The sequence below is a fragment of the Artibeus jamaicensis genome, unplaced genomic scaffold, assembly GCF_021234435.1.
Source record: "Artibeus jamaicensis isolate MK-2021 breed Jamaican fruit bat unplaced genomic scaffold, CSHL_Jam_final scaffold_833, whole genome shotgun sequence".
NCBI lineage: Eukaryota > Metazoa > Chordata > Mammalia > Chiroptera > Phyllostomidae > Artibeus > Artibeus jamaicensis.
Window position 1 is genome coordinate 23,025,524 of NW_026522056.1, and position 1,153,433 is coordinate 24,178,956.

The window sequence follows — 1,153,433 nt, forward strand, 5'->3', positions numbered from 1 at the left end:
ATCGGAAGGTAATAGGTCAAATCCTTATCAGAAAGCCTAACTCACAGTTTGAACCGAACCCTGCATCCTTTACATGAAGCATCGTATTCACAAAGAACAAAAACGCATTTCAGGGTGCCAAGGAGTTAATGAGCAAAGCTTATATCCCAGGCCGCGTAGAACCAAGCCCAGCAGATTACTGTCCACCACAAACAGACTCCGGCTCCTAGAGGAGTGGCAAGAAAGTCACAAGATTTGTGGCAATGGCTTTTGTCTTTAGAGTAGTAATGCAATCCCTTGGACTTTTATTGTCTTTGCTGGGATGGGTATTATCCATTATTACAACTTATCTGCCCCATTGGAAAAACCTCAACCTGGAGTTGAACGAAATGGAAAACTGGACCATAGGACTCTGGCAAGCCTGCGTCATCCAGGAAGAAGTGGGGCGGCAATGTAAGGACTTCGATTCTTTCCTGGCTCTGCCCGCTGAGCTCCGGATCTCCAGGGTTTTAATGTTCCTGTCCAATGGGCTGGGCTTTCTGGGTCTGCTGGTGTCCGGGTTTGGGCTGGACTGCTTGAGAATTGGAGAGAGACAGCAAGAGCTCAAGAAGTGGCTGCTAATCTTGGGAGGGATTCTGCTGTGGACCGCCGGCCTCGCAGCACTGGTGCCTGTGTCCTGGGTCGCCCACGTGACTGTCCAGGAGTTCTGGGATGAGACCATCCCGGAGATTGTGCCCAGGTGGGAGTTTGGGGAGGCCCTCTTCCTCGGCTGGTTTGCTGGGTTTTCTCTCCTGGTAGGGGGGTGTCTGCTCATCTGGGCAGCCTGTTCTGCCCATGCTCCTCTGGCTTCGGGCCACTACACAGTGGCAGAAACAGAGGCTCAGTGTCCATACCCAGAAAATGGCACTGCAGTTCTGAAAGTGTGACTTTGACAAGACCAGACAGATGTGTTATCTGCACCACCTGTGACACACGAGTCGACACAAGAAAGGGGTCTTGGTTATGCCACAAAATCTGTGCTGCTCACACTTTCTCATTTAATAATTACTCTCTTATCCTGGATCCTCCTTCCCCCTCAGAAATCTGGAGAAGAGGCAATCCTATATCTGAAAGAAAATGACTGTGTTCATTAAGCATGACACAGGTATGAGCAAAAATATTTCAGTGATCTGGTTATTTAAATCAGAATGTGGTGGTGGTTGTCCAGCATGGTCAGGATTAAGTTTTAGTGTGCTTGTTTTATATTAGAGGCTGTTTTGTTTGTTTTTGTTGGTAGCTGGAGATAATTATCACCTTGCTTCCTAAAGAGAAAACTAACACACTGAAATCTTTTAAGAACTCGGCAAGACCACAGGTTAGGCTGATCCCAAGGTGTAATTTCCACAACAACAGCTTTGATTCTCTTTGATCAGAGGTGGTTCGTGTGTAGGAAATTGCAAGGTGCCCTGTAAGACACGGTTTTAGGGGGCTAAAAGGTTTTCAGTCCATTTCAATAGGCTTGCATTCAAAATGCTGGCTATCTCCTCTCTGGTCTCTTCCCTCAAAAGCCTCACACTTCAAAAGTTAAACAATTGAAGATTTTTGCTTGATACTAAGATAGCGACAGTTCATTCGCCCTGATAAAAACTTCCCTTTGCACCATGAAAAGTTTGGGGGATATGTATTCCAGGGTTGCAGCAAAAGAGATGTTGACTTTACTCTACAAAGTCTCATTGCTTAACTTTTCCATAGCATAGAAAACATATTTAAGCAAAAAAATGTTGATGCACCTATGCATGAATTTGACAGAAAGAAATGTAGGTAAAGAGTTGATATTTTGTTTAATATTGTTCCGTATGTTGAGGTATGCATAGCCTAAGGAATTTTTCAAAAGTAGGCCTGAGATAAGAGCTAGAGAAATTTGTTAAAATCCATTTATTTGGTTAAGAAATATTTTTCTTAAACCCTTTTTTTCAAATGATAACACTTCGTAGCACAACATATGTACTGAAATGCGAGAACGATCACAGACAAAACCCTGGCGGGTGCAGTTAGCAAGTTGTGAAGCAGCAGGCCTTGAACCCAAATGCAAACTGTCAATCAAACATTCTGCATTTAGACTTCTTCGTTCTTTGACTTGTCGGGAAGGTTGGGAACAACAGGAAGGCCATTTAGACATTAGCAATGAGAGGAGGATAATTACCGCTTAATGTTCTTTCAGGGACAAATTGCTTACTAGAAACTGGGTTCTGGCCACTCCTTGTCATTACTGGTTTGCAGAATTAGTTCCCTTTCCTTTTATGAAACCTATTGAACATGGAATCAAACAATAGAGACTCTGGCAAGAATCCTCTTATATACACAATGAAAAGCTATTTCTGAGTTCTGCAAGTGAAAACACAAGTGTGCCGCACTTTTCACCGCACCTGAAAGGAAGGAATTAGTTCGGCTCCAGCTCACAGGACTTTAGAATGGCTTTAGTATTTAGAACTGCTGCCCAAGTAGCTGGAAGTTCACTCTCTTTGCTGGGATGGGTTTTAACCTGTCTCACAAACTACCTGCCCCATTGGAAAAACCTCAACCTGGACTTGAACATAATGGAAAACTGGACCATAGGACTCTGGCAAGCCTGCGTCATCCAGGATGAAGTGGGGACACAATGCAAAGACTTTGATTCTTTCCTGGCTCTGCCCGCTGAGCTCCGGATCTCCAGGGTTTTAATGTTCCTGTCCAATGGGCTGGGCTTTCTGGGTCTGCTGGTGTCCGGGTTTGGGCTGGACTGCTTGAGAATTGGAGAGAGACAGCAAGAGCTCAAGAAGTGGCTGCTAATCTTGGGAGGGATTCTGCTGTGGACCGCCGGCCTCGCAGCACTGGTGCCTGTGTCCTGGGTCGCCCACGTGACTGTCCAGGAGTTCTGGGATGAGACCATCTTGGAGACTGTACCCAGGTGGGAGTTTGGGGAGGCCCTCTTCCTTGGCTGGTTTGCTGGGTTTTCTCTCCTGGTAGGGGGGTGTCTGCTCATCTGGGCAGCCTGTTCTGCCCATGCTCCTCTGGCTTCGGGCCACAGCTCAGCAGCGGAGGCACAGGGTCTCCGTCAGTACCCTGTGGAGATGAGGGACATGCACCTGCAAATCTAAGGCAGACGGCATTTGCGGCGCCCACTCCTCCGGCACCGTGGGCTGCAGCCCGGACCGCGGAGGGTTTCCTGCTGCAGTCACCTGTCACCACACTGTTCTCCACAGCGCATGTCGCTACCAGCTGCTTCCACTAGGATTTCTTTCTAAGATGATAAACCCGCTTTTATCTCTTACTCTGAGTCCAAAACCAATCAAGACTTAATAGTGTTCATGCTCATTATTGTAAATGAGTTTTCTGAATTTTAACAGATTCTGTGATTGCACAGAACTGGCAAATAAAACATTCTATCAGTACTTATGTATCTTTGAAGGTGTTATTTGTAAGAATGCATCATCCTGGCAATTGGAAATCTTACTGCTAATCACTTCTTCCAGGTGTTTAAGACCACCTACTATAGAGAAACAGTCTCACTGCGTACTTATTTAACATGTATGACATCTGCTTATAACTAAAAAAATGCCAGCTCTTTGGAAGCTTGAGAGGTGAGAGCCGTGGGCTCATCATCTCTTTAATCAGAGACTTCGGAACCCTTGTGGAGCCTGTCCCACAAGCGGGCCATGTTCACTCTGCACGTCAGGAGTGGGGGATGGTCATCGGACCCCAGCCGCTGCGGAGTGGCCGCTGAGGGAGCTGCAGAGCAGCACTGGGGTGTGTGGGCAGTGAACCTCCTGGCCCGCTGGCTCCGGAGCCAGGTTTTACACATCGTCCAACTAATAAGTATTCACGACAAACCGCTGGCTTGGGGAATTCATTGTGAAAGATTTTATATTTGCTTGGTACACAGTTCAAAGTAAACTCTTGTGTTTGAGCCAGTCAGGGAAATTGCCTCAACAACAAAGGACACAAATAAACTCTTAGGCAATATGTATCTTTGTTGAAAAAAAACCCCAAAACCCATCGATATTTTTTCCGCCCACAGACAAAGGAAAAGTGCAGAAACTAGTTAATCTATGTGATGTATTTGCACACGTTTACAAACAAGACAAATTAAAACAAACAGATTCAGAATTTAACCTGATTAAATATTTAGTTCAGTCCTGAGCTTTTGATATTTAACATAATATAAAGTAATAGCAAAAAAAAGACTTTAAATTTATTTGATTTGCATGCTACAGAGACCAGCTAAACATTGTTCACTTGGCTAGCAACATTCTTTCTGTACCTGCGACACTTAGATTCCGATATACAAAGTTGTAATAATATACTGAGAATTCAAACTAAATATTATATTCTTTTTACCCTGTGCAGAATAAGTTCTACTTTTAAAAATAGTATTTATAATATTAAAATTCATATTGTTCATATGCTTTTGTGATGTTATTAAAATGTTTTGTCACTGTGAATCATTGGGATTAGAACAAATATGACAGGATTGTTAAAAGCCGCCTATAAATACATAACACTATTACTGATTTTTAAAGTGTGAAAAAGGATTATATTAAAATAAGTTTATCTCTCATGTTAGAAATGAGCAAATTTTGTAAAATAAGACCAAAAGCATCTTGGTCACAAGAGTTAACTACCAGCCTGAGACAGATTTTATTCTTTTATACTTGTCTGAAACTTCTTGTATCACAAAAAGTTAACAACTAATCTGATGAAGATTTATAAAGCTGTAAATATTCCCATATAGCCTCTCCTATGTCAAACATTTAAAATGGCCAGAACCGAACTATATATTAAACAGAACATAAATAAGACCGTAAATAAATAAATGAAGAAAATAAAATCGTACGGCGCAACTACACATACTCCTATCAACATTTTCGTGGTCAAACTGAGAAGCTGAAAGCAGCTGACCTTCATTTGATCCTACATTAAATAAACCTCTGTCTTTCACATTTGACCTTGACAAGGACGGATGGTAGTTTTCTTCTCGTTTTCCTCATCTGATGGAATGAACTGACAGCCCCAAAGGACCGTGCTCAACCCACAAGGCTGGTTTTTGCCCAGAGTGGTGGGTCACTTAGGGAAAAAGAATTAAAATTCTAGGCTCAGAAATGGCTTCATTGGAACTTCGAGTCTGATAAAATGAACCTTCTAAAATATGTGTGATGACTTTCAAGAAAATAATTCTTGCTAATGAGGAGTCTAGCTTAGAAATAGAACTGTGTGTGTGTGTGTGTGTGTGTGTGTGTGTGTGAAGGGGCCCATTCCTTCAAAAGGACATTTGCATTTCTAAAAAAAAACTGATGTAGTTTGCTATGAAAAGATGGCTAACCAAAAATGACCTCTTCCAGTATTACAGAGTGAGTAGTAAGTATGAAATTGCACAAAACTGCTTATATTTTGGAAGTCTTTGTGCAGGCTGAGCTGCACCGGGGCTGTTTCTGTGAGGACGTGCTTGGGCCGGGCCAGCTAAAATTCTGCCCAGAAGAGCCTTTGGTCAGATCGTGTGTCTGAACCTGTTCATTGGCAATGGCATTTTTTAAAGCAAACGACAGCCTATACTTCAAATTAGAAATCTCGCCAGGCACCCTCTTCTCTTCGCCTCCCGACTCCTCACCACGAGTTATAGGTAGGCCCCGTCCATGAGAGCTGCAAAGTCAATGCTATACAGTGCTACCAATCTGTTTAACAAAAGCTTTAATTTTGTTTTGGCAACTTTGATTCATTCAAGACACCCTTGCCTCTCTTCCTGATCTCACCAAATGAGTGCTGATGCGCTTCCCCCCATGTCACCAGAATGTCTGTCCTTAGATGTCGGGCCACCACGTTCCTCTCCTTGACACCACCCTCAGACCTCGGACGGAGCATTGTGGTGCAGGCGCAGGCCAGAAGCTCGCGCCTGAAGGCTTCCCTCGCTCTGGCCGAGCGGGCGCCTCTACCGGGGTGCCGCAGGGCGCCTGGCTTTCTCCTTTGACCTCCCTGCCCCCGAAGTCAACTGCCACAGGGTCTTTAGTGCGGCCAGGAGTAAGGGTCCCGGGCTCTGCGCTTTGTTTTTGTATCCTTTAGACCAACAGAAAAGGACAAAAGAGAGACTGTTTTAAGGAAACAAGGCGTTCCAACACAGGGGATGGAAATGAACACAGGTGGACTTGGAACTCTGCACTGAAGCTCACGGTCAACTGTACCAAGCTGGTGTCTGGTACAAGAACACCACATGGTGCTCTGGCCAGCTTCCCGGTCTACTCACGGGAAAGCAAAGGAAAAGCAAGGATCACCTTGTGGGGGTTCTTTCTCCAGAGTCTGTTCAATAGGACACACCCCGGGTTCCGCTTTCACAAAATAAAGGCCCTTGGCAACACACACATACCGTACACCATTTGTGTGCCTGATCATCCCATTTTGGTTATCTGATTTTTTTTGCTTTTTTTTAAAATATAAAAATTACATTCAAGATACTTTACAAATGACCATGTTGAAATCTTGATGTGAAGTAAAAGCTCTTTCAGAGCTGACAGTTACAGTTCAGCCCCTGCAAACCAACCTACAGAACCAGCGTTCAGTCTCCTGTCCTCTCCAGGAAACGCTCATTTCCTCGGCGATGGGCTCACACGTCGTCAGCCGGCAGGGACGGGATGCTGATCTTCGCCCTGGTGAAGTAGGCGATCTTCTCCCTGGAGTCGGGGTGCGGAACAGACCCACTTCACTGTGATGCTGCCAAGACTCTGCGACCTTGAGAAATGGTCCCCAGACCTCCCGAGGCGTGTCCACAAACACGGTTCCTGGGCAGCAGGAACCGCTTTCCCAAAGGATGCCGCTCAAAATCGAGAGGGCCTCTACCCTTCCAGCAGAGCGCAGGGAGGCAGCGGCTCTGGCTCACGGCCCGTGCCCTGCAGACCATGGCAGGGCCCTCCCTGCCGGGACTTCCAACGTCAACGATCACCTAGGTAGGGACGTCTCTAAACCAGGTCGGAGAGGAGTCAAGACCGCAAAGTCATAGGGACATTCTCAGGAACCTCACAGAAAATCATGATACCAATCATGATACCTTTACGATCTGTATTCTGCAGCTTGATGAGCAATAAATAACCCTGACTCAGACGAAGGGAGATGGGACCAGACTGTTTTAAGGGTGAATTTTCCCTGGGTCCTGAAGCAAGGACAGGCAGTAACAACCCGAAAGGGAGAAATTGGGAAGGAAAGTGGCTGAATGGTTGTTAGAGGTTGAGAGAGTGTTAAGACAATAAGGCTTTCAGACTGTATAGTTACCAGAGACAGGGGCTGTGTGTCCATTATTTTTCCTACAAAATCTTCACCTTGTACCTACTGTCCCATCGACACACATGTACTGAGCGTATGTTCTATATGCAGACATGCTGGTAGCCGAGAAGGATAGGTCTCTGATCCCCCCTTGAGGACATAACAGTCTGGATGGGGTGGGAGTGTGGGGCCAGAAGCTAGAACGAGGTGGAAAAGACCAAGGAAAAGAAGCAGGAGAAAAGGAAGAGTGAACAAATGCTGGGAGCTGGAACGAGACTCATCTTTGTGGCCTAGTGTCCTGTGGCTTGTTCAATTCCTTAGGAGACGAAAGCGAGAATTGAGGAAGGTGGACATCAGCGGATGTCCAGGGCACTCCTGGTGAACCCCTGCTCAATTTGGACGGTACCCCGACAATGACCCAGCACGGCGTGTACCTGAAGGACTGCACCTGCCGCGGCACCTTCCGGCTCTGCTCCCGGAGCCGGCACACGTCCTTGGAGACCTGCCTCATCAGCTTCTCTGTGTTCAAGCCTTGCTTCTGCTCCTCTTTGGACTGTTCGGCCTGGAGAGGGAAGTCCAAACCGAAACCCCCAGGAAACACCGATTATTGAGTGGCCATCCCCAGGGGTGTGCTGCGAGGCTTCCCAGACTTGAAGAACCGTGTACCGACTTGCACGATGGGGAGGTCAGGAAGCCCCAGGGAGGGGAGGTATCTGCTGGATCCACTCAGGTGAGAACATTTGGCCCCAGTTTCCCCCCAAAAATGTGTTTTATCAGACCAGGAACACAACGGGCCCCCGGGATCCCGCCCGGTCTTTCGTCTCCTTCCCCGGAGTGCAATTTGTCGGTCTGCTTTCTCCCCTGCGAAGCCCTGGTCAGACAGTCCCTCTGAGTAGCCTCGTGGCTGCTGGTATTTTTGACCAACAGCCTTTCTGTGGTGACTGCAGAGGCACTTTGAAACCTGGCTTTGTTTGCTGCAAAACAAACTGACCACAGAACACACGAGATACTCCTTTTTCTGCTGAGTAAGTATACACCTTGCTGAGGTCTACACTGGTCTCCGTGTTTATGATTTATATCTGTACCTGTGTCTATATCTGTCCCCAGAAACCTGGGTGACAAATCACATCATAAGCTTTTTGTCAGTTAATAGTCAATTGTAGCCAACTCTGAAGGCGGTGAAGTCTCAGGGGTGAGTACCTCACTGCAATCATTCAGATTAATTTGGTTGAATGCAGTGTATTAATATTTCTGGTGCATAATTGTCTTAACAGATTCTTTTAAAAAGGTGAACACCTGTATTATGTTAAACTTTCAAAATGTGTCGCACCACAGACCATTGGCTTTTTGACAGGGAAACACTCTGAGGAAGAAAAATAAATTTCGGCTTTGTGGGCGGGGCGCCCTGAGGCTCCTTTGGAAAGATGTGGGCCCCCCCCTGCCACCTCTCCCCGCCCCGCCAACAAGTCGGATGAGAAGCCTGGTCCCTGAGGATCAGGTGCCCCCCTGCACTGCCCCGGACTCCAGAAGAGTGTGACCAGCCTTCAGTTTACGTGCTGGGGGCCTGGCCCGCAGGAAGGCCTGGGAATTTACCTACAGTCGAGTGAAGAAGCCTGGGCGGTGGGGTGCACGGCCCCATCTCCACGCACAGCCCTCCAGCTGCCTGCTGCTTCCTCGGGCTGGTGTAATATCTGAGGACAGTGTCTGTGACCCAAGTTTTATTCCATGCTACAAGACAGACACCAGTCACCCTGGTGGGGGGAAGGCAGAGGGTGACCCAGAGACCTGAAGGCTTCCCTGAGGGGTGGTAAATCCAGGGTACACCGCTGGCTTCAGCAAATGGCCTTTCTGGGAGCCGTTTTTGTGGCAATTGGCAGGTTCTCTGCTCACTGTCAGGCATTTTATGAGTGTCCGCTGAAAAATCTCCCAAGTCCCCAGCATGACAACGGGGAATGGAAGGGCGGCGTGTGAGTGCGGGCTGGCGTGTCCGCACGCACGTAAGGAAGGGGACATGGAGATGGAGGGGACAGGAGGGAGAAGGCACTGGCTACTAGCAACTCCTGCCGCCGTGATGGAAGGCACACGATGAAACAGCCTGTGTTCTCATGGTGCTGGCTCTTCCCGACCTCCGTGGTGGCCGAGGCATGTGCGTAACTCATGTAGTCTGTCTGCGCCTGGCACTGGTAAAAGTACACAGGAAAATATGTAGACTCAGGAGAATCGGTTGTTTAAAAATGGTATGAATGCCACCTGCTTTGCACGTTTTTGTTACTGTTGCTTGATGCAGACGGACACAAAGACGGCGGGCCGGCGCGGAGACCTGCTCTGCATGACCCACGGAAGCCTGAACTGTGATCATCTTCAGGTACGACAGCTTCGAGAACCCACATCGACCTTGAACTTCAGAACTACCTGAGTACCCCCCATGCCCTGAAGCTTCGCTCTTTCAGGCCACGTGGGCTTCTAGGTCCGCAGGTCTCCCCGAATCTCGCGGATATGGGAAGCAATTAGACACTGGGCCTTCGCAGAGGTGCCAAGGGTGTTGAGCTGGTGGAGAGCGAAGCCCCACAGCCCAGAGCAGCACCTGCACAGAGAAGGGGGTTCTGGGGCTGCACTGAGGCAGCAGCAGGTAGGGATGTCAGCCTTTCAGATGGTGATTTGCGAGGGGGGACTCAAGATGATAATATGTGGAGGAAGGAAGGGGAGAAGGCCACTCATGTCACACCCATGGTTGCCTGATGGCAGAGGTGACACTTCTCAGAGGTCACTTACAAGAGAACTTCGTTCAACTTCATTCTGTGCCTGGGAAACCGGCCTGACATTTCTGAGATTACATCTGTCACCACGGACCGTTTGACAGGTGTGGAAACAAACCAACCGGGGGCAGTCAGGGACCTCGGCAGCCTGGGGGTGCAACCGGGCCACTTCCTCCTCATCACCACTCGGGGTGCTGGGCACCGAACGGCCTGCAACTCTGGGTTCAGGGCAGTCCGCCAGAGAGCTGAGGCTCACGCACCAACGGTGTGTTACACAGTCCCTAGGAATCCTAACTGATCTGCAGATGCTGGCGTTCCTGGAATGTGGTCCCCCGCACAGCCTGGACCAAGGGTGCCCACACTGTGGCCATGCCTCACTCTGGGGGCAGGGCCCAGACCCCAAGTGCCCTGCTCTCCTGGGGCCGCCAACCATGCCTGCCAGTCAGCTTTTCATCACACTTCGGTTGCAGGGAAACTCTTTATTCTACAGGCAGGTGGGGGGGCAAACGTGACCCAAATAGGGTTGCATCACATCTGGTAAGCAACTCACCAGGCCTTCACGAGGTGGCGGAGATGTTCGCCGAGGGTGCAGTGGATGTTTGGCACAAAGTACCCTAACAGGGAGGAAGCAGAATGGCGGCCTCTTCACACCCCGGGGCACAGGCGGACCAGGCAGAAGGCCCCCAGGAGAGTGAGGGTTTGCGGGAAGAGGTTTCTCTTTTCTACAGGGATCCAGTCCCCCAAAAGGCCCCTCACAGAATTTCCCACAGCTGAAAACACGTGGTGCTTGACCGGCTCAGTAAGAGACAAACCGTGGAAATGGACAGGTGCACACCACACCTCGATTCTCTCTGCAGGGCACCGAGAGCCCACCTGGGTCAGCCCTGAGGTCTGTCTCCTGGGCTCCTGGGCTCTGCACACCCTCCTCTTTTCATCTACAGGGATAAAGTGTCTCTTTTATGTAGAACGAAAACAAGCGTTGCCCTAAAAAACGGCAAAGCTCACCCCCCCATCAATATCATCACTCCTCGCATTTCCTTAAGAGGTAGGGGAAACACGAGGTGTAGGGATTTAGATTTCCCACCCCCCTTCTTTCCTCAGTTCTAATATGTTATCTTTTCCTAGATATTCGTCCAAATTGTGGGCATATATTTTTTAACTTTATTTTCCAATAACAGTTTATGCTCAGTATTATTTTGTATTAGTTTCAGGTGTACAGCCTACTGGTTGGACAAGCATATACTTTACAAACGGCCCCCTCCCCCCGCCCAATGTTCCAGTGTCCAGTTATCCAGACTGTCCCCACTGGACAGGTGCCTACTGAGCTCCTGCTCTGTGTGACGGTTTCTTTCTACCGGGGGTGGGGGAGACATAATGCAGATATGTATTAAGCACTGTGTTGCTTAAACTTTCTGTAAAAACTACTGGTGTCAGTTTGACCCCTGAAATTTAGATGTTGAGTTTCTGAGTTTGATCTAGAATGAGCAGTGTAGGTCAGTTAAGTGACTCAAAGTTGCCATACACTCCACGACTGAAAAAGAACTTTGGGCCGAAAAGAGAGGTCGATACTACGGACGGACGAGTTTCTATGAGTTTGAGGGAGTGACTAATCTCTTTCAGTTTCCACCCACAGGTGTGGCGCGGGCACCTCCTCCTGGGGGCTCTGAGCAGGCCCCTCCACGCCCGCCCCCCAGAGACCCCGGCCGCCCCGGGCCGTACCTGCTTCAGGAGCGTCTGGAAGCGCTCGTCCTGCAGCATGCCCTCGGGGAGCCCCATCTCCCCCTGGGCTTTCAGCGCCTCCAGCTTCTGCCTCAAGCCCCGCAGGGCCTGCAGCTCGTCGTTAAGGCGGTTCTGCCGGGTCAGGGAGGCCTGCAGGTCCAGCTCCAAGTCCAGGGACGTGCGCGCCGGGCGCTCCTGCGCCGCTCTCCTAAGGACAGGCTGGCAGACCGCCTGCACGGTGGGAAAACAAACCACAAAGCCCCCGTCACGGCGCTGCTCCTGCTTCCTGGCACGTGCTGGGTGGCACGGCCTTGCCCACTTGGGTGAGGCGTGACCAGCCAAGCCACTCGCTCTGGCCAGAGGCAGGTCCAGTTGGGAGGGGTGCCTGTCACTTCCGGGCAGAAGCTTTCCAATGTAGTGTGCGACTTGCACATTTCTGTCACTTGCTGGAGGGACAGCAAAGATCTGGAGAGGGGTCCTGAGTGGGGACAGTAGGAGCAGAGCATCCAGCCCAAATGCGGGGAACAAGCAGCTAAGCAAGAAATAAACCTTGATCGTTTCTAACCCCAGAGACTTTTCCCACAGCAGAGCCTCGCTTAGCCTGACCACCTGACTACACAAAGGCCGCCCTCTGTGAAAATCAGGTATGTCACAGGGACGTACATTCACCTCACTGCAGGACACAGAACTACCCCCAGCGCTTACAGCCTCGGCTACCACTTCTGCGAGGGCCAGCTGGAAGGTCCGGGGAGCTCACATTAGGACTCGCTCCTCCAACCAAGGCTGGAATCCTGGCTCCTCCCTTGTCACATCACCCACATCACAGGCATTTCTCCTGCAGCTGCATTGCCATCGACCGGGAAGGAATCTGAATGTGCATGGATGCACCTCTGCTGGGGGTTGTATGCAAAGCACTCAGAAGAGAAGGCACAATTTGGGACCTTGAGGACTTCCATTAGAGAATGGCAAGAGACACTGAGGCAGAGACTTCTGTGCCCCAGGGAGTGAGGGCAGGGAGAGACCAACTGGCCTGGGTCAGACTGGCTCGAGGAAGGGGCTCCACATGGGGCTGGGGAAGAGCACCGGCAGGACGCTTCCTGCCTACGCCATTGGCAGTGGGGATGGAAAACCAGACATCACTAATAAAAGCTATTTGATACAAGAGAGAAGGAACTCAAACTTGAGAATGATTCCAGCCCGAAGACCTGGAACAACAGGGCGCCATGAAGGACGTAAGGGAGGGGCCTGTCTGCCCTTTTCTCACTTCGGAGCCTTCGCCCACGGCTGACTTCCCTTTATCGGCCCTTCCTCGTCCAGCACACGCTGCTGCAGTATCAGTTCTCTAGCGTCCTGAACCTTCCCATTGTAGGTTCCCTTCGCCCAGCCTCTGCTCTAACAAACTGGTTGCACAGCAGAGCCACGCAGACACACACTCTGTGACTGTACTTCTCGGTTTTCAAAACCAGACACCCTTCTCACCTGTCCTGCACCTGCAACCTCCCCAATGCGCGGCGGCCTGGCTCCCAATCTGCAGGGCTGGCCACTTTCTTTGGTGTGGATACTCTTGCCAGCCAGCCCGAGGAGGCTCCAGCACAGACCCCGGGCCTCGAGCCTGGCTCTCTGCTCTCGCAGCCGGTACACCTTCCGCTCACCTGTGCAGACGCCTTTTTCTTACACCTCTACACCTTTTTCATGAGGCAACTCCTACCATTTCAGAATACCGTTCCCCATTCACGTGTACCAAACCCCATCTGCTTTAAGAACCATTTAACAATCATTTCCTGCACAAAAGGTTTCAGGATTCAACAGGATTCAATCCTTCGTCTGATTCCAGCAGTTCTAATACCCGGCTGTCTTCAGCTGCACACAACTCACAGACACTTCTGGTGAAGACTTCTCTGCAGAGGGCTACTGTCCTCTGCGAGCCTGTGCCTCTTCAGAATGCAGGTGACATATAAGGACTGAGAATTTTCCTTCGAGACAATGTAAATCGAGCTCCTTCTAACGGACAGACGTGATCATCTGAAAGACCCACACCTCAGAAATCCCTGAAAATGTTGCTGTGAAGTAATGGCAGTATATTTGCCTTTAGAAAAAGACGTAAGCCTGTCACTTTCAAGTAACTTGGACGTTACACCGGGGGACGCGAACAGGGTCTGGCCACGCGTCTGGACTGTGCACAGCAGCATCGACCCCGAGCCACCAGGAAAGGTAACGCCTCCGACTCACCTCTCCAGTCTCCCCCCCAATGTGTTTTCCTGCCCCCCACCCCTCCCCAACCCCGACAAGGCTACCATTTTCTTTTGAGATTTTACCCAGGTGTCAAGGCCACAGACCTCTCCACGAGGCCTTTCGATTCTCCCACAGTGGGGCTCATGCCCTCCTTACCCACCATGTTCGGGGTCCTGAGTGCTCTCTGAGGCCCCTTTGGATGGAATCGCCTGCAGCTGCGCCCCTCACCCGCAGAGCTCAGCACACCTAGGGCTGCGTGCTTCCTAAACATGCTTTAGGCTGCAACGAAACAGCCTAGCAAATTATTACTAATACGAATCGTTAGTGAATAAGTAACTGCCCATGGGTATTTCAGCCGTTGGTAAGTAGAGACAGTTATTTCCCAACAACTTGAACTGCCCAGCCTTTTAATTTATTTAAATCTTAGCTTTACCCTTGAAAAGCCACCCAGGGACCTGTGGCCTCCGGGACTGCCCTGAGCTTCCCCATCAACGTGGATGTGAACCTTCTAAAAATACCCACTTTCAGGCAAGCCCCTAAAACCATTAGTCCTTTGCCCGAATGCAGGGCCTGAGAGGAGGTACCGGCTGACACACGTTTCCCACAATTGCTCAGGAGCCGGATGTGGTGTGGCAACACCGCACCCTTGGTAGGGACGTGGGCAACCCATTCGGCCGCCCCGCCCCATCGACACTGCAAAGCAACGTCCTGCCTTGATTCACTCGGGACCCCAACCTGTGATGCATGAATGGTCCCCAGCGCATCCCCTCCCCATCTCCGTAACTGCAGACATTTGTGGCTCTGTCTTCACAGTGGCTTCGTTCAACAGGCCAAATGCAGGGAGCCATGGCACTGGGCCATTCTGGTGCCCACGCTTCTCAGCCCCGACGGGGGACGGGGCTCGGGCAGTGGGCTGGGGCTGATGGAATACGTACCCTTTTGACCCTCAGACTGCGCCGTTCACTGGAGTTTCTCACGAACAGAGACTTTTTAGCCAGGGTCGAGCTGTCACTGTCGCTCCGATTTAACTGCCAATAAAGGTAAAAAAAAAGTGAAGCCCCGCATAACAGAGCGTAGAGGAAGCTGACAACTCAGCGTTCACCAGAAAAAGCACATGGCCATCCCACTTTATCTCTTAAAGAAAATCCTCCGCAAACAAGCTTTTCCCTGCTGTATGCTTTCTTAAATAATTTACTATTATATGACCCTTTCTTTCATGTACAAAAGACATATATAACCTTACAACAGAGTCTCATCATAAATAATTTAAATATTTGCCCTTTGTGGCAGTTATCAGAAGCCACGTGTTAAGATGATTATACAAACTCTGAATAAAACCCCATCCTTTTGCATTTGACTATTCGTTTTTAAAAGAAAGGCTGACGGAGAAGGCTCGGAATCCGGGTGAAGACACACTCTGCCCAGCCTGGCAAATCCTTAGCTGGAGAGCCCATCCTCGCTTGCTCGCCCGCGGCAGGTCTCTGAAATGTCACCTTAGCAAAGCCGCCCGCTCAGAGCCCTCCTCAGGAGCAGCCCCCGTCCTCACCATTCCCAGCCCCTAGTCTTCACCGCCCTGGCCCGCACTCCAGACATTTACTCGCCACGTGTACTGTTCACTGCTTGCCTCCACGCACGAGAGTGCAGGTTCTACAAGGCAAGAGCTCGGGTATCTGTTGTTCACCAACCCCAAGCATCCGGAAAAATGCTTAACAGCAGGTGTTTCATAAAGACATTTCTTGAATTGAAGGAGTATGCGTTTTAACAGTGTTTCCTAACCCGTTTTGTAATATTAAAACTTTATTTTTCTAAATCATAAATACTACTGGAAATAGAATCAGCAGGACTTACATGGTGTATAATGTACAGCAGAGATCTACAAAAGATGAATCTCAAGTCACCTTAAGATTGTAAATAGACTGAAGTTCAAATATACTCAGCAGACAGACTGCTAATTCACTTCTTTGCCAAATAAATGGCACGAGGGCCAATGAGACGTTAAATTTAAGAAAAGAAAGCTGAGAAACCCCACCAAAACCCAAACTAAAAGGAACCATCAGAGTGTGATATTTATGGGCACTTTATAGAGCATTTCCACCGCTCACGCGGACTGCCGGCATTGCCCTGGGCACCTGGCGAGCAGGAGCGTGGTCCTCACCGGCACGCGGTCCTTACCCGGCACGCGGTCCTTACCCGGCACGCGGTCCTTACCCGGCACACGTACTGGCTGCGCTCCCCCGGGGAGAAGGTCTGCGAGCGCACGATCACGCTGCTCCTCACCAGGGGGCGCTGCCGGGCGCTCCGCCCGCCGAGCTCTTTGGGCCGCACCGCCAGGCCGGTGTCCTCCGCCTCCTCCGTGTTTGTCTCTTTGTCGACCTGGAACAGAAGTCCTTTGTCAGGAGCTGATGCACGAGGACACATTTATGACCCTTTCTTCGTAGTACAAAAGACCTAACCTTCCAACGGAGGCTCATCCAGCCACTTCGGAGAGAGGGCTTCTGTACGCCTGATGGGAACCCTGGGAGGTTGCCTGGGGGAGGGGGTCCGGGGGAGGGGGAATAGTAGGAAGCGAATGGCGGGGGAACATCTGTCCAACAGGGTCACCCTAAATGGGGGCGTCACCGGAGGCAGATTAGGCCCAAAGAATGAAGGTTTGCATTTACAGAGGGTAAATGCCGCCCTGCAAACAATCTTATCTGGGCACGCCTCATCATTAACAATTATTAAACTGACTAGTTTTTCTTTTTCAGAATAAATGATTAAAGTAATTAAATATAAGAAAATGAAAATGTAAGGCACAGTTGTAGGTTGACACAGAACATGGAATTATATGTATACGTCTATGTGAAGTCTTCGGTCAGGGTGCATGTGGTATTATTTTTCTCAGGAATAAAGAATTGAGATTGTCTAAACTGGCCACAACATCCTAAATTTGCCGTCACCCTAACTTGAAAAGAATCCCCATGCCAGTGTCCATGTGCTTAGCAGTGCGGCTGGCACCTGTGCCCACACTGAGGCTTCCGCCACCTTCCGGAAGAGATTTCCATCAGAACGCACTCTAACGGGGATGGACTTTAAATGCGGCGCTGCATGTCTGAAACTGAAATAAACTTACGACATGCATGAAACCTGATACAATTAAGTAGTCATCCTGGTGTTATCCAGGAAATCCTGAAAAGGCTTTGAATAAATAGAGAACATTTACCAAGATCTAAATAGCGCTATTTATCTTCTTATGTGAAAGTTAGGCGGAGAATGAGCATTTCGGGCCCATTTAAACATTTCAGAGCACTTGCTATGTCTCTTGCAGTCTGCTCTCACAAACGCCTATCCTGATCAGCTTCCGCACAAAGTCTTAGCCTGGAATCACACCTGCTGAGATGGACTTGATCGAGGGGAGCGCTGCCTTAGCAGAGCGTGGCTGCAGCTACTCACCAGGGCCGGCCCTCCAGGCAGGGGCTGACCCCCGGGGTCGTTAGCACAGCTGTTTCCTCTCCTGCCTGCATCTTCACCAGTCTCGGGCACACTCGGGCAGGAGCTGGCGTCCGCTGTACGGCTGCTGCCCTCTGGCCACGCGCCTTCAGCCCCTTCTTCAGCCCCAACTTCATCGGCGGCCTCTCTCAGCATTGCCAGCCTGTGGTGAAATGAATCGAAACACACTTTGAGTCACGGTGGTGTGGCCGTGAGCAGTGTGACCTGGGCACCATCACCCGTGACCAGGGCCAGGCACACAAGATGCACACAGTGAGTCAGGCTATTTCTCTGGCTGGGACCTTTACCAAAATGCTCATGAAAAATAAAATTCTCTCTAGCGATCTACAATGGAATCACTGTAGTTAAGTTCAATTCCTGACATCTGACCTAATTTCCAGAGATTAAAATAGAAATATACTGAAAAGAATATAAAGTTTAGCCCAGCCATTTAAAAATATCATCACTCACTATGACATAACTTGTTCATTTATTAGTTGCTCATTTCCTGTAAAATTAATCATACGGTAGAACAGAGGGACTCCCTGCTAAGACAGAATAAAGACTCGAGGCTTAAAAATACCATTATCACTGGGCTCCTGGTCAAGGAGGGGCCGAATCCTGCGGAGAGGGGGTTCTTCCACTGAAACGGCACAAGACTCTCCACACCACAGCATCTTGTCCCCGACAAGCCGTGGCAGGGGTTTGGGGACATTAAAAGTGGGACATCAGTACAGTTTGTATTCTGTTTAAACTCTACCGACAGGAAAGCAAGCGTACTGGTGTGGTTCAGAAAAGCTCATGCTTTGCTGAGTTCCATGTTCTTGGAATGCAGACATTTCTTCTGCTGACAACTGGAAGGCGAGCTTTCCCTGTGATTGTGGTGGACCCATAATGAAATGCCGTCATGAAATGAAGAAGAGGAGCCAGCCATGGACACTGCGCGTCATGAATGCCTTTATGTTACATACCAGGTGTATTTTTTGAAATGTGTGTGAAACCAAATGCAGTTTATATACACAACGAAGGCTTACTGTCTGAAGACACCTTGATGAAGTTTATAACTGCTTTCATGTTCATTTTTTTCTGCAGTGCTCTCATTTTTATTCACGACAAAGGGCTTTCCATAAGGGCAAAGTATATCTGTATCTTTTTATATCACTGTGGTAAGCTGTGCCTTCCAAATGTCCGTGATTTGGGCTTTATTTTTTTAAAGATTTTATTTAGTTTTAGGGAGGGGGGGAAGGGTGGGAGAAGGAGAGGGAGAGAAACATCAATTGGCTGCCTCTTGCATGCCTCTAACTTGGGACCTGCCTGGCAACCCAGGCATGTGCCCTGACTGGGAATTGAACTGGTGACCTTTTGTTTGCAGGCTGGTACTCAACCCATTGAGCCACATCAGCCAGGGCCATGATTTTTTTTTAATGACATCTCTTGTCCTTCTAAATTGTAAAACATTTTATATGCTCACATACACACAAATGCATGCTGTGTATGTATACACATATACATTCATACATACATGTATTAGCGGTTGTTCAATCCAACATGATAATGTAAGCAACTATATATAAAAATGAATTCAAATAATTTTACATGTATACTTAAAAAACAGATGTAGTCACTAAAATTTGTTTTTAGAGGAAACAGTACAAACCAGGAAAGATATTGTTCTTTATGCATATGTGAATCTAGACAAAAGCTATAGTAGCCTTTTTCCCCTTTTTTTAAGGATGGGGTATATATAATGAGAGAAGAACAGAAAAAAAAAAGAAAGAAAGAATAGAAAAGAAGCTGAAAGTGGCAACAGACAGAGAGACATCTGCTCTGACTTCCCAAAGCCCTAATGGCACTTCTGGTAGTTTAAGAAAAAGGGAGTCAGTTTTTAAACTTATCTATAAATCTGCAATAAGCTACCATGCCTTTCAGAATAGACTGTTTAAAGTTTAAAAAGGTCAAGAAATGGTGTTAAAATTTACTGAAGAATAAGAGTCCCACTGATGTGCTAACTGTGCCGACCATCTCGCCATCTCCCGCTTCGACTCTGTAATGATCGAGGACGGTGGTCCCCCAGGGGCAGCGCCCTGCCTCTGCCCCCCCTCCCACGATGCCGGAACATGAGCTGAGCCCACACAGTTTTCCCCAAAAGATTCCTAGGAGAAGCTAAACACATCTTCTTTGAGTTCCCAATCACACATGGACATGAGGTCTTACCAATCTCCATCTGGCCCGCTTTGCTCTTCTCCCGGCCCTGGTTCTTCTTCTTGGGCTAATTCTTGTTCCACAGCCAGCAGCTCGGCTGATGTTCTCGCAAGTAAGGCCGACACTGCGTCCTGAAGTGTGTAAAACACATGGAAATTAACAGTGCACACTTCCAAAAATAATGTCAACGCTCATCAGAGCACTTCTGGTTGTGAAAACGCTGGTACCGGACCCAGTTCTCCTGCTGACAACATGAAAGAACTAAAATGAAACCAAAAGCAAAAAACAAACAAAAAACTCCAGCTGTCCTGAAGCAATGAAGAGCCACAAAGGCAACCAGGGCTGGATGGCCAAGACTCCAGGCAGAAGGGAAATGCAAGAGGGTGGGCTGACAGTCACTGCCTCTCTGTTCCCTTCGGGACGTGTGTCAATTTTAAAGGTGACCATGCAGTCAGCATGCGAGGGACTAGAGCGAATGAACTCCAGAGGGAGCCCAGTTTTCGGTGCAGTGCTCCTATCCGGGCATTTGCCATTCCTAAGCTGCAAATGTGCAAAGCAGGATGCTGGGAAACAAGCAAAAACTAGCTGGTTGGAGGCTACAGCACTAAGCAGGTATTTCGGTTGCCTCACCATTTCTAGGGAGAGAAAAATTGGAATTCGGGTCCCCCAAGTGATCCAGGTGATCTGCCCATATTGCAATCTGCCTTCCAGAAGAATACTGCATCCTCTCTGGAGGAAGCTACCAGCCAGAGCCTCTCTAATTCTTCACACAGAACATCCAGCATTCCATCAAAAACAGGACCCTGTGGCTGAAAGCCAAGAGAGATAACAGACAAAAGAGGCAGACCCGCATGTGACCCACACGCTGCAGTTAGAGAAGAAATGTAAAGTTTTACAATTATGTGTTTAAGAAAACCGGTGAAATGATGCAGAATTGCACTAAAACAAACACACATATAAATCACATTAACACATCAGAGTCAAAAGGATGAAAAATCAAAGAAAAAGAAAAACTTTTATAAGTGGTGAAAGAAAAAAGATGCCTTACCTACCTGTTAAGGATCAACAATGGACAATCTATCTTCTGAGCATCCCCCCCCATTGGAAAGCACTTATGTATAAAGATACCTGTACCCCCATGTTCCCTGCAGCATTATTCACAGTAGCCAAGACGTGAATAACCTGTGTCCTTTGACAGACGCTGGACAGTGTTGGGATACCTGCAGACGACGGAGTGCCATTCAGCCGGAACCCTGCGAGGCACTTGTAGGACACGCTGCCGTACAACAGCAGAATTCACGTTCTCCTCGGGCGCACAGAGCACCCTCCAGGTTAGACCAAATGCGAGTCTGCAAAGCAAGCCTCGGTCCATTCAAAAGAACTGAAGTAATTTAAAATATGCCCTCTGACCATACTATGATCAAAGTAGAATTCAATAACAAAAACAAATTAGAAATGAACAAATACGTGGAAATTAACACCTTCATCAATAACCAATGAGTCAAGGAAGCCACCAGGAAAGTTATAAAACACTTGGACGTGAATGATAATTAAAACATTATATACTAAGTTTGAGAGACCGCTAACACAGCACTCAAAGGCAGATTTATAGCTGCTGGCACCTATAATAGAAAAGAGGAAAGATTTTGAATCAGTAACTTAACCTCCTACAATAAGAAAACAGAAAAAAGAGAGGAAAAAAAAGCAATCAAAAGGAAAGGAAAATTAAGACTATAGTGGAAATTCATGAACTAGACAACAGAGAAATAGAGAAAAGTCAATGAAAACAAAAGTTGATTCTCTGAAAAGATCAAAAATATGATAAACCGTTAGTGAAATTGACCCCAAAAATAGAGCAAAAGCTTAAATTACTAATACCGGGAATGAGAGCGGCGACATCCCCGTCCACTTCACAGACAGAGAATGGATTACAGGGGAACACTATGACCAGCTGTCTACTGACAACCTAGATAACCTAGATGCGATGGGCAAGTTCCTGGACAGACCAGCTACCCACACGGACACGCTCAGAACAATTCCGAACAGACTCACAGCAGGGACAGACACTGAACTAGTAAACCAAAGCTCCCCACAGAGAGAAGTCCAGGCTCAGACGGCCTCCATGGGGAGCTCCACCAGACTCTGAAGAATTCGCACGGACCCTCCCCAACCTCCACCAAAAGCTGGAAGAGGAGGCAGCATGTCCTGACTCATTGATTCCCTGAGGCAAGAAGTACCCTGCCATCAAAACCAGACACAGATGTCACAAGAAAACTATGGATATAGACAGAAAGTCCTCAAGAGAAAAATAGAAAACTGAATCTAGTAACATATGACAAGGATCGTACACCATGACCCAGTGAGTGGGGATGTATCCCAGGAATGTAAGATGGGCTGAGCATGTGAAAATCCAGAAACTGTATGAAATAGAATACAGAAAAAAAAAACACATGATCATTCCAATAAATTCGGAACAGCTCTTGTCAAATCCAATAACCTGTAATGATGGAAACGATCAACAAACTAGGGAAGGAAGCGGCCTCCCTCGATCTGATAAAGGACATTTACAGAATCCCAGGGCAGAAACCATGGAGAGCGCCCCTGAGGTGAACAGGCACAGGACCAGGGTGTCTGTTCTCACCCCTTCTCTCAGTATTGCACTGGGAGCTCTGGCCCAGGCACCTAGGCGAGAGTAAGAAATAAAAAGCAATTGGGAAGGAAGATGTAAACTAACTCTGTTTTAGGAAGATAAACTCTTATACCTAGAAAACCCTGGAATCCACTAAAAAACTTAGAACGAATAAGTGAGTTCGGCAAGGTTGCAGGATACTAGATAACTAGACAAAAATTATGGGTGCCATAAATAATCTGAAAATGAAATTAGAATATAGTTCTATTTGCAACAGTTATCCAAGTAAAATGAAAAGACACAGTTTACTGTGTTCATGGGCCAGAAGGCTTAGCCCTGTTAAGATGACAAAAGTCCCACAGTGACCCACTGGCTCGGTGAAACCTCTCTCAAAATCCTCGCTGTCTCTCTCTCTCTCTCTCTTTTTTGCAGAAAGTGACAAAGTGGTACTAAAATTCATGTGGAAACACAAAGGAACCTGAATGGCCCAAACCACCTTGAAAAAAAAAGCTTGATGACCCATACTTTCTGATTTCAAAATAACTACTAAGCTACAGTAATCAAAGCAGTGTGCTACTGGTGTACGTATACACAGGTAGATTAACGGGGCAGAATTCAGACTCCAGAAGTGTAAGTGCTCACACTTACGGTCCATTGATTTTCAGCAAGGGTGTCAAGATAATTCAACAGGGGAAAGAAGAGTTTGTTTTTTTTCAGCAGACACCGCCCACATACAAAAGAATGAACTCGGACCCACATTACACGTAAAAGACCAATGGATCGGAGACCTAAATATAAAACTAAACTTTAAAACTCTCAGAAGATAACAAAGGAGCAAACCTTTGTGATATCAGGTTTGTCAAAGCCTTCTTAGATATGACATAAACAGAAAGAAAAAATAAAAGAAAAATAGACGATTTGACTTTTATTACAATTTAAAACACTACTTCAAACAAAACCATCAAGAAAGGGAGAAGATAACCCATAGAATGAGAGAACAGATTTGCAAATCATTTACTGGGTAAGAGACTCATATCAAGAATATATGAGGAACTCTCTTAATGCCATAATAAGAAGACAACCCATTAAAAATAAATGAGGGATCTGAATAGACAGTTCTGACAAAAATATACTAATTATGAATAAGCTGGTGAAAATATGCTCAGCACCAGGGAAATGTCCATGAAAACCACAGCAAAACCTCTTCCTGCCCACCGGCTTGGCTAGAATCAGAAGAACAGACTGATAACATGGGCGTGGGGTGGGGAAAACGGACCCCTCATCCATTGCCGGGGAGAATGTAAAATGGAGCAGCCTCTTCGGGAAACAGCTGGGCAGACCCTGCAACTGTCAAACACAGAACTACGTGATCCAACAAGTCCACTCCTGGGTATGTCCCCAAGAGAAATGAAAACACATGTCCTTATAAACTCTGTATACAAATGTTCAGAGCAGCATTATAATAATAGTGAAGAAGTACAAACAGCCCAAATGCCCAGCAGCGGATGAGCAGACACATACAAGATGGTGTATCCTTGCAACAGGCATTTGGGAATAACAAGGACGGAGGGGCTGATACAGGTCACTGTATGGAGGTTTCTTGCAAACGTTGTGCTCAGTGGAAGAAGACAGTCACAAAGAACGAACATTGCGTCACCCCCTTTACATGAAATGTCCGTGATAAGCAAACGTAGAGACAGAAGGAAGACTAGTGGTTGCCATGGGCGGACGGGGTGAGGGAGAACCTGGGTCGCTGCCGGTGGGTGGGTGGGTGTGGGCTTCCCTTGGTGATGAGGACGATTTTCTGACACTGGATGGTGGTGACGGATGCACAGCGCTGTGAATTAATGCCACACCACTGAACTGTGAGCTTCCCGTGGGTGAACTGCACACTTCAAATGGGTGAACAGTATGGCATGCGAATTACATTGCATAATGCTTTAAAAAACTCATCCACAGTGGGAGTGTCATGAAAGCCTTCTTAAAGCCTTACTCCACGTCTGCCCCAGACCGGGCTGCGTCGGTGAGCTCTGCCAACACGCTGGCTTCCCTTTCCCACTGACCGCAGCGTCCACTACAGGTTCTTACACACAGACGACCTGTGGAGCACTGTTGCCATAACTGCCTGACTTAGGCTTCGTAAAGCCTTTCCTCACAGACAGTGGGAAATAAACTTGAACTCAGTGACGACATCCCACAGATGCCTGACTGGCAGTGGGCAGCCTCGTGGTGAAGTGTGACTGTTGGTTACAGTGCACTTCTTAAAAGAAAATGTTTGTGGAGATCGGTGTTACAATAGAGACTAAGACACTGTTTGGGCTTAATAATTATTAACATTTGCAAAATATAACAGCTCCAAGTGCAGACAGTGAGCACAAGGTATGAAAATATAACCTTAAAAGGATTTTCACAGTCACTCAGAATGACGAAGCCTCCATGTCAGCTTATTTTTATGGAAGGACGTGTGAGCAGAAACCAGTGATGCTTTTACAAACCCTACTTGAAACAGAGCTGGGAATTTTCCTTCTTTTGGGGGAAGCTGGGGAAAAAGCGAGGGCTGCGGACGGAGAACGGGAAGGACGGCACTTGTGAATGAAGGCCCTGTGGTTTCCCCGCACAACGCACCCCGAGCTGCCTTGCTGAGCAGTAATGGCCATCTTCTCTGATTCTGACTCACCAGGTCTATGGGATCCACTGACGGCTGGTTTGGCTGAAATGCAGAATTCTCATTTTCTTCCTCATTCTTCTTGGAAGGCATTTGCTTGGAAGGAAGCAAGTTATACCAGAGAGTGAAGATCTCACTGGAGAACGGCAAATCTGCGAGGCTGATCTGGGTTCCAGCCTGTGTGAAGTGAAAGAAAAAAAAGAGAGAAAATAAAATGCTTAAATTCATATTTGCTCCTGATATAGTTAGGATTATTGGGCAAACTTATTTTAGGGTAAAAAAAATGCAATACTCATGATATAAAGTATCAGTGGATTTTTTGTAAAGCCTGAAGATGTCTTGTACTTTCAGGAGTGACCAAATATGAAGCGACCCCAATCTAAAACTAACTCTGGGGTAGTTTTGTGAGAGACTATTTTCCCCAAACCTAATAACTAAGCACAAGACATTTTGCAAGGGAAATTACTTTTAAATAAAAAGTTAAGAAATAAAAAACAAATTACTATAAACTAAGTATAAATTATAAACATCTTATAATAATGTGCTATGAGTGATCTGATTATTATTGACAAAAATCCATTATCCATTGAAATTTTTTTTTACAGATTCTAGCTATACTTTTTTTTTTAAAGATTTTATTTATTTATCTTTAGAGGGGAAGGGAAGGAGAGAGGGAGAGAAACATCAATGTATGGTTGCCTTTAATGCATCCCCTGCTGGGAACCGGCCTGCAGGGAACCGGCCTGCAACCCGGCTATGTGCCCTGACTGGGAATCGAACCGCGATTGTCTGGTCTTTTTTTTTTAAAGATTTTTATTTATTTATCTTTAGAGGGGAAGGGAAAGAGAGAGGGAGAGAAACATCAATGTATGGTTGCCTTTCGTGCGTCCCCTGCTGGGAACTGGCCTGCAGGGAACCTGCCTGCAACCCTGGCATGTGCCCTGACTGGGAATCGAATTGCGATTGTCTGGTTCGCAGGCCCGCGCTCAATCCACTGAGCTACACCAGCCAGGGCTGAAAATTTTTTTTAAATGAAGAAAAAACTCCACTGTGGTTCTTAAGTAAAAAATTAGAAAAAAAATTGTTTTGCATTAAGTAGAATGTAAAAAAAGGTTAACAGCTTTTATATTCTACCAAATCACACATATCAGCCAAAATCTAAAACTGTATTATTGTATAAGACTATAAATTAACATATTTGCCAACTTTATGAAGCTGCTGACAGATAATTATTACACTAAAGCCTTCCCGACAGCCAAATGAATCTGTTACCTGTGCTTCTTTCTAATGTTCTTTATTGTCAGGAGACACCAAAAGTTTTTATATATAGAAGAAGGATTAATAGGAGATCTTTTTCATTGATAGGCATCTTTTAAACTTTGTGCATCGTGAAACACGTATTTTTTAGTTTCTCACTGTACCGCAGAGAAGAGTTCAGGTAGAGAGCCACACTGTTATTTTTTAAGCACATCTGAAGCACATTTACGCACATTTTTTAAGCACGGTTTTACTGGTGTGTAATGGCCGTCTGGTTGTGACACACCAAGGGGAGTTATGCTCACTATTAGCCGTACGAAGTCTTCCGCTTCAGCATTTAAATACCATTTTACCCTAAACAGAAACACGTATGTCTTCCTAGAAGCTCTGCTCCCATGGCCGGGAGAACAAGCCGAAGAAAGAACTACACGCCTTCACTCTGTGTCTGGTTTAAACCTGTGACGGTAAGTTACATGTGGGAGGTCTCTTTGGAGTCTGGAGCCAAACGCATGTGCCCACACATGTGCTGTGTGAGCACATGAACCCTCTAAGCAGTTCTGCATCTGAAAACCGGGGTGCTCATACCCTTTTCATAAGACAGTGACAAGGACTGAGATAATGTATACAAAGCACGCAGCACAAGACTCGATTGAGAATAAGAACCCTACTCCGTGGTGACAGTCAGAACAGAGGTCCGAGTGCTCTGTGGCCAAAGGGTAGAGGTGGGCAGTAGATTTGACAGAAAATTACAATGCATGAGCAGATGTGGAAGGTCTGGAATAAGAACGCAAACCGGAAGTCACTCTTTCAGAGGACAACCGAAAACGCCCCGGGTGTGTCTGAGGCACTGGGCGGGCCTACGGGGGGCCTCAGGGCTGGTGGACAGCACCCCGAAAACATCCTGACGCCGTGCAGTGGTGACGGTCCCCAGGTGACGGGCATCGGGAGACCCTACCAGGCACTCTTCCCTCCGGTGGGCGCTGACGCGGCAGAGGTCCACCCGCAGGGTCCTCTGTTGCAGGGACGTTTGGGAGATGGCCACTCGGAACACATCACCGAACGACAGGGACTCGGTGGCCGGGTGGGCTTTTGTCCGGAACAGACAGCTGACGTCCGCTGAGGAGGGGAGCAGGGCGACCCTGAAGTATCTGCAGAGAGTGAGGGAGAGAGAAGGGGGCTTCAGAGGCTCTTCGGTCACCCCACAGGGGTGAGACTCGCAGGGTCACTGCGAGTTACCCGCCCGAGAGAGGAACACGGGGCAGCGTGGGGTTCCGCATCGGCGTCCAGCTTGGCTGCCATGATGGGCCTGCCCCTGCTTGGGCTCAGCGACACAGAGGCTCTGCGCTACCCTGCCCGCGCCCCGGCCCGCCATGCCCCACGGGCCACAGCACAGGCGGTGCCAGGAAAGTGGAGGGTCTACGGAGTGTCCCACCTGCCTGTGTACAGCCAACTCCAAAAGAAGTGATTTCTGAGCCAGGGAAGGTGGGGACACACTAAGTAGACACTGGTCACTCTGTCACAAGGACAGTCCTCCTGTATGTTTAACGAGATGCAGACGAGCGTGTCCCAGGAGGGGAACACGTGGTCCTCCTAGAGAGAAAGAAGGGCCGAGCAGCACACTGTGACAAAAGTTTAAGGCAGATGAAATTCAACGAAATGTCACTGTCCAGCACCTCAGGGGCATCGACAGTTTTAAGTCTTGTGTTTTGTAAAGTTCAGAAGGGTGAGAGAGAAAAATAATGTCTAATACTAACTTTAAAGTGAATTTTTCCGAGCACACGTTACACGAGGGCTCACAGTTCTGGGAACAGCACAAAGTATCTTCCTTTAAATCCTGGTGGGAGAACCCACGACATCCCCTGCCTGCCCCACGGCTGGGCTCGTGGAGTTCGCTGAGAGAGGCCGCTCTCCAATGGTGAGAACCGTACACGCACAGGCAGACTGAGGACGTCCCTGTATCTCTGCATTCACGTACACGCTGATTATAGAGATTCAGCACTAAGCTCCCAGGGGCTCTGGGGCCACTGCTGTGCAGGCTGGTGATCGGCAGGAATCTCTTTTCTCTGCCTTCGTGGAGAAGCAGCATGAGGGAGCTGGGGCGGAGGGAAGGGATGTTCTATTTCCCCAACTTCGGTTTGGCCCAGCAGTAACCACTTATGCGATCCCAGAATGGTTCCTGTGCAAACCAGTGAGGTTTGCATGGTTCAGAGCGAGGGGCACAGGAGACAGGAGGCAGGTGCTCTCCTCCTCCTGCTGCGGGGGCCCCTCTCCCAGCTGGAGTCGGGAGCCACCTGCAGAAACTCAGGGCTGCCGCCCACCAGCAGGAGGTGTCTGCCGAAGCAAACACACTTCTGGTCCAGGAACGAAGAACTCTGTTAAGGCCGGGTCATCCGAGTCGTCACCTTCGGCAGCGTCGTAGTGGAGGCCGGGACTTTCCCGTGTGAGCTTCAGGTCATGTTGCCATGTGTCGTGGGGAGGGCCGGACCCTACATGAGTGCCCCTGCACACTGGCCGGGGCACAAGCACCCACTGTCCTCACCACCGAGGACTGCTACTGGTCCTGACCAATGCTGGCTGTCACCAGGCCTCCAGAGGGCACCTGTGTGTCACCCCCCGAGGTAAGTGAGAGTGACTGTCGTTGGTTTGGTGGAGGCAGAACACTTGAGGACACCCACCTTTCCACTGTGTGTCTAAAGAAAGGACGCATTCTTGAAGAGTTCTACGGATTTCTTATGAACTTGTGGGTTGACTCTCACTGTTCATAAATGTGACCCCAGGAGCCCTACTAAAATTAAAGGTCAGCCAATGGCATGCTCCGTATTCCAGCGTATTTGCTGGTGGGGGCGGTCAGGGATCCCTTCCCCAGGCCAGTCTTCCCTGGACACTACTGACTGATAGTCCCAGATCAGCCCCAGAAGCAGGCTCTCGCGGGTGATCCAGCCGCTCCCCCACGTGCCTTCCTTCCTTCCTGGTCTCACTGATAACATGGACCCTCAGAGCTTGATTTCAGGAGGTCCTCTGACCCCTCTCCTCTCCCAAAACCTGCTCCCCGCCAGCTTTGGTCATCACCAATACACGGCAATTGATCTATTGCCTACTGAGTAATCTCCATCCAGGTCTTTGTTCCTTAGATCTGGCGGCTCTTCTCCGATAATTCCTCCAAGCCAAGTTGTGAGTAGCCACAACTCAGCAATAACAAAAGTTTTAACTGTATTTCAAGAATTCATGCCCCACCCCAGCATAACACACAATTTCTGTTGAAAAGGGAGATTAAAAAGTCTTGGTTCCTGTTCTTAATAATAAATTGGTTGAAAAAACAATCAAAACCCCGGGTGCTTTTTGCACATTCTCCTTCCTCTCCATCTTTATCTGCTGTGGGTGCAGCGTGGCTGGCCCCGCTCTGCACTTGCTGTGACTTCAGGGGGTGGACCGTTGATTACAAGGTAGAACGATCATATGTGGACAACTTTAAGTTCCTCGATTTGATGGTCACCGATTTTACTTACACTTTTGCAGTATGAGGTATCAGGAAGGCATGGAGATTCCGGAGTTGCGCTATAATCACCATGAAACTTGACCTTTTGGCGTCATATCTGTCAAAAGAGAAGCCGAGGAGATGAGCAAAGAGCACGGGCCAGCCGTCGCTGCGTGGGAGTCTAGAAGTGCCCCGCCCCTGTGCCCAGTCCCGTACCTGAGTCCGACCTGCACCTGGGCTGCCTCCACGACCGCAGCATCCTCCTCCCCGTAAGGAACTTCTTCGACCTCACTCGGCCTGGCAACGGGGAAACAGTGGGAGGAGAACAGGGATGGATGGGGCCCCCAGGGTCTGGTTACTGCCTGCCTCTTAGTCAGTGCGAATGCCAACCTGAACTACCAGGGCTCCCACACCACCCCCGGGGGGCTGGCACAGTGAGAGCTCACCCCGACGCCTTTCTTCAGCTTGTCAAGAGGAGTCTGTCCCTGACCCTTTGGGGGAACACTTTCTGATGCCCGACTTCCCTGGGCCTCCCTGGGGCTTCTGAAGCATGCTCCAGGAGCTGGCTGTGCCCAACCACTCCGTCAAGTTTTAAGTCTCAAAGAAGGTGAGGCGTCCAAGTACGGTTTGTGGTTTCCCTGGCCCATGGCACGTTCTGGGCACACAGAACTGTCAGGCACACAGCTCTGACCCCGAGAGGAGCCGACAGTGGCAGCCGAACAAGCCAGCCCACTCCCCCACGCACGATAGCAGGAGATGGGGGGCGACTGAGAGCCCCCCTGCTGAAGGGACCCTTACTGTTTCACGAAGGCCTCGTAGACCCCACTGTCTCCAGCCACGGACTCGTCGGACACGGCGGCCGACACACAGGCCGTCTTCTCCCCGAGCAAGTGGGCCGCCCTCCGTTTGGGCAATGACTTTTCCACCTCTGGGGAGGGAAGGGGGCGGTGGTCAGGGGGACTTCTTGTTGGGACAAATTAAACAAAAAATACGCATGCAGTTCGGTTCTCAGAGACCCAAAATAAAATGCCCATCCGAGACGCATGGTTGTCACTGATCACGCCAAGAGAGGTGGGGGATTCGAGGCTCTGTGACTAATGAGGGTCCCGCACGCCAGTGATCTTGGTCATTATCAGAGGAAGAATGTGGTTTTTCTTTGTCCTGACCTGAAATATTGTAAGGGAAGGGGTGAAGTAGCTGCGTTCCCATTGGTCCCGAGCCTCTGTTCCTTAGCTATTTCCCGCAGTCCCATCCACGCAGCGGGGAGAACTACCACCATCCTGGAGTAGCCAGTATTTCTACGCCTGAGAGCGTGGAGCTCCTCCACGGCCGGAAGGGTCCCTCTGACTCCCCCCTCCCCCTCCCCCCATATGCCAGAGCCTGCGCCTCCTGCAGAAGTTAAAGAGAAAAGGCTTTCACTTAGAGAATTCCTCACCAGCTAATACCATTAAAAAACCCCTTTGTGCTACTGAATCTTGAGCACCAACTCCCGCCTGACTTTGATCTCTAACTCTCATTCCCACCCCAGCACCCTGCGGGGCGCAGGGAGCACCCACTGAGGAGAGCCCTGCTCCCCCGTAACGAGCGGCAAGCCGTGGAGTTCCTTCATCCTCCAGCAGGGCGCAGTGCGGGCGGGCAGCTCGCCCCCTTCCGAGCCCTGACTTCACATCTGGTTCAGATGTTTCAGTTTTAGGGCTTCGGATTAGAGGACTGATCACAGGATTGATCGCTGGAGGCGGGATGGCCTTTTCCTTGATGATGAAGTGGCTTCTCTGAGCCCAGCCCCCTGTGGGAGGGGGGAAGGTGAGGACGTGATTTATTGATTACCCCCCGCCCCGAATAACCACAGCAGCCTGACACTGATTTTGACCATGACAGAGACTGACTGGGGAAGGACTTCGGAGTTACTGCAGCTCAGCGTCCATAACCCAGCAGGAGCCGGTGCCACAGCGCAGAGGGAACAGAAAAAGGACTTGACTCGACCTGCACAAGGCTCTAGTGCCCCCGGGGGTGGTGGTGGTGGGGGCGCAGACAACCTGTGTCACCTCTGTGAGCCGCCTGCCCCCCAGCCAGGGTCAGAGGTCCCCTGAACAGGCCAAGTGTTGGTGAACTGACCCGAAGAGAATTAGTCTTTACAGTTAAATATACGCTTTCAGTTGTTTTCATGCATGAAACTGAGTATTAATGGCAAACAAAATTCTCCAGTGTATTTTCTTTAAGGTGACTTTTTAACTTTTTAAATGCATCACAATTATTTGTTTCATGGAACTGACATATAAAATCTCTCTATATAAACTTATGTATATATGCAAGTTATATATATATATATATGTTAAAAAAGCTAATTCTATGTCTCATGGAAGCTTCAGAGACACGGGTCTCTGGCAGAGGCGCTTCAGAGAGACACAGGAGCAGATCCCGGGGGAAGAGGCGGGACAGAGACTTCAGGGCTTCAGGACTCCGGGGTAAAGGCAGGCCTTGGGTGGTGTTCTCACCAACCTGCCCCCTTCTCCAGCCTCTGGCTTTACTGACCGGCCTCTCCAAGTGCACCGAATGTTGAGAAGCGCTCAGGAGCGAGCACTCCGAACCCGTGAGGAGAGAATGCAGCCTCGGCATGTTCAAGGACTGGAAGACCCTTCGAGCCCAAAGCCCAGAAGTCGGGCATAGAAACCACCCTGCCTTCTCCTCGCTCCTTTCCTGAATGCCCGTGGTTTGTGGTAAGAATGGAGTGTTACTCCATATCGCCAAATGTTATCACAATTACCACGAACTGAGTGCTGGGTCCCAGGCACCAAAGCTTGGCATAGATTACGGCAGAACCCTCCCAGGCTCTAGGAGGAAGGTACCTATCACCTCCATCTTTCAGACGAGGAACAACAGGCTGCAGAGACTGGGTCAACGGGGCAGCCGAAGGACTCATGCCGGCGGGCCGGCTCCAGGGCTGGGACTCACCACACACACACTCCACTCCTTTGGGCTGAGGGAGGCCCCGGGGCGGGTTTCTGCCTTGCTCTCTGGGGGCCACCACGTAAGCACCACGCCTGTGCTCCTAAATTCCCTGTGCTTGATTAATCCAGTACCGAGTCACTAGCAGCTCGGGCACCTGTCAGGCAGCGGCACGCCAACCCCACACACATCCCCTTCCCCTGCCGAGGCCACTGGTAAGTGGGTCCAGTTCTTCAGGATTTGAAGCTACACCAACAGGAGGGATTCTCCTACCTGTTTAAACACCGGGACTGGCCAATCAAGGACTACTTGGAGTACAAATTAAACATGCTCCTTGAAATACTAAGAAAATACTTCCGAAGGGGTCTGTCCGTGCTGCGCGCATGGAGGGACGTGGCGGGAGCGGATCGATACGCGGCTCCCGCGGCCGCGCTGGGGCTGCGGTTTCCTGTTCGTTTCAGGGGGGCGCTGCCCCAGACCCCCTCCTCGGACCGCAGCTGTGACTACATGCTAGCTGGGGGACCATCCCGTCCTCGTTACAGCCACGCCTAACGTATAAGAGCTTCTGCTTCACCAAGGAAAAGGATTTCAAAAACATGAAATTCTCCCTGTTTTTGTCTCTGAGCACAAATACAGGAGTTACGGACTCCTGTCTGCGGCTCCTCCTTGGGCTGCAACTAGAAACGTGGCCAGAAGGTGGCAGGCGACACCACACGCTGGAAGCAGCTGCCTACAAATGAGGGAGAGTCTGGCCGGAGACAAAAACTATATTTATAGAGAATTCCCCGAGCAGCTGAAACACTGAACCCCGGTACTAATTAGCCGGTATGCTAATTGCTTTGGCTTTCATCTGTCTTGGGCCAGCTTTTAAGAGAAAGCCTTTTTCTTTGCCTTGTTCTTTCAAAACCAGAAACAGTTTGAAAGTGTGAAGTGTGCCCACAAATCATGCTCCCAGTCACCGCCGTACACAGAGGGTGTCCAGATGACGAACAGATCCTTAGTGATGAAACTATTACCAAGGGAGGGTGAGTTTTATTTGATAAAAAAAAAATGTCTAGGGACATCAGTTTAAAACTCCGTCAATGGCCCTGGCTGGTGTGGCTCAGTGAACTGAGTGCCGGCCTGAGAACCCAAGGGCACATGCCTGGGTTGTGGGCCAGGTCCCCAGTAGGGGCCACACGAGAGGCAACGGCACACTGATCTCTTTCCCTCTCTCCCTTCCCCTCTCTCCAAAAATAAACAAATAAAATATATACATCAGAAAAACCTCCTTAAATGAAGCCAAAATAAAAAGAGCTGCAGGAAGAAGGGGGCAGCCTTTTCCATTTGTTTATAGGGATAAAGTCACCCTCCAATCTTCCCCTTAAAACAGCGAAGAGGGAACATGGGACAGCGAGTCTCGCAATTACCTGCTGTTGCTTCATAGAAGGGCTCATGGGCGCATTCGTGGAGGTCTTTATCCACCAAGAGAGGCTGGGACGCGCCTCCCGCGTCTGGGTCCAGCAGGGCCTGACTCTCGCCCAGGCCCAAGTCTGCAAAGCGGCTGCTCAGGTCGCAGTCGTCGAAGTCAGTGGTGAACTGATGGAGGGGGACGTCGTGAGCAGACAGGGGAAACGTGCCCTCTAACACCAAGGGGGAGCCAGGCGGGGACAAGGAGGAAAGGGAGGACCGGGAGGACAGGGACGTCACCGACTTGGGGGCCTCGGTCAGCGGGGGGGCGGGGCCTGTCGCTGCGGCGGCTGCCCCACAGGCACCACTCTGGCCCGGCTGGCTGGGGGACTTGACCACTTCGTTTTCGTGGATGGTGGTGATGGGCCCGGAAGGGATGTAACCGCCCTTTTCTTGCAGAAGGAAGTCCAGTTTATACTGATAGTCGGCGTCTATCTGGTCGCCCTGACCGGTGTAATAGAGCTCGCTGGAGCTGAGGGAGTTGAGCGAGCCCCTGCTGGAGGTGTTCAGAGAGCCCCGGCTGGAGGCCAGGGAGCCGAGGCTGCTCCCGGACGACATGGACAGGGTGCTGGCGGAGAGGCTGCGAGAAGACCAGGGGGCACTGTGAACACTGGAGTCCCACGGAGAGCCCAGGCGCGGCCCCTGCCGGCTCCCTTAGACCCCAGCAAGGCCAGAGAACTTCCTCAGTGGCCGGGCTGAGGAGCTTGCTATCACACCGCATAGTTCCAGGTTCCTTGTGAACATTTTCCACCTGCATCTCTAAACACTCTTTAAGCAGCAATCTTACACTTATTAAAAACCACCCTCCTTTTTGCAAAAGTTACAAAAATAGGGGGGATCATATACCTATTGATAGGTCTACCTGCAGAGATACTCAGAAGCAGCTATGCATTTTAAAATTTATAATAGATCCCTGGCTGGTGTGGCTCAGTGGATTGAGTGCTGGCCTGCGAACCAAAGGATTGAAAGTTCAATTCCCAGTCAGGGCACGTGCCTGGGTTGCAGGCCAGGTCCCCAGTAGGGGGCACAGAGGAGGCAACCACACACGGATGTTTCTCTTCCTCTATTTCTCCTTCCTTTCCTCTCTCTAAAAATAAATAAATGACATCCTTGAAAAAATTTATAATAGAAAGAGGTAAATAGTACACGGTACTAGTGCAGTAACTCTGCTTAACAAATGAAACTTCTTGTTTGTGAGAGAAACAAAAGCAGCTTCTGAAGACGAAGAGGTAACACAGAGGCCCCTGGGCCTGCCCACCTTCCCTCTTCTCTGCGCACTTACCTAGTGAGTATGTTTCCAGACGAATCCCCCGCCCTCCCTTTGTAAAAGGGCTGATGGGGAGAAAATGTGTCATTTCCCTAAGTGTGTACTGAAGCTAAAAGACGCCTCCTTCCCACAACATATTTCAAATGTTTCCCAAATATGACCTTGGCATTCATGGGGAAAAAATCTGTGCAACTTTAATTCTGGTGATTCAAGTTTTAATTGCACTGGTCTAACGGTGCTCTTTTCCTTTAAATGGTTGAACATAAGGAGAAGGGTATTCAAAGGCGAATGAAAACACGCCCGAGTGCGGCTGGGAGCAAGCCTCCCTCCAGCACTAGACAGACCTACCTTTTCAGCTGTGAATGCAGGTACGTAGTTAACCTGGTGGTTTCTTCGAGTTTCTGTAACAGCTCTTTCCTCCGCTCTTCCAACTTCAATCTAGGGAAAAACACAGGAACGAATTTATATTTTCAAATGATTATGCCAAAGCACAAAAACTGGAGGAAAAAGGAAAGATTCCTGCTACGCAGATGTGCTGTGCCATAGAGGGGAGGCCGGTGACCCCGGCAGAGAAAGCAGAGGCCGGCAAGAAGCAGGTGGGCAGAGGTGCCCGCAGCTGCACCTGATGAAGGAGGGGGCCTAGGCCAGGTCTCACGGTAACTGAGAATGTGTTCAATTTGGTTTTCTAAAAATTTCTTTAAATTTTTTTATTGTATTTTTCCCATCACCATTTAACCCCGTGATCACCACACTGTTGTCCACGTCCAGGAGTCCTTTCTCCTTTGTGCTCAGTCCCTCTAAAGTTTTCTTAAATGGGTGAACAAATACTCTCCTGGTCTTAAGAATTATAGAAAGAGAGTGAGGAGGGAAACGAGAAACTAACCAAAATCACAGAACCTTACAGGCCTGTGAAGGGACTCACGTCACTAAAACAATGTAACAGGAGTAACAGAGAATTATGAGAGATCATCCCAGGTACTGAATTTGGTACAGATCGTGCCAAAATTAATATGTACTGATAAAACGCCCTGTCTTAATTTGATGAGAATTTTAGGGGTTAAGAAATGCATTAGTCGGAACTGTGTAAGAGACGGACATAGACAGGACTGCCCCTCCTGTCCGAAGTACGGCCGCCTCACCCCTGTGCCGGGTGCTCACCACATTTCTGCCACTTGAATTCAACTGCACTCGTGTCTGGGGTTTTGTGACACTCGGAGCGTTATGGGACTGGGACTCGAATAAGTCATTTGTAAGTGCATTAAGCACCGAGGGGTTTATGCGACAAGAAGCCTGCGTGAGGGCCATTTGTGTCTTCTCAGGGTCTGAGACAGCATGGAAATGAGCCTGTTCGGAGTGGCCCAGAGAGCCTCGGGTTCCAGGCTGGGGCTGGCTTTGCTCCTTGGGCACCCTTAGCAAGTCACTGAGTCTAGGCCTCAGCTTTCCCGTCTGTAAAACGGGGGTTACGGTCCCATGGCGTCTGCCTGCGGAAGCTGCTGAAGGGATCCAATGGAGGGAGTGCAGGAAGGCTCTGCAGACTTCACACCTGCCCTGGCTGGGGTGGCTCAGTGGATTGAGTGCCAGCCTGCAAACTAAAGGGTCGCTGGTTTGATTCCCGGTCAGGACACAAGTCTGGGTTGTGGACCAGGTCCCCAGTAGGGGGTGTAAGAGAAACATTGATGTTTCTCTCTTTCTCCCTCTCTCCCCTTCTCTCTAAAAGTAAATAAAATCTTACTCCTCCCCCACCGCTCCACCTTCCTTGTTCAAAGCCTTGCCAAGCCCTGCAAGGTGGCATAAAAATCAGGTACTCTCCTCTGGAGAAGACGATCATTTCCCTAATTTCCAGCTTCTTTGAAATGTTATTTGTATTTCAGGCAGTAAGAAGACATGCCCGTGTCTCATTTATGGGTGTCTATCCTTTGATGTGCCACCAATACAAAGCCACTACATGTTAACACAAAAAAAGTAACTCTGGTCATTTTGTTTAGTACTTCAAAGGGTGATACATTCTTAATTCACAGCTTTCAAAGGTGTATTTGGAAAAGGAGAACAGCCCATGTTTTTTTAAAATCTCTTAAACATAAATAAAAACCCAACAAGGAAAAATATGAATACAAAATAAATGAAATGAATAAAGATCCGGAGAAAGCCTAAAAATCGACTAAAATCCATGTCTTCTGAAACAGAAGCAAGCACTCTCGAGTTCAGTTTTAAAACTAAATATTGTACAAACTAATGAAGGCTTCTCCAACACGTTAGGGAGGCTTCGTTACGGCATCGGTGTGTTTCACGCTGAAATTTAAAATCCCGTCCCGGTCACCAGCGCTGGTCCCCTCCCCCGGCCCTGGGCCATCACCTGGGTGCTGGGCACTGGGCCTCAGGCCTCTTCATGGCTCCTGTGAACCTCCAGGCCTGGTGTTCTGGTTAGTGTCGGCATGTCCCCCCGTCAGGTGACAAGCCCCCAGAAGGCGGGCGTCGGCCCTTCTTCCCACTTCCACCCAGGCTGCCTGAAGAGCCGGGAGCACCTGCTAGCCCCTCCTGATGCAGACCGCCCAGAACTTTCCACATAGGGACAAGTAAAGGTCATGTTTTCCATTAAAACATAAATGACACTGAGACCCCCCCACACTTGCTGTAACATTTTCCTCTGCAGCAGAAACCTTGACACAGCCAGTCACATGCCACTTGACAAAGAGGGCGGGTGTGTTCTGAGAAGTGTGCTATGCTTCCCGGTTGTGCAAACACTACTGAGTGCACTCACACACACCTGGACGGTACAGCCCGCCACACACCCCGGCTGCATCGGGCGACCCGGGGCTCCTGGGACACACACCTGTACTGCGGTCACCACCCAGAACAACACACCATCCAGTCGAGGGCAAGAGAAAACGCAGCCATCCAGGGACACGGTAAACCTGGGCCGTGAGCAGCTGCTGCTAATGTGACATGGTCCCGTTTCTTAAAGTGCTCTTTCTGGAAGTGCTCTGAAAAATGGTGGCTCTGAGCAAACTTCTTGAAAGTGCTCTTTCTAGAGTACACTCTAATAGAACGATAAAAAGCACAGTATGGAGACTACATAAAGCAGCCACGCAGTCGTCTGTCATCATCGTGAGGATGAGTCTGTGTGTGCTGTGCTCGCATCCGACTGGCGCAGCGCAGTAGGTCTGCGCGTGCCCACATCACCATGAGCGCATGAGCAAGGCGCCGTGCTAGAACCTCACCAGGGCTGACATCATGATGCGAGAGGGGTTTTCCAGTTCCATTATCATTTGGGGGAGCCACCGCTGTAATATGTGGTCCCCTGCTGAGTAAAACGTCCTTATGCAGTGCAAGACAGAAATTAAGAAACAATGGAGACATCTCGGCAAGACGTCAGAGAGAACCTCTCAGATTTGCGAGACTGTCGGGAGCAGTGTGACAGAAAAGCACAGAGTCTAAGGCATCTCAGGAACTGTGTAAAAAGTGTACGAAAGACGTGTAAAAAGTCCGCCACTGCGTGACTTCTCTTCACTGGAGAGCAAATTCTCTTTGCAGAAGACCCTGAGCCGTGAGCAGCTTTCTCCTGCCCATCTTCACCACCAACACCAGGTGGTGGGCTCCGCCCCCTGGGCCGGGAGTAGCGACACCAAGGGACTGGGTGGCAGGCCCAGGCCACACACAGGGCCTGAGCGTTCGTGCTGGGCTTTTCGCAGCTGTGACGGATGTGCAAACAGGAGTTTCAAAGCCAATGGCAAAGCACTTAGGAACAAAGCATATTTTTAATGGCACTTCAGCTGTCATTTCTGAAGCTCCAGCCCTCGTGGTCTGAAGAGCTGACCACAGCAAATAAACAAATACCTGGTTTTTCTCTCCCCCTGGGACCCTCCCCAGACCCACATTCGACTGAGCAGAGCCGCTGAGATGGACCAGGGCTTCAGACACGTATGATTGTGTGACATTTAGTGAGTGCTACACACCACAACATACCACTGCAGTTTTACACTTGGGCCACACAAAGCTACCCACTCCCCTTCCTATTAACTGAGGGTTATCAAACTTCTCTCCTAGCAAATCAAGCTATACACACCTGTACACCCACAACGTCAAGGCAGTTCAGGAAACACTTGAATCCTGCCTCGCCCTCAGGTTTTGTTCCTCTGGTCTTTGTCAGGTGGATCCTTACCTGGCCAGCCTTGCTCACGTCTACCTTAGGCTGGGCCTTTAGTCAGCTCCACTGGACATCAGGGCGGGAGGGGGAAAAGAGAAGGGGCAGGCGAGGATGGTGAGAATGACCAAAGAGAGGACAGGAATGTCACCTGTCCAGGCCTCCCCTTGTGCTACCTCGTGCTCTCTAAGGCTGTGGTGTTGTAGCCATGCATGAACTTGACCCACATTTTCACCGACAAAAGTCAGTTCTCCCCAAACAGTTCAACGCAGGGAAGGCAAGTCCAAGGTTACCACCTAACCTGGAACGTCCAGAGTTTTCTCACTCCACCATCCTCCCCACCATCCTTTCCAAATATTTGGTGTTGTGTAGACACAGGTCCTTAAACATTAATAGATCACAAGGAATTAGAAGAAAAGACGTTAAAAGAAATAAAGCAACTGGATTAGGGCTGGGCATTTTGAAGCTACTTCCGGGTCATCTGGAATGACTCGGATGTGGGTTTCTTTCTTCTCATTCCGGACCGGGTGCGGCCCCTCACCGGCCGCTGCCTGGGGGTGTGCGCCAGTGCCCAAGGGCCACGTGGCCCTCGGCTGACACAGGTGTCCGACCGGATGGGCCATCTAGGCCTGGACCCCGGGCCCCTGCGCAGACGTGCGCCTGTCCAGCCTGCATCTGGAGGGGGTCTGCAGCTTAACAGCCCAGCCGATCTGATTACAAAGCTGGATTTTTAAGAAGAAATGGTCAACTGACCCATTCCCACAGAGATCAGAGAATCACTTCAAGGGTTTTCCTTTTACGTTTCACCTACTTCAGAGAAGGGTTTCAACTGACAAACAAAATCCAAGTGAACACTTTGTGACCTGTTAGGATGTTAAAAGGAGCAGGCTGTCTTTTCCTCCTGAAATGAAAAGCAATGAACGTTTGTGTTCTCATGAGTAATAAAACCCAGACCAGAAAGCTTCAGACGCTCTAACAGGCCAGATAATCTTTCTTATCATAGTTTGTGGCTATTGTTTTTGGCATTCCTGGGCCGACATCAACATTCCTTCTTTGGGGTCAGTCACAGCATTTTCTCGTTCCTAGCAGACACTCGGAGCTGAGGGACATGGGGGGGTGCGGGGGGAGGCAGGAGGACAGCATGCTTTCTTGCTCTGCAGAGAGGAAGTCCTTCTGAGCTGGTTCTCAGTCCCCTGAAAGCAGAGGCGCCTGGGACTGCCAGCAACCAGGGGACCGCACACAGGTGCTGCTGCCACCCACCCAGGTTCCCTGCGCCCGGCCCCGGGGCAGGACACCCACCTCTCGGCCAGAGCCCGGCTGGGGGTGCCCCGCACGGACAGCAGCTCCTCCTCCAGCCGCTGCCGGTCGGCCTCCAGGCGCTCCAGCTCGTCCCGAGTGCGTTTCTGCGGCGTGACGAACTGCAGCTCTTTCAGAAGTTCTTCCTTCTCGTGAATCAGCATCAGCTTCTCCTTCTCCACGTCCAGCGCCCCGGGCCAGGCTTCGCTGTCCAGTTTCGACAACTCGATCTTTAAGTTGGCCATGCTGTGATAAAGAGACGAAACAGGTGTGCGCATGTGCAGGGCCCCCGAGAAAGGACACCGCAAGCCGGGCTGTGGTCAGGGCTGACACGCTCCATCTCGCCCGTGAACTTCAGCCGAGGAGGCCGTGACCACCTGGTCTAAAAGGCAGGAGGGGCATCCGCCTGCGTCTCAGTCTCTGGACCTGATGCTGTACTTAGTTGTCACCTGCGTTATTTCCCCACTTAAAAAAAGCAGTGAGCACACTCCCTTATCGGGAAAAAGGGTGAAGGTCGAAGCACACAGAGCTTCGGGGCAGACGTCCCGGGAACCCTGGGCAGGGCAGCGCTGCCGTGTGATGGCCGGGCAGGTGCCGGTGCACGAGGAGCACCAGCAGGCTTCCATTAGCCACGCTGTGCTGAGGATGCCTGCAAGGCCACGGCTCTAGATTTCGTCCATGTAAGAAAGGACACTGCCCCCTAGTGAAATGGCCTGTCTCTGGAACATGAGCCAGTGAGGGAAGGAAAGGGGGAGGGAGAGAGCAGTGGGTTGGCCGACTGGGATGAAAATGGCCATCCATCAAGGCTTCGCCGTGGCCCGGAACGGGTGGGGTCGGGGGGAGGGCAAGGCTTGGCTTCCTCTGCCCGTGGTCTCCCTAAGCTGCACCCTGCAAATTCTCTTCCCTCCCGAGGTGTCGACAGACGTCTATGCCACGTGTTGAGCAGACACCGAGGCATCACTGCATTTGACTCTGGCTTTCTTCTGTGGCTGGAGTTTGGCTACACAGGAGGCTGATGGCACCTGGTGGGTCCCCTGCAGTGCAGGCACCGCTGGGGTGACAACAGGTGCTGAAGTGCGGGGACAGGGATGGGGTGGGGGGATGAACAACCAGCAAAGGGAAACTGGACCAGTTTCATGATTTTGCCTGACCCTGTATTCCTCTCTGTCTGGAGCTTCCTACTCAATGGTCCCATCCACTCCCGGCTCCCCAAGAACGTGCTGACCACCTGTATTTGCCTTGTCAATCCAGGTTGTTGACAAGGTCAGTGCCATGTGGCTGTTTGGACCGTGAGCACAAGGTGAAGATAAACTGTGAACACTTCTGATGTCGGCACAAGGAAGGCCTATTCCTACAAAAATGTTACTTTTGCTGTTGTTACAGAACACATCAGAATATGAAAAAACAGATAGAAGGTGAGAGTTCTGTGTCTTCCTTTCGATGGAAGAAGTTGTAGAAGGGAAGAGAAAAGGTGAACAAAAAACGTTATCAGGCCAGAGATGGAAGCAGTTGCCATTCTCGTGCCCTAAGTGTCTCAGGTTAGTGAAAAAATAAAGTTGCCTCCTTAAGTTGGCTTTTTGCGTGTAACGTACCCCTGGTTTCCATTCGCCGCCTGCATTTATGATGGATGCAACATCAGTTATTCTTCAGCTGTAACCACAAAACCATAAACAACTGTCTTAAAGTACCGGAAAGTCAATCATCACAATGCTAAATAACATGGTGTTATTAGCCTCATTGAGCACAGACAACGAAAGCTGGAGAAGACAGGTTTTGGAGCAACACAGCCTGCCTCTGTACTTCCTCAGAATGGAGGAAAAAGCACTTTCATTTCAACATGGGCATAGACTCTCAAGATTTCCTGCTCGTCAGCACCGCCAGGAACTTCGAAATAAAACCCCGATTTTATTTCGAGCCTCTCAAGTTTTGATGGGACAGAGTTAAGCAACAATGCACCGAAGGCTGGAGAGGCCCCTGTGACTCGTGTGACTGAACACCAGGTAGGGCTTGGGTTTTGCTAGGAAAGGTGCATCACATCTGGGGAACAGAAGGGGAGATTGGGGGGCACACCTAGGAGAAGCGCTGTGTAAGCTCTGGGGGGAAGGATCTGGTAGAACCCAGAGGAAAGCGAGAGCTCGGGCTGACCCAAGGGAGGTCGAGTCACGCCCTGGAGAACCCAGGGCATGCAGCTGGCTCTCTCAGGGAATGCCTAGTTACGGGCATTCTCCTTCAGAAAGCCGGGCGCGGCCCTGGGCTCCGTCCACAGCAGGCCCCAGGGGCTCTAACTGCAGAAGGGCGGGCACGCTCTCCATCAGGATGGGGCCGCCAACAGCCTCCCTTGGAGGCTCCCATCTCACGGGGCCACCTGCCCGCCGGGGCCACCTGCCCGCCGGGCCGTCCTCAGCCCTCCGCCGGGCCGCTAAGAAGCAGACGAGGAAGTGCAAGAGAAGTACGACCGACCTGAAAAATTTTCTAGGCATTGAAAATCGTCAGGCAGAATGTTGATAGAGACGAGTGACTTGCTTGAGCGCAAGTGGTTAATAATTTGTGGAACAGAGCTTAGGATTTTCTCAGCAAATCGAAGAATCAGGCCATATTAGTAACAGAGGCTACCCAGAGACAAATATTGTATTTAGGCAGATCAAATAATTACTCTGTTAAAGCCAGATAACCTTGAAGAACTCTGGCTAATTACTTATAAATGATCCTCATCACCAGCAACAACGGATGAACTTCAGCATCCATCTGACAGTCTTCCTGGCGGCAGGAAGCCAGGACTCGCTAGCAGGTCCTCAGCTGAGCTTTCTGCACTGAGGACAAGAAACGAGCTCCGTGTCTGTGTCCCCTGCAGGGTGACAATGCAGCTGACACCCCCACGCCAATCTTCCTAATAATTTACCAATCTTACGATTCTCAGCATCGTAAGAGGAAAATAATAGTATCAAGTGTATTAGCATAATTCTCTCCCACCAAATAAGCAAGGTGTAGCCGCGGTCTGAAGCCGACCAGACAGGGACAGTGAAGTCTCTGGCCTTCACTGTCAGTGTACCCACACAGAGTAAGAAAAAGGCAGCATGGGCTGGGCTAGGGGATCAGAGGGGAAGGCAGAGAAATAAGAATCTCTCTTCCTTCTCCCGGGAAGTGAGTCACTGGACCAGGCGCCTATGGCTCTTCAAGGACATTGGCCAGAGTGTTCCCTTTAAACAAAGGAACAAGCTGAAAGCAACGGACCCCAGAATTGGTGCACTGCTCTGGAGCCCCGCATCATTTCTATGTTCGCACCTCCAGCTGTAAGGACTGTACCAGCTCAAGGCTTCTTTCTTCCGGAAGAGAAGGGGACAGTCTCATCCCCATGCCTGTCATGAGCTCTCCACGTTTTTCAGCTTTGCAGGGAGTGGGGAGGAAGGGACAGTGAGCAGAGAGGGGACTGCAGCCCTACAGTCTCACAGGACAACTGCAGCAAGAGCGTGTGGGGAGCGCCAGCAGGTGTCGCTACTGGACCAGAGATGAGCTGCAGACCGGCCACTGTGGTGGAGCCCACTGACCACTGGCCCGCACCGCCGCCCCCTGGTTACCTTCTTTTGGCTTCTTCGTACTGTAGACTCAGCCTGACCTTTTCAGCTAAATTTGATCTACTTCTCACTCCGATCTGGTAAAAAACAAAAGGGAAAAAGCCAATTAACTCTGCTAATGAACAAAGGTAAACTGCTTTTGTTTCTGGGAGGAACCAGTAATTGAAAAGCCAAGGACCACGGTTCTGAAACTGAGAACACCAGTTGGAAAAGGCCCTGACTTGATAGCCTCAGTAGGGGCAAGACACTGCTTTTTAATTAGAGCTTGTCTCTCTCTCAAAGACGTTAACATCATTTTCTCCATGCATTAAATTCAAAATATGTTTCTGGTATCCAAGAGCTTACAAGGGGTGTACAGGTGAATAAAATTTACGAACTGGAACCAATTTCCTTGTCACTGTGAGGCAAAATTTCCATCATTTGGCTTTCAACTGCATAAAATATGAACAAAATAACTTCAAAAGTTAACTTCTGCACATGGTAGACCCTGCTGTTGATCTCTAACTGTTTTACTTTCAAAGCACATAATTCAAAGGGGCGTAAGAGAACATGAAGATTACTGGGAACTTATGGCAAATCTGCTGGTGGCCTCCCAGACAGGAGAGCACGCGTCTGTCCCGTAACCAAGACCCGCCGGAGGGAGTGCTGGGCCAGCCCTTCCACACATCACTTACGTCTCCGGAAATGCTGGTTTGCGAGCCGGCATCCAGGGTCTGTCTGGAGAGAGACAAGTGAGAGTCCCCAGGGCTGGACCTCAAGTCTGGCTCCGATCGGCCCATGCTCTGACCCAGGTGGAACCGCTCCTGCAGCTTGGCGAGACTCTGCGCAGGGGACACAAGGCCCTTCATGAGTGTTCAAGAGGGTAAACGTCCCCACCAGGTGTGATTACATTCAAAGAACTCATCTTAATGGGGAAACCAATGACGTTGTTTTAGCAGGTACAGAGCACTTGAAATGAGGGAAAAAAATAAGAGTAGCATGTACTGGTGCACATACACACATGTGACTTGGGAAGTATGTGAGGGCGTGTTTAACAGGGTAAGTTCCTTTTCCCAACACAGCCTGGGAGTTATTTGCCTGGTGAATAATGGGATCTTTATAGTTAGTACATGCATTTCTGATTCTTAAAATTTCACAAAGAAGTCTCCGTATCAACTAGAACTACTTTGTACACTAGCAATTACGAAGCCACGGAACACCAGGGACGCAACCTCATTAGAGACACAGTGGGAGTCTTCCTCCGCAGACGACCTCCGCAGTCTACCGCCATCCGGATCTGCGTCTGGACGGGACCCGGGGGGCCATTTAAGGTGCATTTGTGTGGGAGATAAGGAAGCTGAGCCCCGGAGGCTGCAGCACTCACACATGACCTGGGCCCGCTGGCCTGCCGACCACGGGGTGCTGCCCAAAGGGACGCACTGAGTTTGGCAAAGTGACAATCAGAGCAGACGGGCCTGCTGCCAGCCCCGGGGCGGCTGGTCCCAGCTGACCTTGGAGGGAAGACGTGAGCAACTAAAGTCTGAAGAGGGGCAATTGTACCTAAATTGCCACCAAGGACAAAACAAGCTTACAAAACACTAGTAAAAATGGGGAAACTTATTATCAACTTTAACAAGAACCAGGACTTAATCCTGATATTTAAAATTCTTGTAATAAGAAATTGGAGATCTGCTATCTGAAACAATGAGATCTGATATATATATATTTTTAACTAAATTTTCTCTATTTTCTTTCAAAGGCATATTTATAAAAAACAGATATGTGAGAGGGATATAACTTGAATGGTCATATCAAATAATAATACATCACAGAAAAGAACCAAGAAATTGGTTAGTGACTTTGGGCAAGACTTTTCTGCTTTCCTCTGTATAGTGAGAAGGTTCGTGTTCTGCACACCCATCTGTGCAGACAGCACACACACCAGTTTAGGTCACGACTAGTGTGTTTTTTAAAGCAATAGAAGGGACTGGAAAATGAAGGCAGACGACATTCCTAGTATTAAGAGCAGGCAAACTTCCTGACATTTTCGTATGAATCTGTAGGTAAAGACAGTTGTGCGTTGGTGGGATTTGGTGTAAAATACAGTCTTTACTGTGACCCGTGGTCACAGAAGTTTGAAGGGCCTAGAAGATACCCAACATCCCTTCCAGTTCTATTGTTGACTTCCGGATCTACTGATTAAGTATTTGACACACTTTAGTAATTAAGAAGGAACCTAATCTTGTAATTTACTCTGGCCTGTGTAGAAACCCAGAGTTTACGGGAAGAACTGAAGATGACCTAAAATTGCTGATTTAGAAGATTCTACTCTAAATTTGTTCAAGTTCCGTGAAAGATGTTCAGAGGACCCAGTATGTGCCTTTCAGGGATTACTGATGTAATCGGCAGGATCATCATGACACGAAAACAAAACACACCCAGGTAACGTCTTCTATGTGTTATGTCTGTGCTAAAACCCCGTGTTCTGGAGCAGGGCCAGCAGGGTTCGAACGCAGTCCTGCTGCGTGCCGGCGGTCGACTTCAGGGGAGTCACTTAACTTTTGGTGCTGGGCTTTGCCTTCTCTGTGCAGTGGGGGTAATACCCGTGCCCGTCTTTAGGACTGACTGCTGGGAGAACGGAACTGCTATTTCCACGCGAGGCCTGCAGAAGGTTGCCTGGCATGGAGTCAGTACTTCTAAGCATTTGTTGTTATTACTACTGTCTTTCCCATTCGATCGCTCCTTGCCAATGATGTAAAACTTGCCCAAAGGCAAATTATACGGGTTCGAGACCATTTACCTACATTCAACTAGCATTTTGAAAGCTGACATGAAGGAGTTGAACACAGTGTTTAAAGTCCGAGGTTCTCTGAAAGATGCCAGCATCACCCCGGACTCTGACGCCCCCCCAAACACAGACTAACCCTCACTTGGCTGCGTAAAGAGCTCCAAATATGCAAAGAATTTTCAGTACTGGTGATAATTATGGGATGGAAGGAGGGGAAGAGGAGGAAGAGACACACTCATTAAAAAACACCATTATGTCTGCTAAATAGAGATTCAGGACGTAGAACACTGTTCACAGATGGTTGTTTTTTTGTTCTTCTACGCATGAGGCTGGGTTGCTGGGAGCTGAGACCTGTGTGTTGAGGTCACAGGGGTAATAAGGGGCTCGGCTGCCACTCGCAGGTCCCCTAGGGCGAGCACGCAGATGTCCCCTGCCAGGTCAGCATTCCCCATGCCACTCCTACAACCGACCACCTGGGTGGAGAGAGCTTTTCTAAGATCCTCACAGAAGATGCTCCTCTGCCCCAGGCGAATCTCTGAACTTGCGGATGACAGGTGACTCGTCCTTTCTGCGTCCCGGGCGGAAGAGCCCTAGTTTAGATAACCCGGCTTATCTGGGGTCGGGCCTGAAGCTTTCCGTGAGCTGCAGGGTGCACGAGGACGCTAATCTCCTTATGTGGGCTCACGGTCTACCACCCACCGCCTCAAAGGCCATCGCAGCCGGCCTCCCAGTAAGCACACCAGCACCTCGGAAGCCGTCTGTTTCCCTCCCGGGCAGCGTTCACACCGGAAGGTATGAACGGGGCAGTGGGCAGTGGGCAAGCCCACGGAGAAATCCTGCCTCCGGGAGCGTGTGGGGGCCCCAGCAGGCGGTGGCTTGACTTAACCACCCCCCCACCCACCCACCTGCATGAGATCCTGTTTTTCTTTCTCTCCCGAGCTAATAGCCTTTCGGATGGATTTCACTTCGGTGAGAATGGCTTTGGCTTCACTGAGTTCATAGCCACTCTGGCCTCCGGACATTTTCTTATCAATTCTGTTCAAAGAGGGAAAAAGAGAAGGAAAAAAAAGTCAAAGAATGGCAGAGTGCAAGTGAAACAGACGGGGAGAACGACCCCGCTCCAGCCTGAGAAAGGTCCGATCTGGTAGGAGGACAGGAACGCAGATGCCCGGACAACCGCAGGGACCCGGGGCTCGCCGCTGCGGCCGAACTGCAGCTGCAGGTGTCTGTGGAGCAGGCAGCGCGGCGCCGCGGCCTGGCGGGCCCTCGGCAGGCAGCCGCGGGCATTACTCACACCAGCGGGCACGCTACACTGATCAGATCATGTGGTTAGTGTTCCACTCCTTTTACACATTCAAAACGTATCTGTTCTACTTTTATAACAACTATGAGCGGGGGTAACGTTGCTTTGCCTTGCTGAATGAGTTCAGATCCAGGAGTAAGGCAGAGGGCGGATGGGCTCCTTTGTCAGCGTGGAGTCCAGGGCTCTTCCGTGAGCTGACTCACCCCCCACAGAGGAGCTTACCGGGTGTCCCCGCAGCTCGTGTGGTCGCCCTGCGTCAGAGGGCTGCCCGGGACCTCACTGTGTGTGATCCGGGCCCCACCAGCTCGCCCGACTCTTCCTGAATAACGGTTTGACAACTCCTGCGCATCCCGCTCCGGGAGCCTCCCTCCCCCGCCCCCCACCTGCCCAGGGTTCTCGCGGGCAGCACAGTGGGCCCTCCAGGCGGATGTCGGCCATGCCTCCGCCCGGGACACTGCTCTCCAGCTCAGGCATATTCTTGGTCTGACCCACAGAGAAAAGCCGCCACAGGAAGCCGGCTCTGAGCTCCCTGGCTTTAAAACATTTAATGACTTATATTTATTTCAATGGGAAGGGTTTAATGAAAAACAAAACACAAAAACAACAAAACACCAACCCCCCTACCAGGCCATCTTATTCACTCTTCCGAAGTTCACTCAAACAAGTGCGGTGTGTAGATACCATTATTTCCCTTTGGCACTAATTTAGTTCATATTTTATGCTTCTGAACAAGCAATTAAAGTCTTACAGAACCTAAGAAAATAAAATAAATTTCATCATAAGGTCATTTGATTAAAAAAAGTACAACTAGTGAAATCATTGAATTAAACGCGCACCCAGAGTTTAGGGCGGGAAGGGACCCTGGAGAGCTACCAGCCGCTTCCTCCGCAGGAAGAAACCGCGGCCAGAAAGGCGAGTCGGGTGTGGCCCCTAAGCTGCCCCAACAGTCTGCTGGTCAGGGGACTGTCCTCAGAGTGACAGACTCCGCTTGGGGCTCTTACAACTGTCCAACTCAGAACATTTGATAACAACACTAAAAACACTTTGAGCGTTGTTTAATTCTATTTATTGGGGAAGGGATTTACCAGTGAAATTGTTGAGTCCCTTAATATTAAACTTAGTTGTGGCAAAGGCTCATGCTGACCCTTAAAAACTCTGAGTTCGTGAAACGGCTGGTGATGCAGGTTGACGTCCCAGCCTCACGCTGAGTCAGAGCGGCTTCCTAAAGCCCGAGGGCTTTCTCTCTATGCGGACGAAGCGTTCAGAATTTAGCAGCAAAACAAATCTTTAATTCAGAAATTGACTTTAACATTTGGAACAAGAAAAGCAGGTTAGCTGTTTTCGGGGATAAACTTCAGCATCTGAAAATAAAAGCAGAGCTCCTTCGAGACTGCTAATTTAAAGTTCAGAGAGCTGTAAAAACAGATGAGCGTTTCCTGGTTCTCCACGGCTCCACCGAACGTTAGGGGTGAGCCACCTCGGGCAGCCCTCGGGTCTCTCCTCCCCAGCCCCCGCCTCCTTTGGCCCGCTCTGCTTTCCACGTGGCTCTTCTCCTCCACGTCTCCCCCTTTTCTCTCCCACTTGCCATCTTCCACCTTTTTTCCTTTTGACCCTAACCAACAGTACAATAAAACATGAACATTATTTGCTGATTTTTAAAACAAAGTAATGTGTTTTTTGTTCTTAATTTGAGATATACCATTTTATATTTTTCCCTAAAAAATCAAAAATTTTTTCTTGGTTTATGGGCACCCTATAGTTAATTTTTGCCCATATCTTAGTCTCTTCTGAAAGAGAAGAGATTGCCATTTGCATGCCTTCTCCCCCAAAATAAGTGCCCTGCAGCCAAAGTTTCCCAGAATCTGTCTCTGCTTTGGCTCACTGGGTGTCTCTTCGTTTTGCCTTTTCCAATGCTGAGTGCCACTGGAGGCGGCAGAGTGGAAATACGCTTCTTCCTGGTATCCACCGACTCACGCTACACTATTGCTTAGGCCGAAGTCAAATTTGGGACCTCAGACAGAATGAAATGAATAATTTAGAGGATAAAACCACCTTCACTCATCTGGCATAACCTACTGTACCAAGTGAAATGAAAGCCCGAGTTTAAGTTACACTGTAATTCCAGATTCAACAAAAATATTTCTTTCTATTGTGAGTACGTGAAAGGTAGCAAAAGCCTGCAGTGGGATTCTATTTAAATCTCTTCCTGAAATATACTTTCTGTCGTGACCGCAAGGAAAAGTCCCTTGATTGTGTCAGGAACTCGCTTTCTTGGAAAGTGTGGCCTGTGGGTTCAGCCAGTTGTTACCCAGGGTTCTGGCAGCGGGGTGGGTCGCCCAGAATGAGAACAGCTGGCCCGCGTCCCGTCTGCAGGTGAGACGGACGGGCGGCAGTGGCCTCTCATGCCTTCCCACCCCTGGTTCACGGGGTCAGCCTCGCTGCGGGGGAAAGGCCTCAGTTCTCACAACAAATGGCCGTTGTTTTCTCCTGGAATGTTATTGACAGATTCTGAAACATGCCTCAGATTCCTATAAAAACTGCTTGCCGGCAAACGGCTTTGAAACAATACGGCATTGTTAACATCAGTGTAACAAAAACAGCAAGTTTGGCTAACCTTTAATCCCGGGGTGGGGACGAGAGTAATCATTTCACGTGCCTTAAAAATGGCTAACGTGTGGCCGAAGGTCTGGTGGCACCCTCAAAATCTGCCTTCTGTCTGCACTCCGGCCACAAAGCCCTTTTCTGCCGCTCTGGGCCCACACACACTGACTCACTGGCACATCCACGTCACCCCGGGCCTTCCTGGTTCCTAGGGGAGCTCTGCGACCAGCTGGTAGAGCCGAGCCAGGTTTAGGCACCCCCTGGGGATCTTGTAAAATGTGCCTGGGTGCGGGCCAGAAGCAGGACTTTTGTTCAGAGGCCCTCTGATTGTTCTCACGTGTGGGCCTGTTTGAGAACCACTAGGGTGGGTGGGTTTGTCTGAATCAAGGTCATGGTTGGCATTATAGGCAGTGAGTAGGCAAAAAAAAAAAGAAGAGTGAGCCACCAAACCAATGTCAGAAATAAACATCATGTGACTGGTAGTCCAGAGCAGTGAGTGGGTATCCGAGATGTAGGTCATCATCCAAACATGCAGACCAACCAGCGTGTCTGCCTGCCCAGCAAACACTTGGGGTCTTCGACAAGGGATGATGCCTCGCGGCCTCGGACCACTGCTGGGGGAGACGTGGGGGAGGATGGGAACCCTGAACACGAGGCTGCCCAGGGAAATCCCTACCAACACTGCGCCCTGGCTGGGGACACCACGCCCGGCATCCTGGAAAAGGGAAGGAGACGCAGCTGAACACCTCTCGGGATGAGGCCTCTAAGCCTCTCTGTGATCTCTTGGCTGTGAACACGAGCCTCCTCCTCCTCCGCATCAGGGCCTCTGTGGGTGGAGGCCATGGGCGTTGGGTTGCCTCGGGGAGCCTGTCTGAGTGCAGTTAGGCTGCACCTCCAGGGCAAGGAGCAGAGTGGCCCCCAGGGGCTGAAAGCAGGTTGTACATTTCCAGTCCCTGCTACCCTGGGTCTCCCACGGCTTCCCCCGACCCCGCCCAGCCGGAGCCGTGCCAGCACCCCCACTGTCAGCATGGACCTGGAAAGGACAGCGCGTGCCCAGGAAGTGAGGAACTCACTCAGGCTCCTCTGCTGACCCTCCCCGATGGAGGCAGAGGGCCACCGCCTGCAGGGCCGGGCCAGGGGACACACTCTGTGCAGCCCTGGGGAAGACTGGGGGGGCACCCAAATTCCCATCTCTCAGCTCCACGCGCACTGTCAGGGCAGCTGGCAGGGGCCAGGGGACAAACCGAAGTCTGTCACTTTGGTTTCTTTGGATCTCCAGCGATGAATAAAAACTTCGACCTTTGCAAAGTACCGCATTTTGCCGTGTGTAATGCACGCCCACATTTTTTGTGCGCGTCATACACAGGATTATTGTGCCCATTATCATACCCATAGTATGTAATCATTATAATCATGTATAATGCACATCCTTATTTTTCTCTCAAAAGTTTAGGCAAAAAAAAAGTGGGCATTATACATGAAAAAATATGGCACATAGATTTTCCCAAGTGTTTGGTTAGTTGGTTGGTTCACGGCTTTTTTTCCTTTTTTCTTTTGCAGCGTTTCAGCTTCTGACTTGATGTTTCTTTGAGAGATTTATTATGCAATCTGTACTTGTGTTAGTTATGGGGCTTTGAATGATTTGTAAAGTCAACTTCAGTAGTTTTATACTCACTGTTGCAATGTTTCAAAGCCTTGTTCCTTATAGAGCAATTCTTGCTTCATCTGTGAGAGCTCCCTCTTCAGCTTTTTAACCTTTGGTGAGAAATCAAGGTAAATATGAATGTTTGTAAATAATTAGCAGCACAGTCTTCAAAGGTAAGCCATTAGTAAACTATTAAACACATAAACACAGCCCTCAGTTGAACATTCCCTGGACTCGTTTCTCCTTGACACAAACCCTGAAGGGCAGATCAGCTAAGCCTAAGTTGTCCGAGAGGGGCATTATGACTCACGTGAACCCCCCCTCCCCCACTTAGCAGCGTTCCCATGCGCAGGGCACCCCTACTGTCTCCGTTTTGTGACAAGCAGCCGGTAGGGGAGAGTCAGCACTTTAGAGCGAGGTATGGTGAGCTCTGGAAGCTCGGACCCATCCTCCCCGAGACTCCAGGACCTCCGGCCTGTCCTGTTTCTCAGCCGTGCCCGATGGCACCTGCTCAGTGTCCCCACACAGGCAGACCCTGCTGGCCCGGGTGCTTTCCTCTCCACCTTCAGCAGCTGCCTCCCTGTCACGCGGGACTTAGTGCACATATCACCCTTTCAAAGACCCCCCCCCGACCACCCTACCCACGCCACTACCCCACTTTACTTAGCTCCCAACATGTGCTTGCTTACTGCCCCCGCCCCTGCCGACGTAAACTGCATCTCCCCAGCTGCAGTCCCAGCTTCTGGGACAGTGCAAGGCAAACAGCAGGTGATCAATTAGTACATGATGTCAAACTGATAAAAAATGTTTTTTTCTATTGCCAAATGCATTCCTTGGTAATGACAATGGTAAGGTCTAGCAGGCCAGTGGGAGCCTGGTTTGGCCGTGAACTAGGGTCCTCCCGCGGCTGTCAGGAATTTGTTTCCACTTGGGAAGTCACAGCGTCGGTTTGTGAGCACGTTCTGTTATATAGCAGTCCAACGTGCTGTTGAGCCTTTATTTCCTACTTCTACCCTTTCTGCAAATACGGACTGACTCTCTGCCATGCGTGGAGTCCCGTGTCTGCAGTGTGAGCAGAACAGTGGCGGTCTTTGCCCCCCGGAGATCTCAGAGAGCCGTGGGGTAGGTGGGTCCTGGACGAACGGTCATCCAAGGAGGCGAATCTTGCCAATTACACAGGTGATATAAAGGCTGGGAGGGACCGCCTGGCTACAGAGAGACCTGAAGCCACACTGAGGATTTCAACATCTTGGCTGGAGAACAGTAAGAGTTACAAAGGAACTATTAAGGCCGATCTGCAGAACACTCTAAAAATCACCGTGTTGAGTCCGGTGATAGGACCGGAGGGGCGAACAGGACCCCCGTGTCCGCTCTGCAGGTCCACTCGCGGGCAGCGTGGAAGAGAGCAGACCCCAGAGAGGAACACACACGGTGGAGGGAGAAATCAGCGGGACCCGGGGAAGGGCACAGGGTGGAGGGTGAGGGAGAAGACACACCAAAGATCACGTCCAGGACTTTGGCAGGCCCGCTGGGTGTGCGAAGGTGCTTTCCTGGGGAGTGGGACCAGATCTGGGGGGAAAGAGCAGGCTTTTCTTTAGAACATTTTTTTGGGACCCGTGGGACTTCACAGGCAGTTGGGGTACGTGGATGTGACGTTCAGAACTGGTGTCTGGACTAGAAATACAAAACCGACCGCCGCTGACATGCAGATGGTGTTTTAGGTGCCTGGGGATAAAGGGGGTCACCCAGGGAGAGTGTACTGAAAGGGGGGCCATCTTCACCCTCAGAAATCTGCTACAAAGAGACAAAATACACTGTGGAGGAGGGGCAGGAGAAGTTGGAGAAAAAAAAGGAGTGTCATAGAATTCAGGAGGGGAAACGTCGGAGGGGGACTCGGCGCCACGAGAAATAAAGGGACCAGAGCTGTGTGACGTTCCCGTCGCAGACCCAGCCACTGTCCTCGAGTAGATATTCAACGACTTATCTGGTGAGTGGAGCTGAGTGTGCTCCAGTTTGCTTCCCAAGGCATGTACATTTTATTAGGAAAAGGAATACAGATAATTGTGCCGCAAGGCCTGATTTACAACCACACAGAGAGGTGCGCACCTGGATCCCGGTGGGCAGGGGAGCGACTCCTCGGGTGTGGGTAGGAGGGCTGGCCTCCGGCAGTGGGAGGGGCCCGCACTGGGTTTGGAAGGTGCTGGACCAGTGAGAAGGGCCGGCCACGCTCTTCTCGAGGGCCCCACAGAGACGGGTCCGTGTTGGCATTAGACTGATATGTCAGAGCCATCGGTAATCAATAGCTCATTCCAGTGTATTTCTCCTCTGACAGCACCCACCTGGAGCTTTTTACCAAAGAGACTAACGTCTTATTTTAAAACAGCAGTTAATCCAAAAATCAATAGCGACTCCAACAGCTGGGCTGAAACCTGTATTTGCCTTTGAAAACACAACTGATGAAAACAATGGGGACGGTGCGTTCGCTAAACAACTGAATTAAAACAACGGTATATCTTAGTGGCAAACAATAGCATTCCACTCAGTATCGTTTGTACTGTGACGACACGCCAACTTCCTTTCAAAAATTATCTAACACTAACATTTGACAATTCCGACTCTAAGTGACGTGAGCGCATTTTACTGGATGTGAAGTGACAGTGATGAAGAAAGCTGACCTGTATTTTCTTAGCTTCCACATTATTGACTAAAGTTGGCTGTAAGCTACGGTTTTTACTTTGGGAGGGCATCTTCTTAATGATTCTCAGCTCCCAAAGTATCAGTGCTAAATATTATTTCGTTTGCTATAAAAACGTTCAATTTTATTACAGTCACAAGTGAAAACATTATTATTTCCAACCAGACATTATTTCCGATTGGTTTTGGTTTTAAGACTAGGGTCTTAATTAGTTCGACTGCCTTGTTTCTCGGAGGACTATTTCACTTCCTTCGTTAGCTCCGACAGGGTCGCTCTTTCTACCCCTCCGTTCCCCAACCCACCCCCCAAGGGAGGACATGGGACGTAAAAACCAATGTCCTCAGACCATAGCTAAAGGATTAAGCTGACACTGACTTGCAAATTTAGCTCAATGCAGACTTTACTAGGGAGCAATACTGAGCTGAAATTCATGAGCTCTCTATGTATTCCAGACATTGTGCTAAACAGAAATGCCTACTTTCACCCCTCACAGTTCCTCTCTTAGATACATACAGCTTAATTATTCTTTCGTAGCTGAGGAATCTCAGACCTAAAGAGAATAAGTCAGTAATCTGCTGAAGGTTTCTCTGCTACTAAGCAGCAGAGAGCAGCCTAGAACCCAGGAGAATTGTGTAAAAACGGTAATTATAAAAGCTTTAGTTATAATGGCATGATAATACTGGTAAAATTAAAGACAAACCTGAATTGTAGCAAAGTGACCCAAATAAAATCTATGGCCCTTATTTTAGTTCAGAAACTTCCTTATTGCTATATCCTACCGCAGCTGAGGATAAGAACAGCCCCACACGCTTCAGAGCCTGTGTTTTTTTTCTGTCCTGCATACTGGACTTTCTGCAGTCGTAGCCCATCATATCATTTCCAGACCCATTTCGAAGGCATCACATCCCACAGCCCAGAACCCCGCGCTGCAGGGAGGACAGCCACAGCTTCTGCCCGCTTCCTGCTCTCTATCCTGACTGTTCCAAAGCAACCGACATTTCCAATGGACGTGCACTTTATTTCTGAGGACCAGGAAGACACCGTAATTAAGTGTGATAAGTATGACTGGAAATCGTAGTGCTTCTCACCCTCTCTTACAGTCCTAGTATAATAAGTTTTATTTTATGAGAAGGAGAAAGAAGATGACAGGGAAGGAAAAGTAACTTCTAGAAACTTGCGGATGCTGGAAGGATCTGAAGACAAGCAAGTTTCATAAACCGGCCCTGCAATGACCCTGCGACATTCGAGCCACAATGATCCAAGTGGCATTTCGCTAATGACTACCTTCCCCTGTCCCCTGTTCTCTAGCGTCCTGTCAGGAGCTCGGTGAGCCAGCCAGCGAAGGGCAACGCTCAGCGGCTCCTTCTGGAAAGGCTTCTCTCCGCTGCACGTCACGTGACTAAAACCCTTACCTTTACAGAAAATGAGAACTCAACGCCAGAGAGTCACAGGGCTGAGAATAAAAACGTTTTTGGCTGGACTGAAGAACAGATGTAACTGGAATCCCAGATGCTCTTACAGCCGTTTGTGATGACTAATGAATGAGTTCGGTCCGCAGAAACAAGATGACTGAACACAGGACTTTTCTACCCCAAACTTTTGTGTAACGACAATAGAAAGGGGGGGAAGCAAAGCCAATGAGAAACATTATGTGAAATGTTTACGAAATATTCTACCTTGATACAAATAATAGATGAAAATGTGGACAGTCAATGCTAGATCACCACAAGTAACTCAAATAAATCGGTTAAGTTGCCGTCAGACAACTGCGTGGTGTTTGAGTGCTCCTTTGTGAATGTTCCGTGTGCACTTGAAAATGAGAGGTCTTCTGCTGTTTCTAGACGGCATGTCCTACAAATGCTCATTTGATCAGGCTGGTCGATGGTACTGTTCACAACTTCAACGGCTGTGCTGATTCTGTCTGTTTATCAGTCACTGCGAGAGGAGTGTTGATATGTCCAATTATAAATGTGTATTTCTCTTTTCAGTTCTACTGTTTTTTTTTTAAGATTTTATTTATTTGTTTATTTTTAGAGAGGGGAAGGGAGGAAGAGAGAGAGGGAGAGAAACATCAGTGTGTGGTTGCCTCTCATGCACCCACTACTGGGGACCTGGTCCGCAACCCAAGCCTGTGCCCTGACTGGGAATCGAACCGGTGCAGGGCTTTGCAGGCCGGTATCCACTGAGCCGCACCAGCCAGGGCTGTGCTGTCTGTTTTTAAAGCTCTGTAGTTATATGAACACATCTTTCGGGTTTTGTGTATATAACATTCTGGCCTTTCATGAACTGACTTATTTATTACTAGAAACCCCTAGTAATACTATCCCTACTCTAAAGTTAACTTTGATATTTAAATGGCAACTGCAACTTGGTATTTTCATAGTATATGTTTTTCATTCCTTTGATTTTGAACCTATCTGGAGATTTATGGTTGAAACAGGTTTGTCGTAGCCATCACCGAGTTGGCCCCCATTTTACCTGTTCTGACAATGCCTGTTATCGGAGCATTCGGAACACTGACATTTAATGTAATTATTGATATTGTTGGATTTAAGCCTTCTTCTTCCTGTACATTTGTTCTCTGATTGTCCCATATGTTCTGGTGTCCTTTCTGCTCCTAATTCCTGCCTCCTTTTGGACTGAATTTTTTTTATTCCATCTCATCCCCACTATTGGTAATGACTCTGCACTTGCTTAGTGGTTATTCTAGTGCAGGGATCAGCAAACGGCAGCTTGTGGGTCAGATCCACCCTTTGGCTTTTTTTATGATTCATGAGTTAAGAATATTTTTCATGTTTTTAATAATTCTCTCAAAAAATATTAAAAGAATAGGAAAAATCTACGATACAGACTCTATGTGGCTTGCTATCTATCAGTTTTCTGTTGCCTCAGGACAAATTATCCCAAAATTAGCACCTTAAACTTAAAATTGCACTCAATGACTAGATTACAAGGTCTGGCATCAAAACACTGAAGTGGAGGTGTCAGCCAGACGGAGCGCTCGTGTGGAGGGAGACTTGGGAAAATCCACTCCGAACTCCATTCTCGCTGTTGGCAGGAAGCAGTTCCTGTGGCTCCGGGAAGGCCTGAGACTCGGTTTCCTCACCGGTGAGCAGCCCGGGTCAGTCTCAGGTCCTTTCTCTGTGGGTTCAGCCACGTTCAATACGGACCTGGGGCAGTGAATGCCCCTGTGCTTTGCAGACGTGACTTCCTCCCCTACAACCAGCTAGAGAAACGCTTTTATTAGGGGCTTGTGTGATTACCTCCAGCCCACCAGCAAGATCTCCTTATCTTGAAGTTATCTGTGCCATATAAAATGAACGATCACAAGAGTAAAATCCCTCAGATTCAGCCCAGAGGTTATGTAAAGTGGGGAAGGGGGGAATTTTGGTGGTATCTTAGAATTCTGCTTACCACCATACCTACCAACGTCAACATAATTACTATTTGGCTCTTTATAGGAAAAGTTTGGCCACTCTGGCTCGGGTATATAAAATATACAGTCTGCCTACAGATATTACACCCCTTTAGGTACAGTGTAAGTCATATGACAGTGCCCTTCAATTACCCCATCCTTTGTGAGGCCTTCAAGCTTGCCTCTGAATGTTTTATAGACCTCGCCGTGTATTTGTACTATTTTCTTTAAATAAGCAATGATATTTAAAGAGACTTTAAAGTATGAAGAGGTCTCCTGTTCACACACTTATTTATTATCGCTTACATTTTCCTTATTTTAAGCAGGTCCCAATCTCCGTGTGGTGCCACCTTCCCTCTGCCCGAAGAAATTCCCTTTAACATTGAATACATTACAGTTCCGCAGGCCATCAATGCTCACAGCATTTCTTTGTCTGAAAAATTCTTTATCTGGCTTTCACTTAAAAACCACTGCAGTAAAATATGCGTGCAATAAAATCCACCATTGAACCATCGTTAAATGTGCAACATGGCGGCGCCGAGCCCAACTGCCATCACTTGGCACCTCCAGGGCTTTTCCATGGTCCCAGCTGACACTCTGCGCTCATTGGACAGTAACTCCTCACTCTCCCTCCTCCAGCCTCTGGTAATGACTCTTCTACTTCCTGTCCCTCCAAGTTCGCCCATTCTAGGAGCCCCACACAAGTGCAGCCACATAGTGTTGGTCCTGTTAAGTCAGGCTCATTTTCCTTCGCAGAATGTTTTCAACCTTAATCCAGGTTGTGACGAGCACCAGAGCTTCATTCCTTTTCAGGGCTGCATAATATTCCATCGCATGCATGAGGGCAGCCCTTCTTGTGTTGGGCTTTCCTGGTAATGCATTTTTATGAACATCAAGGGAAGACCCTCCACCGGTGAAAAGATTACAATTTGCTGAAGGCTCAGTGGATAGTTAGGTTTTTTAAAAAAGTATTTTGAAATAGAAGTATGCACATTGTTTTCTGGGGACAATGGTATAGCACACTTAATAGTCTACAGTACAGTGTAAACATAACTTCTACATTTGCACCGGGAACCCATCTTCTCCTACGCTTATCAGTCATTTGTATAGCTTCTTGGGCTCCATTCCTGAGGTCTCGACCTGATGCCCGTGTTTTATGAGGTCCCTCCATCCAGGCTGGTGGATGCCCGAACTACTCCTGGCCCTGCACAAGCTCTGAGAACTGTTTGTCCTGCTGCTTTCATTCCCAGCCTCCTTGTGTTTATACTGTGCTTGCTCAGTATCCACAGGTGTGAGGAGATCCCCTTCAAGTCCTCAGAGCTTGCTCTTGCTCTCTCTCTGTAGCTCCCTCCTCTCCAGTGTACCCCCCAAGTCCTGACACTTCCACTTCCCTGAACTTTGTCCTTCTGTCTGTCCAATCCAGTAGACCCGGTGCAAGCCCTCTGCCCGCACTGCGGGTGGTGCCGTCTCAGGGCTCCCCTCCCCAGCTCCCTTCAGTTAGAGATGAGGATTCTGTGGCCTGTTATCCCCAGTCTGCAGGCTGTCGCTTTAGAGAGCTCCTGCAGGTCCCCAACTGCCTGATATCGGAGGACGACACCTCCAGCAGTTAATCCTTCCTGGGCAACAGCAGAGGCAATTGGATCTTTTACGAGATATTCACGAGACTCTAGTAGCCTGAATTCTAGGCGGCACAGCTCCCTATTGGACTTACTTCATCAGTCCTTCTTTCTCTTTCTACAGGCGTAAGACCCAAGTTCGGGATCCAATTGGCTAATCTCAAACCACACACTGTCTTCCTGTAGATCTTGAGGGAGTTCTCTTGGATTCTGGTTATTTGATTAAGTACAAGCTGGAGTACTAGGTCTACCACCCTCAATTCTGGAAATAAAGAGGCACATGAAAACGCTAAAGATTGCAAAATGTATGTAATATATAAATAGATATTTTTCTCTCTCACTACTTCATTGTCATGACCTCAGGAGACTGTTGATCCTCCCAAAACTTAATGTGGACACATTAGGTCAATTTACTTTTGTGTATATGTCAAGGAAAAGTTTCAAAATATTAGGAAGTGTTGGTTTGAAAGTATTCATTATAATATCTTTATCTCACACAGTTCCACAGAGCTAACTCCCATAGCCCCTAAAAAAATGAGGAAATGGCTTTGCAGGCTTTATAGACTCATTCAAAGCGATCATTTCTGAATCATCGTTTTCCTATTCCTGTCTTCTTGGACTATGTGTTCTCTCCTAGGAGAAGTTACCAGCACTTGATTTTATAAAATGGCTTGGGCATTCTGGTTGTAAGGGTGTTTATGAATTAGGATGGAGAAGACTGCAAGCTGTGGCCAGAGAGACAGATGTGGTAGATTATGTGGTAGGTTACAGGGTGAGGAGGAGCTGAGTATCTCCTCCCGACAGCACGACTTCAGCAGAGAGGGTCTCTTCGAAATCCGTATGACTTAGCCTGCACTAGGGTACCCTTCAAAGCTAGAAAAGAAGACCAAACTCAGAGAAAGAAACGAAACATTATTAAATCAATAAATGTGATCAAGTGTTATAGTTTTACTCAAGGTCTGAAGATGCCTTTTAGAGAAAAAAAAGCACTATGAATTTTAAGTATTTCAAGTTACTAGCATGTCGTAACAGAGATAATACCAGTTCTTGCACTAAAAAGAGTATCACTGTCTCATTTTCTCCTTCGGTTTTGCTCTCTTTTCTTTAGCGAATGTGGGTCAAGTCATATCATTCTTCACTTCATTTGAAATTCACTGCTGGGTGTGCTGTTTTCTAATGCAACACCGACTGCCACCCAAACGCACTTCCGAACATTCTAAAAGCAGCGCCACGTCTAATGCACGCCTTGGTCTTTCACATTAGAATCACTCCGTCACCTTCAGCACCTGAAATCAGGTAAGTCACAGCTGAAGGGACTGAGGATGTAAACAAAGTTTTAACTGCAGCGAGAATGGAAAGACACCTCTCATGTCTAGTGAGGAGGAGATCCTTATTCGCAGTAATTCACACTTTCAGAAAACAGGTTTCTTTTCATTTGAAGACACTGCTATGAGTTCTGTATGTTAGGTCACTGGTTAAAGTGCCATGATTTGACTTGCACATGAATTGACTCTAGGTACAATTACTAAGCAAACTCTATAGCCAACTGCAATTCTTTTAAATCTGCGCCGAGGATGACAAGGAGGTGAAACTGTGGAGTTCTCTAAGTCAAAAAAGGCAAGACTGTGGACTTTTCTAAGTCCACCACCATTGCTAAAAGAAATTTCAGGTGAATTCATATTAACTGTGTGAGTAAATATATTTGAGAAGAAAAGAGAGTACATTGGTATTAATAGTAGTACCCACTAACTAGCCATGTGTTTAGAGTAGTGTACAAATAATTTAACCAAAAGGCCCTAAGTTTACATTCTGTTTTCTTTTTATTTTTTAAACCAAATTAAAATCAGGCTCAGAGCATGTGCTATGGTGCTCAATATATTCCTCAAATACACTTGTATTTCTAGAGATTTTTTCTTATACTTTCAACGTTTTATTTTGGTTTAATAAAACACTAGCAAAAGCTGAATCAAATCCACAAACATTTCCTCCACCAAATTTTCAGCAAATAGCACACTTATTTGTAATTTTGGAGTATACATTTTAAAAAATATCAGTTGAATGTAAAGTTTAGTTTGTATGAGATGGTCCATTCCCTCCTCCAAGATGAGTAAGGGCTAAGCATCTACTATGAATAAATGAAATGATAAATTTTGCAGCAAAATTTTTACATTCATATCTCTAAAGCAATTAAATGCTACCTTTAAAAGTTATGAGTATGTTCATTAAAAAGTACTGATTTATGCCCTGGCTGGTTTAGCTCAGTGGGTTGAGCACCAGCTTGAGTACCAAAAGGTCACCAGTTCTATTCCCCACCAGTGCACATGTCTGGGATGTAGGCCAGGTGGCTGGTTGGGGGCACGTGAGAGGCAACAGATCACTGTTTCTCAATGTTTCTCTCCCTCTTTCTCCCTCCCTTCCCCTCTCCCTAAAAAAAATACATAAACTCTTTTTTAAAAGTATTGATTGCTTTATTTCAGCACTTCAACAAGTAGAAATAAGATGCCAGGGAGTGACTCACCCTATTTGACCAAGGATGAAACTGAAGCTGAATCATCACCAATACCTATGACCATAACATAAAATAATATAAACAGATGCTTTAGACAGATGTTCCTAATACCTGGTTCCCGAACACGTGACCCGTAACCTCTGGTTCAGTGCAACAAATGGGGCACACCTGCCAATACTCCTGCGTCAGCCTAATGAAGTGTGAAGCTAGTGTCTGGCTTCGTCAAGAAGATCATTGTTACTGTGAGCAGAAACCCAGGCAGGTGCCTGAGACGCCAACACAATGAAGAGTTGGTTCACTCACGAGTTACTCTTTCTGCGGCACGAATTTGGGAAAGGGACTGGCACATACGCAATTGTCACAGGGGAGGCCAGCCCAAAAGAGGCCATTTTACCAAAACCCGTGAGCCTCTGCCACGTTACCCACCCGCCTCTGAGAGGGCCGCCTGGCCGAGCCGCACACAGACTGCACACACAGTGCGCCATCTGCTTCCCCCGGGGCAGCCCAGGCCGCGAGGGCCAGCATGCGGGGGGAGGAGATGAAGACTGTCGCTTCCGATCTTTATTACATTTATTGATGAACGTCCCCCATCTGCTTGGAGAGGGAAGCGTCTTCCCAGGGCCTGCCTGCCTGCCTGTCTGACTCATCTTTGCGGGCGCACAACGGTGAGACACATAAATGAAACGCTGGCCGTGGAGAGCACAGCGGATTACAGCGGGCTTGGAGTGAGCTTCACCCAAGAGATTCTGCTGCAGGAGGAGGCGGGTCTGGGGAGGGTGACCCCTTGGGACCTCCCCCATGGAGATGGGGCTCCCTTTCCTCCTAAAGGCTTCGTATAGAATATCCTAAACGAAAGAATGTCTCGTTTTTAAATCCCTTCCTTGGTTTGCTCCTTACCTAAAGGGGCATTTACACGAACAAACCACAGTAGCCTGTTGTTGCTACGTCCTTTACCACGTGTCTTACAAAGACATAAGAACTGTGAAAAACGGTCAAAATGTCAAAGGGCAGTAAGGAATAACTCCCTGAGAAGTGCGCAGCTCAGGTGAGTGTGGAGGTTATTATGAGTAAGCTTTCACAAATCCCTTCATTTACTTTGTTTTTATAGAGTGTCTATCTAGTCCAGTGGGTCACAGAAATGTACAGACACAGCACGGACAGACAGCCACCACAGGCATCTGACAACCTGTCTCAAGATGCTCCTGAGAAAGGAACAGAGAACATGGGTCCAGGAAAGGGCCCCCAACACATGGGAGGCTGTCGGTGGTAGAGAGACATGGAACCCGTCTATCAAAGGCTTCCTAACGAACCCAGAAATCCAGGCTGAAGAGAGGCTTCACTTAAAACAGAGACTAACATTCTTCACACTCTTTTTCTGAGAATGAATAGACACGTTCTGAGGAAAACAAAACAAAACATCGATTTAAAGACACTGGCGAACTAGAACTCGTGCGAAAGACCCACAGTCATTGCCCAGACTGGACACTGCTTCCCTCCACAGGCATTTGCCAGTGACCAGTTGGGGGGATACAGCACGTGGGTGGTCAGGGCTCAGAGGACTCCAGGTGGTCTGGCCTAAAGGAGCCGGGCGGGGGGGGCGGGCAAGGGGAGAGAGCTGGAGTGCACCCTCTGCCACAGAAAAAGGGCCCGGCTAAATCACTCCAGGAGTCCACCGGGGTTTTGAAGATCTCCGCCCAGAGAGAAAGGATGAACTGGACACAGACCCACTCTTCAAAGGGTCATGACATGCAGACTGCAGACAGCGCAAACCAGGATTGCATCAAACTACCTGCCCGTGAAAAGCACGACCAAATTCTCTCTGAAACATGACAAGACCACCCCAAACCTCAAATTATCTTTATACTTTGTCACTCATAATATATGACCCTTAATAAAAAACTAAGCAGCTGTAAGATGTCGAATAGTGGCCCCAAACCAAAACCATTCTCCTGACCACACTGAAGAATTCAACACATAGGAGATCTAAGTATTACACTAATCAAGACATGGAATTTGAAAAGCAACTGTGATTATGTTCTTTAAAAAATTATGTATCAATGTTCAAAATTAGGACAAGTAGAGAAAACAATCAAACAGAAATTTTAGAACTGAAAAGCATGCCGTGGAAGGAAGCTGAAATCAGTAATAAAGGATAAGAATATCCCCAACTCTTTAAAAATTAAGCACACGCTAATCATAAGGAAGTTACAAAAGTTAGAAAATATTTTTAACTGATTGATAATAAAAACACAAAACTCAAAACCTGTTGGTTACAGGCAAAAGCCACGCACAGAAATTAATTTAGAGCTTTAAGAGCAGATATTAGAAAGCCCGAGATCATTTGTAAGCATTGGCTAAAGTTGAAGCTACAAGTACTTTTTGACACAGCTCTTTCATTCCCAGCAGCGTGATAGAAAAATGTGTATACGTGTGCCCTGAAAGACCTGCATGCTACACATGCGCCTTAAGACATAACTTTTAATTACCAGAAACTGGAATAAGCTGTGATGCACATCAATAGAGGGAGAGAAAGAATTTATGGTATGCGCCCCAGAGTGGAATGCTTGTCAGCAACAGGAGTTTTTTGTGGATGAGTCTCAAAATGCTGTTGAGCAAAAGAAGCCACCACATAACACACGTGGCGGCTTTCCAGGTCCCTACAGTTCAAAGCAGGCAGAAAACTAACCTACGGTGTTGATGGGGCCAGGGTTACCTTTAGAGAGAAAGGCAATGACCGTGAGCAGATACAGTGGGGACTTCTGGGGACGTGGCAACAACCCATTTCACGGTGGAGGCAATGGCTACATGAATTTATTCACTAGGTGCACAGTCATTAAGACTCCACACATCGAGGAGAAACAAGCTCTGGCCTTAACAGCAGTTTGGTAAAAAAGATTCGGGGTAGAGATGAGGAAACACAACCCCTGCGGAAGTGACAGAGACCAGTAAAGTTCCAGACAGAAGTGGCTTGGTGACCAGGGCCGGGGCATCTTTAAATACTGGGCTGTCTGAGGAAAGAGCCAGCGGGCTCCACTCCGGAAGATGTATTCCCGCACAACGAGGAAAAGTTACGGAGACTCAGGTTTTCTACTAACTGTAAACGAGGAAACTGCCCAGGAGTGGAACATGCTCTGTCTCAACAACGAGGACAATCTGCTCTAACAGAGGCAGAAGCCCGCCCATCAGGACCAGGTGGAGGCGGCGCCTGCGTTCCCTGGACCTGGCGGGTGACCACCAACGCCCCTTCCCACCTTCACAGTCACCGCTTATGTTCAACGTGGAACCGTGATAAAAATCATCTTACCCTTAGTCGTGTAGTGGAGATCTCAGCTTTTAAAATATCAGGGTCATATTTAGTGCTCGATGAAGATCCTGAGAACACTTTTCAAAGACAAAAAGGAAAAGCAAGGTTGCAGGACTTACACACGCTAAAAACAAGATGCACCTCCTTCTGTAGATACTTACTTACTTTCCACTTTTATTGTCACTTGTCAAACACCCAAATATGAGAAGTAATCTTCAAACCTTTATATTTAAAAAAAAAACTAAAGAAAGACAGAGGCCATAAAGACCCTGGAACTTCATTTCCTTCTGGATTTTATACCAACACATAAAATCTCAAAAGTCCTCGTGGCAGATACAGTTTATCGGGGCTTCCCACCTTCCAGAAACTGCGCCTGAGCCCATCACGCTGCTTCTTGAACGAGGCTGCCCCGGATGTTTTCGAGATGAGAAAGCCGGGTCAGCTCAGGGCCAACAGCAAGGTCACTCTAGCTCAGGGTTGCAGGTCCTCCCACCACAAATTGTGCACAAGAACAGCAATAGGGCTCAATTATTGGCCTTGATCTGAAAGGATCGAAACGGTCTCAGCAGTAAGTGAAAGGCCACCAGGCCGACAGAGGGGCAAACACAGAAGGAGGGATCCTGGGTCCCCCAGAGAGGAGACCCGAATCTGGAGTGGGGCCGCGGGGCTCTCCTGAGCTGTCTGCGATGAGCCCTCCCCACCCTTCCCGCTGAGGAAGGGACAGGACCCAGAGTGAAACTCCGCAGCGACCCAGGGGCCTTCTATCCTCTGCAGGTTGGTCCCCACGTTGCAAGCGAAGAGCCACACTGTACTTACGGCTGGTGTGGGAACTTGACTTTTCCTTGTAGGCATCATTCAGTCGCATGTACTCGTCGAGGGCCAAGGCCAGTCTTTGCTCCTTCACGTGGTACAGCTCTTTCTGCGTCCTGAGGGCGTCCCGCGCCACTGAGAGATAGTCCTTGAGCATCTTCTCCTGCTCCCCCCTCCATTGTTTTCTTGGATCTTCGATCTGCGTGGTTTCTGGAAATGCATTAGATGGGTTATTTTTTAGAATCTAATTATGCTCTCTTTGTAAAAAATGACTGAAGCTTTAAAAAAAGTGGTCAGCTTTAACTCTTATATACTTTAAACAAATTATTAGTATTTGCTAAGTGACTTCTCCAGGAATCAGGGACAGTTTTTGTTTTGTTTTAACCAGTCCCTCCCCATCTTCATCCCCTTCCCAGTCCTCATCAACAATTTTCTCTCTCTGTGCCTCCATCAGAAACCTGTTCACTACTGCTACAGACAATTATTCACCACCCGCCACATGCAATAGGGGAAGCAAGATGTTAAGGCATGACCCTTTCCTTCCAAGAACTTATGTAATACAGAAGAAATGGGGACACATGGATTTTAGAAACCACAACCGCTCCCTGCAGCAGACAGTGAGGGGCCTGGAGAGGGGCAGACAGGGCCAGGGCTCACTGCCAAGGTGATTCCAAGAAGCACAGGCTTCCTCCGGTGGAGAAGTGAGGTCCCAGGGAGCCCGCAGCGACTGAACGGGGCCTTGCGAGGTGCGGACCCGACGAGAGTCCCTCCAGGCCCCAGCCCGTTTCTTCCTCCCTCTGCCCTGCTCCCCGCCCTGTCCACAGTCGCCCTCAGCTGCACTGAACTTGTCTTTCTTCCATCAAGCCCTGCTTTCTGTGGCCTCCCCAGGCCTTTGCTGGTACTGCCGTCTTCCTTCTTCCGGGAAGTTTCTCCTTCTGCCAGTCCCTATCCCCACCCATCCCCTTGCTCTCGAGGCCTGGCTCACTCACTCTCGAGGACCAGCTTAAAGCCCCTTCCCCAAGTAGCCCAGCCGCACCCTTCAGGACGGAGAGGGTGCTCCTACGGTCCTCTGCTGTTAGTGCGAAGGCGGTTCGTTCCAAGTTCTGCTACACTTTCTCCTCCGCCCCCAGTCCTTCCAGAGGGACCTTCCGCGGTTTCTTAGTGTCAGGCTAACACAGAAAGCTCACTGATGAGCCCTGCTGTGCCACAGGAAGGTTCTAGGCGAGGGCACGAAAGGATCTCAGCTGGAGTTTAGAAAGATCGTCTCCTAAATATGTGAGGTCCTACTATGAAAAGAGTTGATAGGATTGATCGCAAAAATTTGTTTGATGAAAGACTATACATTAAATAAAAAAGCAGCTTATAAAACTGTATAGTATAATCCCACCTGAGGTATAAAATACATTTAAAACTCTGTGTGTGCGTATATCAATATGAAAAGTCTGGGAGGACATACACTAAACACTTTAGGGGACTTAGTTACCTACAGGTTGCGTAAATGTGGGTAATTTTTTCTTCCTTTTATTGACCTACATTTTCTACTTTTCTCCTATGCACAACTATTACCTTTATAAAACATGGTTCTTAAAGGTACAAGAACAAAAGGCACAGGTAAAGAGGGTGCGAACGAGGAAAACAGCTGTGGGAAGGGGGCGGAAGGGACCAAACCTGACATTACAGAAGAGAGAAAAAGAATCATCAAGGACTGACAAGATGGGTCTAAATTTTTCCACTCAGTAACTATAAAGATTATTCTATTTTAAAAAATCATAAAATCAAGGGGAAAACCACAGAATCCCATTTTGTACCCGTTAGTTTTGAAGATTTGACGGCTAAAGAGGATGCAGTGTCCTCTAACGGGAAATGTCCAACAAAAGACTGGGAGCATCAGAGCCAGAGACACAGACGGACGGACAGCTGCACAGCAATGCAGAGGGCAAACCGAGGTCGGTCAAGGACAGCCAGGGGACGAGGGAGGGGCCCCACCTTTGGGGCATGACAAGACACGGGGACTCGTAAAAGAAACACGAGGTCACCAAGGAGAGAAAGAACAGTCTGAGCAGGGAAAAGAGCCAGTTTGAAGAGAAAGCCATGCTCACCTGCGCCCACTCCGCATCCAGGTGGGAGAATAAGAGGGCTGACTGAGAAGAAGAGGCCCTGACCTTGACAATGATATGAAATTCGTAAATGTTCTCACAGCAGTGATACAACTACCAACTGTTAGGGTCAGTACCCCCATAACACAGTTTACGAGCATATTTTAGGTATGTACACTTTTTCTTTCTATCAAACGTTAACAGTTTATCCTCATAGGAAAATACAGAGGATGCAATAAGACAGGTAACACGGAAGGGCCCCAAACGTATCTCCTTCCCGCTAAAGGAAGCAGGTCCACGTAAAGCGTCACCTTCCCGTGAGGAACACCCAACCAAGCCTGGGCCCCTGCGCTGCTTCGATGCTGACACAGAGGAGTTGGTGGGTGACAATACCGCAGGCTGTAGGCACGAGCCACCTGGTCTCCCCCACTGGCTGCAGTGCCCCAAGGCACGGACAGAAGGCATGACACACTCGAAGAAGACTCTGAACAGTAGTGCGCACGGAGGCTTGTGGAAGGAACTAGAAACCCACAGACCAGTCACATGGCAGCAACCCCATTTCCATTGGTTTTCCCGCCTGGACCCCCGGCTCTCCCGGCCCCTGGACCCACTCTTCCTGTGGGCGTGCTGGAAGGCCGGACACAAGACTAAACGCAGTGGCCGTCCCAGAGAGGCCCCGGGGGTGCCGCGTTCCCCCTCGTGGTCCTCAGGCGGGGGCAGCCTCGGGCAGTGTCGGTCGTGTGGGAGGCTGGGGCCAGAACGCCAGGAAAGGGGCTCGAGGGGGCCAAGCACCCGGGGGAAGGGGACGGAGAGGAGAGCCGAGGACAGGTCTGAGGTTGTGGCCGTTTTTAAATTGGGTTGTCTTTTTAATGTTGATTTTCAGGAGTTAGTTCCATGTTCTGGTTGTGGGTCCTTTGTCAGACACGTGTCCTGTGATTAGTATTCACCCCTGAGATGGCAGACATCAGTAGCTCACTCTTTAAAATACGTCGAGCGAGGACTCTATTCACAGCGAAGAACGCACTCCATTTACACGGAGCTCTGGACTAGGTAGAACTAAGCCACGGTGACAGAAAGCAGGACACCGAGCAGCGCTGGGACTGGGGAAGGGAAGGACTTACTCGGGGTGACAAGCACATTCCGTACCCTAACTGGAATGGCCTTTGTCAAAATTCACTGAAATGCTCACCTAACGACTGTGCGTTTTCTCGCATGTACATGAGACCTCAATTACTAAAGAGAAGGGAAAAAAGTCAGAGTACAACCCTGACATTACCCAGTTATTTACGTCTGGTTCCAGTAATGATACCAAAATCCTATAAACAGCACTTCATCTTCACCTTCTGGTTAGATATCCCGCACCACCATCTGCCCCCAGCTCCACCCACACCCCCACTCGAAGGTGAATTCTATCATAAAACACTTAAGGCCTATGATAACTATCAATGTCAAGGTCAACTCTTTTACTTCCAGATATTGAATAGTGTTGCATAGAAATGGTATTAAACAGCCAAACATTCTTTACTTCATTTTTTTATTAAAACAAAGAGAAAATAATGCTGAAACTATACAATATCAGGACACAGCATATGTGCGGACCAGCTGTTAGGAGAAGATGCTACCATTTGCTCCCTGAACTACTTCCCAGGACTGTCTTCAAGATTAATGAGATGCTGGGGCAGGTCCTTTTTAGCGGGAGAACTACTTGCTGTGGGTAATCTGGACGCTTCAGGGCACAGTCAACCCATCAGGCCACGGGGCTACCATTACTGCGCTACAGCAAAACGGGAGACCTAAACATTTATAGTCTGAGCATTAAGATTTTAAATATAAAGGATGGTGCTTTCTGGAGCATATTTTATACTTGAAATGCACTTCAACTTATTCAAAAACAAACAGAAAGCTTTTGATCTGGGAGTTGAACAATGAAGCTCTTCCTTCCTTCTAACATGTGAGAGGTTATCACTGCACGAGGCACCCAAGGATACAGAAACAAGGATGGAGCTGCTGGCCTCAAGAAGCTCCCACTGTAGTGAGAGAGACACACAAAGAAATAATTTAAATGGATACCACAAGAGAATTTTAAGAATCCCAAAATCCCTGGTATTACAGAAATACCGAGACTTCAGAGTGGGGGTGGGACCCGCCTGGGGAGGGCTGGGTACCAGGATGACCTCCAGGAAGCAATGGGGCCCCGAGCAGGAGGACCTTGGGTGGCTGTGGCAGTTGGAGCACCTAGGGGCGCCTAGGGGCTGAGCAGAGAGCGCTTGTAACTGAGGGGGGACCTTGTGACAGAGGAGGGGACCGAATGAAGAAAGGGAAAGGCTTAGCCAAAGCACCAAAATACATGCATAACCCATTGACAGACAGCACAGTACGGTGATGGCCGGAGGGAAGGGGGTACAGGCGCTGGGTGGAGGTGGGCAAAGGGGGGAAATGGGGACATCTGTAATAGTGTCAAAATAAAAATAAAGTTTCTAAAAAAGCTATTAAAGTGAGAGGTGCTTGCCTTCCAACCACAAAGAAATCAGGAAACAAACAAGATGAGGGTTCAGAGCTTTTCCACAGGGACAGCTGCCCCTGCCTGAGGTGACAGCGAGCCCCGTCCTGCCCTTGACCCTGCAGCCATGCGCGGCCTCGCCACTAGACCAGACCTCACCGATGCCTGCCCCCTCCCATGGAAAGGACGAGAAGAGGAGGAGCCCCGATACGAAGGTGTGGAGGTCATGGGAAGAGGAACCAGACGGATCGTCCTCTCCGTGTCTCCAGACCCGCACTGGGGAAAGCTCACTCCCTGCCAGCCGGGCAGGCAGACGGATAGACAGACACACCGGACAGCTTTTTCCCCTCTGCCCTGATAATTTGGAGCATCTACACACAGGCACCAAATTCCCAGTCGGGCATTTCAGTTAAATGTTAGTCACGGAGAAAGTGGGGGGCAAAATAAAGAAATGGACCTTGCAAAATGTTTACTCTTTTGTATGACTCCAGATTTGGGGGGGAGGCTTTTTTTCACATGCGGTTGTTTTTACCGAAAAGGAAAACTTACTGTTGATGTGATCGATGTAGTAGATGCCGATCTGAGGGTCGAACCCCGCTTCCCAGCCCCACGGCAGCTCATCCCCAACACAGTCGGCAAACGACAGGGGCTTCGTTAACCTGCACCAAATCAGAAGAAACGCATGTCAGACGCGTGGCCAAACCCCAGCACGCAAACCACACCTTGTGTGCAGGTTGCACGGTTCCTTCTGGTTGTTGACTGTTACTGGAGTTGGCACCACTGTGTTTGAAATCTTAAAAAACAAGCAAAAAACCAAAAACGCAAGGAGAAAACACAGAGATGAACATCCAAAAGAGTAGAAATCAGCCATAATATCCTTCTGAGAGTCCACAGTTTAAGATTAGGAGGTAAACTTAGACGACAAATACACAAGGCCACCTGAAAGCAGGGAGGGCTCCAAGCGGAGAGCAGGGAGGGCTGGGATCTCGCTCTGCCTGGCTCTACAATCAGACTGCCATCCCACTAAAGAGAAAAGCCTGTCCCAGGATTTGAACCCTGGCATCATGAAGTCACCGCATCAGCACCTCTGTGACGAGGCAGACACCAGACCGCACCAATCTCAGGTCAGGGTGCTCTCGTTCAAATTACTAAACACTCGATGGTGAGGCCACTGAATTCTTGGGAGGAGGGACAGACATCTTATTTTTGTAAGTGTCTTATACATAATCATCATTCTGATGATTTCTGATGGAGTCAAACATACAACGAATTTATATATCGGCGTGATATATCGAGGTGAGAACCTTTTGAAACGGCCTTATATGCTTTCTCGTTAAGCCTTAAAACGAAGGGGAAACTACGGTGTCCTACGCAGAGGACAGGGTTCAGACCTAATTCGAGTTGATATCCTCCTGCACTTCCTACTTCTTGCTTCCGCGAGTTCCCTTGGCTGTGAGCCACCACGGGGTAGAGATGCCCCCGCTGCAGAGCGGCCAACGTCAGCTGACATGTGTTCTAATTCGGTGCGCTGGCCCCCACCACAGTTCCTACATTTAAAGCCACGTGGAATCCCTTCAGTCCGCGCAAATGGACATCAACGATCGCATGGCTCAACGGAAAAGCAGGTCACTTGCGGAATCGCATCATTCATCAGAACAAGGAACAGCGCCATCTACCCTCAGAACCGATGGGAGAACAACATGAAACCGGGAGACCCTTTCTTCCTGGGCCTGGCCTGCCACAGCCCTTCCCCAAGGACAGAAAAGACCGATGGGGGAAAGGAAGGAAGAGTCGTCCTTTCCCTCAGTCTCCCCTCAGCACGAAGCCTGCTCTGAAGACAGCTCCGGAGCTCTGGCCTTCAAAGCCAGTCCAGCCGACGGAAGGACAAGCGGCCTTGCCACTGGCCCACCGTGAGGCCACCTCCAGGGTGCCTCTCTCAGCATCAGCTTCCTTCTCCAAGTGGGGATCACACGCCCGTCCTCTCCTTACACCTTAACTGCCTCCTACAATGAAGGGGGGGATGAAAGGGGGTTTCTCTGGGACCCTGTCTAGAGCTTGGCGCGTAGCCCACCAGCGTTAGTGACGGTTAATGCAAACATGACATGTGACCTGTCTTGTGTGCTCTCCAGAAGAACTGAGTCAGGCAGCCCCGTGTAGAACAGCGGTTCTCAGAGTGGATGCTCGCAGCCAGGAGCATCGACACCCAGGGCCTGGTCGGAAATACCACATCACAGGGGGCCTACAGAATCCCAAACCCAGGGGCCCAGCAGTGCGTGTTTCGTCCAGCTCTCCGGGAAATGCTGGAGGACTTGGCAACCGCTGGCTCGAAAGTTATGGGCTTGAAATCCGGCATCAGAAGCCTGGGTCAAATCGTGTTCTGCTCCACAACCTAGGTCAGACTGTAACCTTAAACACCCGTTTCCCAATCTTCTAAAAACAGGGGGTCAGGGATGGGAATGAAGTGTAAATGAGAACTAAACAGTATAATGCCTGACAAATGGTGAACTTCCATATACATATGAAATGAGTGAAATAAAATTCAGACATGTTAAACCACGTGCCCAAATAAGGCAGCTTGCCATATTTATTCTGTAAACCTGGAGTCAATTTGAACTCAATCTGAGTTTTTTTAAAAAAAGCTCTTAGAATTGTGCTCAAATTCCATGTTATATAAACGGGCCAGAAAAATTGCACTGTCTCTTGACAAAGGGTTCTCTTTCCCTAACTCCTGAGCAATGCCGCCTAAAAGGTATGTCTGAAAAACGACAAACAAGAAGACACAGAAATGGTAAGTTTAGGAACATGCTCTGCAAGTTAAATCCTGACACCACACGAACATGCTTCATCGTGGCTACGACATGAGTATATTTAATGCTGCAAACATCCGAAGTTACACAGGTTTCAGAACACGTGCTCTAATTACAAGCTATGGGAACTCGATTACGCCTGGAAATGACCCAGCTTTTCCCATTAATTGCACGGCAGTAAGAAGCATTTTATTACCTGTCACCGTTCTAAGACTAGAGCTGCATCTCGAAGACACGTGCATTTGGGAGCTCGGTTAAAAACTCAGACGCTTCCGATCCTGGAAAGTTTCACATAAAACTCACTCTGCACTGTCATTTCCAGAATCAGTTTAATACACATCTTTTCTCCACACTCTCTCATTAAGTAAACCCATTAAGCAAAGAGAGATACGTTTCGAAATTTTAGAATTTGATTCTGATCCAAATCATGAGCTATAACCAGAAGGACATTCTCAAGGACCAAACACAATTCAGCACTCAGTTCTGCTTTGTCCTGATGCAGGGAACATACTCAATGCGGCTCTGATATACTAAAGAGAAACACAACCAAAGGAAATAACAGATGTATTCCACAATGAAAAACAATATGAATTAGAACAAGCACAACAGATAGAGTGAGCAGAAATGCTGATTAGCTTCTAAATTTCTTCCTCTTGTTTTGCACAACCAACCTCGGAACTATTCAATCTTCCTTTGATGTTAAGGGAGTAAAAATGGATGGAGTTTGTTTTTACTGGGTTCCCACAAAGCAGCGACATCCTGCAAAAAGCCTAAAGTTAACAAGGGTCTCTCTGCAAAATTCCAGAGATTGCTCTTTGCTTAAAAAAGTCGTCTTCTGCACCGTGACTGATGTAAGGAAAATGGTAACTCACTGCGGCTCTTTGCCAAAGTTTATGTACAAAATTCGAACTTTGCCCGGCATTTCCTTTCTTTCTGGGCACTGTATCAATCTTTTACACACTCTCTTGTTTAATGTTTATTGTCACATCACAGACACTCGTCCTGTGACATGAGATGCCACACACACACATATTTACTCTTTGTAATTACGTGATGGTGAATCGTGCGTGTGGGCAAGCACGAATTCAGAAAAGCTGGGTTTGTACTATTTGCACAACACGAAAAAGCACTTAACAGGGCAAAACCATTTTCAGGTTAATAAAACTCTTGCCACAATTCAACCGTCCTACGTGTGTGGTTTAGGGTGAATGCGAGAGGTCTCATCAGTTGCTTTTACTTGGCAGCATCGGGCTGTCATTGTTTAGCCAACTGAGCCCCAAAGTTCAAGGTCATATTGTCACCTGATTACTATGGAATTTGCCCACATGGTAGGATGGAGTTCACTATTTGAATTTCAATGGGAGAGCAAAATACTAGAAATCTTTCTATAGTTCTGAAAGAATTTTAATTTATAATGATGCTGAATGGTCCCCGCAAGACAACTTCAGTGTTCCCACCACTGTGGAACCTAGGGAAACCAGCAACGCCAAGGAACACAAAGAGGAAGAAAAGGAGGAAAGAGAGAAGAATGGCAGCAGTGAGAAAACGGCCTTTTAGAGAAACTGTGCAAACCGGGGTAACAAGGTCAGTTGTGTGTCTTGAGGGGCATTAACTCTTCCAAAGGAATCACACTGGACAGAACTGCCAGTGAGGAAAGGCCCACAGCACAGCGCAGTGGGTCAAGGAGGAGCCTGCCCCTCAAGACTCAAAGGACTTACTGATGTCCCGCAGCTGCTAAGTGGTGTCACTGGTGTCTACCCAGGCTCCTCTGTCATCTATGTTGGCCCCAGACCCTGTCTTCCTATTGCTTTCCCCCACTGGTGCCAAAGGACTACTTAAGTCCCTCGTCCACATGACGGGCCTTCAGATCTGAGCACGGCGATCTTCTCCCTCCTCCGACCCAACGCCCTGTCCTCCTCGGCGTCCCCCACGTCCCTCCTCCACTCAGACACCCGCCGCCTCCTGCCCTTCGCCCACCCCGTGTCTCCCCGCTCTGCCACCTCCCTCCGTGGACTGCTCTCATGCAGCTCCTCGTGCGTCCCACAGAGCGCTCAGCCCGCCCTGCCCCCAAAAAGTCAGTCCTCAGGTCTTCTGGCCCCTCCTTTCTCTCGTTCACCCCTCACCCGCACTCACCGCAACCTGGAGGCTTTAAACCTGGAGGGCGTTAGCAGGCCTGCCCAAAGCCACCAACCCAAGGCTCTGGTTCCTCCCCACTAGGCTTCCGAGAGGCAGTATCTGTGGGGGACTCACCCTTGTATGGGCACCCTGCTCACGCTGTTGACATGGGGACACAGGTACATTATTGACAAAAACGTCAATGCTCACAACCTACTAGGTGGAAAGGTCAATTTTTACGTAATTATACTACTGATAAAACCATTTCCTGAGTATTCATCACATGCCACACAAGCTTCTCTACGTATAGACATGTGAGAGAAATCCTCATAAAACTCTGCAGAGTAGATACAATTATTCCCCCGTTGGATTAGCGAGGCAGGGAACAAAGCTGATTCGCAATCACGTAAACACATGGTTACTCCACACACACCCCTCTCTCGCGTGGACACCCAGCCCCGAAGTTTACTGGGCAGTGCATGGCTGTCATCCAAACACATGGGCTTCACCACCACTGCACCGCTTGGATCTGAGTGTCCTTCCATTTCCAAAGAAGTGGCAAGCAAGGGGTCCCTTTAACAAGCTCTGGAGGGAGGAGAAAGAAGGGGCCCGGGCTTGAGGATGACCCTTGGCGGCTGCCAGAAGTGTCTCTTCTCCGACGGTATCGGTCGCACGCTGTGCTACGCAGGCCTTCACACTGACCCTTCACAACACACCCCGAAGAAGGAAGAAGCGAAGCCCAGCCACAGACGAGAGGAACACACCCATCGAGAACACAACTCTTCAATGCCTTAGAGACTCAAGCAAAGGCCAAAAGTAGCCTTGAAAAATACTTCTCCTTTTTGATGTGGTTTGTAGACTGAGTAGCAACTTCTGAGTAAAACTATAGGACTTATACACATGATTCTTAAATAGGAGGCTATAAAATGATTTAACCTAATTATCTGGCTATTTTAGGTTTGATCCCCAGTCCAGGAGGTGCAAGGGGCAACCAACTGATGTTTCTCTCTCTTTCTCTCTCTCCCCCTCTTCTCTCCTTAAAATCAACAAACATATCCTTGGGTGAGGATATATAGATAGTCTGGCTATTTTAGCTTAAAGAAAGTTGCTGTTAATAAGGCCACAGTGTGGCTTACTCCTCCCACCGCTTACTTTAACGTTAGGATCGATGTGAACGCCTCAATTGGTAGTCGCGGTGCCCAAGGCTCATGGCGCACCTGCCCCGTCTGAAAGCCGCATGAAAAAGGACAATTGGGCCCTGGCTGGTGTAGCTCAGTGGACTGAGCACTGGCCTGCGAACCAAAGGGTAGGGAGAAACACCCAGAGTTTTGGACTCAGCAGATCAGTGAGGAAACCTAAGAATCTGCATTTCTGACAAGTCCCCAGGTGACATTGAAGCAGTTGGTCCCCGGTCGGGCCCTGGACCACACTTCGGGGATGGCTGGCTGAAAGGCACAGGTTTCAGCTCACACCCACCCAGGTGATGGAGAAATGGGAACAAACTCAAGTTAAAAGTGAAACTGGGGGCAAAGGCCTGTGCTTCGGAAATCTCTTTATTGTGAAAACTATGACATGTTTAGATAAAATTAATGGCTTGATAATTCCCAGACCTGGCCAGCTTCATTACACTTTAAATAAACATTTTTCCCTTCAAAAGACACTTAAGTAATCTTAAAATACGTTTTCCAAATTAAGACCTTTTCCCCTTTTCATTTTCTCAATTGTATCACAGTATGCGGGACAGTGACAAGTGCTCGGTACCATTAGCCACTAGGGGAACACAGACCGAAACCACCACGGGGCAGCCGTTCACACTGACAACTACAATAAAAACCAGGAAACGGCCAGCGTGGAGGCGGAGGTGGGAAAATGGGGCCCCTGTACACGGCTGGAGAGAACGGAAAACAGTGCAGCTTTCTTTGTAGAAAACAGTCTGGCAGTTCCCCCCAAACTTAAACACAGAACCACTGTATGGCCCCACAATTTCACTCCTCAAATACCTGGAAGAACTGGAAACGGGAACCCAAACAATCACATCTACACACGTGTTCACGGCGGCACTGTTCACAAAGCATGGAAAGGGCTCCAAGTTTTACCAGTGGACGGACGGATGAACAAAGCGTGGCAAACACATGCAGTGGACTATTTTAACTCAGCCCCAGCTGCAGTGTGGACGAGCCCCCAAAACATCACGCTGAGCGAGACACACGTCGTCACACACGGTATGACCCCATGTACGTGAACTATCCAGGGCAGATAAACCCACGAGGACAGCAGGGCAACGGCTGCCAGGGGCGAGGGGGCGGGGCAAAGGGAGGGAAACCACTTGATGGACATTCTGCAGCGCCGGAAATGCTCTGGAACCAGCTAGATGGAGGGGGTGGTCAAACAACTTTGGGAATATACCACGTGTCATTGAATCATTTACTTTAAAATGGCTCATTTTATGTTATGCACGTTTCACCTCACTAAACTGTTTTTTTAATAGTAACAAGTTTAATAAAACAATGCCAAGATTCCAAGCGAACCAAATACTTCCACAAGAGAAAGCAAACTAATAAAAATATGGGGAAATGTTCAACTTTACTGAAATTAAAAGAAACGCCAAATAAAACAATAATCGGGCTTAATTTTAAGCCTACTAGACTATCAAGTTTTGTTTTTTGTTTTGTTTTAATAATGATGAAACTGTTCTGGGGCGGATGGGAGTAATCGGATACTTTCATTTATTGCTGGTGATTTTTGTAACCTGATCCAATCCGTTTTAAGAAACAATTTGGCAATATTAAAAACCGTTCGAATGTTGGTTCCACTTAACCCAGGAGTGCTGTTCTCACACAGTGCTCCTGAGTCCTGTCCCACGTGACACCCCCACAAAGCCTCCGTGGCGGAGAAGGCACCCGGCCACATTGGGGTCCCTCCCTGCAAACGGCCCCAGAGCTTCTCCAGGTCACACCCGGGCCCCGCCCCCGGTGTCGGCAGCACAAGGCCTGCCTCCTCAACAGCCTGCATGTAATCCACGCGGACCGAGTGGGTGCACATTAGAAGGGAGGGGAGCAATGAAAACCAGTATGTGAAGGAAGGACTGTCATTTAAAAAACCATTTCTATTTATATGTACATATGTCATGGTAAGTGTGTTTACAAAAAACAAGTAACGGTTGACATTGAAGGGACAGTTGATGAATGTGTTTCCTGACCGTGGGCGAGAGAGGAGAAAGATCTTTCAAGACCACATCAAAATATCGGGTCCTATAATATTTTAGTTCATTGTGATTACATTTAGGTATCATAAATGGGTAGCTAAATAGAAAACAGATTCTTAGTTACAAAAAGGTAAAAGAATGTATCTCAGGTGTTTTATTAATTCAGCAAGTTTTTTTAAAAAAATGACTTACCTTGCAGAACAAAACAGGGCAGTCTGCAAACACTTTAACCTGAACCGCTTTGCTCTCCTAAGTGTCAAGAAATGTTTGCTTGTTGGATTATTCGGTTTTGGAAAACACCGAAAAATAAAGTTTGAGAGTTTCACTGGACATGCCAGCAGAGAAGGTAGGACTGTGTGAGAGAGGAATGGGGCTTAGAAGACCACTGTCTAAACAAACACACAAAAATTCACCAAGACTGTCTCATTCTTCTGCCTGTAGCTCAGACCACACACAGCAGCACGGATTCCATCCCAGATACAGGTGTGTAAGGTCCGGGACTGGAAGAGACCTGAGTGTGTGCTCCCTCGGGAGAGGGCGCTCGAGGCACAGTGGGCTCCGGGTGGGCAGAGCCTTGCACACTCAGCCTCTCCCTCAGTGAGGTCAATCAAAATGTAAGGAGCTGGGAAGCCGATTTTTTGATGCCCACGACTTTATTATATAGGGATAACCCCAGTTAACACTCTTTCTTTTGGGCTACGTTTTTCTTAAGTGAGCATATCTGTATATATACAGATATACAGATACATATACATCGCTGTATATACACAGTGATGCACAAACAATGTTGAGCACATTTTTTCAGGAACGGTTCAAAGTAAATAAACTATACATATACTGTACTTTTGAGTCTTGCTTCAAAAGATACAAGCAATACATTCTCATTATGAAGAATATGTAAAATAGAATAAACTATCAGTGAAGTCCCTCCTCCACTCCCCTATAGAGTGATATGTATTCTACTATTTTGGTATCTTTTCAGTCATCTATAAATTCACATACTTTACAAAACATACAAATAGGTTCATAATACATTTGGAATACAAGTTAGAAACCTTTCAACATCTTCTAATATCTACATACATAGTAGAGTACAGCCCACCATTCGAATAACGATCAACAGACATCAGTTTCAACCTCCTTCAAGAGGGACCAATGCTTCAGTGAACATGCTTGTAAATATTTTCAGCCGTGCACGTATTTTTTAGAATAAATTCCAGGCAGTGAGTTAACAAATATACACACTTTTTAAATCGAAGAAGGTCAACAGGCATTAGGGAGATGATAAAGACGTGCATTTGCATTTTTAATTCTGATGGATACCCCCCCCAACGGGCTTTACCAATGAGCTCCCTGATTGAACAGGTCACCTGCCCACATCCCCACAGCCCTTGACCCTGTCCTGTGGCAAGAGGCCATCTAATCATTACGAGTGAAGTTTGAAATTCTTCTGTATGTTACTTGCTTCCTTTGTGAATTGTCCTTTTAAAAGTTGTGTGGTTCGTTCTTATAATTGATTTGTAGTGATGGTCAATATACAAAGGTATTGTTACTAATCCTCTGTTAAGTGCAAATATTTTTCCCCAAGGGTATTACTTATATTCATGAACTCTGCTTATGCTGAGTAAAAGATAATATTTAAAAGTGTTGGGAAAACTGGACAGCCAGTTAGGGGATAAAAGCTGGGTCTTGTCTCTTCCTTACAACAAACTTAATTCCAGATCAGTCAAAAGAATATATGTGATGAATGGAGCTAACTGACGTGAAACCTGCTAGAAGCAAAGACACACAGGACTTCTTTAAGAATTCTGGGATCCATTCCTCAACCGAGTTTCAAATTGTAGCCATTGCAACGCTTGCCATTGAAAATAAATACAACGAAAGCAAAAGTATATGATAAAATTACAGCGAATTGCTAGCAACCGCTTGCTCTCTGTTACAAAGGCAATTAGTAAGCGTTAGAAAGCTGTCAAAAACTTATTAGCTTTAAACTTTCTCATTGATCTGATCAGAAGAGTTGAAAGGAAAGTAAAATAGGAAAAAAAAAACCATGATTTAAAGTTACTTTTAACCTGATGCTCCTGTCCCCCCACACCCACCTCGGAAAACGCGGTCTGAGCCCTCGGAAGGCCGCAGCCGGACTGGCGGAACCCGGACCGATTTTACTTTAGGAAAGCGAGCCTGACGGTGGGGCGCTGGCCGGACCAGAACGGTTCTCAGAGTGGCCCCGGTCAGCAGCATCGGCATCGCCCCCCACTGGTGAGCGCTGCAGACTCCCACACCGGGAACCCTGAGGCCTGGGCTGGGCTCCCCACCGATTCCGATGGGGCGCTGGGGAAGGGCCGGCTCAGCACTCCGCCTCCCATTCGTTGCCCCCCTGCGTGGAAGATGGAGACAAGCGGTCGCCGTGGTGGCAGTGAGGGGGGCTTCGGGGAAGGAGACCGTGCCAGCGCCCAGGGCTGCCCCGAAGAAGCGAGTCCCCTAGTGAGGGCAGAGCTCCCAGCCGCTGGGTGTTTGAACGTCCAGGCGGGATAACGAGAGGTCGGGGGCGCTTTGCACAAATGCGCTCAGCCCGGGTCACGGGTCACCAAGGGGCCTACAGTTCTCAGATAAGCACGGCAGCACCAGCACCGGTCAGCAGAACCATGGGGTCACTCATTAACTTTAAAACAGGTTGTGTGCGAGGTGCCAGGGGGACACGCAGGTAAAACACTGGAAAGCAGCGAATAGATGAGATTAATGAGCCAGGCAGGGCCTTGGGATGTGCCCGCACCTAAGGGGACAAAGGCTAAAACAGTGAGCATGCTTAGAAAACTAAATTCAACAGCCAAAACAACAAAGTCAGGCTCTCTCTCTCTTCATTCCTGCCCGGAGGAAGTAATCATCCAGCCGCTGCGGTCAAACACGCACTGATGCCCACAGACAACCGGTGGCTGTCCGCCGGGTGAGAGCGGTCTCGGTCTGGGTCTCAGGGGTGAGGTGCCTCCGCGGGGACACCAGCTTGGCGACAGCGGGGCGGGGGTGGGAGGGCGCCTGAACACACAGTGGACCTAGGGGCCGCAGGGCGTGGGGCTCCCCGACTGCGAGCACCCATTTTCTGCCTTGTACCCCAAGAAACTCCCATCTGTTAACAGGACCTGACTTGGGAGGTCAGGACACCTGGCGGGCGGAGTCTCCTTCCCTCGCACAGTTACCTCCTTCTCTCTCCGGTCTCAGGGACAACGGGAAGCGCTACGGGGTGTGCTGGAGTGACCCCAGACTACTTTTTCTTTAAACAGTATTACTGAAGCTGAATTTACATGCCATAAAATTTGTCTATTACTTACTAAAAAGCAGACATTTTTAGTAAATTTGCAGAGTTAAAACCACTATACCATCTAGGCTGAGCCTATTCCTACCGCCCTGGGAAGAGCCCCAGGGCCTCTGGGCAGCCACCCTTCTGCCTCCACCCATCCCGCCCCCGCCCCAGGCAGGCCACCACTCCTCTCCTCTGTCCACAGGGATCCCGGACTTTTTGGGCGGGTGGAATGCGGTGGACGGAATGGTTTCTGTGCCCGGCCTCGCTCGGTTAGCACAACAATTCTGCCAGGCATCCAGGTGGTTGCGAACCTCTCTGACTGAACAGTGTTCTCTCCCACGGAGGGACCACGTTTTGTTCATCCCTTCCCCGGCTTATGGACAAGTTGGGCTGCTTCTGCTTCTCGCTGCTTTAAACGCTGCTGTTCCCGACCGCCGCCTGTGGGCTCAGCAGTGTCCAGAGTGAGCCTCAGAGCAGAAACGCCCGCGAGAACCACCAGGCGCCCTCCTTAGCCCCAGGAATCCCCGGCCCAGAGGGCAGAGGGCGGGAATACTCCCTCTCGGGTCAGAAGCAGGCCCTGCGCACTCAGGGGCCGACCCCACCCACCACCTGCGGCAGAGGGCAGAGCCTTGTGGGGGGGAGGACGAGCCCCCCACCCCCCGGAGAAAACAGGAGCCGGGCAGCCTCATGGGCAGGCAGCAGAACGGGTCTTGACCTACCCGCCACTGCCTCAACCTGGAACACCTCTCCCACCCCGTCCCCAGGTCCTCTGTTCCCCTCACAGCTGCTCCCCCAGATCCGATGTCCTCAAAGGGAAGCCGTTTTCCTCCCCCAGCTGCCCCGTGTAATGGCACAGGACGAGCTTTGATCTCGGCGGCATTTTCCTGTTCCCATCGGTCACTTTCACACTATTTCCATTCTTTAGCTGACTTGTCTATTCCCGGCCTCGCGTTCCTCCTGCCTTTTCATCTCTGTATTCTAGGTGCAGGGCATGGTACTGGGTGCCCCAAGGACGGACGGCTGTAGAGGGAATTGACAGCTAGTGGCTTCCAGCCGGCCGGCCTGTGGACAACACCTTACTGCCAACACCTACTGCCAACACCTACCTGCTCATCCCACAGGAGGATGAGAGCCAAGACAAACGGAGCTCGGGTGAAACACAACTCCTAACCCCCGGCCACACCGAGCCCCACACCTTCCCCAGGCCACCCCACCTTGGATCCTCCCAGACACTCAAGTCACAGCCTGGGGGGCGATAATCCTGGACACTTCCCCTCCGTCCCACCCACAACACCCTATGCATCAGGATCCCCGCAGGCTCCGCCCCCAGCCCCCCCACCCTGACCCACACGGCCTCCTCCGCAGCCAGGCCCTCATCCGCCCGCCAGCCCCCTGCCTGGACTGCACCCAGACTTCCCCAAGGGCGGCTATTTTTCTCCTCACTCTTCAACCCTTCTCCACCCAGCAGGTGAGGATCTCTGGGGAAAACTTTTTATATCTTTCCTTTTTATATAAAAGTTTAGTTAGAAACTTCATGAATCCATCCTCCTTGTGAAATACTAAAATATTGCCAATGACACTGAGTTTCGTTCCCTTTAGTCACCAGCCGTTGCCCCAGTTCCCACACTCTCCTCCACGAAAAGAGACATTTGTCTAGAATCCCTGTGATTTTCGGGCTGCCTAGTCACTCGGCAGAGCCCACGAATGCGCACGTCTCCCTAAAGGAACCACTGTCCCTCCTACCAGCCAGCTGACTAATTCCTGGGAGTTATGTTCATGTCGGATAGCTCTAGTTCGTTGCTCTCGTCTTTCTTCCCCCGACCCCACAGCCTGTGCTGCGCGCCTCCGTGGTCCTCAGTGCCTCGCACAAGGGCTGGTGCTCAGGGACCTGTGTTCAAAGAAGGCGCTTTGTGTTGACCAGCACATCTGTACCGATGACCCGCCAACCCGTCGTCAATCATCCTCCGGAGAAGGAAGACTTTGACGAGTCCTGGCCCTGACCACACACAGCTAACACACAAACCAAAAGAATCCCAGATTTGAAAAAAAAAAAAATAGAGCTCAAGGGTTGGAATTCCAAGCATCAAATATCAGAAAATGAGGAAATATTCCTGAGCAGTGTAGGGAACGGCGCCGACAGGCTACAGATCAGTTCCACACAGAGCACTTGCTTCTCTAATCGCAGGGTTGAGCCTCCTGGCCCACGTGAGGACTCCTCTCCGGTGCTGTTTCCTGGTGTTCTCCAGCCGCCGCTCCCTCTGGCCCCGCACCAGAGCCTCCAGGCACTAAAAGCAGACGTCAGGAATGTGAGGAATGCCTGATAACCATAATGACCTCAGGTCAGGCCTTAGTCATAAACAGAAATGCGTGCCCTTTGAGCTCTGACTCAAATTCAGCTGGAAGCCAACAAAAGTCCCCGAGGCTGAGGCTGAAGGGGGCTGAGTGTGCAAGGTGAAGCGGGGTGGTCTGGGGAAGGCTCTAATTATCCGTCTCTATCACTGTGGAGATAAATGCTGTTGTTTTTTTTTTTAATCTAAAATGTCAATGAACTGTAATTTCGAAGCACTGCTTAGTTACCTTCTAGATTAGGAGCACCTGAGTGAGAAAAACAAGCCATTAAAGTTACTGGATAAAATAAGTTCACCCTACTCCCCTACACCTTCAACATCTTCTTACTAGGGGCTCATCTTGAGTTATCTGTCCAGTTCCATAGGTCCTGGTGCTGGTTGAGGATAATTCTGCCTTTCTGAGGCTGCTCTACCAGGAGGGCAGAGGAGACCAAGGGGACTGGAACACACGGGGTCAGCACTGGAGACAAACACACGCAATCTGCATGCGAAGACTGTGCGCACAGGGCACCTGAAGCAGTGAGAGAGGCAGTGACCTGTGCTGCATCTGGGTGCTCCGAAAGGAGATTTAGAACTCTGCCAGCAAGCCAGGACAGGGACGGAGACCGTGAAACCAATGGGGAAAAAGAGGCGGTTACTGATCACAGAGGAAACCAAAGGAAACTCCATGATAGAACAGGACGAGCTGGGTCGTCCAGAAGAAAACCACGAAACAGCGCTGACAGAGTCGGGAAGGGAGCCCGCTAAATCCTGACCTCTTTACAAGGTGATGCTCCAGGGTGCAGGGGACGGGAAGTGGGGGCTCCTGGGGAGGGCACCAGGAAGGGCTGAGTCCTCACCCACGTGGGGGGTCAGTTCTCAACGTCTATAACTGAAGAAACGTAAACACACGTTGTTTAATATACAGAAGCAAATTCCGAAAGAGGCCATTTGCTATGTAAGTGCGGTGGGCTGTGGGGAGGAAGGTCGGGTCAGGAGACCACTCTTTCATCTCGGGAACCTATTTTGTGCTTATTAATCCTTTACAGACACAACTTGGATTAAGTAAAGTTGTAAAATCTCCCATAACTTTCCAATTTTAATTCCAAAACTCAGAAAACTTTAGTATTCTACGTACTGGTTCAAATTTATCCCTAAAAAAATCTCATAACTTTTCAAAGTAACACTTGCTTAGAGCTCACGGAAAGTACATTTCCTGGTACTCTGAAGCATGCACCCTAAAAAGGGGATGGTGTTACCAATGTAGTCTTTTAGTCTAAACCAAGTTGCAGCGAACCTTAAGTAAGACAGAAAATATAACTACGGTACCTGCTTCTTCTACTTCTTATCTAGAAGCCCCTGCTACACCAGAGATACAGAAAATAAGGTGCACACAGGAAAGCATGCAGTCAGGTGTTCAAGCACGACAGAAAAGCTGTTATTCTCATTCTGGAACTCTCGGCCCAGGCTCGGAGCAGCCGTGGTGCGATTGGAGAGATGAAGGGCGTGCAGAGCCTGTGCTGGGAGCCCTGCGAAGGGCGCCAAGCCGACACCCGGCTGCCTCCGAACGACGGTCCACACGCTGAGCGCTCATCAGCTACCTTCCCTCTCCATTTCATAATGCAGAAAAAGTGTCATTCGATGAAATCACTCTTTTAAGATGTCACAAAAGAATGACCATTTCTCTGCCCAATTATTTCTCCCATGCCCTCAATAAACAGAAATAAGTATACGTGGAAAGTTATGTCCAAAAGTGCCGTTCGACATCCCAGACCCCACCTGGCCAACCGCCCCCCCCCCTTGCACCCTGGACAGCACTCACCCGTCCCTCCTCACACCCCTTCCCCCACCGCACCATCTTCCCCAGGATCAACGTGCCAGGACTGCAGAGCTGGAACGCGGGCCAGAGCGCCCCCACTTGTCAGATACCTCCAGGTCACACTCAGGGGAGGCTTCCGGTGTTTTCTTTCTATGCACTCTGAGCCTGTCCCCCTAGGGGCTTCATATCTGCCCCCTGACTCAGAGGTCTGAAGGCGGATGATGGGTCGGAGAGGGCCCACGATTTCCTAGCGCTCTCTCCCTTGGCCTCCTCTGGCCAAGGGCGCAGTGACTGTTCATCTTCTGGCTCTGGCTCTGCAAGCTGGTGAGCATCCGGGAAAACCCTCCCTGCAGTATTTCTGCCGTGGCGTCAGGCTCATTTTGCCCAACAAACCTACTGCTTTCTAAGTAACTTGAAAACCTACTTTCCAAAGAAAACAAAATCATGCTTTTGAAGCACACTCTTCTTTTGAAGCTCAAGTCGGTGCCTCTGTGTTGATTCCATAGTGATTTCTGTGCTTAGGTTCACATCTACCCGACTGCTTAAAATACTATAGAGTCAGGTTTCAAAGTGTTTCGGGATGAAAACATAACTCTACATGACACGTTTATTTGCGGATGCAATGACTAGTCATTCAGTAAGGCACCAGTTTGAGACAGGAAGCTGTAGTCCAATTTACTTACACCAGGTCTTGCATCTCCAAAGTGACATACTTGTTTCAACAGATATTAGGACGTGACGTAAGCAGACTGGGTTTGTATTCAGGAAGATATTCACCCTATTGTTTGGGCATAGCATGGTGACTCCAAAATTATATCCTCCTAGGATCTCTCTGAAGGACATCTAAGAATATAGTGATAAAAAACTTAACTTTCCAAAGAGGTGTAAAAATTATACAACACACAGGTAGTCTTCCTCTACCCGTAACAGGTGGCCACACGTTCAATTCCAATGAGTATTAATACTGACTACCTATAGAAGCAGCCAAAATATCATTCCCACATGCCTACGATTAGTCAGCTTGTACTTGTTTGATCCCTTTTGTTCATTTTACTATTTCAAAACAGTTTTAAATATACAAAGATGCAGGCGATACTCTATGCTCTGAAGAGATGTCACATGTAAAGTTAATTTTTAAAGACGTCTGTATTTCTACACGGGCCATCATTTAAAACCCCATTTCCCATTTCCATGTGTGAGAGTGGGACTCACACTTCTCACTGACGTCCCCTTTGATTTTTGTCCTTCCCGATTTCCACCAGAGCCAGCGCGGGCTCTGACGCCCTGGGGCCGACAGGAAGGGGGCCACTGGCCTAACAACCTCCCTGCTGAACGCTGGCCTTCTTCAAAGCATTTCTAGGCGCTAGACATTTTAAAAATGAGCTTCAATATCCTTGAAGCAGAGGAGAGCTCTCTACTGTATCACAACTAAGCCCAGACACAGAAACACTGATGCATCTGTGCCGAATGCAGCTGTGTCGTGAAGCAAGACGCCCATCGCAAAGAAACCAGACTGTCTAGGATCTCCCTGGCCTCAGCCACGGCTCGCTGGGGGGTTTCAACATTTAACAGTCCCTTTGATTGTGAGTTTTCTTCATCTCTAAAACAACAGGGCTTGGTTCAAAGATCCGAAGTCAATACTGCTCTGAAGCTTAGTGATTTGTTTTCGATTCTGCAAAACTTCACCGGAGATTGTGGTAACTCATTATCTTACGGTCCCAATGACTTTCACAGAAATCTGGACAATCCTTAATTGACAGTGGCCCCTAACTACTTTGTGTTGAACCCAAAAGAGTCCTGTACTATAATGGGCAGGAATTATAGGGATCTTTTTAAATCTTAAAAAAAAAAAAGGTTCTCTGACTTCCACTGCCAACTACGTAAACTCCAAGGTATCTGGTGTCTCATCAAGACACTGAAAATCCAACCTTGACTCACCTCCCCAACCTTTATCTCCAATGATTTACTTTTCTGTTCCTAAGCTCCAGGCAAAGCAGACACGCCTTTCCCAAAGACACCACAGTCTTCTCATGGCCCGTGTTTCTGTTCACGGCGTCGTCTTTACCTTGACTGACCTCTGTCTCCACGGAGTGAGGTTTTACCCAATCCTCAAAGACAGGGGGACCACATAATGTATCATCCAAACTGGGGCAATGTTCACAGTGAAAGGGGATATTAATTGGCTGGGACAAGGAACGCTAGCAGTGAACTGGGACTTACCAAGCAGACTGGGATGCACGCTCGCTCTACCCAGAGCCCCACTTGAACTTGCATCTACTGGAAGTAATCTCCCCCTCCCCTAAAGCTCGTTGCACTTTAAATGCGTATCTCTCTCTGGTGACTGCTTCTGCTGTGTGTTTGAGCTGTGTGTCTAATAGGCTTCATCTCCCTAACCAGTCTGAGTCATGAGATGCGTCAGCATGATACTCCCCACGATGCCCAGCTCACAGTGGTAGGTTGGCAATGAATACCAGATGAATGAGTGAGCTCCCAGGTATGTCTACCTCTTCTGACTCCTGTGAGTAAAGTTTGCTTCTTTCAAACCAGTGCACTACAGTTCTCATGGAGGAGAACCACACTCCCTGGCCATACCAGAGTCATCTCACTCAGAGATGTTCGCAAACTGTGATGGTTCGTCCTGATACGAAACTTGCCTGGTGCGCCGTCAAATTCATAGATGATGCCATTGGTGCTGGGGATAGACACCGTACCAGCCAGCCGCGTGGTGCCTTGCTAATGGCTTTGTCCAGCCTCGAGTGCAGCTAGATCTGGCTATGTTAAAGCAGGGGCAAAAAGTTTTTAAGAAATTAGTGAAAAAAGAATTTAACGCACTAGGAAGCTACAGGTAGAAAGCAGAAGTGATGTGACCTCCGTGCAGTACTTTGTCCATCGCAGGCACAGGTCACAACACAGCTACAGAAATGTACTGAGTTGATTTTGGGGACAAAATAAATGAGGTGCTTTATTGTCCAGTACGTCCACCCGAAGATGGACACTTTTACTAAGGCAGACAGTCTTATGAATCTAACAAAAAGCACTTTTAAAAATCACTCACTTTTGTCCAAAGATACACCATTATACTACATATTATACCACATATTTCAATGTCACATACGGGATTTGGATGAAAAATTGAAACCTGTACTTTGTGCCAGTTTTCAGGGTTCCTTCATTACCTATACAGTTTCTGCATTCTTTCTTTGTAACCGTGATTAAACGTTCCCCCTCCAGGGGCTGCACTCCCATTTGCCACACGTCTGCAGGCATGAGAAGTATGTAGCATTTATATAGCAGGAAATGTCTGAAAGCATTCTGCTGAGATTTCCTTCCCCCACACCCCCTTCCACACCCATTCCTTAAACTGCCTTCAAAAGGCCTGCTGTGCGCTTTCAAAATTAAACACGAGTCACAAATAGAAATAGTGTACTGTGCCTTCGTTTTTTTAGACACCGTAGCTCCCCCAAGGTTGCGTGTGGCCTGGCTTCGAGAGGTCCTCAAGCCCGGCACCTGACCCTTAATGCTCAAATATTTCAGGGCCGTGCTGGTCAAATATGCTTTTCTGTTGTTATCAGGGTGGAATTTGGGAGGAAAGGAAGAAAGCTTACCAGCCGGCTTTCCATTCTCCACATACCAAACCCCGATCAAGAGGCCCCTCCCCTGTCCGAGGTGACCACGGCTGACTCTCCAGGCAGGAGAGACCCTTTCTCCACCCCCCCCCCCCATTCCACAGGCTCTGGCCCCTTCCTGCCAGACCCGCCCTCCCGGCAGCTCTGCCCTGCTGAGGTCTGTGTCCCCTCGGGTGTCTACCTGGGAAATATAAGCCTCTGAATCAAATGGCTTTCGAAAGGCGCAGGCTTAGGAATGTTTGCCCAGGGCAGGTGAGAGGTAAAGAGCGGGCACGCAGTGCCTGAGTCTAACATTGGTTCCTTATCGGCACCTCCGACCACAGTACCTAGTGACAGTTGTTAGCACTTCTGGTTTCTGAGACGTCCAAAATGTGCCTTTTCTGCAGGACGCCAGTGCTCTAAAAAGTCACTGTGGTAATGAGGATGTGCATGTCACCATTCTGGAGGCCGTCACACAGAACTGGCCCAGAGCCGACCGCAAACTGCCATGTCCCCAGGGGAGGCAGTCAACATTGGGGAGACTTAAGGGTCTGGCTCTACTGAGGGCCATCCTTCTAACTGGCGGGCAGGGTGGCCCCCGCCCCATCTACTCCAGGCTCTGCACCCACAGGAAGGGACTCCCTTCTCGGCCAGCCCCAAGGCTGCCCTCCGCACCCAGTTCCCCCCCAACAGCGCACGGAGAGTTTCCCCAACTGTCTTGATTGAAGAGAGAGAGAGAGAGCAGGAATCCCTAACTTGGCCGTGGCTTGCTCTGTCTTTTGAAGGTCAACTCCCATCTCTTCTTCCTGCTCCCATTAGGTTAAAAAACAAAAAGCCTCAAATCACATAATGCAGAAGGTACTGGCCTGCATTAAGTCATAACATTTTCCCAGGAAAGTTGAAGATTATTAAGTGTTACTGAATGAATTTTAGAGCAGAAAGAGAATTTCTTCTATGGGCCTTCTTAGTCACTGCTCACTCAAATTATTTTGTCCAAACTGCAAGAGAGAATTTTAATTTCAGTCCCATTCTCTCATTACCCTAAAAAAACTCTGAAAGTACCATTTTGTTAAGTTGAGTCGGTCCCAGCTGAATAGAGAAATTTAGTGCCTTGGCTCAACTTTCCATAGAAACACTAATTTCATTTTAACTAAAATTAATACAACCTGCCCCACTCAAGCCAAGCCCTCCCACTCATCCGACTACCCGTTGTAATGACTCAGTTCCACCTATAACTGCATCACAGAATTATAAGGCACCAATAATTGGATCACAAATCACCTTCGTATATGACCTGGAAAGTACCCAGCAACTCCTTACAAGCTGGAAAACATCCAAGTTAATTTTAATATTTTTGAAGGCCATCCGCATATTATGCCATAATCAAGACAACGGATCCTTCCACCATGATTTGGCATTGACTTATGCCTTGGGTCGATTCAAGCAACCAAAATGAAAAATAACGGAATTAGAGACATGCCCCAAGTCACACTGGGCCCTGAGAGACACATGCCCTGAGTCACAGCAGCGCACGCGCTGAGCCAGCTGCCGGGTGCTCAGGCCCCCGACCACACCTCGGAGTGTCGGCACCACGTGGCTGACCTACAAAGTCCCTGCTCCTCTCTGCAACGTGGCCAAGTGTTTCATGGAAGAGGGGTTGCCGTTTCATGATTAGCACCCCTCCGGCTGTGGGGCCCCCTGCAGTCAGCACAAACCCGGCACCCCGAGGGCTGCACCCCTCTCAGGACACACGTCCTGACCTCCCTGTGGCCACACGGATGGGTCTGCCTGCTTGCGGTTTCCCTGTGACCGATTTTCGTCCCGTCCAGCGTGTTGCTCCTTAATGGTTCACCGAGGAGACCCTCTTACAGCTTCCCTTCTGTCTTCTTCCATCCCTAATGCAAGTGTCTGGGACGTCCTCAGGCTTTTCACCGCTAGTCACTCAAGGGGAAGGGCTCCTTTCTGGTGAAGTTGTCCTGTTTCACCAACGTGCCACAGAGAAGAGCCAAAGTCCAACCCTGGAAACGGTGAAGACTGTGGGGCTGTGCTTGTCACTCCAAGCACAAGCTCTACAAACCAGAGACAGCCACTGACTGCATTAAGATGACAAGGGCAGACAGCAGTGCTCCGGGGGGGGGGGGGGGGTGTGGAACAGGAAGGGCCCTGAGGAAGAGCTGGGCTGGACCATCGTGCGGGAGTGTCTCATGAGTCACACGAGCTAAAAGTCCCAGGAAAACATCCTTGCCAACTCTGCAGCCCAGTGACAAGGGCAGGGACGCCGAGGCAAAGGTCAGGCAGGGGCAGCGGGAGAACAAGGTGCCACATGGGGCACCCAACAGGCAGCACACCTGTGTTACTGGGGAACACTAGTAAGAGTCTAGGAGGAGAACTGGACACAGACAGCGAAACACCCGACAGCAGCTGCTGCAGGGACGTGCGGGCCAGTAAGGCAGAGAACTCCGTCAGACAGGCAGACCTGGCTTCGCTGTGCAGTGCCAGGCTGTCCAAACAAATATGCACATCACGGTCCAGCAAAGGGATACCAATGAACCAGACTCTCTACCAAGGCATAGGAAAACGAAATAATAGTGAAACACATTTATTTAGTAAAGTATCTTTTAAAACATTAGAAATATGGAGAATTAAAGGGTTTCCTTGTTTAAAAAAATCTCATCAAGAGCAGTTTGAACAGAGCTTAGCATCTTCACGTTGTATAAAACTTACGACATAAGTGAGAATCTTCTCTACTCCTTGACAAATTGCCACATTCCTTTCTAAGATGGGATTAGCTGCCAACATTTTATCCTCTGTGTTTTCAACATCATGAATTATCTCCAAGAGTTCTTCTAATGTGAAGACATCAGGAGGCATCACTTCCTCCAGGACATCTTCAAGCTTTTGTCACGGTCACCGGCTTCGTTTATGTGGGAAAATGCGACTTCACTAAGCTCCTGTGGCTACATATCTGCAGGCTCTCGAATGGGGGCAACGTCAACCTTCCCATGATCAACTGCAAGGCTACATGTAACGTGACATTGTGTGCACACATCCTCACTGTTGCTTCCTGCTACAATGCTTGAATGTTTGTTAATGTATGTCCTATTTCTTTCAAAATTCAGCTACCAAAATGTCCATGTAGGAAAACACGCTTTCAAAGCCAGAAGAGCTCCGCGGTTCATTGGTTCTATTAGTGAACTTGCATTTGTTAGTGAAAAGCAAATTCTTATTCACATCCTCAGGAGAATCAGGGTGACCCAGGATACCACCTAACCATGATTGGTGCACTTTAGAAGTTAAATGATTTTACCTATCTCTGGGAAGCACACAGTTGAAACAAGTCTTGAAACAATGGTGTTGTAACCCATGATCTTCACCTGGTCCAAAGGACCGTCTGAGATGCTCCTTGTGTGTGATTTTCTAATGCTCTAGGGTTCTCAGACTGATCATCACAGGTCTTAAAGTCACCCTTTGCGTTGTCTTCCGAGACAAACTTACTGTGTTCAACTCCTTGGTAGCTAGTTGGAGATCTTACATCCTCTGTGACACAATTTCCCGACAGAGTTGTCATTCACCCTTTCCGATCAACATTAAATGATGACCATCACCATCACCTGCCTTAACTAATCCTTGTAATCTGGATACAAATTTCTCAACAGCACCCTTATCTGCGCTACAGCTTCCTCTGATGGTTCAACCTTCATTGATTCATGACAGGTCTTACAATTGATGAAAAAGACCAGTGAAGACCAATGAAGAAACCAGTCTTTATGGACCGTTCAGTGTTTCTTCTTTAATACCCATGTAATTACCATTTTCTTTCAATGTGGCAACTAACTTCCACACTTTGGCCTGAATGACAGTCAAACTGATTGGGATTTTTAACCTACAATTTTCAATCCACAATGGAAGCGACTCTCTGTTCCCAGTGCAGTTTAAACCACAAGGTCCTAAAGGCACTCCACCTTGTTTTCATACCCACCGGACTCATTCTCTACGGTCTGTGCCGCAGCTGCCCGCAGGCCTGAGACGGTCACTTTCCAGTCCTCTGATCGCTTCCAGTGTTGCCGATTGCACGGCCATGTCTCATTTCTTTGTGGCACTTTTACTTTTATGGGCCAGTTCTCTCTTTCACTGATCCACTCGTGCAAGATCACAGCGGGGCCATCACTGGGAGACTAAGAGGCGACACAGCTGTGCACACCTGCTGTCTGCATGAACCTGGCATGAACACGCAGGGTGACCAACCCCTTGAGGGTGGGGTTGGGAAGCCCTGTGATTTGTCACTGCCGCCCTGCAGCGACCTGTGGGCTGAAGCCAGGTTTGCATGAGATGTGGTTACTCACACCTAATATCCTGCAGTATCTGAAACGTGAGCCAGGCTGCTGGGAGACAGCTATTACTTAAGTAAATCATGGTGGTAAATGATGTATGTGCACATCAGGAACATGCAAAGTGAGGACTGCTTTACTTCACTCCAACCCCTCCTTAAAAACGCCGGGACCGATTAGGCTAAGGGTTTTTCAATGTTATTAAAACAAGGAAACTTTGGGGGAGAATAAAAAGAACCCTGAACTCTGACCACATGTGGAGAAATGAATTATATAAATAAAGGACACAGAAACAAAAGAGGAGAGAAAAAAAGGGCTGTAATAAAATTTCACTATAAGATGCATTAATTTGCAAAACTAACCTACTGTGATTAAAGTATTTTTAGAAGACAGACTCTGTACATAAGGAGAAGCTGAGTAACAGCAGTAAAGGCAACTGTGTAGAGTCAAATCTGCCAACACGTTCTCCAAAATACAAAAAGACAATTTAAAAAAGCAAGCACAAATAAAGCTACAAAACCTCATGACCTCCTGAAAACTAAGGTGATTTCAAATTACCTGTAGACAAAAAAATAAACATCAGCTCCTGGTGAGCTACGATGATGCATTTTGAAATTGCAAAATTAAAGAACAATTAGAACACAATGAGAATTCTGAGCCTGCTTGTGTGCATTTCCATCCACAAGCAACACTAGTTTAATGCAGAAAACTGTGCCCAGAGGAACCAACCTGGTGGGAATAACACACACACACACACACACACACACACACACACACACACTCCCGGAAAACCCTCCCAGCTACCTCATTCAGGCAGCAGTTGGGAGCCACGCCCATCCACACCTGGTGTGACAACTTTCTGTCTGATAAAGTCACTCACAAGCTACAACCCTTCCTATGGCCCCTCCCACAAGCAAACTTCAGCTATTTCTAAAGGTAAACTGCCACATTTACTGGAGGAGCCTGTCTTTCTAATGACTTAAGAGCAGTAAAGAGGGTGCTAGTTTTTATTAGGGTCATTTTTTATGTGCCAGTGATTGCTCGTTGACTGTTCCATCCTGTCGGGAGCTGAGCTGTGTCATCCCGCCTCCCACACCCCAAATTCATATGAAGCCTTAACCCCCCCGCCCCTCAATGTGACTGTATTTGGAGACAGAGCCTTTAAAGAGGTGACTAAGGTGAAATGAGGTCATGCAGGTGGGCCCAAGTCCAGCATGTCTGGTGTCCTTGCTAAGAAGAGGTCATTAGACACCAGAGGAAGGACCATGAGCGTGCATAAGCAGAAGAAGGTCATCTACAACAAGCCAAGGAGAGAGGTCTCAGAAGAAACCAACCCTGCTGGCACCTTGATCTTGGACTTCTGGCCCCCCGAACTGTGAGACAATGCATCTCTGTTGTTCGAGTCCCACAGCCGGTGGCATTTTGTTACGGCAGCTCCAGCAAACTAATACATGCCCCTGAGCCCGTTTTCCTGTGAGGTTTGTGGTGGTGGTGGTGTGATTCTGTGTAATGTGCAGATTTCTAAGAATCCGTACATCGCATTATAGTCAAGCCGACTCCCTCCTGCTGCTGCCGTGACTCGTCACAGGAATAATAGTATTCCAGGAGCAACTGAGCGGTAGAAGGAAGTAGCTGCGGTCCTAAGACTGATCTAAAACCACTGCTTAAAGGGAAAGCCCACCCTCAGTGTGAAATCACTTGGAGGGGGCTCACAGCATGCTAAAGGAATGCAGAAGGGCATCCCAGCCTGCAGGGGGCAGTCTCAGAGAGGCAACTATGTGGGGGACGCAGGTGGAAAGGAAAGGAGAGGGGCTCTTGGCAAACCGCACTGGAAAGGAAAAAAAGCAAGGGAAGTAGAGAAACCTGTAAAAGGATCAACTTTTCAACCACTGAGGGGCACAGAAGCCCTCCCCCTCCCACTCCCCCACCAGAGCCATCCAGTACAGCTGCCACACTGGAAGGGACACTGTCAGGGCCCTGGCAGACAACCCCTTATGCAGGAGATCGAAGTCAATATCCCCGGCAATGGGACAAAAGGACCTCATGTACCCCTGATATCGCCATGCGTGGACAAAGACACAGAACCAGTCCTGCAGTATTTCTAGGAAAAATGCATAACCTGAGCCCAATCTGATTAAACAGTGAACAAACACACATCATGCAACATTCGTTACCCCAGATACGTGGCCCGTCTTCTTCGCAACTCCTAAGTTCATGAAAGACAGAGAAGCACTACTCCAGGTGAAGGGAGAATAGAGAGCCCTCATAACCAGATAACTCAGATGAGCCTGAACTGTGTAGTGAGTGAGGGAGGGAGGCTACTGGAGGGGATGCTCTATAGGGGCAGTACTGGGGCAACTTAGCGTAATCGGAATAAAGTACCTAGAATAAATCCTTGTCCTGGGACTGTGTCGGTCAGTGTCTTTGTTCTTAGAAAGTGCAAACTTCAGTATTCAGAAGTAGAGGGTATCATGCCTGCACTGTACCTTCAAATGGCTCAGAACAAAAATTAATGTATATCAGAGAGTGTGAGTGTGTGTGCATGTGTGAGTGTGTGTAGGGAGGGAGGGGCAAGGGCAGGAGAGAGAGAAAATGATAAAGCAAACAAGGTAAAATGTGAACATTTGAGGAATCTGGGTGAAGGGGGTAAGGGGATTCTTTGTACTCTGTATTCCGTAATTATTTCAAAATAAAAAGTTAAATGAGAAAAAAAATCTTGCCTGGCCTTCCAATGTGTACTTTCTGGTTAAGTTCTTCCTTCATTCACTGAGAACAGCCAGGCCATGGCAGAGTAGGGGGGAATGAAATTGAAGCCAGAGAACAAAAGGGATTTGGAAAGTCACAAATAGCATTATCACATCCTCTCATCTGAATTCATAAAGTAAAACAAATAAATAAACTTGTAAAGTAATCAGGCTTCATAACACAGGTTGGAAAATCCTGACTTAAACCCTGCCTGGTTGCTCAGAGAAGGATTATTTCCACCTCTGTGTTCGTGGCCAGTGAGCGATTCTCTGAGTAGACTCCGGGTTAGCAGTCGGCCCTCAAACACAGAAATGCCAAGGGAGAAGTCCGCACTAAATGACATTTTCTTAAAGGACATCTTGTTACCGTCGATCAGATGTAGTCTGAGCAACCGCCGACAGGAGGACAAATGGAGTAACTGCCCACAACCTCCTTCCTGCACCAGCACTTGAACCAAGTGCCCCACTACCTGTAGGTCATCGAAGTGCCCTTGGGACTAGGCTCCCAGGCACTCTCCCGGCTTTCGGTCTGTCCAGCTACGCCTCCCAGGCTCTTCATCCTAAAATACGCCTCCCATGCATTATTACTCTTTGTCAAAAGCCCTTTGAAAGATACTTACAAAGAATTAGGTTCAAGTATCTTACCCTCAACACCCAAGGTCTCCTACCATCTAGACTTTAGCGTCCTTTCCAAGTTTTTTCTCTAATCTCCCTTCAGCCAAAACTAGCCACTGTGCCTGTGCTGACTCCTAACACTCCCTGCTGACCCTCAAAGCCCACCTGTGGGCCCCGCAACTCCACGGAGAGGGTCCTGTGCTCGCCACCTCCTCCATCTCCCTGTCCTGGGCAGGTGGAGTAATGAGAATTCGCTGCATGTAGGAAACTAAATGAAACACATAGAAGCCCTACCATGCTCTGCGGTTCTTGAAATCGATGACCTAACTCCTGCCCACCAACCCCCTTCGTTCTTTTCATTGCTCCAGCTTTGCAAGCACCTGAGCCCACACTTACTCCGTAATACGACAGGAGAGCCGCGGTGACAGAACAGACTTATTCCAGGGCTTGCGGTTCTCCAAGAAGCAGGAAACCAAAAACGGTGCTGGAAGAGTTGGTGTTTGGGGTCTGAGACAGGGGGCCAGAGTGTGGGTAAGACCACCCAGCGGGGTGACCCACCACCCACTGATGGGCGCTGGCAGAGAAATATCTCCCAGCGTGGGGGTGGGGGGAGGTGGTGAGCCAGCAAATAATGCCACCATGGACAGAAGGGTGAACTCCATCCTAATCCTTTCAAATTACTAAAATTTATAATTGAGTAAATGTAAATTAATGAGGTGTTGCCACATTTCCAAGTAGAACATTATCAAAGTGTAGATTCTTGGTGACAGAGGTAACATGGGGTTACAGACATGGAAATTCTGGGGTGAATGAAGAAGTCCAGCAACAGGGGACTCAAGACCGTACTGGACCTTTCCCTCCTCTTTATTCAGGACAAGGGCTTCAAGGTCGGGTCAAGATCCTCCCTGGGGGGTAACTATGTGTGGTGATGGAAGTTAACTGGACCGACTTCGACCCTCACTTTGCAGTAACACAAATATGGACCCATTAGTTTGTCCACCTGCCATGAATATGCCATTATATCTAAATAAAAAATAATATTAAAAGAATAAATTTCAGTGATTTCAGTGCAGTTCAACCAAATGAAAGCAAAGCTCAAAGAGGGAATTTTTTAAAACATGTTTGCTCTTTGAAAGATCTTGAAGATAAAAAGAGACTATGACGCTGCTGAGTAATGACACTCTGCGACCCTCCCAGAGTTCCCGAGGATAAAAGTCACCCTAACCTGGGTGAGCTACTCCCTCTACTTCCCTGACGTGTTCCCACGTTAGAAACCGCTCCCCCCTCGCCCACCTTCCCAGGCGGACTGAGCGCTCTCACTGCAGAGGGCCTGCTATTTTTCACTGCACCCGAGGTGCCCGGCCCGATGTGTGGGCTCCATATACGTTTGTTATGAGAATATTTATCTAGAATGGTGAGATTATAGCAAAAGTGGTTTTAACTCAAAACCACTTTGATTTGAAACATTTCATCAAAAAAGAAAGAAAGAAGAATCTTCAGGAATGGCACATAACCCCAATGCGAGCTGACTGTAGTCACAGTGAACACGTTCTGAGTGGCTGTCATGTTCCCCTCATAAAAAACCTGTGAGTTAGGTAAGCCTATGACCTAACAAAGAAATCAACTGAGGCTCAGAGAGGGTAAGTAGCTTGCCCCGAATCACACAGCTGGCCAGAGGCAGAGCCAGCAGTCAAGGGCAGGAGTCTTCTCCCAAGTTCACGCTTTTGACCATCACACAAACACAACTGTATCAAAAAAGATCAAATCAGAGCATCTAAACATTAAGGCAAAAGTATAAACTTCTGGTTAATTTTTAGAATTCGGTCTAACTTAAATAGCATTAAATGATGACTTTTTTTGGTCTTAAAAGTTACCTTAGCTCTGGCTGGCGTAGCTCAGTGGATAGAGCGCGGGCCTGCGAATCAGAGGATCGCAGTTCAATTCCCAATCAGGGCACATGCCTGGGTTGCAGCCCAGCGGGGGACACACGAGAGGCAACCATACATTGATATTTCTCTCCCTCTCTCCTTCCCTTCCCCTCTAAAGATAAATAAATTTTAAAATCTTAAAAAAAAGAGTCATGATGTTTGCAACTTACTTAAAAAAAGTTACCTTAAAATCCCTGTTAATATAGGGACCTCATTAATTATAACTATTTATAGGGCAATAATACTTATTAAAAACTGACATCTCAATTATTAGCTTAATCAAAATAATTTAATATAGCATGAATATGTTTCTTTAATGTCAATTGTTTTTTAAATAGGCACACATTATGTTTAACTACTTTAGTAATGAATATAAATTATAGTGTCTTTTAAAACCAGAATGAAATAAAACATTTTAGCTGGTTACCATGAGCAAAAAAATCTGGTCTGTGACTCAGTGTTCGTGCACCTTTTCCTGAGGGCAGTGGACCAGGGCCAGGCTTGAATCCCAGGGAGGCCTTTCTCCAGCTCTGAGACCCGGGGGAAAGGACTTGGCCTCTCTGAGCTTTGTAAATAACACCAACAGCCTAAAGTGATTTTGAGGACGAAAACAGACAATATACACACAACAGCCGACCTAAAGGAAATAAGTGTCAATTCCTTTCCTTTCTGATTATAACAGCAATGAGGACAGGTCACTTGAGTCTCTGTGCATCAGTAAATCCAAACTATGCGGATACTTTCCAGAGTCCAACAGACAAGCAAGGTTTTCCATCTCCGTTTTCATTCGTGACCTTGGAATAAAACAACTGCATTAATATACCCCAATTCTAGATTCCGATGTACACGATGGCTTACATAGAAATATTTATTGTAAAATTTCACCTTTGAAATTATTTCATTCAAAATGTTTTTAATTGACAAAAGATATGACCAGATAATATTTAGTGGTTTCATCCTGCAAAATAAGATTTTCAGTCTGTCAACAAGTAGAAAGAGACCCCAAAACATGGGTGACTCAAGCGAAAAGGTGCAGAGTGCATCCTTCGGAAAGAGGACTCCCTAGCAGCGACCGGGTCAACACGAACACCTTGCAGGCCAGGACGCCCGGCTCCTCGTCCGACCACCAACCGACATGCCTATCAAATGGCCCTTTCCAGACGCGTGTGTCCAGCTTCTGATGCGCCCGATGACCAGAGACTCCCGAGGCCAGCCCAGTCTCAGCACCCCAGAACCTCCCATGACTTGGTACTGCTGGGCGACAAGCCAGGAGCAGATGAAGGGAAACCCCTCGTTTACAGGAACAGTCCAGCCAGCACACGAATAGGAATGACTGAAGACATCACTGTTTTGCGACCCCCAGTTAATTAATTCACAGCTCTGGGCACCCAGCACCAGCGGCACAGATGCTGATGGCTCCCTCAAGCTTGTCCGGCAGCATCTCAAACACCGTGCGCTTTCCACCACCCAAGTTTCGGTCCGTATCTACGTATCTATGCCGAGATCTCCTGAATTGGATCAGACCTCTAGAGCTGCTCTCAGTTTGTAAGAGACACAAAACTGTACCATGGGGATGCTATCAGGAAAAAAGGAAGACGAGAGAGGCTGTGAATGCAAAAATACTTAGAGGACTGTTTTTAAAAAACAGCTAAGCCACGGTGTTTGTTGACTTATCAGGATAGTTACTTTCATGAGAAGGGGCCGGCACAGGTCTGGTGTCCCGGGTGGCAGGAGGAGAACATTCTCTCCGCAACAATTCATCAAGCTCTGTGTTTGTCTTCTGCGGTGTGTGTGCGTGTGCACTTCACATTAAGAGAGAGAATCTAAATGCAATCCCAGCTTAGCCCACAAGCAGATTAAGTATGTGCCCAGGTGTTAGTGCATTAGTAATCGAGTCCTCCTGTCCTGCCCCCACCCCATCTTGTTAAAAATAATTTCTGATTTAATACTTTTTAAAAAGTAAATGAAGTGGTCATTGGGGGAAAAAAAGTGAGAACTCCGAGGAGGCCCTTACCCTTCCTTTACCATTCAGAGCTCTTTATTTGGAGTTACACTTAAAGGGACACCACCATATAATCTTCATAATGCCAGGGGCACCTACCAGTTGGTGTTTATCCTATCTTCTTAATAAAAACTAAATCTCTCACCTTCATGGGAAACAAGAAGGAGGTTTGGGGAGTCTATTCTCAATTGCTCATCTATACGAAATGCTTTTCAGGTCTTTCCTTCTAACCCATTCAAGACACCCTGGGTTTGGAGAGAGAGAACTTCTTCAAGAAATTCCCATGTGACTACGAGCACCCTCCTGCAAAGAGGGTGACCCTGGGGGCAGAAGCTGAGAAGGCACATGGATCCCTGCTATGAGAACAGAGAGTTGAGGCCGGGCTCCTGGAGTCTGGGGTGAGGAGTGTGTGATCTAAGCTGAGCAGGGGGCAGGCAGGAGGGGCAGAGGCGAAGTCTGTGGCAAACAAGACGTTAGCTTAACAAAGTCCAGAGACGTGTCTCCGAGCCCATTACCAAATATCACAATAGGAAGGAGGATTCGGAAACAGGGTGACAATCTTAAGGAGGCTCAGTTAAAAAGCTAAGATCTAGATCTAATATAAATAAGGTGTAACAGGCGTTTTATTCCAAGTTTCTTAAATTTCAACACTCGCTAGCAGTGATATAAATATGGACACGTCATTACCAGATTAAACCTCGGAGAGTTTTGTGGGTTCTTTCAGTCTTTCCCAGAAGCATTTTTTATCAAAACACACAAACAAACCAAACCCCCCTCCCCCAAACAAACCAATCCACTGTTTTGCCAAGACCCGTATATTTCTGAGAAGAGGCAAGTGGGCAAACCTGAAGTGCTCTGAGAGAGAGCCACCTGGCACCCCGGATGCGTCTTTGGTCCTCAGGAAGAGAAACTGGAATTTAAGGGCAGTTTTCGGAAGATCGGCTAACTGCACAGCTACAATTTCACAGAGCCCTAAAATTTCTTATAGCCTGCTTTTATTTTTTTAACTACTCAGAACAAAAGGATTGTTATGATCATTCTAATATTTACTGTATTTTATAAACACTGTGAAGTATATCAACATGTGCAAATATATACCTTCCCGGGGAAAAAGCAGGTTTCGCCTCACTGTTCTTACATTTATTTGCCATGATATGCTTTTATGTTAGTCTCTATGACATTTCAGAACACAGAACTTAAAAGAAATAAATCATTTGAAGAATCTTTTAACCTCATTCCAAGTCTCTCACAACAAAATTGAAGTCCTAAATAAAACATGCCAGAAATTTCTGTACCATGTTCAGACTGATCGTAAACTTTTAAAATGTCTTCATCATTCAGTGTCACCTTTTTGATAACATTGTGAAGAGAAACGTTGAGGAGGTTTCGCCAGTTCCGATCCTCTGATATTCACTAGGTACAGCTGACCTTAGGTCCTGGCGAATGTAGAGACCTAGATAACGGCAGAGTGGTTTGGGTGTGATGTACCTGTTCTTTATCACAGATGTGGAGGCTCCATCCACTGCTCAAAACTCCCCCATTACAAGTGATTTGTAAAGATGGCATGGGTTACAATGAGGATCTGGCACTAACTCAGAAAGAAACTCAGACATAAAACAGACTGGCTGTGTGGCTTCGGGCAAATTACTTGGTCTCTCTGAGCCTCCATAGCCTCACAGAAAACAGAGCTTACCCGTCAGTGCCCCAGCCCACCCCTGCCTCGGGACAGGGGTTGTGTCCCGGCTCTATGGCCAGCACTGGCTGGGCCGAGGTTTTCACGGCTCTGTCGGCACTTTTTACTCACGCTGTTCAGGTGCTGTTAAAAGTACGGGATGAGGGGGAAGAGCAGCAAAAACTAAAAAAACACATCTTGATATCGGATCTTGAACAAGCACGGTATCAAAACAAAGCATACCGGAAAGCAATTCAATAGCACGGGCAGGATGGACTCGGTGGCTGTGCCTTACTCAGCCCACGAGGACGCCGACGCCTGGAAAGCCGGTCGCCCAGACCCCGGCCCTCGGCCCCCCAGGCCAGCACTGCTTCCACCACACTGTCACCTCAGCTCAAAACCCCGAAAGAGACAGACTGGACCTTTGCAGTGCCGGCCAAACAGTTGTCATCACCATGGCAACTCGACCTATTTGATAACGAATATTTCCGAACAAGAAAGCCACTTGCACAGTGTGAGAGTCCAGTGCTTGTGGCAGCGGGCTCCCTAGCGCTGGCCGCGAGCCCCCACCTCTCCTCCCTTCCTGAGGAAAGGCTGCCCTGGCCCCTCCCACGTGCCCGCCAGGGGGACCCGATGCCCAGCCCCTGCCTAGCAGACATGTGACCAGCATGGACCAACCGCATTTGTTGTCCAAAGCGATTACTTTTACATTCCAATTTCCAGAATATAAAACATGCATGCAAATAAACTATAATTAGAAGAAACATGGAAACACTGTTTTTAAATATTGGGTATGTGGGTAATTTTTATAAAATTCTTGAGTACTGCTGATCTATCATCGTTTCAACAACAGAGACAGAAATGGTAGCGGTGTATATTTTCAAATAGCTGGGAAATAAGTATTTCCCAGAATCTTCTGTATTTACTTAAAAGTCTTGTATGTTCCCTTACTATGAGGCGATTGTGATCCTAATCGTTTTCTAAATAACACACATTTAATCCCTCAAACAGCACTAAGAGGAAAGAGGCGGAGAAACTTGCTTCGGGGTTACACAGCCAGAAACCCAAGCGCGGGGCCGAAAGCGCACTCTGCCCCGCCGCCAGGCGGCTCTGGCCCGGGCCCTGGGGGCGGACGCCGTCACGCCTCCTCCCCCTCCCCGGAGTCCAGGCTCCCGGGAGCACGGAGGACTCTGTGAGCACACCACCCAGCTCGCCTACCGCCGTGCTTCCTTGGGGTGTGGTTTCTGTCCGATTTCATCCGCGACATAAAACCAAACCTCACCAGTCCTTAGGGATACCAGGAAGGCCCTGTGATGTCAAGATTGCCCTAGATGTTCCTGGGGCGACACTTTATTCCAGTATTAAAAAATAATTATGTTCGTTGGCATATTACCTTCTCATTACGATGTAATATGTGTCTACAAGGAAGAGCGTTCTCCATGTACAGTGCACATCATGAAACCGATCTTGTCCTGTTGGCGTGAAAACAGCTGAAGCCAATACCACCTCTTACTAATAAGACGGTTCATGAACGAGTGATGACCTCTGGGATCGTACATTTTCTTTCTACAAAAATTTCAACTAGTCCTGTCAGCCACAGCCTTAATTATTACTTTCAAATATTAATGTTCACGTTCAGAAGAATGATTTAGCAACGCTCCAAGGTTAGGAATTCATGCCCAGCAGTTTTCGTCACTTTAGTACATTTCAGGACTAGTCTCTCTCAGTAAAACACTCTCTAAAGGAGTCAGTGTTTTCAATTTGCAAATGAAATCCCACAACAGAATACTACATTAAACACCAAGGTCTCACAGTAAACCATGATTATTTATTCAAGTCAGAAGGGTCCTCTTTCACAAAACTATGACCTTATATTGTCTCTGCCACCCATTCGGTACATTTACATACACACACCCCAGAGGGGAACTCCCTGATTCAGACTGAAAACGAAGTAATGAGATCAATTAACCACTTATTTAGAAGCAACGGAACTTTGTTACTTTTCAACTACTAAGGGACTCAAAGGAGGGAAACAAATCATTCAGTTCCGAAGACGTGGGAACCACCGGCTCCGGTTCCTGTTTTCCCAGGAGTCTGAAACGCAGGCACCTGAAGAAGCACCCCTTTCCAACTTCCGTACCTGGTACCTTAACTTCACATTCACTAGCAGTTCGGCCTGTTTGTGCAGAGAGAGTTCGCGCTGGGAACGTCCATCCACCACACACCGTCATCACGGAACTCAAAAAAGGTCCCCCTTTGCCATTTTCAGGAAAATGTCTCAATATACTGCGTTTAACAGTCTAGAAACAGAACTGAACTCTTGCCTGAAAGTGTTTGTCTATTATTAAAAAGATATAAAACAAAAAGTGTGGTAACCAGAGTCCCCTACTTTTAGCTGGTTCCCAGTTACCCACAACTCCCCATATACATAACAGGACCGAGGCGGCCAATGAGTCTCCCTTGCCGGCTCCCTGGGGACGCTGAGGGGGAAGACTTGGCGTGGTGTCACAGCCAGGCTCAGTCACCCACGCCCGCCATTGATAAAAATTCAAAGAGGGCCAAGTCACTTTTCCTAGTCATTCAATAAACATAATTTTAAAAGAAAGTTGGTCTGCAGAAGGGATGTCACATTACGGACTTCAAAGCCAAGTACGAGGGGTTTGGGGGAGACGCGTGTTGGCAAGCCTCATGACTCACGACTCTCTGGCAGTGACGGGCCGGGTTTCCCTGTCCACTCCGGAAAGCAGACTGCATTTCCCGGGCCTCCGTGGTACTGCTCCTTCTGGGAATAAAGCGGCATTTTCTTGGGTTTTACTTTGTATGTAATTTATGGAAGGAAGTCGAACATTCTTGTGTTTCTCCTTACAGGATACGCACAGTGAAACCGCCCGGCCCACACCCTGTCCCCTCGGGGAGCGTTAGCCTCTGCTGACCCGGAGCCAGAGCCACTCACAGCCCGGGAATGCGCCCGGGGGCTGGAGCACTCACATCCACAAAGCAGACGTGACATTTACCACGGCCTCTGCGTGGTACGACAGGCACACGTAGGTCACTCAGAAGAGCACAGAAGCGGCGTGGATTTTCAGAAGAAAACAAGGTCACAAAGAAATGTTCCCTTTATGGACAGATCTGCACACACACGCACACACGCACACACACACATGCTTGGGTTCAATCTTCTTTGCTCTCAGAACACTTGGGTGGCCGAGTGAGAGAAGCAGCACATGCCTTCACAATGAGCAAAAGCCGAGGAACGACTCAGAACCCGTCACAGCTAGCGGGGTGTTAGGAGGGGAGGCGGGTGGCAAGCTGGCCCCGTGACCGCGCTTCCCACGAAGTACGTTTGGGCAGAAAAGGTCCTGGTGCCCGCAGTTACGTCTACTCCAGCATCGCGTGGACCACAGCAGCACTCACCATGCATTCAGCGTTCTGAGGCAGGACGACCCCAGGCCCCGGGGGTGCCGCCCTCCTCCCTCAGGCCCAGAACATTCCGACCAGGAGGTGTCTGTATTTCCTATCGCATGCCTTCTGCCCAGAATGTTCTCTCAGGTATTTCCCTGGCTCATGCCTTCACCTCCTGATGCTTTTCTGAAACACCCGCCCCACTGAGCCTGCTTCCTCGGTCGCCTCACCTTCCTGTATTCTTTCTTCCTCACACACGGACATTGTGCCATGTACTTCTCTGTCTACTGCGTCGGCGTGTGTCCCCTGCTCTCGTAAACGCCCCACAAAGGCAGCCCCTCGCTCTGCAACGCTTCTAACCATGTAATCAAAGCCTGCAAATGGCGCCTGGCACCGCGTGGGACACTATACTGACAGGTGTCTAATAGGAAACACGAAGGTTCCAGGTGTGTTCATCGACGTGATGACACTTGGAAGGACACCCTCCCGGGGGCCCCAGAGCAAGGCACGGTCTCATTTCTGTGACACAAAACTACCTCACTGCCTACAGAGGTGCCAAATACCAGGTGGTGACATACATGAACCTAAGCCTTCTGCTGGTAACATTTTTAAATAGCTGGACACCCACCAGCAGGTAAGAGAGAACCTGTTCAGGCACAGAGGATTATATTTGTCCCTCAGGGTGGGGAGGGGGTACTATGGACTGAACCGTGTGCCCCCCAAATTCATACGTTAAAACCCTAAACCCAAAAGTTACTGATTTTGGAGAGGGGGTTGTGAGGAATTAATTAAGGTTAAATGAGGTCATTAGGGTAAGGTCCTGGTCTGGTAGGACCAGTGGCCACTTCTAAGAAGAGGAAGGAAAACTTTCTTTCGCTCGCCACGCACACTCAGCAAGAGAGGCCAGGTGAGGACCCGGGGAAACGGTGGCCGTCTGCAAGCCAGGAAGGGAGCCCTCCCCAGAAATCAAATTGGCCAGCACCTTGACCTTGGACTTGGGGCCTCCAGAACTAGTGGCATTTCATCATGGCAGCTCAGACTGATGTATACACAGAAAGTGGAAATCAGAGGACCCTTCAGAGTAGCCCGGAAATCCTTGGGAAACCCAGCCCTTCCCATGTGAAACACCCCACAGGTGTCCCCCACAGAACGGGCTCATCCTCACCATGCAGCCCCTCCGGTTCGGATGTCGGACCCCCCTCCAGTAACAGGAGGTTCTGGAAAGGCTCTGATGCTATCTCTGTGGCTCTCTGAGCCTCAGAACATCGAAAACGGGGGCACTAACAACACACTTCCTAAGGCGGTGGTGAGGATTAAATTAACCTCCGGTAAGTGTGTACAGTGGTGTGTGGTGCAGAGTCAAGGCTGCATAACATTGGCTACTATTATTACGAGCACGAGTATCCTATTTTACTTCCAAAGTAACGATATGCCGTGGGTACAACCTGCACCCTCATTTCAGGAAACCGAGGCACAGAAACGCCCGTCAGTGAGCAGAGGAGCCAATATGCCAAACGAGGCAGCCTGACTCTAAGGTCCAGACTCAATTCCCTGCCCGGCCAAGAGAGAAAACTCTGCAAACATGCCACTTTTATTACCACGGCCGCACTACACTGTTAGTAAAGAAAGCAAAAGCAGTCGTAAATCAAGATAGCAATGTGTTTTTCCTTTCCAATGCTGTTCTTATAGGGTCTCATCAATCATTTCATCTCACAGAATCTGCTTATTCAAAACAATGCTTCTCTATGACACTAAAAAACAATTGTTATCCCAACGCATTCTTGAGGGTATCAAAAAGCCCTAAGTTAATGGTTCACTTGTATGGTTCCTGTGTGAGTCGGTACCTGCCCGGTGAGGACAGTGTGGGGACCTGCTTCGGTCCTTCTGTCCACTGGCAGCACTTGGCCACTGTCCCTGTGGGGGAGTGACCCCCCAGTCAGTGTATGAGTCACAGCAACACGCCTGTAGAAAACATATCATGGTCGAACACACATGTAGTGTTCACTAGAACAGCCACAGAACCAGCCATAAAGCAAGTTTCACCAGGGTACCGGCCTGGCCCTGCCCGTCACATGGGCTCCGATCCCAGTTCGGTTACGCCAGAAATCAAAGTCAGTGACAGCTGGCAGGGTAACAATTCAGCCTGATATTTCTAAATAGCTATGGGTAAAGGAAAATATAATAACCAGAAGCACAAAATCTGTAAAACTGAATGATAAAAAGAAGGCTACATATATATAAAATTCAAGTAAGCACCATGAAGTTGGACTTACTGCCTAGTAGGTACACTTTTAAAGAGAACAGACCAAAATCTAATGTGTTAAGCATCCCTTTAAAGAAATTTTTAAAAATCAGTGAAATCAACCCAAAGTGGGGGAAGCATAGGTATAGAAAGTAATGGGACAGAAAACAAATGATAAAGAGAATGAATGATGTCAAAGTCAAAACTCATTTCTTGGAAATGAACAAAAGTGACTAATCTCTAACAAACACAGTTACAGAAAAAAGAGATTAAGAACATAAAGAGACAATGTCAGAAATAAAGAGGAAATATAACTATAGATGCTATCTACATGAAACATATAGAAATTTCTTCTGAATCACTTTATGCTAAAAATTTGTATGAAATAAACAAATTCCTAAAAAATGAAATTCAAAAGAACTGAATCAGAAGAAATAGAGAACCTGAATAATTTCATAAGGATTAAAGAAACTATATCAGCATTTAAATCCCACGGCCATATTAGTTTACTGGCTTGTTTAACCAAATGGTTAAGAAAGACATAAGGCAAATATTCCAACAGTTATTCAATAGTACAGAAAATGGGGGCACATGTTTCACCTCTTTTTATCATGGTGCATAACCTTAAGACCAAATTTGATAAGAATGAGGAAGGACAATGGCCAGTCAAGCTCACTATGGACACAGAGGTAAAACACAAAGCAAGAGAACATTTAGTTGGCATGAAGACATACATTTCAAAAATATTTTAACATCTCTGAAACCAGAATGCATTTTACAATGTAAAACATCTTCTAATCATCATTAGTTACCTAAAAAGAACATTTAACATCCATGAAATAGAAATGTATCTTACAGAAATGGCATTTTAAATTCTTTTCTGTGAAGTATTAGCAAACCAAACTCTGGCAATAACAATAACGGTAATTCATAACCAACCTGAGTTTATCCCAGGGATACAAGGTTGGCTTAACATTAAAATATCAATTAATGAGACTTGTGCCATTCACAGGGCAAAAATCTTTTGATTATCTCAAAAAGAACAGAAAAGCTTTTGATAAAATTCAGGATCATTTTAAAAAAAACAAAAATAAAACAAAACTCAGCAGGCTAGACACAGAAGGGACTTCCTTAACCTGATAAAGGTGTCTACAAAATACCTATTTACATTGAAAGCATTTCCTGCAGGACTTAGGGCAAAACAAAGATGCCCATTATTACCACTTCAATTCAACACTTTATTCCAAGTCCACACTGGTATGTATGGCAGGAAAAAAGGAATAAAAGGATTAAGGATAAGCAAGGAAGAACAAAAGTGTCATTATTTGCAAGGGTTATCGCTGTTTTCATCCAAATAATCTAGGGAACTTTCCTGACCAAGTATTCAGATTTGCTTTAAAACTCTAATATTTAAGGCAAGGTGATCATGGCAAGAGCGCTGAATAAACAGGCCTAGGGAAGTGCGTGGCAACACCAAAGCAGACCCGCACAGAGACTGGTACCTGATACGCAGAAACTCAGGTGGAAGGCGCGCCATCGCGGCGCAGTGGGAAAAGCCGGCAGTCCGATCGGATGCCCTGGTCACAGGTCAGACACGGAGGGAAAGGGGAACTGGTCTCCTCCCATCCCCCACCCCCATCCGCAAAAACCAAGTCCTGGTTAGGTGAAGACCCAAATGGGAGAGGCAAATAGCTGATGCTCTTCAAAGATAATGCAACAGAATACTCTATGACCTCAGGATGCAGTTTTTGAGAAGATGGACAGATCGGACTCTATTAACTTAAGAGCCACCATTCATCAAAAATGACACAAAGAGAGTTAAAAAAAACCCCAAAGCGATAAACTGGGAGGAGATATCTGTTGCACCTGTAAATCACAAGGATGTGTTTCTACAATATATAAAGACCTCTGAAGAATCAATTAAAAAAATTAACAAACCAGATGAGCAACCGAAAGCAAAACAACAAAAAATGCACCCACGAATTTCAAAGAAATGGAAAACAGGTGGCCTCAAAACATATGGAAATATGCTCAACCCCATTTATAATTAGGGAAATGAAGAAGTAAATCCACAACGGGGCACCACTTCCGACCCAATGAAGATCATCAACTCGGACCACGTTAGGTGCTGTCAAGAACGTGGAAGGCTTAAAAGAGAAAAAAAAAAGAAAAAAAAAGAACATACAGAACTGGAAATCTCACGGACTGCTGGAGAGTGTAAACTGCTTTACAAAAACAATTTTCTTGCGAAAAGCTGGCTTTCCATAGTAAAGCTGTGTGTCCAACCACACAACCCAACAAACCCACTCCTCGGTGTGCACCCTGGGGGCTCCGCTCTGATGTGCCCGGGCGGCGAGCGGCAGGGCTCGGCGCGGCCCGGTTCCCGCAGGGACGGGCTGCACACAGACCCATGCTCACCACCGCGTCTAGCAAACGCAAGACGACAGAGCAGTAATCACGAATGAGCAACATCCATCTACACGGATAAATTCAAAGTTTTAGTTGTGCGTTGACCTTAATGTGTGTTTTTAGTGTGATCCACGAACACATCTCCCATGGATTTAGGTAGTCCTTGATTTCTCACTTCAGTGGTTTACGCACTATAAGGATTGCAGTTCCATGGACATGAGGTTTACAACAGCCAAGTATTTCATTTTTTGAAGCTATTGTAATGGGAGTACTTTATTGAGTTTGTTGGGGTGACACTGGTTCACAAAACCATACAGATTCCAAGTGCACGACTCAGGAAAACATTGTCTGCACATTGAGTCCTGTGCCCACCGCCCAGGGCAAAGTCTCTTTCCACCTCGATTTACCCCCCTTTCCCACCTACCCTCCACCTGCCCCACCTCCTTCCCCTCCTGCTACCACACACTGCTGTCTGTGTGTATGTGTTATACACAGAAAAATGTATGTGTATTTTTGTTTAATTCCTTCAACTTCTTTCATCTGACCTCCCATTCCCCTCCCTTGCTATCACTGTTTTAATTTTGCTTTTCCAATGATCCATTGCTGGCTTATAAAAATACTGTTTTTATTTATGTCTGTACTGCGCCCTCAAGGAGGTAGGACATAAGTCCCCACGCCCTCCGTGTGGGCAGTACATGGTGACCTCCTTCCCCAGAGGACAGTATGGAAAGGGGGAAGGGAGACATAACTTTATAATGAAAAAACCTGACAGGCACGACCGTGGTCAGTCTTACAGAAGCACCTGTGTGAATGGGGGAGATGACAGGTGAGGGGGCCGTGATCTAGCCGGTCAGCTGAGCGTGTGGTTTCATGTGAAGAATGCACGTCTTCAGTTTCAACTGTATTTTCTGTTTCTTAAAAGGTGCTCTCTGGCCCAAGGATGCTGTAAACAGCGACTGACAGGCACCGATGAGATGCCCGTCCTCCTTGGTCGATGAAGCCCGTACTGTCTCCTGTGTGACTTTCAGAGACACTCAGACACAGCCCATGAGGTGGTGTCCTTAACGTGTGCAGAAGTTGACGCCCTTTACTATAACCCCTGGCCCTACTACTGTGGTATAAAGATTACAAGGAGCAGAATTTCCTTATCCTTCTCTCTGGGAACTTCCCCAAATACTGCCAAGGCCTTTCAACGCAAAAAAAAGCTCATTTGTCACCAGCTCCCTGAAAATACATCCTTTGGCATCGGAATCAGGTGCGTACAGTGAGCCCACAGAAGAACTTCAGTGGAGGAGGAAACTCCATTTCTTGGCAACATTTGCAATTCAAATACCTTCCTTAAAGGTATTCCAGAGGCGAAACCTGTATTTCCACCCACCCGGTTCCTCCGGGCTCCTCCTGACACCGGAGGAGAACAGACTGCACTGGGGCCTGCGGGCAGGGAGGAGTCTCAGCGTTAACCACAGAAAAGCAAAGGTTGCATTGAAACGTTCTCCCGTTGGCTGCCACGGAACCAAAGGGGGGGGGGACAGGACTATTGATTGTATTTCCAGAAGCCAGACTGGAAAACAATAAGCCACTTTCCACTAAGAAACGGAAGGCAGCTATCCTTCTGTTCTTCTTCTTTATGCAAATTAAACCTTAGCCTGGCTTTAGCAACTCCCGAGGAAAACTGGCGGCCCCATCCTGATGAATCGAGATCTGCCTCTGTGCTGGGGGTGGGCGGGGCGGGACAGGCGGGGCCCTAGACAACCTCCATTGACACCGTTGCAAATGCCCCCTCAATTTCAAGTGTGTGCGTTTCCATGAAGTTGTCTGGTTTCACTCATGACTTTATTGGTGAACCTCTCAGTACACAGACTGCACTTTGTGACCGAAGACTCCAAAATGATCAGTGGCGGATGCTTCCAACTGTCTCAGTCCCCATTAATCACTGAGACCTGACCCAGGCTGCTCTATTTGGAAAATATATTAAAAAAGACAGTATCAAGGCCGTAAAAATTCACCCTTTTAGGGGGCAATCTATTAATGCTGACAAACGCATACCACTACACAATTACCACAAAAAGCAGGACTCTTCCATCATCTCCGGAAGCTCCCTCATCCCCTACGTAGTCGGCCTTCCTTCCGCCCCTGGCAAACCCGGCTCCAACTCTGCTGACGGCTTTCCCTGCTCAAGAACCGCAACTACACTCAACTACACACTATCCAGCCCTTTGAATTTGGCTACACTCAGCTCACTGAACTTCATCATTAGAAAGCACAAGAAGAAACTGGAAAGGATAAGGACCCGGAAACAACAATAAGTGTGATCGCCCTTCCTGAACACTGGCCCGCACAGGTGCACAGGTGTACAGGTGCACACAGGTGTTCAGGGAGTGTGAAATGAATGAACGAATGACTAGGAGAAAACCGTAAAATCCCAGCCACCTGGTATGCGTCAGTCAGAGGCACTTTGCAAAGTCATGTGGCAGCCAACTTCTTGGCCAAATACGGAATTAAATTCCTCAAAAACTCTACCAATGTGCTCATTGTTGTCAACAAACAACAAAATTGTGATTATCTCTACAAACTTACTCGATTGGCTTTGATAACAGCGCAGAGAGTTGTACACCATTTCCTCAAAGACTAACAAAAATAAAAATGCCTTTTTTAAGCACTTTCCACGACATGACCACTCTGACGCCTCACTGACCGGAAGGATCTCGGCCGTCCCCGCAGGTCAGTGACCACTGTCATGAAAGGGCATCACTGTACCACGTCTCCCAAGTCTGCATTGTAACACTAACCCTCTCCCCTGGGACTAGGTTCCCATCGTCACGTGACCACTCCTCGTCTCTACCCGCCTGTTTCAGAGGCCGGAAACTCGAGAGGTCCGAGACTGAGCACGACTCTGCCCTTCCTTTACTGTTAATCAACTTGCTAAGTGACATCATCATGTACCCAACTGCTCAAGCTTGGAAGGCTTGGCTCTGTTTGGCTCCTAACATCCCACCAATCAACAGATCCTCATGCTGCCTAGTGTCGGGTCTCTTTCATACACAGCCTCTCCATCCCCATCTGCACTGCCACCCTGTGAACCAAGTCAAGGCCGCCTCCTGCCCTAACTCCTGGAGCGGCTTGCTAGCTGTCTCCCCCTCCACAGTATGGCTGCTCCCCTTCAATCTGTTCCCCACTTCCCCTAGGCTGGTTAAATAAACTGGAGTACGTACCTTCAATGGAATACCATGCAGCCATGGAACCATACCTAACATATGTTCACTGAAAAAGGTAAGGTTTGTAGAACAGTCTATGTAATATATAGCTATTTGTATTAAAAAAAGGGTGATGAAAAAATAACTAGCTATGCATCTGCCTGTGTGCACCCAGGATATCTCTGGGAGGCTGCTTGGGAAGCGGAAGCACAGACGTGTCCGGGGTCGGGCGGTGGAGGAGGTGGGACAGAGGTGGGAAGGACACGGCAGTGCTCTGCCTTCTCTCAGCTCTTGAAAATCAAATTATGTGACGGTTTTACCTGTTCAAAAAACAAATAACATCAAAATGAAAGAAAAAAAATTCTTGACTCAGGATAACTACCAAAACCTTAAGTCTAGCCCCTGCCTAATTCTCCAGTCTGGTTCCAAGCCACCTCCGTTCTCCTCTCCTTCCCTCCTTTGTTCTTCTCCCTCCTTCCTTCCTTCCCCTCTCCTCCCCTCACACACACACACACACACACACACACACACACACACACACACAAGATCTTTCTGAGGCACCAAGTTCCTCCAGCTCAGAGATGCTGCGCATGCTCTCTTCTCTGTGCCCCCAAATGGTCCCATCCCACCCCCTTTCTAGCTAACTCCCATTATCCTTCAGGTTTCCATTTAAATGTCACGTTCTCGGCGCCCCAGGAAAGCTTTCCTGACTCCCGGAGGAAGTCAAGGGCACAGGATGCGGCCATTGCACCTGGTACTCTCCTCTTCCTACTCATCATTGAAACCCCTGCTCTGTATTGGTTTCCTCACCTGGACTCCAAACAACAGGGCGGCAGTGGCTGGGTCTGTCTTACTGACCAAGCAGGGGAAAACATCCAGCACCTGAAGGTGCAGAAACACGCCCATGTGCTCACAGTGTGCATTTTCGGGGAGAGGGAAGACAGCTTGCCCTGAATCTGTTTCAATGCCTCACACAATCCAGGATGCTGGGGGAATGAATCAACACACCCACAAATGCAGAGACCTGGGTGTGCATCCAGCTTCCACGGCGCAGACACCTAAGCTTTTATGAAGTGGAGACAGTCCCATCTGCCCCAAGAGCTGCTATGAAGGACGGAACAAGGCTCCAAAGGATCAGGCCTGTGTCCATGCCCTGCAGAAGCCCAGAAAAGACTAGGAAACACGGCAAGAAATGAACACACCCAAAGTTTATATCCCTGAAAGTTTAAGAGACTGCTCTGCCATGAAGATGGGAAGGGAAACCTTTCATCAAGTATAAAAACCTCATAGCAATAAAAATAAAAAAGACATGAACTTTGGAGCAGAAAAGACGTGATAGCGAACAAGACAACAGCAGCAGAGGCAGCAGCAGCAGCGCAGCAGCAGCAAACGGAGACTTCCCCAGACCAGAGAAGAGCAGGTGCTGAAAGTGGAGAAAAAGGTCGAGACAAAGACTTGCCCGCCCGCAAGCTGGTGAATGGGAGGAGGAGGCTATGCCCCAATACAGAATAGAGGGATTTGGCAGCTGCCACAAAAGTTCAAAGGCCTGTGGAGCTAGGTCTGTCATAAAGGCCATCAAAGACCTGGGGGACAACCTTCCCTGTGAAAGGCAGGGGCTGGCGGCCTACAAATGGTTAAGCTGATTGTAATGAGACAGTGGACTCCTGCTCGGGGCTCAGAAGGAGTCCGTACACAGGTATGTGATGGATCGGTACGAATTGACTCACCTAACCTGTATATTATCAAGACTTAGAAAGGGCAGCGCACACAGGTCCTTGGCATCAGCAGTGAGGATAAACATGCCACCTGGTACGGCAACCCACCCCCTTCTTCCACAACTGAAAGCCTTGGACTGTGGCGCGTGATAAGGAAAAAGAGGCGCGTCTTCTCATAGTGTGGCCAAACAGGCCTTCAAGTATTTCAACATTATTATAATCAGGGGACCACATGTTCCCATTTGCCCAGGACAGTCTTGTTTTTATACCCAGCAACCCAGCATAATTACTGATGGTTCCCTCTTTCACTCTTGGAGGGTCCTCATGTGGAAAACAAACGATAGGATCACCCAGCCCTGAGACACCTCCCACCCCCCAAAATGCTCTTCTTCGGGCTAAGCATTTACCTTCTCACCATCCGCTAAGCTCTGAGCTCTGAGTGAGCTCCAGGTGACTGGTGTCCGTAAGCCAACTGCGAATATATTCTAGGAATAATGTCACAGCAAAAATCAGAATTTATTCTTCTGAACATATAAAAGCCCCTTAGCATTTTCAGAAGTTAAGTACACTGTTTACTTATGTTGAGCCCAAATTGTCAATGAAAACTTTTCAGTTCTTTCTTCTGGAATTTCTACCAGGAAATTCTGTACTTACACAACAGATTTTCGGTTTCTAAAGCAAGGCCATACATTGTTGCATTAGATTTCATTTAGATCATTACTTCAACCAAGTTGACAATATATCAGGACACTGATTCTGTCATACACTTTATCTGGCCCTGCTTTGTCCTAGCTGCAAGTCTAAGACACTAATAAAAAAGACCGAACTTGGAGCTATTATCGAAACCCTAAAATAAGCCATTGGTGCCTCACGGACACCTTAGGGTACAGGCACTCAATTACTACTATGCCCGACTAAAAGGTTAACTTCACCATGGTCTTCATAAGATATAAAATGGGGCGTGTAGATAAACAGTTGTACCCCCTTATCTGCAGGGAATACATCCCAAGACCCGCGGTGGACGCCTGAAACCATGGGCAGTACTGGCCCCTACATACACTATATCTTTCCCAATACACCCATACCTACAATAAAGTGTAACGCATAAGGCACAGTAAGAGATCACCAATAATAACTAATAATAAAATAGAATGATTATAACAATATACCTTAATAAAAGTTATGTGAATGTGGCCTCTTCCTTCTCTCTCTCTTTCTCAAAACATCTGATAACTGAGACGCTACTACGTGACTCATGGGTGGGTAGTGCACATACTGTGGATTCAGGGGCAAAGGGATGATTCCCATCCCACTTGGGACAGCGAGAGACACCATCACGCCACACAAAAGAGCATTAAAACTTATTAATTGCTTATTTCTAAACTTTTCCATTTCACAGTTTCAAAGCACAGCTGACTGCAGGTAACTGAGACCATGGACAGTGAACCCCCAAACAAGCGGGGGGGACTCCTGTGCTGTGTCTGCTGCATGAGACCGTTCTGGAACACGTCCTTTTCGAAGTAACATCTGGATGCCACCGGGGAGACCCCACGGATACAGAGAACACAGACAGAAGCGCATCACCCACGGATACTCGCCAAGTCACTCGATAAATCCAGCCCCCGATGTGTGTCCAGGGTTATGGCCCTGACAACACACTGGTAGCAAAGCACAAGGCCCCTATCCACATAGAATTTTGAAAAACACCCATTTTTAAAGAGTTGACACAAATTAACACACACGCACAGCTGAATAAAGAGAGTAAAGGTGAAGGTGGACAACAAGGAGGACGCTGACAGCAAGAGCGGAGGAAAGACAATGGACGAGGGAAGGACCCAGAGCCCGGACCTCGGGAATCACAGCCGCGTACGTCCCTGGGAGGCAGAACTGGTTTGCCCAGGAAACGTGAAGGTCTGGCCTGGGGTATGTTCCACGGTGATGGGAAAAAATACTCCTGTGGATCTGCAGATTAAAATCTATAAAATACTTCCTTTTTTTTTAAAGAAAAAGACTACATACAAGAAAATAGATATTTTCATGATCTTCGCACAGAGAAGGGATTCCCAGGCGTTTTATAAAATGCAGAAGCATAAAGGAATAAGTACAATCGAATGACTGGAAGGCTTGATTAGACCCAAATTCAAAATGCGAGCCTGCACCTAATTCAAAATGCAATTATTCTTACAGTGTGGTAGTAAACAACAGAGAATTGTGGTGGACAGCATCCTGTTTCCTAATTACAATTCTTTCCCCTTTCTCACATGGAAGTAAAAATAAACAAGTGTGTGCACACACAGCACATAGAAGACTTTCCCAATTGGTCACTCTGCACGTGCAACTCAATCGGGTTTGATGTAGAAGCTAATCTGCCCTTTGACTTGAAAATATTAATATGTAAATCCCGGGAAGTTCTAAGGAAAGGGCTCCCATCTCATCAACAGCAGCTCCCTGCTATTCCTGAGAAAACTCTCATTCTATCTGCTTGGAAAATGACAGGAGTGGGCAGGAAGGAGTCCCATCTGCAGGCAGGTACTGAGTGTTTTGAAGAGCCCAGGAAGCCTGCAGAAGAGCAGGGACCAGTGCGTCGACCCTGGCTCTGGCGTGATGGGACCCTAGAGGACTAAGACTTGCAGCCAGCTCCTGGGAGCAAGTCTCCACCACCGGACCCAGAATCCGGGAGGAGCAGCACTGGCCTCATCCCTCACATAGCCCCTAACCACCCCTGCTTCTCACCCAGGACGGGTCAGACATGCATGGAAGTTATTGGGACACCTGAGCGGACAAGAGTGCAGCTTCTGGGTGACTCTGAGGACAGACAGGCTCACAGTCTCTGCAGAGGAGGGAGGGGTAGGCAGGCGGAGGAGCTGCACAGGGTTGAAGGCAAGCCAGGGGCCGAGGGCAGGAAGGGCAGGAGGCTCTGGCTCTTAGGGTCAGGCAACGCAGGGCTCACCGCACCTGCCAGAGTGGGTTCTGTCCTCGGCCTCACCCTGCGACTGATGGACTAGGGCCCCACCCTACTCCAGCTTGGAAAGTCCAGGGCCGACACCTGTGCTCTGGCCAAGTGCATGCATTCACAGAAAGCCTTGAAGGGCCTTCCACTTTAGCAGGACTTCACCTCTGTCTCCTGACTGGCAGGGAGCACGTTGGGTGACGTGGGTTCTGCTGGAACACTGACCAAATGCCTACGGCCCAGGCGAAGTTCAAACAGGAGTGTATGCATTTCTACTCTAGTATTTAAAAAAATTCCTAAAAAAGCATTCTAAGGTGAACATGGGAAGGTTTCGATAGACTTAATAATGTGGGGGAGGCAGGAGGAAGCAAGAAAACTAGACAATATTATAAAAATTTTGACCGATATTATATGATGCAATACTAACATAAATATCTTTAATTTAATTTTCTTTCACCATTGCACACAGAGACAACTGCCTTACATCAACTAAGTATTTGAGTGAAGGAAAGGATTTATCACATTCTTCACTAATACTAGCCTTTAAAAATTTTTTAGCATTCATTTTTATAAGATAACAAATTTCTTTAAAATAATTCCATAATATGAAACATAAGGTGATATATATTACATATCTATATAACAATAATATAATAATTATGAAAACAGACCACGATGGCACCAATGCCACAATGGGAAGTCGTCAGGGAGCCCGGGCTGAAAATGTTTGTCGGGTCCTCTGGATGCAGCCTCTGAAGGCGGATTTCGTGCAGCCCTTGTACCGTGAGTGATTTGGAAATTGAACTGACCAGGAAATGCACCTGTTTCACGAGCGTGAAGAGGCCTGGAGGGGAAGACTGCAACTCCGGCCTGTCCTTACCTCCCTCTCCCTCTCACCCCCCCTCCAATGTCCAACACACACCAAAAGCAGCCGTCATGACCCCCACATCATCTCCAAATGTCAGGCAGGGGCACAGCACTGGGGACGCTTTGTGCCCTAGGGACAATTTCTTTGACCAAACATTCTATCAGGAACCTTTAGTCTGACTACTCATTTCTACGTTTTTGTGGTCTCAGAAGTTCGTGTTATCACAGATTCTAGATTCTGGCATAAAGAGGAACTCAAACCTGAATATTGGGAATAAGTACAAAATAATGACGAAATCATAACATTGCAGGAGCCCTGAAACAGCTAACGCAGAGATCAGTGGTTGGTGGGGAAGGGCAAATTTTCTCTGCCCCCTTGGGGTCCCTGGCTGGGACTGAAAATTAAACTGACAAAGACAGATTAACAGGAGACAAGCACAGGAGTGTATTACTCAACAAGTTTTCTGGGCACCAAAGCCTTCCCAGGGAAAGAAGGCCCGAAGGAGCAATTGGATCTGTGCATTTTCAGGCTGGGTTTGGGGAAGAGCGGGTGATGGGGGAGGCGTGTGTCAGGATAATGTGTCCCGAACCGCATCCAATCAGAAGCATTTCATAATATTTAACTCTTAATACCATAAGGTAACAATGCAAACAAATTAAGCAATCTCAAGTAGTTACAAAAAAAATGAATAAGCAGAATGAGCAAAAAAAGATAAAAACTATTCATTTAGAAAAACTGTAGTTAATAACAATAAATTCAAGACTTGGTTGCTTTAGAAAGAAATACCCACCCTGGTTGGTGTAGCTCAGTGGATTGAACGCCAGCCTGCAAACCAAAGGGTCACTGGTTTGATTCCCAGTCAGGACACAAGCCTGGGTTGCTGGCCAGGTGCCCAGCAGGGGGCACAGGCGAGGCAACCACACATTGATGTTTCTCTCCCTCTCTTTCTGCTTTCCTTCCCCTCTCTAAAAATAAATAAAATCTTTTAAAAATTAAAAAAAAAGAAATACCCAAGTAACTGAGCAATTACATCACCTAAACTAGAGGGGAAACATGAAAAGCACAGCTGCCCTTGATCCGTATGTGAGAACAGAAAAACCGGCACAGACACAGGGGGGGAAGGAGAAGGCGGCACAGGATTGACTTGGCTAGTGAATTGGAAAGCACTGGCGATTTTCAGGGAGACTCTAAGTGCCATACTGATCCCAGAAGACAGGGGACCAGCCTATAGGTACCAAAAAAAAAAAAGTTATCCAAGCACCAACCTCCATGAAAAGTGGAGTTATAATGGTGAGCTCTACCGAACTGCAAGGCACACACATACCATTCAACGGAGACTTGAACAGTTCCACAGATAAGAACGAAAGCCTCTAAATTATTTTTATGGGGGTTGGGGAGAGTGGTGGGGTGGGGGGGGGGGTAAATGCAGACAATTGTAATTGAACAACAATAAAATAATTTAAAAAATAAAAAAATTCTTTTATGAAGTCAGCGAACCCTTAAAACCACAACCTAATCAAGGGAGCATCAATAGCAAAGGAAAAAATTAGCCTATTTTCATGAATATCAATGTAAAAACCCTGATTAAAATATTAGCAAACAGAATCCAGCAATACACCGTTCAATGACATCATTCCAAACCAGGAAGTTCACTATATTAATGACTTAAAGCACAAACTATCTGTATACAGTGAAAAGACATGACAAATGAACACCATGTCTACAACTCCAAGACTTAAGTAGTGGTTTTCCAATCTTGCCTGCAGATTTAAAAATACAAAGAAACACAGATATCTTTTTAGGGCAGACCCCCACCCCCGTGCTCTCCTCCTGCCAGAGTAGACCTCTCCGGTCTAAATCTTGACCACGTATGTACATAAGTACCCATGAGTGTGATATACTCGGGTTTTGTGGGGTTTTGAATTTTTTACATGAATGATCGACATCCTATGGGTATACGTCTGAAACTTGCTTTGTTTCTCTAAACAGCACCCTCACGACCGACCTGTGTTGATATATATGGGAGGACTCAAGTTCATTTAACTGCTGTAATATTCTATTGGTTATGCACAACATCACACCCCGCTCCTTTGCTGTCATTTAATTTCATTTATGCCTCCTGTCACGTCAGAGATTCTCTGCACTCAAATGCATCAGTCTTCTCCCCCAAGTCTGGGCTTCTTGGTCCCTGCTACTATGTCATACAGACACGGTCTACCTAGAATTTTCTAGTAGCTTAAAATCTGTTTTTCCATGTGGATTTTCTACAAGCATCTGCATATGAGAAAGCATAGGGATTGAAATTTCATTTTTTTAAAGTAGGTGTCCTATGGTGCTAGCATCATTTACTGAAAATTTATTCTTGCCCCACTGATTTTGTAATTTCACTAATATGCAGATAACATTGACAAATCAGGAATAAAAATAGCAACAATCCAACAACAATAAAGTCAAGACTATGAAGACAGTTCGCAGAAAAGTCTTTTTTCCCAACCTACAGTATCACTCCCCGGAGGTAACCAGGGATAAAAGATTCCTTGTTCGAACTATCCTAGTTCACAAACGGACTATATGAGCATATCAGTGCGTGCATGAGTGTTTTAGCTCCAATGAAACCACAGCAGAGATCTTTGTATCTCAGCTCCCATACATCTCCCCTTATCAATGCATAGTATTTCATTCCATGAGTCATGATTATTTAACATGAATAAAGGTGTTTTATCAATAAAATTTATATGTATACACAGGCAGCTGACCTTGGAGATTTTAACATGACTCATTTTCCAACTAAATTCTTCATTTTCCTCTTCAAGATCAGAAAAGGTAAACCAACTCTCTGTTTCTTCAATCCCCAAAGTATTCGTTAATTTAGAAGGATTTAATCTTAAAGTGGTAAAAATCTTTTTTATTTTTTACTTGCAAAGGCAACTGTTCATCTCTACAACTAGGGCATCTCTTCCGATATCTTAATGAAACCACATGTTTAGATGATTTCCGTTTTCACTGTGACTTTCTTTAAAACCCACCAATGAATTCAAGTTCTTTGGATGGATCGCTTAAGAACTACATATCATTATCAGCATGGATTAATATCAGAATAAAGAGTGTGAAAGTTAAAGACAGACCATGGGGACAAGAACCAAGAACTGTGGAAAGGAAATGAACTAAGCGTACAAGAGGCATAGTCTTCTAAGAATTACACGTAAAAACTCTCCTTAACGGTCCAGTGAGTGTCCACCTGAAATGCTACATGTTCATATTATGTTCCCCCTTATACCCGAGTATCTTTTACAATGAACATCTTGTAGGAACAACACTGTGTTTTAAAAACTGATATTTGACCCTGGCAGTGGGTCCCCCGGATCGGTCTCCTGCTTCAACAGTGTTCGGACGGAACAGACCCAGGGACACCCCTTCTCCGGCCTCTGACCGCCCTCCATCCTCTTATCCAGTCCCCATCTTTGGAGCCATTGTGGCCACCCTCGGGCTCCGAGAGCAGCCAACAGCATTTTTTTTAGCTTATCTCCTTATTGCCGAGCAACCGTGAGTTCCCAAATTCATCCAAACTCTTCCACCCACGGGGCGGCCCCAGCACAGTCTGGTCACCCCGCATCTGCAGGCCTCTCACCTCCACACCCACCTCTACCTTCTATTTCCACCTCGAAGATGTGACCCAGGAAGACGGGCGCCACTTCCTCCGAGAGTTGGGCCCAGGAGAAGCCGAGGGCACTGAGCATCTCTCGAAGATGCGAAACCAGTGGGGTGGCTGTGCCCACTTCCCAGGACGGCAGAGGATGGTTAGGGTGACGCTCAGGACGCCCGGAAGGCACTGTGGTCCTGGAGAAGAGCCTGGGCCGGGTAGGTATGGACCCGCACGTCCTGGGTTCTGCCCGCACAGACCCCCATCTTCGGCACTTCCGGAGGATCTACTTCCTGGGTGAGGAGGTGAAGCTCATCCAGAGGATGCGCAACCGCCTGGCTCACCTCCGCAGGCTGGGCTGGGCCAGTATCTCCTCAAAAGGCTCACCCAGAAGCCTTTGGGGGTCCCCCGCTGTTCCCCCATGTCTGGCTCCTGCCTGAGCCTCTCCCTGTGACCACTAGGCAGCCGTTCGAGCACCCAGGAGCTTCTGCCATGCCTCGGGCCAAATGGAAACAATAAACAATAAAGCCTTTGAAGCAAAATAAAACAAAAAACCACAAGAAAACCCTGATATTTGAACAAAAAATATAAACATCTAATTTAAATTTTCAAAATTAAAGTAACGCTTGTTTTTTAAAGCACACCATCGCTGTCTTCCAACGTACCAAGTGCCTGGCTACACAGAGATGCAAGTGTGAGGAGGGGCCGCACCCCTCCTGAAGGGTGAGCTCCAAGGTCCTTCGAGAACCCTCATAGAGAAAGTGACGTTTCCTCCAACAAACTGCGTAAGGACCAGCGCGTCAGTGCTCCTTCTCTGGAGGTGCTGTGGAAGCGGCCAGAATGCAGGGAGAAGACAAAGGGGCCTCCATCTCTTCGCCGAGTCCTGTAGTCCCACGGGGGAATCAGTTCCATTACCCCTGTAAATCTCTATGCCCGCCCACTCCCAGGCCTCCTGCCTCTAATGGGGAGCTGGCTTTCGGCCTCCGGCCACCTCCCAGCGCCTTCTGGAGGGAAAATCTGTGGACATCACTCGGGCAGCCCGTTCCCTGCTACAGCAGGGCCAGGGCAGGGCGCTCAGCTGTCATTCAAAGGCGCCAACCTGTGTCCTTTTCTACCACCACAAATTTAGGTAAACACTGCTAGTTTAAACAGCACAAAAGAGTGTAATCAAAAAGCACACAAGGGGACCCAACAACAAGCTTAAGCATTCACCAGGGGCGGGGAGGACAGCAGAGCTGCAAATGCGGGCAGGACAAAAGAAGTCGTCAGGAATGAGACAGAGTGTTGGGAGGGGAGGGTGAGACCAGGTTTACCAAATAAAAAAAAAGTTGGGGAGTTTCAGATAAGTCATCGGCTTCTTCCTGTGCAAACTCTTTTCGGCCACAATAGTAAGTAAGCAAGCCCAGTCGGAGGACAGGCTTAAAGGACTCAACGCTTGGCCAGCCAGCTGCAGCCCAGGGAAGTCTGCCCTCATTTGAATAGTATTTTAGGAATGTTTAGTCCATGTGTTGGATGATTATTCACTTCTTCTGCATTCTTCCCTTCACCATGATAATTACGGTTATCGGAACAGTATATTTTACAGGCAGAACACTCAGAGCACGAAATGATGACTGTTTCTTTTTAACTGCTAAAAATTCATGTATTTATTAGTCTACATTTCCTTTAAAAAGGAAGGTTAACTTTAACAACTGTTGCTCCTAGCAACACAGGACAAAAGATTTTTCCCATGCATAATCTAAGCATTTAATTAAAATTCACATACTCAGGATCTCAAACTAAGCCAAAAGTAGAAATGGAAGATTCCTAAAGAGAAGCAGATACGCCCTGCACTGTTAGCTATCACAAAGACCAAACAAAAAGCGCAGCACCTGGTGACGGAGATGAGGAATGCATGCATGTGTGAAGGGACTCCTTTGTCATCACCGTTTTCCTGGCTGCTTCTATTCTTCCAGGTGAGTTTCGAGGCCCACGTAAATCAGACAAAAACACCATCCTCCCTGCTAGTTTCTATCACTTCCCATTATGAAGGCTACGGCCTGAACCCAAATCTACGCAATTCAAAACAAACTGTAACATGGCAACTTACAGAGGTTATTTTGCCCCCAAAACGTAAACTCAACTACAAGAGTCAAGGCAAAGGAGAATTTTAATTAAGGTCTGTAATTTACACATTTATGGTGAAACCAAGTTCTCCAACAACAGACTGTCCACTAGAGTTTCAATCGACAGAAAAGAGCTCTAGGAGAGAATCTGAAAGAGCCAGGACTCAGCTTCATTGCTCTGAAAACTATCCATCCTTAATAATCGGTTCGCCTGTCCTCGGGTGGGAGAGGGGACATGGGAGGGGCGCACAGTGTAGGCAGGGCTCCACAGAAGCCCAGATTGGGAGCAGGCTGTGGTTCAAGGTCAAGGGGTTTTAGAACCAGAAGACTAGGATGATAAGGATGTATAGCATATCAGATCCCTGCCTCTGAAGAAACTTAAAGCACCGGGAAGTGGCAGAAGCAACAGAACGGAAGCAGGTTTCCCCCGAGCACCTCACATGTGCCAGATGTTGGGATCCTGGGAGCAGCTGGCACACACATACCTATGCACCTGGCTGAGCCCATGGAGACTGCCTGCTTGTTTGGGAAGATAAGCACTGAATTCTGAAACAGTAACAGTTCAGCCCGAAGAGTCAAAACAAAACATCACGTATATTTTAGTTTTAATGCGAATGCTAAAAACAAGCACCAGAAGAAAAAAGGCACTGGAAGGCTGGGTGTGGCCAGAGCGTTGAGGGCAGCTCCGAGTGCTGACACTTCACCAAGTCCCAAAGGGTGGCTGTAACTTCCCAACCCCTGATAGGTGGCCAAGAGCCCTTCAGAGCAGTGGTTAGGGGCAGCGCATGGTGAAATGCACAGCTTTGAAGTCAAACAGGGCTGAGTTCTGTCACCGCTGCTCAACAGCTTTGTGCCCTTAGACAAGTCACTTAACCTTTTAAGCCTCATTTCCTAAAATGGGGGCAGTAGCAGGACCCATCAAAGGTACCACTTGTTCACTAAGTATTTACTAAGAGTGTGCACAGAGCTAGACACTGAAATACAGCCTGGGACAAGACAGACATGGAGCCCGAGATAACATACGTGAAGGGCTTAACAGACGGTCCTTCTATCATCGTCATCATCATCTTTAGCTCGGTGGTAGAAATACTCGTTCCAGTGAGGACAAATAAACCATTTTAGCTGGAATAATATTTCACAAAACAAAACAAAGGCAAGCCGCAGGGCTCAGTCCTGGGACGTCTCCTTTTCCTTATCTCCCAGGAACGTGGTCCCAGCCCACAATTCTAAAATGCTATCTGTGTAGACCCAAACTGAGCATCTGAGACAGCTCGGACCTGCCTCCAGAACTGCAGACTCCCTTCCCAGCTGCCTGCAGGACACCTCCACGTGCCTATGCTCAGAGGCATCTCAGACTGCTCACCTGAGGCAGGACTCTGGCTCCCAGATCCAACGGGACCCCCACCAACCATAACCCCACCTTCCGGGTCTTTCCCTGTTAGTACATCAGCACATCCTGGATGTTTCTCTTTTCTTCATGCTTCATGTATCCAAGGCATGAGGAAGTTCTTTCTCTTTACCTGAGAAACACATCACCGATGTAGCTGCTGCTCTCTGTGGCCAAAACCATCATTCCAGCTTCAGGTCGGACTGTTTCTCACTAGCTTTTCTCACTAGCTTATCTCGCTGCAGTAGCTTCTGTGCTCCATAGAGCAGGGAGCTCTTGTTCAAAATGCCTATATCACACACACACACACACACACGCACGCACGCACGCGTGCACCATCCCTGCTCCCTCCAACCTAAAACTCTCCGATGTGGACCATATACCCTGGACCCGTTGACAGTCTAGGAGGCACACGGATCGGACCCCTCTTACCTCCCTGCCTCATCCCCAGAGACCCTGCTCCCTATCCTCACTGCGGTCCCACTGCCGCCATTCGACTTCCTGGGTGAACACCCCCCCCCCCCCCCCCCCCGCTGTTCAGGGCAGCGCACTGATGGAGGTGACCTGTGTCTGACCATGTGGCCGTTGAGCACTTAACATGTGGCCAGCAACACTGAGGAACTCCATGTCCATTTAACTTGGCCTAATCTATATTTTAATTACATTTTTAAAAGATTTTATTTCTTTTTGTAGGCAGAGGGTAAGGGAGAAGAAAAAAGAGGGAGAGAAACATCAATGTGTGGTTGCCTCTCTGGTGCCTCCTACTGGGCACCTGGCCCACAGCCCAGGCATGTGCCCTCCTCTGGAATCTAACAGGTGACCTTTTGATTCTCAGGCCAGTGCTCAATCCCCCGAGCCACACCAGCCAGAGGTAATTTGGCCTAATTTAAATAGCTACACACTCCTAGAAGCTATTGCACTGAACAGTGTGGGGCCAGCCTTTCCTCAGCTGGACAATTGTCCTCCCAGGCGGTCACACGGATGGCTCCTGGTCAATCTCACATCTTGGCTCATGGTCAGAGCCTCGGCAGGGTCTTTTCCTGACCACCCCACCCAAAGTAGCTCCCAAACACCATTGTCACCTTGCCTCAGACATGTCAACCTCCTATATTTCACTGTCTTTGTGATTCGTCTTGCCCAAACTAGTACATCCATGAAAGCCAGGGCCTTGCCTATTACATTCAATGCCATGTCCCAAGACACACAGGCATATACTCGGCATACAGTGTTTTCGGTGGATATCTGATGGATGGTTGAATGAAAAAATGAGTGGCTGACTGAGTGACCAGGGGTCAGCTCAGTAAAGTAGGCAGGGGACAGATTACACAGGCTACTGGAAGAGGGCAAGGGTCCCCCAAATAATGACATTTCATTTACATGGGTCCGGGCTCTGCAGTGTTCTTAAGCGCTGTGGGGACAGGCAGGCTAAGCAGAGACCGCAAGGAAATGGCACACGTACAACACAGGGCTTCATCCTGAACCGACCTGAAATCCATTTCACACTAGTGATGTAGACAGACACACTGATGCCACCCACCGATGAGACATCAGGTTATCTCTAGGGAGGTATCTGCGTACAGAATTACTGACCAGCCCAAATGAACAAACCTAGACTTAAAAGCTGACAAAACTGATAGGCCATGAATATCATATACAGTCTGGATTCCACACATTCGTTTATTGTCACAGTTTTAAGGAACAAGACTGGCATTTTAATTCATCCGCATTGAAACCCATAAAATAAGGAAAACTGCAGAGCGAAGTTTTGCACTAAATGAAACGGCATGCTCTTCAAATCGCTTGCAGTCAACGCTGGCTACCATGCTTTGAACTTGACTGAATACCAACGCCACTTAGTAAAATTACCTTCTCCTAAATGGAGCGATGTCGGTGGAGTGCACAGCACATTCCACAGTCTGCCTCTAAGTCGGAATTTTAATCAGGAGTTGATGGAGTAAATCTCTGTAAGTCAGTGTTTACCCCCGCTGTCGGCGCTCACGTTCAGAGCTGGCGTCCACTCCAAGCCAGGCCACCTGGAGGAGGCCTGGCCCTGCCGAGTGGCACCGGGAAGGGAAGTCCCTCTGTCTGCCCGGCCCTAGCACTCATTTCACAGAAGTGCCAGTGACACTTTCTAGCTGCGCGCCAGCTGCTATTTCAGTCATCAAAATAATGTCTGCGTTTCTCTCACACTCGATTTCCTACCTCTGGCCCCAGGGAGACCAACGCAGGTTCTGTGCGCACCTTGGTTCAAAGCATCACCGGGGCCTGTACACAGGTTCTGGGGGGGCAGAACAGCTCCCCAAGGCTCGCTCTGTTCTTAGTGTCTTGCCACCCGCTGCCCGAGGGCCTCCCCAAACCAGGGTTCCTTTACTGTGCAGGAAAAACTGTCCCCAGCATCAAACACAATGTTGGGCTTCCACAGCGTCTTTGGAAGAACCTTCGCTGTGACAGGTGCCTGCTTTGTAAAGACAATGCACGGAATTACTTTCTATTATCCTTGGTCATTACCACAAACTTTGTGATTCTTTAAATACTACCCATAGTATTTCAAGTTTCATGTGTGGGTTTTTTTTTAATAAAAAAATAAAGTATTCTGTAGAACATTTTATATTTATAGAAAAATGCAGTTAGCACAGAGTTTTCATATATCCCACATTCAATCTCGTCTATTAGGATGGTACATAAAATTAATGAACCACCTTATTAACTGACACCTCATTAACTAAAGTCCATGCTCTTTTCGGGTTCCTTTAGCTTCTACCTACATCTGTCTTCTGTTCCGGGATCACAACACGTGTACTTGTCACGTCCCCTCTGGCTTCCCTGGCTGTGGCCATTGCTCAGACGGCTCCAAGGAGCGCTGGTCAGACACCTGGTAGACTGCCCCTCTCCTGAGACTTGGTGGGCATTTTTCTCATGATTAGGCAGGGCTTATGTTTGCCGGGGGCCAGAAAGACCACGAAGAAAAGACGCCCCTGTCATCACGTCCTATCAAGGGTGCAGCCATGCGACTTATTACTGTTGATGTTGACTTTGATCCCCCGCCTGACTAAGGCAGTGTTCGCCAGGTGTCTTCCAACTGTTTTTTTAAAAGATTTTATTTATTTATCTTTAGAGGGGAAGGGAAGAAAAGAAGGAGAGAAATATCAACATATGGTTGCCTCTCGTGCATCCCCCGCTGGGAACTGGCCTGCAACCCAGGCATGTGCCCTGACTGGGAATCGAACTGCAATCCTTTGGTTCGCAGGCCCACGCTCAATCCACTGAGCTACACCAACCAGGGCTCTTCCAACTGTTTTTAAAAAAACTAATAAAAATGAATTTAATTCTCACTAGTTATAACTAGCTCAAAGGTTTTAAGCGTCAAATCATCTAAAAGCAATGACTACATGCACACACATATCATGGTTCATCATCTGTGTGATTCACATCTATGCCTTGGAATATACACCATGTGGGAGAGGCAGACAAAAATTCATGTGTACTTTGTCAGTATATTTGACTTTCAAATCCTCTTAACTCTTCTTCTGAGGCCTATTAGAAAGGAGAGAAGTAACAATTAACTGAATTAAAAGTAGGGATTAACCAAAGAACATACATGCATACATGCACAGCCTATGCACATAGACCGCAGTGTGGGAAAGGTCTGGAAACAGGGTAGACGTTGGCTGGAGGGGAACAAAGGGGAGAAATGGGGACATCTGTAGTAGTGCCAACAATAAGAAATACAATAAAACTAAAGTTATGATTTTAAAAAGTAGCTATATAAGGAAAATAAAATAGACAATGCTGAGATTCTCTTTCGCTTTTCAGTGATGATTATGCCAACTAGATTGTAAGCAGCCTGAGCTGGGACCAGTCATATCAGCGTCTCATCTCCCAGAGTCCTAGGTACCTCTGGCGGACACAATAAAAACTGTTAATTAATTTCCACCTACAGTTTCAGTGTTAGAGTAATTCAGAACCCTCTGAGAGGGAGAGCTAACTTCTCTTACCTCACCCTTTCTCGGTCAAGCAATCAGTGAGAGGACACAGAGAGGCGGGGACGCATCAAGGGGCTGACAGGCTGGGACCAGGGAAAGCTGGGGTCAGAGGAAGGCTATCAAAACACTGGGACAGGGAAATGCAAATCAAAGCCACAAGAAGACACCACCTCAGGCCCCCAAGAAGGCTATAAAAAGAGAGAAAATAAGCTTCTGGGGAGGATGGCGGCGGAATCTAGGGCCCTCCCCCACTGCTGGCGGGCTGGGAAATGGCGCTTTGGCTTTGGGACACAGTCTGGCAGATGCTCAAAAACTTAGAAACATCGAGTTACCATAGGAGCTACCAGTTCTCCTCCCAGGTGCATATCCAAGAAAACAGAAACACGAACTCACACAAAATGACACGTGGGTGTTCGGGCCGCATTACTCTCAACAGCTTCGAAGTGGCCACGAGTCCAGTGCTGACTACCTGAGAGATGGAGGACTGAAGCTGCTGTGCCCGTACAACAGCATGTCATCCAGAGTCAGAGGGACGAACCAGCGACTGTGCCTTATAGCACGGGGGACCTTGAAAATGTTATGGCAAGGGACAGAGGACAGACACGAAAACTACACGATTCCATTTACACGAAATGTCCGGAAGAGCCAAAAATGAAGAGACAGCAAATAGATTAGTGGCTGCCCAAGGCCGCGGGGGCAGGAAGAAAAGGGTGACTTCGTATTGGGTACGAGGTTTCTTTGTGGGGCGATGAAGATGTCCAGGAATCACATCGTAGTCATGGTTGCACATGGTGATACGGTAAAAACCACTGAACTGTACAGTCTAAATGGTTACAATGGTGAATTCTATGTGATCTTTTTAATATTAATTAAAAAATACGGTAAATAATTGGGGAAAAACACTGAAGACAGTGAAAACATTCTGAACCTCTGTATTTGGTAAATCAGTTTAAACCCACAAACCTACGTACACCCTATGCCTTTAAAAATCCCTTTCCTATTCTATAACCATCTGTGGTAATTTTTCTACTAACAGGAGCTTCAGACATGGGTGAAAAAGTCAGTCTAAAAGTCTAACAGGAAACCGGTTCAATCGATATCCATCGAGTACACAGGACTGGCTCGTACATTGCCCATCGCAAGGACTTTACACCGAGTTTGGACTAACAGCTTCTCCCCGTCTCATAACTCCCACATCTGCAGGATGGAGCTGGCCACGCCACTCCGTAGCAGTGGCGTCATTTTTCCCGCCGGTGGTTACGCAGGAGCCATTCACCAGGCAGCACGTCCAGTGCTCCCACAAGCAGGTGTGCAGGGTGGCAGCCACAGCGCCCCAGTGCGCCTGGGCTTCCCCACGCAAAATCCCGAGGGTGGCTTGCTTGCAGGCTACAGTCACAATGGCAGGCGGATTCAGTAGCTCACAACTAAATAATTTGCAGCTAAAAACTCTGCTTATAAAAATAGTTTTTCTGGAAAAAGCAATTATTGTCCTGAGTCTTCCCACCAAATTCAAGTGCAAACTATGGACTATGAAAGTCGCTGAAGTAGCCTTAGTCACGCACGGAGCAACTGCTGCTCACTCCAACAAGCGTTAACAGCAAACTATTGAAAACAAGAAATTCTTTGGGAATTGTTGGAGGACAGAACAGTTCAGTTTAAGTGAGTGCTTCCCAGAATGATTTCTTTAAATAAAAAAACGAAACTTCTTTTAACAGCCTCTCCACACCTCAAATACCATAATCGCTCTAATAATTCACAAGCAACCGCTCGGCACCCAAACCCAGAGCCAGCGGCAGGAGTGGTTGCCAGCCTTTGACAACAAAGGCGGTGGTGACCAAGACTGACGGTAAGGGCTGATTTTGTGCTCTTTGCTCTTATAAGCAATTCACATCTTTATACTATTAGTCAAAACGTAGCAGCTGATTTCTCTCATTATTTTCAATCTCACTGGGAAATGAACGTTCTCTGGTTGTTAGTGTTACAGATATGCTTTTTGAGATTCCAACAGGACATGGGAAACAAGAGAGCAGTTCCATTAATGTTCTTTCATTTATTTAACAACTTTCTTCAGTAACTAACTGATATTCCGTTGCTATCTACCATACGCAAAGGATGTAGGAAGCAGTAAGAGATCAGGTAGGTCTCTTGAGTTGACACTCTGGCAGTGGAGTCTGGTGAAATTCTTTGCTTTGACTTTGAAACAAAGACAGTCCAGAATCCCTCTCACCCTAATCACGTGCCACAGCCTGGGCTAGGGTGCCAAAAGTGCACTCAGTCATCCGTGATACCCAGCTGACATCCTCTTCCTCCTCCTCACTGTCCCTTTCCACCACCACCCCCCACAGGATTCCTTCCCTTCAGTTAGAAAACATGGCTCACTCAATCTGGCACCAGCCATAAACCTAAGATTACAGGCTCTCGGCAAGTTTGAACGTAAAGTAGCTTCGTGTGGTGGCAAATCTTTTCAGTTCAATTTGACAAAGTTATGGTCTAGTTGGGTAACACTCAGTCCGAGCAGAGACGATGAGCAGAATTCTCCAGGGAGTTTGTAAAACCGTTTACCCCGTCTCTGAGTCCTGCCTGCCTTAGCCCCGTATTCCCTTGAGAGGCAATGGATCCATCCAACCTTTTTCTTCTCTGTTGAATATAGTCTTTTTTTTTTTTAAGCACCACACCATTTGGCCATGATCTGTGGCCCACCATGAACACCAACCGGTGCTGTCAAAGGGTGAGCAAAACAGAGGTGAGCGAGGAAGCAAGCCTGCAGAATAACACTACTGGGGGAGAGGCCCACGGGGCGGGAGAGGCAGGAGACGACAGACAGGTAGATCTCCCCGGGATTAGTGAGGGGGGCGGAAGAAGAAGGCAAAGTCAAGACGTACTGTGAAACTATAATTTATTCAGGGGCCAGACAGAACCCATCACTCTTCCCCTAAATAGAACTTCTACTGTGCCCAAGAATACACTGAATTTTCACTTTTATCAGGTCCTGCACTCTGGTTTCACGTCGTCAGCTTGAGGGGTCCCTAGCAGCCCATACTTCCAAGGCATTCACGAACCAGACCTTACATGTGGCTAACCCAGGGATCACAGAATTGTAAGACGTTGACAGGTACCTCTGTAGATCAATCAAGACCGGTCAATTGGCCTGAAAAATCACCGGACAGAGAGGTCCTCCTCTCCCGGGGACTCCCGAGCATGTCCAGGTGTCCGGGAAGTCTAGAGGGATCAGAAGCACCTGGGCAGGAGAGTCGGACATCTGGCTTCAAACCCTGGCTCCACTCTTAACAACCTCTCGTGATGCCACGCCCTCCCCTTACGTAAGTGGAAGATCGGGACAGGGCCCATGTAACAGAACCGATGGGCAAATACAACGAGATGACAGTTGAAGGGCGTGGCGTAGTGGCCGCCACAGAAGAAACACTGAATGAATGTGTGCTAGTATGTCAACTGTTTTCAGCGGCAGCCTGAACTTCCACCCAGGTCCTACACTGGAGCAGCAGACAACTGTACAGCTACCACGATCCGGCTGGACCCTAATTATGGGCCCCCAAGCGCCCCCCTGAGGTAGGAGGTATTATCTTTTTAAAAAATATATTGTATTGATTATGCCATTACGGTTGTCCCATTTTCCCCCTTCACTCTCCTCCACCCTGCACACCCCCTCCCACCCACATTCCCTCCACTTTAGTTCATGTCCATGTGTCATACTTATAAGTTCTTTGGCTTCTACATTTCCCATACTATTCTTGCCCTCCCCCTGTCTATTTTCTACCTGCCATCTCTGCTATTTATTCTCTGTACCTTTTCCCCAGCTCTCCTATCTTCATTTTCGAGTTGAAACCTAGAGGTTTAGAGGAATTCAGGAACTCATCTATGTTACTCAATTAAGAGGCGGAGCAGTAAAAGCTCTGATCACATCCTCAAAGTCTGCATTATTTCATCTACTTCCAAAAGCTTGAGAGCACTTTTAAAGTAATATTTCAGTATTCTACAATCACAACTTACTGAATGAAATAATGTTCCTATAGAATCCGCTGCTGTCCCCCCATTAAATCTACACAATAATTTATACAATCAGAAATACCTCCCCAAATCTGGTAGACTGTCAAAAACACAAAATTCTTTTTCTTAACATAAATGTGACTGGATATATCATCATGATCCTTTTTTTAAAAAATTCTCACCTGGAGACATGTTTTTCATTGCTTTTAGAGACAGAGCAAGATGGATTGGTTGCCTCTCATACACACCACATGCACCCAGACTGGGATTGAACCTGCAACGTTAGGTATGTGCCCTGACCAGGAATCAAACCCACACTTCAGACCAAAGGATGACTCCAACTAACTGAGCCACACTGGCCAGGGCACGATCATTTTAACTAAATGGCTTTAAAAGTTCAAAAGTACTGCAGACCCACACACAGTCCATCAAGTCACTTTCCTCCCAGGATTTGTAATTTGATCCTGTAGAAGAACGAGCACACTCCTTGGCCTGCATAGCATCTCTCTTACCCTATGTTTGGTAAGCGTGGAACAACACTGACTAGAGTTAATATTTACTCCAAACACCCTCCCCAACACCTCTCACACTGTTTAGCAAGACTTGCAGACACTTCATTGTCCTAAAAGAAAACACAAATATGTCAGTGTAAACTCTGATCTCAAGGAATCTCTTTTAAACCTTGAATATGGAGATCCAGAAATAACCAGTCAAATTTATAGATCCTTAAGAGATCCAACAGCTTCAGGAAAACTGGAATGATAATAAATCATCTTAGTTAAAACTGTTTGCTGCCATCAAATGAATGCTTGCCCAGTTTCCTGAAAACAGAGTTCAGAATAATTGTTAATCCATTAACAGTTTAAAATAGGAGACATGCTTAATTTGTTCAAGAAGTAGTAATATGGATAAGCAAAGCCATATAATTTCCCTTCACTTTCTGTCTGCTTTACCCAAGGCATTCCATATTCTTAACAATCCTTGTTGGTAAAAACAAATGAGATAATATGATCAAAGACAGAAATGGAAGCAGAAGAGACCAGGAAATACCCAACTATTTTAAGAATTCATTGCAATGTCAATAACCTGAAACTCCAAGTATCAGAAAGCAGAAAGAATTCCCACACAACTGTGAAGGTCAAATAATTATACAGGTGCCTTAAAAGATGCTGTTGGGTGCACATCCTCATCCCTGACACGTACTGTCTATGAGGTCGTTTTCAAGTGCAGTAACGGGCTTGGAGCGGGAAGTTTATGCCAACAGCTATGTCTGGGGAGACTGTGAAGCCGTGATGCTTGTGAGAAGTTTCATCACGCCAGCAGCAGGCAGCCAAGCTGTGGCAAGAAGGAACTTCGGCACAGGTGTCCTTTCTCATTTCAGGAGGGAAACCTGAACCGATACCCTCATGGATAATTTAATAAGGGTTGTTCCATAAATTAGTAATGTAATTTATGACTTTCTGTAATTGCTCAACAACTTTCGAAAACAATATTCTTAGGATAAAAGTAACTGGGAATACAAAGGATGAAAGTTACAGCTTCCAATTGTGGAAAGGGGAATGTTTCATTAAAAAAGACACCTGGAAAGGTTATAAATCTCTAAGGCCACGTTCCACAAAAAGCTGGAAAAAAGTTTCAGAAATGATCAAAGTCCAACTGTTGGAGTTATCCCTAGTAGTATATACATATTATTTAAACTTACAATTAGGAGTAGCTTCTCAATAGATAATATTTTCCTTTTAAGAGTAAAGAAGATATGATAGAGGAGTTACACTTGTGAACATCCAGCCAAACTGCAGCTCCTGAACTTCACAGACAATGATTTTGTCACGCTTCCCTGCACCTCCCAGCGGGAATAGAAAGTGTGTGTTGATAACTACAAGAAATCATGCTAAGCTCCAGTTGGATTTCCTCAATAACCAAGGTTCAGTTCCAGTGTTCATTTCACCACCTCTTACTTCAAAAAAGAATCTGCCTTTTCAAGTCTGGGAGTCAGTTCAAGTTCTCAGGTGAGGACTAACACTTGACAGGAAACCCCAGGGTCAAAGCCAATTACATCCACCGCCAGGGCCCACGGAGGAAGGGTGCCTGGTGCCCGCCTCTGAGCCCAGGACCTCGGGGCCTGACCGGTGGCACGCCCCATCAAGAACCCCCAGTTCGGCCTGGGAGCAAAGGACGGCCAGAGATATGTCCCAGGTAGCCTGGGCGGCTGGCTCCCCACCTTGCACTTAGGCCTCCTTTGGGGCCTGAGCCTGACCCCTCCCGCCAGGCCCAATGTGCCCTCCAATCTCAATTCAGTCAACTTTAGGAGATGGTGAGCTCCAAACAGGGCTCAGGTGGCTCCTGTGGGCCCGTTCACTGGACACAGAGTGCCAGCCCAAGGCGCCAATTCCACCGGTCCCTCGGAGGGGCCCCGAGTGTCCAAAAGTCCTGGGAGTGTCGGGAAGTGGGTGGGCAAAGGGGCCTTGGAAAGGGTGCACCCCTCCAAAGCGCTCGACCCGCTGACGCAGCCCAGCTCCAACAGACCTTTCTGCGCCTCCTTCCCAGGACCCCTCCCTGCACCCCGAGGCCGGCGACGCCCCACGCCCCCCGGGCTGCGGGCGCCGCCGCTCGGCCAGGTCTCCCGGACAACAGCCACCGCCGCGCTTCCGAGGCGGGTCCCCGCGCCCCTAGCGGCCCTGCAGCCCACCTGTCCCGGGGGTCGATCCAGCTGGTCCTTCTGGTGTTGTGGTCGATGTAGAAGACCTTGCCGTCGTAGTCCCTGGCCTCCTCCCAGCCCCGGGGTAGCGGCAGCTGCCCACTCCCGGCCCTCCTAGGCATGATCGGCGGCCTCGCCGGCGAGCGGCGCCTCCATAGGGACCGGGCGCGGGACGCGGCGGGAACACGACTGTCCGGCCCGGCCGCTGCACCGGACGCGGGCGCTGGCCCGGAGCTGCCGGCCGCAGGGAACGGCGGGGCCACGCGCAGGGGGCGCTTCGGCGATCAGTCCAGGAATCCGCCGGAGATCAGTCCACCATGTCTGCGTCGGAGCCTGAGATCGAACCCTCCTCTACCTCCTCGCGGCTGCTGCCGCTGCCTCAGCCTCTTCCTCCTCCTCCTCCTCCGCGTCCCCCTGTGGCCGCCGAGGGTCTCGGCGCCCAGGCTGCCAGAGCCGCCGCCGTCTGGGCTTGGATCCGGGAAGCTCCGCTGTGCTGCGGTGGTGGAGGATACGGGCCTCCTCATTTGCATTCTATTAGCATGTTATTAGCATGCGCCCCGCCCGGGCCCCGCCCCGCCAGGCTCATTTGCATGCACATTCCTCGCCGCCACATTCCAGGGCTTAACCCTGCCGCTCCCGGGGGCCGCTGCTGGAGCTGGGGAACCCGGCCCAGCCGGGCGGGGGAGGGGAGCCGGGGGACCAGGTGGGAGGAAGAGGGCCTGGAATGCACCGCTCTCTCCCTTCCCCTGACCCCAGATACCTCCCTCTGGCCAAGGGTCTCGGGTTTTAAAACTTTCCGGACGGGAAAGATAGCTAAAGAGAAGCCTCCGAACCCTGCTCAGCCCCTTTCCGACTTCTAGGGAAAGCACAGGACTTTCGAGAGGAAAGGGGTGGGGGAAGCTCGCTCTCTGCGGAAGGAAAAGGCCCGGCGAACATCGAGGGCACAAAGGCTCCCCCACGCCGCGCCCTGAGCCCCTTCGGACCCGAGGGCGGTCCTAGGCCGTGGCAAAGTGTGAAAAGCACTGAGAGCGGGTCCGTGGCGCGTCCGATTGGCGTCGCCCCCCCGGGCTTCTACAGGGCTCCTGGGCTCGGTGACCTCAGCCGAGAGGCCGCGGGCCTCATAGCGGAAAGCGAAGGCGGGCCCCGCGGTCCAAGAGGGCCGCGACACGCCTGCCCCAGTGGCCCACGGGGGGCGGGGGGGGGGGACTCCAACCTGATCCTGAGAAGCGACTGGGCCCCACACCCCATCTCCCATGGCCGTCGTTGTCGGCCCCCGAGCTCCACGCGGGGCCGGGGCTCTCCACCGCGCGGGCTGGCCAGCCACCGGAGCCCCCTCTGCCTGGCCTCCGCTGCAGGGATTTAGGAGAGTTGGACGTGGACATGTCCGGTATCCAGACCCTTCAGTCCAGCCCCCGCCCCGGGAAGTCCCCAGCCCCGGGAAGTCCCCCACCCTGAGCCCCGCTAAGGCCAAGTAGATGTGGGCGACTCGCTGCTGCTCCAGCGAGGAGCAACACGGCGGCCGGAAGCCAGGCCCTCCCAGGCTCTGGATGCGGCTGGAATGGAGAGTAGGTCTTCTCTCTCTTCTCTCGCGCCACAAACTTTGATTTATTCAGCAGCTACTGAGTGCTGGTCACCACTAACTACTGAAGAGGTGGCCAGCCGTCGGCTCTGGCAGGACAGTAACCAGGAGCAGCAGGCCTGGCGGGGCCTGCACTCAGCATTTGCTGCCCCCGCGCCCTGGATCTGGGACGCAGCCTCCCGGTCCCCAAACTCCTCTCCAGACCGTCCACACCACCGTCGCTCATTCGTATTCTTCCCAGCCGAGCTCAGTCCCTCCCCTCTTGGCGTGAATTCGCTTCGCCCTGCCAGGAAGTAAGAAATGACTGCCCACCCTGTGCAGGCTACAGTGTTGGGTGGGGGCTTTCAGAGGGTTTAGGGACAACGTCTCCCCTCCTGCATTCACAGAGCCGCGGGCGGTCCAGTGAGTTGAGGTTCACCACAGCGCGGCCATGGGCTGATGCTGGGTCCCCAGGCTTTCTGCGATCAATGGGAGGGTGACCCTGGGTAGTAAGCACCCAGGGCCAGGCTTGGAGCAGCTTCATGGCGGAATCGAACCTGCCTTCTCTGGCGAGGCTCTAAAATCAATGAAAACTTTTCAGGAAGGGGCTGTATTTGCTCTTGGAGCTGTCTCAGCCCCGCAGGAACTTGAAACCACTTGAAACTCTGGAGAGCTGGGAGCCCCTGGAAAGGAGCAAGCAGAGGGCTCAGGAATTGGGCAGGAGGGTCGCCCAAGATCCACCAGCTCACGTTATCATTTTGGCCCAGCGCTTTTACACCCGGTAGGCTATGCTTTGCTCTTAGGAGAGAGAAGCCCCCGCCTTCCAGGCCAGGGTCTGGCCACTCGATTCATCAAGAAGTGATCACACTAGGCAAGCTCCCCCAGTCCCCTGGGAAATGCGACTTCCTGGTAGCTTATCTTATGGTGGGACTTCTGAATGCAGTGAGAGAGAGAGAGAGAGAGAGGGAGAAAGAACTGCCTAAAGTTAATCTCTCACACTACTGAAGGAATGTGTCTTATTTGGGACTCCTCTCAACTGGCCCACTGGCATTGTCAAAATTTACATTATGGTATACTAGTAACACCACTCAGCAATTCAACCCAAACATTCTGGCTTATTCCTTGTTCCAGGCTCCCCCACCCCCAACATTTAGAAAATACGCGTCATACCAAAATGTCCACGTACTGCTGTTTAAAAACAAAGCAAGACAAAAGCAAAGTAACATACTTTGCTGTTGCCACAATTTAATTTGTTTTGCTGGGGTGAATTACAACACACTACTTCTAGGTGTAATTTCAAATGAATCCAAAATAGCGCACGGGTGTTAAATGGCATTTATTGTTCCATCAATCTTGAGACTTCAAAAAGGGATGCTAAATAGACCGACAAAACTCCAAAGCAGTTAAGAGACACGCTCCCTTCTTCTCTCCCTCTGGTTGGCACAGGAGACATTTGGTCACACAAAGCAGCGAGGACGACAGAAATGAAACCTGCTGCCCTGCAGGCTTCTTGGTCTTGATTAAGTTTGAACTCTGCTGTTCTGAGTTCACACAATCTACATTCATCCCCTTAGACAATCCTAGTGGTTAAGGCAATGGAGTTTCCTTTCATTTATATGTATATCCGTAAAAATCAAATAAGTAGAGAAGGTATCCCTTTTGGGGTGCAGTTAGATCTGATTTGGGCTTCAGTTGACCATTGGCAAAGAAGGATGATGCAATCTGCTGTCCTGGATGCCAGATCCCCGCCCCCCACCCCACCCCCACCCCCCGGTCTACGAACCAGACACTGGCCACCAAAAGCCTGTTTCCTGGCCTTCAGTGGACTTTGCTCCTGGCTTTACAGTTTCCCCACTAAACCTCTGTGGGAATGAGCCACCATTAGCCATCTCCCCCCCCTTTGTCAATGTCCAGATCCTGGGTGGTAGGAAAATTAGTGATATCAGAAATGGGAGGGGACAGTGACAATTATTTCAAAAGGTAATTTAGTTGTGTCTCTCCAGATTTAAGATGCACGCATATACTATTAATCTAGCAATCCTATTGCTCTGATTTTACCTATGGCTATTAAAGTTTCTTGAGGTAGGAAAGGAACTGCAGCACGTCTGATAATAACAAAACTGGAGAAACCACCAGCGTCCATCGGGAAGGGACTGATTACATGAATTATGGTACATCCATATTCAGCAGGCATTTGCAAAGCAGTAGCTAAACATGTATGTGCAGATAGGGAAGGATGTGCTGGATATATTACGTGGAAAAAGCACTGTGCGAAAGACACTCCACTGGAGGCAGGCTAATCATTAAATGTGGAGAACAACAGAGACTCCTACATAATTCCTGATGTCAAAGGAAGAATTCAGATAGTGAAACGAGGGAGTTGTTATCGTGAATGTGGACTGCAAGGGAGGTCCCATCAAAGAAGTGTACACTGAGGAAGGGACTATTAAAGAAAAGAGGTAGGGTTAGAGACGAGCATGAATAGGGCACCAAAGCAGACAGGCGTGGTAGTGCCTGTTTGTAGAAAGACATAGCTGTGCAGAGCTCAAAAAATGAATCTGGCACGAAAGAGTCCAAGACTGGCTGGAGCCATCTGGTTGGGAGGCTGGCTTATGATAGTGTAGGTATGAGATAGATAAAGGTCTGGATTAGAAATAAGGTAAGACACAGGGTGACCCTGGTGGGGAGGGGATGAAAAGGAACGATCTGGCAAGAATTTGCTGCTGATTAGATTAAGAAGGGAGAGGTGAATAGACCAGAAGGAGGACTCTGGCATGAGTCCAAGATTTTTAGGCGGTCAAGAGACTCAAATAGCTGAAATAAATGAGGAAGTCCAAAGGGGGATCTGATATGGTTTGTGTGCTTAGAAATCAGAGATACCCAGCAGAAAGTTAAAGGTCAGGGCTCGAGTTCAGGCAAAAGGTCAGCACTGCAAATATGTGATTACCTGTCTTCCATCTGAGAGTCTACAGAGTGCTAAGGAGTCAGGACTGACTCCTGGAAAGGTAACATCAGTGCAAGTCAAACAGAGTTAAATAACGCATCTGTAATTCCATTTTTGGCCTGTAACTCTTCAGTAATTTGATATGACTTAGTTTATTTCTTTGTAAAATGTGGCCTCCCCCTTCAGCTATGAGTGTAAGAATTAGTTACTTGTGTACAAACCATCTCTGAATGAATTATTTGTATAACCTTTATAGTTCAATCAAGTCACGTGCCTGGCAAGATGAACTGGTTTCCTCAAGGAGATCAGGGAGGATATAAGCCAGAACGTCTACATGATGAGAAGGTTCCTTTTTTTTTTCTTTTTAAGCTTGAAGATTTTATGCACGTCTGTCTTTGATACATTGAAACCTAGCGTTTTGCTTTTGTTGTCAGTCACTATACATTGCTTTTATTTTCTGCACAAGGTCAACAAATAAAAAGGAAAGAGAGAGACGTTTCCTATTTTCTGAGTCAAACTAGTAACATTTTTGTTTTTGCTTTTCTTCTGCAACCAAATTGTTTACAATAAATAACATCTCTAATTAGTGTAAAGAGGTAACCCTCATCCACAAACCCTAACTTTTATTGTCTGAACAGTCCTTAAGAAGACAGGCATGTGATTTTGAAGAATTCCCGGTTCTGGGCCAAACCAGAAACCTGGATTACCATAACTACTTCCCTTCCGGTTAATTATTATACCGACACCTTAGGCAACAACAGTCATTTCAATTCAGTGATAAACAACCTGGGACAGATTGGTTTTACTTCTTTCGCTGCAGACAGGAGACCCACACTGAGCAAATTCTGTGGTTGCTCAAAAGATACTGAACGTTGGAAATCGGTCTGATTAGTGAAGAGGAACAAAAACTCCGAGGCCCCCGGTGTAGGCACGAGTCTCTCAGAGAGCGCCAGCCATGTGCTCCGTGGCATAGATGCTCCTAGTAAATATTCATTCACACCCTTTCTTACGTAAGGAAATGACGTGAGGTTCTCTTTTCCTTTTACCATTTTAATGTGTGCGTTTCCCGTTCCAACTTCCGGTCTATGAAAAACCCACCCCTATCTTTGAAAACAGTTTTACATCTTTTCTATCCTCTGGACTTTCCATTACATTCTTTATTTCTGTGCATTATTTTTTCAGTCTATCGTTCTTCCTTACTTCATTTTCTCTCTTCCCGTCAGCTCTTGTTTCCCTGACTTAGGCTTAATGCTGTGAATTTGGCTTTACGAAACTTAACTAAATTGCCATCTCCCAAATTCAACTGATTTGGGGATATTCAGTTGGAATGGAAGGGGGGAGGTCTATGTAACAAAACATTGCTCAGAGGCATCTATTTTGCCAATAAACATATGGGAAGATACTCAATGTCATTAGTAACCAATGAAATGAAAACTAAACCACGAAATACTCATATAGCCACCATGTTGGCAAGTATTTTAACATTTAATAATGTCCAGTGTTGGCAAGAATGTGGAACAACAGGAACTCACATCAATAGACGGTGTGAACACGCATGGGTACAGCCACAGCCGGCCTTGCTTAGGAAAGCTGAGGATCTCCACATCCATGACCTAGTGATTCCACCCCTAGGTGTATCCCTAGAGGAACCCACACGTATGTGCATCTGATCCATGTGCAGGAATTTTCCATTTTAAAACACCCTGGGACCTCCTCCACTGGCCCCTGGGGGTGGCGTGTGGTGGGGGTGGCGGGTACACAGGGTGGGGAGCGGAGCCGGGAGCCCCTGAAATGGCCCACACATGATAGTCTTTGGAGCACTTACCCTTTAGCTCACCTCGACTCTTTCTGCATAAGACATTCAAATCTCCTCTTCCACGAATCACCTAAACCATAAACCATCAAATCACAAAACAAAGCGAATCCCAGCCTCTCCTATTCAACACGTGGGCACTGATATGCACAGGGTCCTTCAGGCTGAAAGGTGAGTAAGAATAAGGCCCCTGCCCGACTGCAGTGCTGATGCTCAGCAGCTGCCTACTCCCACGAATTGTACTGCTTTGTGTTTTTAAATAGTTCTAATTTTGTTGGTATCATACTACCATTATCTTAATATTTTTAAAATAAGAAAGCTGAAACATTTACTTCTTGGGACATACCCAAGAGGATTAGACTTTACTTTTTGTTTTGAAAAAAAAAGGGAAAACTACAGAAAAATGGAAAGAATAATAAAATGAGTACCCATGCAACTTTCTTCCAAATTCACCAGGGGATATTGGCATTTTGGCACATCGCTTTTTCTGTCTATTGATACAGGTGTTTTTACTCAACCATTTGAAAGTAAAGTGCAGACATCATGACATTTGATGTTTGTAATTTACTTCACTACCTATCTCCTAAAAATAAGGACATTCTCTCACATAACCACAGTATTTATTATCCAACCTAACAAAGTTAATTTGATATAGTAGGTATTATCTCCTATATAGTCCATTGTCAAATTTCCTCCATTACCCCAAGACACCCTCGATAGCTACTTGCTGTTTGTTTGCTTAAAACACAATGCAGTCAAGGACAATATAGTGTACTAATTGTCCTGTCTCTTTAGTCCCTTTCAATCCTGAACATCCCTCTGGTTTCTAACAAATCTTTCATGACCGTGACATACGGTCAAGCCAGCAGGTTTGCAAACTATCCCACAATGTGGTTTTACATGCGTTCCTCATGATCAGATTCACAGGAAGCTTCTTGTTGAGAAAACACGGTGGTTAGGTTGTATACCTCTCTCTTCCTCTCATCAGGAGGCACGCGACGTGGCCACATCTGTCCCCTTGTCGGTGACGCGCCTCCATTTGGTACCTCAGTTGAAGTGGTATCAGGTACCTCTTGACGGTCCTCTGGGGCTGCATGGACACCCTTTCACCCACTGGCTTTGGCATTGATTGGAGATCCCTGCTTCATTTGTCGACTATTACACTGATAGTTCCAAATAGTGGCTTTGCTCTGTTTTGTTTTGTACCTTTACTAGCACTTTTATGTAAACAACTTTACCTCTTTTTCCATTATTATTGTTTTGTATCATTCAGGGATCATGAGTCACTTTTATTCAGTGTGTTATAAGCCGCTACTTCCGCTTTTTTGTTGTGGTGAAGGACAGGTTACCCGAAGGGACCACTTACCAGATTTACATGCCAGCTCAGTGGCGTTGAGCACATGCGCGTCGCTGTCGGGCCATCTCCACCGTCCGTCCAACTCTGGAACTTTTCATCTTCCCAGACGAACTCTGTACACATTAGACGCTAACTCCCCCTTCTCCGCTCCCCCCAATTCCTGGCAACTACAGCCTCTTTTTTTTATGCTCAGCTTGTCTCGGATTTGGCCCATGGGAGCTCTCTCGGCCTGTTTCCTGTGTCCTCTGACTCGCGGCCCTTGTTCTTCGAGCATGTCCTTGTTTTCTGACACGGGAAGACACCCCAAGCTCCGATGCTGTCCCCCACCCAGAGCTGAACCAGGCATTTCACCGAGCACCCAGTCCTTCTGGTGGCACACGGTGTGGAGAGAACATCGGAGCTTCCCTTAGAGCTGACTGGGAATGCTGGCTGGGCTCCCTGAGAGGACACTGTCTAACGCATCGAAGCTGTGAGTTCACCTGAATTCCCTCGGTTGGAATCCAGCATTCATTCCAGCTTTGTAAATTCCTTCTTGAACCCGGAGAAGCCTGCCTCTTCTTATCCTTAACTCACTTATGCATTTAATCAGCCCCACTGCAGGCAAGCAGCCTGCCCGGGCTGCTACTGTGCCCTCCCCAGCCAGGGGTTGTCTCGCTGCTCTGGCCTGCAGCTCACCCGGGCGGCTCGGCTCCACTGCTCCCCAAAGGCGTTCTTACCCTCCCTGGGCTCCCTGCCCCCTATTCTGGGCCCCACGGCTGCGCAGGACCCTCCTCACCCCACTCGAGCTCCACTCTGCACCCATCCAGGGCACCCTGCTCCTCGGCGATGATCCTGCTGTCTGCTCAGGTCTGACACCCTGGTCTAGGAGGTCCCTCCATGGGGACACTGTTTCCACCCTGCTTGTTGTGTTCCCCACCTGTGGGCACATTTTTCTCACCCGTCTTGGGCTCTAGTGTCCCACACCAGGCTGCCCTCTGTGTGGACGACCTCCCCCCGGCCACCACCGACCAAGGCTGGGACCTCCCTCCACACTTGTCAGGGCAGCATTTCTTAAGCTTCAGCAAACATACGAATTTCCTGATGACCTTGCTAAAATGCAGGTTGCCAGGTCCCACGCCCAGAGATTCTGAATCAATGAGTTGAATTTCCACATCCACAACAGGAGGCCCTGCCTGGCTTTCTTCTGATGCAAGCGGTTCGAGTGATCATTTAGGAGATACCGTTTTCATCTGGAATCCCTGGATCACAGGACAAGCACGATGGATATTTTGACACGTGTTGCAAACCAGTCTGCCCGCAAGGCTGTACCACTTTGCAGTTCCAGCAGCAATGCGTAGCCATGCTCCACCCTGAGCCTGTCTGATACCCGCTCCCAGTGTCCTTGCTGAGTGGTGCCGAGTGCGTGTTGGGTGGACTCTCCTCTCCGGCCCTCAGTCTCCTCATGTAAAATCAGGATCTCGGATTAAATCGGTGCTTCCGCACTTGTCTGATGGCACTCATCGCTCAGAAGACTTAACAAACTCAGATTTGCTGTCTTGGGTCCATCGGACCAAACGCTCCAGGGGAAGGGAGTGGGAATCTGTGAGTTCACAATAATTCTGAGCTTCTCCGGAGTAAGTTCCACATTACTCCTTTGATTGAGTTTTGTAAATATTGCCCTGGCAGACTCTGAATGTTCTCTCCTGTTCTATAATATTTTGATTTTGCCTGACTACACAAGACCATATTTGAGTACGAACCAAGAGCCAGGAACTTTAAAGAAAAATGTGCAGGGCGTATGCGAGCAAGTCTGATGCTCGGAGGAGATATGTATGAATGATGCATTCAGATCATATCTGTTACATCTTTGTTGAGGCTAAATGTTTTAGAAACTGCCACTGGAAACGTTTAAAACATTCCTGCAAAGTCAAGGTTGCCTGCTGACACTCTGCATTGAGAATATTGACGTGATGGATACTACAAAATAAAAACTTTAGACCCGAAGGAAGATCAGACCACAAAGGAAGAAATTTCAAGTTTCTCAGCAGAAAAGAAATAAGTCCAGGAGAACACAATAATAGTGATAAAAAGGGATTGAAAGTAGATACTATGATGACGCACCAACGGAATGATGCATAATTTGAAGAAGTTAGGGTAACTGGATTTATACAGGGGAAGCATTGATTCATATAAAAGAAATAGTAAAGTGCTAAAGGTATTCTGTACCAAAATGATTTTTCTTGATGCAGATATTGATTTATGAGTCATGTTTACAAGCACTCTTAAAAACATTAGGTTCTTGTGGGCTAGTAGGCACTTTGGTGAAATCCTGGTACAGACTTCTCTCTCAGGGTTAATTATTGAGCTCTTACCATGAGCCAGGTGCTGCTCTGATGGCGCTGTGTGCTCCTTTGACCTTCCCGTTAGACCTGCGGAGCATCGGCTACTACGGCTCCTGTTTGAGTGTGGAGGCAGTGCAGGCACAGGCCATGGAGCTTGTTGACCCAAGGTCACGCAGCTCTTCAGTGACGTAGCTGGGACTCAGACCCCAGGGGACTGGTTCCAACGCCTCCTGTGCTCCTGGCCACGTCACCGCAGAGGAGTGGCTACGGTGGAGCACACTGGCTCTTTACTGTCTGTCTCCATTCAAAATCGAGTCACTATTATTAACAAAGGTTGGGGAGACCTAAGCCGGGATCCAGCTGTCAAGAAAGTCACCAAGAAGCAAGAGGGAAATCTAGAATGAATCTTGGAACCAGATTAGTGTTGGACACATCAGTATGAACTCCTGTTTAGTTTAGTGAAGGCAGATGGATCATTAAAAATAGGGCCGTACCCACGAGTTTGCACACACACCCGTATTTCTTAGTTGTCTTCTTAGAGTGCCTAGAAATAATGACACCTCGGTAGCAAGGACTGTATCCAAATCTTGGTTTCAAATAGCATTCTCCCATAAAAGGAGGCCCAGACCCTTGGAGAAATGGCTAATTCTGGGGACGGAGCAGGGGACAGGCAAGATGAGACTGGAGCGCCCGGTAGTTCCAAGAAAGTAAAGATGTGTTCAAAGAGCGAAATGACGGGGAAACCCCGAAGGGACGCAGGAGCCGACTGTTACAACTGTGCTTTCTCAGGCTCTGTGTGTGTCCATTTAGCCACCCAGGAATCACAGGGCCGAAGGTGTTTGTATCCCCCTGTGACCCAGCTTCCGTGGGTGTGAAAATCATATTACAAACCCTCCAACCAATCCCAAATCTGCATCCCAACCCCCTTCCTTTAGTGAATTCTCACACATCAAGCCCTGGCCCTGTATCAGCCCAGTGGCAGGTACCCAACAACCGGGCACAGCCCCGTGCCTCAGAGACCACGCCAGGACTGCTGAACCTGGCCAGACCGAAGAAGCTGTTTTCCCTGCTCTGCGTTGGTGTCCCCCGCACACTGAGTACAGGCTGTGGGCTACGCCTTCCTCCCACTCCCGCATCCCCCGCCTGACCAAACCTGTGCTTCCCACGTGGCTCTGCCTGGCGAGGTGTGACCCTGCTCTCAGGGACTGGAAGTAACAACTCCTTCTTTCAATGGCAGTCACCTGTGTAACTTCAAACCCCACAGGTACATGTTAACATACTGACCTAAACTAGCCTACAATGGCCAAGGCTGGAACAGTCTGAGCGACGACATGAATGATACAGTTTATGGAAGAATTCCAAGTAATTCACGTGGCTGCTTCTCCCTCCAGGAGGTGGAGCCCAAGCCCCTCCCTCCTGAGTGTGCCCTGGAGTTAGTGACCATTTCAGAAAACTGGGGGAAACAGTGGAGAAATCTGGCAACACTAAGCGGTCAAGGTTAATATTACCAATGATGTCATGTCAATAGGATGGGATGGGGTCATTGCCACAAAGCCCCTCACTCCAGTCCAATCATGAGATAAATACCCGACAAACCCAGAGTGAGGGACAGTCTACAAAACAGGTCATGAGAGACAAGGAAAGACTGGGATACTGTCACAGGTTGGGGTAGACTAAGGAGAGGTGACGACTAAATGCTGTCTGATTAGATCTGGAAACAGAAAGAACATTGATGAAATGAAGTCAGGAGTTCAGGGAACAGCGAGGTACCCGTGTTCATTTCTCAATTTGGCAAATGTGCCGTGATTTTCTAAGACTTTCGCATTGAAGTGACTTGGGGAGAAGAATGGAAACGGTCTGTACTACAACTTCTGTATAAGTCGAACATTATTACGAAGTCAAGTTGACTAAAAGAAAATGTCGTACTGGGACAGGAAGTCAAGTGATGTGACCTCTCACTGCATGGAATTACCTTTCAATGAGCAAAAACAATCATTGCCATTGAGAGCACCAGCTGGGCCCGCCCCTCGGGCAGGGGCTGCACCATCTGCTATCCTGAGATTTCTTCCAGATCTATGATTCCAACTTAATGGAATTTTGATTTAATTCAATTCATGACATTGGCTATTAATGTAGGAATGCCGAAAGAGATCAATATTTTGAAATATTGTATATTTTCTATGTCACAATTTTATTATAGTATATAATGAAACTTCATCAAATAACATTTTTTGGTACAAAGAAGAAAAATTGTTATAATTAAAAAAAACACACAGACAAAATCTTTAAGTAGTACTAATTCCAAATAATTTTATTTGCTTTTCTAGCTTATGTGGACAGATAACACTTTCCCCAAAATCCAGTATTCAAGAGTAGCTATTTTGTACAAGTTACTATAGCACATTAGGGGAGCTGGCAGTCGTCAGAGGCTAAATTCTCAAAAAAATCATACTTCTAAAGAACAAATACACTCCATTAGTTAAGTTATAAAAGTGAGGTGTGTATAAATATGTATACATATTTATATGTGTATAAATATTTAAATATGTAACGCAACACATCTGTGCACAATCCTTAGATAAAAGTTTCTGTTTGCTCTGAAAAGTTCAGTATAGTGTAGAGGGGAAATCAAGTTCAACTGTCGAGGCAGCCAAATGCCAGATGAAACGACGGACTCCGAACTGCCATAAAAGCTAGAAACTTCTCCTGACTATCGTGGCTCTTACAGAGTGATTGGCAGGAAAAGCCCATCCTTCTGCCATTGTGGTGGTCAGCTACATAGTTTATGCTTTGCATTCTTTCGTACTGACTCATAAAAGTTTATAGAAGGGTAATAGAATAATGATTTGTGAAGCATTCACTTAAGAATAAATATGGGAGATCAAGCACCATAAAACTAATTTGGGCTCAATGCCCAGAGAAATCACTTATTGACATGGCCTTGACTTAAACGTATTCACTAGAGCTACGCCATAGCTACGTCTCTTTCCTGGTGGGTTTCTGTTGGGCTCCATGAAGGCAGAGAAATGTGTCACAGGATTAGTAGTGACTTACACTGAAGTGTAGAAATGTTGTCTGTAGTGATCTTGTATGTGAATACATGCAGGCAAAATACATGGGTATTTGCAAACACGCAGTGACAGTCATAGTCACCTGATCACTGTCGGCTTCCAAACAATCTGGCTGGTCTTTGGTTTTTGAGTGAAATCGCTACAAAGTTCACTCCTATGTTTTGCTCTGATTTCTCAATGCAAAAAAAAAAAAAGTGTGTTGACAAGAGACAACAGAAAGTGTGTCTACAACTGGGCTTTTCTGTTAACAGAGTCCTCTTGGCCTCTTTTGAAAAAGCCAAGGTGAAAGTTGGAAGACTCTCCCTGCAAAGGGGTGAAGCAACCTCCTTTCCACTGGCCAAGTGCAGCTCCTGGCTCCACTCCAGGGTTCCGGGCTGTGAATGCCTTTGCTAGCCCAGCTTCGCTGGGAGTCAGTAACTCCCCCCTCAGAATCTCTGCCAGCGTCCAGGCCCAGCAGCACGCAGGTGCAGGTGCAAAGAGCTGCCGGACGACCTGAACGAAGAGACCAGACCTCAGAGGGAGTGCCCCTGAGTCCTGCCACCCTGGTAGTCGAAGAGCTGCACCCAGGAGCTTAACTCTGGCTTCAGGATCTGCTGAGTCTCTTGCCTGTTCATTTTTTCTCTTCCAGTGAACATAGAGACAGTAGGCAGATACACAAATAGGAGGGAATACCTGAGCACGTTCCTTTCTCTCACTCTTTTCCTGTTTTTTTTTTTTAACATAGGCCCAGTGGCATTTCTTAGGGTCACTAGTTGAAACGCAGTCACCCAGGAGAAAGTTTGGACTTTGGGGGTCAGAAGGATCTCGGCTGGATTCCTGGCTGGGTGACCCCAACAATCCCTGGACTTGGAACTCTCATTTTCTTTGTTGCAGGCAAACAGAAGCACTTCTCTCGCGGAACCTCGGTCAGCATTAATATACTGTCTAAAGGTGTCTAACGCAGGGTGGCACCAGGCAGAATTCGTTCATGTTCCCTCCTCCTTCTTCCTCTCTGGCTTCTCACAGATTTGACCTGTTGCCATCTCTGTCTGTGTATCTCCTTACCCCAATGGGTAATTTGTATTATCTTGAAAAGGAAGTATATGCTTTTAAATATTTTGTTCCTACTGTATAAATTTAAAGACTCTAAGTTTCTAATTCAGGAATCTTATGACTTTAAACTTTTCAGTGTCTCTGACAATAAGTGTTTAAATGTTATAGTGGACTATCTATTTTCCCAACATCTGAACCTCCTCCTAAGCTTGAGTACAGCCTTGTGTGGGCATCTTGATGGAAGGCAGGGAGCGCCTCCTGCTGGAGAAGCCCGGAAGAGAATACAGGTATATGTCGACTTAGCTCAGCCAATCAGATGTTCAGTAGCCATGTGGTAGGCTTTAGCCAATCAGATGCTTCCAACATGGTACTAAACTGGCCTCAGCCAATCAGATCTTCCAATGGGATGTGACCGTAAGATGAGTGATTCGAAGAAGCAAGGGGAGCAAACGCAGCTTCAACGCCTGTCCCCAGGTCCTTCAGTGCCAAGGGTCCGTTGTGCCTGCGATGGGCCCTGCTCACAGAGAAGGCGCTTCCCATCCTCAGGCCATTTTGTCCAGGTTCCTGTGGCTTCTCCTTCCAGACTGCTCCTTTGGGGAGCATCTCAGAGAGCAGTGGGTCTGAGGCCTCCTGGAACCATTTCCGGTCCTTTGTGCCATTGCCTTGGGAATCTGTCTCCAAGATGAAAGTGAGAGGCTACTACTGTGCTTCTCGTGGGGACCCTCGCTGGTGAGTGCTGCCTGAAATTGAATTTTACTTGTTCCTCTCATGTCTTTATTTCCGTGTGTAGGTGTGGAGTGTGTGTATGTGTATCTTAGTGGTTCTTTCTCCTCGGTCCCCTCACGTGGAAGGCTAACCTATACTCAGAAGAGTCCCCATCGTTATCTCGGATTCGGATCCACCAAAACCAAAGCCACGGAACACCCGGGACTAAAAGATGCTTGTCCGTGCCGCAGTTTTAAAAAATCCTTATTTCAGACACATACACGCGATGCTGAATATATTCTCACCACGCTTTGCAGCGCTTTCTGGGCCGACGACCCCCAGGCAAGCGGCACACAGAAAGAAATCTGCAGTCATACCGTCAGGATGGGATGGGATGCACTTGAACTCATGCTAGGCTTGTCTTCTCCGCGTCTCCCAACCTGAGGCATTTTAACCGCCTGTTGTTTGTTGTTTCTCTTCCCTGCTCCTCAAACTGCTGTCCCCACCCACTGGAACTCCGCCCTTCCCCCACACTGCACAGAACGCCTGCCATCGGTGTCGGCTCAGGGACAACGCTCTCTTCCACTGAGAACCGGCAACATCGCCACTTCTCTGGGTCTCTGCCTCTGAGAGCCAACCACCAGCTCATTGACGCCAATCCCCCTTGGAGAAGCCAAGGTCATGGAACCTGTCCATCTGTGTGACCTCGGGCGAGTGATCTCTGGGTGCCTTTGTTTCTCTCTGTGGAAAAACGGGTGCTGATCATCACGGCACCAACTTCCCAGGGTTGTTGTGAACGTTATCTGAGTTAATACATGTGAGTTCTCACCACGCAGGCTGGCGTACACAGTGTGCTCAGTGAGGGTTGGCCGTGACCTTTACAATGCATCTCCCTTAGTTTGCCAGGCAGGAATCGCCCAATGTCGCTGCTTGTTGTGAGCCGAATGGCGTCCCTCTCAGATTCCTACGTCAAAGTCCTATCTCCAGGCCCGCCGAATGTGACGGTGTTTGGAGACAGAAACTTTAAAGACGCAATTAGGTAGAATGAGGACATATGGATGGGCCCGAATCCAATGTGACTAGTGTCCTTACGGGAGGAGATTGGAACACAGACACACGCAGAGGAAGGACCATGTGGAAGACACAGGGAGAAGGGGGCCATCTGTAAGCCAAGGAGAAAGGCCTTCAGAAGAACCAACCTTGCCAACCCCTCGATCTTGGACTCCCAGCCTCCAGAAAGTGCATTTCTGTGGTCTGAGTCTGTGCATTCATCTCCTGGTGCTGTGTTAGGACAGCTGCAGGGAACTAATGCACACAGTGCAGTCTCAAGCTGTCCTTGAAATGACAGGTTGACCTTGGGTTTCCCGTCCTTAAACCCTGCTGATTCTCAGGGTCCAATCCTTCCCACTGGCTCCTCTGCCCTTTCTCTGCCCCAGAATGTCATGTCCCCAGGGTTCTTTCTCAGACTCTTCTCTTTCTACCTTTTCCCACAAGGCGCTACCCATTCTCTCCACTCCTGCCGTGGATGTCGTGCTGAAGGATCCAAACCCGCGGCTCTGGTTTCATGCCCCCTAGATCTCCTCCGGCCTTCCAAACGCCCCGTCTGACGTCTCCAGAGCTGTGTCATGCTAACGGCTCCGCCCCCAAGTATGGTCTTCTCATCCACACTCTCCCCTCCTGTTTTCCTCTCAATTGTCTCCTTAGAGACCCAGCCTGTGAAATCACCCCTTGGTCCCCAAAACACGTTCCTCAGTTCCCCTGACTCTTCACCTTCTCCCAGTCCCTGCGTCAATCCAGGACACGTTGTCATCTGCTCAGTATTTTACATTACTTCCTGTTTCTCCTCCCATCTGTTTTACAACTTCATTCTCCAAGGGGTTATTTCCCTAAAACACAAAAGATATTATTTTCCTCTCATGATATCGTAGTGGTTCTTTGTTGCCTAATTTAACAAAGAAAGCCCAAGTTACTTCCACTGGCATTCATGATTTTCTGTGATCCTTACTTTTCAACTTTAAAGGATGTTTTTTAAAATGCCCACAAAACCACCCAACAGTGCACACTGTGGCCACATCAGACTATTGCAGAATCGGGGCGGCTGGCCATCCTGCAAATGGCAATCAGTTAGTTACATTCTGCCCATATGTTGCTCTTGACTTCTCTGGAAAGGAGGTTCCAAAGTAAACAAAACGAGGGAGAATTCTGATATTTTTATAAATGATATTTTTAATGTTATAGACCATCATCACCTCTTTTTTTTGTTTTTTTCCCATTTTAGTGAGAGATATTTGACATACATCACTATAAGTTTCAGGCGTACAGCACAAAGATGTGATGTACATATATCATAAAATGATTATTGCAATAAGTTTGGTTAGCATTCATCATCTCGTAGAGGTACAGAGGAAAAAGAGAAAGAATTCTCCTTGTAGGAGAACTTTTAGTTTACTCTCTTAAAAACGTCCCAGTATGTTCTACAACAGTGTCAGCCACGGCCACCACAATGTCTGTCACCTCCCCAGTGTTTACCTTATAATCGGAAGTGTTACCTTTGCCCATTTTTCTCCACTTCCACTCCCCCCACCCTTGCCTTTGATAACCAGATAAGAGATCAGTAGCAAATCTGATCTTTTTTTTAAATTAGTTTGGGTGTTTTGTGTTTTTTTAAGATTCTACATGTCAGTGAGATCATAGAGTGTTTGTCTTTCCCTGTTGATTTATTTCACTTAACATGATCGCCTCAAAGCTCATCCACATTGTCTCATATGGCTCAATTTCTTCTTTTTTTTTAGCAGTTGACATGGATTCCATTGTTTTTAAGGCTGCATAATATCCTGGGAGATGTCCCAGCTTCCCTACTCCTCCTTCTGTGGGTGGCCACTCAGGCGGTTTGCGTGTCTTGGCTGTTAGGAATCATGCTGCAGTGAACGTAGGGCTGCGGGTGTCCCGCTGAGATCACAATTTTGCTTTCATCAGATGTATTCCCAGAAGTGGGATTGCTGGATCACATGGTAGTTCTCTTTTTCATTTTTTGAGGAACCTCCACATCGTTGTCTACAGAGGCTGTATCAGGTCACTTTCCCACCCACAGAGCACAGGGTGCCCTGGGGGCCCCTCTCTCTACATCCTCACTGGTCCTTGTTATCGCTTGTCTTTTTGACCATGGCCCTTCTAACAGGCACTTCGACCTCATCACATCTTATCTGCATGAATCCATAGAGCTGAGGATAATAATTCGGCTCCATTCACATCTCATTCATTTGTGGCCTATTTACACAACTTCAACAATACGCCACCCTGTTCCTACTATGACAAATGGTCAGTGCCTGGGACCACTGTTGGGGCACTGTCAGGAGCACCAGACTCAGGTTCATTGTCATCAAATGCATTCCACTGAGGCTAACGACTCTTGCATAAATGTTAGAGAAATCGAGGTTCGAGAAAGTCTGCACAGTGATGAACGGGAAATGAAGCCACGCCTCTATCTTGTTCTTGGGGGACGTGAGAGCCCCAGTGCCACAGTGGCAGATATTCAGTAGGCAGGGGGTTGGGTCTCGGTAGAGAGGAGGGAGTCTGCATGAGGGACGGGACTGGGAGCCTTCCACACTGGGAGATAAACAGCAGCGTGCAGACGGATGCACTGTTAGCTGGGGGTGCAGAGGAGGGGGGGGCCCACCTCTAGTGTGCCCACGGATAGAGGAGAGTTCACGGAGCACCATCCCCAAATCATGCAGTTTTCCTTGTGTGGGAGAATGGTCCCAACCTAGCCTCTGGTGCTTGGACAAATAAGAGACTAAGAAAAAGCAGCATCTCTCTTAGGGATGTTTCCTCTCTTCCTAAGGGATTATCCCACCCTCGGTCAACACACCCTGAGGACATTTTGTTTTACTCTGCACTTCACTTGCTTCAGACTTTCAAACTATTTTGGTATCATTCTCCAGCATGGGCAGAGAGAAGTTTCTGTAAAAAAGAGTTTCTTTGGGGACCGTTAAATATAGTTTTTAATCTGTTTCACCTGATTTTTATTTTAGTAATGCCCAGAGGAATATCCATGTATGAATCAGCCTGCACTAATGAAGCTCGGAATAATTGTATTTTGGGGAAATAGGTCAGTTCGCAGTCACCATGAGCAATGTGGCATCTTGTAGCAACAGTTCTTGGTGGATATCAGTTATCAGAACTATTGCTATGTTACTCATTCCACGTGTTTTAAATTTCATATTAGTGTTTATAAATGTAGAATGTAGTTTTGAAGGGGGCAATTTTTGAAGAACAGTGACTTCAGGTTAAAATATGTGGGGAGTTTGGGGCCACAATCCCATCAGTAAGGTTACTCCAGCCTTACTTTGCTGGATTTGAGAGAGCCCATACAGATTCTTCTCAGATTATAAATAATTGACTAATGAACACCCATGCACAGGAATCCGTATTTGAAGACTGGCTCCTTCTGCTGTCCCCTGGATTTTACCTAGGACACCTGAGGGGGTTGGGGGTGGGGGTGTCTTGAGATGGTGCTGCCACCTGCTGGTCAAAAGGACTAACTGCCATCTACCCCCAAACCATTTTTTCTGGGGCATCCAGGCATCCAGTTCAGTGGGTATTTTCAATAAACACTCATGGAGCTTACATGAGGGCCAGGCATTGTGATAATTACTCAGGAACAGACCTGTCTCGATCTACTTTTCATTTGCTTTTTACCATTTGCCATTCAGTTTATTTAATGTCACACAATTGTTTTCTCGGGAATAGACTCGTTCTACTTCAGAATGCGGTTCCCTATCCCCCCTCCTCTCCCAATTCTTGTTTGGTTTCCTTAGAAATGGTTATTTTCCTCCTCTTTTTTTTCTTAGGTTCCATTTGCGCGCCAACAGTGACATTCATCGTGACTTGAAGTGAAAGTGTTGTGCTGTTAGACCTTGCTCCAAGAAAAAGGCAATCACAAATTCTTAAAGATTTTTTCCTACGAACTTTTAAAGGCCCTACAAGGGCCCAGCGTCCCACAAAAGGCTCTTTCTGTCTTCTTATCTAATTGTGTCCACACAATTTACCCACTTCTCTTGTTGCACCAACATTCAAGAAAAAATTTACCGTGCTTTTCATCCATTTTCGATTTTCTAAAGATAGTAAATATCGCTTTTGCTACATTTCATCATAAGTATTGACCATTTAAGTTCATTGCAGGTAAAATCCTGAGATTGTTGGCAAACACAATCATTGCTAGTAAAACTGTATTTAGGGGAAATTCATTTTGAGTGCCAACAAGTAGCCAAGAGCTTTTGAAATGTGGCTCATTTCAACAGGAGGATTTTCATGTTGAAAAACATAAATTAGGGGCTGTTTTGTTTATAATATAAAAAGATTTGCTACTTCATGGATTAATTTATCATGGAATCTCTAAGTAAAATGACAACCAGAATACATTTAAATTGTGATTCAATTGTAAAACATTTAGAAACAGCAATAGTTATAAATCCAGTGGGGATAAACACAGGCTGGTAAGAATCAAAGAATTTGGTAAGAATTACACAATTTCAGTCCTGTTAGTTCCAGGTAGGCACATGTCTGAAATATTTTTATTTGCAATAATAAATCTGGGAACATTAATTATTATAAAAAGTATGCAATCTTGAAACAGATTCCTAGAATTCCTGGTGGAATTGCTAAATCAAAGGGTATGCATCTTTGTAATTTTGATACGTATTGCCAAATTTCCCTCCACAGGGACTATACCACTTACGTTTGTAACATCCTTTGAATCCTCAAAGACATCGCATTATTGGCTGATACAGTCGCTGTTCAGTAGATTTACCCAAAGATGCCAGGTGCCCTTTGCTCTTCTTCCCTTCCTTGTCCCTGGCCCTCGCCCCTAGGGGCTCATCTTCCCTTTTAAAAGAACATCCTTTAGAATTTCCTTAGCGAGTGTCTGCAGGAAAGTCTCTGTTTTGTTTGTCTGCAGTGCTGTTATCTGCCCTCCTTCCTGACATGATTCTAGGTGGCTCATTTTTTTTCATCCTGTTAAAAATGTCTTCTTTTGTCTCCTCTCCAACACCGCCCCCCAGCTTCCTGTGTTGCTGTTACTGAGTCAGACAGTCTGACTGTAACTCCTTCCGAGATAATTCGTTTCTTTTCTCTGGTTGCTTTACATTTTTTTCCTCTTTGGATTTTTAAAATAATTGCCATTGTTTTAGGGCTTGAAAAAAGTTTAGTTTTTAGTTTTACTTGATGTGTCTAGATGTGAAATTTTTATTTTCTCCTAAGGATTTGATGAGCTTCTTAAATCTGTAGGTTTGTCTCTTTTATTGGTTATTACAATTTTAAATAGTGTCTTTGACTTATCCTCTTTATTTTCTCTTTCTAGACTCTCATTAAATGCATATTAGACCTTTGTATTCTGTCTTCTGTCTTTTAACTTCTTTTCTGTATTTTCTGTCTTCTGCGATGCATTCTAGATAATTTCTTCTGTTGAACATCCAGCCCAACGATTTTCTCTTTAGCTCTGTCAAGCCTGCTTTTAGACTATATCTGAGTAATTAATTTCAGCTGTTGAGTGTTTCAATTTGAGAAGTTCTGTTTGTTTCTTTGTTAATGTAATGCTTATAATTCCTGGTTCCGGGGAGGCCTTTTCAAGCTAATTTTTAACTTCTTAAGGAATCAAGGCAGTTGTTTCATTGTATGTGCCTGAGAATTCCAATAGGGGTGGCGTCTGTGTGGAGACGTGAAAATGCACCTGCCCTCTCGGCTGCAGGAAGCAGAAGAGGTGGCCCCGCTGCGGTGCTCTGATGTCCATTACCGCCTTCATGTGGGGGGATGTGTCTCCACCTAGACAAACACGGGGCCTTGCAGGGACCAAAGGGAAACCTGTTTCTGAGAGGTGCTGGACTCCTCTGACCTGCGACCTTGCCTGACCTTTCTTAGAACTGTAGGTCAGACTTCCCAACCTCACCCGCTTCTCTCTTCCCTTCACAGGGGCCAGACGACAAGTGTGGATTTGACGTTGCTCCACGCACCTCGAGGTGGGCCAAGGGGATGCTGTCCTGCGTGGTAAGTGGCATGTGGGATCGGATAAGCAATTTCTTGGGAGATAGGATTTGATATCCTGGCAAACCGCCCAGGAGAGGGGGTGAACTCCTCGCTGGGGTGGCCCTTGAGAGCCTGGAGAAAGGCAGGGGCAGAATGTGCCCTCCCTGGGGCACAGCAGATGACAGCTGTGACCCCAAATCAAGGCGAGAGTGGGGAGCTGGGCCTCAGGGCTGTCGTCCCCGTAAAGAGTCACAATCCCTTGCTCCGTTCCTAGACCTGAGCCAAATTCCAGACCCAGAACATGAGAGGGAGGGTGGCCAGGGCTGTGGGAGGAAGCACAAATGTATATTCTGTGGTTATTGCGGAGTCCTTCCCCAAGGGGACCTGCAGCACGATCTATCTGCTTCTTCTATCGTCTCTCGGCCGTATTTTATGACAATCACCTCCTCCCAACCCGCAGCAGTTACCACTGAGCTCTCCAGCCCCGCACCCAGGGGTGAGCAGCCAGGTCTCTACAGACCTCGGCACCTGGGATGGGTGTTCTGCTTGTCTGTGACCTGCAGGAGAATCTCCGGTTGCTTAGACGTCACTCGAGGCTCCTGGAATGCAGAATTGCTTGGTTCCCAACAAATATTTTCATGGTCATTTTTGTGCCCTGCAGTCCCAGCTCTGGGGACAGAACAGACGCACGCCCAGCGGCCGGGCGATGCCTGCAGGCGATAATGCAGCGATGCCTGGGGCCACCAGAGCGCCTCGCTGCAATGTTTACAGTTCGGTATTTTTAAATCACATCTCTCCTGCCCACACTGGCCGGACTTAAGAAAAGATATTCACCAGATACTTTCTAGAAACTGAGAAATTGTGAATGTTGTCGTGTAAGGAAGAGGAATGTGACGGAAATCAAGCCCTAGACGCAGTTCAAAGACCAGCCTGCAGGTGGCCCCGCCAGCTCCTCCCGCCGGGGCTCCCGGCCTGGTCCGTAGTGCGCAATGTCCGTGCCTGGGGAGCGGCCAAGGGCAGACCGGACCACCAGGGAGAATGGAAAGGAGAGACCCTAGGGCCATGTTGGGGGGCTGCTGGGTTTCCAGCAAAACGTTAGTTGCTTTTCCACAGCACTGTCTGATTGAATAGTCAGTAGCAGTACAGTGCTTTTAACTTTTCCTTTTTAACTATGAAATACATCAAATATAAAGAATGCCTTGAAAATATGTGCAGGGGGAGAGTAATAGGACAAACATACTTGTAACGACCTGAACCAAACAGGGAACACAGCCAGGGCCCTGGAAGCCCCTCCCTCACCCCTTCCTGTCCCCAGCAGAAAAAAATAACCATTTTTCTTGACTTTCCTAAGAATCATTTCCTGGCCTTTTTTGTTGTGATGTTCCCATCTATGAAAGCATAGTTTTGCCTGCTTTTGGATTTTATTTAAGTGGAATTTTATTGCGTGTGTTATTTTGTGATCTACTTTCCCCCCCAAAATGTGATAAAAATACACTTCCCATAAAATTAGCCATTTTTACGTGTACAGTTCAGTGCATGAAGGACAGTCACATTATTGTGCCACCATCACCACCGTCCCTCCATGGAACTCTTTTTGTCTTACACAGTGACACTCCGTACCTAATACACAACAACCCCTCATTTCCTTCCTTCCGGGTCCCTAGCACCCAGGTTCTTCCTCTGTCTCTACGAGTTTGCCACACTAGGTGTCTCCCCCTGGAAGTGGATTCACCCACTGTGTGTCCCTTAGTGCCTGGCTTATTGCACTCAGCACAATGTCCTCCAGGGTCCTCCGTGTTGTAGCCTGTGTCAGAATTTCACTACTTCTGCAGGCTGAATAATATTCCATGGTGTGTATAGACCACATTTTGTCTGCCCATTGATTCATTCTTGGGCACTTGGGCTGCTTCCTCCTTCTGGCTGTTGTGAACAACGCTGGCTGTTGTGAACCTGTGGTTATGGGTGTGCGACTATCTCTTGGAGTTCCTGCTTCCAGTTCTCTTGAGGATATGCCTAGCAGTGAAATTTCTGGATCACATGGAAGTTTGGGTTTTCATTTTTTGAGACACCGCCCTACGGTTTCCCAGGGTAGTGGCCCTGCTATCCGTCTGTTTCTGCCAACAGTGCGCACGAGTCCCAAGTGTCCCACTTCCTTGCCGGCACTTGTTGTTACTTTTTAAAGTTTATAATAACCTCCCCGATGACAGTGAGTATCTCGTTGTGGTTTTGATTTGATTTCCCCAGTGATTAATGATGTTGAGCGCATTTTCATGTGGCTATTGGCCATTTGTATAACTTCTTTGGGGAAATATTGATTCAAGTGTTTTGCTCCTTTTAAAATTGGGTTGCTTGTTTTTCATTATTGTGTTGTAGGAGTTCTCTCTATATTTTGGATATTAGCTCCTTATTAGATATACGCTTTGCAAATACTTCCCCTGTCCCGTAGGCTGCCTTTTCAGTCTGTCAATTGTGCCCTTTGATGCACAGAAACTTTAAATTTTGATGAAGTCTAGTTATCTAATTTTTCTGTTTTCTTTGTCTATGTTTTTGGTATTAGAGTAAAAAAATCATATCCAAATCCAATGTCAAGAAGATGTTCCCCTGTATTTTCTGCTAAGAGTCTTTCAGTTTTAGGTTTGGTCCTTGATCAATTTTGAGTTCATTTAAAAAAATGTTTTATTTACTTATCTTTTGGGGCAAAGGGAAGGAAAGAGGGAGAGAAATATCAATGTATGGTTACCTCTCGTGTGCCCCCTAGTGGGGACCTGGCCTGCAACCCAGGCATGTGCCATGACTGGGAATTGAACCACAATACTTTGGTTCGCAGGCCCGTTGAGTTCAGTTTTGAATGTGGCAAAAGGTAAGACTCCATCCTCATTGTTTTCCAGGCAGATACACTGTTTTCCCAACGCTGTTTGTTGAAAGACTGTGGTTTCTCACTGAATGGTCTTGTCGCCCTTGTTAAAACCATTTGACTGCATATGTGCGCGTGTATTCTGGGTTCTCTATTCTCTTCCATACGTCTGTCTTTTTACTACCACAATACTATGCTGTACTACCCTGTTTCGACTGCTGTAGCCGTCAGTACGATTTAAAATCAAGATACGTGAGACATCAGACTTTGTTCTTCATTTTCAAATTGTTTTGCCTATTTTGGGGCCCTCGAGGTTCCATACGAATTTTAAGATGTGACCTGCTTCTTTTGCTCAGACTTATGCTCGTGAGTTTCTCCCGAGTTGCTCAGTTAGTTCATTTGTTTGCATGGCCACGCTTATCCACAGCCTACTGTTGTTGGGCATTTGGGTCCTTTTTATTGGGCTTTCTAAAAACAGTGCTGCTATCCACACCCTCAGCATGTCCCCTGGCACAGATGTGTAGTAATTTCTCTGGGATATATGCCTGTATATAGATATCCACACGCATGGACTTAGTGACTCACACTCACCTTCAACTGTATAGTGCAGGGTCACACTAGTTTCGACAGGGCGGAAACCGATTTACACTCCCACTCACAGTATATAAGAAATCCCACTGTTCCACATCCTTATGTATTACCAAATTTTGTTTATCAAAGGAAAGAGTATCAGAAATAACCTAAGGATCTATAAATGGGCAGTTGGCTAAATAAGTTATGATATAGTCATACAGTGGAACATTTTACAACCATTAAAAATGACAAGGACAGCTAATTATTATGAGCTAGGTGGTCCCAGGCACTGTTCTAAGAGATATATATATATTCTTTTTTAAAAAATATATTTTATTGATTATGCCATTACAGTTGTTCTATTTCCCCCCTTCATTCCCCTCCACCCTGCACACCCCCTCCCCCACCATTCCCCCTTTAGTTCATGAACACGTGTCTCAAGTTCTTTAGATTCTATATTTCCCCTACTATTCTTGCCCTCCCCCTATCTATTTTCTACCTACCGTCTATGCTACTTATTTTCTGTACCTTCTCCCCCCTTCTCCTTCTCCCACTCCCCTGTTGCTAACCCTCCTTGAGATCTTCATTTCTAAGTTTCTGCTCCTGATCTAGCTGTCCTCTTAGTTTGCTTTTGTTTTAGGTGTGATTGTTAATAACTGTGAGTTTGCTGTCCTTTCACTGTTCATCTTTTTTATCTTCTTTTTCGTAGGTAAGTCCCTTTCACATTTCATATAATAAGGGCTTGGTGATGATGAACTCCTTGAATTTGATCTTATCTGAGAAGCACTTTATCTGTCCTTTCATTCTAAATGAAAGCTTTGCTGGATAGAGCAATCTTGGTTGTAGGTCTTTGGTTTTCATGACTTGGAATACTTCTTTCCAGCCCCTTCTTGCCTATAAGGTCTCTTTTGAGAAATCAGCTGACAGTCTGATGGGAAGTCCTTTGTAGGTGACTTTCCCCTTATCTCTTGCTGCTTCTAGAATTCTCTCCTTCATTTTAATCTTAGCTAATGTAATGATGATGTGCCTTGGTGTGTTCCTTCTTGGGTCCAACTTCTTTGAGACTCTTTGAGCTTCCTGGATTTCCTGGAAGTCTATTTCCTTTGCCAGATTGGGGAAATTCTCCTTTATTATTTGTTCAAATAAGTTTTCCACTTGTGACTGTTCCTCTTCCCCTTCTGTTACCCCTATAATTCGAATGTTGAAATGTTTAAAGATGTCCTGAAGGTTCCTAAGCCTCTCCTCATTTTTAAAAAAATTTTATTTAGTTATTTTTCAAGTACAGTTTTTTTTGTCTATTTCTCCCATCCCAGCCCCCCCCCCGCCCTGTGCTCTCCACCTCCCTCCCATTTCCTCCCCCCAGTCCTCATCCCTGTGTCTTTCATACTTGTTCCTCAATCTCCTAATTTTTTTTGAATTCTTGTTTCTTCATCCTTTTCTGTTTGGTCATTTTTTTCCTCTTTCTGGTCCACTCCCTTGATTTGAGTCCCCGTTTCCTTTCCATTACTATTGGTTTCCTGTGCATTTCCATTCATTTCAATTAGTTTCACCTTCATATGTTCCTCTAATTTGTGACTAAATCAACCACTTCTGTGAGCATCCTGATCACCAGTGTTTTGAACTGTGCATCTGAACGTTTGGCTATTTCTTCATTGCTTAGATTTATTTGCTCTGGGGCTCTGAGTTGTTCATGAGCCACGTTTTGATCTGTTCGTGCCTGTTACCTATGAGGAGTGGAGCCTTAGATGTTCACCAGGGCGGGGCCACCCAGGTCGCTGGTTGGTGACGCTGTATGTGGGGGCGGGGTCAGAGGGGGACAATGGCGGCCCCCTCTGCCATTTCCCGCCACTGGGGCCTGCACGGTCTGCCTCACCGCTCACTCCTTCCCCAGTTTATCTGCATGCGAATGTGTGACCGCGGTCAGCCCCCAGTGGTTCCACCACCTTGCACCCTCAGTGGGTCCTCCCGCCACTCCACACCTGGGATCCACCCACAGCTGCCAGCGTGCCTGGGTCTGTCCGGTGGATCTTTCCTGCCCAACCCCACTCTGCTGCTGGCTCTGCCCTTCTTACCGGTTTGGCTGAAGGGTTCGTTGTTGTCAGACTTCCATATAGTTCAATTTTCTGTGGTTTGGCTGCGTTTTGTTGCTAAAACTTTGTTGTTTTTAAACTTGGTTTTGTGAGAGGGCACAGTGCTTCCACCTATGCTTTCATCTTGGCAGAAGTCCTATTGTTCTGTTCTAAGTGATATATATATTCTAATTTGATCCTTACAATAGCTGCAAGAAGTAAATATCATTATTCTACTCCTGTTACAAGTTAAGAAACTGAGGCCCAAAAGTGTCTAGCTGGAGTGCCCCATTTCACATGACTGATGGGCAGAGGAGCCAGGATTCAATCCCAGGTGAACTGTCTCTGTAGCTATTACTAAATGGTCCAAAATCAAATTTAAAAAGGAAATAAAAGTAATCAAGAAAACCAGAAATTAAAAAAAAATCCTTTTAGTGTTCAGCTACCTAACCTTTATATGCAGTTTGGTAGATTGCTTCCCGCCACAGCTCAGGAAAAGAAATATAAATTTTTCCCCATGGCCATGCTTCCGAGGCACAACAAAAGTGTTAGGCATGAGAGTTACTAAAAGCTAAAATAATGCCAGAAATATCTTTATTTCTTGTGCATAATACAGAGCCATTCAAAATCCTATTTGTTTGCAGAGTACTCAAAAAGTGATATATTTATGCTTTTTCAATCAACTCCAGCCTGTAAGTCATTTTTAGAAATTGAAAGAGCCAATTCCTGTTTTCATACATCTCCCTCTCAGCCATTCATTGTCTCTTCCTCTCAGCTGATAGCTTTGTGTCCTGTTTCTTAAAGAAAGGCATTAACCCCTTGTGGGGGCCAGCCTGACTTCCGGTTACCTAGGCTAAAAGCTGCCTTCCTCCCTTCTCACAGAAGAGAGTGTGTCTCCTTATAGCCAAGGTCAGACCACCCACAGCTCACCCCTTCCCTGCCTGTTCTCTAGGGAAGCTCAGTGTGCTGATTTACCCTTTTCCCCTAAAAATTCTCCTCCCCAGTACAGCAGCCTTCCCCAGGAGTGTGCAATCATGCGCTTGTAACCCCAGCTTCACAAACACGCCAACACACACACGATCAAACATCCACCCAATAAACCAGGCATCTGGTCAAGATGGTGCAATGAGTTACACGGCGACACACGCCTCTTCTAGAAACATACAGGAATGAGAAAGAAAATATAAAAATGGAAGCCAGAAATTCAAACCGAAATCAGAAAACAAGAGAACATCTCTGTGAACAGGAAGAGAACCCAACCCATTGGTAGACACTTACATTAAATACTTTTTCATTTGATAAACAAAGCCCCAGCCAGCCAGTCCCCAGAGCATGATGAGGGTGGCGACACCTATTATCGTCACTACCTTTTCTTTGACTTTAGGGATAAAACTTGGAAAACGACATTTTGCTTTTATTCCAGAAAACCTTGTGTGGGTGCCAGAAAGGTCATTGGCGTATTTGAAAACGATGGGAGAGTTTTATGGCTTCATTTCATATGTCACAAAGTTTCCACACCGTCTGGGGACAAAGAGTGAATGGATTACGCATTGCACAAAGTCCAGTTTTCAGATACTCATCATCCTATGGTCTGTTCACTCTGCTCTTTCCACTGCTTGCCCGCCCGCCCGCCAGGGTCACGGGTCCCTGCACCCTCAAATTCACATTTCTGTTTCTGCACTGGAGTCTCATGTATTCCCATGTGTGCGGCGGCGTTGTGAGCTGCGGCGTGTATGTTATTATTTCATTCCTGTTTTACACTGCGGCAGTAAAGCCTTTGAGCCACTGTCCTGACACGGAGCTAAAACACATGAGGGCGAAAGATGGAAAGGCCTGTGTGACTAGGTGAGCAGGCCCATGCCAGCCACTAGGGGGCGCGTCAGCGGGACGGCAACAGATCTTACTTTCAGGATGGAGCTCCCTCCAAAATGCTCCATGCAGTTGGGAGCTTAGGGGCCCCCTCTAAACCCACCGTACGTTTAGTGCTTTCCTGGCATTTCTTTGGAAACCATAGTTTATCTTACATTTAAAATTTGTGACCTGTCTATGCGCGAATTGGTTTATGGTTGTTCGTCTGCAGACGCCTGCAGGCTGCTTGAGGGACCACTGGGGCTGCAGGGTCTGCACGCCCCCGGCTCTGGGGCTCCCGCCCTCCCCACCCAGAGACCACGTATGTGACTGTCTGCACTGTTTCAACACTTAGTTCATGGCTTCACAATTTACATTTAATTCTTCAGTTCTCTGGACTGTATTTTGGCATGCGAAAAGATATGCGGACCTCCTCAATCGCTGCCCAAAGTGACCTCACTGATTTTTATTTATTATTATAAAATGGTATTATTTAATGAATACATTTTATTCCCTCCGTTTATTTCAAACACCGCATTTGTCACGTGTAAGTACTCTCTCGGTCCCTTAAGCACAACATCAGGGTCTACTCCTTTCCGCCCTGCACGTGATCTTTCCTTACTCTGTTCCACTCATCAACCATGTGTTCTAGTCCTGCGCCCACACTGCGTGACTCAACGGAAGCTTAATACGTTTTCCTGTGTGGTAGTGCAAGAGCCACTTAATTTCTCTCCCATTTAAAAAAAACTTAACGGCAGATTTTATTCTTTCCCAAGGGATGTCTGCATCACTTAGTGTTTTTTGGTTTTGTTTTTTATTCACAAGACTTTGGAATAAGTGAGAAAGGAGCACTGCATACATATGAGGTGTTATTCTTCTTGTGGCCTTATTACTCTTAACAGGCAATTTTCACAGCATAGAAAGAACCACCTCATTGTTGACATATCAGGTTCTGATGGCGCTAGAAACATGAAACATTTCATGAGAACCCTTTACTTCTGTGAGTTCGTTTTCTGCATCTGGGTTGCTGAGGAAGATGAAGCAATGTGGATGTTACCAGTTCGCGTGTCAGGCCAAATTGTTTCTCTGGTACGGTGTGGAAATTCTGCCACAATCCAAGGACCAAAACGATTATGACTCAGATTATGTACGTTTCTGCAATGCTAACATGTCCACTTGAAAGTTAAAACATTCAGTCAGCCAATCCATTTCTTTCTCTGCGTAATGCTGATCCATTAATTTCTCGTATCCTCTCCCCCCTTTAACTAAATTAAGTAACTCAGCAAATTCAGTGTGAGCTCAGGGCGGCTCGGCTTTAACGTCGCACCTCACTAAACACGCACGTGGGTGCACACACGGCCTGTAGCTGTGGGTCTTACGAAGCATCTGCTACTCTAGAGTGTCAGAGCAGAGATCCCGGACAGCCAGATGGTTCACACAGCATCTCGTGATAAAGTCATCTCAAGCAAAGGACCCATCGGTGGCCTGGTATTGTTATTCAATACAGTTTGGCTTCTGTAGTCAGAATTTATGAAATGAGAACAGAATGGATACCATGGTGTGTGCTTGCTCTGCCCAGTTAGGTTTCTCTGTGGACTGAGATTTTTTTTTAGTGTTGTTTCAGTGTATTTGTAAATAGTCCCTGTGAAGACAGGCTCTTTCAGATTCTGCCTGATGCACCGCAGCCTTCGTTACAACAAATGTCCATGACCCTCAGTGCTTGACCGTAAACAGTGCTGGCTACTGGCCTCATTAGGAGGCGGGTGATGGCCTATGAAGTCCTCATAGGAGTTGAAATCCATTTGCAGTTTGCATCACCCAAATGTTTGTCTTTAAACAGTGTAAAATATGTCAGAATGGTCTGCTTTCTGTTTTCATTAGTATTAATGCATCCTGATCCTAACAGGAAAATGGTCTCAGAGTACATTTTATTTGTTTGTTTGCTTTCTTATGTTTTGTAGAGTGATTCTCAGAATTTTTTTTTTCTGGCTTCTTACCTGTTAGGAGAACAAACAAACTTTGGTCAACGTCTCGCTTTCATCTTTCACTCATTCTACAAACGGTCACTGAGCTCTGACTGTGAGCCAGCCCGAAGCAGGGGCGGCAACGGTGAATGTGGTCTGGTGGGTGCCCGATAAACACTTGCCGGAAGAGATAAACTAAAGTGCATGGTTAGTTTTATTTTACCTAGTGATGTTCTCTAGGGAAATACTACTTGGACACAATTTCCTAGACATAGAGCCATATTACGTTTTTGTCTACAAACACTTCCTTTAAACTACAAAATATTAGATATTAGAGAAAGTGCTTCATGTTAAAGACTTTTCTTGGTCCAACCCATGAAATTTTCAGCAGGGTTATCCCTATAAAATAATAATGCACCTGAATTAAACACTATGTTTAGCACTTACCTACCATAAGGCCTTTATACTTAATACCTCTCTGAATTTGGTAAAAACTAAGCAATCCATGGAAAAGTTACTGTTTTCCCATTCTACAGATGAAACTGAGACTTAAAACTATGCATGGAGTTGCCCAGCTGTCCCAGTTGTCCCCGTGGCAGACCCCGGCTTCCCTTGGGGCAATCTGACCACAGACAATAGCCGTCCAGGCACCCCTAGGCCTACAGCAGCCCCGTCTGACTCTGGAGTCAGACTGCTCGGCTCAGAGCTCGGCCCTGCCATTTAACGCTGTGTGACTCTGCACACGTTACTTGACCTCACTGTTTTTCTCATTCAGCAATGGAAGATAATTACACTACCCATTTCACAGGGTTGATGGGAGGTTGAATGACAATGTATGCACAGAACTTAAGATAGCTGTGTGGCTCACAGTACATGCTATTATTATGCAATTAGCTGTGACTGCTATTATTGTTACCTTTGTTGTCAAAGACTTGCTTACTTCTGTTTAAGTTCAGTGTGGCCCTTTGGGAATTCATGCCCCTGTGGTCACACCTTCTGATTTTATTTATTTATCTTTAGAGGAGAAGGGAAGGAGAGAGGGAGAGAAACATCAATGTATGGTTGCCTCCCCTGCTGGGAACTGGCCAGCAACCCAGGCATGTGCCCTGAATGGGAATCGAACGGAGGTTGTTTGGTTCGCAGGCCTGCGCTCAATCCACTGAGCTACACCACCCGGGGCACACCTTCTGGTTTTTAAAGAGAAGATGGAAATCTAGATTTTTCAAAGTCTGAGGTCTTGCAGTTTTTAAGTGTCAGCCCCTAATGCAAATTTCCAAAATTGCTGAGTGAGACAAAGAAATTCTGTCCACGGGTCATATCTAGCCAACCAGAGGCGGTGGGAGACCTTTGGTTGAAGAACAGCAGGGAAGACCCTCGGAATAAGGACCAGAGAACGCAGACAGGTGAATGGGAGGGTCTGAACCACCTGCAACTGCCCACTCTCCACGCAGGTCTTTGAGACCCAGTCACTTAGCATATAACTTTTTAGGCTTGGCCTGGTCTGACCGGCTCAGTCCACTCCATTGCTTTTCTGGCTAGAAGCATTCTACTAGGCACCGTAACCTTAAAGAATTCTTTTCCTTGTAAAGGAAATCAATTTGAGTTGATTACTTAAATCAAGAAGGAATTGAATGATTAAAAAGAGTTATGAGATTTCCATTTCTGAAGACTAGAATCCTCAAATTATCTACAGAAATTGTTGCCTAGAATGAGTAAGCCAGTGCTGTCTGTTACCTTGGAAATTAAAATGATCCTATATTTGATGTCCAGTCCTATGATGGCCATACCAGAGTGGCTCAGGTCTGTCATAGCATCCTGTGGCCCATAAAGCCACATTTAGCTATTTTTGTAGTATGGGCTAAATGGAAGTTATTTTGCCGGCCAGGTGCAGCAGCACCTGAGTCCTTCACAGGCTGGCTATCAGCAGGAATCACTCCGGCAGAGATGCCTGCCCTGGGCACTACCTCCCCCTCACACCCAGCTGTGCTGGAAGCTGCCCAGGGAGCCCTCCAGCTGAACCCAGTATCTGAGATAGACATGTGCCTTGAAAAAACTCAGTAATGGCTAATGAGTATCCATGTTCAAGAATAAACAGATAAAAGGAGTCACAGGATTAAGTGAAGAACACTGTGTGGTCAGAGATGGCATGAAGGAAAGTGGAAGGCTCTGTATGTGCCAACCAGACCTGTCTTCCTCGGAGCCCAGGGTGGCTGAATATACATACTCACCATGCGAGGGGGAAAAACACCCGATGCGTTCCAGCCCCTCTCTTCTCTGTTGAAGAACACCACGCTCAGCCTAGAGTGGTTTTTAATGATATTTCATTGATTATGCGACTACAGTTGTCGCAATTTCCTCCTCTTTCTCCCCTCCACCTGGCACTGCCCACTCCCTCAGGCAATCCCCACACCATTGTTCATGACCATGGGTCATGCGTATAAGTTCTTCGGTTACTTCATTTCCTATACTGTACTCTACATCCCCATGGCTATTCTGCAACTGCCTATTTGTACTCAATCCCCTCACCTCTTCACCCATTCGCCCCCATCCCCCTCCCACCTGGCAACCATCAAAATGCTGTCTGTATCCATGATTTTGTCTTCACTCTTCTTGTTTGCTTAGTTTGTTTTTTAGAAACAATTGTTGATAGATATATATTTATTGCCATTTCATTGTTTATAGTTTTGATCTTCTTTTTCTTAAATAAGTCCCTTTAATAGTTTAGTGATGATGAACTCCTTTAGTTTTTTCTTGTCCGGGAAACTCTTTATCTGCCCTTTTATTCTAAATTATAGCTTTCCTGGGTAGAGCAATCTTGGCTCTAGGTCCCTGCTTTTCATGACTTTGAATATTTCTTGCCAATCCCTTCTAGACTGCAAAGTTTCTTTTGAGAAATCAGCTGGAAGTATTACAGGAATTTCCTCATAGGTAACTAACTGCTTTTCTCTTGCTGCCTTTAAGATTCTCTCTGTAGCTTTAGCTTTTGGCATTTTAATTATGATGTATCTTGGAGTGGGCCCCTTTGCATCCATCTTGTTTGGGATTCTTCTGTGCTTCCTGAATTTGCATGTCTATTTCCTTCACCAAATTAGGGAAGTTTTCTTTCATTATTTGTTCAAATAGATTTTCAATTTCTTGCTCTTTCTCTTCTCCTTCTGGCACCCCTATAATGTGACTGTTGTAATGCTTGAAGTTATTCCAGAGGCTGCTTACACTATCTTTGTTTTATTGGATTCTTTTTCCTTTTTGTTGTTCTGAGTGGTTGTTTTTTGTTTCCTTATGTTCCAAACCATTGATCTGATTCTCAGCTTCATCCACTCTACTGCTGTTTCCCTGTAAATTGTTCTTTATTTTGACTAGTGTATTTTTTGTTTCTGACTGGATCTGTTTCATGCTGTTGAGGTCCTCACTAAGTTTCCTGAGTATCCTTATAACCAGTATAAGGATATACTGCATCTGGTAGATTGCTTATCTCCATTTCATTTAGTTCTTTTTCTGGAGTTTTGATCTGTTCTTTCATTTGGGTCATATTTCTTTGTCTGCTCACTTTGGCAGCCTCCCTGTTTGTTTCTATGTATTAGGTAGAGCCGCTATTATTCCCTGTCTTGGTAGCATGGCCTAATATACTAGGTGTCCTGTAGGGTCCAGTGGCACAGCGTCCCCCATCACCCAAGCTGGGTACTCAAGGTGCAAACTTTGTGTGGGCTGAGTACACCCTCTTCTTGTAGTTGAGCCTTGGTTGCTGTTGGCAGGTCAATGGGAGGGATTTACCCAGGCCAGTCACCTGCAAGGACTGGCTGTGACCACTGACCACCAATCTCTACCCTCCATGGAGGATCAGCTGTGCAGGGGCCAGGTGGTGGTGCTCTGACATGGCCTGTAGCTGTCCACTGGGTGCCCAGACTCTGGGGTTTCCCACATGGTTCAAGCCAAGGTCAGTGCCCCCCTGAGTTTTGCCTGGGGCCACCCTGCATGAGCTATAAAGCAATCTGAGATGGCTGCTACTTGTGTTTGCCTTGGATATTCCCAGGTGAAGCCAAGCTGTGATTCTAGGCTGGCTGCTGCTAGTGCTGGGCCTGGGGCCACTTAGCAAGAGGTACAGGGGCTGGGGGCTCACTGAGCCTAGCTTTTGCCTGTTTGAGAGGATTTAGGAAGTTGTGAAACATGAGTCATGACCAGCCATTCATAGGGAAAAGTCATGGTTAACAGTTTGGGTGGCCCCATATGTTGGGTGGGACGGAATCTCAGGGGATCTCCAGTGCAGGGCAAAGAGTGTGAGCCAGGTAATAGCTCATGTTTTTATGAGTAATAGCTCATTTTATTCACTCAATTATTCATTCATTTATCAAACATTTATTCATGTCCTACTATGTCCCAGGCATCACTGTGGGAAGTGGGGGGAGGAACTGAGGATACAGCAACAAACAAGATACAATTCACTCCCTCAAAGCTGCCCAAAAGTCGGTGGGAGAGGCAGACCCATGAAAACAGACACACAAGACTGAGGACTAATTGGGGGGGCAATCGGGAGGCTTCACAGAGGAAGGGGCATTTGTCTCCTCTCTCTTGCAGTGAAATCTGTATCTTCCAGTGGAGGGTGCTCCATCTGTCTATTAGAAGGGGGAGTGGCCAGCCCCGAGACAGGGCTCCCACAGTTGCAGCGAGTCAGAGCAGGGAGGAAGGACGGCGCAGGAGGTGTTGCAGCAGAGCAGCCCTTGCTACATTCCCTACCTCCTCCAGGACAGGCGCCATCATAACTCCCTGGATGCGGGGACCCCTTGGGCCTCTTCCTATAGATGTCTGGGTCTTTCCTTCCCTCTCCACTTCCATCGGCCTAAACTTCTTCGTATTGATCACACTGCTGTCTCTTGCTTTCGACTTTCCCTCTTTCTCCCTTTGCTTTCTTCTCTGTCTCTCACTCACTTTCTTCTAGGGTCGGGCATTTTTTTTTTATTTTGGGGTCTGTGGTCTTGCCTTGTGTGCCCCAGTCCATGAGGCCGGGCTTGGTGGCTCTGCCATCCTCAGGACAGGGACAGCCCTGCAAGGGAATTTGGTAGGATTTCTTGTCACGTCTGAGGAACTGAGCCCCACAGCTGAGGGAGCAGCCCATGTGGGAAAAGGAAGTCTTTCCTCTCAGCCTTCTGTCCCCCCCCTGGCTCTATTTTGGGTGTGGGGCTGGGGGGTGGGTCAGGGCAGAACTGTGTCTAGGCAGCCAAAATGTCAAGCAATCACACTGTTCCAAAGGGGAAAGGCTAGACATGCACTTCACACTCAAAGCACAATGGTGCTGATGGCATTTGGAGAAATGAGTGTCTATTTTAGACGAAAGCCGCTTCTTAAAATAGGAATGCTCACTTGCCAGGAATTGGAGAAAGACTTCAAGGTACAGCGCTGTGGCTTGCCAGTGAAATGCTGTGAGTGGGCACGGTGGGGGCGGGGCTGCTCAGGGAACTAATGACCTGGGTTGTAGTGAAAACAAGAATGAAAGACTCTGTATTCAATTTCCACTCCCTTGAAACACACTACCCTGGGGGGGGGGTGCATGCATAATGAATGATATTGTCCTGCAACTGTGGGACTGTGGAGATCCACTCAAATTGATGAATCCTTTTTCATTTTTATTGCACTTTTCAAGTATGCCAAAAAACATTAAAAGTTCATAAAAGAAAATAACTTGGCTTCATCGTGACCGATCTCATACTTGAAAATGAGCTCGTGGTACCAGAAGCTTACCAGCCATCTGTGCTTGCTGGGACAGTCCCAATCTGCCATCCCAGATGTCTGGATGGCCTACATCAACTCTTGCGTTGGGGTCTTGGCTTTTGTCACAAGTAACATGGCCTTGGGCGACTAAATACCATGTGATTACAGAAATTCTTTGTGGAAAGAGGTAGATATTGGTAAATAAGATGCTGAATTTGCCAGCTGCTGATGAGCATTTATTCTATTAAGCAATACTGATTGATCTTTCAAGCTGAAACTTTAGTCCTCAAATTGTGGCTTTCACAGAGCAGACTACACGATGGCTGAGACCTTGCTAGCTCCAACCACCTGTGCTGAATTTTTGTTGCTCAAAGGCTGGCCAGGTGTAAATCCCTCTATGCTACACATTTGGGGGGAAATAGGTTTCCAGTCCCTTAATAAATAATTCTAGTCGGCCTCCCTGCCCCCGCCCCACACATAAAATCAACAGGAGGTATACTGGGGGGGGGGGGACCTGTCACCTGGCACTGTGAAACGTGGGTCAGACCGAGTCCACCTGCATGTGGCAGGGACGTGGTACCTGTCAAAGCCCCTGCCCACGGGGACTTTGTGTGAGCTGGAAAGGAACCTTTATGAAACCGTAAATCACCAAGATGCCAGAGTCTGTTTCTTACCTGAAAACATCTCCACCTGCATGTGTTCGTAGACTGTTTATCTTTTTCTAAAGCAAAAACAAAACTATAAATCCATTCATGTTTGTGGTGCCCCTATGACAAGCAAAGGGACACAGTGATTAACCCCTTCCCTGGGGAGCACTCTCGCCTTGGGAGACCACACCAGTCGCTGTTCCCAGGGGTGCCTGAGGACACCCCAAACTCTGAGGGCTCGTGACAGTCTGATTCAGGAATACCTTTCCCCCATCACCCACTCCTGTGAGGAAGCGTTGACTTTGATGCCAGAAACAAAATTAGCTTCGGTGTTTAATGTCATTTAATCTCACCTGTGGCCTGTTTCCAGCCGTGACTTTCTCCGAGTTGAGTGCGCATTGAAGTGCCTGTTGTACTTGCTGGCAGAGGAGCATCTCTTGAAACCCACGATCTGAGGTCCTTTCTGATGCCTCGTTTTCTCCCCAACCTCGGCCGCCAATCAAACGCTACCACTCTCATCACAAAGCTTCCCAAGCACCTGTCCTTGCCCCTCCCCGCCAGGGGCCCAACTGGAGAACGAACTTTGACTTCGGGTGTTGGGTAAGCGGTGGGGGTGGCTGGAGAAAGTCAATCATCTTTGAACATAACATGAGAGGGCTCCCTTGTGGAATTCTTTCGCGTGGTGGTGTGCCCGCAGAGCTAACTCCACTCAGAGAGAAGGAACTCCTGGGGCTGTGTTGGTGTGCTCCACACAGAAACTTGAGTAACGAAAAGCAAAACCTGGGGAAGGAAAGTGGAGGGATTAATAAGCTCAGTTTTTTTTAAGTGCAAAGACATTTCATTGAGCTGTGAAGTTTGAGTGTGTGTATAACTTTTTATTTTTCCCTCGCTGTCTGGTTGGGTTCACGAGCTCTGGCAGTTAACATTTACACGCCAGCTGTAGCCGCAACACGCTTTACAGTCATCTGCAAATTAGCTTTCAGTCTAACATCGCTGCAGAAAAGGGAATAAAAATGCACTCAATAACACAAAATAGCTCTTGTAAACCAGAACATTATATATTTTGACAGAAACTTCGGGGAAGAAGGAGAGATGAGAATTCAAGGCGTGCTAAGCATGTAGCTTGACAGGCGCTGGTTGCTGTAATGCACACGCCATCATTTGGGTCTCACTGTGGCCTTGTTATACAGGAGGACACTGAGCACTGAGAGAGCGAGGGCGTTTCCCACCTTCAGCGGCCGGTCCCACTGGGGAGGCTGGAGCTTGCCTGCTGAGCACCCTTGCATTGCCCTCCTGCCAGGCCGGCCGCAGGGAGGTGCCACAGTACAGCTCTGTGATCAGGTCATATCTGGTCCAGCTGGCTCTCCAGACGCATGGGAACATGCCCTTTTGATGGGGGTGTCATGTCCCACAAGGCAGCAGAAACTAATTCTCAGGGAGGGGATAGACATCTTCTCTGGGAAAACCTGACTATACACATAGTACAGAAGCAGAGATGCCCAGCAGAGCCAGCTATGAAGTGTCTCAGAGGGACTCCTTCCAGGGGTGACAGTGATAAAAAGGCTGAGGACTCCAGGCAAGGGGAAGACTGGGGGCCCCAGAGACAGGGGTGACTGCCCAGAGAGTTGCTAGATGGGCTGTTGCTGGCCTTGGGGTCTGGTGGCATTGCGGGGGTGACCCGGAGTCCCTACTCCTCCTGCTCTTCCCCCCCTTTCTGAGCACAGCCGTCTGCTCAAGGCACAGGCCCAAGCCAGGGACAAGGGTCTGTTGCTGGATTCGACCCGACCTCTGCTCTCCACCTCCCCGGGGACTTCCCTGGTGGATCTCTTTCTCTCTCACTCAGCAACGGCATCATGGAAATGAACAGTAGCTCCCTTCCTTACACGGCTCCAGGACACCTGAAGTGGGAATGCGGTCAAGGTCAAAGATCCACAGACCTCACACCTTCCCAACACACAGAGGCCCGGGGGTGGCGGTGGACAGCACTGCGTGTGCAGCCGTGTGGCCACTCCGCTGTAATGGGTACCAAGGTGGGGCCGGTGGAAGGCTTTCGGGAGGTGGAGCTGATCTTCCGGTCTGTCCAAAATAAAGCTTCCTCTGACGAAGACGGATGGGAGGTTCCACCCCTGTGAGCTCTGGGGTTGGTCCCTTCTCTCCCACACGGGACCGTGGAGGGGGCTACAGTGGCTGATTGCTTAGTGTGGCTTTCCTGCCCTTGACAGAGCAGAACCTGAGTCAGGCACCCTCTGGATGATGGGCCTGCTCTGTTGTCATTAAAAAAAAAATTGTATCAGCTGTAGTGCCTTAGGAACAATAAAAAAAATAGCAAAAAAGTGAAAACCGAAGAGCTGGGCTGTGCTTCCCAGGCCTCCTCTGAGTCATGACGGGGCACAGTGTGTTTCCCCTCACTTGTCTTCATTTTGAAGAAGGAAAAGGACTGTTACGGATTCTTGAGTGTGAGATAAAGAGAGAGCTCTGTTAACGGCGGGAGGAAAACTACACATTTAGGTCACTCCCTCACACACTGAAAAGAAAGTGTCTCCGGTGGCCATAAATAATTGGATTTCTTCCAGGGTTACACAATGCTTCAGATAACTGTGTCCCCCTTTATCTGGGTTTCCGATACCTGGGAGGAGGGGGCCGGGGAGAGACCCCGCTCAGAGGAAGGAGGGAGATAAAAGGGAAAGATCTGACGGTGGCCATTATTACCGTGCCGTACCGTTTACTGCAGCCAGGAGTCACGCAGATGCCAGGTCACGGCCGAGGTCGAGGGCAAGACCGGGAGTGTACACAGCCGCACGGGGTAGCTTGCTGGCTGGGGGGCAGACATCAAAGTGTGACAACAAGCATGAGAAGAAGATTTGTTCAGGTACAGAGATGAGGATAACAGAGCTTTCTGCCTGTGTGCTGTCCCTCTGGGGGAAGGGCTGCTTTCAGTTGCAATATCAGTTCCCTCCGAGCCTTTGAGAAGGAGCCAACGCAATTAAGGGTGGAGCGAAATGGTCCTGTTGGTTTAGAAGTGAGCTCTTCCTAAAAATGTGTTGTTCCATGAATGCCTTCCTCTCCACCAACTCCAAATTCGAAATAGAGACCTCCTCGGGTCTGAACGATAAAAGTTTGTCGTTTTAACCACGTTCAAGTGCACGGTTCAGCGGCATGAAGTATGTTGTCGTTGCTGTGTGACCTTCAGCATCGTCCATCTGCAGCAGGCTGTCAGCCTCAGCTGAAACTCCATCCCCATGAAACACTGAGCCCCCTTTCTCCCGTAACCCACAACTTCCCAGCCCCTCATCACCGCTATTCGACTCCCTGTCGCCATATGTTTGACCAATAGCTACCTTGCACCAGTGGACTTATACATGATTTGTCCGGCTTATTGCACGTAGCAGCGTGTCTTTAAGGTTCCTTCACGTTGTAGCATTTGTCAGGACTTCTCTCCTTTTGAAGAGTTAGTACTTTCCCATTAAATGCATCCACGCACAGTTTACCTGTTCATCTTTGGATGGACATTCCGGTCGTTTCCACCTTGTGGATACTGGGAGTAGTGCTGCTTCGAACACTGGTGTACGGGCATCTGTCTGAGCTCCTGCTGCTGTTCCCTTGCATATACATACCCAGCACTGCCGGACCACAGGGTCATTATCTGCCTGATGTTGCTGAGGTGTCGCCACACTGCCCCCCATTTTTTTACCGTAAGCCTATGTGGCTTTATTATTGGGCATCATATGACAGTATTTTATGAAAGTAAAATGATGCCATGGACTAATTATTTTTGAAATAAGTTATGCTTTCCACAGTGGCGCAGATTGCTGGATACAGCATCCAGACAGGGGGGAGGGGAGGGCAGGAGAGACACCCACCTGTGGGACAAAACGGACCTGGATCGCACATTCGGCCGAACTGTTCTGTCACTTATTAGGGCCCGTAGCTTCTGTGACCAGTTACTTTGATACTAGGCTGTTCTCAGACACTGATGAGTCCTAGTTCAGTGCTGGCTTCTTTAACAAACCCAGTGATTTTTAAAAACCCTCTAGTAATTGCTCACTTTTCGTTCCTGGGCACTCCCAGCTTCCCTCTCAGTCATCCCCACATTTCGGCAGCTCCCCTGGGGTCTTGGGGGTTTGCCCGTGTGCCCTGTGGTTGTACATTTTTGCTCTTAACCTCACAAGGTCTGGGAAGCACCACAGAACAGGCAAAGGCCTGGGGGCCTCCCAAAGGCGGGGCCAGCCCAGTGGGTGTCTGGCATTGGCTGGACAAAGAGACCAATTTCTCCACAGTTGGAATAAAATTAAGTGCAGGAAATAAGATTTTACATTCTCACAGAGTCTCAGATTACTTTCCCTGCAAAGGCTACTGTGGGATAGAGGTGATTTTCCAGATCTTTATGAAAAACGCGGTTTCCTATTCTGTTTCTGCCTTTGCTTAATGCTACACAAGGAGCAGTAGGACCTCAAGAAATGGCGAAGTCCTGAGTTGACTAAGAAAACCATCTAATTAAAGTGTCACAGCATTAGGGAGATAATGATTTGATAGATAAAACCCTTGCACTACGACTTTAAGGGGGTATGGTGTTACACTCATTTAAACTACAGCGACGTTTTTATCACATATGTGTGTGATTTGAAGACTAGTGTTACAAAGAATCTATCGCCCAAATGGAAAGATTCTGATATGCAGCATACAGCTAAGGGTAAAAGCCACAGTACTAAGGAGTTTTTCCAGATTTTAGTCTTTGACCTGAAGGTCTTATTGAAATGTAGTTCTTGAAGGGTTTGTACATCCTTTGTTAGATTTCTTCTGAGGTATTTTACTATTTTCGATAGTATCGTAACTGATTGTTGCCAGTGTATTAAAATACATTGGCTTTTGTAGATTGCCGTTACCCAGCAAACATGCTCTTGACTCTCTTCAGCCTTGTAAACGGTCCACACGTTAATTCGTAATTAGTTCAATTGTCTCCCTCTCTTCCTTTCTCTTTCACTCACCTTCCTTGTCAAAGACCCAAGTTTTGACTTTATTGATTCTCTCTTTTGCAACTATGTTTTCGATTTCATCCATTCCTGCTTTTATATTCATTATTTTATTCCTTCTCCTTTGTGGTTCTTCTTCAGCTATTTTTTCCTACTTCATAAATAGGTCATCAAAATGAGACTTCCTCCTAGTACAAGCATTTGAGGCTATAAATTTCTCTCACCATAACACTGCGTCTCCTATGTTTTAATATACAATAGTAGATCATTGTTCTGTTCTAAATGTTTTATATCTTCCATTAAGGTCTCTTCTTCAAAATTGTTCAGAAGTGTGGTTTGTATCTCCAAATGTATGAGGACTTTCTATGGTTTTAGAAAATCCTCATTCAAAATCCAAATTAATTTCCAATGTAATTGCCAGGTGGTGTAAGAATGTGTTCTGATTAATCCAACCCACTGGGATTTATCAGGGTTTCCTTTAGGCCTACTATGTGGTCAGTGATTTTAAGTGGGTAGATGTATACTTGATAAGAATGTATACTAAGAGAGAGAGAGATGGGGAGAGAGACAGAGAGAGAGAGAGACTGCTCATTTATTGGGCTGTTCCAATTCTTCTCGTTATTGCTGTTTGCACTGCAGTTCAGTCTGTCAAGCTGCACCTTCTGGCGGTAGCTTCTGGCTCTTCTAACTTAGCTTCCATATTTTCCCCCTCTTGGTCTGTTTGCTCTGTTTTCTGGATCTGACTTCTGGGTATGAAGATACCCAGACATGTCTTATCTTCTAGTTAACTTCCCAGTGAGTTTGTGGTTTCAATGATTAACATTTGTCTTTAAAAGTTCTAGAGCGTTCTTGTCTAAAATCATCGCTCATATTGTTTCACATCCCCACCAGCGATGCTCAGTGTTCCACGTTCTTGCCAGCACCTGGTGTGCAGGTATTTTTGCCGTTCCAGGGTATGTACAGTGGTATCTCACTGAGATTTCATTTGCATTTCTCTGAATGCTAATGACATCAAGCACCTTTTCAGGTACTTTTTGGCCTTTCCTGTATCTTATCTTGTGAGTACAAAGCACCTTCACTTATTCGAAACTTAATAGTTTTGCCTCATACTCACAATAATTTGACATTATTATTAAATTGTAGGATTCCTTTATATATTTTGTACACAGTTTCTCTGTATATGTGCCTCAAAAATATTTTCTTCCAAAATATTTGTAGTTGTCTTTTAATTTTTTTTGATTTGAAAACATCTTTATTATTACTATAAAGTTGTGTTCATTATAAAAGTTAAACTATTCAAAAAAGTATAATGAAGAAATGTTTTAAAGCATATTTTCAAAATATCTCACTGCATATGTAGAAATATATGTATAAGATTTGACCAAAATAGTGGAGCCTATGATTTAATATTCTAGTTTACTCTAGTTCTTGGAGATTTTGAAGTCGGAATATTTCGTTCACGGAGAGTAGTGATCATCTTGAACTAATGCAGGTATTTCTTTTAGTTACCTGGTTTTTATACTTGGTTGTTCCAGGTGGAGTTTTGATGAAATTGTGACTCATTTCCTCTATCAAGGGTGACAACATGACACCAATTGAGAGCATAAATCAATACAATGTAGAGTTCTTTTCTCTTTTCTTCTCTCTTCTTTCTGGGTGTTCTCTGGCATATGGTTGGTCTCCCACACAAGGAGCCCCGCGTTCCGCTGCCCTGGGAGAAAGGCGGTGAAGGGGCCCCAGCTCACCCAGGCTGGCTCTGGATTGGGGACTCGGCAGAGGGCATCTGCTGGTCAGATTCTGAGAAGCATTTTTGTCTTTTAATGTTCTTCACCGCACTAATGAAGTATTCAAATTTATAGTTTCCTATTGTCTTCACAATCTTTGCCTACCTCAAGTTTAAAAAGGCTTTTGCCTGTGTTTTCTTTTAAAAAATTTAATTTTAGCTTTTACGATAAGATCTATGATTCACGTAGGGCTAATTTTTGTGCATGGTGTGAGGGAAGGGTTGAGTTTTATTTCGTTTTCCATGTAGATAATTAGTTGTCTCAGCACCGTTTGTTGAAAAGACTATTCTTTCTCTCATTGAATTACCTTGACAACTTCGTCAAAAATTAGTTGATCACATGTTCATGTGGCTCCGTTTTGGGGGCTATGTCTGTCATATGGAACTAAATGTCTGTGCTTGCACTAAAACCATGGTCTTAATTACTGTCGCTTTATAGTAAACCTGAGAGCAGGTAAGGTAAGTTCTCTAACTTTGTTCTTTTTCAAAATAGTTTTGCCCCTTGTATATCTTTTCATTTCCATATACTTTTTAAAAAAAAAAACAAAGTTGGTCTTTTATTTTTTTAAAGATTTTATTTATTTTTAGAGAAGGAAAAAAACATCAACATGTGGTTGCTTCTTGTGCACCCCCCGCTGGGGACCAGGCCTGCAACCCAGGCATATGCCCTGATGGGGAATTGAACCAGCAACCCTTCAGTTTACAGGCCGGCACTCAATCCACTGAGCTACACCAGCCAGGGCTCATTTCCATATACTTTTTAATATCAGCTTATCAGTTTCTACAAAAAGAGTCTGCCAGGATTTTTATTGATATTGTGTTTAATCTAAAGATCAACTTGGGGAGAATTAACACCTTCATAGTATCCAATCCATGAACAAGGTATATCTCTCCATTTACTTAAGGTATCTAATTTTTTCGATAGTTTTATATATTTATAATATGTGTAAGACATGTCATATATATCTTACATATATATCATGTCATTATTAAATTTATTCCTTATGTTCTGTGCTATTGCAAGTAGTATTATTTTAAAATATCATTTCCAGTTCTTTATTGAAGTATAGAAATATAATCGCTTTGGATACATTGCCATTTCCCATGGCCTTGATACATTAACTAATTAGGTGCAGTAGCTTTTTAATAAATTTCTTAGTATATGATCATATGACCTGCAAATAGACAGCTTTACTTTCCACTTCCAATCTCTATGTGTTTCCTTTTTTTATTCTTGTCTTATTGCACTGGTTAGAACATTCAAAACACTGTTGAATAGAAATGGTAAGAAAGGACATCTGAGAGAGGACATCTTTTCCTGGCTTCTGATAAGGGGGAAAGCCTTCCATCTCTCACCGATAGGTAGGAGTGGTAATGTTGTTGCAGATACTCAGCCAGATAAACAGAAAATAGAAATTTGGTATGGTGGAACTAGCAGCTGAGAAGAGGACTTTACGGAGCCTTCTTCCTGGTTGGACCTATTGATGCTCAGATTAATAGGAGGTGTGCAAAGGTCTCACTTCAGAGTGAGGGCTATGTCATGCTTATCAGCACTTCTCCTAAACCCCGTTAGGCCTTAGGTTACAGAACTCCTCTAATGCCATGTTGCAGAAAGGCCGCTGGGCTGTGAGGACCCCGGCTGCACCGGGGGTGAACATTCCAATGTCCCCAGTAGGCGAAGCTGGTGAGCAGCGCCAGTTACAGTATTGTTCAGCCGTAGCCCATCATGTGTTGGTCTGTACGTGGTATAAATTTACTTTGTTTCTAGTTTCCTCTTCTCGGGGTAATTATTCATTTAATAATGGGCTTTTGGTCTGACGAACTACCAGGAGAAAGAACTACCTTTGCAGTTCATGCATTTTCATGGACTTGCCTTCCTCAATAGTGCATTTCAGACCAAATCCAGGCTTAAAAATATGTTTATTGATTTGAAAGAGAGAGGAAGTGGGGGAGAGAGAAGTAGAGAAATACCGATCAGCTGCCTTCCATATGCACCTTGCCCAGGGACCAAACCCGCAGCCGAGGCATGTGCCCTGACTGGGAATCAAACCAGCAACCAGTTTGGGGGACAGATGATGCCCCAACCAACTGAGTCATACTGGCAAAGGCCAAATCTAGGCTTTTGGGTTTTTTGAATGTTTTTAATAATGTTTTTTGGTAATATTTTAAAAATACTTTCTTAAAATTTATTTTTAGAGAATGGGGAAGGGAGGGAGAAAGAGGAAGAGAAACATCAGTGTGTGGTTGCCTCTCAGGTGGCCCCCACTGGGGACCTGGCCTGCAATCCAGGCATGTGCCTTGACTGGGAATTGAACCAGTGCCCCTTCAAATCCCAGTTTTAAAAGAAAAATTTCAGTGTTGATGGAACTTATAGAAATTGTTTTTTAGGCAACATTTTCTAATTAAAACAAAAAGCAAAAATTTAAGATGCATAACTTTTCCAATTATTCTTCATTTATTGAGGAAATTACACTGAGTTTGATCTTTAGCCAGAATATATGTAAAATATGTCCAGTGGAGGCAATATCATTTACCTTTATTATACATATACATCACGGTTAGAGAAAATAACTGGATTTATTGAGTGGTACACAGAGGAGAAAATTATGAAATGATTGCTTGCCGGGGTGCTTCCTTCACACCTTTTCTGCAGGAAAATTGTCAACTCAGAATTTCTCTTATGGGTCTCAAAGGCCAGTAACTTATTGAATACGGAAAATGTCTTGTTTTAAACTTATATGCATGTGAAAAATCATCTCTTAAAAAGTCTCTAGTGAGATATAATGTACAGCTGATGCAATAGCTGTAGGTAGATTTAACTATATTTATAGAGATGCACAGATATATATTCTTGGACTTCTCCACACGCCTTCACGAATTGTTCTTCTGAGGCCCATTCCCAAGGCTTTTGGTCTCGATGAAAGGAGAGATGAGTATTTGGCCCTCACAGGCAGTCCCCAGGATTTATGAGCTGCAGTGTAAAATTTAGTCTAAAAAGCAAAAATGTGCCTTCTCACCTGGGTATTAGGCAAGGCTCCAAGGCATTGAATATTTATAAGTTTTTGGAAATGGAGGACCTGTCTGGGCAGATTATTGCCTCCACCAGGTAAACTAAGACTTTGGCTTTACCTTCCTGAGGCCGACATCCTTGGGGCTGCAGATATTTGATGGAATTCTACTGTCTCTGAGAGTGAAATCATGATTCAAGGTCCCTGTTTGTTGATGGCACATAGGAAGAGGAGGCAAGATAAATCTTTGCTGTGTGTTTGATTTGTAGCCAGAAAGTTCTGCAGTGAGCATTCATGTGAGCTCCACATGATCAGGCATCATTTGTGTGAAAATGTGTGTCTGCAGAAACCAGTCCCTCTCTGATGTCACCCTTTCACGGAATAGTAGTATCAGGAAACGTGCTTATACACAGCTTTAAATTAGATCCTGACAATCCAAACCCTTTTGTCCATAAACAAGTAAGAAGGACTTTCGGATTGCGATGTAAGTTTAGGGAGCCTGGAAACTTTCTAGTAACAGGAACAAAAAAGCACCCACATTCTTGTCTATGCTCAGCTATTTTGAAAGCAGTCCTTAAAAATCCCAGATGGTTGATGGGAACAGGGTGAACACTAGTGGGAAAACAGGAGGCTCCTGCATCCTTTTTTTGTGACAGAAAACACAGCCTGGAGGCTTCTTGTCGAGGGGGCCTGCCGAGGGTCTAGGTGCCGTCAGAATGAGCTCCATCAGCTTTGTGCGTGTAGACCGCACCTGCCCATGGGCCCACAGAGGCAAATGGAACAGTAAAAGAAAGAAATACGGAGAACTAGAATCAATATGTACTTAACAAAGGAGATTTGCTTGGAAAAATCAACGTCAGCCTTGTGGTCACCGCCAGAGTGACAGTTTCTAGCTGTAGGATCTGTGGGAGTACCGATGACAGAGCTGCAGATGCGAGCCCGCAAGTCCTCCGTGATGGGTTTATTGACCCTGGAGAAGGGGACTGGGAGTGTGTGGAGTACTGCAAGGTGCTGGCAGGCAGGTCTTTTTTCTTGTTGAGTAGCTGTCTCCAATCCTCCCAGCTGCTGGGGTGCATTTCCTGCTGATTGATGACAACTGGGAGCCATAGCTTCAAGGGAGGGATTTATCTCCTTGAACTACACCTTGGATGAGAGAATGTCCCAAGAAGGCAGAAGAGCAGCTTTCCTTCCTTTGTGATTCTAAACACCAGTAGTTGGGGCACCTATGGCTACCTGCTGTAGCAAAGGGCACAGGGAGACTTGGTGACCACACACGACAGCGGTTTTTCATTCAAGTTGCAGCTCAGGGCATGTGTTCTGGGTCAGCTGGTGACCCTCCTCTCCATGTTTGTCCTTCAGCAGTTCAGGCTGACAGGGGCTTTAGCAACCTTAATACTCGACTTCGAAGGTCAGTGAGACTCTGCCATCCTAGCTGGCAGGAAAGTGGAGTGAGAAGGAATTGCATTCCTTACCCCCCATCTCCTTGCTTCAGCATGAGCTGAGTCACTGGGGCACTCTACCTTGAGGAGGGCCGAACAAGCAGCCCCTAGCTTGCACAGTCTTTTGAGAAAGTCTCTACACTCCACAGCAGATCCATGTATGGAAGGTTTCTATAGGATGTTGACTTTAAAACTGTGCCGGATCTGAGATGCCACCTTCCACAGCTGTGTTTAAAAAACCGGGACTGAGGAACTGCGCAGAGTCTCCGCTGGAAGACGCACAGCCTCTACCATTTTCACCTTACAGCAATTTTTAAAATTTGAGGAGTTTTGAAGGAGTGAATGAACCTCCCAAAGTTGATTCTGCATACCCAAAGCTATGAAATGATGACCCATGTCACAGGTGCTCACGTTCGCTCTAACATCCAGACATAAGATAACCGAGAAACATCTCGGATGAAGTTTCTTATCAATCTTGTTCATTTTCTGAACTCTGGGTTACTTTTCAAACGTGCCAGTTGCTCAGAGCACATACCAACATTAAGTACATCAAACATGCCTCCGAACAAATGTCAGAGTGAACACAAAACCTGTCCTCTTACCTAGAACATACGGTTTTTGAACAACAACAGCAGTAATTTTTCATGTACTAGAGATGAACAGTTTGCCTTGTGCCTTTTTCATGAATTCAATCTGTTCCTGGTCCCCAGCCTCTCGCATGCTTCCTTCTTTCTGAATGGCTCTCAAAAATGCAGTGACAATCTGTAGATATTTCTCTTTGCCACCCAGGGTACTAATCTTTTGGAAGGCAGGGGAGCAGATGAGGGTCTCCGGTTCTGGGAACGGAAATCACAGATGGATGGCCTCCCATTACAGAGAGCCTCGCTGGCATTTTCTGTTGAGCAATTAGCCTTCGTCTGGGTGGAAAGGCTTCCCGCCATGTCCTGAAGGGAACGAGGCAATACGGGCTTTTATTTATTCCAGAAAAACAAATATTTTGTAGTCCCAGTTTCTTTGACTTTCAGATAGATGTGTTCTTGTGCCAAAGAGATGCGTCTTCACATTGAAGGCTCAGGCTGTGTGTGTGTGTATACACAGGGCGTATCCCTTATGTGACTAGAGTATAAATATGACTATCAATAAGCGGTGTACTGGGTTACTTATGTTTTCATTGATTTGTTTTACCAAGTATTTTAAAATGCAATTAATTGAATCTAATTTTAACATAGCAGAAGCTACATGCCGTAAGGTTGCGTGACAAATGCTATAAATAATAACTCACTTAGAGCAAGATTTTGTAAAGCGAGCACAAGCATAATAAAACTCGCCAGGTGTCTCTTCTTTTGGCAGGTGCTGTCGTTAACCTAAACTAAGCACACATACAAGTGGCAATGCTAACAAAGACTTACCTGTGTTAGGAAACTGACCTCAATGTTGACGGCATACGCCCTTTTTGCGGATGCTCTGAGATCTTTTAGAATGAGAGGCATCGTGTATTTCTACTAGTTTTCCTTAGTCTTTACAAGGCTGTGTACTGCTACCCAGACAGGCAAAGAAAACATGGTTTATTTTTTAATTTGATGTAATCTCATTCCCAACCTTTAGTCTAGGTGTGCAGTAGGCTTGTGGGAGGGGGGAGGAAACTCTTGCCAATGAAAGCTTTCCCTTCCACTTTAAAGAATGCTCTTCCAGCCCTGGCTGGTGTGGCTCGGTGGGTTGGGCATCACCCGCGAGGCAAAAGGTCACCAGTTGGATCCCTGGTCAGGGCATGTGCTTAGTTGCAGGTTTGGTCCCTGATGAGACGTGTGCAAGAGGCAACTGATCGATGTTTCTCTGCCACATTAGTGTTTCTCTCCCTCTTCTTCTCCCTCCCCTCCGCTCTCTCTAAAACATAAAATAAAAATAATAATAATTTTAAAACCTCTCTTCCACGTAAATGCTCAGGCGTTCAGAGTTTTTTCCCTTTGCTTTTTCTTCCCCCGGATGGTGTTTGGGTGAAGAGAGAGGTTTCCGTGACCTGTGGTGGCCGGGAGAGGAGACGTCCCCTGAGCCTCGCTGGCCTGCTCCCTCTGTGCTGCTGGCAGTCACTGTTGACACCTGTCATCTATTCTCTCGGCTTGGTCCCTACCTTGGCTCTTGCTACATTACTGAGTCTGAGTTGTTTCCTCCTGCGTGTGCTTCCTCCCTCCTTTCCTTTCTCTTTCTTCCTGCATTTGTCACCCCTCTCGTCTGTCTCCACCCCCACTAGTGTTTAGTGAGCATCTACTATGTGCAAGGCACATGGATGGAATGACTCTCTGACCCTGGCCTCCTGGGAACCTGTGTTCTAAAGAGGGGCCTCAATCCAAAGAAGCAGAAGGAGTGTATAGGACCTATTCGAAGGTCACAGGTGCTCTGGGAAAAAGAGAAGAGAGATTGGAGCAGGGTAGGTGAGATCAGGAGAGCGGGGCGGGGGTGGGGCCGGGCAAGCTGTGGTTGGGAAAGGCAGGCAGCCAGGTGTGGTGGGACGCAAAGCCTGTACAAGATGAAAGGATGTCCTCCTTAAGAAACACATACAGAATCGTGAATACATCTTCCTCCCCAGAGTGATTATTTATTTAGAATGAGAAAAGGTTACACGAATTTGCCTGTCACCCTGGAGTTGTAGGTACTTAGCTTCTGACTCAGCCGTTCACTGGAACCGTTTCCATGGTCCTGGTTCCTCACTGTAAACAGTGTCTGCTACTCCACGCTCCATAGCTGCCGGCAACTTCCAGCACACGCGGGGGCTTGTGTGTGTGAGGTTGCAGGCAACTTAACCTTCGAACCTAAATCTGCTCCTGCAAACATGCACCAGTGAGAAGGAGCGATTTGTCCAGGATGTGAAGAGGGGAGCGGGCTATTCAAGGACACAGATGTTTGGAAAAGAATGTTTCAGGCGCAGTGAGTAGCTCGAGCAAATTCCGCAGCAGCCCTCCCTCTGTGCCGCGTGCCTGTTCTGCTGTGAGCACTTTTGCAAGCCCTGGAGTGGCACCGGTAGAAGCTGGCCAACACCTCCTGCTGGGCTGCACCATCTGCCTGGAGGTTTCGCGCGTCTTTCTCAGTATAAACTCTTTGACAGGCGTTACCATGCCGTGCAATGGGAGGTCTTCACGGTTTGTGTCCACTCGCAGCGGTCCAGCCTTATGTCTCCTCCCTGGACCCCCTCGTCCTGTTTCCAACATATTTCCTCCATGTCATTAACAAACCAACCAAAACCATTCACCACTGCCCAGGAGACCAAGTACCTCGAACCTCGTCCTTCTCAATACAAAGGGGTCGCTAGGGAGAGCGCCCCTTGCTCTGCCCAATGGGAGGGCTTCTCCCTCATCACCACCGTTCAGGCCACCTGCGGGGGACCTGGAGCGCACCCACGGTCTGTTCACAGCTCACTCCAACACACCCTGTTGACTGATCTTTGAACCAGGCCACTTTTACTTCTCGGTCAACAGGTCGTAGGTGTGAGACGTGGGAGAGGCGACGGCGCATGCGTTGGTTTCCTAGGGCTGCTTTACAAAGTGTCACGAACTGGGTGGCTTAAAACAACAGTGATGGTGCACCGTCTCAGGGTGCACGGTCAGCGGGGAGAAGGGAGGCAGAGAGAGGCGGTGACGTGGGGCGGGGAGCCGCATCTGCCCGAGAGGAGGGCCTTTCCTAAGTGCACGAAGGCCAGCACAGATTCCTGGGACTGGTTTCACGGACGCTGCTGCGATGTTTTAGTCCTCCTTGGTCTGGGCAGAGTCAAGGTTAAGGTGATTTGACAGTGGCCCAGAGATTTTATATCTTAAACATCTAAGTTACTTTGTGCCTTTGGAGTCATAGGAAACAGAAAGAAACATATCCAAGTTAAAAATCAGAAGTGTGGAGGGAATGATTCAGTGGCAATAACATTCCTTTATTATGCATTTACCAACAAAAAAGATAGAAAGACGTTTCAAAGCACATCTTGAGAACTGAAGAGGGACAACCTGAAAAGTCCCCAGTGTATTAGAGCTGGCAAATAGAAATTAATTTATCATAATTATTATCACCAATCATGTATGAGGGGGAACCCCCCCTAAACCCAGAACTGTCTTCTGGAGGGCGGGCCCCTCGTAGTTCAGGCCTCCCCTACTAGGCGAGTGTTCTAGGAACACATCAGTATTAGCATACCAGCTGGCGTTGTTGTGAGAGGCTGTGTTCAGCTTCAGTGAATTTTTTGGAAGACTCTTTCAACACGTTTCATGAAGGGTGACTTATGAGTGCACCTGCCCACACCTGGCTGAGTGTTCAACACTTTTTGACTAAAACTCACATGACCCCCATGCCCCACCCTCCCTATCCACCCGATCTTGTCCCGAGTGACTTTTGTTTCCTCCATGGAAAACGTCCTCACAGGGAAACGTCTTGCTGATGTGGAAGAGGTGAAACAAAAAACTGTTTTGAGCAATGGAAAAACTGTCTCAATAGGCATATTGTATCAAATGGAGAGTACTTTGAAGATGACTGAAGTTTAAATGGGTAAGAATAGATGCACAATTTTTAATAAATAAATTCTGTTTTGGGGGGTCCCCCTCATATTTTAAATCTAACCTCTGCATTGCTCTTAGATTGTTTTTCCTAAAATTGTTCTTTCATCATGTTATTACCCTGGTCAGAATTTCCAGGGGTAACCCATCCTCTCTAGGAGCAATCTCAAAACTTATTTATGATTGTGTATATATTCACAGAAGTATTTTAAGCATTACCCTTAATATACATGTATTTATAATTATACACATGTACTCCTATCTATCCATATCTTTAATATTAATTAAACTTCACTTTTGTATTTTTTAGATAAAAATAATTATAAATGAGTTCTGTAATATTTTTCTTCTGGCATCCCAAAGGGTCATTTAGTGCAATGAATTCTGGGTGATAATGTAAGCAGAATAGTAATAGTAATAGTATCACCCATTCTGGGTGATAATGTAAGCAGAATAGTAAAAGCATTCATTGTTTAGTACAATGAATTCTGGGTGATAATGTAAGCAAAATAGTAAAAGTACATGTATTTATAATTATACACATGTACTCCTATCTATCCATATCTTTAATATCAATTAAACTTCACTTTTGTATTTTTTAGATAAAAATAATTACAAATGAGTTCTGTAATATTTTTCTTCTGGCATCCCAAAGGGTCATTTAGTACAATGAATTCTGGGTGATAATGTAAGCAGAATAGTAAAAGCAAGGACATCAGAGATGGCGCAGTGGGGTGCTGTCCTGTGGCTTGTGGTGCTAAACTGTCATTGGGTCCTTTCACTTAACTGTGTCTCCTGACCTTTAGATATTGGAGACACCCAACTGTCCCCATGTTTATGAAACAGAAGGAAATGTTATCAGCTGTAACCTCCACAGGATTCTAGTTCCTAGAGTGGAGTTCCAGAGATGTGAAACAAGGATTCTGTCTTCCACACTGAAGGAGTATCTCCTTCTCTTGGAAAGAAGCCGACTGACAATAAAAAAGAAGGGTTTGAATAAGTCTCCATATAGGCTGAAGAATTTTACTTTCCTGCTGAAAAACATAGTCTTGGAAAATGTTAAAAGAAGGTTTTAGTCCTAATATTTTCACGGTTTTATAGCTTCGTAAGCCAAGAGTGATTGAAAACAGGAGGAAGACTCGCTGTCCAAGATTGTATAGTACAATATAAGGTTGCGCAGTGAGGTTGAAGAATATAAACGTTAGCAAGTACATGAATACTTACTTCTGTGGCTGTTGGCTATTAGAAATAGGACTGCAAATTTCCGCCTTGAGGAAGATTCTGATGATCTATGAAATGTCAGCTGATGTTGCCACAAATCAGTGGTTCAGATGAATCTCATAAAGATTATAGAATCTGCAGCACTTGTTACACAAAGATGAAAGAGTATTTCCTCTCTAAATCCCCAGTTAGCTACAGATCAATGGCATGCAAATCAGAAAGCTTAAGTGAGACCTAGGGTGTTGAAAAATAGTTAGGTTTCTCAGATAAGGAAAAATGTATTGAGAACTTGGGAAAACAGAACAATATTTGTTATTAATGGTTCCATCACCTGGCATTGGAGAATTTATAGCTTTTATATCAGCTTTCTGTAGACCATTTGAAAACTCACTTTTCCCTTTCTGTTGCAACAAATCTCTTGTCACTGAGAAAAAAATGATGTTTGATTATGGGAATCATCACCAATGTTCAACTTCAATATTAGTCACAATCCCTGAATGACCCGATGCACCGAAACTCTTCTTGCAAGTTTTAAACATAGATTTTCATGAATAAGTGTTCGCTCACAAATGTTTTATGTCAGGCCATGTGGATATAAAGATAAAAAAGGCAGGGCCTGTCTGACACTCAGGAATTTCACAATCCAGTGAAGAATGCAGATTAGAAGATAAACCAGTATCATTATATGACACTGGATGATGGATGTATGAACAGAAGCGTGTGTCAGCACATGGCAGGAGACCTAATCAGACCAAGACGGTCTTCCCAGAGGACAGGATGCTTGACCTCACTCTTCTGTTCAAGGACAGTAGGAGTTGGATCTGCAAGCAAATGGAAGAAAGTCATTCCAGAGAAAGAGGGTCGTGTGTGCAAAGAGGTGGGGGATGGGAGAGCAAGATTCGGAAATGAAGTGCCGTTCACGATCCTGGCACGATGAGCACGAATGGGCCAAAGGCAAGATCAGCAAGCGCTGTGTATATCGTGGGGGAGTTTGGCTGTCTTCCCAAGAGTAAAGGGGGAGTACTAAAGGATTCTGAGCAGTGAAGGTACACGACATTGTTTGCATTTTAAGAAAATCCTTTCCTTGCCCTGATGGCCCAATGGTTGGAGTGTCATTTTGTGCACCCAAAGGTGTGCAGCTTCAATCCCTGGTTAGGGCACATACGCACCTAGGTTACAGGTTCCATCCCCAGCCAGGGAATGTATGAGAGGCAACTGATCAATATTTCTCTCTAATATCAGTATTTCTCTCTCTCTCTCTCAAATAAATAAATAAACATATCTTTGGGTGAGGATAAAAAAAGAAATTCTTCAGTGTAAGGAGGAGATTCACAAAGAGACGATTTTGGAATACTAGAGAAATACTGAGTCACCAATCAAATCATTGAAACTGAAGATGGAGGACAGAAGAAAGATTTGAAAGATATTTAATGTAGAATCACCATGCTGTATATCTGAAACTAATATAACATTGTATGTCAATGATAATTAAAAATGCATTAAAAATGAAAATAATTTTTTAAAAAAATGAAGCTATTCAGGCTATAGCTTCAATAGGACATATTGAACAGTTATTCATTAGTTTGGGGGCAAGGAAGAGAGAGAAGTCTCAGATAACCCCAGGGTTCATGTTGGGAAAAGAATAGGACCACGGAGCAAGAGGATGCGGTGGGGGGCGTATTTGGGGGAAAGATGGTACGGGCTTTGGACATGGTGTGTTTGAGGTGCCCAGGGATCAGAGAGGTGGAGATGTTCAGCAGGAAGACACATACTTGGTTTTGAGGACCTGAAAATCAATCATGGCTCAAAGAAGATATTTGGTTGTCATCTGTTGTAGGGAAACCATGAGTGGAAGCCCCAGGGAGAGTGTGTAAAGTGAGGAGAGAGCCAGGTCAAGTCTCCAAAGAGGGAGAATCCTTAAGCAGTGATTGGAGGAGCCACCAAAGGGGAACCAATGCATGCAGACAGGGAGGTCAGAAGGGGACAGGGAGGCCAGTGGGGGAGGCGTTGCCTGGGGGAGAAATCATCACAGCGAACATCGGCACCTGACTCACCCTCATTGTCATTTTCTGAGCAATTAAAATGTCCATTTGTAATCTGTTTGCATGAGCCACTGAAAGTGAAAACATGTAAGTGTAAATAAACTACAGGACTACACACAGCCGTATTTTACAGGCGTGACAGCTACAGTTACTATCTGTCAGGTGACACCCTCCTCCTGCGTTCTTGTAGGAATCCAGAGGCTTTCTCGTCTGCTGTGCTTGAAGCAAGATTGTATAAAGCAATGATTCCCGAGGTTCTCTGGTATAGAAATAAAATTTTATGTTCTCTGAATGAACTCTAATATATGACCGAACAGATCCTTTTGAGAGATGCTTTATTATGCCGTAATGTAACGACTTTGCTCTCACAGGTTCAGTCATTCTGGTTTTGAGATTTGTCACAATGTCAGAAGTTATCCTGAGGTGTCCAGAGAGCAGAAATACTTTGAATATGGTGGAGACATATTTGGAGTTCTCAACCCTCTGTCACATGAACGTGGAACTGAAATAATTGAATGAGAAATAGACATGTAGAGGGCTTATTTTATGAGTTAAGGTCACAACATTTTATAATAGCCCCCCAAAGAATGCTGAATCTAAATCTGGGATACTGGTCTTTCAGGGCTCAAAGACAAGTTACTCTAAATTCAGAAAATTATTTGTTGGGTGTGGTGCTTGCAGGTGTGTGTTTGCCAGGTTTATGGGAGTCAGGCAGTGGCATATCTGGAGTCTAGGTCACCTAAGAGGTAGGATGGCAAACATGAGCAGGAACTGGTGCACTCTTCCCCAAAGGGTCTAAATTTTAGGTGGGCAGCTGCTCCCTTCTGGTTTTTCATAGGGGATATATTCTTACGTCTGTCTTTCTCTCTCTCCCTTTTTAAAAAGGATTTTCATTTATTTATTTTCAGAGAGAGGAGAAGAAAGGGAGAAAGAAAGGGAGAGAAATATCAATGTGTGGTTGCCTCTAGCACACCCCCTACTGGGGACCCAGCCCCAAACCCAGGCATGTGCCCTGACTGGGAGTCGAACTGGCGATCTTTGGCTTCTCAGGCTGGCCCTCAATCCACTGAGCCATACCAGCCAGGGCTCTTATGTCTTTTATATGCACCCGCTTAAATGAGATGTGAATCAAACACATCCACCCATTTTTTCAGAACTACTTAATTTATTAGAAAACAAACGTGGGTTTCACTTCTATGAAAAAGTGACTGTTGCCATAAGCCACCACCCACAAGAAATGTAATAGTTTCTTCAATTTATTATTCTGAAAAATGTGAAAAGGAAAGAAAAGTTGAAAGTGTCATATGTCACCTTTCCTCTGATGGCCAGTTGGTAACCTGTGGCCACGTCTGCTCGATCAATCTGTGTGTGGGCACATGTGTGTAAATATTGTTTGAACCAATTGAAAATAAGGCGTAGACATCATGACGCATCCCTCTTAAGGACTCTGTACACTCCTAAAAATAAGGAAATGTCCTGTGTAATCAGAGCATCACTTACAACCCCAAGGACCTTAACACTGGTGTAATAACATTCTCTATCCTTATGCCAATTTCTCCGATTGTCCCTGTGACCTCCAGGATCTAATCAAGAGCCACACACTGCCTTTCGCTACCACCTCTTTAGTCTCCCGCTATCCGGAATAATCCCCCACCCATTTCTCGTGCTGTTGTTTATGACTCGCTATTTTGAAAGAATTATCGTAGTTGTAGAACATCGCACAGTCTGAATCTGTGTTATTAGTTTCCGATGACCACTGGAGCAAAGTACCACACCTTGGGGTGCTTAAAACAACAGAAATTCATTGCTTTGCAGTTCTGGAGGCTAGAAACCTAAAACCCACAAGTTGGCAGCATCACGCTGTGGGGAGGGTACGTTCTCGTGCCCTCCAGCTTCCGGCTGCTCCCCGCACTCCGGGGTTTGGGGCAGCATCCCCCCGAACCCTGTGTAAGGATGCCATTCACTGCATCTCGGGTTTACCCTCTTCTAGACAATCTCATTTAACTAACCACATCTGCAAAGACCCTATTTTCAAATAAGGTTACACTCTGAGGTCCTGGCAGTCAAGCCTTTACTCTGTGAACTTGGGGGTGGGGGGAGATGCACCATTGAACCTGTAACACTATGATTGTTTCCTTATGACTGAAATGAGCTTGGAGAGTTTTGTCAAGAATATTTCCCAGGGGACACTGTGTATTTTTCCACCGCACCGGTCTGTCCCATTATGGGCGATGCTAAGTCTGTTCTCTTAGGGTGGTGTCTGCTGGATTCCTTTTGTTACTAATAAGCAACCTGGGGGTGTGGGAACAAAACTGAGAGAGGATTCAAGTGTGAGTGATTATCGGGAGCCGCTGTAGGGACCCACGTAGGAGGTGGGCAGGAAAGCCGCTGTGCAGGGTTGGGCATTGTGCCAGCCATCACCATGGGTTCTGAGCTTGATGCCCCAGAGAAGCCCGTGAACAGATCACCAACCGCCCCAGGGGCTGGTTGTGACCCTCCCCTGAGTTGCTTAAAGGTCTGGCACTTGCCCCTCCCCTGCCTGCCCGCAGAGCTGGCTCTGGAACCTGGTCCTCTGGGTCCAGGCTGAGGGGGACACCCGGGGCATCTGCAGCATCTACCCCCATGACCTTTCCAACTTGAGGAGCAAGTCACAGACGTCAGCTACTCTGTCTTTTGTCAGACTCTTGGGAGTGTTCTCTGTGCAGTGCCCTGCCTTTTGGTTAATTTTGGTTTCAGATGTTTATAGTCTTAGGAACCTGGGTCAATGACGGGTCTGCTTCTTGCCCACTACAGATTCTGTTGTCGATGATGTGGCGGGGGAGTGAGGAGGCACCGTGCACGTGTTTTGGGCGGCAGGCTGACAGCCTTCCCCTCTGGCTGCGCCTGCTGCGCATCTCTGCTGCTGTCCTGTTGCCCCTGCTCAGTGCAAATCTGAGTGGCTGCTGAGGCACTGGGTCTTCCCAGGGGCTGAGCTGCGTACCCCCAAATTCACGTGATAAAGGCTTAACCCCCAGAGTCACTGTACCAGAGACAGGGCCTTCAGAGAGGTAATTACTGTTAAATGAGGTCTTAAGAGTCGTCCTTTAATCCAGCATGACTGGTGTCCTTGTAAGAACAGGATGGGCACACACAGAGGGGACACAGAGAGAAGGCAGATGTCTGCAAGCTGAGCACAGAGGTCTCCCAGAAACCCACCCTGCTGGCACCTTGATCTTGGACTTCCAGCCTCCAGAACTGGGAGGACTTGCATTTCTGTTGTTTAAGCCACCCCTGCTGTGGCCCCTTGCTACGGCAGCCCTGACGATGCATTACATTTTCAGTTATTTTATGCTTGGTTTTCTTTTCTTTATCAGTATCCACATTTTCCCTCTTTGAACTTGAAGGAAGAGCTACCTCACTTCCTGGCTCTAAGACTCCCTTCCTGCCTGGGAGGCAGTTTACGCCCAAACAGATCCTGGGCCTTGTCCTTCCAATCCTTTAAGAAGAGAGGCAGAGCTTAATTCACAACCAACATTACATAACTTCATTATTTTTTCTTTCTCTTATCTTCACGCTCTCCAAAGGCGCTGACCCTCTCTGGGTGGAGGTCTGCAGTCGGCTTTCCCGGGAGCCTGCCTGCAGGGACGCAGGGACAGGAGGGCGGGGAAAGTGTGCTTGTCACCAGAAGGACCACACTCTCAGCTCTTACCTCGAGTTAGCTGCAAACACGAATCCAAAGCAGTGCCTCTCAACTAATCTCTGAAGAAGGAACCAGAGTTTCCCCTGCAATCTCTACTAGATTTATGTAAAATAAGTTAAAAATTAAGTTCTAGAAAAAAATAAAGACATACAAAGTATAAATTCCAAGTTCAACAGAAAATTACTCTGTTAAATTGCTGTGACTCTTTCCAGAAAGCATTCTCTGCACTGGTCACACACTTCACAGACAGCTCAGAGGCCCGCACCGGTCCCTGTGCCACGCGTTGAGAACAGTTGGTCTGAAGGGTGGCACCAGTTATTTCCTTCCTGAGTCATGGGTCCTCATCATCTGGTTCTGAGTCAGCTGAGCGGTGAGCCTGGGAGAACTCGCTCTCTATTTTCTGTGTCTGCCTTCCTATTGGAGCTCATCCTCCTGGACTTCCCTGCATGGTCAGGCCGTGCAGAACTGAGTTATTCCCGGAAGGATCTAAGGAAGACCTATGCTGTTCTTTAAAGCTTAGGTTTCTCAAATCCCTCTGATTGGAGCATTGCTAAGATAGACCACTCCCTCTCACTAAGACTGATAGCTCTGTGTAGGTGGTTCCGATCACTCTCGCTTTGGGATGGGTGACTCTTCCTTTGTCTCCATCTCCTATCGGCCTGTCCACGGGCTGTTGAAGGACTGTATGTGAGGCACAGCTGCAGTAGCTCCTTTCTGGGTCCAGGCGTGTCACCCACTGTAATGTTAAGTGGGAAGACAGAGAGTCCGGCAGAGATTCCTGGAGTGGAGTCACCTAGAACCCTTGCAGAGGAGCAGAGCTGCGTAATTTACACAATTCACTGGAACCAACACTCCCAAGGGAAGTGACCATCTAAGGGGTCAGCTGCGTTTTGTACCCAGTAATAAACAAAAGGTCGGAGGACAGTAGTCTTTGTGTGGGAATACTGAGTGTTCGTGGCCCAAGACAAAGGACGATTTTCATCCTTACTTGGACAACAATCTTAGCTCTGTCTCCCACCTATCTCATGAACATATATGTGACAACTGTCCCCTAGTGAGGTCAGCTCTGTGAAGAGCCCCCTGGAGCTATTCGAGGCGGTTTTGAATGAGTATGAGGGATCGCTGTGTCGTCACGATGGTCCTCATGCCAGACACCTACCTCAGCAAGAAAACATCATGTCCAGCTGGAGCACCCACTGTCTAGAAGAGGTGATGCATGCGTCATCCCCATTTCCTTGGGTGACTGACAAGGACAGTGCTGTAGGAGCAGAGAGGGTCCTTTTGCATGAATAGAATGTAGCAGATATGGGTGAGGCTGGTCTAGGCCCATGGGACTAACCCTGCCATAGCTGATTTCAAGGAAATGTGGTTCCATCATTTGTCTGGATTCTCAGCTTTGCCTGGAAAATGCCGAAATGCTAGATGCTGGAAGTATGTCGCCTGTGCACTTTTTCTTTTTTGTAAGACTGTTGAATCGAGAAAAAAGGCCAACCACTTCAAGGGGACATGTAATTGGATTATAAGGTAATGACACACCCCACAAGAGCCAGTCTTGTTATTTGGGGGTCACACCTAGAATGCTTACTCTCTTCTGAGAATCAGGTGTGGTAAGCCTAGTGACTTTGTCACTGGCTGTCAGCTCATGATGACTTAAAGTACACACATCTATTAATATTCTCTTTGGCTTCAAGCCTCGATTCTAAAAATCTGACCTAGCATATGTCATACTGGTTTTCATGTGATCACTAAACTCATTATTTTCCCCAGATATAATCTTCTATTTGATGACTCAAGCACTAATGAATTCAATACAATTTCTGTTATTGTCAGAAAAATCCTGGTAGATTCTTAGTTATTATCTCAGTTAATAATATAGGCCTGAATTCAGAGGTGTAATTCAAATTTTTTCGAAGCCGTGTGAGATCTGTTTGCTTCATCTTCTGCTCCACGCATGAAGCAATTAACTTCGGTTGTATCAATAGAACACCGTCCCAATACCGAAAGGAAACTTGTCCCAACATTTTGCAAACTGTTTAAAATATTAAAGTCATAGAGCTGGAAGCATCAGAAATAGTGGAAAGTAGAACCTGGCTAAAGGCAATACAACGAAGACATCGGGGTGGGGGGAATGCTTGACAGTCTGCTCTCTCCCTTCCTTTGGTGGGTCTTTTGCTGGAAACATGGATGGGAAGCATCGGTGCCTCATGACGAAAGTCGTGTCTACATGAGGCCAGGAGTTGGACTGGGTTTTTCACACTCCATAGTCTAGGGTAGTAAAAACATCATCTGTAATGACAGATTACAAAATGACTCTATGAGAGCCGAATGGGGCTCAATTATTCTCACTGGAATAAGAGTCTGTTTCCAGAGAGATGTAGTAGAACATACACAGAAAAGAGTGCGGGGGTGGAAGAGCAGCCTTTGGCCACCAGACGGAGCCTGCAGAGCCCAGGACTGGTCCTCAGTCCTGGGTGTGCTGCCCACGTCCTCCCCACAGGGTCCTCGGAGGGCGGAAACGACCTCATGACAGCGGTTACCTCGGAAGGACATTCCATTGACCCTCAGGTCTGTTGTTTTGATCTGTCAGGTTTTTTTTCCCCTTTCCTTCCTTTAAAAAAAATCTCAGTTGTCCCATATTTCTCCCTTTCACCTATTTCTTCGATTGTCACAACTGGGGGCAAGCTTTCCTCCCCCGTGCGTGGGCCATGGATCACGCCTTGTTCCTGTACAAAATTTTGACCCGTGTTTTCACGTTTAAGCCACACCAGGTCTGCACCCGGCTGTTCTGCGGGTGCTCCACGAACAGCTATGGCGTCGTGCACTTTTCAAGGCAGAGTACTTTCACCTCACCCCACTCCCTAAACCAGCAGCTTGTGCTTCCAAGATGATCTTGAGACACAGTACAGCGCGTCTCTGTAGTCAGCTGGATGGACAAGCTGAGTGTCCCCTGTATTCGATTCTGAAACGCCTTTCACTGATAAACCTCCTGGACCTCCACGAGGATTAATTTAAACCAAAAGGCTTCCCCATGAATTTGATAATACACGGTATCAATACACGGCGGAGTTCAATCATTTGTAAGTGTTTTATGGGTAGAAACACAGCGACTCAAAAGGCAAACCGACTCATGAAACCTTGCCCCAGACACAGGAGGTGCCCATGGCGGTGGGAACATCTGCGCTTTGCCCACCCCCAATTCCTCCCCAGAGGTCCCGTTCTCAATCCGCGCCACAGTGCCTCGCTGCTGCCGGGGAGAAGCTTTCATTCATCCGGCCACTAGAGAGCACTTGGAGACTGACAAACCCGGGCCAGGCTCCCCGGCCTGCGCTGAACCCCGTCTCCAGTGCCTCGGGCTGCGGCTCAGTCACTGCGCCATCTAGCTACCTGCAGAAGCCTGCAAATGGCCATCAAAGCTGATGGATGCATTTGGTGAAGCTTAGTGACCCGTGGTGGTGATAATGAAGTATTCCGAAGCCCAGATAACATTCAATTCCCTCACGATGGTTCTCTGCCCCTGGCGACACCACTTAGTTGGAACTGCTGCCTGACGCCTGGGTCTGAGGCAGGCCTGAGAGCCGGGCTGCAGGTACCCGATGGCCCCTTCTGTCCTCTGTCAGACTGAATTCCTCTCCCAGAGAAACTATTGCTTGATATTGATTCCAGTGCAAGAGATAATTTCAGGTTCTCACTCTGTAGTTCACCCAAAGCCCCGTTTAAAATCTCAAAGAGGTTTTCCACAGCTGAGAAGCACGTTTCAAAAGAACAGCTCTCCGATGTGTTTAAAGGACCCTCGGCTACATCTTCGGGTGTTTCATCAGCTCTTCTCATGGATCCACTATCCACTGCGATGACAGCTGAGCCATATTATACGGAGTTGTACCAGCACGACCATCCCGTTTTCTAAGAAGCTGTCACATTTTTGACGCTCGCTAGCCTGTTCCTTACTGTGCTCTGAGAAGTGTGTAGTTTCTGCCGAGCCAGGTGTGTGTCTCTGAAGGTCTAGGCAGCGAGAAACTCGTCAGGCGTCTCAGTGGGACTGCAGCAGCGTCCATCTGTATGGCAGGGGAATGTGAGTGTGTTTGGATGAAGCAGGGGTGGGGAGCTTGTCGGGAGGGGGCCTTGTGAATGAACCCCACCCTCCCTCTGCTGGGCCCCGTTGCATCTGGGCGGGGGTCTGGCTGTGCATATCGATATGACTTTTCTGAACGTTTCCCGAAGCCATTTCATTCTGGTATCGTTGTTTGCATCAAAGAGAAATCGAAGCCATCGTCAGTTCTGGCCCCGATTCCTGCACCGACTGAAGGGTTTGCAGGGGATTTCGTTGATGTTCTAAGAAATCCTAAATAATTTCTCCCTCTTTTGAGTGACACTTGACTTTCAAGTAAAGAATATTTCTGCATGTGAAATGTCAGTTCTGTCTAATAATAACCTGCTTAAAGTGCCACTAACATCGCTGAAAGAATTCGCCACCATTTCACTAAAATGAAATTCCTTCCCCTCTCTGGGTGCCTGGGTGGCTGAGTCTGGTTAGAACGGCGACAGGCGGTCACAGACAGGTTGCTTCATAATGGAACTACACTCTAAAGTGCTAACTTCTATCTCACCTTTTGCTAATACGTACCCTTCGTGAGGTGACACTGGAATAGCAAGGCGATGACTAGGACATTAAGAAAGACTTCCGAGAAGTAGACTCCTCCAGGTTTCAGGAGGAGCCAGGAATATGGAAACATAAAGGAGTGCGAGGCACAGATAAGGAAGGAGTTTACCTGGGGCTGGTGCATTGCTGTGTACACAGTGTTGCCTTACAGCAGCCAGACCGGCTCCCAGCTGTCAGTCTCTAAGCCAGGCCCAGACTGTCCTGTCCTGGAGGGTGCTCCCCGCCTGCGCTTATTTATGTATTTATTTCGGGTGATTTTTTGTGTGTGTATGTGAGTGAAAAGATAGTGGAGCTCTACCTGCAAAGTAATGCTATCCCTGGAATTTCAACAAACATCAAGTTAAATGGTACAAAGCAGAAAGATCGCTTGCCTGTGTGTATTTACAAATACAAGTATTTGCCCACCACTTCACGTAGGCTATGGTAGGGAAGGGACAGACTGTCATTTTGATATTTAGTAAGTGCCAAGAGCTGGCACTCCCTCCTCCATGCCTGGCCTCCACCACAGCTCTGGAGACAAACGAAGATTTCCTGAGACGCAGTCTTCTCCCCCAGGCTGCGCAGGACCTCATCCTGGGCAACTTCTCAGGGCCAGGTTGGGATGAGAATGCTCCCGTGCGCCCGTGCAAGCTCTTGTTCTTCACGTCTTATATATCGTGCATTTCTTCCAAAAAAGAAGCTGGGCTATGAACAGAATGTTTTACTACACTGAAGTAACAGGGAAGGGATCTGGGGGTAGCTCTGCACCCACAAACTTCTTCCTGGGTGGGCAGAAAGATTTTTTTTTTGTAGAAGACACACAATGAATCACGTCCTACTGTGGAACAACTCATTGTTGTCTAGCATTGCTACTTACCCATTGAATGGTTAACCTGTCATGTAGTTTTATTTCTCTTTGGCATAAAATCAGAGCAAGATGATTCAGCTTTCTTCATGCTCCTTGAGGGCCCAGCAGAGCGCCTTCCACAGACTTGTGATAAACGGCTGTGGGGTCATAGATGCAGAGACCAGGGATGAGCAGCGGGGCAGGGAGGAGGCCTCAGCAGACCAGCGTGTGAATGGGAGCGAGCTCAGCAGCCTTTCCGGGCCGAGGTTCCTCATCTGTAAAAAAGAAGGGGCTGGGCTCAGCAATTGCTGAGCTCGCTTCTGGCTCTGTATATTCTATGCTTTAAAAGAAAATACTCGCTTCCTGAAAGAAGAGACTCTTGTCAGGTTTCTGGACAAAAGAGCCCCGGGTGTATTTGTGCTTGACCTCCTACCACATCCTGATTTTCTACTCTAACGAATCCAGGTTTATCCTTCAGTGAAATGGCCCAGCTCCAGGGGCCCTTGGTGTGCTTCTAACACTGTGTAGATAACTGACTTTTCTTGCAGGACAGTGGCCACTGGGACCAGCAAACTATTAAATCTCTCCTGTTCTCAGAAGGATGACTTCACGAGTGTCGTTCCGGTCTCTTTGGTTGATATTTAACTCCCTCCAGGGCTCGTTTGAAGAGAGCGTTACTATCCAAGCATCTCAGAACGCCGGGTGCTGACTGCGCCCTGCGTTTTGTCATCTCGGGGCTGTCCTTCAAACACGGCGGCAGACAGAGGTTGGTCAAAACGAGACTCTGGGAAGACCCTGACCTCCCACGGCCGTGTTGGTCTCTGTCACCCCCCGCATCGAAGCGCAGAACTGCCCACCATGAACAGCGCCAACGCTTATTCAGACGGGATGGGCTTCCTTCCTCATTTTGTTTGCTTGTGCCTGTAAAAGGTGACGACGTTTCACCTCGTGTCACTGATCGTCGTCCTCAACGCCAGGACCCTAAACGTTCCCCTCAAGGTCCGCATACCCAGTGAGCTGCGGTACTGAAGTGCCAATTAGATTCCCGCTTTCTCACTGTAGAAGTTTACCCACCTCGAGCTCTCTAGTTAGCTGATCGAAGCCACAACATGCCAATCAGGTTCGGTAGCCACTAACTTCCCAGTACAATTTAATAGGGGTTTTCATTACAGCGATTCATGGGCACGCACCTTGTTACGTCAGTTAAAATACAGACTTCAATGCCAGTAAAGAACTCTATATCCAGAACCATAACAATGTGTTGATTACCTTTCAGTGGTTTACATGGTGACCCCAGATGAGAGGGAATAACTTAACGACATCGTTAATATTGCTATAAAACTGGCAATCTGATAAATTCTCTTTTGGTGAGGCTCTTCTGCCGAGCCAGCAGAAGTGACGGTTCCGCACAAAGCATTATCTTTTCTTGTACAACAGTGAAAGCTTACACGCTACTTGACAAGTTTGAATTTTAAAAAGTAAGAATGATTGGCACTTGGTAACTTACACAGAAATATAAAGTGGTACAAGAAAATTGCCCATTTCTTTCAGATTTACATTTTCTGGGGTTTTTTTCTCTTAAGGAGTGCTAAGACGTGTAATTTCCATCAACTTCAACCAGTTATGTATGAAAGAGGCTACAAGTTCAGCTCTGTAGAGAAAAAGCAAGTCGTGGGGAGAAGTGACTCCCACAGCAAAGCACACAGCCTGCCAGCCGCCCTCCGTTCTGGTGCGAGCGATGCTATTTGCCGGCCAAGACTGGGCTCCTAAGCGTGAGAGATCGCACACGTCTCAAAAACAGCTCTGCTTGTCTTTGGTTCTTGACCCAGCAGCCCCCGTGTCTGCCCCATCCAATGTCTTTCCAGATCCCTTCAGCGCAAGGAGAAAAAGGAAGCAGATTCAGAGGGAGAATCACAATTTACAGATAAAGACTTCTCTTTATGCATTGGCAGAAAGCAGTGATTGTCTATTAATTCCTTTATTCAGTCAACAGGTATTGATTGATATACAACAGCAATGTACCAGTTCTATGCATACACCCTGTTACCATTTCCTCATTGATCTTCATTGTCATTTGGAAGATTGATTGTAATGATAAAGACCACAGGGGCCCTCAACTCCTAACACAGATCCTGTGCAGGCATCTTGAATTTTATTTTTTGCTAGGAATATTCTGTCATGTCCATTTGCAGTCTGCGTATCTTTCACCGAACACAAACTGCTGTCCTTATGTTGAAACACATAAAAGTATAGTGACAAGACCATATTCTTAATTTTTTTTCTAGAATTTTCACTGGCTTCTTTTTCGTCGTAGCAGATCATCGAGTCAGGCCCTTATCAGTTGGTTGGTCATTGCCTTGCAGAGCAAAAGGTCACAGGTTCAATTCCCAGTCAGGGCACAGGCCTGGTTTGCAGGTTTGGTCCCTGGTTGTGGTGCATTTGAGAGGCAACCCTCTAACATTTCTCTCCCTCCCCTTCTCTCTAAAAGTAAATTAATACAATCTTAAAAAATAAGATTTATCTCTATTTAAACTCCTGCATGGAAACAGAAACAAGTATTCCTTTGAAAAACAGTGAAGGTGTTACTTCGCCTCAAAGTACAGTTGTTGGGCTAAGAAAAGAAGTTTTTGGTCCTGACAACCACTGGATTCGGGGCAAAGCTCTTCCACGAGGTGATTTATCTTCTAACGACACTTACTGTGTTCACTGAACCAGCAGGATGGTGTCTTCATTCAGCATTTATCTGAGATGGGGGTGTGGGGCATAAGCCCCACGGGGGCAAGAACTGGTTTATTTGCTTCACTGCTGTTACTCACAGCACCGAGCACATAGAGAATGAATAAGAAATTATCGAATGAATGACTCTTCTTGATTTACAGATGAGGGAACAAAGACTCCAAGAATGTAGCCACCTTCTGAAGGTCCCTTGGGTGGTAAGAAGTGGAATTAGAATTCCAAGTCTAGTTGGGCTTCAAGGCCTGTGTTCTTTCTCCCACGACAAACTTGATGGACAGCCAAACATCCAGAGCCCCTCCCTCAGTTCCAGATTCAAGTCCCAGCCTTTCCTGGGCGAGCAGAGTCTGTGGGAGAAGCGGTGAGACAGCCCAAAAGAATCTTCCCTTGACTTCTGCCTTTTTAATCCAGACCCCCCCACCCTCGAGGCCCTGAAATGTATCCCAGGTTGTGTCACAGATCAGACAGAGGTAACTTTGGACCTGTAAAAAGGGAGCCAAGCCAACGCCTAAGACAACAGTACTTGCAAATGTCTGGCTGCGTCCTCCCCTGTGGAGAGCCCTGCCCCTGGCTCTTGATACGGCTGAAAACACAGTGAGTCTATGCCTGTGTTTCGGGGGGGAAAGATCCTTAATTACAGACCAAAACACAAGGTATGAACAGGAGAGATTTAACACCTACCTCCGCGCTTTGGAGTTACAAGGTGTTAACGAGCAAGATAAACCAAGAAATGCATTTCCTCCCCTTGACCACCTGGGTTGCTATTGGTGCCCGATAATTGAGAATCTGGATGGTTTTCTGTACTGAGCATGATGTCATCCTATCAGATGGGAGACGTTCAGCGAACGGCAGGATCAGCCAGGGCAATGTGCTTGCAGCAAGCAGGACCCTGGATTTATGGCGGAGGGGAGTGTGTGGGTTGACCAGAATGGAGAATGATGAGAAGTAACTAAATTATGCATGACAGGCCTCCCGGCGCAGAGGAAGGAAGGAAGCTTAACGATGTTGTGGTCCAAGGCCCAGCAGCAGTGGGTGATGTATCGGTTGGAGTGGTAAGAAGAGGAATGGACCTGTGAAGACTCCAACACTGTACTCGACCGTGACTGAGACCACTGGATGGATTAGGGAGGGGGCGGGGGACAGGAGCAGAGCATATAATACAGTTCAGTGGCAACAAGACAGCCGAGCAAAGTTAACGTGACATTAAAAATCATCATTTTAATCTACGTAGCTCTTTCAAGCCCGAGTCTGATCAAGGAAAAAAAAATCTATCGTTAACGATGAAGTATTTTTCTCCTTCGCTTTCCCGGCACCCACCAACTGCAGTACATAATTTAATTATTGAATCTACAGGCCGGACCACGGAGATGAAGAATGATGTGTCTGCTGCAGTGAGAAATTAGATAGAACCAACTGTTTGTGCTCATCATTCTTCCTGTGTTAGGCTAAATTAATATAGTTTGCAAGCTTTTGTTTGGATTAGTGGCTCAGATCTGGGATGTGCCAATCAGATGTGTGATTATTACAGCAGCTATTATTTATGGAGTGCTGGCTGTCTCCTCCAGCCCTGCGTGCAAAACAAGGGGTGCATTTGTCAGTCTCTGTGCCGGAACCGGTGTTCTACCAGACTTAGGAGCTAGACGTCTTAATAAAATAATGAAGTTCAAGAAAACCAGATTTAGCTCCTTGGGGCGTATGACTTTAGATATATCACTGAAGGTCTTTCTTTTTGACCTGGGCCACGTTCTGATCGTTCAAACAACTGTAACAAAATAAGCACAGTTTTATAGCTGGCAAATGTTATCAGGAGACTACCAGGACAGGTGTGCAAGGCAGTGGAGGTTGCGCAGGGCAGGGGGCAGGCTTCAGCACACATTTCAGGCCCTTCCACAAAATTTGAGTGGAAACGGTAAACTGGTCATGCACAGCACAGATGCAAATGTATCTCCGAGGCAGAGCGTCCAGTCCAGCATAAAACTGCGAAGCTGCTGCTAGGGGTCAGTGTTCCCCGCGAGGACAGAGCAAAGCCTCGCAGTGGGCCTGGCCCATTGCAGGGCCCCAACCAAGTCTCCTCACTTCCTGCCTCTGCGGTTTTATTGCACCAGACTCGTTCAGATCTTCTTTTATTCACACATTACATATTCATAATTATTGTGAGAGCTTGTAGTTGACGGTACATTCAGGTGGGGAAGGAAAAAAAAACCTCACCAACAACAGGAACAACCCAACCCTCAGATTCAGAGAACTGAAAAATGCAACAATTATTAAGTCGGATTCTCCAAGCGCGCAAGCGGGTCCTCCCTGCGCCACCCGGGGTCCACGAATGCCGCAGAGGTTCCGGGACCCCGGGACTCACGTAGGCGGGGCCCCCGCCGCCTACAGCGCAAAGTCAGAAGCAAAATCTGCAGGTCACCGGCTAGACCACTGGCTGAGCGACCTAACTTTGCAACTAGATCCGGGAAGCCAAGGCGTCAGCGCTAGGCGGGCGCCGCCTGGTCCGGCCCCCTCCCCGGAGCGCGCCGTTTTCCTAGCCGCTATCTTCCGGCCACGCGGCGGCCCCGCCTCTGCTCCCGACTTCCTTCCCGCGTGCAGCGGGAACCCACCTCTGCCTGCAGGTCGCGGAGCGGGGTTGGGCTGGGGACACGGACCGCGCGCCACGTGGGGCGGCTGGAGCGCGGGGCGCGGGGCTTGCAAGCGGGCTGGGGGGCGGGGCACGAAACACAGGGCTGCCCTGCTCTCGGTGAAGCCGGCTCGGCTAACTCCGTGGCGGGCAGCGTGGCCTGTGGGAGGCTTTCCAGCTTGGGTGGGGAGCCGACAAGAGAGTAGATGCGGGACTCTGAGACAGTGTAGTACTTCTGGCGCCCGCGGGTTCGGTGGGGGTGCGTGGTTCCGTCCTGGGATCGGAATGGAGGGGGTGGGAGGAGCTTGGGTTCTGTCTCGGTGGGGAGCTAGGGGTACCTCCCTGGACGGATCCCTTCTCTGTTTCTGCAGCTGGGTTCGGGGCACCTGGGAGCATTAACCCAGACTTCAGTGGAAGGGCTGGTGGAGGGTAAATTCCTTTCCCGCCTCTCCTTCCTCTCCCCCTGGCACTCTGCAGCGATAAGGATGCCAGCCCTTTAGCCCGGTGGTAAACAGGTCCAGTCTGGCATGGCTTTCTGTTAAGGGGGCTTTACAGGCGTCTCAGAATTTGGGCCACGTAATCATTGGGTAATGCTGGTTCCGGGCCCCACCTGTCCGTGCATCCCAGTCTCAGGCGCTGGGGCAGTGCTCACCTTTCTCTGGCCCAGATGTCTGGGCGTTCTCCAGACTTCTCAGTGATGAGATTCACCCCGTTCTTGGGTTGACCTCCTTCCTTGACCTTGAAAGGGCCCCTCCCCTACTCTGCTGGAGCTTTCCTGATTTGATCTGCCCTATCTGGGGAAACTAAGGGGAAAGGGAAGGGACAAATTAATCCAGTTAAGGTCTGCATTGGGGCAATGCCAAGTAAAGTTCACCTGGCAAGGTAATATAACTGGGTGTGATTCAGGGCAAGTTATCCAAGTTCTCACAGTCTCTAAGATGGGGTGCCACCATCTACCTTAGCTAGCAAGGAGGTTGTAGTAAGGTTATGTATATAACCTTCAACACTGTCTGAAATATGTTATACGATCCAAAAAATGTTCTCTTTTTTCCTTCCTGCTCGTGCTGGCTCCATTTTATGAGGGATGGGGCTGAGGGATGAGAACAATTTAGGGCAGACATTTTAAGATATCCTGTGCTAAAGTAGTAAATAGATATAATATTTGGGAATGTGAAGCTCTGTGTTCTGAATTGAAACTTTTGAAATAGTAATTTAATTTCTTAATTGTTTTTTCTAAAGACCAGAGACCATCCGGAGTCCATGTTCTGTGATTTCTGACTGGTAAGTGTAACTGAAGTTTCTGAGTTCAGCGATGCACAGTTCGAATGTGGTCGGGGTGGGGCGGATTGGGGGGGCTGGCTCGCCTGAATGCTTTTCTCCCCTGCTGTTGTGTTGTTTTCCTTCTAGATCCAGCCATGAGCTCCATCCCCTGCAAGAAACGCGAGGACTACTTGGAATGGCCTGAGTATTTCATGGCGGTAGCCTTCTTATCGGCACAGAGAAGCAAAGATCCAAATTCCCAGGTACATGTGCTTTCCAGGAGAATGTGCTGTGCCCCTACCTGCTCACGTCTTCCTGTGACAATCATCAGGTGTCTCCAGTACCTGCTCTGGGGCCAGGGGTGCTCTTTCTTTGGCTTGTGGGAACTGCCATGGAAAACAAGCAAGGAGACAGAGCTCTCAGCCCCCCTCCCCCAGACGCTGTGTGTCCTTTGAGAGGTCTGCAGGCGTCTGGTTTCATTTACCATCTCTCTAGGAGAAGACAAGGCGCTCCAAGTCACCAAGTCTTTGCTCATGTTTCCCTGCAGGTCGGAGCCTGCATCGTGAATGCAGAAAACAAGATCGTGGGCATCGGGTACAATGGCATGCCAAACGGGTGCAGCGATGACCTCTTGCCTTGGAGGAGGACGGCGGAGAGGAAGCTGGACACCAAATACCCTTACGGTAGGACATGCTTTGTGTTGCCTTCTGCTAAGTGGCAGAGCCCTGGTGATTGCTTACATACCACAGTGGGTGAGAAGGCACCTTTCCCCTTTTCAGTCACCAACAGCTGGAAAGAAAAAAAAAAATCTTACCAAACTACCCCAGTTGCCTGTCCCTATCCTGGAAGTTCCAAAGAGAGCCAGTGAATGGAATCCTGATGGTGGTCACGCAGCCTGGCCCCAGGGTCCAGGGCTCTGCTGCCTGCAGTGCACTTGGTGAGCTTCACTGGTGACCTGCCAGGCAATGGTGTCTGGCTTCTGGGCAGAGGGCCACCTCCCCTGGCTGAGGACTGCGAGTGATGGTGCTGCAGGTTTCTTTGCTTCCTGGAAGCAGAGCCAGCTAATCAAGCCCTGGCCGGGGCTTAGCTGTGATGAGAAACAGGGCTCAGTCAGCCCCTCTGCCTACCCTGGACATCTGGCGCAGGCTTATTTCTGGGAAGCAGGAAACAGACTGGGAGCTGGACCACGGGAGATGGATGATGCTGTAGCCTCCTCCTGTTCCGGAGTCTCCGGAGTCTCCGCAGTCGCAGAGTGGGCGTGGACAGACCACAAGCCAGATGGGCGGGACTGGCCACCTTTGGCCCTGCCGTCTGTTTTTTGTCTTTAAGTCAGGGAAGGATGCCTCCTATAATTTGCTACCTATCTGAGCCCCAGGCAGAATCCCTTGAGAGAATATCTGGGAGAGACAAGCTATAGCTTTACTTTCCCTATAATTCCCTGGAGATTTTGTAACTCATGCTGTAGAAGGGGCAGACTGGGCTGCATGTGCGGTTGTTGATTTTTCATAAAGTTAGGGCCTGTATTTACATCTGGAAATGAACGGGCCAGCTCTGGTGGAAGTCAGGTGGACTAAGGCCATCCTGTGGGGAAGAGCGTGCCTTCGGAGGCGGGGTTCCGAGTGCGATGGAGGAAGTCCTTTCGCTCTGTCCACTCTGCCCTTGTAGGCTTTCCTCTGGGTTCTTTTTCCCTGAAGAATTCCAAGTCTCCAGTTAGCCTAATTTCCATAGTTTACTAATGACCTTGATCATCTGAAATAAACCCCATCCATTTCTTTGTAAGCTGCTTCAAGCAACTGCTCTCTTTTGGGGAAAAAAAAAAAAAGGTGCCCTGCAGTGGGGAAGGAATAGTGGCACGAGCATGGGGAGAACACAAAGCACTCAGGGTTTTCAGGGAGTAAAACGCAGTTCAGGGATTAAGGGGATTTCATAGTCAGATGAGTCCCTTGTGGGAGCAGGCAGAGTGAGGCCCCAGCCGGGAGAAAGTACAGCTGTCTGCTTAGCCTCTGCTTTCCAGCTGAGGGGAGCTGGTGAACTGAAAAAGGGGCTCACATGTTTTAGGAACTTTCTGCCATCTGATTTGATCATAAGCTTTTGATGGTAAGAAAGAAGGGGAGTGATTAGTTGTTTGTGGGCGCGTGCAAAGGTAGTTTTTCACAGTGCCCATTTCCAGGGTCCCGTGTAAAGTTGCAGAATGAAAGGGTCCGCTAGTTCAGGAGGGCACTGAAATGTGTGACTGCCACTCTCGTTGCTTCCCAGGGTCCAGACAGGGAAACCTTGGTCCCTGTGCTGAACCTCCATGGGCAGGAATTCTCAGGGTGTCGGTCTGTGGCTGGACTGCCATAGAGGGGTCCCCGTTGCAGCTACCCAGGGGGACCTGTGTGGTCCTCAGTCACTGTGAGCCCCAGGCAGATGGCTGGTAGCACCTTCTCAACCCCCAGCTTTCCAGTGTCCCGGAAGCTCTCAAGTGGCAGATTTTGTTTGTTCTGAGACACTGCCCTTTGTCTATAGTTAGAAAGGGTACCTTTCAGAGCTTCTGTCCAGAAGGAATGATAATAATAATAATAATAATAATAATAATAATAATAATAATAAAAATAATAAAACCCCACACAGGCATTGGTCCAGCCTCACTGATGTTTTCTGCATTATTTCTTTTTATCCATATGATACCTCTAGGTTTTCAAAGCTCTTTACCCTTGCTTATCAATTATTCATTTTACAGGTAGCTGTGTTGGAATGTAGACAATTTTCTTTCATGAGAGTAAGCTTGTGATTTGATGTACCATAAAAGTCATAGAAGGCATTAAATGGTTCTTAAAAGGCATTTAGTATTACTGCCGCCCTCAGACACACAGGGGCGGGCTTTCCGTCCAGGTAACGATGGCTGGCTCTACCCTGCACGCTCAGTCCTGTCTTTCCCGAGGGTTTCGGCCGGCAGCGTGGCGCCAGGTTCGGTGGCCTTGGCTGTGCTAGAGATGTTTGGTGATCGTGGATGAAAGATGCAGACCCTTTTTACTCCTGTTTGAAGACTCCAAACTTAAAACAGGAAGTGCTAGGGTCTGGAACTGGGGAGGCTTGACCCTGGCTTCGATCACTGACGTAACCAGCTGCCGTGTCGGGGAGAACGATGGTGACATCTAAGTTGCCGTCAAGGAGCTTTGGAGATTATCCAGAACTCCAGACCCATGACTCGTCAATTCCTCTGAACTTATGGGGACCCTCTCAGAAAACATCTGGACCCCCACCTACGTCAGGCTCTGGTTTAACTTAGTTTTGGGGGGGTTTTGTTTGTGAGTAAGAAAATCTGGGATGACAAAAAGCTACTTGATAGCAGTCACACTCGTCTTTAAAGTAATAAAGTAATATTGCTTTTATTCAACAGCATTCAGGTGTGTTTGGGGAAGTGTATTATGTACCAGGCTTGGGGTTCACCCAGCCTGTGGCCCTGCACCCCCTGACACCGCTTCAGAGGTCCTTGGGGTTCTGTGCCCACAGGGCCCAAGTCTGCCCTATCCTTTTACGGCCCCAGAGCATAAAGGCACTTCTGGGATGCCACACCGGCAGGGTGACACCTTCTAGTCCCAAGCTTAGCACAGTTTGCTACCCACTGTGTCTGCCCTGAGCAGTTTTTCTGAAGTGTTGCCTGGATCCTAGCTCAGCGGGCCACCTCTTTTCTGCTCCTGGTGCGCCTGAGTGAATGGAGGCGTAGACGCAGTAACTCTCCAGAGGTCAAGTGCTGGTGGGTAGGCCTGCACCTCGCATTAGGCGGAGAGCCATTTGGGCGTGGCTGGCTCTAACACTTCTCCAAAGGGGAGCTCCAAGTGGGCCTGGGTAAGTTTGAGTTCAGCGATAGTGTACACAACTTAATGTTCCGTGTTCCTTCTGTACGAGCAGAAGTCGTTCGTCTTGATTGACACTTTGCGGAAAGGAGGAGGGCCTGAATGCTCGTAACATAATAGGAGACAGAGCGTCTCCCGGCTGTGTCTCTGGAGAGAAACTTTTAAAAGGGTGTTTCTGTTCTTCCAGCTTTGGGATCAAAACTTCACGAAACGGTTTGATCATAATGTGGTATTAACATGGATAATGAAAATTTCCCCTGCCAAAGAAACTGCTCTTTATCTCATCCTCTTCCCGAAAAATCCAAAAGATGGCGCGATGTCAGTAACGTTAAGTGGCAGGAAGAAGTCAGCATTGTTACAGTGACACCTTTTCACACGAATGACAATTAAATCGGGAAGCAGCAGATTTATCTAATTTAGCATTGAAAAAAACTTTGGGAGCTTCTTACTTTATAAGGGGGTGGTGGTGAAACCCGGGATGATCGGCTGACATTGTCAGTTCCTTTCTCTTGGTGAAATTCATTGGCGTAAGGCGTGTTTAATCAAAATACCATGTTTATAAAATGGAGGTAAAATACCCCCAGTGATTCAGGTACCTTGCTTTCCCTGGGTTTTTGTAGCCCATTTTGGTGAGTGGTTTGCAGCCAGGAGCTGGAGGAGCAGCAGCTTCTTTCATTGCCAAAGCCACCGCTGAAGTTAGCGTTTCTAACACCGCGCTCATTGCGCTCCGCTGGCCTGCGTGCATCTTCGTGGCGCGCTGTTTCCCGTGGGTCGGGGCTGGTGGGGAACACGTGGCCTTCTCTCCATCCAGGGATTTGAGAAGCCAGGATTGCATTGCCTTTGGCATCACTTTTCTCTGTCGTGGACGGGACCGTGACCTTACTGTCCCGAGGGCGGGTGGTAGCCACACCGCAGGTGTGTCACGCAGAATGGACACATGGGCCTCTTCCCCGCGTGGGCTCCTGTTTCGGCAGGGACACTCCAGCAAGCCTGTCATGCTGGGGACGAAGATGCTGGAGTTAGTCAAGGTGAGAACTCAGCAGGGCAACTTGAAACCGTTCTGCCAGTGTGTGGCACTGCTCCTTTGAGGTTATATTTAAATGTAGTCTTTCTCTTTCCGAGCCAGCATCTTGCAGAGCATGCGTAGATGTCGGTTCAGGGACTGCTTAGCTGGTCACCTCACCCCCTTGAACCCCGGCTTTTTCCTGACTGCCATGCAGGTGATACATCTCTTTGGCATCTAGAAGATCTAGACGGTGTCTTGAGAAGCTGATTTGTCAAGAAGTTAGAAGGCTGACCCTTCTTAAGCTCTGACTTCCTCACATCTTTTAAGAACTTCTTAGTACTTAAGATCCGAATCATTCCTTCAGCCAGCTGGAATGGAACGCCCTCTGGCTTTGTTAGGCAGACGCGGGGGGGTTTGGTGACTTCTATTTCTTTTCCTGCAGAATTCTGATGTCATGTTTAGCTTCCCACCGTCCCTCTGCTGCCTGGCCAGCTAGGAGTTGTGGCCGGGCAGTGGGTCAAATGAGGGGCTTTGTACAAAATAACTAATCAATGGAAAACCATTGAGCAAGTGTATAGGAAGGATAGAAAGTAGATGATTTTTATGAATCGAGAAGCAAACTCAGATTCTACTGTGAGATGTTTCAGATAAACAGGGCAACATGGCGGCTTATACATGAGGCTCCCCCCCCAAAAAAATGTTAACCAGTGTGACATAAGCATATTTCACTTTCAGGTGTAATTATTTATAAACAGTTTCCAGAAAACAATAAATAATGATTTTTTTGGTTAATTTATTTGATTTTTATGTATTTTAATCTATAGCTTGAGGGCTAATTATTTTTGAAGAGCTAGAGATTCCTGTCTTACGCAGTTTCTTGGAAGGATGTACTGTAACAGTCCCTTGCTCTGGAGAGCAGATGCCGGAGATGCTGAGGTGCTCACCAGTGGGGTCAGACCTACCTGTGAAAAGACAGATTTGTCTCTGTTCCGTGAAGAGCCCGTGTACTGCGTGGCTGTTTGTAATAAAACATGAAGTAATTCAAGGCTAGTGATTCCCAGGTTGATGATCAGAAGTGGCCAAAGTGATCTTTGTCCCGTCCCTCAAAAGAATGGGTTTGTTGAGAAATCAGTCGCCCCAGTAAAATTTCGGGGCCACAGCCCACCTACTTTAGATCATAGAATGTGGGCACAGTGATGACCTGAATGCAAAAGGACATTTCTGATGATAAAGGTAACTTTAATTTTTTTAAGTCCAGTAAATCTTTGCTTGGACACTCAGGGTCACCATGCAGGGACCCCCTGAGAGCAGGGCGCCTCGTGGTCTCTATTCTATTGATCAATTAATAGGATTCCAACCGATCTTCTCTGAAATTGGTCTTAATTACTAGTTTTGCTTTGACGTTTTCCCGAGAATCGCTCTTTCATAAGCTTTGTTAATACGGGTACTAAAGTGGTACAGGTAATGTTATTTGCTCCCTGAAATGTGCATTAGAACCTGGTTCCAGAGTTTTTGCAGCTATTTATACTGATTTTTACTCCCACCTCTTAGGGCTTTTGTTTCCTGTTTGCACGGGACTGTACGTGTCTTTAAGATGCAGATCAGCTAAGAAAACCCCCACACTGCTTAAAACCGCAAGGGCCAGCTTCAAGGGAAGGGCTCTGGACCAGCCCTCCTCCGGACCCTGGGTCCCAGGGGGTCGTGTTTATGCCCAGTGGTCAAGCCTGGGGTAGTTGGATTCAGGACCTGCTTTTTGTTTCTCAATGTCTTTATAAAATAAATGGTCACTGGAGGACTCCTAGCATTCTAAGGAAAAATATGAAACAATACAGCTTTGGTTGCATCGGATTTGGGCAGCGTTTCTCTGTCTAGGGGCTTTTAATGGAGTTCTAAAAAGCGTCTTGGGTGAAGGTTCAGAGCTGTGAAATCTGTGGGTAACAGTGACCCAGAGAATGTGGCTCTGAGCATGTGGACAAATCAGTGGACAAGGGCGTCATTCCTGCCCTCCTCAGAGATTCAATTCTGCTCCCTTTGTAAGATGGACATAAACCAGACACAGATGCACACCTAAGAAGGAGGGGCGGCTGGGGAGTGTAAGTTTCCCCATAGAGATTAGAAGATGTTGGATGAACAAATGGTTAGTGGAGAACAGTGAAGAAAGAGACCCCTTTCTAAGAACGAGAGGATGTAGGACTAGAAGAAGCACGTAGAACTCTTTGGAGACAAGAAGCTGTTCTAGAACCAAGTAGAAAGCAAGGAGTTTCAGAATCCTGTATCCTGTGGTGAACTGGTCAGTGTGATGATGTTTCTGGAGACAAGGATGCCTGCCTGGCATCGGGAATGAATGGGAGTAAGTAAATCCAGGGGTAAATGGAGGACGTCGGGGGAAAGCAGGGCATTAGGGCAAGAGGCGGCCACCCCCTGCTCAGCCGTTGGAAGGCAGGTGCCAGGCAAGGAGCGGAGGTGTGAATTTCATCTCTGTGCTTCTTTCACATGATCGATGCCATAGTAAATCTGAAATATTGGATATGATAACTGAGCATGAATTTTTAAATTCTGCAATTAAAAGGCTTTGTTCAAAATGTCATTAAGTTTGAGTTTAGGTGAAAAAGGGGAAGCAGAATTCCTCATTGTCGGCTTTTTTCCCCTCTGTGAGTGAGTTGTAACTTCTTAGGGATTGAAATAAATACTAATGAGTCATCAGTTCCATCAGTGGGAGTCGTCTGTTGGTGATGGGGGCGTTCTCGAGTTATCTGAGTCTTCTTGCTTCCTTTTCAAAAATAATAACTAATGCTATAATGCATCCCACTTCCCGGAGGTCGTCCACCGGTCGTCATTCATTCACTCAGCAAACGGGGCATCTCTCATGTGTGTTCTGTGCCCGGCACTCTGCAGGGGTGAGTGCAGTGTCTGGTGGCGCGGTTTTCTGGGAGGGTGCAGCCTGAGAGGGGAGGAGGTAGACAGTGGTGAAACATGGTATCCAATGCTCCCTTCCGAGGAGGTGACTTCTGAACTGAGATCTGAGCAGCTGGGTGGGTCTCCTCAGCTGAGTTGGGATGTGAGGTGCTCAGGGATGGGAAGGTCAGGGGAAGGGCCCTGCTTTTGGGTGAAGGCCCTGGGGCAGGATGTAGGCACTAGGAGTGCCCTGGGGTGAGGAAGAATTTGGGTCAAGGTTAGCGGGTGAAGCTGGAGAGAAAAGAGACCTTGAGGGCCTGCAGGGTCAGGGGTTGGGATGGAAAGGATGGCGTTGGCAGTGTGTGGGAAATGGATTGTTGGAAGCAGGAGTGGAAGTGGGGAGTCTGGCTGCAGACTGGGTTGGGGGTGGGTTTGGAGGGGTGAACGTGCTGGGGATGGAGAGGATGGGCGAATGGGGGCTCTATTTTGGAGACAGCATCAAGGGGGCTGGGTGATGAGGGGGGAAGGGAGACGGACTGCCCCACAAGTTCCTGTCCAAGCATCTAGGCTTGGGGGAAGATCAAGGAGGGCTCGGGCCCCTGAAGTTTGGGAGTTGGCCAGCGCCCCTGGGAAGGGTGGCAGTTGGTTGGGTTGGGTACAGGAATGCGGGGAAGAGCGTAGGCTGACACCTCAGCTTCTGCCTGTTTGGCATTTGGGTGATGTCAGTGCCGTGGAGAGGGTGCAAAGGCTGGGCGTGGCCTGATCCCGGAGCACAGCAGGGGACGCTGTGGAGCACAAGGTGGCGGGGCAGGAAGGAGGGCGCAGCCAGCGGTGTCTCAGGCTGCCCAGGGTCTCTGGGGACTGACGCGCCCGTGGGGTTAGTAACACGGAGGTCACTGGGCGCCGCCCCGATTAACTCCCTCAGGGTGGCAATGTCGGGACGCCGCCTGGAGCCAGTGGAAGCAGGAGCGGAAGGAAGTGGGAAGGTGTTGATAGACCAGGTTTGCGATGTTTGTGATGAGAGCACGGGCCGGGGGCGGGGCGGCTGGAAGGGGAGGCGGGGCGAAGAGAAAGGGTCCTGTGGTCTGGAGGAGGGGAGAACCTGGTGCTTGGTGGTGATTGGTTAGTTTTTGCAGCAGACGTTTGTTTGCTGATGGGAATGATCCAGTAGAGAGAGAGAGAGATGGACAAACAAAAAAGGGGACGAGGCAAAGTCATGTTGGACATGAGCTGGGGGTGGCACACTGATTCGTCATAGCGACCCCAGGTAGGGTGAGGGCAGCTGACACACAGGCTGTGGAGTCGCAGGTGGGGTACCACCCGTGACGCGGTGGCAGTGAAGGGTTGTCAGCTGAAGCGGGGTGAGCGAGCGTGGACGCTGGGGAGAAGGACAAGAGATTATCGGGGGAGGTGGAGAGAGGTCCTAGGAATGTAGGGCAGTGCTGGGAGCTGCCCTCCTCCGAGTCCCAAGTGAGGTCACCTTCTCCCCGTTTTTCTGTGGTGGGAGCGCCCCCTGTGGAGCTGGAATGAATGGAGCGCGCGCCCCGACTCCGTCTCCAGTGCTCACCTCTCAAGGCGTCGCCTCGCCCTGCACCCGCTGTCAACACGAGAGAGAAGCCGCGAGTCTTTCTCCTGTGGGTCTGCAGTTACAAGGCTGTCAAACCGCGATCAGTGTTCTGTTCAGTTGGGGCTCCTTTTAGCGCACTCTGGGCCTCCAGGAACAGTAGGAAGGGGGTTGGACATGGCTCACCCGTGGAAGAAACACGGTACTTCCACATCCTCCGCCTCTGACCTGACTGTGTGCCCCGAGCACATAGGGGAGCAGTGGAATTACAGTTCTGGGGGCTTTATTATCAATAATGGAACCACCACAGTCAGAAATCTCTTTAGCCCTAAGCACCACCACTGGGGCTAAGTGGCTCCCGTGGGTGCCGTGAGCTGTTGCCAGCAGCCTTAGCAAGAAGCAGCATGGACGGGGACAGGGGGTGGGCACCAGAGGAGGGGAGAGAGGGGACAGAAATGTCTGTTCTCTGCTGGGCAGAGCCTTGCAGCCCAGTGTGGGGGCAGGGCACGTGTGCGGTCCTCCTCCTGCGCTCCGCTCTCCACAGATGCTAGTCTGTGGCTGTTCTCGGAGGCGGGCCTCCTTCTCTCCATTTCTCAGGCCGGGAGATGGAGGCTTCCTAAGACAGAGGGTCACAGACTCGCAGCTGGGGAGGCAGAGCTGAGGGATGGCTCCGAGGACCGGGTGTGTTCCGACAAGCCCCACCAGGGGCTTGGTTCCAGGGCTACAGACGGGGTGGACACCTGTGGGGACAGGCCATCAGCGGGCAGGGCATCACCTGGAGGATCAGGGAAGGCCTGGCTGCTTTTTCCGTTGGAAGTTCCTCTTCCTCCCTCAGTCCCCAGCTTTGGCCAGAACCCCTCCCCACGCCTTTCCTTCTAACAGAGACCCCTCCCTGGGCACAGGGCGGGAACAGAACTGGCCAGACGTTTTCCAAGCACAGAGTGGCTTCCTTCGCTTTGTCATTGTTCCCTGTTTTCAGTTTCCCGTGCACACTGGTGCTGTAGTATAAACATCTCCCCACTGACCCTCAGTGCCAGGAGGTGGCGGGCTGTTACTTCATCTCCTGAGTAGAAAGGGCATCAGCTGTGTGCAGGATGAGGGGCCAGGGCCGTGGGGTCGGGTTCTGAGCACAGGGGGTGGTGTGGTTGGGCATGCTTCTCGGGGGGGGGGTGGGTAGAAGTGCGGTCCCCCATCAGCTGCCCCAGGAAGCCCCTGCCCCTGACTCCCCAGCTGTTCCTCACAGGCAGGACCCACTGGGATGAGGTGAGGCTGCTCTTGGAAAACCAGCCTGGGTCTGAGTGTTGAGAGCAAGGGCTTCATCCGCAGAATTTTTTCTAGTTCGTGAAGCTTTTTCCGGCCATTTTTCCCATGTGCTCTTCCTTGTCACCTCGGGAGGCAGGAAGGGAGGGCGTTGTCATTCCCAGCAGCATTTGTAGCTGAGCGAGCCTGGGACTCGAATCCTTGCGGAGGCAGAAGTTTAAACTCCCTCTGTTCTGAAAAGCCATTGATAATCCAAATATATTTTCCTATAGGACCAATACTACCTGCACATTCAGTTCTCCACCTACTGCAGAGAGTGCATTTAACCCCTTGTTTCCTGGACGTGTTCCCAACCCTTTTCCTCTGCTGAGGGCCTACCTCCTCAGTGCCCTCGGCTTTCATGGGGCTCTCAGTTATTTCTGAGCACGGCTGACTGTCACCTGCCTGCCCGTCCCTGCAGCCGCTGCCCTGTGAGCGCTGTGCTGAGGCTGGGGATGTCACAGCAGGGTCTCACCACTATGTAGGAACCGTCTCCAGTTCTAAGCCCCTTTCTCTTCTGGTTGCAGCCCAGTACAGGGGAGGCTCTTCTGTACTGAGGATCTGTGAGGATGAAGCAGGCTTTGGTGCGTGCCATGAAGTTGTCAGGAGGGCAGACTATGGTGGAGGGTCCCTGGGGGCAAGGGGTGGGGAGCAGAGGCTGCTCAGGGTTGCCCTAGAGGACCGCTGTGATGCTGGTTTCCGAGTCGCCTCTGCCCCGCCCCACCTGTGTGTCAGGTCCTTTGGAGACCCTGATAATGAGTTCAGTTGCTACTTTACAGTTGTGGACACTTCTTAGAGGGGAGACCAGATGGAGGACGGGTATTGTTTGGGGCCAGTTCTAGAAATGTTCACTTTGGGGTTTGGGGTAGCTGTAATGACAGACATTTTATTACCAGGGAGGGTGCTCGAGGTGGTGGTGGGTTGGAGGGGCTTAAATTCAGAGGCTGCTCCCTCGTTAAATTACCAATCTGAAGGGCAGGTACTTTGGAAACTGGCGGTGACTTATGAGGCTCTGTCAGGATATCGTTCAATACTGAAGAAATTAGTCCTTGAAATTCCATTTTCGCTTCCGAAGCTGTGAAAGTTCCCTAAATGGATCTGAGGGGAGAAAGTGCATGCCCCTTCCTGCCCCCGTGCTCCAGTGTGTATCCATCCGGCGTCTGTGAGGCCCCGGGCCAAGGAGGGGCTGCCCCTGCTCCGAGAGGTGTGCCCGCATTTAGCGGCTCTGGTACCTGTAGGATCCCAGAACGGAAAACACTGAGACCTCCATTTCAAGAAGTGATGACAAAGGCTTTGCCATCAGAATAGAAATAGACTAGCTTATAAACATTAACATCGAGTTCTTTTTAAAAATGCACAGGTCGACCTTGAACTTGGGTACCCATTTTATGTCAGTTGTTAATTGCCGGGTGATGCTTCTCACCTCTTTACTCCACAAGGCCGTGAGCAGATGCTCCCGGGCTCTGGAGCCCTGGCCTCTGTCTTGTCAGTGAGCCGAACTGTCTGTGCCTTGAACGTGGTGGCTGTGCGGCCTGAGAGCTTCCCCGGTCCCCCTGTCAGGGTCAGAGGTGGCACTGTTTCCCCAGAGGTGTCCTGAGGCTTGTGCATTGCAGCCTGGAGCGTGCTGGCAGAAGGTGGTGCAGGTCCTGGCTAAGTGGCGACAGGTGCTCCTGGTTCGGCCCTCTAACCTGACCCCCCAGCCAAGCTGCCACTCCAGACTCCCGAGTCTCAGTTCGGCCCTGGCCAAGTACCCCTCAGGCCCGAGGAGGTCCTTGTCTTGAAGTTCGACACCACTAAAAATCAGGAGTTTTATATCATCTGGAGAGTTTCTTCACTTGGACTTGAGACTTACATTTTCTCAGGCCTCAGCCTTTCCCATCAGGGGCTGGGAGCACCTGAAGGTCAGTGGTGGGCTGTGTCACACCTTCCTGCCGAGTCACTGGTGCAGCAGTTAGCATCTGTTGAGCATGATTAGAGGGTTTTTAGAAACCTATTAAAGTAACCTTAAAAATAGGGTTGTCTAAAATAGATATTGTATTAGTCTGATATCACATGAGATGAAAGTCACATTTATAAAATGTTGAATCTCTTAAATCTAAATCTAAGCAAGGATGGAATATATCCTGTTAATTTGTCAAACCGGTAGAGAACCGCCTACACAAGACAGTAAGGATTAATCAAGCCCCGGTAAGAGGGCATTTGAAAAATACAGTTTTCTAATTATACAATCTCTTTTCCATGGTCCAGGGTTAATACAGTTCTGCATTCTGACAGTTAGTAATAGAAAAGGAAAAAAAAGGACCAAAGCATATGAATTGTCTTATAATTACCTGAAACAGAGGTGTTCCTTCTGGCAGCGAAGAACTTTACAAGTGTTAATCTGATATTTTCAGCATTTGATATCTTCCCTCTTAAACAAGGTTGAGAATAATTAAAGAGTTTTGTGTCATTGCTGGTGTTTAAATTATACTCGTAGTGTTCGGAGACTTGGGCTTATTGCCTAGCCAGTGGTGAGTAAGTCTACATAAATAGTTGGAAAATTTGCCCTTTTTTGACATTTTAACTCCCTCGTTGAATTATGTCCTAGACACTGTGTCTTTGCAGTGCTGGGCCCTTATTCCTACTATGAACATGAAAACTGTGCGCATCTCTAAGCCATAGTGAGACCCACCCTCCTCGGCTGGTTTTTGCACTTGTATTTGTAGCTCTTGCTGCATGTATTCCAGTGCAGCATAACTAGAAAAAGATACACATATTCTTTAATTTCTCGCTGTTTTGTAGTCAGAAGGGTTAGGGAGATGACTTGGGACACCCAACAAAAAGACCCGAGGAGAAGATGGGACATTGGGGTTAGAAATGTAGACTTCAGCGTTTTGCAGCTAGGTCTGCTATCTGAGAATCTAGGGAGGGATGAATTCTTGAGCAGGACTGAAGCTTGGGGTGTGCCCAGGAAGTGAGAGCATAAAGGACCCATAGAAAAGGTGGACCCCAAAGACTCTGGTCCTCCTGGGAGAGTTTGGGTGGAGAGTAATAACAGGGTGCAGCAGACTGCAGCCAGAGAGGCTCTGGGTTTAGGTGAAGATGAGGCCGTCCAGGGGTGTGCCGGGACCAGCTCAGCGGGGCAGGTGTACGAGCCTCTTCCCAGTTCCCCGTCATGCTGTTGGGAGCTTGAGATTCGCTGTGTGGGCGTATTTACACCACTGAAATGGGCAGATGCTACAAATTAGGGCCATTTAGAAAAGAAGTTGGTTGTAAACATGACTAGGGTATTATAGAGGTCCATGGGTTCCCACAGAGTGGTGTTTCTGAAACTTTTTTTTACACGACAACTCGGCAAACCTAGTTTTACACACACACACACACACACACGGGACAGTTGTGAGGTGCAGGACCCAGCTTTGCCATGTGGGTGCTTTCTGATCTTAGTCCTTCCCTTTTTATTAAAAAGAGCGGGCAAATGTCGTTTATGACGCCCTAAGCTGACTCCATGACCTGCAGTTTGAAAAATTGTTGTTTTAGAGAAAAACTAGAGGTTTGATATGCATTGCAGAGTCAAGAGACTTGCCATTGGCCATGGGGCAGGAGACTCCCGTTTTGTGGTCGGAGCCTGTCTTGGAGAAGGTGAGCTGTGCTGGAAGATAGAGGAGGGAAACTGGGACTCTTAGGAAAAAGCTAAAAATTGGAATACTTAGTGTTTTTTAAAATTGCTTTTGGTACTACCCTGGACAAGTGGCAGAGCTGGGCCTGAACCCCGGGGTGGCCTTCTGTCGCAGGTGAGGAGGGCAAGGCCAGGAGATGCTTGGCCTGCGGTCAGGCTGCCCGGGCTCGAAGCTCGTCTGCCACAGGCCAGGCCCGCTCACTGCTGTGTGCCCCGTGAGGCCTGAAGCTGTTTTGGGGGGTTCTCTGTTACTTGTCAGTATAGGTGGCCAGTCCAAAAAAATGAGGCCCCAGACTGACTGACCCTGACTGACCCATGTTAATGATTCAGATGGACTCAACTTGTGGACAAGTTGTCTGTCCAGTGTCCTCTGTGAGGACAGTCTGGGGACCTGGGATTTGCGGCCTGCCTGCGTCATGATGGACCAGCCCTGAAGGGGGATGCAGGGCCATTCGGGAGGGGAGGCTGAGGGTCAAAACACAGAGGCCGTGGGATCGTGGACCTGAAAGGTCAGTGCCAGGCCACCAAGGTGCAGCCTTTCAGGCTTCAGGGTCTGGACCCACAGCAGTGGGGCGTGCCGAGGTGCCAGGTGCTGCCCAGGGTGCGAACTTCTCTCCTCCACCCACCAGGATGCAGGCCCAGGAAGCTGGGGTTAGTCAGGCGGGTTTGGCCGGCCAAGAAGGCCCTGGGAAAGGCGGGAGTGGGTGATTGTCACGTCTGAGGCTAAAGAGGTGCGTGGAGCTCTTGGGTGCTGCGTTTTTCACTGTCTAGTTTGAATATGTGAAGTTGTGGATCGTGAACTGTGTCTTTGAAAGAGCGTCGTGGGTGCCTGGCATTGGACTGGTCGCGTTGCCGGCACCCTCATATCTTCTAAATTGAAGCTTTATATTTTCCATCTTGTGATTTTGTGGTTAACAGAAAGGAAATCTGTTTGTGATCCTGTGTGTCATTTCTCTAAACCCCCCTTTATCCAGGGATGTTGGATGTTGCCCAAGAGAATCTGTTTCATATGGTAATTTTCTTAATGAATCCAGACATACAACGCTAAATTTTGCCCCAAACTGCTTTGGATGATTTAGAGGATGATAGTTGCCTTCAATGTGATACTTTTTAGAAATTCAAAAGAGGACAGTGTACTAGGTTTTCTAACAGATTCAGAGACTCTGTAGTTCTGAATATTAATACCAACAGCATCAAAAAATCTCTATCGGATGGGAAAGCACATTTTGGATCTTTGAATTTAAGAGGACCTGCTGCATTTTCCAACGTCGCCATCAATAATCGGAATCTGCATTTCCTCCTTTATTTAGTCAATAAATATTTAACGCCCATTACGTCCCTGGCAGCGCATTAGACTCTGGGGGAGCTACACGAACCGAGAAGACTGGCCTCTGCCCTCAAGGGGGAAATAGAAGAAATAATTACATCTAATTGTTTTTAACACAGAGCAGTGTTAATCCCAGCTTGGGGACATCGTGGTCACCAGGGAAGGCAGTGGGTTTAAGGAGACCTCTGCTTGGGTAGCGTCTCCCTGACCACTGAGCATGGATCCCCCCTCCTCTTTCCTGTCCTCGATACCCCCTTGGGGTTTGTAGACCAGTGTGGCTCAGAAGGCTGGCTCGGGTCCCCCTGGCCCGAGGGGATCGTCCTCTGATGGGCTGTGATCTGATTAGGCACTGCTTTTTTCCCCTTTAGATTTCCTTACAGTGCCTTAGACTGCGCATTTGCACGTACAGCTAAGACCTCCTAAACCATGGTCTTCATAGGCTAAAGTGAGTCCTCCCACCGTTTCCTGGGAGGGCCCTGGGTCTGCTTTCTGCCTGTGGCAGCTGACGGGCACCTGTAGCCGTGGCTACCGACCTGAGAACAGGAAGTGTGGGTAGGAGGGTGGGCCAGGGGCTCAGTGCTCTCTGAGCCAGACCAGCCACTCAGTAAAGGCTCACAGGCCAGAACGTTTGAAAGCCGAGATTAGGCCTCAGCACCCCTGGAGGAAGGTGTTGTGTGTAGAAGGGTGGTTGATGGGTGGGAGAAGGTGAGGGAGACCCTCGAAGGCCCCATATTTATAAATCTAGGAGATGTGTATGGTTTGGACCACGGCCAGAGAGTCATTAATGCGTTCCACAAACATTTATTTTAGCACTTGTGTGCATAGCGTTCGGTAAGTCACCTTTGGGATGCCGGAGGATTCCGTGTTTCCTAAACACGTCCACACGTGGGAACCGCAGTGGGGAACCTCGTAAAGATCTCACAGCCCGGGCCACACCCCGGGCCCCGTCAGGCTCCAGGTGTGGGACACAGGCATCAGTGTTTTGGAAGCTGTCCTGGGATTAACTGTGCAGACGATTTGTGAATCACTGTCACAAGGAAATTATTGTACAATTGTAGGTAATGCACCCAGAAAATGGAGTAGCAATTAAGCTAGCACACAGCGGCCTCACAAAGTAGGTGGGAGATTCCAAACTAAATCAGAGTGGCGGCCGAAAGCCCTTCCCACGAGAGGAGCGTCCTGTGGATTAGGTGGTGGGCACCCCCAGCCAAGGGGCCTGGGGAGATGGGTGGGCTTTGACAGGTGCGGGAGAGGAGAGAAGGGTGCTCCCTTCATCCTTGAATTCAGGCAGGTCTCGGAATGACCTTGGATCACCCTCTAGGGATCTTGGGTAGAATGAGCCAGCGTAGCAAGAACTGGACTTTTCATTGCCATGAAGTGGATGAATAGTTTTCTTAAAAAAGACAAATTACTGGGTACTCACCTGTGTGCGGGCTGAAAACCACGGTGAGGTGAGGCTGATCCCTCGTGACAGAAGTGCTCCGTGGCAGTTCTCGATCCGCCTGCTCCTAAAATTTCTTCCCGCTTTCTTAAGGGCCCCGGGAGTATCTCTGTGTGTGCAAAGGGGCATCACAGATGAACCATTTTACATGGGCCATTCTGTACCCCACAGTCTTCTGGAGTTGTGAGCTGTGGTTCCACTTAGGGCAGGCGAAGGTACTTGACCTTGGCCCCCCTTTTTCCCCTCTCCCCCGGGTGCTCTAGGCGGTTACAGACCCAGGGCTGCGGAGGGGAGCCTTTGTGCTACTCATGGCCCACTTGCCAGACCACAGGGCCCTCATTTGCTATTCTCAGTACTTTGGGCTTTGGGTTTCTAATCAGCTTCTTTTTAATCGAGTCTATTATGTGTTATTTCAGAGGGCGGAATGGAATGCTTCAACACCGCTCGTACATGGCTCCCGAGCTGGAGTCTGAGTGTTTCTTTTTTCTCTCGTTCACACCCACAGTGTGCCACGCCGAGCTGAATGCCATCATGAACAAAAACTCGGCCGATGTGAAAGGCTGTACCATCTACGTGGCCCTGTTCCCGTGTAATGAATGTGCTAAGCTCATCATCCAGGCAGGTAGGAGCCGGCCGAGGCGTTCGTCCCATTTGCATCCCGCCCGCTCAGCGCAGCTCCTTGCAGATGTGTTTGATCTTAAGTTGCTATTGTTTAGATCTAAATTAATTGCACTATCAACTTTGCAAGATGCTTCCCGTGTTTTGTTTTTGAATGGTGCCAGGTATTCCACGACTAATTGCATCCTCTGTGATTCTTAGCATGTTTTTAATTTAGTTTGCAACTTCTTAAACTGCAAGCTGCCAAAAAACAACCCAGGCTTTGCATATCATTACTGTCAGTTTACTGCTCTCTGACATATTGTGCATAGATTAGGGGGGAGGGAGGGAAATGAATTTCTGTCAGAGACAAGGTCAGCTGGGAGTCTGTATATGAAATTTTAATTTGTATCTAATGTATGGTAGGTATTTGAGGGCCTGACCATATCTTTGCATGCAAATGTCATAAGGCTCCATTGGTAGTTCTTTAAGTTTTTCTTACCGTAAATCTACACCCTTGTATCTGAATATTTCACTTTTTTCAAATTGTCACATGTAAGACTCAGCTACACTTTATCTCCATAAAACTCTTGGCATGAGATCTAAAGACTTACCGCGTTAGCCAGATGTGCAGTTTCGGTGTGCTGTTTGTCATGACCCCGGGCACTTCTGAGCCAGGGAGGCCTGCTGGTGTTGGAACCACAGTTTTTGCCATGGTATAGTGTGGGCTCTGGGCTTCAGTGCAGAGGCTGAGGCTGGCCTGTGGAGAGAGCAGCGAGTGTCCTGCGTGGCTAGCTTCCACGCTGTCCCTTCAGAGCCTGGTGGTGTATGGAGAGCCCTCCAGAACCCTGGTGCTCACGTCCACGCCGCCCCGGGGCAAGGGAGATCCAGACCGATCTGCTCTCCTGGCGCTGGCGTGAGTGGGGCCACAGAGCCGCCCTGGGAAGAAAGAATATTCAGTTGTCCACAGTAAAGGAGATTTGTTCATCGGATCAAGGCTTGACTGCGTGACATGTTTTCACCTTGCATTAGTTTTTTAAAAAATCCATAAAGACTGGAGGGCAGATTAAACGTAACCTGTCGGCCCAGCGTGGCCTTGCCTTGGAGAGCTGCAGCTAAGGTTTCATCGCTGGACATTGCGCGCATGCGCACTGTTAGTCGCAGGCGCCACCAGGCCTCCGTGGCCGCGTGTGGGTCTGTGACGGTGTGTCTGTGCCTATGCTAACGGGGCTTCCTTGCTCTGTTGCCTTTTAAGGTATCAAAGAAGTTATATTCATGTCTGATAAATACCACGATAGCGAGGAGACTGTCGCTGCGAGGCTCATGTTTGATATGGCTGGGGTTACCTTCAGGTAAGTGGGGAGGACTCGGGCAGCGGGGCGAAAGCCGGATGCAGGACCAGCTGTGAGCTGGCTGATGGATGGTTCCCTTCTGCCTGCGAGGCCGGACTTCCAGCCCCACGGGGAGCATCCTTTCCAATGCGATGGGCCAAGAATCGAAGGATTATTTTAGGGGTAGCTTTTTAAGAGCAGGAAAGAAGTCTTTGAACACGATTGCACTTTAATATTAGTAGCTTTCCAAGGCTTAGACTAATTATCCTGGTCGCGAGAAACTTCTAAAAACTCACAAGTTTTATGATACGAACATTAAACCTTTGTCAATTTTGCAAGCGTGGCAACCACCAGCATAGAAAATGTAGGATGAAAGTAATGTGCCAGGTTTGAAACACCCTGAATTCTTTTGACAGCCACATTTTTAAATTGAGACTTGAAGTCATTTAGATTTTATGATGATCTTTGTTAGGCAAAGACTGGGAGGTATGTTTGACTTGCAGATAAGTTCAAACCCCTTTGATTCATGGTGGCAACTTCTTTGAGACAGCAGAAAGGTTTCCAAGCAGCTCCTTCACAGTGTTTGCTGCGGTCAGTGGGGTGGTTCTCGAGTTCACCATCAGGGACGTAGGTCCTAGGCCAGGGGCCTGTTGTGCCTTACCAGACTCTAAGTCCATGTTATTTACATAACAACAATTAGATGTGAAATACAGAGTGGGTCTATTTTACTTCTGCATGTTTTTAGAACATGATTTTAAAAACAACATCTCACTAAACCTCATTGTTTTTTGCTATGTACAGGAGGCAAAAGAAAATTTAGTGTACTTTGCTTTAGTGCAGTTTCATGCTGGCTGTAGAAAGCCAACATTTCCTAGAAAAGAAGATAAGTCTGGTGGGAAAACTAGTAATGGGATGTCAGGTTGTGCACCTGACTTGTTGGAAATCCTTTGACCTTCCGGTAATTCATGTGCTCAGCCAGCTGAGGAAACTTCGAGCCAAGCCCGCCCCGGCATCTGCTTTGGTCTTAGTCTTTTGTGGGCCCTGATTGTCTCCAAAGGGTGCATGGTAATTGGCGCCTAGAAGATAAAGTGAGTCCCCTGAAAATTTTTTCGTCCCCACAGAAAATGTAGGTTAAGCCAAAGTAAACAAATTGCTTTAAGTGCTCACTGGATAATTTCATTGTATATTTTGTTTGTTATGTTTAGGAAATTCACACCCAAGTGCAGCAAGATTGTCATTGACTTTGATTCGATTAACAGCAGGCCCAGTCAGAAGCTTCAGTGAGCTCCACCTCCAGCCGGAAGGTTGGGATTATCCTCTTCGAAGGAGCTGCTAATGCCTTTCATCCTGAAGGTCCTCATCACTTTTCAGTTGCCAGCACAGGCAAAGCAGACATCCAAAGAATATCAAGCCTCAGTTCTCAGACTCTCTCTCAGGTCCCATGGAATCTGCATCTGATTAAGCTCTTGACGTAGGGTTTAAGGTCAAGGAGCCTGTCGATGGCCTGTGTCTGGGGCTGGAGTGGCTAGCTTTCTCCTTGGAGGCTCGGCAGAAGAGCGTCCCCACTCCGTCACCCACTGCATGTCACAGCTGCTCCACACGGCTCCATGGCTGGGAGGACAAATAAATAATTGTTGCATCCCTGGCGGGATGAGCAGGCGCACTGATTGGAACATCTGGCTCAAATGAAGCATCACATGTAGTGCCCTTGGGGGAAAAAATAGGACCCGCGTGGCAGTAGCATTAAAGATATCTGCACGAGAGAGTTGAGGGAAACTCCCACCCCCAAATCCTGGGGGAGGGCACACCTGGCATCAGAGTGGGTGAACGGGTGAGCCTAACTGAACTTGGGATGCTTTCTCTGCGTTTACTGTCCTGCTCCTGTCCACAGGTGGAGGCGGACTAGTTCTGCCCCCAGACCACGCCCTGCTGTGGTGGGCGGGGTTGTGTGGCTGGGCGTGCCGTCGTTGGTCATTTCCAAGGCCACAGCGCAACGCAGGAGAAATTGATTTTCTGTCCTGTGAGTGAGATGTGGGAAAACGGAGGCGCCTTGAGGTGGTGCTCACGGGCTTGCCTGGGCTCCTGGCACTGTGCCTTCCTCCTCAGACACGAGTCTCGCACCTTCCTGTCACTGGGACCCCTGGGGGATGTGTGGCTGTCCACGTGTCCTCAGTCACTTAATTTTTATTAAACATGCTCACTCAGTACCTTTGCTGAGAAAATGGTTTCTTTATCTTAAAGATTATTACTGTTTTAAGGTGCTCTTATATTTTTATGAGGTTTTATTCTGTCTCTTAGGTTTTGTACTCCATATTCTGGGGCATGTTGTAATTTGGCTCCTTACCATTATTATTAGAATCTTATTAAAAACCTACCCTGCCGTAGTATGTTCATTTTTATCTAGTAATTATATGCTTGATTCTCCATTTCTGTCGTTTCTGCATTGTCTGCGAAGCACATTGCATGTGTCTTAATGCTTAGAGAGCAGTGTGAGACCCCCTACGCTGTGTTCTCCTGCGGCCAGTGGGTGGCGCTGTTGTGAGGACCACATTGAAGACAGTGGCAGGTTCTTCTCCCTCCTGGGCACCTGCACCTCACCTAAGGTGTGGCCATCTGATAGGTCATCAGGGCCACCCGACGGGTCCCTCCTGTAATACTTCAGTCTCCAGTCTGGCCCTCCCGCTGCTCTCTTGCTTTATTATCTTATTGAATCTCCTCTCCTCAGTGTTTTCTCTCACCTCCTCCAAACCCCTGGCCCTCTGCTCCAAAATACATGAACCAAATGTAGAAGAAAAGATCAATAAAGATACTTAACGATAGAAAATACATTCAATTTGTATGTTGTTGCAAATTCTCAGTTGTAAGCCCTATAGAAAGGAGTGTGTGATTTTTGTTATGTCCCATGTGTGACTACATCCAGGGTGCATAAGCCAGCAGTGTATCTAATTTGTTTAATTTTGAGACTCATATTTTGTCCCATTTGGTTGCATTGAGTCTGAGTGAAAAAAGAAATTGGGTGGGGGGCGGCAAGGAGGTTAGCAGGAAGGACCTGTGGTGAGAAGGAAGTGTGTCTTACCAGTCAGTGGTTGGGTGGTGGGTGTACGGCAGCGAGGCTTTTACTGCAGGTACCCGAGGCTTCCCTGTGCAGATGGTGATGCTGACCTAGATTCCCTGTGGCTGCAGTGCATGTCATCATCTGTGGCGTCACTGTTGCCTAAGCGGAATCTTCCTGTCCAGAGCATTCTGCAGGTGTCAGTGCTCCGGATGCCAGAGGTGGGCTTCAAACTGCTGCCTTGGGGACAGGCCTGCTGGGTGTAGGATTTGTGGCCTCTTCTGCGCCTCAGGCAGGGCGGGGATGGTGGCGAAGGGAGGCCGTGTCTGCGAGGTGCGTTGCTGGCTGTTGATGGCTAATAAATGGCAATCAGGGAACCGTCTTTCTCTGAACTGTTCCTGGTAGGATAACTACGTTGGGAAGGCAAACTTTGTGAGTGAAATGACAGGAATTCTATTTCCCTGACGCATTTTATGCTTTTTAAAAAATAAGTATGCCATTACAGATTTATCAAGCCCCACTAGTCCCAGCCATGAAAGGGATCTACTGTGTGAGCCATCTTTTCCTGAATTAAAGAGGAAGCCAAGTCAGGGAACCAGCATCCAGAGAAAAAATGGAGAAGGGCTTAGATAAGCATTTAGTCTCGTGTGATCGATGACCCAAATGTCCTGTGCGCCTGGCATAGTGTTTGATCTCATGTGAAATCTGCCTGCGGATTGAAAATATTTAGGCTGAAGAGTCAGTTGTCGTGGGAGGAACTGAGAAAGTGGGGAGGTCGTTTTCTTACCGTGACACTGTGTGGGGAGAGGTTTTAACAGTTACGATTCACTTGTTTTTGTATTTTAAAATAAGGTTGTCAAAAATGGTAGCTTTGGGAGGTCATCAGCCAGGAGACTGGCTTAAAGTTCTGGGAGGACCAGACCCCCAGGGTCCAGGGTTCTTCAGACCTGCCCGCCGTCAGGGACGGTGGTGATGAGAGTGACCGATCACATTTGCGGGGACAGGCAAGGTAACCCTGGGTCCAGGACTTTGGGGTTCCAGGATCATGTTCAGAGGAAGAGGCTTATCATGTTTAGACTAAAGGAGGGTGCCCAAGACTTCTCCTGAAAAGACCTAGAGGTAGCCCTGCTTTCCTTCGAGAGCAGTTGGTCTAAAGCCATTCGTCATTGGACGATACGGCTCCCGGGAGGCGCTGAACCGGCCGGCCCTCAGGTGCTTCTCCGAGGGTTGCTGCTTCAGAGTTGGAGTGGGTGTGCGCGGTTGGGTAGTAGAATTGTTAGGTCAGTGGAGCCCATCATGTTGTGACTTGTTTTAAGAAACACACGTTTGGTCTCTGTTCCTTGTATCTGGCACAGAGCTAAAAACCCCAGAATATCCTGAGTGATGAGAGGGATAAAGGCATCTCTTGTTGGGTTAATGAGGTGTCTGGGATTCCACCTAAGGATGAGGGCTGGTTGCCTGGAGAGCCAACCATGTGATTAGAGGGTTGAAACTTCCAGGCCCAGGCCACCCCCCTCCGGGGAGGAGGGCGGGGCTGGAGGTGGGTCAACAGCCAGGGGCCAGTGAGATGATCAGTTGGGTCTAGGGAATGAGGTCTCCATAGACAGGGCAAGGTCTAGGGAACTTTGGGCTGGTGAACACAAGGAGGCTTGGGCTGACTAAGCTCTGCACCGTTCTTGTTCCTTGCCCTGTGCACGCCCTTCATCTGGCTGTTGCTGAGTTATATCTCTTTACAATAAGTCGGTCCTCTAGTACATAAAATGTTTCTCAGCTCTGTGAGCTGCTCTGGCAGTAGAGGCAAAACCTGGATGTTCAACGGGCTTCCAAACATGCTAGAAGGTTGTGGGATCTCCGACCTAGTCAGAAGCACAGGTGACAACCTGGACTCTTGATGGACTTCTGAAGTGGGGGTGGGGGGCAGTGTTGTAGGGCTGAGCCCTTTACCTGTGGGATCTGAGGCTCTTTCTGGGTGGACAGTGTCAGAACTGAGCCGACTGGAGCATCCCCAGCTGCTGTCCTGAGAATTGCTTGACGTTGAGAGGTAAAGCCATCCCCCCTCCTCAACACTGAAATTGGGCCAAGGAGCCCAAAATAAAGCCCAGCTTTGCCAACCTCCTTCCTTTGTCAGCGGTCTCCACCTGCCCAGACCACGCAGACGTGACCTGTACTTTGCTCTGTCTGGGGTTCAGTTGTCTCCTTTCAGTGCCCACATCCGGAAAGGCCAGTGTGGGGGAGGGCAGGGGTCGGAAGTGCAGGCACCCAGCTGTCACTCATTTCCAAGGTCAGAGATTCTAAAAGTCTTCATTAAATTAAAAGGAGTTCAGTATTTCCAAAGAGAAATGAAGGAGGGGTACCATGCCCCTCCTGCTACCACTGAGCAGTGGAATCACTAGAGGGAGCCCAAGGGTCTCACAGGCCTGGGGTGGGACAGGGGTGTGGCCCTCATTCCTGGTGGCCAGCTGCAGACCCTTCTCTCGGGCTCTGCACTCCCTCTTGAACTCACCCAGTCTCTATCTTCACCTTCCTGCCGCCGTTCTCTCTGTGTTTAAATATATATGTTTACAGTGTGGGAAAATACGCATCACATGAAAGTTACCATCTTAACCATTTCTAAGTGTGCAGCTCAGTGGCATTAAGTCCATTCACGCTGTTGTGTGTCCACTGCCACCATCCACATCTGGAGCTCGATTCGGCCTATGACCCTCTGTGCTCATTAAACACTAAGCCCCCCCACCCCCCGCCCTGCCCCCTCGATGTCCCCAGGCCACCACCACACCACCATTCAACATCTGTCTTTGTGATTTCCACGACTCATGTAAGTGGAACCACACAGAACTTTCTCTTTGTGATGGGCTGATTTCACCTAGCATAATGCCTGTAAGGTTTATCCGTGCTGTCAGGATCTCCTTTTTGAAGGCTGGCTAATATTCCACCTTCTGCCACCATTTGTTAATCTGTTCACCTGTTGATGGACTCTTGGATTTCCTCTACCTTTGGGCTGCTGGTCTCTTTTGCATGTCAAAGTTCCTCTGTGACTGGCAGCATCCTCCCAGGCCCCACCTCCCTCCCTACACCAGGCCCTGGTACATCCCAGGGGACTTCTTACCCTGAAAACAACATGAAACAGCCCTTCTTTTAGAAGGCTGTTCACGTGCTTCCTCTGCCCACCCACAGGTTTTGGTGCATCTTGCAAGATTCACCTGGGACCCTGCTTTCCCTAAAGTCTCCTCTCAGCTGTCCTCTGTTGGAGGTGATCTTTTGTCTCTGGAATCCTTCAGCAGTTCCTGTCAGCAACAGTCTAATTAGCAATAAATCATGCGTTGTTTGCTGATGTCTCTTCTACTATCTAGAACTAGAACTGAGGCATTTCATCGAACTTTTCTCATTGGTCTCCTCCTCCTCTAATAAGACGACGACCTGGCCCAGAGCCTGGGTGTGTCTTGAGCATCTCTGTACCCACCTGCGCCCAGCCCACCCATGGGTTCACACCATCGCCTCACGCACCTCACGGTGTTCAGCACACACGGTTTGTATTCCCATTTAAAAGTTATAAACCCGATCGCACCTGAATTCATGGAAGTAGCTGATCGGGAGCCAACTTCCTAAATTACTTTTTACCGTGTTGATTTCCTCATGAGCGGCTTGGAAAAAAGAAAAGTTCAAATAGAACATAAGGGAAAGAAAATCTGTGAGCATCAGGGTTCGTGTGTACATACACCTTTGCGAGCAAAGGGAGATTGCTATTTAAATGTCTTATTTTTAACTCCTGTGTTTCCGTGAAAGCATTCTCATACACGGTTTCGAATCAGGAATTTGGCCATCAGACACACTCTTGGCAGGATACCCGGAGAAAAGACGTTTCCATTTAAACCCATCTGATTAGAGGATGTCTTGACCTTTTGAGCCTTAAATCACTACACAATGCTTACTGTTGCAGGGGTTCTCAGGTTGAACTTTTGTTAATGGCAGTTGTTCTGTCTTTGGTATTGTTAAAGATGCCATTCGGCCCAGGTTTGAAATGGACCTGGTTAGGGAATTGCTTTCTTTGCACAGCAGTGCACAGCAATGCACAGCATGCAGCCTTTGTGTTTATTCTCCTGCCTTTCCCCTGGTTTCCCCCAGAAGCAGGCGCCAGTCCCCTCTGCGGCTGTAGCAGACGCCGCTCAGCAGCTCAGACAAATAGTAGTATCTTTTTCTCACAAAATAAGTACAGAGGTAAGCATTCACTGGAGTTGGTTTAGCTGCTCAGTGATGTTAGCAACGACATAGGCTTTACATTTATTTTCACTTGGCTACCTTTAGCATTGTATCTTCAGGTTTGTTTTGTCAGGCTCCAGGTGTCCTCATGAAATTCCAGAAAACAAAGGTGGGAGGTGGGGTGAACATGAGGCTTCCCTCTTGTTGTCCCTTTATCAGGAAGCTTCCAGCAAATACTTGTTTATGTCTCATTGGCCACACATGGATCATATGAGCACATTTAGCTGCAAGAGAGTCTGTCAGGGTGCACGGCACTCCTGGTTTTAGAGCAGAGGCTGCACGGGAGAAGGGGGTTAGTGACACCTGTTAGCATGCACTGTATGACATTTGGGTTGACGATGGACCACATAGTGGTTGACAGTGGTTTACCACATAGCCTAGTTGTGGCTGTACCATCCAAGTTCATGTAAGTCAGGGGTGTCAAATTCATTTTCACTGGGGACCACTGCAGCCTCACCATTGCCTTCAAAGGGCCAAAATAACTTTAGGACTGTATCAATCTAACTGCTCCTTAACTGTCAAAAAGTAGAAATAACATTTGGCCCTTTGAAGGCCACCGTGAGGCTGTTGTGACCCCCGGTGAAAATGAGGGTGACACCTCTGATATAAGTGATAGTCACTCAGCGACGAAATTGCCTAACGATTCATTTCTCAGAACAGGTCCCCATCAAGTAAAATACGACTGCAGTGATATTGGCCATAAGTACACACCTTGCCTCGAAAATTGCATAACAGCCTAATTACAAAATTCCTACTCAGCTGCTTTTCACATACTAGGTGTGAAAGCATTTGTTGGGTTGAAACATGATATTTGCACTGACTTGTAAAGTCCTGTGTAGACAAGTCTTAGTTTCTTGGGCTGACCTATGAAAAAAAACACACACACGTACCACCTGAAGGTAGATTACATCGTGCCCTTTGGTCCCTAAATGCTCTGTGTGTTTCCTAAGAATAGAAGTGTTTTCGTTCATAAAAGTACGGTATATTTATCGACTTCCATAAAATTAACAATCCCACTTATATCCCAATGCCGTCAGTTGACCCAATATATACATATGTATTTTTGCAGCATTTTTAGCCCAGATTCCAGTTCAGGGACTGCTGTTACATTTGGCTGTCATGCCTCTTTGATCTGGAATGTTCCCACAGTGGTGCCACTGCCTGAGAGAGCCCTGTCTCCTGCTGCCTTAGGCTAAGATTCCTTAGAAGCGGCAATTTTCAAACTTTTTGGTCTCAAGATTTCTTTACACTCTTAAGAATTATGTGGACCCCGAGGCAGCTTTGTTTATGTGAGTTACCACTATTGATAGTTATCACATTTAAGCATTAATCTAAAAAATTTTTAATTGGGTTAAAACAGTGATTTTCAACCCGTGTGCCACAAGAATTTTTAAAACACCAATGCCTGACTACCTAGTCAGGGGCACTGACCTCTTTTCCCTGAGATCGTCGAGTAAAAAAATGACAAGAGGCAATACAACAATAGCCATCTGGTGTGAATGCCCTGCTTTGAACCATAAATACGTAGGTCATAGAATAGAGTTGCATCTTATTGGTAATGTTGCATAATACGATTGCATCTCATTGGTTAATTCTTGACACCAGAAATGCTTATATACAAATATATAAAATAGTCACCCGATTTTTTATTTACTTATTTTTTAATTTTACTTATTTATTTTTAAAGAGAGGGGACAGGAGAGAGAAAGAAAGGGAGAGAAACATCGATCGGCTGTCTCCCGTACACGCCCCCAATGAGGACCAAACCCCACAACCCACGCACAGGCTTTGACTGGGAATAGAACCAGCGACCTTTCCTTTTGTGAAGCTAGGCCCAGCCCACTGAGCCTGGCTGATCAGGGAGGCACCTGATGTTTTAAAAAGTCCCTTTGGAGCAAAAAGGGTAGCTAATTACTATTATTATGTTTTCTTTAAAATCAATGTTATACATATTCTTTTTTGTCAGGTCAGCAAAATATATAATTTTTAGTGTGTTGTGGAATTTTAGTAATTAATTTATGTGTGCCATGACTTGAAGAAGGTTGAAAATTGCTGCTGTAAAAGAATAACTCCGTGTGCTAACATAAATAACATATTTTTATGAAAAATAACTGTTTTCCAGAACCGCAAAAAATATTTAGAGAAAAGAAGTAACATTGTCTCAGGTTTTTGCAACTCTTTTAAATGTCTGGCTTCACAGAAAACCATGACATGATCATTTCTGTGAGTGCTTTCTCTCTGTTGTGAGATGTTATTTTGGTTGAAGAAAATGAGGAAAGTCCAGCCATACACAGAGACGTTGTTAGAAAAAAGAGGAGTCTTTTAATAGCCTTTTCAGAAAATTGTAAGTATTTTCCTTTGATTCCACACCACAACTTGATGAGTGGTAGTTTCTTAAAGATCAGCTGCCGTGTGAAATCTGAAACCCCATTAATGAATATTTCCTGTGATCTTACATTAAGACCCATGGGTCTGTCTTGTCTCTTGAATTGATGTTTTACTCATGCATGAGATGATATCATTTGGAAAATAATCCTTCACTGAGTTATGTGGTTCTTCCAAATGGTGACACATTTCATTATACAATACCCCCCAAAATTACTTTTGTAAATAGCATAGCAGATCTCATTAGTAAAAAATATCTTATAAGTATTGGGAGGCTGTCGAGCTCACAGTGCCAGATAACAAGGTTTCCCAAACTCTACATTCATCTTGAACGCTTGAGCTGCGTCATTTCATTATCCCTGAAGTGATGGAGGCTTGCCTCGTTCATTTTCGAGACTAAGTTTGTCACATACCCAAATCTGTGAACCTGTAGCATGTCAGTCCTTTCTAAAAATGGTATTTGGTGAACCCGGAGCTCGTAGGGCTCACAGCCCCAATAGCGGGGACACGCCCTTGTCCTCAAGCCGGGCTCGGGCCTCCCCTCTCCTCCCAGAGGGTTAGAAAGACTGTAGGGCGGAGACTCAGCAAGGGCGCTGTGTCCTTCGGGCTTCGCCAAGGACCATCTTCCGTGGGAACGACCTTTGTTTTCCCTCCCTGAGTGTGGGGTGGTGACAAGCACTCACACTGTCTCCATTTGTGCACCCGCGCCGCACCCACCACCGCCTTTGTCACCTCAGTGCAAAGGTCAACACAGCCACAGGGGCAAACGACACCCCCGCGGTGCACTGAAGCTAGTTTTGACTGCGCAGCCCCCCTGGGTGAGTCCGCGGGGCTGTGCCAGGGCACTGCCGCCTTAGAGAGCCATTCTCAACCTCCCCATTCCAATGCACCCACAAACTCACTACTGAAATTCCGAGGCACCCCCAAAATATGTTTTTTGCCGATCTGACAAAAATAAGAATATATGTAATTTTGATTCATTCACAGCAGATGGCTGTTGTTGTGTTGGCTGTTGTTTCTTTTTTTTTAATTTTACCATCTAAGGGAAAAGAGGTCAGTGCCCCTGACTGAGTCGTCAAGCATGGCATGTTGTACGAATTTTTGTTGCTCATCTCTCGAAATCGCTACCTTAGATGACAGCGTGACACCGGCCTGACCGGCACTTGGCACCCGTGCGGAATCCCTTCCCATTGATGCATTTCTTGGTCTGGGTGACCTTGTCTGAGATATTTTTTTTAAGTCGATCACTTCCCTTTCTCCTGTAATTCCACCTCCTGTAACAGCACAGTGAATACGCACAGTGTGACTGAGGACGCGGCTATAAGAGAAGAGAAAATGGGAGCCGTCGGGAGATCCCGGGTGCGCTGCAGTTGACCACGTGGCACAGCCTGATGCAGGTTTGCGCATCAGAAGGCCGCTGACACTCGTCTTATTTAATGGCCCTGTGATAAAACGGCAGAGAGAGACGGCGAAGTGAGTGCGTTCACACCACTTACTCCCGGAGGAGGAGAGTTCAGTCCTACTCCACCGGGGCCGGGTGAGCTGCTGCCAGGTGGGCTCCGAGCTCCGGCAAAAACTTGCTCCGCATTCCGGGGCCTTCCTGATCCTTGCTTCCTTCCAGGGAGTGGGGACAAGGGTTTTTTCTTTCTCCTTCCAGAGGAGGCTGATTGGCCATCTGCGCGCTAGAGTCAGAGCGTTTAATTACCTGCGCAGCCCCAGAAGAGGCGATGAGCCGCAGAGGCGTGGACACTTGAACAGCACCTGTCGGCGCCGATTAGCGCGGCTGGTTAGAGTGAGGACCGATGCGGCCGAGGTCGCGGACTCAGCCCGGCGGCCCAGGGAGCCGGGCCACCCTCCAAACTGCCGCCCCGCCCGGTCGGCTGCCTCGCAGATGCTCCCGCCTGCTGGAACGGGGCCAGGGAGGCTGGAGCCAGCAGCCAGCACGGGCTCCTTTTGTTTAAGAGCAAACAAAATAAAAACAGGTTCTCTAATGTGCCACCTTCTGTGAGCCCTCTCTAGGAATATCAGACTTAATGATTTAAATTTAATTTGTTAGCCATGGGGTGGTTAATTTTTTTAAAACCCAATGATTTATGAGCATTTTTTATAATAAGCAGCATTTAATATCTATTAATGAGAGTCCAAATGGATCGACTATTTAATTTCTTAATAACATGAATCAGAAAAGTATTTACTTAAAAGAAACTCCATACTGTGAGCCTGTTCTCCGGATGCTTTGTGACCTGGAGTCTGTTCTGTTCGGAGAGGAGCCAGCCTGCAGTGGAGATCGGAGCTGACGGGCCCTGATGCCCTGACTCCGGAGAGAAAGAAGCAGGGCGCTGGGCAAGGGGTTTCCATTTCGCCCACGAATATCACAGGCCGAGGACGGACAGCGAAGTCGGCTGCGCCCCTTCCCTCTCTTTCCCAGTCAGTGCCCACTGCTGCTGGAGAGCCAGGCCTCAGAAAAGGGCCTGATGAATGCATGTGGACGTAACCCCGGCCCTCGCCGGCCTGCTGTGAACCTGGGTCCTCACTGGCAGCTAATTTCTGTAAAAGGGGACGTGGCTGGAAGTCGGGTTCGGCAATGAAGTTGCGTTGGTGAAATAGGGGAAGGAGGGACTGAGCAGCATTTATGACACAGGCCTCTCCCAGCCCCCGGCTGGGGGTTCCACCCCAAACAGCAGCAGCACCCTCTTTAAAAGCAGCAGGGCACGATGGCACCCAGGAGCAGCTGTGGGGCACAGAGGAGCCGGCTGCTTCTGCCGCAAAGCCCTCTGGTTAAACAGTCTCTCGGGTTGTATGTGGGGCAAGTGGAGCCAGAGCTCCAGGCTCTGGGGTGTGGTCTCAGTCCTTCTACCCCCCAGGAAGGGGCAACCTGCCGCTTTGGATACCCGGGTAATTGAGTCAAGGACTAGCTGTTTTGGCCCTGGTGGCGGTGCCACACACTCGGCGATTTGGCCCAGTCTGGAGCCCGCTGAGCCTGGGGCGCCGGCAGCCATGGTGCCTGCTGTCTGGTGCTTGGCTGACGTGTTTCGTGCCATCGCTCGGCTGGACTGGGATGATGTTTCAATTTAGGCTCCCGCCCAGGCAGGACTCTTCCAAGCCTCATTGTCTGGGAGCGGGCGTCCTGCCTGTTTGCTCTCTCTCCTGCCGCCTGTCCTCTCTTGGACACGACCGTGACACTGCTCACCGGCCAAGTGAGTTGTCAGCATCCCTAGGCTGCAGCTGGCAGGCCTCCCCTCCCTGGAGCAGCAGCAGGTCTGCAGGGGAAGATCCGAGGCTCTCGGAAGGCGAGTTTGGCATCTCCATGCTCAGAGTCCAGCCGTGTGGGCGAGTCTGCGTTGGCTCCCCGGTGCTGGGGAATAGCAGCTTTACCCTCATCCGGCCTCGCACTCTGGCTTTGCAGATGAGGAACCTGCAGGTGAAGGACTTTGCCAGGCTTTAGAGGTAGAACCGGGTGAGGACACAGGTTTCCCAAGCCGGAGGCCAGGACACTAGGCTCAGTCCTGTGGGCAAAGGGTAGGTCAGGAAGCTGGGGCTGGAGCCAGGAGGGGCACTCCGCAACTCGACCCTCTGCCCTTGGTGCTCTGGCCCTGCTGGCCTGTTTTGTTTCCTGAACATTCCTTCCTCAGTCAAGGCTGCTGTACCTGGGCTGTTTCCCCTTCCTGGCCCCCCACCCTGCCCATCTCTGCCCCCAGCTCAAGTCTTACGCCAATCCTACTACCTGCCTTCCCAGGACCCCACCCCCAGATTCCATTGTATCACCTTATCTCTTTCCACCTGTCGTTATCTTCTCTGTTTGCTCTTTTTATTTTCTGCTTGTCTCCACTCAAGACAGCAGGGGCTGGGTCCCTCCTATTCCCAGTTTACTCCCTCATGCCTAGAACAGGGCCTGGCTCAGGAGTGGTTTGAATCGTTAGGGATTAAGTTACTAATCGAGTAAGGACGTGAACTTGATCTACGGAAGTCTGGGTCAGAAAAGTTCTCTGAGTTAGTCAGACTCCCTTTCCCATTGTAGGGGATGAGGGGAAATGTCACAGGTCGCCAGGCAGGGTGAGATTTGACTCCTTGTTCCTACACAGGGCATTTATCATTCCAGTCTCAGTGGCAGCTTGGTGTCAACCAGTTAGAGGCCAGGTGGTGCATCTCCCAGGAGCGCCGTCCAGTGGTGTCTCTGGGAATGATGTCCCCCGGGATGTGCCACACAGCGGTGCCCATAGGTTCCATCCTAGAGTAGAGATGATGGTGGTCAGGCCAGCTGTGGCAGAGGCAGACTGTGACATGCCAGACCCTGGATTCAGATCCTCTCCTGGGGTGGGACAGGGGCTTGGGGGACAGGTCAGCTGCAGCTTTGGAGACTGGGCCTGCCCCAGGCTCAGAATCCAGTGGTGCGTGTGGGCACACAGTCACACAGTGTGGGTGCGAGGGAGGCAGAGCCCCTGGGTTTCCAAGAGACGGTGAGCAAGGCAGGAGACCCGCTCTGGGTGAGGGTGACCAGAGGCTCAGGGGAGCCAGTGAGGTGTCCCAGGAGCGGGAGATCTATGTGGGCAGCGGGGAGGGGGCAGGTCTGTCAGCAGGTGACAGGGCCTCAGCCCCCGGGGAAGGATCAGGAGAGGGGCCCTGCAAGAGTGAGGGGCTGGATCATCAGGCAGGTAACCTGGTTCCTAGAACTGGGCACAGGCAGGCTCGGGACCCAGTCACCAGAACCTGTCACGGGCCCCGAGCTCTTCTGTCCCCCCTTAAGGGACAGTCCTTAAAGAGCAGGGGGAAAGACCTATGGGTGTGTCCTGTGGCCTCTGCTCAGGGGAAGGACTCCAGGAGGGCTGGCTGGGGGCCTAGTCCCAGGGAGGCCTGGGGAGAGTTTATCTCGACAGAACTGTATGAAGAAAAAAAAGCTGATCATCTAGTACATTAAATACAACCATTTTCACTTAATGAACGTTGATTTGCATTATGTCCTTTGGAACGTGGAATGTCAGAAGAATGCACACCCCTCTTTTTTTTTCAATTAACAATTTTTCCACAACGACACAGAAGAAGGGATATGCAGTCACTTGCTGCTCTGGTCTCCTGGGGTGTAGTCTCTCAGGCAGATGCCGCGGCAGGGAAGCTGGAGTCCCCTCTGTCCTGCGAACACCCCTCCCTCCCTTTGCATTCCAGCAAGGACTCGTAAGGCCAAACGGATCGGAGAAGCTCATGAAGATTGGTCCACGGTGTGACTTTAAATATGGCTGGTGTCGGAGCGACACCATGAGCCCACCATGGGGCAGGTGGGCGCATCTGAGTGCTGCTGGGAGTCGGAGGGGAGGGGGGAGGAACAGGCAGAGAACAGGGGATTTTTAGGGCGGTGAAACTATTCTGCACGACACTCACCCAAACCCGTAGAATGTCCGACACCGAGAATGAGAAGCCCACGCTTCACTTCACCATAGTGCGTCCTCATCAGATTGTCAGTGGTCGCGAACCTGCCACACTGAGGCAAGATGTTAATAATAGGAGAATTTGTGTACGTGTGTGTTAAGGGGACAGAATTGAGGGAATAATAGGGAACTTTCCGCACTTTCAATTTTGCTGAAATCTATAACTGCTTCAAAAAAATAAAGTCTAGTAAGTTTTAAAAAATCTCAGAAAAGAGAGAGCTGTGGCTGGTGCCACCATGAGAAGCCACTTGGAAAAGCAAAGGGCTCAGAGACGAAGGGCGCATGCGCGCAATTTCCTTTGCTGTTTTTGCACTGTTAGGATGGCCCCGGCCCAGGTGAGAAACCCTGCACGGTTTTGCTCGATGGCAGCGGGAATGAACCGTGAGTTTCCCCAGGGGGACAGGTGTACAGAGAACTGAGCTAAGGAACTAAAATCACCAGCGGGAACAGCAGGATCACCTCCACGCCCAGTGACCTTGGGACTGGCGAAATCTGTTGATTCCTGGGTGTGAACTGGAGAGCAATTAGACAAGCCTCGCTTTCTAGTAGATTTCAAAGAGGATCTTGGAGTTGAAAGAACTGCAAGAGGAGAGGTTTCAGAGTGAGACCAGCGAAGGGTGGAGAGTCGTCTTAAGGTGGAGGAAGTCATGGAGAGAAGGAAGTTATGCTGGGAGGCCTCAAACCAGCAGAAACAGAGGCATTTCAAGGGAGAGGGGCCTTGGGGAGAAAGGCACCAAGAAGAGCACTAATCGGGATTTGGGGAACTCGGTGCCGAGGGCAGGAAACACAGGAGAAAAATCAGGATGCTCAGTCTTTTCTGGGACAGCCCACGGGCTCATGGGGCAGATGGGTACATCTGAGTGCTGCTAGGGTGCCTGACCAGTCTCCTTTGTAAGACAGATGCCCACACTCCTGCATTTGTCACCACGGCCAAGAAGTGGAAGCCACCCACGTGTTTGTCAGCAGATGACAGGATCTACCAAGTGTGGTCTCTACAGACAATGGAATATTACTCAGCCATAAACAGGAAGAAACCCTGACAGGTGCTGTAATGTGGAACCTTGAAAACATTATGTTAAGAGACACGGGCCAGTCACAAGGACAAATGCCATGTGATGGCACTTGTACGAGGTATCTAGCGTATTTAAAGTGCACAGAGACAGAAAGCAGACCAGTGGTCCCCCGGGGCTCAGGACTGGTGTGGCAGAATGGGGCGCTCTTCAATGGATATAGTTTTAGAGCTTGGTTGTACTCCAGAGTGAATCAACTTAACACAACTGTGCACTTGGTTAAGGTGGTGCATTTGTGCTGTGTGTTCTCACCTCAGTAAAAAACAAAGACAAAGAACAAAAGAGCCTCCTCTGACCCTAAGTGGTCACCAGGGGCCACACGGATGGTGGATTTTCTCATCAGTTTGGAAGGGGTGGTGAACTTCCCCATCTGACTTACCAACCCCCATCCCCTGCCCCCCAGTTCTCCTCTTTCTCTGCCATCACTCTGCCCCCCACTGGAGACTTCGAAGAGGCACAGAGACAGAGTCCTACTTCGTGGCTCTGTTTGTCCCCAGGTCACTTCCCCGCCTGGTGTCTCGGACTATCTCGGGAGCACCTTTCCTGTTTTATCCGCTGCTTCAGACCCTGCAGTTCAGACGCTGCTGTGACCACCCCCGGGGGCCTCGCTCCCAGGGCTTGGCCAGCTGTCTTGCTCTGGTGGCAGAAGTATGATTGCAAAGTGGCTGTGCGTGGGCCACGGGCCATGCTGGCCCCCGTGTGCCAGAGAACTCCAGGCGGAGTGGCATTTCTATTATCACTTCGTAATTGGAGTTTTGCGGGCTGGGGATTACTGCTAATGGAAAGCAAATGGGCTCCGAATCAAGGAGTAAGCACTCACACAGCCAGCACCGTGCAGCAAAGCAAAGAGGCTATTACGCCACTTTATGAGCCTAGAGATCACCATCCTTTGTAGAAAGATGGGCAAAAACCTTCTCAGCCCCTCAGACTCGATGCCCCACTAGGCTTCCTTGACGCCCTGCCCGGGGCATAGCGTGGCCGCCCAGGTAGGAAGCTTCGTTCGCAGCTCCCAGACTCCAGAGCATTTCCACACGCTCCTCCGACCTCCTCGGCCTTGTCACCAGCCGAGGCCCGGAGAACGGGCAGTGACAGGCCTGGGGTGGGGCCGCCGTGGGCGAGGAGCCTGGCGCGGTGGCTCTTGACTCGAGGAGAGAGAAGAGGCGGTAAGAGTGACGTTTCCCGGGGTTTGCTGACCCCTGGGCTCCGGGCTCCTCTTGCCCTTTCTCCTCCGTGGGTCGGTGTCACTGTCATACATTTGCATGAGGGGCCTTTTCTCCGCAGATCACGCCACCCCTTCCCGGTTGCTAAAAGGCACTTTAATATGCAGGAGCTCTGTTAGAACAGCTTAGGTTATGACATGAGAAAATGGGGGGGAGGGAGAAAAGAAAAAAGCCAAGTCCAAACTCTGTCCTTCAGTTGTCCCGAGAGCGTGCTGACACTGGCCAAGGACAGAGCGGCCGCGCCGCAGTTCTGGGGCTCAGCCCGCAGGGGGGAAATGGAGGCCCCTTCAGCTGTTTGCACAAGTCTGTGCAGGCTCTCGTGATTCTCAAGTTCACGTGGGGGCTCAGGGGGCTCAGGCGTTCAGCCCGCGTGCTGGCCGATGCCGGGACATCCCCGACAGCCTCTGAGCCCCCGGGAAAGGTGCTCCTGCTCACCGGTGACTACCTCGCCGATCCATTAAATGTCACTGCTGCCGGTTCGGACCGAGGAGAGGATCTACATCTAGCTGTAAAAACAAACAAACAAAAACGACAGGTGATGAAATGAAAGTTGTGAAATGACTTTTTTTTCCAGCAGGATTGTCATATCGCCTACATGGAGGAAAATTGCTTTCTGTAAATCTTGGTCCAACAGAACAAAACACCAATTTCTTTCCAGTTGGGGAGACAGCCATTCTCATAGGCATAATGTATTGTAAGCTGTGACTTTTACGAAGTCTGAGGGGAACCAATCTGCAATCTCGACAGATATGATCTTTCCAGGATGCACCGTTCGTTTACAGCAGCGAGAGACCTCAATTAATTTATGAGCGAGGACAGCAGGATGTGACCCCGTGAGCACAGTCTACGTGGAACGGTCCCCGTCTGAATTTATGTTCTGGTAATTTAAAAAGATTTATATTAAGCTTTTCTTTTATTTTGAGAGTAGATTAAAATTCTAATGGAACCCATTTGTATGCATTTGTTGAATTGAGTAGTATTTATGGCCGTGTAAAAAAATGCTGCAAAATTTTGCCGATAATAATGTCAGTGAAGCAAGAATAAGTGTAAAAACAGGAAGGACTCAATGGAAACCAAACTGTATTATACTCGAATAATGAGAGGGTGAAGCCAAGCAGAACGGGCCAGGGATTAGGCCCTTGAATGGGATAGTTTCCCTTATTTAGCATAAGGTTTTTATAGCCCTTTTATGACTTAAAACCAAATTTAAATCGCTAAATAGGTCAGCTTGATCCTCGCAAATCCTATGGCCATGTCGCCCTTTCCCATCGTTCTTGAACTCCGACCAGTGTGCAGGACACGAGGGCGGGAAAGAAAATCGAAGCCGGGTCTTGGAGAAAAGAGGCCACTCTGAGGGACAGCGGGGGGAGCGCAGAGCGCAGCCAGCGAGGCAGAGGTTCCGAGCGGAGGCACAGCAAGTCCCACAGGTGCGGGAGACATGGCCCTGGTGCCTCCAGGGCAAGACCAGGGTGTGTACTGCTTGCATGTCCATGTGCCCCTGACCCACAGTCATTGCCATGGCCCCTTGACCGGTGCTGGGACCAGAGCCGTCGTGGTCACCTCCACAGTGAAGGGCAAGCCAGGCCCGAACTGCAAGCCCTGTCGGTGGCCTCACTGGCCGTCTGCCGACTGAGAGGGTGGCATCCGAGCAACGGTGGCCGGAGAAGGCTTGCTGTCATCTTTCCCGAGGGAGAGGAGCAGGCGGCACCCCTGTGCCTCTTACCTCATTAGAAGGCAGAGAAATCTGGCGTTCTGTCGTGGTCCCTCTCAGAGAGGGGGGTGGAGTTTCAGCAGGAGACAGGACCTCAGAACGCCAGCCAGGCTGGTGTCTGGGAGCCAGGGGGCCCCAAGTACGATGCTCTCAGACCCGGGGAACTGCCTGAGAGCCCTGGCTTGCCATGCCCGCCCCGCTGCGAGCATGGTCCGTGACCGAGCTGCAGGTGCCATGACACGCTTCCCGATGCATCAGAGCGGAATTACGCCTGAGCAGACCTCCCGGGTGTGCAGCGGCGCCCCTGCCCACAGACGCCTGCGCTTGGAGCCAGGGGGAATCTTGAGAAAGCTGCCTTTTCAAAACTGCACCAAAGGGGAAACACCAGAGTTCTGGTCCAGGCGGTTTCCGGGGCAGATCACCCCTGTAAGAAGACTTCCGACCTCCAGAACTGTCCGAGAGTGAGCCGAGGCTGTTTGAAGACATTAAGTGGGTCCTTTGTTAGGGCAGCAACATGGGGACTAAGGCATCCCAGGGCCGCTTGACCATGTGTTCATCGCCTGTCTCCCTCCGCTGGAATGTGGACCCCTCGAGGCCATAAACTTTGTCTCTCATCTCTTCTACTGTCCGTGGTGGTAGAATAGAGGTGGCACAGAGCGGGCAGCCACAAGTGCTTGTTGCAAGAACAAAGCCGGAGGCCGAGGGGTAAGGCCCTGGGGTGGGACCCATCCTGGGTGCTTGCAGTGGCCGGGCGGGTGTGGGGTCTTCCCAAGCACACACGGCAGAGGTGGTGGGGGCTGGAGATGCAGGAGAGATGGGACCCCCTACTCTGTGAGTGAGCAAGGGCCAATGATGGGTTTTACATAGAAGGGAGGCACGATCACATTCGCTTATTGCTTTCAAGGTAATTTTTTTCCGGTTTAGTGTTGAAGGTTGAGAATGTATAGAAATGTGGACGAAAAAAATAAAAGTCACTCCATCTTACTTGGTAGAGATAGCCCTTGTTAGCATGTGGGTGGGTGCATGCATCTGGATGTGCAATGCTCTGCAAAATTGGGGTGATTGGGATGATACCTTATACAGTACTTGTATAAGTACTGGCTTTCCCCCTTGAATGTGAACTTTCCCATCGTATCAACCACTTTTCTAAACACATGACATTTGGTGAGTGCACAATATTTTGCCGTACAGCCATAACTAGATTTACTTAACCCACTCCAATTGGACCGTTCTTTCTCACCCCAATACTTTGTTATTCTGAATAATAACAGTAGTGATGGACATCTAAGAGGCATCAGTAGTTGCTGAATAAATGAATGAATGAGTCAGAGATTAGTCTCATGATAATCTTTCCACGTATCTGTTTCTTCAGGACAAAAGTTCTCACAAGTGAAAGTGGTGGATCAAAGGCTGTAACTTTAATGGCTCTCAACACATATGGCCAAGTGCCCTTTCAAAAAGGTCACAGAAATTATAACCCCGCCTGTACGCTCTATGAGTGCTTAATTTTACTGCACCGGTGGTGGTGTTATAATTTTTAAAGCTCTTATTTGCATTTTAGAAGGTTTCTGTACAGGCAGGAATGGGGAGTCTTGTGATTAAAAATACATAATTGTTTGCCAACAGAGTTGCAACGTTGGCAAAATTCTGATGTTTAAGTTTGGGGGCACCTTTGCTTGCCCCCAGTCAACAGACCTGGGGCCCTTCTTTCCTCCCCGGTAAAGGGCTCTTGGAGCTCTGAGTTCCCTGCTCCCCCTGCCCCCCTCCCCGCCCCCAGCAGGGCCTGCGGCTTCTGAACCCTGGTGGAACCAGCTTAAGGCAAGGTTTTGTCGAATAGATTTTCTGCTCTTGTGGTGTAGGCAAGTCTGGTGGTGCTCACTGAGATATGACCGACTCTAGAAAGGAAACCTGGACTATTTCTGGCAGGAGAGAGGGGCAGGCAGCCTTGATGGGGGACTTCAAGTTTGAAGGCAGAAAGAGAAGGAGAAAGACAGGCCTTGCTCCTCACATGCATGGGATTTTATTCGTTTTATGGTGTTTTCTGCTGAGAAGACACCTCTTGCCTTTCTGGCGGCGGATCTCCTGTAGCTGATTATGAAGGAAGGGGTGAGGACAAGGCCCGTGGGCTTTTCCGGCCGCCTGCAATCGGACAGGTCAGCATTATTTTATGGATGAGGAGATTGGGACCCCGAAATGCTTATTAACTCTCCCTGGGCCCAAATTCAAACCCAGCTCTGACCTCCAATTGCCCTGTCTTTTTATCGCTCCTGGAGGCCTCTCAAGAAAAATGACCCCCCCACCCCGTCCTCCACATCCGAGAAAAATGAGTTTCCCTCGTGCCCTCCGCACGGGGAATGGCAGGAGCGAAAGCCCCGTGTTTCAGTAGGTAAAGCCGTGCTGCCACGGTCGGCAGGGAACGGTTTTGAGACGCCCAAACGTTCTGACTTCCAGAGACTTTTAGTTATGGCTCATTTTCTGGTGCAAGTTAAGAGTAAAGCTGCTGTCCATCCCCTGATCATCTCAGACACTGAACTCGGCGGAAACAGAAGGGAGCTTGTGAAACGGGATCCCAGCTCACTTGGCGGGCGTCAGGCCTTGCGGGGATAGAGCACAGTGTGGTACCGGAGATTTTGTAAGAAGCCCAGGCCGCTGGGGCTGCTTTTCTCCAGTGGCTTTCTCAGGGCTGGAGTCTCTCTGTTAGAAGAATGTAGATGCTGTGTGCGTAGCCGCCAGGCTCAAGCTGGTCCCTGTGCTGAGTGCAGCTCCTTCCCCAAGACCTAGCGCGTGCCCTGCAAGCCTCCCTGGGTGTTTTCTGTCCCCGGCTCACCCTGCGCCCTTTCTCCAGTGTAGCTGGGCATGTTTGCTTCCCCTTCCCCCTGCAGCCCACTATCACCATAAACACACAGTAAGTGGGCTTGGGGGTGTAATTTTAAAGCAGAGATTCTTAAAATAATTTTTTTTGCCCTGGGGACCTGTTGGTAGTCTACAGACCCCTTTTCAGAATAATATTTTTAAGTGCATAAATAGAACACAAAATATTCCAGTAGAAACCAGTTCTAGTGATATATCGTTATCAAAACACTTCTTCTTAAACTCACTTGTGATAAAGTAAATGAGTGCTTTTTTTTAATTGACTTAAGTAACAAGATCTAGCCCAGGCTTAATAACCGCCATGATTTTGAAGTGTTCTGAGATATTTGCAGCCCTTGGTGATGGGATATGCAAAGAGCTGTGGTTTCTGTTGGGAACTGCTTGAACTACTGCGGTTCAGCGGCCACATTTGTAATGAAAGGAAATGCTAAGTTTCAGCTAGAGGCACGTGAAAGTAAAGATGGAATTATTTTCCTGCCCAAGTTGATGGTATTCACGGACCTCTTGAATGCCTCTAAAGGGTGAGGGGGTTCAAAACAGGCCTCCCCAAGACATGCTACTTTGGCAAGTGGATTATTTTGAGCTGAAGGCAGTCTAGACCTTTGGGTACAAAGCAGACTTCTGCACCACCCCCGCCTCCCGTTAACTACTTAGAAGAATGAAATTAGGGTCCTCGCTCATAATAGGAGTTATCAGAGATACATTTTTTACCTCTTTATAGAGCAGGGAGACCGTCTCATTACTTAACATTTGCTCTTCCCATCATCCTGTGACCTGCCCCCTTCCCGCTGAGGCCTTAGGACCCTTGTTCCAACCTTGGCTCTCGATGTCACACGTACCTCATTTTACCCTCCCCTCTCTGAGCCTCTCCTGCATGTGAGTCTTCTGGATCATGTATGTGGAGTTCCTGTACATAAATATGTAATTAAATGTAGCTATTTTCTCTTGTTCATCTGTCTCATGTTGATTAAATTATTAGGCAAGCAGAAAGAACCTAGAAAGGTAGAGGAAAGTGTCTTCCTCCCTTGCGAGAGAAAGCTTAGCTCTCTTCCTCCAAGATATTTTTTAGAAAAGCAAAAAACTGATTTATCATTGCTTTTAAAAATTCTTTCAATTTTCCAGCCAATCTGGTTTCTTTTGTTCACCCTCTTTGCAACCCCAGAATTCCTTCCTTCATCTTTCAAATACTTTTTCTTCTTTTAAAAAAGCCTTTTACTACTCCCCCTGGTTTTGTAAACACAACAGGAAATTCCAAGAAACTCCCTGAAAACTCCCCAATGGGCATTAACTGGGAAGGAGGAGGAGCTCACCTTCAGGTTAGGCAATCTCTCGGTAGCACGGCACCAGGTCGCATCCTCCTGTTGCATAGTTCTTTGTCATTGCAGGTGGCTGGGTCTGTGGTCATCCTCCTCCTGGAGACAGAGTGATGTCACTCCGCCCCTAGACTCTGGGGTCCTCCTGACCCTGTGGGCTCCCTGCCTGTGAAACCAGGCTGTGGCCCGCACCTTTTTTCCAGTACAGCCCCTAAAAGAATTCTGAAACACTATGTATCTTTTTGCACATTTTAAAGTAAAGAGCTCAAAAATTTAATTATGAGTTTAAGTCATTTAAAAAGATTTACTTTACTGAATATTGAATATTACCTACCTAGTTTAGTACAACCTCAGAGCTGCAGATTTCATCTCGTCCACTTCACGTACCAAAGTGACAGAGCCAGTCCTCGCTGTCACAGTGATCACCTGAATCAGACCTACTATTGGGCAGAAGAGTTCTGAGTCCCCATGTGATCATCTCAGTTTTGAATTTGAACCTCGACATGGCTAGGACCTGGCCTCAGGTGGAACGGTGGCTACAGCCACGCAGAGAGACAGGTGTGCACCAGGAGAGAGATGGGAGGGCTGGTGTCAGGGCGAGGCTGGGCCTGGGGTCGGGGTTGAAGCAAGGGTTCTTTCTAAAACACTCCTTGCCGTTCTCGGGTCATCCTCAGAAACGATGCATCCTGGGATTGTCCCTTCTTTGGCGTCCTAGAGGGTATTTACACTCGTGGGCGATCCAGGAGGGGCAAGAGCAAGGCCTTACTTTTGTTCACTGATAAGACAATCGTGCAAAGGGCTGAGTGGGGGAAGAAACCCCACATCATTCTGGCACATTCTCGAATGGACCACTGTGGAAGTTGCGACCCTGAAAATGGATTCCCTTGAAGTCCCAAGTCCACTAAAGAGCCTTTGTGGGCTTTGGTTTAATTGGAGACTCAGGCAGTAAAGGACAGGGCTCAGTCCCTTCTAGACACGCCTCTTCGTATCCATCATGATGCAAGCACTTTGCACTTCTTAGTCACCAGGCAGTCATTGAGAACCTACTATGTGTCACGTCACCACCATGTGGGCTGTTGCGGGGAAGCAAGCCACAGTCTGTGGCCTGGCTGCAGAGTCGGGGAAGGGACACAGAGTGCAGAGTGGAGGACTCTGCTCAGGCTGGTGGCGGGTTGTGTTCAGGGGACAGGGAGGGCCTCCTGGGAGAGGTTATCCAATCGAGGCCTGAGCTGAGCAGGTGTGAGCCAAGCAGAAGAGAGAGGGAGGGGGCGGGATGTGAGTGGGAAGGCCTTCACGGGCAGGGGGACCAGCGTGGGCACAGGCACAGGCTGGGCGCCTGGAGAGTGAACATTAAGAATCACCACGTGCCAGACTTGGCCATCGGGACAGAGAGCGGGAAACCACAAAACAGATTTAATCCACGGCCTGCACTCCACGGAGACAGACATGCGGAGGCTGTGCACTCAAATCAAGTGGCTAGTCTTGAATTATGATCCAGACATCTTGCCGGAAGGCCAGAGCTGTGACCTGCCTCCATGAGAGGTGCTGTGTCTTTTAGCAGTTTTTCATTTCAAGGCATTTAATCACTGTCGCATAATTAAGCATCTACATTTCATAGGAGTTCAAGGTAGCATTATCCCCAGTTCATTGGAGGGGGATGTTAGGGTCCAACAAAACAACAGGGTCCGTCTCAGATTGGCTTCACTTTGGGGCATCGGGAAGCCTGGGATTTCGGCCTCTTGGTGGGCGATAGTAGCTACACCTTCTCACTCCCCGCTCAGGTCCTGCCTCGTGGAGTTAGCAGGTGCAGCCTCCTCCGTGAGGAGGACATCCGTGGCGGTGCCACCCTGCCACCACGGAGAGCAGGCGGCCGGCCCCCAGCCCATCAGCCGAGCGGCCGCAGTCTGGCTTTTGTTCCTGCATTAGCTTTTCTTTGATGAACTTGGCACAACATAGCCAATCCCGGGAGGAGAATGCTTTCTCAGGAAGAGGTTACGCTGTCTGGTTTTGGTTTTAAATACAACTTGTTCCCCGCAGCCACTCCCCTAGTTTTTACTGCATTTCTTTTCCATTACCATTTAGTCCCCTCGTCCCTCCTCCCTGCGCAATCCCCGCATCGTTGTCCACGTCCCTGAGTCCTTTTTCCTTTTTTGCTTGATTCCTCTGTCCCCGAACCTCTCCCCCACTGCCACTAGCTGTCATCTGGCTCTCCGTGTAGGAGTCTGTCTCTATTTTCCTTGTTAATTCAGTTTGTTCATTACATTCCTCATCTGAGTGAGATCATATGGTATTTGTCTTTCTCCAACTGGTTTATCTTACTTAGCATAATGTTCTCCAGGTCCATCCATGCTGTTGCAAAGGATAATTTTTTCTTCTGTTTTATGGCCAGCTAGTAAGTCCATTGTGCAAATGTCCCAGAGTTGTTTTATCCACTCATCTGCTGATGGACAGTGGGGCTGCTTCCAATCTTGGCAATTGTAAGTAACGCTGCAACGAACAGAGGGGTGCTTATGTTCTTTTGAATTAGTGTTTTGGATTCTTTCAGATATATTCCCAGAAGTGGGATCGCTAGGTTAAAAGGCAGATCCATTTTAAATTTTTTACGGTATCTCTATACTGCTTTCCACAGTGGCTGGCCCAGTCTGCATTCCCACCAACAGTGTACAAGGGTCCCCTTTCTCTACATCCTCACCAGCACTTGCTGTTTATTGATTTATTAATGATAGTGATTCTGACAGGTGTGAGGCAATACCTCATTGTGGTTTTAATGTGCATCTCTCTGATGATTAGTGATGTTGAGTATCTTTTCATATGTCTATCGGCCTTCTGTATGTTCTCTTCAGAGAAGTGTCTATACAGGTCCTTTGCCCATTTTTTAATTGGATTGTTTGTATTTTTGGCGTTGAGTTTTGTTTTCTTTTTTCACTTCCCAGAGGTAGGTTTTTTTTCCACTTCCCACAGGTGGGAGTAGCCTTTGCCAAGAGGACAGGCGTGCCCAGCCCTCACAGAAAGGTAGGAGAGAAATGGCCAGTCGCAGCCAGAGCCACTGGTCAAGGACACAGATGTGTGGGGAATGCTGGGGTCAGCGGAAGCTCTGGGGGACACCTGGAGAGTTGTGTGCTTGAACCAAGAGTTTCCAGGGTCCTGGAGCAGTGGCTTTTGTCATTTTGTTTTGTAAAGGCTGTCGGCTGTGCACAGCAGCATCTACTTTAATTTCTGGTTGGCTGGAGCAGCTGCCTTTTGGATGAAGGCAGGACCGAGAACTCCCCAACTACCAGGTGAGGCCATCATAGCCACGCTTTGCCAGAACTCAGTCATTGGCACGGGAGCCTGGTAGGGAGGCGTCCTTTTAGCCAGAAAGATGCATTTTTCTTCATTTGGCATCTGAGTTGCAGGAGAGCTGGCTGAGGTGGGCCACCTGCGGTGACTCCGTGTGGCTGCTGAGACAGGCCTGCCACAGGTGTGAGCCAGGGGTGGGCGAGGGAGATGGAGAGAGAGCTCTCTTGCCTCTTGCTGGCCCTCGGCTACTCCCTGCGATGTGCTTGCAAATGGCCCTTGACCAGGGCCCTGCGGGAGACAGGCGGGCCCGGGAACCAGACACCATGTTCGGTTCCCTGATGTGCCTTCTCTGCTGATTCTCAAGGCTTTGACACAATGCCTCGCAGCACTGAATGTGGACTTGGTGCTCAGTCATTCCCCGAACGGGTTGGCAAATTAAAATAAGTGGCATCATTGTATCGCATGCTGGCCTTGGACGCAAGGTCCCAGAAAATAAGGGCCATGGCTTGGCAAGTGCTCGAGAGCCCCTGGCACATGGAAATAGGATTTTTCTAATATTTTGGATGATGCTGATAAGTAATATTGCAATACTGATCTAAAAGTAATTTGATAGTGGGGCCGGGAATGGAAGACTAAAGTGTATTCACGAGGAAAGTTGGGATGGAAACTTAGACATCAGAGCTTCCTGGGAGGCACACCAGCCTGATACGGCAGACCTCTCACCCACAGACACGAAGGACTTCTTCCTCTGTCCCAGTTTGTCCCTTTACAGGGACAAAGTGAGTGGAAATACAAATTAGTGTCCGAGGCTGGGTGGCTCAAACAACAGAATTTATTGTCTCACAGGCAGCGTCCGCAGCTCCGGTGTCTTCTGAGGCTTGGGTGGCAGGAATGGCCTGTCATCTCCTGGCTTCTGGAGACCTCTGGCCACCTTGGCGTCCCTGGGTGTGTGGAAGTAGCACCCTGACCTCTGACTTCCCCTGCATGTGGCACGCTCCCTGTGCGTCTGTCTGTGTCCAAATTTCCCCCCTTTATAAGGACACCTGCCAAATTGGGTCAGTGCCTCCCTCCTCTAGTACAACCTTATCTCAGCTTAATTAATTTATACACATAGTGACCCTGTGCCCAAATACAGTCACATTCTGAGGTGCCGGGGTTAGGACATCAACATATGAATTTGGGGAGATGCAGTTCAACCCACCACAGAGGATTTTCAGAGCTTTGAGAAAGGAAGAGTGGGAGAAATACGTGAGGGGCCACCGCACGTGAGTGAGGTCAGTGGGGGAAGGGCAGGAGGCAGGGAACGGAGAAGGGAGCAAGGGGGCAGCCATGGTGGTGGGAAGGAGAGCAGAGGCTGCCGAACCTGGCACGTGGTTCGTTCATTCATTCATTCATTCATTCATTCTCTCGTTCGCTCCTTCCTGAGCCTCTGCTGTTGTCCAGGCAACATATGCTAGAGAGAGAGAATGAGGTACATTTCCTAAATGATGTTTAAAATTGTTGTTAATTGATTTTTTTGAGAGAGAGGGAAACATTGATTTGTTGTTCCACTCATAGATTGATTGGTTGATTCTTTTTTTTTTAAAGAACATATTTATTTATTTATTATTATTATTTTTAAAGATTTTATTTATTTATCTTTAGAGGGGAAGGGGGGAAGGAGAGATGGAGAGGAACATCAATGTATGGTTGCCTTTCTTGCGTCCCCTGCTGGGAACTGGCCTGCAGGGAACCGGCCTGCAACCCAAGCATGTGCCCAGCAAGCCAAGCAGGATGGGGAATCAAACCGCGATCGTGTGGTTCGCAGGCCCGAGCTCAATCCACTGAGCTACACCAGCCAGGGCCTTGTTGATCCTTGTATGTGCCCTGACTGGGGATCGAACCCACAGCCTTGGTGTATCAGGACAATGCTCTACCCAACTGAGTGGCTCAGCCAGGGCCTCAAGGAGCTTCTAATTGAGCTCATGTATGTAGCTATTAAAATGAATTGAAATTAAATAGGACGAAAAACTCACTTCTGCATTCTCACTGGTGCCTGGTGTTCGCTGCTGTGGACAGTGCAGATGTAGGCCATTCCCAGCCTCAGAGAAAGCTCCGCCGGACGGGGCAGCCCAGAGGACTGGGCGTGGGAGACCAGGGGCCAGCCAGGCCCAGAGGAGGCTGCGTCCCTTCCACAGCTGCTGTGAGGAAGAACGTGACTGCAAGGAAGACAAAAGTGGCTGAAAGAGGAGGAGGGGGGTGTTGTAGGCAGGCCCCCCCAGCTCCGCGCGCCCGTGGCAGGAGTGACCTTGCAGGGTGCAAAGGTCAGGGAGGAAGCCGGGGAGCTGGACAGCTGGGGGTGGGGAGTAACAGGCTGAAAGGCTGGGTGAAGGTCACAGGACCTTGGACTTGTCCTTTCTCTCACAACCCCCTTCTGAGAAGCATTGGCTTTATCAATGTTATTGGGGATGCTCTGAAAATGTCCCCCAAACCTCCCATTTGGGAGATAGTGGCCAAGAGCAGAGCAGGTTGTTGGGCTGGTCGCCCACATCCCTGAGGTTCAGAGACCTGCCGTCTGGGGCCCTTTGTCAGGCTGAGGACGCAGTGACGTCTTTTACCCACACTCTTGCACTTGCTCTAAATTGGCCCGGTTCCGAGAGCAGGAACAGAAGTCAACGTAGCCTCGTTAAAGCAGATGGACATTTGATGAACAATAAGGTGTCTCAGCAATAACACGGAGAACATGCTTTTAGAAGCTGTCTACAAGCTCTTTCATGCACAGCCAGGTGGGAGACAGGACAGCAGACAAAGCCTCGGGGATTGTTGGGTCTCGGAAGCAGGATGTGACGGGCAGTGCCAAGCCAGTATTGACAGAGGGAGCGTGCAGGCGGCCAGAGGAACCGCGTGACACGGGGTCGCCAGGGAGCACTCCACAGACCTCGCAGACACGGCGGAGGTCAGGCTCGGTGACAGGACGTCACACTGCGCTCTGCTCTCTGAATTTTAAGAGCAACAAAGGAAACCTGCAGCCAAGCAGAAGCAGAAGCGGGTGAAGGTTACAGAGGAGCTGAAGTTATTCAACTTGCAGAAGAGAAATGGAAGTTGCACGTGCAGAAGAAGCCAGGACAAGGAGGCTGGAGGGCAGAGGGGTGCAGATGAGCTTCCGTCCCTGCGCAAGGAGGTGCGTGTGCAGGGAAGAAGTCTGCAGACTGTGCTCCTTAGGACCCACCTCTTGGGGACATCGACGCGGGTGGGCTACCCAAGGCCCAGTGGTGGGAAGTACATTGTTTCTCGAGTCCGTGAGTCATCAGATATTCTCTTGAGTTGCTCTCCATCTTCATGAGCAACGCCTGGCACTAGGGCACCCTCACCCGGCCTGGGCATGGTGCCTCTCCTGACAACAGGGGTGGCCTTCCACGCCAAGGAGGCTGCTGGCCCCTCCCCAGCCTGCACTCCCTCAGCTGCAGCACTAGCTGATGGCTAATCTGGGGAGCTCCGACTGGCCCGCTCAGCTCGGCTTCTTCCTTCTTCCTCTTTCTGCTGAGCCCCCGACATTGGCCAGCTCTTCCTCTCCAGGGGATGGGAGACTGATCAATTGCGGGGGCTGAATTAGATAGCTCTTTGGCTCTGATACCTACCAATCCTTACCAACAATCAGGGTGACAGTGTGGCCTCCATCTGCACTTCACTCCACGAGTGAACAAAACAGCGCGGCTTTGGCTGGCTGATGCCACAAAAGCCAAACTCGGGAGGCAGATGTGGTGCGAAAGGAAAGAGGGGATTTACTCAGGTGCTGCGTGACCTGGGAGAATGGCGGACACCTGTCTCAAGGCCCTGAGTTCCTGCTCCCGTTTAAAGTGCAGTCCTTCGGAGCCAGCAGGGGGCCTCTAAGCAGTCACAGTCAGCACCCAAGTTTGTTCCTGGCTGCTGTCCATCTCAGGGCCCCTCCTGGAGCCTGCGTGTGGAGCCTGCACAGCATGGGCCACACAGCTGCTGGGGCCACGAGAGAGAGAGCTCGTAAACTCACCTGCCAGGGCACCACCAGGTGGTCAAGAGAGCGAGAGGCTCCCTCCTGGAGGCCGTGGGCCATGAGGCTGCCGAGGCCAAGTGGCCCATAGAGAGGAGGCCAGCGCACCCCGTGAGCCCAGGTCGCGAGCAAGCAAGCCACAGCCAGCCAGGAGCCAAAGACAGCCTCTTTGTTCCCCTGGGATTGATTATATTAGTTTGGGTGTGGGATGGACCAGGTGCTGTCTCAAAACAATCAGTCAGCGTCCCAAACTTCATGCACTGCAGATGAGCCCAGCTCCCAACCAATCCCTTCTGTCCCCAGGCTAGACTGACAGGCCCCTTTGCCCAGCACCCTCCCACCAAACCATTTTGACTTCTAGGGCACATTTGCCTGCTTTCCCTTGGTCCCACCCCCAATCTGGCAAGAGGGGGCTTCCTTCTCTAGCCTGTCATCTTGACAGGTTTTCATACCCTCAGTGCAAGAACCTCCCCTTCCACTGTCCCATCCGCGGGAGAACTCCAGTGCTCGGGGCTGACTCCACTGTTTATTCTCAAACAATTCGGCACTCAGACGAGAACGAGGAGTGGTACTGAGGGGCCTCTCCCACAGCCCAGCAGCCCAGGTGCAACTATATCGCAATGACCTCTGTGTGGACTTAGCTCCTCCGGAGCCCATTCCTACTGCCTGTGGAAGATTGGCATCGCTGCACCTCGTCTCGCAGGAAATCCTGCACTGGTTTCCCATCACGACTGAATGAAACTAAACTCCTACTGTGACCCCGGGCTCTGGCCCCACTCTCTTCTCTGAGCCAGGTCACCCCTTTTGCCCTGGGGGTTGCAGGAGCCCCACGCTCCACGGGGCCTCAGGGAGTTGGCAGTACTGTTTCCACTGTCGGAGTGTTCTTCCCATCATGCAGTTTTCTGCTTCCCTCCCCAGAGAATCGTTGCTTCATCTCTTGCTCTGAACGGGTCCCCGCCTGCACGATCCTTTTGTTTTCTTGGTAGCACACATCGCTCGTGACCTCTCGGCGTGTCCCCTGGCTTTCTCCTTTACTGTCTGTCTCCCGAAGAGGGACAGTCTTCCCGTGAGAGCAGGGTTCTGGTCCTTTTGCAATTCCTCTCCATCCTCAGTGGCTGGCCCAGGGCAGTCACTCAAGGACATCCATGAAGGAGGGGCGTGTGGAAGAGAAGCAACGCAGTCTGGGAACGAGAGGCATGGGCACCAGACCCTGCTCACAGGTAAAATGGTGCCTCGGCTTCTTCACTCTTTGTCTCTAAAACGAGGCACTTTTGCTCTCTGCCTTGGGAGAGTGTGGGACTGGGCAGAGCTGTCTGTCCCCTGCCTGCCCTGGCAAGTGTTTGGGACCGAGTTCGAAGGGCAAATACTCAAACAAACCAATCAGAGTGTTGCACTTCTTCCTGCTGCTGTGGATTCTGGAGCTTTCTTTATGTTTCTCTGGCCTTGTGACTTCACCAACAAAAAAAGTAAAACAAATCAAGTACACGGATGACACCCCCAGCCCTGCTGGAGCCAGGAGTGAGTTTGAATGATCAGATGATAGCCGCAGCCCAAGGAGCTGGGGAAACACTGGCGGGGCCAGGACGGGGGCTGGCAGCGTCAGATGCCCCTTGTCGCCCTGGAAGAGCCGATCATTTTAATGCTCAACACAGTCAATTGCAGACTGGTGAAGTCACTTTCAGGCGTGCCTCGCCTCTGCTTGTCCAGGGACAGCCCCCGGCATTAATAAGTTTCTCCGGATTGTAAGTGAGGGTTCTCAGCAGCCCCCGCCCGTTCAGCTGCCTTTATCTGCTTTGGTACCTTCGGTTAAACCACCGAATAAAGTCTCCTTTTTAAAGTACAATGCGTTTCCCCAACCCTATTCTTCTGAGGCTTTTACGACTCACAATCGACAAAGGCCTCACTGATGGAAATGCAAATTTTCTACCTGTCAAAGACTGAGACGCTTTCTGAAAACACCGGCTGGCGGGGCAGAAAGTGCATTAGCATCCGCATGTTAAGATGCTGCTTTTTTTGCGAATTGGGTGGGTAAAAAAATTTTTTTTTGATGCAGGGATATAAATACAGTAGCAGTAGTTAGATGTCCCCGGCAGACAGGACAATTCCTTGGGAATTCGAAAGTTGTATTGTCCTCTTGGTTTTGCAACATGTATTATTCAGATTCAAATAATTCGACACTGCTTTCATAGAGGCTTTGATTTGGGGGCCAGGAAGGCGGGGTGCCCTGGGTCTCACCTGCCGCTTTGGTTAGTGTGGGAGAACTTACTTAAAGAGCAACAGAAGCATCTGGGGGAAGGTGGGACTTTCTGTTTAACCTCCTGTGACTTTGTAACTCTCTGGGGCCTCGGGCTGGGATGACCACCCAGAAAACCGGAATGCTACCCCGGAAGATAAACATCGTGCTCCAGGAAGGAGGTCAGCAAATGTGTAGACTGTGATACCTGCCCGATGGCATCTGTTAACTTAGGGGTTTGTTGTCCCTCCCGGTGGTCTGCCTGACTGCCCACCAGGTGGCCTTACCGTTAACCCCCTATGGAAAGGGGTCCCGTCCCCCTGGGAGGGGGTGGATTCTTCCCCAGCTGCCACCACTGGGAGCAGCTGTATTTGAATATGGTTCCGTGTCAGTTCTTTGAAGTCAATCCTGCTTTTAGATTTTGGGAGCTTCCCCCAAGTCAGAGTAAAACTCAGCGGAAGTCCAGTTTTTGATGTCTGACTATCTTTTTCTTGTTGCTTATCATTGTCCTTTCTTTTCACTTTCTGTTATTATCATGATCATTATTATTGCTATTTAACTGTGTGTGTGTGTGTGTGTGTGTGTGTAGAACAGTGAGTGAATATGTTGGAGAGCTGGCCTTGGGGATGGTCCCTGAGAGGCGGCAGTGGCCTCCTGTGACAAAGGACACCATCTGGGCAGCTGAAACCCAGAAACCCCTCCTCTCACACTTCTGGTGGCGGGAAGTGAAAAAAAAGTCAGGGTGCGCCTGGTGCTGCTTCCTGGGCTGTGGGAAGGCTGTGCTCCCGAGGTGCCCCTTGGCTCCTGGACAGCTGTCTTCTCCCAGAGTCTCGTCAGGGCACCGTCCCACATGCCTGTCTACCTCTGTCCTCGCTCCCTCTTCCTGCAAGGACACCAGCCATATGGCATCGGGGATTCACCCTCATGACCTCTGTGAAGACCCTATCTCCAAATAAGGCCACAAGCAGTGCAGGGGGGTAGAGCTTCAGTATGTGATTTGGGGGCAGAGGTTCACCCAGGAGCATCTGGGAAGGCGACTGGGACTCTGACCCGCCGAGCAGTCCTTCCAGGACAGGGTGGAGATAAGAGGTGGCAGGTCCCACTGCAGCCTGTCACGTACGGATGGAACAGGGGCCACCTGCTAACCTGGACAAGTGCAGAGGAGGCTCCGTGGCCGCCTGACACACCCAGAGACCGAAAGTGCCCACATAGGGTGGTTGGAAATAGAAGCTTCCTAACTAGAAGTGAGTCGTGGTGGGTAGTCCTGTGCTGGTCACACGCTAGGCCGCCCTCTTCTCTGCCGAAGGTCAATCTTTACCTTCCTGGAGCCTGTCTGATTTGTCTTTTTGCATCTAGGACAGGACACCTTTGGAACGTCAGGTGAGTTTCCTTCTTCCGGACACTGCAGTGCACAGTCTCTGCATCAGAGTGAGGACGATGAACCCCTCACTGTTGTTGGCTTTGTGTCCGTCGTTGACCAGCAACTGCCCTGCACCCACCGATGTATAAAAGCAGTGAGTGTCTGTCCCTTTTGCTTTCTTTGCCTCCCTCATCTGTCACCAGTGGATTCCACGGAACCCCTCACCTCTTCTCCTTTGATTCGAACGTGTGAAGTGAGGCGTCCTCAGCCCGTTGAGATGCTGCTTACCTGCACTTGTCACTGGTTCCACTCTAATAAACGGATCGCAGTTCTCTGTGGGTCTGGACGCTTCTCACGTCGACACAGGGAAGGACTAAAGCTGTCCAAGGACCCACATGCGGGCTTTTCAGTGGCCCAGCAGAAGTCCTGGTGTCCACCATGACATTTGAGTTACTTTGAGATGCTCCTTAATCACAAAAGCATGGAAGCCGAGAGCCTGACCATTGTGACTTACCCTCAGAGGGCCACCCTCCGTGACAGAGGGCCGCTCTCAGGGCAGGGAGGGGGGCCAAAGCCGGGACGTCTAAGGGGAACTGAGGGCAGGGAGTCCTCATGCCCTTGGTGAGCAGTACACCATTTAGATTTCTTTTCTCTGGTTTAAAGGGCGGCAGGGATGTGGGGCGTGGCTCCGTGCCGTGCTACAGACAGACAGACAGACAGACAGACAGACTGACTGGCGTTGGTGTGCTCCCAGTGCAAAGGACCAGCCAGGGCGCCGGACCCAAGCCCCTGTGGCATCCTCTGAGGCTGAGGGATTTGCGAAAAATTTAGAGCAATGGGGAGTGATGGAGTCTCCTCTCCTGCTTTGGGAGAGGCCAACCCAGGCCCCTTTCCTGTGCCCCGGGGTCACGATGCTGACCTCTCCGCAGGGGTCCCGGGAGGGGGCCGAGGACAGCACCCAAGGGGCACAGATGCTGAACGGCCACACGATGGATCCCTGGCGTGGCCTTTGGACATCCAGCGAGGCCTCCAAAGAGAAAGCCAGAGCTTCGGCAAACAGTGAGCATTTGATCTAAATGATTATTTCCAGCTTAAATCAATCCGTCCACACCCTGGAAAATATCGCTAGCATCCCACCACTGTGCGGAAGCGTACAGCTGCCCTCCTACCCTCCCCACCAGGTGGCGTGTTACCCGGACAGTGAGTCTCTAGCTGATGACTGTCAGTGATTAGCAGGCCCCACACAAATACAGCCCCGTCCCTGTGGGCGGACTTTCTGCTCAGTGCCATCAGGGAAGTTTCACGCAGAAACACGTAAGAATATTCTGATGGTAGGATCAATAACCTTCTGGATGACTCTAACAACACATTCTCTGCTGACTGTCTTCGGGGTGGAGGGCAGGCACAGCCAGACCGGTGAGAATCCCAGACCTCAGTCTGTCCTGAAAAGGAAGTCTGGGGATCATAGACCTCCACACCCCATTCATGCAAGTGCGGCAGGTCTGTTTCTAGGCAGCCCCATGGCCTCGGCACCTAGCACGTCACAAGAGAAAATCATTTCCAAGACCCCCAAGCCAGTGACTGAACCCTGTGGTACACAGGTAACCAGAACATGGAATCTCTGCCTCCAAAGGATGGACCCCGATCATAGTCCTGGGAATTCCAGCCCCCCAGCACCCACCAGTCACCCAGAGAGTGGATTCCTGTTCATTCACACACATGTAAGTCTGCACCGTCCTTACTGAATTGTGTTAAGATATGCACTCCTAAACCAGTACTGTGTCCGATGAATAATCGTTGAATGAGTCAACAGTCTTCCTTTTCCGAAAACCAGGAGATCCCTGTCAGAGAGCAACCGAACCTGCAGAGAAGGACAGGTGGGGCCTGAGGGTACACTGAGCAGGGGGACAGGTGTTGGGGGCATCTGTGTCAGCAGGGCAGACCGGCATGGCAGTAAGCCTTGCTGGCTGGTGGGAAGAACGCTAACTCTGAACAGGAAAGAGTAGACTTAACCCCTCGTGGAGCACACTGCGGGGAAACCCCAGGAACTCGCTTCCTGTGTCTCATGTTTTCCTCGGAGGTCTTTCTCCAGCTCTTGGACAAGGTCTTCTCACCTGCTGTCTGTACTCACAAAAGCTAGGAGTTGAGAAACTGAGGACCTGAAGGATGAAGGACGTGGCTGGAGTGAGCAAAGTGAGGGAGATGGTCCCTAGAGGAGGTGAGGAGGTGGAGATGGGGCTGGAAGGTCTAGAAGCTTCTGGTTGTGGGTGGAGTTGTGCCCCCTAAAAACCAGGCATGCTGAGGTCCTCACTCCCCGTCCCTCGGAATGTGACCTAATGTGGTTGTAGGGTCATGCAGTTAAAGTAAGAGGAGGTCATATGGGTGGGCCCTCATCCAATGTGACTGGTGTTGGAACTGGGGAATTGTGACCCACCCCACCATTCTTCTGAGATTCCTTCTGGACATGCTGACTCTGACTAATAGGTAGCTTGTTTATCTAAGCGGCATGTTTGTGTGAGAATCCCAGGCAGCAATTGCTGGAAAGATACAGACTCAGACCTTTAGTTCCCCCAGCTCCAGGAGATTTGCTGACCTTCGAACGAAAACCAGGAGGATGCACACCGGACCGTCGCTTGGCCAGTTTCAAGGTCCTTATCAGAATAGACTGTGCGGGTCAGCAGGTGGAGAACTGTTCAACCCCCTCCCCTTGATTCTTTGTTCTGCTTTCCCTCTCCCTCCTTGTAAGCACAGAGATGTGGAGATTGGCTTTGGGACGAGAGTCCCCCATCTTCTCAGGTGGCTGGCACTTGAATAAACCTCTTTCCTTCACACTAGCACCTGTCTCGTGAGTTTGGCTTTCGTGGCAGCAGGCAGCCAAACCTTGGTTTGGGCATAGTCAGTGTCCTTATAAAAAGCGGACATTTGAACACAGACACAGAGGAGGGAGGACTCTGTAAAGGGATGTGGTTGTATTAGATCTCCAGGACTGACTCATCACTTGGTTGCAGATTTGTAGCCTTAAATAACCTCTCCTAGCTCCCCACCCCTCCCGTTGTAGTAGTAACTCCCGTTGGAGTGGTAACCACCACTCCACTCTCTGTTTTTACAAGTTCAGCTTTTCTAGACACCACGTATGTGTGAGGTCACGCACTATTTGTCCCTCTCCATTTGACTTCTCTCACTGAGCACGATGCACTCAAGTCCCGCCCACATGGCTGCAAATGACTGGCTCCCCTCCTTTCCCACGTTTGAATGGTGTTCCATCGTAGGTGCACACGGCACCTTCATCCACTCGACCTCTGTGACTGTCACTTGCCCCAAACAAGAATGGGCACATTCCTTGGCTTTGTCACTTAGAAGAGACGTTCCTATTGTTGCTTTCGTTTTACCTGTGTCTCATCTTCTCCCCATTTTCTGTCCTCCTCTCTTCATTTCTCACCTTGCTCGATTAAAGGGCTAATGAATTGCATAGGGTGGGTCACTGACCCCTGGTTGGGGGCAGCCTTTCAAGAGAGGAAAGGTGGGAGATGAGATGGGGAAGGAGCAGGTCGTTGGTGTGACAGATGGGCCTGGGCGTGTGTCTCCAATGCCCATGGCAGTCTGGATATTGATTGTAGTCTGTAACTGTCACTTATGATGAATGGGACTCTGGTGATGAACACGTTTTGAAAAGGAAACAAGCAGAGGACAATTGGCCAGTTACAGGAAATTAATTAAAACTAGATTTCGGCAGAGGGGCAGAGGAGAACGATGGCAGAATAATTCAGAGGCATGGTAAGGGTCAGTCACAGGACAGTTGCTGCAGTGGCACGCTCAGTCATCGGCACGGGGTGAACCGACACATCACCGTCAGTGGTCTGCGGACAGAGCTGGCTGGGCTTCCAGGGCTCGGAGAGACTGGGTTCCCCTTGGCCCCCAAGATCTTTGGGGAAGGACCAGCAGGAATCAGATTTCCCTGCTTCCCTGGGAAGGATGACTCTTTCCCTCTTTTCCAAATTAAAAAAAAAATGAAAAAGAAAGAAAGAAAAAGAGCGTCACTAGTCTGTGGCACCTCAGTTGCTCCCCTCACCTGGGATATTAATGCCAACCAGTTTCACCCAACTTCCCTGTCCGGTCAAAAATCATCGCTGGGAACAGCTGACACAGGAAGTCACCTGAAACGAGATAAACATTTCTAATTTGGACTTGTCCTCTTCAGGTGATCTTTCCGAAGCCTCCAGGGCCCTTGATAAATTAGTTCTGCGGCTCTAATTCCAGGAGCGATCGGAAGGGAGAGAGAGAAATACTGGTGAGGGAAGAGGACTTGGAGGAACTTTTGTGTCAAGGCCAAGGTCTGCAGCTGTTCAGCCCGGGCCTTGGGGGTGTGTCCAAGTGGCACCAGAGTGGGTACCCGGAGCCAGGCGCCTCCTTGGAAAACTTGGGGTTGCTCGAGTCACGTGGCCCTGGTTTCACTTTTCACTTGATGCTTGTGTGACGTCTGCCCTCTGGCCCCTGACTTCACCTCTGACCCTTAGTTACTTCATTGTAAAATGGGGATGATCGTAGCATCTACTTCACAGGCTTATTTAGACGCCAAATGACAGCATCCACACGACGTGCTCAGAGCAATGATGCTCTTGCACCATCAGCTAAATTAGAGATTTCCCTTTACACCCCACGTGGTCTGAACAGAGCTTCACCTTTGTGCTTTGGAAGGCAGGATCATGCCTTTCATATATATTTTTTCACTTATTCACTTGTGTGAAAGTTTTGAGCCACAGCTACATGTCAGGCACCATCACAGGTGTTGGGGCTTGAGCTGCGGGCAAAGTGACTTGCACCCCTTGCCTTCCGGCGCATGCGTGCTAGCAGGGTGGGTGGGGGGCAGGGCTGTGCACGTGCAGAGTCAGGGGTAAACACATCGGTACACGTGGGGATGGTTTTAGTACCAAATCACCATTGACTGCCTGCTCTAAAACACCTGGAATTTATTGCCTCCCAGTTCTGGAGTCAACAAGCCTGCAAACACGGTGCTGGCTGGGCCCCGAGCCCTCTGAAGTCTCTGGGAGCAACCTCCGCCCAGGGACCGGCATCCGTAGCGTTTCCCTGCGTGTGCGTACATCACTCCGACCTCTGCCTCGTGGTCATGGGCAGTCTCCTCTGCACGTCTCTGCATGCAAATTCCCATCCCCTTGTAAAGTCACTGGAAGGGCCGGTTCTAGTCCAGTATGACGTCATCTTAGCACGGTCGCATCTGCAGAGACCCTCTTTCCAAAACAGGTCGTATTCGTGGTTACCGCGTAGACATGGCTTTCTGGGGACACTAGTCAACTCAGTACAGTGAAACATGCTACGAGGACAAGAAAGCTGGACACAGTGGTGGCGGGCAGGGCTACCACTGCTGGGGGATGTCTGGGTTGGGGACCCGGAGAGGCCCTCCGAGAGGGCGACCTTTGAGCTGACATACAAGGACAGTAGCGTGACAGCTGCGGGAGGAGGAGCCACTTCTTAGGGTTCATTTCTTTTAAGACGAAAGTTCTCACTCTGAGCTGGAACACCTCCACGCTCCTGGCACACTGACACCGTGGAGGGTTCTCACGGCATTTAAACAGTCTCCCCAGGCCCACTCGAGTGTGTCTCTGGGGGTTCAACACTAGGTGGGTGTGTTTAAACGCTCCCCCGTGAGAAGCTAGAACTTAGAACGACCCTCGCTGCAAGTTGGAATCATCGGGAAGCTTCATAGGGATGTTCTCATCTGACGTCTCAAGGGAAAATGACTGCAGCCTGGGTTCCCCGGCACTTCATGGAGGGCAGGTGTGGCCTGGGCCTCGGGCTCCTTCAGGCTGCCCAGGTGGCCCTGCCCTGCTGCTCAGCTGTGGCTCCTTCCTGAAGGTGTTGGGGGCAGGGTGAGCAGCGTGAAGGGAACACCGGGTTGGAAAAGAGACCCCAGAATTCTAGGAGAGCGACTCTTTGGAAGCGAGGACAGCCCAGGAGCCCAGTGCCCTGACAGAGGACTTGCTGAGAGGGGGGCTCTGGGAAGCCGGCGGTGGTCGCAGGTGTAGCGGGTCCACAGGGAGCCTGGCCTCCCCCACGTTGCCCCGGCTCAGAGCTCAGCATTTAGGCCCGGCAGTTCCTGCCACCCTGGCACCTGATTAATCCACGTTGCCTCGGTTTCCATCTGTGAAAAGAAGGACCCGTACGTTGCCGAGCATAATGCACACTTTTTTGGGGAGGGGGAATGAGGGTGCGAATTATACATGGGTAGCTGTAAAATGTGGGTGCGCATTATACGCGGCAAAATACGGTAAGTGCCCGATACAAGGAATAAAATGAATGTTCAGGAGCATGCGGAAAGCGCGTCCCACAGGGCATGCCAGGGGTGAGCTCTGGGTGAATCGTGGCCCGCATGTGTAGCCACAGGCCCCTGGCACCCCCTTCTACTCTAGTGGGGGCCCCAGGAGAGGCCTCGGGAGCTGCAGAATCTCAGTGGGATTTTAGGGGACCAGGTAGCTGCTGCTCCAGGTCTGAGATAAGGTTAATGATGGCTTTTCGGACCTGGCCAACGTCAGTGAAGCTCCAAGGCGCCCATGGGTGTAAATCGGCTGACGCCTGGAGCCCACGAGGAGTATCTTCCTGATCCCCAGCCGGAGCTTGACTCTGGCTCTACTTCCAGTCTGCGGTAGTGGGGTCAGGCCAGCCAGCAGCGCCTATTAGCGCTGCGCATCAGAGAGGGCGGAGTCGCTGCAGCGGACAGTGTGGCCTTGGCGAGCAGGTCTGCCCAAACCGGCCAGTTAACACAGGGGGTGCGGAGGATCCCCGCCGATGGGGTGCTGCCCAGGCCGCCCAGAGCTCGGCCCGCCCCATGCGGGTGCCGGCCGGCGTGTAGGTTGGCAGTCGTGTTAATAAAGCCGAGCTGTCTTTTCCTACCGCAGGCCGCATCTGTCTTCACCGAAGCGTGCGCGTGGTAATTTCATTGTGGGATTTTCCATTAAAAAGCTTGATTAATTCCATAAATATTAAAATAAGACAGATAATTAGAATCCAGGTACTCACTGTAACACAAAAGCAGTAAAGTCTGCACTAAATTATTATTATTAATAATAAGCACTCATAAAGCACTGGTAATAAGTGCGTAGAAAAAAAGAGGCTCACAATCACTGTTATTAATATTGTCCCCCAAGCCAGTCCGGAGCAGTGACAGCAGAAGGGGACACTCCCAGTGCTGGGAAGGGACTTGCTGGAACGGAGCAGGTCCCCAGCGGGTGCCAGTGAGGGAGCCCTGGTTCTGCTCACCTCCTTCCGGTCTCCTGCCCCTGGGCCCTCTCTCCTGGCCGGTTTTTCTCCGCTGCCTGACTCACCGTCCGGGAAGCTGTCAGTGCTGGGGAATGAGGCCTTCGACTGGGCCCCTGGGGTGTTTGCTCCACAGCCGGAGCTAAATAATAGGTGTCTGTGAGCCTCTCTATAAATCATGCAGACAGGCTTAAACTATGACTCATTAAGGTGGAAAGGAGGGGACACGGGATCAATAAACAGTGGAGTGGGGAGGGGGGAACTCTCCCTGCACTTAAGCACAGTCGCCTGCTTCGTGCTAGGTGGCAACCATAATTGTCTCACTAATCACTTGATGGTAGTTTCCCAAAGTGGCCACCCTGGAGAATGAAGAAAAAAAGCCTGTTCTTATTCCTCATCGGAGGATCAAGTCAACTATCCACGACACTTTCCTTTATTTCCAAGCACTTGTTAAAAAAAAAAATCCTCATCAGCAGCTACCTGAGGCTGTGGCCTCACCTTTACACATCTGGGCCCTGCTGTGCTTGCCTCAGGTGGGCAGAGCATGGCTGGAGCTGGGCGCAGCCCTGTCCTGGGGCCACCCCAGGGAGAGGCGGGGCTCCGTCCCTGCGCGCAGCCCATGTGCTTTACGCTGGGCAGAAGCACAGGCTCTGGCTGCTCTCTCCTTCCTCACAAGACGCCAGAACAGCCAGAGGAGGCGCTGTACCTTTTCAGACCCATACCGAGTGGAGGGGACGGGGCGGAAAACAGGGAAAACTTGCACCTGTGCTGTGAGACCCCAGAAGCCAGCAAGAAGGGGCATTCTTGGTTTGAGGAAAGCGGATTCGGAAAACAGGACGGGTCGGCCGGGGCTCAGAGAGAAGCCAGGCCAGAGCTGAGCCTGGGCTATGGTCGCACGGCAGTGCGGACGTGCATCAGGCAGCTGAACTGCACAGTTAGCAGTGGCAAATGTCGCGTTATGTAGATTTTGCCACAATTCAGAAGCAAAGGCCAAGCCAGGCCACACTGAAGACTGAAGCAGAAGTGAAAAAGACAGACCCCGTCTTTATTCAAAATTGTGATAGCAATTCAAAACTGCTCTAACAGAACAAACGTGCCAGGCAGGAATGTGAGGTTTCTTCACACTTGGGTTTAAAGGGAATTTTCTAGATTATTAATTCAGTATTCTGAGGATATTGCTTTGGGGGATCTGAGTGGAGTAAGGGGATTTGTTAGGAGAAAAGTTTGGTTATTTTTCAGGTCAGCTGTTAAGGTTTAAAAAATTTTTTTTATATATTTATTTTTAGAGAGAGGGAAGGGAAGGAGAGAGGGAAACATCAATGTGCGGTTGCCTCTCACGCACCCCCTCCTGGGAATCTGGCCTGCAGCCCAGGCATGTGCCCTGACTGAGGGATGGAACCAGTGACACTTTGGTTTATAGTCTGGCACTCAATCCACTGAGCCACGTCAGAGGAGCTACTCGATCCACTGAGCCAGAGCTTCAGTGATTAAGGTTTCAAATGCCTGTAGCCGTGGGTACCAGATTTGGGAACTTGGGGCTCAGAGCACAGGGCCAAGCTGAACTTCCCACAGTGTCACTGCTTTGCCAACAACACTGCAGGACTCAGGCGATATGAAGGACACTGGCGTGACTCTCAGGTCACCCCAGGTGTCTTTAGCCTCTTTTAAGACTCAGTGTCTCCACCTGTAAATTGGGAATATAAGCACCTCTTTCATGTTGGCTGAACCCTTCTGTAGGAAAGGGGTTTGAGGAGTTTCGTCGACTGCCACTAGGGGGAGCGCTGGCCTAGTTCCTGCCTCAGGGTCCTGCGGGACCAGTGCCTCATGTGCCCATAGAATAAGTAGAAGAAAGAAGGTAGTGATGCGGGATTGAACACAGGTGGGACGCCCTGGGGACCCGGGGCAGTGTAGAACCAGCTGGCAGGGACTGAGGAATTTCTGGTGCAGGCAGGCATCCCCAGCAGCCCCCAGAGGAAACCAAGTCTCGTCCCCAGCGAGTATTCTGCCCTCCGAGCCTCTGAGCCAGTACCGTGAGCACAGAGGACACCAGACAACAGAATTTTGTAATGACCTTAGTCTGCAGATTTCAAACACGTGTTTGAAATAAACATGTTTCCTGGGAAGCCCTCAGCTTTCTGGTAGATGATGCCCACCGTGAAGATGGGGAGCCATTGAAAACATAGTGTATGCTCCAGGCGTTTACCTCTTAGCCCCCCAAACCAGTCTCCTGTTCCCCGCTCTGTGCTGCATGGGCCAGGGCTCTGCACATGTATTCATTTCTCCTTTGCGGAGGGACCCTTGTTAGTTCAGCTGGAGGGGCCCCCTCGGTGCTGGAACAGGGACTTCCTGGTTCTGGTTTGTTACCTGGTTCTGTCAGGGATGCTCCAGCAGAGGCACCTTGTGCTGCTCTGGTGGCAGCAGCGGATCGTTCCCGCTGCCAGCTTCTGTGGACTCTCCCAGAACCAGCCGTAGCTGGGCACCTCGGAGCTGTGTCCCGGTTCTGTGGGCCAGGCCCTTTTCCCAGCCCCTCCACATGGTCCATTTTGCACTGCAGATAATACCTGCTTCTTTTACCTGCTTGTACTCCGGTGTCCATCGCCTTCCTTTTTTCCTTTCAGCCCTCCCTTACCTACATGGCCAATTCCCTACATTAAATTCCCTCTGTTGAAATGACCGTTTCCTGACGGGAGCCAGCTGGCACCTTGGCTTCTGCAAATGCAGGCAGTTGACCTCCAGGTTACCTGTCTGGAGGCCAGGAGGAGCTCTCAGGCATCTGGGGGTCAGGGAGGAGATTCTAAGGGACATGAGGTGCCCATGGACACACCTTGCCAGGTTGTGATTTTGCTCAGAGGCAGAGTGGCCAGTGGTTCAAATGCCTGGTCGGGGGGCCAGGGCCAGTTTTAAAGATGGTAAAAATCTATCGCTCCAAGGGATTCACGTTTCTCATGTGAAGAAAAGGACGAGAATAAGAACAGGAAAGGAGATGCATCCCTATAAACCCTTGCTTCGTTTCTTTATTAAGAACATAGACAAGTAGATCGTTGGCAGACTCCCCACTCAGGATCACCTTCAGGAGAAAGAGAAAAAAGTAATTAGGGATCACAGGTCTCTGTGAGGGAGGTGAGGGCCAAGTGGGGGCCTGGGAGGGGAGCCTGGGCAGGTGGGGGCCGGGGAGGGCGGGCTGAGCAGAGGGCCACCCAGAAGCTCTGAGTTTCTAAGAGGCAGGACAAAGGGGACACAGAGCAGGAGGGGATATGATGTTGGGAGGAAGGATCCAAGAACAACTTTACTTGGAAATTTTGATATGGCCTTGGATTCTCTCTTTCTCGATACCATAGATGAAAAAAGGATAACAGATATCTTAAAAGGCCAAATATGAATTGCTTCTACCACCCGTTTTCTGTGGCACACCATCTGGAATTCCTCTACGTTTGTCCTAATGAATAAATGGCGCCGAGGAGGGCGGGGGGCGGTGCCCAGTCTGCCGCTCGTGGCCCAGCGATAGGTGCTAGGCAAGCGCTCTGACTAAAGGGGGCACCGAAGACCCTGTAGCTTCTGACTGGTGCACAGGTGGCCTTCCCTGGAGGGACATTTTCTTTCTTAGACACTTCAGGGACTTTCTGAAGGGAGGCAAAGAGAGGAGAGTCGGTAGCTTTTAGGTTTAGTTCTGGGGGATCCCCTTCCCCCCAGTGGGAAGCTGGAGGCCTCCTGAGTGCAGAGAACAGTTGGCAGCGCTGCTGGCCCGGGCCCCCCTCAGCAGGCCCAGACATGCTCTGTGTCACGGAAAAGGCACGCTAATTGCAGTCATTTAGGCAAATTGATTACCATTTAGGCCTAAGTGCCAACTGCACAGTAATGACTCTGCCTATCATGACATGTGTGTCAGATGAAGTTGACTGTAAGCTTTATTTGATTACAACAATAAATTCTCTTCTGTCTTGGGCCCCGTGCGCTCCGGCTTTGGCTGCGTTTTGCTCATGTGGGCAGCTTGTCACAAATACCTGGGAAGGCTGGGCACAGAGAGGTGAGGACCCGGGGCCTTCCCCGTGGCTCCATCCACCTGCCCCACCCCCTCCCATATTTGGCTGTGACAAAGACTGTGTCTGTTATTTAGGGTCTCCCTGACATCAGGAGCCACCAGCCTCCTTTGTCACCCTGTTCTTTCTTTTTTTTTTTTACCCAGATCTTACTTTATTTTATTTTTTTAAATATATTTTATTGATTATGCCATTACAGTTCTATTCCCCCCTTCATTCCCCTCCACCCTGCACACCCCTCCCCCACCATTCCCCCCCTCTAGTTTATGTCCACGTGTTTCAAGTTCTTTAGATTCCATATTTCCCATACTATTCTTGCCCTCCCCCATCTATTTTCTACCTACCGTCTATGCTACTTATTTTCTGTACCTTCTCCCCCCTTCTCCTTCTCCCACTCCCCTGTTGCTAACCCTCCATGTGATCTTCATTTGTATGGGTCTGCTCCTGATCTAGCTGTCGTCTTAGTTTGCTTTTGTTTTAGGTGTGGTTATTAATAACTATGAGTTTGCTGTCCTTTCACTGTTCATCTTTTTTATCTTCTTTTTCTTAGGTAAGTCCCTTTAACATTTCATATAATAAGGGCTTGGTGATGATGAACTCCTTGAATTTGATCTTATCTGGGAAGCACTTTATCTGCCCTTCCATTCTAAATGAAAGTTTTGCTGGATAGATCAATCTTGGATGTAGGTCTTTAGATTTCATGACTTGGAATACTTCTTTCCAGCCCCTTCTTGCCTGTAAGGTCTCTTTTGAGAAATCAGCTGACAGTCTGATGGGAAGTCCTTTGTAGGTGACTTTCCCCTTATCTCTTGCTGCTTCTAGAATTCTCTCCTTCATTTACATCTTGGCTAATGTAATGATGATGTGCCTTAGTGTGTTCCTTCTTGGGTCTAATTTCTTTGGGACTCTCTGAGCTTCCTGGATTCCTGGAAGTCTATTTCCTTTGCCAGATTGGGGAAATTCTCCTTTATTATTTGTTCAAATAAGTTTTCCACTGGTGGCTGTTCCTCTTCCCCTTCTGGTACCCCTATAATTCTGATGTTGGAGCGTTTAAAGATGTCCTGGATGTTCCTAAGCCTCTCCTAATTTTTTTGAATTCTTGTTTCTTCATCCTTTTCTGTTTGGTCATTTTTTTTACTCTTTCTAGTCCACTCCTTTGATTTGAGTCCCAGTTTCCTTTCCATTACTATTGGTTTCCTGTGCATTTCCATTCATTTCAATTAGTTTAGTCTTCATATAATCCTCTAATTTGTGATTAAAAGCAACCAGTTTTGTGAGCATCCTGATCACCCGTGTTTTGAACTGTGCATCTGAAAGTTCGGCTATTTCTTCATCACTTAGATTTGTCAGCTCTGGGGCTCTGAGTTGTTCTTGAGCCATGTTTTGATCTGTTCGTGCCTGTACGTATCTGTACGTTTGATCTGTACGTATGAGGGGCGGAGCCTTAGTTGTTCACCAGGGCGTGGCCGCCCCTGACGCTGTTTTGTGACGCTGTATGTGGGGGCGGGGTCAGAGAGGGAAAATGGCGCTGGGGCCTGCAGGGTCTGCCTCACCACTCGCTCCTGCTCCTTCACCGGTTTATCTGCGTGAATGTGTGACCTCGGTCAGCCCTCAGTGAGTCTACCACCTTGCGCCCTCAGTGGGTCTGCCCGCTTCCCCACACCTGGGATCTGCCCACGGCTGCTGGCGCACCTGGGTCTCGCGCGCAGGTAGGTCCGGTGGATCTTTCTTTCCTAACCCTGCTCTGCTGCTGGCTCTGCCCCTCTTACTGGTTTGGCTGAAGGGTTCGTTGTCGTCAGACTTCCATGTAGTTCAATTTTCTGAGGTTTGGCTGCGTTTTTGTTGCTAAGACTTTGTTGTTTTTAAACTTGGTTGTGTGAGAAGGTACAGTGCTTCCACCTGTGCCTCCATCTTGGCGGAAGTTGTGTGAGTGGTTTTAATGCAATAGACACAGACCACTCTCCTGCAATTCAATTTTAACTGGGCGAACTGCATTCTCTCCAGCACTCTGAGCCCCTCTCCCACCCCTTGCCACCTCTCACTCCCCCATTTCTTGGGTCCTGGGCTCACAGAAGAGCCTGTGGGTCTGCCTCGACCTGCATCCTTGGATGGTCCAGGGGGCAGCCCCTGAGTCTGCAGGGCCGTTTCTAAACCCAACCGTGCCCCACCGTCAGGGCTCCTGAGCCCTGCCAGCTGCCTGCAGGCTGAACATAATTCCTAGTAGCTGGATGCAAGTCTGGGGGATGGGAACAGACAGGAGGAGGTGGGCGGCGGGGAGGCCACCTGCCTGGGGGAGGCCTTCCATGGGCCTGGGGAGCAGCCTCCAGGTGATTCCTGCGGGCCGCACTTAGGATCAGCCTCTGCTCTTTGATTTGCTCTATTTTAAACGTCTTCAGTTTTTCTCCTGGGGAAGGAGAGGGGAGCTGAGGTGGGGCTTGGAGAGACTCGGGGGCTCAGAGCAGCTAGGAAACCCCGGGAAACCGGGAGCTGGTCTTGGAGTTGTGTGCAATTCCAAGGAACAGGGACTGTGAGGCTCCACCAGGAGGAAAGCTGGCGGGTCATCTGGCTGGAGGGCAGGGTGCCTGCCGGGGCTGGGGAGCGGGGCACTGTCCTTGGTGAAGGGGACAAGGGGACGCCGAGAACTCCAGCCTGTGTGACAGGCAGGATGGTGGTGCCATTTCCCAAAAGCAGATCCCAGGGGGAGAAGGAGGATCAGTTTGAGGCAGGGGCTCCATTCCCACTGTGGAAATGCCCACAGCTGGTCACAGGCCACACTCTCTTAATGGGATATGGCACTTTCCCTGAGAGCTGGGGCCTGCAGCCGCTCACGTGTGGGCGTGGGCTGAGGGACTGCAGAGTGAGCCCCGCCTTCTGTCAGCCAGGACAGGCTCTGTCAAGGAGAGTGCTCCCAAGAAGGGACACTGTTATAGGTGAGCGTGGCCTGGTGAGTCTGCAGGCGTCACACCTGGGCCCAAGGGCATCCGAGAAAGGACCCTGCAGGGGCTGCAGGTGTGGAGGCGAGACCACAGGGCCAGCCTGGGGGAGAGCTGGCCCCGAGGGGCCATGGGCTTGGTGGCTGGTACCTCAAGTTCATTAGAACAGGGAGGGGTTGCTTGTCTTCCAACCGTTCCAATCACCCCTGCCCCTCCAGGTGGTTTAGTTTGTCTCCACGTGTTGGTTGCAGGCTTGTATCCAGAGGCGGGGGGGGGGGGGGGGGGGAGGGGCTAAGCCGTTCCCTTGATGCCTGGTCCTTGTGGGTGAAGAAACTGAATTGGCATGAAGATCCACGACTAAAAGCCTTTGGCCACCAAAGGACGAGGGTTCTCAAAGGATCCTCAGGCCCAGGTCCTCTGAGGATCCCCTCTGGCTTCGTGGGGGGAGGTGTCCAGGGATGGAGATGGGGTGGCACATGGTGACCCCGGGGGGGCCTCGTTATTCTGGTGGAGGACAGCGCCTTTCTTGAGGTGTCCCGCCTGATGGGGATGAAGGAAGACAGGAAGGAGAGAGGAGAGTGGGGATTCTAGCCCAAGGCCGTGAGTTGGGCCAGAGGAGGGTAAGTCCTCAGTCAGTGGTGCCCTGGGAAGCTTCTAGCAGGCAGCACCGTGAAGTCTCTTGCCAAGTTTTTGAGAAATATTACGTTTGTGTTTACTAACTTTAAGCAATAATACAAGGATACGACACTAGGCAATTTCTGTGGAAATCACAAAGTCAGCTTTCGCTCCCATCTTCACGGGACCAGCCCAGGGGGAGAGGAGACAGGGGAGGGGCGAAGCTGGGGGCCATGCGTGGGAGGTGGGGCGGGAGGAGCCCGGAAGCCTGGCTGCAGATGCGATGGGGTGCGTGAGAGATCCAGGTCGTGTCTCTGGGGGAGCTGTGCCCCCACGCCCCGTGTCCCCGTCTGTGGGTGCCCCAGGAGCCCATGCTTGCTGCCTGCCATGTGACTTCCAGCTGTTAATTAGCTCCTCGGTAATTCAGAGTGTTTCTTTCTACACCCTAGATGGCCTGATGTTTTAAAATTTAAAGCATATTTTTGAAATAAGGGTAAAATTTCTGGAGGCTGAAACCTGAAATCTTAGGGCTGAAGTCTGTGTATGGGGGAGCCCTTGGGTTTTGGGATGGGTTCCCCAGGGAGCCTGCAAACAAGGCAGCAGTGTCCGGGCAGCGAGGGGCGGCACAGAGGCCCAGGGAGGCGATGCTGTGTGTACCGGGAGCAGCAGCAGGCACACCCGAGGGTCCCGAGGTCTCGCGGCTCTTAGGGTTTGTGGGTGCCCACGTGTCTGTGAGTGCACTCGTGAGTGTATGTGAGTGTGTGTGTGCCTGCCTGAGTGCACGTGGAAGTGTGTGAATGCATGCGTGTGTATGTACGAATGTGTGCACCCGGGAGTGTGCATGCAAGGGCGAGAGTGTGTGAGACGGCTTGCCTAGCCCCTCTCTCCACAGCCCTCCCGCCTCCCAGGGCTGGAGGGAGGCTGGTGAGTTGGGAAGAATGCACAGGGCCCTTGGGCTCATGCGGAGCTGGGCCCTTGCTGCCAGCGCAGTGGCGGGCATTTGTCTGCCCGATCCTGGCATCCAGTTGGTAGCCTATTTTACTTTTTCTAAAAAGGTTTTTATAGAGAGGGGAAGGGAGGAAGAAAGAGAGGGAGAGAAACATCAGTGTGTGGTTGTCTCTCTCATGTCCCCTACTGGGACCTGGCCCGCTGGGAATCGAACTGGCAACCTTTGGGTTTGTAGGCTAGTGCTCAATCCACTGAGCCACACTGGCCAGGGTTGTCAGTCAGTAGGTTATTTCACTTCTTGTGTGAAGCTCTATCCTCCAACTTTGCCGTTACCTAAGGTGGTATTTTGGCTTGAATGTGCCAACTCTGGTCTTCTTTCTCATTCCCATGAAAACTTGGGTAAGAAAAATGAGTCCCCCCAAGCCTCCAAAAGTGACCGTTCAGGCTGCCCCTGCCAAGTGGCTTCCATTGCTTCCTCTGGGTGATGACTCAGGACCGTGAGGTTGAATCCTGGATTCTCTCCTCCAGTGGCCGTGCGGGGCTGGGCCCATGAGGGGCCGCTGGGGGCAGGGGTCGGGGTGGACAGGCGCCGCCGGGGCCTCGGCTGCCCAGAGAATCAGGAGGGAGTTCACTTTTCCAGGCTGCTGCCCCGGCACCTAGCTCGAGAGGCTGTCTCCCTCAGAAATAGAACGCCACTCTGAATTTAAATGATCCGTCCTTCTGGGGAATTCTGCCGAGTGACAGGACTGTTCAGACATGAAAAGGAAAAGGGAAACAATGTGATAGTTCAGAAATCACTGTTTTCAGGGCTGCAAAACTCCAGTAGCCTGCAGACAATTCCTGGGAGGAAGGACCTTATTTTGATCTGCCAAGCGGGAGGAACATTGTCTGACAAAGTTTCTTCTTGACATGAAGGGAAATGTTACGGGAGCGAGATTTTTGCAAGGAGCAGGCCTGAGGTGGTGCATGAAACAGAATTAACCATTTTATGGAACTGGCCTGGCCTGGCCAGGGAGAGGGGCCCCGGGCCGCCTGAGCAAGTAGTGTCTGCAGTTTGGGGTACAACTGCTTCTCCAACCATGCTCATCGCCAGGGGGCGCTGGAGCCCTTCCCGAACGCGTCTGGGACGTCGCGGTGCCCTAGAGGGAAATGGCACCGGGCCCTGCCCCCAAGGCCTCTCAGCGGGGGACCCTGGTTGGGATTTCCTGCCCACCCGGCCCTCGGATGTTAGGATGGCTTTTCTTTCCTGGAGGAACCAGATTCCCAGGGATTGGAGGGGAGGCAAAAGGGAGCCCCGCGTTGGAGGGCGGCCCCAAGGGAAGATGCTTGCTCTGTGTGCCCCCCTCTCTGAGGACGGAGGATGCTTTCCTCAGTGCTGGCGCCGGGACAGCCTCCCCGGCCATTCCGGTGTCCCTTGTGTTCTTCAAGGGGCACTTGTCAGTGTGGAGCCTGAAGCATAAACTCCAGGTTGCTTCTTCTTCATCCTCCTTTTTTTTTTTCACTACAGGGTGGAACCTGGATATATAATGTCATAGCTGGAGATTTTAAATCTACTTGTTTATAACCTTTTGTAAATAAGCCAGGGACACAGGACTCTCATTTCCTGTGATATCTTGGGTAATTATTTGAAGTCCATCTGGTCTACCCAGGGAGCCCTGTGGTTTTTCTTCTAAGCCTGAGAAAGATATGTGATTAGACACCTGAGCAGTTGCAGCCGCGCCTGCTTCCCCCAGGATAAATCCCCATAAGGGAGGGAGGGAGGGACGGGGAGAGGGAGAGAAAGAGGGAGAGAGAGAGTGTCATCCTGGGCATAGAGACAGGAATCTTGGGGGAGAATCTCCTGAAAATTAACTTCGGATGGAAATTTAAGATAGGGAAGTTTCTTCACTTATATGCTCATTAATCTCTTACGCGATAAGAACTCCGGGGGAAGATAGAGTTCACTGTGTCTCCCCACAGACTTCCCCTGAGCTGCCCCACCTCCTGCCTCTCTGCAGGCCCCTAAAGAACTCGTCCCTTCAAGTCCTCGGGGATTTACGATCCCCTCACCCCACTGATGAAGTTGACTTGTGAAAATTTCCAAGAATTCATTTGGCCCCCGGTGGGCCATTTGTAAACCCTGTCAGTCCTTATGCAGTGAGTTAGGCTGTAGGAAATAGCTGTGTGGGTGGAATTGAGAACACCCCAGCCCCGCGTAGAAGAGGGCGATTTCCCTTCCTCCACTCACCGCTCACCCAATAAGCAGAGCGACCAGACTGTAACCCAGCCACTGACTTGCCCTGGAAGTCACAATTTATGCTTCTAATTTTAATTTCCCTCAGCTTAGATCCCCAAAGGATTTATTAAATTTGCTTTGTGGAACCCATTAACTCTAAACTGAATAATGATGTTACTCTAGGCTTAGAATCAGTTTGTAGTAAATTGTCTATGCGCAGGACTCTAGGAATCCCGTATTTCTCCACGACGGAATTTTAGGCTAGTTCGTAAATGAAAAGGTTTACTCCATTTACCTATAAGTTACTGGTAATTAACTGACATCAAGAGGCCATTGCTGCAGAGGTGGAGAAGAGAAAAGGAGCATGCTGGCAAGAGAGGGTATTTATTATGCGATTTCAATTAGAAGGGAGAAAACTCAAATGGCTTATCATTACCTCTTTGGTACTCTGGCTTAACTCTGATGAAAATGGGTAATAAGGACATATAGTTAACTTTTATTTTGTCACTGGTTTGGTAGGATGTCCGAAGCCAGGTGAGTAATTTATAGAGACTACCTAAATAGCGTGGCACATATATGCAAATCAATAGTCTTTCTTTAGAAGTATTTTCAGCCCCGACCGGCTCAGTTGATTGAGCGTTGTCCTGTCTTGTAAAGTGAAAGGTCACCCCTTCGACTCACAGTCAGGGCAAATTCCTGGGTTGCAGGCTCTGCCCCCAGTTGGGGCTCGTGCATGAGGCAGCTGATCAATGTTACTCTCCTTTCTCCCCTGCTTCCTTCTCTTTAAAAATAAATAAATGAAGGGAATTTTAAAGTCTTTTCAGAAATTATGAAGTCGCCGACATTGCATAGCAGGCTTTCTTATCCAAGATGAGCGGGCTGAGGAGCTAGGAATACCAGCAGACAGAGGGGAACTCAAAACACATGCCTCAGGGCATCTGTACATTATGAAAAATGCATGTTGTGCGTCTAAATGAAGGCAGCTTTGCAAAGAAAGACCAAGTGCTCTGAGGAAATGGGGGTTCAGGGAGCACGCAGGCCCTTCCTGGGAAGCATCCCTAGGCTACAGGACGGAGTGGAAGGTGCTTGCCCACAGGAAATCTCTGCTCACGTTGGCTTGAGCAGCTTCTGCGAACTTGGACAACCAAATGTCTCCGAGTCCCTTTGGCTCCAGCTGCTGGAGTCTGATGCATTTGACCCACTGGGTGCTGGAATCCGCTCACTGCTCTGAAGGACGGCAGGTAGACCTGGGTGTGCGGGAAGGGTCAGAGCCATGTTGCCCTTCAAAGCCCCTCAAGGGCAGGCAGCTCTAGTGGCACCCATAGCTGGTGGTGGTGGGGCAATTCGTGGGCCTGGGGACCTCCTGCTCCTCTGTATTACAGCAAGTGAGCTGTGGGGATTGCTGCCTGTGTGGTTTTGCCACAGACAGACAGACAAGCCCTGGACCAGCGCCTGCCAGGCTTCCTCTTCTGGAGCCTTCTGCTTGAAAAGTGCCTCGGGCTGATCCGCGGTGCAGCCTGCGAGGGAAATAGCTTCACCTGGGAGCAGGCCACGGTGAAAGGGGGAAGCAAAGCTGGCGAGTGGAGGGAGCTGTGGGCCCGGTTCCACGGTGCATCAAAGGCAGAATCCTCTCCTCCTCTGTGGGAGTGCTTGCACTGGGGTCGACTTGAGGTGCTTACAGTCGGGTGTGGGACTTACGTTCAGCTCTGGCACTTAAAGCCACGCGCAACCATCTGGTGACCTCAGGTGAACGTCATCAGCGGAAGTGCAGCTTTCCCGGCGGTGGCGGCAGGGCAGCCCCGAAAACGCGCTACTAAAATACAGTGTTTACCTCCTGTGTCCTTCTTTCCATTCGTTTGGACATCACTTTTTAGGAAAGTGGTCTAGAAAAATGAAAGTAGGAATTCGCATGCATTTTTCTGCATTTCCCCAGCGTGAGCGTGTCAGATGGCTAATTCGAAGAGAAAAAAATAGACCAGTTTGCCAAGTGGAGCGACCTGCTTCTTGTTGGATCAACATGTTATCAAGTCGAGGTTGTCACTACAGAGCAAACGTGATGAAGGCTGCCTTTTCAGACTAAGCTCAAAGCCCTGGCCTGCCGGCCTGGAGTTGCTGAACCACACACCCCTAGTCAGCCGGTCTCCAGGCAGATTTAGACATCTCCAGGAGCCCGGGAGCCTATCAGGCTCGAACTGATTATTCTAATCAGGTGTTATCATCAAACACGTATTGCCAGGATCACAAGAACGAGGCCTGCTCTCAAGCATTATCCTTACAGGGATAATGTTTGGCTTCATGGGTGTGTATTTAACATTTTTCTAAAATAGGCCACAGAAGAGTCCCCTGTGAAGGGCACACTGCAGTCTGGCCAGTGGACACAGACATAAGAAAAAAACACAGAAGATATTTCCACCTGGGTTGCAGGTGAATCAATACCCCAAGCACCATATTTGCATCCTCCATTTTCACACACAAAAGCAATCCTGGCTGGCCCGAGGTTATTTAAAAAAAAAAAAATGAACACACACACATTGGGTTGGCTTTTATTGGAATGCCTAGATGCAATCTATAGTCATCAAGTTATGGAAAATTCAGGTCACATATAAAGTTAAGAAGGCAAATGAAAAGAACAATACAAATCAGACAAAATTTACATCTCAAAATATCATGAAAGCATTTTGACTGGCTTTGCCTAAAATACTTTGAATATCAATTTCTTTTTTTTTTGTAAGCTAATTCTTTTCATTATACAGTTCCCCCACACCCCGAAACTCTTAGAAAAAAAGGTCTTTTGTTTACATATTCCCCAAGGTCACTATTTCTTGTAAAAGCATGTCCGGATCACAAGTCTTTTTAGAAAGAAATAGGCTCATTAGACCTACTAACAAGACACTAATTGGGTTGATTTGACTTCATCTAAAAGGAGCACCAGGAGACACTGTAAATCTGTTATCTGGGCCAGTGTAAGGAACTGGTCGAGAAGAGGGTAAGATTCGGACTTCACTTCTGCCACGTTGTACAAGCTTTTCATGGTCAATACATCAGGAGCATTTCTGAGAATTTAGACTCAGAGCCTATTTCAACCAAAAGTACTTACAGCATGCTAAATACAGTCCTGCAGAAATTCCACTGAACAGAACTGCAGACACCTAAGTTAACAGTTAAAAAACAAAACATAAAACAGAGCCAATGTTTATGTGGTTTGAACTCTCGTAGTTTCCTAAATTTGGGCTTCATAATACTTGCCAAAGGGTTTCCAGGATAAAAAATATTAATGCTAATCTGTGCTTTCATTCTAATAAAATATCAGCATTCATTAGAAGATTAATTACTTCGGTATGCTCTACCCAATACACAAAGACAGCAATAGCACTGATACTGTAAACTCAGTAGCTATTTTGAAACTCTCCCAGCCAATCTGTTTAATAAACACGCCTACTGTGCAATTTAGAGTATGTGATACATACAAAGCAGTTAGAAAATTATTTTCAATACATCACTTGAACCTTTATATTTACGACATGTTCACTTGCTATATTTTTTATCACCATTATACATAGAGGAAAACAGTGTGTACTATAGCTCGATGAACTGAGACATATTTTCTAAAAATATTTTTGTGGCTGAATTTAGTGCTCACGAAAGAGATTTGCGAGAGCGGCTGAGCCAGCACAGAAGTGTAGATGCGCTGGGCAGGGCCCTGCGCGCACATGCGCAGGAGGGCACAGCTGTCTACTCACTGCCAGCTGGACCTGCCACCCCAGCTTCCCAGACCGAGCAGGGGCTGCGGGCTCCCAAGGTGGCTGGGGCGTGTGGGCTCACAGGAACATCTCTCCCCTTTTTGTCCCTCTTAGTGACCCCAGGGGATCCAAACCCAAGACTAGCAGAGTGACCCTGACCTACTCCATCTGGCTCGCTCACCGCTGCTGGGTTTCTGCCGTCCTTCATAGATCTTAAGACACATGTTCATGATCACGACTACATGAGATCCTTTTCTTCCTAGTTTCCCCAAGCATTTGATGTGACCTCTCGCCTCTGTCATGAAATGCAGCTTCAAGGAACGGTGAAAACCCTGTGGTTAAATTATATCAACTCCCCATTGACTGTTAGGGCCAAGCGAGGCGAGCTGGAACACCTCCTGCCTGCTCCCTGCCCCCAACACACTTCGCCAGCCTTAGATTTCTACTGTGCCTCTTAGTGGATATTGGTGAGGACAGTGGCCTGATGGGAAAGAGAAGGAAGAGAAAGAGGCAATTCTCTGGATAGCCACCCACTTAGGATTGCACTGTCTATCCGTTTAGTGATAGAAAGCTGCACATTTCTCAACCTAATACAAAAATATTAACACTTCTGGACATTATAGGCATAAGTCGTTATATCTCTACAATATAATAATTTATACTGTACAGCTATAACAGGTAACAAAAGGTGCAATCCTTTAAAAAATCACACAGCTCACATGTTTTTATCATTTTATTTTTAAGTATAAACTTTTTAAACACTTTACATAAATTAACTCCTCTGAGACTAATATTTGATGTACAGTAAATTGTAATTCATATAAAAATCCATAAACAACTTGTCTCACATAATTTACAAAAAAAAAAACCAGGGGTTCCTTTGCTTATCAGTGACAAGGATTGTATCTGCCAGTTTTCCACCCCACCCAGGCAAACCACGACAGCGTCGTACTATGCACCACGCACTCCCCTCGGAGAAGTCACTTGCGCCCCTGTCCTTTTAGAGCAGCACGGGGAGAGCAGCTGGGTCGCCAATGCCTGTAATTCCGCCCCGCAGCGCAACGTTAACAGAGACATACATCGCACCCTACGCAGACACTACCTCTTTGTAAGTGAAGGTCGACAATTCGATAATATTTGGAACCACTGAGGCATTTTTACCCTCGTTAAATACAGCGCCTCAAAGAAACAGATGGCCCAGGGCAAAACGATTAGGCCTTTTTCTTTTCCTGTTTATTATTTGTTCCTTTCATTAGTACCTTCAGTCCAACTGAGTGCAGCGATATGCATATGTAAACATATTCTTTAAAGCCGATCACCTTTAAGGTCATTCAGAAAAGGAGTTCTGTTTTTGTTTTTTTCTTCCATGGATTTTCTTTCTAAAATAGCGGTATCATTCTCGCAGAAGGCTCTTCAGTGTCGGAGAGTCCCAGACCGATTGTGCTACAGACAAATCTGAGCGAAGTGGGGTTCGGCTCGCGCCCGCCGCAGTTCCTGTCCCCGTCCCCGAGGGGGCGGGGTTACCTCTTGCCGATCTCGCTCTGCCGCAGGAACTGGATGTTGTTTGCGCTGTCGGCCAGCTCGGGGTACTGCTCCACCGACAGCACGTAGTAGCCATCGTAGCCCTGCACCTTGCCCGCGCTCAGCAGCTGCCGCTTCTCGCCCTCCGTCCAGAGGCGCGCGCCCTCCTCGCCGTCGCGCACGCGCTGCTGCTCGCGCGCCCAGGCGCGGGCGAGCGCGCGCTGCCGCGCCTGCTCCAGGATGCGCGCCTTCTCCTCGTCCAGCGTCATGCCGTAGCGCACGTGCAGCGCCAGTGCGCCGAACTGCATCTCCACGTCGGCGAACCTGCGCGTCCTGCCGTTGACCACGGTCGTGGACTGCGACACGGTCACGTTGATGCCGTTCTCCAGGGCCTTGCGGCCGCTGGTCAGCCGCAGCGTGCCGAGGTCGCTCTCGGGCGTGCTGGTCTTGATGAAGTAGTGTGTGTCCTTGCCCTCGATGGTGAAGTGCAGGTTCTCCAGGTAGAAGGCGTTGTTGAGCACGGCCGCCACCTTGATGCAGTCCTCGTTGGCGATGTTGAGCACGTTGGTCTGCACGTGGCCCTGGCTGACGGCCAGCATGACGCCCTTGCCGATCAGCGACTTGACCGTGGCGAACCACAGCCACGACTGCGCACCGCCGCCCTTGCGCCGGCTCACCTGCACCTCTGCCATCTTCCCCAGGGACAGGAAGGCTTTGGCCTGCCTCGCCACTTGTTGCTGAACTCCAAAAATGGGCTGGAAAGGGGAACAGAACAGAGCAGGGGGAAGTTTAGAGAACAGTTGCAGCTCTCGGTTGCCGGGAGCCCAGCTTCCTGGCAGTGCTCCCACTCCTGACAGAATGGGGGGAGGGTACTGGGTGGAGAGCTCCAGGGCATTTATTAAAACCTCCACCAGTGCTTTAGAGATGAAAAGGCTTAAAGAACCCTGCATGGAGAAATGTACTCAAGATGCCCACCCCTCAGGCTGATCCAAATGTGTTTTGAAATGTAGAATGAGGTAACTAACTCTATCATGTATTAGTGCAGAGCTTTTTCGTGTCTAACGTGGGCACGATAGTCATGTTTTTAGCTCTTTTTCTTTCAGTTTCTAGATGCCCTTTATCTGCGTCCATCCCATTTGGAGAACCCAACTCATCCAGTCCTTCCTCCCAGCAGCTTGGTGTAGGCAGCAGACCCAGTCTTGGAAAGGCTGGGGTGCTGAGGGCCAGATTGCTGCGTCCCCCCTCACATGCTTCCAAGTGCTTGTGCTTTAACATAGGGAAACGCTGCGCCCTCTCTTGGTGAACACAATGGTGGGTGAATTTCCTCAGCAGAACTGAAATGAGCAAGGATGAGTGCGCAGTGGGACAGCTGGGGATTGCGTTTATTATAAGACTTTGGGAAAACATTAATTTTTTTGGAGACTTAGGGACAGGGCACCATTTACACTGGCAAATGATTTAAATTGGGGGCATCTTAACCCAGCCATTTTCTTACACTCCCAGATGTTTGGCCAGCCAGTGTTTTCCAAATGGAAACATCTGCTTCATTTGCAGCAGTGAAAGAAACATTGGTTTTTGTGAACTTGGGGTGGCCTCCACGTCTTGGCCAGCGACTCCCCAGGCTGTCCTTATGGTGCATGCATGTCTCTTGACAGAGAACCTGAATTCTATTTCAAAGGCTGCCTAGGAAAGAAGTTGGCAATTCTAGTCGTACAGTAAGACTTCCAACGTTTTCAAACATGTTGGAAAGTCCTACACAGTTAGGAGGTGCTTCCTCAAATGCATCAGGGAGCTCTGGTATGTCTTCTTGGTATGTTATCAGTGTAGACATTATTTGCCATCAGAAGTGTTAAAATGGCTCCCAGGCCCCAGACACTGATGGGTTTGCTTTTTAGATGTAAAGATGACATCTGAAAAAGGAACTGCTTTTATGTTATGAAACATGTACCAGAAGACAGAGGTAGTGAGACTGTACATGTGCTGCATGCTTTAGACACCGTTGGCTTCTCTCTTTATATGCATTGAAATTATAGGAGATTGCTCAAGGGGAGGGGGAGTTAATCTTTTTAAGAAACTCTGCACCCTCGTCTTATCATTATGGAGTAACCCAATTTCTTGATCTTTAACGATTCTTGCTTTAAGCTAGAAATTCGGGTGTTTTGTTGTGCATTCCTTTCTGATCTTTGAATGGTGGGAATTAAAAATACCATTTTCTAAAATGGCAGCTTTGACTTTGCAATTCTCCATTCTTTTTTTCTTTTTTCTTTTTCTCAGAATAGTTATAGGCCCCCCGATCTCTTATTTTCAGGAAAATTCCATAAGCAGTTGTAGGGGGAGACTTACATTTTATTTTTAATTGTTTCCCGTGAAAACACTGTTAATGTTTTCTAAAAAGGTGAGCTTTGTGGCATTGTTTGTGGGCTGTTAATTTGTAGTATGGATCCCCTGCCCTCATGTTTATTGTATGTTTGCATTCAGCTGCCCAGGGCCAAAAGTGTGGTTTCATGGGGTTCTTTGTAGAAACCTTGCACTGAAAAAAAAAAAAGGGCTTCTGCATTTTATTAACTGTTGATAATGTCTTTCTGTGTTTTTATTTGCATCACTAAAAACAGATTCAGGCCCGTTTCATTGGCCCCTGGTTTGCCGAACAGAAATACAGAGAGAAGTGTTGTTTTTCTTCCCAAAGAGAGTCCAAAAAATTAAAAACTGTCTTTGGTACAGTTTTCACAAGGGTAGTTTGATTAAATATGGGTAAAGGAGATACAAGTAAGCCATTCATCACCTTTTCGTGGCTTTGCTTTTTGTTTCTTACCGGCACGTCCTCCCACTGCTGGCTCCTCACAAGCTCGTAGGAAGGCTCCGTCAGATCGAACTTGGGGACCGGGAACCCAGGAATGGCATTGTGCAGGTGGAAGCCAAACGTCACCAGCCAGCTGTTAACATCTAGGGGGAGAACGTTCCACAGGAGAGGTGTTCGAGTTATCCTGTGCTTTCCTGCATTTAAATTCTTACCTTAAAGAGAACCTGAATTCAGAAATAAGAACCCCAAGAGGAGCGTATGTGTGCCCTGACAATTTAACACCCACTCTCCGTTTTTAGACATGGAGACAATAACCTCTACAACCACGGCAGGGGCTACAGAAGACGCACACAGCAGGAGACACTCAGGCGGACAGACCAAATAAACTCATGGGCGCTGCGCCGCATCCTGTGTTAGTAAAAGTGACGGAGAAAGGCAGTGACAATGCACAGCAGCAGGAAGGAGCCATAGTTGTTGAAAACAGATGACATTTGTTTTGTAGTTGGTAAAAACTAGTCTTAGAAAGAAGTTGTGCATTACTGTCTTTCAAAAGTGGCTGCCCGAGGATATGCAGAGTTCCACAACCCATTTTCCCTTAATAAAAGCCTAAATTGAGCGTATTAAAATCAACAGCAGATATTTAATCAAATATGGGTGCTGAAAGCTGGCAAAAGTGGCCCAGGGCACAGAATTTCTGATTGTCATTAGTTAGCACTTCAAAGGCTCCCTGTGCACAGGTGGAAGGAAACAAACTTTTGGGGGAGAAAACCTAGAAACCTATAAAATGGTATTTTAAAATATTGCCATGTGACTCCGAAAGCCATTAAGCTCAGAATAAGGCTTTTATTCTCTTTTGGAGGTTATAATGTTACAGGACTGCTCAGCAGGCTTGCGGCTTTATGAGTACAGTTGGGTGTAGATGATTTTATATATTAAGCACATTGCTGGAAAATTTGAAATTGCATTTCACCTAATATATTTTATGCTGTTCCATCTCCCTTTTGATGTTGTTCAGAAAATGCTGGTGCGGCACTCCCTGCAGCCCCGTTGCTAGGAGAGGATGGATGCGGGAGCCGCGGGCTTTCCCGCCTTCCAGGCAGCCCCTGTCAACACCCCTTAAATAACCAGTGCTGAACTGCCTGTCAGAATGATGGAGAGCTGCCCGCTTCCTCTCTCCTTCTTCAGGGCACAGGCTCTCACCTCGTCGCCAGGCGGGCAGGTCCTTTGTGCAGACATCGTGGGGCTCTCAGATCAGTGGTGCTCTTTTAAATGGGGGTCAGCGTGGTGGGGAGAGAAAACCCCCAAGTTCATCATGGAGGATAGAAAGAGATGTCTGTCTGTCTGTCGGTCTATCTTGAGTTTGGAGAAAATGCTCATGATTGGTGGAATATTGGAGGCAAGGGCCCCCACCCCCGACTATGAATGATGTTGGTGTAACAGTGAAAATCAAAGGGTCTAAGTACTGAAAAGAAAGCATTGCCAGAATGCTGGGATGTGACACAGATCTGTGCTGAAAAAGCACAGAGGAGAATGCCACGGGGGGCTGCTGAATTAGGGTCCCGCGAGAAGGGACGTGCAGCGGGTTCACATGGAAGAGATGGACGAAAGCTCCAGGAAGTCTGGAAGAGCAGGAGGCAGATGTGAAATGAACAGGGGGCGGCGTTTTGAGAGGTGTCCGGGGATCTGAGAACACAGACACCTCGGCACACCTCCAGTACTGAGCCAGGAAAGAGACAGCCTGAAGGAGCAAACAACAAAACAGAAAAAAACCCCACAAACTACACCAAATGAAAAACAAACAAAAAGAGAAAACAGGAGAGACCCTTCCTCCAGGAAACATAAATGCAGTTCAGAGGTTAACGGTGGCCGTGTGATTCTGGAACGGAAGGTGGAAGCCGCAGGACCCAGGGGCCTGGGAGCGGAGGATGAGTGGAGGCGGCAGCTACTGAAGGGAGCGAGGGTCCTGCTTGCTGGGACCTTGTCTCTGTTTTGTGTCCCAGTTGTTCCGCAGTGGCGGAAGTGGGATCTGATGTTTTCAACTGAATCATACACTAAACTTGGAGAGATCTTAAATCTGTATCCTGGAAATTACCCCTTACTGGCAGGGCAATTCGTGTGTCTATTAGCAGTGCCAGGACTGCACTACCCGGTGATAAAGACAGTAGAAGAAGGGGACAGAAGTCAGGACAGAAACAGCACACGTGTCTAAGCAGCCAATGGGAGGAACTGCTCCTTTGCTGTCCTGCGGGGGTGGCAGTAAAGAGAGCGTGACGTGCCTCCTGGGGGTGAGGCGGTGAGACACACTGTGTTGTTTCCCATCGACTCTTTCCACCAGAATCAGCGGGACTTGTCTACAAAGACACATGACTTGTGGGAGAGGAGGTGGGATATGAACTGCAATTTGGGGACTCCAAGTTTGGTATGTTTTCTGCACCTTCCATGTCCCTTCCCTTGAGTGACAGGATTCCCTGTCATTTTGGAAAATGTGGCCTTGGGCATTGGCAAGCAGAACAGAAAGTAACAAACTATGTCTGTTTCCTTTTTGGTTTCTCTCTGGTTCCTCAGAGAAAAACATGTAAGAAGTCAGGCATTTGATTCTGCCTGAGTAAAGCATAAAGTTAGAGAAAGCAGCTCCAGTTATTCTGTATATTAATCTAAGGATCAAAGCAACTGAGTACCTGGAAATAAAATGATGCTTACCTGTGATGTAGTCTTTCACATCATGGATTTTGCTCGCAGGGTTGTTATTCCTGAACATATACAGGTTGAAAGGAGCTGGGTCCTTCCCAATTCTCCTCCAGATTTCTATGTCCGGCGTGGTCCACCGTCCCGCCAAAATGTCATAGTCCCTCTCTCCGAAGTGGATTAACTTTGTGAGCGGGTCATAGAGGCCGCCGTGAAATCCAATCACCAGCTGAAAGTCGACGTTGGAGTCGAAGTAGATTTCGCCGTAGGCGGTGTACTGGATCTGTTTCAGCATGAGCCCGTTGCTGCTGAACACGGCCAGCGGCGTCCCCGTGTTGTCCGAGGCGATGTAGAACTCGTCCCCGCTGCTGATCTCCATGGCAAAAAGGTGTCCCTGAAGATCGTAGTACAGGGAGGTGATCTCCGAGCTGGAGTGGTTGTAGATGTGAGTGATCCTGGTGGGGTACGTGAGGTCGGCGTAGAAGAACTGCAGGTGCTGGCCCAGGCTGGTCTTGCTGGAGACGCGCCTCCCCAGGCCGTCGTAGCGGTAGACCACCGTCCAGCCGCTGCCCTTGCTGTAGACGCGGGTGAGGAGCCCCTTGGAGCTGTACTCGAAGATCTCGGCGCCCCTCTGGCGCAGGAAGCCGTCCTCGTCCAGCCGGTACTGCACGTCGCCCAGCCGGGTGATGCGGTCCCGCAGGTCGTAGCGCAGGGGCGTCAGGCGGGCGCTGCTGCTGGGGTTCAGCAGGTGGAGGTTGCCGTTGAGGTCGTAGTTGTAGCGCCACATGACCTTCTCGTTGAGGTAGACCGTCTGCAGCTGCCCGTCCACGTCGTACTCGTAGGCGTACTTGGTCGTGTTGGCGAAGGGCCCTATTTTGATCTCCCGCTTGGTCACCCGGCCCATGTTGTCGTACTGGACGGTGATCCAGTACATGAGCGACCTGAAGATCTCGTACTGGATTTCCTTGATGCGGCCGTGAGCGTCGAAGTGCTTCGTGTACGTCATGACCGCGGTGGAAATGATCTGGTTGATGTCATAGTAGATAACTCCAAACTTTCCAAACTGCTCGACTTTGCCAGAAATGTCATCGAACTGATAGAGGTCAATGGGCAGTGGAGTTTCATTGATGACACCCTGCATGCTGGTCACTCGAAAGCTGTTGTCATAGCTGTAGTCGAATCTCGCGTTTACCATCCCGTCTTCACTGAAGCGGAAGATCTGTCTGTCAATCAGGGGGCCGATCTGCCTGTACCTAATGGTGCAGATGAAACCGTCGCTCTGCAGGTTCACTGTTTTCAGGACTCCTGCCGTCTCGTCGTAGGTGAAGCTGACTCTGGTGCTGTCGTACAGGATCTCCGAGAGTCTGGTCTGCCGCCTGTATTTGAACAAGACCCTCCGACTCGTGCCCAGGAAGGCGGTTTGCAGGAGCAGCCCCTCCTCGTTGTAGTCGGTGATGACGGAGGCGTTGCTCTCCGGGGGGTTGTATATGTTGCGGTAGTAGCCGATGGACCGGATGGTCTGCATGGTGTGGCGGGCCACGCTGGGCATGGTGATGGCCGACAGCCGGTCCCACATGTCGTACTCGAAGATGTACTGCCTCTGGCTGTGCAGCAGAAGGACCATGGACTGCAAGGAGAGAGTGCACCGTTAGCCGCTGTCACGGGGGAGGCAAGAGCAGGGGCGGTGACCACGGAGACCCTTGAGAAAATGATTTTCACTTTAATTGAGTTACCCTTGACCTTACATGCTGCCAACGAGTCCCTGCCTAATTTGCTTGGATGCTTAATTGTGAGGGGTTCTACGATCAGTGGCTCGAGATTCATAATGGGCCACTTGTGGGGACTGTCCCGCCCATTTCTGGGCCCTTGTCACCGGGTGGCAGACTGTCAGTGGACGTGGGCGGGTCAGAATGGGGGTGCGGGCAGTGGCTTCGGAGGCGGTATTTCAAGGGGAAAAGAGCCTGTGGGGAGGCAGTGCTACCCACAGCAGCAGTTACTCAGTAAGGTGGCTTTTCCCCTCGTTGGACTAAAGAGCCTCTCACATCCTGTTTTAATTTTCAAAGGATTTGGAGGAGGAGCAAAGCATTCAAAACATCATTTTATGAAGAGAGACATAAAATTAGCCCCAAATGGATAAAGCATCAATGTCGACAAACGTTGCTAAATTAATCCCGCGAGAGCTATAAATGCCCTTAATAGAAATATGAACCCGGATGTGGTTTTTTGGGTTTGTTTGCAAGTTTTTTTAACAAAGATTTTTAGAGAGAGGGGGAGGAAGGGAAAAATGAAACGGAGAGAAACATCAATGTGAGAGGGAAACACTGATCAAGTGCCTCTCATATGTGCCCTGACCGGGGACTGAACCTGCAACCCGGGCATGTGCCCTGACTGGGAATCAAACTGGCAGCCTTTCACTTTACTGGGCGATGCTCAACCAACTGAGCCACATCGGTCAGGTCTGTTTGCAAATTCTTGGATGGCATCTGTGATGACCATGAAACCCACATTTTGAAATCTCCTTTTTTGAGTCCCAAACCCATTCTATACAGCAGATGTGGTAAAAATGCTTTCTGGACCATACACTGCTTTGGTGCTAACTGTGAAATGGATAAATAAATAAAAATTAGCTTTGCTTATTTTGCAAGTAATTGCAGGGAGACAAAAGACATGCATTTATGAGGCCCAGATACGTTGGCTGGTTGAGGCAGCTCGACAGGCACACAGAGCACAGGGGTCTCCCCGCGGGGAGGCGTCCTCTGCACCCCGTTAGACCCCAGGGAAGGACCGCCGAACCGGAGGATGCTCGGCTGGCAGCCCTCCCGGGGCTTCTGCTCTGCTTGGGAGGTTGAAATGCCTGAGGCTCGGGCTTATTCTCTCGCTGTGCACCACTGTCCACGGCAGCCCGTGGGACCCGCTCCTGCAGCACCGCCCCTGTGGGCGCATCTAGGGCCCTTTCTCACGCAGGCTGCACGGTCATTGTCCCGCAGGTGGTTCCTGGAGTTCCCGCTCTTCCACGGACGCTCGGACTGTTGCTGAATTCACAGGAATCAGCACGCAGTTTCACAGTCACTTAGAAGCCCATCTGATGCCCTTAAATATTTTTCAGTCACACTCTCAATTTGGCGGTCTGGACGTTTTTGTTCCTGGTGCTCTTCTCTGTCATGGATTCCAGCCGGGAAAGGCGTTCTGGGAGGAAGCAGTGGTCCTCTCCCAGCCTCTCCAGGGAGAAGTGGTCCCGGGGCTGGTCGGGTTGGAGGGGGACTGCTTTCTAGGTGTCAGGGTTTGTCCCCAGGAAGGCGCGTGTGCAGGGGGCTCTCTCTGTGGTCTGTCAACAAAGGGCTGGTCAGCCTGGACGGCAGCTGTGAGGACACAGACGTGGTCCCTCGTCTCAGGGCTGAGTCTCTTTCTAAGGACGGCACATCAGTGGGTTTGCAAGAGGAGAGGCTGGTGAGTGGGGTCCTTCCTGGCAGCATCTGAAGTTGGGGGGCTGCCAGAAGACAGTAGCATCCGACCGTGAACTATGGAGCTGACACTGGCTCTCAGAGAGACCAGAGTTGACAGGACAGCCCCAGTGCAGGGCTGAGGCTGGGCTGTGGGGCTGCGTGGTCCGCCTCTGCCGGGGACCCAGATCACGTGAGCTGAGCACAATGATGCGGATGTGAGGGTTTTCGCAGCAGAAGCTACTCTGTGTGCAATGAGTGAGCGTGAAGGCAGCGATTGTCCAGAGCTGAGTGTGTCACGCAGGCTGCTGTCATGGTGGTGAGAGCTTGGAGGTGTGAGAGGGGGCAGAACTCAAAACCAAATGGCTTTCTAGGGTTCATGTGCGCTTCAAAGGCCAGCGAAGGACCCCATGAGTGTGCTCTTTGGTGGGTCGTATTTCTTAAGGAAGGAATTCCAGGGAGATGACCCTTTCCCTCTCCCTCCTTCACCTCCATCCCCTCTGCTCTCCAGTCTCTACCCCAAACCACACATCGTACGACCGCACATTTGGCATATCTGACGTCTGCTTTGGTATCGCTCACAGTTCTTAAGAACGGGAGAAAGAAGGCCCAAGCTAGGATGTTTGCCTTTTCTAGGCGAAAGGAAGGAGAGATGCCACAGAGTTCTGGAAGCGTGGCTTCCTAAAAAGTAGCCTCTTTTGGTTATTCATGCGTACACAGGGCCCACTTTGCACAGTCACGTGCAGCTCTGCCGCCACAACACGAACCTGATGGCTTTTTCTTCCATGACAGACCCTGCGTCGAGATGATTTACAAGTGACTTACACGCCCCAGGTCTAGTTTGTGAATGTGGTCCGTGCAGACGCTTGGCAGGTGGACAGTGTTACTGCTTGTTTGTTCACAGCATAAATCATTTCCAAGGGTCTCGGACAGTAGAACTTGACTAAGGAGGAAGTACTGTGCCAATGTAGGAATTCATCACTGCTGTCCGAATGAGACTCACATGTCTGTACTCAGAATAATAAATGGAACACAGTCCCACGTCACTTCCCCCCACCCCCACCTCCGCGGTAGTGCCCGGGGAGGCTGCCGACAACCACCAGCCAGTGCCCCTCTCTCTGCGCTGTGCTGACATACCTTTTCTAAGTACGTGTAGCTCCATGTTTTACCGTCAGCGAAGACCCTGGACACAATCCTCCCCTGTCCGTCATAGTCCACTTTCTCGCTGGTCGTGCCTCGCTGGATACTGGCAATTTGGCCTGTGGACGAGTAGGTGACGTTGACGGCCATCAGCTTGCTGCTCGGCAGCCAGAGGGTCGGGTGCCCGGACGTGTCGTAGGCGATCCTCAGCAGGAATTTACGGTGGTCGTCGTAGATCTTCTCCGTCTTCGTGGTTCGGTCAAAGTCCACCGACAGCAGGTTCCTGCCGTTAACCTGTGGGAGCACAATCACGAGGGTGAAATGAGTCGTGCCGACCCCGAGCCGGTGCCTGACTACCCTCCGGAGTCCCCACTGTTGCTTAAACACCGTTTATGGTGATTGATTCTCGATGTCAGTAAATTAATTTAGCAACTTCTTGGGTACAAGTGCAAGGCAGTAGATTAACTGCTCTTTTAAAAGGTTTCATGAAGCAGGAAGACAGGCTGGCATTTGTTCAAAACCTTTTCAATTACATTTTGTAAACTCGAGCAACTGATAAGGAAAAGACCCAGACGTATCTGCTTTAAAGTTTGTGAGGACACAGGCAGGAAAGGCGACATCTCTGCGAACTGCTCCGAGCCCCTCCCACCACGAGCCCTGGGAAGTGACTGTCCCGCAGATTCATCACGGCCACGTTGAATAAAGCAGTGGCAAGGGTGACTGCAGCCCTTTGTCGAGCAGTTAAGTATAAGTTGGAACCCCCATTACTGTAAATTATTAATGAGCTGAAATAGCAGGAGGCTGCAAACACCATCATTGCTTTTGGCCAAATGCTGCAATGTCCCAACTTTCTCGGCTGCCTTTTTCTCGGCTGACATCTGGTTAGCTGACAGGGACCCAGGTCCTCTGCCCCCATGCCTGCACGGTCTGACTCGTGCGACTGATGTGCAGATCTGGCGTCGCGCCGCCGTGGCAGGTCTGTGTGGCTCGGTGCCACGTCCAGAGTCTTTGGCCACGTTCCGTCGTCATCGTCTGCGGTCCAAGGTGTACACACGAGCCAGCACACGCAGGGCGGGCACGCAGCCTCGGTGAAGTTCCGTGTTACTGTGGCCCGCGCTGCTCGCAGACTGGGGACCCCCTCGAGGGGCGGCCAGCACCTGCACCCTCGGGTCTTCCACAGCACCTGTGTGGCTGTAGCGGCTTGTACATAACGCCACCTTGTTAACGTTTGGGATTGTTAAAAGTTAAATGGGAAGATCTTAATTTCACATGGCTGTGTCCTGGCTACAGCCTTCTAGATAGACAGCATCAGCCGATCAGTTATACACACTCACCACATCTTATTTACACACACACACACACACACACACACACACACACACACAGCGTGGACAAAAGGAGGTTTACAGTTGTGAGTATGCAGGACAGCTTATTCTTGTATTATTATTTATTAATTATTGTATTACTTTCCATACAAAAAACTGTAAAGCTAATTTCTCCCTACCCTGTATATTTGTAAATATATGTACAGGTACACATGTAATATACATGTATATTTATGTAAAATGTGAGATGAAACTAATTTGTGCATTCTATCATCAGCATTAAACAAGTCCCACAAAAAAAATATTCCTTCCACTTACACTTTTCCCATTAGCGGCTCAAGGGGAGTACTGTGAAGTCCACGGAAAAGCAAAGATAAAAGCTAAAGAAAGCATTCATGCCTTACAGGCAAAGCGATTTGGGGGAGAAGAGGCCCCCAGAGAGAAGATTCACTGGAAACAAGCAAGCAGAGCCCTGGTGGAAGTCAGGACGTCTTAATCTTCCGGTCCTATTGTTTAAGAGCCACCAGATGGGGAAGAAGAGACAAGAACCACTGCACCACAGCAGAAACGGGGTGCCCTGGTGTGGCGGGTGGGGGTGGCACGTGCCTGCTGGGGGCAGGAACCCAGAGGCCTCCAGACCTGATCAGGAGGAGAAGCAAGATGCACGGCTTTGGGCTCCCGGCCCCTCCGAGTCTGCTTTGTCCATCTGTCAACGCAGAGGTCAACGCAGAGGTCGCCCAGAGGGTTCGGACTCTTTCTACGGCTTTGAGGTGACCGGGCCTGGCCCGCTGAAAACTTCCGGCCTGCCGTTTTCCCACCTGGGAATGGGTTCGTCCTGGCGGCTCTGATGGGAATTCTGGGAACTTTTATGAGTTTTGGTTGCAGAGCACTTTGTGTATGTTGGAAAGAAGCTGCTAATGTTACAAATACACATTTGAAAGTTGGTAGAAAGATTTGACTTGATAAATGAACTCAGTACTCAGCGGGCAGAGCCCAGCTCTGCCACTCGGATTTGAATGTTTCTGATGCCTTACGTAGAGATTTGCACAACTTACGCGGTTTCCCAGGCCTCTGTGTTTCTCAGATTGTGATCAAAAAGGAGGAAAAAACTCCCTGCGTGTTTAGCTTTGCCCCTTTTTTCCTTCCTTAGGTTACTCCAGCCTCCCACACTGTGCTGCCCACAGCCTTGCCCATCTGTTCTGTTCCTCTTTTACTCTGCAGTCACTTTCATTTGTATCTCAAATCCTGACTGGCTTCCTTAGCCCTCCTTTATCTTTGCAGCACTTCCTGTGGTTTGAGCAGAGGAAATCTGGACTGTAGACCAGGTAGGATGCTCCCGACTGGGAAGAGGACGAAGAGACAGATCGGCGCCCCCCCTGCCCCACTGCCTGCGCCCTGCGCCTGGGCCTCAGACAGTGTTCTGGTTTGTGAGCAGGGCCGCAGAGCACCAGCGCGTCCCGGTGAAAATCAACGGTGTCCTCACCACCGCCACTGTGTGAGCCTCCACATGGGACGCGGCCGAGAACCAGCATCTGGATGAAGTTGGATTCTTCCTGCACCCGGACAAACTGTAGGCGATGCCCTCCCTGTCTCCTCACACTGAAGACTGAGGTGAGCATTAGAACGTGCCCGTGCTTTTCCCACATCCCCGACAAAAACCGCGGCTTTGACTATCCTCACTTTTCCAGACACCAGCCACCGTGATTCACTATGTAAAATTTCAAAAGATGCTAAAAAGGTATTTCCCCCACTATCCTTCCCCCATCCTTCTCCAACATGCCCAAACTATCTCCTCTGGGTTGTCAATGAAGTGCCGAAGCCCAGGGACATTTCCATCCTAGGACGCAGTCCTGCTTCACTACACCTTTATGAAATCAAGGCCACCCGGCAACCTTTCTTGGCTTTTATTGGACAGTCATGAAGCACCAGCATTATTCTATGGCCCAGTGGCTTTATCCTGTTTTTATTATGATATTTTATACAATATCAAGTTAAATGGCATAGTTCACCTGAGATTAAAAAAAGAAAAACACGCACCCTCAGATCATGACTACACCTCCAGCTATGCACAAAGGAATCCAAATGCTGGGTCCGGGTAACAGACCACCAGGAATTCCTCGTGGTACAAGGCGTTTCTTTTACGGGAGCGTGGAAACGCCCCGTTTTCAAAGATCACATGCAGCATGGCTGTCACTAGTCAGCAAGTGCCTCTGATGTTGGGAGGGGCAGTTGTCTGCCCCCTGGAACGCCGGGCGTGAAAACAGTGGCTAGCTGTGTAAAGACACCAGGCACAGTCGGATTATATTCTCTCGTCCCGAGCTTGTGGAGGGAAGTGAGGCGGGGCGGGCTCATTACCCGTGCGCTCGGTGACGGCACCGTGACCCCCAGCGTCCCTGTGAGAACGTCAGCTGGCTGCACACTGTCCTGTGCCTCTCTACATGTCACTGAGCATCTCAGACGCCCACTCGAGGCTGTGCCACTCAGATCGAAGTGAGGAACGGGGTGTCACGTGGGCAGGACCAGCAAAGTCATGTTTAAATGTGCTATCGTGTGTGGGCACACCTTTAAACACAGTTTTGGCTTGCAAATTTTGAGGATTTCTCTCAAAAAATAATTCACTAATTTTTTTCTCTTTGAGCATCTAAATTCTGGGCAAGTTTAGAGGATGAGTTTTATTATTAGAGCGCCACACATTCTTTTTAACCGATTAAAGGCTGGTCCCAAAGTCCACTGCTGACAAAAATTAGGAATGTTTTCTAAACATTGTAAGGGGAAGGCCTGCAGCAACTGTTATGCACATGTCTTTTGAAAACAAACTTAGCTGCAAATAAGCTACGGCGCCGTCTAATCTTCCCTGTGCTGTGCTTCCCACATCTCTGTCCCGACTTTATTTCTTGTCATTTCTGACTGTATACACCCCCCCTCCCCCTCACTGCACTATTTCACGGAAAATGCCTTCACGTCTCTAGGGTCCTACATCATTTTCCCTTTCCTAATCTCTGCCCTTTTAACCCATTTGAAACTTTTGTGTCTAGTGTTCTATTATGTTTATGCCGTCTCCTAGCTAGTGTTAGGTTGGTTTACTGGGGGCCAGCGTTTGCAAGGATGTGCTCTGCACAGACCCCACCCCCTTCTTTAGGAAGAAGGAGGTGAAATAACCTGTAAGCTTGGCTTTTATAGGCTTGGCTTATAAGCTTGGCTTTTCCTCCATCTCCAATTCATCGAATAAATGTCTGAGTGTCCACCCTGTGTCAGGCATGTAGCTAAAAACGAAACAGAACTTTTCTGCTAGGAAAGAATGGGTGGTAACAGAGAAGGTGTTCCCTGGGTGGCGCTTCAGCTGCTCCAGATGCTGCGGTGGCCTCCAGTGTCCCTCTTGTCCCCTGTCCCCGCTCTTCCCCTGTTGGCAGACTCCAGGTCCAGTCCTTCCTTAGCCCAGGTTTTCCTGTCCTCACTCTCTCCTTAGCATTTCTCTCGCAGAATCCACTGAGGAATGAAATCAGCAGTTGGAGCTGGCACATCCAATCTTATCTTGAAAGGAAGAAACCATCCCTTGTCATCCTGGCATTGTCTCCAGGAGAGCATTCGCACACATCGGCTGGGGCTCCCCGCCCGCGCGGCCCACGCTGCTTTGAACAGTGCGCCCTCTGAGATGCCTGGTTGCCGCGTCCTGGTGCTGCTCCTTAGAGGGCGGGCAACACCACGCCTGTGCCTCCCAGTCTCCTCCTCCCCAAAGTGAGGGAGTTTCTTCATTTAGAATCAGACATAGGACCAGTGACTTCAGATTGAGTTTTCCCTGCTTTCCTCGACTCCTCCTAATTTCTTTTTGTCTAAAAAAGCAGTGTTATAAAAAAAAAATCACTAAGACTTTGGTTGTCACAAAGAACAGTGGGCAACATATTCCGTCATGTGAGTTTCTGGGCAAAGCACCACCCTGCTTTTCCCTCTCTGCCACTTTTCTAACCAGCAGCCAAAACAGCTCCCTCCCGCCTGCCGTGCGGGGCCAAATGCCCCACCGCTGCCCACAGGGTTGAGATGCTCCAGGTCAGGGCCAGGAACACAGAACCCGGCCTTTGGTTCTCAAAGCCTTTTCGCATCATCTCCCATGATTCCGTGGCAATGGTGGGAAGCAAAGGGTACTTTCATTGACCCACGGCGTAGCTCTATCTGCGTGACTATATCATTAGATGGTACCTAGATAATATATTATTTAGACCATGAAATAGATATCACGGTATAGATCAGGAAAATGAGCATTCCGGAGATGTCCTGATTTTCCCAAAGGGTTTATCATGAATGAAAAGTGGAGGCCGGTCTAGAACCCGTAGTTTTTGAGTTCAGGGCTGTGTTTTTGGGGTGCAGAAGGAGGAGCACCTCTGTGAGCGGTGTCCTTGCATCTTCTGAGGAGGTCAGTCCTGTGACTGAGACTGTGTGTGTACCAGGCCTGCTTTAGGGACATCTGAGTAAGATAAAGCCTTGCACTGGCTTCTAGTCTGCCGTGGCCCAAGGAGGCAGGGGTCCTGGAAGAAGCAGTAGGTGGCGGAAGCATAGAGGGATGTAGGCAGCTACCGAGCCCTGGGGTCGGCGGAAGAAAAGGCAGCAGCTAGAGTTGATGGCGGCCACAGTCTGGGACCCTGGCTAGGTGACCTGGAGCAAGGCTGAGCCTGCCTTGTCTGTCCTTCTACCTTCAACCCCAATCCCGCCCCCCCTCCAGTGCTCTGTTGCTTTTTCTCACTCTGCTCACCCGGCCCCCCTCCGGCCTTCCCAGCTCCTGCCTGCCAGGCCCCTGACCCCAGGGGCTGGACCTCGGTGCCCAGCTGGGACAGCCTGGGGTACGGGTGGGGTCGGAGCACGTGGCACTGCATCCAGACGACCACGTGTTCAGAGCCCCAACCACCTGCCTTGCAGTTGAGGTGGGATCACAATATAACCCATAACTTGCATACGGTGTGTATTGGATCTGCTGATTCTTGTTTATTTCATTTCTATGTCTTGGAAGTAGTCAGAGACAGTAAATAGTAGCTGTTTTTTTACCCTGAAGGTTTGTTAAGGCAAATAGTGTTGGATGGTTATAATAACCATTTAACCATGTTTGGTGCAGGAAAAAAAAGGACATTTATGGTATGCTCCATATTTTGTTTTCTCTCCCTGACTTTAGGTGCTGTTGTTTGATGGCGAGGAAAGTAATTTTAGGAGTGGTTACCGACAGTCACCTGACACACTGAAACCTGCTTCCTGAGAGCCCAGATGAGGGGGGCTCAGTCTGCAGTGGTCTGAAGTGGTTTTCTTGTCACCTGTGTTTTAGGAGTTAGTCTACATAGTCTTGGATTAAGTATGAAATAGGTGTCAGAAACCACAGCTTGATTCTGAGATCCATTTGGCGCTTCAACGTGGAACGGAGGGAACAAACGCCCAACAAGGTAACGCAGAGAGCATGTCGCGAAGATCAAGTACACCAGCGTAATCAGAAATATCACTACAGTGCTCGCAAGAATCACATAAATCGATAGTGAGGAGAAGCAGTTAGGTTCTGACACAGACACTTTTCTCTGTGCCCCAACTGTACTTTAAAAATATTGAGAAAGCAAAGAAATAATCCACCTTTCAATGGCCAGCCCATCACTTTCAATATACATCTTCATGCTTTGGAAAACCTTCAGTATTTAAGCCAGCCCTTAATTACCTCCATCCCCACATTCGGAAGCCATTATCCTGAGTGAGTAAAGGAAAAGTGTAAGACTTTAAAGATAACATTAGTAAAGTAAGAATGGATTGATATCCAGGCTGAGATTATGCCATTTCCTAACTTCTCAGGGAAGAATTATTTTCAATCGTCGATACATTGAGAAAACCCTTCTCAACTAGTGGCTTTTACTGTGACTGCTCTGATGGCGTGACGGTTAGCTAGAGGTCCCACAGAGCTGAGTGCGGCCTCAGACGGATGAGGGTGGGCGGGAGATGAGTCCCAGGGCGGCCCTCAGGGACAGTCCTCTACAGGACACGGACACAGTGGACTGGCGGCTGTCACCTGCTCTCTGACACTTACTTACCCTGAGCTTTCGCCCGAAGACATTGACTTTTCCTTGGGCTTGCTCTTTTCGGAATCTCCACTCCACCAGGTTCTGACCGTTTTCACCGGGAAGCGTCATGTTCCTTTTGGCGACGGTTGGATTGGCCGTGCCCGCCAGCACGTGCGGCTCCGTCTGGTAGTGGGAGTCGAGGCCGCTGGCGTAGATGACCCGCAGGGAGCCGTCGTAGCCGATCTGGAAGCTGCTCCTCAGCTGGTCTGCGGAACGAGGAGCAGAGAACACGAACTACCAACACGGATTAGCACTCTGTCGGCTACGCAGTTAGAAGTGATGTCGATTTCTCAGGTGCCGACTGGACTCCATTTATAAGGAAATGAAAAACGCCTAATGATGTCTTCTTAGAAAATAATAGAACAACTGTGATTTCTGGCGTTTCATGCTGTAACAGGTTTGGCTATTTTAAAGGAAAATTTTAGGGGAATTCAGAGCCCTTCTCCACCTTAATAGGTTTCTTTTTCTCCTTTGCCTGACAAATGAATAAAGGCCCACCCTCTAGGGGCAATGCAGTAAGTGTTTTGCAAAGAGCCAAGTATGTGCCTTTTTGGAGGCCAGCATGTCACCTCCAATCTCTAGAAGAAGCACCCCCTCCCCCATCCTGTGTCTTTTATCAATGAACTTCTGAAAAGATTTCATATCTCTACCTTTTGTACTGAAAATATAAGGTGATAGCCCTCCTGAAACTGACTAAAAAACCCAGTCATCTTACATTTGGCAGAAAAAACACTGTCATATAAAACTGAAGGCTGCTGCTTTGGTTTAAAAGTTTGTATGACATAGGACCACTCGGAGAATGACTGATTCCAGCATCACTGATTTTAGATGACTGTGGAGATTACCTGACAAAATTGTAAAACAACAACAAAAAAATGATTCCAACAAGTTTAACTCAGATTTGGCAATTAATTTCAGGGCCACAACCTCACAACTGCAAATGCCACTGGAAACAGGCTTTTTCGGGATGACTTCAGAAAGGAGTGTGGCAGGGGGCCCCATCATGGGGACACCGGACATACGTGCCTCCAGAATGCAGACACGCTGAGTTCCCATGTTCCACAAATGGGTCTTTGGGGTCGGGAACAAACTCCCGGCGACTGCGTCACACAGATCCCTGGGCCAGTGTGGGTGACATCATCAAAAAGGGTCTGATGATGCACGTGAAGAGTGGCAACTGAGTAGTTCCATCAAATGGGAATAACAATCGTCACTATTTCAAGGTTAATGTATAGTTTTATATCTTCTATAACTTTATAATATGTGTATATAACTCAATAAACATTACATGTGGACATTAGATTATGTTATAGGTATCTCCAGAGGTTTATATTTTCACCCTCCCCCCTCCGGTTCACCTCAGAAAATGGGGGTGCCACATTCTATCTGGGTGCCAGTGCTGTTTTAAAACGACCGGGTTTACCTTGAACCATGGTGTAGAAGGAATCAATGGAGGACAGGTTGGAAGTGATGCTGACGTCCTCTTCCCGGCTGGATGACTCCAGGTCCACGGTGATAGCCTGGTCCATGTCGCCGTGAAGGTTTGTGACCACTCCGGTTGGAAAGGTGACGTTGGTCAGGCGACCTTCGCTGTCGTAGCTGAACACAAAGGCATCGACTGCATGTTATGCGGGGAACGGTGGCTCCCCTCATAATACAGTGCATCGCAACATCAGCCGCACAGTATCAGAAGGATATTTGTCTTTGTGCAAGAGCCGTGCAGGCTGAAGACTTCAAACATGCTTTGAAGTCATCAAAGGCTGTTTAACATAGAAAAACCTCACCGGCGACCGTGAGAGTAAACAGACCAGCTCTCCTTCCCAGTGCACGGTCCTTTGAAGTGTGCCCGGAACCCCCCGCACGTGTAATTTGCTGTTTCAAAGGGAACGTGTTTGCTGATACGAAATGCCTTCCTTTTCGCCCGTACTTTCCTTGAAGGAGATTGAATTCACCGTCACAGGAAAGTGTCGCCCACTTCTGCTCCTCATGGCAGTGCAACTGGAACGCGTGCAAAGCAGTGTGCATGTGTGCAAAGCAGTGTGCACGCGTGCACGCACGTTGCTGCGCATTTAAACGTCCTCTTTTAGCACCTTGAGACGTCCTTAACAAATTAATAAAATAAACTCTTTTAAGGGCTTTATTTCTCGGTGACGGGCATCTTTTATAATGGCAAATTGGGACGCAAAGGCTGGTCGGGACAGGGAAACCCTGTTTTGTCCACACTGACATTGTAGGGTCAGGTGGTATCACGAATGGTAGTTTATTATGTGTATGGAAATGAGATGTAGTATTTACTGACACTCAATGATTAGTTGCTTTCTTATTATACTTTCTTTTTTAGCATTGATATACCTAAATGTTAAGAATAGTTTATTTTTAAAAGATTTTATTTTTAGAGAGAGGGCAAGGGAGGGAGAGAACCATCAATGTGTGGTTGCCTCTCCTGTGCCCAAAGCTGGGGACCCGGTCGGCAACCCAGGCATGTGCCCGGATTGGGAATCCAACCAGCGACCCTTTGGTTTGTCGGTCAGCGCTCAATCCACTGAGCCACACCAGCCAGGGCAAAATGTTAAGATATATTTTAAGAAGCTGTGCCACAGTCACCACTGTGCATCACAGACACAACACTTCATTCAAGAATGGATTTTTCAGTGACTTCCCCATTTGCGGTAGCGCCAGAGGACATTTCAGAAATGACCATGTGGTTCGTAGAAAGAAAAAGAAACGCAAGTTATGGGTGAAAAAGCAGGGAACTTCCTTGGGACAACAACATACTTACGACCGGACTTCAGATGGATATGAAGGCTGCTTCATTAGTAAAAGGTCCAAGTGGCCTAGAGCCCAGAACCAAGCCCCCCCTCAAGTCAGCCCAGACGCGGTGCTAGTAGAGAGAAGGACAGAGGTGACCAGGGAAGGAAAAAGTGAAGACTATCTTAACAGAAGGGATAAATGTGGGGCCGCAAGGGGATGAAGGGTTAGTACTTCCACATGGGCGGAAAAATGAAAGTGTGCCATGGTTGGGCTCGGGTTGCGTCTCCCGACTGGGCCACACCTGGAAGTTCACATGCTGCATGCCGGGCCCCCCGCCTTTGTGTAAATCAGTGCTTGTGTTACGGTGGAGAACTCCTGCAGACGTTGCCAGCTGCCCGCGCTCTGCTGACCCCTGTCACTGCCGTCGCTCACCTGTCCCCCCCTCAATGCTTTTGCAGGTCTATGTTTTCTAGCTCCATTCAATCCACAGCAAACGTCACCTTTCTCCTGCAGACGGCACTTCTCCCACCTGTGCTCACGGGCTCACCGGGCGCCTCTGTCCTGCTGGGCAGCGAGCACCCCTGACGTAGGAAGCCGAGCGCTCTGCACAGAACACAGGGTGCTGAGCGCTCGGTTTCCAGTGGATTAGCCTTGGGACCTTTGGGAAATAAAAGTCCGAGTAACCTTTGTAGGCAGGGCAGTGAGAACAACTGCAGGGTGAGCTGGGATGCTCGAGGCCCAGGGACTCAGCAGCCCTGTGGGTTCGGCATTTGCTTTTCTGAGCAGCGGCTGGATCTGAGTTAAGGCACCAGTGGGGCTCAAGTGCCCACACCAGGTGGCCCCGGCGTGAGGGCCCTCAGAGCCTCTGCCTGGCTGGTCACCTCACCGTTTCTGAATGAGGTGACAGGGCGAGGAGACTGTGGACATAAAGAACGTAGGAGTCGGATGGGGAAGGAAGCCATTCCCCTGAAAACGAGTGAGGTGGTGAGGGCCCTCAGGGTGCCCGCAGTACAGGGGCAGCCAGGGCGGGGCCCCCGCCAGCTGGGGACCTAAGCCAAGCCTTGGCATAGATAAGGGACTGAGACCGGCGGAGGGGGCATGGGACGGCACTGCAGCCAGGACCACACAAAGTGAAGGGCTGAAGTAACTGGAAGGGGGCGGACGCGCCCAGCTGGAGTGGAGGGTCCTCTCGGTGGCCATGACACAGCATGGGAGGCCCCGGGTGGGCTTCGTCACTGGGGACTGTGGGAGCTGAAGGACATTGTCAAGGAGAAAGCCAGGGTTCAGTCAGGCCAATGACGTGGTGTTCGAGGGGCCCAGGGGCGAGGTGGCAGTTTGATCACTGAGTGCTTCTCAGACTTGATTTTACACTCCAGGAAAAAAAATCAGGGACCAACACAGGGCGTCTAAATGAAAAATGATTACCTGTTACCTCCACCATAAAAAAAAGGCTGTGCAGACAGATCAAAGATAGAAAGGACTGAACTTCGGGGTGAGAGAGTTCTCTCCAAGAAATAAGTAAAACTATGAAAAAAAATCCCCCACATCATCACTTTTTTTTTCCATTTCAGTGAAAACATTTTCACAGATTAGCACCTATGTCCAGAGAGACGAAAGCCAGGTGGACGAGCACATTAGAGTTTCTAGGGGACTGTGGAGAAGGGAGCGAAGACAAGGGGTCGAGGGCGGCTTCCAGGTACGTCTGGAAAGGCCAGGTGACCCCTTCTTGACCTGGACTAAGTCGGAAACGACGCACCAGCCAATGTCCAACTACCCTCTGGCACACGGGGGCCCTCGGGTTGGAGAGAGGCCGCCCCACCAAACCGATGCCTCTGGGCACATTCCGCGCTTCCGAGCAACTCTGTGGCTTTGCTGGACCGCACTGGCCTTGGCAGTCCACCAGCTCTGCCCAGCTCGTCTGTGTGAGCGTCCTTTTCTTTCATGAGCTTTGTGACTTGACAACGACTGCACTAGGCTCCAGGGAATTTGAAGAGCACGTCGACTCCATCCCCCCACCCTGCAGCCCGGGCCTCCTAGATTCCAGCTGGACACACAGCCCATTCTTTCCGCTCCACAGGAGCCCCTCCCAAAGGACTCTTGCTGAAAAGACAACCCCCCCCCCCCCAGGCGCTGGGCGACCCTCTGCTTGACCACTGATGGGATGCTCTGATTTGATGTGATGTTCGTCTTTTTGTTGTCTTTAATTGTGATTGTGGAGTGGTTTTTTTTGCCTAGACTTGCTGTTTTGGCCTTTGTGGTGTATTTTAAAGCGTCTTTTCAAGTTTCCTAAGCAGTGGGGTTATGGACGAATGCCCCGCAGATCAGCGCCTCAGCCTCACTCGGCCAAAAATGCGGAGAGCTCGTCCTGAGCAGAATCTCCTCTCCCCTCACAGACACCAAGTTCCCAACTCCTCACTCCGCTCTTCACAATGTCTCAGATGTTCACGTTCCCCTTCCCACAGCTGCCCTAGATTTAAAACGGGTCTTTTTGCCTCTCCCCATACTGACTCAATCTTCGGAAACTCCTCTCCGATAATCCTCCCAGGGAAAATCGACCTGCTCACTTGGTCCCGGCAAACGTCGATAGGCTGCTGATACTGCAAACCCATTCAAGTGGCCACGGTCTGCCCGTCCTGAAGACTTTCCTTAAAACCCAACGACGGCATTATCTATTGTCTTCAGTGCTTCCCCGTCAAAAGGCTTCTTTGATCAAACCTTATGTTTTTAACGTCCCCTTCTGTTGTTGAGAAAATCTGTGTGAACCAGAGCAGGGCTTTAGAGAAGCCAGTGAACCACAGACGAGAGCCAATTCCGACTCTGGAGAGGCAGGGGATGCGCGTTTTTGTAGGTGTCCAGTGCAGCCTCAAGCTGCATCGGCCTCTCTGAAAAACGAGACACGCACGCGTTGACTCCCACAGCCCTGGCGATGCCCCTCTCCCAACCCTCCCTCCCTTCCCTACAGCAGGGCCAGCGAGAGCCAGGCGAATGGACGTGTCCGCACCGGTTCCTCCAGGCAACACGGTCTGTTCTGAGAAGGGAAGACAGCAGCGGATTTGGGTTTGGGTACATTCTAGAGGCTTCTGGTTGGGGTCATGGTCATGTTCCTTCTGTGCCTTCCCCAGCCCAGATCCAAAGGACGGACTCCCATGAGACACGCACCTAAGCTTCCCCCCGCTGTGCCCCCTGCACAGAGCAATAATCTTGTCTTCCATCTGTGTTCCTCAGGTTCAAAGTTCCTTCAGTTTAACGGCCAGTGATATCCCCTCCACCAAAAAAGAAAGAATCCCTCCATCTTGCCTTCTGTTTAGCAGTGCGTTTTTCACCATGCTAACGTGTAACCACCTCTTGTCTGTCATTGCGGTAAAGTAGGACATGCTGACCCATCATGACAAAAACACGCGTCCATCACGCATTTGATCCTGTCTGAGGAAGGACGCGCACCAGAGAACCTGATGCAAACACGGGCTGGGTTGGACCCTGGAGAGCAGCTCTGTGATCTGTAACAGTAATTTCAGGAGAATTTACACCACAGCATTCTAGGAATGAATCTGAGATTCATGGATCGTAACAATGATCTCGTGGACAGATCATAATTTCTTTGAATTCTGCAGTGATGCTGTCGCTAGGAAATACTCAGATAGGCATATTCTGGGAGAACGTGCCAAATGCATCCATCGTTAAGGTAAGAAGAGCAATCAACCGACCCAAGTCATGGGTTCACCTGGCACTCTGCTGGCTGCTACCTGTACATCACCAAAGAAGACAGAAAACATGCAAACGGAGAACGTATTATTTTATGTGATTTTCATCCCAAGTGCTGAGAGGATCCTAAAGAGCAAAGGTCAGACTTGCATGGGGTTGGGGTCGGGGAGAGCTGCGGCTCTTGCAGTTCTTTCTGGGGACTTGCTGACGGGCCAAATTCAGCCCCGGTCGGCTCCATAAAACCAGAAAGGGTGGGAGCTGCAGTTCCAGGCACTAGTCTCTTTTTCAAACAGCCCCGATCCCATGAGTTCACAGATGAGGATGGATCCTTCCTCCCTCACCTCCGCTCCAGCCCTTTCTCTGAACATTGAGTCTAGTGATAGACAATCACAGACATATCTTACTCAAGATCAAATTCCAAAAAAGTGACCCAGTGTCTCTTCACAGCCATTACTGCATCAGAGAGAAGGCAGAGAGAAACCAGCCCAGCTCTGAGATTCAGGCCTTGCGAAAGAGGCCTCCAGGCAGGGCCTTGCAGAATTAGTTCCGTCTGGGGTTTGAGAGTCTGGGCTAGCCCTCGTTCTGAGAAGGGGCAGAGGTACGTCACTTAAAAATTTTTCTTTCTTGACGGAGGAGGGTAGACGTGAGCAGGACGCATCTTTTTTGTTTAGGTTAACGAGTCTTGGGCAGGTCTTGAAGTGCAGGCGTTAGCTAGACAGCTGAAGCTGAGGGAGATTTTTGCTCCAAAAAAATTTGTAAAACAGAACTATGCACACCCTCATTCTCCTGGATTTATTCCCAGGGGCCCTGAGTGCTCAGAGGATGAACACACCTTTGTCTTTTGTCTTCCTCTTTGTGTGCACTGGCCCGGGTTGTCTCATGCGCGACGCCCCCGGGAAACTGCTGTGCCGTGAGTGACAGCAAGAAGGGGTGCGGACATCCACAGTGAGTTGGAAAGGGTTAAGTAAGAAAGTAGGAAGCCCATTTGGAAAGAGAAATCCAACTCATTATTTTAAGTTGCTGTTACTAGTGTGGGCATAATGGAAAAAATATTATTAGGTATGACAGAAACACAACGCAGCTAACTATTTCAGCAAGGGAAATTTGGTCATTTGTTAAATAATGTTTCTTTTGAAATAAGCTCTGACCGGGGCCTGTGAAAAGTTGGGGAGAAATGACAGAATCTCAGATTTTTTAGAGTAGGAAGAGACTGTTGATAACTAAAAAGTCTTCCATGTTATAGGGGAAGGCGCAACATTCTGGAGGTGCTGTGACTGGCCAGGTCACACAGGGTAGGTGACAAAGGCAGGGCAGGGTGACCCAGGCCTTTAGTTCCAAGTGCCCTTTCTAGTCGGCCTGTGCTGCCTGTCGGAGAAGAGGCTGGATGGGGACCAGACAGAAAGTGGCTCCAAGGAACTAATGGAAGGTCGGCGACGTGGAAAACTGAGCCTGATGTCAAAAAAACTGGAAGTCAGCGGCTGCGGTGGATGGATTCCGAACCCAAGATGAACGAGTGTTTAGATAAAAATGTGGTCTATTCACATGCTTGAAGAGAGAAAGTCAATTATTTTCTTCCAAGACAATGAATATTCTTTCTGCCAAGTGTCAGGAGTGTGGGAAAGCAGACGAACGGTTAACCTTAGGCAGTTAAACAGCAAAAGGGGGTAAAAAAGGGGTAAACACAGAAACTGATGTAATGTATAAGAGGAATCACAGATGTGAAGTCTTCAAAAAGCTTAGGGTGCAGGATCCAGTAGCAGAAGGTGGACCCTAAAGTATCAACACGGGTACTGCCTTTCGTACTAAGGCACAGGAAACTCCAGTTTGCAAATTCGTATTTGCACGCTTTCCCCTGGTAACTAGATACCCTGCAATTCTCCTCAGTGCGACCCACTCCCACTCACGGCCTCAGAGCTTCCCGCAGCCGTACATGCACATCTCTAGCATTGGCGTCTCCTGGGTTCTCAGCAGCCATTTGGACCGAATGCTAGACTGGACTGCGGTAACCGCAAATTCACAGTGTCCAAATCTGCACTCCCCTTTGGTCTGCCAACCTGCTCTTGGCTGTATTGCCCTGTCCACTGAGTCACCCAAGCCAGGACGTCCTCCTTCATTCATCCTCACTCACTGGCTCCTGCCTTCACTTGCCAGGTTCCGTGTCATTTCCTAACAAGGACTCAACTTCCTTCTTGTTAATCTCAGTGCCCATCCCCCACTCAGGCCCGAGTTCATGAACTAGGTTTATGCTCTCCTAACCCCACTGCCCCCTCTGACGTTTTGTGCTTTTCTCCACTGAATGCAGCCTTGTATGATCCCAGACAGGCCCTGCTGCTTCCCGGTGGCATCCCTCCTTAGCGCCCGCCCGTGGGCCCAGATGGAAGACCCGCAGACCGGGCAGCGCAGCTGTCCTGATGGAACGGGGCTCCCCACACTCCCATTCTCACCCCCCCCACACACACACATCCTGGGCCCTGCTTCTCTCCAAAACCAGCCACGCTCTGCCTCCTGGAAGTGCTCTCTTCTAGAACGCTCGCTCTCTGCTTGCTAACCTTTCTTCACACCTTCCAAGACTCAGCTTACATTTTTAGTCCCTTGGGGATTCTTCTCACCTCCTGCCTCTCCCCACCCTCCCGCCTTCCCAGTGTGCGCAGCAGACTGTCTTTGCTTTTCCCCTTATCACGATTTCCTCCTCCAGCTCCCTCACTGGGCCCTGAGCCCCATGAACAGCCGGATGCGTCCTTGAGCTCCCCGCCCTCCCCAGACTCCAGCATCAGTGCCTGGCCAACAGCGGACTCCTGACTGAGTGACTGAGTGAGAGAAGAGATGGATGCCAGGGAACTCGTGGGGGAATGGGCGATGCCGGAGGACCAAAGGGCACGGGCGCAGCACCCAGCCTCTCTGCACCAAGGAGGGGTGAGGTAATTGAGTAATTTGCCAGGCAGGGCGCCTTTGCAACAGGACCCTTCAAGACTCTCATTCAGACAGTGGCACAACTGCTTTTGGAAAAGGTCCCTCCCTGGGGGCCTGTGTGACCTGGACGTATCCCGAATGGGACCTACCTCACCTCTGGGCACCGCCCTGTGTGAGGGAGAATGCAGTGTACATTAGAAACAAAGTCGAAAAACCAGAGACCCTGATTAAATTAAGAAGGCACGAAGGAACTAATCTTCCACGGAGTACGCACATGCAGATGTGAGCATGAAGGGGAAATACGACCTTTCCCACCAGCTTTAGATTATAAATGACCACGGACTAAACTCACTCCTGCAGGTCTAAAACGTGTAAGGTGAGTCATCCTATTGCTGGGTTTCTGTCGAAAATGCCTGGTGCGTTCAGGTCCGCGGCCATTCTGTCTTCCAGACCGTAACGTTCTTGTAGTCGTTCTTTTGTTACTACAGCTGACTGATTCAGCTTATAAGCATCATCTGTGGGGAAGGAACTTTCTTTTAAGTTGAGCAAGGCTTCCGTTTGCCTTTAGAAGAACTGGGGCTCCTTCCTCCTTTTCTACAGTTAACCCACAGGGAGGTCTTCCTTCTAGTGGGTGCTTGACACGTGTTCATTAAATACTTAAATTAATTAACTATTTCCTTAGACAAACTACAAGATTTCTTAGCCTCTGGTTCTTATACCGAATTTCCTAAAAATGCCTAGAGATTTTTAAAAAATCTTAATTTACATAACATTCAAATTCTTAAAAATAGATTTAAAGGGAACAAAACCTAGTGTTTAGCCAATTACAAAGGGGTACTTCTGTTTATCACCATTTCTCCGAAGCTCTGGGTTTACGAGATGTTCAGGGCGGGGAGGAATGGGATCCCCAAACACTGGGAGAGACATCGGAAAAGAGCGGTGTCCACATTAGTCCCGTACCGCTAGTGTCCAGGCCTTCCGGGACCTCCAGGACCCTGGGACATGGGCAAAGGGCTGAGGGTTAGGGTCGCGAGAAGCAAGGGGTGCTGAAGGCGCTTGTATTTGGAGATCATAGGAATGAACCAGAGATGCAGACAGTCTCCGGAAAATACCTAAATGCCCATCTTCAGTTCTGCGATCGTAAAACAACTACAACCACCAACAAACAACAACAACAAAACACAAAGTTCCCTTACACTGGTTGTCGACATGTAACTTTCTTGCCCTTTTACCAACCAATCCGCTCACATGGCTGGTCTGTGTGACTTAGTCTTGGCAGGAATCATTTGGCAACCGCTGGTGAGGGAACCGCTGAGTCTCTGAGGTGCGAGGAGGTCATACTGTCCATCTAATTTAGATGGTTTTCTGATTAGTTTGAAGAGGGAATTCAAGGCTTTTCCGACTGCACTTACTCATTCTTGAGCCTCTATGGAGTGATTTTTCATAGCTAGAACATTAAGTTGCTAAATGGCATGCACTGAAGGAGTTAATGTAGCTCTGTGACTAGGGACACTCTGCAAGTTACACTAAATAGCTGAGATTTTTTTATGGAGAAAATCTGACGAATTTGGTTTTTACTCTTTCTGGTGTCTTTTGGAATAATCTGAATAACATACAATTTCCCTCTTTCCCTTTCTGCTTTGAAACCAGGACAAAACTAATTATTTCTTAAAATTAGAGTGCAGGAGAAAATTGGTTTAAACCAAGTATTGACAAAGGTGTCGCCTCAGTCCTGTCCAGGTGGACGTTTGGAAGGGGCAGCAGCCACTTCCAACAGGTGTCCCTGGGAATACACAGTCTGGTTAAAAATTTAAAGCAAAATTATTAAACAGTTGGACAAAATCGCAAAAATGGAAATCAGCCATAACATTCCCCAGGATTTTAAGTGATTTCCTGATAAAAATCTCTTTGAATCATTCTTAATATCTGCAATGTTTTCTTCCATGAAGAAAGCGAGAAAAAGACAAAGGGATGATATGGGGGCGAACCACGCAGCATCCTCGGGTGTGTATTTGGAAATCGGGCTGCTGTATTTCCCATGCAGTTTTGCCAGAAATAACAATGAAACGTGGCTGCAGCACCGAGTGCACAGGGCTGGGTGTCGGGCACTATCCAAGGAGAGGGCTGGAGGAAGACGCCTCTGTGCTTTTGCTAACATCAGATACTCTTCCAGCAACACGTGTATGGAGGACGCCATGTGACCCTGATGTCAGGCTATCCATACGAACTCAGTGTCAACGAGGGTGGACCCATTTGTCTACCTTGGACTCACTGCCACCGAGTCGCCCAAATTCTCACACCTGCGGGGCGCTGCTAGAGTGTGCAGCAGCACTCCTGTTTGGACCGCCTGCCTCCCCTCCTCCGAGAGCCGTCCCTGACTGTCTCAGAGCCTGCATCAGTGGGAGCCGTGGGTTTGCCATGGGCACGGAGTTAACTCGTCACACAGAGAAAGGGCTCAGAAGCTCATTCTGGAACTGCTGAGCTTGAGTGGGGGACGATAAAGCACATGGATGAGGAGCCAGAGACCCACACACACCTGCCTAAAGGTGTGCAAGCTGACACGCACTGATCTGCTCTGTAAATCCGACTGTAACTCGCAGAAGAGCACCAGGTCTGCTCCACCAATGTGAAAGCTCCACATATTCCAAGTCCCTGCTTGGTGCTGGGCACCAAGCCACCACGTGGGCTTTCCCGACGCTGTCCTCTAACCAGACAGAAGAGCCAATACACCTTAACAGTTAGTGTTTTACGGGGGTGAGCAAGCAGAGAACTGTGAAATGCCATTTACTATTAAATAACTTATTCTACCGCCCCGTTCAATGCACTGGGTTTCTTTTGTGTGCATACGAGTGTGAGAACTGTGGCTTTGCTTTGGGTATGCACTTTTATTTATTTATTTTTTTTTAAAGATTTTATTTATTTCTTTAGAGGGGAAGGGAAGGAGAGAGGGAGAGAAACATGAATGTATGGTTGCCTTTCGTGCGTCCCCTGCTGGGAACTGGCCTGCAGGGGACCGGCCTGCAACCCAGACATGTGCCCTGACTGGAAATCGAACCACGATCGTGTGGTTCGCAGGCCCACACTCAATCCACTGAGCTACACCAGCCAGGTGGGTATGCACTTTTAAATGATCAATTTTCCGCAGGTGAGATCTTTTTGGTTTCCGTGGAATTGCTCAAGCTAAGAAATGGTAACATGTGATCCCTGTCTTTAAATGGCTGGAAGAGCAGTGTGAGACAGTCCCTCATACGAAGTGAAGACAGAAACTAGGGTTGTCACATTGTCATCACGCAAGGGGACCCCATTAGCTGGCCGAATGTCCCGTGTGCTGCCCAGCCAATTGGTGGATGAGGAAGTCTTAGGATGGTTTATTCAGTCAGTAATGAATAATTATCCAGCTCATGAAACACATTTGTCTAACACAGAGCTTTCAAAGCTGAGTTACAGCCCATCTGGTATCTACTGCACCCGGTACCTACTGGATCGCATATTCTGATACCTGCCGCAGTCCCCCTATCACGCCACCAACGGCACATCTAAGGGCACCAGCCACCGTTCTAACTTGTCACAATAGGGACACCACCCAAATACACACAGAAACTGCTGCCCAGGGGAAGATGAAGTGCAGGCTTCTGCACTTTAAATTCTGCGCACCCTAAACCGTCACCCTGGCCGATGTTATTGGTGACAGATGAGGCTCCCAGGTGGGGAGTCAGGTGTTCTTTCCCTGGAATGATCCTTTCTGATACCAGGTACAACAACATAGTTCAACTGCATTTGCACAAAAACATGTTTCCTATCTTCATTCCTCAACTTCTCCATACCACCATCTCCGAAGGAAATGGTACGGATGTAAATTTATACTTCTAATTATTTTAATATAAGGCCAACTAAAGAAGTCCACATTTCATAAAGTTAAAACAGGTTAAGCATGTGAGGTTAGGTAAGGTTATTTAAAAAAACCATCAGTAAAAATGGCAGTGTTACTACCTTCATCATCAACTACTGGTACAGAGAGGTCGGAACTGTTTCAGAGAGCGAGCAAGCATTTCTATGGTCTTCTTCCCAGGGAGACGAGGCAAGAACCAGCCACCGGTTGTATCAGACCCTTCTCCACGAACACTTACCTGTCTACATTTTGGTTTATTCCTCCACACCTCCATTCAACGAACAGCTGTTGGGAGAGTTCTATGTACAACTCAACATCCGGGAGTTGTGGGGGCCACACAGTCAGCGAGATAGTTTGCATTTCATAGAACACTTTCCAATTCCATTCTGTACTCTCAGCAAGACTGTGACACACCCATGGTAAGTGAAGTTTGTGCTGAGAGAAGAATCAATTAAAACACGTAAGGTCGGGGACTTCCGCCAAGATGGAGGCACAGGTGAAAGCACTGTACCTTCTCACACAACCAAGTTTAAAAACAACGTTTTAGCAACAAAAACGCAGCCAAACCACAGAAAATTGAACTACACGGAAGTCTGACGACAACGAACCCTTCAGCCAAACCAGTAAGAGGGGCAGAGCCAGCAGCAGAGCGGGGTCGGGCAGGAAAGATCCACCGGACCTACCTGGGCGCGAGACCCAGGTGCGCCAGCAGCCGTGGGCAGATCCCAGGTGTGGAAAAGCGGGCGGACCCACTGAGGGCGCAAGGCAGTGAACTCACTGAGGGCTGATCGCAGTCACACATTAGCACGCAGATAAACCGGTGAAGGAGCGAGCAGTGAGGCAGACCGTGCAGGCCGCAGTGGCGGGAAATGGCAGACCGGACCGACCGCCATTTTCCCTCTCTGACCCCGCCCCCACATGCAGCGTCACAAACCAGCGACCTGGACGCCCCGCCCTGGTGAACAACTAAGGCTCCGCCCCTCAACGTAACAGGCACGAAGGGATCAAAACATGGCTGAAGAACAACTCAGAGCCCCAGAGCCGATAAATCTAAGCGATGAAGAAACAGCCAAACTTTCAGGTGCACAGTTCAAAACACTGGTGATCAGGATGCTCACAGAACTGGTTGCTTTTAATCACAAATAAGAGGATTATATGAAGGCTAAACTAATTGAAATGAATGGAAATGCACAGGAAACCAATAGTAATGGAAAGGAAACTGGGACTCGAATCAAAGGAGTTGACCAGAAAGAGGAAAAAAAAGACTAAATAGAAAAGGATGAAGAAACAAGAATTCAAAAAAATGAGGAGAGGCTTAGGAACCTTCAGGACATCTTTAAACGTTCCAACATCAGAATTATAGGGGTACCAGAAGGGGAAAAGGAACAGCCACCAGTGGAAAACTTATTTGAACAAATAATAAAGGAGAATTTCCCCAATCTGGCAAAGGAAATAGACTTCCAGGAAATCCAGGAAGCTCAGAGAGTCCCAAGAACACACCAAGGCACATCATAATTACATTAGCCAAGATGAAAATGAAGGAGAGAATCCTGGAGGCAGCAAGAGATAAGGGGACAGTCACCTACAAAGGACTTCCCATCAGACTGTCAGCGGATTTCTCAAAAGAGACCTTCCAGGCAAGAAGGGGCTGGAAAGAAGTATTCCAAGTCATGAAATCCAAAGACCTACATCCAAGATTGCTCTATCCAGCAAAGCTTTCATTTAGAATGGAAGGGCAGATAAAGTGCTTCCCAGATAAGATCAAATTCAAGGAGTTCATCATCACCAAGCCCTTATTATATGAAATGTTAAAGGGACTTACCTAAGAAAAAGAAGATAAAAAAAGATGAACAGTGGAAGGACAGCAAACTCACAGTTATTAACAACCACACCTAAAACAAAAGCAAACTAAGAGGACAGCTAGATCAGGAGCAGAACCATAGAAATGAAGATCACATGGAGGGTTAGCAACAGGGGAGTGGGAGAAGGAGAAGGGGGGAGAAGGTACAGAAAATAAGTAGCATAGACGGTAGGTAGAAAATAGATAGGGGGCAGGGCAAGAATAGTATGGGAAATATAGAATCTAAAGAACTTGAGACGTGGTCATAAACTAAAGGGGGGGGAGTGGTGGGGGAGGGGCTGTGCAGGGTGGAGGGGAATGAAGGGGGAAATAGAACAACTGTAATGGCATAATCAATAAAATATATTAAAAAACACATAGGTAAGTAATTTGAGTTAGTTCTCTCTTTTAGTTTTCTTTGGTGGGAACTGTAGTAACTCCTTTTAACTGTTGGCACATTTGTTGATTCCAGATCTTCTTGTATCCATTTCCCATCCTGTAAAGCTTTAATCTCAAGGCTTTTTAGACCCTACGCTAGCTAGGAAGCTGAACACATACAAGTGGCAATTTGGGCTGAGAAGTTTTACTTTCCCTCTGCAAGGTATTTGTGCAGAAAGGTGATTGATTATAGAGGCCGGTGTCACGAAACTCCTAGAACACAGGTGTTTTCAGCTGGGAATGGTGTTTTTCACAGTCTCCTGGTGGTTTTGGTAAAACCCTGACCACTGTCAGACCTTTCAAATCCCTTCTCTATGAATCATCCAAGAGCCCTGAAGGACTGAATTAGACACACAGTGCTACTAGCAGAGGAAGAGAACGCTACTGCAGGGAAGCCTGCCGGGAGTCTCCAACCCCAGAGGCAGTCTGACAGGGGAGCCGGTCCGGCAGTCTCTCCTGAGACCTCACATCCACTCGCACGTCCCCGTCGGGGGGTGAGGAGCGACGCTGGTGGTCAGGGTCTGACACGTGGGGACAGAGGCTGAGTCTGTGCACCGGCCACCCCAGGCTTGTGCAGGGGCCGTGCTCTGCAGGGGCTCCCGAGGACGACACACCCCTCCTGTCTTGTGCACACTGTGGAGTGTTTCAGAGGCTGTCACTTGGAGCAGAGGTGGCCCTCACTCTTCCACGGCCCAGTTACAAGAGTGTGTGTGAAGAAGACAGGTGACTGTCTGTCATTCTCACACGAGGATCTGGAATTTGGTGGACTGCTCCATTTTTTTTTTCTGTTTTGTAAAATGCATAAATGTTTGTTAGAAAAATTTCAGCCATGTCTTTGCTGTAGCTATCTGGAGGAAAACTAAAAAAAACATTGTTTTAAAAAACAATATTTCTGTTAATTTTACTAGAAAGGTTATTTTTGAAGCACTGGTTTGTTAAAACATATTATATAAACATATATAATTAGGAGGTTTATATTTGCTAAAATAGTTTAAAGTGCTTTGTAACAGTTGTCTTTAACTGATGGAGATAAAAGACAATAGATACACTTTATGTATCCTGAGTCTGTGTTAGTGAAGATATGACTGTGATTTATTTAAGTTAATTATAAACTTTATCCTTTACATCAGTGCTTGCCCATTACGTTCACAAGATCGGCTTGCCGAGTCAGCCTTGGCCGAGCCTCTGCGTCCATCCCTGACGAAGCCTGCAGTGCTCGTGGGTGTTTGATCCAGGGACGTGGCTCTCGTGTGCCGTATGAAGAAAAAAGCTGAGAACCTCACATTCGCTGATACTAACGCCACCCCGGAGTACACATGCCCCTCTCTCTAGTTTTCCGAACTCGGTGAACGTTCATTCACGGGGTCTACACAAACCGCTATACCTGTGGCAGGAAATTCTTGTGTCCGGAGGGACCCCTGTGATAAGCTTCTGTGCTGGGCGAAGTCAGGCCACATTCAAAAGAGGTGGGAACCCTAGACTGTACCCTAAGCTTACTTCTCTGCCCCCCCCCCCCCCAAGCTGAAACCCAGCTTGGGCCACCATCATTTCCTGAAGGTCTTACGATACGAGAAGCTCTCCTGCCCGGGCTCATGCGTCCTGCCGCTGTCTCTGAACTTTTTCTCTTCTTCCTTTTCGGCAATGTAGCCTGCTCTCACTTTGAATATGGTGCAAAGAAGAGCTGCCCATTAACTTCCAATTTATTCCTTTCCTAGTGTGATTCTAAAATTTTAATGTCATTCCGTTGAAAGGGTTGTCCCCGTGACAAAATCATGCTGCCGGGTAACATTCATTTTATTAAAAGGGAAACTGTCGGGAAAGAAAAGCAATTCGAGCTACAGAAGGACTATGCTTCCTGTATAAGATCGACTCCAGAAAAGTTGTATGAAAAATATTTGTCTATTGCATCATTTTTTTCTGCCGACTTTTATTATAATTTTAGAGGTGTGCTCCTACAGAAAATAGTTTTGCTTCAGCATATCATTACAAAAATCACACTAAGGAACTCAATATTCATTTCAAGGACTATTTTGCATTTGTCAAATGCCACCTCTATATATCGAATTTCCCCTTATGGTTGGTGCAGTGAATAAGTAATCGAAATAATTTTACACATGCATTCACTGCAAAGTACATAGGCCATAAAATATAGAAGGGCTAATTTTCACTTCATTATGATTGGCCTCTGAAAATATGACTGTTGAAACAGCACATTGCCCGTGTTCCCATTCCATGCATTTTGTGGAACACCCTGGCCGCGTGAGCATACTTTTCATTTGCTTTCACAGCGACCAGCAATTCCTGATTTGCATTTAGTGTTAAGGTCTTGTCAGTGCAGCTCAGATTCTCCAGTAACTGATTATAAAAAGTTAAGCTCTTCTACCTGTGTGTGGGCAGAGGGCCTGAACAGATACTTCTCCAAAGGGGACCTACGGATGGCCAACAGACATATGCAGGGATGCTCAACATCACTAGTCATCAAGCAGAAGTACATTAAAACCACAATGAGATGTCGCCTCACACCTGTCAGAAAGGCTACCATCAATAAATCAATAAACAAGTGCTGGTGAGGACGTGGAGAAAAGGACACCTTCATGAACTATTGGTGGGGCTGCAGGCTGGTGCAGCCACTGTGGAAAGCAGGGTGGAGATTTCTCAAAAATTTAAAAGTGAAACTACCATATGACCTAGCAATTGCTCCTCTGGGTATTTATAAAAAAATCTAAAACACCAATTTGAAGAGATATACACACCCCTAGGTTCACTGCAGCGTTATTTACAACAGCCGAGATATGCAAGCAACCTAAGTGCCTGTCAGCAGATGAACGGATCAAGAAGCTGTAATACATACACACAATGGAATGCCACTCAGCCATAAAAAGAATGAAATCTTGCCATTTGCAACAGCATCGATGGACCTAGAGGGCACTATGCCAAGTGAAATAAGTCAGACAGAGAAAGACAAATACCATCATTTCACTTACATGTGGACTCTAACAAAGCGGAAACAAACTTAAAGATACAGAAAACAAAGAATGGTTGCCAGACGGGAGCGGGGTTGGAGGGCTGAGTGAAACAGGTGAAGGGATTAAGAAGTACGGATTGGCAGTTATAAAAACAGGCGCGCGGATGCTAACTGCAGGTGTAGGGAACTCAGTCCACAACACTGTGATAACGAGGTGTGGTGTGAGATGGGTCCTGGACTCAACCGGGGGGATCATTCCCTGCAGTACGTAAATGTTTACTGTGTTGTAACCCTTAAGCCGATACAATATTGCATGTCGGCCGTGCTGGAAAAACAGAAGAACAAATGAACAAGTAACACTCATACTACCAATGTCATCATCAGCTAAGCTCATTGTAAATGTTTTTAAAGGTCCTTTTTAGTGACGGGTCTCAAAATAGCCTTATCACATGGACACATGTAAACCCAAAGGGTCTACACCTGAAACCACAGCTGTGGCATGTTCTCCTAAAGTTTTTCATGAACACCTTCAGTCTGAATGAAGGAAAGAAAATGTTAGACCTTAAGCAGAGGCAGCGTTACCACGATGCTAATGGAACCTGGGCCGCAGGGGTTCTCCCGTTTGTGGGTCCCTTTCAAGGCCCCGAAGCTCATTTTGTCTTCTTTTTTAGAATGAAGGAGCTAGAATTATACATGTTCTAGATCCCTCTAAGATTCTATCATTATTTTAGATTTTATCCCAGTATTTTACAATCAAAGTATGAAAAATACTGACAATACTACAATCAAAGTAATGAAAAATACTGACACACTTACTCAAAAAATGTCGTCCACCCGGTTTCGTCACTTTTGGTGGCCAGGAGGCCACTGTTGCCGTGGTAGGTGAACAACACCAGCTCCAGCCCCTGCGCGGTCATGCTCTTCAAACAGCCGTTCGTTCCGATGGTCAGCCATATCACTTGGTTATCCGGGGACACCACTCGGACGGGCATCCGATTCGGGTCCCGCCTGATTCGGAGGGTATTGCCGTTGCTGTCGGTCACCGCAGTGATGTCATTATCGTTGCTGTAGCTGAAGTTGTACAGGTAGTCGCCAGTGACCAGACTCAGGGTGTACTGGTGGGTGCCATTGATGTCGAAGATGTAGAGTTCTTGATCAGTGGGCGAGGCAACTTCGTAGAAGTTCATAGAGTTAAGGAAAGGCTTGTTCTTTGACACGGCCCGGATGCGAATGTTCCCTAGATCCGCGATGTACAGGGTGCCGTCGGGAGACGCCGCCAGGGACGACGGGGCGCTGAGCTTAGCGTCTTTGGCGTAGCCATCGCCGCTCTGGTAGCAGTCGCAGTTGGCATCGTTTTTGCAGTCACACTCGGAAGGTATGCCAGCGACCAGAGAGATCTCCCCGTCCGTCGTGACCTGCCTTATGCGGTTAATTTTCTTCTCATCGGTTTCCGTGATGTACAGGACCCCGCTGTAGGACACAGCGATGGCGGTGGCCGACTCCAGCGTCGTCTGAACCGCGTGCTTCCCCACGGAATACTCCACTCCTGGCACCTGACAGTGCATGGGCCGCCCAGCGGCGATGCGCACCTGCCGGTTCTCGGTGATCTGCAGCACGACGTTGTTGTCCAGGACGTAGATGGAGTTGTCCATGGGGTTAATGGCGAGGTCGGTGGGCCACTCCAGACGCACCTTCATCAGACAGGAAACGGTCCGGTTAGTCAGTTCCTGCACCGCAGTTAATGTGCCAGAAGAGTGAATGAGACCATTTTGGGGGAATTACCCTTAATTTGATAAACTGTTTTAAAATTGTTTTCTGATTAGCTACAGTAAACTAAACTTGAGAAGTTGGAGTGGAAACAAATGCAGGGAACAGCATTTTGTTTAACAGTGCAGCTGACGGAAAGATTTGCCAGTGAATGCCAAATAGCTAATGACTCGCTAAGGAGAGAGCCACAGCTATCAATGAGGTATGAACACAGGCGCCTTCTAGCAGTAATGGCCGCCCGATGTCAGGGCTTTCTGCGACGTCAGCCCATTTGTGTTCCATGGTGCTTTTAGGAAAGCCAATAGTAAAGTTCCCAATTGTACACGTAAGTCCCTTGGGACTAATCACATGGGTTCTCTCTGCTCCCCAAGGAGCTTATGCAATCAAAAGATTAGAGAGTTAAGTAAACAGTTCTGTTCTTTTTGGAATATCTTCGAGCTGCCACTTTCCTGGTCTTTTATGTCTCATGCTTAGCATTTCCTAGTGATAATTGTTCTGTATCTCACTGAACTTATCAAATGCAGAACTACAGAAGAAAATAACTGTTTGGCAGCTCCTGAGCTACATCTGAATGGAACAGCTGGATCACATTGTCTCCCACACAGGACATGTGTGGTTGAACGCAGTGCCCCCCCCCCCCCGTCAGCCGACACTGGGACTACCTGGCTGATGTGCATGCTTGTGTCACAGGTTAGAGGTCTGGCTGACGTCAGATCGTTAGAGCCCAGGAGAGTCGAGATGATTCCATTCTGATCAACTTTTCTGATCATGGTTCCATCCACAAAGTAGATTAATCCATTCTTATCAATCGCCATTCCTTGATCCAAGAAAGAGAAGGAAGTGTTAGTTCGTTTTCAAAAATGGTTACTTTGATTGAACTTTTACGCCCATCACCAAACCCGGCATTTAAGCCCAGTGACAACGTGGGCGCTAGGTGGCAGGTAGGACTGCAGACTGCTAAAACGTTAGGAAAAACCCAACACAGGCACATTTACAATACAAACGCATGTAAAATTGTAAGAAAGAAATAACCCAGATTCGTAAGAATTCCCACTTTGTGTGTGAATCAGATACTTGGGACTTGTATTTTAAATATAAACTCAGAATATCTGTATAATGTTGTTGCCTGCAAATGATAGAAATAGGTCAAATTCGGTTACACTGAACTTAGAGTAACTAGTATATTCTAACAAAAATAGATCTAAGCCAAGGTTAGGGTTTTGTTGACCTTGTTACAGTGAAATTTGCTATTATGAATAATTCAGCACAACAAATACTTTTTTCCAGTCCTTGTTCACACAATTGTTGCTAGCTATAATGAAAAATAATAAAGCCCTCAACCAAAAAAACACTGAAATGAATGGCATAATACATGAGCAAGGAGTCAGTCCCAACTGGTTTAAAAGCTAGAAACCTTTATCACATAGAATTTTAGCCCTTGTTACCTCCAGAAATTCCTCACAGCAAGCATTTTTTCCCATGGCATAGAAACAAAAGTTTAATAGCTCCAAGCTGGGCAAGGGCTAATAGGGTTGCTTAGTGATGGTTTTTAAAGAGGCTTGGGACCCATTGAAGACAAAGAAATTCCGGGACAATGAAAGAATTTGGGCACTTCTCTGACGTTTAACAGGATGTGACCTGAATAACAGAGAGTAGCTGCTTTATTCTTCAAAAAGTTGAAAAAAGTGGAATGACAATAAAAAATACCAAGAACCCAATATTTACTGTAAAATCAACTTAGGATTCTAGCAGTTTCAGGCTAAACGGCTTTTGCCAACACTAGGTGTGAGACAGCATTCCAGTACACAGCTGGGCATAAGAGGTTAGACTCAGCATTATACACAATCAGGCGCTAACTCGATTTTCTCCCCCCTTTTTTTAAATAAAAGAATCCCCAAATTGGTAAATGTCAGTACCTTTGGGACTCATGAGCGTGGCTTCCACAGCCTTCCCCCCATCCCCGCATCTGGCTTCGTCGAACGGAAGGCATTGCTCCCCTGTCCCTGCCACGACTTCAGCATTTTTGGTCAAGTCTTTCGCCCCCGTCAGCGACTTTGGGCGGTAAATTCTGCGGGTGTTGGTGTCCGAAACATACAAGTCCCCTGTGACCGGATCGGTGGCGAGGTAGTATCTGTGAGCTGGGTTACTGCTGTAAGGAAGGGTCAGACGTCAGCACCAGGACAGAGTCACTCCTGACACGCAGTGGGACTGCAAGCACAACCGGAGTTTAGGGCTCAGCCCGATGTGAGAAACCGGCTGCAGAGCGTAACCCATCCATTACCGGGCGTGGGAAGAAAAGCAGCGAGTTCAACCATGGCCTGTGAGAAACACTTAATGGAACCGGCAGCAACCTCTGATAGGACTGGTTTCTGTCCTTGCCTGTTGCTGAGGATTTGAATATTTATTTATTTTTTAAAAATATTTAAAAATCTATTTTTAGAGAGAGGGGAAGGGAGGGAGAAAGAGGAGAGAAACATCAATGTGTGGTTGCCTCTCATGCACCGCATACTGGGGATCCGTCCTGCAACCCAGGCACGTGCCCTGACTGGGAATTGAAACAGCGACCCTTTGGTTCACAGGCTGGCGCTCAATCCACTGAGCCACAGCAGCCAGGGCTGAATATTGATTAAAACAGTCATCTTAAAAATAATTATTTTTAGAAGGCGATACATTTCTAGCCCAAAACACCGAAGCAAGTTCTCTGAATCTTTTTGGTCTGATGCAAAGCCATTTAATCACTGCCCTTGAGTGACAGACACACTTTTTGCTCCGGGAGAAGGGGGAGGGTACAGCTGTCTCCCCCTTGGCTGAAGTCCAATCTCTGGGTCATTTCACTTGCCCCTCATTGCAGGGGTTTTCCTGCTTCCTCCCCATAAAACTCAATCCAACCGAGAACACCTGCCCCTCAACCACACGTAGCCCTGTGTCTGTCTTGGCTGCTGTGTCCTAATCCAGCACAGTCACCTGATGCAGTCACCACGTGTCTCCCGAGCTATGGGGTTAAATACCAAGATGAGGATTTCCAGTGCAGGTGGCTACCAGAGTGCGTCAGAATGGCGGGTCCATCAGCTTTATGTTTAAAGTCTGTGCACGAGGTCTCTCCAAAACCCGTGCATTATGCATTTGTGAGATGCGAATATTGGTTCACAAAACATAGTCCCTCGGTTTTAGAACTACAAAGTGGAGCAAACATATAATATTTTGAGTCCCGTTCCCTGTAACAAATGGTAGGACCAACAGTGTCAACACATGGACTAGTTATGACAGCTCCCTACACGCAGCCCCACCTTTTTAGAATTAATGTAATTTTGAACCACGTGCAAATAGTGCTTCCTAAACGTAATTCTAAAAAGAGGGGAAGGTGTCCCTTGTTGGGACGCCTTCTAAAAGAGGGTGTCCCAACAAGGATATCAGTCACCAGACAGGAATCTAGCAAGTCCCATGTACCTCCTGGTGCCAACCTTGGTTTTACTGACTCTTGTCTCTCACCCTCTCTCTCCACACGCGTGTGCGTGCACGCACACACACACATTATATGCTTCTTTCCACGTATCTTCTGTGTGTCTCTCTAAAATGTGTGGTATCGATCTACCTCTATGAAAGTGTTTATTCTAAATAACAGTGTGGCTGTTTTTCTCATTACGTGGTAGGTTCTAACAAGGCAATTCTCACTGCTCTTCCTTTTCAGTGGTGGCAAGGACTTTATCGCTCCTGTTAGAGGCCATTGCTAAAATAACAGGGAGCCCACATTGGTGGAGACCCGCCGTGGCCCCTCGGCCGTGATGTTGCTGACACAGAGAAACACTGAGAACATCAAGGCCTGACGCCTTCCAATTTGATTTCTCATCTTGAATATCTTTCAGGGATAAGGGACAGATTAGAGCGAGAGGCCTTGTGTGTGCAAATACGTGTGAAAGGGTGAACAGTCAAAGGAAGAACTCATAAAGGGAGGCAAGTCATTTGAAATAAAAACATTTCAGAACTTCTGGGTTATGCCAAATGATCAAACTTGCTGTGCTAAGTGTTATTATATCATTTCCCCAAGATGCCTGGCATTTTAAATGCAGCAAGACAGACTGTGCTCTGTAATGTGGCAGTTTATTACTTTGTAATGAAGTGAAAGTCACATATCAATATAAAGATTCAGAACAACATTACAGACGTTCCTCCCCCTCCCCCAGAGACAGTCTGATGTTCACAGACATGGTCTTTCAGGCACCTGTAGCGGGTGACAGAGTTGCGACCCCACCCGGCTGGGTTGGCTTCGGAAGACACAGCACTGGAGAAACATCTCTAGGGTTCCCTCACGCTGTGATTATATGCCAATTATGAGTGATCGTATATTCGTAATGAGTGCACGCACATTTATCAGTATTTTTGGTCAGGTGTGTATACCTATGAGCGTGACTTCTCAACCAGACTGCTTGTGTTTGAACCCTCGCTTTGTCACTACCTGTGTGACCTTGGGCAGGTTATGTAACTGTCCTGTCTCCGGTTCCTTCCCCGCGAGGTGATAATAATCACCCACATTCCACGGGCCGCTCGGAGGGAGACAGGCACCAACGCCGGTGAGACAGGGCTACCACATAGCCCCCAACAAGCGTGAGCTATTCTCGTATCTGCTTCGGTCTGATCTACACTGGACAACATTCTCGTGACAGCGCTCATTTTGAGAAAAATAGCCACGGACTTCTCAGCGGCCAGCTGGAGGAGCCGTGGCATGCTCTTCAGCTGTGACGTGTGAGTTTTCTTGGTGCGAAAATCATGGACAGACATGTGAGGGGCATAAGCTGTGCCTTTCTTGGCGTCCGCGTTACCCCAGTGGGACAGCGGCGTGGCAGTGTCCGACACGGTGCTGCTGGCTGCTCTCTCCTGTCCTGATGCCTCTCCTTCTTTGAAGATGGAAATTTCCAAACCAAGCAACAGAGGTCAATGGTTTTACAAATGTCTGCCGATGAAAGTTCTAGTTTTGCATTCCTCTATTGTCCAGAAGACCTAACGTGGAGGAGCGTGTGACCCCAGGGCAGCAAAACGTGGCCCACAGAAGCATCCGCAGGCATGGACTGAGTCTTTGCCCCCCAGGGCAGCCGCCCACAGCTGCTTGTCAGGGCCTGCCCCTCTGAAACGAGGAGAGGGATCCAACCTGAAGCACTAAAAAACAAAAAAGCAACCCCCCCCAAACAAAACACCAAAAACCAGAATGACAAAACAAACTCGTGACCTTGGAAATGTTTTGTTGACAACCTGGCGGCTGAGGAGCTCTGAGCTTATTATTGGCAAAGGGCCTGAGATTCCTGACGGGGTGAGCTAGTGCTTACTCTCACCTCGGGAAAGGCCAAGCCCCAGACAGGCCAGTGTGTGGGTGCAGATGGGTGGGGAGTTTTTAGATCATAACTGACCTCGTGTGAAAACGTGTGGCAACCCCGCCTGGGAACAGACTGCTGGTAGCTGGACGACCATTCCGTGTGACTGACTGAAGTTTCGACTCAGAGAAGCAAAATCAAATGGAGCTCAAGGTTCGACCTTTGGAACACTGCACCTTGACTCTTAACTCCTCCAGAACTGCCCTAGACGACCACCATCACCCAGCCGTTGGCTCCAAGGTTTTACTCGTTCAGACACAACCAGGGGCAAACGCAGATGAGATTTGCTCACATTGTGCTACAACTCAGCCTCTCGGACTAGACAAGTAGCAGCAAAGAATGAGCCATAATCAGCACTTTTATCTTTTTAGTTGGAAACTGTGTGTGGCCTTCAGAACACAAAACATTTGAAGAAGCATAAATTATATTTATACATAGAAGTAAGCTATCTATTTCCTGGCTACTCACACTCGGTTGACATTATTGAGAGCAGGGCTTTGGGGGTGTGATATTTCTGTGTCCGCTTGACTTTCTTAAATATTAAGTCAAGAGAAAGTGCTGAATCAAGTTTTTATAATTTGTATCCAAACTTTAATTGCTTCCGTTTCACAGACCAGTGACCAGCCTTCCTTTGATCTTTTAATTGGCAATATAAAATTCACAGCGTTGATTTTTAGACCTACATGTTTAAATGCCCCTTGGCTGGTATTAGTTAATTAATTTAAGTTCCTTTCTTTGGAACTTTTAAGAATTGGAACAGGGATGAGCTAAAATTTGCTACCTATAAAAAGGGTTTGTTAGCAAACTAATACTTGAAGCATCACAGGGAGAGATTTTAGCATATTTAAGAGAAACTTATTGTTTAAGCATTTCAGAAGCTTCTACTTGTATAAAAAATTTAACATGTTGATTGAGCAGCATTTGTATCTGTTCATTAAAGCGCAGCTAGCTACTTTTATTTGACATAATATCCCAGTAGTTCTTATTATCTTGGGCATGACAGGATACTCTGAATTTTAAAATAGTAAGACTGCATTTTGATATTTATCAATGAACATTTTTATTAACTAGTCCCCTACTAGTCCAGTTAATGAGGCTGTTGATAGTGTGTGAAACACAGGAAGAGGACCGGAAGCATTTTTATATTTCACTGAGTCATGAACAATGGACTGTCCTGGTCATTTCTACAGATGTTGACCGTTGTTCAATTTACTTTTCTTCCTGTCCCCCACTTGGATGTCTTTCGTGACTTTTATACTAGCCAGGGAAGGAGGGGTAAGGAGCAAGCCAGGCAGGGTCCCACCAGCCAGGGAGGGAAAATGATCTTGGGGGCGGGGGGGGAGAAGAGGAAAAAGCACCTAAAAAGAATTTTCATTTTTTAAGCTAAATCGAGAAGTTCCAGTGTGCTCCAGTATCTTGGTTTCGTGTAATCAATTAACTAATCAATCAAAATTTTGATAAACGGGTGATGAAGCTAACGGAATCTCCGTTTTTGTCAATAATTTTTGTCATCTGATGACTGGGGCTCAAAAACGTCGGACATTTTCTGTGTCACCCTGTTCCTTGTCGCCCATGCATGGTGTCTCCATTCCCCGAGCTTCTTCAGCCTATCGGCTGGCTTCCTTCATTGACAGCCCCGCTCTTTCAGGCACCTGGCATCTCACGGTTTTCTCAGTCATCGTCAAACCAGCCCGAACACGGGCACCAGGGTCATCTCCCTACAAGGCCATGTGCGTGTGCCGCCATCACGCACAAGATCGGGAAATGGCTTCCTGCTGTGTCCGTCACCCTGACAGGGAAGAGTCCCTCCTCAGAGCACGCAGGGTCCTCAGCAACCTGGCCCTCACCTGCCTCTCTCCCTGAACTCCTCATTATTGCCAATGAGTCCCCACTCACATCCAGGTGGGTCTAAGACCTCTCGCCACATCTGTTCACCGCTCTCCCAGACCTCGATGACCTGACCTGCTCTCTGCTCTTGCATCCTGACTGCACCCTCCTCTCTCCCGGCTGTGCCACCCCGGCAGAGTGTAGCTTTTCACCTTCATCAAATACTAACCCTGGGAGGGACCATTTCCTCACCACACTGCCACCTCCCAGTGACGCCCCCATCCCCAGAATTACACTGTCCCAGCAGAAGCTGTGGGTATGATCAAACGTCAAAGAATGATATTGGTACTTTTAATCCGCTGCATGTCTATCTCCTCTCCACGACTCCACTGTTCAGTTCTGAGAGCACAGACCTGGTCTGCTACGACAGCTTGTCAAAGTGCCCAGCACAGGGTAAGTGACCAGGGACGGTGGCTTTAGTAACCACAGACATCAATACAAAACCCAAGCTGTGCATGTACATGCATGGCACACACGTGAAGCCAGGATGACATACAGAGGAAAAAGGGGACAGAAGATCATGAGAGAAGGGTTACAATGAGTATCACTGCCAAACACCATGAGTTAGTACATCATGAGTTCATTTTATAAAGTGTTGTTAATAATAATGCAGCTCTAAGTGCATAGATTTTTTCCTGAGAAAGAAATTATAGTGCCAATTAACGTGTCAAATGATTATGAAATAAAGCTAGCGTTTTGAATACCCAGGGAGTTACCCCGTGGAAACCTAGCCATTTGGAGCCATAGACACTGGCTGTGGTACAGGGGAAAGAACACTCTTTTCGGCTTGGTTCAAATCTCTGCTCCTCATCTCTGCATTCTGTATCTCAGGGAAGACATGGGAGCTCCTTGGGCCCCAGCTTGTCCCGTGTAGCCCCAGGCCTGTGGTGTGGCCCTGCAGTCCTGCAGTGTGTGTGTGGGGAGGATCTGGCAGCGTGCCTGGCGTGCAAGAGGCCTGCTCGTTAAAAGGCAGCTGCTTTGATCGCTTTTCTGCAGCGCCTCCAGCTTTTCCACAGTGAGCAGCAGTGGGTGCCTGTTTGTCTTTCCACTTCCCTCCACAGCTACGAAGAAGGCAAGGCCAGAACAGTTTGGATGTTCTGCTGCGGTTTCTCACAGCCCAGCTCTGCGCGTGCAGGAGTCTGGAGCAATTTTAATCTCAGCACGTGGCTGAACTGCTCACTGGCAGTGCCAGCCAGATCCACGGGGGACCTGGAGAGGGGGTCCTGGGCCCCTGCCTGGTCCCAGTGACATGTAGCAGCCACCCATTTTTTCCAGGAGAACTTTGGATTTGATTTCCTGGTTGTCAACCTCTTTAACAACAGTTTAAGTGGGTTACGTTGCCATACTAATCTCAGGAAGCCAGGTGAACTACTGCACATGTTCCCATCCGATACCATTTCGTTAGGTGTTGTTGGAATGGCCAGACTGGATCGAGCACATCCAATCTGTCTTGCTCTTCGCTGGCTTTAATTTAAAACAAGTGGTTTCCCCCTTTCTGCTCCCTGGAAGAACGTTTTTAGTGGAAAGCGTCCTTACATGAGCTCTTCCCGTATCTGCCCCAGCTATGCCTACACAGCAAACAGAGTCTGGGAAGTTTTGGGGTCTCTGCATCTGCTTCACCTGGATTCATCCGGGGCTCAGAGGGAAAGTCCTCCCCCCCAAACGGAAGTCAACCGAAGCACTACTGCTTCAAACTCCATTGTGGTAACTCTCTCAACCCAAGGCAAATATAAACTACAGCAGTGACGGACTTACCAGGAAGTTAATAGATTTACCAGGAACTCGTTTGAGTTCCTTCCAAGTCCAGCTATGGCTCTGGCAACAAGTTCACACCATCTTGGGTTTTTTAAAAACTTGCCAAAGTAAAAATATTTTGAGACTCTTTTCTTTGAGTAGAGTTCCCTCTACTGAATAAGCTTTGGGCCCAATAACCCAGGAGCTGCCTCGGCTGTTGGCCAAAGTAAACTCTCCCGTGCTTCCAGTTTTGTTCTGGTCCATGTGGCTTAGATGATGCGAGTCAGGAACTACAGTTTAGGAATATTTTTTTGTTATACAAAGATGTTCATTATAATAATTTTGGGGAATCAAAATTTACTTATTGACTTGAAAATACTTTTCAGATTCCATTACACGATATAATTTGCAATCTATCACATAATGTTCGTTCTTTAAGTGGTTTTAATTCCTTAGACGTTCTGTGATACCGAGTTCCCCCTCTCATGACAAAAGGGTGACAGGAAAAAATGTCAGAGAATCAGAGTGGAATGAGAAAAGAACGTTTGAAATATGCAATAGCCCTTAAGCAAGATGCTTACCTATGTCTAAAATCTTTATTTCTTGGTGGAAGCAGATAAAGAAGGTGAAAAAAAGCACAGTTAGAAAAGGCTTCTAAAGTATAATGAGTTGAATACTGAGATCTTAATTCTTTGTATGGAGAATTGCCAACTAAAGCAGCAATAACACTGGAAATACACTTTGTAGGTCAAGGCTTCTCAAATAATTTACAGAACAGAATGATTCTGATAATCACATTTAAATGAACAAGGCAAAGACAACAATTTGTTACTTTAATTATTGACATTATGGCTACTAATATAGGGAAATAATTGTAGGAAAATATTTTATGCCTTAATTTCAAACACTGAAATAAAAGACTACCAGTATATATCACGTGATTATTTATTCTAGAGACAACTAAAGAGACCTAAATATCATAATTCTATCCTACCAGAGAATAGAACACTCACTGGAATTGGTGAGATATTTTATATACTACTTGACTTCATACTTGTTTATATATTTACGGCAACATATATACTCATATGTGTTGTGCTTTTCCTAACTTTATAATCAAAATGAACCTTTTTTTCTAGGGAGAATTTTAAACACTGGCAAGGCATGTTTAAATAAATACATTAGGACATTACATTTACCATTTTTTCCCCACAAAAGGCATGTTTAGTTTTCATTAAAATCCCAAATGAAGGAAAGACATACCTCAGTTCTAAAACACTCGTTACGTTTCCGGAAGGGAATATCCGGCGGACGTAGTTGAAATCCCCCACATACAGACTGCCATCGATTCCACAGGCCAACGCCACGGGGGCCAAGAGTTTATTACCGTCCGCTTGGCCGTTGCAGCTGGGGCACGAGATGCTGCGCCTCCGCCCATTGCCCATGATGCTGCTGACCACCGGGGGCTGCTGGGAGATAAACTGGTTTTCCCCATTCCCCTTGTACAGTATGCCTACAAGAAATGAAACACATTTTTTCTCACAATGCAAAGTGTAAAGATGAAAAGCAAAGAGGTTCACTGGAGATCGAACTTCAATTTAGTGCTAGTTAGGCTCGGCCCGGAGAGACTTTTCTTTAAAGTTCTGTTGGAAAACATTCCATTCAATCACCTACTGGAAAATATCGTATGTCAAATACATAGACTATCCATGAAAAAAGCTGTCTGTTAGGAATTTAAAGAATGGCCTGTGAAAGAAACAAAGGGAGAACAAGAAAAATTGAAAACCCACATTCTCCACATCAGTGATTCTCAAACCTGGCTGCACATTGGCACCCACTGGGAAGCTGTAAAAAAATTACTGATGCTGGGATCTCACCGACTGACTTGGTGTGGGGGCAGCCTCGGCACTGTGATTCTAGAGAACTCTCCAGAAGATCCGAATATCAACCAAGTTGGAGACCGTGTTCTAAATCATGTTCTTTAGGGACGAACAAGTTTACCTGACTGCTAAATGATGCTGAAAATATTCTAAATTAATCCAGTTAGTAAAATGCACACTGTAATATGAATTTCTTCTTCCTTAAGAGTTCATCATTTTTTTAAGTTAAAAATACTTTATGGAAAACACAGTTAGACCGTATATAGCAGACTTCCATTATTCTGCAATACTATCAAAGAATATTCTTCATGCTTATACTTTTGTCTGATATAAGAAGGCATGTTTAAAATTTCAAACATAAAGAAACTGTTGTGGAAGGGCTAATTAATTATTCAAAGTGATTCTGCTTTATGGCATGAAAGTGTCAATGATATTTTAAGAGGACAAAATGCCAATCTGTTTCCTTATGACTGTCAATGAAAATCTGGGAACAAATTCCAAATGAATACAAAGTATTTTCGTAGTTAGAAAGTAGGTTTGGGTCGAGAGTCTAATTTTAGTCATCTATCATGGCCGCGGCGCACAGATTAATGGCTCCATTCTTGTCTCGCATCACTGCCCCGTCAGCTGTCATTGTTCCACACACACTTCGTGACCCTTCTCAATGTGTCGTCTGCATAAACCACCTGCTGCTTTGACCTGAGGGCTGTACACACAGTCGTTACCGACTGTGCTACATCACAAAGCGGTTCTCCAAGCCAACGCTTATATTATTTAGCAGGTGAACTATGAAGAGAACCAGTCCCGTGAAAGTGCACCAGGAAACTTGAGAAAGTGTATTTTCCTTCCACTTTGGAATAGTGTTAAAGTGAAGAAGAGATCAAAACAATAATGTTCTCTTTATCGCTCAGCACATTTGAGGTGAATTCTAGGATTACCTTTTTTTAATGCTTTGCTGTTTGGGTGATGTAACAATCATAGCAAATTCACACATAAGGAAATCAGGAAAGATAAAATAGGTTTATCCATATTTAAGAAAAATCATCTACGTAGGGCTAGATCATAACAATAGATCAGATGCATTTTGCCTTAAATATTCAAAGAATGTGTTAATGATACCTAAGATCCTTCTTTCTGTGATTACATTATTTGATAACTCTGAAACTGTAATTTTCTCTAAGAGCCACTTCTATAATTCTCATCAGAAGAATTCTACGAGCCAGCTTTCACCCTTCTGCACCTGATGCATTCAGTCATTACTGTGACCAATTAATTGGTCCTTCGTGGTTCTCCTCTATTATGACAGAATAGGAAGATGAACGTTAGAACATTTATTTCCATGTTCCAGGGTGCCCACACGAACACCTGTCACTGTCTCTATTTTTGCCTTCCCTTCTTCCTTGATGTATTTCCATAGCTTATCCACCTTGTCAGGATTGCAAATCACTTTGTTTATTCAATTAGACACATGTCACTTTGAAAAGCCACTGCTTGTCAAACTGTTCTTGGATACAATTTGAAATCACATTCAGTTCATTCCACAAATAGGTTACCTCACATTTCAGAATAACATGTATTTTATAATTTATGACAGTTTTTTGGAGGACGGAATTTGGGCTAGTCCAGTTTTTTACACCTGAGCTGATATTTTAATAAAAGGTAGCTATTATTATTCTGGTAGAGTGTGTGTGTGTGTGTGTATTTTATCATACATACATGCTCAGAATATCTGCAGTTTTCTTAATCCCTCTGAATACTACACTGACTGATAGGTATCACAACAGCATTGAATTACAGAGGTATGGACATTCCTAGAGCTCTCTGCTTGTAGCCTCCCTCTTGGTTTGTAATCTCGTGGATGAGATCCTGGGGCTAATTGGTTATGAACTTGACCCTGCAGTCTCAGAGTAATGCAAATGCATCTAGAGAGGTCTCCCTGAGTTCCATTTGTAAAGAACTTTTGAAGGTACAGAGCAGTATGTCCAATGGTGTGAAATACAATTTCAATAATTGTATTCAATAATCAAGAGCAGCAACCCACAGAGTTGGCACAGGCTCTGCATTCTGAAAGCCCACGATGAAGCCTTGTGTTTGTAACACTGCACATTGAAGCTACCGCTGCTCATACACCTCATGATAAGACAGAACGAGGTCACCATCCTCCTTGGCTGGGAGGCTCACTTTACCGAGGTGTGTGCTTCAACGGGGACTAGTGGCTCTGCTCCCACACTTCTGGGGTGCAAACCGAACTACAGCCTGATGTGCAGGACACGGTTAGAAAGGGAACAGCGCTTAGTACAGCTGCGAAAGGCACGAGGGGCTTTCTGTTTGTTTTTTTCTTAGTATTGATTTGCTCAGTTGCTATTCTCTTTGGAAGGTAATGTATCAACTAGCCCTGGCTTGGAAACTGCTTTAGATTTAGTATATTTGGAGGCTGAAAATACACCCTCTCCTAATTAAGTAAAAATAAAAAAAAACAAATATCAAAGCAACTTAATCTAAAAAAGTGACCATTAATCACAGTCAAATGTTTACTTGTATTGACTGCTACATTCAATATTCTGAACTGTCCAGGAATCTCTGCAAAGTCAAGGCTAGATAATTTCATTGAGACTGAAATCTTCCCTGGCTGTCTGCAAAAGGGGAGTCGAGTTACTGCCTTAGAGTCTGCTTTTCTAGAAAGTACTTACAAAGTATCTGAGATGTAGCTATTATGAGGACAGAATGTAAAGACAACAGCATTTATTTAGTATAAATAATATTCCTTGTGAGATTAAGCTGGTCCAATTTAGCAAGTAATTTTTTTCTTTTGGGTTGTGATAGCTAAAATATGTTTTTTCAAGAGCACATCCACTTGTATTATAAAGTCTACTATAAGGTTTATTCTGGATTCTTGCTTTCTTCTCAGATTGTCCATTTATCTTTTCCTAGTATTTAAAAAGTCAAATAACAGTCTGTGTAACCCAATTTGAGTGTAAGGATTTTTTTCCCTTAAGTACACTCTATGCAGATCTGAAAAAAAATCTAGACATTCAGAATAGACTAATTACCTAAGGGTTAAGATCTAGTAGTAACAGTTTGGTAAAATAACATAGATTTTTATTTTTTATTTACTTAAAACAAAACTCCCCTTCTCTCCCTTCTGGGTAAACCTTCCCAAAGCACTCGGAAGTGACAACAATGAGTTGTCATTGGCTTCCTGCGGCATCAGACAGTCCTGGGCGAATCCGCGGTGAGGACGCCCTTCAGTGCAGCGCTAGGACAGTCGCTCACGTTCTGATGGGAGAACTATTTTGGTAATGAATCTATGAACATCAACACATTTGTTAGAAGAGTATGATGTAGTTCCCTCTTTGGGCTGTTACGGACTTTAAAAGCATGGAAGACCCCAACACAGGTTTGAATTGTGCGGGTCCATGTATACGTAGATTTTTTTCAATAAACATGTATGATATTGTCAATATATTTTCCTTCCTTATGATGTTTCTTGATGAGATTTTCTTTTCTCTGGCTGAATTTACTGTAAGAATACAGCAGGATATATATATATATATATATATATATATATATATATATATATATATACACACACACACACACACACATATATATATGACATGTAACATAAAGGTTAACTGTTTAAGTTCTCGGTAAGGCTTCTGGTCAGCAGTAGGCTATTAGCAGCTGAGTTTTGGGGAGTCAGAAGTTATATGCAGACTTTTCACTGAGCAGGGGGTTGGCGTCCCTGACCCCGGTGTTGTTCAAAGGTCAGTTGTGTATCCTTATTTTTTTTGCCTACTACTTCTAATCCCAGCACATACATAGAATGTTGCAACATGATGCCTTTGAAGGTGAGCGATGTTAACTCTCTGTGGACAGGACCTTACCATTCTGAACATCCAGCACGTGATGCTTATCCAACGTCCAACCGCCCATGTTGGATGCATCCAGCTCATAGCCTTGCAGGATGGCAGTCCTCTTCTCCCACAGGGTCAGGTCCAAGCAGGACTCGTACTCATACCCAACAGACACTGGAACCAACACAGATCAGAGTTCATCTGTCAAGTGCGGCGGAGCTACAGCTTATTTCCATTATTTCAAAAAATCTACTTTTTTCACAATTGTGTTCTGAGACCCTATTTCCATTTATTTATGGGCAATGTTTATTTTTTTTTATATGAGAAGATTTAATTGTATCAAAAATGTTCTTCCAAAAATATGACCTCCATATATTATTTTTGTATCGATTGAATGGAAACTAGTATCTTTTCTCCCCCAAACTACTCTTCACAAGGGGTTCACAGTACAGAATGAATTCAGGTTGGGCAAATGATTCAGTAATGATCTGAGATAAGTCAGCCCCACATGGCTAGTAGATGATAACCACTAAAAATCATATTTGCTATCTGAATTACTAGAGCTATTTAGTTTCTAAGAGTATTATGAAAAATACTTACAATAAGTAAAATTCAATACAATAAAAAAGCCATGTTATCTCATTATCAGGAATAAACAATGACATTAACAGTAAAGTAATATAAACAGATTGGAAAAAACCCTCAAAGTTTACAAGGAGACATAGATTTTTGAAATTTAGAACAAAATGAAGGAAGAAGGGGCAATTATCTGATTGATTTAAATTATTTAAGTCCAAATTATACATTAATTTCAGAATTTAGTGTTTGTTAAATTAAAAACTAATAGAGTAAAGCACATGTTCTCCTTAGTTTTCAATGTTTGGAGCCTGAATTGGATGCTATTCTATGTATATCTCAACATGTCAAACTTCGATTCCACGTCCCTATCACCCAGTGACACAGTGGGTTTGACTGATGTATAAAAAATATTCTTTCCTTGAACTGACCAGTCCTTATAATCCAAAGGGCTGAAATAATTGTTAGGCACAAATGTCTGACATCCTGTTAAACATCACTATGAACTGAAACTACACCAGTTAGACACAGAAAGTGATAAAAAAAAAGGTAAGGAAAGCGAGGAAGATAAAATTATTTTTTAAAACAGAAGAAAATAAAAAAGTGATGCAATAAAGGAAAAAAACATGAAAAAATATGACAACCTGAAATCTCCTTCAGAAGACGCTTCTAAAATATAATCTCGGCCTCCTCGGAGATGATACATTGTTTCTCCTCAGACGCAACACATTCCTGTTTCCTGTGTTACCTTTAAGCCAACCTGTGTGTCCCTTCCTGTGACAATCTTTCTACCCACTCACCCACTGGCTTCCATGGGTTGCAGTTATTTTTAGGTTAGCTCTGAATCAAGATGGTTTTTTCGAGGTAGCATGTAAATTTACACGGAACTTACCAACAGCTTCCGACAGACCGTAGACCTTCTGATTATACGCATCTGTTTTATCCCAGATGAAGGTATAGGCCAAGTTCGGGGAGGCAGGAAACCACTTCTGAAAGAGCCTTCCTACCACAGCCACCATGAGGTGGACCTTCATCAGGTTAAAGGGTATGACGGCCTGGGTCATGGTGATCTTGAGAACGGACTTGTACCCGGCAGCTCTGGAACTCAAGTAGGAGAGTTTCAAGTCTGTGCCTGGAATCGTGGTTTCTTCATGCAGCACCTAGGGTTGCACAGAGCGAAAGCACCGAACTGTGACTGCGTACAACTCCCAGATAAACCATATGTAAAATAAACAACCGAGTAGAGCAGCTGAGACAGAGGAGTCACTGTTCACAAACAGCCATTTGAGCTGTTACCTTACTCAGCGATTGGATACATCTCTGTTGCTGGCCCGGCTGCTCTGCCCTGGACAGCATCCTGTCATCTACTCGGACTTCATCACACCTCAGGTGTTACTGCTCCACACCGCAGGTGCCGCTCCTGGTGCAGCAGCCGCTGCGGCTGCCCCACCGGGCGACACGCGCCGACTTGTTAGTGTAGGGTCACCGCGGCTCCTCTCTAACGCATCCCTCCCCCTCCTGGCCCCGGGGGGTGGAGCGGACATCTGGAAGCTGGCGGGCTCAGGACAGGGACGTGGTCTGGGCCAAAGATCTGGCCCCTGCCAGCTGCCGCAGTTAGGGACGAGCCCTCTGCTGCGGCCTCAGCAGCTGGCTGGCCACAACTTACAAAGGCAGGAGTGATAACAGGGTCCACATCCACCATGAAAGGTGATATAAAAATAGCACATTCTCATAATCAGCTAAATAAGCTGGAAGTCACCGCTGATTTTCGGTATGATGGTAAATGAGTTAATAATTGAAAGATGCGTGAAATATCTCCCCACAAACAACTCATGTGTTATTGAATGCATGCAAAAGACACTATATACCTTTTGAAGTGAAACCGGGCTGTAAAAAGTTAATATGATTACCTGCAATAAGAATTATCTTCTTTATACATTTAAAAAATATCATAGTCTTAACCCCACAATTTACCTATCAGTGTGACGGGCTCAATCAATGCCCACAAATTTATACTGATGTATGCAAAACACATCATGCCAAAACATTACTGAGTTACTTTGAAAAATATATTTTACATAGTACACAGAAGTCTTCCTAAAATTTTCCGATTCTCCTTACTAATGCTCCCATTGGTTTGGTGGATACTGGCAGCTTCTTCGAGCCTTGCTACACAGAGTGTGAGGGCTATGTGAGTGCCAGACCAGGGCCGGGGCCCACCCCAGGGCCGGGGCCCAATTCTCTGTGGAGAATTGTCTGGCGTTTTCAGGAAATTCTATGCAGAATTCCTCGGTGGCCCTATCAAGACTCATCCGGCAGACCTAAAGGAGGGCTCTTTCCCATTAGAAAATCGTAGAACACGGTGCAGTGTTCAGAAGTGCTTCTCTCCCCCCCTCTGCTCTCACACAGAATGTAGGGATGGTGTACCCCTGCCACCCCCCAATTTTAATAACTTATGGAGAAACCCAGATACTGAGGGTGTAGCTGTTGGTTTCAATGGGAACAAGCAAACAGTTGGAAGAGGCACAAAAGAATGAACTGAACAGGCTTCCATCCTGGTCGGTGATCAGTGTTGGCAGGAGAAGGAACACGGCGATGCTATGGGACGGATTCAGAAGGCATCGCTCTACTGTATGTAATAGACTCATTTATTACAGCCGGGGCTCCTTGACCGAACACACTGCCTGAGTCCAGCCACAGATGGTCTTAAGCAAAACAGTTTCTGAACATGCAGAAAGTTTTTAGAGCTCTATTAGACAGAGGGAGACCACTGCAGTTAATTTAGATTGGCAGTACTTTTGTTGGACTGAAGCCTATAAGGTAAGCAAACCAAACAGAACTCAGTGTTTTCCCATCACTCGGGCGAAATATCGATGGGTCAGTTTGAAAAACGGATTCTGTGACTCCTGAATTGCTTGGAAAATACTAGTCACTGAGATCCTAAAGCATAAACTTTATTTCCTCTTCACTTATTTTCAAAATGACTTCTCTTCAATGCGACAGGTTTTGTGTATACATAAGGCAATCTTTCATGACTGTATTTCCCGTGACCTTCTGGGAGTTGCATCTCTATTTCAAAATACCACGTGCTATCCTAATTTTAATAACTGACTGTTGTCTTTTCCGTCATTAACCTACTTTCATGGAATGAATGTCTGTAATTTAGCTCATCAAAACATGTGTGTCTCCCAAGTCACTTAAACTGACCACATGCTATCCTGTATTAGTGTGAAGAGTCAATCCCACCGGAGGGGAAAAGCAAGCCATTCTGCCCATTTTTTGGTCGCTGTGTGATCCGAAAGCCCCATTCTGGGCCCCAGTAGCCACTTAGTTAGAAGCTCTCTCCTGCCAGTCCTACCTTCCAAATCTCTGTCTAGTCCATCCCCTCTTCTCCACTGCCCTGGGCCCCGTCCATCTGTGCGCTGGGTGTGTATGAAAATGTGGCGACCACCAGCTCTTCACAGATCTCTCTGCCTCCTTCTGTCATCAGGCATTTTTGTCACTGGAGTCAGCGTTAGAGAAATGCTGGGAAAACTTCGCTGGTCCCCGAGCTCCCTTGGTCTAAAGAATTCAAGGTCTCCATCTTGACTTCCGGCCCCGATCTTCCTCCGGACATGACCTACACGTACGTTGTTCACCAGTTTTCACGCAGCATCATCTGTTTTCACCACCGCACGGTGGCTCACACAGTTTCTCCAGCCTCAAAGCCAACTTCCTCGGGGACGCCTTCTTTGGCTCCTTAGGAACTGAGTTCTCTTCTGAACTCCCGCAATTCTTCATTCAAATCTTTATCATACTTAGCATAACAGGATGCGTGTCTTACCATTCTTTTTATCCTAGCAGAATACCTGGTACCTAATAGGCTCTCAGTAGATTTTCCTGTCTATATGATGGAACGGAAAATAAAAACCCTTCATGTGTTCCAGGAACTGTGGATTTGAGGCCTATTTTAATGATTTGGTTTGCTAGAAATCTGCCACCTGCAGACAGACACTGCCTGTCGGTTAAGGCTATTTTTGGACTGGCTAACGAGTTCGGTTACTGCATGTGGACCCTGGGGAGGGAGTACTACACTGAGTACGTTACAGCGAGTCTCTGAAAGTGTCTATTCAAAGTCTGCTCGATGTTATGCAGTAAATGAGCAAGGCGTTTCTTCTGCATCATATTAGCCCGAGAGCATTTGCCATATTTTGTTATCCTAGACATTCTTGGCTTACTTCTATTCTCTGTCTATTCCCTCATCCTATGCTTTAAGTATATCTATAAAGTTGATGACTCCCAAATTTACATCTTCACTTTGAATCCCTTTCCTGGTCTCCACTGTCGTAGGACCGCTTCTTACCACCTCGACCCCGAGCACTTTTGGCCAGGCCACTATCATTTCTGCTGTTGGCTACTGAGACTGCTTTCTGACTGGTTTCCTCGTTTCGACCTCCACTGCCTTCCAATTACTCGAAGGAAGACGCTCTTACTCTCGCCGTGCATGGTCTTCAATGATTTGTTGTTCCTGAGCTGCGCCCTTCGCCCCAGCCCCACCCACTGGCGCCTCTGCCGTTCCGAGAGCCAGTGAGGCAAGCGCTTCCCTCAGAGCGTTTGCCCTTGTTCTTGGCCCTGCCTGGAATGCTTCTATTTTTAAGGTTTCTTCTTTCACTTAAAATTTCTGCTGAAATATGTCATCAATGAGAGCTTCCCAAAGCACACGTTACAAAACTGCCCTCCATCCACTTCATCCTGCTTTGTTTTTTACAATGTCTTATTCACAGCCTGACATATACTTATACATTGGCTGTCTCTTTCTCTCCTTATTAGCTGCTACACTCCTTGGAAGCAGGTACTTCCTCTGACTGATGTTCTAATCTGTCACATTCTGACGGCACCCGATACAAAACAAAAATTCAACAAATATTTGAAGAATGAATGTGACAAAGCTGACATGTGCTGTTAAATTTTAAAGACCACGTATTTTCCCTTAGCTATTTATGAATAAAGACCATCATTACTATACTGAATGTCCTGCCTTGCAAATCTGAAAGTAGTTCTAATTGGAAACACATAGGAAAGAAAACAGCATCCACATATTTCATTAGGTAAAGTGAACAGTGAAAACATGGCCATTTTAAAGATAATTATTAGATTTTTTAACCTGTGGAGAAGAGAGCTTTCTGATTCACGAATTATAGACTTAAGAACTCCAGTTTTAAAAATATTATCTTCAGAAAATTCATGAACATTTTCTGTCAGAAATAACCTCCTTGAAAAGATTTTTTATTCACAGTAAAAACTGAATGGTCAGTTACTGAGAGGGATGACCATGCACAAGGGAACCTGCAGCGAGCCGGTCAGGAGGTCTGCCACAGGCGGGCGCTAGAAACCCTGTCCAGTGAGAGAATAAACCAGCACAGATATGATTAGCTGTTGAGTTTAATCTGTTTTTCCACTGGGATACAACTATTAAATACATACAGGTATGCCCTGAAGAAAAGTAATTTTGAGTAGATTTTTAAGAAAGAACTAGATACGCTACCCTAACAATGCCTGTTCTGTGTGTGCACGCCACATCCTATAGTTTGTCCTACGGAATGATTTAGAATGGCACTCGAATGCTGCCACCCTTTTTACACATTCTTCGGAAACCACATGATCTGGAAACAGTTTCTTTGAAAGTGCTGCCTGCTAGAACATTCTACCTGTGTTTCAGGAATGATGGGGCTGTCTTCCGGGGAAGATCTGAAGAAGGTGGACAGAGGCGATGACACAATGATAGGATTTGGCCTCACGAACCCGCTCAGATCACAGCTGGGAATGTCGTTCTCTTCCTTCTTCATGACGAGAGTGTCCATCACATAAAAGACATTCCAGGGAATCCACACCGTGTGATACTGCGTGAGGAATGGGGACCGTTCGAACACCAGGGTGAGAGAAGCCCCGCCGTTTGCCACCAAGTCAAACCTAAAGAAAACAAGACATGCCCAGTGAATTGTCTGGGTCCCAGGTAACGACTCCAAACTATCTGACCTCCTTAAATCAAAGTGCTTTACAAAGAAAATCAACTTCCCCCCCAAATTTTATACAAAGTAGCTTCAAATCTACAGGGTCATTAAAGAACTGGCCAACGAACACTCATATACCCTACACTTAGATTTGCCTATTTATTAACATTTTCTAAATTCGCTTTGTTATCTACCCACCTACTCCTTCTTCACAATCATCTCAGCTTAGGTTGTACGCACTGTGCAATGTTACTCCTGGATATTTCATCAAGAATCTTTTCCAACTGTGAACGTTCAAAATCACAACATGAACCCTGGCTGGTGTAGCTCAGTGGATTGAGTGTGAGCTGTGTACCAAAGGGCCACCGGTTTGATTCCCAGTCCGGGCACATCCTGGGTTGTGGGCCACATCCCCCGTAGGGGGTGCACTAGAGGTAACCGCACATTGATATTTCTCCCTATCTCCCTTCCCCTCTCTCTAAAAATAAATAAATAAAATCTTTTAAAAACCCGCAACACTGTCATCGTGCTTTAGAAAATGGAATCAACTTGTGAAGAGGTTTATGGATACAGGACTCTAAATTTCTGCTACATGACTGTCCCAGATTTCTGGAGTCTAGAAGTTGTTGTACCTCTGTATTACAAGGGGCGATAAAACATGCTGGGTGATAGGAGACTGCCTAGTTCTTACACTTACAACACTTCAAGCACAGACAGTGCAGGACGGACTCACATGCCATCCTGTCGGGTGATGGTATACCCATATTCTGGGTAATGGAAAAAGGAGACATTGACTCCGATGAGTGGGGTCCCATCGGCAGTGAGCACCTGGCCTCTGATGACGGACGCGAGGCTGCGGGAAATGCAGAGGAAGCAGAATGAACGTCTGTCTTCTCAGGACGGCAGGATGATGATGGAGAGATAATTCAACCTCGAGATACAGTAACGGTATCGCACGCAATCATCACTCACAAAAACCAGACTGAAATACTCCCCAGACAATGTCCCTTTTAATTCAGTGTAATTCACATTCTCTCAATGCCTAGTGATTCACCCTGGGCTTTAATTCACTGCAAGCTGGTTTTGGAGAGTTATCCAAAGCAATACTTTAGAGATGAATTTAAAAATTATAAATTGCTGGTTTTTTTTCATAAATCACATGTCTGGTGCTTACATGAAGAAAAGTATACTTTCCAATTAATTCCGAGGCAACCTGTAAATCTGCGAGGACCAAGAAGTACAAGATTTAAGGGGGCAATAAGGAACACTTGCACAACGACTTTTAATCAGCTGCTGGGTCTAACTGCATTAATGCCCAGAAACTGCTGCAGACCCAAGAGTTCGACAGGAAATCACCTTCCCTGCTCAGTGAGAGGCGAGACACCTGCCTTCACTTATGGGTTTACTCTCAGGTCATTACTGCTCTGGAAAGCACCAGTCACACGGCTCCTGCGATCCTACGGCCGGGCTGTCAGCTGTTCCGTTCCACTCATTCATAATTTATATTATTTAGTGAGCTCAGCTAAAAAAAAGGGCACTTCTCTTCTGCCTTTTGGGGTCTTTTCACTGCTTCTTTGGAAACATTTCCAACTGTGCTAACTAGTTAAATGAAGATTTACTGACTCCTTAATGGGATGTCCTGTTATGCTGCAGGCACTGAAATTGACTAAATGTGTGAATCGTGTCAAAAGTGCTTGAAACGCCAAACTTTGCGAGGCATTTGCCGAAAGAGGAAACACCATATTTAAAAAAGCCCTGTCCTCAGATTCCCAGTTGTCAGCATTTCATGGAACTGTTGCTACCCCTACGAATCTGTATGAGGGAAAGAAGCATTAACCTCTTATTGAAAGGACTCTCTCCAGGGATAACGTGGGTGCTATCAGATCCTATAAGAAAACTGATTCGGTCATAGAAGGATTTGGCAGCTTGCTGAGACGGTGATTGTAAGCTTTGGCTAATGATGTCCTGCGGATCAGGCAGTCCACGGCAGTAGGGCTGGTTTTGGCAGGAGCTCTGTAAACAGCAGTCAGGGTCCATGCAGTCGACGAGTCCATCTGCGGAGAGGAACACAAACCGGTGAGAGAGTTCCCCTCCCGGCGCGGTGCCGTGGAATGTGTTTTGTGTGGGGGTCGGTTTTTTCACATCAAACAATTTGTTTCCTTCCCCCACCCCCCCATCTGAGAGTAAGTCCTATGAGGTACACTTTCTGGAAACAGATGAAATATAAACACAACCCTTGCAGCTGCTTTTGTATAAAGTAAATGTTTAGATTGGAGATGGCCGAAAAGAATCATATGTTGATTCTGAATAAGAAATAAACAAAATCACTAATTAGGACAGTCTATTAGTGGCACGAAGTAATATGGATTAGTTTTAAGTGTGATCACTCAAGCCTTCTATATTTTGGAGAAAGCGCACTAGGAACTATTGTAGTAAGTGTGCATGGTAAATAAATGGGGACCTACAGAAGGTGAAGTTCTGATTTGGGAAAGGGTCAGAAAATAACAGTCTGTGAAATGAAGCCAATACAAATCAACACAAAATAGATGAGATTAGTCAACCACCTTTCCCAGAAACCACTCTCTCAAGGAAGATAAAAGTGCGTTCCAAATAAAATGAAGGTCATTTCTCACATTTGAAACAGGAGCCTGAGCCCTGGGTATGGCTCTCTGAAATGGAGGAGTTAATTTAAAACGTGGCAAATGTAAATAAGCCCCGAATACTGGAAATCATGAGAAACTGTCACACAACATTGACCTACAGTGTGGGTGATATAAATAAGTCAAGGCCACAGAGACTTTCCCAGTGACTTCTCCGGGGACGCCAGGGGAAACCATATTCGATGGCCCATGTACGTGTTTTGTTTTAAACATACGAACCAACCTGTTGGTGGACAAGACTGTCAGGATACGATGGTTTGATGACATGTTCCTTTAAGCTCATATTTCACTGACCAGTTGATACATACATTTTCATCTGCTTGCCAATGGTGGTACGTTTCTCAGTATCGATTAATAAAAACATTGTTTTTTGAAGACTTTACTCCCTCTTGGGAGAACTGACAAAATAGTTCTCAAATCTTCAGACCTAAGTATCAGGTCTTGGCGGGATCCTATTATGGCCAACTCAGTTGAAAATGTCTAGTTGACCTATATATTTTATTTGCACAAGTGTTTTAAAATAACTTTTATAAAAAAATCACACTAGCCATTTTTTTTGCTGTAGGCTGCTTTTATTAATAGAATATAAGCTTGCCCCTTCGTTATCTGACAGCAAACTGAGACGAAAGAAAACAGACTAAATTGAATTGTACTGGTCAGTCTAGAAGAAGGTCAAAGAGAGCACAGGTGAAGTAAGAACCAGGTCAGGGGTCCTGGCTCAGGGTCTTAAGCCGCCTTGCCCACCTGAAGAAGAATGTGGCGAACACTCGTGATTTCTCCAAGCACTCATTTCCCCTTCTTGGGGCCACAGCTCTGAATTCTCATGTGGGGATCTCTCCATCCCTCCCCTGCTCTCCCAAGTGCATGTTGTACTTCATGTTTGGATCAGAAATGTACACGTGACCTGACTTGTCTAACCCGAGTGTACTGCAGGAACTTCTAAGAGACTCCCCTCAACCCTCAACCCGCCTGGAGCTGTAACGCTGCAGAAGCTCGGGGCCTGGGGAGGCAGCCATCCCAGCAGAAGCAGAGCCAAGAGCTGGGGCAAAGAAACCACAGGTCACAGGACATCTTGGGGGGTGTCTGCAACCAGCCGCCCCTGACCTCCTGGGCTTTGTGATTTCAGAGGCAAAGCCATTCCCTTCTTCTCGTGCCTGTGTGGGTGGGTTTTCTGTCCCTTGGAATTGAAAGGACTTAATTTTTCTAGAGACAGTAACCAAAAGTCTTCTCACTATTTTCCTTGTAGTTCAAAGTAAAAGCTTAATAGGTGAATACTTAAATTAAATTTATGGCATTGGACTTGTTTTACACTAATATTTTAATCGTTCTGTTACCACAATTTCTATACACGTGAAAATGTATGAGTCAGTATTTCCAGCAGTCAGATCTTATGATGTATTGTTTCCTTATGATAGATTTTCATGTAGATGTCTGTCACACTTCTAAAAATGTGTTAATTGTTTAAAACTGCATATTATTCCTTTGAAAAAATACAAATCATGTTTTAATAAAGTCAAATGAAACTGAGCTCTGAAATTTAATAGGAATTTATTAAAATACTACCTTCTTAGCCAAAAGGCCATGAAGGTGAAAAATGTCTAAATATTTCTCAATATTTCTAGTGGAAGAAAGATGAAACTGCGCTATAGGCCTATTTTTCATGAGGGTATATAATAATGCCATTGAGTGCATTTTCCTCCATCTCTTTCAAAGAAATAGAAGCCCAGCTATTAAGACTCAGATTTTTAAAGTCGTAGACCATTGAACTATGGCCCTCAAATCATTACTGACTTCAAAAAATTTGACTAAAAGACCAAAACTCCATGGGTTTAGAATTCATTTGCTTGGGAGAGTAATTTAACACAAACATTTAATATTCTTTCAGGTTTTCCCCTTCTATTCATTTTTTAACATGAGTAGAAGCTACTCGATAGAGAAAGTATTTCTACGTACTGTATTACACTGTATCTTCATTCATCTGGTAAATGAAGGGTTAAATGCTCCCCACTCTCTTCTCCCATAATACTCCCACCCTGTCTTCCTTTAGGCAATCTATGGTACAGTGGCCAAAGAGAAATGCTTAAATTTAGTCATTCATCTTTGTTAGTTTATAAAAAGCAAATGTACATCTGGCATGTGTTCTGCAGGCCGTAAAACTGCACGGGATTGACACCTTCTGAACTAATCAGTCGGAAATGCATTTTTACAAGCCTCTCCGCTAACATCAATCAGAGAAGGAATCTCATTTTCCGTAGCCAAGATGCAGGGCACACTGTTTGTTATTTTTCTGCAGAGTTTATCACTAACTTGCCCAAGCAAGTGACGGATGGTTATGCATCTGGTTCCCTATAACTCGAGAAAACATTTTTCATTCTCTGCACGCATATGACTGGCGCGATCGGGTCCCACCAAGTTGAAGTTGATTACCAAATATATTTGGTGGCAAAATGTCTTCGTGGAATAGCTACTCAAAATCATCGAGGTTCCATTTTAATCTTGGCAGTATCAGCTTGGCTTACATTTATATTGGTACAAAATCTGTATCTAATAAAATTAATCATAAAAAAGCTCAAGAAAATCAGAAGTGTTCAAATGCACTGAATAACAATGTCAATAAAAATTAAGGGCCTTGCCTCAGTTTGAGCTTTCACTCAATTCTTAATATTATTGCTTTAGTTCTCATTTTAAAACATCTTCTTGTCTTTCCTTGGGCTTTCATTGGCTAACTTATTTTGTAAATATTTTGGGCTTTGTGGATCATCTCATCTCTGCTGCAACTCTTCAGCTGCCTTCACAGCAAGCACTAAAGCAGTCCAGCTGTAGACAGTATGTAAATAAATGGGTGTGACTGTGTTCCAATAAAACTTTATTTATAAAACCAGGTGTTAGCCCAGGGGTCACAGTTTGTCAGCCTCTGGTCTTACTTTAAAGTTACTGCCCTGCTCTATTTCTTTTTATTCTTGAAATCATTCTTGATATTTTTTTTTCTGGCAGATTTAAACAAGGCACATTTTGCAAGATTATAAAAACTTCTGACTCCACATCTTTTCCTAGGTTATCCTCTGTGATGGCTTTAATCTGTTTGTCCAAACTCTTCTCTCAAGTAGCTACGGATGTTTTCATTTGTTTTTCAAAACCTTGACTTACTGACTGAATAGTCATGAGTCTCCTTTTAGTAAATTTTCTTTTTTTACTCGAAGGATAATGCCCGGCCCTGCCGCCAGAGTCTGTAGCATCCCCTCTCTCCATTCTATGCCAGAAGTTGAGGTAGAAATTTTGGTTCAATAGTTTACCTGTGGACTTCAAAATTTTTTAAGTGTACAGGTATACCTTTCATTACCCTTTTCAAGTCACCATTCTGCAATATACTTGAAATTTATTTCTTTATTACTGAACTGGAATCAGGTTTGGTTTTTTGTACCTCCTTGGTTGGCCTATAACAGCTTTCTTGATGACTTCACTTTAGTCTCTCTGCTCACATCATTTCAGTGCAATAGGCTCCAGGCTGATCATACTCCTGAACTCCATAGCCACACAATGCCTTCTGGAAGCTTCCGCTTGAATATCTCACAGGCATCAAAACTTAACGTGTCTAAAAGCATGTGACCCTTTCTACCCATGCCGCCTCTTCTGTATGGCCTATATCAGGAGACGGTTCCACCCTCTGCCCTCCAGTTTCCTGAAGGAGAAACTTGAATGTCATCCTTGACTCCTCACCTCCCTCCCTTCCTCTCTGCACACATTTACCAGCTCCTTCTTTTCTCCCCCCCTTTGGAGTCGGTCTCTTCTTTCCATTTCACTGAAACTACACTCCAGGCTACCATGGTTGCCTCTTGACAAAATGTCAACAATAGCTGGTTTCCCAGGCTCCCACCTGGTCCCACCTCTTCCTTCTCTACACTTGGGTTACAGTCACCCCATCACCTTTGATCCTTTTACTTCTTTAGCTAAACTTTTTCCTGTTCTTGGGCCCCGCTGCCTTCTGAGTGGTTAGGAGTCCTGACCAAGGCTGACAAGACCTGTTATGATGGCTGCTTCCTCTACTGGGAGACCACTGACCAGCTCTGACTCCCCACTCCTACCTCTTTCCGCAGTCAGCTCAGAAAAAGGTCTCAGGACGTTCCCCAAGGGATCATGTACTTCACTATTGCATCCCCAGCCTCTGAGATACTTCTTGGCCCCAACTTGCATATGATATATTTGCTAAGTGAAGGGAAAAAATTCAGTTCCTAGGTATTGTGAAATCTGAACAAGCCAAAATAATGTCTTAAAAGCACACTAGTCTTGGCCAGGTGGCTCAGTTGTCCCCATATGCCAAGGTTGTGGGTTTGATCCCCAGTCAGGGCACATACAAGAATCAACCGATGAATGCATGAATAGATAGAACAACAAATCCATTTCTCTCTCTTTCTCTGTCTAAAATCAATACATAAAAATAAAAAGGAATATTTTTAAAAGGCATAGTAGAAACATCTACTGGTATTCCTCTATCGACTTTTCCCTGCCCTTAGAGGCTATGCCATTCTTTGGAGTCCTATTTTGTTTTTACTCCAATAGGTATTTAAAATGTTCTTCATGAACCGGACATAAAGCAATTCACAAAATTATAAAAAGCCTTGGAAGAAAGACATGAAATGCTACGTATAATCTTACAAAGCCCTTACTTATGAAGACTTAAAACTCAGAATTCATGAATGAAAGGCTCAATGTTATGGGAATTTACCTCCCATCAATTGAACACTTGTGCATGACAAAAGGCACCATACACAAAGTTAAAACATAAACCCCGAACTGGGGATTAAATGTCTGCAGCACCCCTAACAAAGAGTTGATAAGCTGAATAAACAAAAGGTCTTAAAAATTAAAAAGGAGGAGTCAAGCAACTCAATCAAAAAAATGGGCAAGAGAATAAATAGGCAGCTAGCAAAAGAAGGAATACAAACAGTCAAGAAACATATATAAAGATCATCAATCTAACTAGCAATTAGGAAAATGCAAATTAAAACAATAAAAATGGAGTCACTTTCCACTGTCAAAATTCATATTTTTCATTTTGTTGGACAATTTTGTTCGTGTGCAATGATTACGCACAAACTATGAACAAGAGACATAAACATTCTCGAACGGATGAGGTATAGAGAGTGAAATGCACTTACAAGGCAATTTGGCGGTCACTCTCCAAATTAAAAATGAAAATACCCCTTGACCCAGCAATTTCACTTCTAACAATCTGTGCAAAAGAAATATTGGTCCATTTACGCAAGGATTTATATGCAGATATGTTGTACAGACACATACAGATTTACTACAGATCTGTCTTTAGACTAACAGCAAAAAATAAGAAACCACTAAATTATTATTAATGCAGTAGTGGTAACATTAATCAGTGCCCCTGTATTTCTATGAAACAGAATGGGACATGCCTACAGGTATTGGCATAAAAAAAACCAAACTCTCAGATATACTCTCTGGCAGAATCAATTTTAAAACTGTGCCCATCCTATTTAAGTTAAATAACAGCAATATTTATATAAATTCACCAAAGGAGGAGCAGGAATATTCCCAAGAGTGGCTGACCCGAGTGGCTGACAGTGTTCAGCTCTTTGACAATGACAATGTAGCGTCTGTGCACAATGACGACTAATCACAACCTTGTCCAAGAGGATGGAGGCTCCTACCGTGGGGAGAAGGGTCGAGATGACAACCTGCCTCTGAAGAGTCTGCAAGTCTGCAAGGCCCTTGTGCACCCTCCCAGCTCTTGTGGCAGCTAATGCAGCGGGTGCAAAACTCGGGAGACTTTCCCTCTCAGCCTGTGCAGCTCTGATTTTCCTCCCCTTCTGAAGCTCATTCACAAAGTGCGAAGCCCCACGTTCCTTGTGAGCTATCAGGAAGCGAATGGGGTCCTCACCTCTGAGGGCACAAGATGGGCTTCTCTTTCCCCAGTGGGGTTGACGGTGCCCCAAACTCTGTGGATTTAAAAGGCTTCACTCTAACCTGACTCTCCACTAAAGCAGCATCTGGTAGAGTCTCATAAACTCGAGGGAATCCAGTAATGCGCCACCCCCATCTGTCTACCAGAAAAATACATCTTACTGCTCGAGACTCTGAGCGCCCCTCCGAATTCTGAGAGCCGGATTCTTTGGGGAAGGGCTTACGATTTCTTGTCGTTTTCTTTTTCTCTCTTCTTTGCTTTCTTTTAGCCACGTGCCCTTTCTTTCCAGTTCTGTTACTCTCATTTTACTTATTTAATTTTTATTTTGAAGTATGTGTTTGGAGAACACGGTGGTCTCACCTCCCTGCTAGAACCTGAAAGAAATCCATTTTCAAGCCCTTCCTAGTTTTCACTTGGTGATCTGTAAACTCAGACGAACCCCACGCCTTCGTCAGACTCACTCACGGACTTTTTTGCTCCTCTATGTTACTCCTGGGCACACTCCTGTGTTTTCTTGCAGTTGGAACCTTTCATTTGTAGTCTTTCCTTTTTTTAATCTCTTATTACTGTTTCTAATGTCTAGTTTATGAATAACCTCAATTCAATTTTGCTTTCTCTTTTTTAATCCTCACCAATGATATGTTTATTGATTTTAGAGAGAGGAAGAGGGGAGGAGAGAGGGGGAGAGAGAGAGAGAGAGAAAAACATCAATCAATTGCCTCCTGTCCAACTGGGGATTGAACCTGCAACTGAGTTATGTGCCCTGACCAGGGTGTTCAGGATGACGTTCTAATCAACTGAGCCATGTGTCCAGGGCTAATTATTCTTTCTTCTGTACTATCACCCATTTCCAAATACTTAAAAAAAAAAGGCTTCTTTAGGTACCGCTTCCTGACATGTCCCCACCAAGTGATACTTGTGAAGGGCTGTTCACAAGTATGATGTACCACTCCCGACAGGACTTATATTTTGGCGTTCCACTAAACTTGCACTAGTTTACTATGAAGCTTGAAGCCTGTCGTGTGCCCTCCACCACCCAGGGTCCAGGAGAGGGCCCGAGTGGCATGCCCCAGGTACTCACAGGGGGGCCAGCCAGTGGGGACCAGACGGGGAAGCTAGACGTTGAAGGGAACTCGGACTAGATCTCCACTGGGAAGAGAGATGGGAACATGGTAACAAGTGCCAGAGATCACGCACTTTGGAGATGTCATCTTGTTAATAAGTACGTCAAGTTTCTATACAGATAGAATTGTCTCTGGCAAGCGATAGCATTTTGATGCTTGCACAGTGGGAACACCGTATGGGGAGCTATTTCAAGTCACGAAACCCCCCTGGGTGAGATTCTTAGTGGGCAGTCGAGGTAAAAGCAACACACATAAACCGGCATCAGGGAGTGGAACAGCCGACTTGCCAACCTCTGTCCCTAATGGGGAGATGCAGAGCTTGTCAGAGGTTTAGAATGGGCTTTCCTGTTCTCCAGTGATCGGGCTGGAATTTGGGGGCACGAAGGACGCAGAGGACAGAAGATTCCTCCTGAGAGTAAGGGAAGTCTATTGGCCATACAAAACAGGGATACCAGTGCATTGTCCGGTTATACTAAGTGCCTTGTTCAGCTATAAACATCCCTATAGGAGAACCTGTTTTCCTGCCTTCCCAGGACACATACACACATACCCCTTTCTTCTGGTGACATCACTTCAACTGTCCTCTGGGTAGATGACCTAAGTCAGCCCAGTGAAAGTAAGCCAGGCTCAGGCCCACGTAGCCATTGGAAGAGGCGCCCACCTCATCCAAGGTTCTCACCCTGGTGGAACGCACGCCCAGGGCTGGCGGTGGTGGAGCCGGGCAGAGAATGGCTCCAATGGAGAACAAAGCACAGGTGACAGGTGAAGGAACCCGGCTTTGTGATCCCTCTGTTTGAACACCTATGCAGCTGTCTCCGAAACGGTGTCATGTCAGCTAATACTTTCATTTCTTCTTTAAAGCTTAGTACCATTTGAGTGGAGTGCCTATCACGTATACGGGAGAGTCCTTCCTGGTAAGAATAATAGATAGAGCCTTCGAGAACAGAAAGGATTTTCTTATTGAGGTGAAGGGAACATGCCTTAGTCTGATGGCCAAGTAGAAGGGGGAGTCACGGAGGCAGTGCAGGGTCGCTGTCCTAAGTGCCCCCCGGATCACAGGGCATTCAGTAGTGACTGGCTCCCGGCTCTTCCCCTGCCTTCTCTTTGCTCTTGGCGAATTCTCCATCAGGTGAGTTCTGGGGTCAGAACCGGAAATGGCTCAGTCTAGGGGGAGGCTGGCTTTGTGGGTGAAGAGGGGGTTGGAGAGGAAATATTTATAAGCCACGGCTGGGCAGGCACTGCTGGTCCTTGGCTCTGGAAGCTTTCTCAGCGACCGCAGGCTGTCTGGCGGCTGCACCTGAAGCGTCTCCGTGCCCCTTGGAGACGGTGTCCGCAGCTCTCTGGCCGTTCCTGTCCTCCGCTGTGGGGTTTAGAAATCTCAGCCTCCTGACTCCCTGTCTGGTCCACGCAATCAGTTTCAGCAGCCTCCGACACCTGGTGCTACACCTGACGGACAGAGTAGGGGGGCACCTTGTTGTCCCCACCCAGCGTGGGGACCTCGGTCAGGACCTTCATTGTGGGTGCAAGCTTGCCCTTCGTTCTGAAGAACTACTGCCCCTCTGTGCGCAACCGCTGTTCATTGGACCCTTCAGAAACAGCAGGGTCCCACTCCCCAGGAGGTCCGCTTCGTAGGACCCTGGAGGTGTGCAGGGCGTGGCCACAAAGGGTTCCTCCAACCTGCTTTCCTGCGACTCCTGGTGCTCGGGGAGAATTCCCTTGTGAGGCTGCTTCTCCTGAACGTTTCAGAGACGAAAGGGGAAGTGGGACTCTGTGGGCAGAGAGGGGCGTCCAGTCACTGAGATCTGGACGTTGAGGACCTGCAGGCTTAGACAGTGGACATAAGGGCACTGGACGTGGTGAAGGAAAACACGCCTTAGAGGGCACGGAAAACGCTTGCTCTAAGCACACATATTTTGTTACTTCTCCATATGTAGTTGTTCTTGCCGATTTTTTAAAATCCACCTTATTCAGTTCTGGAAAGGGCAAGGAACCTTTTTGTTCCGTTTTTCTGTCTTTTTACGAAGATTGTGTTCTGCGAGGTAGCTCAGGCTAGACCGGCAGCCCTCGGCAGTGTGTTTCATTTCTTTCATTTGCAGGCCTGCGCTCAATCCACTGAGCTACACTAGCCAGGGCTCATTATGTGTTTCATTTCTGATGGGGCCGAATCAACGTCTTCATCCCCTCTTCCTCTCCAGTTACTCAGTGTGTTAAATCAGGTTCCTCCGCTGCCTTACGGCTCATTCACCATTCTGACACTGAACGGAATGTAGACAACGGCACCGTTGTCCGTATGTCATGGAATTGCAGGTATTGATTGCTCTTATTTGGAAACATTCTCTTCGGTCCCCTTCATGTAACGGTCATGCTGCCCTTCACCGCCAGAGGCGTGTCTTGACCGGGAGTGTGATGAGGAGAAAGTCGTCTCCGTACTCACAGCCCAGCTCTCGTCCCCCAAGGCCCTGGAGCTCAGGTTATTAGGCACCCAGTTTACAGTCTCCGAGGAGGCGCTGAGATTCCTTCCCAGAAGATCAACACAATTGGGTCTGGGACAGGAATACAAATGATGTGAAATATTGAAGCAGCGGCACCGCAGGAGGCCTTCCATCAGGGGGGCGTCCCCCCGGGGGAGGCAAGCCTGGAGTCAGCCAGTGCTGTGCTAATAGGAGTAAACAAAGGGGGAAAGAGGCCAATTCACAGCTGATACATTTTGAGGAAAGGGAAAAACCTCCTTGGCTGATCACAACACTGAAGAGCTGATTAGCCGTAAATTACTCCTCGGTGTCTGCAGACGCGGCCAGCAGCTGGCCTCCCTCTGAGAGAGCCTGCAACCTACCGAGTGCGACCCCTTCTAGAAGACAGACTCCACAGTGTCTGCCCAGGGAGGGAGAGCAGCACCAGACAACGACGGGACAGGGGCTTCCTGGGACCTTGATGAGGAAAGCTGCTGTCTGGGCTGTGGCCCCAACGGGACTGATGCCCCCATTCCTACCAAGTGTGGTTAAGAGGAGGCGGGGACAACAAGGTACCGGAGAAGCTGCGAGGGCCGAGGACCTGCTCGGCTTGTCGGGAGCAGAAAGCGAAGGAGGCTGCAGCTCAGAACCTGGGGCTCATTTTTCTTCACAGTCCCAGTGAAAAGAAAACAGTGGAAACAGCCCAGTCTGCTCAGAACCAAAGGGGAGAACTGCAGCTTCTTGTCGCGAAGATGAGACATGACTAACATGTGGTTTGAGAAGGCCTGTGGGCCCGGGCTGCATGTGTGCACATGCACATGTGTGTGCATGCACGGGGCTGCATGTGTTCCCACACACGTGCTTCATTTACGTGTGTGCACATGTGCACAGGTGTGCGTGTGTTGGGGTACCAGGAAAGCTCGAGGGCCAGTTTTGGTCCCTCTGCCTCCGACAGAACAGGAGCCAGGCCCGCCCTGCAGGAAGGAGAAGGCCAATGCATCTTCTCTGACCGCGTTGCATGAACTGCAATTAGTCAAAGGAGTGCCTCTGAAAGCACGAGACAGAACATCGGATAATAATAGCTGCTGTATGTAACATACTCTGCGCGTGGAAACAGAAGAAATAGTAAAGACCTCTGTTCTCTCCCTTAATCCTTTCAAAACTTCTTTGTTCCTGTTCCACAAGTGAAGCAGTTGGAGCTGAGAGATCAGAATCTTGCGTGAGGTCACATAAGCACTATGAACTGGAGTGAAGATCTGACTCCGAAACCTGCCCTCTTAACGGACACTCTATTGCCCACGTGGACTGTCCCAAAGGGCAGATGACATGAAGAAGGGAGTGGAGCACATGCCGTCACCCGCAGTGACCACAGATGCCCAGCTGAGAACCGAAGCCTTTCTAAAACAGTCCTACAGAAACGCCAAACCGACCAGCCGGAAGGGCAACTACGTTGGTTCTCTAGTCTCTGAACCTCGGCGACAGCAGCTGGGGGCGTGTCCATAGGGAAAAGGCAACCTTTAGGGTGGAGTGTTGGAATCCTTTTCTCAGGGCGTCAAGCTGAGGGTGGGGAGAGAGTGGAAGTGCACCTTCCAGGGGTCCACCACCCACTACTGCTTCACGTTGGCACCCAGGCCTTTCCAACAGAAGAGTGGGGAAGACGCAAGGCATCTGTCGGGCCGTTGAGTTATATTCAACTACTGTTTTGGAGCTCCCAGTTCCCAGGGCCCTACATATTGCGGGGAGGGCAGTTGCCGCCGGAAGTTAGGAAAAGGGATGGAGAACCAGGCGCATCACCCAGCAGCCTGCTCACCCTGCCTCTTCCCCAGATGGTAACAATCTTGGGGACAACGGAGAACACAAATGCTCCACCTGCTTGCATGCACTTTTCAATCAGTCTCACCCACGGGGATCTGCGCGTTGGGGGGCAGCAGAGAACGATGTCCTCGCTGTACCTCAGACACCTGTGCTCCGGCCCACCATTGCTTTCACACCCAGTGCGTGTCCTACCTCCTTCGTTGTCCTTGCTGTCCGTGCAGAGGGTCTCCATGGCCACGTCACAGCCCGCTCCTCTCCACCCCGGCTGGCAGACGCAGTGCCAGCCGTTCTGGTCCAGCGTGCACCTGCCATTGCTGTTGCACAGACCCGGGCAGCCCTCTGTCAAGAGACACAAGGAAAACACGAGGGATTTGAGTGCCCGACGTTTTCGTGCCTCCAATGAACAGATAAGGGACACTGAGTGGGAACAGGCCTTTGTGAACAGCACAAATACTGTAATTGCACATGTATAGAAACAGCAACATTATCTACGGAATCTAATTCTTCTCCAAGTGGCATCTTTGATTGGCCTGACCCTTGAGACACCACTTACCTGGGCAGGACAGAAATATATGCAACAACCCACTAACTAGCTGCGGGCCAGACAAAATTAACTTAAAGTTTTGTTTTGTTTTGTTTTTTCTTCAGCAAAGCAATGAGGTCAATTGGTTGATTGCTCGGTGTGAAGCAGCATCTCCATGCAGTAATTTCAGAATCCCTGGTATAGATTTTTAATCTGCGGGAAACATTAGCGGTCACTCATTGGGACATGCCCTTCTTCCAGCACCTCGTTGCTTTCACAAATTCCCTCTAAATTCAGAAGCATGAGAGTGGGGGATGAGGCTATGCGTGATGTTCAAAAGAGACCATTAATTTTATCTGGCCCCAGAGTTGCCGTGTATTCATGTGAAATTACAGTGCATTAAATCACTGCACAAAGTATAGGCCAGTATTAATGACTATACTTTATGCCGGGAGTACATTCCTTGTCACAGAATAAGCAAAGCCCAGGAAATAGTGAAGCAGCTTTAGCGTCTATTCTAACAAACACCGGGGTTCAGGCTGCATACGATGGGACAGGACCGACAGGGTTTCCAACTAAATGTGGTAGCTGTGCATATCTGATTACTTAGGACGGACGAAATGAAATACCGTAAGGACCACAAGAAAACATCGATAGACTGAACAAAAACACGGTAGTGACGTGCTTCAAGACAGAGAGCGAGAAGTGATACTTGCTGACAATCTCCCTAAGGCTTTTAGGCTGTTACCTTTATATCCTATCTTGTCTGCTTTTATGGGCAAGAAGGGAAAATTTGGGAAACAATTAAAATAATTTAATATACCCAAAATCTATAATTGTCTCAGTCTAACATGACATTTAAAGAAAACAGTTTTTTTTGCGCCTTTCTAATGATGATATCTGGCATGCAGCCGACATGACCTGTGTATGAGGATGACACTGAGGAGCTTCCAGTGGCCGTGTCTATGACTTCGATGTGACATTGACAGACACAAGGACATCAATGCTCTAACGTGGTGAGGGGCACTGGCTAGAAAGCAGGTCTCTTTGGACAGAATTATTTGTAATTCGGTATAAAATATATATTAGTAACAATACTTGCCATAGCAATCGGGGTCTGTTTGACCGCTTCTTAGAACTGGAATGATATTCTCGTTTTGGGGACAAAATTTAAGGGGCCAATCTGTTTAAAGATGCTTATTTTAAGTCTGTGTTAAGAGAAGTACTCATATATTGGCTTCCCCTCCTCCACGGCGAAACTGGAAAGGATCGCCAAGAGACATTCTGTCTCTTAAGATTAGAGTTAACAGAAAGGAGAATATTTTGACAGTCTCTTGAGGCAGGGTATTATAAAATTATACTTATGGATACCATCAGGTCAGATGAGATTAATTTTGCTGCTTCCTTTCTTCCAGACAATTACTGTCTGCATTTCTCGATTATTTAATACATAAAAAGTGAATTTTCTTTATGAAGGTTTTTGTTTTGTCTTTAAGGAAAAAGATTAAACTGCCCCTCTGACAGAGGTGAAAAGCAGCTGACTGCATGTGCACAGAGATATTGTAAAAAAAAAAGCCTGGATATTGCCATGAATATTTGCATATTCTAATGAAGAGCACAAACAAGGAATAGAAAATAGGTAATCTGAGGAGAAAGGGAAGGGGATGTTCGGGAAAGCTATTTTTTCACCTATTTCTACGATAACTGAAGACAGCAGGATCTGCTGTTTTCTGCTGTGCACTATTGCTATTTGCTTTACAGAATGCACAGTATTTCTGTAGTTTTTAGAAAATAACAAAACAGACTGTGGTATCGCATGGACTTCAAAACATTGAGAAGAAACCACAGAAGTTTTCTTAGGAGGATCAATGAGATTTCTCTCAACATGTATTAGCCCAAATCTTTAGATTGGCAACTTCTTATTTTGTGGTACGAGAGCGAACAATGCCGACTCTTTAATTTAGGATTTAACGCTCAGTAGAGGAATTGCCAACAACGAAGATCTTAAAGCGAAAATGAAAAATAATAAATAAATAAACAAAAAACAGCAAATGAACTGTTATCTTCAGTTTGGGGGTTCCAGTGAAGCCCTTGACGTAGGAATGAAGTCTGGGATAACCCAAAATCATAAAAATGAGACACAGACATTTAAATCCTGATACTTGAAATCCGAGGCATTTCCTGACATAATTTACAAAAATATGCATGAAAAACAGTCTCTTTTCATACCTAATGCAATCTGATACACAGTTATAGAATATATATGGAGATGTGGTCAACAAAGAGCAAGTATACAGTACCTTTAACTATCTTATCCAAATAGTGAGCTTGAGAAATTAAAAAGGAAAGAAAGAACAGACAGACATTTCAGAAGTGTCACATGGGACAAGGAAATTTTCAGAATTTACATGCAAATCAAGTAGCTGCAGCTGACGTAAGACTCACATAACACAACAGAGAGGCACTTCAGAGCCTTGAAAAATGCAACACGTTCAGGCTTTAACATGGTCCTGACTCCAGGTAAGGCTCCAAATTTTCCAGAAACGCATGCAGGCCCACTGGCGCTACCCTCCGCGGGCTGCTCAGAGTACCCCACCAACTAACCGATCTGCCAGGGAATTGTGGAAATCCACAACTATGAGATCTACAAATATTCACACTTTGGTTGTTGGAAGGGGGGGGGTGAGAAAAAAATCTAGTGTTTTCGAAGTTTGTTCTTAACAGACTAGTTTCATCAGGGCTACACTGGGGAAGGACAGAGAACGTCACAGGTGCTGGAGAAGCCATTTCTGGGAGCTCTGATGCTGTCCGTCTTCAACCTGGGAGACAAGGTCCTGCTTTGTGCACCTGGGTCACTTGCATATTTGCAAACTGTCAGACTATCACGGTTCATAAATAAGCAAGAAAAAGAAATTGAGAACCCTTGAGCACAGGGAGCAAATTTAATATATTATTGAAAATGGCACGTTCGGTAGAAAAGGATGAAATCAGTTGCTTTAAACTCCGTGTTAGGTGGACGCTGGTGTATCGCACGGACCGTCCTTCAGGAAGTACAGGTGGTTCTGAAATTCTGTTTCTTTTCAGGATTCGTTCGGCAATGGGTTCGTTTCTCACAAGACCCTGGCAGAAGCGCTCAGGATGAAGACAGGGTCTTTGACAGTCCCTGCTCCTTTCCTCTTTCACGAGGCTACAGGGAGGCCAGCCCTTCCCTCCTGAACAGAGACACGAGTGCCCCTCTCCTTCCTGCGTGGAGATCTAACACATTCCTAATAAGCCTCAAATCTTCTTGCTTTGTCAAAACTCATACATCTTTAATGATCTAAAATTGCTTCTCAAAGATACTGCTGTTGATTAGTTTTCCTCCTGACACGTGCCGCTGGTAGCCGCCCTCTTAGCGGAATGATTTAAACTGGAACTTTCTGTAGAGCCGCTGAAGGCTGGTAGTTCCATCATTTGTGCAAACGAGGCCATAAGTGGTTCTGACACATCTGTACTGTGCGCATAAAAGGACCCTTCGCTTGGCCACAGGATCCCATTAGCGGCTCCAGAATTGCATTTAAAAATGAGTGTGTTTATAGCTAACTGACAATGTGTTGCAGGGGAGATTCAGATGAGGAAAAAACAGGGGTAGGTACTACTCTGAAACTATAGTTTATTGCAAATGATTCCGCATTCAAACAGGAAAATGAAAATGTATTATTGAATAACGTCATCCATAGGATTTCTTAATAATTCATGCTAAACCTTATATAATCCAGTAGAGCCTCTTCATAATGTCTAAAAAATTCTGATTTAGATAGGCTAGTATTTCTGAGGGAGTTCTTAGCTTATAAAAATTAGTAACACTGATCATAGTTGGAGCGTAAGCCTTTTGCTTTCAGACAAGGTTCCCTTTAGTTAACACAATCCAAATTAGGCATGTAATTAATTCTGACCTGGATTAGTAGTTTTGAAGTAGGAATAAATTATTTCTGATCTAGCTACTCCCATTATTTTAGCAAACAGAATCAATTATGCAAAACAGATAGAAAAACATGGTAAAGGTAAGTTTGTCACTGAGTCAAGAGAACATCGAAAGTGAAGCTGAAATTAGAAAAATACATGGAAAATACACAGAAGGTCAAAATTTACACAGCACTTTAAATATTAAAAATAATTAGCAAAAGCTTTGCAAAAAGTTAAAAACCGACCATAAGAAAAATATACGTATGTACTAAAAAAAAGACACCAAGATTTGTCATTTGCATTTTATGTTATAGGAAATAATTATGAGGTCAATAGTTTAAAACTAAGATAGAAAGAGGGAAATACGATTGTCTAAGGACTTGCAACCCAGGATGGCTACAAATGTGGCCCGACACTAAATTGTAAATTTACCCAAAACCTTTTTCTTGCTCATCAGTTTTGGTTAGTGTTTGTATATTTAATGTGTCACCCAGGACAACTCTTCTTCCTCTACTGTGACCCAGAGACACCGAAAGGTGGGACACCCCCGGTACTCTGCCTCTTGATTTGAACAATAACATTTCTGACAAAATTGCAAAGGCCCGGTCCTACATAATAAAGATGTTAAAGGGAGATGTCAATATATGAGGTTCAAATAATGATTAAAAATAATAATTGTGGCCAAAAAGTCATTTTTTAAGCCCCTGCAGTAAATCATTGGAGAAGTGCAGGAATGCTGTAAAGAAGCCATTGGGAGCAATAATCGTAAAGATACTACAGCAGATTTAAAAATTAATATGTCCAACGAATGCTAAAATGCACATTAAATTGCAAAAAAATTTACTGACACTGAAGGAGAATCATTCCTATTAGATCTATTAAGAAGTTTTAAATTTGCTTTCTAGAAGAAAACTCTTATAAAAATGAGTGCTAGACATATAAAATGGAGCCCTTGAATGGAACTATTCTCCAGTAAAATGTATTCATGAAATACTTTTCCTGGAGTTCCAATTATTTATCTTTTAAGAAGACCTGTGTGGAACAAAGAGGGTGAGTATGAACTGTATTTCCTGTAAGACCACGATTCTTAAATTTTCTTGTGTCTCAGATCTGAGAAAAGTGGAGAAAATTGTGGATCCTCTCCCGGGAAAAAATGCGCACATGCTCACAAACACGATCATATGATATCAGCCCCTCCATGAGCTCTCAGTCCGTAACTAGCAGATTATGAACTCCTGGCTGATCTATTAACAGTTCCCAAATACCCGGCTCTGGCCTGGGGCTCCTTCTCTGGTTCACACCAGGTTCAGAATACTCCAGGAGACATCGACACACTACTTGCTCTTAACCACTATATCATAATGCCTCTTCTTGGAGATTCGAAAACAAAGAGCTGTTCTTCAGCAGAAGAAACTGATGAAAGGATTGAGAAATACTGTGCCGTCATTCCCAACCTTCCATGAATTTCAGCAGCTATTTCTTTCCCCAAAGCCACAGGGCAGTGCCGCCCCTCTGGCCACATCACCTGCGTGGCTTCCTTGGCAAAGCACCAGGTAGCTACTCTCCCTCAAATGGCATAATCCTGGTGAGTGCTTTTCAATGCCAGGGTGAATTCTTGCCCTTAATTGTCTCTCTTTCAAAACACAGGGTCTGGCACAAATAACGCCCCCCCCTTTATTACTAACTTTTATTACAAAATGGTAAGCATGTCATTCTGTAACATAACACTATCACACTCGAGCACCCCATATTGCCATTGTAGGTGAAATGTTCAAATTAGAACTATAAATTATTATACCCGTGTTATTACCCTACCAGCCACACTCAAGCAGGCGTTACTTCTGCGAGACCCTGTACATTCAGAAACAGTTATCCCAGAGCATCAGTGCCAAGCCCGGGCGCCGGAGGTCCTCGGTACAGGTAGAGGATGTACAGGTAGACAAAGACTCAGTGACGTCTGAGATGTGGGAGAAAGGTTCCACTCATCAGGAACTAACATTAAAATCCAAGCTAACTTGAAACATCAACCTGTTCACACAGCCTGATAAGAATGGTTGTAACCTGTTCTAAAAGCTCCCAGTTTAGAAAACCAATTGGCAAGATGTTAAAACTGAGGTTGAAAACCAGGAAAAATAAAAAAGAAAGAAGTCTGAAACATCGAGGAACAGAAGCAGCTCAGCTGATGTATAAAGGCTGTATAAGAAATAGCGGCTGGGAAGTAGCCCCGAAGGCTGCTTGTTTAGAGTGAGCAGGAAGGGGCCTGTGGGGCTGCCTTGGGGAGGGCCTGGGGCAGCTGGAGGTGTGTGTGGGACAGGATTCATCCCGAGTCTGCTTTCCTTTACACTGATGCCTAAAAACACAGAGAAGAAACAAAGGCAAGCCATGCTGGTTAGATGTCCATTAGGCAGCTCACAAGGAAAAACTGTTTGTGTACTCGTAGCTGCTGATGTGTATGGTTATGAACTATTCACATTGCCTCTGCCATCGCAAGGTGTGTGGTTGGAGCACATTATTAAGTAGCACAGTTTTCTCACGGGCTCCCGCATTGAATCCTGGGTACAGCCTCGGCACAGGCCAATAAGACCTCGTCCAGAAGGCTGAAAATATTTCTCATCTTAATTACAACAATAAAATCTTGGAGGCCCATCTACAAATGAGGATAATTCAATCAGAGGAGCATAGCATAAAATACAAACAGTTTTCACTATGGCTGTTCCTGAAAGTCCTTGGAGTCGAGGACAAATTTCTATTTAGCATCATGTATTTCATCATACTTTATAACACAGACTTTAAAAAATGGTTCACATTAGTATCTCATTAAAGTCTTAAGTGGGTATTGTTTTCCGATTATTCACGTGCCACGTCCTGTGGAATGACAGAAAAGGTATCGTCTGCAAGTGGGTACATATTGAATCTATTTATTCCGATCGGCAACTGTCTAAATCAGCACACAAGCTGCATTGCAGTGACTGGATGCTCCTTAGCTGGTACAAGCTACACTGTTTATTACTGAGTCCCCTGCCGTAAGGGACTATGGTGCTGACCTAATTCTGAACACCATAAAACAATTCACTCAGGCCCTTAAAATGTTCTCTCTCTTCACAGAATTCTCATCCTAAGATCAGGATAAAACACTGCAAATATTTCATCCTATTTAGGAGATGCACATTAATTTGAATTTTTAACAACTAGTGAGTGAGGCTGGGCCAGTAACGGAAAACAGTTGGTGTCTCTGGGTGTGCACATGTAATTGAGAGAGCTTTTGCTCCTCCGACATTGGTGATACTTTTTTGAAAACCTGTTCCAAATAATTGCTTTAGAAAGTGTGCATATTTTATTCCTTTCATAATTTGGAAGTTTGGTGTAAACATTATCTGTATAAATACATTGCTTCTTCTATGCACCTACCCAAGCAAAATACCATGCTGTGGTCTGGAATATTATTTATACCAACACATTAAAAAACAATGACATACAGTAACATTTTTCCTGATTTAAGTCAGCCCAGAAATATTTCTATTCTTTGGAAGAGATGCTTTGAGATAACCCAAATCTTATAAAGTCAGTCCAATTGAAAAAGTGCCATTATGAGCCACAGAGTTTTGAATAGACAACTGATTGAATACCATTTGGTATTTTCCTTGAGTTTAGAACCACCCTGCCTTGCGGTGGACTCCATCTACAGAACTCGAGTGGCCGCGGGCCCCTGGAGGCAGACCGCACCGTGTGGGTGCGGGTGTGTGCGCAGCCCCTGGGGGGACGTGGCCGTTGTCTGGCCTGTGACACATGAGTTTGGTGGTCGTCTCTACACAGGGCGTGATTTCGTCCACTGGATCACACACATAAAGGTGCCAGTTAACCCTTGTCTCCCTGAGACTTTTACTCCTTGTTTGAGTTCAGTGAACGACACAGGAAAAGTCACATTGTTTCAGGACTTCCCGGACTGAGAAAAACATCAGGTACATTGTGGTGCTCTGATTTGGGAATCAAACTATCCAGAGAAAGCTCTGAGCGCAAGTGAAGAACAAACGGTTTTCACACTAAACGAGTGCTCAGGTCTTTGACATTCAGAACGAGGAACATGGTTGCAACAGTCGCTGAACTGGCGTCTGTGGCAGGAAACCTTGGGAACGACCTGCCGACCGGGTCAGAATCGATGAGGGTGACTTCTTGTCTCTCACCACTACCTTCGTTTTTTCATAAAATTTGGTATTTAAGAGAAACGAGCAGAATAAGATGGAGATCAGTATGTAGAATATCCCAGGGCCTTTCTCTTGTTAGTTTTCTTCAAGATGCCAGGGCAAGTAATGAACGAACTTGAACCAACCTTTGCGCTCACCTAAGATAAACTGGAAAATACTTTGGAAAGACCATAAATGCTCTTCTGCAAGGTGACTTCCAGAGAGAGTAATCTCTCTTTATCTCTGGGGGAGGGAGAGGGCGCCGATGGCTAGCAGTTGTATTTGGGCAACTAAACTTCTCTGAGCCTCTTTCCAGGAGCAGATGACACTGGTTTACAAGTCATCGACCTGCTTTCTGTGTTTCTCCGTGGTCCAGGCCTGTACATAATATTCACTCTACTAATTTCAGCCGATAAAAAAACCCAACACTGTAAGCAAACTGAACTTTTGGAAGGTGCGCTGTGGGGTTTTTAATAACTACTTTACAATTTCCTTAAATCTTTCACAGTATACATTGATTTTCCTCAAACTCTTTTTTTGTTGCTAAAACTATTTGTATTTTGGCAAACTATGGGTCCTATTATCAGCTATAATTCAAATTTTTCTGAATTAAAAAGTGACATTTTTATTGTTGAGATATCATTGACATCATTCTTAGTGTATCCATTTCATACGATAACTCAATCTTTCATGACAGGGACATAGATATTCATTTCTCTTTATCACAGAAAAAAATAAATATCACTTATTCCACTATACACAAACACAAACAATTCAAAGGTAATCTAGGAAGCAACACTGTCTAGTGCTTGAGGGTATGGGCTTGGGAGTGGCTCACGTGGGTTTGGGTTCTGGTTCTGTTACTTACTAGCTGTGCATCCACAAAAGAGTTACACACCCTCTCTGAGCCTGGGATCCCTCAATGGAGATATTAACAGCTTCTACTGATAGGGTAGTTGCGAGGATTAAATAAGATAATATAAGCAGAGGACTTTGCATTGTGTCTCAGCACAGAGTAAACACTCAGTAAATATTAGGTATTATTAATTCAGCTTATTAATATAGTTTAGAAAGTCATGAAGTAGTTGGTATCTGTTAGGAGACTACGAAGTAAGGAAGAAACCTGACTTGAAGCAAAGGGGCCTGGGACTGCTGATGACCTGTTTTCCTGAGTCTCCAGGTCCATTCTGCCCAGAGGGTGCCGGGATGAGCCCCCTTCTGCTCCGCCTCCCGTGAAGAGGCTAGTTCCCAGACTGGGGACACCTCCACTTCGTGTGAGCAAGTTTTCTGATTCCTCGTCTCACATGAACCCCTTGATGGTGTGTAGGCCTGTTCCCCAGCACTGTGGGACTCCGCCTCTGGGAACAGACACCACGTCGCTCGGTGCAGGGATTGCGAAGTACCGACTGACAGTTACAGAACGGTCACAGGGGTGCGAGGTGCAGCATGGGAAATGCTGTCAGTAGCAATGTGATATCGAGGGAGGGTGCCAGGTGGGTACTGGGAATAACATCTCAGGGGAACACTTCGTAAAGGATGTGACTGTCTTACAGTACACCTGAAACCAACATAAAATGACACAAAAGGTAAACTGTAGTAGAAAAAATTAATTAAAAATATTCAAATTAAAAAAAGAACATATCACGACTTATTCTTATATATAATTTGTGTCGTCTCCTTAGTAACTTTATTCGAGCAAGGTAAATGAGTACTTTCTAAAGAAGTGTAATTGTCTGTGTGACTATTCGTACAATCTGCTCACCGACTCAGAAACACGATCACTCTGACAGCGCCTACCCGGGAACTAAGACTCCAATGCATCCCTGTTCACCTGCACACTTCTCTCCCCGCATCGTGCCCTTGCGGAAAACCTCTCATTGTGAAGGGCAGTGAGTGGAGGCGGCAGAATGGTTTGTGTCTGCCACTACCCCTAAATCCAGGAGGCCACCGCTCTTGGCTGAGGCAGGCTTTCTCAGAAGCTGGTGGCAGTTCCGGTGGGTGTCACGCCGGTCTGTGCAGCCGGAACTTTTGCTGTGCACCTGTCCTGGTCACAGAGCAGGGAGATCACTTCTGGCGCAGGAAGGGGTTGGGAGCATGCGATAGCCACATGGAGAGCCTTCTCTTTGCTCGTTATGGCGGCTCCACGGTGACTTCGCCCTCACAGACGCCAGTGCATTTGGAGCAGACCACTCACACGCATATCAATCACCACGGGGACTCGCCTTAAGAGCCAAGAGCTGGAGTGTGAGTGCAAAGCCTTATTTTACACTTCGTTGTCCACATGGGGACTAATGAATGACTACCTAGCGCCATTAACTCACAATTAGATCACTTATGTTTAACTACATACTTTCTGTGCATACATATATAAATATTAATTTTGGATAGAATGATAGTCACCCGGCACCATAACAATTAAACAGCTGTAACCTGTCTCGTGTGTTAAGTGAAGGAGCTGCGGGCGAGCTCCGTCAGCAGATGGTCTCACCCACCCATGCTTAATGTTAAAGACTTTTTTTTTTTAAAAAGAGGTGTTGACAAATCAGAAGAAACAGGCATAGATGTGATGCAAATCGGCCCATCTGCAATGCAGATTACCCTGAAGCTAATTTGGTGTGTCGGAAGGAACTGGCCGTCGCTGTTCAAGGGAGACACTATCTGGCGTTGCGGTATGGTAGATTCCCCACCAACATAATTAGTTCCTAATTCCATTCAGCCAACAGAGTTTAATGGAAAAGCAGCTGGCAAAGGATTCATATTTATGGGTCTCCTTTGGCTGCTCCGTAATTTATCCAAGGCACATATCTGTTAAACCCCAGGAATAATAGCTACATTTCAGACAGCTGTTTCCCGGTTTCACCACGGAGACTCGCAAAGAGCAGAGGGTCCCTGAACCCACCACGAGGAGGAGCAGTAGAGAAGGACCGACTGGCCTCGCCCCGCAACCTGTGAAAGCAGCACATTAAACGTGAAAAGGGGGAGAGGCCCAGGCTCGGTATGGATTCACGCCACAGCCAAACTAATCTTTCAAAACCAGGCAGATAGAAAAGAAACCGTTTTGAGATGAAAGAAAAGAGGCTATTTCCAACTTGTCCTAGTCCAGAAACAACAGGGACATATCTTCTCCCATTGAAGAGGTACTCAGGTGCCCTTGGGGGAAGAAACGTCCATCGCCCTTGAACTTGTAGGCTGAATCCTTCTACCCTTACATCAGATCGAATGCAAAGTTCCGACTTTTCCTTTGCTCCCTGTGGGTGACGAGCATTTCTGCATGTAATGAAAATTACTTAAAATTCACATTAGCCTTTCACCGATGGCTGGCCCTCTGCAGTCCCCTGGCCTGAGTTAGGAGAGATGTGACCGATCTACAGGCCGGCACTACTACAGCCTTCGCCCTCCTTGCTCCTGTAGTAACACAGCCGACAACACATCACTTTGCACCTGTTTCACTCCCAAATGCCTTGCACCCAAACTTCCCAGTCAACGTCTTCTGATCAGCTTGGCAAGAACTGAAGGGAGTGATCTTCGTTCTAGGTTCTGGTTAAATTGTGTGTCTAGTCATTGAGCTTTGACACCTCCTATATTCTGGATTTTGGTGGAAATTAAGATCTTAGATCTTTATTGAAGATCTTTTAAAATATGCAGATCAACAAGGTGTTCCAAATGGAAAAAGACACAGGATAGTATATTCGTAAAGGAACAAAAGGGCAGACTTAATAAAACAACGGAATACAAATTTGACATATAATTTAACTGGCTTTTATTTAAACATCATGTCCCTTCGTAAGTTTTCTAAAAAAAATTTAAATTGACTTAAGATGAGAAATGAGGTTCAAGGAAGTAAAGAGAGAGTCTAGGCAGATTCATATTTTAAAAATCTGTCATGGAATATAACATTTTAATTCAAATGGACAGATTAAATTTTTTTCTTGGGATTACAATTATAGTTTATAAATTGCTTCCCTAAGACACAGAGCACCTACACAGTAAATTATTTTTAGAAACATGAACGGACCAGCTAGAGAACTACTAGGTTCCTGTGTTTCGTAGGAAAGAACCAAACATAAGACCGCAGAAGGGGGGGAATCAGGTTTCTCAAGGCGAAAATAATCAGGCATATTTCAGTAGCACCTAAGTGATCACAAAACAACACCCATGACCAGCATTTCCTTCTGTACTTCTCCTGTCTCCTAAAAACAACAGTGCCTTTGACCCTCCATTGTTTCTGAACACAGCTGCCTCTCAAGCCAGCGAGCCTTGCAATAAGTGGAGTAGAAATAAACCTCATTCATGGTGATTATGGGGACCCCCGTTATGCCCCAGGAGAAGACTGGAGAGAAAATCTGCACAAATAACCATAGGAGTATAGGATTCATGATCACACGGCTCTGAAGGCATCGATCCGCTAAAGAATGCAAAATTCTGATTGTCCCAGGCTATGTGTCAATCACCTGAAGGGAAAGATACATGTTAAAGCCAGATCTAGTCACCCACAAAACAACTGCCTACCTCTGGAAGTGAGTTTCAGAGGTCCTAAAACAGGCCCCTTGTCTAAAGCAGAGAGCACACCGAACACTTCCCAAAACAATACAACTGTCTCTGAAACTGACCTTGGTGGCCCGGAGGCGGGACGTCAACTCTCACTCAGCTCCAGGCACCTGCCTCTCTCTGTCACTGACTATAGCGAACATTGTTAATGCTAATGCTTACGGCCACTCTTAGGGGTGAAAAAATGTTTCCCAGGGAAATGAATCCTTAAAATTATGATGGTACATTTGTCAAGAAATTCCTGGAACTTCCCTGTACTGAAGGTCACAGGCAAATCAGGTGCAAAGGTCGTGTGAGGGTTTGAATCCAAACGGACTGAGTTTTTCGTCTGATTTGAGCATGTAATTCTTTTTTTTAAAATATTTTAAAAAATTTTATTGATTATGCCATTACATTTGTTCTATTCCCCCCTTCATTCCCCTCCATCCTGCACACCCCTCCCCCACCATTCCTCCCCTTTAGTTCATGAACTCGTGTCTCAAGTTCTTTAGATTCTATATTTCCCATACTATTCTTACCCTTCCCCCTATCTATTTTCTACCTGCCGTCTATGCTACTTATTTTCTGTACCTTCTCCCCCCTTCTCCTTCTCCCACTCCCCTGTTGCTAATCCTCCACGTGATCTTCATTTCTATGGTTCTGCTCCTGATCTAGCTGACCTCTTAATTTGCTTTTGTTTTAGGTGTGGTTGTTAATAACTGTGAGTTTTGAGCATGTAGTTCTCATGGGGCTCCTGAGACACATTGTGACTTTTACGGGCAGGTTTACAAGATAAGGGAGGATGGGGGTGGGGTGCTACAGAGTTAAAGCCAGAAGGTGCTTCACATTTAGGGTAGGGGAAGACTCTGAATTAACAGCAACTCCGAGGCTTTGTGGGATCTGGCTTGTCAAAGTAGAAATTGAGAGTGATTTGAAACCTTTGACATGTCACTTTTAAGAATAAAATATGAAAGAAACAGAGTCAAACTTCCTAAAGTTTCAAATTTAGACCACTAAATTAATTTTTGGTTACCCTTTCACTCAGCGGCTTGCCAAATGCCGAGTGAAAGGTTCGTGTAGCTTACAGGGCAGACCTGCCACTGCTCACCACACCTGTGCTGCTCAACCTGTCCTAGGACACATGTCCTCTCGTGCCAGAATTGGTACATGTGAAGAAAACCAAACGCAGACAAAAGAACAACTCAGTGAGGAGGAAAACCGCTTGAAGGACACATGAATGACAGCAGCAAAACAGCAAGCTAGCTCCCAATTCTGTAAACAACACACCAGCCATTATCCAAGCGCTTCTTCACCAAAACAAAGCAAAATGAAATATGCTTAAAATGACGGGTGAAAACAGACATCATCTTTGTTTTAAAAATACTGAAGCTGAGCAGAGAGAATACCGACAACCCAACCACGCAGGGCCTCCTCCATCACCGGGAAAGGCCAGAGAAGCTGGTTTTGCATTTTTAGAGGAGGTTACGTGACCTCGTTGGGGAAAAACATGCCAATTCTGAGGGGATTACAGAGGATCAGGTACTGTGTATAAAACTGGTCACTGAATAAATTAGGCGCACATGAAACAAGTAAGACGGAGAGGCCCCGGGGGGATACTGCTGCCTCCAAGGAAGGCGCAGGCATCTCAACATCAGCCCGGTGTCCGAACATGGTGACTCTGCAGCCTCCGAAGGGGCTGTCCGCGGTGCTCTTGGGGGTCGCCATCCCCTCTGTCACACCAAATTACTCAGTCCCGGGGCTGCAGAGAGGCAAGGATCATAGGAAGTCCTCGTTTTTGCACACATTTGCGACAGGCTTTGCAGCCTCGTCTGGATCACTACTGTCAAACGAGTCAGCTTGGGAGACTGTCCCTCCCCTCAGCGCCGCTGCCCCTGCCTGCTGGTGACCCACCCTCCACTGTGCAGGGCAGAGCATGAGGCCCCTGGCCGCTCTGCCAGCGCGTTGGGAAGTGGTGCCCAGCGTGGGCTCCTGGTTTTCTGTCGGCTAATTCCTCTGCACAGGGACAAGACTCAGTCGGTCAAGAATCAGCCACAGTCGCCTTTTTCTTAATTCAGTCACAGTCAGTAACATCTCTATGGTGTTGACTTTGTGCCAGAGACTGTCATAAGTGCTCTTCCATGGGGCTGAAGGCATCTCAGGTGGGTACCATTCGCATCCCCACTTTAGAGATAAGGAAACTGAGGCACAGACAGCTTAAGCCTCAAGCTGTTTCCTCAAGATCACACAGCTCTCGGGTGACAGAGCTAAGCACAGAGGCAGGTCAGGTTTGTGGAGTGTGACATTCTAACTTGGGGGGCTTTGTTTAAAGAAAAAGAATACAAATAATGAACATGAGATTAGGTATACAAAAGTAATTATTTAGAAGGAGAAAAAATCACATTATAATTTTTAAGCTGATAAATACCCCAAATATTAGAAAGATTGCATAATGTTTTAATTAAGTGCCTGACCTAGCTCTACAACAATTTTTCCTATTGTTTTGGGGCTATTATCGACTCTTTCCCACTTTATAAGACAATGGTTTTGTGTCATATTCTCTGGGGAGAGAATAGGAAAACAATTCAGGCTTAATTCAATGTGGCTGTTTGATATGGTTTTCATTACTTATAGTTTAGAAAAGTTTCCTTTGGCCTCAGAATGTGTTATCAGTCACGTCATGTAAATTTTTTGGCATTACTGTCAATTTGGGAAGACGTTTTAAATTCCCTACTAATCTTAAATACCCTTTGAATAGATGACATTCATTCATAACTCCTTGTTGTGAATGAAAGTAGCATAGTGTGAGTTTATGTTATCGTCAATACCAGCACTTCATGAATGAATGAGCAAGAATCCCCTTCCGCCGGGCTCACACGACTCAGGGAGTCACTGGAATGCGTAGCAGGTGTGGCTTCTCACCCTGATGCACTCAATGTTGTAGAAATACTACAGGCTTGTGCCCCTCCCAACTCTAGGAATTTTGACAGATTTCTCAAAAATATTCACCAAAAATACGGTGGCCAGTTTAAGTCTTTAGATTCCATAGTCAGGCTTCCTGGCAGGAGAACAGTTCTGCTTTGAGACGGCATTTTACAACGTACGTGAGGACAAGAAGAATTTTCTACGGGTGGGCTTCTGTTTCATACATTTCAAGCATTCTCTCCCCTCTGCTAGCGATTTCCTTCTTGAGCGGGGAGCAGGACCACTCACGCCCTCCTGCACTCTCTGACCTGGGCGTCCCGTCGTTAGGTGGGTCAGCAGGTGGGGAGGACATTCGTGGCTGGCTGGCAGTAACAGCCACAGACAGCAATGACTTCCCGCCTCATAAATCCACCCAATTAAATCACCACGACATGAACCCCAGCTCAGACTCTCATGGGCTGAATCCTCCAAGTGCCAGTCACTCTGGAGCCAACCGATGCCAGGGCAAGGGTGATGGAAAGGAACTTGGAGCAGAAAGAGATAAAGGCCTTCACCGATCTGCAAGTGTTGCATGAACATACGACCACATAAACCCACGGTCCCCCTGCAGGGGGCTGTGCCAGTGCGGGAGCCTGAAGCCTAAACCTCACCGGTTTCATAGAAAACACATCAGCAGCTCTATCAGGACCCCAGGCAGGTGGCGCTAGAGGCCCCTCTCTTCCCTGTGAAGTCAATCTGACAGCTGCAAAGCCAAGTATCTTCAGGGTGATCACCAGCAGGTGTAATGTGCTACACTAGACGCAGTTGGTAAGGGGAACTATAAAGGCTGAATGACGACGTAAAAAGACAGATTTAGAATTTCCATATTCTATATTATTATGAATATGATCACCCATTTGGGAACTTACAAGAATTACAAAGAATGTCCTTTTTGCCATCTAAGTAAAGCATATACCAGTGTCATTTTTTTCAAAATTGTCACCCATTTAAAAAAATTTAACAACTAAAACACTACCCTTTCACCATCTTCCTGGGGAAAAAAAAGGATTAGAACGACAAACCTAAGTTGCCCACCCCGGTGTAGTCTCGATTTTTCCTTCATCTCCTACTGTTTTGTAGACAACTCCCCAACTGTGTGCATTTCATTTTCAATTTCTAATCGCCAGCATCCAACGCCCAGAGCGACCATGGTATTTAATAATAGAGGTAGGCTGCGTGCTGCACGTCTAAGGTCTGTGGGAACAGACAAAGCATGTCTTTGTCATCATTAATGATCTTTCTCCCGATGTACTGAAGAATTAGAATAAAAACAAATAGCTAGTCTTTTGCAGCTTAGAGGAATTAGGATTTCCCTTAGGCCGAATTTCCATTTGAATTGCCTAAAAGTGCATGAAAATCAATGTAGCTCAATAAACAGTGCTGTGTCTGAGACATTGGGAGAAGAAAAATACCACAATAGACTCTGCCCTTCGCTCATCACCACGGTCTTACTCGGCAGCTCTTCACTACAATGTGAACACAGAGGGGTGTGCAAAAGTAGGGTTACAGTTGTGAGTACGAGAAAGCTTATTCTTGTCTCCTTATTTATTAGTTGTTGTATTACTTCCCATATGAACCACTGTAAACCCCCTTTTGCCCACCCCTGTATTCAATTCTTGTTAAGTCATATGCATCCTGAGACTAGGTTACAGTTTTTAACCATGTTATGAAAATTTCATGAACTATTAAAGCAAATTTGTTGGACAGAAACTTTGTTTTTATTTCAACTTCAGCACCCCAAACCTTTTCTGGGTTGCCATTTGCTCATTTATACTTAACAACAAATTAGAAACTCTAACTTACTGAACACTACTTAGTAGGCACTTCAGTAAGTGGTTTACATGGTAGGATTTCAGTTGAGTGTAACAACTCTCTGAGACACACAGTCATCATATACAAGAAAACATATGTGGAGAGGTCAGATGACTTACCAAGGTCACACACTATGTAAATGGTTCAGCAAGAATTCAAATTCCAAAAGCTCTTAAACAGTAGACTATTCTGCTTCAAAATCTCATAGGATAGGTATTATTATAGCCATTTTACTTTTGGAAAAAAGCCAACTGCAGTAAAAAACAGTTAAGATACAAATTATAGTGAATAAATCAGAACTGAAACATCTTTTTTAAAATCTCAAACCCATGCTTTTCTCCCTAGTGTGTTACACTGATTTTCATAAGAAATTGTATTCAAACATCACAGCTGAGATGATCAGTAACTGCTTCATGGATAAAGAAATGAATAAATTATCAAATAAAAAGTAACTGAGGCATGCAAATGCCACAGGAAAAATAAAAATAAAAGTTGAAGGGAACTGAGAATAACAAGGGAACCCCATGCTTAATGCTAGTAATTTTCCAAAGAAAGCAGAAGTTATCAATAAGTTCAAAAATTACCAGTGACCTCGAGGGGTTGGTCCTTCAGGCAGGGATACTACTCAAGAGAACTAATGCATGGAAAGAATTTCACAAATGCTCCCTTTTTGAAAATGCTCCATAAACTGACAAAAGAAACAAACGAACCCTTGGTGTTTCACACTTAAGTACTGATGGTATTGCTAAAGCCTATTGGAGTGGAGAAGCAAATACTTCTTTGGGATCTTGATCCAGGATTTAAACCAACCTAAGGGTCTTCATTACATCTAAGCAACATTTAAACAACTACACCCATTTCTCCATTTCTGCCTGGGGGTAAATGGAAAACACCAGTCAGTCTCCAGAGGAGGATTTCACCCTCAACAGAGATCATTGTCCAGGATGTTTGGTTAGCAGTTCACTTAAAAACTATGGATTCTGCCTACCAACATCTGTTCAGCAGAGGCTGGCATGACATTCGCATTGCTTCTATGGTCAGTTAACTCAGGCAACAGGCCAATCAGATAGCACTTTTCACCTCTTGGCCAATCAGATAGTTTTCCCCTTTTAGCCAATCAAATAGCAGTTTCCCCTCTCAGCCAATCATATAGCAGTTTCCCCTCAGCCAATCAGATAGCAGTTTTCCCCTCTCAGCCAATCATATAGCAGTTTCCCCTCTTAGCCAATCAGGTACCAGTTTCCCCCTCTTTTCTGAAAGAAGAAGAAGGGATAGCCAAACTGACTGAGTTACCTTGATAGGGTCATAGTTCTCACTCCGGTTCAATATACTGACAGTGAACTTACTGAGTTAGGCCAAGACAAGTATCACCCCGTTCATGTATTTGACCCTGAAGCACCTCAACTCTCTCACTACAGAACTGTTTAAGCTCTTAAAATATAGAGACAGCCATATACCACTCCAATTGTATCAACCATTATTTATAAACCACTTAATTAAATACCTTTTTCACTTGCTTCTGGGTCCTCTAAATATTTTTACCTATTTCCTATTCATGACAAACAAATAATAATCATTTGACCCTTTTATGGGAAGGTCACATACAAAGGATGACACTACTTGGTAGACGAGCATCTGTAACAGTGTCAGTACCATTAAACTGTGTCTGCCATAACTGCTGGTGCGTACTGGATGTGGTTCAGTCTTGTGACTTTATTTATGAAAGGGTCCAACAATCACGACTGCTTTATGAGGAGGAAGGGAGAGATATTTATTTTAGTTGTGATCATGCTAAAAGTAGGTTTCCCCATGTTTCATCTTTCATCTGTAAACATCACCAGTCCAAGTCTGACCCAGGAATGGTAAAAAAAAAAAACCCCAAAACTTGGGACAATGAACCTGTGGATGAATGAGTCTAATTCCCTGAACACATGATTCACAATGAGAAGAAAATGGGAGCACATTAATAAAAATATAGGGATAGAATCCTCTCAGGTAGATGGTGTGTTCAGTGAGCACTCTAAATCCACAACCGATCTCACCATCAAAATGCCTATGGCTTTATGAAAGCATGAATGGTTACGAAGACAGTAAGATGACTAATGAAGAATATTCTTTGCTTTCTATTGGGAACTTCTGTTTGCTTCTAACTGTTTAATTTCTCCTTTATCCCTCTTTCAATTAACCTCGCTGTTTGTATTCAATGAGATGGCACGTAATATGGAAAAAGAAAAAAAGTCTTGCTGATTTATGGGTGTTCTTTCATGAAGTGGCAGCTTCTTCAGCCAGATGCAAAGTGCTAAAATTGAAAGGAAGTGTGCAGCGCATTAACTCTCCGGGAAGAGGAAATACGCAGTCCTGCCCTGGGTTGTTCAGTCAGCTGCTCGCAAAGGCCACTTTTAAAATGGCCCCGTAGGCGTCATTGTGGACAGATACGGAGGGAGCGAGGAGGCAGGGGAAAACCCGTGGGATCTTTGTCTGGGATCTTTGTGTGCCAAAATTTGGAGCAATCATTCAGCAGTAAAGAAAAAAAAAGCAAAACAATGATTTAAAGGTTTTCCACATCTTTTTAAAAGCTTTGCTTCTAGGGTTTATTTCTAAATAAAGCAGGCCTTTTCTTTCCACATTGTTACTCATAAGGGCTACAAAAGCCACAAAATAAAATGCAACAGTAGAAATGGAATTGTTAACTACTGCAGCAAGATATTTAAATCATAAGGAAAGTCCTGTTTGTTGCTAGACAACTGAAAAGTTGTTCAAGATCAGCTCAGCGCTGAGAAACTAACCATATAATATTGCCAAGGTCAGTGAGAACAACAGAATGACTCAGTAACTGTTGGTTGGCAAGTTAAAACTGCCAATGAACTTTATAGGACACTTTCTGGTTTTCTAAATAAACTACATACACATGTGTTTGTTGTACTTACTAGGAACATGTAGTCAAATCCATGATGCTCCCCCACCCCCAAGCTAGACTCAGCTCACTTCTGATGGGTATGGAGGTGGTGGGATCAGAAGCCTTGTCCCTGCCCTTCTCCGGGATGTGGCCATTCTGGGACCTGGCAGGGAGCTGCTCGGTCACAGGGGTATTGCGCTGTCCTCTGGGCATCCCCAGAAAGATACCCAAACTATGGTTGGTTGTCAGCTTTTCTCTGCCTTCCTGTAGTTCACGAAACAATGGCCTGCAAAGCCCCCCTGAGAGAGTAGAGGAGGGGGCGCCGCACAAGATGGGGGGCAGGAGTGCCCTGCGGGTGCTGTGGAGGCATGCACGTGCCTCAACCTCGGTAGCACAACACGTTTGTTCTACTCACAAGCAGCAGGTGAGCCCCTGAGGGTGCTGCCCAGGTGAGAGGTCACAGGACGAGCAGACCTTAGAGGTGTGCAGGGCTGGCTTCTGTGAAGCTGGGTGTTCCCGGTCCTGACGATGCTAATTTGCCCACCTGAAGCCTTTGACACCTGCTTTCCTTCAGAGAGTCTAGAATTTGGGTGGTTTGGTCGTGGCTGGCAGAGGCCACATGTCTGAGCAACCTTAATAAGAACCTTGAACTCCAGTCTCCACAGGGCTCCCCCAGGCGGAAACACGGCACACGTGTCCATGCCTGTCACTGCCGGGGGAAGGCGTGCTGCGTGTCACTGCTTCTTGGGGCAGGGGGACCGAGGGGGATGCCTGTGCGTGGGCTTCTCCCGACACCAACTGCTGGCTTTCGTCCCCGTCTGGGATGTGCGGGCAATGAGCACAACCCCCCTGGGTGCTGTGGGTCTGGTTAGCGGGACGCCACACGTGGGGGGTGGCAGTGGGACCCCTGAAACAAATGTTGGTAAGACTGAAAGGGGCCTGATGACGCTTTGTAAAGACACAATTACGACAATGATGTATGTGATTTCAATTTGCCCTTGAAAGAATTCCTGGCTAACCAGCTCCTGTAAGTAAAAAAATCTGAAGTACGTAATGCTTACAGATGCACTGGCAGAAGAAAACTTTTAAGATACCAAGACTCCCCCTGAACACTTTATCAAATTTTATCCTATGGAGCAAAACAACGTGAAGAAACGCCATACCCCAAATTATGAAATTTTGAAGGACCGTGCCTTTTATAATTCACATTGTACACTTTCACTAAAGTGAGGCAGAGATGCATCACAGGTGACCCTTAAACAAGGCACGGCCTGGGGCCGCGACTTCTGAAGTTGAAAACCCACACGTAACTCTCGACTCCCTAAAAACCTAAGTCGTCCCTGCGTATCCATGGAGGGTGGGCTGCAGGGCTCCCCCTGGACACCACACTCCTCGGGTGCTCGGGTCCCTGAGGGATGCTCTGCAGCAATGCGACCATTTGGCCTTCACCTCCGTGGACCGCCAGCTGTGGGGGGACGGCGTGGAGGTGCTCACTGGGAAAAAGCCAGTTGCCTGCCCGGTTCCAACCCGTGTCGTTCGAGGGTTCGCACCAAATACCTGGAAAATGTAGCACTATGACACCGACTAGGGCAAAGACGTGTGATTCTGGAATCGACAGAAACCCAAAGGCCACACAGTGAGACTGCTTTAAAAATAAAAAAGTATTTTGTTGTTATGCAGCGGCAATGTAGAGCAGTGAGAAGCCAGGTTCGAGGAAAGCTCATTTGTAAGTAAGAAATGAGACCATCTTTGTGTCTGTCCATTTCCATGGCCATCACAGAAAACAGTGGATAAAAAGTTCTTAAACTTCGTGCCCATGACAGCTGTTCTGAAAAGAACTAGCTTGCCATTGTAAAATGACAACCTTAAAAATACTTCTCGTTTAATAAAAGCGAGTAAAATTAATGAGAAGCCATGATGAGCTGCTCTTTCTTTTTGCAATTTTAAAAAAATTATAAAAGTGTAAGAATGTTTTGGGGTGAAACAGTTAATGAAACTACACGGGTTTCAAGCGAGCAACTCTAGGCCTCATCGTCGGTATATTGCACTGTGCGTTCACCTCCCAAAGTCGAATCTCCTTCTCCCGCCCTCTATTCGACCCCCTTTGCCTTTTACTATCCCCCGCCCCCCGTCTCCCTTGGGTAACCACCGTGCTGTGGTCAGTGCCTGTGAGCGTGAGTGTGAGCGTGTTCCTCGTTTGCTGCTTTTCGAAGCAGAAAACCAGCAAACGCTGCGCTCTTGTTCGGCGCGGGGAGGGGCGGGGTGCGGCCGGCCTACCGATGGTGCAGTGCTCTCCGTTCCAGCCCTGACTGCATTCGCACTTGCCGTCCTTACAGGTCCCGTGCTCCGCGCAGCGCGGGTGGCAGGCTCTCTGGCTGCACGCCGGCCCGGTCCAGCCCTCCTCGCAGCGACACGTGCCGCCCATGCACACGCCGTGCGAGCCGCAGTCCACAGAGCATATCTCTGCGCAGAGAGAGGGGAAGGGGGGAGGGGAGAGAGAAGAGCAGCAGGGAGTGAGAAAGGGCACAGGTCCCGTGTGCTACACCCGTGACTCCAGTGTGTGAAGGTGCAAAACACAATCACCGAAAAGAAATCCCAAGTACTTATATACTAAGTAAATTTCAGTGTCCACTCCTCAGAATATTAATGGTAGAGGTTCACTTCTTAACATTCATCATTTAATTTTATGTGATGGCGAATAAAACACATGTGGAAATTTTGTTATAACTTCCTATATTCTATACACGTGTGTATACACCTAAGCACATCGGCTACTAACAAACCAAAACAGGATGCATAACGAGGGGAAAATACGCAGACACACATATGTCTCAGAGTATCTTTCGGGAGCCAAGAACACGCGCACACGTGTGTTACTGCATCCATTAATATTAAATAATGAATTTTTTCAGTGTCTACCCAGGCATCTAACAGAGTAGTTGGGTTACATCCCTACAGAAAAAAAATTGAAAAGGCATTCTTTCTAATCCCAGAGTTTAAAATTTTAGAATATCCAGAAACTTTCATTAAAAAGAGTTTAGTATCGTATGCCCTTTAGCTTGCTTCTGAAGACAGGTACATTGGGTACATGAAGAAACTGCTCTTCCTGTTTGGTAAATCTGTACTGCTGACAGGAACAAGTTGCCTAGCAAAACCATGGTGGAGAGCCAGGTTAATCTACGTAACTACTGACTGTGTCATTAGAAAAACAAGCGTTTCATTTGCTGGAATTACTGGAAGTAGCACAAGTGACCCAAGGTCTTTAAAACCTATCGGTTAGGTCTTTAGAAAGAATTCAGATGTCAGAAGTAATTTTTTTCTTAAAACTTTTCTTTTACTAGATCCAGTTGAGAGAGAGTCAAAGAGAGATAAGTTAGAAGGTAATTTTATTTTTCACTCTCTAAATTTAAAGTTAAATAAAACGAACTATTGCTTTTTTCTGAGACTGCAAGACTATTGCTTAGTTTGGGTTTTCTTGCAATAAAAATGCCCAGCACTAAAACCCTGAAGTCATTTCAAACAAACAGAACATGAATGACAGCCTTACTTTTAAGTAAAAAAAAAAAGGTAACTGCTCATGTAGTCGTGTGCTCCTGTTTTCCCCATTCCTCGCCCAAATAACATTCCTCAGACTCCATTCTTCTCTGTGTCAAAGTGCCGCAGAATTTAAGCGGTCCTGTCAGGGCACCGTGAGAGTCGGAACGTTTCTTGTAAACAACAGCCAGGACTATTAACTGGAAGAGAGTGGTACCGGTTTTTTCATGCCACATTTTCTATCTCGTCTGAATTAAATTTTTGATTAAGAGATCTAAGACGGTTTGATTAACTTCAGAGGAACAGAACGTCAGCTGGGCTCCGGAAGAGAGAGGTTTCTTTCTGAGGCACCGTTTTTTACTCAATTGAATCAATTTTTCATTAGGGGAAGGTGTTTATCAGCGTTCAGCACACTAGCTTTGAGCAAGGTGCGTCGATCTTTGTAATGAACTTATTAATTAGAGTTAATTTAATTGAAGTGTAATTGAAGGGCTAATTAATGGGCAAACTGCTGATGAAGATAGAGGGAAGTTCTATTGCTTTCAAACCTATAAACTTTCCGCAGAAAGGTAATGCATTTCTTCTCTTTCAGCAGCTCAACCAAATGTTTCTTTGAGTGTAAAATCCACTCTCTTATTGAATTTAGATATCTGGAGGTCATTTCCACACCAACAGAAGAGGCAGCTGGTAAAGTGTTTTGCTCTAGGATTCAGTAAATAATTCAGAATTATGCTGCTACTAAACTTTAAGTCACACGGGTAACTGAACAACGTCTTTGTAACTTTGAATGAGAACTGTGCAATATGTAGATAAATGTGAGGCACCTGAACACATACGTATATTTTCACATTTGAGATTGTTTGTAATAATTCTAAGGAAGTTTTCTGTCTTTTTTGCAACTAATAGCAAAGTTTATCCAGTGCTTATGTTCCTCCAGAGAAGAGTACTATACATTATTGAGAATTTAATATATGTTAAGTTTCTGCTTTGCCCTGGAGATAAAAGACAAATAGGGTGAAGTTGTTTTCTATGCAGGTAATGAGATTTTCCAATAGAAAAAAATACATCAGCATAAAAATTAGCCTAAATATATAAAATACTGATGCATGATTGTGGCAGCCAAATTAATATTTTTATTAACATTTATATCTTTTTTGCTACTCATAACAATGTCACTATAAAAAAGACTGAATTGTCTTTTGAGTTACTTAATATATAAGTTACAAACTATCCTTTATAAAATAATTCAGGTAGTATTAAACAACTTTACATGAAACAAAAAAAGGGCTGTTTTGCTACTCCTCTCTTACTTGTATAATGTTGGAAATAAGTTAGAATGGTAATATTTCAAACAAGTGCTACTTGATAACTAGGATTATTGAGCGTATTTTGTAGCCGGAGGCAGAAAGGACTTGAACTAAATGCTTTACTATGCATGTGATTATATCTATTAATTTAAGTGGATATCTTTGTGGGATACACTTTCAGTATAAAAGCTGGAAATGTAAATAGAAACTCAACAGAAATAACCAAATGCCTATTTTGATTCTTGTAATTACAGAATATATTTTGAAGAAAGGAGGACACAACAAGCTAACGTGTTATTTAAAATAATGCCACACTCCATGCTTGATGAGTGTCAGCTGGTGAGGATTTCCAGGCTGTCTACAACCCAGCCCCCAACTCGGGTTTTCACTCTTATTTACCCTAGATGCTATTTGCTTGGCAGTCATGCACTTCCTACTCAAGTTTCTCTTTTCTTTGAGCTTCTCCTCTTCCTCCTCCACTTTTCCTTTTTCTTCCTCCTCCTTCTTCCTCTTTGTTTTTTGTGGTATTTACTTTTGCTCGGGTGGTCTGAGTGTTCACGCAGAACTATCATCCTCCGTTTCTCCCTCATCGCAGTCCCCGCGGCCTGCCCAGCCCCCCTTAAGCTCCGCCCCTTCCCAGCATCTTAGCTCCAGGCGGACAGTCACATTAATACCCATCTCCCTCGTGGCACTTTCAGCTCCTCTCACCAAGGTTTATACTGTTTTCTTAGCAAGTTCTATTTGTCCTTCAAACTGTCCCTTGGCTCTACCCTTGCCATTTCTACCCCCTCCAAACCAGTTCCTGCGCTCAGCGCCTGCATCCTCTGGGAGAGCTCTCCCGCTGGCCTTCCAGCCGCCCTCGCCTCCCTGTTCCTGCGGTGCCTTGACGCAGGTCTGCTCAGCAGCCCTAGGATACTGAGAATACTCGGCAGTATTCTCATCCTGCCACCGGGGGCGCATCTTCACTGTTAGTAAATTCCCCCTGGTCTAAAGTCCAGGGGTGTCTGACCGTTTGGCATCTCTGGGCCACGCTGGAAGAAGAAGAGTTGCTTTGGGCCACACATTAAAGACACTGTGACATGTAACCACGCACACAAAAAATCCTCATAATGTTTTAAGCAAATTTACGATTTTTGTTGGGCCACATTTGCAGTCGTCCATCCTGGACTGGAGGTGGCCTACAGGCCTGCAGTCCCATAATGGGGCCCAGACTAATTTTTACCTCCAACTACCCAGTCTTCAGTGTCCTGAGTGTATGGATATTCTCACGGTCGGATCTTTGCTAATAGTGGTAGTGGTGCTGGGGGCTATGTTTAGACAGTATCAGGCTCAGCACTGTACTAAGTACTTCATAGGGCACTGATGCAGCGTCTCTGATGCACGTCTTATCCTTAAGTCCATTTCACAGGTGAGTACACTGAAGCCCATAGTCATCTGCCTGGGGTTACTACAGAGGCTGGATGTAAACCTGAGTATCCGATTTCAGAATTCAAGCTTTTGTGTACTTTCTAATATTTTCCCCCACCCTATACTAACTACGATCTTTAAAAGAAGGCAGAAAATGTTAATAAAAGTCTCTTTGAGAACTTTCTTTTTAAAAAATTAATCTATTATATTTCCCACCTCCCATCCCCATACAGTCCTTGAGAACTTTCCATATGCACCAAGGCAGGATCGTTCCTCTGGAAATTGGCATATTTTTCCATAGAAAACTCAATAAAATGTTAAGCTGGAAGGTACTGGTTTCTAAGTATTTCACGTGTGTTCATCTTATCTCCCCAATTACACTGTAATTTTCTGGACTAGAACAGCTTCTTTCAAACCGTGTGACTCATGAGTGGGCCATGAATTTAATTCATGGGCTGCAACCAGAATTTAAAAAAAGAACAGACCTGTGAAAAAGCATCCGTGTTTGTCACTTTGGAAAACTTTCCTTCCACTTGTGTATGTGCACGGATACGTATATTAGGTCGCAAGTAAAGACGTATTGAAGACTGCCGGTCATTAGGTCAAACACGTGGAAGCCACCTTCTAGGAGGCAGGGATGACGTTATCCGTTTGTCCCTGCAGAACTGTCACAAGGACACGCACAGAGCTGGTGCTCAATAACACCTGACCGACGGCAATTACCGCCTGCATTTCTGTTATGATCATATCACAAGCATACCTCATTTTGCTGTGCTTCATAGATGTCGCATTTTTTAATATTGAAGGCAAGATCTTCCACCAGCAAAAAGATTACAACTCACTTGATTGCAGGGGTCTGGAACCAAACCCACAATATCTCTGAGATATGCCTGCATGATAATTAAACACTCCATGCCGAACCATTATTTACATCTATTGTCCACACATGTGGATTATTGACTGTGACCATGTTTAGCCTAATGTTCTCAACTAATTTTTAAAAGTGGCTTCTCTGCTCTGAGACAAGGTGCTTAGACTCCTAAGCCCTGCACAGGCTGTGAGAATCGAGAAGACAGGGCGATTTCCAGAAATGAGAGGTTATTCTTCATCGTGACACTAAAGAAGACATTTTAATGATGAATTGATTAAGCCTGTTTCTTTCCTCTTTATAAGGTAATTTCACTATTTTTAATATTTATTTCTACAAAAAAATCACTTCTTTTTAATCCCCACCTGAGAACATGTTTACTGATATTAGAGAGAGGAGAAAGAAGGAAGAGAAACATGCATGTGAGAGAGAAACATCGGGTGGTTGCCTCTTGCACGTCCCAAACCAGGGAGCGAATGGGAAATCTGGGCATGTGTCCTGACCTGGAATTGAACCAGCGACCTTACAGTCTACAAGATGATGCTCCAACCAGCTGAGTACCAGCCAGAGATAAACAATCACTTTAATAAACTCTATGTCAAATTTAATGGGTGTTCTAAACACTGCATCCTGATCTTTAGCTAAACGACACCAAACACTCAATTCCACTCTGTTTATGAACCTCACCGTTGGAGCAGTCTGGGCCGGTCCAATTAGGGTCGCAAGTGCAGGAGCCACTTTCCTGAAGGTAGGTCCCATGGCCAGAGCACTGGTCCGGACACATGGTCTTCAGGATTTCACAGTTGCTGCCGCCCCAGCCTGGGTTGCAGTGACATTCTCCGTGGATGCACACCCCGTGGTTCGAACAGCCGGGGTCCAGGCAGTCAGCTGGGGTAAAGAGCAGAGGACCGCCTCATGATTAACCGAGGAGATGCCATGCGCAGTACATACAGAAGGAAGAGTGAAATCCCCGCCTCATTTCTAGAAACGTGTCGGATACTCCAATATACACCTACCAATTTAAAGGACTTATTTCTGAAAAATGCAAAGCATTATACAAGAAAGTATTAAGAACCACGCCACGTAAGTAACTGAGACTTGCGAGGCTCGGTAGCTTTCATGAAGTACACACGTATGCTCTCGAGATTTCAGCCCCTCTGTTCTGTCCAATCAGAGAGCAACAAATATTGGCTTTTCTGTAACAGAACCGGACTGGCTGACCTCACCCACAACCACTGAGTGTGGGCAGCTGCAGGGGACCATCAGACTGTTTGAGAAATGAATGAGTTGCCTACTTTCTATCCTTCTTAATTCACTTTAATGTGCTTTAGATGACGAGATTTAATTTAGCAATTGGACTCAATAAAACTTTACACTCGTAGGGTCAGTGGCCTGAAAATTTAATTCCAGGGACTTAATTGTATTACTTTGTGTGTGCAGATCAATAAAATCAATTTGACTGAAGAACTGATACGGTGTTTTTCTGCTTTTAGAAAAAAAAACAATTCAGCTGCATTTCACAGTGTAGTATCTTGACTATTACCGCCACAGACAGTGTGAACAAACCCATGATGTCTTTCTTTTTTGCTAGTTACTATGTTCAATAGTCTGTCTTTCTAGAGATGCCAAAAAGGCCTGATTTAGAAGCTGGCATCAGTATGAAAATAAAACCCTCCAGAAACAGTCTACCGCTGGTTTGAAGACACACATGCAAGCTTCTTTCTCAAAAGAAAAATAAAAGGAATTATTCCCATGACTGAAAAAGAGTAAGGGGGCCCCCGCTCTTTGGTGTTCGTTCTTTGCATTAGTTCACATGCTAATAAAACAACGCACCCACAAGTATGGAAATCAAAACGACTTTCATAAGGAGGGAAATAAAAGATTGGTCTGCCACACTCGAGATTACGACTTTAATCTGTCTCTTTTCTGCGAAGATAACAATGGACCTCTGTAAACACTGACATGTTTACCTTCTTCACAGTTCTCTCCTTTGTACCCCGAGTTGCAAGCACAAGAGCCCATGATGCAAATCCCCCGGCCCCCGCACTGCGGGTCGACGCACTGCGTGGTGGGCACGTCGCACTCCGCGCCCTTCCAGCCGCTGAAGCACAGACAGCGTCCCTTCGAGTACTGCCCGTTGCCGCTGCACAAGACCGGACAGGCCGCTGTGAAACGAAACACGACACCACCGTCAACAGCGGCGTCTTCTGAAAGAAAAGCCAGCACCCGGACAAGCCGCCTGCCACTTCCCCCCTTTCTCTCCGGTCTTGGTCCTTTCCTGAATGGCTCCTGTTTCAGTGGCTTATTTATCTGGGCTTAAGGAAAGACAATTGGACTCGCCTACCTCTGGAACAATCTGGACCCAGAAATCCTGGAAAACAGTGGCAAGTTCCAGAAACACACTCTCCATTTCCATGGCAATTCCGGGGGCACTCCACCACAGACTCTGAAGCAAAGAGAAAGGACAAACGCTGGTTGTGTCGCCTGCCTCTGGCCCAAGGTCAACGCCAAGGTCAACGGTGGCCCTTTGATCATTTTGGCTGCATGCTGAAGGAAGCAGGACTGGTTAGCTCCAGCACCAAAGCAGGCTTCCTTACCCTCGATTATTCCAGCCGTGACTCACGGACAGCACTGCTGGTCCACAGGCAGGCATGCTCAGGTGTTTGCACAAGGCCCTGTTCCCCCAACAGACTTCCAAGCGACACTTTCTTCCAGGGCCTCACCATTCAGCACAAGTTCACAAGTGAACAATTTAAAACAATTTCCCACAGTGAGCCTCAGGCTTCTACCGCCCTAGGCAGCACCAAATACTGGTAAAGACTGTTGCGTTTCCATTCGCCACAGTGTTGAGGCCGTCGCCTGGACAGAGTCCCCGGAAGGCCATTCTTACCTATGACGATGGTGTTGAACGACACCTGCTCCGCATTTTTCCCATCGTTGTAAAAAGCCAGATGCCAGATGCCAGAATCCAAGTACTGGATGAAGCCGGCCTCGTGGAGGCTGATGGACCGCGCCTGCCGCCCGGCTCTTTCCGACTCCAGAAGGTTCCGCTGCTCTCGGGCAATCAACCTGCTGCCGTCCAGGAGCTCCACGAAGTCGTACTGAGCACAGGGACAAGCAGAAGCGTTTAGTGGTCACAAATACTATGATCAACTGTGGCTGCTTCTCTCTTTTCTCCCCCCTTTCGCTCCGTTGCTCTAACAAGCACACTTAAAAAAAGTTCTGGTTGACAGGTCTTCTGTGCATGGCCCTTCCAGGGGTGATGAAAACCACCTACTGTGCACACCCATGGCATTTAAACTTCACAGGTTGTGTTTTTCCTTACGGGGCAGCATGGTTTCCACGTGCGTTTCATTCATCCGGCTGACAACCAGCTCGGTGAGGGCAGGCAGTTTGGGGAAAACAAACATGAACCCAGAACACTGCGGAAGCAGCCTCATCCTTGGACCACTAGGAACACTACTGTCTAGTGTTCTAGTTAACACTTCCAGAGTAACAACTGCGCTTGCACACTTACTCCGTGCCAGGATGGTTTAAACCCTCTGGTAGCCCTCCTAGGAAGGCACGAGTATTTACACTTGACAGACAAAGCCGGCTGACGCTGGGGCAGGGCCGTGCGTCTGGGATGGGGTGGAGCTGGGGTGGGGTGGGGGGATCTCCAGCGCCCCCTGCTCAAAGCTCCGACTGTGTCCTCTGCAACACTGCTCCACTCTCCGCGACCTGCCATGTCCATCCCCAGCCCGTGGAGAAACCGGTGGGATTTCACGTAGTCACAGTTAGATTACAAACAAGTAACAAGGTGCCTTTACATCGTTGATTAAAAGTAAAGAAAAAAAATGAAACAAGAGACAGCTTCCGAAGGGACGGAATAATGTAAGCATGCCCCATTATTATGTCATTCCTCGTTAAACTTCGGTTTTCTTCTAGTGAGATTAATCATGAACATTGGGTAGCTAGAGTTTAACGGGAGAATTTAAAGATAATTAAAAGTAAGTAACATCATTCGTAATAGCGGAGTAAAATGTTGTAAGCAGAGATACGCAATGAATTTGGAAGACATTGCAAAGACTTCCCAACAGAGTTTGAATGCACTTGTTAGATACCCTTCTTAAAAGTAGAGCGATTCAGTTCTAGTCTCTTACCTAGTTTCATTTATTTCCTGAGGCATGTGCTGTGGGTATCGTAAAGTACAATACATATCAATCATCATGTTACAGTACTATGAGTAGGAGTATCAATATTCCACTCTCTGATAGACTCCGTAAACAGAATTTCATCAGTGTTCTGTTTTTTAAAAAGGTTATTATGTGAATCCTTTAATACAGTCAAATGGAAATAACATCAGTTGCGGAGATTCTGAGATTCACAGTTAAATGTGTTGCCACTGGACTGATCACAGACTTTTATTCTTACTAATAACCAGAAGTCAGAATAGCTAATTAGCTTCCTGACTTCCTAAAGTTCTTATTTAAATATAAAAACATTTCTGCTGTGTGGTGAAACTGCATCAGTTAACTGTGAGAAATATACAAAAAGCTATTAGTTAATTAGCATTCAAACTTTGTGTTTGTATTTGTATCTTAACAAGGATGAATATAATGACCAGCGTGGCTCTTTGGCTTGCAAAAATTTCACTGGAGCTGTATTCCCAAATTATCGGAAAATTAAATCAACGCGTTTGGAAGGTCCCTTTATCTCAAATGAGCCACTCATTTTCTCATCAGAGAGAAATACTTGTATCGGCACGGCTGAGACACTGCCCCACTGCATGTGAACACTGCTGTTCTGTAACGTGGAACGCAAGGAATGGACCCCCAAAGGGAGAACATTCTGAGTTTTAACTGGTCTTTCAAACTACTCGCAATTACTACTGTTACCATAGGAACAACAGCGAGAGGCTGGAGAGGAGGGTGTGGCACAGTGGCGGGGAGCAGCCCCCAGGTAGGTGTTCACTGTCCTCCCAGTTCTAGGCTCTTCTGGGGCTGTTGGGGGGCACTTCAGGAGGGTGACCCAACTACCCAAAGACAAATGCCCTACTCCACGCTGAAACCACCTCTATAAAAAGTGAATAAATGACAGGGAATAGAAACGTTCAATAACCTTTGTTTTTAGGGTTTAAAGTAACCGATTACAGGCAAATGCGAGCGACTTGTGGTTTCCTTTGCGTGGTTTGCTGACGAGATGGAGACATGGATTTTTTTTGTGCAGGGGAGTCTTGAGATCTTATGCTATTTTGGGGCAAAACTCAGTTTCACCACTTTGGGGGAGCTTTTGCAGAGATAATCCTTACACATGATGAAGGTTCATTTTTGAACAGGCTATCTGTATGCTTACTTCAATTCAGTGACTAAAAGGCAGAGAACTCAGAATCTATGAATACTTAACTGTGTTCGTAAATGAACTTGCTTTGGTGGTGGCAAAGTCTCGTCATAAATCACTGGAATATAGAGGGGGAGGAGACTTCACAGATCATCTGACCTCATTCTGTCATTTTGCAGGTAGACACTAAGGGGCAGAGAAGTTAAGTGACTGTGTTCAAGGTCACAAGGTCAAGAAGTGCGTAGAGGTGTGCGCTTGGAGCCCCGGCTGCCAGCCCCATTCTCAAACAGCGTTCACGGACCTGCGCTCACAGGACACGGGGCACTATTACCCATGAGTACACAGCCTCCTTCAAATATAATAAATATATATAAAATTATATAATATAATAAAATTATATATTACAATATATAATAAATTATATTATAATGTATAATAAATTATATTATAATATATAATAAATTATATTATAATATATAATAAATTATATTATAATATATAATAAAATTATATTATAATATACAATAAATTATATTATAATATATAATAAATTATATTATAATATAATAAAATTATATATTATAATATACAATAAAACCATATATTATAAATATATAATAAAATCATATATTATAAGTATATAATAAAATTATACATTTAAAGAAAGGTGAGCAAGAAAATTTGAGGCCGTTACACAGCCTCCTCAGGCTCCGAGCTGCCCGGCAGGAGGAGCTGGGCATCAGGGAAAAGCAAGGCAGGCGACTCCTTGGCAGCAAACGGACAATTTTATACAGGGTCGCAAAGCCTTTCAAAACTCGTGACTATTCTGAACGGCTGGGCCATTTTAATTACTTCAGGTTGATTTATTTAATGTATCCCAGAAACGGAGGAGTGTTCTATTTGGGCTGCTTTGTAGCGTACTTCATGATTAAACACTGAACTCCGAAATGGTACTTTGGTCTGCTGATCTCGAATAAACCAGGCAAAGGAACTTCAACAGCAGTGGACCTTAAGGAAAAGTCTAAACTTACTTAAACGCACATACAGTGCTGGAAAAGAACAGTGGACGTGACACACATTGTGTTTAAACACCAGAAAAAGTGTGTGAAAACTTGAAACTGCATCTTTTATTTCTCTAACGTTGCAAAGAGCCAACCCTCAATCTTTAAATAAACCCTTGATGTGCATGACACACAGGACCTTTTTTTCTGAAATTATCTTTGGACTTGACTTTATACATGACACGTCCACTGTTGTGCAGTCCATTCGTTAGCTTACAGCTAATGTGTTTGAATTACACAAAAATAACTTAATCAGCCCTGGCTGCTGTAGCTCAGTGGATTGGTCACGGTTCGATTCCCAGTCAGGGCACATGCCTGGGTTGCAGGCCAGTTCCCAGCTGGGGACTCATGAGAGGCAACCATACATTGATATTTCTCTCCTTCTCTCCATCCCTTCCTCTCTAAAGATAAATAAATAAAATATTTTAAAAAATAACTTAATCATGCATGTGGTTCCAATGAATAAAATATATGTTTTCTATTTCATTGGAATATTGTTATAAATTCACTCTATCTCTTACAACTGACATTACAGACGCCCACTTCCACTGGAGAAAATATGGTTATTACACCCTAGTTAGTGTCGCCTAGGAGAAAAAGTGGAGTCGGCTTCACTGTAAAACCAAACACTAGTGCCCAATAAGGAGTAACTCTTGCACCAGGATTAAAGCGATTCAGTAATATAGATTTGAAAAATGTTAAGTCAGAAAAATAAGTACACCAAAGCATAATATTAAAAATTTTACAACTGGACAATTCATGTATGTATATGACATTTTCCTTGATCTGCAATGACATTGGAGAAAGCATGTTCAAATTTTCTTGCTCACCTTTCTTTAAATATATAATTTTTATTAGCATATGTCCAATTTATCTTTATAATTTTATATTTTAAATTTCTGTGATAGAAAAGGCATTATTCACAAAAATTATATAATATAAAGCATAGAAGAGAATCTTGCAGCCTTCATTTTATAAATCAAACTCAAGTCCGCATGAAATTCCATGGATAAAAAAAACTGATCATCAAGTATAACTTGAAGTTCATCCAATTGTCAATTTAAATGAGCCATGTCTTACATTGCTGAAATTTTTGTATTTACTAACATAATATTAGTTGATCTTGGGGAAATGTCTAAGCTCCAATTTTATAGTAGGCAATTTAAATAATTTCTCTTAGACATAATGGGACCTCCTTTAAACTGCAATTTCCAGTTTATACACCATGATGCCATAGTAGCTTATGAAAAATCCTGGGGGCTTATTGCTGGTGCCTCTCCATTGGTGACTCTTATTGTGAAGTGGTCTTCAGGCAAGCAAACTGATGCGAAAGTTCTCTGAGTCTGTGATGTAAGAATGTTTGAACGGTTTTGAGAATCACACTAATGTGAGCACCCTTGGTCATCTATAAAGTTAGTTTGCCTTTTTATTTCATTGTTCGTTTGTAGATGAAGAATTATGGCTTGACTTGATGTTGTTCCTATCATATGTTTATGCCCCAATAATTTCTTTACTAAAGGCAAATGTGGCATAAAGTAAAAATAATAATACATCTTCAACAGAATGAATCCATGGCTGAGATGAACATGTTATGCGTATATTATGTGAAAGGAATCAGGTCAGCGGAAATTACCACAGAATCTTTGTAAAACACTTTGAAAACTCCGTGGTGCTTTATTTGGTGCTCCGATGATGTTCAATAATCCATTAAGCTACTCACACATTTTAGTATATTTCGATCAATCAATAATGCTTAAAGCAAACCAGGAAGAAAGTGCTGTTCTTCCTACCAATTCAAAAACCTCAAGATCAGGGTAACCCTACATTCAAAATCCTCCTCACTGTAAAAGATAAATACAAGAGTGGTCCAAGAGTTAAACAGCTAAACTTAAACAGAATAACTTCAAAAATGCAAACTAGCCGTTTTCCTTTTATTGACAACCAAGCCCACTTTTACCTGAGTATGGGAAGGTGGTAAGCCTTTTCGGCCATACACTCCAATCAACGCGTCCTTCTGAAGAGAGATATTGAATTTAAGAAACTGTGGCTGATCAATAAAGAGCTGTGATCTCCAGAAGACCCCGGGAGGAACCTCTTGAATTGCTCTTCGGCCAATATCGAGTTCTCCGGAATCTATGGTGTTATTTTCTTGTGTAAATCCACTTAATTTTCCTGAAGGTGAAAGAGCCAATGAAGAAGAAAAAATTAAAACAAAAACAAAAAAAGAAAACAGCCTTGCTTTCAAAAAGTTCTTTGCACTAGACGCTCAGACATTTAATCTTCCTCTGGTAAGTGAAGTACTGTTATATGGTTTGCACTTTAAAAGCTTTTTTGGGTTGTTGTTAGATATTAATTCAACGAACACATGCTTTAAGATATTTCAGTGAAAATCCTCTGACTTCCCCCAAGGTATGCCTATTACTGAAACGGTTCTCACGCTTACAGTTTTTCGTGATCTCTTAAAACATAATTATCTTGCAAATTACATGTCTTGTTATTTTGGGGAGGAGATTAAGTCTCGCAGTTACCAGTCATTCTAAACACACTGAAGTGTAAATTAAGGCGGAATGGATTATGGAGATCTTCAAATCAATCCTCAAACAAGCAACAGAACCAATCAATGGCACTGATTCAAGTAGTTTCACTAACCTATTCATTGGGATGAATAAAAATGCAGAGGCTGGAACAGCTACAAAGGGTGGAGGGGAAGGGAGGGTGGGGTAGGTTTATTTTCTACACAATTGTTGACGTGGGCTGCTAGACTTTGCCTCTTTGGCCCCTCACCTCAAATTCACTTTCAGCCTTAGCAGGCACACCCAAATTACCCCTCTTAATGAACTTCAACCTGTGGGAACAAAGACGCTTTGCTTCCTGCATTTCTGCAGCCTTAAGAGAGACATTTATTTATTTATTTTTTTAGTGTGGTGTTTTCCCTTCCCTCATGACTAAGGTTCTTTCTCAGTTATTCTGAGGGGTTCCGTGGTAGAGGAGGTCTTGTAATTTGCCTTCACGGGAAATGAAACCACATCTCTCATTCAGAAAGGGTCCGTGAAGGTTACGGAATGGAATGAAAATGGGCAAATCACCCTCTATTAATTCGGTCTTTTTGAAGTCACAAAATTGGCTGACTACTAAGTTTGTCTTTTTAAAACATTAACCTGGTCATTGTTTCAGATAGTCTATAATGTTACATGACCTCTCGTACATGATAGACTCCAGAGAAGCTGTTAGCTTGAAATTTAGAGGACTTCATTTCAAATCAGAGAGTTGTGAACGATCTTAATTTAACGACATTGGAGAGTCTTTGACAGTTTATGAAAAGTCATTACTTTAACATTGGGTTCCCCTTTGAGTGTCTACTAGGGACACAGAACAGGAGGTGACAGCAGGAAATACAACCCAAAGAGCAGAATCTCAGACATTGTCCGCTCTGCTCCCACGGCTTCTGCTATGGAGCACCTACACCTGGTTGGAAAGACACACCTACACACCGATCCATTAAATGACGATCTAAAGGAACATATGACTAAGGGTCAGAGGCACATGACAACGCTGTAGGCTGGTGGCTGAGACACCTCACAGAGGAGTTAACTCTGCGGAGGGAAACTCTAAAGAACAAGGATGCAGAGCCGGTGAGCGTGGCGATTCAAAACCTGGCATGTAAATTGGGCTGCTATGAACACTGGGGTGCATAGGTTCTTTTGCATTGGTTTTTGCCCATTAGTAAATGAATGGATCCAAAAACTATGGTACATTTACACAATGGAATTCTATGCAGCAGAAAAAAAGAAGGAGCTACTACCCTTTGCAACAACATGGATGGAACTGGAAAGCATTACGCTGAGTGAAATAGGCCAGGTGTTGAAAGACAAATACCATATGATCTCACCTTTAACAGGAAGCTAAACAACAGAACAAACAAGCAAGCAATATATAACCAAAGACACTGAAATAGATAATAGGCTGACAGTGATCAGAGGGGAGAGGAGAGGGAATTTCAGAGGAAAAAGGGGAAGGATTTATAGGAACTAGTATAAGGGACACATGGACAACAACTAAGGGGGGTGGAAATGGGAGGGAGGTGGGGAGCACTGGGGGGGTGGGCTGGGATGGGAGTAAAAGTCAGAAAACTTTACTTGAACAATAATTAAATTAAATAATACTTAAAAAACCAAAAAAACCCCAAAACCTGGCATGTGTCACAGTGACACCAAGCAGCGAGATCCATTCGCCTCGAAAAGAAGTTGCAGAAAATGGTTTTGGAGTCGGACAAGCGTGGGTTTGAATCCTTGCTCTCTTGCTGAGGAGCTGGGTGGTTGAGGGAAGATACTGATTCTCATCTGAGATGGGACGGTAACAACGCAACCTCAGGACTCTGGTGAGCACTATACTGGACGCAGCGCTTGGCTCTCAGGAGGTTTCCAAGGAGTGGGAGGCACTAGTTGGCTTGTCCTGGGAGTTGGGGACAGTCAGGCCGGGAAGGGAGGGGACCCCAGTGTGTGGAGGGCCCTGAATGCCCGCCGAAAGAATTTGGTCTTCATGCTTCACGTTAGCGATGGCTTTAATATTTGTGTTTTCAACTCTATCAAGGAGTGTTACTTTACCCTTTTCCCCGAAGATTCATATATTCACTAGCATCATGTTACTGGCCATACTACCTACGGCATGTTTTAAAAAGGGACACATAAGTAGACTTAACTTGAGTGACTTGTATTTCAGTACCACAAAGGCACTTCTACTCCTGTGTTGTGTGTATGCACGTGTGTGTGTGTAACCAGGAGAAAGACAATTCCGGATTACACAGAAACACGTCTAGTGATCACAGACAAACATGGCGGATGTCCGGTTTTCGGCCATTTGGGTCAAAAGTGACTGACAACCAATCCGCACAGAGAGAGGAATGCGGTTTGAGGGACAGCACGTATGACTAGTGAACACTAGGACTGTCTTCTCCCCAAATTGCCGAATCCGGCACCAGCACTTGCGAAGGAGAGCTGTTGCAGAGAGGAAACTCACTAGGGGTTCTGATCAGGCCAAAGGTGACCTGAAGTCATTGTTTCTAGGACATAAAAGTGCAGCAGTGTGGGCTCTTGGAGGTGGAGAGAGGCGTTAGGACTCAGCTGCAGAGAACCCTGGCAGAGATGGAGGGGGGGTTGTCCAAGAAAGTTTAACAGAAATGCATTATTGGTAACCTCACTTCCTCCCTTTTCCCCCCTTGATGTCTATAACCCTGGCAGTTAACAACTTCTCAGCTATCAGGTCTGCTTATCTTGAACTAATTCAGTAATGGAAAATGCTCCAGGGAATAAAAGTAAAAAATTGGGTTATAGGAATCATAATTTTCCATGTATCAACTCAGAGATTATAAATTATGCACCCTTCATTAAAATTTTAAATATTTCTTTTATAATAGTTACACATATTCATTTGGGCGCAATTAGGACATATAATTAAATAAGAAGATCAAAAATATAATTCTACCACCCAGAGATTATTATTCCCTATCGAACCAGCCACCCATCTTTCTTTATTGGTAGTTAATTTTGAAATACCTGAGACCAGTTTCTGCTGCTCATTTTAGATGCTTCTGCACAGGCATCTACATTTGTCACGAATTAGCTCTTACGGAACAGCTTGAGGAGGGGAAAGAGAAATGAAAGTAACCCTTACGAGTACCCAAAACATGCCAGATGATTTCATCTCTATTACTCGTATTAAATTTCAGAAAAAACCAATGAGGTCGATGTTACTTTGCGACAAGGAAACTAAGGCTCAGAGAAGGAAGTTACGTGGCCACAGTGAGCGGAAGGGCCAGAGTCCAATCGAGATCGTCATGATCCCAACACTATGCGTCATATATGACTGGAAGCATAACTTTTATATGAAAATGGAAACATTATTTTAAATTGATAAGTTTTAAATGAGTCTTTTTTCATGTATAATCAGACACATGAACCCACTGAACCATGCTAGAAATTCTGCTTAGCTTTCAGTTTGGGGACATGAAGTTATAGTTATTTTTATCGGGAAGAAATAAGCAGTTCTCAGTCCAGGCCATGACACATTGTTTAATCCCATTAGTGAGCTCTCGGCCAGGATCTGTGCTTCCTCTACCTCCCTGGTCCACCTGGGGCAGGGATTCGGAACTCAGCTGGTCGTAGAGCAATGTATATTCATTTATTTGAACTGAAAAAGTGAGCCAGACTTTTTCTGACAGAACCTAAGTTTGGTTCAAGGAGTACCAGCTCTGCCAGTAAATCCCATAGTAATATTTCCCATGCATTAAATGAACTAATGGAGATATTTAAAGCAGGTGATATGATAAAAGCCTTCAAAAAGGATTATAATAACAAAGTTGAGTTGAAATGAACAAAATGCTCAGTTTCCTACCAAATTCTGTGTATACTAGATTAAACAAAGTGCCAATTAGTAAAAGAGTAACAGGTGTCAGGAGCAGCATTTTGCTCAGCCTTGGGAGAAAGAGCCTTTGCCGGTCTACTTCACAGAAACAGAAATGGCCTGGGAAAACTCTAACAAGTCTTTTTGAAAGTAGGTAGGTGCCAAGGGTTTGCTTTGATAAAACTAAAGAAGAAATGTGATGGAATTGACAACTTATAGACCACTACATAGACTTTCTGGAAATAGTCTACCATGTGATTTTTAAAAATATGTTGATTGATTTTAGAGAGAGAGGAGGGGAGAAAAAGAGTGTGAGAGAGAAACATCGAAACATCGACTGGTTGTCTCCCACATGCGCCCTGATCAGTATCGAACTTGCAACGTTTTGGTGTATGGAATGATGCTCCAACCACCTGAACCACCCAGGCAGGGTGGCTACAATGTGATTTTTGAATATGAATAATAGTAATTTCACATAATTGAATAACATCACTCTAAAAAAAATCCTTCCATTTCCAACTGCTTATTTTGCTGCAAGATTTCTTATGTAGACATTTATAAGGAAAGAAAACAGGAACTGAAATGGTACAGAATCTTGCTGTGCTCTCGTAACTGATATTCATCCATGAATACATATACTATTTGAAGAAGTTCTCATTGCTTTTGATATTTAATAATTATGAAAATGTTCAACATATTTATGTAATAATTACGATGATTTCAGTTAAGTGTGCACAACTAATAATTATAAGCATAATTCAATATAAAGGAAAAGGATTTGTACAATACCTAAGAGTATTATGGTCACCGGAAGTAACATTTGATTTAAATTTGTATACACGTTTTGTGTTAGGGACCCAAGAACAAAAATAGCTTGAAGATCAGTGACCTACCATAACTTTTCCTATGAAATCTCATTGTTAAGTGCCTATCGAATGTATTTGCTTCAAATTATTACATTATTTAGAATGAGTTTACTTTGAATTCAGGTTGTGGAATGCGTCTCTTCTGAGAGGGAGGTGCTGGCCTGACTTCTCCTTATCGTCGGTGACATGGAGCTGTACGGGTGTCTGTCACTGCTTTGTCTCTGCTTCAGGCCACCAAGCTGGCCGCTGAGACCGGTGCAACCTCCCTGCTACAGCCTCTGCTTTGAACGCCAGGAGCCTGGAGCTCGGGGAGAGGCTGGGTCTGAAATCCTGCATTGTTGCTCTTCAAGTCCTGGCCCTTCCCTAATGTGGCCGAGTGTGGCCGCCCCTGTTAGCCTTGCCCAGGGCTCTTCATTAATTGTAAACACACCTGGAAGCCAGCGAGCCACCAGCACAGTTTGATAAGCGTGTAAATACTTCCATAGCCTTTCCCCTGAAGCTCATCTGTGCTCTCCTAGGGAAGCCTGGACACAGCCCTTTCATTAAGTCTTGAATTTCCCAAAACTCAGGCTTCCGAGGAAATAAAGGGAGGGCGGGTCCTGGGCTTTCGCTCCTCCCTTCCTGAGCCCACCCCCTGGAGCCTGAACCTGCAGATGACCGCAGGAAACACTCAGGTCGTCTGTCTGTCTGTTGTACCAAGAGAACAAGGAGGAGAAAGCAGACAGGACAGCAGAGTGCCCTGACGCTTGGAGGCTGGGAATCAAACCAATGAAAGCCTTCACAGTAGGGCTGAGATGGAGCCTATCTTCAAGCACCGCACGCAGGGCATCATTTGAAGCTTTTTTCCCAACCTGTCCTGTTGTGCCCCAGTGTGGGAGTCGCTCCCGCGGTCTTCCCCTGTGCTTGTGACTTTTCCTTCCATCAGGAAGCAAGCACACTGGCCTTAATGTCCGAAACCACGGTGGTCAGAACGTGGAAACCTAAAGAACCCACGCACACGAAGCTGCTAAATATCTCCTTATTTAGCAACTGATACCCGGTTGCTAAGAAAACACTTCAGGAAGGAGGTATTTTTCAGACGCTGCCTTAAAAAAGCACTCTGTATTCTGAGATATGTCACAGACGACAGTTTACCCATGTCAGATACGCTCTGTGCCCTGAAGGACACAAGAGCGTTTCAGATCATACTGGTAATTAGGAGGTTTGGTGGCTGTTTGAACATTGTCTTATGACACCCGAGAACCACTGTACATTAAAAAGTACTAAATATTCTGCCACATGGGCCATGAGTTTGCTGTGTGCACGTGATGTGAGTAAACAGGCCTCGAAGGACCACAGTGGGGAGGCAGAGAAGAAATCCAAGTGTAAAAGTCTGACTCCATGATAACAGCACGTTGAGTCCCACAGAGGCACCCAAAGGTGAGATGGCAGGAAGCAAGGTGAGCCATTTACGGACAGTCCATAGCCCACCCTGCCATCCAGTCACCTAACCTTGGATTCCTACCTTGACTTTGAGATCTCCGAGGGAACACATCTTTTTATAAACCACCGCAGGCTGTAAGTTAGCACTGTGGACACAGAACGTCGTGCCACAAGCTAAGAGAAATAAAACACAACTGCGTTGCAAACATAGCTTAAGGGACAAACTCAGCACGGTACCCAGCTACGTCACAACAACGCAGGTACTACACACGGTACTGAGTCAAAGTCAGGGCCGCCGCAGCCCTATGAGCCCCAGGCCTTCAACTCAAGCCAGTCTAGAACTTGCTCAACTCTAGTTCGCTGAAACTGTCTAGTACTTGAAAAAATTGACACCTGATAAATGATAATAATAATTAAAAGCAATTTTAATTATTCATTTAAACAGTATGAATCATATACATGTATACACATGCTCATATATATGTAGTTTTTTAGTCTGTACTCATACAAATTACATATATATGTATTGTGTATATATATGTATATATATGTGTGTGTGTATATGCGCACATATACGTATGATTGGAGAAGCTATTTGCCAGTTATACTAACCAAAATGTACGGCCTTTCCTTTTGTCTTACATTACCCCTAATTATTCTATGCTAAGTTTGGCATTTGTTTTCTTGCTCTTTTCAAATAAAGCTCAAGCTGAAATGTCCAGCCTGGGTACCCTCCACTTTTCCCTACCGTGCATGTTCTCGTTCACCGCGACTGCAGGCTGAGCCCTGTCCTGCCTGGAGACTCACAGGCTCTGGGAACCACTGTCACTGTCCTTTTTCACCATGGTGTTCTCAGAGCCTTGCTCTGTGCACGGCAGGTAATATATGCTCAATAAATGAATGTGGCACGAATGAGCACTATGCGTTCAAAGCAAGATTAAGGATAAGATTCCTTTCCCAAAACCCAAATAAACAAAAATACAAATAGCTAACATAGAGGTGGATTTCTGTATTTGCTTTAGAGGATATCATCGATGCTGATTTAAGGATCTATCTTCTTAAGAATTTGCTACAAAAACACAACTATGTAATCTTGAATTGCAGAAAAAAGAGGGAACTAAAAAGTTACTAAAATGTACCAAGTACTTGTCATGTTCCAACCACTGCCTAGCAGCCTACATGCATTACCTGATTTAAATCTCCCTATTACCCTACGAGGAACAGGAATTTGGTTAAGGTAATTTGCCTAAAACCATCTAGCAATGGCCAAGCTTAAATTCTTCTTTTTATTTTTTATTTTAAAAGATTTTATTTATTTATTTTTAAAGAGAGGGGAAGGGAGTGAGAAAGAGAGGGACAGAAACATCAATGTGTGGTTGCCTCTCGTGCAAGCCCTACAGGGGACCTGTCCTGCAACCCAGGCATGTGTCCTGACTGGGAATCCAACTGGTGACTCTTTGGTTTGCAGGCTGGCACTCAATCCACTGAGCCACACCAACCAGGCACAAAGCTTAAATTATTAACTGCTAGATGGTATCAACATTTGCTTTTGTGTATACTTTATAGAAGGCATCATAAAGGGTGCCTTATATGGTTTGTATCACTTAATCATACTACTTTCTTTCGTTCATTGGACAAATACTTGTTGCGTGCCTATTACATGCCAATAACTATGCTAACAGCTTAGGACAGGGCAGTGGAAAAATAATGATCTTTGCTTTATATTCTAGCAAAGAAAGTATACATTAAATATAATATGAGTAATCACCAGCATTTTCCAAGCACCCACTCTGTGCTCTACACCATTGTAAGTTTTCACAATGAACTCTCAAAATATTCTAACTGATGAGAAAATGGACACAAAGAAGCTATGCAACTTGTTTCAAATACCAAAGGCATTAAAGATCCGAACAAGGATATGAAACCACATGGTTTGGTTCAAAAGCCGATGCACCAGCTCTCTCTCTCTCTCTCTCTCTCTCTCTCTCACGAGAGCATGGGGTAATGAACAGCCACACCGTGAGAAGCTCTGTAGGTCATTAGGTTAGAACTGGGTCATTGAAGGGGGTCAGGCAGGATCCTGATGTCTCAAACTCGTCTTTGAAGAAAGGATGAGCGAGACTGTGTACATGCACCCCAGACAGAAAGTGGCTTCTATAATCCCGGTGACAGACGGTGGAACCCAAGAGATACTTCAGAGTCAGAAGTGACGGGATGTGGAGATTGACTGAACGCGGGAGGAGAAAGAGTCGGGCATGATGTCAACCTCTGGCCTAGGTGACCAGGTGAATGACGATGCCACTGGCTGATCCAGAAGGCCCTAAAAGAGAGGCCACTGTGGAAAGGAGGATGATTCGCCAAATGTTTTCCAAAGATGGCCACAGTGTCTTCCACCTCTCGTGCTTTATGAAACACGTCCCTGCCATTTCCCCAACGAAGAGGGGAAGTTTGGTTCTTTTTTCCACAAACCTGGGCTGATCTTACTGACTTTTTTGACCAACAGGACATGATTCAAGTGACACCTAAGAATGTCCAATATCCTAGAAACCTTGCCTCTTGGAATGCTCCCACTTGGGACTCTCTTCTGCAGAACCACCTGCTATGTTCTGAGAAGCACAAACCACCTAGAAGGCCACGTTGAGATGCTTCATCTGACAGCCACCACGGGACTCCAGCCAACAGGCAGCATCCATTGCAGCCGGGTAAACGAGCCGCCCTGGACTGCCCGCTCGGACCCAGCTGGCATCGGAAAGCAGCTGCATGAGAGACCCACGCGAAAACACAAGACTGGCCTTGTCCATCCACAGAACCATGTGAGATGATAACAAATTGTGTTTTTAAGGCACTGAGTTTTGCTGTGCCTTGTTATGCAGCAATAGATAATGCAAGCAGTTGATGGATTCCATTTTAGACAATGAGATGCTTGGAAGACAGACAGGTGGACATGCTCCAAAGCCACTTGGGTAGGTTTCCTATTGTCGATGTGTGACGCTCGAGGAGAGAGTCCAGGCTGTACTTCATTTGGGAGCACAGCACACAGAATGCAAGCGAAGCCAGGAGAGTGGAGGAGCGAACCCAGCGTGACTATATTTTGAGAAGAGCAGAGTCCTGAGAATCAGCCGCGGCTGGGGATCGAGTAGGGGAAGGGGAGCCGACGTCACAAACTGAAATGTCACCACCAAAAAGTCAGGGAGAAAGTGCACGTGAAAGTGGAATCCCAGAAGCTAAGGGAAAAGAGTATGTCAATGAGGAGGGATGGATGAACTGGTAAATAATGTAAGGACAGAAGGGTATGCATGGATGCTGCGGACATAGCAATGGGTAGCTCCGGAAGACATCAGCTGTCCGAGGGGTGGCAGCAGAGGAGAGTCATGAGAAAGGAGCCAGGTGGTAACAGGAGAACTGAGAGGTAAGGAAAGGAAAATCGTGACTGGCCCGTCCAGGAGGGCTGGCGGTAAGGGGAGAAGAGAAGGGCAGGGTGGGGCTGGAGCAGCAGGTGGACGAAGATTTACGTATTTTTAAAGATGCCACATGGTTTCCGAATGTTCCGGTGTTGACTGGACGTGTCTGTGGAGTGGCAACATTTTGAAGATACAGCTCAGGATCAAGAGCACTCGTGGATAGAGGGACTTCAACATGGTGAGGACAGGGTAGAAGAATAAATCCAGATACACAGAGGAATGGGAGTTTGTTTAGGAGAACTCCTGAAGAGCTCTGTTTCTGTCAGTGTTGGATAGAACACAAGGTCGTCAGCTGAAAGGGCTGAAGGACTGGAGTTCTGATCACAGTCGGCAGATCCAAAGTAATCGTTGAGAAGTGGGGAAGAATATGCAAGGGAAATATAGTTGGGCTGCCAGTCTGTTGAAGTCGGCGAAGCAAGAGATGGGCATTATTAGTCCTTCTTTACGCGTGAGGAAATCAAGACTCAGAGGTTATGTAACTTGCTCCAGGTCACAAAGCAAATACATGAAGGGGCTACAACTTGAATAGAGGCCTGTGATTCTTTCCAGCGCATTAGGCAAACTGAATTCCTTGCTCCAGGGGACTAAGTTCAGTTTCTGGAAAGAGACTGATGTTTGAGCTAAAAACCCCACGCTTGCCTTTTCATGCACCAGGCCCACTTCCCTCAGTTTGCCCAAGACCCCGTGTTCCAACCTCTCCTCTCTGCAAATTGTAGTCAGAGAAGCTCTCAGGAGTAGTTGGTAAAGGACCAGGGTACATGGCAGACATTTTTCTTTTAAATACTTGGTACCCCCGAGGAGCACGCGTTCAGCATTCACTTAAAAGCAAGCAGGGGGTTTACTGAACCCTTAGCACCACGACTGTTCCTTAGCATTGTATGTATAAAACAAGGATAAAATAGGCCGCATAATGAGAGCACTGCGTTGATGCAGAAGCTGTTAAATAATTGTTCATTATGCTCCGCACAGTGAATTCTCCTAGCGAGCTTTGTTCGGAAAGCTAAGGCTTTCTGAAGGGTGCAGTCTCCTAGAATTTCTAAAGAGGGGCTGTGGTGGGCTTCTCTGGGAGGTCCATGAAGCTGAAGCAGTGGCCGAGGGACGGGTCCACCCTGGAGGCCAATGGCAGGGATCCCAAGGCGCCCATGTCCTCTGCGCCTGGGCCTATCAGTGTGTTAGAGATAGACATCAAGCATCTTTCCTTGGAAAGAGGGAAACAAAAATTCCTTTCAATTTAGGGCTTTGGGGCTATTCCAGAAATAATAAAGAGGACACGAGGGACTATTATTTGTACAAGGTCTGTCCTTTGGAGTTCCTTGTCTGGACGGACCAAACTTGTTCTGGGGAACGTGCTGGCTGTTGCTCACGTGGGGAGCTTGGAAAAGGGGACCTGACTTGCATATAGACACACCTGCCCTACAGGTGCGTACCAGCTGTGGGCAGGGCGTTCTCTGGCCCCCCAGGGCACCACAGTCCCTCCCAGAGAAGGGGGGTGCACAGCCGTGTCACTGAAAGGGTACGGCACCATCCCTTGTGCACTGTGAGATTATCTGAGTGAGTTTCAACCAGCCCGTGTATAAATGAGAAACGCAGTATCATGGAGTAGAAAATCCAGGGTGCACTTCACCAAACGCGGATGTGTGTGATCTTAGGAAGCACTTCGGACGTGTACGTGAATGTCTGTGTGAGTTGGATGTAATGGGCACTTCGGCTGCAGTCCTGGCGAACAGTTGAAAGTCTATCCATTCCATTGAGATTTCCGAAGCCGTGTTTATATGGTGCTCTTCCAAACATCTGGAGCTGACGGTATTCTAGACAGCCCGCCCAGGGTTGTCCTAACATTTTCTTGCAGATCTGAACTACTAAGCGTGACCAGGGCACTGAGCCAGTGGGTGGAGAAGCCAGGGTTTGAACGCTGGCCTCTGTGAGCCCAGGAAGGCCGAGCTGGGTGGAGGCCCTTCCAGGTGGAGGAGGGGGCCGGGCCCTCGGCGGGAAGGAGCTGAGCTCACAGCCTTCTCATAGGAGCGCTGGCTCTCTAAGTGCTGCGAAATTTCCAATGAACCGTGCCGCCTACACGGTTAGGATGTTTCAAGGTACATAAAACATCTAAGCATTTTTCTCTTTCATAGAATGTGTGGTTAATAAGAGCTAATGGGCCATTTTCACAACCAACCACCTTAAGACAGTCTACGTGTCGATCTACATACACCAAAAATAAATACTCTCAGTTTCCGTGTAGTTACTTGGAATGTTCATATGTGTATTATCACTGTACAAAACAACAGGTGTTTGAAGTAACTCTGTTTTATTTCATTGAAATTTCCTACCTAGAGTTTCAATTATGAAAGATTATTATTGTCACTGCCTTCAGGGTCAGTGACACCTCAGCCACCAGCTCAGAGTTTTGGGGACCACACAGCACTGGGTTTCAGAAGGTCCCATACAGGGGGCAGGAATGGGTCTTCATTATTACTACGAAAATCTAATAAAATTCCTCGCCCTCCCAAAGAAAGAAGTGTCATAAAGTATTATTATTAAAATAAAACAGAAGTTGGAAAATTAAAGAACAAAAACATAGTAAAAACCTTAGTCACAGTCAATGGGTACATGTAATGCAGCAGCATAGACATAAATATGAATAAGCATTTTACATGTAAATATATAACAGCTTCTTTCTAATCTTGCAAAGAAACCGGCCACATGAGGATGAACACAACTGATGCCAAAGCAGAATACAAATTCAGCAGAAAAGAAGAAAACAAGGGGGAGAAATGCTAGAAAAATGCTTACAGGTGAATGATGTATCACATGACAAAAAGCATGTCTTGATCTAGTTGTCTTGAGATATAAAGTATTATGACATTTTGCAAAAAAGTCAGAGGATGCCAAATGCCAAGATATATATATATATACATATATACATACACACACACACACATAACACACACAAAAATAACAGGCAGGCATATATAATATAAATATACATACATATGAATACATTTTCCTGGCTGTGTATATTGAAAAAATGAAATATAGCATGCTGGGAGTTTATGCTGGAAAAAGGAAATGCAACCTCTTAAATTTCATATTTGTTGCAGAGTTAATTGATTTGAAAGTCTGGCAGTTCGAAGTGCAAACTTTGGAAGGGTTGGAGAAAGGGCAAGCAAAGGAAAGGTCAATACATTGTAATCCTCTAATGTATTCTGTATTTAAAAGCTTTATAACAAGATAAATGTAGCGATCCAACTCCACACAGTAGTGGGGTGAAGAAAGCATAAAGCATCCCAGGCAATTTGAGATGATGCACTGAATTACAATCTACTTACAGGCTAAAAATGAAACAAAATACCCACCTGGAAAAGGTGGAAAGGCCCGGCTCTCTAATCAGGGTGGAAAACTCCAACTTTTCAAGTAAATGAATAAAAACTACTCATTAACCTATGACATCTGTAATTTCAAAACCTTTTCTCTCTCCCATGTGAAACTGGACATAACACAGGCAAAAGCAAATCTATGGAAAGAGGTGTTTCAAAGGAAAACACGGACACACAGTCCCCTCCTTACCATTGTCACCAGAAGGCAGGGACACAGTGTTCGTTGGCATGGTGTCCGAATTCACTTTCCCATTTTCAAATGTGTCATTCTCCGTCTGCTGTAACTGCCAGTTCAGGCCAAATAGATGCATTGCTGGGGGCGAAGAACACACGTTGTGTAAAGCTTTTAGCTGCCAAGCAAATGGTAAACATGTTTACAACAAACACGAGTCTTCTGTAAAGTTAAAACGTCCACGGTCTGAAATGCCAAGGTTAATTGTGGAGTAAAATCAGAAAACAGGTCCTCGCACCGACGCGACTGAGACAGCAATGCTGTGCAACACGGCAGCGCTTTAAACAAATGCTTTGCTACTTATTACTCAGGTGATTGGGACCAGGCAAGGTTTACATGTCAATGGAGGTCTGCTCTGCGTTAAGTGGTCCACCCGCCACCATCACTGAACCAAGTGGTGAAATGCTCTCCAGCAGCGCTTGCCGAACTTACTTCTTCACCAGCCACTCCCATTTGTGTGGTACTTTGCTGCAATACCTACAGGATCTCAAGGGACATCAAGCTCTTCACTGCATTAAGGTAAAAACTAAAAACTGGTCTCGCAGATGAATTTGTTGGCATAGGAAATGATCAGAATGGATATACATGCACAACAATATATTTAACTATTCTAAATTTAAGATGAATTTATTTAGAATTTATAACAATTCAACAATGATACAGATCAAGCAACATGTATGGGGGTCAGGTAATTTCATGTAGAGCTTCTGACATGGGTATATAATCTTATAAATTTATAAAATTTTTATGTACTAATTTTATTAAAAATATTTAGAAAAGACAACGATGAGACTATATAGTTATAAATCTGATTTACATTTTTCACATATTCTTTTCCTTAATCTATTTAAAATATGTAGAATCATCATCATTGTTATATTAACTATTAACACTTACTAAACATTCCTTGGTGTTCCAAAAAATATAGTTTAGGAATTACTCTCTACAGAAGGCTCAAGAGAGAAACCAGTGGGGGTCCTAGGACCATATCACAAAAGAGAATGTTTCCGTCTCATTGTGTGATGTTATTTACTTCCTATCCACACTGGAATTCACCAGAGAGCTGGAGACAGACAAATGTGTTCAGAAAAGAATGCTAGAGACAGTGTGAGAACTTCCACCGTCAGAAAGCCCTTGTCAAATACTCGGTATGTGGAGTAACAGTGTAAAAATCTGGCTCTCGATCCAGGACTTCGCCCTGGACAAATGATGTCGTACTGTTATACATTAGGTTTACTTAAAAAAAATGAGGTTGGTTAAACCTACCTTCCTCAGTTAATGGGGACCTCCTGGGCAGTGTACATGGGGCATCCCTGGCACATAAGCATTTCACTGATTTATTTTTTACTCCAGATCACAGACCTTCTGGGAATCACCCGAGCAGCCGTGGTCTCTCTCTGCAATGCCTTCCGTCCCCTGGTCAATGCCCGAGCTTTGGAAGGCGGGGGCCCACTTCTCGGGCAAGCCTGCTGGACGGCGCTGACCATCTTCCACACCCGTGTTCATTCACGTGTGTGCCTCATTTACCTGGTACAGCGCCTGACACCTAGTAGGTCTCAGTAATAAGTGTCTGTTAAGTGAGTTCTATTTCCTGAGGTTTCAAAATCTAAAAAAACACTGTTGTGAATAACAAATATGTAGTAATTTAAAAAAGCTACTACATATAAAACACATACATGGCTAAGACAAGCATACTTAATTATGCATAATTATTTGATTGCTTCAATGTCACATGAAAAGCAGTTGAGTGGAAGGAGGTCCATGAGTATTACCCAAAACTGACTGAATTTTTAAAAAAGATTCAACAACAGCTTGGGGACCTTCTATGACCAGTCTCACGTTCCTTTGTGAACAATATCTGATACAAAGTCAAAATGTAGTAAGAAACAGACCAAGCAGAGATACAAACATATTGTAGCTACAGCTACCCTGTGTATTTGCAACGTTTGCTCTTATACTCCCTGCTTGAGTTACAGTCTGCCAGTAATTCCTCCAAAACTCTGATTTTTCAAGGATTAAGATATCGTTATGAAATTCTTGAATTTACAAACTGTCAATGTGTAAAGCGGTATAACTTCGTATGTCATTTTTGCATTAAATTATGTAGTATTTGAGTGGCCAAATGTCAAGAGCTTTCTAAACATTTATTGCTTCATACATTTTCAAGCTCCTGATATTTCAGTAATTTTTTAATAGAACAGTGGGGGCTACTTGGGTGGAGCAGAATGACAGACACACTTTGGCAGAGTAACTACAGTAAATAAATCCCAACACGGTCGGCGTCCCCACATAGAATCACCTGTGTGTCACACAGAAAGTCATCTTACAGATCTGCTCATTTTACTGGTTTACATCATAGACTGCGAGAGAATTGGAAATCCATGGGCTAATTAATACACAAATGCCAGGTGTTAAAGAGTAATGTTATGTTTGTGTTTGGAAAGCTATTTCTTTTTTTTGCCAGATAAACATCTTACCATATATATATATTTTTTATAACAGAAAATCTCAATAAAAGGGGATTTTGGTTTTACTTAAGTCAGTGCATAATGAGAACCACACTCAATAATAGTAAATCTCGTTAACACCACTTTGAAAACAGACTGAGACAAGTAGTTTGGTCTTAGAATAGTCTGTCCTTTGAAGATATTGCTGTTTGGAATTTAATGAAGGCCTTGACACTTATTAGGTGTCATTTAAGATGTTTATACAACAACAGGGTGTTAGTGAGATTGGCTGCCTACGAAGCTGGTAGGAGAGAGAGAAAGCAGGGGTGGAGACAGAGTCAAAATGCTGCGGGAATCCCTGGGCGCCGGCTCAGTCTCAACACCGAGGACGGTAGGGAGGAAGTCACATTCCCTTGAGAAGGACGGGAACAGCCCTGCAGAGCCTGAGCCGGCAGGGATGGGTACGCCCTCGCCGTCTCGGTACAGGGCCAGGTCCTCCCCGCCATGCTTTGGGACCAGTGGAGGTTGGAGGCATGTCCAGAGACAGCTGAAAGTCTCCTGAACGGGCTCCCTCAGTCGAGGGGAAGGCGATTCTGGGAGGCACATCTCACCCTGCAGCTGCAGATGCCCTAGCGTTCAAGAGTCAGGAAAAAGTGAAATTTGGAGGAAGGTTGGAGGAGGCTTGTGCAACCAAGGTGCAAATCTGAGAACTCTACACCGAGGATACTGCTGTTACTGTAGAGTCAGGGAAACCGGACGTGGAAGAGAAACATCCTAGAAACGTGGTATTTCAAGCTTGTGAAAAAGAGCAAGGAGACAAAACAAAAGATCCGAGAAAGGGCATAGAGATCCTGATACGGAAACCAGGGCGGGCTGTGTAATTGAACACAGTGTGTCCAGGACTCCGCACCTGCAGAGTGTGAAAGAGCAGATTTAGTCTGACCAAATACATGTGCATTCTACATCGAAAGGGCTGACGATGTTCTCGGCATCTCCAAGACAAGACTTCTAATCCGCCCCATTGGCTCAAAGGCCATTGTCCCCGAGTGTCTTCATGGGAACAGTTACAGAGTTGGGGCATCAAAGTGATAATTTTCTATGCTGACCTGAGGCAGCGCTGTGCCAGCTGTTTTTGGGGGACCAAAACAATAGCAGACAAGTACGGGCATAATAAGGAAAAACAAAGGGAAGAGGCCAGGAGCTCCATGGTCTTCTAAGCCCCTCCCCACCCCAGGAGGGGACGGAGTGAAGGTGGGGGGGGTGGGGGTGGGGGGGTGGTTGGGTGGGGTGGACAGCTTAGGGGCCAAGGCCCAGGCGGGCAGCAACACCAGGTGTCCTCTCACCACAGACGCGCTCCCCAGGTCGGGAGTGGGAACACATGATCCCAAACTGAAAAAACGTACAACAGTCCCCGAACACTGGCCATGGGCCAAGTGTTGGGCTGACGTATTATTAATGCACTATCTTACTGAATCTGCACAAAGACTCTGCTAGATAGTGACCGTCACTTTTCTTTTCACTTTAAACCTCAGAAAACTGAGGTTTACTGAGAGTTTAAGGTTCTAAGCAAGTAAGGGGTGGGGGGACGGGACCCCTTGACCTTGAACCCAGGCCTTCTCATAACAAAGGACACACCCTGACCCTCCCTTCTATTCTGCCACAGGGCTTTGGAGTGTGAAATCCACCAGGAAGGAAGTCAAGTGTAAGTTCTGCAAGGCCCACAGGCCACGGAGGGACACGGCTTCCCTACTAAACCCGGGAAAGCGCGGCAGGGAGTGTTGGGGGTGCAGGGCAAAGACATCGATAGGCAGCCTCCGTGTGCTCCGGGCACTGTTCTTCCAGACGCATACCCGCCCGCCACGCTTACACTGTCCTCAAAGAAACGCTGACAATAATACGATGAGGGTCGTGTGCAGCAGGCTATTTTTGGTTAACTCCAAGTGTCTTAAACACAATTCAAAAATTACGTAGGTAAACATTATACTTGTGAATTTTAAAGGTGTAGAAATAGTATTCGTGTAGATTTAATCTTCTACAATTTTCGCTTATGATATCACATTTTATAGTTTTATATTGTTATTTCCACAGATTTCTAGGTGATTTTAAGGGGATGGGGAGTCACTGGATGCATATCCAAAATGATACCCAAGGAAGAACGGAACTTGGAGATGCTGGTACCAATATCTGTCTATTCAGTGTGCTTTTTGCATTTTAAAATAGCTCGCTGTCCGTTATCTTCCAATAATGCAGCCTGTGACGAAGACCACTGTCCTGTTGCATGAGGATGGGACTTAGGTGGAGAGAGCTACCCGGTGTCTTTGATAAAGTCACTGTGTAAGAAGACTCATGATACTGCGTCTCCTGATGCTTTTTCGGGTTCCTTTACCCGCACTCTGCTGTTTTCCTGAGTTGTACTGAATTAAGACGGAGCATTCCCTTTCAAGAAATTTTTAAAAATGAAAAACGAATAGTTAATTTACCTCTTTTTTTGACAGTAGCAAATATAATCAGAAGTTGTCCATTTGCTAAAATTGGCTTCTAAATACAAGGCATTTACTAACCATGAATCGTTGTATTTTGCAAGATTATTTGTGAGTTGCTTGTTTGGAATTGAAATATATTTTCTCTGTATTTAAAAGTCTTAGGAAGGGTGGGTAAGTTCCTGGTTGATCTAAACAGACAGAAGTCAGTTTGCACAGCCAGTAAGACTCAGTCTACACGCAGACCCCAAAGCCAGGGAACCGCAATGGCCACAGAAGCATCGTTTGCAACAGCCCCAAACAGGAAACCACCCTGATGCCTGCCAGCAGTACAGTGGATACACAGATTATAGAAAGTCATACAAAGGACTTGTACACAGCAATGTAAATGAATAAACCACTACCAGATGCAACAATGCAAATGGATCCCATGAACATAATACTGAACAGAACACATTCACAAAAGAAGTGAATATTGTGTAAGTCCATGAGTATAACTTTCCAAAGCAGGTAACATCAACTAGTAGAAATAGAAGTTGCCAGAGTGCTGACCCGCAGGTAATGACTGGGGGCAGGAAATGACTGGGAAAGTACCCGGGGCTTCTGTGGTGCTCGGTGATATTCTCGTTTTATACCTGGGACTTGGTTCCACTGGTCATGTTCACTGACGACCTGTCTACTTTTCTAAACGTCTATGACACTTACATTAAAATTTCTATTTTAAAATGGACCACCTAACATGTAGCACAGCTCAAGAGCGTATGCTTTTACCTTTCCTGACCCTCTTCTGCCTTTCCCTGCAACGTGCCCAGCCGTCCCTTTCCTGGTGACAGCCTACGTGGCAGCCCCCTGAGACACTGATAACACATGCACACGGAGTAAGGGCGGAGCAAGAAGAGTGGCAACGGCTCACTCCAACAGGCAGGAGGGAAGGGAAGACGGAGCAAGGCTTCCTTCGGTGCAGCTCTCGGGTGCTGGGAGGACAGCAGTGTGAGTAAACAGACTCAGGAGCCGGGCTCACGGAGGCCGGTCCACAGCCTTCTCAGACTGGCGCTGAGTTCAAAGACACGACTGCCTCGGGGAGAGAGTGGAGCAGGTGGGACCCTGGTGCACGGCTGGTGAGGCTGTGCAGTAATGCAGCCGCTGTGCAAACAGCATGGTGGTTTCCTAAGGAATTCAACTGGGTCTACCACAGCATCTGGAATCCCACTTCTGGGTGTATTCGCAAGAGAACTGAAAGCAGGGTCTCGAAGAGACAGCCGCACACCTGCGTGCACGGCGCGACGTCCACAGTGGTCAGGGGCAGAAGCAGCTGAAATGACCGCTGGCAGAAGAACGGGCTAGAAAACCGTGGCACGCATGTGCAGCGGAGCACCCCACTAGTCCCCCTTCACCCCTGGGGGATGCGTCCAGCATCCCCGGGGACACGCCTGCCACCTCGGACGGTGCTGAGCCCTGGGCATGCTTTCTCTCCTGCACATATACACATAACCTATGATAACATTTAATAGATAAATAGGCACAGTAACAGATGAACAACAATAACTAAAAATAAACCAGTGATAATAATATAGTGTAGTAAAATAAGCAAATGTGAACTCTCTCCCAAAACACCTTATCTCGCCGTCCTCACTCTTCCCGGTTTTCTCCTTCTTCACAATTTCATGGGTGGAAGATCTGTCCTTAGCGTCTCAGCAACCTCAGCATGTGATTATTTTTTTCTGCATTGAGTAGAAAACGTTCACCTTTTCACCGAAAGGCAGCGCCTGGCGGCTTCTCCTTGGTAGACGCCAGCTGCCAGCATCACTGCTCTCGTGCAGAAGGATGGCCGGAGCACAAGCTCTTGGCACTCGGACAGTTGTTCTGGCTACAGAGACGGCGGCTCCGGAGTGACTAGCGGGTGACGCTGGACAAAGGGAAGGGCTGCCCTCCAGGTGGGACAGAGTGGGACTCGCGACATTTCATCACGTGATTTAGAACGAAGAGCAATTTAAAACATACGAATGACATCTGGAAATTCCCATTGACTAGTTTCTCACCGCAGAGGACTGTGGGTAACTGGAATCTCAGACAGTAGAACTGTGGATAAGGGGGGGGGGGACGCTGGTATAACTCTCCCCTTTTTCTCAGGGCAGGAGGGCATCCATTTCCAGGATCAGGCCCAGCCAGAATTTTTAAATTAGTTGTGATATCTGACATTGGCTATCTACAAAATGAATACGCATACTTTTTATAAGACCCCCCAAGTCAAAGATAAAACATTATAATGGTAACAAGTGTAGGAGTGACTCACCCAAACACTGAGCCATCATTCACCATCCCAGCTGTTACTAACAGCCAAGCAGTTTCCTCTGAATTCCCTCGTCTTTGCTTACCGGTGGCATTCTTAGAGTGCCACCAATTACACTGCGGATAACACAAAAATGTCCCCCGCATCATTCAGAAGCATTTATTCTATAACCTCCTAGTCTCTCTTTTCTGCAGACCCTCCCAGTAAATGTTAAGAAAAACACCTCGTTAATGGAACTAATTCTGAGACAGTCTGCTAGTAAAGACCTATCAGTGGCGTTTTAGGAAGACGTCGTCTTTCAAAGACCACGCAGGGGAGAGAAGTGATGCCTCCTTCGGTGTCCGAGGCTGATGGGATGAAAGGACCCTGCGGTATCTGCCATCGCCTCTGCGCAGAGAAGAGGAGGAGGCCGCTGGTTTTAACCACTGTGTGCTGCTTTGAGATGTGAAAGCCAGCGTGTGGAACACTACAAACCAAAATGTGTAATTACAGAAAATTGCAGAGCACCAAGGAGCAAGTTCAGGGCCATTTTTAGCTCCATGTTGAGAGAAAAGGTGCCAAAATTTCATCTTGTCTTTGGGGACCATGCCATTGAAGTTGTTATCACAGCTAGTACTATTTCTACCGGCACGCCGGAGACCTCGGATCCTGCCAGACACGGAGGGGCAGGAGGGGTGGTGACTGTGGATGACACGGTCCAGCAATCTTCCAGAACCTTGGGGGAATTAGGAGGACTCGGTGAAGCGAACACAGAGAAGCTGGCACCGTGGGCATCAGAACCCGGGCCGCAGCTTCTGCCGGAGGCCTGCGGAGATCAGGCTCCGGTTTTGGCGACTTGGAGTGCGGGTCTCAGTGTGATTGCCACGGCTGCCTAGATCTGCTTAATATCACAAGAGCAAGCAAACATTCTCACAAAGACAAGAAGACAGGAGATAATGGGAGAACCGGAACCTGGTAAGAAAAACTGGCTTAAAAAGCATCATCCCGAGAAAGCCTGTGATTCAGTTTCGTCCAGCCTGCAAGCCCTTGGAGGTTCCCCTAAGCAAACTCCAGGTCTCACGCTCCCCTTCCTTACGTCTGCCGTGGTGCGAGGGAGATTCATGAAGAACGTGTCGTCAGAAGTTGCAAGAAAAGGCAGTCAGACTCTGAGATTTTGGAGTTCGGAGCCCAGATGTGAACAGAGATCAGCTGGGGCGTCTGTGGGGCCTTTTTGTGTATATTAAAGGAGACCTGGTCGCCCTTTTAGGTTCTGGCCCTGAGTAGGTGGGGCACCTGAGCAAGTCCCCTGGTGTCCCCGAAGCTTAGGTTTCTCATTTACATAAAACCCCGAAAAGACCTCAAGAGATGAGCTCCTTAAAGGTCTCTTCCAGATTTACATTCTGTGGTATGTCAACCTATTTTAAAATATAAATATTCAGGCTAAATTACTGAGCGTAGAGGGGAAAACCCCACCTACCATCAATAAGATATCAAGGTATCAGAACACGGATGTCATTCCTTCATTTTTAATTTAATATGAAATTTAATTACACAAAGTCAAGCTATCCATGTTTGCGTGTGACACCTCGGGTTTCTTGGGTTCTGCCAGCAAAATGTCCTCATTTTATGTTTTAGTTTCACGGATATAAAACCATACAGAATGCACGTGTGCAATGACTGGATTTTACAAAAATATAAAAACGCTTTTAAATATAGGGCGATGATCTGGTTTGATACTTGCTTCCAGAACACAGCCCAGTGTTCCACGGGGAATGGAAGTGTCTCCGGTGAAGGGTGCAGCGTGTAGCTGAGACCCGTGCCGGTCTGAGCTGCCATCAGACGCCCACAGTCTCCCATGAATGAGCTTTTGTTTTGGATTTCCTGCTGTGCGCGCGCACATGTGGACGGGATGTGCTGGGCAATAGTTTGCCGTTCTAATCCATCATTATTTGTTACAGACTTTAAGGCTAATGTTACAACCACAGGCCAGACTTGCTGACCCAGATATGGGCATTTTTAAAATCAGTACTTCTTTTTAAAGCTTTTATATTAAGATGTATTTTTATTGTCATTATGAAAAGGGGAATTATGCCAACTATGAGATATTTTGAAATTCCCAAAACCTACTACCTGATATAGCAGGTGCCTCTGAGTTATCATAAAATATCATAATAAAATCATACTTTTTATGAGCTAATTTTTTTTTCTGGCAGGGAGGGGTAAGGAGATGGAAATGGTTGCTAACATTTTATATTTCTATGCTGCATATTTTTTTAATCCTTTTTGTAATCAATGGAAAAGTAGAACCACACTATCAGCTGTCTTGGTGGGACTTAATAGTGATTTAGCTCTGTAGGTTCGTTTCTGAGAGAATACTTCACTCGGATTCTTTTATAAATAACAATATTTAGAAACTGGACTTTCCCATGCGACGGTACATTTGCTCCCTCAAGTATGTGGACTCCGGGCACTCTGTTTAAGGAACACAGGACATGGTAATCCCAGTGGCCCAATGACAGCCAATGCTGAAGCTGACAGCGGCTTCTGGAAATCATGCTGTCTGCCTCCGGGGGAATGAAGTCAGGATTCTGCACCAGACAGTCCTCTGGGTGCTGCTTCTTATTGCCAGGTCCTGTTCTCTGCAGGAAGGAGGCAGCCAGGAGCCCCCTCTAACGAAGTGAACAATTGTGATCAATAAGCCAGAGAATCTCTGAGCTGACGGTTGTCAGCATTAAAGAACACAGTAAGAGGACGTCTTTCAGAAACATCCAGAACACAAAATGGAATAACTGACACAGCTTAGAGACTATCCCCTGCTTGCCGGAGTACTGAGTTTGCTGTTATCGTGAGAAGGATGTAGCAGAGAATTCATTAGTGACAGTTATTAGCAGCTTTGCCACCGGAACCCCATGGATCTACTCATTAATCAAAGGCTTGTTGTACTGACTCTGTTTCATCTGGAGTCCCCTCCTCCGTAACAGCTTTAGGGTCTATATTTCTACTTTTATGTAACAAATGTGTATGTATGTTAATGACCTACTTAAGCATAACATTTTTTCTCGGCTTGTTTTGACTTTGTGTAAAAGTAGAATAGCCTTGCACATTAGAATTCTTCAGAAATTTAAGGCACATTACCGATCATTATTAAAAGATCCAACTATTAGGCCAATGGAGGCTGTTAGAGGAAGGTTGGTACATTACAATAAGGCAAAATCCAGAGAAACACCCCCTTCATATTAGTCCACTGCTCCTTCAGAAGGTTACAATGATGTGTGTGTGTGTGTGTGTGTGTGTATTTGTCTGGTTGTAAAGAGGCAACATGAAACAAAATCAATGACCTTTCAGGAATCCAGGCACAACGCATTCATGAAGCTGGTTGTTCACCATTCATTCATCGACAAAGACCGCGCCTGTGACCACCATACCATGCTGTTTCACAAGGGGAGCAGTGTGAGGTGCGGCCATGACTCCACCTCTGGGACCTGGTTGGGGACGGCAGCAGGCAGATCATACGGCCCCCGTTGACCATCTCCACTCATCTGGCAGGGTAGGGACAGGCCTCACGGACCCAGCGAGCCAGCGTCCCCCACTAATCCGGACTCACTTGGAGAGGGCTTTTCCTTAGCCACAAACTTAACTGTAATTAATGGATAGTTAGGGGACGTTTGTGGAAATTTATTTCAAAGCAAAACACAAAGGAAGGTGTGGACCCTGATCCCCAGGAGACACGCTCACTCTGTGGACTTGCTTCTGTACGCGGTGGCTTCCAGTGTCTTTTCTAAAGACGAGTGGCCACCTTCCCCCTTCAAATGTGTGTTGCTTCTCTGCATGTGATTCTTATCCAAGATCACAAAGAATTTCTTTGAAGAACTAAAAAGCCTCTAAAAATATCTTTGCTCTAAAGATAGGAAATGATGGTACAATGGGCGATTATTTGAAGCGATGGAATAATATGGTTCGTTTTTATGTACAGCTTCTACGTGATTCCCACAGGCTCACTATTACGTCATGTGGTCATCCTGGCAAAACTGCAGAAGCAGCTAATGGTCACATTTAGGATCTGGAATGAAATGAAAAGACCGAATAGAAAAGACCTACAGCTTTATCAGTCCCTCAGCAGTGATTTCTGCCTTTTATTCTAAAAAAACAACTGCTTTTCGCCTTTGTGATGTAATTGTCAACATTCCACAGAATTATTATGTTGTAAAGACTTTCATATTTATATATTTAATGAATTCTTTCCTTGAGATAATTAAACATTTAAATACATTTCTTTTAAAAGGGAATTTTATAGCATTACGTGAAAGGAAAAGCCACTCTCTCCTGATGTAAGTAGAAGGCAACAATATGTGGAGTGATGTTATTAAAATGTACAGAGAAACTGCCGGCGGAATTGTTCTTCAACACCTGTGAAAGGGGTGTTAAAGTCAGGTGTCGTGACAGGTTCTCATCATCTGAGACCTCCCTCATGGCGTCCTTAGAGACAGCGGAACAAGATTCAAAAGGGAATAAACATCTCAATTCCTTTTTCTGTCTTATTTACTCTCCTGGCCACCACCCACCTCTAAATTGTTAACTCTTATGGAACACAATGCCCTATGACCTGGCCGGAGAAGTTCGAGACTGATAGTAAGGGCTCCTGGACCCCGGGCCCTGAGTTCACACTCCCTGGCTTTCCCCCCTGGGCCTAAGGCTTCTCTTCTGCAAAACCACAGGTAGCACTATTTGCGTTGCTTGGTGGTTCCAGGGAAGAACAGCAGCTGCAATCAATGCACCCTAACATTTTATCAGGCAGGTTCATTGTTTGGTGAACGGCTCCCAGAGGGCTGCGCAATCCCTCCCCCTGTTCGTGTTGCAGAGGAAACTCAGCTTCGTGGAGGTTCCGTCACTTGCTCCAGGTCACACGGGCAGTATGTGGCGGAGGAGGGATGCGAACTCAGGCTGGCGCTTCGAGGGCCTGTTCCCGACACGAAAATTTCCCATGGGAGGTGGCGAGGTCCTTGTGGCAAACACTGTGTTTTGCCCGTCTCTGTGAATTCAGTGATTAGCAGGGACCGGCAATAATCGCTAAGTTTAATGAAATGAAATGTTCTGTGATATTGGAAATAATGAAAAGGAAATGCCTGTGAAAAAGCAAACAGACATCTGCAAGATGCGAAAGCGTTTGGACCGTTTTTTCCCCTCGATCGAAGCCCCCACCACCTGGACTCAGACACAGTAATCTTCTAGGTGGGCTTGGAGACCCTTCCACTGCCCTGGGAAACGCAGGCGGATATGTGGATGGCCTCCTCCTGTTCAGGGCCCGGTTGGCTGATCAAAAGTGATTAGAGGGGCAAGAGCTCACAGGTGGGGAGGGAACAGAACGGATCCACCTGTGGCCCACATCCTAGGAAGGAAGGACAGTCCCAGGCCGAGCCAATGAAATCTAACAGGTAAAGAAAAGATGGGAAGTTACCTTCAAAAATGCTGCCTGTGATTTTCAGAAAACATCTTAGTACTATGCCAAAGTGGCCTAGCTGATAAATGCAACTGGCCTGTGATCACTGTATCACGTGGGCTCAAAATGCACCATGGGAGGGTCTGACAGCCACGCTCCTTCCACCTCTAGGCCCGAGCAGGGGATGGCAATTACCGGAACACGCTGACCTTCTGGTTATCAGAGGCAGGGTAACATGACCCCTGTTCCCAACAGCTTTTGAAATACAGAAAACACGTTTTACCAATGCCTAGGAAAAGCAGATTCAGAGAGTGCTCAGACATGTTTGGAAAAAACCAGGGATATCGTTTCTTTTAATGGTTTTAAAACTACTTTTTGGGTATACTTCATAAGTAAAATTCTCCAAGCACGTGTGTATATCATCTAGAATTAAGGGCAGAAAACCTATAGGAAAGACTGAACATTCTCACGGTGATTTTAAATCCAGTTAGCCAAAATTTCCCATGTAACATTTCTCTCCACTTCTAGATGTGAAGTACAAAAAGGGTTTTAGCTAGGTCGACTCAACAAAGAAAACCCGTGAATATTTTAACTTTTTCCCTTGGAAACATCTAGATTTTATTTTTATGGTATCACAATATATTGGTTGTAATAGTCCTGAGAATTGATTTTTCAGGCCACATTTAGGTTTATGTGGTAACATTCAAGGTTCGTCCTCATGTCAGTGTTTGTCAAAACACATAAGCCTGGTGCTTATTCTGGTTTTAGCAGGAGACCCTCTCTCTAAAGCTCAGACTGACTACGACTCACTGCAGAAAGTTCTGTCTTTTATGCACTCTCCTGGCCTCTGACAGTCTGCCTTTTTCAATGGTCATTATGATCACAATTCAGTGCTCAGAGTCTGTGTTCTCTAAGACACAATCTTGAAGACGGCAGGGGCTGCGTGGTCTTGATCGCTGCCATGTCTCTCATAGCGTCTCGGTAAACAAACGTCACTCAATAAGCAGATTTTGGATGAATGTTGGATGGAGGAGTGGTCACTCCCTTCTCTGGTGTCCTATTAGTAAGTCACTAACAAAGAAACCACGGAATCTCACTTTTAAGGAAGAAGGACAAACTACCTAGACATTCTAAGGTTATGTATAAAAAATAAATAAACTGAGAATTCATGCATTTGGATTTTATTTTATCTCCTATTTTAGGATGAGACCTTTGTTTGAATACAGATTCAGTGGAACTTAGTGGTTATATGCTGAATTCATTCCTAAAATTCCTCGTAATCTATGGGAATGATTTGATTTTTGAAAGTGTTTTGATTTTTTGGGGAAAAAAACCTCACTCAAGGATGTTTTTTCATTGCTTTTAGAGAGGGAGGAAGGGAGGGAGACAGAGAGAGAGAGAGACAGAGACTGGTTGCCAGTGATCAAACCCCCAGCCCAGGAGTATGTACCCTGACCAGGGATCACACCCGCAGACTTCCAGTTTACAAGATGATGTTCCAACCAACTGAGTCCCAACGGCCAGGGCTAGTTTTGCTTTGTAAAAAACCTTTTATGGGAGAGAGAGGGGAAGAGAAGGAGAGAGAGGGAGAGAAATATCAATGTATGGTTGCCTCTCGTGCATCCCCTGATGGGAACTGGCCTGCAACCCAGGCATGTGCCCTGACTGGGAATCAAACCACAGTTGTTTGGTTTGCAGGACCATGCTCAATCCACTGAGCTACACCAGCCAGGGCTTCACTCCTTTTTACGTAGATAATTTTCTCAAGACACACAGCTCTCAGTACCACTAATGTGAAAACAAATGGCACAGGCAATACCGATTCAATGTTTGTGCGGTGTAACACAGGAATGGCAAATTTTGTATCATGCTTTCCACTCGTCATTACAAAGTTGGGAATTGCCGCTATACTGTGCAAAACGATAGCCCAAGACAGAAAAGAACATGTATTTCACACCCAAGACCTTCGGTCTGGCACAAACTGAAGTTCAGCTGAGGGTAAAGGTATTTCTTATTGTGGTTATCTTTGGATGCTTTTCAAGTCAGGGAGGTCCTTCTATTTCAATGGTAAAAACAGTCTGTTCGTATATAGAACTTCTCATACATTATTAAGTTAGCTGGTCTCATATTGGGCCAACAATAAAATAAATTATTTGGGGGGTAGGAGAAGAAGAGCACACTTACGTCTCTACCATTTCTTCCACTTGGTAACGATTCCTTTTTCATGTACAATAATAGATATAAGGATAAACTCAAAGCTACGCATTCTGACACTGTCCTAATAAAAACAAACAAAACTTGATGTTGAAAACGACGTGGGTGCCACATACAGCCTCTCCCACTTTAGGTTCAGAAGTCACTGATGCCGCGGAGCTGGCTACAGAATGAACTTAATTTTAAGTGGATGCTCAGGTTTTTCGAGGTTTCTGGATCATATGCTAGACAGAGAAAGTGAATCTTTTCTACAAATTAATACAGCTCCCAATGAAAGTTAGGACAGTGTACAAACATGACGAGACAGCCAAAATGTGCGGGGGAGAGTATGTGGGTACACACACACACACACACACACACAATTTTATCTATATGGAGTGCCTCTTCATGGGAAAAGATGCAACTGTCGAGAATGGGTTTTAAATTCCCCCTTTTGCATGTGCAGAACCAGCCGCTACAGTAGTGTGCTTTATCACGGCCCCCTTTCCTCCTCTCTTCAGGTAAACCGTTTTACTCTGGGTCTTCACTCACCACTGAGTCAGTCAGGTTTCAGTATGTCTTGAATTGCATGTATCTAAGGATACAATAAAATACTGATTTAAAAGGTTTAGTTTACAGTTTTCAGTCTTCTCTAATCCAGGCCGTGTATTTTTTTCTGCAACGTGATGAAATCACATTAGTACTAAAACGGTACCACTGCACCTCAGACAAGATGCATTTTCTGAAGGTAATACGACTAGGAGTTGAAGGGAAGATGCTGTAGTGAAAAACGGCGTGCAATTCATTGCTCGGTTGTGTTCTATAACCTAATAAAACCGCGCTTTTATTACACAGACATGTCCAAAGAGAAAAAAGAATGTCACAACACATTTTATTTTGCCACATATATTTAAATGGTTGATTTCTCAGGAAGCGTAGATGGCCGGCGTGTTTTTCTTCCTGACCCTGAGTTGCATATATACAGCTAGTACCGTAATCAATGTCAAGGTACACTGAGAAGTTAAAATGTTCATAAAATGCAAATAGATGAAGAAGTGGGACAGAAAACTGCTACCAAATCATAACTGCAATGAACCTGGACTCGACAGGTTCTGTTTTGCCAGATCTACGGGAGGCGCATGCTGTTAAATGGCCTTTTTAGCAGGATATCACAACATCTATTTTACAAATCAGTTGGTAGCAGATGTTCAAAGGAAATAAATAACTACCAATGTATTTTTTTTCAGTGAAACAGAATATTGAAAATGCAAGTATTTCTTGGGTTAGCAGCGTATGTCAGGAGTTCATCAGAAAAACAATGCTGAGTTACTTCATGGCATTGAGAAAGGAGTTAACAAACCAATCCCTTAAAAATTCAGATTTTTGTGTCTGTGGGAAATCCTATGGAAAGTTTAGAGCAGGGGCGTCAAACTCATTGTCACTGGGGACCCCATCAGCCTTGAGGTGGCCTTCAAAGGGCCGAAATAACTTTAGGACTGTATAAATGTAACTACTCCTTAACAGTTAAGGAGTTGAAATTACATTCGGCCCTTTGAAGGCAACCAGGAGGCTGACAGGCCCCCAGTGGAAATGAGTTTGACACCCCTGGTTTAGAGGGAAATGGGAAGTGACTGTTAAAGAATGCAGGGTTTGTGCTTTGGGGGTGATGGGAATGTTCTAAAACTGATTGCAACCCTGTGGGAAAATACAAAACACCATTGAGTTGTACACTTTGAATGAGTGAACTGTAGGATGTGAGAATTACATTTCAATAAAGCCATTATAAAATTTGTCAAGTGGATTATTGGTTGGGATAAACTAGGCCAAAAATCGAGAAAATAAACTAGCATATATAATTTGATGAGGTTTTGGTTTTCTTTAGTTTTCCTTAAATCTAAGAAACACGTGCAAATACTTTCAGTGCTACTCCAAGTGGGAAATTATTGGACTTTTCCAGCTCCGTCCAGCAGTACCTGGAAATGCTAATGAGGAGACCTGCCCATGACGGTGTCAAGGGGAAGTCTGACTTGGCTTTGTTGCTGGCTTTAAGTGGTGTTAACCAGCAATTCAAAGTTTTATTTTGTTTGTACTGAATGTTTCATTCATCGTCATGCTTTATGGTAAGATTTCTGGGCGTTTTTCTATGTGTCTGACATTATGATTTTAGGTTATCGCCCACCTTCTGTGAGTAAAGAACAATAATCACGACTCCTACTCATCCATAGCCATGGACAGAATGGGAAGCAGCAGGAACTAGCCGAGACTATCTCTGTAATCCGTTCTTCGGCAAACAGCTGCCTTCTATTGCCCATGTTTATAATTTCTAATCATTAGAACAGGAAAAAAAAGAAGAAGAAAGGGGGCCCAGGAAGTGCAGGGACAGGCCTTTGATAGGCCTGTATCACTATCATCATGAACTATAGTGTGTGTTTAGAAATCAGTAGATTTTCGTTGTGTGAAGACACAGCCACTTACAGATGAATGCCCTGGAAAAGGCTTTCCATTGGGAGCTTCGCAGTCTAAAGGAAACTCCGATGTGGCTGTTGAAAAGAGGTGTGTCATGTGCACAAGGGTGGACATGGGCTTTCTAAGAATCGAGAGGTGACAAATCATGGCGCACCATCCTATCACGTACTAGCCAGAGTTTCTCATTTCTGCCACTCATGATCTCTAACTTCGCCGAATTTTCTAACAGGTCATCTGTGCTTGTCCTGTCCAGGTGATAGCCACTCGCCACACGAGGCTGTCTGAGTTGAAATGCATTAACAATAAGACAATGTGAATTCCAGTCCCTGAGTTGCAGGGGCCACATTTTGAGAGCTCAAGAGCCACATGTGTCTAGCGGCCACTGAATTAGTGCTGAAGTAGGTCACATCCTCACCCAGTGCAGCGTGTGACACTGCTGACCCGTGGTCCTGCTCCTCCAGGCGTGGTCTGCGGGCCACAGAAGCATCACCCGCAGCCCGTCTGAGATATGGACTCTCGGTTCTCACAGCAAATCACAAGATCTCCCCGTGATTCCTGGGCCCGTTGAAGTTTGAAAAGCCCAAGTCTGGATTTCCTTTCTTCAAATTCCATGTTTAGGAATGCCTCTAAGCAACTGTTTAAAAACATAAACACTTTAAGTTTTTAGTTCTTCAAGAACTTCACGGGAGGCAGTGCAGAGGAAGGGCATCCCCAGTTTCCAGTCCAGCGTCATCACTTGCAGGCTGCGCACCTTCAGGACAGGCACCTCTCTAAGCAGCCGATTCCTGTTTGTTCCATGGAGACGGTAACTCAAAGCGCTGTTGTGAAAATTAAATGAGGTGATTCACCCACAGCTTCGGACCCGATGCCCGGTGCACTGTGAGCACCCCACGTGACCACCGTAGCATGTCTGTTCCTTTCCTTGCCTTGCGTGACCCCCTTTGAAGGTCATCTCCCACTAACCATTTTGACATCAAGTCCAGTAAACTGAACTCCTCTTCACCTCTTAAGAAGCACCTGCTAGAGTAAGTCTTTCTCCAGCATCTCCGGCCTGAAGCACTTTTCTTCCCTCCTCTATATTTTGTTCCCATAAACCATGTTGCTATGAAAGCCTGCGCTGTTAGAAGTGTCTTTATTGCTTGACTAGGAGTTTCTAGAACAGAGTGCTAATTTGAACCTCTAACATTTGTTAGAGTGCCCGGAAAAATTTTGAACTCACAATGGTTATTAAGAAACCATAGAAGCACCAGAAGAAAATTTAAGTGACTTAAAAAATAATATTAAGAGTAAATAAGGACTTTATAGGTATAGCATGAAATATCAGAAATTATAAAGAAAAATTAATAAATGAGATTTAAAATTCTGTATGGTATAAGGCATATGCATATGAACCAAGTTAATATGCAATTGTAAAACAACATAACATATATGACAAATCACTAATATCCTTAATAAATAAACACTTGCAAATCACAAAGAAGAGAATATTCCCAACAGAAAAATGGGGGATACGAGGCTATTCACACATGTAAAAAGAAATACGAAGAGTCAATAACTCTATGCAAAGATATTCAGCACTACTAGCAAGAAATGAAAACAACGATACAATGTTTCAGCCTAAGAGATGGGCAAGGGTTAAAAATGTTGATAATACACAGCGTTGGTAATGACGTAAACTGGAGGATAATTTGGCCGTGGCTTGCACATTTAAAACATGTCTATCCTTTGGCACTGCAAACTTCTTTCTAAGAATTTATTCTGATCAAAAATGTGATCAGCTGAACCCGCAGGCACATACAAACACACGCCTGCAGAGGAAAACAGTCACTGCATTTGGGGAACTGCTTAATTAAAACCAGCCGTTAAATACAGTCACACACATATAATGTTTCATGCATGATGAGAGAGAAAGCCTGGTGCAAATGCACTAAAAACGTGGAACATCAGACCTACATACGCATGGAAAAATAACTGGAAGGGTGCACACCAGAATGTTAACAGTGGTCACCTATGCAAAAAGTTAATAGTGATGGAGGGGAATTAATTTTCACTTTCGTTTTCATCTTTTCTTTATTCTCTGTAATCTTTTGTGGAAACAGGAAAACAAACAAGAAACAACAAAGCCACCTCCCTCCCCTTTTCCCTCCATTTCAGAAGTTACGCACCTTGACTGCCCTGAAATAACTTGACCTTAGGGAAGAGACCTGTTAACGCCACATCTTCATAACTGCTCATGACCTTATTGGAAGGCGAGAAAGAAAGTCTGGGGTAGAAATAATCCCTCAGGCTTTTTACTCTGCATATTTCTTAAGGCTGTGACTTTATCTGGACAGACATGGGACAGTGCGGACCTCCCAGGGAATGGGAAACGAGTTTAAGGATGACGGCGCTTCGTTCAAGGTTGTGAGGCCAATCTGGCGATGACGCTGGTCGCCCCACTGATTCGGGGTTCATCGGACTGGTCTCCCCGGACAGGAAGTGGCCTTTTCCATCTCCCCTGCTCTCCAGGAACACTCAATGGAAACGAACAACCTCCCCTGAGAGAAATGCCCTGTTCTTTTTTCAAGGGTAAAGGTGGTATCTTTAGTCTGAAAAGATTTATCGTGCTAACTGATGAAGCAAATATATTCTTTACCCGATACAAACAAAACAAACAAAACAACCCATGGCACTGAGTATGAGTCATTTAAGCAGAGGGCGACCAGTGAAATTCTCAGTATATTTGTGGTTAATTAAAGCAATAAAGAGTATGCTCTGAGGATCAAAGTAAGTTTTTCCAGGTAACCCTTGGATCACAGCACTTTAGTCTCTGGCACAATAACTGGGTCATAGGAATGTCCAACAAATACCCGTACACTGCTGGGTACCTACGTTAACTATATAATTGTATGTGTCCATGTGGGAGATGTCGAAGTCAAAGGGAGGATTTTTTGAGAGTGGTACTCATAGGAATAAAGGATGATGCTAACTACAAAACAGTAAAAATGGGCAATATGAGAAAAAGAAACATTTGAGCTTTTACTTAGAACTCTAATAATTACATTCACTAAAAGATCCTTGAGAAGAGGACATGTCTCACAAACGACAGTGATCCAATCTGACATTAAGACGCTGTTTTTCCTGTGAGCCACACGATGTACGGTAGAATCAAACAGTGTCGGCGCCGATACACAGGAAATGAAGGGTTGGTAGGACCCGGGCACAGTGAGGAAGCACCTCTGAAAACAGTGCCGCCACACAGACCCTGGACCTGCCCTGCACAGCAGGCATCTGTTCGGCACGTACTAGGGGGAAAAAACCCTCTACAAAATCTGAACTTATTGCACCCCATTCCCAACGGATGCATTTCGGGACCGCGTGGCCTGCGTCCGCAGCATGATGGCGACAGACAGAAATAACTCGCCCGGCTGACCGGAGGAGGCCCTGCTAACGGCTGCACACTGGGAACCCGTCTCCGAATACTGAGTTTCGTCGCTGTGCGCGTCCTCCCCGACCCAGAGTGCCAGGGAAGGGCACCGCCCCACCTCATCCCTGTGTGATCGCCACCAAGCCACAGCCTCCTGTGTCCCCGGTGTGGCTCTTTTTACAAGGAGAGAGTAGACTTGGATTGAAAACGGACAAGAGGGTGTCACCTGGCTTTCAGCCCAGACGGATAGCGGGACCTGGGAGGTGCCCCACGGAGCATGTGGTGAGGCCCGGGAAGCTGGGGCATCACTGGAAAGACGCCGACTCATCAGTGGTGTCCAGCTGCTCAAGGGACAGGAGGTGGCAGCACGTGACGTGCCATGCAGGGGCCATCCCTGACTCAATCCCCTCTCGAGTTCCTTCACTCAACATTCTACTTGTCTGTTGAGTGTCGTGACTCCAAAGCACATGATTTATAACTAAGGAACATGGCAGCCAATGGTAGACAGGGGACCATGGCACGAACACAATACTCTCCTCGGGCAGCTCTGTCCCAGAACCTTGAGGGGCATCACCAACTGCTTCGCAAACTTGAAACTGCAGCACTGACCGCTGCTCTTGTCGGACGAGCCACACAGCCTGGGGTCTCTCTCAGTGGACCCCCTCCGTACTTCGATGGGGTAGACCCTTCCCCGCACTCAGAAGCCAACCTAAATCCGATGTGGCCACCTCTGACGTTCCAACAAGCAACCTCCAACAGTGTGAATGCTCCCATGTGCTATGAAACCTTTGAAGGAAAAGTGGCAACTTTTACATGCAGCTCCCATTGCTTGGGTTACTGTGAAGTGGAAACTGTGGCCGATGCCACCTCAGAAGAGATGACAAATCCACGTATAGGAACGAGCACGTAAGCTTTTTGTTGTTGCATGAACGCGCGGCTCTTAGGAGCTTGCCCCTGAGCGCAGGAGGACGGTCCCGAGTGACAGGGCTTACACTGGGTATCTCTAAAGACGTGTGATGCAGCCAAGTGGCCGGGTTCCCTCCTGACTGTGCATCGGGGGAGGTCCCTGCATCTGAAGCTTTTCTAGTTACCTAAATTTGTTAGAAATTATGTCGACCACCTGCGATTAAAATGCATGATGCCCAACCCCTTCCCCAGAAAATACCGCCTCGGAATAGACGTCTGGACCAAATAATGAGATAAAACCAACAAACCACAATACAAGGCGCCACCTCCCGAACAGAACCACTTCTGCTTGGGCCTTACCTATGAAGTAGGACAGGAGCACGGCCAGCAGCACGGACACCCCTACGGCGCACAGCGCCGTGCACTTCCAGCTGCAGTGCTTCGAAGACTTCTTGAACTTGAAAGCGCTTCTGGACAGCGTGTTTCTGGGGAGCGGCCGAGTGGGCGGCGAATAAACAGAGCCAGAAGCCATCGTGTATCCTGGGGTCGCGGTGCTGAACAGTGGCGTGGTCCCTGTCCCTGTTTTGAATAGGAAATGCCTGCGGAACAGGAGAAGATCATTATGCGGCATCTGCTCCGATATCGACCTTCATATAGGTTAAATGTGGGGACAGAGACAGCAACAGCCATGTCTTCTCTGTCCTATGTCTTTTCATCATTTACTTCCTATCACATTTAAAAACCTAGAAATTAAGAAAATGCTTTTAAAACTCAGATGTGTTTTTTTTTTTAAGCCAAAAGGCCCCCAACTCATCAAAAGACTGATGAAAGGGTGGTTCGCAATGCGGTCAGCAGTATTTATGCGTAACCAGTTGACCGCTCACCGCTGTAGCAAGCCTGTAGCTAGGGAGCTCCAGAGCTACTCTGATCCTACCTGCACAGGGCCTTCTGGGACGGGCCTCATGGGTTGCCTTAAGAACGTCTTCACATTTCCTTTAAGACAGCTCATCCTATTACCTTACAGCTACAGGTATGTTTACAACTACGTGAGAATAGGCACGCGTGTGCTCACAAGCACGTAAGACCACGTGGCTGTTCTGGAGGCCCATGGAAACCTCCTAATTCTAATCCTAGCCTCTCTCTCACCCATGAGGACTGTCCAGCCTGGCCACAGGCAGGCAGCCGGCCAGTTCTGGAGGGAGGCAGGCCCATTTTATTTCTAGCGCACGTCAAACGGAACAGGGAAGGCAAAGGTGCCGGGGGTGCAGAGAAGGGGAGGAGTCACAGGACGCTTTCTCAGCCCGACCTCAGTGGGTGAAGGGGCCAGCGAAGCAGGTTGCAGATCGAGTGCAGAGAGTTTCCTTAACGAGGGGGCCACAGACAGGAGCGCCCGCTGCTCCACACTCTCTTCCTGGGAGGATGCTTAAGCAGAAACTGAATAATCATGTAACAAGAACACTCTCTGAGGAAGTCTGTGGGAAAGATGACTAATTTTCAGGTTCCTATTAATAAAAGTTCCCATGGTCTTCACTGTTTACACTTCATATTGTGCTGGTGACTTATAATGTACTTAGTTTGCGTCTTAACAGCTATTACTAGGTTCCCCACTAACGTGTCCAATGAAGCCGACAAACTCTGTTCTTCCCCATCCAGGGGGTCTTCCCCACCGTGGCTCAGGACAGTTGCATGATGACTTGGGAGGTACACAGCGGCATATTTTAGGTCCCGATGCTCACGTCCTTGTGTAAATGGGAGACTGATTATCATCTGAAGACTTTAAACCCAAATTCAAGATGTAGCAGCCTCCACACTCAACATGTGAAAGGAGTTTGCTGGTTTACACCCTCGATATCAGGGACACGCACCCTGGCCCACGCTCTGGGTGAGAGGACGGGCTGTAGTGTGCCACGCAGTCCCCTCCCCATTCAGGCCAGGAGCTGGCACCACCTGTCACCACAGAGCAACTGTGCTGGGACTGTTGTGACAGCACCCAGACAATACGTGAATGGCTGTGCGTGGCTGCATTCAAAGGACACTTTCCTTATTGACCAAGAAATTTCCATTGCATCAAATCTTCCCATGTCGTGAAATAGTCGTCTTCTTTGCGTATTTGTTTCAACTGCTTAAAGACAGGAAACCCAATCTCGCTCAGGATCACCACAAACACAGGTGACAGGCTGGACCCGGCCTGTGAGCTGTCGTGGACCTTGGTCTAGACACTTCCTTCCTTCCTTCCTAGGAGCCCAGCGGAGGGAGCAAGAGGCTCAGCCGCCTACAGTGACAGACTGAGTCTCAGTGCCACTGGGGGTGGGGTCTCTCCTCTCGGAGAAGGTGCCTGTGAGGCTGGACAGGGGGACGTCAGGGACAAAGCTCCTACTAAGCCCTGTTCCCTTCACTCTCTGTCACCCCACCACACTCGTTTTCTTCGGGGGGGCTTACTGCCATCCGCTATTCTCTTGTCCCTTTGTTTACTTGTGTGGTGGGTTACACAGAGAAGATAACCACGTGCTCTTTAGTGTGTTGTTCCTCTGGAAATGTCTCTCTTTGTGTCCTTGTACTGCCTGACTGCTCTCAATTCCGACAGCGGCTTTACTGTGTCACCTCTAGGAGAGTGGGGAAAAGATGAGAAGTGAAAATAGTCAGAGTCTGTTGAGGGTTTCCTAACGCCCAGGCTACTGGGTGAACTGGAAAGGACTGGGGTAGAACCACAACATTTGGGGAAACACCGTGGGAGGCAGAGGACCAGGAGAGCGTTTCCAGGCTGCAAAGAGGAGCATCGTGGAGCCGACAGAGCCGGGGGTCCACAGGGCCCCGGGAGAGAAGCCTGCCCGATGCTTTGTGGCAAGTCTGGGGGTGGGGGTGGCGAGTCCCAGAGACCCCCGAGGCTCTCTGCACTGCCTCCACTCTCTGCTGGACGGTCGAGGGCCCAGAAACAGCAGGGAGTGACCTGAATACGCCACAAACACCAGCAGTGTTTCACTAGCAACCAGAGTACAGGCCGCAGCCAGACACAGGCTTTGGCACTGGAAAGAACTTCTGCAGGAAAGTGGACACATTAGGATGTGGGCTATAGCTGCAATGTTTGAAAGCGATAGAAGTTAGGACGTAGAGATTCCCCTTAGACTGGAAAATTTTCTCATGAAGGGTTAGGACGAGGGGAAAGGGGAGTGGAGGAGGCAGATTCCCTGTTCCTGAGAGACACAGAGGCCCTGCTGGGCTCCCCTGGCAGATTGAAGAGGCCACACTACCTGGAGTGTCAGGAGAGCACAGCACACCTGAGACCTGCAGAGGGAATAGGATCCCACGCGAAAACTGAAAAGCCGATGTGTGGAGCGTCTGGGGGCTGTCGTTACAAAGAGATTCCTGAGATTCCTGCATCTTGGCAGGACTTGAAGGAGCAGAATTATTTTTGCAGCTTCGAGAGTGGCACAGACACGGTGGAGGGTGCCCCTGGACACGAAGAGGCCACTTGGATGGGGACAGAGGCGCCTTAGCAGCACTGTGGTGATAACACAGAGCAGGAAAACTCAATGGCTTCCTGCAGAATATTCGAGCACCAGACCCTCCCTGCTGTGCTCACAGCAGCATGGAAGGAGGGAGAGACCCAGAGCATGAGAGGAAAGTGTCTGGGAATGAGGGGCTTCGATGAAACACGGACAGGAATTAAAAAAGAACTGAAGGTGTGTAGCGTGCCGAATTGATAGATAAGAACGATGGAGCCGCCGCACTGATCTGCTGCCTGTCTTCTCCCGTCCGAATGTAAACTCCGTGACTCCTCATTCCCCGTGAGCATCTGCAGGGCTCAGGCAGCTCCCGGACCACAGCTGAGGCTCAGCAAACACTGTGACACAGATGAAACGGTGACCGTTGTGCTGACCCGCAGAGTGAGTTCCGGGGAGGTGAAGTACCTTGGACAAGGACCCACAGCACGGCGAAGGCTAACGATAAGTACATACAGTAACAACAATAAAAATAGATAGATAGAAGTTGGCAATAATTACAGGACCGGAATGAAAAGCATCCTTGGAAGACATGTCACCACTTGGTTCAAAGTGGCTTGGGTCATCTCTTCACGGGAAATGGGACTTGAACCTGTGTCATGGAAGTCTACATTACCTTCGCCTTCACACTAAAAATATGTACCTACTGTGTGAAATACAATAAGCTGGACACATGCCAACTCCACACTAGACATCTCCGCTTCAGTTTCCTGTATTTGTGATACTAACACTTGATGTGCCTCTGCACATCCTGGCACAGCACTCTCGCGAGAACAGGGCTCGAGTTACTCCGAGATGACATTGGAAATGAAGATGCAATACTCAGAACCACACGATTCACCAGCATTAGTCGAACGGAAGACCGCGTTACTGTCCGAGAGTCTCTAACTTATTTAATGCATGCATGTATTCGTGCTGTTGCCAGAGAGAATTTTTTGCCCACTGACTTTAAACCTCAGAAGTACCCTTCCCCTTGCTCTGTCTGAAAGACCACCCGCACCAGGGGGCCTCCGATTAGTGCCTTGGAGAAACACGAGCATCACAACTACAGAAACATTATAAGACATTGGCCCAGAAGCCAGGTCACCAGTGAATGTGTGTTAAAATCACTGGTCTTCAGTACTGTCAGAGTAAGTGAGTATAGAAAGAATTTGTAATGCCTGTTTGGACTGATGTATTTTGAAACCAATGACAAACAAGTGCTGTCATTTACGTGAGTACAATTCCTTTAGGTCAAAGTAACCCTCGAGGTAGATGTGGTACAAAACCCACGTGAGGACCTCTTGGACGTAACCTGGAGGGACAGAAGGGGCCAATGTCCACACGCTTCCCAGAGAGGAGACCATGTGCGTTCAGATTCGGTGGGAATCGGGTCACTTTCAAGGTTCAGTCAGGACGTCTTCTTTCTAACGTCAGCAATGGTCTTTCCTTCCCCTGCAATGCTGAGTCTGCAGAACAGGCGCATATTAGGACAAATGTCCGTCTTTCAGCCCAGGACTTCCTCTGAGCGGTTTGCAGGGCCACCACCACACGTCCATCTGTGACTGCGCAGATGTTTAACCAGCAAATGTGAACGGACCCTGGAATCCGGCTGTGACGATGGTGCGGTGAGTGCAGAAGAAAACATTCGAGCCCTGATTCTCTCTAGGGCACGTGTGTCTGTGTGTTCCAACAGTCCTCCCCTGGCCTGTGACTGTCTGCCAGCCCCTCCGGTCTTGGGAACATGCTGCTCACGGAGGAAAAATTCCGCAAAAAGTACCATCAAAAAGCATACGCTGTGACCTGGCATCCACAGGCGGTTTGCAGAATAAAGGCAGACATTTTTTTTTTACCTCTCAGCCCATGTTTGGGAATGAAAGATGCGAATCCTGTGAGCATATTCCCCCGTGTACCCGGCACTCAAGCAGCCATGGCATGCGCCCCACGGGAGCTGGCTGTTTTTGTTCTGAGGTTGGGAACAATGAATTGCGTGACGCCTGCCTCCAGTCCCCCAGCTGTCTGCACGGCCACCCCTCTCCGGTGACAACCCAGAGGCGCACTTGAAGACACACTGTCAGACACCGGGAGGAGGAAAGTCAGTTTGGAAGCCCCAGAGACAGCGGGAGCAGAGGGTCACTGAGCACTAACAGTTGCTTTGTGGCTTTGCAGTCTTGAGGGGGAGGCTGTTTAGCAGCAACAGCAACCAGACACAAGCCACGCAGGCCTGCACGGCATCACTCACGGTGCTGCCAGGTCGCCAGGAAGGATGGCTCCGCATCAGGCACAGTGAATGGCTGCCTGTTTTACTCCTGAAGTCGAAAGGTCTGTTTCTCTGTGGCCTGCAGAACAACCTTATCATTTTGGCTCACACTTTGTGGTGTGTTTCTAAGTGACTGTCTCATGGACTTTTTTTTTCTATGGGTCATGTCACGAATTTGAAATTAGTAGGGACAAAGAATGAAGCCCCTCATCTTTCTTGCTGACCTCAGGCCTGCCTCTGGGTCTGTTAGAGATGCGCCCCCAATGGACGCCGGGTTGATTTTCAATTACTCCTCTCTTCGGCCCACCCCCTTCTGCCCTGTAGTCAACTGGTCAGAGTCCCCATCCTTTCCTTTGTAGCATTTCTTTAAAATTTTTTTTTAAATTTTATTTAATTGTTGTTCAAGTACAGTTTTCTGTCTTTTACTCCCATCCCATTCCATCCCCCCCAGTGCTCCCCATCTCCCTCCCATTTCCACCCCCCTTAGTTGTTGTCCATGTGTCCTTTATACTAGTTCCTGTAAATCCTTCCCCCTTTCCTCTGAAATTCCCTCCCCTCTCCTCTCTAGTCCCTGTCCTCGTTCTCTATTTCAGTGTCTTTGTTTTTATTCTGCTTGCTTGTTTGTTTTGTTGTTTAGCTTCCTGTTAAAGGTGAGATCATATGGTATTTGTCTTTCACCGCCTGGCTTATTTCACTCAGCATAATGCTTTCCAGTTCCATCCATGTTGTCACAAAGGGTAGGAGCTCCTTCTTTCTCTCTGCTGCATAGAATTCCATTGTGTATATAGCATTTCTTTCTTGTTTCTTTTTGGCTGTGGTGAAGTTCTTCTCAGTTCTTACCCCTAAATTCCTCTTTTTAATCTCTGGCAGAGGCATGGAACAGCAAAAAGTAACATTTTTATCTGCTATTAAATGAAATGTCACGTTTTGTATACTAGACTTGCACAGGACCAGAACTACTTCCGTACGGCCAGTTACAATGTGTATCTGCTCTTATATGAGGCTTCTTACGTGGCTTCTTATAAGTTGTTTTGTTCTTTTTTTACTCCACCTGTTAGCAGATAAGCTTTGCTCCTTCACTTCTGATTGATTTTGTCTTTCAAAGCAGTAACCATACAACTTACTGTCATAAAAATATAGTGGAAAATAGTTATGATTTTGGCGGTAAGTTTAACTGTGCCTTCCTACATGATATTAGACATAGCACCCACATATCAATGCTCATTTAAAGAGGTCCTAACATCAAGTACAAAGTTAAGTAAATGCCCATACATAACTGGACATTGTAAACTTCAAAGAGCCACCAGGAAGCAAGTGGGTGAACAGTAATCTTTTGTTCAGCAGGTTAATATAATCCTGGCATCCCTCTAATACCAAGGATGCGGTTTAATAAACGAGGAGGGACACAGAGCAACATGAAAAGCATCCCGGGAAAGGGGTTCTGACGTGACTCAGAGTGGTTCACATCCTCCCCTTCGTGGGGCAGCAGGAGAGAAAATAAAAGCCGAAAGGAAAGCGTGCAGCCCCTGGAGGAGATTTTAATTACATTAGCTTCATAATTGGTCATCTTTACAGAAAAGAGGTTTGTTTCTTCAACGTTTTATGCAGTGTTAAAAGCCTTCTTTGAGGCGAACAAAGCAAATAATTAGAATAAAACGAGTGTCATAGTTACAGTGTGTAGTTTCTGCCCCTAAGGCACATTTGAAACCATTATTAGTGACATGCGGACCCCTGGAAAAATATTTCTATTACATATAACCTGTTCCGTCTTATGAAGAGAAAGACTCCACTGCACGGGATGTGCTGATGCTTCTTCTTATTCGTTGAACAAAGAGAGCAATTTACATCAAACTATATGTGACGTGTTTAAGTAAAATCTCTCCATGTCCTGCCTTCTGCTTGTGGTTTTTAGGCAAATCAACAGAAACTTCATCTAGAATATAGTTCGTGAGCTTCAAAATCAGACGCTGTGATTTCAAAGATGGCTTAGCAATGAGAGAAAGATGGATTCTATTTGGTCAAATCTGCAGCCTTTTCAAAATCCAAAGTTCTTACTTAAGAACGAAAACAATTTTAAGGTATGGGTTCCTTTTCCTTTGGGCAAAATGGAACTTCCTGGATTTAAGAGGCTTATTAAAGGTCTCTCAAGATTTCCTCAACATCAAACGACTCTTCCAAAATGACGTTTTCAGAACTAAAGCAAATGAACCCCACACTTGTGGATTAAATTAACTTGGGAATATATGGAGGCTAAAATTACTACTGAGTTCAAACAGTTTTAGTCACTCGATAATACTTGTCACTTGGCAAAACAATAGATGGTCTGCCTAGAATTCACTTGAAGATAAAATACTTTTTAAAAATTGTCAAAATACACAAAAAAATGAATGATCGGGTATTACTTTCCTTTGATATGGCTCATTACCACTCATTTAATTACTTGGTCTATAACTGAGATTACATTTATTAAATACTGCAAGAATTAAAACAGCCCAACATATTTGTCAGTGTTTTAAAAAAATGATATCCATGAAAGATGATGATTAACTGTTGTCCAAGGATTTTGAACCCCTGTAATTCATGACCCACAATCTCCAGAATTTTCACTATCAAAGTCTGAATTTTAAATTCCATAACTGCATATCAGCTAAATGTATATTTAGCAATGTGTTTATAACAAATCAAAGAGCTGTAAAAGCAGTTTATTTAAATGATGGGCTTTAGATAGTGACTCAATGGAAAGCAACATTTCTGGCAGCTAGAAAACAAAACTACAGAAAGCAAGACCCTGCAGGGCATTACCGGTTCTTAATCTAGGCTGGGTCCCCATTTGTTTTCTTTACCTTTAAGCAACTGATTTCTCCATAGATATCCAGAGACATCTGGTACCACGACCTCCTGAGCTTTGATACTGAACTATTGGGAAGAAGTTGCCACCAGTCAAAGATGCTGGTTCTCAGAAGCTCCGTGAAGCTCCTGAGCTAAGAGATGGCAGAGGCTGCTATGAATTCTCAGGGAGAAGCCCATCCACACCAGCATCTGTGCAAGTCCATGAAAGGGGTTCTGCACTCACCTACCTGTCCTGTGAAAACAGTTCAACAGGCTGACTCTGGAATCGCAGGTGTTGGTAAAGCCTTGTGAATTCACATAGTTGGGGCTCAGGCCCCCCAACAGGAGCACAAAGGTACTTAGAGACCCTCCCATACATTAAAGCAGTGGTTCTCAGGTGTTAGCCTGCAGCAAAAGCGTCCCAAAGGGAGGGGCTTCTGGTGCAGGGACCCTGTTTGGGGAACCACGGCAGCAAGGTGTTGGCTAATTCGTTGTTTAGCTTCCGTCTAACTTGAAGACTCCCATCAAGACTGTAGAACAGACAGATCAGAAAATCTAAAGGCTTCGCTCACAGTCACTGCTGGCCGCTCCCTTCAAGTAGCCAATTCAGAACAAACGGAATTTCTGCCAGACAGGGCTCAGCCCATCTGACCTCGGAATCACGCGGCTGAGAAATTTTTCATTGTCTTACGTCATCTCACTCTTAATGTTACTGTTCCTCCCTTTGAATCCCACCTGTTCGGTAAGAACTCAGTTTCCTCCCCCTTTCTAGTCTTGTTGCTACTTTTAAAAACCTGCCAGAGATTTTCAAACTGGTGAGCCACAAGAATTTTGAAACATTCAATGCCCGACTGTTTAAGTCAGGGGCACTGGCTTCTTTTCCCTTGGACATCACCCCCAAAAATGACAACAGGCAACACAGCAACTGTCCAGTGTTGAAGAGATCAAAATTACACGTTTTTCTTGGTCGGAGTGGCAAAAATGTATACATTTTTGGTGTGCTGCAGAATTTTAGTAATTAGTTTGTGTGTCGGGGGTGACAGAGTTTAAAAATCACTGATTCCCCACATTGTTAGCCTTTCTCACTAAAGGAGGCACCGGTATCTGCCCTCTTTTGGTTCTTGTTTGTTTCCTCTATTTGTATCTCAGTTTCCATGTGCTTACAGGGCATTCACAACACACTATCTTATTCCACAACGAACTTCTTTAGGGGGTTCCTTTTCTTTTTTCTTTCAACTTATTACCTGGATCTGCGAGCCACGTAGAAGTCTAGCTAGATGATTCCTCTTAGTTACAATTTCCCAAAAGGTTTTGCTACTTTCTTCACATAAATCATGCTATTTCTCTTTCCTTACCTTCTCTGGCTGGAGTAGCTTTTAGACATTCTTTTCCCCTCTAAAAACTTTGCTTCAATTTATTACCTGGATTAAAATCTATATAGGAACAATTAGAGGTGGCTTATTCCTTTTAGCAGACACTTCTGGAAAACTCAATTCTAAATATTTTAAAAGCACCCTACACACACACACACACGCGCGCGCGCACACACACACACACACACACACACACACACAATGACCTTACCCCTTTACACAGCCGCTATTTTGAGTGGGGAAAAAAGGAAAGTGCTTTTCTGTACAACTTCCCCTCCCCATAACTTTTCTCCTTCTTTAAGCTTCTGAGAACCAAGTAGTGCCCGTTGGCGATGCTTCCAGCACTGGCCACCGTGAATGAAACACCACCAGGGCTGCCCAGCCTTAGGGGTGGTAGCTCCTCATCTACAGAACAACATAAGGAAGAATAGTCTCTTCTCCAGGTTCGGGATGAGCAGAAATCCAGTGTACTTGGGGAAAAAAACCCCACACCGAATCCTCTTTATTACAGTAAGAGAGAAAGTTTCTTCTTCCCCATTCAGATGCTGGTGTGAATGACCCCTTCCAGGTGGGAGAGACAGCGGGAGAGAGAGCACTGAACTGGGATGGGGAAGGAGCGCCACACGGACCGCTCGCTGGTTAAGTTCTTCAACAATCCCTGGGGTGGCGGGGGTGCTGGGCAGAAGCTGGAACTAGGAATAAAAATTAGCAAATGGAACCTAACAACTGAAAAGCCCTGTTTCAATAATGGATAAAATGGTAAGGGTTAAGAAATAATACAATTTACCTAAATGTCAATCCTTTTCTCTTTGCATTTTGGTAATTTCTCTCTGCTATTTTGTGAACAGGATGAGTCTAGAAAGGGCTGATGTGCACATGTGTGTTCATTTTCTAAGAGCTGGCAGGGGCTTGATCAAAGTGAATCAGTTACTTTGCTTCTCATATAAATGAACAAATTTATTATAATAATAAATTTTAATTGGAAATGCTTTATAGAAAGTAATATACTATGCATCCCTCCCTTGTAAAAAGAAAATATTTTAGATTCCTACTAATGAAAAGTGACTCTTCTTTTATAACTTTTAAAGCAATTATGGTATGCATTTTTAAAGAAAAATATTTCAAATAAGAAAATCAAACACCCCCTAGGTGAGTAATCAACATCAGGATGTAAATTATATGTGTTTTGACGTGAAAACAAAAGAATAAACATGTAACGAGCCCGGCTGCTGCACAGTGAGTTAGTGAGATTGATAAAGTACTTCTTCGCACCGAGAGCATGTTGTGATCGCAAATCCATTACACTTTTGAATTGATGGGCTATTATCTTTGGACAATTTTCACGCTAGGAGGTGATCCCGGTGAGAAAAATGTCTTAAATGAAAAGCTTATAAACAAGATACATTTCACTGCTGTTGCCTGAATTAATATGCGCTAGTAGTGATTGAACAAAAAGTAGTTTGAGAAATAAAAGGTTTTTAATGCTTTTACCAAAACAACTGCAATATAAACGTATGAATAATTATACATTTTAGCAATTGCCTCTGTATCAATTTGTAATTATATTAGATATACAGACATGTTCATTTTAAGTATAGCGATATGTGTTAATTGACCTCTGAAAACCGGGAGGCAGAATTCTAGAGACTATTAAGGCGTTTTGTGGGAAACGCATTTCAGTGAATTCTTTAGTATCTTTTGCATTTACTTTTCAGTCTTAAGTGAGAAACTTATATAATGTAAACATAACCACAGCTGTGCAAAATATATAGGGCTACAAAAAGAAGCAACATATTTTTATTATGACTTATTTTAACTTCAAGGTATCTAGAATCAAGTACCCAGTCAGGTTACAGAGTTTGTTTGGGAGCAATAAGAACGAAACAACATTAATGCTGAAAATATGTAGAACTTTTTTGTTATTATCAAGAAGGCTAGCCCTGGCTGGTGTAGCTCAGTGGATTGAGCGCAGGCCTGCGAATCAAAGGATCGCGGTTCGATTCCCAGTCGGGGCACATGCCTGAGTTGCAGGTCAGTTCCCATCAAGGGGACACACAAGAGGCAACCACACATTGATATTTCTCTCCCTCTCTCCTTCCCTTCCCCTCTAAAAATAAAATAAATAAAATCTTAAAAAAAAAGAAGGCTAAAGTAGCTTACCATGCTCTGCTTCACATTTTAGTCACTTTAGTGATTTAGCCATGGCATCAAATACATCAGTCTATATTAGATATTTCCTTACATGGTTTAAGATCTCAATTATACCTACTGTTGGTAGTTATTACACACTAAATATATTGCAATTAAAATGTGCATGATAAAGGACACCCTAGAATTCCTACATAGGAATTCTCTTTGCACAAGACTTAATCTATTTAATTGTAAATTTATTTAACAATTGATGGCCACCTATGGTTAAAACTGTTCAGCAGAGCTCTTTCTGTAAGCTTGAGACAGAAGTGGTAATCTAGATAAAGAGGAATTTCAGGTGTAGGAGTATTTATGAAGAATAAAAGAATTTCAGAGTTTTAAGAGCTGCTGAAGCTATCCTAGTCAATCAGATAAAGAATAGTGAACGTTAGAATTTAACAAATCAAAATAGTAAACAGCTAGTCCAAAGAACGGAAAGTGATATAAATAAAGCTCATTACGCATCCACTTACTGTATACAAATAAAATATTACCTAATTTAAACTTCACAAAGTCTCTACACTGTGTGTGTGTGTAGATACATAAAATCTACTTTTTTAAGGCAAGGAAACAGCCTTAACATGTCAGCGTTGATACAGGGACAAAGCCAAGCCTGTTTCGCCCTAAAACTTACATTCTTCACTAGTTGCATAATATAGTGGGCATTTCTATATGTGGAATGTATCTTACCTCTCGTGTAGAACACTTCTATTTGTATTTATTGCTTATCTAAAAAACAAGAACATTATTTTTTTTGAAAAAATAAGAACTATATTAAGCGCTTATAATATTGAACACGCTGATGACCATGAAGCCTGCACTTAGCCGCTCTGGGGCAAAGCCCCTCATGGCTGGTGGCTGACAGAAGAGTTCTTTCTCCAAGGACAGCGGGTGACAGGCAAGGCCTCACCTCTTGGTTTACAGCTTGTGTGTGATTACAAGATTCTTCAAAATACTGAGGGATGCATTCTGCACTGATCTTGAACCTCCTTTTTAACCATATAAATGTTATTTCATTAGCTCACGGGAGAGCACCCAAAATAACTGTAAACCTTAACAGTGAGTTAAATATATAAAAAGGAAGAAACTCCAAATTTGCTTATCTTTTCTGTGATGACACGTGGCTGTCAGTAGTAGTCTACTAAGAATGGTTTTTTTTGAAAAAATATTATTAGCCCTGGCTGGTGTGACTCAGTGGATTGAGTGCCAGCCAGCAGACCAAGGGGTTGCCAAGTTCAATTCCCAGTCAGGGCACGTGCCTGGGTTGCGGGCCAGGTCCCCAGTAGGGAGCGTGTGAGAAGCAACCACACATTGATGTTTCTCTCCCTTTCTTCCTTCCTTCCCCTCTCTCTAAAAATAATAAATAAAATCTAAAAAAATCTAGTATCAATCTGTCCCTTCGAGCTAAAGGTAGTATTCAAGAATGAGTGAAAAAGTGCTGCTTCTCAAAAGAAACTCTTAGTACAGAGAGAATATTTTTAAAACTTGCATTTGGAAATATTTCCATCAATGTATGATTTTGTTGCCAAGAAGAATGATTGTCATCTATAGCAATTTTCAATTTTCTAAACTGCTTAAAGTCTGCAAAATGTGTTATTTTTGTAGGTTTTGTTCTCGTTTACTTAAAAATGTGAAAATGCAACAACAGGTTATAATTCATTTGCTGGAGCAGCAGAAAAATTTAGTCAGATATCAATAGATAGTATATAATCTCAGCAATATGTGGAATCTAGGAGAAGTCAAACTCCGTAGAACAAGAGAGTTCCAAATCACCACGGGCCTTTTAAAAGGAATTGAAAAGGTTAGATAATCTCTGAGATTAAGTCCAGCTCTGAAATTCATTCTGGAAGAGAGCCCCTCCTTCTCTGCAGCCTCCCCCACTGCCCCAGGCCGTCTGTGACACAGCTGAGTGTCCCAGGGTGACGCACCGGGCGACTTTCATACGTATCTGCTCAATGAACAGGCATCCAAGCCTTATTTTATGAAATATCACTACCCTACCTCTATCGCAGATCATTGCCTCCCCTATGATTCCCGTTACCTTTTCCTAAAACCCATCCTGTCTGGGGAAAAGTCGCTTCCTAGTTTACCTCCTCTAGGGAGTCGCCCACACCAATTAAATTGGTAAGAGGTGACTGCTCTCACAATACAAAAACACCCACCTCCAAAGCCCAAAGGCGGAAATTAGCCAACGTGGAAGTTCTTGGTGGATGCCATTTATCTTTATAAATACTAAATCAATTAGTATACTTTTAAATGTGTGGCATAAGAAAGGAATCAGGAAAAGAAACTAAAGTGCGAGGTACTTTACATATGACAATTCAATAAATCCCTACAAAATCTTTCTGAACTATTATCAAGCCTATTTTATGAAAAAAGAGATAAAAATGTAAGGGTAATCGGCCCAAGTGAGTAAGATGCTGAGATTTTTAACACAGATCTGTCTGTCCGACAACCAATGTTTTTTCTGCGGCTCCAGGACCAGGGCGAAGCAGTGTTATATTAGTGCAGAATGTAATTGGAACAGGATGAATCTGCTAGTCTTTTAAGTGGTTCAGGATATGAAGTGAGATGCTAAGAAATCATAAAGAGGGTCAGAGCAGAATCAGAGGGGTTATCAAATAGAATGTAGTAAGATTAGTTGGTTAATTGCATGTCTGAGAATTTAATCTTTTGGGCTAAGAAGAAAAGGTTCTGAGACTGGTGTAGAAAACAGGCTTGAGATTAAAGGAGAAAAAATGGGCAAAAGTCTGCCAAGGCAAAATAAAGAAACACAGAAAAAGATAAGCAGTTGTCTTTGATCGGGTATCTACTAATTGGTAATGAAACCAGAAGACAGAATTTTAGAGGAAAAACATAGTTTTAAAAACGGACAATTAATTCTAGGAAAAGATAAAATCACCATGTAGTAATGATGTTAAGTACAGATAAAACACACACACACACGAAGGAATGAGGACTGAAACATATTTTCACAGACAATATTAGTGAAGAGTAAAAGAACTAAAAACACTTCCCAGGACAGTTGCCAAGGAAGAGAGGTGCCTGGGATGAATACACCATATTCAGAAAAAGATAAAGAGTGAATCAGTTACTAGCTATGACCCAAGTTCTCAGGAACAAATAGAACAGATGACTGTCTGCTTCGATCATGTTCAGAGAAGCGACTGGAAATGTGTTATAAGTAATTAAAAATTCACTTCCCCTGGTACTGTGGGAATTAAGGTTGTCATATATGAATATTTTTACAGATTGTTGGTTATCTAAGACCCAACATTATCACAGTGTACAGTATTTGCAATTATTGTTTTTATTGATTGAGTTTAGAGAGGGGCAAGGTTGGAGGGAGAGGGGGAGAGAGAGAGTGAGAGAGAAAATTTGATTTGTTATTCCATTTATTTATGCATTCACTGGTTGCTTCTTGTATGTGCCCTGACTGGGGATCAAACCCACAACCTTGGTGTGTTGGGATGACACTCTAACCATCACTCTAAATCATCACTCTAACAGGATGAGCTATTAGGCAGGCCAGGGCCAGTTTGTTAAAATTAGTGTTTTAAAAATCATTTAGGCCTATAGCAAATAATGAATGCATGTTTTCTTGGTATCTTCTTGCTGTTAAAAACAAACTGGTTCCCTTCGATTAAACAAACCAACACCCCCACTCTGCTGTGCAGAACCTTTATTACGTTCAAAGACACCTAACGCTGTAAATATCTTAAATCAACGGAGGCCTAACTGTCTATAAAGGCTTTTACTGAATCATTCCAAACATTTACTACTTCAGTTAATCAAGTGGTTCAAGGACATGCATAGTTACCTTTCATTATAATTTGAAGATTTTTTTTGTCCTCAAGAACAAAATTAGCAGACTTGGGGTTCCTTCCTACAAAAATTCACCTACTTTTTGTTGAGTGACATGAATAGTGAAAAAACTGAGCAGTTTTATTCTGGTAAAATTACTGTTTATGCTTGGCCTACCCAACACATAAAGGAAAATCCACTATTTGTTACTATAAATATTCCAATTGAGACAAATAGTTTCTTGATCCACTGGAAAGAAGGGAGCTACTCAACTATAAAAGAATTTGTTCAACTGTTAATCGATTAGGTTATTTTGTCCTATATGCAGTGGTTGTTGTTATTACTAGTTCATATTTTTAAAAGACATTTATGGAGCATCTGTCATGTGCCACGTGCTTTACTAACATTGTTTCACTTAATACTCACAACACTATCTTGGGTAGGCATCACTACTGCATTGAAGTTGACCTTGGATTTCAATAAGCTGGAGATGATTACACAGACAGTTTAAGTGATGGGTCTCGGATAAAGGACAGGTCTGTCTGCGTGGCACACGCCCCTCTCACAGGGCTCATCTGTGTTTGTGTCCCCACTAGACCTACTAGGATGGGCTTGCGAATAGAAATGGCAATGCTGACAACTGAGAACGACTCCATAAATATTGGCAGGATGACTGTTAAACAACCAAGTTGAGGCTGTAGCTCTACAATTGGTCAATAACAATTTCACCCATAAAATCTTGCTTTGCCGTCACTTATCCCAGTATCCATCTTTGAAAACCTCATACCTGACAGAATGAGGTCTGCATTTCAGCAAATGGTTTTGGAAACCAAGTGGTAATGCTGCTGGACACACACGCTGTTCGTTCTTTGAGTAAATTCAGGACCAAACTTCATCCTCATTTTATATTTTGGTGAATATACAGGTTACCTTTAAATCTAACATGTTACACCTAAAAATGAAATTTGAACTTTTTGGACAAAAATTCATTCAGTATGATAACTTCAATATATGCTCCCTATATTTTTAATATTGCGAGAAGAAAATAAAGACAAATATCTTCTGCATTATTTTAGGAGTTATATATTTTGGCTGTCAACAAAAGTTTCTCCTGCAAAGGGGCTGACAAGGGTTTAAACATTTGCTAGGAGTTGGCAATAGAAAGGAGAAACGTTCAAGCTGAGAGTCACACCAGTATCCGCTGCTGGCTGCCTTTCCACTGCCCCTCACTGACCTCTTAGTCTTTCCCTTAGGTATAAGGCATCGTGGGCTTCGAAGCCATTTGACCATCAGAAGTGACCTTTAGCAGGGTAACCATACATCCCTCTTTGCCTGGGACAGCCTCAGTTTACGCCTGCCGTTCCAGGGTAGTTGTTCCGATTCCCTTTTCACTCTCTAATTGTCCCGGTTTGGTGATGAACTGTGTGGTCTCCATAGCGCACAGGCACTGAGTTTAGGCTCTAATAGCTTCCTCCTCTCACCGAGACAAGGTTTTTAAGCCACGCATTGAAATGAGGCTTAAACATAAACACCTCCTACAGACCATCACACACCACAGCTTGCTCTTCCTCCTCCTTTTGGTACCTCTCACGCACATCCCTTATAGGCCTTGTATTGAAGATGAAATATTTGAAAAGATCTAGGATCCAACTGACTTCTACTATTTATTAGTGTGTAATTTTAGATGAGTTTAACAGGTGGCTTTTTTTGTTATTTCTTTTTAACAAATGGAGACAGTGAGACTTTTAAATAAATATTAACTAAGAATTTCTTAGCTCAGGTTTGGCCCTGCAGTTTGTATTTTAGTAGTTTTGCAGTTTGTATTCAGTAATCTTAGCTTCTCCATTTTTTGTATTTCTTTTCCATATGCTGTGATATTCTCTTTCTTTACGGGTACCCTGGGGTCTCTCTCCCCAAACTTGAACAAAAGGATAAGACATCACACGGTATGGTTAAATCAGTGGGTTACCTCTCCGGGGATATTTTACTTAGTACCTTCAACGATGGAGAATCTTGCTAAAGGTAGCTGGTTATCACTCGTAGGTGGAGGTGCAGTGTTTGTACCGGGAAAATGCCCCCCAGCCCGACACGGCTGCAGGGCAGAGACTGCTGCCTGACTTCTCACAGCCCGCCTGGCAGGCCCGATGCCCACAGGACTTGCACTAGAACCACTGAGAGTGAAGGTTAAAGTCGGAGAAAAAAGGGAACTTCGGTTTAGTAAATTCTACTTCTGGTTAGGTGTTTTATGTTTTTAAAGATGTAGCCATTGATTCCCCATTAAAGCGGCCCAGGACATCTTGATGTTTAAATTAAACACGCAGTAATAAAAAGGTAATTTAATATGCAATTTCATACATTAATAATTAGCAAAGCATTACTTGAACTACAAGGTAAAACGCTATGGGAACATAACTAATGAACTATCGATGCCAAAGTACACTTCATAATAAAACAAGAGTTTAATAAATGTTTTATTAAATGGTTACAAATGAACCATTTTGTTAACATCTAACAGGGAACTGCTGGGCTACTTAATTCACATCTATAAACGAGGACCTCGCAGGCAATTAACTTCACGGTTGCCGAAGGTCGGGGCTTCTGGATGAGAGTCCCGGTACGGCCCCTTTAAGTGCTGTGCTACCTGGGTCAGGTCTGAGCTTTTGCCCAGCTGCTCCAGAGTCTGGTCTTGGCTGTTACCATGCACTGAAGCAGCTGGAGTATAAAATAAACAAAGGAGAAGACACAGACTATCAAATGGCCTGACGGTGAATTATAGAAAGTATAAGAAACAGCGAACTCAAAGAAGAGGACTTTCAAGGCAAATTCCAAGCAAGTATTGGAATTGTACGGAGGCATCGATGTTTATGCCTGGGCGATGGGGAGGATGTGAAGACACACGGATAAACTGCAAATGCTCGTTTGCATCTTCACATGTCTCCAGGAGACCTGAAACTCACTGGAGATCACGGACCAGAGCCGCTCTCTTTGCCGAGAAGAAGTGTTCCGGCCGCAATAACATCGTCTGTCTCCAGCAGTGGCAAATGTTAAATACGTTACAGAAAGGAAATAAACACTTTTATGGAGGCGAGAAATGGCTGGTGAAAAAGCTGCTTTTTACCAAATCAAAATGAAAGCTATACTAAAACAGATAGGACAAGGCAGGGAAATATTTACATCTTCGCTACAGCCTCCGAGAAACTGAAATTCTGCACACTGCTGAGATTCCCCTGGATTATTATATGTCAGTTTGTAACCAACTATTACCAATATGTTGCCAGGAGGAAAGGGGAGGAGACAAGAGAAAATAGATTCTTAGCTGCGCACACCGAATTTCATACTTGATAGCTTACATCTTTTAAAGGGCAGTTTCCGAAAAGTGAGTATCAGTAAAATGAGTATATATATATATACCCCAAACAGCCAAAGAAGAAATTGTACAGTGGATTAAAACCTTGTTCCAGGCAGACACAGGTCTAGATAAAGTTGTTAATAGAGCTGAGACGGGGCCTAGAAGCGTGCTCAGTGGGGAAGCTTAATGGGAAAAGGGAAAATCGATGATGAAGAAGACGGGGTCTGCACCCCCAGGCCCAGCCTGGTGAGACCATTAGAGGCACCACAGTAATGCTGTCAGCGCGGTGAGCTGTGTGCAGGTCGCTACTGAGGGCCACGTCCCATGCCTGCGAGGTGAAATGCCACGTTCTTCCAGTAGCAATAGGATAGAACGTGGATCCTGAGCACGAAAAAGTAAAACCATGCTGCAAATGTACATTTTTTCGCATGGTACACAAGTTTTAGATCCATTACTCTTTACGTATATGAGATGCTATTGTTCGGCAGATTTTCTACCCACATCACTTCATAAAACTACAAAATGCCATTTGTGACGGCTCACCACCAGGATGGCTTCAAAATGGGATTTCACATGGTGTTGCTTTGACATCGCCCTGAGTGATTTCTGAATACAGAGAAAGCAGCTGCAACTTCATGTATGTAGCTGCAATGGGTTGTCCTCTAAACAGCTACTTAACCTTTCAGTAACCAAAATTCATTAGCAACATGTGCAGACTGACAAGAAGACAGCTTATCTCTCTCCAAAACTCTTCCAGATCTCCTCACGACAAGGTATGGCTTCAAGGGAGAGCAACACTCCAACCAACCCACACATTTTTGAACCTCCTGTGCTATCCAGACCATCCCCCAAATTAAACATGTTTCTGATGACTTAACGTGACATATTTCATAAACATTTGTCAAAACAATTATTGTCAACTACAAAGCAATTATCCACATTCAACTGGATGACTCAACTGCAAAATTACTTTTTTCCTAATAAAATTTTTCTGAATGACAGTAGTGAATCGGTGTTGATTAGTTGTTCGGTGTGTGCTAATTAATTACAGCGGGTAAATTTAGCTCTGTGTTAATAACCTCAGCAAGGAAAAAGTCTGTGTACATGACTCCATCTTCAATGAAGAAATCTGCTGCTTGCCTATTTTTCCCGCACTTTCTAATTTCTCCTAGAAGAGTGTTCAATAACACAAAATACACAACCAACCTCAAGGACTCTTGGCTGACGCTACAGATAAAAAGATAAGAGCATTTTGCAACTTTGTTCTTAGGTCAAGAGTGAGAGGAAAGACAGCAAGATCTTTATTGTTGACAACTATGAGGACCTCCTGCCAGCTCATCCTCGGGGGCTGAATTGGTTTAGATCACGCATTTCACGGCAAAAAGAAAGAGAAATGTACGAGTCGTGAGACTGTTTCTTCTTCCAGAAGCTGATTTGAAAGCTGATGCCAGAGGCAGTGGCGGGGGCGGGGGGGGGGGGAGGAGTAGGGGGCAGGGCAGTTTAGGGAACAGTCTCCCAGCATGTCCAGTCCTTTCTTTCCGGCATTTACGTGGTGAGGATCCGTTCCCTCTGAGTCTAGCAGAAGCTTAGGTCAGTACAGAAAGGGCAGTACTGACCAAAATGTCAAGGGCACTCGGCTGCAAAGCTGCCGATGAGAGCAGTGAGGCAGGACCTCACTCTCCACTTGTGTGGCACACGATGAGCGGGGACGTAATGGCTGAGGTTCTGTCCAAAGGCAGAAGGGAACGATTTTTGCACCAGGAGATGTTTAGTATGGAAGTGGATGAGCTCCGAACCCCACTGACCGATCTGTATTTCTGCAGGAACAGGCTGCCATGGGTGGGCCAAATTGTGATGGAAGTCCCAACGGAAGAAGTTCACGGAAACCCCAGTAGGAGTATACAGACAAGAGCAGGCAGCGGGCGAAGCCTCCGGAGGGTCGGCCATCGTATAGAAATGGGGGGATTATTTTGCATGGTTACAGATCACTGGCTGCAAGATTACAACCAGAGGATAGAAGTTTTGGAATGGGAGATCTCCGTTCATCCTTGGGAAGGACTTGCTAATGGACTGTTTAAGAGTGGCTGGAATATTTTAGGGAAGAAGGACGGGAGAAGCTTGAGCAAGCGGGTCCCATTCCCCCCATACTGCAAGAAACTCACACATCCTCAGTGAGCGGTCACCGGACACGCACTGAAGTAGCATTACATGGAGTCCACTCTGAATGTGTGATGTCATGGACACAGTCCAGCCTTTGAAGAGCACGGATGTCTAGGACCAAGTAGATGCTAAACGTGTTCACGGAACTGTGGGACTGAGAATCACATTTTATATCTCTATTCTCTCCTAAACCTGTTTGCTGATTTGTACACAAGGGAATAAAAACAATTGTAAGGACAATTTCATTGACCCAGCAACCAGAAAATTACCAATAACCTTGAACCGTTCTTAGAAAACACAAGCTAGAGTATATAAGTTTGATAAATTTCCCTCGGTAAGAAAAGAGTTGGATGTGTTTATCTTCAAATTTTGTTGACTGTGGCAGAACCCGCATTCCCCGTGTAGCCCCTGTAATCAGGCGCCCTGAAGGCCTCTTGGGGAGGAGTTACCTGCTCTCCAGTGGTACATTACTGCCAAGGACCCAGCTGTCCTGCAGCTGGACGGACTCGGGTGTGGTTTGCAGCTCGGCGGGCAAAGCAGCCGGCGGGGCCGGACTCTGGTTCCTTCTATTCGTCAGGGAGTTTCTATTGAGAGAGGTGATGGATGGATGATGCTGAGCGGAGTGCTGCTTATGGGGAGGTGGCAATGGCTGCAGGGTGGACTGGCCTTGGTTGTTTGCAGGTTGCTCTGAAAATAAAGAAGAAAACTCATTATATATGTGTGTGTGGGAACATCCATACCTACGCGCACTTTCGATTTCTTGGGAATCCGCTGTATATGACTTAGAGTTAGAAACCGCATACAAATCCATAACCTAATAAATTTGCATATTATTCTATTAAGCGGGTGTTCAGTGACATTCTCTAAGAGCAAGTTTACCCTTGATACACAAAGTTCTAATTAATATACAACAGATGGTAAAGCTGCTTTTGGTTTTAATTTGTTTCGGATTTTTTTTTTCATCTGGTTTTATTAACACCTACAGAAAACAGCATCTGACAGCTCTCCTAATGTGCCTGTAGATTCCAGCTTTTTTTTTTTTTCAACAAACCAACCCTGAAATTAAATGGGTAATTTCAGGAGAACACAAAGGTTTTCGAAATGCATATAATCCCTATAATTATTTAATGGAGTTCTTTTGAAAGCTTTATTTAACCGCAATAAATTCTTACAAGCTACTTGTCAACAGCAGTAGCCGCCTCTGGTTGCACGCGTTCCAAATACGGCAGATCTGCACCGTGATCCACTAATAGACGCTAAGTATTCTTCCGCAGAAGGTCACTCCAAGAAGCAGATGTTGTTTCATGGATATTTAACAGACTGAATCACATCTGATGACTACGTCAGAGGACTCATAGGCTTAACGACCGTTACACCCATTAGAACACACACAGAACAGATTTTCCAATTTCAGAATGTGCAGTGGAACTCCATTTCAGAACAAGTCAGAGGTGACCAGAGAGGTGCAGGCCACTGTGTCCAGGGCACAGATATTTTCTTCTAAACCGGAATTTTGTTCATAGAGGATCTGGCAACTTCAAAATGTAAACACAAGGCTAGCCTGTAACCAGGGAGGAATTACCTAAAGCTAAGACGTTGTAAGTTAAAGTTCACAAATTCTGAGACCTACTTTTCAATCATATTATCTAGCTTTGAAAATGCTGGAATTCACAAATACTACATTTTAGGAAACAGACAGATGACTCCTTAATTTAATGCCAAATTTATTACGGTTCTGCACACAAAAGATGTTAATTTTTTACTCAGTGCAGTTCAAAGGGCACTATAATCTTAAAGTGATGTGTTAAGTCATGCTATTAATATGAATGCACTTATTATAGAAGAACAGGAAACATAGCGATTATCTTTTATCTACAATGTGAACCCCAGCAGTGATTAAGCCAAATATTATAGACCCACACTGTAATTCTGGTTGTATGAAATGAATACATGATACATTACATGATTTGAATATATATTATCAAATCGCTGTACAGGGTTCAACAATTAAAGTAAGTCCTCCGGTAGCATATAGGGTCTGTAATTACTGCATGGTCCCTGTGGTGTCTAATAATCCATATCCTATCACTTCACGAGTAATCATTTCTTAGTCTTGAGAGGAGGGGCAGAGGTATCACCTGAAGAGCTGCTCCTTTACCCAGTCTCTCCTCTGGAAGGAGTCCCATACGAGAAACTAGAGAAGTCTTGCTCAGTCCGTTGCTTTGATGCTCATGAAACATTACGTGTCCAAATCTCAGTTTTGCCTTTAAGGGAATGGCAGGGTTAAATGAGCACGTAGTTTTAATGGTGTTGGAAAGAAGGAAACTAACAGTTTAGAATTTGTCAAAGATTTATGATTCAGGTACCTATAGTAATTAATTAGCTTTGCCTTCCCCAGTGCCAGTGCGGATGATTAGAATCTCTGTGGGTGTCTTTTAGGAACATTTCAGGAAGCGGCTAATCAGAGGCTACAATAAACTAGTCCCCAGGACCTACATGAGGTTGGTGGTGTCAATGGAATGGAAACAGAGAGAAACATTTCAAAGGGAAAAGTACTAAGACTGTGCCTACAAAGAAGAACATGGGGTCAGATGACTCCGTATTTTTAATTGTGGCTCAAAGAAAGAGTGGTATTATATAACACATAATTTATTCCATGTATCATATATAGAATAATTTATTTTATATAAAATTAGTAATGTGTAATTTATTCTATATATTCTATACATAGTATAAATTATATATTAGATATTATACTACGCAGAGAAAAGAGCAGTGTAGTAGAAATCGCAGAAGCACATTTAATTCTGTCAGGCACCATGACAGGAAACCTCAGTTTTCCCATCTGTAACCTGGAAGTAATAATGCCCCATGTAACTATTAGTGTAATTCGAGGATTCAGTGAAACACACCCATTCATTTGTTCACTCAGGTACTTAAGTCACCTGACTAACACTGGCCACGCCTCTACATTCCCAGAATGCACTGCTGATGACAGGAAAAGAGCACTCTGTGATGGTAGAGTGTTATGGGCGTCAGGATTGCTATGGAAAATAAAATGATTTTAAGATATATTACCATCAAGTATTTCAATGGGTTGCACTTAAGATTCTAAATCTTTTTTTAAAAGATTTTTAAAATTTATCTTTAGAGAGGAAGGGAAGGAGAGAGAAGGAGAGAAATATCAATGTATGGTTGCCTCTCGTGAGTCCCGTGCTAGGAACTGGCCTGCAACCCAGGCATGTGCCCCGACTGGGAATTGAACTACGATCGTGTGGTTCGCAGGCCCGCGCTCAATCACTGAACTACACCAGCCAGGTAAGATTCTAAATCTTAAATAAATAAAATATAAACAGTGGGAAAAAGCTTCCATCTAAGGTTTCAAAAATAATGAGGGCCACGGTGGCTTCTCCAAGTTCCCTCCTCCACTCGGTGTGTGTTTGCTGGGAGCAGACAGTGTTCAAGGGAGGCGTCTTGCCTTCAAGATGCGCGCTCCTCCCAGTTGTCTGTCCAGGCGATCACAGCACCATGTGTTCTGTCTGCGGGGACCTCAGATGGTTTGACTACAGAATCAGGAGCTCTACCAGTAACAGATCCAGAGAGTGAAGGCTCCGGCCCATCCACAACTTGATAGAACAGAGTAAGTGCAGAGTCTGAGCAGATGAGCCGAATGGCCGGAAATTGAAATTCTGCAGCAGACCGCAAACAGAGGCAAAGGCCCAGGACTCTCAGTGCTGGCTCTATTGATGCTGACTTACAGGACAGGACCGTGGTTGGAGTATGTATTTATCTATTCCGATAGAATAAGTTTATAAAGTATAACAAGATAAAATAAAATTAAACGTAGCCAGAAAGGAAGGTAGAACAACAAAAAACCTGAAAGTGGGAAAGATAAGATAAAGCCCAACAGGAGGTTAGTGGACAGAATGCCTGCTGTATCCTTGTAGATATTTTTAAAGCAGGCTACAAATCTGGTTCTAAATTATCTAGTTGCCAAAACAAAGAGGAAAACAAGACCAAGTACGTGATTTAGAGTGTTTTCAAGATAAAAAATGTTTGCTTACGAAAGTGTGACTATTACTGGTACTGAGAACAGAGAGAAAACGCTCCTTTCAGTTCTCATAGGAAGAACGACTGAATGTCCACGGAAAGTTTTATGGCCACGCTTCAAAATTCACACAAACAAACCAGGGTCCGGACATGGACATGAGTGCCGAGAACCTAACGCAGGTGAGCCAGTCCACCCCAAACGTCCATGGCTGCCTTCGCTTTAAGCTAGTTCAGCAATACAGGCTTTGCATTGACTTGAGGAAAAATTTTGGACTATAGTGACTCTGAGTTACGGACAGGGCAGGTAGACTTTCCAGAGTCACCAGGTTCCTGAAACGGCTCTCAACACGTCATTTTACTCCTGGAACACTCCAAATGGCTTTCTTGTGACTGTAAAACATACAATGAACTCTAAAGGTGAAAGCTATACTTATTCAAAGATAGCCCAAAATATTTTTGCAAACATTTCCCCATGAATCCCCTTTACACGATTTTCTTTTGGTCAAACTTGCTGTTCTTTCCACGTCCCCCTTACGTTTCCACTGATGGTTAGTCACTTCCAGCCAGAAAGACATTTTCCTCCCTTTTTCCATGCCCAAATCCTAGGTATGCTAAGTTCTAAGAAAGAAAACAGCCCTTCTCTTCTCACAGAGAAGTCAGCTATCTCTTCTCTGAGTCTTATTTTATCTGTTCCTTTTTCAATGGTTCTTTCGCTTTCTTCTGTATTACAACCAATCTTAGGGCTTTCATGTCCTCTGTTAGATTCTCCAGGGGCCAGGTTCACATCTAATTCACTTTTCAGCCCCCTAAGGACCACGTATCCATAGACACACAATCAATACTCGTGAAGGAATGATGATTTGTGAAGAAGTCAGAGAAGAGCGATCGGAGTGGTAGAAATCAGAGTCTGCCTATATTGCCTTTGATGGTAAGACAATTGTAAATAGGTCTTAACTTCTCCAACGAAATTTCTTACATCTGGAAGGGCAGGGACTCTAACTTAAGTTTCCCTGGATTTCTTTCAGTAACTTCACTAAGCCTTGTACTTCGAATGTGCTGAGTGACTGGTGACATTTTTGCAATAATAGCGCCTGGGGCAGGGCATGAAGTCACTAACCCCATGACTGTTTTAGTATTTCTTCAGAACCACGACAGATTTTCCAGTATTTTAAATCTACCTCTGAAAATGTGCAAAAATGGAAAGATTACATAACATACATAAGTATATAAGATACGAGGTAATATAAAAAGTATACATTATCAGTTACCAAATCAAGTACGCTGTCCTTGTATTTTAAAGCTTATGTTAGACATGCTCCAAATAAAATATTTAAGAAAGGGTGTACGTTCTGTTTTCAGAATAGTTTTCCCCAGCTTTTTAAAAATAAAAACGGCACTGTGTGGGCTGACAATTACATGTGACTCCCGACCAGCCCCCTGACTCGGCTCACTTTCTATCTGTCTTTCTGCAAGTTCCAGCTCACACAAGTTCCACAACAGCGCAACCATTGCTTGTTTATATCTGATGAATTAGAAAACACAGCAGACGTTTTAAAAAGCTCCCATTGTATGATTAATAAATATCAGGTAACAAGATATTGGTCATTTTGCTGAGCCGATTATTACCAAACGATTTAGCTCTTCGCCAGGGCCATCACGGCTGACCAGTCAAACGGAGCAGCCGGGGCACTGACTGGGGCCATGGTTCAGACTGAATAAGGGGTGTCACCTGTTAGACCGCAAAGCTAAGAGGGTAGATTCCAGCGTCGGCGACTTATTAAAACCCCAATTTTGGGCAAATGCTGGACTTACTGACTCTGCCGGGGAAGAGAAGAAAGTCTGGATGCTTTTCCTACTAACTCCGCTTTATGAATCAGGGAGGTGGCAGATGCTACAGAGACAAGTGACACAAATACGGACGTGTATTTTCCATGGGATATTTCTTTTTCAGTGGGGTATTTTCCCGAATAAGTTACAGAACTCCCTGAGCTTTATTTATTTCATGGTGCTTATTTGAAGGTGATAAGAGATACAGGTGCTCGTCTTACAGTAAGTGCTAAGTGGTAACTTCTGGATGGTGGGGAAGAGGCGGAAGGAATGGCAGAGCGTGGTCAGCGACTCCGACCACTGTCACAGGAAGTGAGAGCTCACGACCAAGTGTGTCTGAGCAGAAAACGTTTCCCTTTAATAGGTAAGTAAGCAAGAATCAGAAATATCATAGGAATTGAAAATAAGCCAGCGCCTTGCCAATGCCCACAGAAGAGGAATTTGATCTCTTGGTCCTGAGATGAGTCTGGGTCTCTTTCTCCCATTTGGTGTGATGGCAGAATTGTGCCAAGAATTTTTTTTAAAAAAGGAATGCCAGGGTTTGAACATATCTGGGCATATTTGCTGGTTTTCTACACCAAAACCCACCACTGGCAGTTCTGGGCCATGATGAGCAACCCAGCTCCAGCGCCTGCCTGAGTTCCGGCCATGGGCCTAGGCTGTGGTCCTCGGGCATTGGAGTGGGAAAGGACTTTCGAACAGGACACCACGAAAGCTGGGAGAGGAAATGATGCCTGCGGGGTGGTCGCTGCCTCCTGGGGCCTTGTGTGCCTGCACCTCTGCTCTCCGGGAGGGCTGGGGGGTGAGGAGGAGGAGGAGGAGGCTGGGACTGGCACCTGCTTTGAGCCGAGCATCCCCACAGCTACTAGGATGGCTTCGTCCCACACACCTCCATCCCTGCAACTGTCTCCAGGGAAGAAGGCCTCCAATTTGGAAGGGAGAGAAGAGCTAGCGGCTGGTCCCTGGCTGCTTTAAAATACCTGTTCACAGACGAGTCAAGTCTGCTAACAAAGACAATGAGGGAGGTGGATGGAGGGCAGGAGGGATGGGGGGACAGGAAAGTGGGAGGTAGGGAGAGAAACACAGAAGAACAAAAACACTCGAACTTTCACAAACTGAGAAGCACCTTCATCTGCCTATGGTTTGCTTACTCTTGGATACCAACAGCAGCAAGTTGAATAAAGAAATAAACTGAGTTCCGGAACTAGACAAACACAGAAGGAGCCATGCCCACTTGCTGGTGATTAGCAAAGGTGCATAGAAGCCTCCGTTTCTGTGTCATAAAATCTTCACCTCTCCTCACCTCCTGGCTGTATCTTTACCTTGTCCTACCTGTCTCAAAAAAAAAAATTGAGTTTTTTTTTTCAGAACATAGAACAAAACATAAAACTCTTTGTGCTGTATAACTTTTCACCAAATTACTTTTGTGGACCCTGAGAAAGAAGACATCTACTAAGAAAGGCCTCTGGGGCTAACTGGGCTCAATTTTTTAAAAAAGCAGAGCCTAGCAGCCATTTCTCCACCAGGGCCTCTCAAGCAAACTGCAGTTCAGAAAGAAGCCTGCACTGAACTGCCTGTTGGCACTGCGTTCCTGACATCTGAGCAGCCCTTGTACAGGAGTTCCTGGGATTCCAGTTCAACCAATAGGATTGAGGCTTTCCCTGCTCAGTTGGAGCCCTACAGCTCTGACCAACCAGGAAGGCTCTATCCAGACCAATCAGGACAGTGCCTTTTGGACCAATAAAACTTTGAGAATTTGTAGTCCTCCTTTGTCTGAGGTCAGACCAATCAGGGACCAGTGGAGGAAACTCCTGTCCATATAAGCCAGCTCCCCGCTGGCTCTGGAAGTGCCCTTCCCTTTCCACTGGAGACTGAAGACTGTGTCTCCCTGGCTAAGCTGGAACACAGAAGCCGTCTCACTTGCTTCTTCATGGCACCCCAAATTTGAAATTCCTGTTTTCACTGAGTTAGTGCCCACCACTGGTTAACAGTTGTAACTAGAGTGACCAGAGCAGGTATCACTACTGGCTCTGGAATACAAGGCTAGTTAATACAAGCCTAGAGTAGAAAGACCAAATCATAGTTTTGATTTGGGAAATCCCAACCTAAATTTTGGATTTAGCTTACTCTCTTGTCTCATTACCAACTAGCTCAGTGGCCTTATGGAAGAGATGCCTTCCCTTTGATTTTCTTTTTTTTAAAATGTGTTTTATTTTACTTTTTTATTTTTTAAAAGATTTTATTTATTTATGTTTAGAGGGGAAGGGAAGGAGATAGAGAGAAGTATCAATGTGTGGTTGCCTCTTGTGAGTTCTTCTGCTGGGAACTGGCCTGCAACCCAGGCATGTGCCCTGACTGGGAATTGAACTGCGGTTGTTTGGTTCACAGGCCCGCGCTCAATCCACTGAGCTACACCAGCCAGGGCCCTCTTGATTTTCTAATGTTAAACTTTGGTAACTACACCTCCTTCCTCTACTTACATTTCAGGATCTAGTAGGGAGGATGTATTAGAAATTACAAAAATATGACACTGAAAACAGTCCATTACATATAAAAATGTCTCTTTTGCCCAGAAAATATCATATATGTTGCAGACACTTAGTTGTCATTACTTCCCTATGAAGAAAAGTATTAAGGAGCAAGAATTTTCCTTATAAATGGGGAAACTTTAACTTAAGGAAATACATGGTTTTAGTAAGAGCACAACTCAGTAGAATTTCGATCAGAGCAAAAAATGGAGATATTCAGGGTGCTTTCTGCTTTTTTCCTTTCTTACCTGACCTCCAAAATACTATATTAAAAAGGTAACCACCTTAAATGCTGTAATGGAAATTGGTGCAGAAAGACCTCACCTTACTTGGAAAATCACGTTCGCGTAAACTTACTACTCAGGTTCCTTATTTTATCTGGGATTCTCACAGAAGCCAAGAGTTTGAAAATCGTCCGTTTGCATACCTGTGCCAGTCTCTGGCTAAAATTTGACACTGTGCAAAGATCGTTACCACAGAGTATCTATCACAAACATTTCTGATAGCTGCATGCACACCAAATGAAAAATTTAAAAAATGTGCTTTAAAAACCCTAACATCCCATATAAGTAAACAGTACTATTCTTATTACCACCATCAGACAATTGATAGTAAGGCTATTTATATAAACACATTTGGGCACAAAAAAAAAAACCTTAGAGATAAACGAGGTGTAAGAGGAAGACTTGTACTGACCAGAATCTATTATTTAAGCGGGCGCAGATGAACTGATTTACTACACTCACTGAGTTAGTTGAGAATTTGGTTTAACTTCTTTAGGGTCATTCTTTGAAATGAAGATTAGAAGAAATCATCAAAGAACAAGTCTTTAAATCTTCGCATTCTCTTTTTTTCTTTGAGGGTGCATTGTACTATCTCCTCCAGACAATGTGGCAACCGAGGATAACCGTGAAATTGTCTCAGCCCAACCGTGAAACTTACACTTTAGGTTAATGCAACTGAATTGGGGAGAAAGGATCAGCCGGGAACACAGGGGGAGACAAAATATTGCCTGTCTGTGAGCCGACACTGGCGCTCTCCCGAGGAGAAAGGCGGACCTCTGAAACAAATCTGATGTTCGAGGATAAGTAAACAATGCCTCACTGCTGCTGAGACCCCTACCTGAGTTCTGCACCCCTGGAGTGCTATGCCCTCAGTCTAAGAGTGGATCGAAAAAAAAAAACCCTTCACTGTAAATGGAACAATAAGGGATCTTGCTGTGTTGTCTTAAGCTCTGGATGGGGAACAAAACAACTGGAAATTTTCACCACCGTCCTCAGCTTCCCTGGGATGCCTGAGGTTAAAACTCACATCCACGGAGTGCTGGCATCCCGAGCCAAGAATCACTACAAAAAGCGGTCCTGTGTCAGCAATGCTCTTTCCCGAGGCACCAGCAGAGTTAAACGCAAAACCGCTTTAAAAGAATATGCACTAAGCCCCAGTCACGCAGGATTTCCAGAGACGAAACTCTGCTTTCAGTGAATTCACAATCTAAAATGGCAAAGGACAGGAGGAAACCATCCACCTACACAGAAAATAAACAGCAGGAATTTTTATTTCCTCCAAAACTTTAGCTAATAGAACCATCAGATAAAACTATAAGCATGTTTAGAATAACCGAGGCCTTAAAATTATAAAATATAAGAATAAGGCATTAAGAAAAATAGAAGGCAGTTTTGTAAAAAGTACAATGTATACAAATATGAAAAATGCAGCCACTGAAATCAGATAGGTACTGGATGATTTAAACAGTGTGTTAGACACAGGTGAAGAGAGGACCAGTAAATTGGAAAAGGGACCGAGGACACTAAGGTGGCATCAGAAAGGTCAGGTGTGCTTCCATACATAAGAGAGAAAAGAGATATTGGCTTGGCCAAAAAGTCCATTTAGTTTTTTCCACAAAAGAGAAGAAACATTTTTCATTTTCACCCACAACTTGATTGATTTGGATATTTTGAGTATGTTAGCTATTCCCGCTATTGGCTTCTAGTGGGTAGAAGCTAGGAGCACTGCTAAATGTCTCCCAAAGCATCAGATGTCCCCACAGCAAAGAATTATTTGGCCAAAATGTCAATTAATACCGAGAAACTTCGCAAACCACTTTTGACATGTCTGATCAGTCACGGCATCTTCTCCACACACTGCACAAATCTCTTTTGTGTTTCATTTGCATTTTTACCTTTCTTTAAGTAATAAAGCCTAATATACCAGGATGTGTATTTTCTTCCACTTTCAACATTAAAATGGCTGCATAAAATTTCACCAATTTTGTTAAGTTTCTTTTAAATGCACACTGATAAGACAGCTGTCGCAATACTAACAAAATTATTTTGAATGAAGTTAAAGACAACTAAGCACTTATACAGCCATCGTACAAAAAAAACCCCAAAACCAAACAACTAAACTTTTTGGCCGACCCAGTAGAATAAGAAAGCAAAGCATACAAGCAGCAAGAGTTCCAGAAGCCAAGAATGGCATTACCTTTAGAGCTTTTAAAATATATTCCTTCCAAGTTCCTAGTACTATGATTGTGGATGTGAAATCATATGGATATGAATTCACTCCTCGTCTTCTCATTTCATATGAACTATTTCTGTTACTCTTTTTTGTTATCGGATAACGGCATCCCCAACCTTGTTTTATTTAAAAGGTAACTCCTTTTGAATGGCACTAAGTTCTCTGGGAAGGTACTTGGCTTCTAGAATTGCTGCTTGAAAGCGTGTAGTTAATCTAGAAGGTCAAGCACCCTGACCAAGTTCAGTGGGTGGAAATACTTGCCAATGGCTACCTCTGCTTGTTAAAGTTGTTCATCTTTTAATGTGCTTAGTGCAAGTAATGCCACAAACGTACCATCCCCTACTGAAATTCTGAGATTTGCCTAAGTATTTCTTAGGGAAATATACATAAAAGTTATTTATTACACATGCATTAAAGCCGAGTAAAAATTACCTTTGGAATGTTTTGATGCATGTTTCAGGATATTTTTCTACCCACTGAAAAATATTTAACCTGAGAGAATAAGCAAAAAAGAAACTGTCCCAATCTTGACCATAAAAAGTTGCTGAAATACAAGTAATAAACACTTTTCTCTCCTCTTTCATTCGTAATGAGCATTTGATTTTTTGTGCAATTAATTTTCATTGACCTTAAGTGGAAGATATGATACACTATAAATGAAGCATATGTTCGACTATGGATAAGGACAGACCAAAAGGCAGCTAAAAGCGGTGACAAGTGGCTCACGAGGAACAAGGAGGGCCCACCGAATACTCCACATCATGCAGGACTGGTGAGCTTCTCGGAGACATTCTCTACCACAAGGCCAATGTCGCTGGGTGGACGAGAAAGCACTCAGAAAGCAAACAGGGACAGAGGGTTGAGCTCCTGCTTTAACTGCCCAATGTAACTAACGCCAGATAAACCCACTGACTTCAGGGTCCCCGCTTCTCTGCTCTGTAAAAATGTGGCCGGGGGTGGTGGTGGAGGAAGAGGACTATTTAATGAATTCTGAAGTTTTCTAGCTTTAAACTTCTCCTTATTTTACAGAATGCATCCTATTTTCTTCAAACATAGTAGCCTGTGTCACTAATATTTAAAAAATTAAGGTAATTTAAAAAGCGATCATATTATCTTAAGTTATACATAGAAAACATTTCAGGGGCAATGAGTAATCATTATTGCAAATGTCAATCTTAGGAAAACTGCCCCATATTAACTCATGCTATAAATGCCCTACCATTTGGTCCTATCAATACTAAAAATAAGCCACTCTGTATCATCCTTTGTTGGAGCCTGTACCATCTTAAGATACAACTAGTGAAAATCATTTACAGCAATTTCACTTCAGATATCGACACGAAAATTGCTTGTGAAAACAAGTCCGTAAAAAACCAGGATGCAACTTTCAAAGTTAAGTTAAATCTGGCTTGTGTTTTCAATGTTTTGATGATAATTATAATAAATTTGAAAACTGCAGTTAGTCGGTTTTAGAAAAAAGATATTTCACCTACTTTATCTGCACCTTCTAGACTTTGTTTTTTAAAAATATTTCAGCAAGCAGAGGAGAAATAATCGATCCAAGAACACACGAAAGATACAGAGCAACCTGCTAATCTTTCTCCCACCCGGCAGTCACCAGGCCAGTGGTTTCTACCCTAGCATGGTAGAGCATTTGATGTCCCATTTGTTATCTGCAGTTTAGGGAGTCCATATAGTCTACCAGTGTCTTATATTAAAATCAAACTTCAAGTCATAGTATGAGCTGCAGGAAGAGCTGTGGGTTGTCACAAACGTGAAATATTATGTGGGTGCAAGAGATTTCACTGGAACCCATGAGTGTACGTTCTGCTTTCTCACCATGTGCAATCAGAGGGACCTGTTAAATGGGAACCCCATAATGATGCTTTTTGATTAAAAGGGAAAGAGGGTTGTAGTTTGAGCTGACATAGGCACACTTGCTGAATTTCCTCCTCTGTCATTAATAATTTGGGGGTAATTTTCTGTGCATGCATGACACTAAAAGCCTCTTCTAAATATGTATTTTCCTGCAGCTTTAATGACTGAGCATCAGTGGCAAGCAGGATGATTCAGTGAGAAGAATATTAAATACAGGATACAGTATGGTCGGAGATATCAAAATGAGATCATGTGTGTGAAAGCGCTCTGTACACTGCAAAGTCCGATATCCACGGGAGGTACTATTATTGTTTGGGAGATTAATGATGTGTGTTTTTCGAGGCTTTGCTGTGCCCCCGTTGAGGCTGCGACTTTTCATACCATGCTAATTGCCACTAGAAGCCTTCCTCTCAAAACTGAGGTTCAAAAGAAGCCAGGGACTAAGATATCCCTTCACAGAGCTTCTGATCTTTTATTTCAAAGGTCTACAGATATTTTAGTGCTAGTTTGTTAAACTTTTCCATAAAAGAGGCAAATGAGCTTAGATCCACCGTGGAGAAGATTAAAGAAGACCCGGTGGCCCTGGCTGGTGTGGTTCAGTGGGTTGAGCACTGGCCTGTGAACCAAAGGGTCTCTGGTTTGATTCCTGGTCAGGGCACATTCCTGGGACGTGGTCCAGGTCCCCAGTTAGGGGCACATGAGAAGCAACCAACTGACGTTTCTCTTGCACATTGATGTTACTCTCCCTCTTTTTCTCCCCCCCTTCCCCTCTCTCTAAAAACAAGTAAACAAAATCTTAAAAAAGAAAGAGAGAAGACCTGGTGAATTAGTTTGCAGGAGTAGCCATAACAAAACATCATGGACTGGGTGACTTAAGCAACAGAAATCATGTTCTCACCGTGGTGGTGGCTGAAGGTCCCTGACTGAGGGCCCACGGAGTCAGTGTCTGGGGGGTGGGGACTCCGTTCCTGCCTTGTAGGCAGCTGCCTTCTCCCCTGTGCCCTCACATGGAGGAGACAGAGGGAGCCCTTTTCTAAGAACACCAATTCTACCAAGTCAAGACCTTACCCTAATGCTCTCTTCTAACCTTCATTATGTCTTGAGAGGTTCTACCTCCAGACATAGTCTGGGCGGGGGGGTGGAAGGGGGCTTCCACATACAAATTTTCAGGGAAACACTCAGTCCATAACACCTGGGTTCAAGATCCTTGTCTGAAATTTAATAACTGTAACTTTGAGCAAACCAATTTCATATTCTAAATTCTCTCATTCCTCAGCTAGAAAATGGGGATAATAATCACTTCTATACATGTGCTGGGAGGATTAAAAGAAATAATACATATTAAAGTATTTTTATAAACTACTACTTTAATGTAAGGTCTTATTTACCAGACTTTCCCCCTTTATTCAAATAAACCATTAATATTTTTTACTGTGTGTGTGTATGTTTGTGTATTTTTTTCTTTTTTTGGCCAAAGATGTTTAAGTGTGACTACATCCATAAGATAATTTCCTTCTAAGGAAAGTCGTTAAAATATTCTTTTGTAATTTCTAAATTTATAAAGACATATATACACCTAGTTAATTTTCAAAAGTATCCCTTAATATCATTTAGAGTGTTTACTTAGGATAATGTATGACTAGCATAAAAGATGAAAAGAATGCACATTATTAAAGAAACAATTCCCTGTGTATGCAGCATGGCTGGTTAAAACTTGCTTCAGTACTTTAAACGGAACTGGTGCTTTTGAAGTGGAATCTGCATTCTTTGCATTTAAAGGAACACACCAGAAAATGATGCTCCCACCGAAACATGTGAAAATGTAAAGACGAATGAAACAACTTTATGTTTTATGGCATTTACTTTGAAAATCTGATTAAGATAGATGTCTTTAGCTCATAATTCTTCAATGTCACGTTGTCATAGTTCCCATCAGCGAGATGTTTGAAAGGCCCCGATTAATATTGCATGCCAGGACTGAAATTACATCCTTTGTCGTTTAGTTCCTAATGGTGCAAGTGATATCTATCAAGTAGTGTTTTATGAAGCGTGTGTGATTTTTATTGCAGGCTGTTTTCAGAAATCTTTTTCAGGTTTCAGAAAAACTGCTTAGGGTTTTCAATAAATATGCCTTTCCGGTGAAAATCGCCATGACTCTTAAGACTAATGGGAAACGTATTATTAGAATTTACTTCTCAGTAACACATAGGGTACTTTAATTTGTCCTTTTCTCACGTGCACAGTTCTGAATATACTTGATTTTACCCAAATATTTTAGTAAATCATTCTGTTATAGTCAGAATATGTACCACATACACACAGGTTACAAAGCCTGCGTTCATCAGGTACCAGGTATGGTGTCCGTCTAGCAAGAGAAATACGTGGAACATGAACAGAGTGGACACGAATCACTGAATGCTGGTTAGGCTTGTGCTGCAAAAATGTGTTTTATTTTTAAAATACAAACACTGATCTACTTTTTAAGAGGAGTCTAGTGTCCTGACATTAACTCCAATATTTCTGAAACTCAAGCACCCCAAATATAAGTCATTTTCATCTATCAAAGACCCATGGTCATAACAGACATGCACTCATATTTAAGTTAGGAGGATACGAACGAAAACAGAAGACAATTCCTACATTTAATTTTATTCTTTGGCTTTGAACATAAACCGACATATTTAGGTCCTGTTCTATCACTAACATGTTCTGCTCAGTCTATTGTGATTTCTATAGTCCTTTTTCCAGTTTAAAGAAAAAAATCCATAATTCTGTAGTGTTTTAAATGTTTCTGTGTATACATACACACAGTTTAAAGCTCTGGTTGCTAATCTTAAGTCTCAAATGCCGTTATACTTCATCACTTCGCATTTTACAAAATATAGATCTACTGAAGATAAAACAACTCATCAAAAAAAAAGAACAATAGCAAGAGGCTTATTCTGGGATGTGTCTCCCTTGGGCCATATTTCCATCGCTGATGGAAGATAAGGCCGGCTGCGTCTCTCCTGAGTTAGCTGTGATCTTTAGGGATCTCTCAGACATGCGGCTTTTGCCAAGTATGTGCCTATTATAAGGGAGAATAAAAATATTAACATTAAGATCGACATTCTCATCTAGCATTGCCCTGCACATTCATCTTGTTTGGATAATTGCACATTTAAAATTAGAGTCTCCTTATCTGGTTCTACACATTAGGGAATAATACGGAAGGGGTTTTTCAAATTCTAATTCCCATGGCAGATCGCTGCGATTCTCATTAACTCCATAAGGCAGGGCTTGTCTCCCCTCCGATGTTTTCTTGGATTTTTTCCTGCTGCGTGTGGTTCACTGAAGGAATGGCAATAGTTCATGTTGAAATCATTCTCTCCATTAGCTAGAATCGATTTTTTAAAGCATTCCAACACGTCCATATCCCGTCTATAACAATTCCTTTAACCCCTGATGCCCTAGAATACTATATGCTCGAAGATAATGCTCATCTCTTAAAAAAAAGAAAGAATGAAAAAAATGAACTATATTCATATTTTCCTTCTATGGATGCTTTTCTTTTTGCTAGCTATAAGTAGTTTACCCAGTAATCACAGAAGGGAGTTACTAAAAATCTAGTAAGAAATTACTAAAAATCTAAGTTCAGTATAACTTCACAGATCCTAAATGCAAAAGGGGGGCGCACACTGGGGAGAGGAACCCACAAAGGCAATTGCACTTATTAAACTCTTGATGCTCTGTGCTCAGCATAAGTTGTTTTATTTATCCTCACAGCCAACTTTGGGTATTTATTCCCATTTTACAAGCAGGGAAAAACAGTTCAGAGAAATTGGGAACTCTGGACATGGTCATAGAAAAGGACCCCAAAGCCTTCCACGCTAATTTCTACAGGAATACTTATTTTTGTCACTCTTGTGTCAGCCACGTTGGCCGAAGAACATGAAGAGGACACGTTTGCTTTAGGACAGCACTGCAGAAATTCAGCTTTATTATTATTATTTTTATTTTAGATTTTATGTATTTATCTTTAGAGGGGAAGGGAAGGAGAGAGGGAAAGAAATATCACTGTATGGTTGCTTCTCATGCGACCCCTGCTGGGAACTGGCCCCTGCTGGGAACTGGCCTGCAACCCAGGCATGTGCCCTGACTGGGAATCGAACCGCGATCTTTTGATTTGCAGGCCCGTGCTCCATCCACTGAGCTACACCAGCCAGGGCTGAAATTCAGCTTTAAATGGAAGAGACGCTCGCTGTATCCTGAACCTGGGGCCAGAGGGCAATTCAGCAGAGGCCAGAGGGAGACCACAGCCCAGCTGTGGTGACAGAAGTGTTTTTTAAATTACAGGGAAATGATGCTGCATTTCAGATAGGGATAGAAATAAAAATAATGTGGATGTTACTTTCTATTTTTATAAAGAGCTGAGCATTATTTAGTATGTGGGTGACGCTTTGTCTCATTTTTTTAAAGTTTGCTGAAGTCTGTCCATCACTTTCTCATACTGAGAAACAAAAAAAGTATCGGATTAAGAAAAATCTCTAAAATTAATAATTAATAAAGTACAAGATCCTAGATATTCCTTTTTTTGTTTTCCTGATGATACATTTTGGGGTGGCCAGGTTATCTGACAAACTCACAAAAGTTGCTAATGTAAGCATAAAAATGCTTTCCTGAACATTCTTAAGGGGTTACTAGAGTTATCAAATCAAACAGTGTGACCAGGCAGGACCCCACAGACCCCACTCTGAGCATCACCACAATAATGACAAATACTTGAGATGGCGTTAGTAAGAGTCAGTGACCATCTGGTTTATAAAGAACTGTTAACTCTTCGATCATAGACTGGCATGCTTATACTTTTGTGAGGGCCTCAAAATAGGGTCAGTTTCAATGTGTTAGAGTCAAAATCAAATGATATCTGCTTCCTTTATCATTTCTTACATCTTACCTATTATGTAAAAATACTGGGTAATTTAATTTTTTTTAAACCTATCCATGTTATTTAAAAAAACAGAGGATTAGAAAAGAATAAAAAAAGAGAAAAAAATTTATATTAACATGTTTAGTAACCATCTTTTTACCAATGCAATTAGACACTGACTTAAAAAATTCACCAAAATCGAGTTACAAGGACAGATGCAATTAAATGATTACTCAAGCAAGGTGGAAGATATTTAGACAAAGAACACTAATTAACTTCCAAACAATGAAAATCGCAAAATCCAAGTTATGCACGACCCACTACTACAAGCATAAAGATGAAACGTGACCTCGGAAACACTCTTTAAATTCAAAAATGTGTCCCACACAAGTAGCAATCAGAGCTGAATTATCAGGTTTAGCGGTAAGCGCTTGGCCCTGGCCCGGGCCCTGGCCCTGAGTTACAGCAGGTAAGTTCCTCAAAGAAGCGGTGATGTCTGCCGGACCTTTGTGCATGCCTGCCGCTCACAAAGACCAGCACAATGAAAACACTTTCTGATTTCAAGGCAAGTCAGAAATATGAAGATTTATAACTGGGCAGATCTAATGGAGCTGTCAAAAGGGAAGTTACACTCACGACGAAACGTTCCCAGCGTGATCTAATTTTCACCCTAACTGAAAAAAAAATTCTTTGTGAAGCACCCTCCACATGTTGTTGCTATTGTAACAGAGACTCACAATAACAGAGGGGGAGAGAGATAACAAACGGAGCTGGGAAGGGTCATTTCTTCAAAGAATTACAGCTGAGGACAGAGATAATGTGGCGAACAAGGAGACAGTGAGTAGAGCGTAGTACCTTCCTTTAAACGCTCTCCCCCTTCCCTTCAGAATGTGGAAGAGTCAGACAAGACAAAAGAGAAGGAAAGAGCCAAACTTCCAAAATAGCATTGAGCTACATTATTAATAGTGTCACACGGAAAGAAATGACAGCTCTCAAAAGAGTACTTTTGTCTCCACTTACTTTAATTAACCTCCCTAGGCTTACCGTGAACTTGAACCTCTTTTTTTCACACCAAAAAAAAAAAAACCCATCAGGACTGATTAAGATTTGCTTCCTTGTCCCCCACTGGCCCTCGAACATAGTTATGAGCTACGTAAAGCAAGAGACACACAAGCAGCAAACATAAACCTCAAAGAACCAAGATTTGTCTGTGGCGCCTCTGCCTTCTCACAGGTAAATTATTTCCCGATGCATCTCTGCTGCCTTTGCAGCAGAAACTGAGTCATCCAGTGTGAAAGGAGAAATACAACAAAAGTATCCTTCCATAGATGTTCCAATGAACTTTGTACCTCTTATGGTACTTTGTACCATGAGAAACTCACTTTGAAATACACTAATTTGACTTGAAAAGATCCGTGTAAAGTACAATCCCTGAAATTAATCTAGAAAGCATATATCCATACTGGGGTGAAAAAGAGAAGTTTTCAAATCTGTGGCTACAATTTAAAAAACCCATATCAGTGACCGTCACGTCATTATTCTCATTCTAAGACACCTCGAAGGAAAACACATTTCTCACCTTCTCTTCGGGGACTGTCAGTCTGCCCCAAAGGAAGTCCACACCCTCCTGTACCGGCTGCCCGACTGGCGCCTCTTTCTCAACCTTCCCACCTTCCCAAGGAAAGCACCATTTTCTAATCCAAAGCCTTTGGTGACTCTTTGGACTCTTACTCTCTTTATATTTAATCATCAAGTTTGTTGTTAGCTGTCTCAAAATGGACGCTGGTTGTGTACCTTCCCCGGGATTCTCTCGGCATCATCCTATCCAGACCCCCGACCCCTCCTCTCTGCCTTTTGTTCACTAAATGAAACCCATGTCTGTGGACTAGAAAGAAGCCCGAGGAGAACTGTACGCTGACATCTGTGCCCACGGACTGGCCACCGCAATCTATCCCGCAGACAACTGACAACCTCGTCTGCACAGATTTCTTCTCCTCCTCGACCAGCAATGGCTGGCTGCTGCCCAGACACAAGTCCAAACTTCACTGACCCGCTAAAGATTTCCTCAAAAAATTAAGAGTCAAGTTACCATATACCCAGCAGCCCCTCCTTCCACTATGGAGATGCGGAAGGAAGGAAAGGAGAGGCTTGGCAGCCTGAAGGAGCCAATGCTCTTTTTGAAGCTAGGACTTAACACGCTGGAAGCTGCTAGAACACATATCCCAGGCAGCTGGGAAAAAAACAATAACAAAAAAACCCCATGATATTCTCAACATCATCGCCATTGGCAGTGTTGTCGCCAATGGCAGTGTTTCATCTTTCCTCTTACAGCTGCGTAGTGTTCCACTGTATACACGCGCTGGGTCTTCTTTAGCCAACCATCTGTCTAAGGACACTTCGATTGTGTCCACGTGTTGGCCACAGCGAACAGTGCTGCAGTGAGCAGAGGGGTGCGTATGTCTTCACAGATGTTTTCGGATTCTTTTTCAGTAGATTAACAGAGGGGCTGCTGGGTATATGGTAACTCATCTCTTAATTTTATTTTATTTTATTTTATTTTATTTTTTTATTTTTTTTAAAATATTTTATTTATTTACGAAGGAGAGAGGGAGAGAAACATCAATGTCCCGCCAAAACAGGCGTCTCATCCACTAGCTACACCAGCCAGGGCTTCTTAATTTTATTTTAAAGATTTTATTTATTTATCTCCCTGCAGTGAGCACAGGGGAAGAGAAGGAGAGAGGGAGAGAAATATCAATGTATGGTTGCTTCTCCACTGGCCCGCAACCCAGGCATGTGCCCAGACCGGCAATCGAACCTCGATCCCTTGGTTCGCAGGCCCACACTCAATCCACTGAGCTATACCAGCCAGGGCCGTCTCTTAATTTTTTGAGGAAATCTTTATACTCTTTTTCCATAGTGGCTGTACCAGTTTACATTCTGAGCAGCAGTGAATGAGAACGAACAAAACAAACAAAGAAAACCCAAGGAAAGGGGGTGGGGGTGGTAAAGGGGAAAGGAGGCCAAGTGCCCGGTGACAAAGGAGGTCTGACTGCGTGGTGAGCAGCACACAGTGTGACTCGCAGACAACGTGTCACAGAGCTGCACACTGCAAACCTGTATAGTTTTATTAACCAGTGTCACCCCAATCGATTTAACACACACAAAAAAGAAAGTTGAATTCTGCTTATGGTGATGCATTAGCACACCCTGAAAATGCGAGTAACCGAGTACAGCCTAAACTCCTCCAGAGGATGTTCGGCTCCCAGACAAGACGGATAAAAAAAGAGCCCAGAAATGTCTATTTTTCCATTTTGAACCTTAACGCTTTCACGGGTTACTATTCATGTTTAGAGATGAGAATTTTAGGGCAGCAATTCCATGCTATTTCTTCCTTTTAATACAGTGCTCTGTCTAAAAACAGCTAACTTATTTTGGTTTCCTAAAACAGGAGAAACACGATACCCAAGCAGAATATTTAAATAAATGAAAGTGTGTATGTCAACTTCCTATGTAAATACTTATGCGAATGGAGAAAATTTTGAAGATGGAGACAAGCTGCAAATTCAAACATTATAAATATAAAATTAACTTTTAATATGTTTTTCTGCAAGGGAGTAGGTGATAGACTTTCAAAAGCTTATGTCTCTGACACCAGAGGTCTCCAAGCCACAAGTCGACTGCAGCCTGTATGTGTGAATAAAGTTTCCAATGAACATGCCGCACCCATCTGCTTGCTTCACGGCTCTGGCGAGACAGCAGTGGATTCGAGTGGTTGCCACTTTATGCTTCCCCTAAAAGCCTAAAATATTTACCGCCTGTCCCTTTAAGGAAAACTTGGCCAACCCATTGCTCTTTTAACTGGAAACCTGAGACAATGGTAGGTTCATGTGCAGTTTTAAGAAATCATGCAGAGATCTGTGCATTCTTTATTCAGTCCCCCAATGACAACATCTTGCAGAAAAACCTCACACCAAGATATTAACGCTGATATGACCCACTTTCCCAGGTTTCCTCAGTTCCACTTGTATTCCTGGTGTGTGTGTTTCCTCTGTACAATTTTACTACGTGACTGTCTATACTGATCAGTGTTAAACATAAACTTTTAACTGCTTCCTCAAAAATGGCTTTTTCTTATTCTTTGTTTAGAAGGTAAAAATAGTGATTATAAAACCAAGGACTTGTTGGCTTCAAGTGTAGCAGAAGCTGGGCAGACAACCTGCATAAAGACAGCCAGATTTCAGGCCTATCTGTAAAATCGTGTTAGAAAAAAGGAAACATGTGTCCTGTGTCTGTGAGCTGAATAGACTCTCTGACCATCTGAAATTTCCCTGCAAAGGTTTGTGGGAGGGAGGTTTGTGGAGCAGGGGCAGGGAAGGAGAAGAGAAAAAGAGGAGCAAAACTGTAACCAAATTTAGGTGTAGTATGAGGCAGGTTATTGGTCACTTAAAATTAAAGCTTTACCTACCAGTACCATTTGACATTATTAGCAGAAAGGCAAAAATAATATGTTAGTAGGCGCTCGATGTGAGTTAAAATATAGAATATATACCATGTATATATGGCCCAATGAAATGCTTTACCATTCAAAATCATTCTTTATATAGTGGTTCAGAATAATTCATTTGCTTAAAGATAAGTTTTCTTCATTTCTAAAGCAAGGAATTCATAAAGCAGGAGCTTCATAAATACAGTTTAGCAGAGATGGCGATAAATAATTGCATGCAGAGATGCGGATCAAAAGAAAACAACCCACAAGTAAATTTTTCCTAAGAGTATCCTTTCTGGAATAAAGTGGAGAATAAAATTAATGAATAAATAAGCAATAAATAATAAAGCTGTGGTAAATTGCAATTCCGATCAGGGTAGAAATTGACATGTTATGGAAATCAAATTGACATAATTAGGCATATTAAGAGGCTGGAAAAGGCGTTTGAAAGATTAAACATTTCTACCTTCACATACCCAAACTAAATTGTGAAATTTGTTAGAATAAAAATTTATGGGACATGTGACAAATTGTGAGAAAGCATTATGAGTCACAAATGGATAACTTGGCAGGTTGGAGAACTAAATCTTTTCTGAATTAAAGTACTTTTCTATGCTTGAAATGAAATAGAAAATATCTTGAGCTAAAAACCTTTAAGGAAAATTCATTTTATTGTTGGTATTTTATTGTAGTTAACCTATTTATTTTTATTCCTGAACAAAATATGTATTTTCAGCTCCTCAAAATAAGCAGTAATAAATAATGACAAATGTGAAAAGAATTTGTTTAAGTAAAATCATTTCAGTGATGTGTGAAATATGAATCTCAATATTTTTCCTTATTAATAAATAAAAGATTACAACCTGGGAATATCTGGAAGTAAACTATAAATAACTCTTAAATATTAAGTCACATAAAAATTTCAATTGTGATCCTACATCTGTTGTTCTAGTACTCCTGTCCTCGAGAAAAATCTTTAGAAGTTTTAATACACATACTGCGTTGAAATCATAAATATTTGTGGTATTCATTCAGTGTAGAAAACTGGGCTATATCACAAAGATACTCGATTTTCAACATTTCTCTATTTTTATTATATAACCGTTTCTTTTATAAGTAGCCATTTCTGCTGGTGTCACACAGAATTTCATCATTATTTTATTGTGATACTCCCCTAAAATATGATTGAGGAAAAAAAACTGTGAATCGAGATTAAAAGCAACATTTATAAATGAGAAGAGATACGATAAGAGACTCGATCCTTATGTCCAAATGCCTACTTAACTGTTTACTCAGAGAAGTATATTTGAAAACTTGTCAGAACACTTGAAAGATATTTCTTCAAAATTAAGGTTTTAAGTGATTTGGATAAATTTGTGTCATCATGATGAGAAATAAGTGTAGCTCACTGAGCACACACATCACTGGTTATTTTCCCCAAAGCCCCATTATCTAGGTTAGTCCTACCACTCAGATCTCCACAAACAGCGACATTCAAAAATAGGGCAGTGGCTTTGGAGTCTGGTCAACATTAAATCTCTGAGCCTTTTTTCTTTAAATGTGGAAAATGTGAATTAACAGCTACTACCTCTGGAGGTTCAAGGAGAATGAAATTCAGTGAAATAATATCCCGCACAACTTGTAATTGATAGCAGATGATCAATAAATGGAAGTTTTAAAAATTACCGTTTGACCTAAGCAGAATCAGCAAAGTGGCGCCCTCGGACAGAGCTGACCTATAGGAAACCTTCACTGTTTCCCCTGCCTTGACCTCATTCCCAGCCTGGGCCTGTGACCTTAACAGGTGTTGTTAACACATATGGTGCCCTTGGCCCCCAACAAGGCACTAAAAGTTTCTCAAAACCCAGAACCAGGTCGTTACCGACAAAGAATTTGAGTACGTGGATTTAAGTCTTTTTCTGAAACCTTGGGGCAAATATTTCTTCTGTCTTTTATTTTACTTTTCAGAGTTTATTTAGTTTTAGAGAGAGGGGAGCGAGGGAGAAGGGGAGGGAGAGAAACATTAATGTGTGAGAGATGCTGACCTGCTGCCTCTAACACAACCCCGACTGGGGACCTGGCCCATAACTCAAAGAAGTGAATACTTCGAAGTTTGTTTTTTCTACTTAGCTCTAAACAGCAGTGACTGAGATATCAGTTTGGTGGAATTTGGGAAGTATCACAGGTCACTGAACATAGGTACATAAGCAGGTTTCTCAACACTGCCTCATTATAAGGTCAGCTCTGCTGCTGGGCTTATTGAAGGGTACTGTGACTTGGCAGGTACTACTGATTAAATGTAGACCCGTCCCCAAGACGACCACGGTGGTGCTGGAATACGTGACCCCGCGCACTGGAGTATGACATTGCTCTCTTTGGCATTTCAATGCATGCGCCTTCAGATTGGCAGCTACTTATGAGTGGCTGAAAAGACCAACGTGAACGATAAGCAACTGTCTCTTCCACAATGTTCTCGTTTCAAGGCTAATCTTTGGTGTGCGGCTGTTTATAAGACATGCTGGTGCGTGCAAAGCTGCCACTCACTCCAGATCAGTCCCAAGGCTTTGTTTCAAAATGGGTCATATCAGTCCTAATTGCTGTGCGCCAGAATGCTCATTGGTCTGGTTTCACAGCAATTTATAATTATGTCACATTGTTTGAGCATTTGTGGGCTGGTGTGTTAATTATTTATAGACATTGGGGAAAATATGCATTCTTAAAATGCTCATACCAATGGTTTCTTATGTTGTTATTTTTCAGTGGAAATTTCTATTGCCTGAAACATAGATCCTATTACCAAAATGTATTCCCGGAAATCTAACCCAAGGAACTAGAATGCTCAGTTAACTGGGATTTTTCCTATCCTTCAAATTTTAAAAGAGAGAACAATGCAAAGAAAATACAAGGTCAATTACAAATATTAAAGAGAACAGGAAGAGGTCCTGTCCTTGTGGTAACAGATTCATCTTCAGGTTTACATGCCTTTTACATGCCTTTACACACATCTGTTTGAGCGGTTTGTGGAACAGTTCAGATTTTGTAACCTTGCATCGAGTTAAGAGTCATTCCCCCAATGAATCTGGCCACTTCTGATTACTGCAAACCTGCAACAAACCTACACGGCGATGCCACTACTGATAGAACCCAGATTCTCCTCTGTTTGTTGGTCCTTCCTCAATTTGTAAGTCATTTAGAGCCACCAGTGGTGAGGGTCTGAATCCTCCTTGTTCTACCGTGGTCTAGCTGATGGACCTTTGACAAAGTCAATAACCTTTCTGGGTCTTAATTTCCTACATTTGCAGACAGACAATAAAGTGATTTAACGTATAACAAAGGGACGAGCCTCTGGAACTCCACAGGTGGTAGAATTCCATTCTCTCTCTTCCTGGACCACGTGGGCATCTGCTTCTTCCTTCCCAACTAGCAGTCGACTTTCTCGCCCCCAGTCACTTCCACAGCTGGAGCGTCACCCCGACTACTTCAACCCCACCCTTGCTTGTCACTAATACCCGTGGACGTCCTTCCCAGTCCTTAAAGGGGCTGCTCCCAGCTTCTTCCAACCTTCCAATCTATTCACTCAAACATCGAGCTCAGGAAAAACTTTGGTAGCTCCCTTTTCTGAGATCTGAGTTCTCACATTTTCTATTATCCCAGAATCTCATGATACATGCTCAGACATTTTTATTATGTATGTTTTTATTGAGGTACAGTTTGCAGAAAGGGTGCCAGTCTTAAGTGTTGAGTTTGTTGAGTGTGGCATTTGTGTACACCATCTAACCACCACCCTACACAAGACAGAATATGCCACCAATAATCGCTCACTCCCTGGGCCCCTTTCTGGATGGTTCTCTTCTCCCTTCCCCCCACCCCGCTCCAGATGTCCACTCTCTGAGGCCTGGCATCATATCTCTACATTTTTTTGTGTTCTTGGGTTTTATATATTCACATAATTGGAATCACATAGTATGCGCTTTTTCACGTCTGGCTTCTTTTGCTTAACAGATGTTTCTGAGACGCGTCCAGAGTGCTGTGACTGGCAGGGGCTTGCTCTCTTTTATTGACTCACGGTGTACCCCTGGGTGACACCACCACAACCAGCATCTGAGCTGTTTTCAGTGTTTGGTTATTAAGAATGAGGCGGTGATATATATATTTTTGTACAAGACTTTTAAACACACATTTTCCTACTTTTTAGTAAATTCCTGAGAGTGCAATGACTGGATCGTGGAGGTTTAACTGTGCGAACGGCTGTCAGGCAGCTCTCCGGGCCATGCGGCCCACACTGTGTGCTCGTCAGCAGGGAGGAAGGAGGGGAGCGTGGGGGGGTCCAGGTGCTTTGGGTGTCGTCCATCTCTTTGATCCATGGGGGGTAAGACTCCTTGGTCTTCTTAAGCCATTCCCTAAGAATTCCAAAGAAAAGGTGGCCCTGCATTCTGTCCCTCTGCTTTTACTCTTGATGGAAGCAATAAGCTTCTCCAACCTCCTTTCCGACAAGTCTTCCTTCCTTGTCCCCTCTCTCCTGGATCCTTGCCTTCCAGCTCGCTGTGGTGAGCGTGACCTGCGGTGAGGGGTGAGGGCCAAATCAGGGGGACTGGCTATGCAATGCCCTGCCAGGCTCCAGGCGAGAAATGACGGCGGCTTCCCTGAGCGTGAGAGCAGCGGAGGCAGTGAGTGAGGGTGAGCTCCACGTGCAGGTGGGAGGTAGAGCTGATGGGACTGGCTGCTGAACTGGGTACACAGGAGCCCCCTAACTGCAGCTGTAGCCCCGCCTTTCCAAAGCCCTCACTTCTAAAACTTAAAAGGACCATATTGAGTTGACATCTTTCCTCTCAAACCAACTCTTCAGCGTTGCTGGCTGTTGGGACTCCATCTACTTCCTCGGAAAACATTCTGAAGGACTCAGTATGCATGTCCTGGCATTTCCCAGGCACTGGGTTACTTCTGTGAACAGAGGAAATTGCTCTCTTTTGGAGGATTTTATTATTTTGTGGGAAGACAGTATATAAAAAAAATAGTGACAAAGTAAATTATGTGACACCTTAGTAGGCAGTAGGGCTGTAGGTAAGTAAGAGTGTGGAGGGGAGTGGGTGTGGTTTCCAGCAGGGACCCCAGGGGGCATCAAGGAGCAGTCACTGAACCAAGGAGCTGCGAGACTTACACAGGAAAGGTCAGGCGGAAGGGAGTTCCAGGTCAGGGCCAGGAACGGCGCCAGCAGCAAGGGCAGGCAGGATCCCACCCCGTACAGTCCAGAAACAGGAAGGAGGTCCACAGACCCAGAGTGGTACAGCCACCGCTGGGGGAGATAGAGGAGGAGAGGGCCTTCTGAGATCACGGGAGCCCATCTCGTGGACCCTGTGAGCCACTAGAAGGAACCGTGACTCTGAGTGAAGTGGGAGCCCATGGGGCATTCTGAGGGGATGGAGCTAACAGTCAAACTTCTATTTTGGAAGCATCTCTCTGGCCATGGTGTTGAGAGGGGACAAGGGTGGAAGAAGAAAGAGCAGACAGGAGGTTCTGCTATCCCGGCGAGAGATGGCGGCCAAGGCTTACACGTCAGCAAAGAGATGATAAGAGATCACTGAACTCTGAACATATTTGGACAACAGAGCCCAGGTACTTGGAATTTTCCTATGGAAGTCATTCCATCCCACAAAAAGGTAAACCAGTTTTTAAAAGCTACCTCCCTTCTGAGCTCTACTACCTAACTTTAAATTTCAAGGGCATAGACTAAATTATGTCTCTTACATGTACCGCTTCAGTTAAAAGTTATTTTATTTCCCTCTCCACATACCCCTCATGGTATGGAGTAATATATGCTTCATTTCTTTTATACACCTTTAGGGGGCAAAAATCCTTCATCACAGTGAAGAAGAATATGGCCCTTCCAAGTCTCAAAACATGCCACAATATATATGGATACATTTAATATTCAAAGCAGTGAAATAGCATGAAAAGAACAGTGCCCATATATGCAGTTTACTATACATCTACTACAAAGAGTGTGCAAAGAAATTCTGACATCCACTCCGAGAGAATTTATCTCTGTACATCCACGCCGACGCTCACTTGGGAGGCCGACTTCAAGGGAGAGCACCCACTTCGTTGAGACGAGGGATCAGGCTGTCTGCTGAGTTGCCAGCTGACGCAGTGCATTTCGATCTGGGAGAAGGAAATGATGTACATGGTGTCGGCATGATCAATCAGGACTGCGGTCTATTTGGAAGTAGACAAATTTGATTTTTGTATTCAGTCACTTCCACGATGTTTCCAGTGAAGGGCTAAAGCTCTATGCCTTGCCTTTCCACTGTTCACTCCAAGCCAGGTGCAGATTCTTAGTCCATGGTTACAAGAAGTCGTGAGGCCAAGAGCAGTGAGGAAACCCTCAAGGTAATGAAAGTCACGGATTGGGACACACACCTCTTGGCAGACGTGTCTCTGGCAACACCACGCCATCTTGTTACTGACAATCTGCTCACTTTTCTGCATTTGTTTTTCACAGACTCCAAATATCATACGAACATCAAAATCTCTGACTCAGCAATCGAAGTGACAAGAGCAAACACGTACTAAGGCCAAGGGAAGGGAGCTCTGGGCTATCTTAGCACCCATCCAAGTAACACACCACAGGCAGCAGGGAGTATTTCCAGGGGCATAATGAAATCAGAGCAAGACACTCTATCTGACCTTTCACAGAGCACTTCAGAAGCAAAATAATCAAATAAGGAATGCTTTCAAAAACAATGGCGTACAAAGCACACGAGTGCCTTTGATCAGAGTGGTGGAACTAGGTAACTGAATCCGCTACAAGCCCCTGAAATATGCAATAATTAAGGGGCCCTTCAAGTTTACTTTAACAGCTGGTCTTAAGTTGAAAAAAGAAGATAGCAATTCAACTCTACATGCTAATGATTATTTAACAGATGTGAAAGTCCCACGCCTCTCTCCCTTCTTAAAGAATGCCAGAAAGAATTTTCTTTAAAGCGGGATACTCTAGATGTCTAATCCACTTATGCATGCAAGCAGGAAATGTGTTTTCTGAGTGTTTTACTTAATAGAGTAATCTGTATGCTTACAGGGGCGCTATAAAATCAGACGCTGTGATTTAAGACAGAGAGTTTGAAAACATATCGATAAATGTCACTTGGTATGAGGGGCATCAGTTTCAAAGGTGAGTGAGAATTGAAAACTATTTTTCGACATATTTGGCTTTATGTTTTTCTTTTAAAATTTCTATTTGTTGACTAACCAACATCATAACAACACTACATTATACCCTTAGAGAGAACTTAAAATAGCTGCTCCTGAATAATAATTATAAGAAATTCAACTACAGAAAATTTTGGTTACTTGAGGTAACTGGGTATGGATATGATTAAAAGTCATACATAGTTTAGCTTATAGCTTTGGTCTCCACAACCAATACACTTATCAGAAAATAATTAACTGAGTTATTACTTTCTCAGGGTTTTTTTTTTTTTTTTTGCTTTTATCATCTTGGAGGTAAAATAAGAAGCCCAGACAGTAGGAAAAATAAGCAGAAGTGGGTAGTAATCAAAACTGAAATTTCACCAAAAACATCTCTTAAAGTTTAGTCCTATTACATCGGGACGTCCACTTTATAAATTGTGCAATGGAGTGGTTTAACCAATGAGATATTAGCATTACTTTACTAATGATACATTAACATATATTTTACTAACAAACACGTTAACGAAGCCTTATCTCCTCATTCTTGTGCTGGCCTAATTATATATGAATACTAATGAAAACTGGAACTTCTCTGTGGGTAAAAATTCCAACCAACTGGGAAATGTTTCAAAGGCAGCAGATAAATAAGACTGCTTGTGTTCATGTAGACACTTGTACCGTAATGTGGAAAGACGCTGTCCAAAAACAACAGCTATGAAGCACAGAGAGGGGATAGACTGGTGGATTTAAAAATTCCCCTGGCACAGAAATATCTGACATTTCTGCGAAGCTAAGAAGAAGAGAGAAGCAGATGTTCTGCCGTTGCAGGACTGCTACAGATCACCTACCAGATGGAGGAAATGTACCGACACTTTCCTTTACAGGTTACAAACCGGAACCAAGGCGATGCTGCAGAACGGGCCAGCGAAACCACTCCCTCAGCAAACAAATCGGTGTTGCCATTTTGGCTGAAAGACGGTCGTTTAAAAGCAAGACTGGACTCACACATCTTGCGTGGACGTTAAAGGGAGACATTCAGTAGAGCAATAAGAAGGAACTCTCTTACATATTGAGCTGGCTAAAAATAGGGCAGGCAGCCTCCTCCAGCAGCTAGTCCCTGCCCAACTGTTCAAGGAAAGGTTGGAAAATCCCGTGCCAGGGATCCTCTAGAACAGATTCCTGAGCTCTGCGGGGGCTCCTTCAGTCCCCAGCCCCCACGGTGATAGGACCCAAGCTGCGTTTCAGCGGAAGCCCTGGGGGGAGGAATGCATCGCAGCAGAATGAAGAGCGGCAAGGAAGCCCACCGCGGCCATTGAAACATGAAGCCGTGAAGACCAGAATGAAGGAGAGACCTCTGGGAACGGAAGGTGGGCACAAGCTCTTTCAGTGGCAACACCAATCCACAAAAGTCACCCCAGAATACTTCTGAATCAATGCGGGCTTCCAGAAACATGAGGCGTTAAGGCATGTTCAACAGTGTCTTCCCCAGCACATGCATCAGACACCGAAGACATGCATTGTGTTTGTTTGCCCATTTTTCCCTTACTTGTCCAAGATCAAGGATAATTACAGTTCATGCAAAGGACCTCATTTCTTCATTTATTACAACGAGGGTGATAGTAACTGCCGTGGCTACATTGCAGTATTGCAGTAACCACAATGGCTATAAAACTCATGAAGTACTTCACTTTTTATCAAAAAGGGATGAGTGTTAGCTTTAAATATTACAGTTATATAAAGTAAAAGGTGAAGGTCCTCCCTCCCTTCCCTAGCCCTGACTGCGGACGACAGCCAGGTGTACCAGACTAGTAATTTGAAACACTAAGGCTGTTTCCCTGCCATCTCCACCATCGCCTTGTTCCTTGTGTTTCGCTCCAGGTTCTGAGACTACACAGCACCTTAGGAAACGTCATTCAAGGAGAAGAAGGGTCTAAATGAATCAATTATCCACATGATGCCGTCCACAGCATGCTTCTCCTGCCCCCCCAAATCCCGAGGCAAAACACTAGCCTTGAACCTGTGACACCAGACAAGGTACCTACCTCCCACGTACTGTGGTGCGTGGGGGCAGAAGAGACGTTCTTGTTCTATAAAGGGGAAATGGGAGAGAAGGAGTGATGGGTTCTGGGCAAGTCCCAAACCTAGCAAAGCAAAGGCCACTAGACCTGAGGCTCATGAACGATCCTCTTTGGTTTGATGCTTTGCCCTGGGCCCCGGGCAGTAGGCTGGCCTTCACAGCTCTGCTGGGTGGGGTTGCGGCCCCCACTTCTGGGCGGCTGTGTGTTCGTTGCTTCACTCTCCGCTGTCCGGCCTGCTGAAACCTCGGCCTGATAATCTCTGAATTGCCCTCAGGGTCCTTCTAGCCTCTTCTGGAAGGAGAGTGCAGGGTTGCAGCTGAACAGCTCTGCATTCCAGAACTGCTAGATCTCAGAGGTCTGAGGGCCCTCCTTGATTCTGCCTCACTCTCCTCCTTCCCGTTCGTTCAATCTGCCTGTGTCTTCCTGGTATAAACCCCTCTCTATTTTTGGCTGCTGTGGAAATGACTGATGAAACCCAGGAGTCAGTCGCGGCCAGGATTTCTTTATCACACGGTTGTTCAGCCACGCCCTTCATATTCTCTTCAGAACAGGCTTTCTCATTCTTTGCAATCAAGACAGGCTGAGAATTTTCCATATCTTTGGATTTTGGTTGCTTTTTTTTTTCTGAACAACTCCTTCAATTCATCTCCCTCCTTAAGCATTTTTCCATAAGCCTTGAGATCCAGAGTATCTCAATGCGTAAGGAAAAATGAGAAGGAACCAAGCTGAACCTTCAACCCTTCGCTTGGAAGTTTCTTTAGCAAAATACCCACTTCATCCTTCAGAGGTTCTACCTGCCACAAAACATCAGGACTCAGCTCTGCCAAGCTCTTTGCTACCTTACAAGCAGGAGGGCCTTCGCTCCGGTTTCCAATAACAGGCCCCTCATTTTCAAGTGGGACTCGCTCCAGTCGGGCTGAACACTCCTCCTTCAGCACGCAACTCGAAACTCTTCCCCCTCTCCCAAATCCCAGCCCCAACACTGTTTCCCTTGTTTAGGTCTTTGGCATGGTGGTGCTCTATCTCCTGATCACCGAAATCTGTCTTGGGCTGCTACTAAAAAGGACCATACACAATAAACATTTATTTCTCACAGGTTTGGAGGCCGGGAAGTCCAAGGTCAGAGTGCCAGCCAGTTGGGCCCTTCACGAGGACCTTCTTTGGCCCTTGACTTTGCGGACCGCTGCCTTCCTGCCACATCCCCACACAGCACGGACGTGTCTGGGTCTCTTCTCACACGGGCACTAACCCACCGTGAGGAATCCATCCTCACGACCCTGCCGGACCTGGTGCCACCTAACAGCCTTCACTCCAAACCCTCTAACTGGGAGTTAGGGTTCCAGCACGGGGATTCGGTGGGGCACAATCGTCCACAGCCCTCATAATGTGACGATAATAATCCTACTTACTGGGATGGGATTAGAAAGCTGATCAGGAGCCCTGATTTGACTATGTCTGTCTGCGGAGCTTCTTCCATGCGGTGGCATGGGGGCTCAAAAGTGAAGTTTACTTCACTTAAGACAATCAGGCCAATCATGCTTTTTATACAGTTAGCCCAGACCCACACACATGCGGTTTTGAAACTGCGATCTCCGCATCTTCATAGTGGGTTTGGAAAACGGCTTTCTGATCCCTCCCCTGGCAGAACACGGGTGTCCTTCCAAGTTGGTGTGCAGGTACCCACACGAACAGCAGCGCCTGGCGCATGCAATTGCACACCTGCGAGCACACTTAAACACACTCATTTGCACACACATATATGCACAATAGGTCTTCTATCTACTTTTTAAAGTCCTTTTTTTAAAACAACTGAGTAGTAGTATTAAATAGCATGTCTTACCTTGCGTGGGGCATTTAGGTTGCTTCTAATGTTTACCTATTAATCCTCACACTTTAAAAATATTTTAAAAATATTTATTTATTTATTTATTTTTAGGGGAGGGGAAGGGAGAAACAGAGGGAGAGAAACATTAACGTGTGGTTGCCTCTTGCATGCCCCCTACTGGGAACCTGGCCTGCAACCCAGGCATGAGCCCTGACTGGCAATCAAACTGGTGACCCTTTGTTCACAGGCTGGCACTCAATCCACTGAACCACACCACCAAGGCTAATCCTTACACTTCTAATCTCTTGTGTAACTATTCTATACGATACAACCAGAGCAATGAGATACCGAGTCATAAGTTATCCCCATAAACAATTTTGATAGATACTGACAAAAATTCTCATTAAAAATTTTTCATAGTAAAAATATCACATGTTCAGCATAAAAACGGGGAAAACAGAAATACAGAAAAATAACAGAAACAAGGAAGAAAATGGAAACCATTCCTCATCCACTTATCCAGAAGCAGTTTGGCTTATTGTTTTCCTGTCTTTTATTCTCATACAAATTCTGATCATACTGTATAGTTCTGCTTTGCCATTTTCCATGTATTATCACGTGATAAGCATATTTCTAAGTCATTAACTATTTGGAATAATTTTAGGAACTATAAAGAACAAGGAAAATATACACTAATTCTTTAAAAATACCTTTGTTTAGGTGTCATTTATATACTATAACATTTATAGTTTTGCAATCCGAATTCATGAATTCACCGATTTTTTATAAATATACAGTACTGTCCACTGTCCACCTTTTGGCCAGTCCAAGTTCAGGACATTTCAATCAGTGCTGCTTTGCGCATCACTCCTGATATTCCACTTGTTCGATTATTAATGATAATTGTGAAATCCTCCTGGGCTCTTGCGTATCTCCTACCACTTCTCTTCCCTTCGCAGAGAATGGCAGCAAAGGCCAGATGGGCACTGCCCGCTGGAGATGGCCCACAGATGCCACCAGCCTTTTCCTTCTCGCAGAACCACACCTGTGCACGTGGGCAGAGAGGTGAGTGCGCCCTGCCTCACAGGACTCATCTGAAAGCATCTGTGCATTCGTATGTTTGCCGCAGCATCATTCCCAACTGGGGAAGCAGCCCAAGAGGCTGTCAGTAGGTGAGTGGATAAAAAGGCTGTGGCAGGTTTACAAGGTGGAATGCTATGTGACCACGAAAAAGACGGAAATCTGACCCTTGGTGACAACGTGGAGGGACCTGGGGCACCTCATCCTAAGTGACATACACCAGTGAGAGAAAGGCAAGCACCATATGACTTCACTCACATGTGGAAACTAATGGATGAAATAAATTAACAAGTAGAATAGCAACAGACCCATAGACACAAAGAACACACTGACAGCTGTCGGGGGTAGGGGGTGGGGCCCGGTGAAAAGGTGAAGGGAGTAAGGAAACAAACAAACTCAGACACAGACAAGAGCATATTGATCACCAGAGGGAAAGGGGTGGGGGAGGGTAAAGCGGGGAATAAATGGTGATGGGAGGAGACCACTTGGGGTGATAAACACACAAGACAATATATAGATGAGGTATTATAGAATTGTACACCTGAAACCTATATAATTTTATTAACCAATGTCACCCCAATTGACTCAATAAAAAGAAAATAAAGACGACAAATAAAGACAATATACGTAAACACTCAGATGTTACACCTCACAGAGAGGGTATCTCTAAAACCCAGCCTTTCCTGCCAAACTGTGTCTCGGCCTGTGTATCTTTCCCTGTGAAGCTGGTTCCTACGTGGGTGCTGTGTGCCGTTTCCTCTTCCCATCCTCTTCCCGGGAGCAGGGTGCCTTCGCTCAGGAAGCCCCTCCGCCCCCTTTCCCTGGTGCTCCCCTCGGATGCCCTCTGTTGATGGGGTGCGGGCCCTGGGGGCTTGGAGGAGCGGCAGAAACACGGGCGGTCCTTGTCAGTGCCATCTGCTCTCCCGAGGAGGAAGTCCTTTGTTCAACAGCAGGGCCACCCACTGGAGGCATGCACCAGGAGGACGAATGCCCTGGCCTCGCAGGCAAATCTCCCTTCTCGGCACAGCCAGGCTGTGTCTGCCCTGCCTGTTGCTTCTGGAGGGAGAGAGGCAAAGGCCCTGCCTCCAGAACCAAAGCTTGGAAGTGTTAAACGGTTTGGTCACCTTCAAATGGAATCCATCCTCCATTTACACGATAAAGCAGAAATTTGAGAACAAACTGTGGAATGTGTATTATTATTCTGATGTTCCGCACATTCTTCGGTGTCTTAGCTTTTCATTTTCGGTTTTTCACAAATAGAAGAGTGTGTGAGTATATGCGATTGTGTGTGTTTACGTTAAAATGCACTTGAAATTTTAATTTTAAGAAATGACTTCTGTGTGCCGCCATGTCTCTCGGATTAATAATCAGGGGATAATTACTCTTGATAGATTGTATGGGGATTCCCGGTTCTCCATTTCTCAAATTGAATTTCAATACAAGCATGGGCTTTAAAGTGATTCTGAATGAAATAAAGCTTAAAGTGACCAGTGGAGTGGAAACACGTTATGAATAGCGCACAGCAAAGCTGGGGCATTAAAGAAATCAATAGAAAAATCTTCAAGTTTATTACAGGGCACTTGCCGAAGGGGCCCATTTTTCTTTCCCATTCAGGCTACAGCGCTGCCATTTTTTAGCTTTGCTATTAGAAGGTAATTCTAGAAAGGTAGGTAAACCATGTTCAGGAGAACAAAACTTTGAATTCTACCTGGAACAAAGGGTCTTTTGATTAGTGGGGACTACTTTATTGTAATTAAACAAAAGTACCATGACCTGTGTAAGGACCAAAGAATAAGACACTCCTCATTTCTATGGCAACTAGGAAAATTACTCCTTTCAGAGGTTTTAGGAAACTCTGTGCATTATACCACTCTTGACAATTTTAATTTAAATAATTCAATTCTGTACACTCTATTATTTTCATCATTGTTGCTTTTAAGACATAAGTTAGTGCAAGAAACACACAGTCCTCCTGGATTGGCACAAGCGGGGTTGATTTTCAAAACATGAAACTAAGATATGAAAAAAATAAACAAGAAAATGAAAGGAGGAGAACAAAATAGAAAATGCAGAGAGGAACATTAAAGAAAGAATAATCTCATCTGATTGGAGCCTTGGTGGCCACGCCTGACACCCTGGAGAATTCGGATGAGAACTGAGTCCCAGTAAGTTCCAGCCTCATTAATTAATATCTTAAAATAACCACCCAGGCAGAGCAGTGGTCACTGGATTCTTCTTGTACATTATTTGGCTATGATATTTTTCTCTGGTGAAACTATCAATTTTACTGTCTTTAGAATTATAACATCTCAAATAAAAAAAGCACATTAGCATTAAGGCTTCTCTGGAAGAAGCATAAAAAGTGATTTATGTGTAATGACAAGTCAGGACAAGGGGTCTGAGAGCTGGTGCCAGAGAAACGCAGAAATTATTGTTTACGTCAGGACAAATACTTTAATGTGTCGTTTGGTACCCAGGGATAATAAGATTAGAACTGTTATCTTTTTCGTTTTGTTGCCTCGGTGAGATTACCATCAACTGCCTTCACTGAGAACAAATGGCTTTGTTTGCACCCCCAGTCAGGGTCCTCTTACTCCACTGATGGATGGTATCGTCTAAGGAACATCTTTCAGCTCTGCCATTCTTATCACCTTCATCGAGGTGATGCCGGCAGACTGGCAGCCCGTCGGAAATGGCTGAGGAGCAGGAAGATACAGTGTACATGTCATGAGGCTCCTACCACGCCGTATACTTTTGGTCACTGAACACTACAAGTGCTTGGCTCTGCCCCCCCTCCCCAGCCAGCACAGCCAGAGTCCAGCTGGAAGCCCTAACGGAGACACTGTGTGGACTCAGAGAAACAAGCCTGATCCATCGGGAGTGCTCTGAAGCACTGTCGCTGCACGCAAGTTCAGACAGGCCCGGGACCCTCCCGTTCTTTCCCCTTCTTCAGTCTGGGGAGGGCGACCGATGAAAAAGTAGCCCAGAAACTCAAGATCCTCTCCGGTGCTGTGTAAACCCCTCCTGAATTTGGGGGTAGGGAGATCAGGCGGTAGGGACAGAGGCAAAGCCTGTCCAGCATACCGAGGTGTGCTCTTTGCAGTGACTCTGAGAAAGCAGGACCTGCCCCACCTGGCCAGGAGCTGCCTAGGACTGCAGCTCAGCAACAGGCATGGAGCTCAGGTGGCAATTCTGAAGGGTGACAAGCACAGGTGGTGCCAACTTCTAGGGAAAAGTGCTTCTGAGGCACACAGAGCCTGCTCATGCCCGAGCAAGGCCGAGCGACACCACCAATTCGGGAGTGATTCTGGTTCTCAGCCAGGTGGGGAGCAGAGGTGGGTGCAGGGTGGGCGTGCACCTGTCTGCCCTGGGCTGTGATTACAACCTGCGAGGTTTGAGCTCAACTGCCTTCATTTTGCACACTCATGTATCATGAGTGTGCCTGGCTAGAGACCACATGCAGATTTCACAGAGCCGGAAACAAGTTCATCCATAAGGAAGCTATGAACCCGTGGACTAACCAGATCTTGCTCAGGGCTCTTAGTGAATGAAGGCTCATCGGTTAGCCCACACGAGATGTTAGTGCTTCACTAAAAGAAATACGTATCTGAAAAGATTAAGAGCTGAGCCCTGGCTTACTTAACAAAATTCGAAAAATAAACATAATTGCAGAAACTCAAATATAGTATAATTCTCTTATAAACAGTAATAATTTTAATGAAGCTCAGAGAGCTCACTTGGCACAGGAGCAGTAAGTAGGGTTCCAGTGAAATGTATTCACCATTCTGTACAGTGTTGGTGGTAACCTTTTTAGTCCGACTAGTAGGAAGAGGATTGGTTTATAAACGGATAGTCATTAGATATATGTTGCACTCAAATGCAAAAAGTCATTTCCTTTTACACTTTACATGAGGTTTTATACTTTTGTTTAAATGTTCTCCCCCTTTTAGAAAACCCACTAAAAAAACACATATAGAACTTGACAATCCTGTACAAATAATAATGTCTGGGAGCAATGCTAGCCACTCCTTCTTAGCATATGATACATGTATGTGAAATCTGGCTGCAGGAATAAATGAAGTCATTCATTAAATTAATATGTCTGTGCTACCCTAGCCTCACCTTCCAGGGACCCTGGTGAAGTAAAGGAACACAGTGGACCCGCAGTTTTACCCAGCTCAGCATGAGCAAGGATTTTAAATATTTTGGTGTATCCACCAGCTATGCCTTCTCTGCCTATTTATATAACAAAAGGGGTTGGTGTGGTCAACAATTCATCCAATAGGAGTGGGTCATTCTCATTTCAAAGTCTGCCTTGGAATTGAATGCGCCTGCTCATGATTGCCCCCAAATTAATTCAACCAAATGTTAGCTCTAGGGCAAGGGGCAGGCGGGAGGAAACTTTTTATGGAGGACCTTAAACGCCAGTACTTGAATAAGGAGAAATGTTCAAGTGGTAAGGTGCCGCTCTCTAAACACAAATCTTTTGGTGATTCTTCAGAAAAGAAAAAAAAAGTACTTTTTAAAAAAATAGGGCAGTTCATACTTATGAATTCTAATAACCAAATAATTTCACTAATTACTTTGTTGCCTTCAATTTGGAACAATTTGCGTAGTTGGAGTTTGTAATGCAATAAGCTATGCTTGAACGGTCTGTTTACTACACAGCAAGTTACAAGGAGAACTCTCTTTCCTGAAAGGACTTGTCTCTTTGAAATGCACAAAGTGGCAAAAAGCCAAGGGAAGCTGGTGCTTAAGCAACCAAGACTGAGCAGTGCCTGGCGCATTTCAATCTCAGCCAACCGGAGTAAATGTTATTGGAGCTTTTGTGCGGAGAAATTGCTGCTTTCATGCCCAGTGCATCTGACAATAGGAATCCTTGGTCTGCTAGGAACCAGGGAGGCTGCTGTGCCTTCTGGCCAGATCCCTACATTCCTAGGAAAAGGGCCTCGTGGGGGTAGGACTTCTGCTGCTCTTAATGGGCTTGGGACAATGCAGCTCTAGTCAGCGGTGCATCTGGACAGGGAAAGAGACCAAACGGAAAAAAGTGCTGCTATTGTTTTCCGCATCAAGCTTTGGGACCTGGAAAGTTATTCTTCACCAATAATTTTCAAGAGTTTGTAAAACAAAAAATTAATTTGGGAGTATCTAGTTAATGAACTGCTCTTAATTATCAGAAAAAATTTAAAATGTTATACTGCACAAGTCCAAAAATCAAGATAAAATACATTACTGAATTTTGCGGGGTAGGAATTTAAGGGTCACATAATGCTCTTAATATCTGCACTCATTAGAGCTATTAAACGCCCCCGACTTGTTGTTTATATATATGGCTTTTTAGTTTGTAGTAATATTTTATTTATTAGACCATTCATTCAGTGCGTATTTATTGAGAACCTACTATGAGTCAGGCACGACATTTTATTTATAATGTTGCAATTTTAAATGTGTTTAAGCTTCAAAGTTATGTCTAAGCCCTAAGCTATACAGATAGTTTTTTCCCCTGAGGAGTCATGAAAATGATTTTTAAAAAACATCCATTGCTACTATCAGGCAATTAAAATTTTCTTCCTAATTATACTAATATAATGTCTACCACATAAACATGATATTTTAAATAAGACTTAAACAGCATTGCAGTTCATGGGGACCAAGAGTCAACTGGTATTTATTGATTAGAAAAAAAAAAAGAAACCACCTTATGAAAGGTTGTCAGCGGTTATAACACACAGTGAAATTTATACCTAATGTCGAAAAAGAACTGTACTGAACAATGCAGAATAATTTAGAAAAACAATAATTTGGAATCACTTGCTCATTTAATTGTAGGCTAATTCTACTAGAATGGTTTGTTATGTTAATTATGCCCTTGCTTTGCATTTAGCATGCACACCCTGCATGGTCATGAATGTGAGCTAACTAAGTGAACGGGGTTCACTGCTGTTTTTGGAAGGCTGGGGATATTTTGGCATTGTACGCTTGAGGCATAAAAAATAAAGACCCTGCAATAGTTCCGCCTTCCTATTCTCTCTTTTTCTAAACCTTTTAAGCTGTTCACTGCTTTGGCTTTAGAAAGGGTGAAGAAAAAAAAAGTAAATCACAAAAGAAGAAAAGGGAAGCTTAAAAAGAAAAGGAGAGAAGTGGAAATAGAATTAAAGTTGCAAACAGACAAATCATACTGTTTACTGTCTCTCAAGTACTCACGGCATGATGAAGTGGGCTTTGTTTCAGAATTCTTTTGATTATTTTTTCCTCCATGGATTTTAGGTAGATCTGCATTTTAACTGCCACTTAATAATCCTACGACTTTAGGCTAGTTATTTAACCTCTCCACACCACAGATTTCTCATCAGGGTTAATGATACCAGCTCTTGAGTGCTATGAACATTAAATTAAATCACACACACACACACACACACACACACACACACACACACACTGGCATCCTGGCTTACTCATAGTAGGCACCCATAAATCATATACATAATAGCAAGTCTTGTATTTCCCAAATCAATGGGTTTCAAATAACTCTTATTTGAAAGAGTAAAGAAACAGTAAAATTAATAATCGTTTTGAGTGTTTAAATGTTGGATTAAGAATTAAATTGGCCTTCTTAATTATCCCTCTAATTATGGAGGTTTCTGAATTTTGTATTTTTACTGCACGTAATTTTCTTTACCTGCACATTTCAGAGCAGCTCACACAAAGCCCAAATGGGTAGCCAGAGTAGTGGAGAACTATGCATGCAGCTTCACTATCTGAGTAGAGCTTTTTGGGGCCAAGTTTCTGGGTCCAATTCTAGTCGGTATTTGGAGATAATATTGTCCTATGGTTTGAGTGTTGCTTTTTAAGTCTGAGTAGATGTCACTTCCACTGTAGAATCCATTATGTCCCTTCTAGATGCTTTTGGACCTCACATTTACTTATTACATGTTAATGGGATATACTTTTGGATGTTTTCATGTCTCTAGAAGGTTACACTTCTGGCGGGTTAGGCCATCTGGTGACGGTCACCGTGTGGAAGGAATCACTTGCGATCACATGAGATGAATTCATTCTTAGAGAAGGACACACAGTTAATGACGTGTGTAGGTTCCAAGGGGACGTAATTGGTCTTGTCTCTATCATTAAGGGAAAAAAGGTAGAAAACTATAATTCTTCAAAACTATGAATTACAAGGATAATGTAGTTCAACTAATTATTCAACCACACTATAAAAATTTCTGTGAAGTCAATGGTCGGATGTGATGAGGACAGTAATTACCTATTGGCAAGAGCTGGAATACTTAATTAAACTGAACAAATACTTTTTTTTCATATATTAGATGAACAGGGACAGTACAAATGGCTTTGGCACTGAAACCAAGGAATAAAAACACAAAAGGAAAAATTAATCAAACCAGACATCAAAAAGAGATTAAAAAAACTGGCTAATCATCAGAAAAACCTTGTTAAGTTTAAAATGCTGCTCTGTTCTCCCAAAGCATGAGAAGAAAAATGGATTGCTTTTTTACCTGAGGGATATTCACCTTCCCAGGCTAATTTTTCATCAGGTTAGTGCCTCAGGTTAGCCCTCAGTTAAATGATACAGAAGGTGTTTATGAGGATAAATTAAGACCCCTTCCTCCTCATATTCCTGAATATTAGACTTCAATAGCTGTATGGTAAGGAGAAGACACAAAATTATTCATTTGGTTAAAAAAGAAAAACTGAGTTAAAGGGTCTTCTGCTTGAGAAAATTTGGCACCTGAAGGGAAAGGGTGGTTTAAAAATCAGAGGCTTTGAAATAGGTTAAGTCACATGGCAGGGGAACACTCACTCTCCATTTTCTTTGGAGGGTGAGATCCTAACCCAACTTTATTAAGTCGCTGTCATTTGAAAAAGTGCTCTAAAGGCCGCTAGCGAGAACGGCTCTCACTTCTAAATGACAGGCATCAACTCGTTAGTAAAAATCTTGCCTAGCAACGTGCGATGGAGCACAGGAATGAGAAACTGTTCAAAGCACACTGGCGTCCTGGAAAGGACCAAAATCATGCCTTCAGTGTATCCACAGGAAATGATTTCAATTTTCTAAATGATTTATTAAGATGGTAAAAGTGGATCAGGATGCACTGCTCACAGTGGGGCTGCCTGTGCTCCGACCAGTTTGTTTTTTAGTGATTCGCTGCCACGCACGTGACAGTGGAGTCCCGTGCTGGCTTTTTCTTCTTTCAAGCTCTATCAGTTGCTTTAGGGATGCAGAGAACTTTAAACATTCATCTGTAGTGGATTCCCGAATTCAGGCAAGATTCAACTTTCTGTAATTAAAAAAAATAGCCTTTAAAAATATCTGGAGTACATTCATTCATAGGACCCATATTAAAATAATTTACTTAGTTTTCAACCTTTAGTTCTAACCTAAATATCTCATTTTATAGTTCCACCCGCTTTTTCTTTTATCCCATCTTTGGCCAAGACTAGGACCAGATGGTGACCACCCATTACATCTTCAGACTCATTAATACATCTCTCTTTAGCTTTCTCTCCTCTCTATTACGTAATTCAATTCTTCTTGAGTTTTTTTTTTTTTTCACAAGAGTCTCACTTTCTAGTTCTCCAATTAGCTGGGGAGGGGGCTTCAAGTTTCAGAATGGTGTGGCCAAACTGAATTCTGATAGAGATCTGACCAACACGGAACAAAATAGTTTTCCTCACAGGTAGACCGAGAGATCCTTGAAAGCAGCAACCAAGATGTGTACATCTTTGCAGTACTGGAAACACAGCAGGTGTGTGAGAAAAGCTGAATGAATGGCCAGCAGTCACCGGAACTGAAAATGTTACCCAGTGCGGGAAAGCAAATCGAGAGGGTTTTGTTGTGGTTACTGTATTGCTGTTATCCTGGAGTGATAGTGGAAGAAAAAAACCGCTAAACACTGAATAAAAGCTGAGGGACAGTCTTGTCACTCCCAAATGTCACATGACATTTACTTTATCATAAAAGATACGACCTTAAAATACTTCTGCACGACTATCGGATTTTACTAATCTGCATCATGACCAGGGGGTCACGTTACCCAGGAGCAATTGCAGTTATATTTTGAGTGAGTCTTATTAATGACATTCGCATTATGAATTTTATCCTCATATTATGTATATTAGTACTCCTCTCTGTGTGCTTTAGAATAGAATAGCTTCGACGCCCTCTCTCAGTACCATTTCTAATCATCAGAGGTTAAAAAGTTACTCCTTCATGCTTCATGCAAATAAACCTAGTTGAGCATGTATTTGTACAGTTTACCTAGTTGTCCTCACTCTTGTATTTTTAATAAAAATGATTATTAGCAAGGACAGAATATTGTCAGAGTTGGAAAAGTTAGCATGAAGGTTCAGTTTAAAAAATGAGGGGTAGCTTCATCATCTTCATCTTAGAGGGAACAGAGGTACAAATATATAAAAAGATTTTTTTTAAATAAAAACTATTTCAACCAATTCCCAACTGGCTTACTCCGTGAGCCGTTGCTCAATCCTGGCAGAGGATGCTGTAATGAAAAGTTGTTCTTTCCCTTCCCAGCACCTCAGGACACGTTTTCATTCAACAAACACTTACTGAGTAACTATGCGAGGTGAGGCACTGTGCTTGATATTGGGATCACAAAAATAGACACTTTTTATTTTAACCTCAAACAGTTTACATCATGGGAGGGCAGACTTTTAGGAATAGAGGCTCTTCCATCTATCCCTGGTGCGAGAGGTATTAATAGCCTGTCTGTAGTGAGGAAAACCCAGGGCATCTGAAATGAAGTTGCTTTGAGGCAACTTCAGAGGCTAAACAATAAGCTTCTGAAGGTTTCAGAGAAGAAAAGTCAAGACCAAGTCCAGCAGATGTTGAAACTGTTAATACCTGAGAGAAAAGACAGATTTACTTAGAGCAGGAAAGGGACTAGGAAGCAGGAATTCTTTCAGGAATCGTGACTGCTGTGTTTGGTTTTAGTAAACAGGGAGAAGCTACATTTCAGCCGTATATGGAATGATTCTGTGGATTCGCCCTCAACAAATAGGCCTTTAAGAGCGGCTACTTTTCGGGTATTTGTGAATCAAAGTACACTTAAATCTCAAGCTCACTTATTAAATTGTGAATTCATTTGCATATACATGCAAGCACATGAGCTGTTCTAAGAATTGCTACTTTCTGTTCTGAATCCTGTATTAATAGTTTTTAATAATTTATTTTATCATACTTTTCCATTAACATGTATCCCTCTCATATTGTCTTCCAGTTCCACCCCATATTAACAGTTTATGCTCACTTTTTTAACTTAAAAATTTCTAAAAAACATTATGATCATCATGGCTAATTTTTACAAGTTACTCTTTGTCAAGTAATAGGTGTTGGATGTGAGTAGAATTTTTATAAGGCCTTTAACTATCTCTACATGCCAGCAACACCCCAATACTAAATTATAACCCAAAAGGACCCCCATTTTGATTTCCCAATACATGTATACATACATACGTACATACATACACACATATATACATATGTATCTCAAGCCCTGGAGGAAACCAAAATTCCTTACTTTCTTTGCCTAGACAAATTTCTTATTGTCGGACTAAATTAAGAGGAAGGAGAAAAAGCAGATTTATAATTAGACCACTAAGATTTTTCTTCCAGAACCTCCTTCTAGCGGTCCTGAATGCCCCGAGGGTTTTAGTCATACTTGACAGATTACAAGAATCCTATGTTTCTTTATACTATCTGAAAGACCAATTCTTCCAAAGAAGAATGCACAATATTTAGAAAAGAAAATGCTTGTGAAAGGATCTCAAAGGTGAAGAAAATTAAGCAAAAGAAACACTTCAAAGGCGGGCTCCCCGTGAAGAGTGCCGAGCCCTGAAAGCGGGGCTGGAACAATGCGGGGCCGGCCTCCGCGGTGGTTCACAGCCGCTGGCAGGCCCCGCTCTGCCTTCCAATTCTCTCCAAGGACTCGCCTCGCACACATTCGTGATCCGAACGGCACTAGAAGCTAAGCACTTGGAGAGTGCCGAAATCCCACAAGATGAGCTGGGAAAGTCCAACGACACACTCGTCCCTATCCCGGGGGATCTGATGCTATTTCGGGCATGCAGCAGGGGGACTGCTCCGCCCACCCTCCCTGGAAAGGAACGAAAAGAAAATGCCTCATTGTATCCGAGCAGCGTTTCCAAATCACGGCCTTGCCTTTGGATGATGTTAATTTTTTAATGGGAACGTTTTGGTCCTGGAATTGCTACGTGGGTATCTTACTTGATCAGAGCAGCCACCCGTGTGCACACACACACGTGCACACACACAACAATACACGGTTCTGGAAGAAGTCACATCTCCCTCAGTGTCACTGCACCCATGAGACGTGTGTCTGGGACGGGCCTTCTAAACTTCTGCCTTCCCTTACCAACTCCCCTGCTCATTTAGCTAAGTTATTGCCGGGCCATGAAGTAGAAGAGGGAAATAAATCACATCATCTCTGTTTTTCCTTTTGGAAGAACAAGTGACAGATTGTTTAGAAAATATCGTAAAGTCATCCCAAGAATACGAGTCTCTCTGTGGTCGGTGGTGGAGACAGAGGGCCAAAGAGCAGAGGCGGGGGACTTGCAGTGAGAAGGACTGTAGGGAGGGCGGGTGACAAAGCGGGCAGGTGACAGGGACCAGGCTGCTGGGCTACGAGAGATCCCGGGCCACCTAGGCGAGGCTGCCGTGACCCAGGGCTGGTGTCTGCCAGGAGCAGCTGAGGCGGAAGTGCTGACGTCTACGCCACACAGGTGCCATCTCTGGAGTAGAACATCTCCATCAGGTGATGAACCAAAAACCTCTGGGCCACCATCAACATGCGCCCCACCTCAGGGCACCAAGGTGCCCTTGCCGCCCAGGCCTGGGGGAACTGCCCTGCCTGGCTTTCCCTCCCAAGTGACCCATGTGGCAGTTGTGAAAGTGTGTGTCCTCAACACTGGCTTCCTCAGAGTCCCCTCTGGACGCTGGGGCCTGCAGGCGTGGCCTAGTTCTGAACTGAGCGGAGGAGTAGGGATTCTGAAGGCACGGCCGGGGGGCAGTTTGTTTCTGAGGGAGATGGCAAAGAAAACTGCTAACGTGGCTACTTATTACGCGCTTATTTCTAATCATCCCTCAATAGCTACAATGACATATTTTATATAGATATCAAGTAAGAAATTTAAAACAAAATGTTGGTTGTTTACATGATGTGAAAGATAGAGAACTTAAACTATGAGCGAGCTGTCACTTTCCGACAGAATGGAACTCCAAGGAGAATGTCTCCATCCGAGTGCAGGGGGCCTGATACTGCACCCAGTCAGCACTAGCATCTAAGAGCCTGGGTGACACCAGCACTTAGCAACCACCTCTGGTTGTCATGGAGACCAGATAATGGAGAAGGGGACAGTGCATGTTCAATAACTGATGGACCAGAAAAAGAAGATGATACAGAAGGAACTAGGGGAAGAAACCAAAAGGCTAATATATGGGTTAGGCTGTCATACCAGGGAAAAAACACAGATTTCCCCGTTTATTTTGGAGGCAGGGTATTGATTAACATGTAATAAAAATGAAATGAACATTCATGATAACCTAGAAGTAATTAATCAAACAGTTAAAAAGCACAATGAGAAAAGGCACTTATAATCTAGTTCGGAAATAAATCTAAAAAACATCCCACTCCACTTTCTGCCACCAGCAAACCCGAGCAAACCTGAAGTTAAGAGCTTGCGAGCAGGTGCTGGACAGAGGAGTGGGAGGTGTTCGCAGGGCAGACACCTGCACTCCTCCTCTTCCTCGGCTGCACTGCAGTTCTGTGTCCTACCAAACAAACAGGCAGCTCTAACGTCTACGGGTCAAGACCCCTGCTTGCTCCTGAGAATCACAGGAGGAAGATCAAGAAATGGAAGAGGAGATATTTATTTCGTAAAAACATGCATATTCAGTACGTGGAAAACTAACACAGAGGATTAACTCAGTGGGGGTTGTAAGGACTAGGTAGGACAAACATGCCACAGACCTACGGTAAAAAACTTGAACACACACGTGTTTAGGTTCCAGTATGCACCGCTTCTGAGCTTCTGAAGCAGCCTCTCTGACTGACAGAAGGGTAGAACCACTTCGAAAAGAGATGCCTGCTGGGCATTCTTGGGCCCCTCCATATGTAACACAGCCATTTCCTGGTTGAGCTGGGGACAGATTAAATCTCTGGTAGGCTCCCCTAATTCTCACACATTTCCAGACTCTATTTCAGTTGCCTGGGTGGTGTGGGTTTCCAGAGAGAAAAAAAATTTACATTCATTAACTGAAGGAAAGCACAAGAAATATTTGCAGGGCGCCCACTGTGTTCCCGGCGCGGCGCCAGGTGCTTGGTGTCCACATAAGAAACAAAACAGTCGTGGCCCCTGCTCTCAGGAGCTTTTGATTCTTTTAGAAAGAAAAACAAATGAAAAAAGAAACAAGTAACAAATTACTGCTATAAAAAGAAACCAACAGGACAGTAAACGGAGCAAAAATGGTGGACCCCCTTAGACAGGGTAATGAGGCAGGGCTCCTCTGCAGCTTGACATTGGGCTGAACTCTGATAAGACAGAAGGAGATGCCCCACCAAGCAGCCGGGGTCAGGGGAGGGGGGGGTTGGGGGGAAGGTGGGGGGGTGGGATGGTCTTTTAGGAAGAGGAGGTCAGTGGTGCACAGGTGTTGGGGAAGGAGACCTTGGTACAATTAAAAACCTACAGGAGGCCAGAAAGCAGGGGCAAAGGGAGAAAGAGACAAGACTGGAGGGTGGGCGAAGGCTGGGTTGTGCAGGGCATGCGGGCCGGGTGAGGGTTTGAGCAGGACACAGTGAAGAAGTGGCTCTTGATTTAAAAAGAAGATAAAAAAGATGAACAGTGAAAGGACAGCCAACTCACAGTTATTAAGAATCACACCTAAAACAAAAGCGAACAGCTAGATCAGGAGTGGAAACATAGAAATGAAGATCACATGGAGGGTTAGCAACAGGGGAGTGGGAGAAGGAGAAGGGGGGAGAAGGTACAGAAAATAAGTAGCATAGACAGTAGATAGAAAATACATAGGGGGGAGGGTAAGAATAGTAGGGGAAATACAGAATCTAAAGAACTTGAGACACGTGGTCATAAACTAAAGGGGAGGGAATGATGGGGGAGGGGGTAGGGTGGAGGGGAATGAAGGGGGAAATAAAACAACTGTAATGGCATAATTAATAAAATATATTTAAAAAATAAATAAAAAATAAGCTGCCTGCTAGACATCGGGCCAGGAGGCGATTTCAGTGGCCCCGGCGAGAGATGACGGTGACTGGCTGGGGCCTGGGTGGCAGTGGGGGCGCTGAAGCTGCACTGGTAGATCTGGGTTGTATTCTGGAGGTGCTAACAAGTTTCTTGATACCACTGATCCAAAAATATTCATTACAAGCCCAAAACAGGTATTCCCACACACAACACAGGCACATCAGATAAATCAGTCGATTTGGGGGTTGGTGTCTTAACATTTTCTTGCTCGAACGTACTGTAATCACGTGATAGAATCATAGCTCTGCTATTGCTGAAACTGAATGGCATCTCAGAAGTCGTCTGAGCCAAAGACCACACCTGTTTCACACGGAGCAACAACTTTCCACTGATTTTTATTTCTTCAGAGATGCGGAGTTGAAAAGTAAATCCCCCGGGGGGATTTAGAAGGAAGAGGTCCCACACGCAAGTTTTCGGTAGCTGCTTGTTAGATCCCCCCGTAGTGGCTGAGACCGCCTGGTCTAAGCCAGCTCTGGTTCGGATTAGGAAGCTGGGGCTGAGAGGTGTTCGGAGTGTTGCCCACAGCCCCCTGGCTGAGGACGAATCACACATTAAGTGACAGCAATCCCATCTACACCCCCAGCTCAATGATCATCCATGTAATGATCACTTCAGACTGATATCCAGAGCCCTGACACAGCTACTCAGCTGTGAGTCTAACTGCTTTTGCGCCACCTCTGCTTGGATGCTGCAAGATGCTTTATACTCACTATGTTCAAAACAATGCCCGTGACCCTCCCCAGCCCCCCAATCTCGTCCTCGCCCAGTACCCTCCATACCAGGGGGGACACCACTGCCCAGCCCATCGTGCCAACACAAGTGCAGCCCTCCCCTCTCAGAGTCAGTCTGCACCGATGGTTTCCCACGCACATGTTCTCAAATCCATCCCCTTACTTTCACCTCCGCTCCCGCCGCTGGGCAGTCTATTTGCTCCTCTAAACAGCAGTCAAAGTACGAATCTAGTCACATGCTCCCAAGCCTCAGAACGCGTTCCTGCCTTTTGGCTGAAGATGCAGATCTCTGTGCAGAGCACACCACTGCCCTAGGCCCCCCTGCTGCTGCGGCCCCCATTCTCCTCTCAGCCCCTCCAAGGTGCCTGACCCCCTCCTCCCACCTTTGCAAGGCTCTGCCCCTCACCCCTCATTTCCTTCTTTCTGTCCCTATCCCGGTTCTGTCCCTTCTTTCTCCTCCTCTGTCCCTGATTACATCTGACACACCCTCCAGATCTCAGAGCAGGTAACCGTCCCGGGAGTAAGCCCTGTCTCAAGGGGACTTTCCGCTTATTTGTGTGATATTTAATTGGTGTGCCTTGTTAGAATATAAGCTCCCTGAGGCATGGGTCCCGTGCCTGGATTGGCTTAGCTTTGGACTCCTAGCACCTGCCAAAATGCCTCGGGCTTCTGGGCACTCCGTAAATACTCGAAAAGGAAATGGTTTCATCAAACTCTTCCTGTGTAGACCTATGGCAAAATAGCTATTATTTTTGCCCATGACAGTCTACTACTCTAATCTGCCAAATTAGGGATAGGACCTACCTGTGTGACATGTGAATTTTTAAAAAATACTCCTGAAAAGTTTATACCAGGTCAATTAATTTCTATATATTAACATTCAACTATCAGGCAATACGAGCATTTTAACTCATGTTCAAAAAGGAACAGTCAAAACAAGCAAATGGGAAATGCTTACATATGAAAGGATGCTCAGCATCCATAGCTATCTGAGAGATGCAAAATAAACACGCAGTGAGACACCACTTCACACTGGTCAGGACGGCCGTCATAAACAATCCAGCAACAAGTATCGGAGAGGTTGTGGAGAAAAGGGAACCCTTGTGCACTGCTGGTGGGATTGCAGACTGGGGCAGCCACTGTGGAAAACAGTGTGGAATTTCCTCAAAACACTAACATTGGCACTGCCTTTTGACCTGGCAATTCCGCTGCTGGGGTTATATCCTAAGAACCCTGAAACACCAATCCAAAAGAACCTATGCACCCCAGTGTTCATAGCACCATAATTTACAATAGCCAAGTGCTAGAAGCCACCTAAGTGCCTTTCAGCAAATGAGTGGATCAAAAAAACATGGTACATTTACACAATGGAATTCTATGCAGCAGACAGAAGGAGCTCCTATCCCTTCTGACAGCACGGATGGAACTGGAAAGCATTATGCTGAAGTAAGTCAGGCGGTGAGGGACAAATACCATATGATCTCACCAATAAGTACAACCTAATCAACAAAACAAGCAAGCAAAACAGAACCAGAGACATGGAAATTAAGAACAAACTGACAGTGACCAGAGGGGAGGGGGATAATGGGGGAATGAAGGGGAAGGGTCACCAAGAAACAGTGTATAAAGGACAATGGGGTGGGGGGAGGACTGACTGTGGGCAGTGGGGGTCAGTACAGCAGGGCAAAGTAATGGGCGGAAGATGGGGACGACTGTAACCAAACGACAATGGTAATTAAAAAAACATAAAAACACACTAATGGGCCTTTGCAAGTAAAAAAACCAAAGCTTGCACACACGCAAATCCTTGCCTTAGATGCAAGCTGTTGAAGGCCATGTATTGATGAGCCACCTCTAATACTGTAGTGACTTTCAGTTGAAGCCTTGCAAGACAGGCATGTGAAGAAAATGGCGTTATTACATTCTAATTAAATAACCTAGGAAACAAATTTTAAACAAGCTTCCTTGACGAAACACGGGTGGAGCCACTGGGGAGATCAGAAAGGGCACGCGCCTACCGCTGCAGCCAGTGAGCAGCGAGGCGAGCCCCTGTGCACTGTGGACTCTCAGAGAACACCTCTGGGCCCCGGGCAACTTCAGAAAACACTGCAGCCTGCAGCACTACGGAGACAGACACACAAGTGGATGGGCACACAACCAACGCCAACATCTACACTAAGTAACCAGCAACAGCTGCACCACTGGACACCGGCGGAAGAGTTAGCATTATTCGAGGCAGTGGGGTGACCTGGGGCAGGAGCACAGAGGCGTCTTGAATAAAGGCGAGAAAGGAACTCCGGCCGAGGAGAAAAGGAGGGTTCTGCACGTGAGTGGGAAGTGCCGGCAGGAGCAAAGGTCAAGAGACAGGAGAAAGCAAGACACCGGAGCAGAGAGTGGCCATGAAGAGGTCACGGGACTGCAGCTGCGAATTTGGCTGAGGGAGTAATGAAAGCAAAGAGATAACGTGGCCAGGGAGGGCAAACAGTCGGGGAAAGGCTTCCATGCGCCTAAGTACAAGATCGAACAAGACAGCAGAGACCTCACACGGGAGGGAGAGAGAGTGGGGACAGTCACACAGGGAGCACTTACGCCCTGTGATTACAGACCTTGGCCCCTGGTGCAGTGAGTGTGGGGACAGGACAGTCCTTCTGAAGACGGATGTAAGAGCCACCCCGGCACACTCAGACTGGCAGGAGCGCTCTGTCCAGGGCTGAGAGAAAAGAGGAGGGTGGGGCTGGGAGGGGCTGGAAAAGAAACAAAGTATTCGTATTCTTCCAGCCAAGCCACGGGAGCTTTGTATGGCAGCCTCTGGAACTTTATTCGTGCTGCTCTTCCCGAGAACCCTGATTCCTTTTGCACCAGAATGCAGCGTTAGCTGGATGCACGCAATCCCCTCTTCTCCACACTTCTGCTCAGTGCCCAGTATATCTAGGTTTTGTCAACTGTCGTGCTTTTTGTGAACGGTCACCGAATACACAACAAGTAAACAAGCAAACGAGCAGGGTGGGGAGAGGTTCCTGGCAGACAGTGAAAGAGTTAAGAGACTCCACCCAACCAACAAAATGTCTGATAATAAGTGAATTAGGCCTGAGCTTTCTGAGACCAGGAGAGGCGTGGGTTGGAATGGTCAAGCATGTGGGACAAGAAGTGGCCGACTCACTGGAGCTGTCCCTGTGAGCGCACAGAGAGGCCCCTCACTAAGAAGAGAAGCCAAAAAGAGCAGGGACTGTTTCTGAAGGGACAGGGTTGTCCAGTCACCTGTGCAGGAAGCTGCTGGGGCCAAGCCCAGGGAGGGGCACCGGTCCCGGCTACTTGGGTCAGCAGTGAGTTGCGGGGTTTTCTTTCTTGGAAGAAGGAAAGGGAAAAAGTGGGCATTGTGTCTGGCAACCAGGATGGATTCTCTGACCCACTTGTGACTGTCATCAGCCATGAAGGGACCTCCCAGGATTTCTAAGTGGAGTATCACCGAGCCTAAAAAGCATGGCATGCGTCTTGGCAGCTACTGTGCTCAGATGCCCAGCGGAGGCGTCTGGGTGACAGTCCCATTCATCGGCCGCGTGGCCCAACTGTTAGAACACGGTCACACGGATAGAAGAAAGATGTGAGAAGCTATTGGGATGTTAATTTTATAAGAAGGGCTTACAGCCCTCAACCAGCTTTTCTCCGGACAGAGCCACTTGACATCGGTGGCCCTAACATAATTACAAGTGACAAACTTGATCTAACCCAAAGAAAAGCGTGTGGTAAAGAGAAAATAAAAGTCACAGCAATAATAATAGAAACAAGAGATAACTGTGCAAATCTAATGTCAATAAAAATACATTGTATTTGTGGCGTTGTAGTTGGGAAGTCCTCATGCTTTTTAGCACAACTGATACAAATACTAGTTCAGTGGTTATTGCGTATCGGTCACTGTCACACGTATTTTACACACACTAACAGATTTTAACTCATTTGATTCCCCCATTCGTTCTGAGAGGTAGGGACTATTATTATGAACATATTGTAATATATATCGTTGTAGATTAAATGTCTTTACCATAAAAATTCTTTTTGAAAAAAGGTAAAGATTTATAACCATACACATTTTGCCTACATATTTGAAGAAATACATATTAACACCAAATAAAACATCAATGAATAACAGTCACTGGAGACATTGTTGAAATCCCACGAGATTCTCTGCTCTGCCCAAACCCGGGCTTACGAAGTATTCAGTCTGCTGTTCAGCCCGTCAACACAACACAATAATCTCAACGGTTTTTTAAAAAAGTATAAACACCAGTAAGAATTTCAGGACAAGTATCAAAATTTACCCAAACGGGTACTAGAGGAGAGTTAGAAAATAATTAACGCTCAGTCCCACTGAGCACTGTCTTCCGCAGGTAGGGTGAACCCCTTTCTGTCTGAAACCCTCTCCTGGATTTCCTGAGGCAGGGCTGGCTAATCAGCCCAGAAGCATGTCTGACCTGGTTGCTGTTTAGAGCCAGGTTACAGACGTCCTTCCCACACTGTCCTTCCCAGATACAGATATTAAAAGGCTGGTGGGCAACTGGAGGCTCAGGGAGCAGGTTACAAGGGCAGAGCGATCTGGGCTCTGTTAACCTATCAGAGAAGTTTGTTATGAAACAGCAATCATCCCCCGAATTTCAAGTTGTTTGGACAAGCAGATAATGGTTACCCACAAGGCTACACTGCCCAGGGGAAAGTAAAGGGCCTTTCCATCGCCTGCCCATCTCTAAAAGTGTATCCCTGCGAAATCAACACTGTCCTCACTTGCGCTTCTCCTTAATTGAATCACAATTACGACTCATGATCTTGTTGCACTTCGCAAGCCGGCATTTCTAAGCGGTCCCTCAATCACACTGTTTCGGTTGTTACGACTCAGGACTTTTGTGTAAGGCTCTGCATCTATGGTGATCATGTCATTTATTATCCAAACTGGAGAGTCTCCTGGAGTGAAAGACGGTGTCATGCGTAATGAGGCCGGGGCAAAAGTCGTCCATGGGCAGCGTCCAGGGACGCTCGGCATGCATCCTCACTCTGTCCATCCCCAAAGTGCTGATACCACGGACCTTCTCCCAAAGCTCACGTCTGTGCTTTTACTGTTCCCTGCCCCCCAGCCTCTCATGTAAAATGAATCCACTTCCAAAACTACTGTCATGCAAGGAAAAACTAATTTAAATTGGATACCTGCTCAGCCACTTACTACATAACCCTGGGCAGATTATTCAATCTGAGAAGTTGTGCTCTGGAATCCTGGAGAATTGAGTTCCATCATTTACTGAGTTCCATCAGTTGAGTTTCCTCATTTATTTTCTCCAATCCTGGAGAAGAGCCCCCCTTTGATTCCACAGGTTTACCTTATTTTCTCTGGTCCTTGGGTAATTTAGTTAATACTTCTAAACAAGAGGTTCTTCATCCGTAAAATGGGAGATGCTTCCCCTCTCGAGTTTTGGGGAAGAGCGGACGTATACAGTAAGGGACTCCAGGCACCAGCTGTCCGCCACACATAAAACTGTCCACGTTGTGTCGAATGTTCGTTTCCTCCCTCCAGGCAGGTTTAAAAGCTCAGCGGACTGAAACCCCAGGCAAGCACTGACGTGACGTCTGTCTACGTGTCCAACCTTCTGCTTGGCACGTGACGTTCGGGAACAACAAGCCACTACAGAGCCAGCAGCTGTGCGCCGCTCATTCTTTCTCGACTTCCTGCCTCGCACTGTCCTCTCCGAGAAACGCCCACTGTCCCTGGATGGTTCCGCTTAGTGCTGCAGAGTCAGCTCCGCTTCCTCTCCTGCGGGTGATTTTCCCCTGTGCCCTCCGTCCATGCAGGGCTCAGTCCCGCTCTCTGACCGTCCCAAGTAGCCAGGCGCATCCCTGCCACTGCACTTCCACAGGTGCAAGGCTATTAGGATGATGTCATCCTTAGTCACCTCCCCAAACTTCAAGTTCTCTGATGCTTGTTGTTCGTCACTATATTTTCTGAGGACGCTGCACCCAGCAGCACCAGGAAGCGCGTGTAGACTAATGGGCGAGTCAGCCAGTCACACCTACTCCTTGGATCACTGAGATCCCTCATGTCACACACACACTGATGGCCATAAACACCGCGTGGCTCACAGGTTATCAGACTGTAATACATCAATGAAAAGACCACCTTTTGTGTGGGAACCCACCCCCAAAAATGAGTACTTCAGGAGTCAAGTATTCTTTCCAAGCGAGTGGGAAGGACTTTCCCAGGCTACCTGAAAAAATATTCTAGTAACGTGCAATTCAAAGAATTGACTGCAGGTCCCTATTCACGAGAAAGTAAGGGTCATTCGGAATAATTAAAAGCTGTAGAAGAATTAGTGGTAAAGCCCTTCCACAGGGGGGCTGCTCAAGGGTACTTCAGGAGAAGGCAGGGTTTCTGTCACGCAGAAGCTGGCCTGCTCCACATGACACCAGGAGACGTGACCCTGAGGACACTCAGGCAGGCATGTTAACCCACTTAACTTGGCGCCCCAGGGCACAGGTCACAGCCACGAGCTCACTTGTGCCCTTGGAAAAGAATGTCCTGATGTCAACTCTGTAAGGTGCACTTATTATCCCCATCAGGGGTCCTTCCTGCATTATACTGTCAACAGCGATACCTTAAATGCCCTTAAAGGCTTGTGGGTGAACTCACTGTACTTTTCATTGAGCATTTAAGGTCGATTAAAAATAAATCTCTGCATTCAACATTTCACTTTTAAAGAAAATGACAATTACAGGAAAAGAAACATTTACTATAATGAGCCTGATCTGACAGGCAGAAGGCAGTAAAGCGCTCAGTCTGGTGGCGTGTTATTAACTCTTTCTGGCCACCCGGGTACCATTGCGGGCACTGTACTGAAAGAGGTAATTCACTAAATGGTGCCCTCAGGGCCAGAGAGAGTGAATGTGCTAATCAAAAATGAGCCATTTACTTCTCATCAACTAATCAAGCTCAGTAAAATTTTTATTAAAATGCCTCTGACACTGTTCAACTGAAGTTTTAATTGAAAAACTGAGAGCCATCTCGCTGAAAATCTGGTAGGATGGATATTACAGCCGAGGAATCCAAGAAAAGTACGGCACGTCCCACCGCAGACAGACAATAATAAAAGAGCTCTTGCTGCAATTATTGCCACCAATGCCACCGCTGTTTCTGAATGCCGACGAGGTGCCTGGTCACCATCCTAGGTATTGTCTGTATCTCACTGAATTTTCAAAATGGTAAGTTTTATAACCAGAAAAGGAGGTGCAGCGAGGTCATCAGTCGCTGAGCCACGGCTACAAGCCAGGTTTGTTGGGTATCATGATCTACAATTACTTTATGATATATTAGACTGTCTCCCAATACATACCGCCACAATGCTTGGCTTAGTAGCTACCCAAGTGACCCAGAATATGTTGGAAACAGTTTCTTCATGAAAGGCCCATCCAGAGAAATGCTGACTAGTTGTCAGGCCGCCCGTGCTGCCGTTTTTCCTGGAGTTCAGAGAAGAGAGCGAACCCAGCAGGGCTGCGACAGCTAATCCTGGGAAAGGCCTGCTTCCCTGATCGGACCCGGGCTGGGGTCTGGGGACCCAGGCTTGCAGGAAGCTCCCCAGGCTTGCAGTCCCAGACCGGTGAGAACGGCTCACGGTGCTCCATCTGTGTTACGAACAGTGTGGTTCGTAAACGCCTGCTCTCCTCTCCATGAGTCTGGGGGTTGGTACATGGCAGGCAGAGGGTGCCTCCCCGGAGACAGCCCCTCACACGCTCGCCATGGTCCTTACTGCCGGCATTTGGTGATTCCTCGGCCCACACATAGCAGAGGCTTCTCAGAAGCTTGTGCTGGTGCCTCTGGACTCCACCCCCTGGCTCTCTCCTTTGCAGGCTGTGCTTTGGGTCCTTTCCCCGTAGGAAATCGCAGTTGTGTGTGCGTCGGGGGCACTGGCTCCTGCGAATCCTCCCAGAAGAGCATCTCACTCGGGGTGGTCTTGGGGACCCCGGCCACGGTCTGCTTTTACTTTACTGTCATTGCGAGCATAAATAACTAACAGTTCCTTGAGGAAGGCTGTCGGAATGTGGAGAGCCAAGATGCGGGGCACACCCACAGCAAGTGTGTGGTCTTCACGCGCCGTAAATTTTAGCATTTTAATTCCATTTCATGGCCCATTTGTGTCTCTACTACTGTCTCTTATTTTCTTTCGGATCTAAATTTTTAGCAGCTAGAAATAACTTTACGTATTTATAATAATGAAGCGATAGCTCACATATCACACTGAACATCTCAGAAAGCCTTTAACACAGGCAAACACTTCTCCCCGACACACTTTCCTTGCTGGGTTTCACTGGAATCTTGTTCTCCTGCTTTCTTCTGACCCATCTGCTTCCCTGAGTGGGTCTCCCCGGCGCCTCCCACCACTCTTAGAGCTTGGTTTCAAGGTCACTGTCGTTTTCTCCTCCAGCTACACTCTCTCCACAGGTGTTCTCCTCTTGCCCAGTTGCTTCAGAAAATTCTCCCTTGAGCTTCAGACTAAAATTCCACTTGGCACCTCTTGTGGATTTTGAACACACCTCTCGAACTGGGTATGTCCAACCAATCAAATTTCGCGCACAACAGAAAGCACAGAAGCCACCTGGATGTCCATCGGTACACACATGACAAAGAAGTGGTGTGTATATGCAATAGAATATCACTCGGCCATAAACCAGAACAAAATGGTACCATTGGCAACAGCATGGAAGTAACTTAAGGGTATTAGACTCAGTGAAGTCCAAGAAAGACAAATACCATATGATTTCACTTATATGTGGAATCTGAAGAACAAAACAAACAAACAAACAAAAGAAATAAAGTCCTAGACACAGACAACGAACTGATGGTCGCTGAATTGGAAGGGTTGGAGGGGACAGGCGAAATAGTGAAAGGGATTAGGAAGTAGAAAGTTCCAGTGACGGAAACAGCCATGGGGATTCTAAGCACGGCGCAGGGAATACGGTGAGTAACAGTGTAATAACTGTGTACGGTGTTGGACGGGTATTAGCCGCACTGGGGTGACTATTTTGTAAGGTATATAATTGCCTAATCAGTAGGTTAGGCAATCTGAAACTAATATAGCATCTGAAACTGATATAGCACATCGACTGTAACTGAGAAATAAATTAAAAAATTAAGACCTCTTTGATTTCTACCTGTTTCATCCCCACACCATGGGGTACCCCTCCCCCCATCCACCCGCCCCTTCCACAGGGGCCTAGTAAACGGGACCGAGAATCTGGGACTCATTTCTGACTCTTCTCAGCCTCCACAGGGAATCTGTAAGCGAGTCTTGCCCATTGTACCTCCAAAACAGACACACTTCTCTGTGTCTAAATCCTAGACCAGCAGTTCTCAACTAGGGGTGATTTTGCTCCCCTGGGGACATCTGACAACATTAGGGACACTTTCTGTTGTCACATCTGGGAGAAGAGATGCCACTGGCACCGAGTGGGTAGAGGTCAGAGATGCTGCTAAACATCCTGTGATGGACAGAATGACCTCAACAATAGGTACCTGAGTGGCCCCAAATATCAGCAGCACCAAGACAGGGGATCCCTGCTTCAGATGGGGCGACACAGGGTGCTGCCCCCTTCGCCGCCTCCTGCCCCGAGTTCACACGTTCTGTGTCTGTTCTACATGTTTTTCTGAACCGGCACCAGTCCTGTCTGGAAGAACACAGGATGGAAAAACTGATGCTATGAACAGGGAAAGGGGAGTCCAACTAAAACCGATAGAGCTTCTAAAAGGGATGCACTGGAGAGGCAGATACAGCTTCTCTCTTCAGCCTGCTGAAGAAGCATGACAGGCATAAAACTGAGAGTTTCAATGACAGGAACAGTATCAGCCTGCTATCCTGGTTCCTTTGGGTAGTCTTTCTTTCCACGTGGACCAAAAAAAAAAAAGTTAGAAAAAAGTCACTAAATCTGAGACCGGTATGTTTGTAAATAAGTTGAGATATACGCCACGTTTGTTAGGCAACGTTAAAATAGAGAGGCTTCTCACCGACCAGTCCGAAATTCCCAGTTAGCTCAAGAAGTCATCGTCCTTTGCTGGTTGATGTTAAGGTATCTCACTCACAGGAGCACCAGCTAAACACAGAAACATCCACTGATACAGGGGGCAGAGCGAAGGCTTGCGGCAACGTTTGTCTCCCTGACCGACCTGCTTTAAGAGGCTGGCCCTTGTGCGCGCTGTGCTTAACCCTTGTAGGGCAGCTGGTGACTGTCCCCCCCCCCCACACACTGGAGGCGCTGACTGTGGGCTCAGTGGTTAACCCGAATTTCTATCAGAGCACTGGGCCCACAAGTGGGTGCCAAACAAGCATTTATTAAACATTCCAATGACTAAGTGAACAAATGAACACATGAAGAGGTGGATAGAAAGAAACTCCTCCCTGGGAATGGCAGGGGAGGGTGCTGGGTGGCGTCCAGTGACACCTGGGCTCCGGAGGCGAATGGAACAGAGTTGGGACAAGCGTGTACGACGGCGGCAGAAAAAGGAAGAACGAAATGGAAACTGAAACTCCTCCTGCTTGGTCAACAACTCCACCTGAACATTAAGAACTGTCTCCATTACAGCCTCACGAACTCCTAGGTGAGCGGAGAGCTAATACTTAGCACACAGATATGTTGGGGAATTTCTATATACATGGAAATGCAACATGATTTATCCATGAAACACCATAGGAGCCGTAAAGACAATCTTGTTAAAGACCAAGTCGTATTTAAATTTTGGCTCGTTTTAGGGTTCCTCTCTAGGATACCAATCTTCTGAATGTTCATCTCCATCCCTCCTGGCTCCTTTTTGGTGCAAGGGGGGCCCTGACCCCAATATGTCATATGCTTCCCTGCTCCATGTGAAAATACCAGAAACTACAATCTACCCTGAAATCACTTCAAAGTTAAAGGAATCGGAATCCGCAAGGTCAGGAGCCTGGGTGGGTTTGGTTGCGATCACAGCCATCACGGCGATCACAGAAATCTGTCACTGGAGCTGAAGGCTGACGACATTGAGCAGCGCACAGCCGTGCAGTCAGGACGGGGTTCGGAGTAATGGAGAGCACCGGAAAGCTACGGTCAAAGCGGAATCCTTCACGTCATCTGAGGTCACAATCCGAGTCATTCGATTTGCTACCAAATGGGTTTCTTTTAGATGTAAAACATAATTTGCCATAATAATCGTTGTTGTGATGAAAGAAACATTTTGGTATGATTCAATGTGACCTCCATTTGTCCTCAGCTTCTAGGTTAAGGTCTTTGTGGATAAACAGTCCTTTCTCTTTCCCTCCAATATGTAAGTAGATCAGAGAAAAATCTACTTTTTTAGACACTTGTGATTTCATTCCAAGATATATCATTTCTATAATTTCCTTTATGGAAATGGTTTTTGGAGCAGACACTGAGAAACCCTTTGGGCTACAGACAATGTGATGTCAGATGGTGACTAGAAAATTTTAAATCTTGCTAAGTCTTGTAGATTCATTTTGAACATATGAATAGAGGAATATTAGGGTTTAAAGGGATCTTGAGACATCTTCGGCCTAATTTCTTATATATATATATATAATAGATTAAAAAATACTTCGATTCAATTACCTATCCAAATCCATACAACTATTATCTTCCCTCTACGTGACATAGTGGATTATAAATAACATCAATCATCCATTTAATTCGGTCTTGCATGGGGTAGAAGCGTACATTAAATGCACACAGTTTTTTTTTTAATATCAACAGGTAATAGTTTCTCTTCATCTCTATAATTAAATGCCGTTTTAGCTTTGGTAACCTAATCAAAAGCCTCGCCTCATTTACAGGCTAACAATCCTCTGAGTCACTTTGATCGCCTGTAATCAGGCGCAGCACCCACGCCACCGTTCACTCCTCCACCTGGCAACACGGCGAGTTGCTATTTTTAAACGTCAATTAAAAAATACCTCCCAGTTTCTGAGTGTTAGAGCAACACGGACACAGACGCATGTTTCAGAATTGAGGGGAATAAGGAGGTAACGGCAGAGACTCGCAAGGGACGGTTTCCTCCCTTTCTATTCCAATGTGCTCCCCCCTTTGACTGTTAACTGACCCCTCCAACTGTGACACTTGCTTTAAATCTGGCACCACAGACACACATTCTCTCTTTAAAGAACCACAAAGTCATTATCCAAATTTCACTGGTCAGAATGTGTTAGGCACATCAGCAGATTTCACACACTGTTAGGAGCTCAGAAAAAGTCAGGACCTCAGGAAGGAGACAAAAGAACCAGTCCCGAGAAGACAAAAGATGAGCGAGGGGCCACTGCAACGACGTCACACAGAGCGGTGACTGTGAAGTCAGGGTGAGGGGCAGGCAGAGGCACCATCCGAAGCTGAAGCAAATGCGGTCCCGCAAGTCAGCACAGGAACAAAGGCCACCTGTACCTTCTATAAACAAAGATGTGTTAAAGTGCTTCCCAGATAAGGTCAAGCTAAAGGAGTTCATCATTGCCAAGCCATGATTACATGAAATGTTAAAGGGACTTACCAAAAAAAAGATCAAAATGATGAACAGAAAATGATCACAAACTCACAACTATCAACAACTGAATCCTGAAAACAAAAACAGAAACAAAATAAGCAAATGACTAGAACAGGAACAGAATCACAGAAATGGAGATCACATGGAGGGCTATCAGTGGTGGGGGGAAGGGGAAGAGAATGGTGGAGAAAGTTATAGGGAATGAGAAGCATAATAGGCAGGCACAAAATGGACAGGGGGAGAGTTTGAATAGTATAGGAAATGGAGAAGCCAAAGAACTTACATGTACAACCCGTGGACATGAACCAAGGTGGGGGAAGAATACAGGAAGGTGGGGGAGATGCAAGGCAGAGGGGGAGAAAGGCAAAAAAATGGGACAACTGTAATAGCATAATCAACAACATATACTAAAAAAAAAGATGTGTTGCCAGGTTGAATCTGCTAGAAAGTAAAAGTTAAGAGAAATGAACAGCTATGGAGGCTTCCTAGTAAATTGGTGCAATTCATTCATTCATTTAATGTGTTGACAAAGACCCTAGTTCTTTTAGATCTATAGCCTTTTGCAGAACGGTGAGAAGGTCGCTGTCAAGGACAAGCGTGGAGGTATAGAGGCTGGCATGACGTGGAACCTTTATGTGTAAGAGAAATCCCTCAGTGTAACTGGTACGAGGCAGATGGTAGCGGATGGGTAAGCCTAAATGCAGCTCGAGACTATTTCATAACAGTATTACATTCTCATTCCAACAGACAAGGTTTGCTTCACGAGAAACTGATGTGTGAAAAGTGTAAAGTAGAAAGGAGAGAAAGTGAAGGGTCAAGCAAAGGGGTTGGGCTTTGAAGTCAGACAGGGTTTGAATTGTAAATTTTGGCAGCCACTATTGTTTGACTTTGGGCAAACTGTCTAGCTAACCTCTCCGGCCTCCGCGTTCGAACTTGGAAAACTGGTTATAACCCACATCCACGAACATGGTCATAAGGGTTAATTGTGCCTGGGAGCAGCGGCCACTATGGTTTCTGTCTCTGTTTTTAACTTTTAAATTACATCTTGAATATGCTATGGGTGTCTGTTTTGTGAAGTAAGCCTAGGGTCAACACCTGTGTAAATTTCATGACCAACCCATTTGTCCTTGACTCAAGTCGGACACCCAGTCAAGCGGGGGAAAGCGGAGTTAAGGTCAAGGAGCTATGTGACCGTGGAAACGACTCAGCCTCTTCTGGGTCTTGGGGGGCTGTTTTGTGCTGGTTGCCTATAATTTTATTGCTTTGCCTTTGTTTTTAAAAAGCTACGACTCTAGGTCTGGATTTATAAACACTGGTTTGGTGTTAAAAGAGATTCACCCGTACGGGAGTGTAGTGAGTCCTGATTCCGAATGCGCTGAGAGGTATTACTCCGGTTCTCAATGCAAGATCGTAGACATCACCATCGGAAAATGACAGCACATTCAAACGGTTGGCAAAGGGAAGGACTGTGTAACTTGACTCCGGCTTTCCTGTTGTGGGCCTGTGCTTCTCCCTCTCGTCCAAATAAACCTCAGTAACCGCTGCCACTTAACCTGCTGGGCCTGTGAAGGCGAGACAACACCGTCTTCTCCCAAACTATCGGAAAAGGGTGGGCAACAGCAGTAGGGAGACGGCATGAAAGGGACAGTTAGAGTTTTTAGGTTTTCCAGCTCCTTTTTATGGGATATTCTCCCTCTACGCTGGTCATCGCTCCTTGGATGTGTATGTTCGGATACAATGAAGAAAGTAAACACTACCCTACATACATGATCTCACAAGAGCAAGTGATGACGTGACATGGCTTGTTTCTATTCTGTCCAATTAACCCATTTGTCTCTCAGTTCAAAATAACTTTTAAAGGACAAAGTCGGGAGGCTCGGCTGAAATCCCCTCTCTCCCAATCTAGGTGTGCTGTGATATACACAGAACGTTTCAACCGAAAGCCACAGCCAATCATAAGAAAAAAACATAAGATACACTCTTATTAACACAAACATAAAAAATTGTCCAACCCTTTCTTTTGGGGCATCAAATTTGCCACAATGTTTAATACTTCAATCAAGAAGCAATAGATGATGTCAAATTTAAGTTGTTATGGCATAGCAAGGGATGCATTTTCTCTGCTTAGCACCCACGAATTTAGTATGAGAATTGGGGAATGGGAGGTCACCCTACCGCTGTACTGTGCGCAACAGGGCCTTGCCTGTTTCCGAAGGGTCATACTTGGTGACATAAATGAAGACAAAGCAGAAATAAGTACTTAGTTGACAGGAAGAAGAAAGAGTAAGCCTTGGAAGAATAATGGGCTCGAGATGAGAACATTCTTTCTTTGATATACGTGTGCAGCCTGGATTCAGATCGGAAATCTCAATTAAGTCTTATTCAAAATGCACCTAAAAAGGGCTAATAGGCTCAATGAATAAATAATACAGAATTATTTAAACTTCATTTTCCTTCCTTCTGTATAAAATATTCCTAGCCACTACTTCTTGATAGCTAATCTGAGTTGGAACTATTTCTGAGTCTCTTTTCCGAGTGATTTTTCTGGAAAGTGAATTAAGATGATCTTCCCTTTGATGTAAATCACTTTGTAGAAGAGATTCTTTTGTGAACAGGAAGGACGGTCCTGGCTCTAACAAATCAGAGAAAAATGAGAAAATTCAATACAGTTGGATCCTAACTTTCGTGGTTGAGATTTATTATCCAGTTTAGAAAACCAACCATGTGCTGAAATTAAGAAACAAACAAACAAACAAACAAACAAACAAAAAATTCTACCGGGGTGGCCACATTCAGAACACTTAAAAAACGGATGGCGAGGAACAGGGAATTCTTTTAAAAATTAAGTGAGTACATTTACATTCCTCAGTAAATTAGAAAGAAGTGACTATTATGCTTTTAATTACGCGCCTATTTCATGTTGCCGACCCCCGTTTGCTCCCCAGCCTGTAGGACTTGGCAAGGACACCTCTCTCTCTGCTGGAGATGCTAGCCCTCCGCAGCCAACCTGTGGCGACAGTTATCTCTTAATTAAAACTCTACATGCAAATACAGCGGTATGAAAAAGTGCTGCTGCAAAAGCACAGACAAAGCGTGGTGACTCCTAACTGTATGAGCCTTTTCCCTTTCATGTTTTCAAAACGACGACAACGGCTGGAGCCAGTCTAAAACTTGCCCAGAGCGAAATTCTGCACAGCCAAGGCCTGCTACACATATTAAGGTGTTAGAGACAGTGCAGCTCCCCCCAGGATGCTGAAGAAGACCGGGGAATCGCGTTTCCCAGCCAGAGATAACACCTGGAAGTACACGAAACATTCTCCAGAGGGCGTGTACTCGCTCATGTGGCTGATGGTGACCTCTTTAACCTTGAACTGTGAGATATATTTTCTAAGTTTTCAATACTTTGAATCCTAATGAACTGTTATTACCAATCCGATGCAAATCTGAAATAAAAATGAAAGCCACCTTGAATGGGCTTCTGTACAGTTATTGTTTATGTACAGAAGGAGCATATCACTTTGACATATATTTGAACTTGGGAGATTTTCTGTTATTCCCATGAAAGCCAAGAGCAGGAAAAAAAATTCTATAAAGCTGCAATAGCAAGGGAATTCACCTGGTTATCAATTACCATTAGAAAAAAATAATTAGAACTATGGCCCAGGAGAGAAGGAAAGAAGCGATGTACGAATTTCATGGTGCTATAAGTATTTTTCTCTTAAGTCATTTTGTTATAAAAATAATAAATCACACCGTTTCTAAAGGACGCAAGCCTGTTCTAACTTGTCCCAAACTGACCCGTGAAGAAGGACATTCAGTTCTAGGGGGAAGTTGGTGTTTAGCTTGAAATGCCAACATCTGCGGTGCAGCGAGAAGCAGGGGCCAATGTCATGGGCTCACGCATTTAGTGGGAATAATTAGTGAATAACTGATGCGCCTGTGCTTCATGGAGAAGCTGGAGCGTCGAAACAAGCTACTCTCAGCCAAATTCAGAAATGAACACTCAAATTTTGTGATACATACTCTGAACTCAAAGCAATGTGAAATGCTTTCATTGGAGGGTAAGATGTCATCAACACACATGTCCGGTGCTGGGTATGATCCAGGGGGTTGTACCTGCCTGTGTCGGAAATGAACCTGCTACACACAGGCTGGACTTCCTGCTATGAGGGATTGTTTTCCTTAATTTTGTTTTCAGATGGCCTTAATTTTGTTTTGTTTGCTGCCAGAATGTAGAAATACGATTGATTTTTTTGCATATTGGTTTTGTGTCTTCTGACCTTGCTGAATTCTTATTAGTTCCAGAAATTTTTAACGAGGTTTAAGATTTCCTACTACCTAACACCATGTAGTCTGCAAACAGACTTTCAGTTCTTCTTTTTGTATCTAGATGCCTGGAATTTCCTTTCCTCCCAGACTGCATTTTGAGAATTATCTCTAAAGCAGTTATTTAACTCAGTCTATAATATCTAGTAATAACTGTTAGCATTAATAAACACAGTCGACTACATTCAGTACCCCTGCTCACCTATACTCTTAAATATACTCTAGAAAGAAAATCAATCAACAACATAAACATTGGTTACTACTTACAAATGCCAGAAAGACACTTTCAGTTTTCCAAAGAAAATATTCATAAAATGGTGAAACTTCAGGCCCTGTTGAGCCCCCCTTCTGTGTTTAATACTTTCCATCCACACTGTAACACAGTGAGGTGCGTTTTAACTTTTCCTGCAGAGGTTTGGCAGGTGAGTTTGGAGACAAATGGATTTGGAGTCGCAAAGACAATAGGCTGGATTTCAGCTTCTTCACCCGACAAATGTAATATCTCAGGCAAACATTTTACTCTCTCCTGGGGGTTTCTCTCTCTTGCCCTAAAAATGTTTCCTGGTATATTGGAGTGAACTGTGGAGGGAGAGAAAAATTGTACCTTAAAATAACACGAGGAAAGTACACAAAAATATTAACAATGGTTATTTCTGGGCAGCAGAATGGGAGTTGTGTTTTCATATTCTCCTCTTTCCAGTAGAAATATATGTGAGCCACCTATATAATTTCAATTTTTAGTAACTACATTTAAAAAATAAATGAGTAAAATTAATTTTAATAATACGCTTAATGTATTCTAACCTACCAAAACATGATCTCAGCATGGTATCATATATAAAAATGATCACTACAGCACTAAACCTTCGAAATCTAGTGTTTGCTTCACGCCTGGCGCTAGGCCCACTTAGGCCGAGCCACATTCCAAGGGCTGGATGGTGTGACCGGGACCGTGGACGTCACAGGAGATGGTGCCCTGGTGGGATGAAGGAGTTTGCCAAGTTCCGAACTCTCACTGCGTCTCCGTTTTCTCATGAGACGTGCTGTGAGAGTTAGAGAAAACGTCCAGGGTAATGCCCCGTGCACAGCGGGAACTAAATAAATGAGCGTTATTGCTGGCTGTTTTTCTGAAGAGGTTTGGCATGCTCATGAAGTCTCTGATTTTACTCTCTGTGATACCCTATTGGTTTTCTACTGTGGAGTAATTTGCCACTTGAGCTGAGCTGTCTCCAACGACAGGGTTACCACACAGTGTCTGAGGACCAGGGTGGCCCAGGCACGGGATGTGCTGGGGGTTCACCCAGGGCCTCACCAGGTTGAAATCAAGGTGTCAGGCGACCTGCGGTTCTCATCTGGAGCTCAAGGTCCCCTTCCAAGCTCATCTAGGTCACTGGCTAAAGTGAAATCGGCGAGTCAGAGAAAAACGAGTACCACGTGATCTCACTCATCAGTGGAATACAATGAGCAAACTGAACTAACAGGCAAAACAGAGACAGATTCACAGACAGAGAGCAGCTGACAGCTCTGGGGAGGGCGGGGGGTTACAGGGATGGAGCTGAAAAGAAAGAAAGAGGAAGAACTCAAGGCCACAGACGACAGTGCAGTGATTGCGGGGCTGGGAGAGGGTGTGGGGGAGGTGGAAGAGGGTATGGTGTGATAAATGGCGATGAAAAGATTAAAAAATGTTTTAAAAATATTTATTTATTTATTATTTTTAGAGCTAGGGGAAGGGAGGGAAGAAGAGAGGGAGAGAAACACCAATGTGTGGTTGCCTCTCATGCGCCCCAACTGGGGACCTGGCCCACAACCCAGGCATGTGCGCTGAGCAGAAGCTGAACCAGTGACCTTTTGGTTTGAAGGCTGGTGCTCAATCCACTGAGCCACACAAGCCAAGGCTTGAAAACCTTTTGTCAACATTCAGTTCCCTGCAGCCACAGGGTGGAACCCCTCAGGCCATGGAGGTCACTTCTCTCCACTTGTGCTTTTCACCTTGAGGCCTCCTGGACAGTGCCCGCTACCTCTCCTAATTAGGGGAGGCCCACCCAAGATAATCTCCTACTAGATTATGACTGACCGACTGACTAGGAACCATCAATATATCTGCAAAATCTGCTTGCCTTAGGAGCTGAGACCGAGTGTGTGCTCCAAGGGGTGGGAAGCATGAGGGCATCTTCACCTCCTGCCCAACTCCTTCAGCTTCCGGGACCTGGCCTAGTGTTTCCCGGGAGTTTCAGTGGTGCCGGGGCACCTGACTCAAACCGTACTTTCGAAGACTTCGATTGCTATGGGCACCGGTAACACTCTCTGTCCTACTCCCCTCCCCGCCTTGTTTGGACCTGAGTCCATGCCTATGAGCTGGAGGTTTCCAAAGATTCCAAACCAACAAGAACAAGGAGAGGGAAGGGAAGAAGATCAAGGAAAGGGAACCGGGGTCTTTCTATCGGGCAATGGCTCGGTGAACCCAGCTAGGGCGGGTCACACGCAGGGCTTCCCTGTATTTATTTCCATGTAGATTAACATACAATTTCTCTCCTGAGTTGGAGACTTTTCAATATGTCTTAGGTGCATCCACAAGATTTCAAATATGCAGGGTACTTGGGATATTTGCAGCATAGCCTTTCAGATGATTGAAGGCCAATGTCAAGTTTAGGTAAACAAAGTATAAAAACTGGCTAAACATTGATCTTTTCTCCAGGATCTGCATTGTTTACTCTCAGTCTATTCCATTACGATGAACTTAACAAAACAAAAACCAGTAACAGTAATGGAAAAGGGGGGAAGATCCCATTGGACTCTAATGCTTCTATGAAGCTCTGAGATTTCCAACAACTTCCAACAACTTTGGAAGTTTTTTTCCCCACTTTTAAATTATGGTTTGGGCAGCTCCCAGAAGTTTGTCCAACTTATATCTTTTATATTTTTCTTGGCTGGGTTTGGACTTATCTTTGCTTCTGGTTGCATGTTAAAGTGATGAAAGGAGTTTTTTTTAAATGTAGTTTTTAAAATTTCCTCCTCTCTTTTCTCTTAACTGCCGATGAATCATTTTGTCTGCCTCATGTTTTGAGTTCCAGTAGGAATTACCTGTGTTGAAATTCTTCTTTTTCTGATCTATAATGCACTCACCCCTCTACTCCTGTGAGGATGAACCCGGAGAAAACTTAGAGGAAACATGAGCCAGTTGTTTCGCAGGGTTTTCCCTGTGATACATGTTAATCCCACCTTCTATTTTTCATCTGCTTACATATCATAAATTTTATGACATTACTCTCAGAGAGCCCTGCAAACCTCTTTTATCACAAAGACATAATGGGGAAAGTATAGCTTCCTCTTCAAAAGTCCACAGTGACCTTGATAATGAACACTAGTCGAAAACCTCTCTGGCTACACAGGGATTTAGGCAGATGAGCCCCAGATCCCTGGGGCGAACACTGGCAATCTGACCATAGTGTTTGTTGGACAGAGCTAATCATGATGCCATTTAGTCCATTAATCAACTACTTGTTTCTTAAGCTATCGATCTATTTATTTACATATTTCACCAGTTATTCGCTTAGTAAAAAATAATCACAATACTAAAAAATAGGGAGTGCCGTTATTTCCAGCCCAATTTAATGATGTATTTAAGGTGGCACAGACTTGTCGCCCCTGACTCATGAAGAAATGCTACGTCCCGCAGAGTCCCATTACCTGGCCACTCCATTTCCCCCAATGGGTCAGGAGGGAATTGCTAGCCAGCGCCGTGCCCAGGGTCACAGCTGGCCGATGGCATATGGAACTTTGTGGTGGATGAAGAGTGTCATGTTAGACTTCTGCATCAACACGCTTTCTCCATGAGCCAACGAGAACCTCTCTGCTGTGGCATGACCACAATGTGCCTTCCAAATGGAGACTAATGCAAGTGCAGGCATGAGAGAGGGCGGCCTCAGAGCTGGGTGCGAGGTCACGAACACTCGTGGTCTGAGGCGTGAAAAAGGCACAGCACAGGTTCTAGATAAACCTTTTCACCTGCATGAGATCACACATTTACTACAAACAGATAAGATAATCAACTCAGAACTGCAAATAACTTACAGTAGTAATTTACCATTTCTGCTTGGTAACCGATTCTACAGCATCTAAAAGCTGTATTAAAATATGGATTTCAGAAAGCCTCCTCAATCTGTCAATTTGATAAGCCTTACTCCTGCACCTCGCAAAGCCTATAGTTATTAAGTCTGTCAAAGCCAATTTACTAGGAAATTATATATATAAACATATATACTTATATATACTTATGAATATAAAGCCAATTTACTAGGAAATTATATATATAAACATATATACTTACATATACTTATGAATATAAAATTATTAGCAAAATACAGAAATGTTTGTAGTATATATATATGTTCAATTTATATCAATTTAACCAGACTATTTTTTCATCTTTCATAATCTGCCATGGCTATTATATGACTCTTGCTACTAGCTTCTAGGTTGCCCATTTTTAAGCTGAATCATTAAACGATTGTAATCTTATTTTAATTTTTCTACTTACTGGTCACTCTCATCCATTTCCTTTTAAGTTGTTTAAATTCCCTTTCCAAACAAATTCAACAGACTTTTATTTAGCCCTTGGCATGCATCCCTGGCAAACAAACCCGTCTGTTTCAAGGATTTAGCTTAAATTCTTTCTCTGCCTCTTCTCCTTAACTCTCCTCCATGTCCACAGGCATGTATACAGAGGTAGGGAAATACGTACACCTATTTAAGACCAAAGTCTCTGAAAAAGAAGTCTTCGGCCCCCGTCCACTTTTCCCACCCACGGCAGCCAGCTCTCCTAGCACCGCACACTGCCCTTGCTGTCTCAGGAACCACCGTGACCTTTTGACCTTGCATCCGGTCTCCTTGTTTTTCGTGTGATTTGGTAGCAGCAGCATTTGTTACTTCCACTGAATCTCCCCTTGAAGGGCCTGCCGTTCGTACCCTCTCAACATTATGAGGATTTACTTCTCTTTCCCATTTTCTCTTGCTGCCACCTGTTCCTCTCTCAGCTTTAACCATTTTTAATGTTTGCATTTAATAGAGCTACAGTCTGGGGAGTGTTCTTGCTCCCCATCTTGGTCCTTACAAAATGCACCCTAGCTTCAAGTAACATCAGTGCAGGTAGGGCTCGCCACCTCTCCAAGTCCAGGTTCCTTTGATGGTCCGGACCAGTGTTTTCCAAAGAACGAAAGGCTGTGAACTTTTGGTAGCTCACGCATCCAGTGGCCTACAACACACGTTCACAGGGGAAGCGGATGGATGGGTGGAACCGAGGGAAACGACCAGTGTGCGTCACACAGCGAAGGGGGCGCTGTTTTGTGAAACCCCATCTTTGCGTAGGGTCGGAGGGAGAGTCTGTTGGTTGCTGTGTGTCAGGCTCATAAAGATTCAAAACCTGGAAAAGCACTGATGATTGCCTACTAGAGATGTCTTCCGGGATGTCTTTTGAGCACCTAGACTCTGCTAGTTCCAAGCCAAGTGCGTTCTCGTGGCTCCTCCCAGCTTCTTCCTCCGGCTGATCACTCCTCACAGTGAACATCATCAAGCCAGAAACCTGTTAGTGATCATCTGCTCCGTCCATTGCCTGAATCCTTGCATTTTGCCACCACCAAAACCTGTAACTCGGACTCCTAAACGTCTCTCGCGCTTCCTCTCTATCCCCATTCCCACTGCGTTCATTTAGGCCCACACATCTGGCTTTAAAGTACAGAGTCCTAACAGAAAATTTGAGGCATAGTCCTTACTATATGCCTCAACAGGCCAGGAGGCAATTATAGTTGAAAAGACACTTTGTTACGTACAGTTCACAAGAGAAGGGGGCATGCCACAGCACACAGGGCCACATGGGAAGCTCCGGGGCCAGCCAGGAGGTAGAGGGACCTGGGGACCATGATCGAGAAAGAAATGGGAGAGAAGGGTAAAAAGGTTAATTTCTGGGAGCTCTGGGGCATAGGGGCTGTTCCTGGCCACCTGGTACATGGCTTGGGGTGATTAGGTCATATGGATAATAGCCCCAAATATGAGCCTGATAAAGACTATTGAGGTGAAGCCTCTGAACAGACCTGGCCAACCCTGGGAGGGACAGTCCCTCTAGGGTGAGCAAGACCTCAGATGTCAAAGCATCAGATGACAGAAAATGAGGCTGATTGATATTTGCCACCACCCCCCGAATTACTACAACGGTCTTACCTCCCTATTACACCACACTGCCTCATTACGAATTATCTTCCGAGAGTCTGGTTCCATCACAGATCTATATAAAAATCTTAAGTGACCCCTGCCCCCCGGTACCTGCAGAATTCAATCCAAAGTTTTCTTTTTTCCAGTCAAGATCCTTAAATAGCCCCTAAATGCTTTTCTAGCCTCTTCTTCCATTTTGCCCATCAAAACAACCAAAAGGAAAAAAAATTCCATAATCCTATCACTAACATATCAAACTGTTTTCAATTTCATATGTATATTCCCTTCTGATTCTTAGTACTAAGTGTACATTTAATTTTTCCATACATTTAATAAAAACAGCTCCAATTTCATTTTTTTTTCAGTTAATTAGTCAAGGTCCGAATTATAGTTTGTGTTATTTAACTTTGCCCATTTATCTAGTTTCGACTGTGGTTTCACTGATATAACAGTATATTAGTTTCAGGTGTACAATACAGTGATTCCGCATTTGAATATATTGCAAATGAGCACCACAGTGAGTGCAATTAACACACTGTCACAATTTTTTACATAGTCACAATTTTTTTCTGGTGATGAGGACTCTCAAGACCTACTCTCCCAGCTGCTTTCAAATATGCAGCAGAGTATCACTGACTATTGTTACTGCGTCGACCTACTTTTCAACAGCAGGACGACTTTGCAGCGAGTGAGTGCGCCAGACTTGACCAAATCACCGGGCAGCCACCTAGACTCTTTGCAAAGGATGAAATAAAGCCCCTGTGACCCTTCCTGCCTCGCTTCTCGTTGTGCCTGGATTATTTATAAATAATGTTAAATGTTAATTCCGGGCCAACGGTGATTGATATATTTACGACTTTTGGTTCCAAGTGCTTTGTGAAAGGACAGCATGTTCTATTCCATCGGAAGTTCACTCACGAGGCATTGGCACATCCTACGCACGAGAGCGGCATTGGCCCAGAGACACAGGTAAAGCGGGCGCTGCCTTCATCCGCGAGGAGCGGACACAGCCCTGTATTTCTGTACACTATTGGTCTCACAATTTTATGGTTACCTTAAAGAGGCTCAAAACACACTATGTCTATCCATTTGTAGAACGGTTTCTATCTTTCGAAAAGGCAGGGTTTGGTCTAAGACCTCACTGTATCTGAATTACAGCCCTAGTAAGTTAGCCTGCTGCAGTCACGAGTGCTGGCAGAAGGCAGGAGGCTTCTGAGTGCACCGTACCCACGCGCACGAGCAGACACCCCCACACAGCTGGTGTGTACCACAGCTGAGCAACACCAACGTGGGGAGTCACCGGGTCACAGCAGCGAGCCTGCTCCGGGTTGACACCTCATCCCTCCAGGTTCCTTACTCTCAACACAGCCCTGAGAAGCGGCCAAGGTAAAGGGCTACAGTTTTGGCACACCTGGCAAGATCGTGCAGAGCCGATGAGGGTCCATGGAAATGGCCCCTCCTAACAAGGACCTGAGGTGGCTTACCTAAGGAAGACCACTATACAAGGAGACTGAAACGTGAGAGGAAATGTTGCAAAAGGGAATCATTATCATGAAGATGATGCTGTAGGGGAAGTTAGTCTATAGAAATGAATATCAAAGATTTTCTGCAATTACAGAGGATCGACCAGTAACTCAGGCCTTTTAAGAGCAAACAGAAAAATGCCATTGATTTTCAGACTCACGTTATCCATAAGTTAAATATAATTAAATGCTAAGGTGATAACTACAAACAATTCGTGCTGGCGGATTTAAGAGCATATGATTATGAAGGAGGACTGCAACAGTCGGAAAGTTCAGCAATCCTGACCCTTAATGGACAGTGAGGATTTCAACGCCGAGAGTTAGAGTGACAGGTCCTATAAGCGAGGGGGTCATGACCCAATAACACAGGGGTGAATGGGATGAATGGGAGCAAAGGGGTTCATCTTCAGAGCAAAGGAAGCGAGACTAGGAGCCAGAGTGGAAATAGATCCAGAAAGGCGTGGGCCGAGGAAAGGCCCTGGTATTGATAAAGGGGAAAATAGGCCACTTTTGTCATTTTCTAAGCCGGACAGTGATTGATAAAGCAATCGATAAGGTAGATTAATATGACCTCTTACAAAAAACCGAAAATAACCGACTGGATGGATTAGACTATCACGGTGGCAGTGAACTAGAGATTAAATCATGGCTAGGAGGGATAATTTGAAGAACATTTTATAGGATCGGGGGAAAACACAAAATGAAAATCTTAATCGGCACATTTGTATCTTTGTGTCAAATGTTTTCACGTCTCCCAGTTCGGGTACAATGACCTTGGATATGCCAGGCAAACTGGGTCCCTTTGTCTCACCGAGGGAAGCATTCATGCCCCATCCCCTTGCTACATTTATTCTATTCGTCTTGTTTTCAGACATGGTATTTGTTCAGGAGAGACAGTTCTTTGACAACAGTTACTGAAATGAATTATCCATGTGAAAATGAAACTGTATGTACTGTTTTCCTCAAAGTATCTTAGAAAGTGGGAGTAATTATTTACAAGTGCGGTTTGCATATTATCACTGGAGCATTGCATCAATGTGCAAGAACAGTTAATGAAGGAAGAACTAGCAATGCATATTATATTATATTATATTATATTATATTATATTATATTATAAAAAAAAAAAAAAAAAAAAAAATATTATATTATATTATTGTAGTGTTTATTGTGTTATTCTTGACAAAAAGGCAAAGCAGTATAAAACAGACCTTGGACCTGCCACAAGAACCTGCAACGAGAAATTCTGCACAAAAAGGCAGAACCACTGGGATTCGGTAAAGTCACTGAGGGTTTGGGACCCGCTCCCTGATCCGAGCGCCTGGCTCGCTGTCCACAAAGGAGATTCCATAAAATTCAGGGAGAGCGGACCTGTGCCCTGAGCTGCAGGGCGGGCCCTTGCCCACTTCTGAAACAGAGAGAATCCCTGTGAAACCACCACGGCCGTTCTCATCCACGTGCAGGGGAGCGACCATGTAAAATAACTGATGATTCTGTACCACGTAGTCCCATCACCACTCCCATGTGCACCAGAAGGCAGCATTTGGGAATTAACAGTAAATAATTGTTGGCTCTTACCTCGTACTGCCCCATTTTTACAAGCAAAAGAAAATTTACTAGACGTTGATGCCTCATTATAGCTGGCATGTAATTTATTTCTCTGTTGGAGTGGAGTTTATCAACTGTTTCTGTCCATGCAGAGAAAACGTCCTTACCCTAAGCAACCAACACGAGAGCACCAGGAGGAAGCTGGAAAGCTTAATTGAAAGTCTAAGTCAGGTTGTCAGTTTGATGCAAAGCAATGAAGAAAGAGCCTTGTTTCATCATTTCTTATTCCCCTGCACGGAACCTGACAGGTAACTATGCTCTGATTGGTATACAGCCCCTCAGTGCAGAGTGTAACAGAACGTACCGCTCTCTATTAGAAGGAAAGGATCGCATTATATTATTTATTGTTTAACTGAGTGATACCTGAAAGTAAACTATACTGACTAGCTATACACATAAAGAATTCACGCCTTTCACGAATTCAAATAGTAACAGGGATAATTTTGACTAAACAGTCTTTCTGTAGTTTTCACCAGAGGGCAGAGTCCAGGTGTCTGTGCCTAACGGATGAACATCACATTATTGGCACTTACTCGCCCAGTTTCGCCAATACCACCATAATCACAAGGGAGCAAACACTCAGAGGAATGGTTATTTTAATGAAAGCTACCTGCTACTTTGAAAATCCCAAATGAAAGAAATCATTCCCTGGCAATATCTGAAACCAAGGTCTGCGGAACGTACCCTTACAAAATATTCAGAATTGAGAAAGCACAAGCGAGCCCTTCAAAGTCCTTCAAAGGCAACAGAAATGATGAGGGACTATTGGACATTCGCTATCTGCCCTCGCCCTAACTCAGAGAGGTAAGCACTGGTAGTCCCCACTTTACACACAGAAAACTGAGGCCTGTGAAGTTACACTATGGGATGAGGTCACCCAGCTATTAAGTGACAGATCCAGGATTCCAGCAGGAAACCCACACCGGGGCCTGTGGCCCTGACCACTCGGCAGACAGGCACCCTCTGCTCTAGCACCCACCGAAGTGCAAGTCTGCAGGACCACAACCCCATTCGCAATTTCAGTATGTGGAGTAACCGGTGGATGATGTGCAAGTTGACACAAGCCATCAGTGTGAAAGCACCACGCCTGTGAGAGCTCTTCCTCGCATCCCACTTGCCACACTCTGCAGAAGGAAAAGACAGGATGGTATAGATGGACACAGAGAAATGCGCTTGGAAGCCCTGCTAGTTCAAGTGTGGAAACTTCCCAGAAGCTTCATTAAATGTTGTGTAGAAAGTTTCCTTCCCCAAATTAAACATTGATAAACCTCTGCTTCCGAAACTTCACCTGTAAACAGAGCACACACTGGCAATACACCATGCTTTCCCCTCTTTGGAAGAAAATATTTTTCTTTCGACACCGTGAAGTTTCTGGGCATGACTGAATTACATGCCCAGACGCATACACACTGATTCACAGAAAAAGCTGATGCAATGGCCTGTGAAAGAGTGACCCCTAAAAAAATCAGACCACACAGCTGATTCCACTCTGAAATGTTTAAGTCCCCATAAGTGATTTTTAAAGATGTTTGGCAACAAGTTTCTGGAAGAGAAAAAAGGCACAAGGGCACGAGAGCTTGGACAAAAGGAAAACAGAGGAAAGGAAAAGCTGACAAATTCTTCAAGATCTTGAAACCTGATGTCACGTAAACGAACTTCAATTTTTACACATATTGGTAGGTAAAAAAAAAGGACAAAGGAAAATTTTTACAGTCTTTACATTTTGCATAAGTCAGTCTTTATTTAATCTAATTTTAGTGAGCGTTTTTTCCTAATGATAACCTAAAAAACTTAATACGGATGGAGAATAGCTTTCCAATTTCAGATGTGGATGCCAGCATGTCTCCCAGGACTGCGACCTACTTCGGAGCTCTACTTTTTGCAAAATGCCACCTGACTTCAAAGGAGGTGTTATGGATCATGAGTATGACAGATAAAGATGTTCCATAGTATCTGCCTCTGAAGATTAAATACCGGTAACCTAACAGCCTGTACTCACTGCTACCAGGACGATAACAGCCAGCCATCTTTAAGGCTTGAAGAGCCACGGGGCCGATGAGGCACCGTCACACAGTTAGAGAAACTGAGAAGGGCGTCTTGGAGTCCCTCCTTGGAAGGGTTGGTCTCAGCTCCTAACCCACCTCCTCCACACGCCTTAAACTCCGATCCTTCTCTCTCTTTCATCTTTCATGCACAAAGCTATTCATTCACTCACGAAAATCTACTTTGTAAATGTACTTGGAGTACGTGTACTTATGTTATACCCTAACCAGAACTTAAACTATTTGAGACCATTCAGCTTTTGATTATTTTTCATTTTAGAACAGCATGTAATACAGAGATGTACAAATACACACATACAGCAGACAAACCTTGTTAAATAATAAAGAAGCCAGAGAGAAATAGTCTAAGATTTTAAAGTACCCACCATGCACCAGGCCACTGCTTAAAACATTCGAATCTTAACATACATGGTTTCCGCGTATTGAACTCATTATTTAGATGTTATTATACTCACTTTGTAGATGGGGGAATTTAGCTTAAGATGAAGACAAGATTAAACCTCAGATTTTCTGATCCCCAATCACACCCTCCTTCAACTGTATCATATTATCTCTCAATATTGAAAATATTTAAAATGTAGCAGGTGTCCAAAAGCGAAAACAAAAACAGCTGGAAGACCTGAATGGTTATCAACACGGTTTCAGGATCGTTCGCGCTGAAGCGCAGCCAACGCCAGCTGCTAGGCAATGTGCGGATGCAGCACACTCAGGATTTCTCCTCGCCTCCGTCTCCCGAGGTCTTAGGGACGAATTTCTGTCCCTTTCAGGCCAGAACTATTGCATTTGCCTTCATTTGCCATGAGCGCAGGTCCCTTCCATTTATAAAATACTGGGGTTTTACTATGTGAGACATGGTCATTTAAGTTCATTTCATATTCAAACATCTACCTTTCCTGAGAGCCTCTTAATGCTTTGGTTTTAAGAAGAGGACACCTGAGACCCGTCTCCTTCTGCCTGGTTAGGTGAGGCGTGTCTCAGTAAAGCCCACGGCAACGAAGCCAAGGCGGGGATGATTCCTGTAGAGCCAGCACTGATGTCAAAGCAAAAAGCCGGACTTGGATGTGAAAACGAAAGCAGGTGATGTAACAGGAGGTGCAGAGACTTTCTGAAAGGCAAATGTGTAATACTGCAGCGATCTAGATAAGTATTTTCCTTTCAATGTATGTACTCTGGAACGCTATCAGGCAGTTTTGAGATCTATATCATGCAATTTTAGGCCCAAGATAGATTTTCCTGTTTGCAGAATGGGCTTTATGTTTCTGAAATAAGCACATTATCGGAGTGAAAAACGCTGGAGAACGCAGACAGGTGTTCGCACTGTGTTAACATCGCTTAACTAGTGGTGAGAGGCTGGCACACAGCGACAAGACTTTGCAAAGTGGCCTGCGTGCACACTCTGAACACAATTCTACAGGGGCTTCAAGATCTCCTGGGCAATGCTGGAGACGCTGACGAAGCTTTGTCAACAAGGAAGTATTAGGATGTTATCAAAAAACTGAAAATAAGCTTCCTCAGTCTCACCTGTGAGTAACAGGAGCGAGACCACCACCACAGCATCACGGAGCTGAGTTAGAAAGGAGCGCACAACGGCATGGTACCCAACTCCCTGCTGTGGAGCCACCCAGGCTGGCGGAACGACAGGCAGTGAGGACGGAAAACCAGGCACGACCCGTCCGCTGAAACGCAGGCTCAGCCAATGCTGACGGACTGATGGGAAATCGCTGGAGTGGACAGGCAGGCTGGCCCAGAGCTACGAGGAGCGGAGCTGCTTTTTGCATTTATGTGGCCGAAAAGGGCAAACAGTTCTCCTAATGCCAATTACAAACGTACGTAGTCAGTATAAAACTATTCTTGATCGCGCCTGGGCCTCTTCATTCACTTCTGCACAGGGACTGATCCACTTCCCAGCAGGTTGACTATCTCATTATGTTTTAAACTGAAGGACAGTCAAGAATCATCTAGTCCCAGGGAGTGGCATCACCAAAAAGCCATATATTGTAATATTTATTATGTCAAGCAATTTATTTTCTAGAGCATTTAGAGAGGACCTAACTCAATATCCTTTGTTTTGAAAAAAAAAAATCCCAACCAAATCTGTAGTTGGTAGTTAGTTTTTATGAAACTCAGCAATTCGATCAAAGAGTCGTTTCTTTATGTAATATCTACTTAAGAAGTCAGATTTCTCATTAAGGATGGCCTAGTTGATGAAAAAGTATGTATCTTCTCTCACTTTGCAGACCCTTTAAAATAATAGTAAAGGAGTTAATCACAAAGCCAAATCGAATGGAAGCAGCCAGGGGATGAGTGATTTCAACAAATCGTAGAACAACGAAAATATAAGTGAGCCTGAGATGCTGTGAATGTTGAGAAGGATGGAGGAGCCCCAGGTGCACAGGGGACTCGAGACACCGTCCTTCTGAGCATGGCCAGTGTGCCAGACACCGTGCCGGGCACTGGGAACACGGCAATGAACAAAACAGAAAATCTCTGCCTTCACGGAGCTCAGAGAGAGTCTAGTTGGGGAAGACGGTCAATGGAAGCAAAATAAATAGCTGGCTTATATAATACATTGGATGGTATGAAGTGTTATGCTGGAAAGTCAACCAGGAAAAGGAAAAAAGGAAGTGAGATGGTAATAAAACTTCAAGTAGGGTGGAGTCAGAGAAGGCTTCCCAGAGGTGACGGTATTTGAACAGAGACCTGCAGGAAGTGCGAAGGCAAGTCTTGTGACACCTGGTATGTAGCAGACTGAGTAATTTTTTCACAACAGTTCTTCCCTTGCTGGCCTCGTCCCATTTCCCTGATATATTAGTTCTGGGTTGGGCTACTCTGACCTGTGCAACGTGAACTTAGGTGAGGTGGGTCACACTTAAGGATTACAGATGCTTTGCATGCACTTGCCGAGTGAGGCTCTGCCCACAGTAAGTTTCTGCCCTGCCCTCTACCACAACCACTGCCCAACACAGACTAGCTGGATCTTAAGAAGCCATGTGTGGAGCTCCGCCCAGCCAGGCCCAGGAGAGCCCCTGCCAACCTGCACCCCTCAGGTAATACAAGCGCATGAGGTTCTGGGATTGTCTGTTGGGGTGCAGTGGTTGTAGTCAAGTGCATTCTGGGCAGGGGGAACAGGGATGCAAAGGCCTGGGGGGGAGTACGCCTAACCTGTGTGAGGCAGCGAGGGAAATAAGTGAGTGGAAGACCCTGACACTGGATCAACTGAGGCAACGAGAAGAAAGTGGATTCAGTCCTTGCCACACTGGAGAAGCTAAGAACTGGGAGGTCCAAGGGGAGACAAATGGCAGACGGAATGTTTGGGGCTGAACATTGAGGAAGAGGCAGAAAGTCTAACTACAGAACCAGTCTACTCCCGCCCCCATCCCATGTAAAGAATCCCAGCAGCCATTCTCCACCCTCGGCAGAAACCGAGGGGTCCACTGTACAGAAGGAGGATGGAGGAGACTCTGGGATTTGAGCACCACCGACATGCCGGGAGGCAGCAGTGAAGCGGAGAGCTGAAACAGAGGATGCAGCTCTAAAGAAATCCCGGACCAATATTCCTCCTCCTCGATCTCTGCACAACATCAGCAGCTGGGCTGTGGACCTTTAAGACTGGACAGCACAAGGTTCTTTAAGGAGAAACAAACCAGCTTCAGTTAAAAGAGGTTCACATAGACACATCCAAGAAAAGGGGAGGGGGGTGGACCGTGACTCCCGGTCAATCATAAAACGGTGAAGTCCACCAGTTAAAATCTCCAGCTCCTGCGCCTTAGTCAGTTTGGGCTGCTCTATCAAACATACCACGGGCTGTGTGGCTTTGCAACAGAAATTTATTTCTCACAGCCCTGGAAGGCGGGAGTCCGAGGTCAAGGTGCTGGCAGGGCGTGTCTGCTGAGAGCCTGCTTCCTGGTTTGCACTCCCACGTGGAGAAGAGCAGAGCGGGCAAGTTCCCGTGGCTCCTCTTTTTACGGGAACCAATTCCATCATGAAGCCTCCACCCTCAAGCACTCATCCAGCCCCGATGCCCCCCCAGATGCCCCAGTTCCTAACACCAGCAGACTGGAGGGGCGGATTTCAGTAGGTGAATTTTGAGGGGACATAAGACCATGCTCACAAAGTGTCCAATTAGCCTTTACTACCTCACCATTTCACACATATGAATGATAACCACAAATCTCCTGGAAAAACCCTAGTGTGAATAAAAGACTAAAATAAGTGGATAATTTGGGGAATGGAAAATTAAAACACACCACCGATCCTGAAATTTAAACATTCAGAGAGTTAAAAACACATGCTATACCCAAATACAAAATCAGTGTGCTATGATAAATAAGTAACACAAAATACAAAAGAGATCTTGGATATTAAAACTAGTATATGAAAATAAAATAAAACGCAGTAGAAGGCTTAGAAGCAAAAGCTGAAAAATCTCTGAGAATGGAGAACAACAATTACAACAAAAACCTTAAAAAACCTGACAGGGGGAAAAGCTGGAGAATGAACGTTGGGGGGGTGGTTCATGTCCACTGAATAGGAAGGAAGTCGTGGAAGAGAAAACTGAAATGAAAGGTAGGAAGTCAGCAAATTCCCTAAGAAAACCTGCCATAACAGAACCAGAGTCTTCAAATGTAAAGGACTCAAAGAATAACATACAGAATGAAACACACACACACACACACACACACACACACACACACACACACACACACCTGCACCCCAAAGGCAAATCATGATGAAATGTCCAAACTTCCAGAACAAAGTTACCCTCCTAAAAGCTTCCACGGGCTGCAGGATGAGGTGCAAGTTGAACAGAATCCAAGGAGAATGAGAACAGCACTGAGTGTCTCCACAGCCACAGGAAACAGCTGAGGAGGATGGAGCAAAGCCATCCCAGTTCCAAGAGCAAATAACTTGCACTTGAACCTTCTATGCAAACTATCGACCCAGTGTGAAGGCAGAGAGGAGGACATGCTTACACACAGAGGGACTCGGCAAACTGGCTCCCCTGTGCCGAGTCTCAGGAACTGGAGAACAGGCCCGAGCACAGGACACAGAACGAGGAGCTGTGTGGGAGGATAATGAGCACACAGTGTGTGCTCTGAGTTAACTGTAGCTACTTCCCAACGAAATCTAAAATGGTCACGGAACTATTTCAGGAGGGTGGAGAGAAGGGTAAGTAGACAAACCATAAGACAGACGCATGCTCGTGCCGTAAGATGTTAACAGATAATACCTAAAACTGGTAAATTAAGAAGTAGTGGTGTGTTATCTAGTAACATGGATTTAACCAGCAAATAATCGCTACAGGTGTCAACAGTAACTGCTTCTGGATTTGGAAATGGCAAGCGGTAAGGGGCTGCCATTCTTATGCATGGCTCTGTACTACTGAATGTTTAACTTTGTACCTAAATTTCTTGAATTGAAATTAATGTATAAAAGAATCAATACTCTAAAATATGACCCAATTCACTCTCACAAAATCCCACTAATAACTCTACCTACTAAATATTTATAAGGTCTGAGTGAATCACCCTGTTCATGTACCTAAGGTGCTGTGTATTAAGATAAATTGCAAAGGTTAATTATATCATATAATTAAACAAATATTCTTTAACAACTATCCTTTCTTTTTAGACATAACTTTAACTATTTTTAATCAATATTTCTTTTGAACTGAATTTTTATCTTTTCATTTTTTTTCAATGCTTATTGATCGATTGACTGAATGTTGATTAGCAGTATGGCCATAAGTGCTAGGCACTTCTCTGAACCTACCAGGCACGGCTCTTGACCTGAAGGGACCTTTATTATCAGACTCTTAGTACCTAAGCAAGAGACATATCTGCTTGGCGTAATGTTTTGGAGGTGGTGAGAACTGATTAAATCATCTCATGACCAGATGTGAACGGCTTTCTCTTCATTTGTTGCCTATATAAACAGCATAAGCGCATCATTCTAAAAAACTTCGAAGAATTAAGGAAATCAGAAGAGAAAATAAATAAGCAAAATCTCCCAATCTCTCCACCCAGAAATATGTATGATAAGCACTTAGGATGATGTGCTCATTCAGACTTTTCCCATTCAAACCTGCCCAGCATATATATTAAAAAAACATACTCTATGTGTTCTTCTATAAGCTATTTTTCTACTTACTACATCAAATTCTCTCAACAATTATCAGAGGCCATATAGCTTAATATCAGTACTTTGAAAGATTATGTGATATTAAATTGTGTACTTTTTAAAAAACAATCCGTCATTGCTGGCCATTCAGGGTTTTGTGTTCTTTTTTTTTTTGCATTACAAACAATGCTGATAACTGTTCTTATACACACACACACATACACACAAACCAACATTTCCTCAAATTATTTACTTAGAACTGCACAGAGAATTCTAAATGATTTTCCAATTCTTTGCTTGTAATTCCACCCTAAACCCAATGATGTACACGTTAAGAGATTTTAACGCATCTTGCTAAATTGCGCTCCTGCGCTGTTCGCTAGGAAACGATCTCGTCGAAAGTGTACTGACAGTGACATTACGAAGCTTTTAACATGCTCGCCAGTGTGAGGAATGAAACACGATAGCCCACTGCCATGTCACTGCCATGCCACTGATCACTAATAATGCCCAGCATTTTTCATGGTTCTTAGCTATGCATGTCACCTTTTGTAAATTCCCCATTTTTCACTTTTTATTGATTTGTAAGTTCTCTTTATATATTAGAACATCAATCCTCAGTCCTATTTGTAAATAATTTGCTCATTTAGTAGTATGTTTCTAGAGCTTTGCTCACCTAGTCACAGGGTGAAGAGTTGATAATGAAAATGCTTTCTTTTCAGGACACAAAGCTGTTTTGAACAGTGTGACATGAGAGACTGCTGACTTGTGCCTTTGATGACTGCCCAGGGAAACACATGACCGAGTGTGGATGCTGCATTAACCTGGGTCTGCTGACGAGTCTGCACTGAGGTCCTTGGACAATACCATCAGCCCGCCACTCCTCTGCCCCTTGACGTCCACTTCTTCCTAGTTGACAAACCTACCTGGCCCATGATTTTCAGCATAAACCATAATGTGGGGACCAGAAAAGGACAAAGGAAAACAAAGAACTAGATTCTAAATCTAGCTTCAGGAGTAAAATTTAAAATAATTGCTAGAACTGGGACAAATGATTTTTTAAGGTTGTACCAGCTCATACCTTGGCCTTTTAGGTGAAGAAAGACATGGATTCAGGTAGGGGGAGGAAGGAGATGTGGTCACAGGAAAGGATATAATGCATGAAAAATTTGCAATATAAATAAGATGAAAGTCATAATCGTGTAAGAATCTCCTTTAACATGAATACACTGGGAAATACACACTTTTAAGGAGGTCTTTGTCTTTATGATATGTTTTTAGTATTCACAACAATTCCCTAATTCATTGATAAACTCCAGATATTCGCTCTGGCTCTCACTATTACGTCTCAGTCGCTCGAATATTTACTTCCCAGGATCATGATTCTTGTAGCAGCTTCGGACACAGAGCAGAACTACTTCGGACACTTGGGAACAATGTTTAGATGGTTATGTAAACCAGAAGTCATATAAGTGCCTTCTTTTAGAAATTATTTTCCCTTTTTTTGGATTCTGGTCCTGTTGCTATTTCAAAGAGCTACATTCTAGAAAGAAGCTTTTCTAAGATTCCTTTTAAAAACACATAGATACTTTGTGATGACATTTGCGACCCAAGGTCTATGTATCCAACGTTCCATAGTCTGTAAACATTTAAAAGAAGAACATACTGTATTATGGGAGAAGGGCTGTAGGGAGCCTTGTAGGTGGGAATCTGGCCTGTTGCTGGGTGGACACAATTTTCAGGTAGTCAGTAAATGCTATTAATCTGCATATCCTGTTATCGGCTGTCTACTTCTTCTAGGTCAGTTCTAGAACTTGTTAACAGTGGAGGCTTAAGGAGATGCGTTTGTACCCCAAGCACACGTTCTACTGAGCTTAATTGTTTGCAGAGACTCGGGGGCCAGTAACAAAGACTGAGGGAGAAGAATATGGTGGGCAGTGATGAGAGGAATTTACACAGAGGTGACAGAAAGGGCATGGTTTCCCTTTCTTAATATTTCTCTGAGTTCACACGCACGGCCAAATCCACGGGCCATACCGTGTGGTGAGCCGCTTCTCACTGAAAGACTCCGGCATGAGACAGACTACGGTTCAAATACGGACCCGGCTCCTTGTTAGGTCTGGGAGGCTGGGGAACTCCCGTGAGACTTACTGGTGCCTTCTGAAGAATGGGACCAGCACTTCGGAGGGTGACTGCAAAAATCAAGTGTCATTTCAACTGAGGCTCCACTGCCCTGAATGTTAAGAGCAGATTCTTCAGCCTCCGACTGTACAAGGTGATCTGCAGATCACCCGGCTGGGAACAGCCTCAGGCCTCCTCATGCTGACACTTCTTCGCCACCAAACGACTGGTTTTATGACCACGCGGAGTCATTCCACAGGCCTGCTGCTGTTCTTGTGCACGGTGATCGGACCAGTGCACACCAACCATCTGCTGTTTGGTATTGGAACACACACTGTATTTGACACGTTATTTAATAAAGTCCTGGGGAAAAAAACTTTAATAGAACGTCAGGCACCATAGGAAGCCATTAGGACAAAAAGTAACTGGAGAAAAGTTTTAGCAAGATTTTTGCTCCACTGGGTACCACAGCAGCAAAACATGAGCAGGGTGACCAGAACGGATGGAGACACGGCTAATCGTGTGTGCAAGCGACACACACATCCCACAGTGCAAAAAACAAACAAAGAAAACCCAAAACACCAAAACCCAACCCAACCAAAAAAACCCTCGAAAAATCTCCCCTCGAACAGTGCGAATAAAGGGATGAGAAATTTTCCCAGCAGCCTTCAGTTCGGATCCAAACTGAGCGTCAGTTGTCATCAGCGTCAGAAGCACTTAGCGTCCCCGGTGTCCCAGGAAGAGACATCCTGGGTCAGCGCCTTCGAGGAAGGTCTCTGTCCCACGTACGTTTTGGTCCCACAGACTCTGGAGGGAGAACCTCAACTCTATTTTTTTAATTTCAACCCTCACCTCAGGACATTTTATAGGGAGAGGGAGAGAGAATTATCCACGTGAGAGAGAAACATCGACTGGCTGCCTCTCCTACGCACCCCCTCTGGGGGCTGCACCCACCACCCAGGCACGTGCCCTGCCCTGGACTCGAAACCACAGCCTCTGCATCAGTGGGATGACGCCCCACCCAATGAGCCACAGAAGCCTGTGTGAGAACCTCCGTTCTTAGCAGAACCACATGCCATGTACGAATGAAAGTCAAACACAGACTCACACCCATGGAGCCCTCGATCTAATTTTGAACAGTCAAAGCATCTCTGTATCGATGCCTAAATCAGCTTCATTCTCATGATCCTGAGTTTTCATTGCTCAGCCATTGGTATATATATGCACCCCCCCCGTGTGGATATATAGTATCTTCACCGAGATACTTTTCCTGGAAGAGGCCTACAGCGAGGGGCAAATGTAGGTTTACAGTTGTGAGGATGCAAAACGGTTTATTCTTGTAGGATTTATTAATTACTGTATCATTTCCATACAAACCACTGTAAATACTTTTGTGCTCTTCCACAAGTGTAGGCCTCTTCGAAACATTCCTACCTTGTCTATACACATCTATGTTGAAATGTCTATCTCTGGTTTTTTGTGTGAAGAAGAATAAAACTCAACTGCCAATGGACTCATACAACTGATAACTGTGCCTAATAGTATCAAAGCATAAAGTAGCTGCCTGTTTTTTAAAACTCAGGTTGCCAATAATAAGTCCTCTGACATTAGAAATTTAATTCCAGAGTTCTGTGCCTGTTTGAATTGATTAGGAAAATTGTCACTTGTATGAACATTCAATTTCACACCTTTAACCAATAAACTACTCTGTGAGGCTCCATATTTTTAAGAAACTTGTTTCAAAAAATGTTTGTTAGGTATTGGATAAAGAATATATAAATGTACACAGGTACCTTTAAAGTTCTACTCTGCTATTAGAAATAAAATCTCCCTGCAATCTGGGGTGGAGAGCCCTACAAAAACAAACAGGTATTAAAAGACATGCTTAAATCCAAAGAATTTTCACTTCGTTATTTAGTATCCCATCACAAGTAAATCTGTGGAACTTAGTGTGGTTGAACTATTTCACTAGGAACACAACACTCCCTGTACACTTTAGGGTAAAATGCAACTGCTTTTCGAAAACCCAGAGCTCAAAACACTCGTTAATTCTTTAATGTTACAAAGTCTACATTGTTCCTTTGTTCTGCTGTATTCTACCATATACCTCATTAGAAAATCCAGAAAACATTCGGGGCGGGTTTTGACCCAAGTCTCAGAATTGGCCATTACCTACTAATGATTTCAGCTACTTGTTGGCTTAATGAAAACCTCTCCCAGTTATCCCAGGAATTGCTTCGGACCCGTCCTATCTCACAAGCGCTTAGGGTAAGTCATCAAGTGCACTTGGCAAGCCCTGTTCGCTTGCATGTTTAAGAGTCGTGCTTGCATGTTTAAGAGTTGTAACTGTGTTAGACCGATTTTTTAAAAAGCTACAATTGAGAAAGAAGACAGTAAATGAAGGCACGTAGCAATGCAGGCACTGAAATCCACAATGACTCTAATGAGCAGAAATCAATCAAATCTCTCATCAGAACAACGTCTGCGTCCTTACAAAGCACAAAAATCACTTGAGCTCAAAAGACAGCAAATATGAAGCCAAGACACACATGTCAGCTGACTGAAGGCCGGCTTTCCTCAACAGGAACACACGGTTCCTCTTCCTAGGTGCCTAAAGGCATTTTCCCCCTCTGGGGAAAAAGTGTACTCTTCCTGTGGCTTGAATATATTCTTGTATATGATTTGTGTGTAAGAGGGGAAGGGACAAGCAGGCAAAACAGATTTCCTACTCCCTAAATAAATTAGCTCTGTTTAAAAGGGCAAGACTAATTCACCGCTCTTATGGTGGCTTCCATTAAGCCAGGGCTGTAATGTTAAACCACTTCAAACTCCCAGCAGAATACGAGGAAACCAAGAACACTGTGACTGGCCCCCTTAAAGAAAAGGGGGTCTGGACATAGGCACCAACTTTAATTCCATCATGCAATAAGAAAATGCTGAATAAATTAACTTTTTTCAAAGGGCCATTATACCTTAGTTCCTCATTACAGATCTCATTACAGACTGTCTTTATAATGCTCACCTGACAATATCATGTAAAATGCCTAGCTCCTAAGGTCAGTCTAAATAAGAGAACAATTCTCCTATTTATAGCAAAGGATGAACTTTTCTCATTTAGATGTTTAAGCAGCTAACCCCTGAGTTTAATGTAATTAGGGAAGGGAGATTCAATTTACAGTATCCACAAGTAATGATAATTAAATTGATCCAAAAAAGCTGTTGGTAAGCATAAGATACCTTTGTAATTACATCCCGTTCTCAAAATGACTTTGGGACTGTGAACTCGAAGCATTTCAGCAAATGAAGGCCAATACACATAAAACGAAAACTACAGTAGCTGAAAAGCCAGGCTGTTGAACATAACGAGCCGCCCTCTACCAGCGTGAAGTCTCCAAACATTCTGCGGCTCACCCAGACAGCCTGTGCGCCTTCTCCTCTCCTCTCACACATCCCTTCAAAATATGCAAGACCGTCTTCATTGTTCGCCCAACTCTTCATTCACAGTCATTTCCTCTTCTTTTTAAAGGAAGCTGAAAACGCCAGTTCGCCTTATTTCTCTCCTAGCAAAGTGGCTGGCCGTCAGCCTCAGTTTTGTGCGTTTGGAAGAACAGACCCGAGCCATGCAAATGCAACCATTTCCCCCCATGAGTCCTGGAGATGAGCTGGGTCAGCATTCCACCAGGACCAAGGTGAAAAATAAACAAATCACCGTGTTCCCAGCAGCTGCAGCGATCGGGCTCTGGAAAATTATTCAGGCATTATGAGATAGACGGTATTAAACGCTGCCACTTGCCGCTTCACGGCTCTCTGAATATTCGCATCAGAAAAGGGATGGGCACTTAAGCGGTATCATCAGAGAGCTTGCCCACCTGAGCATCTTCCATTAAGTTTTTGTCTTAAAGGAGGAAGGCGGGAACCGCTGCCTGTCAGGCAGAGGGCTTGCCATAATTCATTACTATCACAGCTTTGCTCAGGTTTCCTTCCGTGAGCCAGGCCAGGAGCCTACGAGAAAGTGCTGAGCACACACTCCTCCAGAGATGCTGCTGCAGTGCGCTTGGTACCACTCGGTCCGACTGCTCTGGAGGCTAAAGCACTTCCACGCTAAACAACTTCCTAGGAGAAAGGTGTTCTGATAGACCTCATCTCGCTCTCGTATAAACCAGTAATTGCTGTGTCAAATTCCAAAAGGGTAGGTTAAGAGAAATATTTAAAATGCTGCCAAAATATGGACATTTGAAAGTCCCTAGTACTATTAAGGTCAGTCTTCAAGTAAAACACAAACACAATGTGGTAAGTTAAGGAAAAACTACTGATCTTAAAAAAAAACCAACAGGAATTGTTAAGGACAGAATTCTCTACATTGCCAATTTTCTTGAGAAACAGAATTATATGAAGTGTAAAGAAATGTCCATTCTATATCACTTCAATGAGAGGGACAGTTTAATATAAAACTGACTTCTCTAACAAAAACCATGTAGCAGTATCCATCTGTTTCTGAAACAGAGTACCCTGTATGGATGTCTTCATCTCCCCCCGCCCCTCATTTTCCTGCTTGTCACACGGAAGGACCAGGAATCTGGTTTAGTGTTTGCTTGTTCTTCTTCATTTATGGCGTAGAAAGGAGCAAAGGAGGCAGTGACGAGGCATACACCCGCCTGCAAACCAGCAGACCGAGGTACAACCAGGTATAAACTAGCAGCGAGTAAAAGAGAAACATAAAACCCACATGGCACTTGTATTAATTTATCTGTTTATACTATGAGGCAAACAGTGGGACTGAAGAAATGTAGTTAGTACGTTTTTAAACATCACTATCATTTTATCTAGAAGACACGGTTTTGCTCAGTCAATCAACCACGGAATTTCTTCTTCATCATTGTTACTATTGAAACCTCATTCTAAATGCTAAGTTTAAATACAGTATCTCTTATTTAAAGTAGGTGAAATCGAGACTAGCACTAATGTGTACACTGATCATAAAAGGGAGGCGCGATCTGACGGAACAGAGCCCGGTGGTGGCATTTAGTGACTTCGTGGGGGAAACGAGTGGCCAGCCTGCATGGCCTCATGTCGGTGCTGAGCAAACGCCACAGCACAGGGGGCCCCGTGGAGTGATGTCGCTTTTCATGGGAGTGCCTTCAAGCCTTATCAAAGGCAACCGGGTTTTAGTGCTATTTCGGATGTCGTTTTGGAGAGGATTTTTATGATCCCATTTCCTGAAGCAGAAAGCATGCTCGGAATGGTTACAAGGAGCTTCCGTCATCGGCACATGTTCTAGGTTGTCCTCTGCCACCACCCCGCCAGAATAAAGTCCTGAACACAGAGAAAGGATGACAACTTACAACGTGACAGAAAAAACAGGTGGCAGCTTGTCTTCTTGGACAAGCTACCCCCTCGCTGTCACTGCAGAATTTGTCCTTTTTCCCTCGAGATAAGAAGCCTGTGCTGTGTATGTGCCTTGTGCCCAATTCCACAGAACACACACGTTTCGCGTGTACTTATAAAGTGCCAGGTGCCAAAGCGCACACACCAGGAGCCCTCTCCAACAACGTGAGCGACAGCCATTCATCTATAAAGTCATTAACTTTTCTCGGATGCTCACACAAGGGTGAATTTTTCTTTTTTTCTCATAGCCCACTGTCCTTAAGAAGGAAAAATGTCGCCTCTTCTCCTTGTGACACTAACATTATAGACAAATACAAACACCTCCTTTTCACTCTGAGAGATGCTGAAGTACCCAGTCTTCTAGTATCATCTGCAGATACTCTGGCTTTTACCTGCTTGAGCAAAATGCAGACCCAGTGTGAAAAAAATGAATAAATGGTATCGTTTACATTTTTGATTCCTACTGAGTATTTGAAACCAATACTAGTATAGGAATAACAATAATATTTTGATACGTAACTCAAGTGATTATTATTTTCTCCAGCATAATTTAGAATTCCTTTCTGACTGATTCAGCAGTCACCGAACAGAACTTCCAGTAACCTCTCCGAAGGTTTGGCGCAGACGAGAAGTTCAGAATAGGAACAAACGTCCAATGACGTACAGAAGCTACTACAGTTATTTCTAAAAATAGCAGGTTGCAGCTTCCGCGGGCTTAGGACTCTCACCCAACGAAAAGGAAACATCGTTGCGGCAGAACCAGGAAACTGTAGCTGAAGATTCCTGACTGACAGGAATATTACTTCCTTTATCCCAAAGGATATAATAACTTCTCAAGCAAATGTAGCATCATAATTAGTTATAATTGACTTTGCCTTTTAATGTTTAAGGCAATCTATAAATTATGGATTGTTGTGTCAACTGAAAGACAGTTTTGACACCGTGCCGTATATCTCATTATTGAAATCAAAACCAAGTTTCTTATCAGGAATACCTCCCGTCTGCTGGGTTTTAAAATTATTTCAAAGAAAGGTTAGCTTCGTAATATTATACCATACTGTGCAATTTCCACATATGCTGTCATAATTCTAACATGACTTCAAGTGCCGCAAAAATGTAGTATTGAGAATTACAGGAGAAATTCTTAGAAATACAAGCTTGTAAGGCAACACCGTGCCTCGCTGGCCCTTATTTAGAGCACCACTCGACCTGGGCTACTTCTTTTGTGCTCTGCTCTCTGCCGCCTTCTCCCTTCAGCTCACCGCACCTGCTGGGTGGTGCAGCCCACGGACAACCGCACCTGCTGGGTGGTGCAGCCCACCGACCTCCCTCTGAAATGAACGGCGTTGTGGGCAGGTGCCTGTTCTCAGCCACGCAGCAGGTGTGCTCTACCCGGAAGGGTGGGAATCAGTGAAGCAATGAGAGGGAAGGATTTATTTCTCTCTTTCCAATTACTGTTTCTGCATCCCAAACCCTTCCCTCTCACTCTGCACCCCGTCCAGGGGACCACCTGCCGGCAGTATAATGCGATCCTGCCGCCGCTGTCCTCAGGTCAGAAGCGGATTTTGGAGGTGCCCCCCATCACCACCTACGCTGCTCAAGTAGAGCCTCTGATAAGCAGCCCCCCGAGACTCCATCTAATCAAATGAATACGACTCACCTTTAAAAGAAAAGATTTGGGGGGAAACTAACACAGTTTTCACTGGTGTGTTTCATGAATTTCTATAGAATCCTTGCACGACTTGAAAATACAGCCTGCACCTTTAACGTTAACTAAATACGCTGATGGGAATATAAACACACATGTTCCACGTACCAGAAGCTAACAGACTACCATGCTAGATGAGTTACTAAAAAATCAGAATTGAGATGTGAATAGAGACCTGCACCACGGCATGAAACAGAGTAACAGAGGTACAGAAGACAGCAAGCAGGTCATCAAAATCCTTAGGGCTGATAAGTTTGGTTATAAGCTGTAACAACTTTTCACATATGTGGAAAAAATATATTATATATAGATGTACGTTTTCATACATATACATTTCACTGTAGATTTTGAATGCAATAAAAATAAGCAGTGTTGTTTAACCATGTCCAGGGCACACAGGTGGTGACCTTCATTCATCCATCTGACAGACGACCTGCGTGTCCCAAATGGAACTGGGACGCCTAGCTCCCAAAGTTTACATAAAAATATTGGTCCTTTAATTGTTTATGAAGGCGGTTTTTGCCTTGAAGTTTATTGTTAATTACAAAACGTACTGACCACACTGCATTCAAAGAAAAACATCATCACAGATCTTTCTTTGAAAAACAGTACCCGAAAATCAAGAGTGGGCTTAGTAGCATCCCAGGGAGGTCGGTAAAATGTCTCGTTGACTGACTAGGCTGTTTTGAAGTAGGAGACACACAGGGCTATATGTGTGTTTCCATATATGTTAAATGGTTTTTCTTTGTTTTTTCCTCAAGGCTGTCCCTGTATCTCTTATGTGTACTGTATTGGAAAGTCAAGGGGAAAGATGAAAAAAACACAATTGGGCGTAAAACTGAAACTGTGGTGGGTGGAAAAGGTTCAGGAAACTGGAGTTTGCGTCCCAATGTCAGTTTTGAGCGTGAGGGCGCCGGGGTCAAGGGCTAGCAAGTTTAAACTTAACGCGATGCCTCCGGTAATGAGCAGAGTCGCCAAGTTCTTTCATTTTGTACTAAATGTGCCTATGAACAAGCTCAGAAACAGCCACATTCCCAGAATCATTTCAAATGTATCTTTGAGCAATTCTTTGTGATAACTAAAATGAAAAACGGAGGTAGTTAACCTCACACGGCACTCTGAGCACATCCAGCCCCATTTTATTTGCACGAAATAAAAAATTAGAGCCTCTCAGGGCACAGCGCTCTCCCCCCTGCGATCTGACCTTTCTGAACACTGCCTACTATGACTTATGACCCCTTGTGGGGTCACAAGGCCCCAGCAGGAGGGCCCTGGGGATGCTGTTACCCAGCAGGAATCCTCGCCAATGCAGAAGAGAAGAGGATGGCATGTTAAAGATCATGGCAAACACCGCCGATGACCACAGACGCAGAAATCAGTCACAGAATAACCCAAGCCAACTGCTACCAGCCGTGGATGATTAACACAGTGACGTCGTCAAAGAAAAATGATAAACACTCGCACATCAGTGAAAAATTTGAACATTTATCGTTCTTTGAAATGCCAACTATTTTGTATTGCAATATAACAATGTAGTCACTGTAAAGATATAGTCCCCCAAGTGTTGACAATTTAATAACACCACTTTGTCCGTCTGGAGGTCAGAAACTTCTGGAAATGTGTGAGAACCAAAGGCCTGCCCATGTCCTAGACGGCGGGTTTGGTTGCACACCCTCAGTTCGTAGGCTGTTCTATGAGAATAGAAATGGGTGAATGGCTGGCTAGTTTCTGAACGGAGAGAGGGCTGTGATGAGTGTCCCCCAAATAATGGTGTGAGACCCCATCACAGAACCAAACCACCACAGAATGTTATGTTCTGACATGAACACTTGGGTTAATTAACTAACATCTTATCCACCCCTCTCTCATAGAGAAACATTATTGTGCTGATACTGTATGTTTAGCAGTGGGAAAAATATCTGGAGTCTTTGCTTAGCTGGCGTTGTAGACGTGTTTGAAAAGTGAACCAACGAAACACGGCACTCTGCAAAGACCTCACCTCATCACACAGTCTGCAGACGATCCATGTAATAACTGGTTAAAATGATGAAGGAATGGAATGGCCTTGTACTCTATAAATATCTCTGCTGTGTATTATATTGAAAATCATAGTGCTTTAAAACTAACAGGACTGTAGAGAGCACCTCCTCACTGCACAGACGAGAAAGGCAACATGAAATGGACCCGGCCCGAGGCTGCACAGCTAGTTAGCAGCGATGCCACGCTGAAAGCCCCCACGGTGTATTTTACACAGAGATTCCAAAGTCATGAACATTTGCGATACAGTGCTGCAGCTTCTCCAGCTGAGAGGAAAGTTCAAGTTCCTAACCCTGGGTTCTAGGTCCTCCATGAGCTGGTCCCAGATTTACTTTCTGCTACATTCAAGCCAAACTGAACTGCTCACTAGATCCCGGAACCTTGGTGTTGGGTTCTTGATCTCATTTTTGGAGAACTCTCCTCCTTTTCACACATGTCTAAAACACTCCCACCTTTCAACATGTCTCCTGCTTTTCCTAGCTGAGCCTCACACTCCGGCAGAATACGGTCCTTACCTTTCTTACACGATCTATCATTGGCCCCTTTGTGTTTCATGACGTATGTGTTTTGAGCCTCATCATCACACTGTAACTTCTGCTGAGGCGGCATCTATTCGACCCCCACCTTTCAGTCGCAGTGATCTTCTAAAAACATGTATCAGACTGCAACATCCCCACTTTAAACCCCAAACCCTTCCCAAAGCCTCGAGTACCCTACATGTCGTCATCCCTCCCCACCGCTCCCACCTCGGTGCAGACCCCCCAGCATTCTGCGGCCACGCCGGCTTCCTTTCTGAGCCTCACCCAAGTCCCTTCCTCACTCTGGACTGGTGCACATGCCTCCTGCTCCCTGTCCCAGACCTCAGTGGGCTGCTCCAGCTCACCTTCCCGGTCCCGTGTCACAGCTGCGCAGGGCACTCCCGGGCCACCCCGTCTGCTGCATCATTTGTTCAATCCCTTCACTGTCTCTTGCCCCTCCATTACCACGGTTCACTCTAATACAATCGCTTCCTTGTTATCTGAGTGCAGAACTGGAGTAGGGGTTACTTACAACAGGAGCTCGCCCTGGGGTGCTCAGTGAGGCATGACCAATACTTAGCAAAGCAGGCACTCAGAGATGGTGTAATACAATTTTCTACTTCCCACCATTCCTGGCATTGCACGTGTCAGTGCTGAGAGGAAATACTCGCGAAAGGAAGGAAGGAAGGAAGGAAAGAAAAGAAAAAAAAAGAAAGAAGTCTACCCCTGCAGGTTCCTACCTTCCATCACAGTGCATTGTTCAGTACGTGTAGTTTTTCTTCCATCACATATTTAATGACTCCATGCATTGAACGAATTCTATTCTTAAAGATTTTTATAAAAACAAAAATATAAAATAATTTTTAAACTTTGAAATCGCACTGAATTCGCAAGGAAAATGGGGACCGACTCATAGGTGGAGAGCAGATGACAACTAGCGTGGGGGAGGCTGGGGGGAGGGATTGAGGAAAAGAAAAAGGGCCTCGTGGGCGTGGCCAACAGCGTGGGCATTGCAGGGGGCGGGGGCGTGAAAAATAATACAACAAAGACTAAAATAGGTAAGTAAGTAAAAAAACTCCAAAACCAGAAAGAGAAAGGAGAGGGGAAGGAAGGCGGGAGGGCAGCTTGGTTTCGCTCTGTGAGTACACACTGTCTCCCTCCCCGCAGAAGAATTCTGGTCATTTGTAAGTGGTAAGCAACGGCTTTGTGTAATTACGTTAGTCTGTTACATGTCAGGAGAAAACCATCCATCATTCCAACAGCCTGGTGTTCTTACTCACACTTAACTCAATAAAGGGTGGTTTTTCTTTCTATTAAGGTCTAAATATTTTATACATACCCACGATGTGGCATGGCATGTTCTCCCTCACGCTGCAAACCCACACAAACCCCGAATGCTTAATTTACCACTAAAATAACAGGAGCTTATTTTGGAGTTCACACAAAGACACAATATTAGTTTGGAAACTTATACTCCACACCACCCTAAGTTATTGTAATAGTTATCTGGTAAAAATAATTCTGGAAACATAACTTTGGGCATTATGCAAACTCAAAAAGATTAGACAATAAATTATATTATTTTGCAAGGACATAGTTTCCCTTTGTATATTATAGCACATTATAAAATGTGCTATCTTTCATAAGGGTTTACTCTTTCAAAATAAAATTATGGCTCCAAACGTCACTTTAATACCTTTACTGAACCAAGTTTGGAGTGTCCCTTGACTTCACAGATGAAACAAAAGTGTCAGGAATTCCAATCACATTATGTCCATAAAAGCCTTTATGCTTCCAGGTAAAACCACCTTCCCCAAAAAGTAATAAATTCATTTAAAGTGAAGATCACAAAATGATCCTTCACCTGTTGAATAACACATATAATTCAAGTCATTTAAAAGTGAAAATGACTTTTTCACTTTGTGTTCTGCAAAACACTGTCGGGCCCAACTCCTCCAATTCCTCACCTCCCGCTGCCCTCCGCCAGGGCCACCACCCCGCGACTGGCGTCTGCCCCCAGCATCCTTCCAGACCTTAGTCTAAATTACTAATGCCTTCTGCATTCATATACACACGCAATCACAGTAGATGCCAACACGCCTTTCTCTGCACGGTCTCCCTTTCAGATCGCTCAACCACAGCGAAACCTTCCCCTTGGAACAGCGCCCGTGGCAGGATTCTAGGACACTGCGCTGTCCAGCCCGCCCGCCCTCACCCCTGACTTCTTCCCCTGGTATTTGTCAACTGCCCATTTCTCGCTCCCCCTGGGGCAGGTTTTCTCCCTTTATCTGTGTCCTTGGTTTGACCTCTCACGCGACCTTCCACGTGCAATCTGAGTGTAAGGACAACACACAGCTGACGTCCCCAGACTGAGCCGCGCCCTCCGCCCAGCACTGGATCTGACCTCTCTATTTGTATACGGAATAAACTTACTTAGCTTAACAGTTCATAAAATTGAAGCTCTTTAGTCCTGGCTATAATTTGTCACTCCCTCCTCTTTAGGGACATTCCCTTTGGCTTCATGGAAATCAAACACGTCACTAACTCACGCTGCCTTTTCTTCCAGCATCTTAGTGAACCCTCTTTCGATCCGGCCACTACCCTAATGACTTGGAGCCCAGACGCCTCTTTTGTCTACCTAGGTCTGGGCACCCGAACCAAAATTTTTCACCCATGACCCCCATTAAGGCAGAAACCCCGCTTCTTTGTACTTGTCAACATGCTCTCTCCCATCACTTCCCATGTGTGTTTCAGATGTCTGCCATCACCTGGAAACAATTAGTCACCGTTTTTCTCATGCCTCTGCCATCTTACCCACAATGCACTCCCTTCCTTATCGTCTGCACCGATCTGCAGCTCTGCTCCCTCCGAGGAAACTCACCAACACCACGTGCAACTTCCCTTTCAACCTCCTAGTCTCCCATTCCTGTTATATTCTGCCCAGCGATTTAGGGGCTCTGTTTGAATTACAATAAATTACATCATGCATTTAATTAATATTTATGGAACACATACTACATGTGCCTCATAGAACCTGAGGTAAGTGTTTCAATAAATCCCTTGAATCTCATTTAGGTTTGATTTTAAAACTATCTCAAACCTTTACTATGTGTGTTGCCTGTATTAACTCCTTGAGAGCTGAGAAAAATCTTTTTTACATTTTGTAAAACAGGTATGTCCAGCCAGCAGGCTAAACATGATTAAATTGCATTGGCTGATCAAGTATTTTCCCAGCAGTATATTTAATGGGTATACTAACAGTGTCAATAATAAAACCAGAATCTTTACGTTGCTATGCCTGATGTACATGATTTTGTGTTATGAAAATAAAATTACGTATTATTCTTTCTCAAAAGTTGTAGTTTTTTTTTAATCTTCACTTCAGGACACATTTACTGATTTTAAAGAGGGGAGGAGGGAGAGAGAGAGAGAGAGTGAGAGAAACATTGATCAGTAGCCTCTCATAGTGACCGGGGACTGAACCTACAATGTAGGTACGAGCCCTGACCAGGAATCGAACCCTGTAACCTTTCTGACTTAAAGGATGATGCTCCAACTAACTGAGCCACACTGACCAGGGACAGATGTTGTAGTTCTTTAAACTGTGCACCCTTCACACGTGATTGTTAAATACAGTTAATTCATTATCTATGGTAATTCGAAGGAAAAAAGATAAAGAAATAAACAAAATGATGATCACCACTTCCAAAAATAAGGAAGTTCACAGTTCATCAGGGGCTTTCAGTACTTACTTGGGCTTCTGATGAGAGTAACACGAAATTATATTCTAACATTGGTTTGCAAGAACCATAAAAAGGTTTTTTTTTTCTGCCCCATATCTCATAATCCCATTGATTTATCCGAATTCTAGAAATCAGGTGCAGGAATTGGGAAGTTCCCCTCCACTGTGGATTTCCGTTTAGGACACAGGTGTGTCCCTGGGTCAGGAGCGGCACTGGGTACCTTACACAGGATGGGGGGGGGAGGGGGAGCAGGAGCAGGAGAAGGAGACGGAGTGCGGGTGTCTCATCCCGGAGTGCAGCTTTCGTTTTATGGTGTTCTGCCTGGGGCTGGATCTCTCCTTAGGGTCAGTTAACTAACACCATCTGGGAGACCTCACGAGACCAGACTTGTCATGAAACCATTTCAGGAATTCCAATTTTCTTGAGGACAAGGCCGTGTATGTCGAGAGCCATCTGCGTGGTCCTCTAGCCCTTTAAAACAAGGCAAAGCCTGGAACTCAACCGGACCACCCTGCTGCACTTGGCTGAGGAGGGGTCCAGGCTGAATCTCCGGAGGCTCCCCTGGAATAAAAGGGGAGGCAGATGGGAGTTCTTTTATCCCCATATTTTTTCAGTGCCTTCTGTGATCCTGGACCCTACATAAAATGTTTTTATTACCAAGATTTCTGTTGATTTACTTTGATCAGCATAATTCTGTCTGAGAGTCTCTGTGCAAGGTATGGGAGCTGCATTAACTATTTTGGGTCACTCATCTCGGCGACCATAGCTGTGAACCCCAAATTTCATGCTCCCACTTCCTTGCATGCAGTTGTCTCAGGGGCACAGCCATCTAGCTAGTTAACATAGTTCCTTGCCCTCCTGTAATGAAATAATTCTTAGGAATGAAATGCAACAATGTAAAAAAACATGGTTCTTTCTTTCCTGAATTTATGTTTTATTTAAAAAGCTTTAAGTGGCTGCTTAAAATTCCTCCATGGCTTTCTTTCAAGTCAAGATCAAATCTAAACATCTGAGTTTGGCTCACCAGGGCTTTTAGGACCAAATTCGCCATCTGTCCAGCCTCAAGTCTGGCACCTTCCTTTCACACCCTAGACTCTCACCATTTTACTCTCCCTCCCGCTCCCCAACACGCCCTCTGGGCTTCAGTTCGGCACAGGTCATTTCTTTTGGGAGATGACCCCACGGGGGCATCTCACCCCCACCTAACTTCTCTTCATTGTTCAGGTCTTTGCTTAAATGAGACTTCCTTAGGCGCATTCCTGTCCTCACCTTCCACATTCAACAATGTCGGTGACTCATGTCACTCTCCACGATTTTTTGTCTCCTTGACTGTGTTTATGCACAGACACAAAGACCCGGAGAACAGGCTGTGTCTTCCTCCGTGATGCGTCCTACACCAGCGGTTACTCAATCATTGCTCAGTATCCTAAAACAGTGGTAAATGTGCTTCCGAACACCACACAGGTAAGTCACACCAAAGTACACCTCTCGTTTTGGCCCCTATGTTCGCGGTTTACCTCCAGACCCAATTATCCAATATTGAAAATTTCAGTGACATTCTAATGAAACATTTGTGGTTAACTTGATTAAACTTACCAATCGCTTGGTCGGGATCAATTGCTTGAAGTTGGGTATGAGTGACTACATTGGATAGATTTTCTGGATTTACATGATACTTTTGTGTGTTGGGTATGAAGAAATATAATTTGTGAAATTATCTGAAATGTTGATTTTCATAAAGTTCTCATTAGGGCACGAGTCCTCTTTTACTCTCATTTTAAAAACTAACCAGTTAAGACTGATTAGGATACAAATGAAGCACTAAGAAATACCTCTTACAAGTCTAATACTAGCAGTTTTAGTGATGCCTTTATAATTAAGGAAAAACTGTGGTACATGCTTACATTGCTCCTAAAACATCATGCACTGTTTTGAAAGCTATTTGCATATCCATTAGCAGAAAACACTGATTTGCATCCTATACCAAATTTTGTCTCAGTCTGAAAGGAACACAGTTATACCTTTACAGCACATGTGAAATATGTTCTTGCAAGTATTTGAATTATTAATATAGAAAACTCTGAAAAACACCGAGTATTTAAGATAAAGGTATTACTTATCTTTCTAAGTTAAAATGAAACATTAAATTTCTAATATGGCTTAAAACATATGGTATTTGTCCCTGTTAGATATCTCTTAATTATCACACACATGAAATGATAATTACATTATTATCAACTGTACTGAATAAAAAAAGTTAATTTTGTCTTTAATTTTTTATTCTCCCCCAAGGACATTTTTCTATTACTTTTAGAGAGAGGGGAAGGGAGAGAGAGAAAGAAACACTGATGTGAGAGAGAAAGGTCGACTTGGTTGCCTTCTCACACGCACCCCAGCCAGGGATCCACCACGCGACCCAGGTGCGTGCCCTGACTGGGAACAGAACCCGTGAACTTTCGGTCTACAGGACGACACTCCAACCAACTGAGCCACATCAGCCAGGGCTGCCTTTAATTTTTAAAGTAAATCATTCAAAGATAATATGAACTCTGGTAGCTTTCAACATCATTAATGGTAAACCACACAATTACCTATAACTGTAATAAGGAGCAGTTTGCAATAAATTTAATATATGTTGAAGCAGCTACCAACTCCAGATATAATACACAATAGATTCATATTGTTTCCTTTAAAAATGGATAGTCCCCAATACTGATCCTATTTTTACATTTTATTAGGTTTTTAAATCATTTTTTATTTTCCAGTTACAATTTCCATACAAGATTATATGAGTTCCAGGTGTACACCCCAGTGGTTAGATGTTCCATAACTTACCAGGTGATCGTCCCGATGAATCCCGCACCCATCTGACACTACCCACGGTTATTACAATATTATTGATTATATTCCCTATGCCGTACTTTCCATCCCCTAATAAACCTTCGGGGCCTGTAAAATGGTAACAGACATTCTCAGGCAATCAGTTAAAATGAATCCTACTCCAAAGGCAGCTTACAGCAAAGAACTTCTGAAACTTTTCTTCGTACTCTGCATGAATGAAAAATAACCTCGTAGAAAAAAATAAGGTGAGCCCTGGCTGGTGTAGCTCAGTGGATTGAGCACGGGCCTGTGAAGCGAAGGGTCGCTGGTTTGATTCCCAGTCAGGGCACATGCCTGGGTTGCAGGCCAGGTCCCCAGTAGGGGGCATATGAGAGGCAACCACACACTGATGTTTCTCTCCCACTCTTTCTCCTTCCCTTCCCCTCTCTCTAAAAGTAAATAAATAAAATATTAAAAAATAAAGTGAAATACAATCGCCATTTTGTCAGCGGCGACAGGGAAAACAGGCAGACAAAGCCTCTGAACCGCTGCGGCAATGGCTCCCTCCCATCCTCCGGAGACCTGGCAGGCTGATGATCACACCCAGGGACCCTTCAACCATGCTGTCCCAGTTCAAATCCCAGCTCCGCCGCTGATGAGCTGAGTGACCTGAAGTCAGTGGCTTCCTCAGTTCCTCAGTTTCCAGCCAAACGTGTGATGGAAGCGGCACCTGTCTGATAGGGCCGATGTAAGGATTAAACACAGTAATCCATGCAGAGTGCTTAGAACAGTGCCTGGCGCGTCATCGCTTGTACTTCACTGTGTGTCAGGCACGGTGGTAAACGCTGGGAATAAACTGCAATCACCAAGTTCCTAACAGGCGCACTAATGGATATACGGAGCATCTTCTTACATGGCCATGCTGCTCCAGGGAACCCCACCGTCCAGGTACAGGGATGCTGCTGAGGACGGTACAGGACCCACCGCCCCTTCTGTTACCGGCAGTTCCTTGTCGCACTCCTAAAAACACCCGGCAGATCGCGCCCATGAGAGTTAGGGCCCCGGGACCCTAATGTCGAAGGCACTGGACTGCTCCATCACTATGCTCGTTCCATTTCTATGTTTGACTGCAAGTACCATGGAGCAGGTGGTTTGCCACTGTCTTCTGTGGTGTAGAGCACTGTTGGTAAATAGGGACCCTGGAAAATCGTACTGTTGCACACACTCTCCAGCCCACATCCACTATTTATTTCCTACCACCTACTGTTTACACGACAAAGAACTATGAGAAGCGCTGCCTGGAGACACCATATGCTGTTATCCCACGTAAAACTTCATCACCAGGTAGAGTCAGTAAACAAATTTGGCATCCACACATCACGTGTTAATGGGCCCTGTTTTAAAGCTGGAATACAAAATTGTGGGGACGCACTCACTCACAAAGAAAACACATGACAGGAAGAACCAACAGCTACTTTTCTTCTGTACGTGTTCCTAATTTGGATAATATTCTTAGTTTCAATGCAAACACGTAGGAAACTCAAACGAATCCAAAACTACGGACTTGGGAGATGAATCTATGACTCCACTATAATTCACACGCTGATGATCTCCACTAGGGTCTGCTTCCTTGGACCGTTTTTATTTCAGTATACAATTTTTAAAAGTACATTACAATGTGTTATGAAGAAGGCATCCTATGGGAGAAGACCATCAAAAGAAATCATATTCCTGTAGAATGTCTACTGCGGTTCTGAACAGAACTGACGTGAGTGTACACCTGTCAAACTGTGTCTCTCTCAGAGACAACATGATTCTGTCACATTCCAGATGACGACCCCGCATAGGTGTTTCCATGTGTGGGCGGTGAGAATTCCGCTAACATTGCAAGAGTAAGAAAAGTAGACCCTTTATTTTCTCTTATTCTAATATGAAGTGCAAGAAAGATTCTGTTCTGCAATGCCCAAAATTAATCCTATTAACATTCCATCAATATTTGCAGGATTAAAACTCGGTGTAATTTTTTAAAATTTTATTTTATTGTGCTTCACAGTGCAATTTTTTAAAAATCACAGTTAGTGGTGGTAGCTTCACATTATATTTTGACCAGGTCATTGGAAAAAAAGATAAAATCAATCTGCATTATTATGCTCACAAGTGTACATAATAAATCTACAATATGAATTTGAGTGTACGAATAATTGAGTTTCCTTTATCATTTTGTAAAAAGAAGCCATGAACTCAAAAGCATTATTGCAACAAAAAATGTGTATTTATAGTAAAATGATAATTATCCTCCAAAAGTTATTTTTCAATGAGTGCTTCTAGTTCAGTATGTCCAAATAAAAATTATAATATTTTTGATAAGTTACAGATATATTCTATAAATACATTCCTGCTAGTTCAAGTGTAATATTTAATAAAATTCTATTTATAATTGATGACTTTTGCCTTTAGGTTAATAGAGAAATACTAAACTATAAATTTACTTCACATTGCATTTTAAAATTAATCCCTTAGCATGCAGTGTATGCATTCACTGAAAAGCTATATATTATGTAAGAGAAATCCGCTTCTTTTGTACACTGTCTTTCCCCTCTCATCCAAATAACTGGGGAAGGAAGAAAATAAACAACAAAGGCAAATATCACTTCTTAACTTTTGATATTAAGTAAAAAAATCATTGAATGAGAATTATGATTACATTTTAAATAGAAAAATCTAGCATTTAAAAATATTCAACATACATAAAAAATGAGGATTTACTCAGTATAATGAGTCTTTGGCACAAAAATTCATTTAAATACCACAAGAAACAAACCTGAAAATTAGGTTCTGAATAATTTCAGGAACACCAAAGTAAATAAAAAGATAAATAAATTTAAGTGTTTTTTGTTATAAACTGTAAGACAAAGAAAAGCTACTTAAATTTTAGATTAATATCAGGATTTTTGTCTCATTTATTGTTACCTTTAAAACTTGATTTAGAAAATCTTAGCCTTCTTCTGAAAATGTTCTTTCAGTCTATTTAAAGGTATACTTAAATCTTGATTTAAAAAATACTATTAGTCTGTGTTAATTATTTTTGTTTGTATTATAAATTCACTTGGAAAAAATAAAATCTCTTAACTCAAGGCCTCAGGAAAGAGATAATTCTTAAAAGTGGTTATATTTTTTAAAAAACTACTTTTGCAAAAAAAAATCTAACCTTGCATTTAATAGGAAGAAAAGGAAATGAACTACTTTGGCTTTAGAAGTCAACAGAATGACTCAGTATACATCTCCCAATCATTGCCTGAATACCCAATTCTCCTTTCCCTGAAATAATTACCTAAAAAGATGTCAGTTGAGATTCAACTTATTAAAACCATACATTAGTCATTGATCAAGAATTCATTTTGCCTCTGAAAATCCAGCATACAAATCCAGACTTAAAATAAGAAGCCTAAGAATATTTCACAAAATATTTGTGTTTGATTTTTCAATAATGTAGAAGAAAAATTAAAATGACACAGCTAATCACTCGTGAAATAGTTCACTACTGATTTCAAAGATGAAAATTTCCAAAAACAACAAGAATCTAAATTTTAACTTCTCGTTTTGACACAGCCTTTTCAATTAAAAAGTAAAATTGGAAGGCAAGTTAGTTGACATATTAGTTATTTCAGGCCCACAAACTCAAAAACTGTATTTTAAAAATGCTTCTTTCACATTTTCGCAGAAGGGAAATGGTAATGTTGAAAACTGCCATGAGGAAGAGGGCTGGCTGGCTGTGTTTCCAGGAAAGCCGAGTGAATAATTAACTGTGCCTACAGCTTCCAGTAGCTTCCCACATCATGAAAAGCTTTACTCTGGGCACTGGGGGAGTGAAACTTAGGATGTTTTGTCAAATGACTGTGAATCTCTGCATTCCACCTAAGATTTCATTTGGTGAATTAAATGTTATTGGGTTTTGTATTATTTTTAATACCAATTTCACAAAGACGCTTAGCATGACCAAATTAAGTAAATCTTCTACACAGCTTGGAGAGAATAAAAACGTGACGGTTTGAAAGCCACTGACAAAATTCGGCAGTAAGACAGAACATAACTTCTCACGGCAGAGAAGCTGCTGACCCAGAATTTGAAAATATATTGAAATACTTCCTGTTATTATCAATCATACCCCCCCAAAAGAGTGTAATATAGATGCCATTTAAGAAATCATTATTGTTGGCTTTTATCTTCTCTCTTTATACTTGTTTTTGAAATGTGTAGGTTAAGGCTTCAAGAGAAAAAACCCTTTACAATTCTATCCATTTGCTTATCTTAAAAGGATTAATATCCATAGCACTAAAAATACAGTATTTTAGGTATTGGAACTCCAAAATCAACATACTGGCGTGTCCTTCAGAAGAAAGTGATGCTCCATTTAGAGATCAGCAATGTTTACCACTAACTTGGAAGCTCTTTAGGATTCTCCATGGAATGAAAAGGGACAAAAAGCAATTGATCAGCAGACGAAGTAAACCTATGGCTTGCAAGTGTGGCCTTATGTTTATTTATAAAGACTGAGAGGGCTGTAAAAATAATATTTTTCAACACTACATATGAGGATTATTACCTCAATTTTAAAGAAATGCCTCCCTTGGTGCCTCCCTCTAACATTCAAATCCCAGCTTAATAAAAACAAATGGCATTCCTCATTTCTTCAAAATTGCACATTCAATATAAGCTTTACTTTTCTAACAAGACTCTGACACTTTGAAATTTAGTAATTAAGCATTCATAAGCCCGAGTTTAGGCTGCAGTGTTTGGGGGATGATGGACTGACTCTGATAAATATATTTATAACTTTCAAATGAATGAACTTAAATATAGAAAAATAAAAAAAATAAGAAAGTAAGATAAAATGATATTAAAAGCATAGACCGACTAATCCCTAAAAGTGGCCTTAGGTATTTCATCACAGGACTAAATAAATCATAAATGTGTGGTAAGTGTGTGTAGTACGATACAAATTTTTTTAGCATTTCTGTCACTCAGTAATTCTACCCACTTCTGAATTAGAGAGCAGTAATATTCAAAATTACAGAGACTTTGAACTTGCCAAAAGAATACATTTCCGTGTCTCACAAGAAACTAAAGTGAACACCTTCCTGTATTAAGTTAATGAAAAATATAGGTATTTGGCTTCAAATTATTTACTTACTGAACATTTTTACTTTCTAACTCCAATTTCCAATAGAGTTGGAAAACATTTTAAAGACAAATATTCCCTGAAGTAAAATATGCTACTAAATGCAATATGCCAAATAAGAATCGATCCAAAAAAATTTAGTCAACAGCCATCAATCATAAAGGCTTTTGCTTTCTAAAATAAGCCCCAACATTAATAAAACAAAAAGAGTATTTTAAATCACGGATTTCTAGAAACTCTGCATGATTCAAGAACATTTTTTCTAGAATCATGATTACTTGGGTATCACTGAAAAGATTTTAAAGTACAATCTCTGAAAATGGGCGCGTAAATTTTACTTAGGTTTGTGTATTTCTTTTCTGACTGAAAAGCAGAAATCTTGATAAGCTTTTTTCAGGGTTGATAATCTAGAACAATGGCACACAAGCTTAAAAAAAACACCCCACAAAATCTGCTACAAATGATGTTTATTGACATCATTTTTTTCAGTGCCCTCTGGTGGCAAAGAATCCAGGCCAGAAGATGATAGAGCCTGTCATCTGGAGACCTGATTGATCATAGCTCTAAAAAGATCTTGAAAAACAAACAGTAAAATTTTACACCACGTGTTATACTTCTTTTCAGGAGGCTGATTATTAAACAAGTGAAAACCCTACATATAAAAGTCTAATTTTATTTCATAGAATATTACAATTACGTGAGCAGAATAAATACTGTACATCAACCACTAAATACAGCCAAGGCTTAAATGGCCCTAAAAAAACTAGTTAAAATATGTAAAAAAATCAGTAAATTTTGTCTCCATAACATGAGAGACTATTTCACTAAACCTTTAATTTTGCTGGGCTGTGTACTTATAGAGGTTATAGAGGCAAGCTTATAAGACTTATTTTTAATGTTCTACAAAATTCTAATTTCTAAACAAATGAAAACATAACAATATTTAAATTTCACAGAACCAAGTAAACCAAACTTATATTCAGGTCTGTTCATGAAAGACGTCTTACAAAGTAATGTGTTTGGTTACGCACAGCTCGGTCGCTAGGCTCCGTCTACGCACAGGACGGTCGCTAGGGTCTATTTACACTCAGGACGGTCGCTAGGCCGTCTGCACACACGGCCGCACAATCCTTAAACAGAACAGCTGTGTCATCATTCCAAATGTACTGCAGTGTAAATTGCCTCAGTTTTCATCACATGGAAAGCGTGAATGAAAAAAAAAACCCCACAACACTTTAAAAGCACTGCCTTTAGCAATTTTACCAATGCATATAAGCAGACAAAGACACTAGTAAAAATTGGTTAAAGAGTATTAACTATGGCACAACCTCTAAAATTAATATTCAAGGTAAAAATATCTCCAAGACATCTCGTCTCGTCTCTCCTCTGCTGCAGACAGCAGCTGTCCTGTGGTGCAGAGGGCTTTCTGAGGAGCCACATGCACATTCTAACTGAGCTTGGGTACAGGCTAAGCTCAGGAATGGAACAAGACTGGTTTCAAAAATCAGGTTATTTTCCAATGGCGAATTTTCTAAGAAGTTTGCCAGAATTAAAAAATTAAGATGAACAGCCTATATAACAACTAACTTATTTACAATCAGTCTTTGAGGAAATAAAACATAAGAAATCAGTGGTCAATGAAATCTGACAGCCAGGAATGACTAATGACAGGCAGTGACATGGGGACTGTGCAGCTGAAAAAGCAAAGACACGGAAAGACAATTTCGAACTCTCTCTACCCGAGCTTCAGCAGAACAATTTCAGCCTTAAGGTTACTTTCTAAGATGTAGTCTATGGGGCGGAAAGGGACCCAACCGCCTCCCCCCCCCCACCCAGAATTATTTGTAGAGAGTGGGCTCCTTGTAGTACAGGCTTCCTCCACTAGGTGCGTGCTCCACGGACCCATCTGGATCAGCGCACCAGCTGATGTTGTCGTGAGAGGCTGCGTTTGGCGTCGGTGAGTTTTTTTGAAGACTCTTTCAAAAACACGTCTCATGAAGGGTGATGTAAAAGCCCACCTGCCCACACCGTGCTGGGTGACAGCAGTTTTTAACCAAAATGGGCACGACCTCCAGGCCCCACCCTCCCTATTCATCTGATCTTGCCCCAAGCGACTTTTTTGTTCTCTGGATTTAAAAAACAAAAAAAAAAAACCCCCCCCCCCCCGAAAAATTTTCTTCCTTTATTTAAATAAAAAAAAAAAAATATTGAAATTTTGGAAATTGGGCCTAATTTCAACTAAAACTTCCGTACAAAAGAAACCCGGGAAAAAAAAACAATCAAAAAACCCCCTTCTTAAAAAAAAACCACACCTCCACCCCCCCAAAAAAAAGTCCTCAAAGGGACACGGTTTGCTGGTGTGTGGAAGAGGTGAAATAAAAATGGCAGAAGCACTAAACGACATCAAAGTCAACGAGTTCAACAACTGGTGTGAGCAGTGGAAAAAAATGTCTCAGGATGTACACTGCATCAAGGGGCGAGTGCTTTGAAGGTGACTGAAGTTTAAACATGTAAAAATAAATACACAATTTTAAATAAATAAATTCCAGTTGTTTTGGGTCCCTACTTGTATATAAAATCGAAAATCTATTTAAGAGCAAGGAAGAAGAGATAGCTCAAACTATCACATACATGATTTTACTGACCTAACATTGTGTACCTCATAATAAGAAACAGTAAAAACTTAAACTCTACCTAATACATTTTGCTAGTACATTTCCCCAAAATCTTGCGCTAATTAAACACATGAACTCACAAACGTGAGATGGGAAGAAAAGTGGTTTTAGAAAGCGTGTCTCTCTGAAACAGCTGAAACTTTGAGAAGTGGACATGCGTAACCTTTCTGAAGATGCAGGGACATATCAGAGCCCATGTCCATCCCGACTCCTAGGAGACAGCCGGGTAGCTGGTGTTCTGCTTCTCCCACCATGACCCACTCTGGTAGCACAGTCAACCAACATTCGACAGAGGAAGGAAGCACGTACAACGAGCTGAAGACAGCTTATTCCATAAACGGCATTGGGGAGATTGGACAGACACATGCAGAAAAATGAAAGTAGACCCCCTTCTTATAGCACACACAAGAATAAACTCAAAATGGATCAAAAACTTAAGTGTTAGAATTGAAACCATAAAAATCATAGAAGAAAGCATAGGCAGTAAAATCTCGGACATCTCTTTATAGCACTATTTTTTTCCTGATACATCTCCTCGGGCAAGGGACACAGAGGAAAAAATAAACAAATGGGACTAAAAAGTTTTTGCACAGCAAAGGAAAACACCAACAAAATGAAAAGATAAGCACTGAATGGGAGAACGGATTCCACAATACATCTGATAAGGACTCAATACCCAAAATTTATAAAGAACTTATGAAACTCCATACCAAAAACACAAACGATCCAATTAAAAAATGGGCAAAGGATCTGAATACATACTTTTCCAAACAGAACAACAGATGGCCAATAGACATAAGAAAAGATGCTGAACATCACTAATCATCAGAGATACACAAATTAAAACCACGATGAGATATGACCTCGCATCTGTCAGAACGGCCATCGTCAATAAATCAACAAACAACCTGTGCTGGGGAGGATGTGCAGAAAGGGGAGCTCTTTTGTATTGTTGCTGGGAATGCAGACTGGTGCAGCCACTGTGGGACACAGAATGGAGTTTCCTCAAAAACTTGAAAACAGAATCTGTCTTTTGACCCAGTGATTTCACTTCTGGGAATATATCCAAAGAAATCCAAAACACTAATTCAAAAGAATATATGCACCCCTATGTTCATTGCTGTGTTATTTACAATCGCCAAGATCTGGAAGCAGCCCAAGTGTCTGTCAGTAGATCAGTGGATGCGACAGGTAATGGCGTATTTACACAATGGGTATAGCACCTGGTCATAGAAAAGAAGGAAATCTTACCCTTTGTGAGAACCTGGATGGACCTGGAGAACATTATGTTAAGTGAAATAAGCCAGTCAAAGAAAGACAAGTACCAAAATCATTTCACTTATATATGGAATCTAACGAACAAACTGAACTAACAAGCAAAACAGAGACAGACTCATAAGTAAAGCAGGCCATCAGCTGTGGGGTGGGGGAGGTCAGGCGTGGCAGGATCAAGCAAAACAAGGATAGGACTCAAGGACACAGACCTACCAGCGTGGAGATTGTGGGGGAAGGGAGGTAGGGGTGGAGATGGAAGAGCTATAAGGGGGATAAATGGTAATGGAAAATATAATAAAAATAAACTATTAAAAAACCCATTTGATCTTCAAGACCATATACTCCGTCTGGGAAGTGCTGTTCATGTTCACTGCCAAAGCTAAAAGTTCACTTCTGCAGTAGAAATGGATGTACTTAGTTGACAAAAGCACAAGTAAATTCAGAGCATTAAATTGGCACAAAAAATGTAACAAATTAAAATTTACATATGTATTTTTTAATGCGTTGTTTATAAATCTTTAACATATACAATGGACATCTGAAATTACATGCTCTCAATAAAACTCTTCATTTTAAACCTCCACATTTTCGAACTTACAAAAATCTAACATTAAAAACATGTATTTCTCTAGCCTTAAAGAAAGCAACAACTTTATTTCTTCACCAGATTTTTTTGTCACCCAGCTCTATTCATCTGAAAATCAGACACCAGAATGACAGCTCATCAGAGGTTTGCTTTTATGGATAGGACACCGGAAAAAGAAATAAGCCCGGGCACTAAATCTGAACAGGGGGCGGGGTGGACACAGAGGCTTGGTAAAGACTGTTTCTGATAGAAGCTTCCATTTAAAACACCTGCTGAAGCTCTCCCAGAAGCTCTGGTTACCAGAAGAAACGCCCTGTCATGGAGTGCAGGTTGCTTTGGAACAAGGCAGGAAACAAACAGCAGTGGGGACTTCTTTGGATCGTTAAATGCCATTTTCAGAGAGCAAAGAAGTTACACACTTCATGCTTCACCACAAAATCTTTTCCAAGTAATTTACGTCAAACAGCGCCAGCCCATGTATTCCGCTTTCCATGGGATGTATTCAAAGGTGCGAGAGAGGCAGGAATGCCGAGTACCGATGTTGAAGAGGGCAGTTCCGGCAAAGCTGGAATCATCTTTCATCGCCCCATTATCCCGGCGCCTTGAGAGGCACTCAGTTCCTTCTCACCCAGTGGAGATGGAGATGGGTGCTCCTGATCCACGGACACGGCCCCTCAGACCATCCGTGACTCCAGAAAGGTGAGCCGTCGGGTGGATTGGTCAGCGAAGGCGACCCGAGTGGGGACCTGTTCCACCTGCCACTTACACAAGTTAAATTTACGGAGGGAATAAAGAAGCATGCGTGTGGATATGGAAGAGATATCAGGGCTTCCAATGATGCCAGCTACTGAAGCATCCGTGTTCTAGGAGCTGCAAAGCCCTTTCTAAATACCCACCGGTACAATGGCATTGCAGCCTGATGCTAAACGTGTAAAGGACATATCCTCTATCAGAAAGGTGACGTGTTCTCTAAAACTTTCATCATGTAATTATGGAATATTGAAACTTGCATAAAACCAGAGCAAAAAAGAGGCCAGTTTTATAAAGGTAATCTATAGGTAGTAGGTAAACCCACTGATATATGTGTTTTTTTAAAGATTTTTACCTATCTATCTTTCAGAGGGGAAGGGAAGGAGAGAGAGAGAAATATCAATGAATGGTTGTGTCTTGTGTGTCCCCTGCTGGGAACTGGCCTGCAACCCAGGCTTGTGCCCTGACTGGGAATCGAACCTCGATCCTTCGGTTCACAGGCCCGCACTCAATCCACTGAGCTACACCAGCCAGGGCATGACATATGTGTTTTCAGTATAGAATTATTTAACTAAACAACATTCCAATACGACAGTAACTCAAGCACAGGCATCGGTCTGCACCTTCTCTTCCTTCCCTATGACAACCGAAACAGCCACGTGATATAAAACCAGGACATAACCTATCAGCCCATCCAAAATAGTGTGAGAATTTCTGCAAGGTCTACGGAGACCTGGGACCTCTCAGAAGGAATGTTCTTTCAATGAGTGTGCGCTGGCCAACCCGAGAGAGCTCTGCAGGCTCCGAGGGCTTACGCGGGGGCAGTCCTGAGGACCCTGGCTAGTGCCCCTTCTTGTGAAGAGCGGAGGGGTGCAGGTCAAGGAGGAATTAGCCGTGGCCTGCAGCCCGTCCTGCCCATCCCGTGAGGACCCACAGAATTAGAAAGCAGACAGAATGGAAAGGCTGCATGTAAAACCACGGGCGCAGAAAAACCCGCCAAGTCCAATCAGAAAGAAAGCAGGGGATACAGTATTAATATCAGAGAAGGCGGTATTTGTGATACAAGAGACATTAAGTGGGATAAAAAGGATCTACTCAAGATGCAGTCCACAGTGAATACATATAGTAGGCATGAACTCTATTATCAAATAAAGCAAAATGGTGAGGAACTCATCAAAAAAACGAACAGAAACAAAACAATAGTGACAAACTGTGCAATTTTAATGGGCCGTTCAAATACCTGAAAAAGCCCACAGGCTTAAAAAGAATACTGGGGATTTTGACCAGTGATTTGCAATCAGGGACAGTCCTACTAGCCTGGGAGTGGTAATGGTGGGGGGAGGGGAGGGCTGCTTGGGTCACCACTATGTCTGTTCAGTGTCTGAGAACAAAGCCAGGGACTGGAGATCCCTGAGACACGCAGGACAGTGCCTCCAAAAGGGGTCTGCCCCTCCCACAAGGCCGAGTCCTGCCTCAGCGGAAGTATCCTCCGTCACCTGGTGATTCACAAATCTGAGTTTGGCCAAACAGATGCAGGGCAAATGTGGGTATCTACAACTAAAGAACACACTTTTAGAGAAGAGGACAGAATGTGTGTTACAATCAAGTGTATCATGTATCAGACAAGTGGTCTTCAAGCTGTGCTGTCTGCAACCCAGGGAGGAAAGAAAAGCTGAATAGTTTTAGTAGCAAAGGACTCCATTCCAGGCCTTGACCTTGGTTGGCCTGGAGAGGTACCTGCAGAAGAGATTTTCCTTTCTTGCCTTCACTCTGAAAAAAGTAGGCAACTACCCAAAACGTTATCTAGGGTAGCAAACCAAAGCACAATGAACGATTAGGCTGTTCCCCAATCAAGCGAGACAGTGTGAGCCCACCCCATGTCGTGAGGAGGCATTTCCACCAGGTTTTGTGCGTGTGGTCAATGCTTTTCTTAATCACAGCGCGCATATGTGTTTTGGGGTCTGATTACAATTATACGGAAGAGTGTACTGATTCTTACTACAAAAAACCTAAAACAGAAGCCTTGTTTCTGTGTCTTTGAACCTTGTGGCCATAGGCAATTTTTTAAATTAATTTTTTATTTATATATTGACACGTTTGTTGCAGAAGAGATGAACAATGTGTTGAATAAGGAAATTTGCATTAAAATAATATTCTATGGGAAGTGGAATCATAATCCAAGTTTCAAAGAGAACATGGAATAATGTAAAATACCCTCTTATCAAAGAGTTTATTTGTAAATAAGCCATACTGAGTGTAAAACTTCTAGGATACTTATTATTTACTATTAATGGACATTAAAAGTCTGATGTGGCAGCTTTATTAAAAAATGTCAACATTTATCACACATTAGAAATTAATCCCTTGCAACTATTTTTACTTGTGATGAAAAGCACTAGATTTTCACTAAAAAAATATATGAGGGGAGATTTAGTTTATCAAAATTCTTTTAGTGAGAATGTGAGCAAAATGTTTGAAGACCACTATAAAAATGCAAAGAAAATATCAAATCCTTAAAAAAAACTAACATTTGTCATATTATCTGATTTCAATGAATTAAACCTAGAAAATAAAATCTGCAGTCACAACTGTACACAGAATAAGGATATTGAAAAACGCTCACACGTGAAATGGGACAAAGCTGTATTCAGCGTATATTAAGAGTCATATAATTATGTCCAAGGAAAGCAAGCAAAGGGGGATTAATTAGATTAGAACAGAGGTTACTAATCAGAAAAAAGAAAAGATAATTAATTAAGGATGTAAGATTTGAAAAAACGTGTAACACAGAGACCTATTGCTCGTCTAATCAAGAAAAAATAGAAAACACAAATAAAGAAACTTCAGGACAGGAAACAGGCAGTTACACTTAGAATAATATAAAACGTTCGAGGTGCTACAGGGAATGGAAAACTAGGTTACAGCCTCTACTCTCTGATTTAGCCACAAAACAAAAATCTCTAGAAATTTCTAAAACTAAAACATCCACTGAAGAAATCTAATCCCCCAATTTGGGTATCTTCAGTATTAAAATGAACCCCTCTTAACTTTTAGAGAAAGCTTAATTGCACACAGGGACAGAGCGGGAAAGTCCAGAGAAATGTACTTCATTACAATGATAACAAAACGTGATGATCTTCACTGTAGCTGGTTATGATTTAATAATTTAATGGGGTTTTAAAATAAAAATGGAGTTCTGAATATATTTCTAAGAAAGGGAGCACATATGATGTGTTGTGATACTATAAGGAATGATCTATTCATATATGATCATCTCAGTTACAATTTATTATTAATTAGAAAGCACTTATTTTTATAAGTAATCCAATTCAGAAAAACAGACTTAGACGAGGTCTGTCCAGAAAAAGTCCAGCCATTTGTCAATATAATGAGAAGAGTTTGAGTGACATTAAAGTAACCTGGCAGCCAGGGAGCATGGGCTGGAAGGCGCATGTGTGAACAATGACGACTTCACTGTACTAGTCAGTGGCAGCAGTAGATGCCATTGAGTGGGCATGTGTACTGTGTGGCTGTCACTTTCAGAATGACTGAGTTAGTAGAGCAATGAATCTGCATCTGATGTTGCAGTAAGCTTGAACATTCCTCCAGATGGGAACTCTTTTTGGATGATTCAGAAGGCTGCAGCTATGGGCAACTGTTGATTGGCAGCACCTGCTCATGCATCATGTCTCGTGCAGAGTTTTTCCAGACACATCAAATCACGCAGGTGACTCAGCCCCGCTACAGCCCAGGTTTGGTGTCCTGTGACTCCTGGCTTTTCCAAAAACTAAAATCACCTTTGAAAAGGAAGAGATTTCAGACCACTAATGAGATTCAGGAAAATACAACAGGGCAGCTGATGGCAATTGGGAGAACTGTGTGAGGTCCCCATGTGCCTACTTTGAAGGGGACTGAGGTATCATTGTCCTGTGTACAATGCTTCTTGTATCTTCTATTTTTCATAGTACATGGCTAGAAACCTCCTGGATGGACCTCATATATCGATGATAAAATACTTTTATATATTTGAGAAAAATCATCATATAAATATAATATATAGTGTCATATCTACTCTCCTAACAGTGGAATTGGACTTTAAAATATTTTTAAATAGTCTGAATGCTCTTGCATTTTCCCTACTACAGTGAAGTTTTTATTACACTGAGGATAATTGAGCATGTTTTAGATTATTTTTATTTTCCTCCCCCTGGCTCTTCAGCATTTGGTCATTTCACTGCTCATTAAAATTTCACAAGAAATGGTCAGAGAAACAAATGCACATACAATTTAAGGCAAGTATAATTTTATTCTTATTGACAGATACAGTAAATTCTGTAATTGGAGGATTCTCTACTAGAAAAACAATACCAATCTTCATTTAAATAATTTAAATTTTGTCTCAAACCTAGTTCACTTAAAACACTGTAATCGTCCCGTTCCACTGAAACGGTTCGGTGCCGAGCGACTCAGTGTATCGTGATTTACCTGGGGAACGCGGGAGCTTCGCTTTGAGGCTGCTTCTCAATGACTTGCCACCTTTTAAAGCCTCAGGACTGGCCTGATCCAGTGGTCAGGAGTTTGGGGAGCCCCCTGTAGAGAGGACACAAGTCCACCAGAGCAAACTCTAGCCTGGTGTTTGCGGAAGCCCCAGGGCATGGTGGTCCTTACCAAGGTATTTTATCTTCACTTCGGGCTAGGATTGACCAAGGATCCTGCCCCTGTCCCAGGACCGGTTTCTTCCCGAGCAGATATGAAAGGTTGTGTTTCCTTTCTTTTCCCCATTTTGAAACCACAGACACCCTACCCCATGGACCAGCGTAGCAAGTGGAGGTGGGAATCCAGTATTGAACCAAAGGAGCTGTGTTACCGGCATTGAGAACCAAGCAAAGAATACGATAGTCCATTTTCTTATGTTATTCTGTGGGTTAGACGAGATATTGTGGGTTACCCTGGCTAACTAAGGCATTGTGAGAAAATACTTTTTGAGTTTCAAGTCAACATTTAACATACGGATTTACATAAATTAGAGGTTTCCTTTATTTGCTAGCTTTAGGTAGTTTTTGATCGTCCCATTTACAGCACAGTATTTACATATTATTTTCATTATTTACTAAACAATCACTTGGGATGTCAGTATAGCCAGAGAAATGGCTTTAGGGGCACAAAACTGGTTCTTAAAACTTCGACGCTTGTTCGTGATGACCTCACCCAGGGGATATGTCGATGTGCATGGCCACCTGTGATTCTTTCCAACTTCTGTAATTCCATTACTTATTTCTAAAAATGGCCCAGTCCCAGCTGGGTATTTTGTAATTAAAAAATTCAAAGTTATAGGAACTCTTCCAAATGTCTTGGGATATCAGACCCAACAGAAGAAAAAACATTACTGAAACTGCTCCTTCACGTCTCCGTTAGAAAGCAGGGTTTTGCACCTCTTACACAGACTGGAAAGATTATTTTCTCTAAGGCAGATGACATGATTTCAACAAAATATTGGTACAACAGAGAGACTATTGGGTAAGAATCCAGAACTGGCTTCTAGTTCCCTTTCTACCAATAACTACCCATGTCCACAGTCCAATTTCCTACATTCTCTGGGTCTCGATCTCCTCGTGACCTTAGTAATAAGCCCTTCATTCCCTACAATTACATAATTCTTCGGAATTTTCACACATGAAATAGGAAGTAGGTGGTTGAAAATGTGGCAATGAATGCTTTAATTTTACTTGACTACTGTAAAATTAATTACTTGGCTACTGAAAATTATTCATAATTTTACAGTAGGGGCAGGTAGCTGAGTTTACTACTAAATAAAACATATACATTGTTTTATTTTATTAAAAAACATATACATTTTTTTAATTCTGGTTTTAAGAATTCATTTGTGCCGAATCTCAGATGCTTGTCAATGATAGTCAAGAATGAAAATTACTTATTAGAAGCAGAGCTTCCACTGGAGATTTTCTTAAATAAACAGGTACTTTAAAACAATCAGTTGGCGACCCTTCCAGTTCTATAAAAAAATCCTAAAATCATATCATTATCACTGATTTACTGATCTTTGTGTTAAATCAGTTATTTTGACATCTATATTGAGATTAGTTTTTTTAACCTCAAAGTAATTGGACTATAGTTCAAAACATAGATAAATTAGTGACTACGGTTACTGAAAACAAAGAAGATAAAATGTTAATAGGCTAATTAGCACACACGCACAGAGGTTCTTTTTGTTTGTTTTCAATTTACTTAAAGGCTCCTGGGAAATAATTAAAGAACTTGTGGGCACAAAACCTGAGAGCACACTAAAGGGGGATCTTTTAAAATTAATATGTCAAGTTGGGTTATTTATTCTCAAACAAATCGGTGTAGCTGAAAAAGCAGTTCATAAAAAAGGGGCGTGCGACTTTCATTGGCAGGACAATTCCACGTAGGCGTGGACCAAGAACACAGTTCTGCTGGTCTTCAGGTGCACTTGAAAAGAGATGTCACGTGCCACTTTAAACAGAAGTGAGACAGAAGAATGTCAGAACTGAAAAACCCTCTGGGATCCTCTATTCCAGTCCCATTCTTTTTTTTCCTTTAGATTAATTTATTTTGAATCTTTTTATTGTTGTTCAAGTGCACTTGTCTCCAGTCGAGTGTCTTTTCAGTCATGACTCAGTGCTGTGTTATCCAACCCAAGTTAGGTTGTTGGCAGTGAAGCTCACGTTAGAACCCTCGGCTTTGACATTGGGCCTCATCCAGCCCCTCCCTGTGGGAAGCAGAAATCTGACCACTGGCCAACGCCCTGGGCTCCTCATTCTGTAGGAAGACACGCTAACAAAGTGACTTTTGCTTTTAAAAGAAGTGTGAGAAAGTAAGTATTTAATGACTAAATTGTGGTGAAACATTTTTATGCTTTGTGTGTGTTGCTTCTGAGCTTAAAACTTTGTTACACTGGTAAAAAATTTTTTAGTAAACGTAATGACTATTAATATTATTAGGAAATCAAGTTTTGTAGGTCAGATTATCAGCCCTTCCCCTTCTTCCTGTGCAACCTGAAGAATCAGGGCTAAGACTTGGGTCGCCCTGCCTTCCTTAGAACTCCAAGTTCATTTCCAGTGGAAGTGGGTCAATTCACATGGCGGAGGAAGTAAAGTGAGGAAGGAGCACCCGACTCAAGCCCTGCCAGGTCTGTCACTTTTGAAATATTCTGCACGGAAAAGTATCCTATGGTAAGCGTCAGACATATCATTTCGTATAGTAATAAAATATACTTATTCTGGAGGTCTGTCAAATATCCATTTAAAAGTCATTATTTAATTAAAATCAGTTATAAAACTGTGAATGGCATGCAAACAAGAAAGGAAGAAAAAGGGCTGGAATTTAAATTATATTCCTCTCCACCAACCAGCCCCCAGACCGACATTAAGAAACTATGAGCAAGTCACACGTGGGTTCGACAGGTGCTCAGAAAGCAGAAGGCTGAGAGGGCCCCTCCCTTCATGTAGCGAACGCACTCCAGCCGCTGACGAGCAAGCTGAGCGATCAGCCAAGAACAGAAGTTGACTTCGCTTATGTCTGAATGAGGAGTCTCATCTATCAACACAGCAAAACATCTGGCAGGTGCGGAGTTTCTGACTCTGAATCCCTTCCCATTCTCCACTCCTCCGACCCCTCAAAAAAGTACAGACCACACTGACACTGTAAGACTGGGCATTTACAGCGTGCATGCTCGGAGAGGGAGGCTTCAGTTACATTCCACATCACCACATCTCACAGTTGTCCTCTCTGGACCCGTGGGCTGACCCAGAGCAGAAGCATCAGCTTGGTGTGCACTGAGGCTCCCCCTTGTCCGCAGCCTCCCCGGTCCACCGCCCTGGAAGGCCTCCCCGTGTCTGGTCCACAAGAGCTGCTCTCAGGACAGAACTTCCGCCATCACTCCTCGGGGATGTCACACTGTAGCCCTCAGCATGTCATTTGTTGTCTTGGAAAAGGATAACAAACCTGTTAAAACTCCTCTTACTGGGGAAAATTTCCTGTGTTTATTAATATACAGTTGATTTTTAAAAACTATTTTCTGGTATCTATGGCTATTTCAATTTTGCAACTTAAACTGAAAGCCGAGGGTAATTGTGTGAATAAAACAGAAAGAAACTTTGTTGATAATAAAAAAAGTTATTATTTTTTTTCTGGAATTGCCCCTAATATGAGACTTGGAGCAAAGAAGTGTACTTCAGTTTTGGCAGAAAAAAAAATGCTCAAAAGAACTGGAGAATGAAGGGACAATATAAACCCTCCACTCTAACTTCTCTGAACCCACTAGGGAATTAGAAAGCAAAACTACAAATAAAAATTCTTCAAAAAGACAGCAAAAAAAAACCCATTTAAAAAACACTTTATTTTTAGAGGGGAAGGTAGGGGCAAAAAGAGGAAGAAAAATATCAATGCATGGTTGCCTCTTGTGCACCCCCTACTGGGGACCTGACCTGCAACCAAGGCATGTGCCCTGACTGGGAATCAAACCAGTGACCCTTTGGCTTGCAGGCTGGCGTTCAATCCACTGAACCACATCAGCCAGGGTAGAAAACCATTTTTTACCTTCTTTTTTAATGCTTTCTTTTCCTCTGTATAGGGCTGACTAGTGTCTCCAAAATTTATGTCCAGCCAGAACCTCAGAATGGGACCTTATTTGGAAATTAGGTCTTTGCAGAGGTAATGCAATAGGGTCAGATGAGGTTGGACTGGGTGCAGGTAGGCCCTGAATCCAACGACTGGTGTCCTTGTATGTGACAGGGTACAGCCAAGAGGCGGGCCCCAAACAGGGATTTGGAGTGGGGTCCAGAACTCAGGGTGTCCAGGAAATATATGGATGTCCTCACCCTTTCCCCCCCCACTGGTGTGAGTTGCGGCAAGGGACACATGGGGCAGGAACATGCAGAGCTGTTTTGTACAGCAACAGCTTTGCAGCTAGCCTCTGGCATGGCCATTTAACATATCTATAACCTTTAACTGGTCGCATAGATATGTTAAACAGCAGTGGCCACGCTTTGAGCCAGAGAGAAGGGAGTGACTTCTGCCCAAGATGTAACTGGTGGGCAACTCCCCTTGGTTACAGTGCCTGCGTGAGAGCTTGGGGATGACTGGCTCTACACAATGGTACCACGCCTGCCCAGACCCACTATGGCAGCCCAGTACAGCTGGAAGGATATGGGAGTGCTGGCAAGTGTAGCCGATTGTGGGAGGAGTCGGAAATGGGGCTGCAGAGGAGGATTGGGCGGGGATTTAAATCCAGATGTGGCAGCCATTAAGGACAGAACCATGCGGCTTTGGCCGGGGTGGAGACTCCCTCGCAGCTTTGCCTTGGAGAACCATGCAGCTTGATCCTGGCTGACAACACAGCTGATGGTATCAGGAGCTTGAATCTACTTCTTTTCCTGAGATAAGGTGCCTCAACTTAGGGCAGAGGGAGAAGGAAGGACTGTGTGTCTGTGGGTATCCTAAAGGACTTTGATATTTTCATGAAGACACTAAGTCACTACTCTAAGTCTGTATAGCTTTAAACAAACATTTTCTTTCCTTTTCACAGATCTCTGGCAATGAGAGACGTCTTTCCTATCTGGCGGCGGACATAATGAACCTGTTGGTACATGTGCCCTCTGTTCTGTAACAGTTTTTGGTGACTCCACCAGGAACATAATTGTCTGTGGCCGACCGACCCCCTTGGGTGCGAGACTGAGACTTCGGAGTTTTCCCCAGTCTCTGAGAATCTCTCTGCACTCCTCCCGGGGGCATGGGCAACCTAGTCACACCTGGAAAGGTGAACAGGAAATGAAACGGGGAGGGAGCAGAGACGTGAAAGTGTTTTGGTTGAAAACTTGGTTTCTGAGCACTGTTTTAGAATAATGGGAGTTCTGGATACTGGTTTGGTTAGCATGCTGCTTCCAGGTTGCCCCTGTCAGCTCACTTAGTTTCAGTGAGCCCAGGTGGCACTATAGGCTCTGTAAGCCGAGCCTGTATGTATGTTGGGGCTCAGAGAGCATGCCACGCTGGTGCGCCGCTGTTTTGGGTAAAATGAAGGATGAGTCACATGAGTGCCCCACCGTGGAGGACAGGTCATGCACAGGCATTGCTTGGACAACCCAGCCTGTGTGGGAGCTGCCATCTTGGACCTGGGCAAGGTGGTGGCTAAGGGTTCTCTTCAGATTATGGGCTGTATGCTGCTGCTGTGTGGGCTCTGCTCCAGTCAGGTTCTCTGTGCAACTGGTTCTGATAGGATGGCTCTGGTTCTGGAGGTCATGAACTGGGGTCCAAGGGTGACCACCTGATTTATAGGGTGTTTGCAAGAGCTAAGCTTCAGAAAGGTGCAGGATGTCCCTGTGAATCTAGGGACTTTTAGTGGAAGGTGTCTGTAGTGCTGGGGACTTTTGGCTGCCACATACTGAGTTTAAGTACTGAGTTTAAGTATAGTCCTTCCCAGTGTGGGAAAGGAACAGGGATTACGAGTGAATGATGGTTAAATCTGAATGGGTAAAAAAATATATGTATAAAGGTTGTGAAAGTTTTAAACCTGGAGTAAAGGAAACCTGAACTACTTATTTTCTGGTTTTATGGGAATGTGGTTTCAATTTGGTTCTATTTCTGATCAGAAACTCTGTGTACACGAAGACCTAGGGAAGGTCACCTGTAACTGGTTGGGGAGAAGGCCTTTGCCGCTGGGGACCCAGGAAGGGTCACTTGGGGCTGACGAGTGCTTCAGTCTGAGGCAAAGCAGCATGTCTCTGCCAATAGACTGGGCCTGAAGGAGCACGTCTCTGCGAGGCACCAATGGACACTGGTGCAAGAGAGTACCTCTACCTGTGTGTTGTTCCAGAACACTGTGTTTTGGATTTTGCTCTGTATCTGCTCTGGAAAGACAATTAAGGATCCCAGAAAAGGTTGAAACTTCATACTCTGTAGGAAAGTGAACAAGGAAAAGGATTTTCCTTCATGTTTTGTATTTTCTCCCTACCTGATCCCTCCAGAATTTGGCATGCATAAGAAATGAGTGATGGTGTAAGGTTTCTTTGCATAAAACCAATAAGCCCAGTTGTTAATAGTGGTTTTGTTAACCGAGATTTTGACTGGAGTGTCACGCCTGAAGGGGGCATGTCTGGGTTCTGGTCGTCACCAGAAATCCCTGAGGAACTGGGATTGACTTGTGAAGCTGGCGAAAGCCCACAAGAAAAGCCTGGTACTTTGGTTGGTTGTGCGGTTCACGGCAGTCTTTCCAGGGAAGGAACAAAGGTTGCTTTCCTGAAAGATGGATAAAAAGGAACCTGTAGGCAGAATGAAAGCCTCCAGGATTTGAGTAAAACAACTGGTACAGGCCAAGCCAGATGGCAGGTGTGTGGCTCTGCTTCTGTGCCGAGGGGCGGACTGAGAAGTCAACTTAAAGGTTCCCTGTGTGAGTTCCAGCAAAACGGACTTAAGGATCATAAGTGATCCAGGCTGCTCTTGGTGTGTTTATGCAGATGAACAGTCAAAATCAGAAGCCGGACTCAACATGGTCCTTTTAATAACAATGAGGGTAATCTTATGGAGAAAAACTGTGGTTCAAGAAAAATCACAATGCTCAGTATTGGACATCAGAATGGCGCAGCTGTCTTGAAAGTTTGTTTTCATTTGAAAGTTGAAACTAGTTTTGTAATATCACCAAAGAAGTACAATTTACAGATGCAAAGGACCTGTCAAATTGCCATTGTTAAATGTCACTGCAGGAAGGACCTTGCAACTGGATGTCTTCCCAAAAGACAGTCTCACAGGTGCAGAGACTGGTTTGAGGACTGTTGTGTGAATTAACCTGTGTGTTCTTTTGTTTTCATAGGGCATATGCCTATGACCTCACTACCTGAGTGATTGGGTACAATACAGGCCTCACTTAAGGAGCCCATCTTCGTCATCACCCCTCTGAGACTCAATGGTTCGGCTGAACAAAGTGGTTGGGTTGGTGAAGGGTTCAGGTGGTCCGTGAGCTTCACTTTAGAACTGATTCTCCCTTTTCTGTTCTAATGGCTTAGACAGAAAGGGCCCAAACATCTGAAAGGAGGGAAATCCTAATGCATTCCCCTCAGCCCGAGTGAAGTATAGTGGGCCACAAGAATTTTGGATAGGTGTAGCATGCCTTGTACACCTTCCTCTGGATAAGCCATTCTTTACTGAAGTCCCTGCCTTTGTCATTTAGTGGTTATGATTTAATTGTGCTTCCAACTCTTTCCAAATCTGTCACCTCTAGAATATGCCTAGGATGCCAACAGTCCAGTAATGCCAGCCTTTGGACACTATGCCTGTGACTTCCTGGTGAGCCAAACTGACCAGGATTCTGTAAGGTCTTTCCCCTTACAGGAAGGACTCCCTCCATGCTGCACACCCCCCTTTCAGGGCATCCCTGACCCAAGGCTAGGTAGGACGACATCCATGTCCAGCCAGAAGTAGTTACAAGACGATGAGACCTTTGTCCATTGTCCTTTATATGACTATAGAGTGGCTGTATATCTGAAAGGAGGGATTGTTATAGGGTGCAGCCAAGGGGGCCCCAAATAGGGATTTGGTATGGGGTCCAGAACTCAAGGCGTCTAGGAAATATATGGATGTCCTCACCCCTTCCCCCACAGGTGTGAGTTGGGGGAAGGCACATGGGGCAGGAACATGCAGAGCTATTTGTACAGCAATAGCTTTGCAGCTAACCTCTGGCATGGTCATTTAACATATCTATAACCTTTAACCGGTTGTAGAGATATGTTAAACAGCTGTGGCCATGCTTTGAGCCAGGGGCATGGGAGTGACTTCAACCCAGGATGTAACTGGGAGGCAACTCCCCTTGGTTACAGTGCCTATGTGAGAGCTTTTCCATGCCATGGGGCCACACCTGCCCAGACCCACTATGGCAGCCCAGTAAAGCCAGAAAAATATGGGAGTGCTGGCAAGTGTAGCCGATTGTGGGAGGAGTCGGAAAAGGGTGTGCAGAGGAGGACTGGTGCGGGGATTTAAACCCAGACACAGCAGCCACTGGGGGGAGCACCACGTGGCTTTGGCCGGGGCGGAGACCCCCTCACAGCTTTGCCAAGGAGACCCCTGCAGCTTTGCGGAGGAGAACCACATAGCTTGATCCTGGCCGACGACACAGCCAATGGTGTCAGGAGCCTAAATCTACTTCTTTTCCTGAGATACCGTCCCCCAGATTAGGGCTGAGGGAGAAGGAAGGACTCTGTGCGACTGTGGGTGTCTTAAAGGACTCTGATATTTTAATGAAGACACTAAGTCACTACTCTAAGTCTGTATAGCTTTAAATAAACATTTCCTTTCCTTTTCACAAATCTCTGTCATTGAGAGACATCTTTCCTCTGGCGGTGGACAAGCGAACCTAGTGGGGGGTCCTTTCGGTCATAGTATATTGTACTGCCCTTGGCCCTGTTCTGTAGCAGTTTCGGCCTTGTGTTCTGTAATGAATAGATAATAAGACATGAGAAGGACATACAGAGACACAGAGGGAAGAACACCACACAAAGATGAAGGCAGAGACCAGAGTGACGCAGGTACAAGCTGAAGAGCGAACGCTGGACCACCAGGGGCTGGAAGGGGCAGCGAAGGACTCTTTCCCCGAGAATTCAGAGGGAGCATGGATCTGCTGACACCGTGACTTTGGACTTCTGGCCCCCAGAACTGTGGGGAAACACTATTCTGTCGTCTGAAGCCACCCAGAGTGCAGTGATTGTTACACAGCCCCAGGGGAGGACACATCCGCAAACCGCTGAACAGCCAGCCCGTGAAGAATTGCGCCGGTACAGTGCATTGTTTAATTTTTGAGTTCATCTATTCTTTGGTGATTTACACTAAAATGTGAACTCAGCCATCCTACTAACAGCCTAATACTACCACTCAAACGGTGCAGCACTCTGGTTTCAACCATCACTAGTGGGTTAGCTTTGCATTTAGTACAGAAACAGGGCCTGGGACCAGCTCTGGCCTCTAATAGAAGAACTGGAACAAAACATACTGAATAGAAAATTGTTAAAATAAAGAAATACTTTATTTCTCCAAGGAACTGGTCAATATTTGTCTAAATGTTTAAAGCACTCCAGCATTAGAGGAACTGTTATTTTATTTACTGCCTCTCTGTGCTGCATGCTTATTAGTGAACTTATATTAATAATAATGATAAACACATAGCAGGCACACAATAAATATTTAGTAAATTAGGTAGAATATTCTAGCAGTGTGCTATTGTTATAAATAGCTGAGGAGACAATTTGCAATTCCCTAAAATTTTGGCAATAACACTTATTTGCCTCCCAGAACATTTTAATATTTTAGTAATGTGTACTGCAAAAGTTAGTTTACTATACTCAGGCTCTTTCCTTAGGACAGACTTAACTCTTACAAACTAACTTAAATGGTTTATGTAGCTATTTTACTCAATTCTCCTAAGAGTTATTTATCAATACATGGCCATCCCTGCTGCGCGCCCCCCTCTACCCTCAGAACAAACCTCAGTGACCTAATCACAGAAAATCTGTCTCTAAAATATGCCAAAGGGCCTTCAAAGACTAAAACCTAGTGAATTCAGGGAACAAGCATAAAAAGAATAAAAACAGGTCACACGGAACACTGGATGGAGGAGCATATTAAGAAAGCTAATGCAACAAAAATGCAAATATATTAACCTTGCATACATACAAAATGACATTAGGTAGTTACGAGGTAGTAAAAACTAGTGCCATGATTACAATTCTCTCACAGAAGCTATCTGAAAGCATATATATTTCTGAAATCATCTTTTGGTAGTAGGAAACAAAGCCCTGCAAGTTTTTATTCTGTGCTTTTAGAACTTTTAAAGCTCTAAATCAGTGTCTTGTACAACTAGATAGGACTGCCCTGTTCAGCAGAAGCCTGGTTGCTATGTTAGTACTCTGAGTTCATTTTAAGATTAAATGAATTGTAAAATTTTCTCTAAAAATGTTTAAATCTTGAAAGTGGTCGTAATATCAGGCCTACTTTGAGTCAGAGATGAGTATTTCATGTTAGAGAAAAACTCATTATTTTCTGAGTTTAGGGTTTCCAGCTTCCATCCCTCCAACTGTGAGGGGAGTATCTGTAAGTCTGAAAGTTAGTGACTCATTGACAATTACAAATGTTTAGAAATGTGTGCCAATTTCTTGGTCTATTTGAAAACATTTATTCCTTAATATTTTATTAGTCATACTAAGAGTCCCTGTTACACTTAATGAATAACATTTTTTTTCCAGGAAAGAAATTATAACAAAATAGTTACATAAATAAGAGATATGTGGACTAAAGTACTCTACCAATTGCTTTATTTTATTAAAATAAAGCAATACATTGACAACACACGCGGTGACTAATATTCTTACTGAGTAAAATTCAGACAATATGAGTGGGTCATCTATAATTTTTGCATTAGTCTCAAACAACAGTTCTATGTACGTGGCATTCTATTTCAAGGTGGTTTCACAGAATCAGACAGAACAACACTTTGAATTGTTTTATTCTTGCTTTTAAATTGCAAAATGATAAATTATTCTGTTCATTCAAAAGACTATTGCTTTGAGTAAAAAGCCAGAAAACCCTTAAACATTTCATTTCACTATTCATTTCAACTATCAAATAAAATATTTTGATATTTCAACAAAAATATCAAATAAATTTTTAGAGATCTTTTCCCAACAGAATTCACTGTACCTGTAAGTGTGCAACTTCTCAAGAACTTGAACTAAAAGACACATTTGAAGGTTGGGAAGCCATTGAAAGAGCTTCTGTCCTCTCAGACAATGGGGTCTCGAGTCCAGGGGTTGTGGGAGAAAGGGGGTGCTGAAACGTGAACCACTCAAACAAATGCAGCACCAAACAGAAACCAGTCTCTGGGCTTGGATGTGCCATCCAAGAAAAGGGAAGAACAAATCGTTTACCCAATCATACGTGTACGTGGACATAACCCCTTAAGAGCTCAGAAGAGGCTGTAAGGAGCATACCAGGTAGTCTGCAATCGCTGGAAGAAATGAGCTCAGAAGTTAAGGGTTGACACGGAAGAAAAGAGGCTGAGCCAATAAAAATGGCCTGCGTGATCGCTTAGCCTGTCACAGACAAGAGAACGCCCACCTGAGAGCAGGCTGCAATTTTTAGTACTGGTTCTGCCACTCACTAGTAGCTGTGAAAACTCAAGAAAGTTGCTTAATCTTTTTGGATCTTGGATGTGCTCATGCCTTCAATGCAACAAGCCTTCGCTGGTGCCTCGTAAGCCCGGGCCCTTCTCTAAGTTCCAAGGACGCTCAAGAGAACAGATGCGCCGGCCTTTGTGAAGCTGCCGGTAGCCAACAGAAGTTAAGAACTTTAGGAGGAAGTCACGATAGGAAAATTAGAGTAGGAAAAGGCCACTGTTGGTTTCTCTCCTCCTACTGGCTCCCTTTAACCATCCATCTGCCACAGCCCCCCCCCCCCCCCCCCCAAACAGGTCTCTGCTCTTGTGTTCTATGCCACGTGCCCGGTGGGCCCAAAGGAACATCTCAACCTTTTTATCTGAAATACGAGGCTGTCCACATCTGGGTTTCAATGGAGTTTTCTAGTTATTACCGTCCGAAATTCTCTCCCATGAACCTTAGGCTCCAAGTTGGTTTACTGATATTTTTTCTAATATATGTCACACATGCTAACTTTTACAATCCAACTTGCCTTACGTGCTTCCCTCGGCCCGGAGTGACTCGTCTTCGTCACTTGTCCATAAGACTACCCTTCTTCTACGAGGCTCAGTACTTTCTTGGTACAATTTTTCTGAGCAGGAGAGAGATTAAGACCGAGGTGATCTCCAAGATGAAAAATTTTCCTTTTTGGATTAAAGAGGAAAGTTAAAGACAAGGAAGCTGGTGAGGAGGACGTTATAAAAAATTTAATCGTGATTATATTATAATAGGTAGATTCAAAAGACATCTGATTTGTAGAATCAGCACCTTGTGATCACTGATTGAGTATGTACACAAATGGGAAGGAATTAGTCTGAATGGACTAAAAGATTTTATGATTATAAATAGGATGCTATGATATGATTCCATCTTATCAACCAATGTCACCCCAATAAATTTAATTTCAAAAATAAAAAAGGACATTCAGGTGGCACATAATAATTTTGCGACTCAGTTTACTCATAAATTTATGAAATGACTTTTCTCAAGAAATGAGTAAATTCCTAAAATATGCTACAATTCAAATATTATATATTGAATCCTAGTTTTCGACAGATAAAAACATTGCTACATAATCATGAATATGTAAAACAAACTCACTGGTTACTGGATTAAAGATATCAACTTAAGAAGAATTAGGGTTCAACGCCAATGAACGATTTCACAGAAATATATAAATTGGGTCTGTTGTCATATTTAAGTGAAGTAGAGGTTGTGTGATGAGTAGCATGGACAAAACAATGTTTAAAAGGGTGTGTAATCTCCGACCCTTGATGTAAGGCAAAATGTTACCGGGACATCTCAACACCTGGCCTCCATCTTCCGCCTCCTCCCCCTCTCCCGTGCCTTTGTTGGTACAGTCTGCTCACGCCCGGATGCTAGCACCGCACCATAAGCTGCAGCCGACGGCCTCCACCTTTCAGCCCACAGTCGGAGCAGGCTTATCTTGGTGGCTGACATATATTTTGACAATACGAATCAGGCTCTCAGACACTGACATTTCCCTGGCTTGTGATTAACTAAATCCTAAAAAAAGAGAATTATAACAGAAGAATTCGCCTAAACAGAGCAGTCTAATATAGAGAGAATTTTGTTCCTGGTGAACTTTAGAAATGGACATGTTGTGTGAAATATACATCTATTCAACCTCCAGGTCTGAGTCTCCCCCAGGTCACACTGCTGATCTATTGGTTTATCCGAGCCTAGAGTTAGTTCTCTCTGTTGCCCAGGGTGTCTGGTGCCGCACTGCAGTGATGAATAAGACCTTCCCACAGTCTCCTTCCAATGAGGGGCCTCATTAGTGTTTGAAGTGCACCCTCGGCATTTACAGGTAAGAATCTTCCACTTGCTAACCGATATACCCCTGCAAATAGGGACTAGAGAAAAAATGTATAAAACACACACAAGGAAGTGGGTTTTTTTTAGTGAAAAGATACTATCAACTTTTCCCCTAATTATAGGGAAATATACAATGAAAATAAATATGCTATGAAAATCTTTAACACTTAATTCTATCCATGTTCTGTCTCAATGAAGTTGGAAAGATATTCTACGTTTACCATTCTGATGCTTTGTTCTTGAGAAACTGAGGCACTGCTGAAATAAATATTATTAATAAGCTTTTTATTAACCAGGTGTTTATAGTGATATCTGAGCATGAAAGCAAATGATTGGTTTCAGTTTACGAAAGGCCTGGCATCCTGAATCCATATTCCTAAGCAGAGCACAAAGGTAAAGAATGAGCTAAGCTCTCTGTAAGAAATGTAATATGCATGAAATTTAAATATGCTTTAAGGAAATCAAACATATTATTATTCACCCACAGACCTTACCAAGTTTTTAAAAAGCTAGGATTCCCTTAAAATAGACAACTGTACATTATAAAGCATTATGAAGTTTTCAGTTTCTACATTTCTCAATTTCATCGTTCTGCCCATGGAGGGCACCATTTGGGTTCAGTCCTTAAGCTTGACCTGTGAAAGGGATGATAACACAATGTCACGAAACTCTTAGAAACACTAGAGTCCACCCAGATGAATATGCTTCCCTGCAGAGGGGCCGCCTCTGAGTTCCTTGCCTTTCACAGAACATACAGTCATCTCTCAATGTGACATGGAAATTCCTCCTTTGAAAATGTCCCCGAGAACATACTCTGGTAAACCTGCTCTCTTGCTCCGAGTAGAGATCTCATTTTCTGAAATAGCCAAATGTTGGTTATCCCAGCCTGTGAAGGAAGGTAAACAATCCAAGTAGCTAGATTGGTATTTGATCAAGATGAGACATGCCTGTACAACAAGAACTATTTCTGTGTCTTGCAAATAAATTCAATTTCAAAAGAGGGCATTCAAAAAAGATTCAATGAAGGGATTAAGAAGGAACATGGGAATTGCGATAATCTATTCATGATGGTGACAACCTCCTTCATTTTCAGTGTCTGGTTACAACCAAAGATCAAACATAGCAAGCAAACATGGTGCACAGCACATGGCCCCTTTCTCTGGAAGCTGGTGGGCAGTCTCCTTTCCCAGATTTCCTCTGCAGCGGCTGCTCTCTCCTCCCAGGCAAACCGAGTTAACCAAGAGCCAGCACCGGGTCCCCACCTCTCTCACCAACGCCACCATCACATGTACAGAAGCAGCAGGAGAGGTACATAAAAATGAGCTAGCCCAGTAGCGCAAAATGTAAAAGCTTATTATAGCTGTTATTGTGCGGGCTTGTTTTAGTACCATATGTAATTCGATTTTTTCCAGAAATTTTGAATGCACGGAAGAATTTCTACAGAACCTCTGCACGAGTCTATGTTGCTCTAAGCCGTCAATTGGGATTGCTCCTCTCCTCTCTCTGCCAGCTACACCTGAAAGTCAAACCGCTCTCCCAAGGCCACACCACCCCGTAACGGTTTAGGTGCTGATTTCCTTAACTTCCTAAGCAGGAGTTGCTAGCAGACCAGAACTATAAAAAACCAAGACCACCAAGATCAGCCTTGGGCACAAAGGAAAAAGCATAATGTATCATTTTGCCAGGTTCAATAAATACCATTTTGATGTGTTAATAGCCTTTAACAGTTAAGGCATTAGCCATCAATTACATAAACAAAACATTAAATAGGGAATGGATGTGTCAATGAAGGCATAATCTACTAATTTTCTAATCAATGATGCTAATCGTTCCTGGATATTAATCAGGGAGTGGACATCAGCCATGCCATTGATCCTTTATAATCATAGTTCACTAAAAAAAATCTAAAAAAGGTTAAAAACAAACCCAGAGGACAATACTAAACATATATTTCCTCAATAAGTAACGTCGATAAGGTATTCACCTTGAACAGATATGAAAATATTTATGACATTCAGTGGTTACAAACTAGCATATTTCCATTGGACAACACTACAGAGGATGCACATGTAAAACAACATTAGGGCTAAAGCTAAAACCAAATCTATTTGACGGTGAAACTGGAGGCAGAATTCAGTTCTGAAGGTTAGAAATTGCAGACAAGGGCTCACATCCCTGTGTACCCCAGCAGCTGAATAACCTCATACGCAGCATTTAATCTCTTTAAACCACAAGCTTCTCATCTATAAAATAGGGTCCATAACCCACCTGCTACATATTAGGTGCTTTAACATATCCAATTCATTATGTTTAACACAAAAACAAGTCAGGAGCTCTAGGCCCTGATACTTCTCAAGGACGAGATGTGGCCCGCTCCGGCCAATCCCAGAGCAGACAGGCGTCACCTGAACACCTGACACCTACCTGGGATGCCAGGACCCGGAACTGTCCCCACATAAGGCACTTGGAGGTGTCAGATCCAAATGACTTCTCAGAGACCACAACCAAGACTAGCCTTTGCTCAGAATGTTTCTACTCCTACCACACTCACGACAAAATAACCCAGGGTTTGGTGACGGACAGGAATATCGGGTAAAGGCTGACAGCCCAACGTGGAAGGAAAATGGAAAACTTATCTCAAAAACTACACCTGTGCTTGGCCGGCACACACCACTCAAAACGCTTGCAAGAAGGAGCGGGACATTCGGAAATTCTGGAATCCTGCGGTTTGACCATTTGATACTTGAAGTATCAAAGTTACTTAGTTAACTCAGTTGAAATTACTTAGCCTGTCTCTGTAACAACTTTTCCAGCAGTAAGACGGAGACGTCCCTTCTGAAAGGAAGGTGGTGGGAATAAAATAGAACATGCATAAAACATCTTGTCTAGTTCAGGGCTCAGAAATGATAGATAATAGTAATGCTATGCATTGCCATTGGGGCCTTAGATTGGGGATGCTGAGCCCGCCACGGCTCCTGAGAACATCAGTACATCGTAACACAGAGCAAAATAACCGATGTTCATAATGATGACCTTCTATTACCAGGAAAGATGACATTTAAGGCACTCGTTCAGTAAGCATGCGACAGACACACTATTCTTTTCCCCGCGCTGTGGTGAGGGCTGGCACATGGAGATGAGCAAGACGCTGCTGTGGCCCGACAGAACTCGTCCCCTAGTGGGGGAGAGGGACCTGGGAACAAGTGGGGTCGGCAGAATCAGCAAAGTGCTGTAACAGGAACAGGCAGTAGCCAGGGTGCAGCCAGCTCTGCCTGCCCGGGGCCACCAGCAAAGGCTTCAGAGAGGAAACGCCATGCAAACAGTCTCCTGAATGACTGGTGAGACCCCAAGACAGGGGACATGGTGGCACTCACCAGGTGTGGGTGGCCAGGTGTAAACCGGAAACAGAACTGGGGGACAGGTGCGATTGTGAAGGTTCTGGTAAAACCTGCTGAGGAATTTGGACTTTACCCAAGGAACACTGGGAGGATTTCATGCCGAGGTGTGCCAGGCTCAGAATGAGGACTCGGAACCGCAGCTACGCTGCAGGCGTGCAGGCCGGGGGCAGGCAGTGGGCCCGGGGCGCTGGGGGCTGACGAAACTGCATGGGGACAAGACAAAAAGAGCCTGAACTTGGGCCTTGGCGGTGGGGACCGAGAAGGGGGCGGTGAGGGCATGGAGAGTGTGTGTGAAATGTACTGCAATCACATTTTTATTTTGCTAAATAAAAAGTTCTTAAAGGAATGCGTCCTTTGCAATCAAAAACACCTGAGTCTCCTGAAGGACCTATCTGTCAGTGATCCTGTGTCCCCCAGCACAAGGCATCCCAGAATTCACGACGTGCTGATGGGTGATCCCTCGGAAGAAGTTTAAGTAATCTTTGATGGATTTAGATAATGGGCCAATTTTTTCTTTCTTATGGTAAGACTGGCACTTAGTTCTGATTAGCTGTAATAGAAAAGATCTCAGTAAAAAGTAAAGCGTAAGCGGAACTCCAATCAGGAACATCTGACAACCGTGGCCAGAAAAACAAAAAGCTGGTATGTAACACTTAAGTGTCTTCACTGGAGTTTTCAGAAAGGTTAGATCTTACATTGTGTTTCAAGAAACTCTTCCTATTATCAAACAATACTCGTTCCAATAGTGAAGCAAAACCTCCATTTTAATGGAGTGGATATAAACCACATCACGAGGGAAGTGTTGGCCATCGAGTTAAGAAAATATAAAGTACAAATCTTTTAACTTTGTTTTCATGTTTTAGGGGAAGTGGTGACTCTAAATCAGCAGCCACAGAGCCACTCAAACTCGAACAAACTTCCTGGAAACATACTTAGGCACCTGCTGACCATTATTCCCACTGCGAAAATCGAGGTTGCTGAGTCTGTCCCCTTAATAGCTTAAAAACAATTGGAAAAGGAGCAGAATGGTAGCTTCCTTGCAAAGAGACTAATCATGATCATTAAAAGATTCTTAAAAGCAAACAGGGAATGGTCAGCCAGCCGATCACCTTAATATTTAATGAAGGCCTATCTCTGCGCAGATCCACGCAGGAAATAAATGTACGAAGGAAAATCCGCCATCATTACAAAGAAACTGATGTGAACATTCAACTTCATGCCCATGGCGGGCAACCCGGGGAAATCACATTTGAGGGCAAAAAGGAAGAATTATGATAAATAGCGGCATCTAAACAATCTAAAGTCAGTGCTGAAACAAGCAGGCATGGCTGTCGTCAAATGGCCAAATGGCTTTGTCCACCTCCATCAAGGTCGCTCCACTGATGACGGGCTCAATAAGATGATAATGCATTTAACCACTTTCCTAGCATCTGACTTTGACCTCAGAAACCCAGACGGCCTTGTTTAACTGCCCTGGCCTTTCCGCGTTTCCCTGGGCCACGGTAACGAAGGACACACACTGCCCCGTCCAATCACAGGAACTGAAGGACAGACAAACTAGTAAGGGCACAACCAGATGCCTGCTTCACTAACGCACAACTTGGAAGCAGGAGGCAAAATGAAATAATGGTTAAATAATAATAAAAGGCTAACTAAGTTAAATTTGTTATACGAGGCCACTTTGATTTAAAAGAAAAAAAAAAGGCATGAGAAGAGTTCCAGAGGACATTTTACATGTCTCGAGACAGCAGGCCTCCTCCCTGCCTGCTGGAGACGGCTTAACGCTGGAATGAAAAAAAAAAAAAAAAAAAAAAAAGGGTGCTTAGCAGAGCTGACGTGAAAAGAATTCATTGAAACTCCCACACTTCATTTTAACTTAAAAAATTTTAGGCTGATGTACATAAATAAGAAAAACGGATGTGTTTTTCTACATTAGTTCCACCTTCATTATTTTGGTATGCTCTAGAATCCATTCTGTCTTCTAAGAGAATAAAACAACATGTTTTTGTGAAACGGCACTTAATGTTAAGACAGGGCAGTAAGAATTCTTAAGAAAGAAACTCTTTTTTCTCTCAACTGCTAGAGTTTGTGGTTACCCAAACCTACCTATGTTTTAGATGTGAGGTGCCCTCAAATATCTGTGTGTACTTTCCATTTATTACTCTTCCCTTGTAACATGAATTCGCCATAATTATATCTATGGCATAAATTATTTCTGGGGCACCACGGAGGAAAACTTGTTTTCGCCCTATTGTAAAAACGAAGAGCAGGCATTTCAAAACTTAAACTCACAGAATTTGTAACTTAACAGCGAGGTTTATAACTCAACTCAAAATATAAACACCAATTTTAAAACAGCCGGTTTCTTCAATATTGAAGCACAAACCATTTCAAACCTGCTAAAAATAAACACAATCAAGTAATCTCTACACATCAACTTGTTATCCTCTATGGAAAAAATACAAATTTTGACATGTTAGAGAACAAACAACACGTTTTTAATACTTATCTCTGCACTGAGACTTCAATTCAGGTTAAAAGGCTTTAGACATAAATATTTCAATAACTTTTCATTTTAGACAAGACTACAGTAAGAGTCATACAAATTTCATTCATTTTATGTTACCTATTACTAGGGAAATCTGTAACGGCATGCAACCTGACCAATCTGATGAATAAATGTGATGAATTTCTAATGTAAAGTACGTTTTAGAGTTATTTTTGCTTTAAAATAGGCAATGTTTGAGGATATGGAGTCACTCTGTGTAGAGCCCACACAGCATTTAGGATGGATAACTTAATATTTCTGAATCTGTGCTTGTGGATTTCTGCAGAGCCACGCAGTATAGCAACAATCTCGCTACCAGCCGGGACCCCCACTCGTGGGAAGCCTCTTGCCCCTCCCTCCTGTCCCTCTGAGGGTCCTCTTCCTTCCAAGCCCTTCTCTCCGCAGGAAGTTCCACAGTTTGTCCTGGGCACCGCTGTGGACTGCGCCAAGAAGCAGGTCGCTGGAACTCTGATTCACTGAACATCCAGCAGTTGTGACTTAGGTTTTTAGCCACAACTACTTACAAGTTCTGGTCTAACCCAGAAGAGTAGAGATGGCTTTACGGGCAAAAACAAACAAACAAACAAACAAAACCAGTACTGTCCCTAATTTACTTATTTCCTTTCTCACTTCCACATGCCACTCTCTCCCCTTCATGGCACCAAACATCCCCGAGGAAGAATATCCTATTTCTCAAGTGTTCCGTACTCCTGACTAAAGATAAGTGAGTGCGTGGTGCCATGCAATGCTTTCAGCTACAGGCATGGATGTCTACACGCGTATACACACACACATCTGCACAAAGACACTAAGAAATCCACGGTAAGGCATCAATATGCCATAGTAGTATAAAATGTGAACTTTCCTAAAAATGAAGGAAAAGCTCATTTAAAAATGACTCATTTAGTTAAAATTTTTGAAGAAAAATACGCTGTTCTTTATTTAGCATCTACATTTGGATTGTTAGAAAGGTGGTTTGTTAAAAATACCTACTCAGAATTGTTTGAAGTCTAGCAAACAAAATAAATCATCAACATAAAGAGACTGATGTTCCAAAGCCCAATCTCTTAATTGCTGATCAGAGCTGAAAACAGATCTTTTTTTCTTCCTCCACTAATTGAATGAGTCTTGTTAAACCTTTTGAAATGCACTTTAGAAAATGCAAGAATACAGCTTAGAACAGGTTTTTTAATTTGGGTCATTTTCTGTTACTTGCAGTAGTGACTGGTGCTTAGCAACTCTGTTCTTGGTGGCCCTTCTAAGGAAATGAATACCTGGGATCCAGCATTCTAATCTGCTTTGTGGCAATAATTGTCAAGATCACTGTGTTTAGACGGTGCCTCCTTTGGCACTCGCCTACATTATGAAAGGAGTCCCGTGATAAATTCGATGTGTTATCTCGGATGACAGAGACCCTGTCTCCCCCGCCTCTTCCCAGTAAAAAAATGGAAGGACATAAAAACTAACAGTAAATAGAAGCCACACACGGAAAGGGCTCCTTTAAGTGTTGAGAGAAGGATCTTACACTGAAAACTAGTGTTCAAATGTCTCTAAGGGTCCACGTGAAGCTGCTTTCCTTCCACTGAATCTTTGAGGAGAATTAAATTCTATTATGCCACACACTACGCCACGGACACCTAAGAAATGTGATGTGCCACAGCAAAAACGTAGTTAAAGATTGGCTGAAATGTTAAACATTGATTTGATGAACGAAGACTTTCACGTGAGAAATGTTAATAGCATCGTTGAAATCATGACCGAGTTACTCACTTCATATTTATTCTAATGTGCTCAAGTGACTAATTATCGGGAAGACAAGGAAATAAGGAAAGATACGTAGCTACCAAGTAGCTTTTAGGAAATCAAACTGCCATATTTCACTCTGCAAATATGCCCATTCACATTTTCTTAAAAATCAGCACAGCAGGTTTAAGAAACCAGCAATTCAAAATACCTGGAACACTGATCACAATTACCATGGTTAAAAGTACAACTCTGCTAACTTTTCCCCCGTGATGATGCAATTCATTTTGGATTTCACATCCTGAAGAAGAGGCACTTACATATCACCCTTCTCTGTCTGCACAGCTAATAAGAGATCAAGTGCCTCCCTCTTTGTCTAGAGCTCATCCTAATTTCAGTCTAAAACGGCCCATTTCCCCTTCCCAAGCTTTCAAGTCTTAGCCTCCAAAGATGAGGAAACAACCAGGTAGATCCTCTGCAATCCCATGCGTTAAGTTTTCATCTACTAGCAGCGTATGGTCAGCACCTCTTTAAATGAAACACACTCTACACTTGATTTCAAATTTCCCATCAAATTGTCTGAATCACGGCACACAATGGGATCACACCGAAATTTCTCAAGTTTTCTTTAACCTCTTAAAGACAGACGGGCTCTGCTTGGGGTTTGAGGGTTTTGATCACGACAGTTGCATTTTCACGCTCGGGAGTCCGCGGGGGGGGGGGCAAGAAACGTGTGCAAAAACCACACACACAGCACTAAGATACTCTGGAGGGCTTGGGAAGTGAGCCGCGTTTCTAAAACGCCTCCTCTGGCTACTCTCTTTCCTTTCTTAGGGACTACTTTAACAATTAGCACACAGAGGTCTCTGGACGGCTCTCTGCAACATCTTAAAGCAGAGAACAAAAGGTTTATTTAAAAAATGAAAACCTCGGCATGTACAACTCCAGACGTTGAATCTGCTTTCAATTACTGAAAGTATTTCCACTCCAGTGGAAGGGGATCAGATCTGCAACGACACCATCTTACAGCACTGACTTTGATTATAGGAGGCTTTGGGGAGACAGAATGACTTTGTGACTCGGACGCATGCAGTCTGTGCGCACCGTGTAGGAGAGACTCCAGGCAGAAAGAGCCGCCAGCGCGGGCAGCGGCGACCGGGGCTTCCCGTCCTGAAAGCTCGCCCTGACCTTTGTTTCATGTTACTAAAAAACACACATAAATGGTAAAATGGTTCTCACTTTTCTGGACGGTGCCCAAGTTCTTCCGCAGGAGGAACCTGCCCGCTGGACACTGGTAAAGTTGGGTTTCTTTTACAGACTCTGCCCAATAAAGCGCTCTCTCGACAAAAATCACGCGCTAAGGAGAAGATCTGGTCGCTTAATTAGCAAGATTATTTTGTACCCTTTTCCCTATTAAGCAATTAGGATGATGGATTTTAGTTAATGGGGCGAAAGGGCCGATTAATTTCAGCTCAAGGCAGATTTTTAAACATCTCAGACACAAAGTATCCAAAATCACTATCGCTAAGATGTGCTCTCAAAAAATCCAACAAGACACACCGCCAAAGTCACACACTGCAGGAAAAAAGACCTTTACCTCCTGGATTCCGGCTGTACACTACTCATAAAAAGAAATCCAGCTAGTTAAAAATACCGGGAACAAAAGACTCCATTCCGCCCACGGCTACCTGCACCGCTCCGAGCGCAGGAGAAAGTTCAGCCCTCGCCGCAGCTCCATCCTCAAATCTGGCCCCTCAGGGGTTAAAAAGCCATCTCCTTTCTGATGCTAAGTTGCCTCGGCGCCGAGTCCACCCGCGCGGAGCCTCCTCCCCTCCGACAGCCCGGGCGAGGACCGCGGGGTCCCCCGGCCGCGGATCCCCCGAGCGCCCGAGGGACCGGGGCCGCGGGAAGCCGCGCGCGGAGCCGCCCCACCGCCCAGGCCTCGGCCCGCCGCCCGCCGCCGCGCACCCACCTGGCCGCGGCGCGCCCTCGCTGTGGCCGTGCGGAGCGGAGCCCGGCGCTGCCAGCTCGCCTCGGTCTGGAGCGGATCGTGTTACAGCGCCGGGCTCGGGGCTCGGGCTGCGGGCGGCAGCCAGACATGATAGGCTGAGGCTGCTCTGTTTACAGCGGCCGCGGAGGGGGCGGCGCGGCGCTTAACCCCTTCGCGCCGGGCCCGGCCGCCGCGCCGCCTGACCCCTCCTTCCACACGCGCACTCACACTCACGCGCGCCCGGGCCTCCCAGCAGCCGTGCCCCGCGCGTAAAGGGGACACGGCACCGAAGGCGGGGGGGAGGCAGCGTTAACGACCGGCTCGCGGGCAGGACACACGCGCGCACACTCGCTGACCGTGCAGCCGCAGCCTCCTCTGCCGCGGGCGCGCGGGGCGCGGTGGGCTTTGCAGAGCAGGTTTCCCCCGTGAGCACCGCGGAAAGAACCGCGCCCCCAGCCCGGAGTCACTCCGGCCCGGCTCCGCCACCCTTCACGCACCGCGGGGCGGGGAGGTCGACTTCGTGCGCGGGAGCGTGGCAGCCAGACGCCGTCTCGGCCCAACTACGTCCCCCGGCTCGCGGGACACGCGGCGGCGGCGGGGAAAGGCAGGCGAGCGGGCGGGCGTCCCGGGGCGCGAGGGGCGGCTGCCCCGGGTGGAGGACCTGCTCGGGGGGCGCGCGCTGCGTGTGTGGGGGGTGTGGCTGGTGCTCGCGGCGAGGACACGATCCGCTGCGCTCGGCCCTCGGCCTGGGCTGCCAGGCGGGAGCTGCTCGGCCTCCCCCTCGTTCTCGCGGCGGCTTCGGACCCTCGTCCACGCTAACGAGGAAGCCAGGCCCGCTCCCCCGAGAGGGAAGAAGGTTCCCGGGGCCGGCGGCCTGAGGTCAGGTGGTCTGAGCTGGACGATCCTGATCTGCAGCAGCGCGTGTGGTAGCCTCACTTTTAAATAAAAGAGGCTTCGATATTGCGGCGCTGACATTTTCCTATAACAACTGCCTTTTGGCCCCCTCCAGCTCGACTTTTATCATTATTTTTGCATTGCCTCCAGTCCAACATCCCTCCTTTAATTTCCTTTTTCCCCCCTAGAACATTCCATCCCCTTCAGCTTCTTCCTCCATGAAACTGAGACTTGAATGAGTGTTGGTGAATTTCTAGAGTCACCGGGGTTTTCTTCCGATTCCTCCAAACCCTTCCAGAATTTTTACACATAAATAAACAGGAAGAGAACGAGGAGCACTTTGCATTGCCACCCCAGCGTCATTAGCCGACTTTATGTCCCTAGTTGTCACTGCATATTTTCACTGTCATCTAAATATAGGCTCACGCAGACCCAAAAATTAATGCTTCCACGAATTAGTGCTCTCCCTTTATCAGTGAGATCAAACAAGCACGATGTGCTTTCTTCCGTACCATGATTGAATAACCGTAATTTTCCTTTTCCCCTTTAGCAAACTGCCTTCACCTTGGCTTCCCTCACTTTTTACATCGAATGCTACAGGAACGTGAATACAGTCCATCTGCCTCTCAGAGGATGCTCGTCCTCAGTTTCCATCACCAACTAGCACATCCATCATCGTGCATGGAAATGCCCCACGTTACTCCGGGTTTAAGCAAAGTCACCTTAGTGGGGTTCCCCCCCACCCCAATGACAACGACTCACAAACTCATGCCATGACACCATGATGATGAAAGCCATAATGTCTGTTCTTCCCAGAGTGATCAATATACTTCCCCTTTAATTAGGGCATTAATAGTGTATCAGAAAAATTATTTAAACATTCCTTTGACACAGTCTATAAGTTATTTCGGGGCTTTGAAATTCTCTTTAGTAAAATTGGGTCAAAAAAATAGAACAATAGATATTTTGTGGGGCACCGAAAGACTTCTACATTCTTAGGCAAATATCTTCCTAAGTCAAAATAGCTTTAAAAGGATCATGTCACAGATCCCTGTAATGTGTGTGACTCTTGCAGGGGGCAGGGGGCCTGAAGTAATCACAAATAAACCCTTTATAAGTATTCGGGCCAAACTATAAGCAGGTGTTGTTCACCTGGCATCTTAGAAGAACTAATGGGTAGAACATGGCATGATTAGAATTTGCCAGGCCCTGGGGGCTGCCTGATGCTTCAGATGTGTGCCCTTGGACTTCTGTGGGCGAAACGGGAAGATCTGGGTTTGGACCAGGGCAGTAGAAGACAAAAAGATGAACGTCCTAATGGAAGAATGAACGGCTTTAAAATCTTAAATCACTAGGTCAAGATAAATCTCAAGAAGACGGGTATTTGGCATGCTCATTTCCCCAGATAAATGCTGTGTAATTTGGTCACTGATTGATAGCATTTATTAAAATTCCAATTTAAAATGCTAATTAAGGAATGCCCATCTATAAATATCAGATACAGGTTAGGTAAATTTTTATATTGGATGATATTGGAATATTCTACATGTACATAGAGTCCCTTTCTGAATACAGAGTAATTATTTTCGAATTGGACAAAGTAGCCCTTGAGAATAATCAAGGGCTTACTTGGAAGACAGCTGAGCCGCAGCAGCGGCCCACGGGGAGGAAGGAGGAGAGACAGGGGTTTATCCGGCTGAACAGAGAAGGATGGTTTCCATATATATCTCTCTTTCCAAGAAGAGACTCTAGCTTTTGTTGCAGGCCCTTCCATGCATGAAGTCACGGCCATCTTTTAAACGCAGGAGTCCACTAAGGAGTTCTACAGAGGCACAGGAGAGGGCACACATTACGTTTGTACTTTCATCCACCATAGTCTGCCGTGTTGACGATGTCAGGAATCATTAGCTTTATGGACACTGCCTTCTGTAACTTAAGCCTTTCTTGTCCAAGATGCACAGAATTCCCTGCAGCGCCAAGAGCAGACACTAGCAAATATGTTGAATTATGTGGCTGTCGTTAAGTTTTGAATAAATAACCACATGGAATCATACCTGCGCTATCCAATGAATTTTACTTATAACCGAATTCAGTTCTTTAGGCACAAATGCCTAATGACTGTGCAGTCATTCCGTGAGGAATATTTTTTAAAAATGCATGAATCAAACCCAATCAAAGCAAATTGTGTTTTTTAAAAAGGTTCATGAATGAGCTGTTCCTTTGAACTGGCACCAACTCAGCTTTAATATTAACCGCTTTTCTGACCTGTTCCTGCTTCGACCGACACCCTGAAGAGAAATCAGAGTTTCACCCCCAAGTGAAACTGGGATGATTACTTTGCCTGCTGATGAGTAAGCACCGAATCCATATTGTCGGAGATGCTAATACAAAAATCACAATCACTTCACTTACACCGAGCATGTGACGTAACATTGGGCGCTCTGTGTGACGCACGACCCTGAGTATCTGGCACTCGCACCGTTGTGACGATCTACCTAAGGCCCTATGAGGAAACGATACTGTGATCCATTTTACAGATGAGGAACCTGGAGCTTCCAGTGGTGAACAATGCACACACACAGTTGAAGAAAACCAGGGTCCAGGCTCCGCCCCATGTCCTGCCCTGCTTCCAAGACCACTTCCCGAAAAACTCAGCATGGACTCAGCGTCTGTAGGAACTGCTATTAGGGACGTAGTTCACGTTCTAAATCATGTACATCAAGACAAGCCACACCAGAGGTTTGAAGATATGATTTTCTATTTCCAGAATTGATAATTTGCTGATTTGGGAGGAGAAAAAAAAGGCATGGCAGCTGATTTCTCCTGTGTTTTGAAGTTACCTTATGAGTTACAGGTTAAGGTAATAAGTAGTAGACACATCACTCTGTTCTGCCAGCAGGAATCTGAGAAGCACTAGTTAATGCATATGCGTGAACACCTGATTTAGGGATATATATATATATATATATATATATACACACACACACACACACACACACACGTACCACTCCACAATTTAGTTCATCTAAATGGACTTTGTTGACAATTACACACTTATGTGTGCACATTTTTTGTTTTAAATAACAAATATGTCACAGACACGTTTACGCCACGAAAGTCACAGACCACTGGCGTTAATCGGCACAAATGATTGTACACTCAGCCTGGTTACCTGCTGTGAGTAAAACTTTAGATTCTATCTTGTTTCGCCGTGTTATTTTATCGGTAGCACGAACGTCTGTAACAGTTATGTAGACTCTGTGATAAGCTAACATAAAACTATTTGAAATTGTATTTCTGGGTCCTTTTCCAATAAAGTTCAATTATCATTTACACTGGAACGGAAGTAAAGGTTTGAAAAAATAAAAGTCTTGTAACAAAGGCCAGTTCATAATTCCTCACAGATGTTTACAGCAAATCTAAAAGGCTAGTATAACATCTAGGTAATCCTTTGATTTAACCTACAGAAAAATCCACCCACAATCTGGCTATTTATTGCAATATTGCAGACCTCTCTGAAATGACCCACATCCCAAACCCTTTCTAAAAGGTAAGTTCTCTTTATTTTTAAAGGTGTTAAATTATTTTCACCCCAAACACAAATGCTTTCTGAAATCTGATCCCTGATGAAGACCTACGACTCTTTCTTCAGAGCCCTCATGTCATGTCTGTTATGTGTCAAAAGAGCTGGTTCTTATTTTTGTCCTAATTCGGGTGACCTCGGGCAGGAGCATGCTGGGCCCTCCACAGCCCAGGCAGGTAAGGAGGAGGAGGAGGAGGAGGCAGGATCTGGGATGTGTGATGAGGTCTGGACTCCTCGCAGGGGGGCAATCAAAGCAATGCAGTGCATCGGAAAGGCTCAGTGAGCCTCAGCCCTAGGCTGGCGAGAATCCAGGAGGGAGGGAAGGGGGTGAGGAAGGCGATCATCCCTCCCTCATGGTGAGAGCAGGGCAGGGGCAGGAGGGCAGGGCTTCAGGAGAAATCCAGATGGCTGGCAAGAGTTAGCTGGAGGGAGGCATGCCAGGAGCTCGGGACAAGCATGAACTGAGGACCCAAGTCAAGCCCCCAGGTGCCCGATGCACGTCAGAGGACATCTGCAGTGGAGCGGTGCCTTGCAGCCTTCCTCTATGAGTGGACCTTCCTGACTCGGGGTCAGGGGTAGGGGAGTGGGAGGGGCCGAGAGAGGGATCAACTCCCGCCCCACAGGTCGGATGCAAGGTCTGTAAGCAGCGACTAATTCCAAGGCCCACCCAGGGAGGGCAGCATTTGTCCACGCTTGGCAACTTACCGGGGTTCCACTTCTTTTTAGGTTTTGTCCACCAGACATTTGGGGGTCTTCTGACTGTCCATACTGAATGTGATAAAGAAAAATGACTGCATCGTTTTAACTGGGGGGCAGTTTCTGCCATCCAAAGTGTTTGCTTCCCACCACCATTCCATTCACTAACACCCCATGAGTATTTTAGTTTGTTCTCAAGAACGTATTTTCAGTTCAACGTCAAAACTCTAGGCAACATACCTTTGAAATTAAATACATTACTGTAAACATAGTAATATGGTATTCAGTATTACTTGGTGTCGAAACGTCCTTCTGTTTGCTTAGACACCAAGGATGAGTTATCATCCATTGATGGCTGGAGATGCAGTGAGGCTGTGTGGTGGGTGGAGTTCTGCAGAAGAATCAGCATGTTGGGGGGTGGAGCGGAGAGTCACAGGCCCTGAGCTCTAGATTTGGAGATGTGGGCCCAGGCCTGGAAGAAAATTCCATCAGAAGAGAAAGGGAGGACAAAGAGAAGAAAGCGAGCATCTCATTGGATATCAGTCTTTAAAGGTGCCCGCAAGGAGTTGAGAGATGGCCACAAGGGACTTACATCTAGTTCTGTAACGTGCCTCTGCTAACCCAGTCCGTACCAGTGGCATTTACGAGAGTAGATGAGTGAGTATGATGAGAGCAGAAGAGATGAGAGGAAGGAGTGAACCAGGAAGCAGGGGCGGAGCCTGAGTCTCCATGGATGCTCTCAGAAAAGGCTCACACAGGGGACTGTCGGGCACCCAGGGAGGCAAAGGCAAAGGTGGGGTGGGGGTGATGGGAGAGAATCAGCAGTCTACCCAACACGGCAGCCCCGGAGGAGAGATTTCAAGAGCTGAAGCAGAGGCTGAGGTGGGTGACAGGGAGCAAGGCCAAGGTCACAGACTAGTACTTATGACGACTGATGTAACGTTCTTCATATTGACAAGAAGCAATGTGTGACCTGAAGGAGCATAATTTCCAGCAGGGTAATGGGGTGAAGGTCAGGTTTAATGGGGGTTGAAAAGCAAGTGGATGGTTGCTCAGAACCAGTTACTTTTTTTCCCTTCAAAATTCTGAGGTTTGCATTCGACCCGTTTATCGACTGCATAGCATGTGCCTGAAACCCCCTGGGTACCTTCACAGGAAATGCCTTCTTCAAACCTCACAGGGCAAGACTTGTTGAAAACTGGTGTAGAAAACTCTATTTCCATTATTGAAAACACTCAATAGGGACAAATATACTGGTCCTTTTAAGCGAATTTCTACCTGGGGTCTATCTTGGTTAGGAAAAAGCCAAGTATGCTCAGGGCCTTTGCTCAGGGCGACCTTGGCAGCTCTCGGGAAATCGTGCTGATACACATTGCGCGCAATACAGGAAGGACTGAGTTCTTTAAACAATGGGGCAGGGACAGAATTAAAAAGACAGGCAGAGACCGAGGCTGTGCGGTAAGAAAAGCCCCAACGAAGGTACATGTGGGACCATCGCTTCCATTTAAAATAGTTGCAAAGGGAGTAAGGTCTTTCCAAAAATTGAGAATAAACTGAAAGGTAAACAAGGACACTTAACTGATGCTCAGAAAGGAGAATATAACCCCTGAGGCCATGACAGACAAAAGGCGAGGGTCCGGATGAAGATTTTGACGCCAGTCTGTCCCAACATTCCAGAGCCTACCACCCCTGTGGCCACTGGGCTGTAAAATGGTAATGGCTGTGATCATAGGTAGGGCTATATATTATTTTTGGCCGAAGGTCTTTGCAAGATCTTCAGCAAAAGGTTTGCACAGTGTGATCATTCAAATGAATTTTAAAGATGAAGGCAGAACAAGTTGGAGTATTTTAGAATTAATTTCCTAATATTACTCATTAGGTCAATATATCACGGTGTCACTTTAACTACAGAGTCGGAGATGGCTTTAGTTCAGACGACATAGAAGCAGCCAGGAGGAGGAGAAAGCTTCTCAGAGTTTGGTACCAGTCCGTGCTGAGCAACTGTACCTTTTTTGGTTGTATTCTTGAATAGATGTCGGGTAGATTTATCTTCAAGGAATTGCTGGCAGGGTTTCAGAAGGATGGTTAGAATGAGGAGTTTTCTAACCGAAAAAGAGCAGTTGGATTAAGTTGTGATTAATAGCAGTTTGTGATTAGTGAGAAAGGCCCTAAATTATACCTAAGTATTTATTTCATAAAAAGCCTATTCTTGCACGTGGTGACTGAAGTCTACCAACTTTAATAAAAACACGCAGTGGCATCGTGGGTGTCAGGCAAATTCATGGCTGTCATTCAGAGAAGCAGGTATCTTGTTTGTCCTCCCCTTAGATGGCTCGGATCCGCACCACTGAAAACGACGCTAAAGTGGGCTCATCGCAAAAGAGGAGAACACAGAAGGGACAACGTAGCTTCAACAGGCTGCACGCAGAAATCTGGGAGGAAGTATCACAGCGCGCGCACCCTTTGGGGAATTCTCCACTCCTCTACAGATTCTCTGGGAATCGGGACGCCTGGCTTCTGAACACGGATCTTCTGATCCGCTGCATGGCCTGGCTCCATCTTAGCCGGGCCTCGACTTTTCCCTTTACCAAGAAAGAAACGTCCCAGCTCTCTTGAATTCTATAAATAGCCATCCAGGAGTTTCTTCCAGTTTCTTTCATGTCTTAGGGTTATCGTTTTCAGTCCTTGGATATTTAAATCCACTCCTCTCTTCTGTGTTTTTCTTTTTCCAACCTTGGTGTCCCACTGTCCTGGTGGGTTGCCTGTCCATCCATGTCAGTGATCAATTTACGGGATCCAGCTCTTGTCTGTTTATTTCAAAGGACGAATTAAAGGGTCCACTTCGTCATTTCCAAATGGTAACCTATTAATGCAGATGTGGTTTTTAAAAACAGCCATTTCCATCTTTCTTCTCACTCCCTATGTTAACATTCCATGTGCTAAGATAAGATCTAGTCACATTCCAATGTCCCTGTGGGAGGTGAGAGGTTCTTGTCGTCCTAAGAATTGCACTGGTGGGTTTTCTGTTTTGTTTTTTGGCAGCCGAGAGAGGTAAAAGCGTGTGTCAGCTGTACTATTAGTATATGTTTGGTATCACATGGTTGGTGCCAATCACGTGTGTTTACCTTCCTTGCTACCTGTCCCATGTCTTGCAAGATCTCTCTTTTCCAAGGCCTCCACATCCTAGCGGCAACTTCAGACAAGGAGTCCGCCAACAGGAGGCGCTTGGCAGGTGTAGTTATTCTGTGCCACAGGTCTCCTGCCGGAAGAAGGCTGGCGTCATCCCCAAAGGTTAGGACCTAGAGGGACTTAGAGCTCAGTGCCTTCTTGCAGGGGAGCTGGTGAGTGTGAGCCCAAGACAGCCATTTCCCCGATTTCTCAGGGATCCTAAACACTGTCAACTCGACCTACAGTCCCTTCTGCAAAGGAGACAGGAGTCTGATTATGTGCCTGCAGGCATCTGTTACAGCAAAAGAGCGGCTGTCAGTAGAAAATTAGAATCCCCGTGACCTTCACCATCAACCAAGAAACACCCAGACCCCGCTGGTCGGTGTGACACGTAATTAATATCACTGCATTGTCGCTAACAGGAAATGGAAACCTACTTTTCCTGAGCCTAGACCTGAAACGTCCCTAAATTTTCCTTTCCCTTTTCCTGTCCGCCAATTACGAAGAAATTAACCAACTGCAGGTCTTTCTTATACCTGCACTGACAGTGAATGTTCTGTCTCCTCACTCTCGAGAGAGAGTGATAACTAGAGATCATCTTCTTCAGCTGAGACAGAAATGACACACGCCCCAAAAGGGAATGTTTGAAAAGTCTGAAATTCATTCTTCTGCCTTTTCCCCCTATCCTATTTCAAATCAATCTCCGATTTTCTCACATTCTTCCCGGCTGGCAGCTGCTCCTCCTGGGCCTTTATTTGGCCAGAGGAAGACAGGCAGGCAAGCGGTTGCCTGTTCAGCGGATGCCAGCCCATTCCCATGCTGGAGAGAGTGTCTAATCTCCATATCACAAGCAGCTTCCAGGGGCCCCCTCTTAAAAAGCATCCGGACACTTGGTCCACAGGCTGGGGGTCCCCTGTCTTTCTTTTCAGGAAGAATCAAAACCTTTTTTTTCTTGGAATAAAGGCTCTTATTTAAAAAAGGGGAACCACAACTAACTCAGAAGTAACTAAAGAAAAAGATCTCACCTGCTGTGTAAACACTGAAGATGGAAGAATCCTGGAGTAAGCACTGTGTTTGCAGACTGTCTGAAGCAATACAATTGAAGTAAAATAGCTTTCTGTGCTGGTCTGGCAGGGAGAATGGACTCCCCTGAAGGGGACAATACCTTCCGTTACACCGTGGAACTGGCCGAGGCCACCAGCCAAGACCATGGAAGCCTCCCGCAGACCCCCCAGGACAGGCAGCTACCGCAGTGGAAATGGCATCTGGCGTCCTTGATGTGTTTGACTTTGCAGAAGAGTCCTAGTGGTATATATCCAGATTTATATTTTTATGGACTTCAAAGATGCCAGCAAGAGAACAACCTGTGACCTCGCACTCCCCATGGACATACCCACATCTTTTCTGCGTGCATCGTTTCATGGACCCCAGAAGGGACCAGCGTGTCAGAAGTGCCGCTGCTGTGGCTGCTCTTTGGCTCCCCCCAGTGGTCCCGCCCAGCAAAGGTGACTGACCTGTGCTCTTGTAACCACTGCGGAGTCTTCTCATTAGAGTTTCTTTGTGAATGTGTTTCTCACTCTTTTCTCCCCATCTTGTAGTGTATATAGAAAATGAAACACATCACCTAGTCTAATCTCTAGGGTACAGTTTTAAGTGCACAAGGAGAACAGGAGAAAAGCAACTTTCAAAATAAAATACACTGATATAATATTCTTCTACTTGAATTCTATGAAGCATAACGTTCTACATGCAGTCCGAGCTATGCATTTCCTGGAACCAGATCCCTCCTCTGATTTTCCCTCAAAGTTATCGCTATTCTCATAGTCATAGTTATCTCATATTCTCATAGTCTTCTCCCTGTTTTTGCTCTGATCAGTCAGAAGCAGCTGTAGCATTGTTATTATCACAAGTACCCCCTTCAAAAATAATTTAGTTTCCAGTTACAGTTGACATAGAACATCCCATTAGTTTCAGGTGTACAACAGTTGTTTCACCTTTATGTACCTCATGCAGTGATCACCCCAAGTGACCTGCACAGAGTTATAATACTGACTGACTGTGTTCCCTAGGCTGTACTTTACATCCCTGTGACCATTTTTATTACTGGCAGTTTATGCTTCTTAATCTCTTTAGCACTTCTATTTTCACAAGTGCATCGTGCTTTCTTTCATTTCCTGTGAAACTACCTACCTCTGACCCTCCTCCTGTCTCTCCTGCCCATCTCTCCTGCCGCCTTCCCCTTGGTCCCTGTGTCCCCACGGCACTCCACACGTGGTCCAGCGGAGCTTCCTGCCCACCACTGCCAAGGCCGCCGCCCCGCTCAAGTCCTCACTGGCCCCTGCTGACCACAGCATGAACCCCATACTGAACCTATTGTCTAGGAGGTAACAGATGATGTCCATTCCAGCCTTATCTCACCCTTGATAACATGACCTTTCTCAAATATGCCCTTACTCTTTTTCTGGGACGTTTTGTGTCCCGTGGCTCCCACTGCCCAGGGCTCTTCCCTTCCCTCCCTCTGTTCTCCCTTTCTCCCCTTCCATCCCTTCCTCCCTTTCTTCTCCCCAGACTTCCATAATCATTGCCATCTTTCAAGGCCCAGTTCACAAATTACATTATTCCACAATTTCAGCTCCCAGCCAGGCTCCTATCCAATCCCTTTAAGTCTTCTCCAGACGGCCTACGGTCATCTTAAATGCCACAGGTTGCAAACGAAGACCATCATCTTCCTCAGACTCACATCTCTGCCTGCGTTCCCTGCGTCCGTGAACTAAACCTCTGTCCATCCAAAGCATGAAGCCGGCACGTCATTCTTGAACCTGTTCTTCTTCACCAGCAGCGTCTTCCTCACCCTCCACGCCAAAGCGACCCACAGGCCCTGCACCGAATGCACTGCTGTCCACTACTGCAGCCAGCGTCTTTGTTAATGCAACTGTTCACCTCGACTCTCGCCTCCCTCCAGTGCGTTCTTGAAACTGCACTCAGAAAAATCTTTCACGAAGACAAATATAACTGTATCGACTTCCTTATGGGAACATGTTAAACAGCTCCCCACTGCCATTAAGGTAGCATTCAAACTCCCTGGGAAGGCTTACAGGATCCTTTGAGATCGAGCCCGTCCTTGGAGATGCCCTTCCGTGAGGGTTCATTGCACAGGGCACGCCTTCTCTCTGGAAAACCTGTCTCCCTTGGCTGGTCCCCGCTTTCCTTCATGTCTCAGCTTAGATGTCGCCTCTTCCTGTCCTGACAGCTTTCCTGCCCCCCTGTGGCCAGATGTCAAAGGATTTTCCTAATATACACTACATTAAGAAAACACAATAATCAGCACGTATTACATCATATGTATTGCCTTAAAACCAGTTCGCGTTATTAAACATGGTTGGTTTAATATTGGTTGAATGAATCAATGAACGAATGAATAGACCCTACGTTTCACCTGACTACAACACAACACAACACATATCAGAGAAAATCATCACAAAAATGTATCAAGTTGGGTGCACATCTAGGTTGGGTACCCAACCAAACAAAGAACGTGAAACACACTTTGAGTCAAACCTACCTTCAGTGGCCTCTGGCTCAGGTTTTACACGCGGACATTTTATCTGTCCTTTTGTATTTCATGCCATTTTCCTCCCAAAGCCTCCCCTGAACAGTAAGTTGACACCGTCAGTCTCTTCTTTTCCGTATTCCCCTGGCCCTTCGCTTCCGATTATGTTACGACTCAATTCCCAATGCTTGCTGTGGCCGTTTCATAGCAATTCTAATGCAACCCGTCCAAAGTCACCCTCACCCCCGAAGCCGTCCCTCCCTGTCGTCCTTTGCATCGTGGTTCATGGAGTTCTTCACCTCACTGTCAGCAGCAGAAGTGTCAACGGCCTTTTCTTCGGCCCCAACGTACACCCATCACACACCCGGCTGCCTCCACTCCCCAACCAGCCCTTCAGTCTCACCCCTCCTTTCCTAACCAGATGAAACAATTTGGATGGGCACAAATAAAATGTACAGTTGGTTTTTAATATCAGACCAAATAACGCTTCAGAGTCCGATGACACTGTGGAGCTGCGGGAAGACCCTGTGTGAACTGGCGAAGGTCCTCTGAGCGAGTGATCGCCCTCCTGCTTTCGGAGTGCTGGCCGCCACCGAATTTCCAAACACATTTCACTAAGGAGAGAATGGAGTCGGTTCGGGCCTTTGGAAAGAAGTTGCCTCGGGTTCTGTTGAGTCGAAGGTAGAATGTTTCCCAGCACTGGGAAAAATCCACCCAGAGCCCTCCGTGTCTCACGTATTTGCGCAGAGACGAACGGTGTTTATGGAGGAGGCCTGCAGAAATGGCGGAGCCCTCGTACCAACACAGTTCCCTTAACAAGAATTAGTTACCATCAGAGATGGGAAAAATAATAATACGCGTACTCCCCATATTATTTTGTTTGGTATTATTTGCTTCCTCTTGAAGAATTTAAAATACTGTGTTAGGAACACTTAGCAAAATAAAATATTTTCGAGTGCGCCGTATCTGTAAAAGTATCTTTTGTTATTCCAGTGCATTCGTTTCTGGTAAAACTGTATGGGAGACACAAGCGAAGCCGAGCCTTCCAAAGGCGGCTTGTTGGACTCCCCGTGTGGCTTCAGGCATGGCCCCTCCGACTCTGGCTCCAACTTCGTGATGGGGTAGGCAGGTGCCCCACACAGCATGTAACTGGCAGGCCCAGCGCCCCTGCCACGGTCTGTGCTGGCAGCTCTGCCTGGCACAGGTGTGCTCTCTCTGTGCTGGGTGGAGAATGGACTCCAGGGATCAGGGTCCATCTCTGGGAAGCAGGGTCTGGCCGGGCAATGGGACAGCAGCTGTCGGAGGTGCTGGGAGAAGCAGTGGCAGAAAACCTGGGACCTGCCTCAGCACCTGTGACTAGGTGGTGCCTGGACTCTCTTAACGCTTGCTCCACCTCCTGGACACCCCGCCACGCTGTTGCTGAGGTGTCAACACTGCCCTTCATTTCTCCTAGGTGTTTTGAGATGGGTTTCTCTGTTTTACTCTTTTTTTTTTTTTTGCCAAGTGTCTTTATAATATGAACAATTCTGTGTCTCCTAGGTAACCTGAGCACCTCCGCCTTCTTCTGCTCTGAAACCCCTCCTGCAGCACCCTTCAGCATTTTGAATGCAACTGGGGGTTCTCCATACCTGTGGGCAGTTACTATTTACTCACAAAACCCCAGCTTAGAAGCAACGTCTCTTTAAGAATATGTTGTATTTACAGCAGATACATTAGCATGCACTTTTTAATTGCCAACATGTTTTGAATATCCATCAGTCACATTTTCCTTTATGGGAGCAGAGAGGTCAGTGAGCTGGAAAAGGAAGAAAAGAACAGCTCTAGCTCCGGTTTTGGTAGGTGGGATAAAAAGTCACTGTTCATGTCCACAGCTGCACGTAATAAATGCAACATGTTTGAGGCCTACTCTTGGATCGGTTCCCCTACATTTTAAACTCCACTTTTCTTGGCCAGATTTCTGGGGCCATACTGTGTATGTGTCTGAATTCCTTCAGCCAAAACCTCTTAATATGAAAATTCAGCAGTATTGCATTTTGTGTAGACGTCATGACTCAAACTTCAGTCTGTTTTATGTACCACGTGACTCAGGGCTGACCTCTGGATTACTACAAGCTTATTTTTAGCACAAAGTGATATTTGTCTGTGTCACTTTCTAAAGCCACAGATAAAGATGGGCGCATATATTATCCTGTGGACTTATGGTTCAGGAGGAACAGAGAGAGGGAAAGCGTTTTTAAGTGAATTAGCAGAAAGCACACATATCCCAAACCACAGCCTGACTTTTACCTTAATGAGTAACAATTCTGTGGCAGAAGAGAGAGCCAAGAAGTTCCATCCTGGCGAACTCTGTGTCCTCTCTCTCCCAGAGGAGAAGATCCTTTCACATTGAACCCCCGCTTCTGAAAACAACCAAAAGCTCTCTCTGGCCTGTGCAAATGTTTGCCTCTGTGTTCCGGAATTAAAGCTGTATTTAACAAATAAACTCTCAGAAAGACGGCGAATATGCTCTCAATCATTAATACATTTGAAGGTCCAACTGTAAAAACAAAGCAACACAAAAGCAACAACACACACTTTGTTTAATGGGTATAAGCAAAATGTTGAATATTTTCCCAAGTGGAGAAAAAAAACCCCACAATAACGTTTTAAGTTAAAATTTATAAATCTGAAAAGTATTATTGATTGGGTTTCCGAAAGTTACTTAGCACAGAAAGAATTTGGGTATCAAATCCAAACATTACCCCAAAAAGATTTTGAAAATAAGCTAAAATTGTGAACAGATGCTTCAGGATGGTAGAAAATTAGAAATATAAATATGCAAAATTGAAAGGCAAATATTTGGAACAAATTTAGTATTTTTCAATGGATAATGAGCATGGAGGTATTATATTTTCTAACTGAAAGAGTAGAAACTAGTTAAAAAAATCAATAATTCTATGATTTTGAATTTTATGTGTCAAAGTATTAACTTTGTTCAGGATCATGTCAAATTTTAAAATACTCATATCAGACAAAGGCCTAGTAATGGTTTCATACAATATTAGTTAAGGAAAACGATTTGGGACCTAAAGATATTAAGATATTGAAATAAGAACTAACTATTCTGAAATGCAATTTCTTCACCACAAAATAACCATATGAATAACTAAGTAGTAATAATAACTAAATTAAACCTTATCTGGTTTTAACTTCTGAGAAGAGTATGGTTCTGATGGTCCAGACTCCTTTGGTGACAATGAAAATGATTAAAAAATCAGCCCTGACTGGTGTGGCTCAGAGGATTGAGTGCAGGCCTGAAAACCAAAAGGTCTTCAGTTCGATTCCCAGTCAGGGTCCTCGCCTGTGTTTCAGGCCAGGTCTCCAAAAGGGGTCGTGCGAGAGGCAACCATACATTAATATTTCTCTCCCTGTCTTTCTCCTTCACTTCCCCTCTCTCTAAAAATAAGTAAATAAAAATTTTTAAAAAATCATTCGTGTTTGTTTTTCTTTATATTTCTGCAAAGATGGGCCCACATGTCAAGGACGGAAGGACAGGTCCCAGTCATTTTCCCTGGGAGACGCCTTCACTGCGCTCAGGTTGTTTCTTTGATTTTATCATTTTCTAGGGTGGAATATCTGGCCCTCATTATAATGTTTTTCAAAGTCAAAGATTCAAAATTAGATAGAATACTAGGTTCCCTGTTGTTCTCCAATATGGAATATTGGCTCCAATACCCACGCGACCAGTTACTTTCTCAAGCAAACCCACTATCTGTCACTGTGGAATATTGCAAAATATCCAGAGAACTGAATTTATGGTCCGTGTGTAAATATCGACACTGCTTAAAGTCAAAAGAGACATCGACTATGAAAACAGATTGTACTTGCAACATTTTGGCAAGAAATGGGTCATAAACCATTGTAGAAATTCTTGTACGTTCTATTTCCACTTTGAGTGTTTTGATTCAAATTCAGTTGAGTTCATTCAGCACAAGAAGGCAATATATTTTGATAGAAGGGAAGCCCAAGGTTTCAGAGATTAACCAGGGATCAATCTGATCACGATGTACCGTCCTTGCGGGCACATTGGAACATCTGCCTTACATCAGAAACTCCCCAAAATGCAGTGCGCGCCACAATGGAGAAATTCCCTCCAACCTCTCTTCCTTTCCAATGGAATGTTTTACCAAGATTTGCTTTATATGTTTGACAGGAAATAAATTACTAAAATATAGGAAATTATTTGAAGATTTGTGATCCTTCTAGCAAAGGTTAATATGAATTAGACAAGATCAGCATTTAGGATATGTAATAAATTCAAATGCCTCCAGTAGTTGTCTTCAGCAAGCAGAATAATTTGGTTTGTTTGACCTTTTTCTTTTTCCTTTTCTTTTTCTCTCTCTCTTTTTTGAGAAATAAAAGCAACCAACGTCTTCCTTGCTTGCCCCAGAGATTGTAATTGAGTTCAACATAATCCCCCCAAATGATACAGAATGTTATTTATTTTCTGAAGCCATTATTTAAACAGCACAACAGCTTGTGCAGAGCAAAAAATCAAGAGTTAGTGAGTGGTGTGCTTATTTCCTTGGACAATTGTCTTCATTAATAAAAGCCAAATAATCTAAGAAATGGATATTCTCCAAAATTGAAAAATAAAGACAAAGGGGCAGGCACGACCTTTTGATGAGACATTACAGAAATCTTTCTTAACTGTATCATAACGTATCGTCAAAGAGAAGAGCCAGGTTTTGCATAATATTTCTGCCTTCATTTGGGGCATACCTAGAGGGGTTAAATACAATTTTAAGAGACAATGTCAGCAAAAATTTAATTAGCTCACAAAATGGCACTTTTCCCTGCATGACTGGTCCCCCTCCCCCTGTCAATTCCTCTTAACCTCAATTATGTAAAACAACAAAATGTCTGTGGTTGGAGGAGAAAGATGGTGATACCCTATCTTGCCCCTAGCAAACATACTTTTCAATAACATATACTTAGAAGAGGTCACTTTAGTCTATTTTAGGCAGATCATGTGATTTGTCCATGTCTTACTTCTTTTATGGGTGGTAACTTGGCAAGATATATGCAAAAGCCTCAGATTAAACATGCGTTTTGAACATTTTTACACTCAATAATCTGGTCATGTACATTTAAAGAATGAGGCCTACACCAGAGGTAATAGCAACGAAACAGTCAAAATGGGGGGGGGAGTGTACAAATATTAAAATCAACAGGGAAAATTATTTCCTTGGATGTGTCCTTTCTAAGGGATGAAGCCCGGGAAAGATGGACGGACTTTCCGTCTAATCTAATCTGAGAAAGACAAAAGTAAAAACTGCCGCTGAAGGTTTATTACGATAGTTTTACAGGGAAATTTATAAGAAACATCCCATGTGTATTTTCGCTTATTCAAACAGAGTTCCTAGTTGAATTGCTGCATTTAATTTTTTTAAAATTTCAGTTAGCTTTTTCTACCCAACTGTAGAAACCATCTTATTGCACCCAAGAAACATGTGGGCCAAGTTCGTCAAGTCGATCATGTGAAATGGGATAGAACGACTACTCTCAGCTTTTTTACGAGTAGGGTTTCTTTTCTTCTCCCGTGTTTTATTTTAACACTCAAATTTTACAAATGAAAACTGCCTTTTTCAAAAATATCTTGTATCAGTGGGCTACTGATAATCCTGCCTTAATTTTTAACTTGATTAATAGAACATAGTCAGATAAAGTGGGAGAACCGGTCAAAATTCCTTTTTTCATTAATTACAATCTTGTAAGATGATGGCGGAAGTTAACGAGAGTATACATTTAATCCTGACTAAACTTACGTGAAAGCTAAGAAACATCTGAAGATACTTTCTCATGCCTTGGAACACATTACAAACCATTTTAAATCATAAAATATGGTTTGTTAGTAACTGCCAAAACGATTCTCTCAAAAAAATTAAACATATTGTTATGGTTGATAATAAACAGGTGTTCCTTATTTCTTGTTTTAAAAATAAACTGGCCCTCTCAGAGTTTGGGATATTAACTTGGGAAGCCCTGCATGTATTTTAGAAAACAAGAGCATTTTGTAGTGTTATTGTTCTCTCATTTATTGCTGATGCCTAAATTTCAGTTTACTATTTCACTGGGCTTTGTCAGCTCCACTTCTAAAGTGTTGAAGACAGCCCCATTTTCATCCTTCATTCAGGACATTGCCAAACGGTGCAAAAGAATAACGCAGCAACATAGACCACAGCCGGGAAAACCTTTATGCTATGAATTTCATACATTCAGAGCCGGTCTGGACTCAACTTTAACTCCTGCAAACACATGGCAACCTGGAACGAACGGTTTTAAAGATGTGAAGAGATCACTCGTGTTTACTTTGCTGCCTCTCCTCCCCACCTCTTCCCCAAAGTCCTACGGAGAAAATACTCTACACAACCTGAGCAGAACTCTGAAAATACCACAGCAGTGCTGAAAAACTTCTTAAATCCCTGTACACACAAGAACAAACTCATAGCAGAAGAGAGATGCAGAGAAACTTTGGAAGATGAAAAGCGGATGGTGAGCAAGTGATAACAGGCAAGGCAGAGTGGAGAAGTTCAAGGCCAAGGGCTGGCCAGCAGAAGGGGAAACCAGCCAAGACCGGGCAGACCCTTGCTCTATAACCCCAGAAAGATGTGGGAATTGGGCCCCTGATGATCCGAAGCTTGGTGTGGGGAAAATAATTTTTAAAGTAACATTATTGATTGCACCTTAAAAGCTGTCTACTGTTTGTTTGGTAAGGATAGTGCGGGAGAGTTTGGAAACGGAACCAAATTGCTGAGGTGGTGTCATTTCAAGGTCAGAAACAAAGACTACGGAGTGAGGCTGATTGTCACTTACTAGCTCTGTGACCTCCACAAACGAACCCTTGTGTGATTCTGTTGCGTCATTTGTGGAATAGCAGTGGCGATAATTGTCACTTCACAAAGTTGCTCTAGGTAGTAAACGAGTTTTTATATGTGACATGCTTTGAATAGCACATGGCAATTACTAGTGATTAGTTTTTAATAAAGCTGTGATAATTATACTGCAAACGGCAAAATTAAAAAAAATTACTTTCTTTTCGGTCTACATCCTTTCCCAAGAAGGCCGATCCTAAGATGCAGTGAAACTGAGTGACAAGCAGATTCTAATGTCGAGTCCCTCCTCCCGAAGGGGTGGCGTCCAGGTCCCTGCTGAATCCGGGGAGAATTCCTAGATTGGTTTCCTGGGACCCTTCCCTGCTCAGTGATGCCCTAATTTACTCTTCATCATTTGCAGCCTGCACGTGAGGCGTTCTTGAATGATGTGAACTGAAAAGAAATTCTTATCATAATTAATTCTAAGGGCAGCAGGGACTTGGTTACAAAGTCGTCTGATGCTGACAACAGAAGCCAGCAATGGGGACAGCCAGGCCAAGCAACACACGGAACACCTTCCGAGTCACCATGGAATGAGCACGTTTGGTTTCAAAAGAGGACATTTTCAAAGGACTATAGCCTGTGGCTCACTTGGCTTTACTAGCTTCTGTCATTATAGCTTACACTCTTTTGCGAGGAAGTTTTTAAAAAGTACAGCTGCCCATTGATAAATACGCACCTTTACTGCCCTATAAAAGTCCAAATGGCTTCAGAAGTGCTTTATGACTGAGGAAGGCATTTGCATTACAAATCATTTTTTACATTGACAAAAAAGGAAGGCTGAGCTTGGAGATGAGGGGTATTTTATTAGGAGCATTTAAGAAGTTACAGCCTAAACCAGTTTCTTCCTAACCACACTGGGATTCATTTCCCAGGGCAATTGCTCACTGGAGCAGTCGGAGTGCAAAGCTGACATTAGATCTGACCTTGAACCACTGGCAGCCCAGAAGGCTGAGCTCTGGCAGGAACCTGGGAGCTCTGAGGGGCCCCTGTGGTCCCTGCGGTCACAGTTGGGAGGACTTCGGTTCATTGGTCTAGAGCCAGTTAAGTTGCAAATCAAAAACTGGATATTCCCTCACTGATTAGAAAGAGTTTTGATTGTTTCTTATTCCTTTTCCATGGCTCATTTCATTTTCTTTTGTTTTAAAGGATCTTAATAAGCATAGAAACAGAACTGGCTCATACGAATATGCGAACGGAAATCGGAATTTCTATGATTTTTAGTCACACTTTGCTTTCTTGCTGGCTCTCGCCACACTGAACAGGAAGACAGTGATGATGACCAGGGACTAAACATGTGTTAACAAAAGTTCTCTCCTCTGAATGCTTTTGGAAATACGCAGAGAGGATAGGGCCACAAATGGGAATTAAGACGATCTATCTCTTATTTATTTTATCTTTCAAAGTCATGTATAAAGCACGAAATGAGGGGGAAAACTTTGATCTACAGGGAACAGTATATTGTACCGGGGTTTAAGTTTATTCCTTGTTCAGCCACTAGCTTAGGTGAGTGAGACTGTATCATCATTAATCTCTGCCATCACTTTGGTGATACTGTCCTCTTGGTGGCCTTCTTCTCAGATGGGCATGAGGAGAGCATGACACAATACAGGATGATGACGATGAAGGTGAATAGAAATGTGGGTGAGAAGGATGGACGGAGATACAAAGGCTCATGGACATTTGGATTTTAACTAGTCTAACCGGGAAATGTGTATTCAGGAATGTCACTTCCCTGGTGACAGTGCATGCATTTCAGAATGACATTCTGAGAGCTGTCTGTGGACATAACCTCTCTGGCCTCTGGCAGACCTAGGGTTACTTCTCTGGCTCTCAACTTTTCCCCGCTTGCATCTTTGCCAATCCCTGGCCATCAGGACCACGCAGAGGCAAGGCAGAGGGCTCCCCTAAAGGGAACGCAGTGGTGCGCAGGACACAAGGAAACTCTTCGCCTCTCCACACTGAGCTGTGTCTTCTGAGTGGGTCAGATGAAAACCGGGATTCCAGACTGCTGATTTCTGATGGGCTTGCCATTGCAGCTCTGACCCAGCATGTCTTCACAACAGCCCTTAGACAAGCCTGTAGTTTGGTACAGATCCACTCATTCATCACCATATGAATGCTAATGGGGGACAATCAGAGCCACAAGATCGTGCCCCCAAAGCAGCCAGCATTCAAGTTCTCCTTGAATTGCTCTGAGCCTACTCCCTTTCATAGGAGTTATCTTATTGTTACCATAAAATAGTTGTACGCTTTTTAAGTTTTATAAAGATTCTAGAAACTTCTAGACAAAAGTCATCGTTTTACGGAAGAGTCCTGGAGGTCATGATTCTCAAATTAGTGGCCACGTGTGGTGATAATACACTTTCTCTAGTGTGTGTGTGTTGATCAGGTAGCAATCTAAGGGACAGTGCCTGAACCGAGCCGACTGTAGTTGAGAATTTGTTTCTCGCCCACAAATAGATGGAATTAAAGCAATCTTTCATTCATTTGAGAACTGCAGAATACCTGCTTTCATCGGCAGACAACAAGTGCTGGTGAGGTTGTAGAGAGAAGGGAACCTCAGGGCACTGTTGGTGGGAGGGCAGTGGTGCAGCCACTGTGGAAAGCAGTGTGGAATCTCCTCAGAAAAATCAGAACTGGAACTGCCTTCTGATCCAGAGAGTCTGCTCCTGGGAATATACCCTAAGAATCCAGAATTACCAATTCGAAAGAACCTGTGCATCCTTATGTTCATAGCAGCACTACTTACAACAGCCAAGGGCTGGAAACAGCCTAAGTGCCCATTAGTACATGAGTGGATCAAAAACCGTGGTACATTTACACAGTGGAATACTACACAGCAGAGAGAAAGAACTCCTACCTCTTGCAACAGTATGGATAGAACTGGAAAATATTAAGCTGAGTGATATAAGCCAGTCGGTGAAAGACAAGTACCACATGATCTCCCTTGTAAGAGGAAGCTAATGAACAAAATAAACTAACGAACAAAACAGAACCACAGACATGGAAGTGTGGGACAGACTGACAGTGACCAGAAGGGAGTGGAGAGGGGGACAGACGTGGAAAGAAGGGGAAGGGACGAGACAGAGAACACGTATGAATGACCCAGGGACCTGGGCAACAGGGTGAGAACTGACCCTGGCAGCAGGGGTGGGTGGGGCAGGGGAGAGCAACAGAGGAAAAACTGGGACAACTGTAATACAATAACAAAAAATGATCTTAAAAAAGCACCACATTCCTACCTGTGAGAATTAGAAATCCATTCAAACAGGAGGCTGTGTACAAACTGGACAACATTGGAACAATCAGACAGACTTGCTCAAATCACATTCTACTACTTTCTAGATGGATACAATCGTGCACATTTCTTAACCTTCTATCACCTCAGTTTTCTCATCTGCAAAGTGAGTTTAATAATAGCACTTACTTCACAGGGCTTAAGTAAAAGTTAAATAAGATCATGAGTAATGTATGTTTACTCTAGGGCCACACAGTGTGCTCAGAAAGTATTTATTTGCTGTGATGATTACTTTAATACGAGTATTAAATGAAAAGCTCATAGACTGGAAGGACTGTACTGTTAAAATGCTCTTACTACCCAAAGCAATACACAGATTCAATAATCCCTATCAAAACACAGTGCATCATTCTCAGAGAAACCCCCCCCATCCCTTCCCAGCCAGGGCCCAGTGGCATTTTTCTCAGAGCTGGAATAACTAATCCTAAAATGTATACAGAACCCCAAAAAAACCCACGTAGTCAAAGAAACCTTGGAAAGGAACAAAGTAGGAGGCATCACGCTCCCTGTTCTCAAACTACAGTACAAAGCTACAATCATCAAAACTGGATGCACCGGCACAAAAACAGATCTATAGATTAGTGGAGGAGAGTGCCCAGAAATAAATTCTGGTTTATAGGGTCGATTCAGCTATGACAAAGGAGGGAAGGATACACAATGTGGAATTGTATACAAAGAAAGTCTCTTCAATAAGTGATGTTAGTCAAAGTGAGTAGAATGAGATGGGACTACTTTCTTACACCATGTGCAAAAATAAACTCAAAATGGCGTAGAGACAGAAATGTAAGGCCTGAAACCATAAAAATTCTTGCAGAAAACCTGGGCAACAAACTCGTCAACATTGGTCTTAGCAGTATCTTTTCAAACATGTCTTCCTGGACAAATCCTCCCCTGAAGTAAAATATAATGTCCACGTATTTTTAACATTTTCCTACTTTTTAATAAGTAGGCTCATAATATTGTAGTAAAAAATTATGTCTCTGCAGCAAGGGCAACAAAAGTAAAAATGAACAAATGGGACTAACTCAGACAGAAAACTTTCTGCACAGCAAAGGAAATCAGCAACCATAACAAGGAAAATAAAGGCAACCTCTTGAATAAGAGAAGATATTCACCAATGATACATCTGATAAGAAGTTAATATCCAAAATACATAAGGAACTCATACGGTTTAACACCAAACAAACAAACAATTCAACTAAACAATGGGTGGAGGACCTGAATAGACACTTCTTTCACGAGGACACACAGACGGCCAACAGACACATGAAAAGGTGCTGAGCATCATCATCGCCAGGAACGTGCAAATGAAAACCCCAACGTGAGACCACCTCAAACCTGTCGGGAGGGCTGTCATCAAAGTACCGACAAACCACAGGGGCTGGCGAGGATGTGAGTACAATGAACCTGCAGGCACTGTTGGTGGGACTGAAAGTTGGTGCAGCACCTACGGAAAACAACACGGATTCCTCAAAAACTTGAAAGGAGAACTGCCATACTACCCGACGATAACACTTCTGAGGGTCCGAAGAAAACAGAAACACTGATATGAAAAAATACTTGCACCCCTCTGTTCATGGCAGCATTACTACTTACAATGGCCAAGAGAGGGAAGCAGCCCAAGGGCCCACGGGTGGATGAATGGATGAGGAAGCTGTGGTAGACACATAGGAAGGAATATCCCTCACCCGTCAAACGGAATGAAATCTCGCCGCTGGTGACAACATGGATGAACCCAGAGGGTATTATGCTGGGTGAAGTAAGTCAGAGAAAGACAAATACCATATGGTTTCACCTATATGTGGAGTCTTAACAAAAACAATTGAACACTATAACTAACCATAAATAGAACCATAGACACAGAGATGGAGGTGATGGTTGCCTCAGGGGAGGGGCAGGGGATGGGGGAAAAGAAGAAAATGAGAATCTGGTGGTGCCCCAAAAACGTGACACTGCCCTAAATTTGGGTCTACTTGGACCATAAAAGGATTTTGAAAAACTTACATAATTTCATATGCAGAAGGTCCTTGGCACTTAGAATTGTCTACATTGATTTGAAGACTAATTTTCCAAAACAGTTTTTAATAACTATCTTTTGTTTATAACCTACTTGCCTACCCACAGTCTGAGGACAGACCATGGGACCAATGTGAGGGTGGTCAGAGACCTGCTGCCGTTTTTCAGGATGGTCTTGTCACTCTTGGGGCTCGTCTCAGACTTCCAACCTTTCTGTTCTTAAGGCCTCAGTTCCCCAGTCCCTGGAGAGCCCACAACTCTGGAACGAGATCACAGAATCTTATCGCTGCCCCCAATGATAATTCAATTTGACAAGCTCGTGTCCCTGACCCCTCGACAATTCCACAGACCACCTTTCAAAAGAACTGAAGCATGTCGGGAATTCTACGGTTAAGCAGATGATGTTTACTGAAGAGCCAGCTCGGTGCAGCTGGTCTCTACGCCCTTGACTTGTCCTCCTGACTTGTGGTTTGAAAAGAAAAGTAAAAGTGTACCTGGGAGAACGGCCTCACCTCCTCCCAGCTTCCCTGTCTACAGTGAGCCCAACATGCTAGGTGTTTGGATCGCAATGATTTCCTAGTTTTTTGGCCTGCTTTTCTTCACCGATACTTTTAAACTCATCTGTTCCCGAGGCAAATCCCAGAGCATGTTTTGGGTTTGTGCTACTGCCCACACAGGTAAGTGTTGCAGAAGGGACATCGGAACTCAGTTTTATTACAGTTTAGGCCCAAATTATAGACTTCTCTCCACAATTAGGAATACTAAAAAAACACATACACACAAATCTTCAGGCAGACGTTCGACTTTGGAAATGTAAATCTTCACTTTGGAGAGATGTACAGATATTAAACATTTCGTTAAAACATGAAAGATGGCCTCAATCAGCTCCATTTCCAAGGAGCTATGTTAAAAACAGGAACAAATGTCAAAAGGAACAACTTTTCCTGCCTCTTCCTTTAGCCCCATCCTGCAACATGGGTGCTAAGACTTCGCTAAGCTGATGTGAAAATGGAACGGATGTAACTATCATTTAGAAAAGGAACTCTCTTTTTTTGTCCTGATAACTATTTCTGTTTGCTTTGGTCCTTGAATATGCCGATGTGACATTTTACCCCCTCAAAGTAATTTTTTAGGTATTGGATAATAAATCACTCCTGGCATTGATTATTTTTAACTACAGGAGACTAGTTTATGAATGTTTTTACCCTCATCCTACCCATTGATGTCAGAAACCTACCAAAAATGAATACCAGCAAAATATAAACAAAAACATGGGGAAAAGGATGTGCTATTCATAATAGTAAAAGGTCGGATACCTTTTTGCACTGGTGATAGAAGTTTTTATATTTCATTACTGAGAAATTAATACACGTTAAAATATTACATATGATAGATCAATGAGAGACAAGTAGACGACTTAGTCACTATTAATAGAAACTGTTTTCTATTCTGTATACTATACTGGACGTGGAGACTCACTGCATTAGAATTGTTTTGTCATTCATATTAATAATATGCTGAATTATTAGATAATTCGATAGAATTTTGATCAAAACATAATATTGATGCAGACAGTAACTCAGACAATATTATTACAATAAAATGAAAGTAAACTACTGTACACTTAGTTGTTTTTTTTCTCAATAAAATAATTTCCACATTATTAGTAGGGAAGGGTACTTATTAGCACCTGCTTTGCTTTACTGTGTAGACAGATTTATTATTTTACAACAAATTCTACTAGAAATAATTCTGTTACAGTTACTTTGGGACATTATTTGTGACCTCAGGGACAGCCCTGACTTGGTCACATGTAGATATTCAATGATCTGATTTAAATGATGAGGTATTAACCTCGAGCGAACTCAGGAGTAAAATGTCATAAATACCTTGAAAAATGTAGTGAATCAGAAGAAATGTTAAACTGAAATAAAAACAATCACAAGACAGCCGGATCATGAAAAATAGTTCGATTTGGGGAACTTTTAAAGGTTAAAGCTGTATTACAGGTTCAAAAACAATAAAGAAAGAAAGAGGGGGAGAGAGAGAGAAGGAAAGAGAAAGAAAATACAAGGAAGAAAAAAGGTTAATACACTCACTGTCTCCTTTCTGTTTTATGATGCTCGTTTTTTTCCTAAGAGGTTACCACTTTTGCAGCTGGTCAGAAATATCACATTCCTTGATGTCTCCGAAGGTTTTATATGACCAAGTTCAACCATACTTTAACTGGAATAACATATTAAGCAGCTGTTGAAAATAAAAATGCATTATGGATCTTCGAATGGAGACACCTATGGGAGGAAGGAGACTTCTCTCGGGGAGTGAATTAAGGCTCTTTCACTAGACTATCCATTTCCTGAAATACTCCGATTTTCACAAATATTATACCGACCAGCCACAGTTATTCTGATACATGGGCTCCAGGTGCTTTTCAGTTGGGACAATTTCTTGGTATTTTTTCAAGTCCAGTGAAAAGTTTTATTTTTAGTTAATTTAACACATGGTATGCTGGGCAGGTTGGGAATTAGACTTATTAAAATAAAGGCCAAAACGTCCTTTTAGAGGACCACAAATAGCTCAGAATAACTGGACTATATAATGTAAAAAAAAGCATATTACGTATGACTGAAAAATCTACATCTAAGTTGTATGTCAATTTTTACCTTGAAATAATTTTTTAAAAATTTCAGCAAGCAATTTACTTATCTTTGTGTACTTTCTGTTTTTCTGTTTTTGACATACTGGCAATTTAGTATACTTAAAACACTGGTACATGTTTGTTGATTTCCTGTCATATAAGAAAATAGGTAAATGCTACCTTTCATGCTAATGAACTTACTTTACATTAGTTTAACATTTTGGATGCAATTTTTTTGCTTCCATCTTTGTCGGTTTCACTTCTCACGCCAAATGAATAAGTGAATATATGAAAGTTGATTTCTAGTAAAAAAGAAACATTTAAAACTGGGTGCCAGTCAAAGGCTCCATGTGCAACGTGATAGAAGTATTATTCATTCTTTTCAATTTCAGAGAAAAATAATTGCAGAGTACTAATTTTGGTTATAACATTATGTAGTTTCTCAAAGGCAAGCAAGTCACACTAACGTCCTTCCTCCTGCCAAAAAAAAAATCTGTAGCACATTTCCGACATTTGAAATGCTACAGTCTCTTGGAATCGCCGAATGCAGAGCCAGAATGAGGCAACCACGCATTCAAATGGGCCACGGGGCTCGAAAATCCTGGTGGTCAGAACGCAAGGCGAGAAAGGGCTGGCTTTCCTCCTCCCTCCTGCTGCTGATCCATCTGAAAACCACGGCCTTAGGAGAAAAATAGACTTCATGGGCATAAAGATATTTTGAAATAGTGTCTTTATGGATGGAGTGTCACCTCTTAGTGTTCGAGACAGGACATGAACCCACTAGTTCCGACGACAATGACAAAGATTGCAAAGGAGTGAAGTGGCACCGCTGAAAGTGCTGAAAAGACAAGAACTCTTTTTCACTCTTTCAGTCACACTCGGAGAAGATTTAAGAAATTAAACGGAAAGCTGACATCTATCTAGTATTTTTTTCCTTGACGTGGATTTGGTCTCTACATTTATCTTTGTGTTTGTGTGTATGTCCTGAACAATATAAGGATTTCCCACATTTCTTTGGGTGAGTCCAAAATCATGCGTGTTCTAAAGAAACTACAGTTTCTAGCAAGCGCCGAATCAGAATTCTTACTTTAAAGAATTACTTCCAACCATGGTTTCAAACCCAAACTGCTCTGGTGGATTTTGGCATTGTAGTGGCAGGCTTTTTAAAAATAAAGCTCATGTTACGTTTCTTATGCACATCCATCATGAAACAATCAGATTACTAAGAACTCATATTTCTATAAAGCACAGTACTTTTTTTCATACTGGTTAGAAAAATAGTAGATTTCACCTAACTCTCCTTTTAAAAGAAATTAATCTCAGTATCTACTTCCAAGTAGATTTCAAGTACTTTACAAAATTAAACAACATACGCAATTAGGGATACGTTTTTACGGAGCAACAGGGCACAGGAAGTGTGGACTGTTAAGAAAATAAATCCTGGTTTTTGGTCTGCTATGATATCCGAAAAAGTCCAATCATCACAATTAGGCTCAAAATTTGAGTAGGAGTAGTTTCTTAGCTTTTAGGGGAAAAATTCAAATGTTAAGTAAGCAGTTTCTACTTTATGAGGCAAGGAATCAAATATATTTGTGAGGGTAATGTTTCCAAGAACTAAGCTCAGAAGGAATACATTGAGCTCAGTGTGTAGAAGGGAGCGAACAAAACTGTCAGCTATGATCTGATGACTTCCGTGACTGTCTCGTTGTGTTCCAACCACAAAACCCTTTAGTGCCGACGGAGCAGATCCCATTGTCACTGACATTATTGCCGACTTGATTTAAGGGCTTTATTATAACTGGACTTTACAGGAATGACTCCCCAGCTTGGTCAGAAGATCCTCCAGGATAGGAACTGCCTTGGCTCTATACCCCTTGCCATCTTTACCGCACAAGAAATTGTTTATCCCCTTCCATTAAAGAGCTTGCATTAAATACCTTCAATGACAGTTTAGCTGGGAATAGAAATTACTTATTTTCTCTCTGAACTTCAAAAGCATTTGGGAAAACGTTTTATTTTCTATTAGTGCTTATGAGAACACTTTGGTTCCAGAGTTGTTCCTTTGGAGACAATCTGGTTTTTTTTTCTCCCAAATAATGTTAACATTTTTCTCTCTAATCTTAATGTCCCAAATTATTCCTTACTGAAGGTGTCCCCCCCTCTTTTTTTTCCTGCTCTGCATATGGTGCATCCGCTCAGTCTGGGGATTCATGTCGTCCTTCAGTTCTGGAAAAAAAACCCTTAGCCGCTATCTCTTTAAATGCTGTTTCTCTTCCATTTCTTTCTGGTTTTTCTATGATATTTTGTATAACCGTCATTTTACCCCCCACCCCACACAGATTTATTTGTTCTCTCACACTTTTTCAATCTTTCTATTTCTCTGTGCTCTGTTCTGGTCGAATTCTTTAATACTGCCATTCTGTTCAGTAATTTTTCCCAATTATGTTGAATCTAGAGTTTATCTTACCAAAGTTTTTAATTTTAAGGACTCTATTTTTTCAAAATATTTTAAAATCCTCATCAGAGGACTTTTTTTCATTGCTTTGAGAGAAAGAGAAAGGGAGAGAACATTTAGAGAGAGGGGAAGGGAGGGAGGAAGAAAGGGAAGGAAATACCAGTGGGGGACAGAAGCCCAACTGGCTGCCTTTCATACACACCCAGATTGGGGGAGGAACCCGCAACCCAGCCCATGCTCTGACCAGGAACTGAACCTCTGACCTTTTGGTTGAGACAACAACCAACCCAGTGAGCCACACTGGCCAGAGATATTTTGGGGGGAATTTTTAATGGTACTTTTTCATATACTCTGAGTTTGCTTCATTTCTCTTTTGTTCCACTGTTTCTTACTCTTTATGAATATTATTCCTTCCCTTACCACCTTGAGGGTAATAAGCATGTTTACTTAAAAAGGTTTTATTTCATATGCAGTGAACTCATCTCCCAAACACCCATTTCCCTGACTCTCTTCGCATTCATTTTATTTCTCTATTTTGGACTTTTGAGCACTCATTTTGAATAGCAGTTTACATATTTTCTGCCTCCTCCATTCGCTCTCCCTATTTGGTGGCATTTTGGTGGCCTTTCCCGATCCCCCAATTCAGAACCACCTCACTACCCTGGGGCTCCTGCTGTGCCATAAACTAGGCACATTCCCCATCCAGACTCACGCCAGGGAGCGCGTCAGCCCAGGTCCTGACCAGCGGGACGCACCCTCTCCACGCAGCCACCCCAGAGACCCCGCTTTCCAGGGGGCAGTTTACAGACCTCTCTCCTCCAGCTTCCTCTCACTGCAGCCCAGGCCTTGGTTTCCAGCACAGAGGCTGGTGCGGGCCCACGCAGGCTTTTGCTGAGCGCTTGGTGGCCCGGACAGAGTGGGGCTTCTGCCAGCTCCCGGGGCTCTCCTACCCCCGCCTCAGGAGACCCTCCCTTCAGCTTCACTCACTGGTGTATTTCTGTTGTTTTTCTCAGCCACAGAGATATTGATCTTGTTTTTGGTTACAGATCGATCTTCAATTTTTAATTCCTTTCTATATTTTAGCAATCAGCTTGAGTGTTTAGAAGTGAGGAGGCAGCTGGGAGAGTGTGAGCATGGGGAGGGTGGAAGTCCGTGCAAGAGCACACCATGCTGTCTTCACGTGAGACCTTCCTTGTCTTTCAAACTACCGTGATGTCGACCTCTGGGCGAAGTGCCTGCTGGGGACAAGACCACCTCCCGACTGTGACTCTTCCTGGAGGGGAAGGAAGGGCTCCCCTCCCCCCGCAGCCCCTCCCCTCCCCCAGCAGCTAAACCCAGGATCCCAGAGCACTTGCATTAGAATCTCGGGGAACGCTCATTTCAGATGCACGTTCCTGGGCTGCGCTCCAGATTTGCCACATGGAGTATCTCAGGGTGGGAGCCCAGGAGTTTGCATTTTTAGCTGCATTTCGGCTGTTTCGTGGCAAACTGCAGTTCGGGGAATCAGTGCAGACCCAGGGATGTCCTAACTGTAGAGTCCTGATTCTAAGGGTCTCCCAAGGGCTCCTTCACTTCCTCCCAAAAGGGGGAGTGAGGGCACGTAACACGAAAAGCAACAATCAACCACACCTTTGATGGTGCGCAGGAGAGTCAACACTTTCAGTCAAACGTGTGCTAATATACTTTTAATAGGAACATTGCTAGTTCCTATCAAGGAATTACTTTGTGTCCTGACCACGGTGCCCCCCCCCGGTGACTGACAGGCCACTGCAAAGCTGGAGAACGCAGAAAGTTACGAGGGACTGGCTTTAGAGAAGGGCTGCTGCCCACCCGCCCAGGGCATAGGAATGAGCCCAGGATGAAAGCCCCAGAGAGGCAGGGCCTCACGCAGGTTAACGCCCTCCTCTAACCCCTCCCTCACACCTGCTCTGAGCATACCAAAGCAGGGGCGTGTATCAAATAACAAGACATGCGCATCCATGTTAGGGAAAAAATAGAGAAAATATTCAAAATACACTTTAGTTCAAATAGAGCAGTGACGTTCAACTGGTGTGTCTCAAGAATTTTCAAAACATGCAATACCTGACTATTTAGTCAGCGGCACTGACCTCTTTTTTCCAAGAAATAAAAGCAATGACAACAGCCAACACGACGATAGCTGGCTAGGTGTGAATGCTTGGCCTTGAACCGTAAATACACAGGTCATATAAAAGACTTGCCTCTCATTGGCCACGCTGCATAATAAGGTTGCATCTAATTGGTTAATTCTTGGCACCCAAAATTCTTATATACAAGTATAGGCATCTGATTTTTTAAAAAGTCACTTTGAAGAAGAAAAGGGTAGGTAACGATTGTTACTATTTCTTGTAAATCAGTCAAAATTATTCATATTTTTGTTAGCTCAGTAAAATATGTTTTTGGTGTGATACAGAATTTTAGTAATTAATGTGTGCGTGAGATGAAAAAGGTTGAAAATCGCTGAGCTAGAGCGAGTGAAAACAAATGTTTTCATCTCTCCCACTAGTAATGCAATAAGGTATATTAAAAGTAAACAGTGAAGGTTATACCCAAATATTTCCATAACCCAGGAAACTTTTCATTTTGGCCCATGTGCCTTTCATTTGCGGTCCTCACTTCGGAGACAACTTCTCCTCTTTGTCCTCGCTGCTGTAAGCTCGCCTCGCTTACCTCTTCTTCATTTTCCTGTGCCACAGACACTTCCAAGCTTCCCAGCAGAAAGGGAGTCCCATTAATTACAGCAATGTATTGTAACTGCAAAGTCACACGATTAACTTCCATGGGCAAAAGAAAAAAAATGCTCTTTAAGAAAATCTGTGTGGCCACATGCCAGCGGAGAGTTCCCCATCAGCAGGGCCAGCAAAGAGGTATCAAGTCAGAGCCGACTGCTGCCTCCCAAGGTCCCCTGGCCTTCCTTGCCCTCCGTCACAGTGGTCATCTTGTGTTATTGACATGTCAACGACCAGAGAAAATGTCCATTGGTTTTGGTTTTTGTTTTGGCAGTGCCTACTACTGCCCTTGTGGTATTATCCTCAGGATGGATTTAAATACAGAAAACAGACTCGTCTCCCTCTCGTTCCTACTTATCTGACAAATTGCCCAGGTAAGTGATGGCTGGGGCAGAGTCGTCACACCCCGGTTCGGAAGCAGCAGAAGTGACTCAGAGAGCCTCCCCCTTACACACGGCTGGGAAGACGGTGTGGTCCTTAGGGCAGTGGAACACCCAGACCCGTGCTGGATCTGAGCCCAACAGGGAAAAAAGAGCGGAGCCGAAGTTTCTGGGGCCATTTCAGCTGAAACGACACCAGGAGGCCTCTGTTTTGGCTGTAGGATGGGAGGGATGTGCTCCTTGGAACTCCACCTGGAACAGGGGCTGTCTTTTCTCATCGACTTGTGTCACGACAGAAGTGTTACATTGCTCCTTTCTCCAGGACCCTGTGTGCGTCTCCTGAGAGCTGGCCCTGCAGGGATGCCAGCTACCTGGCTAGGATAAAAGCCAGGCTGGAAGGCAAGACCAACGATGCCCTGATGGGGCGATTGGGCATGGGCCTGACCGGGACGGGAAGGGTCCCTGGGACAGTGCCCACCACACTGAAGGTGGGCATTGCTAGGAGCCGCACCTACCTGCCCTGGCTCCTTCCCTTTGCTTCCCCTGATTTGTACTGTCTACCTCATTTGTCAGAGGAGGTGGGCAGTAGTTATCTGAAACCTCTGCCTGCCGTTATCTGGGACCTCCCTCTTTCTGTGACTTAGTAAAACCATGCTTGGGGTTTCGCTCCTTTAAATAATGCCCACACTGCTAACTACACAGGACAGAGGCTGCTGAAAGGCACCCGGGTCCCCTCCTGGGATACTAGTTTGAGTACTTCATTGTGAAGAACACCAGCCGGGAGGCGTGGGTTCTTGAGGAAGAACGCGTCTTGAGTAAATGGATAAATGTTATTTCGTCCCCACTGAGCCCGCGGAATTTTAATGAGAAAAGAGTGTGATATTAAAGATGGCTCTTTATGTTACACTTCCCAGCCGGGCAAGTTCAATTTGGTTTTTTATACAAGCCCAAGTGTTCTGCGGTGTTAGCCAAGCATGGCTGGCAGCCTTATCGTGAATTCATTACCATCCCACCTTTACCGTGTTCTCACGTCAAGAATTCTTTCATTTTTCTCTGAATCCAGGAGGGGCCCAGAAGGTAAATATTTGCATTGGGTTCTCAGGTTTTCTCTAGGAGAACACACTCTTTCCGGTCAATGAGCTTTCAAAACTTCACCCTGAATTCCCAGGAATATGGTACATATTTCTGCCTGATTTTATTTATGTTTTATTGTCATAGAAGGAAGCGCCTACTAAGGAATTTGGAGGAAAAGCATCTGGGAGGAATGGTTGATAAATGGATGTGATTTTTGGTGGGAATTTGGAAGAAAACATTTAAATATGACTAAGTTAACATTTGTCTCTGCTCCTGCAATGATTTACTAAGAACAGGACTGGAGAGGGAAACTCCCTGGTCAATACCCTTGTCTCCTACCGCGCGCTGGGGCGTGACAGGGCGGCCCTGCTTGCCTTGTTTGCATGGCGAGTTTGTGATTATTCTTCCTGATGGCCCTTGCTAAGATAGTCAGGATTAAAGATGAATTCATCTCTGGGGGAAGAAATGACAGATACACTTGAACTCGGTAGTTCAGGCTTACTAGAAATGAGGAGTTCGCTGTAAACACTTAGGAAATCTCAAGGTTCTTTATATCAAGTCTATGGCGTAGCGTTTCTGAAAGCGATTTTTAATGCATTGGTATTAGCATTCTAGTACTTGTTAATACTTTTTGGCAAGATAGAAGGTAGGTCTGGAAATAAAGAATGGATTTTTAAAGAGAGCACACAGCAGCCAAGGTATTATAGAAAACCAGGTCATTTGCTAGCAATCTATTGGGATGTCTTTTTTTAAATGATTCAATATATTTTGAACAAATGTCAATTTCATTATTGAAACTTTTAAAATTTGGAGTCATTCTTTATAGCTTTAATACCCTCAGTCCCCAAGTCTTTCTTCTTACTGAAGGTCAGAGTGTAACAAAATCCATTCATTCATTCACTCAACAAATGCTTAAGGTCCGTGGTCCCAGCCCCAACTGTCATTCAGGTTACAATGATATAGAAAGTAACAAATAATGTGACATTTTCTTTCTTGCTGCAATGCCGTTATTTAAAATATCTGAACTATTTACTACCAGCCTTTGCTTCATAGAGGTTTCAAGGGTCACAATTCCCTCTGATACATTATTTTGACATATTTTGATAAATTTAGTTGCTGTGAAATGAAGCGGTGACCCCGAGAATCCCTCACCATCTTTAAATGCAATGTCTCTTGTTGTATTAAAATTCAACTTGAAAGGCAAAGAACCAACCTAGAAGTAAAAATTTAGTTTTCCAAATTGATAACCAAATGCTTATTTATTCCCTCTTGTATTATTGAATTTATTTTCCGGGAAATTGGCTTTTAGGTTAGAACTCTGTCCACCAGGACTGGATTGAGATAGTCATGGAATGAGAGTAGAAAGCAATAATACAGATTTCTAGAGGCCAGGCATCAAAAATCAACCCTCTTCCTTTAGGATCCTACGTAGCACAGATAGAAGGTTCTTCAAATCACCCCCTTATAATTCTAATCAGTACAAAGGGAATAAACGCATATTCTGGAGGTAAAGACGGTCATTCCTTTTGTCTCCCACCGTACATCTAAGTTAGTTCTCCTACCTTCCTTTGTCCTACAAATCAGAAGGTGGCAAGTCTGCTGGTCAGGGGTGGGACAAGAATTAAACAACTGAATCGTAATTAACCAAATACTTCCGCATTAGTTAGTGGACGCACAGGCAAATGCAAATTTACTCTTTAATGTTGACACACTGTCTTTGAAATTTCTCTCTCCTTCGCCTCCGGAGGAAGTTGAGGGACCTGATGCTCAGATAGTAACAAGCAGCTTCTAGAAGCATCATGTCACGTTTAGAGTAAGAAGGGTCCCTATGAATCACGGGAAACGTTTTACAGACGCAGAAACTGAGGACACTGAATCGCACTGCAGGGCAGCTGCGACCACCAGTGTTGGTCAAGTTCCTTAGGGAGGGGCTGTTTCTTAGCCCTCTGGCATCTCCTTGAGTGTGTGCTCACCTGCATTCCCTGTATTCCCGTTACATGCACAGCATCCAGATCAACTCTCATCCATTTACAAGGGGAAAAGTGAAGGATAGTCTTTGTGTCGATGCCCCACCCCCACCGGGCCTACAACTGGACAGTCACAGGACAGCTGATCCAAGTGCTGGAGAGAGAACACAGAATGTTCTGAGAAGGAGGCTGGGAGCTGATTTTACCTTATTTTTGGGAGGAATGGAGGTAGGAGATGCCTTTGGGAGGCCAATAGTAAGTAACTATACTCTAGTTGCTTCCAGGCCCAGGTGCGGGCTTTAATTTCTTATCCACTTCTGGAAAGGCCAGGCCAGCGGTTAGGAAAAACAGAACCAAGTTACAATGAGCTTCGTGAGCAGCCCCCCTCCCTGCCTTCCGCGCTCTCTAACCCGTTTAAGAAGAGGACTGCCTTCCGGGGACAGGGTCTGCGCTGACGGCTGCCCAGGAGGTTCCAGGAGCCTCCGATGCCTACGTGCTTCCAGCTTGGCCTCAGCCTCCACTCGAGGCACCGTGGTCCATTTCCCAAGCTCCCTGAATGAGGAGCTGTGTGTCCCAATTAAAGGTAAGTTTAATAGGTGAGATTTCCGAAGGGTTCCTCTGTTTGAGTACAATATAATAGGACACATTCATTAATAAACGTGCTTTATTTACACAGCGTGGTCTGGGGCATCCTGAACTCAGGATTCAGAGGGAGGAAGCGAGTGCCTCTCAGTCACGGAGTCAGCCTGGCTAGCCCCACTGCCCACGCGTGTGAGGTGATGTGTCCATGTGAGAGGGTGGAAGTGCCATCTGTCCTTGTTCCCCCTGCTTGCAGCTCGCTGGCCAGGCCAACACTGTCAGCTTCATTTGTGCTTGATCCGCAAAGAGAGTTGCGTGCTGATACTCTCTCTCCAGATGCCGGCGAGCGTTATTGATGGCTGAGATGTCTGAGTTAGTTTTGCTTCTATTAAAACCTCAAATTTGTTGTTTAAAGTGATGAATCACTTCACTTTGCAGATGGAGCTGTTCACGTTCCAAAATAATATTTCTGACCTTGGGTAACATTTAGATTGAATGCTCCGTGTTAAGCACTCATAGATTTTTCACGTTTAGGTTCCACGCTGAAAAACTGTTAGGAACTTGATATTTAACAGCCCTCATGACATCTTACGGCCCTGCATGATGGGAGGGGTTGTGGTTTTTCTTCCTTTACCGGAAGAGAAGGGGAAGTAACATTTCAGGAATATTTTTTCTCATCAAACAGTACAAATAGTGATTGAAAAAAAATGAGTTAGTAAATTCTAAAGCACAATGGTAAGCCCCAGTCTTTGATAATAATCAAGACAATGTTCTTTAGACAAAAAAAGAACGTGCTTTTAAATGATATCCTGTGTTGTAGAAGTGTCCTATCGTCTGTCCCCTGGGGGTAAGAATATGTCTATCTCAGCACCCCCGCCCCCTATCACTGCAGATGAAAGGCAGTCTTCTACTCTGAAGAACAGGTGATGCTTAAATATGACTTAGTCTGATGTTCCAACTCCATTTCACTCTCCCAATCATCAAATAGTGGGGCCCGGACCACCCAGAATTCTTGAGGACAAGCCACAGCGTGGGCAGGTACTATTCTAGCAGGTGCACAGACAGCTAAGACAGGGCCTCACCGCCCATGACAAGAGACCAGGAGTGGGAGTGGTGTCTGCTCAACCAAGTGCCAAATCTTCCATTTATTACTGACCTTTTCATCGTTACGGCTGTGCCATCATGATACTTCAGAATGGTAATTCCTAACGCTGTTTGTTTGAACTCCAGAAGTGTAGTCATTGTGCCTTTGTAGAAATGCCTTACTGGTGAAATTTATTCTTGACCAATCACCCTCAGGACTTAAAGCTGGCTGATTGAACAGCCATCTTTGCCAGACTGTGTCTGGGTACTAGGGACGTTGAAGAGCCTGGCTTCGGAGATGCTCAGAATTACACTCCTGTCATATCGTGGGAATGAAATACGCATGTGACCAGAGCCAGGATCTAAAAAGTCTGAAAATAAATCTGAAATCACTGAGTTCAAAGATACTTAGATACAAATGGGCTTTGGGATGTAAATACCTTTCCACCGTGGTTACGTGTTTTCTTTTATCCTCAAGTCAAATCTGTCAGGAATGACAAAAAAATCCTTTCATTGAAGAAAAAGTTATGTTTTAAATAAATTTTGTATTGTAGGGCTTGTCTTTTAAATTATATTAAAATAGCACTTAGCTTACAAAAAAAATCCTGTAGTCTCACAAAACACTCATTTGGCCACCAACGCTTATTGAATAGTGTTTCCCCTAGTCTAAGTTCACACCCTAATTGTGGGGTAAGAAACTCTTAGGCAAGTGGAGCAAAACAGGAAGTCTTAGTCGCATAAAAATTTCAGTGAAAACCACACAACTCCTTCACCCACCCCAAGAAGAGGTGAGGCATATTTAATTTCTTCTGAGCTCCCTGGAAGTTATTCCGTACGTCCACTTTGATTTATTTTGTCCATGGAAATGCACACATTTATTTTAATGGCGGGTTACGGCGGCGTCTGCCCAGAGCCCACGCTGCTATCCTGAGGGCAGTGCAGAAGCAGTGAGTCTCACTGGCTTCGTCTGCGTGCTCAGCTAGTGTGCGAGGTCTCGAGGCATGTGGAAAGGGCTGTACCCCCCACCCCAAAATACTGTACACTGAGGAAGTACACATTTTTGCAAAGCTAGTATTTTGTCCATTAAGTGAGAAACCATTGAAATAAAGGTCTTTTCCCTTACAGTTTTTAAAAAAGATTTTACTTATTTATTTTTAGAGAGAGGGAGGGAAGGAGAAAGAGAGGGAGAGAAACATCGATGTGAGAGACATCTCAATGGGTTGCCTCTTGTATGTGCCCTGACCAGGGACCAGACCTGCAACCCAGGCATGTGCCCTCACCCGCATCAGACCAATGACCTTTCACTTTGGGCACTGACGACCGACCAACTGAGCCACACACGGCTCAGGGCTCCTTACAGTTTTGAGGGAAATACTCAAGAGTATCAAAGGAAAGGGCCTGTGTGCTTGATATTCCAACAAAGTGTGTGGAGGGAGCAACTGCTGAGTTGGGAGCTGGGCACCTGCATGGTGCCTGAACTGCCGTTCCCCCAGCGTAGGAAACGCTGACGGGTGTGTGAGAACCTGCGCTGCGGGCTGTCGCACGATTCCGGCATCTCCACCTGCGGTGACCTCTGACCATTTGTCTTGGTTAATCAATATCTGTGCACCCTGTCTACAGGATTAGATAAGACGAGTTCTAGCAAAGTGGGTTGGTACACAGATAAAGTGGTCTCGGAGTGGAAATGGGAATGATGGAGTACACCATCCCTGCTCCGCCCACTTCCTTATCCAGGCCTCGTCTTTATCTGCATTTGGAATTATGATGGATAACAGAAGACAGGAAACAGAAAATGCAATCGTTAACTGGACGCCTTTAAAAGTTTTAACCCTTGGAAGGGCAGATAAAGTGCCTCTCAGATAAGATCAAATTCAAGGAGTTCATCATCACCAAGCCCTTATTATATGAAATGTTAAAGGGACTTATCTAAGAAAAAGAAGATAAAAAAGATGAACAGTGAAAGGACAGCAAACTCACAGTTATTAACAACCACACCTAAAACAAAAGCAAACTAAGAGGACAGTTAGATTAGGAGCAAACCATAGAAATGAAGATCATGTGGAGGGTTAGCAACAGGGGAGTGGGAGGAGGAGAAGGGGGGAGAAGGTACAGAAAATAAGTAGCATAGACGGTAGGTAGAAAATAGATAGGGGGAGGGCAAGAATAGCATGGGAAATATAGAATCTAAAGAACTTGAGACACATGGTCATAAACTAAAGGGGGGAATGATAGGGGTGGGGGGTGCAGGGTGGAGGGGAATGAAGGGGGGAATAGAACAACTGTAATGGCATAATCGATAAAATAAAAATTAAAAAAAAATAAAAATTTTAACCCTTGGAATAGCAGACAAAAATAACCCCAACTCTACTATGCTGTTTTCAAAGGAAATCTGTAGGTCTCTGGCAACTCATAACAGATAAGTGCAAGGGAAATTCGCTTTATCAAATAATAAAATATGTGACTTAGAGTCTCATTTACTATTCTTCCTCATCTGTGGCTCTGGAAACAAGTCGAAAACCATTTTGATAAAACAGATGTTGAATGGTCTCCGTGGAAAATGACCGAAGGCTTGCACCATGTAATTATCATAAAATACCACACATCTGGTACAAAGTTTGGCCTTATATCAAAAGTCATTTAGGACAAAATGAGCAAGGAGACTTCTGGTCTGATGAAAGTCTGAGCTTGCAGTTTCTAAGATGATTTCAACTTTAAGTTCTTTCTTTATGAAATACAATTTATTGCATGACAGAACAGTAGTTTCTCCAAACCACCGAACAAATAATTAGGATATTAAAACTGAACAACTGTGGGCTATTATTTCCAAGAAAATATAGCAGTGCAAAACTGTACAAAGCAATCTGGTTCCATGGGAAAAATAATAAAAGACTATGGAAAATTTACAAATGACCTTCTCATTCATGAAAAGCTGAAGTCTCAGAGGAACTCTGGAATAACTTGCATATGAGTTTATCACTAATCCATCATCAGGAAAAAACTCCAAGCCGAGAGACGACTCTGCTAATGTATTCTCAGTCCACTGGAGCAGAAGCAGGAATGTTCTGACTGTAATATTTCTTTCCGTCACTGCAGCCGTCTGCCCGTCCTGGGCTACATCCACGACCCGCCATCAGCAGGCAGTTGCCCCAGATTTATATTTGTCAAAAGTCAGATCTCAAAGCTGCCGATACCTCGCTTCCTTTCTACCCTGGAAGTGCAGTGTGAGTCCTGAATTAAGCTGATGAGTAAAAACAGGAGGATAGGACTATTTAACCCTTTCTAAGTAAACATCTCTCAGAGGAAGCAGTGATATGGGAGGGGGAGAGAAAATCCTCAGTAATGAAATGATTACTAAATCAGAAAAAGACTCGGAGCTCCCTTAATTAGAAAAACAAAACCTAAAAAATTACATTTGTATTGTGAATTTACTTGAGATTCATTTCAAATCCACGATTTTGCTATTTATTATACTTTGTTAGACTGCTAAATTGTTACAAGTTTATCCATCTTCTGAATTTTATTTCTCTCATCCACAAAGATGTTAAATCTTAAAAATAACTTTAATGTTATATGTAATATGCTAACTTTACAATATCAACAGAACTTGGAAATAAATGAAATGTGCCTTATTTAGCCAACACACAATGTTTTATCGATATACAAACAGAAAAATGTCATGTAATGAGATGATTAAGAAAAACACGAGCTTTGTGTCTTAAAGGTTATCCATTTTAGGTTCCAGTAATTGATCCCAGTCACTTCAAATGTTTAAAACATTCCAAACCCTCAGCCAAATGTTGAAGAAATAACTCTGCCAGAATTTCAGTAGAGAAAATTTTAGAAGGCTGTTTGAATCCAAAAGAAAAAGAAAAATATATATTATTGCTGAAAGCTGTACGTGTGTTCTGCTTTCCAATGGAAACCAAAGCCAAATAAGCTTTCATTAAATTGGAACAAGATGACAAATACTCAGGCTGAAAATGCAGACAGTAAATTGAAACATTAAACATTACATAAGGTCTCTCATGTATAACAAAAAATCAGAGACAGAAGAATACGAGAAAATATTTTCAATATCGTAACAGCTGTCTCCTCTTTCCCCCAAGACACGCCCGTGAAATGGGTAACGGCCTTGGAAACCAAACTTCAGTTTCCAAACAACAAAGAAGGAATGCGGGTTGATTCATAAATTTCACTTCCAAGATGCTGCACATGCAGGAATGTTAACAGTAGTGGCAGCCACAGCCCATCTGGGGACCCTTTTACCGGAATCAGGTGAGGTGACAGATTGTGAGGGACTCGCTGGCCGTCAGCTTGCCCTTCACAATGATATCACGCACCTAGGCCTGCACACTGGATGGCCAGCAGTGATCTTACGGCATAGCAGTCTGGGGCATACTTCCCATCTTTTCTGAAGGTTATAACAAAAGCCGAATAAGAAGTGCCCTCTACAGCTCAAACCGGCCGTGGCCCAATACACAGAATGCAGGGGAACCTTGTTGGTCTCCATCTCCAGGTGCAAGCAGATTTGCACAATTCTCCCCTGACCAGGTAGTTGAAACATCACCAAGAGCTGATGCAAAAGGAAAAAAAAAAACCTCAGGCTAATTGCTGCACACAGTAATATACATTTACAAACAAGTTGACAAACAAGTTGTCCCAGGACAGGGCACACTGTTAGCTGTCCCTGCACAGTGGGAAGGAAGCACTGTCACCAGCTTCTGCCCAGTTGCCTGCACTAAGGAAGTGCTGCCCGTGTTTAGAATTCAGTTAAGAGGTTCTATGAAGGAACAAGTCTTGGCTATTTTAAAGGTGAAAAAAACCCCACCAGCTTAAGTATTTTAAAACAGTGTCTGCACTCATTCCCATCTAAAACATTTTGCCAAAAACATTTACTCATATTTTAACCAAGGTGAGAATCTGGCATTTGAGGTCTACTAATTCCTTCAGGTACCACTTAGCTATTAAAGATGGCGCACAGTGATTTATAGGCTTATTAGTCAATGCATCCGAAAGCTGAAATGGTTTCCCTAAAGTGCACAGGGTAGCTCATCGGCCTGATAGCGTCTGTATTTATCCATCATAAAACCAAGCCCAGGATTGCGAGTAGTGTAAACATAAGAAGGCAATCAATAAGTGCTTGCTAGATTATGCTGAGTGAATTGAACTGAACTGAATTGAATTGAACCGAAGAGCTGACATCCACACATTTTAATTCCCCAATAAGAGCCAACTCTTGGGGGTTTGTTCTGTGGGGGACCCAAGCAGTCCCCACGTTCAAAGAGGCGACCAAATGCTCACCAAATGCTTTCTGATGTTAATGTGATGATGCTCTTTCCCCCTAAGGAAAGGAACCTGGCTCTAGCCCCAGGCGTATCCCATTGAATTAGCTATTAGCTAAATAAGAATTTAAAATATAACATTGTACCTTTCCTCTAACTTTCCATGGCTTTGATAATCAATCACATTGCATGTCTTCACCAATGAAGTAGGTGGACAGATTCTGTTCAGCTCCTAGGACTCAGCGCAGCGAGTTAGAAACACACAACTGTGAGACACGCTCACGTTCCTTTGTCCCCTCTCAGTCGGTCAAGTTTAAGTCCTCTCGTAAAAACTGGGCAGTGAGTCAGCAACCACCCAACTTGACTCTGCGCTGTTGCTTTAACAGCGCTGTTGAAAGAGGAATACATGGAGGCAAATTACTGTCCAGTAACACAGTGACCCCAGGAGTGGAGGCGGTGGTGGTGGTGTGCCTGTGGGTACCCTGCCTCCACATTCCTTCCCTTCTGAAGGGCCATCAGCACGTGATCCACAGCCTAACACCCGTCCAGGACCTGGAATCCCTGTCGCCCTTAGTGAAGAGGAACTTGGCGTGCTCTAGCTTAATACGTCAAGGATTTGGTGACAGGTGCTCTCATGCTAGGTCCACCTTGATCGCCGAAGAAGCCGAACACAGAGATGGAGCAGCGGTTCTCAAAGTGGGGTCCCCAGCACAGCCCAGGCTCCGCCCCCAAGCCCCACCCCAGGGTCGCAGCATTGGAGACAGGAGTGGGCTCAGCATTCGCATCCCTCCAGGTGATCGGCCTGCTTGCTGAAGCTTGGGAACTTTGGGGATAAGATTTTGTCAGGCACGCCTGTGTTTGAGCTGCAGCTTCACTACTTGCTCCTGTAGGACCTGGGCAAAGGCTGTTCTAACCGTTGTCAGCCTTGGATGACTCCTTTGTAAAGTGGACACAGTGGCCATCACAGGCTTAGGACAGATGCTGGGTGTGGTCTCTGGTCCACAGGCAGTGCCCAACTGTGTCGCCTACTGCTAGGCTCGGCATTCGTTGCCTCGTTACCTCTTGCTTGATATTTTTTATGTCACAACTACCCATTCTCTGTCTTTATATTCCGCTCACATTTTCTTTCTTGGATTGAGTTAGGGTCTCGGTGGTCTCTTTCCAGTCTAAATCCATCTAACTCTTCCATTCTTAATTTGTAACATATAATGAGTGTGCAGTTCTATCTGACTCTATATGTGATTTTGCAATTTCTTTATTCTTAACATCATGGCTTTTCATGTGTATATTGACTGGAAGGATTTGTGTCTTTTTATAAAGGTTGGATTCAAGAGGAATCATAGACACAACATCTTTCATTAAAAAAGTCCAAATTAGAGATTTATAGGAAACTCATAATCAATCTGAAATAATGTGTCAATTAAAAATGCATAGTACTTATATCTATTTAGTTATCTTTGTTCGGACATCTCGTGCCGACAACTGTTTCTCAGTTTGGGACTCCCAACCATCCCGTCAAGCAGGTGCCGTTAGCCCCATTTTAGAGGCAGAGACACCGAGGCGCCGAGGGTTTTAATAATCTGATGAGCGTCTCGTAGCTGGTAGTGGGGGAGACAGAATTCAACCTCGGGGCTGTCAGCCTCAAGGACCCCACAGTAGTTCCCACTTGTCCATGAGGGACACGTTCCAAGACCCCCCAGGGAGGCCTGAAACTGCGGGGAGCACCAAACCCTACATACATACCATGACTTTTTCTATACATACGTACATATAGCAAAGTTGTCTTTATCAAGTAGGCACCATGAGAGATTAACAATAACAACTAGTAAAACACAGACCAGTCGCAACAATACTCTGTAGTAAGAATTATGTGACCGTCATCTCTCTCTCTGATGACAGACCTGACACCCAAGCTGGCGACCCAATGGCCAAGGAGCAAAGACAAAGGAATGACACACGTCACAGCAGGGTGAAGCCAGATGGTGAGAGATTTCATCGAGCTGCCTAGAACACTGTGCAATTTAGACATGGTGAATTCTTTTTCTGGAATATTCTATTTAATATTTTTGGATGGAGGTTTACCGCAACTAACTGAGCCCATGGGAAGCAAAACCGTGGACAAGGGAGCACCACTACTATGCCCTCCTGCTGTCTCTGGAAATACAGGGCTTTGTCCTAACAGTGAACACTTACTGAGACCCTTCCCCCACCCTCCACACAGATGTGGGTAACTGGAAGGAAGCCAGAGATAAATCCACGTGTTGAAAGGAACAGAATAAATGATTTATGAAAAAATGAGGAAAATCCAAATGTGCTTAGATTGAGGAAAAAATGAAAAATGACGTAACTGCTTATGGTGCACGATGGGATTATGACGATGATTTAAAATAGCATAATCTAGGAGAAAGAGGAGACTGATTTGAAGGAAAGAAAATTTCAGACAAAACCTTTCCCTTTCCTAACCACCATGAAGAACTTTTGGACTTTGGCAACTTCAGGAAGGAGTGAAAAATTATTATTCGGGGCATATCGTACATTCCAGACAAATGTAAAAAAATTTTTTTTTTACAAAGGCAGAGAGAAAGTGAACGACTTCCTGCTTCTTGCCAAACTTTAATTTTCTGCTTTGTAAATAATTTTCTAATAGTTACTGAATTTATTAGGGTGACATTAGTTAATACAGTTATATAGGTTTCAGGTATACAATTTTATAATACATCGCTTGTACATTGTATTGTATTTTTTTAAAGTATATGCATTTGTCCTTAAAGGCCCTTGAGTTCCCTTGCTAAATAGTATTTTTAACTGTTGACATGTTCATTTCTCTTTTCACGGGCTGAGTATGTAAACAACACTCAAAATGCACAGGAGAACAGTGACTACACTAAATATTTGAAGCATTACATCTCAGGCTACAAATGGTTGAAATATTCTTGGAATAATTAAACTTATTATACAGTGGATTAGCTTAGTACTTTCATTGTGCCTATTTGGCCATGAGGGCAAAATTTTACTTAAAGTGATATTTAAAAAATTCTCTATCACTAATTACTACTACCCCCAAATATTTTCGATCTTTTCAAATTTACTTTTAGCTTCTGTGGTAACAAGCATATGGGTTGTGCTGATGCGTTGGAAGTTCCGTGGCCCGTCTGCTAAGGGGTTAATTTTCCGAAGGAGCCAGGCGGTAAGGAAGGCCCCAACGCCCCTCCTAAAATGCTTAGTTGCTTCATTTGTTTCAGAAGTGTCACATCAGGGACAAACCCACGGGTTACGAATCGTCTGATAATATTGTTGAGGGATTAATCTCACAGACTCGATCATCAGCACAATTATCCTTGGCATTCTGGGTGCACACAGGTCCATTTCGAGCATCCAAAGCCTTCGGATGCCAAACAAGGAGAGCCTGTATATTGAATGATCTGCCACCATTCAATATTTAATCCAGCAATTGAAGCCACTAAAGGGATATCGCAAAGTAACAAGATGAATGAATCGTGACCTCAAACTTGCAAAAAGGCAACCCAAACAATTTATCTTTCTGGCCTGTGTGGCATTTTTTTTATCCAATATTCCTATCACTTCTCCTCAGTCTGGGAATTGTAGCAGGGTCCACACTGCATTAGCAAAGACTTGAAATGAGAGCTGGGAATCTAGACGATCCATTCTTTATGGTTTAAGAATATTCTGGCTCAATTTAGTCTAAAATCAAGAACTCATGATGAAACATCAATTTGATTCTTCAAACTTATTTTCAGGCAACTGTTGAAAGGACAGTGTAAAGTAATCTGAAAAATGAAGCATCTAAATGATTAAAACACAAAAATTAGGACTTCATGTCTCAGAGCTTACGCAGAATTCTTTTAAATTGTCTCACACTCAGCTGCAATAAAGCCATACTCCAGTTACCAGGAGGATAAATGCCACCCCAATTCATTGATTAATTACTTAATACCACATTGCTTCCACACGTGATCTTATGCGTTTCACAAGCCAGGTGGGTCAGCCTGATGTACACGTGGTCAGTGCCCATTCATATCACATTTGTTTCTATATGCATGTGTGTTTCGGCTGTGCAAGATTGGTTTTGTGTGTCCAGTTCAGTTGTGGGGAAAGGTGGGTCCATGTGCTCTTTCCTTCTGCTCATAAAGTCTCCATAATAAAAAAAAAACCAGATTTCTTTTCTAGATACAAACACAAAGTAGGCAGAAGGAGAAACCAGTGGGTTGTCCCATAAGAAGTGACAGGCCAAGCGAGCTTGTCTCAGATGCACGGGTGACCTCCGAATAAAACTACATTGTCGGTTTTTAAAGAGCCCAAGGGTGGTGTTTATTTAACTCTATTACTAAATTTTGTTTTGATTCACCTCGTGCTACCTAAAAGCTATTCTTCACCAAGATCACAACTATAAAAGTGTAATTATTCTCTCTGCCCTGGTGTGCGGTTTCTGGTCAGTGACTAAAAACTCTAAATGACTCATGAGTCATAGTATTAAACCAGCCACATTTCACTTGGTATCCATTATATCCAATAGTTTTGCGATACGGAAGGAAACTGTTAATGCATATTAGAGGGATCTTAGAGGGATCATTATTACTATGAACACGCCAGCAGTCCCCTGTGATAAAGTGTCATTGACTTCCTGCCAACTCTCATGGATTGGTGACATTTCGTTAACTAGTCTACTAAAAAAATCTATAACAGGATATTAGATGGTATTTAAAAATAATATCAAAGCAAGGGATCAAGTTAAAGGAATCTGGTATCTTAAAAAATGGTAACTGCAAAGCCCATTAACAATGTTTATTGATGTCTCTTCTGGGTAATTTGATTACTGTTTATGGTGAATTTCTAAGATAAAAAACTATCTTTTGGTAGCATATATATGTTAAATAAATTATACTCGTGCAATGGTCCTTTCTTTACTTTGATATAGAATGTCTGCATACATTTCTCACCATCTGATTTTTTAAGTTCTCTAATTTTCTGCATATTATTCTTCTCCAGCTTCTTTACTTTGATATAGAATGTCTGCATACATTTCTCACCATCTGATTTTTAAGTTCTCTAGTTTTCTGCATATTATTCTCCTCCAGCCTTTTTACTTCTACTTACATCTAAAGACTCATGTATTTATGGCTTGTGAATGGAGACAGGGCTTTTCTCAGCACTGTTGCCTTTTATTTTTAAAACAGGATTAATCCAATGTTTTTGTTTAAGCAACACAACTCTCTCAGATGACACAGAGTATTGAACGAAACCCCCTTTTTCCTAATGACTTGTCAACAAGTGCAGGAAAGTAAGTAGGAACAGGATTCAGATGTAAAAACCCAAGCCGACTAATGTGCCCTTAAAAACGTTTTTTGTTAGTTACTTTTAATGATGTGCTACGTACGGGTGGTGATGGAAATGGATCTCATTAAGAAGCAGCGCTCTGATAGCATCTTTTATCCACGAAGACAAACTGCCATTCATTTTTCTGTACTCATTCTGTCTTGTGAGATCTTCAACCTCAGTGTGCACAGACACTCACCAATCTCTCTGATCCTTAAAATACATCCCTGCCCTTGATTAGTCCCTCTACCTTCCATTTTATGTCCCGACAGCTCTTCTCATTCACTAGCAAACTTTATTTAAACATGGGCATGGCAGCTTCTTCTGCTTTCTCATTGCTTCCTCACTTCAACCTTCTAAGGACCCACGTTCTCAAAAAATTAACTTCTCTTTTAATTCATGAGGCATTGTACTCTTTGTAGTCTGTCCCTGTTCCTCTACTGTCCCTTTCTTCCCTCCTTTTGTATTTCCACCCTGCCCCCAAGTGGTCCGTGGCTTTACCCTCTGTCTTCTCCCTTCGATTCTCCGTGCCCACCCCGCCCTAGGATCCATCTTTCCCCTGCCCCCCAGCCCACCAGCCCGCGTTCCCAATCCGCAGCCCTCTCCTGAGTGCTGCTCTGTGTTTTTAGAAAGGCTGGTTATGGATCGTTGGCTGGATGTGCCACGAAGCCAAACACATATTTCAAGTTACATGTAATTAAATCCATTCAAGTTACACTGGAGTGTGAGCTTACCATTGATTTCATCCTGCAGAAAAGACCTCCAGTTGGATGGTGAGTGAGTTAAACATTGAAGCCACCCGGCAGATTTCGGTTTGCCCCTCCCCCCGGCGATACCAGACACGTTAACGCCTCTTATTAATAATTACCTCAACTCCGTGGTGGAGCAGGTGGGGGTGGTGACGGAAAGCAGCCTTGGGGAAGAATTACCCTTAACTGTTTAAATCCACAGCCTGTATACTGAAAATGTGATTCTTAAAAAAAAACTTGAGATAAAAGAACATGATAGATGAGAGAGCCATCCAATTTGGAATATTAGTAACCTGACAATACTTATAGTTGAATTACAAGTTATCTGAATGCAGGGAAGCTCCAGTCAGATCCTGTTCTCCGGTGCATCCCCTTTGAAATCAAGGAATAAAACATTGAGTAATTTGTCCAGTTTATGACCGAAGTTCCTTAAAATTGAAGAGTCTGGCCTATTCCCCCAACTGTACTTCAAAAATCAGGTGTTTTGAGCGTTTTGTAGAGGAAGAAGCCAACTACAAAGAGCACAAATTCAGAAACATAGAAGAAAAATCGACAGAGGGAGCCCACACATGTTTATTAAGTGCCAACTGTATGCAGGCCAGTGCCAACTCTGCTCCCATGTGGATCATCTCCTTCCTCCTCCTCCTACGCCAGTTTATAAACAGGAGAGAGTGAATACAGCACAGCCGAACTGACCTTCAAAAGAAAGACGCTACAAGCTGAATAGTCATTAAATGCCATTAAATGTATTGAACGGGCTCAGGGACTGAAAAGGGACGCTGCCTTTTCACTGGGCGTTAGTCTGGGTAGTGGGCGGCCTGCAGCTGGGCGCGGGGATGCTCGCCTCCTAAGAGACCGTGTCTACTCAGGCCCAGCCATGGGCACTCAGTAGCTGTTTGACGAAAAAAACATAAGCGGGATGAGAACTATTGGAATGTTTAGGACATCTGGGTTTGATGTTAACCTCTGAGACTTATTAGATGTGCACTTCGTATGAATTAATGAACTTTTCCAGGCCTCAGCTTCCTAATCTGTGAAAAGAGACCCTTCCTCCTCCTTAGTCATGGGTGTGGTCAGGAGCATTGTAGGAAGCTCACTTAATCCATATGAAAATACGCTACAGGCTGAAAGACAGGCCATACGGGCAGATACTTTTTTTTTATTATTAGTCCAACAAAAAAATCTCTAAGAGAAATTTATTTCCAATGCTAAAATAAGTTTCATAACGTTTCAAAAGTGTATGAAATTTAAATAATTAAATAACGATACACAGGAAAGGGGCAGGAAAAGTGGGGAAGAAGGAGCACGGCACACCGTTTCCAGATGGCCTCTCTGAATGTTATTAAGCGAACAGGCATGTGCCATGCACAGGACTCCGTTGTGGGCCCATAGGAATTACCAGGATAACACGCCAGTGGACATCACGGCGTTCGGGTCCAGTTCCGAACGGAAGTTCACATAACCATCATGCACAGTAAAATACATGTGTCTCTCTAAGAGACAAAGAGGGCCAAAGCGATACCCACTTTGGAGAGGCTCAGTAAAAGCTTTGTGGTACGAAGTCACTTTGGGGAGAGTCTGGAAACATGGGCGAGGTTTGGACGTGTCTGCTGTCGAACATCCCTGGAGCACACGGACAACTCAGGAACATCGCAAAACACGCTGCAGCCACGTTTGACTGTCATTACCTTGTTAACTACCTTGTAGGACAAGGCACACTGTCTGCAGCCTCAAAGGTGACCTGCAGCCCCACTGTACAAAGCTTCCTCCCTGCCCGGCTAAGCCACTAAGAGCTCTCCGAGGGGCCCTTGGCCCCGACAACACCATCAATGACAACCAAGTCCCCAGCTCTCTTCCCAAATGTGCTTTTGCTAAGTTCTTCGTATTTATAACATTCTGTGACTCAACAGCATCCCACAGATAAAGCTCAGAGGAAATGCAGCAGTTAATAACTCAGTAAGCTGCTTTCCTTTCAAACATCCGGGCTGGGCGTCACAAAGGCTTGCCCTGGTCTGTCAGATGCAAATGGATCTGCAAATCTCTAAAAGAAGAATTATCTGAGCTAGGGAACAGCTGGTCCAGCAGACCCCGTAGCCCACCTGGGACCCCCTTACCACAGCCTGTCACTCTTAAAGAGTTTCATGTTAACATCGTCAAGGAAACATAAAACTAGACCGAAGGAGGTGGGCCGGGGGCGCCCTCACAGGACTTATCTTAGGCCTCGTACAGTGACCTCACAAGCATCATCTACTGAAATGCAGTTTTGAAACTATCGCGTTGAGCATGCACAGAAATGATTTAATTGACAATGGTGTCTCATTTCTAATACGATGCACAGTTAAACAAGTTTCTATTTTGTCATATTCCTTGTTACCTACATTTCACATCTTGGCTCAGGCCATACTCACTGCATAAAATCACTAATCCTTAAAATCATAACATGTAATTTTTTTCCCCGACAGGTAAAATGGTTTCAAAATTACTTTCCCTCCACTTGCAGTATAATTTCTAAGTCCTGGGCACAGCCCTTTAGCCTCTTTATTCCATCTACCAAACCCAAATGGTCCCCCTTTGCAGAGAGGGCTTCCACAGGGGGGTCTGGCTTTGATACGTCCTTTGGATGTGCCGTTTCCGAGCAGAGTTTGGAAGCCAGGTGGGGAGGCCAGCTGGTTGGGGGGATCAGATTAGTTGAAACACAAAACTAGTACTTTCATCTGCACCTTCCTCCCTCCCAGTCCCCGGCAACTGGGCTCACAGTCCGGATGAAAAGTTGGAGAACATCCCAGTTTCCCAGAGATGGGAAAAGACATTTGACATGTTAATGATGTGGGGTGTATTGAGAACATCCTTCCTTCTTCATTTATGACTTTAGACACGGCTATAGGGACACCAGAGTATAATTCATGTTTGAAACTTCAGTTATACAAAGGTCCCGATTTAATAATGCTGACCAGGGACGGTGGTGCAGAGGCAAGGCTCCCGGCCACCTCTTCCGAGGGAGGGCGCCGGCACCATCCATCTCCCTGTTGCTTATCAGGCTGTTCTTCCCGCGGGGTCAGCTACTGTTGGTCACGGATTCCTAACCCTTTCAGAACGGTTCTCGGGTCTGTGATACAGATAAATGTTTCCGAGAAATTGGGGTGGCCAGAGAGCTTCCCATTCCATTTCACTTATGATATGAACTTGAGATTCAGAAGTGTGATAGTACAACAAAGTTACAGCAAACTTCTGGATGCTCTACAAAGTTCATCTTCATACGCCCCAGGGAAAAATTACATGGAAAACAATAAGTGGGTTGTGAGGCCGGTAGAGTGAGTGTAGCGTCTGCAGGTGTTCGAGAGTCAGGCAGGGCGCTTTACACCAGCACCACGTGGGAGAGCAACAGTGAAAAGTTGCCGAGGGCTCGGCCCTGCACAAACCGCAAACCTTTCCACACAGCAGGGGTGACTCGTCAAACACACTTCAGAAAACTGTTTTTTTCAGAGTTAAATGATATAATGTCATGAAAGATTTAACATAGCTTAGTCCATAAACTGTTCAATAAATATTTACGACATTATTGTTGTTATTATCATCATTGCCGGAACATTGTTTTTCAGGAAAATAACGTAACAGAAACAGCTTCTAGGGAGCTTGATTTGGCCTCAGCAGAGGACTGAGCCGGACAATGGCCAGGTGGGCGAGGCCAGAGGAAGTGGTCCCTGAATTCCAGAGATGTGCTGACGGACCTCTGAGCTGGGGGAAGCGACCTTGATGGAGGGGAAGCGACCTTGATGGAGGGGGAAAAACACCCAAACACCCCCAATGTCCAGAAAGTTAGCAACACCCTCATTCCCCAGTGTTAATAACTGCTCAAAACTTGTGAAAGCCCATTCTCTACCGGGCAAACCTGTTTATGGGTCTGCCTAACCACTCGGAGGAGAAAAACCAAAACAAAACTGCATTATTAGTTTTATTCCCAATTATTATCCCTTAGAACTTGGAGTTCTATTTTATGTCTCATTCTTTCTCTTCAACACACACAGACTCCCAACAATAGTACAAGGTAGAATTTCTATGCCTTTGTGTTAGGAGGACACAGAGCTGCTCGTGAGATTCTCCTCCGTGAGAACCTCTTCCTGGGATGCGTCGCTGTTGACTGCTCTTCACTACGAGCACTCCGCATCCTGCCACGCTTTGCTGACCACGTGTTTAAGCCGCAGGCTCAGGGACACTTTTGTGATTTTTGGATCGACTGCGTGATTATTTTTTTTTCCAAACAGTGACTCACTGCTGTGTTCAGTGTTCACCTTCTCTTCCTACATTCGACTTCATAAACTGTGAGATTTTGCCACTTGGGATATAGTACATGTATTCTAAATAAATTTATGATATTCTTTGTAGAGTTTTTATTTTTTAAGGTAAATACTACTTGTGCTCGGTGTAAGATGAAAGATGGCATGGTTTTTTAAATGTAGGTTGGCTACCAGTTTAGTTACTTTATAAGAATGCCACAGAAAAACTTGATAATGTGAATGATAAAAAATTACTCTTTCAAGAGAAAAACAGTGCATCTCAAAAAATAACTTAAAACCACTCATTTGTCATTTACTAATAGTTTTAAGAAACTCCATTTATGTGAGTTTCTTGTTGAAATAATTTATGGTTGAGGCAGGGAAAAAAGGATAAGCAGATTAATTCATAAAAATTTCAAACTCTTTCATTTCACTTTTAACTCATTTTATTTTTATTTATTTAAAAATAACTTTTAACGGAAGCCTCTACCAAATATTACACAAGTATCGTGATAGATTTTTTTTGTTGCACAGAGTAGTGCTAACTTGTTGTTTTCATAAGATGCGCTGGAATTCTTCCATTCACCAGAATTACCTTGTACGATGCCTCGCCTGTACAATTCCACATTCTCCACATACTCTCGCTTTCATGTTTGGATGGATTCTGAAACTCGCATTGAGAAGCAGACGGGTTTTTCTTTCCAAGAAGCTCCAAGGCACTCTTTCTGCCTAGAACAGGGGCCAGCTAAATCCCTTCCTAAACTTCTGTAGAAACGAAGGCTCCAGGTATCCTGAAACTCTGCCTCTGGGGTTTTCCATCTGTCTTTTAAACTCCTTTGCACCGAAGCTAGAACGGTCACTTTTTCAATAGAAAATTCATAAAACCACTTTGTAGGAGCTGGGGCTTATTCAGCTTAGAGACTGAATACTGACTGGCCTGAAGCACTTGTACCCCATCGAGGCGGGGGACGGGCTGGGGTAAGGCAGGCAAGAGGGAATCCAGGGGGAAAGAAAAAGGAGGAGTCCTGAAAAGAGCCAGAAAAAAGGAAGAGTAATTAGAGGGGGAGCAAGAGAAAGGAAATCGCAGAGACAAGGGAAGGCTGCAGTGTGAGGTTCGAGTTGCAGGAAGCGGAGAAGTGATGTTTTTGGACAGCAAGAGCTGTCCACTCTCTCCTCATCCATTACGCTGCTGGCACCACGGCAAAGAAAACACAAATATTTCAGTGTCCGTGGTGTTTTTAAAAGCTGACGGCAAGGAGCTATAGCAGCACATTTCTTCTACTTATTTTCTAGCTTGGTCAAGGGTTACTAAAGCCCCAGTTGTCTAGGAGGCAATAAATAGAACAGATGCATTTCTTGTTTTGGACTCATTGCTCACACACACACACATAATGCTAAAATTCCTTAACACCTACGTGCCTTGACTCCGAGATCTTCTCTCAAAGTAATGGTACCACTAAATGAAGGACAGTTTATACTTTCAAGAAAAGAAAAAGGTTCCACAGCACAAGACGTTTTTAAGGAAAACTTCGACTGCCAATTTTTCTGAGGATAAACACATTAACTCCCTTCCCTTCTAATTTGGCTCGGAATAAAATGTCACATGGGAGTATACATTTCTTCATTTGATAAAATCGACTTCACGGGGTGAGTGTGAAAGATATGAGCATCGTTACTGAGCCGTTTTCCAAGGCTCTTCTCAGATGGTCCCCCCCTCCTGCCCCGCCACCCCCCAAAGATCCATCTTCAGGGAAACCAGAAAGCCAGACCTCCGGGCCCAGGGAGGGTGGCGGAGGGTGGGTGCGCGAGTCAGCTTCAGAGCACATGCCCACGATGCTCAGAAACGGCCCAGCCGTGGGCAGCACCATAAACGGCAATTTTATAGGCAAATACTTTGTATAAAACTGCTGCTTGTCTCACGGACAAAGGCTCCCTTCCTGACCAAATTTAGTCAAGCCCTGCTCAGTCTGCCCCCCTCCTCCGAGATGTCCATTGGGAGGGACTCTCGCTCACGCCCGCCCTGTCTGATGAACGCCCGTACCCCACCTTCGATTCACAAGTCCTTGGTCTGCCTTCGGCATGGAATCCTCGAGTCAGTTCAGCCAGCATCTCCTCGCCCGCTCCTTGACCATAAATTCCTACTTGGTCTCATTGTATTCAGACCTGAACCCAAATATTGAACAAGTTGCAATCATTTGACAACTATGACGAGAGTCCCGAAGAAAGCCTTCCTTACCAGTTACAAGTTCCGGAATCATTTCTCCTTTAACCACATCAGTTGTAGGTGGGCCCAGACCGTGGGTTCCAGGTAAGAAACTGGAATGGTAAGGAACACAGGAGGGTGATGGGTGGGGGCTGGGCCTGAAAATTGGGGGCCAAGATGCCACTGGGTCTGGCGTCAGGCAACCGGAAGAGGACAAGGTCATGTGCCTGAAGTGTGATCAAGACGGTGGCCTTGGGAAAAGAGCTTTTTAAAGGTCACATGAATCTGGGGCTTAGAACTTCACCCTCTGTGTGCCTTTTGGTGCTGAGTGGATGTGGCAGAAGGGTCGGGCTGTATTCTGGGTCACAGGGGTGTGGATCCTGAGCGGGGGCTTGGCACTGAAGAGTTGCCACCCAAGGACAGAGCAGCAGAGTTTGAACCCCGAGGACAGGTTTGGAAGATGAACTTGCCACAGAGTGAGCACGGCCCTCTCCTCACTTCTCGTCTGAGTCCCGATGTGAACAAGGGAAGACTGAGAAGGACATTGCTCAGCTAAGCTATTTTTTATTACCTTTCTAATAGTTCATTTTTATTGGTTTTTTTTCAGCTGAGCTATTTTGAATGTCAAATATACAACAAAAACAACTAGGTCTATTTTGAAAAGATCCAAAAACACATGAAAAAGACATCAGATGATCCAAGTCAGTTCAATTCATCAGCCATATCATTTAACGTGATTAAAACCAAGATAAATGACTACTGCAGCTTCTTTGAGGATTAGTCTTTTTTTCTTCTTATGAATGAGGCAATCTGAGCAAGTAAGAACCAATTCAGATTTCCTTCTCTATGTACCTGCATCTAAATAGGATCTTACTTTGGCAACAAAATTCTCCAGCTGTCCTAAGTGGCTGGAGAGAGTCCCTGAAGTCCACATATTTAGCGAGCTATCATTCCAGTTGCCCCTTCAGTGAAAGCTATCAGGGCATTATCTTATGAAGGTTCCCCACTCTCCTGTCTCCCGTAGCAAAATGCATATTCTAATTCTAATCTTGAAATGTCAAAAGTACTCACTCCCACCTCACTGCAGCAAAAAAAAAAAAAAAAAAAGAGCAAAATCTGAGTGAGTCCCTTTGGATATATGATACTCAGCTTTTCCTTCAGAAAACAGTAACTGCGGGACCTCGCGTGGAGCTTTTGTCTCCACTCAGACCTTCAATCCTGAGCATGAGTCAACGAGGGCTTATTCTTCCTTCAAGTCATTACTTTTCCTTAAATGGTTAGGGATCATTTTTCCTCCCAGGCCCTCCGTCCTACTGCTCCGAGTCTTTTGTCTTCATCCCACGGTCCCCGAACCTTACACATTGACAGAGCTATGGCTGGAGTGTCCAGGGAGCTAGGAACACACGCTGGGGATCAATTTATCTTGGGCAAGGGAATTGACTGATAGGTTTTTTCTGTCTCTGGTTTCTGTGATTCCCCTCTGTGAGGGGGATTCCCAGACCGATTCTTTCCTGGTTGTCAAAAGCACCTGCTGTCCCGCCTCTGCTGGGCCCTGGGCGGCCAGCTGTCTGATCTCATCTCCCCTGGTCGGAGCGCACCCCTCCCTGCAGAGCCTGTGGCGGGGGAGAGACTCCGGCACAGGGAGAGGAGCGGAGGCGGTGAGAGCCCGGGCCTGTCCCGCCTGCTCCGCTGGCCTGTCATCGGCTGCCTCCCTGCTCTGAGGCCCGACAAGAGGAGGTTCGAGATGAGGTCAGGGAGGCAGAGAAGGCACGCGGTAGAGACTTGCAAGGAGATTTTACTAAATTAATCTGGGATGTCAGCCAAAGCCCGGGTTAACCTCAGTTGCGTCACTGGTAAACTAATCACCCTCCCGCTGAAATGGGAAGACAAGATGTGGCCTTCGTTCACTTTCGGGAAACTGGTGAGTTTGGGGAGCTGCCTCAATTCTCACAGTCAGGAGACTTTTTAAATAATAATTCTCCATCTTTCCCTCTGTTAGTTTGTTGTTTGTACCTAGTTCAAGGTGTTCGTCTTGAAATGATCAAATCTGATCATTATCACCATCGGCCTACATGCATGTTATGCACACGCATAGCTGACACATGGCAGGACGTGTACAATTAGGGACCATCACGTGCGCATTGCATCCAAATGCACACACAGGTACTGAGTGCTTCGTCGGTGCAACAGGCAGCGACACCGACACGGCACCTGCTCATGGAGTTTCTGGTCTAACATAATTCGCCCAGTTCCCTCCTTCTTTCACCTCCACTCCGTTGAAGCTGACCTTGCCCTTGGGGAAGCCACTGCACAAGACCTTTCTATGAAGCAGCTGACACACGTGGAGCACTGACTGTACACCAAACACGCCAGTGGTTAACACTCCCCCCGGGGCACCTCCTTCACTCAGCTCAACAACCCTGGAGCAGCCACCGTTATTAGCTCCACATGTGATGAGGAAACGAAGACACTAAGAGATGCAGGAAGCCAAGGCCCCGACTGAACGGTGGAGCGAGAACGTGGGACCAGGCAGTCGGGGTCTAGATGCTGGACTCACCACTTAGCCCCGCACGTTCCTCTAGGTCTCTGTCTTTCAGGTTGCTCTGCCTCTCTGACTGTGCACATTTCTTAAAGCATAGCTCTGGTCACGCCATCGTCCTTCTCAGATGCCTTCAGGGACTCTACTAGTTACTGGTACAAAGATACACTCTAAGGGCGATGCATGAGGACTCAAGCTGTACAGTTTTCCTTCCCACAAACTGCCTACATTGCCCCACTTTTTTTGCCCCATTTATATGCTCTGCCTTTTCCCTGAACTGCTCTCTGGCCTCTGGACAAGTGCTAGCTCCTTCCTTAAGCCTTCAAAGAAAGTGCAAACGGATGCTCCGTCTTCTGCTCTGTCTTCTGCTCAGAAGCCCCCAGCGCGCTGTGGGTGACTGGTAATGCGGTCCCTCCTGCTGCGTACTCGGTGGTTTGCTGGGTCTCAGGGGAAACGCTGGGTTAGACGGTGCAGCTGGGCTCTGGGTTCAGGCTGCCCGCGTTCCACTCCAGACCTTGGACATGGGCTCTGGGATCTCGGGCCAGCTGGATCACATCTCTCCCTGCTCAACACACTTTGGTGGTTGCCACTGCAACGTAAGAATTCTGGAGTCCAATTTAATTTTTTCCAAAGTTCAACTCCTTTAAAATCCAAACTTTACAAAGCCCAACTTTCTTCTCCAACCGTATTTCATAAGCCACACCAGTCTTCTTGTCCCCGAAAAAGCCCTCAGCTGTCCACTGTCAGCTCCCCTGCAGCTGCAGCGGGCTCTGCCCTCCTCAGGCCCAGCCACAGGCCACTCTTCCCTCTCCGACGAAGTCATCTGACCCACTCACTCTGATCCCGCACGTCTCAGCCTTGAACCTGTCATTCTTCCAGAGAAGACTTCCTTGACTGTCTGATCCTGAGAAGTCTCTCCCACCTCCCTGGATTCGCCCTCTCCCTGAAGCCAGTTCCTCCCTGTACTCGGCGGTGGGACTGCCTGTCTGTGTAAGCTCCATGAAGCCAGGGCCTCCTCTGTCTGGTTTGTGAGCAGACCTCCCGAGCACTGTACCATGGCACGTGTAGATGCTCAGGACAGATGGGGGGCTGCACCTCCATGTACCTCGGTTTCCTCATTTGTAAACTAGGGATCACCACTTTTAACATGAGCACAGAGTCTGCAAAGAGTAGGTGGCTGACCATCGCTAGCACCCCCCACCTCCACTTCTGAGCCTCAGTGCCCCTCCCCCCAGGGAACTGCCTCTGCCTGTATCCTCCCTGCAACCTAGCACAGAACTTGGGCCTCGTGGGCACCCACCCATCAGTACTGCCTTTCACTGAATTAAGCTACGCTGCCTAAAATTGTATGTATGACTCGTTTTATGTGCACAGTGTATTAGAAACAAAGAATTAAAATATTTGGATTAAAAATAAATTGAGCTCATATATAAATTTAAAATTTAATCGTAGAATAAGTAGGTTTGCAAAGTAGGTGAAGTGTAGGATTCCTGAACAGAAACACAATTGTTTTCATTTCCCTGAGTGGGTCATTAGCAAGCCACCTGGGAAATAGAGGGTGTACTAAACTAAAAATGTGTTAGGGGCTGGGTGACCATTTAACTCAATGACCCTAAACATTTCTAAGAGTGTAAGGAGGAAGTATTGATTACATTGGGACCACAGACGTAGACCTGGATGGCTGCAGGGCTGGCGACCAGTGTCCAGATGTGTGACACACTCAATTCTAGCCACACAGCACCAACAAGAACAAGGGTTTTTACTTCCCCCATTCATCCATCTGCATCCAGCATTTCAGCTGTTATTGTCTTCATTTTCTTTTGATAATATCCTACTAGGATATTATTCAGCATGATATAATATCAGCATAATGTCTGAGTCACCCCAGATGAAGGTCACAGAAAAAAAAAGTAACTTCACCCAAAACCAGGAGAGCACAGCAAAGGAGCCGTCTGCTGTCCACACCTCCCACGCCCAGTGGCGCCCACTCTGGTCAGTCCGCTCCCGGCCCCACTCCCCTGCCGGCCCCACTCCGCTGCGGTTCCAGTGCCTTGGGACAGATGCTCTGCAATGCCTGCAACAGGACACTTTTTTGTGTCATCTCCCCTAACAAATCTTAGCTTACATCTGAATTTGTATTTTCACATCATGTAGGCTCATTACATTTACTGCATTTTAAATGATATTTAAAATTGAGGTAAATAATTTAAAGAGAAAATATCAAGGGCATGAAATGAATATCTTTAACTATCATGCGATCAGGTAGCTGTTTCTGCAGTGTTCGTGGTGTTAATGTGGTGGTACCGAGTAACTGCTGACAATTAGTCAGAAGATGGAGCAGAGGTCTTGTCAGAAAATTACTCCCAAGTGACAAAATATTGAAAATTCAATTATACTCTGTTTATTATAGGCTTACACCAGCAACCATATTCCTAATAAAGACCTCGATAATAAACAAATTAATGGGAACACAGGGGAGCACTTTTAGAAATATTTTTCCTCCTTATAGTATTCTACGATATTGATTTCAAAAGTGTTCCAAATGACAGTGTGTGAGTAAAGCTTGCCGAAGGATATTTTTAAACATACATCACCTGTATAAGAACATATGATATATTAAAGTACTCAAGATTATGAAAATAATTTTAATGTGTAATGACAATGCACAATAAATTGAATGCTTAAAATTTCCAGCTATGCAAGTATCTAAATCACGGAGGAGAGAAAATCTAGGGAAAGCAAATGAGAAGAAGCCATTGCAGGGGCTGCGCTGATGGTCCGCTTGCTAATTAAAACAGTCTATCTCAGCAGTCAGTGCGTCCATCCTCCTTGCTACACACGTGCTTTAAGAAACCTCCACAAGATAACCCTCCTTATAAAATATCTTTACAAGCCAGAGTACACAAAGGTGTACTTTCCCCATAAGAAGAGCAAGAGATTTGTCTGCATACAGCTAAGATTTTCTATTTATACCCCCCACCATTTTCTGCCATTATGCCCAGTTCAATGGATACTTCATTCATTCAGTTCAATAGGCACTTCATTCATTCATTCATTTGGTTGTTGAAAAACTTAATAGGGCATCTACTTGGGATTTAGCTCTGTTGCTACACAATCCATGGAATAGATTTTAAAAGTCTAGTTCCTCTTGTCTAGATATTTATGATCTAGTGTAGAAAAATAAGACAGACACATAAATAACTTCAAAATGATGTAGTTAAAAAATAATGTAGTGAATGCTGAATGTCCTGGCGAGTGAGGGTACATAGGCATATGGGAATTTAGAGGTAGGTCAGTCCAGTTCACCTTGGGGTTATAAGGAGGACCGACAGGAAGAGGTACTTAAGTGGAGCCTTGAAGGCCTGGCAGGGTTTTGCCAGGACAGCTGGGAGGTTACGGCAGAGTTTCTGCATATCGCCATCAAGGCAAAGGGGCAAGAAAGCACAGGGTCTATGTGCAGGTTGGTAAATAATAAAAAAGAACCTTTGATAATGTCTTCCTAACAAATCTCAAGGAAGAGAAAGATGAGGTTATTTGGTATTTGAATAACAGAAAAAATAAGCTTAGAGAATATACATTTCCTAAGATTGATTCAATTCTGTTCTGCCTCCTCTAGTAAACAGACATTTTATGGAGCCAGAAATCAAGAGAATTGGGGGAAAGAAATAGAGATTTGTAGATGTAAGGAAAGAAGAAAAGAAGAATAGAGATGTGAATTAAGTAATGTATATGCTTCCTGTATACTGAGGCAAAGAAGAGCTTTGAAATAAATATTTTGAATCATACAGCAGTGAAAAGGCTTCATTAGAGAAGTAAGACGAAGTAATAACCTTGAAATTTTGGAAGTAATTTGGAAATAGTAAGTGGGGAATACAAAAATAGCAAATTCAACTGCACGTGGGCACATCATTTTGACTTGCAGATATAATGCAAGTTGTGTGAGTTGATCATGTTAACACATTTTTAGGGGAGGTTATGTTTGGAAAACTTACACATTTTCTCATTGTTAGAAAAAATCCTGGTGGGGAAGAAAAGGGACATCTGAACTATCAATGTATTACCCCAAATAATGAGAAATGAATTCAGGAATATTAAAAGAGACGAGCATTGGACTAAAGAGCTCTGAAATGCACAGGTGATTCTAGCCTCTCCCAGAATTATTTCTAAAATACTATACTGTACACCCGGGTAGGTCCTGTTTTTCAGCTTTGTAGCCCCTGAAGAATGAGAAGCAATGCTTTGGCTCTGTGTCTTGAATGAGTAAATAAAACACAAAGTAAACTTGGATAATGATGTTTTTGCAAAGTGGGGGAATCGGAGATAAACTTCAAAAGTGTGGTACAGCTGGAAAGAGGGAACTGAAGTGAGGAGCCCAGATGACGTCCTCTGAACGGGGAATCGTGGTGCCGAGAGCTCCCCTCCAGCTGGAGCTGGAGCTGGCTGGACGCAGCGCCCACAGAGTCCAGCTCCAGAGGCTCCTATGGGAAAGGCTGCTCAGCTTGTTGTCCAGAAGAGAAGGCAGCGCTCTAACGAACTCGGAGCAGCTTCCCTGCTGGCCCCTGCTCCCCAACCCAGCAGGGCTTTTCTGTCCTAGTGTTGAAGAAGCAAAGGAAAATAAATGCCCCTCTGGGGGAAGCAATAGAAGCTGCTGACCAGGGGAGAGCTTACCTCCTTTCTGGGGGGTGGTGGTCAGAGAGGTGGGCGATCTAGAGAGCTGCCAGGCGCTCAAATGGAAAATTAACACACTGATTTAATTATCAATGAGGGAGGTAATTCTGGGGCTTGTCCATGTTAATGTTCCTTCCAAATGGATTACTTGTTCCTTCAGGATGGGACAGATCGCCTCTCTTTATTATACACACACAAACCCCGAGGATCTTGTATTTATAGTTACTCTTACAGGTTTTGGAAATATTTTTATGACATGAGCTATATAAAAATGTATCACAAATGCTTAGTTTTTTTGTATGTCTCTTGTATGTTTTACCACTTAAAAAACCTGTCTTATTGATCAAATATCTGTTTGCACACAAAATACTCTTGGAAAAATATTTTTCCAAGTGAGCTATGAAGGAAAAAATAAAAATAATTAAAATACATCTAAAGCATAATAAAACAATTTAAAATTATTGATGATGAAAAGTGCTCTGTCGTGCATTCTTTAAAACCTTGTAAAGATATTACTGTCATACTTAATATAGAAAATATGCAAAGTATCGTTAAAAGAAACAGGCTACTGCTTTATGTTTTTCATAGCATAATGAATCTGTTGACAGCACATATATTGCTGTGATTTATAATCCCATAGTGACAAGAAAATGTCACCAATTACTAGCTACAATGACAGGACACAATTTATTCCTAATGATTTATACTGTTAGGGAAAATAAAGTAGGCTACTAAGAGGGTACCATTCTACTCTTCCATAGTCGTGCAACCAAAAGGGTATGTGCAAAAGATCACAAGTTATTTTTGTTAATGAGAGTTTGCATAATTTACCTATGTAACACCTGAAACTACACACAAAAATTAGATACTCTAAGGTGCATTTTTAAAACCGATATAAGTAAACTAGTATTTGTGAAGTGGGCTTTCAACATCTCACACATTGTATTCCCTTTCAAACCTAGGTCTGTTTAAAGCTTCACTGACTCTTAGTGTGGGAAATGAGATTTGAAAAGGCACGAAGCGGAATCTTCCAACAGATATTTACTGTTCATCCCGACTTCTTCAGAACTGCGGGTTGAAAGTAACATGTATTCAAGTAGCTCTGTTACAGAGAAATTTCCAGTGATGGCAGGAGAAAGCAGGGCGAGGGTCTTACGATTACACATAGGCTAGTCAGCTAGACTTTCTAATACAATTTGACTAAATCAGTAAGAGGAGAGGACATGAAGAGAGCAGCTAAGAAAACTGCGCTCTAGGAGTCTATAGTAGGAAATACAATCTGAGAAGTCAGAGCATTATGCAAAATTCTAAAGCAATCTGAAGTTGAAATTACAAAGAAATTTATAAAGAGGGAGGGGGAAGGGAAAAGCAGCAAGTGTTGGTCTGCAATGAGCACGGTAACATCAGAGTCAGGTATAGAACAGAGTTCAATAAAAGGGGCATAAAGGGGACCTAACCAGTGAAAACACAATTTGAAGACAGAGGCCTTGCTTTTTATCCTACTAATGATACGCATCATGTGCACAGAAAATAACTTAGAGCAGAAATGTGGCGTTATTATCACTACAATGGCAAGATTGTGTGTGTGTGTGTGTGTGTGTGTGTGTGTGTGTGTGTGTTCTGAGGTCCCCAGACACTACAGGAACATGATGAATTGGGAAAAAGCTCAGTGAATAATGAAAATGATTAGGTCTAGGCAGTAGAATCAATTTATCAGGGAATGAATATTGGGCCTAATTAGTTTTGAAGGGTAACGGTCTTATTTTTCAAGCGTGAGAAAGATTAGGACAGAAAACTGAGGCCCAGAATTTCTCCACTTTGTGCCAAGAACCTAAGATAAAAATCAGGAAACATTTCTAATTAAACACAGATACAGATCGATTCACAAAACCACCACGCCGTCTGGCTCAGTGGTGTATCCTCAGGCTTCCTTACAGAGAACAGAACGGATGCCTCCCAAGGTCTCCATCAGACTTACGATGATGACATTCAATTATCTGGCAGGTTCTCTGACGACGTAAAGCAGAAATGATTTGCGGAGATCATTTCTTCTGGAAACAAGCTGGTAATCACATGAACATGCCCGCAGTGCACTAATAACCTGAACCAGACTGTATTTGCGGAGCCTGTTGCATCTCAAGAACGACGCAGATAATAACCTGGTGCGTGGGGGGATGGGGGTAGAGATGACTCATGTACAGAAACCAAGTGTGACTACGGTTAAAACGAAACAGCACGCTCCAAATCAAATCTTCCCCTCTGAGAAGTGCATGAAAGAGGAAGAGAAAATGGTATTGATTAGCTTTTGCTTGTTAAAACTGGCTTGATTATCTTTTTTGGAAAAGACTGATGGAAATGTTTAGGTAATGTCAGTTATTTTTGTATTCATCTGTTAAACATTTAAGCTCCTTGCTAGGTATGGTAAGGTATTCACCCCAAGATCCCTTCCAGAGTATTACGACAAAGGAAATTTTCTTAACTTACATAATATCATACCATAGAATTCTTCATGTCTACTTAGATAAAACTGTTAGTACTAAACTTAATTTATTTCAGTGATTGGTGATAATTAAGTAACATCGATGAATTGCCAGTTACAAAAAACGATAAACTTGGCAGACGACAGTGTATATGGCATTAGTTCCAAGGGTCATAGTTCCATCCCTTGTAGATGTAATGTTTATAAGAAGCACACACAAGGCAAAAGAAGCTTGGGTGATGTTTGATTAATACAAATGATAAATCTAATTTTTCCTGCCACTTTAGGTGGTTCATTCGAGTTTGCTACTTCCTATCTTCACTGCTGGACCTATCCCAAACCAATATGACTTCCCTCCCTTGAGGGAAACCCTTGACAGAAAAGTTTGCAATACGAACTTGGTAAAGTGAACAAAGATGATGTAATGCATATTAAAGATTATTGATAAGAAGGCACCGTTTGAAAAACTCAGACCCAAGATATTGGGTGAATTATCCAAGATAAAACAGTGAGCTAATTGCAGAACCAGAGTAGGAAATGACATCTCTGAACTTCTAATCCAGGTCACTGTTACAAAGAGACAGTTTATAATGCTTCTGGAATGTTCCAACACTTTCCATGAGAAGATGAAGGATTTTGGATACAACACAAGCTCTCCAGTGAAAGAATGATGTCTTCAGAGAAGAACCAGGATTGGTTGGAGGAAGACGAATTTTGTGGCTGGAAGTCTCTAATTGAAATAGAAGAAGAAACATATCTCATGGAAGAGGTCCGCCAAAGCCCTCACCCATTGGATACTTGAGAAATCTTGCCTGCCAGCTGTCTGCTATGGAGGAGCTACACGTTCAGTAAAAACTACATGAAGTACGGGGCAGGTGTGTATGGCTGATGTTCTTATCCTTGGAAGTACAAAACTTCACCCCAAAAGGATTCCTTTTCATCAATTTTTACCCCCCCTTCAGAGATCGGTCCAGGAATCAGCTGGTAAAGATATGGTAACACTTTATAGAATCACTGCAGCCTTTGCTACCTCTGACCCTCTGGGCAAACCTCCTCACAGCTTAAGAAAAAATAGTTAGTGCACTCAGTGTGTTAATGGAGGAACCAGGCAGTCAACACCAGACCCTGAAAGACGCAAATGCTACAGTAAGAGCTCCCGGAGTTGAGGCCCTTTGTCGTTACCATATCGAAGGGCCTGGTGCCTTTACCAAGCTGACTGCGGAACTCAAGCATCTCAATTTAAAATCTCAAACAGTGCAATTCCATTCATTTCAATTCAATTATTTTCGCCTTCATATGTTTCTCTAATTTGTGGCTATAATCAAGCAGATCTGTGAGCATCCTGATCACCAGTGTTTTAAACTGTGTCTGAGAGTTTTGCTATTTCTTCATCGCTTAGATTTATAGGCTCTGGGGCTTTGAGATCTTCTTGAGCCGTTTTTGGTCTGTTCGCGCCCTACAAAGGAGTTCCCATCAGACTGTCAGCGGATTTCTCAAAAGAGACCTTACAGGCAAGAAGGGGCTGGAAAGAGGTATTCCAAGTCATGAAATCTAAAGACCTACATCCAAGATTACTCTATCCAGCAAAACTTTCATTTAGAATGGAAGGACAGATAAAGTGCTTCTCAGATAAGATCCAATTCAAGGAGTTCATCATCACCAAGCCCTTATAACATGAAATGTTAAAGGGACTTATCTAAGAAAAAGAAGTTAAAAAAACATGAACAGTGAAAGGACAGCAAACTCACAGTTATTAACAACCACACCTAAAACAAAAGCAAACTAAAAGGACAGCTAGATTAGGAGTGGAAACAGAAATGAAGATCTCAAGGAGGGTTAGCAACAGGGGAGTGGGAGGAGGAGAAGGGGGGAGAAGGTACAGAAAATAAGTAGCATAGGCAGTAGATAGAAAATAGATGGGGGGGCAAGAATAGTATGGGAAATATAGAATCTAAAGAACTTGAGACACATGGTCATAAACTAAAGGGGGGGTAATGGTAGGGACGGGGGGTAGGGTGGAGGGGAATGAAGGGGGAATAGAACAACTGTAATGGCATAATCAATAAAAAAATCTCAAACAGGGTTGAGGCCCGCAGGTGGAAGGGGAATGTGGCTTCTTAGTAATGATTTTGCAGCCTCCTTCCCTCCACCGTCCTGGCTCACACTCCGATGTTCCCCAGCAGTTCCCGTGGAAGGTGCAGCAGTTGCAAATCCCTCCTGAGGACCGTGGTGCAGAGAGACACAAAGTCAAGAGGAAGGAGAGGAAATGTAAGTATTTCCCACAGCACTGTTTTGAGATGGGGCAGGAAGCAAGGGAAGCGTATGGGAATAAGACGGATGCTCTCAGACTCTGCTCTTGAACCACAGAGGCTCCCCCTCCAGGGGCACATGAGTGTGCCCCGGGTGCTGGAGTACGCGGGCACCCAGTGGAGCTCCGCCAGGCAGTGCTGTTGTTGCGCACTGAATGGCACCTGGTGTCCAGCTCTAGGGACAAACCAGTCAGACCTGGATCTGCCATATTCGCTGTCCATATTATTCTCTAACAAACCATTACATATTCCTTTAAATCTACTTTTATTTTTAGGTTTTGATGACATCTTTTATATACTGTTTGCTGTCTCACAAACTGCAAAGTGAACTCTTCTATATACACTGATTTTAAGCAATTGTGCAGATGACAGTCTATTTTAATGATCTTCCTAGGGCTTTTCCTTTTTTCCTCCTACAGCAACATTCTGTCAGGTTCTGCACTCAAAACCACAGCATCATTTCCCTGGCTGGTATAGCTCAGTGGATTGAGCGTGGGCCTGTGAAACAAAGAATTGTGGGTTTGATTCCCAGTCAGGGCACATGCCTGGCTGCAGGGCAGGTCCCCAGTAGGGGGCGCACAAGAGGCAACCATACATTGATGTTTCTCTTCCTCTCTTTCTCCCCTCTCTTCCCCTCTGTCTAAAAATAAATAAATAAAATCTTTATTAAAAAAAGAAAAGAAACAGAATTTCTACTTGAAAGGATCATGTTCATCAATGTGTGTGGAACAAAACTCTAGAAAAAGAACCGAACCAAATGAAGACAAGCCATCTACTAGATACAGAGTTCAAAACACTGGTCATAAGGATGCTCAATGCACTTAGTGAGAACTTCAACATCATAAAAAAGGAACAGTCATAAATGAAGAATGCACTAACTGAAATGAAACATAATTTATGGGAAATCAACAGTAGAGTAGATGAAGATGAGAATCAAACCAGGGGTTTGGAATATAAGGAAGAAAACACCCAATCAGAACAGCAAAAAGAAAAAAAGCATCCAAAAAATGAGAACAGTGTAAGGAGCCACCAGGACAACTTCAACTGTACCAACACTTGTATAATGGTGGGTGTTGGAAGGAGAAGAGAGAGAGCAAGAAATCAAAAACCTATTTGAAAAAATAATGACAAAATTTCTGTAGTTTGGGGAATAAACATACAATTCCAGGAAGATAAACCCGAAGAGGCCCATACAAGACACATCATAATTAACATACAAAAGGTTAAAGACAAAGAGAGAATCTTAAAAGCAACATGAGAAAAGCAGTTACCTACAAGGGAGCTCCCCTAAGGATGTCTTTCTCAAGAGACACTCTGCAAGCCAGAAGAGCTTGGCAAGAAATATTCAAAGGGATAAAAAGCAGAGACATGCAGCTCAGATTACTAGACTCAGTAAAGCTATCATTTGGAATTGAGGGACAGATAAAGAGGCTCTTAGACAAGAAAAAGCTAAAGGAGTTCATCATTACCAAACCAGTATTTCCTGAAATGTTAAAGCATCTTCTTTAAGAAGAAGAAAAAAAACATTGAAAATATGAACAATAAAATGGCAATAAATATGTATCTATTAACAACTGAATCTAAACATCAAATGGACAATCAGAGGAGAAACTGACTCATAGATACAGAGAACATTTTAATAGTTGTCAAACTGGAGGGGGTGTTTAGGGGGATGGATGAAATAGGTGAATGGATGAAAAAGTACAAATTGGCCTTGGCTGGTATAGCTCAGTGTACTGAGCACGGGCCTGTGAACCAAAGGGTTGCAGGTTTGATTCCCAGTCAGGGCACATGCCTGAGTTGTGGGCCAGGTCCTGAGCAGGGGACACGTGAGAGGCAACAACACATTAACGATTCTCTCCCTCTCTTTTTCCTTCCCTTCTCCTCTCTCTAAAAATAAATAAATAAAATCTTAAAAAAAAAGAAGTACAAATTGGCTGTCAAAATAGTCACAGGGATATAAAGTACAGCATAGGAAACATAGTCAATAATATTGTAATAACTGTGGATGGTGTCTGATGGATAAGAAGTTTATTGAGGTGATCACTTAGTAAGTTATATAATATCTCATCACTGCCGTGTATACCTGAAACTAATATAATATGTATGTTGACTGTAATTGAAAAATAAAAAGATGATTTAAAAACATGGATGTTCACAAAATATGTGCATAATATACCCTGACTTTTTGCAGGATTAATGCTTTATTTTTAATGAAAAAATAGATCTCAATATCTGCTTCTGACATTCTATATAACTTCCATAAGCCTATTTAAGTCTGTTTTTCTACTAGTACACATTTTGCAATGCCTAAAGGTTATGTAATTCCCTGCTAGTAGCTAATTGTGTATTCCTGAAAATGCTTATTTTTTAGTTAGCATTCTAGAGCTCTCGGAAACCACCAAACCTACATTAAGTATGTAAAAACTAATACTTATATCCGCGATTTCACAAATCTTATCCCACTTTCCAAAGACTTAGCAGAACAAATTTTTCTGATGTCTCATTGCTGAAATTTAAGTAGATTAGCATATATTTATTAGACATTATGGAACATCCACTAATTAAATTAAATGCCATTTACAAATGTGAATTATGTGAAGAAAATAAATTTCAATTCCTAAACCACAAACCACATTAAAAAATTCACAGACTAAATGTAAAATGGAGGAAAGAAATATATAAGAAAATATAAACAATTATTAGCTCTAGGGGTAAAGTCAACATTTTTAAGAATAAAAAAGCCACATGTAAATAATATAGTTGACAATATTAAAGTCTTCTTATCAAAAATTATCTTAAAATCAAACTGAAGAAACATTTTTTGAAAAGTGTAAGATATGAATCTATTAAGAGACAAAGTGTAATTACAATCTTTAATATGAAACCACTTGCAATTCAATAAGAAAAAATGTATGTGTATCTCTTCCATCTTTCTAGCAGGCTATGGATTGATAGAAGGAGACTTCCCACTGCTATTATCTCCTGCTTAAAGTTTGTAATCTGTTGAATAAGGATACAGAAACTGTGTGGAAATGATTTTGCTCCTCTGAGCTGGAGAAACACAGCTTTTCATGGTATCCAGCATCTCTAAGAGAGTGCAGCTGTGTGCGCAAGGTGGCGTCCCGCTCGGTGTGAGGGCCAGATGCTCGTGCTATGCGCCAGCTGTTCTGCATGACGACTGCACTACTACCCATCACTACTGCGGAGCTCACACCTGTGTCTACACACAGAAGGCCTGCCTTCAAGAAGGTGTTTACACACATCAGGTACTCCTGCAACCAAACCTGTCTCATCAAGGCCACATGTAAACAAGGGGGAAAAGTCAGGGTCAGTGTCCTGGTGTCCTTGAACTCCATCTCTCCCTTCTACGTCCTTATGTCCTGAAGACCCACTTCCCCATGTACCCTGGTAGGATAAATAATGCCCAAAGGGCAGGAATTGGCAGTTCACAAAAGAAGAAATACAAACAGTGAATACATCTATGTGAGAATACAGTCAACCTATTAATCAAACGAGTATAAATTACAACGACGGTAGTGTACTGTGTTTCACCTATCAGGTTGCTGAAATTTTAAAGCATGACCACATTTGGTGTCAATGGCTTGTTGAAAAAAGTCATTTTTCAATACTTCTGGTGGGAGTGCCCACTGACACTACCTTTTTGCAGATGTTTTTGACATAGTGCAACTAAAGCTTTCAATTGCACATGCCCGTGGTCCCTGAAAATCCACTTTTCAAGAATTTATCCTAAGGTAATAATGGAATTAGTGGCAAAGATTTAGGCCCTAGGATAGTTATTACAACACAATTTACAATAGTGAAACAACAATTTATAACAGTGAAACAGCCTAGAAGTCCAAAGGGAGTGGATATGTTAAATTAGGGTAAATCACAGCATGAAAAAGTATTATGGACAACAGTAGAAGAATATCTAATAACCTGGGGAAACTTGGGTCAAAACAGAATTTGCAAATTTAATTGAAAAATATGTATACATAAAGATTAAAAGTGTAAATACCAAAATAGAGATGAGTTAAAAATTATCCATTTGGTTCTCTGTGTTGTCTGATAAACATATAATTCTAAATAATTCAAATAGATAATTAAGGCTATAAGCTTACACATTCAAATATGTTATACTTAAATTTGTTTCATCTCAAGTTCTATTTTTTATCATTCTGTTGCTACCTATCATTTTACTTCGGCTATTGAGGCAGTACGAGGCAAACAGTGATGAAATACGTAAAAAGATTCTAATGATTAGCTAAAGCCTTAGACTCCTCAGGTAGGTTCGTTTGGCCGTGTGGTTCACCTGTCCACCCAGTGTACACCTACAATCTACACAACAGTATCCCGGGCCCAGTCAACGAGACACAGTCCATTGCAGGGGAATGTTTTGTACGTGTTTTCTGCAGCAACTGACATTTCATTCAAGCACTTTCAAGTCCCCTTGGGGATCTCTGTCTGCTGTGTGTCAAACTTTTAAGGTCTCTCTTTATGAACTTTAACACCCTTTGGAAGCCATTTGAAAGTGAAAGCTTACTTGCTATTGATTACTTTGCTATTAACCAATTCAAGACAAACCCATTACTAATTTAGTCTGAATAATTATGTCACAAAGGCACAATTTTCCAAATTGTAATATGTAACTATAACTATTAGTGTGGCTTTTTACAGCCTGGTGCTGTTTCTCATAGACATATTACTTGCGACATTTTTTCTTGCTGCTGCCTTTGCTGTTGTTTTCGTCATTCCCCTTTTGTGGATTTTAAAAGATTAATGTTTGGTAATGCCTCCGCAGTGTTTGTTGAAAACCCAGTCTGGTTATATAATTTTATGTCTGGAGGCACGCATCTTGTTTTTAAGCAGAACAAGACATTTAATAGAGCTGGTGCAAAACCGTGCGGCCGTCACGAAGGTGGAAACGACTTGTTTTCTAGCCAGCGGTGTGATCCTCATACATGAGTATCTACCTGCCTGCTTCCTGTATGTCTATTTATTTATCCCTGGGGCACTCACACACAATAAGGACCGAGAAAAGGACATAAGAAGCTACCCATCTACCTGAAGTGCATCTGAGAACAACCCCATTAGCTTGGGCTCGGAGTCAATAAACTGCCTATTTTCCACGGGACTATGTGCTTTATTTATTTATTTAGTTAATTTTATAGAACTATTTAAAATAAAGTATCGGTTTCGAATAAGAATGTACTTTCCCTAAACATTTTGATGACGCGATGACATGGACTCTCAGTCCCACCAAATATCATCATTTTGTACTAGGTGACTTCATATTTGCTATGATTTTAATCCATGCAGAAAGACACACACCTTTTCTTAAGTATCCCTTTTCTATGGTGAAAACGAAACTAATTATGTACATACAGATACAAGAAAAAATACCGTAAGATATGAAAAGTTCTGAGGGATTTGCAGTTACACAAATTCATATTCCAAGGATGGTTCTTCTCCTGATCCCTCGGAAGCCAGACTCTATTACAATTTTCTCCTTAATCGCCTTTACTCCCACCTTCCCACTATCGCGTTGCTCCTCGCCTGTGCTCACAGAGATGCTGACATGTTCTCCAATACAAAAATGCCCCTGCCCCGTCACCCCATGGAGTCACCAGCCTGGCCCCCTCCATTCTTAGCTGAGCTTTGGAAAGAGCTATCTACGCTTGCTGGTGCCACAGCCTAGCTTTCTGCTCGTATCTTCATCCTCTGCCACCTGACTCTCGACCACACTACCCAGAAGTTCACTCCTCCTCTGCAGTCCACAGGTTATCGTTGGCACGCACTTAACTCATGAGACTTTTGCAAGTTTTGGACTCTGCGGATCATGCCCCGTCTCTCTAGTCTTCTGTGAAGTGATGTTTGGTTTTCCTTTTGTCTCTATGGAAGGTGCCCCTTTGTCTCTTTAACTGGTGCTCCTTCTGTCCCCTATGTTAAATGTTAATCACCCCAGGTCTTTATCTCAAGTCCTCTTCTTTTCTAATTTTATTTGCTTTGGGGGAGAGATTTAACGCTGTCCCATAGCTTCAACTACCATTGTAGGGGTCATTTAGTTTGGGGGTGTGGGGAGGGAAGTAGATATACAGTTATGAGCACGTGAAATGCATTTATTCTTGTATTATCATTTATTAATTATGCATTATTTTCCATACAAACAACTGTAAACCTAGCTGCATATATTTTTAAATAAAATAGAATAGAATATACATACTTGCTTAATCAATTCTGACCTTTGATGTCCCACAAACACCTCAAATACACCCATCCGTGTCTGAATTGCTAACTTTACCATGAACAACACCCTCACCTCCGGCTTGGAGAACCCCATCCCTCGGCCAGTCCTGCATACATGAGGGTCGTTCAAGACGTCCTCCTCCTCCCAGACCCCAGTGCAATGGACTAATCGGCAAACCTTCATGCTATATATGTGAATCGGTCTTCCTTTCCTCCCAGGTTCTTGATGCAAACTTTTCTGTTTTGTCACTTTGACATTTATAATATTACCTACGTGATGAATTTGCTTGCAAGTGTTACCTCCTGGTCCATTAGAAGGGGTTGCTCAGCAACCCCTTCGGTTCCAGGTTCAGACACTTGCTGCGGAGATCATGGGCACAACAGCAAACAGGGCCACAGCCCTACAGAGCATCCTGTCTGTGGGAAAGGATCTCTTCATTCTACACTGCTTCTGAGGACTTCGAACAATGCAAATACGACCATCCTAGCCCTCTGCACGACACTCTTTCACAGCCTCCCTATACCTAGAGGGGCAAGTGCCAACTCCTTAGTATGGCCAAGCAGGCCCTTCGTGCTGCGATGCGGCTGGGCTGGGGCTCCCTGTGCAGCCTTGGCGCTCCCAGCTCATCCACACACCTGCTCCAGGTACCAGACAGCTTGGGGCTCTTGGAACAGCCCTTGGGGATTTTACATTTTCTCCTGCACTGCTTTGTCTACATCCTGAATTTCTACACATCCCTTAAGCCTATGATCCGATGAAACATCCTTTCTTTCTCTGTTAGCAACGGTCTGCCCTGTGCTGATGTGGGCTTCGCATATTGGGTTGTAATGTCACTTACTGCATTAAGATATAGTTACAATGCCTACTTGCCTGTTTACCTGACCAGCTTATGAATTTCTAGAAGCCAGGGAATGTGGCTTACTCATTTTTTGTTTTTCTAGCACCTGTTACGGTGCCCATGATTTAGTATCCATTGAATGAAGACATAGTTGATAAACTAAAGAGAAATCAATTCAAAAAGTTTCACCTAAACTTTATTAAGTTTCAGTTTCTGTGTGAATTGAAATCATATTTATAGTCAAGGTAATATCCATAAGACATTTTAAACTGCCCTTTTCTCAAGTTTATATGCACTTGCATCAATTTTTAATAGCTATTTTAAAAAGGTCTTAATTTTGTTCATATACAATCTACTTATTATGGGAAACTATCTCAAGTCCACTGAGAAATACAGCAAAATTCCAGGACAAAAACCCTTTGTTTACACTACTCAGTAAATATGCGTAAGGTTTCCACATTTAAAGCTGTATGGATATGTAATGTTAATAAACAAAATTATTATTTCTTGTGAAGAATATTCTCTAAATAGCATCAAAATATTATTCAGCTGCTCTTTAAACCCTTGAATACCCTTGGAATGGCAAATAAAGTAAGGTTCCAAAGCCCTAACACTTTTTTTCTATTTCAGTGATAATTACATTAATAAGCCTGATTCAGCAGTCACTGCTATTCAATCCATTAATTAAAACAACTTTACTGCTACCACTGTGATTTTTTAAGCATATCAAAAACACATTAAAAAATCAAAATAGCATACATCATCAATTTTGGTATGTGTATAGCATGCTTTCCTTTGGTTTCAACTCTATAATTAAAAATATTTAGAGTTTAAACAGAGCCGGTACATGTCCTATATACTCAGAACAAAAATACTTAGAACGTAAGCTGAGTTTTATAGAAATGGCCAGGGTCGTGCAAAGAGCAGCAAATGGTCAAAGAGGTTCTGCAAATCCTCTTAGAGTAGAGGATAGAAATGAGTATACATTTCTTCAAATATTCTCCGGGACTACAAATACTTCAGATAGAACAACAGTGGTAGCGGACTTGACCGTCTTCTGAATTCTATTTTCATACTACTAAATTTTAAAAAATCATGTAAATCACAACTTGCAACATATCCACAAAATGAATACATCTCATCCTTAAATGAAATATGAAGGTTTTTGTTAAAAGAGTGACAAGTTATTATTTAAACTGAAATGTATACACATCAAGGCAACACAATTATTTTTATATGTTAGAAACTATTGGACTACATTCTGCCAAGCAGCATGTTAAGTCAGAGCTTGATTTAATAACCATGCAGCATATTACTTTTGCTATTTTTGACATCTTAGAGCTCCTAAAACATAAAATATAATTTACAGCAGCAGAACATGCCAGAATTGACCATTACATGCCAGAAGAGGACCCGTAATGGAATTTATATGCAAGTTATAGTTTAGTATGTGTAATAGAATCTCATAAAATTAGAATAACACTGAAACACCATTTATTTCTTTGCAGCAAAGGATTTCCATCTTAATTCTTACAATCGATTTCCAAGGTAGGCTGAAAGGTTCTTGGATGAAGTTCGACGGAACGGCATTAGGCTAGTTAGGCACAGTGATACACTTCTCTTCAACTTATCTTCAGAAAACTCAAATATCATCATCCCCTTTGTGAAAAGAGCCAGGAGAGAAGGGACATCTGTGTCCTTGTTGGAGACATCCTGAGTAAGTGACACAATAGGGTGCTCACTCCAATGCTACGGGTGCTCACTCCAATGCTACCAGCAATTTCTCAGAAACTAGTCTGGAATTTAATTGGTAATAGAAGAGCTACAAGTCCTTCCACTTCCTCTCTCTCATCTACACCTGGTTGCTCAGAAAGAGAAGTTACACTGCCCGCTCTTTCTGAGAACATATTTGGCCTCACATGCTAATCTGGATTGCAGAATAGCTCCGGTTCTTCATTGAGAGACCGAAGTAAAGTTTATCACCAGAACCAGTTATCAAATTGGTTTAAGGAGTATACCTTTTTCCTTTTAAAGTACAATAACTCAACTTTTATACTGTATCCGCACAGATGGTCAACTTATTAAAATACTAGCTCAAAGGACAAGTAAACTGGTTCCTGGAAGTGCTCTGCTGGGCAAAGCAAGGATCTACGACACCTAAAAACACTGCCCTTGAACGTTAGAGCGTGTGTTAGCCAAATAAGCCCTTAACACTTAGTACCGCTTTTGTGAGGGCCTGTCCCAGGTACATTGCTGAGTGCCCAGGTGAGAACCAGTCTTCCCAGAATGATTTCTTTGATACTGATGCACAGCAGTTCAATTGCCTCGTCTAATTGACTGGCTGTCTAAGTAACGTGCCTTTGAGGAAAACACTAGTTTTGAGATTTCCTTTGGCTCGGAGGAGAAGGATAATGCTGACGTCTTTGAAGTCCACGGCCATCAGGCTAAGTATCAGCGCCATTCAATACACATTCATTTAATTATAGTAAATTAAAAAGGAAGTGGGGTTTTGGAGGAAAATAACATAATCAGTAAGTGGTGACAGAAATTCCAGAGTTTGCAAATGATCAGTGCCTGTCCTGGAGGAGACCTGTATTTCTCCCTCACCTTTCCAAAGGTGCAAAGACGTCACTGACGTGGAAGGGGAGTACAGACAAGGTCAAGGAGGGAAGGGACAGACATTCACTGCCGGTCAGAACTATGTAGGTACTGTACTTGATATTGCCTATCTAACGTAATCTTTATAACTATTTAGGAAGTAGATATATAAATAATTTCCAGCTCTTTTTTTCCTGACCTTTGGGTTTTATTTTTTATTGTTGTTCAATTATTGTTGTCTCCCCATTATGCTCCCTTGCCTTGCCCATCCCCAGTCCCACATTTACTCTGGTCCCCTCCCCGTTGTTCTTGTCCATGGGTCCTTTATGCATTTCCAGCTCTTATAAATAAATAGTAGGAGCACATGCTTAATTGGGAATTCATTAGATGCCAGGTACTGTTCTAAGCATGTTATACAACCAAACTCAATGAGTCCTCACAACGACTTGTAAGGACTGAATACTGGAAGGAGACTATTGCACGGGAAGGTTAAGGAACTTGCCCAAGGTCACATAGCTGGGAGGTGGAAAACCAATTCAAATCCAGGGGGTCTGCCTGCTACAACACATTCTTAAGTACTCCCCTCCTTGGGGGATCTTGAGGTCCCGAATCATGATGAGGTACAAGAGAGTGCCAACTCCCCTGGTTTGTCTGACCTCAAAGGTAATCTCTCCCACTGTGTGGAAGAGCCTGTGGGGACAGGGAGGAGGAGGAAGGTGAGGACTGCAGTGAGAGAGCGCACATCTCTGGAACGAGCGGTTCAACTAGGCAAAGATGGAAAAGTTGGGAACTTGAACTTGGGGTGATTCAGAAACGAAGAGTCGTAGGGGTTGAGTGAAAAGGTCTAAACCCTAAATGGTGTGGTCCAAACCCAGGCATCCTGAATGACACCATACCACTGGGTGACAAAGGACAGAAATATAGGCTTGGATTCTCCTGGGAAAAGATACACAAACTAACATGTTTCAAGCTGAACGGTTGATGTTTTGAAAAACAGTTCTTTGTTCCTGACATTTATGTAGATAATTGCAATTGAGATCATAATCCTTGCAGAGCTAAATAGTGGGAAATCAGCTGAGTGTCTTTCTGCAATATATCAGAGAAGGAAAGAGACCTAAAAATCCAGAGGATACTGGTAATTTTACCTTTGATTAATGAGGGTATTCCATCACTGACTTCATAACCTCTCAACAGCTTACGAGCAGTGCTGCTCCTAGGTGGTCACAACCCACTGGCCCTCTGGCATTTGCACAGGGCATGGCAGCTGACTTAGGGCAGTGGCAACAACCACGGCAATCGATATGTATCCAGAAAGGACTGCTTCATCCCCTTAATTTGGAACAAAATTAACATTTCAAATTCCATATGAAACTCAATATACTATAACATTTTTCTACCCTCAACATTCTTTTTAACTTCAAATCCCCATGGCTGGTAAAGAGTTAGTTTTGCAAAATAATAAATTTTATCACTTGTTTGGAATCTCTGCTCACATGGAGACATGTGACATGGTCGGAATGTTCCTTTACTCTCGTGGGAAGCTCAGACCATCAAAATTTCATTAGCTTCACAGCGGTTCTAGCGCCTTCTTAACTTGAACTGTTGGCCCCTTTATCAATAAATAAATGAAATCTAATCCCTTTTAGTTACTAAACTCTTCTTTGAAGTTATAACTAGAACATCGGCACTCAGTTTGCATAATTTTATAAATGTTGAATAACATTTTTTTTCTGGGGAAAACAGCCTTGCTTCACTGTTATTTCAAATGAGGGAAACAGCCAAAGCAAACTCCGGTGCTGAAGGGGATGAAAACAAGTCGGCATCCGCCTTCTAAATTAGCTTCGTCCTGGCGTGTTACACGTGGCCTTCTGGCTTTGACTTCCGGTGATATCCCTCAAGGTCATTCAAACACGAATAAAATGAAACATATAATAACTGGAAGTCACAGGAAAATATAACTGGAAAAAGAGTAATCTTTCAAAGCTCAAGCAATTAAAATACCTGAGAAGGATAGACTTGAATTACTTATAGTAATTTTATGTTAGAAATATTTGACAAGAAGTAGTGATACTAAAATATGGAGTAGCTTTGAAGGAACTGTTTATAAAGGAGACCCATTTGTATGATTACAACTTTTAGTTTTTACCATAACCCAGCTTAAGAAAAAGAAAGTATTTTTTACATCAGAAAAAATCCTAAGTACTCGCTGAATTCCACAATTTAAAATTATAAGGACTGATATGTACCTCAGAAAATTATGCTTCCCCAGATCTTAATGTAATTAATTCCTTTTAAATAAAGTCTTGTTTCTTCAGACTAATCATTGAAAACTCAGAACAAAGAAATTCATCCGAAATGTTCCTGTGTACGTACGAAGCCTGTGAAATAGCCAGCATGCGGGGAGGGGTCATATCTCCTTTATTTTCTTTGAATTTGCTTCCTTAAGCTGATATTGTTAGGAGTTCTTAGACCATCAAAATGTTTTAAAAACAACCTCAGCCAAACCTTGTGTAAAGAGTAAACACGAGTTTAAGTCATCACTTGCCCAACACAACAAACATTGCTTCTGACACTTTATACTCCTAACTTAGCTGACCTGTTTACTCCCAACAAATGCTGCCAAACGTTCTGAATTTCAAGGCAAGACCCCTGACTCCCTCTTCCTGTCTCCCCATTGTGTTTCCTAACAACCTGAGGAAATGAAAGAGTCTAGCTTTCCTTGCCTTCACACCACTCTGAGAGCAAGGTCTTTGAGATTCCTGGGCAAACTAGTCCCTCCTCTAGTGAACAACAATCTGTGCACACGGGGAGGGCCGTGGTGAGAGAGAAGCTCACGAGTCCTCCTCATTCCCCAATCACTGGCTATCACACACCGTTAACTAAAGGTTGCACAGTTGGTAGTTTTATATTTGCTGCAAAGAAAAAAAATATGGCATATGTTTGGGAACTCATTGTGAGATAGTTTCAGCAGGTATGTAATGTTTAAAAATGATAAAATTAATTTATATTTTACCAAGACAGACACCATAACAAGGTACACTCCTTGAGAGAGAGAGAGATGCTACAGAGGCTGTGGACAGAAAAGACAAGCCGACCCAACGTGAAAAATTATTTAACCGATGTAGATATGCGTGGTCAGAGAGGCAGACAATCAGCACTGAATGCGTTATCCTCCCTCACTCTACTCTTTTTTCTATAACCATCACAGGTTTTTTTCATGGATTAAACAAAATCCAATGCCAAATGCTACAACTGAATGTAACTGTTGTATCTGCAACTGCCCCGGGGCCGGTATGTGAAGACGCAGACGGACAGGAAACACAGTTCATGCCAAATCTTACATGTTCACGATCAGTGACTTCCGATCCACACCAAAAATTGACAGAAGCACGGGTTCTACTCAGGTGAGTGGATGAGCCCAGGGAAACGGTGGCAGTCTGATTCGGAGACTCATTTCGTCCAAAAGCACTGCCCTTGCTCTCTCTTTTGTGTTGGAATCAAGCCAGTATCCACCCAAAACTGACATTTCCAAAATGAATATGTTGAGTGCACATTATGAATTGATTTTTGACTTTGGTTTGATGCACTGAAGGTCCCCATGGAGACCCTGTTCTAGCTGGTTCGAATTGGACTTTTTTTTTCTCTCATGACCAGGAGGGAGAAGATCCTGAACAGTGAGAAGTACTTGGTGGGACTTTGGACTGTGACGCAGCTGGAACTGAACGTTAATCATAGACCTGCTTTCCTACTACAACACAAAGCTGACACATTTGCTTGGTAAATAGTAAGAATGAAACATCATTGGTGAAACAACACTCTTTCTTTTCAAATGTCATCCAATTCTGTTACTTTAATTTTCGCTTTGCTTTTCGATGCATCCCACACACAGCATTAATAACTAGCCCGAACTGGCAAGTACACTGTGAATATTAACTGCTGAAGGAGAAATATTTTTTTGTTGTCCAGACCATTGGTGCTGATGCCCCAATTCTTCCTAGAAGCAGCACTGACTAAAAGTTAAATTTTCTTTAAAATCCATTACTGCACACAAATGGACTATTCTTATTATCCTACATGGAGCAATAAAAAAAAAATTCCTAATAATTTAGAAAGGCACTTTTCTTACGATCTGTGCAGCTGCAACTTGGAGATCCCCAAATCCAATTTGGTGTGTGCATTTAATTGCATGGTAATCCAGACCCCAAAGCATATCAAAGGCCATACTGCCCCTCTTCACCAAGATTTCAATTGCTCTCATTACTAGTAAGTTTAAAGCATGATCAAATTTGTTCTTCAATCACTTGAGCCCTGTTAATAAACTATTCTGTGTGCTCACTCGTCCATTCTAAGATTCTGCAACTTCTTTGAGATACCTTCAAGAGGCATCTACAAAGACGTCTTTGATTGCCAGCTGGCTCTGGGGTAAACATTATCACCACTTGCTTTGAGGCTCCACAGAGGATAATAGGTGACATGGTCCAAGATAAGTCAAAGCGAATCCTTTTTTCCCCCCATATAGGATGGAACTTTTTGAAAACTACAGCTAACACATCATAGACAGCTTGCATAATTGAACATTCTCATTTCGAATATTGATTTTCTTTTTCCGGGGGAAAATACATTATTCAAGGTCATTTCTTGAGTTTTACTGTGTTAAAACAAAAAGAAAGGCGGAAGGAACAAAGAAAAGGAAGGACAGCGGGGAAGAGGAAATAAAGACAGCCAAGACCCCGGGGTCCACAGGGACAAGAGCACCCAGGGCTGCAGCCAGAAAGCAGCCGGGAACACTCACCATTGTCGCTGTCCGACTTGTTCTCGTGCTCCGTGTCGGTCAAGGTGAGGGCCGAGTTGGAGCGGCTGGACAAGCAGGAGCTGCGGCCGGACTTGACGCCCCGGCCCCAGAGTCTCATGGCGTGCTCTGGTGACATGGCCGCCTCGTTTTCCGTGTCCGCGTCGGACCCTGCACTGAGAGAGTACCCTCTGGGGGGCAGCCCCATCTCCGCACAAAACGCCAGGCCTCTTCGAGTGGCTGGTTCGCACACTCCTAACTGCCTTAGGGTAAAATTCTGTCCTAATTAGGGGGGAAAAGAGACAACAGCCAGTGAGGATATGTTTAGCTTTACTGTTAGAGTTTCGTTTTTGTTTTTAAACAAACTCTCCATATAAAATACACACTCAAGCATTTGGGTTTTTCAACTATCAGCTCCAGGTGTTTAGATTAGCACTGCATGACAAAGGTCAAGTGGGTGAAATCACTGGGGTGGGGGGCAGGGGGCGCCACCCCTGACTCCCCACACCTGGCAGCTTAGAGCGAGCACGATTGTCCACCTTTCCACCTACAAGCGCCCCCAGAGGGATGGGCCCATGCGTGATGCAGGCCAGGAAATCTCAGTCTTAGAAAGGGTCAGCGGTCAGTGACAGAAGTCTGGGCAGCACAATTAGGAAGCCGTGGAAACTGTCAGAATTATTTCCTGTGTCCTGGCTCTAGTCTTAAACGACAGGACTTTCCCACCCAGAAGTCACGACCTTGGAAGGGAAAAGACTTCCCTCAAGATTAAGTAGAAGGAGGAGCTGGGTCAGTGTTTAGTCCATTTCCCCATTTTAACAACCAATATAAACATATACCATATACGTATTTGGTGTACATACACCAAATTTTGGAGTATGTCTTGAAAATCTGCACACATCTGATGTCTTTTGTTAATAAACACCCGGAAACATCTGTATTGATTCAAGTGCACCAATTCTTGCAAATGAAGGGCACTCTAAAAATATACAGGGAGTCCTATGTACTTAAAAATTAATGATAACATCAAGTCCCCTGCAAAATAAATGGCCGTGAACTCTGCAGGCAGGTTTTTACTAATAAATTGAACATAGTAAAACTCGGAACACTGCAATAAGTTAAAGCCAAAGTGTGTAAATTTGACGACACTTCCAAATGATGGCTGTGATTAACGTTTCCAATTCTGGGTTTATTTTTCAAATTTCACATATGTTTATGACATGATGGATGAGAAGACAGAGAGACATGGTTGCTTGCGGGGTGTCTGCGCCTGTGGCCCTCCCTTCCCTTTGTCCACCCAGGAGAGTGGGAGGTTTAGGTTCTGCCCGGAATCAAAATCCATGGAAAGAGTAACGGTGTATAAAGACCAGTCTGAATGCTCATAGATTCCATCTTCCCACTTTTTCTTAAAACTACATACGTTTTAAAGTTAATTGGCTGCTGTGAGAAACAGATTAGCCAGTGTTTGGCCAGTGGAGGTTTACAGTTGTAATACAGGTAAATAATGCAATAATTAATAAATAACACAATTATTTATTATTAAATAACTAATAAATAATACAATTAATGATAATACAAGAACAATCAACAATGCATTAATTACTAAATAACACAATTATTAATTATTAAACGACCATTAAATAATGCATTAATTAATAATAAAGAATAATTAATAATGCAATAATTAACCAACAACACGATTATTAATTATTAAATAATTAATAAACGATGCAGCAATAAATAATAATAATACAAGAATTTCTTGTGTTTTGCATACTTGTGATTATAAACCTACTTTTGCCCACTCCTGTATGTATATTAAGGTATTCCATATTATTTGTGATAAAACAACATGTTGAATCTTCTAGGAAATGAAATCAAACGCAGTGCACAACACAGTCAATATTTGGTTGCAGAGCCATTAGCGCCCTCCCGGTCTGCGAGCACTTTAACACGTGCGGTTAATCGCTTTATTGCTACGGCCGTATCAGAAGCTGGAATCAGCCTCGTCTTGGCCAGACTTCCAAATGGATTCTGACAATGACACTCATAAATTATAAAAATCACTTGCTACAATTAGCTACAAATCAAACCGTGCTTATCAGAGAGATGTATTTAAACCTAAAAGTATGTTTTTGAAAAGTAAAAAAAAAAGAAAAAAGAAAGAAGAAACACAGAGAAAAAGAGCCTGCTAAAGGTGAGACAGTGAGCAAGCTCGACAAGGTAAGAGCCATGCTGTAGGTATTTTTAAGAGAAATAGTGTGGATTGTACTTATAAAAGCAAATCCAGCAAGGGTCAACGTCATGGACGGTTAATGGAATAGCTGTGGGAGAGCTTACTGATTATTTATATATCATATTTAAAGTGGGGAGATGGGGAGGAGCTGTCTACAACAGTTAACTCTAGCCGTCCAACGTGCTGATTTTTCAGAATAAGAATACAATATAGTTTTTAAAGGGTGAAAATGAAAGGCAGGATCCTGTGCATCTTCCCTCTATTTGGGCAGGTGCCCACACTGCAGAAGAAAAGTAAGAGAAGTTAAAAGACAATAAAACTGCCTTTCTCTGAACTGTAACTTGAAACACTTTCACACTATTGACTTTTCACACTGATGCAAAAATCTATGAGGTGAAGGAAAGCAGAAAACTGCAGTCTTTATTATTGGGTACCCGGGTATGTAAACACAACTCCCTTTGCAAACAAATACCCAGAAGATGATCCCTATGAACTGATGTGTGTATCCCAAACCCCTTAAAAATCTGAGCCTGGAAAATCGATGTCTCACAATGACTCAAAAAACTCGAAGGGTTGCATTCTCAAATGCAAGCCAGCAAGCAAAGTGTTAGGTTTTCTTGCTGAATGAAAGTTCACCTTTGTCTCCACTAGGAATGAACACTTAACTTGACCGCCAGTGGACCTGACTTAAAGCTACTTACTAGCTGTGTTCAGGTTACTTTATTACCCTATTTTTTCATCATCAGGGTGTTACAACTTGGGTGAAGAGATGGCTTTGTGTAAATGTGATTAGCATGAAAGAAGAGCTAACCAAGCAATAGGTTAAAGATACACGCCTGGATAAATGAATGGAATGATTATAGAGAAATGTACAATTTGAAGGTGTGGACAGGAATACTTTCAAATAAGTTTAGAATAGCCACAGCACCGCCACATTAAAAAATCTCTCCACCCCAGACCTGCCTGGATGCTTCCAATTCTGCTGTTGTCTTTTGTCCTTTCGGTTATAGATTCTTGCTTGCTCAATCTCTTGTTTTCACGCAAATGCCCTTGAGGAGATTAGCTATTATACTAGAATAAATTAGCCTATTAGATTATTTTCCACACCCCGGCAGAGTTTAGTGAGGTGGGCTATCCTGTGGGAAACTCAGGCAGTTTTGAGAGGCAGACTCAGCAGGCCGAGGTGTCACGGACCCGGAGGGCTGGGTGGGGCTGTTGACGGGGGACTAAAAAGGTGCTGTAAAGTGGGAAGAGAAAGGCAGAAACTGGCTGCAAAGATGCATCTGGATTTGGGCTAAAATCTTGACCGTCTTGCCTAAGTCAGCTTTGGCTTCAAGTAACAAAGAGATAAGGACATATTGTTCTTATTTTCCATGCTGTCTTCTGATTGTGTTCTTTGCAACACTTCTAACACCATCCCCGTACATTCTCTCTTTGCCTTTTAGAATCTTTACATGAAGTCTGTTTGGCTGAGACTGGTGAACTCAGGACTTATCTCCTGCATGTTGCATTTTGGTAGCCTTGCTCAGCTAGGCCAACAACAGTTTCCCATTATAATTTGAAACAGGACCAAAACAATAAATTGCCGCAAGAATACAGCATATCTGCAGATGAAATTTCAGTGTGATTAAAAGGCAAGGTTAGCTTGGAGGAGATTAAACATTTTTGTTTCATGACACTCATAAATGAAAATATATAAAAGAAGAACGGAATTAACACAACCTGGGAAGGCTGTGTCATTAAAAAAGTTCACGTTTTAAAAAGTGAGTGAGGGTGTGTGAGAACATGGAAAAGATCATATAAGAACAAATACTTCACGTGAATGTGGCAGATGGCACAGCTACCCCTTTAACAGAAGAAAGGGATTGAAAAAAAACGAGTGTCATTTGGTCTTTTTCTCATCTATGCCCATAACCTATTCAGAGTATGGAGGGAGTTTTCAAAGGTGCTAGGCAGCACGATGCTCACCTATAGGCAAGACGTCTACTATCACTGTGTGACTTCAAAAGAACAAGACTCTATGTGACAGACTGGCGTCAGAGTGACACCGGTGACCACACACAGCACAGGGCAAAAGGTCCAGCATACAAACTCATGGGACTCTTTCCCTCCTATGTACGGGCTACTCTAACGTCTAGATTTTGCCCCCCGCTCTCTTTTTCTTGTTTATTTTTCTTTTCTTTTTTTAAAACAGCTTTATTGAGGTATAACTCACAGAGCATATGACACACTCATTTGAGTGCACAAATGGTTTTTAGTACAGTCACTGTAGTGTGCAACCGCCACCACAATCAAATGCAGAACGCTTTTATCACCCCCAAAGAGACCTCGCACGGACAATCAGCCCCTTCCATTTCCCCTCGAACTCTCCCTCTCTCCCCAGCTCCGGACAACCACTCATTTCCTATGTCTCTGTAGGTTTACCTGTTCGGGATATTTCAAATAAAAGACACCCTACACGGTGTACACTTCTATGACTGGCCTTTTTTTACTATGCACAGCGTTTCCAAGGTTTGTACAATTGTAGCATGTATCAGCATTTCATTCATTTCTATAGGTGAATTAAATATTCCATCGTATGGATAGAACACAACTCATCCATTCATTGGTTAATAGGCATCTGAGTTGGTTCCCCTTTGGGCTATAACAAATGGTCATGTACAAGTTTTTATGTAGACAATATGCTTGCATTTGTCTTTTACATGTACCCATGAGAGGTGTTGCTGGGTCAATAGTAAGCTTATGTTCCACCTTCTGAGGAAGAGCCAGACTGTTTTCCACAGTGAGAACTTAGATTTTCTCCAGCAGGTAAGGATTCTAATTTCCTCATATCCTCTCAAGCGCTTGTTACTATTTTTCTTGTCCATTCTCTATGCCGCACTGCAATGAGGTATTGGAACATAGGTCATTGGCATTTGAAATCTGGGGGACAATCCAAGAACCACTGCTCTCTTAAAAGCAGCCTATTTTGGGGGCCACTCTGAGAATTCACTATTACTTTACCTATCATTTTTTGCCTTCTATGATGCTGCTTTAGTACCTGAAAATATGTTTCTCTTAAAATTAAAAGTACTTTTTACATCAAAAAGTCTACTGTGTTTTCAGATGATATCCTGGAGAAATAAAATCAGCTGACTATAAATATACACATACACATAATGTGTGCTATGGTAGTGTTGCAAAAAGTAAAGTAACTGGAACATTTACCAGGAAGGGAGTGCCTGAGTTATAAATCCCACGCAGAAACCACTCCGCGGCTAGCATTTAGAGTGAGGTTAGACCTAGGCCTTAGATTGGGAGAGAAGCCCATTATATATATTTTAAGTTAAAACAGACATTGCAGAGTATGATTGGATCTCTGGGAAATAAGGTAGAGAGTCTATGACTCATGTGCACGCTTTGGGTTCTGAGCATGAATAAAAGTGAGGAAGGAGGCTAAATAACTGATATGATAGACCATTTAGAAGGAGTTGTGGGTACAGGAAAGGAATGAATAGTTTTTTATTTTACGTTTCTGACTTTTTATTTTTCACGATAATTTCACTAATTTGAACACAAAAAAGAAAAATGAAAGTCTATCTTCTTTTGAAAAGTATATTTTCTTGAGTTGCTGTTCAATAGCTTCTATTCAATAACTAGAAGTAATTAATTTATTACCCTCTCTTGGAGAGGCTGGGCTTTAAAAAACCTTCCTCATTTACTGGAAAGAAATGAAGTTGTATAAGAATATAGGAGCAATGTTTTTCTTTCGATTCTTGAATTATCACTTCAATGCTTCCTTTTCCCATCATTATGTATACATATTTAAAAGAGAACATATCTATTAGGTAGTAACAACCCCAAAAGCTGAGTATGGGAAAGGGATAGAAGAATCGATGCAAATTTAATACACAGAAATAATACATCATTGTTCTCAGGTATTTTCCTCAGTTACCGTGAGCCTGAACAGAAGTATCTGTTCTCAGACACGGAGTGTAACATAAAACTACAAATTGGACGGTGTTTCTTATTCGGTGCTTGTGGAATTAGTATCCCCGCCACCTTATCTGGGAGTTCCTTTTGCTGCCGTGTTTGCAAAATGATAAGAAGATCACACAGGAATGGAAATGTATGTAACTTTTCCCCTCTGAGTCCTAATGCATATTTTATGGGACACTCCAAACACTTTAACCTTCCTAAGTTAAATTTGTCAACTGTTTGCACAGAAAACCCATCCTTGAACATGAAATAGAAATTTCAATGAGAGCATAAATCTTTACTTATAAGGCCCCACACAAAACTACAGTTTTAAAATAACCCTGCCCCGCAAAACTCTCATTTACAACAGAAGGACCTACGTAGATCTTTTCAGACAAGAAAACGCTAAAGGAGTTCATCGCCAAACCAGTATTACATGAAACATTAAAGGGTCTTTTTTTAAGAAGAAAAAAATAAAAATGTGAATAATAAAGTAGTAATAAATACATATATATCAACAATTGAACCTAAAAAATAAAATCAATGAACAAGCAGAGGAGAGACAGAGTCATAGATACAGACGCCACTTTAAAGGGTTGACAGACGGGAGAAGGGTTGGGGCTGGGAAAAAGGTGTAGGGATTAAGAGGTACAGAGGGGTTGTTACAGAATAGTGATGGGAATGCAAAGTACAGCCCAGGAAATACAGTCAATAACCTTCTGCTAACTATGCTGTCAGATGGGTAAGAGATTTATTGGGATGATCACTTGGGACAGTAAGTTATGTGATGTCCAGTCACTGGGTGGACACCTGGAGCTAATACAACAGGGCATGTCAACTGTAATGGGAAAAGTAATAAATGCTTTAAACAAGAAAAATAAAATTAAGTGAAAATTTTACTAAATGTCCAGACTTCCCCTACCCTGTTTTATATAAAAGTGCAAATGACGTCAACTGCTCACTCAATTCATCTATCAACATATTAACGTCCACAAACATGGGTGATCTCAGGTTCCTGGAGGACAGGGTGAATGATCACTGTATACAGCATACTCACAATCTGATTTACCGCACAAGGCGCAGTGCGGTGGGAGCTGTCACCGCTGCGCCCTCTGCCTTCTTCCCGAAAGCAGCTGCGGCGGTGCCTCCGAGGGGGTAAATATAAAGCTGAGGCCCTGCAGTGAGCTCCAGGAGAAGTGTGAGAAGGGAAAGCCCCAAGTGTGTTTGCACGCAGAGAAAGCAGGATTAGAATGAATGGCCCCAGAGAGCGTGCCTTCTCTTCAAGATAAGATTTGTGAAGCCTCCAGGGGAGGCAAACATATGGAGAGAAGGTTTGATGGCTCAAATGAGAGAAATTAGGTCGCGAGGCTGCTCACTGGTAAGAAAAAAGCATCTTCTTAAACGCGTGTCATGAAGGATTTGGACACCCAACCATGAAAGCATGCGCTTCCGGTACTGGCGATCATGGGTAATGAGACAACTTCCAAATTGATTTCCATCAAGTGCATTCTGGAAATGAACTGGCTTCTTATTTTTACTTAGACATGACTGCTTTGGAAGAATCCAAGTGATGGTAACATGCCTACAACATACCTGCTGGCATCTGAATGTGAGACTGCAGAAGGTACAGGTGTAAATAGGTGTACAGTTTGGCACAAAGCATCGGGTCTTTAATGATTGTGACCGAAGGGGCACCCACAGATTGACCATGTGGATCTCAAACTGGCCACCTGGCCAGACACAGAATACAAGTTTAGCAATAGACTAGGTGCTCAAGACATCAGACCAAAAAAAGCTGAGGCCGGGGTGGAAAGGATTGCCCCACTGTGTCCTGAGGAGGGCTCGAAGCCGTACCTATCTGCTCACACCTTCTGGTAGGTAATCCACAAAGCAGGTTGGCCACCAAGCCTGAAAGAAGCCCTAGCCTGCTTAACAACCAAAATTAGTTAACGATCAGTTAGGCAGGGGAGCTGAAAGAGGGAGCGAGGAGGAAAATATTAACAGGAAACAATGATAAACTGGAGCTATTTAACTTATGTCTTTGAGTACAGAAGTTTAAGGCTGGGTAAACATGACCATCTAAATCCTTTAATCCCTCCGCTGACATTTATGGTGATTGAGAAGGATTAATCATTCTGATCTCTAAATGAATCATTTTAAGTAGTTAATATTTAAAAGTCATAAACTTTGGAGTCGAAGTAATTAGCCCAGTGGATCTGATTAAGGCTTCAGGTTTTTGTCTTGCTTTATATCACCCTATTCTCACAAAGAAAAGGTTTCTTCAGGCCCAGTAAGTACAGATTTCAGAAAACACGAAAAGGGGCTTAGATTCTTTTCATTTTTGTAGGATGACAGAGGTGAGGGGGGATACTGGGGAAATGAAAAGTTGGGGGTATAGTTGGAAATTCATAGCAGCATTAAGAGCTGAATGGTGAGACCATATGGTCACATTTCTTTTGAAGTCTAGGATCAGTTCCCATTATTCACTCTAATGGCATCCAAGACTAAACTAAATCGCAGTCCTTAAAATTAAAAGCATTTTGCTCTTGGCTCTTGAATCTTCCTCTTTCACAATTTCCAATGTGCCCGATTGTTGCATGTATTTTCGTAATTCCAACAAATATACAAGTAAATAAAATAAACATAAGAAGAGTAGGAAAAAATGTTTTTTCCATTTTACTTCCAAAGCAGAGTAAAATGGCACAGAAAGACACATAATTAGTATCTTAAAGCAGCTGTTAACACTATTTTTACATCTGTCCAGTGCTTTCGGTGACATTCTGAAATAATACGTACTGCATGCATGCAGTACATGTAACAAATAGAATTTAATTCCTTTGATCTATCTGGAACCTATAACATGTAGAAAGGTTTCAAAATTATTTATCATTTTAGTAATATCCTAGCAATAAAGCTGCCAAAAAGAGTAATCTGTCTCTAAGAGCTAAAAGTGGGCTTTTTTTTCTATTTGGGAACTGATGAAAATGCAAGAAAGGTCCCACGTATATGGCACCAGCCCTTCCTTCTCTCCCTCAGCACAGTCCTGGATGGGCTGTGGATGCTATTATCTTAATGGCCAAAATGTCTTTATTCAGCAAAATGGTAGAGTGCAATGGCAGCAGTCGGGTTTTTTTTTTAAAGTGGTAGCTCACTTTTAAACTCAGGTTTTATTTATTTATTTTTAGAGAGAGGGGAAGGAGGGAGAACGAGAGGGAGAGAAACATCGACTGGTTGCCTAGCACATGCGCCCAACAGGGGACCTGGCCCGCAACCCAGGCCTGTGCCCTGACCAGGAATACAACCATCAGCCTTTCAGTTTTCAGGCCGATGGTGCTCCGTCCACTGAGCCACACCAGCCAGGGCAACAGCGGTTGTTTTAAGAGGACGGTGGCTGTGGCTCAGCAGCAACAATGTGAAGTCTCATGGGGGCTGACATTGGATGAAAGGGACAATACAAATCCCAAACTTCGCCTATTCAACTACGGTTGTTGGACATGCTTAGTTTTTTGTTTCCTTGATGTATCACTGCTTAGGCAAATTTTACAGGCAGTGAAATACACAAAGCTTAAGTGGACACTCCACTCAGGAACCCAAACAAAACGTGGCACACCTATCATATGCCCCCAAGTTTTCCCATCCCGCCCTCCCTGCAGTCAATCCCCGCCCCCCACAGGCAACAGGGGCCCTGATTCCTTTTATAAAAGGTTCAGTGTTGCTCTGCTCTTGAACTTTGTATAGAAGGAATGAGACGGTATGTACTGGGGATCCTTTCGCTTCCTGGAATGTTTCTGAGCTCCTTCCCTGCCGCGGCAGGTGTCAGTAGCTCATTCTTTGGTACGGCCGAGCTGTACTGTGTCGCCTGAATACACTGCGGTGTGTTACATCCATCCACTGGTTCCAGTTCGAGGCAGTTATGAATAAAGCTGCAATGAATATAAACTTCCATTTGTTTGGGGTAGATATTAAGGACATGAATTGCTGGATGAAGGCGGAGGGGATGTTACTTTTTGAGTTTCTATTAAGAAGTTGCCAGTTTCTAAAGAAATTGTGCCGTTTTTAAATTTTACACTCCGATCAGCAATGTATGGGGGGTCAGTTATTCACACCCTCATCCGTATTTGTTGCTTTGGACCTTTTTAAATTTTAGTCATTCTAGTGGGTAAGTGGTAGTATCTCATTGCGGTTTTAATTTTCGGTTTCCTAATGGATAATAATGTTGAGGATTTTTTCATGTGCTTATTAAACATTTTCATCTTTCCTGTGTAGTTTCTGTCATTAGATTTTTGCACATTTTAAACTGCATCTTTTACCGTTTTGTTATTGATTTATAGAAGATTTATATATATTCTGGATAAAAATCCTTTTAATGTACGTGTGTCCGTGTAAAATTTTCTCTCAGACTGTGTCTTGCCTATTTATGTTCTTAATATCTTCCGAGGAGTAGAAGTTTTTATTTATTTTGATGAAGTCCAATTTGTCAATTTTTCCTTTTACACTTAGTCCTTTCTATGACCTCTCTAAGCTGCCCATGCCTACTCCGCGGTGGCAAGCTTATTCAAGAACACATTTAATTCTTGACTGTGGTTTTCAAAAAGGGTTGGTTCCTTTGCAGAAATTAGAAAGGTGAAATAGTAGGAAATGAGTGGATTTAACTCCGGTGATTTCTGGCTCTGGAAGTCACTGAAGCTTTTGGCTGAGCCCTTTAAACAGATTTTGGTCTCAGTTTTATTCATTGGTAATATGGACTTAGAGGACCTCGGAGAACTTCCAACCATCAGAGTCTCTGCACAGGCAGACGGAAGACCACACACGGAACGTGGAAGAAGGCTGAGAACATCAGAGCTGCATCCAGAGTCCAAGCAAGAGGCATGGAAGCATTCAGAGTCCAAGCAGGAGGCATGGAAGTGAACAGGCGTTGGGTGGAAGCATGAGTAAGATTTTCCTTAGTGCCAGGAACTTGGGTTTACATTTCACCTTGAACTAAGTCACAAACGTTTTTCCATCTGCTGCCTTAAGGACTGTGGCTGGAGTTCATCCTGAATTGTTAACTGCGTCCAAGGCAGCACGCACACTAACGGGCTGCATCTGCCTGTCTTAATTAAAGGTGATTTCCCTCTCACTCACAAAGGGCGCCCCACCTGCTTCTGTGCCAACGCAGGGATCGTTTTTGGCCTTTGACCTTTGGTGATTTAAAATCGGCAGGTTTTCTCTCACATCTCAACTCTCCAAATACAGCCTCCGTCAATATTTTGTCCTCCTTCCTTCCTTTCTTTTTTGTCCTTTTCTTCTTCTCTCTGTATTTCTAAGAATAGATTTTGTTGTGTTTATCTCACATACTTTTATAAGCAATGTTGGGTAAAATTTTGAGTAAAGTGATCCATAAGTTGCTCTTTCTTTGACTCCTTCCTAAGCCAGAACTTCGCAATTGTACAGAAAGTCCTGACTTTAGGGACGTATTGTGGTTAAAAGTTGGTACGGGTCAGTAAACATTTTCCCATGAAAACCTCACGTAGGAAGCCAGGATGGAACAGGTAAGTCTATGAAGTCACCTGTACCCACGGATGGGATTAACAGCACTCTACGGCAGACTCCACCCTGTGAGAGTGTCTCTGTGAGACAATGCATTCAGAATCCCAACCAGGGAACCCTCTCAGCACAGCAGCCTCTCCCATTACTTTCCTGCCTCCCGAACCAGCGGGATCTTCGTAATCAAACCACCGGTGGCCACCTGGTGCGTGACTGCTTGCGGGGAGGAGCGAGGCTGGCTGGCCCTGAAAATTGGGGCTCTCGGGGCTGGTTTACCTGCTACCTTTCTCAGGTGAATGGGAACACGGATTTCCTTTTCCTGTGTTTACTGACCACGTGAGTGTGCTCTTCTGGGAATTCTCCATTGTCTTTTTGTCTGTTTGTCTTTCTGTTCTCAACATGCAGAAGTTACTCTAGTATTTTTTTATATCTCTGTGTGTGTATTATGTATCTGTCATTTGGACCATAAACATATTCCCAGTATAATTTTGTTTATGGCATTTTTATTTAGATATAAAAGGTTTTAAATTTTTTAAAAACTTTGAAGCCTTTCCGTCCCGCTTGTCTGCTTCTACTCGAATGGTCCCCCCTCTTCTGGGGGTGAGGACGTGGTCTCTGGACAGGCCGTCTGGGCTGGCCAGCACCTCTCCCTGCTTGCCTCCGCTAGGAAAGCAAAACTAGTCAATGTTCCCTCTGCTCATGCAGCTAAGCGTAGCCAAGTGTAACAGTTCTGAGAAAAGAGATGTAGGAAGAAGTCGCTGGGGAGCAAAAAGACATCGTCTGCTTCAGGGAAGGCCTTCCTGCTCTCGCAGATGCTCTCTCTGGCCAACCAGGGGATGAAGCTGCAGCCGACACTGGGAGTCCCCAGGACCAGGCCAGGCGCTAAGGATGGTGGAGCAAAGAGACACAGAAGGAACCTGGGTCCCTGACAGCATCCACCTCTGGACCGCCTGTCTGATGAGAAGATAATTCTGTTAGGGGCTGAAGCCATTGTTTCCGGAGCCTTCTGTGGCTTGGGGATTGAGTCCTTCCTACTTCACTCAGCCTCTCACATAGACTTCCAGAATTCCGATTGCTTTATTTTTTACATTTGTCTTTAATCCATCTTAATTTATTTTTGAATGAGAGAGAGGGGTCCAATTTCATATTCCTCCAGATGGATCCCAGTTATGCCAGCACCATTCATCAAATCCCACGGAACAGAACAATGGTTTTGTTTTATGCTGAATTCCCTAGGGACTGGGACCCACTTCCGAAACTTTAGCCTGTTCCGTTGATTGATTTGTCTTTACTGATGTCAGTATCATTACATGTGATTACAGCAGGTTCATAGTATTTAAAAATACATAGTATTTAAAACATAGATAGTATTTTACATATATATATGCCATTTTATCCTCAGTAGTGATCTTTTAAGTATATTTTGTCTATTTCAAGTGTTTGTTCTTCCACACGAATTTTAAGATCACTTCAGTTAAAAATTAGCCTTGTCTTCTCTGCACTTATTTTTGGAAAATTGACATTTCTTATGATATCATTCTATCTACAAACACTATCTTTATATTGATTCAGATCTTGTTTTACATCTTTCAATCATATTTTATCACTCCCATAATGTTAGGTCCTATACCACTCAGAAAGTTTGTTCCAGAGAATTTTATAGCATTTGTATCATTATGACACCATATATTCACCCACAAACTTAGCCAATTATTCTTTAATAATTACTTGCAAATAGAATGGAACATGCATCTAATATTCTTCTAAACCGGTGACATACAATGACTCATTCCATTGTCAACAAACTACAAATTGAGCACTAAAGGACAACCTACATAAAAGAAAACTGAAGCACAAAGAAATTAAGTAATTTGTCCAAGTATGTTACTTGGCCAAGAATATGTCACTTGCCACTCAGCTGATGAATGTCAGATCTGGGATGCAAACATACATCATCTCTTAACTGTTATGTTCCACTACCTGTGATGTCTGTATATTTATCATGTGTTCATTCAAGTAGCAATTTGCTTAAACTTCTAATTCTAGAGACACATGGATTTTGTGTGTACACAATGAATCATACATTTAACAAAAGTGCTATGTTAATTTTTCCCAAATAATATAAATGATTTCATTTTCTTCTCTTACTAATATTGCCAAAATATCTAAAACAGTCTTAAATAGTAACTGGGATAGTAGATGAACCTTTCTTAAGTTCCTAATTTTAATTGAAATGGTCCCAGAATCTCACCATTCAGAATGAGGTTTAAAGTTTTCAATTGATTATCTTACACATGACTAATGTATTTGTTTTTTCTTCTTGCTTTACTTAATGACTTTTATTTCAATAAGAAATGGTTTCTAAGCTTTATCTCCTGCCTTTTCATCATCTATTGATAAGATCACGTGTTTCTACTTTGATTTATTAATGTAATTAATTTAACACATATCCTAACATTATCACCAAGGATTAGTGAACATTTGGTTATTAATTTGGTCTAGTTTAGTGTTCTTTTTACACATTGCTAGATTCTTATATGCAAATAGTTATTTAGGATTTTTACACGTATATTGAGATGTAATTTTGGTCTAGATAACTTCTTTTTTTATACTATTTTCAATCAAGTTTTATATTTAAAGGTGTGTCTACTTCATCAAGTGCATTTTACTGTTTTCCATCTTTGTGTGCCTCTGTGTGTGTGTGTGTGTGTGTGGTGTTGAACAGCCTTTTGAACGCTGGACTTAGTCGTACTTCGAAGGTTGTGTAAAGTTCTCCTAGGAACCTAGACATCTTGTCTTCTCCTTTTCAACACTGCCCCTTTCAGTAACCTTCCTACTCTCTTCTGAGATACTGTTTCTGGCATGTTGTCTCTATTTCTTGAAATAACTTACAATTAATCACATTTTGCAAAGAAAAATAAATAAATCCCTCCAGAGTTTTGAAACTTGTTGGTAGAATCGTCCCTTTGCACTGTCTCTGTGTCTGCAGGACCTCTCCTGATTTTTCTTCTCATTTTTATAAACACTAAACTGTCTCATGGGAATCACGAGGGGCTTTCCACTCTGTTCGTTCTTTTAAAGAATCAGCTTTTTTTTTTTGTTTGCTGTTAATTTTTGGTTTTATCTCAATTATCTATGTCTTCCCACTTCCTGTCGTTTATTTTCCTGATACTTTGCTCACTTTTCAGATGTACAGCAAACTCCTTTCCGTTGGTCTTCTGTCTTTAAATATATCATTTAGCAATACATTTTCTCCATGGTCATGGCCTTCCCCGACTCCCATCACTCTTGGAACCATTGTCTTTTCATTTCATTGCTTTCTCGACTCCTCATCATGAATCTAGGAGTGTCATAATCCACAGGGGTTTTTTTGTTCATCTTCTCATTATTTATTTCTAATTTAACTAAATTAGTATGAAATATTTTGACTTAGAAAGTTTCAACTTTTCTGATTTATTTTTAATTAATTTTTTTAGAGAGAGGGCTAGGGAGGGAGAGAGAGAGGGAGAGAAACATGGATGTGTGAGAGATATCTCAATTCAGTTGCCTCTCACGTGCTCCCAAGTGGGGGCCTGGCCTGCAACCCAGGTATGTGCCTTTCCTGGGAATCGAACCAGTGACCTTTCAGTTCACAGGCTAGAGCTCAACCCACTGAGCCACACTGGGCACAGCACTTTTCTGAATTATTAATGTTCCTTTTTTGTGCCTAAATGCCCATTTCATTTCTGCAAATATTTCATCAAAATATGAAAAACTGCATCACTTCTGACAGTTATAATTTCTGTATTTTTATCTGCTGAATTTTTATTGATAGTGTGTAATTGCTGTCTAATTTTCGTATCTTAGACCTGTCTGATTTTGAAGGAGGCAGAACAAAGCATCCCACAATAAATGTATTTTAACAGAGTTTTTAAAAATAGTTTTTGCTTTATAAATTTAGCTACTATATTGTTTAGTGTATACAATTTAAGAGTCTGTATCCTTCTGTCTTTTACCATTTACTCAATGGTCCTCTTTATCCTGTTTTGTGTTTAATTAGAAATTCCATCTTTACTGATATTAAAATTGCCATTCCCAATTTTTGAAATATTTACTTGATAGAGCTTTACTAGCTCATTATTCTGATTTTATATTTTTTAAAATACCTTTTTTCATTTTTTAATTGAATTTATTGGGGTGACATTTGGGGTTAATAACATTTTGCAGTGCATGGATGGACCTGGAGATTATTATGCTAAGTGAAACAAGCCAGTCAGAGAAAGACAAGTAGCATGTGATTTAAATTATATATGGAATCTAATGAACAAAGTAAATAAACAGACAAAAAACCCCAGACTCATAGATATGGAGAATAGACTGACAGCTCTCAGAGGGGAGGGAGTTTGGGAACTGGATGAAAAGATGAAGGGATTAAGAGAAAAACCCAAACTTTGTAGACACAGACAACAGTATGTGATTATCCGAAGAAAGGACGGATGGGAGCAGGTGGAGGAGGATAAAGGGGGATAAATGGACACAGAAAGAGACTTGCCTTGGGGTGGTGAACACACGGTACATTATCCAGATGATGTGTTGTAGAACTGTGCACCCGAAAGCATCTCATTATCCTCAGCCATTTTTTTTACCATTTTAAGTCCGTTTCTTATAAATAACCAATAACTTTTATAAACCAACTGAATCTTTTTCTTGTCAAAATTCAGTGCATTTACTTTCCAAGTAACATGTCACACAGTAGATTTGACTTCTTCCATCTTCTTTTATGGTTATTCATGATTCTCCTTGTTTCCTTTTTTTTCCGTTGAAGCTGTTTTTGCTAAATTGATCAGCCTGCTATTCATTCCCCTTTCCCCCTGCTAATTAGGTAGGTCTTTTTATTCCACTAATGATTACCTTCCTTTTCCTGGCATTCATATTCAAATACAATGTTTTCATGATTATACGAGTGTAAGATAGCAATGATTTCCCTGCACTACAGCTCTATTCCATAACTCTCCCCCTCTCCCTTTTCACATTTGATGCTGGAACACCTCCCTATCACCTTCCTTCAACTGCTGGATCCTGCTGTGAGGGGTAAGAGGCTTTGGTTGTAGACTGTTTTTTCTGATTTCCCTTGGGGTACTTCCTACACATTTCTAACTGCTCTGTCGTCATCGTTCGGGATTGGTTCAACAGCATATACGGGGTGGGGCCAAAGCAGCTTTACAGCTCTTCCTCTGGAAAATAATACAATAATGAATAAATACTGTTACAAGAATAAACTCTGTGTTTTGCATACTCACAACTGTAGACCTACTCTGGCTTTGCTGTGTATATACTGCAAGGTTGGTTACTTATCACTGTTTCTGTGCCTCTTCACAGCAGGGATGCTGACTCCTGACTCCAGTCCTACCACTTCTCGATTGCTTCCTTAGATGGTATACACTGGTGATACGGTCTCTGAGACTTCGCAAAGTTCCTAAGTACTTTACATTTACTCTGAGAGAGGAACAATACCTTTTGTGTATAGAGTGTCTGAGTTGTAGTATTTGTCTCCTGGTAGATGTTATCCCATTGTCTTCTAGCTTCCATTGTTGCAGATGAGAAAGTCATTAGTCTTATTTGTTTCTTCCATATAATGAGAAAAGTAACTTTTTTGTTTTTTTCTGGAATCCTATAAAGGGCATTTAGCCATTATGGTTGGTTCTGTTGTTGCTGCTTTTTTTTCTTTCTGGCATGTACTTTTCTGTAAGTACTCATATAATTTTTATTTTGGCTCAAGTTTTCCTCTCTCATCTCCATCGCTCATTTCCAATAGGTGCTTCCCTGTCTGTTTGTCTCATATTCTACCCCCTTCCCAGATGCTGGGTGCCATGAAGCAGGTTGTTGCTTTCCCGGTGCTCTAAGAAACTGTACGGAATCCTGTGAGACTCCAGGGACAAGCCTTTCAATACCCTAGTGTCCTTAGTTGACATTGTCATGATACCAGAGTGTAGGAAATGCATCCAGGTAGGTTTCTCAAACTTCCAAGGGGCCAGAGAAGCCAGGTGCTCTTGCAAGACACCAGCTGAAGGAAGGCCCACGGGGAAGGCAAGTCCACTTCTCTCTGGCACCACCAGGCCACAGTGTTCTTTCTGATCTTCACGCTGTGATTCCTCCACTTCAGAGCTCCCATTGAGGAAAAAGGTCCTACATTGCCTTTGTCCTTCAGGACCCTAATAGAGCTCTTTTTGTGTGTGTGCTTATTTCTTCAATTTTATTTATTTATTTAGCTTTTAAAAATTGATGTTCAAGTACAGTTGTCTTCATTTCCTCCCCCCTCACTCCCCGCTACCCAATCATCCCCGCCTCCCACCCTGGATCTTAGATCTCATCTGCACCCCTGACCACTGCTCAGCTCAGGGGAGGCAAGCCTTTGGCAGGGGGTGGGCATGCAAGGCATCATTTGGGCCCCCCTTGTGCCAGAATCCCGGACACACGTGCACAGGGAAATACATACCGTCCCTCTGATGCCCTTTTATTTCCCGGAAGGGGGTTGTCCTCGGTAAGGGGAGGGCCCAGCACCTGAAATACTTGTATGGAAGAGGGACTGGAACCAGGATGCAGCCCTCTGGGGAGCGGTGACAGTGAGAAATCTGGGCTTGAGGATCTACTTCCCCACAAGCTGCACTGGACCTGGCCTTGGACCAGCCACGGCATGAGGTAAGGAGCAGAAGCCATGTGTGTAGCTGGGGGAGGCTAGGCACTGAGGAAGAGGAGGCAAATCCCAGAGCAGCCGTGAGGCAGTAGGAGAGTTTGTGGCAGCAGGTTGCTGGGGAAGACCCGAGGCTGGCCATGCTCAGACATCAGGGGGCCTGCCTCTGCCCATCTGTCTTCCTTCTTTCCTGCCCTACTTTGCTAATTTATTTTCTATTTTTATTTCAGGTATGTATAACTGTAATATAATGCTATTTGTGTTTTAAATTTAAAAACACATAACCTCCCTCCCCACTGCCATTCTCTAAATGAAGAATGAATGATTCTTCATTTTAAATGGTCTTTTCCGTTTAAAATCCTGAAATTCATAACCCCAGCCCCGATGACTAACTGGTCACCACATTTTGGGTTGACACCGGCTCTGAGGTGTTCTGTTCAGGCTTACAGTCTGTGGGACAAAAGAGTTCTTATTCCCAGATGTCATCTTGCTCCCAAATTCACCCTCACAGACTGTGTTCCTTGTTGGAGTTGAAAAGTGTTCTCATTTGGTTAAAAACACTACAGGCGACGCCATGGTGCATGGGCCAGGGGAGGAGGTATTTTATTTGATCATTTCTCTGGAACTGTGGGGAGATCGCATACAGCTGTTTCATAAGAAACGCATCTCAGGGCCAACAGGATAAATTCTCTTCAAGGATGACTCAAAGAAAATAGTATCCAAGAATGCAAAAGAAGCCATTGTCACCCTAACTCCGTCACATCTACGGAGTGTCACAGCTGCCGAGAGGGAAACTGTTTCCATCACCCAATAAACCATACAAAGAGATTTAAAGAGAAGGAGATCCATGTGAGACCCAGTCCAGTTCCACGTGCCTGGGAAAATGGGATCCTGCTCAGCTTCATAGTGCCCAAAGGTAACAGCCAGGAACGCCATAAAAATGATGATTAACACCAAGTGGATTACATAACACGGGTCCATAAAAATACAAACACCACATTTTTGGATTTGAATTCATGTCCCTGCATGAACAGGGGTCTCTACTCCCCCCTTCCTGGAACTGCAGCCGCATTTTCCTGTGTCACTCAAAGAATAAGTGGATTTAGGACTGGCAGGTTGTTTCAAAACTCCATGGAGAAGCTAAATTAGCATGATTCTCTGGAATCGTTTCAAAGGTCTTTGGCTACTATTAACATTTTTAATCTTTCATTTTTATTATGTGTATGATGTCAGGAGCTGTGGCAGGAAGCACATTTTGTCAATTAAATAATTAATCCCACGGCATAACAGTCAGGCAGGAGAAATTGACATTTGTCAGGTTCAAAGAAAATGAAAGCCGAGGAGGATTTTTCATCGCGCTTGCTCGGGAAACGCATGGTCTGCCTGCAGACTTGCCTTCACTGCTCCGGCTGCAAACATGCCCGTGTCACTGCGTGGGGAAGGGGAAGTGTGGCCACGCTGCCCTCTCCCTCCACCTCATTGACCCAACCGCAAAACCCCATCGACCTTATTTCCTAAATACGCCTCCAGGTCCCTCACTCCTCTCTATCCGCACCGTCGGCATCGGCTGGAACAGCCCCTGATCAACCACAGGGCAGCTATTTTGCTGAGCTGCCTGTGTTCTGCTTTGGCCATGGTACAGAGGGGAGGAGCCTGGGTGCTAGAGACAGAGGGCCTGGGTTCAAGTGCCCGCTCCGTCACAGGGCCTCAGGCCTCCGAGAGCCTGGGCCGTCTCAGTCTGTGACAGGAGGATGCTGTTGGGACCTTCTTCAGAAGTGGCCGTGGGGGTTAAATGACAGCGCACATACCTGCTTATTAGCCCACTGCCTGGGGTGCAGTGCGAAACTGGTGTGCATTGGCTACCAATAGCAATATATTCTATGTAGGTGTTCCATACATTCTGACTATGAACATGTCCAGTGAACTGTGGTTCTGCCTTTGACTTCTGTCTGCTCTTAAACCTCTTCTCAGGACCCCATGCGGCTGCTCCTGACAAGAGGCCTCCAGCTCCACCAGGTGCCTTGCTCTCTGTCTTTTCTGCCCCTTTTCATTCTCAGGGAGTAGAGTGAGAATACTGTCTGGTCCCCTAAGAGCTAAGTTCTGGGGTTTGCATAGACGGGATGGCCGTTCCATCCACAGCCATCTCTGCACTGGTGCAAATTTCAGCTCAGTCTCAACCCGTTTAAGCGTCTTCTACTCTGCCAAACTGAATGCATGCTTGCTTGCCTGTGGGGGGTGGGTGGAGATGCGCTTCCCCGGTGCATCACACCTCATGTGCTCTCTCTCTTCTAATCGTCTTCCAACAGGGCACTAAGCAGTTGTTTTTGTTACAAAAAGCAAGACTTTCCACTGGGTTCAGATTGCATGCATTTCTACAACTCGCTGTGTTTTAAATTGGTGAAAAGTATACCCCGATGAGTAGATAATATGAAATAAAAAAGTTGGGTTTAGAATTATACCCAGTGAAATAAAGTCCGTTCACCAAGATCGCATGTCTGAAATATGCGTTCTGTATCTCCCCTTCAAAAACTAGATTAAAAATCTTAAGCTGTGCTGCCTCCTTTCATAAAATTTGACACCTGGCAATGAGGCACGCTTCGGGGGAGGAAAAAATTCACTGTTTAGCAAATCAGATGAGTTTGCTTCGACGTAAACTGGCTTAGGTGAGCACACACTGTCATCACGAGGCAGAGAAGACAGGAACCGTGGAAAATTTTCAAACTTTTCAGTGAGTTATTGCATTCTTCCTTTTTCCTAAATTTGTTCCTGCCCGATATCAAACCGTTAGTCACACTGCCTATAAGACGATCGGAAAAGGATGAATATACGCTTTATGTTTGAAGTTTAATTGATTTCCCTTCGTTTCCTGATTGAATTAGCTGAGGGATGCTAAGTTCTCTGTAAATCGACTGCAATGCAAGTGTCAGGGGATTTTGTTTTTATTAGCAGTAATCTTGTCCGTAACTCAAGACTGTATTAGAAGAAACCAAATGCAACTATGTACGTTTAATTTAAAGTAAGCCACTCTCTCCAAGCATGGAAGGCAGTCATTTTAGGATTGTGAAGTTACAGAAGTCACTGATGGAATATGCAGGCAGAGAATGAAGTGTAAGAGCATTCAACAGACGTATGCAATCCACCACCCCATAGTGGGCCACACTGGGAAACTGGGGTGTGTGAAGGTATAACCTTCAAGTGCCAGGTAACCTGGGAGAGAGCTAGTGGAACCCTCCAATCAGACTCTTGTGTGAACACAGGGATGCCCAGGGCTACGCCACAGCTGGGCAGGATGGATCACTGGGTGATCCGAGGAAGAATTCCCGGCTCTTATGTGGGAAAGACCGGCTTCCGCACTGACAGCTCCGGCTCTTCCTGCACCAGTTCTAACTGTAAAAACCATGTTTGTGAGTGTCCTCGCAGGACCATGAGAAGCCCTGGAGGCCTGGTCTCAAGTTCATGCCCATGCACCTGAACCATGCACAGAGTCACCGACCTCACATCTAGAATGTGGAGCTGCAGTACCTGAGTCTGGGCTCATTGTGCCTGCACATGATTCTCTACCTCTAATGTGGAATAATAAATGATCACTTCACCTCCAAATCAGAGTCAGAGGACAGGACATCGACCAGAGAAAATAATCATGTCACGTTGAGGGGGGAAACTCAAGAGCTGCACCCCTTGAGCAAGGCGTGTTTTCCTGGACAGGGACCTACCTTGTCTGCTGTACTCATCCGCTTCTCGGTGAACCAGATCCTTGACCCTGTTCCCGTAGAGCAGCCTGGAGGAGTCGTGATCAAATGCTTTCAGGGTCTCGCTGGAGCTGTAGGACTTCTGCGTGGGCACCCTGCACTCCTCGTTGTCCGCGGAGGAGTTGGTGTGCCGCCGCTCCTTCTCCCGTCTGCTCTTGGTGAGGGAGCAGTAGGGCCTACGCTCCTTCGCATCCATGCTTCATTCCCTCCGGGCCCTCATCGGTCCCCACGCGGCGCCGGGGATGCTCACGCTGCCACCGTCATCGGCCTCCCTGCAAAGAGAACAGGGTGGCAGGGCGTCAGCACAGCACGCACCGAACCCGGGCTCCAGCCTTCGCGACTGGGGAGAAGGGCGGACGCTGAACAGAACCCGTCTCTAAGAAGCTCGCTTTGGACAAGAAGTGAAAATGTGTGCGAGAGTGTAAAGTGTCTGGTATTCACTGTCAGTCGAGGCATATTTCCCGTTTGTGAGAGTTGGGTGCTTGTTCAGGCTGCCGTGTCTGATTTTTCACATTAATACAAAAACAAAACAAAACAACAACAAACCCCCCCAGCAAACAAAAAATGGCCTCAATCTTTGTTAAATTTTCCACAATGGAAAAGTTTTCTCTTGTAGCATTTCCTTCATTGATAAATACATGCCCTTTCTTTTTCTTACAAAAACATATATTATTTTCATTTTTTAAAAAAGAGCAGTAACACATTGTGAGCCTCTCAGAACAGAAACTTTATCAAATGCACTGAACATAGTATTATTCTTCCAGACTTTTCCTTCAAAGGGCACGATTTTCATGTTTCAAGGACCAAAATGTTCTGGATTGTGGGAAAAGTGGATTCTTCTCTCATAATCTTTTCCTAGAAATGCATTTCCCACTCTAGGAAATAAATTTAATCAGTGTTATATCGACATTTGAGTCAGTTCAAGTGGCAAATTTGATTGGGTAATTTCTTTATTTTTTATTTTATTAATTATGCCATTACATTTGTTCTATCCCCCCACCATTCCCCCCCTTTAGTTCATGAACACGTGTCTCAAGTTCTTTAGATTCTGTATTTCCCCTACTAATCTTGCCCTTCCCCCCATCTATTTTCTATCTACTGTCTATGCTACTTATTTTCTGTACCTTCTCCCCCATTCTCCTCCTCCCACTCCCCTGTTGCTAACCCTCCATGTGATCTTCATTTCTATGGTTCTGCTCCTGATCTACCTGTCCTCTTAGTTTGCTTTTGTTTTAGATGTGGTTCTTAATAACTGTGAGTTTGCTGTCCTTTCACTGTTCATGTTTTTTTAACTTCTTTTTCTTAGATAAGTCCCTTTAACATTTCATATAATAAGGGCTTGGTGATGATGAACTCCTTGAATTTGATCTTATCTGAGAAGCACCTTATCTGTCCTTCCATTCTAAATGAAAGCTTTGCTGGATAGAGCAATCTTGGTTGTAGGTCTTTGGATTTCATGACTTGGAATACCTCTTTCCAGCCCCTTCTTGCCTGTAAGGTCTCTTTTGAGAAATCTGCTTTCTTGCAACTGCTGGGAGAAGATGAAGTTGGAACGAGCCACAGGCAAACTGCGTCTCTGAGCCCAGTAACTCCCTCTCTCCAGTTGCTGCACTGACCGGGAGGGTGGGAAGACAGGCTCAGCTGCCTAACATATGGGGCCCCACGGAGGGACAGTTGCCCCGAGCTGGCGGCATTTTTGAACAACCCTCCTTTGTTTTAAATTCTCATTGTCTTTCCTTCTCATCTGAATGTCCTTGAAGGCCTCGGCTTCAGCCAACAATATTCCTGCCCTCCCCCTACTCCTTTTCCCCTCAATTCCACTTCTTTGGGAGTGATTCCATCATCAACTTGGAACGAATGACTACACGTGGCCGAGTGTCTTCTCTTTATTTCTACATCCTCGGGCTGTGACTTCTGTTTAGGTATTTTCTCCCCCATTGAGTCTCCTCTGTGTCCTCTTCGTCCTCGGCTGTCATCATACAAACCACATGGCTCTGCAACATGCGTGTGGCGTGGAGTCTGGATCTGCTTCGCCCAGGCCGGCTTGGCTTCCCTCTATGTTGCAGGAGTCTCGGTTCTTTCTCAGCGACGTTCCAAGGTCTGTGCCTTTCATGTTCAAACTCTTGCCTTCCATCCCGCTGTAAGAAGCATGGCCACCCTCTCTGAGCTGGAATGTCCACAGCATTCCAGGGCCTCTGTTTGGACGTTTTGGGGCTGCTCCACTTGCTTCCTCTGCAACCAAACTACACCCCTTCCCACCCATGTGGCCGGGAACGGGTTCCATCAGAGGGAGTCCACGTCATTCTGCTATGGAAATGGCTGGGCTGTGCGCAGTAGTTGCTAATGTTTCAGCTTGCTCGTTGAAATGCATCGACTTCCCTATGTTTTCTTCTATTCCACAAATCTCATTATCATCCATGGACCCCTTCTCATTCATGACCCTTATTATTTTCTTCACAAATTCTTCTAATCCTCTCGAAAATTTGGAATTCTCTTATTCTAGCTTTCTTTTCAATTTAAGATTATAAATAATTTTAAGGTATGGCGACAGAGACTATTTTTATCTAATAGGATTAAAACAACAGCACACCAATTTACTCATTTCATTCTAGCAAATGACTTATTTGAGACAAATGTATATTGAGTAACTGACATATCGGGGTTTTTCTTCTATGTGTGGAGGACACGCCATTGAGTAAAACAATGTCCCTGTGCTCTCAGAGTGTACATTTGGTGGGTTCAACAGATACATTCTTCTAATAGAGTAAATATGCCTGCGTTCAGCACACATCTTATTTCCAAAGCTGTCTTCATCTTATTGGCTGAAGGTCCACGTAGACCATAATAACTAAATGATAATGAAAAGCTCTGTATTAAACCAGATATTATAAAACATATAATAATTCATGCATTCTTAGGAATAGAGCTTTAGGGTTTAGATCCCTATGAAAGTTCCATTTTTTATTTTGTCCCAAGTTGACACCTATTTTAAAATAAGTTTTCCATATATACACTTATACATGCAGTTTTATACTTTGGGGTGTCCAGCCATTTGCTGTCTCTGGGCCACAGTGGAAAAAGAGTTGTCTTAGGGCACATGTGAAGTACGCAAACACTAACAAAAACAAAAAACCCTCATGTTTTAAGTGAATGTACTGTTTTGTGTTGGGCTGCACCCAAACCCATCCTGGGCTGCATGGGCCACACAATAGACACAAGGGAAAACTGCATTTTCTAAACAAAGTGTCTGCTGCAATTTTGCCTCACTTGCTTAGGCCAGGCACTGACTGCTGAATTCTAGTCTTCCAGCAAATTGGACCCATCTCCTGCTTCTGTAAGTAAAGTTTTACCGGGACACAGCACGTGCATTTCCTTCTGTGTTGTCCTTGGCAGTGTTCATGCTACAAGGGCAGCTTTGACTGGTTGTAACAGAGACCATAGAAAATCGGAGTGTGACTCCCAAAAGGGTAAGTTGAAGTCTTAATTTCTAGTACTTGTGACTGTGACTTTGCCTGGAAATACGGTCTTTGAAGTTATAATCAAATTAGGCTGAGGTCATACTGGCTGAGGGCGAGTCCTAAATCCAGTGAGAGACAGCACAGGGAGACTTGGATGCAGAGACATACACACGAACGGGGAAGCGGACCATGCGAGGGCGGAGGCAGAGATGGGAGTGATGTAGCCGCAAGCCAAGCAATGCCAGGGGTTGCCAGCACCCATCAGAAGCTAGGGAACAGATCCTCCCCTGGAACCCCAGAGAGAGCGTGGCTCTGCCCACACCTTGCTTTCATACATCTTGCCTTAGGAAGCTAAAACAGAGACCTCAGGGTCTGCAAAGTCCAACTATTTATTCTCTGGCTCTTTATAAAAAAGATTTGCCGAAGTCCGAGTTAGACCATTCGTATTTCCATTCTGTCTTTATTTGTCCCTTCGGATCTATGAATGTTAGGAGTATTCCCTTTTCTATATAGTCCACGATACTGTTTTACAGTTTGGCAAGTGAGACAAGAAGTTCTTCAACGCAGTAGTATGAACATGTATCATCACTAGTAAAGATGCCTCCTCACGGTAATATTATGAATGTGTATAAATCAGTACCAATCCAATGCTACAAATTAGGAAGGAAAGACCATTTTAGGTATTTTGGAGCTTTATAGGACATCCCTAGCACCAAATATCTGCGTTTTCTTTAATTGCAGAGCAGTTCTGAAATGCCATGATAAATCAAGATATAGTATTCAAATAAAGCATCAAAGACAAAGACATTTTGATCTTAGAGATTTCAAACCCTACAAAGTCCTTTGCATCTCTCTTTCCATTTTTGGACATCGTCCAGACTCTTCAAGGATTTAATCTAGACTGTGACGTTTGCAACCCCTGACTTCCCTCCCAGGGAAGTCAATGAGTTCAACAGGACTTCAAAAGGCAGTCATCCCCTGCCCTCGAGGCTGAAGATGAGAAGGTTAAAAAATGCAGCTGCTTGAGGCGCGCTGTGATGAGGACCCCACAGTCCTGCACCAAGAAGGGGGTCACTGTGCGGCTGTTTAGCATAAAGTGTTTAATGAACAGGACCTTAGCTGCACCAGTGGGCAGGGCTTTTGAAAAATAAGGAAAACTATTAAGAAGAAAGTTGGCCAAACCCTTTTGACTGAACCGGCAGACAGCAAGTCTATTACAGTATCAAACCGACTTGGTTAATTATCGCTAGCTCCTTGAAAAACAACTCAGTTGAAAACCATGGGACTTCTTTAGAAACCATGACTAGTCTTAAATTCTAGGACGTGGTTATTTGCATTTTCTCAATCTCTTGTGATGTATTTGATGGACCGAAGGAGTGGTCAGGCAGCCTTGGCCTTGGGACATCAGACTTCTGGTGACGGCACCCTCCATTTCAGGCACATTATATTATTTAAACGCACTTTGAAACTTGGCTAGAGAACGCAACATTATTACATTGTTTCATAACATGTTCCTAATTCCAAAGAAACATTTTTTAAATTGTACTTTCAGAAGTAATCTGATTTTAATTGGACTTTCAATGTCTTTAAACCCTTGATACCAATGATTATAATTTATGAGGCCTACAATAAACATTCCTAAAATCATCTGTACTTCTAAAATTCCATGAGCCTATGTGTCTATGTAGCAACGGAAATAAAAACAAACAGCCAGACCCAAAGGATTAAGTAGTCTTTTGGTCGATATCACTCATGCTTCTGTTGTTATTTATTTTCTGTAAAAATTACGCATTTCTGACTGTTACCTTGAATGACTCCTGCATACACTGTTCTCCTAACTTTACATGGTTTGGAAAACCTCACACCACAAAATAAGCAGACTTCAGAGAAACGCTAAATTACCCCAACATATTTTAAATAGATTAAGGATCTAAATTAAGTTTTTTATACACAATAGTAAAAGAATGTCGCCTATTGTTATTCACAACTCATATTTCCCCCAGTTAGTATTTATGATTTATTACCAATTATGTTCATCAAACAGTAAATACAATTTTGTAGACCATAAGAATCTCAAAGTGTTTTCTTTCCTGAATAGCTAGATTGAGCACAAGAGGAAATCAATTGCTATTGTTCATTTTAGCAGAAATTTTGTTTCCTGAGGCAAATTTACAAATCAAAGAATTGAAATAATTGAGCCCCAAAATAAAATCATATCATGGTGATTTTTTTTGTGATGCTGAAGTCAAGCATGAGTAAAATTAGAGCTTACATTTTCAAACAGAACAATGCACATGAATTTGGCTATCATGTTTGAGGCACAAAGTTAAAGCACAAACAAAACTGAAAAGAAATATAGGGAAAGAGGAGTGAAATATGAATAATGAAAGTCATGCTTGCTGAGAATATATAGGTAAAGAGAAAATACATATGGTAAATAATTAGTGGTTGATAGGGTTCAAACAAAGCAGGTGGCTTTCCCTAAACAGGACAGGAAATAAAGAGATCATTTGACAGCAATAATAAACACAAGTCAGCTTCTGCTTCCAGGCAAGACAGCAGAACAGATAGTGGATGGGCCCTCCTGTATAAATAGCTACAACACACATTAAACAAAGTTTTCAAGACATTTACATGAAGAGATGAAGGATGGGGAACCTTGAGAAATGGGGAACAAACAAGATGAGCCCTCGATTACCCTTGCCCGCTGCCTGGAGAGAATTTCCAGGCGACAGCGTGGAGAGGGAAGGTCGGGAAGAGCCCAGGGGACTTTCTAGGTACGAAGCCGGAGCCGAAAGCCTGGCAGATCAGGGGAGAAGACCCCGCAGGGTTGAGTGCTGGAGAAAAGGGAGCTGTGCAGCGACAGAACCCTGGAGGTCCGCAGAGGGTCCTCCCTGGGAATTCAGCACGGGGCTGATCGTGTGTGAGATCGCTAGAAGCCAGAGAAAGAATGATTTGAAATGTTTAGAGTGGAGTTTCTCAACCTCGGCCTGATGGACATTTTAGCTGAAAAAATTCCTTCCTGGGTGGGGTGGCCGTCCCACGGTTGGGCAGCGTCTCTAGCCTCTACCCACGAGATTCCCGTCGCACCCCTAGGCGTGTCAACAAAAAGTTCCTTCGACCCTTACAAGCTGTGCTCTAGAGGCAAAACTGCCCCCTGAAGGACCACAACTTAGAGGGAGCAGTGTCCAGAGCTCACACAAGGCCAAGAGCACTGCCTGTTTCCATGAGCCAGACTGGCAAAAGCTTACAATGTATTAGGCAGTGGACTCAGAAAGGTCTTGCCTTGGTTGTGGGGAATAAGTAGCACTAAATGAAAAAGGGTTCTGGTCCCATCTAAAAGTCTTAAATGCAAGGGCGGAAAGGGGCTATTTCAAAGTAGCTTAACTGTCCCATAAAATGGTCAAGAATATAAGAGAAATACACAAATATCCAGCGTTCAGCATGGTAAATCTGAATGTGGGTCACTCAGGCGGAGGTTCACTAGCACTCCAAGAAGCAGCAAAACAAAAAGGAGAACAAGTCACTCGACTCAGAACTGACGTGGGTATTAGAATTAATAGACAAAGACACAAAAACAGCTTTTATAAATGCACCCAATACGTTCAAAAATTAAATGAAGCCATGGAAGACATAAAGAGAAGACCCAAGTCAAATTCCTAGAGATGAAACCACCACGTCCGAGGTGAATAATGCACCCAGTGGGGTGAATGGCAGGTTAGAAGTCTCAGAAGAAAAGGTTAGTGAATTAAAGATACGGTCATAGAAACTACACAAAAGAAGCACAGAGAAAGAGAATACACACTTAAATGAGATGGGGGCTACTTCAAAAGGCCGATGGAGAGGTGGGGGGGGGTCCCTGAAGGAGAAAACAAGGAGGATCGAGCATAAAGGAGTTTTAAAAAATAATACCTGAAAAACGATCAAATTGGATAAACACTCCAAAGCCACAGATCTCTGAAGGTCCACAAACCCCAAGCACAAAAAAAAAGTAAAGAAAATCACACCAAGCCATTTGATTCTCGTTAAAATTTTCAAAACCAGCCATTAAAGAGTCTTAAAAGCAGACACAAGAAAAAGGCACCTTATATACAGAGTTTCTCACTGGAAGTGACATAAGCACGATGGCAGGGAAACGTGTTTAAAGTACTGGGAAGAAACACCGTCACCCTTGATCTCTATACCCAGTGAAACTCTCTCTCAGAAATCAAGGCAAAGTAGCTGTCTGAGACTCAGCTGACCACCAGTTTTCCCATTCAAAGAGATGCAATGCAATGCAAGCCCTCTCGGCAGAAGGCAAAGGACATCAGCTACAAATCCGGGTCCTCACCAAGGAGTGAACAGTTCCGGAGAGGCAGCTACGTGATTACATTCATAGGATATTTTTCTTATTATATAAATCTCTTTAAAAGATAGATGACTGGTTAAAGAAAGTCCTAATTACGGTGGTTTTGTAACATATGTGTGACTAAAACGTATTGCAATAGTAGCATAAAGGGAGAGGAGAGAGAAACAGAAGTCTGCTGTTGCAAGGTTTTTATACTACACACGAAGTGGTATAATACCTCCTCAAGGGATATTGTGCCGTACTAACGGTGTAGACTTTAAACCTTAAAGCCACCACTAAAATAAAGCAAAAAGTTACAGCTAGTAAGCCCACCACAAAAGAAACAATGGGATCATAAAAAAATGAAAGCATAAAAAGTATTCAACTAATCCACCGAAGGTAGGAAAAGAAGAACAAAGGACAGAGGGAACCAATCGAATACGAGCAGGAAGATAATAGACTTACACCGAACTAGGCCAATCATCACCTCAAAGGTAGATGGTTTAAATGCCCACTTAATGCAGACATTTTCCAATTGAGTAAAAAAAATTATATGCTGCTTCCAGGAAACACGCTTAAATAGAAAGTCACACACGCGTTAAAAGAAAAGTTAACCTCGATGGCCAAGTGCCAGCAGGGTTAGGGGATGGTGAGTGAGGACAGCTGAGGCCAGAGGGGACCTGCGGGTCCGAGGCACAGCTTCGAGGGCCAGCTAGGAGTCACACCCATGTTCTCTCAATACTGTTCTTTCCATAAACCACCCTCGGGTAGTTTTAAATGGGGCACTGCCACGATCAACCGCATTTGCAATTGGGAAATCACTCCCTGGCCGAAGTCTGGAGTGGGAGCAGGAAAACTTGGAGGCAGATTTTTGCAGCCACCCAGGGTATCGTGGACTAGGGTGCCTGTCATGCAGTAGCAATCTGGAGAAGTGGATGGATTGGGGCGGGGTTGGGGGTGGAGAGTGCAGACAGGAGCGTGGGACAGGTGGAAAGGAGAGTCCAGAATGACCAAGAAGGGGCTGGTTCGAGCCCACCGGTGGGGTGGGTGAAGATGGAGACAGAGAGCAGGTGGCCGCCCCTAAACTCAGTCGGAACGCACACCCCAGTTCTTGCCTTCCCTTCATCTGAAACGTGCATTACGCAGTGATATTTGTTCTTTGTGAAAACCAGAAAATACAAATAGGTGCCCTCGAACTCATTAAAATTATTGTACTCAACCTATTTCAGAATGTTTCAATGCAAATATGGGTGTAAACATATGTATCGTGTCCGTGTACAGATTTAATAGAAATGATCTTGCAACCCCTTCTTACTTAACATACTGCGGACATTTTCATGTGAGTAAAGATGTCTTGAATAAATAATAAATAGAAAGCTTATTGTTTTAAAACTCGGAATTCTTCTCCATCCTTGATCGTGGACCGCAAATAGGCAAAATTGGGTGATGAAACAAATAGGATCATGCACTGAAATAGCTGCCGAATAAATGAATGCTGGAAATTTTTAATTGGAAAAGATATAGAACAGTGCCTCGGGCTATAAGAAAAGTGGCTTAAATCTGATCAAATCATTAAAATTTTTTCAAATTATTTATACGGAGAAGGAAAAGACACCGGAAGAGATCAGAGGAAAAATATGGATAATGGGGCTCATGTGCCCGGCAATGGAAGGTGGAAGTGCATTTTATTTTTTAAAGTGAAAGTAATTCGTTTGCATAGTTTGAAACTAGAAGTGATTCTGTTCTGGCTGATGAAATTTCTGGGCAGCAGTAATATAATACATACATAGCAGTAACATTTGCTAGTACAGTTATTACCTAGTCTCTGGTTACAATGGCATGCATTTCACGGAGGGAGAAGGCCATGCTCTCCAGGTTTAGAACTGATGGCCAAGGTCCTCTAGAACCCAATACAGATGAGAAGACCTGGAGTGTAAAGCATCAATCATCTCCCTCAGTTTGCCTGTCTGCCTGGAACCAGCCAATATCCACCCTATTTACTTGAGCATCTTTACAGTAATTTAAACTGGAACCCTTACTACAGAGGCCAACACTTAATTCACCTGTGCTTCGCCATGGGCCAGGCTGTTGAAAATGTTGCCAAAAATATTATTCAGGTCAAATGCATCATGTAGATGACAGTATGTCATCCAAATGGCCCTCAATATACACCAGGTAAAAAACCAGAGACGACTTGGACATCGTTTCCTGTACTGTCCTGATTAAATGGCATCGCAGACTTGCCTACTCCCTTCAACATGAGGAAACACGAGACACTACTACAAATTTCCAAGTCGGACAACCAGAGGTGCCATGCATGCATTCCCTTGAAAAGGTGCCAAACTGTAAGATCTGGGTAGCATCAACTCTAAACTCAAAACATTAGTCATAACAAGAGAAAAAAAAGCAAAGCTCCCGATGGCTTAAAAACAGCTACAGCTCGCTGTACCATAAAGTGGTTCAGAGATGACCCGGCGACAGTTGGGAACACCGTGTACAAGGGGTGGACCTTCCTGGATGAAGAGCTAATACTATTTCCCTAAGTGCCGGGCACGGTCCCCTCTTGAAGAGACGCCATAAAAGCTCCTCCATGAATTATTAATTTCAATCTTGATTATTTATTGAGTGCTTAAAATATGCCAGGTGCTTTACTTACATGACCTCACTTAATCCTCACAACAGCCTAGCTGGGTAAGGATTACAAACCCCACTTCACAGGAGAGAGCTAAGGCCCAGAGAGATCCACAGATTTCTACCCTCGTCTGGAAGTAGATGAATGTGTTTGGAGCACATTTACTTTAATTCCAAATCTGTACTTTTAACCACTCAACTCTACTTCCAAACCTTAGAACAAAAAGGGAATTTAAGCAATAAAAGAAAACATTTTTTTACGATAAGAGACAGAAATGGCAGCAAAGAGTTTGACCAACTGTGTCAGGATGTCCACAGATCCAGGATTAACAAACTCGACAAAGGTCGTGCTATTGAAAACACCGTGGTGATTAACTTTACAGAGATCGCAGGACCAGGGAGACAAAAGGAAAAGGCAAGAGAAATTCAACTGAGCAGTAAGAGAGGTGGAAAATTCAAGGCCGACTTAAATAGATAAATTATCCTGGAGACATTTTCAAGCTTCAGGAAAAAGACAAGGAAACACGTGATAGCTGCTGGTGACCTCTGCTCCAGAGGAAGCCTCAGTCCCAGTTCCCCGGACTTGTCTCCCACCCCACCTGCTTTGGTCACCAGAGGAGAGTGGCTCACCCCGGCACCGCCACCCTGGTACTGCCAAGTTTTGTGTATGCCCCGTATTTCTCCAAATGAATGCCCCTCTCTTGCATTGGTTTCCAAGGGATTCAAGGGGAGCGCCCCCTATCTGGGGGTTAAGGAACTGCATAGGCCCTTCCTGTGCAGAATCTCAGTGATTGGTTCACGAATGGACCTGTGACCTAATTCAGGTCAATAAGGGTCAGGTCCAGGGCACTCGAGAAAGCTCCTGGGAACGTGCCTACTCAAAACCCGTGAATGCGGAGTTGCTCATCCGGGAACATGAGAGCAGGAGCCTGTTTGCGTTTTTGTCACTGTGTGGAAAAAGTCTGGTGGTCACAAAGTCTACACTGAAGAAAACAGACCCGAGAAAGAGAGAGAGGAGGGAGAAAAGAGAGAAACAGAAATACAATTCAGAACCAAGAAGTTCTTACTCTTATTTTTTTAACCAAAAAAGAGAAAGAAAAAAGTCCATTACTGACACACCTCGGGAGCAAACACAGGGCAGGTTTTGAGCAGACAGCTCTCTGTCTGAAGCCGAGCTCCACGATTCACAATTTGTGTGACTTATGACCTTGGACAGGTTATTAAATTCCCTGAGATTTGGTTTCCTGTATTTCATTCTCTAAAATGCGTATGACAATATCCTTTTTATGGAGATAGTTTGACGATTAAATGAAATACAGTTTTAAAAGCACAGCCACTGGCATATAACCTACTATGTATTTGATAAGAACCCCTCATTCTAATTAAATTCAAAAACATTGTCCACCGTCCAAGAATAATGTCAGTGTCATTAGGCTTATCTGAGGGAGCGGGGATGGGGGAAATGAACAAAAGGATTATACATCTGGAGTGAAATTGGTATTTTGCTAAAAATGTTTGAATGGAATTTGGGCTTTGAATTTTTATGAGCTTATTCAGAAATGCTATGTCATTAAATGAGAAAAAAAAAGAGTTCCCACACCGATACCATCAAAATGAGTTCATCTATAATGTTATCCAAATATTTATGTCTCGGTAGTAGAAGGCCCTAGACAAACTCAGGAAGGACTTTTGAGATCAGCAATGAAACTGATTAAGAGTCTCTAGAGTGAAAGACCTCTGTGAGGTTTATTTTAGTAACAATGAGGTAGAGACCTGATAACTACCCACAAGTATTTCGGGACTAGGAGATAACAGTAGTTATTCATGCCTCTGTAACCCACAGGCAAAATTACTAGAATAAACACATCCTCTGTCTCCAGCCCAGCAGATTGGTTTTCATGTCAGTCTGAAAAGCACCAAACCAGCCAAGCGACACCTTTTTTCACAGAGGCCTGGGGAGCAGGAAATTCTGGTTCAGCACTGACCTCCCTGTGGCGTAGGAGGGACATGGGGACCCAGAGCCCCAGTCCCCACTCCTTCCTGGAGGTGGGACGCTCTAGGGGGGACAGGTCAATTCTGAGTTTCTTTAGGGGTTCAAAACGCCTTTGTCTCCGGCCCACTGTTGGGTTTTCCCAGGGGACTGTGGAAACCCTCTCGGCTCACCAAGGGGAGCCCAGGGGCCCGGGCAGGTGTGGGCCCAGTCTCTAAGGTGTGGGAAAAGGAGGGGCATTTTCACAGCCAGTCTGGCGTGCGGTCTGTGCATTTACTCTGGAGGGTTCGGTTCGTTTTCATAGTTTTCTTCTGTGGCGTTAATTTGCTTTGAAACAACTTTCCGTGCGACGCTATCAGGATATATAAACATGCTTGACTTGGTCTGTCCCACATAGGAATATCGTGTTTTGACATCTCCAGGTTAGTCCCAGGCCTGAAGGGCGTATGCATGAGCCTCTCAAATAGTGTGGCTTTAGGTGCTCCCAGAGAGTCAAGTTCAAATAGAAAAAGTATAGCCAATGCGTCAGGGTTGCCTGCATGACTCATATCACAAAGACAAATCTGGGCATAATGTATAATGTTCATAAAAAACTGTACAAGGCAGGTACACTTGGCCAGACCCAGGTGGCCCTAGGTGGCCTTGTCAGGACACCTGCAGAGGCGCAAGAGCTGTTGCCCAGCCCAGTGCCCGAGGAGGGGGCTGTGTTTGCTTAAAGAGGACCCTGGCAGTGACTCACACCGAGACCCTGGGAGCAGTGGCCCCATCAGCAGCACCAATTTCCTGCTGTGACTAGCGGTAGTTCTACACCAGGGCCCAGGACTGAAACGGTCCTCCCCGGCAGAGAAATGTGTTGCCTCCTGGGATGTCTGCGGAGGCTGGATTCTTCCAGTTTCTTCCAGACTGCAGAAGGACTGTGCCGGCCAGAGGGTCCCGACAGGCCGGGAGAGAAAACCCGTGTCCCTGGTTTCCCGGGACTGCTTGCCAAGTGGGGAAGCTGGATTTTTGCTGCTGTATGTCATACCTTGATGATGTATTCTAGACCATTGTTAAAAATCATACTTTTTAGGTAAGCTAGTGAACTGGGGTTACTCCACAAATATTAAACCACCTAACACTTTGCAGTAAGTCGATTTGGTCCATGCATCTTGGAACAAAATAAAAAAAAAAGTTTTACTAAAATGTAGTCAGTCCTCACCGTTGAGAAAATATGATCTAATTTTGCCTGCTGTGGCTTTGCTTTAAAGAACAATTTCACTTGCAATTCATCTCATTAAATGAGACCTGTTTAGTTATAGTTATGACCTTATACCAGGAGGATTCAAAAATTAATTTGGATGGCGCGCGAAAGAAAAGGACTCTAATGTACATAAGCATCTTCCTCAGGTGACAGCTACACGCCTCTGCCATCACCTTTCCGAGTGGGGACCAGCTTGCTCCCCTGGACTCGGGGCGGCACTTCTGCAGCCGGGAGGTGTAGTATTGTAATGCTCATTTAATTTCTGGTCCCTCTACTTTGAACTACCAGTAGGTGGCCAATTAGCACTGATTGCAATAATTATTTTGCATCATGGATTAATGGACACCTGTCACCTAGGAGCCTGAGACTACTAGCCTGACATCCCCAGAGTCACCAGGCAATAACGGCCACTAGTTGTAATTAGTCTGCACCGCGTTCCTCCTCCCAGCCCAGCCTCTCCTGCTTCACCACCCCCCTTGTCCTCGGTGCAGACACAGGGAAGGAGGATACCATTACACAAAGAAGAAATCGTGAACGTAAAGATTTCCATGCTCATTTTTGGAAAACAGCCGCATTTCCCTGGATTATTTCTGCAGTGTATAGCAGTAAACATGTAATGTGGAATATATTTTAATTGCTGTGATGTAAATGAGACTTTGGGGTCATGTTACCGAGTGTTAACTGAAGGATCCAGCTAGGACTTGAGCATGCCTGCAGGCCTTTTAAATTGTGGTGGGAAATTGCAGCATTCAATTGAGTACTTTCAACACGGAGCTCCCCTAAGGCTTATTACCGTTTGGCAACGTGATACCATTTTCAACTAATGTACACAATGCCGTCTTGAGTTCACACTTCACCTGCAGATCCTGTCTAGCACGTACAGTTTGAAAACCACGGGACACTAGGCAGGGGAAAAGCCACGTTGTTGAGGCACTTCACCGCCATGACGCTGGCAGAAGGGCACAGGTGCCCCAAGATTTCACTCCGGCCAGGTTCAGAAGAGCAGGAGCTGCAAATAAGAATTAGAAATGCAGAGAAAATGCCCCACTGATTATAATTTAATTTCTCATTATAATATTTTGTTATCAGCTCTCCATGAGAAATGCATCCAGACAAGTCCAGAAAGTTTCAAGTAGTAAATATCTATGAGATTAACTTAGGATAATAAGATACTTATCACCCTGACTGGTGTGGCTCAGTGGGTTGGGGGACGTCCCACAAACTGAAAGGTCACAAGTTCAGGTCCCAGTCAGGGCACAGGCCAGGGTGGCAGGGGTGTGAGAGGCAAGCGATCGATGTTTCTCTCCCTCTCTTTCTCCTTCCTTTCCCCTCTGTCTACAAGTAAGTAAATAAAGTCTTTTTTCAAAGATCCTTATCAAGTGTATTATAATTTATAAACATTCTTATGTACATTGATAGTAAGTTGGCTATGAAAACTTGGTTGCTTAAATAGAAGCCACTAAAAATGGAAAGGTTATCTCCAACATAAGTATGGCTGCCAGGCACGGAATGGGGGGCCGTCTTTCTCCTCCTTGGGTACACGAAGCCCTAGTCTGTGGAACTCCTGTGCTGAAGGGAATGAGGTCAGCCATGTCCCCGTCGTCTGACACGGACAGACCGTCTCCTTATGGTACCTCCGTGCAGGCAGGCCAGAATTCTTCACAAGAGGGGGCAAGAGAGGAGCCTGGAACTGCTTCCAGTGCCTGCAACCCACCCCATGGCTTGGGTCGGACCCACGGAGGCCAGATCTGCGGTGTATGGGCAGTTAGCAACCTCGCTGTAAAATCATCTTTCGCTCCTCCAGTTCCTAAACACAACACCTAGGAGACCAATGCCTTGCATGGAAGGCACAAACAAAAGGCACAAAACGAGCTTCCGAGAAGTGAGCCCCTCATCAAAGCTGCATACAAGGGGCTTGGTTTGGACACTTAACACTCTGCTGGGAGTGATCCTTTCATCCCAGGCCAAGGAAGGAAAGAGCCTCTTTGCAGAAACAAAGACAGGTAACCAGGGGACAGAACCAAGACCCAAATCAGAAGGGCAGTAAAGGGGGATGGGGGTAAACCATACACGGATACACAGCAGCTGAAATGTCTGTAAATCTAACGCCATCAAAATACAGATTCTGATGATAACAAAACTCTCACTTCCCTGTGGATGGGTCATAGAAAGGACGTTTTTCCTGGTCTGACACCTCATTTTCTAGTTCAGCAAATTCTCTACCACACTGTTCACGGCACATGGTGAAATACCAAACATCTTCGTGGAATAAAAGACAGCAAACAGCACTGAAGAGTCATCCACAATCTAATGTGATTATGTCTACAGTAAACCAATGCTTTGCAGCACCAATAAAGGAAGAAATGCAGTTTCGGTTGATCCCACTCCTTCTGGGCTGGCCCTTCATATTCAGGATCTGTGCGCAATCTGTTGCTTTTTGCGTGGAGCCATTCATTGCCCTGACCGTTTACTCTCCTGTACTTTCCGTGCTAGCCTGCTCACAGGGTTCAGTAAAAATGTTTAGTTCCTGGGGCTGGCCTGGCAACTTGATGCTCAGTGCTAGCCAAGCCTACCGTGTTCACAACCAGCGCTGCCCAGCTTTCTGGATGCTAGAAACCCAATCTTCTTGGTGCAGAAAAGAAAAAAAAAACCTTGACAAATTGAACTCAATTTGGCAGCAGCTCTTACAGGCAACACTAACTAAGCCAAGGCACAGTGGCTGAACACTACCACAGGGTGATAATAGAGCCGTACAACTGCCCAGTCCTCTGGCTGTGTCCCTGACATGAGCCTTCACGTACGTCATGCCTGTTCCAGACTGAAAGATGAACACTGTTCCAGTTACAACGGCGGAGAAGCTGGAGGAGTGCCGACTGTAACAGCAGTTTTCCTGTGCCGTCCTTTTCTGTTCCATCAACCCACATGCTTCTCTTCTGCAAAATTCACAGCCACCCTCCAAGATTCCTCTCTGCTGTTGCGGGAACGTTGCATCTTGCACACGGTAGGTTTTCAATAATCAATAGTATTTCTTGATTTATGTGAATGTTCATGTCCCCCTCCCCCGCAAAAAAAAAACAACAACGTGAAACAACAGGGTTTGTTTTAATAGAAAAAATAAATTATGAAAAGAGAAAAGATAATATTGTCCTCAGGACATCTCTCACTTGCCACGTTTAGAGTAGTTCATTGGATTTCCTGTGTTTTTTTCTTTACTATCCCCTATAGAGTCTCCATCCTCTAGTTCAAATTTTCTTCTTGAATAATAGGAATGTGATGATTTAGCAAGGAAGCTATCAAACAAATCATGCTTTAACATTTATATGACTCTTATGGTAAAACGTATATCTGGATAAAATGGTTGTGTACAATATTTTCAGTATAATCATGCAATGTGAAAACAGGAGGAGAGAACTCCAAGTTAAAAATTTCACCGTATAGTTAACCTGGGGGCCCTGCAACCCTGTGATGCCTAAATAGTTGTCAAACAGACACGAAAGCACTTTAATGTACACAATTGGAATCTATTGAGCACTGACTAAATGCTCACTTTTCATACAGTATCTCACTTAACTTCTACAACAAACCTACTTTCTCTTACCAGGAAGGAAACCTACACTCGGAGAAATTAAATAACTCACTCAAGGTCACGCAGCTGGTAAGTAGCACAGCAAGCGCTCCAGCCCAGATCCGCAGGACACACAATCTGAGCATCGGACCAGGTCACCGTGTCAACTGCCGCGGCAGGTACGTGCAGCCACATCAGAGAAAATAAAGTCGTAGATAATATCAACTCTCTTGATTTACCATGAAAGCTTTTAAGGCAAAGATCATCCGCCAAAGTAATGGAAACATCGCCCTCTGTCATGGTACTGTTCAGCGGGGTTTGGGGAGAATCCTGACATGTGACGGTGCCCAGTGGGGTAGTCAGTCCACGCTGCGTTCCAACACAGCCACCAACATGTGAAAACAGAGTTGAAAAGCACTTGAACATTAGCGCTAGTGCAAATAACTCCAGCCATTCATCGCCACTCTCAGCAGTGATGAAAGTGCGTATACTAATCCCAGCAAGGTACGTTTGAATGAAAAGCAAACCTACGCATGGTTTACGGCGGAGTTTTGAGAACAGCGGGTTTTGTGAGTGAATTTAGAGTAGGGGCCCATCCCTGAGAATGCCACAATTCACACAACTAATCACCCATAAAACCTATTACAAACAAACACTAAGAAAAACTCATAAAGCATATGAGAGAGATGAAATTTCCACCCCAATGACTGACAAAGCAAGACAGATCAAAAAGCAACTGAGCTGGAAAAATGACACCTTGAAGAGGTGCTTAGGATGATTCGTGGTCAGGCTGCTCCATTAGTCAAAGCGATGACTCCGTACAGGGGCATTTCCGGTCCCCACACCTGGAAGCTCAGTCCCTAATGACAGAAGTCTGTCTTCTCACATGGAAATGAGGAAGAATGTTTCCGAAGCCGGTGCTCTCCAGGACAGATGACTGTCAGATGACAAGCTCTCCGCACCCACCTTCGGAAAGCCAATTTCTCACAAGCTCTTTAAACACTGTTTTCAGAACTATTTTCTTGGCTTCCAGTTTTACATCTCCTTTTACCACTGCTCTGGGTCAACCATAAGGAATGATGTTTCTGCTTCAGTTTTTAAGGAAAAGTCATTCAGTTTGGTTCATGGGAGACTACTGTAAAAAAATTAAAAAAATAAAAACCAGCTGTCACAGATTACCAAATACCCTATGCTATGCAGCTCGCTTTTAAATTGGTTACGGCAAAGCATCGCTGTTTGTGGACAGTGGCGGATGCTTGATGAACCTGTGCTGAATGAATGAATGACCGAGAGAAGGACCGCACGGTGTATGACCCAGAGGGAACAGCCACTTTCATGTCTGGGTCACAGAAGCATTTTTATATGACCTTCACCATGCAGAGGCACCCACACCTAACTAAAATGCTAACTCTCCTTTTACCAACAAAAGAGGATTCCAATCGCACAGGTGGAAAACAGGTGGGGCCAGGAATGAACATGAAAAAGGTCGAGGGAAACAGTCAGTGGAAGAATTCTAACAAAGGCCCCGCCCCCACTCCTTTTTCTCTTTAGAAGGATTGTATTCTTCTTTGCTACAATTTTGGCAAAATAACCATTATTCCAATAAAAGAAATCAAATAATCTCAACATTCTAAGATACTTGGCTAGGCGGGTTGATAAAACAACTCACGAGCCTCTCAAAGAAAACGTATTCAATGGACCAGTGCTCTTTCCCTGAAATTCAAGGCCAAAAGGCACGCTGACGTGCGGAGGACGGCCCTGACCTGGAGCGCACCCTGATGCTGCGCCATCCCCACCCGCCGCTGGTCTTTCTCAGCAGAGACCCAACAAGACCTGTGTCTCGATGGCTCTGTGCTGCCACTTATGACCCGGGGACCCAGTGCAGCCGGGGTTGTCACCGCAAAGGCAAGTGGCGTTTCAGGACTGTCTACGCTCAACTTCCTCTTCCCAGTGTATCCATGCTGTCACTTTAAAAGAAGCATCATCAAAAAAAAATTTAAAAAACCCTGACTATGTCACTTGCAAAAAGCCAGTGGTGTGTTCCATTGCAGCGAATGTCACCAAAGGCTCCTCTCTGGTGGGCCCAGGAGGGGGAACTTTTCAGATGTATGCTTCTTTTTCATTTCATTGACTATTCATGACTTAAAAATAATTTTAAAAAACATCCGAAATTGACAGTAATATTTTCCTTGCTAACCTCAATGACCTTCCGCCTCTCTCCTTTACCATACTACCTGTCAAAAGTAAGTGGGGTAGGGACATGTCAAAACCAGAATGGGGGCATATGAAAGCCAGCAATACAGGGAGAAGGGTACTATTTTTATGGATTTTTATTTTAAAAACACAGGCCATATGATACAGACAAAGCTGAGCTAAATTCATTGTTTACTTGCAATATTAAGTGAAGGCAGAAATTTGGGAGGACCTGTAGGGAGATGAAGGACTGGTGTGAGCCTTGGTTGTTCATAATATACTTCATCCGATTGAAAAACTCCTGCAAAATGAATGGATTTTACGAAAGCAAAGGGAAATAAGGGAAACAGTGAAATAAAATCGGTATGTGGCTTATTAATCTTCCTCACTATGGGGTTTAATATGCACAAGATTTGATCCTCTTTGTTTTCCTTTCAAATGTATATTTTTCTTTATAAGGAAGAGATTTATAATTCAAAAGCAACAGAGGACTGATAAATAAAAGGAATACTTTCTCCCTAAACAACCACAGTGAGGCTGGAAATGCCAGGCTAAGAGAGATCAAAGGTCATTTCAGCACAAACTGAAGTCAATTATTTTTGAATCCATCATTAAGTTGACTTGTTTGTGAAATGCAGAGTCTGTCATCATGTTTCTATCTTTAAAAAAATTCACCCCTATGCAGAAGTCTAGAGAGAGCATGTGGATTGAGAGAGGCGTCTGCCTTCCAGCGGTCACGCTGGCACGGTGGAAGCTTCAGAAACCGTGAGCGACAGATGTGTCAAACCAGTTAGAGAATTCCACAGGTGAGGAAGTCAAACATGAAGACTCCCTTTGGCTCTGTACACCAGGGCATCTCACTGAAAGACTACAAAGTTAATAGGATTTACCTGTGAACATACTAACAAGAGAAAATTCATCTCAGCTTCATCAGAGTTCATCTTCACCTCCCATTCCTAAGACCAAAAGCAGGCACGAGCTACCACTACTGTAACCACTGCACTGTTCGTATTAAAAATCCTCAAGGTGTGGAAATGTATCGTCGGGTCTGTGATCTGGTAACAAGGACCCCAACATCTCGATGTTGTTATTTGATAAAATGTGGCTCATCAAATCCTGTAATTCAACTTATAGAAAAGACCAAGTCAAGGTCATTTCTCCCCTCTTTCCAAGCCTATGGACCCAGAAGCCCCTTGTCACTTTCAGTGGAGGCTTCCTCTCCCCTCACTTCCTTCTTATTCTTCCTTTTCGGACAGGAAACAAATGATTCTGTAAACAGTGCCCTAACTTGAATACAGCGTGCCTTCTGGGTCTGTATCAAATTGGCAAACAGTCCGCCTGCCTGTAGTGCAATGAAACACACCCTAATAACACACCGGAGCCTGGCTCTTCCGACCCTCCCCGCCACCCCACCATTCCGGGTGTCCTCGGTCATCCATCATTTTTCAGTCATGTGACCACAGCAGGTAACTTAATTTACTTGTCTCTTCTCTAAAATGAGGGATAATGACATCCTGCCTTTGTGGAAGTAAAGGGTTGGTTTAAATAATCCCACGGTTCCTGCTACCTCTCAGATCTATAATTTAGAGATTTCTCAAAGGCAGAGAGTGTTCGTTCCTAATTTCCGTGACCTTGATACACAGTAAAATGTCAGCCTCCCCGTGTACCACGAGCAAAGATAAGCAGCATGTTGTGCCATCATCTGTTTTCCTTAAAAAATGTTTCATTGTTTCCTTATCTCATACTCAAAAATAAATTAATTACGAAGCTATAATCTTTCATGAGGGAAGCCAGGCTTCCTTCCCCTCGCTCTTGCTTGTTCCATGTTGATTGAATAAAGTTGTAAAAGGTAAAGCTTGACTTGAGCGTTTCAGAAAAGGGTCACTAAAGGCGACTCTGAATTTCAAATCCAGTTTTATGAAGAGATGTACAAATGCCCTTGCTTGAATCTTTTTCACTTTTCAACATATGAGTGTTAATAACTAGGAGAACTGGTTCACTTAAAAATTGGCCACAGGTTAGAACATAATCTAGGGTTTGTAAAAAAAAAATGCCCCATTATTCTTTCAGTCTGGAGCGAGGCCAGCCTGCAGGTTCCAGCCACTCCTGTCTCTCATTCTTTCTCGGTCTCTAAAAGTCCACTCTGCCTTGCCCCTGCCCATCCATCAACTCATCTTCTAACGTGCTCAACTCATCCGGGCTTCGTTTTCCCTTCTTCCGTATGATAGTTCTTCCTTTCAATTCTTTGATTCCTATATATGCCTCTCCACCCGGCTACTTAATTCCAAGATGCACTTTAAATCCCAAACAGTCTTTAAATCTCTCGATCTGAGGTCCATTTATATTGAGTGCTTTACTGAACGTTTTGTTTCTGGGGACTATCAACTTCCTTGCAACAGACTAAAAGCTCACATGTGAAAATGCACATCCTTGATTAATGGAAAGAAATGCCTAACAGAAAATCACATGATTTGGCAAAATGTGTTCCCTTTTAGGGAGGCCTCCAAACTTGTTCAAATATTTGAATTTGAAGAGGGACCCTACTGGACACTTCCTCTCCTTGAGAAGACTTGGGGGTCTCCCCTGACATCGCAAACCCTTCTGAGGAGCTTCTTGCTCCTTCACGCGTTTATTCATCCAACAACTATTTGTGAAGGACCGTGTTGTGCCAGGCACCATGCTGGGTCCGAGGGTAGATTGGTGGAGAAGAGAGATGGGCGGTCCTCCGGGAACTTCTAGTCCAGTGGGGGAAATAGACAAGCAAATAAAGAATTATAAACTGTGATCGGTGCTACAAAGACACCAGGCTACTAACATGGGGGATCACAAGGGGGTACTTAACGGGTCAGGCCAGCTTTCTGACCCACCTGACCGCCCCTGGCTCAGTTGTCCCGACTCCATTGATAGCTGGTGGCTTAACTGAAACTTTCTCCCATCTCGCACAATACACTTCTGGCACCAGCCACAACGGCCAGTGGTCAGACTGACCTTCCTGTACCTGGGAACAGCCCAGTCCTTTACCTAACCCATGGTCCTGACTCACATCCTGAGCCCCAAGGCAACAGTGCAGAAGAGCAAGAAAGTAACCCCTTCCTTATTCCCCCACAACCCCATGCTTTTTCTTTAAAAAACCCCATTCTTGCCTCCCTCTGCTGCTGCAGTCTGCTTGGACTCAGCCCGCCTGTAGCGCAGCCCCAAATAAAGGCATCTGGACCAGATCATCGGGCACCTTGCATCTCTATCCCTCACGCATTTCTAACAAGTATGTGCAGTGGAAGGGAAAGACTCTTAGGTGGAGGTGATGTCTCAGCGGAAACAGAAGCAGTGATAGGCACCCCATGCACAGCCTAAGAGAAGGAGCCAGAGGGCTGGGGAGAAGCCATGGCAGTGCAGGTGTGGCATGGACCCTGGAGTGTAGAAGACGCCAGAGAAAGTCCCTTTGAGCGGGTGGGGAGGACAGTAGCTGCAGAGGGGGAACTGAGTCATCCCACTGCCACGGAGTCCCTGGGCTGGGGTGGAGTGATGAAAGCTGTGCTGGAATCTCGGATATTCACAGATAACTCTGCAGCTTTCTCGGAAGCCCGGAGGCCCTGAGACCTGTGTTGTATCCTGCTCTGCATCCTGCAGAAAACCACAATTAGTGGGGCAGCCCGACCCTGTCTGGGTCTGCCACCTGACGGGGCACAAATGAGGCACATTGGGACCCTCTACACCGTAAGGCTGTGAGGAGCTGATACTGGTCTATGAAGGGGGACCTCAAAACCCAGAATTATCTTTTGGGGGGGTGGGCCCCTTGCAGTACAGGATTTCGCTGCTTAGGGGAATGTTATAGGGACCCATCTACATCCACGTACCAGCCGGCATTTCTGGGAGAGGCTGCGTTTGGCTTCAGTGAATTTTTCTGAAGACTCTTTCAACGCCTTTGCCCATTTCATGATGGGTGATTTATGAGCACACTTGCCCTCACTGACCTGAGTATTCAGCAGTCTTTAACCAAAATGACATGACCCCCGTGCCCCACCCTCCCTATTCACCTGATCTCATCCTGAACAGCTTCTTTTTTGTTTCTGGAGATGAGAAAAGCCCTCAAAGAGAAACGCTTTGCTAATGTGGAAGGGAAACAAAAACCAGCATCTAAATTGACTAGTTCAAAAACTGTTTTGAGCGGTGGAAAAAAGTCTCAATAGGTGTATTGCATTCAGTTGAGAGTACTTTGAAGGTGACTAATTTTAAATATGTATGGGTACGTACACAACTTTTTTTATGAATAAATTTCATTTTGGGGTGCCCCTCGTATGGTTAATATATGTATGGTCTTAGGAATTCATATAAGTGCATCCTGAAATAGAGGCGCTTGGTGGGGCTGGGAGATTGAGGGTCGTGGGATATTTTCAGTCTTGTTACGTGAGGAGACAATGGATCAGAATCCATGGGATGGTGAACTGCTATCTCCATCTTGTATTGAAGGAAGGAAATACAGGAATAAAATAATCCATTCCTTTAGAAGCAGCACCTTTAATGCAAAGATCAAGACAATTCAGAAAAAGAATTCATCTCTACCCTCCACATCACCTGGAGAACTGTGTAAATTCTTTACTTCAGCATCGGGTCAAACAAGACAAAACTGCCAACACTCGGCTGTTACTGATCTACAGAAACGGCATCGTCACGTGGTTAGACAGGTGCAGACAATTCAACAGCCACCCTCTGATAAACCTGGCTTGGTTTTCGCTTCTGACCCCCATTAAATTCTCTACAGCTGAGTGCTTTCCCAGGAGGAAGGACAGAAAGAAAAGGGGCACAGGTGGACCGCCATCGCACGCCATGCGGGGTGCTGGGTGCTCTTAGTGCTCTTACTGCTGCCTTGTGATGGGGTGCACGGTATTACTGGCGATTTAGAGCTACGGGAATGGCAATTCAATGCAATAGTGTGTAAAGTGAGAACGAGAAGTGGCCTGTCCCTCCTTGCATGTGTGTGTCCCCAATTCCTTCTGGCTCCTTCAGCTTCTTTTCCTTCCAAATAAATGGAAGTACTTTTTTTTCCCCAGGGGACTATTTTATCCAAATCAAAACTAAGAAAAGAATCACAGCACAGAGAATTAAGGGCAAATTAGCACCAGCAATTTGTTTCTAAAACATAGATGTTTTGTTTTAATCCCATCATAGTTCTCAGAAGTGTTTCTGGTAAAGAGTATGAAAGACAGCATAACCAAAGGTAGCAACTTCAACAAAGTTGACTTCTCGGGCACACAGCAAGGCCAAAGACACTAACTGGTCTAAAAGAGAAGGGGCAGACTTGAACTTGAGGCCTAGCAAACTGAACCCTAGTTTCTCTTCATGTGACAAACTCCATTACTTACACATAAACAGCAACCAGCACCCCCTTTTAGTTAAGGACTGATTTGATTATAAACATCTCCAGTTCAGAAATTCCCTGTGTGATGTAGAGATTGGAGTTCAAGCAAAATAATCCATGGGCTTCAAGTACCATTGAAAAAGAATTCCTTGATTTAATTATACTTTCATAAAAAAAAATCACCTCTGATCAGATACTCTAAAAGAGCTTGCAGATAATTAGCAGTAACAAATATTTGCGGGCAAAAATAAAATATGACACGATATCAATAATTTCATAATAATATAAAGAATTATTGTGCGTAAGCATGACCCTAAATCACTGAAGAAGTATAATCCTATTTTGCTTCTCCCCAGCCAGTCGGTTTTCCTGCTTCCGTTTTCAGGCCCTGGCAGCCAAAATATCCACAGCAAATGGTATGTCCTCCCTTGTGGACACCTTGTCCAGATGTCACACTTATTTCTTCTGTGGAGCAAACCACAAAGATAAAAACTCAAATAGCATATGAAATGAAAAACAATCGGATGAAAGGTTTAATCGCAATTTTTATTGCTTTCCATTGTATTATTTGTTTAGCGTTCACATGTAAGCTCTGCCTTGTGAAGCCTCACTGTATTAATATTGCTGTTTTTTGTTCAAGGGCTACGATCTTAAAACATAAGGGCTAGCAAAGCGCACCCACCCCTGTGTCCATATGTATTCCTGCATGAATGCAACACTCTGAGTTATAGCATCAATAATACCCGTCACTTTTTCCATTCCAGGAAACTCAATTAATTTAAATGTTGCAGGCGTGTATGTAAAATCAATTAGCATCAACATAATTCTCTTAATCCATCACTTATAATAGAATGGAAAATGCCAATTCTTTGTCAATATTATCAAACTACAGCCCCTGCCCACCTGAATATGTTAAGAATATGGGACTATTAAATGCATCATTGCCAAAAAAAGTATGAAAAAGTTTACCAAAACTACGACAAAAATGACTGTCGCATCAAGAAAGGACTTTAAGAAAACAATCGATAATATGCGTATCAATCATGCTTGTCCATATTCTTATTTTCAGGAATTCTGAGTCCAATCTTGATAAAAGAGCAACCTCTCCCGGGACACGCTTGATGGGAAAGGAGGGTGACATGTGGCCGTCCTGAGAATGCAGGGCAGTGGTCAGGGGGCGGGCGGGTTTGGGGTCGGATTCCGGAGCCTTTTCTTCACTTGGGTCCTGCTGGGATGGGCGCCTCATTTCTAGCTCTTGGGCCGTGGGGAACAAACAGCCTTCGTATCTCCTCGCAGAGAGGCCCTGGCTCGCAAGACCGCGAGGACTCCAAAGCTGCTGGAATCCTCTCTCTGTGGTCACCTTCTACCTCATGTCCTTTCAGGGACGATCTGCAACTGCTTCTGTCTTTCTCGTGTGTTGTGTGTGTGTGGGGGGGAAGGTGAGGACCACAATCTGTTTGGGGATCAAAAATTAGCATCAAAAAACCAGCATGCTTGCTGACCGTTTCAGGACAGCCACTGCGGCTGTCGTGGGGGTGAGTCCAGCAACCTTGTCATCTTGCCACCAGGAATCCTTAGACCTTCTCTGCTTCAGGAGTCGAGGGTTGATTCGAAGAAAAGAAAGCTCTTCCCAACCAGCCCCGACATTTCACGGTATCAGTAGAAACCTTTTGAAGCGATGACTTTTTTTAAAAACTCTGCTAACCTCCCAAGGCAGAGGGTGAGGCGCAGAGGCGGGGCCCCTGCAATGCTGACTCCAGTATTTCTAACTCCCGGTGGAGGGAATCCGTGGGTTACCAGGGCCTGCGATGACCTAGGCAGGGGGTGGGGCAGCACAGGAAAGCCCCAAGCCACCCCCAAGCTCCCCACCCATTCTACTAATTGTGGAGGCATTTGGGTTAACGCTCTCCTCCTTTAAAATGCCAATGCTCTAGGGAGGGTTAAGCCTCATTCATACCTCAGTGTGAATTCGTTTAATTAGATAATCAGATCTAATTAATTGAGGGCTCAGGGAAAGAGAGTTTTGATTGAGGTGGGCCGAAGGGAGGAGAAATTTGGAGGGGACTCAGAGTGAGGGGGGCCTCTCACGAACCTGGAAGACAGTGGGTTTCAGGGGCAGGGCACACCTGCTGGATGGTTCTGCTTTGTCCAGATCTCGGGGCACCAGAAAACCACCCCAGATCAGCACAGATCTTGGTGAAGCCTCACCCTCCCCCAGTTCGAACCCACCGGGTCTGGCCAATGTTTATATCTCAAGAAAGGGGGAAAAGTGGGAGAAAGAGAAAAAAGAGGAGCTACATCCTTCCACTCCCTTTACTCTGGGGATGGGGTCCTTAAGGGGAGTCTCCAGATACCCTTGGAACGAGATACATTTGCCCCGCCTCCAGGGTGCGCTCTGAAAACGGAGAGCTGGGCTTGGTGCTGCCCTCGTCCACCAGGCCTGGTGCGGCTGCGGCTGCTGCCGAATCCCTGAGATGGATCCCCCAACGATGGTCACGTGGTCAGCAGACCAGGTCCGCCTCCCAACCATGGCCTTGACTAGCCCTGAGAGGCGAAGAGCACCACGCAGCGTCATGAACGCAGCTGCTGCGCTGCGCAGTGCCCTCTCCCTCCTCTGGGCCTGCGGCTCCCGCTGCGTTCGGAACACCTTGTCTCACGCCTCCCCTTCGTCGGCTCCTCCTCGTCCCTGGGCTCTCGGCGGTGGCAGGGGCCCTTCCACGGGAAGCCTTGCGGCGCAGGCCCCGCTGGGCTGCAGAGCTTGCCCCGAGCCCAGGCTGGCGTTCATCTTCCCACGAGGCGCTCACGCATCAGTGTCCCCAAACCCACAGTAAAGTCTTTCAGGACAGAGAATGGATCACCTGTGCACGAGATCCTCCACACCTGGCACCTGGCCAGTGCTTCCTGTTTGTTTCCGGAGAGACAGAAAAGATCAAAGTAGAAGCATTTACCCGCGGGGCCCGGCAGCCCTGCGATCTCACAGGAATTGTGACAAAAACGTGCCGGACACGGTGGCGGATGCAGACACAATCCTTTCCTAATGACACAGATAATTGCATCAGGATGCTAACACTGCAATACTGGGAAACTGTAACAAAACATGGTTTAGGAAAACATCTCCACTCGTTGGCCAGATCCTGCGGGACCCAGACCTAACTCTGCAGGACACGTAATGCTATTACCGAGATGTGCGTGTTTCGTGGTTAAAGGCGCATTTCACACGGAAAACATTCCCGCACGTGCGCGAGGGCGGCGTGCTGCCCACGAGTCTCCCGCCAGCGCTCTGAGCCCCCGCGTCTCCGGGAAATGGCTTCCTGTTTTTGGTGTCCTATCAGCTCGACTGCAGGTGTCAATGCACCCACCTCCAACAGCCTCCGCTCTCACAGAAAGAAACATCTTTACAGCCTTCTATTTTTCTCATTAAAAGACATATAACAGTGCCAAGTTGTTCTTTAGCATTGTCGTGTGCTCCGTAAACAACAGACGGCACTCATATGGCAGAAACAGCTTTTTCATGGGCTGGAAGAGGAAAAGCCAAGCAGAGAAAATGTTTCGGGGAAGTGGTGTTTATGGGCCTTTATCTGAGACGTCCACATTTTAATAAGGTTACTGAGAAAATCATCCTAAGGAAGAATAAAACAAACGTGACTCACTGGATATAATTAGAGTACCCTCACCTCTTCTGAGCCCCTGCAAACAGCTGGGTTTGGGGCCTGAGAGTCCATGTGAATCTCCGTGTGGGTGGCATCCTAGGGCCCTGGCCCCTTCTCCCTGTCTCTGGGCCTGGGTTCACCCACCCAGTCCCTGGAAGTTGCAGCAAGGCAGGCAGGCCTGGCCTGGCTTTCCACCAGGGTTCCGACCACAACTGGCTGTGTGGCCCTGGCAGGTTATCCGACCTCTCTGAGGTCGCTCCCCCCACTATGAAAGGGGGCGGGGCGTGATATTGTCACCAAGTCCCAGGGCAGGCTGTGGGGACCCACGGAGGCACCAGGGACAAGCACCCAGCACTGGGTGTGACACGCAGCAGACACTCTCATGACTCAAATCCAGGTTCACTGCCAGTGCTTGTCTCCTGTGACCGGCCAGCCTGTGAGCTCTCTCTGTGCTGGTCCAGCTTTGGTGTCTCATAATGACTTGTGTCCCAAGGTGACTCCGAGCTGCATTTGGGAAGCTCTGTAAAATGACCTGAGTCAGGGACGAACAGAGTTCAGGGACAGGCACGCTCATGGTCACCTGTGGGCAGTCTGTGGGGCAGGAGCCCACGGAAGCACATCCCTCCGATAGCCAGTGACCAAGAATTCGCCTTTATGCTCCTTACTCGCTAGTCTGGGGCCCTGTGATGACACCCTTCATTAAAAGGCTTTTTTGGACTTGAAACTATGAAAAACAATTCCCCAGTTTAGTTTTGTCTGATGACCAGATGGCTTTTCGTAGTGGTTCTGGGAATTCTAGAGACAAGTTAGTGGCAGAGTTGTCTTGAGGATGAATACTTAAGCAACTGCCCAAAGTTTGAGGATTCAGAAATTGGGTTCTGCTGCTGGAACCAGGTTTCTGAAGCTTTCCTGGAAAGCAGAAGTATGGAAGAAGGTAGGTAATGCGCCAGCATTCAATCATTCATCCATCCATCCATCCATCCATTCATTCATTCATTCACTTCACATGCACACTTACCAAATGCCAGGCCCCACAGTCTGTTAAATTACGGAGTGAATAGATACAACACAGAAGAACACCTGCCCTCCACTGCAGGGACCCCAGCGACAAGAGCCCGTGAGGCAGACTGGCAGTCAGAGAATGAGGCTGGGTTCTGGGGGAACAGCAGAAGCCAGAACGCACCTCCCACGGCACGAGGCCAGGCTGAGGGAAGCCCCCCAAAGCCCAGGAAGTGTTCCCCACGGATACACCAGCCATGGCAAGGTTCTCAACTGTCACTAGCTGTTAGCAAGAGAAACAAAACTCTCCCAAGAAGACTAGAATTTCAGCCATTTCAGGAAAAGTCAGGAGAGACAAGAAAAGTTTTCTGAATTTTACTACCTGCCAACTGGTGTTAAAACCTTTGAAAAGGGTGAGTGGCTTTGGGCTAGCCTCGATCCACCTGTGAAGACATCAGTTTTTGGAGAACGGCAGCTCCTCTGGGAGGGTCCAGGGACACGTCCCCTCCCCCCAGTGAACTCCCTTCTCGTGCCAGGGCTGCCCGCGTCACCTGCCCCTACCGACCCAAATCTCCCGTCTCCAAAACCAGCTCCGTGGCGACTCCCTTTGTTGATCAGTCCCCTCGTTAACTGCTTCATGTACTTGAGTTCTGCAAGTTACTCTTGCCTGTCCCCTCGTGTTGCTTTCAAGCACAGCTGATAGCTTCTTAGGAGCTAGAACTTAGACTGGTAATGTCACTTACGTACCCCAGAGTGCTGGTCACATAGCAGAGCCTCCGTAAACACACGCGGAATCTAAATGCTGGTTATGTCTTGGAGAAAAGCTAAGTAAGAAACATACTCAGACAACAAAATTAGGGGTAAAATTGATACAGCGGTTAATTTGTCATACCGAGTCCTGTCAGGAATCGATCTGTTCACCCAACTTGCCAAAGATGCACAGACACACGTTAGTCTGGGCACCATGCACTGTCCTCTAGTTAGAAATTGAGTACTACCCTACACCTCACCTGAAGTCTGTATTTAGACCACAAAGAAGAGAAACGACAACATCAAAGAGACGAGAACCAGAAGGTGAAGCCTGACCCTTAACACGAATGTGGACAGTAACCGCGTGGCTGTAGTTCTTTACGAGACCTCAGTTTATATTTATATGTGCGGCACCAAGAGTCAATGCACAAAAGACCTGAGCTTTCGAATGAGGAAAATGCTTATTTCCCGAGTTGCTCCTTCATTAAAAATCAGTTATTACATTAAAATCTGCAGAAGTCATTTAGTCGGATCCGATACATGTGGGGCAGCCCCAGCAGCCCCTCAAAACCCAGAGGGTGGGGACGCAGAACTAACCGCTTTCCATGGAAAACTATCGATTGTCCCAATCACACGTTCCACCCGACATACATGGTCCAACTACTTAACTAAGTGGATTCGCGGACGTATTTCTTTTTCGGTCATAAAGTTACCTCCACACGAACAAATGGCGTGGCAACCATTTTTTAGAAACGGAATTTAGGAATTGCAGGCCACAAAGACTTCACGCTGGACCCAGTGAAGGAGGAGGTAACTTACTGAAATGGATGGAAACAGCAACCCAGAGCATTTTGTAAGGAAATCTGATCTGTTCTGCAGTGAAACACTCATTAGGAGCCTCTTCTACTTATCCTAATACCAGGACTCTGCAGACAAAAGGATTCATAGTTGAAAACAGTGTTTGCATTAAAAAAGGTGCTAATTCTAAATTTGGAAGAGAATCTGGAACAGGGGCCTATGTTTTACTGTGATGGATATTCTCATGGTTATCGGGAGAAATACAAGATTCAGGACCAACGTAAGCGATAGTTTTCCAAAAGCTGAGGCAATGCATGTAATATTCTAGCCATTTATTCCATAAGTAAATTATTACTGAAATTAAAAAACTGATCTTTATGAAATGCATTAAAATAGGAAAACAATGGCAGAGTATAACATGCAGTATTATTAAAATGTATTTTTCCCAAATCTTGACATTTAAAAGTAATTTTAATGTTAAATTTAGTTCTGTAACAGGCACCACGCAGTTCTTTAGATTTGTCATGGAAATTTTTATATGCCATCAACATTATTATGATTTTTGGAGAGAGTGATATAAATATTTTTTAGTTTGGGAAGAAAACTCCAAAATGAACTGTAAAAGAACTTCTAAAATAATACTACTTAAAGCAGTATAGTTAAAAATCCATGATAAACTTTAGAACAATCCAAAACTTAACATAAGTACTTTAAAATAAAGGCTAGCTCCCTAAATTCCAGCTGAGTGGAAAAAAATGCAAAAGTATACTAGTTATCAGAAATTGCTAAGTATGTAGAATGTGACATGACTATTATTTTACAAATCTCATCTTAAAATTGCAATAAGTAACTATGCGGAGAACACTTTCTTTTAGGCCTAAAATCTAATTCAGCCTGCTAGTAATAAGAAAATATCATTTATATAGAATGTGCACCCCCTCACCCCACCCGCCACCCACCTGGAGTCCAGAGGTTCGGCAAAGTCACAGGAAAACTGACACCCCCGTCAATTACCTGCCGGGAAAGCAAGCCCCCTCCCTGGACTGTCTCTGTCCCCTTCTTCTGCATTTCCCCAAATCTATGCCAAATATTAGCTCGTGCCTCTTCGACCCAGATTTCCAAAAAGGTATCAAACGGAGGAAAGGGTTCTTCCTGGCGTCCACACTACCTGAATTCCCAAAGACGGTTTTAAGGAAAGATCCCTTTGATGTTTAATAGAATCAGACATTTGGACTAAAACCGCCCAGTCTCCGTCTTCGGCTGCCGCCACCCCGGCTAACAATTATGAGCTTTCAGTGCTCTGAATAATTCACCATCTCATCTGCTTGACTCAATGTAAAGACAATGTTCAGAGCACAAGGTCACTCCTTGACTCTTTTTTTCCCTTCCCAACTACTGGCTTTTGCACCCCGACCAGTCTGATTGCGTGATCCACCTGGTGTCTGAAACGTTCCCCCGACAGCTTGCTCACAGCCGCTGGTCTCCTTAGCTTAGGCTATGACAAATGACGAGGGTGCAGCAGAGTGTCATGTCTCCTCCACGGTCAGAAACACCGGTTCAGCACTTTCCTCTTCCTTTCTCCTCAAAACCCTGAACCAACCGGGGCAGTGCCTTTGACTGGCACGGTGACCGATACCAGTCCATAAACACAGAGAAACGGCCTGCCACTTGAACAACGATGGCATTTTCCATCGAACGCACATGTTTTTAAAACTCACAATTATAATAAGCTGTTTATAAGAGATCAACACCTGGGAACGTGCCCCTCTGAAGCCATCTGGAAAATCCTGCAAACTCAGAGCCGGGCAACCTGCGGTCTCGGAGCAGAAAGGCCAGTGGAAGGTTGGCTCGCTCCGATTCCATTCATTCATTTTCATCTGCAAGCGACCCCCGTCGTGGGGAGAGGAGGCAAGTTTTGGTAACCCTGAAATGAAACACCGACCCTAGGTGTTCAGTTATTTTTTTCTTACGTTAATGAAACTCTCTCATGTCTTATAAATTCAGACTTTGTAAAGAGAAAATATTTTAAAGGTGAAAGCGTACAATAAACACTCACTTGAAGCAGCAGAATTACATGGCAAAGGAAGGTTGAGGTCAGGTTCATATCTGGCTTCAAGGCCACAGTTCCCCTAACTGTCGTGAGATCTGCATCCGGAGAACTCCCCGGGTTGGTAGTTCTTCTACTTCTTGAGAACAATTCATCAACCTTCTCTTTTTTTTTATGAAGGTTTTCCAACACACTCAAAACATGAAAAAAAAATACAACGAACCCTATATACCCATCTCCTGCCTTTCAAAATTATCTTCCCAATTCTTCTTTTCTGGAGTACTTAAAAGCAAATATGTATCCGGGAAAGTCTGCTGAGGACGAATGAAGACCTGATAAGGGCCACCCGCAATGGGATTAATCCAAAAAGGATGTTCACATAGCACACCCTCCCTGCGTTCATGCCCCCTGACCCAGGCCGTGGGGAATGACTAAAGTCACTCACTCAAAACACACAGTGACGGTGAACAACTGCCATAAAGCCCAGTGCACATGACCAGGGCGGGGGAGCCCCCATCTCAAATTTACTCAGTTTAATATGAGGAAAAGCGAAGATCAAATAGATGTGCTTTATTTTTATTACTGACACTTCTTATAAGAACACAATTAAACATAAACTGCTAAGAGAAAGGAAAGGAGAAGAGTACTTGCTGTTGCTATTTAATTCTTTAAAATGCAATAAATACCCAAACCCATCAAAACAGAAAACCTGAAGCTTTCTCGTATATCCAAATACGAGGCAGTATTTCCATTGTCATAAACTGTCACTGGATTGTCAGCGTGAAGGCAATTCTGTTTCATTCTTTGTTTCAAATAATAGTTTATGAAATATATTACTGAGGTAAGCCTCTACTAGGAGACATGTGACTGTGAATTTTTATCCAGGTTCTTTTATAGTTTTATGACAAAAACTTCAGGTTCCAGACAAAGGAAGGCGCACCGGTACCCCACGCCTACTTTCACTTCCTGATGACTGATAAGCACTTTCGATTGTCATCTTTATATGTTATTAGCACACGGAAACTACTCTTGGAAAAAAATAATGCCAACCTCAGGACAGAAGGATAATGAAAATTTTATCTTTGCTTTTTAACACAGCACGTGAAGACAAAGAACACACTAATATAATAGAGAAGTTAAAGAATTCAATACAAAAATAGACATCCTGACTATTCTCCTTGCAACAACTTGGCAGTGACCTTGAAGAACCTGTACCTCCTGAACCGTTTGGGAACAAAAAGGGGCTGTGTGGCAAGACCTCTTGACTTCTTGCCCACGTCTTTTGTCATTTCAATTACAAGGCGCTTTACAAATGTTACTTCAAAGCCATATATTTCTTACTGATTTTTTTTAAAACGGCAACAATAAAAACATCGGTTGTTGGGTAATAATGAACACCCTCCTAGGAAGAATGAAATTTTAAAATGACAATGGATTATTATAACATCTCGGAAACTTGGCACAGGAGACTTAGGATGAAGGATGTTGGATTCTGGTCTGTGGAAGAAAATATTTGAGGTGAAAGAAGATTCTAGTGCTGGTGTTTTCCTTTCAGTGTCAGTTGGTACCCAATCTAACACCGAGAAGAGTCTATAAAGGCCAGAAGACCTCTGGGGAAAACAATGAGGTATTATTTTTGTTCATGCCCAATCTGTGGGAATATCTTCGAATACAGTAGTTATTAAAGTGACAATTACGTAGACATATGGTAACAAAATGCATGTTATCATAGCATTAAATATTTCAAAATTGCAGGAAACCCTACCCAAGCTGCCCCACTGAATTACTAAAGATAGGATGCCCATATGTGCCTCTTTGCTTGGGATGGCCCCTACTTTTTTAAATGATAGTTTTATAACTTAAAGGAATGCAAGATGTGAAAAACCCAATCTCTTACTCAGTGAGCTTTTTCCTTTGTTAAAAAGGAACAGGATGGCTGAGGGAGAGATTATCGGACACAGGTGAGCGGCTGACCTTCCTGAGTGCTTTCTCCCGAACCAGTAAGTTTAGAGATAAAAGAGGCACCTGGTCGAGTGGTTGACAAACCTCGGGGATTCCTGGAGGGCTTCCTGGAGGAGGCCTGGAAGCCATAGAAGCTACCAGGTAAAGGGGCAGGGCCTGCAATCCCCTTTAAGAACGCCCCTCCACTCGTAAGTTTCACATCAAGTTTCCAAAGGCTCTGTGACTAAAACAGTGTGAAGATCCCCTTTTACAGACGATGCCTAGAGAAGCCAAGTTTCCAGCCCCCCGACCCACCGGGTTTGGGGTACAGCTGGGGCTGGCCCAGAGGTGTCTGATGGGCCTCGTTTTTGCAAACCATGCAGGACTCACAGGCTGATCTGGTTCCTGAAGCTTCTGGTGCTCGGCACAGAAGTGAGAAAACCCGTTTATATTTATGCAATGAGTCACGTTCTTACTGGGTAAGAATAGATTTGCCATAAAAATAGAAATGATCTATTCTCAATTTTTGGTTTAAAAAATCCATTCCACTAAAGAGAGAAGTCATCAGTGTTCCTCTTTTCTCCTTCACCCAACACTTCAAGACCTTCATGACTCGACTCTAATTTCTAAAGGGTATGGTGGACCAGTTAGACACAGCAGCCCCCCATCATCCTGCTGCCAAAGTTTAAACATACAGACATGCTGAGTCACGTACAAATTTTCCATTAAGTTTAACAGGAAACTCTGCAGGTGTATACTCCGAGGAAGCTTGGAGCCCCGGTGATGAGCAGCAGTCAGGTGGCCCCCGTCCAGGACGTCTCCTATTGGCTGTTCCCAAGTTACTGCTCAGTGGCCGGGGTTTTCATCCTGCACCAGGGCCAGGGGACTGAAGAAGCTGGATTTGCTCTGGACATGAACCTGGGGGTGGAAAGATTGGCCCCATCTCTGAGAAGATGACTAGGCAAACTTCTGCCAATGGTCTGGGCACAGAGACATCAGGTCACAGGTGGAATAAGAGAGTCTTCTAGAAAGAAAAGAACCTGAAGTCTGGGCCGTATGTGGTTGTCCAGGGTCCATGCTAACAGCCTTGTGAAACCTTTTCTGAGACAGTAAATAAAACTGCACGTGAGAGCCTTGGGGATCAGCCAAGGTGAATGCAAAGGCCTTCCACTGCCAGCAGCCCAGCACTTGGGCCCACAGAGGTGAGTTCACAGCGAGAAATTATAAAGCCTGTGGGCAGAATGACTGCTAATCAGGAGTCTCGATGGGCAGAAATCTCACTGAGAACTATAGAACAATAAGGAATCCAAAAGGGAACTAACAAGAAAACAGGGACGACATAAATGGTCATACACATTTCACGCATCCTTATTTTCTGCTCTCATCTTCTCATAGATGTACTATTTACGTAAAGATGAGTGTCTTTTCAGATTGTAGGATGCTGTACTCGTTTATTTGGCCTCGTGGTACAAACCCCTGCACTGCACGTGGGGAAACAAGCAATGCTATCAAAGTATCATGCGCCTGTAATGCTTGCAATGTCTCCTTTTGCACCTCCAGGATATAAAGAACACTGACCGATATTTTATCCCCAAGATAATATTAATAACAATTCCAGGTAATCACATGATAAGTAATCTCTCCCTAAATTACACAGGTACATGTACACATGCATGCCTACATAATCTGTATTCGACAGAAGCATTTTTAAAGCCCACCCAGAAAAACAGAAGGGAGAACGTGGCTCCTATGAAAGAGCTGGCACGAACAAGAAAACCACCCAGCACTGTGGACAAGGCAGTCCCCTCAGTGACCGATGTGGGTTGCTTGGCCCAGAGAAGCATCTCTGCATTGTTGGTCTCTGCAATGCGGTGAGTGATCCTTGTTCCCGTGCCCTACACCAGATCCCGGGTTCTCCCCTCTCCACTGCCGAAACCTGGTCTTCTGCACTTGGCAGCCCTCGGGCTTGTTTACAGCCTCCCCTCTGTGTCCCGTACTGCGGACTACGCTGTTCGGTTTTGGCACAAAACAAAGCACACAGGGCTTGACATAGGGTTTGTCTTAAATCTCTTTTTATCTCCCAAACCTACACCAGCACCACGCTGCACTCAGTTGGTGCTCAACCAATTTTCATCTCAATTGATGACATGCCAGCCCCACTGTCTGAGCTTGCTGCATTAAATTAATCAGACCCTGAATGTCAGAGAGGGATGGGCGTATTCCAGCTCCTTCTCCCTGCACACGAGGGGCTGCTGGCACCGGGAGGAGCCAAGCAATCTCCCACCCAGGGGCAGCGTTAGGTCCACAGCCGCGGGCTCCCAAGCACATTGCATTTCCTTGGCAATGGCCACCTTCATCGTTATCATAAAAACTAACATTTATTGGGGCTCATCAAAGCCCCTGCCATATCAACCCCAACCAACAGTGCATACTGTTCTCTCCATTTTATCAAAGAGGAAACAGAAACTCAAAGAGGTTAAGTTGCACAGGACAACCTTGCTTGGATGAGTTTCTTATGGGCAGTCATGACTCCTCAGTTCTGGTCTGTGTGGAAAAAGCAGACAGTGGAAGAGGGCGAATGAGAATGAGGCCAGGAGGAGAATCACCAGACAGGGTTGGGGGTGGGGTTGGGGTGGGGGGCCCCCAGCTACTTGCACATTCTCTGCCTAAGTCATAAACATTATTTTAAGTAATTCTGCACTACTGTCAAAATAGATGGCTTCTTCAAAAAGCTTTCTCAGGTGCCTAGAATTTAAAATTGCCTGCTGAGTAGCATTTATCCACAGAGCTGGACCACTCAGTGAAATACACTTGTTAAAAATCATGATTTTCCTGACCACTGGAGCAGTTTTGCCTTCAGTAGCCGGACGTTTCATAGAACTGGGACCCCATCCTATTTTGTCATCCCTTCACAAAACAACAGTGTCCTGCTTAGCAACTCATCTGTCCCCAACAGATGTCTGGCCCAACAGCTCAGCCGAAAGGGTCTGTACCATTATGAGTGAAGAGTAGCTATGAAAATAAACAGTAATAGCAACACTTCTTTTTCAGAAAGCCCACAGACCCAAATGTAACGTATAATTTTGTTTGTTAACAGTTGTCATATTAAAGAGTGCCTGAAAGGACCCAGTTTCTCTGCAACAGATGGAAAAGAAAACAATAAAAAATTAAAACAACAACAACATAAAACCCCCCCTCTACCTCTAAGAACATACTTGCCTAACATAAGGTTTCTCTGAAATGAGATATTTTCACCCCAGGAAAATCTGTGAATTTGGTTAACAATGCTATCTACTCTGAATATTCAACATAAACTAATCCTACCAAACTGGATCTTATTCTGACCACATTGAAGAATTTCTATATCTATTATTATTGCCTGGTTTGTGCTTTCTTTTTAAACATTCCCAAGTAATAAGACCTGACCTCACAGAAAAGCTATGCTTTAATATTTTCCATTTTATTTTCAAGTCAGGACGTTTTGTTCAAACACAGACATAAAAGCCCGCCGCCAAGTAGGTCTTTTATAAATGTTTCTTGCTCTTTTCATACTGCCCTTCATCATAATGAAAATGAAATCAACACACATCTTATGTTTAACAAGGTGGAGCCGTGAACAACACACAATTTAGTTCATTTATTTGGGAGACGTGATGCATAGCAGAGAGACGTCAGAATTCGCCATGTGGAAAGGTTTATGTACACGTGGAGACTAAATACACTAAACATGTCACTTTGAAAGATAATAAGCACAAGATAAAAAGTGGGAAATCAGGTAATGTAAAAATACTTAGCTGAGTATTTTCATTGTAAGGTTCTTTTCTCTAAGCAAGTAGCATAGCTAAATGCAGTGCATTATTTTAACTAATCGCGCAGCAGCATTAAAAAGATGGTAATGATTAAACCCCTTTCGATGGGGGAAATACCTTAGAAAATTTTATTTCAAAATTCATTTATAATAGTATTTCCTGATTTTTGGACCAGTCCTCTTCAGGGCTGGTGGCCTTCCGGTGAAAGGGCCTGGGACACCTAAGCCCTTTCTGACACACTCATCAGAGACGTTGGTCTCTGAGCGAGCTGGCAGGGCCCAGGCCCTGAAGGGGGTTCCGCCCTTTTAAAGGTTAAATCATGATGCCATGTATGGTTCTCTGAGAACTACTTAAGTTTATGGGAATTCTACCCTTTCCACTTGATAAACAGGTCAGCGAGGTACATCTGGCTTTGATCATAAAGAGCAAAACCCCCTGACACCCTGTACGGAAGTAGGAAATGAGGGATCCACGCAGTGACACCAGCTTTCTGTCCCAGGGACACACCTCCGCCAGGAAGTCCTCTCCCCAGATCCCAGCACAGCTGGAGGCTCCTTGTAATTCTGGCCTTGGGACAACACCCGCAGCTCCTCAGCGTCCCCGGGCTTGATCAGCCAACTCCAGTAGCTTCCTTGTGACTGTAACATAAAACACCTTCTTCAGAATAGCTCTAACCTCTCAAATCATCTTGCTCTCTTCTTTGTTGACTTCTTTCATTATCCTGCTTAAAATATGAGGTGCATGAGAACAAGGACCTTCCAAGCTCTTGATTCACAGGGCCTAGAATGGTGCTTTCTCCTTTATAGATGCGTAGTCAAAATCTATGAATGGATGCATATGTCTTGTTCGAAAAGTCTACAATCGTTTCCACAAACCCTGGGGTGAAAAGTGTTGTAATTACAGTACAGCAGGTGCGCTGCTGGGAACAAAATGGGTAAAGACACTGTCCCTGCCCCCACAGAGCTCCTAGGCTACACGAGGGATGTTTGATACGTGCCCTGGTCACCCCTGCCCCTGTCAGTCTTCCCTGCTCACCTGCAAGGATGTCTCCCCTACCAGGTTCTGGGCGGGTAGCACAGAGTAGGGAAACTCTTTGCCATTACACAAGGCAACAATAAACATCAACCAACTCATTAACAGCCAAGTGAATAAAAAAATACTAAGCACACAATTAAATAAGGGACCTGAAACGTGGACTGTAGTCCTGTAATCCCGATATCCTGCCTATGACTTGTACCCTCAGAGTAATCATTACCTCTCACGGTTCAGAACCCAAGTACAAGGTCAAAAAGTTTTGCCTTTCATTGTACAGCATTTGTATGTGTCAAAGCTGATTTACATTTCAACGTCAGAGAGGTCCCCCGCCCAGGATGCTGCAGTTCAGCGGGCGTGCTTTAGACGGGGACGGGGCAGCCGGTTAGAGAACAGAGGTGAGCCCGTCCACCTCGCCCTCCAACCTTCTTTCTTTCTCCAAACAGGTCCTCTTGCCCCTCCTGGAGCCGCAATCCTCACCAAGGGCAGCCAGTCTATGGAGGTCATCCTCTGGTCGAGGAGTGTAAAGCTGGGATTCCGACTCTCAGCACTGGCTCTTTTCTCCTTTCTGAGGAGGTCTTCGGTGCAAACTAGGCCTCTTTGTCCCTGCCCTTAATAGATGCGTTCTTTATGCCACTGAATAAAAGTAAGTCCAAGGCTCCAATTTCAAAACCAAGTGTAGCCTGTGTGAATGACATACCCACTGGTGCAAACCGTTTTCTCAGCCCGGGTTTCCCTGGAAGTTTCTTTTCATCCCACTAACCTTATTGTATCAGCATTTTCTGCTTCCTTCGGAGCCTAGTTCTGTATTCTTCCTTACCTCCAGTTTGTCCTGCTCACTAATTCTGGCCTCGACAAAGAGGCCCCTACCTGGTCCTTTTAGGCTGTGGCCAGCTCTTTCATTTGCTCCAACAGACCCACCCTTGGGAGAAAGAACACCTGGGTGTACACTTGAGAAGATGCTATTCTTATTTGAAGCATTAACAGGAAAAACAACCTTCCATGAAAGATAACTATTTTTGTGCGTTCCTCTTTAGAAGAGAGGGCCCCTTAATTAAATGTTCACCAAAATGTTTTTGTGCAGCTCGGATTTCCGCATTGGCATTCATGCCTTCACATTTCTCAATTTACACCGTCTCTTTGTGAGTGGAGAGAAGGGCAGTCACTGCGCCCAACTGCCTTGTGTAGAATGTCACCTCCTCCCCTCGTCTGAATGGGCTAAGCCAGGCTGCCGGAGTGTTTTTGTCCTGCGTTTTCTTTAATTGTCTTGCACCTGCCTTCTAACAGAATACACGCATTTTTCCCCCGTACATCAACATGTACTATTGAAAGGCAGTACAATCCATAACACCTTCCTGGAAGATGTCGGAGAGAATAAAGATATGTAGTGTAAAAGAACCAAAGCAGGAACTCGTACCCACACCATGTTATCGATTCACTCCCCAGAGTGAAGAAGAGAGACCACGTTCTGTTCGGACGGCTATGGATATGCGTCCTGCCTGCGTGATCTATTGTTCAAAAACCAGCCAGGCAGAGTTTGGAAATGGGAACCGCTTATTTTCTGGACACGATCTCAAGTTTAACAATGTGAACTCTGTAGCCACACCATCTGGGGGCAACTCCCCCCACCGCACTGTTTAGGAGGCAGCACCTCTCTCAGCCATGCGCAGTGGCTGGAGAGCACTCCTCTCTCTCAGGGCTGCTGCCGAGTGAGAGAGAGCAAGGTGCCCGGCCCCGGGTCTGCGCTCAGCAAGTGAGTTACTTCATCATTGTCACGCCCTCCGGCAGGACTGGCCTGTCCTCATCAGAGGGCAGTGAACCGCTCTTTCTTTTCCTTCTCCACCTTGGTTACAGCCATCTGCAGTCCTCACCTGATCCTGGCCCTCCTCAATCCTCCAAATTCACAATAAATTATCTTCCACACATTTAAATCAGACCTGGTTGCTCCCGTTTGCTCCACTCCCAGGCCTTGGGACCCCTCATTTCTGCCAGCCTCCCTGCACTTTGCTCCAGGTCAGGAGGGCTCTGGCCCTGGCTCTCAGCATGGTGGCCTCCTTCTCAACCGCCTCCTGATCAGGTCCCAAGCATGTTCTACCCCTGCTCTGAAGGGGCTGAGCCCCACACTTACTATACGTGGGCATCCTTTAATAATGCAAGTTCCCGCCTACTGACCGACCCTTCTCTCAGGACGGTAAACCCTATGAGGGTGGGGACCGAGTCTCTTGTTCACTGGGACAGTCTCAGGAGTTCAGTAAATATTCCACAAATAGAGAAAACCGGGCTTACTCTCAGGAGCAGTGATCATTAAAGGAGCTATAATGCAGTTGTCCTCAAAAACCACATACAAAGCTCAAAGGGCTCGCCTGCATAGAAGAACACTTACGAGTCTCAGACAGTCTTGTTTCTGCGATCGTCTGAGGGTCGGCTGTGGTTTCTGTGTGCCAGCGTCTAGCAGATCTGCCCCGGTCTCATTTTCTTTGATTCTTTACCTGCAAACCTGGTTCAAGTCCATTATCGCCATGTCTCAGCCTGCGGTAAATCAGCTCTGCGGAGGTTTTCAGGGGGCAGCACACCCTGGCCGTGTGTTGTTGGTTTACAGGATCGGGGGAAATAATTTTAGACAGCTGGGTCATTCCTTTTGCTAATTTCTTGACTCTTGGCTGAATTACAGTGTTTGGTCTCGAGATTAATGACCTACAGATAAATTCGTTGTGATTATGGGGGAGAATGACAACTATCTCAGTCTACTCATCTTGGCAAAAATAAGCCTGTTCAATAAATAACGAGCCTATGCCTCGACTGGATAAATGTGGAAACGTGTAGGCCAGAATGTTGGGGTTACGCTTACTACACAGTAATTCATCCTGTATTTTTATATGGTTGTTGACAGGACTCTCTGAAGACAAACGGCCTCTAATCAGCTTAGGTCGGTCTAACAGCCACAAAGACTCAGCAAGGGCAGAGCTGCCTTCGGTGCCCACACACCTTCGTGAGTTTACCTGGTAAATCCCCACGGCAGCTGCTCCTACCGGAAAAAATTAGAAATAGAAAAGCGTCTCAGAGCCGAGATTAGACTTTTAGACCCTCCTGGGCGATAATCCTCACTCCGACACCAGCTTTCTTTGTGGGGCTCGGCAAATCAGTTTCCTCCTATCTAATACAGGGATAATAGTGCTTTAGTCAAATGGATGCTGTGAGAATTAATTACTGTTATACACTTTACTGAAGATGGGAAGTCCTGAAAACATAGTGCTGCTGCTTATAGGATTGAGGTCCAAAGACAAAGCCATCACACACGGCAAAGAAATCACAACAGCTCAAAAATCCCCGTTTCCCTCTCTCCCAGTGTCCTCCTTCCTGGCGCAGGTGGAAAGGAGGCAGAACAATTTTCAAGGACATGTCCCCTCTCCTCGGTGACAGGAACTGAAATGCACCGCTGGACCCACCTGTGCACTGCAGGCTGGCCCCCTCCGACCCCCCTCGGGAGTTCGGGGAGGCCAGATGTATGGGAACTGCAAGGGGAAGGACAAGGGAGAGCTTTGGTTTCCCACGCAACTCCTTTGACCCTGAACCAGGGCCTGTCTGAATCCATGGGTGCCCTGAAGACTGAATTTCAGGGCAAGGGCCTCTCAGCAGCGTTTGGGAAGGGGGTGGTTAGACTCTGACCTACGCGGGGGCAGGGAGGGGGGAAGAAGGCGTCCTGCTGGGAGGGGATAAGGAACTGGTTATAAAGACTGAGCCCCGTTTCAAGGAAAGGAGATCAGTTACAATAAACACTAAGAGCCCACCAGACGCTGGCTGTCTTAGCATGAAGGATTTCTGTATTCTGAACTAGCGTCTTTAAATGACCAGAGATAAGAGAACACAGGCCCTGTAGGGATTAAGGAAGGTAAGGACCTGATTTGTCCCTAAACCAAAATAATGAAATAGAATGAAAAATACTACCTATTATCTGTGTTTGTGTTAAGCTTATTTTTATAGTGATATCCATCGACCCAGGACCCACTACTTAGGTCAAATGTAGAAATAATATAACTTTCAAAGAGGTTTCATAGTACTATCAGCGACTGCGATTTTGAAGTGGCCTCTCAGACTATGAAGAATTAAAAACATTCTGACTATAAAATCTCTGTCTTTAGAGGGTTACGACCATAAGCAGAACTGAATGTAAGTGAAAGGGCTCCACAAGAGCATTTTTTAAAAGTGGGATTATGAGTGTGAAGCTTGGGCTTCTCTAGTGTCCTTGTCCCTCGGTGCCCCAAGTCATTCATTCATTCATTCATTCAAACTTAAATAAGTTCGTCGGGTGTGCTTTTTCTTTTTGGAGAAAGGATTTCTTAATCCTTAAGCGTCCCTTCAACTGTACATTGCAAGGATCAGGGCCTGTCTGGTTTAAATCTGAGATGGGGAGGCAGCCAGCGAGGCCTGTCTGATTTCACGTCGGTGGGGGAGAGGGCCCCGAAGGTGAGGACCTTCCTCCCCAGCACCCCTGCTGGCACCGCCCCCGTCACGGGCTCACCCCCTCCTTCCACCACTCAGCAGCACTCAGACCGGCCGCACGCGCCAGCCTTCCACGTTCCCTGTGCCACCATCCTCGTGGCTTCCATGCTGGTACTTTCGGAAAACAACCATTTGCCTTTAACTTCGCCTTCCTCCATGGGATGTGCTGTTCCGGCCCCTGCCGACGTCTGAACCTGCTTCAGGCTACAACGGTCAGGGCTGCAACCTGCCCCTCAGACCTCTGGTTTGTCCTCCACAGAAGACGGGCTGTGACCAGCGGAAAACTGCCCTGTGTTTACACACACGAAGTAACAACCGTCTCTCAGGCCTGTAAAAACATTAGCAATCACCAGCCTTCCTCCATTTCAAGGTCTCTGCGTTCACATTGTGCAGAGGTAGTAAAATTTGAATATATTCACCGTCTCTGTAGAGTTAAGTAAATAGCTGGTGACATTTTAATAAAATTTCCCAATTAAACCCTTAACATTCATTTTGTTGTGTCATTTCATTAGCGCAAATACCATGAAGCTGCGAGACTGTTGGGTAGGGCACCTCGTTGCTGTAAAGACTGCAGTCCTTCGTTTCTTCCTAAAATTGACTTTCAGAGAGAGAAACAGAGACGTGGGTTTGTGGTTCCACTCACTGATGCATTTATTGGTTGATTCTTATACATGCCTCGACCAGGGATCGAACCTGCAACCTTGGCACATTGGGATGAAGCTCTAACCAACCGCGCTACCCTGCCAGGTGGTTTTTCATTTCTCATCTACACGCATATCAGTCACCAGGAAGCAGTGTTCAGGTCTCCCTTTTTCCTTCTCTTAACAGGGCTGCACTGAATCCAGGATAATAGCAGGTGGTTCACTTGTGATGTTGGCAGTTTTTATTCAGAGAAGGATTAAGTGATTAGAGCAACTTGGGGATCCTCAAAATCAACGGTGGAGGTTCTCAAATGGGCCTTGTCAGGCCGTGGGGGAACGCGCGGGCAGGGAGTTACACTGCACGACATACGGTCACACACGGAGGTGCGGATCCGAGGGTCACGCCAGCGTACCCACGCTTTGCCACTGGGGGCGTGCGCACGCCACCCACGCAGCCCCGTGGGGAACACCACCAACCCGGACAGGTCTGCTCCTGCAGTGGCCACCTCGAGGACAAATCTATGCAAGCAGTCTTCAGAGCTAAAATTATGTTCTCTTACTTTCCCACCCTCTCTGATGAAAACAAACAAACAAAAAGCCCCAGCCCTTCATTCTTTAAAAGTATCTTTGTTATTTGAAAGCCTGGAAGTTTAGAGTTAAGTCCAATGAATAAACTGTGTAACTGAAAAAAGAAAAAAACAACCTAGGTAGAGGGTCATTCTACTCAGTAATGAGGAGATGGGCACGTCCGTGTCACCTGGCTAGGGCATGACAACGGAATGCTGGGAGAGCTGGCAGCTCCTAAAAGTTGTAATTCTCTGAAGGGTGATGTGTATTTTTGTGTTGAAGTTCTGGAAGGTTTTGTTATAACACTACTCAGATTTTTACAACCACAGCTTCTTAGATTGCAATACTGAATGCCCAGGTCGGTGCCTAAAACTTCAGTGCAGACACGATACATATTTATTGGATAAATAAGTATCCTAACAGTACCTGAAGTAAGCTCTAGATAATACATTTTATTTACTATTTCCCGGCATTAGGATAATCATTATGATCCAGTAACCTATAGTTTTTTAGAGTTATCAATACTATACTTTAAGATCAGCAGTGTGATTTACGTTTCTATGTTGTAGATAATATGTAAGAGTAATTCGCCATTTGTCAGTGAAAGCTACACCTACCTAAAGAGTAACGTGGATAAGAAACAACCTCTACCGGAAAGCATGATGTTTTTTAACAGAACCATTCGGGAGCTAGGAGTAAACTGTCAAAAACAAGCAAACAAAAGTATCTTTTAAAAGCCAGTATTACAGACCATCCCCCCATTATAGGAGGTCTGTCCAGAAGGTATCCAGCCATGTAATATGAAAACTTGAGACATTTATTGAAGAAGATACAAGATACAAGAAACACTGTACGGAGAACAACGACACCTCAGCCCCCATCAACACAGGCACCCTGGGAACTCAGTTTTCCGAGTGTCCCTTCTACTGTTCAAAACACTCTGCAAAGTTCTTTGTTGGAATCGCCATCAGCTGCCCCACCATATTTTCCAGAATCTCATTGATGTCTGAAATCTCTTCCCTTTCAAAGGTAATTTTAGTTTTGGGGAAAGCCAGACGTTGCATGGCACTAAATCATGACTGTAGAGGGGCTGAGTCATCGGGGCAATTTGGCGTTGTGCCAAAAAACTGCCTGAGATGTGATGCGTGAGCGGGTACATTGTCGTGATGAAGCTGCCAACTGCTGTGGCCTTTTTCATCGTGTTGCATCTCTCAACAAACGAACAACATCGAGTTAGCACTCCTCATTAATTAATTGTTTGGTGTGGAGGGGCATACTCATGATGGACAACACCTTCCCAATCAAAAACACAGTTAACATGATCTCAACCTTGCTACGAGTCTGCCGTGCCATCTTCGGGCACGGAGAACCTGGCGACTTCCATTGGGACAACTGGGCTTTGTTTCGAGGTCACAGCCATAGACCAACCATTCATCTCCAGTTAACGACCTTCCTGAGGAAATCTGGTTCATCAGTAGCAGTTTGAATGAAGTCCTTAGCAACTGTAGCACAATGTTCCTTCTGCTCTGGGAGCAGAGGCTGCAGAAGGAATTTTGCCACGATACATTTCATGCCAAGATCCTGCATCAAAATTTCAGATACAGTAGTTTTTGGAATCAGCTTCCAGTTCTCACACTGTCGGTCGCTGATCTTTGCTGATTGCAGCCCATACATGTTCAACATGCTCAGGTGTTCTGCTTGTTGCAGGCCTTCCAGAATGTGGATCCATTTGAACAGATTCTCAACCACCCTTGAAGCAATTGTCCCACACTGTTATTTGTGCTTCACTCATTTCTTGGTCCCCAAAATCGTACTGAATCATCTAAATAGTTTTTTGGAGGAATATTCAAGTTTAACACAACATTTGATGCAGATTCATTGCTCTGCTCACTCAGTCATTTTGAATGTGACAGCCACACAGTGCACATGCTCACTCAATGGCATCTACCACCCCCACTGACCAGTACAGTGAAGTCGTCATTGTTCACACATGCGCATTCCAGTCCACTCCCCCTGGCTACCAGGTTACATCATGCCACGCAAACCGTCTTCATTATATTAACAATGGCTGGACTTTTGCCGGACAGACCTATAATATCCTAATATTATATAGTAGGCAATCTAATTTATCGTATTACATTATCGAGTTGGCTACGTGAAGCTGTGTTTTAATAGCACTTCTCTGCTCTTTTTCATGTCACCAGTCGACACAGCAGAAGAAGGAACTCTTAAAACCTAACCTTCTTAAAGTGGCTATAAAATAGCGGTTGAAACCTGCAAACGGCCCCTGAGGTGTTCCATCGCTAACCTGTGGGAAGCAAACACCGCAGTCAGACCCGACCGCCTTGTCCTATGAACAGGGTCCTGGAGTCAGAGCACTGACACCCACGCACAGGCGCCCCCTCGCTCTTGCTTAGCTGCGCTTCTCTCCATATTTCTTTGCCATCTTCCAGCTTGGGGTACCACCAGAAGGGGAAACATAAAACTAGCTTTATGGACAAAGTGCCTGCCATATCTAGTTACTAAAGCACCAAGAAGCTGTTTGTTACTCTCCGAAACAAATTCAAAGCCAACCAGACAAAAAGCATGGCACTGTGAAGACAGACTTTTTGAAGGGAACGGAAGGGGAGTCAGTGTTTCAACACTGAGTTTCTGGAGCCATTTCCAAACAGCCAGGGCTTTGTCCTCCGCTGATGGATGTTTACACAACAAATTCGGGCTGAAAAGAGGGGAGGGCTGGGTTTCTTTGTTAGAGCTACCGCTCAAAAATCCGAACATTAGTTTAATAGGTAGTCACATGGCCTATTACTAAGAAAAGATTTTGTAAAATGGTTGTAAAACTCACAAATTTGGAGTCTACTGCTACCAAGGACAAGCTGAAACTCAGAAAGTAATGGGAATATCTTATTCTGACTTCTTACATAACAGCACTTATTTCTTTGAATTGCAAATTAGCCCTTGGCCAGTTTTCTTTTTTTCCTTTTTCTTTCTTTTCTCTTCTCTCTCTCTCTTTCTTTTTGTTTTCTTTTCTTTCTTTTTTTGCTGTATTTCCGAGGGGGGAAATGGCTTTCCCGCAATTACTGAGCAGTTGAAAGCGTGCTCCTTGGGAACCAAAATGGAAAATGCAGTGAGTGTTCATACTGATCTTGCTCTTTTGGCACAGCTGTAAGATACAAAAATTGAATTTGTTTTCCCCATGAGGATGCCTTTTGGAGATACGCTACTAATTGTCTAATGAAGGCACATAAATCACTTACAGATTTTCCTATAAAGTACTCGGTGACATTGTTTAGCAAACAATATATACGACATGAAATTCATCAGTAAGTTCAAAAACCAGAATAATGCGTTCGGTAGTATTTCATTTAAACTTGAAAAAGCACATGGACCTACATGTTTGTAAATGCACAGAAAGAACTGGAAGCATATATTGTACACTATATATGTTATTATATATATTTTATACCTTCATAGGCTATATATTTTCCATTATCCGATGTGTACACTTATTCTTTATACATTTATATTCAATACTCCTGAATTCTGCAAGTATTTTATCATCCAGATATCATCGTATGCTGCTCATATTGTAGTAAAACAGTAAAAGTGGGCAATAAAATTCATCGGTGGGTGGAGAAGTGAAGTACAACACAATATAAATGGCAAAGCTTTGTTCCGTTCCCACTAGAAGCACCTCCGTGCCAGGTTTGGGGGCCAGATGAACAGATCGAATCTCTACTGGGTCCTGTAAGAGTTTTGTGACTTTAAGCAACCATGTGTTTTCTAGGAATCTATTTCTCATCAGAAAGATGATGCTGGAAACACCTGTCCTCAGAGCTGCGATCACACACCACTGTCTCTGTAGGAGATGCAGGGCGGTTCTACGAGTCTTGCAGCCAGAGTCCCTTTCTTTCTGCCATGAGCCACGACTCGACCCATATTTCTGCAAGTTCATTAAAGCCACAGAAATGTGTCCTTGGGCAGTGTCAAGGCATGGCACACTGTGTCCTGTAGACGGTCCCTCTGTCACCGCAAATACTGCATTCTCCAGACTCACTCCTCTTAGCGTCCTCTTTGCAACAGACTCATTGTTTTGAAGACCGTACTGGCCTGGTCCCTTCCAAATGGTCACTATCCACAGTGTCCTCGAAAGTTGCAGGACAATGACAGATTCATAGGGGTGCCTTACGCTGCCCTGATGTGGAACTTGCAAAAATACATGTAGGTATATAGCATGCACACGTGACATTCGAACGCAGGCACTACCTACGATTAATCAGACATTCTCAACGTTCTGCTCCTGATCAGAGGGCGCCACACGGCCCTGAGAACTCGTTGAAAATGTACATTCTCGGGCCCCAGTCCAGGTCCAATATACAGGAGTCTGAGGTGGGACCTGGAAGCCTTGATCAGCCCTGCGGGGACTGCACCTCACGCTGACGTGTGAGAACCGCCTCTAAATGGAGCAGCCCTTGTGCCTCATGGCAGCTGTAAGCTGCCAAGTAGCCCGGAACACATCGGAAACTCTTTGGAAGCCATTTCTTCTCTGGGGGAATTCGGTATGAAGCCAAAAGAGGAAAATGGCACTCGGGGGGTATGGTGGGTAATATATGTAATATACACAAACATATAGACACACATATCTATTTATTTTTAAAGCAGTGTTTGAAGGAAGAAAAGAGGAAGCTAAAAATAATAATCCAACAGCATTTGGCCCACAACTATTTCCATTTAATTTGATTTAATTTGGCTTTATGTTGGGCTATATTACAAATGGAAACGCTCCAACCACATCTAAAATCTTGTTCTGTATGGAAAACGAGAATACCAAAATTCACAAGAACTTTAAAATGAAACCTGAAATAAAATCTATAATTGCATTGCTACGGTTTTTCTTTAGACAAGTGAATCCAAGACCAAAGACCACTTTACAAGAGCAGTGCAGAAAAGCAAAATTGCAGGAGATTACATTACCAGCTCTGAAGAACTGGCGTTGAGATTCTTTGTGGGAAATACAGGACAATTTTGAGAGGTAAAAGATCTTAAGCCGCAGAGATGACAGCGTTTCCAATGTCAAGTTTCATGTATAGGGTACAGCGGTGAGTGTACAAACATTTTTAACTGTGAATATACAGAGTTTGCATCGTGGCCATCAGCTCCAGTATACCCTTGGGTACTTTTCTTAGTTCAAAAGAACATCTTTACATTTTCGACCTGGTCCTGAGAAGTACATCCTCTGCCACTCACTAACTTACGAGGAAACAGCCTCGTACCCACGGCCGAAGTGGAACCCATCACGCATTCCAATTTGACTCATTCTTCTTTCTAGTTATGGCCAATGGGGGAAAAGTCAATTGTCCCGTGCATTTTATTCCTATAACTTTGGGATTGAAATACTTTGGGATTGTCAGAACGACCTCTGGGAGCCCAGGAGGGAAGAAGTCTTGGTTTGCCCATCTGCTGCTGGACACCTGGGACCTACCTGTGCGTCCAGGTGATGGTGCAGAGTGGACAGGGCCCTGTGGCCGCGTCCCAGAGGGCTCGGTGTGCCTTCAGGGGGCATTTCAGCAACACCAGAACTCCCACTTTGTAACAGAGTTAGTTAAGTAACAGAGTGCTGTATAGCAGTTCCCACTGACCCACAGGGAATACACTCTAAACCCCCTGTGTGTGCTCAAAACCATGGGTGGGTAGGAAGGAACCTATACTCACCATGTTTCCCGATACAGACATACTCCTTACAGCTTCTCTCGGGCACATGCGCATTGCCAGCATCACTACTCTTGGACTTGGGGACCATTATTAACTAAAGCAAGGAGGAATTGAACAAATGCAGTGCATTTCTGTGATAGTCAATCTGGTCACCATGAGCACTAAAGTGACTAACAGAAGCCTTCGGTGTAGAGATGGATGCTGGACAAAAGGACGAGTCACCTCCCAGTGCGGCGGGCAGGAGGGGGCATCACTATAGAACTTGCATTGTTTCACTGCATGAGATTTCATCCCATGACTTGCAAAAGCGAGCCATCTAAAACTTAGGAATCATTTATTTCTGGGATTTTTCATTATATATTTTCAGGCTCCAGCTGACTCGGGATGGGGAGATTACGGAACAAAGAACTAGGAAGAAAGAACGCAAGAGGGATTTAATGAGATGTGAGAGTCAAGACATGGCGTAGCGAAGGTTAAACATACCCGACACTTTTAGAGGGCAACCTTTCAGTATTTTGGTCTTATCGTTTAGGGAGAAAAATGGTAACAACGACAAGCCCAGATTTCAGACCTGGCTGTGAAAGAGTGCGTGGGGTCACTCTAATTCACGGGTCCCATCCTCTCCCACAAACAGCTGACCCCACACCTGCTAGGCTGTGTAACTTCTAGGGGACAATCCCTCTGGCTTATGCACATCACGGGGCTACACTCACTCTCGTCCCTTGGAAGACACGCTCCCTCCTGAGCAGGGAAAACCCCGGCTCAGTGCTGGCCTGAGATGCAGGCAATCCCGGAGGTGCAAACTCTCTACGGAAAAGTAGAAAGAAGGTAAGGTTCACAGCAAGTTTTGGTTTAATTTCTTTCCTAATACCATACCGGCTGAGTAAACAGGAAGGTGGAACAGGCCCTTGGTGCAGGTAAGTCCTAGGTGAATTACCTTATAATAATCAGCTCTTTTCTTCAATTGTTGCTCAGCATTCTTCCTAAACACAATGATCTCTTGGATTAAACATTTGAAAATGTTTATGACCTGTGTGCTTTGGGGGTACACTATGAATATAGAGCTCCTACAGATTCAAACTGTCTGAGATTTCCCCAGTAAAGGAGAACTAGATACGGTGAACATGCAAAAGGGGTAAGCCGACAGACCCCAGGGGCTCTGGTCCCTGCCAAGCAGCACAAAAATGAAGCTGCAAAATTGAAATTATAGACAACCCCTAACATATAAAGTAAAAACTGGTTCCTTTGTCCTACATTCAAATTTGAGATTGCTCCCAGTTTTGAGAAAGTTTTCAGTCATATCAGGTTTAAAGTTAGCCAAGTGTCATTTCAATAAAAATGCTTTCTTTCAGAAAAAAATTACTCTTTTCTATAAACTGTATTTTTTTTAATGCCACTTACTGGGTTTGTGACATCTACTATCTCAATTTAGAGGCAAATGTCAGGTCATCTTCCATCACTCTTTTAAGTATTAACTTTGTTTAAACAAAACAGATTAGATAATGGTGATTAATCTTAAGAGTTTGCTCCAATTTGAAAAGATAATATCATTACATTTCTGAGAGCCTACAGATTGTGAGGAAAAGAGGACAGAAGCCAACTTAGGAAAATAAATATTATAAAGAGAACTCAAGCCTTTTATTATCAAAGAAAATATTTGTCTAAGATACGGAATTATGCCTTCAATATAAAGCACCCTACTTAGCCTGAAGCCTCAGAAATTTTGAATAATCCCATCAGCTTCCTGTATAATTCTTACTGGGTAGAATGGATCAACCAGAAGGCAATGCTCTGGGCTGTCGCAGGCCAGATTAAAACCTAACCTAAACCACGTGACACAAAAGAGATCAAAGGCTCTATTTATTTTTCAAAAATCGCTTTATCTTCGCTGAGGTAATGTGGTGCCTGGAAGCTGTATTGATGAAGAAGTATAGCCAGAACTTTCGATGCAGAGGTCCAAATTGTTGCTGTAAAAATCAAGACTTCGGGCACACGTCTTCCCTCCAGGAGTCTGGGTTTCCAAATCTGCCAAAGGAACTACTGGTGGGAAATGAAAGGTGGTGTGATTGTATAAGACACCTGGTAAAGGTTCCTGGCACTTAACAGATACCAAGTAAATGCCACTTTGCTTCCTTTTATTAGTCAAATGGCATTACTTGTGCACAATGTCTCAACTAAAGCACTGAGCCTGAAGGTATTCCAGAGCCTTTTTGTAGTAATTATGTCCATTTAAATATGCAGGTGAATTCTACGAGTAGAATAAACCTCCACCTAATAGTGATCTTGAGAAATAGTAGAAGGAACTCTGAAGGTCTATTGAAGAAAATCATCAGTGGAAAAATAGTCAGTTGCTCAATAAATAGAAAGGCAGTAGTTATGTTTATTGCATTCTTTATTTTAATATTCACGAGTTTTAAGTATGCTGATTTGCCAAGTGCACGCTAAATCATACCATTATTCAAATATTTTTCCCTTCCAAATCTCCATGAAAGCAATTTCTACTTTCACAGCAGTATACATCATGATGGAGAGATTTTAGAGGTCTTAAAAGCTTTGCACTTCATATTTGTTTGACTGGTCAGGAGCACAAGGAAAGGAAGTTGTGTCTATACTGAAATCATAAAGCGTGATCAATAAGTCTGGGCATGTAACGTTATCAGCGGTCACATATTTTAATTCCAATGCAGGTATTGAAATTAATGTCCTGAAAGAAATAAAGTAAGTCACTAGGGTTGATGGATCTCATTCACAGTGACCAAGAATTTTATGTTCTATACAAGTTTTAACTCTGAGTTTGCAGGAGTGTATTTACATGAAAGATGTAAACTATGTCAGCATCTATCATGAATATAAACAGATTTCTCCCATTAGAGAAGAGAAAATGCATGCCTGGGGAAAAAATAGAACTCTAGTGCTTACTAAACAATGAGCCATCTTACTTTACATCTTAAATCCAGAGTTGTAAAAAGGTAACTCTAATTACACTGGAAAACAAGGACTACCTAGTATGGGGAAGAGTGTTAGTTGTTTCATTTTCTCCCCACACCCTTCCATTTTTATGGAAAAAGACAACTTCCCAGGCCCTGGCTGGGGTGACCCAGCGGATTGAGTGCTGGCCTGCAAACCAAAGGGGCAATGGCTCGATTCCCAGTGAGAGCACAGGCCTGGGTTGCAGGCTAGGTCCCCATTAGGGGGCGCACGAGAGGCAACCAAAGACTGAAGTTTCTCTCCCTCTCTTTTTCCCTTCCTTTCTCCCTCTCTAAACATCAATCAATCAATCAATCAATCAATAAGGAAAAGACAAGTTCCTAGGCTGACTTTCTCCGTGGATGGGCTCCATAGACACGTGACTGTGAAGAAGCATTCAGCATCTGGCTGGCCACCTGCAGTAGTTGGGAGACCGTCTGTGAGAGCAGAGTTCTTCCTCCGCTGTGGTCACCGCTCTATGCCAACCCCTCACCTACTGCCTGGCTCGGAGCAGGCTAGGAAATATTTGTCAAATTAACGAAGCAAAATCATGGTCTCTGCTGTAATCCATTCGATGCTTATGCCATGTTTAAATTATATTCTTACAGACTGAGCCTCAGCCAGTTCCTCAAACTAAAGCATTATATATGCAAGCATATTTCAGGTACCGGGTATATTTAACTATCTACTTAAATGATCCAACTTGCTACAGCTATGTTAAAGAAAAATAGCCCATGTCATCACTTCTCAACGGAGATCAGAATAATTGGTGCTACACATTTGGGGGATCACCTTAAAGAATCTACGGAAAGAGTGTCTTTGATCAACGCACAGTACAGTACCATGTCAACATTTTTCATGCTCTGAATTACAAACCTTGTCTAATAATTCAATGTGTTTTTCTTTGACATTGAGGATAGATTATTGAAATTATACCTCTTAAAAAAACAGTATTCATAACAGCAAATTTTAACTGAAATTGAATGGATAAAGTAATGTCATAATTTGTTTAGTATGTGCTTGATTAACAGCCTAAAAGCAATTAGAAATAAGACATTTCAGATCAACTTTCAGACCCACAATTAACGAGCAAATTATCAGAAAATTCCCTGTAACTGAAATAATATTTTCTGTTACTGCTAAAGAGCAATGATGTTGTTGTACTTAGTGGTTTAGGAAAACTCAGGAGAGCTTGCATCAGGCGGCTCTTATGGCGCATTTGCTATAGTTTGACAAGTTACTTTTTTACTTCCCACCAAAGTGAAAAAATTTTTTCAAAACAATTTTAATTGTTAAAAATCATTAATATTTTATGCATACCACAGAATTACAAAATGCTAGAATTAGGTGCCATGTAAGCCAATCCTTGGACAAATGGCTGCTGCATTTTTAAAAAATTGTTTGTTCTATTAGCAAACATTGACTAAGCTAGAGTGATAACGCGCATACATAAAACATAGTCACTGGCAAATGCTCAGACATTTCTCTCGTCTCTCTTCCCGAAGTCCTCCCTGTTGAAGTTAACGATCTCCAGTTCCATTAGTTGTTTGCAGTACCACTTCAGAAAACAATGCCTCCCCTTTCCACATTTGCCTTCACCTGCCGAGTCCTGCTGAAGCGCCCCAGGCCGCATCAGCACGGTGCAGGCCACCCTCTGCCCTTCCCAGCACCTTCTCTACCCCGGCGGACACTTCTTGATCTTAAGGAACACGGTTTGTTCAACCTGAAGCCTTCCCGTGGCTTCTCACGTGGCAGCTTCCTCCCTCCCCTTCAGTCTTCAGTGTACAGACCACCCGCACGGAGGCACCCCTCGAGAACCTCACTAAAGTACCTGCTTCCCAAGTCCCCCACACTCTCCGATGTCTTTGCTTTATTTCCAGTTTAACACGTACTGTTGCCCAAACTGAGCCTGCTGGTTTGTTTACTTTACTGATCTGGCAGTTTCATCCCTGGGAGGAAGCTCACTGCCACACTGCCTGAGCCTAGAACAGCACACAGCACGTGGAAGGGACAAGGAACGGCATCGCCCCTGCTCTGGACCCCACTGGGGTCCACATCACTGTGTTTTTATTAAGATGGCCCAGACTGCACAAGCACAGGCTGGCGGTCAGACCACACTGGGCGTCCCAACTGTCCAAGGCCCACGGAAGGGTATCTTTTTCACATGTGGGTGAGGCAGGCTCTTACGGGACGTGGGCTGCGGGGTTGCATTTTAGAGGGAGGAGGGGGGTGTTGGAGTCAGCACGCTGTTCCAGCTCTATTCTGATGCTCTGGTCCAATACTGTCCCTCTGTCTGCTCTCTGGCCGCAACAACTTGGACAACCACACCACATACCTGGGAGACAAGGGCATTTCCACCTCAGGGACTCTCATAAGCTGGCAGGCGCTGTGTCTGCTGATGTGGTGATTCACTGTATCTAAAGTGACGTTCTAGGGGGGGTTGGGTGGACGGTAACATGGGCCTGGCCATGAGCACCATTTTGATTTTCTCTCCCCTGTTCCCGCTTCTTCTCCTTTTCCTTTTATTCTAACTCTTTCCCTCCCTATGCCTTGGGGCTGCTGATGGTGGTGGTAAACCCCGCAGAGACCACTTCTAGGAACCTCATCTCAGGCCCATACGTGAAACGAGAAACACATTCAGTCCATTGCTACTGCCCTTTGGTCTAGCTGTTACTGCCTCTGTGTGCTCCACAGGAGACAAGCTAGCTGTTAGGAAAGGTGCTGTTCTCTGTCGAATCAGAGAGCAAATTCAAGGAACAAAATTACTGGTAAACACAGTGAAACGTCATTTGGTACTGAATGGAAACTAGGAATTGCTTTCCCCAAATTCTTGGATTAACTACCATGAATCTATACAATCAATAAGGGCAGTTATTATTCTACTGGCTTTGTTGATTAGCGATGGGAAAGTTAAGAAGTCAGCTCTGAGTCCTAACACAAATTCATTGTTAATATAATTCCGTCCTCTGACCTCTCTCGACCAGCAGGGCTGGCCCCAGAATGAAGTACGTGTTCTGTCCTGTGGCCCTGCCACCCATGGGCATTCTGGACCATTTCCAACAGACTCCAGCAGGAACCACAGCTGTCACCTTAACCTACGGAATCTGACTGACAGCTGGACAGCCACAGATCCAAAGGACCACAGTCGCTCAACAGAGAAGTAGGGCCACTGCACTGCCCTCGTGTCAAAGATGTCACAGAATTTACAGAAAAGTGCTACATGCTGGAGACGCGGTGAAGAACCAAAACAAAACTTACAACCTCAACAGACAGGGTGATGTACACGGGGACCACCTGAGAAGCAGCCTGTGCCACAAACCAACGACGGCAAGGGAATGACAATCAGGGGCACTGCTCAGCCCGTGCTCTTGCGCTTTTCTGAGTGAAGCTGGATGATGCCCTGACACGGGACAGGGAGGGTGGCGAGGGCCTACCTGCTCAGGGGGCCTCTGCTGCTGCAGACAATTGTGTCCGGTCCTCGACACTGTTTTTAGGACCGGGCCGGTGACTCAGTAAACTCACCCACTGTCCCATTCCAGGCAAACAGAGTGATTTCAGCATGTCAGGGACTGTCAACAGCCCATAGAAAATGATGTTTGCTCATTAAACAAACAATAGCATTTCCTTTTTTGTTGTTTTTCTTTTTAAACTGTCCTGAAGTCTTTGCATCATTTCCCAAATGCCTGAAATGTTATATCACTTAAGAGCATTAAAGGCACATATTGGTTACAGAAAATGCATGTGAAAGTAGAAATTCTGGAAATTTCATTTTGTGAAGAATTGCACGGTGCTCATCAATTTCATTGGAGTGTAACATGGGCACAGTTAACAAAGTCCAATAGGGTTTCATTTGTAAGAAAACATATCCATGTGAGAGGTGAAGTGATATTTGCAAACTCTCACGAAACCGTGAAGTAGGAAGGGTGTCCTCGCCAGTTCATGCACTGCCAGGCTGCGCAGGAATTTGTCTTCTCTATATCTGTGACTTACCATGGGAAACACACAAACCAATGACGGACACAGTAGCCTTCCTGGACCGCTGGAGGAAGGTGACCGGGAGGGCGAAAGTCCCCGTGTCCCTCGCCAGCGTCTACTTTCCATCAGTCTGGGAGTCAGGCCGACTGCCAGAGCTTACGTATTTCACAATCCCAGAATGGAAAGCAAATAGAACACTCACTGATCTGGAGGCCACACACATAAATGTATTTTAGCATAAGGAACGGTGACTTGCAAGTCTCCCAATCTCCAATTAAACCCTTCTAATGAGCTAGCTGTGAATGGTTCCGACGTGTAGAGCTGGTTCAAACAATTCCATTTGTCAAGATAATACAATCTTTAAAAGCTAAGTCAGCCCAAAGAAAACCAGTTCAAATTGGTTTTTTGATCGTCTTGACCAGCACAATGCTCTAACACCCTTGGCCATATATTATACCAGAAGAGATAAATGATTTCATTCTTGAAAGGCCTTTGAATTTGCCCATGGAGAAGGCACTCAGTCACCAGTGGCCTGCTGTCCTTGATGTTCTTATCTAAGTTCTGGAACCTCAGCAATAAGAAGAAAAAAACAATATTGGAAGGCAATAGGCATATTTTAAAAATTATTTTGCTGATGTGAATATTAACTTTACATTTTACATAAGGAACCAGGACTTGCTGAGTTAATGAGCACCATTTTTGAAGTGCGTGCTCCTTGACATATCTAAACAGCCCCTTTCCTCGTCTTCCACGTCCCAACACCCCCCGACTTCCCCCCGTCCACCCTGACTAGTTCTCAGTCTCCTCTGCAGACTGGCCTCGCCCTCCCCAGAACTGTAGTCATTCAAGACTACAGTTCTTGGCCTCTTCTCATTCTCTCCTCTGACGCTGGACCTTGCCATCCATGCCCTGGATTCCCACCCATTCAAAGACGACTTGGCAACACATTCTTAGTTTATTCTTAGTTCAGACTTCTCCAAGCTCCACCAATCTTAAGGCCCATTTGACATATACTCTTGGACGTTTCAAAGACATCTCAGACTCACCTATGTGAAGCTGAGGTTGAAGCCTCCCACCACACAGCCTGTGTGGGGAGTATTCTGTCTTGGGACATGAACCCAGCATCCAGCCATGCAAGTCAGACACTTTGGGGTTATCTCGGTTACCTCCCTCTCTTGCTACTTCCAAAACATCATCAACACTCATCAATTTTATTACCTAAATATTTCTTCCAGCAGCCACTTTTCTCCATCTCAGATAACAACTACCTAAATGCAAGCCCTATCGTCTCTCACCTGGACAACCGTGGTAGGAGCAACCCGGGTAAGTTTTAGAAAAAGTGGCCAGCCAAAAGAACCAAGAGGGTTTTAAGAAGTCAAACCAATGGAAACAGTGTGTGACCAACCATGGGAAACAGATTGGGACTGAAAACAAGCCACCGGGTTTAGGAGTCAGGAGGTGAATGATGGCCGTGGAGGGTCATCTCAGGAGAGAGGCGCAGGCAGAGGTTAAGCAAGAGCAGGATGAGGACTGAGTGGCAAAGGCAGCGGTCAAATAAAAACGAAGGTCTCTGGACTGTTGCTGTGAAGGGGGTGGGCCAATTGTCTCAGGAGGAGACAGAGTTGAAGGGTATTTTTTTTTAAGAGAGAGGTGAAGGGAGGGAGGAAGAGGGAGAGGAACATCAGCGTTCCAGAGATACATTGATCAGTTGCCTCTTGCACTCAATCCACGTGGGGACCTGGCCTGCAACCCAGGCATGTGCCCTGACTGAGAATCGAACTGGTGACCTTTTGGTTCACAGGCCGGCAGTCAATCCACTGAGTCACACCAGCCAGGGCAGAAGGTATGTTTTTAAAAAGATGCTTGAGACGTGTGCACTTTATAACCTGACTGGGAAAAGGAAGCTACTGAAAATCTGAGAGATGGGGAAACTTAACAGAGCAAGGATCCAGAGGCGGCGGAAGGAATCCCATCCAGGGCACAGGGGGATGGGAAGACTACACAGGAGAAGAATGGGTGAAGAAAGGTCTTTTTTGGTAAAGAGAGAAGAAACAGATGGAGTCTCTATGCAATGACCTCTCATTTCTTAGTGAAGTAGAAGGAGGCATGATCAGAAATGGGAAAGAAAGCTGTTACGAGACATCCAAGGTTCTGGATAATTATTCGAGCCAACAAATATTTATTGAGTGTCTACAATGAGCTGAGCTCTGGGGAGAAGGCCAGAGAGAAGCCACCACTCTTCTTGGGAAGATTCCAACAGTCCAGGGGTGAGATCTGAGCCAGCACCTGGATTCAGTCGCCAAGGAGGGGCAGACTAAGGGAACTCACTGGGAGGAAAGAACATCTTCGAAGCAGATGCCAAAGCCTCAAAGAACACAGGGGCGATCTTGAGGTTGTACGTGATGACAGGAAGAGGCTTCACCAAAGGAAATACTGAACGAAGCCGGTAGAAGAATTGTGTCAAAGAGGGGGTGACATCGCATTACTGTCCCCAAAGGCCAAACGTGAGGCAACACCACTGGGTGCACTTCCAAAGCCACGGGTGTGGCGTTCACACACCAGATGGGCAGCTCGCTTGAGGCAGTCACTCGACCTCCACTGAAGGGCCCATGGGTGCAGAGGGGAACCCAGGACACTGCGTCCTGGGGCTGTCCCCGAGGGAGGCGCCCTGCTCTGTCCCTCCTTCCCGTCGCTCGTAGGCCCAGCCGCCCACCTGTTCCAAGTCCGCCTAAGATACCTTCCAGAAGAGCAGAGGCATTTTCTCTCGGAGATGACACCATGCTGATGGCATCTCCCCTTTCATCTCTAATCTCGACACCACAATTTGAACATTCACGCAGCCTCCGAGGGGCCTGGAGGGGCCTGAGATCAAAGGGAGGTAGAACGGGATTAATCCGGATAAGACAGAGGGTTGGGTAATAGGAGGTAGAAAATATCGAAAGGATGAGGCTCGGGTGCGCCTGAGTTTCTCAGATGAACAGAGCTTTCCCCAACCTCCACGGTGACTTCTGGCATCTCAGCTGATCTCGGCTGACGTCCGTGACCTGACAGACCCGGCACAGTCAGGCCTATTTATAGTGCCAGATGAGCAGTCAGGGACAGACTGTACCTGAAGGGACCCCCCACTCTGGAACTGCTTGGTAGGTGTGGCCCACCAGGGCCTCCTTAAGCGCTGAGTTGAAGGCCACGGCCAATATCCTCTTGGTTTCCCCACAGAAGTTCCTTCACCAAAGACAGCAGCAAAGCCAGAAATACTATACTCTCCTTTTACTTCAGTTTAAACTACTGTTTCTCCAACCATTTTAATTAATCTTGGTTTGTGAAATTTCTTCTGAATCTATTTCCCCCAGAAGTTTAATTTTAGAAAGCCAAAATGTGCCAAGCAATCTGAAATTAATTACCCTATTTTTACACTTGGAAAATAGCAAACCAGCCATCAGTTTTGGTTTTTCTTTATAATCAGGACGTGTAATGATTTTTTCCCATTAAAGCCCTTTCATGATTATTCGGGATATTGTATGACTCTAAGCAGCAACCCTCAGTTACTGTGTTCCTTCCCCCGTATTTCATCCCCGGTGTCAGCAAGGCTATTTACTTCCTCAGCCGACTCTACCTGTATTTGGTTTTAAATCTTCCCCATCTAATTTTCAACTGGATCTCATTCCAGGAGAAAACCCCACAAGTAAATCTTTTGTTTATTCTTTCCTGCCAGACAAACCTAACTCTGAAGGAGGCCACTTACTGGTGTGACGTAAGCACCAAGATTTTTGCAGCGCAGAAAATGTTAGGTTGTAGCACCGCAACGCACTTTTGCCAAGGTTCAGACACTGATAACATGTAGCTCACTAGTCATGGAAAGAACTCAGCAGACTGAAGTCTGCCAGGAGCAGTGGCTGTAGCATTCCATAACTCGATGATCAAGATTTTGAAAAGCTCCACACGTCTGAGGGGGGTTCACAGATATTTTTTTTTTTACAGAAAGAACATTGATCTAGAAGGCACTGCTGTTTAAAAAACATGACCTCAGCCCTTTATCTCAGTCTCTCTTTTCTCTTATTTGTTTCTGGCCTAAAACGACCCAGACGTTGGTACGAGTCACTGGAGTAGGTGAGTGAGTGAAACAGAAGAGGAACCCAAACACTAATTCAAAAGAACCTGAGCACCCTCCACGCATTGCAGCGTTAGTCACGTTCTCCAAGATCTGGAAGCGGCCCAAGTGTCCGTCAGCAGATGAGCGGATAAAACAACTACGGGACATTTACGCCATGGAATACTACATGGCAGTAAAAAAGAAGAAAATTTTACCCTGTGTGACCGCATGGATGGCCCTGGAGAGCATTACACTACGTGAAATAAGCCATTCAGAGAAAGACAGGTACCCTACAATATCGATTATACGTGGAATCTAATGGCCAAAATAAACTAACAAACAAAAGAGACACAGACCCATAGACCGAGAGCAGGGTGACGGCTAAGGTGGGGGCGGCTGGTTAGGGGGGTGGAGGGATCGAGCAAAAAGGAAAAAGGACTCATGGACACAGACCACAGTGTGGGGATTGCTGGTAGGGAGCATATGGGGGGTAACTCGTAATGGAAAAAATACAATAAAAAGAATATGAAATTAAAAAAGGGGGACTACATATGTTTGCATTTTTAAACTTAATAATTTAAAAACACTGTCATCATCATTTTCTAAAATTATCACAGTTTAAAGTTACAAATAAAAAGGTGATTCGGTGCTCACACATTAGTCTCCACTGTGCACCAGCAACCATGGAAACATTCTTTCACTTATCTATTCATTTAATACCTAGCGACTGAGTGCACTGCCAGCCGGTCACTGACCGAGGCCCCAGGGGACTCTGCAGGAAGGGATTCAGGTCAATGGTGGGGAACACATACCAAAATTTCGGTGTGATAAGAAAATAAAGCAAGGCAAGGGGACAGTGACGGTGACCGGGCAGGCCCCTGAGGACTGCATTTGAGCTGAGACCTAAAAGAAGATAAGGACCAGCCATGGGACACTGGGTGGGGATGTTGCGGTCCAAAGGCAGGGTAATGTCCAAGGTCCTGAGAAAGGCATCAGCTTGCCTGGGTCTGGTTCTCAAAATCCCTGCTCTGGCGGTTGTTTGGGGAAGTCTGGGGAAGTCCTTTTGCTACAGAATCCTGTGTGGCTGGGGAGATTGTGGGGCTCCCCTGGCCCCAGACTGCCGTCCCGAGAATAAAGCGGCTAAGAAACAGGGAAGGGAAGGGCACTGTGTGTAATTTAGGACCTTGGAACTCTGCTTCCATTGCCACATTCATTCACTTACTCGCTTATTCATTTCCACAACTTACTTAGAAGCAGCACTAGTCACCAAGCCACCTACAGCCTTATGGCACCGAAAACAAAAGAAACCTATGTACCCCAATAGTAGTAACTAGTATTTCCAGACATCTCTGCCATTTGGGGGGCTGAATGCCACAGGCCAGACTTGGACATTTTCCAAGATCCCTCGGGAAGTCTGCAGGTCCGCAATCTCTTACCTGCATTCGAAAACCTGGAGAGCTCTGGGAACAGAAAGGATGCTCACTGGCAACATCACCCCTTGGACCACCTTATACTCTTCATCCCACTCAGTCTGAATATTCATGAGTTTTATAGAAGACATGTTCCCATGTGTAATTGTCAAACGGGGCCCTAGATTTAATTCATGGTACGATGTAGTAGGCAATGCCTTCACCCTACAACTTTCTTCAAACCCAGAAATCCTGGAGGTTGAATGAGTTTTGGCTGCAGGATTTTACAAGGATCTATGGGGTTTGAAAGTACACCCAGACCATGCAGCCAGGTGCACGGGTGCGGCCACCTCTGTCTTTGTGACTATTAATTGGCACCCCTTCACAGCCGCCTGCTTGTGGATGTCCGTTACAGTTTGAAACTCATCTGACGCCGTGTTTGACTTCATCAGAAAGATTTCTACTTCACGCCAAAACAACCTTGTTAAAATAGTTCCACATCGAAATGGTTTAGCTCAAACATCTGCCATGCAAATTTCACGTAAAATTTCTTCAAGTCTACAACGGGGAAAGGAAGTCTGTATGGCCCATTATAAAATGCCATGAAAGAGAAGTAATTGCCTAAAGATAAACACATCGTGAAAGGACATCATTTCACGTAGCTGAAGTAAGTGTTTATGAGAATTCATTTCAAATGTCATGAATAGGCAGATGGTCTGTTTAGCCAAACGTATTAGAGTTTGTCGTTTCTTATCAGCCACACTGATTCAGGAGTAATGAGAGTGACTGTGGGCAGATTCACGGGCAACTGTCCATCAGGAGGCATTCCTTCCCTGTGGTGTTCCAGAACATTCATTGTAGAAATCTGATGTCTCATTCAGGGCATGGCATGAAGGTTCGGCCAGCCAAACACCACATGTCCTGTGTCTCTAAACAACAGCTACGACAACTCAGCAAAACTTTTGTGCGTGGAGAAAACAGTAGATAACACTGACGTTTATGGGTTGGTTAAAAGTAGTGAGTAAAAAGGGATTCTGCCCTTGTTTTTCCCTTTGCTAAACTCACACATGGTCCCTGCCTAAGATTTATTAATACTACGAGCCAAGGTAGATGCAAACTCCACCACATCACTTTCCTATCTTCTCTCTGCCCCTGGGATAAAGTTCCCCTACAAGTGAGCTTCGCAAGGACAGCGAGTGTAGCGCAAGGTGCGGTCCTCCGCCCTGTCCTCGGGGACCAGAGCAGCGCCTGCGCATAACAGGCGCTCAACCATTCCTTCTTGAAGGTTCAGCCCAGAGTCAGCCCTCATCGCCTTTTACCCTGCCTCACGATGGGCCCCTGTCTCCCATTCCTAAAACAGCTCTCTCATGACCCATGTCCCTCTTCATCCATCAGGGTTTACCCTGTGTCGGTCACCAAGGTCGTTCTCGAAACCTGTCACCAGGTTAACTTCCTGTGTTACCATTGAGTCTGGACCTTCCCTTCTGAAATGTCCGTGGCATTTGCAATCGCTTATTCAATATCCCGATTTCCCCGTGAACTGGAAGCCGACTGAGGCCGGGCATGAGGAATGTCTTGCCCTCCTCTGTCTCTCAACGCATCGCAGGAGCTCAGCAAACGTGTGCTGAACGAGTGGAGACGTGGCCACGCCTGGGCTCCCCTTCTCAGCGCCCGGGCGGGGTGGGCTCACGGGGGTGAGTGTGCGGTGCGTTTGCTGTGAGGGACCGCTGCTGTGAGTGCGGGGGCTTTGTACCAGTGTGGCCACCCCCGTATGCAAGTTCACGCTCCGTCACTGTCATCCCAAACCCTGGAGCCCATGGAGGGCCGGCCTTTCACTGCTCAGAAGCTGCAAAACCTCCGCGTTCAGAACCTGTTTATGAGCCGCTAGACAACTTCTCGCTTCATTAACACTGGCGATGTGCACGTTCCAGCCCACCACGAGGAAGGTCGGCTTCTGCTGCAAGGGTCACATAAAGAACACGCCTAGCCATGCATTGCATACTTAGAGATCACTTGTAGCCTATTCATATTTTTCCCTAGAAAGGCTCATATGCTTTCAATCAGAGTCATCACTAGGCACCAGAGGCGTGCTAGAGCTATAATAAGCACAGGTGTTTAGTGCAGCAGCAGGTGTGGTACGCGCCCCCAGGGATGCTCAGAAAACTGAGAGCCACTGGTATCCAGGGAGGTCAGGCGGCGGCAGCCCGTGGGTCCGAAGGGGGTAAATGAGGAGGGGTTTTCCATCGGCAGGTGCTGGGTTTCTCCGCCCTCCACACCAGTTCCCTGACTCTCCACCTCGAAGGTCCTTCCCCTGCCTGTGCCACCTTCAGAACTCGGCTCAGCCCAACTCTACTGGCCACCACTCCCCTGCCAGGCTGTGTCCCTGCCTCAGCCCCCACGACACTGCACAGTCTCTGCGGCAGTCCGCTCAGGGGACGCTATCACCATCACCTCTCTGTGTCCGATGCACTGGCGCTTTCTTGAGAATACAGACTGGGTCCTATTTGTATCGCTAACTCCAGCATGTAACATGGTAGGGACATGTCCTGGGCTTGTGGGTGAGAAGAAAGGATGAACATTCTTGCTGCATGATGTCCTTTGAAAATAACCGATGGCAGTGAAGTGAGGGCAGGAGGCTGCACCGTGGGTAAGGGGGGGTCTGTGCTCTGCGGGACTGTTTGTCCCTGCCTGGCGTGGATGCCACAGCTCCAAGCGGGTGGGCAAGGTTTGCGGACAGTGAGGCTGTACACTCACCTCTGGGCGGAAACTGGGGAGGAAGACTGACTTGGGAAGCCCAAGGGTTATTAATGTGGAGTGAGCTGTCGGGTTCTGTGAAGGCAGAGGCTGGCTTTTGTCGGAAACCCCAAACCAGATATGCGCTTGTGAGTGGTCAGACTCATAAAAGGCACCAGCCACCCAGGCCGCAACCCCCCACGTTACAAGGGAGACAGCGATAACCAAAGCAGAGGCCGGGAGAGCTGGCAAGGCTGAGAAGTGTACAGAGTGACTTAACCAAGATAAGATAATCCAGAGGGAGGGCTGGAGCAAGAGCCTGTGCTTACAGCCAAGAGAACATGAGACATTTCCACCAGCCACCACATATCTGCAGGTTCTTCCCAAGTGGGAGACCGTGGTCCCTCCTAAAGTGATTCTCAGTTTGCCCGGTGGAAACACTAGCGGGCGCTGTGCCACCTGGACACTATGTGTTTTGGAAAAGCATCTGCCCAAACTCTTCTCGGGATGTTGGAAGATAGCAGTGCCTGGGTGTCTGTTGAGAATAAACTGTGACCATGACCTGATCAAGTGCCAACTCCACGGCCAAAGAATAAATGAAATCTATTCGAGAGAAAGCATCCAAGACTTTGTGAATTTTAAACAGTTTCCAGAATGTCCTCTTCCATAAAACGCATCACCTTTTGAAAGGGCACCGTACTGCCAGAAAAGTATTAAGTGCGGGCAGTCCACGACTTAATGGAAAGGCTCTATTTCAGGAGTCTGTGTTTGAGGCAGTCTTGTGAGAATTTGGAATGCACGGTTTCCACGGAAATTGCAACATGCGTGGTGGTCAGTTCCCTGAGTCAAATGAACCCATCATGGTGGGCATGACGGGTGGGCCAGGAAGCAGCTGCTGCAGAGCAATGCCACGGTCCCCACGCCACTGTGGGGATGCGTGTGTGGGGCTTGGTCCGGGCCGCTCACATTTTCTCCCCATGAAACCTGATGGGAGGCATCAGGGAATTTTTGTTACTGCTGCTTGCCAAGCAGTGAGGGAGGGAGGCCTCTGGGCTCAGGTCACCGGTAGCAGCTTCTGGGTGCTGGTACCTTCAGCAGGTGATTCGGAGGGAGCTGCATGGTGGCCCATGGAGGCCCTGCTCCCGCAGGAGCGCCCTCTTCCCAATCCTTCTGGGACTGTAATGGCTGCATGTGTCCTTAATGACCGATAACAACAGTTTACTACACGTGCAGAACAGGTGCACAGTAGGCATTTTGTTCTGTTCAAGTTCCATAAATCGGATGGGAGGTAGCAGTGGCAGGTGCTGGTGTACCTCCTGCCTTTCCTCCTTGACTCCCCCCTCCTGCTGTGAAGGAGAGGATCTGTCCGAGGCCCACACTGGGCCAGGGGAGAAGCAGGAGCCGGCTCTGAGTAAAAGCAGAATTGCAGGCTCTTTGGGCCATGGGGCAGGAGCAATACAGAGCCAATCACCTGAATGGACATTGTGTATAAGCGACTGTCAATTAATTTCCGTAAGACTTCACAACATCAGTAACCACAACACAATTCTAGAGACTACTATAGTATAGAGAATGGGAGCCTTGAATTGTTCTGAGAAAACCATCGGAAAGTGTTGGTAATGATTTTAAATGCATACCACAGACATCCAACAATATGCCAACCACTCAGGCCCCGGCCAATTTCATTGCCGAGGAGCTTCCCAGCTTCTCCTGCAGATTCATCACACCCAGAGCTTTAGAAAAAGCAGGGAGAGGGTGAGGATCACCTAGCAATTCTCTGGGAGTCTGCCGGTGCCCTGGCCCCATGCGGCCGAGCCTCGGAATGCTGGGGATGTCCAGCTCACCAGCTGTCCCGGGAGTCTAGCCCTGGCACAAGGGCACGAGCTTGTGGCAAGCTTCAGTGCACGGTGCTGCTATTCTAGGAGCCACCGTGAAGGAGCCACTCCTTCAACAGCTGAGAGACCAGCACAGGGAGCCAGGAGCATTCCTGCTTGGGCATCGCCTCGGCCAGAGCCTCCTGCATGCCAGAACACTCTCTACTTTTCACCACTGGGAGTTGCCGCCCGTGAAACAGGAACCCGCACCACTTGACACAGAGAGGTACAGGCTTCAATGTACTCAAGTGAAAGCTTATCACGAGGTCCAGCTGGCCCATGTTTAATAATAGACACATTTATGAATGCCAGTAGAAGTTTTGGACCTAAAGCTAACTTAACCCTACCTAACCTCGTGCTTTCTCACCTCCGCTCCAACCCCAGAGGTCATCTCAGTTGACAATCAAAGCTCCTCTGACCCAACTCCAGCTGCCAAGGCCAACACCTTGCGTTGCAGCACCGACTAGATGGGCACAGGTCAGGCCCTCTCCTCGGGCAGCAGTCTGGGGAATCGCACACCCGGGAGTGGGAACCAGACTGAGGAGAACAAAGAAAGAGGGTGGAGCTTGGGGAATCGAAATCAGAAAACCACAGAATCTGCTGGGAAGGAAGGATACTGAGAAAACAGAAGGGGAGTTAGGGGTTTGTCTGACCCTACCACGCAAGGAGTCCCTGGTAACCATCTCTCTCCTTCCTCTGCCCAAGATGAGCCTGAGGGCTGGGAGGCCCCCAGGTCTGGGCCAGGACAGACAGACACTCACTGGACAGGTCAGCAGGAGGCAGGACTGCGCCCGCTTCTATGCCTCCTCCTTTGCTGTGATTACAGGAGAGCAGGAGGTAGGAGGGGGATGTATGGTTTGAGAAAGCATGTTTCCTATGGCTAGTGTTTTCTTAACAAGAAGTTTAAAATGAAAGCAATACAGATGACAAGAAATGAAGCTACACAATATCTGTCTCTCTGACGGGGACACACAGAAAATGGATGGGAGAGCCGTCCTTCCAGAACGTGGACCCCTCACTGGTGGGGTGGGAGGGGGAGCGGAGGGGAGCGGTAAGGTGCTAAGTGGAAGGGAACACAGATCTTCTCTTTGCAGGGGGACCAGCTCCAACACAGCAGTCGCTCTTGGTCCAGGTCACCGCTGCGTCACAAGCCCCTAGGGAAGAGTGGCTATTCCAAACAGCACTTTCCTGCTCCAGAGGGATCAGAAGGAAGTCCTGTGGAGGGTGGAAGAAGTGCCATCTGCTCCCCGTCCTTGGTCCCCTTGCTGCACGGCTAGAGATGGCAGAGCAGGACCCAGAAGAAGGATTCCTGGGCTCTCTATTTGCCAGCCCAGGCACGAGGAGCTTGGCGGAGACGGGTGTGTGGCAGGGGAAGCGGTGTTTGCATCCCACGGGGCTATGCCTGGTGCTAGAACCGCGCCCCCGACTGCAGTGACTCAGAGGTCAAGTACGCTCTGCTCTTTATCCCAGTTTCTGGGGAGAATTTTTTTAGTAGCTCCAAACAGGCAGGGGACATGAAGTTTCTCTGTCTGCTTATATCTAATTAACGTTCAGTAAGTCTCTGGTTATTTAAAATGGGGAAATAATGCATATTTATTCACACATGCTTTGAGATCTGTGGCTAAAAATGCTATATTACTACTAACCACAATGAATGCACATACTTTAAATATAATTATCAATTACCAGCTGCCACCTGTTGAGATAACTAACTACAGTGCCTTTCAACACCATCCGTCCACATTTCAGAGTTGGAAGCACTCTCGTGTTACGCGCACTAAAGTCAAGCAATACATTCAGGAAATTCTTTGTTACTTTCCTTATGACACGTTATCAGCAAGAGGAATGGCAATCAAGCTGCATGAATGACTACAATGCATGCGCACCGACAGTGAGGGTCTGATCTTCTTACAACGTCATCTTTCCGAACACTTTTAAGACACACTTAGTGGAATCAACAGAGGCCAAGGTGACAGGGCTGCATTTTAGAGACAAAATTTTGCTCTCCTGGCAAATCACTTATTAAATGGTTAAAATGCACACAAAGTAAGCTGCATTTTTACATATACCAAGTCCCATGTGCAAATCAGTTCATAAACCATGCACAAATGGAGGGTATTTTGTTCGTCCTTCCCCACCCGGGACCACAGATTGCCGCGAAAACCATAAGACTCTGCTTATAGATGGGCAATTACGACAGGAGTTGTATTCTCCACAAGCCATTAACATTTTTATAGCACAAGCAAAGTTATTACAAACAACTTCTAAAATGTAAAGAATGATTTTCCTCCAACTCCTCCCAAACCCTCATCTCAGCATAATGCACTGTATTTGTTTACGGAAAAGCAAGAGAATAAGTAGGTTAAAGCTGAAATAAAAGTGCTGCGGGTGTAAACAAACTCGGTCTCAGGAACAGTCCATCGGGCTGTTCCGCACAGCGGATTTTCCATGGAAAACAGAATATAAAGCAAATGCAGGGTCTGGGAGAAGCCAGGCCTGCTTGAGTGTGGTTGGTAGTGAAATAATATGGCTGTAATAATTTATAGTTTTCATTTGAACATTTCACCTACAATGTCATATGGTGTGCTTGAATGTGATGTTGTCTTGTCACGAAATGACAAGCTTATGATTCTGAAATAAAAGATTTTGGAATTAGAAAGGGGCGTTATTGGTGCCGGACCCTGTATACTCGGGTGTTTAAGTCATCACCGACATTACTGAACACTTATGCACATACCCTGACCCACGGAGTCGCAAGGCCCCGAGCCAGCAGGCTCCCAGGCTCCTCGGAAGCATCCACCGGCCCACCAGGGGAGCCTGGCAGTGACCTCTGAGCCCCGCCCCCTGCCCTCAGCTCTACAGCAAAACCTGAAGCTTCTAAGCCACAAAGGAAAAGGTGTCAGTGCTCGCAGGCTCAGGTCTGCAACGACTTCTTTTCTTGCTCAGTCCCTTCGCTTTGTTCCCCCAGCCCTCAGCGTCCCCAGCAGCTGTGAGACTGTTCTCTGCATCTCTGCTTCTATTTCGTTTGTTAGCTTATTTTGTTCATTAGATTCTACTTTTAAGTGACACCACACAGCATCTGTCTTTCTCTGACTGGCTTATTTCACTTAGCATAATGCTTTCCAGGCTCATCCATGCTGCTGCAGAAGGTAAGAGCTCCTTCTTCTTTACGGCCAAGTAGTATCCCGTCATGGAAACCTGCCACAGCTTTTTTATGCACTCACCTACTGATGGGCGCTTCCAAAGGTTGGCTACTGCCAAGAAGGCTGCAGTGTCAAAATAGCTCATAGACACAGACAACAGTACGGTGACTGCCGGAGGGTAAGGGAGGTGGCGGAGGTGGAAGAGGATACAGGGAGTAGTGAATGGGGAAGGAAGGAGACTTGACTTTGGGTGGTGAACACGCAATTCAATATACAGATGATGTATACAGAATTGTACACCTGAAACCTATATAATTTTATTAACCAATGTCACCTCAATCAATTCAATAAAACTTCAAAAAATCAAGTTTACAAAGGCATTTCATCTTACAGAATAAGACAAAGGTAGAAACCAGGCCGTAAGGCTAGGTGTGAGAGATGCATTTCTGAAACCTGTTCCTGTGCCTCAAAAACTTGATAGCTCCCTCTAAAAAAAAATCCGCGAGTGTAAGAATGCATTCTCTGTGCATTCTTAACGAAGTTTCTTGACGCGGTGTTGTCACAGAATGAAGAGACGCCTGATAAGTAGATAATTTATCTACGTGCGACACCAATTAGCAGTGACAAGGCTGACTTCTTTCCCAGGCTCCTCTCTGAACCGGTGGGCCTGGCAGGGAGTCACAGGAGACAAATCAATAGGCTGAGATGTGCAGGGGGAGATCTATTCCTAAGGCTCAGCTCCCAATCTCCGACTCGCAACTCCTGAGTTATAGATTACAGAGCCTCGGCGGATCGGAAACGACATTAAGTCCCCTTCATCTTATTCCTAAGAAAGCTCAACTGCAGTGCTCACAAAGGCCCGGATTTGCTGAAAGTGAGAGGGGGCCTTGTGGCGGCTGCACCTGCTCCCACAAAACACTGAGACTTGCCCCCACCATGCTTTCCTGTAAAGAAAACCCGCAAAGCCCTGAGCCCTGGGCTACCGCAACAAGAAAATGTAGATTTAAAAGTGCCGAAAAGGAAGTTTCTATGGGGACAGGGGAGGTTTGGATATGGGACTACGTTTTTCTTTGCCCTGAAGCCATGTAAAAACAAATAATGTGAAAGGACAACAAAAGTGAAAGAGACAAACATACCACCTGCACATGCGCACAAAGAAAAGATTAGACTGAGCTAGACTTCCTCCGAGGAGTGAGTTTCACAGAAACCGCAGCCTCCCACTCAGAGCAGGGGCTGACACCGTGGAAAGGGGAGGGATCCCCACCATTGCTGATCAGGAAAGGGGTGGCGCTCCAATCGTGTGGCCACAATGTCCGTGATGCCATTCCACTGAGAGTGGACACTGGCCAGTAACCGAGGTGATCACAGTCATCAGAAATGGACCTGAGGCCTTGAAAGCCCAGGTATGGGGACCCTGACATTCCGAGGACCCTGTGGTCACAGGTCTGTGAGGAGGCCAGGGTACCAGGACAAGACAGAGAAACTGGGAAGGCGCAGCTCTGAGAAACAATGCGGGGCTCGGCGAAATACATTGCATTGCTTACTCTTTGAGGTCACCTGCGAGAAACTGGACTCACCAAACACAGAGGAGGACGGTTTAAAGAAAAAGTCACCCCCCTCATTCCAGTGTGAGCTCTCTTGTACAATAACTGGATTTACGAATTCAAAGAGACGGACATTGGCAGGAAACAGGAGAATTCCAGCAGCAGCAAGAGTGATGGCAGAAAGGATGAGTTAAGACAGAAAGCTCCGAACCACCACCAGGTAACTGCAGGAAGATTTTAGTAACTCCTGCGGAGAGGCGTCATGACCAAAGGCTGCCCCAGTCACTGCCGTGCTGCCATCACAACCATCCGGCACGGAACCAAGGGGGAGGGGGCCTTGCCCCACAGAAAAGCTCAGCACTCAGCCTCTCCATCCTTCAGGCAGCAGACAGGGATTCGTGATGCTCAGACTCACGGCTGCCTTTTATATAACGCAGGTGCTTACACGCACCCCTCTCCATTTGCTCATAATCCTCTCAATTCCAGTTTATTTTTGTGATTTTTATTTTCTCAATTAATATTAATTAATATTTTTATTCTTCATGAACCAAGTTAAAGAAAGCTTTTAAGGCATTGTTGAAAGAGAAACTCATTAAATTCAATCAGTCATCTTTCCTGTAGAGTTTTGATGTCTAGATTGAGAAAGTCAAGAATAAAATTTGCCCTTTGCTCTTGGAGTCATGTCTCCTTCAAGGGTGGGCTTGTTCCTTTCCCCCTTTCCAAAGTCTCCCAGGAATTCAGCCTTATTGTTCTTTTTCTTTCTTTAAAGGGCTGGTGGCATTTTCACCAGGCATTGGGCTACATGACTTTCAGTGTTGCATTTAATCCACAAAACGAACCTACGGATGGTATGTTCATCCCTGCCATCACGGGAGGCGCGTCAGGATGAAGAGGTGCCACAATCCGCACAAGGTCTCCAAGCCAGGAAGGACGTCTCATTCCAAAGCTCATGTGCGACATTCATGAGCCCCACTGCCTTCCCGGCAAATTAAGCAAGGCCGGCAAGGGTGACATTGGCTGACAGAATCATATAGGTTTCAAACAAGTCACTTGTTAAAAAATAAGTGATTTTGATTCACTAGATGATGATAGTGCTCATAATTACCGAATGTCATTACCTTCTATAAATATATTCCCGGCATTCACAATCTCCTTCACAGGCCTACCAAGGTACCGGTCCTGCAAATACCATCCCTACCGTGCCTAGCAGGTATAATATTATCATAGTTTGTAATAGTGATGATAACTATTCTAAATACACACCCGGCCCTGACTAGCATGATGCCTATTCTATTAGTACTTGCAGCATGCGGAGCAGCCTCAAGATTATCACTTCTGGTCACGGCATCGAACACCTACGGGGCCTACAGTTCTCTGATACATGATCTGTGTATTGCATTGTGGGTGCCCACCACCCAGAGCCAAATCATCTTCCCTCACAATATATTTGGCCTCTGTTATCATTTTACCCTTAATTATATATATATATATATGTATATATATATATATATATATATACACACACTCACTTACTCATAAATATATATTTAAATAATTTCAAATTTTAAAAATAAAATGTAAAAAAAAAGACATACACAGTTTTCACCCTTGAAAGCCAAAGACCGTTCCCCTGGGTGGATGACTTCTAGGCAACAAGGTACCTATGCAACTGTTACAGCCTCCATGTCAGGGAAAAAGTCCTCCCATCTGAGAATTCCAGCCAGAAATACAGGGTCTGGATCGTCCCCTGGTAAAACTAGCAAGCCAGGAGGTCCTTTTCTCTTATTCTCATTCAGGACGATATTCAGCAAGAAAAAGAACAGATATGCCGTCCAAGAGAACTTACCTGCCTATCAGAAATAAAACAACTGTTAGAAGTGGCGGCCTCATATGCGTATGTCAACTAAGAAAGTAAAGAAATTTACCCAAAGATACTTAAAATCTTTCAAAGAGCAGATGGATTTGATGAGTTGAGAATATGCAGGGTCCGGTAGAAGTGAGGTCCAAGTGTGGTTGGCAGGGTAATAATACGGGTGTAATAACATATGGTTTTAATTTGAATATGTCACCTACAATGTCAAATGGTGTACTTGAGTGCGACATGGTTATGCTACAGAATGACACATTTATGATATTGTAGTACGATTTTGTAATGAACAAGGGGTGTTATTTGTGCCACACTCTGTATATGGTGAAGTACATAAAATAAGTCACGCTACAGTCATTTTTCAGGGAAATTCTTTCCAGTTTTGGATTCAGAAAGAGGATCATCTTTATTTCACCGCCTCCAGTCAAACACAGCCACGGCGGCTCACTTCCATGAGATGGAAACTATCTGTCGAGCATTCGACTGCTTATATTAATACACCAGGGTCACCCCCCCCCCAAGCTCTATGGAAATACTAACAATTTACCACTCACTTCAATTCCTTTTTTTTACTGAGCTATCTCCATTGGTGGCGGTGTTCTACGACTGTATTCACACACACACCCCCCTAAGCACCGGCACTCGATACTATCGAGACACCAAGGGCAAGGGGCACGGATGAAGAGCTATTCACACCACTTCCCAGCTTCCCCATGAGTAAGTGAGGCCCAGGTTCCTCATTCATAGAACGGAAATGATAATGACTGGCCGCCGTGGACAAATCAGGGGCTGGCTATGAAACTGGACAAGCTCAGGGAGGCCGGCATGAAGGCCTTGCAGACTCAGACACTGAAAGTGACCGCACGAATGGTCTGAAATGAAAATGTCCTAAATGAAAACAAGCCATGGCGAGGAGTCATGTGTAGGATCCCAGATGGGCCTCTTCCCTGACAGAGGCCAGTCTTTACCGTAACTGTTGCTTTTTTCCGCCTAAGATAACACACCTCTGGAAGGTCAGCATAAACCCCTTTCTGCAGACCCCTCAGGGCCCAATCTCCCACGGAGCAGGGGGTCTGGAACCTCTGTCATCTTGTTGCCCAAATGCCATCTCCACGTGCTGTACCTATTCATCGTGAACCGACCCGTACCCTCCAAATACGGAAAATGTATTGGTCTCTTCATTGTAGTCTTTATCCAGTTTATCCAGTCTCAAAGCTTCCCTGCTTGGCTTTCCCTGCCTCTCTGATCTATCACCAGTGAGTTTCATGTAAACTTCCTTATGCCTCCTCCTTTTATCGTGGTATATAAAGTAACTGCAAAACTGTCATTCTCCAGAGGAAAACCTCAATCCATCGCTACACCCGACAACTGTCGTCAGTGTAGCTCAGATAAACTCATAAAAGTTTTCTACAGATTTGGACAATTCTTATGTTAACACTTCCTAAAAGGGATTTTTGTGTTTAGAACGAATGAGGTCATGTCAAGTGTATTAAAACATATTGTAAACTACAGGATGTAAGCATGTATTATAGCATGCATTTACTACTACTACTATTAATAATAATAATAATATTATTATTATTAGACTGATTTCATTGCCATTTTGCATGCCAGCATGGAGCACGCGGGAAAGTTCCATGCTAAGTACTCTGTAATTAAACCATTACCATAATATACTTTTGTTATATTCTGAGTCTTGCACTAATTTTATGAACCCATTTCCTTTCTTGTGCTATATTTCTCTTTCCCAAACCAATTTTAAAAGAAAAGATGTAACTCGCTGTGGCCGGCGAGGTGGGAGTGGGTCTATATTATACACTGGCAGAAAAGGAGATATTAACAGTGATTAACTTGTTTTTGGCAAAACAGGGAAGGCATTATACCCTACCCACCCCTACGATCCTGTCTCTTAAGTATTTTTCCCCTTCCTCTCTCTTTCTATCTCTCTCGCGTATTGATTGGCAAGGGGCTGAATGCAGGGAAACATTGCTCAGAAAGTCAAATCCCCTCCCCATTTACACAGACTCAGCTTTTGGATCAACCAATGGAGTGGGGGTCGGAAGATAAAGGAAGATTGACCCTCTCCGAAGGATGACGTGGTCCACCAGATCTCTCAGGGGCGGGCATGGCATGCCCGTCCGGTGGAGCCGGAGCAGACCCCCTAATGGTGGCCCTCAGCAAACCCCTATTCATGCTCTTATTTTAGGAAATTTCTCCAGAATAACAGAGCTTTGTGGGAGAACTTTCTCCCACCCCACTGTAAATTTAAATATACTAACAAGAGAATAATGAGCTAATAGACAGAAAAATTGGGAAAAAAACAACTTAGAGAAAAGTTCTTCATGTAAACTATGCAGCCTGGACTGAAAACGAAAGCTCATCACGACTTGGGATTTCTTTTTCTCCTGACAGGAATAAGACATACTTGGTCACGACGAAACACTACCTACGGGGAGACGCTGGCTTCTTTTCCGCATCCTTCAGAGAACACATCTTCGTTCACGATGTGTATAAACACATTTCCACTGACACGTGCAAATAGATATGACTGAAAGAGGGAAAACTACACGCAGCATGCACACGTATACGTACACACACACAGCCACACGGACCCATAATGATCTGCCCTGGATATGAGTTTTGTTGCCGGTTTGCAATGCAGGGAGGAAGGGGTTAAGGGAGGTTTGTTGGCAGCGGATGTGCAGATAATTTTGTACATTTCAATTGCGTTTTAAAAACCTCCACGCTTCACTGACTGCTGTTAAAAACATACTGAATTGGTCGTGACAACCTGTGGGTTCGTTTATACCACAGTCAAAAAATTGGGAAATTCAGTTTAGAAATTTGATCAATATTCATGCCATCTCACATCATAATTCAGTTGGCAAAAATGCAGCAGAAAAGTCCCCGGGCAATCCTGAAGGAGAACTTAGATTCCGGTGGTTTAACATGTGTATACCTCCTGCTTGGAATCTCTAATGGAGGCTGATGGAAGCCTTGAACTTGAACAAGGGCTTCCAGGTGATTTGGCGGAGGGGTTAACCGGGATAGAACAGAAATGAGCAAATTAAAACAAGCATGCCCAAGCAAAAATTCAAGATGCCTTTTTTTTTTAACTCTCCACAGAACTCTCCCCCCCAAAAGCATAAAGAACTGTCAAAATAGAATCTTGCTTAAAATGCAAAAGGTATTTTCAAAGCGAGGGTGACATTTGCATACAATATGTGCTGAAGACTGATGCTGTGTTGAGAATGTCTTACTCAGGGATTGAATCTGTGTGACATCAAATGCCAGTAGGAAAAAAAATGGATGTGAAATTTTCAAATTTTAAAAATATTTCTTGATGTCTTTCTCTAATTAATTCGAACACTCACATATTAAATTCCTGAATTTTAAACGTACGTATGACATCGTGGCCTCTGAAAATTAGGAGCACGTATTGAAAGGTGGCTGAGCACGTATTAGTTAATTCTGGAGGGTTACATTTGAGAGAGAGCAATGAATGTCATTTCAACTGCCAGGCTGCCAGCAGGGCTCGTCATGATTTTAGCTCTGGCATTTTTATTTGGAAATGTTCTCACATGTGGCCCATCGGCAGATTTCTGGGTTGTGGCCACTTTCTATCAATCCTCAGAATAGCTCTTCATTCTGGGGCAGCAACTCAGTGCTAAGGACACTTTCCTTAGGTTCAACTTCAATAAAGATTCTGGTCTTTAGAAATTAAATGTCATGTCAAATCCCTAAAAAGATCAAATACTCTAATACATATTCTTCCCCCGATTCTCTGAACTCAGAGTGTTTAACTTTTAGCAGGGAGCCTGCAAGGAGAAAATTGCTTGTTTACCACACATAAGGAAGGCACAGCGTCCTCCCTGCCTTTCCCCTCATTGTGATAAAAATCAGTGCAAATGAAATCAAGAACTGTTTTTAAAATGTTAACATTTTTGCGCAGCAGTTTAAGTGGATTTGAGCAAAGAGACTTAAGCATGGACGGAACAATCACGTCTTTCATCAGAAATGCTAAGTACCTTGACGTACCTAAATCTTCATTATTTTTGAGTAAGTGAAGGGGTCAAAGAAAACCCTGCTAAAAGAGAGGCAGAGAGAAAGGCTGAAGCCTTCGGCAGCTCTACAGTTCTGATGGTCCTAGAGGACAAAACCCACTGACGTTTTCAAATCTGCAAAGAGAGGTCTTTTGTAACCTCTTATGCTAGAGCTCAGAACTCAGACTGAATAACACTTATGTAATAATCATTTTCTAAGCACAAAAAGAATAAAAAACTCATTTTATATGATGATCTTCATACAGCTGTACATTCTGATTTTATGCCAGCCGCTATTCATGACCAGTTACTTTAAGAAGCCTCTGAAAGGGAAAAAGTATGATCTAGGTAAACACGTATAATGTACACTGTACTGTCTGCCAGGTATTAGGTAATTATAAAAATATCACATAGTGCAATTATGAAGACTTCTGTTTTTACTTAACCTTATGGCTTGCAGTGATCGCTATCTGGCCGCTAGCAAGAACCTTCTTCAGGGGGTACAGTTTGCTACTGATCTGTGGTGGCACTGGCTGCAGTGGGGTTCTCTCACGTGAGGACACTGCTTGGAGCGGCAGCCTGCTCCATGATCCCAGAGGAGACTGCGGGAAGAAGGGAAGGGAGCACAGAGATGCAGCCATCGGGGCCCTGAGATGTTCATCACTACAGAGTAGAGACCACCGCTGTCCTCTCTACCAGGCTGACTTTCTACAAGCCAACAGGATGGAAGACACTCCCCAGGGCCCAAGGAATGTATCCTGAGTCTGTGTTTTCATTTAATGTAGTCAAATGTAACACTAAACTGTGCAAAAGGTTTTGTGAGGAAAATAGAAAGACCCAACACATACTTTCATCTAAAGTACAAAAAATCTCGACAAATAATGTGGAAGAGATTTTCTAAATCAGATGCCCCTTCCTTCCTTCCTTCCTTCCTTCCTTCCTTCCTTCCTTCCTTCCTTCCTTCCTTCCTTCCTTCCTTCCTCCCTCCCTCCCTCCCCCCCCCTCCTTTTTTTAGCAGAGTGAGCAGACTTCACAATTGGGCTGTCAGCAAAACTTGATAAATGTCCATTTGCATGAGTTTGCAATGTAAACTGAAACAATTATTTTAAACTATCACTCGGATAGTTTAAAATTGGATTTTAAAGAAACACGATTGCGTGTGTTTCCTTAGGTTGGATTTTAACTGCTGCCAACATTGGAATTTTTCAGATGTTGACTCTCACTATGTGGATTTAAACAAAAGTATTTGTGGACAATGTTCAAACTAATAGAAATGAGTAATTTTTCTTCATTTTCAATTACTTAGTTCATATGCAAAACACATTATAGTTTTTAAAAAGACAATGCCAGATATTACATACATGTAAACAAACTGAATTTTAACATGATGTTTGGTCACCTTATTAATATTAATACACTTTCGCATTAATCAAGGCACTTGTTCTTTCAAATTTTCATAATTTTTTTCTTCGTATGCATTATATTTGCAAATATATTAGGTACTACCCTCAATGTATTTAACATTAAAAGTAGGTCAGGGTTAAATCAATTCTCATTCATTAATTAGGTTGTATAATATGAAATTGCCAATATCCGACCATCTTTGGCCTACCAAAATGGCAATCTCACACGGCTTAATTTAGTTTAGTAGGATGTTACATATGAAGCCGTAAGAGGCATGGGCTTGAAGTCACTTACTGTACAATTTTAAGCTATTTCTTTAATTCTCTCTAAGGATCAATTCCCTCCTTTATAAAAGAGGGATAATGCTTCTCATCAGGGTCATCAAGCAGTTTAAGTACAACACTGTGTGAACTTGTCCAGTCACCTACACCTAGTTAGTGGTAGAAAATCACTGCAAAATCTGGGAACCTATAGAGCACATTTGATCATAATTGCAGTTAAATGATCTTTGGGAGGTTATGGGGTTCATCAGAACCACACACGCATTCTTCCTGCCACCTGCCTCGGATCGGGTCTGTGGAGAGAATGACGTGGACTCCCCAGGGGCCTCCTCTCACCGTCGCGTGGGTTGGTACAGTGGCGGGACAAAGCACAGATTTGGGGTCAGATATATTTGCACGGGGGACCCTGCTCTGCTGCTCAGCACCTATGGGACTTTGGGTAACTAATTGGATCATCCATGAAACAGGACTCAGTACCTACAAGGCACTTGGAACACTGCTTGTCATACAGAAAGCAGTTCATAAATGTTACCTGTTACTTAAATTTTCATCATTATCATGATGCCTGTCTCCCCCAAGTCCTTCATCTCTGGCTGAATGCCAAGGGAACACTTTTATTTCCACTGACATGCTTTCCATATTTAACTACAATTTTATTTGTCTTAGGCACGATACCTTTCTGTTTACGGGCTTTAATACCTATAATATTATTATTCAATCATTTTTCTGTGTCCAAGATACAAATAATAATTTCAAAGGGAATCCCAAGTACAATAAATAGTAGTCATATCGTGCATAGGTTAAAAAAAACCCACAAAAGTCAGGCCAGACGATCTGGGTTTAAGTCTCATTCTGCAATATACTGGCTCTGTAGCCTTGGGCAATTGATTTGATATCTCTGGGCCTCAGATTCCTCGTCTCTGAAATGAGTATAATTATGTTACTCATCTCATAGGAGCATTAGGAGGTTTAAGAGTTAATACACAGGAAGTGCTTAGAACGAGGACCTCGTACACAGTAAACACTCAATGCATGTTAGCTCTTCTTATCATAGGTACTAGGCAGGCAAGTCTTCATTAAATGGTTTTCTTTCAAAATCCTCAGACAGGTGCAGGCAAAACCTACTATCTCTGCATTGGACATGCTGTTCATGTAACCACCCTGCAGAAAAATTACAGACAGACTTTATGGTACAATTTACAAATGTACCTATGCATTGATTATGGCATTTATGCAGGGAATGTTTTGGCCACACCCATTTTCATTCTGTAAACACTGTGGTTATGAAGACGGGTCTTCAAGGGGACGCAAGCCTGCTACTATTCCAGAAAAGCCCTGCGTCACTCACAGGATTTCTGGTCTGTCAGCATCACCTGAACACGACAGCTAAAGGGAACTAACAGGAATCAACACTCAGTTCAACACTTTCTGCACCCCACCTCCATGCCAGACACAACTCGAGGAGGTAGGAACTCAACGGTAACTAATAAAGCCATGGTTCTACTCTCAGAAAGCTTCTCGTAAATACGATCTAAAGTACCACATTCCTATCACTGCCCTTGTTTCAAAGGGTGTGAGACCTGCAGCTGCACAATCTTAATTCTTCCTACTCAGGAAGGACAGACGGTGGAGGTGTGGCTGCCAAACTGATGCAGAAATTATATGCGCCAGACGGTAGAAGATGGTGGGATCCCTTATGCTTTTCAGGAATGTCCACGGGCACCAAAGGATAGCTCATCAGATCACGACCTGTTGACCTAATGCAGAGGAAGTTCACGATCATGTGGGAACCAAGCTGGAATTAGGCCACACCACCTCGAAGGCAATTGTGCATTCCCCTGGTGACCTTTTGGTACCTTTCACATACGCAGCAGAGCAATGTGAACGCAAGAGAAAACTGCCGGGAGGCCTGGATATTTCCGTCTCCTTTGTGGACAGAGTCTGACCCGGCTGAAAACCACGTTCTGAGGCCTCCGTGCGGGCTATCGCTTGGTTGGTAAATGGGAGAACAGATACACGGCAGAATTTCCACGGTTTTGCAGTGATTACTCGTGGATTAGTCACTGGCCTTTGGAGAAATCAACTAGGAAAAAAATGAAAGAAGGGGTTTTCGGCAGAGAATAAGAAATTCTGCAGAGACTCGGAAATCGCAGGCAGGGGGTAGGGTGGGGAAGCATCCTTTTCTCCAGCTCTAGCTTCTCTCCCTTATTCCCAATTAGGTGTTCATTTCTAATTAACGCTTTATCCCCTCGATTAGTGAGTTTTAACTGGGCATTCCTGGAGACAGTAGAGCCCTAATCTTAAGAAGATATCTAGAGATAAAGGGGAAGCTAAGACCTGATTGAACGTCGCAGAGAAAATAAATGACCTCCTATCCTTTGCAGCCCGAGATTACCTTGTTGGTGTGCTTGAGGTGGGAAGAAAAAGACCGGTTTGTGAAAAACAATCTCCCCAGAAATTCGAGAAAAACCTGGTGGTGCCACTTCTGTGCTTTCAGCCTACAAACCTATAGATTTCCGTGACCCTGCAGTGTGCAGGTAACTCGGTTCCAATGGTCCACTCTGACTGCTAATATTATACAAAGAATCCGTGGAGATCTTCTCAGTATCATTTGATTGGCTATAGCAAGCTGGGAACCCCTTCCTGTTTTTGTTTTAATCGTGTAGTTGAAAAACAACACCATTTGCAAGCAAAACTTCCAACCTATGGAGGATTCAACAGAAGACCTCTGACCTCCCCTGAGCCTTTTTTAAAAACTGGATGAGTGAAGTGGCCGTTTAGCCGGGGAAGAGAGAGCTCGCCACAATTCAACTCTAACTGCCTCATTTCAGAGGCAGAGTATTTTCTTTTTTTTCATTAATAAAGATTGAGTCAGTCACTTGCACAACAATTTTCCTTTAATGACATTTGTTCTAAGGAGTCAAGGAGACTAACTGCTTGTCCTTGTCTGCTATTAAAGCTCTCGAAAATACCATTTGCAAGCCCACACTTCAGCGACAGGCTGGCTCTTCGCAAGTCATGTGTGCAAGTCAGAGCCATTTCTTCCCAAGTTCCTGATGTGTTCCTGGGCCGCAGCTTCGCCCCTGTGATTGTGACAAATGCCAACAGTCTCGCAGAAGTCCTCCTCGTCTTTAGCTGGAACTTCATCTGCGTATCATGATTTAGTTAAAGGGTGACTGAATAGAAAATTAATATATTTGTTTCAATCACAAGAATATGGATAAATTAGGAAAATCGACACTGCATTTTAATGGACTGATTATAGCACTTGTCTATGGAAATCTACAGATGCATCTAATTGTAAGACTGACCTTTAGCTATTGACATTATGATGTTAACAAAAGGGTCACTGTCAAAATTTAAGTATCTTGTTTACATCATTTCTGCTAAACCTTATAAAACTGTAGAGAATCACCTGGATTTCTATATGAATGTAGTTTTTTATTTTTTTAATAAAAAATGAAATAAAGGTTAATTATGGACATTCACAAGCAGCACTACAGATGCGTTTTGGGTGGGGGAGGAAAGGTACTTTGGTCTTTGTATCTTAAGCTATCATCTGCATTCAACTTTTCGGATTTTCAAAAGATAGAGCTAATCCACAGGTCAGGTGTCGGGGCAGCACAATCTACTGGCTACAGAACAGTTACATTTATTTCACTTTGTTGAAGATCACAGAGTAAGTGCATAGTTAAGACACTAGGGGTCAAGAAACTAGAATTAGATCTCTTATTTCCAACAAGTGATGTGATTTGCTTCCCTAATACAGTCAAATTTTCCTGTAGATTCGAACTCCAGTTATCTAAACTGCCCACAGTTCTTCCTTTCATTTAAGAAAAGCAGCAGTTCTTATCTCTAGACAATGGTAAAAAATAGAGACTAATTTTTAAATTCTATTATCATAGGGGGGTTGGTTTGTTGCTCAGAATTTCTGGCATGCAAAAAGGGCTTAGAAAGCAGTATTTCTATTACCGAGACAACATTAAATATGCCTTCTATATTGTTTACTAACTCTTTGTAATGAGACATACACACGCAGATCTCAAAAGGCAATAAATCATCATTGTATTGAATGGAATCAAGATAATAATTAAGGACACTCCAAACAACCATGTTTGTTATGAATTATGAAAAGCCTATCTTCATTTCTCTGTACCTTTGGGGGCATGAAAGCTTTGTTCTGAGAATAAAAATAGTTCTAACCAAATCTCTAACAATGTAATTAGGAAAAAATGACTAGGTCGCCATGGAATGTATTAGTGGGTGACATGGTAATTCACATATTTTTCCTGTATTCTTTTTATCCCATGTTTTATCACTTATATGTAACGTCTGAACTGACTCATAGGTTATATGATATTCTGAAACATGGTGCAACCGTAAGATTGAAAGCCTCTGCTTTATTCAATTACTTAATAAGTTCTTAGAAGTTCTTTAGAAGCTTAAACAGAATATCCACTTAGAACAGGACTGCCAATTACAGGGGAGACCTGTTTTTCCTGAAGGAGGAAACAGCCATCCAACTATACTTACAGGCGAACGCTTTTAACTGCTAATCAATGTGCAAATCCCCTGGCAGATGCTTGTGGGTTTCCGTCTATAACAACGGGCAAAAATACAGGGAGCCGTCGAATGGACAGGGCGTGGATGGGCGTGCACGACGTGGTCTCAACTTCAGACTTCGTGTCTTTTATTCTTCAGGTAAAGGGGAAAATTGCCTTCCATTGTCCGCTTGCGTTGGGCCTCTTCAACACTTGCGGCCCCGAGACAAAGATAAAGAACATCTATTTGTGACTGCTGATCTTTTGCACCACCTGTTCTATCTTTGGGAAGTCCAAATTGATTTTCCTCCACTTGTCACACTGAAATCTCCACTCTGTCCTTTCTGCCACACTCTCAGAGAGTTCAGGGGGACGAGGATCAAAGGACTGAGAAGCTGCAGCTGCAGGAGAGGCAAGCAGTCGGAGAAGACGTGGTGTGCCATTCTGAGCATTTTATGTAAGCAATCTATTTCAGCTTCAGAGGAAGCACCGGTTGAGTGGGAGAACCACATGTAAAGTGCTCACTTGACATACGTTTTTTCTTTTTTTTTTTCATATTTGAGATAAAGAGAGCCTCCAATGGCTGCCCTTTTATTATTAGTCAGAGCCCCGAAAGTTTCCGCAGAGGTGGCCAGCAGGTGCCTGCCCAGGCTCCAGGGCGTTCTCAGCTGTTGGTGCAGTATTTGCTGCACGGTCCTCCCAGTTATTTGGCACTCGGTGCCTGGCGCTCTGGGTATCTGACTCCCATCTGCACAGAAGCCACGTGCTGGTCAAGTGCGGACTTGAACTGCAAAGAAGCACATCACTGCAAAGTGCCAGGGAGGCAGATGCAACTCAGTGTCTGTCTTGGTTTCACTTGAAAAACGTACAGACCTTTTACACATTTTATGAAAGAGATAAGGAAATCCTGTGTGTTCATGCCTCCCTTTCCATGCCTTTAAAGGAGTCTAATGATGAGAACAAAAATAAATACTGATTCATAGCAGTTGAGAGAAGTGGCTGGGGCTTGGTTAATGGTCCACTTGCATTTAGTAAATACATAAGAACTGCCATCTGCTGTATTTCATGTGAGCTAGGTTCTGTGTTTGATGATTTCTATATAATAACCCATTTAAGCCCAATAACAAAGCTTCCAGTAGTTGTTCTATCTCCAATTTGCCAGTGAATAAACAGAGGCCCAGCAAGGATTAAAGAATTGGTGCAAAGTCACATGGTAAGTAAAGAAGTAAAAGTCACGACAACAACAAAATATATTTAAAATAAAATAATTTGGGGGAGATGGTAATGGCTTCTGCCTCATCATGAGAAAAATCAGTGTTTTTGGCATTGCACCAATAATTAATTTTAGTACACTTTCTTGATGTAAGGATTCTGAAACTTAAAAAAATAAGCTGAATTACTTGATAGTGATTTTTTACAGGTGGCAGTAGATTTGATTTCTGAATAATCTACCCAGTCTTAAGTGGTTAACATTTGGGGCTTATTTTCATGTGCACAATGAATTTCTTTTCAAATTCAGTATCAGCAGATAGCCTACATTTGAGACAGAGTTCTGTATATAATTAAGAATTTTCTAATTGACAAGGAAGCCACTGCATAAATATGAGACACGCTGTAGTGGTTAATATTTAATCATGGTATAATGAATCATAGGTGGTCAGATGAATCTACTTTATTAGTGTTCTCCCTAATCGCCATCTTTGACTTCTACAAGAAAGAAAAAGAAGCACAAAACCAACATGTGCACAACATTCACGCTTCTTGGAAATAAGAGCCACATCTGCTGTTCCTGAATTCGAAGAGTTTCTCCTGAACGGTATCTTTACTCTTAAGAAGAGGTCTGGGTTTTGTCCCCATTCCAGGGAAAAGAAACTCCCTTCCAGAGGACGGTGCTGCTGTGCCGTGTGCCCCGGTTTGATGACGTCTCGTCTGAGGATGGATTACAAATCCAGGAGAGATGACGAGGGACCATGGCCAGGCCTGTGTTGACTACGGGTTTTCCTGTCTGATTCTCCCCCTATCGCCCCACTTATTGGAGGCCACCCACAGAGGAAGGAGACAGACAGCTTAGAGACAATGAGGAATGACGCTCCTGTGGTCACACAAGTGAGCGATTACCATCCCGTGAGAAAATCTGGGCAAGACCTCCATCCGTCTCTTCCTGGGAAGGCTGTCCTCCTGCCAGGAAGCACACCCTTCCGAGGCAGGTGTCTGGACTGGACTGAGGGCCGAGCCTGATGGGGTCTAGAGCGGGAGGGCGTGGGTATCAGCGTGGGGGGGGAGGGTGGGAAGAGGAGCAACACCTAACTGGGAGGAGCAAGGGCTCGGTGTGGGGTTCAGTGGGAAATAAGATTGAAAGCAAAGGCTGGTCACCGATCACGGGACAGGAAGCCTCAGTGGGCATCGGAGTCTGAGGAGCAAAGAGTTTTAAGAAGGTTAGTGTGGCAATGACACAGTAAAGTTGGGAAAGAGAAAATGGGGAAAGAAGACTCCAAAGTTGTGTACAAACCCGTGACGTTGTAGAAATTAGATGAATCCCACTATGTAAAGTTATAAAATAAACAGAATCATAATAGTACAGATGGTAAGAAATGTAAAACAATAAAAAACAATCAAGTAAAATAGTTAAAGGACTGAGATACCAGACAGGAAGTGAGAGGAACAAACAACGACCAGGCTTCTGGTTCCGAGATGAGAATAATAAAACAACAATGAATGAAATGTGTTGGGTGGGCTGAGAGGCTTGAAGAAATTTTCTTTTTCTTCCACTTTGATAAACTAATTAGAAATAACTGCTTGGAATCCAAGAGAAGCTCATTTTCTAGCTGCTCCTTCCCCATTGAAATTGGGACTTGGCTGAGGGCAAGAGGTCGCAGCAGGAACTATGGGCGTCGTGGCCGATCTGAAAGGTGGTAAGTGGAGGCAGGGGCGCTGGTGGGTTTGCACAGGTGGGGAAAGCCAGGAGAGGAGGGGAGGCAGGTGCAGCACACACACACAGTGTTGGAAAAGCCCTCAGTGCGGGCTGGGAGAGGAGAGAAACCTGAAGGAAAGAGGATTTGTGACGGAGGACAGAAGAGTGAAGTTAGGGTTTTGGGGTGGCCAGGGCTGAGGAACCTACTCATGTCTCTGTGCTCCAGGGGTAGCCAGGGCCTGGAGGGGGTCTCAGATAGAGACAAGACTGCGTTAATTCTGTCCTGCCTGCTCCCCACGTGACTTCACTCGCCCATTCTCTTCACCTGAGAAACAGACATCTGGTCTGGGAGCTCACATTTTTTGCACACTTAATATACGTTAGGATGCCCAGAGGCTTGTATATTCATATTTTCAAATCCTTCTAATTCCACCCACCGCTCCAAGCCCTGGAGTCATGGCCTGTGCAAGGGCCTGTGTGCCCTCTGTGTGCCCAGGCCTAGTCAATACCCCCTTCGAATGACTCACAGAGTCTGAGGAAACCGGAATCATCTACAGGGATTATTTCTTTCAACAACCTTACCCAGCGATAGCATGAACAAACCGTATCGAGCAAGGAAAGCTGATAGGGGGTAGTTTCCATCAGTGTCAAAGGACAGGTAGAGATTCAGGATAACAAAATCGGAGGATCAGAAAGCGTGGTCTTGGCAATATGGGGATGTGGTTCTGAGAGAACGGGGAGGACCAGACCTCTGTTGTGGATGGATGTGAAAGGCATATGAGGGGTATGATGGGGAGCCACACTGGATGGGGGCACCTCTGCAGTGTCTGGCTTTGAGTGGGGGCAAGGGGATGGCAGCTGGAGAACAGCAGGATCAAGATCGTGTCTGTTTTTAAGTGAGGACCGCTGAGCCCATCTGAAGGCCGAACGGGAGAAGTCTAAGCACCGTTTTCCTAAAGATAGAGCATCTTCTTTGACGACTAAACCGAGGTTGCCAGGGCAGCGGGAAGTGGCCCAAACGAAGGAGCCTGAGAATGTGCAGTGAGGACCAAAGACATACACGTTTAGTGCCCCGACTCGATCCTGTGTCATCAGACAGCCTCCAGACTGTGCTCGGAGGAAACCACCTTGCAGCCAGGCCAACACGCTACCATCTTATGGCCCGATCTGGCGGGCTGCCTGCCTTTGGAGGGCCCTGGAGCTCAGAATGGTTTTCACCGCCAGATGTTGCAAATAATAGCTAGAAGATGCTAACTGTGGACGCCAACAAAGCAAAAACGTTAACTCCTTCCAAAAAGAGTCCATTCTTCTCATCAGCAGACCTGTACTCCAAAGAGCAGGCTCTATGATTACTATCTGTTGAATTTTGTCAAAAACATTATTAGAAATGTGTTTTCTCTCTTGTGGAGTAACCACAGGCTCTCCGCGACGCGGGCTCGTGGACCACAAAGCCTAAAATATTGATGTGACCCTTTCCAGAAACAGTTTGCTGATTCCCGCCTTAGAGTCTCGGTAAGAAGTAACTTGTACTCTGGAGACCAGAGAAGCACAGACGGATGAACAGAAAGTGAACTGCGGGCAGAAGCGCAGAAAACGCCGTGTGGGAACGTGCAGCTGCGGCCTCTGACTTCTCATCGCCATGAGTCCTGCAAGACTATCCGATGCTTTTTATTTTGAAAAGGCAAGTTCCCTAACTCTCCTCAAATATTTAACGTCATAAAGCATTTCTAAGGTCCAAGTCTGTGGGCAGAAGAAGGCATGTTACACATTAACTCTGCACTTAAAAAGCTTGCATTTTTTTTTAAAAAAAGGCCTCCAGTAGATAGGGAAGGCCGACTTTCTTCTGTGTCACTCATATTTTCAAAGCTCGTGAAACCAACGGAAATGTTTTGGGGAAACACACGGACACCCCACTACAGGGGCTTTTCTTCCAAATCGAAGCAGCATCAGCATCTTCACCAGATCGGCATCTAGAAACAGCTGAAGAGCAACCGCTTAGGAGGGATTCCAGCACATGGTGAGGTCTCTGGCAGAAAGCAGGTGCCAGCGGCAGAACTTTGGGCAGGACACGATACCAAAGATGGCATTTTAAAAGGACAACAATAACAAGTTGTTTTGTAGAAAACCAGCATATTTAGGGAGCCTACAGTCAAGACACAAAGTACTTCTGATCCTCTTTTCCCAGTCTTTTACACATTGGGAACATTTTCAGACACCCCCAACACACTGGTTCATAGAAAGGCCCAAGAAAATGTAGGGGAAAACATAAATTAGAGCTGATGTTCGTGGTGCTGTTCTTGGGCATACATATTATAAATGGAAGCTGCCATATGAGTAATTCACACATCATAGAGGATAGGCTATTTTTCAACCTTGTAGAGGGTCTGTCACCTACACAACATGTAAGTTACTTATCCCACAGCCTTAGTTGTGATATGTTCATCCAAGAAAAGCCCCAGGAACAGCTGCTGCAGCTGTAGCGACAAAGTCCTACCACTCTGTACATCTTTCTGTGTGCCGGTGGGGGACACTCACCTTGAGCTGAGAGCATAAAGGTTGCACTTGTGTTTATTAAAAAAAAACAACACGTTTAAAATGAAGTAAGTCACTTAATTTGTAAGTATAAAAAGCTCCCAGCTTGGTTCTAACAGATGACACACCAAGCCAACCTCAAGCAGCTTCGGTGAGCGTTTTACATTTTCCAGGAGGCTGGACTGCGAAAAGCAGCGAGAGGACATTCTCCGCTGGAAGGTAAGGACTTTTAAGGTTGCCCGGTCCAAGATCCAGATTCTGCGTAGCAACCTCCGACTAAAGAACAGCAAGTCCTTTTAGGTGAGAAGGTCCAATGCGGGCCCCCCTCAGTACCACAGCATAATGGCCCTAAAATAACAAGCAAACATGTAGCTTTCTTAATTTGCCCGGCTGGATTCCTGTAATAAGTACTTAATGATGGTAGGCGCTGAGCCACTCAGCAGACATCAACAAGACCATTTGCCAGATGATTTAGCAAACAAATTTCCGAGCCTCACACTTAGGTTGAGTGCCTAACACAAGAAAACATGAAGGGACTTAGAAATGATAAGAGTAGAGAAGGGTTTTACGAATTCAAAAAAAGGAGAGAGGCTATGAGTGCTCACATCTGGAGAATGTAGGGACACATCAAGGTCTCTCTGTAGATAGAAGCTCCCCAAATGCATACTCAGTAACTCCTCCTAGTTTTTTACGCCTTGAGCAAAAAATCTGTAATTGATTTCTTGGGAAGGGACAAAGGACAAAAGATTCTGGAATTGACTTCTGGGGAAGGAAATTACTAGACTGTGGAGCACTGGTAACTGCCATTCAGCGAGTACAGACCATGAAAGGTTCTCAACAAATAACTTGTTGAATGAATGAGTCCAAGTCTATGACTCGTGTGGGAAACAGACCCATCATAAAGCATGCTGGCGGAATTCTAAAAAATAATAGGGGTTAGAAACCAGCGAAGGCATTCATAAAGGAATGACTCTCCAGCGTCAGGAATTCAAGGCTTGAACGCAGGAAGAAGGGGGCGTTTTCTTGAATTGCAGCAACTAAGCAGCCCCCTGGCTTTTTCTAACGTGACTGGGCCCTCAGAGGGCCTGCAGCGTTTCTGAGTGGAGACCACTGGGGCGGTGGCAGCAACCCCAAGATTCTGTAAGGACAGCAAACCACACCAAAACGGGACCACCGGGCTGACGAGGGAGCAGGGGCTGTGCCACCATCAGCATCACAAGCCCAGGAAACTGTTCTGAGGAGGGAGGAGAATGACCCCACCGCTTCAGGTTTGAGTTACACTGTGCTCTGTTTTACGAGGGAATGGTTTTAAACATCAATGTGGATACTGGAAATGTGAAAAATTCCAGCAACCATTTTTACCCATGTTAGTCTCACTGATCGTTTTCTCTTCTATTTTATGTATTATTTCTTCTTTCTGTGAATGGTCCAAATTAATGAGTTGCTTTTACATCTTTTGGCCAAACTTAGGGGACACAAAAGCACCCAGGGGTAGAGTGAGAGGCAGACTGTGTCATGAACGTGAAGCGTGACTTCTCAGCATTAACTGTCTGTTGCTGGAAATTGTGGGTACTCTGCCTCGGGCAACGGAACTTCCTGCAAGTGTCCAGACGCGCTTCCAACCCTGGGGTGAACTAAGAGCATCCCACAAACTCCACGGAGACTCCCCTGAGCTTCCTGGATCAAAATGCACACCAGGGGACCATAGCAGTCAGATGCAGGAAGAAGGATTTGCAGATAGACGAATACACAAATAAATACAACTGTTCGTGGCATTGTCTGAACGACAATGACGTGCCAAGGGTACAATGAACGAAAGTGAAGCTTTAGAATGAGTTAGGTTGCCAGATGTAGCATGGTGATTTGGGGACACCTCGGGGAGCACCCACGAGGAGACAGGCTGGGTGTGAGTAAGTCACAGAAATGCACCATTGTATGTGTGGGACCCTAAGGAAATATATTGTCAAGGCTAACACAGAGCAGGGGGCCCAGGCGCTGGCAACAGCTGCAAGGAGAAAGGGGTGCATCGGATGGACATGGGAGATGTGGGCCTGAAGGACAGAACTCATCCAGAAACTCAGAAGTCTGTACGGAGCCACGCGAATAGCCAAGGTTCCCGGATTCTACCACTGAGCCTGTGCGAACTGTGTGGTAAGGAGAGCAGCAGTCAGAAAGGAGGCAACCATCGTGAAATGCACGAGATCACGGAGAGGGCGCAGGCATAAAAGGGAGAGTTCACATTCGTCCTTTAAAGCCATGGCCAATGTGCACTTTCAGAGCCCCAGCTCAAGTAGCAATGACATTCCCCAGTGAGCATCAGAGAGATACTTTCGACCTGTATTTTATTGTAGATGGGGTTACTTTAAACCCAGAAGAGCTAAAGAAAATGAGTATGAGCGTGGATCACATGGGACTCCGAATCCGCGGACACCCAACTGCTGAAACCGCCAAGTCACAAAGTTTGCTGGGACGTGGGGAACAGCCAACTCAATGTTCACTAATATCCTCTCTGAATTTATTTCTTCAGAGAAAGATCGCTGAATGCAAACATATATTTGTTTAAAGGATAAATAAAGCTGTAACTACTTGAACAGAGAGATTTGCTCCTTTTTGTTGTTTTTTTAAAAACCCTTTCAGTTTGCATTTAATTATTATTTTCCATGGAAGTGAATTTCGCACTTGAATTCTGTGTAAGCACGGTAGAAGGAGGTTTTCGGGAATCTGCAAGAGCCACTTAATGTGTCTCTTATTAAAATAAAGGCCAGGAAAATAAACGTGTGCACGGAAAGACGCTGTGTGTTGATTGTGTCGAGTCGCTGGGCAGAACAGATGGCGGAACGCAACGCCTGAGACGAGATAACCTGCGTTGAAAAGGAACGCTGGACTGAAGACACAGGGGTGTGCATGCTGTCAAATACAGTTCTGCAAGGAAGCTCAAACATGAGCACATATTTACTTGAAGTGTGTTTTTTTCAAGGTAGACTCATTTTGAACGATTCACTCTTTCCCCCGGCCCTAAAAAACACAATTATGAAATAGTTTGGAGTGAATTGTTTTCACCGGTTTTCAACTCCTTGTTGTAACACGCACACTTGAAATAATGCTCTGAAACCTTCTGAAAACAGTTTAATTCTTATATGAGTCTTAAGATAACCCCCCTTCAGCCAGCATTATGGTAGCAACACGTGACACCTTTATCAGACGGAACACACAGTCAGTCACATTACATACAGCATTCTGTGTTCCTCCTTTTCTGTATCTGTAATGCAGCTCAAAGCCTCATCAGAGTCTTTGACTCTACTGTCCACACAGCCAGCTCATTCCAGAGTCACATGACTTTGCTCCTCCAATATCTGTGACCTCCATCCCTTACCACCAGCACGGCTACCCTTCATGAGTGTTGAACCTGGACAGCAACAGCTTCTGAACCCCCTCCGTCCTTTGAATCTATTTTGTATCTTGGATGATGTTTCAAGACAAATGACTTGTCTTGAAATACTGCATTTTCTCCTGTCATTCCCATGCTCTAAAACTCCTCAGTGACCCCAGGAGGCCTTCTGGGCCTCCACCATATTCAGGAGGGAGGCCCAAAGCCACATGTTTGGGCAGATGTCCCCACGGCAGGGCCATGAGGCTGTGCCCAGGTAAGAGCCACCTGCCAGAGACACTCCACTGGAGCAAGAAGGGCAGCACATTCCTCTGGGTGTCCCCGAAGCGCCCAGGCCCGGGAGGGACGGAGCTCAGCCACAGGGGACAGGCACAGCAGCGTCAGGGAACCCGAGCTCTGAAGAGCGACCTCAGAACCACTGGCTCGACCTCCTGGCCCCGGAGTTTCAATAAACTGCCTCTGTCGTTTATTGACCTTCTGGCCATTCTCAGGGCTCCAGAAACCAGGAAGCATTCTTTGTTCTTCAGGAAGTTTCCTTCCTGTCTCCTCCCTTCTCCTGCTTTGCCAGGTCTGATTGGTGGTGGTAGAGAAAGCCAACACTCAATGCCTTTCTCTCCGACGCTCACTGTCAACCATGCTGAGACAAACCTCCCTGCCACCGCCTGGAGTTGGGGTGTGAGTTATCATGAAGTGGGGCGAGGGGAGAAGGGATAAGACATCATATCTGGACCATTTTAATAAGCATGTCACTATCCCCCAAGGCTGAGGGTGGTCACCTGGGCTTTGGCCACCCACCCTCTTCTTCGACCCCTCTCTCGAGTTCATGTTCATCCCGCTGAACGGGCCCCCCATGCCCAGGCTCTTTGGATGTGGCCCCTACACGCCTGCCTACCTGCCAGCCTGGCCGTGTGCTGGTTCAGGCCAGCGACATTTTCGCTCAGTCACCCCGGTCCCTGGGCCCCACTCCACACAGGCTCTGGGGTCACAGGTGAGAAGGCACAACTGCACACTTAGATTCAGAGACGTACAGTTCACACAGCTTAGTTGTGCCTTCAAGTTCATCGAGAACTTCCAGCCCCTTAGAAAATTTTTTTATTTCCCTCTTTGCCCTGCCAAGTACCCAAGTTTCTGTGAAATGGAGCTAAAATGCCTCCTGCTCTCAAAGTCGGCTGGCTCCTGTGACTGGGACAGGTTCTGCGTCTGGTGTCACCTTCAGCCTAGTAAGGTGGCCCAGGGACCAGCGCACACAGTGCTTTCATTTGATGGGGGGCTGACTGAGCTCCCACAGACCAAGTGTTCTCGTTTACGTACTGTAAGGAGTAGCACACCTCATTTTTCACGACTGTAAAAGAGCTTTGGAGACTGTGTGGATAGATAGAGCATTCCAGGCTGTCCTTTCTACCAAAATGTCTTTAAATGCAGTTATCCTCCTACTTCCTGAAAGATCTTTGTCCGCAGAATTTTGTACTGACAGTAATAAGACTGTGCGCCTAAGGCTGCTGCTCCGAATTCCATGTTCTTTTATGCAGAGTCATAACAGAGGGACACATTCTGAGAGCAACACATCATAAAGGAGCCCAGAGGAGAGACAGGCGGGACCTTTGTATCTAACGCAGGGGATGGTCCAGGCAGCCCCGCGCTCCTCTCCAGATGTCTAAACCTTCCGGAGGAATGACTTCGACCCCCTCCTACTGCCGGCAGTGACCGCCGAGGCCCTTTACTGCTGGATCTTCTTGGGTCCTCCCCTGTGCCCCGACCTGGTCCACTTTCGGCTCTGACTCCCTTGCTCAGGGCCCCTGCCTGTCACCCCTCTTTGGATGAGCTTCCCCTCGTCCACAGCGCTGGAGTGCTGCCCCTCCTCTCACCGATCCCCTGCTGTCAGAGAGCATCCGTCATGCCTTGGTCCCAGGAATGCCGATTGGAATTGAAAAGGCGTCCGTTTTACTAACGTAACCCAGCGAGAGCTTCATTCAGTTCCATTGTTGTCAGTTGTTTTTTTCTTCAAATCAAAGATGCTTTTTCTCCCAACCCCCCAAAGTTGCAGTGAGTATAGATTTAAGATGCTCCTTGAATGAGACACCATAATGTCTCCAAAAAGGGGGGCCATGAGACCTTTTCTAATGCCCTATTTGGTTCAGTTGCAGTGGTCTCTTCTGGAACTATAAAAGAAACTCTGGTTTCTGTTGGTGCAGTTTATGGGGACCACTCATTCATTATGCAGCAGTGAAAATGGCTGTATAGAATTCAGGATGCTGGGAGCAATGGTGTGCATTTTTAACGTGTCTCCATCAGTCTGTGTGTGTCCTGCTCGTATTCCATGCCGGAGCAAATTCTCTGTAATCTGTGTTCTTTCTTATAGACTTAAGCACAGAATGCACACAAAAAAAGAGCATCCTTCTGTAGCAGATAACTTAGCCAAGGACACTGTGCTCCATCTCTATGATGAAATACATATTTCCCATTAAAAAGCAAATCTGTCATTTTAGAAGGCTGAATTGGATGTACTTTAAAAATAATTCCAGCTGGTTAAAATGAGAGCACTGGAAAAGAAGCTCAATAAGAATGTTCTCTTGGTCTGTAGTATTTTCATTTTCCTGAAGTGTGAATTAGATATATTTTCCTTTACTTAAAACCCTTTATTCTCAGTGTTTGATTCTGAGTTCGTGGAATAAGTTTTAAAGATGAATTGGGTTCAATAAAACTATTTCTAATACTTCGGGCTTCTATTTCTGTACTATCACTTATAGCAAAAAAAATGGTCCATTTGAACTGATCCTTTTTCTATGATTACACAAGAAATGTTATTTTCCTACATTGTTTTGTTCAATATGCATCATTTCTAGACTTTTTATAGATCTTCCTTCAAAACCTTTGTCTGTTTAATATACTTTTCCCAGAAACTAAATGATTAACCACATCCTGGTAAAACACAAGCAAAAGATGCCATGATATTCTATAAAACCCATCAATGTGTATGTGTATATATACATACAAATAAACACACACATACAGTGATTTGAGATTTATTCCTGAATTATCACACCTATAGCAAACTCAGATGCTGAGTTATTACTTTTTTTCAGATAAAACAAACCCACACACTTTTCTACCAACTTTCAACTCATTTAAAGTTTTGTCCATGCAAATTTAATTTTCCTTCTTAACCACCGGGGATTGTTGCATCTAAGAGGTTGAATAATGAAATGGGCAACATAAATTCCCATGTACCATCCTGATCAACCACTATGGACCATGGGTACTTCCTAATTTTATGGCAGTGTTTCAATGGGCAAACTCTTTCCACTGCATGTGAACACTACCTTTGGTGAAAGTCTCAGGGTGTAGAAATGCAAACTGCTCTTGTTGAACTGGGAGCGAGGCCCCCAGAGCACAGCTGGCAGGTCCCCGGTCCAGGCTCCCTGTGGCTGGGGAGGGTCAGGGTGCCACGGTTCTTAACCGGTGGCTGCAAAAGATGCTCAGCAGGTGAGTGTTAACCACAGGCCTGGACTTCACACAATCCACTTGCATGGTGGTATTCAATGCTAACCAATGCTAAATGCTGAACACTCCCTTCTTCAGTGTAACTCTTGAATCTTATAGAAAACAAAAATAATAAAAACAGGGTGTGCCATTTGTATAGGAAATCAATGAACTAAAGTAATTGTAGTTAGAATCAGAAACCTGCAGAAACCGGAGTTTAAACAGTTAAATCGTGACATATCGACGCCCGTTCCAATAGCGGTTCTGAGGATGGAAAACAGAGAGGGAAGGTGGAGATGATAGAAAAGGGTTTCTTGGGGAGTCAGGTGGTGCGTTCCTTGGCCCCTGTCAGGATGACCAGAACTGATCTGTAGCGTCTCCTGGGGACAGAAATGGACACGCAAAGTCCCAAGGCAAGTACAATATTTGGTCTGAAAGGAGGACTCCCTGCAGGTCTTGGTTTTGGTGCAAAGATGTGAGACTAACAAGGTATCAGTGTCTTAAAAACTGCCTGGTATGTTCCTTTGAAATGTGTAGGAAATGATATGGAAAGGAAAGAAAAGAAAAATGCAAAAGAAAAGAAAAAAATGTCGTCAATGATCAAAATTATTCGTACGAAGAAATGGTATAGGTAAAAGGAACTACTAGAAATCTTTAGCAGTGGCGACAACAGACCCTCTATTCTCTCTTCTCTCCACAATCAGTTTTTGTCACTTCACAACACTCGAGGACTCAAGTGCAGATAGAGTCTCCAACCAGATAAGACGATGGCAATGAAATCTGAGGCGGAGAAGGTGACCAGCCTAATGTCAAGCACAAGGCTTACCTCCCACCCTGGAACTAGCTCGTATCAACCCTTGAGAAGATTCTCCTCCTTGCTACCTGGCTGACTTCTGCCTGGAAGATCTGGCAGCGGGGAACCGTCACCCTTGTGAACTGGGGGTGCCACACCAACTGCCTGGGCGCTGTCCCGCCCACCTGTCCTGCACCTGGACATGCTCCTGAACCATCTGAAGGTCATGTCTGGCGAACAGAGGAGCTTCAGGAATTCTTTGCAAACAAACTTGTACGTTGGCTCTGATGCCCGAGCAGGAGGGACTTGGGCAAATACTGATGTGGCGTCTGAAACAGCCGAAGTCAATTGACTCCTCCTGGGGGGCAGCGCGGAAGGAACGCGCTGTTCTCCGGCGGAGACTTTTATTGAGAATTCTTAGAAGACTCCAAGCAGAGAGACACCACAGAAGTGGAGCCCAAAGAGGATTGTTAGCTCTTGTCTGGAGTTCAATCCAAGATAAGCTCTCTTTCCAGGGCAGTTAATCTTGGCCCTGGAAAGAAGTTGCCAGAAGGGTTATTGATTTCAAAGCTATGAGCTACCCTGGCTGGGCCTGGAGTTGGTTTACTGGGGCAGAGGTTTTTCTGAGCCTATAAGGGACAGCCGTGGTTTCCTTCATAAACAGTAACAATTAGGGTGTGAAGTTAAGTGAGTTAATGCTTGTAACAAATGCAAATCTCCTACACTTTCCGCATGTGGCTTTCTTTTTAAATGTTTTTACACAGCATATTGAGAAATTAATTGAGGCGTACAGTTAGTAATTAATATTCAGAATGTGGCAAAGCTGTATTTATACTGCCATTAAAAGAGCTTTAAAATATTTTTTAAAGCCACACTCCTGTGTGGTATTGCACTTTAATATATTTTCTCTAACCCACTTCAGAAGGACAGGTTGAGCTGCTGCCTACCACCCCCCCCCCCCCAGGAATCACAGCTGCAACATTGAGACCGGAGCCACCATTAAGACAGTTCATGTGGAAAAAAAAAGCACTTTCTCTGGGGCCTGCCTTGCAAATCAAACCCTTGAAGAGGGCCTGTGCCATCAAAAGGGACACGTCACAGATGGCTCATCTTATATGGAGACCCTCAAAAGGACATTTCTTCCGAGTGGCTCGGCTGAACGGAACTATTATAAAGAAGGCCTTCTGAATACACATGTGTGGGTGTGGGTGTCATTGCATTGGTTATATTTTATTTCGTCTGCCTTACAGTTATAACCACAGCCTGAAGTGACCCCATCTATTATATCTGAATACTGGCAGGAAAAAAATACATTTCACCACAACAGAAAACTTTTAGAAAAAAAAGTCATGCCTAGCCAGTCTATAACCTTTAAAGGTCACCCAGAAACTGAAATCTTTATTTGAATTCATTGTGAAATCCATGGAACCTCTGGTTAAGATTCATGTAATTATAAATAACACAAAAGACTGCAAGGAGAAAAAAAGGTTTGTCATAAATCTTTCGTAACTTCTGGAACTTCACTTCTCACCCTCACATGGTTACATTTCCACACCCCAGAAAGACTATTGTACCATTGTGAATTATTTAGTCTGGCTCGCTGGCATTCTGCCTACACTTTCATGAGCTAAAAAAAGATCATATAATCTGTCTTTTGATATTTTGGTTCATGTTTTTCAGCAGGACTGGGTCTTTGCAGAGGAATTCATAGGAGTGAGGCAAAAACCTCTTCACGCACACGCCACGGAAGAGGTTACAGGTGCACTAAAAGCCTGGTGAAAAGACATGTCTCTTTTTGAAAAGACTGACCAAGTGTCAGTTTGAGAACAGATTCCGGTGCCTCTACAAACATCACCAGTGTAAACACCGACGGCGTGGCCACCCACGTGCCTCGGTTTACGTCACCGGCAACGCCACCGAGATTCTCAGCAGCACCCAGTTTAGTCACCAATCAGAAGGATCACTTAACGCTCCTGCTCCGCAGCAGCGAGGACAAAAAGCAGCTCGGATCAAGGATACCGTTTGATTTGCCTGCGCTAATAAGTGCCATAAATTATTTACAGGACTTCAAAGTCTCGAAACTGGCAAAGTACACCAGGGCAAAAGTAGAATTTGTTTGTTTGCTATCAATTATTTATGCAGTATGTTTTACAACATCAGATGTGTAGGGAAGGCATAATCCTGAGGAATGGCGCACAATAAAAAAGTATATTATATTAATTCCATGAAAGCTTAACGTAGGCCATTCAGTCATGGAGGCCGCTTGATGCAGTATTTATAAATGTTTCAACAGCAATCTCAAGACCACGAAACTCAAGAAGCATTCTGAAATGTGTATCTATTGGTAATATCTAGATCAGGGAGAATCCTCCCCCACACAATTCCTTGCCTCACCACAATAAAGGGATTTCACATCTATAATTAAATGGTGACTTTCAAAGAAGACAGGATTCTTGCTCAACTCAGAGAAAGTTTGTAATGCAGGGTCACACACAATAGGTGAATCGAATCCACATCTCCCCAAATAGGTCAGCCAAAAATAAACATGTCAATCTTTTTAATCAGGCCAGCACTTCAAATGTAATGGAGTAATTAAAGATGAAAATGTTGCTCAGATTAAGAGCTACGCCCCTGGGATGGAAGGAATGTGCGCCCGGATGCCATTGTTTTTACCGCGCCTCCGGTCAGATGTGGTAAACTTCACACTTTTAACCAGTGCTGTTGGTAACAGATTGAATGAAACAGGTCTACAAAGGAATCAATAAATGTAAAGACTGGAAAGAATTAGAGAGGCTCGCAGACTTGTACCTATTGTCTGGGGGAATTAGATGTCAGCCGGAGTATTATAACTCTAACAAAGGGTTCCGAGCTTTAATTTACTAGGACATATAATGAGCAAACAGAGACTGGGAAACACAAGTCAGTCTGAATACATTATTTAACAAACACTTTAATGAATGTTACATACTTTTTTTTATGCTCCTGACACACTCTTCTATTCACATTTCAGGACCTTGTTTAACCGTGAGGCACACTTTTGTCAAATGCGGTCCCCTAGTTCCTTGCATTCCAAACCTGTGACGGTGAACTTAATGCCGAATAATAGACTCAATGGAACATAAAATGCTTACCTTAATGCCACGCTGAAAGAAGTCCTGGAAACCCTATTGCTAAAGTTCAGCGAGTAAACAAAACACAATAATGATAGGAGGATTATGGGCGTAATTCCTGGTTCAGTACATAAATGAAACCTAAATAAAACCAGATTTCAGAGGAATTCTGCTCTAGTCTTTATTTTTCTAATGACAGAGAAAGTTTAGGAAAGCTCTGTGGCCGGCACACTGAAGAAAGATCCAGTGCCTCTTTATTTATTTACTTATATACATTTTTTTAAACCTAAATCCATGGACTTAACTGTGCTTAGCTCACAAGGCAGTTGTTCAGCCCTTTTACACACACCAGATGCAATTTAGATAGGCTGTATCCCCCTCACTTATCTTGGGAAAGGAGAAAACATCCCATTAATCAAAAACTAATGCATAACCCCCCTTGGGAATAAAGGGGAACCGCACTGCAAAATGAGAATTAGGGTTTTCTGTAAAACATGAAAGAGGGGCGTGGCAGAAAACTAGCCAAAGGACCCGAGTAATAACCAACACGGTACAGTCCAGAAAGGACTGCAGTCTCCGCTGACGTTCCCTGGAAGCCTGTGGTCAGGAAAGGCACGAATCCCACCCCGGTCGCCAGCCCCACCTGCTCCGACTTCCACAGCACCCGAAAGCCCAGCGTCAAACAGGTGTTCAAAGAGGAGCCCAAGGGCCACACCTTTGAAGGAGAGGCCGAGACAGAAAGACGGCCCTTGCCCTCAAAGAGTTTCCAATCTAATAAAACATTTTTCAGGTACGCTAAAACTGGGTGGAAAACCCTTTTTGTGTCCAGGGGAATTAGGCTCCATCAGAGCTCGCGGACATGGCCAGAGAAACACAAACACCACCAAGACACAATGCAGGCGAGTACATCCCAGCAACACCAGGTACGGGCGCCAAAATGTGAATTTCATGTAACTTCCCCGTGCCATGAAAGAGTAGCATTCTCGTCATTTCTTTTCATCTTTTTAAAACTGTAAAAGAACATTTTCAGTACACAGGCCCTACAAAACAGGGGGGTGGGTCTGATTTGACCTCTGGGCCGTAGTTGGCTAAACCTTTTATGAACAATCATAAAATTCAAACTCTAATCAATCAGGGATGCAAAGGTAGATTAGGAGTAATGTCTAATCTAAAACACACTTACAACTGATTTGGGGACAACACAAGTACCCCTGCAACACCACTGAAAGGAAATCCCAAGACCAAAAGGGCTCTGACTCTCAGATGGAGAGCGGAGTCCCTGGCACGTGGTCGGAGTATGGAGGGCAGAGTGCAGACAGGGGACTGGAAACTCATACTGGTATCCACTAGAACTTGAAACACTTAGAGGTAAGTTTGGTGTAAATGTGAACTCACACACACTGCTCCTAATATCTAGGTGCTCACGATCCTAAAGGGATAAACAAACAGGTATTTCAATGATTCCACTTAAAACCAACTGCACTAAGTTGAGGAAGGAGGGTTTCCAATGGGATAACCTGTCGTGACATTTTCAGGGGACAGCCACGTCTGAGGCTGTCTCGTGATCACGGAGTGCAGCTGAACGGGAATGGGCAAGGGCACATCATTCTAAGTAGACGCAAGAGCTTGAGAAAAGGCAGAGGAGGGGGAAGTACAGTTTCTAGGGGCCAAGGAGAGCTGGGTACCTCAAGGGATGAGCTGGCAGGAGGCAAAACATCAGGATGGATTCACAGTCAGGAAGGCTTTGCACACGACCATGAAAAATTTGGACTCAGTTTTTGTGCAAATGAATGCCAAGGATTCAAGCTCTTCCTACACAAATGAAGTTTCAGTAAAGTGGAAATACTAATCACTCAAGTTCAATAATACTCAAATCACAAAATGAAATGTTCATACAATGAGACATTTTTTCCCCAAAACCCTCTGCTGCTGCTCTGAATCAAACCCCACGTGACTTCACAAGCAGGACATCTGTGCGTTTAGAATGGGGCCCAGCACGAGGCAGGTGCTCGAAAACAGGTAGATGATTTTATATGAACTTCTACACCTTTGCTAATGTCAGGCAAATGAAATGAAGTATAATTTTTTCTTCAAAATAATATAAAACTTTGGGTGCCTCAGATACATGCCCCCAGCCCAGTTTTCAACTTGTGACTCGTGGGGGCTGAAAGTCAATTACACCCAGGTTATTCCACTGATGCTGGATCACCCTTCCTGCTTTTCAGTGAACAATTTCATTAAGTCATGGCACCTGAAAACAAATGGCGCTTAGAAACAACCCTGACATTTAAACTTGACACCTCTACATAAACGCAGTTCTCAGATATCACTGGTCTGTAATTGTCATCAGCGTGTCCTTATTTTAAATGGATTCCCAGCTTCAGTTGCCCTGCGAACTTTGTCACAGCTCTGTTCTATCACAGACCATATGAAATGAGGTGTTTAGAGGATCTCCAATTATAACCCACTCACTGAGTGAAGGGCCAGACACTCCACTTGAGTCCAGGTGTCATGGCGAGCTCTCCGGGCTCAGATGCACCTATAGAATGGTGAATATTCGTACAAGTATTTGTGTGCTGACTTTTGACACATTTCGCAGTAGTTGTCTGAGTTACCGATATACTCACAGCCATGCTAAAATGATTTAAGAATGTCTATACCGTCAGAGAAAACTAATTTCGGAAGTATTTGTCGAGCTAGAAATAATGTCTAGGGGAAAAAAACTGAGGGCCACAATGAGGAAATAAGTTTCTTTTTCTTTAAATTTGCAGCTTCACTCAATGTTTATGAAGTGTATACGCATATAATGACAGATCTATAGAAAATAAGAAAATGTGATATGGACATCAAAATATAATGTGTGTTAATCTTCCCCTATCACTAGCCCTTTTCAGGGACATTTTTCAAGAAAACCACACAACAGTGTCTAAGGCCCTTCATGGCATTTTTCTAAAGAAAACATCCTAAGGGTAAAACTAAAAAAACAGCACATTTGCAAGGATGCAGATGCCTGTCATGCCCACTCATAAACTAGGTTCCAGGAGCTGCGATCATTCTGAACCCAGAGGACTTGAGTACCACTCAGTTGTCCGTGACCGCCTGCCGTGGGCCCGCCTCTGCCGAGGGGACTGAGCTCACGCTTGCAGGAAGGCGCGTGCGCACGTGCACACGCACGCACGGGCTGTCTGATTTCCAGGCAGGACTAATCACGCTGCTTCCAAAACTGCAGTCGGCACCCTTTTGAAAGTTCTCTAGATCACCACATACACCAGGTTTTGAGATGTGAGGGTTGAACTGCAACCCGCACATGCCTAGAAAATTCCCAGCAACAAGCCTGGGATGAGCCGGAGCTTTTGCGCCACCCCCGGGATCAGTCTTTTCACCCAGAGGTCACGCGCTGCCCCGTCTCCAGGGCTGGCGTCCTCACAGGTCTTTGTCTTCAACTTGGACTTCCTGAGATACATTCTTGCGACAGTGTGCACCCTTGTGTGTGGTTGTGCTGTACTGTGATGGGGTTGTGTTCAGAGGTCAAACCTCCCACACATTATTGACTCTATGCATCCCAGAATTTTTTGGTAGGAGAGGAAAGTGCAAAGCCTGGAGGTACTGGTGACATGTGAGCCCTGCCCACCGAATCCAGAAAAATCTCACCGAGTTACAGTTACACAGTCTTCCAGCACAGAGGGCCATGGAGAATCACACACCAAAGTCACCTGTCACACTCTATCACGAGAAAAAGGTGAACAGTGAGTTGTTCACGACGAATTTTAGTGGGTGCAAACGCACACCACAGGACTTCATTACCATTTTGATGCTTTATAAAAAAAAATGGTGTTGATGTGACCTCGGGTGGTGGGCACACAATGCAATGCGTACGATCCTGTACCACAGACACACGTACCCGAAATCTACACGACCCCGTGCACCAATGTCGCCCCCGTACATTTCACTTAAAAACTCTCAATTTATTCTCACTCAGGGTCTTACAGCTTTTACTTCAGTACGCTTTACTGTGCAGTCTTTGACATAACCCTGCCCTAGTTATACTGCACGGTCGTTAAGAAGGTGTTTGTAAGTAGTGAAGCTTCACGTTGACGAGACACATAGACGTGACAAGCAAAGTGGACACGAGTCAATCAGCAAATACTCATCACGTGGCCGCAGCACCCGGCTCAGCCTCTCTCTGCTTGGGAGACGACTGTTGGCCTTGGCCCGAGGAGCCTCATTATTAGAAGACTTGCGTCGTGCCATCTCGTGCTTCCCTCTCCCCGGGTACTTAGGGTTTTGACACCCTGACCATTTGACACTGCCCAGTGACAGTGTCACTTCGTGTCATTTTGACTTTTATTCACTCATGGAATTATACATGGAGGAAGCACAGCAAACACCAACTCAGAGCCGACCAGAGTCAAAGGATCTGACTCCAGCCATTCTTTGCGTCCTGGAAGTGGGACCCACCTACGAGGTTCTGCGCCTCTAGGGGACACGAACAAGGTTTATTACAGTGTTAAGTGTCCTGGGAGACAGTGAGCACTTCTGGGTGTTTAACTTAATGTTCGATGGTGACCTGAATACTAATAAGAATCTTTAGGCATCCTGAGACTTTAAACTGAGGCCCAGTGAGTCTAACTTAGCTAACACATTTATTGACAAATTCTGAGTTAGAATGCAATTTTCCTGACTCTCGAAAAGTACTCATTTGATTTACCTAACTCTTAAAATGCCTATAGCATATAACGTAAGGCAGAGATATGAAATATGTATGCACATATGCATACTATACAATAGAATATATAACATTATATTTGGTCGTACCTCATTTTACCTCCCCTAAATTTTTGAGACTTTCACGGTTGTATTTGGAAACAAACTTTCAAACACGTGAGTATCATGTTACAGGACACAAAGCCCTGGAAACACAAGCTTCCATCGCTGGTGCCGCTTCTCCCAGATTGTTGTTAACAGGCCACAGACGGGAGACACTTAAAAATACTGTTTAATTTTCTTTAATCCATTTCGTTTTATGGATCTAAAACGGCCATCAGACAATAATACAGCAGTTTCCATAAGGAATAAATTGTTACTGCTTGACAAAAAACTCTTTTTATGTGAGAAGAGGGAAATATAAAAATGTCTTTTTCATATAATTATATTAAAAAATGTGTTAGTGTGTTCTCTGATATTATAGCTGTTAGGATTTTTTTTTAAAGCCACTGACTTAAGAGCTTTCCTTTTCTTCCTCATTTTTTCCTAATTAATTTCTGTTCGACCAAAGAATTCTTTCCTTTTATGGCTTCTGCTCTGACAGTGGCACCTCTGCAAAATGAGTAAGCCCATTTTTTAGCTCTTCCTCTACAAAAAAGGGGCGGAACCCTGGCTGTTGTAGCTCAGTGGATTGAGCGCGGGCCTGCAAACCGAACAACCGCGGTTTGATTCCCAGTCAGGGCACATGCCTGGGTTGCAGGCCAGTTCCCAGCAGGGGATACACGAGAGGCAACCATACATTGATATTTCTCTCCCTCTCTCCTTCCCTTCCCCTCTAAAGATAAATAAATAAAATCTAAAAAAGGGGGAGGCAGGAAGAGTAAAAACATTTCTAAAGATGGGTGCTTTCCTATTTAGGTGTTATTCTTCATTTGAAGAGACTGGACAAATAATTCTTATCTACAAAATTTAAATCTTTTCCTACTCAGAGAGGGGTGGTGTCCTTCGCAGAGCAATTAAACCTTTTTTTCAGATATGAACAGACTTGGTCCTATAGGAAGCTATTGCTATTAAAGATTTTACTAGATGAGTTCTGATCACAGTCTTGCTTTATGTTCATAATTATTTGTTGAAGTGTTTAAAAAAGAACTGAAATAAATTTAGAGTCTTGTTTTTTCTTCAAAACATTTCAGCTCTTGTATTTTCTCATATTTATTTTAGATTTTGTTTATACTTTAAATCTGCAGAATTAATGAGATTTCCTTATGTACTTTGCAAAGTTTACAGACCATTATTTTTAAACTCCGTTTTCTTTTTAGCCTCTGAATAACTGTCTTTCCTTTTTAAGGAATAAGGGAGGAAAGTCTGTTTAATTAAATAATATAGTCAAACAACTGCTCTTTTTACATGGCAACTGCTTCACTATTTTAAAAAAAAGGCAAAGCACAGAACTCAACTAATTACATTTATTAAAGATCCAAGGAAGCAGCGTTATCACTGCCAACCCCTCCTACCTCCACCCTCACACCAACTGCCTGGATATTAGAGAATCTGGGGAGATGAGATGCCTAACACAAATTATTCAGGGGGGTGGAATCCTGGATAAATGCATAAAATATTTGTGAGACGCACTCCTGTATTTCCTACCCCAGCTACTTGAGCTCATCCAGTTTCTTTTTTAAAAGAACCATCTCATTGAACTGGCACTCAATTGCAACATACGCAATGATCAGTATCAATCAAGAAGTAGTCAATAACCTTGCTGTTTGGGGATCTATTCATTCTGTGCACGGAGATGTGGTGTAGCTTTACTTCCCAGGAAATATGTAATAAACATAACAAGTTCCCTCGAAATCAGTACTCTGTCATTAAAAACAAACGAGTACTCCATTCATTGTTAAAAACATAAGCCCATTTTTCTTCAGGGTAAACTCAATGGCACTGGTCAATAAATATTAGAAGCCCCTGTTTGAAACAGGCACATTTTATGAAAGGAATATACTGTAAACGATTCCACATTTCAAAAGTGATTATCGATTTCATCCACATATTATCTGGTGAACTCATAAAGCAATGAGCTTTCCCTGTATTTTAACAGACACTGACAAAAAGTTAACATGAGTGTTTCATGCCCAATGGACTGTCTAACACACAGAGGCATGGGTGTGCACACATGCAGAAAACTGATCATCGTAATTCTTGAAGTCAAAAGCACCATTTAACAAAGAGAGTTTTTCTTTTCCGTTAATTAATTGCACCATTTTCCCATTTTGGCTTCCATATATAAAGAAACCCGAACTCTGCGCTTACAATGATAGTAGTTCAGGCTAGAATCCATTACTTTAATGATCTTACAATGAGCAGAAAAATCTAATGGATGGTAAATGTAGCTCTCTTAATAGAACAGCAGATTTTAAAGGCATTTTCATTTGCAAAATAAGCTGGACATACTATAGTCAGGTTCTTGTATTTTCTATATACAACGGGTATTTCCTTTTGAATTACTTGAGCACATTGCAAAGTGTATGGACAATAACAAGAGGTCAAGTTTCACTCAGTGAATCGATTCAATATGAGAAGCAGGAATTTCCACAAAGGGAAGGAAATTGCCTTAAAGTCAGTTGGCAGCATTTTGTTTCAGCTTCGGGGCTCGGCATGCTGGGGCCAAGCGTGTGTTCCGTGTGCTCTGTGTGCCACTTGGAAGGGCCCGAGGTTGAAGGGCAGATCCAAGGAGTCATGACGGAATTACGAGTGACGAGCCCTCCGTCTGGGGACACAACCCAGAAAAGACTAACACTACAGCAATAGCGAAAAGGCCTTTGTTGTCTAGGAAAGAATGCAGGGGGTTGGCTTTTTCCTTCTCCATTCTTCACTCACAGGCTCTGGCCTCACATTCGGAAAAGCCAGAGGTGCAGTGTGACTCACGCTGCCTTTGATCAGCTTTGCAACACAGGCCAAAGAACAGATCAGTGTAAAGAATATGTAAAACAGTTTCTGCTCAAACAGTGATAAGTGTCTGAAAAGAACTCTCTGTTTATGCTAAGGTGTCATCAGCTTAGAAGTTTGTTCAATTGCTGATCAGAAGCAAGAGATGGCACTCAAGTTAATGGGACTGAGAAAATAGGTTATATTGCTTGCGTGACTAGATAGTTTTAAAAATAGAGTGAATTAAATGATTTTTAAAACTGATGGAAGAATCCCCAAGCCATATTTGTGATGCTTCCTTTGACAGCTTCTGTCCTCTTTCCAAAAACCTGAATTTCACATGACTATAATAAATGCATTTTAGATCAAGGGGAAAAAAAAACAGCCCCATCTTTTCTTCATCAAGACCATGTAATTTCTGCTCCGTGAGGATCAGCCAGGTAGTTCGAGCTTACTGCCCCCTAAATAAAACAAAGAATCCTGGGGTACACAGAACAAAAGGAAAGAACGAGGCTGGCTCTGTTTATTTTGCAAAGGTGTGCTTACACGTTAAAGCACACTTTAATTTTTTTCAGACACTAAAAAGGTGCATTAAAACCAGAAGAAACCTTCTCCTTTTCTAAAAGCTATTCAACCACATATCCTTTTACAGACGTAATTGTATGTTCAGCATCGGCGGATCTATTTTATTAAGTGCTTACATCTGGGATACAATGGTCACTTTCTGAGCATTTGGGGGCTTTCGTATGATTTTTATCTTGCTTCTACATCAAAGTGCAGGAAACTCTTCACGGAGAGAGACATCTCCTGAAATTCCCTAGAGGCCTAGCAGAGTGATTTGCATACTCAATAAAAGGATCTGATTAATTTCTATCCCAGAAATTTCAGTCTTAGAAACCTAGAGATCTACTGGGAATGAGCTCGTAATAACCTTCCAGTGCTGCCTGTTTTAAAAATCTTTGTTGAACAAAAATATTCCGCTTGTCTAACCTAAAGCAGTGTTGCTGTAATTCCAAACTGTACCTTGTAACATTGAACTTCTGAAGTTGAGGAATCAAACTGCTGGTCAGCATTTTACCAAATATATAAAACATTTATTTTGGAATAATCAAATAAACCTACCTATTCTATATCAAGATGAAAACTGAATAACTATGGGTATTTTTTATATAAATGTAGCAAATGACGTTTTTAGTTTTAATATAGAATCTGTTTTCAACTTGAGTAAACTCAGATATTAGAGGATATATATGTTTGTGATTTATTCTCCACTAAAGTTCAAGTGGATGAACACCTGAATGCAAAAAACAAGTCCATAAAATAAATGCATGTTGTACCAATATAATGTCCTCTAGACAAGGCTTGTTGCTTTTTCACAAATAACTCCTCCAATCTTGGCATGCTTCTACTTGGGACAGTTCTGTAAATATGCACACAGTTCAGGACATGGTAAAAATGAAAATGCTAATAAAAAAGACATCCGTTATCTAGTCTCTCAGTGTGTTAAACTTCAGCTGAAATAACTAGAAAAGAGGAAAGGAAATTATCCTTCCCCAATCCTTTCCTTATCGTTCTTGAGTTCATGGGAGTAGAAATTATTTCTGCCAAAGTAGTCCTTGATTCTGCAACTGCATATTAATGAATTATAATCAAGGTCCTTTTCTCAAGCAAGAAATATGGACAAGGACCTCTCTCACCACTCTTTGTGAGCATGAGAGCACGGAATCCTTTAAATAATTGGTTAAAAACAATGCAACGTACCCTAGCTGGGTTTCGTGGTGATTCAGGTAGTTTTTGATATTTCCCAGGAAACTCTGGTTTCCTCTAAAATGCAGTTCTAATGTTAGAAATCCAAATTTCATCTTTTAATTTTCTCCATACATTGTTCCATTGTTAGTACTACATGTTAACTCTTCAACTCTCATCTAATATTCTCATCTAATGGATGGATATTCCTCCTCACTGGAATAAAGATTTGGTTCTATAAACATGTTTTATTCTTTGTATCTTATTTTGCTATATATTCCCAAAATAACCAACCTATTTAATCCCAATTCCACTGTTTTTCTGGCATTTCCTATAGGGATTAATATTATTTTTTTTCAGTCTCTCGAGGTGAAAATGTTTTGGAGAAAACAGTAAGTCACACATCATGACATAAACCACTCTGAGTTGGGTTTCAGTTAACATGTCAGTTGAGTCTAGAAATCTGATTGCACCACTGATTTCTTTTTTCTTTCTACTTTAAGCTAGTTGTTTAACACCACAAAATGTTAATAATGTTACTTATACAGGCAGAAAAATCTTGAAAAATATTTATATACCACATTTTGCTATGCATAATACATACCCACATTTTTAGTCCATGCTTTTCAGGAAAAAATCCTTTTAATTTTGAATCCATTTTTTATTGATTTATATTTAGATACGAGTGTTTTGTGTTACAAAGGAATTTTAGCACCTATTTTTGAACATAGTATTGTATAAGAAATTGTATGTAACAAAGAATTAGAAAACACAAGGACAGACACAAGGTATTCCAGCTACTACCCATGTATAATGTACATCCTTATTTTTCCGTCAAATATTTGGCCAAAAAACTGCTCATTATACGTGGTAAAATATGGTAGATTATAATTAATAAAATTGCAGGATAGAGGCTGTCCTCACAACGAATCCTGGTTTGCACAGAAGAATTGCTACAAAGTCCAGTGGATTTAACTAAATGTGCTGCCCTCGGGTTAGAACCCCCAGATGGCTGAAACCCAACAGCTGGTTGGTGGAGAAGTTATGATGAAATCTAGTGTTTTAGCACAATGACTCATTATATATAGTTCTGAGTTACTCTGTGCTGAATCACTCTTATTTGAATACCTTTTGAGTGCCATCTTTTTTTGTGAATTAGAATAATTTACTTAAAAAGGAAGATGTCTACACGGGTAGGAAGAGCTTCCCTGGGTTTTCCTTGGCTAATGATAATCGATGAGTGGTATGGCTGGATGTAAATTACATTGTGTGTTTACAGTATTTGACTGACTTTAAAAATCAGTGATTAAAAAAAACTAACCATGTGTCTTGGAGGTTCCTTATTAACATGAACACTCTTACTTCTCCCTCCCAGCCACCCTAGCCGAGAGGCGTTTTACAAGGGTGGAGACTGAGGCTCAGGGATGTGTCCTGCCCCAGAACATCGGGCCTAGACCCCAGGGGGTCGATGCTGAGGTCCATGCTGCTGGAACAGCACCATGCCAGTGGGCAAGCTCACACTGGTGTCGTCTGGAAGAGCCAGGTCACCGAGATGCGTGTAATCCAAGAAATAACCTGAACCGGCCCAAGGGCTTCCACAACACCATTTCCTGTTCAGAAAAATCTCATTTTTAGTGAGCAACTATTTTCCCCACTTACTACCCTTGTCCAGCCTCCTGAAATGTATGCACTGAATGTAAGAACCCCATGTCTTCCCACTGTCTTCACTTAATCACCCTGAGTTCCTTCTCTCCTTCCTGAAGGGCAAAAGGTGATATTTAAAAGTTCAAGCTTAGAAATAAGTGACCAGAAGATATTAGATATAGTGACCAGCGATATTAACATTTTAATAGGGAGCAGTTCATTCTCTTAAAATAGAAATGAAATACTACTGGGATAATGGAGGCATCATAGAATAAGAGAAGTAATTCTTCAAGGAAAGGAGTGTCCTTCCAACAAATTCACATCCGAAAAACCTGAGCTTTGTTAGAGCCCAGTCTGCAAGTTCCCGCCCCCCACCACCACTGACCTAGGAGGGCACACTTTGCCAATGGAGTCTTGTCATATCTTCCCGCCATAATTCTTTCTCAAAGGGAGAAAGTGTAGATTTTATAACTATAGCTTAGGATTTCCTCTACCAGTCAGATCCTTGTTTGCATCTGATGCTATAGACATATGACCACTGATTTATGTTTTAAAGTCAAAGAACCTGTGACCTACGACGTCCCTGAAGTTTTTTAACAACTAAATTAAAACAAACTGTGAGCCATCAGCCAAAATCATAATGGGACATTCACGACTGAGTTCCTCTGAATGAAACAGTATCGGCGAATGAGCACTATACTCTATTTTCACAGTTGCCAATGTGGTACAGACATAAAGCAACACTGAACATAAACAACAGATCAACAATATAACAAATATGATATAATGTGACACAGGGAAGCACAGTTGCCTTAAATTCACAAAGCTGAGCTACACCTAAATGAAGTGACCCTTTTAACTCAACCAACCTACCGGCTCTGCTAAGCATCAGCTCACTTTTCTCTTTTTTTCTTTTTAAATAAACACAGAGCACAGAGTAAGCTGTTGGAATTTTATATTGTATTATGAAATTTCCTTGCAGAATATTACATTCTGCTACTTTACATTTTTCTTAACAGGTTTGATTGACTTCATGAAAAGGTGGTCAAATAGTGACTATTTCAGAGGTTCAGTTTTGATCTCCAGACTAATACTGGTTTTGTTAAAAAGCTGGGCTCTGAGGCTCCCGCAGAGAAAAAAGAGGAAAACTATTAAAGATTCCCACAGGAGGCCCCGTCTTTCCACAGAAGATTTGGGGAAGGTTCTCATTCATATCCAGTCACAGTCAAATGCCTTTTTAAGGGTGTTAGTTTAGTGAGCCAGACAAGGCTTTGGTTTTCTATTATTTTGTATTGTTAGGTTCGAGGTTCAAGGGGAACAGTGAAGGAAGAAATGAAACAGTCCCAATAGTTTATGTTTAGTGGAAACTTGCTTGCAATTCCTGAGAAAGTGGTTTCATTCTTGAAAAACCTTAATTGTCTGATGCTTCACTGGGCTGCTGGGTTCAGTGAGTTTTAAGGTCACAGAGACAGCCCTTTCACACATTCTGGTAGATAAGGAAACTAAAATTCTAAAAAATCCATCAAGAAGTCTTCTGAGGCCAGCTGAGAGCCAGGAAGTAAACAGTACAATAGAGTAAAATAAACATTAATCAATGGATGTGATTTATGAAGGGGAAGAACGGTAAGATTTTCCTAAAATGAAAGAACTCTAAATTGTTATTTAACAAATGGTGTTCCTACTGAAAATTCTCCTGGAAAAAATAACCAGTATCCAGAAGCACACTGAAGAATGATTTCAATGTTACATGCACACTAAATAACATTGAAATTAAAAAGCCCTGGCCATTTTCTCCACATAGAATGACTTTCTGAAACTTACCCAACTTAAAGTGTAAAAATGCTCTCTACTGTAGTACCTGAAGGTGTTCTAATCTAGGAAGAAGGACTGAGAAAATTTCATCGCTGCATAAAAGTCTGCTAAATAAAGATGTCAAAGGAGGATTTGAAAAAGGTAACTTCAGTGTAACGGCGGAGAAACAGCACATACCCCCTCTTAGGGAAGAACACAGGGACCGGTGGTGCAGACCCAGGGCCAAGCCTATGAAGCCCTCCAAACACGTCTGACTCAACAGGAACATTTTCAAATTCAAGCCAGTTAGTATAAGCCAGAAGAAAAAAAACCCAACACAAACAAACGAGTATTAAAATGTTATGGATAAACATTAACTTTTCAAAGCAGCATTTTCCTAATGAGAAGTTCGCATTCTTCTAAGAAGTAACTCCTTCATTTTTTTTACCTTCAAAGCATGTAACTACAACAATTAAAGAATTCACTCCCACAAATACTTAAGTAAATACTTAAAACAAGCTGCTACTTAGTGCAGTGGATTTCTACCCACACTACAAACCCCATACTGTCTAATCTTCTTGGGGAAGGACACGAAAGTGGACTTGAATGTGTGACTTGAAAATCTGACCAAGAGGGCGGTTTCTGGACTCAGCCACATGTTCAAAATTCATGTCAAAGTCTAAAAGAAGCACCATATTCCACAGTGTTAAATGCGACCTGTATTTCTAAAATTAACAGTACTTGGAAGACAAAGATCCCATTTTGAAAAAGCCTTCCTATTTCACAGGTAGACATAGTCCACGTTGCTCTTTGAACTTGAACGCTGAATCAAAGGGTTAGGTAAATGTCTTCTGTGTGAAGCAAGTGTGTTTTCAGAGTAGAGACTACTTGGAGGTCTGCAGGACTTCTGCTGTTCAGTTGCATAGATGGTCACAATATATTTTATAGTACTGAAATCTTTAATAATAGGCACTGATTTTTAAAAATTCCTGTTGTATTGTATATGCCTATAAAGTATATGGTATGTATTCCAAGATTGGGATACGGCATTTTTATGAAGAAATGCCTCCACAGTATCTTTTTTTTTTTCTTTTTCATTCCAGCTGTGGGAGTGAGGGGTATTTTAAAATTAATTCAATCAGAAAACAAGACCGGGCATTGCTGACCAGTCTGGGGCGGGTTCGTCTTGGCCACACATTCCGAGTGAGTTTCAATGGACAGGCATTATGTAAATAGGCGCTGTGGAATCAAAGGCCGTTCTCCGGCTAATCCAAAGCCTGGGGTGCTTTCAGAACAGGCTGGAGACAATCCCAGACACCTGGCTTTTGAAAGGCCACCAGGAGAATAAGTGAAAGAGGTCCTTCAAAGCATTTTGAAATTAAATCTAACTTAAATACAAGATTTAGATACGGTCAGACTTAGCTATTTTTAAAGTTTATTTTACTTACTTAATACAAAATTCTCACCTGGAAGACACGAAACTATTCCTGAGTCAGTGACTATTTAAGAATTAAAATCATATAAAGAAGTCGAGTGAAAGCAAACGGCATCCCTTAAGGCTTCAAATGCATTCTCTGGTACATTTCCATCATTCCAGGAGTGACTTTGTTGTTAAATATTTGGAATCTGAAATGCACAGGTATGTATCGCTGAAGCATTATAACCTCATTATCTGTTTAAGAAGCTGATATACAGAAATGAACCAGAAAAAAATTTTAAATGCCTGATTGGTCCCAAGATAAAACAAGAACACATAATAATAATTGTATGGGAAAACTTGGAAGCCTTGCAGATACTACAAGAAAATGATTATGAATTTTTTTCCTAAGAAACAAATAATGTGTTCAACTATTAATTTTTAAAAACCGTTGAACTAAAATACTATTCCAAAGCTATCAAAATTACTGTAATTAATTTTAGAAGGGTAGCAAATATACTGTGAGAAATTACAAGGCCTAAGCAAAGAATCCCTGAAAAGACAAATGCCTCCCGATGTTGGGACGGTGACACCCCACGGGAGCCAATGGGAAACAAGCCTTCCCGAGGCACCTGCTGGCCAACGCCGGCCTCACTGGGTAAGCAGAGCAGGGAGGCCTGGGCTCCTGGCTGGACCCCGACTCAGTTCCCACAGGCCTCACGTCACTCAGAGCTGATTCCCTCCCACGGGGCACCTGGTCTTGGAAGAAACTAGTCACCCCCAAAACTCTTAACACCTCTCCTGCCCATCTCCTGAGGCTGGAATCAAAAAACTGTCGAAGTTTCAAAAGGTATACGTATGTGAAGAGTTCCGCCAACTATAAACATTATTCAAGTGTCAGTGATTATTTTAACAAATAATTGCAAGAGTTTACCGTAGAACTTGTGATTTTAAAAGAATATTCACTTTCACCTCAGCAGTGCGTTGAGCATCTTCCTGCAAACTGAAAAGTCACTGGTTCAATTCCCGGTTGGGGCACATGCCTGGGTTGGGGGTTTCGGTCCCTGGTCGAGGAGTATACAGAAGCAGCCAATTAATGATTCTCTCTCACATTTATGCTTCTCTCTCTCCCTTCCCTCTCCCAAAATTAAAACATAAAAAAATCTTAAAATAAATAAAATATACACTTTCCAACCAATGAATAGTCTGTATGTTCACTTACATAGTAATTAATAAGTAACACTCGCTGAGTGTTAACTATGTACCAGGCTGATTGTAATGTCTTTATAAGCATAAACCCTTCACACCTCTCCACGAACCTACGAGGGAAGTATTATCGCGACCTCCACTTTGCAGAAGACGGCACTGAACCACAGAGACTGTGTGATTTGCCCAAACGCACCCAGGCAGCTGGGGTGGAGCTGTGATTCAAACACAGGCAGCTTCATTCTAGAGTCCACACTCCCAGCCACTACGCATGTGGCCTCTCAAATGTGTCCTTTATATAATCCTTCACGGTCTCAACATCATCTATCGCACGCCCACTGGAAACCAGGCCCTGCGTGAAGCATCCTGCTTTGTGTGTATGAAGATGCCGGACTAACCACATGTGGCCACGCAGAATGATGCTCATTCTGTCCATTTCAAAAGACCTAACTCATGAACATCCGTGGTTGAAGGCGTGGGCTCATCCTGATGAAGCCCGTTATTCCCCATCAACACAAGCCGGTTGAAGCTATCGTGTCCTGCTTCATCGGCTGTTGGACTGGGAGTCAGCACTCCTGCTGCGCAGGCAAACCCTGCGCTCAGAGGCAGGGCCAAGGGGGCCTGGTGTTCCAGGAGCCCCTGTGCGCCCACGCGCACGGCGCATGCAAAGGCGTGCCGGCCACCCTGGAAGATGAGGAACCCACGTTTCCAAGTCGGGGCTCTGTGGACCGGCTACGCTGCCTGTGTGAAGTCACAAGGGGCTCAACCGTACAATCGTTGTCGATGGGCATGTCGTTGTAGTGTCTCGGGGAGGAAGTTTGACAGCAGCATAGCTGGAAACTTTCCAGAGTTGTCCGTGTCTCCTGGGCCGAGGAAAAAGTAGGAGGGTTTCTCTCAAGTTACCTTCAGCTGTTTTAAAGAGGCCGAGCTGCCCCGAGCCTGCCAGTTCTAGCAGCTCCGCCGAGCGCTCGGGCCGAGGGGTCCGTCTGCATTTTGGAACCGCGCAGCGGAGTGACTAAGGGACAGAAGAAAACCAGGGTATGGAATATTTCTGTGTGTTTACTAGACACTGTGTGGTTTGTAAAAATACACATACAGGGTGGGTAAAAGTTAGGTTTACAGTTACGAGTGTGCAGAACGGAGTTTATTCTTGTATTATTATTTATTATTGTGTTATTTTCCATGCAAACCACTGTCAATGTGCTTTTGCCCACCTCTGTAGATAATGAAAGTATATTAATTATATGCATTTATATATAACATATACTTGTATATGATGTCTATTATTAATTTATCTATTTAAACTAAGCAGAACACATTTGTATGTTCACTAGATACATAATTATACATCTTTATATTCAGTAATTAACATATATACTTAAATTAGGCAGACCAGAGACCTAAGGTAATAGAGGTAAAAAAAAGTAACACCCCTGAAGTGTGAGCCCCGGTACCTCAATAGAGCATCAGGTCTTGGTCAGCTGCCAGTGACATCCTTAAAGAGCAACACCACAGCAGGTTGTGGGGAGTCGCCAATAAAATTAATTTCTAACATGGTGAAAAAACATGTATATGAGCATTTTCTTTGTCCTGGAGTGCGTTTTCCAAAAGTTATCATGTGCCCGGCTCTCCCTGGATAAATCCAATCCTCACACCTTGCCAGCCCAGAGAATAGATGGCAAACTCATTAAACGGCTTTCCGTTTTTAAAGAGGTTTTTCCCTCCTTACTAATAGTGTGTGACAAATTAAATATCCAGTCGAAATAATGAAAACGTCAATACTTGTAATAAAACTTTTCCAAAAAAATGAAAATGAGGGGAATAAAAATGTTTTTTTCTTTTTTCCCCCTCCCTTTAGACATTCTTTCAATTAGAAAGGAGACCAAACTTAAATTATAGCTCCCAATTAATTTTTCTGCTCTGGAAAGTAAAATAAGCATCTTTCATTAAATTGGATATTAAAGCTCATTGGTTATACAGGGAACCTCCAAATTAATGGACTGGAGTTCTCCAGTTTCAATTATTTTCTCGACGTCCTAATATCAGTTCGACTCACTCCCTCTCCCTGGTGAGTCTGGGTCTGACTCTGGGTGCTCCTCCCTGGACTGGGGGTCACGCCGCCAAGCTGAGCTTGATGGCCGCAACCTTTTATCTGTGTGTGTGTGTGTGTGTGTGTGTGTGTGTGTGTGTGTGTATTAGCAGCTAAGGAGGCTTTCTTCAGATGAAATCAGAAGCAGAAGGAAAACAAAGCACAAAAAGAACACCAGCTACGAAGTGAAAGCAGGCAGCTACCCTGAGATTTCTGCTCTGCGGCTGCTTACACGCACAATAGGATGAATCTCAAGGAGCCCCAAAGAATAAGATGGAGAAATAAGGCATCATTTTGATGTTACGCTGTATATAAATTGCATTTCTCATAGATGACCTGTAAGTGTGTTTTTATCTTCATGAACCTATTAATTTATTAAGCCATTCTTACTCTTTATAGATAGTACCTCAGGATCAAAATTTATTTAGTTAATGGGTAAGGAGAAATTTCCTGAGACAACATAATTTCGTGTTCAAGATAAACTAGACACACAGACCACAGTCTCTGAGTAAATTAATCTTAGTGTCTGGGAAAACCAATTTTATTTAGTTATCCATTTGCATAAAGCCTGCTTTTCGCATGATGCCTTACGATTTACCAAAAATGTAACCATTACATATTCTTCATAGAAAGCAGCAGTTTTTATCTACTTAGTACCACCAAAGAAGCAGTCCGAAGTCAACATCTGTAAGATACAACATTAAAAAGTCGTCGTCGGAATCCGAGACACAGCGGAGAAGAACACACATAAAAAAGGAGTCGGTCTGAACACCCACATGATCTTTTAACCTCCCAAAGACTAGACTCTCCGCTGGCTGTCCCCACGGCTGGGAGTGTGTAAGTAACAGGCTGTATCTGATTTTCCACGTTCCCCGTATTCCACGTCTCGTTCCCTGCACCGTGTCCTTGAGTCCACAGGCCCAGGAACCCCAGTCCCCCCTAATCAAGTACCGAGGCCCTCATCCAACTTCCTTCTTCTCAGCCCTTGCATGTTACCTGTCGATTTCCCATTTTGAAGCTTCTGGTCACTCAGGCCCATGTCTGTGCCCACATGGCCTTCAGACTCCGCCAGCAGGACCCCAGATGGCTCCTCCTCCCTGTCTGGCTCCCTCCTCGAAGGCTGGACTCAAACTGTCCTCGCAGGCCACCCACTGCCACCTCTTCCCAGGGACACGTTTCCTCCTTGGGCTTAACTAGGAGCTGGTGCTGTGCAAACTGCCTGTCATTCTCCACTCTCACTGGACAGAACCACAAGTGGGAGAGAAGTTGAAATGGCTGGTATAAAAAGCATGTACTCTCATGGCCCAGGATGAAAATCCCAGAATTTGCTTTGGGTTCTTGCTCTTTGTTCCCTTTCATATGGTCACAAAGACTAGTCAACTGTTCACATTTATTCCCGGGACAAAATGTTTAAATCTTCTCCCCACCAGCCACACCCACGTCATAATACTGTGGCGGGCGGGGGTTCTCTAGGGTCTAGCAATGTTTAGGTAAAAAAGTCACCAAAACACTATGGTCATTCCTTTGAGTCTGCTAGTATATAATATATACATTTTTCTAAAGATTAAAAAAAATTTTGTTTAGAGAAAGGGGAAAGGAAGGAGAAAGAGAGGGAAAGAAACATCAGTGTGTGGTTGCTTCTAATGCACCCCTCGCTGGGGACCTGGCCCTTCACCCAGGCATGTGCCCTGGCTAGGAATCGAATCAGGGACTCTGGTTCACAGCTGAGGAGAACTTACATATCCACTGAGCCACACCAGCAAGCAGTCTAGTAATATATTTTAACACCAGATCTTTCCCACCCTGTATGTTTCCGGAGGGATGGCAGTACCTCCCAAGAGGTTCTTTTTGTCATTGTCCCTAATGTCGACCCTTGCACATAGTAGGACTCAATCAGTAACGTCGAATTTATAGGTAAGTCATTTTAACTTTACCCAGTAACTTTATGATTATAGTTTCTCACTTTTGGGGTGTCTTGATTTCCTGTACCCAAAGTAATCAATAAAATATTTTGAACAGAGGGTTATTCCCCAATATAAATTATTAAATGATTTATTGATTTATAAACAATATCATGTGTATTTGGTTCCACAGACAGGGAACCAAGGAAATCAAATTTCTAGGAGGTGGATTATAGAACTAAGAATGAATGGTAACTGTACTCAGCCTAAAGCAACAATCCAACCTCATCTTTTATTAAAATCTCTCTCATTTGGCTCATAATTATAGAGCATTTTGTACTGCTGACTTGAATGGGGATGTCGCGTGTGCTTTGGAAGGCCATGTGCTGAGTGCGGGCTTCCCTGTCAACATTCCTTCTGTCCCCTCCGTTCTGCCCTATACCCGTCAGGAGTACAGGGAACGCATCCTGGGTGAGCATTCAGCTTTAATGCCGGATCAACGCATGTCAATGCGGGTTCACCATAAATAAATACGAATCCAAATTTATAAAAACTGAAACGATATCCTAGGCAAAGCGTGCCCATTGCAACAGACACTCCCCAAAGATCTAAATAAATATTTATAATGGTATACTACAGAAGCCAATTTAGATGTCTCGGATAATATTTTTAATTATGTCAGTTCATGAATATTTTATTTCAAATCACTTCTTTCTCCCTGCCAAGTGGAAATGATCATAAGACCTCTTTTGAAGTCACAATAGACCCTTCACTAATAAAGCAGAATTAAAAAGAAAAACTATTATCAAAGAAATAGAAATTTTCAATATTTTCTATACATCTTTAGTAAACCTAATTTCTGCTTGTAAAAGTCAGTAAGCTGTGAACATTCATTTTAAACTGCTTAACAGCCTTGTGATGCCAAGTCACCCACTTTTACTAAGACTGCACCATTTACAATACACACTATTTATTGAAGCTTTCATTGGTTTAATCTAAATGTTTTAAAGACAAAAAACAAACAATGAGTAACACGACCTTTGATGTGGAAAACATACTTGGCATGACTCTGCAGTGTGAATTACGACAGACCTACCTGGGTCATAAATTTTATGTCTAAAGTAATAATAAATATCCAGAAAATAAAAAAGCTGTGAAACATAATTTTAAAAGTTAAAAAGGAGACAGCACTTGGATCATATGAGAAAAAATAAAAAGGGCTCTTGTTAGTGAAAGGGATCAGAAGAAGCAGGAAAATGCCAAAAGTAAATATCACTGGCCCCAATTTAGTCTTAGACTCCGATAGGCTAGTTAAAAAAGTAGTATGTAACTCAGAGAGACACATGTGTTTAAATGTATTCAACTTACTAATTTAAAAAGTATGTGTACCTGTATTTATAGAGTATATTTTTGTATCCTGTTGGAAGTAGGTGATATTTATATGTAGACTTTTAAAACTCTTGTCAGAATTCAATGAAGTAAAGGTAATTTTCAAATTTATTAATAACGTTTTCTTAATTTGTGCATTGATCCTGATGCTCATCCTCCTATAGCTTTTACATGAATAACATTACACTTTGTGATGCAAAAGTCACAGATAATATGTTTTTAAAGTAAGAAACCTTAAAAGTACCATTGGAGTACTTTAAATTTAATAAGGAAAACACTTTAAAATATCATATGTACTAGCTCTCCACAACATATGTCCATCACCACTGAAATTGTCCTTTGCTACTTAACATTTTCCACAATTTCTGTAATGAAATTAGCTAATGTGATTTTATTATTGCTATTTCTGTTATAAATCTTACAGAGGTAATTTTTTTTCTTTTTAACTTGGAAAAAGATCAAAATGCTTGCAGATTTCAGAGTACTATTAGATGTAATAATTATACCCCAAGCTAATTACCACTAAACCAAAACCTGACTTACAACTAATTAAATTTTATTACATCAACATAGGAGCACAGGCTTTCAATTTAACACAGGGTGGAAGTATAAACACACGAGTCTATCAGACTGTATATTTATTTCAAGTGAAGTGTCTAGGTCACATTTATCAAGTTTGAACTTGGCAGGGTCTGTAGACTCATTTGTCAGTTTCACAAATCTACTAATTTGCCAACTTCTAAGGGAAGGGAAAGGAGCTCCTTGCAGAGTGAACGCACTGGAGCGTGCCAAGTGATTCACATTAGCTAAATGCCTATTACATAATGATTACTATGTTCTAAAAAAATTATGGCGTGCAAAGAAGAAATCATTTATTTTCCGTTCAGACATGCATTTTATCTGTGACCACTTATTCTGAGATTGCAGACACACGACATTGCCGAGTCTTCCCTTCTTTCACGTAGAATAAAAATAAAAACATACATATTGTCTTAGAGGGATGCTAGAAGCGTAAAATGCAGAATCGTTAGTGGAGGTGAAAGTACCTGTTTGTTTACTTTTAAGGGAGCAATGCAGATTAAAATACATCAGTTGCAACGTCTTCATCTCAAAGCAGTGGATACAGAATCTCCATTCAGTTTTCATGAAACTGCATTTCAAATCTGTCATTTGCAACAATCGGAAAGTATGAGATTCGCTTTATAAACTTTAATTTTATAAAAAATGTTTACTTTCTACCAGATGGTAAGATTAAATTACATAAACACTGTCAGCAGGTTGAATTCTCAGATGCATTCACTCCTACCATAGAAGCTCCAAAACCTGTCTATAATTTTGTTACTGATGTTCAGGAACAGCTGTAGCTGACACAGCTACATGTTATACATGTCAGCTCTAAAGGATTAAATATTCTTAACCCCCAACAGAGAGGTCTTTTGCTGTTACCGAATGCTCCTGTAAATTAAACCGGAAGTTACTGTTTCAGCAGGGATGTCTCATTCTACATATTTCATAAACAGAATGGTCAAAACTCACATGTTTTTCATTTTTACTGGAAGTTCTGTTTGAGGCAAAAGAAGGATTTTAAGTGCACAGAACTTTCTGATAAATATAAGTTAATTCTCCTCTAAAAAGCCCCTCACATATATCTTCATTAATATTTTTAGGTGGCAGTAAATTACATAGTTTTCTCTTCAGAAGAATTCAATCTGTCTCATAAGACTTTTTTCTCCAGCTGCAGATTTTTGCCTGAATTTTGGGGAAAATTCTAGAGCCTCTTCCATTAGAGTTTCCAATCATCTTTACAATAAATGCTCAAAATGAATGTTAGAATTGGTAGCATCTTCAGAAAGGCTGCACTGTGAACTGTGCACTCAGTTAATCTGAGAGATCGGGATTAACCAGCCTAACTAGCTTCACTGCAGGCTTCAAAATCACTTGATTTATGAATTAGCCAAATCTAATTAATCTTAAAGAAGCACTGATTAATGGTAGTCACGTGTACAGATCTTTGGTGATGATATTCTCTGACATAAACACACACACGGACGCACTTTTTTTTGCCCTATCTAATTCTCATTTTTAGACTCTAATTGCTAAGGAGCATGTGAATAATTTTAAGTCTGTAATCGTGCATACAAATAAATGTTCTGAAAAACTGGGCAAACACAAGAAATTGTTACACACAGTGTGTCCTTTCTTGAGAACATATACTACATGAAACATGGCCCAGATAAATGAAAAGATGAAATGGCTGACTAATGGCAGTAAAAGAGGTACCAGCTCAGAAAAGAAAATTCAGCCCAGGTTACCAAAATTTGAGCACGCTCTTACAGATAAAATCCATGCAACATTTCAAGTTACATTTTGAACTTTTACAAAGAGAGCATATGACTTTAAGAAGATGACTTTTTGGGGGGTTAGTCACAACTAACAACTAAGACGTTTACAGATACAGAAGGAGAACTGTAAGATGATGTGGTTCTTTCCACACAGGGCTTCTTAATCTAGTCCCTTTAATTTATTCTTACATGCCACTCACCTAGTTCCGAGAGGTGTAACAGACTAAACGGACACTCAAGCTTGTCTCTGAGAGTAAATACTATTAAAATAATACCCAAGTGCAATGCAGTTACGGACCCCCATATTATGACCCGTGTCCTTCTCTGGTGGAAGAAATACGTCATTTCTCTGAAAGACAGAGGTAAACATCGAGAGTCCCCTACATGACTCCCCTTCTTTACCAAATCCTACCATGGTGCTGGACTTCCCGAACCTAATTATACACCTAGACTGTGAATTAGCATAATCGATATATCGAGGCAAGATCCTTCACAGAGACATGAAGTTAAACTATTATTTAATAAAAGGGCAAATACTTTTTTCAACCTGCTGTTATTCATTCAACGTTCTACTATTTATGTGAAATTTATAGATTTAAGCATACTTGGGTAAGACTGGCTTCTTGTAGTTATTTTCTTTAAAAAGGCATCCTCTCTGATAAATGTCTGCATTTTATACTACCAGATGTCTTTCTGTATCCTCTCACGCTTTCTGATTTTATTTTTAAAAGTGTGAGAACAAGGAAAATGCCAGCCATTGTAGTCAGTCAGCTTGAGCCCCAGCAAAGATGAGATGGTGAGACGTTATCTCAGGGTTAGTTCAGGCTTCAAGTTCAAAGCCTGAACTTGAAGTGTACTTAGCTTCTTGGGATCCACAGTTAACTATAGAGTACAGCGGAACCCATCTTTGATTAGCTCCGCCTTACAGGTAGTTCACTGAAAGCCAACCAGCCTGCTATCCAGAAAACAAACTTAGCTGAGGGTCCAGACACAGCTCGCTGTTTCTCTTTATCTTTATGATGCACTTGGTCCTACAGAACCCAAATGATGGTTATCATGGACAATGACACAGGAGTAAACATCTGGAGTAAATAGGCAGAAGGAATCCGGTGAGAAATAAACTGCAGAGTTCACCCTATAACTACTCCAAACATTCCTTCCACCCTGCGGGTATTTCTGCCCAGTGTCCTGTGGTCTGGGGTGAACGGCCACGAAGATGCCTCTGTGGCAGCTACAAAGTGAGAGCAAAATCTGCTCTAACCCAGGACACCACTGGGAAGGACATTCCAGAGTTCATGTGTGTGGCCCTGAGGTGTCACCATCCTTCGAGCTCCTGGCAGAAGCCAGGGACAGGGAGGTTCCCTGCCCTCATGCCTTGGTCACGGTACCAGCGCTGAAGCCCATGTGAGTGACTACAGGAGAAGGTCTTGCGATGTCAGCTGCCTTCTCCGTTTCCCATGGAAAGCTGCAACCACACCTGAGGAAAGTCTTCAGACCTGCTACTCTCCTGAGTCTGGGGGAAAATAATCTTACAGAACAACTGCACTATGATCAGTGATCTTTGTTAAAGAGACGGTGGAGTGACGGATCAGTAAACAGGTGCTTGTACTTAAGAAAGCCCTTCGATACCTGCTGCTGCCCCTAAGAGTGAGGGAAAGGAGTCGGTTACCTGGTGTGCAGTGAGTATAGGTTTCTATCCGATGAGCTACATGCAACAGCAACAAAACAAAAACTTAGGGGAGTGCGTAGCAGCTGTTGTAAATGTTTCCCAAGAGTCTCAGAGACCCCGGCAGAAGGATGGCTCTCTCAGTAGTGAGAGGAAATACCTGCTTAGTCTGCCCCTCCCTCCCAGCTGAAGACAGACTGTGCGTCCCAAGGCCTCGGTTGATGTTGTGACTCAACACAGCTCACCAGAAGGTCAGGAATCAGACAGGAAAGAGAACAAAAATTGGGGGGTGCATCCGACCCCAGAGGCAGCCACCACTCAAAGTTGATCAAGATGAATATTGCTTATTGACCTTCGGTCTTTGCAAAGTGATGAGTGGACATCGGTTGAAGGGAAGGAAATTACAAAGTCACTTTTCAGGCATCGGCAACTTCCTAAATATAAGGCACAGAATCCACCCTAATGGATCTCGTCACAGAGGAATGGAAATCCCAAAATAATAAGTATTCACCACATAAACGCTCCACTCCCTGCTACTGAGTCCTGAGAAAAAAATGCACACGTGATTTGAGCCAGTGGTTTCTCAACCCTGATCGGAGTGAGACACCCCTGGGGGGCCTCTCCCAGCGAGTGACTATGACCGGGCCTCACCTCCAGGGATGGGGAATGAATTGTTCTGGGGAAAACCCAGACGTCCGTGTTGAGAATTCCCCAGGTGATGGATTCTGGGGTGTAGCTACCGTTGGAAAGTACTGAATAAACAATGGGCAGATGTGAATATCCCATTTTCCAAAAAGAGAAAGGACAGAACAGTAAGTAAGAGAATGGCACAGCCCCCACCTTCAAGGTGGTTAAAATCTTCTGCTGAAAGTGAACACAGGCAGCCCAGAACCAGTGGTCTGACGTCAGGTTTTGGATCCTGGGTCTTTCATTCATTTGTCCATCTGACCAATAGGTATGGCTCAGGGAGCGCGCATGAGGTGATGTTGTGTTGTTGATAAAACAGAGGGGAGCAAACCCAGCAAGACCCCCAGCGATCTGGGATTTACAATAGGTGGGAAAGATGTAACAAAGGATTGTGCATTGTCTTCTTTCAGACCAGGGATGACAAGACCCTTCGTGCAAACTTAAAGACCACTCTGGCCACGACAGGGTGGTCAGCTTGCAGAGATGCCAGCTGAGTGCCAGTGGAGCTGGGAGGAGCTGGGGGGAGCTGCCGGAGAGGGCACCTGGAGCACGTGGCTGAGACTGGCAGTGGTGGAGACAGAAGGTGGGTGTGCTTTTAAGAGATGTTTAAAAAAGTGCAGTAAAGAACCAGACATTATGAGGAACTGGATGTAGCTTTTCAGGGAAGGACCACAAGTTCAACTACGTGTTAGTTTTAGGAGCACCTAAGACACCCAAGAGCAAATGTCAAATGCTTCCGCACACCTGTGTCAGCCACGGGGTCCAGGACCCCCAATGTCCTGGGTTGTGCCAGTTCTGCAGGTGTTCAGCCTTTTTGTGCTCACACTCACTCTCGAATCACGTCTGTTTGCACCGGAAGTTATACGCCCCCGCCCCCCGAACAGATCCTCCGCTAAGAGAAGTTTTGAGCAGAGTATTTGAGAACTGTCTGCCTTTGGTGCAGGTGGAAGCCAGGGGAATCCATGGTAGCGCGGGGGGTCGGGGAGGAGGGAGAAGCTCCAGTGTCTGCAGGCCAATGGGAAGAGGACCAGACAGGAATGCAGGGGACAGGGAGCTGCTGGGCTGCAGGAACAAGTGACAAGGGTCCCAGAGCAAAGGCCAGTGGCACTTTGTCACGGGGGCTGCTGAGATCAAAGAGCTACGTATTCACTCCACTTTAAAATAAGGTGCTTCAACTGTATGGTCCTCAAATTCCTTCCTACTCGTAGAACCCTTTAATTCTAATAAACTAAGAGTGCAGAATGAGATAAATGATAAATCTACAAATACTATAGGATGGTGGGGGGGAGAGAGAGAGATGGATGAAGGATGAATTCCACCCAGAGAGTCAAGAATTTTACAGCGGATGTTTGATTCGACACAGCAGGGGGAGACCTGTGCTGTGTTTAGGGAAACAGTAAGTCAATCACCACTGCCAGCCAGGCTGTGCAGGCGAGGCCCCGGGGGGAGGTGGGTGAGCGGGCCCTGGGCCAGACTGGGAAGAACTGACCCCAACTACCAGGCGAAAAAGCCTGGGCTTCCCCCTGCCCACGAGGAGTGTGGTACAATGAGATCGGGGTGGAAGAAGAATCCTGGGCCTATCTGGAAACGGACAGGAGGGAAGGGGTGGGCGGCAGCTGTGAAGACATCCGTGGTACTCAGGACAGGGACTGATGAGGGCCCCAACGAGGACCCAGACTGGGCTGGAGAGGTCGGACGGGAACTGTGGCAGAGAGAGAGGCTGCAAGACTTGCTCCTCCCACCCGAGAGAGGCCATCCACAGAGCATATTCCAATTTAATTCCACCGCTACATTGTTAGTTCTTCTAATTATTTCACATTTCTTTGAGCTTCGGAAATATACATCTTCTTTATTTCTGCACCTCTTGCTCACAGAGCCTAAACCGATGCTGGACTCAAAACAGATGCTTAATACATGATAACTTAATGAAGGCATTAGCGCTGAGAAAGAACACAAGGGGCCAGCTTACGTTGGAGCCAACTACCGTTTCACAGACAAATGTGTAAAATTTGCTTTTCAGCAAAACTTTAAGAAATCCACTGGGCAAACTAATGTGCTAGTGGGTATCTTTTGCATCATGCATTTTTTTAAAGAAACAAATGAGATCTATCCAAGTGCTAAGTAATTTTGTTAATGAAACAGAAATATTTGTTGCTATATTCCAGTTTGTTTTGCAATTATTTCTATTTAATATGTGAACGTGTTTTAAATATACAGTTGACTCTCAAATGTTACGGGTTTCAACTGTTCAAGTCCACTTACAAGGAGGGGCAAAAGTAGGTTTACAGTTGTGTGTGGAGAACAATACAATAATTAATAAATAATAATGCACGAATAAACTCTTTCTCATACTCGCAACTGTGAACCTACTTTTGCCCCACCGTGCATGCACAGATTGTTTTCAATAAATACAGTAGGCCCTCCATCATCCATGAGTTTCCATCCATAGATTAGACCAACCACAGATTGAAAAGAGTATTTCTGTCTGTGGTGGGAAACCTGAAGACACAGAGGGCTGACTGTGTGCACTGATTTACGCAATCTTTTAAAAATATTTCATTTTTTATTTTTAGAGCGGGGAAAGGAAGGAGAAAAAGAGGGAGAGAAACATCAGTGTGTGGTTGCTTCTCATGCGCCCCCTACTGGGGACCTGGCTCACAACCCAGGCATGTGCCCTAACTGAGAATCCAACCAGCGACCCTTTGGTTTGCAGATCGATGCTTAATCCATTGAGCCGCACCAGCCAGGGCGATGATTTACACAATTTAAAATAACAGCCTTGAGTATCTGTGGACTTTAGTATCTGTGGGGTTCCGGGAACCATTGGTTCCATGGCTGAGGGAGGAATGTGGTTACTTTTCTGGAAAGTGAAAAGCTGGGTGCCAATTTTCAACTGTGTGGGCATCACCTACTGTGCTGTATACATTTGGGCCCGAATTCCCATGGAAAATTTCCTGGAACTTTAAATATTGGGATGTTCATCATATACGCTTAGGTCATGACAACAGTAATATGGGGAAAACGACCTTTTATTTCCATGCCTTAAAAATATGAACCAGAATATGCTTAAACTTCTGACCCTGTGAAGACACTTTTCCCCCTATAAAAGATCCCCGTTATCTGACATCATTACAGAACACGTCTTTAGGTAAATTGTAAAGTTAAATCTCATACTGCTTCAAATGTCAAAAATCTCTTCATCTTTTTCACATAAATATCGGTGAAATGCATTACACACGCGGCCGTCTTTTCCTCTGTAAGTGACCGGGTGTCATTATGAGCCTTCCCTGTCCCACCGCTGCTGTGTGTCTGCCGCTCCCGGGATAAGACATCGGGTCTTTTGTCCAGTTACCCACAGGCCAAACGCACGCAGTGCGTCTCTGTCTTCTCCCCTTGAACTTCAGACTTCTAATTCCTAACGTGGCAAGTCACACCGATCAGTGTTGTTAAGAATTATTCCTTAATTGAAAGTAGGTAACGGCCCCAGGAAGGAGGAGAAGCTCTGTGACTGCTTTTTAGTTATTTCTACCTAATTTCGAGAGTGAATGTCACAGAAGTCGTACCGCTGGACGAGCGGGGCTGGGCGCACCCGCGCGCGCTCACCGCCCACCCAGTGCTGCGTCCTAAGTCCTCTCTACGCCTTGGCGCCGTTCATCCTCACCATCAGCCCCCAAGGAGCTGTGTTAGTTTATGAAAGTTAACCAAGTGGCACACTGGAACTTTAAGTGTCCATATTGGACTCCAGCGCTCACAGGAAGCCATCCTAGTGAGCAGGACGTGCACTCAGAGGTGCTGCTGCCCACCTCCAGGACCAAAGCCGGCACCACCGCGGGATCTACAGGGAGCAGGGCACCGGGCCGGGCTCCCTTGACTACAGCAATGTCCCGGGACGAGGAAGCGGAGCTCAGACACAGAGCGGCTTTACCCCAGGTCGCACAGAGAATGAGTGACAGAAATGGGGCCTCAGCAGACCTCTCCGGTGCCAGAGTCCAGCACAATGAAAATGTGGGTGCAAGTGCTCTTTTTATTCAGTCAATGTGATGAACATGACCTAATCCAACGGGCCACCTTAACTTTGGATTATCCTCTCTCATAGAATTTGGTATCTGGATTCAGATCATATTCAAATGGGAGCAAAAGTATGTATTAGCTATAGCTTGATTTGGGGGTTCTCCCCCCAATTATATTCCAGGTTTCAAGAGCCCAGGATACTCAGTTCCTGGCGGGAAGGAGGAGACACAGAGAAGCTGAAAGGCTGGGTGGAGGGCCCGGGGCGGGCCCAAATCGTTGCTATCACCTAACCCTTTCCCGCCTTGGCACAGCTAACCTCCCAGAAGGCTGGCTGGCGGCCTGGGTTTCTGTTGGGAAGCAGGGAAAGTATACTGCAAACTGCAAATATTTTCTTCTCCAAAATGGGCAGAAGAGGGTGACATTTAACATAATCCACAATCTGGACCCAAGCTCCCTCTGCAAACTCATGGCAGATTTCTCCCGGGGTGGGGGGGGGCCCTCGGCTCAGTTCCTACCACTCACCCGGCAGCTCCCAGACCCCCCACACACAACCTGCATGGCAGGTTGCAGCCCACGGGGCCCCCTCCAAACCCACCCAGCGGTCGCATTTCCTCTGTGTGTGTGTGTGTGTGTGTGTGTGTGTGTGTGTTTCAGTGAGGCGACATTTAAAAACCTAGAGATTTCACAAAATTCTTGTTCTGGAATTTCTTGAGAAACCTCCCAGTCTGGCCTCGTGGTTTCATCTCCACACGGGAACCACGAGCCCAGAGGCGCGAGGTGGCCTCCTTTCGGAGGACGCCTGGCCCCCCAGTTCACAGTCCCCTCCACCGTGTGTCCCTGATTGGGACGCTATGCCAACACCACTTAGTATCAAACTTGCTCCACTCTCTTCTCATAACAGAGACGCGTTTCTCTGTGCCCATATCTCTCCCAGAAGCAGAAAAATGAAAGACAAATAGAACTCCAGACATCAAGAAATACAAGAGAACGTGTATCTGTGCAGAAGTGAAGGCTGAATACACAAATAACCCGGTCAATTTCCTACATCTGTGTTACCTGTTGGCATTGCTGTTACCTGTTCCCGAGTTGGGGTGGGCTGGTGCAGACCCCTCCCTGTTCAGCCCCCCTCTGCGGGAATCCCCCTACTCCCTGCCCCACAACCCCTGTCCTTTGCCAGAGGTCTACACTCTACTGCCGTATCTTTTGCTCTCACCCAAGTGCCGACACGTCTTTGTCGGTAGCATGGGTTTAACAAGGATCACAGGCAAACTTTAACATAACAGAATCAGACTTTTTGAACCCGATTTGTCCTAGGTGAAGACCTACGTCTAGAGGCCACAAAATCCTTCACAGAAAGGACAGGTGACATGGACGCTGATGCAGAGAGAGGGCCCATTTCATTCCCGCATCAATGATTTACTAATGGACTCCTGAGGGCCAGACACAGTGCTCGCGGCCCAGCTGTACGCGGATGGGGGCAGGGCCTCTGCCTCCACAGTGCTTGGTGGGCAAGTGTGCAAGAGACGCCTTGCCAAGCGCCCTCCGCAGGGAGGGAGGCAAGTGATCAGCCTTTGTTCTTCCCAGGACACTCGCTTCCAGTGCCGCATCTCCCTGGGCGTCAGTGGCCATGCACAAGTGGAGTGGAAGTGCAAGGCGTATGCTCTGATTTACTCAGTCTCCTGTTCTTTTCGACATCTGTGAACCGAGGGGAGCTTGGTTACTTGTGAGTGGTTCCTGCCTCGGGTCCTTGCTAACGCCCCATTGGGTTTCAAGGCACCACTCAGGTCTGAATGCTGCAGGAAGCGTTCGTGCTAGAAGCCTCAGGTTCTAACCCCCTTCTCTAGCGTTTCAAAGACCAGTGGACTATTACAGTACAGGGTGACCAAGGCAGTAATTCCTCCATGACCTCTCTGGCTTTCTTAACAACCCGACTACAGTCCGTTATCTTTTATATCAGGCCTCGACTAGAAGTGGAAACTGCCTAACAGTCCAAGATCACATGTCTTTCTCTCATTCTTCCCCAGGACACAGAATATCGACAGAGCATGTGGGGTTTGATGTAAATGGATGGGAAGACGAAAAATGTTGGTCCAAATAGGCGCACATTAAAAATATAGACATTCAAATCAGGGCGAAGCTTTACCACATTTATACAGCCTCCTAATTTTTATAGGTTCATTGGAAGTGGTTCATTATTCATTTCTAATATACTAAATATTAATAGGGGAAAAATGTCAAGTTTCAACTGGTAAGGAACACATTCCTCCCCTGAAATATTTTCCAAGGTTTCCCTGAAACGAAAGCATTTTTCATATTTTGGCCTTGTATTCCGTTACCTTTGCCCACACTCAATATGCTCACAGGAAGAGTAACAGAAAAACTATGTGCTATGTATAAGTCTCCAAAAGAGGCTTTATTTATCCCATCCCTCATCCTGCCTTCCTCATATCCCAAAGAATTTCCATAAGGCAACAGATATTCTCCAGAGTGACAAGTAGAAGGAAACAAAAATGGTTGTGTTCACACGCAACGTCTTCGTAAGTACCGGACACAATAACCTGCTATGCACTTCCAATCTCAGAAGGACCTTTCCATATTCCTAGGAATATCCAGTTCGCCTGTACAAAAATTCTGATAGGACAAAGAAGATTGCAAATAAAGAAGGTGGGCTGTCCTTAAAAGTTGACACATCTCATATTGCTTCAGGTTTATATATAGCTAGAGTTTCCAACTGCGTTGTAAAAATAATATTAATGCACGTAAGTGTGTTGAATTTTATCCAGAGGTAACTCTAATTTCTATAGGGTGAAGTACCCAGGTGACATCAAGCATTCTCCAAATTGGTACATCAAGATAAATGCAAGGGACTGGCAAAATTTTCTCTACAATGTCACCTTTTAATGGGGTTTTTTAAAGTGAAAGAAACTATCCTATTTTGTTTAGAGTTTAAATTATGGCCATCCCTGTAGAAAAACGTCCCATGGAAATGTGTAACGGGACACTTGACCGAGTGGAGTGTCTCTCCTTGAAAATGCCCTCATCCCGGAGAAAGGACTGACTTCTCGGGACTCTGACGGCACAGCATCGGTGAAGCCAGGGTCGCGGCATTTTAATCCTCGCTGTCCTGCCTCATCACCCACGGAGGGTCAGAACTGCCCGGGGACTACGCCCAGCTCCCTTCCGCTCCCCTTTACCTTCCTCTATCAAAATTTCATGGGAAGCGAGGTGCACAGAATATGTGTATTTGCAATTACATTTGCAGGAAAAAAATCCTCCAACAGCTGCGGAGACAGCAAAGATTAGACTCTGAGAGTGGCTTAGACTAATGAAGAAAGGGATTGTGGGGGTTCGGCCAAGGGCTGCGGACAGCAGAGGGGAGACCTGCTTCCCCAGCCCTTCACTGGGATTACTTCTGGGCCCGAAATTAAAACGCGCAGAGTCTGAGGATTAGAAAAAATTAGGAAGAGTAAACATGGGGAGGAGCGTTTGCCAAACCGGACAATGATTTTAAAATGTACTAAACTCTGTGTTTTACTATTAATAAAGTGGAAATTTAGACAACATCTACATAAAATACTGTAAGATATTATTTAAATTCTGCTAAAAATCTTCCAAAGCAATTGAAAATTGATTATGTCTAGCTAGTTTCTAGGTTCTATTGCTTCTGTCTTAACCTCATATTTGAACCAATTATAAAAGTCTAGAATCTTATAGAAGGCTTCAGTGTCCAATTATCATATTAAAGAGATGAAAATATTTTAAAATAGTTTTCTTAACTATAAATATTTTCAATTTGATCTTTAAGAACAGAAAATAATTTTTAGATTTATCTTTCATGGTGAATATCTTTCACAGGAGTATCAGCATTAGAAAGAGCCATCTTTTTAAATTCACAGTGTGCTTCAATGAATAAGTATAGAAAAACCCAAATTATTTAAATAGTAAAAAAATTTACCTTTTCACTTTGCAATTTTTATAATAAATTTTGCTACTCGTGTTGCACTTGAAGAAACTAGTAGCCTCAGCAATAAGAACACATTTAAGACAAATTATTGTCTATAATAAATTCTGTTTTGTTAATGTAGAATCACTTGTGTTTTTGCAATTAAAATAATCTTAGTCAATATTTGATATTTTAAATAAGATAAACTGTGTTCTATTTATTGCCATGGATTAAATGAAACTTATCGAAATAAAAATACAATTAATTGTCCAGTCTGACCACTCAATTTTAAATATAGTTCTTTTACTAAAGAAATACCCCTTAAAACATGACACACATTTTTATCCAACTCTAAATTCTTTTCCAAGAAATTGTTCATTCTAAATGGGGATATAATCACGTAACAGAATAGCCTCTTTCTTTGTAATCTGTGAACAAACCACGCTCTATAGCGTTCTCACCATTTTGCATACATGTTCAGAGAAAACTAACTAACCCTTGTCCTATGTGATGCTTCCACTTTCAGATGCTATTTCTTTCCCAAGTTGCTTTCAATGTCAGGAACACAGGAAAGGCTTCCGAAAACACTGATCAGGCCCCAGGCCCTGCAGACTGTACTGACCAGGCAAACCTCGTAAAGGACCAAGGACCAGCCATAATGAACTCACTGGTCGTGTCGCCTGTAAGTAACAGGAGCCCTTCCAAACTGCTCAGGCCTCGCTATCGTGCATCGAGTTAATCTATTAATCTTGCCTCAAGAGTTGAAGCTATTAATGCCTAAAAAAATACAAGACCTGTTCATAAAGTATCCAGCCACATAAGATGAAAAAACAGACACCTTTGTTGAAGAAGACTCAAGATCCAAGAAACACTGTGCGTGGAACAAGGATGCTTTCGTCTCCTTCAAAGTAGGCACCTTGGGAGCTCACACGGTTCTCCCCACGCCTCTTCCACTGTTCAAAACACTCTGCCAAATCCTTTCTTGGAATTGCCATCAGCTACCCCCACGGTATTTTCCTGAATCTCACTGATGGTCTGAAATCTTGTCCCTTTCAAAGGTGATTTTAGCTTTGCAAAAAGCCAGAAGTCACGGAGCGCCATATCTGGGCTGTAGGGGTGATGAGTCACTGGGGTGATTTGACGTGTTTCCAAAAAACTGTGCATGAGATATGATGCATGAGTGGGTGCGCTGTCGTGTTGAAGCTGCCAATTACTCACTGCATCCTCCGGAAAGCCTTCTGAATCATCAGAATAGTTTCCATGGATGAATGTTTAAGCTTAACACAAAATCTGATGCAGATTCATTGCTCTGCTCACTCTGTCATTTTGAATGCGACGGCCACACAGTACACATGCTCACTCAATGGCGTCTACCACCCCCACTGACTAGTACAGTGAAGTCGTCATTGTTCACTCATGTGCATTCCGGTCCACTCTCCTTGGCTGCCAGGTTATATCCACGTTGCACACTGTTGTTGTTATATTAATAATGGCTGGACTTTTTCTGGATAGACCTCATATATTTAGACCAGAGTTCTATATAAAGATTAGATTCAGGAGAGGAATCAATGAACTTTTCAAAGGAAATAGAATGATGGCCAAGCTAGTGTAGTGCTACTTGATAAAACCATTGTGCAATAAATTCTGGGATCATAGATTTAGGGGAGAATATATAATTCTTTATCAAAGATTGGCAGCTTATCCACAAAGCTTCCTCTTCCCAAGGGGTTATTCTTTTAAAAGTAATAACGAGGACTAAAAATTTCCACAACACTCTTCCACTAAAATTAGCTATTTACACCAATGATTTTTAATCCTCAAAGAACCAGAATCTCACCCAGAAAACATGTGATCCTTCCCTTTAAGAAAAAATGCATAACATGTGCACTAATAATTTATATCTAGTCCTAAATCAAATGCTTGTGTTCTAGACTTCAAATTAAATAATGAAAATTACCCTAGAAGCTATGATTTTTTAAAGGTAAAAACAAAATAACAAAAAATAAATCAGTCCCTAAGAGGCCTAAATTAATAATACTCATCCTTTGCTTCCTTCAATATTTAACACTGTATAGGTAAACTGCTGCTTTTTCAAAGCTCAGGTGGTAGCTATACAATCAATTTACACACCTTATACTACATTTAAATGAAGTACGTGCTGTGATAATGTTTGTTTTAACTCCCCTTACTCTGTGCTGATGGGTAAGTATGAAATTCACTAAACTTGATGTGCTAACATTCCCATGTGAAGTGCAGCACGGTTCTCAACAGCTCCTTGCAGCAGATGCTGTGAGCGTTCTCTGATGGCCCGCCATCAGATCCTTCCCTCGGCTGCCTCCTTTATCAGAGGCCTCACACACCTGGCTCTCTCCTTTATCAGAGGCCCCACACACCTGCAGGGCAGAGTGCAGCTCTCTTATTGGAAGGTGCAGGTTTTCCATAAAACCTGAGGAGAAAGGGATGAGGCTTCTGTCAAGGCCAAACTGGCCAAGGGTTGGCCTAGCCAGCTAGGTACTTGCTTAAATCAAATGCATGATCATATGAAGTTTATTGAGATTACTTTAAACCAGAATACCAATAAATAATGTATCTTAAAATGTAACATTTGTCTTGCAAATATATTAATGCTGTGTGACTTGAGGATAATAATATAAATACACCACTCATCTTTCACTTTTGTAACAAATAACTTTTTGATTAGCTAATATAAATATTAATATGTAATTTTCCAAGTGTTAAGGTTATGTCAGGGGGGATGTTCATTAAATTATTTTTATGACTTCTCAATTTGCCTAATCATCTTCATTCCTCTTAGGTTTCTTTAAAAACTTAAACGAACATTAGCGTATGTTTCACTACTAATATTTTTAAATTTCTTAATTATGAACTATAATTATAGAGAGTATTTTACTAACATATTAAAATTCCTTAACTATGGATTATAGAGCATATTATCCATTCAAACAAAAATCTGAAGTTTTCATTAGTGGGAAGCTATAAAAGATAAAAGTTATAAGTACCAATAACTTAAATGATTCTGTTTATTCATATACTTTCTTAGTAAAATAATGTTTAAATTTGAAAAGATGTAAAACGAGGAGTTTTTTGTTTGCGATTGCATTTCCAGCTACGGTATATTGTGCTTCAGATCCTTCCATGCAGAAATGAAAAATAAATTTAATTTAATAGTGATATCCTTTGCAATGATTTATTTTCCTTTAAAGTTGTCATGCTATGCATATACTATACCACTTAATATAACACAGACTGAAACAATACAGAAAATTATACCACGATCAAAACACACCACAGGAAACATTATAGAAGTATTTTATCTTTAGTGAAGTATTGATTCAAAGTCCCTGCCACACAAGTGATTTTTTAAATTAGTAACAATTAAAAAAATTTCCTGGCAAATCAGCATAAATGCCAACAGTGTTTACAAAGTTTGTTGTAATGCTAGAGTCTTATTCAGAGATTGCATATTCTAAGACTAATGTAATCACTAAGGAAGAATTCCGTTTACTTAATTTTCCAATCCCAGAAAACACAGAATAGGGTTTTTGGTTCACATTGAAAAGGAAAAGGTATACAGAAGCACAAGAAGTGGCGAGTCGATTCTGGTTTGACAGGTGCAATTTACCTACAACTAATAACTTGGATTTTTGTTTAAATTGGAATTTTTTACATGCTAAATATGCTACTACCCTCATGGGAGAAAGACAAATTAAAAATTCACTCAGAGGAGAAATATCAACTTAGAGACACAGCAGAGCTGGAAAAATATCTGCTCTGTTTTAATTTTCAGAAAAACAAACTGGCAGAAGTTTTCTTCAGCATTCACCCCTTTCTGAGCCCAAATTCATCAACAGCTTTGTAAGGCAACAAACATTCTCTCTTTTTTCCTAGAAGGTCTGGTTATTTTTAAAAGCTTTCTAATTCTTTTGGAATATTTCTTGAAGTATTAGTAAACATGAAGAGGATTCACGTTTCAGCTATTTTGATGGTGTCAAGTTACTTGCCAACTACTATTAATGCCCTATTTTGGGACAAGAAGAGACAAAATACGCTTGTCTATCCTATAGCTTTTATTCCTTTATGATATTACAGGGAGTCACTTTTCCATATTTATTTAAATCACTAGCTTAGTTACTATTTGCAATATTCTCACCTATTGTATTGCTCTCATAACACAAAATGCAACAGAAAAAATTACATGTTCAACTGTTCATTTCATTTTTGCTTATAAATTCAGAAAAATGAAATGACACTGTGCAGGATGCTCTTTGTTGCTTTTGTTTTCCCAGATTTGTTCTTTGAGAACCGCAGGACTGACAGCTTTCTGTAGCTAGAAGTTTTTGTAAATTCTGAAATAAAACTTACAGCTGTCTTCTCCTGGTTTTTATAATTATCTTAAATGACAAGCCCTGTGCCAGCTTTTTTTTCAAAAAGAGCTATGAAAAGAATCGTCCCTTGCCAATTTTTCCACCTACATGTTGACAAATTTCAAAGTCTCCAATAGAAGTATTAGCATAGATATTCCATTTTGAAAGAGAATTTGCTAGACAGAATACACAATAAATATACCTTTCCCTAGGTTCACTGTGATAACTACCAAAGTAACATATCCCAATATTCACATATCTGCATGGGCTTATACAAACCCCTTATAACAAACCCCTTACAACCCCTTCCTACATCTCTTGTCGTAAATGACGTTAAAGGAGATTCAGTCCTGTTCCATCACTCTCTTCTGAACGTACCGGTCGGTGTGGAGTCCAAGATCAGGGAGACAACCTCGGAGACGACCTCCAGGAGACTGTGGTCAATGCCAGCACACAAGCCAAATGCTGGGCACAGTGGGGTGCTGGGGTTGCCCTGGGAGACGGACTGTGCTTTTCTTTGGAAAGGTCCAAGGTGGCAAAAAAGATGCCTCACCTCCTCACATGGATAAGGCGCCCACAGTTCTAATCATAAAATATTAACTCAAGATGAAATATTCCGTTCCAACAGAGCAAGAGCTTTTTGTTTTGTTTTTTTTTTCTTGGGGAAAACAGGGACCACAGACCCACCTCTGCCTACTATTCAGAAATGCTTTAGACTCTGGCTTAAGGAACACAGTCACAACCCAGCTGATACTTCTTCCTACATGATGCCAGTCTGAAGAGGAATTATCACAAGAATTCTGGCAAGTGTAACTAATAATTGAAGAAATGACAGAATGACGAACGTCTATTGATCATGAGCCTTATCTTCAAAGATAAGTGACCTGGTAAGATACTTCCTGATGATCTTTTAACATAATTGGAGTGTTTTTTAAGTCTCTTGATAAAATTTATGATTATAAAATTGTAAGTTATAAGGCATTCAGTCCCATATACAATAAAGTATACCTGTAAAATAGAGCTATTACTATATTTTTTCTCCATCAGCAGGAAGAACCATAGGTAATATTTAGAATTTATTTGATGATTTTTAAAAAATCTGATGCCATACATATTTGCATACAAGAATCTAAAATGCATATACTTTAAAGTGAAAAAAAAAGAAGTTAATTTCCTTCTGTACTTACCGGATTAACTTAAATGACCAAAGGTGCCCCTTCTGGATGCTTTTCCCACCAAACACACAGAAAATGCCCAAAGGACCACCACTCTTTGTAAAAGACAATTACATTCTTTCTTCTTCCTCCTCCACTTCTTTCTCCATCTCCTTCTAGTTCTGAGGCAGAGGTCCAACAGACCCACTTACAATGTAGCTGATTATTATGAAATAATATGATCCCACCCCATGGCCAACTAAATCACACCACCCCCAAATTTTCTAATGGAAGCAAAGGCATTCCACACTATTTGAAAACCCCTTACCAACAAACAGCACCCCACAGTAACTTTCAGATAATTCAATATGAAAATACAAGTTTGCATATATATGCACTAGGGATTCTCAAAACACTTTGTTTTCAAAAGGGATAGTAATCTCTTTTTTTTTTTTTGCACGCTCCAGAGAGAGCCAGAAGACTATCGATATGGGGAAATTATGTTTGAAACTGCCACATCTCTGTAAGCAATGATCGACTCCTTAACTTACAAATAAGGATGCAGCCACAGCTTGGTGACAGGATGCTGCCCTGCCCAGCACATCCCAAGCCGCTGCAGTGTCCCTGAGTCGGCTCAGTGAGGACTGCCACCTGCCACTGACTTGCTCCAAGACTCAGTGCGACTCCAGCCCTGGCTCTTCTATGATTTCCAGAGCACCCACAGGGCAGGAAGTTTTCTTTTACTATTATTATATGATACACTACATGATATGGTTTCATTTACTCGTATTACTTAGGAGTATGTTCTATGATACTGACTTAACTTGCACAGTGACTTACTTCAAGTGCAAAGAAGCAGAGTTGAGTAGATTACTATCTTTTACAAGAACACTATGTAGCTATTCTAGCTTCCAAGTCACCTGAGTTATTTAACCAAAACTATTTTAAAAATTATCAAAATTCTTTCAAATGAATATATGCTATTATAATGTGGCATATGACATACACACATATATACACACACTATACACACATATGTCATAGAACATGTTTGTGTTTTGATAGTTTATATTCTAAAGTTTTGCTAAAATGATGCTTTGAAAATGGCATTTTAAGTTGCCTCATTTTAGTATTTAAAACTGTTTTAAATGAATGTTTTTAACCAGAAAATAACACTGAGTCAATGTCAATAATCTATCACTACAGAGAAGAAAATAAATATATAATGAACACATATCTTACCAAGTTTTGTTTTTCCTGAAAGCAAAATAAAGTGCCACTCAGGGAACTTGATATGTTCTATAAAGCAATCACATCTTTATTTAAAAATCCTGTGTACTGAAGCTATAGTAGGGTCTCACCTATATTCATCTCCCATTCTACACTTTTAATATTTCATTTTATTGAGACTATAAGCACGCATCAGAGGAAGCAACACAACATGGACCAAAGCCAGAGGGAACGTGGACACGCGGGGTCCTTCAGACAGTTCAGCTGAGGCCCACCAGACACAGCCAGGAGACACATGCAGATATCAGGGGAGGGACGAGAATGATTCACCACACCTTTCCAGACTTCCAAAGAGGGTACAGAGTCACCTCCACATGCATTACCTTTCACTAAGAGCATTACACCTACCACGTTGTGAAGTCAACTCATCTACATGCCCAAGACGTAGAGCTGTAAGTCTAAGACATCCTCAAAAGATTAAACCAGACCATGGATGTAAACAAAAAAGGGGGAAAAAAACCCTAGATATATGTTTACCATTTACCACTCAAAGGACCATAAAGCCCTCTGAAGAACAAGAAAATACACCTCAGGCATCAAGTATTTATGGGGAAAGGGCTATTTCAGTTGAAAAGGTATTAATGAATGGATTTCCCGTGCTTTACATAATTCTTAGAGGAAGTTCAAATTAAGTCCCCAAAAGGAGGTTTTAATTATGAGAAGCAGTGTTTGGAAACTCTCACAAGCCATCACACTTGTTTGGAAACAAATGACTTCTCAAGATGGAGAAGTATTACTATCAATCACCAACAAGTTAATTCTACATAATAAGGCAGGTCTGGATGCAAACGGATCCATTGTGGATGCTGTGTCTAAAACTGATTACAACAGCACTTAAAATGAATGCAGCCCTCCAAACCACTTCTTTGCTCAGAAACATTAATCTCAGTTAGAAAGAGAGCTTCATAACGGTAATGCTTGGAATAAAAAGTATGAAATAAATCAGTTTTCATAAGACACAACAATTAATCAGCTTGGAAACTAAGAAGCATTTTTTTAAAGCACCACATGTCCATCAGGACTTTAAAAACAGCCGATACCTCCAAAATCAGGTTTTAAATACGTCCTAATTTTAAAGACCTTGCTGTTGAAACTTCGAGGTAGCACAGCATCAGGGTCCTAGTTCTTCCGTACAGTACTAGTTCATCTGAGGGCACTCTCAGCCCTTCTCTGGAACTAGCCTTCCACTTTATACAACCAATACGAACAATGACTTGAACTGAAAATTCAAAAGGAGACATCCTTGGGAGTGGATCAGAGTAAAAGTCTGATAGCAAAACTATGTCCTGAAAGTCAAAGTGGACATTTGACTACCAAAGGAAACATTAGGGTTGCAAGTAACATGCAGCTGAAATGCCTGGCAAGTCTCCACAGCCCATCTTCAAGGAAAGGGCAGGAGACCATTCATTCACGCTGCCAAACACACTGATTCACGCACCTCTAAGCATAATACCTTGACGGCATTCCTCGGCCACCCAGAAATCAAATGTTTAAAGGGTGAAATTAAGTTTAATACAGAGGAGGTAATGCAGTTATTAATAGAGTCAAGACTAATAAACTAATAAAGTTGTCTTTATGGCATCTTTCTATCAGATTATGACCACCTTCTGGACTTATTTCCCAGTACCGTTCTAGGTGGGATAAACGTCAGCATTTCCAAACGTACTTTCACAGCGACTGCAAAAACATCGTTCTTTTGGGTAGAGGCTCAAAGTTGATCCAGTATTTTCTGATAGGTCATCCTACTCACAACGATGGCATACACGGCCGCCTGGTTTCTTACTTGCCTGGCTCTTTACAAAGGGAATAATCACTCTTGGCTCACAGAAGCAAAGCTAAGAAAGACTAGCTTGAACTTGATAACTGGATTATTCTTGTTCAGCTAGGTTCCTTTTTGATTAAATGTAAAACTTTTCACTTTACTTATGGGCTTTCTTCTATTCAAAGATAAGCATCCTTATCTTTCTTTGTCTTCACCCTAATAAAGCAGGTTTCCTTTTCTAACCGGAGATCGTGACGTGCCTACAAGATCATAGTAAGAAAAGCCTCGGTAATTTACCTAAAACATTTCTTTCCAGAAAATAAACACATCATGCAAAAATGATTCATTATGGAAAAGTAAGTACTACTCACAATTCTACTATAAACTTATCTGCTTTATTTTAAATACCCAATCCATCCTCGTTAGGGTCAGTATATTCTTTGTCTGTGGGTGTAAACATTAATGCTACTGGCCAAAGCTATTAATATATTTTCCAAATTTGTAAAGACTGGCACTGTTATTGGCATATAAACTCATTTTTCATATAAACTGTGCAGTATATGTAAAAATATACTTGTTTTACTCAAAGAAACTGTTTTTTTCACATAATGCATATTCTTTTTAAATGATCATAAATAAAGTAGGGAAAAAAGTACCTTTGAGGAAGAGGAATATTAAAATTCGGGTGAGGAAAAAAGGCGAGGTTGTCAAGGAAAAGGCAAGAGGAAGAGGGAGACAATCCTGAAATACACAATAGAATAACTAAACTCATTATAAACCCCTATCTTTTGAAGAATTTAGGAATAATTTGTGAATGCCATGACATTTTAAAGTGGGGTTAGCAAGTCTTATTGCCGAACTAACCTCTCACTGTTAGGGCAAGAACCAAATATTTGCTTTGCATTTAGAATCACGAATGGAAAGTTCCAGGCTCTTAAAAGAATTTCATATATTAAGAAACACAAACTAGAAGTTTGAGGTAATTAAAAATGTATTAAGAAACACACAAAGCAAGACTGTTGGTTTTTAAAATCTTTTGTTTCAACGAAAACGTTAAAACCTAGAATGCATTTTAATGACACAGTTACTGGATTCTAAACTCTGTTCCTAATATGCTAGAAAGACGACACACACTTCTCCAGGTCGGCAGTTGAGACGTGGGGGTGCGGGGAAGGCTTTATATTTTAAACAAATCCACTGCAGGAATGAAATGCCCAAGTTCCGCTCAGTCGCAACACCACTCTGGGGGTGCTCGTGCAAGCTTTCCAAAGGCTCCAGTCCTGTCTTTCTTTTTTTCCCTTACGACAACAGAAGGGGAAGGTAATGCCAAACATATTTCTATTTGTAGCGAAAAGACCACCCAGTGGATTCTGCCGGAGTCTACAATGTTTGACAAACACGTTTTTAGAAGATAAGAGAGTATCATAAAGAGACGGCCCTGTTCTGGTGGGTCCCAGCTCTCGGGGGCCTTGCACTAAGTGCGTGGATATTGCTTGCTCTTCAACTTCCAGGGCCCTCACCCAAAAGTACCTGGGAACTTTTTTCACTTCAGAAAACAAATGCATTTGCTGGGTTACACAACAGAATTAGTTGTTACTCTTTATAGGCAGTAAGACTTACTGGCAGGTTACCACTACAACTGCCGTAAAGGTGAGGCAGCAAGCATGGAATCCAAACGGCACAATAAGGTATTCAGCGGACCTGACACCTAACCCACTTTTATCTAAAATGTTGTGATGCTCCTTCGAATCGGCTGTAAAACACGATACAGACTTCGACTGGGTTGCAGGCTCATAAAGCTATGATTTTGTAAATGCCCAGTTCAGGATATCTGTCTGCTTCCAGCCCAAACCAGAGTTCCCAGATCAAGTTTCAACCGAAATGCACCAGTCCACACGACACCCCAGCCCGTGTATCGCCTCCCTTCACTCCTTCCCAACTTGGCGCCCTGCTACTTGGAGGAGCCTCGCTTCCACTTCCCAGCAAAGTGGTGGCTACCCAGGGCTGCCGGCTCACTGGACTCCCCGCAGGATCCTTTCAGACACCTTCTCAAAGGACGCCGTGCCCCATCACAAAACTGGGGATCGCCCAGATCAGACCAAGAGCGGCTGGGCTCCCCGCCCCCACTGAGCGCCCAGCCTCTGAGCTGCCTCTCCCGGGGAACCCGGGTGCCGGTGTGAACCTGGGCGGTGCCTCGCTCTCCGGGCTGGAGGCCCCAGCAAAGTTCCCACCTGAGCAGGCAGCCCGAGGTGTCAGATGCGAGGGAGGGGCAGGGACGCGGAGGCCGGGGACCGGGAGGCCAGACCCGGAGAGGCTGCGCACCGGGGAGATGCTTCTGGGCCACCGGGGCTGGCCAACTTGCTGCCTCCTCCCAGCGCAGCTCCAGGAAAGCCGCCGTCCCAGCCGGCCGCTGCCCGCTCCCAGCACCCGCCCTCCAGCTCCCGGCGGCGCCGGGGCCCGGGCACTAGGACCCCCGAAAGCAAGGAGGACGCGCCGGCGGCCGCGCCGCACTTACCGCGCTGGCTCACCCGCGCCGCCAGCTCGCCACCCGGCCGCAGCCGCTGCGTCCACGGAGCAGCGCGCACACACAGCACTTGGCCAAATTCAAAGGAGCCGGGCGCAGAGGCGGGGGCCCCGAGAGGGAGCGGAGTGGGGCTGGGGGGGGGGCGGTGAGGGGAGGGGAGAAAACAGCAAGTGTTACAACTTCCTTCCGTGCCCACCGCCAGGCAGCGGCGGGCGAGGGACGCGGGAGGGGAGGGCAGCGCGCGGAGCGCCAATGAGTTCACTTTCTTTTTCTCCCCCGCGCTCTCCCCCTCTCCCTTCCCGCCAGCCCCTCCAGCCTCCTCGTTGGCCGCCGGCTGCCGTGGCCGGGCCAGAGTTTTGGGTTCTCGGCCCGGGAGCGGGAGGATGGAGACGGCGAGGGAGGAGGTGGAGGGAAAAGCGAGGAGGCGAGCAGGGCGCCCCGCCAGCGAGCAGCATCCAGGACCTTCAGTGTGTGGCGGGGGACGCGCCGGCCGAGTGTGCCCGAGCCGGGCGCGTACACGTGTCCGTGTGTGTGAGTGTGGGAGCCGGGCGAGCGGAGGAGCCTACCATGCGCTTCCCCCTCCGCGCGGATCGCGGGAGAGCCCAATCCCGGGGCGAGCTGGACCGGCCGCGACCATTTATAATCCTTGCCTCCTCCACTTCGCAACTTGTCAAGATGACGGGTACTTTATTTCTTCTTCTTCTTTTTTTTTAATTCAGAAAGAGAGATTTCCCGTTTGCTACCTTTTTCTGTCAAATGGGATTTGCCGGACTGAACCACGTTCGCAGCCCCTCCCTCCTCCGGGCCGCGTGCGTTCGGGGCGGCACGGGGCTCCCCCGCTGCGGCCAATCAGTGCCTGCACCTCTCTCGTGGCGATTTAGGGGTCACCCGTGAATAACACTTCGCGCTGATGAATGGCTCTCACCGCCTTTCGGCTCTGATGAGGGGTCTGCCCGCAGCTGATTGCAAACACTAATGAACTTGCGGCGCCATTTGAAATTCACACGCGCCGACACCGTGCGCGGGTACGTGCGCGGGGGTCCGTCCTTTCCATCTCCCGTGGCGGGAGGAGGCGCAGGGGGAGGGGGCGGGTAATTGCTTTGGACCTAAGTGGAAACACTTGTCTGTGTAATCAAACCTCTAACCTTCTTAGAAAACTACTTTTCTTGATCTTCCCTAGGGTGGGCATTTCAGGTCAGCTGAGTCACCCGAGGAGGTGGCGGAGCAAGGCGCTGCCGGGAAGATGGATTCCGAGGCGGGAGGGTGTAATTAAGGACTTCCACCCCCGGCAGGCGGGCTGTCCTTTACGCAGCCTGTGAAAGTGACCTGCGCCTTCGCTTCCACAGTGTCCTCTCCTCAGAGACTGAAAAGCTCCAATGACCTTCGGACGGGGGAGGGGACTCTAAATACCCAGCCTTCCTTAACAAGCCCCAACTCGGCCAGGCCGTCGACCGTGTGTCTGCCCTCCGGTTGGAGCTGCAACCCGCACGCACCTGCCAGTGGGCGAATTCTGGAGCCCACTCCAACCCAACCTCCCCTCCTCTTCCTCCATCTCTCCATCCCTCCCCCCTCCCTCTTTCTCATTAGCAGCTGAATGCCACCCTAACTCTAACCTTCCCTACCTTGACTTCTGTGGGGAAGGAAATAAAAGTTTACTGCTCTCCACAAGACACTGTTACTTTCTGCTCACTGCGCCTTCCCAGCTCTCGAGCGCCTGCGCCCTCGTGTGAGGCATGTCCACCAGGGTAGCCAGAAGTCCCGGCTGCTCCGGGATTTTGGAACACCCACCCCCTCAACCTTCCCGGGACGGCGCTCTGCTCTTCTGCCCCTAGAGCCTGCGGGCAACGTTCTGTTCTAGGACGAGGCTGCGGCTAGGTTGGGGCGCACACGCTTCAGACAGACTAACTCGGGTGGCCGCTGTTGGGGCACGGAGGGTACCCCTGAGTGTAGCTGAGAGTAGGTGCCCCGGGGCCACTGCACACTTGTCCTTGGAAGTGTGGCAGAGGGACTAGTGTGTCCTGAGTCTTTTTATCCCACTTCCCATCCCCAACTTCAGAGCAGGGGATGCCACCCGGAGGGGCCCGAAGTACCCGTGCCTCAGGCTAGAAGGAAAAACACTTGCATTTGTACCTACGCGCAGACGAAGCGCTTGGGAAACCAGAACAACGCCTCCTCCCCTCGGAAAGGAGGCCCTGAGCCTTTGTGATAGAATGTCTCCCAAGTTTGGGGTAGGACCGACCAGGAGAATCCGGGAACTTGAACGAGTGTGCCCAGTCACTCAGTCTGAGTTCCCAAAGTTACTGAAGTGACCCAGCACGCTGCCGAGTGATGCCTGAGCAGCAAGACCCTGCTCCGGAGACCCGGCGTGGCCCGGTCCACTGGCACGACATTGCCGGCGGAAGCCAGACGACCCGGGGCGGGATCTGTCGCCTTCCCGGGTGGGTGCCTTTCACACGGGAAAAAGTATGGCAGTGGGGCAGATTATTGTCCCCTTCTCGTTCTAGCCATTCTGATTTTCTAAAAAACAAAAAAAACAAACTTGTCTCTTATGAAAGTATGGCCCTGATTACACAGGACAATCACACAAATGACTCAAAATTAGCATCCCTAAGATGCTCGTGAAGAAATTTGAAGGGTGTTTGGTAAATCACCTCCGTGGCCCATGTCCCACAAAAACATGAGAAGTGTTTAAAACTTTTCTAAGTGTCCAAGAAACACGGTCCCTTGCTCTTCCATACTTTGCTGTCTAAGAACACGGGGAAAAGAAAGACTCCCCGCCTGTCCTAAAGGGCCACCCGGAGAAAGGAAAGTGCTGGGAGAACCGGTGGGAGTTGGGCCCCGGGCCGGTGGCACATTCCTTCTTTTGAACTCTTTTTTCTAGAACCCTCATTATAGCTAACCCTGGTGATACGCCTAGGAAACAATGGGACTCATAAAATTTAGAAATGGTAATAAATCTTGCAGCCTGTCTGTAGCCCAGCTCGCTGTTACATGATACTCAAAGTTTTTCACTATGGGATGCTGAACCGTCATACTAATTGGGTGCAAACTCGTTCACAGAGTCCTGTGCACTCCACGCCAAGGGTCGCTAGTGGACAAAGCGCGCAGGTGGGTTCCTCGCCCACTGTCCGCCCGCAATCCAGGCAGTTCAGGTGTGTGAAGTTCGGGGCTTCTCGCTTTTATGCCCCCTCCGGAACAAAGAAGTTCCATCCTTTGAGGCTGTTAGGAAAAGCTGACGTGTGCAATGCCAAACTATGGCCCAAGCTCCCTGCTCCAAATGCATCCCTGGAAAGCAAAGAGGCAGCTTGCTACGTTCCTCCCAGGTTTTCTGCCTCGCTGAGCTGTTGTCGGGAGAGGGCGGGGATGGAGGGGCGCTCACGCGGAGTCCTCCGCTGCAGTAAAAACTCCAGTGAGTCAGAGAAGAAATGCAAGACGTTGCTGTTTCTTTTCCAAACCTCTGGCTGTTCGCCGATAACTCTGCCCAGCGCTGCTGGTGCCTCTGCCGAGTTAACGCAGCCAGTTGTGAAGAGGGATAATGGGACTGAGCGGGCCGGTGGCACCGCCCTCCCGTGGGCCCCCGTGTCACACTGATACACAGTTCTCCAGAAAGAAAAAAAATGCTGCTGAGCGCTCCCCTGCTGCATCCCCTCGCCCCCAGGAAATGCAACCCTCTAAAAAGTGCGGGGGAGGAAGCAGAGAGCAGGTTGGACCACTGGATTCGCCGGGCAGGGCGGGAGGTGGGTTGCTAGGAGGACCTCACGGAGCCCGTGCCATCGAGACTGCGGTGGGTGGGAGAAGGACGAAGGCTGGTCTCCTCTGAGGCCAAGGCCAACATCGCGGTCCACGCACCTCTCCCCTGAGTGCCCTCCCTTTCCCGAAGGTGATGCCTGCCACTTAGGGCAGCATAAGGAGCACCTTCCCACGGATGCTGTTGTTTGGGGGGCTGTCGGTTTGCTCCTCCTGTCCCGCGGACACAACCTGGAGCCGAGCAGGCTGGGTGGCAGCTGTCCCCACCTCACTGCCCTCCTGGGGGGAGCCGCAGGGGCCTGCCTTATAGCCTTGCAGAAGTGGAACCCAGTCAGAGCCAGGGTCAGGGTCAGGGTCAGGCAGGAGGCTCTCCCAGGAGGCTCCTAGACACTGCTAGTCCTCACAGGTATCCTGGGGACTTCTGGCATCCACTCTAGCAATGAGGAAAGACTGGTGGGACTGGGGGGGCCGGTTAGTTCCAAATCAAGAGCCACGATCTCTAGGTGCTGATGAGGAGAGGAATGGATGGCCTAGCCCGAGCTGAGGCACCCAGACTTCCAGAACAACCCTTGCAAACTCCAGGAAAGGTAGTAATCTATGTATGTCCAACAGGAGGTTACCTGCCAGCGGATGCTCTGCTTAAAACACAAGCTGAAGGCTGCTGGTCACTGAAGAGAGCCCCAGCCCTAGGCCCTGGGGGGCGGGGGCTCAGCACATCACATGGTGTGCAGCAAGTGATTCTCTGCGTCCTGCTGGCAGCTCCAGCACTGAACTCTCACACTGAAGTGTCTCAAGAAGCTCTGCAGTTATTGTCAGGTGTTGGGGGATCCCCCCTTGCAAAACCAAGTAATTTATTTCTCTTGGCTGTTAGATTGATGGGAACTGTAAAACACATATGCTAGTTTTATCACTGACAAAGTCATGAAGCGAAATGGCTGTTTGTCGTGGGAAATGCGTTGCCATTGCTTTAATTAAAGCGAGACAGGCCTCTCTCGATGTGCAGACACTTTGGAGCTGCCCAGAGAACTGGCCATGGGAGCAGGATGGGCGGGGCCTCCTCAGGGCCTTAGCTTGTGTCCCGCTGCAGGCTCCGGCCACCACCACTGGGCTCTGACCTCTGGTCAGGACACAGTCTGCAGACCACGGCCCGGCTGCTGACTTGCTTTTGCTTGAACCTCGTGAAAGAGCCACTTCCCTGTCAGATTTTGAACACGGAGACACTGGTCACGTGTGGCATTTTCAATGTGGGTTTAACTTCATGCATGTTTCAAACGATTCCATACTAAAAGATGCAACCTTTGTAATAGTTATCATGGAGTGCCTTTGAAAAGCTCCTATTTTCTATGAACAACTTTCCTAGGAAGCAGTATGTGTCCTGTATTTAAGGCACACAGTATACAGAGCATTCAGGGTATAAGTATATAATATATTTAAGGTGGGCTCTAGTGGAGGCAATGTTTATCATAAAGTAGTGACGCTGGACACTTTTGTCAATCATGCAGTGTCCGCTAGATACCTCCCCTCCAGTCTGTTAGTTAACTTGCACACAGGTTTAGAAAAAGCCATCACGTGACTATCAATCAGTATGAGACCCAGTCCTGTGTCCTTATTTCCCAGAAGCGTCCTATTCTCTCCTCCCTGGTCTGGGATGCACTCTCAGCTGCTGGCACACCCACGCCCTGAAGCACCGAGCAATGGAAGTGCTTCCTCCGTCTGCCTTTTCTTCCGCTCACACACCGTGGGCGTCTGTTCATTTGTTCTGCATGGGCCTTGCCCAGTGCACGGGGCCTTCCGGGCACCATACCCTGGCCTGTGCCTCCTTGGACTCACTGCTTCTGGCACAAGGAGCTGCCGTGTAGAAGATGCTGGATGAGGAGTTGCCGAATGAATGAGTGAATCATGAATACAGTGTCTTAATGCCTTCACTGAACTCAGTCATTCTTTCTGTCTTTTTAAAAAAGGATATATCATAGGTGAAGTTGATTGTGAAAAGATATTTATTAAATACCCTTTTTGACTTTCCTGCCCGATAGTTTTTTAATGGCACATAGTTTTAAAATTCTAGTCACGATATCAAGCCCCATCAATCCACCTCCAAACTTGGTTGACTTTTCTCAGGAAGCACAATTTGCAGTAAAAACAAGCATAATGGGAAAAGGTAAAAAACAACACATTTGGTAGCACTTCCTGAAATATGGAAATGTGTGTAGCGGAAGCACCTATTAAATGCAGATACTCTAAGTATTTCCTATTTAATAAGGCATTATTTATGGAACCCTATTGTTTTCCCAATTTCCTCGGGATTTTTTCACGGTATGAAGCGTAGCGCCTAAGACGCCTGCTCTTTCACTTCTTCAAGAGCAGGGTCCGGCTGGTGTTGGGCGAACAAGCCCGGTCTGTTCTTGTCTGCGCAGGGAGGACTTTCTAATTGATCCGGCACGGACCTTAGACGGAGATGTGTACCTTGCAACTCAAGTACAGAGCCTTGTGCTTTGGAAAGTGATAACCATATGGGCTTTATTTGAAACATTCGAGGATTTTCAGCATCAACCTGGGTTAAATTGAGCTAATGTACACATCCCAACAAATTCATTATCACATTGGGTAGATTCAATCCATGCTCCCCTCCGATTAGCAGAGATGCTGACCATTGATCACCAACGCAGAAGTTCGTTAGGAAAGAGCACGATAATGTTGTGCTTTGTACTGTTTAAATGCAAATTGCCCATATTAAGCAGACGTTGTCTACTGTTATCACTTTCAGTGGAATGGAAATGTTTAAAAATGATCTCCGGGTAAAGAATGGGGGATGCAGTCAAATCTATTTCCTCTTACACTATTTTCAAGTGCACTTCACTATCATCATGAAGATTTAATTAAGCAAGCTCAGCTAAGCTAAAAGGCAAAGCTGGAAGTTACTACTTAGGGAAACGTTTTCAGGACTTGAACGAAATAATGTATTTACTATTCTTCATTTAGGAGCCCAAGCCGACGCTGAAGGTTAAAAATACAACAGGAGTCTGTTTCCGAATGCCGAATTTAGAGTTTTTACACTTTGTTGCAGATAATAGTACTAAGTTATGGATGTTGATGGTCTTTGCCTTGCAGCTTTAAATTGCCTTGAAAAAGATACAGTTTCTTTAATTAAAAAAGCTGCACAGAACTAATCCCTCCAGCTGAAAAAAGAAAAGTTTTAAGCAATTTCTTTCCGCTCTGAGAGAGAAAGGCAGACAATACCATAACAGATCAGAAACATAAGCTATAGTGTGCAGCCAGGAGCCCAGCAGGGAACTGAATACTGCTCCGACTGTGTCATTTTTAATCCCCCATCCCAGTTTTCCCCGGCTGACCTCATGCTGAGATGAAGTTATCACAGAAGACAGCTTTACTCTCGCCAATGAATCCAACCCTGGGTCTGTATTATCCTTAGCAGATCAAAACACCGCTTTCATCAAATAGCATTATCTGCATAAAAGGCATGCAATTGCCCAATAATTTCACCCAAACTATGCTATTCATTTAAAGGACAAGAAGAGAAATGTAATTCATTCCTTTTCGGGGGGTGGTGGTGAAGAAGAGTGAGACTTAGGGGAGAGACCGAGGCTATAGAAGCTAACGTACCCCCTTCACTCATGGGAACGTTTCTGTTTTTAACACAAAATCTCAAGGAGGGGTCTGTTTTAAAGTCCCCTTATGCCTGTGCTTTAAGATTAATTGTTGAGGCAATATGGTGCGGTCTGAGTGACAAAAATGTAAGTTGTGTGGAAAACCGGCAGTGAGAAATTACAAAGCTCGCTGATGTTATTAGCTATGCTTCTCTGAACCCCAATAAAAACATCACATCCAGTAAAATTGGAGACGCGTAAGAATTAGCTGAACAAACACTGAAATATACTTTAACACAACACTCTACCAGAGGGTGAGGATTGCTCTTCCTAGGTCTGTCCACATGGTGAGAAGTTTGAATTCCTAGGTTGGAAGACAAAGACTACTCCACAATTTTGGGTCGATACCTCAAAGAATTTTCAGAAATCTTAGGAAAAACACTAGTTGGTTTTTTGGGGGGGGGGATTTAGAAAATACCTTAGCTTCCTTCAGATTTCCATTTTATGTTGAAACAGTGTTCTCATTTGCATTGCAGATTATATAACACTTAATAATGGGATTCTCTTTAATGGATCCTTACTCTTTATTGAATGACACCAGTTGTTTTGCTCGAGGTATCATGATAGGTTAGAGAATCTGGCAAAACCATTTGTGTCTAGTAGATGGAATTCCTGAGGACGAAAATGCCCAAGTGAGTGTGGGTGACCAGCTAGGTATATGTTAAAATCCTTAGACTATGTATTACTCCCCATAATTTTAATGAGAGAGCTTAAATATGTAAATCATCTGCTCGGCCCTTTCAGAATTTACTCTGTAAACCGACCCCGTAGAAAATCCAGCTTGATCCCTACCCTCTGTCACCCGGACAACACCCACGCACAGCACCGTGGAGGACGGACAATCGGAAGAGTGTGCAGAAAGAACATGAAGACGCTTCACCTTAGCAGCTGGGGATTCTTCTGGGAATTCATGAGACAGGTGAAGGGGCAAGACTTTTTCCCTGAGAGAGAGAAGTTCACAAGGGAAGGACCGTGGCAGTACTGTTTGTCATCATTGACATTTTAATGATATGTATGTATTTTCTGAATCATTTAAGTGTAATTAATAAATAAGTATTTTCCATGCCAACTTCCTGAAAGCACACCTGCATACGGAAGTGCTGGGAAGCTAAAAGTCCGTATGGGTATAAGGTCTGCTCAGCTGTAAGGCTCAGATTCCTGTTTCCAAGATGTAGCTTCATGACGTCCAAATGATCTTAAATGCAATGTGATTAAGCATTAAACTACGGCGCTTCCTTGAGTTTGATGGTAGTACCATTTCCACGTCACACTTGATTACAGGAACCAGCTTTCACAGTGAGCTTTGGAAAATCCCCAAATCATCAACAGATCGTTGAGGGTCCAGTCTCCCAAAAATTTTTGCCTGTGATACACCGACTACAAGACATGTGAGCAGAGAGGTGAGTTTTGCGTTTTGCTACAAGTGTGTTTGTGGGACTGATTTAAGAAGTCCCCTCTCTGTCTGAAGATACGTGGAGACAAAAGCTCTTTACCTCATTGATACAACCAGCCCTCTTAACGTGCACATGTGTGATGCAATCCATACTCATACACTATTTTCTCAAAAAACAAGCAAAGCCTGCCATGGACCATTGTACTTATTTGAAATGCAAAGAGGGAGACAAAAAAACTTTCTTAAGACTTTAGAACATTTAAATCCAGCACAGGATTTTGATATTTAATTCTTTACTGCCACTCCAAGCCCATGTTTGACTCACCACTGATCTCTGTAAGAGCCTGAACCTGGATTACTGGTAAACCCAGATGCCAGGAGTTAATTAGGCCACAGTCCCACGAGGTCTGAGCAGTCATCTCTAGGAGGCATGTTTTCAAAACAGCGCTAGACACAGCCCTGCTCTGAGAGTCAAAGCTTCCTCAGTGGGGCAGGAAGAGAAATATTCCTAAAAATATTTTACATGCCTTTTCTTTTTCTCTTTTTTAAAAATCCTCATCCAAGGACATTTTTTATTGCTTTTAGAGAGAAAGAGAGAGAAACATGGATGTGAGAGAGAAACATCAAGTGATTGCCTCCGTATGAGCCCAGACCAGACGTCGGACCCCCAGCCTAGGTATGTGTCCTGACAGGGAATCACACACGCAGCATTTGGGTTGTGGGACGAAGCTCCAACCCACTGGGCCACACTGTCCAGGGCTAGGTGCTCACTTAACTGAAACTTTGGTACACTCGGCTTACATACCATGAAGGCAGCCTGGTGTGCTGTGCAGTGTGATGAATTCCTGAGAGAAGAGGGTTGGAGGTGAGAGCCACGAGATGGCTAAGGAATCAGAGTGGTGTAAGCAAGTTCTGACAGACCAATGACCCCGATGTCTAGTCTCTCTGGGTTTTGTTAGTTTAGGGGGAAAGGTAAGCAACCTTTCTCAGGTGGACTGGGAGAAAGCAGAGATTGGGCTGGGAAGAGCTAGCACCCGGAATTTCTCTTTCTGTTTATCTAACCCTTCTTTCCTGGCCCCAATGCAGCACTTTTAATCCACAAAATGTATTGTATGCAAGACCAGGATGCACCTTCCCCTCTTTCATCCTTGGATACAATCTCTAGGAGGGAAAAAATTAGGCTGTGAGAAGGTTATGAGCTGAGCATCTACAGAGACGGAGGGAACTGGCAGAGGAAGACTTTGAGGGGGGGAGGCAGGGAATGCACTGGAACTGAAGATAAACCACGAGGATTCTGGAAGGAAGAGAGCCCGTGTGAGATTCCCACATGGGGGTCCTGGTTGAATGCCATTGGCTTGATGAAGTTCAGTGTCCGACTCTAGTCTCTATCTACACTGACCAGGGACTATTGAAATCGTGTCTCAAGAGTTTTGTGTGTTACTCGGGGAGTATATTTAAATCAGGCCAAGGTACCAGGAATATTAACTTTCCAATTTAGCAGAAACCAAACTTTATTATATTTTGAAGATTTTGATAATGCAGAGGTTCTGTATTAAAATTTGAAGATTGTCTTGATAATAAGCATGCTGATGAAGCCTGTGGTGGCCCTAGACCAATATCTTCTAAGTGTGACCGTTAGACTCCCACATCGGATCCACCCAGCGTTCTTCATAAAGCACCTGGCCTTCCTCGGCTCCGTGGAATGTCCACGGAAGCAACCAGTATATCAGCATTTTTAACAAGGCTTTCAGAGCATTCCAGGGCACGGGGAAGTTTGGGAAGCTTTGCCCCAGGCCAAATATTGTGCAAATCCATGTTTCAATGTTTATCATTAGCCTCTTAAAAAGAGGGTGTTTCAAATAAACCTAGTTGAATTATTTTCAAAAGTGGCATATTTCCATTTAAGAGAGAAACTGAAATTCACAAAACGAAGAGAGTGAGAATATCTGTCTAAAGAAATTCCAGCTGAAAATTCAGTGGCACTTCAGAATTAGATCTTGAATTATTTTCTCTAAAAGTAGTAAAATCAATGTTATAAATTGCAGTAGCATTTCTATGTATCTTAAAAGCTGGATTACCAGGTACAATTTTTTTGCTGATAATATTGTTCAATATTATATGCATGATTCTAAAATTATGTAGATTTTAAATGAATTTTAAATATGTATTAACTTCCATTTATGATCAGAAATTAAAGAAGTCCTTGTGTGAAATGGAATAGGAACTAATTCAACATGTCTCAACTTTTGACAGAAATCAAGATTAGATATATCCGAAAAATTAAGAGCTATATTGGAGAGCGAGGCACCTACAGGTCAGCATCTCATGCTGTTGCGAGTGTGGCTTTCAGAAGTATAGCTCGGGCAGGAAGCCCGTCCGTGTTTTACACAGATCATTATCTCGATCTGCCATCTTCACTTCCTGCTTTAGCAATTACTTGTCTCTCATATTGTACCTAAGGATATAATCCTGACTTCTCTTGCATTACACACTTAAAGTTCTTATTATGAATACTGGGAAAACCATTCAAATAAGTCTTTCTTTTCCTCTTGTGTCCACTACCGTGATGGCCACCGGTACACCAGGTCCTCATCCCCCCTCCTCTTCCCGACTCACTTTGCTTGCCTGACTTTCTTTCCTGGAGGCAATGAGCTTGGCATATTTACTCACTATCTCGTGTAATCTCTGGATAAAATAAAACATGGTTTCCATTTCTTTCATTTTAAAGAAGGGTAAATTAAAAACTATGTCAATTGTCCAAGTTCAAGTGAAAGAGACAGGACTAAAAGGACTCTGATTCCAGAGTCCAAACACATATTGCCTCTGTATTGGAAACAGTGGGAAGAGATCCTGTACTGATCATGAGTTAGTTTATATTTTATACACATAGATAAAATCACGTGCTCATAGACATACACATCTAAGCTTAACAAAAGAGCAATGCTCTTAAACGCATACTTGAGTCTGTGTTTTGAGAAAAGTTAGATATCTGATAACATGAGGAAATTGAACACGGCAAAACCTAAGGGTCTGTTCTATAGCAACATTACCCATCATTCCTTTATGTGTTATAGAGATCTGCAGTACAATATAACATATTTTACAGCTCCTTTATCTGTTTATTTACACAAAATGACTGCATTATCAGCATATACTTTACAGTGACGGTTTAAGGCTAAATGTGAAGAAGATTCCTTCAAGATGAGGGCTGTCTCTTCAATGAGGAGTAAATGCAAAATAGCGTTCAATCACTCTTTTAAGGATGGGACACAGTTTTGGGATGATAAACATCTGTGACTCTGATTTTTAAAAAAAGTTACCAGGAGAGCTGTAACTGCTCCATGGCATCTAAATTGTGGCAATTGGTGATTCTCTATGAAGCACCGGGAAAGTTAAACAGAGCAAATTATAAGTGCACTGCTACTTGAAATTACAAATCATTGAAGAACTGTCCATGAGAACACCTCAGGGAGTAAATGTGGATAATAATGGTTTATGTGTGGTTGCAAAACAATAATGAACCTGTCTAATCAATTGCTCTCAATAGCAGCAGATCACAGTGGAAGGAAAAATACACATCCCTATTGACTCCTTGTACATTCTGTCATGTTTCAGTCTGGTGACTTTCTAATGCTTCCCTTTTATATTTAATCATGCAGTGACAGGTTAACCCTAAAAATTATTACCCTTCACTCTTCTTAAAAGCAGACATTAGTATAAATAACTGAAACTGGAGTAACAAAATGAATCCATTGTCTTGTTTCTTTTGGAATGTATTATGATGGGAGAGTTTTTCTAGAAAGGACCTAGTGAACAGTACAGTCCTATTCATAAACTGGAAGAGAAGTGAATGACGGCCTGATTTCACTTTGCTGACTTAGGTTATCTTTGCAAGGGATGCTTATTTGTCCAGATAAACGTATTCTACTAGGACCTGCTAAGAGCAATGAGCTACTCTGTGACTGTGTCGGACACAATAACTTCACATGCATGGATGTGCCACCGCCCGGGCTGAGGCTGTAGAGGACGATTCCTTTGTCTGCCCCTCACTGCTCCAACCCCACCACTGTTAGAGGGTCTGCTCATGTCAACATGGTTTCGACATGAGAGAGCTCTTGAAAAAATGAGAGTAGTTTATGAAGACAACTGGGGCCGAAAATCTGCTTGGCTGGCCCAGGACCACGCTCATCACCACCAAACTGAATTGTGTGTCAAATCACAACTTCATTTCATCCTGGGGTTAAATCTACCACACAAGACCGAATAGGAGGAATAACAGGAAGTCCTCTCCGTATATGCTTATGCCATAAGATGGGAGAATTGAATGAGAGCATTTTACATTTTAAAGTGGTTTGGAGAATTTATTACCAGTATTTTTCCTCTCTCTAAGCAATTCTTCTTCTTTCCAACTCATATAGTGAAAAACCAAAATAAATACCAAGTGCTTTAGCCATAGGCTTGAGGTCATCATCTGTGTGAAGTGAGACTATACTCTTTCAATTATATCTTAATTTTAAACATTTATTTAATACCATCTGCCCAGATCTAAAGATGGAAGGAAGGAAGGAAGGAAGGAAGGAAGGAAGGAAGGAAGGAAGAAAAGAAGGAAGGAAGGAAATAGAAAGAGAGAGAGAAAGAAGGAGAAAGGGCCCACCATGCTGATGACCCGCCCTCCCTTCTCGTGGTGAAGTATTGTTGTTATGGTGAACCAGCCTTGCTCACTCAGCAACTACTTCCTCCGTTAGTGACGAGGTGCAAGCTGAGTTTAGTGTTTCCGACTAGGGAAGCAGACTTCTCATAAGTGTCTAACATGGCATTTCACACGAGGCCTTAACTGATTATACTGGTTTGCAAACACAGGGCACAAATACAGTATTTTGGTGAGTATGAACACTGTGTGACTATTAATCAGTTCTAAAAAGAAATGTGATTTGTAAGTGTGTGAGTTTGATCCATTTAATCTTACTAGTGTTAATCTGCTATGGAGCAACTTTTCTGATATCCAATTTTGGTGAGAATACCACTAAAGGAATATTTTCATGATTAGCTGGAAAAACTGCTTTACAGTTTAGTATTTTAATTCAGTTAGACCCTCATCTAGAAGTAGCAACACTTATTTAATTTTGGTAACTAGATCGTCTACAAATATAAAATTTTGTATTTCAATTAAACTATATTTTATTGTTGTAACTGATTTCTCAGACCCCCCCTTTTTCTCTCTGCCAAGCATTGATTGATTGATTGACTGATTTTTAACTCTTCACCCGAGGATATGTTTTATTGATTTTTGTGTGTGTGTGTGAGAGAGAGAATGTTGATCGGTGGTCTCCTGCATGCGCCCGCACTGGGAATCACACCTGCAAACTTTTGGTGCATCAGATGAAACTCCAACCCAGCGGGCAATCCAGCCAGGGCTCTCTCTCTCTCTCTCAAGTGTATTTAGGAAACAAATTTGTTTCTTCTAAATTTAGAAAAATAATGCAATTTAATTTGGAGTTGTAAGCTATTCTGACTATAGCTTTATTTCTTTGCAATCTTATAATTAGATTAGAAACTTTACCATAGAAACAATACTGGCTGACAGTATAGATTTATATATGTGAAGATATCCACACACATATATTCCTGTGAGTATCTATTTGCGTGTGTGGATGGATAGACAGAGGGATAAACACATGTTTTTTTTATCCATACCTGTATTTTCTAGTATAGTTTTATAATATGTCTTTGTTCTAAAATAAACTAAGCTGACATAGTTTCTTGGATGCTTTAAAAATGCTACATTTCTTTTTCTTAATTCACTATTTTCCTAATACATAGTTATACCTATAAAAGAATCAGGGCAACCTCAAAAACTTCCAATGGGATTCCTTTATATATCTCAGTTGTCAAAAGACTCATTTAAGAATATAAAGTATAATACAATTTTTATGTGGGATTCAGTCTTTAATTACTCTTTTCCATCACCTATCCTTTCATACATAGAGCTCTTAACTTCTGGGGTTTTCCAGATGGGTGATGTGTTGTCGTCTTTCAAACAAGGTGGTTCTACCAATGTGTCTTATAATTTCAGTTACTCTGTTTTGTAACTTTTTGATCATATACAATATTGTACTTTTTAAACTTTTGATTCCCCTTTATTTAGGAAGCATGAATTCTGAAGAGTGAATTCTGGTTAATATTTGACAAAGCAGATTCATGGTACTCTAAAAATGTGGCATGTTTTCCTTTTGCTTATGTTATGGATATCAGTAAATTTCCACATCGGTAACATAACTATTGTACGCTAAACATGCCTAGATGCTAGCTCAAATTATTTATGCTTAGACTAATTTATTCACTGCTTACTGCTTTTTTGTGTCTGCCTATTTACCTCGGCAGTATTTTTTTTGAATGGTATTTACTTTCTGAATCAAAATGATTTGAGAGTTATAGACTCTGTGGGGTTCTAACTCCCTGTCACCTAAAAATGTAACCCTTATTCTCATTTTCCTCCCCTGCCCTGTTGCCATAGATCTTTCTGGGTAACCTTAAATTAAAGCATTTTCCTCCCTCATGACCTGTAGTAATTTTTTTTGTAATGTGAATAATTGTGATGACAGAATTAATTTCAGTATGAAAATATAGGGGAAAAGTCATTATATTTAACTCAAGTTAATTGTTAATTTTGTGAAACTGGATATTAAGAGCAAATCAAATTTTATAATGTCAAATCAAAGGTAATTTTTTGAGTCAATTTTTTAAAGTTTTTCAGGAGTTTAATATAGTGTGATAGATGAATTGGAAAGTTACAATTATATTTGCTAATAAATTTAAAGGATAAAATATTCAATTCAAGGCATGGGCAAAAGTAGGTTTGTAGTTGTTCATATGAAAAATAATGCAATAATTAAAAAATAATAAATCAAGAATTTTATGTTTTACATACTCACAACTGTAAATCCACTTTTTCCCACCCTGTATATCACTATTTAAAGTATAGATATATACATTAACTGAGGACTTCCAGAATTCTAAATAGATTCTTACTGTTATACCATAGGGTGATGTTCAATGATGTTCAATTTCTCTGATGTACAGAGAAAAAAAAATAAGTTAACACTGAGTTTGTTCTCTGTAAAGAAAACTTGAATCTCATTGGGAAAAAGGGACATTAAAAGGATATTTAATTGTTGAAAAAGAAAAATACTCCAGACTGAAATTGTATTAATAACTCTCCTGCTAATAGTGTAACTACAGACAATACTAAAAATGCCTATACAGAGAAAAAAGAACATAAAGACAGCATTCCTTATAGGAAGGGAATGAATCATCATATAAAATAGGATTTTTTAAAGTTTTTGTACAGAATTTATTCATTGGCTTTTTTAAGCCTGAATGAAAAAAATAAGGAAAGCATTTAATTGGTAATACTGTTTGCTAATGTGGACTGAGAAATTGTAGTACACAGCATTACTATCTGCCAGACAGACACAATTCTTCATACTACAGATCATTGCTTTCAAGTCACCAGAAAATATATGGACTAACTTTATGCTTAAAGCTACTTAAACTTTCTAAACACAAATTAATTTTTCACCTAAAACAGATATTCATTTAATAATTTATAGTGGATTTATTGCTTACACATATCCTGCCTAATTTGTATTCAATGTCCTTAATATTGAAAATTAGCAAAAGAAAATTGACAAAGGAAGAACAAGAACACTGAACATGTTTCCACCCCACATCGATAGCTGTTTCTGACCACCCGAGTTTGCACGCCACGCAGACGACACACTATTCAGAACAGAATTTCAGAAGCGTGGCTTACTGGACAGTTGTTTTTCAAGGAGAGCATTTCCGTGAACTTCGTCCTGACCGAAGAGGGAGCAGAGCTCCTTTTAACAATGCAGCGAATCGCTTCAGCAAGATCTTTTCTCCTTTATGTTTTATTTAAAGTGTTAATGGAGTAAATCCACAATTCACACAATTTATTTTGAAACGCTTTTGTTCGGAATAATGCACTGTCAGAACAGCGACACACAGGCAAGTTCCCTTAAAGAACACGCACCCGCCCGGCTCCTTTTGAAGCAGATTGCAGATGCCCTCTAACAGGGCATGGCGGCATTACATAAATCATCTTATATGAAAAATTAACATGGCATCAAATATTTATAAATATTAATGTGTATGTTAATATAACCAAAGCCGTAACAAACAATCGTAACCTTGCCAAGTTTCCTAGGACAGGCGCCGTGGATAATGATACCCATTATCTCTGGAGGAACGCACAATTATGAAAGTTATGCACAGGAAGCTCTGTTCTCAGCTGCTTTCAAACGTGTCCATTAAGTGTCTACCTTTCATAGAATGCTAACCCTTTCGTGCACATTCTTAAGAGACAGACAGGCAGTTCTCATGGGTATATATATATTTTTAAATCACTTTTGTTTAATCACGTATGAGTAGATGGGCAGTCCCAAATTTTCCACAGGACTTTATGCATAACTGGAGGATAAGGTATCCTGCAGATAAATTTGCTTGGGTTGATCCATTAACCTGTGTTGAATGCCACATATACATTGAACCGTAAGTATAGTGAACCTTGTTTTAAAAAGCTGCCTTTGCGAGGGTGGACTGGTGCTCTGAGCTGCTGACATGTAATAGCCTCTGCTCTCTCTCCTCTGTGCAGGAAAGCTCCCTTTCAGGGTGTCAATGTTGAGAATGAGGTACGAGTGTGCAGCTCTTGGGCTTGCTTGCAATCACGGGTTCAGAGATAGATAGAGCTTTAGTCAGACGCTGGGGGACCCACCAGCATGGCCAGCCAGGCAAAATTTTGTTTGGGACCCTTTTCTCAGGTTCTGTGCTGTCGGCAGGTACAGCGTTATTCAGTCAACAGCTATTAAAATGATGTGATTTCAGATCAGAGGGGAAAGTGGCCACCATCGTATGTAGGTGCATGTGGTACAGGGTCAGTTCAATTCGGCTAAGAATCCAACAGGTTTCCATGGGCAAAGCAAGAAGATAACCTTATTCGAGGACATACTTTTGAACAGAAGGTAAGAAACCTCCTGAATCTACCTGTGTAAACCTGCTCCCCAGCTAGCACCTTCTTCATGGTAAAGCACCTGACCTATATTTCTAGTCTGAGTCCTCGGTGTCACAAAGAGTCTCTGCTTTTGAGGTGTGGGCTCTGGAGAGAGTCCGCTGTACGTCACTTGTGGGGGGTGACAGGTTTGTCTGTGGGTGTGTGGGCAGAGTAAACCGAGTTTCTGCTTCAAATAGTGTCTGTTTCCTGGATCTAGGGTTGAGTTTGGGGCATTTTGGCTCTGGATAACAATGAGAATTAAATTTATTTTACCCTCTAAAAAGCTAAATGTGGTATGGGCAATGTCTCAAGTGCCCTAAAAATGCCACCCCCAAATTATTCCAACTAAAGTTTTATTTTCTTGCCAATCTTTATAAACACAACTGACCTTAGATGGGGTATGAAGCCTGATACGCACATACTAGTCATTTAAATCAGATAAAAGATTAATACTTAACTGGTGTCGTTCTTCAGTGCAAAGAAAAGAGTGAATTGCAGAGCAGGCACTACTCTGCACTTGTTAACTTCAACATGTATATCAGACATAGTCTCTCAAATCCCCCCCAAAATATATTATATTTTGCTACCAGCAATTTCACCCTCTCATCCATTCGAGCGTATCATTTATTTTTGGCCATTATCGCAAACATGGTGTTATTTTTTCATCATTTAAAAAAAAGACTTATCTTGACTTCCTACTTGCTGCCGACTCCTTTTAATTTTATTTTCTCATTTGTTTGTTTATTTTTGCTCTCAACATAGCCAAAGATTTCACCCGAACACTGAGCCCTAACCACAGGGCTACAGAATGCTGACTCAGTATATCGGGCCCACCTTTCAACAAAAACAACTATAAAACATACGAAGAAGCAAAAATAAGTATACCGACAAGCACCAGAACCAGTCAGAACTGCCGGAATATTGGAACTATCAGACCAGGAATTATTTTAAAAAACAAAAACCAAAAACTATGATTCATATGCTACGGTCTTTAATGGGGAAAAATTGGCAACATTCAGGAACAGACGGGTAATGTAAACAGAGAGATGGAAGTTCTACGAAAGAATCAGAAAGAGACGCTGGGGACCAAAAACACTGCAGCGGAAATAAAGAAGCTTTAGATGCGCTAATCAGTAGACTGCACATAGGTGAGGCAAGAGTCTTTGTGTTGGAGAATATGACAACAGGAACCTCTAAAACTGCTAAGAAAAAAGGAAGGCAGGAAAAAAACACCGAATACCCAAGACCTATGAGATGACTACCAAAAAAGCTGCAACATGTAGAATTGAGAACTCCAGAAGCCAAGAAGAAACTCACAGGAGCATTCTTTAAAGCAATAATGACAAAGAATTTCCTAAAAGTGATTTCAGACACCAACGTACAGATCCAGGAATCTGCAAGGACACCAAGGAGGATAAATGCTAAAAAGTGAACCCCCTCCTCCCCAGTACCTAGACATATCATATTCAAACTTCAGACAATCAGAGATAAAAGAAAAGCATCTTGAACAAAGCCAGTGGGAAATATCTATGGTGCAGCAAAAATAAGAAGTCCACCCAACTTCTCCTCAGAAACCATGGAACCAGAGTGAAATATTTAAAGTGTTGAGGAAAAGAAACCACCAACTGGGAATTCTGTGCCACGTGAAAATATTCGTCAAAGGTGAAGGAGAAATAAAAACATTCTCAGGTGAGTAGAAACGGAAGGGATTTGTTGCCACTAAACCTGCCATTTAGAAATGTGGAAAGAAGTGTTTCAGGGAGCAGGAAAAGAACACAGGTCAGACAGTCAGATCTACATAAAGAAAGAAAGAACATTAGAGAAGGAAAAATGATGGTAAAATAAAACTCTTTACTCTTCTTGTCCTTAATTGATCTAGGAGATAATAGTTTGTTAAAAATAATAATAGCAACAATGTATCTAAGTATGTATGCAGATAATACACTATATAAATGTATACTATATGTGTACATTATTATCTATAATGTCATTTACATTGTTACTTATAATACATATTTACACATGCCAATGTATAAGGGAAATGAGTGACCTCACGGATATGAGGGAAAGGGCAGAAGGGAAAAATTAGAAATGTTTTGTTATTGCAAGGTACTTACGCTACTAGTGAAAGGTTATACTGCTCTTTTTCTAATGTGTATTTGAATAAGTTGTAAATGCATATTGCAAACCCTAGGCAACCACTAAAAAATAAAAAAATAAGAAGTATCAGTAATATGCTAAGAAAGGAGAAGATCTCATACTAAATGCTCACTTAAAACCACAAATGGCAGAAAAAGTATGGAAGACAAATGCGGAAAAAAGAACAAGGGAAACAGAGAACAGTAACAGATATGTTATATATTAATCCATCTATGTCAATAATCACTTAGCCATCAGTTAATGGTGTACAGAGACCAATTAAAAGAAGATTCTCATAATGGATGAAAAAACAGGACACAACTCCATATTGTTTATGAGAAACCCACTGTATATATAAAGACACATATAGATTAGAAGTTGATGAATGAGGAAAATATACCACGTTAACACCAATCAAAAGAAAGTGGGAATAGCTGTATTAATTTTAGACAGAACAAATTCCTGAGCAAGGAAAGGTATCTGAAATAAAGGGGGGCATTATATAAACACAATGTGTCAGTACTTCCAAAACAGGCTCCCATGGGTTCACTGGTAAATCCTACCAAATGTTTAAGGAAGAAATCATACCAACTCTCAATAACCTCTTCCAGAAAATAATCCATGAAACAATTGATAAGATGGCCTTCATTAAAATTAAAAACTTCTGCTATGTCAAAGACATCAAGAGAATAAGTCCAGCCATAGGCTTGGAGAAAATATTTGTGAAAGACTGTTATCCACAATCTACAAAAAAACTCTTATAATTCAACAATAAAACACTAATTCAAAAGAATATATACACCTCTATGTTCAATGCAGCATTATTTACAATTGCCAAAATTTGGAAGCAGCCCAAGTATCCATCAGTAGATGAGTGGATAAAAAAGCTGTGGTGTGTTTACACAATGGAATACTACTCAGCCATAAAAAAGAAAAGTCTTACCCTTTGCTACAGCATGAATGGACCTGGAGAACATTATACCAAGTAAAATAGACCAGTCAGAGAAAGATAAGTCTCATATGATTTCACTCATATGTGGAACCTAACAAACAAAATAAATGAGCAAAATAGAGACAGAGTCATAGATAGAGAGCATGCTGACAGCTGTGTGTTTGTGTGTGTGTGTGGGGGGACTAGGGGTGGAGGGATGGGGCAAAAAACGAGAAAAAAACTACTGATAAACATGAATAATACTGTGGTGGTTGCCAGGGGAAGAGGGGGAGGGGGGAGGGAGAGGAGGGTATAGGGGCAATAAATGGTGATGGACAAAGACTTGACTAGGGGTGATGGACAGGCAATACAGTGTACAGATGATATGTTGTAGTATTCTGCATCTGAAACTTATATAATTTTGTTAACCAGTGCCACCCTAATGAATTCAACAAAAGAAAAAGATAAAAAATAAAATGACAAAAATGAAAATAAAATGAACAACTAGAGTAAAAAATAGACAAAATCCTGAATGGATACCTCGCTAAGAAATATTACAAATGGCAAGTAAGCGTACAAAAAGACATTCCACGTCATCTATCATTAAGGAACTGCACATTACAATGAGAAACACACCTCTAGACCGGCCCAAGTCCAGCGCACGGGCAGCATCGGGAGCCCTCATTCGGTGCTGGCGGGAGTGCCACGGGTTCCAGCTGCTTTGACGGCCAGCTTGGCAGTTTCTTGCAAAACTAAAGATGCTCTTCACCATGCGATATAGCATATCTGATGTAATTCTCCTGAGTTATAAGAGTTGATCAAGTATGTTCTGAGCCCAGAATTTTCTCTCTCTCTGATCCTCCTGCTTGGTAAAGCCTAGTTCTCAGAGTCCAAAATCGAGGTATTCCCGCAGCACTAGCTAGTGTTTTCAACTATTACAGGAAAAGGATACCCCCAAATGATTATCGAATGAATGACTGAACAGTAATTAGTTTATGTACTTATTTTTCTACTAGTAGATTTCAAGTGTGGGGAACCCCAAGTCATACATTTTTTTTCTATTTTCAGCACCACACACAGCATTTAAATTAACAAGCATTTAAAATAAAAACCGGGTGATGGTTGCTTCTTGAATGATGAGAAATCATTCTGATAAAGAAAACTAGTAACTATGACCACCTTGGAGAGAAGAATGGGAGGCTTGTGGATTTTTTCCTATTATTATCTATTAAAGTAAAAAAAGTGTAGATGAATACACACATACACAGTATAATTTCATTCACATACATTGCATATATTTCATGTAAATATCTATTATATATAATTTACTTTTTTACAAATGTTGTTGTTAGCTGTAAAATGAGAATACTTACTAGCCCAGTAAATGTCTATATAGTTCTGGATCTACTAAACACATTCTCACAGAAATTTCACCTAATAGACAATGTATATTATTTACACATTAATTATAAACTATACATCTCTACATGCATATACAGAAATATATTTATTTCAGAGAAAACATTTAATATATGCATACATTATATAAGCAATCTTAAGTGTCAATTCATTAGACTGTTCCTGTCCCCAGTCCCACCCCAAATTTATACTTTTATGTATGGAATTCAGTGTTGTGTCATTTTGGACTGTCGTCAAGAAAAAAGAGAAGAATGGGGAATTGAGTGGTTTGAATAGATGTATGAAAGTCCTCAGGCTAAATTCAGTGGGTTTCACTCCTAGGATCTTCTAAAATTCTCAGCAACCGCTTTGTATATAATTCTAACAAACTTGATTATATGTCTTTGAAATGTAGAGTGGTTTAGATACAGAAAATCAGAGAACCTCGCCAAAGGCATTGAAAAGAAGAACGCTCACCAAAAAAACAAACAAATCAACAAACAAACAAACACTGAAAACAGACAAAAGTACTAAGAAAAGCGGGCCGTCGTCCTCCGGTGGATGTGAAGGGAAGATAGCTGGGTGCCCTTCAGGGTCTCCAAGGAAGTCATTGTGTCGTACTTATAATTATGGTCCTGCTTCATGCGGAAAAGATTAAATTGTGTGCATGGCTCAGGATATTCTGGTTAAGAGATTTGGAAACGGTTTATTTAGATAAAGCCTCATCAAAGGTTAAAAGTAGCGAGGGTTAATCACTTCCTGACGTTTCCAGAGTACAGAAATGTAACTTTCATGCATTCTTTTCTCCATCCTTCCCTTATTTTCTCCTCTTCCCTACACATGCACACGATTTTATTTAGAATACTTATTTTGTGTTTGGCTTGTTTTAGACGAACTTTGCTAACACAGAGTGGGCTTATATTTTAAGAAGGTGCAGCTATAAGACATTTGCTCCTTGAAAGGAGTCTCACCTTTTTATGTACGTATTAAAAGATGCATTGCTGTATAGTCATTATTCATTTAAGTCCAGTCACCTCTCAATTATCTCTGGTAATAGAGAGTGAGGACAGGGTGAGCAGAGGAAATCTATTCCTAGTCCCCAAACGCAACCTCCAATCTCCTCTGTCTGAGTTTTTTACAAGCCAGCGATGCTTCTTTCTCCATTTTTGCGGACTCATTTCAATTGTGGAATGACCTTAAAAAAAAACAAAACAAAACCCAAGAGAGAAAAGGAAGCAAAGCACAGGATGATATTAAACCCTCTCCTAAAATTAAGGTAACTAATGAAATCTTTAGCAACATCAAAGAAAACAAACTGGGATGGTTTTTCAAATATTGTTTCTGGAGCCATGTGTCACTTCCAGATGAAACAGCTGATTGTCCTTCACTAAATGGCGCCAACTCTTTTGCAAACCATTTAATCATTTTAAAAGCCAGCTCCTTATAACATAAGCATAAATGTGCCTTCACCTTCAGAATAGCAGTTAGATTTTAAAACATGAATGATATCATTATACATTTTATAATCTGCAGATGAGGCCAGGTAAGTACTTAATAACACTGTTAAATACAGAATTAACAAGGTCTTACAAACGTGTCGTTTAGTCTGTCAGCATTAAAAGGGCTCCCTTAACTAGCAGTAATATTGACCATTTTTACTAAGTGTGAACAGCATTTACCCAACAAAGAATTAACATGAGCTGAAACTCCAAGGTCTTAACAGCTAATCCTGAAGAACATCACTCAGTGGAGATTCTGGGATGGTGATTAGCATAAATGCAAATACGAAAAGACTATGTAAACAAATGTGCTCACACTTGTAAACAGTTTTTACATTTGACATTTATTGAACACTGAGAAAGATGGGAACCAGAACTGGAAGACTGCTTTTACCCCCTAGAAAAGATGCATTAAATGAAGAGTAAAATAAAATTCTTTCAGACCCATAGAAAAAATACAGTATAATTTAACACCTATTGTGATGTGGGAAGTCAATAGCCATTGATTACTTTCTTTGTGAAGGCCCAGTAAAATCCTATAAACTAGCATTCACTTTGATGCTACAGAGGGTCAGAATATTTTAAAACACTGTTACTGCTGCTTTTTTCTTTTTATTCATCTGAAGACCACAATTAGATGAAAATTGAGTACAAAAATCTCTGCTCCCCACCAGATGATGAAGGGAAGAAAGAGGAACCAATCTGTCACTGTGGCTGAGACACTGCCCAGAAAGACAGGACAAGGGAGTCCCTCCAGGGAGGGCATTCAGACTCTGCAGGCAATCTTCTCACAAGGAAGTCAAATATTTGGAAGAAAGAAGAAAAACAGAAATTCAGGGATGCAGAAATAGAAGAAGTAAAAAGAGATATAGCGCTATATATTATAGATAGAACTTTTCTAGCTTTATAGACAAAACTTTCAGAAGTGAGGAAATGTTATTTTTGCATGGCCAGGGGTCTATACGCTCTGGGAGATAAGCTGAATTAAATGTTGATTCTGTTTACAACAGAGTACTAACTGGCCCTTCCCTTCTTATTCCAGCATTCTTAGGATGTCTGCTATAGCAAAAAGAACTTAGATCTTCTGACCTTGAGTTATGATGTTATGATGTCATGAGTTATCCCAAGACATCAGCCATTGGGATCACTTCCAAACTCATTTCACAAAACCAGCATTATCCTTATACCAAAGTAGATAAAGAGAGTACAAGAAAAGAAAAATACAGGCCAATATGCCTGAGGAATATAGGTGCAGATCTCAGCAAAATACTAGCAAACTGAATTCCATAGCACATTAAAAGGATCATATACCATGGTAATACACCTGGGATGTGAGGATGGCTCAACATACACAACTCACTTATATCACATCCATATAATGAAAACTAAAATTATATGACCATCTCAATAGATGCAAAAAAAGCATTTGAGGAAATCCAATATTTATTCATGATAAAAAAGCTCAACAATTTGAGTATAGCAGGAATGCACCCCAATATGTTAAAAGGCATATATGACGAGCCCACAGTTAACATGTTACTCAGTAGTAAAAGGCTGAAAGATTTTTCTAAGATCAGGAGCAAAACAAGGGTAACCATGATTACCATTCCTACTCAACATAGTACAGAAAGTTTTAGCCAGAGAAATCAGCCAATAAAGAGAAGTAAAAGGCATCCAAATCTGAAAGAAAGATGTAATGCTATCTCTATTTGACGATGATATGATATAGTAAATAGAAAACCCTAAAGACTACAATGAACAAAAATATGTTAGAATTAATAAACCAATTTAGTTAAGTTGCAGGATACAAAATCAACATACCAATACCAGTTGCATTTCTATACGCTAGCAACAAATTATCAAAAATATCCTTACTATTATAAGGATTATTATAATCCCAATCCCAATAGCATCAAATGACATACTTAGGCATAAATTTAATAAAGGAGATGAAATTCTGTACACTGAAAACTATGACACTGATGAAAGAAATTAAACACTATGCAAATAAATGGAAGATATGCTGTGTTCATGGATTGGAAAAACTAAGATTATTAAAACATTTGTACTAGCTAAAGCCATCTATAGATTGAAAGTAAGACATCAAAATTGCAGTGCCATTTTTTTATAAAAATAAAAAAAAATCCTAAAATTTGTAGAGAACCTCACACACAACAACAATCCAAGACTGAGTAGCTAAACCAATCTTTTTTAAAAAAAATATTTTCTTTCTTTATTTTTTGAGAGAGGGGGAGGGAAGGAGAAAGAGAGGGAGAGAAACATCAATGTGTGGTTGCCTCTCATATGTCCCCTGCTGGGAACTGGCCCGCAACCCAGGCATGTGCCCTGACCGGGAATCGAACCACGATACTCTGGTTCGCAGGCCCACACTCAATCCACTGAGCTACACCAGCCAGGGCTAAACCAATCTTGAGAAAAAAAATAACAAAACTGAAGGGATCACAGTTTCTGACTTCAAATTATACTATAAAGATATAGTACCAAAACAGTATGGTATTAGCATGAAATAGACACATAGACCAATGGAACAGGATTGAGATCCCAGAAATGAATATTTAACAAAGGAGCCAAGAATGCTCAATAAGGAAAAGAAAGTCTCTTTAATAAATGGTGTTGTGGAAATGGAAATCCACATGCAAAACAATGAAATTGAACCCCTATCCTACATCGAGCACAAAAATTAACTCAAATGGATTAAAGACTTAACTTTAAAATCTTGAAATCTAAACTTCCAGAAGTAAATATAGGAAAAGATTTTTGACATTGATATTGGCAATCAATTTTTAGCTAGGACACCAAAAGTAGAAGCAACAAAAACAAAAATAAACAAGAAAACATCAAACTAAAAGTTTTGAACAGCATAAGAAACAGTCAACAAAATGGAAAGGGAACCAACAAGTAGAAGAAAATTGGTGCAAATCATATATATGGCAAGAGTTTAATAGCTAAAGTATATAAGGAACTCATATAACTTAATAGTAAAGGTAATAATATGATTAAAAAGTGGTCAAAGGACCTGAATACACGTTTTTCCAAAGATGATATACAAATGGCCAACAGGTACATCAAAAGGGGCTCGGCATCACTAATTGTCCAGAAAATGCAAAGTAAGACCACAGTGAGATATCGTCTCATACCTGTTGGAATGGCTACTGTCAGAAAAAGGAACGAGAGAGAGGAAGGAAGGAAGGAAAGAAGGGAGGGAGGGAGGGAGGGAGGGGAAGGAAGAGAAAGAAAGAAAGAGGAAGAGAAAGACAGAAAAAAGAAAAGAAAGGAAAGAAAGGAAGGTTAATAATCATGTGGAGACAAGGAAACCCTTGTGCATGGTTGGTGAAATGTGGTGCAGCCTCAGAAAATTACGAACAGAACCACCATACAGTCCAGCAATTGAAGCCCTAGGTATTTATCTTAAGGAAGCTGAGACACCTGCTCAGAAACCTATCTGCACACCCATGTTCATTGCATTATTTGCAATAGCCAAGATATGAAACAACCTAAGTATTTGTCAATGGATAAAAGGGCAAAGAAAATGTTGCATATATAATATTTACAATGGAATATTGTTATTCAGTCATAATGAAAGAAGAAACTCTTGCCCCTTGTGAAAACATGGATGGGCGTTGAGGGCATTATACTAAGTAAAAAATATCAGAAGGAGAAAGACCAATACTCTGTGATCTCATTCGTATGTGGAATCACATAGAAACAGAGTTAGTTGGTGGTGGCCAGGGGTGGGGCAGCGGAAACGTGATGGAGATCTAAAGATTCGAACTTCTACTTGTAAAGAGGTAAATTCTGGGGATGTAATGTATAGTATGATGATTATAAGTAACAATACTATGTAGTGTATACTAGAGAGTTGATTTTAAATGTCCTCACCACACACACACAAGATAACTATACGAAGTGACAGGTGTGTTAACTAATCTTATTGCGGTAATTTTGCAATATATACATATACAAAATCACTGTGCTATATACCATAAAATTACACAATGGTGTATGTCAATTATATCTCAGTAAAGCTGGGGGAAAAACCAAATAATGATATCTTCCATTAAAAGGAGAAAGTACCATATGTTGCTGTGTATAATGCATACGTTTGCCCAAATTTATGAGGGAAAATAAGTGTGCACATTATCCATGGGTATAATGATTACATACCATGGGTATAACAATGGGCATGATAATCCCGTGTATAAATGTGCACAAAACCGTGTGTGCACATTCACACAGCAGAACATGGTGAATCCCTGGCAACCGCCCCCTTGAAATGGGGAGACTGGCTTTGAGAGGCAGTAGAGGGATCCTACAGGTATGTTAGGAGACAGTCCCCTATCATTGCTTCACAGAAGAGTGGACATTTGGGGGTCAACACCTGTCTCCAAGTGTATTACCTTCCTATCCTACAAGCGTGCACAAACACTTTCTCTCTGCTCTTGAACGTGAACATTCTTATTCAACTGGGTAGATGCCTTTTTAAAAGGTGTTCTGTGTTTGGCTTTCAAGAATGTGGCCATTCTAGACAAAAAGGCACCAGAGAAATTCCTGTGATTTATCATGTCTGTGATCCATGAATTAAAGGCCTCGGTGAGGGAGGCCATTACGATTTATTGCTTTGGGGAGCCAAGTACAACACAGTGTGTGAAGCGAAGCTGGCCCGGGTATCTGAACGATGAAAGTCCCTAAATGCCGCCTTACCTGTCAGACTAAATTGGCTCTGGAAGAATGCTAATTAAGAAAGAAAAACTTGTAAATACGGATTTAGACTCCTTTTATTCCAAAACTTTTAATAGAAATCTATATCATTTTTTGTGAGGCTATGAGGAAAGTTATACATAGCCACTTACATTTCACGATTGGTTGACATGTTTTAGAGGACAAAGAAAGCGAGAATGCCTACAGAAAAGGACACGGAAGCTTTTGATTTGCCAACAGTATCACTTTTGCTTCTTAGCTGGTTAAAGGACCCGGAAACTGTACATTTTCACAAAACTGCCAACAGGTCCTTACTCTAAATGAGGTATAATGGTCTTGGGAGTCGCACGCTCGCTTGGATGGCCTGAGTGATCCCCGATTCCTCTGACGAGCCCAAGTCTAAATTGGACCAAAGTGCTGGGTGTCTCTCCCGTCTTTAAAGGACCCCACTAGTCTGAAAGCCCATCACTACTGTCACACGTGGGAAGGGTTTTCTCATTACCGTCAGTTACCCTGCCAAGGTGGAAAACCCTATTCTTCAATTCTGCATCAGGCTCTCCAGCTCCTAAAAAGCACTGCTCAGATACCCGTGTTCTTGAAAATGGATCAAATGACTTTTCTCTAAAAAGGCCAGAGAGTAAATATTTTGGTTCTGCAGGCCTTAAGGTCTCTGCAGTAACTATTCAACTCTGCCATAGCGGCATGTAGTCATTATGGGTGATATGAATAAGCTCTCTTCTAACAAAACTTTATTAATGGACAATGAAGTTTGAATTTTATGTAATTTTTACATGTCACGAAATATTTTCCCCTCAACCATTTAAGAATGTAAAGTCCATTTCTTATCCTGTGGGCTGCACAAGAAAGTAGGTGGCAGGCTGGACTCGTTCCACAGGCTCTAATTTCCTGAACCCTGTCCTTGAAGGTGAGATTGCAATGATTTCGAAGCCTCATCCACCCATGCTATGTTAGGAGAGAAGTTGATTAATTTTAGTCACTTTTCTTTGTAAATACTCAGTATATTTCACAGGACCCTTTTTGTAACGAGGTCTGGAGGTTATGCGACTTAGGTGACATACAAGGCCGGTGTGGACCAGTCCTGGGCTGTGTTACTATAGAAACAGCCCGGAAGCAATCACATATCCTTCCTCACCTTGTCTTTATGCTAAAATGCATTGATTTTCTTATCAGTTCTTTTTTTCCAACATCTTAATTAATTTGGTTGCTTTCAGAGTGTGTGGGGCTAAGTGTAATATTTCTCTTTCTGTCACGGCAAAAACACATCAGTATTAGGAACTATTTGTCTACCTTGTCCAAATCTCACTGATTCTCTATAAATTAGAGCATAATTACAGTATCTGCATCAACCTGGAAAAGATGTCCATGCAGTCTTCAAAACTGCATTGTCTAAACAGGCATCTCGTAGAACTGGGTGTGTTGGTTATGCAAATTAACTACTGATTCTAAAGCAAGTATAATTGGCACGCTAATGATTTGGAGACATTAATAGACAATATATTACTTTAGATATAAGCAATTGAGTTAATATAATCACTAATCTGCTTTTTTGATGATGAATTCTCTAGTTATCATGCTACTACAAAAACAAAGTGAGAATATTCCTTAGTTAAAGCAATTAATAATGCAAGTCTCTAAGTGGCTTAATAAAGGGAGCATAAGGAGGAAAGCCTCAGAAATCACCTTTGGAGCCTGTGAGCAGTTGCGAGTGCATGCTTCCTTTGTTCTCTCTGTAACCCATTTTCTACAGAAGTTGTCCAACAAATTTGTCTCTATGATCCACCCAACCTTCCCCATAGTAGCCCACAAGCTCTTGGAAGGGAAAGAATATGTCTTATTCACGTGATATGCCCAGGACGAAGCAAAACGCCTAGAGTAACATCAACACGGTATGCATTTTGGTACAATGAGTGAACTGCATTATCCTGCGAATCAGCCCGTTTGGCTTAGTTGCGAGAGGACCATCACCCACCTCCATTTTCTACCTTTTTTTCATATACAGAGGAAATAACAATCCTGACTCAGTTGCCTTGACTCAAGATCTTCCGTGAAACCAAGAAAACAATCCCATATATTTAAAGTTCTCTTATTGAAGCCTTACTGCTGGAGCTTTATAATCCAGACGTCTTACAGATCCAAATGCGAATTTCCACAACCTTAGATAGTTTGCGGCAGATAACAAGCGCTCTGTTGTGGGCCCGCGGCTCAGAGCAAGAGGCAGAGGGTTGAGGGGGGGGGAGTGTCAGGAGGCCCGTGCAGGCAGGCGGCTGCTGATGCTGCAAACTGGGCTGTGAGTGGGCAGGTCTCAGTGGAGACTGAAGCCCTCTCAGGGGTTAACCCAGGGCATAAAACTCATCATTTGTTTCCCTGGTACCATCAACGAGGTGCTTCTCCGTGATAAAGTGCAGAACATGTCAAAACAAATTTAAAGTGACTTTAAAAACCTTGATTTACGCTCCTTGAAAGTGCTAAGCATTTTATTGCATTTCACTTACCTATCAAAAAAATGGGTAAAGTAACAATTTCAATATTCCAAGGGCTGTGAAACTCTTCGGAAATAAACCTTTTAGTGATACAGTGGCTCTGACGGAGCCTATCTCTCGAAGTTAAGCATCATAAGGACAAACGCTAAGCCTCCTCAGTAAATCAAGAAACTTCCTATCAGGTTTTCTTCAACTCACTCAGAAAATGTCATTAACAGGAAAAAAGGAAAATCTTTTAAAGTGCCTGCCCTCCTCAAAAAGGCTGTGACTTTGAAGACTTCGTGGCCAGATCGATCCTTCTCTGGAACAAGCTGTGCTGCTCCAAAGGGGTGATGCCACTATTGACTGTTTTGAGTTAAACAAGGAGAGGTCCGTGGAGTGGAATGTATTTCAGACCACCACCAACTAGGAGCCGGGGAAGGAGAGTCTGTGCTGAGCTAAGATGGGCGGTCAGAATCCCTGCTCGACCTCAGACCTCTGCTGCATCTTTGCAACTGTCTCATAAGAGCCTCCGCCCCCACCACTCCCACCCCGCGCTCCTTCCTGTTCCTCCCAGCTCCCAGGTGTGCTCACCCTCCGTGTCCTGTGAGCCGCTTTATGGTTCTGTTTTATTTCTGCAGGTAGGAGGCCAGTTCTGGCAATTTTCCATAGCTAATGCTCATACTAGTGAATTTTTCCGTAGCACTTATTATGTGTCCAGCTTCAAAGGTGCTCACATTTGGATCTGGTAATCTGATATTTTTATTGAAGAATCCTGTAAACCCTAAAAGGCCTATTTTAGATTCCTGGCTCATAGATTGGCACCACACAGAAGACAGAAAATACGAGCAAACCTCTCCTCTGCCTCAGGCAGAGGCTCAGTTACAGGAAATTTGTTTTGGCAACCAAGGTGCCTTTTCTAAAGGCAAAAATCTGACCCCTAAAGGTGAGGTGAAAGCTACCTTTTGGGAGTATTCTGCCAATGGTGGGTTTGCCGTAAAGAAGGTGACCTTGCCCTAGGTAACCTTGGGAAGGTGGGCCTCTGCCTGGAGGTGACCTTCGTTTGCCTGGGGGCCTTGGGCTGGCCAGATAGTGACCTGTGATTGAGGGTGGGGGCTTCGGGTCCAGAGACTTAGACCCTGAGATCATTTGTGTGGGCAATCAATCAATCAATCAATCATATCTACACAATAGAGCCCCAGTAAAAACTTGGAATATTGGCTAAGTCTAGGGTGACCTTCCTTGGTTAACAACAGCCCCTGTGTGTTGTCACACAACACTGCTAAGGTGACGCGCCCTGACGCCACAGGGTGAGAACCGCGGAGCTCTGTGCTTTGTGCTTCCCCAGCCTCTGCCCTCGGCACTTCCTCCCTTGGCCTATTTTAATCTGTATCCTTTTCCTGCAAGAAACCGTAACTGTGAGTAGAACCATTTTCAGTGAGTTCTGTGAGTCCTTCTAGCAAATTATCAAAACTGGTGGTGCTTTTGGGGAACCCCACTGACCATGCCATTGGTGTCCAAAGTGAGGGTGGTCTTGTGTGGGTCGTTGCTTCTGAACTTCACCATTCGCCGAGAGCCGTCACAGTGAGCCCAGATTCAGCCTCCAGTATCAGAACTCCCTGTGGGATTTATTTAACGTGCAGTTTCCCTGGGCCACTCAATCCCACTGAATCAGAAGGGGGGTCCGTTGGGGTGGGGAGCTGCATTATCGTCAAGTTTTCCAGGTGACCCTTATGTTCTATGAAGGTATCTTTAGAGAATAATCTTAGCAGAAATTACGCTGACCTACCACCAGAACCGTGGCAGAGAATCCAAAGAAGGACTCAGCATCTCCACCTGGCCAGTTTTCAGAGTCATCTGCATGTCTGGGGGCATAATCCCAAGTGTAAAAGAGGAGCCAAAAGCGATGACTTCGGGGGATCTGTTAGGAAGGGTCCAGTGAAGTTTTTTTTTTCCTTGGTTGTCTGGCTTTTCACAGAAAAGGGTGATGGTCACTTTCCAGGTTCCAGGAAAACAGCAACCTACAAAGTGGGGTGATGGGAGTCTCCGAAAAACCCTGTTTCAAGGGCTCATCCTGGATAATTAGCACCTGAGCTCACATGGCTTTCTGGTTCTCCAGCCTGGCTCATGGTCCCACTGGAGCACTCTAGTTCAGGAGGGAATCTGGGTTCCATCCAGTGCTGAGCTGGGCTTGTGTTTCTCTTCCCAATCTCAAGGTCAGTGGCGTCACCGGGCAGAGTCACATGGTCACGGTGGGTGTATGTGTACCATCGAAACCTGCAGACCATACAAACCAGGCCCTGACTCCCAGGGGTTTTAAATATTTACCAGCACTTCACTGGTGCAAGCCCAGGCTGGGGCCAACAGAAGCAGTGACACTTCCTCATCCCGTGACCTGCGTGAAGAAGAGCTTTGACGTGCATCCGCACACCTGGATGCGACTGGGGAGGCAGGTGCAGTACAGTGACAGCAAACACAAAGGACACCCGATACAATCAAGGCTGTTGGCACAGCTTCGTCAGTCTGTGAAAGACAGGGTTCTTCTTAATTTTGTGAATGACATCATGGAAAACTTGAAAGGGGACATTTGGATAGCAAGTATTATTTGTCACTCAGTATTCTTATAACCGCGAGGGTAATGGTGCAGCCATAATGGTTTAAAAGGAATCTTCACAGCTGGGCTCTGATTTCAAAAGGGGGAATTTTCTAAAGCTGGTTGAAGACGATTGCTTTCCTTCGGCTTTGCTGTCCGCAGAAAATGGGACAATGCAGGAATGCGACAAGTGACGGGTGGCTTTTCCTGGCAGGTCTTTCAGAACGGGGCTGTGTCTACCTGTGCACATGTAAGTGAGCCGTGAGTTGTGCGTTCACCGAGTCCATTCTACTTTCTCTCTCATTTCCATTGAAAAATTTGAGTTAAGAAATTCTATTACTGGGGCAAGTGATTGAAGTCAAAGCTAACGCTCTCAGATAAATGTAAAATTTCCTTTTTTTCCACTTAGTTATTAAGATTTATAGGAAACATAGAAGAAAATTTGATGGCTGCCTTTATTCTTACCAGATTTTAGTATTTAAAAATATTTCTCCAATGCCTAGGGCAATGTTAAGAGTGTGTCCTACTTGCATTGGTGTTTTCCTTCTCTAGCATGAACTTCCAAGGCATATTTACATGTCCAGGCACTATTTAGATGGTGAGCTTACTTCTTATAAGCTGCACAGATTATTATACATTTATATATATATGTTGTAAACATCAGTTGAATATAATTCTATGTTCACCTCTGGCCTCTCATGAAACATTCCTTTTTTTTTTTTAAAGAGGGTCAATTTTTAGACTTGTAAAAAGGACACTTATTTTGGACATTCCTTATTTTTCAACTGAAAGAACAGAAATGGCCACACTATTCCATAAGGCCAATCCCCTTTAACACCGTCGCTCCTAATAGGCTTTCCTGGGTAACAGATAACCCAGTGGAGAGGATGGGGAACATTTACTGAGCATTTACTGAGTGCCAGAGAGTCTCCTCCGCACTTGATGTACTTTATCTCATTTAATCCTCCCATGGAATTTAGGAGATAAGCACAACCCCAATCCCAGTTCACAGATAAGGAGGTTGCAGATGAAAGCGGCTAAGAAACTGGTCCCGGTCAGATTCGGAGAGGCAGTGGCGAGACCAACCTGGACGTCCTGCTGCCCGAGCCTGCGGCAGATGGCAGAGTGTCTCTTCTCGGTTGGTCTCAGGCTGCGGACAGTGTAGAGTGGGGGTGGATCCCAGAATTTACCCAGACACACGGGATTCTGAGACAGTCTTAGTACAACATGAGGGCTTCTTGGGAAAGAGCTCTTCTATATCACTTGATACAATGAGATTACAATCCTAAAATTTTTTTTTTTAATTTCAGCCATCATGTTAGATGGGACATCCTGAATTCTGAATTCTCTAGCTTGGTCTCCAAATCACTGCTAGTAATTGACTGGTTTATGGATCAATGGAACAAGTCTGGCAGACCAATTGCATCATTCTTCTGGAGTTTCCATCTGGTGAGGACGTGTGGAAGGGTAACCCCCAATACAGGGCAGCCTGATTGCCAAGGTCACGACTACCTACAGCGCTCCGGGGCACCCCAGGCTGTGGCTCTTTTGCTTTGTAAATGAACTGCTGGAGTCTCCCATGCTCCTATTAGCCGTGGGGTCAAAGTCTTCTCTGTAGCCCGCTCCCAAGTGTTCTACTGTGTTGAGTGGCAGTCACTTCAGTTCATACGTCCCTGTTCAGTGGCAGAGGTTGTTCCTGAGTACATAGGGTGACACCAGGGTGGCTGGACCTGAAGAGACTTTCGGCCTTGGCCCAGGCCCTGAGAGCGTAAGCTCTGCCCTGGAAGGCTCAGGCCCAGTGCTCAGCTCTGGGCTTCCATCTGGCATCAGTTTATCAGGGCAGGTCTGTGAACTGGACCCCAGCCGCTGGACTCCTACCACGACAGCTTTAACTATTTTGATATCTGGTCCCCAAAAGAAAGGTCTGGAGGGCTGAGCTCAGGGCAGATGGTAGAGGGTGAGATGCTATGGAGAAGGGCTGGGAGTCTGGGCTTTGCTCTGTAAGCCGAGGGGGGAGCCTTTGAAGATTCTGAGTAGGGGAGACGCGGGAGGCAGCGGGCGTTTTGATAATTTCAGTTGAAATGAAAAGATCTCTTCCCGGGTGGGCGCATTGGAATGGAAAAAAGAGATGGGTTATGATCCTCGCATTTCAGAGAACGCGCGAGCATTTCACTGAGCTCTGCAATCGTGAACTCAATCAGACGTTATCGTGGGTGGTCACGGTGGCCAGTGCAGGGGCACTGGGGGCAGAGAAGAGAATTAAAGCCGAGTCGTGTGCTAGAGTTTCCAGAAAGAGTTGTGTTTAACTCATCTCCCATTGACCTGGAGTTTATTGTGTGGGAACATGAAGGAGGAAGGCAGAACTAACAGCCTGCCGCAGCTAACCACTGGGAAACAAGTCTCATAGGACGAGTGTGGGATGTGTTACGTGCAAGTGACAGGTCTGGTGACTCAACTACTCCTGTTCCCTCTCCTCCGGCCTGCCCTGTACCATGCACCCTGCCTCTGCGCTCCCCTTAGCTCGGACCTCCTGTTTGCTTCAGCATTCCTTTGCCTTTGGGCTTCCAATGGCTGCCTGTTCCTCTGTTCTCTCTTAAATTAGCCATGTATCCTCTAGCCCAGAGCCCTTTTTTCCTTCAAGGATAGGCAGGAGGTATTTTAAGCATTGCGGGCCCTCAGGTCTCTGTCGTAAATACTCAACTTTGCTTGAGTTGTAGCACAAAAGCAGCCGCCTCCGACACGTAAACATGTGTGTGGCTGTGTTCCAATAAAACTTTATTTATGAATGCTGAAATGCGCATTTCATATGAGTTTAAGACAGCTCAAAATGCTCCCCTACTTATGTATTTTTAACCATTTAAGAATGTAAAAATTAGCCCTGGCTGGTGTAGCTCAGTGGATTGAGCATGGGCCTGCACACCAGAGGAATGTGGTTTGATTCCCAGTCAGGGCACATGCCTTGGTTCCAGGCCAGTTCCCAGTAGGGGACACACAAGAGGCAACCAAACATTAATATTTCACTCCCCCTCTCCTTCCCTTTCCCTCTAAAGATAAATAAATAAAATCTTAAAAAAAGAATGTAAAAATTATTCTTAGCTTTCAGGCCATATAAAAATGGATGGTGTGTCTGGACATGGCCTGAGGGCTGTTGTTTTGTCTCTCCTCGGTCTGGGTCCTTCTCTAATTCATATTTATAATATAGAGGGACATTTAATGGTTACACCAGTGACTAAGTTTAGGGTTTTGAGCTAGGAAGTTGAATTACTTGTGTTTGAATTCCATATTCTAGCCCTTATTGGCTATTGAATGAACTAAAGCAAGTAAGTCACATTTCCTGGGCTTCGTTTTTTTTTTTAATGTAAAGTGAAGATACAGTTAATACCTAATTCTGTGGGCTAGTGACAGACTCAAACAAGAAACAGGGGTGTTAAAGCACGTGGCTCAGTGCCTGACAGTGACGACAGTGGTGATGATGCTCAGCGCGCTCCCACAGGGCCGCCTGGCCAGGTCGGCCCGGGAGGGAAACACGTTAGTCTATGCAGTTCATTGCTACAATATGTGCTCTCAGGGACTTATAAGTAAATGAATGAAATCATAGATCTTTAGCTCTATCAGCTGAGGGTAGGGTACCAGAGACCCATGCAGCAAAGCATGATGACCTAGATACAAAAATCTGCAGGTTATTGCTCTCTCAGGCCGCGTCTATGAACAGGTCAGGTATTCAAGCCACCATGTCTGGTCTATGATCATGACTAATATTCACTCATCTTCTAATACAACAAGGGAGAAAGAGGAAGTGCTTCAGAGGATGGAGGCTGGGGAGGCAGAGAAGAGGTGGAGTTGTGGACAGGGAGACAAAGAAGTTGTTTTTGGAAGACAAGATGTAGCAGTAAAATGGAAAGATGCTCTAGGGCTTTTTAGCTTCACAGCGTTTTCATTGTAAAGTAAAACCAAGATGTAGAAAAGATGCCAATCAAATGTATGAGTCAATAAAATTATTATTTGGCAAATACCACCCAGATCAAAAAACAGAACTCTGTCAGCCTTCTAGAAACCCTGGCATACAAGTGGTTTGAATCCTAACCTGTCTCTCCTGGTATAAGGAATGATTATCCTGAGTTTTATCTCTAACCTGAGTTTTTCTTTTTGTGGCTTTATCACCTTAATGTACATTCCTAGACATTGTAGCTCCATTTTGCCCATTAGCGGACTTGATGTCCTTTAAGTCTCTTTGAATCTATAGGGGTCACCCAGATCCCTTTCAATGTCTTACATTTTATTAAAGAGCTGGGGCTGCTCAGCCTGTGGAGTTTCCCAGCCTGCAATTTGCAATTTGGTGCCGTTCAACACGTTCCTCTGTTTTTTGACTTTTCTGTAAGTTGGCAGCTGAATCCAGAGACTGGAGCAGACCCAGGTTCGATCCCTTTGGCAAGACTAAAGCTGCCTTTATGTACTTGAGTGTTCCTTCTCATTTCGTCATCATTTCCATAATGTTTTTTTGGCAAGACTTTATGAGGCACACGGTGTCTGGTTCTCTCATTTTTGTGTGATATTAGCAGCCATTGATACTAAGTGCCCATATATGCTCATTCATGAAGGCTGCAGAAAGAGTGTGATTCTAGTTCTATCATTCCTTTTCACTGAGTAGTTGGAATACTTGTAAATTAGGACCTTCTCTTCACCTACTATTTGGCTCCTCAGTGGATCCTTTCCCTTGGCTGTTTTTCAAGTTAATGAGTTAATTCCTTATCTTCTGAAACCAATACTTGCTTTAGAAATATATAATTATGCTATTTAAAAGAACTTGTGAGTTTAAACGTATTACATGGGTTTAAGTCTATTGCAATGGTATCATCACTGAAGTTCGATTTGCCTCGTGTTTGGTCAGTGGAGCCTCTTGGTTGGTCCTGGAATCCTTTTGACATGATCTTAGTGGTCTTTAGTAGCTTCTTTGCTACCTCCTATTATACTGTAAGATACTCCTAGTTTGCCTTGTATATTTCTTGCTCCAGAGTTGGAATTAGCCATTTCCCCCCCAAATCCTACTTTATTTTAGCGAGAAACCATATCCAAGGCCACAAAGCTGCTAAATGGCGCTCATTGCTACTAGATCGATTGCTGTTTCTAGTTCTAGTAAATACACAGAGTGAGGAAATACGAGGGGGGAGGGGAGTGCAAGAACTCCAGAATTAGTTCTCTGGAGGGTGAGCCCCTTGTAGTACAGACTTTCCCCTCTAGGTGAGTGTTCTAGGAACCCATCTGTATCAGCGGACCAGCTGGCATTGTTGTGAGAAGCTGTGTTCACCTTCAGTGACTTTTTAAAAACACTCTTTCAATGCATTTGCCAAGCAGGTTTTGACTAAAAAAGGCATGACCCCCGTGCCCCACCCTCCCTATTCACCCAATCTTACCCTGAGCGATTTTTTGTTTGTGCTCCCTGATGAAAAAAGTCCTCAAAGGGAAATAGTTTGCCAATGTGGAAGAGGTGAAAAAAAAAAAGGCGCAAGCACTAAAAGACATCAAAATTGATGAGTTCAAACGCTGTTTTGAGCAGTGGAAAATACGTCTCCACAGGTGTATTGCATCCAATGCAGAGGACTTCGAAGGTGACTGGAGCTTAAACATGTAAGAATAAATACACAATTTTTTATAAATAAGTTCTAGTGTTAGGGGTCCCCCCTCATATACATGTACATGTACATGTGCATATATATTTAATGATAAAATGTTTCATAAATCCCTATTTATATTTTAATTTAAATGTCAAACTTCACTTAATTTCTTGATTAATTTTCTCTATTAAATCAATCTCCCTTCTTTCAAGTTGCCTTTCTATTATACTGTATCCTTCTTTTTTTTATAGCTTGAATGTCAATTGTTAAAGACATAGGAAATAATAGAATTAGAATAACCCCATAACTGCATATCTATTTTTAATCTCATCACACACCCAGAAATTCCAAAGTAGAAATACACACATCACCCCCAACATGAGTACTGAAAACTTCATATTTTCGGAGGTGTTCTCTCCTCATTTCCTAATAGCCATGTTACAGCTACGCTGTCGGAGCACAGAACGTTACCTAATATACTCTTTCCCTTTTAGCCCTCCCTTCCTCTTACTTCTACAGGTAAATGTATATTTAATGCTCACCACCGGCCTTTAAGTTAATGTATCTCTAGGCAGAAGCTCATTCTCTCCACCAGATTCTCCAGGAAGGGCTCACGGGAACCATGTTCTCTGAGTTCTCATACGTGGATAACAATTTAACCGTTCCCTTTATCCTTGAAAGTCAGTTTTACTCAGTTTCAGCTCTTTGGCTCACACTTTCTTTCTCTGATTATTTTAAATATGTTACTGTACTTTCTTCTGGCATAAAGCATTGCTATTGAAAAGTCTGGTGATACTCTAACTTTCTTTTCCTTTTAAACAACGGTTGTCTTTTTTGTTTGTTTGGTTTTTGCTAACATTCTCAAAGGATTTTTTTCTTTACAAGTACAGTCCAGTTGTTTTACTGAACTACATCTGATGCTGGTCACCCCATAACCCTGGGCTGCAGTGTTCACTTCAACAGGTGGCTTTAAATCACTATTTCAGGGGTGTTTTCTTGAGTTATCATTTTTAGTATATTCTGTTTTCTTGTTTGGGTTTTCTTCTCCAGAAACTCCCCTTAACCATTGTCTGATTTCCTTTTCTTTCCTTCAATATTGATCGTTTTCTCTGGAATCTCTTTTGTCTATTTTTTCATTGATTTTTTGATGTTTAAAAATTCCTTTTTTTCTATTTCTCTTGAAACAGAAACACATCACCTACTGTGTTTACGAGCCTCGGCATTCCTTCCGGTTTAGTCTTCATTACCAGGATGACATTGACCTTATTTTAAGATTCTTCCCTGAAGTCCGTCACCTCAGGAGGGAGATCCCCTAATTCTGATCCATGCTGCACTTTCACGTTCTGCATTATTTTCCTAATGTCCTTGGGCTTGTTTTGAAATAACAGTTACCCTCTGATCTTTCTCGAGGACACATCTTCCTGGGGTGCCTTCACCATCTGCTGGGGTGCCGCTCTGCTGCCTGGTCTCCTCTTCCCCTCATTAGAACGCTGTGCTGTGCGGGGTTTGACCTTGAGGCTTCTGCTGTTCGTTTCTATGTGAGTCGACTTTCCCTGGACTTTTGAGAATGAGGGCAGCCTTTCTCATTTCGCAGAGCGCCCTGCTCTGTTGCTTTTCTGCAGCGTTCACATGGGTGGCGGCTTGCTTCCCGAGACTCCCCGGCTCTGCTCCTCTCCTGCCTTTGCTCTGGAAATTCCCCGGCCTTCATCTCCACCTCGGGCACCCTGCTCCCTGCCGATGCAGTTCTTTCTGCTCCATCGTGGGCCCACGGTTCTAGACCCCACTTTTGGGGGTTCTAGGACTTTGATTGTCCCTGCTTCCATTAAAAATGTACAAAAAATTACCATTAAATTGACATTAAGATGAATACATTAAACCATTTAGGGACCTAAAAGTGTACTGTTTTCCCCTGATTAGGAAAGAAATTTGAGCACGCATGGGTCCCTAGAAGGACAGCAGGCCTTGTGCCTGTCGATAGTGTGGTCCTGGGAGGCTCCTGTGCTGGAGGAGGGTCCAGGGGCTCATTGCTGAGCATCACGAGCAGCCGCAACCCTTCCCAGCTCTGCGAGGCCCTTGCACTCACTTGGAACCAGACTAGCAAACCCTCCCAGTCCCAGCCGCCCTTCCACGGGTCCACTGTGGTTTCCAGTGGGAACAAGCTGGCTTCCGTTCTCAGGGTCTTCAGATGCTGCCTGCCGTCCACTCTGCTCTGCCCCACACAGGTAATTCCACATGCACTTGCTGGTGACCAGCGTGTGTGGGAAACTGGGCATCCACCTTCATTGTCAATGTTCTCCCTGGATCTTTGGCTTTGATGTCTAGCTGTTCCATCTGCTTTTACGGGTGGACTTACAGTGACTGGGAACTTACCATTGCTGTCGCCATCTTCCCTGCTCAGAGATTTTAATACACATCCAATTTCAGAATTCCAGACAACCTGCTCACTTGCTCAATAAATCCAAAGTAAGATCCTGTTGCTCTCAAATACGGCCTCCTTCCCAAAATTCTAACATCCAAGGAGATAACTATCATTCTTTAAGGCCCGGTACCTTTGAAATGGCTACGGGAGCATAGGCAGTTCCCATGTTGGCGTGAATTGTTTTCGGAGAACTTGACTTTCCAAACCCATAGAGTGGCACTAAGGGGTGAGGGTAAGGAGGGGGTGAGAGGTCACTGGGACGTTGGCATGTTTGTCAGGGATCCTGGGTGCCCAATGGGGGTTCATAGGTAGGCATGCAGGAACCAGGACGACTTTAGACACCGAGTTTTGCCTGTCATCAGCCAAACCTGGTGTGTCCTAAACGCTTGTCCCAAATTTTTATATATATTAGTAAATATTTTGTACTGACTGAAGTTTGCATTTCCACCCACTGGGGGGGTGCAAGGCAGAAAAAGCATCGCAGTCTCAAACACCAGCTTATGTCTCATGTACATGTGCCTCCTCAAAAACAGAGTCATCTATTTAACTCTACCACCTTCCAGGCCAGATGACTGGTGCGGAACTGTGAACCTACTATGGCCTGTCCTTTGAAGAACAAAAGCAAGCCTGGGCAAGTTATTTCAGGCACAGGTGTATGCTGGTAATTAATCTTCTGTCTCCAGGCCTCAAGTTCATTTTTCTATGCTTTGCGATGCTAAGTCTGGGAGTCTGCAAACCACACTTCCCACACTCCCTTGCACTTGGCTTTCTGTAAGTTTCTGCAAATAGTAGGCAGGAGGAAGGAAAAAGAAACTTTCTGTTCCCAGATGCTGTTAGCATCCTCCCGCACCCCGTAGAAGAAGGAAGCCAAGGTTTTAACCTCCAGCTTCCTCCCCTGCCCCTCGGAGGTGCCAGAGCAGGCCACCCTGCCCTTTGCTGGTCTAACCACACTGCACTCATTGACCCCACGGTCTGGCACCAGGCATGTAAGCCTCTCTTCTCAGCTCCTAGGGGGTAGAAATCTCAGCTCTTTTCCTTAGGTCCCCCTGCCTAGGGCTGCTTGTGTCTTACTGCAGCTTCTGTGACCTGGGCACAGGTCCCCCTAGGCTGGGGGATCCCTCTAGTGATGGCTGACATGCAGGAAGCCCCATCCATCAACTCTGGTCTTCCACCCTGCCAACTCAGGGCAGGTGTGGCATCGCTTCGGTTCTAAGTACAGGTGCACCTTGCTTTATGATGCTTCACAGGTGCTGCGTTTCTTACCAATCAAAGGCAAGACCCTCCACCAGCAAAAAGGTTATGAATGGCTGTACTGTGACTCTAGCTTTACTATGGCATCTGGGACTAAACCTGCAATGTCTCTGAAGCACGTCTGCACCTACTGCAGTTTTTGTTTTCCTGGCTCGTTATTTGAACTTGTTTCACAAGATCTACTGAACTTTCAGTGGCTTTTCTCCAACTGGTGAGTGGTCCTTCTCAGTGAATGCATGTGGGTTGTGAGATAGGGCTCAAGTCTTTCTTTTATTGAGTGGAAATTAGTGTTTTCCCAGAAACTCAGGACAACAGATACAATGCTCAATGAGAGCCTTAAACACACTTATCTGAATACTAAAGGTGTTTCCCAAGGGGAGATCACAGTTTCATGACTCAATATTGTACAAGCATCTAATATGCTCAAACTATCACACCAAGAAAGTTGGATTTAGGGTAGGAGTGCTAATTTAGAAGTCAGGCAAAGGGGTTAGTAGATAAGAATCTAAGAAGAAAGTTTAAGTAAATCGTTGTTATTTCTTTACACAACACTGAAAGGATACCTAACACTAAAATTATGAGTGATATTATGGAAGATAATAGATAACTATCCTATATATCCTTCTTGGGATGATGGCCCATGCTTCATTTCCATCACTGAATGTGGAATAGAGGCTGATAAAAACAGGGAAGGCTATTAGTAAAATTAGCTAATAAGAAATAATGGGGTATCTCATTCTTTGAATACATATACACACTAAATATATGCACGCGTATATGTATATATACTAGTTTTATATATAGCATATACACTTGGCATATATATACTGATACATACACTGAAAATATATGCAAGTGCACTGAGAAAACATGTAAATAATTTTTCTTGTCTGCCTGGAATGAGTTACCGGAGTCCTGCCAAGCATCTGGTAGGACCTGCTAACCCCTGTATGTCTTTCTCAGGTTTTAGAACTGTACTTCCAAGAATTTATGATCTCTTTAGTTTTATTGACTCCTAGCTCTTGGTTGTACTTTTTCTTCTTTTTTTTGGGAAAAGCCTACCCAGGGATCTTTATTCAGTTGGAGAGTCTGCTAATTGATTTAAAAAATACATTTTGTCCCTGGTCACTAATTGACTGATGGAACAGCTGTTGGCCTGACAAACAGCAGGCTGGAAAGCAGTCCCCACGACAGGGTGGTCTGCGGCTCAGCATCGTGGCGTTTGCTCTCCACTGCAGAAGCACACACTTCCATATTCCCAGAGATGGGGGCAGCGTTATTTAATAGCATTTCTCTGCTGTCTTTAAAATAATGTCACTTTGACCATTCATTAGGTAAAGGAATATTAAGCTGAGATATTATTAAAGAATTTAGAGTTCATTACCACTGAGCGGTTCTATGAGTTTTAAAAGCCTGAGCCTGATCAGCAAATAAATAATTCTTCAGATAATGAAAACTGTAAAGTCTAATGAGATTTCCATTGGTTAATAATACAAATGTTGTTTTAGTGCAGAACCAGATGAACTGAGTCAATACTCCTTTTACACGTATGATAGCAGAGTAAAAATATTAAATTTCACTATGAAGTAATAAACTATGTCTCTTCCTCAAAATAGTTATAGCTAATCCTACGTAGTATTGATTTATAGTTGGTAGCATTGGCAAAAAATTCTAAATAATGAGTGTGGCACTCGAAAAAGAGATAAACACAATACTGATCAATGAAAATATAGAGTACAATCAAATTGAAGGGTACAATTAAAAATTAAGCAAATATTATTTGCATTTTGGACAGCACAGAATGGACTGAAAGCAGTACTTTAGCATTCAGAAGTAACTGAGCGATTATATACATATTTTTTTAGTAGCCATAGGGATAAGAAGCAGAAAAATTTTGTCTTCTGCAGTATGAGAGAGAGAAAGTCTGATAGTTTTTAAAAAGCCAATGAAACCTACATGGGCATTAGCCTCCTGCAAATTATTGTTGAGTAGCAGGGGGTGTAGGTCAATGTTAGTGTGTTGACTGCTGACTTCCAGTTCCTTTTGCATTCCTGTGGTTTTAGCTCTAGAGGCTGATTTTGGTTAACCCAGACGAATCTATGCAAGTCAATTTTTTCCTGACCTTTTTTCCTGTTATCAGGTGAGCTGTAACTGGACCAGGAGTCGGGAGACCAGATTTCTGGTCACAATTCATGTAGCCTAGGGCGATGTTTTGGAACCTCAGTGAAGTTACTGAATGCCCCTGTGCCTAAACCGACCTGTTTGCCAAAGTACTTCTTCCTTCTTTACAAATATATTGTCTGGGTTCACTGGAGTAAAATTATTTTTAGAAATGTATATATACACATATAGCTTCAGGTGTGTGTCTATAACTACAGGAGGAGAGGAAGGTGATAATAAGATCACAGGAAACAGTTGAGAGGCTGACGATGCTATTCAACTTGGCTCCATTCAGTGAGCGTTCATGGAGCACCCACTGTGCAGAAGCCGTGTGCAAAACGTATAAGGCTCCCAAGGGTTACAAAGATGAATGACGGACTCTTCTCTCAATTTGTTTTTGAAGCATTCCCATGTCAGAGATTTTAACTTTTTAATACATTTTAAGTACCCAAAGTGTAAGGTACCTCAGGAAAAATTGGCTTGAAGCAAATAGAGTAACTAAATAAAAAAAATAAATGGCATTGAATAGGTCAAAGATCTTGTGGCCGTGTATGGGGAATGTGTACTAAGGGTCAAATACAAGTGCTCCTGAATGGAGAGCTATTTTGTTCTCTTGTTTATTAACGTCGATCCATCTATACTAATGGATTTAGTGAGAAAGCAAGTAAGATGGGGCTGGGAAGGGAGAGTCACTGGACCTCAGACTTCCACCCTTCATCAATATTAATGCTGTCTTCAGCCAGTGCATATTGGCACAACACAACCTGAAAGCTTCATACAAAAAAAAGGTTCTGAATGGCCCCTTTTCATTTATTCATTGACGACAAATGGGCCTTCTTGACGCCCTGTGCCTTCATTTTAGCTGATGGAGAGGAATTTTCCTTCAGTGCAAGCTGGTCCTAGTCATAATTTGTGTGCTCCCTCAAAAGGTGCATTATTTTAGTTTTGAAACAATTTTACCATTTATTGAACCACAATAACCCTGAGTGAAAACAGATGAAGCTTCTAGGAATGAACTCATTTTGTAAATAAGCATAAAATAAGCACTTGTTTTCATGAGTATATTTTCACCTGGACTCTTTGAACTTGAGCAGAGGAGCCACAATCCTGTAGCCTACATGCACTGTTGCCCTTGGACATGAGGTAGATTCACTGACAGGGTCTGTGGCTATATCTATGGTCCGTTAGCCGTTCTGTTCAGAGTTACTCTGTGGAACCCAAGTTAAAGACGTAAAATGTGTTATATTTCTTCCTTGGACCAAATATACTTTGGGACAACTCAAAATAGCTACTTGCAATGTTAGAATAATCTTAGAAATAAAGAAGTGAGGCCCACACAAGTCGTAGGACTTGTTAAGAAATATTCAGTCAGTAATTGGCAAAGTTGGGAGCTCCCAAGGCCTCTGCCTTCCAGTGTAGTATTCTTTACATTCAGAAGACCTTTAAAAATTTCCCCGAGCCATAATCTGTGATTTGGAGACCCATTTTATCTCTGTGGCTGCTCAAACCGAAAACAAAACAAAACTAAACAGTAAGAAGGCTCTTGCAACTATAACCTGATTCTACTCAGTGTACCGATGTATTTTACCTTTTGTGTTCCTTACTCAGAAGCAAACTTAAACATAGTAGATGGATGAATTAAAGCAAAAAAAAAAAGAAAGAAAAAAAAAGAAGAAAAAAGAAGAAAAGAAAGAAAGAAAGAAAAGAAAAAAACTAGGAGAAAACACCTTCCTATAAAAAGCTCATAAAATGAAAGAACACTAACGAATATATTTCAGGTCTCTCTCCACTTCCCTTCCTCAGCCCGCTTTCCCGTTTTCTTGGGTAACATTTAATATCGTGCCTGCTGACGGCGGGTAGACGTATGTCAAGAAGACACGTGAGAGGTAACAGATTTTTCTTTTCCTTTTTAAAAAAATATTCAGAGATGTTTAGAATGTGCAAATGTTGATTCTTGGGCAAGGGCATCCTCATGGGCTTCCTGCAGGGCTGGGCTCTGAGGGAGGAGTGTTAATTTGGACCAGTGTCTGGGAGATGGTCTGTCTGGGTCTGTCACAGTCTGTGTGCGACTTGAGAGTGGGCTTCTTTGGGAGGCCAGAGCCAGGGTCAGGCCAGTCGCTGAGGGACAAATGATGATTCTGGCTCTGAGTCCCATTTCAATAGTCTAATATTTGACTTCTAAATGTTTCCCCCAAACGAAACAAAACCCCTTAACTTTTCCTGCCTACCTGTTTCAAAGAAAGAACAAGTATTTATGTTCTACTCTTACTAGTCAACTTTATAAGCTATTATTTAGATTCCACATTTCCATTCAGAATAACTCCTCTGAGTTAAAGAGGAAAGTCTGCTAGCTGTGAGAGCAGGGAGAAAGGGTTGGTGGATGACTCTCAACATTCGTATTTCTTTTTCCTGTTAGGGGATAATAGCAAGCAAAGCCTGCCAAGAGAAATGGTTTTTAATACTGAGCAGAAAAATGCAATTTATATGTACAAAATGGATGCTTCATTTGAATTCGTATTTACATGTTGTATAAGCTCAAATAATATATGTTTTTCATTATTTTAGTAAAATTAAAGAATGGGTACTCAGCTATCTTTAAAATTTCATATTGCTCACGCTCACTTAGACACACCACATCATTTCGGTATAATAAATTCCCACACGGGTGTTGCACAAATACTGAACGACACTGTCCTATTTTTCTTCTAAATGCGGATTGAAGAAAAATATTAAGGGATAGTAACATTTTTATGTTAGTCATTACTGGAATTTACTAATGAGAAATCTGACATGCTATTTCCTATTGCTTTAATATCTTATATATTATAGCATGTTTTCCTACATTATAGATGTTAATTGCACAATGTGAAAAACGTTCTTTGCAATTTGGTGTGATTTATGGGCCTGCCAGTGCTGACTGGGTACAGGAGAACTTTGGCTTTTGTGGACTTAGGGGGAAAGGATGTGTGAAAAGTCCAGGAAGCCCAATTAGAGAAAGGCACTGAGAAAAATTAAAAAAAAAAAGTCTATCCTGCTGAGAGGCAGGCATTTTTGCTGGATGACAAATGTCTGGAGTTCTCAGATTTACAAAAAAAAGAGCGCTCACCCCTGGCCTCGCCTCCTTTTGTCCCGTAGGTCACCTCAGCTGTGCAAAAAGGGACCCTTTGGAAAGAATGCTTTGGCTTCACAGAACCCGTGCGATTCTCTGCCCCACCCCTTCCTCGCTTTATGGGTGACAAACAGTGTTCAGATGAGACAGTTGGGAAAATGGTCTTAGGAGCTCAGCCCGCAGGCAGTAATGATGTGCTGGTATTTGGGACGTTTCTATGCATTTTGTCAGGCGGGTAAGGAGGCTGGTGGGTTTTCTCTGAACCACCGGGATTCCAGGAGGCTTTTATCTTCCACTCCGTTTTAATTGAGGAGTTTATTGGATTTTGCCACCTTGTGAGGTAAGTTAGAAATGCCTTGTGATTTACATGGGAATGATTTTCCTTTGTGTGTTGACATAAATCTGATCAGCATCCGGTATTTTTCAGATGTCACGGTCAACAGAAGAAATTCTTCCCTGGTTTTCCTTGTGAGACACTAAGTATGTTCTCCACATTAATAATAATAATATATACTTGTACCTTGACATGGTATCACTTCATTAGAGTTGTCACCTTCCATGGCATTAATTGAATTTCAGGGGGAAAAACAAAGGTTTATGAAAGAGAAATACAGGAATTTTGCAGTTTTCATTATCCTCAAAGAGGTATAATATTTCAGTCCATTAATGGGAGTAAAAAAAAACCATCATGAGAAATAAATCTGTGAGTGGAATGCTCCTGATTTCGACAGGCATCTTCTTGACCAGAGCCAAATGAACACAATCTCTAAAATCGAATCTGAAGGCGAAACAGGTTCGTTTGTGTGATTATTAAAACAATTGCCACCTTCTGGTGTAAAGCGATGTCAACAGTGAGCAATCAAGTGATGCCCTTTGCTTTGGTACAGTCAAGCACTCAAAGCCACCGTGAAATAGGATTGGACGGGACCTTTCATTTCATACGAGAATTAATTCTCTAAATGCAGTGGAGAGGAGGCAGCGTATTTTCCCCCCAGCGAGCAGCTAGAAACAAGTCTGCAGGAGGCCATATTTTTGTCTTATTCATTGCTTAGTGTGTGAACGTATGTGTTACCGAGTATTATGGCAATTAATTTATTCTTTGCATAGAGTTCTATCAGAAAAGGAAAAAAATAAGGGGCAGAATTTTCCCAAAGGCTTTATGACTTAAAAAAAAAAACAATTCCACACTAAATTGTTTATGGAGGATTGGATTAAAGGTCCCATTTCTTCAGCTGCACGTAAGCTTCCCAGCTGGTTGGCATCTTCACAAGGGAGCAGAGCTCTGCTCTGGGTTTTCTGCGAGTTTCCCCCAGAAAGAGCCATACACGTGTAATTTGTGGCAGACCTCAGTTAGGAACAGTTTCTGCTCTTCTCGGCAAAGTCAAGTTTGTAGCCAGACAAAAAAAGGAATGCCACATATGTTCAGTTACCCAATACCTTATACTGTGCATTAAAAGCATTTTGAAAAATAACAATTCTACAACATAGTACTTTGGATTGAGGAACTCACTAATCTTAGATGGCTTCAAAGTAGAAAAATAAACATGAATTATGTAAATTTCTGTCTTACAAAAATAATCCCTTGTGTCAAATCTGTTAATAATGCCTCCAGGTTTTAAAATTCCACACATCTACCACTTCTTGAGTTCCTATAGTTGATAAAGCAAATGCAAGGCTAAAAAACAGAATCAAAGATTAGGTGATCAATAACACATTTCTTCTCCATTGGCTTATTTCTTCCATGTACAAAACTCCCGTTTGATTTTTCAATTATTCAGAATGTCAGAATGATAGATATGAGAGTAACTAACTAACTAGGGAAATCTCTGCCTAATAATATTCAATGTAAAGATTCAGAAGGATGCTTCATGATGGATTAAACTTTCCCCTGTTCTGCTCCATTAGGGCTCTCCCAATGTGATCCAATCCAAATCTATTACTTAATATATATCTAACAGTAAAATTGCATAAATGTTCACTAGTACAATAGAAGCTAAATGAGCAGTTTCAGATAATTTAATTAAGTTGTAGGTCTTCTAATATAATTGCATAAGTATGTGAACTTTTAACTTGTGTTAACTCAATTTCCTTATGCTTTCATTTACCATTTGTTGGGGATATTACAGTGATTAGCCAAAGTCCTTCCAGCTCCTAATGTTCTCCATAAATTTTGATTTAAATTGACTGTCACTTTTTCACTATAATAAAGTAGATATTTGACATCTCAAAATAGAGAACCAGTCTAGTATATTACACTGTCAAGAAGTGAAATTTTCTTCTTGATCACACAAAAATCCATGTAAAATTTACCTTAATAAAGGCCATTAAGGTTAGTTAGAAAGCAGTGGGTTGAGTGCTACATAGTCATAGACATGCTTATACCTTAGAATGAAAAAAATAGACTCCTAGGTCCCCTTGGCATTGAAAACGCAATGATATCATTCTCCCAACCAATGGTGTGTTTGGTAGCTCTCACTGTCTAGTTGTTGAGTTCATCAGTGTTCAGGAGCCCAGCGTGGTGTAACGGGAAACGAGCCCCTACCACACTTCAGTTGTGCCAAAAGACAAGAGCTGGCTGCACAGGCCAAGCCGAGATGCATCGCCCACACTGTCTCAGCTCAGCTAAGTCAAGGGGCCAATGACGTCATGTGCTCTGCCGCTTTTCAAGGATCACATTTATTGCAAACCCAGCCTTTTAAAAGTAGAACTGTGTTCTCACAAATATATATTTATCCCAAACTCTCTTTAATTCCAACAAAATGACTCAGTCAATAAGGTTTTGTCACCAGCTACTGTCCTTGAAGTTACCTAGACGCTTCAAAAATAGAGGCCTCAGTTCCATGTCTGCAGAGCCCTGAAGAGTTCGGGAGTGGTAACGGGCATGTCTTTCAGGCTCAGTGCTGGCCCTTCCACACTGGGTGGAGCGGGAGCCCGTGGGGCAGCCAGGCTGCCTGAGAAAATGAGGACGGCCGGGGAGATGATGGTGTGCGAGGGGCAAGGCATGCCGGTCCCTCTGGCTGACGGTTCCCCATAACTGGCTGCACCCACAGGGTGTTTGGCATCAGCCTTCCCCAGAAGTGGCCTTTTAAAGAGCTTTTTGTGCACAAATGTGACCCTGCACTGTAGAACCTTTCTGGTACCCGTTCAAGATTCTATTTGAAATAGTAAGATTAACTCAAGTTTATTGGGCACTTACTATACATTAAGCAATTTATAAGTGTGCTTTTCATTTATTCATACAGTGACTCTAGTGTTTGCAACAATGAGGACCCCTGTTTTATAAATGGGGTACCTGAGGCACAGTGAAATGAATTCAATTAGCAAAGGTGGCAAGCAAGGCGGCCCAACTTGGAAGTCAAAGTTCTTAGCCAGTCCATGAAATTGGCCTTGTTACAGCCATGTTTCACCTGCAAGGGGTGGTATTACACTGAGGCTCTCCGGCATGAATATTCAGTAAATATTCATATTTATGAATACTGAATACTATGTGTTCTTATAAGTTATAAGATGTTTTATAAGTTAAAATATGTTTTCTTATAAGTAGTACATGATTGTAAAAAATTAGATGATGTAGATGTTTAAGAGAAGAAAATAAAAACTGTTACTAATTTCACTCCCTAGGGATGACTAATTTTAGGAATTTACTCAATAGCCTTCAAGTCCTTTTCTATACCCGTTTTCAAAATAAGAAATTAATTAGAATGAGTGTTTTTTATAATGGTGGCTTGAATAGTTTATCATGAACATCTTCCAACACCTTGAAATATATTTCTATAGCATCTTTTAAGATATGTCCCTGAATATGTTGATTTTGAAAGAAGTCAAGGTGCAACCTTTGACCAGTGCCAAGTCTCCACCGGAATTTCACAGCGGTCTCCACTGGAGCCATCTTCATTTCCGGAGTTTTAAGTGGGTTTGTGTGGAGGGCAGTGGGGATCGGGACATTACAGGAAGCCGGCAGCACACGTACTCATGGACACTCACTAATCAGCTACGGAGTTCTTCTTCTCCAGCTCTCTGCATTGTAGGGACAAGCCAATATTTTATATATAACAGTCTTTTGTAAATGAGTACTCCTTAGGAAAAGGCTAGAAAAATTGGCTAGCAATGAAGTTGTGCAAAGCCTGGGAACAGGGTTAAGGATTCCTGACCTTTGGCTGGGAGCCTGGGCCAGCCCATTTTCTGTTGCCTTCCTCCCTGGCTGCGCCTGAGGGCAAAGGGTGGAAGTGACATGTTGACAGAGGCCTCCCTGGTCAAATGCAATCAGGTTGATGGAAAGCTCTCAGAGAACTAAACGCGATTCTCCAACGCGGGCAGCGTGCGCTGGCCAGAGAAAAGACCGATGAAGAGTCACTCTGCACTGTGACTGGACAACCGTCTCAACATCTCATTTAAAACTGCAGTGACTTAAGGTGGGTTTTAAATTATGTATTAAACTGAGCTTCCAGATATAGCTTTGCTTGGGCATTTCAGCGCAGTGTCTCTGAGATATCAATGCGCACAAACCACAGCTCTCCTCTCATTTGCTGGTCTGGTTGTCATTTCCTATCACATTTCACTTCTGACTCTGGCATTTGAGTGCCCAGTAGTGAACCTTCAGTATTAAATCATCCTCTCCCCACTTGCTCTTCATTCTTTGTCTTGAGCCATGAAAGCTGCCAAGATCTCCAATTTTCTTCGGAGGACATGAACTCTGTCTGCAATTTTGATGAAAGCACAAATTGGTACACATTGTCCAGTGGGGTACGCTTAGCTCTGTCAATCTGCCTTCCGGCAGAGAAGGCTCGGTTATACTCTCACTAATAATCACTAATGGAATTTGTGGTGCTCAGTGCAGTCCTCAGATTCGTCAAGGTCAGTGTCCAAAATGCTCCCTGGGGACGTCGCTGCTGGTGCCAGAGTAGGTCTTGTACCTGGACCTCGTTTTAAACTCTACCTTCCCTCCCCTCCCCTTTCTTCTATCCATTTCTACAACTAACAATTAATGTGGAGCGAGCCCTGTTAGAGCAGCCTCCTAAATACTGACTATATCCATTTCTGTCTCCATTTCCACTGCCACTGGCCACCTCGCTCAGGCCACACTTCCTATCACTTGGATACCTGCTGTGGCATAGCAACGTGTCTCCTCCGATGGACACATTTCTCCTGAACTCAGTTATCCATGATAACAGGGTGATCTTTTTATTTTTATTTTAAAAAATAGTTTATTTATTTATTTTTAGAGAGAGGGAAGGGGAAGGGAAGGAGAAAAAGTGGGAGAGAAACATCAATGTGTGGGACCTGGCCTGCATGCAACCCAGGCATGTGCCCTGACTGGGAATCAAACCGGTGACCCTTTGCTTCACAGGCCCATGCTCAATCCACTGAGCCACACCAGCCAGGGCAGAGTGATCTCTTTAAAAAAATGGAAATGAGGTCCTGCTGAATTCTTAATGTGACTCACGAGCAGGATATTGATACATCCTAGTTTTCCAAAAACCAAAAACGACCAATTTCTGCTTATTGTGATGATTAACAAAGCCTCGTCCGCTCTCCAGAGTGTTCTGCTTCAGAGACTACGTCGCACAGCCGCACTGCCTCCAGGCCTGACCTCACTGGCTTCCACCAGCCTCTGCAGCTGGACCTTTCGGAGTTAGAGCCACTCGGCCCTTTCAAGTCCTGGGATGGGCCACGTTCTCTGCCCCCCAGGCTTTCTGCTGCTCCCTCCTTCAGGAGCGCTTTCCAAATCCTCTTTCCCTCCTAATGTCTACTCCTTCTTCCGGTCCCACAGAAACAAGCTCTGTGCACGCAGGAACTTCTGTCTCTTTAGACGACTGTACTACAAGTGCTCAGAACAGTGCCCTACACCCAACAGGCACCAAATCAATATGGACTGAATAAGTGAATCTCAAGCATCACTTCCTCAGGGAAAACTTCCCTACCCTTCCCGCTCCCCTGTCCGCAGACATGATTTGATTTCTTTATGAAATGTTACAAAGCCATGGACTTTCTTTCAGAGCATTTATCTCAGCTTACGATCACATAATCATTATTTCACCAGACTGGGACTTTGATGGTGGTGAGGATCCCTTCCATTCTGCTTACTTTTCTCTGTGTGTCACACATCATGCTAATCTAAAAACATGTGTTCGATGAACAAATAAATGACCATGATGGCAGCCGCCCCCTACTAGGTATTTTAGCAACTCTAAGGAAAATCAGATGTTGCCTTGTTGCCTAGAAGCTTGTAATTGAGCCAAAAGAGAGAAAAGACAAAAATACCCAAGTAGGTGGCGGTACAAGATGGTGAGTGACTCAGGACCCTAGAAATGATATCGATGAACCCTAACTCATCACGGCAGCATTAAGTGGCTCTTACGCAGCGATTGTAACAGTCATGGGAGGTGTCTGTGTACCCAGCACTTATAAAGGTTAGAAGGTGAAAAATACTGCTCTACACTTGGCTGGCAAATAAAGGAGTGAAGTAAGAAAAGAAGGAGTGAAACTCGAATTCAGTTTTGAATAATTCACTCTCTAACAAACGTTGATTAAGTGTCTATTATATGACAAGACCCAGTCCTTGCCCATGTGGATTAGGGGTTGGCAAACTATGGCCCTTCGGCCAAAGCTAGCCCCCTGTTTGTGCAAATAAAGATTATGGGAACATAGCCACACCCACTTACTTACATCTTGTTTGTGGCTGTTTTTGCACTCAGCAAATGCAACGGAGATCATATGGGAAATAATTACTGTTTGGCCATTTACAGAAGAAGTTTGCTAACTGCTAAGTTAAACTCTCGGGTTGGGCGGTGCAGAACAGTAGAACACCTAAGACTGGGAGACATGGGCTGAGAGGAGACGTCAGGAGCTTCCCAGAGGACGTGCTGGAGAAAAGTGTTTAGTCAGGAGAGGGTGCCCAGCAGTGGGACTGATGTCCTGAGGGACCAGATGATCAGCAGGAATTTGATGACAGAGAAATAAGAAGGAAAAAGAGGGTACACAAAGAAATAAGGTGGGAATGCAGGAATGAACACATCTTATTCAGGGAAAAATACATAGAACATCCGGCTGGGACCACAGTTTCCCACTGGGGATGTCCAGGGTAAAATCTTCCTGGCATGAGGCCCGAGGAACTATACAGAGGTCCCGAGGGCAGCCCTGACACATTCAGCATTCAGCAGAAGGGAGGGGGCAGACTTTGAAGGCTCTTGTCCAGGGCAATGATGTGAAAGAAGGTGGTAGGTTTTCCGACTCGGAGTACGAAGACATGGAATTGGAGAGCAACTGGGAGAGCAAGGACGCAGCCCACTGAAGAGAAGGAATTAGAGATGTGAGAGCACCGTTAGCCCAGAGAGGTTCCTCTGTTCACACTGGTTTGAACACTCAGAACAACTAGTTGTCCGCATTTATGAAAAGATATTTTACATAAAAATCTAGACTTCATCTGTCCCTTAAGAAATCAGAGTATCTGCTGGTGCTGGGCCTGCAGTCTTGAACGGCAGAAGTGGATGAGAAGTGAGCTGTGTGGCGTGGTGAGGGCCAGAGCAACCCCCCCGTGGGACGGAACCTCCGTGGGCATTGCGATCCGTGGCCTGTTATCCCATAAGCTGGACATACGGTCTGAAGGGTCTTTAATTGGAATGGAGTGAACACATGACCTTTCTTTCCCTGCCCTGAGCTCTGATCTACTGACTATTCCTTATAAAGCTTTTGGGACATTTTTAAATGCCAAGGATTTGTGTGTGTGTGTGTGTATGTGTGTGTGTTAGACTTTTAATTGGATTATGATAGATCTCATCTCACAGGTGAACATCTGCTTTGAGGTTGAATCCTCTTATTAATTCCATGGAAGAATATTTTTCTATTTTCTTCCTCATTAAATGCCCATAGGCTGGGTCTTACCTATAACCGTACCTTCTTACCCACTGCCCCATTCCCTAATATTCTAGGTTTCATCTCTGCCTTCTTGCTTAAAGAATCATGACAGCTTTTGTTTTTATTTTTCAGTAGCACTTTCTTTTGAATTCTTCTTCAAACAAGAAAGTTTCTCCTAAGAAAGTTTTCAAAGAGGGTGGCTTGTGTTTCATTCCCAAGAAGGTTCTTTAAATTCCTTCATATAATGTTTTTCTCCCTTTGCCTCTCTGTTAAAAATAGTCTAAAATACATTTGAATATAATTCTTGGGGCCACGTGATTCCAAGGGAAGGAGATGATGGTCTAGATGGCGGTTAATCTGTTTGCAGCCCTGCTAAGCTGGGGCGCTTTCCTGCTACCCCTCCCAGGACACTGAACTTGCTGTTGAAACTGATCCATAAGTAGGGCGCAGATCCCTCAATGAATTCTGCTGAGCAAGTGTTAGACACACGCCCAGATGTAAAGCCTGGTTGTGATCTGGTTACATGTGTTTCCTGTTTTGAGAAGAATAATCTAGCCTCTGCAAAGCAGTTTAGATCATAATTTTGTGTCCAAAGCAGGCTGTAACCGAGCTGGGACCCTGTCAGAGAGGTGCTCACTAATTTTTAGTATTTTATAAAAAACATCCATATTATAGCATTTCTGCACTATTGAGTTCCAGAAACTTAGGGAAAGGTCTTACCATGGTCGGAAGAAGCTAGCCACAAACCTAGTTTGGTGACCTTACTTTCCCTTGCATTGTCTGCAAAGTGGGGCAGGGGGTTAAAATAGATGATCCTCAGGTGTTTCAGGGCCAGCTCTGTGAGCTACCAGATGGAGGGTAGAGGGGCAGCTGTCCACCGGGACTCTAGGTTTTTATGAGGACTGAGCCAAACTGCATGGACCAAGAAGCTGCTGAAGGTCCCAATTTCTCCCTAGGGTCTGGGCTGAGGTGGGGCAAGGCTGAGCTTTCATGCAGAAAGCCCATGAAGGGAAGAGGAGAAAGGGTGGGCTTCAACATCAGACTTCGGTCTGCGTTCAGGTTCTTCCACCTCATCATTGCTGATTCAATTTCTCTGCCTTTGGTTTGCCCTTCTGAGAAAGAGGATAATACCTATTACATTAGTCAGCTTGGGCGGCCAACGCAAAATGCCACAGATGGGGGAGTGTGTGTGTGTGCGTGAGTGTATGTGTGTGTGTGTGTATGGCATAGCAGCACATAACTAGCTTTACATAAAGAGGACAAAGAGAGATAGGGATACAAAGAAAAACAGACAAAGAGAGATCCTAGATGGACTTGATAGTTGAAAAATACCATGAAGGCAGGCAAGTGGTAGAACTACCTTCACAGGAAGAACATCAAGATAAGACAACAGGGCAGACAGAAATGTCTTCAAGAAACTAATGCATTATCTATCATTTTTGCTGAAATGACCTCCTAACGAATAAGAATTTTGTTTGTACTGTGTTGACACTGGCTTAAATATTAGTATTCTTTTGGCTTCTAAGTAATTTAAAAAAATCTTTGGATTATGATTTTAGGTTTTTATAGCTCTAAGACCACATTTTAAAAGCCTAGAAGTGTAATGATTGGCCAAAAAAGGGAAAAGATTTAGAAGAAATATAAAAGGTGTTCACTATGGGAGTCAAGGACGGTGGAGATGGACAGACAGCAGGTGCAGGCACACTTTGAACCTGCAGTTAACATGCATGATTATGTGGGATCCAGTAGGTATTCACGCAGGTACTGAGTAATTACAAGTGTTTACATTTGGAGATGCCTCAGTCTCTCCTGATGTAACTCAGAAATGCCAATCTTGAGTGTAGATTTATCAGTACTAAGCAATGGTTCGGGTACTGGGTAAAATGAGAACATATTTTGAAAGTAAAACAGCCATCTATGTGAAAATGTAGATCTTTTTTGAATAGAATGCCCTTTCTGAATTTATGCATGTATAGTATTTTTTTTCTCTTGGGAAAAAGGGACAAACACTTTGCCCGATTGAAGCTGCTGTGGCTGGCTTTGAAAGCGGATCTGAGGTTGCTGGGTTCACCATCAAGGAGGAGGCCAGGGCACTGGCTGAGTGAAAGCTGAGGGAGGTCAGAGGTTCACGTCCTTGGAAGACGCAGAGAGCAAGTCATTTCAACAAAAGCGATGGATACAGGATGGTCTCAAAGGGCCCAAGAGCGGATGGATTCACAGGGTAGTGAGCAGAAACAGTGGAAAGGTCACAGAACGGGAGTATATCCTGAGATGCCTGCATCTGAGCCCACGACCAGAGTCAATATTTCAGATAGCACATCCCACAATTATTGGGGATTAGAGAAATAATCATCATGTCTCAGAAAATCATCAAATACCAACTACATTTTATCCACCCGGGTTCCTCTCCATCTTTGGATCTTAGATTTTATTTTGTATGACTCAGTCACCTTTTCACTGCTTTAAAGTACTTTTCTCATTCTGTATTTTTATTTGGCATAGACAGGTATTTTTAATCTTCAGTTCAATACCTTCTACTTGTAAGGCATTTACCTGACACTGTGGAGCTTTGCAAATCCAAGTAAGGTATTTTGTCTATGCATGAAGCATGCAGATTCAAGGGGGTGGATATGAGCATAACTAATAACAGCATATTGTCTCTGCCTTCCATCAGGCTGTGCTCTGTGATTCGGTCACACAGAACTTGCAGTCACATGATCTACACCTCGTAGCATCATGTACATCATGCCTCTAGTCGAAGCCTCTGCCAAGAAACATTCTTAGCTCCCTTCTTGCCTTAACAAACTCTTATTCGATACTCACCTTCACCATGACCATGGGAAAGCATGCCTGACATCCCAGTTTGACGCCCATGATCCGCAATACCATCCTGTATTATTATCATGCCTTGAATTTCAACAGTCTATGTAACTGCCTGTCTTTGTCATAAAGAAGAAGGGGCAGAAATTCCTCCTCTGGGGCGTGGAGCCCCAGCATCTGGTATTTTGGGAGTTAGGAAGCCTTTCCAAGCCAAGAGCAGGGGGTCATGCTGAATTCTCTGCTCTCTTATGTGTGCAAGTGTGTGTGTGAGTGTGCGTGTGTGTTGTATACAGGTATGCATGCCTGTGTTTTCCTTAGGATGTCCAGGTTTAGGAAACAGGAAGAAACAACTACCATTTACCTGGTGTATACACACCTGGCAACCCTTGAACACAAAGAGTTTGTACACTTGACTAAGTCTGACAAAGAGATGGGCAACCAAACAGTTATGGGGTACCTCTTCAAACTGAGGGCCTCCAAAGAAAGCCTCAGTGATATATGGCCGAAGCGGGCTTGGAGGAGGCCCTGGAAATTTGGTTCTAATCACGTCCTTCCTGCCAGTTTCCTCTAATTAAGAGTGAGCGAGACAAAGGCCCGGGAGTGTACGTGAGATGGCTGACTGCTGTGTGGGGCTTTACGACCAGGAACAGTGGCCAGAGCATCAGAATACTGCACAACAGAATGCTGGTGTTTTGATGCAATAAGTGAAATTGGAATATTCATTGCCCTTTGAAACAAATTCTATTTTTGCTGCCTCATTTGTTATTCTCTGTTTCCCAAAGTCACCCCTGAATTCTTTAATGCTATTTTTCACTTTGCTCTTACCGGATCTGTTCCTGACACGGAACTAGTTACTTCGCTTTACTACCTTTTACCCTGTTCATGAAGCTCCTGCTTTCTTCCTCTTGCACGGAATTACAAATCGAGATTTTTCTCTATTTTATTTCATTTGGTGATACATTTTTCTATCCTATTCTTCTAATTGTTAAATCCATTTCCCATAGGGAGGCCTATATAAAAATCAAACACATTCATATTGATTTATAGCTTTTATTTCAGTATACTATAAAATGCTCATTTTTATTGTTTGTACTAATAGATAATGCATATCATTGAGTTTTAATCTAAATTTTAATGAATTTATTCATCTTTAACTATGTAAGTTCTCCCTGTTTAGAGGTTATTACTCAAATATTTTGTAGAATTCACTGAAATGCATAATTGGAAATGTGTTTTTATTTACAACATCTTTGTACATATGTGTCAGTAAAGGGAGATATTACCAAAATATTGTAGGAAACTTAGCCTAAAAAGGGAAGTAGGATTCATAAGCTTATTCAAAAGTTAATTAAATATTCTTTTGAGACTATAACCCTGGAAGCTGTTTTCATCAAGGAGGGAAATAATACATTTCTTGATTTAGTTTTCATTTATTAGTTGCATTTAGACAGCTTAATTGCTATAATGAAAACTTCCTTTAATTCTCATCCTAGGGACCAAAAGACATTCATTGCTTGGTAGAAGCAATCCAGGTTTTTTTGTTTTTTGCTTTTAATAAAAATGTGATTCATCATGAAACTCCACAGGGAGGTAGTATTTGTTTTTTAACTTTAAAAGGTAGAAATTCTCTGTTCTCATTCTTCTCAAGAATGAGACGCTTCTACAAAGTTTCATTGCTGTTCTCACACCCTTTGCAAGGCAGCCTTTGCACAGATGGGCCTTTGGGTGCAGACACGGATGGATGTCTTTGCGCAGGTCATGCTCAAGCCTGGCCCTGCTGAGGGGTGTTTTCATTCCACTGGCAGAGTGCAGTGGAACCAGCACACATCAGCCTCAGGGGTGGAGAGAAAGAGGTCACTCCAATCACCACTCTACTACTGACCACAGAGTGGCAGGAATTCTCAGAGCCTCAACTTCTGTGTTCAGTGGAAAGAACTTTGCTACCAATCTCAAGGGATGTCTCAGGGATGACAGCTAGTATGAAACACGGCCCTGAAGGGGCTCCCCAAATTGCTGGTTCCCTGTCCTGGAAGATAGCACAGCCCACTGTTACAATGGACATAATAACAGCTACCATCATGGCCATGTAACAGAGCAGAAAAAATGACCCTGAAAAGCAGCCCTAGATAGAGAAATCAGACTGTCAGTTAATGGAAACACCAACTTTTAAAACATAATTAAAGCATGCTTAAAAGTAAGTAGATTAAAATCATCCTATACTGCAGAGACCAGGAGTGGTGAGTCCCTAAGCCGAGTGGGGACGTCTCGCCACTTCCGAAGGGCCTTGGAGAAATCCCCAATACTCTAGCCGCAGAGCATCGGCTCCATCTCAGGAGGCAGAACCGGGCTTCCCCAGATAACTTAGAGCTCTTAAAAGGAACTCCTGGGATTTAATATCGACAGGAAGATTCCCTTTTAATTATTGCTTTGGGTCGTATCTTCCAAAGCCTGGTCAGGCACATTACAAGGGGATGGTAACGCTACAGTGAGTTTTTACATTGGCTTCAAACTCACAGTAAATACATGCAACAATGTCCTTGTAGCCTTCACTGAGCTGCACCCACCTTGAGTGGGGGCTGGGCGGGGGGGGGCTCATCTATGGCCAGGAATAAGCTGCTGAAGTCGGAGGCAGCCCAGCCTCCTGAGGCCCTTTAATGAGCACTCCTTTCCTGTAAGATGAGTCCCTGCCCCAGATGTCCTATCTGGCTTCTGCAGTTCTATTTCAGCATCACTCAGCAATGGACAGATAAGGTAATACCTCTGAAAGTTCCCAGACGGAATGCTGCCTGACTCTCATCACTGAAATCTTACTCTCCTCCTTTAAGGTCTGAAGGGCTGCTTGTGTGGAGGGAGCAGGGAGGATGTGGGGAGAAAGACAGAAAGGACGCTTGAACGAATTGGTGATAAGGAGACCCCCGGAGCAGAGATACCCACCGTTGATCCCAACAGAGCTCTGGGTGGGGAAAGGAGATGCCAAAGGGCCTCTGAAAACTGTGGGCTGGCTCTTCGAATGTGTCCTCTGTAGTTGAGCTTGTATTTTTTACTTTAGTCCTAATTTCGACATGCACAAAAAAATAAAACTTAAAAGAGCCCTAGACAGGGAGTCAAGACTTTCCCAGTCTCTGTTCTTAAATTTATTTCCCAGGGCACTTGGCTCAAGACACACATCTTGGCTTTGGTAGAACCCAGACCAGAAGCTAAATCTCATTATAATTGTTGTTGTTACTATTATTGATCTTGTTATTGTTTGTTGCTTTCTCTGCAGGCTGCTAAGAACTTGACAGGCATGAAAACATTTGAGGTGAGTTGAATGGGCATTTCTCCAAAGAAGATACACAAAGGACCAACAGACACATGAAAAGATGCTCAACATCATTAGCTATCATGGGAAGTGGGAGTAAAACCGCAATGGTAAGGCACGTTCTCGCAAAGAGCCATGAAAGAAGAAAGGATGGGGTGGGTGTGGAGAGATTGGAAGCCTTGCTGCCTTGCACAATGGAGTAAGTCTCTGTGGAGAACTGTTGGGCCATCCCTCCAAAAGTTAAACATAGAATTACCACACGACCCAGTGATTCTACTCCTAATTACGTACCCCCAGGGTAAAACAGATACTGAAATAAAAACCTGTACACGAATACTCACATCAATATTCACAATAGCTAAAATGTACACATGACCTGAAGGTTCATTAACAGACGAATAAATAAACAGAATGTGGGGTTTATGTGCAATGGAATATTATTGAGCCATAAAAGGAATGAAATGCTGAAGCCTGCTACAGTGTGGATGAACTTGAAAATCATTATGCCTAGTAAAAGAAAGGAGACACCAAGGTCACAGAATGCTGATTTCATTTCTAAGAAATCCCCACACAGAGACCAGAAACAGAGGCGTCACTGGCATGGGCTGGGGGAAGGGCAGAGGCTGCTCCGTGGACACCGAGCTTTCTCCTGAGAAGATGAAGACGTATTAGAGCCAGAAAGGTGTGGCGGGTACACAACACAAATGTCCTAAGTGACAGTGAATTGTTCACTTAAACTGGTTATTTCTTATTACTGTGATTTTGTCTCAATTAAAAAACCATTTGAAATTCTTTAATCCTTACGATAAACCTGTGATGTGGGCAAAATTTCTCCCATTTTTTTTGATGAGTCAAGTGTTTTTTTTTCTTTGAGATACACATTATTTCTAGCAGAGGCAATGTGGTGTTATATTCAGGCTGGGACTTTATAGATGATGACATATAAATGATAGAATATAAGCATAAGGCAGAAAACAACCAAGACATGCCTTGGTGCTTGATGCCCAGTCCCATTTGCCATAAAATTCCTAAATTTTAATATGCAACTAAAATGCTGGAATCACAGTCCTACTCAACACAGCCGAGGACCACCAGCCCTCTCAGTCTGTAGTGAATTAGCAAAAAAAAAAAGGTTCGATAAAGACCATTATTGTGGGGATTTAGTCCCCCTCATTGTGGGGACTAAGACGTGTCCTGTCTGATTCTCCTGTGAGCTAAGCATCTTCCAGCAGGTATTTATTTTCAGAGGGATGCTGCCTGTGTGTGTTAAGGAGAAGGTCCTGGGGAAGGAAGCTGGAAGGGAATTTCTGAGTGAGCAGGTGAGAGGAGCTTGGCTCCAGCCTGGCTTTCCTCAGCCCTCCTCATTTGGAAACATGTATGTCAGAAAACACATACATCACTGTTCTTTTTCTGTTTTTCTGTAGTGACCATTATATAAATAATACACAGAGAAAGCCTTGAGTGAGTAGAAGGTTTTGTTTTTTTTGCTGTTTGTTTGTTTGGTAGGGCATAAATGCTTAACCAATCAACAAAGCACTGCATGTTTTTCCAAACACTGCTGCTCTATTCCCAGGTTTACGCCCTGTGACTGACCCACTTGGCTTCCTGTGTGGTCAGTGGTCACAGCCTCTCTTTGTCAGTCTGTCCCCAAGGCAAGCAATGCCAGCCTGCCACAGTCCCTGGGGATGGCTTTGATGACGTTTCTCTCTTCATAATTCCTCAATACAGTCGAATGTCTTAGTCTAGTTTTGAGGGGTTTCCACTGGTTTTTTTAGACTCATTGCCCAAGACCGAAGTTAAATTCGATCTTTTCTATTTTTTCTTTTTAAAATAATAGTACCTGTTGCTGAATAGCTAACATTTATCGAAGGCTTCTTATATGACAGACCCAAAGCCAAACACTCTACCTACATCATTTCACTTAAATTTCACGATGCTGAACACACCAGGTATTGCCCAACTGATGAAACTGGGGCCAGAGAGAGTAAATAAATATACAACTGCTGACGGTCAGGATGAGAACTTGAATCCAGACTATTTGGGGTCCAAACTGCCTGCTTGTAGGTTCTGGTCTTGATTTTGCCTCTTACATTTCTGTTTTTACAAATTCTTTTTTCCCTGTTTTTACAACTTCTGCTCTTGCACCCCATCCCTAATGCCAAGTTCAAGGGTAGCTTCCTTCGCTCTCTTCTGCTTTCCTCTAACCAACCCTGACCCCTGAGGCTGAAAGGGTCTTTTCTTTACTTGGACTAACTTAGGGGAGCCATTGTCTTCGGTCTGTTGCTGGCATTTTTCTTCTCGAGGTTCTCATCCTCACACTACTAATTCTGGGATAGTAGTGAGGAGGGCAGGGATCGCGTCGAACACTTGTTTCTTCAACCTGGTCTAGGACAGTACCTTATTCGATAATCATGTGTTCAAAAATCCTTACAGGTTACCTACCAGGAAATAGATTTTTAACATACAGGTTTGTTAAAAGTTCCTCATGAAAGTGATTGCATCTCATCAATCTTTTACTAAAGGCAATTTTTTTGATATTTTGGGAGAATTAAATAAATGGGGTGAACCTTAGGATAATATTCCCAATCTTAAGATATGACTAAAGTGCTTAAAATACGAAGTGCTAAAACTTATTTTTATCCGAGTGCTTAAACCAACATTGAGACTAAAGGGAAAAGAAATTACTCTTCGTAAATCTGTTACTTTAAACCTCTTATTCTCATGAGTTTCATGATAGGTCCAGATAGAGAAATTAATTTACAGAAGTAGTCAGCATAACTGCTCAAAAATGCAAGCATAAACTACTATGCAGTTTTCCTTTGTGTGACTTCTGCATATTTCAATATTCAGTTCATCACCTTTAAGGTGTTCAAGTTCACCAGCTGTAAGAATACCTATAAGATTATAGTGCAGCATTCAAAACAAACTGTTATTAAAAATAAATGAATCAGCACATTCTTAGCAGAATTGTTTTCTCATGTGACTTGTACTACTTAACTAACTTTTTCTTTGCGATTGTTCATTTATCATATCAAAAGTTCCTTTGGACATCTGCTTAAGTACAAAAGCACAGGCTTGTTGAAAATGTTCAGTAGAAAAATGACTCTATGCTCTATATTTATAAAAGCAAGATATTCATGGGGCCAGTCACTAAGGTTTAGCTAAAGATCCTTCTTCAGTTTTTAAGATACCAGGAAGCCGTATAATTTTCAATGTCAGTGTCATCTGTTTCCCAATGAAGCTTCATTTACATAGAGCTTGTAGTACTAAACTTCAGAAAGCTCTTCTGCCTAGTTCGGACCAAGGGATATTCTTCATAGAGCTCATCTCAAAATCACTTGCAGTCCAAAGTGCCTATGCAAAACCATTAATCTCAGAATGTGTCTAAACACCAACCTTGAGACAGGCTGCAATTTACCATTCTCTCTGACAGACAAATAGCTGGAGGAGCAATGTCATTTAACCCTAGAGCTTTCTTTCGTAGTCACGGAAAGGAAGGTTTTTTTTTTTTTATATTGCCTTGTCATAAAAGAACTACAAAATCCATCAACGCGGTATGACTTTACATATAAAAGTTACACCGTGCATAGATATTTTAGTCATCGTGTGAAACACAAACAAGACAGTCTTTAAATCAATTTCATGCCCAAGGAGTCAGCATGGACATGTATTGACTGATTTTATAGCTAAAACGGAAAATATATGGAGATTTGACTGCTCAGTTTTGACAGGGATGCTTTTGGCTGTATCTTTCACCTGTAGACACAAGTACCCAATTGGGAAGGAGTCTCATTTGCATAAGCTGGGAGTGTCCTCCATGTAGGTGTTCAGACATCCTTATATCAGATAAATGCGTGATTAGGGGGCATGTGTTTTGCAAAATATAAGTTAGCCTGAAAGGCAGGCACCTATTAGGACGTGCAATCAAATACATGCTGATAGTCTTAGTGAAGTGGGTTGAAAAGGTCACTCGTGAAACACATACCCAGGAATATATATAATTTTTATAAATTAGCAAAAAATGTTAAAAACTCTAACAATGAAAGTATTTATTGGTTAAAAAATGTTATTTTGGTAAGAATACCTACCATGAGATTTACCTTCTTAAGAAATATTTAAGTGTAGAATACAGTGTTTTTAACTATGGGGACAATGAAATACTTAACTTTTTTGTTTACTTTAAAAGCGTACATGAACGTAAGTAAGAAGTGAGACAGCTGCCACTGACTTTGCATAATCCTATGCCAATTACTAGATCAATGCAAAATGGATACTTAGGGGCATATTTCATACAGTATTTGGAGGGAGGTATACTTCCATGAGATTCTCATCATATATTGCAATAGGACCTATTTGCACAGTATTGAGGGTAATTGAAACTGATGTGAGAAATTCACACAAGAACTAAAGTGACAGCCCAGAAAAAAGTTAGGTCTTTTAAATAACTTTGCAATTAAAAAAAAAACAAGATTGAAGGTAGAAGTGCACCAAGAAGAAAAAGTAGGCAGCTAGATGAAGTACAAGCCACCAGACCTGAGGCTGGGTGCCTGCCAAAGTCCTGCACAGCAGTGGCAATGGCCACCTTGCATTCAAGTCCTCTGTCTTTCACTGGGAGCCAACATCCCCATTAGAAGCAATTTGAAAGCTGTACAGGAACAAGAGGTGGACAATATAAGTCAAAAGACTAAAATCATCTCCAGCGCCACCTCAATCTGTTTCCTTGCTTTTTTTCCTTGCAAGAGTTCTGGTCAGCAACTCAGAGTAACCCATCTGTAGGCATTTTGTAGAAAATGACAATTTTATTGAAACATCTAAGTGAAAACTGATTTGGTGGGTTTCATCTGATAGAGAAAAATTTGACCTACATCCTAAACTTTCAGTGATAGTGCCATATCAAGATATATAACATTTCTTTGACCCTCAAATAGTGAGGTGACAAATATATTTTCATGTCCTATTGCAAGTGCCACCTATCTAAGGTAATGCATATATCTGCCTAGGCAACATATGCTTCTTTTTTTAAATTAAATTCATGTAGTAATATTGATTAAATATATGGCTCTTAGTGTCCAGGTACATGTGACCTATATTATTTCAGGTCATTGGAGATTTTAATTCCCTAGCAAGTGAGCACCAGAAACATTCATCTGCCTTATATCAGCAATACATCATTATCACTCTTAGCTTTATGATATCTTAAAATTCATCTTCAGTTTGTGTATACTTGTGTGTGTGTGTCAAGTTGAACTTTTAAATTTGGGATTTGCTATAGAAAATGTGTTTAGGTGATGGTCCTTGGTAACCTATAGACTACTCACTCATTCCTAAGGACGTACCACAGTACTTGTATTGGGACGATATTCCTCAGAACGAATCGGTGCATTTGTATGCGGCACCTTATTCCTTTAGCTGAGCTTCCCTCTCAAAAGAGTACCAAGTATCTATTCCTACTGTATATAAGGTTATCTTAATGTTTGTTTTAGGAATGTTATTGAAATAAAAAAGCAACATCAGCAAAACCAAATGTGATCCCCTTTGTGCATTTTGGGTAAAACTGGCTAATATTTTCACATTGATTTCCCTTAGGTGATAGGGTTCTTTACAAATACTGTAACAATTCAAGTCTTTTTGATAAGGGCCAGGCAAAGCTTAGAGTAATCAATATGATAAGCAGTGTATTAAAGCTTATTCTTGAAAATCAGAGGATCATCAACTGAACAAACACAGGTTCAAGTTATATCTGTAGCATAAAGGTTGCATTTGGTTGCTTGTAGAATGAGCCCAGTTTTCAGTGTTCAGCTTTTGCTCTGCTGCTGCTGCTTCCTGCACTTTCCAGCATCACGGCCTGTCTCTTCCCACCCCTGTCTCCTTCATCCTGCCCCAGACACTCTTTGTCTGACTCTGGATACTAGTTCTGATCTCTTTTCACTTGGCCAATGCTAGCTGTCCAGAAAATAAGAATGGAAGAGCTGTGATTTCCTCTTTAAATTTTTGTTTCAGCTCCTTCGAAAATAGAAAACAACCCACTTCAAATTCCTGTCATCTGCATTTACAATATTCCACAGCAGTGTAACAACCACTTTACTTCTCCAAAGATTAAAATGTTGTCCTTCATAAGTGGGAAGAAAATTTTTAACAATCACAGATTAGGAGCTTTAAATAGTTTCTTAAGGAGTGAAAAAAAAAACAACCTAAAAGTAGTTTGGTAAAGATGAACTTATTTCTTAGAGGTTTAGATATAATTGAAGAATTGTAAAAGAAGATTCAAAAAACACATTTGCTAGTGACCAATTTACCTTGATATTCAAAGTAAAGAACTTTTTTTCTTCATCTGAGGTCAATTTTATGGTATCCCTGGCAAAAATCTATAAAAACTGAACATTATTAAATATATTTAATATGTTGCTAAACTGAGAAAAATAAATTAGGGTCAATAATAGAACCTAAAATCTTTTTAGCTTTTTCAACATTTTCTAAGGTTTGCATTCCATAAAATGTATTTTGTGTGGCACAAAAGACAGCAGGTAGCTCCAGAGTAGAAATAAACCATATCTCTTGATTTTCACATGCAATTAACTGGTAGCCATACAATTATTTATAACCTTAGAACTTTCCATATTTCGAAGATAGAATCAAATATATTTCAGTAGAATTGTGTCCTTAAGGATGAAACAAAAAGCAAACAGAATCACCCATCCGGTTACATGATTCAAAGGGCCCACAGAGGCTACTTTTGAAAGGTGTTGCTTTCCCAATAAATTAAGAATTAGCAAAGCCTCAAGGCCTTCAAACATGTTCTTGACTTTATTACGCACGCAATCCAATCCTGAGCTTTTGTTAAGTCGGCTCTTTTAAATATTTAACGCAGCCAGAGACATACATATCTGTAAAAATAGATTTTTAAAAACGATTAATCTGTACTATCTCTTAAAAGTTGAGGCCTTTATCTGGGATACAAAAGCCATAAATTTCTCGGCAGAAATCCTCCAAGGGGATTTCTAGCTCAGACTCCTTATGTTTCACTTTGTTTCCGACTGTCTGATTACTGGACGCAAGCAGCCTGCGTGCGGGGACCTAAAGAAGCACGTGTCACCTCTGCTTGGAGGTCAAATGAGAGATTTGGGTCCAGGGAGATAGAACCTCTTTATTTTCTTTCTTTCTGTAGCTTCTCTCAATTCCTCTCTCCCCCCGAAGGTCCTCCACTCTAACTTTAAAATATCTGATTCCCCCCTGCATCCGCTCACAGCCTCTGAGGCTCACGCTTTATTCTCCTTCAGGGTCCAGTCCTCCTCTAAACACTTAACCATCCAATGCCTTGTGTAAAAAGAATTCCCAGCAGTCGATTTTCAAATGAAAGACACAGTGCTGAGCATCTGAGTGTTTCCCAGTGCTGGTGTCGGTACCTGGAATGCCTCCTGTTGACAATGATGGCCAGCACCGGGGGCATTCCAGATCTTTCTATTCTGAGCCGTCTTCAGAAATCATCCCTATCTGATTGTTCTTTCAGATCAAATGAAGCGGGAAGACAAAGTAAGCTTGAGCATATTCTTTCACGCTGCCCTTTGTTGTTAAAAGGGGGAGGAATCCCACTAGGACCCCTAACTCACTTTTAGATATTACCCAACTTCTGTAAGAATTTCTATTCTTCCTCCCCAGCCCGCCCTCCCCCCTCCACCCCTCCCCTCTCCGTCAGTCGGTTCCATGATCAGGATGAATGAGTGTTTCTCTGCTCCTCTCAGGTTTGTTCTATGCTGCTAAGCATTAACAGTGGAGCACACCAAGGCCGGCCGCAGAGAAATGAGACTAGGGGAACATTTGCTGATTTTGGAGGATGTGGCATGCAGCTGCCTGAACTTAACTCAGAAAAGGGTAATGTCCTTTCTTAAAAACAATACTTGCAGACTTTCCAGTCTCATTCCTGGAGCTCGTGCCGTGGGGTGTTTCTAAGGGTTGCTTATCTTGTGAAAACTGTGAAAGTGTTCAATGTGTTTGCAGCTGTGGACAGACGAGAAGGGGACCGTGGCCCACGCCGGCCTGTTCACCGGGCGCTCCCTCTGTTGCCCATGAATGCTCTGAAGGAAGATGTGGCAAAGCACCTGCCATTGCAAAGGGAAAGGAAAATAACAGTGCTGCTGGTAGGCTTTTAAAAACATCTTTCTTGTGGGACACAGGAAGTCGTTTTCCATCAAATCGGTACGTGACATAATGCGGTGTGTTGCAGCCATTGTTAAAAACAAACAAATTGGAATCGAGCTGCGTACAGTGAGTCTTAGATCTCTCAGTCAGTCGCACACGTTAAGATGGTTGAGCACGCAGAGCTTATAAATTCTCCTGTTGGAGAGGGTTTTGGAGAATTTCACAAAACTCAGTGGGATCTTGGTGGGGATACTGACATTTACCACTGAGTTCTTTAATGATAGCTAAACAAGAGAACACCACTCCTAATTTACTCAAGTAGAATTCAATACCATAATGAGGCGATCGCAGAACACTGTTCTTTTATGAAACCGATTTTCACGCTCTGATTTTTAACTCTTCTTTACCAGTGACTTGACTTTGTTTCTGCAGCCTGCATTCTGGTGCTGTGCATGCATTTTCTTATATGATGATTTCATTTTCCTTTCTCTAGCACTTTATGCTATTCTTCATAGTAAACAATCTATATGTACTTACTTACTGCCTTAAATTTGAAGTGTAACGCCTATTCCAGAGGTCTGCCTTAAGTCACGTGAGTCAATAGCTCCTGCTCATGCACTTCTAGAACTGTGTTCTTGTGATCAGAGGGTGTCAAAGGGCTTTTCACGTTTCAGTGCCACAAGACATCCTGCGTTATATCATCTCTCTAGTTGGTAAAGACCGTGAGTAAAGGGGCCGGCAGATAGCGCTGCTGACTGTGGAAGGAGGGGAGTAGAGAACCCGTTACGTGCAGGTCCCATCGGGAAAGGCCCTGTCTCTGCTGGGTGTGACGAGTTCCCTCCACAGGACCTTTGGACATGTTGAAGGTGGCGGACGAGTGGGGAGAGAGAGGAGAGGCGCATGCTGCTCTGCTAGGGGGACTTCAAACATGAACTTGGAATGATGGTGCCCTCAAGGGAGGTGAGATAATGGCCTTGCTCTGGGGCAGAAAGTGAGGCACATTGTAAGCCGAACAGAGAAGGTGCGTGAGAGGTCAAGGACGTAAGTGTCCCTCCGCCTGGGGGACAGAGTGGGCAGGGTGGTGGGGAGATAAAGCATCACTGACACAGACTCATGGGCAGAGCTTTCCTGTGTTGGCCTCATCGGCTGCCCTTGACCAGGAGGGCTCTTCCTCCAGCTCTCACGGTCGTAGCTCTCAGCTGGAATGGCGTCCTCCCACTGAGCTGCCCGTGGCTTCTCCTTCCGAGAGCCTCCTGCTACTTTCTGTCACAGGGTCCTCACGCTACACTGCACGTGGTCAACAGTGAGTTACATCGTGTGTTTTATATCAGCTGTTGCTGGAGAATTTATACTTCACGGGTGGCCTTGACTCTCTTGGTCACCTCTATTCCTAGCATTCAGCACACCGCCTGATGTGTAAAAGACACATAGCAAGTGTTTGTTGAACAAGAGAATGGAGCAGATGCACTGAGCTATACAGAGACGGGTGGACCTGAGGGCAGGGGGAGAGAGGGCAGGCTGTCCGTGGCAGAGCGAGTGGTAAGAGTTCCTTCCGCAGAGTCAGGAAGATGGCTCAGCTTGGCTGAAGCATATGGAAGATGAAAAGGAGGAACGGGAAAACAATTTGAAGAGGTAAATTAGGATCAGACTGCTGGTCTACCGACGTTGCCCTCTACTCTTCAGGAAATGGAGAGTTTTTGAGCAGGGGACTGATGTTATTGCCCCTGGATCGTCTTATGTCTTCAACACACAGACTTCGAAGGAAGAGCATGTCTTTGCTGTAAATGCCTTTCATGTCAAAGCTATGACCTTGGACCAGACCCGTGGACCTTAGGGAGAGTTGGTTGGAGCTGTCGGGGTCCCCTGCATTTCCAGTGAAATGAGTTCTAATGACCTGCTGAGTTCTACAGTGTGAAGGTTCACACGGGGCCAAGACCAGCATCTCAGATCAATTCAAGCCAACAGATTAAATGCCTCTAGGGTGTGCTCAGCCCTGTGGTGAAATACAAAATAAATCAAAAGCAGGGTTCCCCTGCCTTAAAGGGGAGGCGAGCACCATCTCTGGAGGACTTGCTCTCCGTGACCCCTGCCCCCCCACTTGAAGGTGTACAAAGGAATCAGGCGAAGCTCTCTCTGTGGAACACCCTGGCTGCTGCAGGATCCGGGAAATGGTTTAGTTTCTCGGCAGACCCTGTGGCGGTGTGTCTGTGCCGGTCCAGACACAGCCAGAGGGTCAGCGTGGTGAGAGAGCCCTGCGTGAAGAGTCAGAGATCCATCTCTGAGAAACCAGGTCTCATTGTGCAAGTCATTTTAGTGCTCAGAATGTTTTATTATTTCAGACCAATGGAGCGTTTGTGAATTTATCAACTATTCGTGATGCAGCCACTGAATGCCAAGCTCTGTGCTGAAGGGACCCCAGCTTTGCTGAGCTCACATGAGAAACAGATGCACCATGGACAGGAAGTGTGTTCTCCAGTGGTCCAGCCTCCACAGTGTGCATCGTTGAGGTTGGCAGGGGGCCCGTGAAGCTACCTGGAGCAGCCTGGGAGTGTTGCGTATCATTGGTCGGCAAAGACCGCTAAAATGCTATCTTTACATCATATCTCTGAGACCTACACTGTAATGAAATACATAAACAAAACATTCAGTAGACTTCAGAACTTTCCTGATGGAACCAGAGTCTGATCACCATGTACCCAAATATTTCGGGGGGCAAATGGGTTCATATTCCTATCCTTGGTTTATAGAAGCACTCTGTTCCCAATGTATCCCAGCAATAAGATCCAGGCCCTCTGTCCCCTTTCTCAACTGCCATGGCTATGCAGTGAGAGAGAGAGAGAGAGAGAGAGAGAGAGAGAGAGAGAGAGAGAGAGAGAGAGAGAAACTCTCCAGTGGAGAGAACCAGCCGGGGAAGGCTGAGCAGGGTGGGGAGGCAGGGTGCCATGGGGTCTTGGGGTGAGTGAGTGGGGAAGACCACAGGATAAGAGCTTAGAAGTGAAGATCTCAATGAAGCAACGAAGAGCAAAGCAGGATTGGCAGCTATGAAAACACTCAGAGTGAATTCTTGCTGCCACCAAACAGGCAGCAATGGGCAATCCATCCATAGCACAGCTGGCCCTTGTTTTATGCCTCTTACCTTAGCTTTGCAGCTGGCCACTGGACCCTTAGCTGGCCGATCCTACTGCCCAGCAGAGTCTGCATTTTCCCTCTCTCCCTTCCCTCCTCCATCTCTAAGACAAGTTGCTCTTAATCCTGATGACATGACAGATATCTGGCTGGGTTCTCTGATTGTCTGGCCGAGATGCTCACTTCTCATTAGGGGTATGTGACTACCAGGCCTCTCCACATGGACCTTCATTGTTTCAGGGATTGCAGCTAGGGATTTAAGGTGGAACAGAAACCTAAGACAGCATCTCTCACCCCCTTGGTAGGACTGACAGTTTGGGTTGGGTATGTCTTTGATGTGGGGGCTGTCCTGTGCATTGTATGATGTTCAGCGGCATCCTTGGCCTCCACCTACCACTGGATGCCATTAGCATCCCCACCCTAAGTTGTGACAAGCAAAAATGTCCCCTGAGTGCCAAAATTGTGCCCAGCTGAGAGGACCTGCCTAAGCAAATACACGGGAACAACATTTCCAGGTCACCTCCAGGGCTGTTGCTCTGACGTGACTTTCTGAGGAGGTAACTAAATTATTCCAACCATCTTAAGTCCTCCATGTATTTACACTCTCAAATCCCCAACTATCTCATTGTGTTACACAGAGCGACCTTTACTGTAACCATAAATTGCACGTCCATGCAATACCACATTTGTTCCTCAGAGGGAGGCACTTAGGAAATATTTATTAAGTGAGTCAGTGACTCAAGAACAGGAAAAATGCTGCACTTGCTTTTAACTCTGGCCAAATGCGTCTTCGAACACCTTTTTCTACTCTGTTAATTGTTCTATCAAGAACAGACGTGAACTAAGGACCTACCGGAATGTGGCCATTTTACATCCCTTGACCAGGGGGCGTGGCCAAAGGGGTCTCTGGAGGTCTTTAGAGCGTCCTTTGACAAATGTCTGAAACAAGAGAATTTTCTTTAAGAAATCCTGCACTAATCTTTTCTCCTCCTCTGAATTTCCACGACATGTCACCTGGATATCTGTGTCATGAATCACTTTATTTGATGTGTTTGACTTATGACTGATTTGCCTTAGCAGACAGAGAGCTCCTTGCAGGTTGGCTGCGTGTTTGACTCATTTGTGTCTCTCTCCAAGGGCCTAGTGCAGTGCCACACGAGCATAAATTAATGCATAGTTAAGGGGGTGCCCTTGTCTTTAAGGACTCAGCTTCTCCCCTACGCCAAGTTTCTCAAACGCAGGCCAGACGAAACTTGCACTTTCCAATGTCTGCCTTTGAACATTTTTTAGTCTGCATGGACCGACAGCAAGTTCTTTATTGTTTCCTGATCTATCCACAATACTCCCCAAGAGACATTTAGGTGTAGTCTCAGATCTCACACACACGCTAAAGAACAATGAGCACCATTGAAACTGAGATGCGGCCGTCTGTTACTGACAGTTCCCTTTTCCGATTTTCCCTTTTTCCTCTTAAGTAGTAATCAGATGGCTCATCGAGTGCCACTCCACCTTGACTTTGAAATCTGGCCTTTAACATAATTGTGATCTTAAAAATCCATCAAGAGCTGACCTGGGGCTCACGTGAGCGAGGGGCTGTATACCCCAGTGCTTCGCACACTGTACTTCCCAGCTGACGCTCGTGGGTGGTACTTGAAGGGGGAGAGGGAACACTGGTGGTGACTCCAAGGGACACCAGGGTGCCGCCTACTCTACAGAGAAGAGGAGCTGAAGGGCCTTCCGCCCCCCCACCCCCTTTCCAGGACAGAGGAAAGAAACCCTTCAAACTGTCTGCAGACAACTTAGGTAGGTCTTGAGGTCAAAATCGGATACAGAAGCAGGAGTACTGATCCAGGGTTTTCCTTTGCACACCTTATTCTTCGGACAAAGGCTATCGCTCTTTGTACGAATCTACTCTAAGATTGTACTTATACCAAAGGCCTTTCCTGCATGGAGCGTGTCAGTGGTAAGTACTGGAACAGATGAAGTGGACGGAAGGCAGATCTCTAGCTGGGCACAGAGAGAGGCACACAGAAGCCGGCACGTGAATTGCCAGTCCCTGCTGCAGAAGCTCCCCTCCAGCAGCTCCGAGAAACACCAGCTGACAGCTGACTCCCCCATGCTGTGTAGGTCACAAGGATATGAGAACCCAAATACAAAAAATCACAGCACAGGTAGCCTCGGTGGCTCCGGAGGTGTTTTATAAAAGCTCCCCTAATTGAGCACATGAGAGGCGGGTTTGAACTTCGTGCATGAAAACAACTTACCATTCCTGGTGATAACACCATTCACAATGAGGTTTTACTCTAAGCATTCAAGAATAATAGAGACAGTATTTTTAAACGAATGTGTTGCAACACACGGGCAGTGTTTTTAAAAGCCTCAGCCGCTTCCCTCTCAGGAAGGTACAATAGGCTCCTGCTCCGCTGGAGAAGTGAGACCGGCTTGCATGAAATTTTTTTCAATAACACTGTTTGAGAGGGCTTTTCCTTTTTCTTTTGGCACTTGAATGATATATGTGCCAAAAGAAAAATAGTTTCCTTTATAGAGGTACAAAAAATATATTTTACCCTGAACATGCTATTCAGTTGAAGTCACCGTTGTTAACTCAACTGAGTTTTATTTTGTTTGCAAGTTGAATTTTTTTTAAAACCTCTGGCCCTCCTAAAAATTTGCTGCCATAAACCAATGTGTTACTAGTAGCCTCATGTAAATGTTACAAATTGACAAGGAGGGTGATTATGTGGTAACTTCTATGCACTTGAATAAAGCAAACACCACACAATTTGTGAATTAAAGAAGCATCATACTCAGAGAAATGAGCAAAAAAAAAAGGAACAGAAGGAGGTAGAAATCTATGAAATTGATATTTTACATTGATAGTCACCTGTACTTGTAATACTAATTAAAATACTTTATTATTAGTTAATCTATTTCTGGACAATCATATTTTACCAGGGTTTAGCATCCATCATCCTTTAAACTCTGAAATATTTACTTTTGTATCATAGGAAACTTTGCTAAGATTGAGGCAGGGATCATGAAAAATTACTTTTAGCTTACAGCATCTAAAATGATGAAATGAATTCTGATATGAGCAACTGTTGGTGAAATATCGGGGGCTATCAGAGAAGTTTGTTTAGGGGATACCTGGATGGCAACCACAATCTCATGTAAGATATTTTGGGGGGCCACTGCTGGCCAAACAGGTCACTGGGCTCATTTGGTATGAAATTCCTTATAGGGTCGTTCTCACAGAGCAAGAAATAAATTGGCTATGAGGAACCACACCTTGTAAATAGCTTCCTAATTGTAAAGGATGCCCGTGGAAAGGTCCCAAAGCTCCTCTCTTTAAATCAGGGTCAGTCTGGAGATATCTACATGCAGCAGAGGGTCGGGGGAGGATGCACTAACGCAGTGTTCAAATCCAACAGAATCAAGGTCAAGTTCCAATGAGTGGCTGCCGCATCTACACACAGTTAAGAATAGCAGGCGCGGTCATTGGAATCCATCTCTGAGCTCTCAGAATGGGGACCACCGAGTATATTATTCCCCATGAACACGGTTAATTTATTCATCCACCCAATACATACTCGCGGAACTTGCACTGTGTGCTGGACAGTGCCAGGGGCCGAGTAGCAACCGAATGAATGGTCACTGCCTCGTGAGTGTGGAGTCCTCCAAAGCTAGACATGGATACTACACGCCTTTGCTATCCATTCTAATCCTCCAATTTATCAGGCTTGTGTTTGCCAGGTCATTGTCCATAAAGCAGAGATTTCTTTTCAGAAACTGACAAGAAAGATGCCTTGGAGAGATTGCTGGCAATTGGCTACATTTCCTGCAGGTAAAACTTTCAACGTTCATTGAGCCTCCCTAAATCTTCTCAGTGCAGAGTGGTCTGAGTGGTACGGAATGCGGCTTGCTCAAACTGCACCTGGGCTACTAAAAAAAGGAATTCTTGGTGTTGCCTATTCCCATTCTTTCTTCTACTATTCACGTTTAGCATTTTGCCCCTTCTCTGTCAATGGAGTAGGATAAAATATAAGAGTGTCAGAAATGTCTGCACTCTATTCACTGACCCATGGGTCTTAGGGAAGGAAGTTCAAAGTAGCAGCTGCTGAAGAACAGGGGCTCTCGTGGAACAATGACCCCATCCGATAGTGACGGGCACAGTTTATTGAGCGCTACGTACACAGGGACCTTGGTGTATCGATCAAATTTTGTCTCTGAAGAATAATAGTAGAAATAAATATTAGTCTCACCGTACAGATTAAGAAACAGAAGAAGTGAGAAATTGCCAAGGTAGGAATTGATAGAAGAAGAATTTGAACCTAGCTTTCTTCCTCACGTCGCTGCAGCCCAAGGGGTATTGCACATGCCTATTTATTTAGCTTTGTACTGTTTGGAAAACTGAAAGTAAAGAGGTACCACCTATTAGAAAGAGAAAAAAGTTGTCCATGTAATTCGTGAGGAAATATTGTCTCTGGTTCCTGAGTTAATAAAGAGAAGACTTGTGCTTCTGCCTTTAGTTACCTTGCTTTGCCCTCTCCTAATTATTCTCTGTTGACGGCATTTAAAAGGATATTTTCTTAAACAGTTACCAGTGGGTTGGGCCACACGCTGTGAAGGCCTGTGGTGTGGCCTCAGCCAGCTAATGTGCGGGTTTAGAGGGACCTCCCTTTACTTCATGCTGTGTATTTCCCAGCCTCAGCTCTTTAACAACACGGAGGTCACTCACAATCCCTCAGGGCTGGGACGTGGGTGACAGAGAGGAAGGACAAGAACCTTTGGGGATGCGGGATGTAACTCAGCTCATGCAGAGCCCTTCCACAATGTCAAACAAGAAGTCTGCTTCCCACAAGTGCAAACCTGGCTACACGGGGGGCCAAGGCCAGGGACCAGGCCGTGCGCCCAGGGAGAAAGCCATTTGCCACATCATTTCCCAGTATGGTTCCTGTCCGGGTCCAAGAATAATCACCATGTGGTTTTGGTGGGGGCCTCAAAGTATCCAGACTTTAACTCTGCGAGGGTAGTGCTTTATATCTGATATCAGATTAAACTGAAATAATGAACTGCGAGAGGTGTTATTTAACATGTTTTAAAGCGAGTCTGCCAACGACCTCGCTGCATTAAACAGTTATTTCTGCCAGTTCTTCACTATCCCTGGGACAGCTCCAACAAGTCCATTTTGCTCACCCTCTAACTTCCTACGATAAATTGCTATTCAATTTTAATTCACAGTTAAAAATAAAAGCAGTGATCTACCAAAAATAATTTTTTTAAATTCTTATTTTCTTGCTCCCATTCCTCCCTAGGTTATATCCTTTAGCAAGAAAATTTATTTATGTCCCTTAGAATTTATTCTTAATTGAGGCAAATTGTTGACTTGGCTATATGACAAGACATCAAATTGGATGCAAACATGAAGAGCTAAAGCACCCAGTCAGCCTGGACACTCCCTTGGGGACAGGCTCCCCCAGATTTCCAAAGTTGGACAGGCAGCTTCAGAGCGCCAAGTCTCTGCCTTACACAGCTCAGGCCCCAAGGGAGGCGGGAGGCAGTGAGCCACGCACTTCAGTCCAGGTTCGGAGATGACCCTGCTTGTTCAGGAGGAAGGGACCAAGGAGCTAGTGAGAAATCACTACAGTGTCTCAAAATCCCAAAATGTCCAGATGAAGAGTGAAATCTGTAGTTGGCCATTCTGTTTTTTTCTCTATGGCACAGCAAATGGAGAGCTGCTTAGAGTCAATGGAGAGCTGCTTAGAGTCGTTGGAGTGGCTCACGGTGGTTTTTGACCCTGTTAATTTATATCGTTTCTTTCATCTCCCCAATTCTTTGATTATCTGCCAAACAGTGATCGGGTCAGTCTCCAATCCCAGATGAGGCTGGGAGGGACTATTCAGTTTGAATATTTTGTTGGTTCTTTGCTTCTCCTTTTCTCTTTTGGTCAATGTGGATCCAGTAGGGAAAAATAACAAAAACTTTATGTTAAGTCAATGTTTTTGCAATTCCGAGTTCAATTTTATACATGCTTGGAATAGGGTGGAGCTCACAGACTAAAAATGTTAGTTTCAGTAATTTACGATATTCCCTTTCTCTTCTTCTGCAACAGACCACATACTATTTTACATGTTTTCTAGTCTTCCTAACAACTCTTTTAAACACTAGCAGGGTTCTAGGCCATGGAAATTGTGTGATGTTTGGTTCGAGGTGCCATTTATTTGAAAAACATAATTTTTCAAATTTATGAAGTAGTTCTGAGTACTAGGCTTAGTTAAAACACCTGAGTAACTTTAATAAGTATGAAGTACCTTTATAATTACACTGGAAAACATCAGTTAATGCAAAAGTCCTAAAAGCACAGTCACTGTGTCTAGTCTAAGTTAGAACAGGCAAACTGGAGAAATTATGTTGTTTGAGTTCTTTTAGAGTGGTTTTTTTTGTTCTTGTCTGTGTTCTTTCTAGGTTAGAAAATGTGTAGTTGTTTTGCCCGACTGAGGAAGAATTTGGAGTATGTGGATGATAACTTTCATTCCTTCATCAAGATGCAGGCTTGTCCGTGTGTTTTGAAGGCAGCAGCTTATGATGTAGCAGCGACTGTCTCATATGGAAAGTTATCATTGTTCAGTGTGTCCAGGGAGGAGGGCTAAAGCATTCGAGTTTATGCATTAGCCATCGAAGACTAAATGGTTACCCCAGAGAACCTCCCGGTATGGGAAGAGTGCTTTTCATGAATCGACAGACAAGGGGTGAAAGAGAGGAAGCCTGAAAGACAAGGGGAGACTCATATGTCTTATTATAGTGGCATCCACAGAAACTGCATTTTCTAAGGTGAGACATTGGTGGTCAGCCGTGGGCCCAGAGAACCGAGGTTTGCTTCTGCACTGAGCGCCGAGTTGCGTATTTATAGGAGGAAACACACAGGTGATTACAGCCTCGAGTGTCTGAAATAAGGTACCTGGCTCCCACCAGTAATAAGACGAACTGTGCCCCTAATTCCCAGGATACTTCAAGGATGATTTATCCAAAAAAATTTAATTTATTTAAAGTCTATTAGAAAACGACACAGATAAGTTCTTCACAGTGAGTGCCTCTGTTGTAACTCGCATTTGAAAGGAAAGAAAAGCGAGGAGGAGGAGTTGAGGAAATACCAGGAAAGCAACTCAAGATAAATCAGTTCTTATCCAGGCATCTCTATTGCATGGGAGTTTCCAGGGCCTGTGTTGCCATAGACTATGTGCAAAATCTAATGCTAAAATTCTTAGAGAGGATCTTCAAAGGACAGTTACCCAGGAAATAACACGACGGCGAATTATAAATCCATTTTACCTTCACTGTTTTATCTTAACGGAGGAATCTCACCATTACCTAAATTGAAATCAAGGGAAGAGAGACACCCTGCCTGTCAGAAGTGGCACCCAACACAGCCACGCATTCCAGAGCTTTCTGTTAGTTTTGATTAATTACTCGCTGAGTAGGTTAGAATGTGCAGCTCTGCAGGCCAGAACTTCTATTAGAGGACTCTCACATCACTTGTCTCTGAGACGCCCTTAGGGGAAAAGTAAAACATCAATGCCTGGGGAGGGATATTAAAAGAAAAAAATCAGTAGTTGCTGTTATTTTATGTAACACTTAAACCACAATTTTATTCTTCAAAAAAAGTCTTTCTGTCTTGTCTTTGCCCTTCTGTGAGCGGAAGAGCAGAAGACGGTTCTGCAAGCACTGAATTTGCCTCAGCTTCCAGGTGGGGAAAAAATAAATAAAAGATTACTTGTTTAGGATATACAACTAAATTAAATCTAATAACCTGAATATAGAATTATATCAGTGGCAAAACCATTATTGGCCTAGTCTCTTAAGAGGTAGGCACTTAACCTCTAAACTCCTGTAATAATGTTTTTTTCATCTTAAAAAAATATATATATGGGCTTTCAATGAAGGGCATCAAAAGGAAATATGCCCACACATCTGATTTTTTTCTAATGTAAAAAATGTAACCATTCTTTTATACTCGTATTTCACAATTATGTCACAATGTGGAAAACCCTTCACCATAGGAGATTTTTAGTGAACTTCGCATTAAAAGAACAAACAAACCATCAATCAGGAGAAGATAAAGAAACCCAAAGAACTCAGCCCACGAAGCCCAAGGAGTCCGACACGGCTTGAACGGTTTATCCAAGAAAACTGGACCCATCCGGCCCTAGTACCGCACACACACCGTGAACGGGATGCATCACATTTTCTGTCATTAATCCTTTCACAGTTTCCTACAAGAAGGCACTTTTCATTTTGAGGAAACCCCTCAGAATATGGTTTCAAACGAACCTGTTCACAAGGTTCAAAAGCTTTCAATGACTAGACTGTGGTTACCATTGAGAAAACACACTGAGCTATATCAAGGAGAGAAAAAAATAACCAAGGTGCACGTTTAATTCTCAAAAGGTTGACGAGCAAGGGCTGCTCAGAAAGCAAGCAGTTCCCGAGAACAAGGGGGCTCAAAACAAATCACTTCCTGGGGGGGACACGCACCCACATTCGGTGATCCATTGTGTTCGGCCCCCGCTGTCGTGGTAGAAAATTCTCTCTAGTTAAAAAGCAGAGGCTGTATTTTAACGTGTTCTCATTCATCTCCTTTTCCAGAACAAAAACACCGCAGAAATGCTATTGTTTTCATATTATTGAAAAGAACATGTAAACCAGAATAATTACACTCTTTGGAAATCATCTATCTATAGCAAATTCACGGCTGTTGATAGCAGAAGTAATAGGCCACAGAGCACACTGCAACTTAGCAAAAGTGTCTAATTTTGTTAAGACAAATAAGTTGTCTCTATTTAAGAAGTCTTTTTGTCTCGTTTTGTAGATCTGGGCACACTTTAGTGCCTGGGACTTACCTTCTCTTCTCTAGGTAAGTCTGTTGTCCCCTCTCACGTACAGAAATTCTAAATCACTTCGCTGCAGAAGAGCAGGAACTCTGGAAAAAAGTACATAAAATACATAAACTGGAAGAAAACTTGATTTGATGTCTTAGAGCGATAATTCCAGTTCTCAAATTCTTTCAGAATTAAGAGATGTATTATAATAAGGAATTCCTGTTGATAGGACAATTAAACAGAAAAAATATTGTCATAAAAATGGGCGGCGACCTTAGGAGTGTGTTAAACTTAACTTTATTTCATTTGTCTGTGTAGGTTTAGCTTTTTTTCTAGTAGGAAAAGTGAGACATTTATTTATATGGCTTATTTGCCTTTACAAAGAGAAAAATGTCTGTGAATTTATCCAAGACCTGACAGTGTTCTGTCCTGTTTAAAACCCCTCTCATCTGTGCTCCTGTTGCTAATTCTGATTACACGTTATGATAATTAGATAAAGTGTAGGAGACATTTTAGGTCACATTGCATTCCCAGAGAGCAAGGATTACATTTGCATACTACTGTGTGAGTTTACAAATATTTGTTTTCTGGTCCTGTTGAAGGGAAAAAAATGCATTGGTTTTGCATTTTACTTAGTCATTTTAAATAGCAATCACATCTAAAATGAATGCGTCTTGAGTCTCTTATTTTAGCCTTATAGTCCTTGAAGTAGTTTCCAAGTATTGAACAATGAATTCAATTTTCTCTGTTCCATTTATTTCCCTCTTCTTACACTACAAAAGGAAACAAAAAAAAAAGAAGAAAGAAAATTAAAAAAAACAAAAAATAAGCAAACACAAATACATGGTGGATATAAGGTAGGCAAAGATAAGTCAGATTTCTTTGTTTTGAGCACATTGACTAAGAGATAATTGATATAAATATTAAAAAAGAGAATTGAAGAGCAGTACCTTGTTTTTCAGAAAGCTGGTGTGTTGGTCTTTTATGACTTGGTGAGGGCCAGATGTGTGGCTAGTTAATGTACGAGGCAGACAGTGTTGACGTGCGGGTTGGGAGTCATGGAGTGGATGTCCGTCTGCAGAGATGGGCAGGAGCAGATTTGTATTTGAGGAAACACCTACATGAAGGGGGTTGAGGCATGAAGAGGGGACTGGACCCCTGAGGGAAGGGGAAGGGAGTCGGGCCAAGGAGCCCCATTGGAGGCCACGGGAAAGTGTTTTCTGAAGAAATAATTGGGCAACACTGTTAAATGCTGCAGGTTACTCTGAAAGGATGAAAATTGTCTGACGGTCATATGGATTGATTTTGGAGCATGCTCGTGACCTTGGAGACATGTTTTCATTAGAGAGAGAGTACAGAAGCCAGCTAACAGGAGGGGGAAAGCTTGATCGTAATGGAAAGAGAAAAAAGTGTGGCTGAGTTGAAGGGAATGTTTTCTTGATAACTTCACTTTGGTTGCTTGAACTGAGCATGCTCATCAGATGGGAGTAAAGACCAATGACAAGGGCAGGGCTGTGGACAGCAGAGGGCGGTGAGGTGGGGGAGGGTCCTGGTGGGTGGATGTGTGTGAGAATCATTAAGACCAAGGGTAGGTAGGTGGGAAGGTTGGCTGTGACAGAGGAGAAAGGTCATTTTATGAGATGCAGGGAAGAGAAAGCTATTTGTTAAGATGAACATGGGTGGAGCAGATGCCCTGAGAAATTGTGAAATGTGAAAAAGAATGGCAGAGGCTGCTTGGGCAATGTGATTAGTTGTTAAAAATAAATTAACCCAAAAGGTCAAAGAGAAACCCAGTGAGATAGAATAGGATAGGTCCATCCAGGACCTAGTTGGGAGATTTTTGCAATATTCTCCAGAAACTCCACGTGAACCAGCAGCTGAGAAAGCGGAAGATGAGGTCACCCAAGGTGGCGGAGCAGCAGCATAAAAACCTGGGAAGTCACGGAGGCACTCAAGACATGGAGAAGGGAAAAGAGGTGGATGAGGCTGGATTCAGAGATGGGGCTGATGGCTCAGCTGGCCAGCCAAGCCCTTTTTTCATCCTCTCTCCCTCCCTCCCTCCCACGACTCGTCTATTTGTTATTGATCTGTCTATCTGGGAGCTATTCAGAGTGCTTTCCCTGTTCTAGGCTTTGTGCTAGAAGGTAGGCGGCTCTCAGATCACAAACTTGTGAAGGAGATGAGGTTACTTTGTGGCACTTTAAACAATCCATAATCCTGTCAGCAACATCATCTATCCCAGGTTCTCTCTGTATATAGGTATATAAAATGATATGCACATATCAGACACATAAGTTTATGACACACACATTTTGTATATATAGGGTGTGTGTATGAAGTGATATATATCACATTACATATATGTTTATATATGACACACATATTATACACAGATGCACCACACACAAATGCACATGAGGGCATCATTCATATTTGTCATGTCACAGTAATCGTTTGATCTTTCACATGGCGGATACCTGACCTAGGACGCTGTAGCACGCCTTCAGTACTTTTGTTTTAAAACCTTCCTGCTTCTTTAGACCGTTGCTGTGTATCTAAGAAGCCGTTTGGTGATGGTGCTCATATCACAAAGCACATAACTGCACAGATGAGCCCAGTGAAGGGCTCGTTCTGCAAATGATGGCGAGGTGGGGGAGGATGACGAGACACCCTGCAACTGGAAATGGTTCTTGAGCAGAGAAAAGGAATTCAGCTCTGGTAATCTATGTCCACGGATCATTATTCCTTTACAGAAAGAAACAAAAATGAAATCCTCTGTCCACAGCTCCCTGGAAAGACACTGAACTGGAGGAAACGAGCTGGCACTCTGCAGTAGAGGGGACATCAAATCCTCCTGCACCCCAGGGTTTTGAGGGCGTATTCCAGGGTTCCTAGAAAGTTGGTTTTGAGTTTCATCTTTTAAAATGGATAGTTCAGTTTCTTGCAGATACTCAGGAAGGTGATGGCTTTGCACTGTTCTTGAACTCAAATGTCTGTGGGTCTTCTCACGTGGGGTGGCTGACATGTGAGCCGTACCCAGCTCTCATGTGACTGTCGAGGAAGGGCCAGGCAGCCTCAGGTCACTGGCTGTGACACTCACACCCTGTGCTCCCACAGCACCTGCAGCTTTGGGGCGATTGCTGTTTGTGGGGCCACTTGTCCAACTCCCGCCTGTAAGACGGAAGGTGTGGGCTCTGAAACCGAACTGCCTGTGAAGGAGCCCAGCTCAATCCTGGAACATCTGCGCCTGTAGAACCTCGGGCAAGAGCAAGACACTCGCTCTCTATGCCACGATTCCTCCACCTTTAAAAAGGGAAAACATACCGTTTTCCCATGGGTGGAAGATACATTGAGTTAATATTTGTAGAGCATATAATATTTGTATTATAACAAGGGATTACTGCTGATTTATAACAATTAAATGGAACAAATATTAAAAGTCATAAAAAGTTTGTGGCTACCCTAGCAGTGTGTTAAGCTTAATTTTATTTAATATGTCTGTGTGGTTTTAGCTTTTTTTCTAGCAGTAAAAGCAAGAAATTTATATGGCTTATTTATTTTTACAAAGAGTAAAATGTGAATTTATCTAGCTAATAGCTTCAAATACCTTTTAATTATAAAACACTGTTATTACTTGTATTTATACATTAAAATAAAAGTTTTGCCCTAGTCAGCTGAAATTATTGGTTGTAAGACTAGGAATAGACTCTGGGTTGGTAATGGAAACTTTTAAACAGTTGCTTTTCAGGGGAGTTTTGAGATCGATTAGATCTAAAATGAAATCAGCCCTGGCCAGTTGGCTCACTTGGAATGCCATCCCCACTCCAAAGGTTGCGGGTTTGATCCCCGGTCGGGGTGTGTGGGAGAGGCAACCCATTGGTTTCTCTCTCACATCGATGTTTCTCTCCACCTTCTGTCTCTCCCTCCCATCTCTTCTCTCTAAAATCAATAAACGTAGACTTGGGGAAGGATTAAAAAAGTCGGTCAAAATAAAACTAGTCATATTCTTCTAGCATGCACTACCTTCTCAGTTCATATAGCCCACCCCCCAAAACAAAAAAGACAGGACAGAACCACTGAGCTGAAAACACCCACGTGAAGTCAGGTGAAATACAGAAAGGGGAACAACAACTTTCTGCTGTTAGGTTTCATCCTGCAGGGTGATTAAAATTCTTTGAAATCCTTTGTGCCATTGAGTAATGAATATATCCTCTACTTCCCACCAATTTTCAATTATATTTCGAAACAAAGCACAGTGAGAAAAACAATAAGATGCAGGTACTTCCTGTGTAAATTGATTAGCTGAACACCATAGGAAAAAATGTTTGCAAACGAAATTTAAATATGCCAATGAAGGTGCACAAATACCATCATTCAGAGAAAGTTACTGCCTGGTTCTTAAGGCTCTTAATTTTCTGCTCACTCCTGCGGAAAATTATTAAATGTTCTTCTGCTGACACCAGAAAATTACCTCCTATGAAAACACAATTAGGATGAAAGTTTGGTAATCTAGCCCAGAGAAGAGTCTAAAATTGTAGTTAAATTTTATCTGAGAAGGAAGTTTGGAGATGAAGATTGTGTGAATTATTTACAATTCAGCAGAATGAATCTATATAGGTAGAACCCTATTAGTCTTATTTTCTATCCTATTATTAAAGATAAATATGAAGCAGATTCTTCACAAAAACACACAACATATAAAGGAGGACACATTTTAGGAGATTAGATAAGTTTTAAACACAATACACAATAAGCCTACAACACTACAAGCAGGTCTGTGGACTGTCAAAAACAAATTGGACTTGTTATTAAAAAAATCTCAGCGAGATAAACAAATTAGTTCAATAAGGTTGTAGCTGAGAAATATTTAAGGATTTTTTTTTCTAATCAGCAACATTGACAATGTTTTTTGGGTCTCCCTTGCCACTTTAATGTTAGAGACACATAAAAGAATGGAGTGGTAGCTCTTGCAGAAAGTACTTTGAAAGTCTGTTCAAGTGGCCTTTGCATGCTGGCCAGCGAGGACGAGCTAAGGGAGATCCCAGCTTTTCACGTGTGTGCTCATTTGTTCAGCAGATCTGATTGTGTGCATGCTGTGTGTCATAGGTTTGGGGGTACAAAGGCAGACAGCATGGTGTTTGTCCACATCTAGCAGAGATAGGTATTAATGAAATGATCACCCAAATAAGGCTGTAGATACGTAACAGTGGTAAGTGCTGTAAGACCACGTGGCAGAAAGACCTGGGAAATCCAGAGAAAGGAAGTTGTAAGGATTTCCCTGGGCCCAGCGGAGCCAGTGTGAGAAATAAGGGTGAAGAACGTTCTTGACAGAGGAACGACTTTGAACAAAGGCCCAGTGACGGACACCAGAATGTGAGTTTGAGGAAGTGAGAGAAGGCCAGTGTGGGGGTCTCAGAGCCATGGGTTCAGGGGGCTCAGGTGACACAGCAGGAGGTGGGGGGCCAAGAAGGGGCCAAACTAAGGATTTTAGCTTTTTGTCCTTAGACCAATGGGAAGACTCCTAGGGATTTAGCAAGAGACATCTGGACACATTGTGTTGTGAGAGGACTGTGACCACGGTGTGAAGACTCACTGGGAATACTGTGCAGCTGGGGCAGAAGCCAGAGACACTTGAACGTGAGAGAGGCCCGCGTGGCCAGAGAGCAGAGAATGGGTTCAGGGGAAATTCAGGACGTGAGATTAACACCACCAGTCAATAGACACTGTCAGTTGCAAGTTGGCTGCACGGCATTTTCAGAGCTCTGTGGATGCTGCTGGTGGAACTCCAGAATTTATGTTCTCATAAAGTCTGAAGTTTCAAGAATGAAAGTTTGTTGCCTGTCTTGACAGTAAATGCTGGTATTAGAATTACAAGTAAGACCCCCAAATTGCTATTGATTTTGTTGATTAAAATCACATTACTTACATACTTCCCAGTCACAACTTCACTGAACTAATTTGTTTATCTTGCTCATATATATATTTTTGTTGATTTTTTTAGAATAAGCTCAATCTGCTAATTTGGGTTGTGTTATCATTCTTTCAATTTCATGTAAAGAGGGAGTAATGAAATGTAAACTTTGGACTAAACATATAACACATCAAACCGAGGTTGTTTATTTGTTCAAGTACAGTTATCTGCATTTTCTCCCCACCCTTCCCCCCAACCCCAGCCATCCCCACCTCCCTCCCTGATCCCACCCCCTCTTGGTTTTGCCCATGTGTCCTTTGTAGTTGTTCCTGAAAACCCTTCCCCCACCTAATGTGCTGCTAATGTTCACAGCAGCACAATTCACAAGACCTTTGAGTTTTTTTCTGATAGAATCAGATCTTAAGGTTTCATGATATTTGGTACTTCAAAAACTGTCATTGCAGCATCTCTCGCGGTATGTGCGGATGGACAAATTTAAATTGTGTGTGGAATCAGTTATCTGACTCTCCAAATCTGAATATTTATCCAGCACAAAGAACGTGAGCAGTTGTATATCATGAAGCTCTGACTAAACCTCAATTTTCTACCGCTCAACTTTGAAACTTCTGCTAGTTATGCGAATATTAAAAAGTTAAACATTCAGTCCCAATATATATATTTTTACAACTCTCTTTTTCATACAAATATAGGGATGATATGAAGATTTTCAAAATGTTCCATGTGTATTTCATGGTTTTACTAATAAAAACATCAGTTCGTTTTATAAATCAGTTACATCAAGATTTAGCTACCTTAAATTGTTTTTGAAAGAAGGTAGAGGATCAATAAATGCTATATACATAAACAATCATCAAGACCTACCCCAATTACATAAGAGGGAATAAATTTCTTATTCTTTCATAATTTACTTAAATTGCTTGTGTTTTACTGTCTTCTCTTTTACCCCATTATTAAACATTAGATGAATGGAGCATTTATCAAAAGCTTTAAAAAATGAAAGATGAAAAAAACACCTCACTTTCTTGTAAGCAAAACAAATACAAAAATACAACAATGTCTCCTTAATTATTTTTGTAAAGCGGTATTTTTGCTTCTGAAGGTAAATAGTTCTCTTAGAACCCTGATTCTGCATTTTCTTTCTGACCAATAGTTAACCTCTTGAATGCTCATTTCCCCCCAAAACTATAGTTACATTCCATTTTTTTTGTCATTTGAAAAATCGAATGTGTAACCACAAGCCCATTGTCGTAATGTGAGTGGAACACGTACCCCAGTGGTACGATAGCAGAATGGTGCTGGCCACAGAATGTGCCTTTATTGAAGACGCCATGTAGCTTCACGGGCTTCCCGGCCTGGACGGCTTCTAAGTCGTTTCATTATTAATACATCACATCCCTGATAGCACGACAACTGGGGAATGACAATGGCAACTGATGTTGGTGCGGAGGCCACCTCACACTACTGCTCGTTCTGTAAATGAGAAAATCATGTCTTTGATCTTTAAAAATAAGCTTCCTTTGTGGCACACTGTCCACAAAAGGCCCCTCTGTCCTGAAATGTTTAAAACAAACACACAGACAAATGAAGAAGCCTTTCCCCAGGTCTGAGAATGCACTCAGAGGGCTGGGGACCCGCGGCGCACACTGAACCTGTGGGTGCCACGGCCCGGGAAGGGTCCACCAGAAATTCCTCCCTGTGACATAACCTATGTCCCAAACTTGTCCGATAACCAGGGTAGTTCTGCATCTCTTTTGGCAAAGAAACCGAATGTGTCTGTCTCTAGCGGGGGTGGGGGGGGACAAAAAAACCTATCCTAAGTCTGCCAAGACGAACTCAAAGCAAATGGTCTCCAGTTAGCTTTTATCCTCTGCACATATTCTCAGATGCAACAGTTGACGAAGAGGAAAGGTTTCAAAATGAAGAGCGGCAACCAAATATCTCAAGTTTTTAAAATAAAAACGCTGTTCAGCAGGTTTAAACACCTTTACGAGGTGTGGATTGGATCATTGTTATCGGTAAGTGGAAATGAGGATGGGGGGGGGTGAGTTTAAAAGAGAAATGTTTTTTGACTTACATCCATGGATGTCCAGAAGAACCTTTATGCCAAATTTTCAGTGCAATTTCGCAGCTCCAAACAAGCTCAAACAGATGAAGCACCCTCTCACCTTGACCTAGATTACCGTCTGAACAAAGGTGCATCTTTCTAATTTACAGGAAGGCAGTCAGGCCACCAACAGCTCTGTAAAAAACCGGCTTCTGTGTAGGGCGAGCTTTTTAGACTTGATAGACATATTCTGGAAAATGGTGTTTTTATTTTGTTTATTTCCCCCTTTCAGCCACTATCCACTTTGGGCCAGAAATGTTATTAAAATTTTTAAACCGGCTTGGGCGAGGATCATCATTACTGGCATACGTATTTCAAGTATGTTTAAAATTATTTTCTGATTCATACGTTGAGCTCAAATTTGGCATTTCGTGATGATATTTGATATTTAAGAGATGGCTAGGAAATGGTATAATTTTTTCTTTTCTGGAATGCCGTGTGAGTGAGCTGGACTCTGTAAAACAAAGAAAAAACAAACTGGGGAAACGATGGTAGGGATGATCTTCATATTTATGTTGATTCATATGTATGAAAACATAATTTTTTCCTAAGTACATTTTAAGAGTATGTTTATTCTTCTGTAGGGTCTAGTACTTAGCAATACCACAAGTATCTCTTTTCTTTTTTCTTTTATTTTTTTTAATCCTCACCTAAGGATACGCTTACTGATTTTAGAGAGAGGAAAGGGGAGAAAAAAAGAGAGAGAAGCACGGACTGGCTGCCCCCCGTACATTCCCCAACCAGGGATGGGGCCCGTGCTACTCTGGTGTAGCGGCCACACTCCAAGCAACCGAGCAACAGGGCCAGGGCTCTTTCCTTTTTTTGAAATTTTCTTTGGTTAGTAAGAAGGTATATGTTCTTTCTGATAAGTACGTGTTCAAAAGAGAAGGAAGAGATCAACTACTCTTAACATGTTGATACTACATTTTCCCCCTTCCATGTATTCACTGACCAAATCACCAAATATTCATTGTTCACCTGCCCCCTGCCAGAATATTCCTAAGTGACAGGGACACCGTGGTTTACAAGGCAAGCTCCGGTGTTGCCCTCAGAGGGTAAGGGGTCCAGAAGACCATTAAACCAGTGAATAAATGTGTTATAATTAAAATTGTGTTAAGTTCTTTCAGGGAAAAGAATGATGTTCTGTGAAAGGATATATAACAGAGGGTCTGTTCTAACTTCGGGTGCATTTTAAGTTTCCCTGTGGAAGTTCCAATGAGATATGACTGAAAAATACTTTGGTGAAGTGGGACAGAGAGGACGAGGGAGGTGGTGTGGAGAGGCCTCGGGCGGGGGCTGCTGGTGCGGACAGAACCGGCTGCACTTCCTGGCAAGCGGTACAGTGTGCCAGGCGAGGCCCTGAGACCCCCCGTCAAGTTCATTTCTGTTCGATTTGGGGAGTGGTGAAAAGCCACTGGAGGACTTTGAAGTTGGGAAGTGACACAATTCAATTCCAATGATCACTTTGAAGAATCACTTTTAAAACCTAGCTCGACATGTCTAAGATCTTCCCAAGGCTTCATGAGCCCCAAGTTTCACGGCGGCAGAAGCTATACGTACTTCCAGGAGGAGCTGGTCAGATGCTTGGCTCTGAATGATGATAGACCCAGTTAAATTCATTGGCTCCTTTCAGGCTCTGAGTCTGATTCAACAAAACAGAAAAACCCAACTACATCTTTTTTCCTACTGTCAGACTTCCAACAGAAATGAGGTCAAGTGAACAGGTCAGTTTTGGTTTGGAGGCAGGACGTGTAGTCCATTTAATTGTGAAGTCTTCCTCTGGTTTTACTCTTTCATACTAGAACGAGTGGGCCATTTCAGTGAAGGACATCATGGTGTAAGTAGTTGACCTGGTCAATGAGATTCAGTGAGGGAAAGGCATTGTGCGTATCACACAGTGAACTGTAGCTGGTCCACAGCCTCTCATCTCATTCTCCCATGACGCACATGAGAAGCAGAGGACAAGGGTGAGCTTCTGCCCTGTGACACTGGGACCAAAGAACCAACTCGTGGGACACTGGCGGGACAGGGCCAATGCAACTCAGAGGATTTGCTGCTTCTACACACAGTCCCGTGAGAACTGGGAGGGAGGTGGACCTCCTCGTTGGCAGTGGGGTTGCTACCATTTAGGCCACAGGGGGCTGCGCAGCCAAAGAAACACCAAATATCTACGAAAGCGATTTCCCGGGGAGAACAGTTTGAGAAATGCGAAGGGAAATGCCATCGTTGGCATTGGCAATGCCTGTCGTCGGCAGTTCAGGCAACAGGACAACTAAATCCAAGCTCAGCAGTTTGATGAGCTTATTCCCTGCAGTGCTTGCTGACGCACAACTTAGGCCTGGGCTGCTTTCGGTAACCCTGGGACCTGCAGGTAGGTGTCTGTGCCATAATCTACACACCACCTGTACTCGCTGGATGATCCTGGAAAACTCAGTCTTTTACAATGAAAATAGGAATAAAATCCTTAAAAACGTGTTTGAGAATTAAATGGATAATATATAATGTCTGACACAGGTGACCACTTATAGGTATTAGCCTTTATTATATCTCAAAACCTGTGGCAAACTGCGATCTCTGCTTTTCAGCTTATGCACCTGTGCCACAGGGAGCACCATACTGTGAAGGTGATTTCACTTGTAAAGTGCGTGGAGTCTGAAAGGGAATCCTTTATCATGTGAAGTATTCTGAAAAATACAATGGGAGATTTCATCTAAGCCAAATAAATGTTATTATCCTCATTATATAAAGGTCAGCATGAAGCCGGGAACAAAAGCAACTTATCCAAGAATGTCAGAGTTTGAGATCGACAGGCTGACTTTCCTAGTGCCCACGAACACTGTTAGGCAGAGGTTTTCGGAAGCAAGAAACGCCCACCCACTCAAGCCACTTAAAACACTCCAAATGATAAAAACCCAGCCAACTTTTAAATTTATTTTTCATTCAGCTCAGATCTCTGAATTGAGCAAATAGTTCAGAAAAGAAATACAAGCTTGTGTGATTGTGTCTAGGTGCGGTGGATGACTGACTACACAGAATGGAAGGATTCCGGTTCCCGCATGCACTTGCTAGATGACCACGAGAAAGTGAGCAATTCGATCGCATGCCGTGTGTATTAATTCATACTGAAAACCCAAAGAACCACTTAGCGCTGGCATAGATATAAACAGTAATTCATCTGGGCGCACAAAGGGAGTAACAGCTCACTCAGAATTAGATGCTCCCCACCTCCAGCTGTTCATGTCGCCTCCAGCTGCAGGCCAAAGTGCAGTGTATTTCCCGTCTCACCAGAAGTGTTTTGTGGTTTTCATTATCACTTGATGTAAATTTGTAAGCTCCTTACCTTGCTCGGGAGCTTAAAGACCTCTGTTCTCTTTTCTCTACATACACACGGATAAATCATACAGTGTTGCCTTTAGTTTGTAAAAGAGCAAGAAGAAATCGTCTTAGTCAATCCTTCTGAAAACATTTGGGGGCTCACATGAAGTTGCAGTTGGGGTGCTGATGTAAGTTTGCTACACAAATAGCAATTTATTGGATTCTCACTCCCTTCATATGGTCTTCGTGCAAAGCTCGCGATAATGAGAAGAAAAGTTCCTTAAGAAGCCGAGTCGTTATTTTACCCTCTGGGACTACGTTTCTTAGGGTCTTATCTAAATGAGCTGTGTGTGTGCGTATGTAGATTTTATAATGTTAACAGAGGCCAACTTCTTAATGGAGAGTTTATAGTGCAGAAATGATTCTTGGAAATTAGAAAGAGCACAGGGTAAATATTTCCTATGAGTACAAACAGTGCTATCTCTTTCTCCACCACACTAATCTTCATTGTTTTGTAAAACTCAACCCAGGAAAATGTCCACTTTATTACATATCCCGGTAAAACAATGTTCACTAGGTGTGATAAAAAACTAAAGATCAATAAATCTTTCAGACAACCTACCTATATCATCCACTAGATATTTTGCTTTTCTTGGATCCGTGTTTTGGTGGGACAGAGCTGATCGGCAGTGATCCCCACAGCCGAAGGTCAGGGCCCTGGATGAGGTCACACAAAGGATGAGGGGCTGAAGACAGCGGAGTCCCAAACCTACTTGGTGGCCTGCATCTAAAATCCACCGGTGGCCTATAATTTGCATATTATCTTGTCTGTGTTGGGAATATGTATTAATAAGGCAAATGGTTAGGAGGAATTTGGAGGATTTTATGACTTTTGGTAAATGAATTCCTGATAAAAATCTAGAAAAAAAGAGAAAACAGCCCAAATTACAAATGCTGTATTACATTCTAAATTGCAAGTTAATTTATATGTTGACATCAAAAATGATTGTGACTTCATTTTTTTAACATAATACCAGTTGATGCTGGAGAAACAATAGAAAATGAATACTAAAAACAAATTTCAAGATAATTAGAAAAAGAAGAAAAGCTTCTAATTTTTACGTGCTAATGGACTATGTTAATTGGTAAAGAGATAAGTTTTGGTTTATGATGTTATTATTTAATGATTTATAGGCATACTTCAGACCCAGTCACATATTTCTCATTGCCTGTGGAGAATGTTAGAGACACGAGCTTAGCCAGCAGATCTCACCACACCCCCTAGTCATACCCCACCCTGTAATTGCTCTGCTCTCTAAAGTCCCACTGCAGCCACAGGTTTGCCCTAGGCCACATAGCCCAGACTCCAAGACCTTCCTTGCGGTGGGGTTGGCCAGTGGGAGTGAACCAGAGCAGTTATGAAACCTGCCTTTCCAAATACAGTGGTCGGTCAGAATCTGAACACAAAAACTTGCCACACTCTAGGAACGAAAGCAGACACTGCATTCCTATGAGAGAATATAGAATTAAGTGTGCTTATGTAAATATGTTTGTAAAACTTCTGTGGATCAGACAGCCTCAATGCCTTGATGCCTACACCCAACACTTACAAAAGTCAAGGCTATGAAGACAGAAAAACAGAAAGATGGGTATAATATTTTGCTTCACGTAGCCTGCGTGTGCACTGCATTTTATCTCCGCCTTCTGTACACTACCATATTGAAGACTCAACGTCTCTAAAGCAGTCCTCATGCTCAGTCACCTGTGTAATTCCACAGCGAAGAATACTCATAGAGGGATCTTTAACCATCAAGTATTTTAAGTGGCTAAAAACATCAGGTTCCCCAAAATAATCAAGGAAGACTACTTGATTTACAAAAGTGTTCACTGACACAAGCCGAAGCATATCAAAGATTTTTAAAGAACAATCTCTACATTTTTAAGATAAGAAAGGGTTTATCTGAAATACTAGAAAGTATGATTGAAATGGCATGTTAAAGTCTTAAACTGGCGGTTAAAAATGCCAAACTGTGACGTGGCTGGGGTTTGAGCACCTGCACGAGAAAGGACCGCATTTGGTGAGAGCTGCCATGTTTTGAAATCTAGTAGGAGGTCCGAAGGAAGGAAAACAAAGCTGTTCAGGACGCTATTTTTAAGTGTGACTTTTCTTTTTTCCCCTGCCATTAACATTCTAATGAGAAGGAAGGGGATTTAAAGCTTGGGAGACCACCTGGCTGCCATTCTACAGAGCCAAGTCCTCAGTCCTTGTTGACAACTCCAGGGTCTTGGCAGGAGAGTGCGGGTGGGGGGGCCAGGGGAGGCCACCCTCACAGTTTCTGTGAGGCCCAGGAGACCTTCCTGACATCAGGTGCCAGCATAAAGGTTGCCTGGGACACTGGTAGTAGAGCTAAAGCAGAAAGCAGGAGGAGAGTGGCATTTAATGCCCCCAAAGACCCTTTTAACAATGGGCTATGTCTTGGGTCCCCTCCTTTAAAATCCTAAGTCTCATTTTGATCATTTGTGAGCACAGGTGTGCTCATACTGGACTCTGCTTGAAGAGCAAATACTGCCGGATTGGCTTGTTTGGCTCGGTGCACTCTAGCAATGGCTAAAAGTGGCGCTGATCTCTCTGTGCAGCCCTGGGAGGGGTGGGCCCCTGGACGTGGGTCTGTGGTCCCAGGGCTGCTCTCGGAGCTCTGAGTTCGGAGACTCTGCAGAGCCACCACCCGGGCCCTCACTAGGACGGGTGGCCTTGAGAGGTTAGAGAGACTGCCACTTCCCGGGTGCCCACCTGGACTGCTGCCGCCTATTTGTTTTGTTTCTCATCTCAGGATCAGCTTGCCTTGCCTTGTGACGTGACAATTAGCCAGTTTAATATTAAATCTGATTTAGTCTAAGGAGCTGCTGGGAGGAAAGAACAGGAGGGGCCCAGCCAAGGCCTCTAGTTTCTTTCTTTTCCTGCAAACTTCCTTTTTTTCTTAAAAAATATCAAATTCATAACAGGTTTCTGGGGGCGGGGGATGAGCTCACTTCCATTCCCGAAGTGGCAAATAAATTTCATTCTCTGAGTGAGCTTACGTTGACTGCTGGAGCTTGCCTGGATGGCTTTGGTGAGAACGGTGTCCTCCAGTTTGGGATTTTGGGAAAGGGTCTCACATGTGATCGGTAAGGTCCCCAGAGGTTGAGAAGGAGGCCAGGTGTTCACCGACCTTGCTGTGTTTAATAGAATAAAAGGCTAATGGTAGGAAGGTGCCTAGGGTGTCACCATATCAGCTCACAATATTACTTATTTTAGGGTGTCCGAGTTTTCCAAACTTACATAGAGGGTACACACAGAGACAGGTTAGGTCTTTCATTAAAGTAAAAACATAACTTTAGAGAAAATTTGACTTGTGCTGGTCACAAAGTGCTCACTGAATTGTATCCCTGTCACTCTTAGATGCTGTTTCAACACAAATGTCACCTCACAGCTGTTAGAAGGCCCTTTTACCAAAAAGACGAGAGAGCCCCGTGCGCTGCCTGCTGGGATGCAGACTGGCGCAGCCACCGTGGAAACCAGTATGAAGCTTCTGCAAAAATTCGGAGTGGAACTGCCACACAACCCAGGCATTTTTCTTCCGGGCACTCATCTGAAGAAAATAAAACTAACTGGAAAAGGATATGGACAATTGTTAAAAAGTTTTAAGCCTGGGAATGCGAAACCATAGTTTGCTGCAGCACAAAGAACAGACTAGGAAGAAGCAAAATCGAATGTGCGGAGCCCCAGTTAGGAAACTGGAGTGGTAAACGAGGCAAGATACCGGGACAGTGGCCCCGGGCTGTGGCAGGGTACAGGCCGACAGTAACAGATTGAAGTCAAAGGGGAGCCAAAATCAAGTGGATCTGGCTATGAAGTGAAAGAGGGGCATGGTGTCAAAAAATAACTCCCAGTGCCCAGGCTGTGCAACTGTGAGGACGGCGGTGACCGTCCTCAAAGCAGGGACAGCTGCAAGGCAGTAGGGTTTAAAGGGAGACACCAGGAGCTCAGTTTTGAGTTTCAGAGAGACGTGAATGGTCATGGATATGTGGGGCTGGACTTTCAAGGAGAGGTCGGGGCTGGGGCCATGCACTTGAGTCATCCAAGTTTAAATACCTATAGTAATTGTGGCCCCTAATTTGGGAGAGTGTAAATGTTTCATAGAGAATGCTGGCTGACGATGAAAGGGCAATTCTGCCAAATGGCTGGCTGGACAAGATGTAGCAGAGAAGTGAAAGGAAAACTGCGGTCTCCTAGAAGCCGAGAGAAGGAGTGTGGATGGCGGGTAAACACTGGCTGGGGGCACAGGATGCCCCAAGAGGCCACACCCCATGATGTCTGAACGTGTCTGCTGGATGTAAGGACCTCAGGGGGGATTGCCATGATGACTCAGCTCCCTGGTACAAGCCACAGGAACTCGCCTAATGAACTACAAAGTTTTTGAGGCTGTTTTGATTTTCTAATAACTTACACTAAAAATAAAATAGGGCTTATAAAAAGGTATGAATTTCATGAAGCATAATTTAATACTGTGTTATATGAAACACAGTATCATTTATTCTATTACAGGAATCTGAAAATAACAGAGAGATTATTTCAATCTAGAGGGGAATATCAAGCCTTTTCTTGGGAATATAATCCATGCTAATATTCTTTCCTTTGAGAAGCCAGATTTTAATTATTTTATTCTGCAGCACTTTTTATTACACGTAAACTGATGATTGTTTATTTATTTTCGAACTACAAACCCATGTATATAAAACAATGCACGACCTCATGTGTAACATATGTAAATGTATAAAGTATTCTTTAACCATATTCTGATAACAGCTGTAAAGTACATTTCTGTTTCCAAGTGGTGAATTTGTAGTGTTTATCTATGCATGTATGTGTATGTGTTTTTATATGTATGCAGAGGGACTATAAACATAATGCAAATATTTTCTTTTTTCAGAACAAAATCCAATTTGGTGATTCTAAATTAAAGAGGAGAACAAAGTAATACTTCATTATACTTTATAAAGTATATACTTTTATATATACGTTATACTTTTATGAAGTACATACTTTTATAAAGTATATAGGCATGTTTTACCAAGACTAGAATGTTTTTGACATAAGCCAACCACAATATGGTTACAGATCCAATATTCCTCATATCTCCTGACTTACAAAAATGAATGTTCTTTCCCACTGGCATTGAAATAATAAGAATAAGAAAACAGGTTTAAGTCTGAAAAGGTCTGATTTCTTTTTTCAGTATTCATGACTGATTAATTAAATAAAACCATATGTTATGTTTAAAATGTTTATTGAAACAGCAAAAATATGCCTTGAGAAATATTTTTCAAATTTAAAGACTTATAAGGTTAAAAGCAGTTTCAAGAGAATTGCATAAAGCATTAAAAGGGTGTAGGATTGTAAACATAATTACTGCTTTATAAAAAATTGGAGTAGTTGGCTTACGTTGAGACTCGGTTAGCATTAGTGGGATATAATTGCCCTTGTCGACCTCAAGTACACAATGACCAGACAAAGTCAATATGTCAGTTGTGTATGTAAGAGTAAAGTATCTACTCCCCCCAAAAATAAGAAATCAAATTATCAGAAAGCCTACAATCTTGTTCAAATTTTACTTATTTTAATATTCTTAGAATTAATTATGAGCTATTTCATCAAAGCAATTGTATGTTCTTATGTTTAGTTAGTTTTCAGCTGGTCACCCCTGAGTGTAATGTATCAGGTCTAATGTTATTTTCCAACTTCTTGACTGAGGTGTCTAACTTCAGGGGAACTGAGAGGAAGCACTGGCTGCAGGCTTAGTTCGCAATATTCAAGGTACAGGACAATGTCGGTCGCTCACCTGCTTACACTCATTTGTATACAGTGCTCTATTCCAAGAACCTTGATAAGATGGACATAAAGTATCCTTGTAGTGAGAAAGATACTGAACTACCAGAAAGTAAATATGGGTCCTTAGTCATCAAGAATGCCTACTGGTTCCCAGGTAGAGTTGGTAATTAGTTTACCTGCACGCTGTGCATCTACTACCTGTATTTCTGGAGATACCCATCATTCAAATCACTAGTAGCCGCTTAATTAAAAAAAATAACCAATATATCTCACTTGAAGAGTATGTCTATTGATCCAGTGACAAAGATTATATAAAAAATGAAGTCTTTTGACCTTGGCATCAGACTCAATATAATGGGCTATGACATAAGAAAGGGAAAGTCAAGAGTCAAGGGCACGATGAGCTCGGATAAGATGGTAAAGCCAACCATTGGCTGCTTTAGGGTAAGGCATGCAAAAGTCAGGATGTCAAGGCATGTCCTCAGGAAGGACAGGTGGCCTATGACCTACAGGTATGAAGAGCCAAAAGGCCCAAGTCAAAGACCATTACAGACAGTTAGTGATGAGTCTCTACCTAAAGGGAGAAGCCTTTCCCCCTCTGTCGCCAGTGACTGTCTGAACCTCTGATCGCCACCCACTCACACAGGCTCCAGGCACGTAGCTTCAGACCTCTCAGCGTTAGTGAAGTTCAGGTGAATGAGTTCAAGTAAATGAACCTTCTTACTCAGTAAAAAACTTGTGTCTATTCTGAAAGAATTTGTTTTTGTCAGAGAGCTATCATCAATGGCCTTGACCCTGCTTTTGGAGATGTTTGTATATTTTTTCTAATATAAAAGGGATGCACAATTAACTTTTCTCCTCAGTGAGCCCCAAACCAAGACAGGCAAGACAACAAGTTGAGTTGGAATTTGGAAAAACATTTAAAGCCTTTTGAAAAAGTCCCTTTACTGGTATATGAAATATTACAAACTTAACTCAGGTTCCTGTGCTGAATGATCTATGGAATTTATAATGTGACAATCACTGAGCCAATCAGCTTGCTCTAACTCTCTTCTTTTATTCTTCATTTCAGAAATACTCTAGGGCTTGCATGTAGGATAAAATTTGCCTAAATAATCTTAGAAAAAGTCTCCTTTTCTCTTTTTATATGCTGCTTATCTCCCTGGATTTTTAATGAGTATAAACTTGTACACTAACACTCTCTTAAGAAACTCAGTGCACGGCAGGGACACATAACTGAACTCTCTAAGTGCAAAAGTTGTTCCCCATGTACTTGCCACGACAATTACATATCTTCAGAAGAGGCAAGTAGTTAAAGAAGTAGTTGACGGAACTTTAATTCACCAAGCAGTACTTTACGGGTCTGAAAGAGTCCTTATGGCTCCTAAGAAAACTACCTTCGCATAGGATGTTTGGATTTTCTATCTCGTTCGGTGCATCCCTGCACATTAACCTAGTGTGATGTACTACATTCAAGCTGAGGCAGGTTCTGGGTCATAGACGTAGAAACTGAAGCTCAAAAAAGTTCAGCCACATTCAGCATCTGCATATATACGGAGAGGGAGAAACAGGGACCACTTCTTTTTATGCCAAGACAAATGATAGTTTCAAAAGACCACCCATACTGGCCGATTTATGTTATTTTGTTTCTTCTATGTGCAGTCATTTTAATAGGCTTAGAAAAAATATATCTAAAGACACCGAGACCCATTAAGCAAGGGAAAATATTTTATATTTAAACTACCTAATGCCGAACTGGTTGACCGCAAATAGAACAGGATGAAAGCGAGACACTTTAGATAGGTCTTGAAGTTCAAATACCTTGGTGGGTGGCGGTGGCTGTGGTAGTTCTGAAGCTTTAGAAGAAATGAGATTTTTCTGGTTTGTTCTATTGCAAGAATTATTTTTAAAAAGTAAAAAGGAAGAAGGAAGGAAAGGAAGACAATAACCTTCTTCTGCTCTGGTTACTCCTCGAGTCGCTCTGATTTATCTTTCAGAGCATTCTTGACATTGCTCTTGTTCTCAACTTTTGTGTTCAAAATTCCCACTTTAGGCTGTTTTTACTATATAATCAGTCACCCTTCAACTTATTCTCCTGAGTCCCCTCAAGAGAATGGCCTTTGGCTTACTGGATAGCCCTAATGGACGGTAACATACCATGGTTTTCCTCTATGCGTTTTCCCTGTCCAGCCAATCACTTCTCTGTCCTCCCCAAACCAACTGCAGACTCTTGTTTTGATAGATGAAGTGAGAAGTATCTTAGACTTTTAACAGATATTGTTTCTTCAGTATTTATTCTGATGCGGCATTGTGCTGGTTTAAACACTTAAGGGGTGGCCGAGGGCCAAACCCTCACTAATGCCCAGACCTTTGGGTTCCCCCAATATTGAACCAAATATGTCTGACAGCAGCACCACCTTGAACAAAGAGCCAAGGCCTGATAATGCGCAAGAGACAAGCCGGGCCCACCATATACACACATCGGACCCGACCTCTTCAAGGGGAATGCTCCCCCCGAAGGGGACTGTGCCACAGGAGAGCAGTTCCCTTTCTGAGGACAGGCCCTCTGTTCTTAGGGAGAACGGTTTTCATCCAGAGAAGGGATGTGGTGATCAAGGAAGTCCCGGGGGTATGATTTTAGCTTTTGCAGAGTTTCCCATTGCTTATTTTCATCTCTACTGCTATTTCATCATTTCAACGATGGCTCCCCCAGCACGGACTGACGATTTTATTGGATGCAGAAAGGGCTGAGTTGGATTATATTTCACTGAACATCTACAGAGCCTGTGTAAAAACAGTCTTTGGAAACGAGATAATGGCATCTAATTGACCACAGTGGAGGAGAAACAATAAAATCAGCTGGTGTGAGGTAGACAAGCCAAGCTTAAAACAAAGACTAAGTTTGCACCAAATTAAAACCTCCGACATCTATTTAGATGATCACTTCAATCAAACAGATTGAAATAACTATGGATTAAAGGTTTTGCAGGTTTGGTAGATGTGAAGTTTCTTCTTATTTTATATTTAACATAAAGGTTAAACTCATTAAATACTTAATAAGGATAAAGTTTCTAGGAGTTAATGAACTGCTGCTCTTTTCCATAGTGAATTTATATGAAAATTGGAGGACCCAGTTTGAGGTTGGAAATGAATTCCTCATTCTCTCCTGCCCTGAATAAAGCGCTGTTCTCTTAGCATTTCTGTGATTGCAACAGATCTTCATTGGACTTTGTTGTCACCTACACATATGGATGGGTTGAGTGGTGAAGAGGAATACAGGCTGTTTTTACATTGGCAAACACTGGAGGAGTTCTCCCCATCCCCATTTGATGTTTCCTAGGTCTTTAGTAGCTCACGCCGTATCGCCACTTTCACATCTAGTACTACAAACCCGTATATTTCAGGAGTGTCATGGCTCTGACCCTATTGCATGGAAACACTGTGTCCTCGTGGCTTCAGAAGTTTTGTGTACACGTGACCTTCTTCCTCATCTCCACCCAGTCACTGAAAGAACTGAGGGCCAAGCAGTCTCTGCTCCAACATCCCAAGGAGCAGATGGTGCTGATGAGTTGGAGCAGGAAGAGCCAAGGCCAGTCTCGGGATGTTGCCTGCCTGCCCAGGTGTCTTTGGGCCGTCTATTTACAAGACCTTCCGGGACAACTTGTCAGGACCTGAAGCACCTGTCTTGCTGTTAAGTCCTGACTTTTCTTTTCATGCTTGTCACTCACAAAGTCTCTTTTTAGTGCAAGGAAAATAAGGAAGAGACAGTGAAATCAAACACATCTCATCCTGGTTCTAGATACTTTGGGTGGGGCAGCTTTGCTGTAAGCGGCTTTGGCATAGCTTTTTTGCTGCAAACATTTTTTTGCTGCAAAACTAATTGACCTTAAGGTGATTCTGTGTAAAAAATAAAATTACTGGTTGACAGTCCTTTTGGGGTCAGTTTGATTTCTGTCTCCACTGACAAAGTGGTGGAGAAAATAGTTAAATAGTGGTGGTCTTAAAATAGTCAGCATTTCTTCCAGGTGACAGTGGTTGTTGTCCATGACATTGGGAGGAGAGAGGGCTTTGTTACTTCGAGGGCTCAGAGGGGAGCCCACATCCTGTCCCACAGAACAAAGACAAGCACTTAGGTGCAGTCCACAAAATACATTCAGTTCTTTGTAGAGTGTTGCTGTGAACCCACACGAGTTTTACATGCATTTGAGTGTTGTGTATTTCACAATGAAGTATTTTAAATTCCATTATTCATTGTACTGTCCCCCTTTTATCTTTTGTAATTTTATCTTAAAAAACATTTTAAGCCCCTCCCTTGGCTTCTTTCTTTCTAAATGGAGTTACTAATAGTACCAGACTCATTAGGCTGTTGAGAAGATTAACTAAGTAATTGTATATAAAGCACATAATCAATATCTGGCATTTGCTAAGTGCCAACTAAGTGTTAACTAGTTATTAATATATATTTCCAGGTGCTTAAACAGTAAAGGTTTAGGGATAGAGCTAACCTACATACTTGAGGATGTATACCTATAATGTATACCACTTTTATTTTATTGTTTTACTTAATCTTTATTGTATTTTTCCCATTACATTTACCCCCTTTATACCCTCTTCCTCCAGCAATCACCACACTGTTGTCCACACCCATGAGTCCTTTTTCCTTTTTGCTCAATCCCTCCACCCACTAACCTGTCCCCTCCACTAGCTGTCATCTGCTCTGCGCCTATGAGTCTGGAGAACACTATGCTAAGTGACATAAGCCAGTGAGAGAAAGACAAATACCATATGATTTCACTTATATGTAGAATCTAATGAGCAAACTGAACTAACAAGCAAAACAGGGATAGACTGATATATTTTTTAACTTTTTATACTCCCCCAAGGACATGTTTTTTTAATTGCTTTTAGAGAGAGAGAAAGGAGCAGGGAGGGGGGAGAGAGGAGAGAGAGGAAGAGAGAGAGAGGGTGAGAGTCAGTCCATTCCTTGCCTCTCATAGGCTTCCTGACCAGCGATCGAGCCTGTGAGCTAGGCGTGTATGTGCCCTGACTGGGAACTGAACCTGCAGCTTTTTGGAGCATGGGATGATGCTTCAACCAACTGAGCCACACTGGGCAGGAATATAATTTTACCTTTTTTTTTTAACAGCAAAACTGTCTTAGAGTCAATTAGTTATATGGTGAAAATGTCTGTGGCACAAATGCTTGGAGCAAAGATACTATGGAAAAAGTACCAGGCACCTGGTAAAACAGAATGAGGAACAAGGTTGTCGGTGCTAGGAAAATCCAGCAATTGCCACAGGGGGTCAAAATCTGGGCTTAAAGGGAAGGACTCAGGAAATGAAAATCACGTCCATCGGGACCGGTACAGTGACTAGCATTTGACTATAGGCCAAGTGCTCTCTCACCTGATTTCCATATAGTATTTCTAATTCTTCTAGAATTGGATAAAAAGATATTTTCTTATGGCCCTCTTACATTTGCAAAACACTGAAGTTCAGAGAGGTTATATAACTTTCCCAAACTCACAGAATTCATAATTATTTGGGGATGGGAATCTAACCAGGTCGATCCAACAAAAAGGCCACATTCTAAGTAGTATGCTCTGCTGCTTCAAGGCGCCTCTAGAGGGGCCAGGGCTCTTCCGCAATGCAGCAGGCAAACACGCAGTTACTGAGAGGAGGGTGGGCAGTCCTAAGAAGAGTGTTAATGACCAGTGAGTGCCCGGTGAGTTCTGAGCTATTCCACATGGGGGATTGATCTCAACGTCTGGGGTGGAGTTGGATCGGCAGGTGTGGCTGAAGTAGTCTGTCTCCCAGAGCCTTGGCCACTGAGAAATTACCAAGTAGGAACCCAGACAGCAAATGACACATCCTAAAGGGGAGAAAGGTTACCTGGGTAGGCTATATAAGTACAGTTCAGTCTTGATGCCTTGCTAGAGTCCACGGGAAACTCTCTCTCTCTCTCTCTCTCTCTCTCTCTCTCACACACACACACACACACACACACACACACACACACACACAGATATTTTGGGGTGGGGAGAGAACAAAGCCTAATTGCTCACCATTCTGAGCTTCCTACTAGGAAGCTCTTCCAGTGTATTCAGAACCAGCCCCATGATGATGTTCATCTATGTACTGCTGGTAGAAGTGACCCCTCTTAGGTCAGCACGGGTATCGCCAGGAGAGCACGAATCCCTCCTGATTGACACATGAAGCAGTGGGCTATTATCAGGTGATAAAAACTTTGGGGGTCTGTGCATGATTTTAAAAAGGGACATGCATTTGTGAAGTGACAGTGCCTCTTATCAGATGTTCACGACAAAAGAAATCCTATTATATATCCTCCAGTTCTCTAGCGAGTTAAAGAATTCTAGTGGCAAACAGCAATACAGCTTTAAAAACTTGTGGAAATCAGTTGGCTACCAATTCCTTGAGCTATGCGAATCTCGCCCTGATGAGATCGTGAAACCTTACATAACTTTTCAATTAAAAAACAAAGCAGGGTTCCTATATAAATAAATTGAATTGTTTAAACATGATTATAAACCTTGTTCTTGAAGCAGTCAGAGTGGTTTTTGCCTTTTATCTTTTTCGTGCCCTTAAAATACCTTAGTCCTTTCTTGTCAATTAGTCTTAAAAATGAATTTCGACGTCGGAGGTGTGTGCTGCTTTCTCTGCTTACGGAGGAATGAACTACGGGACACGGAGCTCATGACTTACGATGTGACCCATTAAACACGTCCGTCACAGCTTGTCCTAAAATTCCCCGGAAGACATCCTGTGGGCAGTGGGTTATCTTAGGGAGATGCTCCGCTTCTGACTTTTCCTCTCTACTTTTGGCAAAGATACGCATCAATCCAGTTTCACTCCTGCCTGGTGAGTCGATTGGGCCTTTTGTGAAATGCAATAGATCTTCGACAGAGAGCCCTACCACTAGGTCTCTGTGTTCCCCTGAGGAGACTATGAAGCCAAGAACAATCTCAGGACACTAAACATAAATCCTCTGGACGGTACTTCAGGAACATTAGCGAGTACAAGTACGCACACAGCCATCCCATTTAGGTGGTCCATATTTTTCTTCTCCCTTGAAGGGCCTCACATTTGCACATGCAGCCCCCCTTCCAGGGAATGAATTGAAAATTAACCCTTGAGATAAAACGGCCACTACCACCTTGGCTCTGTCTGGTACCAGTCTAGGCCAGTTATCTAGAAATCAAGGGATGCGAGGTAATTGGTGATATCTGAAGTGAAATAAATGAGAACAACTGGAAAAGGACAGTGAGGCTGATGTGCATAGGAAGTGTGATCTATCTGGAACGTGACCTTCAGCCTCTCCCCAAAGTCCACATCTGACCTACCCTTTTAACTTCATTATCATGACAGCTAAAATTCCATCAAGTAATGATTTCTTTGCATCAAAACTTACTGGTTTCTTTTTTAATGTTTTTAATTTAAGCTATATTTTACTGATTATGCTATTCCAGTTGTCCCATTTTCCCCCTTCACTCCCCTCTATCCTGCACACCTCTCCCACCCACACTCCCTCCCCTTAGTTCATGTCCATGTGTCATACTTATAAGTTCTTTAGCTTCTACATTTCCCACACTATTCTTGCCCTCCCCTATCTATTTTCTACCTACCATCTATGCTACTTATTCTCTGTATCTTTTCTTCCTCTTTCCTCCTCCCACTACCCTGTTGATAACCCTCCATGTGATTTCTATTTCTGTGGTTCTGCTCCTCTTCTAGTTGTTCGCTTAGTATGTTTTTGATTTAGGTGTGGCTGTTAATAATTGTGAGTTTGCTGTCATTTTACTATACATGTTTTTGATCTCCTTTTTCTTAGAAAAGTTCCTTTAACATTTCATATAATAAGGACTTGATGATGATGAACTCTTTTAACTTGACCTTATCTGAGAAGCACTTTATCTGTCCTTCCATTCTAAATAAAAGCTTTGCTGGGTAGATCAATCTTGGTTGTAGGTCTTTGGATTTCATGACTTGGAATACTTCTTTCCAGCCCCTTCTTGCCTGGAAGGTCTCTTTTGAGAAATCAGCTGACAGTCTGATAGGAACTCCTTTGTAGGTGACTGTCCCCTTAGCTCTTGCTGCTTCTAGGATTCTCTCCTTCATTTTAATCTTGGGTAATGTAACTAGATGTGCCTTGGTGTGTTCCTCCTTGGGTCCAACTTCTTTGTCAGTACTGGTTGTGTTTTTGTTTCTAAAATTTTGTGGTCCTTATTTTTATTGTGCGAGGAGGCACAATGTGTGTCTACCTACACCTCCATCTTGGCCGGAGTCCAAAACTCACTGGTTTCAAAGGATACTTACAGCAACATCAGCCATCCCTTTGTCGAATGTTACCCCATCAGAATCCAGCACGTCCTCAACTCTTCTCTCCCAGTCAACACAGCCATAAATCTGCCTTTCAGGCCCACACCTGCGGCCATTCCCGATCCCAGATCCAGTGGATCCTCAAGTCCTGTTGACTCTTGTTTATTCTTGTCCGACATCCATCCAAACCTCAACACTTCTCTTCTGTGTGGCTGTGATGACCTCAATTTACATCACAGTTGACCCTCGCTCTGACATTGCCACCTTCTTCTGCCTGTGCCCCTAAAGTCCATTCTCCGCTCAGCAGATAGAATGATGGGAAAAGAGTAAATGAAGTCAGGACCTCTCCTTGAAAACCACTCCTGCGGGGACCAGGGAGGGTGCCTTTTCCCACTCGCTCTCCTCCACTCCCTCCTTTCATTCTGCTTCTGCTAAGCTGGCTTTCCTTCTATTTCTTAAAGACCAACAGGGGTTTTTACCTGCCTCTCAGAATCTGCACTGCTGTTCTCAGCTGATAAGCACCGCTCCACCCCCGCCCAGGTCTAAGAATGCCCCTCTCTTTGCCATGACTCAGTCTCAGCTGCAATCCATCTTTCTGGGGAGGTTCTCCATAATTCCACAGCTCAAGTGCATCCATTCCTTCTCCTCCCTCTCTCCCTGTTGCCAACAGCCACCCTGCCCTTTATTATCTGCATAACTCTGGCCACTCGCTGTCTTCTTATGTGTTTCTACACTTGCCTGTCTTCCACACGGAAGATCAATTTGAAGGAAAGAATGCTGTGTTTTTACCAAGGTGTCTCTGGCCTCTCTAATGAAGCCTGGTGCATTGCAGGTGCTCAGTGGTGGTCAGTGCTTCCCTCTCAACACCCAGCCATGATAGGCTACTCTGGGTTGTTGAGTTTGCCTGAGAAAGACAGGAGTATATTGTTTGGTTCTTTAGGGAGTGAAGAATAGCCTGATGAGGTATCACTGTGGGGACCAACACCCGTCTTAGTCTACAGAGACATCTGGGACCTGAAAGAAGAAATAGCAGCTTTCTCCTGCAAATCCCACTCACTAGTTTGAAATCTGAACCACGTCTGAGATAAGGATGGGAGATCTGGTTTTCAATCCTGAAACAGACAACAATCTAACCATTTATAAAGTAGACATAATTACGCTTCCTGTCTCATAGGATTGCAAATGGGTATAAAATACAGAACACAGAGACTAACTAGTCTGTAGTAAGTTCTCAATTAAAAAAAAAAAAAGAACTCCCTCTATAGTCACGCCCTTTCTCCAAACACAGCCTATTGTTTTTAAAATTCAATTCTATTTGGGGCTAATTAAGCTTAGAATGACCGTTTAAAATAGTTTCTATGGGAAATTATATACCTAAACAATCGGCTGCCATGTAAATGCCTTCTGGAGTACAACCTGGTTGCGATTTTGAGAATCACTGGTAATGAGAAATATTTGTGCTTACATTTGTTACAGGCTGCTTCCAGGCACACAGTTTTTCCCAGTGCTGCTTTCCTGCATTCACCCCATTAGTACCGAACAGTTGCCTTAGCGTGTGTGTTCGCTCAACAAATGGGGCAACAGCAGATACGCAATTCATTCTATTTTTCCTAGAAACAAGGAGCTAAATATAAACAAGGGTAATTCAATTCCAATGACTAGTAATCACTATGCTTTATAATACAACTGAGACAAAAGGAATACAGAAAAACTAGTTACATTCAAATTGTTTCTGAAAGGCTTATGTGATAGGCTGGCTGTGAAGGGCCATTACATCCTAATTTATTCTACTTTCTGTGACTTTGCTTGCCTGTGGAAGCCACTTTAATCTTGGAGACTAACAGTTAAACAGGATCAAGCATGCAATTGAGTCTTTGCTTCTTTCAATGTTTTTGATTTCTGAATTATTTTTTTAGTTACATGACAATGTTCAATTTATAGATCTTATCAATACACCTATTGGCTGCCTGGGGGAAACAGTTCAAACCTTCTAGGGGACAAAGAGAGCTTACCAAAAAAACAAGGCAACAACAGAATAACAGAAGCAGGTTTTTCAGGAAGTTTCTAAGCTATTCTGTATTGCTACTCAGACACTATGTCTTTTCATTGAGAGGCAGATGTTCAAAGAAATATATCTCTCCATGTTGAGAATAAAATAATCTATGTAAACCACACCATATTTAACATAATCGTGTATTTTAACAACATTTTATGGCATTTTCTTGCTACTTAGACATCTGAAAAATTTGATTTTTACTCCTTTGATTACTCTCTCCACCATTCAGCTTGCACTCTCTCTGAGAAAAATTTACTAAAAGAAACTACCCTGAATTAACCTGACCATTATTTTATTGCTTAATTGGAACACAATGTTCTTCTTTTATTTTTTAAATATTTTATTTATTTATCTTTAGAGAGGAAGGGAAGGAGAGAAGGAGAGAAATATCAATGTATGGTTGCCTCTCATGAGTCCCCTGCTGAAAACTGGCCTGCAACCCAGGCAAGTGCCCTGACTGGGAATCGAACCGCGATCATGTGGTTCGCAGGCCTGCACTCCATCCACTGAGCTACACCAGCCGGGGCCACAGTGTTCTTCTTTTAAATAAATTCTATAATTTCTATAATCTTACAATCATAAGGTTGCATGGATTTACAAAGTTTATTTCATGATGACAGGATACATATATTTAAAATGTAAAATTAATAACCAAAAATAATCGTATGGGTATAATAAATATCTTTCATGATGTAAAGATATATCTACAAACTGAATACATTTACCACAGACAAACAAGCAAACTCACTCTTAATATTTTCCCCTAAGTTCTCTAAGATTCACTGAGGAATTCTGCTGAACCTTTGAAATAACCTGTGTAAAAAACTTCTGTCCCCAGAGAGCCAACATTTTTAATTGTATGTTTGGCTCTTTGTATATATGTCATGATTTTTATAATAAACTCTGCAGGAGTTCACTGTTGGACAACTTTACAAATAAAAGAACAAATAATAAGAACTAATACAATCATTTCAGTCGATCAGTGTTCAGTGTCTATTCGGTGTCTCTAACGTCTGAGACGGGCAACAGGACTGGATATGGGGACTAAAAGTGCTTCTCATTGCATCCTCCTCCTGGCTGACGTGCAAACTACTGTAGGTCCACACTCTCGGTAATTCATGTGACTGCTTTGAGCAGTCACCAATGACTGTGTTCTGAAATCAGTTCATTAGTTTATCTAATGCATTATGTCTATACAGCAATGCCACGCCACGGCAGAAAGAGCAAAGCTGTTCTTTCATATTTAACTGCAACTTAATTAGTGAGAATTCAAGATGCTCCCTATTACTATAACAGCAGCCTAGCTTTTAACCCACAGAGCCACACCAAGCCAGTGCAGCAGCCTAGCTTTTATGTTGGATAAGGTGTATCATCTAATATTGGGAAGAAAGATCCTTTTTAAGTGGTTGAGTCCAGCTTATCACAAAGTGGACTGACCCTTTAATAGCGACAGAGTGAGGAAAGTCAGCATCTGTACCTCTGAAATAAAAACTTCACACCAACACGCCTATTAACAAAATGAGGAAAAAACTAATTAAAGCAAATTAGCCTAATGTGTACATGCTGGATAAGACAGATGACTTCGAAAAATCTGAGAAGATAATGGTACCCAGATGGGCTATGTTTTTGGCATTTTTCATATAAATTGGACAGTTTTAGAGGATAAATATGGTACGAAAGTCCTTACAGGCAATTATGTCTTTACAATGCTGGTGGCTGACATCATAAAAGTATAATTTTAATTGCTATTAATTGCATTAAGTCTACTCTTATTGAATACTTAATGCCAACTCTGACAATAGTACTAATTTATATACTTTAATGAAGCTTCACGGTAGAAGTTTGGAGTTATAGAGCTACCTAAACTATGTCTTAAGTAGTACATTTTACCTCCCCAGAAATTCTGGATAGAAAGGCATTTCATTGAACATTTTTCTTTATAAACAGGTTTGTGTTCTTCTTGCTTGTTTTTTGTGATGAAGTGATGTTGCCAGTTGTTATTTTCTTGTAAGAGATAAATTTTGAAAAACGCTTCCACTAATATTCACTAAATATTTAAAACCGCTGCTGCCTCTCCAATGTGCCGCATATTTAAACATACCTGATAAAAATAGAATTATTAAATTGCAAAATTTGGCTGCCATAATCCCAGGCACCGAATCTCCTTCAGAAGAGAGGCGTTCATTTATAACATGTGAAAGATTAAGAGACACAGTAAATAATAAATACCATAGCAGGTAGAAAAAATTTTGAATAAAGCAACAAGATAAATAACTCTTTCAACGTTGCCTTTATCAGTTGGCATGCATAGGGATTCTTCCACTGTCACTAATTACCGGAGGTCTCCGCTGTTAGCGTGATTTGCATTATTAAATTATGAGAAATTCATTCATCTCAATCAGTGCTAGTTCCAATATTTGTGAATTAGTAATGTGCTTGGTTGCACTAATCAGTGAATGCATCCATTATTGCCTTTTCAATATGTTTTCAGTTTCATTTACTGAAAACATGCTGTTTGCAATGGTGAAGGCACCGTGCGTGGGATAAATTGAGTGCAAGAGAAATCTTTGCTCTCCGATACTCAGGCTCTTGGTTAGTTGCAGCCGCTCTTTCTGCTCAGAAAGGCGTGCTTAATAAAGTGAACAAGCGTCACTGTCGGGTAAAATATGCCATGTACTTCTGTATGCCCTATCGATTTCTCCTATAATTAAAGTGATGAACACACACTGTTTGGTAATAATGAAATGAGATCTTCTGAGGATTTTTTAAAAGGTTTAGCAAAATCAGTTTCAGTCTGTTGCTTTTTGGTAAAATATCTTTGCTCTGTTTCCCCAGGGACATCTGAGTAAAAAGGCAGGGTTGCGAGGAGGTAAGGCTGAGGATCTTGGAAGTCTGCAGAAGTTTTGCATTTCCTCAGGTTCAGCTCCCCCTGCCTAGGAACAGAGGTCACGCTAAGATCTCTGGGAATGGACTCCTGTCTTCTCGCCCTAGCGCCGTGGCGGCCAACAGAAATCCTTCCAGGCTGTGCGGCCCATTTTCACCCCAGGGGCCTCGCTGGCAAGGCCATTTTAGATTTCAGTCTTTTTATCCACTCTTTCACGCTGAGAATGTCAACCAATTAGTGCTACTTTATGTGACGCTTTTCATGACACTGACACTCGTCCGTGAGGAGCTAGACCGAGCCCACCGCCCATTTTGCATGGGCCAATGAGTAGTCACCGGACGGTGACAACTTTTGATCACGACCTGCATTTGGGTTCAAACCAATTACTTAACGGCGACAGGTTCCATACCACCTGATTAAGCCTGTGTGTCATTCAGGGACCCAGATTAATTAAAACAACAACTAGGTGGAAACCTTTTACATAACTTATTTCCACCGCTCTGCCCACCGTGATCACTGACATGGAAAAGACAAGCCAGTGAGAATCAATACTGCACCGAGAGTGCAGACTGGCTTCATCGGGTTTGCTCCTGTGTGCTGGAGAAACTCAAAAATAGGGCAGAAAGTACCATCTTCTAATTAATTATTAAGAAAAAATTAGCAGAGGAGTTTTTCTTCTTATGAGAAATAAGTGTTATAGAATAGTACACTTAATTTGCATGTACTTTTGCCTTACAATTATTTCCCAATTAGGAAAGCAATTCACGGTTCATGCTGCATTTCTAAGAAATATAGAAAATGTCCCCTTGCCTTCATAATCCTGCCGCAGACGTAATACATTATGGTAAACAAGTCATGAAATATCCTTCTGGTTTATTCTATCCCTACACACTTCTACTGCACAGAACTGTTCACTTTCTACTCTTCTCCTGCCACTCCCATCCTTCAGTAACTATTCGGTGAACTTGCTTTTAATCAATGATGCTCTTCAATGACACAGGAATCCTGTGTTTTTCATTTTCTTCCTTTTGAATTGTCTGGTTGTCTTTCTAAGGCAATGAGGCAAGGGGTGCTGCAATGGAACATTAATGATTATTATTATTGTTGTTTTTAATGGTCAGGTTTCTTTAGTAGTAAACTTCAGGGAGTAGGTATGGACAGGCTTCTGTAAGCGGTAGCAGTCTGTTAACAAAGGCTCCTGGCATGCTGCTTATGAGGATACAACATCAATCCAAAGGGGGAAGTCAGTGAAGGGGGATTTTATACACAGTTCTCCCCTGTGCATTAGACTGACCTATATCACTCCTGTAGTGTCAAGCACCTGGGCTCGAGGACAGTAATTTTTTTCAGATTCAAAGTCATGTAGCACTGGTGTCTTGAACCTGTTGGCTGGAATGTAGTATTCGTCTAGCTAGTTCTGATAGAGGACACTGGATTGGTTCTCCAGGAATTACAAAAGGTAACTTCAGTCCCTGGGGAACTCTGAGTGAGGGGCAAATCCTAGAATTGTGTGTTCAGTCATATGCATATGGTCTATTCACAGTCACTCTGAACTGGTTTACTTCAGAAGAAAAGACATTTCTGCTGATTCTCGTATTGTTTTAGCTTTTCTTTGGCTGTAAATCCAAGAATACCTAAATTCCCTTGCTAACACTAATGTATGATAAAGCTAGATGAAGCTTAAATAGTATACTTGAAAAGGGTCTTTAATAGAATATGTACTTTTGTAGACAAAATATGTAGAAGCTTCAAAGAGCTTGTCCTGTTACAGCTGCCTATCACTTATATCATTAAATAACATATTTGCATGCATAATAAGCAGAGGTTACTAGCCCTGATTAGACTCTGAAAATATGAATAATTTGGTAACAGATCATTTCTATATATAAAATAAAACAGACTACCCCCACCTATGACTCAGTTCACCTAGTTTTAGCGTGTTTACTACATCTGAAACTGATAACAGTATGTTTCTTGCTAAAATATTTATCCACATATCACATTATATCTAATTAAGTCTGACTTGCTCCTACATTGTCCCCATCACTTTTTTGTTGTTTTTTCAGATGCAAGGTTCACACGCAGGCCTTGGTGGGACAGTTATTTCATTCGGAGATTTTGGCTGGTTAATATCAACAGCTACGTGCAAGCACAGAAGTAATTGCTAATGACCAGAACAATTAACATAAACTGATTCATGATGTGATAGTTGTCTCATTTTTGTGTGCACAGACAGCCAGTTTGACCCAACATTAACCTTGTAACATCCATGATCCTGTAAAACTTAGAGAAAATGAAAAGAAAGTGACCTGATCAAACTGAGAGGTTGCGATTCCAAGATCAAAGGATGCTGTCCAGATACTGGCATCAACATTTTTAAACCATTAGTTTAAGTACCTTTATGGATTTGTTAAAGAAACCTCCTAATAGCTTTTCAGCATCTTGCAGACCAGTGGTCCACACTCCCTCACTTAGCCCTCAGAGAGAGACATGCCCTTTTGCAAACAGTGGCAGCCAGCTCTCCTCCAAACGGTTCCCAAGAAAACACCATCTGCACCCTTCTTCCACCTCCCTCAGGACACAGAGCTGCTCCCTGTGGGTTTCAGGACAGTTGCCTTTTTTTTAAAACTGTACTTCTTGGTTCCATGCCCGCCCCACCCCCTGAGGCTCGGACCTCCTCACGCAGGGACATATTCTATCCAGCTCAGCATTGCGACTACTGAACAGCACCCGCTCCAAGGAAATGGTTAGTAAATTGATAAACAGATGAATGGGATCTGGGGTCTGAAGGATTAGAACCTTGTGCAACCACATTTAGAATCTCAAAAACGAGAGTAAGGGAAAGGTGTCCTGAACACTGATGGGGATCCATGTGGCAGGAAGCACTTCCAGTCAGCAGACCGATGCTCATAGTCCCAGGATATGGACAGGTTTGGGCAGGGGAGGTGTCTCTAGTACTTCAGTTCAGGCCTGATGAAGTTCCTCCAATGTCAAGAGAGGAACTTCAAGAGAGGGCATTGTCACAAAGAGCAGACGACCTTTCGGGTGTCTGATAAGCAGTTGTTCCCATGGCAGAAAGAGCAGAGTTGTGTGACCTTGGGCAAGTTACTCAACATATCTGCGCTTCAGTTCCTTACTTTTTAAACTGGGAGTCATTACGATATCACTTCAGAAGGAGATCCTGAGATTCAGCGGGTAGTTTCATGCACAGTATCAAGACCAGTGCGTGGTCCACAGTCTGCATTCAGTTAACATCAGACAACAGCATTAACATCAGAGAATGATATCATCATATCACCCTCATCCTCAGCCTCCCATCATCATCGCCTCCCACAAGAGAAATGGTGCTGAGAGAGACCATAGTGCTGGTCCTGGCTTTGGCTCCCACGGCCTGGTGTTTTGTTGGCTGCATTAGGCAAAGCCGAGCACGTGGAAGGAACTGTCGCTGAATGCAAGCCTTCATTCACAAGGGTATATGCACCCTGAAGTTCATGGCAGCATTATTTATAGTGGCTAAACCCAAAGTATCCTTTAATGGATGACTGGCTCAAGATGCAGTACATACACAGTGAATACTGCCTGCCACATGAAAAGGTGAAATACTGCCGTTCGTGACAACATGCATGCACCTTGAGGATATCATGCTAAGTGAAATAAGTCAGAAAAATCTAAGGACCGTCTGATTTGACTCACATGTGGGATATAAAACTGAAAGTCATGGACGCAGACAACAGTACGGCGGCTACCAGGGGGAAGAGGGTGGAAGGGTCATTCAAAGTTAAAGGGGGCAAACATGGTGACAGATGATCGGACTTTGGGGGCTGGCCACACAGTGCGATATCCGGGCCATGTATCATAGTGCTGTTTGCTTGAAACCTACATCATCTCATCAACCAATGTCACCCTAGTAAAGTTCAAACAAGTCATAAAACTGTTACGTTAAAAAAGAAAGCCCAGGTGGGTGAATAACCAGAGCTTAGTGGGAAATTAGCAAACACGAGAGGTAAGTAAGGGGTGCGAGGAGAGAACGATGAGCACAGGTGGAAGGTTTGCGATGACAATGCTGTCGTGTGGAAGCACCAGGCTCTGATGATGATGGCCCAGCAGGAAACAGGAAGCAAGAACAATAAGACAGAGGGAAAGGAATCAGAGCACACTAGGAAGTTCAAGAACTTAAAAAGATGCGTTTATAAGGGAAGGAGCTCAATGACATGAGACAGGGGCTGCAGAGTACCTGGTCCATGAGGACAAGAAGCGAGAGAGAGAGATCCTATGGTTTTTGGAAATCGGGCTGGGAGTTTTAATTTCTTTTGGTTCTCATTTAAAAACATAACCCATTTCCCTGTTTGTCTCCACACCCCTTAATTACTAAGCTACCCATGATTCCGTTGCTCACTTGCCTGTCTTCTCCAGCATCCTTTCCTCCAATGACATCCTTCTGTCTTCCTCTCACATTGATCAGTACTTTACCCAGTGAGCTCCTCCGTCTGCCCTTATTTCATTTGCTAGAACACTGCCACTCATCCAGAGAAAAAAGATTTTTTTATCAGCACTGTTAAGCCAAAGAAAACTAAAAATGTGTACTTCAGCTATGACATTTTCTGGATGCTGTTGTCTGACAGAAATTTAGAGAAACAACTGCACCGAAAGGCGATTCTGCCGAGTTCTGCATTCTAAATGGCAAGCTGAAGGACAGTGTGGGGTTTATGTTTGGGAGGGGGTTTCTAGCTATTCAGGTTTCAATTGTAACCTGTGGTCAAGTGGATCAAGCGAATCATGGTCAAGGCTGTGTAAAAGGATTGTCAACCGCAGACACCGGGAAGCACGATTCCTTTGAATTTGTATCAAACTGAGAAAAAGATTGTTTAGCGCTACAGTCAGGTGTAGTGTAGGATGAAGAGGGGCAGCAGGCTTTCATCCTCCTCTCGGGGCTCCTCTGCTTTTCTGCTGATCGAATTCCTTCACACAATTGCAAAGGAACCTTTGTTCACGGGTCCTGGTTGCCGGGGGCCTGGGATGGTGGGAAGAGCAGGATGCTGGGCATCAGACGGCCCAGACTGAAATCCCATCTTTGCCTCTTCCCAACGCTATCACCTTGGTAAGAGAATGGATGGTGGCGTGGCCAGAGAAAGAACTGAAGTCAGGGGCAAAACAGGAAACATTAGAAGGGGGACAGGTTTAGTCCAGAATTTGGTGAGTTTTGTTTTGGGATGGGTTTGTCTTGAAATTGCTGTTGGGACTTCAAGGAAGATACGTTATAATCAGAGATCTGGATGTTGGGGCCATGGACATTGGAAAAGCTATGGGAGAAAATAAAACACACCTGTCCTTCAATCATTACACTGTAACTACTGTTCCTATATTGGCAAATTTCTTTATAGCATTTATTCAGTTTTTCCACTAAACACTCTGTAACCAACACCTTTCTGTGTCTGTGGATGAACAGCTATATCATCATTTAATGGTTGCATATAACTTGCTATGTCCCCTATTAATCCATCCTGTGGAGGTTTGGGAGCTCTATGTACTATTCCCCAGAAAACATACAGAGAGAGACCATAGGTAACAGTAGATATGAGGGTGGGATTGTGAAAGAGATGTGCTCAGAGGAAGATGATGAGCAAATGGCCGCGCTGGAGTAATGACAGTTTAGAAATTATTGAATAGAGGGTGCAGGGACCCAGAGCAAGGAAACGCTCCCTAGATTTGGAGAGGAGGATGTGATCTTCCAAAACTGGTTGGGCTTGGGGTTCAGGTTACAAACAAATGAGCCCCTGACCATGTTGCCAGTAACAGAACAGAACTTGGAAGAGATCAGCCCAGCAGGAGAAACGGGGCACAGATGAAGCAAAACACTGAAGAATGCAGAGCGGAGTGGGGTGCAGGGCACAAGAGGAAAAGCTGGCCTCTGAAAGCATTTCGGACATTCTGCTCTTGAGAAAAAGGAAGGAGAAATGAGCCAAAATGAGCCTTTCTCAAGGGCAGAAGACACAGGATGAGGGAAATCGGCTGGCTTCACCTTGTCAGTGCAATTGGAAGTGGACAGAGAGGCTGACAAGTTTAGGTGAGTGAAAGAACCACTTTGGAAAAGGCTTCCAGTTGTCAACAAAAATTGGAACCAAGGGTCGTTGGGCCAATCAGGGTCCTAACAGGATAATGTGAATCTGTAGCCTAACTGATGGGTGCATTTTGACCTTGGCGGCTGGGTCTTGTCAAGTGTTTGGACAGAGCCAGAATTCCTGGTTCAGTCCTAGACTGAGGCACGTGAGAAACAGCTAAAAGAGGAAAGCAGGTAATTAGATGTAGGCGAAGAAAGACAAAAGGAGACCTAAACTAGAAGAGCAATTGAATTACAGGCTGCACTTGCTTTAAAACCAACCACTATATCACATACAAAAGTTGTAGATAAATGAGGACGTTCTGTTCACGCTGTGAAAGGGCTCTGCATTATGGAAAAACCAACCCCTGGTTTCTTTTCATTGCTCATTGTTTATTTAAAATACAATTTCCTGACAGAACTTCAGTTTGCAAGCATTTTTCTGGGACACACCTATTATCCACAATGAGGCTTACTCTCATTGTTCGGCTCCGGCAGAAATTAAGGAAGAGTGGGTGGTGCCTGCATTTGGGGCTTCATCTGTCTCTTTGCGGCTCTGCAGATGTGGTTTTCGGTGAGCCGTTTAAACTGTGATCCATTCCTCCCACTCATAAAACCAGGAGAATAATCCGTGCCTATTTCAGGGATGAGGATTATTTTACCCACTGGTGATTAATGATATCCGTAAAGTGGGCTCAGCTTCTTGAAGATAAAAAGGACGTGTCCAGAGATTCCTGTATTAGTTCATTGTTTTCCTCCATGGGAACCTTAGTTGATTTGCTCCAATAAAGGCTTGGGATGTTTTCCAGGGTCAATATGATGTTTGGGGAGCATAGATTTTAAAATATGTTTGATTTCTTGTTTTCTTTAAAAAATTTTTATTACATAATTTTAAAAACTCCTTTTCTATGACAATTTTAAAATAGTAAAGTGCATGATGATGTATTAAGATTTTGCCACACTCGTGACAGAGATGAGCTAAAATTCAGGTGAAGAACCAGGACATGTAAGACTGAATGAATGTTTGCCTTTTCTCTGTAAGAACGGATCCGGTGTCTTCCCATTAGTGGCAATCACTATTGACCTGTGCACAAAACATAGGGTGATCTATTTTCCTCCCGAGCATAATCCTATTTCTCTGTTATTCTGTTTACAAGGTGTCTCCCCAATTGTCTCACTAGTAAATTATTTTTACTTTCACACAGCAGTGTCCACATTTAGTCTAAGTCAGAAAGCGAGATGTAAAGAGCCCAAGATTTTGCATCCCTTTTAAAATTATGCCTTAGTGCAGTAACGTCACAGTAAGCCCAAATATTGTTAGTCCGCAACTTACTAGAGCGTACTTTGCTTTAGAACATGCTACTCTGCCCCTTTTGGCTTTAGGTTAATGGGCAGATAAAATACGGTTTATAATCCTTTGCAAAAGTTTTTTTTTGTCCAAATACATAATGAAACAAAACACACGCATACACATCTGAGTAAATAAAACTGAAGGCGTGATTCGAGGCAAGCTGGAGTGACTCTCAAGAATTTTAGAAAAGAAAGAGGACACTTTTTATTTTTCATGCAAATTTGTAAACATTCGCAAAACAGAAAGTAATACCATGTCTGCCAGTCTCTATTTTACAAAACTAAGAAATGCATACATTTCCTACAAGATGAATTTTGTGGCTAAAGGAACATGCAGCAGATATAATATGTGCTCCAACAATTTTGGTGCACACAGTTTTTTCCTTGTACTTTGTTGCACATGTGAAATACAACATGTGATCAACAGAGCGAGTCAAAGGAGAGAATGGTGGCCCAAGGGCTGCTGGGAACGAGGTGGGGGGTGTGTAAGTGCTCCAACATCACAGGGAAATGCAAAGAACCAGAGGAGGATTAAAGAAACCCCAGGAAGCTTTAGGAAGACCAGAGAAAGCAGGGACAGACTTAGAAGCAGGGGCGGGAAGAATGAGGGTAGTAACGGGGAAGCATTATTCCATCACCCGAACAGCAGAATCACACTTAAAACATGAGGTCTGTCTGGAAGAGTCCCGCCATTTTTAATATAATGAGAATGGTTTGTGTGACATCCATGTAACCAGGCAGCCAACAAGAGTGGGCTGGAATGCGCATGTGTGAACAATGACGACTTCATTGTACTAGTCAGTGGGGGCGGTAGGAGCTGTTGAGTGAGCATGTGTACTGTGTGGTTGTCACTTTCAAAATGACTGAGTGAGTACAGCAACGAATCTGCATCAACTTTTGCATTAAGCTTTAATATTCCTCCACAGGAAATATTTGGATGATTCAGAAGGCCTCAGCTATGGGCACCTGGTGATTGGCAGCTTCATCACGACAATGAACCCGCTTGTATCTAATGCAGAGATTTTTGGTGGACCAACAAACCACCCAGGTGACTCAGTCCCCTCTTCTGCTACAGCCCAGACTTGGCACCCCACAGCTTCTGGCTTTTCCCAAAACTAAAATCGCCTTTGAAAGGGAAGGGATTTCAGACCACTGATGAGATTCAAGAAAATACAATGGTGCAGCTGATGGCGATTGGGAGAACTGTGAGGTCCCAAGGTGCCTACTTTGAAGGGGACTGAGGTGTCATTGTCCTGTGTACATTTCTTCTATCTTGTATCTTCTTCAATAAATGTCTCCATTTTTTATATTACATGGCTGGATACCTTCTGGACAGACCTCGTATATGCAAGGATTTATATTCATAAACACTAGGATAATCAGAGTGAAAAACTTATTTCTCTTTTCAAGAAGTACAGGTCAAGGGGGCTCTATCTCGTGTTTTATAAACCACTTCATTGGCTTTTGACTGAGCAGATACAGAGTACACAGACCTGGGATTTCAAGAAGACTTCATTATATTAAAACTGAATACGTCTGTGTTCTGTATTATGGTGTAGCACATTTTCTCAAGTAGTTATAAAGAATAGACATGATTTTAGCTGAAAAAAATCACTCCTGGTCAAGATAGGGTAGTAAATGGAAATGGCACATTATATATGAAATACAATTAAAAATAACAGAAATTGAGTCCTCTAACATTGCAACCTCTGCTTAAAGTCAAAATTACTTATTAAGTATGTTTAAAAAGTAAAATAAACTTTGATCTAAATACGGAACCAAAATTTTAGCAACTCCAGAGGTTCTAAGCAAACAGACGAAATGTTAATAAAATGATCACACATTTCTGTTGCTGAGCTTTGAGGGGGAACCCCCCAAACCAGAATTTATTTATAAGAGATTGTATATTTATTGTTACATGTTTAAACTTCAGTTACCTTCAAAGTACTCTCCGTTTGATGCAATACACCTATGGAGACTCTTTTTCTGCTGCTCAAAACAGTTTTTGAACTGGTTGATTTTGATGTCTTTTAGTGTTTCTGCCATTTTTTTCTTTCCCCTCTTTCACATTGGCAAAATGTTTCCTTTTGAGAACTTTTTTCATCCAGGGAAACAAAAAGGGAGTAGCTCAGAGCAAGATCCAGTGAAAAGGGTGAATAGGAAGGGCGGGGCATGGAGGTCATGCCATTTTTGATCAAAAACCACTGAACACCCAGGATGGTGTGGGCAGGTGTGCTAGTAAACCACCCAACATGAAATAGGCAAGCACATTAAGTCTTCTAAAAAAAATTCACTGAAGCCAAATGCAGCCTCTCACAATAACGCCAGCTGGTATACTGATACAGATGGGCTCCTAGAACACTCACCTAGTGGAGTAAGCCTGTACTGCAAGGTGCCTGTCCTCCAGAAGATAATTCTGGTTTTTTTGTGGGCCCCCCTCATAGATGTTGATTGTAAATATAACCACTTGAGATATTTAAGCAATTAAATATTAAAGCTTGAATTTCAGTCATGCTGGCCAAGTATATGATTATCTTCTCAGTTAAAAGTGCTCACCCAAGTGTACGCTATCAAATCTCAAATTCTATGAGCACTTGTTTGATTGCTGGTGCCCTCTTCCCTCAGGTTACAAGTTCCTTTCATGTGCAATTTTCCTCTCTTCCTATAACATACTCTCCATGCTGCTGCGTGGGAGGAATTTTTTAAGACTTAGCACCTGTTTCACTGCTTCCGTTGACTCTTGAGTGTTCCTGAACGTAGGTACTGATGCACCCTAGCTGAGAATAATTATCCTTGACTCATGTGGGAGTGTTTTCCTACCCATCTATTCTTTATTAAACTGCATTGTGTCAAAGCGTGCTGACATACTGAGAGGTGAAAGACAAACATTTGTACAAATCGAGAGAATGACCCCTTCCAGAGCACAAATAAAGCCTGTTCTGCTTCTCGGCATGGCCTCAACCCTAAACATCCCAAACCTTCCGGTAGGTAACAAAGGTAAAATTAAAATAAAGTAGTTTGCTTTGGCAAATCGAAGATTCTAAGTTCCTGTCTTGCAATAATTCTTTTAGCTCAATGAAAGCACCGAAAGAAAATGTGGCGGTGGGTGTTTTTTTTTTCAATGAAAGAAATTGTTCCCCAGAACTTTTCAATAAGAGGAAGCATGTGACCTCCTTTCTGTGAGACCCACGGTATAGTAAACAATTGAATCCATATTCAGCCAGATGCTCCCAGTGGGTAAATTACTCCCTGGGTAAATGTTAGGCACTTTTGGAGGCGCGTTAACTCTTTCAGGCTTCGAGTATGCAATTTCGTGAATTACGGCTGCCTGTACTTAATGGCGCTCCGGGGACCGAGCGAGATTAACGTTGCTCCAGAAGGGCCCAGCTCACTCTTGGAACGAGAGTGTCTAATCCTTTGTAAAAGGACGGAGTCTGTACCATTCTTTAAAATAAAGTTATCTTCATTTTCAATATCGCACGTTCCTTCCCCAAAGTATATATACAAACAGCATGATTTTTTTTCCTGTTGGAGACAGGGTTTATTTTGGGAAAGATTTTCACTCACCCCTTTCTCTGTGAAAAAAATCACAGTAGCTATTAGTTCTCATTCATCGTCGTCTCTTTGTCACTCTGGCGGAGTTGATTTCATTCCGCTTAATTGCTGCTCTGAAATTCACTTCTCTGAAGTCACCAGGTCCTGCTTACGCTGTGAACTCCTTTTCCTATTACTCTGGTGTTTGTTTCTTATTGTTTTCTCTTCTACTCTCACTGATGTTTATTCCGGATCCCAGCGTGGCTCCATGCTGGTGTGCATGTCCCCGAAGCTTCACTTCTCTTCCCCATAGGGCTCAAGATCTTACATGGCTGTGAGCTGCTGCTCCAAGCAGCTATGGTTGTCCCCCATTATGCTCCTCAAGGTTGACGGGCTGTGGGTCATCTCACACTGGGCATGTCAGCAGTTCAGTATGTAATGAAACCCTCTCGTGGGTCACCTCATCCCATGTCATCTTCTCCGGCCACAGGGCATCTGTCTAGGTAGTTACTGCTCTGGTACTAATACCAAACCTTTCCCTTCCTCATAAAGCCAGCGAGTGAAGATCTTGCTCCCTTTCCTCACTATTTTTTTCTTCATCTGTCCTTGTTATTCAAGGTCACTGTGGACTATTTTTATTGTCCCCGTTTTTATGTCTGATGATAAGTTTTTATTTTGCCTATCCATTTTCCCAAAAACCTACCAAGGTCCAGCTTCTACCTAAGTGAAAGCGATTGAACATATCTTTCCTATCTATTTTGATGAAAAACTTGTTTTATATATAAAAACTTGTTTTTATATATAATGATATAACATCATTATATATAAAAAGTTATATACTATTCATGCAATCTATCTGTGATCTTTATCCTTAATACCTCTACGTTTTGGTGTTAATAGATTTGAATATTCATGTTGACTTGTATTATGTAGATTTTCAGAGAACAGAGATTGTACCTGTTACATTTTAATAACAGTTATTCATTAGCCAGCTCCTCAAGTCCCCCCGCTGAGGGTAATACCATGTAGGTGCCCCAAAGAAAGCAGGGTAATCAAAATGTGCATAGAGTATCAGAAGTAAGAAAAGGCATCCATTTAATTAGCTCACTGGACAAAGAAATTGGTGTTGGGGTATACATGCAGACTTGGAGGAAGACAGGACAGCCCGGAAGCTCTAGCAACAAAAGAATGGTTCCTGCAAAGATTTGGGACTGGATGAGTGAGAGGTAGACAGGCAGAGTGGGGGGAGGGGCGCCGGAGGCGGCAGGAGCAGTGTGCGGGGTGGGGGGGGGCACAGCAGAGGCACTGGTAGGTGGGCTCCTGCCAGGTGCTGAAGCCACAGGCGACCTCTCGCACACGAGGAAGGTGAGATGTGTTCAGTTTCCATTCATTTTTATCTCATTTTTCCATGTCCCTTGAAATGCCATCTAACTCTTAGTTCAGTAGCTTTTTCTAGATTATATGTAGTTTTGAGAGAAAAAAAAAACAGATGTAAGTTTTAAGACTTTCCAAAAGGAGAGCCCAAACCAAATTTTCCCTTGTAGAGTAGTTTGCATGGTACTGTAGAGAGTACCATGCTTAGTTTAATGTAAATGTTTTCATTTGTATTCCAGCTATTGTTACATAGGTGGTAGATATTTTGGCTTTGAAAATTAGAAATTAGAAATTAGGAGAAGAGCTGTGACATTTAAGACCAGAAATTTTAATAGGAGTAAGCTCATTTGGTCCAACTTTATCATTTAATAGGCATTCCAAAGGGTATTAGGGTCCATACAACTATTAGGCTGAACACACACGATTCTTTTTATTTATTTTTTTTTACCTCCTCCAAATAGCAGTTTCACATGGTTCAACTTACACATTTTAAATAAAAATGTCTGGATATGAAATTTATTTTCTAGGTGTAGTTTTGTTCCAGCCCTGGCCTGGCCTCTCCTGTCCGATTCCCGATTCCCTGGTGACATGGGACCTGGAAGAGGGAGTCTCAGAGGTGGGTCCCCTGCATTCCGGGAGGCGCATGAATTCCCAGAGGCTGCCATCTGTCTCTCTGAGAGGTGACTTTACCAACACACACAGACACCAAATAGCTTCGGGGGTGAAAACTATTGTTTTGACCTTGGGAAACTGACACTCCCTTCTCCCTTATTTTTAATTGCAAGACTTGGTCCTTTAAGCCAATGAAGTTGCCATTTGCAAAGTAAGGCTGGTAAAACAGACTTGAGACATCCAAGAATGATGCTTTCTACTTTGTATTTGTGGTCCAGGCAACTTCCAAGAGAAGTGTGCTGGCGGCCTGGCTTTCTAAATCCGTTCTGGATTACAAGTGTAACTAGTGGGCCTGCTCTCCCCCTGCTCACCATGAAACCCTGTTCATAAACAGAATCATTCCACTGATCATTTGGCCTCGGTCAGAAGCAGAAAAAACAAAACAGAGTGGGAAAAGACTAAATGACCTCAGTGTGACATGCCGTGTGACTGTGGCATCTGACTGTGTGACATTTGACTTCTCTGAGGCTTCGTTTTCTCCGAAGGGACCATGGGCCTGTCTGCCTCCCAGCTGTAGGGCTGAGTGAGGGGAGGAAGGGGTGCCAGTGCCCTGTACATGTTATGCTCTTTGGGGGCTGTGCACATGCTGAGCAGCATTATTTGGCAGAAGCCGAGCAAACCACGCTGGTTCCCATGCAGGCAGTTCTGGTCCCTTGGTCCAGGCTGACCCATTGTCCCCCTTGTCCCAAGTCCTCTGTGCACGAGAGAGCTGCAGGGCTGGGGACACTGGCTGCCTCCCTGAGACTTTCACCTTGTACATACTGTCTTTTTCCTCTCTAAGGAGGGTTTTACTTTGGTCATAATTTTTTTCTACTTTAGAAAGCCAATAAGAATTAATCAATCAATAATTGCATCGATGGGGGAAAAACTAATAAAAGTGGAACCATAACAGGACTTGAACTTAATAACTTTGAAATATAAAAGGGAGGCTTTATCCATGGGAATTTACAGATATTATTTGGCCACCAGACGGCTTCCATATTTCTTCATTACTCCAATACAAACACAAGAAATACAGGGCGGAAAACCCTATATAAGTGCTATAAATTCTAACTGAATTCCCTAGTCCCTCCTGTGGTAGTCATTCGAGGACTTTTTAAAAAAGAAAATCAGGCCTCATTGTGTGTACATTTTGCTTCTTCAACCAAAAAAAAAAAGTGGAATAGTTCAAGTTAAAACATACAAGTATTTACACTACATCTTTTACAAATAAGAGAACTATCCATTCTTTTTTTACTTGACAAAGCCCTTGCCAGTGTTTAAAGTGTCCCCACTCCCCAGTATTAAATTTTGTAGCCCCTAATTCACTGTGTCACTTCTCAAAGGTCTTCTCATATCCTTTAGACAGCGGAAGGGACCACAGCCCACGCTCGCCTCCTCCGGCTCCCCTGCCTTTATTTCACACTTCCCTGTGTTTCAGAGAGTGAAGTGCCTTCCTGCTGTTTAATTCCCAACTGGACCTTCCCTGTGGCTTCATAACTCTTTCTTCCCCTTTGAAAAAGAAAAGCAGTCAGTAAACTCCCTTTCCTTCTTTAAGAGAATCTGTCAGTCAGCCCCTCACTTATGATCTGGCCCTTGTGCACCCTGGTTCTGCCAGAAACCAGAGCCAGGAACTTGGGAAGGTTGCTGGGTTTCCTTCCCGTCGTGCGTGGATGATGAACAGCCCCCACCTCGCCCTCCCGCTTCATTATCCGGTTTCCATCGGCTTCATTTTCTCTTTCAGCTGCTTTAAGGTGACTCACTGCATCATTTCCACTCTCTGTGATTATCCTCCCGGCCTCATCTTCCATCATTCCTGTTTACAGATCTGGTCAGAACCCCTTTGTTCTTGCTGTTTTCCTGCACCCTCCCTTGAAGTAGCTCGGTCTCTTCAGAAACCTGTGAAAGACCTCTCCCTGCAGGCACTGTCCTTGACTTCCTGTGTCTTAGATACTGATGGGCCGTAGTTCCCATCCTCTGGGACCTGGGGCTTGGGGACCTCACCCTCTCCTGATTCTCCCTGGTTACTCTTACAGCATGAACTTCAAATGGCTGTTCACGGTCCCCCCGCCCCCGATGGTGGGAGTGCAGAAGAAAAGGATCCACCTCAGAGGAGGAAGCAGGGGAGCCAAGGCCTTCCTCTCCACCCTCCTGACCCTGGTTCTCTGAGAAAGAGGCCCCTTCAGGCTGGCCTTCCCATGTCCCGTGCGGTGCCTCGGGCTCTCGGGGGATCTCTTTCAGGGCTTTGGCATGTACTTGACAACGTAGCCTCTCAAAACTTCTTTTTCTATTTAATAAAACATCTTTAATGCAGCCTTTCAGAACTGTCTCTCCAATTTTTCCAAATGATCAATTCCCTTAATTAGATTAATTCCTCTATGCTAATAATAAGGAAAGTATCACATTCACTATGACATGATAGAAACGGGTTGGGCTTCAAATGCAGAAAACCTTAGGTGCAAATCTTATGTCTGCTACTTAGGGACAAAGTGACTTTTAGCAAGTTCACTCAATTAACTGGCAGTGGTCCTTGTCCACTCTGTGCCAGGACTGTGCACAGAACTCTAAAATCACTTCTTTATTTTTTAGAGGCTTAATTCTTCTGATCCTATAATAATCCCATCGGGTAGATACTTAATCCATTTACCAGCTGAGGAAACTGAGGAACAGAGAGGCTCAGGGTCTTGTGCAGCCTTGTAGACTTGGGAGGGGGCGGGATGGGACCGGGAAACCCGGTCATCCAGGCTATACTTTCAAGCACAGTTCTGTTCTGCCTCTAAGTAAATTTCCTATCTGACAGCCACATATTCTGCTTGTGAATGCTATTGCTTTTTGGGGGGGTAATAAGGACAAAAGAGAGAGCCTAACCCCTGAGTAACTTTTATTTATGGTTTTAAAATGGGAAAGCCTGCTAGGCAGGGCACCACAGCAGCTATTTCCCTAGTCTGCACCTCCAGGACACCTCCCTGAACCTTTCCTGGTAGAATTTAGTAACTGGGTCCCACTAAGTCAGTCACTTCTTCGTTGAAGGGTTTCTGCTCTGGGCCTTGCCCCCCAGGGGAGGGTGGGCAAGAAGGTAAATTGCTAGGTAAGCTAGAAGAAGTAAATGATGCAATAGATGGGCATGGGAATGAAGAAATTATCAATTACTTCAGAAACAACCCTATTGCTATTTTTGGTAACCTTTGCTGACCCCATCAGAGAGGGCCATAACATCTACTCATCATGCTGTTTTCTAGGATGGCTGACTCCCAGTTTTGGGTGCGAATATTTTCTGGTTCTCCTGCTCTTCCTCATCCCCTCCTCTCATCCTCCCGTCATTGTTTGTTTCTTTAATAAACGTTTTTTTGCATGCCCACTACATGCCAGGCATCTTACTAAGTGCAGGGGATAAATCAGCAAACAGGATATAGTCCCTGGGCTGAAGGGGCTTGTTCTTCTCTTTCCAATTCTACTTCTGACCTAAAAAAAATATGCCTGTTGTCCTGATAATAAGTGCTAATTCTGTGACAAACTTTTTTTTTATCTCCCAAATATCATTTAGAAATCACCCATCATAAAGTGGTAGTATAAGAAAATCTTTAAATCCTCCCCCAACTTTTTTTGGCACTGTTGTGGGATATGCATTTAAAGCTCACATAAAGTGGTATTTCCATTTATTTATTTTAAATTCTCCAAACACATGGTATGGAGCAAAGCCAGGGTTATTCTTTTGGTCAAAGGCATGCAGGCAAAGCACAGCTTGAGTGGCAGCAGCAGACTGGGTGGATAAATGCAAGGGGGAGGCAGGTAAAGGACAGCAAGGGGAGACCATGGGCCTCTGGAAGTCTGATTAAGTGGGTTCCAGGACCAACTTTAAAATGTAGACTTGAAAAGACATATCATACGATCACATAAAGGTGTTGGTTATGAATCACTGAAGATGGAAAAATTCTCAAGGAGAGTTCTAAAAACTGCTTGATGTTAAACAGATGCATTCTCTTTCAGCTTGAACCACAGGAAGTGAAAGTTTTAAGATGATAGACAAAAGAGAATTTTTTTTTATCTGGATAGTTGGGATAAAGTTTCTATAAAAAAACTGTAACCTCAGCAATGATGAAATAATTTTAGGTAGTTTAAAAAACTTAATTATACCGCTGAGTAGCCTTTTAATCATAGTCATATAATTTGCCAGAGAAATTGACAGGGAATTCCTATTAATTATAATTCGTTTTTACACATATTATAAATGTCACATATAGAAATTATTCATTTACATATTTTAATGCTCATTCTTACTTAAATGACTACTGGTACTTCAGTTTTAAGACTCAATAAAAGTCAGAATTTATGCCTAGAAGAATACAATTTAGCTTTTATAATAAGCATGTATTTGAGATGAAGGTGTTATTTGAAAGCTCGCAACATGACTCAGACATTTGCTTTCTGAATTATTCTAAGTGGAGAAAATGAGGAGCTGTCTTTGAAACTTATTTTACAATTAAAATCAGTTACAAAGGAACTCAATCTACTTCTCTAAACCTTGTTTACTTGAATCTTGCTAATAGAACACAATTTAATTCATCTTTAATTTAAATAAGGTAACAAATTAACAAATTAAATACTGAATTTCTTAATTGTTTCTTGTCAGGTGGTATTCAAACTTGCAAAATGTTCACCCACCTGGGTGAGATTTCTGCAAAGTGAGAAATAGACCTTCCACTTGAATATAATTACTGAAATAGTAGCACCTTATTTGGTTTGCCACTTACCAGTTTATCATGCATTTTAACAGCATAGAATTCACCATCTTTGTGCTAAAACACTGGTCAATTTAATTTAACAAATGTTACTTGTTTTATACCTTTAGGAATCCTGAACCGATCCGCATTCATTTGCATTCTAACATCTTTTCTTATGTTACAGAGATGAGATGGGTGTTACAGTTCATGGTCATGGTCATGGTCATGGTCATGGTCATGGTCATGGTCATGGTGTGTGTTGTGCATGAGGATGGTGTGGGTCATGCATCTGAGAGCAGGAAAAAGTTGAGAAAGCCCGATGAGACAGACACTAACATACTTTGTGATCAGTATAGATCAATATTCCAATTTTGAAAAGGAAGGCCCAGAAACTTGGAGACATGAAATAGCTCAGCTCATGTATTGTGATAGGAAAAGAGGTTAAAGTAGAATTTTCCAATTAGTTAACCGTAAGGTCTTTGAAAGACTCAGTTGTGTATATCACTATAAAACATGGATGACAAATAATTTTTCATAATCACGGTAAAGTTTCCAAGTGGTTATCAATACATGTTAGTCAACATTTATCACATGTGTAGCAGTAGAACAATAAATTGGATTTTCTGGATCCTGTAACTTTTCATCCTTGTTTTAAGTGAAGAGATTTATAAACTAACTCCAAGATTTAAAAATAAATATATATGCACATGTATGCACGTACACGTGTGTCTGTGTGTGTCTAATGATTCTAATGTGGTGAAGTTGCGGTGAGGACACCTCAGAGGAGAGCTGCCCGTCTAACACACATGTAAATGTACAATACAGGACTGTTAACTATGAGCACAGTGTTACACAGCAGATCTCTAGAATGTAACCATTTCACACATCTGAAGTTTTATGCCCTAGGAATTGAAAAAAAATACTCTGAAGTAGTAACGGCAATGATCTGTGGGTGGTATGCTTATTGGCCATTTTTCTTTTCATGAAAAAAAATCTGTTTTTTGGGGGGTGTGGTTAACTAATAACATTTTAGAAGGTTTTCATCAAAAAGTTTTGGTTTTATGAGCCAAGACACAAATGCTCATAGCAAACCAACAACTCTAGGCAAGAGATAGGCTCTGGCCTTGCTACTTGCCAGGGGGGCGGGAGCCATCAAGGGGTTCGAGATTCCTCACCTGAGGTCTCCGCCTCATCTGCTGGTGAGAACATGACTCCCGCCGGGCAGTAGGCAGTGACAAACACCTTCCAAATCTCAGTTCTAAATGCAGATGTTGTTTGTTCCCCCAGAATGAGTGGGCGGGAGCTGTTGGGGGAGGCAAAGCTCCCAGCTGGCGAGTCAAGAAGGACAGTCTAGGTGCTGGGCACCCACCTCCACCTGCAGATGCTGAAGGCGGCTTTGGGCCATGAGTGCTCTCTACAAAGTAGGGCGACAAGAGGGCTCAGTCCAAGCAAACAGGCATGTCAGGGGAGTGAAGTGGTTGGGCACTGTCCATCTGTCCTCAGGGATGGAGAGATGGAGGAACCTCTGTGGTCCTGTGGTACCCAGAACACCAGGACACGAAGGAAATCTGTCAGCGTGTAGCTGGGCTCAAACCAGTGGGCGAGAACCCCGGGGCAAAGTGCCGGTCCTCGGGGAAAGGACTGCAGAGGAGCAGGCACGGTCCTGCCTGCGGGGAGGGTGAGTTTGGGCCTCACGGGGAGGCAGAAGCCCGGCTGTGTGAAGCGACACTCTGGGGAAGGCTTGCGCTGAGTAGCCCAAACCGGTGGAATCTTGTTGGCCTTCGTTCAGAAGTGAGCTCAGAGGTGGGACGGAGCCACTTCAGCCCTCGCAGCGGCTCTGAGTAGGAAGGATCTTACTTTACCTGGCATGCCAGACAGCAAGGAACAATCTCTTAGGTCTGAGCTGGTGCTGTGTCACGGAGAGATGTTTTAGAGATTTTAAACTGGCTCTCGTATTCCTCCAGAGAGACAACACGAGCATGTGGCAAGTTCCGAACCAGGGACAAGAGGTGACAACATGCAGGCAAGATGCTCTCTACCCCGTGGAGAAGGCAGCAGATCTTGCTTAAAGACTCGATTAGCTAGGTTTTAACTTGGTTTTGGAACTGGACGTTCTCTAAATGTCAGCCTAAAACGACCATTCACTGGGTCCTTTACTGAGAATCCTGTGTGCTCTGGGTGCTTGGCTGGGTGTGCTATGTTGTAGGTAATTACAGATGGTGCCTTCGTCATGGGAAGTAAATGTTTTAACCTCAGTCTTACAGAAGAGGAAACTGGGTATGGTCACATGATGGGCAGGTGGATTGAGGTTGACATCTGGTTCTCCAGTCTCTAAAGCCTGTGGGTCTGTTACATGGCTTTTAGTATCTCGGTGGAGTAGGGGGGAGGAATTCAGTCTTCTCAGGGAGTTCTGCAGTGGCCAGAGAAACAGCATCCTTTTTCTTAGTCACTCTAATAGGGGGCACAGGGGGTCACAGAAGAGCCTTCATCACTCAGGTAAAAACAATGTTTTGCTGCTTTTGCGTCTGGTGGCCCAGCAGAGCTAGGAGTCAATTTACTAGCTATTGTGGAAAGGGCCTTGTGCTTTGAAAAGATGGACTTGTTTTTATTCTCTGGGAGAATAGGTGGGTGTTCATCCACAATGGTTTCAAATTACATTTGAAACAAGCATTTATTTCATTCTGGGAGCCTTTACTAATTCTTTGCCAGAACCTTTCCATTTGCCCTGGGGCCTTCTGGGAGATGAGCTCATTTCAGCGCAGGTTTTATTCTCCTGGACTGGCTCTATTTGGAGAAGACAGAAGACACCAAGTAAAATCGTGAATGGATTTTTCAGCCTTCTGCCTGCTGGACTTTTATATAAAGTGAGAAATTGGCTCACCGGAGCTGTGGCCTTCGGAGCGAATGTAATCGAGGAAATCGGTGGCGAGCCCGGTGTGCGCCTTCACAGTATTAGGTAAAAAAAAATGCCCCCCCCCCGTGTGAGTCTATAACAAATACCTACAGGGGCCACTCAGGACTGGGGCACGATTTTCTCCCAGCCCCACCAGCCAAAATAGAAAGACACGGAGATTGCTTTGATATTGTTGCAGAAATCTCCAGGTGTAGCTCCCTCTCCTCGACATGATGCCTAGTTCCGCCCTTCCCAGGCCTGTGGGCACCTCACAGAGTCCTCGGCTTCCACTGGTGGCAGAAATAACTGAAGTCTTTGTTATCTTAGGACAGAAAGGACAGAGCTGCCGGTTTACGGTCAAACTGATATGCAGGCATTTTAATACATTGATACAGAGTGATAGAATAAAATAGTCACTACTTTGTAACCCCCCATACAATAGTGTGTCTAGCCAATAATTATCCAAGGACACTCGGGCTTTTAGGCGAAAGGACAGAGGTCTTTCCAAGGGATGGATCAGGGTAACACGTAACCCACCAAGCAAGCTGAGCATCCCTCCAGTGGGGCGACTGAAGAGAGGCAATAGGAGATATTTAGCACCACCTGTCTGGAATTTCATGCCCTAAAAAAAAAAGCCCTGAATCTCCTCAACAAATAAATGACATGAAACAGGGAAGGGGATTATTACAGACTACAAAAGACGTGAGAGAGAAGAGTGCACCGCCTGACTCTTGTTTGGATCCTGGCTTAAACTGGAAAAAGGAATGTTTGTGACCATCAGAGAAATTCCAATAAGGAGATAATGTTAGCTGATATGAGGCACTCGCTTTGTGTAAGGCCTGATCATGGCGAGGTGGGATTATAAAACCAAGCCAAGTCATTGGTCCTTATTGACACTATTTGAAGGATTTGTAGATGAATGATTTGCTTTATTATGTATTGTCAGCGACAAATACATAATAAATAAATGATGTAGGCTGGAAAAAAGGAAACAAGATTGTCAAAACTCACTCTCTGCTTCTGTACGTCCATTATAAAAGTTAAACCGCTCAGGGCTTTTATTACCTTGTTCACGGTCCCCACTCCTCTAAGAAGCCCTGTAGTCTCTCATCCCTGGGAGGAAGAGGACGATGAAGGACCAGTACTGAGAATGTGACTCACTGTGATGGCTGTTTTCTTTTTTTCTTCAGGAAGAAGCAACTTTTCATTTTTTTCCAGCTGCGAGCGCTGATTATGACCTGCTTACTGCCTCATAGTTTCGTAAATTAAGTTCTCCCTACAGCAACCTTGTATCGGGAAATATTTAAAACATTCAAAAGAAAAGGTAGGGTTTTTAAGTTTGAGGATTTGGTTTTTAACTTTTATGTTCTGACTGTAACTTTTCTAAGACGCGCTCTCCATGCGTTTCATGGTGAGAGACTTCAGATTGTTAAGAGGAAGCCCGAGGTCATTTCTGCAGGTTGCCGGGGGAACTTTTGCAGGACAGGGGGCTTGTGTTCCAAACAGAGAATCCTCCAACTCAACCAATCCACGTAAATCTTCCTCTACATTCTCTTTCCCTGTGCATTTTCATGTTTGTCTTTCTCAGTGTTTGTCCCCGTATCTCTCTCCCTGGGAAACATGCATGTTCGATAGCCGAGTTCCTGCTGGTACCAGTCGTATGTTGACAACACTCAGCTGCGTGTTCTGTATACATCGTGTAGAGGAGGAGAGAATGACTCCATGAGCATATTCACAATGTGCCATCAGAATGACTATGTTTCGAGCCACATGAAGAAGCTGAGAGTGCGGGGTGGGGGGAGATGAGAGGGGGGACAGGACTGAGGAGGGATGGTTGGGTTGGGAGAAGAGAAAGCAACACTACTGTAGGATACAGAGGCATGAATGACAAAAGAAAAGCACACAGCAAGACTTTTCCTCAAACAGAGTGTGTTTGAAAAAGCTCACTCACACCGGAGTCATCTGACACTCACAAACAAAGTACCTGCCACTAGACAGAGAGTAGCTCACTGAAGATTGAAGTTCTGAAAGCTTTGTGAAATTACCCCTCATCTCTCTGACACCCTAAGTCCGTGTCTTGCTCTGTGGGGGGACTGGCCATTTCCCGAGAAGCTGTGTCTGGGTGCAATTGAAGCAGATGCCTCTGTGGCCACCACCGAAGGCAAGAGAAGTTTCTATTTTCTGTAACCATCTGGTCAAAGGCCCTAATCAGTCTATTTTTTTCCAAGCTACGTATCAGGCCCTTTAATCTTTGGAGGCCTTTTAGGAGAGACCTCATAAAATCAAAAGGTCATTGCTTTAATCTGAATCAATTCAACAGAAAATTTCAGAAGAGGTCAGCTTTTCTCTGGTTTCCTTGGATCTAGTGTCTGTGTTTTTTTTTTTTACATTGAGCATAAAACACCCCATAAAACATAAGAGCAGAGAGAGTTGGGCACTTAGCCTTGACCTGCATATTTTAGGGGTCATCTTCCTAGTGTTAACTATCCAAAATTAATTACTCATAACACATAGAACTCCTTATAAATTCCTTGTGAATACCTAAGTGATCATTTTTCTCTGCACCTACTTATACAACAAGCATGTATTAAGTTTTAATTATTGCTTCTCACCAAGCCTTTCATCTTGGTGTTCCCTCCACTGCTAGGGCCCTTTGAAGATGGAGACCTGGATTTAATAGATACAGTTCATGGAAGGGCTGACTTTGGGCCATACGGGTTCAGAGCTTGTTGATTGAAGCTATGAGGCCAATACAGTCTTCGTATAGGCAAAAATCCCAATTCTCTCTGAATTCAAATGACTGTATTTTCTGAGGGATCAGGGTCAGATTCAGCCTGCCAAATCTCTACCCCTTTCTGGGGTGGAAACTTGATGAGATCAAAATTTAAAAAGAAACTGCTCCATTCTTCTAGGCAAGTTCAGCTTTGAAACGTAACAAAAAAATTTGCTATGTGCACTGGTTCTGAAGAATTATACAACAGACTTAAAGGATAGAGAGAGAGAGAGATGGAGGAAAGTTTAGAAAACAAAAATATGCAATTAGGATCTTCATTATATCAACTAGTCACAGGTTATTTAAATATACTTCTCATCTCATTGAAGTCTGGCATTGTTTTACATTTTATTTGTTTATAGCTACCGAAGGATTGAGCTGCCCATCTGTGGAGGCAAGTCCAGTAACAGGGAATGACCAAATCTGATTGTTTCTCTTGCTATAGTGGAATATGCTGTTGCTTCAAAGAAATCGATTCTAAGATGTATTCAAAGAAACCAGCTCACAGTCCATGCCAAAACGTTCGCTCAGATCCACTGCACTGTCTGGAAGGTCTTGAGACACACGGAAAATCCAGGGTTGGGATGGAAGGGTAGAAGTGCTCTCATCTGAGTGCCCTTAACAATTTGATGTCAAAGAAAACCACTCACCACTCAACAAAGAGATGGAGGTTCATTTTGAAAATCTGTATGTGTCATTATTTCATTTCCTCTAGTCTACATGTTGATAAGGAGATTGGTATTTGAGTTCTGGCATTTAAATTTCGAGATGTAAAAACCTGGCAAGAACAAAGTGCCTCTTATTTTAGGCATCACTCAAATGTCTTATGTACAGTTCGCTGTGATTACAAGCTCTGCTTTGGAGGTGGAGAGCAAGCAGCTGACTTGTGCATGTGCGTGAAGGTGATTATCACGCCATGTATCAGGCTGGTTTGTTTTATTGCAAGTGAGATAATGGGCTCTTAAGCTCTGTAGCTGGATATGGTTTGGCATTGATAAACCTGGTTCATCGACAGCAAATTCCTTTCCTACTTCCATTCAGTGGGGAAGGGAATGTCCCTGCACGGGGCCCCCCACAAGGAACAGACACAGGGACTCTTGAGCTGCGGCCACCAGCAGGTTGACATGACACAGATAAATCTGTCGTCAACTCTCCTAAAAGAAGCGGAGGGATTGGATCTGCTTCCCCAGATCACAAGCACTCCACTTCCCTATTCGCTGTTAATAAAATTCTGGAATTTGGATTTTGGCTGACATTTCCAAACTTCATTTCTATGATAAAAATGATTTGGATGCATTGAAATCAGCGTGGGAGAGGCAATTAGAATAACTTAAAATGCAGTATGAGTGTTTTAAGTGCCTTGCTTCTGTCTAATTGATGTTCGTTATACACACGTATAGATTGGAGCACTACCTCAATATCATTTAACCTGCCTCCAACCTGCCTTTTCCTAATAATACAGTGATTGTACACATCGTACTTTAACCATGTTAGTAGACTAGTGTCTGTCTGTATTTCTTCCTTCTTTTTTCTTTCTCTTTCTCTCACTCAACCTGTTCTGGGCTTTAGTTTAATATTTTCACTTACACTGAATACAAATTCTGGCCTAAAATTTAAATTTGACTTTTCAAGACCAATATTAATAGGTGACCATTGTAAGCAGAAAGTCAAATTTAGTAGTAGGAGGCTGGTGGTGAAACAAGGAAGATTTTAATTCTTTCAAAGCAATTTTCAAGAAATTATAATGAAATATCCCAGATAATAGATATTCTAGAGTATCCTATAGAGACAATATACTTTTCTCGTTCAGATAGCTTGAAACATTTAAAATATATGTATTTTTAAATCATGTGCGGTAACTTGAAAATGAGCTTTTTTCCCCTTCACCCAATTTTCTGTGTGCAGGGGTCTAAAGCCATTGTCAATGGCAGAATAAATGGCAGCATCTAAAACAATGGAAAACGGTTGCCTGTCCCCACTGAAGTCTGGCTTGTACACGTGGTGCCCTGCCCCCTCCCCTTCATGTAGCTCAGCACCAGCCGAGAAGGGAGCAAGCAAGTTGATAGCAGGAATCACGCAGCTTGAAGTGGGACACATAGTGGTTCCAATTATTTTAAGGTAGTAGGTGTCCATGGGTAATTGCTTACATATTTCCTTATTCCTAATTTGGGTCTCCCTGCTTCTAAGTTGCTTCATCATCCCCTCTCTGAGCACGCCCTTTGTACCCCTGGGCTGAATCAGACTACCGGAGTCATCTGTTCACAAGAGCGAGGCGCCACCATTAGCAATGGGCGGTGGCTGTCATCGAGCTGTGTGATCAGCAGGTGGTATTCTGCCTGACCAGGGTTGCTGGAAAGAGAATGCAAAAATAATCTTCTGGGAGAAATAAAAAAAACCATATGTAATGAATTCAGTGCGCTAGTTTGTGTTGAAGTGAGCTTAAAAGCCCATTTATTATGCTTCTCTTCTAAAAAGTATATATATAATAATTTTATGAGCAGTTGATGATGCAAAACCAAGACTGCCTGCTACAATGATAGTCTGCACAAAATTATAGATGTTGGGAGATTTTTCCATTGCTCTACCAGAGAATATCCACCCTCTTTATTTAAAGGCCAGTCTATCCCCAGGCAAATTGAGTTTCCATGCTCGGTTGATTGGAGCCTATTTCAAGCAAAGGCTGCCGACTATGTCAAAATATATACTGATTTCATGATACACACAGTTTTCCAAAGGACAAAGCGAGATTGCCAGTCTCAATCCATTTGTGACTTGACTTAGATTTAAAGTTGCCCTCGAGAAATAGCTAGCTGTTATAGAAATATATTCAAATATTTTACACTGAGATACCTTCCTCCTTACCCTTCAGGTTCTGACTGTGAGTCACTAAAATTATCTTGAAAAACTGGGAGACGGTATGTCCTATTAGTGAGAGAATTCATCACATTAGTATAAGGCAAAACAGCCTACTTACAATCAACAGTACCATTTTGAGTAATTTGTTCTTTTTGACATTTTCTGAGAGAATAGCTCACCCTACATTAATGCTAAATAGATAGACATAGTATGGAGTACAAAAATATACACAAATTGCATTTTAATTGCTCTTTTTCTTTAACAGGATGTCAAAGATAAATCTAAATGTGGCTTAAATACATACTTTTCTTCAAATGTTTAGGAAATGATGCCTAACATAGAGAAAAATAAAGCCATTAATTTTCCATTTGCATAACTTGCCCTTGAACTTTATTTGACATTTCTCATTTGCTTTTGCAATAGAAAGTCCAAGATTTCAGTTTAAAGGATGGAAGCATTAGGTTTTGTTTTTGTGTTTGCATTTTTAGGGAACAGGCACTTATATTCTTAATGTCCACTTTTTGTGGACACTTTAAGGTCCAATTTAAGTTTCGTGTGGCTCACGTCAATTACCTACCAAAGTTCCATGTATTTCCACTTATGAAGCCTTTAAAAAATTCTATGTGTACTATTTTACATGAGAATACATCACCAAAAATGTAAAATTTGTAATCTGAAAAATAAAATTTTTTTCTTCCAACTTTGCGTTGGTATGTAAGTGCCCACTCCCCATATGTAAAGAAAGAAAAAATAATAAAGAAGTACAGTTTGGAAAGCTGGAAGGAGGTGATGTTCTAACAAAGTTAGGTATCTTCTATCGCTTTATTAATGGAACACTGGCTTTATTGAATTCAGTAACTGAACTTAAATTTAGGCATATCATTAATTCCTCTTTCCCTTCCAGTGTCCTCCCTTAGTCTTTGGTCCCCTTCTTTTATGGAGCAACTACTGTTGTATCAGGGATTGTCTCAGGTGTGGGAGCCACAGGGTGTTCGAAACAGAGACCGCCCCACTTCAGGAATCACATGGTCCAGTGAGAGAGATGGACAGTCAACCGATACAGATTCCTGTAGTTACCAAAGGCGATACAACTCCGGGACAAAATCATGGGTACCAGGACTGAGGTCACTAGGACACCCAGTGTAGATGAGGAACTGACAGAGTGCCATTGAGTTTAGTGTATTATTACCAAATGACAACAATAATTTTTTGAGGACATAATGTGTGTACAATTCCAGGCTCAGCTCAGAAATGAAAATTGACAACAATAACCCAAGCCAAAACAACAACAACAGCAAATCCCATGCACACCAAATGGAAGAAAAATGTCAAAGCTTTGAGTCTTACCCTCAAGGACCTTTATAGTTCAACATGGATATTATATTTCATTAATGGAGTAATGCGTTGCTTCTGTAAGCAGAGTTTCCAAAACACCTTCAAATGCATTCTCTCACATAATTGTTCATTAACCCTGTGCACAGAATTGGTAATTCTTTGTTCAATAAATATTGATCAATTTTGTCCTCTGTGTCATAACAGGTATTCTGCTAGATTCCTCAGATATGGCATCGAAGGCGGGTCTGTCACTGGCATCTCTAAGGCACATAGAAGACACACAGATGGGATGCATGTAATGTGTGCTCACTTTTCTCAGGGGACCCAACTTGGAGCCGGTGGCAGGGCCCTGCATCACTGACTTGAGGTCAGGGTTGACGTCCAGTGAGGTGCTGACTGGCACCCTGGGTCTCCCTAAGTTGAAATTGGAAGCCCATACATATGAGAGGACTTTCCCAATCTCAAGAATTTTACAAAATCAGTTAAAACAGTATCTGAGGCAGCAGAGAACAAATAGTATTACTGAGATCATTACTTACTTCCTTACTAATATAGTTAATTGCACCTTAATTTAGAATAATGTTTACAGTCCAGTTTACATAGTTTTGCAAGCTATAGGCAGCTAAAAAGGCTAAGTCTTATGGTTTGATGATAGAGTCCTAAAAATCACAAAGAAAAGACCATTTGATTTGTCTTTCAATTTTTCTATACTCTAATTTTTTCTGCCAGGCTACTTAGTCACCACTGTAGCTACCCATGCTGGGAAAGATAAAATCAGAACAGGAAAGATCATGGAACCACATTCAGGAATGAAGGAAAGCAATTTTCATGTAAAAATCTTGTTTTAAGTGCAGTCTTTAAGTACAATTTACTTTGTCCAACACTACGAGAGAAAGGCTGAAATGTGCAAAAGACTTTAGCTCATGGAGCTTACGAATCAGAAGTCCCAACAAAGATGGTTAATTTCTTCTATAGGACTTCATAATATGATAGGAAAAATTATCAGGATAATTAGAAGAAAATGACATTACCACCCCAGGGGAAAAAAACACATTTTATGGGAGATTCTGAAATTTCATACAATCTGATCTCCAGTTAGAAACCCTGCCAGGACTGGCATTTTTGCATTACATCAAAAGAGGAAGGATTAGTGCACTGAGCCACCAGGCTGAGTTTGGGGACCATTCTCCATCCAAACCCTCATTTTTAAATAACAGCATAGCACTGGACCTGAACTCAATGGTTTCCCAGAGGCCAGTTTTTCCTGCCAGATGTTAATAAACTAGTGTCAGCATAGTTGGATGATATAGATGTGCTTGGATCGTTGGGGTGCTCAGGGTAGTTCGTCACCATTGTAAGTGACAGTAGTTCACAGCAGTGATAAACGTTTCCTGTCTGCTGACACACTGGCACATTTAAATTACGTTGCATTACTATTCTGTCTCTTTAAACAAGAAGGAAATTAAGCTTCAAGTTTAATTAAACATTATTTCAAAAATTGGGTTTTGGTATATAAAATTCACCCTGTGATTCTTCCAAGTTCTTTCCTTGAGAAAATAGAGTGCACGTTTCACTGGGATTTGACCTTAATTAATCCTGTACTTTGTGATCCACCCCCCTTGCTGAAATAGTCTTATCAAAAGGAATGCATGCTAGGAGCTAAGATAACAATCGGTCATTAACTTCCGTGTGCGATGCTGGCTGTGGTCCACAGGCACAGAATCCAAAACCCGTGGCACACAGTAATGTGCGGGGCTCAGTGCTCTGTGGCCGAGAGACAAAACCAACTATGCAGACCAGCATCTCTACAGTCTGCACGGATTTACACTCGGCGAATGGCCTGAAACATTCAAATTGCGGCATGTGCATCGGCCTCCAGTCCTGCCGCATCAGATTACACGGGATGGAGGCCATGTGAGCAACGCCGACTGCAGAAAGTGAGCAAAACACCACTTTCCAAATGCCACTGTTTTAGTAAGAATGATGTGCAAAGGTACGCTACTGCTTCATATTTAGAACAAACTGACTATTTCATTATAGACAACATCCTGGAGCAGGGGTGCTCCTTGCTGACACAACCTGACTGCCTCTGTGAAGCCCTGAGCAAATGGTTTGCATTAGTCACTATTTCTGGCCTGTTGAACTGAAATATATGCAGTCCTGGCAAATAGGACACATCTGCAGAACTAGTCATAAAGCGGGTGCCTGCAGCACCTGAAATCTGTTATGCAAGGCAGCATTTCTTGGGGGCAGGGCTGGACGTGCAGCACTTCCTCAAAACGTTTCATCTTTGGGAATCCAAGGAACGCCAAGGGAGGACTCTTTGCACTTGTGCAACCAGCCAAAGAAACCCTGTAACTCCCTGGCACAATATGGATGGTTCTCCAGTTTTTAGTACTCTTTTCAGATTCAAGGTGACTTTTTTTGACCTTCAAGTACTTTTTATTCACCTAGCAGTTACTAAATACTGATGTATCTGCTAGATACCCTTCTAGATACTTGGAATACATCTGTGAACCAAAGAGAAGAAACACTTGCCCTCATGAACATACATGACAAAGGTCTAGACACGCCAGGAGAGGTGGGCATGCAGCTTTTGTTGTGGGTGTCCACTGGAAGTTGAAGACATTTATGATATTATGATGATATGAATTATTTCTATATTTTAGTTCTGAAGCGATGCTGGTGCTTGATGTATAATATCACCTTGTTCGATTCCTTTCATTACAGACTCCATGGAAATTATTTTAGCCTACATTATTGCAATAGCCTCCTGACTTGGTACCACCTAACGCTTTCCTGACTCAAACTCACCTTGAAAATCAAGTTCATTAAAGAGTTCCTCCTTCAGTGTTGACTTTATACAAAGCAGCTCTGAATTAATCTTAAAACACCCTTTCTCTCATGGTAGCCATTCACCTATTGCCTACCAATTCAAGCTAATCTGCTAAGCGTAATATTCAAGACCCTCCACAATGGGCACCCATGTGGCCTTTCTGAACTCTGCCCTTGGCTCCCCACCTCATGTCCTGTACTACAGTCAGACTCTCCTTCATATCATCAGCCTCCTTCCTCTGTGTCTCGCCCCACTCCTATTAATTCCAATACAGAAGCCTTCTCAGGCTGATAAGAGGACTCCGGGTCTTCACACTTGCCACCTTCTGCCTGGGGCAGTCTTCCAGACATTCGTCTGGATCTTCTCTCTGTTCGCTTAAATGTCACTTGTTCTCACCAGCCTGGGTATCAGTCAGGCTCACATCCATCTGATTAGCTACAATCTCTGTGATAAGTGAGGGGAAAGAAGGAAGTAAGAAGAGAAACTAGAAATATTTGCCAAACCACCTAAATTCTGTGCTCTGGTCCCCGAGTGGTATAATCACTGGGCATATCCTTGTCTGGAAATGTGAGTAATAAGAATTCCTCCAAATCTTGTATTTACTGAGGTCCTAGGGTATGAGACCTGTGGTTCTGGGTTCAGTTGACTCAAAACTTGGGAGATATATTTCTCAGTTTATGTTTACATCTGTAAAAAGTCTCATCTAATGTTTATCTGCCACGTTTAAACCAGAAATATCAACCTAAGCAATAGACCTTAGCATTAAACTCTATTGCTATTCCATATGTAAGCAGCTCTACTACTACTCCATATCACTGCTCCAGGAGTAAGCTCCATTTGTAAGTAGACAATTGATTTTTGACAAAGGTGCTAAGACAGTTCATGGGGAGGATACAGTTTTCAATAGAAAAATGGTCTTTTTAATGGACAACTGTATATTCACATGGAAAAAATGTATCTAGATTCTAGCCATAAACTGTAAATAAGAATTATCTCAAATAGTTTATAAAAATAAACACAAAATTCAAAGTATAAAACTTCGGGAAAGAAAGATAGAAAATCTTTGTGACTTTGAGATAGATAAATATTTCTTAGGACACAATAAGAAGAAAGTATAAAAGGAAAGAAATTGGAGTTTAGAAAAATTGACATTCATCAAAATTAAGCATTAAGAAAAGGAAAAGTCCAGCTAATGACTAAGGACCAGTCTCCAAAGTGTATTACAAATGCTTTCAACTAACCAATAAAAGGAAAACAATTTAAAAAGAGGATAAAAATATGAATGGACATTTTCAAGTAAAGATATACAAATAAGTAGTCCATAAACAGATGGAAGAAAGGTCAGTATCATTAGTCATCAAGACAGAAATTAGATCCACAAGGAGATAGCACTGCACACTCATTAGAATGGCTAAAATTAAAAATACAAACCATAGTGTTGACAAGGATGTAAAGTAAGTTCTCACAGGTTGCTGATGTGAATATAAAGGGGTACAATCACTTTGAAAAACAGTTTCCCAGTTTCTTCTAAAATTAATATATGCTTACCATATGACTTAATAATTTTATCTCTATGAATTTACCTAAGAGAAAACAAAGTTTATGCCCTTACAAAGACTTCTACACAAATAATCATAGCAACTCTATTCACAATAATTTAAATTAGGAACAACTGGTCTACCCATCAACAAGTAAAGAAATGAACAAATGGTGCTATATGTATTCAATGGAATAAAACTCAACAATGGAAAGGAATGCGCAACTGACATTAGCAACTACATGGATGCAAAGTGTTACACAGTATAAGTCCATTTAAATGATAGACTAGAAAAAAATAATTGGCTGTGACAGAAGGCAGATCAATGGCTGCCTGGGACTGACTGGGAAGGGTCATGAGAACACTTGGTGGGGTGAAGCAAGTAACCCCAAGCACTCCTGCTCTTAACCTTGACTGAGGTTGTAATTACCTGGTGTATAAATATGTCAAAACTCATTGAAGTATAGACTAAAATGAATGATTTCTTTAAAAGACTGTATTTATTTTTAGAGAGAGTGGGAGGGAGGGAGAGAGGGACAGAAATCAATGTGTGCTTGCCTCTCACACCCTCCCTCCCCACTGGGGACCTGCCCAACAACCCAGACATGTGCCCTGACTGGGAATTGAACTGGCCACCCTTTGGTTCACAGGCCAGCACTCAGTCCACTGAGACACACCGGCCAGGGCTGAAATGAATGAATTTTATTGTTTCTAAATTATACCTCAATAAAGTTGAATGAACAGTTTTAAAAATACAAACCTAAATTTAAATTGTCATTCATGGTTTATAAACCTTTTTTACACAGGTTACTTTCCGGTCATGTGTGTAGAGCTAATAACGAGTAGGTTTTTTGGAATTGGTGGCATTTTGGCCGGATCCATTGAGCCAGGAGGACAACCTGGCTGATGAGATACGATGGTGGTGTGGGAGGTGTGGGAGTGTCTGTGTACACACGTGCATGCCTGCTCACGTATGTGTACAAGGGAGTGTGGGCATAAAGTAGCTTTCCTCTGTATTCAGGTGCTTCGGCATGGTACCCTGCCCTTTGCGAAGGTGAGCATCACCGGCACCACCATCCAAACCGCACCTGATGACAAGTGCACCCACCTCGCGGGGCTATGTTGAGTATATACTATGACAGCATATGTAATGTGCTTAGAGCAGTGTCTAGCCATTAGCAAGTACACAATGAGTGGAAACTACCACCATGGATCCGACCTCACCCGTTACACTTCAGCATGTTCATATGGAAAATAAAGATACAAACAAAATCTACCTCTCAGGGTCAATTGTGTGAGTCATGTCAGTTCAGAGGAGCTATTGACGTGAAGCCATGGGCATTACTGGGCCCCATCTAGGCCAAGGCCAGTATGACTGTTGAACGTACGCAACCGTAGCCCAGGGCGGAGGGCCTTTTCAGTCAGTAGGGAGACTCTAGGGTGCTGCCGAGGTCTCTTTGCTGGCTGAGCCTCCTAAATTAGGCCAGCAGGAGCCCTGCTCTGGACGTTGCTGCCCGGTGCAAGCCTAACCGATTCCCAAACTTGAGGCCCTTCTCTACAAAACGAGGACTGCTTGCTTGTCCACACACTTATATCTTGATTTCAAATGTTCTTGCACTTTTGGTGGCTGGGTTAGAAGTAACCCAAAGTGAAAACAACTTAAGCCAACTGTGAGCCCTTATTTCTTTTTAGTTCTTTGTAGGGTGGCCGAGCTCAGGGCCTAACGAGATGCCTCCTTTCTCCCCTTCCTGATGTCCGTGTCCCTCACCTTACACCATTTGGCCTACTCATCCTCTGTCTGTGAAGAATCTACTCTCTGGAACATGAGAACATAATTTAATTGCTGCCGCTCTGAATTTTCTTTGCTTAATGTGTTGTGCAGTAATTCAATTACCGGCATCAGGCAGTGAGAAGTCTTTCTCAGTCTGTTCACTGGCTTAGAGGAGAAAGAGGAACCCGAATTTACAAGTCCACCTGAAATGGGGTGTGGCTATGCGGCGGCTTCTAGAGAAGCTCTTATTCATTATGCAAACAAAGAAACCACAACCTCTATGATTTGGAAGAAGAGGAGGAAAAAAGCCCCAATTTAGAAACACATAGTAATTGAGCTGCATAAGAAAGGCAGCAAAAATAGCTTCAAACAATATAAAAGTATTTCCACAGATCACATTCCTAATTACTTTGATGAGTTTAAAGCTTGCTTTGCTCATGATAAGTGGTACGACAAGGTAAAGACAGTTCTTTATAAAGTGTAATTCTGTGACTATCATACCAGGCAACATAATATGGCAATAATGTACACTTTCAGGTATTTTTAAAACAATAAAAATATGTATTCTACTAGAGAAGCAGTAAGTATTAAGAGCCCTACAAAAATATAAATACGATTTCTCTCCATTTGAAGTTTTTCACCAGAGGTTTACACAACAGCTTTCTATTATAATTCTTTGAACCATTAATAGGCTTCTTCTCCTCTTTTTAGGATACTTTTGCTCCCTGATTTCCTATATTGCTTATTTTGTATTATATATGATAGTCATTAATGTAAGAAAAGTACATAAAAGTCAGATGATAAAAATGTCCTTTGGATTCCCACAGTGAGCAGAAAGCCCTTAGGTGTGGACAGGCACTGGATACCCCGTCTAAGGGTGGACACATCCCTCCGCGCGCCCAGCAAAGCCGACTGCCCTGGCTACTGGGGAGCCATCGGAAGTGCTTAGGCTGCCACAGTGCTGCAGTGTCGATTTCAAAGATGGACTGTGTCATCCCTCCTTTACTCTGGCTGCAGAATTAGCTACAAGTCTTAATGCCAGGTGACAACTGCACGGAGCTCACCCACTGAGTGCCAACCTCTGTCCACGTGTCACACACAAGAACCAGTAGGCTGCATAATTCAGGCCTGTTAAACTCAGGCTAAAGCCCCTGTTCCTAGCACTTCGTATTATTCTGTGTACGCTATTGGTCCTTTTCTCCCTGCAACTCTGAAACAGAGACAGGTCTAGAGTCAACAGAAATAAATAGGGACCACCATCCACATGCACACTTTTGTCCAATGAACTTGGAATGGGAAAAGCAACATGTGGGCTTCCAGGAAGCTATTTAAGAATAAAAGGCATCAAGTGCAAAAGATACGTTGAGGCATCCAGTGTGGGAATGAATAAAGAAATCTGGGAGAGTAACGTTATTCCAATTAGCATATCCAAAGCTGACCTATGGCTGTACCTTCTCACACAATCTCTCCATAGAGAACGGAGAAGTTGTCAGATGCTTGAGAAGATGGCTCACTGTGTGTTAGTCCCTGAGCACGAATATAATGTTTTCTCAATGACCACAGTAATATCTCACTTTGTTCCTTGAAGGCGTTGCTGTGGGGTGTCTACTGTGTTTTGGGCATGGTCCATGGAATTGGGCCAACAGTAGAAACCCAGTCCGAGTGCGCTCACGGAGCCTCCATTCAACTGGGGGCAGTTAGGTGCAGACGGACGCATTACTAAGTGCATTATGGTTATGCTGCTGTGCCCTGTGAAGCAAAACAAGACAGAGACAGGCATGGGGAGTACAAGGGATGGTGAGGGAGGCAACTCTCTGCTGTAGGAAAAGCAACAGAAGGGCCTTGAGGCCAGAGAGGTCTCCGCATGGCCACAGAACCCCCAGGGGGCAATGTGGTTAGAGAGAAGTGACAGAGAAGGAGCATGAAGAGCCTGCGTTCACAGAGGTTAGGGCAGAGGGCACTGGAAGACTTTTCTGCCAAGGAGCTAGCCAGCCATCAAAGGAAACGGGGAGAATGACAGGATCTGCTTCCACAGGAGAAGGCATATTCTGGCCTTTATGTGGTGGTGTAGGGTTCACGCTGTAGCCATTACAATGAGGGGGTTGAGACCCATGTGGACCTGGACCCGGTGGTGCAGGTGCAGGTGAAGACTCGTGGTCTAACCTGAAAGGAAATGTGGGTTGGCTGAGGGATTGGAACTGAGCTGGTGACAGAGAGAGACCACAGGGATGGGCCTAGGATTTCGGTTTCATTCTTAAGCCAAATCTCTTACAGCAGCTTTTATTTTTCATCCCTTGTCTTCTACCTGAAAGGCAAGGGTGAATAAAAGGGCTTTAAAACCTCAACCTCTTGCAGTTGTTCTATTAAGAGGATGATGGGCAGAGTGCACGTACTGCTGAGGAATAAATCCAGTTTGTACTTAATTCATTTGAGAAATTGTTCATGAGCAGTTACCCTTGTATACATTCTGCATGTGATGAGGACAAGTTCAATATCTGCTCGGGTTAATGGCACATCAATGTCTTTTCCATGAGTTAAGGTTGCTTGGAGGCGGGGATGCTTTCTAATTTTTTCCCTCCTATGTTTCACATTGCTAGACAGATTTTTTTCAAACTTGCTGGTTAAGGTCTAGCCTCCCCTTAGTACCGGTGAGTAAATCTAATTAACATTTATGAGAGTTCTGCGTACTCATCAACAGGATAATAGGCCTTTTAGGAGGGTTCCTCCCTCTTGCACGGCCACTCCCCCACTGCAGACTGGCTGATTATTTCATTAGGCAGCGATCCGACCCAGGCAGGAGAACACACACTTTGCAGATATTAAATGGAACAATCTGCGTGCATGCGCTCTTCCACTCGCATTGGGGTGAGGAGAGTGGGGTGGGAGTGCGTCACGGTCAGTGGAGAATATAGTTCTCCCGAGAAAACAGTGTTTATAAAGATCGTCCACCTGGTCTGCTCAGAGATACGGGCTTACCTGTGGTAGTTTACAAAAACGGACGATGTCCATTAGGTCTAGTTCTAATTTTCACTGTAAGCAAATTGGTAGATAATCCAGGGAACATCTTTAAGGCCTGGATGACTTCTTAGGCTTTGCACTTATAATTAACAGAGGGCTGAGAGGTTGAAACAACTAATGCAATTATATAGGCATTACCGTGGGCTCTAGAAATAAAGGATATACCTACACTAGCTGATAGGTGCGTGTAAGCCTTTCTTTATTCATTTTTAAAAAGATTTTATTTATTTATTTATAGAGAGGGGGTAGGAGGGAGGAAAACATTGATGTGCAATAGGTTGCCTCTTGTATGCCTCTAGCTGGGGACCTGGTCCACAACTCAGGCATGTGCCCTGACTGGGAATCAAACCAGCAATCTTTTGGGTCGAAAGCCAGTACACAATCCACTGAGCCACACCAGTCAGGGCAACCTCTCTTTGTTCTTAATGCTAAAAGAAATGGAATTTATTTTATACCTGCTTATCCTATTGCAATGTTCTGCATGTGACTAATAGGAGCATTGTAGTCTTTCTTTTTTCCCTTGTGAATCAAATTTGGCAAATGAGGAAGGTCATATTCTCCTTAGGAGTTAAGTGCACTTTTGGAGCTTTCCTAGAGGTTGAAATAACGCATTCTATGGTAGAAGGCGGATGAGTGGCACTGGTTGTATTGTTCAAACTTCCGTTGCCAGATAAAACTGAGCCATTAGGTATTATGAGAGGGGTCATTGAATAAGGCTGGCCCAGAAAAAGAGTGGGAGGTGTAAATGTACTTCTTTCTTCCTAAAACTTGGGGACTTGTGAGTGTCCTGGGAAAGGTGTGAGATACTAGAAACATTGAACCAGTTTGTCTGAATCCAAGCTTTCCACCTGGGGGTGGCGCCAGTTAACCCAACAGTGGAGAGAGCTTGACCCATGGAACCTTGCAGCTGCTACCCTCTTCGTCCTAACAGATTCACTTCACAGTTCTGATTTTGCCACAGGTACTGCACTGATTCCGACCCAAAGGTCTACATGTTAGTGAAAAGGGTGTTTTTTTTTCTCCTCCTGACAAATTTGGGAGCGAGGACTTCCCTATCAAAATGGGTGCAATGGCTCTAGGACCACCTTCATTTTTACTAATATTCCTGTAACTTCATAAATAATGTTTCCCAAACACACAACGAGGTGTTCAATATGTAAAAAAGAAAACGGAACACTATTCAGCATTTTCATCGCTTTTTTAAAAAAAACAAGAGACCTTGAAAATACGAATGAGTTAACAAAAAAGTAAAAGAAAGTAAGTATGCAGATTGCAGAAGTACCTATGCCCACACAGGTCTCTGAACCAAAATCACACATGGAAAATACCTAGTTTGTGGATCATAAGAACTAGGTATTAAAGCAATAAAGGTTTGCCTTTTCAAATGCAATAGAGTTTTAAAACAGAAGACATGTCTTTTTTAAAGGTGGGACAAACTCCATCACAGGTATATGGTGATGCTCTGTGCACACCTCGGTTTATTCATGTAAAAGTGTCCACACACCGCTTCCTGTGATCCTCGTAACGTACTCATATTAATGGTCTCCAGGCCTGAGTCTCACTGGACAAGTGATAAACAACTCCTGTGAGAATAAATAATCACTGCAGCTCAGACAGTCATTATTAGCTTCTCTTCCTAGATGAGGACACCGAAGGTCAGAGCACCTTGGTGATTTTTTTTCAAAATCGCAATACAGTGATTTGCACAGCATTTGAACTCAGTGTTTCTGAAGCCAACCACGGTGCTATTACACTTTTTATACAATAAAAAGTATGGGTTGGCATCAATATCTTCTCTGACACAAATTAACGCCCGGAGATAGTTAGACATAGAAACTATGCGATGGATATTATACGAGATTTCCTCTGACAGGCTGGCCCTATTTTATATCCACTATTTTCTCGGTCTTCTCAAAATAAATCATAAGTGTTTATCATCAGTTCTTTTTATGAAACCTTATTTATCTAGAGTGAGGCTCATTCATTCCTCTTCATTCTTCCTGTATTTGTGTATTTAAATTTTTTTACCTCGCAGTCATGCACAACCTGCTAAAACAAGGGCCTATGGGACATGCGGAGAAATGAGCTGTGGTGCGTGACCTGGCTTTCACCCCGGAGCAGAGGTGAGAGCCATCACGCCAGTGACAACTGAACAGAGAACTGACTGTGGTGTGCAGCGGGCTGTGCTCGCAGGGACCGCTTCCGCAAGCCGGAGCAGTGCGGACTGTCTTGAGTGGTCAGGGGCAATGCGGGTGACAGAGGCCGCATTCATGCCAGGCTTGGAAAGGTGGGTGAATTTTGGTAAATGTATAGGTGGGGCATAATCTACCATATTACCACAAGGTAAAAAGAAAGAGGACATCCATTTTGGGGTCAGGGTATACTTCTATATGGGTCGTCTTATACAAGGTTGATGTGAGAACTGATACTATCTTTTGGAGGGAAATTTAGCAGTAGTTAGTAAAAATTAAAATACATCTAACGTTTGCATTAGCAATTTATTTCTTGGAATATATTTTAGAGATGTATTCAGACATGTGTCTGAGGGTATTCACTGCATGATCGCTCATAACGGTAAAAACCAAAAGTGACCTAATTTTTCCTCAATAAGTGACAGACGAGTAAACTAAATTATGGCAAAGAATGAATGTATAGAACATGGAAATATCTATAAGATAAATAGGAAAAAACCCAGGTTATAGATCAATAGGGATGTATTTGTAATATACAGAATAAATAAATAAATATAGGATAAAAAGGTATCACACATACAAATGACAAACACATATGACTGTAATTTTCCAGACTGTGTGGGTGTGTGGACACACACGTGTGAATCCGTGACTGTGGACATAGGTGTAGGAAGAATGTCTTGATGTTTTTTATCAACTATACTGATTACACTGGTCACCTCTGGGGAAAAGCCAAGAACTTCTGTTTGGCCTGTATTGGGATTTCATATTTTACAGATGTTATGTTTGTATTTTATAGACAATCAAAGAAGCACAAAACACAAAGTCAGCACTCTATCAACAAGAGAGTGAAATGTGAACTGCTTTGCGTCGCTGACCTGCTCAGTAGCATCCACCCCTGGTCCTGCTCCTCTGACCCCAAGTGTGAGGAGTTCTGACGCAGCTACCTGGTCGTGGCACTTACACAGAAAGAGCCTCATCCAGGCCATCTGGACTCAAACTGAGGACAGCGAGACCTTGTTCTTCAAACAACCTGATGCCAGTTCACAGTGTGAATGAGGAAACAAAACCGTAGCACCTTTCCCATGTTCCCAAAGAGACACCTTGCTCCTCAGAGGACAACGAATCTTCCCTGTTTATTTACTGTTCTGAATTATTCTAATTCTCTTCTACCCACAACTTGCCCATTTATCTAGGAATATTTCCTGTCTATTGAGGTTAACTAATCAGCTGTTCTTAACCACATTGGGTTTAAATTTAGTTGTCTTCCATAGCTTAAATGCCTTTCCGAAGCACTAAGTTGCTTTTCTCCACCATCCCAACAAGACATTCAATTTCCCTTGCTCACAAATATTTCCTTCCCAAACTGGAAGTGACATGGTGATTTCCCTTTGATCCAATCACATTAAGGGTGCTATCATGCAGGAATAAATGTGAAACTCTCTTAACAATGTATTATATCCAATGAGTGATGTGTGTACCCTGATTATGCAAACATGTTTCAGTTCACTGACAAATAAACACATGGTTTAAACGGAGAGTTCCAGGAGGCCTTTTGTGATACCATTTCTGTTTTGGATGGAAGAGAAAGCAAAGAAGCCACCATTTGCATGTAGGCGTTGGGAAGGGGAGGCAGCAAGGACCTGCCCTGAGACCCAGCTTCAGTCTGCACAATCTTGGGAGGCTGAGCTTTTGTCATCAAGTCAAGTGTCTGTTAATGAGGTCACCAAGAGCCATGGGACATGAAAGACACACTGTGGCACAGAGTAGGGAGTTGGGCATTGTGCCCACTTCAGAGGAACAGGATGGCTCTCCTGTCATCCACCATCAGCCTGGTCAGTGACAGGGCAGGAGTGAAAAACAGTTCTGCTGGATATGCCTCCTGATGCGTTGAGACAAAGGGGGCATGTCCAGCGGGCAGGTCTGGACAAGGTTCTATGGGATCCAGTTTATCAGTGAGCCTCAGAGAGACAGAGCTTGGGTTTCTTAGAAGGTGAGGAGCATTTTAGAGGAGGTTGAGGTTCTGTGTGGTGAGACAGAGGGAAGAGCTACAATTTATGTCCTTATAATTGTTGTTATCCCATCTATAGCCACAGGCTGTGGGTGTTGGAGAAACTTGTTATACTGATATAATTGAATAATTGGGGTGATAGCACTTGCAGGGTGTCAGCTGATGAGGCTGTGATGGAGTCAAACCACAGCTGAATATCAATGATGAAGCCTTCACATACTCGTTAGGTTGTTTCTACAGTCTGTGAGACATCAGTTCTCAATATTTAACTCCAGATTCTGGCAGGCAAAGAGTTACTGTCAAGAATTGCCAGAATCTGTTGATGTACAGAGAGAGAGGAAAGAGAGAGAAATATTAAATAAATAGATTTAATGAATGATGGCTTGTATATACCACTATTTTTCCAATATATATTGAATTCTGCATTAAAGGAAACAATTTATGTACATGATCACTGAATTCATAGGAAACCCATGTCACTAAGGGTTTTCGTAACCAATTCATGTTGGAAGAGTAATCCCTGGACTCAGAGATTTTGGAAATCTCTGAGCGAACCCGATCTCCTGGTCTGATCCTTGCTTGCCGTCTCCGTGGGTCAGGGCTTGAGATAATTGTGAGCACGAAGAATCCTGTGCAGATCTCTTTCTTTATTCCCTGGCTCCACTGAGGGATAAGTTGACAAATAACACTGTAGTCTATTTAAAGTATATAGTGTGATGTATACATTGTGACATGATGCCCACAAGCAGGTTAATTAACACATCCGTCACCTCCCTTAGTCACTTTGTGTATGTGTGTGCAAATGCTGTAGATCTAAGTATGCGATGCCATGTTATTAACTATAGTCGCCACGCTGTACATTGGATCCTCAGAACTTGAACCTGCAAGTTTGTCCAGGACAGGTATCCTCACACGGCTTCTAAAGCGAGGCAAGAATAAAGCCTGCCTCTAGGAGTCCTTGAGGATCTTGACCTGAATCTTTAAATACTCAACACTTAAATACGTGTGGTTCTAACGTTTACTCAGGATCCAAGAATTATACCACCTTTGGTATGTAGAAGGTGCTACACACCAAAGCTCTTACTTTGACCTACAAAGTACATTTGTGGACTTCAAACAAAAATTTATCCGAAAGATGATCTACTCCAAAAATATCTGAATAGAAATTCTAACGTATAATCTATATGTCTCGTTGAAGATGCCAAGATTGTTGTCACAATTTCCAGAAAATAGATGTCAAGATCAACCTTATTGACCTATTTTCAAAGTCACGGACTTAATGATTTTTCTTTATTGTGATCAGATTTTAAAGTGCCTGGAACTAATTAAAATGTAAACAACCATCACCCTAAGCATCTTCATGATACGTATTTTATTTGGGTCAGATTGAGTACAGGAAATTTATTATCAGACTTAAATATAGCTTTTTGTCCATTCTACCTTATTTCTAAACACAAAAGCAATCTAAACAGACGTTAAGTTTGCTCCATGCAGTTTGAATAACCTAATGACCGAATATTTTTCTAAGTCTTCTGTCCCCTGGGGGAGTGTTGTTCCTTTGAGTTCCTCATCCAGTCACAGTAAATTACAAGATGAATTAGGGGTACAGGACAATAGGAAAATCCACTCTGCACTTACTGTCTGATATTTGGCTGGTACACATCCATACAGCTGTATCGGTGGTTCAAACACTGAACGTCTCAGGTATCGGTTGGTGAATCGCAGCCCTGAGCCCTGCTGCAGGATTGCAGAATTCCATACAATCCAGAAACTAAGGGGTGTTTTATACACTAGTGTTTTCCGCACTCAGGAGGGCTCACACTTCTTAGGCGTCATCTAGACTGTTGAATATCAACACTGACTATGTGAATCGTATTTAGCAACTTCCAACATCAACCAGATAGAAATTTTGTTTTTTTTTCTATTTTTATCTTCATTGTATTTTTTTCCTATTACTGCTTAGCCCCCTGACACCCTCCTCCCTCCTGGACAAAAGCTAAGCAAAACTTTTAAAAAGTAAACCACAGCAACACAGGTCACAACAAAGAATAGGAAATTCCAAGGTAAAAGGAACAAAAATGGCCTTAATCTGACACCAAGTTTTCGGGGGAGTATCAAACACTGGCAGCTAGAATCTAAGATTTGACTGTCCACTCAAGGACATATCTTTGGTGTGGCCTGTGACCTCACACATGGAGGGGAAGGGAACCAAGGTCACGGACTAAAACAGGCCACTGGATGGCCCTCTACGAAAGGTAGTCTAGAAAACAGCGGCCCTTTCTGCAGGGAGGAGGCAAGGACGTCTGTTCTCTTTCTGGCATTCTGGAGGAAAAGTCTCCCCCATGAGAAATTTTAACTTCGAGCCCCTCAAAGTGTGGGTATGGGGCTCAGATCGAAAACGTTCTGAGGGGGTGGAAATTGAAGCTCTAATTCATGAGATGTGAACTGACAGACTCATGTCAGACCGGTGAAGCTACTGCATCCTTAAAGGAAACGAAGCCAAAACCAAATCAGCCTCATTTCCACAGTCCAGGCACACAGGGACAGCACGCTCTCAATAACCTCAGAGTCTCAGAAAACTACAAATGATTAAGCGGAGTAGCTCTCACAACGAAGGGGGTGACGAGATGTGAGAAAAAGAATTGGCATCGCAGGTAATTGAGATACAGAATGCTAAAAAAGAAACTAGAGAATAATTTTCATTTAAATAACTAAGGTAATAAAACAAATAATAGAAAGAACACACCAGGCTACAGAAATAATAGGTGGATCTAAAACCCCAAATAAAACCTTTAAAAGTGAAAATTATAGTCATTGAAATAAAAAGTGGATGAGTTTAATAGCAGACCAGGTAACAAGCAGAGAGAACTATAATTTAGAAGACATATTTAAGGAAATCATCCAGAACACAGCACAGAGAAATAAAAAGGTGGTAAAAGATGAAATAGGGATATATATATATATATATATATATAAACTTTCAATAAAAGTTCTGGAGAGAGAGTGGAGAATGGGGAAGAGGTGATATTTGAGTGATAATAGTTATAGATGTTCTAGAATGTAAAGATGTGAGTTATCAGATTATAGAGGCTCATTCTGATATGGGAGGGATATGCATAGTGTGTGGTCTCATACACGCCTGGTGGGAGTGTAAATTTTTTCAGACTCCTTTGGGAGGGTATTTCCAAGGCCTAAACTACTGATTCTACCTCCCATTCCTAATCTTGCAGTCTTTTGAATCTTGGACAATGACAATGCTACTCTTGTACGGCCAATAACCATGGCCAATAACCATGGCCAATAACCATGGTGCCATACTTGATTTCTCTTCCTCACACCTGGTATCAAGTTCAAGTGGAAATCCAGATGAGTCTATCTTCAGACTATACCTGGAGTCTGACCACTTTCCAATACCAGCACAGCTATCCTTTCTGTTTTGAGACCCCATCAAATCTTGCCTAGTTACCCTCATGCCCTTTTTGTAGATTTCTTTAATTCTACCATATTTTCAACAGAAGTGGCCCAAGTGCATTTTTAAATATGAGCTATACCCTGCCCCTCCTCTGTCCAAACTGTCCAGGCCTCCCAAGTTCACTCAAACTCAATGCCAACTCCTGTGATGACCCACAAGACAGCCATCTTTTTGACCTCCTCTCTCATCCACTCAACCTGTTCACAGCCTACGGGCTGGACTTGGAGTCTGGCTGCCACAGGGCCTCTGCTCGCCTCCTCCAATATCCACATTGTTCACTTCTTCGCCTCCTTCAGATCTTTGAACTGATGGTTGAAATGAGGCTGCCCTGTGGGAAAGTGCAGCCCCATTGCCCTGTCCTGCACGGCATTCCCGATTCCTTATACCCCACTTTAGTTTTCTATACCGCTTACCATTTTCTAAAACACTTTATACTTTATTTATTATGAGCATTATATATAATCTGTCTTTCCTTATCAGAACATGCATGGTACTGAACAGGAATTGGCTGCACAGCAGAGCAATACTCAACATAAAATAAACACTCCACAGACAACCCACTGAATCAGTGATCCTAGAGAAGTTAACACATGCACACCTTCTAACCCAGTTGGGAGGACACCTGCATTTCCCCTCATGTTTGAGATATTTCATTAGTAAAGCTAATTTAAATTTCATAAGATAAAAAATATTACTGTTCTGGTCATGGGTGTATAAAGAGCTGGCACTTGTTTCATACTCCGGCATGGAGCATACCAACTCCACATCATACACAACGAAGCACCTTGTGTATTCGGGGACATTATGTTTTAAATGAATGTATTTCAACATTATTGTTACCATTATTTTTTATCGATGGTTTCTTTTCAAACAGTGCAACAAAAATCTCCGAGAAATCAAAGCCAGAACATAAAGAACATGAGCATAAAGCATGCAACTGTTTAAATTTCTGTGGTTATTATTGGTGGTTCTCTACTTAGTGGATTGCTGGCCATTATGTTTTGAAAGCTTTTATTATTGAGGTAGGGGCAAAAGGAAGAGATATTTAGAGTATAACTTAAAGCACTGAGATAAAGTACTGGTCATCGAAGAACACTCGCTTTAATAAATTAATATAGTAAACCAAGTTCCTAAAAAACGCACCATGGAGGAAGCAGTGAGTTTGCCTCTGCCTTGGGGTCCACTTACTACAAGGAGCTCCCCACACACCCTGGGTCCAGCCCGCTGCTGTGTTCCCTCTCTTTTCCCTGATGTTTCCAGCCAAGAATAGACCACATTCCTTTTCTCCCAGCTCAGCTGAGAAGGCTGGGGCTCTTACTAAGGACAGGAAAGAAAATGAGAAATAAGCAGATTGTGCCAGAAGTACAAAACGACTTTGCGTTTAGACTCTACGTTTCCAATCTTACCCCCTTCTCTCTCTCCTTGGCTTGTTGGGACACCTAACTATATGAAAACATTGAAGATTAACCATGGTCCCAGCCCTTTCTTAGGGTTCTTGTTTACATCTGCTTGGCCTGTTCCCCATACAAGATATCAGTTCAAATGCCCCAGGAGCTTTTTGAAGGATCTGCTACCTTTTCTGGTGACCAGACAAGTTACGTGCCTGCTCAGGTGGTTGATACCAGAAAGGAGCATGGAAGACATGTAGCTTCCCTGCTGCCTATGTTACCATAATAAAACAGCACAAAGTGCATAAAAACTATAATAATAGCAAGAGGATTTTTCTTTCAAGAGCAGAAACAGATTTTTAAGTACTTTAAGTGTGGAAACACATAAATTATTATAATTACTATTTTTATCTGCATTTACGACACACCATCTCTCTCTCTTTTTTCCCCTCTCTCTCTTATTAACCTCTAGAAAATAGAGTTGTCTGTATAGCATATTCTGAAACCGCAGGCTGGGGCAAAAGGCATTCTGTACTTTAGTGCTAACACACAATTTCCCGTGAAAAACTAGGACAATGTACCATTTATGTTTTATATTGCAGTAGGACTTCGAGCCTTTTCCAGCGGCCTTTTCACAAAATTGATAGATTATTCTTCCTATTAAAAGAGTCTTTTATTCTGGGTGGCAGACCCGGTTCTTAGGGTTGAATTATGGCTTTTGCTTTTTATGCCACTCCAGTGGCAACTCGCTGCTGAATAAAATGACAAATTGTGTACCTGGGTCTCAGGGCCCAGAAAAGCCTCCCCGGGCCTGAAGGAGGCATGAGAGGCCCCGTGCTTGTTTGTTATTCCTAAGTAGACCTGGTGCGACTCCATGAGTCATGACAATCACCATCAGGTGGAACGTGACACAGACAAAGACGCATTGTGGGTGGGCGATCGGGGGTCCCAGGCTTGCATGGACCCCTAAGTGGCCCCATCCCTTTACTGATGGATGAGAGAAAGCGAACAACTGATAATAGTGACCATTTATCAAATATTTATAAATACTTGCTGGTCACAGGTTCTAACCTCCTCAGCTATTCTGCAAAGTAGGAATTATCATCCCATTTAAAAATGAGGAAATTAGAGGAGAGTACAGAGATCAATTAATTTGCCCAGCTAATAAGAGATGTGGTTAGGATTAGAATCCAAATTTTTCTGATGCCAAAGATTATGGTTTTTCTGGAGCAGCACCAAGTGCCCCGCATTACTTTAATTTCCTACAACTTAGGTTTCCCATCTGTACAGCGAAGGCAATAGAAAACATCATATCCAAGGCTCCTTCCAGCTCTAGTCTCGTGCTGCAGCAGACACCACACCGTCAATTTAAGTTCACTTAGTTCCACAACCGGGTTCTCTTGGAGTGTTTTATTGCTAAAACTAGAGCCAAGGAGTGGCAGGAAGGGGACATGAACAAAGCGTGGGACTGTGTTGTCCATGGCTGGCTGTTACCTTCTGTGGTTTTGCACCATAGGAAGGACCTACAAAGCCGTGGATGGAATATGGAAGAGGAGACTCAAAGGTGCCCCTCTCAGCTCCCCTGAGAACCACAGTTTACATGGGTCACGGTCTCTTCAATGGGCAGACAGGTAGCGTGAAGAGGCTCCCCTATTGGGAAAAGGAGACTAGGACAACCGAGAAGCCAGGTCACTTTGACATTTATCAGAGCTCACAGTCCTTTTCCTTCAAACTTGTTTTAAGGTCTAAATAGCTGAAGTCATAGTAAGGAATCCAAGAAAGCTCACTGCTCTTGGCGTGGGGCCTGAGTCTGAAGGAGACAACTCCAGAACCTAAGAAACGGGACCCGGAGGCAGGCGGCAGAACCAAGGCCTTCCTCGGGGACAGTCGCTTCTGCTCTTTGCTCCTCTTCTTCCTCCACTCATTCTCCACATCCAACCTGCGTATCCTGTTCAGTGCTTTCCTAACACAGCTAAGAGATCCCTCGACTTCTAGCGCCACTGTTCCTGCCTTGATCCAGGCCACCCCGACCCTGGGGTCCTGCTTATAGTCCTTCTGTCCTAGGAACCATCCTCCTGCGGGGAGCGAAGTCACTCTTTAAAATATAAGTTGGGTCCTGGCTGGGGTGGTTCAGTGGATTGAGTGCCGGCCTGCAGGTGGGAAGGTAGCCAGTTTGATTCCCAATCAGAGCACCTGCCTGGGTTGCAGGCCAGGTCACCAACTGGGGGCATGTGAGAGACAACTGATCGGTAATTGATGTTTCTCTCACACATAGACATTTCTCTCCCTCTCTTTCTCCCTCCTCTCCCTTCTCTCTAAAAAGAAATAATAAACTATTAAAAACAAAAAAAAAGATATAAGTCAGGTCATGCCACCCTCTTGCTTAAGAACACTCGTGGCCTCCCAGTGTACTCAGAATATAAAGCACGGCCTTTCTCTTGGCTCACAAGGCCCTGCCTGGCCCGGGAAGGCCTCCTGGCGAACCCCATAGGACACCAGCCTCTCCGCTCCCGCGGCCTTCCTGCCGTTCTTCGGACAGTGCAGGCTCCTTCCACCACCAAATGCTGTGCGCAGGCTCGTCCCTCTGCTTCCCCGTGTCGGTGTCCTTCTCATCCTGCAGACCTCAGGTTCAAAAGCACCTCTTCAGAGACGCGTATGTGCCCACTCTCTCTAACTAGATGCTTTCCCCACATGTGACCTCCTGATAGCAATAGACTGCTTGCTTCCTTCATAGTACCTACTGTAATTGTTTTATTATTTATGAGCTCTGTGGGGGCAGGACCACTTTTACTCTCTCTTGCCTTTGTCCCTGGAGCTCAGCATGGGCTACAGTCATTTTATTGGCCCCTCCCCTTCTGTTGGGGTCACCCTCTGCTTCCTTTGGATCCTGGCTTAAAAATTACTTTCTCAGGGACTGTTCTCCGGCCCCCAAACCAAGTTAGATGCCCCTATTCTTTGTTACCAAAGCACCCTGGACAACCCCTGCCAGAAGGCTTATCACATCTCACTGTTACAACTGCTACGCCCGGTCTCCCTGTTATCGGGAGTATCATTTGTAGTGAGCATCACCGTCTGGTGCACCCCCAGATCTCGGGCACCAGCACAGCACATGGCCCATGGAAAGGGATCTGGACATTATGACTAGAAAGAAATGGTGACTGAGAGAGTTGGGGGGCAGGCCAAAGAGAGAAAGGCTTCACCATTTTCACAAGGTAATTGAGTTACTAATTAATTAATTTAAGTCATATCTGTGATGGACACTTTCATACCTTGATTCTTAGGCATGCAAGACACAGCGCTCAGCACTGAGCAACACGCATTTAGTCATGCAATGACTATCCATTTATACGTGTTTACTGAGTGCCAACTATGTGCCAGGCCTGAGTTACATGCTGAGGATAGGAACAAGTGCAGGCTATAGTAGGGAATAAGAGACATGTTCATGAATATTTATGCTAAGAGGCAAATAAAGGCTAATTGGCACATGGATAATATAAAAAAGGTATTTAGAACTCATAGGAGGGCAGATTTGGAAGCGGACTATCCCAGAAATGGTGTTTGTCTCAGTCCTGAAGGACGGGGTAGGTTTTTATAAGGCTGGGGCAGGAAGAGTGCATTCCAGGAAGGCGTAAAGTACCGGTTGGTGTCCCGGGAGGGAAATGGGGGGAGGAGCAGCAAGGAGGGGCCAGGAGGTGGGCAGTTTTGCAGAACGTGGGTGATAAAGAGAGGAAGAGGAGGCAATGGAACCCGAGCTGGTGCACCCTACAGGCCTCTGTGAGCACCTGGGGCTGTTTTCATGACAGGAGGGAGTCTTCAGCAGGTGCGAGATTGAGGGACAGCCTGGTTGTGGGTGCTTTAGGGGACAATCACAGAAGTGGAGCCCTGGAGCTGGTCGGGGTGACAGACTAGCTTGCATTTGAGAGGCTTAATATTTAGTTAGGGATGACGTTATCAGGGGCATGCTCTAGAAAGAGGCCGCTGAGTGGAAAAGAAAGGAAGGAAGAAAAATTCTGCCGAGAAAGAACTGTCTGACTATGGTGGCTCTTGGGACAGAGCTCAGAGCTAAACAGAGAGAGAAAGTGAACACAATATGAACGCTGAATGTTTATATGAAAGCACCTTTCCATGTGCTTTCATAGATGACTCCGTTTAACCCGCATGCCAAATTTATAAGGCAGGAACTGCTATTATCCCTACATTTGCTGGTAGGGAAGTTAAAGTATTGTGCAGAAAATTTAGGGACTTATCCAAAGTCACACGGGTTTCTAATTAAACATCTGTTAGTGAGAAAGTGTAGTATAAAATCTTGCTGTTGTTTTTTTTACTTATCTACCATGAAGAGAAGTCATAATATTCCTGCTACTGCTTTCTTAATTGTACAATGACACCGATAGTCTACAAATTTCTTTTCTGGGAATACTATTACATTTAGAAAACAATTTAAATTCTTGTAGTTCCATATACAGGTGTTATTATTAATAAATTATCTTTTGATTTATACTTTATTTTGCATACCTTGACAATCCCAGTAAAATAAATAGACAATGAAATGTCAATACAATGGCTGTGCATTCTTTAACACACTGAGTGAGCCTCAGGTGCACCTCAGATTCTCCCCAAACAGAAGGGTGGTCCTTCCACAGGTTTCTCAGAAAGGAAGCTGAACCCAGCAAGGACTCTGCTACTTATTCAGAATGTAGAATTTAAGCAAATAAATGGATTTAAGCTAGCATTATATCAACCTAAAACAAATAACTTTTTACCCTTAAAAATCAACTTTCTTGTTTCTGATGTTTGGTTTTTTTTAAGTGAAATAAATGCTAAACATAAAATTCTGTCCTTTCTCTTTTCTGCCACTTGAACATTATTAAGAGCTTAATAATTTTTGAAAACAATGTTCCACTAACCTCATACCATTAGAGACCAGCTTTTCTTCATACTTTTACAATAAAAAAATAATGGTAAGAAAGAATTTACTATAATGCCCTTTTCTGATCAATTATTTTGAAATTTGAAATTATGCTAAAAAATTTTTTAAACCTTGGTTCATCTTTTACTTACTGTGTTTCATGGTAGAAAAATCATTTCCTTTTTCATTCAACCGCCATCCATAACAATAATTTAAAACCAGCTAATAAACATTATGGTTTGTTGGAATTGCTACCGATTAAATCTTAAGTGTCTAATACATACAAATATAAACAGAATGTAATTAGAGCTATTTAAGGAACCCATTTTTAACTTAGATTAACCATACTTTCCATTTGCCAAGGATAAACACTCATAAATGAAACCCATTGCTGAGCAAGAAGCAATTACTTCAGTTTAAAATATTAATATGCACCGCCTTTTAGAAAGCCATGGAAAATCATTTATGTAGTGCACCGTATAGACTCCGGTCAGACCCAAAAGGCAGAATGAGAGAGTTCTCTGCGCCCTAATCGAGAGGCAGTCATCTGAGGCATGGCATGTCCTTACCCTTTATGAGCGCCATTAAACTTCGATTAGCGTGGGTTTCCAACATATTCCTATATATGTTGAGTGTGATTTAAAACCACGCATACAAGCCCTCAGAAAGAAAGGGGAATTTTACTGTTGAAAAATCAACTTAATCAACCTATTTCTCAGAATAATTGAGACACATTTATAATGTAAATGAAGAACTGACTTGAGTGTACTGATCACCAGCAGACTAGAGGAGAAGGAAACACAGCCAGCCCACCTATCTTAATTGCACATTTCTTGCCTAAAAAGAGTCAAAAAATAGATTGAGTCTGATGAAATGAAACTAGCTAATCCATTCCACAGTATTTTTTTGACACCAGTAGGCTGACTAAAAAGCTTGGTTTGGGCCAGAATGTCATTCAGTGTGGTTACACGCACGCATTTTTCGTCACTGCTATGAGTTAACCAGAGGTCAAGTCCAGTTACAATGAGTGACAGGATCATGAAATGCATCCAGACTGCTCCTGGAAGTCCTCAGAATAGGGCTTTGTTCATTTCATCACAGCAACACCACTCGGGTAAGAGCCTCCACCCACCTATTAACCCTCAAGCACTTTGAAATGGCCACAATCTTCAGACTCTGGTTAAGTCTCTGAACATTCAATGATGCTGGGTAGGGAGGTGGGCATTTTCAGTATCGGAAGGTAAAAACTGTAGCATAGACCTTTCCACTCACAGTCCGTTTCTGCTAATGGGTGTGTCACTGGAACACTATTTTAAACTGGGACCCCCTTTGTTCATTGCAACCAAATTTCAAAGCGGATGAATTAATTGGAATGACTGGCAGTTGTAGTGGCACGGCTTGCACTGTAAATGAAATTTGTGATTCTTGGATTTCATCTTTGGATTTAATTTACAGGGTTACAATCAATTATTTTTATCCTGGAACACGGGACGCTCCATTTTCATTAAAGGAATGGAAGCGGGACCGCTTCAAGGGCTGGGATTAAAACGAAATCTCAGCAGGGTGATTTTTACGGTTGGCCTTGGGCAAAATCGCCAAGCCGGGGACCTTTGTCTTTGATGCCAGTCTCAATTCTGTCCCACGATCTATTCAGTCTGGCCTGCAGAGGTCCCACTGGCCCTTTAGGTTTTCCGGGGTGACCCCACCCCACCACACATGTCCCTTTCATGCCCCTTCACTCAGGCTCTGCCTTCAACAGAAGTCTCTGCTATTAGCCATTCCTTCTTTGTTGTTTGATTTAGTATTTTCTCTGTTCCTTTGACCTCTTCTGCCTGATGCCATCTCATTTAAAAGATAAATGCCCGTGAATTTAATAATAAGGACTAATAATGTTTTATCCATAGTACATATTTCCATTTTAGCGCCAGTCATGTCTTTTATCTTTATGGAAAAGGGCCAGGTCATGTGACTTTGGCTTATAGCTGCTTCCTATCAAAACAAGGCTTTTAAAAAACTTCCCACAAAAATTCAAAGTAGTGAAACAAACACATAATATTTCCCCAGTCCCTGTAACACAAAAGAGTCAGTTGGTGGGGGTTTTCATTGTTCAAGTTACCGAGTGGGGTACCTTTACAGAAACTGTAAAGGGAGGGAAAAAGCTCATTTTGGAAGATGACTATCCACGTGTATCCTACCCCCGTCCCCAGTGCCCTCAGCCCAACACAAAAGGAGGAAGAGTTGCCAAATACACTGTGGGCAGGGGTGCCCACCAAGATCCACTCGAAACAGAAACGTATTAATTTTAGCACCTCAAGGTGTGACTAGGCTGTGCTTCATAACTTTACAAAATTTTATAACTCATCAACTAAGTAGCCTGAACTAGTTGACTTTATTGTTTGGTAAATGCTTGATAGCCAATAGATTTAATACATTGTTAATTATCCTATTCTCCCTAAAATAGTATTTTCATTTTTATAACCAGGAATATTTAGAGGTTAATTAGAAATCCAGTAATGCGAATTGTAAATTATGTGTAATTACAATAAAACTACTGAAGAACAACACATATTATTTATAAATTATAACACTGTGATAAATTAAAGCAATTACAGGTAAACCAATAATGTTCTTTAATTAAGTAGTTATGAATGAGAATTTGTGCTTTGCATTTACAATAACCTATAAGGTTGAGGAGTGCATTTATAACTTGTGCAGAAATCGATTACACTCTGCTGTGATACTCTGCTAAGAATAACTTCTAAGTTCATTACTGTCATTATGCCATTATCATGTAAAAACACCCAGGACTGTTAACTGTAAAGTGTGCTGACAACCAACCAACTGTGCTTCTTAATACAATTATAATTATGTCACTGTCTCTCCTTATGCTTCTATGAATCTGAGAAAAAGTTTGTATTTCTGCAAGTCTTCAGTATTGGTTGCAAGGAAATGGAAGATGCTTTGTCACAAGTTTATTGAAAACGATTGTACTTGACACTGATAAAGCTGTTCATCCTCACAATTATCTCACCGCAGCCTGCTGTTTATAAGATTAGAGCAACAGTTTTTACATCCTCCCATCTGTTTATTTTCTTATCGACTGCTGTAATGTTGAGGTGTCTCTTTGACGTGGCTCACCTTGTGGTCCATGTCACAGGAGGGGTAAGAAGAGGCCCCAGACAATTTTTCTGCCTGTGTGCAAGTCGTGGATTGGTGTCAGTGCGTGCAAGCAGGTATCCAGAGAAGAAAGAGAACTGACAGAAGTTGGTGCAAAGGGGAAGAGGTGGAAGGTTCAGAGGATGAGAAGTCCTGGCTTAGACTTAGAACACTGTGAAGCTTGTCGTAAAGGTGAGATTTAAGGATGAGTCCCAAACCCACAAACCAACCAGGCAAGAGGAGGATTCTGACGTATACAGGCACAATTTGTTCCGAGGCATTAACAGCTCATTTTTCAAAAATTATTGCATGTTTAGACTAATGTAAGAGCATTCCAAATACAGCTTTTTTGAAGACCCTGGAATAATGGAGCCAACCAGAGAAAGGCCTGCACACACTGGCGAGTATGTGGGTTGGTGACGCCTGTCAGGTCAGAGACTTTACCCCATTGTGAGCTAGTAAGCTCACCTGTCAGCGTTTCATGGGAGGTGGAAGAAGACACCCGACTTCAGGGACAGAAACAAAGGACTTTGTCTCTCCAGGTACAACAAGCACCGTGAGCATCACAGGCTTATGTTGGTCTTCCTTGTCCTCGCAAGAAGGTGACACAGACAATTCCACCTGATGCTACACACAACTTCGGGTGTGCCCTGCAGCTGGACAACACCGAACTTGGGGGATCCATCATTTTTACAGCCAGCAGAAGGCAAACCAGCTCTTTGTCCCAGAGGGGGACATAACATTATCTGCAAAGGTTGCTTTCTATAAACACAACCCTGAGAAATGACCCCAGTAGAGAGCAGTCAAGGCTTTCCATTCTCGACAAACTTAGAAAAACATGCAGGAAAACAAAAGACCTATGGAGAACTGTCTTTCCCAAGAATCAGTGTCCCCGTTTTCAGGAATCTGGCATATAGCCAGGAGGAAAAACAGCCTTCATTCACCGATTTCAAGTTCAAAATTCTGTTCCTAGGACCATGAATACCTCCATATGCTCAGTTAAATATTATTCAAAATGACATGAGCAACTTCGGCAGAGAGCTGTCCTCTGATAAACTGCTCTTCAAACAATCTGTGTGCCGTCTGTCACGTCTCGAGAACGATCCACTCAAGGAATTTCCTTTCCTGGTGCCAGTTCAGTTCTCCTTCATTTAACTTTAGAATCCTACTCGTACTGACATGGTTGTTTGATATAATCTTGATTTACTTGGTATACTCAATTGTGGAGGCTGATAATGGGGGTTGATAGGGCAGTTTATACGTACTTCTTAAAGAGACACGAAACACAGGAAGCCATAATGGATTTTTATTCTCTAGTCCAAAGCCAATTTCCAGCTTTCTGTGAGTTATATGGAGTGATCCACTGCAATATTTAGGCAATGGGGCCACATTTTGATGTGCCCCCAGCTTCCATAGTGTCTAAACTCTGAAATCATCTATAATCAATGGCCCTTTTCCAATGCATTCTCCTCTTCCATGAAAATTGTGTTATTTTTCTGAAAGACGCATTTACCTTTTTTCTTTGAACTAATTTTCTCTAGGCCGTGATGTAGAGCCACGGTGGTCCCTTGTGCCAGACCCCACCCTGTGTGCCTTCAACGAATGAAGGGCTAGGAAAGGCCCCAGAAGAAAACAACTTCATTATTTCCCTCTCCTGCTCCCTTGCAGCCTAGTTTCAACGAGCTTTATTTCCAGGCCTTGGGGTGAACTCTCAAGTAATCTCATACCTCTTGTGATTACCCTCAGGTTAAAAAGTAAAGAGTCCCTTAGGTGTGGCTTTAAAAAGTTGAATTGAGTGTGTAATCAAAACTTCAAATATACCTCATTTATTCTTCCCAACACACATGTGCACACACACACACGCTCACACACCTGGGGACCGTTTTAAATTGGAAAACCTACAGTGGAAGTGGGGGCTTTGGGGGCTTGTATCTCCCTCACTCTATCTCTCCCCAGCTCCCAGCTGGCTCCTTTCTGCTCGGAAGGCCCTGCCGAGGGGCTTGCCACTCACCCCTCACTGCCATTCGCCTTCACGTCTCTTCTGAAAAAGTCAGAAATCAGCCTCTGGGTCCCCCAAACACCAGGCGACCCACACTGAATTTTTTGGGTGGCTGTCTTCAAGTTCCCCTCTATTGGACTAAGTTATGGGAAACACTTCCCTCCCCTCGCTGATCTGATCGACATTCAATTTCTGTTTCATACCTTTAAGGTTCTTGGGAATGTACTGCAGTGGGTTCAGGGTGTTTTTCTTGGGGGGGGGCGGAGAGCGTGTCTCATCTATAGCTTCAATGCAGCAGAAGAAACACAATTATCCTAGTAAAATCCTTTTTTGGTATTTATTTATTTTAAAATAGTAATTCTTACTGCATTCCAAGCTTTTTGGGAAAGCAGGGAGCACTTCTTATCCTTTTTTTTCAGGTCAGTGGATTGGAGTTGTCAGTTTATATGTCCCCAAGACAGAGGGGCGACATGAACGTCGAAATGAATAAAGCATTTGGATAGGAGGTAATGAGTGTTGATGTTCTTTTTATGTTTTTTTAAAGGAGAAGCCAGAGATCTAGAATTTTATGGAGCTGATTGGTTTATTAATTGAAAGCTTATAGATATATTAAAGACTTATCTGCACAAAACCAAAATAATTAGTATGTTTAATTTAATATGAATGAAATCATTACATTATTGGGAATCAGAAAAATAATAATTAAATGTTTAACTTTTAAATTTCTGTGGTTAAAATTTGATTCCAAGAGTTGGAATTTATTTAACGAACTTTTTTCTTTTTCATCTGAAAAAACAGGCATCATCATAATAAAGGGGCTGATTTATTTTTTCCGGATGGTTAAGTTGTGAAAAAAACCCACACAGGTATATTTATTTTCTGTTTCAATAAAGTCAGTTTTTAAGTAAACAGTGTCTGAATAGTTTGAATTGTTGCATCTCTTTTCCAAAAGTTAAGAAAAATTTATTAAATGTTTATCATCTCATATTTTGTTATTGCTATGATGAATATGCAAATTTAATTAATATTATATATAAAGCCATAAAACATAATTCATGAAAATTAAATGTAGCAAGATAGTTATTTGAAAAAAACTCACCTACAAAAAAAATCCATTGTTTGGTGCTTTTATGTGACTAAACAAGGCCATGAAAGTTTTATTTTTTATTTTATTTTATTTTTCTATTTTATTCTATTCTATTCTACCCTTTTCTATTCTTTGCCATGAACGATTTTTAAAGAGAAGGAACTGATGAAAGCAATACATAGAAAAGTAGCCTGAGAAAACATTTACTATTTTCAGGAGACCAAAAGAAAGGCGCCGTCCAGAAGTGTGGGGAAAGATGCTGGACACGGGGCGGGGGGAGGGGCTGAGAGCTCTTCCTGTGCTACTGGCAGGGAGGCGTGGCCAGGCTTTCAATGCAAGACTCTACTCCTCCGCCCCCTGCCGTGGGGGCAGACAAGTAAGTTTCTTCCTACAGCTACGGAATCTTCCTCTCTTTCTGCCATGGAAGATTTTATCTCCGGGACACAGATGAGAAAAGAGCAGTTATATCTCATGAAATAACTTCAATGGAAAAGTTTCTGGGTTTTATTAAAAATAAGACATGCTTTTACAATTAATACCTGTAATGTGCTCCAGGTACCTGATGTCGTGCCACTGGGCTCTGTATTCATTCCCCCTTATCCTGCTCTATTTTTCCTCCCCCCCACAACACCTTTAAATATATGATAGGATATACTTAGATATACTCTTTACTTTTTATTAACTGTAAAATGTAGGCACCATGGATGTAGAGATCTTTGCTTTGCTCACTGGTGTTTATCAAGCATCCAGAAGAGTGTCTGGCACATAGTAGATCCTCAATAAATACCTTTGGAAAAAGGAGCCACAATGTTGGGAGATACTGGAGGAGACCTGGGAAAGGATTTCTTTAAAATCAGGGAAGATGGGAAAATAATGGAACATGTTAAATATTTGTTGTGATACCTCTCAAATTATGCAGAAGTAGTCCACCATATAAATCGGTAAGACCTATGGCTTGTATTCTTAAATAGCTCTCAAACATCCCTCTTATTTTCTATTTGTAACACATCTCTTTTTTATGGGCATTTCAAAAACATATTTGCCTTTTTATCTCTTAGTCCTTACAACAGGTAAGTTATCCCCTGTTATCTTAAATCAACTTAAGTGTTACTTTCTATGTTAGATTTGGGGGGTTTATATGCTCCCTGCTTTCAAAGAATTTATCATTCAGTTTTGGATTCCGAGGTCAAACAAGGGAACCTATTGAATTAGAGTTAGTTGTGGTTTGGTGTAGAAAAGGGGAGTTTACTGTGCATGTGTAACTAGGGGGACTAATCTAACCTGAAATCTCAGTGAGGAGTCTCTTTCTGAGGAAGCGAGGTGTAAGGTAAGATTTGAGAGAGGGAGCAAGAGAGAGAGTCAGGCATGTGCAGGGGGTAAGGCGGAGAGAGTCTTCTGGAGGGAACAGACTATGCTAAAACCCACAGGTGGGAGGGACAGAGAGCCATGAGTTATAACGGGGGTGGTTGTTGGAAACTAGAGGCTGTATGATAATTTAAGGCCCCGGTATGGACTTGACATTCTAACACTGGGGAGAAACTACAGAAGGGTAGTAAGAAAATTCGATTTAATCTGTGAAATCACACTGGTTGCAGTGGAACTTTCTTCAAACCACAGCGGCTCCCTATGGCCCACTGAGGACAGATTTTAATAATCTCAGCCTGTAATCCAAAATTGTAGACCTTGGTCCTTGTTTTGAATCCCACCTTTCCCTGTGGTACATGCCGGGCCAGCGCTGGCTCTCGGAACAGCTATCTGCCCCTCACAGTGTTTTTGCCACATTTCCTCTCTGCCCTGCCCTCTCCTCCAGCCTCTTCTCTCCTTTCTCTTCCTTCTCACCCTCCGTCTCTCCCCTGCCCTGCCCTGCCCTTCTCTCCCCTCCTCTCTCCTTCCTTTTCCCTCCCTTCTTTCTTCCTCATGGACTGCCTACTCTACCCAACTACTTTTTAATAGGCTAGGTCTCACATGTATTTTTAGGTCCAGATCAATTATCGCCTCACCTTCCTTTTTGTTTGAATCGCTCCTACAGCGTGTATATTTTACCACATGGCGTAGTGGTTTTGTTTATATCTAAACTCCATTACAACATCTTTTCCCTAAGGACTATGCCTGATTCTGTTTTGATGCTTCACAAGGAATTCGCAATACCGAACACTAACAGCAACTGCTTCATGAAAATTTGTAAAGTAAATTAGCTAATACATTCTCCCAGAATCCAAGGCAAGGGGCTGGAAACATTCAGAAACTTACTGTAAACCTCAAAACAAACAGAGGCTGCTGTTTAAAACCCAAATTGGTAAATGCAGGGCAATAAAACATGACTCCATTCATATAAGCAACATCCTGACTTCTCTTGTCTTCTAACTCAGCGCGGACTCATCACAGACTATTTTAATTTGGCCTCCTAATAGTATATGTGTAAAATGGCTTGTTCTCCTGATATCCTGCTATGGCCTCTAACCAATGCCGATTGCTTGGAATGTCCATGGAAAGAGCACGAGCCTTGGAGGAAACAGCCCTGGGTTGAAATTTTAACTCTGTGACTACAACCAGGTTCTGAAGCCCTAAGGGCTGGTCCTATCTGTAAAGGGACCAGTTACAAAGCAGTCATGACAAATAAGAAGCAAAGCTTGTAAAGCACCCATCCCAATATCTGACACATAAATGGGCTTCAATGCAATGGGTCTTCACTGCATTCATGGTCAACTGCCCTTGGTCCCCTGGTTTGGTTGAAAAGGTGTGACTCACTTTCTTCACAAAACTGTAGCATCTATTATATTTATGCCGTACATTCTGATTTCTTTAGGACATATCTCTCTGAATTATTGCCTCCTTTCTTTCTCTTAGCACTAGTAGTCTCTTCCCTTTGCTCATTCTTCTGCTCTGGTCTCTAGCAAGCTCAGCTCTCCCAATCCCCAAACATCCTGCATTTTAGTGGCTAATTATGCAATCCTTCCTTCCTTCTTTCAAAAGCAATCAAAATAACATAGACGGACAGTGCTAGGTGCTGGGACTGTAAGAATACAATGTTCAATTTTGCACCACAATAGGGGAGGCGAGGTGTATACACAAATCCATATTTACAGAATGGAATAGAAGCACTAGCAGCCCTGAGCAGGTGTTCGGAAGCGGCAAAATGAGGAACTGGTGAATCGGTTCTGCCTGGAGGAGATAAAGGAGGTGGGTCACGAGACCACTGGAAGGCACTGCAAGGTCTCCGATTGGGATGACCCCACGCTAGCCAAGGGGAGACGTCTGGAGTTAGGACTGGTCAGAGAAGGGCAAACAATGTAAAGTTGATTTCAGCAACTGACACCAGTTGAGTGTAGCCCCAGTTGAAAGTCTTGAAATTTGGAGGGAATGGCAGCCATTGAAAACTTGACCCAAAGGAGTGATAGTCCCAAGTTTACATTTTAGAAAGATAAGTTTTGGCAGAAAAAAGGATACTTGAAATAGGGAAGTTCAGAAATAGGAAGCCCGGTCGAGAGATTATTGCAATACAACAGGATGGGATGCTATTTGATTTTTGCTACCACCATCCTCTTACATTGCCCCACTGAATATCACCGGTCACAACCTGCAGACCAAGTTTAAGGGTCCTTTCTTCGCCCTTGACCTGCCCCATTTCTGTGACCTGTTTTATGCCTTAAACATCCAGTTGCCTTCACCCCTCCTTTCTGTCTTGGCGTCTGTGTTACCGCATAAAGCTCGTCACTCTTCCAGCTCTTCTAGTCCCTGTTTCCTTGCCTGGCTCTTCTTGCTCCAGTGAGACCGATACTCATTCTGGTCTATTTTCCTATCCTCCCTTTGTTATTCTGTGTAGAGCCCTGCTCTCCTGTGTGTGTTCAAGTATCATTTCTAAGGAGAGTAAAGCCACTTCCAAACATGTGACCCAGTCCTGTTACTGATTTGGATCCCCATCTGTACATTTCCCAAGGGCTGTTGGATGTTTCTCCATGAAAGCCCCACGAGCCCATCGGCACCAACAGGTAAGTCTCCTCCAGACTCATGCTTCCCTGTGCTGTCTGTAGGAGTGGCACCTTGATTCCTACCCATCAGGGTGAGGTTCAAAGTCATCTTTTGAGCTGCACCACTTATCCTCTCCTCCCCCTCTCATCAGTGGTAAAGTCTTTTGTTGCTTTTCCTGAGCGATCGTTCTTCCATGTTCTGCCTCTTTCCATCACCACTGCTACTGCACCAGCTCAGGCTTTTATCACCTCGATGATTGTAAAGGGCTCGGCTTGGAACATCCTCTTTCCAAACTATGTTATAATATTATAAAAGTAAACTTGCAAAAGTACCGTTTCAATCCCATTGTCTCCCTGATCAAAATACTGAATGATTCTTTCTTGTAAATAACATGTAAACTCCTTAGGCTGACAGTCTCCCAGCCCCTTCCTGCCTGACTTCTTACCCCGTTCCTTTCACTGTAGCCCCTCTGGACTATATTCTTCATCCCCCGAGGTGTCCTGAGCTGCGTTACTTTCACAGCTTGGCCTTTGTTATTTTCTTTCTTTTTTCTTTCAAAAATTATTAATATTTGTCAAAAACTTAGTACTCTTCAGGGGGTCTTCTCAATACTGTCATCTGCCACCACCTGAGTGGAAATGTCTCCCCTATTGTTACACGCACAGTCGAACTTATTCTATTGACGCCCTTGCCACTTGGGTGTGTCGCTTCACATGAGAAACCTGGGTGTGCTTATCACATCCTCAATTAGATTTGAAGCCTCAGAGGGAAGGGACTTGCCAGGCCTCAGAATGACAACTCCTACTAACGCTTGGGGACCTGTCCTACTAGAATCGTCTCATGAAAATGCACCGGGTGGAATGTTCCCCTTCCCCGGACTTTTCCTGTTTGTGAGCATCCTCAGATGCTCAAGGTGGGACTTGAGCTGTTATCTTTGGTGTTCAAAATCACCATCATGGATGTCTTAGCTTTCCAAAGGATAGCTTTTGTGACTAGAGGACCTTGGTTCTTGGCCTTGGCCCATATCCATCTGTGTTCTCGCGATGGTACTAAGTTGTTTCATTTTGTAGAGAGTTCCTCTGGTGTGTGATTCTGAAATACAGTTGAGGTGTAAAGACTCTGTCGTATTTGGGTTTCAGCAAAATGCTTTATTCGCAGTAGACTGTATATATTTGCTGAACGCCTAACATTTTATCTAATTAATTGATTTCTATACCACTAGTATTTATATGTTATTTGTATATTTTAATACACATCATTATTGAACCATTAGCAAGTCTTTTCTCCCCATTTTAATGGCTCATTACATGCTATGGCATGTTATCTCCTGGTTTATATGAAAACAGCTGTGTCTAATATATTCCTGTAAATCATCCCTGCTCATTTCATAAGGATATTAGACTCAGCAAATACGTGTCCTGTGGATTTTTATGTGCCAGCTTCTGAACATCACAAAAACTTCCCGGAGCCAGAGATAACTGCCCTGAATCAGCTCTTCCCAAGTTTACTTTTAACCGTCGCTCAAATTAGATATCTCTGAGCTCCCCAGAGTCCGATCCCAGGCCACCAGCTGCTCCAGATGTAAGGAGCTTGTACAGCCTTCAAACACATTTTATCTGTCATCATTTTCATCAACAGAGTATCTTTCTCTTTATTCTCCCTCATAGAACCTGGTAAACAAGGAAAGAGAAAAGCCCGGCTTTATTGTAACTCAGTCTGTGGGGAAAAGAAATCGCAGTGTGTCTTTCTTTGCATCTCTCTCTATGTGGTTCTTCAAAGGCTTATCAGCCGCCACCCTACTCCATTTGTTAGAGAGGCCCAATTTTCCAAATGACCTTTCCTTTGGAATTCATTGAACATTCGGCTTGAGGTGACAGAGAGAGATGAAGAACGTAGAGAGGTCTAAGTTTCTAACCATGTCTTCTCTATGCCTACCAATCAAGTGTTCTTACTGAATTCTCCAGTTTTTCTCATCTGTGAAATGGGCAGTGACTGTGAGAGGGTTAGAGAGTTTAAAACAATAATTTAAAAGGAGCCTTTTAAGGTAAAATAAATTGCCAACATTTGCATACCTTCCACTCCTAATCAGAGAGATAGGATATACTCCACCAAGTTTGCCAAGCTCTAAGTGGAGCATCTCGCATTGCAGCGTCGTCCATTACAAAAACCAACTGGAAATAAACCCAGGGGCCTTTAAAAGACTGCAGTCTGTAAACTGTGGAAAATCAATATGATGGAATGCTATAAAGCCACTCCTTAAAAGTCATGTAGTTTTGTGTGGCTTACAAGAATATGTTTCTAAGACATAGTAGTCAAGAGCACACAGTAAGAAAGAGAGTCTGTGCAGAATGTCACACAGTGTGAGCAGAAAAGGAATGTGTGTTCCCATGTGCTGGTACGTGCATGACATTCTGGACGTAAACACACAGCTGGTCCAATGACTGACCTGGAGCGGAATAACTAAGCACAGGCAGGTGTCCCGCTACCTGTCACACATCTCTACCCTATTCATGTTTTGTTTTCTTTCTAAAATAGTAGCAGGTGTTATGTAAATAGTACAATAATGGGACTCTTTGCTTTTCTTGCATATATGTCTGGAGAGGGAAATAATACCTGTTGTCTAAAAATGAAGGTGAGAAACTATGATATTTCTGTGGATACATCGACATAAAAGATTGTGTTATCATAGGAAGAATATCAAGATTCAGTAGTAGACTTAAAATAAGAAGACTCTCGGCCTTCTTAGGAGTGCTGCATGGAGCAGCTCGATCCTGCAAACTATCCTGGGGACAGCAGCCATGCCAAAAGCTTTTATTGAGCATTTATTTTTTTCTCTTTGCCCACAAATGCTTGGTCTTTAGGCACAAAAGGATTAGGGGTCATCTCCTTCTTTACTGCATTATTCTATTTTTTAAATTTGAAGAATTACTAGGTGATGGATGAATCAGTATAGCATGGCTATATGGGAACAGTCTCCCCAGATGGGCTCAGATGTGCGCGCAGAGTGGGAATAATGGAAGCCGCATTGCAGGACCCTGGGCCTGGAAGAGGCCAAAGAGTCTGTCCCCTGGGCTGTCTGTTCTGGTGACTTGCCCAAGGTGAACTAGGTGGGCTTAGTAGGGATGACGTCTCTGATCACCCTGTTTTGGTATAACGCTTCACCTGGGGCACCCTATGTTCTGCAGTCAAGTTGAGTCACTATCAGGTTGTTGAAGGAGAGGGTCACCCTTAAGAAGCTGTGATATGAAATATATATATGATAAACATATTTCATATATATCTAGCACAGAGATAAGCCACCCACCTGATTTAGTCCCTACAAATAACCATACAGGGTATTTATTTCATGAATAAGGAAACCCAGAGATTAAAATTTGCACAAAGACACAGTTTATAGATAGCAGAACTGGAATTTAAACTCCTGTCTGACTTACCCTGTGATTTATCATCTTAATAATGTGAGCAAAGATAGATCCGTGGGGATGTATGAGGTGTGTGGAGAAAACAGTCAGCAGAAGACTGGTTAAGCAGTGGAAATAACTTCTTTTAGTTACTTATAGTGAAAGAGTAAGAAATGAATTCCAAAAGGACAGGCAGAAGTCAAGTCAGAAATCAATGAAATAAAAAAATTTCACACACCGCATTGAGCTAACCTGTAAAGGCTACGTTTGAATATTCTAATGCCGGTAACCAAGCAGTGGGAGTATTAATAAAACCCCCCACAACTTGATTTGCATGTATTTTCCCACAGATCACATCTGTAATCTGCTTTAAGGTTAATAGCTTTGTCTTCGAGGTGTATTTAGTTTGCTCACCTTTCAAGGGTCATACCCATAACTGTGATAACCTAATTTATCACCTATATGGTGTAACAGTATCTTTTACTCTAAACTGAAAATTAAGGTCTCTCCACATCTCATAAAATGCATATTAAAACATCATGCACAGGGAGAAAAAAAACATTTTTCCATAATGACAGGTTTAATTTTGTTTATCCTGTTAGCATCTATTCTTGAAAACTGAGCCTTGAAATTTCCTGTTTATGCTCCTAAATTCAGAATAGTCTAAAATGTCAGTTTTATTATTCCTTGTATTAGAGGCCTTAAAATTAAAAACATTCATCAGAAAATGGCTGTCTTCAAAATATATTGTCCAATATGGAATGTAAATATTAAATTTAAATATTTTAAAATTAAATTATTATTTAATTTATAATTGCAGAGCACAGAGTAGTCAGGCTATGTGGGTGGACAGATCTGTTCATGGGCAGAAATATGTGTCCCAACGTCACTTTCAAAGGCACACACCATAATACTACAGTGTTCGGTCTGAGGTTAGGAAGGTTATGAAAGCTGGGGAGAGACTATCATTCTGGAAACTTATAGTCAGCTCTTACTCATCAAAAATAACTTTCAAAATGATGGGCATATTGACTTTTCAAAGCTGTCTGCATGTCACCAAAAAACTCAACTGGTTTTTTTTTTCAGCATAAAACCTGTTAAATTAGCATACATCGAAGGAAGGGAAGAATAAGGCAAACAGTCAACTGTGCTTCCCGGTAAGAAATATAAACATACAAACAAAGACGTTAGTTAAAAATAGACTAGGAAGGCTTACTACCCTCATCCTAACCTGTAGTTAGAACCAAGAACCTGACGATGTGAGTTATCTTAATGAGACAGCACCAGAACCATTCTGCGCAGACATTTAACTTCTTATAAATTTCAAATCTGTTATATGACAGTATTAGTATGTAATTAAGAAAAAATTCTTGAACTGTGCAGAGTGCCTCATGCTTTTGAGAAAGTCGCATGGAATTCATTATTTTATCTGAACCTTGCAACGCTGATGTGGGTACCTCTCTACCCTTGTGTAGCAAGTATCTTTCCCCACAAAGCATCAGTCAGGGTCTCCCCAAATTCCTCTTGTGCTGTGAGTCCTCCGACTGCCCCACCTGGAAGTAATCCTCTTCCTCTGAGCGCTTCTGGGGTTGATTATCTCAATCGGCAATGGCACTGCCTCGTGAGCCTTTCCTTCCTTCCAATGTATCTCTGAGCTGTCTCCTACTTTGCCCTGTCTCCTCACCTCTCACCCTTCAACCTGGCACAGACCTCTGGCCAGGACTCCAACCAGGATGTCTGTGGGCTGAGTGTGGTCTACAGATGTGCTTTGCATGGTCTTGAGTACTCAAGGGTGTCTGGATAGCATTGAAATTTTGGGGGAATATCATTTAAAAGTCTGAATTTCTAGTTTCTTTGAAGGAAGTAGAAGATCGGACAGCTCTGGGTTCATGTTCCTTCATAGTGTCGATTGACTGGGGTGGCTCTGGGCTGGAAGTGGACCCTCCTGGCAGAGACTGTACTGCGAGGCACCGTGGTGAGGTCATGGCTGCTTCTTCCTACAACAAAAGCATGTTTCCCTGTGCCCAGGTCTGCGAGTGGACAAGGGAGAGTAAGAAGGTCTCTGGGTGGTTTTTGGCCTGTAGCCTCATGCCCGGCATGGGTTGGCCATGGTAGGCATTTGAGTCTGGGCTTTGAATTCAAGTATGAAACTGGAGAGCACATTGTCTGTGCAGCCTGGGAATCTTATCTGTTTCCTCCCTTATTTACCATGAAGCCTCTACTTCTGGTGTCTTATCTCAATACATAGAAATAATCCTCAGTGGTTTTCTTTTGAGGAGTAACTAAGGAAACATAAATAATAAGTCCTTTGTACATTATAATGATTTCAGTTGGAGAGGTGACAGAGGCGGCCAGGGGTAAGTACTCATAATGAAGGTAGCATTGTTATCAGTTACTCCTCTCTCTGGGCAGAAAGGGGAGGAGCCAGGAACAATCATGAGCATCTGACATTGACCCTTTTTCTTAGAAATGCTCCTTCCCAATGATCAGCCATCACCAACTCTTTTAAAGCTCTTTCAGTGTATACAATTCTGGATGCTGGCAAGTTGCAGAGTGATTATATAAATGTTCTTTTCTTCAAGACTTCTACCCTTGTAATTGGTGGAAGAGTTGAATCATCAAGATGTTTTTACATAGAAGTGAATTCAGAAGTTAGGTTTTGAAAAAAATCAGAAATTAAGGAGCTTTTTAGACAATACAGACGCTTCCTTAAGGGAGTACAGTGGATAGGACCACTGGTAGCCAATTAATATTTATTGAGTGAATTAATGCCTCTGCTTGTTCTCAGTAAGATGCCATTAATGGCCTAAAGTGACCAAATGGGGAAAGGACATAAGGATTTTTCCAAGAATTTCAAATGAAGGAGTTACATTCATACAAGTGGTGCAAAGATTGGTACCTACTGTAAAACAGGATGTTCTAAAACATCCTAGGATGACAGACGACTTTCGGTTCATCTTCCCTCCATCACGCCACATCCTGCGGAAATCCCTCTGTCCTGCGGGGGGCACCTACTTTAAACGTCTGAACTTTAGCCGGGGTGTTGGGCCCGGAGCCCGTGACACTGACAGAAACTGAGTATGACTAAGGGGGGACCACATTTTACTATTTTAATATGTTTTTCTCCTTTGTTCTATTTCTTTTTGGCCATGATTGCTCTTTACATTAAAGGCCATTCTACATTTCATCAAGAAGCACAGGAAACGCTTCCTGCTCACGTGGGAGGATGACTGGACATGTGCAGCCCCGAAATCTGCGTCAGTTTCCGAACGGCCAGCGGATCTGAGCTGCCCAAACGCAGGAGGAAGGGAAACATCTGCGGCTTTAAAAATGACAGCACATCCAAATTATATATGTGTGTGTACACACACTTACACTCTCACAGACACACACACGCATTTTCCTCTTTATCCAGAACATATGGACCTACAGATTTTTATGCCAAGCCATACGTTTCTGTCTGGCATCGTATAAGTCAAATGTGATTAAAACTCTCCAGTCCTGTGGTGTGTTCCTTTGTTATGTATTATCTAAATCATATGAGTGAGAACGTCCATTAGAGCAGGGGCAAGAAAAGTCTGCTCAAATGATCCTTTCACAGCGAGTCCTCGGGCAGTGAAGGGTGTGAGACCTGGATGGAAGTATAAATGACTCACTTTATAATGATAATTGGATGACTTGACAACACCAGTATTTTTGGTGGCATTTTCTATCTTAATTCATGACTTTACACTAAACTAGATCCAACCGTGGAAAAACAGTGTGGCAAAATGTTATGATTTTAAAAAGAGCAGGCAGCTGGAAAGAGCTTGTCAACGGGCGCCCTGATGTGCGTGGTGTGTGAGGAGCCCTCAGCTGGGAGTGTTTTGGGCAAATTTCTGCAAATCGTATGGAGTGCATACCATGGGGGAAAGATCACAAGGCTTGTAGACTCTCACCACGTCTTGGGTGAGTTCCATGGGAAATCTCTAAAGTAATTCTTATAGACAAGATAGAGGCTCATCTGAAGAACTGTTTGGACTGACATGGATTCCTTTTCCTTTCATTTAGGAGATCAAACATTGAATTTAGCTTCAAAAGTAGATCACATTCTGGGTGGCCCCAGGGAAGGGCTGGAGAGTGAAGAGTGGTGTTCTTTTTTTTTTTCCTGGCAGCAAAGGACTCTTAAAATTTGTTCCCAGATTCTTACAAGGTTAGCATGGGCAGCAGATGTGGTCACCCCATGAATAATCACAGCAGGTCACTTCAGGCATGGAATTCCATCCCACTCCATAATTTTGATTCATTATTACAGACTCAGATATTTTTGGCACAGACGTAGAATATATATGTGACCCCTCCAAACAGCACATGTGTCTTGGTTATAGAAGGGCTGTGATTTGGGGGAGAGGGGTTGGGGAGTTTAGTGCCAAATTCTTCCTGTCTCTTATGATGATTGTGAAGGTGTGTGGCAAGTTACGTCCATGGTCTTCTCTTTGCACTTCCAAACTGGGGTGCAGTGGGAATTGTGCATGCAAGTGAGATCTGTTGCCCAGTTCTCTGGAAGGTGCTCATTCCCTGCACCAGGGCACACGGGGCAATGCGCTCAACCTGAGCTACTTGTCTGCCATTTTGAAATATTATTAGAAGCAAATGCTATTTATATTTTGAATGATTGTCCATGGGGTCTTATTCTCCTGAATGGAACATTAACTACTCTGATGGCACTGTGCAATTGTATTTACTAAAGAAAAATGGGGGAAATAGGATGTCATCATTGCAAATTTTATTCAAATTGGTTTTCTAACACTCTATGGAGCAAGAATAATATATAGAAAATGTCTTAATTATCAGACTGTAAAAACATCCACTTTGGCATTGTTTTGAGGTATCTGATGCCTTTAATTTTTACCCTTTTTTCTCCTTTCTTCCAGTTTCATCACCTATAGAGGGTTTGCAGATGACTTTTCCAAACTAGTGAAAATGACTTTCTCCTATGCTCTATGACAGAGAAGTGTGTGGCCTATAAGAAGGAAATACTTGGCAGAGAACTGAAAGACGAAGGCCTCCTTGTCTGGAAGAAACGGATGGAGGTGAGTGTGTGTGCATACGTGTGCAGTTGCCTACAAACGCGGACAGAAATAGACGCACGCTCAGTGAGCAGATTTGCCGCTTGGGAGAGAATAAAGAAACTAGTGACATCCAGATGCTATATTCCTGCTCCCAAGGACACTCCTGGTCGCTTTGGTTCTTTGGGGGGAAGGAAGAAGCCCACCTCTCCCATGCCGAAATCACAGAGGAGAAAGACGGAGGCTCGTTCTTTGTTGTACTTCACACTGAGTGCTTTGCACAGAGCAGAAGCCCAATTAACGCTGGTGGAATTGGATGTATTGGATGGCACTGAAGGGGAAAGAGGACTCAAGGGATTTGGAGACTTCAAGAGTGTATTGCAAGAGGGTCAGCTTCAGGGAGAGACTGAAGTTTTAAATCCCTGGATTTATCTCTTGGGGCCCGGAGAGATATATATATCTTGAATGGGAAACAAATATCAAACACGCACATTGAAACTGCTGAGCATTTTGTATTGCTGATGGTTCTTCCATATACAGTATGTGAAAGACAATATTAATTTCTAATTGTAATATTTTTATAATACATTGTGAGCCAAAATTTATTACCTTTAGATTTCTATGAATTTTTAAGATGAAAAGCAGGTGAAGTGATAGAATATGGCATACTATTCACTTAGTTAATTAATATTCCTAATGGAAAAAGTTTACTCACTAAATGTAAAGTTTAATTTAAGCTATATTTAAATTTGAATTAATCTAAAAAGCCAAAACATTTTGGCATTGGCAATAGAGGCTTCTTTTAAATGTTATCATAAATTAATGAAGACTTAAGATCTTACTCAAATTTTGAAAATAAACTCATATTTGGGTTCTGATGAGGTATGAAAATTGTAGAATAGAAGTTATTTTCATAAAATTCTGTGTGTGGGAATACCTCTCTGCTAAATTAGTTACAGCGATAAATACTACCCCCGATTGAGAATGCAAAATTGGAAAATTTATTCTAAATTTTAGAAAAGTTCAGTGGGGAAAAATGAGGTTTTCCATTGACAATAAAATATGCAGGACAGTTGATGAGATGCTACTAGAATTAAATAGTAAAAAACAGTGAATTGAGTCAAATTTGTTTAAAAAGTGTTGTCAGTTTTCCTTTATTTTTTGGGTGCACTAAACCACGTATTTTTCTGTGCTCATCAAATTCCTATAACTCTTGCCCTGGCTGGTATAGCTCAGTAGATTGAGCGCGGGCCTGCAAACCAAAAAAACACAGTTCGATTCCCAGTCAGGGCACATGCCTGGGTTGCAGGCCAGTTCCCAGCAGGGGACGCACGAGAGGCAACCATACATTGATGTTTCTCTCCTTCTCTCCTTCCCTTCCCCTCTAAAGATAAATAAATAATATTTTTAAAATTTTTTCTGTAACTCTTAAATACACCTTTATTTTTGGTGTCTACAGGCAAATAATTAGCAAACCAAAATAGAATTACTCTACCTAAGTCTCAGAGATACAAATATAATATTTCTCCATATTGATGTTTTTTTCTTCTCATGGGAACCTAGAATTAGTCTTCCCATAACTCTCATAACTGCAGTTTAAAGAATCAAAAGCTGTGAGATAAAGAGGGACACTGTCAAAAGTAACTTACAAAAACTGCACCAGTTTTTCAATCAGTTTCTGGAAAAAATGCTAGCCCAATTACTTGTATTATTTTTGTATCTAATCTTTGAAAACATTCACTACAAGTGTTTAAACTTGCAGAAGACCAACATTTCTGTTAAGGTGAGTCATATAGTGAAGTAAAAATGTCACTACATGGCTTAAAATTTTTTTTTGTAAAGAGATTTCTTTTCAATTAATAAACAAAACAAAAGTTAAATGACACATGAAAGATTATCTGATAACCTCGTGACTACTTCTTTTTGGTTGAATCTTTCGTCCTTTGAGTGGGTAAACAGTGAGATAAGAGAATCAGTTGCAACATCTGCAAAACACTACTTGTACTGAAAAAAATGTGAGTGAAATATACTGAGTAATGACCATTTTGAAATGTTACTACATGCTGAAAGTTTGGACACTTAAAACGACACGCACATGATGGATGAAAAATATCAAACAGGATCCTGTTTCCTCAGCAGAGATTCGGGAAGGGACCTGGCATAATATCACTTGGGTTACCCAATCCGGAGAAAAGAGCAAAAGGCAGCCTAACGAGCTGGGAGAGTTTGCGTTCACTCATCAGAACAGGCAGCAAAGTACATTTCAGTCAGACTAGAGAATATTTCATGAACTATGAAAATTTGCATGAGCAAAGGTGATAGAAATTAGACTCTTTACCTCCCTTCCTCTTACTTAATAATAAAAGAAAGTTTAATCAATGGAAAACTAGACCATCAATCAGCTTCACAAATATAGTGGAGATGAGCAATACTGTAGAAGTGTAAACAGCGATACACCTAAAAAGAAGCATGGGGATTGGTAATGACTGCATCACCCACTGATAAAGCCATCATGAAGGGGTGTGGGTATATGCACCCAGGTGCACAAGTCTTTAACTACAGATTAAGCTTATCTAGTGCTGGTTTTTCAAAAATTATATTTAAAGATAAGAGCTGCGGTAGCACTAAACTATTTTCACGATGGCCTGGTCCTTGGCCATTTTCTCATTTCAGCAAAGTCCAGTTGTATGAAGTGAATAAGGTTGCTTACTCTGATCTGATCAGCCTCTAGCAGATAGAAGGGGGGCTTCCATGGGACCCGGGCCATTGGCTGCAGTTGTCAGAGCAACAGAATTGTGGGTGAGTCCCGAGGCTGCTAAGCTGCTCTAATACAATGGCAGTTTTGATGACTATTTTGACAGTCAAAGAGTGCGTAAGGGCAGAGCAAGATTTTAAGCTCACTCTTGATGGAAGCACAACCCTATACTTACTCAACAAGGTGACATGTGACAGAAAAGGAGAGACGAAAGAACAAATACATTTCAAGATCGGCATCATGCTGAAAGCATTAGAAGACGCCGGAACCAAACAGTTGTGAAGTATGCATTTTACACACAGGTATCAGTATTGTGGACCCGCAGACCATTTTCCTGGCCCAATCATTCTCCAAATAGTTGTAATGGAAAGAAGATAAAGATCGGTATTTCCAGTGACCTCCAATATCCTCGCATTTAGATGTAGATGATAAGCTTTTTCAATCAAAGTCCTTGATCAAAGTTAAGATTTTGTTCTTGAAGCCCAAGCAAAGCTGTGAGAAAATGAAGATGCTTCTCCATTTTCACTTAGAATCAGTATGAGGAATCCCAAGTTTGAAAGGGGAGGGATTCTACCTTTGCTTAGCATGAAATTAGTTCAGAAGAAACTAATTGGATATAGGTACTTATAAATGTGTTCCTGGATACACTTAGCCGAGAAGAATGATGGAAGAGATCTTCTTTTGACTAATACTACATTTCATACTTTTGAGCATGTTCTCGTATCCATGTCAAAGCCTAAATAAATGAGTTATGGATGAAAAAATGGGGCGACTATTACAAGATACCAGAAAGAACCATTCCACTTAAAGATTTCACTTAGGCCAAAATAATTTGTTTGCAATAAATACTGAATTCCATGCATTGAAATGATTGGCTGAAGATTTGGGGGGGGGCACTAGTCAAGAGTCACTGGCCAGCTTTGGAATTGGCAGGCCGGAAGAAAGAAGAGCCTGACTGCCTAAGGCGAAACCCTGTGGAGGAAGTGGGACTTTTCACGAAGGGATCATTTTGGGGGCTGTGAAGAATAACATAAGCCATTCGAGGGGGTCACAGGAATGTGGGTTTCCGAAAGATGTCTTCCAGGAAGAGTGTCTCCTGGGGTAGCAGTCGACCCTGCGTCTTCTTATATTGGTGTTTAACAGTTGGGATTCAGTCTACAACAGGTCTGTGACTCCTCAAATTATTAGCACCAGGCAGGGCCTTTTAGGATGAGTCAAACCCCCACTACATGGAGCAGAGATGTACTATACAGGCTGAGGCCAGCAAAGGGCCTGGGGAGCTGTTGTCTATTCAGGGACAGCAGCCCTTCAGAAAAGCCACCCAGCGGCTGTGGCAGTGCAGGAAAAGGAGGGGCAAACCATCAGGCCCGGTGCTCCGCTCTCCTGAAACACCTCCGGTGTCCAACACGATTGTCCACTTTTAAAGAGACAGTCCCAATACTTCACATGTTCCAGACTGCTCACACCTAAGATTTTCCCATCTGGCCTTGAGATGCATCTGGGAAAATGCTGGAGTTGTCTTTTTCTGAGAAGAAAGGCAGACACTACATTTTGATCATCAGAAATATCAGCGTGTTTTCGAGAACACTATTCTCCACTTGGGTAAAATCTTAGTTCTTTGCGTGACAGCGTGGAAACAGAAATTTTGATTTTAAAAGGAATCGCAATGAGCTTATTCAACACTTTCATTGGCTGGGCAACAACATGGAGCTCTGGAGGGATTCAGTGGCTTGCCTTAGATCATTTGTATAAAAATAAAAAAAAACAGTCTTGAACTAATTCTCTAGACTTTAGATTGGGTAGGAAAAGACAAAGAACATTTGTTTATTCATTTCCGAACAAATCACTCACTGCATCTCCCCAAGTTCAAAGCTGGCTCTCTTCTAATGCTCAACACTTCTTTGATCCAGAACTTGACTGTACAGGGAGGTGGAGAGGCAGAGAGGCTTACTGAGACTCTTTAAATGTAGCGCTCACATTTTAAGCACAGTAGGAATAGCAGTCGATAAAGCAACTTGTAGGGGAAAGTCAAGGAATGAGCTTATGAAGAAAAACAGCTGCCCTTAAACAAGTCAAAGAAAAGCATGGGCAAGAAACAGACTTTTGCGCATGGGGACATGATTAAGTAAAATGAATGAAAGTTTAAAGTGGGCAGGGGGGGAGGGAGGAAGGGAGGAAGAGGAGGGAGAGAGAAGGCCTATGTAAGAATAGTCAGATGGAGAATATGGCCCAGACAGAGCTAGTATCGGGTGGCGGGAAGGTGAGCATGCAGTTAATGAAGCTGTTCAGACGTTGCTGCGTGACTGAGCTGAGTCAATATTTATAAATGGAATCGCTAGTAATATGTTCATGAATTGAGATTCTGTTGGTAGCTCGATTCAGAAGGAGATTTATTATTTTACTGTGGAATGACCTAAGCCTTCTCAACGTCTAAATTTGTAAAAATGCTAATTTGGTTTAAGGCCTTGCTGAAAAGAAACGAAGTAGCCAACTGACACACACTTGTAAAAGGCAACCTACATTATTTCCACCGACAGGGAATGAAATCTCGTGCGGTTAATAGGTATTTATTAATTTAACAGTTTATGTTAATGTGTTAAACCTAACCTCCTGCTTATTAGAATGAAATGAATGCGTTATTAGAAATTACATTATGGGTCAACAGAAGCTAGTCCTACACACTATTCTTGCTGAATAAATAAATAACTACTTGCAGATTGATTTTCTAAAGGAGACATCAATTGAAACGAGTGATTAAAGTTGACAATGGAATTGCACGAATGACCCTAATTAATGAATTTTCTAGTCTTTTCCACGTCTCTGCACATTGGCCCCTGTTTTCACACTGTGTGCATAAATAGGCATACATCACAACTAGACACCTATAATTGGATGTTGCGATGCTCGGATACCTATGGTGGCAACTGTGAATTCTGACCTGGCATTCTAGCTTAAGCTGGGAAACTTCTAACTGTCCTTCCCCACCTCCCCCACCCCATCCCACCCTCATTGCCACTGACTTGGTGACTGTGAACTTGGCAAAACCGCCAACCGTATCCTGGATAAAACCACCTGTGTTCAAAACATCAAATCATCTGCAGCTTTGGATTCAAGCTCCCAACCTTAAGAATGAAGTCCTGATTCCAACACCCCTTCTGTTTGTGAAATCGATAAACCGATGGATATTTTGCTCGCACTCCCTGAGATAATGAGCCTCTTCAAATAAGTTCGTATGTGTTGGTTGTCTTCTGATGCAGCTGGTCACGCCAGGCCTATAAATGAGAATGTTCCAGGTGGGGTCTGAGGGGGGCAGGTGGGTCTCGTGGCTTGAATATTTGGCAGAATCAGAGCTGTCCTAATGTTTTTGTCTGTCTCTTCAGCCCTCACAAATTTAGGGCAGAAAATGCTACATCTCCATGATGACCAGGCCTTATCGGAGCTTAGATTAAAGGGTGATGTTACCACCTCATTAGGAACTTTGAAATCGGTAATAACCTACTGCTTCATAGTCCCTTAACTAAAATCAGCTCATTAGCTGACATTTTTAGAGCCTCAGAGTTGACGGCATTTTCATCGCAGGTTTTTCATTTAAAAACTGTCCTTCCTCATCTGCTGGATCCCAATATTTTTAACTTCTCAAAAGTGTATACAGAAATAATGAGCCCATTTTTTTCTCCTGCATATATAACACATAATGTTTGGGGCTTGTTTATTAGTATTTTTATGAGCAGTAAAAATGCTATGCCCCATGTATAATGCGCTACCACATATTTTTGAAATGTGTGGAAAAACTGTAAACTGTTTCAAAGGTTTCTGTGAAAAATCAGGAGGGTTATGTACTGTGTGGGACTGTCTTGGCTTGCTAAAACATTTTAACCTCCAGCTGTGCTTTCTCGCTCTGTGTAAGCCTTGATCAAGCCTAATACAAGTCAAATGTGGAAACAGGCTGGAATATTAACAGCAGCATTTTCCTTTTGTGTTCCCGAGAACACTTCATTTGGGATTAGTAGTTTCATAAGATCACAGATATAAGTGCCAATGAATTTTATATTATGCGGACACCAATCCAGAGGCAAATGTCTTTGCATCCGTGGGTACCTAATCTGGAACCCACAAATTACCTGAAGGCTCTTAAGAAAAATCAAAAGGAAACTAATGTCTCTCTTCCCATTTTTCCAAGTGTGACCACGGTGTCGATAATTCATTAGCTGTGTGATTGTGGAATAGTGTCAGTTATACTGCGCAGGAGTGCAATTTAGGGAGAAAAACAGGAAATGAATTCCAAATATGGTTAATGAGGAGGGCCACAGTCCTATATATTTGTTCAAAGTACATGGGAATGTAGATGTTAATTCTTCCATTTATAGAACATTTTTTGTCTCTGCGAATTCATTTTCATTTGGTCTTTTTCACTGACGCATGCTCCCATGTATTTATAATAAGTGAGAGTACACATAAACCTTCCAGAATATCTCTGGGAATACAGAATTATATTAATAACACTCTTAATGTCATTTACTTGACATGGGATCTGATTATGCCATTAAAAAACCCAGTTCCTCTGATACTCACACTGGGACTGGAAATAACCAAATCGGGGAAACATCCCAGAAACTAGGAATAGTTATTTTTAAATTCAATGGTGGAGTTCACACTTTTAAAATGGCACAATTCACAGTTCCTCCTCTTCAGGAATGTTAAATCTTGTTTGAGAGGAAGTTTATATAGTCACGATAAATTAGAAAACAATTTGGAAGCAATCTATGGAATGCATAGAGCACTTCAGCCTGGATGTGTCCGTCTGAGGCAACTCAGAAGCTGAGAAAACTCGAGATGGGCGGGTGGAATTCAGCCGTTCTCCAGGGGGAGGGCCAATCCTGGGGTGTCAGAGGTGGGCAGGGCCCTCGTTAGTAGAGGGAGGGGACAGAGGACCAGGAGCAAAGGGAAGTGTGGGCCTGTGGGTTGGAGAAGAATGGGCCAGGACCATGGAGAAGAGACAAGGAGCTCTTGGCTGACCATTGTGAGGCTGAAACCTAAAATGGAGTCGGTTCAGACAGGCCCTCACTGCTGTTTGGGGGATTTTACATTTGTTCTCTGTGCAAAAGGAAGCCAATAGGCGTTGTTCACAAAGACAGTACATAGTAAAAGTGACGCTGTCACTAACCCGGAGAACCTGCGTGACATAAAGCGGTGACACTGAGATAACTAGGTCGTGAACTGCCAAAAAAGAGAAATGAGCTGCCAATGGGCCGCATGAGGGCAGTTGTCCTATGGCAGGGAGGGAAGGAACAAACCCGTGGGTGTGGGTTGACAGACAGGTGACAGAGGTGACTTCAAATTCTGCGTGTCAGGAAACGGGGTAACGTGAGAGGCATGAACAGAAACGGGAGGGGAGACGGGGAATAAATTTGATGGCCACATACGCTCAAGCTTGACTTCCAAAACATGGCCACACCATTGAATGACATGTGTGTGAACTCCTGAAGCCAGGTGGAGAATAAAGGTTTGTGTCAGCACAGAAGCGAGACTGGGCGAGACTCTAGGGAACTGGGGAAGGAAAGCAGGGAGAGACAGGTGGAGAGTCTGGGGGCTCTGTAAGAGAACTGGTGGAAAGAGAAATTGAAAGGGAAATCCAGAGATGCAGGGAGGGAAGGCATGAGGAGAGCAGAGGAAACCAGGGGTCGGGGGCCGAGGACAAGGCCAGGCTTTGCGGACTGAGTTTCTTATGGTTTTATGGGGCTTTAACAAGATTAGATGAAGGGACTGCTTGGGGAGGGGATCATTTAGCACAAATGTTAGTTTCTTAAAAAGCTTGCAATTTATATTTTAGATGCATTTTCCTCCTGCCAGGGAACGAGTAACCACCTCTCTCTATTTCTTACTGGAATTTAGCAGTTTAACTGAACTAATTTAAGTTTCTGAGCTTCCGAACAGCTGCAACTTTGCATTTAAATTTCATCTGCTCTCCGTCCTACTTAATGTTCCAGTAACAATCCATCTTCCTTTCAAGTCTGACAATTTCATAAGGGTGCTGACCACCCACAGAGAGTGTGCCTTCAAAAGGCAAAGCCCTTTAGGAGCTGTGTTGAGTGAAGCAAAAATGCTTAGATTTTAGTTGATGCTATTGGAACTGAACTGGGATAGGAGTGTGGTGATTCAGAAGAATTAGTTTCGTTCTTTTTACTGATGCCTCAGGAAAGCAATAGCATCCAGGAAAATAGTAAAATTTAGAGCACTGTGGTCATTGGGATATTATGCCCTATATTTGAGCATTTGTGCCATAAAATTTCAGTATAAGTGCAGTTAAAACACATAAAACTGAAAACTGCACCAACTTTTAAGACACTGAAGATTTCCTAGATAAATGGGTCGAGTTCCTTTAAGTAAGAATAATGGGCAGGACTACATTTTATTTGGATTATAACAAAGATTTCTGATAAAAAATGCACTTTTTCCAAACAATAGAAAGGACCATAGGTTAGTCTGAGACATTAGAATAAACAGCTTAAGTTTAATAATCTTAAATGCAGAAATGAAAAAAAAAGCCCACACAGATTCTTGACATTTAAGAACCCTCTTACTATCCACCTAAGTCCTGTGTTTCAGAGACCAAAATTGTAACTGACTTTTTCTTCTTCCTACTGAACAGCTTTGTATTTAAGTAGTCTTTCTTTTTCCTTTGAAAATCTGATTCCTATCTCTAAATGCCCGTAAATCAGAAGAGCGTGCCTTTAAATGAAGTCTGTCGTGGAACTGACCTGTACCTGGCCATCGGGTAACCTGCAGCGGTAGGGCCACATGCTCAGGATCAACCCCAGCACGCACCCTGTGGGCTGATTACTAAAATGTGACAATTCTGGTCATTAAACCAGCCAAATAAAGCAAGCCACTGATGTCTTGCATTAATTTAAAAAGCTTCAGGTGAGACTTGGCGTGCTATCCAATTACCGGAGACATTTGGGGTGTCCAACCTTTTGGCGTCTCTGGGCCACACTGGAAGAAGAAGAGTTGTCTTGCGCCACACATGAAACACACAAACATGAACAAAAACAAAGGAAATCTCATCATGTTTTGAGTATATTTGCGATTTTGTGTTGGACCGCATTCATAGCCACCCCGGGCTGCGGGTAGCCCTCAGGTGGTGCACTGGACACCCCTACCGGATGCTCTCAACCACGTTCGCGTGACTTTCCTCAAATGCACTGGACTTGATGTCTGACAAAACTCATACTGTAAGCAAATAAAGGGCCAGGTGGTGGATACACCGTAGCCTGTGCAAGTACGAGCCCCTCCGAACACATCTCTTTATTAGTAAGGCTGAATATGCCAGAGGGTAATGTTTTTCAACCAACCTAACATTTGTGAAGAAATGTTACATTTTCCTGCAGCTTTCATTAAGAACTAGGGGAGTTCAGATTTTTGGTTTATATGAAAAACCTCAATTAATTAAAATAATGAAGAAAAAAATAAAAGCAAATTACTGTATTTTCATACTGGGGTACAATTTTAACATTTATATGCATAGATTCCATTAGCGGTGAAGAAAGTTAAAAATTTCATCACTCTTCTGAAATGCAATCAGAAGGTACTAAAATGGGAAGAAGCACAGCTCCCAAGATTATAGCTTTGTGTATACGTGGCTTTCAAAAGCGAGCATGATCAAGGAGAACATCGCGAACTTAAGGGTAAATTTCTAATGATTACCTACACAGTGAAATTGTTCATGCCTGTCCTCTACAATCGTGACCACCTGGTTAAATAACATCCACTGCATGCCAACAAATACCTCAAATGCATACCATGTAAAAGCTGTGAATTTTATTTTATTGGAGTTTTTAATTTCCTTTTTTAAAAGATTTTATTTATTTAGTTTTAGAAAGAGGAGAAGGGAGGGAGAAAGAGAGAGTGAGAAACTCTCTGTGTGGTTACCTCTCATGCACCCGCTACTGAGAACTTGGCCTGCAACCCAGGCTTGTGCCCTGACTGGGAATCAAACCGGCAACCCTTTGGTTCACAGGCCGGCACTCAATCCACTGAGCTACACCAGCCAGGGCTGAGCTTGTCATTTTCATGGGCTGTGTATCTAAAAATATACACAAGCCTGCTCTGTGTCAGAGGAAGATGTTGGGAAATGACAAACTTTAAAGTTAAGCATTATCTGGGAAGTTGCTGAGGATTATTGTGTGATGCTGAAACTTGCATTTTCCTCCCATGAGCCTATATAGTGTATATATCATAGGCATGAAAAAGCTAAGAGTCAAATCTTGACAGTTTAAGATAGAGCCATTTGAATTAGACATTTTTGTACCTTATAGTAACCTACTCTAGGTTGTTCCCAAATCTGAAGCTGCATCTAATCGTCAAAGAGGCACAGAGTAGAAAGTCATCGAGTGCATCCTGGAGTTGGAGAAGCCCATCGGAGAGTGTGCAGAAGACAGGCACTGGCCCTGGGCCTCAAGCAGGGGAGTGGGAATTTTGCAGTGGATTATACTGGGGAAAGCAAGTGCTTTCAGACATACTTTAAGCGTTTGCAGGCATGACTGAAGCCATGATTCAAGGGCACATCGATTCCGGTGCAGACTGAACGGCCGTTGACAAGGACAAAGAAGAGAAATAAAATGAAAAAGAGGAGCCGGTGGCATAGACCTGTAGCCACCTATATTAACGGAGACCCTAAATAGACACAGAGAAGATTTTGCCAGATGGGAGGGGAGTTGGGGGGGGATGGCTGAACAGGGGGAAGGGATTAAGAAGTACAAATTAGTAGTTGCAGAATAGTCATGGGGATGTAAAGTACGGCATAGGGAATAGAGTCGATAATATTATAATAATGTATGGCGTCAGGTGGGTACTAGATTTATGGGGTGATCACACAGTAAGTTATATAATGTCTAATCACTGCATTGTACATGTGGAGATGAATATAATATTGTATACCAACTGCAATTGGAAAATTAAAAAGTATCAAAAAGAAAATAATGAATTTCCTAATAAAGAGATCTTGGAAATAGTCATTAGAAATATAATGCATTTTTCTAGTCATATCATTATGCTTATGTTAACAACCTAGTAAACCATATTTAGTCATTAATTCATCCAGCATATTTTAAATTCTTTTTCTGGCTGTACCTCTCCCACGTTTAAAAATAATCACTTGTGTACACTGTAAAGTTACACAATGTTTTGTGTCAATTAGATTTCAATAAAGCTGGGAAAATCACTTAGATACATGTAAAGAGACCTACTTAAGCTTTGTAAACCCAATCATGAAGTGAAGCTTTGAGTCTGGTATGCAGACCGGCTGGTCTGGCTTCGCCGCGTCCATTGAGACGGAGCCTGTGGGACAGGCTCTGTGGTGAGGATGGTAAACAGGAATACAGCGTTTGAAGGTGTACTGGGCACGAACTCGGGACATAAAACAGGGGAGCCTTTGAAGTGTTTGCTGGGTTCTTAGGGTCCAGATTTCTAGAAGGTAGCTATTTTCTTGAGCATCCAGATTTTACTTATGTTGGCTGGATGGAAAACTTTCCTCATGGTAAAGGACATTGAAGCAGGTGTTAGGCACTAAGATGTCAACTATTAATGACCCGATTTAGAAATGTCACCGAATTAAAATGGAATTAAGCTGAACTGAAACTGATTAGAAACTCAAAGTTTATTAGTAAGGTGTGATATCAAAATTAAACTGCTAACAGTGTAAGACTGTATTTTTAAAATTATTTTGAAGTTTTCATTTGAATATGAAATGAAGGCATGAGAAGTTAGAAAAAAATCTCGGATTTTCTTTAATAGTGGTAACGGATAGCTGGGTATTAGGTACATGTCCATGATGTACTTGATTTGTATCATATACAGTAGTCAGATATATACATTACATGTGTGAAGTAGTAACACTCTAAAATAGAGAATAAAAAAAACTACCAAGAAGTTAAATGATTTAATTGCATTTAGTTAGTGCATTTTTATGTATTGGACTAATATGGCTTTCATAAGTTTGCTTCAAAATTAGAATACACTTATATTTTATTTAACATCCAGCTACTTTCAAAATCACTAGGAAAACTTGGTGAAGCAAAAGCTGTAGGAGTAGAAAATGCTGCGAGCAATTTCTCCAGCTGGTGGCTCCAGGTACTGGAAGTGTTCTCGGAAAACACTTGGCTCAAAAATTGCATGTGAGGGACCACTCTTCCAAATGCACACTGGGACCACTAAGAAGCTCATTTCCTTTGAGTTTGTTCTTCAAATAGTTTATTTCTAAGAAGGGCCCAGTGCAAATATATATCATATTAGTATGTTAACATGTTATAAAATGAGTGCTATATACTGAGTAAGAAAAATATTTTATAAGCAGCATTTAATTTTTGAATTAGGATTTATTCAGTGTGCGTTCTATAGCCTCAATTTAAGACATTGTTGTTTGGTATAAGCCCTGATTTTGATGCATTATTTTAAAAGAATTCAAATAAGTGGAGGCAGAGCTACAGGATTTTTTTTATGTCCATGTTGCTTTAATTTGAGTCAATGGTTTGAAAATCTTGAACTTCTATGTTCTTTGCAGAGTTTCTTCCTAGACACTAGGAATGAGATGAAGCTTTAGCTATTCCTATCAAGGGGAGAAGAAACTCAATTTGCAATGCTTGCAAGTTATACAGCATGAAAATATTTGATAATTATATTTATCAAAGATAAACACTAAGAAACATGTCACATGAAACATCTGAGATACCAAGATCTGGGAGGTTTGAAATTAAAAAACAAAACAAAACAAAATAAAATAGGATTTAAATGTTTTTCCAAAAAAAGGCCATAGGGAGACTTGCTTGAAATGAAACTTCCAGGTCTGTGATGTCGTAATACAAAAAGAAACGCAAAACTACCCCTTTGTATTCCTTAATCCCTCCACATTTTTCACTAGGACCCCCAGACACCCTCTCCTCTGGCTACGGTCAGCCCGTTCTCTGTATCTAAACAGTCGTGGGGACTTACAACACAGCACAGGGAACAGAGTCAACAACAGCGTAATAACAATGCAAGGTGCCAGGTGGGTATTTGAAATATGGCAGGAGCAGGGAAGGAGGGGGTGTGGGGGAGGAGCAGTTGGTAAAGTATGTTATTGTCTAACCACTGTGCTGTACACCTGACACCAACGTAAAATAATATTGAATGTCAGATGTAATTGGAAACTAAAATTTTAAAAATAGAAACAAATCAAAAATTTTAAAAGAAGAAGAAATAACTATTTGGTCTTCCTTTCAGGTTACAGGCAAAAAGCTCTTAAAACCCTTGTCATTTCTTGATAGAAGTGAGAAGAGCATCTTTTGTGATTCAAAACCCATTTCAACCTTATCTAAATTTATGTTAATGAGATGCCTGCTTCGGAAAGCCCCTAGACAGCTTCATGGTGGGGGCTTGTTGCCAGAGGAACCAACCAGGTGATTAGAGGGGTTGGAATGTGCAGGCCCAACCCTTGACCCCCAGGGACTGTGGAGAGGCCTTGGGATTAAATTAATCACCAACAGCCAATGATTAATCAACTGTGCACAGGTGATGAAACCTTCATAAAAACCCTACACAGTGGGATTTGGAGACCTGCCAGGCTGGGCAAAGCACCCAGGTGCTGGGGGGGTGGCACCCCAACTTCATAGGGATAGAAGCTGCTGCTCTTGGGACCTCACCCCACATCAGGGTCTCACCCCACAATGTTCTTCGCCCAACTGTTCATGTGTGTCCTTTGTAGTCACCTCGACAATAAACCAGCATGAGTAAGTAAAGTGTTTCCCTGAGGTCTGAGAGCCATGAGAGCAAATTACTGACTCTGAAGAGAGGATCATGGGAAACCTGATAGGCAGAGGTGTGGGTAACCTGGAGATGCACTACTTGCGATGGGACCTCAAGGGCAAGGCCATCTCTTGGTACTGAGCCCTTCACCTTCAGGGCCTGCACTAACTCTAGGCAGTTAGTGTCAGTAGAGTTAAATTGTAGGACATGCAGTTGGTGTCCACAGAGAACTGGAGAACTATTTGGTGTGTAAAACCCACACATTTACTATCACAAGTGTTGTGAGTAGAGAAACAGTGTCTTCTTTTGAAGTCAAATTCCGATAGATAAGGAAATAACACTGAAGTAAAATATGAGGGCATGCAAAGTCATTGGAGACAGTGACAGGCCTTATGGGGGTGCTGACGAGAATGGCAGATGTCATGTTAGGATCTTCTGTTAGTATTTTGACAACTGAAAGACAGGGAAAAAACACAGGACTAAAAAGGAAGATTACATTTTTAAAAAGAAAGGTCGCTGTAGAATAGTATTCGCTCCTAAAAACTGAAATTCTGATGCACGCTATGATGCTGATGAGTGTTAAAAAAGTGATGCCAAGTGAAATAACCCAGACGCGAAGGACAAGCGTTGCGTGATTGCACCTCTCTGAGGTTCACAGAATAGGGAAATCCAGAAACGGAGAAGTCCACAGGGGCTGGAAAAAAGAGGAATGGGAAGCTACTGTTCAATGGGTCCAGAATTTCTGTTGGGGATGGTGAGAAAGTTCTAGAAACAGATAATTGTGGTGACTACACAATGTTGTAAGTGTACGTGATGCCACTAAATGGTACACTGAGATACGGTTAAAATGCTAAACTTCATATTATGCATATTTTACAATAAAAATAAAATTTTGCCAAAAGAGAAAATTTCTAGTTAAGTACAGTCAGTTAGTTTAGATTTACTATTCCTTTATTTAAGACTGGAGACCTTGAACTAACTGGGCTGGCCAGATAACTCCTCACTTACGTGGGAAGCAAAGTTCCATATGATGTCCAATTGGCAGATAAACCTATCAGATTGCCATGAAAAAAATAATTAATGCTTCTAGAATTCAGTGTCAATAATGAGAATAGTTCTACAGGGTTTTGTCTGCAGACCACAACTATTTAAAGTGCTTATCAAATTGTGTCATTTCCCCTGAGGGACCCGTCTGCTTCCTCCTCTCCCTTAATGAGAACCTCATAATTGAGCCTGCCTCCATTTATTTCCTCTGGCTATCAGAAAGCTCAAACAGGATATGATGCTCAGTGACTACACTCGTATTATGATTGGCATATTTCTCTTCTCCTTGTCCCTGGTACTAATCTTCTATATTTATAGCTTATTATTTCACTACAAGTTTTTTAAAAATTTTAAATGGGATATTGTCTCATGTTCTTTGTGAGAAGAGGCGGGATGTAAAATGTAATGATGTAAAAATAATTGAGCAGTGACATTGAAGCCAGTATTACGAGTGTGCTTGTTAAGTCAGCAGAGTGTGCCTCCCATGGATGATGATGCGGATGAGCTGATGGACCTCCCTTCAACTGAGCTGAGCACACACGTGTGTGAACATGCAGAGTCTTACTAGAAAATTCTGTGTTGGTTCCCTTGTTCTGCCCTCTGAAAGCTCCCAGGCTGGTTGGAGAAATGTCAGATGAACTACATCTCTTGTTAAACCAAAAGATAAGTTGCAAAAAAATAATATTCAGTAAACACAATTGCTTAGGGATACAAAATGAAATGCAAAATTAGCCATAAAGTTGAAAAAGGACAAAATACCCAGGAACATATATATATATACATATATATACTTTTTTTAAATACCCAAGATTATCATTTAAAAACTGCGGTTAACAATGTGCAAGGTACATTCCCGTGAATTTGACTTTGGTGGTTGTTTTGAAGTCATTCTATACCCTGTTTCTCCACTCCTCTCAGCCATACTTCAGGGAACTCATTCAACCTAATATTTTAAGTAACTACCTCTATGCTTATGAGGTCAAGCTACAGGTGACATTTTCAACTTTACACATTTACTAGTCCAATTGGAAGAAAATGTTGGACCAGGTGAACAAAATGTTAAATTATCACAAACAACAGAAGTTTATAATAATGTGAAAATAGAAAATTTTAGAATTAGAGAGCTTGGAAATAACTGGTTCCTGTCCCCTGATTTTATAAATCAAGTCCCTGATACTAAGTGTACCAGGTGACAGAAGTCAGTATTATAACCCAGTTCTCTCCCCTCACCTTGGCTTTCCCAGTTTGACTATGAAGTATACTTGGTAAAGGTGCCACAGTGGATGGATCTTCCACCTAATTCCAAGAAGAGGAACCGGGTGACAGAGGACGCAGGTCCCCCTGTTGGGGAGGTTTCTCTCTTCTGGAATACTTAAACTGAAATTCCTACCCCTTTCTTTTCTCATTTAACATTGCTTTTTGGCAGCACCCAACAGTACAGAAAATGATGAGGAACAAACATAATGAATTAATTCCCAGGTCCCATGTAGAGGAATAATTAATCCATTTGCTCCTCAATTTGATTCTGTACCTCCTTTAAAATGTGTTATTAGAATTGAGCAGATGCCCTCTGTTCCTCCCAGTGAGGTCGGAGCCTGGAGAGTCAGGGTGCTGCTGCCTAACTCTGCGGGCCATCGGAACCGGGGACCACGGGAGTCCTTGAAAACATATGTTCCTTCAGCTGACACCCTACACTTCCTGCCTTAACTCAAAATCTCACTAGAGTAGATACGCCCTGCAATTTTTGACTTTCTGAACTGTGTGCTTTTTTGCCCTCAATCACAAGTGTATGAAATCACACACGTTACAGGAATGTGAGCAGTAATTTGAAAGATAATAATGCTAATTGGGACGAATGTCATCCAAAGCCTGAAAAAATATTAGGTTAATTTCATGGTCTAGATGCCCAGGAAGGAGAGGAATATATTAATCGTTTAACTTATGTGAGATAAGTCCTGCAATCAGTTCATTTGGCTGCCAAATTGTAGAAAACCCACGGAGCCCAAGGGTTAACATCCGAGAGCACGTTTGGGGTTGTCTCCGACGTAGCTATACGATGCTCCAGGACTTGTCCCAGTTGTGTTTGATGGGTCACAGTTCTGGTATGTGACACCGATGTCAATAAAACTAAAACAAAATAAGCCAGGAGGGTAAAAAAAATAGAACCTGGTGAGTCTATTTTTTGGACCTAGAGTAATGCTTCGTGCAGAATATGAAGTCAATAAATATTATCTCTCTCTGGCTTCAAATACCACTTTTCCTGTATAATATTTTATTCATGTTCGGCTTCTCTATCTTCTAGATGGATGTATTTAAGTTTCTTCTCTTTAAATTCCCCTTTAACTGTTTTTCATTAACTACTTCAACTGACTTCCTTCCACCTATAGGTGTTGGGTTTAGAAACGCTAGTGAGAAGTAACATAACCGATGGACTCATTACACCTGCCTCCATAGACAACTTCTAAAATTCCATATCCCAAAATAGTATCCCAGATAGTGCTCCCCTTTGACACAGAGGACGGGAAAGAAATCATCCCGGGAATGTAGGGCTCGCTCTGAGTTATCCTCCTGTGGGGAGCACAGGGAGGAAGCCCTTCCCTAGAATTCTTACTCTGAGTCTGAGGCTATTTTGTCATAGACCAGCTCAAAGAGTCAGCCTCCTTCCATACATTACCTGGGGTAAGTAACAGAATGATAAGATGTAGTAAACAAAATGTGACTCTTGTTTCAGGAACAGGAGACTGATCTGACCTTGGCCTTTCACTAGACCCGTGTGGGCAGGTGCCAGAAGTTTTCCATTGGAGAGGTCATGCATGGTGCTTTATAGATTTTACTAATTTTGTCAAAAGATGAAGGATTTGTCATATGCCAGGCAAACTGGAACTTTTTTTGTGAGCTTATGTGAACATTTACTAAAGTGAGGGCACATATTTTTTTCCCACTCTGCTTTCAAAGTCTAGGAGATAGATCTCACTAAATAAATTTTTATTCAGCACCTTCTAAGTACCCGGTATAGTTCTTGTTGCTGACCATTTATTGCTTGCTTTCCTTCTGTTTGTTTACTAAAAATTGGGTAATAAACTTGAATGCAATAAGTGATCACTGTTTATTTTTTATGAAAAGCTAACTTTTATTGATGAAATTATAGCATCATTTTCACATTTTAATTCCCCAATGTCTTTTGATATTTCTAAATATTTTTAGTAACAATTCTTAAAATTTGCATTGTATTAGAAATCATAAGAAATTTTCAATTAGTTAATCTATCATATATTTCTAAGAAGCTAGGAATTGCATTTCCATTTTACAAAGAAATAAGACCAGAATCACCAATGTAGGTTATTGTTGTGTATCAAACTCACTAACTTTCTTAGTTGGAAAGGAGAGAGGGGTAGAGGAAGGTGCCTTTGGCTGGTGTAGGTCAGGAATCAACATGAGGCAGCGTTTAACAACATTTCAATTATGAAGTGAATGAATAATATTATGAAATCTCATGAAAATTATAATAAATTATTTCAGAGAACAGGAAGGGCAATGCAAATGAAAATCCCATAATATTTATCCCATCCCCATCGACTATGCAAGCATTGAATTTTGAAAAATTAACTCGGATACACTAAAAAAATTCATCTATTTTCTTTTTAAAATTCAGTCTGCACATTAAAAAAAAGAAAAAACAACCCTATTTTTTCTCAACTTCAGTGGCGTGTGCATGAAGACATGTTTACAGGTGCCAACATGTGACAGATCTCTTTGGATGTGCAGTCTAAACTCGGCACCACAGGTGCATCTACTGATTTTGTAAGGGGAAGAGATGCAGAGATCGCTGCTGGGTTGGCCATTGCATCGGGGGTCTCCACACAGCGATTGCTGCTGCCACATGAGTGAGAGGAGTTCAGGGTCTTTTGAAATAGAAGCAAAATTAATTTCATTAACTAATGTATGGCTGTACACTGAAATTTAAGAATTATGTGTTCACAGTTTCAATGGGGTTGCAGGTGTAAGCGCATTCCCCGGGGAATAGGTTATGAGCAGGGTGAGTAACTTGGCACCTGGTTTTTCGACCTGGCAGTCGTGTTCTTTCGCTGCTGTTCTGCCTCCTCTCAATTCTACCTACTTTCTGGGAGACCGCGGGCAGTGCTGGGAGAAAATGGGAATTTACATTCCTCGCAACCAGTGAAGAGGGTCATTGAAAACACTTTTCATGGGGCTGGAGGTGACCTCTTTCACTGAAGATTCCTCAGAGTGTTATACTTTGTTATTATTTTTTGCCTGTGATGTACAAAGACAGTATGGAGTTCGACGTACAACTTACCCTGACTATTGCCCTTCTGAAGTTAGGTCACTGGACAGTGTTGCTCTCTGCACCCCAGCCCACGTGTTTCTGCTCGTGCCCTAGTTAAACAGTACCAGTCTTGCTCTTCCTTGCTCGAGAGATAGACAGGGGCCCTGTTTTCATTGCAGACTAAGTGAGGGGCTGACTCCTGACTGTGAAAAGGGAGAGGACCTTCCAGTAGGTGACAGGAGATGCAGAGGCCAGAGGCAGCCCCGAAGGGGACACAGAGATCAGGCCCAGAGATGAAAAGCTCTCAGAAGTGCCAGATAGAGTCGTCTCCTTGTTAAGAAGTAAATAGAGAGACAAACACATGATAGAATATTAGAAGAAACAAGCTTCCTCAGGGTGATATTTGAGGGGGGCACTCTCAGCATTTACAAATTTAGAAATAAAGAGTCATCTACAGATAACAGAAGGCTCTTGCTTAAACAGAACAGGATTCCAGAGCAGAGTGGAATTCGACACGGAGAAAAAAATCTGTTAGACTAAAATTCTCCAGACTAAAAAAATCTGTTACCTTTGTCCATATCTATCTCACTGCCTATCCAGCCAAAAATAATTTCTTTCACCCCGGCATAAAGTAACCACACAGCCCCCTATATGTCATTCTCCTTAAAGGTTTATTTATTTCCAAGGAATTTTTTTCATGATCTTCATATAGTCTGGTAACTAGAATGGGTACAGCCTATCTCAGCCTTGAATAACATTTTTAATGCTGATAATAGAACCACCCAGTAAACGATGTTCCTTCTGTAATCATGCAGTGTCGGCCTGGTTCATTAGAACTTAGCAATGCCTCCCTTTGCACCCCGGGCACAAAGGACGCTTAGTAGGGATGACAAAAACTGCTAGGTATGTACCCTAGCCCCCAGTACCGCCTTCCTCTCCTTAATGGCACCAACCCCAGCCTATGTCTAGGCAGTCTTACACGCCTCTAGAACACTGCATTTTCCAGCCTCTTCGTGGTAGATCTGGCCATTGATATGCAGGCGAGTGAAAGCATGGTGCCTCCTTGAAGCCCCCTTAAAGGAAGGTCCTAGAGCCGAATTTGTTCCCTCCATCAACTATAGGCCTGGAAGAGAGATTTGATGACCGGAGCTTCAGCTGCTACTTTGGCCATGATCCAAAACTGCAGTGGTGTCCGGGTGAAGGGCTGGAAAAAGCCCTAATTACATCATGGGGCCACCATAACCTGGGACTTTCTTCAAGTGAGAAATTAAATCCCCTTTTGTTTAAATCACTATTTTTGAAACCTCTTACTTGTGGATGAGCATAAATACTAACTGATAGACTAGGTAAAACTAAAGATGAAAAACTAAATAAAGTCCTAATTAACATAGAGTTCTAGTACTTCTGTTTTTTTTTAAATCAGCATGAAACCAAATATAGCTATAAGACAGAAAATCATCTGTTCTAATTGGTTCATTTCATAGTTTCACCATTTCCGTATCTAATGCAGGTTGCTTGGATGTCATAAAAATATTTTGCATTTGAACTTGTAGTCACAACTTACTATTCAGTAGTATTTTCATCACAAATTCCTATTATGCATTGCTTTCATTCCTTAACTCAAACCTCGCTTCAGCTGTGAAAGCCTAAAGGAAAAAAAATTTGTGCTCGTCTCAATTCCAACAGTTCTTAATTATACCACTCCTTGGTGTGAGCATTTTTATTTGTCCAAACAGAGAACGATCTCGTGAAGACGGGATCTTTGTACTACACACAGATTGCCGGCAGGTGATGCACACACAACGGGACAAATTGGTTTATTGATATTTGTGGTTATTTATATATCCCATGTAAAATACATTTTTTCATTAAATCTTAGAAAGGATAGCATTATTATTGCTACTGTAATTCTTTCTTTTTCTTTTACCAGTTTCCTTGACAACTCCAATTATTTCCAGAAGAAGAACTATAAAGGTCTAAAATATTTGACCTTGTAAATCAAGGAGAGTAAGTTCTATGAATATCTGAAATCCTAAAACTTTGAAATGCTATTAATAAAGATATCAACATTCTGTTTAAGATACTTTGCATATCTAATGTTCTTAAGAAAACATGCATTTCAAGCAGAAGTTTTAAGGGTTTTAAATCACAGATTTTCACAGCATTTCCTTCCGGCAGCTGATGAAAATTGGATAATATACAATCAGAACACTTTTTCTACACATTTTAAATTGATTGAAAAATAGAAACAGATTTAACATTCAAAAAAACCCCTACATTTGCAACTGTCATATAAAAATGGTCTGATCTGATTTAGTAGATTCTAGGTATAGACACTTGGAGCTGACAGTGTTTGGGATGTTTTAAGACAGAAGCAACGTATCACAGCGCCCTGACCACTACTCCTTCAAAGTCTGTATCTCCGACAGTTTGAATCTTCTATGAGGGCCCTCATAAAAGAAAACCTTCCACTCAATGGAAGCTATTCTCCATATTTCATTAAAGGTACAAAACTGACATGAAATATGGATCACTTTCAATATAGAAACATAAAAATAATTATTGAACAGAAGATACATGGAAAGACAACATATTTGCGTAAGATCTAAAAGTGCATCATTTATTACTATCTTCGATGTGATATACAACTTAGAGATGGGAAAACAACTGCATAGCTATTCAGGTGGCCAGTGTGCATTAACGAGACATATATTCAAAGACAACAAACGATGAACAAGAAGAACTACTTTCTACCCTGTTTACTAGGCTCTTAAGGCGTCGGCTGGATGGTCAGAGATGCAGTGCAGAGACCCACACCCTCACAGAGCAGAGGAGCATTTATGGCCAGAGACATCACATTCACCCTCGAATACAGTTTTACTGAAGATTCATTCTGTTTTTAATGTAAGAAAAATAGGCTGTTTTTCTGAATGTATTTAGGCATCTTCGAGTTTGTGTGTGTTTTTTGGAAGGCCGGGTCATGATAACCACAACGTGACTGGTCTGCAGAGGACAGAGACGAGGGACCGGAGAGGTGAGGACAGGTCTTACCTCCTCCATGGGGCCATGACTGCCCGTTGCCATGGCTGCCTCAAGTCAGGGTCCGAGCCACAGCGCCCGTGGAGTTTGTGTGATCAGCCATGGCAAGGGGAGCGATTTGTTGTCTTTTGACCACGAAAACATCTTTCAGCAGGGAGAATTTTGTGAGTAAATAGGATATATATTTTTTCTGTGGAAGGAATAGCCTAATAAAAGTATGGTTTATGTTGTTCTGCTTATTCTCAAAACAAGTTTTTCACCATGTTGAAACTTACCTCAAACCACTAGCAAATGAGGAGGTAGGTTGGATGTTAATTTTCAAATTACCAAAGAAAATATTTCTAAAAAGAAATAGTGATATTAAATCTGGAAAAGGCAAATTGAATGTTAAAAAAGATTTTGTATGGTAAAGATAAAGTGGGCTTATATAAGGCTCTCACACTAAAAATCACTATTATTGATATATATAAATAGAGGATGCAGGACGTTTTTTTTGCGCAAACTAGAGTATTTTTGAGAGTAAATGGGGAGCTATTAATAATAGGCATTAATGGGGGTCATGTTAGAAAACAAGAACATATGTTCATTCTATTTACAAGGTATTTTATTTGGTTTGCTTTGAGGATATTGAGATACCTTCTATTTGGACCAAAATGAAAACATTTATGATTCTCCAGGGGACATGCATTGCAATTATTTTGTCTATCATTAAAAATTATGCTGAGTCAGAGAACTTTCACACATGGCCTTGAAAGGATCACTCCCATTGGATATGGTCTCCCACCCTACAGCACAACAGAGCTGGGCAGAATACATGGGGCAACCGCTCCGAGCCAGTGGACAGCAGACCATAGAAGACCAAGATCTCTGAGAGGAGGGAGGAACCAGAAGGTAAGTCCATATTTATCTTGGCTTCCTGCCCTGCGGCGCTGATGAGAAAGGAAACAGAGAAGTGCGTCCAGAGTAGAGCACGGTGTTCTCCGTAAACACAGAGGGCGGAGATCAGAGACCAGGCCTGTGGATCCATCTGGAATTTGCACGGAATGGTGTCAGGAAGGGGTATGCTCCAGGGTGGGGACAGGAGCAGGGAGGAGCAGAAGTCTTCACGGGGATTTTCTGTGGGTCCTTGGCTAAGTCTTGGAATGCACATGTGGAGGACAAGACTTCCTGTGGTTGAGCAGAGAGTGACTTTTTTTTTGTGCGAGGCTGAGAATTAATGTTTTGTTCTCCTGTTTTACCTACGATCATGCCAGGTAGATGTTAAAGCCGACTGCGTCTGAGTACTAAGACTTTGTTAAAAATCTCAAAGTATTGAGTGGAAATTAAAGACAGGCTACCAGGTGGAAGTAAAGATGAAGTGCAAGGGTAAGATATAGGCCCTACAGCACAGGGTGACATGGAGATACATCTACCATAAAAATATAACATCATTCTGACAGTTTTAAAATGATCTGTATGAATAATACATCTGCCTGCCAGAACAAAACTTAACAGCCTTTAAAGGAAGACCAGATTCCCTACTTTCCTAAAACCAAGTCTCAATAATGCCCTGTGTGCAATTAAAAAAGACTAGAAATGTGAAAAAATATAAAATTGTGTTCTATAATCAAGAAAAAAAACAAGCAATCAAGACAAACCTTACATACTTTAGATGTTGGAATTGACAGGCAGAAATCTTAAAACAACTATTATAAATATACTTACTTAAGAACTTAAAAATAGGAACACCATGACAGAACAGATGGGGGACTATCAGTCATCAATAAACTAAGTGAAAAAGCAAAATACCCAAAGTAAAAATTCACTGGATGAGATTAGCAGAATCTTGGAGAATGAAAAATAAAGGGTCGGTAAACTTGAAAAGACATCAAAGAGTATTACCCAATCTCAATAACAGACAGAAAACTAGATTACAATAAATTAACAGATACTCATATGCAATAAAAAAATCATATAAGCTTTAACCTAAAGCTCACACCTTATGCAAAAATAAACTGGAAATGGATCAAGACTTAAAAGTAAAATGTGAAACTATAACATTTCTAGAAATAACCAATAAGAAATATATTTGGGACATATAACTAGGTAAAAAATGCTCATACTTAAACCTCAAAGCATTATCCATAAAGGGAAAAGTTGTTGAATTTGATGACATAAAAATTAAAAACTTCAGCTCCATGCAAGTGTATTTTAAGAGGATTACAGAAAGTATTTGCAAGTGACAGAATTAACAAAGAGATATGTATCTAGCTTATATTAGGCTCTCTCAAAACGAAGCATTAAAAAACACGATATCATGAAATGGACAAAAAACATGAAGAAACATTTTACCGAAGAAGAAAACGTCTGGAAAATAAGCACATGAAAAAAAAGTTTGGTATTGTTGGCTATTTGGGAGATACAAGTTAAAATCACAATGAGCTCTTGCTACATATCTATCAGAATGACTCCAGTAAAGACTGTTGATAACGCCAAATGCTGAGAAGGATGTAAAAAATGGCTCTTTCATACATTGCTACTGTATGAATGTAAAATACTACAGTTACTCTGGAAGATAGTGACAACCTATTTTAAACTAAACATGCACATATCAGACAACCTATCAATAGCACACTTAGAATTTTATCCCAGAGAAATAGAATGGTATTTTCTAGAGAAATATGTACATACATGCCCACAGCAGTTTTTGGTGATTTCCAAGCTTGAAACTACCCTTCAGCAGGTGAATGGATCCACACAAATTGTGGTCCATTCATAACATGGAATATGGCTCACCAATGAAAGGAATGGACTCTCGATAGATGCAATAACTTGGCCAAACCTCAAAAAATTATGATAAATTGAAAACACACCATCTTAACAGATTGCATACCATTTATATAACATCACATACAGCAAAATTATAGAGATTAAGTACAGAGTGATTGATGCCAAGATTTCAGAATGAGAGAGGGTGGGCGTGGCTCCCAACCAGTAGAATAAGGAGTCCTTATATTGACAACATAATTCTGCATATTGGTGGTACTGGTGGTCACACAAAACTGTACATGTGATAAGGTGGTCCTTAACAGGGGGTGATTTTGTCTCCTGGACAAATCTGGCAGTTTATGGAGATTTATTTGATTTTCACAACTGGGGGTAGGGATTAGGTGCTAATGGCAACTATTTGGTAGAGGACAGAGGTATTGCTAAACATCCTACAGTGCATTGGTAAGCCACCTGCAACAAATAAATTATATGATTTAAAATATAAAAAGTGCTAAGATGAAAACTCTTGATAACAGGAAAAAGCAATGTGAATGACAGCCAACTTCACATCAGAAACAATGGAAGGCAGAAGAAAATTAAGTGACATCTCTAACGTAATGAGAAAAAGCCTATCAATGCAGATTTCTGTGTCTAGTAAAAATATTCTTAGACTAGATTAAAATAATATTTTCTGATAAATTTAACACTGAAAAAAATTTGTGACTACGAAATCCTCAGTGCCAGAAATCCTACAGAAATATCTTCAGGCTGAAGGGAAATAATATCATATGGAAACTTGATCTACAGGAAAAAATGAAGAATGTGGGAGATGGGAAATATACAGGGATATGCACACACATGGACACATCTGCATATGTCTATGTGTCCATATCTACATCAATATCTATAAACTGTGTTTTCTTCTTGTAGTGTCATGGGTTGAATTGTGTCTCCCAAAATTCCTATGTTGAGGTCCTAACCTGTAGGATCTGGGGATGTAACCTTATTTGGAAAGAGGGTCTTTACAGAGAAGGGTGGATCCTTTCCAATGTGCTCGATGTCCTTCTGTGAAGGGGAAGCCTGGACACAGAGATGTGCACAGCTATGCAGGCGGAGCACCATGGGAAAACTAGAGTTACGCTGCCACAAGCTAAGGAGCTGCCCGAGGTTAGGAGACAGAAAGACAGAGGACACAGTGTTCCTTTGCACCTAGGGAGATGGCCTGGCTTGATGGCATCTCAACCTGGAACTTCTTGCCTCCAGACTGTGATACAATATATTTCTGTAGTTTAAACCACTCAGTTAGCATTTTATTACAGTAACACTTGCAAACTAATACATTTAGTTTTTAGATGATAACTGAATGTTTAAAGCAAAACTAATAATCTATTATATATATAGTATCTTAATGTGTGTAAAATTAAGATATATTATAAAAATATCCTAAAATTTAGGTTACCAATATAATTATACTGCTATATATTTATAAATATTATGTGATGCATACTATGCAAACTGATAAATAAATGCTTCATATTATTACCAGTACATTATATATAATTCAAGAGCCCAAATGGGGGAATTAACATGGATAATGAAAAAAATTTTGATGAACCCCAACACAAAACAGGAAAAGAGGAAAGAGAAGAATAAACACAAATACAATAAATGTGAAGATTACAAACTTAAATGGCATCATTGACTATATTAAATGGAATGACCTAAACAGTGCAATTACAAAATGAAACAGATAAAATGCAAGATCTAAGTATACTTTGTATCAAAAAATGTACCTTTATTATGAGACACCGAAAGACTGGCGGCTCAATATAGAAAAAGATTTTCTATGGAAACAACAGGTGGAAGTTCAGAGATTGGCTTTGTCAATAGCAGACCAAGCAGATACAAAGACAAGGATGTTGTTAGGTGAAAAGAGGCACATTTCATAATGATGCAAAAGTTAACTCCTTAGAAACTTGTAACAACCCTAACACACTTCATAACAGAGATTCAAAAAATGCGTAAAGCAAATGTTGATGGAGTAGAAGACAGAAACTGATAAATCCACATTAATAGTTGGGGATTTTTAATACTTCGCTCAGTATTTTTTAAATAAGTAGATTAAAAATTGTTAGGATAAAAATTTCAACCACTTGATCAACTAAATTGAGTAAACTTATATTTATACAGCACTCTGCACAACTGCTTCATAGCATATATTTCATTCAATTGCAGTTGGAGCTTTTACTAAGATAGACCTTAGGTTGATGTTGGGCCACAAAATCAAATGTCTCAATAAATTTTATGAGATAGAACTCTCATAATATGTGTTTCTAATACCAGTGGAATTAGATTAGAAATCCATAGAATAAGAGATCCAGAAAAACATTTGAAGTTCAAACGCTATACCTTTAAATAATGCACGGTGAAAGAATCAATAACAAGAAAAACTAGAACATATTTTCACATAAATGACAATCAACATGCGAATAAAAATGTGCGGGGTGCAGTTAAAACAGTGATTCAAGGGAAATTTGTAGCATTAAAAACACTGATGTTAGAAGAAAGATTTAAAGCTAATAATGTAAGTTACTGCCTTAGGTATCAGTTAGAAGAAAATACTAAAAATAAGAGCAAAATGAATGAAATTAAAAACAGACAATAAATAAATAAATAAGTAAATACAGATAGACAAAAAAAAGAAAATTGAAAAATCCAAAGGTTACTACTCTGACTTCAGAAAAACTGATCAAGAAAAAATATTTAAAATACAAATTGCTAATATCAGGAATGACAGAAGCTTTATGGATATTTAAACTATAAGCAAGTAATATTGTGAACCTTTGTGGAAATATGCTTGAAACTTAGATAAAATAAATACATTGAAAATCACAACTTACCAAAATTAGCAGAAAAAATGAAAAAAAAATATAAATAATTCTAGGTCTTTTAAAGAATTGAATTTGTAATCGAAAACCTCCCCAGCAATTCCACTTCTGGGAATATGTCCAAAGCCATTGAAACACCAAGTGAAAGGAGAGTGTTACCACGTGCACAGGCTGAAGGACTGGAAACTGGTACAATGGTCACCTCTCCTCAAATGGACCACTGACTTGGCACAGTACCAACCAAAATCCCCGGGGGCTTCTTTTTATTTTAAAGACATTGACTACTTGATTCTAATATACATGTATGCGTGTGTGTGTGTGTGTGTGTGTGTATGATCTAAAGTAGCTAAAGCTATTAACAATCATGAAAAAGGAGATCCCGAACAGAGGACTTGCATTAACAATTTTATGACTGCGGTGCGCAGGGTAGAGCGGTATTGGCATAGAGACAGCCAAACAGATCGATGAAATAGGATGAACAGTTCAGAAACTAGTCATAGATGATTCACTGTGTTTTGCTGAAGTACCAAAGCTATTTTGATTTGGAAAGAAATGATTTTTCAATAGATCGTGTTCAAATAACTGCATAAAAGTGCAGAAAATGCATCTTAACCCCACCTCAAACCACCCAGAAAAATTAATTCAAGATCATCATAAAACCAAAGTATACAAACCTTAAAATTTGCTTGCAAATATTTCTTAGAGAGGACACATATGAAAGAACCATGAAAAAAACCCTGACTAATTAAATTTTGTCAAAATAGAAACACCTATTTTGAAAAGCCATAGATACAAGAATAGACAATGTCACAGACTGAGTATACATATTCATAATACATTTGATCTGACAAAGGCCTTATATCCAAAATATATTTTAAAAAATCCCAGAAATCAGGCAAACACATGTGTTGGGTAAAGAACTCGAACAGATACTTGACAAAAATATGATACATAAGCACATGAAAATTAATTAATTATAAGGGCAATGCACATTAAAATCACAGTGAGACCACCAGAAAAACTAAAACCCACAAGACTAATATTATCAAATGTTGGTGAAGATGGGACAGATGGCGTTCTCATGCATTTCTTTCTTTTTTTTTTTGAATAAAATTTAATAAGAATCTATTGGTAGTGTTTTTTCTCATGCATTTCTGGTGGGAGTGTAAAATGGGACACCGTCTCCAGAGCAGTTGGTTTGTTGTCAGGGCAAACACACACTTGTCCTCTGACCCAGCAATTCCATTCCTGGGTAATAGCCCAAGAGAAATGAATATATATATAGGTTACAACACCTTTTGCAAAAAATGTTTGTAAGAGCTTTATTTGTAATATGTAAAACTTGGCAACAACCCAAATAGCCAACAGAAAAATCAAGTATTGTAGTATGTTGATTCAATGGAATAGTACTCACCAGTTAGAAGTGTGTGTGAACTACTATACTAATAACAGAGATGAAACAAAAACACTGATATCTCTTATCAGTGATAAGAGTGACCCCATATTCATTACAAAAAGAACTCACTGTTTTTCACACATACGTTATGTTGATAACTCAATGGATTATATCCCAGGCTGCTATATGTATAACTATCAACATTTTAAAAAGTTGGACACTGTGAAATTATATCTTCTAATACCAATTTTAATCTTCTAGTTTATTAAATGCTTTATAACATATACCTGTCTATTCTTTAAGATACACAGAAATCTCTGAAAGAGTTTGAAATAAAACTTGATTGGGAAACACACTCCAAATGTTTTTGTTATATGCAGAATTCACTGGAAGATGCTTGAATACACGTTCAAGGACAGGTGAGCATGATGCAGGCATACAGAGAGCTATATTGGCAGTGACTCTGAACTGGATTGCACCCTAACACTTACAAGCCAAGTCAAGACTTTCTCTGGGTAACAGATGCATAAGCTATCATAGACAAGATTAGATTAACTATGGTGCTCAGATATCTAAATCATTAATAATATGAAATGTAATGAGATGATTTGGAGGAAGAGAGGCAATGATGATGAGACATCATAACACTTAGTACCAATCAAAAAAGAAATCGAGCAACATTTTAGTTTGGGAGACTCAGGATAAACAGAAACTTAGGTCTTTCTAGGATCTCAATCAGTAAGATACTATCTGCACCATTAAATGGAAGATTGAAGTGTTAGGGTTTAGTTGCTGTATCTGGGGAAGATGTCTAAAAATTAAGGGAGATAGGGAGCTCTAGGGAGGTCTTCTCTAGAACAGATAACTGAAAAGGCTGTTCTCTCCTGAAGTGAATAAATGCTTTGCTGTTCCTCATTTATTATGCTACATAAAACAAAGCCTTTAACAAGGTGTTAGTGAGCCTGCAGCTGAGCTAAGTGTGCCTCCATCTAGTGTCTTGTTACCTTTGAGAAACCGTGCAAAATCTTTCTCCTATGTTAATTACTGATTTAATCAGTCAATGCCTACAGAAATCTTTTGCTCTAATTACAAAAGACAGTTGCTATAAACGTTTGACATGGTGAATACCTGTTCTGATCTTGGGCGGGCTGTAATTTATTAGGCACAAATATGAGGCGGAAACCTGAGCCGAGTGCTCAATCAGCAGTGACCCTCACCTGAAACAGATGATATTTGCGGGGTTCAAGAGTAAAAGGGAGGGGAGTCCAACTAGCTGTCAAATCACCTGGCAAAACAGCTGTTACATAAATGTAAAAAATATTGCTTGGCCTTTATGCACACTTTCTAATTTTTGTCCTTATTTTTCAGTCTTTTAAAAGGATAGCCCCTCCATTCATGAACAATTTAAGAGAGGGGGAACCCACTTTGCAGAGTTAGGAGTCATGACTGTTGTCAGCTGCAGTGGGGCAGCCAGAGGAGGGGGTGAGGATGTGTGTTAGAAGGCCCACGCGGTTGTGGGGACCTACTGAGGGTTGGGGGGACCATTTCTTAACCAGGGCATGTTCACCCAGTAAAAACTCATCCAGCTGTGAGCTCATGTCTTGCACATTTTTTCTGAATGTTATACTGCAACACAATTTACCCACAATGCAAATTCCTTCCAGACGTATACAGAATCGCCTACACATTGTGTCAAAATGCAAAGATCTTGTGCTAACGTCTTTAAGAAATAACAATTTTCTTGTCAACTTTCTTCATCAATCCCCTCTGACCTCCAAGAAAATACACCAGAATGTGTAAAAATTTTACACAACAGGGCTATAAACAAACTGGAGGCATAAGCATTTGCTTTGCTAATTTCAACCCGATTAAAATATTTATATGTTACTTACCAAAAAGGTGCGCTCTTCCTCGATTTTGCGGCAGTTGGTTCAGGAGAATTGCCAGGCAGAGATCTCGGTCGTGGTGCAGGCCTGGAGAAATGGTACAAAGAGTAACATTGCTGTCCTCCAATTTGTTTTACTATAACTGAGTACATTAACTATAGTATACTATATATGTAATTATTAATTCATTCACTTAATCACTCATATAACAAACAATTGCTAAGCATCCTTGCATGTATCAGGTGGTAGGAGAGATATACAGCTACATGATGCTAACTATTTTCTCAAGGAAATTAAGTAAATAAAGACATATAATAAACATACAAAACTGGAGAGTACCATAGAACAGGTAGGGATGGACACTCAACAGGGGCAGCCATGTCCAGCTGGGAGGCTGGGGAGAGCTTTATGGAGGATTTGGGACTTTAAGCTGAGGCTTAACAAGGAGTATGATTTCTTAAACATGGTGGGCAGGGAGAGCTGGAACAGGGAAGAAGCTGGGTCAGAATGACCAAGGCACACAGTTTGAACCTAATGGAAAAAGGAGCGAGGCAGGGCTGAGCACATGTCAATTTCACTTGAGAACATTTTTTGAGGGTTTGGAACGCAGGTGGTACTAGAGGATGGGTCACTGCAGTGTCCCGGGTAGACCCAGGGACTAGGGAAGTAGAGAAAGATAGGAGCTTGGGCCTCTTGGAATTCCCAGTTTATCAGGACCACCAATACCAAGGATTAGAATAACATGTTGGGGGGTGGTGTGGAGGTTTCTTTGGGGACCTGTAGCAGAGAAACCGATCTGCACTCAGCATCAGAGACAAAAAATTGTGAGTCTCAGGGAAGTGATGATTTAAGTAACAAATTCTGGTGAGATTGCCAGGGAAAGAGCCTAGATGGCACAGATACGTGGTGTGGACAGGCTCCTTCACGTTTAGGGGAAAGGGAGAAGCAGGCGAGAGGATAGAGAGGGGTAAGGAAGCTCAGAAGCACCTGGCAAATTCAGATCAAAGCCCCACATCACGGTGATGTTCCAGGGTTGCTGCATTTGTGTGTGGTTTCTAACCTGGTGACCAATTTGGAATTTTTACATTGTGTGGAACGCACAGATCCATGTTATAACTTAGAGAGTACACTGCTGATACATGCTCCTTCCATTCCTGGTTCTCGAGTGCCCCCCGAGGGCCAGGGTGGTTGGAAAGGTGGCACATGGTGCCATGGCCAAGCTGGGGGTGGGGACAAGCCAGTGTCTGAAGTTAGCATCGGGGGCCAGGGTCCATTTGTGGTTCTAGAGACTGTGGCTATCGAAGAACGGTTCTCACGCAAACCAGCAATTAGCTTTCTGAAATCGATTCTTTGGGGCGGGCGAATCTGCCCAAGTAGCTTGGAGCCGAAGAATTCCTGTCCCCTTGCCACCTGACTAGTGGGGACAGTTGTGGGAAAAGCTATTGGTCTCACTTCATGTGGAAGGACCTGTGGGCTCCTCAGCTTCCAGTTCCCAACGGAAACAACTTACACATAGTTTTCCATAAAAACGCGTGGGCCTAGATTTACAGTGGTAGTGACGAAATTTTCTTACTGGCTCTGTAGACTTTTGTAGTTTGGCTCAGGAATTTAGTCATATTACCTAACATTGTTTCTGCGAGAATACATATTCCACATTTTCCCATTTATTTATTCATCAAGAAATAGCCACTGAACATCAGTTGTGTACCTGGCACTCGATTAGACACACACTCTATCCGACAGTCAGCAAACAAAAGCTTTACCTACCCTAATACACTTCTAAATGACCATGTTGCAAAGACACTTTAAAATACAATTAATATTGTAGCTGGAAGTTGCCTATTTTCCCCTAAAACGGACCTTCTGTTACGTGGGCGCAGTCGCAGAGAGAGCACTGAGTGGAAAGAAGGAAACACACTGACGAGAACGTAGCCCGTGACCTGTGCTGGGCGCTGCACTACAAGGTCGTGTGCTTCACCCCACAGTGACCCTGTGAGGCTGGTGAGACTTTACCTGCCTCAAAACCCAGTTTGGTTGACTCTGAGGAACAGGCCTTCTCTGCGAGACCCCCGGCCTCTGCAGAGACAAGAATTCGGTCTGCAGCTCTGTGTGTAACTGGTTTTTCTCCGGGGTAGCACCCGCATCACCCTCCCCCAGTCTCCTTTTCTGCAGAGAGTCCTTTGTTATGTTTAAAGGGAATCACTAGGCAAATAGTTGGAGGGGTTGTCCAGCCAACAAGGTTTGGAAGGGATCTTACTGTTTGTAGTTGCTATAACTTCTGGGAAATACATAAATATACTCGTATATTTAAACTTGTCAACATGTTATTGGCCTTGACTCAAATGCCATAATAAAACATTATCAGCTCAGAGGGCTGCCAATACCAATATAAATATAATTACTTTCCATTGTAATTGTTTAATCTTGATATAGTGATAATCTACCCTTTGCTGCTTCTGGATATACAATTTTACAGCATATCCTAGTTATTTACTTAAATAGTCGTAGCACTTGACATCCCTGGTGAGTTACAGTTTTCTCTCCTGAAAGGGAGATCTCTCAGAGGAACCGTGAACACTACGATTTCAGGACATGGTCTCCTTGGGGTTCGCTGGTTAGAATAAATAATTTAAAAACCATTATTAAAGTTACCAAACAGAAATAGGTAGTTTCAGTGACTTCTTATACTTTGAACATTACAGGGCTTCATTAAGTGTAATTGTATGCCAATAAGACAACCCAAGGCAGCATCTACAAGACAAATAAATCAATAGGGGAAAAGTTGGGTTGATTGTTCAGTCTGTCCTAATTATGAATTAGACACACACACACAGCTGATCACCTTACAATTAATTAGGATGGTGTAAAAACTTCTGGAATGACTTTGACGTGGGTGATGTAGCCATAGTTTATAGTTAACAGCTTCTGTTTCTTGAAACTCACAGAAGATAGAAATAGCATGTTAATTTATGGAGAGTAATTACTTTAGGGTGGCATTGAGTTTAGCCAGGCAATCAAGATTATGGCTCCCAAATATCAAGTGAATTAAAATAATCATTTACTATTAGCTCTACTCCTGCAAAAACCATTTTCAGCTTTCAGTAATTTGACACCCTTCACAAATATTTAGAAAAGAACTGAGAACTAGGGATTTAAAGAAAATGAATATAGTATATAACAGAGCAATACATTCTCTACAGGTTTATAAACAGTGGTACCCAAACTTATTATTTAAAATAGCCTTAAACTAACAAGTTTCTGTGCTTATAGATATGTTTTTCTATATTCTGAATTTTCCCCCATTCAAGTCTCCTTCAATATTTACTTGGGAGGTCTCTGGTAAGAATCACACTACAAACAGAAGAGTAAAGGGGCCACATTTTTAAAGTTCTACAAACTGGGGGCATGTATAATATCTGAAGATTGGGGGGAAGGGTCTATGGTGAAAATTGAGTAGAGAAAAATGGTTACTTCTGTCGGTTGGTGCTTGAAACCTGAGCCAGCCACTGCCCCCAGAGCGGGAGGTGTGCGAGCCAGGCTTCCGCCCCTCATCGTTACCCTCCTCTGAGTAGCACGTGGAGGACATTATGTCCACTGTCCAACACAAAGGGCGTTCAGGGTCTGCGGGACTAGACATGTTTACCAGAAAACCAGAGTGTCTAAAACCCAAATAATGCAGCTTATGTTTTCCCATCCCCTTGTCTCTTTCAGGGTCATCTTCGTCAACAGCAGCCACAAAAGAGAAGAAGGAAAAAGGAAAGGAAAAAATAACCAGTACTCATGTTAACATTTGTCCTTGACTTCTCTGGAAATAGAATCTAAAAGGTAAAAATTTATTAATAGCATCACAAGAATGACCAGGAACAACGACCAGCTCCAATTCTTGTGCCGTGCTCCAAGCTGAGGTCCCAATGATGTATTTGCAGTTAGCATCCAGGACGGCCCACCTCACAGGTCAGGTGAAATTTGTGACATCGTTTTCCCATCTGTGAGTACCATGCAGGGGTAAAAGATGTATATAAATTGACTATGGTAGTAGTTGAATAACGTAGTAATTGGTAGTTATAATAGGACAAAAAATAGTGATTTCACATTCAAACACTCTTTAAATTACTTTGTACAGGTGGCTTGACATGTTCAGACAAATTCTCAGAGCCCTAATTGAGTCGTAGAACTGACTCACTGTAGAGCAAATGGAGACAATAAATGGTAGATGCAGCCGACGGACTTGGCATTGATAATTCAAAGTCTTGGCAAAAAGAGGCTGCCTCTGGCCAACACTGACTTGAATGGATGCAGGCAGTTTAACTGTGGAGAGCTCCATTTGCGGCATCTTTGAACATCGAGATCCCTCATCTGGAGTATTAGAACTCCAGCACCTCAGCCTGCAAACCTAGGGGGCAGGTTCCCCACCACCTTGAATCATCCTGGACATAATCCTCAGGCTACCAGGTCTCCCCTAATTTTATTTGGCTCTGATTTCTTTGTATCTTGGCTGCTCTGACCACTGACTACATTGCTGCTGTCATTGCTTCTTGCACTAATTCTCCAGTTTGTGGCCCAATAACAGTCTGATGGGTTTTTTTGTTGTTGTTGTTTTATTTTAATTTTAATTTTTTTGGCAGGGTCAGGCAGATATCTGTGGCTGCGATACAATTTTCCCTCTGTTGTTCTTCCTCTGTCTGTCTGTCTGTCAGTCTCTCTCTTAGTAGCCTGGTGTTTTCAGCTTACGGTCATTAGCACGCAAGAGAAGAAGGCTGAAATGTAACCTCCTTCTGGGGACAGCCTCAGACCCTATCTGCCCATTGTCACTCAGCTGATGCTGGGACCCTAAAGCTCAAAGCACACCTTATGGATTTCTGGGGAACTTCAAAGTTCAGCCTTATGGACAGAGAACTCACCTTTGATTTTAGAGTTGAGTAACATGCAATTTCATAGAAGTTAATGGATGCTCACTAGTATCTGCTGCCTTGCTAGAAGGTTTTCTATTTAAACCAATGTTTTCATGTTGCCAGAATTAACTGAGAACTCTGTATCGGTGTCCCACAAAGACCCCTGAGTGCAACTCGATGCTTGGGAGCCTTGCTACTGCCACTGATGTTCATATGGAAATGTAGAATTCCTGAAATCCAGGGAGGGGCTCTTTTGAACTGGTGTTGGTTAAAGACAACTATGTATGAATTAATATAGTTGTCACATTTTCAGATTTGATATATGTTCATTGTTTGGTTTTGTTGTGTGATTGCTATGTTGGTATTATGTTGCTTTTTATTTTGTTCCTTCACAAGTGCTTTTTTTTAAATTATGGGGTTTGTTTTTTTCTATGGAAAGCAGAACTAGATTAGGATATATAAATCCCTATGTTATCTACAATCAAAAGTTTGGGAAACACTACCATAAAATGATGGAAGGAAGTCAGGACAGAAAAAGTTTTATGAGCAGGTACTGAAAAAAAAAACAAGTCTTGTCTGTGGCCAGGTACTCCTAGGGTCCAGGGTCCAGGAGAACAGCTGAGTGGGGCTGGGAATCTGAGGGCCAATGTCAAGGGTAAGCGCTCACTTCATAGCCTTGCTCAGGGTCTGCCTTGTTTGTACATACAGAGAACCTGAATTTGTTTCAATTTTGCCTTCTTATCCGGGTATCATGAGAATCATTAGGGTTTTTTTGCCCATAATTCCTTTTTGCCGAACATTACTAGAAATTCATTTTCTACTTAGAATGTAAATTACATTTCCTATTTGTCCTCAAACCAATGTAGCATTTCTTTATGCCTCCGATGCATGATATTTACTGTGTCTTTGACATTTTTATTTAGCAGTCACTATTAATAAATCTTCATGAAAGCAATGGAGTCATTGTGATTTTGTTAAAAATGCATTGCTTACAGTTCTTTGAAGAAGTGTGAGTGTTCGGCTAAAAAGACAGTCACAGGAAGGGACACTATCACAGAAACCACCTGATTCATCTTTGCATTTGGGAAACTGATTTGCTTAGCTGAACTGTTGATTTTTTTCTGACCTCCATTCTCTTCAATGTGTTCGAATGTATGACTAGAGCTAACAAAGGTATTTTTTTAAAAAGTCACGCAGGCAAGAATATATGTCTCACCGTTGTATATTTTTCCAATGAACAGGATCAGAAACTTCCCACCATTTCCACGATGACATCCTTCGGAAACACATTATTCATATGATCGTTCTTCCTGATGTCTGACCTTCCGTTTGTCTGTACCTGTACTCCCCACTGCTCACTTCGGTGGGAACTGAGATATCTTTCACTTGTTAAAGGATATGCTATTTTATAAACTAAATAAATCCCCTTGAGTTCCTCTTCATGTTTCCTGTGTTTTATTTCTCTAGAAACAGAGATCTATGGTTCCAAACATGATACGGTAGGTAGTTCAGTCATCAAAATAATCAAGTAAAAATAGTAAAATAAATAGGATTCTGTTGTATATACAGTTGACCCTTTAACAACATGGCTTTGAACTGCATGGGTCCACTTATATGCAAATTTTTTCAACAAAAACCCATGCTGTTTCCAACAAGGCTGGGGACCTGCCAGTGCTGAGACCGACTCCACACACTGACTACGCTGTTCTGTATCAGGGACACGAGCATTCATGGACTTGGATGTCTCGGGGTTTCTGGAAGCAATCCTGTGTGGATATTGAAGGACGACTAATTTGGGGGGAGCTAGAAATTATACACGGACTTTCTACTGGGGGGTCAGTGCCCTCATCCCTTTTATTGTGCAAGGGTCATTTAAAAACATTTTTTTATTCCATTTTAATTAAGAAGACATTAAAAAGCTATCTGCTCCAGTGCCTGGCACATCATAAGGCCTGAAAAAAAGTTTTGTTTTGTCCTGTTTTGGGCTTGTTTCTCATAGCAGTTTGGTCGGTGACAGAGAGATACATATACATATACATACATATGCCATATGTAGGCATACACATATGGCATATGTATGTGTATGTGTGCATATATGTCCCTTTGAAAGCTGAGTTGGCTATCTATTTTTTTCTGTAAGGTACCCTTTTAAAGGTCTCTGCTTTTAAATACCTTATCAAATCACATCACTTTGTATGAAAAACAGCTGATATTAACACAAAATGTAATAGTTTTTACCACAACAAAGATCAGTCAGTATCGAGGAGGTGAGCCTGCATGGAAGGAACGGGTTCCAGATTCAATTTGTAGACGTGTTTGTTTGTTTTTTTTGAGACTCAAAGCAGAGTGTATACAGAAATCACACTGGCAAAATTCTACAAATCAGTCTTCTCTCTGACAAGGAGGTTCCTCTACACTAGCCAGATATTAGCAGGGAAACTCATAGAAAGGATAATTTGACGATAAAGTTATTACTTTATTTAACTAATAGGGACAGGTATGTAAAAGGAGAAAGAGAAGAAAGAAGGAAGAAAAGAAAATGATTCATGGTACAAATCTATAGGTCAGCTAACAAAATAAATAAAACAAATACAAATAAATAAAACTGTGGTGTTATATACTATAGTAAATTTAGTTATGTAGGTATAATATAAAGACATTGGACAAATCACAGACTCGTGAAGTATTAGGGAAGTGGAAATAGAGACAGAAAAATCTTAGTAAGTTAGTAGTGACTGAAGCATTCAGCAAGTTCCAACCCTGCTTGTAATATTGTCCACATAATGAATATTTCAGGTACATCTTGACATCCTCACATTTTTCAAAGAAAAGCAGACAAGATGCATTCTATATCTGTTAAAGACTTCTGATTGGCATACATGTTGAAAAACTGCTTTAAGACAGAAAGGTAGAATGTTCTTCAAAAGCCATAGCTATGAAATATTTATCCACCTCCTTTCATTGAAAAGAATGAGTTCATTCTGTGACATAAATCTCTACCAATAACACCAATAAAATTACATGCCTTCTGTTAAATGATTATTCTTAGAGGGTGAACAAGGTCTTGTGTATTGTAGATTATCAGAGTAGATTAATGCAAGTATTGTTTACAGTGTTCTTTTGAAAGAAAATGCATTTTCAAGCATATAGCACAGGGGATGTAAAGTTTGCTAAATATTTCCTTTAAAAAGGTGATGCTGAACATAGTTTTTTTCTGGGGCCATTTAGCTTCTTTATTTTTAATTTTGAAATTACATTTTTTCTTGTCAATATCAACCTCTCTCTGTAAGAAACTTTCGTTTATAAAAATGCATAGCTTTACCTTTGAGTATAGTTTTTATTAAGCAAGGCAAATATGCGTGTGTCTCCAAATACTGCTCAAATCTCCAAAGCCAGCTGAATAAATAAATATTATATGATCTGTAATCCCAAAGTCTGAAAATTACTCCATATGATGTAAAAAAGAAAAAAATACCAACTATAATTTCTTTTAAGTATATCTTGGAGCCAATGATTAGCAGTTTTGTTTAAGTTCTGGGGCCCCTGAGCCTCCATAAAAATAACTTTGAAATATTATATTATGTGTGGAAATTTTACACACATGCACATTTATAATCATCAGGCATGTCCCTCTGCCCTTTCTCAACCCGATAATCAACCGTAGTGCCTAGGCAAACATGGAAAAAATAAAGGATCAGAACTCTGAAGCACGCAACCTTAGTGCCATTGAGAACCACGTGCATTTCTGAAATCCTCTTTTACTGCCAATTTCTTGGTTGTATTTTCTATGGAATTGTCTGTTTCTCATTAGCAAATTCTAAAGAAATTTGATATAGTCACGTAACACTTGGTAAAGGAGTGTTAGAAAAATGCATTCCGGAGTGCTCTGCTTATCTTTTCTCTCCAAAGCCGTAACTACTGTCTGACTTTTCTCCTCTGGAGAAGCCAATGGGGAGGGTGAAGAAAAGGAAAAACAAATCAAACCAAAGTAAACTAAGCAATGGCCCCATGCCTAAATCAGTCATAGATATGAGCTTTTGAACCACGAGTTGTACTTAATGGGCACTAGGGCGACATTAACATGGGGACTTGTTACTCTGGAAAGTCACCTTTTGTGGAATGTGTACCATGCTGTGCTTTGAACCTAGTTTGCCAGAACGAGGTGGCACAGGCAAAGTGTGAGCTTTGCAATGGCTGTAACTGCAATCGTCAGCTCTCTCTTGGCCCCAGTAAATTAGATGATGAACCCCCAGAGATGGTCTAAGGTTTATTGCATTCTTCAATATGGCTAAGAACTCAGGAGCTCTGTGCTACCCTTCCTTCCTCAAGAGTGAAGATGGGGAAGAAAAGAAGGTCGGGGAGAAAACCTGTAAATATTAGCTACGAAGGAAGTATGTCTAGTTCCGACGGGTCTGTGTGTGTGTGTGCGTGTGTGCTCATGGATGTCAGTTAAGTTATTTAGTGATGACAGAAGGAGTCTTCAGACAACTCTAGATGCCCATCTGATCAATTAAGATGAACTCTATGTTTGCAATTAGAGCTTTTAAAAAGCATTATAGTTAAAATACACGGCAAAGACATGCTGGCATAATTGGCTGTCAAAGTACATTGGTACCACTGAATAGTCTTAAAATAGCAGGAAATGCAATTGAGTACTGGAAAGGAAATCACTATTTCACTTTTTCAAATAAAACATATTGCACCTCTGAGTTCATACGGGATGTTTGCTGAGAGCCTGTAATTAACTCATAATGATAAGAACCACAGAAATACACATTTCCTTAGCAAAACATTCACTTGTTTTCATCCTTTCCTGCTCTTTTGCTATTTCCTTGTCAGCTTTTAGCCTGCTTGTCACTGTTAATCAAGAAAAGAATGAAAAAGAGGTCGAATGATTTTTCTAGAAAGGGACTATTCGTTTTTGTTATATAAAGAACACTTCTTGATAAAAGCCAGCACGTCATCCGAGAGTTCCTATGACTTGAGCTCAAATGAGGGGTTGTTGACGTAGCTATAGAATTGTTTACTTTGAAAACCCCAACCCAACAAAGTCAAACCGCTTCTCCGCTCCAGCCCTCCTGCCACAGCTGCTTCCTGATTCGTCCCCCTCCTGCCTCCTTGCACAGAGCTGTCAGCTTAATCTTCGCAAATACCTTTCCATCAGGCTGCTCCTGTGCTCAGAATCTTTCAATAGCTGCTCAATACCAACAGCACAACGCCCACATTCCTTGGCCGGGCATTAAGCCCTTCTACAATCTGGTTCCAATTTTCTTTTCTTGCCTCATTTCCCACTATTCCCTTATAATGTAGCAGCGCATGTGAATTCTCTGCTCCAGTCTACTCAATTGCCTTTGAAAAGACGATATGCTTTCTTCTTTTCCTGTTATTTTCTCAAGCTGTTCACGGCCTGGGGTATTCCCTTCCTCCATTCCTTGGCTTTACTCAGATGCATCCTTAAGGCTGCATTGGATCTGAGCACACACAGGCAGGTGTGGTTCCCTGTTCTGAGAACAGGCCATGGCTCGCAGAGACACAGTAAGCTCTGTGAGAGCAGGCACACTTCTTCTAGCTCTTTGTCTCTCCTGCCATTTGCCGCACAGTGTCTTGCATGGTGCTGAGGCGCTCGATAAATAGCTACTGACCGATAGACCGATCATCACTATAAAACACAATGCGTCAGCCCCACCTCTGATAGGTCTCACAAGTGTCATTTAGAAATACTGCTTTATAACCAAAACCCAAGATTCCATTCCCTCCCACCAAAGTTAGAGGAAGGGAGAGAGTGAGGCCCAGAAACCTTGCGAAGTATTTAGGCTGACTTGATGAAAAACCTAAATCTTATTGTATATTAAAATGTATGCCAAAATTAAATAATTTTAATAGTAAGCAATAAGGTGCTCCAGGTAGTGAAGTTGCTGAGGGCACCACGTGGTCGGTAGTCCGGGGCCCCGTGTGGCTCTCGGGAGGATGACTGCTCTCAAGGGGAGCACTCTGGATTCAGCTGCCCATCTGGGCACATTGCTTCCACTTCTGTTCCACGTTTGTCCTCCTGCCTCCAGCCTTCCCACAGCAGACAGACCCCTGTTTCTCGAATGACAAACAGATCAGGTCCCTTCCTCCTCGGCTGCAGTGCCGCAGGCAGCGTCTCTGTTCATTGCACCTGAATAAAATACAGCCCTCTGCATCACCTCCAGATCTGTTGCTCAGTCTCTCCCTCCCCTGGCCCACTACTCTCCAGCTACCCTGCACTTCTTTATGCTCTGCCATGGTCTTTGCATTTCCCGTTTTCTCACCCAAACACCCTGCCCTTGACCTCCTCCTGGCAGATTCTGTATGGTCACTTTTAAACATTTATGCTAAATCAGGCCTTTTTTACCACCAAATCTAAATTCAGTGTCTCCCAGTTCACTTTCTACCACATCTCCCTATGAAAACAAAACGAAACAAACAAAAACCTATATGAGTATCAGGAAATAATCTTATTTAGTTAGTTATGAACTTGCCTATGCCCCTCTCTTTGCATGAGAAGGAAACACCTTAGGGTCAGGGATCTTGTCCATTTTGACCACTACCGTATCCTCAGAACTGCTTGATATGAAGCATGTGGTCAGTATCTGTCCAGTGCATAAACGACTAAAATTTCACAGCTAGTAAGCGACAGAACTATGCCTGAAACTTGAGTTTGTTCATTTCTCTGATCAACATGGTACTGCCTCACGCTCAAGGCCGTGTTGATGGCCACAGACAAGTTGGTGACAGACACCAGCTTGCTCCTTAGATCCAAGACAAAGACACCAGAGAAAGTCAATGTGTCTGTCTGTCCACGGAGAGCAGCCCGCCCCAGACAATCTGACACAGTGGTAACTCAGAGCTCGTCCCCCTCAGGGAAACTTGTCACTGAGGGTCAGTGGGGCAGGGGGCAATCATATCTTACTGACAAGGATCACTTACACATTTGTTAGAAACGACGTGGTCTCTGTCCCCAGTGTAGGAGGCAGGATAGATTGGGCAGAGGGGACAGCATCCAGGTGAAGTTCACTGCAGAGGTCACATGAACACATGTGCTCACTGATTAGATGCTGAAGCGAGAAGGCCTTGAAGGCAGCGGTGGTGAAGTGACAGACAGGTTGATGGTGAAGATGGTGCTGCTGGCAGAGTCAGGGCACTCGGGAAAAGGAGGGGCTTCCCGGGCGAAGCCCACGATGGCTCTCTGCCTTGTTTTAGATTTACAGGTCTTGGCACGTTGTTGGTACTCATGAAAGATTTGTCCAATGTCCTCCCAGGTTCTTTAGGAAGAAGAAGATAACTGAGGTAGGAATAACTGTGAATTCTTTAAGATTTGGGTCTCTCCTTTCCTCCCTCCCTTTCTTCTCCACCTCTCTCTTCCTTCCTTTTTCCTTCTCTACAGCAATAGAGACATAACTATTAATACACTGAGCCCTCCATAAATGCTAGTCACGTGACTCCAAAAGCAAAGCTCAGCTAGAGTCCATATCTTAAATATTGTTCATTTCCAAGGAGCTTTGCAGAGCATGGGGAATGATGACTTGGAGCTCAGACAGATCTGCCCCCTACACTTCTATGATCTCAGGCAATCGTGATGTGCTTTCGTCATGTGAAATTGGAGGCTCAGCAAACCTCTGTCAGGGTCTTGTGACAGTAACAAAAAATGTGCTTGGGATATTTAGCCGGAGGCTTGAATGCTAAAGATGCTTTATAAATGATACATCATTAATATTATTCAATTTTACCTGCTTTTTGTTGACTTTTTGAGAATTGCTATATATGTTTAGAAAAGTATGTAACTCTTAAACCTGAACTACTAATTTTACTGTATCTTTATCAGAAAAAGTATTTTAAGTGTCTAATTATATGGAATATTTTGAAAATAAAGGTATAAAATTAAGGTGTAATGTTACTACTACCAAATTTTATCAAAAACACAAGGAAAACATACAGTGTATAGAAATACAATTACAAGTGAAACATTGTATTTTCCTTCAATCTACTTCCATCGCTTAATTAATGCAAATATTTTTTTCTCTCCAAAAAGAATATTACATTAATTCTTTCTCACAAAGCAAAACTGAACTCAGCATTCATATGTTTATTTTCTGTTCTATTTCTCTACATTACCTTGTTTATCCCAACCAAAATATATACACAACAACTTATTTTAGTGCAAATGTACAAAAGGCAGCCTTTTAAAAAAAACTCAGTCTTACCTATATTGGAATCAAATTGTTCTTGCTAAATAAAGTATAATTTACTGACTATAATGGTCATCTGAGAAGTAGACTTTTTGGGACAAAGTCTTAGTTACCCAAGTTCATCATTAGCTTGCACTGACATCAACCCTCCTGTGACTTCTAATAAATGATAACTAACTGAAAAATTAGAGAAATATTATATAATATTAATACCTCAGGGGTCCCACTGACCTGAAATTACTTGAAATGTTCAATGTGTTGGAAAAAGAATAATTTCCATGCCATCTCAGACAAAGGCATGGAAATTATGCTTCCTGTTAAAGAGATTGTTTTAAAGTTGTAAATGCCTATTATGTCATGATTCTGCAATAATTTACTTGCAATTTAACAGCATAGTAAAGTCAAACATTACCACTTATTGCCAATTGGAAAGGGAAAACTGGGAAGCTCTGTGCCTGGGGAGGGATTCTGTAGTTGGGCACATTTGCTGGTTCTTAAATTAAACTGCTTTTCTGAATGAGCTTGTCGATGAGTGTGTGGTAGCCCATGTTCTTCTGACTAATTTAGATAGCTCCCAGCCATGGACTCATTGAGTGGTCTCATTCATGAACAGATGATGCATGACAAAGCTGTAATGCTCTTCAGAGGAAGTTAGCTAGGAAGAGCCCTACTATACCAGAGGGGTTTTGATAACACTTCCATCCAGGCTACATACTGTAGACATTGATTTGAAATAAACTGTGACTGATGATCAGTCAATGACGATTTCCATAATCATTACACCGTCAGTAATTCATCAAGGTAGTGATATTTGTGTCCCTGATGTCACATTTGTCTTGTAGGGAGGGATTGAAGAACACGCTGTGATTTTTAAAAGCCCTTATTAAGAACTGACGGGTTGTGTTAGACCCCCCCCCAACCATTAAGTCATCCATGGGATGGCTAAAAGGAAATAAAACACTTTTAAAATCCTGCTAGGTTTGTAATAAAATTCCTTGACAAAACCTTCTGTAGCACAAAGGAAGAGATTTTATGTTTATAGCATTGTAATTGAATCTCCCTTATCAAGATTGTTCAGTGCAGTTTGCCAATATGTTCTGGAAAGAGATATTATGGCACACTAGGCAGCTCAGAACCTCCTCACCACCAGTGCCTCTTCCCCGGGATATTCCCTTTCCTTTTTGACCGGGGGGATTTCTTCACATCCATGGGTTTCAGCAAATGTGTAGTCAACAGGTACCTCCATATCCTGCATTGACTCATGTTAGACACTGAATTACTGAGCGATATTCCCATCCCTAGTCAGAAAAAAGCTCATGATATCACACACTAAATGTCATAAGTATCTCGTCATCGAAAATGAACATGAGCCGAGAAAGTCAACAACAGTGACATAATTAACAAAATTAACTACTGTGTTTTGAGACTGTCATTATAAAATGAATTACCATTAGATTGCAAATGTTCTAGACTCAATTACGTTTTCATAGAACATGATTGAAATATATATGACCCAGTAGAATTTCAAGAATTTTACAAATAATACTAGTTTGCTATCTTAAAAGTTCTACTAGCTAATCTAAAGCATAGTACTTTGACTGGAATCAAGAAATAGTGTATTTTAGATCTTTGTTTAAGAAGTCTCTATACTTTTTTCTTAGAGACAGATTCCTGAAACTTGATCACACACACAACACATGTCCTGGGGTCTGTATGTAAAGATGAAGCAAACGACAGACTTCCTGGGCATCAAATACATAACACTTGAGTTTTTCTAACTGCTAGATAAAGTCACAGTTATCTTCTACAAACGCCCATTATTTTAAAACTACTCCCATCTTTACTAGTCTAAAATAATTATTAGAGCTCTCTGATATCACCCCTCCATGTATTTGCGTACTGTTTGGTGTGGGTTCCCGGCTTCGTGACTGCATTACCTCCTTATTTTTTACTGAGGTAAAATGCACCCGACACAAAACGCACTGTTAACCGTTTTATGATTTGGTGGCATTAAGTACATTCACAATGATCTGCAATCCCTGCCATGACTCACAGCTTCATTGTTTTGAAGCTGTTGTTTCTTTCCCAGTTGGTACCTGGGAGACAGGTGATGGTTACAGTACCGGCTTTATATTGCTTTCCTGAGATAGAACTGAGATCAGATGAGATGTATAAAGCTTGCCCCATCCATCCGAAATGCTGAACTATACACTCCACACTTAAGTTGTTTTCTTCTGATGTCGCTACCAACTCTTTGAAGGGCAAACCTAATTTTTTGAACATTACAATGTAATAACTTGCATTTTACTTTATAGAAAATGCTGTGTGTTACAAATGCTTCCATAGAGGTCTCACTAGAACCTCGCTGTAAAGTTTCCCATGTGACACACGGGAAGGTCAGGTTTGCTTTCTTTCTTTTTTTAAAGATTTTATTTATTTATCTTTAGAGGGGAAGGGAAGGAGAGAGGGAGAGAAACATCAATGTATGGTTGCCTCTCATGCATCCCCTGCTGGGAACTGGCCTGCAACCCAGGCATGTGCCCTGACTGGGAATTGAAGCGCCATCCTTTGGTTCACAGGCCCGCGCTCAATCCACTGAGCCACACCAGCCAGGGCCAGGTTTGCCTTCTGATTGTACAAAGAAGACGAGAGAGCCTCTGAAAGCCAAAGTCATTTGCCCATGGTCTGGAGGAACTAGGAACCAAACCGGGCATCAGCACGGAGGACAGCTACTGTGATAAACATCTGTGGACTGAGTGAATTAGACACATGCAGGGGTTGTGACCTCCAGTTCTCTGCTTTTCCACCGCACAACACAGACTGATCACCCCCTGTGTTAGTTGTCTCCGGTCTTCATTCAACTCTCCTGTTTGCCGAGTCCCTTTCTTGCAAATTTTCAAGGACCCATGTAGGAAGCCTGAGGGCTAACATGGGCTTTTGCTGCTTTTAATTCTTGGAGGTTATTCCGCCAAGATGGAGACATAGGTGGAGAAGCTGAGACATAGGTGGAGAAACAGAAAACACAGCCAGAACACAGAAAATTGAACTTTTCGGAAGTCTGATAACAACAAATTCTTCAGCCTGACCGGTAAGAGGGGCGAAACCAGCAGCTGGCAGAGCGGGGTAGCACAGGAAAACTCGGTCAGATGGATTCAGGCGCATGGAATCCAGGTGCAGGGTTGGACCTGGTGAGCAACTCAGCAACCGTGGGGAAACAGCGAGGGAGCAGGGCTGCGGGTTGACTGTGGTCGCGCATTCGTGAGTGGATAGACAAGCGAGAGAGTGGGCGATTGGACGAGAGCCAGCAGCCCCAGCGGCAAACAGCGGCACAGTGCACCATTTCCCCGCTCTGACCCCGCCTCCACATACAGCGTCATAATCCAGCAACCTGGGAGTCCAAGGCTCCACTCTTCAAACTTAATGGGCACAAACAGACCAAAAATGGCTCAAGAAGATCTCAAAGCCCCAGAGCCTATAAATCTAAGTGATGAAGAAATAGCAAAACTCTCAGACACACAGTTTAAAACACTGGTGATCAGGATCCTCACAGAACTGGTTGATTATAGCCACAAATTAGACAAACATGAAGGCAGAACTAACTGAAATGAATGAATTGCACAGGAAACCAACAGTGATGAAAAGGAAACTGGGACTCAAATCAATGGAGTGGACCAGAAGAAAGCAAATAATGGCCAAACAGAAAAGAGTGAAGAAGCAACAATTCCAAAAAATGAGGAGAGTCTTAGGAACCTCCAGGACATCTTTAAACACTCCAACATCCGATTATAGGGGTACCAGAAGGGGGAAAGGAACAGCCACCAATGGAAAACTTATTTGAACAAATAATAAAGGAGAATTTCCCCAATCTGGCAAAGGAAATAGACTTCCAGGAAATCCAGGAAGCTCAGAGAGTACCAAAGAAGTTGGACCCAAGAAGAAACACACCAAGGCACATCATCATTACATTAGCCAAGATTAAAATGAAGGAGAGAATCCTAGAAGCAGCAAGAGCTAAGGGGACAGTCACCTACAAAGGAGTCCCCATCAGACTGTCAGCATGATTTCTCAAAAGAGACCTTACAGGCAAGAAGGGGCTGGAAAGAGGTATTCCAAGTCATGAAATCCAAAGACCTACAACCAAGATTGATCTATCCAGGAAAGCTTTCATTTAGAATGGAAGGGCAGATAAAGTGCTTCTCAGATAAGATCAAATTCAAGGAGTTCATCATCACCAAGCCCTTATTATATGAAATGTTAAAGGGACTTATCTAAGAAAAAGAAGATAAAAAACATGAACAGTGAAAGGACAACAAACTCAGAGTTATTAACAACCACACCTAAAACAAAAGCAAACTAAAAGGACAGCTAGATCAGGAGTGGAAACATAGAAATGAAGATCTCAAGGAGGGTTAGCAACAGGGGAGTGGGAGGAGGAGAAGGGGGGAGAAGGTACAGAAAATAAGTAGCATAGACAGTAGATAGAAAATAGATGGGGGGGCAAGAATAGTATGGGAGATATAGAATCTAAAGAACTTGAGACACATTGTCATAAACTAAAGGGGGGGTAACGGTGGGGACAGGAGGGTAGGATGGAGGGGAATGAAGGGGGGGGATAGAACAACTGTAACAGCATAATCAATACATTAAAAATTCTTGGAGGTTAACTTGTTCTCTTGATTTGATTGACAGCTCGCCATGTTCTGTGGGTTGCACTGTGGGCAGGTGGGAAGATGGGGAGCACAAGCCCTAATGTGAGTTTGACCCTGTGACCGAAGGTGGATTTGCCCTAAAAGGGGTTAGACAGCCATATTGTGATAGTTCATAAAAGGAAGTACTTTTTTAAGGGCAAGAGGACCTCCGCCAGGGAAGTGGGCCAGGGTGTCCTTGCAGTGGGGAAGCGGACATTGGGGTCTCGCCCCTAAAACTGGCATTTCTTTGAAGGGTCTGAGGTCGACTTACTGGCCCATGGTGACTTGTACTAGGAGGCCCTGGGGTTTTAATGCAGCCCCATTCCCATTAGTGGTTCTAATCCCACTTCTTCTGCCTGCCTTCTCCTGCGGCAGCCAGCCGGGCCGTCTGAGATGGACCTGTGTCATTTCCAGGGGCCATGTCACTTGGAAACAAAATAATTTTGGACATGTGGAATGAGGTGAAGGAGAAAATTGAAAATAAGAAGCAATATATACTTAAAGATATTTCAAGAGAAAGGTAACTTGGGCTAGGTCTTAAAACCATTTGAAAAAGAAAAGTTATCTTTTAATCAGAGTAATAATAGGGAGACTAAGAAAAATATTTTACCTTGTATATTTTGATATTAAAATTTAAGGTAGAGAACGTATAATGCACATCATGAAAGTCACAGGAACTCACCTACTTAAAAACGTTTAAGGATTGCAAATAATAGTTTTAGTACAGTAACATGGTTTGCAGATTTGTAAGCATTATAATTATAAAAATCTCTTAAAGTAATAAGTATTACTAGACAGTAGACAGAAATTTTTGTTAAACTTTGAAAACAAGTTTAAAGAAGTATAGGCTTCCTATGTAACTTTTTCAAACAAATGCCACTTGAATATACTTTAAATGTCATTTGAAAAAATAAATACCAAAATTTATTTCCAGACATGTTTGATACTGAAATGTATCAAGTTTCTATTAAAGACATATAAGCTGCTTTATTCTGTACTACTAAAGTTTCATCTCTCGTTAATCAAGCCTTAGTGAGTAGAAGGCGGAGTTAAAGGTGTGGGAGACCAATTCGTGACTTTTCCCCAAACGAGGCCAGGGTTACTGAGAAGCAAGAAAAATGAGAGTGAGGACTAAGAGGATAGTGGAAAGGAGTATAAATAAAAGTAAATATGAAAAAGATCATTGAGGAAGCAATGATAACCTAACAAACTGGGAAAATATAGGAAGGAAAAGTGGAAGGGAGAGAAGGAGAGGGATGAATGAAAGGAGGGAGGGAGGAAGAGGGAAAGAAGAAAAAGGCGAGAAAGAAAAAAAGGAAATGAAGCTTAAGAGTTTATATTTCATCCATGACATGATGAGAGAGAGAGAGAGAGAGAGAGAGAGAGAGACTTCTAATCCCAAAATGAAGACAAGTCCAAAGTAGCAGTTCTGCCTTGTCAATCTGTCTTCGTCTTAAAGAGGACAAGCGTGCATTTCAGTGTTTCTTGCAAGTCACGGCAAAACTGAAGAGAATGTCTTTGTGTCTGTCAAGAGATCATAATGAATGCTTCAGAATTTTCAAAGATAATTCAGAAAAATTCCAACAACGCCTGTGCAGTGTCGCACAGAGGGACCTGGGGAAGCACCGCACACATCGCCCTGATGCACTGGCTTGCTTTGCTTCAACTTTTTAAGTGGCGTTCAAAAAACATATTTGAATTTTTAAACACGTTAAAGAAACACTATAATGCTGTTTAGTGCACGAGCATGTAAAGTACATATTTTTCTGCAGCATAATTGAAATCAAATTAATCATTTTCTCTAGAGAATTTTTTTAAAGACAACTATTGTGACAACAGGAGAAAAAATGACTTTGCTCATCACCTCTGGAAATGTTTCATTTGGGGCAACAATATAATTTTGTGAAAGCTTGTACTCAGTACACATTTTTACCAGGTACATTCATGCAATTTACAACTGAGATGAACAGTCTAACAGATGCCTGTGAACTTGTGCATCTGTCACAGGACAGGGTTGTTTGCTTCTCTTTTGGAGCTATTTAGTTCTAGTGATAGCTTTTCCGTTCATGAATTAGGGAAATAATGTCCCTGTTTAGCTATAACACTGGAATATTAGGCTTTTTTTCTTACGCTTGTTTGAATAATGACTTCATTCTTCTAGAAGACCCTGCCCCTACCACAGTAACTGAGCTGTGAATTCTTGGTGGTTCTGCGTATGAATGAGTGAACCAAAAATGTTAGTGCCAAATGGTGATTTTTCACTTATCTATCTAGCGCTCATGAAAACTACTGGGTATGTGGGTTGTTCCATATGCTCAAGGCAGTCGACTTGCACAGAAATCTGAAGTCCACCTCCTAGAACTGGGTCAGCCGCTCACACAATCCCTACCAGCAGCCAGTGCTCCCCCAAAATATTTCTGTATCTAAAAGGGTCAGAAGTCTTTGTGCTATTTTTAGACCCTCACAACCACATTTTGCGTTTGAATATTGACTTTCCACATTCTAATCACTAATTCGCCAGGTCCCTGCTTTCCATTATAAATATATTCTTATGTCCCTTAAGTTTTTTTCCTCCTTAAAAAGATGTATGCTTTTGAATTAGGGTGATTCTAATATTTATTATATTTTTGCTACCTATTATCACCAAGAAACCTGGTAATAAATGAGTCTGAAAAGCTTTGGTATTTGTTTTTCTAGGAATATGAACAAAATACTGGGATCGCCCTGATGACGGCTGCAGGCCAATGTTAAACCCTCTGCTCTTCATTTAGGTACAGTGTTGGTGCAGGCATGTAGGACATTATTTCTAGGTAAATACAATTGGGCTCCACAGTAAGAGCCCACCCCTCTCCATATGGTACTGACTGAGGCAGTTCATGGAAATATTAACCTGAAATTTTTCATAAAATCTCCTTTATGTTGAGTCTCATTGACAGGGTTTTTAAAACCTTTGGTTGATTCCACTCCAGGCTTCATCACCCACAGATGAAGACAAAGGTTCTCCAGGACTCCGCGTCCTTCTTTATAACGTTAGAGCGACTGGACGGCTCAGAAATCTTCTAGCTTCGATGCCCAGACCATAGCAGCCTCTGTGCACCAGCACGTGGTGGATTGAGGGCCTCGTAGCGAGACACTGCGGACATTGGCAACTTGCGTCCTTTCTTAATTCACTTTGATTTTAAGATGAGATTCTAAACCCCGTGCTTTCTAAAAATAGGAATGTGTTGATATGTCTGTTGGCAACAGAGGATATGAATTGTAGTTTTAAAGCATTCATATATTTCACGTGGTTTTAGGCACCCAATTAACCACAATGCTTGAAAAATGACTAAAACCACCACGTCCAGCTTCAAATAACATTTAGGTATTTTATAAATGAGACCTGACATTGTGAATTTGGGTCTGTTAAGTAATAAAAAGAAAAAGCTTCCAATTACACATGCACTGGAATAACACTTTCTGGCTCAAATGTTTTAGTTCAATGTAGGGTTCCTTTCAATTTATTTATAAATGCTATTTGAAAGAGATCCTGTATTGGGCTCTTGTGCTCTAATTTGATTTTTTATTCTTCACTTAAAAGTTTTATATTCTACTTTATTATGGTCAGAACACTTGACATAATAACGCCTATGTTCCTAACACATTTTTAAGTGTCTGATACAGCTTCGTTCACTGCAGGTGGGTCTCTGGGACTGAATCTCTTTGCTTAACGAAAACTTCAAGCTCATCGATTAGAAGCTCTCCACTTCCCCCTCCCCAGTCCCTGGTGGCCACCATTCCACTCTGATTCTATGCATTTGACTGTTTTCAATACCATACATAAGGGGGATCATACAGTGCTTTTTTGTCTGTGACTGTCTCTCTAGCGTTAATTTACAGAATTCCCTAAGGATCATCTATATTGTCAAATATTGCAGAATTTCTGGGCTCTAATTTTTAAGCTTGAAAAGTTACTAGTCCTTGTTAATATTACATGTGTTTATATATACATGCACATGTCTACACATACACATACAAATAGTTTGTGTTTCAGTATATCTACCAAAAGTACATATCTCCTTCATATGTTATATATTATACAGGCAGTATATTGATAGATATACATACATTGCATTTATGTATATCTTCTATGTAATATATTAATATACATGTCCTAATTAATTATTATTATTATTTTATACAGTATGGGGTAGGAAAACAAGAAGTAAATGTAAAGGTTTTGGTTACTAAATGAATTCACTTTTAATATATATATGTGGGTTATATAAGCCTATGAATAGGGTAGGATTGGGGACAGAGAGAGGAGGAACCAATGAATATAGTTTGTGCTCACAATAAAGTTAACCATTAACCTTTCATTTGATGACGGTCCAATGTCTATATTTTACTTAAAAGGAGCTACTGAACCTCACTAGCAAGGCAGATTTACTCTTTTTCTAAATTTAAGCAGTAAAAATTACCTTAGTGCTAAAAGTTGAGTTAGGTGTGTAAGGCTGTGAAGTCACTAATTTGCCTGTATTCCCTGTCATAATGCCTTCCATATGGATAGGGTTTTTATATCTAATATATATCCATATGGACCTTCTGCAGCTGTGAACCTCCAGCTGCTGGTGCTGTTAACACGACACTGTGTCCCCCCAGGATGGCGGGGCCACTGCACACCCCACTGTGGCTGCACCTTGGACACAGCCCCCAGGAACCGGGAGGGCAGCTCCAATTTTTATACAGTGAACAGAACTTATGTTTGCATTTGGCTGTCATTTTGCTTCATACAGTGACTGCTCCATAAAGGACTAATTTCAGAGCCTGCAATGAACCCATTCTTTATTTCAATGCATTTGTGCACCATAAAACTTCTTAACATGCGGTCCTTGTTCCGTTAGCATCACTGTGTCGGTGGTAGCTGTCCCTATCGCAGACCCCTGGGACAGGATAGGGGTCTTGGGAGGAGTTTCTCTTCATCACGTGCCCAGCATCCAGTACTGACTCTCACACAGTGCTCAGTCAGCAAACATTTGTTCGGAGGATGAATTAATGGACACTAAAGTGTAAGAATCATTACCCTGAAGAGAAAGTCAAGACCAAGTGCAAGTCCAGGCGAAGTGGTCCTGCCATTATTAAAAATCTTAAAAAAGTTGGACCCAACTAGTTAGAGGAAAATTCCTACTAAATTTTAAGTTGAGTTGATGGAAAAATTAAATATGATTTCTAAAATTCTGCCCTGGAGACAGTCTTACAGACACATAAAGCAGTCTAGTAGAACAATCTAGAAGTTTTATTCTTTGGCACTCCTGCAGAGAAGTTCAAATCCTTAGCAAGGTCTTATAATTTCCCAAAGCTAGATTGACAAGAAGGTTAGACAGCATTTAAAATTTTCACAATATTTGGATTATGTTTACTTTTTATTATTCATAGACAAACACCAAGAGACTCCACAATTTTGGACAAAAATAGCTCTCACCTTTTAAAATTATTCATAGAAAACCATATGTTCAGGGAAATAGTAAGTATAGCAGGAAAGAGAAATTGACACAAAGGAAAAAAAGAAGTAGGAACATGACTTTAAAGGTTAAAAATGAACAACCCCAGTGGCGAAAGAAAACATGCCTATGAGCTGGAGAGTTTATTAGGATTTTTCAGAAGTGATAAAAAACTTTAGTATGAATAGGAATATCTAGACCCTGAAAGTCTGTGAGCAAGAAAGTGAAGAAATGTATAATACACCAGGAAGACAGAGGAAGAGGTTTGAGCCGCTGATTCTTCCCTAAGTGAGGCAAATTTGCCCTCTCCAGCTTCAACAGGGACCAAGAACACAGGATGAAGTTTGCCATGACAATCAATGCATCTTTGTAGTAAACTCGGGGAATGGCTTCTCTTCAGTGCAACCAATGAGATTTCTGGCTGGCACAAGCCCTGTTTTTAGGGACGGTGCATTAATAAATTTATGAGTCAGGGCAGGTCCTGAGACCAGAGCAGATGCAGATTTTATTGCTGTCCCCACTTGGCCACTTGAGGGGGGGCAGCATGACCACGCTGCCTGGGGAGGTGGCCCAAACATTTATGTTGAAACACTGTATGGATATTTACTCATGTATACGTATGTATATATAACAGGGTATTTCCTTCCTCAACCACTAACATTTTAGTCTAAATAAAGAATACAGAGATTGGTCTAGCAGATTTTACATTCCAACTTCTAAAACAAGCTCTATAGTAATAAGTAAACAAAAAATTAAGTATATGTGTTTCATGGATTTCCTGGTTAATGGCAAAATTTGGATCAAATAATCTCTCTTTTTATAAACATTTTGTAATTAAAATTAAAATTATATATTTTATTCTTATGTAGCTTCAGTACAGCCATTCAAATACTCATGTTAAAATAATTAAAAATTCTGCTTAGCAAAAAATAGTCCCAAGTTTTGAAAAGAGAAGAATGGGATACATTTCTTAGAAAGTAACTTCCAAAACAAAAATCAATGCAGTAGTATATTTAATTGACTTACTCTTTAATCATTCAAATTTATAAACAATGTAGACGACATTGATCCCTAATACTTAAATGTCAAACTGCATGAATAACAAATGATATAAAATTTGCAAAATAATAGCACATTAGCCTAAATAACACTAATGAATTGCCAAGCTTAGCATGAAATTGAAACTCACTAATGGAACGCCGTGCAGTTTGTTAGCGCAACAAGCGGAGACTCATCCATAATTTAGGAGCACAGCAGTAAGCGGCGGGCTCAGGGAGCGCAATGTGGGCGTCTCTTTGTGGACGGGCTGGATGGATCTGGAGTGGTTCCCTAGGAGATCCCACTGACCTCAAAGAGCATATTGGGAGAGCTCCACAATTTTCCATCTGTGCCTGAAACTTGTGCCCTTAAGGTAACCTGTCTTCTTTCCACCAAGTTTTTTTATAAATTGAAAAAAAAATAGAATTAGTTGGAAGAACTTATGGGAAATCACTAGTACCAATGGTATTTAATCTAGGGGTTTCTTCTATGGCATATTTCCACTTGGTGTTTGAGTTACAGGCACTGTGGGTAGCAGCTAATGTGATGAAAGCTAAAAATGTGCCTGAAACACTCCCCTTCTTAGTGTCCTACAGCGTCACCCTTGACAAGATTCAGTATTGCCCAGAAGTTAGATATACTAACTTCTGGCAGTGGCTAACCTGGACAAGTAATTTGTCTGGACCCCTTATGGGGGAATGGAGTTCCTGAATATATCAGAAGAAACTTGTAGGACTATGTTTCAACCGCAAGTTGGTCCCCAGACATGGAGATTGATGATAACATTATTAAGTAAAGCTGTAGTGTTTTCTACTTTCATTTTTACCTTAATATCACCTCTAAATTTAATTGGTATTTCAAAAGAGAATATAGTTTGCATTTGAACATTTAGTATCTAAAGGTGAGTGTAAGGATGAGAGTTTGAAGGTGATATGAAGTTGTCAAAAGTCATAAAGCTGCTACTAATTTCAAGATAAAAATAAATTGTGTTACTGAAGGAAAAGCTTAGCTAATGCAACAGGGAATATGATAGCGAGTTCACCTAATATAGTCCCTAAAAGTGAAGAGAAGATTTCAGTGAAAGGAACTTAGAGAAGATGGAATCTGTTTGTAACAGAACACTCTGGGGAAGTCGAGTAAGGGAAAATAGAGTTTTGTCCTTCGCTCACGTCTACCCTCCATGGTTCATTTATGAGCTTCCTTCTGAATTACAATCCTGTAGGCTCTCACTTATGAATTAGGAAAGATGCAAGTGGAATTTCATGTTCATCCATCATATTGTCTATGAAACATTAGCAATCAATAACATCAGCACACACAATTCCAATGTTAACATTCCCTCAAACAGAAAGAAAATTTGAAGCATACTTAATACCATGCTCCGTACCTCACCTGAGAGATGTCTAGACTCGGTCTATCTTAAAACAATAGCCATTATGCTCAGGAGACCTCTTAACATCTTAAGCTAATTGACCCCGCTATGGAATGCTCAGTCAGACAACAGTGCTTCATGTATGTGATTTGCCGCTACTGAACATTAAAGAGGAAATGGCCCAGCCAAGAGGGGGTCGCAGAGAAATACTTATGATGTGGTGCAAATACTGAGTTTTAAAGATTGTTACAAACCTCACATTTATGGGGAATGGATTAGTTATGCACTTAAGTTATACTGAGCAAAAAGTTCACTATAGAAATAAAACAAGAGAATGAATTAAAAAGACTGAAATAGAACTGAATGCTTAAAATAAAATAGAAGCATAGAATAAAATATCTAACAAAATAAAAGTGTAATATCAACACTAGAAAAGGAGCAAAAGTAGCTTGGTTTGCCCTTGATTTTTGTAGATAATAAAAGAAAAATAATGACAAAATCCTCATTATCTTTCTATTCTAGATCACAGATGATCCTACAGAGCTCCTTAGCTATTATTTGATCATTTTTGGAATTTTTAAATTATTATATTTGACCAAGGTTTTCATTTATTTAGTAACAAAGTATTATAAATATTAGTTATCAGCAGAACATATTCTTTTAATGTTGTTTGTAATCAATAATTTCCAACTCAGGAAAAGTTTTATAAATAGAAATTAGTAAAGATATTTGAGATGTGAAAGATAATTAAAAACATATATATCACTAACTTTGTATTTAATGTATTGAAAATCAAGCAAAGTAAATATAGGTATTTACTTTATCTATATCAAACCTCTTTGAGTTAATTTGGATCCTTAAAATCATAAGCTTAGACAGTCTGCTGCTAACACTTAAGGGCCCTTATTTTTATAGATGCCAATTGTTGGGATTTTCTTCCATAGAAAGTGGTACACAAACTTGATGATACACTGACAGACTATTTCGGCTCTCTAAAGAAGGAGGTCTCCCAAAGTCAGCTTTATGATGTGTTTTCTCTATGTACAAAATCAATGGAAGAGGGAGTATCAACGTTACATATTATTGCTTTAAATAATATTTAATAACTGCATTTCAAATGAGGTGGTATTCAGAATATTTAAAGATCCAAAAATATAAAAGAATGGAACCCTAGAAAAAACTATTATAGAGAATAGAAAGCATGTAAGTGCTAGAAAAATAATTACATGAATTAATGTCTATATTTCTTAAACTTTATCATGTGATTATCAAACTCTATGATGTATGGGAACAAACAGAATATTTTATTTAAAAATGGACTTTGTAGGCATCACTAAATGAATTCTGATGCACCAGGTATGAGGAGGGGCCTAAAAATATGCATTTAAAAAAATCCTCACTGCGGATTTGTCTATTGATTCTAAAGAGAGGAAAGAATAAAAATACTCAACTAAAAATACATAGACTCCAGCCCTTGGATAAACATATCTATGTATCACAAGAGAAATCTCTTCCAATGCTAGTCTTAGCTAGAGGCTCTCAAATTTAGAATAGAAACTGATCGAGTTAAAATTTCTACTAAACTATAGATTATTGACATGGTCTAAAAGAACATGGATTTTTAATTTGTCTTAAATAACAAAAATAGCAAACAAAGAAATAAACCTATTTCTCAATTACAGTAGTTGTCGAAAACGTTCAGGCCAGTTGAAGGTTGAGCTCAACACTCAATGAAAATGTTGAGTGAAGGAAAGAACCAGAAGAGTAAGCAAAGCTTTCAAGCACACTTTAGCCTTGAGGAGCGTCTGTTGACCTGAGATCTTCATATTTGTTTTCTCATCGCCTCTGGGAGCAAAGGGCCTCAAAGTCTAAGGACCGTCTCAAGGGTAGATTCTAAAAAGAAAACTCCCCCATCCATAAACCTGGACCTAAAGATCTGGAGCTGGATCTTCAGCAGAAAGAAAAATGAGAAATAACGCCTGCCCAGGAGACTGCGAGAAAAATTGTGCATGTCGTAACTTGGAATTAAGCAGGAGTAAGGTTGGATATCTATCTTGAGATTTCATAACTTTAAGTTTGAATATGTTCAAATATGAAGATAAACCATTAGAATTAACAACAGATTTTAGTAAGGTTGACAGTGAGTTATTATGTGAACTCATTTGCATTTTTATACTCCAGTAAACAGCCTATTAATTTAAAATATGCCTTGACAACAGCATCAAACAGCTAAGTTCTTAAGAAAAAGTACAAAATATATGTGTAAAACTGTTATAGAAAATTATGAAACTTTATTGAAAGATATTGAAAATGTTGTAAATGGATGTAGGGATAGACTACATTCATGGATTAGTAAACTCAGTTCTTAAAGATTTCAGTTTTTTTTCAAGTTAATATCTGGATTTAGTTTAAACTCCTCTCTCCCAAAGAACATTATTGTTTTTTAAATTTGATGATTTGACAAATTCTAAAATGTATACGGTTGTCCTCAAAAAATCAATAAATAACAAGGCTGGTGGAGAAATCAGAATCCTTATGCATGCTTGGTGGGATTATAGATGGTGCATCCTCCGTGTAGTACAGAGATTCCTCAAAAAATTAAAATTAGAGCTGCCATACAACCTGGCAATTCCACTTGCATGTATTTATTTAAAAAAAACCCAAAACACTAATTCAAAAAAATGCACACACCTCTATGTTCATTGGAGCATTGCTTACAATAGCCGAGATATGAAGCGGCCTTGGCGCCCATTGATAGATGAAGGGATGAAGGTGATGGGGAGCAGAAACACAAGGGGATCTGACTTAGCCATAAAAAACAATAAAATCTTGCCATTTGCGACAACATGGATGGCTCTAGAAGGCATAATAAGTGAAATAAGTCAGACAGAGGAAGATAAATGCCATGTGATTTCACTTTATGTGGAATCTAAAGAAAACCCAAACAAATTAAATAAAACATAAACAGAACCATAGATATAGAGAACAAGCTGATGTCTGCCAAAGGGGATGGGGTGGAGAGATGAAGAAAAAAGGAAAGGAAGAAAAGGATGTATGAGGTCTGGACCTAAAAAGTCCTGCCATTGTTAGTCTAACATGAACAGTTTGTGTGACATCAAGTAACCTGGCAGCCAAGGAGAGTGGACTGGAGTGTGCATGTGTGAACAATGACGACTTCACTGTACTAGTCAGTGGGGGTGGTAGACATCACCGAGTACTCACTCAATGTGTGTGCACTGTGTGGCTGTCACATCAAAAAGACTGAGTAGAGCAGTGAATCGGCATCAAATTTTGCATTAAGCTGAAACATTCCTCCACAGAAACTATTCAAATGATTCAGAAGGCTTTTGGGGTCAATGCAATGAGTGCAACACAAATAAAACGTGGCACAAATGCTTCAAGGATGGTTGAGAATCTGTTGAAAGTGACCCACATTCTGGAAGGCCTGCAACAAGCAGAACACCTGAGAATGTTGAACATGTATTGGCTGCAATCAACAAAGATCAGCGACTGACAGTGTGAGAACTGGAAGCTGATCTGGGGATTCCAAAAAATACTGTGTCTGAGATTTTGATGAATAATCTTGGCATAAAACATGTCCTGGCAAAATTCCTTCTGCAGCCTCTGCTCCCAGAGCAGAAGGAACATTGTGCTACAGTTGCTAAGGACTTCATTCAAACTGCTACTGATGAACCTGATTTCCTCAGGAAGGTCATAATCTTATCTCAATGAAAATTATCTCAATGGAAGTCACCAGGTTCTCCATGACTGAAGAAGGTGTGGCAAAGTTGCAGCAAGATTGAGACCATGTTAACTGTGTTTTTTTGATTGGGAAAGTGTTGTCCATCATGAGCACACCCTTTCAGGCCAAACAATTAACGAGAAATATTATCTCAATGTTCTTTGTTGGTTGATAGAAGAAATACAACCTAAAGAGCGGCAGCTATGATCAACTGGTGATTGGCAGCTTTGTCACAATACACCCGTGAATAGACCACATTTTGTGCAGAGTTTTTTGGTACAACATCAAATCACCCAGGTGACTCAGCCCCCGTACAGCCCAGATTTGGCACCCTGTGACTTCTGGCTTTTCCCAAAATTACAATCACCTTTGAAAGGAAAGAGATTTCAGACCATCGATGAGATTCAGGAAAATACAATGGGGCAGCTGGCGTCAATTCTAACAAAGGATTTTGCAGAATATTTTGAAGAGGAAGAGATGCTAGGAGAACTCTGTGAGGTCCCAAAGTGCTTACTTTGAAGGGGACTGAGGTGTCATTGTCCTGTGTACAATGTTTCTTGTATCTTATATCTTCCTCAATAAATGTCTCTATTTTTCATGTAAAATGGATAGATGTGTTCTGGACAGAAAAATATATGCACACAATGGTTCAAAATTTCAAGAGTAGCCAAGAAACATTGCAAAAGAACAGGATAGGGCCACTGGCTCTACCTGATGCCATCAAGCTAGAGTCACAAGGGTACTGTGATATCGGCATAAGCAGACCAGTGAAACACAGTAATATCAAGAAACAGCACCGCGGTCAATGTCAGTGTGGCAGCGCAACTCAAAGAGGGAAGGATGGAGTTTTCCAGAAATGATACTGCAAGTTATTCACCTGGAAAAAGGAATCAAACTCATTCTTCACACACATCACACGTAATTCAATTCCAGAGTGATGAAAGATCTAAAAGTCTATGTGCCATATATTGTTTAAAAATTGTAAAGTCCATGCTGCATTATGCCAGGCCTTGAACCGGAGGCAGGAAGTAGAAATGGTCTATGTGTGTAAAGTTATAAATGGCTACTATAGCATTTTAACTACAGACAAGTGTGTCAAGCCACCCGACAACATGTGAGTCTTGTGACTGACTAGAGTCAGCATTACTCAGAACATTTTAAAGGGGGGTGGGCACGTGGGTATGTAGACAGAGTGTAGCAAATATGTCCGTGAAGATGTTGCAGTAAATTCTGGAAGAGAGAGATGAAGGAGAATCGATTTCATCCTCAAGGAGTGCACAGTCCAGATCAGCGATTTTCAACCTTTTCCATCTTCTGGCACACATAAACTAATTACTAAAATTCTGCGGTTCACCAGAAAAATATACATTTTTTTGCCAATCTGACCAAAAAATAGGTATAATTTTGATTCACTCACACTAGATGGCTGCTGTTATTTTGGCTGTTGTCATTTTAAAAAAATTTGACAATCTAAGAAAAAAGAGGTCAGTGCCCCTGAATAAATAAATAGTCAGGTGTTGAATGTTTTAAAAATTCTTGCAACACACCTGTGCTGAGGAATCCTGGTCCAGACAGTTCTCATGTAATCAGTGCCACCCAACATCCTCCCTCCTGTCCAAAGCTGAATATTAAAGGCAGACAGTCCAATATAGTGACAAATGTCAAATCACCCCAAGAATTTGGGCTTACCTAAAATCAATCGCTAAAAATATAACTTTACATATTACCCTTTGGGAAGAAAAAACATGTATCCATTGTTTTGAATTCCTAATCAGACAATTACCCAAATGTAATTACAAGCTACTGAATAAGATAACTTGCAGTATTTATATCAATTACATGCACATCCTTTTAATTATTTTAATTATGTACTTTAATGGCCTTACTACTGATAACCAGAAAACAACAAGGGTTAGTAATCATGCCAGCCTCATCACATTCTTCATGGAATAACTGGAGTATTAGATCATTAGGTCTGTCACATATCTGCTGAATATACAATATCCTTTCTTGAACCAAAGAAAACACTATTAAACTCACATGAAGTAACCTGGAACCGATTACACTGGTCGCCAACTTTGCCCATCACTTTGAGTGAGGCATCTTCCTTTGATCACTTGAGCCTCATTACTCATATAATTACTGTAATCATTATGACACTAATGACTGTTGAAGTCTAAATGTGTGAAATTAATTCACTAACAAGTGTAAATATGCATCCATGAAAGGACAGTCTGAAACGTGGAAAAGGAAACTTGGGTGTTTATTCAAAATGAGAAGTCAGTAACCTGACTCGACTATCAACGGAGGGTGTGTACAGTCAGTGACTGGGACTCAAGCCTAACTGTACATATGGAGTTATAATTAATCCATGTGGGAAGGAAGGCTCAGAGTACATACAACTCATCTTGAAAGGACTAAATCTAGTTCAATCTAGTTTATTTGAGTCCAAATAAATGAATTCATTACAGCGACCTCATGGTTGACACATTTTAGAATTTGAGGGTGATCTGGCTGTGACAAGCCACCCTGTGGTCACCAGTATGTTTAAAACCAGTCTTCCTGGTTTGCTGGGTGTCTCCTTTCTCCTCCACAATTTCATGTCTGTCCTGCCTGAGGGAGATCGCTCAGTCAAAAAGGGCACTTTTCTTGAATGTTAAAGAACTTTTTATGGTGATTTCTATTTAGGTATCAAATTTCTAGCTTTACCGAACCTCCTAGAATTAAAAAATGGCACTTTAAACTGAAAAAAAAGAAATTATTTTTTTAGAGCACTTAAAAAATCTATATCTAGACCAACCCCCCAAATCTGTCCCCAACAGGCGAGCTGAGGGATGGCACGGGGCCCTCATTCTCTGATTACAGAATAACCACCTGCCTGACTCCCAGTCTGTCTCACAGAGCATCTGGGACATGAACACCAGAAAGGCTCCCTAGTAGGATGGCGGAGAGGCCACCCCTCCCCCGCCCTCACCTCATGCGAAGGTTGAGGGCAGGAATCTGAGTTTGTCCTGGAGAGGTGGGACCCCCGGGCAGGTGCGTGCCAGCTGGATGCTGCTTATAAGCCAGTTGGCGCTTGCGAGTCCAGATACACACTTGCTGTGACTCTGAGCCTGCCTGCCTCCCAGCTCCCCCACGTGGTCAGTGCCCTGGGACATTGGTGATTAGGCCCATGTTTAAGAGCGTTGGTGACTGACAGGACAGGAAAGTAATGCATTTGAAATAGCAGGCACAGCTCTTCTTTGCAGATTCAGTCAGACAGGTTGAGTATCTCTCCTTAGTCCAAAACAAACAAACATGACAAGGGAATATGCTATTGAAAGTGCCTAAGTTGGAGAATAAAAGGTTGGATTCAATAATAATTTGTCGAGCGACCACCATGAGTGAGACAATAAGGGCAAATGCTGTGAGCAGTGAAAATCCCCTCCCAGGCTTCCTTCATTTGTTTTAGCAAATTTGTTTTTTCCTTAGAAGTATAGTTTTCATCCTTCTGTATACATAAATCTAAAATGCATGTCAGGGACTAATACTATCGGTCTTTTCCTTCAACCTCCAAGGTTGAACTTGAGAAGAGATCCTGTACTTTACCATTCTCCAAGTTGGAGTTGCCTTAATTAATTAGTGACATGTTTTAAACCGAGATTTAGTTAAGCTTGCAACCAGGTGCCAGGTGCCTTGTTGAGAAGCAGGTAGACAAGGATGAGAAGGGGGGAGAGTCCTTCACTCTTAAGAAGCAAATAGCCTACAGAGGACGGAGACATATAACCAAGTCCTCCTAACCTAACTGAATACACAGGTCATTGCAGGTTGCTAAGAACATCACTAATTGTGTCAGGGAGAATGAGATGAAATTTCTGAGAGGAGCAGGTAGGCACAGTAGGACACAAGGAGAGTGAAACAAAGCAATAGAAGTGTCACAATAGAGGTTCCCTCTCCCTGTTGCAGACATGAATGTGTCGTGTTGGCCAAGAAAGAAAGAAGGGCGCTCCAGAGCATCAGTGCCATGAGTGAGCAGCCTTAAACATGAGTTCGAATTTTATCCTGCAGAGAGCTAGGAGCCTATCAGGGGATTTAACATGGAGGCAACGTGATAACACTTTTTTTTCTCTCTCAGTAAGATAATTTAGCCTTTTCAGGGTCACATAGATAGAATGGGGCTGAGTAAGGAAGTCGCCATCATCACCCAGGTGAGCGCAGTTAATGGACAGCTGAGTCCCAGCACCTGCTACAGGCCTGAATCGGACAAGGGAGTGGAGAGGAAAGGGATTTAGCAGCTAGAAGGGACAGGTCTAGGGGAGAGAGAGAGAGGCCAGCCCAAGTAATCTCTGATTATTGGCTGCTTCTACAGTTATCACCTCTCTGGTCAGGAAGTTTATTCTTACACCAACCTGCACACTCTTTTGATCTCATGTCAGTCTTTTTTTGGACTCTGGATGAATGGAAAACCATCGCTCAACATTCTCATAAACACCTGCTGAATAATGGAAGACATTTATTGCGTCTGTTTTTAACTTTTTCTTGTCTAGATTATACAATCTCATTTCTTTCAAACCTAGAGTATTTGATTGAGTTTGTTCTGTTCTTTGTCTCTCCATGTTTTTTGCTTATTCACATTTGTTTCTCATATGTCCAGGTCCACCTTGGAGTGACTGTTTCTCCCACTAGCCTGGAAAAAATTCTTTATTTTTTGCAGCACCAATCCTTATACAGATTTGATGCTTAGGGGAATGCTGTGGGTCGCCACTGGGTGTCTATCCCCTCCCCAGGCACTGGTCACCCCCTACACAACCCCTGTGCCTCCAGTGATGACACCCCATCCCCTCCACCCCTCCGCCCACCCCAGGACTGCCTCACACGCCAGTGACTGGTGGTTGAGCAGGGTCCACGAACACGAGATGAAGTTTTCTAAGGGCAGCTGGGAGAGGTCTCCTTGGCCACACTGAGAGGAAGAGCTGAAGTGAGTTCCTAGTGGTAGATGCTATTTCACAGTCATGGAGGTAGATATGCGATGGACAAGAAGCCTAGAACTTGCCTGCTCACTCCCAGTGTGAGAAAGAGGCTGGTGTATGGAGGTGCGGAGAACCGGGAGGATTACAGAGAAGTGGACCCAGAGCCACTGGGTGAACACAATGCTGAACCCCCATCCTCACTTCCCTGTTGCCATTTCGGTGGACCAGTCAGCATGCTCATGCTTTAGCTAGTTACAGTTCAATTCTCCGACAGACGGCTAAAAGAAACCATACTCTGGCATGTTAGATTCTCATCCACACACTGATATCACATTATTTTAAACAAAGACCACGTGTAAGCCTCCTATTTTATTGCTTTCGGTTGTTTACTCAGGGCTCCGGCACCCACAGTGGAGAACACATGTGAAGCAGAAGAACCCTGGGCCCTACTCTGAGTTCACAAAGGAGTCCGGAAGACAGAGCTCACGCATATTACACGCTGTACACTTTGCAGACAGCACAGGGCAGTGCATGGCTGTTCAGAGACCAGGGAGGTCGGAGTGGTCGGGCCAACCTGGGCACGTGGGACTCTGGACAACGTTTGAGTGAAGAGACGAATAGGAATAAAGACGGGCTATGTTTCTGAGGCAGCTGGGACTTGTCTGGAGCACCATCTACTTCCTGGGGACCATTAGAAAGAAGGTTGAGCGTGTGAAAGCCAGGCAGAGAGGTGAAGGCGCCCTGGATCCTGGGAGCGTTCGGAAGCACACGAAGTGTCCTCCTATACAACGGCCAGTTGTTCTCCATTGTTCCTTTGAACTCATCCACACCCCAAATGCCCAAGAGCAGGAGCAGAGTCTCGCTTACCTTGATATTTGTGTAAATTTTTATGTATGTCACCAGGTCTCACGTGGTCTGGGCACTGTATCTCCCCTGGTATAACTTTTCATCCACTGAAATATTATCTTCGTAGCCCCTATTCTACCCTCTGTGTAACCAATTAAATATCGACTAATTTCAGGGCAAGCATTACTACTTGGTAGGTTCAACCAGCTTTGCAGAATCTGTTCTCAGCAAAGCTTTGTTCTTCCTTATTTGTGCTCCTGTGGTTGGTGTTCCTGAAAGCAGATTTTTATAATATTCCTCCATATATTTCAAAATATACGAGTTAGTGATCTTTGAAAAAAGACTGGGATGTCTTATTTTAATTTTTTTACAGTAAAGACATTTCTTTATGTCTAGTTTTTTATAACTCCTAAAAATTAGTTTTATTGGTACATTAGGCACTTGTTAATTAAAATGATGAGTTAATGCTTTTAAGGGTCAAAGAATTGGGGGCAATAATACTAAATAAAGCATTTAGCTTTTCTCACTTTTGCAGCATAAAATCAAACTGGAGAAATAAAAATCCTGTGACTAATGAAGATGGACAATTATTTAGAATTATACCTGCAGATGACAAAAATGTCTCTTAATTTTTGCAACCCTTAAGCCTGACCTGGAGAAAAAGTAGTAATTTAATTATAGATTCTTAAAATTTGTGGAGTACAAGGAATAAGAATGAGAGAATTAGTCAAAAAGTCTATTCTTAAACGATATGCAAAAGGAAAAAAATGTCATTTTCTTTTTATCTTTGTATCATTTAGATGTACTCAGTGAAACATTTTCATAGATTATGAAAAGCCAGTTTTTGAGGGGAGATGGGAAAAAATATTTAAGGTGATTTTTACAAATAGTTTTTATTCTCATGAGGCTAATGTCTAATTGAGAGTGTATGTGAACAAGAAGTTATAGAAAAAAATCCCTCAGAATTTGGGTACACAGGAAAATGTCATTTTGAAACTAAAAGGAGTAAGAATTCCAGTCTTTGGGGATACACCTGGCAGTTGCAGGCGTAGCCTTCCCTGAGAGGACAGGATGCTGGGGAGGGTCGTGCTCCCCAGAAGACCTTCAGGACTATTGAGTCTTTAGAGGTGTTAGTCCGCTCGGGAAGGGCAAAGTTATTAAACATTTTCTCCATGTTTCCTCTGTGTCGGGTACTATGCAAGGCAATTTATACAGCATGGTCTAATTCAATGCTTATCTCTTTGCTCTGAGGCAATGTAAATTATTCTAATTTATAGTTGAGAAAACAAGAGGTTGGAGAAAGGGAGAGAGCGACACGTAAGCTGGATGCCGATGTAGAAAACAGCGACAATGAAAAAACCTGCCAAGGGAGAGCCACACTCTTGGGATGTTCTGAGGAACAGCTTTCTCTGGGGACCAGTGTGCTCCTTAACTTGCCTCATTGCCTCTCTGCCCACTCGCTGGAGGACTTGTCCCCAGGGTCAGAATTACTGGCGCACTTTTTTCTTTCCTTCTTGGTCCCTGAAGGAAAGTATTGTGTCTTGGTTCCCATGGGTCCCAGCGGTGAACTTCTGGACAGGGATTCGGGTCCAAGGGCTTGGGAGGTGAAAGAACCACTGGGCTAGGTGGTTCTTTCCACTGTCCATAGATATGCCTGGAGCTTCCTTCCTTTGGGGAGACTCTGGCTGGGGAGAGAGATTGCCCCTCACTCTATGCACAGAGTGGTACTAGCAAAGGGTGGTCCCTTGAGGGATAGGGTAAAATTAGGGGAGGACACTGGGTTATGGAATTAGGAGTCCCGGGTTCTAACCTTGTTTTCAGTTATTAAGCAGATAATCCTGGGCAAGACACATGGACTTTCTGAGCCTTAATTTCTGCATTGATCCAGTAAGATAATATGGCTACTTTATCACATGAATTTTGAGGATTCATGCTATTCGTGGGCTTTGTAGACCATAAAGTGCTCTACCAAGACAACTAGTATTGGAGGAAAATTGGAAGGGAAGCCACTCAGTACCTTCCAAATTCCAGAGAAAACCAAAAGTGCTTTCCTGCCGTGGAGCCTCAGGCCTGGACCAGCCAGAGTCCAGTTGTCAGGATGGTAGACAGGACTGTGACCCTGGGCTTAAGGAAGGAGCGAGTTAGACAGCATGTTACGGCAGGAGCAGCTTCGCTTCAGCTTTACTCTTGAAACCTAGGCATTATTAGCAGACTGCAAAAGTTTGGTTTAGTTAGAGAAAACAGCTCTGCCCTTCTTCCTTCTTGACAAGGTTCAAGACAGAGACCTAAGATCCTAGAAATGAGTTTCCAAGCAAGCAGGGTCTCTGTCCTTGCGGAATCCTGATTGGGGCGTCACGCCAGAGCTGAGATCCTTTACACAGAAGCCAAGGGAAGAGTGCTGTGTTCTGTTAATGAAGTGGTTTTCATTGCTGTGCCAAACATAAACGCTGTCATGTCTTCCCCCGTTTCCACGCATGAAAATAATCAACGTGCAAACAGCCGGGCTGCTTTGCAACAGCATCTCTTGCATTTGTTGTGTCTACAAAAGACATGAGCGCTTGCTAGGCCTTGTCTTGCCCTCTGACGATTTTATTGTGGTCGCTCTCATTGTTGGGGGTGAGGCCCTTGGCCATGGGGGTTCCTCCAACCGCCCACAGAGCCTGGTGGGGTGTGGGCCACCCAGCTGGTACCCCCTGCAGAGCTAATGATTGAGGTGAGGTGACTGATTTCACACAAAGTGCCTAGGAGACAGTAATAGCTTTGTGCTTCCCACAAAGATTTCTTTCCTATTGTCTTCATTCTTCCCTAAATCTTGGAAGGTAGGGGAGAGGCCTTGTTGATTCATGTTTTAGGGAACTTGCTTGCCCCATGTTACCCAGCTAGGAAGTGATAGACACTGGATTGGGGACCGGCCTCCTGATTCCCAGGTTCATGCCGTTCCCGTCACATCAACGTCTATCCTGGGAAAGGGGAAGGTCCAAGAGTGGCCAACATCCTCTCTGAACAGTGGAACCTGTGGATTGCATCGTCCTTCAGAATGGTGGTTCTCAACCCAGGTGGCACAGTAAAATCACCTGGGGGACTTTTACACAGTGCCTTTCCCGGGACTTCACCCCAAACCAATTAAGTCCAGCTCTCGGGGTGGGCTCGCACATCTGGATGGTGCCAGGCTCCCTGGGAGATTCTCAGTGTGGGAGGGTTTGGATTTGCTGCTCCAGAGGAATAACCAACAAAGCACTGATTGCATTTTCCCACTTTTAAACCACTTTGGGAGTGCAGTAATGAAAAATCCTAATAGCAACTTTGCCGGCAGCCTCCGAAGGTCGGCCCTAGCCTGGGTTCCTAGTAGGGACTCGGATTCATCTAGAGAGTGACTGACAGACAGGATGATAAAGGAGCAGTTTTACTGCCAGGATCAGTAACAGCAGAGCCGTCAATGTGGAAAGTTTGTGAGATAAATAAATTACATTCTGATCCCTTCACACCTTTTAATTATGCTACCTTAATTGTTTTACTACTGATGACCAGAAAATTAACTCCTAGCATGGGTAGTGCTATTGGCAGGTAACTATTGTTCTCCTTAATTAAATAACTAGTGGTTGGTTTTTCTTTTGCTTATATATATTTTTCAAATAATTATGGGCAATTTCATTCATTTCAAGGTTAACTTAGTAATTAGCCTTTGCATACATCCTAGTCTTTGGGAAATTTTTCTGAGTGTTAAAGCTTTGTAGAAATAAGTATACATAACTAGCATTCTTTTATGTTTCTTTAAAAATTAACCTATTACTGACAAATTTGGGCTGGGTATTCACACACACAAAATTCCCTTTCGAATACTTTAACTGTTTCTCTTGCACGGAACTCTGTAAAGCGTGCAGAAATTGGAAACCTTGCTCATGTGTTAATGCCTGTGTGTGGTGTTGGGGTCAAAATATACACGTGTTAGCGACCTTCCCTCCCGAGAAAAGTGAGAAATGATGTAAATACAGATATCAGAAAGGAGGAGTGAGGAAGGTAGAAAGGGTTCAAAGAACATTGAATGTTTTATTGCGTTTGTGTGAGCCACTTAATTTTCAAAAAGTGCTTTTTGCCCTGGCTGGTGTCGCTCAGTTGGTTGGAGTGTGGTTCCGTGCACCAAAAGGTTGTAGGTTCAATTCCTTGTCAGTGCACATGCATATATTGTGGGTTCGACCCCCAGTGGGGGATCCTACGAGAGGTGACCGATAGATATTTCTCTCTCACACTGATGTTCCTCTCTCTCTCTCTTCCACTTCCTCTCTCTCAAAAAGCAATGAGAAAATATCTTTGGGTGAAAACGAAAAAAAAAAAAAAGAGAGAAAGATTTTGTTGTGAATCTGCAAATCACCATATTCTTTGAGTTTTAAGGTCTATATTTTTAATGTCTCACATAAAAAAAGTTTATAAATCTTTTTACTCTTTGGAAAGCACTGTCTGTGTTAACTGTGTGATTTGCAATTGAAGGTATTTTACTGTCAGTAAAAATGGTATTAATTTGCTGAGTTAGAGTTCCTTCTGGAGTTCACGAATATCCGCACAACTAGTCAATGATACCATTCCCAATCTCTGAGTTGATACTACACCTTGGAACGCCTTCCCATGTCCTTGTACATCAATTTCTACACCACCAAAATGGGGGATGAATAGCTGACCCACTTTGCTCATAATATTTATGGAGAAAAAATATTACCGAGTCACCTGAATTAAAGAGTATTTTCGTAGTTCTAGTAGAAACAATAGATTCTTATGCTAATGCTACACCGGAATACACAGGTATCAGAGTCGTTTCTGAGAATTGAATTAAAACTGTGGCAAGTACCCCATAACTTTACATAACTATCAATTAAATGGACTCTGGGTGCGCAGTGACTCAGTCTGTTTCAAAATGCCAGTTAGCACCTTGTGGTTAACCCATCGTAACCTAGTGGCCTGAAATAATTAATGTACCTCCCCAGGCAATCTACTTCCTGACAGAGCTCGGGCTAGGGCACCAAGCAGAACAGAGTCCAGTGAGTCAGAGGGTCGTTCTTCATTGGTTCTGATATCTTTCCATTGTTGCAGGTCTGAACACTAAGTTTTGGCCTGATCAGCATGCGGTTACAATTCAGCCATCTTCCACTTCCCCCTCGTGGCATACAAACATGCAGAGACGTGGCATTGAAATGCATGTGCCTCTCTGGTGTTGGAGCAGACCATTGGGGCTGTGGCTCCATTCATTCGAATGAATGAGCATCCTGCTACAGCACACTCAGAATGCTTGGGGAAGGAGCGCTCCCCAAAAACGTGCCTCTCTGGCTAATGCACTTGCAGCACTGGGGACAGATTGCGTTATTACAACACTACGAAGAGCTGTGGACAGAGATCCTTTGTTAGACGAAGCAGCACAGTCAGCAGCCACTTTGTCTTTAAATGTCTTTGTGTATTTGTCCCTTTTTTAAGATGCAACCGTCTTTAAAATGTGGCTGTTGCTCCCCGTCTGCAAAAGCCATCACTTCAAAAGCCCTTGATTAATTCGAGCACAATCGAGGGCGTGAGGTAGCTGCTGCTTAGCGAGCCAAGGCAACCTGATGCCAGCTGCAATAAGCCTATCAAGCTGTCATCGAGTCCAGCTGTGAGAAAGACAACGCCAGTTACGAGCGATCATTTCCTTCACTGGGTTCATAATTTCAATTGTTTTTGTTGCATTTCCAGATTTCCAATACTGGTAGTAAGAATGCTAGAGTAGAGAAATATATTCCCCAGGGGGTTCCTCTCAATGACTTAGTGTATTGGTTCTTTCTCCATCATTGATTCAAGTATAAAAGCTCATCAGGCAAGAAATATTGTGATTACAAGCCATATATAAATTATTTAAAGGGGTTCAGCCAATCAAAACAAGAGCTCTAAGTGACTATTTTCCTCCGGATGCCTTTGTAACTCCTACTCAAAAACCAAATTTCTGATTGATAGAAGAGTTCTAAAGTTTCTTCAAAAAGGCATTATTTTGGATGGGTCTCAATGGGAATTGTTCACGTGCTTCACCCATAACTCTTTAATGACAACTGGACAGAGAAGCAGAGAGAGAGAGACGATGATGCCACCAAGACACAGAGGAAGGGAGTAAGGACGTAGGGACAGGAGGCCGTGTGGGTAATCACATCCCATCCTGCAAGAAAAGACTCACACAGCTGGGGCCTGCTCTCTTCATTCCAGCTCTGGCTACACCAAATAACCCCTGTTGAGTAATTTGTTTTCCAAACACTCTCATTCAACAGCCAGTTTTTACAGTCGCCTTCCAGTTGAAATCTTTAGCACTCACAGACAAGGTCACCACCTGCTTGACTTTGTACTTGGTCTATTACCCGTAAGGAACAAAATGCCAGCCCCATGTCACCTGCCTCCGTTAATCACCCCGTTATAGTTTGAGATTTTCCTTTCTCTATTTTTCCTTTTCTTGCCTCACCATTTACATACACTCCTATGTCAACGCTCATTTAACTAATAATCACAGAATAACTCACATTAGGTAGAATTTAGGAAAATTTATTTTCTGGAATTACACAGGAGGGCTACCACACCCCTTTTATTTTCTAAAATTGAAACTAGAAAACCTAAAACATCAAAGACCTAGAAAAGTTATCCTCTGAATTTGACAATAGTAGATGTAGTAAATTTAAAAGTACATTAAACTAATTAATGCCTTCTCCTCAAAGGGGACTCTGCCATGGTTTATGTAATTTTCATACATTAACTACTGAAGGGAAGCTGAATCTTCAGACTTTTAGCACCAACAGAAAAGTGAAAAAATAGATTAAACCACTGTTTTGAATAATATAGAGCATGCATAAACTAATTTGACATATAAAGCTTTTATTTATGCCTGAGTTAAAAGGCCAATTCAACAAACACATTGAGTTTTGAAATAACAGAAATGTAAGGATTACAAATAGTAATGACACTCAATCTCTTCCTTTAAATAAATCTGTTCCCTTTAAAAGCTTACGAAAGACCATAAAATCCCCTGTTTTTGTGACTTTAAATTAAATACTTCATAAATAAAGCCCAATCAATTATACTTTCCTTTGCAAAGTTTGAGGATTTTAAAGTATTGAAAAGAAACAAGAGGCAGTAAACACACTATTAAGGCATTTAGCTTGGCCCGTGATTTATCTCTTTTCCTTTATCTGCTTAGGGTTTCTATTTCACTGTGTGAGCAAATTTTCACTGACATGTTATTTTTGGAGAACAGCCAAGAAGTGAGGGATGGGGGGTGGGGTGGGAGAAAGATCTCCTAAGATATCAAAGAACTGAAGGGAGGGGAAAAAAAGGAGAGAAACCAATGGAGTGACATTTGTGGTTTTAAAAATAATACACCTTCTCTCATTTCTCGTTCATTTATCAAAGGAAAGCTTTCTTGGCTTTCAGCTCTCATTGTCTAATGAGATGTATAGAATAATTCTGGCCGAAATGATTTTCTATATGTGATGGGTACAAAGAATTCTGATAAAAAAAAACCTCACTGAAATGGTGGAAACATTCTCTGTGGTTGCTCTTGGCTCTCTGAGACTGTCCTGGGGATGCTATTACAGTGGAACCCTGTGCGGAGAGACCCAGAGGGGTCTGTGTGTCCCGTGGCCTCTGTGGAAATGCTGAAGCTCGGCACGCGCGGGCATTACTACCGATGTCCCTGGGGCGTGGGCCAGATCCTCCGAGTAATCCCCACAGAGCAGGCCCTCTAGAGAAGAATTTCATTTAATTGACTTCCCATTGCAGTCTCTATAAGTTACTTTTGTTTCCACGTACTTTTGTGATTGCATTTCAGTTCTCTGCGCAGCAGCTGTATAAACATCTGTCCCGTGGAAGGCACGTCTTGGCAAATAGAACCGGCTGCCGCAAACAGGGAACCTCAGTTGCAGGTTCACCGAGCCGTTCACTTTATAAATATTTACTCAGTGTTCACCAGGACTGCGTGTTCCACTAGGTGCTGCGGTCTGTTCGAGAATAATTAAGACGGAGTTGTGTCTTCAAGGGATCTAATTATAGACAAAGGATCATAGTGTAGGATATAAAATGAGAGCTGTGACGAGATGCTAAAGGGAATTCAAAGGCAGTCCTTCAAGTGGAATCTTGGAGGGCTCCGTGGAGTAAGTGGCATGTGAGCCTGGCCTGGAGGGGCAGCAAGGACAGTGGGGAGGCTTGGACACGGGACCACTGAGGCGTGGTCAGTATACAAGGCAGACAGCCCAGGATTTGCCGAAAGGACAGAAGTCTGTCCTGTTTGGCCAGCCTGTGAGCAGAAAGAAAGGAAATGACAGAGGACAAAGGCCACAAGCTATAAACGCTGTCACTGAGAGGGGCTGCAGTGGATGGATACGTATGTCTTTAGAAAACATCATCCAGGATTCATACCCAGGAGGGGTGAAAGGAGAGGTGAAAACCCTACGGCTATTTCATGCCTGTTTTTCCTTAAACTTTCAAACGCATGCCTATACCTGACAATCTTTGTCATTTAGGTTGTGTTGGGAAAATAAAATTCTGCAGCAGGAGTCAAGAAAGGCACTGACCTAAAAAAAACATGTAAGGAAAAAACCTGATCCATGGTATCCCATGTGCTGCCACGGGCATTCGGGAAAAAGCTGAACCCGTAAAAACCGGCCTTGAACCCCTGTTCTCTCTCTCTGGCACAGACGCAGGGGATAGTATTTCACAGAACAACCCCCCGAGGCCCCGTTACAACCTGAAAATATTTACACCGGCAGTGCTTTTGCTCTGGGATGGATGTTTTCCTTGCAAATATTTAATTTGTGCTTTTGTGAGCAATGGTGCCTGGTGTAAGGAAAACAGTATGACCAGAGCTGATGTTGAGGAGTAAATGCATCTTGTCCCAAACTCCCGTTTTTCGATTTCTCATTAGATGTGTCTATTACCACTAGTCATGGCGACCCAAGAAATAGGAATTCTCTATACTATTGACAGAGTGTGTTCTGAAATAAAAAAAAAATAGCCCAAATTATTGAGGTGTTTTACTTCTTAATTTAATGAGATTAAAATTAGTTTACCCCACTTGCTTACATTTAAACCAAGCTGTTCTAGGGAATAAATCGCTGGACCATTGGCAGAGACCCCGCCCTGACCATGGCGCCTGGAGATGGCACACGAGGGGAGCGATCCCGGAGTGAGAGTCCTGCCAGCCTTCTGACCCCGGGGCTTCACACCCACTCGGGACCACGTCCAAGCATCGCAGCTCTGGACGGGCACAAACCTCTTGGACACAGACTCAAACACAGGTAAACCCTTGTTAAAAATATGCTTTATAGAAAAATTCATTGCTCAGGGACTACACTCATTAGTGGGTAGTTTTTAATACTCCTATTAGTAGAAAAATAAAACACTCAAAAAACACTCTTTAAAAACATTCACTATTACTCCAAATCTGGTTTCTCTGTTGATAAAACTTCCAGGAATCATAGTTATTTCTACGTGGCTAGATGATCCCCCAGGGAAAGTTACAAAAAATCTTAACCGAGTGTCGGTGAGATGCTTGCATGTCTTTTCTCAACCCCTAGGGACGTGCCTTGGCCAACACCTGCCTCCTCCTTGCCCGTGTTCTGTCTCCCGTTCCAGGGCTGTGATGTACTGAGTAAGGAGTGGGACTTCCATGGTTTCTGCGGAACTTCCAATGAATGCTTTTCATTTGTTTATGCAGCATGTGCCCTTGGACCTCATTTTGGACAGGACTAGACAGGTTCAGAGTGGAAGGAAAGTGAGGATGGGCAGAGCCGTTGTTAGAGGAGGTGGCTTGGCTGGATCTGGCAGGGAGGTTCCAGGAGGCGACCCCACCGGGTATGCAGTTGACTCAGAAGGACACTGTGTTTGGCAGAAAGCAGTGGTGCAGCCTGGGTGACAGGCGATGGGGGTGGAGACCTGTTTCTGGGGTGACATCATTGGGCCAGTGCTACTCTGGAGGCAGGTGGACGGCAATACAGGGAAACTGTACTCACAAGTAGATGGGACCTCACCGTGGACATAGCAGTTCGAGGGGCGGGACTCACAGGCCGATCAGAGTTCAATGAGAGAAAAAGAGCCAGTAGGAGATGATGTTCAGGCACGCACGTACTCAAACAGTGGGGCAAGGGCGGGTTTACGGTTGTTCGTGTGGAAAATAATGACAGTAATAATAATAATATGAGAGTAAACTCTGTGTTCCACATATGCACAACTGGAAACCGACTTTCGCCCCACCTCATATATATGCACATGTACATGTTGTATAAGAATAATATGTATTTGTTGGAACCCATAGGGCAGGCCGTGAGGAAGGGGACTTGAAGGCTTCAGTTGAAGGGGCAGTCAGTTGATGGGTAGAATTCTTCTGGGAAGGCTCATTTCTGCTTCTAAGGCCTTTCAACTGATCAAATCAGGCCCACCCGCATCACCTAGGATAATCTCCCTTACTTAAAGTAGATAACCATGAACTTTAATCACCTGTAGAACACACCTTCTCAGTGACACCTAGATTAGTGTTTAAATGAGTAATTTGGGACTAGAGCCTTATCAAAACTGATCATCACAGCTCATTTATGTCTGGGAAATGCAGAAAAGGTGAATATCCCAGCCCTGGGAAAATAGGGCAAGTAAGTTAGTTTAGGAATAATGTAGAGCTTTCAGTAAGTGCATGGAGTCAAGGACAAAGTTATAGAAGGTAGGGAATGAGGAAGATAATTTGGTAGAAGGAAAGCCCAGGTATTGGGACCAAAGAGATGAAGAACAGTTCACTACGAGGACACTGCACTTCAAAGACCCGCTGCAGAGAGGTCTTATTCCTAAGTCTTAAGCTCCAGATGTGATTTAAAAGGTACATTCTCTGAGGGTCAGGAACGCTTCGGGAGTGGGGCAGTAGTTCCAAACCAAGGGCGATTTTGCAAACCAGTGGAGGGAGGCGGGTGCTGCTGGCATTTCGTAGGTGGAGCCCAGGGGTGGGGATGGAACTTCCTGCAATGCACGTTATAGTCCCTGCAATAGTGTTCTAGCCTCAAATATCTGTAGTGCCAAGTTCGAGAAACCCTGGAACAGAGTGACAAATATAAGTAGAATGTACTTGATATTCTGTCTAAACTAATTCCTAACTCTAATATAACTACTGACTATGTACAGAGCTCGTATGGAAGAAAAACGACAAAGAGAAAAGCAACAGCAGCCTTGCCTTTTCTCTGGAGACAGCATGGCATAGTGGCAGGAGCGTGACTTCCCAGTGAGAGAGTCCTAAGTTCAAGGTCAACCCCTGATGTATGCCATGTGCACCTTGGGCCAGATGCCTGACCTCTTGTAGAATCAGTTTACTCAGCAATAAAAGGAGGAAAATGTCTGTCTCATAGGGTTACTGAGAGTATTGGTGGTATTACTAGATAAGTGTTAGTTGCTTTTCCCCTCAGAAAGCATATGGGCCGCTATGGTAAAAAAATCTACCTAAGAGAGAAAATGACCATAAATTAAGCAACAGGACTACTAATGTGTAGAAGAGACTAGATTTTAGAAGTAGTTCTTAGACTCAACAAGACTGTTGACCCAGTGGATGAAGAAGAAAGGAGAAGAGTTGCCAAGGATGACTATAACAGATGGGTGTTATTACCATGAACTGACAGGAAATTCCCAAAGAGAACCCAGTTTGTAGGGGAAGACATTAAATTCAGTTTGGGGCATGCTAATGTCTCGAGTCCTTTTCCAGGATACCTGGATGGAGATACAGTGGGGATATTTATTATTTACAAGCCACTTTCACATATCTTGTTCCATTTAAATTTTGAACTTCATAACAACCTTAATTACTTATGTTCCTTAGTGAGAAAACTAAGGCTCAGAGAGGCTAAGTGAATTATTCAAGACTATAAAGTCTGTAGGGGGTCGAGTTCTGACTCTAAATCTCAACAGGATTTAAAAAAGGAAAGTGCCAGGTGTACTAAGTGGCAAGTGAGTGGAAGGATAAGGGCTCGATTTTGTTGGTTTGTCTGTGAGGGGCTCACCTGCTCCTCAAAGTCTGTGGAGGGTTGAGAGAGGTGGGGTGTCCTGGTACGGGCTCCGAGAACGTAACCTGCATGCTGAGCAGAGATGCCAGGACATGCGCTATTGTATGACTTGGGGAGGCCACTGTGCTGGGAATGTTTCACAGGTCGGTAGCCCCATGAGCAAAGGCTCTCACAGAAACTTGCAACAAAAATATGAATGTGCCCTGCCAAGCCAAAAAATTTTGCAATGAGGATAAGTCATCTGTGACACAATAATGCCAATCAATGGGAAGGTGTAAATGAGCAAATTTTGATTTGCCCGTAAGGTTTTAGGAACACATGTAGCGAGACACATTTTAATCTCGGAACATTGGTGTTACTACTTTCCGATGGCGAAGTAAAGTGGGCTGTTCTGAGGAAGAGCGAGCCCTAAAAAGGCTGGGTCTTTGCAGGTTTGTTTTTCACAGTTGTGGTGGTTCTGAGACTTAATTATGGCCATGAGACATATATGCGAAAGTAGATTTTCTGAATGTAAATATTTGAAAGTTTCAATTAAACAAGCCCGAACTTCTGTGTAGTTTTTGGATGAATGATAGGCTTTGGACCCAAATTTTCTTTTGTGGGGTGACAATCTCTTTGCAAATTACTTTATAATTCTATTTCATTGTGGCCAGAAACAGTTGCCTATAAAATCTCTATTGAAAAAATCTATAGAGATTTTTGTTGGCTTTTAAAAAGCCAAACAAACTATGGATTTTTCTAATTGTTTCATGGCATATACACAAACACACATTTCTAAAAATCAGTCTATTTTCTCTTTGAGAGGTTCTACATGTATCTCTTAAATGAAGTTTATTGATTATATTATTCAATTCAGCTATGTCCTTACTTATTTTTTATTTGATCTTTCAGTTCAGAAAGAGATACATTCAAAATTCTAATAAAATTGACATTTTTATCAAGTTCTCCTTGCATTTCATTTTTTAAATTTGCTAAGGGTTTGGTCCATACTGGTTTATGCATAGCCTTTTTTCTTTATGTTTCATTTGTTAACAACTGCTTTATATACTGTATTATTTTATAATGGTCTCCACCGTAGAGCGCCCCCCCCCCCCCCCCATACATCACCAGTATTGTGACTCTTGCTGTCTTTCATTTCACGTCTCATTGGCATTGCCTTTTTCGGGATGTTCAAGTTCCTTTATCACTTTGTTTTAAATGTTTCCTGTAAGCAGCATGAAGCTGAATTTTCTTTCTTAACCCTCTCTAAAGTCTCTGCCTTTTAATGGGAGATGTTCCTTTATACACATTTAATGCAATAACTAAAATACTTTGTTCCTTCCATTTCTCTTTATGCTATTAAGTATTTTACTTTGTACGTCTCCATGCTTCCTTGGATTTCCTCAAGTTATTCTTTTCTTTTCCATTTTTCCCTCGTTAATTAAAAGCTCTGCTCTGATTTTCCGGTCTTCAGAGGTGGCTTTCCCTTTCCCAACACTGTCCACCGTTATTGGAAAACAAGTTGTAAGCCACTCCCCTTGCGTCCCTCCCTCCACGAGAGATGAGAGACAGTTAGATGAAGAAGGAGTCCCCTTCCTGTTTTTTCTCCCTTCTGCCCCTCCCCTCAGGAGACACTGGGAGTCATTGCTCCACACCCTCAAACTGCAGGTTATACTAAATTTTCATTCATATTTCTTCTCTTATGTTGATTCCCTTTTCTCTTTCTGGAATACTGTCTTCTGGCATTTGGGGGTTCTGGATCTCACTTCCTGTTATCTTTTTCCTATTGTTTTCTTTTGTATAAGATAAGAGCAAATTTAAGTACACAAATTTAGATCTCAATGCCTCTTTTCCCTTTTTCAATCAATATATGGATTTTAAAATCATAAGATTCACATATACTTTTTGTTGGTTTGTTTGATGGCTTTTGGTATTGTGCTTGATTCTTAATTGCTAACCTTTTTTTAAATTTATTTTTTTATTGATTATGCCATTACAGTTGTTCTATTCCCCCCTTCATTCCCCTCCACCCTGCCTCCCCGTCCCCACCATTACCCCCCCTTTAGTTTATGACCATGTGTCTCAAGTTCTTTAGATTCTATATTTCCCATACTATTCTTGTCCCCCCGTCTATTTTCTATCTACTGTCTATGCTACTTATTTTCTGTACCTTCTCTCCCCTTCTCCTCCTCCCCCTCCCCTATTGCTAACCAGAAGGGGCTGGAAAGAGGTATTCCAAGTCATGAAAACCAAAGACCTACAGCCAAGATTACTCTACCCAGCAAAACTTTCATTTAGAATTGAAGGACAGATAAAGTGCTTCTCAGATAAGATCAAACTCAAGGAGTTCATCATCACCAAGCCCTTATTATATGAAATGTTAAAGGGACTTATCTAAGAAAAAGAAATTAAAAAACATGAACAGTGAAAGGACAGCAAACTCACAGTTATTAACAACCACACCTAAAACAATTGCTAACCTTATGATCCCCATGTGTTCACGAGCCCAGCATCTGCCGGACACCAGATGGGTAGAGAAACTGGCATTCAGAGTGCAAAGTGAAATATTAGGAATCAGTCCTGATCTCCCAGAATCCTCTCTCTGTGATGCTCTGAAAACATACACAGAAGTGATCTTTCAAAAAGACTTTCTGTTTGGGTTGATCTCTATAAATATAAATTACCAGCACAATTGATTTTTACCATATAAATGCTAAAGTAGCATCAGACAGATATAAATTATGAGTTAAAATTTTCCTAGAGCAGCAACTGAAAAAACAGTAAGATAATATCTTATTCATGTTACTCTCTCATCCTCAGAACAACAACCTGAAATTCTCTATAAATACCCTAGGATGTCAGGAAAAAAGGCAGTGTTTCTGCAGTTTTTATGATATCTCAAAGCTTAATAAAATTTACCAGCTTGTTGGAGAAATCTTGAGGATACTCTAATCAAATTGGTTGGTTTGATTTGTATCATTTGAACCCTGCCTCTTAGTTCCTAGTGGCTAGAATGAGTGGAAACAAAATAAAACCAAACAAAAAATATGTTAACACCAGTGAGATACATTATTTTTAAGGGCAGAAGAGTCAACTAATATCCAAAGGCCATGCTTGTCCTAGACATTAAACATTCATGGGTTACAACCCTCAGTACAATTTGCTGAGGACCTGCAAGAAATCTACAGCCCAGATATTTATGGCAATGAAATCCATGCTACTTCATAGCTTACTTAACACATAACTCATCTTCTTGACTTTGAAAGTATTTTCAGAATTTCTGCATAAGTTATTGCAGAAGAACTTTTTGGTCAAAATGTTTGTAACCAGTGTGTCTAGAAAGATAGAGCCTTAATTATCACTTCTGTGGGGCATAATTGAGAACTCTATTATGAATTTTAAATGCTATCTGAAACAGGTATATGTAACAAACATAACAGTATATGAATGTGAAATGTTCATGAGATACATAAGTAAGAATAATTAGAAAGGTGCTCAGCTCTTCATGGAGAAAACTAGCATGTCAAGTGAGTCTTTCAGTTTTGAAGGCTGCTATCTCTAAAATATTCTGCAGTGCATATTCATGCAGCTTAGGAAGGACATTTGGTTTGGCAGAAAAATCGCTTGAGTCAAAATAATTCAAACTACCCCAAATTTTGAACCGCTTCCTGCATGTCCCCATATGGTGCTCCTCCAGCCTCCCAAAATCAACGCATCCAGATCTGAACACAGATTTTTTTCTACCCTCCCTTTCCTTACCCCTCATCCTTCCTCTGGTCGTCTCTCTCTGTATGGATATTTCTACCTCAAAGTGGAGACCCCCTTCATCTTCATACATGCCTAATTCCATCCACATAAGGGTCCCTCCCTTGGCCCTGAACATCCTAGGTTTCTGGATTTGCATACACTGTCCCTTTAACCCAAGACTTGCCCAAACAAATGTGACTTGGAGGAATCTGACTCCCTCTTCAAGGCTTACTTCTGATGCCACTGCCCCTGGACTGGTATATAAAGGAGCAACATTTGTTGCACCAAAATATATCCCTTCTGCATGAGAATTATTCTTGGCTGATTATTTTTCAGAAACAGAAGACTCAAGAATTTTGTCGTTTTACTTCCCCCTTAACTGCCTGAAAGGATGGAGATAGAGCGACTATTCAGAAGAGAGATATGGTCAAAGTTAACTTGTACAGCAGAAGACCTCCCTGCAGGCCATGGTAAACTTGCCTTCACTAAGCATCTGCTCTGCCCATCACCCTGTGAACTGCCTTCCTTTCCAGGGAAGGCCCAGGCCCTGCCTCCTTCCCCTCCGCTCAGGAGGGCAGCTAAGCCTCCCTTGTCCGACTGTCTGGGAGCCTCCTATGTTTGGGGTTCCTGTGAATGAGGTTGAGTGTGCTTTTATCCTGCTATACTGTGTTTATGTTGATTTGATTTTTAGACCAGTGAGAGAACCTAGAAGAGGAGAAGGAAATTTTTTCCTGTCCTACAATATCTGAATTGGGAATTCTGTTTCCTGGCTCCCATTGGCCTTTGTTTATGCCTTATCTCACTTTCTTTCTGTCTCTATTGTCCATTTTACATGCACGTATATGTCTTTTGTGGGCTGAAGATAAGCCCACAAAAGCTGACTCCAGAAGCTGTAGTTTCTAGCGGTTGAGACTCAATAATCTTCTGATGCCCCAAGTCTAATTTGGGGGCTATATATGAATAGTATAATAACAAAATCATGTTGATTCTAAACATTAATAGAATAAAAACACTTTTTGGGGGAAATCCAGAATCTGTGAGTGAGAGGTCTAATAATTTGGGATCTTTAAAACAGAGGGAGAAGGAGACTTAGGCTCTTGTTCATTAGTATTCATATTTTGTTCATTATGTGAATTGAAATAAATGCTAGATGGGCCAGAACCCTGCTTTCCTGTTTCCTCTGCAACAACCTGCCTCATTGTCATGGTCATTCCCACTTCAGACTTTGCAGATGAGATTCAGAGGTTAAGCACTATAACTTGCAAAGGCCACGTAAGTAGCAAGCAAAGAACGTAATTCTGAGCTTGCTTCTGTTTGGCTTGAAGGAACGATGCTTTTCCAGGACACGTCACAGCTGTGGGCGCTGTGCTTGTTTTCCAGTGTATGAATTCACTCGTCTTTTTGTCTCCCCTCAAGAGTCCCTGTGATCCATTTACCTTTTCTCCATACCCTCTTTGTATTAGTTGCTGACTGCAGCCATAACTGATGCCACAAACTCAGTGGTTTAAAACAGCACAAACATACGCCCCTATAGGTCTGGAGTCAGAAACCTGCAACAAGGTTTAAGGAGCCAAAATCAAGGCGTCAGCAATAATAATTCCTCCTGGAGGCTCTTGGGACATTTTCTTCCTCGCCTCTTTGAGCATCAAGGGGGTCATGTCCTCATCACTCCAGCCACTGGTTCTGTTACCACAGAGCCTCCCTCTTATAAGAATCCTTGGGCTTCCATTGGGCCCGCCCAGAAAACCAGGAAAATCTTCCCGAGAGTCTTCATTAATCACACCTGAGCAAAACCTTTTGCACATAAGGTAACATGTACAGATACTGGCAATTAATATGCAGTTAACTTTTGGGGTGATCATCCAATCTACCCCATCTTAAAACTAAAATATAAACAAGGAAAATCAGACCCTTAGTCATCATTATAGTGCAGGAAGCTGATTGGTCAGTAATGAGGTTCAACCATAAGTTTCCAACACTGTGAGTAGCGCTAATGCACAATTGAAGCAACTGGCCATAGAGACACTTGAGTAAACAGACACCTGAAGCCTGAATAATTGTGATACGTATGCCTAAGTATTACTGACTTTATAAAGCATAAAATCCACTTGACATTGCTCATGGCATGTACGTGGTAAAACAAAACGAAACAAAGCCCAAACCAAAAAACTCCATAGCTATTGTGCTTTAGAAAATAAAATTTACAGTATGTAATCCACTGGGTTGTGTCCGGGCGACTTGTGAACTGAAATAAATGTCCTATGGTCACAATTCCCTGCAGAAATGCTTCCCTTTCCTGGAAGTAGCGAGTATTGTGTCTCTAACCGTCTGAAGGGTGAAATGGCTTAACTTCTCCTTCGAAGTTAACTTCTCCTCTGTTAGCTCCTTCAAGTGGACTCGTCACTGGAACCACTCCTGTGATGGACTGGCAATTAAAAGACTCAAGTGCCCAGATATTTCTATCAGCCCCATCAACAGTGACTTTCAGATTGAATAGTTCTCTGGTTTCCATCAAAGCTTTGGCTTGGATTTCTTTTACCCTTTGTAAAACAGAAATTGCTCACATGCTAACGTACACTACCTTGTCTGATGGTTCCCTCATTCCATCTAGCACATCCTCCACCTGTTAGTGAAGAAGAGAGGACTGGATCTATCGTCCTCTTGCTGATGAACGCCCATCAGCCATCAGAGGCAAAGATCCCCCCCTTGCATGCATCCAGTACGTGACTGTAATAGAATTCCACTTGGTGGTTTGTGGAAAAAGAAGTGTTTTAGAGCCGGTCTATGTGCATTTTCAAATTTCACACCAATATATATTTAGTTGCTGAGCTGCTCACTTACTCGCTGGCATGCATCCCATTTTCACATGCAAGTTCTTTATGAATTGAAGGGAATATGTAGAGAGGCGTCTCGCTGTTTAGGAAAATAAATTCATGTTTTTTGAGCATTGCCTTACTGTGGATTCAGGGCTACATGTGTATAAATGGAGACATCTCAAACCACCAGTGCGACTTTCTGTTTAAAGACAGATTACAGAAAGTAATATTCTCTGTGCTTCCCCATCTGAACGCTTCTATTAATTTTTTTACTATTAAAATACTGCTCTGCTCTATAATCAGTAATATAATGACCTATCTAAAATGCCATATGTCATCAAACCATCTGGCAGCACAGACCTCTCTGAGACCCATTATGTAGTGACAGCAGTATATACTTGAATAAACTTCATTATCTATACGCTCAAGTCCATGAACATCTGTGAATGAAGAGATACAGCATATTGATTTTGCTATGGTCCTTCACTACAGTGTAGGTGGTATTACATGAGCTTACAATTTCAATAGCCTGCTGCAGTTTAGAAATAAAAAAAATCATTATCTGGAAACCTCTCAAACCAAGAGAAATGTGATCGATTTTTTGTCTGTGGTTAGGCACCGGGAGGCCGGTGGATTTGCTGTCCTCGGTGCTCTAGTCCTCTTGTTAAAATATTTAGGGAGTTTCCATGGGAAGCACTATCCCTGGACTGAACCTGTCTACGTTAGGAAGGGAAAAGTCTGCCCTTCGTATCCTGTTATCCACCAGTGCATCCGTGCACCGCTCCCTGCATCCCTTCCCCTGGGAGACCACGAGATCTGGCTCTCCTCTGGTTTCTAAACACCCACGACTGAAGCCTCAGCAACTGACTCTCCAACCTTGCTTTATCCCTGGGATTCAGCCTGCACTTCACCACATGGGACTTGACCTCCCATTCAGATGGGGGCTTCCTCATTTGGCATCAAGCAGCATTCCCAGTAACGTTCTTTTGATGATTACGAAATGCAAACAGTCCTATGCTTAAAAACATGATAGGTGCATCTCCAGGTTGGCTAACATGTCTTTGTTAGAAACGCTTTTACATTCCAGAAATTATTGCTGTAATTTTTGTTACCCATCCATCGTGTTTATCGAGGATATGCTATTGTTTAAACACAGCTGTGAAGGTGACAGAGTGATCTGTCCAATGTATTTAGAAAAAGGAAGGAGACATGCTTCTAGATAACTGTAATGCAGAGGGGGAAGAACCCCACAAATGCCACAGCAGAAGTGTAAATAAAGCGCAGTCAGCGTTCTGGGCTGTGACTACTTCGGGGAGTGAAAGGGAATGAGGGGGAGGCTTTGGGAAGCAGCGGCATTTGTCATGAAATAGGTAAACACTTGGCAATCGTTGACTGAGTACCTCCACTGTGGGTCTGGCAGTGCTGGCCAAGACAGAGAATTCGGCAGGGGAGACGGACCTTAAATAAGACTTCACACTAAAATTAATGAAGGACAAACACAGTGAGTCTATAAGGGAGCTCATAGAACCAGAGGCCCTAACTTAAAGATTCTCTGAGTCTGTGGATACCCAGAAGTAGAAGAGAGAGGGACTGAAATGGGGAAGGAAAAAATGGGCAGAATGAAAATCGAGTCTGTCCCAGGACACATGTTCAGGGAAGACGGGCGCGGCCACCACAAACACAGCTCTCTCAGGGGAGGGGTCACCGAGTCCCGGGATTCACGGCCAGGCCTAAGAACTTATGGGTCTGGAAGGCTGGACTGAAAAGGGAAAGGTGGACTCTTTATTAGTGGTTACCTACGACAGGCCAGGTAGCTTTATAGCAGGTTCTTAGTGTGCATTACCTCGTTCAACTTACAATGTCCTCACTTTAAAGACGAGGGAAGTAGGGATTTTAAACCTTGAATGATTTCCCTTGAATATTTCCCACATCTCCCCTTGAGTTATTATTTGCATGTCTGTTTTCCTTTTCCGCCACCCTGGGTGGAGCAGCCCCTACATTTTGTCCATCTGTGCCGAAGCTCGCCATCCGTTGGAGGGGGGCTACAGCCGTACTTTTTTTGACCGTTATAGTTCTTGTATTATCTGCTGATTAATTCCACAGGAAAACCCAGATTTCCAGCTTCTCTGCAGAAGCAAAGTCTCAGTCAGCAGCTGGCGTGGGGGTGGGACCTCACACACCTCCTGTTCCTTATTGTCTGTTAACTGAGGTTAGACCCTGGTCTCTGGAGGCGTCTGCATTCGGGGCTCTGGCTATGAAATGTCTATTGAATTTAACAAAGTCTAATCAATAATGGCGTGTTGGATGACTTGATTCAGGATTGATTGCTTAGGTCATCTGATGTAAAATTTGCCAAAAATCACTCTAAGGTCATTATCTCAGGTAAGTGACGGTGCCTTTAATTTGAGCGAGTGGGGGCACGTAGGCACACGCCACCTCTTTGTCCTGAGTCTAAATCTCACATTTCAACATAAATAGGAATAAATATACGTGAGCAAGGTAAATTCTTGATTGAATTAGTGGAGCTCTCTTTGTTTGTAATTTTTTTGGATGTATCCAATAAACAGGGAGAGGGCTGGATTCTGAACTGACGGGGACTGTGTTGCAGACAATTTGGTCCAGGGGATTTGGCATAATTTTACAAAGCTGGCAGCGTTCATGAGTTAGACTCTCTTTCAAGTGCTGCTTTCAGTGATGGGAACTTGACAGTGAGAAAGTCTTCCAACACATTTGTAATGTTGAATAAGATCTATCATTCTGAGTTCCCCGTGCTTCAGTGTTAGCAAAAGGACCACTATTCTAACGACGTGCTCACCCCAATGAGTTAAACCTGACACAACTGGTGGATGAGAAACGTGAACTTGAAACCCCTTAAATGGAGGAACATGCTGGTAGGAACTAAAGTATTGTTGGCATGGCTGTGTACCGAGCGTGCGTTCTTCCATTAAAAGATAAATGGAGGCATGCTACACTTTTAACAGTTTGAGCAAAAGTTGATTCAAATAGAGCAGCAGGAAACTGGAAGTGGTCAGAAGGGCTCCCTCCATTCACGGGAGCCAGGAGAGACTTTCGTGGAGGAGGTGTGGAAGCAAAGCAGAGGAATTAGTCGATGGGCTATAGCCTAAGTGTTTGCCTTTCTGGGGAAGCCTAGTTGGCTGGTCGTGACTGGTTGTCTTCAGGTTTTTCTTAACCTTGAGTCCTTTGCTGGCCTAGACTTTGGTTTGGCTTCCCCGCGCTGCTCAGGTATTAGAACTACCTGAGTCTCGTGTCTCCTTGTTGAATGTATTTGACACCTGCTCGTATTAAATGGACTTTGAGACTTAGAAACTGTGTTTTTGAATCTTTGAGATTCAGCGTGTTTTCTAAAAATAGTACTATTGATAACTCAAATGAGAAAAACAGGTAGCGAACAAAGGTATAATGAAATGTGAGAGATTAAAAAATTAATAACATACCATAGTTTTTTGATCCAGTCATTTATTTATGGACACTTAGGTTGTTTCCAGCACTTGGCTATTGTAAACTGGGCTGCTATGAACATTGGGGTGCGTAGGTTCTTTTGGATTGGTGTTTCAGTGTTCTTAGAGTGGGAGTAAGGGAGGGGGGTTTGGCTGGGGTGGGGGGGAAATGCAGACAACTGTAATTGAACAACAATGAAATAATTTGAAAAATTAATAACATGTGAGCACCTCTCTTATAATTCAGAGATGGGGGGTCAGGGGTATGGGCCAAGGAAGAGTCTCGAATATCAAAATTTCAAACGTTTTAGACGTTTTGATCGTGGAAAGCTTGAAATTTACTTTCAAACTCAAATCTCACTATTCAAAAATAAACCCTTTGAATGTCTGAAATGAGGACCTCACATTTTTTTTTCTCAGTCTCTCTATCTTGGCTCCAAAAACTATGAGCACAATAAGAAGTGTTTCGTTACAGTCTTCTTGGACACAATAGGTTTTATGAGCTTGAGGGGATTCCAGGGAGTGCAAAGTTATGGCAAAATCTTTACACCCTGTGAGGTCCCATAATTCTCTCTGTAACATCCTCACTGCAGACATTTGTGTAACTGGTCCAGCCCAGTCACAGAGTTCATCCAGCAGGAACACAAGGGCCCTAATGGTGCCCATTAGAACTGCTATCCTTCTCAATTGTGAAGGCACAGTGAAATCGTGGGGATGAAGCTGTGCCTTGATTGGCTGTTAAATTGCGATCAATAAAAAGTATTTGTACCATAATTTCACAACCAAGCAAGAACTGGCCATCCTGGTGGTAAGTCAGCATGTATATCCCATCAAAAGCAAAGTGTCTCACTTGGATAACTGAACTGAATTTTCTTTAAGACAACGGGGTACGATAGAAGTTACATAAAAAAGAAAGAAGCCCATCATTTTTCTGCCACCAGGTTAAAAATAAATAACATATGAACGAGGACAAAGTTCAGAGAAGAATGGTGACTTGGCTGTAAATTATAGCTGAGTTGCATCAAATTATAAAGGAAAACCAACATTTTTCTTTTCTTTTAATCTAATAGTAGGTGAAAATGGTAAAGGACCAGACAGCAGATATTTTAGGCTTTCTGGGCCATATATGATCACTGTTGCATATTCTTTTTCCCCTCGGAACCCTTTAACAATGTAACAAGTAGGCCTTCGCAAGCAGGCCAGGGGGCAGCGTCATGCTGTTCTGGGCAGACTCCTGATTCACAAGAATGCTTACAGTTGTGAATTCTGATGAAAGCCCCTTTGGTCTCCTGTATACCTGCTGCCCCTTCCACCTGGGGCAGTGGGCTGGCGGGCATCACTAACTTTTAGACAGATGCTTGAAAACTGGGCTGTCTCTGTGCAGCATGGTTGGAAGTGAAGTGTGGGCAGTGGGGCTTTCCCTGCTGTGGTTACCTGCAGACTTTGTTGACTTCATGGAGCCTGTCCCTGTTTATCTCTGTCTCTCAGTCTTGGTCCGGGGCTTAGAGGAAACAGAAAAATAGGAACGAAGATGTCTGCCCAAAAGCCCACGAGAAAGCGGAGAACACTCAGTCCCAGACATTCATGTGCACCACACCTGAGCACGGCCCTGGGACACCAGGCCAGCCTGCCTACTGAGACAAACGGTTGTCCGAGGAGAACCACTGCAAGTTTCGTTACTCCCTGTCGCAGGCAAGTTACTCTAAGTTCAGGGAAATTTCTTATTCCCCCTAAGCCAGAGTACAGTCTGGTTGGACTGGTGTTCTTGGTAGGATTGTTTCCAAGTGATTTTGGCCATAACTCACTCAATCGGGGATCATGGCACAGTCCACGTGGAATACACAGACGACCCGGTCACACCATGCTACGGGCCTGTGTGTGCAGACAGGTGGCTCTCATCTAATCTACCTAGGCCGCACTGATAGCATGGCGGTTGTTTTCACTAACGTGGTTGTGAACACCGGAATATATGTGCATCTCCCAGGAAATCTTCATGTGTGGCTCTTCTCAAAACATCAGAAAATCTGGGCACCCTGGGCGTGTGCCCTAGCGCGGCCATAACTGGCTCCCGCGGCCGCCTTTATTCCGGGCAGGTGTCTCTCAGTTTGCCTGTTTTCACAGACCCCTCCACTCCCTGGCATTACTGGCCCAGCTCCTGAGGGCTTTAGAATTTGCAGCTCTCGGTAGACATATGGCTTCTGACTTGTCCCCCCACATGGAGAATTTCATGTGGTGATTCTTCTGTAACATCCATAGGCCTAGTCGAAGCACGCCACGTCAGAGACATGTCTTAGCAGTATAATTTAGTAACCTCCCCATGCTCATCTATTATCATCCCAGGCACTTCCCAGCGAAGGAAGCACTTGGCAGTGTCCTAATGCACTAGACTCCTGCCGTTCCCTTGCCGTTTGAAAGAGCTGCGTCAGCTTCCTCACTGACTTAGGTAACACTTGTCTGTGGATATTTTCCAGGATATCTTATGAAAGTCTATAAAAGCAATTGTCAGGAATGATCATGCTCTGATTGAATAAATATGCTATTGAGCAGTTAGGTACACAATTTAAATACGGTATGAATAATTTGTTAGCCTATCTGTCAGCCTGTTTTGAGAGCTTTAAATTGTAGATACATTCGCGGAAGCACCATCCTATTTTGCAAACCTGACAACAGTAGCTATTCCCTGAATGCACCTGACATTATTTTCTACATTGTTTCATGCCAATCACATTTACTGCAAATTGCTTATTACTTTATTGCTGAAAATGGCAACATGTATTTACTTAGCTTTTTATTTTAGAATCAGCAGGCTATCACTTGCTTTATTAATCAGTTCCAACCTCAAGGATTATTGCCACTGGTTTCAAGTTTATCTAATTGCTGCTGCTCAAAACTGAGAAATCAGTAAAGCGGTTGTTATACCATCTCCCTTGAGGAATTATGGTTCCTAAGGATGTTACATTTGCTATTGAAAAAAGAGAGGCTTCCAATTTATACATATAATTGAAAATACGGCACAAGTAGCTTTCTGAATTTTGTTTTAGAGGGTTTTTTTTTGTGAAAACAATCAGGCTGACCTTTCTTTAGTAATCCTGTCTTCTTTGTCTGGCTGTTATTCTTTACAAAGGTTTTCTTTTCTTGTATTTCCAGGGATCTCCTGGCAGGCACTGTTACATTTGTTATAAAATTAAAACTACATTTGTTAACTCACACACCATTGTTTTTATTAGCCCAGCAGAAGAATCGATATTTCTGATTTGTTGCCTCTGAATTTTATGCTGGTTTTGATACACAAAATAAGTCCAACAAGGCAACACAATGTACACTAACCTAAATCTATAAAGAAGGGAAAGGAAAGAAAAAAATATAAATAAATGACTTGGAAACCAGAGTGTGAAGCAATGTGAAACCACAGCTTTGGATCAGCCTGGACTGACTCTTGACTTTTGAGAAGTGCTGCACCCCAAACGCTCAGCGTTGGGAAGAGGAGGGGGGAGGGGAGGGGAGGGGAGGGGTGTGTTTGCGAGCTCCGTCCTGGGGACTTGCAGGGACACTTCTCCGACCCTGACAGGCTCATCTAGTTGGCCTGAGGAAGCCCAACAGACATCAAGTCAGGACAGCTGGGTTCTAACTCAGCTTCCGCTCTTACTGGACTCCAGGTACTTCCCTATATTATACCTCAATTTCCTCACTTGTAAACTGAGAGGTTAGTTAAGACTTAGCTCCTGCACTATCAGCTCCCAAGGTCTATCTTTCTGATTCCTAAGAGTAAAAAAAAAGCAACCCCCCAAAAAAAAAAACCCCATACACACACTCTTTTAATATATGCCTTAACATATTCTCTTCAAAAAAAGGGAGTAAAATGGGGAAAAAAGGAGAATAAGTAGTAAAAGATTTAACAGTGAGAATTGCTGAAAATTACAGGTTCTGTCCTCCAGTTCCCCTACGTCCTCTATGAACCGTAAAAGTCTCCCAGAGAAAATGCATAGAGAAAGCCAGTTCCAAATGTAGCCCCATGGTCACGAAACCTGGGTAGGCTCATTGCCTCGGACTTGTGCCTCTTATCAAAATGTTACCCGGGCCACCCTGCGGTGATGCCAGAGAGAAGCTTCGTATTAAAAGAGAATGTGTGGTGATAGCAGTCACTCAGTTGCACGCCAGCTCTTACCAGAGCTGCTTCATTAAAAATGAACGGCCAGTGCCAAGCCTGTGGCGATGTGCCGGAAACACATATTCGGACACTTTCGCTATGGTGTGTCTTCTGTCTCCTTCCTCGTTTCTTCTGGACGCTGTACTTGCTCGTGCCCATGAACTAATTAGAAGATGACAGCTTGCACATGGCAGGGGGAACCTGGGACAGAGGCGGAGCTAGATACATGTGTAGGAGCGTATGTTTTGCTGAAGGACTGGATTGCTCACACAGATAGAGTCTAACATACCAGATCAGATATAGGGACACAGCTAGAGGGAGAAGGAGGTCCGGCTTGGATGGAGGGCAAGGGGACAGCAGACTCAGGAGCGCTGCGTGGAGCCCTGGCCCCTCTGCTGTCCTGGGGTGGCCTTTGTGACTCTGCCCTTTTCTCCTTCCTGCAGTTTGACACTGTGAAAGGGACACTGACCATGTGAGCCATGGGGTCCCGCCATCAAAGCAAGGTAGGTATCACAGAATTCTCTTAGAATTGGGAGAAAAGGAACAAGGAAAAAAGATAAAACCAGAATCTTAGAAAAGGGGAGGGAGCCCATTTTGAGATAGCAAGGGCCAGACGGCCTGGGTACTTGGTAGGTTCATAACTCTGGTTAAGCCCAGGTGGGCGTGGTTCTGCCATAGTGAGCCTTTCGTATGAAGGACTGACCCCTCAGTTGTGGTTGCCAACTGACACCCAAGGGCATGGATCCAGATAGCTTCCACGCTGCCCCTACTCTGTGCTAACAAACTTGCTCCTACTGTGCGTCCAGGCTGCAACTGATTTGGTCAAGTAATTATGTCACCCTGTTGATTTAACGCTACTCACGATAGCCTACTCTTCCAGCGCAAGAGTCACTTCCTTTCTTTCAGCCCATGTCAATAGGCATCTTGTGTCATTCTCTCTGCCGAGAAGCTCCTCAGGCCAAGGTCCACATGCCTGAGTCCCACATGCATTTCAAGGTCCTGCTCAAATACTATCTCCCCCGTGATTCCCACTGGACACCCACTAAGAGTGACCATTCTTCCACAGAACACCACAAATGACCATTTGTACCCTTCCTGCAGTCCTTCTCCTGTTGACCTTGCACTCTGGTATTCACCAAGGTACCCTCCATTGGGGGGGGGGGCGCCTGTTTTATTCATTTGTTGGATCTGCTTTCCAATCCCCTAAAGATGTTGGGAAACATGATGCCCCCTTTGGTTTATGGCATATAACACCCCTTTGACTGGCACCTTGTCTACCTCCCCAGGTTCATCTCCAGATTCTATGCCATCCCCACTGGTCATGCTGTTTGTTACCCTGACAGTTTTCTCACGCTTTCCCCTCTGTTTTGAATGCCCGACAATACCTGGTCGACATGTGACCAGCCTCTGTTCATTCTGTAAGAATATTACTTTCTTCAAAGATATTTGTGTACGCCTCACTCCTCTAATTCTTCAAAACTTCAGACTCCCAAGTAATTCCCTCACGATGACTTCCCTGGACCCATCCTGGCCAAGGCACATACCCCATCCATTATCATTAGCTGCCCAGGAGGCTGTCTCTAAGCTCTCGGAAAACGTGCTTAGGTCTTCAAATACCTAAGACTTATTGCAGGGCATATGATATAACAGCGCTCAAGTAACAGTGCTGAATGAGTGCATGTTAATACACTAGTGTATGAATAAAAGCCATCTAAACGGTGGCAATAAAACACAACTTTTATTGCTGGGAACCAATAAAAAACTAATACAACTACTGCAAAACAATTAAAGAGCAGATTAAATTAACCTGGGTCCAAGCAGCCTTACTGAGGTTGCTGGAGTTCAAAAATGTGGGTGGTAGTAGCAGGTAGACAGCTGAGGCTGGAAAGGAGGCAGGGAGTAGTCACTCAGTGATTTTAATGGGGAGGTGACATGGTAGGTTTCCATTTCATTCAGATTGCTCTGCTCCCTGTTTGGAAGATGGATGTAAAGGCAAAAGACTGGGAAGTGGGAGGGGCACTGAGGGATGCAAAGCAGCACAGAGGTAGGAAGTGAGGAAGGCTTCGACTGGAGCAGGGGCAGTTGGAAGAGGAAGGGGCGAGTTTGAGAAAGACTGAGAAGTAAAATCCATAGGAACTGTTGATTTGGGGAAAGGAGGTATTGATTGATTGATTGATTTTTTTTTTTTAGTCACCATTGAGGACACATGTTACCCACGACATAACCAAGATGCACCAGCCACTTGGTGACAGGTGCGTCACTGAGCAACTGCCATCCATCAAGTCCCCAAAGAATCGATGGGTGCAACCCACTTCACAACTCTTCTCTGGGGACAGTAAATATTGACAGAGGAATAACCAATACCAGGTATTCAAGAGCAGTAGTGACTCTTTGCCTAAATAAACTACCAGAATAACGCACTGTACGATGAATCACACACTACTGTCATTGTTGTTAGTTTAGGGGTTAACTTCGGAACCGTGTGCCAACACAAGTTACCTTGCACACTGGCAAATGAGTTTCTGTTGTGAATCCCTAGACAGATGTAGTTGAGAGCTGGTGTGGGAATAAGAATCACAGCTTGTGAAAAAGTTGTTCTGAAGTTTCTGGAAACACCACTTGCAAATCCCTGGGGATGATTTTAGGTTTCAGTTCCTAAATGTGATTTTCTCATACCAACTAAATTTCCTTTTATCCATCTCTACCTAAACAGACTGAGAAATTCTTCCGAGAACCACATATATAAAGAGACCCCCATCCTCTCGCTTGTTTTGAGAGTAAGTAAAAACACTGACTCAAGATATGTAACACAGAAGAGCAAGGGGGTGTGGAGTGCTGAGTGGTTGCTGCTGTTCATTTTTGACGCTGCCCTTTTTTGCACTTAAATCAAAACGTTTTTTTGATGTTGCCAGGTGTCATTAGCATGGAAACATTGAAACAATAGGAGGCATATGAAGTAATAAAAAAGGACTATGGGACCAGCTCTAATTATAACCTAAATAATGGGAACTACATACAATAAAACAAATGAACTGAAAATACTGAGCGTACTCAACAGCATCTCAATTGAAAGAGGCAAGTATTCTCGCCTAAAATGATGTGAACCTCGCGTGGTTCAGACAGTAATGCAAGCGCAGCATTTTCTTTGTACGTATGTATGGGAAAGCCGGCCCTTTTGAGAGTTAGAATAGCTTTCAAGGCTCCTGATTTAAATTTCAAACTCTTGATCATAGCTGGGGAGCAAAGGTTTTTATCTTGGAATTGGAAATTGAGTTCTTTAGCTCTATACTGAGTGATAATATTAAGCATTTTGTTGTATCCACCATGCAAGCTGAGTTCCCCACTGTGCCTTCGAAGCCACAGTGAATGAACCATATTTGGATTTGCTTATCGGGAAGAGACATTTAGAAAGACAATGCACTTGTCCTGTGAGACGGAGGCTCCTGATGCTTTCAGATAGGCCTGTGGAGAGCTGCAGAATGGGCCCTAAAATCGGGCTGACATGGTTGCTTAACAACTTTCATTGAGCTCTGTGGGCTCCGCGAGTCTGTGGTGTCCCCCACAGCGCTGCTGATGGCAGCCATCATAATTAGAACGCACGAATCAAAACACCAGGTGAAGATTTTGCCTTAGAAGAAAGAAAAGGCAGATGGAGGGAATTACCGTACCCTTTGACTATTAAGCTCTTTCGTGCAGCTGGATGGCTGGTGAGCCCCCGCTGCATGAATGAGTTTGGGGGCAGTTGACAGAAGCCTTGCCCTTCCTACAACCCGGCTTCAAAGTAGTAAAGGGGCCAGAGACTCTCTGCCTTGTCAATTCACGGGAAGGAGTAAAACCTCAGCCTTTCTCCCGGCCTTTGGTAAAACAGGTAACAGTATTTGTCTTAAGTTTTGTGTCTTAATGTGGAAAATGACTTGGCAATCTTTTTACGGGAAGAAAAGCTCTATAACTTAAAGGGACATGACCTTGAAAGAGATTTGCTGAACTTTAATATGACTGGATTTTTTCCAACCTTTATGGGCTCTTGATTTTAAAATCTGCCAAACAAAAGCTCTGCCAGGAAAGCTGTTATTATAAAGATGCTTCTCAATGGGGAGAAGTGGGTTAATTGCAAGCTCTTCAGTAAAATAAAGGGGGGTTTTGAAAACAAGTGCAAAATTGACAAAATGTACCATGTTGCTCTTATGGAAAACAACTATGAGAGAGGAATATTTGAGATGGCAAATGTCTCACATAAATAGATGGTATGAAATTTGTTGGGAGAAGTCTATAAGAGATTTCAGATTACTCATAAACAATTACCCATCTGACCTCGATATGAATATAGAAATCCATTAGCAATCAAATTTTCAAACATAATTGTATGCTAAGAAATCTGTATTTCCTCCCTATCAATTTATGTTGACAGGATCTAGTTTAATACCACAATCGAGATATATTTATGTTTTTATCTTCTTTTCTACTATATTGCTTTCGAGATTCAGTAAACATAATTCGCAATGAAGAGCCGAAAAGTAAATTGTGAAATTGCTGGGAGGATTCTCTTTCAGTTTTCTACGACTTTTATGAAAATTTAAACTCCACTTTTGAGCCAAAATCAAAGCTTCAATATATACAAAATTTTTTCTCCTTATTTACAAGCAGTTGGAATATTTTGTTTTGAACAGAGTTAATCTTAGTGGTATTCCCCTGATCTTAACCATTTTAAGAGAAAAATTGCACTATATTTTTGTGTGTCTTAGATGATAGCATCGTTTGAGATAATAATGTGAGTGTTTTTCAGTTACCTTAAAAGTAAGATTTTATATTTGACTGTGTTTAATATGTGTAAGCCAAAGTACAGTGGTCAGTACTGCTCCGAGACACTATTATCATACAGACTAATAGAGCCTCTGACTGAATCCATCAAAGAAATTACAGAGCAAATTGCATTTCTGTCCACGTGTCTTAAGACTGGCCGTCCCTGGCCTTAATTCTGCCTATTAAGTAAATGAATATTATTGGGAATACACAGTCGAGCAAAAACACGGTGGTGCCCAGTGTCTACTTTCATTTTCATACTAGTCAGACTGGCTGTTTCTCTGTCTGATTTGAGCTTCACTTGAAAGCGATCACCTATTTATATCAGAGAGCGTGAGGGTCTCCGGAGCATGGACCACTCTGTGCGCATCATCGTTGAGGGCTTCATTGAGTACTTTTGCTCTCACACTTGACACAGCTCCAAATAGTAACCGTCTCCCACCGCTCAGTGCAGAGACAGATGGGCGAGCAGGGAGGCCAACACTGCTAACTGCTTTGATTTCTATTTTACTTCCCTGGAATCTGTACATGAGCATCCAAACGGCCAGAAGTCACATGAAGTAAAACGCTTCCCACATTGTTTACTAACATACCAAAGGCCCACCTTTACTCTCATGGTTCATTTTCTTTTAAAGTCACGATTTTTTAAATTTACTGTTTGTAGTTAAATTTTTGCTATTAGTGCTGCAAAATCAAAAGAGGGTAGCAACTTTTTAAAGTATTTGAAGTTTCTATTATTTCATGAAGTGGGCAAAATGTGAAACATTTCAAAGAATTTATAAATGGTATCTTATAAATGTAATTAAAAACAGTAAAGACCCTGAACCAAAGGGAGCAGAAACTTGAGTAAGCTTGCAGAGTCTGTGTCTCTTGCAAACAACTGTGCTGATGTTTGATTCTTTTATTCAAGGCAATTTGCCTGCTATGCAGCTTTTCCAGCCTCTGAGTTTTTAAAGCTGATCATTTGAAGCTGCTCCTGTCCCGGGAAAACTGTATCACCTCCTTCCTGGGGTTTCCGCTGTGTTCTGTACGTGCCCCTTTAAGGCATGAAATGTGTGGCCGTGTGGTCACCTTTTACACAGTTGTGTCCCCATCTAAATTGTTAGTTGTTAGAGGAAAGGAGCTGGGCTTTGTACCCATTTTAATCAGAGGACCACGGAGAGGATCCGACACAGTGTAAGCAGGAAAAGGTAACTCGTCTCTAAGTATACTAGACGTTTTCACTGAGGAATGGCCTCAACGCAGGCTGAAAAAGGCTTCCCTTTTCCTGCTTCAGGAACCTAGATGGAAAAGAACACAGCCCAGTGAGGGACCGTTTGGGAAGCTTCTGAATGTTTAAGTTTTCTTAAAGCCTCCTTCTTTTGAGCCTGGTTGAAATGTCTGTAATAGAATGCATGAGTTTCCTTTCACGTTAGCTTCACTTCTCCGATATGAAATTTCTGGTTTGTTTTTACCCCGAGCAGTCAGCTTTCTCTTGGTATTTCCATTCCTACCCCTAACGACAGGAGTCATGCTTCTAACTTCCACTGTCTGAAGGGCAACCAAGGAGATACTTAATAAATAATAACTAATTGGATGAACAATGCAATTAATTATTGTTCAGGTTTGCTTCTAAAAAGCACCATATTGCAGACGGTCTCGAAAGTGTCCTTAGGAACACCTTTCTATTTAATGCTTAGAAGATCAAATTGTTTGCCCTGCGTGGAGAAAAGTAATATTATACCCACCTGCCAATGTTCCAACTGTGCTCAGGCCCCGACTGCATACCTGCACACCCGCACACCTGCACACTAAAATTGTTGGAATGACACCCCTGGCAAGCCGGGGTTTGCCAGAAGTGCAGATAGTAGCTTCCATCCTGCTATGCACCAAGCTCATATGATGTGGTCAAACTGATAGAACCATTTCCGGTGCAGTACCAAGAAGGCACTGTGAGCTCGTGCTGGTAAACAGAGCTGGTAGCATTGGTTTCGGTGCTGGCTCTTCCCCTCACTGTGCACTTCCTTGGGAACATTTCCTGCTCTGATAATTGGAGTCAAACTACTAACGTATCTCATCAGGTTTCTGTGAAGATTAAGTAAGGGGACATGTGCAAAGTGCTCAGATCAGTGCTTGGCATCTAGCAAGTACTCATTAAGTGGTTGCCTTCGTGATTAGGAAGAAAATAAAAGATCTACGATTTTTCCTGGCCAACACAGTGCTAAAAGTACACGTTTTAGTAATAATCATCCAAGATCAAAGGAGAATAAAGATTCAGATCTACATAACTTCTTCTTAGGTCTTTTTTTTAAAAAAAATTAAAGGGGACAAGAGAGCTCTCCGTGAGAAAAAGGTGGTTCTTTCTTACTACAACACTCCTCAATTATACAGAAAGCACCTTTCCCCCTTTTGGCCCATGGGCAGCTGAAAGTAGGTTTGTCTCTGTGTAGTTTTATGACATCTTGAGGTTGCCACTGATGGGGTTCTTGCTGCCCTGTGACTGTGCAAAGCAGACCATAGTTGTATAGGTGACAGTTTAAAGTTCGTATAGAAGTTCATAATGATTATTCATTTTTTCTTTCAGATAGGGGATTTCTCTGAGAATTCACCGGGTATACCATTTCCCCCCCTCACATTTCTCTTGGTTTGGCACAGGTACGGAATCACAGAAATGATGTGCTAATATCACACCCCACTATTCTTTTTCTTCCTTTGTAATGACCATTTCTTATGGTGTGACCTAAGTATGGAGTCACGAAGGTGACGTAATAAAAGATGTGGTTTCCCCTTACACAGAGGAGTGCTTCCCACCCCTCCTCACCTTGTTTTCTATTCAGGCATTGCTTCATTTCTATAGGGTGACACTTAAGTGACAATGATTATGGCGAATTGCTCCCCTACCCCACATTAAGATACTGCAGGGCTATTTCATCCCACTCAGACACAGAGTGAGCACGTGTACACGTGTGAAATGTGTGCATGTATTTGCACATTCTCATTACAATAATATATGTCAGTTCGAGACCACGTTGGAGCCAAGATTTGTAAGAATGCCGCAGTCTGCTTGCCCCTTTCTGGACCCCGAATAAAGTCTCAGAGCCAGTGTGAGAGGGTTGGGCACCTGCTCAGGCACGTAGGACTGGTCCCCAACAGTGCCCTCCAGGGGACTACCATTCCATGCTTTCCTCGAGCATGTATTAAACTTTAAAAAATTCTTTTAGCTTCAGATAAACTAACTTATATTATTGTCCACCCATGCATCTGCTTATTATCATTCTCCTGTCTTTTCACACATCATTCCAAAGCAGTCTCATGACTCCCACTTCCCGTGGACCCCTAATTCAACATTCTGCGTAGAGCTTCCCCTTCCCTCTTCAATGAAGCATTTTCTAACTAACCCTTCATAGCTTTTGCCACTCAGCACATGGGCACATCCTCTCTGAATTTCCATACTCATTTGATGCCTTAATTGTGAATACATTCCATTGTGCTTTCATGAAATTATTTCAAGAGCGTATGCCGTAACTCCAAACATATGTTAAGTTTTTAAAGGCTGGGTGATATCTTTCAAGTCTATCTTAAAGCGGTCCCTCTCCCACAGTGTAGGTCCCACTGGGATATTCTTTACACACACTCAGCACGAAGTGTTAGTTGGATAAACTTGAAAATGGTGATGGGCCAAATGGAACGGCATCTTTGTATTTAATAGTCAAGGACTATCACATCAGGATGACTGTCTCCTGGCCTGAAATGTTATAACCCTCTTGAGTAATTGGCAGAAACAACTGGAATAAGAAAAGAGAAAACATTTCCCCATAAAAAACTATTTTGAAGAGACTGCAAATTCAAAAAACAATTAATTTGATGCCCAGGAATTCACAGGAGGAAATAATGGGAAGGGACAAAACATAGATAATTGGAAAACTTTCCAATTCACTTGACAAGGCTAGAATAACTGTAAAATAAAAGCAGAGCAGAAGGAAAATGCTAACCTGAAAACTATTCACTAATGTCACTTGTGAATATAAGATGGAAAAACCATAAAGTATGAGCAAATAGATTTCAACAACACCCTTTAAAAACAGTATGATTGTATAGGTCTCACTGTGGGGTTGCAAAAAGAATACAAAGTAAGGGCTTTTATTACTATAACATTAGGAGTGTGGAGACAAAAATAGCAGGATGATTTTCATGTTATTTTTCACACCGAAAAGGCCTTTGATAAAACTCAACACTTATTTCTGATTGAAATAAAAACAGGAACTCCGTAAATATAAAGAAAGTAGATTTCCTGAGTAATAAAGAACATGTTTCGGAAGACAACTGTCCCCTTTGCAGGGTGGTGGCAGAACCAGCCCCTGTGACCTAGAATCAGACCAGAACGGCTGTTCCTGCAGCCATTATTGTCTTACTGTTGGGGTGTCCCGACCAGTAATCAATCAAATGAAAGAGTAAATTTGAAGGACCGATATTGAAACAGAATATGTAAAATTACATTTTCAAAAATGTTACACTTAAAGAACCATCAGAAAAACCATGAGAAAGATAGGAGTTCAATGAGTTAGTGAAATTGTATTTTAATATACGAGAAATAATAATTGGCTAGAAAGAAAATTGGGAAAGGGAGGCTCCTTCACAGCGAAAACAACCTCTGCCAGCCCCACAAATCTAGCAATCTGGTAGCAGCCTTAAAAATTAGGCCAGCTAGAACTATGCATATTTTTGTTTCCAAATACTTACTACTTTAAGTACATAAAGTCTTTAAAAATTAATCTAGAACCTGAATACAATTTTAGGAGTTTACTTGGAGGCCATGAATAAAAATAGAATGGTTCTGAAACTCACCTGGAAGAGTAGCTGTATTACAATAGCCATGAAAAGGGAGGCTAACGTAAATGTCTAGGAAAGAAATTCCCTTATTTGTTTTTAAAAAGTTAGTTATAGAGACACGGTAAGTAGAATGGTGTCATAGCATCACAAGAATTAATAACTAATGTACAAAACCAAAACCAAAACCAAAAATGGAGTAGTTGAGAGACAGATACAAGATAGAATTCGGTGTATGGTTCAGAGTACATTTTAAAAGAGAGAGGAAAACTCTTCCTTTCCTGATTTACAAACATTATATAAATAACTGTTGAAGATTTAAATATATAACATGATCAAGTCAAAAGTGTAACATAAGACTGAAACTAAAATGCCTAAGCCCCAGATCTGGTAGAGGATGGGCTTCAGCGCTCCCTATTCAGAAGATGGGTCCCGGGTGGGAGCTCCGCACTGTGTCAGCTTGGCCGAACTGGAAACGCGCTTCCCAGGATTGACTTCCCTCTGTGGTTCTGGCTTAGAATTGTCTAAAAGGGAGAACTGGTCAAGATTTGCAATGCAAAAATGAAGCAGCAGGCTTCACGCTCTCCTGTGGATCGCCTTAAGAGGCAGTAGGAACAGATGCAAAAGTGCCGGTGGATCCCAGCTTGTCCTTACTCCCCCAGCCCCCTGACTCGGGCCCACCACCACCTGCGTAAGCTGCGCCTCTGTGCATGGGAATGCGCTCTCCTCCAGGGCCCCGGTCCAGCTGCTGGGTATGCCGGGTCTCGGGCTGGCTAAGCCTCCAGCCATCCCCTTTTCCCCCCTCAGGTATGAAAGACCAAATTTCTATCAAAACTCCTTGTTCTATAACACTTATCCAGGTCCTATTTCCCAAATGAACCCTGACTCATACACGCAGTAATAATAACCACCAACCTAGGGGTGGAATTCCTGTGTGAAGCTCTTGGATCCAAAATACAAGGCTACAGAAGCAGAGACTCTTTTATTCTAAGAAATGGATGTTGCTTATGTGAACTGTGTTTATTTTTATATTTCTTTTTATAGTGGGAATCGTGAGCTGAATCTCACGATACATCTCAAAGCCGACATCCTAATGATGTATTTCTTGTTTGGCTAAGGATGGCTAAGTGGAGGAAGAACATACTTATGTCTGGCTTTCAAGGCCAAACTGACTAATGAGGGGAAAACCATGGAAGTATATGAGAGAGTGAATTCCATCATAAAGCTGCTGAGTCCAGCCAAGAAAATGGGACAGGATTGGAGGCATGGCCTGGATGGCAGAAACACTTTTTATTCCTTAATCTGATAAGAGGTTCATTAGCTTTTCTGCTCTGAATCTATGAAAGGGTGGACAGAAAGATCAAAGAAGAGAAAACTTTCAAAAATGGAATTCTTATAATAAAAGTACCCACACTACACATCTCTTACAATAAAATTAATAATATCAGTGTAAATGCCTGTACATTAGTGAATTGGATTTAAAGTAGGAATCAAAAAGGCATGTTAGGTGGTGTGGATTCGTGGAGAAAGAACTAGGTTTGAGACCATCCTTTTCCTGCCTTTGAGGTACTGTGGGATTTTTAGCAATTCACTTGATTTCAACAAAATTTATATTCTACATCTGCAAATAAGGGGAGCCATGTCTATGCAGTAGAAGTCTTGTCAGTGTTGAGTTAGATAAGCTTTATAAACAAGTGCATTATGCTATATGGGGGGAATCAAGGTGTAAGAAGAGATTTTTCATAAATGTATTATCGGTTTTAACAAAAACATGAAATGCATTTCTCAGAATATACTCGGGACATAATAAAAGTTTCCTATATATTGTTGAATGAATCCTTTCTTTTTCTCTTTGGCTTGACTCCTGTGCAGGAAATAATTGCTTTAGAGAAAGCTGAGTGCCAACATAAGTGAAGAGAAAGTAAAAGGAAGGCTAAGCGTGTTGGAAGGTGAGGCACCTGTCCGAAATGAGCTGTGCTTTAGGGTGTGACCCTGATTCACCAGGGAGATGAGGGGCCAGCACTGGTGGTCTCTGCAGACCCACAGGGAGCCAGACAGTGCTGGACTAGGTAGAACAAAGCCACTGTCATGATTTTCAAAAATGAAAAGAAAGCGTGAATTTCACTAATGATAGACATCGGTTTCTCATAAATCATTTGAGAATTTCTATGTGGAATTATTAAAGCATGTTCCCCCATTTCTAAGAAATCAAACCAATTACTAACAGGAATCAGCACATTGCTGGATTCATGGATATAGATTGGGAAATTCCATGATTGGGAGCTGCTAAGGGTAGAAACAAGTCAGTTTTTAAAGATCAAGGCATAGGGCCAAGCCTTGCAACATCATCTCGGTGAGAACATGAAAGAAATGTGGAATGGGCAACAAAAGGGTGGACCTGGAATTGTGCAGATGACCAAACTGCAAACTGGGGTTTGGCGATGATGCTCGGTGTCCACGTGCAGAGAGAAGGCCAGAGCCTATCGATGACCTTTGCCCTCAGCCCTTCCTGTTTGATGGCTCATCAATAACTTGGTAGGAAACAAAGTTGGTGTACTTATTAGATTTCCCAATTATATTAAATCAAATGGCATAATTCATATACAAAGGGACCAACCCAGGATCCAAAAAATGTCAGCCAGCTCAAATTTTTGGCTGCAACCAATATGATGAAATTTACTTGGAATATAGATAAAACCCTTGGCTTATATACAAGAAACCTACCTCAGCACACACACACACACACACAAACAATAGAGCCTCCATCTACTAACCAAGAAATTAATTTAAAAAAACCCGAATATATATAGAAAGCAAGATAAAACTACTCCTAAGATGAATTTAATAAGTTTTTCTAAAGGACAAATCAGAGGTTAAGCTGATTACATTACTCAAAAGACTCAGGGCAGCATGTCTGCCCCTTGGACGCCCTGCTGGAAGCTCAGTGTCAGAGCGGGGAGAGCCATGGTCTCACCACGGTGACGCCGATGCTCGGCCCAGCCACTTCCCGCAGTTCATGGGACAGTCTAGAGAACAGGTACGGAGATCATCGCCTCAGCTGACGGACTGGCAAGTGTGGGCACAGGGTAAGTGTTTGTAAACACCATCACAGGGATGCTTTGAGACTAAAATTAGCAGTTTATAATCAGGTGGGGGCAGATTTTATTCTAACTTGGAGAACTTTCTAAGCATTAGAACTGTTCTAAAATGGAAAAGATTATTAATTTGTGAGCCATTGGGATTGGTTCCAGGCAAAGAGGCTCAACTGCAACTTATTCCTTGGGGATGTGGCAGAGGAGAATCGAGCTGGAGTTGGGGTGGACACACTTCCAATTCCTCTTAAAAGTTGTCATCCAGTGTCATGGTTATTCAACAGGTGGGAAGTATAGTCAAGATCTAATATGACATAAATATAATCTATTAGAAAACATACATTAATCATAAATAAAACAGGCTTCACTTTACTGATATACAAGCCCTTGATTCAGGGTCACAACTGGATAGGAACCACTAATTCAGGATGAACACAGTAAAGAGTTGAGCAATTCCAAGTTAAGAATGTTCATCTCCACATTCCAATTTAAATTTGCGGGGGCCTCTGAGATAGCACTTATGATAGTGCTATCATAGCACTTAAATGGTTGGACAGGGTGGCCTTTAAGTGAGATTTCAACTTGCCTTTCTTTAAGTTGGTAAACGGGCCTGTCCTGAATCACGGCTAAAGTCCTTGGTCAACTGTACCAGCCCTGATCGGATTCTTGGATATAGGAATAGGGGCGTGTTTCCTACGAAGCAATGATTCTCTATGAAGCAATGATTCTAACTGTGCTGTTGTTCATTATGTCCTTAAAAGTCCCGTGATGGATTTGGGGGCCACTAAGTATTGTGAAATGAGGAATTGCAAGTCAACTGGATGTTGAAGCAAAAAATAAATATTCTTTGGGCTATGGAGATTTTGAGGAAAGGCTAAGGAGCTGAGATTTAACCTGAAGAAGTGACACCCGGGTCAGCATTTCACCACAATAGTTAGGGACTCGCAGGACATCAGGAGGGCACAGGGGAGCAGACGTTTTCTGTGCTGGGTGAGGGCGGAAGAATATAAATGGATTTAGAGCAAAGTGGAAGTGATTTTCTTTTCTTCACTTTCTTTTTTTTTTTTTTTGGATGCCCTATGTCACCAAGTACCTTTGAGGTAATGAAATATGTTACCAGGGAATGTGGACTAATCTACTTATCTGAAGATTTCAAAAAACTAAAAAAATTGCAGGCCATCTTCTGCCCATCGTAGATGTGGTCCTGGCCAACCTCATGCTATTTTAGACTCTATTAGCATTTTAAAAAAGGAAACATTCAAAGAACAAACAGAATCCAAATAGGTCCATCTTAAAAAATCAGCAAGCCTTGTGGTACTCTGGCTGGCAGTGTGGCGATTCCATTTGCTTCTTCAGAATGTCCTCTCCAGGACACTGGATGTCTGACTCTGTAACTTGGTCTGCTTCCATGGAAACCAGAACTGAGGGTATTTCGTGTTGATTGAAAAACCAGAAATGACAGTTATAAACGTCCTACATTCCCCAATGAAGTTACACTACACGGAGTTGCTTCTTCACTTTAGTTTTTATAACATGTGAGACAAATTTTTAAATCAAAGTATTAGATTAGTCACTCTCCTTGCATCTTTAGGAAAGGACTTGGAAGTGGCATCACTTAATTTTCCTACCAGATAATACAGTTTATTTTTTCTATTTTTAGATTATTACTTGCTTATTATCACTTTAAAAGTTATATCATAAATTACTTTATTTGCATGCTACCTGTCACATGGGTGTTATGCCATTTACTACATCAATGCGATATTAAAATATACTTAGTGCCTATGCAAAAATGTCTATTACATTTGAATGTTGGCTAGACTGTCTTGCTTTAAACAACTCAGAGAAACTGTTTCAGAGCATTAGCCCAGCTGTCTTGGGCAGGAACAGGTTTTGAATCAGACAATGAGAATGTCTTTGCAATTGGAGAGAAAGCTCGGCAATTCTTCCTGCTCCACACTGAACGCTCGCTTTGCAAACAGGGCCCTTGGGGCAGCGATGTGGGCATCGCCAGGAGCTTGTTGCAGATGCAGAACCCCAGACCTGCTAAAATGGAGTCTGCCTTTAACAGGACACCCAGCTGGCTGGCACATGGAAGTTTGAGCAGCATCCCGAGAAAGGACCCTGGGGAACAGCGGAGAGGCGGTTCCCAGAGAGAGGCAGAGCTGCAGTGCATGCCTGCAGCAGAGGAGGCAGGACTGTCTTTTCCTGCAGGAGGTTTGCAGAGACTGGTCATTTCCATCACAGACACCAGTTCCTTGGAGAGTAAAGCTCACAAGGCAGCCTCTCCTGTACATGAAACAAATCTTCACCAAGCTTACTGAACTTCACTCCTTGAAATTATTCCAAGTCCACATAACACATATTAGAATATACAATGTTTAATGATTATATCTCCAGTGGCTTTACTGATGACATTTTGACTAACATATCTTCCTGCCCCCCTACACCCTCCATTTGGTCCAGATCACTCAACATACTCCGCCTCTCTCATCTCTGTGCCTTGCTCCTGCCTTCTCTCATTATAAAATTCTCTTTTTTCTATGTCTACGGAAAGTCTCCACATCTTTTAAGCCACACATTAATGTTTAGACCAGAAAATCTTTCCTACTTTTATACCAGAAAAACTTTCCTAATTCCTATCAAAATAGGAATTAGCCACAGAGTTAGCCACATCCTACCAGGCATTTCCATAATATATTGTTCTCTACATGGTTAAGAGCTTTGAGATCTAGGGACCTACCCTGAGCATCCAGTCCTTACTGGATCTGTGGTCATTGCCAACGTTCTCAATCAGCTAGAGCCTTGGTTTTGTCCTCCATTAAAAAAGGATATCGGTAGTAAATTTTCCACAGGATGACTACGAGACATGGTAAGTTCTCAACAGATGTTTGCTATTGACTGTAATGAGACTCTTAAGCTCTGGTGCACTGACAATGTCAAAGTGTTTGTGGGGACATGTGTCTATTTTCCATCACACTAGACTGTAAATTTCTTGAGTACAAAGATAAGAATATATCTATCTTTGAATGTCCTCACTCTTGAAATTATTCTGGTAAGTGTTAGTCTTACCACAATTAGTTGCAGATAATCACAATTTTTTATATTGGTAATGTAAGCAAATATATTACTTTGTTTTAAAAAATATTACAAATACTGAAATAGAGAACAGGGGAACAGTGACCAGAGGGGAGAGGGAAGGGAATTAAAGGGGAAAAAAGGGGAGGGATTTGGAGGAACAAATAGGAAGGACACAGGGACGAGAACTAAGGGGGGTGGAAATGGGAGGGAGGTGGGGAGCACGGGGCGGGGGGGAGGCTGGGATGGGAGAAGTAGACAAAAAACTGTACTTGAAAAATAACTAAATAAAATTTTAAAAAAATAAATAAAAACGCAAAAAAATTATTACAAATAGTCACCATTCTGTGCAAATTCTTTTTTTCATATATATAAGCCCTCAACCTTCTCTAATACATGGTGATTTTTAAAGCTTTTCTTCAAAGGGCTTTTATCCACTCTCACATTCCCGTCCTGGGTCTTCCCTCCAAGAACTCCTTGACGCCCGCCCATCGAGTCGCAGCCACAGGACATGACCTCAGTAGACCCTGCAGTCTCCTGTGGTAACTGGGCCACCACTAAGACTCCGGTGTGCCTCAGTGCTACGTAACAAACTGTGCTTCCATTTTCCAAAATTATACCATGTTGCTGACGCACAAATTCCAAATATTGAACAAAGATAACATGCTTTCCCTTCGGTTTATGTTCTATAAATTAATAGACATTGATAACTGAAAAATTATGATTATACGCTTCCAGATGGGATATAGTAGATCACTAGACAACTAATAGCAATATTCAAATCCTCCCATAAATTATGACTGTGAAAAATATTTTTACTGAATTTTGTTACCCAAACAACTGATTGATAATGAGAAAAGAATCAAATAAATTAGACGTGAGAGACCATACAGAAACGATTTAAGCCAATCCAACTCTTCATATCTGGGTATGAATACACCTGGTAGATTTATACAAATATTTACTATTTTAGTCCATGGATGCATTACCAGATTTTAAACTGAGAAAATGTTTTAATAGTGATGACAGATAAGTTTATTAGGTGCCAACTGTGGTCTAAGCAGAGGAGGATACTGTGGTTTACAGAGGTGACTCGCCCAAGGTCACACACCTAGTAAATCGCTTAGCCGGGGCAGACTGTGATTCTACAGTCTTGGCTTTGAGCTCAATGACATCTCCTTTTAATGTGAAAGCTGACACCTAAAGTGTTTAATATTCAAGGTAATACAATTTGTTAGTGATAAACCGAAGCTTAACTTCAGTCACAGGACTCCTTACCCTATGCCTGTCCCAGAAGATTCTTCACAAGAGTTTAGTTAGATTGTTTGCATTAATGCCTTTTAAAGATAATGAGTAAAGCTGACTTAAATGAACTCCTTAAAATGGTGGCTACTGTGTAAAATCCAATCAAACTATTATCAATTCCATAATGAAATTCACATATCAAAAAGCTTAGATAAGCTCTCCTTCCGGAAAGAGGAAAAAGCACTTGAAAACATGAACTAAGTTATAATGAAGGTCATTTTCTTGAAAGCTTTCAAAACTTCACAATGAAACAAAACTTCTAATGATTTATTAGAGAGAAAAAAAGAAAAGGAAATGGAAAGAGAGTAAATGAGAGAGATGGCGAGATGGGTTTTCACTTCTTACACATTCTATGTTTTCGTGTTGTTCTTATATTTTAATTGCCCATAAGATCATGAAGACATCCTTGCCCATCAATATTTTATGTCTTCTGTTATCACATCAGAATAAAACATTTGATGCTTGTGTCTTTAATAGGATTGTTGCTAATGTAATAAAAGAATGCTTAGAAAGAACTTCTGGTTTGATGTAAAAAGACATGGTATTTTTGTACAAAATGCTAGTGATATGATAACTTAATACAATGGTAACGAGGTAAAAAATAATAAGCTAAGTATTCTATGGTAAATCTAGCATTTTGGTTAATCCGGAAAGTCCTTTTTACTGCTAATTACAATTTTCCTTTTAAAATGTCAAATATTTTCCACTAAAACTAATGAGTAAGGAATCTGAGTGTTTTCTACAAACACTAAAATAAACTTCAAAGCCGAATTGCCACTCAGCCTTGGCATTACGAGTAGTCTGGGCTGGGTAATTTGTTGCTGGGAGGAGCTGTTTGTGAGCTGCAGGGTCTTTAGTTGGTCGCTGGCTTCTCCTCACTCTGATCAGCAGTGTGTAGTGTACACACTCACCCCAGTGTGACAGCCAAAAATGTGTCCTGGTGTTAAGGATGTCTGTTGGGACACACCACTGCCCCGTGTTGAGAACCATCGTTTTAAAGTAATAGCCGAAAAGGGCAAATCATTATATTTTATTTTCTTCATCCAAAGCCCTGTTAAATGAGCCTCAAATTGACAAGTATTTTGTTTTTTAAATATTCAAGTCTGCCTGTCAACGGGCAAAATTTAAATGACCTTTCCCAGAGTTTCCAATTGAATGAGCATGTCAGCTCCATTTAGGTTGAAATTTTTATTTGTCAGTGTGCACTCATTTAAATTATAATCCTTTACAAGTACAGATTTTCCTTTTTTTTGAAAGTTAAACATTTTTTGTTGTGTATGCTGTTACAATTGTCTCATCCCCCCTCTTTGACCCCTTCCCTCAGCCCACCTCTAGATTTTTCTTAAATCTGAGGATGCTTGACTATTTTTATGGATATCCTTCAGCTGAACTTATTTCTCTGAATCTTCCTAATAAGATCATATGATTCTTCCCTTTCCATTGAAGTCAGTTTACTATATAAAATAAGTCTGGAAAAGAAGCAGCTTTGGAATTTACAAAAATTCACTATTTCCTTGAAAAAGTAACGCCTAGTTCAGTGTTTCTCAGTCCACAGACCCCTTGTCTCAGAATTTCCTGAGCTGGTTGTTACAGTACAGGTCACGCTGCCCACCCCAGACCTGCTGAGGGACCTCCCCTGGAAGGTGACTCTGCGTTCACAGTCAGGGGCACAGGAAGAACAGAAATGTGTACCAGAAGTTCCTCTTCCAGGGGAAATGACCACGTAGCTGGTTTTTGAACCCCCTTTGATTCTTATTTGTATCTTAGCCACTTCACACTGATTGGCAGTAAACACTACAGAGCTTTCTTTTATCTAGAAATGATCAGCTTTTGAGACAGCTATCCCTGAGTAAGGCTACGACTTTACGTTTGAAGTAAAAGTCTTCATAAATCTGCCTAAACACAGCAATGAAAATCAACTTGGCCTGGAAAAATTGATGCAACTGACTCACTTCACACCAGCAATTACCTTTTATTTAAAAATACTCGTTTGAAAATTCAAAAACATAACTAAGCTACAACACCTCGTCTTCTCTTTCCACGTCACTTTTCCAGTTTTAAGGTATTTTAGCTTATCACTTGACAATCTTGGTTTTGCTAACTTGACATTTTCACCTTTGTGTAAAAACGTAATAGGCGTCCTATTTTAATGCATGGGAGTTCCATTCTCCTCTCTTAGGAAAGACTGAAGGATGAGGGCTGCTTCCCAGCCTCACACCAAACTCTGGGAATGAGGAGGCAGCTCTGTGAAATGGTTCGAGACTGCCATTCCTTCCTTCTCTAATCTCAGTTTACCAAAAACAAATCTTCACTACCACGATAAAGCAGAAATTTCTAGGTCATCGTGTAATCTTTTTCCTAAGACTGGTGACAATAATAAAGGAGAGACAATACATTTTAACTTTCTCAGGGAAGCCACAAAAGCAAAGTAATAAATATGCACCATAGGTATACATCAGATTATGCAGTACTTCCATACTCTTTTCCATCCACACTGCCACGCTCATTTTCATCTTTGTTCTGCAATGAAATACATTGCATGCTCACCATCAATATTTTGTTTATATTTCCTCACTTATGTCTTATGGGACACTGACCCTCTACTCCAAGGAGGGGCTTATGAGTATGGTATTCTCTGAGTTTTTATACATTGAAGACCATTGTTCTAGAGTGTTAATATTTGACGTTTTGTGAAGATAAAAATCTTACTTCATACTTTTTTGGAGTTACTTGAAAATGTTGCTCTTAAAAATATGGTGCTATCTAAATATTTGTTAATAGTATCCCTATAAATAACTTGATCTTTGTGGCTGGAGGCTCCAAGGATTTTATGTTATTTTTTTAATTTTCAAAATTTTAATTTTTTTTTATTTTTTGAGAGAGACAAAGGAAGGGAGAAAGAGAAAGAGAGAAACATTGATCAGTTGTCTCTTATATATGCTCTGGAGGGGGACTGAACCCACAACACAGGCCTGTGCCCAGACCGGGAATTGAACCGGCAACCCTTCGCTTTGCAGGACAATGCCCCACCAACCGAACCCCACCTGTCAGGGCTATATTTTTCTTTACAGTCTAGAATATCAGACTTTGCCTTGGACTTGATTGCCTCCTGGCAATTTTCCCAGGCACATGGTAAGTCCTTTCAAAATAGTGGAGTTCAGTTTTCTTAATTTCCAGGAAAAGTATTTTTTCTTAAGATTATAGTTTTAAACACGAGTTTTGTTCCACCATTTCACTTTTCTTATTCAGATGCTCCAATTATATGTATATTGGGCTTCTCTGCCTACCTCCATTTCATTCACTTTCTCTCTGACTCTTTTTGATTCTTCTTTCTCAACTTCATACTGTTGGTTACCTTTCTGCCCACCTTTCATGTTTTTTAATAAATTTTCATTTGAATGTATCTTCCTTAGGTCCTACTAAATTATTCCTTATGTTTAGGATGGTTTGGCTTTTTTTTTCGATATACTTCTTGAATTCAATAAACTGTCATTGTACATTTTTCCATTTCTGCTTGTAATCTTTGAATTTATGATTGCACTTTTAACCGTATCTCCAAATTCTCATTTGACAATCCTAAATTCAGATGGGAGTGTTGTGGTAACAATAGTCCTGTACATTGTGGCTATGTTTCAATAGCTAAAATGTTTTGAATAACATTCTCTATTTTCTCCTATACATAGCTTTGTATCGAGTCTCATTCTTTCTATTGTGTGTGTGTTTGTGTACCTAGGTGTTTTACGGCAGAGTTCCTGTACTCAGGGCACCCTCTCTTCCCCTCTGACTTCTTCTTTCCCTTCACTCTCATTCTTCTGAAGGGCACACATATACCTATTTTTCTTTTTTTCCCCTCAGGAAGAAATATGTTTTCACGGTTGTCATCTCCACTCATTGTCAAGACTCTTCTCAGTAACCGCAGCTGTGAACTACCTAGTTCCAGACCTGTGTCTGCTGTTTGGGCAACTGATCTTGTCCTTTCTGGTGGATGGTGTCATCTCTGCTGTTTCTCTTTCCAATAAGTACCCCCCCCCTTTGATCTGGTGCATCTACCAGCTTGCAGCCATGGTAGGAGCTCTGTTAGAATTTGGTATTTACTTCAGCTTGTCTCCCAGTGATTGAAAAGACACGGGTAAAATAGGGTTATATTTGCTCTCCTTTACGTTTGCTTTCCGAAAGTGTTTATAATAGTCCAGGCAGCTGCGTGTCCATCGGTGGGTCAGAGTTGGACATGAGGCGGCCATGCCCCCCTGAAGTGCGGCACTGTGGTGCACCAGGTAGTCAATGTCAGGGTCCCCAGCATGGAGAGAAGCTGAACAGCACCCATTAGGGTGCTTGGCTCCTTTCCACCAGGTGTCCACTTCCGAGGCTTCTTTCTGATACACACGAGCTGGGTCACGGTTCTTTCTTCACGCAGAAGAAAAGCTACCCTTCAAAAAAGTCCTCCTGTTCTCTTCTTGCTGCAGATCCACTTTTTCCAGTTACTCACATAATCTAACATCTTAGAAATCCCATGCCCAGATATGCACACTAAACCACGTTGGTTCTTCTACATGGTGCCATTTCTTCCAATCGTGGGAATCAACGACAGAACCAACAGTGTATATTTTCCTTTCTAAACCCCTCTCGCTCCAGGACTGCAGCTGTATCTCACTTTGGCAGTGAAATCTAGGGGTTTAACCTGAACATGTTTCTACGTCCTCTGCAAGATAGGTATCTGCCCATTGTGTCTCATTATTTATGTGTTTTTCCATTCTTACTGATGACTGAAGGAAGGCTGGGCAGTCTGTGATGATGACTTGACTTGAGAGTAGCTCACTAATTTCCCCCCAAAGTCATTGAAAACAGTTTGCTTCTTCTTGAATCAACATTTGTTAAGTCATCTCAACTGATTTTATATGTAGCAACCTATTGAGTTTTCCAATTCTTCATTCACAGAATCATAGATTCATGAAAGATTGTTACAGTAATCACTAACATAATTTTATGACTGCTTTTTTTCTTTGCAAATCAGCAAGAAAATATGATTTTTTTGTAAAATAAGAAATAATCTTATTTATCATTATTAAAGGATTTCATGTCCCAGACCCTGCTCTTTATGTTTATGCATGTGTCAAACTCACATACAATACAAAATAAATCTTTCTGAACAGATCAGCTCTCATAATCAAGTAAAAAGATCTCTTCAATATAAATAACCATGTTGTACAGCAAAATAAAACTTTACTGGGAAAAACAGAGCGCTCGGGCATGTCCTTCTGAGTATCATAGTATAGGATCAATTTAAAAATTGCTAATACTGCTTTTCCCTAAATGACCTAGATAAATTTAAATCAGCAAATCATTCTTACAAGGATGATGATTATAGAGCATCTTCAAATTCACACTCATTCTCTAATATTTATAAAAATTTAAATAAATATAGAATAACTATCTGCTACTAGAAGACTTGCTGTGAAATTAATGTTACAATTATTTGGTGGATAGATGTAAATTACAGTGGATTTACCAACCGAATTACCCCTACGATAACCAGATAAAATAGCAATTTTAACATAATTACTCAGAGCTTAGACATTCTGAAATTAAAGGTCTTTGGGGGGTGTTGTTTTTAAATGAAACCATGAAACATTGCTATAGCTTTCAATTTCATGCTAAGATATTTTATCACATACTTTTTAAAGGAAGTGACATAATATGAAGTGTAAGCAGGTAAATTAAGGAAAAGTATGAAAGCCCTTCAGAGGGAACTCGTTTACGGTGTCTGTCAGGCACTAGGAGACACATGACTGTCTTCTCATGCTTCCCCTTCTTAGTATAAGACATGGTAACATAATAGAAAACTTTTATTTTTGTGAAAAAGACATGACAAACCAAACCTTAATTTAAATTTTCCACTTGAAAAATCTTTCTTTTAGAGGAGCAGAATGTTCTAATATAGCCCTGAGTCAAATTGGAATTGTCCCTCTACACACGTCCTGTTCTATAAGCAGGACAAAAAATAATAACAATTACTCATTTATATTTTTCAGTTGGACAAAGCAGCTCCAGGCAGGAAATGCTGTCTCTATAGAAAGTCATTATCGAAATGATCTATAACAGTTCTGCCTGCGCGTATGTCAACACACTGACTGTGTTCGCAAAAGTTTCCACAATTTAATAAGAAACCAAATTAAATTCCCAAATCAAACATTTCTAGATAGACAGTAACCTGTTTTTTCTAAACACTTTGACAGTGATTGGAAAAAAAATTGAATAAGTGTTAAAAGGGATATTAATGACCTAGGACAGGGGCTGCCAAACTTTTTCTGCAAGCAACTGATTTTGACTAGTTGGGGCTTTGCCGAAGACACAGTGCCTGTTGCAACTACCACACTCAAAGTTCAAGGTGAAGACCATGAGCACAGACAACATGAGCAGCAGCCATGACTGCGTTGCAGGAAAACATTATGTAGGGAAAATAATTAGAATTTCATATACTTTTCACATGTTATAAGATATTATTCTTCTGTAATCTTTTTTCCTATCATATAAAAGTATATAATAATTCTTGGCTCATGCACTACATAAAAGCTGACCATAGGCCAGATTTGGTCCCTGGGTCATAGTTTGCTGACGTCTCATCTAGAAAATGAAATTAATTATTTTATGAGCATTCGATAAATTCTATGCTAATGATTGTGGTGATGCAGGTGATGACTAACATGATGATAATGACTAAGAAAATTGAACGGTAAACAATCTCGAGCATTTATCATTTCAAATAAGAAGTTCAATCTTTTTGACTTCATACTATAGTTCCTTTAATTATCTTCTCTTACTTTTTGTAATGGTACTTTAATTCTTCACAGTAGTCCACCCTTTTCCTTAGGTACAAAAGACATTCCTTTTTTCATATCAAATGGGAATTGTCATTGTTCATAATCATCATCGTCCATTTGCTAATATATTGCATCGGAAGTATTTTAGATTTGTCATATTTGCAACACAAGTTTTCACTTATATTTTTTCATTTCACGAATTCTTTTCCACTGAGAGTTGAAAACAAATTGCTAATAACTGTGATTAATTAAATTTTATAAGCTACCGCTGTCTCATATATCTATGCATGTACGTATCTACTGATGTATTTATCTACAGACAGGGTAAGACAGAGCTGCTGCCATGTGTGATTGTGCCTGGAATTTCCCCAAGGCATTGTATGGTCCCTACTTTAATTCAAGTGCAACCAGAGAACCGAAAACTAAGCTAGAGAACGGCAGCCAGTCGGGTCATGTGCCGTCTCCGGCGGCCATACTCCACAGGCAGCTGACTGAAGCTGCAGAAGTCACTGTTAAGGAAAAGTTCCTGACAATGGAGTGAAAACTCACATTATTTTGCAATAGCAGCCTGAGCAGATTTGATGCCGCAGAAAATGACACAGGTTTAGTTTTTGTGGATGTCGTCCCTCTGTGCTCCTCACCCCAGAACTGGGGAAGCTGGACTTCCGCTGAAGTTAAACTCTTAGCAATGTCATTAGTGGGGCCACCAATAAAGTTGGCCCTGGTCGCCCAAGGCAAAACGGTCCTCCTGAATCAACTGCCACTCTGATGGAGTCTGCAAACCACGGCAGCTCTGACTCCTTCTGACCCTTTCTAATGGAGAGAACGATGCATTAAACATTAACACCCCAGGAGTGTGGAGGGACATCCAGGAGAGAGTTAAATGAAACTCCAGACCCTCTGTGTCCTTCATTCCTTTCCTACTTGCCCTGTGCTCACACAAGCTTAGCAGTGAAGGGATTGCCTAGGACCATGAAGTCTAGTTTTCCCACTAATTGCCTGAACCCCACCCTAAATAAATTCCACCCATTAGACTGGAGGATATTTCATTCTTTACAATACTTCAAAATGACCTGGGATGCATTTTCGAATTGTGTGCTTTCCTTGAGCATGTGGGGGAAAACACAGGGAGCTCTGACTCTAACCGGAGGGGCCTGTATTCCTCAGGTGGGCTGGTCAACATAATTTTGTATGAGGATTTATCATCCAACAATCCGAAGCAGACTAACAAAGTGGCCACTATAACTCGTCTGGAGACAATGAAAAGAAAGCTACCATTGTGAAGAATCACAATATCCTGGAAGTATTTTATTTGAATTGATATTTGAGATGATGGATGACTTACATTCCAAATGTCACAAATATTTTGGACAGTTGGATTCATGCTTTAAGTTTAAACCCCGTGTGCCAGAGAAGGTAGTAGGCATTGTAAAAGAGATTATCTCTAATCTTCCCGGAAGCCTAGAAATACAGCATCTCTACTCAGTGCTTAGGGACGCTTGACAGGAAGCAGCATGCAATTTAGAATGTTTCAGTAGAAACATCACATAGAGACTGGGAAGGTTTTCTCAAACATAATTGTGAGGGGGGTCATAGAATCATCATTATATGGTTTTGGTGTTTAAACGAAGGTTTTCGAGATGATCTTAGAACAACATATACATTTTCAGATTTGTATATTTAGTGGAATAGGGTGGTGGGAAGATGAGAAACGCATTAAAATCAGCTTAAAAATGACCATTGTTTTCTAGCTATTCATTAGTAATAATAAAGATTTCAGGAAGGGAGGTGTCTCTCCATTTGGTTTCAAAGGTGAACGGTGACACAAAACTTGGCAGTGACTGTCTCGTTGTGCAGAGAAAAGCGACTGAACAGCCCCCGTCGTGGGGGATTACACCTCGTTCCCCCAAGGGTCAGCACTCCCCATGGGCTGTTCACTTCACACGGAAGTTAGGAGACATGACTCATCTCTCTGTGCGGGCACATTTTTAAAGTTTTAGCCCACGATGACCATGACAATGATAACATGCTCCAAGACAGATCATGATGAGGGTTTTTTTCCCCCAACCAGCATAGTGTAATTGACAGTAAAAATAAGAAGGTCAGTACAACTCTGAACTCTCACTTTGACTAAGCATCTGTTAGTACAGAGGTGTTTGGAGTGATTTGGTTAAAATATAAACAATGAAATTATGAGTGATAGTTTGGAGACCAGACTTGGCAAAAAAAAGTATTTGGTGCTCACATACACACACAAATCTCTCTCTCTCTCTACCTCTCTCTCTCAGTAAAAACATAATGAAAGAAAAAAAAAAGAAAAGAACATGTCATAATCCACGTGGGTCAGAACCTCAGGTAAAGAAGGGAGTTAAAACACCAGGAGAGATCATTGTCAACTCCATGAGGTGCAGCCAGGGGTGGTTGTAAGCAATAACAGCTGACTGGCCTTATTCGCTGCATCCTGCTACTTGTGAGCTTCTTAGTAGTGATGAGGAAGTGCCCCCGCTTCTCCCTTGACGCTATACAGTGAGGTCAGGAATGGGACTGATTGCCATTTTTAGGTCACAGGTCTCACTAGCAAAACCCTAATGATTCAACCTGGGAGAAATTAAACTGCAAATACTATATCCTTGCAAAAGTATAACATTAACTCTGTGTGAATGGTGGGAAATTATCCAATCATAGTCTATTAAATTTGACATAGATATACCTAAGTCACTAGGTTAGTACCAATACAGGGAATTGGGGAAATATCTATAAATTTTATTAGCAATATGAAAACAGTAGCGTGGTGAGTAAAAAGTGCCATGTATTAAGAGGGATAATTATGGTGGATTCGATTGCTAAATTATCTTTAATCTTAGTTTTGGGACACTTGGTTGGTCCAGGAATTAACACAATAGGTTTTCAAATCTACAGGTAGAGGTAGTTTTGGAAGGAAAGGTAGATCTTTTTGTTTGGTGATGTCTGGTTTACTGGATTACGGTCAGAACATACTATCTGTAAATATGTTTGGAACTTGTTAAAGTTTGTTTTGACCAATTCATGAGTAGTTTTACATTTTTTCACACCACAAGAGAAAAGCATATCTTCTCTGTAGGCAGCATGATGACTCAGACTTCTAACGCCATGGGCTCCAGAGCCAGACCAGGTGGGTTAAATCTCTGCCATGTGGCCCTGAGCAAGTTATCTGTCCAGGTGGAGTCTAAGCTTTCTCATCTGTAACAGGCTGTTATGAGGCTCAGATAAATAAGTCAAACCTTGGAACAGTACCTAGCCCACAATAAGCGTGATGTACTTGTTTACTAAATGTCTGTGGTTTTATTTCTCTACTGTCCGTCCACATGTGCACACCCACACAGCTGCTGATTGTATTTTCCAGATCCTTGCTTAGTTTTACTCCACTCAGTTAGAACTCTGTCGGAATTTTACAAATGAACCTCCATTATAATTTGATTTTATCTGTCTGTAGTTTTGGGGTTTCCATCACACATTCCATAACTGCATGTTACTTGGTACAAAAAAGTTTATAATTCTGTATCTTAAAGTTCTCTACTTTCTTAATACCCCTCCTGTTTAAGGGCTATAGCCTTGACTTTAGATGATGTTGATAAGGTGATTCTTTTTGTTTTATATTTATCACACACATCTTTTTAATAACTATGTTTTCAAGTATTTCTAAGGAATATTTTTATTTACCGATTGATTTTAGAGAGCGAGGAAGGGAGAAGGAGACAGAGAGACAGACAGACACCGATTTTTTCTCCCACTTATTCATGCATTCATCAGCTGATTCGTGTATGTGCCCTGACTGGGATTGAGACCTGCAACCTTGGTGTATAAGGACAATGAATGCTCCAACCAGCTTGGCTACCCAGCCAGGGATTCAAACATTTTTAAAAATTTTATTTCATATGTGACCTTTCCCAGCAGTGGGATTTTGTCTTTCATCCTAATTTGGAAGTCTTGGCTCTATTTGAACATTCACACTTCATTTTTCAGTCACATGACTGATTTGATTTCATTCCTTCCTTGTATAAACTATTAACTAATATTATACACGGCTTGGTTTTCTCCTTTTCCTCACTCTTACTTTTGCTGGGCTCATCAACCTTCCTATATAATTCATTTTGTAGTCACCTCCCTCAAGACATGAAAATTCTGCCAAGCACCCCTCTTAGTAGGGAACGTTAAATGGTTAAACTGTATTTTGAATATTAAAGGGCTGTTATTAGATTTTATATCAAAGAATAAAAACAAGATTAAAAACCTTTACACAATTTTTGCAAGTTATGAGTTCTTTTTAAATAGAGAGTGAGTATTGATTTTTAGTGTTTCCTAAAATAGAAATTTAGTAGAAAACACATTTGCTTTTTTAAAAGAATTGTCTTCTTTAAAAGTGGAATTGCAGAGAGTGGTGAGTATAGGTTTTTCATGAACTACTAAAAGAAAAGAAGAACCAGAACCTCATATCCCTAAACGCAACCTCCCTGTGAGACCAGAGCTGGGGGTGCAATTATCCAGTAAATATTTCATCTTAACACAACTTAAAAAGCGAATTAGCATAGGCCCTTTGGAAAACCTGGAACATCTCGGTCCTTCCCATCATTCTGTGTAACTGCTGCTCTGCTAAAACTTCCCAGGCTGAGGAAATGGCAGTCCTTCCAAAAGCTCATAAATGACTCTGATATGCATTCCCTCCTCACACGATCTGTAGTCTGTGTGATTTTAAAATTAAACACATTTACAAAGTTAAGTACATTAGTGGTTAGAGAGGCTTGTTAAGCTAGGACGAGTCCCCACTCCCTCCTCCCAAAGATGTACAAAATCTTTAAAATGTCCTCACAGTGCTGGGCCTTCTGTTCTTTATCCAATATATGTCCCCAAAGCAGCTCATTGGGAAGTAAATGAATGCAACGGATTCTCACTCGGCATTTTTATTCATGTCTGTCTATTGTCACATTCTGGAGAACGCTTGAGAAGTAAGCTGGGGAGCAGTAGTGGAAACAGTAGCAAGCTGTCAGTGGGTAGTTTGTCATTGTTCCACAGACAAAAGGCAGACTGTCACAATAAACAGCATTTATTCTGTTCGCATTGGTGGCTCAGGGCTGGAGAAGGGGAGGGGGTCACCGGTTGAAAGTACAGAACCCATAAATACTAATAGTCACTTGCAAATCATAGATCAGAGAAAATAGGGGAAGCTGCAGTGATGAAAGCAAGAAAATAGATGCTTACAACACAGGCTAATTTACCAACTTAAAAATAGATACATGCTCTCCCTCCTGACGGTGAGAGTGGAGTGATCTTATTTGCTCCTTTAGCTGCAGGTAAGGAAAGTAAAATTCCTACATCATAAAACTTATAAATTATTTTGGGTAAATAAGTAGGTGCTGGTGATTTTTTTCATTTGAGATCAATTTTTAACTGTGTTTGTTATTTTTGCTAACTGGATGTGGGTGGTGACCCATTTGCTTATTCTAACCATCACTGTACCGTTAAAGCCTACGGTAACGCACGAGTGAGGCTTTGGTGCTTCCATTTCTTAGAGAGGGATGTTGATTTTAGGCCCCGAGAATTCTCAGTTTATATCACACCTGGGCTATCCGGCCTCATCCAAGGTCGGACGGCTAGCACCCCGAAGACTGTAGACATGAATCGCACCTTCTCTATGGACCCCTCCAAACATGAGACATACGACGGAGTGCGATGCTGAGGTGAGCCTGTGTGTGCGAGGCCCGGCAACCTTCTCGTCTTGTTCCACCTGTGGCCGCTCCCTGGGAGAATTCCCGCAGGGTGACAAAGGCCCAGGGCCCCTCCCTGCGTTATCACAATGTGGAAAGCTTTCTCATTTACTGCTGGTGAGAAGTGTCTATTGTGGCTTCTAATAAAAACCTGTGAAACCGCATGGGTGGAAAATAATTTTTTTCAACTTTTCAAGAAACAGGTGACAGTGCTAAGTTTGCTGCTTTAGCTTTGGGTGTGAAGTATTTCACCGCATTTGTGATGGCAGGTTTACATCTGTGCTGTAACCTATTGTAACAGCCCTGTAATTGGAAGTCGGTCTCATCCATGGGTGCGCTCTCTCTTCATGGGGTGCATGGAAGTGCGCTACACACAAAGCATCATCAGCTACACACAGATCACATGTTAGTAGAAGACGATGAGCCAGCCCTCCGTGAAGGGTACAAGAAGACAGGTTAGTGCTCTCCCAGAGACGGTAGGCTGGGTGGACATGGCAGGGGTTGACGACGGGCAGAGCCTAGGAGGAGCGGGCAGGCATTGGAGCAGAATGTCCAGCGAGGGGTGACAACCCACAGTTGCTGCGAAGGCACCTCGGGCATCAGCCTGTGAGTCATCAGGTGGCAAACTTTGCTGGTTGCTATGCCCAACATTTGCTTTTGAGCAGCGGTTTTGACACCTGCACTGCTCACAGCAAACTGCCACCATAGTTTGTTCTGCTTCAGCGCCACTGACTGTCACAGCCTGTCATGAGGCAGGAAAGCTCAACAGTAGCCCCATCCGACAGGGTTTGATCACTGCGGTTGCTTCCCTGGTCTGGGCCGGCCACCAGCACACACGCAGCATGGGGTCAGACCCTTCCAAGGGCACTGCTTTCATAGGCTTCATTTAAATAAGCGGCGGTAAGGTATGTTGTTTGATAAGAAAAAATCAGAGATTTCTATTTACCAAAAAAATACGACTTAAATGTATCAACCATGGGCCAATCCCAGATGAGTCTGCCTGGCCATTCCCTCTCTCTTTCAGGTTGTCTCGGCTCTTCTTAATTAAGCTACTTAGACAAGAGGAGCAGTGACTTACTTTGTTTCACCAGGAGGACCAAGCAGAAGGGAGTTGGTTATTTCTTGATTAGAGAGAGCATATGGGAAAAGACATTAGCAACTTCCCGCCCCCAGCCACCCTTTGTTTGGGACGGCGTTACATCTATTTACTCGCCTTTTCTGCTCTGAGAAGTAAGGAGGGTCCCACGTCTGAGTCAGGAGCCGACTGCTCGGGCACAGAGGCACCTGTGAGGAGCGTTTAGATATTTGATGTGTCACACATATTTCCCAAGGAAGGCCTCTCTCCTGCAGCTGATGCAGTGACAGGCACCGGAGGTTATAATTAGTCTAATTTTCTCTCATTACAGTAAGAGGCTGTGATCAGGGGCAAAATTCCTCCACCACGAGGAAGGGAAATCCAGGCAACTTGGTCAGCACTGCTGGTATTGGACGCATTAGGGCCCCACTGACCTTGGTTGGTTTTTGCCAGTCACCCCGATTAGTCTAAACTCGTGATGATTCTCAGAGATTGGGAAGAGTGGGGAGCGATATTGCTAAGCATTAAGCCACAGAATTTTAGGCATTAATGTTGCCTGTGGTAGTATCTCTTTTGAAATACATGCTTGGGTGAGAGTTGCTCAAGGTTGGACGGATGTACTACTTTAAGATACTGAATGTAAACAAGTGGGCTGATTTCTGATTGGCCACTTCAACTCATATGTAGATTGAAGCCATCTAGCCCACTGTATGTACTGAAATGTTGTAACTGGCCAACTCATACTTCCTAGTATTCGAAGATATGGTTGATTTATGACTACAACAACTTGAGTTCTTTTCCAGAATCGTATTAAACTGGGAAAATGACTTCTTCATTTTTATTTTCTTGAGTAAAAAAAAACTATAAAATGGAAAAAATAAAACAAATACTTTCAAAAGTTTGAAAGATTTAAAAATACATTAAAATTTAAAAATGTTTTAAAAGGTCACAATAAAAATGTAATGAACTGAATTCTCTACATATAACTAAACTGTGAACTAGAAATGAGACTAGGAGGGGCCTCCCCACCCCCGATCGCTTTGATTAGCTAGCATCAGAATAAAAAGAAATACACAAAACCTGGTGTTTGTGGCTGGGCCGAGGACATCATTGTCCCAGTTTTCTGGCACATTAGCAACAGAGTTGCCCAAGCAGCCGTCACTGTTCTGAGCCTGTAGACTGAGGCAGGTAAGACTGGGAGGGGCTGGCTGGTAGCCAGCGGACACCCCGGTCTGCACAGGAGAGCTGGCTTTCTAAATTCTAAATGACTTTGATAATGGTTTTAGAAAGGTAACAGAAATCAAGAGCAGAGGACCCCTTGGCCCAGACAATACGATTTTAGTTTTCTGGGGGCTGCAGCTTAGATTAAAGGTCTTGGGTTGTAATGTAATAGAAATCTCAGACATGGATTGCTCTGAAACAATGCAAAACTGCTTAAAAGTGTCCAAAGCTGACATTAAGATCGTGGCTGGAGTCCTGTTTGCTTGCCACCCATGGGCCTCCAGAGCACGGTCCTGTTCCCCTTCCTGGCTTTACTTCTTGTTCCATATACATTGGCTCGGTAATTATCTATTTGACACGTCTGATAAATTCTCATGGCGATGCCTTTGTTAATGCCACTTCCTACTGGAATGTTATTCCCTTCTTTACCATTTGGAATAGTGCTTTTCTTGTGAAGGTGGGTTTCACAATCTCTCTTATGCATGAAACATTTTGTTATCTCTCCTTCCAAATATGTTTTCTGTCTGCTAAACTTCTAAAGCATGCTGTTTGTACCTTTCTTACAAAAGTAGGCTATTTTGCATCAGTCTTCTCCCTATTGTATTCTGAGCAACTGGAGAGCAGGTTTGTGTGATGCTTTGGATACACATGGGCTCAGGTACAGATGCAAATCACTGGGAACACAGGACACAGTGCTGGAGAGTAGTAGGCCTTCAATAAATGACAAATTATTGTCTTTTCTGTTTTGTTAAAACTACAATAGATAATTTCTTTCTGTCAATATGCTTTGTAATTGTTTCTGTGGCTACTAAACACATGATTAGTAAACTAATTTATAGAGTAAGTATCTGCCAACATCCCTACATCTATCTATAAGGAGTGTTTTCCAGGGAACATACTTATCAATTTTATATGGTAGCTTCCTTTTCTCACACTGTTTCCGCCACACGAATGAATCAGCCAAACACCCAAATTCCATGCATTGAAAAGCTGTCCCCGTGTGGCCTCCTGGCCAAGGAGGGAATCCCAGCCATCATTTTGATCAGCACACACTCACCACTGCATCTCCTTGGTACCTAGTACCAGGCGAGCGTCGGTCTGACACCCAAGGAATTCTCTAAGCCTCTGTACCGTCTGCTTGTCCAAAGTCAAAAACAAACACAATTACATGGAAATAATATCAGTGACTAAAATTGCGTTTCTTGCCAGTCTCTTCCTTGTCCATCATGAAGGAAGTCAGTTTGAACAATCGACAGTCTTAAGTATGAGGACAATGGTTGAAGTGGAACCACCAACTTATACAAATATTTTAATGTGCTGAACTTAGGAAAAATCCATCTTTCTTTCTATTGCTTTTTGTAAAACAACTGCAGGTATGATCCCCAACTGGCTGGCTGTTAACTAGACAAGCAGCCAGAGCCACAGTGTTCCACGTGCAGGCTGGCCATCGTGTCTCCACCCGCACAGCCGGCTGCCTGTTTGGAATTATGGAGAGCTGGGCGGGGAATCCGAGAGATAAGGATTCAGTGGTCCAGGCTGCCTCCATTCTCGCTTTCGTGGGGGAGATATTTTTCCCTTTTATGCTTTGACAGAGGCTGATTATATAGGATTCCAACCAACCTCCTTACTTTCAAAGCATTTCTGTGTGAAGAACACCTGACCTCTAGCTCTCTGAGTGCCAGGTGCAGATCTGATTACCTTCAGGGGTCCCAAGCTATCTGGACATGAGTATTTTAGTTCTTTCTTCGCCTTTGTGTCTTAGTTTTTATTTTACACTTTATGACTTGGGGACTCCTATGTCCTGTAAACAAACTGTGCCACAGCGATTAAGCAGAGAAACGTATTTGCAGATGGGTCATGATCACGTCCTTCCGCATCAGATGTTCAGGTACGAACTCTAAACCCCGATCGATCACGTGAGTGGCAGCAGGTAAAGGTTTTAAACTCTCTCCAGCAGATGGAATAGGTCTTGTCAGTTATTAAATTGCCACTGAGCTATTTTTAGTTTCTTATTTTTCCCAGTACTCTTTTTTTCCTTGTTACATTATATGCCATGATTTTAAGAGATGATTTTTTTCTATTTTGGAGGCAAAAATAGAAGTTTCTAGCAACTGCTGACTTCTTTCATAATTTCCCTCTGCTCTGGGCTATCCATGCAGCAGAGGTCTGAGAAAATGAAAGTGGGGTATGTTGTTAATAACTCTCCAAAAAACAAATAAAATCGTACTGCTGAGGTATGAGACAGTGGGTGTTACCCTGTTTTTGACTGATACCTATGGTACATTCCACTTTAAATACAAATGTACCAACAAAGAATCTCAACAAATTGGATGACGAGGGACCTTCTTAGAAATGAGAACTCCTGTTCTTTTGTTGAGCAACTGTGGGAGAGGGAAATGTAGCTGGGACCTGTGTGAGGTTGTGGGGATGAAAACCTCGCGAATGTACAGGAAAGAGATTAAAAATCTGTGTCCTGGCTGCTGCTTTTAAGTCAAAGACCTTAAAAAACAGCAACTTTGTTGAACAAAATGCAAACAAAAAGTGACATTAGGTTACGAGATAGAAATCAAGCTGATGAACTACAAAATTAACGTAGTCGCACCTAGTCTCAAGAGGGGCAGAGGCCCATGCAAAAACTTTCAGTAAGAGCTCCGTGACTCTCTGGCTGCCTGTCCTTAACTTAAATGTCAGCATTTCCTTCTCCCCCCAAATGATCATGACAGCGGTGATCCATCAAAACTGCCAGTCCCACTCCCACACGCAATATGGGACACCAGTGTGTTTCTGGCTCCTCTCTGAGGTTGTGGGCACCGTGACCTCTCTGCAGAACAGAACTCACTGCTGGTCTTGACGCAGTGCGGCTGGGGCTCATGCCTGTTAACCCAGGGCCTGCTCTGCTCCCGCAGTTGCGCTTCTGAGTCTGTGGTTCTGGAGCAGAGAGGAGGTGCGTTAACAACACCAAGAGTAGGAACTTCCTTAGGTGTGCAGTGCAAGAAA

The 1,153,433-nt window shown here is 44.3% G+C and overlaps 6 protein-coding genes and 3 long non-coding RNA genes across 14 annotated transcripts; 7 read left to right on the top strand and 2 right to left on the bottom strand.

Moving 5' to 3' along the window:
- The first annotated feature begins 242 nt into the window (after positions 1–242).
- LOC119036914 (putative claudin-24) lies at positions 243–905 on the top strand. Its single transcript, XM_037128930.2, has one exon. It carries the CDS (start codon positions 243–245, stop codon positions 903–905), a length of 663 nt encoding a protein of 220 aa, XP_036984825.2.
- A 1,524-nt stretch (positions 906–2,429) lies between these two features.
- CLDN22 (claudin 22) lies at positions 2,430–3,095 on the top strand. Its single transcript, XM_037128811.2, has one exon. The coding sequence runs from the start codon at positions 2,430–2,432 to the stop codon at positions 3,093–3,095; it is 666 nt and encodes a 221-aa protein (XP_036984706.2).
- Positions 3,096–4,039: 944 nt separating this feature from the next.
- Positions 4,040–139,151, bottom strand: WWC2 (WW and C2 domain containing 2). Its single transcript, XM_037128810.2, has 23 exons — positions 138,632–139,151; positions 72,127–72,236; positions 66,988–67,191; positions 66,172–66,248; positions 52,663–52,742; positions 47,989–48,118; positions 44,991–45,137; positions 44,320–44,393; positions 40,748–40,990; positions 35,656–35,745; positions 34,001–34,620; positions 30,444–30,573; positions 29,862–29,942; positions 29,677–29,763; positions 27,126–27,318; positions 24,926–25,090; positions 19,632–19,750; positions 17,382–17,580; positions 16,158–16,322; positions 14,885–14,977; positions 11,718–11,948; positions 7,677–7,804; positions 4,040–6,656 (listed from the first exon to the last, which is right to left on the bottom strand). Exons 1-23 carry the CDS (start codon positions 138,760–138,762, stop codon positions 6,590–6,592), a joined length of 3,564 nt encoding a protein of 1,187 aa, XP_036984705.2. The 5' UTR covers positions 138,763–139,151; the 3' UTR covers positions 4,040–6,589.
- Positions 139,152–153,194: 14,043 nt separating this feature from the next.
- On the top strand, positions 153,195–232,668 carry DCTD (dCMP deaminase). Its single transcript, XM_037128830.2, has 8 exons — positions 153,195–153,465; positions 160,408–160,482; positions 210,863–210,904; positions 211,031–211,146; positions 211,431–211,566; positions 228,418–228,534; positions 229,765–229,861; positions 231,046–232,668. The coding sequence occupies exons 4-8, from the start codon at positions 211,039–211,041 to the stop codon at positions 231,122–231,124; spliced, it is 537 nt and encodes a 178-aa protein (XP_036984725.1). The 5' UTR covers positions 153,195–153,465; positions 160,408–160,482; positions 210,863–210,904; positions 211,031–211,038; the 3' UTR covers positions 231,125–232,668.
- Positions 232,669–284,561: 51,893 nt separating this feature from the next.
- On the bottom strand, positions 284,562–843,196 carry TENM3 (teneurin transmembrane protein 3). 4 transcript variants are annotated; one of them, XM_053659853.1, is made up of 28 exons: positions 843,114–843,196; positions 697,220–697,527; positions 675,124–675,402; positions 453,885–454,122; positions 432,352–432,590; positions 410,346–410,468; positions 396,594–396,808; positions 391,147–391,357; positions 390,601–390,702; positions 390,227–390,421; positions 388,944–389,144; positions 383,418–383,603; positions 360,488–360,634; positions 348,152–348,368; positions 347,048–347,167; positions 346,012–346,273; positions 341,217–341,484; positions 339,779–339,922; positions 335,275–335,524; positions 326,944–327,176; positions 325,690–325,844; positions 324,077–324,951; positions 306,189–306,364; positions 304,736–304,971; positions 297,358–297,654; positions 292,796–294,407; positions 290,108–290,238; positions 284,562–288,050 (listed from the first exon to the last, which is right to left on the bottom strand). In XM_053659853.1, the coding sequence occupies exons 2-28, from the start codon at positions 697,449–697,451 to the stop codon at positions 287,295–287,297; spliced, it is 8,100 nt and encodes a 2,699-aa protein (XP_053515828.1). In that variant the 5' UTR covers positions 697,452–697,527; positions 843,114–843,196; the 3' UTR covers positions 284,562–287,294. The 4 variants fall into 4 exon arrangements, with proteins under 4 accessions (XP_053515828.1, XP_053515830.1, XP_053515831.1 ...); XM_053659855.1 differs by lacking the exon at positions 675,124–675,402; XM_053659856.1 differs by lacking the exons at positions 675,124–675,402; positions 697,220–697,527; positions 843,114–843,196 and adding an exon at positions 642,159–642,234.
- Positions 299,293–306,065, top strand: LOC128626618 (uncharacterized). Its single transcript, XR_008390594.1, has 2 exons — positions 299,293–300,296; positions 303,844–306,065. It is a non-coding gene; the product is annotated as an uncharacterized LOC128626618 (long non-coding RNA).
- A 128-nt stretch (positions 843,197–843,324) lies between the features above and the next one.
- Positions 843,325–844,783, top strand: LOC119036807 (uncharacterized). Of its 3 annotated transcripts, none has more exons than XR_005080067.2 (3): positions 843,325–843,804; positions 844,004–844,147; positions 844,303–844,783. XR_005080067.2 is itself a non-coding variant. In XM_037128740.2 (2 exons), the coding sequence occupies exons 1-2, from the start codon at positions 843,375–843,377 to the stop codon at positions 844,714–844,716; spliced, it is 678 nt and encodes a 225-aa protein (XP_036984635.2). In that variant the 5' UTR covers positions 843,325–843,374; the 3' UTR covers positions 844,717–844,783. The 3 variants fall into 3 exon arrangements, 1 of the variants encoding a protein (XP_036984635.2); XR_008390593.1 differs by having other exon boundaries at positions 844,469–844,783; XM_037128740.2 differs by lacking the exon at positions 844,004–844,147 and having other exon boundaries at positions 844,469–844,783.
- A 68,212-nt stretch (positions 844,784–912,995) lies between these two features.
- LOC119036863 (uncharacterized) lies at positions 912,996–913,417 on the top strand. The gene is made up of 2 exons (XR_005080083.2): positions 912,996–913,151; positions 913,278–913,417. It is a non-coding gene; the product is annotated as an uncharacterized LOC119036863 (long non-coding RNA).
- Positions 913,418–1,047,928: 134,511 nt separating this feature from the next.
- On the top strand, positions 1,047,929–1,060,931 carry LOC128626627 (uncharacterized). Its single transcript, XR_008390614.1, has 3 exons — positions 1,047,929–1,048,060; positions 1,048,987–1,049,086; positions 1,060,825–1,060,931. It is a non-coding gene; the product is annotated as an uncharacterized LOC128626627 (long non-coding RNA).
- The last annotated feature ends 92,502 nt before the right edge of the window (positions 1,060,932–1,153,433 follow it).

Coding starts and splice junctions, on each gene's coding strand:
- LOC119036807 (XM_037128740.2), top strand. CDS start 843,375: ATGAGTTCACTTTCTTTTTCTCCCCCGCGCTCTCCCCCTCTCCCTTCC. Junction 843,805..844,468: donor GCAACTTGTCAAGATGACGG/GTACTTTATTTC, acceptor TCGCTTCCACAG/TGTCCTCTCCTCAGAGACTG.
- LOC119036914 (XM_037128930.2), top strand. CDS start 243: ATGGCTTTTGTCTTTAGAGTAGTAATGCAATCCCTTGGACTTTTATTG.
- CLDN22 (XM_037128811.2), top strand. CDS start 2,430: ATGGCTTTAGTATTTAGAACTGCTGCCCAAGTAGCTGGAAGTTCACTC.
- TENM3 (XM_053659853.1), bottom strand. CDS start 697,451: ATGGATGCGAAGGAGCGTAGGCCCTACTGCTCCCTCACCAAGAGCAGA. Junction 360,635..383,417: donor CGGAGAGCACTGCACCATCG/GTAGGCCGGCCG, acceptor GTCTCTTGACAG/AGGGCTGCCCGGGTCTGTGC. Junction 294,408..297,357: donor GCTACACGTACTTAGAAAAG/GTATGTCAGCAC, acceptor CTCTCCTTGCAG/TCCATGGTCCTTCTGCTGCA.
- WWC2 (XM_037128810.2), bottom strand. CDS start 138,762: ATGCCTAGGAGGGCCGGGAGTGGGCAGCTGCCGCTACCCCGGGGCTGG. Junction 52,743..66,171: donor TCTCCACTACACGACTAAGG/GTAAGATGATTT, acceptor TTCTCACCAAAG/GTTAAAAAGCTGAAGAGGGA. Junction 48,119..52,662: donor GGCTTTGAAACATTGCAACA/GTGAGTATAAAA, acceptor CTCTTTGAACAG/AATTGATAAGAAAATGTCCG.
- DCTD (XM_037128830.2), top strand. CDS start 211,039: ATGAGCTCCATCCCCTGCAAGAAACGCGAGGACTACTTGGAATGGCCT. Junction 228,535..229,764: donor TAAGCTCATCATCCAGGCAG/GTAGGAGCCGGC, acceptor TTGCCTTTTAAG/GTATCAAAGAAGTTATATTC. Junction 229,862..231,045: donor ATGGCTGGGGTTACCTTCAG/GTAAGTGGGGAG, acceptor TGTTATGTTTAG/GAAATTCACACCCAAGTGCA.